The following is a 975,536-nucleotide window of genomic DNA, read 5'->3' as shown; positions in this document are numbered from 1 at the left end:
TGGGGATTGGGACTGTGGATATGGTGAATTGGCGATAAGGGAGAGAGGTGGTGTATTGGGAAATGGAGGGGGAGAGGGAGAATGGTGTAAAGAGTGAGAGTGGAGTGAAGGAAATGTGATTGGATAAATAGGGGTGGCAGGATTGCAGTGGAAGAGGGTGTGACAGACAGAATGGGACTGTGGATTGAAGGGGTCGAGAGGCGAATTGGTTGCTGGAGGAAAAGAGTGGTGCTGGCAAGAGGGACATTGGGGGAGAGAGGGATGGTGGGATTGAGAGTAAATGGAGTGGGGACTGATGACAAGAGAAGCAGTGGAAAATTATTTCCACTGATAGTCAGAGGACATAAATATCATGGGAATGATGAGTTCTCAGTGCAAGAACACAAGAAAGTTGGAGCAGGAGTAGGCCACTGGGCCCTCTAGCTTTCCCCTTCATGCAAGAAAATCAATGTTGACTTCAGCTCTTTGTGTGTCGGGGTTCCTCAGGTGTTGCTGCTGAGCTGAATTGAGTACAATGTTGTGCCACGTACTCAGTCTGAAGGGCTGAGTTGACCGCTCTGCATGTGACCACTTTGTCTCGTGTTGCCCTGTGGTACCTGGTTTGGAGGAGTGAACTCTGGGACTCCACACTTGGAGCTATCACCTTGATGGACCACAGCTGCCAGGAAGAGGGGAAAGATATTGACGGATGTTACATGGTTGAAGCACACATGATTGGCCCCTGTGGAGCAACTTGTAACAAATCTTGGTGGACCACGGTCTACTTGGAAGCGACACTACAATCCCAAAATATTCAAGGTAAAGATTCATTTTACTTTAGCAGCATGGAGCTGAAGATGTCTTGTGATTTTTTGTGTATCCTAACTACAGGTTCTGTAGTCCAAGTGGAAAACCCCGAACCCCACTGTAAATTTTAAAAATATTTACATTTAAAATTTATAAGTTAACCACATGCATATTGAGACCTGGTCCACATGATTAACTTGTAAATTTTAAAACCCAAAATGTTGACTGACCATTTTCACTTACCATCCCGCTGAGTCCCTCCACCTTCTCGTTCACTCAGGATTCCAGCCTCTGCAGTTTTTGTTTCTCTGGGGCCTGTTGGATTATGGACAGACATCAACACCTGATGAATCCTTCCCCTCTCTATTTGTTATGCCCCTCTCTCACTTTCAAGCATATTAACAGCCAAAGTCCATTTTTGTGGGTGAAATTTCTTTTGTGTATTTGAGCTATTGCTTGCTCTCGAAGAGCACAATGTAAGATAAACATGCAGTTAACATTAATTCATAATAAATTTTTTGCTCTTTGGTAACTCAGGGCTAGAATTATCTTTGGCCTCAATTCCACTTTCCTGCTGATGGGGTAGTGGTGCAGAGGAGTCGGCCACTGAAGGCAATAAGGGACTCCTGTGGTGCAGTGGAACTGGGAACAATTGATCACCTGACTCCTTCAGCTTTCTGCCTTGTGGCCTCATTGTATTTGGGGATAAAAACCGGCCGCATGAACACATCCAATTGTTATTTGTTGCACATGTCCCTTCTCATTGATGTCTTGGAAATAGAATGAAAGGATCTCCTTTGCAGATCCAATGGAGGTTTCCCTCCCATGTCCAATTTGGATGAAAACATTTGGCTGTGGCTGTCAGTGCACCTCAGGGTTATTGTTTTTTCTCTCTGCCCTTGTGTCATGTAGGTGTCTGACTGTGCCAGGGATCTGAGTTGAGGGAAGTGGGCGGTGTTCAGAGGGTCGTTCTTTCTGGTTCCTTGCTCCATTGCTACAACAGCTTCCATCAAATCCAGACACCTCCATGGTAACCACTGCTCTTTTTATCTCACAGGACTTCTTGCTGCTGATGCGCTCGTTCCAGAATTTTGGCTCTTTGTCTATCTTTTTTGTCTGACTTGTGCCATTTATCTATTTTCCTTCTGCTAGACTTTCTCTCATACCCCGTCTGCATCATTCTCCTTGTCATTCTTCTTTCTGCCACTTTTCATCTCATGGCCTGCAGCCCATCAATTTTCCTCACTTTCTCCATGCTCTTTTTGCTCCTTCAATTCCTTTTTCCTCTGTGCTTTTGGGACTGAATTTTGCTTTTCCGATTGCCCTGTGTCTCTCTGCATCTGATCCTCACACTGCATTAACATTTCAACCATACATTTCAATCCCTGAATAAATACTGTGGGCTTGAATGAGTAGGCAAAAGAAATATATGCTCTGGTAAGTTCAACACTTGAAATTGGCTTTAATACATTACTTGCTTTTATCGGAATGATTAATCACAAACCTCTCACATTTCCTGTAAAATGAGAATCTGTGGAGAATTGAGGAGCTGGAGAGAATCATTAACATTTACTATTTGATGTAATGCAAATTCAGGATAATAATGGATGATGCATCCCTCATCCGAACCAACTTCAATTTTACATTCAGCAGCACTTTGGTCCAAGTCACTTTGCCAAGTACAGCACTACGAGACCATATCTCCAATCACTTCAGGCTATGTATCCAAATGGGGAATCCATTAACGTCTGGTCTTGTTCTAAAATTCCACAAGAACAATTGTTTAAGTTTATTATTATCATACAATTGTAGAAGTAGCAGCGTTCTTCAGTCGTCAGTGTAAAATCATGTAAACACATATACAGATATAACACACTTATTTACAAGAAATGTGTATCCAGTGCATATATAAAAATAAATAAATATTGTTAAATAAATAGTAGAATCTCAGAGGGATTGTATGAGCAGTTCATATGTCATTCAGCAGTCTCTCTGCCTATGGGAAGAACCTGCTTCTCGGCCTGGTGGTTCTGGCTTTGATGCTTCTGTACTTCTTTCACAATGGAAGCAGCTGAAAGATTATGCAGATTGGAAAGGGTCCTTAATGATTTTGCACATCCTCTTCAGACAACGATCCTGATAGATCAGGTCGATTTGGGGGTGGGGGGAGGGAGCTCCTCTCTGCAGCTCTTATGGTCCTGTGGATTGACCTTTGATCTATTTCTCTGCAGCAACTGCTCCACATTGTGATGCAGCTATCCAGGACGGTCTCGATAGAGCTCTTGTAGAAAGTTGACAGGATGGTGGCTGGTAGCCTCGCCCACCCCAGTCTTCTCAGGAAATGCAGTCACTGTTGCCCCTTCTTGACAAGATAGGTCACTACTTAAGGGGACTCCAAGGAACTTGGTGCTCTCTACTCTCTCTGCTACAAAGTGGAGGGTGGTCATTCCTAATCCTCCTGAAGTCCATGATTATCTCCTTGATCTTAACCACATTGAGATTCAGGTTGTTATCCTTGCATCATATCATGAGATTTTCCACGTCTTTAGTGCGACTCAGTGTTGCCAATGAGGCCAACTACTGTTGTGCCATCTGAAAACTTGATGACTTTGTTGGAGCTGGATCTGGTGGTGCAGTCATGGGTCATTAGTGTGAACAGGAGTAGGCTGAGCACACAGCTCTGAGGTGTGCCAGTGCCTAGCACGACAGTGCTCAATGTTCTGCTACTGACCTGGACAGACTGTGATTTTTATGTTAGGAAGAGCAGAATCCAGTTACAGAGATGGGTGTTGAATCCCAGTGAGAATGGCTTTTCCACCAGACTATGGGGAATTAATGTATTAAATGCAAGCTGAAGACAATGAACAGCAGCCTGGCGTATGAGGTGGCATTCCCTAGATGGGAGAGGACAGAGTGGAGGAACCAGGCTATAGCATCATTGCTGAAACGGTTCCATTTGTAGGCAAATTGAAATGGGTCCAGTCTCTCTGGGAGGTGTGTTTTGTTGCATTCCATCACCAGATGCTCAAAGCAGTTCATACTGGTGCAGGTAATTCCCACAGGTCAGAAGTCATCGAGGCCTGTTACTGTTGCCCTCTTTGGTACTGGGATGATGGTGGCTGAATTGAAACCCATGGTGACAATGGACTGCTGCAGAGGCATGTTGAAGATGTTTGTAAGGATGCCTGTCAGTTGATTAGCACATTCCTTCAGTACCCAACCAGGTATGTTGACTGGTGCTGCTGCCTTGTGTGGGTTCACCTTGGATAGGGTTCTCCTCACCTTGGCCACAGTTATGCAGGGGAGCATGGAGCTTTCTTCAGTGTCGGCCTTTCTTTTCAATGTATTGTACATAGATGTTCAGTCTGTCCAGAAAGGAGAACTTGGAAAGCTGCAACCAGAGAATGCCTTCATGATTATTGCTGGACTCAGCTATGTTCAGATTGTCAAATGACCAAGAACATAGAATATAAAAAATTACAGCACAGTGTGGTGTTGATCTAATAACCTGTCTTTTAAAAGATCCTATTGTACCTGTCTCTGCCATTATTGCTGGCAGTGCATTCCACAGCACCCAGCACTCTCTGCGTAAAGAAGTTACCTCTTACATCCTCCCACCCTGTTCGCACTCCCGAGCACCTGAAAACTATGGCCCCTCAAGTTGCCCATTTCAGCTTTGGGGAAAAAACTTCTGGCCATCCACATGATCAATGCTTCTCATTGTCTTGTCCTCCTTTATCAGGTCACCCCTTGGGTGAAATATAGAAAGTGTAATGATTCAGATTGTGAGATGATAAATGGGTAAGTCTATTGGAAGGAGGACTTGGAGTCCTGAAAGGTATTGTAATTAATCAGGAAAATGACAGATGAAGCAAAAGGGAAGAATAAAAAAAACTGAAGTATTATTTAAATAGTGGGATAATTCTTTTTAAAATGATACAGCACAGTGGAGGCCCTTCTGGCCCATGAAACCTTTGCAGCCAAATTTCACCCAATTAACCTACCAACCCTGTATATTTTTGAGTGTGGGAGGAAACCAGAGCACCCGGGGAAAACCCACGCAGACACAGGAAGAATGTACAAACACTTTAGAGATAACACTGGATTCGAACCTGTTCGGTGGGCTGTAATAGTGTCACACTAACTATGCCATCCCAATTAAACATTGGTGTGCAGAGGGATCTGGTATCTTTGCTGAAGAAACACACACTGCTGGCTTGACATTAAGCAGGAAAGACAGAAAATAGAATATAGAATGTAGAAATCTACTGCACAGTACAGTCCCTTCAGCCCACAGTGTTATGTGACCTCATAACTTACTCTAGAATTTCCCTTCTGCATAATCCTCCATTTTCCTAAGTTTTATGTACCTATCTAATAGTCTCTTAAAAGATCCTATTGTACCTGCCTCCACCACCGTTGCTGGCAGTTCATCCCATGCACCCACCACTCTTTCTTTCTCATTGTCTTGTACTTCTTTATCAGGTGTGACAAAGAACTTGCTTCTAAAAGGAGTTGGGATGGTTGTATAAGACATTGGTGAGGTCATATTTGGAGTATTGTGTGCAGCTCTGGTCGTCAAACTACAGGAAGGATAACAGTAAGGTTGAAAGGGTGGAGAGGAGATTTACAAGGATGTTGCTGTGTCTTCAGGAATTGAGTTACAGGGAAAGATTAAACAGGTTAGGACTTTATTCCTTGGAGCGTAGAAAAATAAAGGGAGATTTGATAGAGGTTTACAAAATTTTGAGAGGTACAGACAGAGTAAATACGAGTAGGCTCTTTCCATTTAAATTAGGAGAGATAAATACAAGGGGCCATGGATTTAGGGTGAAAGGGGGAAGGTTTAGGGGGAACTTTTTCATTCACGGTGGTGGGATTGTGGAACGAGTTGCCATCTGATGTGCTAAATGCAGGCTCACTCTTAAGTTTTAAAAATAAACTGGATAGATACATGGATAGAGGTCTGGAGGGTTATGAAATGGATGCAGGTCAGAGGGACGAGCGGTATATTTTTGGCATAGACTAGAAGGGCCAAATGGTCTGTTTTCTGTTCTATTGTTCAACATCCCACCCTATAGTTACTCCTACGTATCTTAAAACTATGCCCCCTGGTGTTACCCATTTCAGCTCTGGGAAAAAGCCTCTGGCCATCCACATAACCAATGCCTCTCATCATTTTGTACACCTCTCCCAGGTCATCCACCAGCACTCCAAGGAGAAAAGACCAAGTTCACTCAACCTATCTGCATAGAAAATGTTGGAATGTTTCAGCAGATCAGGCAACATCTGCGGAACAAGAACCAGTTCATGTTCCAGGTTTGCAACCCTTTGTCAGAATGTTTGACATTGTTGCAAAAGGAAGGAACTTGCACATCTCTCCAGGGATTCAGATCAACCGCGTGTACAGTTTGGTCTCCTTTCGTTAGAAAGTTATACTTCTCAGAGACAAAGCAGCAAAGGTCCCCATGGTTGATCCCTTGATGAGAGGGCTGTCACCTCAGAAAGAGCAATTAGAATGGGCCTCCATTATCTAAGGTTTCAAGGAGTTTGAAGGTAGATGCAGAGATAATGTTTCTCTAAGTGGGTCAGGTTTGGATCTTGGGGGCATCCTAAATACCCGTGTATTCTTTGTATTTTGAAAATTTCATTTAAATTATCCCCCTCCCCATACAATTATTTTCCAACATAACATAGGTGTTCTAGGGATGTTTACTGACGATTTCATCATGTTTAATACCATTCAACTCTTAGGAAAATGATACAGTGCATACGTGAATCGACCCAGCATTCAGGCATTGCCGATGAGACCAGCTAATGAGGGTCTCCAATGACTATCTACCCTTAACATTACCTCTGCTGAGGTCCCATCATCAACATCCAAGGGATCACCACTGACAAGGTTGTGAAATGGACCAGTAACATGAATGCAATATCCATAAAAACAAGGGAGAGATGGGTGGGGAGGGGGGGCCATTAACAGAAACCAGAGAAGTTGATATTAATGCTATCTGTATGAAGACTGCAGACAGACAGAATGTGGTGATGTTCAAAATCTCATATTGCATCTAGGCACCCTGCAATTGGATGGCATTTAACATCATCTTCTCCAGTTTTTGTTAGCCTCCCTCCCCCTTCATCTCTCCCCTTCCCCTTTCCCTTTGTCTCTAGCTCTGTCTCTCTCTTTCTCAATCTCTCTGTTTCTACAGGTATATTAAGAGCAAAAGGATAGTAAGGCACAAAATTGGTCACCTTGAAGATCAGTGATCGGCTTTGTATGGAGCCAAAAAGATGGGGGAAATCTTAAATGTTTTTTTTTTCAATCCATATGGGCATGGTTGTGGGAAATAAGAAAACCAGCAGTGAGGTCATGGAACCTGTACAGATTAAAGAGGAGGAAATGCTTTCTGTCTTAAAACAAATAAGGGTGGATAAATCCCATGGCCAGACAAGATATTCCCTCAGACCTAGTGTAGAAATTGCAGGGGTTCTGGCAGAAATGTTTAAAATGTACTAGGCCACGGGTGTGGTGCCAGAGGATTGGAGGGATCTCACATTGTACCGTTCTTTAAAAAAAGTTCCAAAAGTAGCCCTAGAAATTATAAATCAAAGCATTGAGTAAAGGAGCTGGGATGTTATAGTAAAATTGTACAAGACATTGGTGAGGCTAAATTTGTTTGCAGTTTTGGTCACCTAACTATGGGAATGATATCATTAAGATAGAAAAAGTGCAGAGAAGATTTATTAGGATATTGCCTGGACTTCGGAAACCGAGTTACAGGGAAAGGTTAAACAGGTTTGGACTTTATTCTCTGAAGCGTAGAAGAATTAGGGGAGATTTGATAGACGTATTTAAAATTATGAGGGGTATAAAAAGAGACAATATAGACAGGCTTTTTCCACTGAGGGTAGGTGAGATATAAACCAGAGGACATGGGTAAAGGGTGAAAGGGGAAAAGTTTAGGGGGAACATAAGGGGTAACTTCTTTACACAGAGAGTGGTGGGAGTGTGGAATGAGTTGCTAGCTGAGGTGGTGAATTTGGGTTTAATTTTAACATTTAAGATGTATTTGGACAGGTACATGGATGGGAGGCAAATGGAGGGATATGGACTGGATGCAGGTCAGTGGGACTAGGCAAAAAATGGTTTGGCACAACTAGAAGGGCTGCAAGGGTCTGTTTCTATGCTGTCATGTTCTATAGTTCTAGGTACGTGTACCAGAGGGGTATGGAGGACAATGTCCAAATGCAAGTCATTGGGACGAGGTAGAATAATATTTGGAACTGACTAGGAAGGCCTGTGACTGTGCTGTAATGTTCTGTGGTTCTTTTGTGTGCTCGACATTGGAGTCCTTTAGCTCCACATATTGATATGTCAATATTTTAATCAACAGCTAAGCTTCCCAATGAGGCATATAGTAATCCCAGCAGCATTGCGATTGCTGTACAGGGAGCTAACTTAAACTAGAGAGGCCAGGTGGCCTCCAAGGTAGTTTCAATTAAATAAGAATTCAGAAGGCAAAGACTTTTAACATTTTACACTTCAGAAAGCATGTCACTTATAATAATTATCAAAGATACAAATTATACCCCCTTCTATGGAGTCTAGTATTCTGTTGTTGGAAGTATTGAAACAATGCCCTCACTTGACCTAGATAACACTAATTGAAACTCATGGGCTGCTTATTGTTGCTGCCTCCTGAATCTCAAGAGATGGATAGAGCAGGTGGCACAGTGGATTAGAGCATTAGTCTTTCACCTCTCTGTTGCACAGTTTGGAACGTGTCCCAGTGGAAAGAGAGCCAGCTCTCTCCAGCTGCTAAATGTCCCGGAAACTAATGAGCTCACTCAGTTGTGGCTGAGCAAGGAGATCTGACCTTATTAGGGAGAAGGAAGGAGGAAGCAACAATATATTTCTGTGTACATCTGGGGTCATTATTATATATGTTAATGTTTTCTGGGTTTAATGTGGGATTTTAGTGATTCCTGGTACTTGTAAGCAGTGCAGGTTCAGGACAATTAACATATATGAATGCATTTGGGAGTGGAAATGGTGGGGTCTGGCTACAGACTACAGAGTGCAGTTATATTGGTGTAACCTGTCAGACTCCAAGGCTGGGTTGAGAGCACTCGTGTTGATTTATAATCCCCTTCATTTCTTAGTATTATTATGAACAGCTCCTTAATTTAAAATTGGTTGGAATAAATTTTCATTGTTTCCCAGATGTTGTCCATCTTGAAAATGCTCATATTGTGCGTGTGAAGGCATGGAAAGTATGCATGTTTAGGGTAAAGGAAGTGCCTGTTTTTAATGAGACAGTGGTCTTTTTTCATTACCCAACTGTGGCAGTGCAGTTAGCGAAGTGTTAGCACAATACTGAAGGTTGAGCTTGCAGCGAACCAGCCGGTGGTCAGTGTGGCATTCCGCGCTAGGCATGACCCTGGTGTGGAGCACATCTCGTTTGTCACTTTCTCGCACCAGGATGTAGTCCAGGAGGTGCCAGTGTTTGGATCGGGGATGCATCCAGGTGGTCTTAAGGCTGTCCCTCTGCTGAAAAAGGGTGTTTGTAATGACAAGCCGCTGTTCTGCGCAGAGCTCCAACAGGAGGCGCCCATTGTCGTTGCACTTGCCGACGCCATGCTTGCCCAGGATTCCTGGCCAGGTTTCTGAGTCTTTGCCGACACGAGCGTTGAAGTCGCCCAGGATGACAACCTTGTCGGCTGTAGGGGTGCGTTGGATGAGGTTGCGCAGGTCTGTGTAGAACTTGTCCTTTTCTGCTGGTTCCGCCTGGAGGGTTGGAGCATAGACACTGATGAGGGTGATGTGACGCTTGTTTTGAAGGGGGAGTCGCATGGACATGATTCGGTCCGAGAGGCCTGTCGGAAGGTTTTCGAGTTTGGAGGCAATGAAGCTCTTGACCATGAAGCCTACACCAGATAGACGTCGTTCATCCGAAGGCTTGCCAGACCAGTAGAGTGTGTAGCCCGCGCCGCGTTCTTGGAGGCTGCCTACATCCGGTACCGCACGGATGGCAGTCTCTTCAATCTGAGGCGCCTGCAAGCTCACACCAAGACACAAGAGAAACTTGTCCGTGAACTACTCTTTGGAGACGATGCCTCCTTAGTTGCCCATTCAGAGCCAGCTCTTCAGCGCTTGACGTCCTGCTTTGCGGAAACTGCCGAAATGTTTGGCCTGGAAGTCAGCCTGAAGAAAACTGAGGTCCTCCATCAGCCAGCTCCCCACCATGACTACCAGCCCCCCCACATCTCCATCGGGCACACAAAACTCAAAACGGTCAACCAGTTTACCTATCTCGGCTGCACCATTTCATCAGATGCAAGGATCGACAATGAGATAGACAACAGACTCGCCAAGGCAAATAGCGCCTTTGGAAGACTACACAAAAGAGTCTGGAAAAACAACCAACTGAAAAACCTCACAAAGATAAGCGTATACAGAGCCGTTGTCATACCCACACTCCTGTTCGGCTCCGAGTCATGGGTCCTCTACCGGCACCACCTACGGCTCCTAGAACGCTTCCACCAGCGTTGTCTCCGCTCCATCCTCAACATCCATTGGAGCGCTTTCATCCCTAACGTCGAAGTACTCGAGATGGCAGAGGTCGACAGCATCGAGTCCACGCTGCTGAAGATCCAGCTGCGCTGGATGGGTCACGTCTCCAGAATGGAGGACCATCGCCTTCCCAAGATCGTGTTATATGGCGAGCTCTCCACTGGCCACCGTGACAGAGGTGCATCAAAGAAAAGGTACAAGGACTGCCTAAAGAAATCTCTTGGTGCCTGCCACATTGACCACCGCCAGTGGGCTGATATCGCCTCAAACCGTGCATCTTGGCGCCTCACAGTTTGGCAAGCAGCAACCTCCTTTGAAGAAGACCGCAGAGCCCACCTCACTGACAAAAGGCAAAGGAGGAAAAACCCAACACCCAACCCCAACCAACCAATTTTCCGCTGCAACCGTGTCTGCCTGTCCCGCATCGGACTTGTCAGCCACAAACGAGCCTGCAGCTGACGTGGACTTTTTACCCCCTCCATAAATCTTCGTCCGCGAAGCCAAGCCAAAGAAAAGCACAATACTATTACAACGCCAGTGACCTGGGTTCAATCCAGCGCTGTCTGTAAGGAGTTTTTAACCTTCTCCCCGAGTCCACATGGGTTTTCCCTGGGTACTCTGGTTTCCTCTCACGTTCCAAAGATGGATAGGGTTGGTTGGTTAATTGGGTGTATTTGGACAACATGAGCTTGTGGGCTAGAAGGGCCTGTTACTGTTCTGTGTCTCTAAATTAAATTAAAAATTAAAATTAATCAACTCACTCAAGAAACTCTTAAACCCCAGTGTCCTGCTGAACCCCAGCACACTTCACTGACATGCCATCCCAGCCTGACTTCCCAAGCCAATCCCTCACTGACCTTCTTGCCCCTCTGCTTGTTGGTTTCTATACGACTGGAACCACTCCCACACCTCCCATCTGGGCTGTGCTTTCTCCGGAGCTTGACTCGGACAGGAGGCAGCCAGAGTGAATCAGTCTTCCCAACCTTACGAATTTCAGGAAAACTCCATGGTCTTTTGGAATATAATGGCCCTTCCAATGGTCCCACTGACCAGAGTTCCTGACACGCTAGGTTTTTGAGCATATTTATTTGGTCATCTAATTTTCTTTTTATGTGTGCTTCTCAGGCCAAGCCAGCACTCAATTGCTCATCCATGATTGTCCTCGAGGAGGTGGTGGGGAGCTGCAATTTTGAGCCGTTGCAGTCCTCAAGGTCCTACAGTGGTGTCAGCAAGGAAGTTCCAGGAATTTGACCCAGCCACAGTGAAGGAAACAGTGATATATTTGCAAGTCAGGACAGTATGTGACAGTGGAGGGAACCTTCAAGGTGGTGGTGTCCACCAAGCTTTTGTTGCCTTTGACCTTCTGGCTGGTGGAGGTGAGATGATGGCTTTGGAAGGTGCTGTCAATGGAGCGTTGGTGAGTTCCTGCAGCTGGTACAAACTGCTTTGAATGTGTGTTGGTGGCAGAGTGAATAAACAGTTGTGGATGGGATGCCTATCAGCTGGGTTGCTGCACCCTAGATGGTGAGGAGCTTGGAGGATGATTTGAAGCAAACCCTTCCTGGGCATTTTTGTCCACGTGTGCTTTCAGTCTGAGAGTGGAATTAATTGTTGTTAATCAAGAAAATCTGCAACTCTGAGGTCAAGGTCAGTAGGACACACAGCAGCCACAGGAATTAAATGGTAATCAACATTTTGGGCCTGAGTCAGGTATGTCAAAGGGCCCAGGCCCAAAACATTGGTTACCCTTTACTTATAAATGCTACATGACCTGCTAAGTTTCTGCAGAATGATTGTGTGTTGGAATAAATTATGACCTTTGTGCTCTTTCTCCTTTGGTGAAATGATCACATTTTATATGGAATTTTCCAGGTAGATTAGGTGATTAGGTTTAAATATTTTTTGAGATAGTTTCACATCAAATATTCATGGTTTATACATCTAATTTCAGGGAGAGAGACTATTAGGATTGCTTCCCTTGCTTCATTTGCTTGCATTTCAGATTTGAAGCAATGATTTGCTTCCAGAATGATTTAACACTGTTAGCTGTGTTAATTCACAAGGAAATTAAATGTTCATATCAAAATCATTAACTCATTGAACTCCAGGCTTCCATCTTCCATATGACATAGAAGGGGGATATTTCATCCAATTGAGTCATTGTTGGCATAGAGAGGAATCTTCTTCATGATTAGTCTTCTCTTTATTTTCCAAAGAGGTGTAGTGAATTGCAAGAGTCCTTTTTACTGTCAGTCGCCTCCTCTCCTACATGCAATCTGAGCTCAGATCATTCCTTAGTATTTATAAATCCTACGAGATAGGATAAAAATACATTTGGAAGGGATGCAGAGGAGGTTCACCAGAATGTTGCCGGGACTGGAGGGGTTAAGCTACAGGGAGATGTTGGATTGCTGGGTCTTTATTCCCTGGAATTTAGGAGTTTCGAGGGTGAACCTAAGGAGGGTTGTAAAATCATGAGAGCCAGGGATAAAGTGAATGTTCCCATGGTAGATGATTCTGGAATGAGAGAGCTTAAGATGAGAGGGGAGATGCTTGAGGGACCTGAGGGGCAACCTCTTCACTCTGAAGGTGGTCTGTTTACGGAGTGAGCTGTCGGAGGAAGCTGTAGTGGATATAATTATCTACGGAGACGGAGAACTCAGAAGGATATGGACTAAATGCAGGCAAATAGGACTAGTTCAGAATGCCAGCTTGGTCGGCATGAATAAGTTGGGCCAAGATCCTGTTCCATGATGTGTGGCTCAATAATCCCCTCCCCTCTTATAGTTCCTTTGACAGTTAGAGATGAACGATCTGGACCCTTTGGAGTCCTGATTCGGTGAACCATTTGGTTTTGAATCTGGTGCTTGTTAATAATGACGTATGACTTGTTATAATAACATAATGGATGATGATGTTTACTTTTGCCAGAAGGGTACATTCAGATCTCAACACCACTAGAACACTCCTTGACCTTGGGTTGTCCCTCCTGCATGTCGGGACCTCTCATTTCCTTTCTTGTTGTAGGGAAGCTCCAGATCCAGGAGTCCCACTCTGTAGTCACATCTTCAGGTCTCCTTGCTGAGTTACTACATCAGAAATTCTCCCTTCTTGGTCCCAGGATACCCCCTCTCCTTGTGCAGTGTTGATGAATTCTGATTTTATGTCCACTGACAGGGTTAGTGCAGCAGTTGGCACAATGCTATTACAGAGCCAATGACCCATGTTCAAATCCAGAGCTGTCTGTTCTCCCTTTGTTTGCATGGGTTTCCTCTGGGTGCTGTAGTTTCCTCCCACCCCCCAAACCGTACGAGGTTTGTAGGTTAATTGGGGATATTTGGGCAGCATGGCTCGTGCGCCAGAAGGGCCTTTCACTGTGCTGTATCTATTGGCTTCTACACCGAGCTATATCTTCTACCATGTAAATGAAAACAAACGAAGGTGACATTTGAGTCATCAATTCATGATGGTGCCCAAACATGATGTTATATCCCAGTCCTGCTCTCCTGACCTGGAACACAAGGTTTGAAGCAGATGGGACCTCTGACTACAGCAAAATGTCGCCCGTTTTACCTGCCGAGGGAGTTCACCGCCATTATCCTGGTTGCAGTGTACATTCCACTTCAGGCTAATGTCAGACTGGCACTGGAGGGACTGAGCACTGATTAGCAGCCAGGAGACAGCTCATCCTGATGCCTTCCTGATCATTGAAGGGGACTTCAATCAGGCCAACCAGAAGAAGACTAACAAACTATCTCCAACACATCACATGTGAGACCAGAGGAGGCAACGTACTTGACCACTCCTTCACTACCATGAAGAAGGCCTACCGAGCCATACCACAGCCAAGCTTTGACAAGTCTGATCACCTGGCTGTACTTCTACTCCTGGCGTACAAGCAGAGACTGAGGACCATAGCACCAATAGTGAAGGTGTGGTTGAGGAAAATGGAGGAGCATCTCTAGGATTGCTTTGAATCGGTGGACTGGACCATATTCAAAAACTCATCCTTAGATTTGAGTGAATATGCAACAGATGTCATTGACTTCATCAAGACTTGTGTGAACAAATGTGTGCCCTCACGCAAAAACTGGATGTTCCCCAACTAGAAGCCTTGGATGAATCAGAGGATTCGCAACCAACTGTGGGCGATATCAAGGGCATTTGAGGCCGGGATCTAGATCTCTACAAGAAGTCCAGGTATGAACTACAGAAGGCTATCTCTGAAACAAAGTGGCAATTCCAGAGGAATCTAGAGACAGAGACAGATACACACCAACTAAGGCAGGGAGTGCAGGACATTACAGCCTACAAAGCCTACCATAGATCGCTGTGATGTTTCATTACCCGATGAGTTGATCACCTTTCATCCCCACTTTGAGAAGAGAACCCAACAGTGCCTATGAGAATCACTGCAAAGACTGAGGACTCTGTGATATCTGTCCCTAAGGCTGACATCAGAACATCATTCAAGAGGGTGAATCCTTGCAAGGCATCAGGCCCTGACGACGTACCTGGCAGGGTACTGAAAATCTGTGCCAACCAACTGGCCAGAATGTTCATAGACATTTTCAACTTTTCATTGCTATAGTCAGAGGTTTCCATGTGCTTCAAAAGGGCATCAGTCATCCTGAAGCCCAAGAAGAGTAGACTGAGCTGCCTCAATGACTATCACCCAGTAGCATTAACACCTACTGTGATGGTTTGAGAGGTTGGTCATAGCCAGAATTAACACAAACATCAGCAAATGTCTGGACCCACTACAATTCACCTATTATCACAGTCGCTCCACAGCAGATGCAATATCACTGGCTCTCCACTTAGCTCTGGATCATGTTGAAAACAGCAACTCATACAAATGGCTGCTCTTCATAGACTTATACTTCATAGACTACAGCTTAGTTTTCAACACCATTATTCCCTCAGTTTGATCAACAAGCTCCAAACCCTTGGCCTCTGCACCCTCCTTTGCACTGGATTCTTGACTTTCTCATTCTCAGTCAGTACAAATGGGAAACAACGTCTCCTCCTCATTGACTAACAACATAGGCGCAACCCAAGGATGCATATTTAACCCACTACTCTACTCACAATACACCCATGACTGTGGAGCCAGGCACAATTCCAATGCTACCTACAAATTAGCCGATGACAGCACGGTTGTTGGCAGAATCACAAATGGCAATGAAGAAGCATACAGGGAGGGAGATAAATCAGCTCGTTAAGTGGTGTCATACCAACAACCTTGTGCTCATTGTTAGCAAGGGGATAATTGTAGACTTCAGAAAGAAGTCAGGAGAACACAATCCAGTCCTCACTGAGGGCTCATTAGTGGAGAGGGTCAAGAACTTCAAATTCCTGGGTGTCAACATTTCCGAGAATCTGTCCTGAAGCTTCCTTGTTGATGCAATCACAAAGAAAGCTAGCCAACAGCTATACTTTTTAAGATGTTTGAGGAGATTAGGTATGTCACCACAGACTCGAAAATTTCTATAGGTGTAGAGTGGACAGCATTCTGTCTGGTTGCATCACTGTCTGGTATCAATGTCTCCAGAGGGTTGTTAACTCGGCCTGCAACATCGCGGGCACCAGACTTTACTCCATTGAGGACACCTTCATGAGGCGGTGTCTTAAGAAAGCAGGCTCTATCCTCAAGGATCCCCACCACTCAGGCCATGCCCTCTTCACTCTGCTACCATCAGAAAAAATGTACAGGAGCCTAAAGATGAACACTCAGTGGCACAAGGACAGTTTACAATCAGATTCCCGAAAAATCAATGAACCAAAGACACTGCCTGACTTTGACTTCTTGTGCACTTTATTTAGAAAACAATGAATTTTGTGACTTGTTCATGACAATAAAATCTGATTCTGATTCTAAATTTAAAAAAAATAAATTAAAATGAACTCTCTCACTTCTTCAGGTGGTCGAGAAAGAGATGCCACAGTTATCACAGCAAGAGATCTGGCTATTCGGGTTGGGAATTGTTGATTCAGATCAGCAGAATAACCTCTCCTATGGACTTGTAGGGGACTAATTGATACAGCAAAGGAAATGAAATGACTTCAGGAAGAGCACAGAGCAGTGGGGTAGATGATGGATTCTCATTGCAATGAGTTGCCACAGTGAGTCATTGCCTGTGGGTGTAAAGCTTTGAAGTCCTGTTTTCCCATCTACTGAAGCCCACCCTTTTCTGCTGGTCAATCACACCTTTAGCATCTTGACAAGAGGTGGAAATGGTTTGCTTACTTTCAAAGTTCTGATGATTCATCAGGCTATCTCAGGGTGTGAAATTCAAACACAGTGCAGAAATACAGTCCACTTCAAGCCATCATTTTATTTAAATAAATACAATTTACTCTCAAAATCCATTTACTCAGGAACATCTAGCCCTTTCCAGAACAAACTCAGAAAATGTGCATGGCTGTGGTAATGTTTGGAATTCTCACACTAAATCTCTGTACATTAGAATATATAAAGAATTCATAATTCCCAAGAATATTTCTCCCAGGATCTCACTTTCCATTGATCCATTTGGTTTCATTCATTCATTTCCCAGGTCAACCTTGTCACCAATATTCAGTCAGTTCCACCATCCAAATGTTTGGATTCCTTGAACTCAGTTTTGTCCTCCACCTTTCTCGAACTCTGGGGTTTGTGGGGGGGGGGGGGGAGGGAGCGGTGAGGGGGCAAATTACCTCATTGCCTTGTCATAGTAGTTTCAGGCAGACACGATTGAGGAACGAGGGGAAGAGATGATACAGTTGGTCAATGGGAGAGGACTGACCTGTTTTCCACCGTTCTGTGACAAGGTACCTCAGCAATGCTGAGTGAGGCCAAACTGGACAACAAGGTCCCTCCATGCAGCAAAGGTTTAGAAAAGCATCTGGCTAGCTTTGTGCACAATCTTTTGTTGATTTCATTGCATGACTGCATTTTGTCTCATTTTGTCCCAGCCACTGGTCACTTCCCGAGAAGCAAACAGACCCTTTTGTTATCAGCATAGATGAATCTTCCCAAACAGACTCTTCCCTCCGACACCAAGATTTTGAAGACAAGGGTGGTCACAGCAAATTGAAACCACCACAGATGCTCAATCCAGTCCTGAGGGTTCTCTTCAGGCTTGCTCAAAGTGGCAGTGTGGGGATTTATCTGGTTAGCGGAACAGGTCCAGAAGGCCGACAATCCTGCTCTATTCACCACCTATTTCAACCGCAAGGGAAACAGCCCTGAACTTTGAAGCTGAACATTCTGATGCTGAGAAATGTGGATTATGAATCCATTCCAGCTGGTGTAAGATCTGTCACTTAAATCAAGCTCAACGGTGCTGTTTCTACTGCTCAGTAATACACACAGAAACAGAGCCTTCAGCCCCCGTCTCCAGGCTCATCATTGAGTACTCATCTCTACTCATCCTGTTCACCAGCGCTTGTATTGTAGCCCTCAGTCCCTTTGATTCAAGTGCCCATCAAAGTACTTATCAAACATTGTCTGCCTCCATTTCAGGCAGTGGAGTCCAGCTTCCAACCATCCTCAAGGTGCAGAAGAAATTCCCTGTATCCCTCTGAATCTTTGGGCTTTCCCCCTAAAATTATGCTATCCAGGTTTATGCTGAGGTAAGCTGAGGTGGCAATGGGGGTGTGGGCTGTGCTGAACACTGTGATGGATGCTCCATTAGACCATGCAGCTGGTGTCACCACAACTAAATTAAAAGCAAACATAACAGTAACTCAAGAGGTTGCAAGGCTATAAAGTGCTTTATATAGTCTTCAAGCATTAATAATTCCTGAAGTATGGTATCTGCAGGAAGGATGCCATTATTTAGCCCTCAGTGGGTGCTGAGCCAAGGGTGTGTAGGGAAGTCGGCTGCAGTCCCTGCAGTTAAGATCCTTCTGTTGCATGGAGAGTGCCATGATTTTGACTCCGTGATGGTAAAGGAATGCTATCAGTTCTCCAAATATGAATGGCATGTGAATTGGAAGGATATTCAGAATTAATGGTATTCTTCTACTATCCCTGTTCTCCCAAAGCCACAAACCACCCCTCCCATTAAATTCCTGCAGTTTCTGCATGATAAAATATAGTTGTAAAGAAAATAAAACATATAAAATGCCGCAGCACAGAGTCAGGCCCTTTGGCTCATTAAATCTGTGCCAAACTATTCAAGATTCAATTTATTGTCATGTAATAAATACAGTGCAATATTACACAGAATTTGTTTTCATCTGCCTTAAGGCAGACAGATCCGCCATCGGCAGAAATTGCCTTTAGTGCCTTTTACAGTTAGAGAAAGAGAAGTAAAAGTGAGTCCCTCGGAGTCATTGTGTGTCCATGGATTTGCTTCCAGCACCTCCCGCAGCCCCTGCACATGGCACAGATCACCAGCAGACCAAGCTCCAGATTCGAACTTCTGACACGATCAGGAACCTTTCAGCACCCTCGGCATCCTCTTGCATTCCAGTTCTGATACCTGGTACCTCTTCAGCCACTTTCAAGCCAGTCTGCAGCCTGGTGTGAATCCCTCGACCGCAGTTGCCAGCAGCCTGCATGAATTTCTCACCTCGAGTCGCCAACAGCCTGCCGCCTGTGTGTTCTTCTGCCTCAGAGCCTCTCACTGGTCTGCCACCATGGTTACCATCGCGTGGGTCATCTCCTCTGCTTCTCCTCCTCAAATGGGGGTGCTCTCCCTGCTTTATGGTACCCTGTGCCAGTCCTATGCTTCCCTGGAGTCTGCAACCCCTTGTGGCTATTTCCGATCATGGGCGCTGCCATCTTGGGGGCAGATCCCGCAGTTGCAATATTTCTAAACAAAACCACCATCAGCTCCATTTACAAGCTGTATACATGGTGACAGCAGTGGGATTGGGTGGTTGGATCCCGTGGGAGTGCTGGGACTCCACTCTCCATGTGTCCACATTAGCGGTAGCACTGCCATTACAGCAGCTCCAGCAACGCTGCCATTTTCCACAAAGAACTAAAGAAGAAAAGTAGAAGAACTATTATTCTGTCCAGTCCCAGTGGCCTGCATCCAGACCACAGGCCTCCATACCACTCCCATCTTCACACCTGTCCAATATTCTCTTAAATGTCAAAATTGAGCACCCATTCACCATTTCAGGTGGCTCCTCGTTCCACACACTCACCATTCTCTGCTTGAAATTCCTCCAAATGTTCCTCCAAAACATCTAATCTTTCACCATAACCTACATCCTCCAGATGTGAAATTTCCTTTCAGCGCCTTTACCACCTATTGACATGTAATTTACAATTGAAGATACCGGGTGGTGTAAGGTAAAACATCATGAGATGGGAATGTGCAGGGCTGTAACAAGATGTGAATGCATCCTTGTACTTACAAGATAAGAGAGACATTGATGGATTGAGAGGCAGGAAGCTAGCAGGGAAAGGATAGCAACAGTTTTAGTCATTGGACAAGTAATGATATGATGATGTTCTAAGCACATATCCAAGGGTATAAAAAATCACCATTTTGCTGATAACGGCAGAATGCATTCTCCGACTAACATGGTTAGTCGCAAGTGTTACAATCCGGTAATAAAGAACAAAGAACCCTGATTTCGACTCAGTCTGGTGTTTGTCTCACTCATTCATGAACAAAGCAGACCTAACAGTGGTGCAAAAGATAACCCAAGCAACTCCTTTATTCACTACAATTATCACACGCATTCGTACATACTCAGATTAGATTCAGGAGTGCATTGTAAAATTAAGTCCTATTTGTTTTACTTTTTGAAAGTTGACTTGTATAGACTATCCCTCCCTCTCTACAAACAGTGCAGATATTGTTTCTTTCATGTTCAGAATGTGGGGTATTCTAACTGCCTGGGAGAAAGTGGCTGAAGGGAGAGAGAGGCAGAGTGGGTCAATGAAACACATAGTTCATTGAACAAGTGAGAAATTATTGTAAATTTTGGAATGAATGGGAGTGGGGAGGTAACGAGGAAGTACAGGTGCAGAGAGAAGAGAATTTAGTTTGATTATGTGGTGGAAATAAACTGCAGCGGAAAGGGAAGAGGACAGTGAACTGAAATATTCCAGGAGGAAGCAAACATAGATTGTGCAGTCATTGAATTCCCTCTCTGGTGACCTACCTGGAAAATGGACACAGCTGCCTTTGGGAACTCGTCAGTGCCGAGGTGAGCTGACACAGACGGCCAGCATCCTCTCAGACCATCGAGCCCATTTTGGTCTCCTCATCTGAAGCCTGCACATACTTCTTGTGGAGGTTTCCAAAGCAGCCGCTACTCATTGTAATATAACACTTTTAAAGAAACTTTAACATCTTGTCCTTGAAACAGAAACCATGTCTTATCAAAGACATGAGAGGACTTGTCTGCCATTTCTAAGCATGAATGAAGCAGGTGATGATTAGTTCCTTTTATAATGAGTTGCTGAAGAGAACATTGTAAATTGGTATTGGGTGAACATGTGACAAGCTACCTCCGTCACCGTCACATGCAGCATTCCATGAATTTACCACTGTAACTTCAAAGTTTGCCCAGTTTGAAACCCATTCATAAGCAGATTATCACTTCACAGCGGATGTGTGTGATGTGGTACAAAGCCGATCCTGTCTGTGCTGAAATCTACTTAATGGTGTTGCTCAATCAATTGGATCAGATCACACTGAGATCGCTGGGGACAAGCAACTCCACTCTCCGGCACATAGCTAAATGCCATTGGGTCTTGTTCAGCAAAAGGTGTTGGCAACATTAAATCTTCTGTACCAACACCACCTTTTGATTTCACAAGACCTCCAGCCTATTTCACTAATTCCCAACATGGTGATCTCTCTTTGCCTTGTGAGCTTGTGCATAATCATTAGCTCATGGCAGATCTGAATGGGGTTCAGCCATCATACTTCTATTTTGGAACTTTTCACTACCAAATAAAGTTGCCCTTGCTCTTGGTTGAAACTAGATTAAATCCTGGGCCAAGATTTAGACCACATTCCAATCCTTCCTGTTTCACTTAAATCTTTCTGACCTCAGTAGACACCTCACACAAAGAGGCTGATTCCATGGGAGGGATGCTCATCCAAAGCCAGACACATCGTGGGGTGAGGGAAATACACAGGACTGACATAACTTTCATACTAAAGGAGGTGTTTTTAGAAGTGCTGAGTCAATTAAATTGTACATTTCCCCATTCTTGAAAACTGCCACATTCTCATAGGTTATTTCTGTTGCTTGTTTCTTACCTTCTAAAGTGGCACAGTTACTTCATATTTATTATTAAAAACTGCTGTACATCACCATCAACTTCCTGTGGCCAACCATTTCAATTTCCCCTTCTATCAACTTCCTGTGGCCAACCATTTCAATTTCCCCCACCATCAACTTCCTATGGCCAACCATTTCAATTTCCCCACCATCAACTTCCTGTGGCCAACCATTTCAATTTCCCCCACCATCAACTTCCTATGGCCAACCATTTCAATTTCCCCACCATCAACTTCCTGTGGCCAACCATTTCAATTCCCTCACCATCAACTTACTGTGGCCAACCATTTCAATTTCCCCTTCTATCAACTTCCTGTGGCCAACCATTTCAATTTCCCCCACCATCAACTTCCTATGGCCAACCATTTCAATTTCCCCACCATCAACTTCCTGTGGCCAACCATTTCAATTCCCCCACCATCAACTTACTGTGGCCAACCATTTCAATTTCCCCTTCTATCAACTTCCTGTGGCCAACCATTTCAATTCCCCCACCATCAACTTCCTAGGGCCAACCATTCCAATTTTCCCTACCATCAACTTCCTGTGACCAACCATTTCATTTCCCCACCATCAGCTTCCTGTGCTCTCTCTGGGCAATCTTAAATTGTTGACAAACACCTCTCTCCACACTGATAAAGAGGTTGAGGCTGTCCAGCTGAGATCAATGCTTGAGAACTAACATGGATTTGAAGTCTTGGGTCAGAAGTAGTGGTTCTCAACCTCCTTTCACTCACACTTCACCCATTTTAGGCTGTGAAGAGTTGAGGCCAGAGAGTTTGAGTCCCTTCCCTGACAGTTTTCTTCTGGTGGGTCAATATTTTCAGAGCTTTCGTCTTTTTGTTGTCAAATATACAGCTTTGTTTCAGGTGTTCCTTCATTATTGTAGCGGTAATATTTGTCTTTCCCTCGGACCACCAATAACAAGCCCACAGATTGAGAAATACCACCAACTCTTAATTCAGTGTGGATTCATGGGAAAGGGAGAATTTGAACCATGTCCAGGTACCTGTGCTTGTGCAGAGTGGGGGTCACTGAAGAAGACTCACAGAGGAGAATAGCAAAGATCTCCCACTGATACCATTCAGAGGCGGTCTCTGGAGCTACCACATTGGTTCCCTTCCCTGGCTGAGATGAGAGGGGTGTCCCGAAAGAGGAACTGAATCAATGAGGTGAACTGGAGGTGCCTTGCAGTGAAGGCCAATGAGTATCAGCAGCGGGTATCCAGCAGGTCAGGCAGCACATGTGCACGGAGATGGAGAGTCAACATTTCAGATTGATAAAGAAAGTCGACAGTGTTGTCACTGGAGTTGATGTCACTCAGTGCAGTAACTAATGGTGTCCCCCCCCCTCCCCACTCAATGACCGAGTGTACTGAGTCATAGAAGAAACAGGTGTGTGTTCCTTGTATGTCTGGAGTGGTGGCAGTGCTGACTGAGCAGAGGAGTTGGGTGGGGGGGGGGGGGGGGGGCTCTGACCGGAGCAGATGAGAAGGTTCAAAAAGTAAATTAGTGTAGAGTTTTAGCCTTGTAGGTATATTGATACATGTTAGCTAGGCTTATGAAAAAAAAATTTTTGCTTATTATAACTAACTACAGGGATATTTTTATAAAAAATAATAAATTTCTGCTGAAACACTGCACACATATTTTATAAACAGTCATTTTGGTGTCGCCCCCTCTGATAGTGTCACCAGTGTGGTTTGCACCCCCTGAGTGATGCCAGTGGGGTCAAGCCAAAAGGTTGACTCTCCATGAATGCTGCCTGGCCTGCTGGGTCTTTCAGCTTCGCTCGGTTTGTTCAGGATCCCAAGAGTCTTGAGTTTCTCAACATCGGTGGCTGGGCAGTACCACATTCTTAAGTCTGATGCAGATGTTGGGACGTGACACCAAAGTGTAAAATGGCGTATGGACAAATGACGTGTTCTGATTTAAATGCAAAAACCTCCCTCCACTTGCTAACTTAATCTCTAAGCTTCATGATTGAAAATGCAGCGTCCCTAACCCCTGAGAGATGGAGGAGCCATCCACTTTCTTGTCATGTGTGAAGTTCCTGCCCAAAGTTCGCGGAATTGCAAGCAACATTCGCATGGAGAGTGAAGTTGGGGAGTATTTTTCTCTCTCTGAGAGCAAAGAATCGGTGAACAATACCGAAACAGATCCTCCACACGCTGAACATTAGGAAGGGTGCATTCCCTTTGTTGGAACTTATTATCCAAAGATTTTGCTTTGAAAACTTTCTTCCCAGGGAATGGGAAAACCACGTGGCGTGTGCCTTCCACTCTCTCAGGGCCTGACCCCCAGTTCACACCTCTGTGCTTATCGCCCTGGTGCTGGCAAGGGTCTCCCTCATCATGTTTTTGCGGTTCGCCGAGTAACCCTGCAGCGACCACATCTTAAATGGAAGCTCTTCGCAGCGGCTGGGAGTCCAGGCGATGCGTTCTCCTCCGTTGCGCACCTCCTCAGTGGTCTGGATGTAAAATGGGGACTGGTGAGGGGAGCAGTTGGGGCACGTCCTCCCTGCCCCAGTCTGGTCGTGCTCCATCGGCATCGGCGGCTGACAGAGCAATCCGTCCATCAAGTGCTCGCTGCAGGCGTTGCAAGCGATGTGTGGATGAGCATACAAATCAGAGTCTTCCTCCTCATCATCCGATTCACCTTTCTTGCAGCAATAGTACTGGTGGAGGAAACAGAGTGAAAAGAAGACACAAAGGAGATGGCACTCAAACAAGAAATGAGCAGCTCCCAGATTATCTCCAGGGCCTGAACATTGCACCTTTCGCAACTCGTACCCAAATGTCACCCAGTGTCCCTCATCGATCACCCTAAAATTGCTGGGTGATACACCATTAATTCTTGCACTGACTGCACTGACTATTTATTGATCTATCGGTTGATATTTATCCCTTTTTTTCATCTTGCATTCATGATCATACAAATTTATCCAATTGGAATTGGTGTACTTTACCTGATCGGCAGCAGCAAGTAAGAATCTCGGTGCATTTCCTCAGGAAAATGACAGAAATGCTGGAGGATCTCAGCAGGTGTCTTCAGCATCCATCGAAGGTAAAATAAATATAAGCACATACCTTGAAGAAGGGCTCAGGCCCAAAACATTGGTTACATAAATTTACCTCCTATGGACACTGCGAGATCTGCTGAGTTCTGCATTCACTCTGTGTTTTTACTACAATCACAAGCCCCTACAGACTTTCGTGTCTCACTGTATTTCATGTAGTTGCCTTGCTCTGGGTTCTCTGCTCTCTCTCTCTCTCTCATAACTATTTGCCCAACTCTGGGCCATCTGCATCATCTACTGTGTCATTATTCATTATCCTTGTAAATGGTGCTGTCTGAAATTGGAAGAGACTAGAAACAGGGACCAAAAATAGAGGCCAGCAACCTTTGAACCTTCTGGAATGGTAGAGACAGCCAGGTCAGTATGGGGCCCCTGCACTACAGACAATGTTCAACATGAGGAGAGATTGAGTGACCTCAGATTCTACTCTTTGACATTGATGAGGGGGAATCTAAAAGCAACAAACAAACATTGTAAATGAATACTGTAAATAAGACAAAAGCAAGGAGGTTGTTTCCACTGGTCCTTGAAACTAGAAATAGGGGTCATGGCATCAAAAGTAGATTTTAGACAAGAGTGAGAAGAAACAAAATACCTGTTGGAAGAACTAAGGGGTTGAGCAGCATCAGAGGGAGAAAAAGAACCTTTGACATTTTGGGTCAAGACTTAATGAAAGGCTCCGAATGGAAACGACGACCATTCTTTATTTCCCACTGATGCTGCTTGACCCATTGAGTTCCTGCAGCAGATTATTTTATTGCTCCGGATTCCAGCATCTGCAGTTTCCCATATATCTCACTAAAATAGAAGTGATTTGTCATCTTCTTTGTGAGAAATGACTCTATGCCAAATGTCTGCTTAACTATCTTTCTGCATTGAGAAACACCATTGCTCTGAAGCACTGTGGTAGATATAGCGCTGTGGTAGATATGCTTCGGAGACTGGGAAATAGGGAAACTAAGACTGGGAAACATGCCACATACCCTTAAATATAACAAGAATTGGATCACACAGTCAATCTCTCCTGTACATTCCTCATGTTGCCATACAATATAGGAGGCTGCCATACTGGCTCACAGACTTATCACTTTCCTCCCTCTACTTGATCTTCCCCACATCCCCATCCACTCTCCCCAAATTCCACCACTCACCTACACACTGGGGCTGATTTACACTGACCAGTTCACTGAACATGCATGTCACTGGGATATCGAAGGAACTAAGAGTACCCTTGGGAAACTCACATCCTCACTGGAGCTGCGAGGCAACAGCTCTGTTTGCTGTACCACAGTCTCGGTCTGCATTGAAATATTGCCTGCAACCAGGAAGCAATGTGCTTCAAAGTAGAAACCTGTCATTTAGAGACTAAGTGTATTTGTATTCATGATTTATTCTGTTCCCACACCCCTCTCTTCATGATGGTAGCTGACTCACCTGGAGTCTACAGTAACAGAGCACACCTATGATACAAAGCAATATCACTGTTGCTAGTATTCCACCAGTGATAACAACAGTTCCAGCTGTCATCCGACCAGTTCTCCATCAAACCCTGGAGAAGCAAAGAGAAGACATGGTGAGATTAGAAGTGAAGGAGGCTGGAATGCATGGGTAGGTTGTCACGTACATTCCCCCATCTTCCTGTCAATAAGCATCTATACCAAACCCATCACTACTCCCTGTAAGTGGGTCAAGAGCACATGGAGCACAGCACCAGGATCTTGTAATCCTGGTTTAAAAATCCATCTGCATTCTCTCATTGCTGCTCTGTTTAAATCGCTCTGCAGTACTGTGTAAGGACCTTCACCTGAGAGACTGGACTGGTTCAAGAAGGCAGCTGGTCTCAGCTTTCTCAAGGACAATTAGGGACTTGACAGTGGGCTGGTCTTGGCAGTGACTGCTTTTTCCCACAGGCTATGAATAACTGAGTAAATTATTCCAAATGGTATATAAAATAAACGTTATGTATTACATGTGTGTGTGCATCATGGTCTGTTTTGTCTAGCTGTATATATACAGTCAGATGATATTAAATGAACTTGAACACTTGGACTTACTTTGAGCTTTGTTACAATAGTGTAAAGGGCCAGAGGCAGGTGAAAGTAGGATGGAGTGGGATGAAGTGAGAAAGGGTAAAACATAACTCCATTTATGTTTCTGAGCACACAACCTGACTTGCTGAGGAATTCCAGGATGTTATCTTAGATTTCCAGCTCAAATAATTATTGAGGACCCTTTCATTCTAGCACACAGTATCTTTGACTCACTATGATATAATTAAAACAATTTTTAAAAATTGTAACTTTACATATATTTGTAATTATTATGTGCTGTTTATTGTGTATGTATGTGTGTGCACCGTGATCCAGAAAAATACTGCTTTGTCTAGTTTTACATATGTACGGTAAGATGATAATAAACTTGATGCCCCAATCCTGAAGATGGATAACTTGGTGCATTGCTTGTATTTCTGGTCACTTCATTGCAGGAAGGAAGCAGCTGCTTTGGAGAGTGTGCAGAGGAAATTTACCAGATGTTGGCTGCATGAGTGAAAACGTCATATAAAGCTGAGAATGAAAGGGGGAGAGTGTAACTCCTTAATTGGAGAAAGAAGAGAAGGTGTTAGTGAACTAAATGAAAGGTAACAGAGGGATAGCATCTCTTACTTGTTAGCCTCCTCATTCCCACCTGTATCCACCCATGACTTCTTACCTGTTAGGCCCCTATCCTTCTGTCTCCTTTCTTCCAGCTCCCTATTCAGTTTCCTTCTTTCTCCTATCAGAAAGCTATCCTCGGACCTCTCCCCATCACTTCTTAGTTTGTTTCTCTTCTGCCTTCCCACCTGTATCCACCTCTGACCTCTATCTGTTTGCCTGTGCTCCTCTCCCTCCCGCCCCTTCCTCTCTCCTCACCCCTTCCCTTTTTATTCAGGCATTTAACTGTTTTTGTTTTTACCTGATGAAGGGATTTTTTTAAAAAAAAACCTTTTTTTTTTATTATTCATAAAAATCAACATGATAAAATCTAAAATATATAAGATTTTGTATGAAGCAAAAGAAAAAAAACACACATACAAAAACCCTAACTCTACTCCCTTCTGTTTCCACCCCCCCCCCCCCCCCCCACCTTTATTAAATACCTTTTCATACACCGGCATAGCTCACAATTTAAATTAACTTCAAGATTCAGGGAGAGATCATTTTTGAATTTAGCAGCATTATTAAAGTTGGGCACCAACATAGTACAAATATGGTCTCCATATTTTAAGAAATGTTCCTTAAATTGTATGTTTTTTTTTCATTGGAATACAACTGTTATCCACCTGGCCAAGGTAACAGGAGAGCCTGACTTCCACATTATTGCAATACACTTTATGGCCACTACTAGTGAAGTTTTAACAAACAAAATTTGAAACTCTGCAAGATCATTACTTATGTCTATAAAGTTGCCTAACAAATAAAGTTCTGGATCACCTGGAAAGGTCAGCTTTGTAATTCTTGTTAATACTTCGGAAATTTCTTGCCAAGAGCAAGTTGAATGAAGGAATGTTCCTTCCTCTATTTCACACCTATTTCTGGCTTAGATGTGTGCGACTTCTGTGGAGTGAGATATAGTTGATGTAAAAAATTATATCGATCCAACCCATATTGCGCATTAATAGTTGAAGTTACACTATCCACACACCATTAAGACCAGGATTGTTCTGGTATTGCAAAACCTAAGTCAGACTCCCACCTTTCCCTTGATCTCTGCAGACCAGGTTTAGCACTTTCTAACTAAAGAGCAACATACATTCTGGTAATAAATTTGGGCATATTACCCATCCAAAGCATTTGTTCTATTTCACTAACTCCTGAAGGACTCTTTATAATCGTCCACTCTGCAACGTATACCCTTTAGTAACCATATGTTTAGAATTCTGTTACCCATATTCATAGGTAAAAATATATTGTTACATAATGGAGTTCTTAGCGAAATACTCACTTTTTTTTCCAATACATTCATTAATTTCTTGCCATATTTTCACCATATGTACCAAGATAGGGTTACTTGTCTTCCTTTTTATTGATTTAATGCTCCATTTATAAATAAAATCTTTAGCTGTGGTTCATTCATAGAACATAGCCCCACACGAACCCATTTTTGGTATAATTTCACTTTTGTCCATATTAACCTTATAACCAAACATTCTACCAGTGAGCGTCTCCTGTAACTTTTCCAAGGACCCTTCCAGATCTGACACAAACTAATTTTATCCTCATCATGTCTGACCATGAAGCCCTTAATCTTAAGATCTCTTCTTATAATTTTAGCCAGAAGTTCAATTGCCATTATGAACAATGCTGGAGACAGAGGATATCCTTGCCTACTCAATCTACTCAAAGGGGAATACTGTCAACATTTGACTTTGTAATTATCTTTGCCTATGGACTGTGATATAACATAATTGATGAATCCCTTCCTATACCAAAATTCTCCAATGTTTTAAACAAAAACAGCCATTCTAATTGATCAAATACCTTTTCTGCATCCAGAGAAACTGTTATATGTGGATTATGCCCCAATTTTGCCATTGGTATTATATTAAACAGTCTAGCTAGATTATTTGCTGAATATCTACCCTTTACAAATCCCACCTGATCTGGATGTCTTAATTTTGATACATATTGCCTCAACCTATTGGCTACAGTTGTGTCTTTGCTACAATTATGTAGTTAGCATTAAGAAGAGAAATTGGTCTGTGTGATGACATTTTTAATGGATTTCTATTCTTTTGGGGTTATACTATAATTATCATCATTGAAAAATATTCCAGAAGGGTCTGTGTCTCCACCTCTCAATCTAATATATCCATCAGTAATGGCATTAACATGTTTTTTAATCTCTTTATAGAACTCAGGTGAAAACCCATCCTCTCCTGGAGACTTCTTAGCCTGCAAAGTACTCAATGCTTTCACAATCTCTTCCCTTGTAAAAGCAACATCCAGGTTATTTTTATCATTTTCATCCAATCTAGAAAATTCAACCCCTTCTAAAAACTCACATATTTTGTTTTCCTCTCCTGGTATATCTGATTTATAAAGTTCAGTGTAATATTGCCAAAAGACATCATTTATTTCTTTCTGATTATATGTCACTACTGCATTGCATTTATCACCCTTGCTGACTCTTCTGCCTTTAATTGCCATGAAAGCACCTTGTGAGCCCATTTCCCCCAGTTTGTAATATCTCTTCCAAGTCTTAAGTATTGTTTTTCCCACTCTCTATGTTTGGAAAATATTATAACATATTTTTTTGTTTTCTATTGTTTTATATGCATCTGATATTCTTTTCCTAGCTCTAGTATATTTCTTTCAAAATTATTTAATTCCTCATTATATTCCCTCTTCACATTTTTTGTAAATGAAATAATTTGATCTCTCAAAAAAGCCTTTATTGTATCCCATATTAAAAAGCTGTTATCTGTTAATCCCAAATTTGTTTCACAAAACTTATTTATTTGTTTACAATCCCCCCGCTTTAACATTATGGGGTTCAAACACCATCTGTAAACACCTTCCTGTTTCTCTTCTATTGAAATAGTCAGCATAAACAAGTGAGTGATTAGAAAATAGCCTTGATAAATATTCTGACTTCATCCCCCTACCTTTTAGTCTAGTTGACAATTGGTCTGATGGTGACATAAACAAGAAACCCTGGAAGCCTGTGATGAAGAAGAAGAACCCCACCCTAAAGCACCATCTTTAAGACAAGCTTCTGATGCCATAAGCCCCCCCAAAGACCAGAACCTACAGCCTACTGTTACTTTATTCAACATTTCCCTGAGCTCTCCGCGAAGTATCAATAAGAAAGATTAACAATATCAGACGACTCAAAAATATATATCTTTACTTAGTCCACAAAAATACAATCTTCATAAAGTTCACTTCCAAAGTCATTTTTCTTAAGTCCACAAACAAATTCTTCCGCCTCTTGGTCTTGAAAAACCACAAGTTTCCTTCGACACCTCCACCCATAAAATCATAAGGAAAACCACGGAGTACCTGAGATTCTTCACCCAGAGCTGCCGCTTGACCTCGTCAAATTCTTTTCTGCACAACTGTTGGGCTGAAATCTGGGAAAAACATGACCTCTTGTCCATCCCATTTCAACAGGGCATTGCTCATTTAAGAGTACTCAAATGTTGGTCCGAAGATCGCTTCTCAATTCCTGAAGTTCAACAGCCCCACAAGGATCAGTTGAGGATGTATATCCTTATTTCTTCGAGGCCTGAAGATTTGATGGGCTCTTTCAATCCATATTTGTCCATCAAGTGATTCAGCACGAAGTGCATCAAGAATCCAGGATTCAAGGAATTTAACCACATCTCTTCCTCGCGATCCTTCTTTTAAACCAATTATTCATATATTATTTCGTTTGCTAAAGTTCTCCATATGATCAATCTTATCGAGGAGCATTTGTTTATCAATCACCCAACGTTTTGCTTGGTCATGCAGTTCTTCCAATTTCTTATCTAAGTTTCTTTCAGCACTGTTCATTCGTTCCATTAAATTGGTGATGGAATCATCCATCTTTTTGATCGAGCCCGCTAAATCTTTCATCACTCCTTCAACTTTTGCAAACCGTGTTCCTAAGGCTTCCATTTCTGATAGGAATTCCTATAATTCTCGAGCAGAAATTCCTGAAGTTGAGGTAGCTCCCTTCAAACTATCAGTCGATGCTGCAGGTAAAACTGGAGCTTCTTCCGACCTTGGTTTTGATTTTTTTTTCCAGTCATCTTTGTTAGTTATCAGTATAAGTAAACTTTTGTAAAAGAAAAACTCAAATAAGTACTTTTGAGCCTTTTTTTAAAAACTTTTCATGGAGAGATCATGTCTGCTCAATCTCGTCGCATGGCCCCGCCCCGCCTGATGAAAGGCTTAAGCCAGAATTGTGGTTACTCTTTTCTTCCTATGGATGTTCCATGACCTGCTGAGTTTCTCCAGCATATTTGTGTGTTGCACTGTACAAATTCAATTTTATGTAATACTGAGTGCCTTTCACAAATGAGTCTGGACAGGGTTTAAGAATCATTTACTCTTTCTCACCCTGTATGTTACTAATTGTTGGTCACCATGTTACAGGAGGGATGTGAATACATTGGAGTGGGTGCCTTGAACATTGACAAGGACATAGCCAGGATTGAAGAATTGTAGTAATGAGGAGAGATGGGAAAAGCTGTGGTTGTGTGGAAGAAAGGAAAGATGAGGGCAGAACTACCGGCAACATAGCTCTATAAAACCCTGGTTAGAACACACTTAGAATATTATGTTCATTTCTGGTCACATCATTACAGGATGGATGGATGTGGAAGCTTTATAGAGGCTGCAGAGGAAGTTTACCTGGATGTTGCCTGGATTGGAGAACATGTCTAATGAAGCAAAGTTAACAGAGCTATGACTTTTCTCTTCAGAGCAAAGAAGGATGAGAGTTGATTTAATAGAGTTCTTCAAGATTATGAGATGTATATATTGAGTGGACAGTCAACACCTTTTTCCCAGAAAACCGTATCAAATACCGGAGGACATCTGTGTAAGGTACTGGGAGGAGAGTTTTTGGGAGGCGTCAGGGATAAGTTTTTTACACAGAGAATAGTAAGTGCCTGGAATGTATTGTCCAGGGTGGTGGTGGAGGCTGGTATAATAGGCACATTTAAAAGATTCTTAAACAGGCATTTGGATGTAATAAAAAAATAGAGGGTTAAGGTTTGTGAGCTAGGGAAAGTTTAAATCATTGAATTGGTTTATTCCGTATTGGGTGGAACAACATTGTGGGTCAAAGGGCCTGTACTGTGCTGTAATATTCTCTGTTTTATGTTCTATCTGGATTTCTTGTACTTCTTTAATCTACAAAATTGGCCTGCCATATGTAAGATGGGAGTCAGAGTGGAAGTCCCTTGCCACCTTCCAGTGGCTTCCAGCCTTCTGCTCCCTCTCTTTTTTGCCTTAGGTGTAACTACGATTTTGCTGATTGACATGGAAGATTTCATGCTTCACTGTTCCCTCTTGTCAGTTTTGGTGTGACAGCTTGTCCAATCTGTGCCTGTTCCCCTGTTGTCTTTCGCGATATGAAACATCACAGCATACACGGGCTTGGAAGATGTTGCAGAGCAGGTTCACGGGTTGATCCCAAATATGAGGGGTTTAGCCTATGGGGAGAGATCAAACTGCCTGGGACTGTCCTTGCTGGAATTCAGAAGAGTGAGAGGGGATCTAATAGAAAACTACAAATTGAGAGGGATGGATAAGATCAAGGCAGGAAGGATGTTTCCAAGGGTAGATAAGACCTAGGGTTATAGCTTCAAGATTTGGGGGAGTAGATTTCAGACAGAGATGAGGAGGAACTGATTTTTTCCCAGAGAGTGGTGAATCTGTGGAATTCTCTGCTCTAGGAACTAGTGGAATTTGCCTCTTTAAATATTTTTAAAGACACAGTTGGGTCGATTTGTCACCATTTCTTTATCACCTCCATTAGTGCCTTTCTCTATGCACATTTAGCTGCTCCTCTTCTCAATTAAAACTGCACCACGTTTGTGTTCTTGCTGCTCATGGCACAATATCTCAAACTGTAGATCCCACCTAGTCTCTCCCCATCCCCCACTCCAACTTTTCAAATGTGAACTCAGCCTCAAGGAATCACTAATCCCCTGCTCAACTGGGTGAGAACTTACTATTAACTCTTCATTTTCCAACCTCAATGTCCTCCTTCCCCCATTTATTCAATTTTATTACCATCTCACTGCACATAAATAGACAAAAAGGACACACACACACACACACACACCCATACACAATCACACACCCACAAACCCACACCCACAAACCCACACCCACACATAATCACACCCACACCCACACACAATCACACACACACCCACACACCCATACACAATCACACACCAACACCCACACACAATCACACCCACACACGCCCACACCCACAAACCCACACCCATACACAATCACACACCAACACCCACACACAATCACACCCACACACGCCCACACCCACAAACCCACACCCACACATAATCACACCCACACCCACACACAATCACACACACACCCACACACCCACACATACACACACCCACACTCACTCACTCACTCACGCACACATCCACACCCACCCACACACACTCACACACACGCTCACACACCCATCACACATACACACACACAATCACACCCCCCCACACATATACACCCACACACAATCACACACACATACACACACACATGCACACCCACACACATTCACACATACACACACACCCCCCCCACACACACCCACACACTCACTCACTCACTCACCCACACACAATCACACACTCTCCCACACCACATTCACACACCCACACTCACACCCACCCACACACACACACCCATCCACACACACCCACACCCATTCACACATCCACACACCCACCCACCCACACACACCCACCAGCACCCCTTCCCCACACACACACACCCCTATCCACACACCCACACACACACCCACACAGACCACACCCATGCACACACACCCACACCCATCCACACACCCACCCACCCACACACACACACGCACACACATGCATGCACACCCACCAGCACCCCTCCCCCCCCCCCCCCACACAAATATAATCAGAAAGAATCTATATATTCTGGAACAATTTATTGGTTTCATTTGTATGTGACCCAAGGCTACAGGATACTGTTCAACTATCTCATAGCCTACGGGACGAAGCCAATTCTGTCTGGCAGTTCTGATTTGATGCTCCTGTCCCTCCTTCTTGATGGTAGTTGGTCACAGACCACTTAAAACATGGTAGGTTTGTTCATTCACCCACATACAAGGTAATGCACATATCCAAGGTAATGCACAGAGATTCATTTATGATAGATCCTTCCTAATCAAAATATAGCTGGCACTAATGAGCAGATGGGGAGTCAGAGTCCCTAAAAGGCCCACTGCCCACATTCACCAGCAAGTCCTACATGAGACCCTTACCAGTGTCCCATCAAGCGAGCCTAGATTATTCGTGGGGCGCATTGCAGCGTCCAGCGAATCTACCAACCTGCATTGGGATACACTGGAGAAACCCAGCAGTCAAACAATGTATTTTATAGAGCAGAGATAAAGATACATAGCCAACATTTCAGACTTGAGCCCTTCATCAAGGCATAACCAACATTTTGTATCATTATCTTTGCTGTTTGACCAGCTGAGTTTCTCCAGCAGTGTGTTTTTACTTTAACCATGGTGTCTGCAGACTTTCATGCCTTACTACAAGTCTTTGAAATTTGGGAGGAAACTAGAGGCACCTGGCCACAGGATAAACATGTGGACTCCACACAGACAGCACCAGAGGTCAGGACTGAACTGGGAAACAGGCACAGTGATGCACATAACAGTGGAGACTGAGGGAGCTCTCTGCCAGAAGCTTCCCTTGAGATGAAAGATTTCACCTGAAGCCCTCTCTCCAGCCCATCACCATGTCAGTCCCTACCACGTGAGTGGTTCACCACGAGGGTCAGCATCACAGGCTGAGGTCCTTTCACCCTTTCCAGAGTCAGGTAGTTCCTTCCTGTACCCCACCAAGCATTTATTTGACAGACTGGGTGATCTGCCCACTCTCTTACTGTTAATGATGGGATCTTGCCATGCACAACACACTGCATTATGAAGACCCACAGCTATAGAAAGAGCTCGACAAATGGGTCTTCCTGTCTTCCTCTATTGTTCACATCCGGTCTTTGATAATGACCGCAGGGCAGAGACTTTATGTTGAGGGTTTTCATTTATATTTTATTTGGGTTTGTATTGCGGTTCACTTGAGAGCAGTGACTCATGCAAATATAACTAATTTGTTATTTCTGAAAGCTCCCTTCTGATTGTCCACTTGTACTGTTTACCCTGTATTCATCACACAGATCTTCCATTTAAAATCAAGGTGCTGATTTTAAAGTCAATTTCCATTGCCCAAATGCTTAGAATTTGTCAATAATTCATGCGAACACATCATAGTACATCAGGAATAGTTCCAGTTTACAGCCTCACTGGAGTTCCCTATTTGAAGTGCCTGAGGAAGTTTCGACTCCTGTGTGTTGTGGGCAATGACAGAGACTGAGGATTGCATCACCAGCCATGCTCAGTGTGGTTCACACAAAGCCCTCCCGTTTCTCTTCACCACCCGTCCTTCTGCTATACTCCATGAATCCACTGATCACATTAAAGGCTTGCTCTCAACTCTTGTACAGGGAGGGGATAGTACAAGGGGGGGGGTGAGTGCAGGGGAGGGGGGTGCAGGGGTGGGGTGGGAGCAGCAGGTGGGGTGGGTGCAGGGGGTGAGGTGGGTGTAGGGGGTGGGGGATGGTACAGGGGGTTCAGGGGGTGGGGTGGGTGCAGTGGATGGAGTGGGTGTGGGATGGGTGTAGGGAGTGGGGTGGGTGTAGGTGTTGGTCCCTCCTGGTTAGAGATTCACTGTGGAAGTCAAGCCTGAGCACTCATTTCACTCCAGAGTGCAGTCAAAGCAGCATCCTTCAAATTCCCAGGAAGAATCAGGCACATTTTGTCGGGTGCCCTAAACGACAAGCTCAGCACACCCACACAGTTGGAGAGAATGTTCAGCTCGGACGGAATCAGTCGGGATATTGATGAGAATTTCCTGTCATCCTCATCAGTCCAATGAACAGATGTACTGAAACATTCACCCACTGCAGCCAAACAGGTACGGCTGAATGGGATTGATCCAATGTGTGGGCTGTGGTCTTCAACACTGAAATGCCAGGAAGGAAAATACAGCACTTACATTTGAAATGATAGTCTGTGTCTTGTCTTTTTCACATCAGTGTCTTGATTTGTGGGCCCTGAAGGCAGAAAGACTCTTTATCTCCCTTTCTCTTTCCCTCTGTTTTCCAGTCCCTGAAAGATAAAAAGAGTTCAGGATCAGTATTGAGACACCCTTCGGCATAACCTGTACCTGCACCTTGCTCATCCATCCATAGGAAGCATCCTGGCTAGAACGCTCTGCATTATCAGCCTGCCTGAGACAGCTAGAACACAGAAATGTATTTCTCAACACAAACACCAGCTCCTATTTATAAAGATGCAAATAACCTCACTTGACGTGTGGTATTTTGAAGATGTGACAGTAGTACTTGCTCCGTTAGATGAGACGAAGCAGAATGCTGAGAACAGCAGGTTCCCCTTTGCAAGTGAAGTCTTGCTTCAGCCAATTCAACACTCATCCCAGATCAGATCAGCTCAGGTCATCATATTGCAATAAATTCAAGTTTATTACCATTTGACTGTTCATATACAACATTTCTCTGGACCATGGTGCAAACACACATACATGCAATACATAGCACGTAATAATAACACATATACATACCTGTACAGATATCATGTAAAATAAATATATCTAAATATTTTGGGATGATTTCCTCAGTTACAGGATACTGTTCAACAATTTCACAGCCTGCAGGAAGAAAATAATTTTGGTCAAGAATTCAGTTGTAGAGAAGAGTTTTGAGTCCCTGCAAGGACAGCTTATCCATCAGCCTCTGAGGTTTGACCATGCTGAAGTCAATGTACAACAGCCTGGCATATGAGGCATCGTTCTTTAGATGGGTCAAGATCGAGTGGTGGGTTAAGGCTATTGCATCATCTGTGGACTGGTTTGAACAGAAAGCAAACTGGAGCTGGTCCAATGTCACTGGAAGGTGGGTTTGATGCCACTGGGAGGTGGTCAATTAGTCCAGCTACCGCCACCCTCTTGGGCACCTGAATGACAGTGGCTGCTTTTTATCCTGCAGGGACAGTGGAATTCTGCAGTGGGATCTCTGTCCAGCTGCACCCAACCAGGTATAATGAAACCCTGATTTTACATGACTCAATTTAATGCAAATGATCATTTGACACAGATGTTAGGCTCCTGGCAGGAGTGGGGACCTTGGGCTCCCGGATTGATTTAAAATGCATACAGAATAACTGGGATGTTCCAAATAAAGGAGAAATGGAAATGATATAGGTATGAAAATTAAACAGGGAAATACAGTAAAACCCCAATTTAGCGCAACCCCGCTTTCTTCGTGATTAGATTTTAAGGACCCTAATGATCGCTATGTGTTGTCTGGAACTGGTGCTTTGCCTGGATACATAGGAGACTCCTCACCTCAGCCAGGGATATGCAGGGCGACTGAACCATGCGTAGAAGATATACAACCTGTCAGGAAGGGAGAGATCATTGTCCCTGACTTGCAGGGTTAACTTTTAGTCAGTTATGGTGTGAATGCCCTGCCACATGCACGTCATGTTGCCAGTGTCACACAGGTGTCTGTGGATTCTCTGTGTGTACCTACATTTTGCCTTCCTGACTGCATGGGAACGTTCAGCCCTCATTGATTTTTTGCCCAACCTCAATCTTCAGGAGGTCACCACCAAATGAAGATGTCTCATTGCTTTGGAGATTTGCCCACTCCTTGCCTTTGTGTCCTGAGTAGAGGCTGGCACTGTGAGCATTGCAGTGGTAAATTCTGCAACCTGTTGGTACACATTCCCGAGTTGTCACACAGCTTCCCCCTCCAGTTAGTGTGGGTAATGTAGGAGTCTGGTCCAGTCCTGGTGGGTGCTAAAAGGACTACAGGTGAATAGGTTACAGGGGCAATGTGATTGTTCTGTGAGTTAGCATGGACTCAAAAGGTCAAGTGACCACCTTGGAGTCATACTGAATGGAAACAGGCCCTTCAGCCCAACATTCATGCTGACCAAGTTCCATTTGCCTGCATTCACCCCACATCTCTCTCACCCTTCTGTGTCTTTTAAATGTCTGAGCAGTACCAGTCTCCACCACTCTGATGCTCTGGGTTGGAAGGAAACACGGGAGTAAAGATGAAGGAGGGAGATAAAGTCCAGGGGCAGATTGAAGTGGAAAATTCAAATCCAAATTTTGCTGGACCACTATAATTCAATTTTTGTACAATTAGAACATTCCATGGACTCTAATCACCTCCTGTACTGGCAAAAGATGCTGTGCAAACGAAAGGTTGTGGCGTTATTGAGTTTGAAAATTGATTACATGTATGTAGCTAGGTAGGTGTTTGTTGTAATTATTCAAGGGACAATTACATTCTGGGAATTAGGAAAAGAGCTTTATCGGCACTTTGGCTGCAAACCCTGCCTGACTTATTTGGAGTCAAATTGTCCCTGGAGGTTTGAACAAATGCCACTCAATTACATTTCTCCGGCCTAGTGATACTCAATTGTGACCATGACCATATGACATTTCCTGTATTTATCGTCATTGTGTCTCCAGCACTGAATTCTGAAACAAATCTCATGTACAATATTTGACTTTTGTTTCTTGTCTGACTGATGAAGAAAATTTGTATCAGAAAGTAGGAAAACTATTTTAGAGTGAAGGATTTAGATAGAGTGGAATTTGTTTGGTGTGTTCATTAATGTTTCCTGAAACAATATGTATATAGACCAACTAGAGGAGAAGCTATACTTGGCCTGACAATGGGAAATGAATCAGGTCAGGTGTCAGATCTCTCATAGGGCAAACATTTAGGAGTAAGGATCACAACTCTCCCTCCTTTGCCATTGTGCTGGAGAAAGACAGGAATAGGCAATTTGGGAAAGCATTTAATTAGAGTAGGGGAAATATGATGGTATTATAAGTTTGGGGGCATAAGTATGGCAGAAATGTAAGTATTCAGGGAACAGTTACATGGCCCTCTGCACAAATATATTCCATTGAGGCAGGGAAAGGATGGTCAGGTGAAAGAGCCATGGTGTACAAGGGATGTAGAAAATCTAGATAAGAAGAAAGGAAAAACTTTCAAAAGGTTTAAGATAGAGCTCTAGGGAATTACAAGATTGCCAGGAAAGACCTTAAGAAAGGATTTAGGAGAGCTACAAGGTGTCACAAGAAGGCCTTGGCACACAAGATTAAGGAAAACCCCCTTGTGAAGAACAAGAGGATGAGGTGGGGTTGGGGGGGGCGGTGTGGTCGCAGAGATCCTTAATTAATACTTTGCTTCAGTATTTACCAGAGAAAAGGGCCTTGGCAATTATGAGGGTGGTTTAAAGTGGTCTGAGGCACAAGATGACGTGTTAGAACTTTTGCAAAGCATGAAGTTAGATAAGTTGCAAGGACCAGACGTGATTTACTCAAGGCTACTGTGCGAAGCAAAGGAGAAGATTGCTGAGCCATGGGCGATGATCTTCACATCATCACCAGGAACAGGAAAAATACAGAAGGATTGGAGAGTTGTAAATGTTCTTCCTCTGTTCAAGAATGGTGGTAGAGATAACTCAGGAAATTATACACCAGTGACTCTTACTTCAATGGACAAACTGTTGGAGAAGGATTTATAACCATTTAGTGAGCCGCAATATGATTAGGTATAGTCAGCAAAGGTTTGACAGGGGAAGGTCATTTCTCAGGAGCCTGACTGAATTCTTTGAGGATGTAACAAAGAACATTGATGAAGAGAGATGGGTAGATGTAGTGTATATGGATTTCAGTGAGGCATTTGACAAGGTTCCCCATGCAAGGCTCATTCAGAAAGTAAGAAGGCATGGAATCCAAGGAGACCTTGCTTTGTGGATACAGAATTGCCTTGCCTAGAGAAGGCAGAGGGTGGTTGTAGATGGTTTGTATTCTACATGGAGGTCAGTAGCAAGAGGTGTCCTGCAGGGATCTGTTCTGGGACTCTTCCTCTTTGTGATTTTGATAAATGACCAGGATGAGGAAGTGGAAGGGTAGGTTAGTAAGTTTTCAAATGTTGTGGATAGTCTGAAAGGTTGCCAGAGATTACAATGGGTCATTGATAGGATGCAGAGCTGGGCTGAGAAGTGGCAGATGGAGTTTAACCAAGAAAAATGTGAAATGGTTTATTTTGGTAGGTTAAAATTCAAGGCAGTATACAATTAATTGGAAGACTCTGAGCAGTGTGGACAAACTGAGAGACCTTGGGTCAAAGCTGCTGCACAGATTGATAGCATTGTTAAGAAGCTACAACATATGAGTGTTGGCCCTAATTAACTATGGAATTGAGTTCAGGAGCCATAAGGTAGTGTTAGAGCCATAGAACACGTTAGTTGGACCCTAATTGGAATATTGTGTTCAGTTATGGTCACCACATTGAAGGAATAATGGGGATACTATAGAGAGGGACCAGAGGAGATTTACAAGGATGCTGCCTGGATCAGAGAGCATGCCCTATGAGGATAGGTTGAGTGAACTTCATCTTTTCTCTCTGGAGTGACAAAGGATGATAGAAGTGTACAAGCGAGGCATTGATCGAGTGGATGGCCAGAGGCTTTTACCCAGGGCTGAAATGGCTAACACAAGGGTGGGGGGGCACAATAACTCATGGGGGGGGGGTTGTGGCCTGCAAATGCCCCCCATGATGCTGAGCCTGACTTCATTACTGTAAAGGTTTACCCCTAGGCCCAGTCCGGAGACTATTAGATAGGTAAATGGAACAAAAATGGAGGGTTACACAGCATGGAAATTCTAGGTAGTTGGTCAAGTATTTTAATATATCAGCACACCACTGTGGGCTGAAGGGCCTGTACTGTGCTGTAGTTTTTCTGTGGTTTTATATGTTCTATGTTCTACATTAAAATGGATACAACTCAAACTTGAACTTGAGAAGGGAATAGTTCTAAATGGTAACTGTCTTTCTGACCATTTGCTTAACAGCAGTCACAGGGAGAGCCTGCAAATTCTAAGACAGCATGGCAGGCCAGCACTGATCCCAGGTCTCTGGTGCAGGAAGCAGCAGTTCCACCAGATCCTCCATGTGCCAGTGGGAACACTCAATATATTCTCGTGGCTTTGAATATATCTGCTTTTGACCATTTTGCACCATCTTTGAGGAAAACAGGACATTCATATCTGATCAAATGTGACACCATAATGTATGAATTTATAATTATCATTGACCATCAATAACCACAGGGGTCCCTTACACCTCAGAAACTTCACAGATCAAAGTCTCAGATTTCATAAGTGTGTTTTAGATGTGGTGTGGAGGTGGGAATTTTTGTCCACTACCGGCTGTGCTCAAAGGTGAGACCTTTTTGGGAAGACCTAGGGGATATTCTAAAAAAAAATTACATAAGTGGATTTTCCACAGGATCCGGGGCTGTTTGTCTTGGGGGATATTGGAGAAGTGCAGTTTGGACTGACTAAATTCCAAATTTTGTTTGTGACGGTCACTTTGGCAGTAGCCAGGAAGTGTATAGGGGTTTCGTGGAAGTCCGACTCCCAGCTAAATACCACATGATAGAATATGGAAATACAGAGTTGTATTCCCCTGGAGAAAATGACAAATAACCTAGGGAGGAAACATGACACATTCAGTAGAGTATGGCAACTTTACTTGCAGCACATTGGTACTTAGAAAGTGGTGTGATTATGGGAAGAGAACTTGGCGCGGATGATGCACCTGCCCTTTTCTTTTCAGGTCCTTGGTTTTCTTTTCCTTCTGAGTTTCTTTTCTTTTTAGTGTTTGCTTTGAATGGTGTTGCCGTTGTGATTTATTTTCATTACAGGTCTTGATAGGGGTCGTGTGCCCCTTGATGAGTGGGATCGAGATAAGTTTTTGGAATGTATTTGCTGTGGTGGGTTGGGGGGGGGCGGTTGAGGTGGGGTGGGGACAAATATGGACTTTGGGGATGCATATGTACATGAATGGCTTTGTTTATTAGATTTTGTAAGTCAGTGAAAACTAAAATAAAGTATTCAAAAAAATAACCACAGGGATCAGAAAGTTTTAACAGCAGTAATAGAACCCTTGGGATTCCCATGACCTACTGGGATAAAGGTATTACATTTCTGTCGACTTTTGAGTATGTGGCACGAACTGATTTCACTGATTAATCCCATTAATGGTATGCCACAAAAAATGCTGGACACACTTAGCAGGTCAGGCTTCAATCAAACAAAGATGAAGCACTAACATCTCAAATCCACAACCATGGGTCAGGACCCTTCAATATAATTTTTGATCATTTTTTAAATTTGAACCAAAGAGCACAGCAGAAGGTCCTTCAAGCCTATGTCAGGCCACTTAATTCAACCCAGTTAACCTACCAACTGCATACATTATATCAGTTTGTGTACATTATATGCAATTATTATGTTATGTATTAGAACCATAGAACATTGTAGCACAGAAACAGACCCCTTCAGCCCTTCTAGTCTATGCTGAACCATTTTTTGCCTAGTTCCACTGACCTGTACCCAGTCCATAGTCCTCCATACCTTTTCCATCCATGTACCTGTCAAAATTCTTCTTAAATTTTAAAATTCAGTCCACATTCACTACTTCAGCTGGAAACTCAATCCACATCACCACCAGTCTCTGTGAAGAAGTTCCCGCTCATGTTCCCCTAAACTTTTCCCCTTTCACTCTTAATCCATGTCCTCTGGTTTGTATCTCACCTACCATCTAACCATATTACAATTAAAGCATAGAAACAGGCCAACTTGGTCCTTCTGCTCCAAATATTTATATATACCTTCTCTAAGAATATTTTCCATTAACTTACCCACTAATGACATAATTACTAGATTTTCTCCTAGCACTTTTTTTAAACAATGGAACCTAATGAGCTACCTCCAATCTTCTGACACCATTCCCATTACTAATGACATTTTAAATATCTCTGTCAAAGCCCCCGTTATTTCTACACTAACCTCTCTCAAGGTCCCAGGGAATATCTTGTCAGGACCTGGAGATTTATCCACCTTTGTTTTCATTAAAAATGCCAGTACTTCATCTTCTTTAATCATCATCATTTTCATACCTTCCCTACTTATTTCCTTTACTTTACACAGATCAATATCCTTCTCCTTAGTAAATAATGAAGAAAAAAACTGTTCAAAATCACCCCCATCTCCTTTGGTTCCACGCACAGCCATCCACTCTCATCCTCTAGGGTACCAATTTTATCCCTCATTATCCTTTTGCTCCTTATATAGCTGTAGAAACCCTTTGGATTTATTTTCGCCTTACTTCTCAAAGCAACCTCATCTCCTCTTATCCTTTCTAATTTTCTTCTTCAGATTATTTTTACATTTTTTATATTCCTTTATCACCTCATTTACTTCATGCTGTCCATATATTTTGTATACCTCATTTTTTCTGAATCATATTAACCCAACACCCAACCCCAACCAACCAATTTTCCCCTGCAACCGCTGCAACCGTGTCTGCCTGTCCCGCATCGGACTTGTCAGCCACAAACGAGCCTGCAGCTGACGTGGACATTTACCCTCTCCATAAATCTTCGTCCGTGAAGCCAAGCCAAAGAGAAGAGAATATGTACAGTTAGTTGATAATAAACTTGAATTTGAAAGCCCATTCTGGTCATGGGAAAATGTACAAACTCCTCACAGACAGTGCTGGTTTTGAACTCAAGTTACAAGTGCTGTAACAGTGTTGCACTAATCACTCTGCTAACCATGCCACCCAATGTAGGTACAGAGTTTTGGATTTCCTCTGTGAATGTGGCTGCATTCATCAATACAGCAGTCAATTTGGTGTGCAAGAGAACCAAAGATTTTAATGCACTCTACATTCTGACTTTGAAACTGGTAAGGGCGATGTAAGCATATTTGGAGCTCGAGTCAGGCAGTTCTTGTCTTGCAGAAGCCCTCTGGTCTTTTGTTCAATGAGATTTTGTGATGGGTTCATATTTGTCTGGGGTCAGACAACTTAATAATATTAAAACTTCCAAGAGAAATTGTGCTTTGTTTGGGAGGCAAGAATGAAACAGATCAGAATGAACCAAATAAGCACCCAAAAAAAGGTACAAAAGACAAATGAGTTGTGCGAAGAATGAGAAAGCAGTATTCCTCATGGCCCACATCACCACCCCCTCTCCTTAATCCCACAAGCAGTCTTTTCATATTTATTTCCAAAAGTGAAGGCACTGTTACAACTTAACTCAGTTATTGCCCTTGCATCCCAACTCCTTGCTTTTGCGTGCCACATGCCTGTCACCAGACGTGACGGTGTCAAATTGTTCTCCCTTCTTTGAAAAGACTAGGTGAACTAGTTGCTTATTTCAGTTCTAGGCAGTTACAGAGCAGGGAAATTCAGCAGGTCTGTAGAGGGACCAAGAACCAGGAGCGAGTTCTAGACTTCAATATTTCACCACTGCACCACTTCTGAATATCATTAATTGTGGACAGTGCAGCAGTGCCGCCTCTACCCCATAGGGTTAAAAACTCTGCTTTAATGCCGACATGAGTTGCTGTCTGTGTGGAGTTTGCATGCACTCTTATGGGTTTCCTCCAGTTTAGACAACAGCCTAGTTCCTACTTGTAGAACCTTTCCCAGCAACATCACAAATAACCAAGTGGAAACCACTTCTGTCCCCTGCAGCAGCATTAACTCAGACCTTCCTTGCCTGTTTGTTGAGAAAAAAAACTGCTTTAATATGTTGCCTCCATTAAATAACAGACAAATGAGGAGGATAAGCAGGTGAGGAATGTAGAAGGATGAGGAGAGATTTGTTAGAGGTATACAAAAATATGAGGGTTCAGATAGAATAAATGCAAGCAGATTTGAAGGGTGGTGGTGCAAGAACTTGAGGTCATGGTTAAAGGTGAAAGGTAAAATGTTTAAAGCGAACATTGGGGGAACTTCATGTAGAGGCTCTTCTTCACGTAAAGGCTGTGATATCTCAGTGGTAACCAGGGGTTGTGAGTTCATTCCTCGCTGGGGCTTCATCTCTGTGAGGGGTGCTGGACAAAGTGCTGACCCTCTGTCTTTCTTATAGGAGAACAAAGTTAAAGAATTTCATGTATGTTACATTCTAACTGTAGTTTTACATGACAAAAATAGAACCTTTACATTTGGTGAGAGTTGGGAACAAGCTGCCAGCTGAAGTGGTAAATATGGGCTTGATTTTGACATTTAAGAAAAATGTGGATAGGTAAATGGATGGGAGGGGTATGGAGGGCTATGGTCCAGGTGCAGATCAATTAGGTCAATGGGATGAAACAGAATATAGTTTGGGATAAACTAGATGGGCCAAAGGGCCTGTTTCTCTGCTGCAGTGTTTTACAACTGCCATGAACAACTCAGGATTATAAAAGGAAGTGATGTTGTCAGCATGTGAAGGCCAGTCAATGTGACTCTGGTGACAAACAGCAAGTGGCACAGTGTGTGCCAGGGCAGCCGGCCTGCCAGTCTCATTTAGAGCCACAAACTATTTGGGGCTAATGACTCCATAGACAATCTGCCCCCAGCTCCAAATTAGTCCTCAGATGGGACTGCCTCACCCTTGCAGCTCCTGAGAACATCCAATTTTTGTTGCAATTGTCATTTTAACCAAGCCGGTGGCGTTTTAGAAAGAAGTCAAAAGAGATCAAAGACAGAGAGGGAGATTGTGGAGAAGTTCATTTGCAAGTAAAATGACACGCTAATATTAGTCTCACATTGAGAAGGTTGCAATGCGCTGGCTATTTTTAGCCTGTGATGCACAGCATTTTGCATATAATGTCTTGTTGCTATAAAATCTGCAGATATTGAGTAAAGTGATATTTGTAGAGGGCAATGAGGAAGAAGGAAACGTGGCGATCTGTACATATGGATCTGTTTTCCATTCGCTATTTTCAGAGAAGAAAATCTTCAAGAGGATTCAATAAATGATTCTTGTACAAGGACCAACTCCGAATCTATGAAGCACACAAGAAATGCTCCCTTTCTGATTTTTTCTCTTTTTTTCGCTTCTATCATTTATCCAACATCTGAGAGCCATGAGACCATAAGGCAGAGGAGAAGAATTAGTTCATTTGGCCCATTAGCAGGGGACAGGGAACAGGGTTTGGCTGCACACAGTGAGGACTGGGTTAATATGAGACATGTCTGTTTAGCCACATAGCTGTAAACAATGGATATCCTTGGTGAAAATTGTGATAAGCAAGAGGGATTCTGGTTGCTTCGGAGGGAAGTTTATTTTAAATCAACCTTCTGTTAAAGAGAAGGAAACGATAGTTAGTAGCTGACAGATCGTAGAAACTAGCCTTCCTCTCCTTGAACATAAGAACATCAGAAATCAGACCAGGAGTCGGCTATCTGCCCTATCAAACCCGTTTAATAAGATCGTGGCTGATCTGGCTGTGGACTCAGCTCCACCTTCCTGCCTTTTCCCCATCACCGTCAACTCCCCTATGCTGCAAAAATCTATCTCACTGGGTTTTAAATGCATTCAATAAGGCAGCCTCAACTGATTCCTTGAGCAGAGAACTCCACAGATCCCTTCTCTCTGGGCGAAATAATACAGCACAGGTCTCAGATGCTAATTTGTAAATCCCCACCCCTACCACCTCAATCTCAGCACATCAGCATTGGTGTTCGATCAAAAGAGGGAGTCCATACTAATTGTGCCAGCAGGATATTGAAAAAGTCGTTGTGGTAAGGTGGGGTTGAAGGAGAATCTCCTAATTTCAAACAGTCATTGCACCCCAACCAGCCCAGTTTGGATCTGGACAGGGTCCTACATTCCAATGATAGGATTTTCAAGGAAATTGGCAAGCATCTAGGGTTCATGTGGGTCAAATTTGAAGACAGAATACAATGTCGATGGGAGGACTCTGAGCAGTGTGACTGGGGAGGAATCTCAAAGCTGCTGTACGGGTTGATAGTGTTGTTAAGAAGGCACATGGAGTGCTGGCCTTCAATAACCGTGGAATTGAGTTCAAGAGCAGTTTTTCTGACCATTTGCTAAAAGGACACTGAAATAATTGACAATCATATTTGTTCTCCATTAATTAACCTACAAAGGAGCCAGATATGACAGTAGAGAATTCCACTGGTGAAAGGGTCTTGGGGACCATCGATTTAAGTTCATGCTTATTAGCATCTGTGTACATATACAGCCAGAGGAAGCAACGTTTCACTGGATCACGGTGCACACTCATATACATATTGAACACAGTACATTATATTCACATACTCTATATACATACATATATAATTTAAAATAAAAATATAAATATTTTGGTGATAATTTATCCTGTGTGATTCTGTTCATTAACCTGTAGAAAGAAGTTGCTACCCAGCCTGGCAGACCTGATTTTGATGCTCCTGTACCTCCTTTCGGATGGTATCGGGTCAAAGATACTGTTTGCTGAATGGAAAGAGTCTTCAATAAATCTTTGAGCCCTATTTAAGCAAAAGTCCCAGTAAATGAGGAAAGAGAGACCCCAGTGATCTTCTCAGCCACTTTGACAATCCTCTGTATTGGCTTCTGGTCTGGTGTCTTGCAGCTACCATACCACACAATGATCCAGCCAGATAGGACACGCTCTAGTAAAATGCTGCCATGACGGGGATCAGTAGCCTTGCCTTCCTCAACCCCCTTAGGAGCTGCAAGTGCTGTTATGACCTCCAGACTAATTAATTTAAAAAAATATTCAGTGATACAGGCTCTTCTGACCCACATGCCTGTGCCACCCCAATGCACCTGTGTGAACCATTCACCTACAAAAACCTGTATAACTTTGGAATGTGGGAGGAAACCAGAGCACCCAGAGGAACCCCACACAGGACAGGGGGAGAACATACACATCCTTTACAGACAGTGCGGATTCGAAGCTGGATTGCTGGCACTGTAATAGCACTGTGCTACCATGCTGCCCAATGAGGAGATGTTGGAGATCCAGTATTGGTCATCCTTTATATGCATTCACTTCTGTGCCCTTCACATCTTCAAGGTTACTTGTGGCTTAGAATTCCTCTGGGATTTGTCCCTGCAAGTGTTAAACCTTCTGTTGCACCATGGGCGAGTCATCTTCCTGGAAAATCTTTGGTGGTTCTTGAACTAATTCCAGCTTGTCCCCTGCAACTGCCATCTGTGCAGCTGATATGTCCTAGATACTTTTGCAGATCTTTTTTTCATACCAAAATGAACACTCGCTCCAATGAGCAATAAAATTGGCCTTCATTCCCACAAGGAATCACATCACATTCCTCAGAGGAACATAACAGGGGAATGAAGTGGAAATACTCAAATTGGGACCCTCCAGGTGGATTTTTTTTTAAGATCAATGGAGAGATTCTGTGTCCTGTCTTCATTTTTGGCTCCAGGTGATTGATCAACAGTTAGAGTTTTCAGTTCAAATCACTGCCTGCCTCCCCTAACTTTGCCAAGCTCTGCATTTTTCTAACTTGAGTCTCCTACAGATCACTCTGTTCCAGTTTTGTTCCAACACCTCTCACAATATTATTACAGAACGTGCTTCAGAACTCTTTCCATTAACCCCTCTGTTTTCCCAACTCAATCTCTGAATACTTCTTTGCTAGATTTGACATCGGCTAATTGATTACACCTTGATGAAGTACTTTAGGATTTTGGTTTATGTTAAGGCTGATATATTATTGGGAATGAAACCCTCATTATTTCATCAGTGAGGCCATATTTAGTGTATTGTGAGCTGTTTTGGTCACCTAACTTATGGGAAAGATATTAATAAGGTTTAAAGAGTGCAGAGATTTACAAGGGTGTTGCCAGAACTTGAGGAACTGTTGCAGGGAAAGGTTAAACAGGTTAGGACTTTAGAAGAATTAGGGGAGATTTGATAGAGGTATACAAAATTATGAGGGGTGTAGACAGGGTAAATGTGAGCAGGTTTTTTTCCACTGAGGTTGGATGAGACAAGAACTTGAAGGCATGGGTTAAGGGTGAAAGATGAAATGTTTAAAGGGACCATTAGGAGGAACTTCTTCATGCGGAGAGTGGTGGGAGTGTGGTATGCGCTGCCAGCTGAAGTGGTGAATGAGGGCTCAATTTCAATTTAAGAAAGATTTGGACAGTGACATTCAAGGGAGGGCTTTGGAGGGCTATAGTCTCTGTGCAGGTGAATGGGACAAGGCAGAATAATAGTATGTTATGCAAGAATATCTACAGACACTGTGATTGTAGTTTACACAAAAATGCGAGAGAAACTCTACGCATGGTTGGCGTAGCGGTTAGCACAACACCTTTACAGCACCAGCAATCGGGACTGGACCAGGGTTTGAATTCCGTGCTGTCTATAAGGAGTTTGCACGTTCTCCCCGTGTCTGCGTGAGTTTTCTCTGGGGGCTCTGGTTTCCTCCCACCATTCAAAATGTATTGGGGGAGTAGGTTAATGGGGTGTAAATTGGTGGTGGGGACTAGTAGGCCGAAATGGCCTGTTACCGTGCTGTATGTAAAAATATTTTTTTTAAAACTCAGCAAGTCATGCAGTGTTCTTGATGTAGCAAAGATAAAGATACATAACCAATATTTTGGGTCTGAGCCCTTCATCAAGGAATGAGCAAAAAGCAGGCAGGCGTCTGAATAAAAATTGGGGGGAGAAGCATAAGCCCACAGTTTAAAGGTCAGAGGTGGATCTGGGTGGACGGGTACGAGAAAAAAGATGAGGTGATAGGGAGAGGGGGTAGGTCTCTGAACGGAGATGGAAGGAGGTGAGAGCTGGAGGAAAGGAGACAGAAGGATGAGGAAGAGAGGGAGAATGGGGAGTGGCCTAACAGAAACTGGAGAAGTCGATGTTAATGGCATCTGGTTGGAGGGAGCCCAGACGGAATATTAAGGGTTGCTCCTCTAATTTGCGGATGGCTTTGATTTGGCAGTGCAGGAAGCCATGAGCAGAGATGTTGGCACAGGAGTGGGGTGCAGACTTTAAATGGTTATCCACTGGGAGATCCCTTCTATTGCCGTGGGCAGAGCAAAGATGCTCAACAAAGTGATCTCCCAGTCTGGGTTCAGTCTCTCCAATGTAGATGAGGCCATAGCAGGAGCATCGGATGAGGTAGATGGCTCCCTCTGCTTCATGTGAAGTGTTACATTACTTGGAAGAACTGCTAGGAGCCCTGAATGGTGGTGAGGGATGTGACATGGGCACAAGTTGAGCAAATCCTGCGGTCACAGGGGTAGGTAATCCAGCTCTCCATTCAGGAACCTATCCCTTCCATCTATCACCTCTTAGGCCTCTCCTGCCCTTATCTGTTTCATCTTGTATTCGTATGTGTGAGTTCTTAGACAACATATGGATGAAAGAAAAGGTTCTTTACTTTAAAGTTGTTGTAAACAGGACCTTGAAGCATGCCATGAGGCTGCAGGCCTCCATTACAGATACAGCATACTGCATTTTTGTGTAAACTGATAAAGAGTACTGGTATGACACAGACTAGATAGGCCAAAAGGCCTAATTCTGTGCTCTAGTGTTCTGTGGTTCTATGGTATGTTGCACTGGATGCTTTTATATTCATGCGTTGAAAACTAATCAGAATGATAGAAATGTTCACATCTGATATTCCTCGTAAAGCTTGACAGCCTGCAAAACAGAAAATGCTAGGTACACTTGGCAGGCAGGTGCAGGGAGAGAAAGAGGTGAAGACTCTTCATGCTAAAAACACAGTGACTCTCTTGATTTTCTGCTTTAATTGTAGCTGATCATTTCTATAAACTTGTCTAAAAAGGCTTCTGGAAATGTCAATAAGAGATATTGAACTCAGCTAATTTTTGACTCAGTGCTCATTGACATTCACAGTCTATTCCAGGAATTTTAAGGTGAAATTCCTGACCTCCCTCAGTTCTCCTTTGCTCTGATTTGTAAACCTATGCCTAAAACAGCTAAAAAATTGTCCACATTTTCTTTTGCGACGTCATCCTGCTTCTCACTTTTCTCCACATTGGGTCTTCACCTCTGCTTTTTGTTTCAACTGAAAAGGAACCCTCCATTTTTCTCAGTTCTATGACCTCTTATACCTGTCTCCAACACTATTACCGGTAGTGCATTCCATGCACCCACCACTCTCTGCGTGAAGAGGTTACCTCTTACATTCCCCCCTGTACATTCCCAAGCATCATAAAACTATGCCCCTCATGTTAGTCATTTCAGCCCTGGGAAAATAAGCATCTGGCCATCCTCACAATCAAAGCCTCTCATTACCTTATTAACCTCTATCGGGTCAGCTCCTCATGCTCCGTCACTCCTAGGAGAAAAGACCAAGTTTACACAACCTATCTTCAGAAGGTATGCTCTCCATTCCAAGCAACATCCTTATAAATTTCCTCTCCAGCCGCTCTGTAGCATCCATATCCTTCCTGAAGTGAGGTGACCAGAAATGAATACAATATTACATGGGATCTAATCAAGGTCTTATACAGGTACAACATTACCTCACAGCTCTTGAACTCGATCCCATGGTGATGAAAGTCAACACACCATATGTCTGCTTATCCACATTCTCAACCTGTGCAGCAGCTTGGAGCATTCTATGAACATGAACTCCAAGACCTCTCAGTTTGCCCACACTGCTCAGAGTCCTCCCATTAACATTGTATTCTGCCTTCAAATTTGACTTTCGAAAATGAACCACCACATTTTTCTGTGTTAAGCTCCATCTGCCACTTCTTAGCCCAGCTCTGCATCCTATCAATAACCCACTGTAACCTTTCACAAACCACTATGATCTCATCTGCAAATTACAAATCCACCTTCTCACTTCCTCATCCAGGTAATCTATAAAAATCACAAAGAGGGGGCCCCCAGAACGGATCCCAGTGGAACACCACTGGTCACTGACCTCCATGCAGAATATGAACCATCTACAACCATCCTCCATTGATGGTCGGAAAGGTATTCAAAATGGTGAACTGGAGTTAGCCAAGAACAGTGGAAGCAGAGAAGTGAAATGTCTTTGTTCTTTGCCATGTGTTTGAAGGAGTGGAGGTGGATATTTTGTGAGATTGTTCTTACAATCAGTATTTTGTGAATTGATCAGATTTTTGTCCAGAACAAAAGAATGTGCTCTAGTTGGCACAAGGGTGATAATCCAATAATGAAGCCTTGTAGCCTTGGGCTAGAGCCAATAAAATGTGAAGTAGTTATGGACAGGTGACCCTCAACCAACAAAATCAAACCACAATAGTTGAGCTGGTCAGGAGGACATAATGAGAATTTGGGGAAAGGAGCAGCAGGAGATGGATCGCATGGTAGACCGGCACAAGTTAAGGGATACTTTCCCGTACCTGGATAATGTCACTATCTGCAGCCACGACCAGCAGGACCACGAAGCAAACCTGGAGAAATTTCTCCGGACGGCCGAGGAGCTGAACCTCACGTACAATAAAGAGAAGTGCATATTCAGCACTACCCGCCTCGCCATCCTGGGGTATATTGTGGCATATGGTGTCATCCACCCGGTTTCAGAACGGATGCACCCATTAATGGAGCTGCCCCTTCCCCACCCGCTCAAGGCCCTCCACGGGTGCCTTGGCCTTTTCTCCTATTACTCACTGTGGGTTCCTCGCTTCTTGGACAAGGTCTGCCCAGTGGCCCAGGCCACAACTTTTCCTCTCCCAACTGAGGCGCAGGCAGCCTTCACATGCATCAGGCAGGATTTCGCAGACACCACAATCCATGCCTTGGACGAGGGCTCCCCCTTCCAGGAGGAGAGTGATTTGGCCCTTGCTGCTACCCTTAACTAGGAATGGCGCCCTGTCACCTTCTCCAGGACCCTCCATGGTTCTGAGCTAGAGCACTCCTCCGTTGAAAAGGAGGCCCAGGCGATCGTGGAAGTGGTCCGCCACTGGCGCCACTACCTGGCTGGTAGGAGATACACCCTCCTCATCGACCAGCATGCAGTGGCGTTCATGTTTAATACCACTCACAAAGGCAAGATCAAGAATGATACGATCTTGTGCTGGAGAGTCGAGTGGGTAACGTACAATTATGACATCCAGTATCATCCGGGGATGGTACACCCCCAGCGCTCTCTCCCGGACCTGCGTGTTGCTCCTCATCGACCAGCTGCAGGTCCTGCATGAGTCCCTCTGCCACCCAGGCATCATCCGCTTATACCAGTTTATCAAGTCCCAAAATCTCCTGTACACCGTTAGGGATGTCAGGACCATGACTGAGGCGTGCCGGGTCAGCGCAGAATGCAAACCTCGCTTCTTCCACCTACCCCAAGCCCAAGTTGTAAAGGCCACTCGGCCCTTCAAGCACCTCAGCATAGACTTCAGGGGTCCCCTGCCTTCTGCAAATCAGAACGTCTATTTCTTCGTAATCATAGACGAGTACTCCCGCTTCCCTTTCACCATCTCATGCCCAGACACCTCCACAGCCACCGCCATCAGGGCACTGACGCAGATCTTCACCATGTTCGGCTACCCTGTGTTCATCCACAGTGACTGGGGGGCCTAGCTTCATGAATGAGGAACTACACCTGTACCTGACATCAAGGGGCATCCCAACTAGTTGCACGACTAGTTACAACCCGAGGGGTAATGGGCAGGTAGAGTGTGAGAACGGGTTAATCTGGAAGGCAGTCCTTCTGGCCCTTAAGTCTAAAGGGTGGTCCGTAGAGTATTGGCAGGATGCCCTCCCCGAGGCGGTCCATGCCATCAGGTCATTCTTGTGCATGGTTACCAACAAACGCCTGTTTTTGTTCCCCAGGAAATCGCCAACGGTAACATAACTCCCAGCATGGCTCACGTCCCCGGGTCCGGTCCTCTTGCATAGACACGTGTGGGCCCACAAGGCTGACCCCCTGGTCAACCAGGTGTTCTTCCTACACGCAAACCATAACTATGCCTACGTTAGGTTCAGCAGCGGCAAGGAGGACACCATCTCAACCAGGGACCTGGCACCAGCAGGAGCACCCATCACAGCACAACAGCATCCTTCATCCCAGGATCACGCTGGCCCAATGCAGTCCCCCAATCCCGGACAGCTGTGGGACACCCAAGACCACGCCGGCCGGCCGCGCCTTCCCCATCCTGAGCACTCCAGACTCACTTCAACTGTTGGGGATGAACCCACCTCCCCACCCATCCAACACCTCACACACACTTCAACTATGGCTGCCCCGGCCACCCCACCGCGCTGCGCCACGCCAGTCACTCCGGCCCATGCCCCCGCCCCCCCCCAACTATCCTCCGCTTACCCTTGCTGACCTTTGACCAGTAGCCAACCCTGCGACGGTCACAGAGACTCCCCGCCCACTGGACCGTCTAGACTTGTAAATAATGTACATATGTTTGGGGTTTTGTAGAACATGGAATGTATCCTCCAACCACCTAGGACAATTTTAAAGAAGGGGATGAATGTGGTAATACACCACTACCCTACTGCAGGGGGATACCTGTGTACCTGCAGAAAAGCACTGGAGGACAAGGTAACACCTGACCAGCTGTCAATCAGCCGACCTGAATGGACCAAGCCCCACCCGGTCAGCTGCAATCACCCTCCAGGATTATAAGCTACATCCAGCCTCCCAAGGTCAGTCTCAGTGCCAGCACAGCTAGCTCTGTGGAGGTTTATGTGGAATAAAGCCTGTTGAACAGTCTTTATGCTTTGTGTCTGCTTTCTGTTCGATAGCACATCACATTCTGTTCTCACTGCTGCCATCAGGAAAGAGGTAGAGGTGCCACATGACTTACACCACCAGGTTCAGGAACAGCTGCTACCCCTCCACCATCAGACTCCTCAACAATAAACTCAATCAGAGACTGATTTAAGGACTCTTACTTCGCACATTATTCATTACTGAATATTTTTTCTCAATTTGCAATGGAAGTTTGTTTAGATTTTTTTCTTTGTTTACATTTTTCTCTTTATGTACATATTTCTTATTGAGTACAGTTTACAGTTATCGATAAGTTGAAATTTGCCTGGCCCCCACAGGAAAATGAATCTCAAGGCTGTATGTACTCTGACAATAAATCTGAACTTTGAACAGAATTTCATGAACTTGAACCACTGCAGGCCTTCTGATGAAAGTACAGGCTGGTGCTGGTGGCGAGGGAGTTCCAGTATTTAGACCCATTGGACATTGAAGGACCAGGAAATGTTTGTAAAGTCATGGTGGTGTGCAACTTGGAGGAGAACCTGCAGGTAGTGGTGCTCCCTGTGTTTCTTGGTGATCAAGGTTGCAAGTTTGGGAGGTGCTGATATTTTCCCTGTCAATTCATTGTTTATACCTGCTCTGCCCTGCAACGAGATCCTGAATTACCTTTAACCTCAGCAACACTTTCCTGCATTAATCTCATACCCCTGGATTTTTTCAGCATATCTGAATATTTTTGATGATGGACATGAGTTGCTTTGTGAAGCTTGTTTTGCAATTTTTAGAGCTCTGATCTAATCTGTTTCTTGTAGAGTTGTTCAGATCTCTCAGTGCTTATGGGTTTGCACTGCTGCTCCACTGGACTGCCAGGTGTGCCTGGAGCTGCTACCTTACTATGCTCTTTGAAACAGGACTGCAGCCCTCTCTAATGGCAGAGAGAGGGATGACAGTGTAACCCCCAATGTGTTGAAGATGAGGCTTCGAGCAAAAGTGCACAACAAACAAAACTAACCTTCAAAGAAACTTCTCCTGATAAGAGCAGGCTATTTTTTTCCAAAAGTCTGAATTGAGTGGGAGCTAATTTCATAGAATTACATACTTACAGATGTGTGGCCATTAGGTCTGACAAGTATATTCGCCAATCATTTATATAGTTTCTGGGAATAGTTTTGCCAGTAGAACTTTTGTTTTATGCAAATGTTTGGTGCAGAGGCTTTAGGGCTGGGACTAGTTTAAAGAGGTTGATCATGCTGTTGTTGGTGAAGTATGACTGGCCTTGCTGGAGCTGAGAACCTCAGTCATCATAATTCCCTTGTGTGTGCTTAAGTTTAAAATCTTTCTCAATTATAATCTTGCCTCAAAGCTCCAGTGACCCTGGTTCGATCCTGACCTCAGGCATTTGTCTGTATGCAGTTTGCATGTTCCCTGTGTGCCAGTGAGTTTCCTCTGGGGTGCTCTGGTTTCCTTCTGCATCCCAATGAGGTGCAGGCTAGGAAGGGATTATTAGCCACAAATTTCTCCCGTGGGAGGGTGGTAAATGGCGTGTGTGAGAAAAGAGATTTTCAGGGAATGGGGGGGGGGGGGGAGGGGGAGGGGAAATAGGTCCAAATGCTCCACCATTCTTTTGGGGGTTGATGAGCAGATGATAGTAGTGTGAGTTGGTATTGTGGCAATGAGGACATCTGGGATCTGTCCAAAATAAAGACAATTGGTGTATTTCCTTCATTAATGATTGAGAAAGAGGGGTGAGTCAGATTGGTTGGCAACTGTGTTAAATTTGGGACAGAAAGATAGAGAGTAGGACATCTGGATTGAGAGAGGGACAACAGAAACTTGAGTTTTAGCCATATATTCATCCCCTGAGGAGAAAGCCCCACAGTTTAAATTATTTACTTTCTTGGACAGAGAAGTCCATTGACAATTGATAAATAATTGATAAATAATTGATAAAGAGGTTCTGCCCCTGTTTCCCCTCCAGGCCTCCCATGCCAAGCAGCGCCTGTTAAGGATCAGCCTATACCGCCACTCCAGGACACACATATCAAACCACACAAACTGACTGAAAGCAACCATCATCATCCTACAGGATGGACAGCCAGAAGAAGAATTTTTCAGTTCAATAATTACCAGACATAACTTTGTCCTTTAGTTTAATTTGCAATTAATAAGTAAATCTATTTGTAAGCCTATGGGCAAAATATCCATTTGAATGAAGCATAGAATGGAACAGGAATTTATGAAGACTTTCAACTCATGGATGATAGTCTTCAATTTGTGCTGTGGTTTTGTTGAGATGGAGACAAGAATTGTAGACAGGCTGAAATGTAGCGGGAAGTGTGAATAAAACTAGTTTCTGAATACCTTGAAGAAAGACTCAGGCCCAAAACGTCATGATATATCTTTACCTCCTTTGGCCCTCTACTGTGTCATGGACTCGAGTCAACTACAAATGGTGCTGTGAGCAGGGTACAGAAGAACCAATTATACACAGTCTTCCCATGGAAATGTGGGAGACTGACTTCATTCACCCAGAACTGATTCCCTAACTAACCACTGTGGGGGAGTAATGTTGCATGGATAGTGGTGGGCTGGTGCACAGGCCATAATAGTCAGAGGCAACCCACCCATAGAGATAGGCAGCCCAAGCTGAGCCAATCATCACCAGGTGGCCCAAGGATGAACAGGGTTTCAGTCACCTGGCAGTTCAGCTGGTGCAGTACGCTACACTGGTTGACTGATCATTTGAGGCTGACCTTCGAGGACAATGGATGGGTGACCGTCCTCGAGAATCTGAACTTCCCTTACACTAGGGAGAGCAGGGAGCAAGCCATCTGACTCTTCTCATCACTCCTGTGGCCCCATTGTGAGGCTTTGGCAGTGCAGAGTACAGGACTGCCTAGGACGCCAAGTGGATTGAGACCTTACTTGCTAAGTGCAGCACACCATGATCCCTCCCATAAGGGGCCCATAGAACCTACAAGCTTGATCTATGGTCACCTGATCCCAGTCCCGCAATGAGCAGCCCCTCCAAAAAGGACAAGCCAGACCCTTGGGGGAGCAAGAGCCACCTTGCTGGGACGTCGTTGAGTGGGAATTTACTACAAAAGAGCTCGATGCTCATGCTGACCGGTACCTCCAGTGGCCGGGTGAGCAGCTGGCCACCTGGCTGCTGTGGCTGTGGGATGAGGGAGGACCCTATGTCCACCTTTCCATAATGGAGGCTAGCACCTTGGGGAGTTTGTCCATCCAGCACTCACTGCGAACTCCTCCGGATGGTAATGGCAAACCCACCTTCCTTTGGGAGAGAGTCACAGCAGCCTTAACCATATAACCATATAACCACTTACACCACAGAACAGGCCAGTTCGCCCCTACTAGTCCATGCCGTAACAAATTCCCATCCTCCTAGTCCCACTGACCAGCACCAGGTCCATACCCCTCCAAGTCCTCTCCTCTCCATGTAACTATCCAGTCTATCCTTAAATGTAACCAATGATCCCGCCTCGACCACGTCTGCCGGAACCTCATTCCACATCCCTACCACCCTTTGCGTAAAGAAATTTCCCCTCATGTTCCCCTTATAATTTTCCCCCTTCAATCTTAAACCATGCCCTCTAGTTTGAATCTCCCCCACTCTTAATTAAAAAAGCCTATCCAGATTTACTCTGTCTGTCCCTTTTAATATCTTAAACACCTCTATCAAGTCCCCCCTCAATCTTCTATGCTCCAGAGAAAAAAGCCCTAGTCTGCACAACCTTTCCCTATAACTCAAACCTTGAAATCTTGTCAACATTCTCGTGAACCTTCTCTGCACTCTCTCTATTTTGTTTATATCTTTCCTATAATTTGGTGACCAAAATTGTACACAGTACTCCAAATTTGGCTTCACCAATGCCTTGTACAATTTCATCATAACCTCTCTACTCTTGAATTCAATACTCCGATTTATGAAGGCCAACATTCCAAGTGACTTCTTCACCACACCATCTACCTGAGTATCAGCCTTAAGGGTACTATTTACCATCACTCCTAAATCCCTTTGTTGCTCTGCACATCTCAATAGCCTACCATTTAATGCATATGACCTTGCAGGTTAAATTCCCTTCCCTGATGGAATAGAACCTTTCCTGCCTCCTCCAGTGGTGTACCATTATGGAAGGCGTACAGGCAATGAGGGAATGGACCCTCATCACCACCCTGCATGCAGGTACCCCTGCCGGGTGCCTCCCCGAAGAAGCCATAATTACCCCAGCACTGGCCACCCACCTGGTCACCACCTCCTGCCCACACCTCAAGGGGATGGTCCTCACCATGATAAGTAGAGAGACAGGTAAAACTGTCTGGGAGGCAATTGCCCTCCTGGAAGGGCTGGAAAACCTAGAAAAGGGATCTCTAGCAATAGGGGCTCCTACTCAGGTCAGGCAGATCAAAACCACTTACAGGAATAACCAGGCCACCAAGGGTAGGCACCCCGAAGCACAGGGTACTGACCAAAGTGGGGCGAACCCCGCATCAGCTCTGTTAGGAAAGAATTGCTGCACACCCTCACAAGACTACTGTAAAATACAGGGCCTCCCCTCAACTGCCCTCTTCACCCTGTGGCAGGAATGCTGCAGAAGGGGACAGAAGAAGCCTGTCCGGCCCTTTGCGCCCCCTAGCATCTGAGCCCATAGGATGGAAAAACTCTCAACCAGCCCCATAGGATGGAGGCCATGGACTTCAGCAGATCCACTCAGCTGTCCTCGCTCGCTTGGGCTAAGGGAAACACCCAGCACTGGATGGCGCTGGTGGACACAGGTGCAGAACACACCCTCGTCCCTGTGAACCCCACGGGGTGGAGGGGTCCTGAGGTACAGATAGCGGGGCTTGGAGACTCTCTATCGGCAACAACCCCTCCCCCTGCCCATTCCTGGTTTTAGTGGCTGCCTCTCCCAAGTGCATTCTCGGCACAAATGTTCGGAAGGGATGGACACAAAACCAACAAGGATAAATTCACCTTTGGGGTCACTCGGGCATCCATTGTGGTCAGTGCAGCCAAATGGCCCCTCTTCTCCATTACCCCACTACCCTCCCCCCCCCATCCTGTCCATACACCCCGGGTACCTCATCCTCAGGGGAACTAGTGACATCGCCAACATGATCACGGCTCTCCTTCATGAAGGGATGATAAGACCAGCCGCCCCTCCCACCTTCAACTGTCCCATATGGTCCATCAACAAGAAGAACGGCTCATGGCGCAAGACGGTCGACTACAGATAATTTGACAAAGTTGCACTGCCACTTGCCTCAGCTGTCTCTGACATGGTCACCCTGATCAAGGACATCGCTGAGATACCAAACCCTGGTATCCTGTCATCGACTTTACCAATGCCTTTTTATCCATTCCCCTCTGTCCCGAGTCCCAGGACCAGTTCGCCTTCACCTCAGCTAACCAGTACACCTTTTGCTGCCTGCCCTGGGGATACATTCACAGTCCAGCCCACTGCCACAAGCTCATAGCCTGTGATCTCCAAAACATCAATCTCCCCACGGGCATCAGTCTGGCTCACTACAATGACGATGTCAATACGGGATCCTTTTGATGACTTGATGATCCAAGCGCTCGACACCCTCATTAAGGGAGCTCACGAGTGTGGCTGGTCCATCAACAGGGAAAAGGTACAGGGTCCCAGTCAGTTCATTCTCTTCCTGGGCATTCAATGGCACTCAAGTCAGAGGCACATTCCCAAGTCAGTGAAGAATAAAATCCTGAACACCGCCATCCCCACCAACAAGACAGAAACTCAAAGGTTTGTTGTGCTCCTAGGATACTGGTGTCAGCACATCATGTTGCTGCACCTGCTGTATGCTGTTTCCCGGAAAAATGGGACCAGAGCAGCAGCTCGCTTTCAGAACTTTAAAGCAAGCTGTTGAACAGGCCCTTCCCCAGCCCCATGCCAGGCTAGAGTCCCCTTCGAGCTCCAGGTCTCTGACACCACCACCACGGCTGAGTGGAGCCTTTGGGAAAAGATCAACGGCTGCAGACTACCACTCAGCTTTTGAACTAAATCCTTCTCTGAACCCGCCACGCGCTACACCCACTTTGAATGTCAGCTTTTCACCTGCCACCTGGCATTGCTCACCACCGAGCACCAGACAGCAATGAGACGGTGATCCTTAGACCTCCATCTTCCCATCATGTACTGGATTAAATCTGCAGATGCCACCCACAAAGAGGGATGTGCCCAGCATTCCTCCATTGTTAAGTGGCGGTGGTATATCTCTGACAGGGCCCAGGCTGGACCAGAGGGTGTCAGCAGGCTTCACAAGCAGGTCATGTCCCTCCCCACTAGTCAGGACGCATAGTCAGATCTACCCCCAGTTGCCCCCTTCCCTGTGACCTGGGGTCAGCCCTTTGATTCCCTCATGAGCCAGGAACAACAGAATGTCTGGTTCATGGATAGCTCCAACTACTGGAAAAATGGCAGACAATTCTGGCGAGTAGCTGCTCTGCAGCCAGTGACAAGGAATACACTGTCTTCTGAGGGTCTAGGCAAACTGGCTGCCGTAACACTGGCCATCAGGTCCAATACAGGACTGGTGTACATTTACACAGATTCCTGGGTCGCGGTCAATGGGATGGCAGTCTGGATGACCCGGTGGCAAGAAAGTGGCTGGCAGATCCATTCGTGGCCGATCTGGGGAAAGGAGCACTGGGAATTCATATGGGAACAGGCCAGCAAGCAGCACAACACCGTCCACCATGTGCATGCCCACACTAACTGTGGTGGTACACCACTGGCCTACTGCAGGGGGCAACCTCTGTACCTGCAGAAGAGCATGGGGATAAGACAACACCTGGCTGGATGTCAATCAGCCAACCTGAATAGACCAAGCGCCACCCGATAGTGTGTCAATCACCCTCCAGGATATAAGCCTGAGCCGGCCCTTCAAAGACACTCCGAGAATTTACAGCAGCTCTCCTCACCACTGACTCTGTGGAAGTTTATGTCGAATAAAGCCTGTTGTACAGGCTTTTGGTTTTGTATGTTTGCTTCTGACCGACAGCGCACCACACTAACAAAAACACTTCCGAAGCAGTACACAACACTACAATGGCGTCCATCCACAGCAACTCTGTGGACTCCAGTGCACTGGCCACCTGGGCTCATTGTAAAAGCGGCCATTTAGAATCTGACGGCACACAACTATGGGCAAAGGGTTTAGGGGTGGCCGTAATCCAGGGCCAGGCGCGCATGGCAGTTAACAACTGTCCTTCTTGTCAGCATATTAAACCACGGGGCTGGCCAAGTCTGGCAGGTAGACTACATCAGCCCCCTCCCTCACTAACAGAACAAAGCATATGTGCTCACGAGGGTCGATACGTTCTCCAGTGTGCTTGTCACTGTCCCTTGCACCAGAGCTGACCAGGAGAATACCATTTATGGTAGACCAATGGAGGTAGATCAGATTAGGGTACACACTTTACAGGGGCCAAGGTTCAGACTTGGACTTTAGAGACAGGAGTTGTTTGGCGCTACACATTCCTTACCACCTGCCACTCGGAAGATGTTGATTGCATTGCCATTACTGGTGCGGTTCCAGTCGACAAGGTGTCAACATTCTTTTCAAGTCATTGGGCCAGCGGGGTCCACCCAGCCCTCGCATCCCAGCTAACTCTTTCCATTTCTCCTTTCACTGTTCAATATTCATGGAACTAGGACTCTTTCTCGCTGACCAAGACAACTCACTTCCTCTCGAAACTACTTTTTCAATTAAGGCCATTGTTAGTATTATTGTTAAGTTCTTATATTTAACTGCTGCTTTTAAATTTCTGCTATTAGTTTAAGTCTTATATTTAAATGTTGTATTACTGTTCCATTTTGATGTTTACCTACTTGCAGCATGTATGAGTCTCCGGCCACACCCGCCCAACCCCCTCCCCCCTCCCTTCCGCACTCTTCCTCCCCCCCCAATGGTGTACTACTGGGTATTAGACATTAACTTTTAAATTGGCGCACCTTTGACTCCACCCCCCCCCCCCCCCATCTCTTGGCTATCCACTAGCCCACATGGCACTTGTGGCATCCGAGAGCAGGTCAAGCGGCTACATGGCCAGAGCAAAAGGACGGCAACACTGTCATGGCGAACCATGAAGATGGAAGATATTGCTCCTGGTGCCTTATGAGTAATGCGACAGCACAAACTCTCCTGGAGCTGCCAGTTACTGGCCCCTGTACAAACAATAAAGGCTATTTCCTTTTCTACTGCTGGCCTCTTGCATTGGATGCCATGGCCTGAATGACCTGAATGACCCTACTGCTGCCCCGCCTGAAACTTGATATCTCGCTGCACAACCACTCTGCTCATACTAAGTGGGACGTGCACAAGTGCCTGTCCCATGGAGAACCCAGGAAGGAGTCACTAAACTCTCTATCTTTTTTATTTTTGGCACCCACTGTACACCACATCATTGGCACACATGCACGTAGTGCACCTGGCTTCCAAAGGGGTGGAATGTTCTGCCTGAGTTCAGAACCCACACAGAACTGTCAGTCACTATCAGGCACCACCCAGCCTCTCCACCTGGCCAGAGCACGCACTGGCATTGGCCAGGCCCCATACAATGGGAGCCCCTGCTCCTCAGAGCAGGTTATTTAAACCACAGCCCCCATTGTCTGCTTTCTCTGCTTCGAGGTCAACTCCTGCACTCGGTCTGGGTTGTTGTCGCCACAGCTGTATGCCATCTGGAGGGGAACGTAGGTAAGGGTTAGAAATCCCTCCCAGGATGTCACCATCAATTACGTAGTCACTGGTAGAGCAATCACAGACCTCCACTAACCAGGCATTAGAGACTATGTTTTCCCTCCTTTAAACCAAAGGCACCTCACCCAGAGTCAGAACTCTCCCGTGGGTCATTACTCTCGATCTGTAGTGAGTGCACATTCTAGTGTCACTGAGTCCCTCCCCCTGGTTGGGATTTCCGGATTGGGTGTGAGCCAGTTGAGAGTCTTGTGGTACCGTACAAGTTAACTGTGTGGGAGTGTGTGTATGTGTGTCTGTTTCACTGCTACATCTTGTTAACTTGTTTAAACTGTTATTTTAACAACTGTGTACTCCAGGAATGCCCCGGAGTTTATCTCATTTTGTGACTAACAAAGCACATGTTTTACGGCACCCTACCCTGACTTGGACTCGAGTTCTTGCTGTACCTAAACGATCTAAAATCACATACTACAACTTGAAAATTTATTGTAAGAAATTTTAAAAAATGATTTTAATATATGTTTGGGTGTCACCGGAAGTGATTGTCCTGAATAGTCCAGAAAATATCCTGATCCGGCATGACCAAGTTCAAGTTTGTTATCATCTGACTATTTCCCAGCCCGCACTTCTATTTCTTTCTACTTGCACATATTTATTTTTATTTACATTATTATTTTGATCTTACAGCGTGGTGTTTAATTCTGCTCATTATCTTTCAAGAAGGATGCAGAAAGGATTTACTGAGTGTTTGTCCTGGGTATTTACCTTATTCATTCTGGGATGTTTCTGGAGAGACTGGAAAAGATGGGATAGTTTCCCTTGGAATTGTGAGGTCTGGGCCTAGAGGGGATGTTTAAGATCAGATGAAGATTTGATAGTGTTGATCGGGGAAACATTTCTGCAGGTGATGAAGAATGAGAGATGACTTAATCGAGGTTTACAAGATGATGAAGCACCTAGGTAGGATGGACAGCCTTTTTCCTGGAGCAACAACAGTAAATACCAGAGGACATCTGTTTATGGTGAGTGGAGGAAAGTTTAGGGGAGATATCAGAGAGAAGTTTTTTACACTGAGAGTGGTGGGTGCCTGGAATGTGGTGGTGGAGGCTGGTACAATTGGGACATTCACTTTTGACTACATTTCAAAGACTCTTAGATAGGCAGTTGGCTGTAAGGAAAATAAAGGATTATGGATGTGAATTAGGCAAGGATTAGATTGTTGTGGAGGTTTATATAGGTCAGCACAACATCATGGGCTGAAGGGCCTGCACTGTTCCATTACTGATCCATTAATGATGAATCTTGTTCACTGTAAATCATCAGCCTCTTTCGGTCCAAAATAATCTTGGACACGTTGAAAAAATATGGAAATCTGGTTCACCAACAGAAAGTATTGGAAACAGCAAGTCAGAGAGCATCAGTGTTTTGGGTTAGAATTGAGGCAATAGCAATGCACAAACAAGCTGGAGAAACTCAGCGGGACACACAGCATCCATAGGAAGTAAAGGATCAGCAACATTTTGTCAGCAATCAAGTACATGCTTGAATCGTCGAGCTTGAGTGCAGCAGGTACAAGAGAGGGGAGCAGTGAGATGCTCACACAGAATTCGATACAGCGCCAGCGACCCAGGTTTTGAATCTACCACTGTCTGTAAGGAGTTTGTACGTTCTCTCCGTGACATGTGTGGTTTCCTCTAGTTGCTCTGGTTTTCTCCCATGTTCCAAAACATATGGGGGTTTGTATGTTAATTGGTATTTTTGGGCAGCATCGGTCCATGGGCAGGAAGGGCCTGTTACTGTGCTGTATGTCTAAATTTTAACAAAATAAAGCCCCCTTCGAAGAGAGAGAAACTTCTTCTGGGTAGGCTATTTGGATAAAAATGTTGCTCTCATATTACAGGTTTTTGGAGAGTCTCTGGATACTCAAACGACAAGATATGGAACAGGAAGTGCCAGGCAGCTTTTAGACTTTAGCTGGACAAGAAATGGGACCATGAGTCTCACTGCTCAGCACTGCACCAAGCACAGAGGCTCACAATGTACAGGGTGCGCTGGTTGGAATCCATTAATTATTGTGTTCCTGTATTGAATTGAATTCACAGCACAAAGGGTTTCCACAACTGTTGGTGGGCACACTAAACCACTCATCATTGCAGCTGCTGAGTGTCTGACAGCAGGGAACAGATCCTCGCTGGGTGACTAGAGAAGGATGATCTTCCTGTTTATTGCACTGTCCTTGAGGGCTGCCATTGAGGAAACAGATCCGAACCCATTCCAAGGGAAGCCATCGGCACAGAGTATCTGACTTCAGATTTGATGTAGTTCTGGCTGCAGGGCGACAACCACAGCACCACATGGCTGTGCAGGGCTTGGGTTTTCCATAACCGTCTGCTTGCCTTTGAGTGGGAGTAAGTTACCAGCTGTCCTGCTTGTTGAAACTGGCACTCAGCCTGGGGAGAAACAGGGGACAGAGCGGGATGCAAGTGGGTGTTATTCTTCTAGAAACTTCAAAGAACACATTATTCCTTCTGTGACAGATGAACGTGACAAACAACTCTGTCTCCTCGTGGAATCCTGCAAAGGACCCAGACCTGAAACATGGGTTACCCTTTACTTCCCATGGATGCTGTGTGATCTGCTGAGCTTCTCCAGCATGACTGTGCCTTACATTCCCCTTCATCTCACTGGGACCTCATTCCTATGCTCCCCTTCAGGTCACCAGTGACTTCATTCCCAGGCTCCCCTTGAGGTCACTGGGGACCTTATTCCCATGCTTCCCTTCAGCTCACTGGGTCTTCATTCCCATTGCCCCCTTTCAGGTCACCAGGGTCCTTATCCCATGCTCCCCGGCAGTTCACAGTTCAAATTTCGAAATTCAAGTTTATTGTCAGTGCACATACATGACATCACATAAAACCCTGAGATTCTTTTCTGCGGGCTGGGCAGAATTTCTATTACCAGTAATGTAAACTGTACTCAAAAAAAGAAATAATTGTAAACAAACTGACCATGGAAATATATTGTATTAAATATTGTAATATTGTAATAATTGAGATATATTGTAATAAATAATGAGTAAAGCATGAGTCCTTAAATGACTCTATATATTGTTCAGGAATCTGATAGTTAAGGAATAGCAACTATTCCTGGACAAGGATGTATGAATCCTGTGGCAACTGTACCTCCTTCCTATGGTAACAGCAAGAATGGAGCATGTCCTGGGTGGCGAGGATCTTTGATAATTGATGCTGCTCTCCAACAGCAGTGTTTCATGTAGATATTCTTGATGGTGGGGAGAGTGTTGCCTGAGATGTACTGGGCTCTATCCACTACCTTTTGCAGGATTTTTCGTTTGGAGGTACTGGTGCCCCTACACCAGGCCTGATGCATCACAAGAGCCCTGGTTCCTTGCATCCATCATACCCTGCATCCAGTTTCCTTTCCAAACTAACCAGGGCCTCTTTCCCAAATGGCCTAACAGTGGGGATTAACTGAGTCAATGGAGAATTTGAGACAATACTCACTGGTGTCTTAAACAACAAAGTGAATTAAAGGTGTACTGAGGCATTAACAGCACATCATCCAACAGCCTGGAACACCGGCCTCTCTGGCCCATCAAAGTCCCAGGATGCTGGCTGCCTTCTGCTAGGTTTGACTGTCCCCTGGCCCATGGTGCAGGACATCCCACACAGACCTGCAGGCAGGTGGAGCAGTGCCCCAGCCATATCTATGTGCATTCTGCACCATTCTGGTCTCACCCGAGACCTCTGCAACAAAGCACGGGTGAGATGGCACACGATACATCTCTTCCACACCCAGTGTTTCACCATGAGCAGGGACCATCCTTCATGCCAGGATCTGAAGTGACAAGGTTACGCCCCCTTCTGGCACCTATGGTGCTGAAATGAGAGGGGGTCACAACAAGAGGGAACTGGTAAACAGAAGGCACTGAAGCCATCTGCAGTGGGGAGGAAGGGTGGGGGTGGCAAGAATGACAAGTATGTGAGGAGGAGGATTAAGCGTTCAAAGGTTTCTGTTATTGTTACATAATAATACATTAAAAATGTAATATACATGATAGACTTCAACTTATGTCTCCGTAAGATAACCATAAGATGAAATATATCATGTATATTAAGGTAAATGAAGAGTCACCATGAGCATTGCCCGGTGCTCGTAACAAGAGAACGAGAAGCAAGAAAGAGTCCCTTCAGAGACACTGTCTCCATGCTCCCCAGCTATTGCAGGAGAGACAACACGAGCAAGCCCCTGAACTTTAAATGCTTCTGCAGCATTTTAAACCTTCATCTGAATCTGATGAAACAGTTCTCAATTTAGACCATCAGACATGAGAGTGGAATTGGGCCAATCAGCCCATCAAGTCTTCCCCGCCAATCTTGGCTGATTTACCATCCTTTCAATGCCATTCTCCTGCCTTCTCCCCATAATCCTTGATTCCCTCTCTAATCAAGAACCTACCTACTGCAGCAGCACAAACACCTGTTCAAGCACCAGATCCAAAAATTTGATACAATTAGGGAGCCTTCAGTGCTCGAAGGCCCTGAGGGACAGGACTGTGCCTTCTCTCCCTACCCTCATGGGTCTGCACCAGCGGTAGTGCTGGCCAGTGGAAGCGACTATCTTCATTGGTCAGCCATGGAATTCCAAGATTATTCACGATCAACGTCCTCGAGAGGTGATCCCATTGTGACGGAAGCATTCCTGTCACTGTGCGAGAGCTGAATTTCAAGTGAAGCATATCCCCTGTGTGTTTTCAGGCACAGCTTAGCTGTAAGGGATCATTCATCTCTTTGGTTTTTACATGATGTTCAACAAGACCTTTCCTAATAACCGGACCTTCCCCTAGAGCTCTTCATTTGGCCATAGGGAAAAGAGAAAGAGCTCCTACATTGTGCTTATTAAAAATAAATCCAGCTGTGCCATGTCTTGCAGACATCTCTCCAAGCACAACTCAGGCAATGAACTGGAGTGCAATCACTGTTATAAAGGCAAACCTGGGGCCATTGCGCACAGTAAAACCTAATGCAAAATGAAAGACTGGTTAATGTGCGCCCAGCAGATGATCCAAGAGGGAGAGACATCAGGTGCAAGTCCCTGAACTTTGAATCCTGCTGCAGTATTTTTAGCCTTTATCTGAATCAGATGAAACAGTTCTCAATTTAGACCATCAGGTATGGGAGTAGAATCAGGCCATTTGGCCCATTAAGTCCCCGCATTCCATCATGGCTGATTTACTATCCTTTACAACCCCATTCTCCTGCCTTCACCCTGCAACCCTTGATTCCCTTCCTAATCACAGGTCATATTTCAAAGGCCATTTCAGATAGCCCAAAAAGTTGAGATGTAAAGGGGGAGAAACTCCACCAAAACGCACAATCACCTATCTTTCTCCGAGCTGCATATTCCAACCCCTCTCCGAGAGGGATAATCTCCGCAGAGCAGCCCTCCGCCGATCAATCTGAATGTACAGCCGCGCTAAGTGGCTGTTTAGGGGTGGGCTGATGATGCTGTCAGGCCACTACCCATCTCCCCACTCACCCTTCTCCCTCCAAATCAGGGGCGGCAGGGAGCCCTTGGGGCAGTCAGGGCAGCGAGGGCCGGCGGGGCTGTCAGCAGAAACAGTCGGGGCAGTGGGAATTGTTGGAGCAGCAGATGCAGTCGGGAGAGTGGGGGCTGGCATGGCAGCAGGAGCTATCAGGGGGTGGCTGGTGCAGACTGATACAGTCACACCAGGCCACTTTGGCCTTCGGGGCTGCTCTCTGCGGCTCAAAATGTGGCAGAGCAATGGCCGTCTTCCCTACCTATAATCCCCCATGCAGCTAGAACTGTTCTGGGAACCATAGAGTGGTTTCAACTGTATGGGTGGATTATGGGTAGGGCAGATGGCCATTGCTCTGCCACATATTTATGACAGGAAGTGCTATGGCACCAGTTGCCCCACCTCCATTGGCTATGGATGGCGCTACAAGGTGCCTCTGTATATGAATGGGCTGTGAAAGGTAAGTTCCCATTTTTCTATCTGCTCCGTAGCCGGTCTCAAGGTGGAGGCCGTCATGAAATGACCTTTTGTCTTAAATATACCCTATGACTTGGCCTCCATAGATTCATTCCCCCACTGGATGAAGAAATCCTCCTTATCTCTGTTCTAAAGGGACATTTTTTGTATCCTGAGGCTGTGTTCTCTGGTCCCACACTCCTCCACTGCTAGGACACCCTAAACAGAGCACCCACCATCGCCAGGAGTGGGTGTTACTGGTTCTTGGGACTTGAGTCATCAATCAACTAATCCAGTCACATGTGTGTGAGCTAGATTGTGAGAATTCCTTTGGGACCAAGGGTATTGTAAGTACTATAAATAGTTCTCTAATTTAAATAAAAGTGTTGGTTCCTTGGATTTGGGAAAACACTGATGTCTGTTGTTTCTCTCTGGATCTAACAAGGTGGAAACTTGTATTCCACACAATGCATGCACAGCACAAATGTGTGGCACATTTACAACACCCACCATAGGAAACATCGTCTTCACGTCCACTCTATCCAGGCCTTTCAGTATTCAATTAGTTTCAATGAGATCCCCCATTCTTCTAAACTCCAGCGTGTACAATCCCAGAGCCTTCAAACACTTCTCATCAGTCCCATTCATTCCAGGGATTCTTCTAGTGAACCTCCTCTGGACCCTTCCCAATGCCAACAGATACTTCCTCACACAAGGAGCCCAAAGCTGTTCGCAGTATTTCAAGTGCAGTCTGGCCAAATACCTTATGAAGCCTCAAACTTACATCTCTGCTTTTAGATTCTATCCTCTTAAAAAGAATTTGAGCATTGGATTTGTCTTCATTACCACTGATTGCATCCAAGTTAACCTTCAGAGAATCTTGCACGAGAACTCCCAAGTCCCTCTGATTTCAAAACTCATTGTTGGTTTAGAAAATATTCCCTTCACTTTTATTCCTTAATTTGATGAACAGGTTACATGGGCTTCCACAGTTGATAAAGAGCATTGTTCAAAGATTCAATGAAAATATAATCAATGTAGATTACAATGATAACAAAGGATGAGAGAAAGTAGCTCTTTCAATGAAGGAGTCAGAACAAATGGGATTCATTGTAAAATGAGAGCTGATATCATTATCATTAGTGAGTTTATTGTCATACACAAAGGTACAATGTACACGTGCATTGACATTCTCGCATGCTGCAGCCAAACAGATACTTTGTTTCAAAAACAACCATCTCCAAAAGTATACCTTGAATGATCAGATGGAAAGAGATAACAATTACCAATGATAGAGAGATCATAAATATTCACAATTGTGCAAGAAAAAAGTGCCGTGTTTGGATCAGGCAAACTGTTAAGGGGCCGCATCTCAGACACTTCCAAAGAGTTTAAGGAGGGCAAAGCTACGGCCCCCATCTTGCCAACATTTACAGGAGTACAAATGACAGTGTTCTCTCTGGATGCATCCCCATGTGGTACGGGAGCCAAAGTCAATATAGAGGATAATCAAAACGGCCGAGAAGATCATCTATTGACAACATCCACTGGGAGTATTGTTTAAGCAGGGCTCAAATAATTATTTTCTGTCCATTTTACAGTATTTTTGACCCACTAGCATCACGAAGAAGGTACTGAAGGATCAAAATCAGCACTGCTAGGTTGGGAAATAGCTTCTTCCCACAGGCTGTGAGGTTGATTAAAGTCTGGATGGAGCATGCCCAGAAAGAATATTAGGTATTTTCTTCCAATTTCATTCTATAACCGGGTAAATCATCCTATAATATTTACATTTTATATACAGAGAGAAAGAGAGAGAGAGAGAAAGAGAGAGAAAGGGAGAGAATTTTTATATCTTTATGATCATTATATGCTGCATATTGTGTATGTGTATGTGTATGTGCAGTGGTCTGGAAAAACTCTTTTGTCTCATTGTATATCTACAGTCAGATGATAATAAATTTGAACTTGAAACAAAACCTTTGAACTTGGGAGGTGCTGGTCTTCAGGCTTCTGTACCTTCTGCCTGAAGGAAGCTGTGAGAAGAGGTTGTGAGCAGGGTGATGGGGGTCCTTCATGATGTGGGCTGCCTTCTTGAGGCAGATCCTCACATTGATGGCTTCTCTGTCCATTGCAACAGCAAAGACCACCCAGTAGCCAATCGTTTTAATTCCACGCACCATTCTCATACTGATATGTCTATAGCCTCAAGCACTACCAAACCAAGGCCACCCCCATACTGAAGGAAAACACCTAATATTCTATCTTTCTCCATCCAGACTCTCATCAACTTCTCCAGCTTTTGTAAAATCCCTCCCACAATTTTTTTTACTTATCTCTCTGTGGCCCACAGTGTTGTGCTGACCCAATAACCTAATGCCCAGAATTTCCTTACTACTTGCTAACACTATCAATCCATGCAGTAGCTTTGAGTGTCCTATGGACATGGACCCCGAGATCTCTTAGTTTGTCCACACTGCTCAGAGTCCTTCCACTAACAATGTATTCTGCCTTCAATTTTGACCTACCAAAATTAACCACTTTGCACTTTTCTGTGTTAAACACTACCTGCCACTTCTCAGCCCAGTTCTGCATCTTATCAATATCCCAATGGATATTATACACACCACCAACCTTTGTGTCATCAGCAAAATTACTAACCCACCCTTTCACTTTCCCATCCAGGTCATTTATAAATATTACAAAGAGGAAGGGTTCCAGAACACCACTGGTCACTGAGCTCCATGCAGATTACCAACCATCTACAAGCACCCTCTACCTTCTCTGGACTATAAGACATAGGAGCAAAATTAAGCAATTTGTCTCATCATTTGGAGGGGATATGGTGACAAATATTACATTTGATTTATATAAATATTTTTTCTTTGTGATTTCTTGTAATTTTATAAACATATTAGTAATAGATTTCTTGACCATGAATGTATCTATTGTTATATCTTCAAATTGACTTTGCTTTGTAAGTCTCAAATCTGTTTCCAATTTCTTTTTTAAATATGAATTTAATTGATAATATTGAAAAATTGTACTATTACATATATTGTATTTATCTTTTAATTGGTTAAAAGTTTTTAAAAATCCTAAAAATCAATCTTTTATTCTCTTTATACCTTCACTATACCAATTATCAAATAAAGAATTACTCAAAGTAAAAAGAAGAAGTTGATTTTGTTTTAAGAAAAAAGATTTATATAAATCAAAAATGCAATGGGAGAAAGATTTAAACATACAAATTCAAGAGGAAATATGGTCAAAATTGTATCAGGGAAGTGTTACAAATACAGTTAAAGCAGGATACCAAATGGTTCAATATAATTTTCTCCATCAATTATATTATACTCCTCATAAATTAAATGGACTTAACTCTAATTATTCAAATAAGTGTTTTCAATGTACAAAGGAAATAGGGACTTTTTTTTACATTCAGTGTAGTCTTGTGAAAAAGTGGAAAGGTTTTGGAATGATTTGAGTCTATTATTAGGTCAAATTATGAAGATAAATATACAAAAGTATCCAAGAATTTTTTTTACTTGGGGATATTTTTGAAAATATTTACAAAACTGAAATTGAATAAATGCCAAGAAAATTGTTTTAAGTATTGCAATAGTGACTGCAAAGAAATGTATAACGACATCATGGAAAGCTGATAATGAAGTGTCATTAAGTAGATGACACAGTGAAATGCAAAATGGTATACGTTTAGAAAAAATAACATATAGTTTAAGGAATCGAGTTGAAATTTTTTATAGCATTTGGAAACCCTATATGGATTTTATAAATAAATTTCTGTCCACCTCTTCTACCTTATCCACTCCTCTCAATTAGAAATAAGAATAATTATAATAATTAATGAATATATGTATATATATATAAATGCTATTGTATATGTAGTAAAAGGTGTTTCTTTTATTTCTTATTTTTGGGAGGGGGATTATGGAGAAAAATCTAAAAGTTCTTTTTTTTGTATCACTACGCATGATCAAACAATTAATGTTATAGTCATTGAATTTTTTTGTCTGTATTGATACAAATGATAAATACATTTTTTTTAAAAATGATGTTACATGTGGAATGGTGGGTATCTGGATTTCATCCTGAACTGTTGAGGCATAATGTGATTGGTAGGTTCATGATGATCAATCTGTGGTTTGATTGGATTGGATTGGACTGCAAGTTCATCTAGCATCTGTGTCTTTGATCATCTTTCATTGTAACGTGCCCCCTCTATTCTTCAAATAAAAAATAGTTTCCTCTCTTGCATCAGCAGCTGAACAGTTTCAAGCTTTTTGATTCAGGAATTTGTAAAGGCTGGGGTGAAAGACCCCCAGGAATTCAGCTGATGCTGTGTTGTGGTTGACGAGCCTTCACAATCCTGCCGAGTTGGGAACCTTCCATCCTTCTTTGTTGAGAGAGGCATTAGCTATGGTCAGGACAATAAAAGGGGACTTCTCCCCAGTATGTTGAAATTTTAATGCAATTAACTCGTCCACTCAAATTTAATGGCAAATCTTTCCATCTATTTAAATCAAATTTAATCTTATTTAATAATGGTAAATAATTTAAACTATATAAGTCTTGATATTCTTTATTCATTATAACCCCTAAATACTTAATTTTATTAGACCATCTAAACTTAGTGAACTGCTTACAATTTGTGTAATCTTCATCTGATATTGGTAATATCTCACTTTTATCCCAATTGACTTTATAACCTGAAAGAATCCTTAGGAAGAGATAGATATATCAACTCATCATCTGCAAACAAATTAATTTTATACTCTTGTTCACCTATTTTAATTCACTTAATATTAATATCTTGTCTTATCGCTTGAACCAAGGGTTCTATTACTAAAGCAAACAGAGCTGGTCACAATGAACAACCCTATCTGGTTGATCTAGACAAATTAAATGCAGGCAAAATCTGTCCATTTGTCATCACCCTAACAGAAGGGTTGGCATATAAGGCCTTAACCCAACCAGTAAAAAGTGGTCCAAATTTAAATCTTTCTAACACCTTAAATAAAAAATTCAACTCAACATGATCAAAAACTTTCTCTGCATCTAACGCTAATAGCATTGGTTGATTAAATTGCTGTCTTGAGGTGTTAATTATTGTAATCAATTTAGTAATATTATTGGCTGAATATCTACCTTTAATAAAGTCTGCTTGATCCATATGTACTAATATTGGTAAAAAATTAGCCAATATATTTGCTAATACTTTTGCCACAATCTTATAATCCTTGTTCAATTAAGATATTGGTCTATACCAGGGGTAGCCAACCTTTTAATTTTTAATCTTTAATTTAGACAAACAGCATGGTAACAGGCCACGTGGACGTACCAGGAGTGTAGGTTAATTATGGCCTGTTACTGTGGTGTATGTCTAAATTAAAAATGTACAATTAAAAGGTTGGCCACCCCTGGTCTATACAAAGCCACTTTTTTTTAATGGATCCCTATAATAACTGTTATTATTGCCCTTGAAAAGGATTCCGGAAATTAACCTGTTTCTGTCATTTGTCTTAATACTTCTATATGTACAGGAAATAACAAATCATGAAATTCTTTATAAAACTCCATTGTAAACCCATCCTCTCCAGGAGATTTCCCATTGAGCATAGACTGCAGTACTCCCTTAAGCTCCAAATCAGTAAATGGACTATCTAAGTCCTTAATATCTGTTTCATTTAACAAAGGTAAATTTAAATTAGATTTAAAAAAATCAATCTGATCCGTATCTTGAATACCTTCAGATGTATATAAGTTTTGATAAAATGTAAAGAATTCCTCATTAATTTCCTGTGGTTTATATGTTATCTCTGAATTCTTCCTAACTGCATTAATTGTTCTAGATAAGTGTTCAGTCTTCAGCTGCCAGGCTAATACCTTAATTCATAATAATGTTGTTTTGATCGTTGAATCATTTTCTCATAGTTATAAGTTGCAAAGTATTATAACAGATTTTTAATTTAGATAATTGTATCTTAAATTCTTCTGAAATTTCTTCTCTAACACTGCTATTTCTTTCTCCAAATTTTGACTCTCTGCCAAATACTGTTTCTTCACTCTAGTTGTATAACTAGCAATCTGTCCCCTTAAATATGCCTTTAAAGCATCCCATAAAATAAATTTATTCTGAACTGAAATATGAATATATACCCTCATATTCAATATCTTTTTCAGTCTATTCCAAGTACAATACCGAATAAATTTTTTAAGGAATTAAATAAGGTAATTCGTTTGTTTTTATGGAAAGGTAAATCGTCAAGAGTCTCTATGCAAAAGATGACATGGAGATATGATTTAGGTGCACTTCAATGACCACATTTTCAACATTATTATGAGGCGGCACAATTAAAATTTATAAATAGGTTGTTTGATATTGATCAACCACCAATGTGGGCAAAGGTTGAATTGGAGCAGATTTTTGAAAATAAAATACATCAATTTATAACTAAATGGAATCCTTCTCTATTGCAAAAGTATAAGTTGCCAGTATTGAGACATTTAATGGACATTTGGTATAAGCAGGATCAGATTATAGGGTCTAAAGGTAAAATTTCAGCTAAATCACCATTATATCAGAATAAAATAATTCCTTTTGCTTTAAGTAATCCTTATTTGAAAGATTGGGAAATGAAAGATGTAAAATTGGTGGAGAATTGTTTTGAAGCAGGTAAGTTTCTTTCTTTTAATAGATTTCGAGAGAAGTTCAGCATTTCACCAAATTCTTTTTTTCCTTATTATCAAGTTTGAGATTGATTGTTAGAAAATTTTGGATGAGAATTGGTGTTACTGAGTCAAACAAAATTTGAGATACTAATTGCTAATAAAAGAAAGAAAGCGTTTATTTCAGAAATGTATATGTTATTGCAGGAAAAGATGGAAAAGGTTGATGTATATAAAATGAAGGATAAGTGGGAGACAGACTTGGCTATTATTTTGTCTTGGGAGGTATGGTCGAATATGTGTGTTGACAGTGTTACAAAATTGCTTAATGTGTGGTATAGTTTGATTAATTATAACTTTTGACTTCAATTGTATTTAACTCCTGAAAAGTTGAACAAATACAGTTTTAGTTCATCAGATCTGTGTTTTAGATGTGGATAACAGGTAGGTACCTTTTTATATTCAGTATGGGCATGTACAAAAGTTAAACCTTTTTGGGAAAAAATTATAAAGTTTTTGAGAGATTTATTTAAAATAAATTTGCAACTTGATCTGTTGGTATGTTTATTGTGTTATATGAATACATTAACGACAGGGTTGCGGTTTGGATAAACCTCAACTTGCATTTATACATTTATGGTTAGCTGTAGCAATAAAATATATAGCTATTACATGGAAAAATGATGTTGAACTGAATATACAAAGATGGCAATTATCCTTTTTAGTTAAAATGTGGAGTTTATATTTGGAATGTATGGATTTGGATATTAAATAAATGATATGTAAAGGGTTGGCACACCAAACAGTAACCATTAAATACCTGGTATTAATTTTTTTTTGCTCTGAGTGGGTGGGATGGGATAATTTAGGGGGAAGATGGATGGAGAGAGGGAGGGGTGTAGTAAGGGGAGTTTTTTTCTGTTGTTAGAACATTTTGTATGTAGATCTTGGCGCCTCACAGTTCAGTGGGCAGCAACCTCCTTTGAAGAAGACCGCAGAGCCCACCTCACTGACAAAAGACAAAGAAGGAAAAACCCAACCCCCAACCCCAACCAACCAATTTTCCCCTGCAACCGCTGCAACCGTGTCTGCCTGTCCCACATCAGACTTGTCAGCCACAAACGATCCTGCAGCTGATGTGGACATTTACCCCTCCATAAATCTTCATCCACGAAGCCAAGCCAAGGAAAGAAGATGTTCTGTAAAATTTTCCAAAAAAAAAATGTCAAAATTCACCTTGGATCTTGGAGTTGCCACATCCTCTCCAATGTTCCAATTCAGGGCCTGTTCAGTGTTTTTGGGTCCCAAGCAATAGGTGGTTTGACTAGGGACCACCACAGAAAACGTTCTGGATTACGCAGCTAAGGTAGCTAACACACTGTGTTTGTGTGCATTCCTGACCAAGCAGCAGCATTTCTAGTGACCATGTTCAGGCTCCAGGATCCACATCACGTCATGCTGAATTTTTATGTGTTCAATGATCCAAGAGCTCCGGTAGAGCTGGCTGAAAATGCAGACGCTTAGTCCAGAACATCTCCTCATTAGTCAGGAAGGTGCAGCAGCTCCTATGCCTTCTCGAGCCCCATCTTTACCACATTTTGCAGAAACGCCATTGAGAGTGTCCTGTCTAGCTGCATCATCATGTGTATATATGGTATGCATTGGGCTATAAGTCAAAACACAGGATCATCAAAACAACCAAGAATATCACTGGGGTCTCCCTTTCCTCCATTGTTGAGATTGATTGGGAATGTTGCTTCAATTGGGCTCAAATAATTATACACCCTTTTCATGTTTGACCCACTACCAACAAGAAGGAGATACAGAAGCATCAAAATCAGAACTGCCAGGCTGGGAAATAGCTTCTTCCCACAGGCTGTGAGGTTGATGAAAAATGTTCTGTAACCAAGTAAATTGCCCTAAAATATTCATATGTATTTATTTTAAAACATACCTTTAAGCATATATGTGATTATTAAGTGCAGTATATTGTATATGTATGTGTGTGCACCGTGATCCGGGGAAATGCTGTTTCAACTGGTTATTTATGTACAGTCAGATGTGATAATAAACTTGAACTTGAGAACACTGTTGCATATGGAGTACCATACGCAAATGTTCTGGAGAAACTCAGCAGGTCTTGCAGCATCCATAGGAAGCAAAGCCAATGTTTCAGGCCTAAGCCCATCAAGGTATGAGCAAAACACAGACAGGCACCTGAATAAAAAGGTGGGGAGGAGAGGAAAGGAGGGAGGAAGGGGCAGGGAGAGGAGCACAGGCTAACAGGTAAAAGGTCATGGTGGATGTGGGTGAATGGGTAGGAGAAAAAAAAATGAGAAATGATGGGGAAGGCGGTAGCTCTCTGATAGAAGAGGGAAGGGAAGGGGTGGGAAGACATAGGGATAAGGAAAGAGAGAGACTCAGGATTAATGCAAACTGGAGAAGTTGATGTTAATGCCATCTGCTTGGAGAATGCCCAGATGGATGAGAAATTTATACAAGATGTCTTTTTGAAATTGGGGGAGGATGGAGAAAATATCCTGATTGGGGGGCACTTCAATTTTTGTCTGGTTCTGGTTTTGGTCAAGTCGACAAAAAGAGAAACAAGGGTCAAGGCTGCCAAAGCTACGTTAGCCTTTATGAAAGAGTTAAATTTAATAGTTGTATGGGGAAGGCAACACCCAAGGAAGAAGGATTTTTCCTTCTACTTGAAGCAACATGATACCTATATCAGGATAGATTTATTTTTGGCTTCAGCCTAATTAAAGGGAAGGATCATGGAACCAAATACACAGCGAGACTTCTGACATTTATGAGTATAATGCCGGATAAATAGGAGATGGTGTAAAGGTGATGCCTTAACCCATTGCTGTTGAAGAAACTAGAGTTTTGTAGCTTTATTAGAACCCAGATAGACATGTTCTGAGAGACTAACTGTACCTCTACTGCAGATAAATTTCTCATTTGGGACCCTTTAAAGGCATATTTGAGAGGGCAAATATTTGGATATACTAAAACAATTTAGAGAGAATATTTGAGAGAGGTGGAACAATTGGAACAGGAGATTACTGGACTAGAAAAGAATTTCCAAAGAACAGGGTTGGAGGAAAAATATAGAGAATTATTAAATAAGAAGTTCAGGTATAATACACCAAACCTATAGATTAGAGAAGACCATTTTAAGGTCAAGGCAGAAATATTATGAGCAAGGGAGAATGCCCATAAAGTTCTCTCCTGACAGCTGAGGGCAGAACAGGCCATGAGAACAATTAATGTGATACAAAAGGGGAATGACAGGATTTCATAGAAGCCAAAAGAAATTAATGATACTTTCTGGCAGTTTTATGAAACAGAGTCAAGGAGGGAGTCAGAAAAAATAGACAATTTCCTGTCAAAATTGGAACTGCCAAATTTAAGTCCCGAAGAGCCAGATGGGCTGAATGCCCCCTTTACATCACAAGAGATAGAAGAAGCATTAGGCCTACTGCAAGCTGGCAAATCTCCAGGGGAGGACAGGTTCCTCCCTGAATTCTACAGGGAATTTAAGGATCTTTTGATCCCCCTCTTGTGGTTGTGGATCAGGTGTTGGAGACTTGTCTCTTCCTGCATCTTTTTCAATGGCAATCATTATGGTGATTCCAAAAAAGGACAGGGACCCACTGAAACCATCTTGTTGTGCAAACTATAAGATTCTTGCTAAACACCTAACAATTAGATTGGAAAAACATTTAACAAAATGATCAAGCAGGGTTTGTGCAGAAGCAACAGGCTGCAGATAATATAAGCAGATTGTTGAGCATTATTCACGTGGCACACCCAAGAGGCGACCCAAGTGTCACTGTGTCCCTGATGCTGGAGAAAATGGGGTTGGGACCGACTTTTATAAATTGAATTAGGATGCTATATCATGTGCCCAAGGCTAAAGTTGTGACCAATGGGCAAGTATCTTCAGCCTTCCCACTATCTAGATCTAGTAGATCCATTATCTCCAGCTCTATTCATATTAGCTAGAGAACCGTTGGCGGAAGCCACTTGCAGAGATCCAAACATTAAGGGCTTCAGAGTGGGCCAGGAAGAACACAAAATCAATCTGTTTCCTGACGATGTCCTGATATATCTGACAGACCGTGTAAACTCATTGGCCAGGCTTCATTCCATGCTGAAAGATTATGGGAAGATCTCTGGGTACAGAATTAATTGGGACAAAAGTAAAATGATTCCACTCACAAAGTGGGACTACAGTGAATTTGGAAAGTCAATTGAGGTCAAAGTAGACAACAATTTATCAAATTTGTACAATCTTAATTATGTCCCCTTGCTCAAAAATATTGAGGAGGACTTAAATAGGTGGATAACCTGACATGTCACATTGATAGGCAGGGTCAATTATGTAAAAATGAATGTGTTGCCGAGGCTGCAGTATCTCTTCCAAGCTTTGCCCATAGTGTTGCCCTCGAGATTCTTTCAAAACCTCAACACACAGGTAAGTAGATTCCTTTGGAACAAAAAGGTAGCCAGAGTCTCCATGCAAAAATTAACATGGGATTATAGTCTGGGTGGATTGAGATGACCAGATTGAAAAATATATTATTGGGTAGCCCAGTCGAGGTGGATCACCTCGCTCTTTGAGGGAGGAGGTACACCATCCTGGGCATAAATTGGTCTGCACAATTTATGGGTGAGAAAGTAGCAGGAGAATTTATTTATAAATGGGATGCCAAATTGTTATCTGGCAAGAAGGACAACCCCTTGCTAAAACACACGCTACATGTGTGGAACAAAATTTACCAATGTATTGGCCAGAAGGTGGGGTTGTCTTCAAAACCCCCCCTGACTCAGAATAATTTAATAGCATTGGCTATTGATAACTGGACACCTGGTGCCAAAAGGGGATCAGGAGTATTGAGGACAGTTATGAGCAGGGAAGCTCATGTCATTTGAGCAGTTAAGAATTAAATATGATTTGTCAAATAGAACACTCTTTTGCTACTTTCAGTTAAGATCTTTCTTGAGGGACAAATTGGGTCCAACCATGGCCCTACTGAAGTGCAGTGACATTGAGACTCTGATTTGAAGAGGGAACACAAAACAGTTTATTTCAGAAATGTATTCCCTGTTCCAAGCAGAAGACTCAAAACTGGGGCTTCATAGGTCAAGGCAGAGATGGGAGTCAGACCTAGGTGTTACGAAAGATGAACGGTGCTGGTTGGACCTGTGTCATGATAGCATGACCACAATCATTAACTCATGATTATTACTTTACTTTCTTCACCAACTATACCTCATGCAGCAGAAATTGAATAAAGGTAAACCAGAAATGTTCGATTAATGCTTCAGATGCAACATAAAGACAGGAACCTTTGTGTACTCAACCTGGTCATGCTCCAAGGTGAGGACCTTTTGGGTAGAGCTAGGCCAAACCCTAAAGAAAATCATAGATAAAGAGTTTCTTCCACAGGACCCAGAGTTATTCCTGTTGGGAAACATCATGGACATAAAGCTTACGATGAAGTTTTCCAAACTTCAAATCCAATTTGTGTTGATCACTCTGGCGGAGGCCAGGAAGTGCATAGCAGTTACCTGGAAGTCAGACTCATCTGGGTTTGCACATTGGAATATGGAAATACAGAGCTGTATTCCCTTGGACAAAGTTAGTTATAATCTAAGGAAAAAATATGAAACTTTTAAAATCTGGCAACCATACTTTAGCTACATAGGTGCAAGGATATAGTGCGGTCCCCTGTTCTTCACTGCCTGCACCCACCCCCGCCCCCCGCCTTGTCCTCTCCTGGAGGGTGGATGGAGTTGGGAAGGATCCATTCTAATCAGGCTAAGTCAAGATGAATGTAAGAGACCTGGAGGATGGGGGTTGAACTCTGACAGATCCTGTGGTTAATGTGTTTTTCTTTTCTAATTTGCTATTTGTCCTTGGTCATTGGTGTCTGTTTTTTTATGCCTTTTTGTGTAAGTTAAGTTTCTTTATTTAAATAGTTAAAGTGTTCTTTTTTGTTATTTTGTATTGTGGGAGGAAGAGGGGGGAGAGAATAAAACCAGATTCAGTAAATATACTTGATGAATGTGATTGCTGCACTGTGAATTATTGGAACTGTCTGAGTTTGGAAAAATCATAAATAAAATATTCCAAAAAAAATTGCCCACACAGAACAAATGCTGTTTTTTCAATTTGCAGGTAGCCTCAGTTTGGCAGAGCTTGAGGCCTTGCATGTACATGCTGGTGGGCCATTTGGTTGTGGATTTTAAATGTTTGGCCACTGGGAGGGCCACATTATTGCAGCAGACACAACGAAGGTGCTCAACAAACCCTTTTCTGGATCCACACATACAAAAATGCACCAACCCGTCAGAATATCATGTGGTTGAACCTCTGCAGAAAAGACTGAAATGTGAAAGAACTGGTAACATCTTGCTCCCCACGTTATTAACACTGACATCTTCTGGCACTAGTCTTCAACTTTATATCATGGAATCATCCAACTCGAAGGAAGTCCCTTCAGCCTAAATCATCTGTGCTGGTGACGAGGGTGGGGGTTGGAGAAAGGGGCAATGCAATGACACACTGTGGGGACTTCCTCTGGCTCCACTTTAATTAACAGTGGGATGATCGAGTGGAGATGTCCACATTGCCTGCATTTTGCTCACTTTCCTTCTACCCCTTTCCTATCTATCGACCTCTCCAAATTGTGTGGTGTTTCCCTGCATGATCTGCACTCCATGACCACAAGATGAACTCTCCATCTTGATGCTCATTAAATCCCATTGGAAGTGGAGGAATCCGGCACCACAGGTCAATCTGATGACTTCCATCACCCCTACATGTCACCAGCTCTCAGTCCCATGAAAAGATGCTGGCAGCTCACGTTCTCTCCCTCCCTGTTGAGTTGGCCAATAAAATGGACAGCTGTCCCTAGCTGAGGCAGTGTAGACAACCCATGTGCTGGAACCTGCTTCTCTCGAGGGCCGGTGCTGAAGATAAGGCCTTCCACTCCAATCTGGAGAGATATTATTGTGGAAAAGGTGATAGGAGGTCAATTCTGTCCAGTCTGCAATTTTATTCCATGTTGAATATTGCTGTCCAGTGACCATATCCTGGAGACTATACTGATGGAGACAGGGATGGACTTAAATAACCTGCTACATGTGAATAGTCAGCTATTCAGCCCCAAACCTTCCATCATATGATGGTCTCTCTACACCACAGCTACATTTACCCACTTTACCTGTCCTTTCCCATTCTTGTCTAACCTTCCTCACAAAATCATCAATCATTGGAGCACCCTTAGTCCAGAAGGAGCAAGGCACCAAGCCCTTGGGGGAGAATTCTGTCTCTAGGATTGGATGCTAGTTGTGGCTCTATCTGCACCCTGGGGACACAAGAAAAGGTTCCGGGCCATCAATTTGGAGAGAACCAGTGATAACTCCCTGTCGAGTGGGATTCTCACTCCAACATGTTCTTTGCAGAAGTGAAGAATGACACGGTCAGTTCATGCACAAGAGAACACAAGCTCTGAAGTTTATTAGAAGCTTTTCAGATCATTTTAAAGCATCAATCAGACAGCAACAGTTTCCTGATTTAAAGATCATTGAATCATGACGACTGTATTTTTGTGTTTTGACAACATAATTCACTTGAGAGCATCTTTAAATACTTTACTGGTCCTGGGGATTTAATAACAGTCTGGGTTTTTGATCTTACAACCATCTCATCATGGATTTTAAAATATCCGCTCTTTTACAGATTAACTACCTCAAATAGGTTGGTATTGTTTACTATTTTTAAGTTTTCTCTCCTAACTTCCTCTTTGAATATAATTCAGACATTTATTTCTGTTTACTCTTTATCAAATTATTATTCAGCTCTTCCTTTGTGGCAGAACAAATTTGCTCTGATGGCAGGATGCCCCCACATGTGAGGCTACAAATCAATTTGGCTGCTGCCTTTCACCTCTGGCGACCTGGGGGTCAATCCTGACCTTGGCTGTTCTCTGCGTGGAGTTTGCACACTCTCCCTGTTATGGTGTGTGTTTCCGCTGGGTACTCTGTTTCCTCCCACATTTCAAAGAACCGTTTCCCGAGAAAGGGCTCAGATCCAAATCATCATTTGTCTTTTACTTCCTATGGATGCTGCATGACCTGCTGAGTCTCTCCAGCACATTTGTGTGAGGAGGTTAGTTGCCCACTGTGAATGACTTCTCAATATGTGGAAACAGCAAATGAATCTATCTCCTTCTCCCTCCCTCGAACAAGCAGAAGATACACGTGCTTGAAGTTCTAGATTCAAGGACATTTTCTTTCCTGCTGTTAACTGATTCTTGAATGGACCTCGCAATGGCAAAAGATGACGCCCTTGCACTGACTTTTGAGATTATACTTTCCTCTATTGCCTGCCACATGTATTTGTACTTTCTCTATAATCACCACTATACCTATTTATTTCTCTATTTATTACTATTGCACCACATGCTGTACGAATTGAAGTGCCTGAATAGCATGCAAAACAAAGCTGCATTTCAATACATGTGACAATAAGCAATTGAGATACAAAGAGCAGAGGATGGGTACATGAGAGAAAAAGCTGCAGGGGTGTAAGTATAAGAGGGAATAGAGCTGATATGATTCTCTCTGTGACCCAGCATGGGTCTCATGAGCAAACTGACCACTTTCTGTTGGTAAGAACATCTCCTCCACAATCATCATCAGTACCAGTGCACCACTGGGCTGTGTTCTTAGTCCGATGCTGTACTCACTTTACACCTACAACTGTGTAAGTCAGTTTGACAATAAAACCATCTCCAAATATGTATGAGCTGCAGATCTAGGCAGGGCTGAGAAAACGCCTGCACATGTGATAATGTTAATCATCAACGAGCAGGTGTAGTTATAAATATTACATTGTTGGACTGGAGAGACTGGATGCAGACTGGGATATCGTTCTGTTGAGCACCTTTGCTCTGTTCACTGCAATAATAGGGACCTCCAAGTGGCTAATTATTTTAATTCCACACCCCTTCTCACGCTGATATGTCGTTCTATGACCTCAGGCACTGCCAAACTGAGGCTACCTGCAAATTGGAGAAACAACGTCTAATATTCCATCTGGGCACCATCCAACCAGACAGCATTAACATTTACATCCCATTTCAGTTATACTCCTCCTCAAATCTCTCTTTCCCTATCCCTCTGTGTCCTTTTCTCTAGCTCTCCAACCCTTCCATTCTTTCTCCAAACCTACTCCTTGCCCCTTTCTCCTCAGCTTTCCTTTCTTCTAACCTCCCACCCATATCTATTTATGACCCCCTATCTGTTAGCCTGTCCTCCTCCCCCTGCTCCTTCCTCCCTCCTCTCCTCTCCTCCCCCCTCCCCCCACCTTTTTATTCAGGCACCAGCCTGCTTTATACTTGTAACTTGATGAAGGGCCCAGGTCTGAAACATTGATTATCCTTTACTTGCTGCAGATACTAAGTGGCCTGCTGAATTTCTCCAGCACACTTATGTATTGCACCATAATCACAGCCTCTGCAGACTTCCCTGTTTAATACTACATTGCTTCCCTATTTCAAACGGCAGGCAACCCCTGCCTAACAATAGTTTGTGGAATGAACATTCACCCGAAACATTTGTGAAAAATGACTCAAAAAATTCATGTTTTTCAACTTGCATGACTTGACATAAAATATGTTTGGGATTGCCCCTAATACAAAGAATGAAAACTATTAACAACACATAAAGTGTACAGGTTTAACTGTCTGCTGGCCCTCACGTTCTCTTGGATCTTCGTCACTGTGTAACTTGTGATTTGCTCCTGAAGAAAAAACAGATGTGGATACTGTTCCTACCTCATGCTCATTTAATGGGTTCACTTCAAGTTCAAGTTTATTATCATATGGTTGTACAAATAAAACCTAACGAATCAGGGTTTCTCTGAACCACGGTGCACACACACAATACACAGCACATATTTACATAAAAATATAATTTAAAATGAATATATATATAAATATTTCTCCCTGGAGTGACCTGATAGAGGTGTACAAGATGATGAGAGGCACTGATCGTGTGGATTGGCTGAAATGGCTAACGCAAGGGGTTAAAGTTTTAAGGTGCTTGAGAGTAAGTGCAGGGAGGATGTAAGAGGTATGTTTTTCACGGCGAGGGTGATGGGTGTATGCAATGTGCTGCCAGCAACGGTGGTGGAGAGAAGTGCAATGGAATCTTTTTAAGAGATTGGTACGCGGGACTGAGAAAAGCAGAGGGGAATGCAGTAGGGAAATTCTAGGCAGTTGTTGGAATAGGTTACACAAAATTGCTGGAGAAACTCAGGAAGTCATGCAGTGTTTTTTATGTATCAAAGATTAAGATATACAACTAGCATTTTGGGCCTGAGCCCTTCATCAACTTGTGAGCAACTACAGGCAGGAGCCTGAATAAAATGGTGTGCAAAATGCAGGCAAGTGCCTAAATGATATGGTGACCCACAACACCTGCTCTGCACTTCCTAATGAGGTTGAGGAGGGCACCACCTTGACCACATTTCACAGGAGCACCATTGAGAGTGACCTTTTTGGCTGCATCATTACATGGGACGGTAGCTTCAAAGTATTGGACTGGAAGTCAATACAGAGGAGATCAAAACAGCCAAGAAGATCGCTGAGGTCTTTCTTTTTTCTACTTATGACATTTACCAGGATGTTTATTCAAATAGGGCTCAAAGAATTATTGAGGACTTTTTCCATTCAGTGTACAGTATGTTTGACCACTACCATCAGGAAAGTGGGACAGGAGCATCAAAATCAGGTCCACGAGGCTGGGAAATAGCTTCTTCCTACTGACTTTGAGATTGATGAACGGTATCCTGTAACTGAGTAAATAATCCCAAAATATTTAAATATATACTAGTTATTTTAAATTATATCTTTATGTATATATGAAATTATTGTGTGCTGTTTATCGTGTGTGTATGTGTGGGCACTGTGGTCCGGAGAAATGCCTTTACGTCGGATTGTATAGGAATAGTCAGATGATAACAAACTTGAACTTGGGATGGATCTCTCTCTGGTAAAAGTTGATGTTCCTGAATTTTTAACTGCACTTTTCTCTCCACCCTGCAATTTTTCCTCATAACACAATACCTGACACTCTTTGACTCACTGCAACACTACATCCTACACTTCGATCTCATTGGCCTGCTGTACTCAAACATAGCTTCACCTGCATGGATAGCACACAAATCAAAGCATTTCACTGCACCTTGGTGCACTTGACAAGTAAACAAGTCAATTTAATATGCCATAAAGGATTCACTAAAGTGTCATGAATTGTAGAGATTGACAGGGAGTCTGTGATACGCAGGAATGGAATTCAAAGCAATCCACTGAAAGCAAGTGTTAGAAAAAAGTGGCAGAGGATATCAAGATTATCAGCAAAACCCTTTGCATTTATCAAGAGAAGAAGGTGGTTGTGAATAGTGATGCTGGCATCGTGGTCGAGCAGATGAATGTAAAGAATGAACAGATCTTGCTCAATCAAGAGATCCTGGTGCGAATGCTTTATTCCATGTGTTGTTAAAACCGGGCTCTTGACCCACCTCTGCAACAACACTTGCTCATTCTTGCTCAGCTCCACTTCATTCTCCATGCATTCAGTGGAACTGCAAGTGACATTTCACTGCTTGTAAGCTTTGGCAGCTCTTGGATTCTGATTTTCTTCCTTATCATTCCCTCTCTGCTCCTCATTTGAACCCCATCTCTCTCTCTGCAACCCCACCCCGCCCCAAGGCTTTATACTTCACATTCCCTCTGACCATCCTGTCTGAATCTGAGCAAACAGTGCTCAACAGAGGCCTCAGATAACTTCCCTTCCATCTTCATCAATCCTGACTCAAAGTAAGTAAGTTCTGATGAAAACTCACAGAACACGAATCATCAGCTGTCTTCCTCTCTCCTCAGATCCTCCTTGATTTGCTGAGTTTTTCCAACATTTTTGGTTTTAATTTCAGATTCCAACAGTTGCAGTTTTCTTGATTTTTCATTTATCATCTAAAAATGTGGTTAAAACAGCAAAAAAAGAGAGACAACTGGGAACGAATCAAGGGGAAGGACTGACAAAATTTGATGCCAATTGAAGATTATTTGCAGAGAAAATAAAAGGATTGAAAACTGGCAAAGATTCAGGACTTAATGGTTTCTATCCGCAGGGTTTATTGGAATTGGTAATAAAATTATACATACACTAGTATAATGTACCAACATTGTTCTGATTCAGGAGTTGATCTCTTGGACTGGAATATTGCCAGAGTCACTCCATTATTCAAGAAGGGAGGAAGAAAGAAACCAGAAAATTATAGACCTATTAGAATAACATCTGTTGAGGGATTGTCAGTGGAATCTCTCTCTGGAGACAGAGTGACGGAACAGTTGAACAAATAATAACTGATCAGTCACTACCGTGAATTTCTAAAGAATGGTTTCTGTATTTTATTAATGATACAGCACAGTAGAAGGCCCTTCCATTCCATGGAACCTGTGCCGCCCAATTACATCCAATTAACCTACAAACCCTTTATGTTTTGAAGGGTGGGAGGAAACAGAGCACCCAGTGAAAATCCACACAGGTCATGGGAGAATGTACAAACTTCTTACAGACAGTGCTGGATTCGAACCTGCGTCGCTGGGACTGTAATAGTGCTGTGCTAATTGCTGTTGTGGTTGCATATTTAGCTTTGTCGGGAGCGGTGCTGGTCACGTAATGATATAAGCGATGCAACGCACGAGAGTAATAGCACGCATGCGCAGGTGTGATAAGTGTCAGTATTCGGGTGATGGATCTCTGACGCAGGATGAGGAGAGAGAGAGAGAGAGAGAGAGAGTGTGTGTCAGGATCACCCGTGTGGCAGTGAGGTAATGAGAAGGTCAGAGGGGTTTGGCTGGGTGGTGTTTGGGGAGTTGAGGAATGCAATGTTGTGTCTAGTGAATAATAAAAAAAGGCGAGTTCATGGTGTGTGCTGAAAGAAATGAGTGAGTGTATTCTTTATTTGTTTGTAAGATGTGTTAAATCAGTGCCATTATACTGCTACACTAACCGTGCCACCCTAGAGAACTGTTGTGCTGTGGTCATAAATATGTTGAATAAAGGAACAGTTTTAGAACATGGAATATAGAACAGTACAGCACACTACAGGTTCTTGAGCCCACGATGTTGTGCCAATCTGTGTAAACTTACTCCATGACAATCTAATCCTTCCCCACCTCACACCAAATTCCCACTAGTTTTCTTACATCCATGTGTGGAAGAGTCTTTTAAATGTCAATATTGTACCAGCCTCCACCACCACTCCCAGTAACGCATTCCAGTCACCCACCACTCTCTGTGTAAATAACCTACCTCTGACATCTCCCCTAAACTTTATTCCACTCACCTTAAACCAATGTCCTCTGGTATTGTCACCTCATGAAAAAGATGCTGGGTGTCCACCTGCCTAAGCCCCTCATATGTGCCTAAGTGTCTTGAATGTTATTATTCTGGACTTCTCCAATGCATACTCTGAGGTTGAGGTCAATGTGATGTTAGCAGATAATTGAGGTTGACATGTGGTAAAGATATTAATCTTGAGGTAGACAAGAGAATCATTATGAAAGATAGATGGATGAAATCTATGATTTCTGGAGACACTGGGATAACTCTGGAGGTTGGCAAACACACTGATTGGCCTGGTCCTTTCCAAGCTGCCCAGAAATCAGTGGTTCCTTGGCTTCTATTCTTGAAGGGAGACAGCACTGCTCCAGGTTCAAGGCTGATCCCTAGTATTGTCAGTGTGGGATTTGAACCTTCTCCTGGTGACTTTGCATGCTCTGCTTTCCTCCCATATTGCAGAAATATGCTGATTGGTGGGTTAATTGGCCCTTCCTTCAATGTCCTGCAGCCTAGATTTCAATCCCCTGATCAAAAGCCACCTCTTCAAAAATGTGCTGGACAACATATCTAAGCCTTTCCCCAAATTCTGGATTCTTTCCTCAACCATGGAATCCCTCTCCTGAGCTTTAGGTATTTAGTCCCTTGGTTTGGACTGCAAAATCCCTCTATTCCTCCTCAAAATTAAGAATCTGCTAGAATCTTACCCTTGAAACCCTCCCAGACAAGGTAACTTGACAGATCCTTGGCAAATACCCCAGGTGTCAAATGTCAATCCTGCTCCAATAGGAAAGCATTTTCATCCCATCACAATTCCCCACCTTTCCCTCACTGATCCACTAATGCAGGACTCTCCTATCCCTCCTCTCCCTACCCAGTCCTGCCCTGAATGAAGCACACACACATAAGCCTGAATTGGAGGACAAGTCTTATGAGGCAAGGTTACCAGAGCTAGGGCTTTTCTTAATGGAGTGAAGAAGGATGAGAGATGACCACAAGATTATGAAAGGCTTAGGGTGGACAGCCAGTGCCTTTTTCCCAGAGTGACAATCTCAAATACCAGAGGACATATGTTTAAGATGAGGGGATGAAAGTTTAGGGGAAACATTAGAGGTAATTTTTTTGTACAGCAAGTGCTGGGTACCTGGAATGCATTGCCAAGGGTGGTGATAGAGGCTGGTACAATAGGGGCATTTAAAAGACTCTTGGACAGGCACATGGACATAAGAAAAATGGAAGGTTATGGGTGGGAGAGGTAGGGAAAATTTAGATTGTTGAGTAAGTTTGTACAAGTCAGTACAACATTGTGAGCTGAAGGGCCTGTGTGGTGCTGTAATGCCCTATGTTGCATGTTCTAATACAAAATCACAGTTGAGAGGATGGGGACTGCTTTGTGGGAAGTAGCTGCACGTCTGCTGCATAACTTCCATCCCACCAAGCCCTCTACCGGCCAGCTCCTGTGGCAAAGCTTCTGGGTGACATGTTTCCCTCATTACTCACCTGAGAACTCACACAGGACAAGCCACCCTTAATCCCATGGAATCACCCAAGGAGACACAGAACATAGATATGTTCTAGTCAATATGCTTCCTCACATCTTCATTTCTGAGGAGGGTCACTAACATGAAACACTTACTCTGTTCCTCTCTCAGATCCTGCCTGATGCATTGAGAATCCTCAGCATTTTCTTTTCTTTGTTTTGTTTCCAGCAATTTACAGATCAAACCTGGTGAGAAGTTGGGGAGAATGTTACAAGGCAACCAAAACAGAACACAATACTCCAAGTGTGGTCTAACCAGCATTTTTTAGTTACATTACATTATGGTCATTGAATTATTCATCTTGAATCGAACTCTACCCTTCTCTGGTCCACCTCACAAGCCACCTCAAGTTGTCTGAAGTCCTCTGTCCTGCTGAACTCGCCGGGCAGACATCAGTGATTGCACTCCCTCTCAGTTCACCTCTGCGACAAAATTGCTTTCCTCAATCTTCTCTCTCTTGCACTCGCTCCCAAGCAGAATGCACCTTTGTTCACTGGAAACACCCATCTCATTTCCCCTGTTCCCTGTATTCACAGGCTGTTCTCATGCTTCCTTCTCTACCCACCTGCTCCTAAGTCAGCCAGGAACTTACGGAATGGCTGGATGGCTGACTCACATGCCTGGTTCAGATGTAATTCTCTCATCATCCCACTGAATGCCCAGCCACCCTGTTAATGCTCATGTTCTGACCTGTGGGCTACACTGGGGATGGCTCCTTGGTCACCAGCTGTTCCCCATCTCTATCTGTGGCTGAGGAGACCAAATGTCGTATTTCGAAAGGAACGCAAGATGTTCAGGAGCTGGAATCTGAAGCATACATTGAGAAGCAGGTGGGGCTCAGTGGAGGGCACAGCTTATGTCAATGTCTTGAGCTGAGACCCTTGGATTGCCTGCATGGGTGCTGCCTGATCTGCTGAGTCTCTCCAGCTTCGCGTTGTTGGCCACATTGCTGAGGAGATGAGTTTGAGGGTTTATTGTCATATACCAAACTACAATGTACAGATGCACTAAAATTCTTACTTGCTGCAGCCAAACAGGTATGTAAGATGCACCCACTGCAATACTGTAAATCAAATGACCACAATATGCCAAGACAAAAAAATGAGAAAATGATATTTGCTCAGCTTTCACAAACACGAGGTATCCTGGCCATATCCCAATTCCCTGCAAGTTTTGTTTAGCTTTTCATTCCTGTCCTGGCCACTATGGCCCTGGTTTTAAACTTTGGTCTCCTTCACTGTTTTTGCCTTACCTTGCTCTCTGTTACCTCTTCCTCTCCTAGAGCACCCCAAGCTCGTCACACTATTTCAATCCTGAACTCCTGTGCATAGCTGATTTCAAACATTTCCCTATCAGGTGTTTTCCCTTCAATAGCTTTGTTTATGAGTTCAGGAATCTCTTGATCAGTCTCGCCCCCTCACTCTCCCTTCAAGATTCAAGATTCCTTTTATTGTCATATAATAATACAATAAATGTAATATCCATGAAATTTCCTTTCACCTGCCATAAACCAAAGAAAGAGCTTCCATTAGCATTGGCCCATGCCCCTGACAATAAGAGAAAGAGAAGCAAAAGAAAGTCACCTTCAGAGATACTGAGTGTCCATGAATTCACCTCCAGCATTCCTGCAGCCACATAATCTCCAGTGCAAACTATTGGCAACCCAAGCTCCACATCTAAACTTCCTATATGATCAGGAGGTTTTCAATGCCCAAGGATCGTCAGGAGCCCTTCTTACTCTCAGCACCATTTCAAATCGTAGTTCTGATATCTGGTCCTCATGAATGAGCCAGCCTCCAGCAGCCCACAGCCTATGTGGGTCCTTTGAACACAAGTCGCCCAGAGCTTTTGTGGGTCCCTCAGCCGCTGAGTCCCTTGCTTGTTGCCTGCTGTGGTCACTGTCCTGTAGGGTGGTCTCACATGCTTCTCCTCAACACGGCTGTTCTCCCTGCTTCTGTTGCCCTGGTCTGATTGGTTGCTCCCCCAGAGTTTGCAAGACCTCATGGTATGTTGCCCAACATAGGCGCTGCCATCTTGGGCATGGATCCCGTAGTTGCAGGATTTTTTAAAAAACACCATCAACTTCTTTAGCAAGCTATTTAAAGCTTGTAAAGAGCCGATGGCACTATGACGGGGCAGTGGGATCTTGCAGAGTAATGCTGTGTCTCCCGGGTCTGCCCCAGTGGCAGTGCTGCCATTTTATTTTACTTCCACTGATGGACGTCACCATGATTGACCTCTCTGATCATTCTTTCAACCAATCTCACTGAGTAGATCCATATAGTGTTCAGGGACACATTTTGTCCAATAATTGCCATAGACTCACAAAGAACAGACACGGGCAATACAGGCCACTGTGTCCATGCTAACCATCTATTTACATTTATCCTGAGCTAATCCCCACTACTGTTCTACTCTCCCCATATTCCCTTCATCTCCTGGATTTCATTGACTCCTCAACATTTGAAGGGAATTGATGGCAGCCAATTAACCTACTGATTCACATGCCTTTGAGATGTCAGCGGATGTCAGGATTGAACCCAAGTCACAAGAGCTGTGGAGCAGCAGCACCAGCTGTGCCAATGTGCCACTCATTGCATGTCTGGTGCTATAAAATTGCCATGTCAACTGCTCATTCATATTACCCAAAAAACTTAAAGCGTCCAAATGATGGTGACTGTAATCAAACACACTTTCTATCTCCAGTGATGTGATTATTGACTCAAGTTTAATTCTTTTAATGATGCAGCTACAGTCAGTGATTCTGAACTAATTCCATCATTGGATCTATATTTGTTTATCTTATTAATGGACAGCAAAGAAGAGCAGATCGATGAGCAATTAATACAATAAAAATGGAAATTGCAGGAAATGCGTAACAGGTTAGGCAGAATCCGTGGAAAGAGGAACAGTTACTTCTTTCTGACCCACTCTACGCATGCACACACACACACACACACACACACACACACACACACACACACACACACACACACACACACACACATTCATACATGCACGTGTACACACACACACATTCATACATGCACGTGTACACACACACACACACACACACACACACACACACAAACACACACACACACACACGTACACATGCCACCCACCCCCCGCCACACACAGACACAAAGACATGCACCCACATTCAGAAAAACACACACGAGCAGACACAAGCACACACCTTACAGGGATATTCATTCCAATTGACTTGTGGAATGCCAGATCCCCACATCAGGCACTGCCATGACAGACAGAGGATACTTGTCCCATCCTGACTGCTGAGCGAGCTGGAATGAAGGACTATCACTGTTCTGGGATGCAGGCGGTCTCCAAATTACCCTGCCTACATCTCTATCCCTGCTGCATAACCCTCTGAAAACTCTGCTGTGTTCATCTTGTAATGCTGATCCCTGCTGTATCTTAGGCTACACCACCTGCCCAGCACTATCTCTGACCTTCCCGTAATACTATCATAGCTATCCCGAGTTTGAATCTGGCGCTATCTGTAAGAAGTTTGTACATTCTCCCCATGACCTGCATGGGTTTTCCCAGGGAATTCCGGTTTCCTCCCATCCTCCAAAAAAATATGAGATTAGTAGGTCAATTGGTCAGATGGGTGTATTTGGGCAGTACAGGGTCGCAGTACAGGAGAGCATGCATTGTGTCTCGAAATTTTTAAAAATCAAAAAATATTGTACCTGACACCACGAAGCACTGAAGGTTTGAGGAGTAGGGAGCCTGCTGGCTCTCAAATGGTTGCAGCTCAGTCCAAGTGATCGGGATATCTCAGGTTTGATTTGGGTCAGCTAAAAGGAGACCCCACACGAGGAGAGACATGGAAATACTTGCAGGGTTTTCTATCAGAAAGCTGATATCATGGCTGAATCATTAAATGTTTTTGCAACCCTGCACTGTTCAAGGCTGCACCATTCAGCATCAGAATGCTTTCATCCTCTGTGTTCTTCAGCATGAGGGCTTGTGGTGGTACACCACCAGCCTACTGCAGGGGGCAACCTCTGTACCTGCAGGAGTGTAAGGGGACAGGACAACACCTGGCCAGCTGTCAATCAGTCGGCCTGAATGGATCAAGCCTCACCCGGTCGGGTGTCAATCACCCTCCGGGATATAAGCTCAGAGTTGCTGCAGCCACAGCCAGCCTGGCTCTGTGGAAGTCTTTGTGGATTAAAGCCTGTTGTATAGTCTTTACCTTGTGTGTGTCTGATTCTGGCTAACAGTGCACCACAGGGCTGACAAGTGACTCTTCATCACAGAGCAACACAAATATGCTGAAGAAACTCAGCAGGGCCTTCATAGGAAGTAAAGAGAAACCAACCTCTTAGGCCTGGGCCCTTTGTCAAAACATGAGCAAAAACAAGCAGGTGCCTGAATAAAAAAGTGTGGGGAGGATGTGAGGAAGGGGCAGGGGGAGGAGCACAGACTAACAGGTAGGAGGTCTTAGGTGGATACAGATGGGAGGGTGGAAGAGTAAAAAGCTGAGAAGTGATGGGGGAGGGGCAGCTCTCTGAATGAAAAGGGAAGGGAAAGGAATGGGGAGCTAGAGGAAAGGAGACAGAGAGGTTGTAATAGAGAGACTCGGGGGAGAGGGTTAACACAAACCAGAGAAGTTGATGTTTGTGCCGTCTGGTTGGAATATTAGGTGTTGTTCCTCCATTTTGCAGGTGGCCTTAGTTTGGCAGTGAACAAGGCTCTGACCAGATATGTCAGTCGTTTGCCTCGCCAGGTTTGTGGACTGCACTCAAATCTGCATCTGCAGAATTTCTTGTTTAACTTTTCAACACAGTTCTGGTGAGAGTGTAGGTCTGAAGGCAGATTCTGAATCAGGGATTTCCTCTGACCGAAACCAAGTCACTGCGTTATGCAGTCAAACATTTTGGAGCAGCAGCACCCTTTGCTCTGGTTAATAATCTGGTTGCACCCACACCTCACCACCATTTGGAGCCCCAAACAGTCCTTCAAAGTGAAGCAACACTTCAATTGTGAATCTACAGGTGATATCTACTGCATCTGGTGCTCCCATTATGACCTCCTCTACATCAGAGAGAATGGATGCAGACTGGGAGATCATTTCGTTGGGCACCTCCGCTCTGTCTACAGCAATAGCAAGCCAACCAGTGTCCAATCTTTTCAATTCCAAACCCCATTACAATACTGGCATTTCTATCCATGGCCTCATTCACTGCCAAATTGAGGCTACCTGCAAATTGGATTAACAACACCTAATATTCTGTCTGGGCACTCACCACCCCTGGGCATTAACATTGACCTCCAGCTTTTGTTAAATCCCTCCCTGAGTCTCTCTCTTTCCCTATCCTTCTTTCTTCTTTCCTGCAGCTCCCACTCCCTTCCCTTCCCTCTGCATTCAGAAAGCTATTCCCTCCCCCATCACAGATATTTTTCTTGTCTACCCTCCCACCCATATCCACCAATCTGATAACCTGTCCTCTCCCCTGCATTCCTCCTCTCCTCCCCTCCCCCAGCTCTCGCAACTTTTTAATTCAGGGAACTGCCTGCTTTTTGCTCATACTTTAACCAAGGGCTCATGCCCAAAACATTGGCTACCCTTTACTTCCTATGGTTGCATTTCTCCAGCACATTTTGTGTGTTGCATTGCTCTGCTAGTCCCTTCGAAGAGAAGATGTTCTCAACAGTTTGAGCTGCAATTCAGCCAGGAGGCAAGACCCTGGATGATGAAGTGGAGGGGGTGTGTGAATGGTAGTCCAGATGCAGGTGCTGAGACTTTCACCTTGGGATCCTCAATGAAACCAGTTGATAACAATCAGATTCCTCTAGGAATGTTAAGATTCCTTGTGGCCACATCTGTTGATGTAAAGCAATGCCCACCATGAAGGCAATTTGGCCACTTAAAACAAAGCTTACTTTTCAGAAGGGTTCCCTCTCCAAGGCTTGTTCCAAGCTGAATGGCTCCAAGGCATATCCTTCACCATTTAATATCTAAAGTAAATCCTTAATCATTTTGTATTCAAGGCATATCCTTAACCATTCCATATCCAATGCATGTCCATAACAAATGAATGCCCCAGGCATATCTCTGACCATTTAATACTCAAAGTAGCCGATCATTTTCCAGTGATTACCTCCCAATCTGGGGCTGGAACCCACAAATCGGAGTCTTCAGGAAAATTTCTGCGCATCAAGATGGACTCTGATTTTATTCTCTAAAAAAGACAGGGCATTTCACCCACAATCACTGAGTGACCTTGAAGGCGGCTCCCGTGATGTTGTAGCAGTTAGTGCAACACTATCACAGTACCAGTGACCTACGTTCAAATCCACTGCTGTCTGCAAGGAGTTTGAACCTTCTACCCGTTACCTACGTGGACTTTCTCTGGATAATCTGGTTCCCTCCTATGTTCCAACGATGTATGGGGATAGTAGGTTAATTGGGAGCCTTCTACCACGCTGTATTGATAAATAATTAATATTAACTGGAGCGTGCTTGCAGCAGATGGAATTATCAAATGGCTGAGCAGCTGTCCTAAATGTTCAGCTGCAGTAAAGAGCTGGCATTGTTGTGGAATCTTTGTCAGTGACCAATGACGTTTCCAAAACAGGGAGGCATCAGTTGAGCATTCTCATGGTGGTTGACTGCACTGAACATGATCCCACACAGCAAATATGCGTTGTGTCCCAGCAGCATGCACGGCCCACGAGAGCTGGGCAGAATTTCCAAAAATCTATCAATTTTGCAGATTGACCTCACACTATGGCTTATACTAAAAACTAACAAAATTCAGTGACAATGCTGTAAAAAACAGCTTCAAGGCAATTTGTTGTTTTTTCCTAAAAATAATCTTTATTCGTCATAAATTATTTACAAAAGGGAAAATCATTCAAAGTCTTTTCACATCTTTGGTGTCATATCCATACATTGTTACAGACATTCTCTATTTACCTCCATTACCACCACTGTGGCACCTTGTCATAATTCCCCCCCCACCCCCCCTCACCCCCACTCTGTTGTTTGAGGGGCTTTAATGCCTGGTAACGGAAGGACTCTAGACTGTAGCCCATCCCATCATGGCCCCCGTGTTGGCTGTGCCAAGCCTCTGTACGTCAGCACACATTCCTGCAGCTTCCTTCACTGACATCTTGGTGTGTTGGAAAACCAACCAGTTTCAGGCAGCCCAAAGGGCTGAGCTGATGATCTTCCAGCAGCTCTGGATGTCTATCTCTGCATGCGACGTGTGATCAGCCCATAAATCAGAGTCCTCTGTCCTGCTCTCCAGACACTCTTGGCATACGCGCATTCTGCAAAGAGGTGATTGACTGTCTCCACTCCACCACAGTCATCTCAGCGACAAACCTCTTGGTTTTCTTGATGAATGCTCAAATCTGTCTTCCCCAAGCATGGTTCATATATAGAGAGGACACATTTATCCACCAAAGAATTCTGAAATCAAACCCTCTTGTGACAAATAATCCCAGGCTAATTTGTGTCTATTTTGCCTCCTTTCTCCATGGGCAGGTGTTCTGTGGGTGCATTCAAACGATCAGGAAGGTGGGTGGAAAGATCACAGGCTGGTGGACAGCTTGCTCATAGAACTGACATGTCCCCTGACTGATGGGCATGAAGGTGAAACAGAGATACTTCTGGTTATCTGACTTGTGGAGAGGCAGGCAGACAATCTGTGGCAGATATCCAACCATGATTTGGAGACATGAATGTTGAAGAACCAGATCTCAGGGAAGATTTCTGTGAACTTAAATTGCATGTGGGATGAAGTGTAAAAGTCTGCAGACACAGTGGTTGCAGTCAAAATACATAAGTGCTGGAGGAACTCAGTAGGAGTCCATAGGAGGTAAAGATATATAACCAATATTTTGGGCCTGAGCCCTTCTTCACGGTATGAACAAAAAGCAGGCAGACACCTGAATCAAAAGGCTGGGGGAGAAAGGAAGAAAGGGCAAGGGGAGGAGCACAGACCAACAGACAAAAGATGATAATTGGACATGGATGGGAAAGGTGAGAATTGATGGCGGGAGGGAGTGCCTCTGTGAAAGAAGAGCTAGAGGGAAAAGGAAAGAGAGAGAGACAGAGGAAAGGAGAAATAGGGATAGGGGAAAGGGAGAGACAGCGTGGAGCTAACGGAAACTGGAGAAGTCGATGTTAATGCCATCTGGTTGGAGGGTGCCCAGACGGAATATGAGGTAAATTGCAAGTGACAGCTTTCAGTTTAAATGCTCAGTAAATCAGACTGCAACTGTGGGAAGATGAACTGGGTAAATGTTGCAGGTTTGAGATACCTCACCAAACTGATGAAGTTGCTCAGGCTGATTGCCCTTGAGAAGAGACCATGTTCCTTCCTTCATTATGAACTGATCCAGGAATCAACCAAGGTAGCTCCTATCATGCAGTGGGAGACTGTTCATATCCCCACCTATCACTGGGATAAAATGCATATCTTTGACCCACCACCATCAGGAAGGAGGTACAGGAGCATCAAAATTAGACTGCCAGGCTGTGAGATTGATGAACTGTAAAAGAGTAAATGATTCTAAAATATTTATATGTTTTTACTTTAAATTATATCTTTATGTGATTTGCTACGAACTGTGTATTCTGTGTCTGTGTTTGTGTGTGTATGTGTGTGTGTGTGTGCATGTGTTTCCTGTGTGTGTGCCTTGTGTGTGTGTGTGTCTGTCACTATGCATGTGTGTCATGTGTGTGCTTGTGCATGTGTCTGTGTGTGTGCATGTGAGGTGTGTCTGTATCTATATATATATATATATATGTGTGTGTGTGTGTATCTGTATATATGTGTGTGTGTCTATATGTGTGTGTGGTGTGTCTGTATTATATATGTATGTGTGTGTGTATGTGTGCTATGTCTGTATGTATATATATGTGTGTGTATGTATGTGTGTGTGTCTGTGTGTGTGTATGTATGTGAGTGAGTGAGTGAGTGTGTGTGTGCGTGTGTGTGTGTGTGTGTGTGTGTGTGTGTGTGTGTGTCGCGCGCTGTGGTCCAGAGAAACACTGTTTTGTCTGATTATACTGTATATGTACAATCAGTTGATAATAAACTTGAAGAACTAAATCACAGACTCAAATTATTATCATTGCAAATATTGATGGAAGTTGTGTTAATAAAAACCCTGTCCATTTCCATCCACAACAAATAAGAAATGCTAACTCTGGGAATATTGCACTGCAGAGCAGGTATCAACAAAGAGATGGAGGCATGTTGAGCTTAAAGAAATATTAAGATTGGAGCATGTAAACTATTAATACACAAGTCTTTCATCACAGTGGGGTTAGTGGACAGTCAGGAGATCACTGGAATATTAAGGCAATGTGCTGTGTTGAGGGAATGGGTCAAGGCATAAAATAACGTCACAGAGCAACAAGGACAGAACTTCCCCTGCCTGGTGATCAGTGTCATGGAGGGTCACGTTCAGCATAAAGGAAATGGTAGAAATAAATAAAATTGTGATTTTACATAGAAAGTGGGATTCTGGTGCTGCCATACACAAATGGCTGTGTTACACTTGACCCCAGCATCTGCAGACTGTTGCTGCTGTATTCTTCACCTCTGGGTGTTAAACCATCTGAATTCTCTGCCCATCATTGGAGTGTTTAATGTGGAGGTTTGAAAGGTTAGGAGATGAAGGGCTCCGGAGATCAAGTGCAGAGGATTTGAGACCTGCGACAAATCAGCTGGGAATGAAGGAGATGCAAGTGGCTATGTGGTCTCTTTCTGATTCTGTTCTTGCGTTCCCTTGACAATGAAGCCTTGGCAAAGCCATCTTCTCTAGTCCTCATGAAACTCTGCAAATGTCACTAGTAAGGCTGCAACTTCCAGTGCTGGTGGGTAATTGTCAAAGATAAATGGAGTGATTGGTGAGATATGTCAGTAGCTGCAGGATGCATGGTTTATCAAAGCATTCAGGGACTGAAGCCTTGGGAATGGGCTAGTTTTTATGATAGGAACCAGGAAATGAAAAAAAGGATTGTTAATTGTGGTTGGAACCCTTACTGCAATAAAATAAAGGCTTTATAATGGGGCTGAGAGAGGTTTCAAAGGTTGCTCAGTCTGCTTCCACAGAAATTTCTTTTAATCAGTGGGCTACAGAAAATATACAATAAATAGCCTTTTAGAAATGTAAATACAGAAGGAAGAAATTCTGCAGTATAGTTACAGAACAATGTAACCAACCCACCTTTCCACTCAATTAGACCACAGCTCATCTGTGCCAGGCTTCATCTCCTCCCCTCATAGCTCAAACATGAATATGCGGATCTTTCCAAAAGTTCTTGATTTTCTCTTTGAACATTACCAATGATCCAATCTCCGCAATACTTTGGGGAGGCTGTAAAATGGTGTGAGAACAATAACTTGAGCCTCAGTGTGGAAAAGACAGAAGAGATGATTGTGGACCTCAGGAGGATGAAGATTGATCACAAGGCATCACAGTTCCTGGGATTCTTTGTCCATTCTTTGGCAAAGCAGGTCCCCCTTCATTCAATTGGCAAGTTAACCAGGAAATGATTAACCATCGGGCCAAGTAGAGCTTTTGCTAAAAATATCTTCAACAGTTGCAAAGAAAAAGATTTGGAAAGATCACAAAATTAGGCCATAAGATGTCAGAGCTGAATTGGGCTATTTGGCCCATAGAGTGTGCTCGCCATTCCAATCACAGTTGATGAATTTGAACCCAATTCTTTTACCTTTGACACCTGTACTGATCAAGAAATTATCAATCTTTACTTTAAATCTACCCAATGACTTGGTCTCCACAGCCCTTCATGGCAACAAATTCTACAGATTCACTACCCTCCAGCTGAAGAAACCTCCTCATCTCTTTTCTCAAGGGATATCTTTTTATTTTTAGAACTAGACTTTCCCACTAGTGGAAACATCTTCTCCATTACCAGTCTATCCAGCCCTTTCAATATTCCATATATTTCAATGAGATTTCCCCCATCATCCTTCTAAACTCCAACGAGTACAGGCCACGAGCCATCAAATGCTTCTCCTACCCTCTCATTTCGAGATTCATTCTCGTAAACCTCCTCTGGACCCTCTGCAACATCACCACATCCTTTCTTGGATATGGGCTCCAAAGCTGTTCACAAATACTCCAAATGTGGTCCAACTAATGTCTTGTAAGGCCTCAGCATTACATTCCTGCCTTTATATACTAATCCTCTTGAAATGAACATGAGCATAGCATTTGCTTTTCTTTCTGCAGACACACCCTGCAAGTTCACCTTTTGGGAATCCTGCACTAGGACTCCTAAGTCCCTTTGGACCTCCACTTTCTGAAATCTGGGAGATGGTGTAGAGAACCCCAAGGCCATACATCAATGGCACTGTCAGTCGACGTCCTCAGGGGCCACCGCTGCAGTGGAAGGAAGTCATCCTCCATCCTGACACAAGCAAGAAGGGAATGCTCTCTCACCACAGAGCTGAAAACATGTCCCTTCTGTAGTTCTCGTAATTGCAAGTATTTCAATCATTTTTTTTCTGTAAGTACAAACTTTTTTCTCTGTCAATGAGTCAGATGTTATGACAAGGATGGAGTTTTCTATTCCCCAATTTGAGACTGAATTAGCAGATCAGGTGATTTCATAGAATTGTGAACATTTCTCAGAACATAATCCAACACCCCTCCCCACCATCAGATCTCTCTATACTGGACAAAGCAGCTGATGCACACAAAGACTTCTCCCCACCCTGGCCACACTCTTCTCACCCTCCTCCCATGGGGTAGAAGAGGCATGAGTGTGAAATCCCACACCAGTGGATTCAAGGGCAGCTTCTGTCCCCCAAACCCCACCCCTCTCCACACCCTCAAGTCCATGGATGACTGGAAGGCTCCATGTTCCTAGCTGCTCCTCTGGGCAAGAGCCTTTCAGGTCACAGACCTTCTGAGTGGGATGCAGCCAGGTGTCTGCAGCTGTGGGACACTGTCTGTGGCCCTATCACAACCTGAGAAGGTTCTATTTTTGTGAATGTTTCCAGATATATACTACCATAATGTTGGTTCCAATGCCTTGTTGGTGAATTTCATGATAAATTGTGGGGCACTGGCATGAGGTGCCACTAAAAAAAGGCTGAATCTGAATAGAAAACCAGAGGTGTATGATCCAGTGATCACTGGTGGATCAGAGGGTGTGAGGGTGAGCAAATTTAAATTCCTGAGAGTCACTATCTTGGAGGAGCTTTCCTTAACCCAACATACTAATGTCATAGTTAAGAAACCATATCAGCGACTCTACTTCCTTAGGAGTTTGTGGAAATTTGGCATGACATTGAAACCTTGGCAAACTTCTACAGATGTATAGTGGAAAGGGTGCTGACCAACTTCATTGTGGTCTGGTATGGGGGCACCAATACCTCAGAGCGAAAATCCTGCAAAAGGTAGTGCACATAGCCCACATCATGACTGGCAAAACTCTCCCCATCATCGAATAAATCTACGTGGAACGCTGCCATCAGAAAGCAGCAGCAATCTTTAAGGGTGCTACCACCCAGGACATGCTCTCTATCTTGACACCTCTTTGTCTTGTGTTCATCCAACAGGTCTCTCCTTTACAAGTCCAAAGCATGCAATTGGCCATAGATATATCCAGAACCCTGCCTGTCACATTCTTGAGCAGTTGGTCTCTCCGTGCAGTCACAGCTTTCGGGGATTTCAACATTGCCTCACCCCTACACCAGCTGCTACTGAAGGCAGGGTGAAGGAAGGAGGTTGCTTCTCTCCCCTCCTTTCTAAAAGTCACTCTAAGGTGAAGGTAATTCATTGAACAGGGTTGAAGACCAACACAACATCAAGATGAGCAATTACAAAGAGTTGTTAAAAAGAATAAGAAAGAATGCAGAGGAAGGAGTTTCAGGTAAATAAGAACAAACTCAATTATACATTGAGTTCCTCCATTTATCAAAATTGCAAAGAATAAAATGACAGAGAGTTGGATATCTAATTTAAAATCAGGCAAATGAATGAAATAAAAAAGGATCTTAATTAGTTGGGCAGATGGGCAGAGGAATGGTTGATAGAATTTAATACAGAGATATGTGAGGTGTTGCATTTTGGGAGGTCTAACACAGGTAGGATCTACACATTGAATGATGGTGATCTAGGGAGTGCTGTAGAGCAAAGGGATCCCAGAGTTCAGGTACATAGTACCTTTAAAGTGGTGTCACAGGTAGATAGAGTGGTCACAAAGGGTTCAGGGACATTGGCCTTCATCAATCAGAGTCTTGAGTATTGAAGTTGGGAGATCATGTTGCAGTTGCATTAGATGCTGGTGAGGCCCTATTTAGAGTATTCTGTTCACATGTAAGGAGTCTGTGAAATACTGGCAGATACTGATTGGAGGAAATTAAGGAGTTGGAAAGGCCTGAATCCTTAGTGATGATCCAGGAAATGTGATACCTGGTTATGCAGCCATGATCTGCTCAGAACTCATTGCCAGCATGTCATAATCCTGGATCAAAACTCATCAATGGAGCAATTGGTAGACCACAAAAGGAATTAATATTTGGAAAGGGGAAGGCACTGCCTTGCTCATCCTGGCTTGGTTAAGTTCAAGTTTATCATCATCTGACGGTCCATACATAACCTGACCAAACTGTGCACCACGGTGCACACACACAATTCACAGCACATAAAATAGAAGTATATATAGATATTCTGGAATAATTTACTGGTTTCACTTATAAGAGACCTCAGGTTATCCTTCATCAATCTCACAGCCTGCATGAAGAAGCTATTTCCCAGCCTGACGGTCTGATTTTGATGCTCCTTCCTGGTGATACTGGGTCAAAGGTACTGTGTGCTGGATGGAAAGGGTCCTAAATAAATCTTTGAGCCTTGTTGAAGCAATGCTCCTGGTGAATATCATCAGTAGAGGAAAGGGAGACCCAGTGATCTTCTGGGCTGGTTTGACCAGCTTCCAGCCAAATGACTACATTTGGAGATTAAGCATTGGCACCTGCTGGGATCTACAATAATGTAGCAATTCACATGAAGTTCATGCTCAAATAGAAATCATAACAAGAGGTGTGGATTTTAACTCCACATTGAAAGGCACCATCCTTTCTCAGAGACGGGGGTGTGTGCACTTGGACAACTGCGGCTCACGGGAGCCGCCTCGGGTTAAACCAGCCTCCGGTTTCCCCTCCGCTTAACGTTTACTGAATGTTTCCCGACACTTCCCCATGAACGCCCCCTCGCTCACCGTCTCCCTTCATTCACATCCTCTTCCCCCTTCCACCGGACCTTTCTTCACTTCACCCTCCTGCAATGATCTCACTCTGCACCCTCCAAGGACTTTTCCTCCCTCTCTGCAATGGCCGCACTTTCCTCGGTGCCCGATCCCCTCCCTCGGCGACTTTCTCCCTCGCTTCCCGTGCTCCACTCAGCCGAGGAATGTCAGGGCCGAGTGGAGGTCATTCTCAGGGCAGCCGGGGGGGGGGGGGGGGGGGTGATGCTCTGGCCGAACGATGATCATTCATGGAGCTCTAATCCTTTCATGGGAAGGGGACACTATGTAATAGTTGGGTCTCCTCCAGTTCCCCTAAATCCATCTCCAGCACATGGCCCGGCCCTTGGGAAGAGCTGTGGCCAGTGAGCGCTGCCTCCTCGTCCAGCTGACCGTGAGCGGGGAGCGAGGACAGGGAGGGAGAGTGACGCCCTCCAGCTTTCCCACTCACCCCGCAGGCCTGGGGCATCGGCTGCAGCCTGGTGTGGCCCCCTCCCCCGAGCAGCCAGCAGTGGCCGTGCGAACGCACATCACTTCGCATTCTGGACACTGACCGGTGCAAATGCAGGTCGCCCCCCCCCTCCCCCCCACCGACCTAAAAGCCAGCGACAGCAAGGGCGAGCCCGCGAAGAGCAGATCAAGATGAGACCGTGAAAGACACACAGCTGGAAGGGGTCAGCAGGTCCAACAGCGCACAGAGAAGCATCCCGTCGCCGGCTGCCAAGAGCCCGGGATCAGCGGCGCTTTCAACAGTGCCCGCTCGACTGGATCAAGCAGAGGCGAAGCAACTGGAAAGCCCAGCGATATCCTACCTTCGCCGATTATCCCGGGCTGATCTCGACCCCTTTCCTTCCACACCCGGGACCTTCTTCCTTGGGACAACGGGACTCAAGTTTGGAAGGTTCGATCAGGCCACTCCCCGGACATCGGCTCGAGGAAGCGTCGGCATCTCGCGTCGTCCCAAGTGATGCCCGCGGTGACTTCCCTTGATTGACTCTTTCAGCCCCTTCGCCTCTCGCTCACGGAGATCCGTTCCGATGGATACAAAGGGTCATCCCTGATCCGAAACTTGGGCGTGAGCAGAGAAAATGGAAGGGTGCTGGTTGGTGGCAGCGGGGGCACAAAGCCAGCGATCCCGGAATGTGGCCGCCGCACAGGTCAGCACCAGGATTAGACAGAGCGCAGAGTCTGAAATCAATCGACAGTGTTAAATGGAGCCAACGCAACGGTGCCTGTTCATCGGTTGGGCGATGGACAGCATCGGCGGGCAGTCCTGGAGTGACACTCGAAGCGATCGGACACTGTCCCGACACCGACCGGTCCAGACCCCCTCTTGAAAATAACGAGATGAGACTGACCAGACCAGACCCCCTCTGGACACTGACCAGACCAGAACCGCCTCCTACACTGAGCAGTGCTACCTCGGTCTTCACACCGAATCACTTCCAGCCCTGAAGGGGGTGGAGACGCCCATATCAACTGGACATGTCCGCCAGAGAGGACGGGACAAAGATCCCTCGGCGCACAGAACTTGCTCCCCACCCCACCCCCGCTCTCTCTCCCTCCCTCCCTCCCTCTCTCTCTCTCTCTTCCCCTTTTCTTACTCCTTCTCTCTCCCTCCCCTTTCTTTTTCTCGCTTTCTCCCTCCCCTCATTTCCTTTTCCCTCCTCTTTCCCCACCCTATTTCTCCCTCCTCCTCTCTCTCTCTCCCTCCCCCCTCTTTCTCTCCTTTCTCACGCTCTCTCTCTCTCTCCCCCCCCCCCCCCCCCCCCGCTGCTTCGGAGAACAGCGTGTGGGAGGAAAGAGATCCAGTGAGAAGGCCTTGGACACGCATTGAAGCAATGGAGAATTCAGCATTCCGGACGAACAGAAGGGACAGGAATGAGAGGTTACAGCAGAATGTGACAGCTGAGAGTAGAGTAGAGGGTGACAGGAGTGAATGACGGCAGGGAGTGATGGCAGAGAGTGACAGCAGGGAGTGACAAAAAGGAGTGACAGTAGAGATTGACAGCAGGGAGTGATGGCCGAGAGTAAATGACTCTTACACCAGGAGGCTATTCAATATCTCAGCGAAAAGCTGACCCCTGGACAATGTTCTGTGGGGAAAGTTTGCCTGGGGTCTCCAGAGTCACTGAATGGTGGAGTGGGGATGCAAGGATTCATGCTCTTCGTCTCACCAAAGTCGGCACTACCATCTGTCCATGCGCATCAATTCAATTTTGTATTCCCTCCACAGTCTCATCAACCCTCAGATTTCAGCCCTCACCTGAACACAAAAGACAATTTACTATGGTCAGTTCCCTGTCCTCTTACAGATCTACAATGTAAACTGGAAGCATGCATACTCGCAAAAAGAATGAGCTCCTGGGGTCAGGGTTGAATCTGGATTTCTGACACTGTGACAGAGTTGCTCCACTTAACCATATAACCATTTACGGAGTGGAAACAGGCCATGTTGGCCTTTGCTGTGACCCCACTCCCTTGTATTCTCTCTCTGCCTCTATGATAGAGTGCTCTTATGGAACCAGATTCATATCAGGGTCACCCTTAGATGTACATCCATAATTATTCAAACCACCTCACCATAAATTTTGTTTATTGAACATACTCAATAGTGTAAGGACAAAAAGCATGAAGCTGTCACGGGAAGATACTCATGAGACTCCCTCGTGGAGGCCAGACAGAAGGATTAATGATAAGAACTGTGGTAAGTGCAGCAAAACTAAAGTTGTTCCATAATTAATATTTGGTTCCATTCATCAATGGGTCCAGCTATTCTTGCAACTGTGTGCTTTCCTGAACTAGACTTAAGACACAAAAGAGGGTTTGGTTTAGTCTGTGAAATGGGAAAATGTACAGGCTTTTTTTCAGTTCCTCCTAAGATTAAATATTAATTCCAAATGCTTTCAAGATTCCTTTTAAGGCAGCATTTACACAATGTTTAGACATATAGCATGGTAACAGGCTCTTCCAATGTTCTTCCCCCCCCCCCCTCCAATGTACCAATTAACTTACCAACCCGTATGCTTTTGAAGGATGGGAGGAAACCGGAGCATCCAGAGGAAACCCACACAAACATGGACACAGTGCCAGATTGGAACCCAGGTCACTGGTGTTGTAACAGCATTGCAATAACTGGTATGGTAACTGTGCCACCCAAGAGCAGAGTGAAAAAGATTGATATTGATTTTAAGACATAAATGTCCAAATTATGGTTTCAGGGGGTAAATCTTCAGGTAAAAGGTCAGGAACAGATATCTGGAAAATTGTTTCACTTTTTACTTGGTCTCTGAATGATTGTTGCTGGACAAGAATTGCAAATTTGACCAGATACGTGACGTAGTGTTAGTGTGGCTACGATCCACAATTGTGCACAGAGGTGGGAACAGCATAGTTCCCAATGGGACCACAGTCACACAGTGTGGAAACAGGCCATTCAGCCCAACTTGCCCAGGCTGATCAAAATGTCTTACCCTCACTAGTCCCTCCTGCCTGGCTCTAAATCCATTCTATCCATGTATCTGTCAATCTTTTTCTGAAACGTTGCCATAGTACCTGCCTCAATGACCTCCTTTGACAGCCCGTCCATACACCAACTGGAAAAAAGTTACCCCTGTTAAATCTCTCCTTTACTAACCTTAAATCTTTTCAAAAGGTTTGCTTTTGGGGATTATGATAAACAATTTCAAGAAGAATTGTGGTGGAACCACTATTAATATTGTTTTGTATGTGTATGGCTGCACCAAGGTCATCAGGGAAGAAGTCCAAGTGCGAAAGCAGAAAATGAATTTTCAATGACATGTTGCACTTTATGGTTTTGTATGCTTGAAACATGTTAAAAATATGATAGGAAATCACACAAATAGGTTATATCTAAAAAATGGTACATGATAGGAAATTTTAAGCTGATTTTTGTGATCAGAAGGCCAAAATCCATAAAAGGCACACAAAAGTGTTCAGGAAGAAAAATCTTCATAATCCAGTGTTATCGATTCCTCCACTCTGATACGCCAATGACTAATGTCTGCAGAAGAATTCATGAACAGAAATACAGAGACTACTTTGCACGATGAACACCACTAGCTAGCCACGGAAAGGATGGCCAGATTGCAGTTTGCCAGGAAGTATTTTAAAGAGCCTGCAGAATTCTGGAAAATGGTCTTGTGGACAGATGAGATCAAGATTAACCTGTATCAAAGTGATTCTGAGAGCAAAGTGTGGAGGTGTAAAGGAACTGCCCAAGATCCAAAGCATACCATCCTTGTCATGGCTTGCATCTTGCAGTGAAGCCTCTGTATTTCTGTTCATGAAGTCTTCTGCCGAATGTAGTAATTGACATTTCCACACCTTCTTCCTGAAGAGTTTCTCTTATCTGTCAGATATACATTTGGGGATGTTTTCTTCATTATGATGAGAATCCTTCTGTCATCAGTAGTGGAGGTCTTCCTTGGAATAGCAGTTCCTTTGTGTTTACTGAGCTCCTCGATCTTAATGATGTTCCAAACAGTTCATTTTGATAATCCTAATGTTTTATTCTTGTTTTTTCAGCCTCATAATAGCTTTTTTGACTTTCGTTGGTATAACTCTAGCTCTCATATTGAAAAAAGGCAAATACAGACTCCAAATATGATCAAAATCTTAGAAGCAAGCCTAATCTCTTGTTCCTGGACCAATAAAGCAATTAAACATAACTGAGTGCTCACAAACACCTGTAAAGCCAAATGTCCCAAACATATGATGCCTTGAAATGAGGGGTCTATGTATAAAAAGTGCTGTAATTTCTACATGGTCAAACCAAAATGTATATAAATAACCTTGAATAAAATTTGGAATGCACAGTAGCAAATAAAGAACAAAAGTGCCTTTGTCCAAAAGATTATAACCTATTTTTATTGCATCCATGTGCCAATCTCTGACTCAAATTTCACTGTTGCTCCAGCTTCCTGGCATTGCATTCAAAAAGAAAAAACCCTTGTTCTGTCAATCTTATTTCATATAACCTGTTCTCCAATCCAGATAACATCCTGGTAAATCTCTCCAAACTATCTTCATCCTTCCTGTAATGAGGCGACCAAAACTTAACACAATACTTGTATTGGGAAGGGTTGAGGCTGTCATGTGATAGCACTGCCCCCTACCTCGTCAGAGGACACACCAGTTGCCAATCATGGTTTGGTTCCACCCCACCAATTAGTGCACACCTGGCTGTTGGCCGCATATAAATGGATTTGACTCTCCAGCTTGCCTGTACTTGGCTGTTGTAATTGGATTAACCCTCCTGGCACTGATCCATTGGTCCCTGCTAATGAGCTATTGGTCCCTGCTAATGAGCTATTGGTCCCTGCTAATGAGCTGGGATGGAACCTCCAGCACTATATAGGTGCTATCTGTTGTTTATTCTCTCTTTTTTTTGCTAGCTTAGGACCACCCGGCTTTGCTCCAGGCCTAGAAATGTGGAAGGGTGCTGGAGAAACTGTTGGTAAGATGTGGGCTGTTAAAAGGGTTGGGAACATTTAATTAGTGTCCCTTGTAGCATAGAGCCATGCCTGCACTGAGTCAAGGGGTGGTGGGGCATTGTAGTGATTTTACTTTGATCATTGTATGTACCAGTTAATTGTGTGTGTGTGTGTGTTACCTTTGAGACCTACCAAACATGTTTCCTCACTCACAACAATACTTCAAGGGTTTAATGAGCTGCAACATCATGTTATGGCTCTTGAACTCAATCCCCAACTAATGAAGGCCAAAAGACCATTGGCTTTTTTTGACACCCTATCACCTTGCACCAGCAACCTTGAGGGATCTATGTACTTCGACACCAAAATCTCTGAGCTCTTCCTTAGTGTTAAAAATCCTCTCATTAACCACATAATCTGCCTTCATGTCAGCCTCCCAAAGTGCATCATTTCACATTTATCTGGATTGAACTCCATCTGCCACTTCTCATCGTAACTCTGCATCCTGTCTCTATCCTGTCGTAACCTAGGATGTGAGCAATTGTAATGTGGTTTAATTGGTTATCAGAGAATCTTGATGCTAACAACTGGAGTTTGGGCAAATTTCCTTTCATGGGATTTGAATCTACAATTTTCAAACCACACCACTGAGAAAGATCTTAAAACCTCCCACCACAGATCCTTGAACTCATACCCCTATGGGAGGTGGCACTTCTTGCTGTGAAGTGTTAACTTGGTATTCCATGCATTGACCACTAGGGTAATGAGCAGAAGACAGAGGATATTTCTCTGTGTGGCATTTCTCATGTGGTGTTTTGTTTATTTTCTAGACATACAGCACAGTAACAGGCCCTTTCAACCCATGAGCCCATGCCACCCAATTAAATTCAATTTGCCAACAATCTCCAGTATATAATGGTGGAAGGAAACCAGAGTATGTGGAGGAAACCCATGTTACCATGTTTCTCCCTGTGACTATTCTCCCTGTTGTGTTTCTCTGTGCTGCATTTCTCCATTTTGCACAACAGTTACAACAGCCCTACAAAGAAAATAAGGATTCAACAAGAAGGCACAGGTGAGGTCGGATGAGGATTTTTTTTCTCTTAATTCACAGAGAAAGCAGTCAGGGCAAGGGTATGCTGGTCTTGCAGAATGTGGATAATCAGGAAAGCCACCAGTGTACCTGATGATTTTATCTGTGAGAAGAGCTTTCAACTGAAGTGCCTTACAGACCATGTGAGGGAAATGGAGATGGAACAAAATGAATTTCAGATTATTTGTGAGGCTGAGGGGGTGATAGACCGGAATTATAGGGAGGCAGTCACTCCTAGGAGGCAGGAGGAAGGTATCTGGGTTAGTCAGGAGAGGGTAAGGGAACAGCACAGGGCACCCCTGTGGCCCTTCCTCTCACTGATTGTGTACCATTTGGATATTGCTGAGAGGGACAACTGACCAAGGACAAACAATGACAGTCGAGTCTCTGGCATGGAGTATGGCCTTGTGGCTCAGAAGGGAGTATTGTAGGAAAGGCAGAAAAGCTTAGACCATGGATCAGTACATGGAACTACATATGGCCATTAGTGAAACTTTGTGACAGGAGGGGAAGGACTAGCAGCTCAATATTCAGAGGTTCCATTATTTCAGATGCAATAGAGTGGGAGGAATGGAAGTGGTAGAGGTGGCATTGCTGGTCAAGGAAAATGTCACAGCAGTGCTCAGACAGGACAGATTTGAGTGCTCATTTGGTGCGGCTATAGGAGGGGAACTGAGGAATGGGAAAGGGGTAACAACGGTAATGAAGTTACATTATGGACTGCCCAATAGTCAATGGGAGTTGAAGGTTAAAATCTGCAGAGAGAGCAGACAGCCGCAAGAAAGATAAAATTGTGATAGGAGGCATTTTTAACTTTCCACAGATTGACTGGGTCTTTCATAATGGAAAAGGGCTAGATGGGTTAGATGTTGTCAAACGTGTTCAGGAAAGTTTTCCAAATCAACATGTACTGTAGAGCTCCCAACTGGAGAGGGTGCAATGCTGGAATGTCTATTACAGAATGAGACAAGTGCCAGAAGTGTGTGCAGGGAAAGACATTGGATTCAGTGATCATAGGACTACTAGTTTCAAGATTAGGGTCAGTTTGGTCCTTGGGTTGAGATTGTAAATTAGAGAAAGGCTAATTTTGAAGAAATTAGAAAGGATCTGGTAAGCATGGATTGGGCTAGGTTGTTTTTGGCAAGGATGCACTTGGTAAAGCAAGGCTCATTTAGAAAATAAGAATGGCATGGAATTCAAGGAGATTTTGCGGTGACAGAATTGGCTTGCCCAGAGAAGGCAGAGGATGGTGTATTCTGCTTGGAGTTCAGTGACCAGTGGTGTTCCACAGGGATCTTTTCAGGGACCCCTCTTCCTTGTGATTTTTATAAATGACCTGAAAGGAAATGGGAGGGTAGATAGTACGTTTGCAGATGACACAAAAGTTGGTAGTTTTGTGGATAATCTTGGGGGTTGCTAGAGTTTACAAAGGGACATTTGATAGAATGTAGCGCTCAACTAAGAAGTGGTCGATGGAGTTCAACCCAGAAAAGTATGGTGATTCATTTTGGAAGGTCAGATTTGAAGGCAAAATACAATGTTAATGAGAGGTCTCTGAGCAGTGTGGGAGAATTGAAAGATCTTGGTGTCTGTGTTCAGTAGCTGCTGTACAGTTAATGGTATTGTTACAAAGGAGTACAGTGTGTTGGTCTTCATTGACCAAGAGCCGTGAGGTAACGTCACAGCGATACAAGATCCAATTTTGATCGCACTTGGAACATTATTCAGTCTGGGCACGTCATAACATTAAAAAATCTGGATTCTACAGGCAGGGTGCGGTTGATATTTACAGGGATGCAGCCTGAATGGGGGAGCATGCCTCATAAGGATAGGTTGAGGGAACATGCTCTTTTATCCAATGGAGCAATGACAGATAAGGGGCGACCTAATAGAGGTGCATACGATAAGCAGAAGCATGCAAGGCTAGAGACTTTTTCTCAGGGCTGAAATGGCTAACATGAGGAGCCAGAGTTTTGAGGTGCTTGGCAGTAAGTAGAGAGGAGAAGTAAGATGCAAGTTTTTTCCCCACAGAGAGTGGTGGCTGCATGGAATGCTCTCCCAGCAACAGTGATGGAGGCAGGTACAATAGGATCTTTTCAGAGGCTATTGGATAGGTATGTGAAACCCAGAAAAATGGAGGGTTATGGTTGTCGGAAGAATAGGTTATTAGGTCTGCTCAACCAGTACCACAAAAGCCCTGTACTGAGCTTTAGATTTCTATATCTGTAACATGAAGCTGGACATCCAGATAATTTGTGGGAGGTAGTTTAGGTTGACCCCAACAGGTTTGGTTTCTCTATGGTGAGGCTAGCACTGTTGACGTGGATCATGAACAAATGTGGAGAGGGATTTGATGAATAAGCGCAAGAACTGAACCAACTGCTGCAGTAAAAGGTGGAAGAAACTCATTGATGGAGTTCCAGGCAAGTTGGTGAAATGTGAAGGCGAGGAGCATGAGGTGGATGATGAACAAAGGTACCAGAGATCTTTCGAAAATGGCTTCAATTGTAGAGCAACGAAGGCAGGAATGGGTTTACACTTTGGTGACACGATATTCAGGATGAATTCATTGAGCAAGGTTTCACGAGTTTTAAATTTCGGGCTAAGATGAAGGTCTTCAAATCATTCAGTGGTCCTCTTTGGCTGGGATGATGTTACCTAGCGTCACAATGCTGAATTCTTCAGAAATTAGTCCCGCCCACAGTGAGCAGGAGCACCTCAAGGAACTGATGGTGTCCAGACTCAACATGGAAGCTGGGTCTTTCTGTCAGAAATCAAGGTTTGGTTTAGTTAAATGATGAGAGAGAGTGGAGAGAACAGAGCTCTGAGAGAAGTGAAAGGTTGCAGAGATCACAGAGGAAAGGCAGAGAGTTGGTGAGCGAGCAGAAGGAGCTTTGAGATCGCAAGGATCATTTAAAATCAATTAGGAGCAGATGATTTGGATGCATAAACTGATCACTCGGACCTTTGAACCAGTTCTGCTGTTGAACATCATTGTGAATGATAGAATTAAACCTCAGACTGAGAGCCCCTATGAATGGCATGGGAGAGTATCTGTCGACAAGCTCTCCCCTAGAGAGTACAAGTCCAGAATTGGCAGTTCTGTATGGTTTTTAGATTGTCCAAATGCAGAATGATGTGATTATTTATTCTGACTTCATGTGTGCTTTGAACTGAAAATTAATAAAAATTAGCTAGCATCAAGGTTGAATCAATTCAGCTTTGAACATTGAATGATTCAAGTTTGTTCACATGCTACAGTCTCCAACTGTAAACGCATGTATGTGCTGTGAAGAGCCAATCCGATCAAGATGTGGTCAACTGTGTCAATTATTCTGCTGGGCCACTAAAGTAGTTGAAGATGTAAAAATCTTCATTCTCCAAACGATACTTGCATGTGCCTCAAAATTTCCACAAGTACCTTGCACTCTGCCCCCAATGCTTCCATTCTTTCCAACTACTCACCATTCTCAGCAGGTGCAGTCCACTTTTGGGAAGTGCTTCCAAAGATCACCAAGCGACTTCTTTCTCACACGTACATCGCACTCTCACTGAATGCCTTGATCATTCCCGCTGAGCGCGCCCCGCGCGCTCCCGTCGAGTTTGGGGAGTTGAAAAATGCAATGTTGTGTCCAATGAATAATAAAAAGAAAGTCAACTTCATGGTGTGTTGAAAGAAACAAGTGAGGGAATTCTCTATTTATAACCTGTGGTAAATGAGTGCCTTTACAAATGATGACCCCATTAGTTCACAGTATCTTCTAATTTAAAATGGATAGTGATAATGAGAAGCCCCTTACAGGAGCAGATGGGAAGGTCAAACTGGAGATTCCCCCCCTTTTATTAATAATGCTCCAGTGTGGTTCATGATCCTCGAAGCGAGTTTCTCTGTCCTCCCTCAGTGTGATGAGTCAGAAGACTAAGTACGGTTCACAGTGGAGTGTCTTCCAAACCAGATTTTGAAGTGGAGGATGTCTTTAGTGGATCCGGATGGTAATCTCCTATACGACATGCTTAAGGTGGCTATACTGCAGTGTACTCAGCCATGTAGGGAGACTCTTATTGCCCAAGGTGATAGGCAAGTCACAGATGTTGAGGAAGTGGTGCAGGCTACCTGGAACAGACCCTGTCGAAGGCGACTTTTGGAAACTGTTTCCTTTGATGTTTATCTCATCACAAGAGCATTTAGTCTTTTGAATGTCCATCCTTGATCAATTGGCGGATCATGCCAACCTGGTTATGTCCATGACCTCTGCGTTAAAGATAGATGGATTGGCTTCTTCCCTTGGTCAACAGGAGCAAATGGAATGGGAACAACTGCTCATTGCGCCTTCTCAATCAAAGGTGACTGAATTGGAGCAGCAAATGGCAGCACTGACTACACAGGTCCAGGCTTTGGGCACACAACAGTATTCCTTCTGTCAACCTGGTTAGAATCATGGTGGTCAAGAATGTGGTAAAGGCGACGGATGGCATATATGTTGGAAGGATCAGTGATTTGGTACTGCTGCCTGGATCTGTCAGCCACCTTGCAACTTCTACAAATGGCAGCTGGGAAATGACCAGGCCTGGCAGTAGAGGCAGCTGCTACCCATGGGCACATTGGCCATCATCTTTTCATCAAAGACTATCTCTCAGAAATTCAACTTCTTGTCAATTCCGGTGCAGAGATTTCAGTGGCCCCTCCAACGCTCAAGGAACACTGACACCCTAAAATGTCATATGTTCTTTCAGCTGCAAATGATTCTCATATTCAAGCATATGGCCAGGGGTCACTCGTGTTGGATTTTGGTCTCAACAAACCTTTTCAGTGGGATTTCACTGTTGCAAATGTGGCAAATTCCGTTAAGGGATCGGATTTCTTGTCACATTTTCATTGTTGGATTTGAAAAATCGCTGTGTCATGGACCACAGCTCCTGTATGCAAGTGAGCTGCATTTGTTGTCCCTCCAATGTTGTTGGCTGTCTGACGAGCCTTCAATCTGGTTCCTGCCCTTTCTAAGCCTTGCTCTAATGTTTCCCTTGCCTAATGACTTCATTATATCATCATACAGATGTTAAACATACAATAACCTAGCATATGGAGAGTAGGGGGGTCCTCCAGTTGCAGCGCGAGCTCGTAGATTAGCCTGGACTGTCTTAAAATCGTGAAATCAGAATTGGACACATGCAAGAGTTGGGCATAGTCTGTAGATCTGACAGCTGCTAGGCTTCCCTGTTGCATATGGTTCCAAAAATTCTCCTGGGGAATTGGTGGCCTTGTGGTGATTATCATGCCCTGGACAATTCTACTGTGCCGGATTGATACAACATCCCCAAATTTATAAGACTTCTCAGAAAACCTCCATGGCGAACATGTATTTGCGAAAATAGATCTAGTATGCGCTTACTCTCAGATTCTAGTTGAGTCTTCTGATGTCGTTAAGACGGCAGTAATTACACCTTTCGGCATGTTTGAGTTTCTGTGAATGCCATTTGTTCTACGGAATGCAGCTCAGACATTCCAGTGGTTTATGGACCATGTACTCGCTGGCCTCAAATTTATTTGTTTATATCAATGAGTAGCATAAGTGTCACCTTACCTCATTGTTTCAGAGGCTTGATGAGTTTGGCACTGTGATCAATCCCAGTAAATGCATTTTTGGCACAGATCTTATTTTTGGGACATAAAGTTATGCAACATGGTATGTGAGAGATTGAAGTATTTCCTACACCTGTTACGTTTGGCCAGTTGCAATGTTTTTTAGGCATGATGAATATTTATCACCTATTCCTGCCAAATGCAGCAGCATCTCTATTACCCCTTACTGAAATACTAAAAGGATCCGACGATGTGAAGACTGTGTATGCAAATGCCACGATGCTTGCTCATCAAAAGCCCAATGCCTTGCTCTCTCTTACCACAGATGCATCCATCAGTGCTGTGGGAGCAGTGTTAGAACAAGCCCGTGGACAATAGGAAACTCTGGGGGGTTTTTTTCAGCCAAGCCATCACCAGCTCAGGCAAAGTATAATACATTTGGACGAGAACGTTTGGCCATTTATCTCTCAATGAAACTTTTCTGCTTTTTTTTGTAAGGTTGTCCTTTCACCATTTATACTGGCCACCAGCCTCTTACACATACTGAAAGTACAAGCACATATCTCTATCCTCCCAGAGAGATTCGGCCCTTGGACTTCATTCTACAATTTTCATCGGTCATAAGGCAGGCGTGACATTGATGCCTTACAACTACTGCCATTGATTTCACTGCCATGGCTAGTGCACAGCACACCGATCCCATCCAGTATCACCAGATCAACTCTGGTCTCCATCTTCAAGATGTGACCCTGGATGAATTGGGTGAAAGTTGGTCTGCGATTTTTTTTTTTCTCCCCCCCCCCCTCCACAGGAAGGACTAGGCCTTTAGTGCTGACAGCTATGAGGTGGGAGACTTTTGAGTCTCTTCATAATCTATCACATCCTGGTAGAAGAGCATCAATCAAACTAGCTATGGAATGTTTTAGCTGGCCTCATGTTGAGCATAATGCTGGATTATGGGTGATGTGCTATCAATAACTCCAAAGATGAGAAGTTAGCTGACTGATAGGCTTTTGCTTTTTGTTTACTTATTTAATATTTCACTGTGAACTACTACAATAATAATATATACATTCATTATTAAAATATACACAGTGATATTTTCCCCTTTTTTGTACCACCCTTCCCACCCCCTATAATAGAGTTTAAAAAAAGGAAAAATAATTAAACAGTAAAAGAATACATAAGAAAAAGCGGTTGTCATCTTAAATTTTATATTTAAGTATTTTTATAATTGGTTTCTAGTATGGTTTCCAAATTTGCTCAAATAAAGCACATTTGTCCCTTAGATTGTAGGTAATCTTTCCTCATGGAATACACTATGTACCATTGTTGTATTTTTAAGGTTGTTTCTGTTTTTCAAGTTGTCATTATGCATTTTTTTTGCTGCTGTGAGTGCAATCAGAATAAAACTTTTTTTTGGAGTTTTGTCTAATTTTAAGCCTAATTATTTCTTTTAGGTTATTTAACAGAAGATTTCTGGATCTTTTGGTATCTTACTTTTGTAATTTTATTTAATATTAAGTTTAAATCTTCCCAAATATTTTTTACTTTTGTACATGTCCAAATTGCGTGTAATATTGTTCCAATTTTTTTTTTCACAATGGAAATATCAGCCTGACATCGTTGGATTCCTTTTTTTAAAAATTTTTTGTGGTGTCACGTATAATCTATGTAGCCAATTATATTGTGTCATATGAAATTGGGTATTTATTGTTATTCATGGTTCCTGTGCATAGTTTCTCCCATGTTTCATTCTTTATTCGTATATTTAAATGTTTTTACCAACTTTGCTTGTTTTTATATATTGTTTCATCATTTTCCTTGTATTGAAATTTTATGTATATATTTGTAATAAATCTTTTCACTATTGTGTCTGTAATTAAGTATTCATAGCAGCTATCTTCAGGAAATCTTAAGCTTGTTCCCAGTTTTTCTTTTAAATACGTTTTTAACTGATGGTATGAAAATATTGTGCTATGTGATATTCTGTATTTATCGTTTAACAGTTCGAATACTAGTAAATTATTTCCCAAAAATGAATCTTTTATTCTTTTAATTCCTTTTCTTGCCCATTTTCTAAAAAATAAATTGTCTATTGTAAAAGGAATTAATGGGTTTTGCATTAGTAGCATTTTTGGTATTTGATAATTTATCATCTTTCATTCTAGATGTATTTTCTTCCACGTTTTTAATATATGATGTAATATTGGTAGATTGTTATGTTGCACCAGCTTCTCATCTCATTTATAGAGTATGTGTTCAGTGACCTTTTCTCCTAATTTGTATAATTCTATCTTGAGCAAAGTTGGTTTTTCTCCCACCTGATAAAAATCTGACAGATCTTAACTGTGCTGCCCTGTAATCATTTTTGAAAATTGGTAGCTGCAATCCCCCTTATTTGCATGCCCATGTTAATTTTTCCAAAGCTACTCTTGCTTTTTTACCCTTCCATAGAAACTTTTTCATTAATTTGTTCAATTTTTAAAAAAAAATTCCCATCAAGGGAATTGGTAGCATTTGAACAAGTACTGTAGTCATGAAATGTATTCATTCTGATGCAATTTACTCTTCTATTAGAGTTAGTGGTAGTTCTTTCCATTTCTCTAAGTCCTCTTGTATTTTCTTTATTAATGGACGGTAACTTAATTTGTACAAATGATTTAAATTATTATCTATCCTGATGCCAAGGTAACGTTTGGCCTGTGATTGTCATTTGAAAGGGGATTTCTTTTACATTTTGTATAATCGACTTTATTCATTGGCATCACTTCACTTTTATCAATATTAACCTTGTATCCTGATATCACCCCATATTCTTTCAATTTTGTATTTAACATTTTTATTGATTTATCTGGGTTCATTAAGTATACTATAATATCATCTGGAAAGAAGATAATTTTAAATTCTTTTTTATTCCTTTTATTGTGGGTTCTTTTCTTATCAGCTCTGCTATTGGATCTATAGCCAAAGCAAACAGGGAAGATGATAATGGGCATCCACGTCTTGTTTACCTACTCAATTTAAAGTAGTCTGAAACATATCAATTTGTTACCATTTTAGCCACAGGACCATTTATACAGTGCTCTGATCCAATTAATACATTTTCCCAGTAATTTGAATTTCTGTAGTACTTTAAAAAGATAACTCCATAAAACCCATCAAGTTTTCTCTGCATCAAGAGCTGCTGTATGGATTAAATTATGTTTACAGACATTATCTGCTGTTTTTCTATTTTTAACAGATCCTGTTTGATTTAACATCTCTAATTTTGGCACATAATCTGTTAATCTATTCACTAGTAGTTTTGCAATAGTCTGTATTTGGCGGAGATATCGGTCTATATGAAGCTGGTGACAATGTGTCTTTTCCTGCTTTTGGAATTTTCTGTGATTATTGCCATTTTACATGAGTCAGGAAAATTCTGGGTCTCTTCCACCTGTTTCATTACCTCTTATTGAATACCTTATAAAATTGTGGGAAATCCATCTTCACCTGGTGCTTTATTATTTGGTAATGTCATTAGTGCATCATGTATTTCTGTAATTGCCAGGGGCTTTGGTCATTTATTTTGATCTTCAAATTATAATTGAGGTAATTCAATATTTGACAAATATTAATCTATTTTGTCATTCTTCCCTAAGTTTTCAGTTTGATATATTGCTTATAATTTTTTTAAAATTTACATGAATTTCTTTTGGGTTTATATGAGATCTATTTATCCTCATTCCTTGTTACTATGAATATCCTTGTTGCTTGTTCTGTTTTTAGTTGCCAAGCCAAAATTTTGTGGGTTTTCTCTCCTAATTCATATTTTTCTCCATTTGGTATGTTTGCAACATATCATATTCTAACTTTTTCTCTATATCTTCCCTTCTCATTAAATCTTTCTCTATAGTTACTATCTCTTTTTCCAACGGCTCTATTTCCCTATCATATTCTTTTTAAATCTTGGTCATATAACTAATTATTTGTCCCCTAATAAAGGCCTTCATTGCATCCCATAATATAAATTTGTCTTACAGAATTTGTATTTGTCACAAAATATATTTTAATTTGTTCTATGTATTCCTGAAAGTCTTGCTTTTTTAACAACATGGGATTCAGCCTCCATCTGTATGTTTTTGGTGGAATATCCTCTCGAGCAATTCACAATAACAATTGTGAATGGTCTGATAAAAGTCTTGCCTTATATTCAGTCTTTTGAACTTTCCCTTGAATCTGTGCCGACAACAAGAACATATTAATTCTAGAATAGGGTTTATGGCTGTTTGAATAATATGAATGATCTTCCTTTTGGATGTTTTCTCCATATATCAATTATTTTCATATCATGCATTGAATTTAATGTAAATTTGGCTGCTTTATTTTTTGTAGTAGTTCTGGTTTTCTCTATTGATGGGTCAAGGTTAAAATTAAAGTCTCCCCCTAGTAAGATATGTCCTTGTGTATCTGCTACGTTTAAAACATTTAAAAAAAATGTCCTGCATAAATTCCTGTCCATCTTTATTCAGTGCATAAATGTTCAACAAGTTCCAAGCTTTTGAATAAATCTGGCATATCATCATTATGTATCTACCCACTGGGTCTGTTATTACTTTCTCTATTTTAATTGGCAAATTTTTATTAACTAGGCTAGCTCCTCCCTGGGTTTTTGAATTGTACGATGATGCTATTACGTGACCTACCCAGTCTATCTTCAGTTTGAGATGTTCTGACTCTGTGTTTCTTCGTTTTTAAGTAGTGTCAGTAATTTTTTTCCTCTTGATTTGATTGTGAATTCTATTAATATTAATTGTCATATATTTCAATGTATTCATCCTATCAATCCATTTTTACCTCTTCTACCTCTCAACCCCCCCCCCCCCCATCTCTCTTCTAAAATCACACTTTGGATTGTTCTTATTCTTTACTGTACGCACCGACACAATTAGTAAGAAATTAACTAAAACTATAAAAAGATTAAAGAATAGCAGTAAAGAAAGCAATATTAACCCCCCCCCCTTAATGAGTTGCCCTTGCTATCTCGCAAGACAAGTACAACTCCCTTTTCTACGTGGGTGGCGGTATATACGCAAATGTCAACAGATTTCACAATGGACTGATCCTTCCCCCTCCCCAGCCCTCCCCCAGAGAAATTGCCATATATTCTTAAAAATATAACAAAACATTTTCTTTCTTTTTTAAAGCATCTATAATCCAACTATTAACTTTCAAACATATTTATTTACATTATTTAAACAGTCCTTTTGTTATTTTCCTTACTCTTCTTGTTGCTTATTTGGCAATTGTTCCGCAAAGTGACAAACTTCAGGATCTGAAAACAGTCTATTTTGCCCACCAGGGATGAATATCTTCCAAACTGTAGGATGTTGCAACACAAGTTGTAACCTTTCCTCCATAGTAAAATTTTTAAGTTAAATTCATTGTGCTTCTTTAAAAGTTCAAAGTTTGTATCTGGGTAGAAGAAGGCTTTTTCCATTGTTACTCTAATGGTTCCTTGTTTTCTTTTACTCTTCTAAAATATTTTCTCCCCAGTATGGAACATGCTTCTGATGTGGTTGCAGCTTTGGTGCCAGTGCCCTATGGGTTCTTTCGATTTCTATTTTTTCTTGGAGTTCTTCTACTTCCAAAATCTGTGGGATCCATCTTTTTATAAATCCTTTTATATCCACCCCTTCTTCACCTTTCAGGCCTACTATTTTTATATTATTACATCTACTAAAATGTCCAATTTTCTGGGCCAATAAGCCATGTGACTTCTTAATCTCCTTATCTCTTTCTTCCAGTTTTTCTCTTAATTCATTCACCTCCATTTCCACACCTATCACTCTGTCTTCCACTTCACTTCACTTTTACATTTCTGTCATTACATTCTCCATTCTGTGAGTGGCCCAGTGTATGAGTTGGAAGTTATGGCTTTGAGGCTGTGGTACAAGAGTTGAGGCAAGGTAAGATCAATTTTATTTCTAATTTTTTCCTCTTTAATAGTCAGTGGGAATGGCAGCCGTGGATGTGGATAGTCAGGGAAGCCAATGTTATCCCTGGTGACTTCTCTGAGATATGCACCTAACTGCAGCTCTTTACAGACTAAGTTAGGGAATTGGAGCTGGGGTCAGAGGAACTCCAATCGAGAGGCTGAGGTACTGATAGATAGGAGTTATAGGAATGCAATCATTCCTACGAAGCAGGAGGAAAGTAGCTGGGTGACCCTCAGGAGAGGGAAAGGGAACAGGTAGGCAGTGCAGGGTACCCCTTGGCTATTCCCCTCAGCAACAAGAATACCCTTTTGGATACTGTTTGGGGGAGGGAGTGGTGGGAAAGAGGAGATGAGCTATCCAGGCAAAGCAGTAGCACCATGGTTGGCTCTGAGCCTCCGAAGAGAAAGGTGAAGTTAGGTAGGGTAATAGCTAAAAGGGAATTGATAGCCAGGGGAACTGACAGGAGATATTGTAGCTACTAAGGGGACTCCAGGATAATGGGTTGCCTCCCGGATTCTTGGGACCAGGATGTCTCTAAGTGGGTGCAGAATATTCTTAAAGGGGAGGGCGAGCAGCCAGAGGTTGTGATGCATATTGGTACTGATGACATAGACAGGTGTAGGGTAGAGGTCATGCAAAGTAAAGTTAGGGAGTTAGGAATGAGGCTGAAGAGCAGGAACTCCAAGGTAATAATCTTTGGATTACTCGTAGTGCACGAGCTAGGGAAGGTCAGAATGGGAAGTTAGTGCAGACAAATGTGGCTGAAGAAATTGTGTAGGAGGCAGGGTTTCAAGTTTGTGCTTTTATTGGAACCTGGGGCGTGCTGTGTGAATCAGGAGGGGAAAGGAGTCAGAGGTGGACTTTGGGAGAGCGAAGAGAAGGTGTCAGGAAGGTAAGGCATATAAAAGGGCACTTACTGGGGCCTGGTCCACAGCAGGGGTGAGTTTTTCCATTCTTTTCATTTATTTTATTTAGAGGTTTGAATTAGGCATGGCAGGTGAGCTCAGACCTGTCATGCTCCTCCTGTGCTATGTGGGAGCTCAGGGACGCTGTCAATGTCCCTGGGGACTATGTATGCAGGAAGTGTGTCCAGCTGCAGCTCCTGATTGACCGTGTGTCACCACTGGAGCTGCATATGGACTCACTTTGGAGCAACCGGGATCCTGACATGGTGGTGGATAGCACCTTTAGTGAGTTGGTCACACTACAGTTTCAGAGGGTAGAGAGGATAGGGACTGGGTGACCAACAGTAAGAAAAGTATTAGGAAGGTAGTGCAGGAGTCTCCTGTGGTCATCTCCCTGCAGAACAGATATGCCACTTTGGATATTGTTGGGGGAGATGGCCCATCAGGATAAGGCAGCAGTAGCTAGGATTGTGGCACAATGAGTGGCTCTGCTGTGAGAGAGGGCAGGAAAAAGGGTGGTAGGGCAATAGTCATAGGAGATTCAATTGTAAGGGGAATAGACAGGAGTTTCTGTGGCCACAAACTAGACTACCAGTTGGTATGTTGCCTCCTGGGTGCAAGGGTCAGGGATGTCTCGGAGCAACTAGAGGACATTCTGGAAGGGAAAGGGTTAGACTAATGTGGCAGGGGGATGGGTACCAGTCCAGAGAGTCAGAGGGGTGTAAAAACAAGATAGAAGCAAAAGATAGCAAGGTGAAAAGCAATAGTGACAGGCAGGTAAGATCAGGGCAAAAATCAAAAAGAGATACTTATTTACATATGGTAAAAGGGATAAGAATGTGGTTAAAGTAAGTCTGAAGGCCTTGTGTCTGAAAGCAAGGAGCATTCGTAATAAAGTGGATGAATTGAATGTGGAGATAGCTATTAATGACCATGATATAGTTGGGATCACAGAGAAATGGCTTCAGGGGGAACGTGACTGGGAGCTCAACGTTCAGAGTTATTCAACATTCAGGAGGGAAAGACGGAATGGAAAAGGAGGTGGAATAGTGTTGTTGGTCAGGGAAGAGGTGAATGCGATAGAAAGGAAGGACATTAGCTTGGAAGATGTGGAATCGATGTGGGTAGAGCTGCAAAACACAAAGGGGCAGAATACGTTTGTGGGTGTTGTGTACAGGCCACTTAACAGTAGCAGTGAGGTTAGGGATAGCATTAGGAAGGAAATTGCTAATGCTTGCAACAAAGGGACTGCAGTTATAATGGGTGACTTTAATTTACATGTAGATTGGGTGAACCAAATTGGTAAGGGTAAGGAGGAAGAGGATTTCTTAGAATGCATGCAGGATTGTTTTCTAAATCAGCATATCGAGGAACCGACAAGAGAACAAGTCATTCTTGACTTGGTACTGAGTAAAGGAGAAGGGTTAATTAACAATCTTGTTGTAATGGGCAAGAATGATCACAATATGGTGGAATTCTTCATTAGAATGGAATGTGACAGAGTTGATTCAGATACAAAGGTTCTGAACTTGAGGAGGGGTAACTTTGATGGTATGAGATGTGAATTGGCTAAAATAGATTGGGAAATGGTACTTAAAGGACTAACAGTAGAAATACAATGGCAATTGTTTAAGGATAGATTGAAGCAAGTAGAACAGATGTATATCTCAGTTTGTAAAAAGAATAAATCAAGGAAGGTAGTGCATCCATAGGGAAATCAGAGAGAGTATCAAATTTAAAGAAGCAGCATATAAATTAGCCAGAAAAATATTCCTGATTGGGAGAAATTCAGAGTTCTGCAGAAGAGGACAAAAGGATTAATTAGGAAAGGTAAAAGAGATTGAGAGGAAGCTGGCAGGGAACATAAAAAATGACTAAATATTTTTATAGATGTGTTAAGAGAAAGAGGTTGGTTAAGACAAATGTGGGTCCATTGAGGACAGAAAGGTGAGTTAATCATGGGGAACAAAGGTATGACAGACTGTCTGAATGACTACTTTACTTTTGTATTCACCAAGGAGGAGATACTAATCTTCAAGAAATTGTTGAGGATCAGGGATCTAATGTGAGGGAGGGTATAAAGGAAATAATTGTGAGTTGAGAGGTTGTATTAGTTAAATTGCAGGGATTAAAGGTGGCTAAATCCCCAGGGCCAGATGGTCTGCATCCAAAAGTGCTGAAGGAAGTAGCCCAGGGAATAGCAGATGCATTAGTGATAATTTTTCAAACCTCCTTAGTTACTAGATTTGGTTCCTGAGGATTGGAGGGTGGGCAATGTAACCCCACTCTTTGAGGGAGGGAGAGAGAAACCAGGAAGCTACAGACTAGTTAGCCTGACATCGGTTGTAGGGAAGGTGCTAGAATCAGTTATTAAAAATACAATCGCAGTACATTTGGAGAGTAGTGGTATCATCAGACAGTCAGTATGGTTTTGTGAAGGGGAAATCATGTCTGACGAATCTAATAGAGTTTTTTGAGGATGTAACCAGTAGGGTAAATAGGAGGAATCAGTGGATGTGGTATATCTGGACTTTAGTAAGGCATTTGATAAGGTTCCACACAGAAGACTAGGATATAAAGTTAAAGAGCATGGTATAGGAGGTATGGTATTAAGGTGGATAGATAATTGGTTGATGGACATGAAGCAAAGAGTAGGTATAAATGGGTTCTTTTCGGAATGGCAGCCAGTGACTAGAGGGGTACCACAGGGCTCAGTGCTGGTGCCACAGCTGTTTACAATATATATCAATGAATTTGATGTGGGAATAGATAGCAATATCTCAAAATCTGCAGATGGCACGAAATTGGGTAGTGGGGTTGGCTGTGTTGAGAACACTAGGAGGGTGCAGAGTGATTTGGACAAGTTAGGCGAGTGGGCCATTTTGGAGGTAAGAACAGGAAAGAGGACCATTATATAAATGGTATCTGTTTAGGAAAAGGGGAGATGCAGAGAGACTTGGGTGTTGCTGTGCATCAGTCATTGAAAGTGGGCGTGCAAGTGCAGCAGGCGGTGAGGAAGGCAAATGCTACGTTGGCATTCATAGCAAGAGGATTTGAGTACAGGGGTACAGAGATCCTGCTACAACTGTACAGGGCCTTGGTGAGACCACATCTGGAGTGCTGCATGCAGTTTTGGTCTCCTTATCTGAGGAAGGACATCCTCACCATGGAGAGGGTGCAGAGAAGATTCATTAGACTGAAACCAGGGATGGAAGGACTTGCATATGAAGAAAGATTGGATAAACTAGGCTTGTATTCTCTGGAATTTAGAAGATTGAGGGGGGATCTTATAGAAACATAAAATTCTTAAAGGATTAGACAGACTAGACACAGGTAGGTTGTTTCCAATTCTGGGAAAAACCAGAACCAGGGGATTAGGATTAGGGGAAAGTTTTTTAGGACCGAGATGAGGAAAAATTTCTTCTGAGGGTGGTAGATCTGTGGAATTCTTTGCCACAGGAAGTAGTTGAGGCCAGTTCCTTGTCAATATTTGAGAGGAGGTTAGATTTGCCCCTTGTGGTTAAGGGGATCAAGGGGAATGGGAAAAAGGCAGGAACCAAGTATTGATCAGCCATGATCATACTGAATGGTGGTGTAGGCTTGAAGGGCCCAATGGCCTACTCCTGCACCTTTTTATATTTCTATGTTTCTGGGGAAGGGGTGACCAGTAAAAGTGGGATGGATTACATTTGGATTCAAGGGGAACTGATATTTTGGCAGGGTGTAATACACAAAAATCTGTAAGGAGGTTTGCTAATGCTGTTGGGGGTTGGGTTTTGTGTGTGGGGGGGGGGTTGTTATTTAAATCTGATTCGCAAAGGGGTGAGAAACAAAGTGAAGAGGTAGAGTAAGAGACAATTAGCGCACAAGTAGGAACAGCTGGTAGGGAGATTGTGTGGAAGGACAGGCAGAAAGGGGCAAAATTGCAGCCATGGGGATGAGTTGCAATGCAATCAGGACACAGTCAAAAGTAACAAATAAAGGGTTAAAGGTTTTGTATTTAAATGCATGCAGTGTAAGAAATAAAGTGGATGACCTTGTAGAACAGATACACAGAAGGAGCGTGGCGTGATGGCCTAGGGAGAAGACATGGAAAACTGGTCTCCTGACAGAATTAATTAGTACCCGACTTTAAAATTTTTTTTTAAATGGTCTTAAAAATTTCTTAGAGGTCTCAGAAGATGGCAACAAAAAAAATCCAGAACTTAAACTGCAAATAAATAAATAAATAAATAGATAAATAAATTAATAGATAGATAGATAAAAAATCGGCTGTAACTGAAGTTACTTTAATGCAAGAAACATGGCCTTCGTTGAAGACTCAGCCTCCGATTTTGGTTCCTCTCCAGCCCTGACCGATGAAGGCTCTGTGGGTAAGGAATCAGGCTCCAGCGCCATCTTCTCGGGGAGCTGGGGAAGATGGTGCTGGAACACGGAAGAAAACTACGGAGACGATAGTAGAAACAACACGCATGCGTGCCACAGAAGCGATCAAGTTGGAGTCTGTGGACCCGACTCCATCAGCAGTTGCAGGTCAAACATCTTTGGCTTGGCTTCGCGGACGAAGATTTATGGAGGGGTAACGTCCACGTCAGCTGCAGGCTCGTTGGTGACTGACAAGTCCGATGCGGGACAGGCAGACACGGATGCAAGGGAAAATTGGTTGGGTGTTGGGTCTTTCCTCCTTTGTCTTTTGTCAGTGAGGTGGGCTCTACGGTCTTCTTCAAAGGAGGTTGCTGCCCGCTGAACTGTGAGGCGCTAAGATGCACGAAGGGCCAAGCAAAAAGCCCACCTGCAGTTTCAGCCCTTGGTATCTTCAATGGAGGAGGAAGATGAAAAACCTGGAGTAGAAGAAGAAAGTTTTTTGCCACAGTCACCAAGGAGAGGAAATATTCAAGTTAAAATGAGTGCATTTTATGTTACCACAAAACCTCTTGACCCACAGATTTTTGATGATTTCAGAAAAAATGGATTTAATTAGTCATAAAATGAATGCAAATTTTGCTGAAAGCTGATTTTACTCATCAGTTGGGAGCTATTAAAGAAGAAATGACTGTAATGAATATGGCAAAATGTAATAAAACTTGATAAAATTAAAGTTTAAAAAATTTGAAGATGATTTCCAGGAATGTCGTATGGAAGTAGAAGAATGTAAGGATACAATTAATAAGGTAAAGGTTATTTTATGGCATGGGAAATTCAGAAGAAACATTTATTATAAAAAGTTGATATGCTGGGAAATCAGAATAGAAGAAACAATGAAAATTGTTGGTCTGCCTGAGGACTTTGAAGACAATAATCCAGTAAATTTTTTTTCAAAATTGGCTGCCTGAAATTTTGGGACCAGAGTGTTTTCCAAATGGTTTGGAACTTGATACAGCACATGGTGCTCTTAGAAAAAACCATATCCAGGACAACCACCATGCTCTACCTTAATTAAATGTCTACGTCACAAAGATAGGGAAATTATTTAAAAAATGGCAATTCAAAAGCCACGAAACAACAAAGTCCTTTAGTAATTCAAAATAGTAGAGTATTTTTTAATGCGGATTTGAGTAATGAAATTGACAAAAGAAGAATTTAATCCAGCCATATCAGTTTTGTGGAATAAGGGATTTAATTTGCTTTTTTTGATTCCCAGCAGTTTAAGTTTTTATGGAAAATAACAAGTTCAATTTTTTTGCTAATGAGTCTGAAGCTTTGGAATTTGCCAATTCATTAAATAGAATGGAGACAATCTCATGCGCCTCAACAAATCAAAGGGGATCAAGAAAAATTCAGGGATTTCACCCGGGAAGACAGCCGACCGAGGCTCAAGTTGAAACTGATGATGATCAAATTAATAGAGACCTTGAAGAAACTCATCAGACTTGACTGATTGAAGTTAAATTTTGATATTCTGTCTGGGGGAGGTGAGTTCTCTTTTTTTCCCCGCTTTCCTCTTCTGAGGCCTCATGCCACTAATGATGAGGGCCACTTCGTCACTAATCGGCGCATTTGGGTTTATTAAATTTTTTATTTTTTTTACTTTTTGGGTTTCTTACTTTCTATCTTTGGAGATGGTATGTTTTGAAAGTTGGCTGTGGAGCTGGGATGACCCAGGGTGGAGAGGAGAGTTGAACATTTTAAAAATTAAAATATGGTAGTACAAGGTTTGAATTATGTAATTCTAAACGTGAATGGGGTCACTAATCAAATTAAAAGGAAGAGAGTTCTACCTCATTTTAAGAAATTGAAAGTAGATATTGCTTTTTTTAAAACAGGAAACTCATTTAACAGAAAGAACATAAAAAGTAAAAAGGGAATGGGTAGGTCAAGTTATAGCTTTGTCCTTTAATTATAAAGCATGAGGAGTAGCTATGGTAATTAATTTTAAAAGTCCATTTAAATTACAATTAACATTTATTGATCCTTTTGGTAGATTTGTGTTGGTAAATTATCAAATTTATTCAGAATCTTGGATTTTTATGAATGTGTATGCTCCTAATATAGATGATGAAAAATGTATTCAAGATGCTTTTCTTAATTTGGCACAAGTAAATGGAAATATAATAATTGATGGAGACTTTAATTGTTGTTTAGATCCAATTTTAGATAAATCTACAAAATCTTTAATGAAAACTAAAATGACCAGAAGAATATTGATGTTAATGGAAGAGTTAAATTTGGTAGATATTTGGAGGAAATTTAACCCTAAAGAGAGATTATTCATTTTATTCTTATCAGTTTGAATCTTATTCAAGAATAGATTTTCTTAATTTCGGCTCATTTACAAGGGTTGAATGTGTACAATATAAACCTAGGATTGAACCAGTTTAATTCATCACTATTAAGAAATGTAGAATTTTGTGATTTTTGAGAAGTCAAATACAAATGTTTTTAGATACAACTGTTAATTCAGTTGGTAATAAATTTGTTTTATGGGATGCATTAAAAGCTTATTTGAGAGGTCAAATAATGTTATTTGACTAAAATTATTTGAAAAAAGTAGATAAATTACAGAAGGAAATTTTGATTTTTGAAAAAAATTTATAAAAACCATCTGAAAAAAAGGTTAGAATCTCCTGCATTGTTTTAGCAATTGAACCACAGGCACAATTAATAACATGATGGTATTAAATGAGTTAAAGTGAATAAAGAGAAGTATAAAATTAGTTTGTTTGCAGATGATTTATTGATTTATATAACAGATCCTGAAGATTCTTTATATTTTCTTTGTATAAAAAGTTGCAAGATTATGGAGAAATATCTGGTTATAAAATTAATTGGGATAAAAGTGAAGTTATGCCATTAGTAGAAGGAGATTGCTGTATCTGACAAGGTCAGGGTCAGATACAGCAATGAGCTCTCTGAACTCTTCTCCATTAACAATGGCGTGAAGCAAGGCTGTGTTCTCGCACCAACCCTCTTTTCAATCTTCTTCAGCATGATGCTGAACCAAGCCATGAAAGACCTCAACAATGAAGACGCTGTTTACATCCGGTACCGTACGGATGGCAGTCTCTTCAATCTGAGGCGCCTGCAAGCTCACACCAAGACACAAGAGAAACTTGTCCGTGAACTACTCTTTGCAGACGATGCCGCTTTAGTTGCCCATTCAGAGCCAGCTCTTCAGCGCTTGACGTCCTGCTTTGCGGAAACTGCCAAAATGTTTGGCCTGGAAGTCAGCCTGAAGAAAACTGAGGTCCTCCATCAGCCAGCTCCCCACCATGACTACCTTCCCCCCCACATCTCCATCGGGCACACAAAACTCAAAACGGTCAACCAGTTTACCTATCTCGGCTGCACCATTTCATCAGATGCAAGGATCAACAATAAGATAGACAACAGACTCGCCAAGGCAAATAGCGCCTTTGGAAGACTACACAAGAGTCTGGAAAAACAACCAACTGAAAAACCTCACAAAGATAAGCGTATACAGAGCCGTTGTCATACCCACACTCCTGTTCGGCTCCGAATCATGGGTCCTCTACCGGCATCACCTACGGCTCCTAGAACGCTTCCACCAGCGTTGTCTCCGCTCCATCCTCAACATCCATTGGAGCGCTTTCATCCCTAACGTCGAAGTACTCGAGATGGCAGAGGTCGACAGCATCGAGTCCACGCTGCTGAAGATCCGGCTGCGCTGGGTGGGTCACGTCTCCAGAATGGAGGACCATCGCCTTCCCAAGATCGTGTTATATGGCGAGCTCTCCACTGGCCACCGTGACAGAGGTGCACCAAAGAAGAGGTACAAGGACTGCCTAAAGAAATCTCTTGGTGCCTGCCACATTGACCACCGCCAGTGGGCTGATATCGCCTCAAACCGTGCATCTTGGCGCCTCACAGTTTGGCGGGCAGCAACCTCCTTTGAAGAAGACCGCAGAGCCCACCTCACTGACAAAAGGCAAAGGAAGAAAAACCCAACACCCAACCCCAACCAACCAATTTTCCCCTGCAGCCGCTGCAACCGTGTCTGCCTGTCCCGCATCAGATTTGTCAGCCACAAACGAGCCTGCAGCTGACGTGGACTTTTTACCCCCTCCATAAATCTTCGTCCGCGAAGTCAAGCCAAAGAAAGAAAGAAGGAGATTATGATCATTGTAAACGTGTAGCTCAATTTAGATGGACAAATAATCCGATGAAATATTTAGGTTTTAGAATTGATAAAAATTTAGATAATTTGTATAAGTTAAATTATGTTCCATTATTTAATAAAATTAAAGATGATTTAAACAAATGGAATGATTTACCTATTTCTTTAATAGGAAGAATGAATTGCATTAAAATGAATATTTTTCAACCCAGAGATCTTCCTCCTAAGTAACATAAAAAACAAAGAATTTGGACTTGATTTGGATGGTGCACAAAAAAGATTTGTTATGATAGCTCTAGCCGTAGCAAAAAAATGTATTATGTCAACCTGGAAATTAGAAGATAATTTGAGAATACAGCAATGGTATATAGAAATGAATAAATGCATTCCATTAGAAAAAATAACATATAATTTAAGAAATAATATTGAAATATTTGAACAAATATGGGAACCAAATATGAAACACAATAGAGAAAACCTACCGGGGACATCTACCACCTAAAATAACGAAAGGAGAAGGAAATTAAAAAAAATTGACTCAGTGGAATTTCTTGTTTATTTTTATTGAATGACAACATTGTATGACTGGTTTAATGTATCTTAGATTCTGTACTTTAAATGAATGGGGGGAGGTAGGGAGGGTGGGATGGGAGGAGGGTGGGGGGGGGAGAAAATGACACTGTATATTTTTGAAAAGGAAAATGTATGTATCTTGGTCAATGTAGTTTATGGTGTGAAAAATAAAAAATGTAAAAAAAAATATTTTTCCAAGGATTCAATATCTTTTTCAATCTGTTCCTTGTTTAGTAACCCCAACTTTTTTTAAAGAGCTTAACTTAATTGTAAGGAAATTTTTATGGAAGAGGAAAATGAATAGGGTATCTTTGGAGAAATTAACTTGGAAATTTGAATTAGGTGGTTTACAACTTCCTCATTTTCAGAATTATTATAAAGCTGCACAACTGAAATTTATTGATGCAATTTTGATTTAAATATATTCTCTATTTGGGTGGATATACAGTTAGATAAAATTGATGAGAAGTTTGTCTGAATTTATTTATAAGTGGAACTCAAAATTGTTAATTGGTAAGGATCCACCAAATTTGAAACATTTAATTGAAATATGGAATAAAATTGATTATTAGATAGGTGGAAAGATTTCAGTGAAAATGCCTCTAAATCAAAATATTTTTTTTCTTTTACTGTCAATTAGTTTTTGAAAATACGGAATCAATTGGGGATTTAAAAAAGTTGAAGATTGTTTTGAAGCAGGGAAGTTTTTCTTTTAATCAGTTGAAGGAGAAATTTCAAGTTCCTAGTAATACTTTTTTGTTATTATCAGGTTAAAACATTTTTATTGGTAAATTTAGGCCATAGTTTAAAATTATCTTGACAATTTGCTTTAGAATTATTGCTCACTAAGGAAGAACCAAATAAATATATTTCTGAGATGTACAAGTTATTACAGAATAAAATGCCTAAGATGAATGAAATTAAGAATGAAATGGAAACTTGAATTAAAAAGAAAGATAGATGAAAATGTTTGGAGAAATTTGTGTAAGGATAGTATGATTAAGGTTATAAATGTAAGATGTAATGTTTTACATCAGTTGTCTTTGACTTCAGAAATTAAAGAAATTTTAATTAATTTCAGATTTGTTTTATATGTGGACAAGTAGTAGGTAATTTTTTCATTCAACTTGGACGTACTAAGGTTAAGAATTTTTGGTTAAATTGTTTTGGGAGCGAGTATTAAAAGTAAGTTTACCATTTGATCCAATGTTATTTTTACTAGGGGACATTAAGTTGATTGCTTTAGGATTGAGATTGACTATGTACCAAACTGAATTTCTACATTTGCCTCTGGCTGTTTCTAAAAAAAAAATGTTTGGCTATTACTTGAAAATCTGATTTAGTTTTAGGAATGCAAAGATGGCATGGTGAAATGAAATCCTGTATTCCTTTGGAAAACAATGTATAATTTGGGTGTTAAATATAATTTTTTTGTAAAAGTATGGGTCCCATATTTAAAAATTCTTGGTATTAAAATTTAATCTTCTGGTCTGCTCTAGTGGTTGTCTTGGTTTCTGCAGCAAAGAAGTGGATTATTTGTTGTGTTTAGTGATGATTCCCTTTATTTTTTCTTTCGAGGTGGGGAGGGAGAGGGTGTTAGTTGGGAGGATGAAGGTGGTTGGGGGGATTTTATTCAATTATATAATGTTTATATCAATATGTTATAATGTTATGTGATTTAAAATTATAAATAACATGAAAAGAAACAGGTACACATTGGCAGGTATGATGTTGTGGCCATCACACGATTGTGACTGAAGAATAAATGTCATTGGGAGCTTAATGTCCAATGATACAGTGTGTATTGAAATACTGTGTATAGGCACAAATGCAAGAGGGGGTGGTGTGGCTCTGTTGGTAAGAAAGGTGACATAGAATCATTATGGGTGGAGTTAAGAAATGGCAAGGGTAGAAAGACACTGTTGGTAGTTATATACAGACCTCCAAACAGTAACTGGGATTGGACAACAAATTACAATAGCAAATAGAAAAGATGTGTCAGATGGGCAATATTATGGGAGTCATGGGGATTTTAACATGCAAATAGATTGTGAAAACCAGGTTGGATCTGGATCTCGAGAATTTGTAGAAAGTCTACGAGATGGCTTTTTGGAGCAGCTTGTTGATGAGCCCACTAGGGGATTGGCTGTACTGGAGTGGGTGTTGTGTAATACACCAGAGGTGATTACAGAGCTTAAAGAAACCATTGGGGGCAGTGATCACAATACAATTGAGTTTAATTTGAGATTTAACAACGAGAAATTAAAGTCAGATGTGTAGGTATTTCAATGGAATAAAGGGAATTACAGTGGCATGAGTGAAGAACTGGTCAAAGTAGGTTGGAAGGAGGCACTAGTAGGGAAGATGGCAGAGCAAAGGTGAAATTTTGAGAGTACAGAGTTTGTTCCGATCAGGATCAAAGGCAAAGTTAAAAGGCATAAGGAACCTTGGTTTTCGAGGGATATTGGGAATCTGATTCAGAAGAGGTATATAACAGGTATAGGCAACATGGAACCAGGTTTCTTCAAGCAGTTATCACATATGGTTATGAGGTTTCTTTGGAATGGTAAACTACCAAGGGTCTCTATTGAAAAATTAACATTGGACTATAGTCTTGGCGGATTGAGATTGCCAGACTTTAAAAAAATATTATTGGGCAGCCCATTTGAGATACATCGCCTCTCTTTTTTTGGGGAGATGTACTATCTTGGGCACAAATTGATCTGCATTTGGTGGGTGAGAAGAGAGCAAAAGATTTTATTTATAAATGGGACATTAAATTGTTGACAGGGAAGAAGTGCAGCTCCATATTAAAACAAATGATTAGTATCTGGGCCAAAATCAACCAATATTTGGATATTAAAGTGGGGTTGTCCCCAAAAGTGTCCTTGACTCTGAATAAATTAATACCACTGACAATGGGTAACAAGATTCTGGATATCTGTAAGGGAGTCAGGTGTATAGAGGACTGTTAGAAGCAAAGGGAATTAATGTCGTTTGAACAGCTCAAAAATATGATTTATCGAATAGAACATTCCACTGCTATCTTCAAATAAGATCTTTTCTACGGAATGTATTAGGTCCAGGTCTGGTCCTACCTCGTTGCAGTAGCATAGAAGCCCTGATTCGAAGGGGGATCGACAAGAAATTTACTTCATCAATGTATTACCTGTTCCAGTCAGAGGGACGCAAACCAGGCCTTCATAGGTCGAAAGAAAGATGGGAGTCAGACATGGGAGTCAGACTTGGGCATTACAATTGGCGAGAGGTGCTGGTCCAACCTGTGCTGGGAAAGCAATAACCACGGTTATTAATGCAAGGTACAGGCTGGACCAGTATAAACTTTTGCACCGGTTGTGCATAACGCCGCTGAAAATCATTAGATCAAAACCAGAACTCTAGGATCAATGCTTTAGGTATGGTGTTGCAACCGGGATGTTTGTGCATGCAACTTGGTCATGTGCCAAGGTGAGGCGTTTTGACAGGATCCAGGCCAAGTCCTGGAGAAAATTATAGGTAAACAGTTCCCTCAGGACCCAGAGTTGTTCCTGCTGGGAAAATATATTGGACATAAGGCTTACAATGAAGCTGTCCAAATTTCAAATCCAATTTGTGTTAATCACATTGGCAGTGGCCAGGAAGTGCATTGCAGTGACTTGGAAGTCTGACTCTATTCTTAGTATCGAGCGACGGAACAAGGAAATGCAAATTTGCGTTCCCCTGGAGAAAATAATCTGAGAAACAAGTACAGCACCTTTCGGAAGATTTGGCAGCCATACATGTTCTACCGTTCCTTGCTGTGACTCCCCCTCTCCTGCATTGATCCTGATCAAGGAAAGTCAAGAATGAGCACCGACCTGGAAGCCGTCCGTTGAGCCGTGTTAGTCCCTGTCTCTTTTCTAATTTCTTTTTCTTATTTGTACTCTTATTCATTTCCATAATGTTAGTGTTTGTTATTGTTATCGACATTGGAGTATGAATGAATTGTTTAGTTTTATAGGTGGGGGGAGGGGTGGGTAATGACACAGGCTTGTATATACAGTCAGAGAAAAGGAGTACATGTACATGAGATTGTGAACTCCCATCATTAGCAGGATTCAGTTTATGACTTTACAGGCCTATGTGAAAAATTATAAATAAAATATTTTAAAAACATGGAACAAATAAGGTTCTTGAGTATAAAAATGCAAGAAAAACCTCTAAAGAAATCAGGAAAGCTAAAAGAAGTCATGAGGTTGCTTTGGTAGACAATGTGAAGGAAAATTCTTAGGGTTTCTACAGGTATATTAAGAGCAAAAGGATAATAAGGGACAAAATTGGTCCCCTTGAAGATTAGTGGTCATCTTTGTATGGAACCAAAAGAGATGGGATAGATCTAACATTTTTTAAAAATCAGTATTCACTCAGGAAAAGGACACAGTCATGGGAAGTAAGGAAAACAGTCAGGTCATGGAACCTATACACATTAAAGAAGGGGAAATGCTTGCTGTTTTAAAGCAAATAAGGATGGATGAATCCCCAGGTCCTGACAAGATATTCCCTTGGAGTGGGGGAAGGGGTGTGTGGCCATGCTGGGTGGCTGAGTAGACGTGCTTCTCTGAGCTCTGAGAAAAGTTATCAAAAGATGACCAAAAAGTGGTTTTGGTAGAATTTTTTTGACTGTAAAAAGTGTGGATATATCTTCTGAAGAAAACTGTCAAAAGATGACTTGAAGATTGTGTGGGGGGAAAAAATCAAAATCAACGATGGAAAAAGCTCTGGCTTCACCAACCGCTCCAATGGATAGTGTGGGTGAAGATGTCTCTTCTTCCCAATGAATGCTAGACCTGGAAACTCTGTTGCAAGAATTTTGATGTCTGGGACAGTGTTCCACAAATGTGGAGATTGCTATTAAAGAGCTTAACACTTCAGTGAAAGAGGTGGGTGAAGCCATTAGCAATTTAACTGAAAGAATGGATAAGCACAGAGAGATCTCGGCAAGCATAACAAACAAATTGAAGAATTGCAAAAGCAAGCTGAAAAATGGGTGACAGATTAACAACTTCTGGATAAACTGGATCATATGGAGAACTTCAGCCAGAGAAACAACTTGAGAATAGTTGGCCTGAGAGAAGGTACAGAAGGCAGAGATGCTGTGAAATTCTTAGTCATGGATCCCTCAAATCCTTTGCACAGAAGAACTCGGCGAACAAGTCCACATTGAACATGCTCACTGAATGGTTGGACTGAGAATGGGTAAAGCCGGCCCGTGACCCGTTTTGGTGAGATTGCTGAGCTTCAAGGATGGAGAGATGATCCTGAGAATTGCTTATGAAAATGCATGGAATTCTTGTTCCCCAATAAAGTGGTACTTTTTTTTTAGGACTTCAGCAATGTGGTAATTCAGAAGAGAGTTCAACGTGGTCAAGAGGTAGCTCCATGAAAAGAACTTTAAGAACGCGATATTGCACCCAGCAATACTAAGAGTGGAAATCCATGAAGGTAACAAGATACTTCAAATCGAAAGAGGAGGCGGAAGAGTTTATTCAATAACTATAAAGAGGAACAAGAAAAGGAAGGTAGACACTAGAAAGGTTGTGAAAAGACTGGTATAAATAAGATTTTTTTGTGAATGTCATAATTTTATTGAGAAATGTTGGTTTTATCCCATCTATGCTTCTCGAGGAGCTCAGAGAATAGAAAGAAGGTATTGAAGGTAACAGTACAGTGCACTCTGGTTTAAGGGAGGTAATGGTGTCAGTAGGGGAGTTTAGCTTTCAAGGTGGGGTTCTTCTCCTTCCTCATCCCTGGAGGCTTTCGCAGGCTTTTTTTCATGGGCCTCAAGGACTTCCTGTCTACGTCACTGTCAGAGTGGAGGTTGATTAATTCTTTGGGTGATGGTATAGACCATGAAACTGTTTACATTTTTTTCTGCACAGAATTTATAACATGCTGCTATGGATAAGACATTGAGGTTTATGTTTTAATTTTAATGGCTTGAACAGACAAGTCAAAAGGAAAAGAATACTTACATATTTTAAAAAGATAAAAGCCAATGTGGTATTTCTCCAAAAAAACACATCTTATTAAAGAGAACACAATAAACTGGAGTGGTTAATTTGCGAGGTGGGGGGGGGGGGGAGAGAGACAGGTCTTTATCATTTAATTCAAAGGCAGTGGGAGTCGCAATCCTAATTAATAAATGTTCTGCTTACCGTAGAAAATATTTCCATGGACCAAGAGGGTAGATATGTAATGATGAACAGCAAACTTTATTCAGAATCTTGGATGTTGATGAACATCGACACCCCAAATTATGGTGATGAGGCCTTTATGAAGGATGCTTCTAAAAGCGACAGAGGGAAGGGAAAATATATTGATTGGTGGAGACTTTTTGTTTGGATCCAATCCTCGATAAATCAACGAAAACAGTAACAAGAGCTAAGGCGGCTGTTAATTTTTTCATATATGAAAGACTTAAATTTGATGGATGTGTGGAGGCAGTCCCATCCTAAGGAAAGGGTTACTTGTTTCATTTCAAAAAATATGATTTACATACTAGAATAGACTTGTTTTTATTATCGTTGAGTTTGAAGGACAGTAGTAAAAATGGAATCCTTCTCAACATTTTACTTGAAATAAGTAAAACAAAAAGGAAATTTGTGGTGACCTGAAAGAAAGAGGTTATCATCTGGAAAACCCTGATGGGGCAAGTTTCATCAAAATACTGATCTGGCTGATTAGAAGGGATCAGTTTGCATCCAGCGAACAAATCTCTCTCTGAAAACCGACAAGAACCTTCCTGAGCAGTAACCATTTACCTTTCAAGCACTGAAGCCTGGTGAACTTTGAAGATTGCAGACACACAAGGAAATATATTGATAGGAGGGGATTTTAACCATAATTTGGACCCAATGTTAGATAAAACTGGACAAAAAAAAGTAAAAAGAATAAAGTAGCCAAATTTATGGTTAAATCAATGCAGGAAATGAAACTTATGGATATATAGAGGCAACACCCAAGAGAGAAGGAATTTTCATATTATTCAAGTACGCACAAAACTTATTCAAGGATTGATATGTTTTTGTCAGCCCATATTCAAGGGAGAGTTAGGAAAACTGAGTATAAAGCGAGACTACTATCAGATCATTCACTCCTGTTATTAGCAATAGAACTGGAGGACATCCCACCAAGAACATATAGATGGAGGTTAAACTCCATGCTATTTAAAAGACAGGAATTTAGGGAATACCAAATTAAAACATATTTTGAAATAAATCAGTGAAAGAAAAATTTATATTATGAGATGCAATGAAAGTCTTCATTAGAGGGCAGATAATAAGTTATGCGACTAAGATGAAAAAGGATTACAATCGGGAAATAGAGCAGTTGGAAAGGGAGATAGTAAGTACAGAAAAGGAGAGAATTGGTGGACAAAAAAAATTAAATACGAAACATTACAAATGTACAAGGTGGAGAAGAACATAATGAAAACAAAGCAAAAGTATTACAAACTGGGAGAAAAAGCTAAAAGAACGATATTGGCATCAAGGAAAAAGGACAAACAAATTACATATAATCCAATAGAGATTAATGAAAATTTTAAGGAATTTTATGAACAATTGTATCAAATTGAGAACGAGGGGAAAGATGATAAAATAGAACTGCTGAAATTGCAAGAGGAATAAAACCATTTGAAATAGAGGAAGTACAGGATATATTAAAAAAGCTGCCGAACAATAAAACACCAGGAGAGAATGGATTTCCAATAGAATTTTATAAAACATTTAAAGAGTTATTAATTCCTCCTCTCCTGGAAGTAATGAACCAGTCAGAAGAAACACAAAACTTGCCAGATTCATGTAAGACAGCAATAATTACAGTAATACCAAAGATGGGGAAGGATCCATTAACACCAGCATCATATAGACCAATATTTCTACTTAACTCAGACTAAGATAATAGCAAAACTATTAGCAAACGGATTGCCCAATTGTGTACCTAAAATAGTAAAACAAGATCAAACTGGATTTATTAAGACGAACAGCGGACAATGTCTGCAAACATTTTAATCTAATCCACGAAGTTCAAGGAAATAAGAAACCAACAGTGGCTCTAGACGCAGAAAAAGCCTTTGAGAGTAGAGTGGAACTACTTATTTAAAGTATGACAGAAGTTCAATCTAGCAGAAAAATATATAAATTGGATTAAAGCATTGTATAATGGACTATTGGCGAAGGTAACAGTAAATGGATAGGTAAACTAGACAGGGATGTCCACTAACCCCCTCATTGTTCATCTTAGCAATAGAACCTTTGGCAGAACTGATAAGAATAGAAAATAAAATAAAAGGGATAAAAATAAAGGAGGTGTATAAATCAGCTTATTTGCAGATGACATCATAGTATACCTAACAGAACCAGAGATATCAGTAAAAGAATTACATAGGAAATTGAAGGAATATGGAGAAATATCAGGGTACAAGATCAACGCAAATAAAAGTGAAGTGATGCCAATGAGTAACACAGACTAATCAGAATTTTAAAAAGAATCACCATTTAAATGGCAAGCACAAACAATCCGATACCTAGGGATCAGGTTAGATAATAACTTAAGCCACTTGTACAAACTAAATTATCAGCCACTAATAAAGAAATTGCAGGAAGACTTAGAACATTGGAAAGAATTACCACTAACGTGGATAGGGAGGGTAAACTGCATTAAAATGAACGTGTTCCCAAGGATACAATACTTATTTCAAACGTTACAAATTCCTTTTACAGAAAAATTCTTTAATGAACTAAAGAGAATAATAAGGAAATTCTTGTGGAAAGGGAGGAATCCAAGGGTAGCGTTAGATAAATTAGCAGAAAGGTATAATCAAGGTGGTTTGCAGTTACCAAATTTTAGAAATTATTATAGAGCCACACAATTAAGGTATTTATCAGATTTTTACCAGACAAGGGAAAAACCAGACTGGACTAAGATGGAACTAGATAAAATAGGGGAAAAGGTACCGGAACATATACTTTATAAGTGGGATGAAAAGCTGGTGCAATATAAAAACTCACCAGTACTGCATCATTTACTTAATACATGGAAGAAGGTCCATTTAGAAAGGAAAAAAATGAATTATCAAAAACCAAAATTACTATTGATGCAAAATCTGCTAAACCCTTTTACAATAGACATCCTTTCCTTTAGAGACTGGGAGAAAGAATAGAAAATTGTTTTTTGGGTAATAATTTATTAACATTTGAACAGTTGAAGTACAAATATGCTGCAAGATAAGGAAAATGAAATAAACTATAAACCTAAGCAGAAGTGGGAAAAGGATCTAAACATAAAGATAAAAAATGAAGTATGGGAAAAGTTATGTTCTGGAATATGAAGAATACAATAAACACAAGGTTACACATGATACAGTATAATTGGTTACACAGGGTATATATTACTCCTCAAACATTAAAAAAATGGGAACAACATTACATGCAACTTGGGCATGTACGAAAGTAAATACGCTTTGGGAAGAATTAAATCAGATACTAAGTAAAATCACAAAAAATAACATTGCAAAAATAACAAGAGATATTTTTAAGTAACATAAGAAGTAGAGAATTAGGCCTCAAATTGGACAAAGTGCAAAAAAAATTCATTATGATAGCCTTTGCGATAGCAAAAAATTGGAAAATGGAAGAGAGCATGAGAATACAGCAATGGTACATGGAAATGAATAAATGTATTCCATTGGAAAAAAAATAACATATAATTAAAAGAATAAAGTAAACCATACATGGAACATATCAGAGAGAGCTTGTCTCCAACCTCCATCCCCTAAAACGAGAATGAAAATGATAAGACAAAACGACTAGATTCAGTGTGTAATAGATGACGCATTTTTTTGTTTATTTTCCTTTGTGTGAAGGTATTGTATATATTGAATATTTATGGGTTTTGGAGGGAAAGGGGGAAAAAAAGAGGAGAAAAGACCACTGTGTAAATTTAATGAGAAATGTTTGTACATATTTTGGTTGATATGGTTCATAGAGTGAAAAAAAAACTAAACACATTTATGGGAAGGCCAGGCTGTGGGAAAATGGATCAGCTCATGATTAAATGGAGGCGCAGACTTATTTCTGCTCCTATATCTTATGAAATTCATTAGCTTGGAATTTGCTTGCCAAAATTTAACAGATCACCAAGACCAATTGTGTAAATCACCCATTTCATTACTGTATTTGAAAATAAAATGTTAACAAACTTCTTATATGTATGATTATTTTACAGTTCACTGATCATTGCAAATAATATCACAGTAACATCAATGCAGCACGAGCAGAAAATTTGAAAGCCAAGTAGAAAATACAGAACCATTGTGAGCATGGAACTATTTTCTATTGACCAGTCAACTGACTGGTCTCCTGCCCTTTGATAATCAGATTCTTTCATTTTAATCCTAAATTGAGTCCAGGGTTCAGTTATGCCTGTATATACAGGGCCTTTTAATTCAAATTTATTGCTTCCTTTCCAAATGGCCTTAAAAATTTACCAGTCTTATGCCAGAGTACAAAAAAAGCTACAGAATGCTGAAAAAGTTTGCCTTCTTCCATTTGGTGCAACAGAACAACACCTAGAAAATCAAAGTGGAGGAAGAACATTGACTGATAGAGGCCAATGCTCCATAGTTGTAAGTTCAGGATTCTCATGCTGTTGGTGACCCGAGTACTGGAAATGCTCGACAGGCTCAGCAAAATCCTGAGATGTCTTGATTTAAGCCTGGGACTAAACTCAGTAACTTTTGCAATTCTGCACATGCCATCAGTTTGATGTTGCTTGCTGTAGAAGCTGTCTTTGATGAAGACTGCAATATTAAAGAGGTAACCCAGCATTGCAGCAGTCAAAGCTGAGATGAGAAGCTTCCTCTTTGACTCCTATTCATTTCAGAGAATTCAATAGATTATAGAGAAATAGTATTGAATCCTGAAAGTAATTTACCGTTTGACTGAAGAAAAAGAACAATGTTTTTTGGATTTAAATTGCCATGACTTAATAAAAGTGTGGATTATGCAACATGTTTAATGCCACAGCAGGAAGCAGTTCAAAAGTATCAATTCTTAGTGGCTATGGTAGTTTCCAAACACTGAAATAGTACAATCCTTTATGGTCCAATTTGCACTTCAGCCTCCATTACCAATCACAACAAATTCATGAGTTGGTGCTGTCCTCGTGAATTTCTGTTGGCCAGTGGACCTTAATATGATATGGGCTCAGCTCCTCTGGGCTCACAAAGTCTGGTGCATTACTCATCAGATCGTGTCCTCGGAAAGATTTAGGAAAAGCAATAACATCTCTAATACTTGATGCTCCAACTGCAAGAGCGACCATTCTATCCAAGCCTGAAATGAAACAGATAAGACAATTAACGATTGTTAATATCTATCAGTTCAGGCGACAGTTCATCGCCCGAACTGATAGATATTTATTATTTTAAAATACAGGATTTTGTTGTCTTTAGCTTAAATAAAGCCTGTTAAAAATCAATATTTCCTGTTTAGTATTGAAAAGTGCGACAAAGAGTGAAGACATTTGATTAAATTTGGAAGAACCCAAGTTCAAATCCCACATGCTACAATAGGAATTCAGTTTTTAAAAATCTTTATATATGAAATGCCTAAGGTTTCCCCTTAAATTATATTAAAATTGTTCAAGCAAAAGTGTTTTCCAGCATTTCTTACATTGAATGAAATTACCTTTGAACCTAAAACTCCACACCCTCCACTGTATTGGGGAGCTCCATGATAGACTATTCATTGAAGCCCATTTCATTCTAATAATAGCCTCCTTTCTTGCCAATTATATTTTGTAGAGCAACAAACATTTATTCTGGAACTCACCTAATGCAATTCCACCATGGGGTGGTGCTCCAGAATCCAATGCCTTTAGTAGATGTAGTAACAATCCACTATCTTCCTATGGTAAACAAATGAGATCATTTTATTGAAACAATTCTAAGTAATAATGTAACATTTGCAGTGCAGTTGCATTACCTCAAAATATTGAAGTCCAAAACAATTTTAGCCCTTCTTGAACTTGTATGAAAAGACTCAAGATCCCCAAAACTACAAGCCAGTTAGAGAAATAGAAGGACATTCATTTGTGCCTTATGAATGTCACTGCACAAAAACAAACCATGATCAACCAAGATATCAAGGACAAGAGATTGTAATCTGGAACAAAAAAGAGAATGCTGGAAGAAATCAGCAGGTAAATTATGTGTACAGGAAAAAGGTATAAGTAGATGTTTTGGGTTGAGACCCTGCATCAGGATTATAGACATAGTGTCTCACCCCAATCCATCAATTTATACTGTTTGCTTCCACAAATGCTGCTTGATGTACTCATTTCTTGGTGACAACCTGGAAATTTAAATAATATTTTAATAAATGGTCCTAAAGTTGTGCATTTCAAATTTCCAAAGATGATCATTAACTAAAGTAATATCATTGAGTTAAAAAGGAACAAAACTGTTTAAAAGAAAAGAACTGCATATTATCTTTAAGAAATAGAAGCAGGTTCACTTCCTAAGGCCCATCTAAACCTACTCTGTTTTTTCACAAGTTATTGGCTGCTTCCATACTTTCAGTACGATTTTCTCCAATTTCTTTCACATTCAAAAGCCTATTAATATTGGCTTGAAAATTTCTTCATAACCTTTGGTCACTAGTATAACTGTGAATATTTATCTATCTGTCTCTTTTTAATTCAATTATGTACTTTTTAAAATACCTGTTTGGCTGCAGGGAACAAGAATTTTGATACATGTATAATGTATTTGACAACAAATTCATCACAGTCTCATTAACGGAGTGGCTATAGCCCTTAGAGAATTACATACATTTACAACTATCTTTGCAAAGAAATAATAGTTCTAAATGGCTAACCATTTGTTCTGAGATCATGCTTTCTGAAACTACCTTATGTCATCTACCCTGTTAATTTCTTTCAGAATTTTAAATGCTGCAGTAAAATCAACCTTCTTTCTTCTCCTCAATCACTGAATCAATTTAACTTGGCTATATTTCACTTGGCTATCAGTGTTGGTGCTGCGCAATTGCTCAGCAAAGAGAGGTGTAAGGCACTCCTGTCTGAGAGCCTACAGGTCACCCTTGGGCAAGGTCCAGTACCTGTTTAGCCTCCCAATCAGGGTCACATGAAGGCATGGATTGCAGATGGTGGATGGTTTTTACAAACAGATTCTACAAATTGCAATTTATGGTTGTAAAACTAAAAATGCTAGGCAGATGAATCTGCTGATCAGTGCCCAGTGTTACTCATCCAGTATGGACACTGCAACTGAAGAAGGCAACGGGAAACCACTTCAGTACTTTTCCCTTGTATAATCATGAATCCAACATCGACTACGGTCTCATCTCAAAGATGGAGCCTCCACTGAAGGAAAACAGGGGAGGCAACAACTACAATTCAGAGGGTCAAAGATCGTGACAGATGGAGAGACATGATCGCCTATGCCAAACGGCAAGGCACCTGAATGAATATTTCACTGACCAAAGCAGTATCCATTTTAAGGTTCTGTGACCAAAACTGCACACTAGATTCCATATAAAATCTCAGTAAAATCCAGTATCACCTCAAGAGTTCCTTAATCAATACCACTTGAACATCAACATACAACTTGCTTTCACATTCTCTCGTATCTGCATATTTTGCTGCTACAATATTTATTACATTTTACCTTTATTAGTTTTTCACTGCTTTAAAAAAATTCTGAATACTTTTTGCCACATTCACTTTATCACTTTTTGTTCACTTATTTAACTTAAAATCTTTCACATTTCAGTACAGCTTACATGCTTTTCCAACAAATTTTGATGAAAGGTCAATATTCAAAATTGTGGTAGGTCCAGTATGGTCTTTGTGGAACACCACTAGTTACAGACCTATGACTGCCAATTTGGTTGGTCAAGTCTGTAAGAAAAATGTTGAAATCTTCGACGATGGCCCATTATCTTCATGACAAATTTCATCATTTCTTTATTCTCTACCTAATTATGTTGCTGGTCATGTCAGAGTGGTTTATGTGTAAGCCATTATAATTTTTTATTCCCCACTTGTTTTTAACCTGTTCTCCTTGGCTATTTTGGAAGGAGGTGTCCAAGGCAGTACAATTGTAAAGTTTAAAAAGCATTTAGATAAGTTCATACATAGGAAAGTTCAGAGGGATTTGAGCCAAAGAGGCAAATGGAAGTAGGTTAGGAAGACACATTGATCAGCACAGACATGTTGGGCTGAAGGGCCTAATTTCTCTGATGTAAAACTTTGGAATTCTCTCGCATAGGCAACTCACACCTGTACTTATTGAACTTGTTCAATAACTGAGATTATTGCAAAAAACATAACCAAGATAACTATATACACCCTGGACTCTCAATCACACTTTGGTTCCTGCTGAAATCCCAGCTACTACCCAACATTGGGGTGTTTGGATCAACTCCACCCTTCAATTTCCTTTGTAGTCAACTCAGTGCTGAAGTTGATCAAAATCCTGAGACCAATTCTCACCATCTCTGCAAGACATCATCAACCTTGTTATTCCCATCAAATCATGTTTTATATATTCAATGGTTGTTTCAATTTAGTTTAAATTTTAGAGGAATTAATTACAGTACAACTATGATTATCCAAAATGGTCGAGAACAGGCCTAGGTCGGATAAAAGAATTTTTTTTGGATAATTGGTCATTTAAAAAAAACCAGCCCAGTAGCAACAGCAAATCACCTGTAACAATGGTTTAAACAGCAAGGGAAGGCTTTTAAAGCATTAAAATAATGTTTAATTCTCACCAAAAAAGTGCCGGCTGCAACGCTGCCACTGATCCCCGAGACCTCCCAACTGCCGTTTACGATCCCCGACGTCCCCTGTGCCGCAGCCAGTCCCCAAGACTCCCCAAGACCTCCCAACCGCCACTGCCAATCTGCATCACGTCCCCAGCACTGCCACCGATCCCTGACATGTCCCCACCACTGCTGCTGAGTCCAGTGTGCACGTGTGGTAGTAGACTGAAGAGAGGGTTTGGAGTTGGTGTCGGGAGCTCCGCTGTGTCAAGGATGGATGGAGGTAAGGGGATAGGAGGGAATGCCACTGAGCTTGAGGTCCTGCTCCTGCCTGGGAGGCTGTTCTCCTTGATGACGCCAGGAGAAGGGATTGTTCCGACTGCTTGCAGCTGGGAGACAGTGGCATGCAGTTTGAGAGGGAGAGTTGGAGAGAAAATTCAATAGGGGAAGGTTAAAAACAAAAGAAATGAAAAGAGAGAGGAGAGGGAGTTACCTGAAACGAGGAGAGTCGTCATTCTAATTTCATGTTGTTAAATTTTTCCAACCTGGGAGGTCAGTTTGGGATTGAAAAAATTTTGGATAAATGAGGATTTTGCAGAATCCAATTTCAGATAATCGGAGTTGCACTTTAGTTTGTTATTTAGAACCATCTTTTAATCTCTTTAAAACAAACCAACGCGCATTGGAACCACAGACAATTATTTGATAGTTAAATGATTATTGCTTAGAGATAGCACAAAACAGAATATTCTTCCCATAAAGTTCAAGTTAGCAGTCAGTGTAAGTTATGCTGCAAATAGTCTCTCCAATTCCTCTGAAACAAAAAATCTATCAGTGCCAGAGTTCAAAATTATGCCCATGACGACTTATTTTGATGAATGTACTTTTGATGCAACTTTTGAAAAGGACTAGAAACAAAATTGCAGCAGCATTATCTTTTGTAACTTCACTGAGGCATAAGCAATAAAGGTTGAGGTAAATACCTTTAATATTGACTCCAGTACATAATGCTGCAGTTCCTTATTATGTATTCTAATAGAGCCACCTCCTATTTCATTACCATTCAGTACCAGGTCGTAGTGTTGACTCCTCACCTGCAGGAAACACAATTCAGCACTACTTAATCTATTTAATTTTTCAACCTCATTATTTGACTTTCATTGGTACAATTCTGGTCCTCATGTTGAAAAATAGCAACTACAGACTCCAAACATGATCAAAAGCTTAGAAGCTGCACCAATGAAGCAATTAAACATACCTGAGTAATCACCAACACCTGTGAAGACAACTGTCCAAAACATTATGGCACCCTGAAATGAGTGGATAATGTATAAAAAGTGCTGTGATTTCTATATGGTCAAACCAAAATGTTTAAAAATAACCTTGAATAAAATATGGAACGTGCACTTTAATGATATTGGAAATCCTGGCAAATTTCTACAGATGTGTGGAGGAAAGTGTGCTGACCAGCTGCATCATGATCTGGTGTGGGGAAACCAACACTCCTGAACGTAAAGCCCTTCAAAAGGTAGTGGACACAGCCCAGGACATCACAGGGAAACCCCTTCCAACCATCGAGAACATCTATCGGGAAGGATCCACACCATCCAGCACATATTCCGTTCTTATCAGGGAAGAGGTATACAACGTTCAGGAACAGCTGCTACCCCTCAACATCAGATTCCTCAACAACAAACTTAATCAGGGACTCATTTACTTTTGTCTTTTTTTTCTCCCCTCTGTATTTCACAGTCAGTTGTTTACATTTGTTTATTTATTTATATGTGCAGATTGTGTATATTATTTTTTGCTCTACCAATAAGTGTCAATTCTGCTTGGCCCACAGGAAAAATATAGAAAAAGAATCTCAGGATGGTGTGATGTCATGTACCATATGTATTCTGACAATAAATCTGAACTGCATGTGAATTGTTTGATGACAAATTTGAAACTGTGGAGCACAGGGTCAAATAAAGGAAAGTGTCTTTGTTCCAAACATTATGGAGGGCAATGTACAGTCAGCAAGTCAGAATTCAGAGTTGCATGACCTTTAAAAGGAGCTGGCTGATTTTCTATCCCCCAACACTTTCTTGTTAGATCAGCAGACCTTATGAGACCAAATAAAACAAAACCCATCTATATCAATTCACCACATGGCTGCCTATTTGAACTGGTTCTAGTCACAATAAATTTGCAGGAGAGCAAATCTGACAGATCCCAAACAGTTGTAATTTGTACTGCTCTGGGTTTGCTACAGCTTTGACTTTGCTGGCTGAGAATCTCTTCGGTGAACAAGCATCGAAATGCCAATTTCTGATATTTGCACGATTAAGTCAGTTATAGCATGCGCAAGGTTTGTCCTTTCAATTATTAAACCACCCCATGAGTCCCAAATAATATTCTAGTGAAATCTATCACTCTGAAGGCACAAAATTTGGCTATTTAGATGCTAACTATTTATCAGTGTTTAGTTTGTCTTTATAATTTAGTTGTCATTACCTTACCAGGCTCTGTGTAAATGAGATGGGTGTCATCTGGGTGGGGAGCTGTGAAGGGATGATGGGCAGATTCGTATTCTTCAGGTCTCTCTTCTTTTGGTAGAAACAATGGGAAATCGACAATCCACAGAAAATTAAAGGTACTTGGGTCTCGGAGGGCAACACCTCTCGACTCCAGCACGTTGGCACATTCCAGCCGCAATTTTCCTAATGCAGCATTCTGAGGGAAAACATATGTATAAATTTCTCTCTTTCTGTTATATACCATTGTATTTGATAGAGTTTGAATGTAAATGGATCATTTCAACAACAATGGTAGGAAGCAAATTCCTTCCAGACATTCAAGCAATTATAATACTTTCAAGGATGTGGAGAGGCTTATTGGAGTTGATTGCTGTACTGTGTTGTCCGCTTCTTTTCTGAGCACCGTCATCAGTTCTATTTATCCCTAAAGTTTTGTGAAAATCAGCATCATGCCCTTTCACTAATCTTTATTTGCAGGTACAATTCAAATTTGGTGCAAAAGGTCTTGGGTCAGTTCAGATATTAAGATCAGACTGTGCTACCTTGTCAGGTAGAATGATTCCATTTCCTCCTCTCTCATTTAATTATTTTACCAATGATTTCTGACTGGTGAAATAATCTTTCTCCATTTCCACCACATCACCCTTGTTACCTATAAACCTAAGAGGCCAACTTTATTACAGAATTCCTTCAACCTTTTAAAATTTTCTTTTCAGAATTGTGTTGCCCTGAATTGCTATAAGAGTATATCAAAGGCCAATCAGTGATTGATAAGGTTCTATCAAAACACTCCTGTTTTTACTCTCATTAACTAACACAATCTTCCCAATTTGCCAGATCTGAGTTTCAGGGTTTGTGTTCATCAATAAAATCATTAATAGAATGCTATTATTCTGTATTAGTTCTCCCAAACGGCATCACTCCATAACTTTGCGTGACTTCTATCCAACACACCTTTGTCCAATTCATCATTCTGTCATCCTGAAATTATACTGATCCTCCATAATTCTCTGCTCATTTAATTTTCTTCCTATTTCTGAACCATTTTTAATTTGAACTACCACCTGGCCCATAATTCTTTGAACCATCCATCTTAGTAGGAATCTGCTATGCCTCTACTGAACAGCTATCAAGAGGTCATAGCTAAATCCATTGAATTTACTCTTTCTTTAGAAGCTTGTTAATCAAACATAAATGTCTTATCTGCTGACTGTCCTTGTTTAACCCATGCCTCTAAAAGGTTTTCTTTTGACCTTGGATAGTGGTTTATAATAACATAATTAAAATACTTACTACTTTTGCATGATCACCAGCTGCAAATAACAGCACGTCATCTTTAGTGAGATTTGTTTTGTGACATAGTTGTGATTGCTCCACAGTTGTAAGGATTTTGGCAAGAGGAGGTTTCCATGTATCAAGAGGTGGCAGCACAAAATATGTCAGGTCCTGTTGGGTGAGATCAATCACAAATGACAGGAGGATTTTTTTTCTTCAATTTTAGTGTCCACTCCTTTTCTCTTGTTTATATTCTGATATCTAGATCACATCTTGACTGACAAGAGTGATCAAGCACAGTTCAGGGCTTTGCATTGCTAGCCTTCCAGAAAATCATTTGCAGTGACTTAGTAATCCAGAAGAGAACACTTAGGTTTGGAAAAGTTACATTGGACCCAGGAGCATTGGAGTGCATTGTGAAAAGAACAGCAGGAGCCATCCTATAATCAGCAATTCCAGGTTGCCTTCTGCAGCACCTGTGCCATGCAAAAACTCAAGGCAAATGTTCAGGTCCATACACAAAATCTGAGATTCTCTTCAAGCCTGCAGTTAAATTACCTTTAAAGACAAACTGTCCAGCATTAATCAGAATTTATTGTCATGAACAAGTCATGAAATTCACTGTTTGTGGCAGGATCATAGTGCAAACAGACATATTGTAACCATCTTACGACATTACTATATAAAAAAATAACAATAAGACTGCATGGAAAGTCTGGTGCATCCCACTTAGTACCAAGTGCTATACAGCTATCTCTATATATTATACACAATTGCTTGACAACCTGTCAGTGTTTAAAGTGAAAATAAACAGAAAAAGACTGCAGGAGAAATACTTTAAATTTGTCCTCAAAACTAAGGCAACAGTCATATTAGAAGGCATAGGGGTTAATGGTAAAAATCTGAAAACATTGTTTCTCATGCAAAGGAAGCAAACTGTCACAGTCATAGATTGGAGTCACTTAATAAAGGGAACAGATATTATCAGGCAAATTTGAACCTGTGAGAGTAGATCTTTCAGAAAACAAAAGCAGCGTTTTTTCCTCCTAAAGATTCAAGATTCCTTTATTGTCAATTAATAAAACAGGTATAATAAAATCAAACTACCATATTCACCATCTGCAGAAATTTCCCAGTGCCCCATGTAGTCTAAGAAAGAGAAACAAAAGAGAGTTCCCCTACCACGAGTCACTGAGTGTCCATGGATTCACCACCAGTGTCCCCGCAACCAAACCAGCAGCAAACCTGAGCTCCAGATCCAAACCACCAACATTGGTTGCCCTCGGTACCCCCTCACATCCCGGTTCCAATACCTGGTACCCCCCTTCAGCCAATCTCCAGCAGTTCACAGCCTGGTGTTAGTCCTTTGAAGTGGGTTCCTCGCCTCGAGTCGCCAACAGCTTTCTGCCTGTGTGTTCTTCAGCTGCAGAACCCCTCACTGGTCCGCTACTGTGGTCACTGTCTTATAGGGCCACCCTCTCAAACGGTGGGTGTTCTCCCCATTTTTTGGCACTTTGCACCAGTCCTCTGCTCCCCCACTCGAGGTTGCTGATGAACATAGCATCTTGGGCCCACATGCTGCAGTCACAGGATTTTAAAATAAACCACTGTTGGTTCCTTTAAAAGGTCATTTAAAGCCTGAATGGAGCCAATGGCATTTGGACTGGGCAGTCGAACTGTGTGGAGGAGCACTGTGTCTCTGCTCTCTGGGGATCCACACCAGCAGCATTTTTTTCCTCCAATGGCCTGCAGCTTTAAAATTATACTTTCCACCAAAGGAAAATGCTTTCTCTGCATTAACACTAACAAGTTAATTTATTTTACACACCCTAGTTATATCATCTGCACTTCTGCAACTCAAAGAAATGAAGTTTCTGTCTCACTCTTGGAAACAGAAATCTTTCTCTTTTTTTGGGCATTATTCCCTTTCAAATGTGTCAGAGTTTGTTGTAAATTAATTTCCTAACCTTTACATTCTGGGACCTTAGGATGAAAGAAAAATGTCAATGGAATTTTGATTTCCAAGTACAGTATTTTTTTATATCTGTACCAACAAAGTGAATTTGTACATGCACATTTAAGAGCCTTTTGGTCTTACATAATATTTACTTTGTCTTTTCCAGATTCAAGTTGACCTTGCATATCCCCACATTGAACTTCATCTGCTGTACTTTTGCTATGTTTCTATGACATCATCATTTAAACAGTTTCTACTACATTGAGAGGATTTGAATCATACATCCATTAATCGTGACAGAACTTGGTAACCTTTGATTTTATCAACAAATGTTCATGTTATTGATTATCTGCATATCTCAATGTTCAAATGCAGCTTTGTTTAAATCTAAGATTAAACAATGTTAATTTATGACTTTGTTGTCAGAATTTTTCTTAATAATTGGCAAAAATAAGTTAATTCTTCATATTAGTGATGAAGTAGAAAGGCTGTTTGTAGTTTACACAAAAGCAAAATCATTAGTTCAAGCATTTTTCCAAATTCAATACGCAGGACTGATATATTATCAGAAATTTCGTTGAAGCAGACACATTTGAATTATCAACATTTTAAAATTATCCAATCAACAAGAGTATTTAACCAAAGAAGATTTTCTGCAAAACAATGCTGGAATAACCACATTTGCAATTTTGAGCAGTTGCTCAGACCTGTAAATTAAAAACAGTTACTATGCAGTTTTTGAATCTAATTTTTTACATTATAAATGCATAATTCCAATCTTAAATTTTTAGTTCTTTGATGTGACAACACAGTTGATCTCAACTGGAAATTCAGAAAAAGTTCCAGCTTAGTGTGTTTATATACGTAACCGGAAGCTTTTTTCCACAAAAACAATAGATATCACGGTCCTACCTGATTAAATTGGGCCTTTGCCAACTTTGTAAGGTGTTCTAAATCCCTCTTTTTCAAAAATTTCTGAAAGAATAGAAATATTGATGTAATTAAATGGAGAAAGTTCACTTTTACTCTTACATTTTTCCCCAACCAAATTCTATGTTCTTTTGCTATAGATAATTTGGCTGGAGTCCAACGTTGATAAAGTCCAACCAAATAATTTTCAGACAGGGAGGCCATGTTACCACCAGCGATCCACAACATTCCAGGGAGGCAGGGAGGTCATGTGTTTCTCTACATATAATACTTTCAAGAGTCAAGAACATTCAAATTACAAATCTGCGCAATCTAATATGATTGAAAAAGCCTGCTTTTTTAAAAAAAATGTAAATGATCCACTTTACAAGTCTAATACTTGAGATTATGGGATATTGTCCACTAATGAATTTAATTTTGAAATTAAATTCAGCATTGAATTAAAGTAACACCCACCAGGTATCCAGCACCTATGGGGATTGGTAAATACCGGATAAATGAATTTGCCGGTTGCTTGAGGTTGCGTGTTGCATGGATTGGCAAAATTAAACTTTTGTATTTTTACCTATTTTCTGCTTTTTTTCCCCCCCTGTTGCTTGAATTCTGTATAATGGGGATTTTACTGTACTGCAAGGACTTTGTTTTCTATTCTTGCCAACCTTTGATGCATCACTAACAGATAAATGAAATTTTACAGATGTTCAGACATTTCAGTACAGCTAAGAACAGGAATGTTTTATAGTGGATAAAAGACAGCCTTATGGAATGTTTGAAAATTAACAGCACCTAATCTTCACACTACAATTTGATAGATATTAAGCAAGATAATCTGGTTGGGGTAAAATTGATTACTCTATAAAAGACTACCAAAGCAAAACAAAACAGCAGTGATTTTATCTGTGAAATTTCACATCAAACAGAGAGAGCATCTACCCTGAGAAAAATCTCAACTCCGTTAAACTTACCACCCCTTCACTGATCAGGATCGCCCGTACAACACCACGGCTAAGGGACAGTGCATCACGTAGAAAGGAAATCTCTGTATTTCGAAACACTTCACTGATGTCAATAATCTATATTTTTTGAACAAAACTTGACTTTAGTGAAGCAGTTTATAGGCACAGGTTGAGATTTTAATCCAAATTTGATTGGTGGATAATTGAAAAACATCAATAAATATTTTTGATTTGTCTTGTTGAAATACTAGAAAATTCAAAGACATCCAAATAATTTATATTGAAGGTTTTTTTTAAACTTACCTGCTGTCAGCAGTACTCTGTACAATGGAAATGCTCCTTGATCAACTGGTTAGTAAACAATTCCTGTATTGAAGAAATAGTATTCCACAAACACCAGAAAAACAAGACGAGCTTACAATTCAGATAATTTTCGTTATCAGAATTTATTGTCATGAACAAGTCACAGTGCAAACATTCATATTAACCACCTTATAAAAATAAAATAGTGCACGAAAAGACAAAGTAAGGCTATGTCTTTGGTTCAGTGATCTTTCAGGAATCTGATGGCAGCGGAGAAGAAGCTGTTCTTGTGCCACTGGGTGCTTGTTTCAGGTTCCAGTACCTTTTTCACGATGATAGCAGAGTGACAAGGCCATGGCCTGAGTGATGGAGGTCCTTAAGCCACCATCTGTTGTAGATATCTTTGCTGGAGTGAAGTCTGGTGCCTGTGATGTTGCAAGCCAAGTTAACAACCTCTGGAGTTTTTTTTCTTGTCCTGAACATTAGCACCTCTAAACCAGAAGTGATGCAAAAAACTTGAATGTTCTCCATGGTACACCGGTGGAAATTTTCAAGAATCTTTGGTGACATACTGAATTCCCTCAAACACCTCACAAGTGAGCCTTCTTCATGACTGCTTCAACATGGAGGTACTCTATAACAGAACTTTGGAAATGTTGACACCCAGAAATTTGAAGTTCTTGGCCCTTTCCACTACTGAGCTCTCGATAAGGACTGGTATGTGTTCTTCTGATTCCTCCTGAAGTCCACAATTATCTCTTTGGTCATGCTAACATTGAGTGCAAGGACAATGGTGTGACACCACTCAACAAGCTGATGCATCTCCTTCCTCAGTGTTGTTTGTGATTTTGCCAACAACAGTGATGTCATCAGCAAATTTGTAGATAGCATTGGAATTGTGCCTGGCTCCACAGTCATGGGTCAGTAGAACAGTGGGTTAAGCACGCATCCTTGAGGTGTGCCTGCATTGATAGCAAGTGAGGACGATACATCGTTTCCAATTCGTACTCACTGTGGTCTTCCAATGAGGAAGTAAAGGATCAAGTTGCAGAGTGGGCTGCAGAGGCCCAGGATTTGGAGCTTCTTGTCCAGCACTGAGGGAATAATGGGGTTGAAAGGCCGAGCTGTCGTCTATGAAGAACAGCTGTATGTACGAGTTGCTACTTTCGAGATGATCCAAAGCTGAGAGGAGAGCCAGTGTTATTGCGTCTGCTGTTGAGCAATTGAGATAAGACAAATTGCAGTGGGTCCAGTGTTTTGCTTAGGTATATGTTAATTCTGGCCATGACCAACTTCTCAAACCATTTCAAGACAGTAGATGTCGGTGCTACTGGATGATAATCGTTGCGGCAGCTCACACTGCTCTTCTTGGGCACCAGGACTGATGCCCTTTTGAAACAGATGGGAACCTCTGACAGCAGCAATGAGAAATGGAAAATGTCTGTAAACACCCTGGATAGTCGGTTGGCACAGATTTCCAGTACCCTGCTAGGTGTGCTGTCAGGGCCTGACGCCTTGCGAAGGTTCACCTCTTGAATGATGTTTTGATTTTGGCCTTAGAGACAGATATCACACAGTCCTCAGCCTTTGCAGCAATTCTCATAGGCACTGTTGGGTTCTCCTTTTCAAAGCAGGCATAGAAGGTGTTCAGCTCATTTGGTAATGAAACATCACAACCATCTATGGTGTTCGCCATCACTTTGTAGGCTGTAATGGCCTGCCATAGCTGGCATGTACCTGTCGCGAGCTTCCTCCGGTAATGCCACTCTGTTGCAGAGATAGCTTTCCGCAGGTCGTACCTGGACGTCTAGTAGAGAGCTGGATCTTGCTCTTGATCTTGCTCTCAGCAGGTTTCAAATCCTCTGATTCATCCAAGGCTTCTGGTTGAGAAACACCTGGTATGATGGAATGGGAACACACTCGTCCACACAGGTCTTGATGAAGTCGGTGACACATGTTCCATATTCATTCAAATCTAAGGATGAGCCCTTGAACATGGTCCAGTCCACCAATTCAAAGCATCCTGCAGACACTCCTCTGCCTCCCTTGATCATATTTTTGCCGTCTTCACTATTAGTGCTGTGGTCGTCAGTCTTTGCTTGTATTCTGGGACTAAAAGTACAGCCACGAAAAGAAGTACAACCAGGAGTAGAAGTACAGCCAGGTGATCAGACTTGCCGAACTGCAGTTGTGGTATGGCTTAGTAAACGTTCTTCATGGTGGTGAAGCAGTGGTCAAATACGTTGCTTCCTCTGGTCTCACACGAGATGTGTTGGTGGTAGTTTGTTAGTCTTCTTCAGGTTGGCCTGATTGAAGTCCCTTACAATGATCAGGAAGGTATCAGGATGTGCTGTCTCATGGCTGCTAATCAGTGCTCAGTCCCTCCAGTGCTAGCCTGATGTTAGCCTGTGGTGGAATGTACAGTGACCAGAGTTATGGTGGTGAACTCCTTCAGCAGGTAGAATGGGCAGGGTTTGATCACCAGATGTTCCAGGTTGGGGGAGCAGGACTGGGACATAACTGTCAAGTTTGTGCACCATGATGAATTGATGACACAAACACCACCTTCCCTGGTTTTTCCTGACGCTGGTGTCTGGTCAGCGCAGTGGAGGGTATAGCCCTTGGGCTGTAGTGCTGTGTGCAGAATGTCCTCATTTAACCATGTTTCTCTGAAGGACATCACATAGCACTTCCTGATATCTCTCTGATGTTGTAATATGGCTTGGAGTTCATTTGCAAGGATTGTACGTTGACCAGAAAGAGGGTAGAGAGCAGAAGCCTCAGGATTCAGAGTCTTAGCTTAACCTATAGCACCCCTCTCCCCACTCCGTGCCCATATGGTTGGGTCTTCTTTAAATGGCCTGCTGGGTGGCTGCTGGTAACTCCCATGGTGTAGAAATGGTCTGTAGAATGTCTCTTTAAATCTCGCACAATGTTTAAATGGACTGAGCGTCTGCTGCTTGTAATTCCTGCAAAGTTTAAATGGCCCGTTCGCTGGCTGTTTGAATCTCCTGTGGTGTTTAACTCGCCTGAGCATTGGCTGTTTAAAGGAATTGCGGTCCAATCGAGTCTGCTACCATTCTTAGGACATCCTTATTCACAGGCAAATTTGATTCTATGGTTATGGGGTTGAGTTTTAATTGTTCTGAATGGGAATATTTAATAATACCCGTCACAGCTGCAAGCAAAGAGTCGCCACTGTAAGATTCCATCTTGGAGGCTGTGCATTTCTACAAACTTCCTACTTCAATTCATCTGCTGCTAAAACCTTCATCTTTTCTTGCATCAGTTCCTTATTCGACTATTCTAATATTTTTTTGGCTGCCTTTCCAAGTCTGTCCTGGAACACAAACATTTTCAAAGATGGTCAATCACAAAGCTATAACAAGTTTCAATCAGCTTCTGCTGATCTTCATTGGGCACTGATCTAGGCTACTGAACTGATTTAAGTAACTTGGTTGGCATGGATGAGTTGAGTGATGGCCTGGTTTCTGTGCCTGCATAGTTCTATGACTCTTTGATTGGCCACACACAACCGACATAATTTTCATTAAATGTTCAAATCACCCATTGGCTCCATTGTTCCTTATTTCTGTAACTTCCTACAGCCTTGTAAATAAATTCCAATTCCATTCTCCAATGCTGGCCTCTTGCGCATCCTTAATTTTCAGGATCCCAGATATAACAGTTATGCCTAGAGCCAATATCACATACTCTATTTTCTTATGCACTTTAGTCCTGGGAAATGTCACACAATTTTAAAGGTTCCACATGTAAGCAAGAGTTGTTATTGCTGCAAATCTCACAAGGTGCTGTAAAAGTGACCCTTGCTTGTAAGGAAACTAATCCATGAAAGCCTGATGATCAAAAATAAATCATTGATATATTTATTTCAGGTAACATTTCTAATGATGTCTCGAGTGTAAACAAACCTTCATTCCAAATCGCGTGTCGGGTTTGTCAACACCATAGGTGTCAATGGCCTCTTGGTAAGTCATTGATGGGAAGGGTATTGCAATGTATCCTTTCTCCTGTGGCCAGGAATACTCTATTAGCCCTTCAACCAGCTTCCGAATCCCCAGCTGGTCTACAAAGGACATCTCGATGTCTATCTGAAAAGGATGAAAAGCACAGCCAACAGTAATTAAACTAATTAAACCAGCAAGGGAGCAGGAATTTAAAGAGAACTGATTGCAGCTTTTCATTCCTTATGTTGTGGGATAAATTACAATGGATTGAAAAACACACAACTAAAATTGATATCTTAAATGAAAATTAGTATCTTCAAAGCCTCAACAACTAACCCGTAGTGGCACAGACCTGAGCGATTGGTGATAGCACACATCAAAGTGCACCTCCCAGAGACATTGGACCCATTTCAATTCACTGACAGATGAAACTGTTCCACTGACAATGATGTAGCCCTGTCCCTCCATTCTGTCCTGCCCCACCTGAAGAATGACACATCATGTCCCAGATTACTGTTCATTGACTTCAGTTCATCATTTAATGCAATCATACCCTAGAGGCCAGTGGAGAAGCTGTCCTGGCTAGGACTAAACACTACTCTTTGTAACTGGATTCTGGACTTCCTAACAGAAAGACCACAGTATGTTCAGGTTGGCAGCAGATCATAGAGTACCATCATGGTGAGCACTGGTGCACCTCAGGGCTATGTGCTCAGCCCATTCCTGTTCACACCCTAATGATCCATGAATGCAATCCCAGATCGAGGTTCAACAGAGCCATCAAGTGTGCAGATGACACCACAGCAGTTGGCCTCATTAGCAACAATGATGAGGCACAATCCAAAGAGGTAGAAAATCTCATGAAATGGTGTAAGAATAACCTGGTGCAAGAATCCTAACCTAGACATGACAAAGGAGATGATTGTGCACTTCAGGAGGACCAGGGATGATCACCTTCCACTACATATTAATAGCTTGATAGTGGAGAGCACCAGGATCCTCGGACCCCACTTAAGAAGTGAACTGTCCTGGTCACCCAACATTTCATTTGTCAGGAAAGCGCAAATGCAACTAAACTTTCTTAGAAGGCTGAGGCAGGCAAGGCTACCCACCACTATTCTATAAACTTTCGATAGGAGTTCTATTGACAGCACCCTGGCTGGCTGCATTACAGTGTGGTATGGTTGTTGAAGAGCAGGGGTGGCCAACATTTTAATTTAGACATACAACACAGTAACAGGCTATTTTGGCTGACGAATATGTACTGGGGTGTAGGTTAATGAGGCAGCACGGACTCATGGGCCAAAATGGCCTGTTATTGCACTGCATGTCTAAATTAAAAATTAAAAGGTTGGCTACCCCTGTTGTAGACTATCGAATTTAAGGTCAATCCATAAGTCCATAATCCATAGGCCCCAAAATCTCTCTGCTCCTCCACACTGTTAAGAATCCTGCCATTAACCACATACTTTGCTTCCAAAATACATCATTTCACACTTGTCCAGATTGAACTCCATTTGCCACTTCTCTGCCCAGCTGTGCATCTCATTGAAGCCTACAGCAATCTTCTACCTTATCTATAACATTTCCAATCTTTGTATTGTCTGCAAAATTTTTGACTCACCCAAACTATTCATAAAAATCACAAAAAGCATTTATTTATTGACATAGCGCAAAGGAATTAAACATTGGTCTTTTTCCTTCCCTCTAAATTCTCAACTCACATAGCTCACCTGGGTAAACTCAGGTTGCCGGTCTGGCTTTGAACCTTCATCTCTATAACAACGAGCCACTTGGAAGTACCTGTATAAATCATGTTGCAATGTGAATCTGTACAATATTTTCATTCACTCTCCCTCCTGGAAATAAAACTAAAGTCTTACAAATTTGTTTTCTAGCCATTAATAATTTCATAACATTTTATATCTTTAAACATCCAACATTTGCAATCTCTATTATTTTGGACTTTTTGGTGTAAGGAAATGAAGTAAATAGGGGTAAACTATACCCATAAATTTTAAAAAATACCTGTTCCATATAGTAAGGCAGATCTCTTAGATTAGCTGGAGACACACAAAAGACTACAGATGCTGCAATCTGGAGGAACATAGCATGTTGAACAGCACCAATGGGAGAAAAATAACAATGAATAGTCCTGATTAAGGGTTCTGACCTGAAACATTTACCATTGTTTATCCACTCTTTGATTAACTGCTGAATTTGATGGGGAGATTTAGTTATATTGCCGCCCAAGTACACTCAATTAACCTACAACCCCCCAGTACGTTTCAAATGATGGGAGGAAAATGAAGCCCCCGGGAAAACAAGACATGGGGAGAATGTACAAACTCCTTACAGACAGCACGGGATTCAAACCTGTCATGATCACTGGCACTGTAAAGGCATTTACAGCCTGCTGTGCCAACCATGCTGCCCCAAGATGGTTGGAATTAATATGTAGGACTAAAACTGCAGGCTGATGATCTCATCTATACTGTGGATTTTCTTTGTGGTGGAATATGGAACCAGATTCACAATGGTACTAAAATACATTTGATTTAAAACAGAAACACACTTCCCCCCTCCAGATGATATACATATGAACTGATCTGCAAATCGTAATGTACCGATGCTCTGAGGCTCATCCTAGAGTAAGAGACAAATGCAAATAAATGTTCAAGCATATCATTAGCTAAAACATGCCAAGTGAGATGTTTATTTGGAAGACCTTCCACAGGTACCAAGGGTGGGAACTTGGAATCCAGTGTCAGAATCTGTGTCAGGTGGTCCATCAGGGTACTTTTTGATTTAATATCCCCAAAAATAGGAATTCATAATTCTGATCATATTATCAGCTAGAATAAGTCCTCACCTGTCCAGTCCTCCAACCATCAGTATCTGCTTGAATTGCTGAGGGCTTTGTGGAAGACTATAAAACTTCCCTGGCTCCCTCGAAGGGACCACAAATTCCTTTGCTCCCTGAAAAACAAACAGCAAGTTTAATCTTGTGAAAATTCATTCTGGATCCTCAAGAATGGTGCAGATTTGAACTGTAGTGAGGAGTACATTGGTCTTCATGCTAGCTCAGAAAGAAAATCAGTTTTCTACCTCCCACTTAACTAACTGGTAGCTTAAATGCAAATAAACTAGTCTGGAAAGTTTCCAAAAATTGACAAATAAAATTATTTGAACAATTTTAAGTATTTCACATGCAGGTTTAGAAATCAGTTTGTAAATAAAACCTATAGTTTCTGAAAGTATGAAATATAAAACAGAAAATATCAAAAAACTAAGATGGTCAAAAGGAAGAGTTAATGGTTTCTTTTTCTCCAGCATTTGTTTGTACTTCAGATTTTCAGTCTCTCAAGCTATATTTAGCATATAATCTCTATTCTCCATTCTTCAATTGATATTTTGGTTGTATAAACAGGAAAAAAGGTGAGACTTCAACTATCCCAGGTTTATTGGCTGTGGCAGAAGTATATTCTTTCATATTAAACACAAGTGACCAAACAGATCCAGAGAATTGACATGTAGAATTTATCATTCCATTCAGGATTAGTATTGGTAGACTCATTATTCAGTAACTACAATTTTGAACAAAAACTTAAGAGAATCATATTAATTAATTTCTTGAACAAAATATCAGCATTTATAATTATGTAGAAATTTTGAGAGAAAAGTACTTAGAGGTTAAGAAGTGGCAGCATTTTTATCTATAAACAAAACTGGCTGAAACTGGCAAATCAATTACAACAATGCACCTACACTTTCCAAAATAGTGCAACTTGGACCAATGTGAAGTGAACTGATCTGCTCATTCTCAATTTATTACTGACAAATTTCACTCAGTCAACTGAAACAAAGCTTATCCAAATAGAACTGCTAGTATTCTGAGAACATAAAACAACTTCTACTCTTGCTTGCTCTTTGATGAAAGCTAACCAACTTGGACACCAGTTCTTGCTTCAGAACTGTTCCAAAACTGAAGATGGAACAAGCTAAACCAGACTAAATGAATTGCTTGGAGAAACAAGAATCATGTCTCGATCTTAACAAAGCTTACTTTCTTAAAACATTCAAACTTCTATTAACTTTTGCCAAAATGACTCCAACCGATTTTATCATTAATTTCAGTGCAAGAGATCACTTCCAAAAGATTTCTGAATTTTATTTTATTTAATTACAACTTTAATTGAAAATACATTTACCCCAGCTTTTCTATTCCACTTGGTTTAGCCAAAATGAATTTTAAATTATTTATATAACAGCTTGAAAAATCAAACCCAAAATAACATTTTAACCAGCTTTTCTGTGTGGCTTTTCTATTCGATTGACGGCACTGAACCTAATGCTACGGGATTCAGTTATCACCTGTCCAAATGTGAGCCTTGACAATGGTCCCTGGCATGATCTGTATCTTACTGAGGTCCTAACAGCAGTTCACCTAACATTCAACGAAGCCAAAGGATGAGAACAAGGCTCCTTCTGCACTGTATAGATCTCTATAACTAGTTAACTATGTTAATCAGCTCACAAAATCAGCCTAATCCATTGGTGCAACTCTGAAGTTGAATTAGAATGCCAATCTCTACAAATATTGTAAGTCAACTGATATCAGTTTTGCCTATTGTTGTCACAACACAAGATTCTTCACTTCAAAATGTTGCTTATTATGTGGGTAGGCAACCTTGACCTGCTATTCAAAGCCCCTTTCTTAGGAACTCAAATCCAAGAAATCCATCATTTTTATTGACATGAAATCACAATGACAAGAAATGCAATACAACAAGAGCCAACAAAATAGCCTCCTCCAACAGCTCTTGCAGTGAGGTAACAAAAAGACAATGGGAAAGTGACAGGTCCATAGAAAATTGTCTGAGAGCAGCAAAAATGAAGGCACCATAATTAATCTAAATTATTTCAAATAGAGAGTGGGCTAAGGCCAGTAAACAAGAAGAAAAGCAAACCAAAGTTTCTCAAAAACTTTTTTGTGACTAAATCTAAAAAGCCATCGACCTGTGAGCAGATCAAAAAGAATGAGGGAGGATGCATGTTCAGATGGAGGTTAAAAGAGGTTTAAAATAAAATTTAGCTGGGAAGAAGAGAAATATTTTGCAACACTTACTCCAGGTGTTTTCTTAAATAATGTTGGTGTCTCCACATCTACAAAACCTGAAGAGAAAACATGAGAAAGTAGCAACTGACTAGACAAATTTACTTGTTGATTGCATGTTTCATATCTTCTATTATTGGCACATTTATAATTATATAGTCTCGTCAAAAATGTAACATTGCCATAGAATGGATGCAAGTATTACAAAAGAACAAACAAACTGGCATCTTCTCACAAAAAAAATTAATTATCAGAGCCAATAATGCCTTTCATTTTTTCTGAAGCACCGTCTTTCGTACTGTAACTAAAGCAAAGGTATAAAGACAGAAACAAAAAATTATTAGATTTGGAAGTGTTGGTGCAAAGTCCAAAACATTTCAAAGAGTAAACAGTCAGGTGGTTCTCACCTGAAAAAAGACGGTGATATACCTTCAAAATCCACTGATTAAAAAGTCAAGACATGTGATTACAACCCTTCAGGGGCATTTCAATACACAGACACAAAGACAAGAATGTTGTTGAGAAAATAATGGATGAAAGAAAAGGAATCAAGTGTAGCAGCAGATGTGAAACCATTGCATTATTTTTTTTTCTCACCGTGTAAATTACAGAGATACTCTCGCATTCTCATGACCATTTGGGAGCGTAGTCTCAAGGTAGACTGCATCTGGGAGCTCCTCAGGTCCAGGTACCGATACTGCATCCGCAGTGCTTCCGACTTCTGCAGGCAAGTCGAAAACAGGAGTACTAAAATGCAGAATCTCACAGTGCAGAGGGTACTTACTCACTTTGTGAAGACTGCTATTGAATCTGCTTTCACAACACCTTGAGCACTTAAGGTATTGACCCATGTCACTCCCAATGGCTCAACATTATATGTCATCAATGCAACTGATCACCCCCAAGTAGAGGGCAGAGTCAACTTTATAGGGTAGCAGATGGAGTTGTTACAACATAATCTGGTGTATTATTTTTGGGCATTTGCAAGAAGAATGCAGGTTGGCTACATGGTTATGAATCATGATTCAAGCACACTATTTTTTGCAGGCTCTGACAAGACATAAACGTGGCTAAATTGGGAAAATGATCAACCAAGCGACAGTGAATCTTGCCCATGAGACCAAGGGAGTAAGAATGGAGCAAATTAAGAGCAGAATGCTTGGAATTCCAACAGCACCTCCACTGAACATAAGAATTAAACGGAATACTCATTGTGAAAGCAACATTCCGGTGTGCTTCTGGAGCTGCCTTTAATGAGGATATCTGGCAAATTCCTTCACAGAGAAGTGAGAGGAAGGATTCAGAAACTTAGGGAAGCAAGAAAGGCTGAAAAGAAAATTTATTCAGACACAAAAGTTGTTAACAGTCAATAGACTGTAAATACCCGAATTTACCTTCACAAGTTCCTTGGTTTCAAAGGGCAACTTTTGGCATCTGTTCAAGACCTCAGCATGTTGCATCTGCACTTCTATGTTACCTGTTGACATTTCCTAAGGCAGAGAAGGTAACTGATCTAAGTAATATCAACAACATGAACAAGCAGTGAAAAAGTAGCACGATTCTCACGTTGCTGCGAGATCGCAGCATTCTTGAATGAATACAGAGCAGATAAACTGCTTTGATATGCTATCACTGAGCACAAGAAATTGCTGCAGCAGTGGACTAATCTGCCTTTTAGGCGGCTTTGCCATTCAATAACATTATGGCTGATTTTGCACATCAAGTACTCCTTCGCACCCAATTCAAAGGGGTGGGTGGAAATCCCGTTCATGACATGTGGGTTAAAGAGGATTGAAGGGAAATCCCCAAGTCTGCACTTGAGCTCACTGATGTATTGTACATATGAAATATCCTCCTTTTCAGGGAACATGGCTTCTTTTTAACTGTGTTCAATGAAGCCATCTACCATATTTCCTCCATTTCTCAGAGTTTTGCTCTCACCATTCTCTCTAAAAACAGAACAGCAATAAGGTGTCTGTCTTCCCTTTTCACCCCACAGCCTATGCATTCAGCAAGTTATCCTTTGTCATTTCCACCAGCTGCAACCACACCTCACCATCAGACACCATCCCAATGTCTTTCCACCTTCCTCAGGGATTGTTCCAAAATTCCCCTGTCCAGTCACTCCTTCCACTCGTCTCTTTGTGACCCCTGCTGCTTTTACTTCCAACTGCAGAAGGTGCAACACTTACTTTCACACCTCCTCTCTCATTATCAAAGTGAGGCAAAGATTAATATACATCACAGACTAGAGTAATAACGTGTCATATTTGGCACAGTTGGTGAAGTGGTGAATGCAATGCCTTTACAGTGCCAGCCACCAGGACCAGGGTTCAAATACCGTATTGTACGTTCTCCCTGTGTTGGTGTAAGTTGGGCAGCATGGACACATGGGCCAAAATTACCTGTTACCGTGCTGTATGTCTAAATTTAAAAAAAATCCACCTGAGCTATCTGCAGCTCAATGGGATGAACTGAATTTTACAATTTCAGGCTTTGAGACCTCTCTTTTTTGAGCTACTTCCATACTTCCTCTCCTCTCCCCCATTTTGTCCCCTTTCTCACCCACTCTCCAACCATTCCCCTCGCTCTCCCTCTCTAGTTCCATCCTCTCCCACAGGACCAATACGATTTTACAATTCCAAGCCCCGCCCCCCCACCTCTATCTGTCCTTCACCTCTCCCCCAACAACTTTCATTATACTAACACTGGCACCTTCTTGTCAGATTCCAGCACTGGCTGCCTTTGTCTCCACTAGTCACATATCTTCTCAGCGTCTACCTTGTCAAGCCCCTTCAGAATATTATGTTTTTTTTAATAATATTATCTCTTGTTGAGAACAAGACCAACCTGCTCAAGCATTCTTCACAAGACATTTATCTCATACCTGGAATCAACCTATAGAACCTTCTCTGAACTGCCTCCTTTGAATGAAGACAAAACCTGTACATAATATTCCAGGTCAATTTTGGGACAATTTTGGCAAGACTTCATTAATTCAGCAGAAATCAAAAATAATCAATTATTTCACAATCTTTATATTCCAGCCCTTTGTGATAAGATCTCTATTCCATTTGCACATATATGTAAACACTTCATTTGCAAGCAAGCCCCTCTCTTCAAAAGGTAATAGTGATGAATGCAAAAAGCAGCATGTTGTGGATTTATAGATTAGAACCTTCCAAAGAACAACAATGCATTGTGCATCCCAGTGCTTTTGACTGTGCAGCAAAAATAAAATATATCAGCCCGCGCCTCAGGCCGACACAGGAAATGGTTGTCGAACGTGGTGACCAACAAAATATTATGTGGGCTGAAACGCCCATTTCCATCAGTTGCCATCAGAGCGGTGAAACTGGCCAATCAACGCCAGTAGATCACAGGAGGCCCATTCGGGGCCCAGGCATCCGAGGTAACTAATCGGCAACCGGCCTGCTCAAGCCACGCCCAGGAGGTGACATATGCTGATCCGACTATAAAAGGCAGAGCTGCCACTGAATAAAGTCAGCATCAAATACACTGTAGTGGTGTGTGTGTGTCTTTCTTTTCCCGCAGATTTGAACTACAGCCTTAAGGCTATAACCGAGAGCTATAACATAGCTGTAGCCATAGTGACCTCGCTATAGTGGAGACCCTGACTGGTCCAAATGGCACTTTGGACCCGAAGATGGAAGAGCAACCTGTGATCAGTCCCATAATGTTGAAGCTGCCCGGCTTCTGGATATTGCAACCATGGGTGAGGTTCCAGCAAGCCGAGGCGCAGTTCACCATTCGACAGATCTCTGCTGACGATACGCACTACTACTGTGGTCAGCGTCATCGATCAGGACACTGCAGCCTGCATCATTGACTTCCTTCAGCAGCCCCGGAACAAGGAAGGTATGTGGTCATCAAAGAGCTGTTATCCCACACTTTCAGCCTCCCAAAGCATTAGCATACTACCCAACTGTTGCATATCGACAGTTTGGGGAACAGGGCCCCTTCCGCCCTCATGAACAACATGCTTGCTCTCAACGATGGCCACACCTCCTGCCCCCTGTTCCAACAGATCATCCTGGAGAGGTTGCCCGAGGACATCCAGCTATTCATCACAGGGGAAGACTTCAATGACCCCTGGAAGGTGGCTCCCCAAGCAGACCGGCTATGGGCAGCAAAGAGGGACACTTGCACTTCGCTCAAGCAAGTGGCAGCACCATGTTATCAGCGCCTGGCCAGGAAGACCACCGACCGACTGACCACCCAAACACCATGCCCCACCAGTGAGCAGTACTGTTTCTATCGCCAACTGTGGGGTTCCGAGGCCTGTCAATGCCACTTCCCCTGCATGTTCCAGGGAAACGCCCAGGCCGACCATCATTAATGGCTGTGACGATTGGCCAACTACATAGCCTACTACACATTCAAGACTCCCTGTCAGGCCAACATTTCTTGGTGGACACTAGGGCACAATACAGCATCATTCCCATGACCAGCCTGGAGGCCCGCTGCAGCAAAGTGGGCTGGGAGCTCCAAGCAGCAAATGACTCCAACATCCAAACATTCGGCACCCGCACCATTGCCCTAAGCTTCAGGTTCAGACAATTCACTTGGAAGTTTATGGTGGCGGCCGGGCAACAACTATTACTAGGTGCAGATTTCATGCGGGCCAAGTCACTCCTGATGAACATCAAGGGGTGCCGGCTGGTGCACGCCCGGACATTTCAGTCACTCTCGCTCAAGGGCAGTGAATTCACCAGCCCCCACCTGCACTCAGTGAGTACTGCAGACAACGAATTCACTCAAGACCTAGCAGAATTCCCCTCCATCACCACGCCTCACTTCCATTCAGCAGAACCCAAGCATGGAGTGAGGCACCAAATCGATACAGAGGGCCCTCCCCTCCACGCCAGGGAGTGGCATCTCCCCCTGAGAAACTCAACCTAGCCAGGGATGAGTTCAAAAAGTTAGAGGAACTTGGCATTCTGCGGTGCTCTGATAGCCCTTGGGTCTCCCCTCTTCACATGGTCCCCAAGGCAGCGGGTGGTTGGAGGCCGTGCGGAGATGACCACCACCTCAACGAGGCCACCATACCAGACAGATATCCTGTGCCCCATATCCGAGACTTCATTACTAACCAGCAAGGGACACAGATATTCTCAAAGGTGGTCCTCATTAGGGGCTATCACCAGATCCCGGTACACTCCGAAGACATCCCAAAAACCGCCATCATAACCCCCTTTGGATTGTTTGAATTTCTCTGCCTGCCTTTCGGGTTAAAATACGTGGCTCAGACTTTCTAGAGGCTGATGGATGCAGTGGGACGGGATCTGCATCTCACCTTCGTCTACCTCAACAACATTTTAATCGCCAGCCACAGCTGCACCAAGCACGCCGCCCACCTAAAACAATTATTCTTCAGGCTGAGCTATTTCGGCCTAACCATCAACCCAGCCAAGTGCCAGTTTGGCTGAGAGACTATTGACTTCCTGGGCCATTGTATTGGCCAACATGGAGCCAGACCATTACCACTAAGGTGGATGCTATTTCCTCTTTCCCCATGCCATCGACAGTGAAGGGACTACAAGAGTTTGCAGAAATGGGCAACTTTTATCGCCACTTCATACCTGCAGCCACCCGCATCATGAGCCCACTCTTTCCCCTCACGGCAGGATCCAGTAAAAATATACAATAGACCCAGGAGGCAACCGAGGCCTTCCAGACCACCAAAAAGCCTTAGCCAATGCCACCCTCCTCTTGCACCTGTGGACAGACAGCCCGACCACCCTCACGACTGACACCTCCAGCGTAGCGGTCAGAGCAGTACTTGAGCAACTGGTGAATGGCCAATGGCAGCCGCTGACCTTTTTTAGTTAACTCCTTAGGCCACCAGAGCTCAAGTCCAGTGCCTTTGATAGAGAATTGTTAATCTTATACCTGACAATTCAGCACTTTCGTTATTTCCTGGAGGGCAGGAAGTTCAAAATTTACACAGACCACAAACTCCTTACCTTCGTCTTCAGATCCATGGTCATCCAGGCAACAGCAGCACCTGTCCTACATTTCTGAATTTACAACAGACATTGAACACATAGACAGCAAATCCAACATGCTGGATAACACCCCATCCCGTCTGGCTATCTTGATGGTGCACGTCCCTACCCCTGGCATCGACTACGCAGCCCTGGCTGATGTGCAGTAAGCAGACCCAGACATTCCAGCGTACTGGACAGTGCTCACCAGCTTACAACTGGAGGACATCCAGATAGCCCCTGGCAATTGCACGTTGCCCTGCAACACCTCGACAGGTAAACCTCGCCGTCATTCTGGCTGCTTAGAAGAGGCGGGTTTTCAACTTGTCCACAATTTGGCTCACCCCGCTATCAGGACTACAGTCAAATGGTGGAAAACAGGTATGTCTGGCATGGCATCCACAAAGAGGTCACCCTGTGGGCCTGGACTTGTACTCAGTGCCAGTCATTCAAATTCCAGACTCATATCAAAGCTCCACCAGACATTTGAGACAGCATGTCGCCACTTCAGCCACATGCACATTGATATTATGGGGCCCCTACCTGTATCCAGAGGCACACGTTACCTTCTCACAATGGTCGAATGGATGACCCGATAGCCAGAGGCGGTGCCACTATCAGAGGCTTCCACAGAAGCATGCACATGGGCTTTACACAACACTTGGGCAGCACATTTCGGGGTCCATGAACCCCTTACATCAGACGGGGTGCCCAATTCACTTCCAGTCTGTGGACCACCTTAGCCAACGCCATGGGGACCCAAATCCATCATTCCACAGGCCAACAGGTTGGTGGAGAGGCAGCCTTAGTGGCACAGCTTACTGGACTTAACTGGGCTGACGAACTCCCTTGGGTCCTGTTAGGCATCCGCACTGCACCCAAGGAGGACCTCGAGGCATCCTCTGCGTACCCCTAGTTATACCAGGCGAATCTGTGACAGCCTCTGAGGACTTAGGGAAGCCCCCGACTACGCGAGAGCCTATAACCCTGGTCCCTGCTAAACCTAGACCCCACGACCAACCTTGCATTTACGTCCCAAAGAATTTTACTGACTGTAAATACATGTTTGTTCAGCACGGGGCTCATTGGCCACCTCTATAGCAACCTTATGAGGGGCCGAACTCTGTCATCAGACACAATGGCTCCACCTGTGTTTTGGATATTGGCAGCAAGGAAGAGACTTAACACACTTGACTGGTTGAAACTAGCCTACCTGGATTTTGACCAGCCCATCAATCATCCGAACCCCACGGCGCAGGGGTCGGCCTCCTTAAAATAGTGCCCTGATTGCCACTTCTGGGAGGGTGGTTCATATAGTGGCCCGCGGCCCATACCTCGGGCTGACAGAGGAAATAGCCGTCGAACGCAGAGACCGCATGCGGGCTGAAACGTCCATTTCCACAGACCGCCGGCAGAGCGGTGAAACTGGCCAATCACCGCTGGTGGATCGCAGGGGGCCCCAATCGAGCCCCGGGCATCTGAGGTAACCAATCAGCAGCTGGCCCGCTCAAGCTTCGCCCCAGTGGTGACACAGCTGAGCTGACTATAAAAGGCAGAACTGCCACTGAATAAACTCAGTGTCGAATACACTCTACTGGTGTTTGTGTCTTTATTATGGGGAACAGCCAAGAAAAGTGGAGCTGAGACCAAGATAAGATCAGCCATGCAGCCCATTCCATTTCTATTTCTTACAAGTTATAGCTTGGGGGAAAGTTAAATGTAAACACCATTAATAATCTTGGAGTCACATTGCAAGTATGGCAGATTTCCTTCTATGAAGGAACTTAGAATCAGAATTTATTGTCATGAACTTGTCACAAAATATGCTGTGTGTGGCAGCAGTACAGATATAAATATTGCTATAAATTATATTTAAGAAGGGAAAGCAAGGTAGGGTCTGTGGTTCATTGCCCATTCAGAAATCTGAAGGCAGAGGGGAAGAAGCTGCTTTCATACCTTTGGGTGTTCATCTTCAGGCTCCTGTACCTCCTTCCTGATGGTAACAGTGTGAAGAGGGAATAGCTTGGGTGATGTAGATCCTGGAGGATAGAGGCTCCTTTCTTAAGACACCACGTTTTGTAAATGTGAACGGAATGAAGACTGATGCCTTTGATGGTGTCTTTTCCACACCAGATAGGTTGAAACACAGGGATTTAAAATTCTTAACCCTTTCCACTGCTGACCCCTTGATGAGGACTGGTTTGTGTTCTCCTGATTTTCCCCTCCTGAAGTCCACAATCAGTTCCTTAGTTTTGCTAATGTTGAATGCAATTAATTGCTGTAACACCACTCAACTAGCTGATCTATCTCACTCCTGTACACTTCCTCACTGGCATCTGTGATTTTGCCGATGACTGTGTAGTCATTGGCAAATTTGTCGATGGCATATGAATTGTGCGTAGCTACACGGTCATGGGTGTTGAGCATTTAGAGCAGTGGGCTAAGCACACATACTTGAAGTGTTGATCGTCCATGAGGAGGGGACATTGTTTCCGTTTCATTCTGACTGTGGCCTCCTGATGAGCAAGTCAAGGATCCAGCTGCTAAGGGAAGTGCAGAGGCCCAGGTTTTGAAGGTTGTTGACAAGTACAGAGGGTATGATGGTGTTGAAAGCAGAGCTATAGTCAATGAAAATAAGCCTGTGTTGCTGTTGTTTCAGTGATCCAGGGCTGAGTGGAGGGCCAGTGAGATTGTGTCTGCTGTGGAACAATTGTGATGGTTGGCAAATTGCAGTGGATCCAGATCTTTATTTAGGTATGAGTTAATTATGGCCATGACTAACCTCTCAAGGCATTTCATCACACTAGATACGAGTGCATCTGGATGATAGTTGAGGCAGCTCACTCTGTTCTTCTTGGGCACCAGTATGATTGATGTCCTTTTGAAGCAGGAGAGAACCTCCAATTGCAGCAATTAGAGATTGAAAATGTCTGTGAACACTCCAGCTAGGTGGCTGGCACAGACTTTCAGTACCTTGCCAGGTATGCTCTCAGGGCCTGACGCCTTGTCTTGAAGGATGTTTGGAAGTTAGCCTCAGAGACAGAGATCATAGGGTTGTCAGCTTCTGCAGGGATTCTCATTGACACCATTAAATTCTCCTTTTCAAAGTGAGCACAAAAAGTATTCAGCACAGTGGGTTGTGAAGCAACTTGTTGAGCTGGATACCTTTTATGAAACAGCAAGATTTTTCAATAATTATCCTATGGTCAAGTGTCATAAGTACAAGTGTGAGGTTTCATATCAAAAGTTAACAGTACATGAGAGTTCTTAATTACCTACTTAGAAATATAGATTTCTCTTTAAGTGGCTTCGAAAAACTGACAAATGAAGTAGAAATATTTCTACATCATGCAAAAAATTATCAAAAAAAAAATAAGATAGACTAGGCAGGCAGGATAAGGGAAAATCCCAAGAGATTCCACAAGGTATGTTAAGAGGAAAGGGGTGGTTAGGGAAAGAATGGATTCCATTAAAGATTGACAGGTTATCTCTGTGTGGAGCCACAGGAGACCAACAAGATTTTAAATATTTCTCATTAGTCTTAACTGTGAAAGCCAAGTAAATGAAGCAAGTATCATGTACAATGTACCAGGGAGGAGGTGTGGGTGGCTTTGGAGTACATTAAGGTGCTCAAATCCTGATGGCCTGATCAAGTGCATCCTTGAACCTTGTGGAAACCTGGAGAAGAAATTGTAGAGGCCTTTGCAGAGATATTGACATCATCTTGGGCCTCAGGTGAAATGCCTGAAGGTGGCTAAAATGGCAGCAAAGACAAGTCAGCGAGCAAGCAAGGGATAGGATCTACCAGCATTTGAAAAGGCAGAAAATGATTAGTGCCAATAAGCATGGCTTTGAGTATGGGAGATCACGTCTCATGAATCCAATGGAGTTTTTTTTTGTAAGAGGTGACCAAGAGGACTGATGAGGACAGGGCAATGACTGTTTATATGGACTTCAGCAAGGCATATGACAAGGATCCCGTAGGTTAGTCTTGAAGGTTGAATCATTTGAGATCTAAGGGGAACTGGCCAAATGGATCCAAAACTAGCTTTGTGAAAGAAGTCAGAGGGTAGTTGTGTATACTGTAGTTTTTTTTCTGATTAGAGGCCTGTGACCTGTGGATGCACCACAGGGATCCACATGAAAGATTTGGATTGCAATGTAGTTAATATGATTAGTAACATTGTGAATGACACCAAAATTGGTGCTACAGTAGAGTGAGGAAAGATATGCAAATTTGCAACAGCATCTGCATCAATTGGGAAGGTTGGCCAAGGAGTATCAAATGACATTCAACTCTGACAAGTGCGAGGTGTTGCAAGGTAAGACTTACACTGGATATGCCAAGGCCCTGAAGAATGTTTTCGAACAGAGAAACCACTGTACTGGTGCATAGTTCCAGAAACTGATGACTCGGGAGGAAAGGGGTTGGAGAGGCACTTGGCATGCTTGCCTTTGTTGGGCAGGTTATTGAGTACAAAAGTTTGGACTTCATGAAACTGATGTACAAATGTTAGTGAGACCACACTTAAGAGTGTTTTCTGCAGTTCTGGTCACCCAGCTATAGAAAGGATATTAATTATATATAAAAATGATTAATCACATTATATATGTATTAAATTGTAGCAACTATTGCTATGTTTTGTGATGTTCAACTTTAAATAAAATATTTTTAAAAAGATATTAAGAAGGAAGGGGTGCCGATCAGATTCACCAGGATGTTGCTGGAACTGAAAGGCTCAACCCATAGGAAGAGGTTAAGATGTTGGGTTTTTATTCCCTCTAGTGGAGGCTGAGAGGTGATCTTGTGGTGATTTATAAAATCATGAGGAGAATAATGATGGTCTTTTTAGAAAAAAAAATTTTGGGTTGTTCCTGCGAGGTCTGGATAGCCTGAAAAATGGGGGTCATCTTATGTGCTGGATATATCATAAAACCATTAAAAAGAGGCTAAAAAAAGGGGGGGGGGGTTGACCTATTTGCCAGTCGACGTGTACGCTGCAATATACAGTAAACGTCTTTCTTTTTCTTTCCCAATACTGTTAAAAATGTTTTCTCCTTGTGGATAATGCCCACCCTCTGGAAACTTAATCTGGGGGATCATAGGCTTAAACCCCTATGGTTATCATTTTCTGATGAAGTACATGCTAAATCATGTAACACTTTCAAATTGACAACGTAGCAATTAAGTTAAAGAAAGTCTCCAGAAAATATAGTTATACTGTGCTAAATTTTTTAAATCTTGTTTAAAAGTCTTATTTGCTTTGGACTCAGCATTATTTTGCAGTGTATTTGCTAGGTTTCAATTAATGATTAGAGTCATAGAGTTTTACAACACAGAAACAATTTGTCCATGCTGACCAGGTTTCCTGCCCAAACTCTTCTCGTTTGCCTGCATTCAGCCCATATCCTTCCAAAAGCTTTGGTTCATGAACCTGTGTATATGTCCTTTTGGGTCCCTTTTAAAGTTTTGGATTACACTACCCAGGGAAAAAGAATAACTCTTTAGATTGTTTGTACACCTGTTAGGTCTGCTTTGTTCATGAATGAGTGAGACAAACACCAGACTGAGTCGAAATCAGGGTTCTTTGTTCTTTATTACCGGATTGTAACACTTGCAACTAACAACGTTAGTCGGAGAATGCATTCTGCCGTTATCAGCAAAATGGTGATTTTTTATACCCTTGGATACGTGCTTAGAACATCATCATATCATTACTTGTCCAATGACTAAAACTGTTGCTATCCTTTCCCTGCTAGCTTCCTGCCTCTCAATCCATCAATGTCTCTCTTATCTTGTAAGTACAAGGATGCATTCACATCTTGTTACAGCCCTGCACAGGGTAACTCCTTACACATTCCCATCTCATGATGTTTTACCTTACACACCTCATACTTTCAATGCCCCAAGCAGCAAAGCCCAGCCTCTCCTTCAACCACCCAGCCAATTGTGTATCCAATTGGCTTCCAGGATGTGCCAATTGGCCTCCAGGTTGTGCCTGAGCCTTGTATCAGTTTTTTTTCCCTGCCCCCCCCCCACTTTGGTTTCTGCAAATCACTACCAATATCAAAGTCATATTATGATGGGGTGCAGCATTGTTTTACAATATAGCGGGGTCGCTACAGTTATAGCTCGAGGTATAATGGGTTATAGCTCAAGGTTTAAAGAAGGCTCACACACCAAGGGAGTGTAATTGACACTAGTTTTATTAGGCTCCAGCTCTGCCTTTTATAGGCAGCTGGCTGTGTCACCACCAGGGTGTGGCTTGAGTGGGGCCGGCTACTGATTGGTTATCCCAGATCCGCGAGCCTGGATTGAACCCCCTGTGATCTGCTGGCGGTGGTTGGTCAATTCGACTGCTGTTCCTGTGGCTTGTGGGAGGGGTTGTTTGTGTGTCAGCCCGCTACCACAGCATATTTAAAACAAAACTGGTCAAATAGAGTCATACTATGAACAGGCCCTTGTCCACACTGACCAAGTTGGCATTCTGGGCTAATCCCATAAGCCTGCATTTGATCCATATTTTTCTCAGCTTTTTCTAACTGAAAGTTGTAATTGTATCTGTTTCTATAGCTTCCTCTGGCAGCTCATTCCATATATGGACCACCATCAGAATGGGGAAAGAAACTGCCCTTCTGATCTCTCTCTTCTCACCTGAAGCCAATTCCCTCCAGTTCCAGTTATCCACAAGGACCAAACATTTTTAACAGTATTGGGAAAGAAAAAGAAAGACATTTACTGTATATTCCAGCTTACATGTCGACCGGCAGATAGGTCAACCCCCCCTTTTTTAGCCTCTTTTTAATGATTTTATGATATATCCGGCACATAAGATGACCCCCATTTTTCCGGCTGTCCAGGCCTCCCAGGAACAACTCAAAATTTTTTTTTTTTTTTAGAACAAAGCTGTAAATTAATTAAAAAAAGACCTCAGCCTACTGAGCAGGAGCTCTGACGGCCCAGAGCTGGAGCAGCGACATTGTTCTCCCGGTGTGAGCAGGAGCCTTGGCCAACCAGGCAGGAGTGGCAAAGGCAATGTTAGGGTCTCAGGTTGGAGAGGTTATGGTGGGGCCCAGAGGTGTGGAGGTGTCAGGGAGCAGTGGCACCGGCGGTGGGGAGGTACTTTCAACATTGACTTGTATGCCGATTTGACGTCAATCTATTGTTTTTTCGGTGAATTTAAGGTCTCAAAAGTATATCTGGCGTACAAGTCGATCCTCATTTTTGAGGGTTTTATGACTTGAATTATATGCCAAAATATACGGTATTTATTTCACTTCTCAATCTTGGGAAATCTCATAGTGCCACATAATCAATGCAGTTTTCTCAAATGTAACTACCATTGAAATGAAAGATTCAAGCCATTGTCTATCTGAAATTTTAATATGGTCTTTAACCCCCAAGAGCAGCAACCATTGTTGAGACCACTAACCTGAAATGGTTCTCAATCAAGTAATGTTTTGAGTTCAGAATGTTCTCTCTTGTTGAATTCCACCATGGCCTCATTACTCTAAAAACACAGAAATGCTGGAGGAACTCAGCTGGTCTCACAGCATCCATAGGAAGTAAAGATATATAACCAACATTTTGGACCTCAGCCCTTCTTCATACTTTGAAACATTGGTTATTGTATTTATCTCCTATGGTTTAAACTTCTGTTGCGTACAGTGGAAAGTACACTGACTGGTTGCATCACTTGCTGGTTCGGAAATTTGAATGCCTAGAAATGCAGAAAAGTGCAGAAAGTGGCACTCCAAGCCAATTCCATTATGGGCACTGATCTATTGGCCATTGAAGACATCTGCACAAGGCACGAGCTTCAGAAGGCTGCCAAAACCATAAAATAACCCAAAACCCTGACCATGCTCTCTTCTCATTGCTACCTTCAAGCAGAAAGTATAGAAGCCTGAAGTCCAACACATCTGGATTCAAGTATTTTTTTCCCCCCAACAGCCTCTCTGTACCACCTTCGCCAAAACATTTATGCCAAAACCACCGAAGATCAATCTGCACAACTAACATTTTTTTAAAAATACAACCACTGTGAATATTTGTTCTCTTTCATTTATAATGGTTCCTCTCTTATGTGTTGACTATTCGATGTACCTGGGAATCTACAGCAGGTAAGACTTCCATTACATTATACTTACCAGTATGTATACAACAATAAACTTCATTCATAACAAAGATAAACATTTAATTCAGTATGCAAAGGAACAAACATCAAGAGAAATACGATATGCAATGTAAATGTTTGGGATACAGGAGATACAGAAATCACTTACTAACCAGATTAACTTGTCCTGGTGGCCTGGGGATGACTATTCCAGTGACAGTAATAACAGATTCAAGAGCAAGTTTGCAAAGCATATTCTTCAAGTGTGAATTGGACTGCAAAAAGAGGGATCACAATCAAATTCAAATGTGACAGCAGCTTTTCAAAGACACTCCAGAAAAACAAAGATATTGGGTAAAAGTGAGATGACTGAGTGATAGAGTAGTCATCTCAAGCACATGCTGCAGGTGCAATCTGTGTTAACAGTTAAAAGAAAATTGTTTTTAAGAAAATTGGCATCCAACATGCCACAGAATGGCAGGTTATGGATACATGTAGTGAAGCTCTTTAGTATTATAATGCCACTTCCTAATATGAAAGTGTTATATGCAGAGAAACACACGACCTCCCTGCCTCCCTGGAATGTTGTGGATCACTGGTGGTAACGTGTCCTCCCTGTCTGAAAATTATTTGGTTGGATTTTATCAATGTTGGACTCCAGCCAAATTATCTAGGGTCATTATTAGTTAGGCACCCAGATCAGAATTGTATATAACGTTAACATTTAGCACATTCTCTCTCTCTCTGCCTTGTAGTCCAAGCCCTGGACATCATTCCACGCCAGGTCACTACTGTAGACATTTCTGCAAGTGTATGCCCTATAATTAAGCTGAGCCGTAGTACTGTGATAGATCAGTGCTTGCAGAGAGTCACAATCCCATTGGTAGAGGGAACCGAGAATGTGTGAGAAGGTCCGTCTGTAGAGTGTGTACATAATGTGTGAGCGTGTAGAGTACAGGCGACCACTGGTATCAGAGTCCAACCTGGATCCGATGTGAATGTCTATACTGTACAGTTGTTTTTTTCTTTGGCTTGGCTTCGCGGACGAAGATTTATGGAGGGGGTAAAAAGTCCACGTCAGCTGCAGACTCGTTTGTGGCTGACAAGTCCGATGCGGGACAGGCAAACACGATTGCAGCGGTTGCAGGGGAAAATTGGTTGGTTGGGGATGGGTGTTGGGTTTTTCCTCCTTTGCCTTTTGTCAGTGAGGTAGGCTCTGCGGTCTTCTTCAAAGGAGGTTGCTGCCCGCCAAACTGTGAGGCGCCAAGATGCACGGTTTGAGGCGATATCAGCCCACTGGCGGTGGTCAATGTGGCAGGCACCAAGAGATTTCTTTAGGCAGTCCTTGTACCTTTTCTTTGGTGCACCTCTGTCACGGTGGCCAGTGGAGAGCTCGCCATATAACACGATCTTGGGAAGGCGATGGTCCTCCATTCTGGAGACGTGACCCATCCAGCGCAGCTGGATCTTCAGCAGCGTGGACTCGATGCTGTCGACCTCTGCCATCTCGAGTACTTCGACGTTAGGGATGTAAGCGCTCCAATGGATGTTGAGGATGGAGCGGAGACAACGCTGGTGGAAGCGTTCTAGGAGCCGTAGGTGGTGCCGGTAGAGGACCCATGATTCGGAGCCGAACAGGAGTGTGGGTATGACAACGGCTCTGTATACGCTTATCTTTGTGAGGTTTTTCAGTTGGTTGTTTTTCCAGACTCTTTTGTGTAGTCTTCCAAAGGCGCTATTTGCCTTGGCGAGTCTGTTGTCTATCTCATTGTCGATCCTTGCATCTGATGAAATGGTGCAGCCGAGATAGGTAAACTGGTTGACCGTTTTGAGTTTTGTGTGCCCGATGGAGATGTGGGGGGGCTGGTAATCATGGTGGGGAGCTGGCTGATGGAGGACCTCAGTTTTCTTCAGGCTGACTTCCAGGCCAAACATTTTGGCAGTTTCCGCAAAGCAGGACGTCAAGCGCTGAAGAGCTGGCTCTGAATGGGCAACTAAAGCGGCATCGTCTGCAAAGAGTAGTTCACGGACAAGTTTCTCTTGTGTCTTGGTGTGAGCTTGCAGGCGCCTCAGATTGAAGAGACTGCCATCCGTGCGGTACCGGATGTAAACAGCGTCTTCATTGTTGGGGTCTTTCATGGCTTGGTTCAGCATCATGCTGAAGAAGATTGAAAAGAGGGTTGGTGCCAGAACACAGCCTTGCTTCACGCCATTGTTAATGGAGAAGGGTTCAGAGAGCTCATTGCTGTATCTGACCCGACCTTGTTGGTTTTCGTGCAGTTGGATAATCATGTTGAGGAACTTTGGGGGACATCCGATGCGCTCTAGTATTTGCCAAAGCCCTTTCCTGCTCACGGTGTCGAAGTTGTTTAGTAATAAAGTAATTGAGTATCATTTGATGTTCTTCCCTGTTTGTCTTCTGTGTGTCCATTAAGTTACCTGTGATTGTAACACTTGTGTCCATACTTAATTTCTCTGTGAACCCACCGAACCTGATAGCCTTCCAAACACAACAGAAGCGACCCCTTCACTACATATGTCTAATAGTGGAGAATTTTTAATCAAGATATTGTGGAAAGAGGAAGTTAAAAATAACTCCAGGATACTTGTAAAAACTTGGATTATGAACATTTTACAGTTTTTAAAGCATGGTACAAATACAGCAGAGATTATGCATTAGAACTTAAATTATAGCTAAGAAAGTTCTGGTTACAATAATAAAATTGCTCAACTTCAAACCTACTCACCTCCTCCTGTGGTACAATAATTTGTATTAAACCAGCAAAATCTCTCAGAATGATAAAGAGGCCCTGTCTGAACAAATACGAGAAAACTTTAGTGACAGCAGGATATAGAACATTACACCTTCTCTTCTACCATGACAGTTCTTTTCTCAGTCAAGAGAGCTCAGAGCTGATTTTACTTCCAATTCTGAGATAAGAGGTTATTATCATATACACATGTACTCAGATGCAGCAACTTCTTACTTGCTGCAGTGAAACAGTGGCACAAGATACACTAACTACAAAAGCGTAACTTAAATGACAGAGAAAGAAATAATAAATATAAAAGGATATATAAATAAGTAAACATTCACAATTCCAGTTCATGCCAGAAGAAAAAAGCTGCATTTCAATAATGCAGATTGTTCTTTTAATAGTCCCAGAATAGTTTAAGGTAGCATGGGGAGGTTCAAGATCCTGATAGCTATTTGGAAAAAGTATTCTTTAACCAACAGAGTTGGTCTTCAACATCCTGCATCTCGTTCCAGAAGATAGCAGACAGAATTGTGAGCAGGTGATGAATATCCTTTATGATGTTGACTGCCTTAAGGCAGTGTCTCATGTGGACGTCTTTCTTCGAACTGACTGACTAGTACTAAAATGGCATTAGTATTTGCAGCCATAAACCCACACCATTTGCAAGACCACAGAGAAACACTACTCATGGTGCCTTTCTAATTCCAACAGGGTCTAACTATCAACAGCGATTAACTCACAATCCTTGCACAAATTGCAGAGGTGGAAGAGGAATAGGGTTGTAGCAGCAGGGATTTCAAGTTCCTCAATATTGCATCATCTGTGGACGGTTTTGGATGGGAGGCAAACTGGAAATGTCACTGGAAGGTGAGATTTGAAGCATTCCATTAGAAGTGGCTCAAAGTACTTCATGATCAAAGGTCAGTGCCACGGGGTGGCAGTCATTTAGTCCAGTTTCCATTGCTCTCTTGAGCATCGAGATGGTGGTGGCTGCCTTGAATCCTGTGGGGACAGTGGACTACTGCAGTGAGATGCTGAAGATGTGCATTCAGACCTCCATTAACTAGACCACAGTCCTTTAGCACCTGACCAGGTATGCTCTCCGGTTCTGCTGCTTTGTGTGGGTACACCCTGGATAGTATCCTCTTAACCCAAGCTGCAGCTATGCAGGGTGCCTGTTCTTCAGGGAGAGCAAAGTTCTCTTTGATGTCATATTGTTTTTCTCATCAAACTGCGCGTAGAGGATATTCAACCTGTTAGGAAGGATCATATTATTGCTGACCTGCAAGGTTTACTAATAGTCAGTTATGGTTTGAATACCATCACATGCACCATATGTTGCAAGTGTCACATAAGTGTGGAGTCTCTGTGTGTACCCACGCTTTGCCTTCCTGACTGCAAGTTCACCCCTTGCTGATCTTAATGCAATCTTGTCATCTGATCTGAAGTCGTGCCACAAGTTCCGAGTAATGCACAAACTTCTGCATCATGGGAATGTGCAACAAATTGCCATCTGACATGGTAAATGTGGGCTTGCTTTCAAGTTTTAAAAATAAATTGGATAGATATATGGATGGAAGAGGTCTGGAGGGTTATGGAATGGGTCCAGGTTAGTGGGACTAATGATATAATATTTTTGGCACAGACTAGAAGGGCCGAATGGCACGATCTTCCAGTCACAATACTGTATTGACCATCATCTGAATCCTACTGATGGTGCCTTTCTAATTCCAACGGGGGGGGGGATCCTCATATAAAAACCCAAAAAAACTGACTGAAAGGAACCATCATCATCCTATGGGATGGACAGCCAGAAGAGACTCTCTGTCAAGTTGCAGATGTTAGGCTCTCTGACCTTCTTGAATAAGACTATAACATTTGCCACCCTCCAGTCTTCTGGCACCTCATCTGCATTTAATACTTCCTTTATCCATATCTGTAACTGATCTATTTCCTATTCTATTCTTAATGGGCCTCTGAATTGTCCAACAACTCTACCAACCTGTGTGACATCTGCAAACCTACTATTCTATCCATCAACCTTTTCATTCAAGTAACTTCTGCCAGAATAACATTTTGCCACCACTACCCTCTTTTCTGTGGGCAAGCCAATTCAGAATCAAAGTGGATTGGGATACTTCTCCTCAAGCACAGGAGGTTGAGGGATAAACTCTGAATCTTTTAAAAAAGAAATCACAAAGGACATAGATAAGGTGAAGAGCATGGTCTTTCTCCCATGGTAGGGGAATCTAAAGTAAGAGGGCATAGATTTAAGATGAGAGAGGAAAGATTTAAAAAGGACCAAAGGAGCACCTTTTTTCCCCAGATGATGCTGGTGGGTGTATAGAACATGCTGCCAGAGACAGGTCCAATCGTAACATTTAAAAGACATTCATACATTTACATGGACAGGAAAGGTTTGGAGGGATATGGGTCAAACAGAGGCAAGTGAGACTAGCTTGGGTAGACAGGGTGGTCAGCATAGACAAGTTAGGCCAAAAGGCTTATCATGTGTTGTGAAACTTTATGCCTCTAATATGCACAACTTTGAAAACATGCAACTCCAGATTTAAGGAGTCTCTTTCCTGCTGTTGTCAGGCTTTAAATGGAGCTCCCATTAGTAAACGATGATGACTTGCACTGTTAAATGGTACAATTCTCTTTAACATTATGCCCTGAACATGTGTATTATATAGCATTATCTCCTACATTCATGTTTTTATTCTTGCATTACCCTTGCACCATATATACTGTAGTTTGATTTGCCTGCACAACATGCAAAATGTTTTTCCATGGTATCTCAGTACATGTGACAACAACCAATTCAATTTATGGGAAATGCTGTCAATAGACTTTTCTAAAGCTCATTTATTACTCCTCAAGCAAGTGTTCTTCCAAAATCAAAATGCTTTGCAATTCTTATCAAACATTTTAATTTGCTATAAACAGACTTTGTCAGTGGTATAAATGAGCAAAGAAACTAATGTTGAGAACATACCTTTTATACTGAATCCAGCCACAGAGTCTAACCTCTTGACCAATGTGAGTGGCACAAAGCTCTCCGCATGTATGAGTCCGAAAGGCAAAACTATTCAGGTCTTTATAAAAGGAAAACAGGAATGTTATGAAGTAATCCACCAATTATTTTTGTAAAATAAAAACAAAGAAGGAATTCCTCCAGCTGAACACACATGGGTACAAAAACCCTGGAATGATTCATTTAGACATAGAAAATTCAGACCTACAAATAACAGGTCATTTCAGCCCAAAGCCCATTTACACCCCATTAACCTACACGTCCAATACATTTTGAATGGTGGAAGGAAACCGGAGCTCCTGGAGAAAACCCAGGCAGATATAGGGATAATGTACAAACTCCTTACAGACAACACAGGACTCGAACGCCAGTCTGGTCCCAGTCGCTGGCACTGTGAAGGTGTGATGCTAACTGTGCCACCATGCTATAATTCTTCCAAAGTGAAAAATAGATTTTGTGAAGGGAGATAAGCAGGAAACATTCCCATAGATTAAAAGGAGAGCGGAAATAATGACCTGTGTGTCTGACATCTGTGGTTGGGAAAATGTTGGAATCCGTATCAAAGGATGCGATATCAAGACAATTAGAAAATAACGAATGTGCAGGGTCAACATGGATCAATGAAAGGGAAATCAAGTTTCACTAATTGATTGTGCTCTGATGATACTTCTGGAAGAGTGGATGTTGTAGTTAAGGAAAGGCTTCAATAAGGTCACATGCAATAAAATGAAAATTGGGATTAATTAGCTTGGTGGATTGAGTTAATTAACAGTTAAAAAGAAACAAAGAACAGGAACAATGAGATCGGAAACCGGAGTGCAGCTTGGTGTTCTAAAAGGGTCATGTGGTTTTGCAACCAGAGAGAGTCAAACAGGCTTTTTCTCAGAGAAAGAAAGAGAGAGACAATTCAATTCTGCAGTTTTACAGTCAGCAGCAGCAGCTGGGACTGGAACAGGACAAGCTGGAAAGCTTGTGGAAAAAAAAAACATTTTGAAGATGGGTTGTGAGTGCTTAGTTCAGCCTGGTCAAAGCCCTTGTGGTTCATACAAGAGGAGAAGACTGGCTATCTAAAGTTTCACTTTAAATAAAAGAAACAAAAATGAACTCTGTGGTGACCTGAAAGAGGTTATCATCTGGAGAACCCTGAGAGGGCAAGTTTCTTCAGCAAGACACTGAAGTGGTTGATTAAAAGGGATCAGTTTGTGTCTAGGAACAACAAATCTCTCTCTGAAAACCAACAAGAACCTTCCTGAGTGGTAACCATTTACCTTCCGAGCACCAAAGCCCGGTGAACTTCATAAATGTTAAATTCTGTGCACAGTACAAGAAATGCCTGCAACCAGTAAACTTGGAGGAAAGAGAAGTGAGATTGGACTGTGAACCAAAGAACTTTTCTAAACTTACACACACATTACATATACATGCGCTTCGAATTAGAAAGGGGTTAAGTTAGGTTAGTTAAGTTAATAGTGATAAGTTAAAGTCTGATTCTGTTTTTATGTTTAAAGAAAATTAAAAGCAACTTTTATTTAAGTAACCATTTGTCTTGGTGAATATCTATTGCTGCTGGGTTTTGGGGTCCTCTGGGCTCGTAACAACAGGAATAGGAAGAAACAGGCAGAAGCCAGAATAAAAGGGTGGCAGGGAGGGGAAGGAGCACAAGCCTGCAGATGAGAGGTGGGAGTTGCGGGCGCAAAAAAGAAAAAAAAGTAAGCCGATAGGAGGGAGAGGCAGAGTGGAGCAAGACAAAAGAAGGTGTGAGTGACAGTCAGGGAGGGGAAAGAAGGAAGAGGATGAATGGGGCCAGAGGGATCAGGGAAAGCAAGGGGGTGGGGAGAAAACAAGGAGGGAACATTACCAGAAATTGAAAAAGTCTTGAGTGTCTTAGTCTTGGCACTCTCCAACCATACAGCATCAATATTACCTTCTCCAATTTCATGCAACCTCCCCCTTGCTTTCTCAGGTCCCTCTGGTCTCCTCCTCCTTCCCTCTCCACCTGCCAGTCAACCACATCTTATTTCCTCCAACTCCCCACCTCCTTGCCTTCAGTCAACGATCTAGTCCTTTCTAAAATAATGCACCTTCCTTAGCACTGCCTCTTCTTTTCATTTCCTCCAGATTTATTTTTTCCCCATTTCTTTCTTTTCCTCCCCACCTACATTCTTCCACCTCCCATCTGTATTTACCTATTGCTTATGAGCTTATCCTCCTCCCTCTCATCACCACCATTTTGTTCTGGCTTCTGCCCTTTTTTCTTCCCAATTCTCATGAAATGTTGCAGCCCAAAACATTGATTGTCCATTGCCTTCTGTGAATGCTGAGTTCATCAAGCATCTTGCTTATGGCTCCCGCTTTCCACCATCTGCCGGCTTTCCAAGATCATGATCCCACCTGCCACTCTCCACCCCACCAATTCCCTGTCCTCTACCCAAACTCTCCTCTGCTCCTCTCCACCCTGTCTCCCAGCACTCACCTCCATTCCTGTACCCCAGAATCTCCTGTTCCACCCCATCCCTAACACCCCACCACCCCCAAGTCTCCTCCACCCCCATTTTCACCACTCCACCCCCTTCAATGCATCCCCATCACCTCCACTCCAGCCCATCCCCACCACCAGATTCAGATTTATTGTCAGAGTACATACATGACATCACATTCAACCCTGAGATTCCTTTTTCCTGCGGGCATGGCAGAATTACCACTAAATGGTAGTGCAAAAAAAAATTGTACAGTGCAAACACAAACAAAGAACTGTAAACAGATAATGAATGTTTAAAAAAAAACTGACTGTGCATTACAGAGAGAACAAAAAGAAAATCAATAAAGTGCGCAAGTAAGAAGAGTCCTTAAATGAGTCTCTGATTGAGTTTGTCATTGGGAAGTCTGATGGTGGAGCGGCAGCAGCTGTACCTGAACCTGGTGGTGCGAGTCTTGTGGCAACTCTACCTCTTTTCTGATGGCAGCAGTGAGAGCAGAATGTGTGCTGGATGGTGTGAGTCTTTGATATTTGCTGCTGCTCTGACGCAGCATTCAGAATCAGAATTTATTGTCATGAACAAGTCATTAAATTTGATGTTTTACAGCAGCATCTTAGTGTAAACATTCATATTATAACCATCTTACAACATTGCTCTAAAAAAAAATTAAAAATAAAAATGCACAAAAATAAAGCAGTGTCTATGATTATTCAGGAATCTGATGGCAGTAGGGAAGAAGCTGTCCTCGTGCCGCTGAGTGCTCGTCTTTAGGCTCCCGAAAGTAGCACAGTGAAGACCGCCTGGGTGGTGGGGGTCTTTGAGGATAGAAGCTGCTTTTTTAAGACACCGCCTCATGTAGATGTCCTTGATAGACTGAAGTCTGATGCCTGTGATGTCACAGGACGAGTCTTGAGAGTTGGCACCTCCATACCAAGCAGTGATGTAGCCACCCAGAATGTGCTCCACGGTACACCTGTAGAAGTTTACCAGAGTCTTTGGTGACATACTGAACCTCCTCAAACACCTCACAAAGTGTAGCTGCTGGCGAGCCTTCTTTGTGATTGCATCAACATGGAGGCTCCAAGACAGATTCTCGGAGATGCTGACGCCCAGGAATTTGAAGTTCTTGACTCTCTCCACTACTGTGCCCTCAAAAAAGATTGGGTTGTGTTCCCCTAACTTCCTCCTACATCTCCTTGGTTTTGCTGACGTCGAGTGCAAGGTTGTTGCCATTGCACCATTGAATGAGCTGATCTACCTCCCTCCTGTACTCTTCCTCATTGCCATTTGTGATACTGCCGACAACTGTGGCATCATTGGCAAACTTGTAGATGGTATTGGAATTGTGCCTGGCAGCACAGTCATGGGTGCATAATGAGTAGAGTAGTGGGCTAAACATGCATCCTGTGTTGCTTGTGTGATCAGTGAGAAGGAGACGTTGTTTCCAATTTACACTGACTGTATTCTTCCAATGAGAAAGTCAAGGATCCAGTTGCAGGGGTGGTGGAACAGAGAGTTTGTAGCTTCTTGACAAGCACTGAGGGAATAATGGAATTGAAAGCTAAGCTGTAGTCGAAGAAGAGCAGCCGTATGTATGAATTTCCGTTTTCGAGGTGATCTAGAGCTGAGTGAAGAGTCAGCAATATTCCATCTGCTGTGGAGCAATAGTGATGATAGGTGAATTGCAGTGGGTCCAGATCTTTGTTTAGGTTGGTGTTAATTCTGGCCATGACCAGCTTCTCAAAGCATTTCATCACAGTAGAAGTTAGTGCTATTGGGCTGCAGTCATTGAGGTAACTCACACTGCTCTTCTTGGGTTCTGGGATGATTGATGCCCTTTTGAAGCAGGTGGGAACCTCTCACTGCCACAATATGAAGTTGAAAATGTCCATGAACACTCTGGCTAGTTGGTTGGTGCAGATTTTCTGTACCCTGCCAGATACGCAGTCAGGGTCTGACGCCTTGTGAAGGTTCACCCTCTTGGATGATGTTCTGACGTCACCCTCAGATAGTAACAACCTTTTCAGGGATTATAGTAAACTCTGTCATTGTAATCAATAGTGGGGTGGGTTTTGACTGTGATGTCCTGGCCTGTGTCCACTATAGCAGACCATGATGCAGCATGTCAGCACACTTTCCACCACACTCCTGAGGAAGTTTCACCACCTCTCCAAATCCCACCCCCCCCCCCCACCATCCTGAGACCCACATGTCCCCAAGCCCTCGTCTGTGCTATCCACTTTCGTCCCTCCACCTCCCCTTAATCCTGGTAACGGTGACCGATATTTGACCCTTCATCCGAGCTGAATGCACCAACATTCAGCCCTACCTGGGCTGTCTCTCCCGGGGGTTCTGTCAGCGGCCGCCACCTCCCTGGTACCAGCGGCGCTCAGGCCGGCACGGAAATACCGGGCACGGCCGACTGCCTCCCTGGCCATCTTCCAAACCAGACTCCCGTACATCTTCAGCCGATTGCAGGCCTTGTGGGCGGCGCAACTCCACCAGCAGAGCCCAACTTCCGCAACTCCGCGACCGACCTCCACAGGCCATGCCAATCGAATGGAGTCTATTTCTTCGTGGTGATCGGCCGGCGATTCTTCCGGTCTGTTGGCAAGCAGCGCAGTGCAGGACGGGAAGCTGGTTTGAACCCGAGCGGGAAGGGAGGCTTGTGCGGGAGAGATGGACCGAGAACTGATCGACCGCTCCTGAAATTGCTGGATGGCCGATTTTTGAGCGACGAGCCCGCTGAGCCGAAGGCCGGGGTGGGCGCTGAGCCGAAGGCCGGGGTGGGCGCTGAGCCGAAGGCCGGGGTGGGCGCTGAGCCGAAGGCCGGGGTGGGCGCTGAGCCGAAGGCCGGGGTGGGCGCTGAGCCGAAGGCCGGGGTGGGCGCTGAGCCGAAGGCCGGGGTGGGCGCTGAGCCGAAGGCCGGGGTGGGCGCTGAGCCGAAGGCCGGGGTGGGCGCTGAGCCGAAGGCCGGGGTGGGCGCTGAGCCGAAGGCCGGGGTGGGCGCTGAGCCGAAGGCCGGGGTGGGCGCTGAGCCGAAGGCCGGGGTGGGCGCTGAGCCGAAGGCCGGGGTGGGCGCTGATCTCGTCACCGCCCCGGTCTGGTGCAGTGGGGTGGGTGAGTTCCATTCATCTGGTCAGAGCCGAATTAAAAGTAACAGGATTCCCACCTCTCCTTCTCTGGGAACTTTAGAATGATATTTGCAGATTGTTGATGTAGAGGCAGAAAATGCTGGAGGTGTTCAACTGGTTGGGCAGCATTTGGGGAGAGAGAATCAGATAGTGTTTGAGGCCCAGGGCCTGATTCTCTCTTTAATATGTCATGTTTTTCTTATTTTCGATTGCACTTTTGGATCCTGCCAGTAAACTGCTCGCATCTTTTCTCTTCCCATCCGGAGCAAGGAAATGGTCCTTCTTGTCCACGCCTCCCTCCTCAGCGACTTGTTCCATAATTCTCATTGCCTCCAAAAGGATGCCACTCCCCTTCCATCATTCTGAAGGTTCTGCTCAAATAACTCCCCGATTCTCTCTTCCATTTTTACCACTCTTCCAATTCTTAAACCAAACGATGCAAAACCAATCGTTTTACGGTTTCCCCTCCCAACATTCGAGCAGTCTGCTGGATGTCAGCGATTTATTTGCACTTCCATTATGGTGGAGTGTTTTTGGTGCTCACAAAGATCTGTAAGTTGGAAAAATCAAATGCAGACAAAAGACACTGGACAAAGAACTTTGGACAAATAAAAAAAATTGTTGGAGGAACTCAACAGGTTAAGCAACATCAAAGAAGGAAATGCATGTTTGACGTTTCTTTTTTTTTCCTTTTTTTTTAAATTTTTTATTTTTCACACCATAAATCACAATAGCCATGATATACACTTTTTCTTTTCCACACATTTACAGTGATTTTTTCTCCCCCCCCCCCCCCCTCCCAAGCCACCCCCCCACCCCCCCCCCTCATCCATTTTAGGTATACAATCTAGGTTGCATTAATTCAGTCAGACAATGTTGTCATTCAACAAAAATACACCAGAAATTCTACTGAGTCCATTCTTTTCTTTTCTTCTCCTTCCATCAACTTAGGTAATGTTTGTTCCCGGTAGGTTTTCACTATTGTATTTAATGTAAGGCTCCCATACTTGTTCGAATATTTCAATATTATTTCTTAAACTATATGTTATTTTTTCTAATGGAATACATTTATTCATTTCTATATACCATTGTTGTATTTTCAAATTATCTTCCAATTTCCAGGTTGACATAATACATTTTTTTGCTACAGCTAGGGCTATCTTGACAAATCTTTTTTGTGCATCTTCCAAGTCAATTCCAAATTCTTTATTTTTTATGTTACTTAGGAGAAAGATCTCTGGATTCTTTGGTATATTGTTTTCTGTTATTTTATTTAATATCTTATTGAGATCATCCCAAAATTTTTCTACTCTCTCACATGTCCAGATTGCATGAATTGTTGTTCCCCTTTCTTTTTTACATCGAAAACATCTATCAGATACTGTTGGGTCCCATTTATTTAACTTTTGCGGTGTAATGTATAGTCTGTGTAACCAATTATATTGTATCATACGCAGCCTCGTATTTATTGTATTTCTCATCGTTCCAGAACATAATTTCTCCCATGTTTCCTTTTTTATCTTTATATTTAAATCTTGTTCCCATTTTTGTTTAGTTTTACCATTTGTTTCCTCATTCTCCTTTTCTTGCAGTTTGATATACATATTTGTTATAAATCTTTTGATTAACATTGTATCTGTAATCACATATTCAAGGTTACTTCCCTCTGGTAAACTCAAATTGCTTCCTAATTTATCTTTCAAGTAGGATCTCAGTTGGTAATATGCCAGCGCTGTATCTCCAGTTATATTGTACTTATCTCTCATTTGTTCAAAGGATAAGAATCTACTTCCTGAAAAACAATTTTCTATTCTTTTAATCCCTTTTTTTTCCCATTTTCTAAAGGAAAGGTTGTCTATTGTAAAAGGGAGTAGCTTATTTTGCGTCAATATTAGTTTTGGTATTTGATAATTTATTTTATTTCTTTCTACATGAATCTTCTTCCATATATTGAGGAGATGGTGTAATACTGGAGAAGTTCTATGTTGTACCAATTTTTCGTCCCATTTATATAATATGTGTTCAGGTATCTTTTCCCCTATTTTATCTAATTCTAGTCTCGTCCAGTCTGGTTTTTCCCTAGTTTGGTAAAAATCTGATAGGTACCTTAATTGTGCGGCTCTATAATAATTTTTGAAGTTTGGCAATTGTAAGCCTCCTTGTTTATACCATTCTGTTAATTTATCTAGTGCTATCCTCGGTTTCCCCCCTCTCCATAAAAATCTCCTTATTATTTTCTTTAACTCTTTGAAGAATTTTTCTGTCAGTTGTATTGGCAATGCCTGAAATAAGTATAGTATCCTTGGAAAAATGTTCATTTTAATACAGTTTATCCTTCCTATCAGTGTTAGTGGTAGCTCTTTCCAATGCTCTAAATCGTCCTGTAATTTTTTCATTAGTAGATTGTAATTGAGTTTATATAATTGGCCTAGATTTTTGTTTATTTGCACACCTAGGTATCTTATTGCCTGCATTTGCCATCTGAATGGGGATTCCTCCTTAAATTTTGAGAAATCCGCGTTATTCATAGGCATTGCTTCACTTTTATTTACGTTTATCTTGTATCCCGACACTTCTCCATATTCCTTCAATTTCTTATATAGTTCTTTTATTGATAGTTCTGGTTCTGTTAAGTACACTATCACATCATCCGCAAATAGACTGATTTTATATTCCCTGTCTTTTATTTTTATTCCTTTTATATTATTATCTATTCTTATCGATTCTGCTAGTGGTTCTATAGCTAGCGCAAACAATAATGGTGATAGTGGGCATCCCTGCCGCGTTGACCTGCTTAAGTTAAATTGCTTTGATACATGTCCATTTACTGTCACTTTCGCTAACGGTCCCTCATATAATGCTTTAATCCAATTAATATATTTCTCCGGTAAACTGAATTTTTGCAATACTTTGAACAAGTAATTCCATTCTACTCTGTCGAAGGCCTTCTCTGCGTCTAAAGCAACTGCTACTGCCGGTGCTTTATTTCCTTCTACTGCATGAATTAAGTTAATAAATTTACAAATATTGTCTGTTGTGCGTCTTTTTTTGATAAATCCAGTTTGGTCTAAATTTACCATTTTCGGTACCTGTTCTGCTAATCTGTTTGCTAATAGTTTAGCTATTATCTTATAATCTGTGTTTAGCAGCGATATTGGTCTATATGACGCTGGTGAGAGTGGATTTTTCCCTTGTTTTAGTATCACTGTAATTATTGCTGTTTTACATGAATCTGGTAAGTTTTGTGTCTCATCAATCTGGTTGATTACATCCAGGAGGGGCGGTATTATTAGATCTTTAAATGTTTTGTAGAATTCTATTGGGAGTCCATCCTCTCCTGGTGTCTTATTATTTGGTAAATTTTTTATTATCTCTTGTATTTCTACTGTTCCAAATGGTTCTGTTAATTTATTTTGTTCCTCTATTTGTAGTTTTGGTAGTTCAATTTTAGTCAAAAATTCATCTATTTTCCCTTCTTTCCCTTCGTTTTCAGTTCGGTATAATTGTTCATAGAATTCTCTGAAGTTTTCCTTAATTTCTTTTGGATTATATGTAATTTGTTTGTCTTTTTTCCTTTTTGCCAATACCATTTTCTTAGTTTGCTCTGTCTTAAGCTGCCATGCTAAGATTTTGTGTGTTTTTTCACCTAGTTCATAATATTTCTGTTTTGTCTTCATTATATTCTTCTCCACCTTATATGTTTGTAATGTTTCATATTTTATTTTTTTATCCGCCAATTCTCTTCTTTTGGTTGTATCTTCCTTTATTGCTAATTTTTTTTCTATGTTTATTATTTCCCTTTCCAACTGCTCTGTTTCCTGATTATAGTCCTTCTTCATCTTGGTTGCATAACTTATTATTTGTCCTCTAATGAATGCTTTCATTGCGTCCCATAGTATAAACTTATCTTCCACTGATTCCGTATTTACTTCAAAGTACATTTTTAATTGTTTTTCAATAAATTCTCTAAAATCCTGTCTTTTAAGTAGCATGGGGTTTAATCTCCATCTATACATTCTTGGAGGGATGTCCTCTAGCTCTATTGCCAATAACAGGGGTGAGTGGTCCGATAATAGTCTAGCTTTATATTCCATTTTCCTAACTCTCCCTTGAATGTGGGCTGATAACAGGAATAGGTCTATCCTTGAGTATGTTTTATGTCTAGTCGAGTAGTATGAGTATTCCTTTTCCTTTGGGTTTTGTTTCCTCCATATGTCCACAAGTTTCATTTCTTGCATTGATTTAATTATAAATTTGGTTACTTTGTTCTTCCTGTTAATTTTTTTCCCCCGTTTTATCCATATTTGGATCCAAATTCAGATTGAAATCCCCTCCTATTAGTATGTTCCCTTGCGTATTAGCTACCTTCAAAAAGATATCTTGCATAAACTTTTGATCTTCTTCGTTAGGTGAATATATATTAAGTAGATTCCAAAGCTCCGAATATATCTGACATTTTATCATAACATATCTCCCTGCTGGATCTATTATTTCCTCTTCTATTTTAAATGGCACATTTTTGCTAATTAATATAGCCACTCCTCTTGCTTTTGAATTATACGATGCTGCTGTTACATGTCCTACCCAATCTCTCTTTAATTTCTTGTGCTCCAATTCAGTTAAGTGTGTTTCTTGGACAAATGCTATATCTATTTTTTCCTTTTTCAGTAAATTTAGTAGTTTCTTCCTTTTAATTTGGTTATGTATTCCATTAATATTTAGAGTCATATAGTTCAGCGTAGCCATTTTATATTTTGTTTATCTTCTCTTTCCGTTTTTCCATCATTACCTTTCCTCCTTTTCCATTTCTGTTTTCTTATTTTCAACTCTTTACCAGACAACATTCCTACAACATCCAACATTTTCCTTATTCTCCTATTTCTATCTTCTTTATCCCCAATCTCCCCTTCCCCTCCTGAGTTGTCCTTTATCCCTTGTCGGACAACCACATCTCCCCTCTCCATTTGGATTTGCGAATCCACTCGCAAGCGTCAACTGATTTTGCAGTGACCGCTCTTTTCCCCCACCCAGCCCCCCCCAGAAAAGATTTCACTTTTTATATGTCACAAAGGTCACTCTTTTAATTCCCTCCTTATTCTCTCTATTCCATTACCTTCCTTTATTAATTCTTGTCTATACTATCTATGTTTTCCTCTAATTACAGATACTTTCACTTATGCCCATTGTCTCTATTCACTCTTATACCTCTTTACCCGCATACATATCAATCGTGGTCATTTTTACCCTCATTACCCGTCTTCATCCCTCAGTCTATTTTTGTCTTTACCCACATACATATCAATCGTGATCATTTTTGCTCTCATTACTGTAAGGTAAAACATCATGAGATGGGAATGTGTAAGGAGTTACCCTGTACAGGGCTGTAACAAGATGTGAATGCATCCTTGTACTTACAAGATAAGAGAGACATTGATGGATTGAGAGGCAGGAAGCTAGCAGGGAAAGGATAGCAACAGTTTTAGTCATTGGACAAGTAATGATATGATGATGTTCTAAGCACGTATCCAAGGGTATAAAAAATCACCATTTTGCTGATAACGGCAGAATGCATTCTCCGACTAACATGGTTAGTTGCAAGTGTTACAATCCGGTAATAAAGAACAAAGAACCCTGATTTCGACTCAGTCTGGTGTTTGTCTCACTCATTCATGAACAAAGCAGACCTAACATTACCCGTCTTCATCCCTCAGTCTATTTTTGTAATTGTTCTGCAAATTTTCGTGCTTCTTCTGGATCCGAGAACAGTCTGTTTTGTTGTCCTGGAATAAATATTTTCAATACCGCAGGATGCTTCAGTGTAAATTTATATCGTTTCTTCCATAAAATCGCTTTTGCTGTATTGAACTCTTTTCTCTTCTTTAGGAGTTCAAAGCTTATATCTGGATAAATGAAGATTTTTTGCCCTTTATACTCCAGTGGTTTGTTGCCCTCTCTTACTTTTTCCATTGTCTTTTCCAGTACCTTTTCTCTTGTAGTATATCTTAGGAATTTTACTACAATAGATCTTGGTTTTTGTTGTGGTTGTGGTTTAGGGGCCAATGCTCTATGTGCCCTTTCTATTTCCATTTCTTGCTGTAGTTCTGGACATCCTAGGGCCTTAGGGATCCATTCTTTTATAAACTCCCTCATATTCTTGCCTTCTTCATCTTCCTTAAGGCCCACTATCTTTATGTTATTTCTTCTGTTATAATTTTCCATTATATCTATTTTTTGGGCTAGTAATTCTTGTGTCTCTTTAGTTTTTTTATTAGATTCCTCCAATTTCTTTTTTAAGTCTTCTACCTCCATTTCTGCTGCTATTGCCCGTTCTTCCATCTTGTCCATTTTTTTCCCCATTTCTGTTAAGGTCATATCCATTTTATTTATTTTCTTTTCTGTGTTGTTTATTCTTCTTCTTAAATCATTGAATTCCTGTGTTTGCCATTCTTTAACTGACTCCATGTATCCTCTAACAAGAGCAAGTATATCCTTTACCTTGCCTTTCCCTTTATCTATTTCACTGTATTCTTCCTCTTATTCTTCCTCTGGGTTGGCCATCTGTTGTTTCTTTGATGCCCTTTCCTCCTCTTCTTTCTTGTTTCCATTGTCTTCTGTGGTCTCTTCTTGCTGCAGGTGTTCTGCAGCTGTCGTTGCCGGCTGTGGAGATCGACTCCCCAGCTGGTCCCCCCTCCCGTCGGTGTGTTTTTTTTCATGCGCATCGCGCATGCGCGACTCCTCGCGCATGCGCGGTTGCGCACTTTTACTCGGCTCTGTGAGCCATTGTTGTAGTTCTTTTTCTACCGACCTGAGGTAGTGGGGTCCTCTCTCCACAGCGGGCCTCTTCGGACAGGTAAGGCCTTCACCTTTTTCCTCCGTTGTCTTCTCTTCCTCTCTTCTTTCCGTTGATTTTGATTTTTCTCCTTTTGTCTCCATCTTCTTTCCACCTTTATACTCACTTTTCTTTAACTTGTATTTCTGTGCCTTTGTATTTTCTCTTGTTTTTCCCGACTTTTCTGGAGAGGGCTGGAGTTCACCGTCCGGCCACTACTCCATCACGTGACTCCTCCATGTTTGACGTTTCTGATGAAGGGGAAATTAGTGGCTGTCTCCAGCTTCACTTTAAGCCTCCCCTTTCCACTCGTCTCCATCATTTTTCTTCTCCGTGTATCTTAAAGATAACTGCTCACGGAAGAACCCTTCTCATTGAATTAGGTTTAATTTGACCAATAAATTTTGTCTGCTTCTGTCTCATCTGCACAGCTCCCAATCTTGCACCATTTGTCTGTCATTCATTCCTCTGTCCATTTGCCATCCTCTGACACCTCCCCTCTTAATGCATTTTCCCCTCTCTTTCCTTTGTCCTGAAGCAGAGCTTTAACCTAAAACTGCAGTTTCCTCCATGCTGCCTGTGCCACTGACTTCTTGTAGTTTATTTTTGTTTTTTGACCAAAGGAAGATTATTTGAACAGTATGCAAAATGCTGCCAGTTTGTTAGCAAAAGTAGTCCTAAGCTTCTAGTCACCTTTCACTTTGATTGTTGATCCAGATCTTTGGCCTCTTGTATTTTGTTCAAAGAAAGGCCAAGGAGCAACATTGCGTCTTTTGTCTTGACACCACTTAAATCCTCAGCTGGCCTGGAGTTCAAAACCCATATAAACCAGCCTTTTCTTTTTCACGATAGAACTGGTGTTTCAATTGAAGGAGCAGGGCATGTTGAAATGCTCTGTTGATCAGGTCTGTTGGGGAAGAGAGCCTGCAATGTAAGTGTTCTGATTGATGATATCTCAGGCCCGTTTCTCTCAGTGAATTCTATGCTTGCCTGGTACAGGTTTCCAACATTTTCTATTTTTGTTTCAGGTGTCCAGCAACTACTGAAATCTGCAAATTCCAGTTCCAGCAGAGTGCTAACTTTTCTTGTGCATCACCTTGGATGTATTAAGTAGACATGACCAAGAGGGAAAAGGACTGGTGGAACTGAGAGGTACATTTCCAACCTTCATCCTGCTCCACACCAATCTGTTATGTCTTATTTCATGCAATAAGACATTATTCTCCCTACTTACCACCACCCCAGTTTCTTCCAGTTTAAATGTGCAAGTTTTCCAATTTTTACTTGCTCTCATGAGGTCATTATTCTAAAACATCAATTCTCTTTCTTACCCCAGTCATTGCTTGACCTGGACCTTGATCGATGAAAGTCTCATTACATGACACTTAAAATTATATGTTACTAGTATTCTCTTTTGTAGAAATTGATGATTGTGAATACCCTATACAGAACAATTGTTGGGGGAGGGGGGGTGGGAAATACTGAGATAGATTTGAAAGACAAAACAAGTTATGGATTGTATTCAGATCAACATAACTGTACCTTCCATTATTGTGAAGCAATAAGAATTTTTTCCCATCTTCCAGGTTTGACATGGAGTACGAGACACCTTCTTGCAAGGCTGGAATGGCACGTATGGGTGTATGTTTTACCCATGCAGGTGCCTCTTCAATATTTAGGAGGGCTATGCTGAAGCATACACCGTTTCATCAGACTCCAGCCAGACGGAGGATCTCCAGATCAGATTGGCCAGTAGTCAGTAAAATAACCTTGATTTTTCATGATAAATAGAACAGTTTCTCCTTCATAATGATTTATGGTTTGAAGAACAAAAGGAAATGTTATTGCTCTGTTTATCAAATAATTCTGTAGATAAGAACACAACAGACCAGCACATGTTGTGTTTCTCCTATTTGCCTTTATTTCTATTTCCTCGTCCTTCTAGACATGTTTCAAAAGATTGTCAAGTACATGCATACATTTGGTTTCTTCTAATTTAATCCTATAACCATCTTTTAAAGTTTATATTAAACTCTGCACTCATTCCTTAATTATGATTAGTACTGTACTATTTTATCAAATTGCCTTTCTCCATTCTGCATATTTTCCAGTGCCAATGAATGCTCCAAATTTACCAGCCAACCTCCATTCAATGCATTAATTTTCCTGATGTTCTTTTTCTTCCCACACCCCAGATAAGATTGTAATTCACATCTTTGGTGGACTAAGTTTGTGCTTTTTGAAAAGAATAAAAAATACTTGGCTTTTAAGTAGAGCCAAAGAGTTATATTTAAATCATTAAATTACTGTCAAGTTGTAACCTAGGCTTCCTGTTCAATTCCAGACATCACCTTCTGTGGAAAAAGGAAATGCAGAAAGAGAGGTTGGGGTTCAGAGGATATTTACTAGACTCAAATCAAAGCTTTAATTCACTATATTGTTGATTCTCCAGTATAATTCCATTATCCAGATTTGAGAAATTGGGACGAGGCTGAATAGAGTAGGTTTAGTAAATGTTTGTTCTTGTGAATGGTTTTGAGTGCTCAATGGAGGGTCAGTGACAAAAGGAGAAAGGGTAGTAATGAGAAGTCATTTCAGTGAGTAACATGATCAGAAATGCAATGATTGAAACAAAATTCAGAATAAATTTCAAGAGGAAATATTTTCAAGGAAATGGATATTGAAAGAAGTGGCATAAACACATGCAAAATGACTGGATTTGGTGAACTCTTTCTATGCCCTCCCTCATCACTTGTATTAATTCACTGATCTTGTGTATCAATCTATCTCTCCCCTCTTGCCACTGGTATTTTTACATTGTCCTTTTGGCTCATTTTATTCTCAAAATGGACTGTTCCTTTTAATACTTTTAGGCTCCTAAAACTTTGCACACCCTAGTATCTTTTCCTTACATTCTTTTGATTACACTTTGATTATAGAAAGTATCCAATGCAAGTCGTTTTTGGTCATGTTCCATGTTTCACAATTATATGCCTTAATCCAATTGTATTGCATGAAATGATTGGGTTGGTTGGATTTAGTAAAGCAGTCAACAAGAATATAGTACAGGTTTTCAGGTTGTATTATTAGTCAGTTTATTCTCTATTCTGTCAAAGTTCATCTATTTGCTGAGAAGCTATTAGTGTTATGCTTATTAAAATCATTCTAGACTGCTGTACTCCCTCTTGGGCATAAAGATGATTATTCTTTAAATAACTTCAACTTCACTGCCTGTTAAGACAAATTACTAACTTCAACATCTTCCCTTTGCAACTGAAATGTCAAATATCTTGAGGTGAACTGTATGGTGATGGGTTTTGTAATAATTCAGGTTTTTATGTGGATAGAAAATAACTACTACATCATTTCTTTTGCAGAAGAATCCAGAGCAAATTGCACTACTCTTGCAGAAACAATGGCGTCTATATCATCTCACACCCCTTTATAGATTTTCTTATGCTATGCTGAAGAAATACTCAAATGAGTTGTCTGTGTTCATTGCTTCTGAGAGAAAAAAGGGACTAGCAGTTGAAGTGGGAATTGAGCTGGCCAGCATAGCTAAATTCTCCATGCTTGCGGGACTCCGAGCTACTGAAAGTGATCCAGAGGCGGTCTTCATACAGGTTAAGTTTTAAACCAGTTTCCAATAGCAAGCCAGCTCTTTCAGCTTGGTCTAACTTAAACTTAACAGAATGGTTTTTTTTTTGGTAATTTTTTTTCTTTCATCTAATATTGATTGGGCTGACTTGAGATGTTCTATTTCCCATTATTTAAAAAGTGCAATACATAGTTTCTCTCAACTGACAAGCATCAAATCCTTTCATCACTTATTGTAGAAGCTTCAAGGCCTGGTTCACCTTGGGACCAAAGTTGTATCTTGCACCTGAAGCATATTGATTGTTAGTTTCATAAAATTGTTGACTTATTAAGGTAGGAGTTTGAGAGATGTCGAAATGATTATGACATCCATTTTTTGTCCTATTATCTGTGGACATTCAGCTGCTACTTTCAGTTAAGTCATTCATGGACTTGGGTAACTTGCAGCTACCATTTCAGACAGCCACTGGATTTCAAATGCAGAGCCCAAAAGTTCTGATATTTTCCAATACAAGATAATCCATTTGCTTATGTTTTTAAATACCAGCGAGAGCTAGTGTAGGATCAGAATTGCTAGATTCAATGGTAATTCCTAGGCTCAAGACTGAAGGGAACTTTAATTTTCATTGTCTATATTTACTGTTCAATATTGTAGTCTTCACTCTTTGAAGAGCCACATTTGGTACTTTTGTTTAATTTAGATAGAATCCACTATTTGCTTCTGGAACTCCAGAAGGTAGAAAGCACTACTTCTCACTAGTATCCGTTGGCACCCAATAGATGACTGAAGTTACCAATATTGTACATTTCTGAGCATGTGGAATGGCTGCCTAAACAATGATGTTAGAACTGAGTCTTGTACAAAATTACCTTCCCAACTTCAGAAGGACAAAAGGTAATAGCTAGACTTAAGAATAAGTGCTTTCCTTTCCTTCCTGACAGATAACATCAAAGACCCCTGTTCAACAGACAGCTGATGAGAAGGTGGTGTGGTCTGGGTGGCTATGCTGTGTGGATGGAGATTTGAGCTTCTTGGCATCTCTCCCAGTGGAATTCACCTGTTTACCCTTGCTTTTTGCAAATGGTCCTGAAACAGTAACAGCTATTGTTGGAGAATGGTTGCAAAAAACATTTGACTGTTATATCAGTGCCTTCCCCATAAGTTCTGAGAACCTGACGTGGATGGCAGCCATGTGGGCCAATTGTTTATCTGACTGTATCCATCGTGTAATGGAACTAGAATGGTCGGTACCCCCTATACAACTAACTATTTCACTGAGTATTCACCCTGAAGATGCTAAAGAACTATGGGACAGCATTCACAGAGATAAGGACGAAATCACTATGGAGGAAGTGCAGTTATTCATGACCAGTCTTCATTCACATTTCTACAGGCATTTTGGGGTCCGGCTTGCAGCAACGCGTCTAGTAAGAGTGACGACGGCTGTTGCATCCGCTCATTGTGAGGGGAAGTTAAAGGTGAGAAATGGGTAATAAATTTAAAATGCAACTTTCACAGCATTAACCATTTGTTAAACAGAATGATTTCATGTATTCTCCCTTCTGTCTACTTTTTCACGATTTCAGGACAAGTCATTTGCTATTTTCTCTTCAAATGTTGAACTGCCATTAGTTCTGAATCCTCAAGCTATCCCAAGATTAGCAGTTATGGGATACTTTTTAACAGATCATGATTCTGTGCAGAGAAGATTGGATGTATAGAACAAGACTTTTGGTCCATGATGTCTGTGCCAAGCACAATGCCAGATTAAACTTTTTTATTGCTGCACATTCCCTGATATTCATTTTTAAATTTTAAGCATTCAGCACAGTAACAGGCCCTGTTGGCACATGAGCCCGTGCCACCCAATTAACCTTCACCCTCAGTACATTTTTTTGAACGGTGAGAGGAAACCGGAGCCCCTGGGGAAAACCCAGGCAGACATGGGAAAACATACAAACTCCTTACAGTCAGCGTGGGATTTGAACCCTGATCCCGATTGCTGGCACTTTAATAGTGTTGTGCTAACTGCTACACTAGCCATGCCGCTCATGTGGAATAATTTTTTTAATCCCTATCAGAGTCTGATCATCCATATTCTTCTGCATTTGAAAGGGTGAGGAAAATTGAGGAACATTGTTAGTCACAAGAGCTAAAAAGATATCAGAGCTGAATGTACATTAATCATAAAATAATGAAAATTACTTCATTTGCATGAGTATAAAAACCTGAAACTGCATTTTTGATGAAAATGTATGCCTGTTCTGGTCATAATCTTTGATCCATTGCAAAGTTGGCTACTAACAGGATCAGTGATTTCTTTGTTGCCTGCATGAAGGAAATATGTCAGCTTCCGCTATTTATCTTCATTGCCCACCTCCTAAAAATCTAGATTACATTGACGAGTGTAGTATGTTCTGACTATAGAATGTGGTTGTTGGTTCTGAACCAAGTGCGGAAACCCATCATTACAGAATTGTTTTTGATGTTGCTAAAGCTACAAAATATGATAAAGCACAAATGCTGAATTTTGGTAGTGTCAGAAACATACATCCATTTTTGTTGCCCTTGGCTTCAGTTGTTTCATTTTTCAACTTGCATGGGTTTTTTTAAACATTCATATTTAATGGCCTATGAGGGAGATTGACGAAAGAATGAACATTTTTCAGTTTACACCACCATGAAATTATGCAACTTTTACTTTGGGTTCTATGTCAGCAACTGGTATTTTGTTCCAAGTCAAGTGTTTGTTTTTCTGCCTTGGAGGAAATTCATGGGTTCTAAATCTAAATTTAAATCTAAAAAAGGGTATAATTAACACAAGATATTTGTATGAAATTTAATGTCACTGACAAAAGGCAAAGGAGGAAAAACCCAACACCCAACCCCAACCAACCAATTTTCCCCTGCAGCCGCTGCAACCGTGTCTGCCTGTCCTGCATCGGACTTGTCAGCCACAAACGAGCCTGCAGCTGACGTGGACTTTTACCCCCTCCATAAATCTTCGTCCGCGAAGCCAAGCCAAAGAAGAAGAATGTCTGTATCCTCTCCTAAGAACTCTATCTAACCAATAACAAAAACGGAGATATCTAGTGATTAATATTCATGAATAACCTGTCAATACCTTTTGAACTTCATTTGGTTAACTTCAGAATTTTTGTTCCACAAGAGCAAGTTGATTCAGTGAGCATTATTTCTCTGGTTTCCACAGCTATTTTGGCAGCAATGCCATTCTATTAACTGCATACAGCACTGACCATACTTTCATGGGAAAAATACCTCCTTAAATAACATTTTTATAGTGGAGTTGTATTTGAATCTTTGAAATCTTTTAAAAACACCTCTGTCAAAATAGGTTTATTCCTTTTACAATGGATAACCAATTCTTGAGAATTTTGAGACTGAAGGGTATTAAGAGGATTGAAGATCATTTTGATAATGGGAAATTTATAACATTTGAAAGAATGAGGGAAAAATTTAATGTACCTAGTAATACTTTATTTTGTTATTACCAAGTTAAAGCTTTTTTATTTGGCAAAATAGGACCTACTTTGACATTACTTATCAATGTGAATTAGAATGGCTGATTTGTAATACTACTGTAAATAAATTTATTTTAGTAATGTATAACTTACTTCAAATTAAGACCTCCAAAATTGGGTTGTGTAAATCAAGATTAAGATGGGAATTAGATTTAAATACTCCCAATAAGTGAAAAGGATTGGATTGATTTGTGTAAGAATAATATGACTAAATTTATAAATGTAAGTTAGGCTAGTTCACATCAGTTATATTTGACTACACAAAAATTAAATAGATTAAATCCTGCCGTATCAGATTTATGTTTTGGATGTAGATCTGAGTTTGGAGCTTTTTTCACTTAAATTGGCAATGTCATAAAGTTAGACAATTTTGGTTGGGGTAGGTAATTTTTTGGAACAAATTCCCACAGGACCTGATGTAATTTTTACTGAATAATAATGTAATACAGCCAAAATTAAATTTAAATATTTATCAAATTGAATTTGTGTTAATTGCTTTAACAGTTTCTAGGAAATGTATAGCAATTTCATGGAAGTCAGAAATAGATTTAGGATGGCATGCTGAACTTCGTAGTTGTATACCATTAGATAAAATTACTTATAATCTGCGAGATAAATGTCTTGTTTTTTTGAAAATGTGAAGCCCATATTTACAAAATTTTGGTTAGCATGTAAGATTGACTTTCTGAAGACCTCACTTCTTGGTAACCTCCAATAGATTTTTTTTGTATAAATGTTTTATTTTCTTGGAATTGTCCAGTTTCTTTTCTTTTTTTAGGGATGGGGTTGGGAGGGTGGGTTGAGGGGGATGGGAGGATATATACCACATGTAAATTTTTTTTAAAAATAATTTACAATTGAATGTAATGTAATTATATTGTGGTTAAACATTTATAAATAAAGTATTCAAAAAATGGGATACTTGCATCAGAAAAAAACTGCAAACCTTGGCATAAGTAATGAGGTACTTTTGACATTTATCTGGTGAGAATATGCTCATGTACTGTTAGTTGTTTTTTTCTGTTCCCATCTCTTACAGCTATTTAACAGCAAGCATATGGACCATGTGCTGCCATTCCTAACTGAACTGGCTTTTCATCAGATACAGTACCAACCTAGTCTGCAGTAGGATAGATTAAATCTAATTGGATCAAAATCTTGTCCGAGGTCACAAAATAATGTTATTTTTCATCTGGAAACAAACAGTTCCTGGATTGAACCACAAGACTGATCTAATGGGAAGGAGTAAATGGATGCATGACCACAGCATGAACAAAGTTGACTGTGGTGATCCCTCTATTATCCAGCGCTATTCTTCAATGAACCAGCTATTTTTGGCACCCTTCTGCAGGATATAAACTGTGCAGCTGTCAGCCAGACTGTGTCTCATTTTTAAATTGGTGTTGCACAAAACCTTATTAAATTTTTCTTTCATAATGCTTGCAGATATGCTATGTTGTGTAAATTTTAAACTTATTTTTTTGTGTACTTTCTCATGAGTAGCAAAGGTAAAGATGCAAAGTTAAATATTCAAATTTTAAAGATGAAATTTAGCCTCCATTGGGAAAAAAAATCAATTTGCTTCACAAACACCATAGAGCTATTTTCCCTCTGTATTTTGTCATAATTTACTGTATAGCAGAAATCATAGCTAAAGCTGTTAATTCTTTTTAATAAAGTATTAGTACCTCTATTGGTCATTTCTTTTGAACTTTTCTGATGTGTAAAGTACAATAAGCACCCAGAAAACTTCTGAAATTCCTACCTTGCCCTTACAACAAATGTAGCCTTGGTGGATGTACATCATGGTTGTGTAATTTATGGGCATTTTCTTCCAACAAGCCTTTGCTTAACTCTGCTGCTGAACATAGACATGCATTCACAGATCTAGCAGAAATGACGAAAAGACAAATGCAGCCCCAGTCCTTCACTACTTCTCCACCACATCATTTGAACTAAAATCTTTTAGGAATATGTGAATTTTGTGCAAAAAGAACCTTGGAACTGGGCCACTTATTCTCTTGTTTATGACAAATACTTATGAAAAAATACTTTTGTATCTAGGTGTGCATTAGTTTTATCCGCAAAATAAACTACCCAGACCATTATTATACCAAAATGTTTCCAGTTTATTTGTGGAAAGTGCACATAACATCTCATAAATGCTTACAAAAGTCATAAAATAGCACTGATGAATGAAATTAGCACCTAGTTGATGCAATTGCCAACTTACTGAAATCTAATATGCTGAATCATTTGGATTTTGATGCAATTACCAAAAGATAGTGAATTGACCACTACTTTACTTAATTATAAATAGTGCTAATTTAAAATCGATCCATGGTGAAAGTACTGGTTTGTTCCTTGGGTTTTTAAAAAAAAAAACAAAATCAGCTATGAATAAATGCTAACTTTCATATCATTTGCAGCAAAAACAGCTTTGTAAAGCAAAATAATTTATTAAATCATGAAATAACCCTTCAACCACATTTTAAAAACAATATTTTTAGTGGCTCATCACATCTGTACATTTTATGCTATTCATTGTAACCAAATACTACTACTGTAAATCTACATCACATGAATGATGATCTGTAAACCCAAGTTCTGGAAGTAGTCATATAAGAAATAGGACAGGGAAAGATTGCATCCTTAAAATTTTATCTTAAATCTGGAAGCTTACCTCAAAAAAAAATGACTGAGTTCACTCAATGTTTCATAACCTGTGAGCTATTTGTGACTTTGTGAATAAGATTAATGAATAATTTTTAAAAACAAAGAAGGGTTTTACCAGAAAGCATATGTAGCAATTTTATCCAAATTCTCTCAACATAATAGTTTTTTTTTTAAAATGGCAAAGAATAATTATGAATAAACAAATTGAACATTACACATTCCAGTCCAGCTGCAGGCTCTTGGATTGGGTGAAGAAAATGAAACAAAAATACATACATTTGTGCAATGTGAAAACCCTATCAATAATGCTGAACAGCTTCACTGAAAAAAAGTTTCTGCTTTTGTAGCATCCAGCTTAAAAATAAACTGATAAAAGAGCAAAAGAACAGAAAACTAATGAAGTTTTAAACCTGCTTACCCTAACATGGTAAAACAGATTCCATTAATTTGGATCAATTGTGCTTGTGGTGGACCCGCACTATAACCTGGAGCCTCAATGGAAAATGCAAATACCATCCACTAGATAGTTTTTATTTTACAAAAACACAGTCATATTAAAATTGTGGATTTAAACATCTTTCAGATCGCTTACTTATAATTGGAGTATTTAATTAATTCTTTTTATGGTTGACACTTAGTTCTGCCAAAGACTGTTAGAAGTGTATTTTTTGTCACAAAATCCCTTGATCATCAGTATATTCAGTTTTCTCTCCATTTTTTTTGGCTAACACCTTTCAACCAACAATATTACAACAGATTATCTGGCACCTTGGCCAAATCAAGCTGCTCTGTTTCTGACATGACAACAGTTTATTCAGTTTGCACACTAGCTCAATGACTACCCGGGTTTCCCCTTGCTTTAGTTTCCTACTACGCCTCCAGGTTGTTAGATTAACTGGCCATTTTGCTACTATAGTGCAGGTGCATGGTGAAACTGGGGGAATTAATGGGAATGTACAAGAAATAATGTGATCGGTGGTCAATTACTGCAAATAGATATCTGGTGGAGAGGTGCTACAGCATTTTTCTGTGCTCTAAGAATGCAAAATATGGAGATTGGCTTGTTTATTTGCAGTAAAACAATTAGGCCAACTTTCAGACAAATGTCCGTCTCAGAGGGTTATTGGGGTGAAACGTCTGAGAAGCTATTTCACCAGAAAAATTAATTGAAAGAACTACGGGTACTTGACTACAAATATTGAAAACAGTTTGAATACATAAATTGAAGGGGACAAATTAAAAAGCCATCATCTAAATATAAAAGCTACTGATATTTGTATGTCAGAGTTCTGCAAAAATAAATCCTACAAATGTTTAGAAATTAAATGAAACCAATAAATTATGGGATTTTCAACAAATGGATGCTGTAGGGTTTGCGACAAATAATACTTATGAATCAATTTTTTTTAAACTTTAACTCAATCCCCTTTATGGCATCATTTTGTGAATATTACTGAGGCCAAAAACTTATTTTGATCATGACCACTTCATACAAATTCTAGCTCATGATCTTGGAGTCTGAGTTAAAGGATGGCGAACTTCATAGAAGGCAGAACAGAATTCTATCTTTGGAAAATGGTGTTGAGAAAAACTGCAAATCTAATTCATCCAGCCACCTTTGTGTCAACTGCTCAGTGAAAGGTTGCTAAACAAATATCAAGATAAAAAGAACTTGAACCACCATTTAGCCCATTATTAAGATTAATGGTTTAGAACTAGCAATTTAATGGTTGCTGTCCTTCAAAAAGCAATCATTTGTGTGAAGCATGCTGAAAAGGCAATTAATACATTAATGTTTATAATAGGTGCAGGGATATTGTCTTTATGAAAGCAACAAGTATAAATATGAGAATCTTAAACAAATTAATTTGAAAATCCAAAAAGATGACCATCAATTTAATTTCTCTCTTTTTCCCTAAATGCTAAGTTCCAATTATACCAAAAATGGGAGACTGAAAAATTTCATGAATATTTATCTTTCTTGCCTGTCAAAATTTTAGAACTTCTTCAATCATATACAGTACTATAAGCTGGGGGGGGTGGGGGGGGAAAGCAATGCCCTTCTTCGTATCAGTGATCTTTCTGTTTCTGTGCAGAAAAATATTTTGAACAAGATCAATTCAATTAATTAAACAAACGTCCAACCTAACTTCTTTCTTTTAATGGCTATCTAAAAGCACACAGACATTTCTTCAATAACCTGGAGATCACCTAATGATTGAACTGTGTAGTCTCTAACAAGAAGTCATTCAGCACAAGCCCCATTACATGGATATCAACCACTTCACAAAACAAAGCAATGATGTTTTTAAAGATCTATTACCACTTAATATTCATCCAAAGTTATGAAAATGCTCAGATTGTGAGAATTTACAAACATTAACTTAATGTCCACTGGTAATAAGAAGGTGTGGGAAACATTTCAAATATAATTAAAGTAAAACTTGAAGGAAATCTGATAACAGAAAATACTGCTTTAAGATCAATAGTTCATCTCAAATTGATACTGAAAGGGTATATTAATACGATAAAATCTTTACCAAACATTTTTGGCTCCCATGAGGAAGAATCATGCATCTTTTTTGGTCATGACATCGTGATAATCAAGTTTTGTTATGTGCATTATCACACTGAGCACTTGCAATTACAGAGAGAATAAAATGCGTTCATTTTGTCATTAATACAATGCCCTTTAAGAATATTCTAGTTTTGATATATTTCAGGGAGTTCAGAACAGTATTAGTCCTGCAATATCTTGAATAAAATACTATAATCACTGTACCAAACACAAAAATTATTAAATATAAGTAAAAAGTCGCAATGGTTGGTTTTAATATTCAGGTCTCCACAGAGGAACCACAGATTTTTTTTTCCCCCATTTGCCCCAACTTAACGTTCACCATAAATATATTATTTCTTAGAGTACATGGAATTGTTCAGTTTGATGGGAATTAGCTTATTTCCACAGGTTGACAATCATCTCCAAAAGAAGTAAACCCACACCTGTTTTCATTCCAAATTCTTTGAAAGATGAGGATTAAGAAGTTGATTTACAAGTTACACTTGTGCAACTTTTCTATACTGCCCACTTTAGAGGTGCTGCCAACTGTTCTGAATGAGAAAGCTTCCCCCACATACATGTATTGGGATCAATCCACAATATCATTAGAACTGTTCATCAGCCCAACATAGAAGTCTGTTTTTTTTTTCCATTGACCACATATTGCATGGAGCTCTGAATATCTCCTACTTTTATTGATCAGCAGCCAGATTCTACTGAACTGAATACCAGAATGAAAGTGTACTCCTCCTGAACAATAAATAGCATCCAATAGCAGCAGAGATATCAGACTTTACTGGTTTACCATATGTGGGATTCGCAGTGTGTCATTTTGATAACACCCACTCCACCGCCAAGTCTGCGATAGTTCATACCTCCATACAACCTGTTTTTGTTTGGGGGGGGGGGTGTGTTGGTGGTAAGGAAGGGTTGTGAGGAAAAAGGGAGTAGAAGATTATGACAAGGAAAAGAGTAAACAAAAATATAACCATTTCCAACTTCCGGCTTTCAGAAATAAAAATCCACTCGCACGTGGCTGATCTTTAAAATTATCAGCTAATTAGTACATGGTATTGTAATTAAGATTAACACGAGGCAAAAAAATAGGACATATCTGGTTATAGAAACCACGCCACACAAATAAAGTTTTGACTTGTAGCACTGAATTCTTTGCTACTCCAAATAAAAACCTTTACATCTGTATATCATACAGAGTGATACAAAGTTATAGAGATTTCCAGGATCAGCTGAGCACTGTCACTAATAGAGATAATGGGGAAGAAGTTGAGAGGGATAGGAAGCAAGTTAGGCAAATGAAACAAAGCAGTGGAGAGGGAAAGTTTAAAAAAAAGTCTGACACTTTTGTTGAAGATACAATCATGCCTCTCTCTCTGTCTTCAATTTTCACTCATAAAATGTGCATACTGCACTTGGCACTCATGAGCTCTGTTATCTGCTGGTTATTGGAACGTGCATGAAATAATCTTATGAAGAGCTTGAATTTTCCCTTTGATGTGGCGACAAGAAAAATTATGCAGACTAGATTCAAATACTGTGGCCTAACTGTTCTCTGCATTTTACACCCAAAGCACATCCAACAGAAAAAATTATTTAAATCAGGATGTGGGCACAAAATTTGTTTAATCAAGATATTCATTTCTGCTCACCTCCAAGTATTTGCATCTGGATCGTAAACTTCAATGGTTTTCAAGTAAGTAGTACCATCAAACCCACCCACTGCCATCAGCTGCCCATTAACAACTGCAAGTCCGACCTATGAAGGAGAAAAAAAGATATTATTCCTTTGTAGATGCACAGCATTTTCATTTATGTACACTGAATACTTTTATTAAAGGAGGTCCTGATCAATTTTTAGAAAAAATATTTTAAGCACTGAATTTTTAGTTTCATCAGTTTTAATAATGCAAAATGTTTTGAAGTTATAATAATGCATCAATGCATTTATTGATTATTAGCCAGTCAATACTATATGTTAAATATGTAAAAGAAATGGTAGAAGAGAAGTGCTAGCTCAAAACTTGGCATACATGAGGCAATAATTAACTATTAGTGAATGTACATAATAACCTTTTGGGCCAGTATATCCCTTATCAATCCAGTAAATCAGTGAGCAGTGTACAAAGGCATGCTGGAAATTGCATCGCTAAACTAAAATTAAGGGGCAAGCCTGGTGAAGCCGGCATGGTTAGCGCAACTCTGCTACAGCACCAGCAATCAGGGTTCAAATCCCGTGTTGTCTGTAAGGAGTTTGTATGTTCTCCCTGTTCCTACGTGGGTTTTCTCCAGGGGTTCCGGTTTCCTTCACTGTTCCAAAATGTACTGGGGGTCTAAGTTAATTGGGTGTAATTGGGCAGGACAGGATCATGAGCTGAAGGGGCCTGTTACCGTGCTGCATGTCTAAATTTAAAATTTAAACAGTGGACATACATGCAAAGTGATATATGGATAGACACATCTATGCAATCCCACAAACAGTCAATCTGATCAAAGCCCAGCATTCCTGTCATACATTTGGTTGTGGTGCAAGTAGTTAACTACACCGCTAACAGAAAAAGGAGGCACCATGCACATCCTCGTCTTTTGTAATGGCAGGATTTAATGTGTGAATAGAAGGCACTGTGAAGCAGTGGCTCTAATATCTGAGGCACTGTGCCAGAATGTCATGGCTGATGGAGAATACTGGTCTGCAGTTTGTGGGGTGCACTCCTTCTGATGTTTACATTGGGTCCATGTGTTCCCGATATCTGGACTGGAGGTTCTCAATATCATCCCAATGCTTCTCCATTTTCAGTGGTTATGAGCCAGAGACTCTCAGAAGTCAAAGGAATATGGCTCTTCAAGAAGGTTTTAAACATATCATGATTTTTTTTCTGGTTGCCTTTTAATCTCTTTCAGTGACTGATCTCAGAATAATTTCAGGAGTCTGGTGTTAGGCAAACTCGATATAAATTCTAATACATTCTCCACTGTGAAAGGTCAAATCAAAAATGAGCTTGCTGAAAATCCCACAGCATTCTAAAGCTGTAAGCAAGTTGAGAAACTGTACTTTATTAAGACATACAGTACATAATCCAAACATAAATGGCAGGGAGGAATCTTACTTAACTGTCCAATGAAATTGAGTAAAATTGGCTTGTGCTGGTGCTGTTACAAACCCAGAGGACCCCAAAACCCAACAGCAATAGATATTCACCAAGACAAATGGTTACTTAAACAAAAGGTGCTTTTAATTATCTTTAAACATGAAAACAGAATCACACTTTAATTTATCACTCTTGACTTAACTAACCTAACTTAACCTCATTCTAATTCTAAGCGCACGTGTATGTAATGTGCATGTGTGTAAATTCAGAAAAGTTCTTTGGTTCACAGTCCAATCTCACTTCTCATTCCTCCAAGTTCACTGGTTGCAGGCAATTCTTATATTGTGCACAGAATTTAACATTTATAAAGTTCACCAGGCTTTGGTGCTTGAAAGGTAAATGGTTACTGCTCAGGAAGGTTCTTGTCGGTTTTCAGTGAGAGATTGGTTGAACTTTGGACACCCACAAATAATTACTTTTTAATCAGCCACTTCAGTGTCTTGCCGAAGAAACTTGCCCCCTCAGGGTTCTCCAGATGATAACCTCTTTCTTTCAGGTCACCACAGAGTTTCTTTTTGTTTTTCTTATTTCAAGTGAAATGTTAGACAGCCAGTCCTCTCGTCTTGCATGAACCACAAGGGCCTTGACCAGGCTGAACTAAGCACTCACAACTGTCTTCCAAATGGGGTTTTTCCACAAGTTTGCCAGCTTGTCCTGTTCTAGTCCCAGCAGCTGCTGCTCACTGTAAAACTGCAGAACTGATCTCTATTTCGCTCTCTCAGAGAGAAAGCCTGTTTTATTCTCTCTGCTTGCAAAACCACATGACCCTCCTAGAACAGCAAGTTCCACTCCAGACAGTCTGCGGCTCTGACAAGTTATTTCATCTGTTGCCTTTTTGTAAGCAATAATCCATTAGTGAAGTCTCTTGGGCACTCTCCAAAGCTTTTGCAAAGGCCCTTGACACCAACATGTCTAGCATGATCAGAGCTCCAGTATTTAAAATAAGATCTATTTTAAAGTGTTTCTATGTGACCTACACTAAAAAAAACCTGCCCCAATTTATCTCCCAAAAACATAACTATATACAATATAAACACAACATAATCTGTCACAGTACCAAGATGGGATTTGGATAAAAATGACCATTTCAGTCCCTATCTTGGCAGTTGCTAAACCAACACAAGGTACCTTATACACAGAATATTCAGCACCCTTCTACTTCAGCATTCATATAAAAAATATTGCATTTTTCCTCTGGAAACATAATTTGCATGAGGATGAACTTGCTTACTCACCCCACTCCTGCGCGATGTCATAGCCACAACCGGTGACCACTGGTTAGTACGGGGATTGAACCTCTCAGCGCTGCTCAACTCCGTGGTATCATCTCTCCCCCCAACGGCATAAATCATGTCCTGGTAAACTGAACACCCCAGGTGCTTCCGGCGAGTTCCCATCGGTGCAATGGTGTGCCATCGGTTTTCCTGAGGACTGTAGCGTTCAACTACGGACAAAAAACACAAGCCAATCTTGATCAGCATCTATGATAACATGGAGTCTTAGATCGGTATATTCCTCTTTCCCCACAACTGTACATCTCACCTACTACTTTTCAAAGTGGCTTTATACATTTTTTTCATCAGTAAAAAGGAGCTCAATTAACAGCCTGGGCAGTGAACAAGGTTCACTGTGCACCAGCACATGACATTGCATGAGCCTTCTAAGCTATCAACTTTTATCTTCCCCTTTGTGCAAAAATGGCTCATTTCAGCTTAGTGTTTGCAGAACCCTCTACTTACATGGTGAAGTCAAGTCCTATAAAATAGGACAACAATGTGTCAGTCTTTATCATTGCCACCAAGGCAACGATGGCTGCCAAAAACTGAACAGCTTTCAATGTCTAGGTTTGTCACACAATATTTGCAATCACTTCAACAATATATTATTTATTTTCCAGATCTCCGATAAAAAGAAAATGCTTTTCAATATGACATTCTCAAAAATTAAATCTGTTTAAATTCTCAGGTTGTAAACCACAGTGTATAGAGATATAGAGGTTATAGGTGTGAGGTAGTGAAAAAATTAGATTGCTGTGGAGTAGATTCACACATCAGTATAATATTGTGGACTGAAGGGCCTGTAATGTTCTGTACATCATTATTGCTACTTATAATAATGCCACACAATTCATCTTCCCACACAGAATAAACATACCAGTATTCAGGGGAGAGGTACCATCAGATCCACCAACAGCATAAAGAAATCCACCTAATACAGCAACTGCCACACCTAGCCGTCTGGTACTCATTGAAGCCACACGTGCCCACTTATTCTCTTTTGGGTCAAACCTAGAATGGAAATATTTTTGCCTTTATCACTTCATGCAGAACAACTAAAAACAAAGATCGAATTTCCAACCATCTGCACTGAAAGATCTCTTGCCATATTCGCAGTTGAATCAAATTGGCAACTATACATTGTTGAATACATTTTTGATCTTGTATTTTTAAAATCATGCATACTAAGTTTGTTGGAGTAAGAGCATAATTCAATAAAGATGAATTTTGAGGTCCTTCAGGTTTGATTAACGCAGTCCTGATTTTGCTAAAATTCTTGCAAACAATTTTCCTCCAAGACAATACTGTGATTTGAAAACTGGCAACAAATTCACAAATTTTTTGAAAATTGGACAGCTGGTGTTTAAAAAATACATGTAATAAAAGCTTAAGATTTTTTTGAGATCATCTTGTAAATGGCCAAGTAACTTCAAAATATATAATAGAGTCTCATGAATTCAAAATACCTGGTACAGTAAAAACACCTGTTATCCGGAATTCAAGCAAATAGCAAAAACAAATCATGGAAAATAAATAGGTAAAAAATACAGAAGTTTAAAATTGGCATGCCTTGCTGTTAATTCGCCAATCATGCAACAAGCAATCACAAGCAACCGGAAAATTCACTTATCTGGCATCTTGGTGCCGGATACCAGGAGTTTTACTGTATTACTGAATTGAGAAACAGACAATGTTGGAAATACTCAGCCAGTCAGATAGTAACGAGGGAGAGTGAAAAAACAATTCACACTACTGGTTCATGACCACCCTGCTCCAATGAAAAGCCTTTGATGTTAATTGTTAACTCTGTTTCTCCTTTCCCACATTATGCCTGACCTGCTGAACATTTTCAGTCATTTCTGTTCTTCTTTCAGATTTCCAGTATCACAGAACTTTGTTTCTCGACAGTTATTAATAACGCTAGATAATTATCAATGAGTATACATAAAAGAGAACAGGTTGGTGCAGTCGATTAAATTGATTACACAATTTTTATCCTCTACACTCGTGAAGAAGATTTTGAAAGTTATTATTCATGTAATCAGCCTGCTGAAGGATACCAACTTGCTGCACTACAGTATGGAGACTGGGGGGATGTCGGCAAAGAAAAAGAGGGACCACAGATGCCTCTCCATGAAGGGAGGAAAAATAATTTATGACTCAAGGGCAATTTAATTCTCTCATTCTCATAACAGATCAATCATAAAAGCACAGCTACAACCACATCTCTTCAGAGTCAATCAGAGTGATTAAGGCTGGGGAAACAGGGGAAGGAAGACAAATGGCAAAAAAGAAAAGGAATGACAAAAAATGTCAGAACAACTTCTTGCTATATTAAGCAAAACATCAAGGTGCATTATTAAAATAATACTTTTCATATTTTGCACTTAAAAAGTATGAAAATGATTACTTGCACCATATTTGGTTCACATCAGCCTACCAGCGAATGCGTTTAGGATTTGAAGATATGGGAAGAAATATATACAGGAAACCTTCCCCCCCATCCCACCACAATATGTAGCACCATGATCAAGCATTCTACCTGTATCATGAGTGGACTCACAAATATGAGCATTTCAAGTTTTAAAGTAAGTTTCCAGTGCAGATTACCAACTTCCATTGAGGCAACAGACTGCCACTGATGCATTACCTCATTTTCAAGGCTATGATTCAAAGATTCCCTCAAGATGTAGATTTGCAATGGCTGGGGAATTATATATCATGCTTCTGTAGCTTTACAAACACTTTAACATCTACCTATTGAAGATGCATTGAAGCATTGTAGAATTACTACCTATTGAAGATGCATTGAAGCATTGTAGAATTACCTGTAATGGAGAAACTTCTTGCTTCCACTTTGTTCCTTCACTAACAGCCTGCGTGAGAGCAGATCCCACAGAGAGGAATCACAAACACACACCTGTGCTCTACTACTCCATAGGCAGCATGTTGACAGGCCAACTTTTCTACATCACTTACTGCACCACACAATTACTGCTATCAGATCACGTTAGGAAGAAACACTCCACAAGTTTACCTTTCCACAATGTTCAGACAAGAGACGCCATCCTGGCCACCTACAGCATACAGATACCCTCCCAAAACTGCCACGCCAACACTGGTCCGACATGTACTGGTGGGAGCCACGTCACTACTCCACTGGTTGGTCTTTGGATCATATCTAAAAGTTTAATTATTGAAAAATTAAAAAGATATGGCTAATTTCAGAGGACTCGCAATAATAGAGTACACTGCGAGTGGAATTTGTGACCTTAAGATTTACTTCTCTAAAAATGTAAGCATTAAAGAAAATGCAAAAGCTACTTTAAAGGAATAATTTAACTCCTAGGTTTTATCATATCAATGAATGGAAAAATAAAATTCAAGGGTAATTTTTGTTGACCAATACTTCTTGCTCTTTGGATTTTCTATGCTAGATATTTTTATGTGCTTTACACTTGAGCAAAACATTGCATAGGTCAATAACTGTGCTTCATGTAATGCCTCCATACGCAGAAGTTTGTGATTATGCTTAAAATTGCATGGTCTTATCTGAAGAATGAATCCACATGTTGGAGCATGAAAAGGAATATGTACAAAATTCAATGCTTCACAGATGTCGCTTTGTGCTTCGTGAAGCAGAGACGCAGAAGTAGTTGAACAAAAAGCTGTTCTCAACTACATTACTAACACCAGTTGGGTGGAAATCCGATAAAGCATTTTAAGTCAGCTAAAAATAGCAAGAGAAACAAAGACAAAAGACAGACAGACTAGAAAGCAGGTATAATCTTTAAATGTTATGATAAAGTGCCTGTTATTAAAGTTCAATAAAAAGTGGTATTTGGCTGGGAAAAATTACATTGCAATAGGAATTTTCAAAAAAACTAGAAATAGTTTTGACAGAGCCATTCCAGTTATTTTTAAAATTGATAAGATGTGGGTGGCCTTGTATTGTCCATCCATAAAAGCACTTGAGAAAGGGGTGGCAAGTTGCTTTCTTGAATTACTGCCCTCTGTGTTGCGTTTGATCCTATAATCCCATGCTAAAGAAGTACAATGTATTTTTAGGTCAGGATGGTGTGTGACTTAGTGGTGACAGTTATTCCCAATTAATTGCTGTCCTCCAAGAGAGCAGAGGTTGTGTTGTTTGGGTGAGACAGTCAAAGAAGCCTTCATGGTCAATTGCAGAATTCTGTGGACGGTACAGAGTTAGGTGTGTGAATTTTTATGCTTGTGAATATGGTGCTGAGCAAGTTAACTGTTTTGTCTTTAATGGAGTTGAGCTTTGAATTTTGTAATAGTGACACTTTCTTGACTTAATTTTTGTTACAGCAAACATTCAATTACACTTTTGATATACATTGAAGGTGATGGAAAGATCTGTGGAGTCAAGTGAGCTTTTTCCTATGCAATATAATCTCCAATCTGCTTGTACCTACAATGGTCATGGCTGCTCCAATTAAATTTATGGTCAGGAGTGCAACCCAGGACACTGATAGTGGGGGATTTATACCATTAAAATTTGAGTTCATTAGGTTCTGTGGTTGGAATCCGTCATGATTCTCCAGATCCTCTATTAATTACAGTCTACACATGGATACATTTGGTCAGACTATGGAATCAATACTAGGGGAGGGAGAGGGCACTGATGAGAGAATGTTTTCTGCTGGCTAGAATCATACTTAGCAAAAAGGAAGTTGATTGGGGTTGGTGAAAACTAATTATCTTGCCCGAGAACTTTATCGGAAAAGGTTCTCAAGGAAATGCCTTGAGTCTAACCATCTTCAGATTAGATGACTCGCCTTTATTTTTTACATACACAGATGATAATGAAGAGGGTTTTTCTGATTTGTCTGAGCTCAATGCACCTGTCCTGTATTAAACTGTTCTTATCCAAAATGAATGTGGATATTTAACAGGATTATTAATATTTAACCAGATGTGAAAAATCATGTAAATGTATAATCTTATCCATCAATTTAATTGACAGATTTATTTTGTAGGTGTACAAATACAGAATTCATCTATGGGGAGAAAGAATGTGTTCACGAAATGTATAGGCCACATACACAAGATTGCTCCTTACCTCTCTACGCTGTTTAGGTACGATGAACCATCATGTCCACCCACTGCATACAGGAGATCATCCAGCACGCTGACCCCTACTCCACACCGTCGTTTGCTCATGGAAGCTACCATTCGCCATTCATTGGTTTGAGGGTCGTAGCGCTCAACACTTGAAATTGCATCCCCGCTGCACCAACCTCCAACTATACAAGAGTTCAAGTGAAAATTTCACCACATTATTCCATCACCCTCAGCATTAAATATGTTGAAAGCCATGACACTTCCTTGAGAGTGAAAGTTAATCGGCATGGTTGGTGTAGTGGTCAGCGCAACACCTTTATAGCGTTAGCAATTGGGACTGAGGTTCGAATTCCATGTTGTCTATAAGGAGTTTGTACATTCTCCCGAATCTGTTTTCCCCGGGGCTCCGGTTTCCTCCCTCTGTTCGAAATGTACCAGGGGTGCAGGTTAATTAGATGTAAACTGGGCAGCACAGACTCGTGGGCCAAAATGGCCTGTTACCATGCTGCATGTCTAAATTTAAAATTTCATCACAAATACCTTTTGTTATGCTTTCATGTAAATTTATCTTGGGCACAGGAAGGAGAGATGGTACAAAAACCAACACAAAAATTTGAGAATAATTACATCTTAAAAATAATTCATAAAGACGTGCCTCCTCATCTTTCAATTCTTTCAGCAACTGCTCAAGCTGGTAAGGTAGCCTTAAAAACAACACACTCATGTTCAGCTTGGTCAACAATATTTTATAATTAATTGAATCGATTCTAAGATAAGTACATTTTTTAGGAACAGACCAAAAGTGGACACAGTGAAACACAGAATGAAGAATGGCTCAGGCCCAAAACATCAGTTCCTCCAGGATCTCTGTGTTTTTACAAAAGTGGACACAGCACTGCAAATATTATCTAAACAAGAGTTTCTTACTTTTGTACTCTCATCATCTTGATATTATATCTTCCTAATACTCTGAAGTGCCTGTAACTTTGTCACATGAACCAGAATACACAAATTCTTGTACACATAATTATTTACTGATTTCTCACCACTGTATTTAAAAAGTGTTGTATTCTTTTTACCAATGTACATCCCTTCACATTTTCCCACATTTGTATTTTATTTGCCACCTTCTTGAGCACATTTTTGATGACTCCATCCTCACATATCACTGACCTCACACCGCTATCATCGGCAAGCGAGGATAAATTACACTCTGCCTTTTCAGCTCCAGCATTTATCTCTGTACTGTCCAAGAGTATGCAAACTTCAATTCAACCTGTTTATTCTCACTCTGTTTTCTTGAAGTTCAAGTCTATTGTCACATATACCAGGGTACAGAGAGAAAGTTTTTCAAGCAGTTCAGCTGGACATTCAATGCATAATACAGCGAGTGAAGCTCAGTAGAGAGAGAGATTAATTAACACAGAGCAAAGGCGACATAGTTTGAATGGAATGAGGATTATTCAGGAGTCTCATTACAGCTGGAAAGAAAATGTCCTTAACTCTGTTGGTATTAACCACACACTCAAGAATCTTCTGATGGGAGGAGGGTTAAGAGAGTGTGGCTGGAGGTGGGATGTCTTAATAAGTTGGCTGCTTTTCCAAGACCTCGGGACGTGTAAATGAAGTCAATGGAAAAGTGGTTAGTGTGATGATCTGAGCTGTGTTCACTGTTCTCTGCAATTTCTTACAGTCTTAGGTAGAGCAGGTCCTGTATCACAGTGATACACCCTGACTTTCAAAGTTGTTAACAACACAGGTGGCTCTAAATTTCCTCAGACTTCTGAGAAAGAAAAGGCACTGGTGCATTTTCTTGGCCATTGCATTGACATGAATGGATCTAGACAGGTCACTGGAGATGTTAATCCCAAGGAACTAAAAGCTGTCTGCTATCCCCACCTCTACACTGTTAATGTGGACAGGGGTTTGGAACTTTAAAAGCTTTCTGAGAATAAAATATATTTTCCAGAGGTCACCCCTCATCAATTCTGCCAATTAAACCCAATCAAATAACTTAGTTTTGTTAAACACAAATTTTCTTCATAAAATTAAACATGGTAACTCTACCTGCTTACATTAAGTTTTTATTTTAAGTGCCCTTCATCTTTTAGGATAGATGTCAGCATTTTGCTACCAACATTGTCTGGTGTTCCTTATTTTCTCTTCTCCAGGTAGATGGGTTCCATTTGCTACCTCCAACTTGCTTGCTTCAGAATCTAGGGAATTTAGTAAAGTAATAATTTATGGATTGGCCTTCTCTGCAAGCTGCCTCTTTCAGAAAGTGCTGCAGATTGGGTCCAGAGGATTTGTCCTGTTTCAGTCTCTTTAACTTCCTTTTTAAAATAATTACTTCAAGTTCCCTGTTATCTTAAACTTTGGTTCATCTTATTTTTATGCTACATTCCAATACTATAAACAAAAAAAAAATCATAGAATATACAAGATGGCTCAAGTCACCTTTTTTACTGAACTCTTGAAATAAGCAAATAAGCTATTATATTAGGAACAGTTAAAAGATATATTTTACACAAGATCACAGACCTGCAAATAAAACTTCGCCACATCGGATAGGTTTACGAGGCCTTGTCCTTGGACCTTGCATTAGGGGCCGCTCTTGTGGCAAAAGCAAATAATTTTTGGCTTCATCAACAAGGTCTCTGTGTAAAAAAGGATCAAGAAAGAAAATGGTGATTTTCTAATAATGCAACAAAGTGTGGAATATATTAAAAAAAAGTTAGCATGGAGGGAATATAAAGAGTATATCCAAAAGTAAATAATCATTTTCATGAGAAGATGCTGATCAGAATCCAACAGCCTCTCTTGAGACAGCCAGATGAAGTCATTGTGTAATAATGAGCACTTGACACCTGAAGAAGGGCTCAGGCCTGGAACATAACTACCTCTTCTTTTCCATGGATGCTGCATGACCTGCTGAGTTTTGCCAGCATTTTTGTGTCCTGTACTGGACCCCAGCATCTGCAGATTTCTTGTTTACCTCCAAACAGTTTAAGCTATAATTAAACATGTTACTCAGAAAAATTAGCAAATCCATTCATCTACAATTGTTCTCTGACTCCTCCTCATCCATCCAGTTGATTGGGTTCCACTCCTAGTTTAGACCCTGCTGGGTGTCTGCAGAGACCAAAGGACAGTGTGGCCTCCTTGCCAGCCATCAACTCTCCATCATCTGGTACTTACATCAGTGATGTCATCCAGGTTGATGGTGACCATGTCCTCAGCTCCCTTCTGACCAGTGAAGGGAATTGGCCACATTGTCCATCCCTCCCCCTCTTCAGAGTGATGAGTCCACCACCAGCCTATGGCAAAGTAGGGCTGGGCGAAGGCAAGGCCCAGTGCCTGTTGCAGTCATAGGAGGTAAGATGGAATGCAGGATTCCCATTCAGTTGTGAGCGCTGACAGCTTCAGAAAATCAGGACGAGAGGTTGAGTTTGTGCAATGGAGCACAGACAGTTGGATATGGGGAGCTTGAACCAAATATCCGCAGCCTCCCCCCACCACTGGACAACATTGGGAATAATGGGAACAAGCAACCGTGGTAGAGACAGCTACATCAGACAAGGCAGCATGATTCCCTCGCCCATTCAGAAGGACTTTCAATCATTCTTTTCTTTTTCTCCTTTTTGCAATATGGTGCTGGACTGTAATGACTCTGTTCAATTTTGAATACCCGCAGGAGAAAACTTGTGATTAACTTGGTACAACTGCCAATAATAATTGATAATAATCTGCTGGTGTAATTTTACTGGAATATTCTCACAAGTACCGAGGAGCCTCTGGAAAATTTGTTGAATTTACTTGACGTTAAGCTCCAAACTATGATCAGGAGGATGCCATTCCCATTCCTTCCAATTTTCCTCTGGATGTGTACATTCAAAATAACTGCAATCGAAACTTTAGAAAATGAAAGTCCTTAGAGTTTAAGTAATTCAAGCAGAGTGTAAGGATCAATGTGAAAGAATCAGTATGAGTAGTTCTGCTCTAACATTTAGCAAATCCATTCATCTACAACAGTTCTCCAAAAGAAAAGCTGGTGGCATGTCAATTAATGCAGCATCCAAGAAAATCAGTTTTTGATATTAAATAAATAACAAATCTAAATACAGATTGCATGCTTTAATGAACCACACCCAGGTGTAACATCCAGTGAAGAGTCAGTGGAAGTATAAGAGTAGATGAGCAAAATGGTCAGCATGGATGCAGTGAGGTGAAGGGCTTACAGTGTGGTATGGCTCTAAACCATACTTAAGGCAGTTTTGAATTTGTACAATTTCAAAACAGGCTTTTTTCTCCAATACAAATTTAGAGAAAAACGTGCTTAGAAATTGCCACTGTACACAAACATTTTGCATAATGCTTGCTCTCTAAAAACACTGCACTCTAAGTCATATTTTGGCTATTGCAATTCAGCATATTGTGGCCAATGCCAAGTTTGCAACTGCTACCCTTGGTAAATGTCACTGTACTAAAGGGAAGGTTATTATTAGGCTCTCTGGAATGAGTGACCATGAAATTTATTTATAGATGATAAATTAATGTTAACATTGATATTCTGCAGATGGAAGATTCAACAAAAAACAGGAATATAGTTAAAAAATTTTAAATATTAAAATTTAAAAAAGCTCATTTAAAATGTGTTGACATGTTGACTTCAGTCTATATAAATTAACTCAGTCAGCATCAGCTTTGTATCCCATTGATCTATTAGGTTCCCTGTGGGACAAGATATTAAGTTCTGACAAGCAATAAGAACACGTGTAAACTAAATGGTTCTTTCAACATAGCATTTTCTTAGTACCACTGTTTGTGTAAGAGACCATTTTAACCAGCACTTTGCCCACTTACTGAAATATTTGTGGAAGTCACTCAAACAGAATACTACTCATTATTAATAACCATCCTAAAATTGTTTTTAGGACCTTTAGAGACCTGCTCTCAAGCTGCTACTCCAGTCCAGTTCAGCTTTATGCCTTAGATTTCAAACTGAGTTGGAATGTGAACTCGCATGCAAGCCTATTATTTATCAAGTGAAAACAATATCATTTGGTTTATTGAGGAAACAGGTCAGTATATGTCCAAGGGCTCAGAAAGTACTTCAGATAGAAAATCAATTCTGTTTCAAAGCTATAATTAGGAGGTATGTCACTGGGGTTTAGTCTGTTTTAGATGTTTCTGCCCTTTACAGTGCAATTCAGGCTGGAAAGCAGCCGTGTGTTGCTTGTAAATATGCTTTCTACTATCTATTGAAAAAAAAATTTAAAATTTGAGCAAATCTTTGTCAACTCAAGAAATCAGAAAAAAAACATAACAAATTACGCATTTTACCTGAAGGCAAACAAGCATGTCTGAAATGGTTCACAGAATATATAGTAATTGTAGTAACCAGATTGATAATAACGATCACATGCAGATAAGTAAAGAAGACAATGAACCATACCTGCATTCTTCATCACTCTTTATAAGGGGATCAGATCCGACAGTCCCCACCAAAAACTTAGGACTCAGCAAAGGCAGACGAACATGTTGCAACACCTGGAATGATGAAAATTAATTGAAGAAGAATTATTACACTGAATTGCAACTTATTTATTGAAAATCTTTATTCACTGCTTTCATCCTTAAGATAAATATGTTTACTGAACACATTTCTCCCAAATTACAACTTCCCACAACAAATTTATTTAACACAGAGGCCTCCAGTTTGCTAGGCCATGGGGGTGATTCAACCATGCAAAAAAGCCAAGCACCTTTAAGTTTTCAAATTAAATACGAAGTTGTAGCTATTAAAAATCTATTTTCCTGATGTATAATTTCATGTTTCTGTTATTTTGAAGAGAAAGACAACACAAAGGAAAATTAAATCACAATTCAGCATCATTTCTGGAGGACCAAGAGAAACCATTTAAATGATTCATTTTGAGATAGAAGATATATTTAAGGGCACACCAAGTTGATAAGATATCAGGACAACAATGTACAAATTCATTCTTCACTTAGTTATGGTGCCGTTAAATAATTCCAGGTCAGATGATATACCATCGGCAGATGTGCAGCTAAAACACATTTAACTCGAAGTTCATGTGATATTAATGACAATGAGTTTAATGTCCTATACATTGTACAAGGTATATATATATGGACCAAAGTTCTTATTTGCTGCAGATGAACTTTGAAAAAAAAACAGTAGTATACATTAAATTAAAAAGAGATAATAAAGGATGATAAATATTCACAATTACCATAGTGCAATAAAAAATGGTGGTGTTACAATACTACAGACAGTCCTTTGTTTGGTGGTCGGAGTATTTTATGATTAGTGCAGTAACAGGAGTTCAAAAGCCTGATGGCCGTTGGGGGGGCGGGGAAAGAAACTGCTCTTGAACCTTGAGGTGCTGGTCTTCAGGTTTTTCTTATTCTTCCAGAAGGTAGCAGCTTGTGTCCAGGGCGATGGATGTCCTTTATGATGGTAGCTGTCTTTTTGAGTCATTGCCTCACATCTCTATCTTAAATGGATGGGAGATCAAACTAGAGTCTAATTTTGTAATCTTTATTCATAAAAATTGACAGACATATCCCAGAATGTCATGAGGAATCAAGGAATCACAGGATGTTTACATGGAAAAATTTATTTGACAATCTGCCCGAATGCTGATGAACCCACAACTTTTCCCATTAAACATCATTGTGATAAAATGAGAAGGGGCAGTTGCATGTATTAATTGTCAAGGGTAACTTTAGTGTAATGAAAAGTATCTTTAAGGACAAACTCTACAACTTACAAGTGGATTTAATTATTCGTATTCATGGGAACAGATTCCGATGTGTGATTGCCAAAGTGTGCTTTGAATTTTGGGAGAGCTGGAGAGAATTATTTTTAAAAGTTTATTTGAACTGAAAGGAAAGAATGAGATATTGGAGATAGCATTTAGGTACTTGCAACATTATGATTAATCCATTAATAGGAAGATTGAAAAGTCCTGTTTTGAGCCTTAACCAGCTTTACAGAACACACATATTCAGGTCAAATTCAGGAATTATAATGTTGGTGGAATAATCACCTACTTGCAATATTCAGATAATCAACAACCTGCAAATTATCTTAATGACGTAAATGGTCAGAACACACATGAATTGCAGTTACTGTGTCAATAAATATGGGAATATTAAATAAAATACAGCTTCACATCCACGACAATCAAGTAAACAGAGCTAAATTGCAGCCAGTAAAATTTTGGTCTTTCATTTCAGATCTTCTGGTCACTAACAATTATATATAGCATGGCCCACCTGAGAGATAAGCAAATCTGTTTTGATCTTTACTGAAACATATAGCATATGAATCTATATGCTCAGTTGCAAATGTTTGATATTGGCAAGAGATACAGATATAAGAAATAATGCCAAGAGCTGTTTATCCTGGCTGTCAAGGCTAAAACTAGCAGCAATAGTTTCAGGATGAGAGGTTTGGCACTTAAAAAGCTTGCAAATTCTTAGAATTCTCACAGTGATGCCTGAAATGAGAGCTGGAAAGATTCTTTTGTACCAAGGAAATGGAGAGATATGGGAGAGAGCAGAAAAGTGATGCTTCTGTATGGTTGGAGAGGAGCTTACTGAATGGCAGAGAATACTTAAAAAGGAAGAGGTTCTACATTTGCTCTGGTTTCATTTTTTTAAATATGCAAAACAACTGAGCTAACTTCTACTTGAAACAACTTTTTTTTTAAAAAAGGAATTCAACCAGTTTATCAAGGTGACAGCCTAAATGACAAATGGAATTTTTTAACATGCAAATCACATGATGTCAAATAGGTAAATGAGATAATCACTAACTTTACAATAGGGAGCAGAGCCCACATACCTGTCCACTTTAATAGCACTAAAGTCAAAAGAGAAGATAGCTTCTTTGGAATAAATCTCTCCAATGACCTGAGAAATGCACAACGACCCAATAATCAAGAAACTGTACGAACTTGCTTAAAAGACAAAGGAAGTTCAGCATGTTCCCACCTCCCCCCACCCCCCGACCCAAAACCTCTCAACAACCTTTACAGGTGCACCAACAAAAGCATATTTTCTGGATGAATCCCAGCATGGTAAGGGGGCTACTTTGCTCCAGATCAGAAACAACAGAAGGTAGTGAAGGCAGCTCAGAACATCACTCAAACTTTCATCCCCTCCATGGACTCCATCTACACCTCCCAGTGCCTTGGAAAGGTCGCCAATATACCGAGGGATCCTTAATACCCTTGACACACCATCAGAGTGTGCAAAAGCACACAAACAGGCTTAAATAAATTTGCTTCCCTGCAGCTAACGATCAGTTGAATAAATGCCATAGAAGTGCATTTGTGCTATTCTTGCTTGGTGCTCATTGATCTTCCTTTTCATTGTAATCCCATACTATGTAAATCATGCTCTATTCATAACTGCATGTAATGCTGGAGATAACCAGCTGGTCTGTTCACAGAAGACCCCTTCTCACTGTATTCGATATTTTGTGACAAATAAATTTAAACTGGTTAAACATAGCTGCCCAATAATCATTGTATAAAATGTATGATTCATAATCTCTCACCAAGGTAAATGGAGGAAGTATATCATTATGGACAAAGATCAAGGACAAACAGGTGGCAGAGGCTGGTCGGTGCTGGTGTAAGACAAAAGTGATGATAAACTTCATGAGAGGAGGCAGAGTCCACACCCGTCTTTTGCAAGAGTTCAGATTTTCACTCTCACCTGTGGAAGCTGCGGACGTCTTTCTTGAATACTGTATTTGACCCAAGCCATAACTGCATTAAAAACTTGCTCCTCACTTCGCACATTCAGCTCATCACTGGAAATGATGTCAATCAGCTGATTAGCTGGTAACAACATGAACTCCTCACTCTCCATCACCTGAAAGTAACAAGAATAAAAAAAATAAAAAACAATGTAGAAAATAGCATTTCAAAAGGAAATTTTCATTCAATATCAAATACAGGTATGTTTCCTTTCAAGGTACTTGCTATCCAGAAGAGCATTTTGTCTATTCAGTCTTCATGACAACAAAAGAATCTTGAAACTTCAATAACATTAAAATTGCCACGTTGATTGGGACATAGATTTCAAATGAAATACACCATCTAATGATGAAATTGATTCAGCCTTCTCAAATTCAAAGATAACAAGGGTTGCTAAGATTATCTATCCCCAGTCATGTTTTTTTCTCGACCAATTTCTTGCTTTCAATTAATAATGAAAATGCCAAAATATTAGCAAACAAGGCAACAGCCGGGAAGTGTGAAATATAAATAAAGTTTCAGGTTAACAGCAATTCATTGGAACTTTGATGTTTCTTGCTTCACAGATGGTGTCAGACATGCTGTGTATTTTTTATTATTTATCTTTTGGATTTTTGTTTTGTCAACTGTATTGCCACTAAATTGATAACTCAACTTCCCTTCTTAGTACTTCTTGCTAGCTAGTTATTGATGGTCAACTTCCTCCCAACCTATGGCTAACCCTCCACATTGACAACACTTGACCCCTCTATTCTTTCACAAAACTGCCTTTCATCAACCTCTATTTCCACACCAAAGTTCTTTGATTTTGTTGCTGCCTCTCAAATTTAGCTGAATCTTTTCCACATTCCTTGTTTGAATCCTTCGAAATCTCGTTTCCTTCTGGTCTTCTTTGGCTTGGCTTCGCGGACAAAGATTTATGGAGGGGGTAAAAGTCCACGTCAGCTGCAGGCTCGTTTGTGGCTGACAAGTCCGATGCGGGACAGGCAGACACGGTTGCAGCGGCTGCAGGGGAAAATTGGTTGGTTGGGGTTGGGTGTTGGGTTTTTCCTCCTTTGCCTTTTGTCAGTGAGGTGGGCTCTGCGGTCTTCTTCAAAGGAGGTTGCTGCCCGCCAAACTGTGAGGCGCCAAGATGCATGGTTTGAGGCGATATCAGCCCACTGGTGGTGGTCAATGTGGCAGGCACCAAGAGATTTCTTTAGGCAGTCCTTGTACCTTTTCTTTGGTACACCTCTGTCACGGTGGCCAGTGGAGAGCTTGCCATATAACACGATCTTGGGAAGGCGATGGTCCTCCATTCTGGAGACGTGACCCACCCACCGCAGCTGGATCTTCAGCAGCGTGGACTCGATGCTGTCGACCTCTGCCATCTCGAGTACTTCGATGTTAGGGATGAAAGCGCGTCAGTTTCTCATGTGTTTATCCACCACAGTACTCCTTCCTTGATCTCCATCACCAAATTTTCAGACTGTCTTCTGATTCTATACTTTTAGAAATCTCCTCCAATTAAAAAATAGAAATAGTGGTGTTAATATTATATTCCCTGTACATCCATGACTGTGTGGCAAAACACCAGTGCAACTCCATCACTAACCTTGCAGATGAGACCTCTGTAGTAGGTAGGAGTTCATAAGAGAGATAGAAGAATTATTAACTGGTGCCAGGAAACATTCTCATTTTCAATATCAGTAAAGTTAAGGAACTGGCCATCAATTTCTGAAAGAGGGATGGAGCTCATTCCTCTGTTCACATCAACAGTGCTTATAATAGCTTCAAGTTCCTTGAAGTGTCATATCAACACAATAGCGAAGAAAATGCACCAGTGCATCCACTTACTCACTGAGGAAATTTTGCACATCACCTACATTCCTTAACAACTTCCATAAGTGTATTATCAAAAGTATCCTGTTAAGTGCATCACTGCGCAGCATGGATACTGTTCCGCTCAAGACCACAAGAAACTGCAGAGGTTGTGAATGTGACTCAGACCATCACACAAAACCCACTCTCCTCTATCAACTCAACCTATATTTCCTGCTATCTTGGAAAAGCAGCCAATATATTTCTTTGCTTTTTAAAAAAATGTTTATTGAGTTCAATTAAAAAAACAAACCTATATACATATTAATCTAGTGAATGGCCTAAACCAATGTTTAACATACTTAAATTTTTTAAATTGAAAACATAGCCATAATTCATTTCTTAACTTAATCTTATCCAAAACATTAAATCTAGGATTAGATTGAATTAACAGTTGACACATTCTTCATAATATCAAAGATAATATTGAAAAAAGAAAGAAAAGTAGAAAAAAAAGGAAAAACCCCAGTAAGGAGGAAAGTTAAAAAAATACAAAAAAAACTGAGACAGTAATAAACTTTCTTTTAAAATAAGTTATAAATAAAATTCCCTTATTAAAAAAAGGGGAATTTATATTTGTCAGATAGTAACTGTCTTCTGTAATATAATCAATGAATACAATTTTCAATTAAACTCACATTTATCTAATATGTCTCTAAGAAAAAAGAAAGAAAAAACCCATATAATCAATCCCCTTCCTCTGAACAAGGTTAAATAATGTAAATAATAAACATATGAATCAAATGACAACTTCCTGAAACCAGACAATGTGTCTCAGGAGCATCGAAACACCTTAATTCTACAAATTATGATAGTAATCCATGAATGGGCCCCACATCTATGAAAATTAAACTTTACATTTCTTATTATATTTAATTTTTTTCTAAACTTAGGAAAGACATAATATCATGTAACCATTGTATACAAGTAAGTGGAGTGTTGTTTTTCCATTTCATCAAAATTGCCCATCTAGCTATCAGAAGTAAAAGCTAAGATTCGCTTTATGAAGTCAGTAATATATCCTCTTGCGAAAAAACCAAATAAGCATTTAAGGGGCATGGTTCTAATTCAATCTTAAAAATCACAGAAAGTTTGGAAAATATTCTTCCAAAATTTTTCTAAACTAGGTCAAGCCCAGAACATATGATCAATGAAGTATCAAAAATTTTACACATATCACATTATGGACCAATATCAGAATAAAAACAAGATAATTTAACTTTTGATATATGTTCTGTGTGCACCACTTTGAATTGCACAAACAATGTAATGCACAGAAACAGGATTCGTTCATCAAATTTAGAATAGTATCCCAGTCCTCATTTGCAAGTGATAAATTTAAATCAAGTTCCCAATCATTCTTTTTTTTAAAAATTTTTATTTCTTGCACCATGAGTCATATCAATAACAACATTCACAAACGATCATCACTAATATATACAATGACATTTCTTTTTTCTCCGCTCTCTCCCCCTTTCATCCCTCCCCCCTCCCCACCCCCTTCAAAAACCAATAAATAATAAAACACATAAAACAAAGAAATAACAAAAAGCAAAGAAGTCGTACCGTCCACTTTTACATATTTAAATCTTATCGTGTTCATAATCATGTCGTTTTAAGAGATGGAGATCTGTGGTCAGCATTCCCTAACATATTTTATGCATGGTTCCCAAATTTGTTCAAATAATGTATATTTGTCTTTCAGATTGTATGTAATTTTTTCTAATGGATTACACATGTTCATTTCTGTATACCACTGTTGTAGTTTAAAGCTTGCTTCCATTTTTTGTCTCTTATATTATTTAACAGAAAAATTCTTGGTTCTTTTGGTATATTATTTTTTTGTGATTTTGTTTAATATTAGGTTTAGATCTTCCCAGAAAGTTTTCACTTGCTTGTAACGTTGTTCCAGTCTCTTGTTTACAGCAATGCTGTTGGGTACCACTTTTTTAAATTTCTGAGGAGCAATATATAATCTATGTAGCCAGCCAGTTATATTGTATCATACGTAATCTAGTTCCTCATTTATCATGTTCCTCATTGTTCCTATACATAACTCCTCCCATGTTTCATTCTTTATCTCTATGTTTAAATCTTTTTCCCAACTTTGTTTCAGTTTATACTTTGTTTCATCCTCTTCCTTATATTGCAGTTTGATGTACACGTTGGTTATAAATTTTTTAATTATGATTGTGTCTGTGATTAAATATTAAATGGCTGCTATTTTCTGGTAATCTCAAGCTATTTCTCAGTTTATCTTTTAAATAAGTTTTCAACTGGTAATATGCAAACATTGTACTTTGTGTTATTCCAGATTTATTACAATATATTAATTCTTTCAATCATGAGAAAAAGTTAAGTATTTTTGAATGCACCAGAGATTCTTCGTCAGGGGGTCACTATTAGATCCACAGTTTCCTTTTTTTTATATATATATATACACAAGGTAACCTTGATTAGAGAGAGGGAGTAGATTAGATGTAGTTTTTAGGTTTTTCTTTGTTCTTTTTTATTTGCTTTTATTTAGTCTAACTTGGAAAACATGGGCTTAACTTGGTTATTATAGATTTATTTCAATTGTTAATTTTTTATGTTGATCAAGGAATCAGCGATGTCATTTCACCAATTTTTTTCCTTGTTTATTATGTGCTTTCCTTAAAATACTGTGTGTAAATTTATATTTTAAACTCAATATTTAAAAACGTAAAGAAAGATTCTGTTAGCTGTTGGAAAGTAACTGAAAAGGAAAGTTCATGGTTCTGAGTCACGCCATTTCTTTTTCTCTCTTTTGGGGTGACAAGCAACTTTACTTAAATGGAAGGATGCTGCCCGCTTACTCATGATCAGTGGTTGTCCTGTTTGAATATGAAAAAGGTTCTTATTCAATTAATAACTCAGATACAAGATTCCAGATGTTATGGGGTCATTTATGACTCACTATCTTACTTTTTAATTTTACTCCAATGTAATTGAATTGTCTGACTTGTATCTGTTCTTTGTTCCTTATATTTTTTTTAAACCTTTGTTTTTCCTTTTAAGACCAGTCATATATTTCATCTGCACCCCATGCTTAGGTAAGGGGTTTGAGTTTTTCTTTTCTATTATTTTCTTCTTTCCTCTTTTTTTTGTATAATTAGCACTTTTTTTCCTAAAAAAGGTATATACTTAGAATATGAATTATGAATATGATTTACAATTTATGTATGTTAGCGATATATGGAATATCTTATTTAGTTTATGTATCTGTCCATACTATCTTATGAATTGTATCATTTTTCGTTTGTGTAAGTTCTTTATTAAAATCAATAAAAATATTTTTAAAAGAACGAGTAGAATGTAAATATAAGATATTCAATAATTGATCTATGTCATAATAAGAGTAATGATTTTTTAAAAATCCAGTTTGGTCCACATCAACAATTAATGGTAAAATGTTCTCTAATCTATGGGCCAGAATTTTAAACAATATCTTCATATCTACTTTGAGTAATGAAATAGGTCTATATGATGCACATTCAGCAGGATCCTTCCCTTTTTTCAAAATAAGAGATGTACACGCCTCATTAAAAGTTGATGGAAGCTTCTCATCTTTAAATGAATCGTCAATCACGGAACTTAAATTGGATGCAAGCCATTTGGAGAAAGATTTATAAAATTCAACAGGATATCCATCTGGTCCTGGAGATGTATCAGATTGGAGCCTCCAGGCTTATACAAATATTTTGAGAAAGTGTAGGTAGATTAAGGTAATCTAGGAAATGCAACATTAAGATATCATCTTTAAAAAATTCAGAAGTATAAAAGGTTGAAGTAGAATTATCTGAAAATATCATTTATTTTAAAATAATCAGTAATGATCTTACAATCTCCCATCCAAATCTTTTAGATTTGTTTTTACCAGACATTTCTTTTAGTTGTCAAGCCAGCATCTTTGCAAATTTTTCCCCATCAATGTAAAAATGTCTCTTGCTCCTCAACAAATGCTGTTCAATAGGATACGTAGAGAGGTCAAATTTAGTTTCAAGTTCTACTCTTCTTTTATATAAACCCGTATTTTTTTTATCTTAAGCAAATTGTAAATCGATTTGTTTAATCTGATGAATTAATTCCAACCTTTCCTTATTGGTCTTCTTAATACTAGGTGTATAAGAAATAATTTGCCCTCTCAAATAAGCTTCCATTGTATCCCAAATTAGACATAGTTGGGGAGGAATTTGTAGTTTAAAAAAAAATGTATTTTCTTTTCCATAAAATCTAAAAAATCTTGTAAAAGGAATGTCAGAAAAATTTAAAGTCAAAATAACAGGAGCATGATCAGATATAACTATTCCTTGATATTCACAAATTTTGGTCAGAGATCAATTGGTTGTCAATTTAAAAAATAATTAATTCTAGAGTAAGAACAATGCACATTTGAAAAAACTATTTTGGGATTTTAAAAATACCATTATGTCTGAAACACCAAAATTCGATAAAGAATTAATTACAGCTGCAGATTTGGTAAGGGTAGCTGGGCTAAAACAAGAACCATCTAGAACCAATTTTAAACAGCAATTAAAGTCCATCTCCCTCCCCCCATTAAAACAATGAATATTGATTTAATTCAGGTAAGGCTGAAAAAACTTTTCAAAAAATGCTGGCTCATCACGCATTTACATTTGCCAACACAACCATTTTATTGTATAATTTATCTGTAAGAATAAGAAAGTGACCCTGTTTATCAAATATGCTATTATGAAGTACAAATGGAATATTTTGATTAATTAATATAGAAACTCCTCTAACTTTTGTATCAGAGGAGGAATGAAAACATTAACCTATCTTTATTAGAATTCCGAATCTGAATCTCTCAGAAAAAAAAGTTTTTAAATGTCTAACATGGGTAAATACCCTAAGATGTCAGATAAGCCCATTCATGCCTTTAACATTCCATGAAAAAATCTTAATAGGAGAGAATATCAAATTTAATTAATATTAATTGATGGTAATTAGATGCTCCAACTGCACCTGTCACTGTTCCAAAAACAGCAACCTTCGATCCATGCTGAAATACAGAGTAAATAAATATAATATAAGTAACCTTGAGAACCCCAAAAAAACCCAAATAAACTCTTCCCTTCCAGCCCTCCCTGTACCGAAGGTCGTCAATCAAGGTTATGACCTGCTCAAAAAAACATCTAATCCAAAATGCTTCTACTATTTATCTTAGTCTTCTTACAATTAAAAACCTATATATTTTGTTACTTTTCCATGTCAAAATAAATTTTGTTGAAAAATTAACCTAAAAGATAAGACGCAACATATACTACATGCGCAGTAGAATCATTACTAGTTTGGCGATCCTTAAGAAAATACAGCTCTCCTACACCACTACAACAATATTTTTTTTTAAATGTACCAGTAAGTTCTTTGAATTTCATAATTCTATTAAAAATTAAGCAAAAGGTTGATATCCAGCTTGCTATACAAGCAGGCATCTAAACCCATCTAAACTCGAGTAACAGCAACCCTAAAGAACCCCCCCCCCCAACTCTACTATAATAGTATTAGAAAAACAATACACCAATAAACTTTTAAGCATTTTTAAAATTTAGTAGTTAACAAGCTAAACCTTTCAAATTACAGAGGGAAAGAAAAAACCCACACTCGCAGTTAATCTAAAAATGAAGTAGAAGACGAAACAACAAAATTCCCCTCCCCCTCAAAATTATTTGAACTACCAACACAGAATAATAGCTCACAACAAACTCTTTTAAAAAAAATACCCCCCCCCACCCCATTTCACAATAGACAACTTTCTTCCAACAAAAGAAAGTTAACTCATTCCGACTCCGATAAAGAAGTTGAGACAGCGTTGGCCCCATGGGCTTCCTTCACGGAATTTAAAAATCTCTTCTAATCCTCTTTTGTAATGATCCTCAGTCGTACCAGATACAGCAATTTCAGCTTGAAGCCTTTCTTGAAAAGAACTGACATAACCTCATGGAATTTTCATTGCATCTCCATCACCTCAGGGCAGAAGTCTTCAACCAATGTGATATGTAGGTCCATAAAAGTTAGGTCTTTCTTTCGATGGGCCTCTCAGATGACCCGTTCTTTTTGCTAAAAATAATGGAAGCAAAGGATTACTTAGGGACCTTGGGTGGCCTCCGGATGACAACTTTGGATACAGTGAACGACATGCTCAAAGTGTAGAAGATCCACACCAAACAGTTTTTCTCCAAATTCTATGGTAAGTAGTTTAGTAAAAAATTGTACAGGTGACTGACCTTTCTTGATATCCTCCTTTTATCCCAAGATACGAATATTGTTACGCCAGCTCTGGCCCTCCAGGATGACCAGATGTGACATTAACTTTTTATTGCTGGCAGCCATTTCATCAGCGATAGTTTCAAGTTTCTTGAGTCTGTTGTTCACAGAGATTAGGTCAGTCTCCATAACACTTCTTCAATAATTGGGAGTTGCATTTAAAACCTTATTCAGCTTTTCTTCTATTATCATGGTAACATTTTTCCATGGTTTCATTTAGTTTGTTATTTCTTGGAATTGAATCTTTATCATTCTGGTAGCCATTTCCAAGGTTAGGGGACTGCTTCTTCTTCAATTTCCTTACTTTCTTTCATTGATTTGGCTCCTTTTATGGACATTTTCTGGATAGTAATAATGGCAACAAGCGATAGAACCAAGATTTAACCATCTTGGTAAAGAGTTGGGTTGAAGGGTGGAAAGTGTTAAGGGTTAGCAGGAGCACACAGTTACCACACCCTACTCCATGTAGTCACCAGCCGAAAGTCCACAGCCAATATATTTCAAAGATTTATCCCACCACTTCTCTCTTCTCACTCCTCCTGTCTGGAAGAAGATTCATGAGTGTGAGATCATACACCTCCAGATTCAAGGAGTTTCTTTTCCATTCTTAGATTCCTGAATGAACTTCGAAATGATAAAATTATGTTGGCTTTGTACTAACTGACCTTTTACTCTGTTAAGACTGCAGTTCTGTACTGTGTTTTGCTGCATTACTCTGCACAGGCTCACAGGCTTTCAACCTAATTTTAAAGATACCAAGATATCCAACAGGTTTACTCTTCTAGTTCTCATAGTTGATACAGGACAGGCATGCAGAAGGGAAACACATACAAGAACAGAATTTTTGCTGGTGTAGTGCAGAGAAATTAACCATTTTAAAGGGCTATAAGAACAGAGAGACTTTTGGAAGAACTTTTTTTTATTGCAACGAATTGTAATTATCAGAAATAGTGCTGGAAGGAGTACCAGAAGAACATTCAAAAGTCATTTTCAAAGAAAAACTGGATATTTTAATAAGAAAAATCTGTCGTCTACAGGGAGAAAGAGAGTGGGGCAAAATGAACTGCACTGGAACCATGGACTTTAACAGCTACAAATAAAAACATATTTTTGGTAAGATAGCATTCAGTTTTACAAATTTGATTTTTTACACCACTTGCTAAAAGGACTATTTAAGAGTTCCCCAATTTGGACTCCATTACATAGCATTAGCATATTGTATTATGTAAAGTTCTGGTTTCTCACTGCAGGGAGGATGTGGAAACAGGATAATATGCAAAAAAGATTCAATGTAATGGAGGGCTTTATTCATGGGTGGCATAGTTGGCGTAGTGGTTAGCACAATGCCTTTATAGTGCCAGTGATCGGGACCGGACTTGAGTTCGAATCCCATGCTGTCTGTAAGGAGTTTCTAAGTTCTCCCCATGCTTTAATTGGTTTTCTCCAAGGGCATGGACTCATAGGGCCAAATTGCCCTGATATAGAGCTGCATGTCTAAATTTAAAATAAAATAAGGAGAGGCTGGATACACTGGATTTAAGCTGACAAGTGATTGCAGATGCATTTGAAAAACATTTGGACAGATACTTGTAAAGGAAAGGAATGGTGGGATACATGTCTGATGCACGCAAATGGGATTAACGTTCACCATGGATGAGCTGGGACAAAGGATCTGTTTCTGTGCATTTCCATTCAGATCTTTGCCACTCACTTATTCCATCTATATCCCTTTGTGGCTTCCTTATATACTCTTCATAATTTATATTCCAGCCTACCTTTACATTAAATCTGGCAACCATATTGTTGGTCTCTTCATCCAAATCATTCATATAAATTCTCAAAAATTGAGGCCATAAGACTAATCCCATTAGCACACCCCTCAACACATCTTATTAACTAGATGCACAGTTTGTTTCTGATTAGCTCGCATGTCCTCTCTCCATAGAACCCCGACATAAAGTGTTTTTATTTTCTGCAATAAATTTGAACACAGTACCTCATCAAATGGCTTCTGAAAATCCAAATGCAGTACATTGATTATTTCTCTTTGTCCACATCATGTTAATTCTTCAAAAAACCCTCAACAAACTGGTCAAATGTGATTTCCTTCTAATTACACTTTGCCTGATTACCTGGATTTTTTCCTAAGTGTGCTAATGGAGCATCTTTAATGATAGCTTCTAATATTTTCTCTGTGGCAAACAAGCCAACTAGCCTACCGTTTCCAATGTTATGCTCTCTCCCTGCTCCTCACCCCACCCAATCCCCAAACATACACTTAAAAGAAGTTACATTTACCAATGAAATGGAACCTTCCCCACATTTAGAGAACTTAGGAAAATTAAACAGGCACATCAACTATTTCACAAGTTATTTCCTTTAAGATCTCAATTTGAAGTCTATCAAGGTCCAGAGATACATAAGCCACAGCTCCAAAAATATACTCAGTACCACTTCCTTCATGATTTAATTTTCCTGATTTCTTGCCACCACAAATGCATTTACACAGAAAAACTACCACCAAGTTAGAAAATCTTTGAAAAAAGCAAGCACATCAGGGAGAGAGCATGCTTGAGAACTATGCCAATTCATTACCAAAGGCATTTTAATATCCCATGAAATTTGAGTTCTACATATCTGCTGCGGTAATAACATTTTATCCTTAATTAAAATCTACAGATCTCAAAATACCCAGACACTGGACCTGAGCCAGCTCCAAAGTGAAACTTGACCTTGTCAAAAAGAGTCATCTACAAGCAACTATCCATTTCCCACCAACATATATGTGCAACACAGGCACTGAATTCAGAAGGCAAAATGGTAAAGATGAACAGCAGCCTATCATCAAATTCAACAAATTCCAAATTTAACAAAAAAAGTTTTAACATCTATAGTCAAACGGGGTTTGATGGTTAATTGGTTACATGGGTGTTTTTGGGTTCATCGGCCGGAAGGGCCTGTATCGCTAAATTTTCAAAAAGTTTTTTAAAAAAAATTTCATTCATAATTAAAAGTTTAAAACAAATTGTGTATTGTCACGATCAGTCATGGCATTTAAAATACAGATCAGTATTGAGATGAGATGAGAATATATTGTAATTACATAAGTACATGGTTAGCATAGCAGTTAGCTCAATGCTGTACCAGCACAGGTGACCATTACTTGGGTTCAAATCACACGCTGTCTGAAAGGAGTTTGTACGTTCTCCCAGTGTCTGCATGGATTTCCTCTGGGAGCTCTGGCTTGCTCCCACCATTCAAAAAAAAAATGCACTGGGGGGGGTGAAGGACAATTGGTTTTAATTAGGCAGAATGGGCTCATGGGCCAAAAAGGCCTGCTACCATGCTGTATGCTTAAATTTAAAAGAATTACATTAAATTAAATTTAAAAATTTAAAACAATGTACAGACGAACTGAAATTCTGACTTGCTGCAGCCACACAGATATGTCAGGTGGTTACAGGTAAATTCATTGAAATCAATTCACCAACGGAAAATTAACCGACTATCAAATTCACCGACGGAAAAAAAATCAGTGACCATCAAATTCACTGACAAATGAATAAAAAAAAAGCTCATAATATATCGTTTTAACTTTAATGAATTTTAAAGTGTCCTTTAATAAAGTTTACAATTAGGTGTTAATTGGTAATTCCTGCAGACATTTGTCTTACAAGCTCCCCTGTGGTTGTTGCTCCTGTGGCTGCCTGTGCTACATCCGCTCCCCCCGCCAATCCTGACCCACCCCCAACCCCGCCCCATGGATACAGGGGAGTTCACCTCTCCCACACCCCTTCTCATGGGGATGCACCAGCTTCAGGCTGAATTCACGGGCATCTGCTGCTGCCCTGCTCTCCACGAGCATCTGCTGCTGTCCCACTCTCTGAAGATGGCTCCTGGTCTCTAACAGTCCCCCTCCTCTATTCCCTCCCTCCCCCACCAATCACCCCAAGAAAGAGCTCTGCAGTCAGGGGTCAGTGACAGGGTGCACTGGACACAGGGCAGAGCTGGCATGCACCCTCAAATCTGGAGTAGGTGGACCAGACGAAATGTGAATATTTTAATGAATTTTTTTTGTCGGTGAATTTTCCATTGCTGAATTGATTTTGGTGAATTTACCACACACCAGGTCAGATACGCCAAACTACAATAGTATAAATTAAATTACAGCCACATACCAAGACAGTAAAAGATATAGTATATATGGAAGGGTAAACATTTACAGTTGCATTCTGTACAAAAAGTTGCATTTCAATAGTGCAGCAAACTCTTTTGTTGGTGTTGGTCTAGGTCAAATTTATGGCTAGGGTAGTAAGAAGTTCAAAGCATGATAGTGCTAGACTTTAAGTTTCTGCCCAATGGTAGAAACAAGAAGAGATTATGACCAGGGTGATGAAGATCCTTACATATTGACTGCCTTGAGGGTCTCACATAGAGGTCTGAAAGGACAGGAGGTCAGTGCCCACAATGGATTTGGTTAGCTTTGCCACTTTTTGCCACCTTCTGTGTTTCTGAGCACCTGAGGTCGCCGCCGACTTCATAAGGACACATCAGTGCCCAAGCAGATCAAAATGACCTGCCTCAACAACTATTGGCCAGTGGTGCTTGTGTCGACGCTGATAAAGTGTTTTGAGATGTTTGTCATGGAGCAAATCAACTCTATCTCAGGTAGGACCTGGACTCACTTTAATTCACCTATCTTTGCAATAGGTCAATAGCAGGTGGCATTTTGCTGGCCCTGTGTTAGATCACTGGACCACAAGACCACCTTCATCAGGTTGTTATTTGTTCAACACTATACCAGCAAAACTCATAATCAAACTCCAGGACCTAGGACTCTGTTCATTCCTTTGCAACTGGATCTTTAATGTTCTCATCAGGAGACACTACTCAGAGTGGATTGGCATCATCTCTTCTCTGACCATCAGACTGGAAGTCAATGCAGAGGATTATTAAAGCAGTTGAGAGGATCACTGTGGTCTTCCTTTCTTCTATAGATAATATTGGAGCATTGTCCAAATAGGACTCAAGGAATTAAAGAAGACCATTTCTATCCAATGCACAATATCTTCAACTCATTACCATCAAGAAGGTGCTACAGGAGCATCAAAATCCCAACTGCTATGCTGTGGAATAGTTTCTTCCCACAAGCTGTGAGACTGATGAACAGTATCCTATAACTGGGAAAATCATCCCAAACATTTATAATTTTGATTATTTACATGATCATTATGCACTGTGTATTGTGTGTTTCTGCACAGATGATAATAAACTTGAATGAACAAATCACTTTTGAAATTATTTTACAATAGCTGATTGCTCATGTTGTCTTACTTTAACCACTACAGCAGTGACTTATCCACAAAATATTCCCTTGCTTTCAAATTGCTTCTGAAGGAGTAAAAAAAAACACAGGAGTATTCCTCAAGATGTTTTAATCTTTGCTTGATACCACCATGGTAAATCAGATCTCAAACAAAGACAAGATATAGCAGAGGAAGGAAATAGAGTCATGTGACGTAGAGTCAGGACAAACTCTTCCTCAATGTCAACAAAATTATGGAACAGGTTGTTGACTTCAGAATGTGCGATCTATATTAAAGGTGCTGAAATGCACATGAGAGACAGTATTCAAGTATTTAGACATAAATATCACCAACAATCTATCCTGGTCTATTGACATTGACGCCATAGCCAAGAAAGCACCAACGCTGACTTCCACAGAAACCCAAGGAAATTTAGCATGACCCAATATCTCTTACCAATTTTTATAGATCACCATAGAATACATCCTGTTTGGTTGCATCACAGCTTGGTTTAAGGACTTCTCTGCCCAAGACTGCAAGAAATTGCAAAGAATTATGAACAGGCCACCATGCCAACCAGCCTCCCCTCCATTGACTCCATCTGCATATATTCCCATTGCCTTAGAAAACCAGTCACTTAAATGATGCATCCCATTCCCGATCATACTCTTCGTCCTGTCACGTCAGGCAGAAGATATGAGAGTTTGAAAACACACGAGATTCAAGGACAGTTTATTTTCTGCTGTCATCAGACATTTGAACAGACAAAAGATGATCTCTTTATCTCATAAACCCTTTTTGTGGTCCCAGTACTGTTTTAACTGTGCTTCTCTCTGCAGCAATATATATTATACGTTTGTTTTATTTTTTCACTATTTGTACTTGTATGTGGATTGACTTGCCAGATAGTAGCAAAACAGTGCTTTTTTTCCCTATATCTCACGACACATGACAATAAAGAATTCAATAATTCAACAAAATAAAGAATGGCCATATACACAAAACACAATAGGCTTGCTGTCATTTGTGGAGCCACGATTTAGGTCAAGAGGGGAAAAACAAAATCAATATGTATTGTGTAAGTAGGTTGTGCATGAGGATAGAAATTCTTTTTTTCAAGGCTAAAACCCATGTATAAAGAATTTGCCAGTTGTAAAATGCAAAATACAAGTGAGATACTTCAGACAATTGCAGATTTCAAATACATCATTTATATTCAGTGAAATGCAACAGTTCCTTCAAGTTCTCTCCGTTTCTTACGATGAAATTTTCTTAGTAAAGAAAGTTATTCTGCATCATAGTTTATGGCAAAGAAATTTCCTCTCTATAATCAAGTCGAGGATGGCCTAACCTTCAATTTCCATTCCCTATTCAGAAACTTCATGGCTTTTGTTCATTATTGCTTTAAAATAACAAAATAAAACAGAGTATATCCGCATGTGAAACTCGATATGAAATAACAGACACATGCCTATAAACTTTTATGATCAAAACATATCTAAACCAGTGCATTATGTTAAACAAATCAAGATGCAAGCTCTACAAAGACAGACTGGTGCATCTGTATGTGGCAAGGATTAGATCAATTTCCTAAAGTTTCCAGTTGTACTGCTATGCAGAGAGACTCACCATTGTAAAAAAAAAGAACATGAGCAGAAATATCCATGAGGTACACAAAAGGTTCATTCATTAAGGTTCATAGAATGGAAATAAATTGCCTTTTCCCTCAACCATACATATCAAGGCTGACTCAAAACGTTTTTGCTCTTCTATATACTCGAGGGAAAAAGGCAGAATTTTGATCAGACAATCTTTTTTGTTGTCAGCTCCGCCATTTAATAAATAGACCAACAAGCCAATGGTGACATTCAAATGTTCCTTCATTTGCGCCAATAAAACTTCCAACAGATAAAATAATTCTATTATTGCACAATAGACTTTAAATGTAATTCAGCCACATTTATTGCACTATGAGCATTAAATTGTGAATGATCATAAATTCAGCAGTCTCTTGAGGGCCACTGCTTATGATTTAATTACTCTGAGAACACGTGCACCTTACCTCTTGGAAGTTGTGCTGTGTGAATTTGTCAGCAATGCGGAGTAGTTCTCTGCAGGAGTGGGTGTCAGCAAAAGCTCTGATCCCAAGGCAGTTGGAGGGATCAAGTTGTCTTTTCAGGAACTCACAGCATGCCTCCTGGATCTCAGCCAGCTGCAAGAGGCAAGCAGCCGGCAGCAAGGTTTGTACATTCCCTTCTTCTACTGTTATCTGAGACGTATATGCAAAGTCAATTAAAAGCTCCATAGCTCGCTCGTCAATATCACGAATCACCACCTCCGTCTGCCGGCTTTCTGCAAGCTCACCAGTGAACATGGCTCGGAAGTAAGGGCTGCAGGCAGATAGAATAACTCGGTGTGCATAAATCTTTTTTGCACCCACAACCAACACCACGTCACAGAGTTCCCGGTGCTTCCTTAGGAGGTTAATCACTTCTAAAGTTTGCCGGGGATGCTTGTCTGATACAAATGGCATCCTAGCTGGTTGTGGTACACCCTCAGGCAGTTTGTTGGGGTCGCCGAGTGTACATCGGCTTGTAACATCCATTCCGATCTCTCCTGGTCGAACACCGACACACCTGATTGTGGGGGACAATGAGAGAAAAGAATATTTCAGACTGAGAAGTTAACTTTCCTTGTAAAATTTATAAATTATTTGCAAATAATTTACACTGTTCAATTTTAACATTAGCAATCTACTAACACACAGAAAATGAGGGCAGGATATTGCCCCAGTCACACCACCTTACTGCAAGCACCATCATCAAGCAGCTCCAGAGGGGTGAAAGATGGTACAGAAGAATTCTGGAGTAACAGTGTTGATTGCAGACAGAAGCAGATCTTTATCATTGTACCTTTAAGCAGCTGATAGTTGTTAAAAAAAATCATTGAATTTTTTTTCAATTTAGACATACAGCACATTAACAGGCCATTTCAGCCCACGAGTCCATGCTGCCCAATTTACACCCAATTAACCAACACCCCTGGTAGGTTTTGAATAGTGGGAGGAAACCGGAGCCCCTGGGGGAAAACCCACGCAGACACGGGGAGACACGTACAAACCTCTTACAGACAGTGTGGGATTTGAATCCCGGTCCCATTTGCTGGTGCTATAAAGGTGTTGTGCTAACTGCTATGCCCACCATGCCGCTATTAATAAGTTCATAAGAACATTAATTTGCAATTGCCCAATCTGAGAAAGAATACTCAGAAGAATGCAAAGAATGAAACATAAAAGCTTTTAAAATAATATCTTTTAAAAGCCTTTATATTCTATACTTTCAGTACTGTGATTTACAAAATAGTTGACAAAGTTCTTTGTGTTAGCCCATAAAAACCGACATAATATGGTACCTCAACCCTGGAAAAAGTTTTGGATCAATCTGTACAACACTGAATATAGGCTCATCGAAAAGGTTAGATGCAGGCTTGAGGCTGTAAAGGCTAATACACACACACATATATATATATATATATATTTATATATATATAAATATATATATATATATATATAATATATATTTATTTATCTATCTATTTATTTATTTATTTATTTATGTGAGAGAATGAAAATATTTATAATAGTGATATTCATGAATTGACAAGAGTTTGTTACTAATAACCACTAATAAGGCAATATCATAGCTGGTCACAATGCCAGTCAACTGGTAGATTCAGTTCTAACTAGATCGGACCAGAACCACACAAAAAGGAAAGAATGTGGAAAAATCAAAAGCAAGTGGATAACATTTATCCGAATTCATTCTGCAGATCTTGATATTGAGCCCAAGAATCGCATAAGTAGTCACCCAGAAATGGCATTTACTTTTTAATACACTTGATTTGTAGTGGAGGGGAGGGAGAACAGCAGGTACTTTTAAAAAAAAGGCAAGATATGATAAATAAATCAACCTCCATGCTGGATAATAAATAGCACTTTAGTTACCATCTTGTAAAACAAATGTGGAATATTACACAGAAGTGATTGAACATTCTTTAGTTTTCATCAGTTTTATTGCTTCCCTTTGAGCTGCTGAAACATGAAGTCGTTTGGCAATTCGCCTGAAGCTATTATTGTACAAGTATTTTACTCTGAGTGGGCATATTTAGGGAAACAGCTGTCCATCGACCACAGTCCATACAAATTGGAAGCAATGTCTCCTCCTCACTATCAACACAGGCGTTCCCCAAGGATGGGTGTTTAGCCCACTGTTCTACTCATCATACACCCACGACTGCACGGCCAGGCACAATTTTAATGCCGTCCACAAGTTTGCCAATGATATCGCAGTTGTCGGAAGAATCACAAACAGCAGTGAAGAAGCGAACAGGAGGGGGATAGATCAGCTCTTTCAGTGGCGTCACATCAACAACCTTGTGCTCAACATTAGCAAAACCAAGGAGATAATTGTGGACTTCAGGAGGGAGTCAGCAGAACACAAACCCGTCCTCATCGAGGGCTCAGTAGTGCAGAGGGTCAAGAACTTCAAATTCCTGGGAGTCAACATCTCCAAGGATCTGTCCTGAAGCCTCCATGTTGATGCAATCATGAAGAAGGCTCGTCAGCGACTACACTTTGTGAGGTGCTTGAGGAGATTCAGTACATCACCGAAGTGTACAGAGTACTGGCATTCTGGCTGGTTGCATCACTGCCTGCTGTAGAGGAGCCAAATCTCAGGTCAAGAAAAAACTCCAGAGGGTTGCTAACGTGGCCTGTGACATCACTGGCACCAAACTTCATTCCTTCGAGGACATCTACGTATGGCTGTGTCTTTAAAAAGTAGCCTCTATCCTCAAAAACCCCCACCACCCAGGCCACACCCCCTCTTCACTCTGCTACCATCGGGGAAAAGGCACAGAAGCCTAAAGACGAGCACTCAGTGCCACAGGGACAGCTTCTTCCCCGCTGCCGTCAGATTCCTGAATAATCAATGAACTAGGCACTGCCTTACTTTTTGTGCACCACTATTTTTATTTTTTATATACATTACTGTTGTAAGATGGTTATAATATGAATGTTTACACTAAGATGCTGCTGCAAAACATTGAATTTCATGACTTGTTCATGACAATAAATTCTGATTCTGGCTAGGATCAGCTAATCAGAATCCAGGAATCAAACCACAAAACTGCAAGGGTTTGCTACATCACATACCATATTTTTTAATCTGGGAAGTACTACAAGAACCTTACTAGGTAAAAGACCTATCAATTTCTATATGAAACATTTTTTTGGGAAAAAAAGTTGTAGACACCTTTCATATCCACACAATGTCCTAAATCAGTTAGGAACTATTTTGTGCACAAGTAAATTCCAAAATTTTATGTTAAATTGATTCCATCTGCATTTGGTTTTATTGGTGGAGGCTTGAATGTTGTCCAGGACATTGGAAGAAATGCTTGCTGCACTCCATAGAATATCACAGAAAGGTCACATCACCCTCGCATTACAGATGCAAGGGAAGGAGACAGCTGAAAGAAAATTACCGACCGGTTAGCCTGACATCAGGGGTTGGGAAAATGTTAAGAGTCGATAGTCAAGGATAAGGTAGAGTACTTGGAGCCACATGACAAGATAGGCAAAAACCAGCATGGTTTCTTGAGGTGAAAATCTTGTTTGACAAACCAATTGGAATTCTTTTAAAGTGACAAAGGATGTTGTGTATTTGGATTTTCAGAAGGCGTTTGACAAGGTGCCACATATGAGGCTATTTAAAAAGAGTTTGTGGTATAACAGTAAACATATTAGCATGGGTAGAGCATTAGCTGATTGGTAGGAAGCAGAAAGTCAGAATACAAAAATCATATTCTGGTTGGCTGTCAGTTACTAGTGCTGTTCCACAAGGGTAGGTGTTGTGGCCACTTCATTTTATAATATTAGTGATTGAGATTATGGAATGAATGATGCAGATAGGTGGAGGAGCAGGTAGTGTTGAGGAAACAAGGAGGCTGCAGAAGGTCTTGGAGAGATTGGGAGAATGTGCAGAGCACAGGCAGTCCCCAGGATACAAAGGTCTAACTTATACACAACCTGTACCTACAAACAATTCCCAATTCATGCATGTGCATTACATTTCCTCATGAATGCCCCTTCTGGTATGTAAGACATCGTGTTAACTTTTAAGCATGATTTTTTTTTGCATAGAAAAGTAAAATAATATTACTAAGTGTTTGTACTCTATACTATGACTAACTGACGTTATACAAGAACCGTTCCAACTTATTTACAAATTTGACTGAAAGATAAACTTAAGAATGGAATTCGTTCATAATCTGGGAATTACCTGTATTGGCAAATGAAATACAATGTCAGAAAATGTGTGATCAAGCACTTTGGTAGAAAAAAATATAAATGGCAGACTATTTACTAAATGGGGAGAAATTTGAAAATACCAAGATGCAAAGAGACATAGGAGTCTTCGTGCAGGATAGACTGAAGGTAAACTTGCAGGTTGAGTCAGTGGTGAAGAAGGCAAATGCAATGCTGGCATTAATTTCAAGAGGAAAAGGATGCAAGGGCAAGGCTATGATGCTAAGGTACAAACTCCTTAAAGATAGTGTAGATTCGAATCCTCGTTGCTGGAGATGTAACAGCATCATGCTAACTGCTATGCTAAACGTGCCACCCATGTCTTATAGACTCAAGTTCTGAAATGGGGTTTGAACATCCAACCCATTATCAAAACTATCATTCAACCAAACTTTATACATCCAATTCTTAATAAGGATTTCATGCGCATCATTTAAGCAATTGGTACATGGTCATATACCTATGGCCATGTTCTCCTTTGGAATGGCCACCCTATCTGAACCAGATCCCCAGCACCTTTAGTTAGACACACCTGACTGTGAAGGGACTATCAGACCTGTCTGGCAGTTACAAAAGAGCATTGCTTCACTCTTCTTCTGGTTAAGTCTGGCTCCTGATGCCAACTCAAACTAACAATGGATGCTGATCAATCTGCAGACATTCCCTATTTTTCCTGGAAAAGGTTTTTTCAGAACACCCTTGATTAGAATGCCATATAGAAACTGAATAAGTTTCTGAACAGAAGATAGTGATGTTGTCTATGTACAGGAAGGCTTTGATGTGGGTACCTCCACTGCTGGCAACGTCACCTTCTTATGACCACAATCTTCTTGATGGATTTGTCAAAGGGCTCTGTGCAAACAAGCTAGTGGGGAACAATGCCCAACTCCAGGCTCCTACAGGGTCAGCAGCTCACTTGCTGTAGTCTAAAACTGCTGTGATAGAGGAGAGGATGTTCTGGGAAGTTGTGCTGTCTGTGACCTTACTGTCATACAAACAGACATTACAGGATCATTTGATCCTCAGTATGTGCTTCTACAAGAATGTTACTGAGCAATCCTCTTTCTTAAGGCTGTGGATCACAGAGATCCCTATGAACCCTGGAAAATGTGAAGCACATCTCATCCTGCTCCTCAGAGAAATCACTGAATTGGCAGATGATCTTGGGGGATGCCAAAAGGGAGAGAGAAGCTGATTAACTTTTCATCTCTAGGAGTTCCTCCCTCACATCCACACCCATCAACAACGGTAGAATTTGACACAGGTCTAGCACAATTCCTTTTAACTCTCTCTTGCTTTCTGAACACTGAGGATAAAGAACTTCTTGATGTTCTCCAGACCGTTAATTAATTCTATAACCATATACAATACCCTCAACTCATCAGTCCATGGTTTGAAACAATTGGCATAAAATGGTAATCTTTTATTGTTCATCTTTTCCAAACTATGTACTTTTTAAAAATTATAAAGTATTTTCAATATGTGGCATTTGACTTGACATTTTACTATCTCTCCACATTAAAGCTTGCAACTCCCTTGACAAGTTAGATTCACTAAAGCCATATTAGGCTTTCTTTTTAACACCATGGTACCATGCTTCATCTCACTTTATAAGTTATTTTAATGATTGCAACTTTTATCATTTGTGTTCAATCTTTACCTAATTGGTTTGGTAAGATATCATCATCCTAATTAAGATCATTTTGGAGGAATAGGTCATCAGGTGGGTAAAAGACAAATTAAACACCTGAGAAAATCAGTATTCTGTGCCTTCTGTCAATACTTATCTTTGTAAGTATAAATTCAGTCTTTGCAAAAATAGGATTAAAAAACACCAGTAAAACAAAATGAATGAGCTAATGTTGCATAGTTTAAATCTGACTTACATGGCTGAAGATTTTGAATCAAATCAAGATCAATCTATTGGGTACTGCAATGAAGGAGGGGTAAAGAATTTCAATCCATACTTCTCAATTAGCTTCAATAAATGCTGTGGTAAGCATATTGGCCAACGACGTGGGACTTGCTCCAAATTTGTGTTCAAAACTGCATAATTTCGTTGGATGCGATGAGAGACATCATAACAGACTGAAAGAGCTTGTAGTGCACAGAAATAAAAAGACTAGTAAAACCAAAGTGGGCTCTTTGCAGAGAGGGGAAAATTGACATGGGGTATAAAATGGCAGAGAAATTAAACAAATACCTTTTGTCTGTCTCTACAGAAGTGACAAAATTCTTCCTAAAATAATGGAGAACAATGAGTCTAATACAGATGAGGAGCTGAAAGAAACATTAGCAAAAAAAAAGTTAATGATCTTGAAAATCAATAAATCCCAAGTATGAGATTTTCCATGTTTCCGTTTCAAAAAAGATAGCTGGAAATATGGTGTGAACTCTGTTTATCATTTTTTCAAAATTCAAGATTCTGGAATGGTTCCTGAAAATTAGAAGATACCAAATATGACCATATAGTTTAAGAGAGAAGCATGGACTGTTTGCCTGACATTGGGGACGTGATAGCAAAATATCTATGAAATAATGATTCAAAAGAGTCAGCATAGATTTATGAAAGGATGAACAAACTATTGAAATTCTTTGTACATGTATCTAGTTAAGTAAATGAGTGGATCTGTTGCACAAGGATTTCCGTCAGGCCTTTAGTGCATGGTACATGGATTTGGAAGAGATATACTAGAATGCATTGAGAATTAGCAAATGCATAGAAAGCAAAAGAGTAGGAAAAACAAATCCTTTTCATATTGAAATGATGCAATTAATGGTGAAACACAAGGTCAGTGCTTGGGTCCCAAGATTTCACAATCTCTCTCTTATCAATTTTTTTTTATATAACAGTACAATGAGGAAAAGGAAACAAAACTGAAAATACAATATCACAAATGTATATATAGCACAATAAAACTTCAAACTGTACAAATTCAGTCCCCACTCCACTGCACAGGGTGAAGTCAGAAACACATCAAAAATATTATATATTTCTAGCGGCAGATACACTGCTACTGAAAGAACACACAACCAGACGGGTTGAGCTCAGTGAGCAGAAAACTGGTTTATTGCTGGCTGCCGGGCTGGACTTGTAGACCTGGCTGAGAACCGCGCTGGGGGGTGCCGACATAACTCAGGCATCACGTGGTCCCCCAGCGCGGGCTTCTGAGCCCGGTGCTGAGAAGAAGGGGAAACCCCTGACAGCGCCATTTTGGCCGGCTGCCCCGCCGTATGGATTACAAGCGGGGTTGGTTTGCCTGCCTAGTTGCATGCTGCCCCACAGCCCCACACCCCCCCCCCCCCCAGAACCTGCGCCAATGTCCTTTTTAGCTGGGCGGCCTCGCTTTTTGGGGTGGGCCACAATCACTGGTTCGGTGGGGTCGAGGTTAGTTGGTTTCAGCCTGTCCACAGTAAACAGCTCCCACCTGCCGCTGATGCCCAGCGTGAACGTAGACCCTGAATGTTGGACAATCCTGAACGCTGGAGAGCCCTGTACGTCCCCTCGTAAGGTCTCTGGAGAAATGCCGCGGGCAGGCCCCGCCGAATAAAAACGTACTCTGCGGAGTGCAGCTCACTGGGGACGTAAGATGGCCATGTACCATGTCTGGTCAGCGGTCAGGGTTCTAAGGAGTCCAAGTGGGCCCGGAGGTGGGGAAGTAGCTCATGCGGCGACCATTGGGGGTTGTGAGGCGTATTGATGATCTCACCGGGCAGTGCCAGTGGTGCGCCGTAGACCAGCTCAGCTGATGACGCCTGCAGATCCTCCTTGGGCGTGGAGCGGATGCCCAGGAGCACCCAAGGCAGTTTGTCCACCCAGTCGGGACCGGTGAGTCGAGCCACAAGTGACGACTTAAGGTGGCGGTGCAGATGCTCAACCAGCCCATTGGCCTGTGGGTGATAGGCCATGGTGCGGTGTAGCTCTATCCCCAACCTGTTTGCGAGCTGTGCCCAGAGCACAGAGGTGAACTGGGTGCCCCGATCACTGGTGAGGTGATTCTGAATGCCTAACCGGGCGACCCAACCGTGCAACAGCAATCGGGAGCAGGAGTCCGTGGAAGGGTCTGGCATTGGGATCACCTCGGGCCAACGAGTGGTGCGGTCTACCACAGTGAACAGGTAACGGTTGCTCCAGGAAACTGGTAAGGGTCTGACTATGTCCACGTGAATGTGGCTGAACCGTTCCCGGACGTGCTCGAACTCTTGCACAGGCACCCCGGTGTGCCTGTGCACCTTGGATATCTGGCAATGGATGCATGTTCTAGCCCAGCCAGTGATCTGCTTCTGCAGCCCATGCCAGACGAACTGCTCTTCCACCATATGAACCGTGGACCTGATGCAAAAGGTCGTGGATGTGATGGAAGACTTGCCTGCGCCACTGACGGGGAACCACTGACGGGGAACCACTGGCTGTGGGGTGCCCATGGAGACATCACACAGGACAGTGCCTTTGCCGCTAGGAGTCGGGAGGTCTCGGAACTGCAGGCCCGTGATAGCAGTCCTGAATGCTCGCGTCTCCTCGTCGGACTTCTGGTCCCGGGCAAGATGGTCGAAGTCGAGGCTGGGTGTCAGCGCTCAGATGGCCGGTCATGAGAGTGCATCAGCCACCACTTTGTCCTTCCCTGCCTTGTGCTGAATGTCGGTGGTAAACTCCAATACAAAGGAGAGGTGACGCTGCTGGTGGGCCGACCAGGGATCCTTTGCCATCATGAGTGCCTGAGTGAGGGGTTTATGGTCAGTAAAGATAGTAAAAGTCCTCCCCTCCAAGAAATAGCGGAAATGCCACACCGCCAGGTACATGCCCAGTAACACATGGTCAAAGGCGCTATACTTGCACTCTGGTGGGCGGAGAAGCCAGCTGAAGAATGTCAGTGGCTTCCATTGTCCATTCACCTGCTGCTCCAGGATGGCGCCGACGGCTGTGGCAGAGGCATCGACGGAGAGTGCCATATGCAGGTCGGTGTGCGAGCATGGTAGCCTTCGCGAGGGTGTCCTTGATGGCTTTGAATGCACTGCAGACCTCTGGAGTCCAGGTGAGTGTTTTGTGCTTGGCTGTGATGAGGGTGAATAGCAGCTGCATGATGCGCGCAGCTCCTGGGATGAATCGGTTATAGAAGTTGACCATACCCGCGAACTCCTGCAGCACCTTGAGGTTGTCCGGGTGTGGGAACTACTTGATAGCGGCGACCTTCATAGCGGCGGGCATGGCTCCTTCAGCCGTGATAGTATGGACCAGGAACTGCATGGACTCTTTCCCGAACTGGCACTTGGCTGGGTTGATGTTGAGGCCGAAGTCGGCCAACCGGGAGAAGAGGGCGCGCAGGTGGGCCTTGTGTTGCGCCCGATCCCTGTTGGCAACGATGTTGTCAAGTAAATGAAGACGAAATCCAGTTCCCTGCCCACTGAGTCCATGAGGTGCTGGAAGGTCTGAGCGGCGTTCTTTAGCCCGAACGGCATGCGAAGGAATTCGAACAAGCAGAAGGGGGTGATGATGGCTGTCTTGGGTATGTTCTCAGGGAGCACCGGGATTTGGTAATATCCGTGTACCAGGTCAACCTTGGAGAAAACCCTTGCACCATGCAGGTTGGCTGTAAAGTCCTGGATGTGAGGGATGGGGTAACGGTCAGGAACTGTTGCCTCATTGAACCGTCGATAGTCTCAACAGGGGCGCCAGCTGCCGGAGGCTTTCGGGACCAGGTGGAGCAGCGAGGCCCATGGGCTGTTGGAATGCCGAATGATCCCCAGCTCCAGCAGATGCGAAAATTCTTCCTTCGCCACCTGGAGCTTGTCAGATGGGAGCCGGCGTGCCTTGGCGTGAACCGGTGGACCCTGGGTGGAGATGTGGTGCAACACCCTGTGGCGTGGTGAGGCAGCAGAGGACTGTGGCCTGAGGAGGGCCGGGAACTCGTCCAGGATTCGCTGGAACTATCTTTGGGCGTGCTGATCTTGGCTATCTGCGGCTGCTCTATGCAAGAGGTGTCGAGGCAAACGGCCTTGAAAGTCTGGGCGTCTACCAGGCGCCTACCTCGAATGTCCACCAGGAGGCCATGGGCGAGGAGGAAGTCGGCACCCAGGATGGCAGTTGGAAGGAACGAGATGGTGAACCTCCACGAGAACTTTCGCTGGCTGATCTGGAAGTGGACTGTCTTGTTCCCATACGTCCGGATCTCTGTTGCGTTGGCCACACGGAGGGGAGGTCCTGGAGGTCGGTTCCTGGACTCTAAGGTTGTGGCCGGGATAACGCTGATCTGGGCCCCAGTGTCGACAAGGAAGCGCCGGCTGCTGATTGAGTCCCGCAGGTAGAGGAGGCTATGTCCTTGGCCAGTCGCCGCAGCCATTAACAGCGTCCGGCCTGCTCGTTTCCCTGGAATGAGCAGGGCTGATGACACTTCCAAGCCTTGGCTCCCCAGCACTGGTGGTAGAAGCAGAGGTCAGGAGTGGATGCCGTTATGCTCTTGGTGCCCCTGCAGGGGCCAGGTGTTCAATCGCAGCGCTAGGGGCAGGCTTGGCGTGGTCATGCCTATGCCTCATGACCTGCTGGTCCGCCGAGCACTCCGGGAATCATTCGAGCCATAGTACTTGGGCCTTCTGAGCAACCTTCCTCGGGTCCGTGAAGCTCTCTTGGGCCAGTAACGGCTGTATGTCGTAGGGCAGATGGCTGAGGAAAATTCACTCAAAGAGTGGGCAGTTGGTGTGATCACCCATGAGCGCAAGCATCTTGTCCATCCAATCCATCGGGGACCTGTCCCCCAAGCCGTCGAGCTGCAGCATCCGAAAACTGGTTTATTGCTGGCTGCTGGGCTGGACTTGTACTCCCAGCCCGGATCTGGCTGAGAACCATGTTGGGGGGGGACCGACGTCACTTGGGCATCACGTAGTCCCCCAGCGCGGGCTTCAGAACCCAGTGCTGAGAAGAAGGGGAAATCCCCGACGTCGCCATTTTGGCCGGCTGCCCCACCACGTGGATTACAAGAGAGGCTGGTTCACCTGCGTAGAGGCATGCCGCCACAATATATTAAAACCCCACATAACCTACACTATTGAAAGAAAAACAACTAAAAAAAAACATCTGAGTAGCTTATCCTGAGGATTACATACATTTTGTAGCTCTTGATTCATATATCTTGAATCAAAAAGCAAAGGTAAGACTATACCTCATCTGGAAGGGTGAGTGCATCTAATCACATTAAAAACATTTACAACACATGCAAATAAGACATAAAAGGTCGCCATGTATCTTCAAATTTCACCGATGAATCAACTACATGATATCTAATTTTTTTTCTGAACTTAAACAGGGCATAATATAAGAGAACCAATGAAACACTTTTGGAGGTCCAGAGTCTTTCCATTTGAATAGGATAGCTCTTCTAGCCAACAATAGGGGTTTTACAAATTGGATTGTAATATGGCAGGTTTTCTACCTGTGTACAGGCCAATTAGTGGATAGTATTTTTAAAAAACTGCATGGGTAGGCAAACCACCTCAGAGGTGGATTGCTGACCCGTGTACACACACAGCATAGCTGCTGCTGGTCAATTTGTAAGCAATCATGGCTGCCCAGGTAGAAAATAACGTCAGCACTTGTGTGCAATGGCTGACTTTCTTACCCATAATCCCCCACGCTGCAGGAACACCAGAGTGGTTCCAGCAGTGTGGGGAATTATGGGTAAGAAGGATGGCCATTGCTCCTGCCCCAACTCTGTACCCCACCAGCCTTCGCCTGCCGGCCCTGACAGCGTAAGCCCCTAATCCCGTCAGTGTTTCCACTCGCTCGGCCCAGACTCGGCATTCCTTCCCCAACCCCAACAGCATTCCGACTCCCCGCATTCCGACTCCACGCTTGCCCTGGACCCAACAGCATTCCGACTCCACGCTTGCCCTGGCCCCAACAGCGTTCCGACTCCACGCTTGCCCTGGCCCCAACAGTGCCTCTTGCCCCCGAACCCACCCCGGCCACTTACTTTTTGGAGGCCAACACGGGAAACAGGGGCCTCCAGTGATGCAGTGAGTTCATGACATGTGACTTACCATGTCACTAAAGGGGCGGGAGCGCCCTTAAATTGTCCAGCCGCCATTCGACTGAGAAATTTAGGGTCCAATGTGTAAGGGGTTGCAGGGGCCCACTACACAGGTAGGATACATGGGTCCAGAGCAGCCCCAGTTTGTAAACAACTAATGTAGAGAAGGTTACAACCCATTGAACAGGTACAGAAAAACTCCCCATGTCTGGATCAATAATCCCCAAAAAATCCTTAAAGCCTTCATCTAAAGTTGAAGGCAGGAATAGAACTAGCCCGAGAAAATTTGTCATAACCAAAAAATTTCCTGACTTGAGCCCATATTTTTACTATTTAGATGACTTTTTATGTAGGAATTATATATATTAAACTCAATAAAAATATTTTACAAAGTAAACTCATGTATTAACAGTTCCCCTGGACCAGATTACTTACTTCCTAAAATCTTTGAAAGATGATGTGGTGGGGCCAGTGGATGCATGTTTTTCTCCTTTGAAAAAGATCCCAGTGAATTGATATACCACAAATATATTGCTGCCATTTTAAAAAAGGAGACAGCATAATGTCTTTGCTGGAATCCACTATTGAGGATAGAGTTGTAGGACACTTTGAAACCCTAATTAAACAGAGTTAACAATTTATTGAAAGGGAAATGCTTGACAAATAATTATTTAAAGATGTAGCCACAGAGTAGAGAAAGAGAAAACCATTAGATGCAATGCATCTAGATTTCAAAAAGACATTTGATAAGGTACCAGAAAGTGAGTGAGCAAACTAGGAGACCACCAAAAGGCTACAAAAAGTAAAGTAAAATTTCATAGGAGTATAATATGGGGAAATATGATTACCCTCTTCTTGTCAGAAAAATAGTAAAGCAGATTGATTAAATGAAAAAATGCAACTGTATGGAGGGATCTGCATACCTTTGTATGGGAGGCACAGAAATTTAGCAAGCAATTTGGAAGACAAATGAAGCTTTGATCATTGTAAGGATAATGGAGAATGAAAGTGGTGAGTTATTATAAAAACTTCAGTGGGAATGATATATTCATACTTGGAATATTATAACTTTGGTCTCCTTGTTAAGCTGCTTATGTTATTGAACATTCTGGACTACATCAGGGCATCTGAAATTTCCTCTGATCATTACTCTGCAGTTTTTGTACATCTCAGATTTCCTTTCAGATTCGCTTCTCCATATTCTTCTCAAGTCGATAGCTTTTGAGCTACTAAGTGACTAAAAGAGTCAATCTTATTGATGGACGCCAATGACATCAGCCACTGCTGAAGTTTGCAAATCCAGGGCTCATGCAGCCTCAAGACAACACTTTCTACAATGATGATTGTCCAGGTCATGGTCAGCTTCCTGGAGTTCCAATCTGGCACAGACTCTGCAGTCTAGGTCTAAGGTGCCTTATTATGACCCTACTTATTAAATATTTATAAGACCATCTCAGAAAATATCCATTTCTTGTTGGGAAACAATAAGGGATTCTGAGTGAGAAAATCCTAAATATTATTGTACTCATACCATTGAAAATTCATGACAAACCTGTAGCTGAAAGCAGCATGCCATCTTATTATGTTATTTTTTTATATATATAGTAATGTCGTAAGGTGGTTACAATATGTATGTTTACACTATGATGGAGCCGCAAAACACCGAATTTTATGACTTGTTCATGATAATAAATCCTGAATCTGATCAGTCAGTATTACTGCCAATTCTTTTGTTTCTATTCACAGAACACTGGTAACAGATCAGTGTATTCATTATGGAGGAAAAACCAAAAGGGCAAAATTACCAAGAAGTTTACTGATTATTATTCTGCACCTATTTTTGGAGATTCCACAATGGCCTTCAGTAAGGCGGACAGGAGAATTACAAGAACAGTTAGGTATTCTGGGCTTGCACATCTTTATATATTAATTTTAGAATGTGATTTGGAGATGAAGTACTGTAAATAAAATCAAGAAGCAAAGGGTTTGGCTAGGTAATTTAACATCCAAAGTAAGAAATGCAATGTTGGGATTGCCCAAAGGAAGTAGCTACAGACAAGGTAATTAGTTCAAATATGGAATCTATCTTCTGCAAGGGAAAATAAGAACTAGGCAGATTATAGTATTTGGGTGAAGGAAAAAACATCCCTCAGAGCTAACAGTTAAAATGCTTTTAAAATGTGTTGAAATAGTGTGTACTGAAATACAAAATCTCCCAAAGCTACAATTCTCATATTTTGTGAAGCTCAACCCCACAAAGTGAATCCTGAAAAGGAGAACCATGAAATACAATTTAAAAATAAAGATACATTCTTATTGTTATTCTTCAGTCTGTACTTAAAAGAATTTTAATGCCCATTAGTACTACCTGCAGTTGTTTGCACCAAATAATGAAGGGAAGAGTGGTGCAACGGTATTGAGCTTGAGGATTAGCCGTGGTCGTATTAAAGGGCAAAAAGGCCTAATCCTACTCTCTATGTTTCCAATGAAAACAGTGGTAAAATAGTTCCAAACACTACCTCAATCAAATCTGCTTGATGGAGCAATGGGAGGTTGAAAGAGACAGTTTGGATCGAAAGATTAGAAATAGTTCTCAAACAGATTTTCCTTTCTGCTGCTGAGCTTGCTCCAGATGCTTCAGTTTCCTCCCAAAGGAGAATGCAAAGTTAAGTGATCACTGTAAATTGGTTCTAGTGCATTTGTTCACAGTAGAATCTGAGGAGAGTGGCTGAAAATTTGGGGACAATTTTAAAAATTGGATTAATGTAGGATTAGTACAAAAACATGCTTGCTGGGCAGGGCAACTCATTGGGCTGAAGGGTCTGTTTCCATGCTGCATTTTGGCCATCAGGGCACTCAAGCCAGATGCTTCCCTGTAATCAATCATCCATCATTTACATTACCCACAATATTGTGTACACATCTCCATTTAGGAAAATTCATTTGGTTCTTTGTATGATATCTTTCACATGCTTTAGGAGATAATATAAAATAATTAGTAACTTCTGATGATGTGAGAAAGTCTGCAGATGCTGGAATATGGAACAAAAAAAAATTGCTGGATTCATCCAGCAACTTGTTTTTTTGTCACTTACTTCTGAAATGTAACTGTGGTTAGGTAGGCAGAAAATCTGCATACAGCAAGGTCCTATAAAAAGAAAAATGCTACAGGTGCTTGAAACAACAGAAAGTACTACAAGCATGCAGCAAATCAAGTAAAATCTGTGAAAAGAGAAACAAGAATAAATGTTTCAAAGTCCATGATCTTTGTTATTGGATGTTGTCATAAGAGATGGCCTCCTACATAATAAGGAAATATGAGACATCAATGAGTGTTACAGCATGATGAAAGTTGATTCCGGCCATTTAAACTCGTGCCGCCTAATTACACCAAAATTAACCTATGTTTTGGAGGATGCGAGTAAACCTGAGCATCCAGAAGAACCCCACATAGACACAGGAAAAACATACAAACACCTTACAAACAGCGCTGGATTCAAACCCGGATCACTGGCACTGTAATAGCATTGCACTAACCACGATACTAACCATGTAACTTGCTTTACGAAAAAATTTAAAAATTCAGAACAGCAGATAGTGATGCTGCTTGATGGCCCCAGATACCTGGGTTTGACCTTGGATCATGTTTGTAATAGGTTTGCACGTTGTCCCTGCCATTATACGTTTCATCTGGATGCTGGTTGGCTGGTTGATGGTCATGTAAAAGAAAATAGGTTGAGGGAAGTTAAGTGGGAGAATGGGATTGAAACACTAAAGTCTGTAGACGTTGTGATTGTGAAAACTCAGAAATGCTGGAGAAACTTAGCATGTCTATCAGCGTCCATAGGAGGCAAAGATCAATATTTTGGGTCTGAGGTCTTCTTCAAGGAAAATGGGATTACTCAGAGAAATGGCATAGACTTGATGGCCAAAGATCTTATTTCTCTGTTGTAAAGAAATATGAATTGTTGTTAAGCAATTGAAGCAAATTTAAAGGATGGTTGAGTTTGAGGGAAAGAAAATATCTGTGATGGGGTAAAAAGAAGGAAGATGAGATGAAGCGTGATAATGAGAAACTTTTAATTACAAAATAGTTCCAGAGAAGAACCAAACTATTTAGGGTGGCAAGGTTGGCGTAGCAGTTAGCGGAATGCCTTTACAGTGCTAGTGATCGGGACTGGGGTTTGAATCTCGTGCTCTCTGTAAGAAGTTTATACATTCTCCATGTATCTGCGTGGGTTTTCCTAAGGGCTCCGGTTTCCTCATACCATTTGAAACATAACAAGGGTGTGGGTCTTTTTTTAATATTTTATTTAAATTTTCAATATAGGAATTCATGTCAAAATACAATATAATAATTGTATAGTCATATCAATTCTATTATACATGATGGTTTTATAAAACTCCCCAAAATAATAGATTTTTAAAAAACCCACAAACCCCCTCCACCTCAAATAATAACCCCAATAAAGATAGAAAAGGAAGAAAGAAGAAAAAAAAGAAAAATACAATTAAGTAAAGAAAGTAAAAAGAAGCAGACCTGGTTGTTAAGGGATCACTGTCTTGTACTCGATTCTAACCTTTATCAGTTTTATTTGTTTATTTATTCCAAGGAGTTAAGAGGGCTTCATGAGGTTTAGGGAAATTTAGCTTTTGGTCCATTGTATAAAGCTTTATTCCCATTTGCAAATATTTGTCCCACCCAAATTTTTCAAACACTTTAAACAAAAAGTCCCATACTAATCTATCAAATGCTTTTTCTGCATCTAAAGCCACTGCTACACTTAAGTTCCCTCTCTTTTGTGCAAAATGTATTATACTCAATAATGTGATACATTATCCACTGATTTTCTTTTTTTTAATCCAATCTGATCCATATTTATTAACTTCAGTAAAAATTTTGCCAACCTATTTGCTAATATCTTTTTGCTACTATTTTATAATCTGCATTTAATAATGAAATAAATCTATATGATGATGGCTTTAAAGGGTCCCTTTTTATTTGGTATTACAGTTATTGCTGAGTTAAAAGATTCTGGTTAAATATGTGTTTCCGCTGCCTGTCCTAATACCTCCATGAAAGGAAGGATTAATAAATCTTTAAACTCTATAAAATTCAGCCAGGAAACCATTTCCTCCTGGAGACTTATTACTTTGTACTGAGCTCAATGTTTCCCTCACCTCTATTGGGGTGAAGGGGGGCACACAGTTCTCTTTTATCTTACAAATTTAATTTTGGAAAATTTATTTGTGACAGAAAATTATCTAATTTATTATCATTCATTTTGAGACTCTGATTGATATAGCTTTGTATAAAATTGTTTGAAATTTTCATTAATTTCTTGAGATCTATAATAAATACTGTAAGTTCAGAACCAAGAAGCAGTGTCTCTTCTTGTGTATACTTGTATTTTTTTTTAATTGTGGGACCGTGGTCCTAGGCACTAACTGCCAGCTGAAACCACAATTATGAACAATCCAAATTGTTTTGTGCGACAGGAAACTGCAGTGACTGATGGCAGATACATTTTACAATTTTACCAACTCACCATTTAAATGTTTGGGAATCGTGATGTTATCTCATGTGTTAGGTGACAAATAATATTGTTACACAAAAATAACAGGCAATTGTCTACATGGACTTTAGAAAGGCCTTTGACAAGGTCCCTCGTGGGAGGTTAATCAGAGAGGTTCAAATTTTAGATTGACCCTGTATTGAATGTGCCCAGAAGTATTGAACTGCACGTTTCACAAACATTTCTACGACTGATTCCACCTGCATTGAATTCGCCCATTGTTATTGAATGAAGATCTACCGGGATCAATGTCTGAAGAGGGTGCACAAAATCAGTGAACCGGTGAAGACTCGAAAGGACAAGATGGCCTGTTTCCGCTCCGTAAATGGTTATATGGTTAAGATCAGTTTCAGTTGCAATAATCATTCTTGATATTTGTTCTGTTTTTAACTGCCATGAAAGGACCATGTACTCTCTCACCTAATTCATATCTTTGTTTAGTTCTCATTATCATTTTCTCTGTTCTATATGTTTGTAAAGTATTATATTGAAGTTTCTTATTAATAAGTTGTCTCCATTTCTCCTCATTAATTTGCAAATCTTTTTCTAAATTTGTTATCTCTGCCTCCCATTGTTCTACCACTTTCATAATAATCCTTCTTAATTTTAGAAGTATAACTTATTATTTGACCTTGTAAGTACGCTTTGATTGCATCCCATAAAATAAATTTATTATTAACTGAATTAGAGTTGGTCTCAAAAAAAAGATCTTATTTGTTCTCTAATGAAATCACAAAAATATTTTCTTTTTAATAACATAGAATTAAATCTCCATCTGTTAATGGATTCTTTATTTGTCAAACATTGTTATTGTCAACGACAAAGTAGAATGATCAGATAAAATTCTTGCCTTGTAATCAGCTTGTTGGATTCTACCCCGAAATTGTGCAGATATTTAAAAACAAGTCTATCCTGGAATAGGAATCATGTCTAATTGAATAAAAAGAATAGTCTCTTTCTCTTGGATGTGTTCTATTCCATGCATCTATTAAATTTAAATTGTTCATTAACAGTAATGTGGCTTTAGCTGCTTTTGTCCTTGTTATTGCTCTTGTTGATCTAAACAAAAATTTAAATCCCCACCTAAATATATTGTCAAGTGCAATTGCTAAGTTAAGAAATGTTTCTTGCATAAATTTTTCATCATCTACATTTGGTGCATATATATTCATAAGTGTTCAATGTTCTGAAAGAAATTGATAATCTACCATGACATATCTCCCTGCAGGGTCAATTACTACATTTTCCATTTTAACCGGAAGAGTCTTGTTCATTAAAATAGCTATTCCCCCTATGTTTTTGAATTAAATGAAGAAGCTTCGACATATCCTACCCAAACTCTTTTTAGCTTCTGATGTTCTTTTTCAATTAAATTAGTTTCTTGCAAAAAATCTCTATCTACTTTCATTTTTGTAATATGTGCCAATATCCTTTTTCTTTTCACCAGGCTATTAACCCATTAATATTAAAACTTAAAGTATTCAAATGATTTACTCATTAATATATATATATATAATTTTTAAAATAAATCAATTTTAAATAATACTTCCTCTTCACTCTCTCCTCGCACCTCCTTGGTATTTCAAACCTTTGTTATCTATTGTGCTCAGGAGTGTCCATCTCATCAATCCAGGTAGGAAAAAGAGTCAGACCTTTTCAATATATAGCTATAGAATTCAATATTAATATTATACCAATAATCCAATAGTATAGTGTAGGTTAATTAGGCACCAGGGACTTGTGGGCTGAAATGGCCTGTTACCATGCTATATGTCTAATTTTTTTTTAAATTAAACAGCAGAGGAGAGGGAAAGTAATAAAGATAAGGTATTGAATAAGAAAACTCTTGTGGCCTATGAGTATGGCACACAAGAAAAAAATATAGTCCCAAGGTCTGAATACTGTATTGGGAGGAGATCCTGACCCCACAAAACATGCCTCCATCTCACCCACTGCTGATGCGCATGGTACATCCATCCTCCATTATGAGCATTTTGTTGTGAAAAGTAAAGTGGGAGCAGCAATTAAGAACTACGTTAAGGCTAAAGGCTTTTGAGTACTCAGTGAAAAATGAAAATAGAGTGCAGGAGGCCGAAGATGGAGAAGTCAGAGTAGAAATAGGTTGGAACTGATTACATGTTCACCAGAATTTTCAAGAGTCCAAAACCAAATTCAAGACATCAATGATAAGGATGGAACTGTATCAAACAATTCCCCTTTGGACAGCCTCAATAGAAAACACTCTGCTGTAGCGGGTCGGGTCAACCTCACACACGACGGGATGAATCACAGTAGTGAACAGCCAGTGCGGCAGGGCACAGGGGCTCCCCCCCCCCCCATTGCACAGAAATTCCAGGCTGCAGGAGCTTGTTGCCAGGGGAACGGCCAGGCCTCACAGCAGCATTATGACATTACTCCCTATCACCTGCCCTAAAAAGGAACGCAAGTGGTTTGAATAAATGGCAATTATTGGTTTATTTGCTTGGGGTGGACAGCATTTATTTCAGCAGCTCTGCCTTTAGCAGTGCTACACTGCCATAAATCATTTCAGCTATAGATAAGGAAATAAAGAAGCAGGATAAGTAGAGTTTGCAACAGTAAATTGTAAGTCAATAGCATGCTTCCATAGTTCTAAATTCAAAAAATACAGATACTGAAAATAACTAAAGATATTGAAGAAAATTAGCAGGTCTGGCAACATCTGTGGAGAGAGAAAAACAATATCGGTGTTTCAGGACAATTAATATTCACAATTGTTGAAGGGAATAGATTTCCTCTCATCTTGGTCCTAAATTCATTTTTTTAGTCTGAGAAAACATTACCTAGTTCATGCCCAGTCCCATACAACCCACTACCACACTTCCAACCAACTAGTCCCACGCCTCAATTAGCAGGCACAGGAAAATGCCTTTTCAGCAAAAACTTCCAAAAATTTTAATGTTTGAAGTTAACTTAAAATACTTTTGAACAAGAGAATAGTCATTCATTCCACTCATTCTCACATTGGTCAGTGGTCTGATCTAGAGAAAGTCAGACACTTTTGAAGTAGTGCCTTCTCTTTCAGCAATATAAAAATGATGCCATACCTTTTAATCAAAATGAGAAAATACTGGAAATACCCTTTCCATAGATTACATCCGACTTGCTGATAAATCCCAGCATTTTCTGTTTGTAATTACCTTCCAGCACTTGACCTAACAGTAGCATTGAGTCAAAAGCAATACGTAGAGGTTGCAAAGAGATTTATTTCAATAAAAATCTCACTCAATTTACACAAAAATTATTTTCTTTTTGTTAAAGATAAACAATGTTATGGATAAATTTCAGAGGTAGACTAACACATTTTAAAATCTGAACTCACCTGCACGTTAGCTTTCCTTTCATGCACGGTCAATAGAATCGTGTTTCCTTTAAATTCTTTTCTATGTATGAAAAAAACAAATGGAATAAACAAAACTGCCCTTCAATTCTACTGAACAGCATTGCTGCATTAGCAACACAATTGCCGTTCTCGTAACTTCAAAAATGGAAACACAAATCTTTTCAAAAAACAGCATGGGGTCTCAATCTTCTAAATCAACAATCCTATTCTTAATTTCCTGGTATATTTCAACCAGGACGTAATTTCCTCAACGGCAGGGAGAAATCTACTTGCCTGCATATTCTCGTGTTAAATTTTTTAAAATGTGATCAATTTTAAAGGTATCTAAAATTAGTGAATTACAGGCACAGTGCTTCTTTTAGAAACAAATAATGTTGATTACTTTGACCATTAGAGAAGGCTGTAATTTTCAAAACTAGACTCTAGCTGAATTATTTAATGATGTTTGCTGGAGGATTGTCAATAATTTTGTTACTAATTGCAGTAGGAAGAGTACATTATCCCTGCAATCTTTCCATTAAAAATAAACCAGTTATTTAAATATTTCAGAATGCTATCTGAGGTTACATTAATCTATTGAAATAAGGTATAGTTGTTGAGATACCAAGTTCTGTCAAATTTACTTGCGATATGAAAAATCACTATAATTGTTCAAATTAGATTCTACCAGGAAATGAACATAGGAAATAGAAACAGGGCAGGTTATTTGCCTCATTTGTCTGCTTTGCCATTAAGTAAGATCATAGTTGATCCTACCTGGAAACCATTTTTTTCTGCCCAAAACACATCTTCTTTAATGATTTTTTTTTACCTAAATGGGAGATTTCAGATTTTTCCCACATTAAATTCCAACTACTGTGTTTTTGCCTGTTCACTGTCAGACTTTACATTTCTGAAGCTCCTTTGTAACCTCCTTACAGTCAGCTCTGTTATCCAACTTAGAACCATCAGAAAACTTGAATTATACCTCAATTGATTCCCTCAACTAAACCACTGACATAGGGCCTCAGCCCAAAGCTCACAAGCACTTCACGCCATTATATTACAGCAGTGTTTGGTATGGTGCCTTATAGAAAGTCTTCTGAAAGTCTGAACACGTCATATTCACCAGCCTTGATTCAACAAATGGCATTTTGAGATGAAATTATTCAAAGATCTAACTGCATAAATTATAAAAATGGACTTCAGATTAGATTTCAGATTTACTGTCAGAGTATGACATCACATACAACCCTGAGATTATTTTTCTTGCAGGCATGGCTGAATTACCACTTATTGGTAGTGCAAAAAAAATTGTACACATGTAAACAAATAAAGAAATGTAAACAAACTGGTGGTGGAGGGGTAACAACAGTTTCTGAATGTGATGGTGTGAGTCTTGTGGCACCGATACCTCTCTCATGATGATAGCAGCAAGAACAGAGCATCTGCTGGGTGGTGTGGATCCTTGATTGCTGCTGCTCTTTGATGGCAGCAACTCCCATAGATTTCTCGATGGTGGGGAGGGTTTTGCCTGTGATATCCTTGGCTGTGTCCACTACCTTTTGCAGGGCTTTATGCTTGGCAGTATTGGTGTCAAATATTGCAGCCAGTCACCACACTTTCCATCACACATCTGTAGAAATCTGCCAGGGTTTCTGTCATTCCAAACCTCCGCAAACTCCTGAGGAAGTAGAGTGCTCTCTTCATGATGGCATTTGTGTATTGGGTCCAGGAACGATCCTCCGAGATAGTGACTCTCAAGAACTTAAATCTACTCACCCTCTCACCTCTGATTGGCATTTTGGATAAGTTAGAACTGCACAATCTGTTTTATAAGAATAACTTTTGTGGTGTTGGTATAACTGGCAAGGCTTGCATTAGTTGAAATGAAGGCATTAATTAGTGGTTCATGTGGTACAGGCTCTCCAAAATTATATAGTTCTGAGAATGAAGCAAGGCCATATATTTTCAAGTTTGGGTATGCTGGGGACAAACATGTTGATGCCCCCCATGAACTTGTTTTTTTTTAAAATCCTTCTGTGATGAGACAGTTATGTGTTTGCACATTATAGTAGGACCCCACATGGACTTGCATATTGCAGCTAAGGTACTCCTGCATCAATGCTTTAAATCCAGTGCTAATTCAGTAGCTAATTCAGATTTGATTGCTGTCACAGATTCATGTATCTAAACAAGTGCAGTGCATTCCACACATTATTTTCAGGAAACAGGAAAAGCACTTTGGCAATAATGATATGATTAATTTACAATAAAATAACCAGCTTCTGATCTGCTCTTATAGCTCAGTATTATTTTGATGGCCAGTTGAGTTGCTGGAGGTGGGAGCCAAGGCAATGGTAAATGCATTGAATGCAAACATTGGTGATGGATTCTCTCTTGCTGAAGATAACTTTATATGATGAGAACGTTGCTTGCCATTTATTGGGCAAATACACAAATATTGTAGAGCTTGAGAGAAGCAGTGATAACAGAAGGGAAGCAGTGAGAGAGGCCCTCACAGAACTCCCTTCGAAGACAGGAGGGGAAAGGTCAAGATGACATCTACGCTTTTGTTGAATGTTGATCATCCCAACACCATGAAGTCATGAGTAGAGTCACTGTGCAAATGTCAACCATTATTAGCTGCTCATCCCTCATATTATCGCAATGTCAGAAATGTAGCTCGATTCCATATAACCATATAACCATTTACGGAGCGGAAACAGGCCATGTTGGCCTTTTGAGTCCGCACCTGTTCACTGATTTTGTGCGCCCTCTTCAGGCATTGGTGATTTTAAGTGTAGTGTATCTTTGAGAATTTTAACATCTATCCATAGGTTCTCTGTACTTTGGATGTGAAATCTCATATTAAAATATTCAAAAACATTGGCTGTGTGGGAAAAGCCAGAGTGGCCGTGGACAATTACTTCTCAGACTGGAGGCCTGTGACTAGTGGTGTGCTGCAGGGATCGGTGCTGGGACCAGCGTAGCTTGTCATCTAGATCCACAATCTGGACAACAATGTGGTGATTGGATCAGCAAGTTTGCAGATAATACTCAGATCAGAATGTTTTTTTTTCTGAAAAAAAGTGATCAGACTTGACAGGGATGAAACAGTTGAAACTGGTTGTGGGGGGGGGGGTGTGCATGACCATGCGAAGGACTTAGACAGATGTGCTTTTGTTGAGGTCTCCATGAAGAGTACTAAATAGACGGTCAAAATTTTCTTCATCAAAAATGGATAAAATTAACATGAAAAAGCCAAGGCAGCCGAGAGCAAAGATTGAAGAAGTTCCTATTTATCCGGGAACATCAGGTGAAAGTCCAAAAGGGAGCAGTGCAAAAATGGCAACAGGACCGGCAGGACCAGGTAAAACTGGGGAGTCGGGTCAAGAATTGAGCATCATCCTGGAAAAAATTGAGAATTTGAGTAACCGATTCACAAGTGTTGAAACAGTGATGAGAGAGATGATGAAGAAAATGACCCAAATAAAAGAGATTGTTGAAGGCCTGATGGAGAGAATGGGTCCAGCAGAGTTTGAATTGATGAAAATGCATGGAAAAACTCGAGGCTTTGGTTTAAAGCCAAAGAATGGGAGTTGGATAAACAAATAAACAAAAACTACTTGACAAAATTGACCATTTAGTCGATAGAATAATGTCCAAATTATTGGACTAAAGGAAGGAATCAAGGGAAGAGGACCAGGTGAATTTTTTTTATATATAAAAGTATTGGGAGAAGACAAATTTAGAGAAAAACTACATATCAAAAGAGCTCACTGAACACTCAGATCCAGAAGAACTGGTGATCAGACACCAAGACCAGTTCTGGTGAGACTTTTAAGTTACTGAGAACAGGAGATAATTCTGGGAGCAGCATGTGATTACCAATGGCCCACCTGAGGTTGATCATAAAAAGGTACTATTTTTTCAAGATTTTAGCCCAAGCTTGATTATATACAAAGAAAAAAATTTCAAGATGTGAAAAGACAACTACGTGTTAAAACTGGAAATACTCAATGATATATTGAGGTTTGAGGGTTGGAAAGGAACCAACGATTTTTCAAGACCAACAACAAGGTAGAAGGCTTTCTACGCTGTTTATGGAAAAAAAAATCAAGGTTGCCGAGGGAGAAGACTGTGAAAATATTTATAATGGAAGTACGTAAAAGAAGTAAAAATTGTATTTTTTTTTAACTAAACCATCTTGTATTTATTGTTTAAAAGTAAAATGTATAGAAAAGCTGACAAAGAGATCAGTAAAAGTTAAAAAAAAATCTGGGAAAAGTAGTAGCAGGGTGGAGACTCCGGTCTAAGGGGGAGAATGGTGCCTGGAAAGGAGTAGCCAAAAAAAAATGGCGCTAAAGGGAGGGGTTCTTTGAGAGAGAGATTCCATGGGCTTTTCTTGCAGGCTTTCGAGGATCTATATATACGTCTCCGTTGGGGCAGGGACATTGTGTGTTTTTCTTAAAGGAGAATGATCACGTTGTTATTTAAAGAGTCAAAGATATTTTACTGTTTAAAAAATATTGTTTTAAAGAAGAATATGGATTAGAACATTAACATATATTAGTTTTAATGTTAATGGAATTAAAGGCATACCTAAAAAAATTAAAGACAGACATAGTCTTTTTACAAGAAACCTAATTGGAGAATGCAAAATTAAAAAGAGGATGGGTAGAGCAAATAATATCATCTTCATTTGGATCAAAAGAGGTGAAGTAATTTTAATTAATAAAAAATATACCAATAATAATAGAAGAGACATTAACCAAACAAGCTGGAAGGTTTGTGATGGCACACTGTAAAATTTATGCAGAATCATGAATGTATATGAGCATTTACACCCCAAATTATGATGATAAAGTCTTTATGAAGGATATCTTTTTAAAAACACCAGGCAGAAGACAAAATATATTGATTGGGGGAGGTTTCAATTTTTGTTTAGATCCAATATTGGACAAATCAGCAAGAACAATAACAAGGGTGAAAGCTGTAAAAACAACATTATCATTTATGAAGGGTTTAAATTTAATTTACATATGGTAGCAGCTAAACTGCTTAGAGACTACTCATTCTACTCAAGGGTACATAATTTATATACAAGGATTGACCTATTTTTAATGTCTGCCCAGTTACAAAGAAGAATGGTAAAAGCGGAGTATTTGGCAAGACTTTTATCAGACCATTCACCATTAATGTTAACTATTACCATAATGGAAAAGCAAGAAAGTTTGTATAAATGGCGCCTTAATGCTACATTACTAAAAAGGAAGAATATTTGTGAATTTAATAAGATAAAAATATTTTGTAAAAACAATCCTTCTTCCACGGATAATGGTTTTCTAATATGGGATATGCTTAAAGCTTATTTGAGGGGACAAATTATTTCTTATACTAAAAATCTTGAGAGAATATGCAAGATTTAGAAGGTCTCGAGAAGAACAAAATTGGAAAAAGAATATCAAATTTCAGAAACACAAGAAAAATACAGAATATTAAGAGTATTAAAAAGTTATGATTAATACATTATAAAAATATAGAATGGCAAAAAACTATATTAAAAATGAAACAAAAATATTATGAACTAGGAGAATGGGCACAGGCACACAGTGTTATCTTGGCAGGTTAAAGCAGAGGAGTCATCCAGAATAATAAATCTCATAGAAACAGAAGCTGATACTACAAATATAATCAAAAAGTAGTAAATAATACTTTTATACAATACTATACAAACCTATATACATCAAAATTATGAGATGGAAGAATTTTTAAGAAATATTGAACTTCCTAAACTGAAGAGAGAGAAAAAGATGATTTAGATGCAACTTTTACAAGGGGAAAAAAAAATAGAGAAAGCTTTAGGTAGTTTACAAGCAAACAGGTCCCTGGGGGAAGATGGGTTCCCTCCCGAGTTCTATAGATAATTTAAAAATTTGTTCATGCCCCTTTTGATGGATGTGTTAGATCAGATGGTGGAGACCCAAACCCTCATAGAAACATTTTTAACTGCTATAATTACAGTGCTACTGAAGAAAGGTAGAGACCCATTAAAAACTTCATCATATAAACCAATATCACTTTTGAATGCAGATTATAAAATTCTTGCAAAGGCATTGGCCAACAGACTGGGTGAGTATTTACCTAAATGAAAACATCCCGATCAAGTGGGATTTGTTATAGGAAGTGTAAGGTAAAAACATCATGAGATGGGACCGGAGAAGGAGTCACCCAGTACTAAGGAGTAACAGAATGCAGATGTGACCTTGTACACTCAAGATAAGCTTTGCACTAACAAGAATGATGTGCAGCAGACTAACAGAGAAGGATAGCAACAGTTTATTCATTGAACAATGTAATGGTATGATAATTTACTAAGTACGTATCCTGAGGTATAAAAAAAACACCACTTGCTGATAACGGCAGAATGCGCCTTCTCCAACTAACACTGTTAGTTGCAAGTGTTACAATCCGGTAATAAAGAACAAAGAACCTTGATTTCGACTCAGTCTGGTGTCTGACTCACTCATTCATGAACAAAGCAGACCTAACAGAAGACAGTCTTCAAATAGTCTCGGTAGATTATTCAATAATCTTATTCAATGTGGCAAAATCAAGGTTGAATTAAAACATGACTTTTTTTTTGTATGCAGAAAAGGCATTTCAACAACTACAATGGTCTTTCTTATATAAAACGTTGGAAAAATTTGGTATAGGTAGAAAATTTATAAATTGGATAAAAACTCTATTATAAGCCACAAGCTAATATTATAACTAATAACCAAATGTCATCTATTTTCACGAGTAGGTCAAGAAGACAGGGGTGTACCCTATCACCAACACTATTCATCCTAGTTATTGAAGGTAACTAGATTTTAAGAGATCCTGATATTAAGGGCTTCAAAGTTGGACAGGAAGAACATAAAATGAGTTTATTTGTTGATGATGTGCTATTATATATGTCTGACCCAGCTGAAACATTGATAAGATTACAAACAATATTAGAAAAATATGGAAGGATATCAGAATATAAAATAAATATGGATAAAAGTGAGAAAGTCTTTGCAGAACTTTGATTATGAAAGATACCAAAAAGGTAGTAGATTTAAATGGAAGAAGGATGGAATTAAATACTTAGGAATAATGACAAAATAATTTACCAAATTTATATACCCCTCTATTAGAAAAAAATGATTTTCAGAAATGGAAAAATCTGCCAACTATATTGTAAATTGTACAAAATTTAAGCTAATACCAAGACTACAGTATCTTTATCAATCGTTGCCTATTGTACTAACTAAAAATTTCTTTAAATTGTTACATAATTATATAAGACAATTCCTATTGAATAACAACATTCCAAGAATTGCACTGGAAAAGTTAAAATGGGACTCTAAATTGGGAGGACTTAGACTCCAGGATTTTAAGAAGAATTATCTATCAGCACAAGCATGATTTCTATCATCTTTCTTTGAAGAAAACAGTCCCCCCTCGTGGATTCGAATGGAACGGAATTCAATAAAAGAGGAAACAATGAAGGATTTTATTTAGGTGGAATGTTAAGTTAATAACAAAAACAGACAATCCTATATTAATATATCTGATTAGAAAATAGCAAGAAATAAATGAATGTATCAGGGGAGGGGGGGAAGCAGGGGTGTCACTCGGACACCATTATGTAAAAATGTACTACTTCCTATGCATCCGAGTATCTGAATTCCTAGTATGAGAAATAAATAAGATATGTTGATGATTATTATATGGATGGGATCTCATGTCTTTTGAACAATTAAGAAATAAGTATGGAGCAGCTAATGGGACATTCTTTTGCTTTCTCCAGTTAAGATCATTCTTAAGCGAATGATGGGAACCAAACTTGGCCCCACCTGAAATTAATGAGATGCACAAACAATTGGGCTGGGGAACACACCTAAATTTCTATCTAAAATGTACTTTGCTCTCCAAAATGAAAGTGCAAAACTAGGTTTACAGAGATCGAAAGAGAGAGAGATGGGAATCAGATTTAGGAGTTGCAATAATGGAAATATGTTGGTTTGATTGGTATTTGGATAGCATGACATCAATTCTAAATGTAAGATATGGATCAGTACAATACAATATTCTACACCAATTACACCTCACACCACAGAAATTACATAAATCAAAATCAGAAATATCGAAGATGTGCTTTAGATGTGGAAGAGAAATAGGAACATTTGTACATGCTACGTGGTCGTGTGTGAAGGTGAGACCTTTCTGGCAGGATATTACAGAAATACCAACAAGGATAACAGGGGTAGCTTTCGTGAACGTCCTGGAGCTTTATCTTTTGGGGAACTTTATTGAAATAAGTAATAAACCAACTAAATTCCAAATTTAATTTGTTAAAATAGCTTTAGCTGTGTCGAAGAAATGTATTGTGATCACTCGGAGAGCACGATGTAAGAGAGAGATGAGTATGCCTATGGAAAAAAAAATCACACATAATCTAAAGAAAAAAATGACATATTTATAAAAATATGGCAAGCATATTTGGATTATATAGGGGCCCAAATATAAAAAGAATTTTTTAAAAAGGTGCTAGTATTACAAAAATATGGGACCTCCCCAATGAAGACTCTTTTTTTAAACCCCAACTATAGGCCCTGATGGTGTAAGGATTTATACAGCGAAGGGGGTAGGGGGAGGGGTTGTTGTGCTTTGTTTTGTAAGAAAAATGTATATCCTGAAAATGAAAATTTTGATATGTATATTTATGGAAAAAAACCCAAAAACATTTAAAAAAAAAGAAAAAAAAGAATGTTTGCAAGGTCATGTTTTCACCTTGATTAACATGGATTTCAGTTTTACCAGGGTTCCTTAATGCCATACTCAAACACTGCCTTGATGTCACAGGCAATTAGTCCAAACTCACCTCTGGAATTCAAATCTTTGGTTGATACATAATTCTCTGAAATTGGCATCATAGGTGGATAGGGTTGTAAAGAGAGCTATTGGCCTTCATAAATCACAATATTGAGTATAGGTGTTGGTATGCTATGATAAAGTTGTATAAGACATTACGGAGACCAAATTTGGAGTATTGTGTGCAATTTTGGTCATCTAACTAGAGAAGAGGTAGCAGTAAGATTGAAAGAGTGCAGAGATTTACTAGCATTTACCCAGACTTCAGGAACTGAGTTACAGGGAAAGGTTAAACTGGTTAGGACTTCATTTCATGGAGCGTACAAGAATGTGGCAACATTTTGATTAAGGTACTTAAAATTAAGAGGGGTATAGACAGAGTAAATGCAGGTAGGTTTTTTTCCCACTGAGAGTATGTGAGATACAAACCAGAGAAGAGCCAAAAGGGGAAAAGTTTAGGGGAAACATTAGGGGGAATTTCTACATATAGAGTGGTGGGAAATGGAAAATACAGGCTCAATTTTAACATACAAGAAGAATTTGGACGGGGAGATGGATAGGAGGGGTATGGAGGGCGATGGACTGGGTGCAGGTCAGTGGGACTCGGCAGAATAATAGCAGAGACTAGAAGGTTTTTTTAAAATCAAAGTTTGATGTTGTTCAGATTTCTATTAGTTGACAGATAGCTATGAACTTGACCTCACAAAACTACAAAAGGGCAAACATTGCAATATATTTTGCTTTGGGAATTCGTCTAGATTTACTCAGAGTACAATTAACAAACAGCATTATATTGAAAAAGACAAAAACTGCAAATGCTAAAATCTTGAGCAAACTGGAGGGACTCAGCAGGTCAGGCAGCACTGATGGATGAAAATAACATTATTTGGGGAGGGGAGAGAATATGAAATTTGAGACATGCAAGACAGCAGTATGTAAAGATGAGATGGAAACAGCGGAACCAGACAGAGATGGGATTACCTAAACTGAGAAAAATCAATATTCACGCTGCCCAGGAAGAATGTGATTTGTTGTTCAAATTTACATTTAGCCTTGACCTAACAACATTTGAGGCTGAGAAAAGACCTATTAGTATGGAAATGGTGAGTGGAATTGAAATGGGTGGTAATTGATAGTTCAAGCTTCCAGTAATAGGAGCACACTTGTTTGGTGATGCAGTCACCCAATCTGCATTTAGTCTCACAACATTGAATGCAGAAGGTTAGATTGGACTATATTAAGTATAGCTCTGCCTAACCTGAAGTTCTATTTGTGGCACTGGATAAGGGTGAGGGGGGAAATGTAGGGACAAGTTTTGCCTTTTGTCCGACGACTGTGGAATGTGCCTCAGAGGGTGGGTGGGGAGGAAAGAGCAGTTGAGACTGATTCCTACAAAAAAGGGGTGAGGAGAAGATGCAATCTGTAGTGGGATTCCACTCATGTTGGAAAAAGTATCAGATGACAATGAACCAATTGTGGAGACTGATGGGTTGGAAAGTGAGGACCAAAGAGATTCTGTCCTTGTTGTGCCGGAGGTGAAGGCAAAGGTATGAGAAATGAAGGAGGAATGGGTATAGGTTTAATCAATTACAATCGAATAGAGGGGAATTCATGTTTATTCAAGAGGAAAGGGGACATTTTGGATGTTCTGAAGTGGAAAACTTCATCATGGGAACAGATGTAGAGCAGGGAGTAGGAGAAAAGGATGGTGTTCTTCAAAGAGGTAGGGTAAAATTGTATTGTTGATTGTATCATTCTTGGTAGCAACAGTATCTGTTGATGCATTCATACAGTTGATTGTGGTTTGAATAGCAAGTCCAAACATATATCTGGGACAGCTGATCAGACCCAGTTGGTATTAACCTGGGAAGAGTGAGGTGCAGGGCCACAACATTTTAGCACTTCTCTGTGGGGTCCTACTGCCAGACCATCCCTCCCGATGATCCCATGCAAGTTTAAGTTGCCTGCAGAACAGAACAAGTCAGTGGTTTATATATCCATGTCCTTGAAAGTCTGGATACAAGATGTGGCATCCTAGACTTTCAGGTTTGCAGGGTCCTAAGAAGCAGCACACCAGAATTGGTGAACACCCCCCTTTTCCCTACTGAGAACCCTTGAGGAGGGCCAGAGTAGGAAACTAGCTCAGGGCTAGGCAGGTGAAGGGCCCCAACCAGGCTCCTGATAACCAGCTTCTCGGAACCATATCGCAGGTGCAGAATTTGTGAGGGAGCCGATGGCAAGCAGGGCTCCTAAAGAACCTCGAGCACCGACGTCTCAGAACCATAGGTCGAGGAGGTGCAAATGGGATGCACCACGGGGCAGGCAGGAGGTCATGCGACTACAATAACTCTGAAGGGATTCCTTCGTTTCTCTTTCTTGTCTTGACAGGTATTAATAGCGCTTCTTTGTGCGCTTTTGGATGGCAAAGATTTTGTGTACATTACAATGAATGGAATCTTGAATAGCTTGCCTACGCATCTAAGGGAGATTGTGAGGGTGGCTGGTACTGGCAATGTCTTTTCACATGCACCCATTAAGCTGCAGGTTTCCAGCACTGGACAATTAATCCATACCTGTATTCCCTTTGCTTTTAGCTTCCTTCCCTGATCTGTACAACTTCTTCCAGCAGTGACTGACTGCGCAGCTCCACTGCGCACCTTCGGAAGATTGGTGGCGGTACAACAGCCAATATCTTCCCCGCCGAAGCAGCCAGCAAATTACACCCGTGCGAATCGACCACCCCGATTTAAGACGAGCCGCAAGACTTCGGTCATCCAACTGCGTGGCGAGTGACAAGCGGCCTCGAAACGTGAGAACAGCCAGCAGTCGCGTCGCATTTCAAAGCTGAGGCCCGACCGAGCTGACACCCCGTCCTCCCCTCGCTCGCTTGCTGCGGGACAGCAACAGCACCCATTCGGCGCCTGCGCGGTGACTGCCACCAGCGACAGGCAGGGGCAGCTGCGCAAGCGCGAGAGAGGCCCGCGAACGTGCGCTGCTGCTCGAATGAAGGGAGGATGTTTCCTTTTGATCGCAAATCAGGAGAATCCCGACACTGGATTCCTGTTTTTAACCCCTTCGTCCCATTATGAGACAGCATGTTTAAAGCTGAGCATTTCCTCCACATTGACCACTGCCAGTGGGCTGATAACGCCTCCAACCGTGCATCTTGGCGCCTCACAGTTTGGCGGGCAGCAACCTCCTTTGAAGAAGACCGCAGAGCCCACCTCACTGACAAAAGACAAAGAAGGAAAAACCCAACACCCAACCCCAACCAACCAATTTTCCCCTGCAACCGCTGCAACCGTGTCCCACATCGGACTTGTCAGTCACCAACGAGCCTGCAGCTGACGTGGACTTTTTACCCCCTCCATAAATCTTCGTCCGCGAAGCCAAGCCAAAGAAAAGAAAAGATTTTATCCTTCCAGCCAAGCTCTTTCTCCCCTCGTCTCCGTACTTTATGAGCTGGGCGGGGTTTTGTTTTTAAATTTCCAAACTCAGTGGCAGTTTTATCGCACGACAGGATGACAAAAGCTTATCTTATGTTATGCTTAGCAAAATGTGTTTCTGAGATACAAAAAAAAAGGAAGGTATTTGAACCCAAATCAGAAATAATTCAGTTACGTTCTTCACGGATGCTGGCTGACCTGCTGCGTATTTTTATTTCCTTCTACGCTCACACGAACAGGTCGACTGCCGTCGTGGTCAATTGATCTCAGATTTTATTTAAATCGACAGATGCTGCAAATGAAAATGGAATGAAAAGTGACATTGCGAGAAACATTCAGCAGGTCGGGCAGCATCTGCGGAGGGAGAAACCATTTAAAGTGTGGACCCTTCTTCAGACCCCTGGCCTGAGTTGTTATCCTGCACGCCGGATCGTGCTGTCGAATGAGAGGAGCTCATCTTTCCTCCCGCTCACGGGTGCCGGACGGTAAATAGCGCCACCCCCGTTTCGGGAAGGTCGGATCTTAATCCGCGTTGCACAGAGAACGAGCGTTGCTATGGAGACGGCCGTGACAGGACCTTGGGAGGACGAGCGATCAAGACCCAGGCAACCAAGGAGTGGGATTTCGGAGCGCGGACCTCAGTAGAAGTCGGTTGGTGAGATCGCGTAAAACATCAGCAGAAATTAAAACCAAAGTGCGAGGACTGACGATGGAACGATATTTCCATTGACTAACAAGCAAACTTGGATACGTTTCCTTTGCTGTTGGAAGGGGTGGATGCCTTGCCAACACTGTATCTTTCTTAATATAATGCCTTTGTGATATCACAGCATCCTCAACGATTCACAGGAACGTTTACTAAATCTATTGATTTTGAGTTGAGATATCAACTCCTTCACATGGCCATGGCTTCTAAGCCTCTCTATGTCCTCTGTGCAGAACAGTGGGGGGGGGGGGGGGGGGGGTGAACTAAGTCCTGCTTGCTTTATTCGACAATCTTCTCATTCTGCTCATGTGCACAAAATCTAATATGTCACGTAGCAACTTCACATTTATACATTCGTAAAACTGATTGCAGAAGTGTGAAGCATTCGGCAGTGTTTTGAAATTAATAGGTTTGACCAATTAACTGGATTTGGAAGACTTTTCAACCTTTGTAATGATATTAGCATCTATTCCAAAATCACAAAACAAATAGAGCATCCATTTCTTCAGGGTCAGTGCCAGAACGAGTGTTAGAGGAGAGGATTAGGGTAACTGAGTGGGACACAGTTCCAGTCATAAACTTGCTCAGCGGGTGGGGGGGGGGGGAACGACGTGGGTTCTGGTGGCCTACCTGCCGAGCCAGGGGTGGGGGCTGGGCGCTGTTGGCTTGGTCAGCAGGATGGTGGCCTATCTGCAAAGTGGACGTAAACCTCCTCCATCCCTCTGACATGGCAGCTGAAAGCACTGCTTTTATTGCATGGAAAGTCACTCGTGTGCGCTCCTGGACACTAGTGATGTTTGATGCACACTTGTGACGCGGACAGGGGCAGATCTGACAGTGAACGATGGCCACAAGCGTAGGGGGCACAGCACCTCGCAAGGGGGGTGGGGGCCATGGACGTGAGTGTATGTGGGCATGGCACCATGCAAGGAGGGACCATGCCTGCAAATGCCCTCCCCCCCTTTGGTGCCAACTGTGCATTTCTTGAACCTCTATCTCTTATTTCTCCAACAATTGTAGGACTCACTTGGGAGTATAATCAAATACAATGCTCCTCCTCTCAAGCATTGTGCACTGTGTAAGGAAACCTTGCCAACATCCTCAGCCATCACTATCATTTGTTAACAAGGCTCCCAACTGCATCTTTCTATTTCTTACACTTATGCTCTTTTTTTAATATTTTAATTTTGATTTTCCAAAGCCTCATGCAAATCCAATAAACAAAATAATACACTCTTTCCACGTAATATGATTGTATTACAGAGTCCTTATTTTTCCCTCCTTACACCCTCCCCCCTCTATCCCTTATATTATACAAATACCAAAATACAAAAATACAGACATACAAAAACCACCTAAATACCAACAAAGACAACGATCCTCTTCTAAGCCAGAGGACCTCAGATATTAAATAAAAACAGGTAGGGGCAAAAACACTTTGTCTGCGCCAAATTCCCCATTTCAAACTTTTAATCTTTTACCTACTGGGATGGATTGTTTCTTTGCTCTTATTTAGGGGTGGGGGGCCTGGGTCTTGAGAACTGCATTCTCCAATGTCCTTTACACTTGTGCTCTTATCCCAACTCTTCCAGTCTAGATCATAGGTGGGATTCCTCTTTCAGCCAACACCTTCATGCTCAACAGATTATCTTCCATAATTTCTAACACCTCAAATGTAATGCAGGGATAATGTATAATATGTATCTTATCAACCTCTGTTTCAATTTTCAGGGAACTATGTACTCAAATGCAAAATTTCCGGTCCATGACACTCCCCAGGGACCTGTCATTCATTGTCAATGCCATGTCTGGTTTAACTTTCCAAATTGTATAACTTTGCAGTTTTTTTTCCAATTGGCTAGTTCATCCTGAATCCCATGTGTTCCACCTTTCTGACAATTGGGACATTGTCAAACGCCTTGCTAAAGTCCATGTAGATTATGTCTAATGTTTTGCCCTCATCCCTCAAATTAATATGACATAATTTCCCATGCATAAAGCCACAATTCCTAATCAGTCCTTGCCTTTGGAAATGGAAATAAATCCCATCTTTCAGGATCCCTTCCAATTACTGATGCAAGGCTCCCTGGCTTACCCCTCCTTCTCTTCTTAAATAAAGGCACATTAGCATCCTCCACTCTTCCACTGACAAAGGCATAATGACAGTGTAGAGCGCGTCGAAAGAATCAAAGGTTTGTTGATCCAAACCAAGGCTTTTATTAACTAGAAGACTGGAGCGTATCACATGTAGGTCGACCAGTTCAGAATGACGTGGTCTGGCTAGGAGCAACCCTTTAAGACCTGCAATCTCCTATAGCCCTTGTACTGAGGCGTGCATTTTTTGTCCTCTGGCAATTGTAAAGTGCTTCACAATCTTTAAATGACTGTTGAAGTGTGGCTAATGTCAGAAAGTAGGAAACACTGGGTCCCCAGTGATGTTTCCAAACGAATTTGTTCCTTCAGTAAGCCGTTCATTTGTTCAATCACAGATTGCTTTCCCGGAGAAGTGCGAGCCATTATCAGAGTGAATCTCCTCTGGAACATCATAATGATAAATCAAATGGTTTAGTCCTTGGATAGTGCTAGCTTGGTCAGCCGTCTTGGTGGGAAAAGTAAAAACCAGGCCCGAAAAGGTGTCAACCATTACTAGGATGTAATATTTACCCATACAGTCTAGCATGGGGCCTATGTAATCAATTTGCCAGACCGCAGCTGAGTGAGCACCCCGTTTTATTCGGCAATGCGGACCAGGTGGAACGGTATGGAACTTCACAAGCTGACATTCTGGGCATGTACATACGACCATGCGGACATCATCCTTATGGATGGATAAAGCATGTGTACGGGACCACATAGCTGATCCCTTCTCCCCCAAATGACCACTCTTGTTTCTGCCAGAGGCTCCAGGAGGCCACATCATCAATATAATGGTGAATTGAGAGGGAAGGCGATACTGGAAGGTGGGTGAAGGTATACTGGTGCCCCTTCCAGGTAAAGGCGAACTGATCCTGTGAGACCTCAGCTATAAGAATACTGAAGAAGGCGTTAGCGAGATCAATGACAGCATACCATGTTCCTGAGTTCCCATTAGCAATGTTTTCAATAAGGGTGACGATGTCCGGAACTGCTGAGGCAAGTGGTGTGGCATGTTTGTTCAAAAATCGATAATCAACTGTCATTCTCCAGGAGCCGGCCAAACAGGGCTATTAAAGGGCGACGTTGCGGGCCTCACTACCCCTTCTTCTTGCAGAGCATCGATGGTGGCAGTAATCTCTTCCTGCCCCCCAGGGAGACGATATTGTGGAATGCACACTGGTTTCATGGGGGCTGGCACCATCACAGGATCCCACTTAGCCTGACCCACTACTAGTTTTTTTGTAATAGTCCGAATTCCAAATGCAAATCCCCCTTGGCTAGTATTAAGGGCCGTACCGGCCAACATATTAATACCCAGGATACACTCGTCAGTAGCAGCCACCAGGGCATGTAACCAGACAGGGGAAGGGCCATCACCCACCATGGCACAGACTTTTATTTCCTTTGCCAGGGTGACCGCTCCTCCCAACCCCTCTATTCGAAAGGCCGGTCCAGTCCAGAGGTCGGGATTACCAGGAATCACCGAGTGCTCTGCACCGGTGTCGACCAAAGCCAAGTATTGGCGATCATTACCCCCACCCCAGTGGATTGTTAACGGTATGTAGGGCCGCGGATCCCCGTGTGTGCGCCGTGTCTCGATGGAGTAGACACGGGAATCCTGCCCACACCTTCAGGCTTCAGAAGGGTTCGGGGGCTTCCAGGACCACATGCTATTGTTATCTTTAAGAGCCTGTTTAACCCATTGTTTTACCTCATCATGAGTAACTGGAGCAGGAGAAGCCAGCTCGATAGAAGCAGCAGTGGGAGCAGAAAGCACAGCTGGGCCAGGAGGACTCAGCAGCTGGGGATGATGTTCCCCTGCTTTTTGCCTAAATCGATCTCCAATGGCAGCCAGCTCTTTTACAGAGAAATCACGGATCATTGACTCCTTCCGACCCCTGTTCCCACTTTGGCTCACAGGGTCCTCCACCCAGTCTAGGGGAGGAGGTGGAGGCCATCCAACAGAGGGAGTAGGCCATAGAGCATAAGCAGGGGTTTGGGTATTTTCCCCTGGGTCCACATGGGAAACCGGGATATCTATCCCTTCCATCTCTACCCTTACATCATCCCCCCTTCTGTCTGTTTGGGAAATCTGCTGCCTTATAGGGCGGGCATGAACAGCAGATGGAGAGGGTAGTATGTTAGACACATGCTGAGGAGTATCTGCATTATTACCATTGTCATTCCAGATATTCCCATCCCAATCCTCAATTACATCAGGATCGTCACCATTCCTTATCATGGCATGAATATGATATGGATCGGGTTCTACTCCATGCCTTTCCTTATCTTCACAGAGCTGCTGCCGGAGTTTAATATTACGGCAAATCATTTGGACATGCTTATCTTCCCATTCTTTGGCTCTGTCCTGACTGGTGCGAACAATCTCGCTCATCATGGAACAGCATTGTCGCAGGACTTCTAGCTCCTCCTCTAATTGCTTTCTTTTGTACTGAGATTCTACTTCTCTTTGAATTAATTCTGCTTCACGCTGAACAGAGTGGCGTAATGCTGTGGCCAGCAACCAAAAACCATTCGTCAGCGTTCCCTTTTTATCAGGAAATTTACTTTCTCGAAGGAGAGTGGCAACCCGCTCTCCCAGAGGTGCACTTGATGAGTCTAACTTCTCATCCCAACTAATGGGTGGTCCCAACAAAGACAGGGTATTGGCCAACATGCCAAACCCATCGTCTTTGGAAGTCCATCCAGGAATCAAGAACTGCTCAGGGCTCACCTCTTTCTTTCGGCGAAACGTCTTGAGACCAACCCTGCTCGCTGCGCCAATTGTCTTGGGTAAACTTATACCTCTCATTTTGTTCATTTTAGATTGGTCACAGTGTTTGAGCTACCGAAAGAAAATAGACACACACACCGAGAGCAGTTCAGTTTATACAAATGTTTATTACTAATTCAAAAGCTGATTTCACACTACAATATGCAAGCCCTTCCCAACTATACTTATCAACGCTTGGACTGGTCCCAACTGCCGAAGCGAGGCAACGACTGCACACTTGTAGTAGGTTGTCAGGGCGCCGGTAGCAGCCTCTCCACCTCCCCCGACCGGGACGTTGCTCAGACTCTGGCTGTTCTTCCTTCTTGACAAGGGGTGTTCCCACCCCTCGGAGAATCTAAACTTCAGCAGCAGGACCACAGGCTTATATACCCCAAAAACAATTAATCATGCACCTACTCCTTCTAATATTTGTCAGTCAAAATCAAAACTGAACATTACATTCTACAATTTAGAAGATTAATTATTATGGAACCAGGATGTTATAATTTCCTGGTTTATCTCGTAGATACAAAGACTTATTAAAACTTCTCGAGCAAGGCAGGTTGTGACCATTCGTCAATTTCAGAGTGTTGCATTTGACAACTGCTTTCCCTGGGCCTCACAGTGGAATTCCATTTCAAAGTGTATCTTCAGATAAGTCCCCATGGCTGAGTTTAATTACATCTGCTAGTTCTGAAAGTAAGGTGACCTGCGTGTGGACCCAGTGTCGTCAGTTCCACATAAGCAAAAAGCATCTGGGTACATGGTTTTAATCCTCCATTACACACATGTAGGTCGACCAGTTCAGAATGACGTGGTCTGGCTAGGAGCAACCCTTTAAGACCTGCAATCTCCTATAGCCCTTGTACTGAGGCGTGCATTTTTTGTCCTCTGGCAATTGTAAAGTGCTTCACAATCTTTAAATGACTGTTGAAGTGTGGCTAATGTCAGAAAGTAGGAAACACTGAAGCTGGTTTCCACAAAAATAATTCAATGACAGCAAATGTATTGTGTTATGAACTAATGTCAGAAGGCAAAACCCCTGTTTTTCTTAAAAATGCACAGGAGTGCAGATAGAATTTTGGTTTAATGTCTTCCCCAAAAATAGGTACCTCCAACAATGCCACTCTCTCTCTCAATACTGCAAAGATTTGCCATAATTTTGCACTCTGGCTTTTACACTAGGTTGAGTCCGTTATCCCTTCAGTTTTATCTTGCATTTGATTGAGAATCTAATGGAAACAAAGAAAATAATTATTCATGAGAAAACCAATCAGTGAAATTAGTTCAGAATTTCTCAAGTAAAATGCTGGCACATTGAACTGAATGTTACTCCTTGATATAAATGTTTATTGCAGTTAACAATGATTAACAATATTGGAAATTTAATTATTATTTAGATAAAAATGGATTCAGATGGTGAAAAAAATAATGAAAATGAAGTGATTAACCCTGATAATCATGATTCAGCAAATTTCGAAGATCTTGAGCTAGAAAGCAGAAACAACTTTCTTAGCAGTGTGCTCACAGGAGATGCTGAGAAACTACGGAAGTGTTTCGCAGATGCAGACGACCCAAACCATGAAAAAGCAAATGAATGGTTGATGATCCGTGATGATATTGGCAGAAATGCTCTCTTTACAGCTGCCATCTTGGGTCATTGTGAAGTGATTCAAGAGTTGGTGACACAAGGAGCAAGTGTGAATGAGAAAACCAACAGAGGTACTTATCAGTATTGTTTGCTGATTTCAAAGCATTAGTTTTTCTGGTTGAACTGCTTACAAATTAGGTCACTAAACATAATATTTTATGTAATAATGTAAACACATTCATCCAGTTCCTGTATAAAATTAAAGATGAAATGGTGAAGAAAATAAGTAAAAGAGCTCAAACCCATAAAGCGAGTTCTGAACTGTGCTTTTTTAGATTTTTCAGCACATGCTATACAAGGCTACTGTGGCATAAATACAGAATGAACACATTATCATATGCCATTAACCTATGACAACGACTGTTTAATTATTTTTGCTTGCTTTGCAGTACCTATTGAAGTAACAGATTAATTTTCAAAGGACAGTGTCAGCTGGACTCAAAATTGGCTCAGTGACAGAAAACAAAGAATTGATTAGATCTTTCGTGAATTGTAGACTGCTTGGAGTAGATTTCTTAAGGGTCTGTGCAAAGTCCACTATTTTTCATGAAATGTGCAATAATTCTAATTTCAGAAGTTTGCAGATGACACCAAAACTGTCCAAGTTTAGTTTTCCTCCCCAAAGCCATTATCTGACATTTCCCAAGATGAAATTTCATTTGCCACTTTTATAGGCAAATTCTCTTGATAGGCTTTGACACCCAAAATTTCCTTTCCCATTGGAACTTTTTTTTAAACTAAATGAGCTCAAAATCAGAATTTATTGACATGAGCATGTCACAAAATTTGTTGTTTGCAGCAGAAAATAACATTTCAAAAATAAATAATGCTAGGATAACGTGAGGTAGTATCCGTGGTTCATTCTCTATTTAGAAATCTGATGGCAGAGGCGAGTAAGCATGTCTTGAAGCTCCTGTACCATTTTTCTGATGGTAGCAGTGTGAAGAGGGCATGGCGTAGGTGAGGGGGTCCTTGAGGATCGAGACTGCTTTCTTAAGACACCATGTCCTGCAGCTGTCCTCAATGGAGTGATGACTGGTGCATCATTGGCCAAGTTAACAACCTTCTGGTGGTTTTTTTCTGTCCTGTGCATTGGTGCCTTCATAGCAGACAATGATGCAACTAGACAGGATTGGTACACCTGTAGTAATTTGAGAGTCTTTGGTGACATATCAAATCTCCTCCAACTCCTCACAAAGTGTAGCTGCTAGTGAGCCTTCCTCATGATTGCATCAACATAGCAAGCCCCAGGACAGATCCTTAGAGATGCTGCCATCCCTGAATTTGAAGTTCTTGAGCCTCTCTGCTGCTGACCACTCAATGAGGACTGGTTCAGTTTCTGATTTCCTCCTGAAGTCCACATTCAGCTTCTTGGTTTTGCTAACAATGAACCTTGAGTGCAAAAATCTGTGATTTTTCCCGACGACCGTGGTGTCATTTGAAAATTTGATGCCATTTGAATTATGCCTAGCCATACAGTCATGGGTGTAGAGTGAATAGAACAGTGGGCTAAGCATGCATCTTTGAGGAGCGCCTGTGTTGATTGTCAGGAGATGTTTTCAATTCGTACTGACTGATCTTCCGATGTGGAAGTCAAGGATCCAGGTGCAGAGGCCCAAGCTTTGGAGCTTTTTGATCAGCACCGAGAAAATTATGGTGGTGAAGGCTAACCTTTAGTTGAAGAAGAGTAGCCTAATGTATGTGTTGCTGTTGTCCATGTGATCCAAGGTTAAGTGGAAAGCCAGTGAGATTGCATCTGTTGTGAAGTGATTGTGGCAGTAGATGTATTGCAGTGGGTCCAGATCTTTACTTAGTTATGAGTTAATTCTGGTCATGACCAACCTGTCAAAACATTTCATCACAGTAGATGTTAGTACTACTGGCAATAGTCATTGAGGCAGCTCACTCTGTTCTTCTTGGGCACAGGAATGATTGATGCCCTTTTAAAGCATGTGGGAACCTCCGACTGCAGCAGTGAAAGATTTCCTCAAATGTAAGGAGCTTTCAGAAGTAGGGTAGTTGAGATCATTTAGTTTTAAAAAATCGTTCTAATGGGAAAGGAAGTTGAGTGCTACTGGAAAACACCAATACACCAAAGTACTAGAAAAAACTCATTGTCACGCAGAACATCAAGAGACTTTGCTCGTGATGGTGTAAAATTAAATTCAGTTCAATGAAATGCCAGATAATAGGGTTGGGGAGGTAAAACGTCGGTTTCTATGGATGCTACGTGGCCTGCTGAATTTCCTGAACATGTTTGCGTATTGTACTCGTCCCTAGCATCTGCACTTTATTGTTTAATTCCTAATAGCAGAGTAGGTAGTTAAAAGACATGGGAAATAAACCCTTAGGATCTTTCAACACACAAACACCATCCATGCTGACGATCAAGCATCCATTTATAGAAATCCCATACTCATCCCATTTTATTCAGTCGCATTCCCATCAACTAAAATACAGATTAAATACTAATTCCAGAAATGATGTAATAGCACTGAAGAGAATGCACAGAAAATTTATGAATATTTTGGCAGACTTGAGGATTGAGTAGAGATTAGTAAGGATAAGATTGTTTCCTTTGGTGCTCAGAGGCCAAACTAGAATTAATCAACCATAGAAAGAATCATCAAAGGGGCCAAACAAGAAGGATTTTTTTTAAATCAAAAAATGTCAATAATTGGGACACACATTTATGTATATAAAGATAAAGAGAAATAGAGCAAAAGGATTGAGGATCTTATTTCACCCACAGACTCTGAAAGAATGGCAGAAGCAGAAAGCCTTAATACATTTTTTTAAAGTATCTGGTTGGGCCCTTGAACTGCTTTATCTTACAAGATTTATGAACCAAAGGATGGAAATTAGGATTAGGCAATAAAGTTTTTTTTGTTGTTTGCATAGATACATTGGGCTGAATGGCCTATACTATAAACTTCTCATTGACTCTGTGGAACTAAAGCAAAAATACTTTTGATGCTAAAAATCTGAAATAATCAGATGATCTGGCAGCATCTGTGGCTAAAGAAAGAATTAATGCATCAGATCAATGACCTTTCAACAAAACTATTCCAACATAAGCTCTTCAACCAGAAACATTAATGTTTCTATCTCCATGGATGCTTCCTAGCTTGTCAAGTTTCCTATTTTATTTTCTGTTCTCAGGCTACACCCCTTTACATTGTGCTGCTGCATGGGGGAAGCTGGAGAGCCTAAAAACTTTGGTGGGCCTTGGAGCAAATGTTCAAACAAACAACTTCAGAGATGAAAAAGCACGAGATGTAGCTAAGCGATATTCAATGGTTGATTGCATAGAGTTTCTGGACTGGGCAGGTAAGAAATAGCAGGTGGCTCTATCACTTGAGATTAATTATTCTAATGTATCTCTATCATAACAGTGTACTAATGATGCTAATAAAGCAAAACTGGGCTGATCTCAGCAAATAACATACCAGTAGTCTATCACCACAAAATAATCCCTTCTTAATTATTCCAGGTTTCAATGTGATATGATGTTTCCCATTATATATATATATATATATTCAAATTAATTCTATAATTAATAACATCATAATGGGCATTATTGGTATTAATGGGCCCAACCTGTGATGAGGATCAGTGCAAATCCTGTATGCCTGCATGAGGCTTGCATCACTCTACGCCTTTTCACTTCAAGTACTTGTCCAAATACCTTTTAAATGTGTAATTTTATCTGCCCGTATAACTTCCTCTGGCAGTTCACTCCATATAACAACCACTCTCTGTGGAAAAACCCACCCCTCAGATGTCCTTTAAATTTTTCCCCTTTCACTTTTGTTTTTGACTTCTCCACTGTTGGAAAAAGACTGACCACGTGGATTACTCATAAAAAATAGAAAATCAACTATCACTGTGTTTTGTCAAAAAAACTCTTGTCTTTGACATCTCTCTTAAACATTCCTCCACTCACCTTAAACAAATGTTCTGTTGTTTGTCTACTCTCTTGCTTCGATATTGTTTTGGGTTTCTCCTAATCCCATTTGCCAAGGTAATTTCATGACCTCTTTATTTCCCTTTTTCCTTTTTTAAATTCTCTCCTTATCCCAGATAACCCTGAAAGGATTTACGGTATCAAATACCTAAAAATTGTGCCTAAAATATGGTTTTTTTCTTAATTCTGATCAATTTTTTTGTTAACCATGGTTGCCATCTCATGGAGACATGCTCATTCTGAATTCTTGTAATCTCACCTTAAAACACTCCGACTTCATTTTCCTCCCTTTAAGAGCTGCTCCTAATCTATATTTGTTTGACCCTGCTTTATGTTTTTGAAATCAATCCTCCCTCTATTTAAACCCCTAACTCAAGAATAAACCATTTTTTCCAATGAGTTTTTTGAAACTTGCCAAACTCTGGTTGCTGTTTCCAAAGGATTCCCCCATCGCTTGCCCATCTAAATTCCTTAAAAATGTCAAGAACAGCCCCTTCCCTTGTTTGAGTCTCCACATACTTCTGTTTAAAAACAAAACTGTCATGAAAGCATTTTTATAAGTTCCTCCTTATCCAAGTTCCTTACACTCAGACAATCTCAGTGAGTATTGGCAAAGTTAAAATTCCCCATTACTACAACCCTATTTATACCCCACTGTGATTTCCTACATAACAGTATCCGTTCCTCTAATTCCCAGTCCCCATCAAAGTGATTGCCACTTTTTATTTTTAAGTTCTAACCATACAGCTTCGTTGGCCAATCCTTCCAGGATATCCTCTCCGAGTACAGCTGCAATGCTTTCCTTGATAAGCAATCCAGTACCCCACCCCTTTCATATTCCCTCTATGTCTGAAATCTGTGTGATGATCCACACTCTCAGCTCATCTGTCCTTCCTTTGAGGCTCCATGTGTCAAAGTAAATGCAGTTAAAATGGCTATCTTTCACTTCCCCATCTGTCTTTGTCTGCTCTGCCCATTGGACTTGACTGTTCCATTTTCTACATACAATTCTAACTCGCCATCTGGACTATCATACTGGGTTTAACCTCCTCCTTCCCCACCCCCCCAACCCTTTCTCACTATTTATGCCCTTCTAAGTGGTACTCACAGATATCCTTGCCAGGATATTGGTCCCTCTCAAGTTTAAGCATCATCTCCACATTATTGCATCCTTCAGAATATAAATTCATCCAGAGAAATTGTGTAACTTGACTTTCTAAAATGCTTCTTTGTGATGCTGCACACTATCATTTTGTTCATGTCAAAAAGGGTTACATCCTTTAGTTTTCAATTTTAAAAAATGCAAAAATTACTCCATTTTAATTTTCACTTTATAACTGCAGAAAGTAAAATGATTTTGGAACTGTATATTCATAACATCCAGGAAACTGTTAGTGATCTTGAAAAGTCACAAGGCAAGCTGTCCAAGCAAGATAGGGTAAGCTATAATATTCTTCAGTTGAAAGCACTACTCTCTGTATTTCTTCCTTTAGTTGGGGAGTATGCAGTGATTTTGGGTTCATGGCTTTTTATCATCTGGTAGGCTGCCTTTACAAATGCCTGCCGAGCAAAATCTGAATGGCTTCTTTTGGCACAGAATGCTTCCATTGAGGAATTTGAGGAACAAAAGAAACAGCTAGAAATGACTGTGGATCCGATCATTACCAAACTAACAATGGTGCGTGAGTACAAATCACACTGAGATCTTTGGCCTATCCATTTTTCCCACTTATTGTTAGTGAACACACTGGTCAAAGTTTCACCAAGTATAATGGGACTGGAGCAGAAATAAGAATACATAGACTTGAAGGGAAAGTCTGGAGAAACTCAGCATGTCATCAATGGTACAGAAGTTTCAAACCAGGTGGGAATGTAAAATCTCTTGTACAGATAGTACAGAACAGTACAACATCAACCTTATAACAAATAGGTACCATTCTTTTTGAGTGTTTATAAATATCATGTGAACAACTTTTTAAATATATAACATAACATAACATAACAATTACAGCACAGAAACAGGCCATTAGGCCCTTCTAGTCCGCACCGAACCAAACACCCCTTTCTAGTCCCACCTCCCTGCACAATGCCCATAACCCTCCATCTTCTTCTCATCCATATACCTGTCCAACCTTTTCTTAAAGAATACAATTGACTCCGCCGCCACTATTTCTCCCGGAAGCTCATTCCACACGGCTACCACTCTCTGAGTAAAGAAGTTCCCCCTCATGTTACCTCTAAACCTCTGCCCCTTAATTCTTAACTCATGTCCTCTTGTTTTAATCTTTCCTCCTCTTAATGGAAATAGTCTATCCACATCCACTCTAAATCTTAAATACTTCTATCAAATCCCCTCTCAACCTTCTACGCTCCAAAGAATAAAGACCTAATCTGTCCAATCTCTCCCTATACTCTAGATGCTTAAACCCAGGTAACATTCTGGTAAACCTTCTCTGCACTCTCTCCACTCTGTTTATATCCTTCCTATAATTAGGCGACCAGAACTGCACACAGAACTCCAAATTAGGCCGCACCAACGTCTTATACAATCTCAACATCACCTCCCAACTCCTATATTCCATGCAATGATTGATAAAGGCCAGCATACTAAAAGCCTTCTTCACCACCCTATTCATGTGAGTTTCTACTTTCAGGGAACGATGTACCGTTACTCCTAAATCTTTCTGCTCTTCTGTATTCATCAATGCTCTCCCATTTACCACGTATGTCCTATTCTGATTCTTCTTACCAAAATGAAGCACCTCACACTTATCAGCATTAAATTCCATCTGCCATTTTTCAGCCCACAAATAATATTTTTTTTCAACCAGCCAGAATTCTCTCCACGGTACACCTGTAGAAGTTTATGAGAGTCTTTGGTGACATAACGAATCTCCTCAAACACTTCACAAAGTATAGCTGCTGGCGATCCTTCTTTGTGATTGCATCAACATGGAGGCTCCAGGACACCCAGGAATTTGAAGTTCTTGACCCTCTCCAGTTCTTGACCCTCTCCACTTCTGAGCCCTCAATGAGACTGGGTTGTGTTCCCTGACTTCCTTCTGAAGTTCACAATTATCTCCTTGGTTTTGCAAATGTTGAGTGCAAAGTTGTTATCTATGTCCCTCCTGTACACTTCTTCGTTGCCATTTAATTTCCTTTTTAATTTCTTCAACTTTGTAAGTAGAAGTTCAAGAAATAGTTTAGGGAATAGGGAAGTTCAAGCAAGTTTGGAGAAACTTTAGGAAGGAGGTCTTTAAGCACTAAAAGTGGCAAGTTGATTTTGATCCTTCGCAACTAATTTTGATAAAGATGCCCAAAGTACTTTTTTAATGATTTCCTATCATGAACTGATTTCTTTCTTTCTTTTTAATATATTTTTATTGAGTTTAACATAATAAGCATACATAATAAATGATGATTACATAATGAATCAACTGTATACAAACAAATACATACCAAAGGGAGAGAAAATAAAAATAATAAAATGTACATATTGTGGTGGCTTGCCCAGGCAACAGGTAAACTGGCTCACGAAGTCACGGACAAGTCTGTGGCAGATCTGTGAGAGTTCCAAGTGTGGGGCAAGCCCACAACCTGGTGGCTGATGTCATAAATGTACCAGGAGTTGAAAGTATCATTGGGTACCAAGGGATTTAAGCACACACGAAAGTTCCATTAAAGTCAGTTGGTTCAACTCACTTTTGACTCTGCGTGGTTCTTTCACTCACTGCGTGCCTAGTGTGACTACATTGGTGACCCCAATGGTCCAAATGGCATTTTGACCCAATAACGACTGACCCAAGCACACACAATAAAGTTTCACTGAAACTGCCGACTTTCTGGACTTCATAGCTGCAGGTCTAATTTGAACAGGCTGAAGCCCAATTCAAGGTTAGGCAAATTGTCTCAGACACCACAAAGTACTGCTATGTGGTCAGTTCACTGGACAAGGAAACAGCAGGCTGCATCATTGACTTCCTCCATGAGCCACTGATTGTGGACAGATATGAAACAATCAAGGTGCTCCTGATCTGATCTTTTGGCCTCTCCCTCTGAGCATGCAGCGAGGTTGCTCCATATGGATGGCCTAGATGACTGCACGCCCATCAGCCTTAATGAAGAGATACTGGCACTAGCAGATGGCCATAAGCCATGTTTACTGTATGAACAAGTCTTGGCAGATGCCAGAAGATATCCGCAAAGTAGTGGCATGTGCAGATATCCTGTAGCACACCAAGCAGCATGGCAGACGGGGCCTCCATTGACCAAGTTGCTGCGTCATGTCCTAAGGCTCGGGCCTTCCCCACACCACCAACTAAGCTTGTGACGCCCGCAGCAGGGAGTGACTCCAGTTCAGAATGTTGGTGTTTTTACCACCAAAAGTGGAATTCAGGAGCCCACCATTTCCGTCCACCCTGTTCGTTTCCGGGAAACACTGGGGCCAGCATTCACTAATGGCTATGGCAGCTGGCTATCATGATAGCCTCCTTTACTTATGGGACCAACACTCAGGGCAAAAGTTCCTCGTAGACAGAGATTAGCATCTTGCCCCCTTCGAGCCACAACACCCGCACTGGGAAGTCAGGACTGGTGCTTACCACTGCCAACAATTCACACTACAGTTCGGTTCCAGCCATTTCACCTGATCGTTTACTTTGGCAACTGTGTCGCAGCCTTTATTGGTTGCAGATTTCCTCTGGGCGCGCTGCCTCCTCGTGGACCTGAAGAGACGGCGCCTAGTGAATGCCAAGACCTTCCAGACCTTCTCGCTCAGTGAAGCCAAGTTAACGGAGTAAGCAGCTGGCCAGGATGAGGTGTCCAAGAGGAGGAAGAAGGCTTAAAGTGGGAGAAGGGTTCTTGGGTGGGGGTGGAAAGTCACGGATCTCTGTCTCCATCTCAGGAGACAAACTTTCCACATATATATTACAAACCCACCAACTCCCACAACTACCTCGATTACACTCTCAGACTGTCCCCTTCAAGGATTATATTACTTTCTCGCAATTTTCTTTGTCTCCACCACATTTGCTGAAGTCTTCCAGTCCAGATCATCTGAAATGTCTGCCTTCTTCTACAAACGTGGCTTCCCCCTCCACCACCATCAACTCAGCCCTCACCTGCATCTCCATTTCTCCGCTCAACTGCCCCCAGGCGCAACAAACACAGGATTTCCATCATCCTTATTTATCACCCCACCAGCCTCCTCATCCAATACATTATTGACTGGAATTTCCAGCACTTACAACAGAGTCCCACTACCAGACACATCTTTCCCTTTCCTCCCCTCTCTGGCTTCTGTATGGACTGCTCCCTTTGTGACTCCCTCGTGCACTCATCCCTCCCTACTAATCTCTGCCTCCTGCCGGAATCTTCCCCTGTGGCCGCAGGAAGTGTCACACTTGTGCCCACACCTCCTCCCTCACCACAATCCGGGCCCCAAACAGGCCTTTCAAGTGAAGCAACACTTCACTTGCGTATCCACAGGATACAAAAGGAGCATTGGGTGCTTCTTTTATGGCCTTCTCTATATCGGAGAGACTGAGCGCAAACTGGTAGATCGCTTTGCTGAGCACCTTCACTCTGTCCGTATGAGTGACAAGGACCTCCCAGTGGCCAACCATTTCAGTTCTGCATCCTATCCTCATACTCACATTTGTCCTTGGCCTCGTACTATCCCACCAAGACTACATGTAAATTTTTCCATACCTTGATGAAAGGCTCAAGCCTGAAATGTCAGTTATGTGTTTTTATCTTTGCTATTTAAAGGAGACTGTTTAACCTGCTGAGTTTCTCCAGCATTGTTTTAGCTTTAAATTCTCTTTCTTTACCCCCTTGAATATATCTCTAACAACTGACTTAAAACATTCAATTTTATGATTTAGCATTTTACATCAGTAAAACTGCTGTATAGATGAACAGAAAACAAAATTTGTTGAAGCCAAAAAATCAATAAAGTTTGCAAGTTGGTGTTCAGAATTGTGCCAAGTCTAAATCAGCCATATGATGATGTCTGAATGAAGAAAGCTGTGTATGTAGATACGTTTTGAGTTTCTTTGTCCTGTTTTATATCATTATCAAACTTTTAAGACTCTCTAATGAAATAAATTGATGTTCCTACTGGTCAACCAACAAAATTGCATGAAAATTTCTCTTGGTTAACTTAGTACTTGTACTTTATAACAACCTGGATCTCTGTAATTTTAATTTTTAAGGTATGAAGATAAAAATGTCTTATCAAATTTTATCTTTTACTACACTGATAGCCAGATGTGCAATTTTGATTAAATGGAAAGAATAACACTCTACCTACACACAATGGTTAAATTATATCATGTGTTGTTCAAGTTTCTAAAAAATTATATATGCCATTAAAGATTCAAATGCTAATTTCTTAAAGACGTGGAATCCTTTTATAGATCATTATCACAATCCAAAGTTTTAGGGTTGTTATAAGCTTTGATGCTGTGCTGTTTATTTCCAGGTTGTAGTCACTTGATACCCATGTGTTTTTTTCCCTAACCTTGTATAGTGGCATGGGTTTTGAATTAACTGGATTTTTTTTTCTTGTAATTTGTATTTCAATATATAATTGTATTGTTTAATTTTTGTATTATTGCAATCGTCAATAAAAATATTTTAAAACAAACAAAAGATTAAAAATATGAGAGATGTAATTATCAGATTCTTTAATTCAGTCACAGATTAATGTGTGCTGTTGGAATGGGATAGTTCTTTGTGAAAAACAATTGTACAGAGTGAAAAATAGATTGAACTAATTTTGATTTCTCTTTTAATGATGCTCCCCAGCCCTCAAAATCCTAATAGAACCTTCACACTGGGCTGAACACTGCAATCAAAATGGAAGATTTAGTGACTGGATTTTAGAGCCTTTTTTAAGTCAATTTGTGTTCATTTATCTTTTGACGATTGTCATTGTTGAATTTGTTTCAAGACCTTAATGCTTTGATGATGACAACTGATTAACCATATAACAATTAGAGCACAGAAACAGGCCAGTTTGGCCCTTCCAGTCCATGCCAAACACCTTCTCCCACCGTTCCAATGACCTGCACCCACCCCATAACTTTCCATACCTCTCTAATCCATATACCTATCCAACTTTTTCTTAAATATTAAAATCGCATCCGCATCTACCACTTTGGCCAGAAGCTCATTCCACACTCCCACCACCCTGTGAGTGAAGAAATTACCCCTCATGTTTTCCCTAAACTTTCCCCCTTCAATCGCAATCCATGTCCTCTTGTTTGAATCTCCCCCAATCTCAATGGAAAAAGCCTATGCACATTGACTCTATCTGTCTCCCTAATAATTTTAAATACCTCTATCAAATCACCTCTCGATCTTCTATGCTCCAGGGAATAAAGATCCAGCCTATTTAACTTTCCCTGTAACTCAAACCTTGAAACCCAGATAACATTCTTATTAATCTTCTCTGCACTCTCTCTATTTTGTTGATATCCTTCCTATAATTCGGTGACCAAAACTGCACACAATATTCCAAATTTGGCCTTACCAATGCCTTATACAACTTCAACATGACATCCCAGCTTCTGTACTGAATACTCTTAATTATGAAGGCCAACATACCAAAAGCTTTCTTCATCACCCTATCTCCATGTGACTCCACTTTCAGGGAATTATGTAGCAGAATTCCTATATCCCTTTGTTCTACTGCACTCCTCAATTGTCCATTATTTAACATGTATGACCTTTGCTGATTAGTCCCACCAAAATACAGCACCTCACACTTCTCAGTATTAAACTCCATCTGCCACCTTTCAGCCAAGTCTTCTAACTGGCTAATATCCCACTGTAAGCTTTGAAAACCTTCTTCACAGTCCACAACACCACCATTCTTAGTATCATCTGCGTACTTACTAATCCAATTTACCTCCCTATCATACAGACAAACAACAATGGACCCAGTACCGATCCCTGAGGCACTCCACTAGTCACCAGCCTCCATTTGACAAACAATTTTCCACCACTACTCTCTGGTATCTCCCATCCAACTATTGTTGAATCCATTTTACTACTAATGATTGAACCTTCCTAACTAACCTTTTATGCAGAACCTTGTCAAAGGCCTTACTAAAGTCCATATCAACAACATCCACAGCCTTCCCCTCATCAACCTTCTTAGTAATCTCTTTGAAATGCTCTATAAGATTTGTTAAACATGACTACCAAGCACAAAACCATATTGACTACTCCTAATAAATCCCTGTCTACCCAAATAATTGCATCCAAATAATAATTTGGCTTCTGATCCAAACATTGGTTATTTCTCTCCACAAATGCAACCTCTCTTTTTTCCTTCAGGATTCCAGCATCTGCAAACTTAAATTTGTATACAACACTGACAGTCCCTTGTCTACAGAAAAAGTAGACAAAAGTAATCATTTGTTTTTGTCTTTCTATATCAAAAACCTATTGAGTGAATGTATCATTTTTCTACATAGATCAACTACAATTTATCATGGCATTCTTTTGATTTATGAAACTTAAGCTTTGCTGAAAAATCAAGACCAGCATTTATCATCAATCCTAATTAGCTTTGAGGAGGTGGTGGTGGTGATCCAGTTACTTCAGCTGGTGCATTTCCTTTGGTTATGGTACTCTGTGTTGTTGCTAGTGAATTCCCAAGGTTTACATAGCCTCTTCAGCCCATAATATTGTGCTGACCCATGTAAAGCTACACCACAACAATCTAATCCTTCCCTAACTCACACCCAATACCCCTCAATTTTTCTTACATTCATGTGCCTATGTTTTTTTAAATATCTCTATTGTACCAGCCTCCTCCACCACCACCCCAGCAATGCATTGCAGGCACCTACCACTCTATGAAAAAAAAACTTTCCTCTGAGATTTCTCTAAAGTTTCCTCCACTCACTTTAAACAATTGTCCTCTAATGTTTGTTATTGCTGCCTGGGAAAAAAAGGTGTTGGCTATCCACGCTAACCAGTGACAGAAGGGATAATGATACATTTTGAAATCAGGACGACATGTCACCAGAGAACAGCTACAGGTGTTGGTTTCCCCACGAGCCTGCTGCCCTTGACTCTTGAGACAGTAGTGGTTGTAGGTTTGGGTATGCTACTGAACAAGCCTTGATGAGTTACTGCAGTTCAACTTGTAGATGGATAGTGCAGTAGCGATGAGTGACATGGAAAGAGAGTGGCATATGGGATATGAATCAAGAAAGCGGTGTTGTTCTGATTGAGCTGCACTCATCAAACATTTGAGAGAATAGCCTCATATTCCTGACTATTATCTTGTAGATGATGGACAGGTTTGGCAGATACAAGAGATATCAATTTGTTACAAGATATACAGCTATTTACCCATCCACAATGTATGTACGGCTAATCCATTTAAGTTTATGATCATTGGTAATTCCCCAGAATATTTGTGATGGGAGGCTCAGCATCTGTGATAAGCCATTAATTAAGTTGAGTTTCATTCAATGGTAAATAAACAATGTGTTTTGTAGTTGCTCACTGGCTTTCTGCAGGTTTGCTCCCAGTTCTGATCAGCAAACACCCAGAAAAAGTAACTAAATGTGATAGTTTTCAACTGTGTAGAACTTGGGTCTCTCTGGCAGCAGACTCAACTTCAGCCTTTTCTTCCAGGTACATGCCAGCCATGGCAGAAAGGACTTCTCACCCCTCAACCTTCTGACGTACACAGAAGGAGGTTTAAATTTCTTGGTCTTGGAGAAATCCAGATTTCACCTGCCACATGTCCACTGGACTTTGGAGTTATACCTTACACAAGGAAACTGCACCTTCATCCATGCCAATCAAGCTGCTTTCCTCATCTAATCTTTTTTTTTACTTACTTTTGGCCAAAATTCCTCTAAACCAGTGGTTCTCAACCTTTTTCTTTCTACTTACATACCACTTTAAGTATTCCCTATGCCATAGGTGCTCTGTGATTAGTAAAGGATTGCTTAAGGTGGAAAGAAAAAGGTTGAAAACCACTGTTTTAATCGTACTCAATTGACTCGTTATGTGCATGGTTTCATAACTCCAAAGGAAGTGGGCCAATGACAATTTTTCTCAAGCAAAATATTTCATTAACAATTGGGTCTAGAGCAGTGATTCTCAACCTTCCCTTCCCACTCACATCCCACCTTAAGCAATCACAGAGCACCAATAGCATAGGGATTTCTTAAAGAGGTACATGAGTGGAAAGAAAAAGGTTGAGAACCACTGCTCTCGACCTTTCTGAAGCATGTATTTGTTCAAATAAATTTTTTAAAATGTAATTGTACCTGCTTCTACCACTTCCTCTGGCAGTTTGTTCAATATACCCTCTGTCTGATTTTAGCCTCCCTTACCCTGGGAAAAAGACAGACCTTATCTTTGCCCACCATTATTTTATAGATCATTACAGGGTCACCCTCTCAGCAACCTGTGGTCTCACCATTGTCTTGATGTTCCAACTTTACTGCTCAAAACAATAGTTAGCAAGTTTTAATTGATTGATTTTATTTACTGCAATTTAAATGTTCTTGAGTATACATTATATTGTAATAAAGACCATTAAAATGTAGTTTTATTAGCAAACATGACTATTGATTTTTGAATGTCTATGAATGTCTTACCTCAAAACTTAGGGATAGGTCTTAATTGGGTGGCAAAGCAATTTTGGAGATGGAAACTAGCACATGGAAAGAACCCGTGCTGCATTAGACCTCACAGAGGTGTTCATATTTATTGTCAAAGTACATACATGACATCACATACAACCCTAAGATTCTTTTTTCCTGCAGGGGCAACAAATTTACCACTGTTTGGTAGTGCAAAAAATAAACTGCACACAGCATGAACATGTAACCAATCAAAAGAACTGTAAATAGATAACTAATGCAAACAAACTGACTGTGCAATACAAGGAGAGCAATGAAAATCAATAAAGTGCACAAGTAAGAGTCCTTAAATTAGTCCCTGATTGAGTTTGTTGTTGAGAAGTGTGATGGTAGAGAAGTAGCAGCTGTCCCTGAACCTAGTGGTTTGAGTCTTGTGGCACCTAAACCTCTTTCCTGATAGCAGCAGTGAGAACAGAGTATGTGCTGGGTGGTGCAGGTCTTTGATGATTGCAGCAGCATTCCCTGCAGATGTACTCAATAGTGAGGAGGATTATACCTGTGATTTCCTGGGCTATGTCCATTAACTTTTGGAGGGCTTTATGCTCAGGAGTATTGGTGTTCCCATAGCAGACTGTGATGCAGCCGATCAGCTCACTTTCCATCACACATTTGTAGAAATTATCCAAGGTTTCTGATGTCATACCAACCTCCACAAACTCTTGAGGAAGTAGAGGCGCTGACGTGCTTTCTTCACTATGCCATTGGTGTATTGGGTCTCTCTGAGATAGTGACTCCCAAGAACCTAAAATGTGCTCACCCTCTCCACTTCTGATCCCCCAATGATCACTGGATTGTACACCTCTGGCTTTCCATTCCTGAAGTCAACAATCAGCTCCTTGGTTTTGGTGACATTGGGTGCGAGGTTGTTGTTGGTGCACCATTCAGCCAAGTTTTCAACCTTGCTCCTGTATGCTGACTCATCCCCATCCTTTATACAACTCACTGTATTGTTGGCAAATTTGTAGATGGTGTTATTGTCATACTGAGCTATAGTTGTAGGTGTAGAGTGGGTCGAGCAGGGGACTAAGAACATAGCCCTGTGGTGCTCTGGTACTGATGGAGATTGTGGAGAAGGTCTTACCAATCTTCACTGATTGTGGTCTGGAGGTGAGTAAATCCATGACCCAATTATGCAGTGGGGGGTTAACTCCAAAGTCTTGGAGTTTGCTGATCAGTTTTGATCAGTTTGGTGTTAAATGCCCAACTATAGTCGATTAAGAGCATCTAGATGAATGCATCTTTGCAATCCAGGTGTTCTAGGGCTTTGTGTAGGGCCCAGTGAGGTGGCATCAGCTATAGACCTGTTGCCTTGATAGGCGAACTGGGATGAATCACATCATTGCTCAGACAGGAGCTGATATGCTTCATCATCAGCCTTTCAAAACACTTCATCACTGCTGATTTAAGTGCTACTGGTCAATAGTCGTTAAGGCAGGTTACTAGAGTTGGCCTTACTAGAAGACAGTGCCCAGGACTGTGCTGGAAGAAAGAGCATGGTTCAACATCAGAACAAATAGTAAGCTGTCTGGTCAGCTGAAGATCTAGTCTATTGAATTCAATGTCAAATAAGCTATATAAAAAAATTAAAACAGATAAAGGGTGGATTAAGATTGATAGGAGAAAGAAAAATAATGTGAAGGAATCAGACTCCAAAAATTTCAAGTAGTTAACATCTGGAACGTGGTCTATGATGGATTATTTCACCAGAACCCACGGTATTCACCATTCACTTATAATGGATGGAGTGAAATTGTTCAACTTCCCTTCTGGATACAGACTTGCCATAAGAAGTCAGGGCTTGTCTGTTCCTATGCAACTGCCTGCTAAATAATATGATGCATGATCAATCTTACGTGTTACACACCATTTCATCCCATTACACTCCAAGTCACCTTGGAAATAACTTCACCAACACCTGAAAAAAATTATAAAATTTAGAATTGGTAGTATATTTAGATGCTTTTAAAACATTATTAATAAAATGTAGCCTTTCAAGGCATAAATTACTATTTCAATATTTTTATTGAAATTGAAATTCCACATCAAAAAATGGAGTACATAAAGATACATACTGAAAGTAAAAAAAATACAATACACTTAGATCATACCATTTCATCCAAGGTACCCTGCATTCTCAATCAAACAAATTATAGTAATATTTTATTATAAAAGAAAATCTAAGCCCACGACCAAAAAAGCAGCTGTTTAGCAAAAGGGGAAAATTTCCTTATCAAAGTAATCTAGATTACTCCGGATCAATCTGAATAAGTATGAGGTGATGTATTTTGGAAGGACAAACCAGAAGGCTGAGTACAGGGTTAATGGTTGGTTACTTAAGATTGTGGATGAACAGAAGGACCTTGGGGTGCAAATCCACACATCCCTCAAGGTCACCGCACACATTAATAGAATAGTTGAGAAGGCCTATGGGATGCTGGGCTTCATTAATAGAGGAATTTAATTCAGTAGAGAGGTCATGTTACAGATCTACAAATCTTTAGTATGACCACTCAGAGTATTATGTTCATTTCTGGAAGGATGTAGAAGCAATGGAGATGGTGCAGAGGAGATTTACCAGGATGTTGCCTGGATTGGGAAACAAGTCTTATGAGGCAAGGTTAGCAGAGCTGGGACCTTCTCTTTGGAGTGAAGAAGATTGAGAGGAGACCTGATAAAGGTCTACAAGATTATGAGAGGCATATACTGGACAGTCAGTGTCTGTTTCCTAGGGCAGGATTAGCAAACATCAGAGGACATATGTACAAAGTTAAGGGAGAAAAGTTTAGGGGAGACATCAGGGTTTTTATTTTGTTTTTTTTTTTACACAGAGAGTTGTTGGAGCCTGGAATGCCTTGCTGGGGATGGTGGTGGAAGCTGAAACATTGGGGGCACTTATACAGACACATCCACATGGGGTAGGGAGGGGCTGTGCTGTATTGTTCTATGTTCTAATAAATTACATTAGTCAACACCCCTGAATTAATACCAAATCAAAGATTTTGAAAGTAATTCAAAAAGGGACCCCCCAGTGTTTGAAAATTTAAATTCAAATCAGAAATCAAGGATCTAATCTCTAAATTTGAACATGACATAATGTCACATATTTCAATGAGGCCAGTATACTATTTTCTAGTTCAACTTTTCCATGGATATTCTCTTCAGTTCAGTTCATTTCATGGTTATGATGACCTTCCCAATGGATTTGCGTAGCAACACATGTTGAAAAGCTTCATTTACCTGGAAAATTACAAATCCGATGAAGTTCCATGATATTTGGTTCATGATCTAAGAAACCATTGCAATTCTGATCTCTCTTCTGACATCCTGTGTCATTAGTTATTTTTAATGAACTGCCAGGCGATAGCATTAACCAGTTATAGAACGCAAACATTTACATTCTTTGCAAATACATGCATTTCTTGCCCACAAGAGTAATTCAACTTGGTTGAATAATTTCAGCCCTATTAATACCATCCAAGAGAAAGTTGTATGCTTGACTGGTACCTCATCCACCATTAAATTCCTCCACAGGAAGCACCAAGATGGCTGCTGTGACCACCCTCCACAAATAGTCTGCTTGTCTGCTGCTCATCAATAAAAATAATCGCTGCTAATCTGTAAAATTGTTTGATGCTGAATAAATTACTGGTTCAGGCACTCAGGAATCACAAGTTATCCAATGTCTCTACTTGTACAACACTTGGTTTGATGAGTAAATACTTTAACATTAACAGTAAATCAATATGAGATTGAAGGACTCGTCAAATAATCTCTTAAATCCAGCGGCATCTCATCTGCCCTAAAAATCCAGAACACTTCACTAGCATTAAGATAAACTCTTTTGGCTGTTTTATTTACCAATACAAAAATCCCTGAATATAACTTCAAGAATCTCTTCAACACCGATTTTTCCAGTGATCTTTCCCAGTTGTCTCAGTGCCATTCTCAAATACTCTGTGGCCAAGACAACATCCAGGTCTTGGTGCTGGTGATACTGTGTCAGATATCGGGTGCAGTTCTGCAGGTGCAGCCGATGACGGGCCTGTGTCAGACTAGGATTGCCGACCAAGGGATTCCCACAAATCTCTTCAACCTTTTCACTGAGCAAATGTAGGAAGTGATCAAAACCATTGCCAGTTTTACACGACAGCATGCACACCTGAGGTAGTCCATGCTCTTTCAGAATTGAGGGTAGCTTCTTGAAGTCCTCTACCTGAACCAGATCTGTCTTATTGCAAACTACAATCCAATCTGCCATACTTGGGCTGGATTCATCCCACCCCTGGTCAGATTTAGGCAAAATTACTTCACTCAGGTAACCTTTGACAAAATGAACAGCATCAGTCGAGTCTGTTGGCAGCTCTGTGGCATCCACTACCACAACCACGATGTCTGCCTGCTTCAGCCTTTGCCGCGCACGCCTCATGCCTTCTTGCTCAATCACATCAGATGTCTCTCGAAGTCCCGCTGTGTCACTCAAAAGCACAGGATATCCTCCAACATTCATGGCTGTCTCCACAACATCTCGTGTTGTTCCGGCCACTGGTGACACAATGGCAGCAGGCCTCCGACAAACTGCATTCAACAGACTGCTTTTGCCAGCATTCGTCACCCCGACAATTGCAACGTGAACTCCTTCCCTTAACCTCTCGCCTCGGCGACTGTCACACAGGTGACTGTCGATTTCCCTTTGCAACGCACGGATGTCGCTGTCGACTGCACCAAGTACCCCTTCCTCAATGTTGTCATCCTCGCTGAAATCAATGTAAGCTTCTGTGTGAGCCAGACAGTGAGTTAGCCTCTCAGACCAGCCGCCATAAAGCTGTCCTAGCTCGCCAGCCATTTGCCTCAGTGCCTGCCTTCTCTGGGCTTCCGTCTCTGCATGAATGAGGTCTGCCAGCCCTTCTACCTCTATCAGGTCCAGCTTTCTGTTCTGAAAGGCACGTTTTGTGAACTCCCCAGCTTCAGCTGGGTGCAGCCCAGGTAAGGTTCCCAAGGCTTGCAGAACTCCTCCAATCACTGCTGGTCCCCCATGGACGTGAAACTCACAGCAATCTTCACCAGTAAAACTGCGTGGGCCTGGAAACCACAGCACCAATGCCACATCCAGGCGCTCCCCAGATCTGGGGTCCAGCAGAGGCCTGATGACAGCAGCCCTGGCTGGGGGTAGAGGTCTCCGGCCAGTCAGCGAGCTGAGGGCATCCCCACTACTGGGGCCACTCACTCGGATAACAGCTACCCCACACCTGCCATGGCCTGAGCTGAGTGCAAAGATGGTCCTTCCCCCACAGGAGTCTGAGCAATGTTTCCTTGCAAGACTGGCATGGAAAGTACGCTGTTTGAAAAAAATTAAAGTCTCTATTACTTCAAAAGTAATTAAACAGAAGACGACCATTCTACAGAATAAAATAAATGCTCCAGGATTCATGGACACTCTCCAACAAAGAACATTTTCCAAAATGCATTCAATCCAAGAAGCATTTATAGTCTCATTATGAATTGTATGCCCTCACTCCACCTCCCTGAGAGTCAAAGTGTGGAAACTAACCATTAAACCCAACTTGTCCACACTGACAAAAAGCCCCACCCACACCAGTCCCACCTGCCTGTGATTGGCCTATATCCTTCTAAACCCATCCTTTTCACATATCTGTCCAAATGTTTCTTAAATGATGCAATTGTACCTGCCTCAACCAGCAGCTTGTTCCATAGACCCAACACCCTCTGTGTGAAAAAGTTACCCCTCAAGTTCCTGTTAAATCTCTCCCCCCTCACCTTAAACCTATGCCCTCTGATTCCCCTACTCTGGGCAAAAAGGCTCTCTGTATTCCCCTGATCTATTCCTCTCATGATTTCGTACACCTCAATGAGATCACCCATCATGCTCTTGCACTCCAAGGAATAAAGCCCTCATCTTTCAACCTCTCCCAAAAGCTCAAGCCTCTGAGACCTGGCAACATCCTCATAAATAAACTTTATTTAAGGAAATTTAGGCCTTTAAATACTGTTAAATGGATTCGAGCAGCTGGGAGAGATTGCTTTTCTATTTTCTTCAATGGTAGTCATAAAGCTCCTTATATTTCCTAACCACCTTCCACTCCTACCTATTCCTCAAGTCAAATGATCGCAGATTACACTTGTAAAATTTTAATCAAAACCTACTGCGTAACTTGACTATCTTAGTGGAAACACACAAGGCATAATATCACCTTCCACATTTAGGGAAATTTCAGTAATGTTCAAAACATTTTGTAAAGGTAGATAAACAAAACAGTGATCCAGACTGCTTGAATATTTTATCCATGGATTTTGAAGAATATGTAATCTGGGATGTGTTCTAGTTTTTTGATCAGCAAATGGAAATTTGTTTTAGTCAGGGGTTATGGAAAGTGGAACATTTGAAACAGCGTTGCAAGGTGAAATTCAGTTACAAACAAACCTCTCTATTGACTCAAACAAAAGTAACAGAAAAATCGAAGGATCTTAAAATAGATAAACTGCAAAAAAGCAGAGCGTGGCTGCACCTGTCTGCTCAAATCTTGGTGCACACGCCTGACTTGCCTGCAGCTTCAACCTCCAATTGAATGACTCATTTTCCATCTAGTGCAGGTGGTCCTCCCCATTTCCTTTTTCATTGTTTTAAAGCTTCCTCACTGCTCCCATTCCACTCTAACCCATCGTTCAACTTATTTTAGGTAAAATAAGGCAAACAAATATTTCTAGAAATGCATATGAACAAGCATTTAGCAATAGCAATGTGACAGAGAAAGTAGAAATAAATCCATCCACAAATGGTTTCAAAAGCATAAAATATATGCATAGATAAATAAATCATTCGAAAATACCTCAATACAAAATTGACAGGTAATGGAAAAATTCACTTCAGTGTATGAAAGAAAGATTTTCAAAGGAATTTGCATAAATTTTTGTATTCTTTTGACAGATGTTTTGGAGACACTAAGCATTGTTCGAATGCAGGAATGAACTGCATTGTGTGCCTAGCAACTAAGCAAATGCTCACATACAAATCCCATTAACTTCTCAGTCTGGAACAAAAGTAATTATTTGGCTTTTCCTTCTCCTCCTTCCACTCCACAATAGAATTTTCAGCCCACGAATAAATTAGCTGATTTTTCTGTTCTGGCAGTCTGTCTTTTGTTCTGTCTATTTCTCTTTATGGTTATTGAGAGATGTGGCATGCATTTTCTATTTTTGTCTCAGATTTTCCAGATTCTATCAAGAGTGTTCTCAAAACTTCATTTCAGACCATTTCATTTCTAAAGTCAAGATTATAAATTGATTTCTAAGGCTCTGGCTAACAGGCTTGGCCAATACTTGCTGAAATTAATAAATTCAGACTAGAGTGGCTTTATTTTGAAATGCTGATCAGCCTATGTAGGCTATTATTATCCACTATGCAAAGTCTAAGGCTGAACCAAGTGTGCTGTAGCACAAGACACTGAGAAAGCCTTTAACAGGCTGGAATGGCTGCATTTGTTTAGAGTCTTGGCCAAGTTCAGGTTTGGGCAATTGTTTATTATTTGGGTCAAATCTCTTCATCATAGACCCAAAGCCAGGATCACCACTAATGGACAGATCTCAGCAACGTTCCCTTTGAGCAGGTTGAGTCGGCAGGGTTGTCCCTTACCTCCAGGACTTTTTGTCTTGGCTATTGAGCCCTAAGCAAAGGCAATTAGACAAGACCCAAAGAAAAAGGATCTTATGGTGGATTAAACAAATCACAAAATGAATCTTATGGCAGATGATATCCTGTACTTAACAAATCCAGTTAATTTCCTCACTAAATTATAGACTTTATTAAAAGCAAAGAGTGAAGGTAAACTGGGAAAAAAGTGAAATTATCCCAGTAACAAACTTTGATTACACTGAGTACCAGCGAACAAGCCCATTCAAGTGGCCTTTGAGTGGCATTAAATAACTTGGAATAATGGTAGATAATGATCTTCAGAATTTATACAAACTTAATTACCTCCCGTTACTTAATTGTAGAAGATTTGAGAAGATGGGTGAATTTGCCCATCAATCTAATTGGCAGAGTCAACAATATGAAGATTAATATGTTGTTGAATTGCAGTATGTTCTCAGTTCTTGCCCATTCCACTACCCCAAACCTTTTTAATCGGCATGTTGGGAAATTTGCATGGAACTGTAAAGTACCAGAGAATCCATGAAAAAGTTAACATGGGATTGTAGGTTAGGAGGGATCTGGTTGCCCAGTTTAAAAAATATATTTGGCACCCCAAATGAGATTTATTTCTTCATTTTTTGAGGGTTATGATACCTCTTGCTGGGTACAAATTGGATTGTACTCCCTAAAAGAGGTGTACAGTGATTTTATTTATAAATGGAATTCTAGAATTATAGCCAACAGGATAGACAATCCCATTTTAAAATACTTGAATAGAATATGGTGAGAGACCTGTGGAGGCTCTGGACTGAAAAGTGGATGGTCTCTGAAAACACCTTTAAGACAAAATGAACTTATATCCATGATTTTGAACAACAAAACTCTGGAAGCCTGGTATTATAATGGGAGACAACGTCTGGAAGATTGTTATAAAAAAAGAATTTTCATGTTGTTTGAGCAGTTGAAGAAGAACTATAACTTGCCCAACAGGACCTTCTTTTGTTACCTTCAGCTAAGATCTGTCCTTAAGGCCAACTTGGGCCCTGAAATGACTCTACCAGGCCTCATTGAAATCAAGAAACTACTCCATGAAGGAAATCTATATAAAGTTATTTCTAGAATGTACTTTTAATTGTTGAGTGATGGCCCAAAGTCAGGTTTGCATAAATTTAGAGTGAGATGGGAGTCAGATTTACACATCACAAGTGATGAACAACTCCAGTCAGATCTATGTCAGGGAAGTTTGTTGGCAACCATCAATACCAGGTTCACTATAATTTTCTCCATCAGCTGTACTTCACCCCTCAGAAATTATATCAATATAAACCTGAATTATAAGAGATATGGTTTCAATGTGGTATAGAGGTTGGTTCCTTCTTACATTCTACCTGGCTCTGCATGAAGGTGAAACCTTTCTAGGGTGATTTTTATGACATCCTAACTATGATACATCACTGGCACTACCATAGGGTTACAATTGCTACTGACTAGCCACTTGTCCTGTACAGATTTTAACATTGTAGTACTATCATGTCTCTGTGGTATATTATGTAGGACTTGATGTTAATATCCCTTATTGCACTCCTAAGACTTGCTGCCTAGACTCTGCAGGGTAGCCAAATGAGTGGTGGCATCTTCTGGTTTATCAAGTGCGTTCCCTCCTGCCTCAGTGTTTCGATGATAGACCCACAACATCTTTGGAGGGTTCAGCAGTGAATCCTGGTATCACAGGCTCATCCCCCAAATACCATTCACTCACTTGGGGGCCCAGATGGAATCCTTTCTCCTCATCGAGAACTACTGACTACTCTTTCCAGCAGCTCTGGCGAGATATTTGACTGCTTGTCGGTGTACCTTTCCTTCCACTCTCAACTCCAGGAGTAGCCTTGATGTCAATGTGGCTACAAATCCCCTGCAGCCTACTTCAACCAGCCAGACTCCTGCCTTCCAGCCATGTTGCTGCACATCAGCTGCAAGCTCAGCGTACCTCAGTTTCTTGTGCTCCTAGGCCTCCTCCACCACATCCTGCCAGGGCACTGTAATCTCAATGATGTAAACAAGATGGAGTGAGGCCGACCACAGCACAAGGTCTGGGCTAAGGTTGGTTTCTGCAATTTCATTTGGGAAGCAGAGCCATTGGCCTAAGTCTGCAGCATCTGATCTTGATGCGGTGATTCCGGCTTGACCCTCACCTTCCCAGACAAATGCTATGTTTTACTGTATGCACTGACAATGGGATTTTTCTTTTTCTTCATTGTTTAATTGCACTTACACAGAAGGGAGGGACTTGGAGGGATGGGTTTTCTTGATGTTTTGTATTTTGTATGGTTGTTTATTGTTTAATATACTTAAAATTATAAATATTACAAAAAAATGCTCACAGAATATGAGAACCTGGCATGAAACAGAGGAAGGATGTTTACCTGTTGCAGTTTAAAGACTGAACCAACATGAGGTCTGATTCTACCCTCCTTGCAGTGTTGGATTGCAGACATAATTGACCGGGAGAAGGATGAGTAATCTAGATCTTGGTATTTTCCAAAGTTCACACCCATGGCTGATATATTCTTCAGCAGCAGCTGATTGGCCCGTATGGTTGGTATATTTCCACCAGCAAAACCGACCACCACAATCCTGCCTTCCCAGGACAAGCTGCCAGAAATGAGACATGAACCACAAGTTAAATGCAAGTTGCACAAACCAACACAAGAGAAGAGGACAAGCATTTCTGCGGTAACTCAGAACAACTCAGGTTTTGAAATGTGATCACTATTGCAATGTGACAATCAATCTATGGATAAAAATTTGAAATGAGCTATCAATACGATCATGAAGAGATTATCTGCTTTACTATCATTCAGTATGGATCAATATCCATCAGGATAGTAAACTAAACCACGCCCCCGCCCCCCCCCCCCCCCCCCCACCACCCCCGGTCTCCTTTCAGATGCTGCCACAGAATATTTTACTTCAACTTCAGGGGACAAAAGGGTCCAGAGTTTAACATCTCATCCGAAGAAAGGTGCAGCCAATTGTGCAGCATTCCCTCAGCACTATTCACATCGTCATTCTGGATCTTGAGTTTATCAATCAAGAGGCAAATTACATCCATTTCTTGGATAATTCAAGTTCAAGTTTATTATCCTCTGACTGTAATATATACAAACAGATAAAACAGCATTTCTCCAGACCATGGTGTATGTATATATATATATATATATTATATACCGTGTCTGCCTGTCCCGCATCGGACTTGTCAGCCACAAACGAGGCTGCAGCTGACGTGGACATTTACCCCCTCCATAAATCTTCGTCCGCGAAGCCAAGCCAAAGAAAGAAGAAAGAAAGAAAGAATACACACACACACACACACACAATGCACTTCTCACACAGCACACAAAAAAAATAATATAGATATACATAAATATTCTGAATAATTTACAGCTTCATTTATAAGAGACCTAAGGTTACAGGATATCATTCATCAATCTCACAGCGTATGGGAAGAAGCTATTTCCCAGCTGAGCAGTCCTGAATTTGATGCTCCTGTATGGTAGGTTAAAGATACTGTGAAGTGAATGTAAAGGGTCCTCAATAATTCTTTCAATTCTATTTAACAAAAGTCAGGATCACCTCGTGTGATTTAAGACAGCAGTGTCCATTTCTGACTTGAGCATGAGCATTACCCAAATAAAACTAAATGAATCTATTCCCACATTTCATTTCTCGCTTATGTAATTATCCAATTCCTCTCAGATACATCAAATCTATCTGCCTCAATCACTCATAGGGTGGCTCCCAATATTTTGAACATGGTTTTCTGCACAATGATCTCACTATTCTGTCTTTAACAATGAACCCAAAGAAGAACATTCACTTTATTTCAACACTATACTTTGATTTGTCAACTGTTTTTGTGGTATATGACAACAGCAATTATATTTTTCCATTCATTTTCCAGTGTGGGCATACAGCTAGGATTTATTGCCTCCGAGGTGATGGTGAGGTGCCTTCTTGACACGCTGCAGTCCTTCTGGTGAAGATACTCCCACAATTCTGTTAGGGAGCCATTTCCAGGATTTCGACCCAGTATCGATGAGAACCAATGATTCATTCCAAGTCAGAATGGTGTGCAACCTGAGGAAGGCAAATCGTAGTGCTCTCCAGTACCTGCTGCCCATGTCCTTCTTGTGGTCAGTATCCAAGAGTGGAGAGAATAAATGTTTAGGACAGCTAATGGGGTATCAATTAAGTAGCTTGTTTTGTCCTAGATGGTACTAAGCCTCTTGAGCATTGACCCAGGCAGGTGGATAGTATTCCTTCACACTCCCAACTTCTGTCTTGCCTTAGGAATGTCACTCGTTTGGAATAACCAGCTTCTGACTTGTTCTTATAGCCACAGAATTTATGTAGCTGGTAAATGATGGGGGATCGCTAGCACGATAAAGTCGTTAAATGTCAAAGTCAGGTAGTTGGATTCTCACTACGAATGTGATTACATCCTGGCAATTAGGTGGTGAGAATGATTCTTATCGGTTATCAGTTGCTGTTTAACTTTTGTTTAGGTCTTGCTGTGTGCAGGCATGGGCTGGTTCATTTGCTAAGGAGTAACGAATGGAATTGAAAACAGTGCCACCCTCTGCAAGCATTTCCACTTCTGACATTATGATGAGAAGAAAGTTGAGGATGGTTGGGCCTGGGACACTGCCTTGAGAAAGCCCTGCAATAACACCCACAAGAGTGAGGATGAACCACCTCCGATAACCAGAACCCTCTTCTTCAGACTGCACAGAAACAGGGTCTTCCAGTCAATGAGCCTGTGCCTCCCAATTGCACCCATGTGACTAACCTGCTAACCCGGTTTGTCTTGGAATGCAGGGTACCTAGAGAAAAGCTATGCAGGTCATGAGGGAGAACGTACAAACTCCTTACAAACAGCTGTGGATTTGAACCTAGGTTACCGGTGCTCTAATAGCATTGCCCAAACCTCTACATTAACTGTGCTGCCCTTGTTTGAGGTAGCCCAATCCTCAGAATATTTTCCCCCTTGGTCCTTTTACCTTCAGTTTTTACCAATGGTTTCTTGACACCACACTCAATCACATGCTGTCTACATCAAGGGCAGTCAAGTTCACTTCACATCTACAGTGTCCTCCATAATGTTTTGGACAGACATTTTTTTCCTTTATTTGTTCCCGTGCTCCAAAGTTTTAAATTTGTAATCGAACAATTCATATGCAATTAAAAGTGCACATTGCAGATTTTATTCAAGGTTATTTGTTATATTTTGGTTTGTCTATGTGAAAATTACAACACTTTTTATACATAGTCCCCTCATTTCAGGACACCATAATGTTTGGGACATTTGGCTTCAAAGGTGTTTGTCAGTACTCAGGTATGTTTAATTGCTTCATTGGTGTAAATATAAGAGAGCTAAGGTATGATCTCTGTTGGAGTCTGTAGTTGTCATTTTTCAACACAAGGACCAGATTTATACCAATGAAAGTCAAATAAGCCATTATAAGGCTGAAAAAAAACAAGAATAAAACATTAAAAGACATTGTCCAAACCTTAGGATTACCAAAATCAACATTAAGAAGGAAGAGTGTACTGGTAAGCTCAGTATTCGCAAAGGGACTGGTAGGACAGGGAAGACCTCAACTGCCGATGACAGAAGAATTCTCATCACAATAAAGAAAAATCCCCAAACGCATGTCCAACAGATCAAAAACACTCTTCAAGAGGCAGGTGTGGATATGTCAATGACTAGTCCATAGAACACTTGGTGAACAGAATCATGTGATCATATCAGGTGTGTTTGCTGTTCAGCACATACAGTTTCATTTGGCTGGTGTGTGCTCATTTTTATATCTGTGGTACTACTCCCAGCATGTATTGCTCTCAATCAGGGTTGGTCCACTAAACAGACAGTTATAGCAGTGCAACAAATTTGCCTGGCCACAAGGTTACAGATGGTGGATGGCCCCAGTAACTTATGATGATCAGTTTTAAGTTGATAGATTTGTTCAGAGTCTATTCCATTTAAAATGTCTGTAGCAGTAGGAAACTGTCCTCGGAATGAAATTGGACTTAGTCTCCTCAAGACCTTTACCTGTGGTCAATTCCACCAATATTGTCATGGGTTTATTGGCGAGGATAAGGTCAAGTAGCTTTATCCATATTAGTTCACTCGTGACTTACCCTCAACCCACTCCAGCAGCTGTATATTTCAGGAATTGGCCAGCTCAGTGTCTGGTAGAGCTCCCAAAGCACTCTTGGCACTGAACTTTGATGTAACCCAACCATGGCCCTTCAGTGTTTCTTCCAAGCATGGTTCATCAAGAAAAGCTAATGCAGCATTTGGCCTCATTAGCAACAATGAGTCAGCTTACAGAGAAGAAATTGGGAGACTCATCAACCTGAGAGTGCAGCAACCTGAGCCCCAAAGTTGGCAAGAAAGAGATGATTGTGGACTGAAGAAAGATGAAGGTTGACCACTCCCCACTACACATCAATGGTTCTATCTTGGAGAGAATGGAGAGCACAAAGTTCCTTGGTGTGCATATAATGGATGTCGTATTCTGGACTCTCAACACCCCCTCATTAGGCAGAAAGGTGCAGCAAAGCCTACACTTACTGAGGACTTTGAGAACAAGGCTACTAGACCCTATCGACAACATTTTACAGAAGTGCAATTAAATGCCCTGCCTGGCTGGATCATTGTGTGGCACTGGACCAGAAGTCAATGCAGAGGACCATCAAAATAGCCAAGATGATCACTTCTTGAGAAAGTGCCAAGAAGAAAATGGGTTCCCTTTCATTTATTGACAACGTTCACTGGGACGTTATTTAAATAGGGGTCAAAAAATTATTGAGCACTCCTACCATCCATCACACAGTACCTTTGACCCACTACCATCTAGAAAGAGATACAGGAGGATTAAAATCAGGATCCTCCTGCATGGGATCATGTAACCTTCATTATCTTATCAATGAAATTAGTAAATTATTCTGAAATGTATATACACATCAATTTTATATCTGTAGTATATGATTATATGTGATTATTATGTGCTGTATATTGTGTGTTTCCAACCTGGGCCGATTCACCCCTTCTTCACACAACCTGGTGACGCCCGATTCCTCCGGAGACACCATATCGATGCCCAACTTAGTGAGGACACCCACTCAACACAGGCCGCAGCAGCCCAGAACTCCTGATCTCAAGCGATCCGACAGCCTCAGCCTCCGAGTAGCCGGATTACAGGCGCGCGCTTCCGTTACGCATGCAGCCATCTTCAGCGCAAACTCCAGGAGATCCAAAATGAGTGGTGGACTACCCTCGCCAAGCGAACTCAGCTCAGCGCGGACATTGGTGACTTCAGGGGTTTTTACGAGGCTCTAAAGGCTGTGTACGGCCCCTCACCCCAAGTCCAAAGCCTGCTGCGCAGCTCAGACGGCAAAGTCCTCCTCAGCGACAAGATCTCCATCCTCAACCGATGGTCAGAACACTTCCAATCTCTTTTCAGTGCCAACCGCTCAGTCCAAGATTCCGCCCTGCTCCAGCTCCCTCAACAGCCCCTAAGGCTAGAGCTGGATGAGGTCCACACCCGGGAAGAGACATATAAGGCAATTGAACAACTGAAAAGTGGCAAAGCAGCAGGTATGGATGGAATCCCCCCAGAGGTCTGGAAGGCTGGCGGCAAAACTCTGCATGTCAAACTGCATGAGTTTTTCAAGCTTTGTTGGGACCAAGGAAAACTGCCTCAGGACCTTCATGATGCCATCATCATCACCCTGTACAAAAACAAAGGCGAGAAATCAGACTGCTCAAACTACAGGGGAATCACGCTGCTCTCCATTGCAGGCAAAATCCTCGCTAGGATTCTCCTAAATAGAATAATACCTAGAGTCACCGAGAATGTTCTCCCAGAATCTCAGTGCGGCTTTCGCGCAAACTGACATGGTCTTTGCCCTCAGACAGCTCCAAGAAAAGTGCAGAGAACAAAACAAAGGACTCTACATCACCTTTGTTGACCTCACCAAAGCCTTCAACACCGTGAGCAGGAAAGGGCTTTGGCAAATACTAGAGCGCATCGGATGCCCCCCAAAGTTCCTCAACATGGTTAACCAACTGCACGAAAACCAACAAGGTCAGGTCAGATACAGCAATGAGCTCTCTGAACCCTTCTCCATTAACAATGGCGTGAAGCAAGGCTGCGTTCTCGCACCAACCCTCTTTTCAATCTTCTTCAGCATGATGCTGAACCAAGCCATGAAAGACCCCAACAATGAAGGCGCTGTGTACATCCGGTACCACACGGATGGTAGTCTCTTCAATCTGAGGCGCCTGCAAGCTCACACCAAGACACAAGAGCAACTTGTCCGTGAACTACTCTTTGCAGACGATGCCGCTTTAGTTGCCCATTCAGAGCCAGCTCTTCAGCGCTTGACGTCCTGTTTTGCGAAAACTGTCAAAATGTTTGGCCTGGAAGTTAGCCTGAAGAAAACTGAGGTCCTCCATCAGCCAGCTCCCCACCATGACTACCAGTCCCCCCACATCTCCATCGGGCACACAAAACTCAAAACGGTCAACCAGTTTACCTATCTCGGCTGCACCATTTCATCAGATGCAAGGATCGACAATGAGATAGACAACAGACTCGCCAAGGCAAATAGCGCCTTTGGAAGACTACACAAAAGAGTCCGGAAAAACAACCAACTGAAAAACCTCACAAAGATAAGCGTATACAGAGCCGTTGTCATACCCACACTCCTGTTCGGCTCCGAATCATGGGTCCTCTACCGACATCACCTACGGCTCCTAGAACGCTTCCACCAGCGTTGTCTCCGCTCCATCCTCAACATTCATTGGAGCGACTTCATCCCTAACATCGAAGTACTCGAGATGGCAGAGGCCGACAGCATCGAATCCACGTTGCTGAAAATCCAACTGCGCTGGGTAGGTCACGTCTCCAGAATGGAGGACCATCGCCTTCCCAAGATTGTGTTATATGGCGAGCTCTCCACTGGCCACCGTGACAGAGGTGCACCAAAGAAGAGGTACAAGGACTGCCTAAAGAAATCTCTTGGTGCCTGCCACAACGACCACCGCCAGTGGGCTGATATCGCCTCAAACCGTGCATCTTGGCGCCTCACAGTTCGGCGGGCAGCAACCTCCTTTGAAGAAGACCGCAGCGCCCACCTCACTGACAAAAGACAAAGGAGGAAAAACCCAACACCCAACCCCAACCAACCAAATTTCCCCTGCAACCGCTACAACCGTGTCTGCCAAGCCAAAGAAGAAAGATATTGTGTGTGTGTGTGTGTGTGTGTGTGTGTGTGTGTGTGTGTGTGTGTGTGTGTGTGTGTGTGTGTGTGTGTGTGTGTGCGCACCCTGGTCTGGAGAAACACTTTCATCTGATTGTATATGTAGTCAAATGATTATAAACTTGAACTAATGCCAGATGAAGCAATACTTTTTGCATTGCGCTTTTGGGGATTGGAACTTAATTCCAGTGTGCTGATATTTTTATTTATTTTCTTACTATTTGACCATCTTTTACATAAATCAATCTCTCTACATCTTTTATCTACCTCAAACAGGTGCAGGCATTCCCAATCTTATTACACAACTCATCAAGTTTCTCAAAGGCTTGAGAGGAGATGCACACGATGATGTGATAAATAAACCCTGATCGTGATCTGATGTGCTGTCAGAGCGACCGACTGCCAGAAGCTGAAGTGTTGCAATCAAATGAGATCCAAAGAATGTCACAAGCTGCTTTCCACTTCACATTTCTATTGGGTAAATGTGTTGTCACACGGCCTTACTTTTCATGTACTATTATTGTTATTAGAATTTTTAAAAAATAATAATGTTGCAAGATGGTTATATGTATGTTTGCACGATGATGCTGCCGAATTTCATGACTTGTTCCTGAGTCTGATTCTGAAAGGTGCTGACTTTCTAACTCCCAACACCAAATCCGCAAGTCAATCATAACAATCAATGCACATCTTGAAACCAAAAGAAGTTAACACAACTTGTTCCCAGACACCTTACAAAGGTCTCTTTCACTTATCTATCAAGCTGAGGGCATGGTACAGCACCTAGAGGTGTCTCCTGCTCGGATCAGTCCCTGGAAACAGTTCCAGCGCTTATGAGGAAGAACCTGTGGTAGTGCTCACCCAGGCTCAAACAATCAACTCAATGGACAAAGTCTTAACACAGCCACTTGGAGTCAAATAATAAGTGCCACTAATAACTTAATACTGATGAAGATACCTGCTGAAAGCGTCGTTGAATACATCACCTCCCACGGCATCAATCACCACATTCACTCCTTTGTTTCCTGTCAGTTTTTTGACCTCCTCCTTCACACTCTGTGTGGTATAATTGATGGCTGCTATTGCACCTCTTTCCAATGCAAGTTCGCATTTCTCATCTGTCCCTGCAGCAGCAATGACCTAAGGTGAGGAAGGAATGAGGCCAAGTGAGGAGGAAAGAGGAGGGGGGGGTGGGGAGGGGAGAGTCGGGGTGGTGGGGAGAGCACAGAATAGACTCAGTATTAGTCAATGGGGTCAAGGTGCCTGCTGAGAGAAGTTCATGAACAAATTACTGAATCAAGTACAATATCACACTTTGTAAAGCTGGTGAAGATGTGAATTATCTGTAGTGTAAAACAACTAGTGTCGTGAAGAAATAACATGCACTCACCATTAATGTTTTGGAGAAGTACAGACAACATGATTGGTTCAGGTTTCCCATGATTAAAGTATCAAATTCCAAACACATAAGTACAAATTGTTGGATTGGACTCGCCAGACCCTTCCTTCATTGTGCAAAACCCGGATTAATCAGGGTCAATAGGATACAAATTGCTCATTATCAGACTGACTTCAGCAATTGGAAATAATAAAAACACAATGAAGCTGTCAATCTCATCCAAAAGCAATGGGAATATTCAGCAGAACAGGCACATCCTATGGGAAGAGACTCAGACTTAAAGACCCTTTGTCAGAACATGAAATGCTCTGTCAAGACTGAGTTGAGTGTGTTCAACCTCTACAATGGCAATGCCTAACAAGGTCAACAGGTATCTGCGCTGACAGAAGCTCAAGCAAGGTTCTACTCTTGACATGCTTGGTTTGGCATGAAGCAGAAATGTAACCTCATGGGAGAACTTTGCAAAGACCATGCCAAGGACATCTTGAACAGTTTGCCATCCAAGCCATATTCAGTCAACATGGTCACCCAAAGCCTTGAAACCCAGTACTTGCCTTATTCCAGTTAGCAGTGGAGAATAATTTAAAAAAAAACATTTATGTAAGATAAATAGAAGATTTGGGCATCAAGTCAAGTTTATTGTCATCTGATTGTACAAATATAACCAAACAAAATGGTGCTCTCCAGTCCTCAGTGCAAAACACACAGATGCAACCAGAGAGAATTCTCATACAGACAAACAATACATATGCAGGATGTATTTCAGCCATACAAATAAATATATTGTTTCATGAAAATGAGTTTCAGATGGTTAACCATATAACAATTACAGCATAGAAACAGGCCAACTTGGCACTTCTAGTCCCTGCAGAACACTTTCTCCCTCCTAACCCCACTGAACTACACTCAACCCGTAACTCTCTATTCCATTCCCACTAGTCACCAGCTTCCCATCTGACACACAATTTTCTACCCCTACTCTCTGGCATCTTCCATTCAACCATTGTTGAATCTATTTTACTACTTCAATGTTAATACCTAATGATTGAACCTTCCTAACTAACTTTCCCTGAGGAACCTTATCAAATACCTTACTAAGTCCATATATACAACACCCACTTCCTTACCCTCATCAACTTTCCTAGAAAGCTCCTCAAAAAATTCGATAAGGTTTGTCAAACATGATCTTCCCCTCATAAATCCATGTTGACTGTTCCTAATCAAACCCTGCCTATCCAAATATTTATATATACCTTCTCGAAGAATACTTTCCATTAACTTACCGACTACTGACGTCAAACCTACAGGCCTATAATTACTAGATTTACTCCTAGCACCTTTTTTAAACAATGGAACTACATGAGCTACCCTCCAGTTCTCCGACACCATTCCCATCAAAGCCCCCATTATTTCTACACTAATTTCTCTCAAGGTCCCAGGGAATATCTTGTCAGGACCTGGAGATTTATCCACTTTTATTTTGCTTAAAAGCGTCAGAACTTGCTCTTCTTTAATCATCTCCATTTCCATAACTTCCCTACTTATTTCCTTTACTTTACACATCCTTCTCCTTAGTAAATAATGAAGAAAAAAAACCATTCAAAATCACCCCCATCTCCTTTGGATCCACGCAGAGCCATCCACTCTCATCCTCTAGGGGACCAATTTTATCCCTCACTATCCTTTTGCTCTTTATATATCTGTAAAAACCCTTTGGATTTATTTTCACCTTACTTCTCAAAGCAACCTCATCTCCTCTTAGCCTTTCTAATTTCCTTCTTAAGATTATTTTTACATTCTTTATCACCTCATTTACTTTACGCTGTCCATACATTTTGTACACCTCTCTCTTTTTCTGAACCATATTTCCAATAACCCTTGAAAACCAAGGCTCCCTAAAACTTTTAACCTTTCCTTTCACCCAAACAGGAACATATTGTCTCTGACCCATAAAATTTCACCTTTGAATGCCCTCCATTTTCCTTCTACATCCCTCCCATAAAACAATTTATCCCAGACTACACCTTCAAAATCCATTCTCATCTCCTCCAATCCAAAATCTCAACCCTGGGTCCAGGGCTATCTTCCTCCACAATTATTTTGAAACCAGTAGTATTGTGATCACTGGACTCAAAGTGCTCCCCAACACACACCTCTGTCACCTGACCCATCCCATTCCATTTTGTTTAGTGTGAGCAGTTCTTTTGCTCATTCAGCATTCTCACTACGTGTGAGAAGCCTGGTGGTGCTGACTCTGATGCTCCAGTAACGGTTCCCCAACAGGAGCAGCTGAAAACCAGCTCTCTGAAGGAAAATAGGAAAAAAGTCAGGAAAAAGCAAAGCATAACAAAAATAAAATATAAGAAATAGAAGATAAGATACAGAGAAGAGAAAGAAGATGGCTTCCAGGAAGGAGAAAGTAAAAACAACTGGAAAAAAAGTAGAAAAGTCACTGGAGAAAAAAGAAGAAGGCCTTACCTGCAAGAAGGACAGGGCACTGCGGTGGTGAGGAGCACCTGACCCCTGAGGTCAGTGCCTGCACTGCGGAGTCGTGACTCACCAGCCGGTGGACTACAAGAATGGCTCTCGGAGCCAAACAAAAGTGCGCAATGCGCAATCAAAGGAGAAAGAGGACACTGGTGGGAGGGGGGGCTCAGCAGAGGAGCAGGCTGTCACAGAGCGAACAGCTGAGAGATGCTCGACACCAGGGTGCTTAGCTGGAGGATGAGGAAGGTAGCAGAAGAGGGAACGATGAAACAGAAGTGGGAGATAGACGGAGGGATGACTGACAAGAAGATCAACGTCAGGAAGCACAACAGACGAGCAGCCCAGGATGGGAGGACCAGCAACAAGAGGCCCAGCAAGAAAAGGCCCGACAAAGAGATACAAGCAGCTCATCAGGAAAAACAGAAGAGACACAGACACAAAGAAGAGAAGAAGAAGACACAAACACAGGTACAGACACAGAAGAAGAGGAAGAAGAAGACCAAGATCTTCACAGAGAAACAGAAGGTAAAACTGATGTACAAAGAGAGATAAAAGGTAAAACTGATGAACAGAATATAAAGTCTTTTTTGAAGAACAAATGAGATTACACAGGAGTCACGTGATGGAATAGTGGCCGGTAGGGGAACTCCAGCCCTCTCCAGAAAAGTTAAAAAAAGATAGAGAAAAAGCAAAGGCACAAACTTAAAAACCAAAACAAAGTGAAAGTAAAAGTGTGGAGAAAATGGCAGCGAAGAAAGAAAAACCAAAAACGACGGGAAGAAAAGAAGAAGGAAAGACGTCGGAAGAAGAAGGTGAAGGCCTTACCTGTACGAAGAGGCCCGCCGTGGAGAGAGAAGCCCACTCCCGCAGGTCAGTGGAAGTCCCGGGCTCGGGACTACAAAAATGGCTCGCAGAGCCGAGTAAAAGTGCGCAACCGCGCATGCGCGAGGAGTAGCGCATGCGCGATGCGCATGAAAAAAAGCACACTGACGGGAGGGGGGAACAGCTGCGGAGTCAATCTCCACAGCTGAGAGAGACACCTGCAGCACAGCAGCAGGTGCAGAACACAGACAATAACGACAACAAGATAGAAGAGGGTAAAAAGAAAACAAGGAAACAACAGATGGTCAATCCAGAGGAAGAAGAAGAAGAAGAAGAACAGAAAGAAGTGGAAGAAGAAGAGAAAGGCAAGACAATGGATATATCTTTTTTTAAAGAATATATGGAATCAGTGAAAAAATGGCAATTACAAGAATTTAATGAGATAAAAAGAAGAATTAAGAATGCAGAAGAAAAAAATGAATAAAATGGAAATGGCCATATCAGAGTTAGGAAAAAGAGTGGAAAATATGGAAAAACGAGAAACAATTGTAGATATGGAAGTAGAAGACTTAAAAGAGAAATTAGAAGAATCTAATAAAAAAGTTAAAGAGACACAGGAGCTGTTAGCTCAGAAGATAGATATGATAGAAAACTATAATAGAAGAAATAATATAAAGATAGTGGGCCTTAAGGAAGATGAAGAAGGCAAGAATATGAGAGAATTTATAGAAGATTGGATCCCCAGGGTCCTGGGAAGACCAGAATTACAGGAAGAAATGGAAATAGAGAGGGCACATAGAACTTTAGCCCCGAAACCACAACCGCAGCAAAAACCAAGATCCATTTTAGTAAAATTCTTAAGATATACAACAAGAGAAAATATATTGGAGAAAGCAATGAAGAAAGTAAGAGAAGACAAAAAGCCACTCGAATATAAAGGTCAAAAATTTTTTTTCTATCCAGACATAAGTTTTGAACTCCTGAAGAAGAGGAAGGAGTTCAATACAGCGAAAACGATCTTATGGAAAAAAGGATATAAGTTTATGTTAAGGTACCCAGCGGTACTTAAAATAGTTATTCCAGGGCAACAAAACAGACTATTCTCGGATCCAGAGGAAGGAAGGAAATTTGCAGAACTACAAAATAAGCAGAGAGATGAAGACATGTAATAAGAGTAAAAATGACCACGATCTATATGTTTGTGTGTAAAAGGGTATATGTGTGTATATATATATAGTGTGCATACATGAATGTATCCGTATTTAGAGGAAAATATATAGGGTATAGACAAGAATTAATAAGGGAGGGAAATGGAATAGAGGGAATAAGGAGGGAATTAAAAGAGTGACCTTTGTTACATATGAAAATTGAAATCTTTTCTGGGGGGCTGGGTGGGGAGGAGTTACGGTCACTGCAAAATCAGCTGACGTTTGCGAGTGAATTCGCAAATCCAAGTGGAGAGGGGAAATGTGGTTGTCTGACAAGGGATAAAGGGCAACTCAGGAGGGGGAGGGGAGAATGGGGTTAAAGAAGTTTTAAATAGGAGAATAAGGAAAATGTTTGATGTTTTAGAAATGTTGTCTTATAAAGTGTTCAAAACAAGAAAGCAGAAATGGATAAGAAGGAAAGGTGATGATGGAGAAACGGAAAGGGAAGATAAACAAAGTATAAAATGGCTACGCTGAACTATATGACTTTAAATATTAACGGAATACATAACCAAATTAAAAGGAAGAAACTGCTAAATTTACTGAAAAAAGAAAAAATTGATATAGCATTTGTGCAAGAAACACATTTAACTGAATTGGAGCACAAGAAATTAAAGAGAGATTGGGTAGGACACGAAACAGCAGCGTCGTATAATTCAAAAGCAAGAGGAGTAGCTATATTAATTAGTAAAAATGTGCCAATTAAAATAGAAGAGGAAATAATAGATCCAGCAGGGAGATATGTAATGATAAAATGTCAGATATATTCGGAGTTTTGGAATCTACTCAATGTATATTCACCTAACGAAGAAGATCAAAAGTTTATGCAAGATATCTTTTTGAAGATAGCAGATACGCAAGGGAACATATTAATAGGAGGGGATTTCAACCTGAATTTGGATTCAAATATGGACAAAACTGGGAAAAAAATTAACAGAAAGAACAAAGTAACCAAATTTATAATTAAATTGATGGAAGAAATGCAACTTTTGGATATATGGAGGAAACAACACCCAAATGAAAAGGAATATTCATATTACTCGGCTAGACATAAAACATACTCAAGAATAGACCTATTTTTGTTATCAGCTCGTATGCAAGATAGAGTAAGAAAAACAGAATATAAAGCTAGAATACTATCGGACCATTCACCCTTAATATTGACAATAAAGTTAGAGGACATCCCTCCAAGAATGTATAGATGGAGATTAAACTCCATGCTACTCAAAAGGCAGGATTTTAGAGAATTCATTGAAAGACAAATTAAAATGTATTTTGAAATAAATACGGAATCAGTGAAAGATAAGTTTATACCATGGGATGCAATGAAAGCGTTCATTAGAGGGCAAATAATAAGTTATGTAACCAAGATGAAGAAGGATATAATCAGGAAACAGAGCAGTTGGAAAGGGAAATAGTAAATATAGAAAAAGAATTAGCAATGAAGGAAGATACAACTAAAAGAAGAGAATTGGTAGATAAAAAAATAAAATATCAAACACTACAAACATATAAGGTGGAGAAGAATATAATGAAGACAAAACAGAAATATTATGAACTAGGGGAAAAAACGCACAAAATTCTAGCATGGAAGCTTAAGACAGAACAAGCTAAGAAAATGGTATTGGCATCAAGGAAAAAAGACAAACAAATCACATATAATCCAAAGGAGATCAAGGAAAACTTTAGAGAATTCTATGAACAATTAAACAAAGGGAAAGAAGGGAAAATAGATGAATTTCTAACTAAAATTGAACTACCAAAATTACAAATAGAGGAACAAAATAAATTAACAGAACCATTTGAAATAGTAGAAATACAAGAGATAATAAAAAAATTACCAAATAATAAAACACCAGGAGAGGATGGATTCCCAATAGAATTCTATAAAACATTTAAAGATTTATTAATTCCTCCCCTCCTGGAAGTAATCAACCAGATTGATAAAACACAAAGCTTACCAGATTCATGTAAAACAGCAATAATTACAGTAATACTAAAACAAGGGAAAGATCCACTCGCACCAGCGTCATATAGACCAATATCATTACTTAACACAGATTATAAGATAATAGCTAAACTATTAGCAAACAGATTAGCAGAGTATGTACCGAAAATGGTAAATCTAGACCAAACTGGATTTATTAAAAAAAGACGCACAACACACAATATTTGTAAATTTATTAACTTAATTCATGCAGTAGAAGGGAGTAAAGTGCCAACAGTAGCAGTTGCTTTAGACACAGAGAAGGCCTTGACAGAGTAGAATGGAATTATTTATTCAAAGTATTGCAAAAATTCAGTTTACCAGAGAAGTATATTAATTGGATTAAAGCATTATATAAGGGGCCATTGGCGAAAGTGACAGTAAATGGATATATATCAAAGCAATTTAACTTAAGCAGGTCAACACGGCAGGGATGCCCACTATCACCCTTATTGTTCGCATTAGCTATAGAACCTCCTTTGAAGAAGACCGCAGAGCCCACCTCACTGACAAAAGGCAAAGGAGGAAAAACCCAACACCCAACCCCAACCAACCAATTTTCCCTTGCAACCGCTGCAATCGTGTCTGCCTGTCCCGCATCGGACTTGTCAGCCACAAACGAGCCTGCAGCTGACGTGGACTTTTTACCCCCTCCATAAATCTTCGTCCGCGAAGCCAAGCCAAAGAAAAGCTATAGAACCACTAGCAGAATTGATAAGAACAGAAAATAATATAAAAGGGATAAAAATAAAAGACAAGGAATATAAAATCAGTTTATTTGCGGATGATGTTATAGTATACTTAACAGAACCAGAACTATTAATAAAAGAATTATATAAGAAATTGAAGGAATATAGAGAAGTGTCGGGTTACAAGATTAACATAAATAAAAGTGAAGCAATGCCAATGAATAATGCGGATTTCTCAAAATTTAAGAAGGAATCACCATTCAGATGGCAAATGCAAGCAATAAGATACTTAGGTATACAAATAAATAAAAATCTCGGCCAACTATATAAACTCAATTATTATCCACTAATGAAAAAATTACAGGACGATTTAGAGCATTGGAAAGATTTACCATTAACACTAATAGGAAGGATAAACTGTATTAAAATGAACATTTTCCCAAGGATATTATACCTATTTCAGGCATTGCCAATACACTTGACAGAGAAATTCTTCAAGGAGTTAAAGAAAATAATAAGGAAATTTTTATGGAAAGGGGGGAAACCGAGGATAGCACTAGATAAATTAACAGAATGGTATAAACAAGGAGGTTTACAACTGCCAAACTTTAAAAATTATTATAGAGCCGCACAATTAAGATACCTATCAGATTTTTATCAAACAAGGGAAAAGCCAGATTGGACTAGATTAGAATTAGATAAAATAGGGGAAAAGATACCTGAACACTTATTATATAAATGGGATGAAAAATTGGTACAACATAGAAGTTCTCCAGTATTACATCATCTACTCAATATTTGGAAAAAGATTCATATAGAAAGGAATAAAACAAATTATCAATTACCAAAACTAATATTGACACAAAATAAGTTACTCCCTTTTACAATAGATAACCTTTCCTTTAGAGAATAGGAGAAAAAAGGGATCAAAAGAATAGAAAATTGTTTTTCAGGAAATAGATTATTATCCTTTGAACAAATGAAAGATAAATACAATATTACTCAAGATACAGTGCTGGCATATTACCAATTGAGATCCTACTTGAAGGACAAATTAGGAAGCAGTCTGAGTTTACCAGAGGGAAGTAACTTTGAATATGTGATTACAGATACAATGATAATCAAAAGATTTATAACAAATATGTATATCAAACTGCAAGAAAAGGAGAATGAAGAAACAAATGGTAAAACTAAACAAAAATGGGAACAAGATTTAAATATAAAGATAAAAAAGGAAACATGGGAGAAGTTATGTTCTGGAACGATGAGAAATACAATAAATACGAGGTTACGTATGATACAATATAACTGGATACACAGGCTATACATTACACCTCAAAAGTTAAATAAATGGGACCCAACAGTATCTGATAGATGTTTTCGATGTAAAAAAGAAATGGGAACAACAATTCATGCAATATGGACATGTAAATAAAATTACAGAAAACAATATACCAAAGAATCCAGAGATCTTCCTCATAAGTAACATAAAAAACAAAGAATTTGGAATTGATTTGGATGGTGCACAAAAAAGATTTGTTAAGATAGCTCTAGCCATAGCAAAAAAATGTATTATGTCAACCTGGAAATTGGAAGATAATTTGAAAATACAACAATGGTATATAGAAATGAATAAATGTATTCCATTAGAAAAAATAACATATAGTTTAAGAAATAATATTGAAATATTTGAACAAATATGGGAGCCTTACATGAAACACAATAGAGAAAACCTACCGGGGACATTCACTACCTAAATTAACGAAAGGAGAAGGAAATGAAAAGAATTGACTCAGTGGAATTTCTTGTTTATTTTTATTGAATGACAACATTGTTTGACTGGTTTAATGTATCCAAGATTTTGTACTTTATATGGACGGGGGGGGGAGGTAGGGAGGGTGGGATGGGAGGAGGGAGGGGGGGGAGAAAATGGCACTGTATATATTTGAAAAGGAAAAAGTATATATCATGGTTAATGTGGTTTATGGTGTGAAAAATAAAAAAATTTAAAAAAAACAAATGAGATCACTAAAAGAATGGTCATCATTAGAATTTAATGGAATTAAAAGGAAAATGAAAAGAATAGAAGATAAAATGCAAAGGTTAGAACTGGTAATGACAGAAATAGGGAAAAGAGTAGAGAGTGTAGAAGAGTGGGAAACAGCTGTAGAAATGGAAGTGAATGACTTAAGAGAAAAATTGGAAGAGTGAGAAAAAAAATAAAGAGACACAAGAGTTGTTATCTCAGAAAATTGATATGTTGGAAAATTATAGTAGGCAAAACAACATAAATATAGTGGGCCTGAAGGAGGGTGAAGAAGGCACAGACATGAAGGAATTTATAAAAGGATGGATCTCGAAGGTCCTGGGAGTGACAGAAATGCAGTAAGAAATGGAAATAGAAAGGACACACAAAGCATTAGCTCCAAAACCACAGGCACATCAAAAACCAAAATCCATCTTAGTAAAATTTTTGAGATACACTACAAGATAAAATATACTGGAATGGACAAGGAATAAAGTTAGAGAAGATAATAAACCACTGGAATACAAGGGTCAAAAAATATTTTTTTTACCCAGACATAAGTTTTGAACTCTTAAAGAGGAGGAAGGAATTTAATACAGCGAAATCAACTTTATGGAAAAAAGGTTATAAATTCATATTAAGACATCCAGCTGTGCTTAAAATATTTATACCCGGGGAGCAAAACAGACTGTTCTCGGATCCAGAGAAAGCGCAAGAATTCACAGAACGTTTGCAGGACCGGAGAAGAGATGTAACAAGAATGAAGAACGGCGATAAAGTATATATAAAAGATGTAAAAACAATGCATATGTAAAGAACTAAATAGGGAAAAGAGAAGGGAAGGAAGGGAGTAAAGGGGGGAAAAAGAGAGAGAGCTTTGTTATATGTGATTTTTAAAAAAGTGTTTTCTGGAGAGGGCTGGGTAGAGGGGGAATGAAAAGGAGAGTTGTGGTTGCCCGGCAAGGGATATGGGGCAACTCGGGGGGGGGGGGGATTTTTGGGGTTAAGGTATTAGTGGATGTGGGAACTGCGGGGGTACTTTATGTCTTAAATGTGTTGTTGTACATTAAGTGTAATAAGAGAAAACTAAGAGATGAAAATGGGGAAAAGGGGCGTGGAGGTGGTGAAGAGGTAGAAAAGAGGTATATGCAAGATATAAGATAGCCATGTTGAACTATATGACTATAAACATTAATGGAATACATAACCAAATTAAAAGGAAGAGGCTACTAAATTTATTGAAGAAGGAAAAAATAGATATAGCATTTGTGCAGGAAACGCATCTAACTGAAGCAGAACATGACAAACTAAAGAGAGACTGGGTAGAACACTTAATGGCAGCATCCTATAATTCAAAAGCTAGAGGTGTAGCCATACTAGTTAACAAAAATGTACCAATCAAAATAGAGGAGGAAATAATAGATCTAGCAGGGAGGTATGCAATGATAAAGTGTCAAGTATACTCAGAATTTTGGAATTTGCTCAATATATATGCGCCTAACGAGGAGGATCAAAAGTTTATGCAGGATTTTTTTTTGAAGATTGCAGACACACAGGAAATATATTGATAGGAAGGAATTTTAACCTTAATTTGGACCCAATGTTGGATAAAACTGGACAAAAGACAAGTAAAAAGAATAAAGTAGCCAAATTTATGGTTACATCAATGCAGGAAATCAAACTTATGGATATATGGAGGAGGCAACACCCAAGAGAGAAGGAATTTTCATATTATTCGAGTAGGCACAAAACTTATTCAAGGATTGATATGTTTTTGTTGTCAGCCTATATTCAAGGGAGAGTTAGGAAAACTGATATAAAGCTAGACTATTATCAGATCATTCACCCCCTATTATTAGCAATAGAACTGGAGGACATCCCACCAAGAACATATAGATGGAGGTTGAACTCCATGCTACTTAAAAGACAGGAATTTAAGGAGTTTATTGAATGCCAAATTAAAACATATTTTGAAATAAACATACGATCAGTGAAAGACAAATTTATATTATGGGATGCAATGAAAGCCTTCATTAGAGGGCAGATAATAAGTTATGTGACTAAGATGTAAAAGGATTACTATTGGGAAATAGAGCAGTTGGAAAGGGAGACAGTAAGTACAGAAAAGGAATTAGTAAAAAGAGATGATATAACAAAAAGGAGAGAATTGGCAGACAAAAAAATTAAATATGAAACATTACAAACGTACAAGGTGGAAAAGAACATAATGAAAACAAAGCAAAAGTATTACGAACTGGGAGAAAAAAACACATAAAATATAAGCCTGGCAACTTAAAACAGAACAAGCTAAAAGAACTATACTGGCATCAAGGAAAAAGGATAAATTACATATAACCCAAAAGAGATTAATGAAAATTTTAAGGAATTTTATGAACAAATGTATCAAACTGAGAATGAGGGGAAAGATGATAAAATAGAGAATCTTTTAGCTAAAATTGAACTGCCAAAATTGCAAGAAGAGGAATAAAACCATTTGAAATAGAGGAAATACAGTATATATTAAAAAAGATGCCGAACAATAAAACACCAGGAGAGGATGGATTTCCAATAGAATTTTATAAAGCATTTAAAGAGTTATTAATTCCTCCTCTCCTGGAAGTAATGAACCAGACAGAAGAAACACAAAACTTGCCAGATTCATGTAAGATAGCAATAATTACAGTAATATCAAAGATGGGGAAGGATCCATTAAGACCAGCATCATTCAGATCAATATCTCTACTTAACTCGATAATAGCAAAATTATTAGCAAACAGATTGGCCAATTGTGTACCTAAAATAGTAAAACAAGATCAAACAAGAAAAGACAAACAGCGGACAATGTTTGTAAACTTATTATTCTAATCCACGCAGTTCAAGGAAATAAGAAACCAACAGTGCCTGTTGCTCTAGACGCAGAAAAAGCCTTTGATAAAGTAGAGTGGAAACTACTTATTTAAAGTATTACAGAAGTTCAATCTACCAGACAAATATATAAATTGAATTAAAGCATTGAATAATGGACTGTTGGTGAAGGTAACAGTAAATGGATATGTATTGAGTCACTTTAAATTAAGTAGGTCAACTAGACAGGGATGTCCACTATCCCCCTCATTTTTCACTTTTGCAATAGAACCTTTGGCAGAACTGATAAGAATAGAAACTAAAATAAAAGGGATAAAAATAAAGGAAGTGTATAAAATCAGCTTATTTGCAGATGACATTATAGTATTCCTAACAGAACCAAAGGTATGAGTAAAAGAATTACATAAGAAACTGAAGGAATATGGAGAAATATCGGGGTGCAAGATCAACGTAAATAAAAGTGAAGTGATGCCAATGAGTAACGCAGACTATACAGAATTTAAAAAAGAATCACCATTTAAATGGCAAGCACAAACAATCCGATACCTAGGGATCAGGTTAGATAATAACTTAAGCCACTTGTACAAACTAAATTATCAGCCACTAATAAATAAATTGCAGGAAGACTTAGAACATTGGGAAGTATTACCGCTAACATTGAGAGTGAGGGTAAACTGCATTAAAATGAATGTGTTCCCAAGGATACAATACTTATTTCAAACATTACCAATTCCTTTAACAGAAAAATTCTTTAATGAACTAAAGAGAATAATAAGGAAATTCTTGTGGAAAGGGAGGAAACCAAGGGTACCATTAGATAAATTAGCAGAGAGGTTTGCAGTTACCAAATTTTAGAAATTATTATAGAGCTGCACAATTAAGGTATTTATCAGATTTTTACCAGACAAGGAAAAACCAGATTGGACTAAGATAGAACTAGATAAAATAGGGGAGAAGGTACCGGAACATATACTATATAAGTGGGATGAAAAGCTGGTGCAATATAAAAACTCACCAGTACTGCATTATTTACTTAATACATGGAAGAAGGTCCATTTAGAAAGGAAAAAGAAAACGAATCATCAAATACCAAAATTGTTCTTGACGCAAATCCGCTAATCCCTTTTACAATAAACAACCTTTCCTTTAGAGAATGGGAGAGAAAAGGAATCAAAAGAATAGAAAATTGTTTTTTGGGAAACAATTTATTAACATTTGAACAGTTGAAGTACAAATATGAAATAACTCATGTTACAATGTTTGCAAGCTTATTTAAAGGATAAATTGGGAAACAGCTTGAGATTACCTGAAGGAAGCAGCTTTGAATATGTGATTACAGACACAATGATAATTAAAAGATTTATAACCAACATGTACATTAAGCTGCAAGATAAGGAAAATTATGAAACAAGCAATAAACACAAACAAAAGTTGGAAAAAGACTTAAATATAAAAATAGAGAATGAAACATAGAAAAAGTTATGTTCTGGAACTATGAAGAATACAATAAACACAAGGTTACACATGATACAGTATAATTGGTTACACAGGATATATATTACTCCTCAAAACTTAAAAAAATGGGATTCAACATTATCGGATAGATGCTTTCACTATAAGAAGGAAATGGGATCAACATTACATACAACTTGGACATGTACATTTTGGGAAGAACTAAATCAGATACTAAATAAAATTACAAAAAATAACATACCAAAAAAACCAGAGATATTTCTTTTAAGTAACATAAGAAGTAGAGAATTAGGCCTCAAATTGGATAAAGTGCAAAAAAAATTAATTATGATAGCCTTAGCGATAGCAAAAAAATATATAATGTCAACTTGGAAAATCGAAGAGAGCATGAGTATACAGCAATGGTACATGGAAATGAATAAATGTATTCCTTTGGAAAAAATAACATATAATTAAAAAAATAAAGTCACAATGTTAGAACAAATTTGGGAACCATACATGAAACATATCAGAGAGAGCTTGCCTACGACCTCCATCCCCTAAAATGAGAATGAAAATGTTAAGAAGACAAAACGACTAGATTCAGTGTGTAATAAATAGATGACGCATTTTCTTGTTTATTTTCCTTTGTGTGAAGATATTGTTTTATGGTTTTATTGTATTGCATATGTTGAATATTTATGGGTTTGGAGGGGGGTGGGTAGAGGGGAGGGAGGGAAAGGGGGGGGGAAAGGGAGAAAAGACCACTGTGCAAATTTAATGAGAAACATTGGTACATATTTTGGTTGATATGGCTCATATTGTGAAAAATTAAAAATTTATTTAAAAAATGATGCTGTGTGCAGGGTGGAGGAGGTCCTCAATGATTTTACATGCCTTCTTCAGATAACAATCCTAGTAGATCACATCGATGTGGGGTGGGGGCAGTGGGAAGAGAGACTCCAGTGATCCTCTCTGCCACTCTTACAGTCCTTTGGATTGACCTCTGATCCATTTCTCTGCATCAACTTTCCACACTGTGATGCAGCTAAACAGGACGCTCTCCAAAGAGCTCCTATAGAAGGTTGACATAATGGTGGCCGGTGGCCTTGCCCACTTTAGTCTTCTCAGGAAGTACAGTTGCTGTTGCCCTTCCTGATAAGTGAGGAGATGTTGAATATCCACAAGTGGGTACGAGATAGGAAAGGATTAGATTGCTGTGGCATGGTATCTTTTGTATAGGTCAGCACAACATTGTGGGCTGAAAGGCCTATACTGCACTGCAACATTTTATGTTCTTTGTTCTAATGGTCTACCAGGGGTGGCCAATCATTTTTTGGATGTGGGTCACATACAGAAAAATATGAGGAGTCACAGCCTAACAATATTAAGCCCAGCAATTTTCAACCAGTTACAAAGCAAGAAAAACTGTGTTCTTAGACCAGAAAACCCCTGTGCCATTGAAAATTCATTTTCTATCAAAATAACTATATGGCCATTTACATTACAGTAGATTTTTAACTGAGGTATTTGATTTTTTTTAACTGGGGTAAATGCTTTCATCAATGAATACCATTTCATGGGTCAGTCTAGTAGTTGTTCAAAATGGCAATGACATCTAGTGTTGAAACTATAAAGTGCAATTTATTGTAAGAGACTATGTTCTAATGGGCCGCTTAAAAATAGGCAATAGGCTGAGATTGGCCAGGGCCATAATTTGACAACTCCTGGTCTAACTTTTTGGCATTGGGTTTCATATACAACTCATGGATAACACAGCTACACATACATCGGAAACTTTCCACTCAGCCAGTTAGTGCAGCAGTTAGCGCAACAGTATTACAGTGCCAGTGACCTGGGTTTGAATCCGCCACTGTCTGTAAGGAGAATGTACCCTCTCTCCATGACCTGCATGGGTTTCCTCCCACATTCCAAAGACATATGGTCAAATGTGGGTATTTGGACTCTGCAGTCTCATGGCTGTTACTATGTTGTATCTCTAAATTAAATTAATATTTCCCATGGCCAAACTCCTTGTTAACTTTACTAACAAATTGACTGGAAGCTTGCAATATGAAAGCTGGTTAACAAAATCCACGCCACACATTTCCCACCACGATATTAACGTCTGCACAATCCATCTGTTGCCACTTCCCATCACAGTAGCTCTGTAGAACTGGCGATGACCAGGATGCATCCACAGAAATCCTTTGGAATGAGGATGGGGAATCAATGGAAGCAAAGAACAAATTTCTTGTAAATATTTCCACATTTATTACTCCATTGCTAGATTTGAGGAAGATGCTGAGATTAGATTTCAACAGTCATGGGTAACGGTGAGCTAAATTTTGTCACTTGGGCAACAGGTCAGGCCTTTATCAGAAGCTCAGCAGATCACACAAAATACATAGGAAGTAAAGGGTAACCAAAGATTTGGACCTGAGCCTTTTGCCACACCAATATAAAAAAATGTTCTGTCCTCAGTGGAGGCTTTACCTTCGACCCTTTCTCAACATATTCTATGCATGCTATATTGCCAATATCATCTTCTGCTGTCTCTGTCTCTTCTTTAACAGGATTCTCCACTCCACAGTGAAGATCCATTCTCCTGCCTTACGCATTCTTCTTCCTCTTGAATACCTCGTTCTGGCCTTCTGCCAGCTCTGGATCTTCCCTTTTCCACTAAAACATTAACTATCTCGACTTCACTCATTGACATAAAAACATGCCTGACCAAGAGCTTCGGCCTGAAACATTGGTTATCCTTTACTTCTTGTGGATGCTTTGTGACCTGCTGAGTTTATCCAGCACTTTTGTATATTGCATCTGACTCCAGCCTCAGCAGACATTTTTTTATGATTCTGGAGAGAGGTCATGTTGGAAGTTGTCAATGGGCTGGCCTCCCAACGTGGTCAGTGCTGAAGCCCATGTTTGAGGAGATGGAAGTATGTATTCACCGGAAAGGTAATGGTGTCTGATGAGAATTTCATCTCACTACCTCACAATTGAAGTGACCTGCACATATTGAAGAGCAAAGTGGATATGTACATCAGAAAGGAATAGAAACATATTGATAGAGTGAGTTGAAGAAAGGTTTGGGAGTGGGTGAGGGGGCTTAAGAGCCACCTATTTACATGCTATTAATTGGATGAAAATATTTCTAAACATTGTCGATATCATCATAAATCAGAAATATTGTGGATGAATGAATGAGAATTTGTAATTTGTTAATTAATTTATTTACAACATGATAGAAGCCGACTCCAGCTATTGAAACTCACGCTACCTGTATGTTTTTGCAGGGAGGAAGGAAACCGAGGCACCCAAGGAAAACTCACACAGGGAGAATGTAAAAACTCCTTACAGACAGCGCCAGATTCAAACCTGGGTCACTGGCACTGTTACAGCGTTACACTAACAGCTCTGTTAACTGTGCACCTTATTATCCTATTTTTAAATCATACACAAAAGAACAATGCACAGATGGAATGTAAGCTTCCCAGTTAGGCAAAACGTGGAAACAATTTAACTATAATTAACACATAAGATACTGCGAAGAGGCATTATGTAATAAACATAAAGGAAGAGAAAAGAAAATAAATATTCACAGGAACAATGCACAAAATGCTAGAGGAGCTCAGCAAGTCAGACAGCATCCATTAAAAAAAAAATCATCAAAAACCCTTCATCAGAAATAGCAAGAAACAAGCTTGAGAGCAGCAGGAATCAGAGAGAAAGTGGTGATAGAGGATCTCGAAGAACTGCCGTCAAAAAGAGGAGGAGGAAAACTTCTTCCCTTGAAGGGACTTGCCAGAGGACCAACAAACCAGAAGTAAACAAGAAGCCTGCAGATGTGGGAAACCTGGAGTAATGCACCAAATTCTGCAGGAAATCCATTTCAGGTTGAAACCCTTCATCAGGAATAGCAAGAAGTATTCACTGTTGGCCAGAAGTGATTTCACAGGTAATTGATTTGACATTTGTGCACAGGAGGATTCTATCTCGAAATGTTGTGAGAGGTATGACTAATGAAGCAGACTGATGAAAGAATTGACTGCATCTCTTTGATCTGAAGGGATTTATGGCATCTATCCACATCACAAAACTGGCATACATCAGCCAAAATCTTGAGCACCTCCAGTAGTGTACAACTTCTCCATGCACATGGACCAAGCATCACAAATTGTTGGGGGGCAAACCTGGTTTCACCTGAACCCACTGCATTCCAATCTTTGAGGCAGGATTGCCATCAGCTGGTATAAAACAGAAAATGAGTGTGTACCCTTCATCATACTTTTATCCAAATTGTTAGAATTCTTTCTCAAACTAATTCCCCAATCTCATTATGACACCAGCTTCTTAATGCAGTACTGCAGCAAGACAAGAATGACCACCTCCTCCACCTGACCACACAAGAGTGCCTGCAGCCTCCATACACACCCTCTGAGATACAGTGCAAAGGTGAGGAATCCACTGTGCTTGGCTCACCAAGACCATCAGATTTCAGATTTATTGTTAGAGTTCATACATGACATCACATACAACCGTGAAATTCCTTTCACCTGCAAGAGTGGCAGAATTACCACTAATTAGTAGTGCAAAAAATAAACTGTACACAGCATAGAACATGTAAACAAACAAAGAATGATAAACAGATAACAAATGTCAACAAAATGACTGTGCAATACAGAGAGAAAAGAAAATCAATAAAGTGCACAATTAAGAGTCCTTAAATGAGCCTCTGACAGTTTGTCATTGAGAAGTCTGATGGTGGAGGGGTAGCAGCTGTTCCTGAACCTGGTGGTGTGAGTCTTGTGGCACCTATACCTCTTTTCTGATGCCAGCAGTGAGAACAGAGCATGAGGGTCTTTGATAACTGCTGATGCTCTCCAATGGTAGTGTTCCCTGTAGATGTACTCAATAGCAGGGATGGTTTTGCCTGTATGTCCTGGGCTGTGTCCAAGACCTTTTGGAGGGATTTACTCTCAGGGGTATTAGTTCAGCCAATCAGCACACTTTCCACCACACTTCTGTAGAAATTTGCCAGGGTTTCTGATGTCATACCAAACCTCCACAAAATCCTGAGGAAGTAGAGGTGCTGACATGCTTTCTTCATGATGTCATTGGTGTCAGGAAAGATCCTCTGAGATGGTGACTCCCAAGAACTTAAATTTGCTCATCCTCTCCACCTCTGATCCCCCAATGATCACTGGATTGTACATCTCTGGCTTTCCTTTCCTGAAGTCAACAATCAGCTCCTTACTGATAGGAAGGATAAACTGTATTAAAATGAAAATCTTCCCAAGGATACAATACCTATTTCAATCATTACCAATTCACCTAACAGAGAAATTCTTCAAGGAGCTAAAGAAAATAATAAGGAAATTCTTATGGAAAGGGGGGGAAACCGAGGATAGCACTAGATGAATTTACAGAATGGTACAAACAAGGAGGCTTACAACTACCAAACTTTAAGATTATTATAGAGCAGCACAATTAAGATACCTATCAGATTTTTATCAAACAAGGGAAAAACCAGATTGGACCAGATTAGAGCTAGATAAAATAGGGGAGAAGATACCTGAACATATACTATATAAGTGGGATGAAAAATTGGTGCAACGTAGGAATTCATCAGTATTGCACCATCTGCTCAACATTTGGAAGAAGATTCACATAGAAAGGAATAAAATAAATTATCAACTACCAAAAATAATATTGACACAAAATGAACTAATCCCTTTCACAATAGATAACCTTTCCTTCAGAGAATGGGAGAGAAAAGGGATCAAAAGAATAGAAAATTATTTTTCTGGAAATAAATTATTATCTTTTGAACAAATGAAGGACGAATATAATATAACTCATGATACAAGGTTTGCATACCACCAACTGAAAATCTACTTGAAGGACAAATTGGGAAACAGTCTGAGGTTACCAGAAGGAAGCAATTTTGAATATGTGATTACAGACACAATGATAATTTAAAAATTTATAACAAACATGTACATCAAACTGCAAGAAAAGGAGAACGAGGAAACAAACTGTAAACCTAAACAAAAATGGGAACAAGATCTAAACATAAAGATAAAGAATGAAACATGGGAAAAGCTATGCTCCGGAACTATGAGAAATACAATAAACACGAGGTTACGCATGATACAATATAATTGGTTACACAGGCTATACACCACACCCCAAAAGTTAAATAAATGGGACCCAACAGTATCAGATAGATGTTTTTGTCATAAAAAGGAAACGGGAACAACAATACATGCAATTTGGACATGTGAGAAAGTGAAAAAATTTTGGGAAGATCTAAACCAGATATTAAATAAAATCACAAAAAGCAACATACCAAAAAACCCAGAGATCTTCCTTCTAAGTAATATAAGAAATAAAGAATTTGGACTCGATTTGGATGGAGCACAAAAAAGATTTGTTATGATAGTCCTAGCTGTAGCAAAAAAATGTATTATGTCAACCTGGAAATCAGAAGACAACTTGAGAATACAACAATGGTACATAGAAATGAATAAATGTATTCCATTAGAAAAAATAACATAATTTAAGAAATAACATCACAATATTCAAACAAATATGAGAACCGTACATGAAATACAATGGAGAAATCCTACCACGGACCTCCACCCCCTAAAATGACAGAAGCAGAAGACAACGAAATGAACTGACTCAGTATATAAAAGTAAAAGACAAAAAATTCTGTTTATTTTTATTAAGTGACGACATTGTTTAACGGGTTTAATGTATCTTATAGATTGAACTTTGAATAAATGGGAAGCAGGGGAGAGGGAGGGAGGGAAGGGAGGGGGGGAAAAGGGGAGAAAATGACACTATATATTCAAGAGAAAAATGTCTATGTATTTTGGTCAGTATGGTTTATAGTGTGAAAAATAAAAAATTATATAATAAAAAAACAATCAGCTCCTTAGTTTTGGTGACATTGAGTGAAAGGTTGTTGTTGGTGCACCATTCAGCCAAGGTTTCACTCTCGGACCTGTATACTGACTCATCCCTTCCTTTATACAAACCACTACCGTGACATCATTGGCAAATTTGTAGATGGTATTATTGTCGTACCGAATCATACATTGGTAGGTGTAAAATGATTAGAGCAGAGAGATAAGAACACAGCCCTGCGGTAGTCTGGTACTGATGGAGATTGTGGAGAAGCTCTTACCAATCTTCACTGGTTGTGGTCTGGAGGTGAGGAAACCATGACTTAATTACACAGTGGGGTGTTGAGTCCCAGGTTTTGGAGTTGCTGATCAGTTTTGAGGGGGATGATGGTACTAAATGTTGAACTGTAGTCGATAAAGAGCATCCTGACGAATGCACCTTTGCTGGCCAGGTGTTCCAGGGCTTTGTGTAGAGCCAGTGAGAAGGCATCTGCCATAGACATGTTACTATGATAGGCAAACTGGAATGTTTCCATGTCACCACTCAGACAGGAGCTTTATCACTGTTGATGCAAGTGCTACTGGTTGATTGTCATTAAGGCAAGTTACTAAATTCTTCTTGGGCACCTGTTTGATTGACACCTGTTTGAAACAAGTGGGTACCACGCCCTGCTGGAGTGAGATATTGATGATATCCATGAATGTCTTGGTAAATTGGTCAGCATAGATTTTTAATACTCGGCCAGGTACTCTACCCGGGCTGGATGCTTTCCTCGGATTCACTCTCCTGAAGGCAACACACGTCATCCTCAGACACAGATACAGATATAATAGGCTCGTCATGGACGTGGGGTGGTTCTTTGCTGTTACTGTCATCAAATTGGGTATAGGAGGCCCAATCACTTTTGGTTTAAAAATGCATCTCTTTGCAATTAGTTCTGGGCCCAATTGAAAGCAGCACCATAAACTCCATGACTACTTCTGCTAGGCATTTTTACTCAGAAACTCTTGTTTGCTGGAAAACAAGTCAAAACTAATTGGTTCAGCAGAAACAGTGGCCAGTTTGACCACTATTCCCCCTCATCCTCACCCCATGAGAAATGGTCTGGTCATTTAGTTTCTCACATTGCATATCCAAGGCAGCTCCAAAAAAAATCAAGAAAATGCAATAGTTGGGAATCTGAAACACAACGGAACATGCTGGAAATATTCAAAGGTACAGCAGCATCTGTGGTAACAGAAAAAGAGTTAATGGCTCAGGTTTCAAATCACTTGTTTGTTTTTCTTTGCATTTTACTGTCAAAGCCAGTTTTAAATGCTCTTGATAAGTTGGTACTGAACTATTTCCTTGAACCCTTGCAGTTATTCCAAAGTATGCCTTCAGTGTAATTAGGTAGGGAATAACAGGACTTTGTCAAGCAAGAGTGGTGAAATAATGATATATTTCCAATCATGTAGATACAATTGTCCCTCTGAGGTGGACCTCAAGGGTTAGGGAGATGCAAGAAGAGTAGCATCAGTGAGTACAGTGTAATTTGCAGGCAGTATACAATGCAGCAAGGTGAGCCCGTGTAGAGGGCTTAGGGGAGTAAATCAAGCGCCAATTCAGTGGACTGATTTGCCCTGGATGTTACTGAGCTTCCTGAAATTTGGTTTACAGTCAGATAGAGGGGATTTCTTCATGTTCCTGACTTCTAGACAGTGGAAAGGTTTTGGGGAGTCAGAAGGTGACTACTCTTAATATGTTGTCTATTTGGGCAGTGGTCCCGTGAACCCTGCTGGCTAGAAAAGACCCATGACTTCCACTTTCTACCCACTTCCTCTCAGGACATTTGTGATTAAGCTGATTTTTTCCTGCCGATAGTTATTGTCAGGTACTTTTTTTCTTTGCCAGCAGATGAATCTTGTCTAGGTATTGCTTCATGCAGCAAGGGGTGCTTCATTTGATTGGATCAGTTGTTGTGGGATCACCTGCCTCTATCTACTGCATGCTGGTTTTGTTGTTTCATGCACATGCAGATACATTCATCGGGTCAGTTCCTGGTATCTCAATGCTGCCCTACTCCATTCATTGTTGAACTGGGGATGTTCCCAGGCTTGACATGATCGGTTATGTGAGGGATCCCAGGCAACGAGGTTGAAAATTGCAGAGGAATACATTTCTGATGGTCTGCAATGCCTCAAAGATACTGTTTCAAACTGCCAGATCAGTTCAATGTTGTGGCTACTTGTAATGGAAGATTCTAATCGTGTTTTTTACTTTTGCAGCCTTTGCTTCTGCAAGGCTGAGAACCTGCTTGTGTTTTAGATTCAGCAGACAAAGGCTAAATTCCACCGAGGGGCCAGAGATGCTGTTATCTGATGAAAGGACATCTGTGTACCAAGAACATTTAATCTTCCTGCTTGTTCTGGTCACAGACTGTCAGAGGCCTAGCCTTGATGCAAAATAAACCATTGTATTCAAAGTGATAAGCTGAAAATTATATTATTCGATAGAAGCCTAGCATGCTAGCTTGCTCGCTTACCTTTCTTGCTGTGCTGGGAATAGGTGCTTGGGTAAGCCACGGACCCACTGCTGAAGTTTGAGACTCTCCGAGAGGTGGCAACATCTCTCAGCAAGAAGAAGAACTTCTAGAGTCCAGCCAACGTCCCGGTTGGGGGAGGTGGAGAAGCTGTTAACGGCGCCCTGACAACCTACTACAAGTGTGCAGTCGTTGCCTCGCTTCGGCAGTTGGGACCAGTCCAGGCGTTGATATGTATAGTTGGGAAGGGCTTGCATATTGTAGTTTGAAATCAGCTTTTGAATTTGTAATAAACATTTGTATAAACTGAACTGCTCTCGGTGTGTGTGTCTATTTTCTTTCGGTATCTCAAACACTGTGACCAATCTAAAACGAACAAAGTGAGAGGTACAAGTTTACCCAAGAAACTGAACTGCTCCTGGTAATGGATGCGCAAGTCCTCCAATTAGAGCAGTGATTCAGGTCAGGATCAGATCCAAACCAGCACGGATATCAAAATAAAAGCCTTGTCATCCTACCCTGTCACTCAGATGCCACATTGCTTCATATTCAAACATTTGTATGGTTGGACAGGGAAACAACAGTTGGTCAGTGGAAAAATACAAAACATTTTCAAAAGCAAATTCAGCCTGTTTAAAATATGAAATAGAAGCAAAGCCATTAGAACTTCTCTTCTATGCAGGCAGGGCCCCTGCAGAGAGGCCTTTCCTCAGGTCTGTTCACCCCTCCACTCGACGCATGAGGAAGTTCAACATTTCCACAGCTGGACAAGAGAGCAGCAAGTACAAACCAGATAAACAAATTAATGCATCAGAAAAAGAGTGTCAGACCTTGGCATCCAGAACGTGAGATGCCACATCCACAGCTGCGAGTCCTGCTGCACCAGCAGCCGCTGTCACCAGAACAGTCTCCCTGCGGGGACAATATCAATGAGTGTCTGAGCTTCTCAGAATCCGGGAGCTCATGATCAAAACAACAAGAACAAGTTCTACCTGAGCACCCATAGTGTTTCTGAACTACAAATAATATGGTATTTGCCATCACCAACATATTGACCAAAAAGGTGATTTTTAAGGACTGTGTTTTAGAAATCCTTCCCCACAAACACAGTGCTGAAAAGCATTAGCCAGTATGGAACTACGTCACCAGAAGCCTCCTAGACTTGATCATTGTTTGGTGCTACACAAGGGTCCTTAATAAGCTGCATGATAGGTGCAACAATTGCCTTGCAACTCTGCCAAATTTGTATCATCTCCATGTGACAGTTGTGGGGAGGCTGAGGAATGCTGAAGTTCAGAAGGAGCGAGAAGAGACTGCTCATTGGTTTTCACTGATCCAAGCAGAGGGGGGCGCTGTCGGGCAGCAGGGGCGGTGGGGCAGCGGGGCTGTCGCAGGGAGGCCACCTCTGTGCTACACATCCCGCCCCCTTTTGCCTTGAGAAGCTGGCACACTGCTCTGGCTACATAAAAGGACTGTGCTATTTGCATTTTTCATCGTCTGCATAAAAGGTAAATTCCCCTTTTTAAAAAAATTGAGCAGGCGATAATGTGGCTTTTGTGTATAAAACCCCTGTGGAGGCATTTTGCTCATATTCTCACTGTTAGACATTGATACATTGCCACTAGATTGGTGTGAAGTTAACGTCGAAGCATGAATGTGAAAGAGTCAGCAAGAATCCATCAGGAAGTTTGGGACTTCTACATGGGAACCTTGTACTTGACAGTTACAGAATGAATTGCCGGCAGCAGAAAATCTGACCCAATACTTTGTCCTCACTTTATAGGAAGAATGTAAAGTATGTGAGAAAAATAGAGGGTTATGGCTGAGAGGTAGGGAAGGATTAGATTGTTGTTTTAGTTCAGTTGGTACAAAAGTGTGAGCTGAAGTGCCTGTACTGTGCTGCATGGTCTATGAAACAAACACCTGGGGTGTGGGGGGGGGGGGGGGGTGGTATGTGAACTGACGCAATCTACAGAGCCAGCATCAGAGCTCAGCATTGAACCTAGGTGACTGGAGCCATGAAACAGTTCCACAGCCCACAGCCCCACTGGGGCAGAGAAGTACTTACAGCAAAGTGAAAGTCTAATTTTAAAAAAAGTGTAAACAAGATCATTGGTTGTGCATTTGTGCTGTGGGGATATTGATGGACACTGAGATTGTCCCAAAGTGGTTTGGAGTGAATCACTTCAATCTCTGGCTCAAAGTTGTTGAGAGCGAGATGACTTGAAAAGGATGATGCAAATCACGGAGGTCAGACTAATTCAAAAGCTCTTACCATGAAGCAGGCAGACACAATGAGTAAAATAGCCCTGTTCTATGATGCACACTTCTAAGTGTGGTTAACATGTTTAAGGAAAATCGAATAGAACCAGCAAATGTTGAACTGAAGTAAAATCGGAGAGATGCTTGAGCAGAAACTCCATTGCCACATGCACCTTCTCACTGCAAATCTGACAGTGGACCTTCCACAATATCTACTGACAACTACTCAGAAGTCAAATGATGACCGAATGAAGTTACTTCTCACCCCGGCTGTGTCTTCGCTCGGTGCTGCAGAGCCAGAATCACTGTGCCGTATGATACCGCCAACACAGTCGCCACCTCATACGAGATCATCCCGTCAATTGGCCACAGCAGCTGCAGGGATTTCAAGCACACATCACAGACATGCTTTAAACCAACCCAGTGTGTTGGTCATGTCACCAAGCGCTGCTGATTGAGCCCATCTCCCTCTTTCCCTCTCAATCATTCTGCAATGCCCTCATTTGCCAACCCAGTTAGCATCACCATCTATCAAGGCTCCAAACAGACCTACCAAGTGAAACAACACTTGTGAATCTGCAGGGGTCATTACTGCATCGGGTGTTCCCAATGTGGCCTCCTCTACATTGTGGAGACTGAATGCAGACTGGATGATCATTCCTAGAACCTTCGCTCTGTCTGCTGCAACAGCAAGGACCTCTCAATCGCCAATATTTTAATTCCATACACCACTGACTCCCAAACCAAGGCCTACCCACAAATTGAAGGAACAACACAAAATATTCTGTCTTGGCAGTCTCCAACCAGATAGCATGAACATTGACCTCCAATTTCCATTAATCTCCTTTCTTTCTCTATCCCTGCCTCCTTTTCTCCAGCTCCCCCACCCCTTCCCTTCCTTCTCCCTTCAGAGAGTTCCCCACTTAGCCTTCTATCCTATCGCCCATCTCATCTCCTTTCTCTTCTCTCTTCCCACCTTTATCTACCTATTACAACAAAATCCCAATTATCCTGAATTCATGCAACCAGCACAAAGAAGAAATTATATATATATATATTTTTTTTTTTAAATCGCAGAAAATAAATCAGTAAAAAATATGGGAGTTTAAAATTGGCGCTCCTAGTTTCCGGTTCGCCAATCTCACAATACACAATCTCAAGCAACCAGCATCTTATCAATCCCAATAGGTGTGAGATATTGGGGTTTTACTGTATCTCTTACCTGTTAGCCTGTGCGCTTCCCTCTAGCCCTTATTTTATCCTCCTCCCCCACCTTTTTATTCAGGTATCTCCCTTTTTTTTCAACATTTCTGACAAAAGCCTGAATCATCGGCTGCCTTTTCCTATGGGTGTTGCATGAGCTGTTGAGTTTTTCCAGCACTTTTGTGTTTTGCACTCGACCCCAGCATCTGCAGAGTTTCTTGTTTAACTCCAAATACCAAAGGGCTATTTTTTTTTTATATAAACAGCATCTGCTCTCTTGACGTTACTGGATTGCATTGACGAGTACAATAGTCGCCCCTGAACCATGGGGGATATGTTCCAAGACCACCAGTGGATGCCTGAAACCACGGATAATACCGAACCCTAAACAGGGTATGCGCCACTTAAGTCCACAATACGTTCTGTGAAAATGGGCGTTATGCAATGTGGATAACACCATATCATTTACTTACCAAAGCTATATGGGATACTGTAATGTACCTGTAAATTTTAAGTAGGGATCAATGTGGAGACTGACATGGGGCTGTGGGGAGAGAGTGGGGCAGTGGTATCAGTGTGGGGGCTGACATGGGTCTGTGGGGAGAGAGTGGGGCAGTGAGGTCAGTGGGGACTGATACAGTGCTGTGGGGAGAACATGGGGCAGTGGGATTAGTTGGGAGTGATACAAGGCTGTGAGGAGAGAGCAGGGCAATTGGATCAGTTTCAAACCGCAAGCAAATGAAACTGCGGAAAGCAAAATTGTTGTTGGGGTGGGGGGGTTCACTGTACTTCAATTAAAGCGTGTTCTGATCTTACTTGGCTATGCAGTTTGGGTCCATGCAATGCCAAACCTCGCACCCCAGTCTTTCACCATTAGATTACTAGGAGGGCAGGAGCCATATTTAAGTCAGGTGATAACTGTCATTCAGAGGCACGAAGACAGGCCAGACCTTGGGAACCTGAATGGTTCCAGTCACATTGTGACGTTTCATGGTTAACTGGAGACTGCAGATGCTGGAATCTGGAGCAAAAAATAGAATTGCTAGATGAACTCGAGCATCTCAAACATAGAAGAGTACAGCATAGGGAAAGGCCCTTCAGCCCACAATGTCTGTGCTGAACATGCTGCCAAATTAAACTAAATCTCTATTGCATGCACATGATACATACCCCTCTAAGGCCAACATGTACATGATTTAGACTAGTGCTGGTATATCCTAGGAAGTTTCCACATTCAAATAAAAAACAATTTAAAGGATTTTATTCTTTACTGTAGAAGACCGGCACTGCTGTAATGGCAACATTGCTGCTGGTGTGGACCCGCAGAGAGAGACCAGAGACACAGTACTCCCCCGCGGGGTTCAACCGCCCAGTCCGACTGCCATTAGCTCTGTACAAGCTTGAAACAGCCTGTTAAAGGAGCCGACGGCAGTATTATTCAAAATCCTGCGACTATGGGGTCTGGACCCAAGATAGCAGCACCAATTATTGGCAGCAGCCATGAAGGGTTTTAGACTCCAGGGAATGTGAGAAGGAGAAGCAGAGATGACCCATGGGATGGTGACTGCAGTGACAGATCAGTGAGGGGCTCTGTGGCTGAGGAACACACAGGCAACAGGCTTGTTGGCGACTTGAGACAAGGAACTCACACAGGCTGAAGACTGCTGGAGACTGTGATCAGAAGATTCACTGTGGTCAAAGGATTCACTGGAGAACGCTGCTTCTCTCAGGTTATAATTGTACTAGGCTGTGGACTGCTGGAAACTGGCTCGAGACTGGCTGAAAAGATACCAGGTATCAGAATCAAGATGAGAAAGTGTGCCGAGGGCGCTGAAGGGTTCTTAATCTTGTCGGAGGTTCGGATCTGGAGTTTGGGTTGATGGTTTGGACTGGAATCTGTGTGGTTGCAGAGGCTGTGGGAGTGCTAGAGGTGAATCCATGGACACTTGGTGACTCTGGGGGGACTCTCTTTTGCTTCTCTTTTTCTGACTGTAAGAGGCGCCAGCGATTTCTGCTGATGGTAATGGCAAATTAAAGGCAATTTTGCGTAATATTACACTGGGTTTTTTTTTTAACATGACAATAAAGGAATCTTGGAAGTCCTGAGAGAATTGAAGATCCTTTCAAAATTTGAAAAGAGGACCATTTTAAAACTGTAGTAAGACATAACATTTTACTATTCCCAAAGATTAGATTTTTGTCATCATTACGAGGAACCATTATGAAGGGAATCAGCCACTGAGAATGAGGTGGAAGATGAACTCTATCAAAAAATTAACAGGTGGGAATCACAAGTCGTGGCAAAGACATTGCCAGTGGTGGGAGAGTCCAGAACGAGAGGGCACAACCTTCAGAACAGAGATGAGGAGAGGTTTCTTCAACCAGAGCATGGCAAATCTGTGGAATTTGTTGCCACAGATACCTGTGGAGACCAAGTCATTGGGTAGATTTAAAGCATAGGTTGGTAATTGTTTGATTAGAAAGGGGGTCAAAGGTTATGGGGAGAAGGGAAGAGAATGACATTGAGAGGAAAAACACATCAGGCAAGATACGAATGGCACAGCAGACTTAATGGGCCAAATGGCATAATTCTGCTGGTGGTCTTCTGCCACTCAACCACAAACACAACAGCTAAAAACAATTAATTGCAAGGAGAGCCACAAATGGAGTTTGGATAATTTTTCTGAACATCATGTTCACATTGAAGCAGAAGTATAGTGATGGAATCAGCAGGTCATTAGTCTATTATACTCTCAGAGTCTTCCTTCCCACTGAAAGTGATTGACCTAAAAGTGTACATTTTTTCAGCAAAATGCCAAACAAAAATGTGCTGGAGAAACTCAGCAGGTCATGCAGCATCCATAGGAAGTAAAGAGAAACCAATGTTTTGGGCCTGGGCCCTTCATCAGGAATGTGGAAAAGCAGACAGACACCTGAATAAAAAGAAGGGGGAAGGAGGAGGAAGAAAGGGGCAGAGGAGAAGTGCCATAATTACCAGGATCCTCTGAAATTCTACATCACTCACCTTCTGGTCAAGGACGCACTCTTCTGCCATAGCCCCAAGGGAACACATGCCAATCACTCGGTCTCCCTGAACGGAAAACAAAACAGAATTCACTGGATCAATAAACCTGTGTGGTTGACAGTTCAACAGCTCTGACAGATGCTGAGGGGTGCTGACATTTCACCAATTCCCCAAAGATTGGGCAGACAGCAGAGTCCAATGCTGAACCCAGTCCAAAATCAATTTTCTTTGTGAAAGACCAGTGGTCAAGAATCATTTCCATGACAATAATCATTTGTTGAAATGAATGTTTCTTGAAATGACGTTTTGTTCATGGACATTAAATATTTTCTGATTGTTCGATTATTGGCATTTTATTGCTATTGAGATTTTCATCTTTGTGGGAGCTGAGTTTCAAGCAAAGGTTAAACAGGAAAGGACTTTATTCCCTGGGGCATTGGAGAATTAGGGTAATTTTGATAGAGGCATACAAAATTATGAGTGGTATAGATAGAGTAAATGAAAGCAGGGTTTTTCCACTGAGGTGAGGTAAGACAAGAATGAGAGGACACGAGTTAAGGGTGAAAGATGAAATGTTTAAAGAGAATATTAGGGGGAACCTTCACTCAGCGAGCTGCCATCTGAAATGGTAGATGCGAGGTCGATTTCAACATTTAAGAAAAATTTGAATAGGTACATGGAAGGGAGGGGCTGGAGGGCTATGATCCGAATGCAGGTCAATAGAACAGTTCACCGCAGACCAGATGAGCCGAAGAGCTTGTTTCTGTGTTGCAGTGTTCTATAATCCAATTGAAATAGTTGAGAAACTCCCACCAATGACCCCTCCAGTTCCTCAACTGCCACACTGGCAAGATAGAAATGACGTTCAAATCCGGGCCATGTACCTCACAGCTTGACACAGAGTATTTTGCCCAAGTCCTCCCATCCATCCGAATTGTGAAGTCTCACCTTGCCAAGCCCTGTGACATGTGTACCAACCTCCATCACTGATCCTGTGAACTCCATTCCTGCAAAGCAAAACGTAACACGCTGGGGAAATGTTTTCTCCTCAGTGTATAATTTTACTTACTAACATATCTCTTGATGCTCTGTGACAAGTGTTGTCCCAAATTGAAGTACAGAGGAAAATCTCTGCTTTCCAAAACAGCTAAAAAATACCTTCTATCAAGTAAGTGGAAGGAAAACTTACTTACTACTCCACATAAACTACACCAGGGCCATGAAAAGATCTACCTCATCTTTTTACTTTTATTATCTTTTTTTGTTTCATGGCACATTGTGCCAATATTTAACATTGTTGTTAGTGCATTTCAAGTCTCATGTTTGGCTGCAGGTACATTGTACTCATGTAAATGGTGGTAAACACTCATCTTGCATCATTTCATTTCCAGTATGCTGGAAATCTTTTGGAGTGTTCATCATTTTGTGATTTGAGAGCTTCCTTGTGTTATTTGACCAACTGACAGCAGTTTAATTCTGTGCTCCCTTCTTGCTTCTCAAAAATCGTGGTCCAGATGAAAGACATTTGCTTGTGCTCTCTTTCACTTACTTCCCTCATGACAACTTTCCAGTCTTAGCAACCTCTGCTGCAATTGTCTTTGGCCTCCAAACATGGAGCCATGGCCTCTGCTACCTGCTCAACCATCACACCCATTGTCCTGCACTCAGCACACTTTCCTCACAGACACATCTACTGTTATCTCCTCAGTTCCTGTTCTAATGCCCTGGACACAAGGGAAGCCATTGCACCCTCCTAGCAGAGTGCTGCATTATCAGAGATTCCATCCTTTAACAGAACATTAAAACATTCATCCATCAGTTCTCTAAAGATGGTCAGAAGGATCCCATAGTAAAATTGAGAAGGGAAGACCATCTATCCCTGTATGCAGGGCTTCCTCTCTGGTATAATTTCTTCTCCTTCACTGCTAAAAGTGGATTATTTCATCATTAATTGACTGCTGTTCACAGGAGCTTGCTGCATGCAAACAAGGTAGCCCATGTCCCAAGACCACAAGATTTTGAAAGAACTTCAATGATTGTAAAATATCTTGCTTTATCTTGAAAAAGATATTAATCACACTCGACATGTGCAAATCTTATTTTCCTCACTTCCTTTTTAATAATTTTCTCAAACTTGTTTTGAAATTTCTCCTTGGCAATACCACCACTATTTAGTTCTCCCAATTCTGGTCTCTCATCTTGCTGCTATTGTACGTTTAACAACTTAAACCGATCTTGTCTGAAATAAATTAAGAAAATAGCAAGAACTATATTCTGACATTAAAAAAATCTGCTTTACCTGGAATGAAAGGCAACTGTGGTCGCTCCTGATACAATCCCTGGCACATCAGAATGTCAGCAAAGTTCACACCACAGCAATGAATGTCCACTCGCACCTGATAACAAAAACCAAGCCACTTCTGATCAGACAAGTACATCAGAGCCCCAGAATCTCATTCAACTCATTTGGTTTCCGTGCACTTCACATGTTAAGAGTGCCCAGACATATAAACCATAGAACACTACAGCACAGGAACAGGCCCTTTGGCCCATCCAATCCATACCAAACTGTTATTCTGCCTCATCCCATTGACCTGCACCCAGGTACCTATCCAAATTTTTCTTAAGTGTCAAAATCGAGCCCGCATTCATCACTTCAACTGGCAGCTCATTCCGCACTCTCACCACTCTCTGCGTGAAGAAGTTCCCCCAATGTTCCCTTTAAACATTTCACCTTTCACCCTTTTTTTTGAATATTTTATTTGTTGATTTTCATAGACATATAAAATCAAACAATACAACACTCATATAACACAGAGTCTGTATTTATCCCCCTCCCCACCCCAATATGGTGATATAAATTAAACAAATACTGGTGGGGGTCAATGATCTCTACAGAAACCTAAGGAAAAAACAACCATGGTGACAAAATAACAAAAGGAATGAAAAGAAAGAGCTGAGAACAAAACTAAAAAAGCATGTCGCCTGCTTCATATCCTACTTTCTTAATCCCACTCATTTCCCCACCGGGATGGATTATTACAATACCTATATTTCGAGGGGGGAGCTGATCAAATCTACATAGCAATGTATTTCAAATAGGGTTGCTACGCTCTAAAGAATGTGTGATATTTCCTCCTGAGATTGTATGTGATTTTCTCCAGGGGAATGCAGCTCTGCATTTCCATATTCTATTGTGTGATATTTAATTGGGAGTTGAACTTCCACATAACCGTTATACACTTTCTGGCTACTGACAGGATGACCTTCACCAACTGAATTTGATATTTTGACAGTCTAAAACTCACGTCCTCAATATCTCCAAGATCTTGTGGAAAATCCACCTTTGTAATGTTTTTTCAGAATGTCATCCAGGTCCACCCAGAAGGGTCTCTCCTTTATACATAGCCAGTTGGAGTGGACAAAGGTTCCAATCTGCACACCACACCTAAAGCACATTTCTGAAATTTCTGGCTTTCATTTATATAATTTTTGTGGTGTGAGGTACAGTTGGTGCAAGAAATTGTACTGCTCCATCCTGTATCTGGGATTGATAACTCCAGTCACGATGTCCAGACGCAGGTCTTGCCACCACTCTTCATTGATTGTTGTTCCCATGTCTGACTCCCATCTTTCCCTTGACCTGTGTAAGCCTGGCTTCGGGCCCTCCCTTTGGAATATGTAATACATCTCAGAGATAAATTTACACTCATCCCCCTTTTGAATTAGAATCTCCATGTCACTACAGTCAGGTAGGGTCATAAATGGACCCAATTTTTCTCTTAAGAAAGATTTTATTTGCAGATAATAGAAGAATGTTTTATTAGATACACCATATTTATTCCTCAACTTCTCGAATGACATAAGCTGCCTTTGTTTGTAACAGTCCTCAATACACCTGATCCCCTTCTGGCACCAGGTGTCCAGGATTTTATTAGTCAGAGTCAAGGGTTTTAAATATTCAGGGTCAAAGACATTTGGGGAGATATCCCCACCTTCCATCCAATACACTGCTTTATTCTTTTCCATGTCTGAAGTACATGCTTTAATATGGTGTTATCTGTTTTCTTTGCAAATAATTTGACATCCAGCTTATATATGAATTCTCCTGCTATCTTTTCACCTACCATTTGTAGTCCAATTTGTGGCCATGAGGGGGACCTCCCCTCAAAGAATGAGGCAATAAACCTTGCCTGGGTTGAAATTAGCTAATTTTAAAACCCCTCCCCTCCCCCTGCCAAATTATAGTCACATCAACTTTTCCATGGAGATTCTAGCCACTTTATCATTCCACAGGAACTTTCTGACATATTCACTAAGCCTCTTAAAGAAGCCATGGAGCAACAAAATGCATCATGATTGAAAAAGATACTGGAGCCTTGGCATAATCTTTGTTATGACACAGTTAACTCTGTCCACCAGTATTATGGGCAGAGTCCTCCAGCTTTAAGGTCCTCTTTAATCTTCTGGAGCAAAGGGAGATACATGTGCCTAACCTTTTAACCAGAATCATCAGGACTGGACACCTGTCATTGTTCGGAATCTTCCGGATTTCAAAATCATTTTGAAAATGATTTTATGCAAATGACTCACACCTAGCCTCCACCATCCGTCCCACACCCCCCGCCCCCTTTGGCCATCTGTCACCCCCCACCCAGCCATTCGTCTGTTGGCCCCTCAACCCCCCCCCCCCCCCCCCCCCAGGGCCAGTGCCAGACTATTTTTTGCCCTCAGCCAGGCTGAGTCCAGGGGCAGGATTCAATGTGCACCTTACAGGAGGCCCTCAACTAGCGTGTCAGTCATGTGGAGGTTGGAGGCAAAGGAGTGGCCTGGGAGCTCAGCCAAAAAGGCAGTCAGCGTCGGCTGCTCGGATCCAGTGGCCAAGTGGGGCAGAAGGTTGTACACATGGTGCAATGCTGCAGGAGAAGTAGGCCATTGGAGCAGTGATGGTGAGCGCCGGCAGCTTTTAGGTGCTCCACCAGCTCATCGGGCTGGACCTCAGGCACACCTCAGCAGCGCAGCACCATCCATCACCTGCCCCCATTCAACTCCTGACGCAGCAGCAGAGGTGCAGAGCTGCCGAGCCCAGAGTTTATGGAGCGCCGCACCAGATCGTGGTGACTGTTCAATGTGGAAGCAATGGCTGTCTTCATTACCTATAATCCCCCATGCAGCTGGAACCACTCTGCCAGTGCCAGAATAGTTCCAGGTGCTTAGGGGACTATGGATAAGGTAGACGGCCATTGCTCCTACATTGAGCTAGCTGCAACCTACTGGTGCAGCGCTCCATAAAAGATAAGAGAGGGCACTCAATAGAGATGGGGACGATGAGTACTTGGGGGGGGGACGTCCCTCTGAAAATGGAGAATTTATTACGGGAAATTAACATTACTTATGTGTAAAGTCATCTACCAAAAAAGTGCCTGTTTTTGGAATTCCAGATAAAAGGTTAGGCACCTGTAATTAAGTTTGTATATGTTGCCAATCTTAGTTGACTTTTATCCCCAGATATTTAATGCCTTCTTGTGGCCATTTAAATTGACATCCCTGTTGATATTGTCTCTTATCCCCGTTCGTCAAATACATAATTTCACTTTTGTCCAGGTTTACCTTATACCCCAAGACCTTCCCATAATCCTCCAGTGTGGTCCGCAGCCTGGCCAACGACCGCTCGGGGTCTGTCAAATATACTAACACATCATCAGCCAAAAGGTTGATTTTGTACTCCATCTGGCCCATCTTGAACTCCCAAGTCTGGATCCTGCTGAATGGCTTCCGTCAGCAGCTCAAATGTCAGTATGAACAGCGCTGGGTATAATGGACAGCCCTGCCCACTAGACCTGCTCAATGGAAACGCTGGAGATATCTGCCCATTTGTAATAATTTTAGCTTGGCGTTTATAGTAAAGTGTCTTCACCCAGTTAATAAATGTTTGACCCAGTCAAAATTTCTCTAGTACCTTGAACAACAAGTCCCACTCCAATCTGTAGAAGGTCTTCTCTGCATCCAGAGCGACAGCCACTTCTGGTTCCACCCATGATTGTGCCAAATGTACTATATTAAGCAATCTAACAATGTTGTTTGCTGATTGTCTCTTTTCTCCAAATCCAGCTTGGTCTGGATTTGTTAATTTTGGTCAATATTCTGCCAATCTATTAGCCAATGCTTTTGCAATGATTTTATAATCTGCATTTAATAACGAGATGGGTCTATACAAGATGGGATTCAATGGGTCCTTGCCTTTTTATGGGATCACTATGATGATTGCTGTTGATAAAGACCTCGGGAGTGTATGTGTCTCCGCCACCTGATCAATCACCGTCAATAAGGAGGTGAATGAAAAGGTCTTTGAACTCTTTATAAAATTCAATTGGGAAACCATCCTCCCCTGGTGATTTGCCTGGTGAGCAAAGAGCTCAGGGTCCATGCAATCTCTTCAGAGAAAGGGGCACTCAGCCCCTCTCACTCTTCCTGATCCAAATTTGGTAGTTCCAATGAAAGCAAGAAATCATCTATTTTGGTAGGATCTCCCTGATTCAGATTTATAAAACCCTTATAATTCTTATAAAACCTTCTAAATGTTTTGTTATTTTCTTTTGGTTTATATGAGATCTTGCCTGTTTGAATTGCATTAATTGTTCTTGAGGCCTCTTCCACCTGCACGTGCCAGTACAAAATTTAATGGGCTCTCTCTCCCAGCTCCTAGTACTGCTGTCTCGATCTTAAAAACAATTTTTTTGCCTTATATATTTGCAATGTATTATATTTGAGCTTTTTATTCACCAAATGCCTGTATTTTTCCTCTGTGCCCAATCTTTGATAATCCTTTTCCAGTTGAGCTATCTCCTGTATTAAGTCATTAATCTCCCTTATATGCCCTTTTTGATGCTCTTGGTATATCCAACAATTTGTCCCCTTAAATAAATCTTCAGTGAGTCCCATATTAGGAAGTTATCCTCAGTAGAGATGCAGTTTGTCTCACAGAAAAATTCTATCTGAGCTCTAACAAAACTACAAAATTCCAATTTTCCCAATAGCAACGTGTTCAGGCACCATCTATACACCGAGGCTTGCTTATCTGGCATTATAATGGATAAAATTAAGGGGTAGTGATCCGACATTAGACGTGCCATGTCTTTGGTTTCCAATACCCAACCCTCCAATTGGGCCGATGTAAAAAATAAATCAATTCTAGTGTAGGAATCGTGTTGTCTCGAGTAAAAAAAGTAATCCCTTTCTCTCAGATTCAGCCTTTTGCAGATGTCTATAAGATTCAGCTCTTTCATGAAGGCCAGGGTGAATTTAGCCGCCCTGGCCCTTACCTTCTTTGCTGATTTATCAATGATAAGAACCAGAAAAAAAATTGAAGTCCCCTCCAATTAAGACATTTTCACACCCTTCAATTACTTCCAATAATATATCTTGTATAAATTTCATCATTGAAATTCGGGGCATATTTATTCATGTGTGGAATTTTGAGTATATTTGACAATGCATCATCACGAATCTCCCTGTCACATCGATGACCATATCCTCGACCACCACTGGAACATTCTTCCCTATTAGGATAGCCACTCCCCTGGCTCCAGCTTTCACCTTTAACTCATGTCCTCGAGTTCTTGTCTCACCAAAACTAAGTGGAAAAAGCCTGGTTACATTTAAGCTATCTCTATCCCTTATAACTTTATGTATCTCTATTAAATGTTCCCTCATTCTTCTATGCTCCAGAGAATAAAGTCCTAACCTTTTAATCTTTTGCTATAGCTCAGTTCCTCAAGTCCCAGCCAAATCCTTGTAAATTTTCTCTGCACTCTTACAATCTTATTGATATCTTTCCTGTAGTTTTGTGACCAAAACTGCATACAATACTCTAAATGTGGCCTCACCAATGTTTTATACAACATCACCATAACATCACAACTCAATTCTTTGATTTTTTTTTAACATGAACAGGCCAAAAGCTCTCTTTCTGTGACATCACTTTCAGGGAATTTCGTATCTGTATTCCCAGAATTCTTTGTTCTACCACACTCCTCAGTGCCCTACCATTTACTGGTTATGTTCCACCCTAGTTTGTCCTCCCAAGGTGCAACACCTCACACTTGTCTGCATTAAATTCCATCTGCCATTTTTCAGCCCATTTTTCCAGCTGGTCCAGATCACTTTGCAAGCTTTGAAAATCTTCTTCACTGTCTACCACCACTCTCTGGCTCTACTGTATAGGCAGTTGAATCTAGTTTACTACCTCACCGTGAACACAAAGCTTCTGAACCTTCTTCACTAACCTCCCATGTGGGACCTTGTCAAAGGCCTTACTAAAGTCCATGTAAACAACATCCACAGCCTTTCCTTCATAAACTTTCCTGATAACTTCCTCGAAAAATTATCAGATTGGTTTAACAGGTCCTACCATGCATAATGCCATGCAGACTATCCCTAATCAGTTTCTGGCTATCCAAATAATTGTATATCCAATCTCTTGCAATATCTTCCAATACTGACATTAGGCTCAGAGCCTTTTTTGAACAATGCAACAAATATTTGACATCCTCCACTCCTCTGGGGCTTCACCAGTGGCTAACACTAAATATCCAACACCAGATTCCAATATCTATTTTAGTTTCTGCACTGCCACCCATTCACATTCAGTCAATGCCCTTTGTCCCTGCTCATGTACAGTCAACACACTCTGTCTGTTCTTGTGGGCACGATGTGGAAGCTTGAGCAAAGATACAGAAGAGATTTACCAGGATGTTGCCTGCATCAAACATAAGAGCTGTAAGGAGAGGTTGGATCAATTGGCGCTGGTTTCTCGACAGCATTGAGGCTGAGGGGAGACCCAATATGAGTTTTAAAAAGTATGAGGTACATCAATAGGATGGACAGTCAGAATCTTCCCACCACCCCAAGGTAAAAATGGCTTGCAATAGAGTTCATACATTTAAGGCAAGAGGCAGAAAGTTTATGGGAGATGTGTGAGCAAGTTTTTTTTTGTTTTACACAGAGAGAGGTAGGTTGCTGGGGTAGAGGTAGAAACAGATAAAATAGCAGTGCTTGAGGAGTTTCTTGATAGACACATGAACATGCTGGGAATAAAGCAATATGTATTATGTGCAAGTAGCAGAGGTTTAGTTTAATTTAGCATCATGTTCAGTGCAGACATTGTGGCCTGAAAAGAATGTTCCTGTGCTGTTCGGTGTTCTACAAGGAGTTCATCATGAGCTAGCCATCAAGTTAATTCACTTCACTCCCTTAATTACCGTAAATATTTGTGTATTATGCAAAAAAATTTGAGCTCAAAGTTGGGGGGGGAGGGGGGGAGGGGGACGGCGGGTCGCATTAGACACAAGGTTATTATTTTAACTATTTCCTCTGCCAGGTTTAATGATAAGTAAGATTGTCAGCAGGCACTTACATTGACGGCAGCGTGAATTGGGTGGGCGAAGGGGGAGAGGGATCCCAGCGCAACTTGGGCGGGTGAGACGGGAGAGAGACGCCAATGTGATGCGGGTGGGCAAGGGGAGAGAGAGATGCCAGCGTGACTCAGGTGGGCGAGGGGGAGAGACGCCAGCGCGACTTGGGTGGGCGAGAAGAGAGAAAGAGACAACAGGGCGACTCGGATGTGCAATGGGGGAGAGATGGCAGCGCGAACTGGGAGGGTGAGGAGGGAGAGACAGCAGCATGACTCGGGCAGGTGAGAGGAGAGAAAGAGACACCAAGGCGACTCGGATGTGCAAGGGCGGAGAGACGGCAGCACGAATCAGGCGGGTGAGGGGGGAGAGGGGGGAGAGGGGGGAGAGACGCCAGCGCGAATTTGGTGGGCAAGGGGAAGGAGTCATATTATACACAAGGGTAAAATTGTTCCCCTTTTTCCCCTCAAAAATGGGGGGGGGGACCGCCCCCATTATACACGAAACGCATTATACCACGAATATTTACAGTAATCTCACAGTAATCTAACCAGATTCTGATGAGAACAAGGGGCCTGTTTCTATGCTGTACCACTATGTGAAGAAAGGCTCTTGCTCCTGAAGACCCATCACAGAGCAAGTGCCATAATCAAGTCTTACTTTGGTTTTTTTCCCTTGGATCTACATGCAAACTGATTAAACTAATTGAATCTATCCTTGTGGAATGACTTACCTCAGTGGGTTTGAGTGTAACTGAAGGCAGTTGCTGGATCTTTAATGGCTGCTTCAGGTTAGTACACAGCATCGCTTGGTACGAACCTCTCGTATCTTTGCCACTGCTGGTGCAAATTTCTGCCAGTCCAGGATATCTCATCAAATTGTTCCTCCTAGGCAAAAGAAAAAAACATTTCCTATTTCGATCTTAGACACTTTAAACCCCAGTTTACCTGTTCTCCTGTGACCCAGTGGTTTTTTTTAAACTTAAGACATACAGCATAATAACAGGCCCTACTGACACAAGAGCCAATGCCACCTAAATACCTCAATTAACTTACAATCCCCATACATTTTGGAAGGTGGGAGAAAACCAGAGCACCCGGAAGAAATCCATACAAACATGGGGAGAAGGTCCAAACTCCTTACAGACAGTGCCGGATTCTAATTCAGATTACTGGCAGTATAATAGCTTTGTGCTAACCGCTATGCTAACCATGGCATCCTGGGGCCCGTTTCCTCGATGTGACTTAACTGGTTGCTGTTAATTTCCCCTCGTGTTGGTGAGTTGTAGAAGCCTTGGCGTAAGTGCAGGGGAGTTGGTGGAAATGTAGAGAAAATAAAATGGAGTTGGGTAGGATGAGTAAATTGGAAAGTTAAATTGTTCCAAAATATTTAGATACAATTATATTGTATCATTATCTACATATATGATTATCATGTGCTATGTATTGTGTGTGCATCATAGTCCAAGAAACACTTTCATCTGGTTGTATAGGAGTCAGACAATAATAACTTGAGTGCAAATCAATGCTTGATGGTCAGCATATACTCACACCAAAGGGGCTGCTTCTGTTCTGCATCCCTCCAGAAAAATTAAAGTCACAACACTTCAGACGTTGTAAATATGAAATAAAAACAGAATATGCCGACAGTCCAACAGGTCATATGAAAATAAAAGTGGGAGGGGAGAGGGAAAGGGGGTAGCTCTCTGAATGGAAAGGGAAAGATGGGGAACTGGTGGAGGATGACAGAAGAGTGGCTGAATGTAAACTGGAGAATTCAATGATCATGCCATTTGGTTGGAGTGCCCACGTGGAATATTTGGTGCTGTTCCAACAATTTGCAGGCGGCCTCAGTTTTGGCAGTATGCAGTGTTGCCAGATGGGTTGTTTTTCCACGTAATTGGGCTTCTTTTGGAGATCAGCCATGGGAAAATTTGAACATTTGCTGTTTTTTGGGGCTCAAGTTTTACATGAAGCAAAAAGGAGGAACAGCTGAACAATTGATGCATACAAAATGGCTCGCCTGGAGCAGGGCGCTCAGAGGACCAGGTAGAGAGGTGCAGCAGCAGACTCACAGGACTGGGCACAACAGTACAGCAGTAGACTTGGAGTTGGAGGACCCTCACCATTGACCAAAATCGAGCATGAGTAGCGTGCCACACATCGCAACCACATGCTGCAGATAAGCACTGGAAGTTGGAACTCGATCAAAATCGAAAGTACGGACAGTAACTTTGAAAATTTGTGTTCAAAATTATTTTCACAATTTCTGATTTGATATGAATGTAGAGGCATTGACTGTTAAGATTTATTACTCTGATTAGGAATTCCTTTTTCCTCTTTATGCCAAACTGCTTTGTTTTTGGTAGTGGGTTTAGATTTTAAAAATTTAATAAAGTATTCATATTTTAATCTCTTTCTCTCTTCTCTTTGGCTTGGCTTCGCGGACGAAGATTTATGGAGGGGTAAATGTCCACGTCAGCTGCAGGCTCGTTTGTGACTGACAAGTCCGATGCGGGACAGGCAGACACGGTTGCAGCGGTTGCAAGGGAAAATTGGTTGGTTGGGGTTGGGTTTTTCCTCCTTTGTCCTTTGTCAGTGAGGTGGGCTCTGCGGTCTTCTTCAAAGGAGGTTGCTGCCTGCCGAACTGTGAGGCGCCAAGATGCACGGTTTGAGGCGATATCAGCCCACTGGTGGTGGTCAATGTGGCAGGCACCAAGAGATTTCTTTAGGCAGTCCTTGTACCTCTTTTTTGGTGCACTTTTGTCATGGTGGCCAGTGGAGAGCTCGCCATATAACACGATCTTGGGAAGGCGATGGACCTCCATTCTGGAGATGTGACCTGCCCAGCGCAGTTGGATCTTCAGCAGCGTGGATTCGATGCTGTCGGCCTCTGCCATCTCGAGTACTTCGATGTTATAGATATGATTAATTAGGATTAATAATTGGATATATTGGAATTTAATATTTAGAATTGATTTAAAACATAATATTTACATATTTGAATTTGCCATAACATGTTGATTTAAGTAATGTTTCTAGAACTTTAAAAAAATATATCAATTTTTTTAAAATTTTCAAGTTTTTCCATTTTTTGTGGGGCCTTAGGTCTTTTCTCTTTTTCTTAGGGTTTCTGGGGGGATTGGGTGGGTTGGGTGGGCTTCTTTCTTTCTATTTTTATTTTAAACTTGAAAAATCCATGTATGAATGAAATGTATGTAATGTAATTGATTGTATGGCATCTGTAAATAATTTTTTAAAATAACGTAAATATAATAAGATCTGTTTGATTGAGAATGCGGGGTACCTTGGATGAAATGGTATGATTTAAATGTAATGTATTATTTTGACGGTTCACATGTATTCTTTTGTACTTTGTATTTTTCAAAGTGGCATTTCAATGTTAATAAAAATATTGAAAAGAAAATGCAGTATCGCATCCTCCTGTCACCCTGACTGCTTTTGTCATTATTTGGTCATATTAATCTAGCCACTCTGGTAGTTAACCTTAACTATTTATTCCTTTAGTTGAATTAACCCTCTTGGGTAAGTGGACAAAATTCGAGAAGCTTTATCGTGAAAGATGGGAAAGAGAAGCAATCTTTAAAGAATGCTCATTGTTAGTAGTAGGTAAATTATTGGAGTGTGTTCTTGGAGATAGATTATACAATTATTTGGATAGCCAGAAACTGATTCAGCAATGTGGCCATTGAAAGAACTTCATCTCAGATGAAACTTATCAAAAACTGCTGAAGGCAGTATTAAACATTCATGTGAATCTATGTCCAGAAACTATTTCTGCTGCAACAGTTTCGAGCGAACACCATCTATGTGGAGTAATTTTGCATTAAATATGTATAAATGTTATAACAATAATGAACACAGAAACGTAGATTTCTAGATTTTTCTAGCCTTGTTTAAGACTTTTTTTTATTAGAAACAGGATTTTTTGTCAATTTGTCTGATGTTATTCAGGCCTTTGAAGAGAATCTTCCATAACAAAAGGAATCCAGAGTTTTTTTCCCCCAAGGTTGTGACCCTGCTGAACCTTAAATCACAGTACTGAGTGGTACTGCAGTCACATTGTACTGTCAGTACTTTTATAATTGTTTGCTTGCTGAATGAACTTTTTTCATTTGCACATAATTATTTGTATATAGCACAATTTTTAATTTCTGATTGGATGTTAATTGTATTTCATTGGCTTTGTATCGTACTTGGCACAATAACAATAAAGTTGAATCTAATCTATAAGAGCCAAAGGCTCTCTCTTTACTTGTTGGGCGGCATTCCGTTGATCCCCATGGTTGCCAGCAGAGTCCCGGAGGTGACTAGGCCATGCGTGATCGTGTGCAGGAGCTGACAAGCACATGTGTGCAGGCTGGCACAGTTTGCATTGCCGGAGGAGCATGGTTGCACATGTGCAGTTGGCTCAGCCCCGGCAGTGAAGGGTTGGAGCCAGGGCCAGCGCATGCACAACGGAGCCTGTGCGGTTGAGATCGTCATGCATTTAAATGTAGGTTCCTCAGCATGCATCTTCAGTTGGAAATCAGAGAAGGGTGAGTTAGGGGATGACAATTTCTGTGATCGCTTCGCTATGCAACATAACAGTAAATTACAAGTTACTTGTTTAATAGAAAGTCATAGGGACATCTAGTGCAGAAAGTCACTTGTTAAAGATTAATCAGTATTTTACAGACATTAGCCCTTTTCTGTTTAATATTAAAGATTGTATGAGAAAATTCAACTGGGCATGATTTACACAAGAAACATGTCTTAGACAAAATGCCTAACTTAGCCTCCAAGTGACTATGTATAAATTGGAAGGAAGTTGCTATATTAAATCAACAGAAATTGTTGTAATAAGTTGACAGAAATTAAATTGACACAAATTTATCAAAAGAGCAAGCCAACAGAAATTTGGGTTTTCTAGAATAAAAACATTTAGGCTGATAGTCAGATGCTGTGGTGGAAACTCGCTTGTTAATAGCAACATATTACAGCCATTAGAAGCAGTAAGCTTACTTCTGTGGACTACTTCTGTGTATTGTGGCAAGTTTTGAACACAGTTTGGATTTGCTGCCACTAATCCATTAGGGACTGTTGAATTGGCTTGTGTTGTACATGCTTGGTGCTCAAACAATGGTGGAACATGATGAGTAAAATGGCTGCAGCTACTGCCAGTGTTGCCGTTGAGGAGTAACGTATTGAAACCTGGAACGAGGCAGATCTTAAGAAAGAACTGCGCCAATAGGGGCTAGATACAACAGGTGACAAAAGTGCTCTCGTCGCTGGACTGAAACTGGCTATTAAAGAAGAAGAGGACGGAAAGGATGGGCAGCAACTGAAGTATCAGAGCTAAATCTAGAAGAAAGTGTGTCAAATGCTGGAAGCAGGAGAAGCAAAAGAAGTTCCAAGGTGAGCTCCAGGGCTTCCTATGCTTCAAGTACTTCATCTCAATGTGTAAAGCCTCAGGCTGAGTTGGCTGCTCTTGAAATGCCACAAGATGCGCTTGATGAGAAATACACCTTAATGGAAGAGGAGGAGCAGCTAAGAAAGCAGCAAATGGAACAGAAGCAGCGAAGGAAGCAGCAATTGGAGCAGAGAAGAAAAATGGACCAATTGGATAGGAGATCAAGGCTTATTGCTAAAAGGATTGAAATGAAGGTACTGACAAGTTCAAAAGGATCTGTTGTTCGAAGCAACCAATCTAGGAGGTTTGATGGTGGGAAGTGGTCATGCGAACTGAGAGTATTTGATGCTAAGGCAGAGCCTTTGTACCATGGTCACTAGGTCACAATACATGGACAAATCCTCCCTGAGCATGGTGTTGCTTGGGGTGGGGGGGGGGGGGGTCAAACACCACTAATCACCCCCTTTGACAGATATGAATGGATATCAATCTATCCAGCTAGAATTCTATTCACCACCATCAGGTCATAAAAATCAGGGTGAACAAAGACATGATGATTTCGGCTACAGAACCAGCTTTAAGCCACAGTGAACAGAACAATATATTGTTAATCATGGCAAAACAAAATGAAATTACTGCCTTAATGGTGCAGCAACAAGGTCTCTATTCCTTATCCAACAGGGAGATTCAAGTCTTCAACAGAAATCCATTCAGTATCAATCAGTTATCTATATAGACCTTTGCAATTTTATGCTCATTGCCAAAATGTTCTTGTCTTAATGAAAACCCTCTCTGGGTCCATATGCAGGCAACTCCTCACCAGCTCCTTTTGCTGTTCTCCAGTGTGCTGTTCCAGGTAATAAAGACAATCTCTGGTGTTTTTATTCTTACTTTCCATATTATGTTAGAAAGATTTAGGCTCTTTCATGGTCATCAATAAAATCGGAGGATACAAAGGGTTTACAAGCATATGCACTCTTTGATAGAGGATGTTGTTATGCCATGGAAGATATCAACTGCATGCGTGAGCTTGACTTGCTTTCTAATATGTTAATTATCGCAAGCAAATAGCCTTATAAGCTGAAGAATTTGTGGAGAACAAGAGTTTGCAAACTTTAGACAAAATATAGAAAGGATGCTAACTTTGAGGATACTGTGGAGTTCTTTGAATGGCAGGTGCGGATCGCAACCGTTCCAGTATTTGGGAATATTACAGCCGCTCCAACAGGAATGAAGATGTAAAAAGTCCAATTAACAGTCTCGTCCAAAATTCAAAAGGAGTACCTTTGCCACTACTATGTCAGTTGTAAAAAAGGAAAAGGATAAAGTAACCAAGGAGAGTTTGCCTGCTGAGGTGCAGTTTGTTCTGATTTTGGAAATGTGTTCACAATTGGAAAATAAGGAACATGAGATTTATTTCTTAAAGGAAAACAGAATATGTTTTGGCTGTATGTGTAAAGGCACAACAGTAAAAATTGTAAGTGACTTATTTGTAACATATGCAATTTGAAGCATCCTAGAATGTTGCATATTCACCAAAAGAACAAGGAACTGGAAAATGAGCAAACAGAAGCAAAAGTAAATGTTATAGTCTCAGTTCAGACAAGTAGCCTTACTGGGGCTGGTAAGGGTAACTGCAAACTCTCAATAGTTCCTGTACAAGTCACAGCCAAGAATGGGTATGCAACGGTACGTATACATGTAGTTCTTGACCCAGGAAGCACTGCATCATTTTGCACTGTGAGGCTTATGGAAAGGTTTAACCTTGAAGGAAAAAAGACAAAGATTCTATTGGAAACCTTGGGACAAAAAATGGTGTTGAAACTAATGTGGTTTCAGGGTTAGAGCTTGTTGGAATGCACAGCTATGATGTTTGTGATCTTCTAGATACATACACACAGAAGACTATGGCTGTGCATAAAGGAAACATCCCACATCAAGATGATGTGGATCAGTGGTCATACCTGAGGAAAGCTGAAAGACAGCTCTGAGTTAGAGATACTAATTGGTTTAGATGTACCAAAGTCTTTGGAACTGCTAAAAGTAATACCAAGTGTGGGAAATGGACCTTATCCCATTAGAACTATGCTTGAATGGACAATTAATGGATCATTAGGAAGAAAGAATGACATTGCTCAGGAACAGTTAGTGACAAGTGTCATCAGGATTTCAGTTATGAAACTGGAGTTATGGGAACAGCAAAAGACTATAAAGAAGAAATTCACTTCCGAAGAAAAGGAAACAAAACAATATGAAAATAAATCAAAGGCATCTAAACGAATAATGAAGGAATTATTTTTATCAACAAATAGATGAAAATGAGGTATTAGAAGATGTTGCAAATACTACTGGTGATTATTCCTGTGTAATTGAACCAGAGGCAGGACTAAAATAAATGACTGAGAACAAATTTGAAAGTAGCTTCCGTAGCCCAGAGGTTACAACAGACAAGGTCAATGAAGAAATCTCGTAACATGCTGCAAAATTGGCAAATGCAGAATATTGCGTTGATGAATTAAAAAAGCATGTGACTGACAATTTAGTGCAATTGCCTTCAGAGAATGAAAAGAGTGAACAGAAAAATTTTAACTTTGTACTTGAAAACAAAACGATTTCAAGAGGATGAGAATTAATCCATTGATTCTTCCGTTTCAAAAGTGACTAAGGGAAAGGTCCAGAGAGAGGTTGACAAAAATAGATTGTAGATAGAATTCACAAAGCCAGGGAGTGGAAGAAAAGAATTATTGCTAAAGAAATGACTAGACTTATTGAGGAAAGAAATTAATCTTTATCAAAATGTGAAAGATTGAAGGAGGAGATTCACTTTTTTTTTTAAAGTGAAGAAGTCATTGATTAATAACACAAAACAGAAAGAAAGAGATATTGCATCTCAGCAATGTAAGAGCAAGATGAAGAAATTCAAACACCAAGTTTACTATAACAGATCTGAAAGCAAAAACACCAATGTATCACATGATCTTTTAACTCCTGTTACGAGCCCAGAGGACCCTAAAACCCACCAGCAATAGATATTCACCCAGGCAAATGGTTACTTAAACAAAAGTTGCTTTTAATTATCTTTAAACATCAAACTTTAACTTATCACTATTGACTTACTTAACCTAACAACCTTCTTCTAATTCTAAGTGCATGTGAATGTAATGTGTGTGTGTAAGTTCAGAAAAGTTCTTTGGTTCACAGTCCAATCTCACTTCTCATTCCTTCAAGTTCACTGGTTCCACGCAATTCTTGTACTGTGCACAAAATTTATCATTTATAAAGTTCACCAGGCTTTGATGCTTGAAAGGTAAATGGTTACCGCTCAAGAAGGTTCTTGTCGGTTTTCAGAGAGAGATTTGTTGCTTCTTTTTAATCAGCCATTTCAATGTCTTGCTGATGAAACTTGCCCCTTCATGTTTCTCCAGATGATAACCTCTTTCTTTCAGGTCACCACAGAATTCCTTTGTTTCTCTTATTCCAAGTGAAATATTAGATAGCCAGTCCTCTCCTCTTGCATAAACCACAAGGGCTTTGACCAGGCGATCTTCCAAATGGGGTTTTTCATGAGCTTGCCAGCTTGTCCTGTTCCAGTCCCAGCTACTTCTGCTGGCTGTAACACTGTAGAAGTGATCTGTGTGTGCATGTCTCTCTCTCTCTCTGAGAGAAAGTCTGTTTGACTCTCTCTGCTTGCAAAACCACATAATGCTTTTAGAACAGCTCCAGACAATCTACACTCCAACAAGATCTTTCACCTGTTGCCTTTTTGTAAACAATACATCAGTGAAGTCTCTTAGGCACTCTCCAAAGCTCTTGCAAAGACCATTGGCCCCAACATGTCTAGCAAATGTCTGGGGCAGAGCTCCAGTATTTTAAATAAGATCTGTTTTAAAGTGTTTATATGTGATCTTCTCTAACAAACCTTTCCCAATTTATCTCCCAAAAACATATCTATATACTCTGTCAGACTCCAGATCAAGTTTGTAATTTCTTGGAAGATAATGAGAGAATTACTTTCTTATCCAAAGAATCAAATGCAGAAAGAAAGAAATGGAAAGTGTAAAATTGGATCTGAAATTGCAAGAAAAAACATTAGAAGCTAGAGTGGCTAAAAAGCCTGAATAAATAAATCTGTAGGAGCCATAAGTGGATCCATTCTACTTCTTTACAGAAGGAATCTAAAAATGCTGCAACTGTTGATGAGTTTGAAGAATTAATGCTGTTTGAATTTTACCTTATCTATGACAACTGCAGGAAAGAAAGAAAAAGATGAGCAAACCCATTGCAGGGAAAGTTAAGGAGACTCATTCAATGAAATCGAGAGGTTCAGATAAATCTTCAAAATTTGGTTCTCAAGGTTCAAATTCTTACAAAAAGAAGCAGAATGTTGTCAAATGGAAGAAATCCAAACGACATGCTGAAGACATACCTCATGTCAAACAAGCAGAGAGCTGTGTCTATTCTGAGAAAAATCTGAGGTTTGCTAGTTGATATTTTGGCTAATGGTTTCTACAGTAGTTGGAGGATCTATAATAAGTACAAACTGACTTCATTTTGTTGGTTTTGTATTTTAACCACACACAGAATGCAGGGTGGTGGTAAAAACAAAAAAAAAACCTGAGTAATGTTTTTGTTATATTGTATATTGTTAATTGTTTATTATATTGATATATTCTGTGTATTTATTTTTCTTTATGATAGTAATTATTATAATAATTATGGGCCAGTATAAGAGGTAAAGGCTTGCTCCTTGCCTGTTGGGCAGCATTCTGTTGGTCCCTGCGGGTGTCAACAGCGTCCCAGAGGTGAGTAGGCTGTGCACAGCTATGTTGATGACTCCGCGCAGGCTGGCACCATTTGCCGTGCTGGAGGAGCATGGTTGCGTATGCGCAGTTGGCTCGGCCCCGGCAGTTCCTGGTTCGATCCGGGGCCAGCGTGTCCACAACAGAGCAGAGGCAGGTGGGATCTTCATCCGTTTAAACAGAGGTACCTCAACGTGCATCTTCACTTGGAAATCGAGGGAGTTAGGGGTTCACAACTTCTGTGGACCGCTTCGCTACGCAACAGTAAATTGGAAGTCATAGGGATGTTTAGTGCTGAAAGTTATTTGCTGAAGATTAAACAATATTTTACAGACATTCGCCCTTTGGCATTTAATTTTAAAATGGATGATAAAATTCAACTGGGCATCATTAATGATTTACACAAGAAATGCGTTGCAGACTAAACACCTCACTTAGCCTCCGAGCTATGAAGGAAATCACTACATCATCGAATCTAAATGGCCTTTTGGGGGGCTGGAGTTTGGCTAGTTTTTGCCTCTGGATGGGCATCTGGCAACACTGGCAGTGAGTGAGGTCAGAGGCATGTCTATGTGGGAAGACCTCACGTGGTCTGTGAGGGCCTGTCCTCGTGACTTAGTAACAAATTGATGTATTATCTTTCAGAGATCACGTGGAGGCCAACCTGACCCCTTTGGTGGAACCAGAGTGTGCAGATCCTGGAACCGGAAACGATTGAATGACCTCGGTTGTTCGGGCGACAGCTGCAGAAGCCACGGCCGACCCGCCTGGGTTGGCTCCCTCAGGGGTAACGGCCTAAGGGCATTTTTAAACACGCAAGAAATCGGCAGCTGTGGTTCAAGTCCGGACGGTGGCTGAAATATTTCAGCACTGCAGATTTTTCGCCTCTCGTGTTTGCCCCGAGCACCACGACGACGAACCAGATGCATTGCTTCCGGTTCGGCCTCAGCAACGGGGAACCAGCGCGACCCCAGACCCACTCACCTGACCACGATCCTCCGCGCGCCCTGCCACAGGGAACAGCAACCGACTGCTGCCGCTCGCCACATCTTGCTGGCCCATCAGCGGTTGATTGACGGCTCTCGGGAAATGCTCCACTGCTCCACCTACCAGGGCCAGTGGGGACTGCAGCGGGAACACATGCCACCGCTCACGCCGACTTCGTCCCAGCAACTATTGACGCCTGACCCACTCTGTGGTGGGGGGGGAGGTTGGGACCGCTGTAGTTGAGCATCTTGGCAACTGCTGTGTGCCGGCTACATTCCAGGGTTTGCAGCATTACAGTGCAAACATGGTTAGACGTGACACTTAAAACATCAATCTGATGGCAGAGGGGAAGCAGCGGCTGGGTGGAGCCCAAGGAGAATCCCTGCAGAAGCTGATAATCCTGTGATAACGGTCTCTGAGGTCAAAGTCAGAACATTCTTCATTAGCATGAATCCTGGCAAGGCATAAGGCCCTGATGGCATTTCTGCCCACCAGCTAGCTGGAGTGGTCATGGACATTTTCAACCCTCCATGGCTGCAATTAGAGTTTCAAAAGGGCATCAATTTATCTGCACAAGAAGAGTAGAGTGAGCTGCCTCAATAACTATCACAGTAGCACTGACATCTATTCTGATGAAATGCTTTGGAGAGGTTGGTCATGACAATAATTAATTTTTACCCAAGGAATGATGTGGACCCACAGCAATTCGCCTACCACCACAATCTCAGATGCAATCTCACTGGTTCTCCACTTAACTCTGGATCACGTAGACAACACGTATATCAGGCTACTCTTTTGTTGACTACAGCTCAGCTTTCAAACCATCATACCCTTAGTACTAGTCAACCTGCTCCAAAACCTGGGCCTCTGCACCCATCCATCCATTTCTCTCCCCACCCCCTCTCCCCCCCCCCCCCACCACCACCATGTAACTGGATCCTTGACTTCCAAATTGGAAGACCAGAGTCAGTTTGAATTGGAAATGTCTCCTCCTCACTGACAATCAACACAGGCACACCTCAAGGATTGTGCTTAAGCCCCCTGCTCTGCTTGCTCTACATCTACGATTGGCACAATTTAAATGCCATCTACAAATTTTCCTGCAACATCATGGTCGTCAGCAGAATCAGATGGGAATGAGTAAATACACAGGAGTGGAATGGTGTCACCATGACCATGTTGCACTCAGTGTTAGCGAAACCAAGGAACTGTTTGTGGACTTCGGGGGTGGGGGGAAATCAGGAGAACACGAACTAGTCCTCGTCGAGGGATTAGTAGTGGAAAAAATTAAGAACTTAAAAATCCTGGGTGGCAGCATTTCTGAGGATCTGTCCTGGGACTCTCTGTCGATGTAATCATGAAGAAGGCTCATCCACATCTAAACTTTGTGAGGAGTTTGAGATTTGGTATGACACCAAAGACTCACAAATTTTATCAGGTGTACCATGGAGAGCAATCTGACTGGTTACATCACTGGTATGGAGGTGCCAGTGCACAGGACAGGAAAAGACTGCAGAGATTTGTGAATTCAACCAGCGCCATCATGGGCACCAGTCTACACTCCATCGAGGACAACTACAATAGGTGGTATCTTAGGAAAGTAGCCTTGATGCTCAAGGATCCCTCCAACCACCCAGGCCATGCCTTCTTCACACTGCTACCCTCAGCAAGGAGCCTGAGGATGAGCACCTAATGTACAAAAACAGCTTCTTCCCCTCGGCCATCACTATCTGAATGGACAGTGAACCACAGACACTAACTTATTTTCTCTTCTTGCACCAATTTATTTATTTTTGAATGTAACCTGTGTTGCTTCCGCAAAACAATGAATTTTGAGACATTTTCACGACAATGGATTCTGATTCTTCAATCCCTGCTATATGATAATTGAGTCAATTGACTGAATGTCGTTCAGAGATGGGCTTCAAGAAACATCTTGCTTCAAGAATAATGAACAGCCCCAATCACTGAATGTGTAATTAGGAAGGTCAGTAGTATTTTGGCCTTTATTGCAAGATGATTTGAGCACAAGTGTGAAGATTTCCAGGCTTTGATGAGATCACACCTGGAGTATTGTACAAAATATTGCTCTCCTTGCATCCAAGCACAGGCATCACGTGGAGCCCAAAGAGCCTGCTCTGTCCTACCCAGTGACAATGAGAAGAAATTTAGAATGATGTTATCTCATTTAAATACTGTGTTCCACAGAATATTGGGTTCCACAGAATAGAAGTGCGCAGGATGCCTCCTGGATGTGGATTCAAAAATCACGAGGCATGTCTCACTGGGGCATTCAGGATTGGAGTGAGGAAAAATGTCTTCGCTCTGAAGATGGTGAATCTTTGGAATTTTCTGCACTTAAGAGATCAATGGGAGCTCACTCATTGATTGGATCCACTGTAGAGGTCAGAATATCAGAGGAACCAGGAAAATGTCTGGAGTTGGACAGTGAAGTTCTAGTTGGCTGCGATGTTCCGAATAGCAGTGCAGATGATGGTACACCTGCCATTGGTGAAGCAATGAAGTTCAGGATCACAAGGCTATCAGAATGGAAGGAATAGAAAGATCTGAGGGTCAGGGTGAGGGATGTTAATTAATGAAGAAAAATGGGGCCATACAACAAATAAGCTCCAAGGGAAGATCAGAATCTGGGGATCCAACAGCATATCAACCATCCAAAGTCTGTCCACCATGAGCAAGGCACAAGATGGAAGAGTGAATGCACACCAGCTGCCAGGATGAATGCAATCCCAACATTCAAAAAGGAGAAACACTGAGCTCCAGGTGCTGGAATCTTGATCAGTCTAAGAATTGCTGAAGGAACTTCATGGGGAGAAATGTTCAGTACTGTGCTTAATTATTATTTTGACCTTTCTTTCCCCACCCCCTTTTCCAAATAGCTTGTTCGTCTACCTATAGTACCATTCAAAATTTTTCAGACATTTTTTTCCTATATTTGCCCCAATTTAAAATTTGTAATGAAACAATTCACATATAATTAAAGTGCACAGATTTTATTCAAGGTTATTTGTGTACATTTTGATTTGACCATGTAGAAATCACAGCACTTGTTATAAATAGTCCCCTCATTTCAGAGCACCATAATATTTGGGACATAGCAATTGTATGTATATTAATGGAGTTATGTTTAGTAGTTTGTTGCATATCCCTTGCATGCAATGACTTCTTGATTCATAAATAACACCAGATGCTGAGTATCTTCTCTGGTGATGCTCTGCCAGGCCTCTACTGCAGCCAGCTTCAGCTCCTGCTAGTTTCAGGGACTTGTCCATTTAAGTTTTCACTTCAGGACATGGACGGCATGCTCAATTGGATTTAGATCTCGCGATTGACAACGATTTGAGAATGTTCCACTTTTTAGCTTTGAAAGATCTCCTTTGTTGCTTTAGCAGTACGTTTGGGATCATTGTCCTGCTGTAGGATGAAGCGCCGTCCAATGAGATTGGAGGCATTTGTTTGAAATTAAACAGATGTAATTCATTTTCTTCCTGCCATTGGAAGGTACATCATCAATGAAGATAAGTAAGTGTGCCAGTACCTGTGGCAGTCATACATGCCCAGGTCATAACACCACATCACCATGTTTCACAGATAAGGTGGTATGCTTTGGACCTGGGCAATTCCTGTATGCCTCCACACTTTGTTCTTGCCCTCACTGATACAGGTTAATTTTGATCTCATCTGTCCCCATGACTTTTCTCTAGAATTCTGCAGGCGCTTTTAAATACTTCTTGGCAAACTGCAATCTGGTCATCCTGTTTCTGTGGCTAACTAGTAGTTAGCAACTTTCAGTGTAACCTCTGTATTTCTGTTCATAAAGACTTCTGCAGTCAGTATCAGTGACATATCCACGCCTGCCTCCTGAAGTGTTTCTGATCAGGTGTTCAGGGATTTTTCTTCATTATGTGAAAATTCTCCTGTCGTCAGCAGTGGAGGTCCTTCCTTGGCCTAACAGTCCCTTTGTGATTACTGAGTTCACCAGTATGCTCTTTCTTCTTAATGGTGTTCAAAATAATTGATTTTGGTAAATCCTAAGGTTTGGGCAATGTTTCTTACTGTTTTATTCTTGTTTTTCAGCCTCATAATAGCTTATTTAACTTTCATTGGCACAACTCTGGTCCTCAAGTTGAAAAATGGCAACTACAAACTCAAAGGTGATCAAAAGCTTAGAAGCCTAGCTCTCTTGTACCTGACTCAATGTACTCCCAAACACCTGTGAAGCCAAAAGTCCCAAATATTATGGTGCCCTGAAATGCGGGAACTATGTATATGAAGTGCTGTAATTTCAACATGGTCAAAGCAAAATGTATACAAATAACCTTGAATAAAATCTGGAATGTGCTCTTTAATCACATGTTAATTGTTTAATTACAAATTAAAGACTGTGGAGGACAGGGGCAAATAAAGGGAAAAAGTGCCATTTTCCCAAAACATTTTGGAGCAGTGGCAGATTAACTACCACCCGGACCTTAGGCTACCTACGGCTCCTAGAACGCTTCCACTAGCGTTGTCTCCGCTCCATCCTCAACATTCATTGGAGCGACTTCATCCCTAACATCAAAGTACTCGAGATGGCAGAGGCCGACAGCATCGAATCCACGTTGCTGAAGATCCAACTGCGCTGGGCAGGTCACGTCTCCAGAATGGAGGTCCATCGCCTTCCCAAGATCGTGTTATATGGCGAGCTCTCCACTGGCCACTGTGACAGAGGTGCACCAAAGAAGAGGCACAAGGACTGCCTAAAGAAATCTCTTGGTGCCTGCCACATTGACCACCGCCAGTGGGCTGATATCACCTCAAACCGTGCATCTTGCCGCCTTACAGTTTGGCAGGCAGCAACCTCCTTTGAAGAAGATCGCAGAGCCCACCTCACTGACAAAAGAGGAAAAACCCAACACCCAATCCCAACCAACCAATTTTCCCCTGCAACCGTGTCTGCCTGTCCCGCATCGGACTTGTCAGGCACAAACGAGCCTGCAGCTGACGTGGACGTTACCCCTCCATAAATCTTTGTCTGCGAAGCCAAGCCAAAGAAAAAGAAGAAAGTTGGCCACCAGGTTCTGATGCAATCAACACAGTGGTAGGGTAGGGTGGTTCCCTGCACCCTCTCCCCCCATTGTTACACACCACCCCTGCGCTCTGATCCTCAGGCTCCGGGCATAAGCAGGGCTGGTAATAAGAGAGATTGTGGCTGCGAGTCAGGCCTTCAAGCCAGAGCCTCAGCCGGAATCACCCCCCCCCCCCATAATTTTACAGCAGACGCGGTAAACATAGAGCAGGATGGCACATGACTCCCGAGATTGCGGAGCCTGTCGCCATCCCCGCCAACAGTGGAGGCACCTACTCCAGCATAGCGGTACTCTCCTTGCTCCAGGCCCGAGCTGTTGAGGGGTAACAGACAGTCTCCATGGCTATGGTGTTTATTCTCAAGGCAACAGTTGCTACTGATCTCTATTCGTGTAGTCGGCTGCATGATGTTAACACTCTTGCACCCCCCCCCCGTCTACTTTCATTGGCCGAATGTCATGCCCTCCTTTGCAAATGCCAGCGCTTCATTGGCCTGTCAGACGATCAATCAAATCATGGATGGCCCCCTAGGCTTCATCCGTCACTGTTGTGGAGGGCACTGTTTCTCCACATCTCACACCCTCTGTCCTAATACCTCTGCAACCCCCCCCCCCCCCCCCGCTTCTTCTCTTCTATAATGTTACCTTTTTTATCTGTCATGATAAAGAATACAGATCTGAAACATTGACTGATCAGTTCTGCCCATGGAGGCCATGTGACCTACAGTTCCTCCAGGGATTCTTTGTCTGATCATTATTCAAAGAGCCCATCTGTGATAGAACCAGCCTCACACCAACAGATATCACGATCATTCATTCCCTCCGCCAGTGGAGAAGCTCACATCAGGAACTGAATGTACCAGAATAATGAGCCGTTGAGAGCCAAGCTATGAAGGGAAGCAAATTATGATTTAATCAAGTTTTTGAAAAGGTCACCAAGGAAAACAAGGACCACAGACAGAAATGGGCCCTTCAGGCCGTGCTGAACTATTCTGCTGAGTCATTTGACCTGCACCTGGACCATTGCCATGAAAGTGCCTCTCTTTGCCCAAGAAATCATCAACATTCACCACAGCGTTGCTAAGGGCTGGAGATGGCAGACTGTGGTACAATTGAGGAACACTGGTGGGCCATCTGGTGTTTTCTAAAATGAGCTGAATGTTTTTATGATGCACAAAGATAAAATCAAAGGCGAAGAACATCAAATTGGAGTGCAAACACCTCACGATCCAATTTGCGACAAAACCATCTCAGGTGTAAACAGGAGAGGCTGGAGAACTGAAACCACGCTGAGTGCTGGAAGAACTCAGGGCAGGCAGCATCGTGGAAGGCAATAGATGGTCAACACTCTGGGTCAAAAACCCTTCAGGAACAGCAAGAAAAGGGAAGCTATCCGAATACAGGGGTGAGAGGACGGGAGAGGAACACAGGTTGGCATGTGAGGTGGATACAAGTGAGAGGGGAATCTTCCTCCCATCACATTCTAGCTTCTATTTTTTCCACTTCTTCCCACCTGCCAACCTGTGCTCTACCCACTCCCCACCCTTTTATTCTGACATCTTGGGTTTGGTCCATAATTTTGATTGTTTGTAGCTGTTCATGGATGCTACCTGACCTGCTGAGTTCAAGGGGATGATGGATGTTTTTTTCCTTTACTTGAGACATTCAACCAGCTCAATGACACGTCTTAGGAAGCTACCTCAATGATACAGCTGGGCTTCAGTCTCAATAGTTTTTAAAATAGTGAACCAGTTCTTTTTTTGTTCATGCACCAATCCATGGTTTGTCTGCACACAGATGGGACACATTAATTCCCACACAAAAGACAGATGGAAATCCATTTTAAACATTTATCATGTTACATTTTATACTTCATGTATAAATCACAATCTTCAAAAATACTTCTGTAAAAATCCATTTGAAGCAACTTTTTTGTGAAAAGCCTTTAAGTGTAAAAGTTAAAAAATAGCATTTCATTCACTAGTTCATCTAATATGAATAAGCAATTTTTTAGTACATATACATTTAAAAGACAGTAAAAGATACAATGTCATACAAAGTTAGCTTATTTACATTATTCATCTGGCTTGTGATTCACAGGCCCATTGGTTCTGTAGTTTCACTGTAGTTGAGTGTGTGTTGCACACACAGATATTGTCATGTGATTGTCTGTATGAAGTGCACCATCTACAGCACCCAGACATCAACATATCTAGCTTGCTTTTGGAAAAGGGCAGGAAATAGAGGCTTGGAGCATTATTGAACATTGGAGCACAAGCCCTTCAGCCCACAATATTGAGCCGACCCATGTAAACCACAATCTAACCCTTCCCTACCTCACACCCATAACCCTCTATTTTTCTTACACTCAACTGCTTATCCAAGAGTCTTTTGAAATTATTTCAGACTGTTTGAGGGAAGGAAATGTTGTGCTGAAGGGTGGACATTTGAGCAAGTTAGAGATGCACTGGACAAAAAATAGATTATGTGCTGTGACTATAAACACATGAACTTGAATAAGAATGAAAATTATTACACAGTGAAATATTTCTGCTTTGTGTGTTGTCTTTTTGTAAACATCTGCCTAATCTTGCAGAAATATCTTTTGGGAAGACAATTGTAAAATCAAGACCTTGCATTGTAATCAAGACATTTGATATTGTAAAATCAATATCAAAATCAACATGAATCCTTTGATTGGATATCCTTGTTTTCTCATTAGACTTCTGAAAGATTGTTCAGATTGAAGAGCTCACGGATTTAAAGTGCAACATTCCATTCAGGGGTAAAACATTTGTACGAAAATATAATCAGAGGGCTGGAGAGTCTGAATGATCTTAAATAGACTTCATTTATATTTTATAATTTAATTGGGCATAGTGTACTCAAAACAATTGTATAAGGTTGGTTTAGTGTGGTATCACCATCCATTTACTTGATAGAATATAACTACTATGTTAAAGTTTCTGCAAACTGTATTCATTTCTCAATATGGGTTTTGTTAAGTTTGCAAAAATTAAGTGAAAGATGCTAATAGACTTGATTCACTTGTGGAAAATGCTATTAAGCTTTTAAGTTTTAAATGTAAAAAATCACAAACTGAAACAATCTGCTTTCATCTAGTGTCATATTTTTGGTTTCCAACATCTTTTGTTGCCAGAGTAGAGGTGACCTTTGGCGTTTGCATTGGCCACTGTTATTCACAAACTTCCAGCTAAATTGGGCCCAAAACAGTCAATGCATCAACAGCTATGTATTACTGTTTAAATGGGGGAGTGGTGGGTGGCTTGTGGTGAGAGAGGGTGACGATAAAAAACTGTCAATCATGTAAATCATAAACCAGGTTGATTAGCTAAAAATAGAATAGTCTATTAGTGCTAAAATGTTTAATGAATGGAATTGCAAAGTTACTCTGCTTCCTTTCATCTTATTCAGCCAATCCTTTCACGACCTGGTTCGGGTGCTGCGTTTGGTAGGAAAGTCCTAATTTACAGAGACCTACTTTTACTCTTTGCTTATCCACTGTAAACACCCTTTGATTGGTCACAAACATTTCACAATAGGTGAAACATACCTGACAGAAATGCTTCTCTTCCTTTCAATGGATTTTCTTTGCCTAAATTTCAATGGTTTCTTCCACACACATTCACAGAAAATACAGAACCCTAACTTTTTCTCAAAAATTAATATACATCTGTAGAGATAAATCATGAAATAAATCAGAAATCCCAGGGTACAGCTGGATAAAGCTTAACCTCTGAACATCTTGCACAGTAGTAGGACAAACCCATGAAACAAAATTTGACCTTAAATCTCATCATAAACAAATAATCCAAGTACCTAGGAATCTAACAGCTTTTAGAATTTTCCCTTGTGTTTCACAAGCACAGTGAAAAGTAGTAACTTGCTTTTTGTGGGGCCTTTCAATTTAACACTGTTGCTTCATCTTAGTATAAAATACATAATTTTGAAAAAAAAAGAGTTAGAAGTGCTTGAAACGTACAACGAACATTGTTCGGACCCAGAGACTGGCAAGATTTGTTCAACAGAGCTTCAGGAAGGGAAGGTGACAGATACCTAAACTGAGTCAACGTTACCGAAGATTCAGCTCCAGACAGAGTGTGGAGCAGAATGAATATTCTGGGCTGTGCCCTTCTGGAATCCGTGGCTTTGCTCCAACATCTGACCAATGGTTTAGCATGTTCATGCAGTTCTGGAGCAAGTGCAACATCAGGCTGGGTACCTGTTGTGCCTCCTGGCCTGGCCAGAGATCGACGTGGCAAAATGTCAGCAGCTGCAGAAATTATTCTGCCAGGACCCAGTCTGACAAATCGAGCAAAGAGGCAATTTCCTTGTGCAGACTTGATGGTCAACCCATTATCCCCAAAAAAGTCTCAGTCATTGATTTTTATATTATGGACCCAGTGGATTGATCGCTGATAACATAATTTCTCTCTGTAGCAGTGGAAAATGGTTCAATCCTGTACACCCATTTATCATTTCACCGAAGATTTGAACCTGATAAATTCACTCCCTGCAACATTTTGAGAGATGCAAGAATCTAGATTGTATAATAGTCACATTAAAAGGAATTAACCACCCCAAATATTCTACTCTTTGAAGGGCTCTCAGCTGGAGATTGACAGGTCTGAATCCCATACTCATTCTTAGCACTGTGTGGTTTATTGGTTGGTTTGGTGTTGTATCACAAACTATTCAACTGATAAAATATAACTTCTATTAAAATTGCTGCAAACTGAATTCATTTCTCAATATGGGTTTTGTTATGCTTGCAAAAATTAAGTAAAAGATGCTGATTTAGACTTACTTCACAGATGGAAAGTGCTATTAAACTAAAAAAAATTAAATGTAAAAGTCCCAAACTGTCACATTGCCCCACCATACTTCAGAAACAACCTGCTTTCAACTAGTGTCATATTCTTGCAGATGACTGTCTGGAAAACACAACACTCAGATCAGGATATCTTCAAAGCCACTGCACAAGGCTGTCCACTCAATATATTGAAGAACACTTATTTCACCATGATTTCTTATCCATATCTTCTTGTTTGCAAATTACTGCACAATCAGAGACAGCTGAAGACATATTCATGGTGGAAGAGGTCTTTTAAATAAAATATATTTTCTGAGGAAGTGTTCCCGTGACCAAAACCCAGCAGATATCAGAAGAAACAACATCATCTTTTAAATGTGCTTCTTCAAATGAAGCCAAGAATCTGTTTGGTGAATCTGTGTGAACAATTCATTGGAAATGTTCTACTTCAGAAGATTTACAAGACAAAGGAATAATTAAAAACAAAAATATGTATCTGATTTTAAAAATTAATATAAAAGTACAATAACTTCACTTAGCTATCCCACTTGCCCCATCCTTTTGCTAATGACGTTGCTGTCTAAAGAAGGTATTGGTACTAACTCAGGTGAAAGCACTACATTCAGAATGGAAGTACCACAGACAAGCAGCCACTAGCAATAGAAGGGGTTCTGAACTACAGAATTACAACATCTACCCTCTCGCTTCCCACCCGTAGTCCCAAATCAAAAAACTGTGGCACAATTGCATTTCCTACAGTGACTTAATTTCCAAGATGGGTGAGCAAGACCCAACGTGTAATATTGCAGTCACAATTGGCCTCTGCTTGAAGCATCTGAGAAGGGCACCATTGGCAGTGATGCCACTGTATTGACTTGGCTATGCTGCTGGAAATAAAACTTGAGCCACACAGACATCCCAGGCAGTGACAGTGATTAAAATAAATAACCCCCCCACCAAAGCACAACACCATGATGTCAGGTCTCTAAGGTCCAAGGGAGCAGATCTTGGACCAAACAGGAACCGTTTCTCCATTTCAGTCCTATGCTCCCTAACAAGAGTGAAGGCAAAGGTCCTGGCAGAAGTTCAAAGAATTGTTCTTTCATTTGAGGCAGTCAGGAGTCTCTTCATACTTTTGGTCCATTGGGCTCAGGCAAACACTTGCATATTGCTCCTTTGCTGCTCAGGCACATGGGAGACCTGTGGCCGTTGGCCAATCGGGGCTGGACTTGGCGTGATGTCGGACCAATCAGATGTGGAACGTGGGGAGGAGCTGGACCACTGGTCAGGGGACTCGGGAGAAGGCGTCAGGTACGGATGCTCACTTTGGAGGTGGACGCTGTGGTTTGGGGTATTGTCTGTCGCCGAGACGTAGCTGTGCTGAGATGGAGGGGTGGGGTACTTGTCAATCTGCACTGAAGCTGGCAGCTTGTGGTAGGCTGGCAGGGTGGCCTGCGGTACCGGACATTCCTGGCTTACGGAGAGCATGGGGTTGCTCATTTGGCTGTTTGGTAGCCGTGCCATCTCAGACATCTGTATGCTGACAGCGGGCACTGGTGCTGGTGCCATGGAGCTGCAGTAAGGCTGCCCCTGTGGCTGTGTCGCTGGTGCATTCTGCTGCACTGCTGGCTGCACAGTGCTGCTGTGGATGGACTGGTAGGCCAGCAGCGGAGGCAGCTGCTCCCTGACCATGGTCATGTGCATGGAAGGCAGCCCATTCAGTTGTCGGTTGTTGGGGTACGAGCTGGACACCTGGTGCAGGATACCCAGCAAAGGATTGTACTGGGAATGGCTGATCCCCATTTGATTCATCCAATCTGGCTGCACATTCATGTGTCCAACCCGGGCCAGGGACAGTCCCATGTTAGTGCTTTGCCCGGCAATAGAGGAGTGGGGCATGGAAGGGAGGACCTGACTCAGCACTGAGCTGGAGCCCACGTTCAGGCCTTTCAATTTGTTCATGTTGGAGAAGGACATTGCCATTTGGCTCTGCACTGCCATGGGAGGGTGCCGAGATGCTGCAGGCGATTGCTGGGGAAGCCCTGATGATGTTAGCAGAGGTGGAGATGTGGTGGACAAGTAGGTGTGTGGAGATTCCAATGATTCGACTGGTGATAGAGCCACTGAGCTCTCCACCAGGGTCTCTTTGCCACTGCCAATGGACCTTTTCCGCCGCCTGGCTTTTGCCTCCTTGCAGTCTTTGGCGTGGCCTGGTGCAAGGCTCTTTAAGCTAGGCTTCCGTGCTTTCTTGCCCGTAGGAGTTAGTTTGAGGCTCGAGCAGGAGCTGCTGGTTGGGCAGGTGGCGGGGGACACGGTGGGGCCCATCATGTGCCCAGCCATCCCCTGTGGACTTCGCACCAGATTGTATTCGTCCAGCAACTGCACAATGTCGTGATGCATTCGCTCCTGAGCGATGTCCCGAGGGAGTCTGTCCATGTGATCGGTGATGTCACGGTTGGAGAAGTGGTCCAGCAAAATTTTGGTGGCCTCAAAGCTGCCCTCCCGTGCAGCAAGAAATAAGGGTGTTTCCTCCTGCAGGCAGAACAAGAGTTCACAGATGAGATCGTCTAACTCAAACAAATAGAACACAATAATCCTTGTGCTCCATTCTGAATACTTCATTACAGGAAGAATGTAGTGCTTACAGGGTGAAGAGGGGATTTACCAGGATGTTGCTTGAATTGGAGAACATTTCTTATGGGTCAAGGTTGACGGAGGTAGGGTTTTTCTCTTTGGAGCAATGAAGAATGAGTGGTGACTTAATGGAGGAATACAAGATTATGAGGGCTGAGATGGAAAAGACAACCAGTGCCTTTTTCCTGGGATGACAATAGTAAATACTAGAGGACATCTGTTTCAGGTGAATGGAGGGAAGTTTCAGGGAGACGTCAGAGGTACAATTTTTACTCTGAGATTGGTAGGTGCCTAGAATGCTCTGCAGGGGGTGGTGGTGGAGGCTTTTTGATAGACTTTTTGATAGGCACATGGATGTAAGAACAATAGATGATAATAGGTGTGAGGTAACGAAGGATTAGATTGTTGTGGGGTAGGTTTACATAGGCCAGAACAACATTGTGGGCTGAAGGGCCTGCAGTGTGCTGTTATGCTCTATGTTCAAAATGAAATTTAAATTTTACCAGACGTCATATGTGAATGGGGCAGTATTTGTCATAATGATTCATTGGAGGGATATTTTGTCAGTGGGTCAAAATAAGGTCTTGAGCGAACCGGGAGACAGACCATCAGAATCAGGATTTATTGTCATGAACAAGTCATGAAATTTTGTGCTTTGAGTTCTGAATGAGGAATATAAGATTAATTTATTTGCTGATGATGTTTTATTATATTTGGTGGATCCGGATATTTCTTTACCTGTAATTCAAGAATGTTTAGAAATTTATGGCCAATTATCTGGTTACAAAGTAAATTGGGCTAAAAGTGAAATTTTACCAATTTGTAAAGGTGATTATTCAGTATATAAAAATATTGCAAATTTGAAGTGGATTACACAAATTAAATATTTAGGAATTAATGTTAATACGGAATTTCAAGAATTATATTCAATTAATTATTTTCCTTTAATAAAAAGGATTAAATTAGATTTGATTAGGTGGAGGGATCTACCTTTGGGTTTACTAGGGAGGATTAATACCATAAAAATGAATATTTTTCCTAGAATACAATATTTGTTTTGATCAATTCCTTATTTTTTAAAAAAAAGTTTTTTTAAGGATTTATATAAAGCGATTAGAGAATTCTTATGGAAGGGAAAATTTCCGAGAGTAGCAATGAGAAAATTGATGTGGGATTTTCAATTTGGAGGTTTAAGATTACTGAATTTTCAGCATTATTATAAAGCAGCTCAATTCAAATTTCTTAGTGCATTAATGAATATGGATGACCCACCTAGTTGGGTAAAGATGGAAATGGCGGTTATTTTAGAAATATTTTCTCATGAGTTTTTGTTTCGATGGAATAAAAATTTATTACGAACTTATGATGTGCCAATATTGAAACATATTAACTCTTCACTCTTTATTTTGGGGGGGGAGGGTTGGACTAATTTTAAGTTAGACTATTAATATTGTGTTACAATTAACGGGGGGGGGGGTTATTTTGTGTAGTTTTCTGATGTAATATTGTAATCATACCTTTTTAAATTTTTTTTTCTATTTCTCTTTAAATGTAATTCTTTATTGTATTCATGTTATAAAATTTTAAATAAAGTCTTCAAAAAAAAGAAATTTTGTGTTTTGCAGCAGCATCTTAGTGTAAACATTCATATTATAACCATCTTACAACATTACAATAAAAAATAAAATAATAATAACAATTATAGAGCACGAAAAGTAAGGCAGGGTCTGGTTCATTAATTATTCAAGAATCTAATGGCAGTGGGGAAGAAGCTGTCCTTGTTCCGCTGAGCGCTCATCTTTAAGCTCCTGTACCTTTTCCCTGATGGTAGCAGAGTGAAGAGGGCATGGCCTGGGTGGTAGGGTCTTTGAGGATAGAGGATGCTTTCTAAGATCTCATGGAGATGTCCTCAATGGAGTGAAGTCTGGTGACTGTGATGACACAGCCCAAGTTAACAACCATCTGAAGTTTATTCTGCCTGAGAGTTGGCACCTCCATATTAGGCAGTGATGCAACCAGTCAGAATGCTCTCCATGGTACACCTGTAGAAGTTTATGATAGTCTTTGGTGACCTCCTCAGACACCTCTATACAGCAGTATATACAAAGTATAGCTGCTGGTGAGCCTTCTTTGTGATTGCATCAATGTGGAGGCTCCAAGACAGATCCTCGGAGATGTTGAAGTTGAAGTTCTTGACCCTCTCCATGATTGAGCCCTTGATGAGGACAGGGTCATGTTCCCCTGACCTCCTCCTTAAGTCCATATCTCTTTGGTTCTGCTGACACTGAATGCGATTGTTGTCGTTACACCATTCAACGAGCTGATCTATCCCCCTCCTGTAAGCTTCCTCTTTGCCGTTTGTGATTCTGCTTACAATTGTGGTGTCATCGGCAAACTTGTAGATGGCATTGGAATTGTGCCTGGTCACACAGTCATGGGTGTATAATGAGTAGAGCAGTGGGCTAAGCACGCATCTTTGGGATGGGCCTGTGCTGATGATCAGTGAGGAGGAGACATTGAATGCATTCATACTGACTGTGGTCTTCCAATGAGTAAGTCAATGATCCAGTTACAGAGTGGGGAACAGAGGCCTCGAGTTTGCAGCTTCTTGTACAACACGGGAACAGGCCCTTTATCTCAGGTGGAGTTAACCAAAAAAAGTCTGCAAATGCTGGGGTCGAATGAAATATACCAAATGCTGAAGAAACTCAGCAGATCACGTAGCATCCATAGGATGTGAAGGGTTTCCAATGTTTTGGTCCTGCAACCTTAAATCGGGATTCTATTCCTGAGCCCTTTGTTGACTGTCTTTCACTTCCTATGGACCCCATGTGATTTGCAGTTTCTCCAGTGGTTTTGTGTATTGTCTTCATCCCATGAGTCTGTGTTCACATGGTTTGGCCCTCCTGCCCCCTCATCTGCACTGGCCCACCGTCCCCCCAGATGCAAAAAACATAGAGTCCCCCTCATCACCTACTACCCCACCAGCCTCCGGAATTTCCGACACAACAGGTTCCCACTACCAGATACATCTTCCCCTCTCTGCCTTCTGTAGGCACTTCTCCCTCCATGACTCCCTCATGCACTCATCCCCCTCCACCCCCCCCACCCCACCACCGGCCGCAGGAGTTGCAACATTTGTGCCCACATCTCCTCCCTCATCATAGACCACTGTCCCAAACAGGCCTTTTAAGTGGAGCAACACTTCACTTGTGTATCTGCAGGACTGATTTACAGCATCCGGTGCTCCCCTAGTGGCCTTCTCTACATTGGTGAGACTGGGCACAGACTGGGACATCACTTTGCTGAGCACCTTTGTTCCATCCACACCAGTGACAGAGACCTCCCAGCAGCCAACCATTTCAGTTCTGTGTCACCCTCCCATCTCACATGTCTATCTATGGCCTCATGGACTATCCCACCAAGACCACCTAAAAATTGGAGGTATTTTTACATCAACCATGGTGTCTACAGATTTTTATGTTTTACTTCAAACTACAACTCTACTGCTTACACTTGACAAATATCTCTCCATCCCCTTCATATTCATGTGTCTATCTTGAAGCCTCTTATATGCCACTATTGTATCTGCTTTCAGCCTTTTTCAGGCACCCATCACTCTCTGTAAAAAATATTTACCCCTCACATCTCTCTTAAATTTCCTCCTCCTCACCTTAAACTCGTGTTCTCAAGGGTGTGACATTTTTACCCTGGGAGAAAGATTCTGAATGTCCACTGTATCAATGCCTCTCATACTTTTATAAACTTCTACCTGGTCTCCCCTCTGTCTCTGATGCTCCAGAGAAAACAACCCAAGTTTGTCCAACCTCTCTCCATAGCTTATTTGCACCTCACCAGGCAACATCCTGGTAAACCTCTTCTGTCCCCTTTCCAAAGCCTCCATGTTCTTCTGGTACTGGGGAGACCAGAATCACATGCAGTTTTCCAAGTGTGGCCTGAACAAAGTTTTATAGGTGCAATATGACTTCCTCATTTTAGTACTCAAAAAAGATCTACTGTGTGACGGTCTTCAACTGAAAATACCTGTATTATTGGTGTTATCGAAACCACGGTGAAAGTTGTTATAACGGAGCTTAAGAATGGAGCAGACAAAAAAATACACCAATTCCTCTACTTCCTGAGAAGACAAAGGAAGTTCAGCATGTCCCTCAATAACTTCTGCAGGGGCACCATCAAAAGCAGACTCGCTGGAGACAAAATAAAAGGGGGATAGGTGGAGGAGTGAGGTGAGGCATGGGAGGGTGAGGATGGAGATAGGTGGTGGACGAACACATTGGAAACCTCCAGAGCTGCAGTAGAGAAGTGTGTGGTCTACACCAGCCATTCTCAAAGGGAGCCACAGCACATTTAGTGGGGGGTGGGGGGGGGTGGTCACGTGGACTGAAATCATGAAATATTTTTATGTTTTTTATGAAGTGGTTAGGAAAGAAGTAAGGAATAAACCAACTAAATGTGACTTCTTTACAGGGAGGGAGGCCCATAAACTCTGAGCAGAGACATGGGTGGGGGGGGTGGGGGGGGCATAGCCAACAAAAGGTTGAGAATGGCTGATCTACAATCTCACTGGGAGGTGAGTTTGAAAGGAAATGTGATTACCTTGTTGTCCTGCATGTCCTTGTTGGCTCCATTCTTCAGCAGGGCCCGGGTTGCATCCACATTATTCACAGCTGCTGCCCAGTGAAGAGCTGATTTACCTGACAGGTCAACATAAGAGTGTTAAACCTCATGTTTCATCTTGAGAATGGCATCAAATTTCAACTAATTCTGAGCTCACAGTGTGCAGATACATAATTCACCTGGATTAAGATACATGCCATCATGTCCTACTCCACTCTCACCACGAAAATTTTTTATTGTGCATTCTTTCGCTCCAGTTGCATCTCACACATTTTCTATATTTTCAATGGCACTACTAATGCATTACTAAGGCTTATGCTCCTTCTGCAATACACATCACTTATTCAAGTTGGGGGAAAAGAGAGTTTAGATGCAAGAAAGTTTGATAAATGTTCTTTCATCCCAGGTGTAGACATGGAGCTTTATAGTACCAGAGTGGATTACAAGGGGAAAAAAGCCTCATCTAACAAAGGAGAAAAAAAGAACTTCAATTTAACAACTGATTCACATGGAGAGAGACAGGTCACCTTTCTCCACCTCACCATACCAAAGAATTATCTAATTCAGGGGTGTCCAAATTTGCTTAATGCAAGAGCCACATATGATAAACTTCAGATGTTTGAGAGATGCAAGACATGAAAAAATAATACATACATATTTTTATGAAGAAATATATGGGTCAGCACAGCATTGAGGGCTGAAGAGCTTGTATTGTGCTATAGTGTTCTAAGTTCTATACACATTTTTACTCTTATATGCACATTCTGTTACCAAAATGTCATACAAATATTAAGAAATACATGTACTTAATTATAATTATTCTTGTACGTAGTTTTTAAGCTGGTCAGCCACAAACGAGCCTGCAGCTGACGTGGACTTTTTACCCCCTCCATAAATCTTCGTCCGCGAAGCCAAGCCAAAGAAGAAGAATAATAAAAAAAATACACCTACCATATGTACTTGTGTAATAGTCAAATTTTGTGGACCAATGTTAGGGTACAATTTAGGGGGTTGATTATTACACACATACTACTTTTGACCTTGGTAAGTACTTATGTCGTTGGTGACATCATGAGCTTGGATGTGCAGACAGGTGGCTGGGATCGGGTGGTAAGTCCATGTTCGGGCATCGAGAGCTATGGAGGTTGGACAGCTTGGACCAAAAATAATTGGGGGGGGGGGTGGAGGGAAGAGTCAACTTTTACACAGTATGTACAGTTTAAATATCAAATATTTTCAATCACAAGCCATGCTTACTAAAACCACCATTTTGTGAGCATCGGCTCATACAATTCCTGTCTCAGTCAGCATGTTTCTGTGAGCCACACATTATATGTCAAAGAGCCACATGTGGCTCGTGAGCAATGGTTTGGCTATTGTGACAGATTATAGATATGTTTTTAGGAGATTTGGGGGAATTTTTTTTTTAGTTTTGGTCATATACAAACACTTCAAAACAGATCTCATTTAAGATACTGGAGCTCTGCTCAAGCTAGACAGGTTGACTCCAAGAGCCTTTGCAAAAGTTTTGGGGAGTACCCAAGGGACTTCACTAATGGATTGTTGTTTTGAAAAGCAACAGATGAAAGAACTTGGAGGAGTAGGTTCAGAGCCGCAGGCTGTCTGGGAGTGCTGTTTGCTGTTTTAAGAGGGTAATGTGGTTTTTTGCAAGCAGAGATGGAGTCAAAGAGGCATTTCTCTGAGAGAGAGGAAGAAGGAGATCAGTTATGCAGTTTTACAGTCAGCAGCAGCAGCTGGGACTGGAATAGGACAAGCTGGCAAGCTTGTGGAAAAATCCCATTTGTAAGACAAGTTGTGAGTGCTTAGTTCAGCCTGGTAAAAGCCCTGGTGGTTCCTACAAGAGGAAAGGACTGGCTGCCTAATGTTTCACTTGAAATAAGAGCAACAAAAAGGCAACAGATGGTGACCTGAAAGAAAGAGATTATCATCTGGAAAACCCTGATGGGGCAAGTTTCTTTGGCAAGACACTGAAGTGGCTGGTTACAAGGAATCAGTTGTGGGAGACAAGTGAACAACAAGTCTCTCTCTGAAAACCGACAAGAATCTTCCTGAGCTGTAACCATTTACCTTTCAAGCACCAAAGCCTGGTGAACTTCATAAATGTTAAATTCTGTGCACAGTATAAGAATTGCCTGCAACCAATAAACTTGGAGGAATGAGAAGTGAGATTGGACTGTGAATCAAAGTAACTTTTCTGAACTTATACACATATTACATACACATGCACTTAAGTTAGGTTAGTTAAGTTAATAGAGATAAGGTAAAGTGTACTTCTGCTTTCAAGTTTAAAGATAATTAAAAGCAACTTTTGTTTAAATAACCATTTATCTTGGTGAATATCTATTGCTGTTGGGTTTTGGGGTCCTCTGGGCTCGTAACACTATGCCTGGTCTAATTGATGAAGTAAGCTGAGTGCTCAGGGCTATGAAGTACATCCATCAAGTCCAATGGAGGCTGCTCCATTCTGTCTTGAGCCTTGCTGATGGTGGGCTAGGCTTTGGAGTGTCAGATGAGTCACTCTGCAGAATACCCAGCCTCTGACCTCTTGTAGTCATGGTACTTAAGTGTCTGATTCAGTCATGACCACTTTGATGCATATTCCCCACCATTCCAGATGGAGATTGCATGGTTACAATTCTGTTCAAAGCCAAAGCTTAGACTCTCCTTTGCTGGAAATGGCTTTTTCTGTATCTTACGTGGCATAAAAGGCATATATAAGATAAGGATTCATAGAGTTGGTTGGTTTGTCTGAGTATGGATAGAGGATTGGTTAACCAATAGAAAGCAGAGAGTTGGGGTAAAGAGGTGTTTTTCTGGTTGGCAATCAGTGGTGAGCAGGGTTACATCAGGGATCTGGAAGAGTTGGCAGAGTGTAGTTTTCAGATGACACTAAATTGAGTGGAAAACCAAACTGTGCAGAGGATATGGTAAGACTGCAGAGAGATATAGATAGGTTAAGTGAGAGGGAAAAGGTCTGGCAGATGGAGTATAATGTTGGTAACTGTGATGTTATAAACTATGAAAGGAAAAATAGAGGATCAGATTATTATTTAAATAGCAATCAACTGCAGCCTGCTGCCATGCAGAAGGACTAGGGAGTGCTTGTGCACGAATGGCAAAAGGTTGGTTTGCAAAGGCTGCAGATTATCAGGTTGGCAAATGAAATGTTGGTCTTCATTGCTAGAGGGATTGAATTTAGGAGCAAGGAGGTTATGCCGCAACTGTACAAGGTCCTGGTGAAGCTGCATCCAGAGTACTGTGTGCAGTTCTGGTTTCCTTATTTGAGGTTGATTCCAGAGATGAGGGTGTTAGCCTATGGGGAGAGATTGAGTTGTCTGGGATTGTACTTGCTGGAATTTAGAAGAATGAGAGGGAATCTTATAGAAAAACATAAAATAATGAAAGGCATAGATAAGATATAGTAAGTAAGTTGTTCATACTGGTGGGGGACAGTAGAACTGGCCTCAAGATTTTGGGTGGTAGATTTAGGACAGAGATAAGGAGCAAATGCTTTTCGCAGAGGGTGGCAAATCTATGGAATTCACTGCTCATTGAAGCAGTGGAGGCTACCTCAGTAAAAATATTTAAGACAAGGCTGGATAGATTTTTTTTACAAAGTAGGGGAATTAAGGGATATGGGGAAATGGCAGGTGGGTGGAGATGAGCCAATCATTAGCTCAGCTATGATCTCATTGAATGGCAGAGCAGACTCGATGGGCCATATGGCCTACTGCTACTTATTCTCAGCCCACGACTGCATAATGTTCAGGCCTTGTTACTTGTGAGCAAAGAGAAGTTCGTTGTTAGAGGAGATACGACTGGAGTTGAACACGTTGCAATTCTCAATGAACATTCATGTTTTTGGCAATGGCAAAAGGGAATGTCATTGGAAGAGGCAACTAAAAATGGCTTAGAGCATAAATTGTCAAGGGTCTGCTGGACATACGTAGTGGAAAGAGAGTTAACCGGCTGCATCACAGCCACCAATACCTCTGAGCGGAAAGCCCTGCAAAGGATGGTGGACATGGCCCAGTATATCACAAGCAAATTCTCCCCACCATTGAAAAAATCTACAGGGCACCCTGCCATCGGAGAGCAGCAGCAATCATCAAGGGTCCACACCACCCAGGACAGCTTTGTTCGCTGCTGCCATCAGGAAAGAGGTATAGGTGCCACAGGACTCATTTCACCAGGTTCAAGAACAGTTGCTACCCTGCCACTATCAGACTCCCACTAAACAACAAATTCAAACAAATGACTTTCAAAGATCACTTAAGATCTCTTATTTTGTACATTATTATGAATATGAATTTTTATTCATATTGTAGTTTGTTTACAATTCTCTCTTTTGCATACATCTTTTTATTGAGAACAACGTAGTTACCGATAAGTAAAAATTATGCCTGGCCCGCAGGTAAAAGAATCTCAAGGAAGTATGTGATGTAATGGATGAACGCTGGCAATAGATCTGAACTTTGAACTTTGATTCATCATTGACAACCAACATTCCCAACGACTCCAAGAGGATCTGTTGAGTCAGATCAAAGATGGTGGACCAAGATGCTGAATCTGAAGCAGTAAATTGCTGGAGGGACTCAGCAGACCAAGTAGAGCAGCATCAGCGGGAGAAAAAGAACAGTCGACGATACGGGTTGAACCCTTCTCTCAAGATTAGAGGAGATCAGACTTCTTCAAAGTCAGCATGTCTTGAAAAGACATGGAGAGGTAAAAGGCTGTAGATGCTGGAATCTGGAGCAAAAAGCAGCCTGAAGGACCGGCAGGTTGTGCTGAGGTGCAGCAACCCTTAGTTTCTTGCTTCTGCTAAAAATTTACACTGCATGTTCTGAAGTGTCGGCCTCCTTTGTGCTCAGGTCTCTGGAGAGGGGTCTTCAATCAACACCTTGAGTCTGAGGCAAGATCGTCACCGCATGACACCTCATCCAAACACTATGGGTTCAAAGACTTGTGACTATAATGCAGGCTGATGCCACAAAGCCGTCTTCCACATTCATCTGAGGTCCTGAAATGCATCTGAAGCAGGAGTATAGAATTCTCCCCAGCTATCTGACTCAATGTTTGTTGCCCTGTGCATATCATCAACAATTACCTGACGATTTACCTTATCAGTGTGCACCAAATGGCTGGTGTGTGAAGTGAGTGAATCTCATGAACTGCTTGATGAAGGGCTCAGGTCTGAAGTGTTGATTGCCTTTTTACCTGTGGATGCTGTATGATCTGCTAAGTTCCTCCAGAGTGTTTGTGTAAAAACCAATATAATCCAAGAAAAGTCCATTTTTAGTCACATATCTGGAAAATCCCCGCAAAATGCCACTATTTCTGATATTTTGCCTAGGTCTGACACATAAAGCTGGAGAGACAGCAGTGATAGGTGTCTGTAAGACAGTTTTCCCTTTTCTCATCCACCCTGGATACAGCCCAGTCTAGTGCTACTGCACATCGTCTCTCTAGCCACTGAAATTTAGACCAAAGGAACTCTTTGGGAATTGTCCTATAGCACTTACTGTCTCATACTTCCTTCCAACGGAAAGAGGCCCTTTTGACCTTTTGAGTCTTGACTGTCATGTGAAGCTAGCCTATTAGCCCATTCCCTTGACTTTCTCCAGCACCTGTGTGTTGTCATGAACTGTGTGCTGAAGTGTAATGTTGTTTGGCACCTGCAGAGCTTGTGGAAGCTGCTGCCTCAGGCATTACACTACGTCTCATATTTCTCTTACCATGATCATCCACAGCGTTAACATCGGCATGGCAATTAATCAGCTCGACTACCATGCCCTCAATTGCAAGCCGTGCAGCCAAGATCAGAGGAGTGGTGCCATCATTCATTCGACAATCTAGGTCAGTGGCTCTGTTTCGAATGAGGATCTAGATCAGGAGAGAGAAAGTGCATCACTTCAATAAGGTCAAGTACCATTCCCTCAGTCCGGTCCCACAAATATCTCAATCCATCCCAATCATCCCAATTCTCACTGTTAGACCACAAACTGGAACAGTGATCAAGTGGGATACTCACAACTAATGTGGTAAATGAACAGTAAATCTCATCAGTTTTCCCTGAACATCATCAGAAAAAAGAGTCCCTCTTCTGAGCAGCAGTTGAACTGTGCTTATTTCATCCAGTCACCATCACATCAACTTCCCGGCTAAGAGCCAATCTTTACGCACCTGAAACACCCCTTGAGCGTCAGCTGCCACAGCTGCATGGAGAGGCGACCGACCCATGCTGTCCTGGGCATTTGCATCTGCGCCTGCGTCGAGGAGGCACTTGGCCGCATCTGCACGGGCATAGCGCGCTGCCAGGTGGAGTGATGTTTCCCCTGTCCGGTCAGTCTGGGAGTGGAGGCTGGCACCCTGATAGATGAGGTCAGTGATAATGTTGGCTGATGAGTCCTCAGTATCTTCCTCCGGCTCGATTCCCGGGTCCATCCCACCACCTCGCAGCGAGGCCAACATCAGAGGAGTAAAACCATCTGGGACCAAAGAAGCAAATGATATGATGGACATCCAAAATAAGATAACCACAATACAAAGACACTTTGATGGTCATTTAGTCCAACTGGTCTGTCAGAGTGTATGCTCCTCATGAGCCTACCTGTCAACCTCATCCAAAATTAACTGAAGTTCCTCAATTCACCACATTAGCTAGAGGAATGCTACATTAAGCCCCACATTTAAAGGATGCCTGTGGACAGAATTTATAAGCAAAGTTAAACATGGCATGTAGATGTTGGGGTTGAGTGCATTGCATAAATTTGTTGGAGAAACTCAGCATGCCATGCAACATCCATTGGAAGTAAAGGGTAACCAACGTTTTGGCCTGGGCCCTTCGTTAGGTTTGATACACATAAGCAAATACCTGATTTCTGTGGCTTCTAGCTTTTGTCTCTTCCATAAATAGAATAATAGTCTTAGATCTCTGTATCATTATTGCTATTTCAATGTAACATCTTTTTTAATGTCTGTATCCTTTTTGTTCTATAACCCTTGCCGAATCTGTGTTGCATCCATTCTATGACCAGGAAATACACACAGTACTTTGGTTGCAACTCCTCTCTGAGTTCTCTTGGAAATAAATGCCATTTTCTACCCTATAAAGATTAACAGTTTATTTCCAGATATCGTACGGTGGTAATTACAAACAGAACACATTGGGAAAACTCAAAAGGCTGAGGAAAAATCAGGCTGATGATTTGATTGCTTGCTCCCAGTTGTTGGAACCTATTTGGGGCATTGCTCATTCACCACCATTGTGTGGCTGAGTTTGGCCAAAGTGCCCATTCCCTGCTATCTGGCTACATGTCCACTTGTAATTACCGATTTGAAATATTTAAATATAAACATAAATCTTGGAGCACTACCATTGGCTGGGCAAGGGTTTGGGTTTGGGTTTGGTTACGCTGAGAAGCATTTCCATCCATACCTGGGCCTCTCACATTCACATCCATGCAATTGGCATCCTGTTCTCCTTGTGGTGGTGTCAGGGCTAGGGATGGTGTTAAACGGATGTCCGCTGCGACCAGATGCTGCTGTGTCCATGGCCGGTGGTCAACTTGGTCTTTATTCTCTGAGAGTAGGGCCTGGTCCTCAGTCTGTGACAAATAGAGAGAGACTGCTGGCAACACTCAATCAGACTCTTGTGTATGACTAGGGTTAGGAGATACTGAAGTTACAGAGAACTGCACATGAAGGGAAGCCGTCAGAAATTACTTAGATCTGACGAGGGAAAAGAAATGGAAGGTAATGGAAAATTATGCTGAAGAAATTCAATAAGAAATGGTGGGAGGAAATTCATGTCTGGCATGCCCAGTGGTGCAATCATTGGGCCAAATGTTCAGTAACGGTGTTGTAAATTTCACTGAAGTGGCAAACCTGAAACTCACTTGACCAAGGGGTGAGAGTGCTGAAGAGGGGAAAGCAAAGAAACAGAACACTTCACTTAGCAACCTCAATCCTTTTCTTCTGAAGCAAGAGAGTTTGCAACCAGGAATCTCTTACACAGTGCAAGGTTGAGGGTAGATGGGAGGGGCGGGGGTAGGGTCCGGGGTGGGGACACTGCACAATCCAGATTAAAAATAAAGCAATGACAATTGTACAACAGACAAGGCCATTTGTGATTAATTGAAGACAGCCCAATCATATGTGGGTGTGTCTATGGCCCCTCCACACATATTAATTTTGGATCATTACTCAGACAAACTTTCCCACCAGTCTGTGAAAACATTTGTACTGAGAACCCAAGAACATGGATGGCCTTAATCTGGATGTCAAGATTCCACGAGCAGAAGTGGTCCACTTATAATTGTTCAGGCCTGCACCTGGCACTGTTGCACTATCTCTCCCATCTTCCAAGGTACCACAGCTCTCACATCACTGGGTCCCCAATTCGCTTTGGGTCGACCTGTTAACTTTGCAAACCCACCTTGGGTTTCTTTGCCTCTGGCCCTCCTCCTTCCAGCCACTGCTCATTCTGGTTGTCATCAACCTTGCTGACATCAGGCACTTGCCGTGATAGATTCCTAAGCAATAAACAAAACAAAACTTTTTGGATTAGTCTTGATATGATGATATTCACAAGAAAAAGGAACATAAGCAGGCATTCAGCCCATCAAGTCTGCTCTGCAATCCACCCTGAGCTAAATTATTTGTGGTGGGGTAGGTGGGTCAGTGTCCTTCTGGCATAGATTAGAAGAGTTGGCTTTATGATTGGGATTGTTGAGTCAAGCCCATCTCCAACCATATTCATGTTCTGCTCAAGCTAGTTCTGACTGGTGGTCTGCACAAGGAGGGAGAACACATTGTCCATTGTCAATAACCTGCAGACAGCCAAGACCAAAGGAATGTGAATAACTTGTTGCCAAGTGACTCACACTACACCCTAACAGCAGATGCTGTCAACCAACCTGCTGATATCCCATTATGGATTGAAAGCTGCGAGACCCACTGTCAATTCCTCCAGCAATTTTGTGTTTTTACTGCAATCATAGCATCTGCAGACTTTTGAGATTCACTCCATATGGATTGAGGTTTCTGCTTGCAAAATACTCAAATAAATATGCTAACTTGATTTAACAGAGACTATTTCAATTTAAGGATTATAACTCAGATCTGAATACAAACAGGACAAATCAGGCATTCAGTCAGGAACACAGCCAAGTACATTATAGCTAGTCTTACTCTTCAACTACATCATGGAGGATCTGCTCTTCATCTCCTTTCATTAGGTTCTGTCTCTTAGACATCTTATATGTTTCTTTAAACTTCTAATTTGCCTAAGCCCCAGTTTGATTGGAGGTGTGGTTGGAGGGATTGTGAGGGGAAAACCAAATGGGTGATAAACCTCAGTGATATTCAAAGGTCATGGGGAGTCCTTGAAAAGGTAAGTATTTCTGTCGATTTCACAACATTGTGCAGAGGCTGCAGTAAAACTGCAGAGAAATATAAATAGTTTGAGTGAGCAAGGGATCTGGCAGATGGAGTACAACATTGGTGAATGCGAGGTCATCCATTTAGAAGGAAAAATAGATGAGATTATTTAAATGGGACCTGGAAGTGTTTGTGCATGAATCACAAAAGGTTGGCTTGCAGGAGCAGTAGGTTATCAAGAAGACAAATGGGATGTTTAGGTTTAATGCTTGATGGAGGTTCTGCTGTGACTGTATAAGGTACTGGTGAAACCACACCTGGAGTACTGTGTGCAGTTCTGGTCTTACTGAGAAAGGATAAACTAGTTTTGGATGTGGTACAGAGGTTCCCCAGGTTGATTCCAGAAAAGGGAGTTAGCCTATGAGGAGAGATTGTTTAGTCGGGTCTATACTCACTGGTGTTAAGAAAAATGAGAGGGGAATCTTACAGAAAAATATAAAATTATGAAATAGATAAAATAGCAGTGAGGTTGCTTCCACTAGCAGGTGTGACTAAGATGATGGAAATTATGAAGGAGATGAGGAGGAACTGCTTCTTCCAGACAGCAGTGAATCTCGTCAAGTTTATTGTCATTTGATTGTACAAGTACATCCTGATGAAACACCAGTCCTCGGTGCAATACATACAGACATACAATTAGGTGTAACACAAATACAAACAATGAATGTGCAGGACAAGTATTTAATCTATACAAATAAACAAATACAGTTGGCATAGCAGTTAGGACCATACCTTTACAGCACCAGCGATCGGGACTGGACTGGGGTTTGAATACCGTGCTGTCTGTAAGGAGTTTGTATGTTCTCCCCATGTTTGCGTGGGTTTTCTCCAGGAGCTCTGGTTTCCTCCCACCATTCAAAACGTACTGGGGGGGTGGGGGTGTAGGTTAATTGGGTGTAAATTGGGCGACATGGTCTTATGGGCTGTAATGGCCTGTTTCTGTGCTCTATGTCTAAATTTAAAATTTTACATTTAAATAAATAAATATTGTTTTGTACAAATGCAAGTCTCGGATGGTTAGTGTGAGCATTTCCTTTGGCCGTTCAATATTCTCACTGCCCATAGGAAGTAGCTGTTCCTCAGCCTGGTGGTGCTGGCTCTGATCCTCCTGTATCCCTTCCCAAATGGGAGCATCTGAAAGATGCAATGTGCAGGGTGGAAGGGGTCCTCAATGATTTTGTGTCCTCTTTGGACAACGATTCCGGCAGATCACATTGATTGGGTGGGGTGTGGGGGGGGTGGGAGTGGGAAGGGAGACTCCAGTGATCCTCACTGCCACTCTTGTGGTTCTGTGGATTTGACCTCTGATCTATTTCACTGCAGCAACCGTACCACACTGGTGCAGCCAGCCAGGACTCTTGATAGAGCTCCTATAGAAGGTTAACGTAATGGTGGCCGGTAAGTGAATTCTCTGCCCAAGGAATCAGTAGAGGTTGCTTCACTGTATATATTTATGACACAGGTAGACTTTTGAATCTGTAGGAGTCAGAAACAGCATTCTGGGCTCCCAAAGTAGTCTCCACTCCATTGGGCAGGCTGGATGCAGAGTAGGAGTTTCTTTATTCGAGTACATTAGCTTTGTCCACTGTAATAGCAAGGACTTTTACTTCAACCATTTCACGGCAACCACTTCAATTCTACACATCATTCCCCTATTGCACTCCCAAATGGAGTCTACTGCAATATTCTGGCTTGGCACTCCAACCAGATGGCATTAACATCAAAGTCTCCAATTTCTGTTTCCCCTCTCCCCTGAGTCTCTCTCTTTCCCTTTCCCTCTCTCTCCTTTTCTCCAGCTCTCAACCCCCTCCTGTTCCTTCTCCAAAGAGGTACCCTCGGCCCTTTCCCCATCACTTCTCAGCTTCTTTCACTTCTACCCTCTTACCTGTATCCACCTATGACCTCTTACCTGTTAGCATATGATCCTCCCTCGTCCTTTCCTCCCTACCCTCTCCCTTCCTCCTCCCACCTTAATATTCAGACATTCAAGGAATTGCTCACATGAAACATCCGAGACTCTCATTTGTACAAAACACTATTTATTTATTGATTTTTATATAGTACTTTTGCCCTGCATATATATTATTTGTCTGTATGTGTGTTATGTCTGGTTGTATGCCTGCATGTTTTGCACTGAGGACCGACCGGAGATTGCTTGTACAATCAGATGTCAATAAACATGACTTGTTTTTGCTCAAAGCTGACAAAGGCCCCAGACCCAAAACATAGTTGGTTACTTTTACTTCCTATGGATGCTGCTTGACCTGCTGTGTTTCTCCCACATATATGTATATTGCAGAAAAAAGGTCACTGTTTTATTCTGAGAAATCAACCTTTTTTGTATCAAGACTTAATGATGCAACTTTCTCATGTACAGCCCTTTCCTCTGCTCCCTGCCCCACACACCTGCCTGGTTTCCAACCGCTGCCCTTCATGTACTCAGAAGGTGCATGAACACAGATAACACTCGAGGCCTGGCTGTTACCCTGTAAGGTGTGTTACTGCACTTTCCTTTCACACTCCTCTGCTCTTCTAAATCCGCTCCGGATCTGGGAAGTTGGAATTGCTGACAGAGACCATCTTGGAGAAAGAAGCAAGGTGGGGAAGAGGTCCAGTATCAGACATCAGGTAATACTTGCTTGCCAGATCAAGACCCCACCCACCCCACTCAAGGTCACACCCCCAGCTTTGCAGGCTGCCAATATTTTCCCCACTGTTTCAGAATATGCTTGGATTCATAAACATTTGAAAACCATTAAAATGAAAAACAATTACATTAACAAAAAACACCTAAAACTAAAATTAAACCAAGAGCCACTGTAAGTAATTTAAATAATATCTATTACTTCTACCCCTCAGCCCATGGTCACCATTCAAGTCAATAGGCTCAATGGAATATGAAATAATACAGCATGAGAAAAGGCCCTTCATAATGTCACATCACAACAGATCCATTCCCCACATTTGGACTGGTGATGGAACATTGCCAGGCAACAGGTTTATACACTAGAGATTCCTGAATTCATGGGCACTTGAAGGGTTAAGTTCCACCTTTTCCAAGCACATGGATGCCTTTCAGCCCACAATGTTGTTTAATTTTTCTGGACCCAACACTCATAAACTCTATTTTTCTTACACCCATTGGCGTAGTGGTTAGAGCAACACCTTTACAGCGCCAGCGATCAGGGTCTGGGTTCGAATCCTGAGCTGTGTATAAGGAGTTTATACATTCTACCCTTGACTGCGTGGGTTTTCCCTGGGGGCTCCAGTTTCCTTCCACTGTTCGAAACGTAACAGGTTGATTGGGTGTAAATTGGCTGGCATGGACTCGTGGGCCGAAATGGCCTGTTACCCTGTTATTATGTCTAAATAATACCCTGTTATTATGTCTAAATTTAAGTGTGCCTATCTATGTCCCTATTGCACCAGTCTCCACCATAACCCCCAGTAATGCATTCAAAGCACCCACCACTCTCTGAGTTAAAAAAAAATCACCTCTGATATCTCCCCTAAAATTTCCTCCACTCACCTTCAACTGATCTCCTCTGGTATTTGCTATTGTTGCCCCATGGAAAAAGTGCTAGCTGTCCATCCCATCTAAGCCCCTCATAATCTTCTACACTTCAGTTAAGACTCCTCTCATCCTTCATCGCTCCAAGGAGAAAAAAACCTTTTCAACCTACCTCAATAAGACATGTGACAGCACCTTCACAAATTCTTGCTGTGATCTATTGAAGCAAAGAAACCCTCCCGTGCCGCGTAAGTAGGTTCCCACACTGAACCCTGTTAATGAGATTACGGACACCTACTTCATTCCCACTGCATCCTGCCCCAAGGGTTCTCTGCGCTTCCGATTGCCAATTTTCTTCAGTGTGAAGCCCTCAGGGAACCAGAGTGGACCCAGCTTGTGTTTGCGTTTGGCTGCCACGACACCCAGGATGAGAATGAGGACGATGATCCCAAGTGCAACCATCAACAGGTACAGGAGATTGAGCTGTTCCTGTTGTCCCAAGTCATCACGTTTACCTGCGGGTTTGAGGGGGTGGAGGAAACAAACACCAGTTTGACCACACATTTGTTACTGAGAAGGACAATGAAAAAAATCTTTCTTTTGAGTTTTGGCTCCACACAATATGCAACTTGAAAGATTTCATTACAAAAATTCCCTCTTGGTATTTGATTTCATTGAATTCTTGGTCCTAAGAGAACCAGAGAACATACAGCATGGAAACAGGCCCTTTGGCCCATCTAGTAAATGGCAAACTATTATTCTGCCTTGTCCAATTGGCCTACACCTGGACCATAGTCCTCCTTACTCCTCCCATATACCTATCCAAATTTTTCTTCAATATCGAAATGGAGACCGCAATCACCACTCCAGTTGGGACTTATTCCACACTCCTACTGCCCTCTGCAGATAGAAGTCCCCCCCAAATGTTCTCCTTAAACATCTCACATTTCCAGGAAAATCTCTCACCTTTCCTTTCCAGCGACTAGGAGTTGAAGCGAGAGTGTGCAACAGCATGACAGTCTAAGAAGGTGAGAGGCATAAGCTGAGTGCCATTGTGTGAGTGTGCCAGAGTTGGAGTGGTGAGTTGTGGTGTTGGCTCAAAAGGCTTCAGCAAGAAGAGGTGAAGACTAAGTTCAGACTCAAATGAGATTTTATTATGATTTTATTCTTTGACCTTGTATTAGTGCAAAGGTAGAATAGTTGGAACAGGGTTAACAGAATGTTCATCTTGAGAGATGTGGTAACTCTGGGGGACTTCAACCATCCATCTCCCTGAAAGCTACATCTGCATGAAGTGCACTGAGTTGTAGCTCCCCTCAGACCGTGTTCAGGAACTGGAGCTGCAGCCCAAAGACCTTCAGCTTGTACAGGAGAATGAGTTTATCATCAGGAGCTACAGGGAGGTAGACACACCAAAGCTGCAGAAGGCATGTAGTTGGGTGACTGTCACGAGATGAAAAGGAAAAGAAAGCCAGCATGTAGTGGAGGGTACCCCTGTGGCCATTACCCTCAATAATAAGTATACTACTTTGGATACTGTTTGGCGGGGGGGGGTTGCAGAATGACCTACCAAGGCAAAGCCACAGTAACGGGGTCTCTGGCACTGAGCTTGGTCTTTTGGCTCAGAAGGGAAGGTGTGAGAAAAGTAGAGGAGTGGTGATAGGGGATGCAATAGTTAGAGGGACAAACAGGAGATTTTATGGACATGAAAGAGATACCTGGATGATTTGTTGCTTCCCAGGTGCCAGGGTCAGGGATGTCTTGGATCAGGACTATGACATCCTGAAAGGGAGGGTGAACAGCCAAAAGTAGAGGTACTGAACTTTAAGATCAGCCATGATCTCGTTGAATGGCAAAGCAGGCTCGAAGGGTCGAATGACCTACTCCTGCTCCTATCTTCTATGTTTCTATATTTAACATAGGTCAGAAAAAAGGATGAAGCCCTAAAGAGAGAATATAGGGAGCTAGGGAGGAGGCTGAAAGACAAATCCTCAAGGTTAGTAATCTCAGGATTTCTGTCAGTGAGGGTAGAAAAATAATGAGGCAGTAGAATTGGCGCAGGGATCTTGGTTTCAGGCTGCTGGATCGTTCTTGTGGGGAAGATATGATATGCACAAAAAGACGGGCTACACCTGAACTGGAAGGGGACCAATATTCTGGTGGAGAGATTTGCTCGATCTGTTGGGGAGGGTTTGAAATAATTTGGTAGGGGAGTGGGAACCAGAATGATGGGCAAGAGAATGGAGCAGATGGTGGAAAGGTTGATGCAATGTGCAGTGATTTTATGAAGGACAGGCAGTGATGGAGCATAAATGTAGTTAGTTGGTAGGATTGAAATGTGTTTGCTTCAGTGTAAGAAGTATTAGAAGTAAGGGAGATGAACTTAGAGCATGGATCAAAGACTTGGCTAATGCAAGGAGAGGATTGGCTGATGCAGGTATTGGTGTATAGATGTTTCAAAAAAGATATAAAGGGAGGTAAGGGGTGGGGGAATGGAGTAGCCTATAGCTAATCAGGGATAGTATCAAGGCTCCAGAAAGGGAGGACGTCGAGGAGGGATTGTCAAATGAGTCAGTGTGGGTGGAAGTTAGAAACAAGAAGGGGACGAACACTGTATTGTGAGTAGTCTATAGGCCTTGGGACACCGAGGAGCAGTTAAGTGGTCAGAGATTTTGGAATGGTGAAAAAAATAAAAAAATAAGAGGGTTGTTGTTATGGGAGACTTCAACTTCCCCAACATTGAATGGCACCTCCTTACTAATGAGAGGGATAGATGGGATAGAATTTGTCAGGTATGTTCAAGAAGGATTCCTTTTCTTTTTCAATATTTTTATTGGTTTTACAGAAATAGTACATAAGTAAATGCTATTAATCAAAGGTAATATATAAAAAGGAATATACAGAGAAAAAAAGTTATATAAGAAAAATAAGACTATCATAAGTCACATAGAAAAAAAGTGGTAAACACATTAACATAAAGATTTCATTATTGTCACGTAAACTACATTTAAAATGTAACATACATGAAGTTCTTTAACTTTGTTGACCATAAGGAAGATGGAGAGTCACCACTTTGCCCAGCATCCCCTCACAGAAATGAGCCCCAACAAGGAACAAACTCGTAACCCCTGGTTTACAAGACCAGTGCTCTAACCACTGAGCTATCAGTGCCTCCTATTTCAACACATGGCTAATATGGCTTAGCTCACTGCCCTACTCATTATACACCCACGATTGTGTGGCCAGGCACAATTCCAATGCTATCTACGTTTGCCGATGACATCACAGTTGTCGGCAGAATCACAAACGGCAACAAGGAAGCGTACAGGAGGGAGATAGATCAGCTCTTTCAGTGGCGTCACATCAACAGCCTTGTGCTCAATGTTAGCAAAACCAAAGAGATGATTGTGGACTTCAGGAGGGAGCCAGGGGAACACAATCAAGTCCTCATTGAGGGCTCAGTGGTGGAGAGTCAAGAACTTCAAATTCCTGGGTGTCAACATCTCCGAGGATCTGTCCTGGAGCCTCCATTTTGAAGCAATCATGAAGAAGGCTCACCAGTGAGGTGCCTTGTGAGGAGCTTGATGAGATTCGGTCTGTCACCAAAAACTTCTACAGGTGTACCGTGGAGAGCATTCTGACTGGTTGCATCACTGCCTGGTATGGAGGTGCCAAATCTCAGGACAAGAATAAACTTCAGATGGTTGTTAACTCGGCCTGTGACATCACAGGCCCCAGACTTCACTCCATTGAGGACATCTACATGAGCCTCTATCCTCAAAGACCCCCACCACCCAGGCTATGCCTTCTTCATTCTGCTACCATCGGGGAAAAGGTACAGGAGCCTAATGACGAGCACTCAGCGACACAAGGACAGCTTCTTCCCAACTGCCATCAGATTCCTGAATAATCAATGAACCAAGGACACTGCCTTACTTCTCGTGCTCTATTATTTTTATTTTTTTTACAGTAACGTTGTAAGATTGTTATAATATGAATGTTTGCACTGTGATACTGCCGCAAAACACAAAATTTTGTGATTTGTTCATGACAATGAATTCTGATTCTGATTCTTCCTCCCAACAGAAGTTTAGTGACAGACCATTGAAGGTTCATGGTCAATCCACCTTGGACCTCCAAGATTCACTTGGGGAAAGTGTTTTATTTAAAGAATGTGCAGTTTTGTGTTCTGAGGGGAGCCAACACTTTTGGGTAGCGAGGAGGATTCCAGATACTGTGGTTATCATCCACAAGCCTTAATGAACAAATGGTAGAGCATCTCTTTCCACAAACTGAATAATATTTGGAGAAGGATGTTTCCAAGGAAAAAATGTTTTAAAGAAATACATCAGGCTTTTGTTTTCCCATTTGGAAATATGACATTCAATTATATTTTCCAGGAAGGGGAAAGTTGTCAGTGGGTTTATGGAGCCACACCACTGGTTGGTGTGAGGAAGGAATTTGCCAGGTTTTGGAGATGGTCCAACTTACTTTTTACAGACTCGATTGGGTATGGCAAAGTGCCCTTGCTGGCTTGGGCAGCGATGAAAGCTGCAGCAGTGTCTGTCGATAGAAAACAGTCTTCAGATGTTTTCAGGCACTGACGATTGTCAATCTCCAAATAGACTTCAGAACTGTATGAACAACAAAACACAAAGGTTGATCAAGAACAATAAAAGTCTGCATTCATTCAGGTTATGTTGCTGATTCGCGCACTCATCCAATGTAAGGCAAGGCACTTGATACTCCACCTTCAGTTTCAAAGCATTTTCTACAATGAGGAGATACTTCTTCACTCAGTTATAAACTTGTAGATTTCCCTAACACAGAAAGTAGTTGAGTCTGGTTCATTGGATGTATTCAAAAGGGTGTAGCCCTTATGGCTAAACGGATCAAGGGGTATGAGAATAGCAGGAATAGGACAGAGATCATATGATCAGCCAGGATTGTATTGGTGGTGGAGCAAGCTCAAAGGGCTGAATGTGGTTGTTACTGGCAAGGCCAGCACTGAGGGCCACTTCAGTCAGCTTTTGCGATTTTTCTGCATTGGTGGGATTTGAACCCGACAGACTAGACCAGGTAACGAGAGGTATTTTCTTCTGAAAAGGACAGTGTGTGAACCACTTGAGCTTTTACAGCATTCCTGTGTTTTGATGGTCAGGAATGATAGCAGCTCTATTGGTTTTAAATTTCAGATTCATTTAAATTTGAATTTAAATGCCCCAGCAGCCATGAAATTTTGATTCAAGAAATCCAGTGCTCGACATCGGAGCAGAATAGACCGATTAAATGGAAACAAAATAACTATCAAAATATTACTGAGGTTAAACAACAAGAAAGTGTCCCAATGGCTTTGCTTCCTCTGACTTGGAAGTTCAGCATGACCCCCGTCCCTCAACAACTTCTACAGGAGCACCATGGATAGCAGACTGGCTGGATGCATCCCAGTGTGGGGTGGGAGCTGCTCTGCTCAAGATCGGAAGAAGGTGCAGAAGGTGGAGAATGCGTTCATCAAGCAAACCTCCTTCCTTGCCATCAACTCCATCTTCACCTCATGCTGCCTGGGAAAGGAAGCCAACATCCTGAAGGACCCATCACATGTCAGATATGACCTTTGCTCCCTCTTCCCTTTGGGGACAAAGTTCAAGAATGTAAAGGCACACACCAACAGGCTTAAAGACAGTTTCTTCCCACAGGAATCAGGTTCCTGAATGAACCTCATAACATGCTGCCTTGGCTGTGTAACAATTGATCTTTTCACTGTACTCCGTAATTGTACATGTATGTTTAGTGGTGACTAGCTGGGCTGTTAGCCAAAGTATCCTTCTCATAGTATCACGTATCATGTGACTCAAACCTGAGTCGAAAGATGGAGGGTGTAAATGGGGTGACTCCTGAGGTTACAACATAAAATGTGACTGCACATAAACTACAAATAAAGATAATTAACATTTTGAAACTCTTATGGGCCCCACATTGGGCAAGTTCTTTGTTGTATACATGTAATGATCCAGCTTTGGTCTTTCTCAGGTGTCCTCCTTCAAACCTTCTGCAGCTTCTTCCAATCTTGTTGCAATTAGTCATCGTGCACACTGATGTCTGCAGTGGTGTCACATCAATCCTCATGCACACTGGTGTCTGCAGTGGTGTCACATCAGTCCACATGCACACTGGTGTCTGCAGTGGTGTCACATCAATCCTCATGCACACTGGTGTCTGCAGTGGTGTCACATTAGTCCACATGCACACTGGTGTCTGCAGTGGTGTCACATCAATCCTCAAGCACACTGGTGTCTTCAGTGGTGTCACATCAATCCTCATGCACACTAGTGTCTGCAGTGGTGTCACATCAATCCTCATGCACACTGGTGTCTGCAGTGGTGTCACATCAATCCTCAAGCACACTGGTGTCTTCAGTGGTGTCACATCAATCCTCATGCACACTGGTGTCTGCAGTGGTGTCACATCAATCCTCATGCACACTGGTGTCTGCAGTGGTGTCACATCAATCCTCAAGCACACTGGTGTCTTCAGTGGTGTCACATCAATCCTCATGCACACTGGTGTCTGCAGTGGTGTCACATCAATCCTCATGCACACTGGTGTCTGCAGTGGTGTCACATTAGTCCACATGCACACTGGTGTCTGCAGTGGTGTCACATCAGTCCACATGCACACTGGTGTCTGCAGTGGTGTCACATCAGTCCACATGCACACTGGTGTCTGCAGTGGTGTCACATCAGTGCTCATGCACACTGGTGTCTGCAGTGGTGTCACATCAGTCCACATGCACACTGGTGTCTGCAGTGGTGTCACATTAGTCCACATGCACACTGGTGTCTGCAGTGGTGTCACATCAGTCCTCATGCACACTGGTGTCTGCAGTGGTGTCACATCAATCCTCATGCACACTGGTGTCTGCAGTGGTGTCACATCAATCCTCATGCACACTGGTGTCTGCAGTGGTGTCACATTAGTCCACATGCACACTGGTGTCTGCAGTGGTGTCACATCAGTCCTCAAGCACACTGGTGTCTGCAGTGGTGTCACATCAGTCCTCATGCACACTGGTGTCTGCAGTGGTGTCACATTAGTCCACATGCACACTGGTGTCTGCAGTGGTGTCACATCAGTCCACATGCACACTGGTGTCTGCAGTGGTGTTACATCAGTCCACATGCACACTGGTGTCTGTAGTGGTGTCACATCAGTCCACATGCACACTGGTGTCTGTAGTGGTGTCACATCAGTCCACATGCACACTGGTGTCTGCAGTGGTGTTACATCAGTCCACATGCACACTGGTGTCTGTAGTGGTGTCACATCAGTCCTCATGCACACTGATGTCTGCAGTGGTGTCACATCAATCCTCAAGCACACTGGTGTCTTCAGTGGTGTCACATCAATCCTCATGCACACTGGTGTCTGCAGTGGTGTCACATCAATCCTCAAGCACACTGGTGTCTTCAGTGGTGTCACATCAATCCTCATGCACACTGGTGTCTGCAGTGGTGTCACATCAATCCTCATGCACACTGGTGTCTGCAGTGGTGTCACATCAGTCCTCATGCACACTGATGTCTGCAGTGGTGTCACATCAATCCTCAAGCACACTGGTGTCTTCAGTGGTGTCACATCAATCCTCATGCACACTGGTGTCTGCAGTGGTGTCACATCAATCCTCAAGCACACTGGTGTCTTCAGTGGTGTCACATCAATCCTCATGCACACTGGTGTCTGCAGTGGTGTCACATCAATCCTCATGCACACTGGTGTCTGCAGTGGTGTCACATCAATCCTCATGCACACTGGTGTCTGCAGTGGTGTCACATTAGTCCACATGCACACTGGTGTCTGCAGTGGTGTCACATCAGTCCACATGCACACTGGTGTCTGCAGTGGTGTCACATCAGTCCTCATGCACACTGGTGTCTGCAGTGGTGTCACATCAGTCCACATGCACACTGGTGTCTGCAGTGGTGTCACATCAGTCCTTATGCACACTGGTGTCTGCAGTGGTGTCACATCAGTCCACATGCACACTGGTGTCTGCAGTGGTGTCACATCAGTCCTCATGCACACTGGTGTCTGCAGTGGTGTCACATCAGTCCACATGCACACTGGTGTCTGCAGTGGTGTCACATCAATCCTCAAGCACACTGGTGTCTGCAGTGGTGTCACATCAGTCCACATGCACACTGGTGTCTGCAGTGGTGTCACATCAGTCCTCATGCACACTGGTGTCTGCAGTGGTGTCACATCAGTCCACATGCACACTGGTGTCTGCAGTGGTGTCACATCAGTCCTCATGCACACTGGTGTCTGCAGTGGTGTCACATCAGTCCACATGCACACTGGTGTCTGCAGTGATGTCACATCAGTCCACATGCACACTGATGTCTGCAGTGGTGTCACATCAATCCTCAAGCACACTGGTGTCTTCAGTGGTGTCACATCAATCCTCATGCACACTGGTGTCTGCAGTGGTGTCACATCAGTCCACATGCACACTGGTGTCTGCAGTGGTGTCACATTAGTCCACATGCACACTGGTGTCTGCAGTGGTGTCACATCAGTCCACATGCACACTGGTGTCTGCAGTGGTGTCACATCAATCCTCAAGCACACTGGTGTCTTCAGTGGTGTCACATCAATCCTCATGCACACTGGTGTCTGCAGTGGTGTCACATTAGTCCACATGCACACTGGTGTCTGCAGTGGTGTCACATCAATCCTCATGCACACTGGTGTCTGCAGTGGTGTCACATTAGTCCACATGCACACTGGTGTCTGCAGTGGTGTCACATCAGTCCACATGCACACTGGTGTCTGCAGTGGTGTCACATTAGTCCACATGCACACTGGTGTCTGCAGTGGTGTCACATCAATCCTCATGCACACTGGTGTCTGCAGTGGTGTCACATTAGTCCACATGCACACTGGTGTCTGCAGTGGTGTCACATCAGTCCACATGCACACTGATGTCTGCAGTGGTGTCACATCAATCCTCAAGCACACTGGTGTCTGCAGTGGTGTCACATCAGTCCACATGCACACTGGTGTCTTCAGTGGTGTCACATCAATCCTCATGCACACTGGTGTCTGCAGTGGTGTCACATCAATCCTCATGCACACTGGTGTCTGCAGTGGTGTCACATTAGTCCACATGCACACTGGTGTCTGCAGTGGTGTCACATCAATCCTCATGCACACTGGTGTCTGCAGTGGTGTCACATTAGTCCACATGCACACTGGTGTCTGCAGTGGTGTCACATCAGTCCACATGCACACTGGTGTCTGCAGTGGTGTCACATCAATCCTCATGCACACTGGTGTCTGCAGTGGTGTCACATCAGTCCACATGCACACTGGTGTCTGCAGTGGTGTCACATCAATCCTCATGCACACTGGTGTCTGCAGTGGTGTCACATTAGTCCACATGCACACTGGTGTCTGCAGTGGTGTCACATTAGTCCACATGCACACTGGTGTCTGCAGTGGTGTCACATCAGTCCACATGCACACTGGTGACTGCAGTGGTGTCACATCAGTCCACATGCACACTGGTGTCTGCAGTGGTGTCACATCAGTCCACATGCACACTGGTGTCTGCAGTGGTGTCACATCAGTCCACATGCACACTGGTGTCTGCAGTGGTGTCACATCAGTCCACATGCACACTGGTGTCTGCAGTGGTGTCACATCAGTCCTCATGCACACTGGTGTCTGCAGTGGTGTCACATCAGTCCACATGCACACTGGTGTCTGCAGTGGTGTCACATCAATCCTCAAGCACACTGGTGTCTGCAGTGGTGTCACATCAATCCTTATGCACACTGGTGTCTGCAGTGGTGTCACATCAGTCCACATGCACACTGGTGTCTGCAGTGGTGTCACATCAGTCCACATGCACACTGGTGTCTGCAGTGGTGTCACATCAGTCCACATGCACACTGGTGTCTGCAGTGGTGTCACATCAGTCCACATGCACACTGGTGTCTGCAGTGGTGTCACATCAGTCCACATGCACACTGGTGTCTGCAGTGGTGTCACATCAGTCCTCATGCACACTGGTGTCTGCAGTGGTGTCACATCAGTCCACATGCACACTGGTGTCTGCAGTGGTGTCACATCAGTCCACATGCACACTGGTGTCTGCAGTGGTGTCACATCAGTCCACATGCACACTGGTGTCTGCAGTGGTGTCACATCAGTCCTCATGCACACTGGTGTCTGCAGTGGTGTCACATCAGTCCACATGCACACTGGTGTCTGCAGTGGTGTCACATTAGTCCACATGCACACTGGTGTCTGCAGTGGTGTCACATCAGTCCACATGCACACTGGTGTCACATCAGTCCACATGCACACTGGTGTCTGCAGTGGTGTCACATCAGTCCACATGCACACTGGTGTCACATCAGTCCACATGCACACTGGTGTCTGCAGTGGTGTCACATCAGTCCACATGCACACTGGTGTCTGCAGTGGTTTCACATCAGTCCACATGCACACTGGTGTCTGCAGTGGTGTCACATCAGTCCACATGCACACTGGTGTCTGCAGTGGTGTCACATCAGTCCTCATGCACACTGGTGTCTGCAGTGGTGTCACATCAGTCCACATGCACACTGGTGTCTGCAGTGGTGTCACATCAGTCCACATGCACACTGGTGTCTGCAGTGGTGTCACATCAGTCCACATGCACACTGGTGTCTGCAGTGGTGTCACATCAGTCCACATGCACACTGGTGTCTGCAGTGGTGTCACATCAGTCCACATGCAAACTGGTGTCTGCAGTGGTGTCACATCAGTCCTCATGCACACTGGTGTCTGCAGTGGTGTCACATCAGTCCTCATGCACACTGGTGTCTGCAGTGGTATCACATCAGTCCTCATGCACACTGGTGTCTGCAGTGGTGTCACATCAATCCTCATGGACACTGGTGTCTGCAGTGGTGTCACATTAGTCCACATGCACACTGGTGTCTGCAGTGGTGTCACATCAATCCTCATGCACACTGGTGTCTGCAGTGGTGTCACATCAGTCCACATGCACACTGGTGTCTGCAGTGGTGTCACATCAGTCCTCATGCACACTGGTGTCTGCAGTGGTGTCACATTAGTCCACATGCACACTGGTGTCTGCAGTGGTGTCACATCAGTCCTCATGCACACTGGTGTCTGCAGTGGTGTTACATCAGTCCTCATGCACACTGGTGTCTGCAGTGGTGTTACATCAGTCCTCATGCACACTGGTGTCTGCAGTGGTGTTACATCAGTCCTCATGCACACTGGTGTCTGCAGTGGTGTCACATTAGTCCACATGCACACTGGTGTCTGCAGTGGTGTCACATCAGTCCACATGCACACTGGTGTCTGCAGTGGTGTCACATCAGTCCTCATGCACACTGGTGTCACATCAGTCCTCATGCACACTGGTGTCTGCAGTGGTGTCACATCAGTCCTCATGCACACTGGTGTCTGCAGTGGTATCACATCAGTCCTCATGCACACTGGTGTCTGCAGTGGTGTCACATCAGTCCTCATGCACACTGGTGTCACATCAGTCCTCATGCACACTGGTGTCTGCAGTGGTGTCACATCAGTCCTCATGCACACTGGTGTCTGCAGTGGTGTCACATCAATCCTCATGCACACTGGTGTCTGCAGTGGTGTCACATTAGTCCACATGCACACTGGTGTCTGCAGTGGTGTCACATCAATCCTCATGCACACTGGTGTCTGCAGTGGTGTCACATTAGTCCACATGCACACTGGTGTCTGCAGTGGTGTCACATTAGTCCACATGCACACTGGTGTCTGCAGTGGTGTCACATCAGTCCACATGCAGACTGGTGTCTGCAGTGGTGTCACATCAATCCTCATGCACACTGGTGTCTGCAGTGGTGTCACATCAGTCCTCATGCACACTGGTGTCTGTAGTGGGGTCACATCAGTCCACATGCACACTGGTGTCTGCAGTGGTGTCACATCAGTCCTCATGCACACTGGTGTCTGTAGTGGGGTCACATCAGTCCACATGCACACTGGTGTCTGCAGTGGTGTCACATCAGTCCTCATGCACACTGGTGTCTGCAGTGGGGTCACATCAGTCCACATGCTAAACTTAAAAGTTTTATTCCTTCTCAACAGTTTCCACCCTGCACTCAACTTCATACCGTTCGGATCTGACTTGCCTCTCCCGACTTCTCAATCTCAAAGGATAGGAGTGGCAATCAATACCCATGACAAATCCCACTGACACCCACAGCAATTACATCCTTGCAAAGTGAAGAACTCACAGAGGCCAGATCAAGGTTTGGAAGGCACCTACCCAATGACTTCACGCCCCAGCTCCCGCACCATCCTGCCGAACCGCTTCATTCTCGACCTCGGACCATAGTAAGCGAAGATCATCAGTGCCCCCTTGGCGTCCTTCTTGAATCGCAGGGTGGTGTGCAGGAGGGACCCCAGCCTCCGGAGGAAGTTTTCAGAATCCTTGAGCAGCTCCGTCGGGGGCAAGAGCACAATCAGCACCAGCACTCCATCGGCCAATTGCTCAGAGACACTGTCCATGCAGTCCAGGCCATCCCAGCCGCATTCCTCAGTATTGCAGCCTTGGTCACAGCGGCCGTCATGGTAATGATCAGCACAGTACTTCTCATACAATGGGCTACAGGGACCGAAAGGGGGCAAGTTATCTCAGCAGTAGTTACCTTCAAAGATCAATTTCATACCCCTCATGCCGTCACCTGCAGATTACTGCTGCTACACAGAACATCACAACACAGTACCGGCCCTTCAGCTCAAAATCTTGTGCCAACCTGTGAACCTACTCTATATCTAACCCTTCCTGACCTCATACCCAGAACCCTCCATTTTACTCATACCCATGTGGCAATCTAAGAGTCTTTTAAATGTTCCTATTGCACCACCACCCCCCAACAATGCATTCCAGACACCCAATCCTCTCTGACTAAAATTGTATCTCTAACTTCCACTCATCTCTGGTATTTGCTATTGTTGGCCCGGGAAAAAAGTGCTGGTTGTCCACTCTATCTATGCACCTCATCATCTTCTATACCTCTATTAAGTCACCTCTCATCCTTTGTCATTCCAAAGAAAAATCCCTAGCTCTGTCCATATGACGTGTTCTGCAATGCTGCTGTAGAACATATTCTGTCTGCCAGTCAGTAGGTTCACTGACTGACATCTCTGGACAGCTTAAATATATCTTTCAGATGCTACCCAAAGAGAAACACTGGCTCCAAAGTATACAACTCCAAGAAACCAAGCACTAACATTGCTGAAGCAAGAGGCTGCTTCTGGAAATGATATTAAACCACGTTCTTGATGGCCTCTGTGGTCAACAAGGAAGATCCCATGGCACGATTTCAGAGTTTATCTGTGGGTTGACCAATATTCCTTCCTTGAGCAATGTCATTAAAACAGGTTAACTGGCTGTTATCATTTTGCTGTTTGTGGGTCCTGATCATGGACAAATTTCTTGCCTTCCATACTGCATTGCCAACACTTTCAATGGTGTTAATACATTTACATAGATGGGGGAAAGGGGTAGTGAGTCAGTTGGGAACTCCTTGTCAGTCAGCTGCTGAGCCTGGCCAAGGTGTCACCTCATGGTCCAGCCAGTGGGGTCCATTTGAGCTTACTGCCTGCCCCTCATCTGAGGACATCTCTGTGCCTGGGTATTCCTGGAGAGAGTGTGTGGTATCCACCTACTCCCTCAAGGTCTTCCAGGGCTAGAGGGCAATGCAGGGATAGTGATGTTTTAATTAGAAAGTTGTGAAAAATCACGCCAACAGACTCATAAAATGAATGTCAATAAACCTACTGTTCATTCAAATAAGAGATCCATATTTGCAGGTGGAAGGAGTGAATGAGATCTGTTGACAGGGTTGGAGAATGGGGTGTAGTGCACACTCAGGGCATTGTGTCTTGAGCACAGACCATAGAGCTTCATGCATGGAGGACAGAGTATAGAGCATATAGTATAATGCATAGAGCATAGTGCTTAGTACATAAAATATACATCACAGAGCATAGAACAGTGCAGCACAGAAACAAAAGTAAAAACACAATGCTGGAGAAACTCAGCAGATCAGACAATATACTTTATATAGCAAAGATAAAGAATCGTAGCCAACGTTTTGGCAGGTATGAGCGAAATGTAGGCAGGAGACTGAACAGACCCTTTGGCCCACATGTCTGCGCTGAACATGATGTAAAATTATACCATATCTCTGCTGCTTGCACCTGATCCGTAGTTCTCCATCACCTTCATATTGTCAGTCTAGACACCTCTTAAACACCTCTATGATATCTGCTTTCACAACTACCCCTGGCAGGCTGTTCCAGGCACCTAACCCTCTCTGAGTATAATATTCACCCCACACATATCCATTAACTTTCCTCCCCCTCAGTCTCCAATGTGCCAGAGAAAACAACTCAAGTTTGTCCAAGCTCTCCCCACCGCTCATACCCTTTAACCCTGGTATCGTCCCAGTGAACCTTTTCTTTATCCTTTCCAAAGCCAAAGGGATATGAAGAGAGATGTCACAGTGGGGTGAAGGCCCTATTTCAATGCTGCAAATGATAACTGGCTATAAAGTACTTGGGGTAGCATGAAGAATAACTACAATGCTTTACTCCTCTCACCCTCACACCTCTCACCCCCGGGTGGATCAGGAACTGTGAACACTCTCAACAAGAGTTCTGTGAGACGTACTTGCAGGACTTCGGAGTGTCGCGGCAGGCGAAATTGTCAAACAGGCACTCGGGGGTGTTGCAGGCCTCGTCGCAATGGTCATTGTTGAAGTACTTCCAGCACTGCAGGCTGTCCGTGCAGTTCTCCCAGGGATCCAAGTTCAGTGAGCAGTCCCCTCCGTCCCACCCGCACTCGTGGTTGTTGCACTCCTGGTCACACACACCGTCTCCAGCCTTCTCCTTGCACCGAGGCAAGAGGCAGTGGAGCCTTTTGAGCTCAGCGCAGGTCCAGCCCTGGAAAGGGGTGGGGCATCGGCAGCTGAAGAAGGGCGGCGTGGCCTTGGGCAGGCAGGTGCCACCATTGTGGCACGGCCTGGCAGAGCAACTCGCCAGTTGGCACTCAGAGCCCACGAATCCCTTCGGGCATGAGCACTTGGGGCCCTGAGGGGTCATAGAACACACTCCACCGTTCCTGCACGACACCTGCCCACAGGTGTAGTTGGTGTGCTCGCAGTTGACACCCATCACACCCTATGGAGACAATTGAGATATGATGCAATTAGATAGAGTCCATGAGATGGTTGAGCCAGGGTTAGACATCCCCCCCATGCCTCCGCATCAGTGACTTATGGACATAAAAATGAGGCCAGACAAATAGCAAATCAGTCATCAAAATATAAACCAGATCTATTTGCTGACAGAAGGCCTACCATTGGTTAGTTATCAGTGGATCACCACAGTAGCAGCACAGCAATGGTGTGCTATGTTTCGTTTTTGTGGAAGTTTCGGCGATTAAGGGCTGGGGTGTGGGGGAGGCAGCAGCTCAGCTGAGGCACTTAGGCAGACCCTCCTCAGAAGCTACACTAGGGGAAATGAACAAAACACAGACAGTGCACAAACATGCTGGAGAAACTCAACAGGTCACGCAGCATCCATTGGGGAGTAAAAGGCAGATAACATTTCAGGCCTGGCCCCTTTGTCAAGAATCATCGACTGCCTTTACTTTCTATGGACACTGCATCACCTGTTGAGTTTTTCCAGCATGTTTGTACACTGCAGTTGACACCAGCAGCTGCAGACTTTCTTGTCTGAAACCAAAACCTTTGTTGGGGTTTCTGGTTTTTGAAGCAAGTTTGTGGCAAGGAAACTTTGGAATGGCATCGAAAAATTAATTCCATTTATTTATTTATAACATGGCAGAAGCCATTCTGGCTCACGAAACCCATGCCACTCAATTACATCCAATTAACGTACCAATTCCATGTGTGTTTAGAGGGTGGGAGGAAACCGGAACACCTGGAGGAAACCCACACAGGTCACAGGGAGAACATACAAACTCCTTATAATCAACAGGGGATTTGAACCTGGGTCGTTGGCACTGCAACACTGTTGCACTCACTATTTCGCTCAAAATAGGCAAAAGGAAGATACTCCTCTGCACTCAAAAGAGGCGAGAATTTCAAGATGTCCATTAAAGACCATCAAAACGAGACAAATCATCAACTGGAGATATCAATGGACAAATGAGGGGCGGTAGGCATCTTGGTGGAGAAGGTCCGAGAGTTTGAATGCCTTTTCATGTTCTCTACAAGTATATTCACATTATTTTCCCCAGATACAGGCCAAGTAGGTCCCCTTGAGACATCAGTGGTGAGTAAGTAGCTAAGGGGGTAACTTAGCAATCAACCTACCTGCTAATTGGCTTTTTAATGCCAAGATATTCAGTAGAACCACTCGAGCACAGAGGAGGTGAATAAATTGCCATCGTGATACTTACATAGCTCAAAATAAACAATGAAGGGATGAGCTTGGTGGTTGATTTCTGCATCGGTTTTGAGAAAATCTATTACAATTCTAAACTATTAAGAATAATTCATTAACTACAATCAAGGGAAGAAAGTGGTTCTACTTACAGGTCTGCACTGGCAGGTGTATCCCAGAGGGGTATTAACAGCAAACAAGCATGTCCCTCCGTTTCGGCATGGCTGAGAAAGACACAGGTCCACGATGGTCTCACAGTGGCGGCCTAGTAAAAAACAGCATATCGCTTCAATGGCTGAATACACCAGGGTGAAATCGCCTTGTTAAATAGCTGGGTAATGTTAGAACCAAAGAACATTACAGCACAAAAACAGGCCTCTTTGGCCCTTCTAGTCTGTGCTGAAACATTTTCTTTTGCTTAGTTCCACTGACCTGCACCCAATCCATAGCCATCCATACCTCTCCCATCCATGTTCCTGTGTAAATTCCTATTAAATGTTAAAATTGAGCCGGCTTTTACCACTTCAGCTGGAAGCTTGTTCCACACTTCCACGATCCCCCTGAATTTTTTAACTAGAATGTTGCCCAGACCTCAGGAGCCGAGCTAGAGGGAAAGGTTAAACAGGTTAGGACTTTATCCCTGGAGCATAGAAGAATGAGGGGAGATTTGATAGCTATTGATTTGGAAAATCTCCAAAGAACTCACTTCCACATCTCTTCATCACCTCAGAATAACAATCAATTTCAGTTAATCTTAGATGCTCCAGTCTTCAGATTAAAATGGTCCCATGCCAAAGTCTCAAAACCAAAAGTTTCACTCAAGCTCATTCCAGACCACAGATGCAGTGAATATTTCTGCTTTATTCTTAATGGGTGGCCTACCATCCAATGCATCAATGGTCCCCGTTAAGCCAAATGATACTGAAGCCTCACATGGGGTTGGTAGAGATGGGTATGGTGTAGCCCCTTAGACCTCACTTTTTTCTTCTCTTTTGCACTTATTTATTTTATTGATTTTTTTTAAATAGTGTATTTACGGAAATGCAATTTACAGCAATTTTTGCACAGGCATACACAATAATGCTGCCACAAAACAACTAATTTCATGACGTATGCTCATGGCAATAAACTGGATTCTGATGAGAACAAGGGCCCCGTTTCTATGCTGTACCACTATGCCCGACACAAGTTACCCATCACGAGGAAGGTGCTGCACAAATGCACCCTGAGTGTGATAGAATATGGCTCAGCAAACTTCTTCGCTCTGCTCTCCTCCTCCTCCATCCTCTCCCCTTCTTGTTATTCAGATGCCTATCTGTTTTTGCTTGTACCAGACGAAGGGGTCAGCTCCAAAACGTTAGTTATCCTTTACTTACTATGGAGGCTGCGTGACTTGCTGACTTTCTTCTTTAGCTGTCATCACAAGAGCACAAGTGACAACTGTGAGGGGAATGACAGGCAAAAAAAGGGAACTGCTTTGTAGCTCACCAGTAAAGCCAGGACGACACCGACATAAGTAATCGTTGTTTAATTGCACGCAGTCAAGCATGCCCTTGTGATCACATGGGTTGGAGAGGCATTCGTTGACATCACCTTCACAGCGTTCTCCAATAAAACCAGGAGGGCAGATGCAGCTGTAGCCCCCAATTTTGTCTATGCACTGGCCTCCATTCAAACACTTATACTCCCTAGTGACGGGGTTAAAATCAGGCTCACAGTCATCGTTGTTTATTTCACACAGAATACCTGTGAACAAAACATAGTTGCATTAAGACCTACTGTACTTCTTTCCACTGCCGTATGTGCTCTTTTCCTTCCTCATCTCATTTCCCTATCTTGAATCAATCATAAGTTTGGTCAAATGACCTACACCATACATGATTTTACCCGCCTCTGATTCAAGAGGAAACCACCACTCTCATAGAAGAATCAGTGCAGGAAGACTACCAGCATCACAAGCTAGATCATATGCTGTGATTAACGCAACGCAATTACAGCGTCAATGACCCGGATTCAAATCCACCATTGTTTGTTAGGAATTTGTATGTTCTCTCTGTGGGTTTCCACTGGGTGTTCCAGTCTCCTCCCATATTCCAATTAGGTGCTATTGGGCAGCATGGGTTTCATGGGCTGTATCGTTAAATAAAAAAGTTGTCCAACACACGCAGGAGCCATGCATGAATTCACACAACCAATATGTATCCATTCATTACTATTACTGTTGGTTATGTTCAGTGTCCCTGAATGTGAACTCATTCATCAGTGAGATGCCAGAGATTAAGGACAGCCTAGCACATGAGAATTACACACATAATCAAGGTGCAGGATGAACTCTAATATGGCAGAACTGGGCCAGGGTGCTTTGCTCTCTGGGTTCATACAAGTATGCAAACAAATCTGGTTCGCTGATCTAACTTATCATTTCCAAAGCCAAAAGAAGTTCATTTAAATTCTGATTATTTATTTATTATAAATTTAGCCATAAAGTAACAGGCCCTTTAGCCCCATGAGCCGATGCCACCCAAATATACCCAATTGACCTACAACTCCTGGTATGTTTTGGTGGGAAGAAACCGGAGCCACCGGGGAAGACCCATGCAGACACGGGGAGGACGTACAAACTCCTTGCAGAGAGCACGAGATTCGAACTCTGATCCCAATCGCTGGTGCCGTAACAGCATTGTACTAACCGCTACACCAACTGTGCCGCCCTACACAAGCTCATCCACATTATCCTCAAACTCCATCTGGAATTCTCACCACTTCCGCCCCCCAACTCAGGACTATTAATTCAATGCCCCCTCACTTTTGCAATTCCTCCAATGGAAACACCTCTGGAAAGGAGTACAATTTCATCCAATGATACTCCCTCCTTCCCATCTCTGTGCTCATCAAAAATTCGGCTCAGCTTGTTACCCTTGACTTGCTTTCCACAAATCTGTGCAGGCACTCCCTCGTAAGCAGAAATCAATTTCCAACACTCCATGTCACACCCTCACCTTATGCCAGCAGTCTCTGGAGAGGGAGAGTCGCCATTAAATGAAAATATTTTTAAAAACCTACAGAGGCTGGAAATCTAAAACAAAAACAGAAAACAATAGAAACAGGTAGTAGGTCAGGCAATCTCTGTGGATGGGGAAAGAGGTCAACTCTGTTTCTCTTTCCTCAGATCTGTCCAACCTGTTGTATAGTTCCAGTCTTTTCCTTTCCATTTTTACTTCAGGCACCAGAAGAAATTTGATGAGACACAATGGAGGGCATCAAAGTTAGCACAGTGGCTAGCCCAACACTATTATACAAATGCGTATCACTGGCATTAGCAAAGTGATTAGCCCTACATTGTAACAGCACAGATCCAAACCTTGGTCACAGACATTAGCACAGTAGCTAGCCCATCACTATTACAGTGTAGATCCCAACCCGCGTGGCTGGCATAGTGGTAGGACCAGCATTATGAGAGCGCCTTATTCGCTGGAGCTGTAATAACTTCAGGATAACTGCAATGCTAATACCAGCAACCCGAGTCTGAATCCTCCGCTGTCTGTAAGAAGTTTGTATTTTCTCCCCGTGTCTGCGTGGGTTTCCTCCAGGTGCTCTGGTTTCATCCCATATTCCAAAGACATATGGGGGTTAGTAGGTTAATTGGCAGTGCAGACTTGTGGGCTGGAAGGGCCCATTACAGTGCTGTATCTCTAAATTAAAAATTAATCAGTTAATTAACTGTACACCAAGCCCACTGGTAATGATAATTACCACAAGATAAATTCCAGCCAGAAGTCTACAAGCTAACTTCAACTGACATTGAACTTTCCAATTTCAGGTCATGAGTTTCCCCATCTCTTCTTCCAAGCTACTTTCATTCTTGTGCCAAGACTTAATTTTTGTCCCCTTCTCCACCAGTTCTCATTCTCCTCCCTCTCTGGTTTCACCCTATTCCACCAAGATATCCCCATTGGATTCCTCCCCCTCCCCCCCAGTTACAATTGCTTGCTCATTATACCATCATCAGCTTTCAGCACCAACAGCCTTTGTCTCTCCACTTACAACACTCCCCCCCTCTACGACTCATCTTTCTCCACCTCACTCCATGGTCTTTCCATCTCTCCCTTTATCTGTCACCTGCCAATCAAATGTCTTTGTCCATCATCCTTCACCCCCTTCCTGGTTCACCAATCCTCCACTGACCCCTGTCCAACCCTTCCCACCTCATCCTCGTATTAGCTATGCTCCCCTTTGCAGTTCAGATGATGAGTTCAGACCTAAAATGTTGACCATCCTTTGTCTCCCATTGATGCTGCAGGGGCCACTGAGTTCCTCCCAGCAAGTTGTTTTTTTAGCTCTGGATTCTAGCATCCGCAGTCTCTCAGGTTTATCCCAGGAACAAACTCGTCAGATGCTGTCTCCAGGATGAAAGGAAAGGCAGCATCTTCCCTGAACACAGATACAAATCCGAAGGCACATTTCATTACCTGCAGTTCCTGGTGGACAGGAACATTTGTAATCATTCACCAGATCGATGCAAGTCCCTCCATTCTGACATTGTGACATCCTGCATTCATTCACCTCGTACTCGCAGTTGAGTCCCTTGTACCCTGGAACACACTGAAGGATATGGGAGTGACCATTAGTGTGATCATGTAGTTAAGTTACGTTGCTTCTGGATGTCACTGCAAGTTACTGCTTTAATCTGATAATAAAGCAAGGGCAACTTTCGCCTCACTGCTTCAAGCACCTACGTTCCATTCTAACCTCTTGGAGTTTGTCTGTTCTCCCCTCAGAGTGTGGATTTCACCCAGGTGCTCAGATATTCATCCACATTCCAAACACATGTTTATGTAGCTAAGTATCTTTGACTTACTATCATCAGGAAGGAGCTACAGAAACTCCAAAAAATATGTATACTATATATCTTTTAATCTATTTATATATTCTTATTTTATACTCTATTTTTATGCCTATACGTGATTGTTATATGCTGTGTATTATGTGTATGTATCTGCACTGTGGTCTGGAGAAATGCTGTTTTGTCTGACTATGTATCTATAATCTAACAATAATAAACAAACTTCAAAATCAGGACTGTCAGGCTGGGAATTAGCTTCTTCCTGCAGTCTGTGAGATTGATGAATAGTATCCTGTAACCTTGCAACTCTCATAAATGAAATGAGTAAACCAGTCCAAAATATTTACACATACTTATTTTCTATGATATATTTATGTATAGATGCTATGATGAGGAGCTGTGCGTTGTGTGAGTACGTGTGTGCAGCATGGCTCAGAGAAACGCTGGTGTACATGCAGTCAGATGATGATGAACTTGAACTTGAAAAGTGGCAAATGAATCAAAGGGTAACTGATGAATATGTGAAGCACACTATGTTGCAGGATGCGTGGGGGTAGGAAATGGGAATGATGAATTATTTCGCTGGATGCTGGCATGGAACGAATGGCCTCTTGGAAATGAGCAAACAAGCTCTGATTGAGCCGAGCATTCATGCACCATCGTCGGTCTCCGCTGCCCAGATTCAGGGATCAAAATGACTTGTAAATATTTAAATTCCCCTTTATTATCGTATGACAACATATACAAACAGATGAAACAGTTTGTACATGCATTTCTCTGGGCCACAGTGCCACACATCCTCACACAATACTCAGCACACAATATACTTAAAGAAATTATACAAAATAAATATTTTGGGATGATTTACTCGATTACAGGATACTGTTCATCAATCTCACAGCCTGTGGGAAGAAGCCAGATAGTGGGTTTTAATGTTCCTGCATCTCTTTTCTAATGGTCAAAGATCCTGTTAGATGGATGGTAGGGATCTTTGATAAGTCTTGGAGCCTTATTTTAGCAAATATCCCAGAAAATGTCATCAATAGAGGAAAGGGAGACCCCAGTGATCTCAGCTGCTTTTATAATCATCTCTGATAACTTCCAGTCCAATGCTTTGCAGCTACTGTACTACTGTACACAATGATGCAGCCTGACAGGACACTCTCCGTTGTGCTCCTGTAAAAGGTTATCAAGATGCACCTCAAGGATGCGTGCTTAGCCCACTGCTCTACTCATTATACACTGTGCAGCCAGGCACAATTCCAATGCTATCTACTAGTTTGCCAATGACACCACAGTTGTTGGCAGAATCACAAACAGCAACGAGGAAGGGTACAGTGAACGGTGTAACGATAACAACCTTGCGCTCAAAACCAAGGAGATGATTGTTGACTTCAGAAGGAATTCAGGGGAACACAATCCAGTCCTCATCAAGGGCTCAGAGAGAGTCAAGAACTTCAAATTCCTGGGTGTCAACATCTTGGAAGATCTGTCCTGCAATCACAAAGAAGGCTCGCCAGCAGCTATACTTTGTGAGGTGTCTGAGGGGATTTGGTTTGTAACTGAAGACTCCTGTAAACCTCTACAGGACTACTGTGCAGAACATTCTGGCTGGACGCATCACTGCCTGGTATGGAGGCATCAACTCTCAGGACAAGAATAAACTCCAGAGGGTTAACTCTGCCTGCATCGTCACAGGCACCATCGTCACTTCACTCCATTGAGGATATCTACATGAGGCGGTATCTTAAAAAAAGCAGCCCCTATCCTCAAAGACCCCATGCCCTCTTCACTCTGATACTATTGGAAAAAAAGGTACAAGAGCCTAAAGATGAGCACTCAGTGGCACAAGGACTGCTTCTTCCCCGCAGCCATCAGATTCCTGAATAATCAATGATCCAAAGACACTGCCTTACTTTTCGTGCACTAGCCTTGCCTTCCTCAAACTCTTTAGGAAATGTACACACAAGGATAGGCATTAGAGCAGGCAAGTGGCACTGAAGATGTTACAGCAAGTAGCTTATTCTTGCTTCTATTTATGAGAGAGGCTATGTTGGAAGTATTGTGTAGAACGAACTAGCTCACCATCTAACTTCTTACTCCTGTGAACACTACAAGGTTAAGGCCATTCCGTCAATATGTCGCGTGTTTTTTCCGCATGCCCTTGCTGGTGAATTGGCATAGCGAATATCACTCAGGCCAGATGGTATTCGTCCAGTTTCTAGCCTCAGTTCATCATGGTACAGTGAGTCATCTTCGCCAGTGGAAACCTCCCTTCGAGCTCCAGATCCCCCAACAGAGGAAGAAGGCAACGTTTGTCAATGCACTGCACATCTGGGGCTCCAAACATTGATTGGATCCATTCCTGAAGGTCTCATGCTTGTTTCCTGCCTCCAAACATCTCAACCAGTTTCCGAATCTTCACCCAACCCACTCTCCTACCAACCCTTTCATTTTTTTATCTACAGTGTGATGAAAGCAAGCATTGCTCTTCATAAAATTCAGATACAATATTTCCTTTCTGCTGGCATGCTTCCTGCAGCAACCAGGCCATTAATGTTGAATCCCTGGAGTCTACAAAGGTTATTCCTGGTGGGTGGTGACCAATCCAAAGTGCCTGAGATGACCAAATTCCAACCAGCTCTTGCTACATGCAACTTCACCAAGTTGTGCACCATTCTTCCCAAATGAACCACATGGTGGTGCTCGTGGTCCATTTTTCAAAAATAATCTGCCTTTCATTGATATGCTTGGCTTCCCTGCCGACAGGGGATGACCTTGCTCCAGTTCTCAAAGCTCGTGTGATACATACTTGAGATTTTTAGTGTTCAACAGCCCATATGTTACCTCTCAATGGCAGTGAACTGAAGGCTGAAACCTACAGTGGAATCATACAAGCATAAGCAGCAAATAAAACACAGCAACTTATATGGGGTGAAGGAGGAAGCACAATGACTTGAAGTGCTCCACTGCCACCTTAATCACCTTTTTCCACATGGGTGTTTATTCTTCACACTTCAGGAAATGGAACATTAAACTGTTTTCCATCTCCCTAGAGAGCTGTGTCACCTTTCAGCAGCACTTGAACAGTGAGGGAGATATCTGTTATATCCCAGCAAAGAAATCCCCTCTCTCTAGGTGTACTAACTGCAACCAGAGAGAGAGAGAGATACAAGCCTGAGTGCTAAGTCACAGCATTTCGCCAATTATTATGGAAGGGTAACATTTCTAGATCTGGTTGAGGAGGGTAAGGCTACCAACCCCCATCTTCACAATCTTTTGCAGGAGTACAATGGATGGTGTCCTGTCTGGCTGCATCATTGTGTGGTATTGTGACTGCAAAGTATCGGACTGGAAATCAATGTGAAGGTTCATCAAATTGGCCAAGAAGATTTCTGGGGTTTCCTTTTCCTCTATTGAGGACATTTATTGGTGACGTTGCTTAAATAGGGTTCAAAGAATTATTGAAGAACCTTTCCATCCAGTACACAATATCTTTGACCAACTACCATCAGGAAGGAGGTACAGGAACATCAAAATCAGGACTGCCAGGCTGGGAAATAGCTTCTTCCCACAGCCTGTGAGATTAATGAATCCTGTAACTGAGTAAATTATTCCAAAATAATTATACATATTTAATTTAAATTATATCTTTAACTTTACTGTATATGTGATTATCATAAGCTGTGTATTGTGTGTGTATGTTTCAAAAGGTCATCTGTGATGTTTTAATTCAGGGTGTAAAATGTGATGTTCTTGGACTGGAGTAAAGTCGTGCTCTTTTCAACCCAGTCCAGTATTCCAGCTCATCATCATTTAACAGACCACTTTCCTCCAACTATTTGAATAATCCTTCTCAAAACACAAACCACCTGCAATGACAAGCTGAGGAGAATACTGAGCTTTGAGTTAATCATCTCAAAACTGGAGGTTAAAATTCTACCTCAGCAAGTTCCAGAATTCCAATTCGGCACAAACAAATCTGCAGCTGAACAAATGGGACAGACTGACACCCAGTCTAAAAACTTTGCAGTCAAACAAGAAAATCTATAGATGCTGGGGTTGAGTGCAATAAATAAATGTGCTGGAGAACCCCAGCAGATCACGCAGCATCCATATGAAGTAAAGAGTAACCAATGTTTCGGACCCGAATCCATTACTCAGCCATCCGCCTGATTTTTGTTCCTTCTTCTTGATGAAACATCGGTTACCCTTTATATCCTCTGAAGGCTACATTACCTGCTGGGCTTCTCCAACACATTGTGTAAAAACTCTACAGCTTTGGTGAAGAACTTATTTTAAATGCATCACATGGCACTTGGCAAGTGTGAATGTGTAACCTGTGTGTGCAAATACATTTCTCCAGTATGCCGTCTCAGCTCCCTCTGATGTCCCCCTCCCCATCATTACTCTGTCCCAAGGTGGAAGCACTCACCTCACATGAGTAGCTGCCCAGGTAATCTCTGCAGGTGGCTCCGTTGTGACAAGGGTTTGATGCGCAGTCATCCACATCCTGTTGGCAATAGCTGCCGGTGTATCCAGTCATGCACTGGCATCGATGGCTGTTTCCAGTGTTGAGGCAAATCCCCGAATGTAGGCAAAGTTGCTTGACAGTGACTCCTGGCAAGGAAGAGGTTAACAGGAAACAATTAACACCTGCCTGTTGACCAGCAAGAACGGAATTCAAACAACTTTCTCCCCGTGGACAGGCTTGTAAAGAAACAAGATTTGCAAACTTTGTGTGGGGGGGGGGGTGATTGTAGGGTGGGGTGGGGTTGGGAGGGTGGCACCCTTAATCAAATAAACCAATGGTAATATAACAGTGAGGTTCTGTTATACTATTGTTATAAAACTCTGGTTCAACCACACTTGGAGTATTACATTCAGTTCTGGTCACATTACTGGAAAGATGTAGATTCTTTGGTGAGCGTACAGAGTACATTTACCAGGATGTTGCCTGCAATGGAAAACACGTCATATGAGGCAAGGTTGTCAGAACTGGAGCTTTTCTCTTTGGAGAGACGACAGATGAGAAGTTACTAAATAGGGACTAAGTTAACATTATGAGGGGCTTAGACTGGTTGACAGTCAGCACCTTTTTTCTTGCGGCGAAAATAGCAAACAGATAATATCTGTTTTAGGTGAGCAGAGAAGAGTTTAGGGGAGACATCAGAGGCATTTTTTTTAAACTGAGAAAGCAGTGGGTGTTTGGAATGCATTGCCAGGGGTGGTGGTGGATGCTTATACAATAGGGATATTCAAAAGACTTTTTGGCATTGTGGTGTTACAAATATGTGCATAAGAGTCTGTCAATGGGTAGCTGCCCATCCCCTACTTGTGACTTTGTCCCTGGTAACTCCTCCCCTTGTGACCCTGGAATAAAGGTCAACCTCCCTCTCCCTGTCCTCAGTAGAGCACTTGGAATCAGGCAAGCTACAAGTCTAAAGTGTAATAAAGGCTATCGTTCCTCACTCTACAGCTCTGGAGTCATTAATAGAACATATCAGGCATATAGATGGTTAAGGGTGAAAAGTCAGGAAGGGTCAGCCTATTGTGGAGTAGGTTTACATAGGTCAACGCAACATCATGGGCTGAAGGGTCTGTGCTGTAATTTTCTATGTTCTATGATCTTCGTCTAAATGTTCACCCACCTCTGCGCTTTGCCGCCACCTCACATGACACGTCTGGTACGTCGCAGTACAGGCCGGTCCATCCACTCTGACAATTGCAATGGTATGTGGCACCTCGCTGTATGCATATGCCTCTATTCTTGCAGGGGGAGCCATTGCATGGGTTCACCAAGGTCTACAGCACAAAACAGGATAATATTCGTCAGTGAAGGCAAGCCACACTCGAGACTCAGCCACTCACCACACCTGGCATTCTTTCCCTTTATGGTGCCGGACTGGGGAATATTGAGCCCAAGCTGATCACCTCAAGAACAAAGGTTGAATTCCCAGCTCAGAAAGCTTCATAATTTCAATCCAGCACAGACAAATTGGTGATCAAAGCACAAATATCATTAGACCCAAAATAAAAGCTGCAGGATTGGGAAAGCACTTTTCTTTACAAGTGTCCAGTCTCATGGCAACAGAGTTAGTCTCTTGAAAAGTGGCCTAACGAGACATGGACATATCAAGCAGAGGGCCCACCACCTTCCCGTGGTTTATGGAGTCTAAGAGTCATGGAGAGATGCAGAACAGAAGCAAGCCCATCAGCTCCATGTTGATCATCAACCACCCATTTACGCTGATCCTATTTTATTCTCCCAAAATTCCTATCATTTGTTCTGCAGATTCTAACAGTCACTGACACCCTTGGAGTAAGATACAGTGCCCAACAGACCTCCCCCCCACACATCTTTGGGATGTGGGAGAAAACCGGAACAGCCTGAGCAATCCTCAGGCAATGGCAGGGATAATGGGCAAACTCCGCACAGACAACAAAAGAAGTCAGGGTCATGCCCGGATCACTTGGCGCTGTGAGGGCCAGTGGAGCTGCTTTAAATGGGTAAGGTCCTGCCCTTGCTGATATGAGGTAGCCTAGTTGCTGGCTTGGGAATGCAATGGTGGAGCGGAGTTTCAAAATTGAACCTGGTGAAAGAACTTTACCTGGCAGTTGTTGCCTGAGTAACCGGAAGGGCAGGTGCAGCGATAACTGCCCAGCCCATCAACACAGGTGCCACCATTCTGGCAGGGCATGGAGTCACACTCATTGATGTCAAACTGGCAGTTGGAGCCAGTGAAGCCAAGTTGACAATGACAAGTGTACGTGTTGATACCATCGATACAGGTTCCATCATTAAAGCAAGAGCTGTCAAGACAAAAGCAATCCACTCAGTTCAACTGGCAAGAGAGTGCTAAAGAAAGCAGCAGTCCTGGATTCAAGACCATTCCTACTTATACAGTATCTCAAGTGTAGCAGTCTTTAAAAAGTTCCGACTCGGGCACAGTCAACTACAACTTGACAACACTCCCCGCTCTGCTTTGGGGATCAAAGTATAAGTTTAAGTTTATTTGTTGCAAATATCTTGTACATTGAGAAGTGTTCTTCTGCAAATTAACTGGCAGGTTTTCTCCAACATTCATACAGCTGTGTAAAGAGCATAATTTATAGAATATTGGATTACAGTGAAAAAAAGATCAATTATCACAAAGCAAGGCAGCACAAGAGCATTATTGTGGGTGTCATTCAAGAGTCTGATGGCTGTGTGGAAGAAATTGTGTTTAAAAATTACCCAATGAATTAGATGCTGGAATCCCAAGTTTTGCAAATTTGATTTACAATTCAAGTGATGAACAAGTTATGATTTAATTTTTTTTGCCCCAATAGGCTTGAGGACCAATGTCATGAGATACAGTGCATCAGTAATTGCTGCAAACATAAAGCTTTCCAAATTCACATCATTCAATTATAGTACAGGTAGTACAGGTACACAATCTTTTATCTGGACATCTAAAATCCGAAAAGCTCCAAAATCCGGCAAGTGGGGAGAGAGACAGCAGCACGAGTCGGGCTGGTGAGGGGGCAAGACCGGCAGCGCGAATCAGGCAGTCGGGAGAAAGGCAGCGCGAGTCGGGCCAGCGAGGGAGAGAGACGGGCAGTGCTAGTCGTGCAGGCGGGGACTGGCAGCAAGAGTCGAGTGGGTGGGAGCCCAGGGCACAAGTCGGGCGGGCAGGAGACCAGCGGCGTGAGTCAGGTGGGCGAGGGGTTGTTGGGGGAGGGTAGACGGCAGCGTGACTTGAAGGGGGTGGGTGTGGATACGGCAGCACAATTCGGGTGGGTTTAAATCTGGCTTTCCGAAATCTGGAAAAATCCAAAATTTGGAACACACTGCCCCCAAGGGTACCAGATAAAGGATTGTGTACCTGTACTGTAATTCATTTCAAAAATATAAGCCTTGAATCACTCAAGTCTTAGATTCACCTTATCCAACAGAAAGCTCATGAGGGCTGGCAGTGGGAGGTAATGAAGGGGAAAATTAATGCCTGTTGTTACTGAAATATCACTTGAGTAATTCATTTGTCTGAAGGATGCGAGAGTTCTTGTCATGGTTCAAACGGAGCAGGAGTATAACAGAGGACTGACTCTCTGATTTATTGGCTGTTCCTGGGGATGCATGCAGAGACAGGTAGCTGCCAGAAGATCATTAACTCGGTGAAAGATGCCTATTGATCTGCCTGAAACTTCTTCCAGCATACTGAGATGTCGATGAGGGAATGCTGCCGACTGGTACATTCCAGGTGACAGGAGTACATGTTGAGGGATGCACTGAGGCTTGGCGCAGGACACTGTGGGGAAGAACCATAGTCTGGGGTCCATCCATTATTGGTCATTGAAGAGCTGAAACTGGTGGTGAGTCCCTCAAAGGAGCCACATTAGTGGCAATGCTGCTTTGTAATACAGTAAACGGCTAACACCACCATGTGCAGTAACAAATTACACGTGTTACACTAAGAATATAAATATACGTTGCACTGTTATCCTTTGTAAATATTGATTTTAATTGTGAATCAGTTTATTTTTGAAAAAAATTCTCTCCTGCATATAGCTCCAGAAAACTAACTGTTCTCAGTGTCATGGGGAGGACAGGGAGGCACTTGTAAGGGGGTCAGTAGCATTTAGCCAATGGAAGAGGATAACAATGCAATATTCCCATGCCCCCCCTACTCGTCAACACCTGAAAGGGACCTGGTGAGCTCACTGCTGGCAGAGAGTGAGTGAGTGAGTGAGTGAGACAGAGAGAGAGAGAAAAGTAAAGGTTCCATTATTGTCACATAATACTACATTTATAATGTAAAACACATGAAATTCTTCTTTCTTATTTTTCAATCTTTTAATTGGCTTTAATATATGCAAAATACATAGGTACATATAGTAATAATAATAAAGAACCCTTGTTATGGAAAAAATTAAAAGAAAAAAAAATTTAAACTAATGAAATTATTTAATTTTTCTCTACCGTAAGGCAGACAGAATCACCACTTTGTCCAGTGCCTCTCACAGAAACCTTTAAGAGAGAGAGAGAGAGAGAGAGAGAGAGAGAGAGAGAGCGAGAGAGAGAGAGAGAGAGCGAGAGAGAGAGCGAGAGAGAGAGAGAGAGAGAGAGAGCGAGAGCGAGAGCGAGAGCGAGAGAGAGAGAGAGAGAGAGAGAGAGAGAGAGAGAGAGAAAACTGGACTCTTCAAAAGACAATAGCATTCTGTGGCTCCTCTCTCCAATTTCTCCAAGCTGCTTTTCAGGATAAGCGACTGACGGTGCTGCCTGCAGCAAGCCTCAGCTGATTTACTGCGAGCTCTGGAGATTAATTGCGAGAAGGAATGCAGCAGCAATGTGTGGGAATCCCTTCTTTCGGCTCCAACATACTCCATTTCATCCCTCCCCCACTTTCATTTTCACTGCTTACTTCAGCCCTTGTTCCTCTCCACCCCATCGGGAAAGCCCATCACATCGCCAACTAAAAACATGAGAGCTTGTCAATTAATTATAATGTGAAATGGTAACTCTCCTTGTAGATTGCTTATTGTAATTTGATGCTCTACTGCCCTTCATCTATTACACTTGTATTCACACCATGAGTAATGGCAATTTGGAATTCAAAAGACTGTGGATGCTGGGGTTACAATAGAATAATAAGATAGATAATGTCAAACAAACAATCAAAATGTAAGGGTTAAAACTAATTAACATGGATCAAAGGTAGTTCATCCATGCATTTAGATCATGGCACAGAATGAGCTGACTGCCCTTCCTTCTTCTGCACCCCTCAGGAAACAGTCCATTAGCCAGCTCCCCACCATGACTACCAGCCACCCCACATCTCCATCGGGCACACAAAACTCAAAACGGTCAACCAGTTTACCTATCTCGGCTGCACCATTTCATCGGATGCAAGGATTGACAACGAGATAGACAACAGACTCACCAAGGCAAATAGCGCCTTTGGAAGATTACACAAAAGAGTCTGGAAAAACAACCAACTGAAAAACCACACAAAGATAAGCGTATACAGAGTCGTTGTCATACCCACACCCCTGTTCGGCTCCGAGTCATGGGTCCTCTACCGGCAAGAACGCTTCCACCAGCGTTGTCTCCGCTCCATCCTCAACATTCATTGGAGCGACTTCATCCCTAACATCGAAGTACTTAAGATGGCAGAGGCCGACAGCATCGAATCCACGCTGTTGAAGATCCAACTGCGCTGGGTAGGTCACGTCTCCAGAATGGAGGACCATCGCCTCCCCAAGATCGTGTTATATGGCGAGCTCTCCACTGGCCATCGTGTCAGAGGTGCACCAAAGAAGAGGTACAAGGACTGCCTAAAGAAATCTCTTGGTGCCTGCCACATTGACCACCGCCAGTGTGCTGATATCGCCTCAAACCGTGCATCTTGGTGCCTCACAGTTCGGCGGGCAGCAACCTCCTTTGAAGAAGACCGCAGAGCCCACCTCACTGTCAAAAGACAAAGGAGGAAAAACCCAACACCCAACCCCAACCAACCAATTTTTCCCTGCAACCGCTGCAACTGTGTCTGCCTGTCCCGCATCGGACTTGTCAGCCACAAACGAGCCTGCAGCTGACGTGGACATTTACCCCTCCATAAATCTTCATCCGCGAAGCCAAGTCAAAGAAGAAGAAAAACCAATGTTCCCAGCCTCATATTGTGCTCCTGTGACAAACAGGCAAGCCATTGCATCCGGCGGCTCCACTGCAGTCACTTTGAGGGCCTCCTGTCTTCAAATGGGGTTCTGTGAGAGCTTCTAACACTGCTCCCCCAATGTTATCTCTGCTGCTCTTAAGCTAACCTTGACCCTCTGCCCCATCACTTCTCTGCTCTTTTCTCTTCTACCCTCCCACCTATGTCCATTGAAGACCTCTTGCACGCCAGTTACCTGGACTCCACCCCCTGCCCCATCCTCCCTCCTCTCCCCACCTGCCTGTTTTTACTAATACCTGACAAAGGACCCAGACCCAAAATGTTGGTTACCCTTTCTTTCCCATGGATGAGTTTCTCCAGCACATGTGTGTTTCCCACTGCTTTGAATGCTCCCAAGATGATGAGAACTTTAAAATGAAGGATCTATTTAGTTCAGGGTACCCTTCTGTCACGAAGAGACAACCAAGTGTCAGTCTAGATGCGCCGATCTACACGACTAGATAGCTGACACCAAGTAGTCTGTGCGAACATACAATGCCAATTGCCTGCTAGATTTTCAGTAGTCTGACTTCAAAGGGTATGTCATTGGCACAAAGTCCGACATGAACCAGCCCTTCTTTCCCTTACCTCTCTGTGCAGTCAGGCATGTTGTTTTCACAGTGAATCCCATTGAAACCTTGTGGGCACTTGCAGACATAACTGTTGACATAATCAGAGCAGTTCCCACCATTCACACAAGGGTTGCTGGAGCATTCGTTTATCTCCTGCTGGCACTTGTCGCCAGTGAATCCCAACAAACAGGTGCATGAGAAGGAGTCGATACCATCGACACAGGAACCTCCATTCTGACATGGATCTAAGCAATTACAAAATCATATTTAAAATGTTGATTGATCACCAATGTGGCATTAGTTCATTAACACCTGAATGTATACATACAACCAGATGCAACAGCATTTCTTTGGACCATGTTGCACACACGATACACAGCATATGATAAACATATGGCCATAATTTTATCAAGCAAACAAGAATTTACAGGAACAGAAACAAGTCAGAAGGGAGTGAATTAAGTTTGACACAAGAGACTAGAATGCATCATAGACCTCGCCCTCAAAACCTGATTGGACCAGGTGAGAGGTAGATAAAATAGGGGAGAAGGTACCAGAACATATACTTTATAAGTGGGATGAAAAACTGGTACAACATAGAATTTCACCAGTACTGCACCATCTGCTCAACATTTGGAAGAAGATTCACATAGAAAGGAAAAAAACATATTACCAACTACCAAAATTATTATTGACACAAAATCAACTAATCCCTTTCACAATAGATAACCTTTCCTTTAGAGAATTGGAGAGAAAAGGGATCAAAAGAATATAAAATTGTTTTTCGGGAAATAATTTATTATCTTTTGAACAAATGAAGGACAAATATGGTATAACTCACGGTACAATGTTTGGATACCAACAACTGAAAACCTACTTGAAGGACACATTGGGAAGCAGGCTGAGGTTACCAGAAGGAAGCAGCTTTGAATATGTGATTACAGACACAATGATAATTAAAAGATTTATAACAAACATGTACATCAAGCTGCAAGAGAAAGAGAATGATGAAATAAGCTGTAAACCCAAACAAAAGTGGGAACAAGTTCTAAACATAAAGATAAAAAATGAAAAATGGGAAAAGCTATGCTCCGGAACTATGAGAAATACAATAAACACGCGCTTACGCATGATACAATATAATTGGTTACACAGGCTATATATCAAGCCCCAAAAGTTAAATAAATGGGACTCAACAGTATCAGATAGATGTTTTCGCTGTAAGAAGGAAATGGGAACAACAGTACATGCAATTTGGGCATGTGAAAAAGTGGAAAAGTTTTGGGAAGATCTAAATCAGGTATTAAATAAAATCACAAAAAGAAACATACCAAAAAATCCAGAGATCTTTCTTCTAAGTAATATAAGAAGTAAAGAATTAGGCATCAAATTGGATGAAGCACAAAAAAGATTTATGATCATAGCCTTAGCTGTAGCAAAAAAATGTATAATGTCAACCTGGAAATCAGAAGAGAGCCTGAGAATACAGCAATGGTACATAGAAATGAATAAATGTATTCCATTGGAAAAAATAACATTTAATTTAAAAAATAAAGTCACATTATTTGAACAAATTTGGGAACTGTACATGGAACATAACAGAGAGGGCCAACCGCGGACCTCCACTGCCTAAAATGATAGAATGAGAAGAAGATGAAATGAACTGACCCAGTGTGTAAAAGTAGATGACACAATTTTCTTGTTTATTTTCATTGTGTGATGACATTGTTTAATGGGTTTATTGTATTGTATATGTTGAACGTTGAGTGGGTAGGGAGGGGGGTGGGAAGGAGAGAGGGAAGGGAGGGGGAAAAAGGGGAGAAAATGACACTGTGTATATTCAAGAGGGAAATGTTTGTGTATATTTTGGTTAATATGGTTCATAGTGTGAAAAATTTTAAAAATAGACCTGGCCCTCACAAGCAGTAGAGGGGGTCGTCTCATCTGTCACTTCAGGGGGATACTTTATTAATTTATTTTATGATATAGCACGGTAGATGCCCATTCTGGGCTCAGGAAACCCATGCCGCCCAATTAACATCCCAACCCTGTATGTTTTGACGGAGGGTGAGAGGAAACAGAGGTCACAGAGAAAATGTACAAACTCCTGACAAACAGCAGCAGATTCCAATGCAGGTTGCTGGTACAGGTACTGTAATAGTGTTGCACTAGATGGTGAAGGCGCTATGGTTTGGGTATGACGTTAAAAATCCAACTGCACCCAGCTATGGAATCAATAATCCTTAGTCACTTTTTCCAAAAGGAAATTTTGTCAGTATAATGGGCAAGATCCTCAGCAACTATCACTAAAGCAACATGCTTGGTGGGACCAAGTAGTGTACAGGTTGGGTTTTCTATCTGACACTGTGGCTGCACTTCAAGGAGTGCCTAGACCAGACAGCATAGAACCATAAAACATTACAGCACAGGCTATTCAGCCTTTCTTGTCAATGCCAAACTTTTCTGCCAAGTCACAATGACCTGCACACAGTCCATAGCCCTCCATACCCTTCCCACCCATGTACCTGTCCAAATTCTTCTTAAATGTTAAAATTGAGCCCACATTCACCACTTCAGCTGGCAACTCATTCCATGTTCCCACCACACTCTCAGTGAAGAGGTTCCCCCTAATATTCCTTCTAAACTTTTCCCCCTTCACCCATGTCTTCTAGTTTGTTTCTCACTGACCCTCAGTGGACATTTACTCTGTCCATTCCACTCATAATTTTAAATACCTCTGAAATCTCTCCATCATTCTTTTATGCTCCCTGTAACTCAGTTCCTGAAGTCCAGGCAACATCTTGGTAAATCTTTCTGCACTCTTTCTATCTTATTGATATCTTTTTTGTAGTTAAGTGACCAAAACTTATTCCAAATTTGGTCTCACTTTGTCCTAAGATCCCAGCTTTGATTTATGAAGGCCAATATGCTAAAAGCTCTCTTTACAACCCTATCTATATGTGATGCCATTTTTAGTGAATTATTTATCTGTAATCCCAGATCCCTCTGTTCTACTGCACTCCTCAGTGCCCTACCTTGTATGGCCTTTCTTAGTTTGTCCTTCCAAAATGCAATACCTCACTGCATTTTCCATCTGCAATTTTTCAGTCCATTTTTCCAGGTGGTTCAGATCCCTCTGCAAGCTTTGAAAGCCATACTCGCTGTCCACAATGCCACAAATCTTAGTGTCATCTGCAAACTTGCTGATCCAATTTACCTCACTATGATCGAGATCATTGATATAGATGACAAACAACAATGTTGACAAACAGCACCAATCTCTGAGGCACACCACTAGTATCAGGCCTCCAGTTTGAGAAGCAATCATCCACCACCACTCTCTGGCTTCTACTGTATAGCCATTTAAATCCTGTTTGCTACCTCACCATGAATACTGAACTTCTGCACCTTCCTTACTAACCTGCCATGTGAGACCTTGTCAAAGGCCTTACTAAAGTCCACATGGACAACATTCACAGCCTTTTCTTCATCAACTTTCCTGGTAACCTCCTCGAGAAACTCTATCAGATTGGTTAAACATGACCTTCCATGCATAAAGCCATATTGACTATCCCTAATCAGTCACTGGCCATCCAAATAATTGTATATCAGATCTCTTAGAATGCCTTCCAATAATTTACCTACTACTGTCATCAGGTTCATCAGCCTATAATTTCCAAGGTTACTTTTGGTACCTTTTTTAAACAATGGAACATGAGCCACCCTCCAATCCTCCGGCAGCACATTTGTGGCCAAGAACATTTTAAATATTTTATCAGGCCCTGGGGATTTATTCACCCTTTGTTGCCTAAAGACAACAAGCACATCCTCTTTAATCTATATAGGTTCCATGACCTCACTGCTTGTTGTCCAAACTTTCCTTGACTCTGCCAGTTTCCTGAATCAATACTGATGGAAAAAAAATAAGAATTCCCCCATCTCATTGGCTCCATACATAGCTGACCAGTTTAATCTTCAAGGGGACCAAATTTGTCCCCTATTGTCCTTTTGCCCTTAATATACCTCTAGAAACCCTTAGGATTTTCCTTCACATTGTCTGCCAAAGCAACCTCATGTCTTCTTTTAGCCTCCTGATTTCTTTCTTCAGGTTTTTCTTGCATTTTTAAATTTTTATCAAGTACCTTATTTTCTCCATGCTGCCAATACCTGTCATACACCTCTCACTTCTTCTTTCCAATATCCCTCGAAAACCATGCCTGTTAACCTAACTTTTAATCCTAACAGGAACATACAAACTCTGTACTCTCAAAAATGTCACCTTTGAAGGCCTTCCACTTACCTTGCACATCCTTGCTCAAAAACAACTTATCCCAATCCACACATTCTAGATTCTTTTTCATTTCCTCAAAATAGGCCTTTCTCCAATTTAGAATCTCAGCCCGAGGCCCAAACCTATCTTTCTCCACAATTAACTTGAAACTAATGGCATTATGATCACTGGATCCAAAATATTTCCCTACACATACTTCTGACACCTGTCCTGTCTCATTCCCTAATAGGAGATCCAGTATTGCACTCTCTCTCAATGTTACCTCCATATATTGATTTAGAAAACATTTCTGAACACATTTGACAAACTCCAAGCCGTCCAGCCCTTTTACAGTCTGGGACTCCCAGTCAATATCTTCTACTAACACAACCTGCAGTTGTCTGCTATCTCTCTACAGATTTTCTCCTCCAATTCTCGCTGACTATTGGGCAGTCTATAATACAACTCCATGAGCATGGTCATACCTTTCTCATTCCTCAGCTCTACCCATATAGCCTCACTAGATGATCCTGTTGGTCTGTCCTGCCTGAGCACAGCTGTGATATTTTCCCTGATAAACAATGCCACTCCTCTTCCTTTCATCTCCCAGCTCTATCAAATCTGAAACAACGGAAGCCCAGAACATTGAGCTGCTAGTCCTGCACCTCCTACAACCAAGTTTCACTAAAGGCCATGATGTCATAATTCCACATGCTAATCCATGCTCTAAGCTTGTCTGCCTTTCTCACAATAATTCTTGCATTGAAATAGATGCACCTGAGAACATTTCCACTTATGCAACCCTATGATTTCTTATGTTACATGCAATTTTCACATCGTATTTTCTCTCTTCCACTGCCCAATCTCCTCTGGCATTCTGGTTCCTAGAGTGCAAATCTAGTTTAAACCTCTCGGAGCAGCACTAAATATTAGTCTTCCTGCAGTTCAAAACAGGTCTTTCAGCTTAACTTGTCCACGTTAACCAAGCTGGCATTCTGTCATATTCCCATTTGATTCATATCCTTCATAATTTCCTATTGATATATCTGTCTAAATGTTTCAAGTGTATCTGCTTCTATAGCTTCTTCTGGCATTTCATTCCACATTCAGCAAAAACGTTGTTGGTGTGGTCCCTTTTAAATCTCACCCCTCTCAACTTAAACGAATGCCCCCTAGTTCTGGAATCATCTATCCTGGGGTGGACAAGTGTAAGCGTTCATTTTATCCATGCCCTTCATGATTTTATACACCTTGAAAAGGTCACACCTCAGCCTCCTCCTCTATGAAATAAAGACCCAATCTATCCAACCAACCCCTCCACCCCCCATCCCACCCTCGCCATAACTCAAAGCCCATCAGTCTTAGCAACATTCTACCTGATCGGATGGAAAACATTTTGGGCTGTGCTTACACAAGACTCTCTTTTTCAGAGAAACTATTAAATTTTGGTGCACTTACTGGGGCTACAGTCATCGATGTTTGTCTCACAGTTCACTCCAGTATAGCCAGGGAGGCATCGACATTTGTAGCTCCCGGGAGTATTTTGACAAGAAGCACCATTTTTACAAGGATCCACAACACACTCATCAATATCCACTGAGCATTTCCGACCTACAAAGCAAACATTTATTACAACCACATACTAATAGAATAATGCAAGTGGGGATTTTCCACATTCCATGCCCACTGAAACAATTCCACTCTGTGGGAAGGTAAAGTACAAACGTCAACACAATAATTGACTGTTCTTTAATGTGGGACTTAAGAAATAAAAGAAATTTATTAATGGAATTTCCCAGAATTTAGAGTACAAAAGTCCAAGAACACATGACCTAACAACAGATGCCCATTTCAACTTTGCATGTACTCAACCATTCAATAAAGCCCAAGTTGGCCTCCCCCATTTCCACCTTCCCTGATTATCCCCTGATTCCTCCATACCCAAAATCTATGGCCCATCTTACTCAAGCTCAATTCAAAACTGTTCCTAACTGACTTCATCCAATTCAAAAGAAAATCCTTTTTTTTTATTTTCTCCCTCTCTCACACACATCCTTTATCTCAGTTCCTTTACATTACATCTAAGCCACTTCAAAAAACTTGAAGGAGTCTGGTTTTCTTAAAAATTTCCCTTGCTTAGATTGATAAGGATTTTATATTTCTTACTCAAATTATAGACTCTGAATGGAAAAACCTCTTCCTTTCATCAACCCTCAATAAATATAAAAGTCTCTCTGACAGGTTGTCATTTAATCTCCACTCGATGCTTCTAATTTGTCCAACTTTCTACAGAGCACATCTCCCATAGCCTCTGCCCTTACCACATGCTTTGCAGCAGTAGACACTTTGCTATTTGAAAAGTGCTCAAGAGGCTGAACTTCGCTTGCCACTTAGCACATTCATCTGGGCCAGGTAACCTCACAGGCTTCTGTCCCATTTTCTTCCCTTCTCTCCCCTGCAAGATCTTAAGATCTCAGGATGTGGGTAGAGAGATTTCACTGGCTCTGCCCATGGAATGACCCAAACAGACTTTGACAGAAGGCAGAGCTGTGGACAACTCTGTCAAAACCTTCACTCGTTCTAATTTATTTTTTATGATTAAGAGTATAATAGGATATGGGTGGGTGAAACAGTCACATTTGACAAAGAGGCCATTCAGATCTTTAAGCTTGTTCTGCCATTAAATACAATTAAGGTGACATGGGAGAGGTTTAATTGGAACTGAGGGTGTTTCTACACAGAGATTGGTGGGTGTATGGAATTGGCTGCTGAAGGAAGTGATTGAAGCAGGTACTATAGCAACATTTTAGAAAGAAAATTAGATGGATACATGGATAGGATGGATATCAAGGGATATGGGCCAAATGCAGCCAGGTGGGACTAGTGTGGGTGGGACATTTTAGTCGGTGTGAGCAAATTGGGCCAGCTTCCAAACTGTACGACTCTATGACAATCATGTCCGATTGTCTACCTCAATTGTATATTCCAACCTCTCCCCATGCCTTTGATGCCTTTTGAATCTCACTCTTAAATATATTCAGTGTCTTGACCTCCCAAGTCTTTTGGTCATTAATTCCACAAGTTCACCACTTGCTGACTGAAGAAAATTTCTGCTCATCACAGGCCTCTCTTATCATGCATCCCAAGAATATGATCCCTTGTTTGCGACATCCCAGCCAAGGAAAAGTACTTCTCTTATTATCCAACTCTGCAAGAAAATAACCTTCCATTCTATCCCATCTCATTCTTCCAAACATTCACAAATACTCACTCCTCCCCGATTACATTCTTAAACCTCAGCTGCCCAATCTCTCCTCACGCTGATCTCTCAGCCTCTCAGGAATCTGTCTGGTGAAGCCTTATTGCACTCTCTGAGGTGAGCATCTCCTTCCTTAGGAGAAGATGAGTTGAGTCAGTCAGGCCTCTATGTGGTTGAATAGACATTAACTGCTCACCTTGCCAACCCACTGTGCAGGTACACATGAAATTTTCATAGTCTTCTGTTTCACTGCACATGCCTCCATTTTCACACGGCTGGGAGGAGCATGGAGCAAGAATAAATTCGCAATCCTTCCCTAAAGAGGGAAGATGAATAAGCAATGAATAAATGGTTGCCACAGCCACATCAACAGTGCTGCTGGAAGCAAAACACATTCAAAACATGTATCAAGGCATCTCAGCTTTTGCTTAGACAGCTTATTTCAGCATGGAGATGAGAAAATGAAATTTAACAGAATTCAAAATAATTAGGGACCGGGAGAAAGAAAAGGATTGGTTGAAAAAGTAAAGAGATTTAAGATCAGGAAAGGAGATGAGCAACAGGCAATCTTCTGGAGACCCTCAGTGAGTCGAGCAGCATCAGTGGGAGAGAATGGAAGGTAGACATTTGAATCCGAGCCCTTCGCCCAGACAATGTAAGGTTTTGGCTGAAACGTCGACTGCTCTTTCTCTCCCACTGACACTGTTCAACCTGCTGAGTCCCTTCAGAAGATTGGTTGTTTCTCCAGATTCCAATGTCTGAAGTCTCCTGCGTAACTCCAGGAACAGGATTGAATTTTCTTTGTTTGTTGAATAAAAGTATGTTGAGCAAGTACTTCCAAATGGACATGTTCAAAGGATGAAATGAATGGGAAAATGACAGTGGGACTACTCTTAAAGGCTATGAAAGCATAATTTTGAATGCTCTTAAGGCAGAGGTAGACAGTTATTGATATGCAAGAGGATAAAGTGCAGACAGGAATGAGGAGCTGAGGTTACAGTCAGAACAGCACAATATCAATCAGTGACCTGCAGGCTTGAGCTCTAATTTGTTTGTTTGTATGTTAACCAGATAGATCTTTCAGCAGAGGCAGGATGGGCCAAATGGCCAACACAAGTGCTGTGGGATTTCTGTGCAGAACTGCTATTATTCAAGATATAATCTGTCTTGTATCCTTGGAATGGTGTAGGTAAATGGGAAGAAGGATCAAGAACTGATGATACAAGAGCTTCTGAACAGAAATAAACGAAGGACATTAAAGATCTTGTTTGCAATGTCCCTTCGTCCCACTCACCTTGTCAGATAAACACTTATAAATGAGTAAAATGACTGTTATGTCCAGCAAAGACACAATATAATCAGAATTTATTTTTTGCCAGCTTACACAATTGCAAAATTTGAAAACAATCAGATAATTCTGCCATTGTGGTCCACAATATAACACAACATTTTAAAATAAATTAATTCAAAAATAATTTTAAAATAAATGTAATCTGCACTCTCAGAATGCTTGGGAACAGCCAACATCACCAGTCCCCATCAGTACAGCCAGACTAAACTCACAAGAGTGATCTCCTTCACCAAAGGGAGGACAAGAAAGTAATATTTTCACAAGGGACATAGCTGCCTAAAGGAGGAGATTAGAGAGTAAGTGAAGTGAACATTGGTTTGAGCAACCTACATGGAATAAAGTACCAGTGCAGACTTTTTAATTTTTTTTAATTTTTCACACTATAAACCATACTGACCAAAATACATTCACTTTTTCTCTTGAATATATAGTGTCAATTTCTCCCCTTTTTCCCCCCTCCTTTCCTTCCCTCCCTCACCCTCCCTTCCCATTTATTTAAAGTTCAATCTATAAGATATATTAAACCCGTTAAACAATGTCGTCATTTAATAAAAATAAACAGAAATTTTATCTTTTACTTTTATATACTGAGTCAGTTCATTTCGGTGTCTTCTCCTTCTGTCATTTTAGGTGGTGGAGGTCCATGGTAGGATTTCTCTATTGTATTTCATGTATGGTTCCCATATTTGTTTGAATATTGTGATATTATTTCTTAAATTATATGTTATTTTTTCTAATGGAATAAATTTATTTATTTCTATGTACCATTGTTGTATTCTCAAGTTGTCTTCTAATTTCCAGGTTGACATTATACATTTTTTTGCTACAGCTAAGGCTATCATAATAAATCTTTCTTGTGCTTCATCCAAATCGAGTCCAAATTCTTTATTTCTTATATTACTTAGAAGGAATATCTCCGGGTTTTTTGGTATATTGCTTTTTGTGATTTTATTTAATATCTGGTTTAGATCTTCCCAAAATTTTTTGACTTTCTCACATGTCCAAATTGCATGTATTGCTGTTCCTGTTTCCTTTTTACAGCGAAAACATCTGTTTGATACTGTTGGGTCCCATTTATTTAACTTTTGGGGCTTGATATATAGCCTGTGTAACCAATTATATTGTATCATGCGTAAGCACGTGTTTATTGTATTTCTCATAGTTCCGGAGCATACCTTTTCCCATTTTTCATTTTTTATCTTTATGTTTAGAACTTGTTCCCACTTTTGTTTGGGTTTACAGGTTATTTCATTGTTCTCTTTGTCTTGCAGTTTGATGTACATGTTTGTTATAAATCTTTTAATTATCATTGTGTCTGTAATCACATATTCAAAGCTGTTTCCTTCTGGTAACCTCAGACTGTTTCCCAATTTGTCCTTCAAGTAGGTTTTCAGTTGGTGGTATGCAAACATTGTATCGTGAGTTATATTTGTCCTTCATTTGTTCAAAAGATAATAATTTATTTCCCGAAAAATAATTTTCTATTCTTTTGATCCCTTTTCTCTCCCATTCTCTGAAGGAAAGATTATTTATTGTGAAAGAGATTAGTTGATTTTGTGTCAATATTAATTTTGGTAGTTGATAATTTATTTTATTCCTTTCTACATGAATCGTCTTCCAAATGTTGAGCAGATGGTGCAATACTGGTGAATTCGTACGTTGCACCAATTTATCATTCCACTTGTATAGTATATGTTCAGGTACCTTCTCCCCTATTTTATCTAGTTCTAATCTGGTCCAATTTGGTTTTTCCCTTGTTTGATAAAAATCTGATAGGTAATTTAATTGTGGTGCTCTATAATAATTCTTAAAGTTTGGTAGTTGTAAACCTCTTGTTTGTACCATTCTGTTAATTTATCTAGTGCTATCCTCGGTTTCCCCCCCTTTCCATAAGAATTTCCTTATTATTTTCTTTAGCTCCTTGAAAAATTTCTCTGTTAGGTGAATTGGTAATGATTGAAATAGGTATTGTATCCTTGGGAAGATGTTCATTTTAATAGAGTTTATCCTTCTTATCAGTGTTAGTGGTAAGTCTTTCCAGTGCTCTAAGTCATCTTGTAATTTTTTTCATTAATGGCTAATAATTTAGTTTATATAGATGGCCGAGATTATTATTTAGTTGTATACCTAGGTATCGAATTGCTTGTGTTTGCCATCTAAATGGTGATTCTTTCTTAAACTTTGTGAAATTCGCATTATTCATTGGCATTGCTTCACTTTTATTTGCGTTGATCTTTTACCCCGATACTTCTCCATATTCCTTCAATTTCTTATGTAATTCTTTTATTGACATTTCTGGTTCTGTTAAGTATATTATAACGTCATCTGCAAATAGACTGATTTTATATTCCTTCTCTTTTATTTTTATCCCTCTTATTTTATTTTCTGTTCTTATCAGTTCTGCTAGTGGTTCTATAGCTAACGCGAATAGTGAGGGAGATAGTGGACATTCCTGCCTTATTAATCTTTGTAGTACTTTGAATAAATAATTCCATTCTACTCTGTCAAAGGCTTTCTCTGCTTCTAAAGCAACCGCTACTGTTGGAGTTTTTTTCCTTGTACTGCATGGATTAAGTTAATGAATTTACAGATATTGTCCGTTGTTCGTCTTTTTTTAATAAATCCAGTTTGGTCTAGTTTTACTATTTTTGGTACACAGTCGGCCAATCTGTTTGCTGATAGTTTAGCTATTATCTTATAATCTCTGTTAAGTAGAGATATTGGTCTATATGATGCTGGTGTTAGTGGATCTTTCCCCGTCTTTGGTATTTCTGTAATTATTGCTGCTTTGCATGAATCTGGTATGTTTTGTGTTTTTTTAATCTGGTTCATTACTTCCAGGAGAGGAGGAATTAATAAGTCTTTAAATGTTTTATAGAATTCTATTGGGAGTCCATCCTCTCCCGGTGTTTTATTGTTCGGTTGTTTTTTTAATATCTTTGTATTTCTTCTATTTCAAATGGTTTTATTAATTTATTTTGCTCCTCCGTTTGTAATTCGGTAGTTCAATTTTAGTTAGAAATTCATCTATTTTGTCTTCTTTCCCTTCATTTTCAGTTTGATATAATTGTTCATAGAATTCCCTGAAGTTTTCATTGATCTCCGTTGGGTTATATGTAATTTGTTTGTCCTTTTTCCTTGATGCCAATACTGTTCTCTTAGTTTGTTCTGTCTTAAGCTGCCACATTTGTATTTTGTGCATTTTTTTTTCCTAGCTCATAATATTTCTGTTTTGTCTTCATTATGTTCTTCTCCACCTTAGATGTTTGTAGTGTTTCATATTTTATTTTCTTGTCTGTCATTTCTCTTCTTTTAGTTGTATCTTCCTTTATTGCTAATTCTTTTTCTGTATTTGTTATTTCCCTTTCCAACTGTTCTATTTCTCGATTGTAGTCCTTCTTCATCTTAGTTACATAACTTATTATCTGTCCTCTGATGAATGCTTTCATTGCGTCCCATAGTATAAATTTATTTTTCACTGATTTTGTATTTATTTCAAAGTACATTTTAATTTGTCGCTCAATGAATTCTCCAAAACCCTGTCTTTTAAGTAATATGGAGTTTAATCTCCATCTATACATTCTTGATGGGATGTCCTCTAGCTCTATTGCCAATAACAGGAGTGAGCGATCCGATAACAATCTAGCTTTATACTCTGTTTTCTTAACTCTTCCTTGAATGTGGGCTGATAACAGGAATAGGTCTATCCTTGAGTATGTTTTATGTCTACCCGAATAATATGAATATTCCTTTTCCTTTGGGTGTTGTTTCCTCCATATATCCAAAAGTTGCATTTCCTGCATCGATTTAATTATAAATTTGGTTACTTTGTTCTTTCTGTTAGTCTTTTTTTCCAGTTTTATCCATCTTTGAGTCCAAATTAAGGTTAAAATCCCCTCCTATTACTATATTCCCCTGTGTATCTGCGATCTTCCAAAAGATATCTTGCACAAATTTTTGATCTTCTTCATTAGGTGCGTATACATTGAGTAAATTCCAATATTCTGAATATATCTGACATTTTATCATTACATACCTCCCTGCTGGATCTATTATTTCCTCCTCTATTTTGATTGGTACATTTTTATTGATTAATATAGCTACTCCTCTGGCTTTTGAATTATATGATGCTGCTGTTACATGTCCTACCCAATCTTTCTTTAATTTCTTGTGCTCCATTTCAGTTAGATGTGTTTCTTGCACGAATGCTATATCAATTTTTTCTTTTTTCAGTAAATTTAACAGTTTCTTCCTTTTGATTTGGTTATGTATTCCGTTAATATTTAAAGTCATATAGTTCAACATGGCCATTTCATACTTTGTTTATCTTTCCTTTCCGTTTCCTCATCACCACCTTCCCTTCTTATCCATTTCTGTTTTCATTTTTTGAACACATTGTAAGACAACATTTCTAAAACATAAAATATTTCCACTATTCCCACATCTAAAATTCCTTTAACCCCAATAGTCCCTCCCTTCTCTGAGTTGCCCTTTGTCCCTTGGCGGGCAACCACATCTCCCCTCTCCATTTGGATTTGCGAATCCGCTCGCGTCAACTGATTTCACAGTGACTGTTATTCTTCCCCACCCAGCCCCCCCAGAAAAGACTTTAATCTTCATATATAACAAAGCTCACTCTCTTAATTCCCTCCTTACTTCCTTTCTTCCCTTTCTTTCCCTTCTTAGTTCTTACTTATACTTTATTCTTTTTTATATATAGTTTGTTGTCATTTTTGTTCTTTTTACATCTCTTTAATGGTGCAGCCGAGATAGGATCGACAATGAGATAGACAACAGACTCGCCAAGGCAAATAGCGCCTTTGGAAGACTACACAAAAGAGTCTGGAAAAACAACCAACTGAAAAACCTCACAAAGATAAGCGTATACAGAGCCGTTGTCATACCCACACTCCTGTTCGGCTCCGAATCATGGGTCCTCTACCGGCACCACCTACGGCTCCTAGAACGCTTCCACCAGCGTTGTCTCCGCTCCATCCTCAACATCCATTGGAGCGCTCACACCCCTAACGTCGAGGTACTCGAGATGGCAGAGGTCGACAGCATCGAGTCCACGCTGCTGAAGATCCAGCTGCGCTGGATGGGTCACGTCTCCAGAATGGAGGACCATCGCCTTCCCAAGATCGTATTATATGGCGAGCTCTCCACTGGCCACCGTGACAGAGGTGCACCAAAGAAAAGGTACAAGGACTGCCTAAAGAAATCTCTTGGTGCCTGCCACATTGACCACCGCCAGTGGGCTGATAACGCCTCAAACCGTGCATCTTGGCGCCTCACAGTTTGGCGGGCAGCAGCCTCCTTTGAAGAAGACCGCAGAGCCCACCTCACTGACAAAAGGCAAAGGAGGAAAAACCCAACACCCAACCCCAACCAACCAATTTTCCCTTGCAACCGCTGCAATCGTGTCTGCCTGTCCCGCATCGGACTGGTCAGCCACAAACGAGCCTGCAGCTGACGTGGACTTTTTACCCCCTCCATAAATCTTCGTCCGCGAAGCCAAGCCAAAGAAAGAACATCTCTTTATCTCTGTCTGTTTTGTAGGTGTTCTGCAAATTTTCGTGCTTTTTCCGGATCTGAGAAAAGTTTGCTTTGCTGCCCCGTGATAACTATTTTAAGCATCGCTGGATATTTTAACATAAATTTATAACCTTTTTTCCATAGGGTCGATTTTGCTGCGTTAAACTCCTTCCTCTTCTTCAGGAGTTCAAAACTTATGTCTGGATAGAAAAAAATTTTTGATCTTTGTATTCCAGTGGTTTTTTGTCTTCTCTTATTTTTTTCATTGCCTTCTCCAATATATTTTCTCTTGTCGTATATCTTAAGAATTTTACTAGAATGGATCTTGGTTCTTGTTGTGGTTGTGGTTTAGGGGCTAATGTTCTGTGTGCCCTTTCTATTTCCATTTCTTCCTGTAATTCTGGTCTTCCTAGGCCCCTGGGGATCCATTCTTTTATAAATTCTTTCATATTTTTGCCTTCTTCATCTTCCTTAAGGCCCACTATCTTTATATTGTTTCTTCTATTATAATTTTCCATTATATCTATCTTCTGAGCTAACAGCTCCTGTGTTTCTTTAACTATTTTTTATCAGATTCTTCTAATTTCTTTTTTAAGTCATCTACTTCCATTTCTATGGCTGTTTCTCGTTCTTCCACCTTGTCCACTATTTTTCCTATTTCTGTCATGACCATCTCTAATCTACTCACTTTTTCTTCTGTACCTTTTATTCTAATTTTAATTTCACTGAATTCTTGTGTCAGCCATTCTTTTAATGTTTCCATATATTCTTTGAAGAATTTTTTATCCATGTACTGTCCCCTTCCCTTCATCTTCCATTTCTCTGTGTAGAGTTTGATGTTCTCCCTCCTCTTCTTCTGAGTCCACTCCAGGATCTGTGTCCTTTACCTCTGTCTCTTCTGATTTTCTTGTTGGGTTGTTTATTTTATTTTGTTGGTTATTTTTGTTTTTATCATTTTTATTAAAGGTGTCTTGGTGTTGGTCTTCTTCCTCTGGGTTGGTCATCTGTTGTTTCTCTGATTTCCTTTTTTTATTCTCTTCCTTCTTGTTCTCGTTATTTTCTATGTTTTCCTGTTGAGAGTCTTGCCGTCGTGTTATACTTGTCTGTTTCGGCTGTGGAGAATTACTCCTCAGCTGGTCGCCCCTCCCGTCGGTGTTGTTTTTGTCTTGTGCATCGCGCATGCGCAAGGATTCAAGCATGTGCGGTTGCGCACTTTTGTTTGGCTCCGTGAGCCATTTTTGTAGTCCTGAGTTCGGGGTTTCCACTGACCTCAGGGACCGGGCTTCTCTCTCCACGGCGGGCCTCCTCATACAAGTAAGGCCTTCACCTTTCTCTTCCGACGTCTTTCCTTCTTCTTTTCTCCCCGTTGTTTTTGGTTTTTCTTCCTTTGCTGCCATTTTCTCCACACTTTTATTTTTAATTTGTTATGGTTTCTGTGTTTGTAGCTTTGCTTTTTCTTTATTTTTAAAAAAATTTTCTGGAGAGGGCTGGTATTTTCTTACCGGTCACTACTCCATCACGTGACTTCCCCTTACCAGTGCAGACTTGAGGCACAAAAAGTATGCAAAATTTAAGATGTCGAATTTCTTGTTTTGTGACATGAGAACGAAAGTAGGGGCAGAAGTTGCCCATCCAGCCTCTCAAATCCATTGTGTCAGTGAGATCATGGCTGATGTGGCTGTGGACTCAGCTCCATCGACCCACCTGTTCCCAATGACTCAATTCCCCAATTCTTCAAAGGTGTCTATCTGTGCCTTAAATACATTTCATCAGGCAGCCTCTGCTCCTTCCTTGGCCAGTGAACTCCACAGATTCACTACTCTCTGGGAGAAGCAGTTTCTCCTCATTTCCATCAATATACTCTGTCAAATCTTGAGGCTGTGTCTCACCCATGAGTTGAAACAACCTTCCTGCTTCAATGTCATCTATTCCTTTCATAATTTAATTTCCATAAGATCCCCTGACCCTTCTCAACTCCAATGTGCATAATCCCAGGCTACTCTGTCTCTACTCATAAGTTCACCCCCTCATGTCTGGAATTAACCTGGTGAGCCTCCTCTGCACTCCCTCCAAAGCTTGTGTATCCTTTCTCAAGCAAAGAGACCAGAATGTGTCCATCACAATGTGTTGCCACAATATAATCTGTTGACCAGCATCTCATCTCTGTGAATAGTCTGGGGTACCATGCCTAATTCCAGCAGGTGATCCAGGCTAAATCCGTCATGTAAGTGCAAAGACCAGAATGACTGAACTGACCCCATGGGTAGAAAAAAACCCAATTACATTATTAACTAGATATGATCACATTGCAGATAAATGGTGGAACGGACATGACAGATCGGATGGGCAACTCCTGAGCCTGCTTCTTATGGTCTTATAACACTATACTGTAAAAGAATTTAAAAATCTTAAATTTTACACACTTTTCATGCCTCAAGTTTGCACCTGTGCTTTAATCTACGTCAGCTATTCAAATCACTTCACATACTCTCTTCATCTCCTCTTTCAGGCAGCTATCTATGTCCCTTGTAAAAATATTACTTTCTTGTGCTTCCATTGCTGAAGGAGATCATTCTGTGACAAGAATAAGATGTTAAAGCAAAGGCTGAACTGACCCTTTGGGTAGAAAAAAAATCTAATTGCATTATTAATGAGATATGATCACATGGCTGATAAGAGGACCCTTTGTGAACATTGCAGAAGAATCCTGGATCCCCTGGGGTTGAGACAGCTGCAGAGTGGACAGGAAATGCATTTATGCTTTCAGCTTGCACTGGAATATGTGGTGCTGGCAGAGACAGCAAAATAACGGTGGCCAGTGCCAGTGACCGAAGCAGGGGGAGTGGCGAGATGTTCTGCATCCCACAGAAGTGCTGGGAAAACTCAGCAGGTAGGGCAGCATCCAAGAAACCAAAAGACACATATCGTTCCAGATCTGAGCCCTTCTTCAAAAGTGCATCCCTCCCCCCCACCATCACTAATGCAATAGCACTGAGGTGAACTTTGCCCTGCGCATCACTGTAAAAAGGTCCAGAGGCAAAGCAAGACATATATCCCATAGATCCACAGAACTCTTCAGCCCAGAAAAAGGCCCTTTAGCCCATCTAGTCTCTATCAAACTAAATTCTGCCCAGTCCCATTGACCTGCACCCACTCTATAGCCCTCCATTCCCCTCCCATCTACGTACCTATCCAAACTTTTCTTAAATGTCGAAATGGAACCTATATTCACCATTTCAGCTGGAAGCTTGTTCCATTCTATCACCATTCTCTAGATGAAGCTGTTCCCCCGAATGTTCCCTAGAACATTTTATCTTTCAACACTGCAACTGTTGCCCTGTACAATAGTAATTTATTCCTCCCTCGCCTCATGATCAGTGAACACAACACATGAGAAATTTGGTTTGGAAAACAGAAGGCAGTCTGAGGACCTTGTGTCTGCCTTGGCTTTTCATGGCTACTGACCTCCGAACAGTGCACTGGTTCACCCTCCCTTGGTCAGCACCCAAAAGGATGCCGTGTTGGGAGAAGAAATTTCCCAACTCTCAGGTTCATGGATAGGATGGGTTTAGAGGGATCTGGGCCAAACACATGCAGGTGGAGTCAGTGTGGATGAGCCATTTTAGTCGGCATGAGCAAGTTAGGCTGAAGGGCTTGTTTCCATGCTGTATGACCCTAACACTCCGGAGTGGGATTGAAGAAACATAGCAACAACCTCAAGACAACATAGGAAAAAGCTGCACACTATAATCTTTCTTTAAATACTCTTACCAGTATATGGGAGTGAACACACACAGTGATAGCTGTTGACTTCATCCACACAGGTTCCTTTGTTCAGACAGGGGTTTGATGCACACTCATCAATGCTGATTTGGCAGTTGGAACCTCAAGATTTATTAAAATAGAAAAGATTATTTTTTCCCCTTTTTTGGATGCTGAACGCTTACGCCATGGCAAACATTTAGAAAAGAAACAACCAATTCTGGCTTTGACACCAGCAAGTGCGAAGGTTTTGCTGCAGTAATATGCCTTTGCCATTGTCACACTATCCTCTTCAAGTTAACACTGCTCTGCAGGTCTAACAGATATGACTGTCAATTGCTGGCAATTAGGTCGGCTTTGCACAACAGACTCATGTCCAGGAAGGAGAACCGCTGCCTTCATACCCTGCTATTCTCTTCCAAGTTCAACAAGAAAGTCTGCGGATGCTGGGGCCGACAGCAATACACAAACGTGTTGGAGAAGGTCATACATTATCCACAGGTGACCAATATTTTGGGCCTGAGCCCTTTGTCAGTTTTAAGCAGAAATAGGCAAGCCCTTGAAATAAAGAGGTGGAGGGAGGGTGGAAGAGAAGAGGTGGGAGGAAGGGTCAAAGGGAAGAGCACAGGCTAACTAACACCTCAGAGATCGTAGGTGGATACAGATGGGAGGGTAGAAGAAAGAAATTCTGAGAAGTGATGGGGGAGAAAGTCAAGGGGAGGTATGGGGAGTTGGAGGAAAAGGGAGAGTGGTAGAGAAAGAGAGAGAGACTCGGGGAAGGAGATTAACAGAAGCTGGAGAAGTCAGTATTAATGTCATCTTGTTAGCTCGTGCCCAGACAGAATATAATGTGTTGAAGTTCCCTCCTAAGCATCACTGATTAACATATTAGCAAACAATCCAACCAGTTCAGCATTTGGCCATACCAGATTAAATGAGCATAATTTGGAAGATGCACTGGAGCAAACTGCCAAAGACTTCTGAGGCAACATTTCTAATGTATAAATTCCATCGGTCAAGAGGACAGGATCAGCATATGCACACATTCACATCTCCAAGAACAAGCTTTAACACAGTTTATACATGGGCTCACCATTTTCCACTCAACAGGAATACCACTCAAAGTCACTGTAATATGATGGCACACAAATTCCATCATCTTGACTCACTGATATTCCTTCCTGCTGGATCGAGATCCTGAGAGTAATTTCCCGACAACAGGATGCTGTGGTTCAAAGCAGCCGCCACCCAAGAGCACATTCTGAAGGAATGTTAAACATCAGAATGCCCCTAATCATCAAAAAAAAGAGACAAGTGGACTCCGTATCTAAGAAATGAATTGTTGACATTGGAGAGGGATCAGAGGAGCTTCATGAGAATGATCCTGGGAATGAAAAGGTTATCATGTGGCTCTGGGACTGAACTCACCGGAGGTCAGAAGGATGAGGGGGTATCTAATTGAAACTGATCAAATACTGGAAGACTTGGATAGAATGGATGTGGAGAGGTTGTTCATTGCAGTGGGTGAGTCTGGGACCAGAGGGCATGGCCTCAGAATAAAAATGCGCCTTTAGAACAGGGATGAGAGGAATTTCTTTCGATAGAGGTGAATCCATAGAATCAATTGCCAATGACAGCTGTGGAGACCAATTCTTTGGAATATTTAAGACGGAGGTAGATAGTTCCTTGATCAGGAAGGGAATGAAGGGTAATTGAAAAAAGGCAGGATAGTAAATCAGCCAATGATGTAATAACAGGACAGACTCAAATGGCCAAATTCCACTCCTATATTGTATGGTCTTAATAGGCTTAATTTAAGTTTCTGCCCGATGGATCATTGGTTGACATCCAGCCTTCACATTTTCTTGTGAAAGAATCATCATCATTTCCATCCACTGGTGTGAAATTAGTATAGCTGAGGGTTCATGCTAATTGGAGGGCAATCAATAAAATCAACTTACCTGAGAGTGTAATCAGAGGGGATCAAAATTCAGTCTCAAGAGCGACAATGTGACTGTCTAATGGACACAAAATTGCTCTGCCCTCCATTTTGAGCCAAGACTGGAGTGGGGATTTTGCCAATTGGGAAATTAACTCACACTCCTTTCAATTTGGAAGTTGCAAATAGAGAAACATGGAAGCTTTTTTTTATGCCAAAGAAAAAGTGAATGACCATTTCACCAACTCCTGCTTCCTCACCAGTCAGAACAAACATGAACAAAATAAAATAAAATAAAAACATTTGCATAAGAACCTCCTGTCAAAAACATTCATAATTTCATATCGAAACATCATGGTGCAAAGACCCAAAAATAAAATTGGAAAACATTTCACATTTCACAAGAATAATGCTTATTCTTTGTGAAACATTATATATAACACACATATTTACCATTTGAAAACCATATAGAGTGCTTTAAAATATTGATCGAACTCTTTAATCTGAAAACTGCTCAATTACAAGAAATCAAACAGTGAAGTTCCTTTCATATTTTTTTTTATGGTCTCGGGAATCTGGAAATCTTGGGTGACACAGGTTCCTTAGGTCAAAAGAATGCAAGAAATAGGAGCAGGAGTGGTGAGAAAATGGTGAACCTGCTCCGCCATTCAATGAGATCGCGGCTGATCTGATGATAGGCTCATCTCCACGTACCTGCCTTTTCCCCATATCCCTTAATCTCCTTCCTTTGTAGAAATCTATCCAACTTTGTCTTAAATATACTCACTAAGGTAGTGTTCACTGCATCAATCAATCAGAATTCACAGCAGTGAATTCCATAGATTCACCACCCTCTGGAAAAAGCAGTTCCTCCTCATCTCCGTCCTAAATCTACTCACCTCGATCTTGAGACTATGTCCCCTAGTTCTAGTCTCCCCCACCAATGGGAACAACTTACTTGCCTCTCTTTTATCCATGCCTTTCATAATTTTATACATTTCTATAAGATCCCTTCTTATTTTTCTAAATTCCAGCAAGTATAGCCCCAGATGACTCGATCTCTCCTCACATGCTAATATCCTCATAGGCTAACTCCCTCATCTCTGGAATCATCCTGGTGAACCTCCTGTGGATCACTGCCAAAGCCAGTATATCCTTCCTAAAGTAAGGAGACCAGGAATGAACGCAGTACTCCAGATGCGGCCTCACCAGTACCTAGTATGCTTGCAGAATAACCTCCCTGCTCCTAAATTCAATCCTTCTAGCAATGAAGACCAACATTTTATTTGCCTTCTTGATAACCTGCTGCATCTGCAAACCAACATTTTGCCTTTCATCCACAAGCACTCTCAAGTCCTTCTGCACAGCAGCAGGCTGCAATCACTTGGATCTTCCATTTTTCCTTCTACTGTAAATTGGATAACCTCACATTTACCAACACTATACTCCATCTGGCAGACCCTTGCCCACTCACTTAACCTTTCTGTACCTCTCCGCAGACTTTCTGTATCCTCAGCACAATTTGCTTTTCTACTCAATTTAGTGTCATCAGCAAACTTAGATACACTACACTCTATCCCCTCTTCCAAACTGTTAATGTATATTGAGAACAGTGTGGGCCCAGCAGCACCCTACTGATCACTGATTGCCAACCAGAAAAATGCCCCTGTATACATACCAATTCTCTGCTTTCTATTGGTTAACCAATCCTTTATCCATGCTAATCACCCCAAACTCTATGCATCCTTAGCTTATGTACAAGTCTTTCATGAGGCACCTTATCGAATGCCTTCTGGAAATCCCAGGGTTGGAAGGGCCTTCTACACTGCTGTATCGTTGAAAAGGAAATGGAAACTGGAATGGGTCTTTCAAAGACTTGACAAAAGAATGATGCTTCTCCCTCACCTTTAAATCCTGTCAAGCAAGTGCACCGGTAGCCGTTGATGAGGTTCTCACAAGTTCCTCCCTGCTGGCAGGGGTTTGACTCGCACTCATCTCTGTCTACGTCACAGTTGACTCCAACCCAGCCAGCATCACATTCACACTGGTAACTGCAAAAGCAAAAACAGAAACCATTCAAGGCAACAAACAACTGGAGGTGTCCCTTGTTTGGAACAGACATGGCAAACAGATAGATATGTTCTGAAAATACAAAGGTAATTTCAAAAATAAATTATCTGCACAGAATACCATGTGCAACCCTTGGATGTCCCTCCAGTGTAAAGCTTGGGACAATTCACTGCTAGATGTGCCACCTTTTGAGATGAAGAGCTTGCTATGTGAGACTGTAGATTGGCCACCAAGAAGTCTCAATGGGAGTACTTTGAGAAGAGTAGGATTTCTTGTTGCCGGCAGTGACCTCTCAATGTTGTCATGAAGCAGATTATCTGCTGCCATGTCATGGAAATTGGTGGAAATTGGTGTCATGACTTTACGGAAGTACAGGTACACACTCCTTTATCCGGAACCGTTGGGGACAGTGTGTTCTGAATTTTGGATTTTTCCAGATTTCGGAAAGCCAGATTTAAACCCGCCCGACTTGCGCTGCCAGTCTCTTCCCCCTCACCTGTCCGACTCACACTGCCGGTCTCTCCCCCCTCATCCGTCCGACTCGCACGGCCGGTCTCTCCCCTTCGCCCGCCTTACTTGCCCTGCCATCTCTCTCCCCACCTGCCAAATTTTGGAGCTTTCCGGATTTTAGATGTCAGAATAAAGGATTAAAGTACCTGTATTACTCAAGATGTCTCAAAGGGCTTCACTTCTATACTTCATAAGACCTGAATAAGGGATGTTCCCACCCCCATATCCATCATGAAATGGATTTCCTTAACTATAAAATACCACGCGAGAGAGTGTACAAGTGAGAACCTAAGAGAGAGAGAGCACCAACTGGGACAATGATCTGAACAGACCTCTCAATGTAAAACAAAACTAACACTATGTTGTTAAATTCTCTATCATGAACCTATTCCATTCAATGGAAGATCAAACATGCAAAACACATAGAGCATGCATCAAGCATTGTTTGAGGCATTACAAATGTACTAATTTCACATTCAATTCAAGAGCACACATGCAAGCACAAACAGAAAAGGTAAGATTCACCATATCCAAATGGAAGACAAGAACTTTATTTTTGACGTTGCCAGTATTTACTCTCAGGCATTGAATAGTTACTACATGGGAAAGAGTCAGCCCTTGTACTTATCCATATTGGCAACTGTACCCATTGCAAGCTGCTGAATTATCCATACACCTGCTCGAAATTCAATGAATCAAGCAGGAACACACTTCTAAGAGGCCACACTCAGACAAGTCGGTTTCAACCAGCAAGCCAAACACCACAGGCAGGCCAAACTCTGCCCATGTCCCATACCCACAAAGGATAAGCAGAGAACTATCTGGTGGCATTCAGACTCCCTCAGGGGACTTCTGCCCAGTTGGTTTCACATTCACTCTGGTAACTGCAAAAATGAAAATGGAAAATATTCAAGGCAAAAATTATCTGGGCTCTGAGAATTTCCTTTCTGCTTCCATTGACCCTTCCCTCTAATTTTTACACACGTTTTCACTGGCAAAAAGAACATATAAGAGCATAAATATTTTGCAAGTTGAATGAAGCAACTCTGAGAAAGAAGGCAGTACAATTGGAACAGACCTGTTGACATCATCTACACATCTTCCATGAATACAAGGACTGCTCTTGCACTCGTCCACTTCCGATATACAGTGGGGATCATGATATCCTTCGGGGCAGCGACATACAAAGTGGTTGATTTTATCGACACACGTGCCACCGTTGTGACATGGGTTGGAGGCACACTCATCAATGTCAACATTGCACATGAGTCCTAAGAACAAAAACAAAAATATTGAAGTGTGAAGGCAGACATGCCCAACTTGTGATTTTTTTTTTGGTTTCAGGTCTATCTCCCTCACTCCAGTGAAGCTCTCTATCAATTTTCCCACACCCCTACCATCACCAACACTTCATTCTAACCGGCTGCTTATTCCCTCCAGAACCAAGCACGGGATAACTTTTAACTTGGGCCCAGTCTGTCAGATAAGGCAGGGAGAGAAAAGGAACTATAGATTGCTTAGAAGGAGCTCATTCTAAATGAAACATTTCACAGCACATCGAAGTATGAGCCTGTTAGCTGACAGCAAGCATTTTCAATAAAGAAAACAAACTGGTGATGGATTTGATTGTTCCAATAAAACAAGAAAGCGAGCACATCTTGATCACAAGGCTGCCTCCAGCCGAAAGGGAGGAGCCATGAATGTTTTTTTTTGTAAGTTAGATGGACAGGACTTCAGCACTTGTCAAAGCACAATGTCTCGGCACCTGCTGGCTCCACCCAGGCTTCAAAACTGTCAGAGTGGATTCCTGTGAGCTCTGCGGATGAAATTGCAAACCCATTCCTTCTAAATGGGTTTATGATTTCACTGCACAGAAGAACTCTCCATTCCAGCCCCACCCTCCTTATCTCTTTAAACAGAGAGCCCATTGATTTCTGCCCAGGTATCTGTCACCAACAAAGAACAATAAAAAAAACACCATAATAATTAGAATATGACATCATGATTTGTGAGATAATTGCCTGAAGTGGATGCACATCCTTCTAAATTTACTAAGCAGAGAACATGCAGTGGAAAAAATTATTTTTAATTGAAGGATCCATAATAATAAATTTCAATAACGTGGTTTCCAGTCACAAAGCATTGAGCGAGCAGGGCGAGTTGGTTTGCATTCTGTGGGTGGAAATGAGCTGGGCTCAACAAGAAATATCCATCATTCTGTCTAGCGTTAGGGCCTGGGAAACAATTTAAAAAAACCTCAACCATGTAGCAACAATTGAACGTGGGATTCATCCCAACGTCCACGGAAGGATCAAAGAAGGAGAGATTACACAGGAATATTAAGTTCAAAAGAGGTAAACAGGTAAGGAATGAGGTCACTTAAACCTGGTTCTTTTCAATCTTCCTCACAACCTTTAAACTGCAAACTTTCTTTGTTGAATTAGGATCGAGTGCTCCACATGACACAGTGACGTAGCCGGTGGAGCTTCCGCCTCACAGAGCCAACAAAATGGGTTCAAATCTAACCTCCAGAGTGGTCAGTGTGGAGTTTGCATGTTCTCCCTGTGACCATGTAGGTTCTCTCCCCTCCCCTGCCCCTGAGTTTCCTCTCATAGCCCAAAGATGGGCTGATAAGTTAACTGGCTAATGTAAATTACTCACCCCTGCCCTGTTAAATGGCAAAAGAATCAGAGCAGGGAAGTTTCATGGGCAAGTATGAGATACTGTTGCAAGGATACAGGAACATCAGGAGGGGTAATGGGACCAATGGAATAGCTCTTTTCTGTGACTAAAGTATAGAAAGGAAATATACTGCACATTTTTGTTTAAGCTTAATGTTCAAATTTTACTCTGTTGAAATATCTCAGCACTGAAGATCACATGTACCAAAGTTCATTCTCAATCTCAAGGTTCGTGGGAGTAGATTTAGGACAGAGATGAAAAGGAAATGCTTGTCCCAGAGAGCAATGAATTTGTGGAATTCTCTGCCCAAGGAAGCAGTTGAGGCTGCCCATGTAAACACAATTAGAAAGATTTTTGAAGAATAGAGAATTAATGTTCTGGGAACAGGTGGAACTGAGTCCATGGCCAAATTAGCCATGAATGGTGAAGTAGGTTCTACAGGCCAAATATTTACTCTTAAGTTCTTCCCTCTCCTCCTGGCTCAATAGTAACATTCTCACCTCTAGTCCATCCAATGCTAGGGAGCTCCGCATTTTGGTGGTGTGACATTTCGAGCAAGATATTGCACTGAAGCCCCAAATGGAGCTGACTCAATTTCAAAACATCTGTTGTCAACACACATAACTGATTGCTTCATAAGACTGGTTGTGTAACAATGTTGGCATGAAGGGAATGAAATGTTGATTTTCCCATTTGCGAACTCATTAAAAAGTCACCCTTTAAAAAATAAGTTCTGCATGTGTCCATGTACTGAACCCATAAACTTGAGTGCCCAAAGGGGCTTGTGACAAATGGAATGAATGATATGGCTTCAACCCTACAGCAAAAAAACAAGGAATTAAAACTGTACTCTGAACATTTCATAAGAACATCAGAAATTGGAGCATGTGTCCACCATCTGGCCCATCGAGCTTGCTCCATTGTTATATGAGATCGTGACTGATCTAGTCGTGGACTCAGCTCCACCTACCCACCTGTTTCCCTATAACCCTCAATTCCCCAACTATTCAAAATCTATCTATCTGTGTCTTTAATACATGAAATGAGACAGCCTCCACTGCTTCATGGGCAGAGAATTGCACAGATTCATTACTATCTGGGTGAAGCAGTTTCTCCTCATCTGTTTTAATTGAGGCCATGTCTCCATGTACTTGTAGTGTGTTCAACGGTGAAGCAAGGTCCATCTGCCCTCTCAGGAACCTGCGGACTATCACAGAGAACAAGGAGAATTCCCCCTAATGTTTCAGCCTTCTATTCTCATGCTACCTAAGTCACAAGAACAAGATTACTTAATGCTTGTAGTTAATCCCTTTATCCATTAAAGGATCCATTCCAATCATCGACAAACAATTTTTCTTAAATTAAGGAAAATACCATCAATCTGCAGTAGACTGAGCACAAATTAGAATTCAGGGCCTTGGAACATCAGGAGCATCTAGTCCTACCTGTATATCCAGGACTGCAGACACAATCGTACCGATTGATACCATCTTGACAGCTTCCATAGTCACATGGGTTGCTGGCACAGTCATCGTAGTTGATCTCACAATTAACCCCTGCAGGATTGTTCAAACAAAACATTCAATTCATGTTTGTTCAATGCAAATGCAGCAGAATAATAAAAATCAAATTGCACAAGCCAGTGTGATCACTTTCAGCTCACAAAGCCTCTCCTGGGAGCCTGAGGAGACCTTCCAAAGGCCTCACATATGATATAGGTCCTGAGGTAATCCAAGTAAAGATCATTCTATCCAAAATCGAAACAAAGAGTTTGCACACAGTTCAAATTAGCTGCAATGTTTTTTGGCTTTGGGAAGTTCCTAATGCAGTGCTTGATTAAAAGTCTGGAGTCCAAGCAGTCTGGTGGAAGCAAAAGTCGACATGTGTGGAGCAGGCAGAAGAACAAGTAGCTGCAAAACCCCTACACCTCTGGTGCATCGATTAGACAATACTCCGGCCCACACCACATCCAGATTTCAGCACAGAAAGAGAAGAAACAAAAGTGAATATGCCTGAAATTGGTTGACTGAATCTGACTTTGGCAGGAATGCAAAGAGGAAAGCTGAAACTCATTGTCACCATTTTATTTGAATTAATTACTTCTTTGCTTGTCATGTGACAAAGGATTCTGCAGCGAGTCCTCCATCTGAATGACATTAAGATCACATTTATTATCTATCTGTGAATAGGAATATATTTATCATCTCATTTTGGACTGGGGTAATTAAACATATACTACTGAAATTGATTTTTTTTTTACAGAAGTAAATAAGAATTTTTGTGCACTTGTGCATTGTACTTATGTGTGAGTTTATTATGTGCATGACAATAAACTCATTATCATGGCTAATAGTTTCCCTCTGCTCCATTCTCTGGCACTATCCCACATGCATTTGGAAAGGAATGTTCAAGTTCGGGAGAGTCAGATGGCTTTGTGTGGGCCAAGTCACCTGAGACACACTGAAATTTTTTGAGGTGGTGTGATGAAGATAGAGCAGTGGATGTTATCCACATAAACTTCAGTATGCTGATCCAGAAGGTATAGCCACACAGGATCTACGGTGAATTAATTGCTTGGATTTGGCTTGCCCATAGAAGGCAGAGGGTTGTGGTGGAAGGGTGGTACTCTAGCTTCTGGTCAGTGAGCAGGAGTGTTCCATAGGGATCAAAATTGGGACCCTTGTTGTTTGTGATACTTGGATGAAAATGTAGGTAGGTTATCAATTTTTCAGCTATCACAAAGATTGGTGGACTTATGGTTAGTATGATGGGTTATCAAATACAACAGATCAGTTACAGATACGGGTATAGAAATTAGTTTAATCTAGAGAAGTATGAGGTCAATTGGGAAGTTAATTGTAAGGGGAAAGTATACAGTTAATAACAGGACCCTTAAATGCAGAGGATTTGGGAGTTCAGGTCAAAGCTTCTTGGTAGAGGCCACACAAGTAGATTATGTAGTAAAGAAGGTGAATGGCATGCATTCCTTCATTGGCTAGGACACTGAATTTGAGAACAGGAAAATCACATTGCAACTATATAAAGCCTCCATCAGCTGACCTTTAATCTATTGTGGACTATTATTGTGGAGACTTTGGAAAGGTTACAGCAAAGGATGTTGCCTGGATTAGAGGGTATGAGTGATGGGGAGAGGATGGACAAACTTGGATTTTCTCTGGAGCTTTGGAGGTTGAGAGGAGACCTGACAGAAGTTTATAAAACTATCAGATGCATTGATAGGATAGACAGTCAGAATCTTTCTCCCAGTGTAAAAATGCCACACACGAGAGGATATGACTTTAAGGTGAAAGGGACAAAATTTAAAGAAATTGTGTCAGTCAAGACTTTTCTCACAGAGATTGTGGGTGCCTGGAATGCGATGTCAGAGGTACTCGTGGAAGCAGATATAAAAGTAGTGCTTAAGAGGCTTCCAGAGAGTCATATGAATATTCAGGGTATGGCAGGAAATAGATCATGAGCAAGCTGCATGGTCTAAGTTTAATTTAGGGATCGTTTCAGCACACATATTGTGGACCAAAGGGCATGTTTTTGTGCTGTGCCATTCCAGGTTAAAACATAGAATGTTATAGTACAGGCCCTTCAGGCCATGATGTTGGGCCGATTTATGGAAACCTACTGTAAAACCATCTAACCCTTCCTTACCTCACACCCATAACCCTCTATTTTTCTTACATACATGTACCTCAACTCTAACAGTCTTTTGAATGTCCTTATTCCACCACCAATCTCAGCAATGCGTTCCAGACACCTACCACTCTCTGAGTAAAAATGGTACCTCTTTGACATCTCCCCTCAACTTTCCTCCTCTCACCTTCAACAGATGTCCTCTGGTAGTTGCAATTGTCACCCCAGGAAAAAGGTGTTGGCTGTCCACCCTATCTATGTCCCTCAGAAGTTTATTGAGTCAATGCTCCCAAGAGAAAAGCCTCTGTTAACCTTGCTTCATGTGATATGTTCTCCAATCAAGATAACATCCTTGTTAATCTCCTCTGCACCTTCTCCAAAGAATCTACATCCTAATATCCCCATATGTATCCACATATCTGTTGTCCAGATAGCCATCAATCTCTGCTTCTCATGAACGCAACAAGTTCACTGCTAAAACCCAGCAGGGTATAGATTTGCAAAACATCAATATCTTCAGTGAAGATTTTCTCAACTCAATCCTAAATGGCCAATCCATTTTTCTGAACCTATCCCACAGATCTAATAGTCCTCAATGTGACAGATTATGTCATATTTAATATTGTATATAGATATGTTTTTGAAGGAGATAGATTGTGGGAGTAGTGTAGGTCACAAACAAATACAAACACTTTACAAAGGAAATAGATATTGAATTATGTAAAATAAGTGAGGCAAAAGGATTAGTTATGAAAAAGATAGGGATTAGTAAAGAGGGGATTTTAGAATTTCTGGGGTGTAAAAAGGTAGATAAGTCTCCTGGTCCTGATGGGATTTTTCCCAGGACGTTAAGGGAGGTCAGGGAGGAAATAGTGAAGGCTCTGACAGTGATTTTTCAACTGTCACTGGAGGAGAGTGTGATGCCGCGGGATTGACGGATTGCAAACGTGGTTCTGCTGTTTAAAAAGGGCTCAAGGTGTAGGCCAAAGAAAGGGAGTCACGTGATGGAGTAGTGGCTGGTCGAGTGGAACCAGCCCTCTCCAAAGAAAAGAAAAAAAAGTGTGAAAAAACAGAGCTCAATAAACATAAAATACAGGAAGAGAAAGATAAAGTTACAGAGAAGAGACAGAAGATGGCACCCAAAAGAGAAAAAGTAAGAATAACAGAGAAAAGGGAAGAAGAAAAATCACTGGAGAAGAAAGAAGAAGGCCTTACCTGCACGTCGGAACAGAGAGCCACCATGGAGAGGAGTGGCTGATCTCCGATGTTGGTGAGTCCCCAGAGGAGCAGTGTCCTCCTGACCGGCGGACTTCAAAAAATGGCTCTGAGCCAAAAAGAGATGCACAGTGTGTAAGTAAAAGAAAAGGTCAATGCCGGCGGGAGGGGGACTCAGCTGGGGAGCAGCCATCTGAGAGACGCCCAGTATCGGGGCGTTCAGCTGGAGGAAGTAAGCAAGAAAGAAGAAAAGAAGAGTGGTGAGAAAGAGAATGAAGGGCTGGAAGAGGGTGAGCGGCCATGGGGCGACCGGCAGGGGGACGACCTGCGGCAGGTGGCCCAGCAGCGGGTCGGCCTGCAGCAGGGGGCCCAACAGCAGGAGACACAGCAGTTGGAGGCCCAGCAAGGATATAAAACAGCTCACCAGAGAAGGATAAAGATACACAGATAAAGGGAAGAGAAGAAGATGACACAGACATAGATACAGACACAGAAGAAGAGGAGGAAGAAGACCAAGAATTTCAAAGGAAAGAAGAAGGTAAAATAGAAGGACAAAATTTAAATAAAGCCTTTTTTGAAGACCAAATGAGGTCATTAAAAGAATGGCTATCATTAGAATTTAGTTCAATCAAAAGAAAAATGAAAAGAGCTGAAGACAGAATGCAAAGCTTAGAGTTGGTCATGACTGAAATAGGGAAAAGAGTAGAAAATGTGGAGGAACGAGAAGCTATGTAGAAATGGAGATAAATGATTTAAGAGGGAAGTTGGAAGAGAGCAAAAAAAAATTAAAGAGACACAAGATTTATTGTCACAAAAAATTGACGTATTGGAAAACTACAGCAGCCGAAACAACATAAAAATAGTGGGCCTGAAAGAAGCAAAGAAGGGTCAGATATGAAGGAATTTATAAAAAGATGGATCCTGAAGGTGCTAGGAACGACAGATTCACATGAAGAAATAGAAATCGAAAGGACTCATAGAGCATTAGAACCGAAACCACCACCACATCAAAAACCAAGATCCATATTGGTAAAACTTTAAGATATATGACAAGAGAAAACATACTGGAGCAAGCAAGAAAGAAGGTTAGATAGGACAATAAGCTGTTGGAATATAAGGGACAAAAAATATTTTTTTTACCCAGACATAAGCTTCAAACTTTTAAAGAAGAGGAAGGAATTGAACACGGCAAAAACAATCTTAAGACATCCAGCAGGACTCAAAGTATTTATTCCTGGGGAACGGAATAGACTGTTCTCGGACCCAAAGAAAGCCCAAGAATTTGCTGAACATTTGCAGGTCAAGAGAAGAGAGGAGGAGGAGTGACAAGAAGGATGACCGGCAAGAAAATAAACAAAAATATGTAGTAAAGATAATGTATATATAAAAATTTAAAGATGGATAAGAGAAGGGGAAGAAGGGGGAAAAAAAGAGAGAGAGCTTTGTTATATGTATAGGAAAATAGTGTTCTCTGGGAGGGGCTGGGGGTGGGAAATGGTCACTGCGAAATCGGTTGACGCTTGCGAGTAAGTTCACAAACCGAATGGAAAGGGGAGTTGTGGTTGCCGTCAAGGGACAAGGGGCTACCCAAGGAGGGGAGATTCATTTGGGGTTAAAGGGTTATTGCTTGTGGGGATTGTTGAGGTATTTCATGTCTTAAGTACATTGTCATATATTGAGATTAAAAAGGAAAACTTAAAAAACAGTAATGGATAAAAAGAGGATGGAGGCGGTGAAGAGGCAGAAAAAAAGTGAAAATAAAGATATAAGATGGCCACGTTGGGACTATATGACTATAAACATTAACGGAATATATAATCAAGTTTAAGTGGTATCCCATTGGGAAAAAAAATCACGTAATTTAAAAGACAAAGTTACAATGTTTGAAAAAACCTGGAAACCATGTATGGAACATAACAGAAAGAACAGGCCTCGGACCACCACCACCTAAAATGATAAGAAGATAAACACGATCAGATTTAATGTGTATAAGTAGATGATACGTCTTTTTTGTTTGTATTCCTTTTGTATAAAGATATTGTTTAATTGGGTTTTATATGTTGAATATTTACTGTTTTTGGAGGTGGGTGGGAAGGGGGAAGGGAGGGATGGGGGAAAAAAAGAGAAAATGTCACTGCGAATATTTAAAGAGATGCATCTGTAAATATATTGGTTGACATGGTTCACAGTGCGATAAATAAAGAATTACAAAAAAAAGGTGTAGGCCAACCAATTATAGGCCAGTAAGTTTGATATCGATGGTGGGGAAACTAATGGAAAGAATTCTTACGGATAATATGTATAAATATCTGGATAGGCAGGGATTGATCAGGGACACCCAACATGGGTTTGTGAGGGGAAAGTCGTGCTTGACGAATCTTGTTGAATTTTTTGAAGAGGTGAGCAGAAAGGTTGATGAAGGTAGAGCATATTTGGATTTTAGTAAGTCTTTTGATAAAGGTTCTGCATGGAAGGTTAGTGAAGAAGGTTCGATCTCTAGGGATTAATATAGAGATAGTCAGATGGGTTCAGAGGTGGCTGGAAGATAGGCACCAGTCATGATGGATAACTGTCTGTCAGGATGGAGGCCGGTGACGAGCGGTGTGCCTCAGGGATTGGTGTTGGATCCTTTGTTGTTCGTTATTTATATTAATGATTTGGATGACGGGGTGGTAAATCGGATGAGTAAATATGCGGACGATACAAAAATAGGGGGAATTGTGGATAGTGAAGACGGTTTTCAAGGACTACAGAAGGATTTGGACTGTTTGGAACGGTGGGCTGAAAGGTGGCAGATGGAGTTTAATGTGTGAGGTGCTTCATTTGGGAAAAATAACCAAAATAGGATGTATGGGGATGGCATTGACGAATGCTGAGGAACAGAAGGATCTTGGAATAATGGTTCAGCATTCCTTAAAGGTAGATTCCCATTTTGATTGGATGGTGAAGAAGGCTTTTGGTATGCTGGCCTTTATAAATCATACCATAGAATATAGGAGCTGGGAGGTGATGTTGAGACTTTAAGGCTTTGGTGAGGCCAAGTTTGGAGTATTATGTGCAGTTCTGGTCTCCAAATTATAGGAAGGATATAAATAAGGTAGAGAGGGTGCAAAGAAGGTTTACAAAAATCCTGCCTGGATTGCAATATCTTGAATACGGAGAAAGATTGAGTAGACTGGGATTTTATTCGTTGGAGCGTAGAAGGTTAAGAGGGGATTTGATAGAGGTATTTAAAATTATGAAGGGAATAGATAGAGTAGATGTGAATAGGCTCTTTATCCTGAGGGTAGGGGAGATTGGCACAAGGGGTCATAAGTTAAGGGTTGGGGGGCAAAACTTTAGGAGTAATAGATTAGGATGCTTCTTCACTCAGAGAGTGGTGGCTGAGTGGAATGATCTTCAAGAAGAAGTAGTTGTGGCAAGGTCAATTCTGTCATTTAAGAGGAGGCTAGATGAGTACATGAATGAGGGTTATGGGCATAGGAGTGGGTAGGCGGAACTATTGGAGTTTCATGTAAATCGGTATGGACTAGAAGGGCCGATGTGGCCTGTTTCCTTACTGTAAATTGTTATATAGTTATACAGATCTCATTTAAGTTGCCAGAGCTTTGCTCAACCCAGACAGTCCAGGCTCCAAGTGCATTTGCAAAAACTTTGAAGAATGCCTATAGAGAGTGGGTGTTAATTAGATATGCTGTGGAGTAATGGATTATTGTTTTGAAAGCACCAGATGAACGGACTCAGAAGATTGGGTCTGGTGCTGCAATCTGTCTGAATGCAGTTTGCTGTTCTAAGAAGGTCATGTGGTTTACACAAGAGGAAAAGGCTGGCTAGAGTGTTTCACCTGAAATAAGGGAAACAAAACAGAACTCTGTGGTGACCTGCAGAAGAGGTTATCATTTGGAAAACCCTGATGGGGCAAGTTTCCTTGGCAAGACACTGAAGTAACTAATGAAAGTAAATCAGTTTGTGTGTGTCCAACGAGCAACAAATCTCTCTCTGAAAACCATCAAGAACCTTCCTGAGCTGTAACCATTTATCCGTTTCCACCAAAGCCTGGTGAAAATTCATAAATGTTAAATTCTGTGCACAGTATAAGAATTGCCTGATACCAGTGAACTTGGAGGAGTGAAAAGTGAGATTGGTCTGTGAATCAAAGAACTTTTCTGAACTTATATACACATTACATACACATGTGGTTAGAATTAGAAGGGTTTAAGTTAGGTTAAGTTAATAGTAAAAAGTTAAATTTTGATCCTGTTTTTATGTTTAAAGAAAATTAAAAACTACGTTTGTTTAAGTAACCACTTGTCTTAGTGAATTTCTATTGCTGCTGGGTTTTGGGATCCTCTGGGCTTGTAACATCAACCAGAAGATGCATGTTCCAGCTCCCCTGTCAAGCTTTTTAAAGATTATTGTAAGCTTCAAAACAATCTAAATCTACTCGATCTTTCTCCATTGAACAAAACTGTCATTCCTGCAACCAGTCTAGTGAAAGTTCTTAGCACTCCCTAGTACATTATAGCTCAGAACATAGGCCCTTGGCCTTTCTAGTCCTTGCCAAACTATTATGCAATCTAGTCCCACTGACCTACACCCAGTTCACAGTCCTCCCTACATGTCCCATCCATGTACCTGCCAAAATTTTTTATTAAATGCTAAAATTAAGCCCACATTCACCACTTCAGCTGGCATCTCTTTCCACACTCTCACTGCTCTCTGTGGGCAGAAATTCCACCTAATGTTTCCCATAAACTTTTCCCTTTCACTCTTAACCATCATTCTCTGGTTTGTATCTCACCTACCCTCAGTAAAAATAAAAGCCTATTTATATTTACTCTGTCTATCCCCCTCATAATTTTAAATACCTTTATCAAATCTCTCCTCATTCTACACTTCAGGGAATAAAGTCCTAACCTGTTTAACCTTTTTTATGTAACTCAGTTCCTGAAGTCCCGGTCACATCCTAGTAAATCCTCTCCACAATCTTTCAATCTTATTGATATCTTCCATACAATTAGGTGACCAAAACTGAACATAATACTCCAAACTTGGTCTCAAAATACAACTTTATCATAACACCCTATACTCAATACTTTGATTTATGAAGGCCAATATGCAAAAAGCTCCCTTTACAATCTTATCCACCTGATTCATCAATTTCAGGGAATTATGCATCTGTATTCTCAAATCCCTATAATCTACCTCACTCTTCAGTGCCGTACCCTTTACTGTGTATGTCTTACCTTGGTTTGTCCTTCCAAAATGCAACACCTCACACTTGTTTGCATTAAATTTCATCTGCCATTTTTCAGACCATTTTTCTAGCTGGTCCAGATCCTCTGCAAGCTTTGAAAACCTTCTTCGCTGTCCACAACACCTCCAATCTTTGCTTTTTGATCTGCTGATCCAATTTACCACATTGATATAGATGATGAACAACAATGGTCCCAGCACTGATCCCTGAAGCACATCACCAGTCACAGGCCTCCTGTTTGAGAAGCAATTATCCACTAGCACTCTCTGGCTTCTCCTGTAGCCAATGTTGAATCTAGTTTACTACCTCACTATAATACTAAGCGCCTGAACCTTCCTGACGAACCTCTCATGTGGAGCCTTGTTGAAGACCTTTACTAAAGTCTATGTTGACAACATCCACAGCCTTTCCTTCATCAATTTCCTTGTATCCTCCTTGAAAAACTCTATAAGATTGGTTAAACACGACCTATAATGCACAAAGCCATGTTGACTATCCCTAATCAGACACTGGCTATCCAAACAATTCTATATACGATCTCTTCGAACACCTTCCAATAACTTATCTACTTCTGATGTCAGGCTCATTGGCCTATAATTTCCAGGGTTACTTTTGGATCTTTTTTTAAAAACAACAGAACATGAGTTACCCTCCAATCTTCCGGCACCTCACCTTGGGTGAAGGACATTTTAAATATTTCTGCCAGAGCCCTTGGAATTTTTACCCTCACCTCCTCAAGGTCCAAAGGAATATCTTGTTAGGCTCTGGAGATTTATCCACCCGTATTTGATTTAAGACACTAGCACCTCCTCCTACAAGATAAATGTGTACAAGATATCCTTACTTCCCCACACTTTGCCAGTTTCCTGAGTACATAGTGATGCAAAAAAAAAACATTTAAGATCTCCCTCATCTCTTCTGGCTGCATATATAGCCAACCACTGATCTTCAAGAGAATCAATTTTGTCCCTTACTATCCTTTTTCACTTAATATACCTGTGGAAACCATTAGAACTTCCCTTCATATTGTCCCTTTCTGACAGTACACATTTTCGTCTTTATGGAAGACGATGCACAGTCAATAGATGTGGCCTCATCAGGACCCTTTATAACTGGAATAAGACCTCCTTAACCTTGCATTCAAATCCAATCTCAAGCTTCATTTTGAAAGTTTGATTGAAACATTTCATGTGGCAGAATTTTCCAATGAGTATTGAATGAGTGTTTTATTTTCAATAGGAGCCCTATAATTATTTATGACACCCTTCAATTTAGGAGCTGACACATCCACAAAAAGATGGAAACAGCTCCCGAGCAATGTGTGATGTAACTGTTCCACCGTAGAGCAGTGAATTAGAGTGTTATTGGCAGGGTGCATCAACAATCAGCAAAAAATTGCTATCCTTCATGGTGATTTTACTGGCCTTGGTCAGGCTGGCTCTTACTCACCTGAGGTGCCAACTGGGCATCGACACTTGTAATCGTTCACACGGTCTTGACAAGTGCCTCCGTTCTGGCAGGGTCGACTCTGGCACTCGTCGATCTGTTCACTGCAGATCGGGCCCTTGTACCCCAGTGCGCAGATACACGTGTACCCAGCAATCCCATCCTCACACGTCCCATAGTGGCAGGGGTCCGGATAACAATCGTTCTCGTTGATCTCGCACGTGGTCCCCGTGAAGCCTTTGGGTGCGAGGCAGAAAAGAGTGGAATTAATAGCAATACGTCACAGATTGTGTAGCTTTCTCACAATTTGTCTTTAATACAAAGAAAGGTTTCCAAAATATACCAATAACTTGCTTTAAGACACCATCTGAATGTTTACAGAGCTGGAGAGGACAATGACACCCAAATTAGCAACAATTCACTGTGCACACTAGTGCTCAAGGCACATTTCCCTCCCTGTCTGCCATATATGCTGCAAGATTTAGCAAGGGCATGGCAGTGTTGTTGCATTGCTTTACCTTGGGAACTGAAAGTATTTCTCCAGCCCTGCCCTGCCTTTGAGTGAGGTCAGCTGTACCCTTGTAGAATTGCGAGCTGAAAACTAGTCTGGCATTGCAATAGTTAAACACCAGTGTGGGAAAGTTATTTTAATTCAGATGTGTCCCAAGGACAAGTAATCTAATGCTGAAATGTGCTGCAGGGTAACATTAATTATCAATTGCCTGAGAACACAAGTGTTATGGGGAAGGAATCTATGTCTGTAGCAGAACAGAAATTCCAGTTCAGACCCACCCTGCAAGTTCGACAGACAATTCAGGGGATGTCTATTCGCAGAATTTTCAAACATTGAACATGAAACAGTTGATGAGCCCACTATTTATTTCAGTACTTTGCCATCACTGCAGGCAATGACAAAATGGGATGTCACAGTTGGAAGTCAGAGAGGGTGGGGGGAAACTTGGCAAATTGACTGGTGAAACATTGCAGGAGCGGAAGATTTCAACCGCATCAGAAAACATCTAGTTTCAGTTCCATTTATTTAGAAGTGAGCTTGCTTTACCTTCGCTGCACTCGCACTCAAAGGCATTTGGCCGATCAATGCACTTGGCTCCATGTTGGCAGGGTGTGCTGGCACATTCATCTATGTCCATCTGGCATGTACTCCCAGAGAAACCTGTAGCAAGCACACACAGAAGGAAAGAAAGCGCAGCTCATCTTCAAAAAGCCTTGAAGGGAATGATCGTACAGTCACACAGAGACCTGGAATAAAGGGCTGAAACACATTCACATTGGGGGAAAAAAAAACATTTTAAAATAAATAAGTCTGGAATTTAAAAAAATGCTGATGTAACTAATAAATTTGGAAATAAATCAATTCTTGCAAAAACTTATCTGGTTTATTTCAGTCCTTCTGTGAAGGGAAAACTACATGTGGGGCTAATTCTCCACCCTTTGATATAGTCAAGAATCAATTGTACCTGATTTCTGTGATCAAGTTTAATCTAACAAAAATCAGATGAACTATCTGGCATTATACAGTTAGAGCTCCTCCTCAGAAACTTCTTGCACAATTGAGAAGCTCTCTCTATCTTACTTATCAAACCCTTTCTTCATTTATTGCATCTTTTCATTGGAAGAACCTGCAACTAAGGTCCATTCTTCATGGGAAATAGATCCTTGTTCCTTCATTGTTGCTCGATCGATGTCCTTGAATCCCATATGCTAACTTTACTCCCCTCACTGTCCAACCTTTAAACTAACAGTGCCTTGAGTGGTGTCAGATAATAACCCTTCCAATAACATGAACATTCACGTGAAAAGTTTCACTAAATTATGAAAAGGTTTGGTGAAGCAGATGGAGAGATGATTATTCCATTTGTGGCAGGAGTCCCAAGGAAATATTTGATTGTCACTCTTCAGTCCAATGCGGGATTGAGGGGAAAGCCTCTTTGGAATGTGGAATTCGCCATCTCATGGAGTAGAGGCAAACAACATAGCAGCAAAATAATCTTGGAAGGAGGAAGGGTGAGGTGGAACAGAAACTAGCCTGGTCTGAAAGTCTCAGCTGTGTGATGCATGTTCAATACAATTTTCTTTATCCTGCTCCAGAGATGGGACAGTTGATTGAAGCTGACATCTGAAATGTACCATTTAATTTGTATTTATTGCACCACTTTACACATTTAGAGAGGGCCTTTGGAAAACAAAATACTGTGCATATGTAGACTCCACAGCATCTCCAAGGATTCATGTTTAGGCAAGTGGCCACATCTTGAGTAGGTTTAAAATGCAATTACCAGCCCATGCTGAGTCAAAATCCACAAACAAGTCAATTGTCCCGAGACCAAGGATGATAAATTTCCTTCAATGAACCTCCACAGGCACCATTCCCCAGCTCTCATTGGCCCTGCTGCAACTGAGTGAAGACAGTGTTACAACTCACCCATCAAATATGGGTGGGGTCTGGCTCCTGTGACACTGTCGACCCCACTGACAAAGCTGTGCAGTTGAAATGGAGCCTAGCCATAATGCAAGCCCACCAGGCAAAGACTATGTCTAACAAATTGAGACAAGAGAAGCATCCATTTCCAAATCAGTCACGATCTTATTCAACAGCAAAACAACTTTGAAGGACTGAATGGTCTTAATTGTTTGACCATAGTCTGGATTTGACCTCAACAGAACATAGAACATTACAACACAATACAAGCCCTTCAGCTCATGATGTACTGGCCTACATAAACCTGCTCCACAACAATCTCATCCTTCCCTACCTCACACCCATTACCCTTTATTTTTCTTGCATCCATGTGCCTATCTAAGAGTCTGTTTATTGTCCCAGCCTCCACCACTACCCTGGCAATACATTCCAGTCACCCACCACTCTCTGTATAAAAAATAACTTACCTCTGGTGTCTCCCCTAAATTTTCCTCCACTCAACTTAAACAAATGTCCTCTGGTATTTGGTACTGTTTCCCCGGGAAAAAGGTGCTGGCAGTCCACTAAAAATGAAATGAGAAGGCCCTACGAATAGAACGCAAGGCTTGGCAGTTGAGTAGGGGGTGGAAATATTTTGAGCATTAATGTTTTGCCCAGTCAACAGCCAACAACCTTTTTCCAAAAGCCATGGGTTAATTTGTCATTTCTCCCTGTCGGTTCATCTGGGAGGGAGCTTCATCAGGAGCAAGCCAAACTCAAGGGAGGAGATTGTTGTGTGTGGCGAAACACTTGCTCTCAGCTCAAGGATGTAGCAGAACCAACAAAATGTGGAGGCAAGATCATTTCACAAGGGAAAGCTAAAATGCCAGTCACTAGTATTGAGAGTGCAAAAGTAATTTTAAAAAAAGGGGGAAATCTAGCACTGAACTATTCATTTGGTTTAGGGTCGTTTAATGAGCAGGTTGAATATGTATTAAAATCTTATTTTAAATTCTGATGCGATGTCCATGAAACAAGAAAGTCTGCAGATGCTGTGATTTTATTAAATACATAAACGTGTTGGAGTTTCTCCAGTACTTTTCTGTATTTACTTATGTGACATCTATTCAAGCTATCCGACAGCTGCAGTTCTGAATCACCTGTTAAACTGATTAACAGTTTTTCTGGAAATGATGGATCAATCCAATTTTCACTGAGAGCCTAAGCTAATTCCTGGATCCAAAATAATTTAATATAGAAATACAGCACAGTACCAGCCTCTTCAGCCCCACAAGCCTGTGCTACCCAAATACACCTTCTCATTTAACTTTATCCCTGTCCGTCTTTGGAGGAAACTGAAGCACCCAGAGGAAACCCACTTGGTCATTGGGAGAATGTACAAACTCCCCACAGACAGCAGTGGATTTGTACCTGGGTCGCTGGCACTGTAATAGTGTTGTGCTAACTGTGCCGTGGTAAAAATTATATGGAAAATCTCCAGCATGCCAGCTTCAAATACCACTACAATGTTACTGCATTGAATACAGAGTAAAGACACACCAGCAGGCAACTGGGGTTGGCACAACAATCATCCTCTCTGTCCCTTCCAACGTAAGCGTCAACCATGCACCCAACCACAAGTCCAAGGTGCCCCAGTTTACATTGCCCTTTTACCTTACAACATGAAATTAACAATTTTTTTTGTTTTCTTCAGTGCTGTGGAAGGATTTTGACCATAAACCATTCTTCTCTCATCAGATGCTGCCTGACCTGCTGTGGCTCTCCAGCAATTTTGTTTTGATGTCAGATTTCCAACATCTGCAATCATTTATTTTTCATAAAACTATCCCACAGGAACAAAAACAACTGTGGCTATTTTCTTTTGTCATTGCACCTCACTGTCAAGAAATAAAAAAGCAACAGGAGATGTAATAGCACACTGAAAGAGAAAAAACAACATTCATTTGGAATATAAGCATTTGCTTTGACAATGGGCTTTTAATTTTTGCAATATCAAAATAATATTTCTCAACAAAAGATAATTATGGAAATAAAATTATTAGCAGATGAAGCGACTCATCATTCATCCAGCTAAAGCAAGACTGACTAGAAATATGAAACACTCCAATAAAAGGGAGAGATGGAAAGGGAAGAGGTTGGGAATAGCAGATTTATTTCATGTTCTTCTTGCTCCTTTGCCACTGCGTAATGTCTCATTCATCTCCAAAAGATCAGGAAGTTATATGTTCGGGCAGAAGGTCTGAAGTCCCATACCTCTTGGTTTCTTTCCAATGGCTATCAGACTCTTGCCCCTCCCCTTACTGCACTAATCGTAAAATACGACAACCCACAGAAAGGACTATCCATTCTATTGTAACACCATTTTTTTCTTGCACAATGGTTACTATTAATTTAATTTCTTTAGAGATACAACATGGTAACAGTTCCTTCAGGTCCTAAAGTCCAAATACACCCATGTTTTGGGTTAGAGTTGGATGCTGCCTAACTTGCTCCAGGTTCTCTTCGATTATCTCTTATTTTTCTCTATGAGTTCAAATGCTGCTTCAAAACTTGAGCTCATAATCTGGTCTAGCACACCAGAGCAGTCCTGAGAGAATGCCGGTGACAATTTTGGAGGTATTTATATTTATTTATTTTTTAAATTTTAACAATACAGTACAGTAGCAAGCCATTCTGACCCATGAAATCTGTACTGCCCAATTACATCCTACTAACCCCATATGTTTTTGGAGGAAGGGAAGAAACAAGAGCACCAGGAGAAAACCCACACAAGTCATGGTGGAAGTACATATAATCCCCTTACAGTCAGCAGTGATTCGAATCTAGGTCGCTGGTGCTGTAATAGCATTGTGTGAACTGCTATGCTGGGAATGTATATCTTTGCATTTATGATCTATTTTGATTTAATGTACACAAATGCTGTTGTTTTTCTTACAAAGTACCTTTTTGGCTGCAGCAAGTAAAATTTTCAGTGCATGTGTACATTGTACAATATATATAATAAACTCATTATTAAGTTGTGCATTTTAACACTCCTGATGACAGCTTCAGAGGAATTTTCAGTCTGACTCTAATGCAAGAGGACCCTGCTGTCAGACAAACTGCTGCCAACAGCCGGAGATTATGGACTGAGGTGAATGGCTCCCACGGCATGACATGTGGTTCAAACTCGACATCAGTGATTTTCAACCTTTTTCTTTCCACTCACAAGCCACTTTAAGTAATCCCTATGTCATCGGTGCTCTGTGATTAGTAAGGCATAGGCTTTATCTGCAAACTTGTGGGGGGGAGGGGGTTAATTATGACAGTGGCATGGTTAGTGCAGCAGCTAATGCAACAATGTTACAGTACCAGCAACCAGGGTTCAAATTTAAATTTAAATTTTGTAAGTTATGGGAATTACTTGATTAAAGTGAAACTTTACATAATTAAAGACTATGGGGTTTTTTTTCAAATTACTTTACATTTTGCACTGTCTTTTAAATGGTGTATTCTTAATGCAGGTGTATTAGTTCGGCATTGTAAGAGCGAGTTTCAGACATCCGGAAAATATTTTCAGCATCCGCTAACCCCACAGGCACTGGGTAACGGGGATTTTACTGCATTAATTTGGAAGAAGCTTGCTCCCTTTGGCTTTTTATTCAAGTATAAAGAGGAAAAGACACAATCTCTTGGAACAGAACTAAACTGAAGGACAACATGAAAGCAGAGCACAAAAGTGCTGGAGAAACTCAGCAGGTCATGTAGCATCCATGGGAAGCAAAAGGCAGTCGATATTTTGGGCTTGTGCCCTTCAGCAGGAATGTGGAACAAAAGCTAGATACCTGATGGGGGGGGGGGGAGGAAGAAGAGAAAGGAGGAAGGGGAGGGGGAGGAGCACAGACTAGCAGGTGGAGGGTCACAGGTGATACAGATAGGAGGGTAGAAGAAAAAGAAGGTGACAAGTGATAGGAAGAGAGGGTAGAGGGGCTCCGCAGGGAAACTTTGAATGGAGAAGGACAGGAAAGGGGTGGGCAGCTAACGGAAAGGAGGCAGAGGAATTGGGAAAGACAGAGGCCAGAGAGGGGTTAACAGAAATTGAATTTGTTCCATATAGATTTTGAAACAAATATATGAAAATCTTTAATTTGCTTTGAGATATCACACAATAAAAAGAATAGTAAGATTCAATTTATCCCCTTACATGTCTGTAGTACCATCACTGTAATCAACTGATACATTGATTGATGCAAAGAATCTCCCACTGAAATCAACAAATATCAATTACCCGTAGCTCACATAATGGTAAGGAAAGCAAAATAGAGATTCATAAAAAGTCAGAAGCTAATGAATTAATGTTGCCCTTGTCACAGTTATGGCAATACTTGAAATGACAAATACTCAATGCTTTAAGCTTTCATTATAACCAAATATAACCATATAACAATTACAGCACAAAAACAGGCCAATTTGGCCCTTCTAGCCTGCACTGATCCAAGTACCCTCCTCTAATCCCACCTACCAGCACTCTGCCCATATCCCTCCACCCACCCCCCATCCATATACTTATCCAATTCTTTCTTAAATTTCAAAATTGACCCTACCTCCATCACCTTTCCCGGAAGCCCATTCCACACAGTAACCACTCTCTGAGTAAAGAGGTTCCCCCTCATGTTACTCCTAAACCTTTGTCCTTCAACTCTCAACCCATGACCTCTTGTATTCATCTCTCCTACTCTCAATGGGAAAAGCCTTTCCACATCAACTCTATCTATCCCTCTCATTATCTTAAACACCTCGATCAAATCCCCTCTCAGCCTTCTACGTTTCTCTCTATCTTGTTCATATCCTTCCTATAAATCGGTGACCAGAACTGCACACAGTACTCTAAATTTGGCCTCACCAAATTTTGTAAGTTATGGGAATTACTTGGTTTCATCATTACTTCCCAACTCCTATATTCTATGCACTGATTTATATAGGCAAGCATACTAAAGGGCTTCTTCACTACCCTATCCACATGTACTCTTACCTTCAGGAACACCATTATTCCTAGATCTTTCTGCTCCACTGCATTCTTCAATGCCCTCCCATTTACCATATATGTCTTGCTTTGATTATTCTTTCCAAAATGAAGCACCTCACACTTATCAGCATTAAACACCATCTGCCATCTTTCTGCCCACTCCTCTAAGCAGTTTAAATCCCTCTGCAATCTTTGAAAACCCTCTTCATCATCCACAATTTCCCCCTATTTTAATATCATCTGCATATTTACTAATCCAATTTACCGCCCCATCCTCCAGATCATTAATATATATGACAAACAGCAATGGTCCCAATACCGAACCCTGAGGTACACCGCTTGTCACTGGTCTCCATCCTGACAAACAATTACCTACTACTACTCTCTGGCACCTTCCTTCCAGCCACTGTTGAATCCATTTGACTATCTCCAAATTAATACCCAGGGACTTAGCCTTCCTAACTAACCTCCCATGTGGAACCTTATCGAAGGCCTTACTGAAGTCCACATAAACAACATCCACTGCTTTACCCTCGTCAACATTCCTAATCACCTCTTCAAAAAATTCAACGAGATTGGTCAAACATGACTTTCCACACACAAATCCGTGTTGAGTGTCCCTGATCAGACCCTGTCCCTCCATACAGTTATATACTATCTCTAAGAATGCTTTCCATCAATTTACCAACCACAGACGTCAAACTTACAAGCTGATAATTGCTAGGTTTGCTCCTCAAACCATTTTTAAACAAAGGAACCACATGTGCAACACGCCAATCCTCTGGCACTATACCTGTCTCTAATGAGATTTGAAAAATAACTGCCAGAGCCTCCGCTATTTCCTCACTAACTTCTCTCAAGGTCCTGGGGAAAATCCTGTCAGGACCTAGAGACTTATCCACCTTTATATGTTTCTAAAGCTCCAGTACTACCTCTTTCTTTATCACTATAGTCTCCATATATACCCCCTTTGCTTCCTTTACCCTGCACAGTTCAATATCCTTCTCCTCAGTAAATACTGAGGTAAAGAAATTGTTCAAGACCTCCCCGTCTCTTTTGGCTCCACACACATTTGTCGTTTCAGATTCTCTATTGGACCAATTTTATCTCTCACTTTCCTTTTGCTATTTACATATTTGTAGAAACCCTTTGGATTTATTTTCACCCTGCTTACAATAGCCACCTCATACCTTCTTTTAGCTTTTCTAATTTCTTTCTTAAGATTCTTTTTACATTCAATATAGTACCCAAACATCTTTTTTCCCTGTTTCTTATATTTATTGCAGTACTCCCTCTTTTTTCGAACCAAGTTTCCAATATCTCTTGAGAACCATGGCTCTCTCAAACTTTTGACATGACCTTTCAACCTAACAGGTTTATAAAGATGTTGTACTCTTAAAACCTCTCCTTTAAAAGACCCTCCATTTCTCTATTACATCCTTCCCAGAAAACAAATTGTCCCAATCTACCCCTCATAAATCCTTTTGCATCTCCTCAAACCTAGCTTTTCTCCACTCAAAAACCTCAACTCTGGGCCCAGACCTATCCTTTTCCATAATTACCTTGAAGTTAATGACACTATGATCACTGGACCCGAAGTGCTCCCCCACACATACCTCTGTCACCTGACCCATCTCATTCCCCAACAGTAAATCCAACACAGCTCCCTCTCTAGTTGGTACCTCCACATATTGATGTAAAAAGCTATCCTAAACACATTTTACAAACTGCAACCCATCCAGCCCTTTCACGGAATGGGTTCCTCAATCAATATTTGGAAAATTAAAATCCCCCACAATCATTATCCTGTGCTTATTACAAATATCTACTATCTCCTTACTAATTTATTCCTCTAATTCGCGTTCCCCATTCGGTGGTCTATAATACACCCCTATAATTGTAACTTTCCCATTCCTCAATTCCACCCAAATAGCCTCCCTGGACGAGCCCTTCTATTCTATTGCACCTAAGCACTGCTGTAATATTTTCTCTAACAAGTAGTGCAACCCCACCTTCTCTTGCCCACCCCCAGTTCTATCACTAAAGCAACTAAAACCAGGAATATTTAGCTGCCAGTCACATCCCTCCCGTAACCATGTTTCACTAATCGCTACCACGTCATACTTCCAAGTGTCAATCCATACCTTCAGCTCATCCACCTTCCTTACAATGCTCCTAGCATTAAAATATATGCATTTTAGAGATTTCCCACTTTTTACTTCCTGTAGGCCCCTATCTTTACCAACACCTCTCTTATGATCTTTTGTAATCGACCATTGTCCATCTTCGTATAAAGCATCCCCCTTTTCTATCACCTGCCTTTCCCCCCTCAAACACTGTCTACAAGCTTTCTCTGATTGCACTCTAACCTTCTCCTTCCTGTTCTCCTTCATTTGGTTCCCTCCCCTCAGCCATTCTAGTTTAAAGTCTCCTGAGTAACCCTAGCAAACGTCCCCACCAGAATCCTGGTCCCCCTTGGGTTCAAATGCAACCCGTCCTTTTTGTACAGGTCACACCTACCCCAGTAATCCACAAACTTGAATCCCTGCCCTTTGCTCCACCCCTTCAGCCACGCATTCATCCTCCATCTCATTTTATTCCTGCTCTCACTGTCGCGTGGCACAGGCAGTAATCCCAAGATTACTCCCTTTGCAGTCCTTCTTTTTAACTCTCTACCCAACTCCCTGTACTCACTTTTCAGGACCTCTTCTCTATTCCTCCCTATGTCATTGGTACCTACATGTACCACAACTTCTGTCTCATCTCCTTCCCTATTTAGGATGCTCTGGACTCGAGCAGCAACATCCCGGAATGGACCCTTGCACCTGGGAGGCAAACCACCATCCGGTTCTCCTTGCTCTGTCCACAGAATCCCCTGTCTGTACTCCTGACTATTGAGTCCCCTATGACTATTGCCCTCCTCTTCCTTTCCCTACCCTTCTGAGCCTCAGAGCCCGACCCAGTGCCAGAGGCACAGCCACTAACGCTTCCCCCAACTGGGCTGTTTCCACCAACAGTACCCAAAGAGGAGTACTTGTTGTTGAGGGCCACAGCCATATGGGTCCTCTCTACCACCTTACTATTCCTCTTCAATCTTCTCATCGTGACCCACCTGTCCTCCTCCTGTGGCCCTGGCATGACCACCTGGCTGTAACTCCTATCTATGACGACCTCACTCTCCCTGACCAGAGCGGGGTCATCGAGCTGCAGCTCTAGTTCCCTAACACGGTTCCTGAGGAGCTGCAGCTCAGCATACCTGGTGCAGATATGGATGTCAGGGAGGCTAGAAGACTCCATGACTTCCCACATCTGACACAGAGAACAGCAAACTACTCTCACACTCATCCCTTCTCTCTCTTCCTTCCTCAAATAAGTAGAAATTACTAAAGAACACGAAAGCAATTAAACAATTGCAATTATCTTGACTTTTCATGAGAAGCATCATTTATGAAAATGGAGTAACTATAAACATTCCTTGTAGTGTGTGGATCCATGAGCAGATTAATTTAGGAGAACTGTTACTTTTGAACCCATGTCCCTCGCTCTTCATGACCTCCTTATGTTTCAGCTGAACACTGAAACCAAACAGAGAAAGATATCTTGTGCATCTGGCTAAAATCTGCAATGTTAAACTCCAATTTCAAAGAATCCGTTAACATTTGCTCTGCTCCACTCCTAAAATTGCCATGATTACTTGTTTCCTCCCAGTTTCCCTGAAAATGCCAAGCTTGTTCTCTGGCTGAGTTGCCTAGCAGATGTTTAATACTTCACGACTCATTTAAGAAGTATCTAATTTATCTCTGAACTGATCCCAGTATTGTAATGAACAAATGCCAGATGCATTCTAATTAGGACCATGTGCAATACCCAAACTCATCAGGTTAAGCAGGTCACATAGGAAGTGAAGGGTAACCAATGTTTCAAGCCTGGGCCCTTTGTCAGATTGTACCAAAACGTTGGTTACCCTTTACTTCCTTTGGATGCTGCGTGACTTACTGAGTTTCTCCAGCAAGTTTGTATATTGTACTCGACCCCAGCTTCTGCAGACTTTCCATTTAATTCTAATTAGGAAGTATTGGTAAATGACACACCAACCCTTTCTGGCTGCAAAGCTATCAGAAAATTCCACCTGAGCTTGGCAAACTTGCACTATGTTAAGTGTATCAATGCCTCATCTACCATCAAGGAGGAGGTACCGGAGGAGCAAAATGAGGTCGGCCAGGCTGGAAAATAGCTTCTGTGAGATTAATAAGTATACATTTATTTTAACATATTTTAATATATTATGTGCTGTGTATTGTGTGTGCATCGAGGTCCGTTGTTTCGTCTGGTTTTATAGGTGCAGCCAGATGATAATAAACTTGTTGAGCACTAAGGTGGGGCTAACCACTCATGCACTGATATTTAGAGACACATCTACACCTTTCCTAGAATGGAAAAACAAAGGTAACCAGGAAAGGATTTTAGTTTGTTGGCTTGGATCGGAACTAGGAAAACCTTGGAGCTCCCCGGTCACTTGATCAATTGATTTGTGATGGCATTGGCATTACTTGGGGGCTTGTGGATCACTGGTTTCCTCAGTGGATGCAGGACAGCCTCTGCAAAACAGAAGAGGTGCCAAGCTGCCAAAGGAAATGTGAAAATGATCAGGGATTGCATCATATTTGAGAAATGTGATTCCCCAACAATCTCGCCACAGAAAATGGCAGACTGTAAGCCAAATCTGCCTTGTCAGGAATTTGAGAAGACCCCCTGTTGTTGGGAGAACCATCTGCACAACGCCACTCTCACAACTGGACACATTCATCATAAAATCACACTTCCAAACACTAAATTGAAGTCTTTGAGAAGGCTTTCTCAAAAAAAGTCTGTTTTGTAGAAGTGCATTTGCTTTGCACATGGGTGTGATTGAAGTTGTGAGATATAATCGAGACCGCAGTTACATAACTTTTTAGCAAAATACCTTAAAGTATGACTGATAGAGATCTGCCCCAGACCGTCCAATTCTTTCAAATCTTTCTGATGTTACATGCTTTCTTTCCCAAAAGACACAGAGCAATCTCCCTGATCATCAGTCAAGGGATCTCAGTTTAAGTGAACGCCTTGACACACACAGATGTAAATGACGTGAATGGCACAATGCATAAACACTGAGGCAGATATTGTGCTGCAATGGTTCCAAACTTATAACCAAGATCTTTGGTCATACAAATAATGCTGATAAAAGCCGCAATAGGAAAAGGGCAGAAAAAGTCCCCTTACTCCTCTCTTTAGTTTTTCCAAAACTAAACTTTATTCACAATAAATTATTTTTAAAAACAAGAAAAGTTTGAAGACTTTTCATAGTCTCTGTGCCATATTCACACATTTCTACCAATGTATATTGTTACATATGTTTTTAAGCACCATGGCCACCGCTGAGGCCCCTTGTCATCACTCCCCACCTCCCTCCCCCCCCCCCCCCCACCCCAACACTGTTGTTTGATGGACTTTCCTTTGGTCTCAGCCCTCAATGCCTTGTAATGGAAGGACTCTAGATTGTGGTCCTTACCCACAGCACCCTCATGTTGGCTGCACCAAGCCTCAGTGCATCACTCAGCATGTACTCCTGAAGCCTAGAATATGCCAGTCGGCAGCATTCCTTCACTGACATCTCGGTGTGCTGAAAGACCAAGTTTCGGGCAGACCAAATGGCGGCTTTCACTGAGTTGATCTTCCAGCAGCTCTGGATTTGGTCACTGCATGCACCCCTGGGAATAGCCCATGAATCAAGAGAGTCTTCAATCATGTTGCTGCTCGGGATGAACTGTGACAAGGATCCTTACATCATTCTCCACACACTCTTAGCAAATCCACATTCTGCAAAGTGGTGGACAACTGTATTCAGTCCACTGGAGTTATCTCTTCATGGAGAGAGTATCCTCACTGGGTGGGGGGAAAGGGGAGACTATACATCCCAGTATTTTACCAGTACCTGTTTTGAAGGCCATCACGCTGAGGCATTAACCTGGTTCCCTCTCCAAAGTAGCCGCTTGAGGCTGCTGAGTATTTCCGGCAACTTCATCATTTACCCCATGGAATGATTGAACACTAGCACAGATCTGCATTACTCTAATTGCAAAACCAGGATAACCAATCTGCTGCTACAAAACACTTTTATATGAAGGTCAAGACCAACTTTTCACATTCTTGCACCAAAATTCTCCCACAATCTGAAATTGTCAGCAACATCACTTTTTTTTCAAACAACGGTGACTCTGCACAACTCTCTCCTCCCCTTTCACCCACTCCTCTGACTGCCTCAGGGTGAGCTAAAACTAAAGCTCTCCAATATCTCCCTGCTCCCCATCCCTCCCACATTCCGCAGCTGCGACATAGCAGTGGACTCTGCAAGTGAGCAACTTAAGAGCTCTCTCTTTCACAAGCAGTTCGAGAACGAGGACATTTATTTATTTCCCCCCCCAAAGGGGGGCAAAAATCCAGCCACCACTGTCGTCCCGCGGTGTGAAACAGTACTGTGATTGTGTGCTTCTGAAGTGGCCTCTGCACAATGAGGCTGCTATTGCCATTGGTATGCAGAGAGCTCCTCTGCTCTGCTGCCTGCCTTCTCAAGAAACACTGATGGATTAACTCAGCAGAATGAGTCCTGTCAGAAGCAGTCAGCCACCACGAGGGCTAGGGATTGCTTTCACTAAAAATATGTGGTGGTGTCAGACAACGTGGCTGGTTATGAAAGGGCCTTGGTCTATTGTCAGTGGACTCACTAAATCCCCTGTCTGAATAATTTATTATTAGTTACTGTCAAGAGAAATGACATGGTTATGAGGAGCAAGGCTCACATGAAAGCACAGAGCCACTCTGGTGGGTGTGAGACAGGTGACCGCACGCACACAGCTCACTGCCAAACCTGTGACTGCGTTTCATCTTATTCCAGCACAGGGTTGCAGATCCCTCCAATGGAAACACAGGGAAGTCTCTGCTATCTTCGTGTCCATCATTGTCACGGACACCTCATCATAAACAGGCAAAGATTTATAACTTCAGAACAATGCGCAATGCGCAATGCGTAAATATGCTGAAGAAACTCAGCAGGTCATACAGCATCCAAAGGAAGTAAAGAATAACAAACATTTTGGGCCTGGCCCCTTCATCAAGAAGTTCTCCTCCTCCTTCTCCTTCTTTAACTCTATTGCTGTATTTTTTTTGACCCACGTGACAATGAACTTGAACATAATTTCCAGCTGGCGGCAACCATATCAGCCTACCTAAAGTAGCCTAAATGGGACCCCCTTCTACCTCCCTCACTGCTTTGAGCACATTCTTCCCTTGCTATTCCATTGATCACGTGCTTCCTGCACTTCCCCAAACATGGGCATGTACATGATCAGCAGATGCAAAGGGATAACGTACTCTCGCCAATTCTCAGACTCATGCCCATCTCGGTTGTGACGTGATGTTTCCCATCCGCTACTAATACCAGATCAGGATGAATGCTACAGGAGTCATCATCACTGCACCAAATATATCCTGCAATGCAACTCAACTGACATGGTCATTGGCCAAGCAATAGGAATAATCCCCACAGGAGAGAATGCAACACCAAATTTTAAAAAAACATTAATCTTACATGGGGGTAGCTGATCAACAGAGAGGTCCGTGCACAGCAACAATATCTACACGGCTCCCTTTGCCCCATTTTAAGTCGCCAAAGAACTAAACTCACCAGGTGGGCACTTGCAAGCAAATCTGTTCACCTCATCCTTGCACACGCCGTTGTTGAGGCAGGGTTGGCTTTCACACTCGTCGATATTCGTTTCACAGTATACTCCCACGAAACCTGTTATCAACAATTCAAGACATGGTGAGGACTTCCCAGAATTATGCAAGCTAACCTATCAATAGACAGAGAAGGAAAAAGTGAAAATCTAAAAACACTGAGCTGAAACTTGAATTGTATCTTTATCACATGTCATAAGATACAGCAAAAAGCTTTGTTTTTGTGTGCTATTCAGACAAGTCATCTCACACCGCAGGTAACACAGTCACAAAAAACAAGCAAATAAATAAAACAACAGTGTAGGATGTAATGTTACATGGTACAGGTCATCGAGAAAAGTGCAGTTAAAAAACAGCCCAAGGGCATTATCTTTCACGTGTGATTTGATAGCAGCAAGAAAAAAAGTGCCCTGGAATCTGAAGATTTGTGTTTTCCAGCTCATGCATCTTCTGTCTGATGGAAGAATCATGGAAAGAAACAGCAAAGAAACAGGCCCTTTGGCCCATCTTGTCGGTGCCAATCTATTATTCTGTCTTGTCCTATTGATCTGAACCTGGACCATGGCCCTCCATACCATTCCCATCTTAAATGTCAAAGTTGAGCTTGCGTTCACCACTTCAGCTGGCAGTTTGTTCCACACTCTGAAAAGGTTCTCCGAATGTTGCCTTTGGACATTTCATCTTTCACCAGTTCATGTTTTACCTAACCTGAGTGGAAAAAGCCTGCTGGCATTTACTCTTATCATGTGACATGGGTGGAATGGATCCTTTCATATGTTGACACCTTTCCCCAGAGAGGAGATAGAGTCAGAGTCAACGGAAGGGAGATTGGCTTGTGTGATGTCTGTGGGCCAAATGTACGTACCTGCTTTCATGCTGTACCATTCATTGATTAGCCAGCGGACTCGATTACTACTGGCATATCTAAAAAAATGCAACAGCAAGTTTGCTGGGCCTGGCCCTGCCAATCCTTACCTGGCATGCAAATACATTTGAACTCGCCGATCTGATCCAAGCAGGTCGCATCATTCTGGCAGGGCATGGCAAGACATTCATTGATGTCCATTTCACAGCGTGGTCCCGTGTAACCCACTGCACACTCACAGCGGAACGAACCCTTGGTGTTTACACATTTCCCTCCATGTTCACAGGGATTGCCCCCTGCATGTGGGAGCACAAGAGAAATAAGAACACTTGGATAATAAGAATGCATAGGAACAGGCCCTTCAACCCATATATTCATGCTGAACATGATGCCCAGTTTCAAGTAAAACTGATGCTTGTTCGTGAAACAAAACCCTCCATTCCCGGCATATTCATGAGTCTATCAAAAAGCCTCTTTAATGTATTTATGGCTCTCCTTTCACCACTACTTCTGGTTGCCTGCTGCAGGCACCCAGCACTCTCTGCGTTAAAAGAAAACTTGCTGGTCACATCTCCTTTAAACTCTCCCCCCAACCCAACTTAAAAGCATGAACTCTAGTATACAACGTTTACCCTGGGAGAGAGATACTGACTACCTACCCCAACAAGCTGGCACAATCACATGGCAGTTTGCCAGGTATAAGAAACACACACTTGCCCTTTGAAGGTTATTGCTGTTGTTCAACATTTAAACCACTTTAAGTTCAGCATGGTTAGCGACATGATTAGCACGAAGCTATTACAGCACCAGTGACCCAAGTTCGAATCTGCCACTGTCTGCAAGGAGTTTGTATGTTCTCCCCGTGTCTGTGTGGGTTTCCTCCAGGTGCTCCAGTTTCCTTTCACCCTTTAAAATGTACATGGTTGTAGATTAATTTGGGTATAATTGGCCTATGTGAGTTTAAATGGCTGGAATCGGCCTTCTACTCCGCTGTAATTTTTTAAAATCTACAATCAACAATTAGATTAATTGGGTCCAATTGGGTGGCACAGGTTTCATTATGTTTCATGCTGTATCATTAAGATTAAAAAAACAACAGCCACCAAAGGGATTCCAACTCGGATTATGCTTCCTATTGTGACAGATTGTGCTATATTAAAGATATGTTTTAAAGGAGATAAATTGTGGGGTTCTTTTAGTGTAGGTCACACAAACACTTCACAACACAGATCTCATTTAAAATGCCAGAGCTCTGCTCAAGACAGACAGCCCAGGTTCCCAGTGCCTTTGTGAAGACAATGGAAACTGCTTTGCTGAAGGACTTCGCAAATAGGTACTAAATGAACATACTGTGGAGTAATGGATTATTGTTTTGGAAAGCAAGAGATGAACGGACTTAGAAGATTGGGTCCAGTGCTGCAGTCTGTCTGAATGCAGTTTGCTATTCTAAGAGGCTCATGTGGTTTTCTCTGAGAGAGAGAGAGAGAGAGAGAGAGAGAGAGAGAGAGAGAGAGAGAGAGAGAGAGAGAGAGAGAGAGAGAGAGAGAGAGAGAGAGAGAGAGAGAGAGAGAGAGAGAGAGAAAAAATTCAGTTCTACAGTTCAGCAGCAGCTGGAACTGGAACATGACAAACCAGCAAGCTTCTGGAAAAACCCCAATTTGAAGTCAGTCTGTAAGTTCTGATTTCAACCTATTCAAAGCCCTTGTGGTCCATACAAGAGGAGATGGCTGGCTGTGTGGTGTTCCACCTGAGATAAGGGAAAGAGAAAAGGAACTCTATGGTGACCTGAAAGAAAGAGGTTATCATCTGGAAAACCCTGATGGGGCAAGTTTCTTCGGCAAGACACTGAAGTGGCTGATTGGAAGGAATCAGTTTGTGTCCAACAAGCAACAAATCTCTCTCTGAAAACTGCAAGAACTTTCCTGAATGGTAACCATTTATCTTTCAAGCACTGAAGCCTGATGAAGATTCATAAATATTAAATTCTGTGCACAGTATAAGAATTGCCTGCAACCAGTGAACTTGGAGGAAAGAGAAGTGAGATTGGATTGTCAATCAAAGAATGTTTCTGAACTTATACACACACGTACGCTTAGAATTAGAAGGGGGTTAAGTTAGGTTAAATTAGGTTAAAGTTTGATCCTATTTTTATGTTTAAAGAAAATTAAAAGTAACTTTTGTTTAAGTAACCATTTGTCTTGGTGAATTTCTATTGCAGCTGGGTTTCGGGGTCCTCTGGGCCCGTAACACTATACAGAAAGCTTTGTTTGGCGCACGAGTACCATTGCCCAGTGAGGGAAGGAGTTTTTTTTTAATGGAAAATCACAACTGCTGAATCCTTAACCTTAAAAGGAACTGTAAGGAGTGACTGATAACAAATCTTTCAGTCAGAAGAACTGCATTCAATTGTGGCAGTAACCCCCACCTCCCCCTGCCCTTGCCCGCCACCTTGGCATCCACTCAGAGTTTGAAACAGGATGGAGGGAAAGAAAATATTTTGTCGCTATTCTTTGAAGTGGATGACTGCAACTGGGATTTTTATTTTTCTCTCAGCCTTGAAGGAGTTTGAGCCATGCATCTGGGCTGCTGTGGACATGTCCTCCAGCACAGACAGACGCAGAAGGCAGAGGGTAAAATAAAAGCATCATCACTCATAGGATCTGCTTCGACATCAGTGGGTCGTAAACCTGGAGGTCCTCCTTCCAAAGTGAATAGCTCACTATAGCAGGCAAGTTGGGAAGGAACAAAGAGTAAATGACAGACTTACTGGTGCATAATACCCAAGAATAAATTCAGAGAAACCTTCTTAATTTGTCATCTGTAGAACACAATTACTTCTGTGACATGAAGATGTTACTACTTACCCAGGGAACATTCATTGATATCCTCATCACAGACAGTCCCTCTATATCCAAGGGGACAACTACAAAAGAAGCTGCTTTTGAGAGGGTTGGTTTCACAGGTGGCTCCTTCATGACAAGGGTTACTAACACATGCGTCATCCACTTGACAGAAGATACCTAAAAATAAAGAACCACTTATTACCGGCCATGCACACAAAACAAAAGTATAATTACCACTTCCTCAATTTTGGGAGAAGGGAGCTGGTTGAGGGAGGAGCCGAAATTACAGAATTAACGCTGCTCCTCGTTACCATCCTTTATTTTCCCCATTCCCAAATTAACATCAATTAGTGGCAAAAGTAATCCACTTGATAACCTGCTCCACGCACCTTCTTACCTTCTGGGGCAGTACAGAAAATGTTGCTATTGAGTGCCAGGTACCCGAGGTCAAATCCCCGTTCCCTGAAAGGAATTTGTCAGTTCTCCAAGGCTGGGTTACTCTGGTTTCCTTCCACCCTCCAAAAATGTACGGGTTAGTGGATTGATCGGGTGTCATTGAGCAGCACAGCAGAATTGGCTTCTACCATGTTGTAAATAAATTTATCACTTTTTTAATGTGCATTTATCACAAGTTCCATTCCTCCACTATTTATGCCAGAAAAGGGAATTAAAAAATAATGCTCAAATTTCAACTCGTGCCTCAAGTCATGCATGATGTTAAATGCACTTCAGACAGGAGGGCAAGCAAATCAACTGTGTTCCAGCCCTCCTTCCTAAGGGCCTGCAACCAAATATGAGGAACATTCAATATGATCCCATATTCAGGATTGCAAATTAACTGATTCAGTAAGAACAAAGTTACATTTTTTAAAAAAAACCATGAGTCAACCTTGTACAAGTTTGTTTGAGGGGGCAGAGGGTTACTGTGGGTATCATACACTTGGAATGCTGATGAAAGTAATTGCCTTGCTCATATAACCATATAACCGTTTACAGCACGGAAACAGGCCATGTCGGCCCTTCAAGTCCGTACCGGTTCACTTGAACAACTCCACTAGCTCCTCCGCAAACTCCTGAGGAAGTAGAGGCTTTCTTCACGATGCCATTGGTGTGTTGGTTCCAGGAAAGATCTTCCGAGACAGTGACTCCCAAGAACCTACATTTGCTCATCCTCTCCACCTCTATCTAAAGTTGCATTTTTTTGGACACTGCCTCATGTAGATGTCCTTGATCGAGTGAAGTCTGGTGCCTGTGTTGTCGCAGGCAGAGTTAACAATACTGATGCATTATTTTAATAAAAATCTGCACCATGTCTTTGGTGAACATCCCACCCTCCCCTTACAAAAAAAAACTCTTCTCTGACAACCAACAAACCTTACAACTCCCGCCTACCAGAAACCCCTGCCCTGACCTCTCCTATAGTAGAGGCAAAGAGAATCTTAGTTTCTCCACCGGAAAGCACCAGGACTCATTTGAGGGGAATAATCCGAGATCCAGGAGGTTTCTAACTATCAAGACAAAGCATTCTTGGACAGGATAGTTCATGGGGAGCTGAAGGCTGGGGTCCTTCAGAAATCCTGTGATCTCAAGAACAGATGGCTGGTAGGAAGAGTGCAAGCGATCCAGAAACTCATTGGTAATCGTGAGGTTTGTGGATTTTTTACCACCGTCAACACCATCCATAGCCCAAACTCCCGAGCAGCTACCTTGAGGAGAGATCAGAAGGGAGGAAAGCTCTACTTCTATATTTTTAGGCAAGCCACGGTTAGAGTAGGTTAGGAAAACACTATAACAGTGCCAGTGACCTGTGTTCGAATTCGCTGCTGTCTGTAGGAGTTTGTACATTCTTTCTTTTACGTAGGCTTCCTCTGGGTGCTCCAACCCTCCAACGACGAACAGATTTTATAGGTTGATTGATCAAATAGGTGTATTTGTGTGTGATAGGCTGGAAAGACCTGTTAGCATGCTGCATCTCTCAATTTAAATTCAAAATTTTAAAATTAAATTGACATGGTGAAGCAGTCAATGCTCTCTTGAGGGAACACTTTGTGAAAAATCTCAATCCCGATTTTGTTTTTGACATGAGTCCTTAATTCCACTTGACAGCCAAGTGTCTGCACATCACCAGCCCAAAATGACAAGCAGTCAACAATGCCAAAGACCAAGAGAAACAGCAAAGATTCAGAGGCAGATGGTATGCTGCTAAACTCTAAAGTTTGGCGGAAGGGAAACGCAGTCAAATTCATAACCTTATCACCCATGATATCTGGAAAGATAAGGGTGTCAAAGGACATGAGAGAGGCCATCAACATAATATTCTCCAAGAATGGAGACCAACCTGACTGTGGTAATTGGAGGGTTCTCCCTGTTATCCACCGCAGGGACAATGTACACTCAGATTCCCCCACATCCACCCACCCTTCCTCCCGATAGAACTTCAGCTCCCCACACTGATGAGAAGGCATGATCTTAGTCAGGCCAATTCCAGAAGTGAAGAGGCAGTGCCAACCACTTGGCATGGTCTTTGATTCCAGTATCTGCAGATTTTTTTATACTGTATTCGAGTGTTTTTTTTTTTAAATTGCTGTATAGATACAACACAAATACAAGTTGCCTTCTGCATCTTGAAGAGATGAGGCTGAGCACACAGCAATGGCCTGTGCTACTGTGCAAGGTTTCAAAACTAAATTACTTTTGATGGATTCATAACCATGATGGAGAACAAGAGGCCCACGTTGGCTCTGCAACTGTAAGAAACAATTCAATTTTCTTCACATGGCATTTTTAATTATTTTTAACAGCCTTTTGTTTAGCTGGTAAAATGAGTGCAACCATTCAATTCTGGCAACCCTACGAGAAGCAGCAAGAGGGAATCCAGCTGTGGAAGCCGAATGAGACAGTAGAAACAGCATGCCACAGTTGTTAGTCGAAGCTGCTTCACGTGTTCTTCCACACTCTTCCCAGAGAAGGCCAGCGATGAGGTCAGTGATGTCAAACAGAAAAAGTGAAGTGACTCATTTGTGTTAAACAGCAGCCGTTACTGAGACATAGTGCTGCAAATTTGATCTGGCTGTTACGTCAATAGATCACTCATATGTGGTGGCCAGCATTCAGCTTCCTCCATCCTTTACCTGGCTGCTGCTTTTGACAGAGCCGTTCACTCAAGCCTCTTCCAAAGCCTCTGCACCATTGCGCGCTGTGTGGGACCTCGTGTGCCAGCTTTGTTCTTATTTAGCCATGGTACCTGCAATAATTTCTATTCACGTGCCTGCACTGTGCTCTTGAGGTACCCATGCTTGGACCTTCATCCTCTCCCTACTTCACAGCAACATGTTGCTACCAGAGAACACATTATTCCTGACCACAATCAACACTGAGGCAACCCAGCTTTGCTTCACCATCACCAGCTTTACCTCTCCAAACAAATGGAAAATTGCCAGACTGCAAGGGCCAACATGAAACAAGCAGGCACTCCTTGGCAGATCACGTGAAGGCCATTCCATCCCTGTGCATTTCCCAGTCACCAACTCCGATTTCGTACTCTTCCAAAATTGAAACAATATCAAGTCCAGTTTCATTCTATCCCATCATGCACACCGCATACTTTTACTTGTCCTCCTCCAATACTGACCAACTTCAACTCTGACTTTCCTTCACTGGATCCTGATGCATTTATTCATGATTTGGTTTTTCTGCGACTTGACTATTCCACTCCACTTCTTGCTGGCCTCGCTATATCCAAAATATAGTAGCCCATTTTCACCCATTCCTGTTCTCCCACTTCCCCAGAACTACTGACTTGCACACACAAGCCTTGGCTTCAGGAATAAAATTCTCAACCTTGCACTTAAATCCTCACTTAAGCCGGCCCCTCTCATCTTCAACCTTTCTGTCCTCAACTCCTGGTCTCTTGCTCAATTTACTGACTTGCACACACAAGCCTTGGCTTCAGGAATAAAATTCTCAACCTTGCACTTAAATCCTCACTTAAGCCGGCCCCTCTCATCTTCAACCTTTCTGTCCTCAACTCCTGGTCTCTTGCTCAATTACTGAACTCGACCACTCCATCACAGTCAACTGTGTCTTCAGCACCAGGGCTCTGTGTTCTCTCCCTCAACCTTCCTGTTGTCCCAACTTTCCTTGCACCTTTAAGACACATTTTCAAATCTCTCCCTTCACCAAGCTTCCAATGTAAATGGTCTACCGCAGTATTTTGTGATCTAGTTAGCCTCAAGATGGCCCTTCATTTCATTCTCACAAAGTGCTTGGGTACATGACTGCTACTTTAAAAAGGCATGACATATATAAAATGGCTACGCTGAACTATATGACTCTAAATATTAATGGAATACATAACCAAATTAAAAGGAAGAAACTACTAAATTTACTGAAAAAGGAAAAAATAGATATAGCATTTGTCCAAGAAACACACTTAACTGAATTGGAGCACAAGAAATTAAAGAGAGATTGGGTAGGACATGTAACAGCAGCATCGTATAATTCAAAAGCAAGAGGAGTGGCTATATTAATTAGCAAAAATGTGCCATTTAAAATAGAAGAGGAAATAATAGATCCAGCAGGGAGATATGTTATGATAAAATGTCAGATATATTCAGAGCTTTGGAATCTACTTAATATATATTCACCTAACGAAGAAGATCAAAAGTTTATGCAAGATATCTTTTTGAAGGTAGCTAATACGCAAGGGAACATACTAATAGGAGGGGATTTCAATCTGAATTTGGATCCAAATATGGATAAAACGGGGGAAAAAATTAACAGGAAGAACAAAGTAACCAAATTTATAATTAAATCAATGCAAGAAATGAAACTTGTGGACATATGGAGGAAACAAAACCCAAAAGAAAAGGAATACTCACACTACTCGACTAGACATAAAACATACTCAAGGATAGACCTATTCCTGTTATCAGCCCACATTCAAGGGAGAGTTAGGAAAACGGAATATAAAGCTAGACTATTATCGGACCACTCACCCCTGTTATTGGCAATAGAGCTAGAGGACATCCCTCCAAGAATGTATAGATGGAGATTAAACCCCATGCTACTTAAAAGACAGGATTTTAGAGAATTTATTGAAAAACAATTAAAAATGTACTTTGAAGTAAATACGGAATCAGTGGAAGATAAGTTTATACTATGGGACGCAATGAAAGCATTCATTAGAGGGCAAATAATAAGTTATGCAACCAAGATGAAGAAGGACTATAATCAGGAAACAGAGCAGTTGGAAAGGGAAATAATAAACATAGAAAAAAAATTAGCAATAAAGGAAGATACAACCAAAAGAAGAGAATTGGCGGATAAAAAAATAAAATATGAAACATTACAAACATATAAGGTGGAGAAGAATATAATGAAGACAAAACAGAAATATTATGAACTAGGTGAAAAAACACACAAAATCTTAGCATGGCAGCTTAAGACAGAGCAAACTAAGAAAATGGTATTGGCAACAAGGAAAAAAGACAAACAAATTACATATAATCCAAAAGAAATTAAGGAAAACTTCAGAGAATTCTATGAACAATTATACCGAACCGAAAACGAAGGGAAAGAAGGGAAAATAGATGAATTTTTTACTAAAATTGAACTACCAAAACTACAAATAGAGGAACAAAATAAATTAACAGAACCATTTGGAACAGTAGAAATACAAGAGATAATAAAAAATTTACCAAATAATAAGACACCAGGAGAGGATGGACTCCCAATAGAATTCTACAAAACATTTAAAGACCTAATAATACCGCCCCTCCTGGATGTAATCAACCAGATTGATGAGACACAAAACTTACCAGATTCATGTAAAACAGCAATAATTACAGTGATACTAAAACAAGGGAAAGATCCACTCTCACCAGCGTCATATAGACCAATATCTCTGCTAAACACAGATTATAAGATAATAGCTAAACTATTAGCGAACAGATTAGCAGAACAGGTACCGAAAATGGTAAATTTAGACCAAACTGGATTTATCAAAAAATGACGCACAACAGACAATATTTGTAAATTTATTAACTTAATTCATGCAGTAGAAGGAAATAAAGCACCGGCAGTAGCAGTTGCTTTAGACGCAGAGAAGGCCTTCGACAGAGTAGAATGGAATTACTTGTTCAAAGTATTGCAAAAATTCAGTTTACCGGAGAAGTATATTAATTGGATTAAAGCATTATATAAGGGACCGTTAGTGAAAGTGACAGTAAATGGACATGTATCAAAGCAATTTAACTTAAGCAGGTCAACGCGGCAGGGATGCCCACTATCACCATTATTGTTTGCGCTAGCTATAGAACCACTAGCAGAATCGATAAGAAGAGATAATAATATAAAAGGAATAAAAATAAAAGACAGGGAATATAAAATCAGTCTGTTTGCGGATGATGTGATAGTGTACTTAACAGAACCAGAACTATCAATAAAAGAACTATATAAGAAATTGAAGGAATATGGAGAAGTGTCGGGATACAAGATAAACGTAAATAAAAGTGAAGCAATGCCTATGAATAACGCGGATTTCTCAAAATTTAAGGAGGAATCCCCATTCAGATGGCAAACGCAGGCAATAAGATACCTAGGTGTGCAAATAAACAAAAATCTAGGCCAATTATATAAACTCAATTACAATCCACTAATGAAAAAATTACAGGACGATTTAGAGCATTGGAAAGAGCTACCACTAACACTGATAGGAAGGATAAACTGTATTAAAATGAACATTTTTCCAAGGATACTATACTTATTTCAGGCATTGCCAATACAACTGACAGAAAAATTCTTCAAAGAGTTAAAGAAAATAATAAGGAGATTTTTATGGAGAGGGGGGGAAACCGAGGATAGCACTAGATAAATTAACAGAATGGTATAAACAAGGAGGCTTACAATTGCCAAACTTCAAAAATTATTATAGAGCCGCACAATTAAGGTACCTATCAGATTTTTATCAAACAAGGGAAAAACCAGACTGGACGAGACTAGAATTAGATAAAATAGGGGAAAAGATACCTGAACACATATTATATAAATGGGACGAAAAATTGGTACAACATAGAACTTCTCCAGTATTACACCATCTCCTCAATATATGGAAGAAGATTCATGTAGAAAGAAATAAAATAAATTACCAAATACCAAAACTAATATTGACGCAAAATAAGCTACTCCCTTTTACAATAGACAACCTTGCCTTTAGAAAATGGGAAAAAAAAGGGATTAAAAGAATAGAAAATTGTTTTTCAGGAAGTAGATTCTTATCCTTTGAACAAATGAGAGATAAGTACAATATAACTGGAGATACAGCGCTGGCATATTACCAACTGAGATCCTACTTGAAAGATAAATTAGGAAGCAACTTGAGTTTACCAGAGGGAAGTAACCTTGAATATGTGATTACAGATACAATGTTAATCAAAAGATTTATAAAAAATATGTATATTAAACTGCAAGAAAAGGAGAATGAGGAAACAAATGGTAAAACTAAACAAAAATGGGAACAAGATTTAAATATAAAGATAAAAAAGGAAACATGGGAGAAGTTATGCTCTGGAACGATGAGAAATACAATAAATACGAGGCTGCGTATGATACAATATAATTGGTTACACAGACTATACATTACACCGCAAAAGTTAAATAAATGGGACCCAACAGTATCTGATAGATGTTTTCGATGTAAAAAAGAAAGGGGAATAACAATTCATGCAATCTGGACATGTGAGAGAGTAGAAAAATTTTGGGATGATCTCAATCAGATATTAAATAAAATAACAGAAAACAATATACCAAAGAATCCAGAGATCTTTCTCCTAAGTAACATAAAAAATAAAGAATTTGGAATTGACTTGGAAGATGCACAAAAAAGATTTGTCAAGATAGCCCTAGCCGTAGCAAAAAAATGTATTATGTCAACCTGGAAATTGGAAGATAATTTGAAAATACAACAATGGTATATAGAAATGAATAAATGTATTCCATTAGAAAAAATAACATATAGTTTAAGAAATAATATTGAAATATTCGAACAAGTATGGGAGCCTTACATTAAATACAATAGCGAAAACCTACCGGGAACAAACATTACCTAAGTTGATGGAAGGAGAAGAAAAGAAAAGAATGGCTCAGTAGAATTTCTGGTGTATTTTTGTTGAATGACAACATTGTCTAACTGAATTAATGCAACCTAGATTGTATACCTAAAATGGATGAGAGGGGGGGGTGGGGGGGTGGCTTGGGAGGAGGGAGGGGGGAGGGAGAAAAAGTCACTGTAAATGTGTGGAAAAGAAAAAGTGTATATCATGGCTATTGTGATTTATGGTGTGAAAAATAAAAAAGTTAAAAAAAAAGGCATGACATAAATGCAAGATGCTCCTGCATGGACGGAATAGAATTATTTTCAAAAACAGAAGCATGTATAATTTCCTTCTCAGCACAGGGGATCAGCAAGGATTTGATTTGATAGCCACACAGGTGCAGGACAATGGACAAAACTGGCTCGTGAGCAGCAAAACTGCAGGCAAGGATCAGTCACACTGTCAGCTGGGCATTACCATCTACAATGAAGGCCAAATAGAAAACATAATCATAGATACACCAGATTTTATAAATCCACAATTTGGCAATACACCAAGCCTTTCCTGCTGGAAAAGAATGTCCTTTCCCAACTTGACATGACTCAAGAGTACAAGACCAATAAATCGGCAGTCCTTGAACAAGTTTTCCTTCCTGATGCACACACTTCAACAGATCTCGCCTCGCACTCAACAACATTCAATGGGGTGGGGTGGGGAGGTGGTGGGGGGGGGGGGGTGGGAAATAGAGATTGGAACCACAGAGTGCATATTTTTTTTTGTTGAAGTACTGGCGCTTCTATCTTAAAAAAAAACACAGGTTTTCCATCACTGTGCTGAATTATGAGTACATTATCAAAAATTTTAATCAGTCAAGGGCTACAAGGTTTGTTCCATGTTTATTCCATTTGCTGGGTTTGTCTGTAACAGGTTGGAAGCGAAGGCTCTCTCATTTCACATAAAGGCCATGTGCACTTGAGGCACTCAAGACGGATTTTGTGTGGGCATCAGGGCCAGACATTGATAGGCAGATCAAAAGTGGCGACTGTTGGGTCCAATACACAAATGTGCTGGAGAAACTCAGCAGGTCATGCACCACCCACAGGAAGTAAAAGGCAGCCGACATTTCGGGCCTGAACCCTTCGTTGAGAATCTGGAAAAATGGGCAGATGCCTGAATGAAAAGGTGGAGAGGAGGAGAGGAAAAGACAGAAAAGAGGCAAGGGGAGGAGCACAGGTTAACGTTAATGGGCAGATACAGATGGGAGAGCGGAAGGGGTGATGGAGAGAGGGCAGAGGGCTAAGAATGGGAGCTCTCTGCGAGGAGAAGGAAGGGAAGGGGTGGGGACCTGAAGGAAGGTGACAGGGATAAAGAAAGAGACTAGGGGAGAGGATTAACGGAAATTAGAGAAGTTGATGTTAATGCTGTCTGGTTGGAGAACGCAGAGATGAAAAATAAGGTGTTCCTCCAGTTTGTGGGTAGCCTCGGTTTGGCAGTGCACGAAGCCATGGACAAACATGTCAATGTGCTCCAATCTGCAGGCTTTCACATCGACTCCTTGGGTTGAGCTGAAAGACTGCAAGAGCTGGGACGAAGGGGGGAGTACTTGCAAGGTCAGGATGAGCATTGTGAGGAGTGATGACTGACAGTGAGGGGCAAGGAGATCAGATATCCGATCAGATACTATTTATTGCCATGTAATAAAACAGAAATGTAATATTACATAAAATTGCCTTTATTTTGCCATAAACGTGTGCTGAGTTCTTCCAGCATTATAGTGTTCTTACTACAATCACAGTGTCTACAGGCATTCATGTTTCACTCCAATGGGAGATGTGGTGGTTATTCTTGCTTTGAGGTAACCTTGGATGAAATTAAACATTTTAAATATCTGAACACAGATTCATTTGGCTGAGGGATTGGTCTCCCTCCCCCCACTTCGACGTGATCTACTGGGATCGTTGTCTGAAGAGGGCAAGCAAAATCTTTGAGGACTCCTTCCACCCTGCACACAGAATCTTTCAGCTGCTCATGTCAGGAAAGAGATACAGGAGTATCAGAGCCAGGCTAGGGAACAGCTTCTTCCCACAGGCTAGGGAACAGCTTCTTCCCACAGGCAGTGAGAATGTTGAATGACCAAAGGGATTGCTCATACTAACCATTCAAGACTCACTTGTACAAAACAATGTTTATTTATTTATTTTTATAGTTATAATACTTGTCCTGCATATACATTCGTTGACTGTATGTGTGTTTTGTCTGGTTGTGTGTCTGCGTGTTTTTGAACCAAAGACCAGAGAATGCCGTTTTGTTGGGTTGTTGTTGTACAATCAGATGGCAATTGGTTTGACTTGATAAACTTGTCTAACTTCAGAAGAAACAAAGGACCCATGGATTTGCACTTCCCTCTTCATAATTTAGACTTGAAACCAAACAAGAATGATGAACTGAAATTGATCTGTGAGATGGGCAGAATCTGTACTTATGGAATAAGCATAAAGTCTTCAATAGAGTAATTGTATCACTGACCTCAACGCACAGAAATAAAACAGCAAAATAAATGTTCTTAAAAAAGGAAAATAAAGAAAAAAATGCTAACTTTTGCTTTTGAAGGGAGACAATAATCACAAATGAGTTGAGAAATTCTAAAGGCTGAAAAAGCCCAAAACAACCAGTCTTTGTGACTTGCTGAATAGACAGACCATGAGCATCACCATGGCAGGATGCTAACTGTTGTCTTGAAGCCAGTTATCATAACAGATGCTCAGGAGCAGTCTCATTTAAAGGAAGTGATAACACAAGCAACAACACACACAACAAAAATCAAGCCCACACCATGCCACGCACACTGGCAATTAATCTTTCATGGATCTTGTTTGAGCCATCACCAGCTGATCACACTTTCTGATGAAGATTTGATTTTGAAAGAACCTTTATCTAGCTTTCACTGGTATACAGCTGGCATGGACCTTGAACAACCAGGAAAGCCACTTTCACATCAAATGAGGGACCATTTTGCAGAATCAAATTCTGATTTGAAAGGACAGCAGCTGGCTAAAGCTTCTAAACAACTCTTGTATTGTGTATAGATAGATGTTGAAGAAACTCAGCAGATCATGCAGTATCTGTAGGAAGTTTCTCCAGCACCTTTGTGCAGTCCATTCAACCCCAGCATCTGCAGATTTTCTTGTTTAACTATGCCATGGATGTCTCTCCTCCTTGAAGCCTACAATTAGTGCTGCAATTTTAGGAAGCTGGTGACAGACCCAGGCAATGCCAAGAACGAAAACTGCCCAGCACTGTCTCAAGGTAGAACCCACCTTCAGAGGAAGAAACCAGAAAGGCCTTTGACTTAGCACATTGGTTTCAACTGTTTCAGGCAAACCAACTCCAAAGCTCAGAAAACAAAGGTGGTAAATGTCAGTTGCACTGCCCCAATCTTATTAAGACGACTTCACTCTACATTTAGAAACATGAATGAATTGAGGGATTCCCAAGGTGGGAGCCTTACCAGCTTTTCCAAAAGGGCATTCGCACACAAAAGATGCGACCCGGTCATGGCAGGTGGCTCCATTCATGCATGTGGCGCCGGCACAGTCATCTATATTCTCACTGCAGTCGTCACCACTCCAGCCGTTGACACAGACACACCGGTACCCTCCATTGGTGTTGGAGCATGTCCCTCCATTCTGGCACGCGTTTGGCTGCAATTGACACTCGTCCACGTCTTCCGTACAAAACTGACCTGGATGTTGGAAGGAAGGGATGAGTAACTGAGGATACACTCCAAGCTATTTCTGTGAAACACATCCTGAATGTCACATAATAAAAATTATTAAAAGCCCAGCGATGGAAGTGAGGTTGGTACAATTACTCTCAGACGGGCCCATGGGTGTAAGAGAAACAGAGGGTTATGGGTGGGAGCACAACATTGTGGGCCAAAGGGCCTATTTTGTGCCATAATATTCTACGCTCTAAGCACATCAATGAGAAACTGAAATTGGGTTTCCAGGATCACCCCAACACCAGTCTGCAGCCAGTGCCTCTGATGTAGAAGAGGCCACAATGTGAGCACCGGATGCAGCCGATGACTCCTGCAAGTTGACAAGTGAAGCGTGGAAGGACAGTTTGGGAATTTACACTGGCTTCTCTTCTCTGCATTCCCAGTGTCCATGAAGGGTTGTGACCCAAAATGCTAACCATCCTTTTCCCCCCCCCCACCACCACTGATGCTGCTGGACCCACTGAGTTCCTCAAGCAGAGAGATTTATTGGTTCAAATATCCTTATTCAAGGACGCACAATGGTTATCACAGTTGCTTCATGGCTCCAGGCATAATCCTGACCTAGGGTGCTGCCTATATGGAGTTTGCATATTTTCTCTGTAACTGGATGGGTTTCCTCCCATATACCCAAGATATGGTGGCTTGTAGGTCAATTGCTTATCATAAATTACTCCTGACGTGTGCTTGAGTAGGGGAGCTGATGGAGAAAAAAAAAAGAATGCTACAGATAGACGATTAATAGTCTTTGAGAATACAGTGGGCTACAAAACTTGTGTCTGTCTGTACAGCTCCAATATTTGAATAATCTGTTGCAATACTATGCATAGTGGCAAGAAAGAAGGAAAGGGAATTACTTTGACCACCAGTTTGGCAGGGGGGGTGGGGGATCACAATAAGAGTGCAGAGATTAGGGTAGAAGGACAACTAGACTTGAAGGGATAAAGGAATCAGATGGTTAAAATTAATGAAACTTGGTTGCAGGAGGGGCATGATTGGCAGTTAAATGTTCCAGGATTCTGTTGCTTTAGGTTTGATAGAATGGAGTGGGGGGGGGGGGGTGGGGGGATAAAAGGTGGAGGAGTTGCATTGCTTGTTAAAGAAAACATAATAGTGATGCTAAAGTAGGATAATGAGGAGATGCAAATGGATTTAGAAGGTGTGGATTGGGATCATTTATTTTCTGGGAAGGATGCAACAGATAAATGGAGGATATTCTAAGTCCCTGTGAGGATTAAAGGAAAGGGTGGTAAATATAGGGAGCCTTGGTTTTCAAGGGATATTGGGAATTTGGTTCAGAGGAAGAGGGATGTGTATAATAGAGGGATGTGTTCGATAGGTATAGACAGCAGGGAATAAATGAGGTGCTTGAGGAACAGAAAGAGTGCAAAAAAATCTTAAGAAAGAAATTTGATGGGCTAGAAGGAGATAGGAGGCTGCTTTGGCAGGCAAGGTAAAAAATAAATCCAAAGGGTTTCTACAGGTACATTAAACATAAAAGAATAGAGGGAAACATGAGGGGAAATTTATTCACTCAGAGGGTGGTGGGAGTGTGGAATGAGCTTCCAGTCAAAGTGGGCTTGATTTTAATATTTAAGGAAAAGTTGGATAGGTATATGGACGAGAGAGGTATTTAAGGTTATGGGCTGGGTGCGGTTTAATGGGACGAGGTTGGAGAAGGTGTTTGGCATGGACTCAAAGGGCTGAACTAGCCTGTTTCTGTGCTGTAATTGTTAATATGGTTATATAGAAGTTAATCAAGAGAATACCAAGTAAAAGCCACAGCCCTTTCAATATCTGGAACTATGTCTGCAAAGGATGATGAATGAAAGTCATTTCTGCATTTTATATTAGTGCTTAATTTGTGTTGGCCAACCACAGCAAAGTGGAAAGCTGAGAATTGTACCCTCCTCTACCCCTCCCACCCCACCTGCAAGCAAATTAGCATGGCATGAATCACTGGAACCAGACCAAATCAATTCTGCAACCCCATATCTTGCTCACTTACCCCAAATGCATTCCAGCTGAAAAGCTGCAGTCGGTCGATGCCAAATGGACAAAAACCAGAAACTCCTTTGTTCACAGAACCTTCTCGCATTCTGCTTTCAATTAACTCCAATATCCTGTTCACCGACCTAATTTAAAACGGCTCTGCACCCTCTACCCCTCTAAAGCTCACCCACCACCCACTAAGATCTATGCAGTATCTGTTTCGTCGCCTGTCACCAACTTCCCACTGCGCATTTAATATGACTCAGGGCGGGGGGAAGAGTTGAAGGAACAAATAGCAACTTGAAAAGAAAATAATTTTGCTGCTCTGAATCACAGCACAGGAAATACTGACTGGGAACTGTATATTCCAATGGCTCAAAGGGAGAAATTCAAGTACATGATTTGCCCTTTAATGTTCCTTCCCTTAAATCTAGCTTTCTACAAGTGCTTCACCTGATCGAAGTTAACCAGTAAATGATTATAACGATTTATTGCAGTCAGCACTGCAGCACAGGGAACAGCATGGACTGCATTGCGGTTAACACACCACTACCACCACGCCAGTGACAGGAATCCGCCGCTGTCCGTAAGGAGCTCGTACGTTCTCCCAGTGACCCACTTGGGTTTTCTTCGGGTGTTCTGGTTTCCTCTGACGGTACAAAAATGTACAGGATTGGTATGTAAATAGGTCAGATGGGTATAATTGGGCAGCTTGTGGACGAGAAGGGCTTGTTACCACATTGTATCTCTGCAAAAAAGAAATGGAGCAGGGAGCTGAGGAGCAAATCGTGCAAAGGTAAGGGATTTATTGTCCAATTACAAATGGTTAAAAAACATGTCTGATGTGTACATTGGAGGTCAAAAAACACAGGTGCACCTATAGAGGGAGGAGCCTGTAGGGCTGGGCTGTTTTCCTTAGAATTAAAAATTAAGACTCATTTTAATGACAGCAAATGTCGTGTGAGCACAGTATGAATGAGTAGGGACCATTTAGCCTGTAGAGGGTGGTGGGTGGGGTGGGGGTGGAGGGGAGGTGAATGTTATCATGGAATTAGGAAATTGGTAAAGTGAAAGTGTTGGGAAAATATTGTCCCCCACCTCCGCAGACCCCAAAGGGTGGAGCTCAATGCTGGAAAAGTTGATTGTCTTTGCAAAACACCTGGATGAGCAAATGAATAGCCATGACCCAGAGGTAACTGACTGGGAAGTGGGAATAACCTGCTTTGACCTTTACGTAGCCTGAACCCTTCTCACTTACCAGGCTTCTGCCTTTATGTTTAAAAAAAGGAACACTAACGCCAATTAAGCCCCCATTCCCCATACCAGCCCTCCCACGCCAGTCAGGGATGCATACTTCTTCCCATATTCAGGAATGCAGAGTTTGAAGACTTGTGCTAATTCAAGCTCTCATCCAAAGTCTTCCAACAGTCACCATTGGAAAGTGATCAGGAATAGGAATCTTGGCTGATTTTCCAGTTCTTCATGTCCTGTGTAACATTCCTCCCCCAATCTACACCATCAGAAATATATTTAACCAACTACATCTCTCATTGATGTGGGACCTTGCTCCTGCCAAAGGCACAACAGAGACTACTTCAAAAGGAAATCCTTTCCTTCAGATACTTCAGAGCTAATTAACTCAACTTTTTTTCAATTGCGTTCCAAACACCTGCTGGCGGTAAACCCATCAATTATCACTAATCAAGCCTTCCTTTCTTTTAATTCCAGTCAATACAGCAGTGTCATCAAATACCAGTCCTCACTTGTTCTCACCCTCAATAATTTCTCCTTTAACTCATCCCACTTTCACCAAGTCAAAGGGGTAGCCATGAGTACCTGCATGGCTCTAGCTCGGCCTAGCTATATGGAGAGATCCATGTAACAAGCCTGCACAGGCAAGGCCCCTCAAATCTTCCTCCACCTCCTGCACCCATGATGAGCTTGTCGAATTTATCCACTTTACTGCCAACTTCCATCCTGACCTTAAATTTACTTGGTCCATCTCTAGCAACTCTCCCTGCCTTTCTCAATCTCTCTGCTTCTGTCTTGGGAGGTTAACTCTCAACAGATATTTCCTACAAACCCATCAACTCCCACTGCCACCTCAACTACACTTCTTCACACCTTAACCCCTATAAGGATTCCATTCCTTTCATGAAATTCCACTGTCACCGTTGTATTTGCTCCCAGGACGAAGTTTTCCTTCTTCCTCCTTCTTCAAAAAACATGGTTTCCCCTCTACTACCATCAACTCGGTCCTCACCCTCATATCCTCCATTATCCACACATCTGCCCCTGGCCCCCTCCACCCTCTGCACAACAAGATTCCACTTGTCCTCACTTACCACCCCACCAGCATCTATATCCAATATATCTTCTATTTCCACCACGTACCACGATATCCCACTACCAGACACATCTTCCCCTTTCCACCTTTTGCAGGGACTGCTCCTTCATGACTCCCTCATCCATTCCTCCCTTCCCTCCTATCATCCCCTTGGGTCTTACTCCTGTGACCCCAAGATGTGCTACACTTGTGCCCAGACCTCCCTCACACCATTTGGGTCCCTAACAATCAGCCATTCACTTGTGAATCTGCAGGGGTTATCTACTGTATCTGGATCTCCCATTGTGATCTCGTGTACAATGGAGAGATTGGACACAGACAGGGAGATCACTTCGTTCAGCACTTCTGTCCACCGCAACAGCAAGGAGCTCCCGGTGGCAAGCCATTTCAATTCCCCGCCCTATTCTCCTGTTGACATGTGTGTCCATGCACATGTCAGATTGAAACCACCTGCAAATTGGAGGAACAACACTTCATGTTCCATCTGGCACCCTCCAACCACACCCCTCCTGCCGTGCCTTCCCCCTTTCCTCCAGCTCTGCATCCACAGAGCCACCCCCTCCCTGATTAATCCTCACCTTTCCTCTCCTATCCTCCCGTAACTGTCCCATTTTCACCTTTTGTCTGTTGGCCTTTACTCCCCAACCCCCCACCCCCCCCACTTTCTTCCCTTGACCCTCAGCCTCTTTATTCAGGTGCCTGCCTGCTTTTAATAGCTTGAAGGACTCAGGCCTAAAGTGTCAGTTATATATCTTTACCACCTATGGGCGCTGCGAGACCTGCTGAGTCTCCTGCATTTCTGTGTTTTTAACTGCAATCACAATGTCTGCAGACTTTCGTGTTTCACTCAAATACCTGTCCATTCAGGTGTGCATCGGCAGTTGTAGGTGTTCACGCCATCCACACAGGTGCCTCCATTCTCACATTTATGGTCAGGGCAGTCATCAATGTTCACCTCACAGTCTTTTCCACTGAATCCTGCAAAGTGCATGGGAGAATTTTTTTTAATATCAACAAACAGAGTGCTTTATTTACGTACAGGGGAATTCACAAAAGGGCACACCCTCACTCAGACAAAAGTACACAGCACACAAGCACGGTATACCAAGGAAAGAGGATTTAACCTTCAGCACCCTGCATGGGAGAATTTGATTCATTTTTGCACAGCACATAATACCAGCATTGCAGCCCACAAAAAGTTCCCACTCAGGTGCATCAAAATTGTTGAGAAGACAAGTACACTGGAGCAAAAAACAATTGCTGGAGAATTTCAGCGGGCCGAGCAGCATCTGTGGGGGGAGGTGGACTGAACTGTTGACATTTCAGGTTGAGACCCTCCATCAGGTTTGAAATCTGGGAAATGAGAGTATCTTTAAGACACTACATTTCATGCCAGAATGTCCCCTTGATGTACAGTGAACTTTGAGGTTTCTTTGAGGCAACACTTGCATAACCTGATGCCAAGGGGCACGACCCAAAATGTCAACAATTTCTTTGTGCTCGGCACGCTGAAGTCCTCCATCAGTTTGCCTCTCATTCCAGATTCCAGTGTCTGCAGTCCCTTGTGTCTCCAAATGATCTGTTGGCTTTGAATGCAAGAGAATTGGAGTTTAGAAATAGAAAATTGCACAATTGTACAGGGTCTTGGCGAGTCTGCACGATGCAGAGTATAAATTAGCATGAGACTTTTTCCTGGCTAAGAGGTTTGCCCTGGCAGTATAAGAAAGGAAAATTATCATCTTATTGAAACATGAAAGATCCTTAGGGGGAATAAACGCTTTCTGCAGAGTCATAAATGGGGGAAGTGGGAAGTTAATGGAGGTTGGAGGTCGATATTGAAGCCATCTGATGGGAGACTCCTAAGACGGAAAATAAGGTGGCATTCCTCCAATGTGCAGGTGGCCTCAGTTTGGCAATGCAAGAGGCCATGGACAGACATGTCAGTGTGGCAATGGTGCATGGAATGGTTGGCCACTGGGAGGTTTTTGCTGTTGAAGTGGATGTAGCAAAGGGGCTCAACGAAACAATCTCCCAGTCTATTTCCAGTCTCCCAGATGTAGAGGAGTTCACGTTGGGACCACCGATTGCAGTAAATTACCCCTTTAAATTCAATTGTGATGTGCTGCTTCTATTGCAAGGACTGTTTTGGGGCCCCCAATAGTGGTGAGGGAGATGATGTAGGTGAAAGTATAGCCACTTCTTGCAGTCACAGGCATAATGTCCTTCTCATGTTCTTGTGTGTTCCTTTTGTAACTAAAGTGGGTGCCCTGATATCGTTAATTAAGCTACCAAAACACTGCTTTTTCGAACTTCCGTCCTTCAACGTAGTCCACTGCTCTTGAAGCTTTGCACAATCATGTCCTCAATTGCTGCCCTCAAAACAGACACTGAAGTCAAGGGAGGTACAGGAAACTGTGACCTTAGTGAATCAGATAATCTAGTCCTCCTATATAAGCACTACTTCATGCTGGTTCACATAAGTGATTGCAATGAGCTAAAAAACATGGAAATAAAGAAAATCACAATGCATGCTTCATTTTATAAATCTAAACAGAAATCATTCAAATACCTTTCCCAAAAGTCAGTCAAAGGTAATTGGAAGACTATCTGCTGAGTTACACAGCTTTAAGATCGGTTTCCACATCCAGTCTTCAAGTACTTCAGTTTGTGGTAAAGCAGAAATCTAGTCTCAAACCTCAGAAGTATGTGACCTCATTTCTTTTTAAAGGTTATTTTATGTGGCAATTTTACCAATATGACAGAATACAAGATCCTGTAACTTAATTCAAGAAACATCATGGCCACAGGAGCACTTCAAAGATTGGGTACTCTGCACCATGACTCATCTCTTGATACTGCAGAACCTTCCTACCATTGATGAGACATGAGTCAGGAGTTCGGCAGAATGTTCTAAACTTTCCTGAACAAAAGCAGCTTCAATGATTCTCCTGAAACTTGAATCCGCCAAGGAAAAATGGCTCCTTCATTGGCACCACATTCATCATTTTAACTGTAACTCCACCTCTGGCATCACTGGACCAGACACCATGCGTCAAGAGGAGCAAAATTAGGCCATTTGGCCCATCATGTCTGGCCTTCCATTCCATTCTGGGTGATTTTAAAAGGATAGTAAATCACCCAGGATGGAACGGCAGGCCAGACATGATGGATTCAAGTTTCAGGAGTATTGGTGGAGCTGTGTTTAATTCTTTTCCTCATCAAGAACATCTCCATCTGTCTTAAAAATACCCTCCACATGGCAACAAATCCATAGGTTCACCACCCTCTGTGTAAAGAAATTTCTCCTGATCTTTTTACTAAAGGGACATTTTTGTATTTAGAGCCTGCATCAGTGACATCCTCTCCACATCCACTCTATCCAGCCCTTTCAGTATTTGGTTAGTCTTAATGATATCTCCCCTCATCCCAGAGCCATCAAATGTTCCTCATAAGATAACCTTTGCATTCCTGGAATCATTCTAGTAACCTCCTCTGGACCCTCTCCAATGCCAACACATCCTTTCTTGGATAATCAGCCTAAACCGTTCTCAATACTCCAGCTGCGGCCTGACCAATGCCTCAACATTACATCCTTGCTTTTATATTCTATCCTTCTTGAAAGGAATGCTGACACTGCAGTGTGTACCATCTCCCAGGTGTTATAATTATCTGCTTTACAGAATGCAGCCAACATTCTGTAAAGCAGCACGGTTGGTGCAGCGGTTAACGCAACGCCTTTACAGCTCCAGCGATTGGGACTGGGGTTTGAATCCTGCACTGTCTGTAAAGAGTCTGCACATTCTCCCCGTGTCTGCGTGGATTTTCCCCAGTGGCTCCAGTTTCCTCCTACTGCTTGAAATGTACTGGGGGGCTGTAGGTTAATTGGGTGTAAATTGGGCAGCACAGACTTGTGGGCTGAAATGGCCTGTTACTGTGCTGTCTGTCTGTATGTCTAAATTTAAATCCCCTTAAACTGCTGCACTGCTTTCCTTGAAGGCATTCCCACATTGCTGTTGGATGGAGAGTTTGGGTTCTTAAGTGATGTTGAAAAAACAAAGCATGCAAAGTGGGATGACAGGCCATTGCAACAGAATTTTGCTGCCTCTGGTCTCCCTGGTGGTTGAAATCGTAGGTTTGGTAAACGCCATTGAAATAGCTAACATGATTACATTTTGCAGCCAATATATAGAGCAGCCACTGAGTTGGTGATGGAGGAAATGAATCTTTAGTGTGGTGGCTGAGGTATGAATCCAACAGGCCGCTGTGTCCTTAATAAGGCTCCAATTAGTTGTTTGGCAAGAGCCACAGCAGGTGCAATTTGCCCTGATTTTGTAAACCACCCTCGATGCAGAATCCCCATCAGTGAGAAAGACAAAAGACAAGGAAAGATGAAGCACAGTAAAATCTGGCACCTTCTGGTGACACGCCTCTTGGAACAAGAGCATTTCTCTCCTTGCACCCAAGGCAAAGTCCTAGAACACCCATTTTAGATGGCAGTGAGAGCTCCTTAACTCCCAGGGAACAACACGTTAAGTTGAATTTTGAATGGGATTCCAGCCCTGCAACATAAACATGCACGCACACACTCATGCATGCGCACGCACACACAGGCAAACACACACACATGCGCAAACACACATATACGCAAATACACAGACAAACAGTATAAATCTAAAACTTAAATATAAATGTGGTATGATTGGAAAAACTATCCCACTGCAACATTTGGGCTTTACCCATGTGACCCAGAGTTAATTAATTCTAAAGCTGTGACCACATTCCAATATTAATTTGCGGTCCAATTTGAAATTTGAAAGTGTGCAGTGCCACTTAAATCAAAACATATTATAATGAGCAGCATTCAGAACAGCAGCTCAAGCCCTGCAGAACTATGTGCTCTTGTATGCTAAGTACTTCTGTCGACATCCTCTTGTCTGGTGTCCAAGAAGCTTGTTTTTCTCAGATTTCACATCCTGTAACACTGCAAGGCTCTGCTTCCTGCACACCCTTTCCCAACAGGCGATTTGCCTTTCCCATTTTATGCGATAGCTCCTAATTGACCTTGGAGCAGTGTTAATAGTGCCAAGAGGGACCCGCTATTGGAGCTAATTGTTTAAGTAATTCACCCACATTTTCAGTTTGAATGTTTCCTCATTTTCAAAACATATTTCCTGGCCAAGATCTTCAGCCAGATTAAAAAAAAAAGGTCTTTTTATTTGCACATCAGCACAAGCCTCCAAGTTTCAAGTGAAGGAAAAATGAAGGAGGGGAAAAAAAAACAATCACAATTACACATTGTTGTTACTACACTGAATAATATCTCAAATAGAGGTGAAAATTTGACCGCTGCTCGAATGACCTGCTGCCTGAACATGGAGGAGGGGAAGAAAACTCCAGCAACTTCTCAGCCATCTCCTTCTCTCCCCGAAAACTCGCTGCTACTTTTTAAACTTTGAAACTCACTGAAGTTAGGTGTTGGTCTGGGTGAGATTGGACATCACTGTAATTGGAAGTCTGCTGAAGCAGTTCAGTGATCAAATTGGACATGTGGGACATGAGGATAGTTAGCATTAAGAGAGAACTTGCTTACAGTCTGCTCTCCCCAGGAACACAAACTCAAAGTACCAACACGCGTAACTGTCTGTCACCCCACAATCCTTCCCAGCTGATGTACTTTACCCTGCTTGGTCACTCCCAGCAGAAACAGCTGATTGTAATGCGATAATAAGTCAGTATCTAGACCACACTTGGAGTGTTGCATTCAGTTCTGGTCAGTTCATTACAGGAAGGATGTAGATGCTGAAAGGGAGCAGAGAACATTTACCAGGATGTTGCCTGGATTGGAGAACTTGTTTTAGGAAGCAAGGTTGACAGAGCTAGGTTGAGAGGAGACAATAGAGGTGTATAAGATTATGGGAGGCTTAGACAGGATGGCCAGCCAGCACCTTTTCCATGGGGTGACAATAGCAAATACCAGAGTGTGTAGGAAAGCTCAGAGGAAGCATCAGATGAGAGTTTCTTTGTTTTTTGCTGGGATGGTTGTGGAGGCCGGTACAATAGGGTCATTCAAAAGACTCTTAGTTTGGCCCATGGATGTTACAAAAAAGGATTATGGGTATGAGTTTGGGAAAAAATTACATTGTTGTGGAGTAGGTTTACATCAATCAGCATATCATGGGGTGAAGGGCCTCTCCTGGGCAGTAATGTTCTGTGTTCTACAACAGATGAACATACAGTATACAGAGCTTCAAAATGACTAGAAAATGACTATCTTGATCCGCATTCTTTCTTCCCTCCTATCCTTATAGAATAATACAACAGTCCTTACAGCCCACATGTCTGAGCTGAACCAAAAGCTCTAAACCTCCACTGCTTGCATGTGATACATACCTCTCTGTCATCTGCATATTCATGTGTTTAACTTATCTGCTTCCTGGAAGTCCGTTCCAGGTACTAGCCACTCTGCAAGCTTTTAAAGCACAACCTTGCTCACATTATCTGATAGGATTTTGAACATGGCTTGCCTCCTTGCCAAAGTCTTTTGATTCTTGCTTTCCATGTTTTGAACAGCACAACATGCTGATCAAGTATACCTTGTTTATAGAAGGTGAAGGATGGATTACATCAAAAAACGAGGGCACAGAGAGGAAAAAAAACTCAGGCATTTTACAAAATAAGCCGGCAAACATTTTTCCATAAACCAACCTACTGAAACAGGTCCAGCAACATCAGAGGAGGAAAGAGAATTGTCAATGTTTCAGGCCAGATTCTTCATCAATACTGACTGCTTCTTTTCCCTCACTGAATATGCTCGACCAGCTGAGTTCCTCCAGTTTGTTGCTCCAGATTCCAGTATCTGTCTGTTAGGGGTCAAACAACTTTCCACACTCAATGGGTACTCAAAATGTGCAGGATCTCACTCCCAAAAATCAGTTGATTATGGACACTTTTGAGACAAACAAGAGAGACTGCATTTCCTGGAGAACTGAGTCCGCACTCATAACGATGGAAGGACTTAGCGAGTCAAGCAGCATCTGTGGAAGGCAACAGACAGGGCCCAGACCTGGGATCTGCAAGACCTAGGACTCCATACCTCAATGTGTAATTGGACCTCCAGACCACAATCAGTGAGGATTGGTAAGAACATCTACTCCACTTATCTCCATCAGTACTGGAGCACCACAGAGCTGCATTCTTAGCCCCCTTCTCTACTCACTTTACACCTACGACTGTGTGGCTCAGTATGACAATAGCACCATCTACAAATTTGCTGACGATACCACAGTAGTGGGTTGAATAAAGAAAGGTGACGAGTCAGGAGGGACTAACAACAACTTTGCATTCAATGTCACCAAAACTAAGGAGCTGATTGTTGACTTCAGAAAGTGAAAGCCAGAGCTATACAATCCAGTGATCATTCAGGGATCAAAGGTGGAGAGGGTGAACAAATTTAAGTTCTTGGGAGTGACTATCTCAGAGGATCTTCCTTGAACCCAACACACCAATGGCATCATGAAGAAAGTACATCAGCGCCTCTACTTCCTCAGGAGTTTGCGCAGGTTTGGAATGACACCAGAACCCCTGGAAAATTTTGACAGCTGTGTGGTGGAAAGTGTGCTGACTGGCTGCATCATGTTGTGATATGGGGACACCAATACTCCCGAGCATAAAGCTCTACAAAAGTTAGTGGACACATCCCAAGACATCACAGGCAAATCTCAGGGTTGTATATGATGCCATGCATGTATGAATCTGAACAGTCGAAGTTTTAGGCTGGGGCCCTTCATCAGGACTTTGCTAGACCTAATAAAGGGTCTTTGGCCCGAAACGTCAATAGTCTATTGCCTTCTGTGGATGCCACCTGACTTGATGACTTCCTGCAGCATTATGTGTGATGCTGCAGCTTCAAGATGTATTATTGCTGGGTATGGGTACCAAGGGATCGCAAATGGAGTGAGTGGATCAGAACCTTGTTTTAACTGAATGAAGGAGCATAGCCAAGAGGCAGTTTCAGACCTGGCAAACAGTTGCACTCGTAGGTCAGGTCATCGTTGGTTGGCCGACAGGTTCCTCCGTTGATACATGGCGATGGCGAGCAGGGGATGTAAACGCTCTCACAGTTGGATCCAGTGAAGCCTGACTTGCATAAGCAGCGATACGAGCCTGGCTCATTCTGGCACACCCCTCCATTCAGGCACAGGCCCTCAGCCTTGCATTCATCGATGTCAGTCCTGCAGCGAGATCCTGTGTAGCCCGAGGCGCAGGTGCACGTGTAATTGTTCCTTGAACTGCTGCACTTACCCCCATTTGCACAAGGCTGTGAGGAACATGAATCCACGTACTGGCAGGTCTTACCTGTTGAAAAAAGTCAAAGATGGCTCTGAGATCAAGTGTTTGCTATTTTCCACCGCCTACCCTTTGCGACATTCAGTAAACTGTGATTCACCTTCCCTATTGGGAAGGTCGTGGGGTCAAGACTCACTTCATAAACATCAGCCAGGGGTGATGGCAGAGGGTGGTGCAACAGGAACATTTAATAGGCTCTTAGATAAGCACATGGATGTAAGAAAAGTGGAGGGTTATGGATGTGAGGGGTGTTAGTCTGTTGTGGAGTAGGTTTATAAAGATCAACACAACATTGTGCACTGAAGGGTCTGTACTTTAATGTTCTGTGTTCTATCGGTGCAGTACATCAAATGTACGGTGCTCTTCAGGCTCAGATATTGAATTGAATCATCAACAACCCTCTCAAGTGGATGCTGGGGAGAAGCCAGAGTTTCTCTCTCCATGTCTGACCAGTCCTCTGTGACATCAGGAGGAGACTGAACATACTGTCAGCATCACGTGCTCAGTTAGCAAAGTCAAAGAGGCCAGAGCCAACTCAGCTCAAACAATGTTGCTTTGTGGTGTCCATTCTACTGAAAGCTGGGGACCTTGTGGTGAGAGGGGAGAGTCAGCATTTTACATAGGTGCAGAAGGCCATTCAGCCCGCTGAGCCTGTTGCACATTCAATATGATCGAATGGCTTCAGAACCTCATTCATGCTTTCTCTCCATAAAGGCAAGTTCTTCACTTGGACAAGTGTAATCATCTTTCACTTACTTAGGGCTCATTCTATCCAGTGATTCGCAAAGCTTCCAGTGCTGCATCCAAGTAGTTCTATTCTTTCACTTCAGGGTGAAAGACATCCATGGATGCACCATTTCTGCAGATCCCTGGTGTATTCTAATGCCAAGATCCTTGACAACCCAATAATGAAAGGTTTTTTTAAAATCTTTAAGAACATCATGTTAACAAACACTACCCAATAGGTAGTGTGGAGTATAATCTTCAGTTCTCTGTCTGTACGCGAAGCACTTCTTACCTATCCATCCGTGTTGGCAGATGCAATTATATTTCTCAAGTGTAATGAGATGGCAGGTTCCTCGATTTTGGCAGGGATTATTCAGACAGACATTGGTGACAATTGTCTCACACCGACTACCAGTAAACCCCAAAATACAGTTGCACGAGCCTTGTACTTTGCCTTCAACAATGTTGATTTTACAAGTCCCCCCATTGAGGCAGGTGGAAATCTGACAGGGGTCTGGGTGCTGGCAGCGTTCACCTGCAAATCCAGATTGGCACCTAGAAAGTTGAGAGAGGGTTAGAGCTCAAATTAGTCAATCCACAGATTTCTGAAAGAACTGCACATTGAAAAAAACACAATTTCTGTCCTTAAGTCAACACACACATTGCCCCAAAACTTAAACTCACACAATCAAACACAATTTAAACCAAATGAAGCAGAAGCCAAACTCGTGCCTTCAAGGGCCTTGTGTGCAGAATGTGCCTGAGGACTTAACTAACATGATTTGGTATTTAAATTAGTGGATAATCACAGAGGTGGGGTGGGGTGGGAAAGAGGAGAGATTAGTTTGGGTATGTCGGCAGGCAAGAAAAGAATTAAAACACACATGTCAAACTCAGACCCCCGGGCCAAATTTGGCCTGTGATATAATTATATTTGGCCCGCAAGATCATATCAAATATGTATTAGAGCTGGCCCGCTGGCCGCCGTGCCAGTATAGCGCATGCACAGCTAATACTACAAATCCCAGAATGCTTTGCAAATGCATTGGCGCCGGCCCGTCAGCCCGCTAACCGTCCCCACCTCCTCTCTTTACTTTCATTTGCATCTGTGACCTGTCGCCTCACTCACATGTAATAAACCCCTTATGAAAAATGGCCAAACCAAAGACAGAAAACAGGACCTTTCAAGACAGGTGGGAGGCACCTATATGTTCATCATTTTAAAAGACAAACCTGTTTGTCATTGAAGCAAGTTGTTATTTTTTTGACTTGTTGGCTTGTGAAAAAAAATACATTTAAAAGGAGCTTAAAGGCTATAGAGAAATATTATTTATTGAATATTTTATTTCTCATTTGTTAATGCTTCTTCTGGAAAGAGTTTAACCAAAACTATTATTAAACATTTATTTTAATAAGAAAAAGTTTAACATTACATATGTTGAAAGAAGAGAAAACATGCAGATGTTGTTGAAAATTTTCAATAAATATTTAGTTTGGCCCACGACTTAGTCCAAGTTTTTAATTTTGGCCCTCTGTGAATTTGAGTTTGACACCCCTGAATTAAAATCAAAATGACATTTTATTCCAATATCACGTCCTCCTTTCTCATTTTGAATCACATCCTTTCTTTAAAAAAAAGATAAGGACTCCAATATTAATTTAATCTCATCCATTCACCCTGGAAAAAGCAAACCAACAAACTCGAGTGCAATCTGCTGTGAGCGTGCCCTTGGCCAGTAATTGAAACTTGCAATCTTCTCCCTGAAGAGATCATCAGTGTCGAGTTTCTCTCACCTGGTTCAAAAACCCTGTGGCCTGGAATCAAAGCAGAGCCGAGGATGAAAAGCAAAACAGAACTCTCTGGCCAAAAGAAAAATGAGCACACCAAGTGGTCTTAGGTCTCATGAGCCCCACTTTCTCTTGGTCTGCTTTCCTTTTTAAAGTTTATACTGATTTATTTATTATCATAATAACCAGATGGAATTTAATATGGACAATTTGAGGTGTTGCACTTTGAGAGGACCTAACCAAGATAGGGCATACACGATAAACATTCGGGCACTGAGGAGGGCGGTACAACAGAGGGATCTGCGAATTCAGATTTATAATTCCCTGAAAGTGATGTCACAGGTAGATAGGGCTGTAAAGAGAACTTTTGCCACGTTGGCCTTTGTAAATCAAAGTATTGAGTCCAACAGTTGGGATGTTATGATGTACAAAACAATGGTGAGACCAAATTTGGAATATTGTGTGCAGTTTTGGTCACCTATCTACAGGAAATATATGAAACAGCTGAGCTGCCAGGTAAAGTGGTGTATGCAGGCCTGATTTTGACAGTGAAGAAAAATTTGGATAGGTACATGGATGGGAGAGGATTGAAGGGCTATGCTCCATGTGCAGGTCAATGGGACTTGGTAGAATAATAATTTGGCACAGACTACAGGGGGAAAAGGGCCTGAAATGGTATTGTATGGTTCCATATAAGTATAGAGTTAATTTCCCCATTTCACAGTAGCAATAATGTCCTGTAAACCCAATGCCATGTGCGAATGGTTGTGAAATATAAAGGGAACTCCCTCCCACACATGGCTTGGTTTTGTAGATGAGTAAGCTTGTGCACTTGTGACCAAGATGCCTCAGAATCCCGTCAGGCACCACCAATCATTAATACCACACTGAGTTCAAAATACCGCCACCATCTCAACAGGGAATGGGCAACAGTTAATGGTGAATAGGAGGTGGGGAGAGAAAGGTGCCACCTCAATTTAATAACACATCCTTCTCACATCAGATCTGTGCTGCCCAACCAATTGAAATAAGGCACCAGCACAGTCAAATGTAAACTCTAATGAGGTTCCATCTCCAAGCAAGAGGAGGAAGGACAACTGAAAATTGAATTTATTTCTTTTCAGGAAAGACATGATTGCAAGAAGGTAGTTTCATGATCTACACCAGTGGTTCTCAATCTTTTTCTTTCCACTCACCTACCACTTTAAGAAATCCCTATGCCATCGGTGCTCTGTAATTAATAAGGGTTGCTTAAGGTGGTAGGTGAGTGGGAAGAGAAGGTTGAGAACCACTGCTCTACACATTATACAGTAAAAGGTACACAACAGTTTAGAGGCTACTTAAAGAAATAATATATTAATGGGCATATAAGGGAAGATTTCATGCTGAAATCACATTTATATTCCATCACCATGATACAACCAATTAATTCTTGCCTCACAAATGTTAAATGGCAGGGAAAACATGAAATTGGACTGTGACTCCCACCTTCCAACACAGGAGGCCTGCACTAATAACTCGACAACGGGGCACTAAAATGGAACCAGCTGTCAGCAGACTTAATGAGATGAAGCAAGAGATCAAAGCAAGAAGATATTGGACACCAGGCTGGTGACTGCAATGTATTGCCTCTAATGGACAGCCGCCACACTCGGGCATAGATGGTTGCACCCATTACTGGACATGGCACGTGGACACAGAACAGAAATTCCTGGGTGTCAACATCTCTGAGGATCTGTCCTGGAGCCTCCAGGTTGATTCAGTCAAAAGAAGGCTTGCCAGCGACTTTATCTTGTGAGGTTTCTGAGGAGATTCGGTAGGTCATCAAAGACTCACATAAACTTCTAAAGGTATACCGTGGAGAGCATTCTGGCTGGTTGAATCACTGCCTGGTATGGAGGCATCAACTCTCAGGACAAAAATAAACTTCAGAGGGTTGTTAACTTGGACTGCGACATCACAGACACAAGACTTCACTCCATTGAGAACATTTACATGAGGTAGTGTCTTAAAAAAGCAGCCGGGGGGGGGGGTCACGTGATATGGGGAGAGAAGGTAGAAGTGAGCCCTCAGAGCTCCCAGATCTGTACGAAGATAAGCTATAACAAAAGAATTTAAAGATAGCCAAAATACTCACAAGTGGTGTGGGAAAATACCAGGATCAGCAATAATGACGACAAAAACTAAATCAACAGGCAGAAATGGTAAAGAACTGACTTCGAGATCCCCAGACAACTCGAGGTGTCTTGTGGTGATGAAAATGGCAGGGCCACCCCGAGGCCCGCCAAAGAAGCCATCTCTTGGCTGGAGAACATCCACCCGACAGGAGAGCAATGGCCAAGGAAGCAGCACTGCTTTGAAGTATCCTCCTGTTGACAGGAGCACAGTGAGAGATTCTGTAGAGGGGAGAGGCCCCCTTCCCGCAGGAGGACCGCCTGGTCACGAGAGTTCACGCTGTGCACGACTCTCGGGCCACTGACGATACGAGCAACGGATGTGTGGTGGAGGACCAGGATCGCCGGGTATGGGGGTGTTTGCGCTGTGCGCAGCTCCCGGGCCATGAGCGATGACAACAACAGTCGCGGAGAAGAAGAGCAAAATTTCTGGGCTGGGTAAGTTTGCACCGCGTGTGACTCCGAAGCCACGGATGTAGAGAGCAGAAATCGGGAAACGGAGGAAGGAGATATTCGGGCCAGGAGAGTTTACGCTGGGCGCGACTCTCAAGCCGTAGATGGTGGGAGTGGCGGTGGCAAAGCAAAGGGGCTGGGATGTCTGGCTAAAGAGCAGGGTGGGGGCCCAGCGAGAGCAGAAGACCATGGCGTTGGGTCAGACGGCATGTCGAGCTCAAGCAATGAGGCTGAAAAGGGCAATGACAGTGACGGGGATAGTTGCAACGGTAGCCGAGGAAAACTCCGTGAGCCCAGGAGGCCTCGAGAGACTCTCCTGGGGACAAAGTGGGGGGTAGGGGTCAGGATGTAATGGAGGCATTGGCCTCATGAAGATAGGTTATTTAAGGCAATGGACAATAGAGCTCAGGCTATGGGAGAAAAGATAGGTAAAGTACAAGATACCCTCGAAAGAGGAGAATCAATATGGCTGAAAACAGAGTGGGTGCTAACGAAGACAAAATAAATAGAGCAGAGGAGAAATTGGAAGTCCTGATGAGAGAGAGAGGGTACATCTGGACCAAGTTAGACACCCTGGAAAACTTTAGCCCGAGAAGCAACATAAACATAGTGGGGTTCAAAGAGGATATTGAAGGAAGAATTCCAGTTAATTTTTTTCAGATTTGGATCCCTGAAATACTGGGCAGGGATGTGCTGGGTGAAAAAACAGAGGTAGAGTGGGTCCACCGATTTCCCCCCACCCTTCCAAAGCCAAATTCTGGAAAGAGACCCCACTCAATCTTGGTAAAGTTGCTGCGTTACCGAGACAGAGAGAAGATGTTAAAAGCGGCAGCAACCAGTGCGAAAAAGAGGGGAGCCCGATGGAGATTACCCTGATATTAGTCCAACACTCTTAAAGTCAAGGAAAGATTTTGAACTGGACAAAAGGCTGGTAAAGCGAATAAGTTATGAATGTGTGTTGCGGTACCAGCCATCCTCAAAATATTAATGCCATGGCGGGGGGGTACAGAAAGTTTTTATCTGATCTGTGAAAGGCTTGACAATTCGCTGAGGAGTTACCAGACCTTGGGGGCAGGGGGTGAAGGAAGGTAATGGTAAAAATGGGGAATAAACTATGGCAAGGTAAGAAGCTGTTGTAAATAGTGATGCTATTTTGGCGCAATTACATGTTATTATTGGGTTTATGGAAAGGGAAGGGAGAAAGGAAAAAAAAAATGAAAAAAGGGAAAAAGATGAGATCTGAGGTGCTCAGGAGGGAGAGATAGGGAGGAGTATGAGTGCAGAGCGCACGACTTATTATGTTGAGAGGGATGGTGACAAATTAAGGCTAATGGTCACCAAAGGAGGGCGAAGGATGGGGGAAATTGTTTGGGGTTCACCGGTTGTTTCATTATAGTTTTCACTGAGGATGTGTCTTTTTGTTCCTCTTTAGTTGAACTTTTGAGTCCTCACTTTTTCTTCCAGGGTTTGTCGCGGGCCTGGCGGCCAGAGGCAATTGGCCGAGGATGATCAGTGGGTTGGGACGGGAACTTGGAGTGGCAAAGGTGCGGAAGAACTATTATATGACTACCTTAGGGGAGATGGCTAAGAGCATAAAGTGTGTTAGCTTTAATGTTAATGGTCTAAATGGAATGTTAAGAGAAAAAGGGTCTTGGGAGACATTAAGAAAATTGGTGTGGACCTGGCCTTCCTTCAGGAAACCCACTTGACTGAACAAGAGCATCAAAAGTTAAAAAGAGCGTAGGTGAGCCAGGTTATAGCCTCCTTGTTCAATTTGAAGTCAGGGGGGGGGGTTACAATCTTGGTAGGGAAGAGTGTTCTGGTGAGAGTGCAGGGTCTGACTTCAGATAAAGCAGGTAGTTTTATAATGGTGCACTGCAGATATATTCGGAATCCTGGACCTTAGTAAATGTATACGCTCCCAACTTCGATGATGAAAAATTTATTCAGGATATTTTCCTGAGATTGATAGTGGGAAGGAAAAACATTTTAGTCTGGATCCTGTCTTGCATAAGTCAACAAAGAAAATAACAAAAACAAAGGTGGTAAGAGCAACCACTGAGGGTATGAAGAAGCTGAATTTGATTGATATATGGAAGCAGAAGCATCCAAGAAAGAGGGATTATTCCTTCTACTCAAGGCAGCATGACTCCTACTCAAGAATAGATTTTTTTTGGCCTCAGCCCATAGAGAGGGTAGGATCATAGAGGCAAGACTTCTCTCAGATCACTCGCCCTTGGTAATAATAGTTGAAATGCCAGACACACAGGAAACAGTTTATAGATGGCATCTTAATCCATTGCTGGTGAGGAAACCAGAGTTCTGTAGTTTTGTAAGATCGTAGATATGTTAGAATAGATATGTTATGTGAGGCCAACTCTTCCTCTACTCCAGACAAATTCCTCCTTTGGGATACCCTTAAAGTGTATTTGAGGGATTAAATAATTGGATAAACTAGATCAGTAAGGAAAGAATACGAGAAGGAGGTGAATGAATTAGAACAAGAAATTGCCCATTTGGAAAAGGACTTCCAAAGATCGGGCTCAGAAGACCAATACAAGGCTATTACAAATATGAAGCTGAAATATAACACACTTCAAACATGCAGTATGGAAAAGGCCATACTGCAATCAAAACAAAAATATTACTAACTGAGCCCAAAAAATCCTTGCATGGCAGTTGAGGACCAAGCAGGCCTCAAGAACAATCAGTGTGGTACAAACTGAGAAAGATAGGGTCTCCTATAAACCAAAGGAAATTAATGATACCTTCAGAGAATATTATGAAGATTTATAGAAATCAGAATTGGTGGGGAGGACAGACAAAATTGGTGAGTTTTTGTCCAAATAAAAACTGCCAAATTTGGACTTGGAAGAGCAGGAATATTTAGATGGTCCCTTCACAGAAGACAAGATAGAGAAAGCACTGAACTCATTAGAAAATAACAAGTCTCCGGGGGAGGTTGGGTTTCCATCTGAGTTCTATAACGAATTCAAAGATTTACTCATGCCTCTTTATATAGAGGTGGTAGGTCAGGCAATGGAGACTCTCAGGCTTCCAGATTCTTTTTCAACAGCAATTATTATGACAATCCTAAAGAAAGACAAAGATCCATTGCTGCCATCTTCTTATAGGCCAATTTCATTATTAAACACGGACTATAAGATAATAGCCAAAGCCCTGGCAAATAGATTGGCAAAATATTTGCCAAAGCTAGTAAATAAAGATCAAGTAAGTTTTGTTCCAAAAAGACAGGCAGCAGATAACATCGGTAGACTGTTGAGTGTATTAAACCTGGCACAAACTAGAAATGAGAGGGGTCTTGCCATGGCTCTGGATGCAGAGCAGGCATTTGACAGATTGGAGTGGGACTTTTTATTTAAAAAGTGCTGGAGAAATTGGGGTTAGGCCAACTTTTATTAATTGGATTCGGGCGCTATATCACATGTTCAAGGCGAAAGTTGTAACCAACAGACAAATTTCCTCAGCCTTCCCACTGACAAGGTCTAGTAGACAGGGATGGTCCATTACCTCCAGCTCTGTTCATACTGGCTATGGAACCGTTGGCCGAGGCCTTTTGTCAGGATCCAGATATTAAGGGCTACAAAGTAGGCCAGGAAGAACACAAGATCAACCTATTTTCTGATGATGTGTTTGTATATCTGACGGACCCAATTAAATCACTGTCTAAACTGCGCTCTAACCTGGAGGACTATGGGAAGGTTTCTGGGTATAAGTTCAATTGGGACAAGAGCAAAATTATGCCACTCATGTCAGGGGACTACAGTCAATGTCAAGAGAACTGTTACTTAAAGTGGCTGCTAAATGGGGATCAAATATCTAGGACTTAGAACAGATAATAATTTAAATAATTTTTACAAGTTAAATTACACCTCCTTGCTGGGAAAAATCGAGGAGGATCTGAACAGGTGAATGTCTCTGCCCATAACGCAAGTGGGCAGGGTCAACTGTATTAAAATGAATGCGCTGCCAAGACTTCAGTATTTCTTCCAGACACTGCCCATAGCATTGCCCCAGGGTTTTTTTCCAGAAGCTGCTTTCATGGTTAAGAACATTTTTATGGAACGGAAAAGTAGCCAGGGTCTCTATGGAGAAATTGACCTTGGATTACAGTTTGGGCGGACTATGAATGCCAGACTTCACAAAGGACTATTGGGCAGCCCGGTTGAGATGCATCTCCTCACTCTACGAGGGATGAGAGGTAACATCCTGGGCAAATTGGTCTGCACTTGTTGGGCGAGAAGGTGGCAGAGGATTTTATTTATAAATGAGATGCCAAATTGTTATCCGGAAAAACTGACAGCCCATATTGAAACAAATTATTTGCACTTGGAATAACATTAACCTATATTTAGGAATAAAAGTGGGGCAAAAACACCCCCGACTCCAAATCGATTAATACCTTGGGCGGTAGGTAACAAGATCCTGGGCATCTGGCACCAGAACGGCATCATGTGTATAGAGGATTGTTACAAGCAGGGGCAGCTAATGTCATTTGAACAACTTAGACAGAAATGTGATTTGTCAAATAGGACTTTCCATTGCTACCTTCAGATAAGATTTTTTCTACAGGACAGGAAGTGCATAGTGGTTACCTGGAAATCCAACTCTTGTCTGAGCAAGGAAATGAAAGGCTGTGTTCCCCTGGAGAAGATCACGTGTAACTTAAGGGGGAGGTATGGCACTTTCCAAAAGATTTGGCAATCATACTTAAACTTCACAGGAGCACGGTTGTAGGGAGGACTGCTGCACCTCCCTGCTCTGCCTTCCTTGTTTCCTCCTCAGTTTTTTTTGGGGGGGGAGGGGGCGCAGGATCCTGTCTCATTCCAGCCTGGTAAAGTCAGGTATAAAAATCGTCCTGGACCTGGGCCATCAAGCCACAACATACCTATAACTTCCTGATGTATGATTTATTCCTTTGTTGAGAGTGATTTTATTGTCCTGTGTGTTAAGTAGGTCACGTCTCCAGAATGGAGGACCATCGCCTTCCCAAGATCGTGTTCTATGGCGAGCTCTCCACTGGCCACCGAGACAGAGGTGCACCAAAGAAGAGATACAAGGACTGCCTAAAGAAATCTCTTGGTGCCTGCCACATTGACCACCACCAGTGGGCTGATATTGCCTCAAACCGTGCATCTTGGCGCCTCGCAGTTCGGCAGGCAGCAACCTCCTTTGAAGAAGATCACAGTGCCCACCTCACTGACAAAAGACAAAGGAGGAAAAACCTAACACCCAACCCCAACCCACCAATTTTCCCCTGCAACCGTGTCTGCCTGTCCTGCATCAGACTTGTCAGCCACAAACGAGCCTACAGCTGACGTGGACATTTACCCCCTCCATAAATCTTCATCCGCGAAGCCAAGCCAAAAGAGTTAAGAAGCATTAAATGTTATGTATCACAGGAGTGGGGGAGGGGGGTAGAGAAGAGTAGGGAAGGGGATAAATTTACATTCAACAGAGGAATCTGTATAGAATGGATATGGATAAGTTGTAGTTGGTGTTGATTGTACTCACTGACAATAATATTGTTGAAAGCTCTTTGAGTCCAAGTCTGGAAAATTATAAATAAAATATTCAAAAGAAAAAGTAGCCCCTATCCTCAAAGGCCCCACCACACAAGCTATGTCCTCTTCACTCTGCTACCATCAGGGAAAAGGTACAGGAGCCTAAAGACGAGCACTCAGTGACACAAAGACAACTTCTTCCCAGCTGCCATCAGATTCCTGGATAATCTACTGCTCTACTTTTCGTGTACTATTATAGCTATTATTACTTCATTTTACTTTTTATAGTAATGTCGCAAGATGGTTATAATATGTATGTTTGCATTGCGATGCTGCTGCAAAACATCAAATTTCATGACTTGCTCATGACAAGAAATCTGATAGAAATAAAATTAGCAAGAGCGCTCAATAGTCACGGGGAGGGTGTCACTCTCTAAGAGCGCTCAATAATCTCAGGTAGGGAGCCACTCTCTAAGAGCGGTCAATAATCACAGGCAGGGTGTCACTCTCTAAGCACAAGTTTAATACCAAGTGCAATAAGACCACAGGAAGAGCAACATCTTCAGTTTCTGTATCATACACCAATTTGAAGCAGTAACACTGCTGGGAGAACCATCCCAGCACTTGCATTCCAGCATCCTGGGAAACATTCAATTCCAGTTCCTTCCTCCAAGTCTGGCAGTCACCAGCTGTTCTCACATTTCTGGTCTGTGAAACAGCTGATCTGTTGAAAAATTTCTCATTGTCAGAAGCCCATATGACCTTCCTCAGCCTCCTCACTAGGACACCCAACAGGTGACTGGTGTCAAAGGAAGTATTTACTCTGTGGCACCAAGATCCAGAGAGCTTAACCTCAGGTTTCATTCGGAGACTGGTTGGTCAAATCAACTGTCCTTTGAATGTTACATTTAATTAGAAATCTTTCTTGGCAAACATATTAAGAAATCAAGTTCAATGTTACAAGCTGTGGTTGTGAGTAAGTCATCACTTTTGGGAACAGTTGTGAGAAAATTGGTTACACCCACAAAACTGGATGCATTGCACTCTGCTGAGTATGGTAAAACATATGACTCAGCTTCCTTGCACAGGTTTGCACCAACAAAGCAATAGGAGATGTGAGAAGATTCAGTGACAGGTTTGATGTAAAGATGATAGAATATGCAGCAATACCTCTCAAATCCGCACCCTAAACCTCTACCTGACCATTCCCTCCTCCTCCCCCCACCTTTTTATTCAGGCACCCGTCTGTTTTTGCTTAAACCTGACGAAGGGCCCAGGCCCAAAGCAGTGGTTAACCTTTACATTTTTGTGAATGCTGTGTAACCTGCTGAGTTTCTCCAACGCACGTGTATTGCAAATGACATGTAGGAAAGGGGAAGAGGGCTAAGAAGGTAGCTCTCTGATTGGAGAAGTGTGAGGAGCTTCAGTGATGTTTGGTAATCTTTCAAATAACACTTACTCCAAGCATTCCTCCAACTTCCTTGAGTACCTTAAACAGGTGCACATGCAAGTTCAAGCCATTGCTCTAAGTTTTAATTATCACATGAAGGTGTAAAACAGGGTGGCTTGGAGTATTGTGATTTCAATCAAATAAATAAAGTTTTTTGGTTGTGTTCCGCCTCAACCGGATTCCGCTGCTGGATATGGAGGGAGCTTGGGGAATTTTAAGCCAGTGGCTAACAGAGAGGAAGACACAAGCCATATCACAATTTTAAACAACTTACAGCCACTCAGAGAGACTGTTGAGACAGTAAATGCAGGGGATCAAAAAATGTTCAGTGATACAAATGAAGTTTCCTTTTCAGCTGAGATGATAACAAGAATCCCCAGTGAATATCGGTGCTTAGATTGAGTGTCACAAAAAGAGAGAGGCGAGTGAGCGATGGATAGATATGAATAAAGGGGTCTGAAAAATAGGTTACTGTACTCTGGAACAAAGCCCCTATCTTAAGTCACAGCATGGAGTGCATCAGATCCCCGTCATACAGCTGGGCCTCAACGTCAGGTTTCATTACCCTTCCCCAAATACCAGAGCTTTCCCCCCCCCACCCCCCCCTCAATGAGTTTAATCAGCATGATTCTGGAATGTGGCCCAGATGAGTGAGTCAGACAATCAGCAAAACACTTCTTCAAGGTACAAATAGTCTTACAACCAAGGCTTGAAACTCACAAGGACTGGTGTCCGATTTGATACGAACCATCCCAAGCTGCTCATTAGTTTTAGTTTTTCTCTACCACTTCACAGCCCTTGTTCTAGTAACTGCGCTGATCACCACCACCCCGATTCACGGACGATGACGACAGTCCTATCCTATACAGTTAACACAATGGCAAACATTAAATGCAATGACAAATACTGATCAATGTAATGGACAGAGAAAGCTTTAGTTGGTATTGAACTAAACCGAAATTATATCCTAAGATAATGAATGAAGTAACAGTGTAAACATCTGGCTTTTTCATCTCGGACTAAAAGTAAATTTCTATTCAAAGGGATGTTTGTTAATGAGGGGTCCCCCTGTTGTATATTTTTAACAACAATACTTGACTTATTTCCAATTTACTGCACCGTGGTTGTGCCATAACAGTCAACTTTCTTGTCCTGTGATTAGGTGCCAAAATAATGACCTTGCATTTGTTTATATTCCCATTTCTGAACCTCAGCCCATGCTTACATGCCTCCTCAGCAGTGTATTTTAACCACTTTAATTCTGGACAAATATTTACTAATATCTTCAAATTTAGACTAAACGTCCGAAACATTTTACAACTTAATGGGAAGTGGGGAAAAAAATCCATATTGAACTCAGGACCTTGCCTTCCACATTACTTGGATTTTTGCAGTCCACTGCTAAGAAATGTCACTGGCTGTGAAAGGACTTCCCCTTCTCTGAGGTCAGTTGCTGTCAAACCTCAGCTTCAAGGGACCACAAGCGTCCAGCACTGATGTTATCAAGCTGGTTCAACATTCTGAGATTAAAATTTTAATTACATTATAGACGAGTGAAAATTAAAGATTGGGAAATCAAGAAAAAAAAGCTGTCAAACAAACTATTTATTCACACAAAAAATATTTTTAAGTGTACCCAAGAGAATCACAACTCTCAAATATAGAACTGACTTTAATGCTGAGCATTCATTGTTCAATGCACCATTAAAAAAAACTCTTCTTTAAGTCTCCAGCATCAAAGTACAACACCGTCAAGGTATTTTACATAAATCACAAATAAAGTCAGGAAATGCTGTGAATACTCAGCTTGTCAGCCAGCTTCCGAAACATTTAGGACAATATTTTTTGATCTACTGTAAGGTCATCTACCTCCTATAACTGACCAGCTTTTTCCAGCATTTACTCTTTCTATTTTTCAACACATTGCTCATATTGCAAGATCAGTCCGACAGAACTTACAAAACAGTTTCCTGCAGAGAAACAGGAAACCATTAATGCAGCTTCTGAATTTCCGCATCTAATAGTGCATGCTCATTTTGTTGCTTCAGTAAAGGTCACAATCACAAAGACACCAAAATCCTGGGCATTGCTCACTAATGAAATGCGAAGCAACAAAAATACTTTGTAAGCCATAAAAGAAATAATGTAAAATGGGGCTGTGTAAAAGCAAACTCTTTACTTCTCACTTCAAGTTTGTGAATTTAGATTTAGATTTCAGTTTTATTGTCAGAGTACATACATGACATCACATAAAATCCTGAGATTCCTTTTATCCTGCAGACGAGGCAGAATTACCTCTTATTAGTAGTGCAGAAAAAAATGTACTCGACAAATAAAGAGATGTAAACAAACTGACTGTGCAATACAAAGAGAGAGGGAAAAAAAATAAAGTGCACAAGTAAGAGTCCTTAAATGAGTCCTTGATTGAGGAGTCTGATGGTGGAGGGGTAGCAGCTGTACCTGAACCTGGTGGTGCGCGTCTTGTGGCACCTATACCTCTTTCCTGATTGTAGCAGCGACAACAGAGCGTGTGCGGGGTGATGTGGATCCTTGATGGTTGCTGCTGCTCTTCGACAGCACCGTACTCTGTAGATGTTCTTGATGGAGGGGAGGGTTTTTCCTGTGATGTCCTGGACTGTTTCCACTAAATTTTGCAGGGAATTACACTCAGGGGTATTAGGTGTCCCCATACCAGACCGTGATGCACCCATTAGCATACTTTCCACCGCAAAAGGTTTCCAATGTCACCCCAAACCTCCACAAACTCCTGAGGAAGTAGAGGAGCTGAAGTGCTTTCTTTACGATGCCATTAGCATGTGGCATCCAAGAAAGATCCTTTAAGATAGTGACTCCAAAGAAAGTAAATTTGCTCTCCTCCTCCACCTCTGATCCCCCAATGATCACTGGATGTGTTGAACCTTCATTGTTGTTGTACCATTCAGCCAAGTCTTCAATCTTCCTCTTGTGTGCTGACTCATCCCCATCCTTTATACAACCCACTACCATGGTAGTATCCACAAATTTGTAGATGGCGTTATTGACATATTGAGCCACACAGTCATAGGTTTATAGCGAGAAGAACAGGGGGCTAAGTATGAACCCCTGTGGTGCTCTGGAGATTGAGGAGATGTTCCTACAAATCCTCATTTACTAGGGTCTGAAGGTGAGGAAATCCAGGATCCAATTACACAGTGGGGTGTTGAGACCCAGGCCTTGGAGTTTGCTGATCAATTTTGAGGAGATGATAGTGTTAAATGCCAAACTGTAGACGATAAAGAGCATCCTGATGTATGTATTTTTGCTTGTCCAGATTTTCCAGGCAGGGATGTGTAGAGCCAGTGAGGTGGCATCTGCCGTAGACGTGTTGCTACAGTAGGCAAATTGGAATGGATTCATGTCACCGCTCACATAGGGACTGACATGCTTCAACATCAGCCTTTCAAACCACTTAATCACCGTTGATGTGAGTGCCACTAGTTGATAGTCAATCAGGCAGGTAACCACCTTCTTCTTAGGCACTTATGTGATTGCCGCTTGTTTGAAACAGGTTGATACCACGTCCTGGCAGAGTGAGATGTTGAAGATACCTGTGAATGAACTGGCAAGTTGGTCAGCACAGGTTTTTAATACTTGGCCAGGTACTCTGTCTCAGCAGGATGCTTTCCTTGGATTCACTCTCCTGAAAGCAGCCCACATGTTATCCTTGAATACGGACAGGAGAGGATTGTGCGCAGTGATGGTTCTTCCTTGTTCTTGTGGTTGAATCGGGTCTACAAGGCATTGAGTTCATCTGGAAGAGAAGCTTTGCTGTCTCCTACTGCATCACATTTGGTTTTGTAGCAGATTATGTCATTTACAACCTGCCACAGCAGTTGGGTATCCTTTGCTGCTTCCAATTTTATCTGGAAATTCCACTCCACCCAGGAGAAGGCTTTCTGTAGGTCATACCTGGCTGTCAGTAGGTTCTGGATTTCATTGTTCATCCAGGGTTTCTGGGTGGAGAAAACCCTGAATGATTTAGTGAGGACACACTCATCCACAGCCGTGACAGCTCTGGTGTAATTATTCAGATCCTCAGCAGATTCCTTGAACACTGTCCAATCAGCTGACTCGAGGAAGACCTGTATCCGCTCTTCAGCCTCCTGCGATCACCTTCTAGCTGTCCTGATCTCCAGAGCTTCTTCTTTTAGGCCCTATCTTTATGAAGCCAGAAGGAGCACAACCAGGTGATCTGACTTGCCAAAATCCAGTTTTAGAAAAGAAAGATTGGACTTCCTTATCTTGGTGTAGCACTGATCGAATAGTTACATTAGCTAATCTAAAAACTAACTCTGGAGCATTTCTATAAATGCAATCGGTGTGAGAAGATTTCTTCAGTCCTGTGTCAGATGATGTAACTGGATTAAATTTAGCACTTTTCACAGGTTAAATTTAAGCCACTTTTACACAGAACACAAAACCCATGGCAATTAACGTTATCTGAACTCCCTCCCTCCCCTTACTAAATTACTGGGTTTTTTTTAAAAAGTGTCATCAAGTCATAGAACCACACAGCAGAGAAACAAACCCTTTGGTCCACAAGTCTGTGTCGACCTTTTTGCCCATTGACACTAATCCCATTTGCCTTCATTTGCGATCTATATTTCTATGCCTTGCCTGTTCAGTCTCTTAAATGTCGTGATTATATTTGACTGCACCACCTTGTTTGGCTGCAATTTCCAGACATCAAACACTATGTAGAAAAAGTTCTTAAATCCCCTTTAAAACCTGTACCACTTTGTTTGTGACACCCCTACCTTGTGAGGGTGGGGGGTGGGGGGGGGGGTCGGTGAAGAAATATTATGGCCAGCTACCCAATGTATTCCTCTTATCATTTACGTAGCTTGGAAAAGTGACGACAGCTTAATTTGAAGTATGGAAACTTTGTACCTGAATGCAGCTCGAAATTCTCACTTTACCTTTCAGAGACATGCATGAAGGTGGCTTGTGAGGCACCTGTACAGGGGACTTCTTGTAACAGGACCCAGCACAGAAAAATTCATGTGTGCCATAATGCTTGGAGTGACCAAAGTCAACACAACTCAAAGAACTCCAAAGCCCTAACCAAAACAATGTTGTTTTTAACAATTAATTATTAAAGACAAATGCCACAGATCTTTTATGCATGACATCATCTGCTGCTACCCCTAACCCACAATATCATGACCTCGCCCCCCCACCTCACCAACCCAGCTATTGACTGCATAAACAGCCACCATTCTGGGCCTCACAAACACTGCCGACAAGCTGTGCCAAATTTTCCCTTCCCTCCCTAGTCAGGCAATTAGATTTTTCCCAAGCCCTTAGTCTCCTTTCCTCCTGCTCCCCACCCCCTCCCTTGAGAGCTCCCCTTGGCCCTCTCCCCTATCACTTCTCAGCTTCTTTCCCTTCTATCCTCCCATCAGTATCCACCTATTTATTACCTCTTACCTGTTAGCCTGTGCTTCCCCCACCCCAACTTTGAATTCTGGTGCCTGCCTGTTTTTCATATACCTTGTTGAAGGACTCAGGCCCAAATCGTTGGTTATCCTTTACTTCTGACGGATCTTGCGTGACCTGCTGAGCTTCTCCAGCATGTTTTGTGTATTACAATCCACCCAGCATTTGCAGATTTTGTTGTTTAACTCCAGGCAATTAGGTTCTAGTAAAGCTTATTTTTGTTTATTCACTGGCTTGCCCTCAGATTCAATGGGGCAAGAAGTTTGGAAAGGATTGCAATCATTTCATTTCTGCAGCCTCATTTGTAGATTCGAGGTGACTGATGGACAACCAAGGCTCAAGCAACAGGCAAACTAGTCTGAGTGTCCAATTTACACTCCATCTATTACACGCCAAACCAACGGTCCTGAGCAGAAATTGTGGATGCCTGCAATGCACTAAAATGCTGGAGAAACTCAGCATATAATACAGCATTCATAGGAAGTAAAGAGTAACAAGTGTTTCAGGCCTGAACCCTTCATCAGGTATAAGAAAAAAATGCAGACATCTGAATAAAAAATGTTTCTTTTGTGATCCCCTCTGAATTCTGGCATGTATAGTCCCAGAAGATTCAATCTCTTCTCATAGGCTAACTCCCTCATCTCTGGAATCAATCTGGTGAATCTTCTCTGTACTGTCTCCAAAGTCCATTTCTCTTTTCTTCAGTAAGGAGATGTGTGCCTGATGAAAGGTTTCTCCATTTTGGATGTTTCTCCAGAAATGCACCCAGAACTCCAGGTGCAGCCTCACCAGTCCACTGCACAGCTGCAGCAGCTCCTCCCTGCTTCTTAACTTCAATCCCTCTAGCAATGAAGGTCGACATCTCATTTGCCTTCTTGATTACGTGTTGAACCTGTAAGGCAATTTTTTGTGATTCATGCACAACCATTCCCAAGTCCCTCTCCACAACAGCATGCTGCAATCTTTCACCATTTAAATTATAATCTGATCTTCTATTTTTCTTTTCAAAGTGGCTGCTCTGCACACACATTCACAGGGTTTGGCAAGCAGGAACTGTGCAGCAGCACAAACCAGTACACTTATTGCTCTATTGTAAAGCCGAGCATGTCAGTGCCAGCTCATTGCACCTCCACTCTTTCTGAAAGTTCACAATAACTGAAGTATGGATATTCTCATCTTACTCTCCTGCCTCACAGTTGTTTTTGATCTTAAAAGGATGTTAAATAATCCAGAAGAAATAAGTTGTCTGTTAGGAAACACTTGCCCATTTATTGCTGGACCCCAAACTTAGTTTGCTTTGATAGACAATTCAGTATCCAAATCACACACTTGGCTATTTCCATTCCTGGCTGGGAAGCCTCTTGGAGCCAGTTCTGCAAATCCTTCTGCTCCAAAACCCACTGATTTTCTTTTTTGCAGAACAATGTCAAATGTCAGAAATCTGATCACTTCAATCTGGCCAGTGTCCCCACCCTCGGAGAAACTAAATGAGATTCAGAATGACAGGTGATATGAAAGCTATAGAATTAAACACGAGCATCTATCCGAAACAGAGATGCCACCACGCTGTGCCACACTCTAAGAAACAAGCTTTACAAATAAAAAGGAAAAAGCTCAGAATCACAAGATAAATGTGTGCCCTGCCAATGTAAAAATGCAACTGGCTAAACAAAACTTGAACAAAGAAAGAATTGCTGGAGGCACTCAGCAGGTCAGACAACATCCATGGTCAGTCAGTGTTTCCAGTACACCAAAACTACTATCAACCAGGTGAAATTACACACACGAGGAGAAAGAAGTTGGGATTGGGCTCTGAGGTGTCCTACACTCTCTCACCTCTGGGCAACCCTTACCTTGGCTTTATATATGTAATTTCACCTGTTCTTGGTTCTGATAAAGGGATCACACCCAAAATGATGACTGATAATTTCCACACATTATTGCTGTCTGACCTGCTGAGTTCCCCCAGCAGATCCTTGCTTGCTCAAGATTCAGTTTTTGTGTTTTTATAAAATAAATTTTTAAATACCTTCCAAGGAAATGAAAGTGAACCAAAAACATTATTGTGTTGTTTTAAGCAATCTCCGCTGCCCTCAGAAATGCGTGCCCACAGCTTTTCCATACCTCCACATACGAAATCAACAGAAACTCCCTCGGGCACAGAAACAATGAAAATCATTTCTGCAGCAGGTCTTGGCCAAGGCGTTGCCACATTGTAAATAAGATCTGCATCAACTCTTCAGAGATACGAAAGATTGCAAACACCCCCCCCCCCATCCATGATGCTCAGTCACCATGACGACCTGTGCAGCCTGTACATCCGCGCTCAATGCCCCGATTATGGCAGCACTCCAGAACAAAGATTCACTGAACTGTTTCTAACAAGGGGCTGCAGATTAACAGTGATGTGAAAGGGGCCGGCCAGACAATGAGCTTCTCGTTGTATGAACTTCACGTCACCTAACTCACTTCTCTCTGCCCCCCCCCACCCCACCCACTTCTTGTAACAAGAGCCAAACTTGCACTCAATCCTATTTCACCTTGCCCAAACCCTCCTCTCCTTCGAGTCACTGGTGTTCGAGGACAGTCACTGCACTGTTCATTTGACAGACAGGAGGAAAGGCAGGTCAGGTCACTTTAGCAATGCTACATGCTCCATCTTAGAAATGTCCATTCTTCCTTAGGTCGAGACAACCAAAGTGCAGTTGGAGAAGGGTGCAGGGGCACAGAGATGGGGTATGAGTGGGGCAACGGGGTGGCAGCTCTACAGAGAGTGATTGGGGGAGAGGACTGTCAAACACCGAAACTAACCTCTGAATTACTGAACTGAGTCATGGCATCATACAGCACAGAACAGGCCCTTCAGCCCAACCACTCTGTGCTGACCCAGTTGCCATACAGGGTTAGCCCCATTTGCCTGTATTTGGTCCATATCCTTCTAAGCCCTTCCTATCCATAGATTTCTCTAAAAGTATTTTGCAGGTCAACATCACACCCACTTTGGTTGGTTCCTTTGGCAGCTTGATCCAGACACTATCCTTTGAGAAAGTTGTTCCTTTTCTCACCTTAAACCTATGCCCTCTATCTCGATCTAAAACAGTGGTTTTCAAACTTTTACTTTCCACTCACACACCATAGAACATGACAGCAAAGAAAACAGGCCATTTGGCCCTTCTAGTCTGTGCCAAAATATTATTCCACTAGCCCCATTGACCTGCACCCAGTCCATAACCCTCCAGACCTCTCCCATCCATGTATCTATCCAATTTATTCTTAAAACCTAAGAATGAGCCTGCATTTACGTCAGATGGCAGCTCATTCCACATTCCCCCCTGATGTTCCCCTTCAACCTTTCCCCTTTCACCCTAAAGCCATGTCCTCTCATATTTATCTCTCCTAATCTAAGTGGAAAGAGCCTACTCATATTTATCCTGTCTATACCCATCTTAATTTTGTAATCTGTTCGGTTTTTCTTCTCAAAACAAGCATAGGAGGTGTTCAGCTCATCAGGTAATGAAGCATCTCAGACATCTTTGATGTTCACCCTCACTTTGTAGGCTGTGCTGGCTTTCACTCCCTACCATAATTGGTTTATATCTGTCTCTAGGCCATTTCAGACAGCCCAAAAGTTAAGATGTAAAGGCAGAGAAAATCCACCTAAACACATAATCACCTACCTTTCTGAATGTGCAGTGGTGGTCTCCAAGCCGCATATTCCAACCCCTCTCCAAGAGGGATAATCTCCGCAGTGCATCCCTCCGCTGATCAATCTGAATGTACAGCCGCGCTAAGTGGCTGTTTAGGGGTGGGCTGATGATGCCTTCAGTCCACAACCCATCTCCCCACTCACCCTTCTCCCTTCAAGTCAGGGGCACTGGGAGCCCTCAGAGCAGTTGGGGCAGTGGGGGCTGTCAGCGAGGGCTGGTGGGGCAGCAGGGACCATCAGGGCAGTCAAGGCACCAGGGGTCAGAGGGGGAGCCCTTCAGTGGGTGGCCGGTGCAGGCTGGGATAGCCACACTGGGCCACTTCAGCCTTCCCGACTGCTCTCTGTGGCTCAAAATGTGGCAGAGTAATGGCTGTCTTCCCTACCCATAATCCCCCCATGCAGCTGGAACTGTTCTGGGAACCATAGAGCGGTTTCAGCTGTGTGGGGGATTATGGGTAGGGAAGATAGCCATTGCTCTGCCACGTATTTATGACGGGTGGCGCTACAGCACCAGTCGCTCCACCTCCGTTGGATCCGGAGGGTGCTATGAGGTGCCTCTGGATATGAATGGGATGCTGGAGCAGCCTTTTAGGGCTGCTGTCTGAAAGGTAAGTTCTCATTTTTCCATCCGTTCTGTAGCCGGTCTCAAGGCAAGGCCTGACTTGAAATGGCCTTCTGACTCTAGTTTCCTCCAGAATTGCCACTTTGCTTCGGAGATGGCCTTCCAAAGGTTGTACCTGGATTCCTTGTAAAGATCTCAGTCCCTAGCCTTAAACACCCTTGTTCTCGTCCTCAGAAGGATGTGGATTCTCTGATTCATCCAGGGGTTCTGTTTGGGGAACTCTCGGTATTTGTGCATGGGCACACATTCATCCAAGCAGGAGTTGATGAAGTTGGTGACACCTGCTGAATATTCATTCACGTCCATGGATGAGTTCTTCAATATGTTCCAATCCAACAATTCAAAGCAGCTCTGTAGATGCTCTTCTGCTTCCCTTTGTCATCTTCACCACTAGTGCTGTAGTCTTCAGTCTCTGCTTGTACACCGGGAGAAGTACAGCCAGGTGATCAGACTTAACAAAGTGGTTTGGCTTGGTATGTGATTTTCCTGGTGGTGTAGCAGTGATTGAGGGTGTTGATTCCCCTGGTCTCAAGTGTGATGTGTTGGTGGTAGTTTGTTGGAGACTTCTTCAGGTTGGCCTGATTGAAGTCTCCCACAATGAGCGGGAAGGCATCAGGATCTGCTGTCTCATAGCTGATTATCACAGTGTTCAGTCCCTTCAGTGCCAGCCTGACATTAGCCTGGGGCAGAATGTACAATGCAACCAAGATGATGGTGGTGAACTCCCTCAGCAGGTAGAATGGATGACATTTGATTGCCAGATGTTCCAGGTCAGGGGAGAAGGACTGGGACATGACCGTCATGTCTGTGTACCACGATGAACGAATGTCACAAACGCCACTTCCCCTGGTTTTTCCAGATCCCAGTCGGTGTTCAATCAGAGTGATGGAAGGTGTAGTGCTTGGTTGTGTCTGGAATGTCCACATTTAGCTGTGTTTCCATAAAGCACATCGCGCAGAAAGCCTTTGTTGGTGGTTGTCCACAGCACCTCCAATCTTAGTGTCATCAGCACATTTGCTGATCCAATTTATCACATTATCATCCAGATCATTGATATAGACACAAATAACAATGGTTCCAGTACCGATCACCGAGGCACAGGCCTCCTAGTCTGATAAGCAATCATCCACCACTACTCTCTGGCTTCTCCCATTCAGCCAATTTCAAATCCAGGATACCTGGTGATGAACCTTCTGAATTAACCTCCCATGTGGGTCTTTGTCAAAGGCCTTCTAAGGTCCAAGTAGACAACACCCACAGCCTTTCCTTCATCTATTTTCTTCGTAACCTTCTCAAAAAACTCTATAAGATTTGTTAAACGCGACCTACCATGCACAAAGCCATGCTGACAATCATTCATCAGCCCTTAGCTGTCCAAATACTTGTACACCCTCCAATAATTTACCTACTACTAATGTCAGGCTCACTAGCCTGCAATTTCTTGGTTTAATTTTGGAGCCCCTTTTAAACAATGGAACAACATGAGCTACCCACCAATCCTCCAGCACCTCATCCGTGGCTAAGGACATTTTAAATATTTCTGCCAGGGTCCCTGTAATTTCTACACTAGTCTCCCTCAAGGTCCGAGGAAATATCATGTCAAGACTGGGGGATTTATCTACTTTTATTAGCTATAATGCAGCAACCACCTCCTTCCTCCTCTTTAATCTCTATATGTTCCATGCCACTACTGCTTGTTTCCCTTATACACTATGCCAGTTTCATGAGTTAATACTGATACAAAACAACTGTTCAAGATCTCTCCACCTTGTGAGGCTCCACACATAACCGATCACTCTGATCTTATTGGGGACCAATTTTGTCCCTTACTATCCTTTTTGCTCTTAGCATACTTGTAAATATCCTTCGGGTTTACCTTCACATTTTTCTGCCAAATCAACCTCATGTTTTTTTGCCTTCCTGATTTCCTTCTTAATTTACAGTGTTTTAAAATCACTGTTTTAATCATACTTAATTGACTTGTTACGAGCACTGTTTCATAACTCTAAAGGAAATGGGCCATTGACAGTTTTTCTCAAGCAAAATATTTCAGTAATAATTGGGTCTTGAGCAGAATAAAGGTTCTCAGCCTTTATTCCCCACTCACATTCCACCTAAAGTCATCATCATCATGGCTTGACTTCATGGTCGAAGATTTAGGAAGGATCGTAGACAGGGGCAGGTTCTTTGTGCCTGGGCAATGGATTTCTTTTAGGTGGAGTGCAGTGTGTGCAGTATTGGCCCCATCCTTTACACCCTGGATTTATCTGCTGTGGCCAAGCAAGCTGGGACAGTGACAGCCAAGTCCTTGGGTCATAGGTGTTACGTCAGAGTGTCCTTCTCCTAGATGGATGGTCTAACAAGGCTAACAAGTCCCTTCTGCCTGGGATTGTAATCAGAGTTTTCTTTCTCTTAGGCTGGCTGCCAACCAAGGTTAACGAGACCAGCCTATCCATCCAGTTATACCACCAGTCAGTCGTGCCATGACGTAGCAAACTCAGTAAAAACGGGGGACACTGATGAGAAGGTGTTGCTACGGACATAGTAATGTAGGAGAGGCCATTTGCAGTGACCTCCTGTTTGGCAAGCTAAACAGTGGCCACACGGCAATCATTACACAGAGAAAAGAGAGGCAATATATTATGCGTGCACTTTCCCTGAGTGACCGGGTTATCAGGCCCAGACCACATCTGCCCCACTTTAAGTAATCCCTTACTAATCACAGAGCACCTATGGCATAGAGATTACTTAAAGTGGTATCTGAGTGGAAAGAAAAAGTTTGAAAACCACTGATTTCTAGAATCATCTTCTCTGAAAAAAAGATAATGAGCATTCATCATGCCCCTTGTGATTTAAAAAAAATCTCAGTAAGGTCATTCCTCACCCAACCCACTCTCTATGGAATAAAGACCCAGCCTATCCACCTGTAACTCAAGCCCTCTGGTCCTAACACCATCCTGTCCACCCATTCTAACTTGTTGAAGTCCTTACATACCTAAAGTGATATTTTGGAAGAGCTCATCTTGCGTATATATTCTCTTGCTTCACATTAAACATAAAGACATTGCTGTCTTGATCAAAAATACTGCACTTTGGTGATATCAGATGATTTATTTGTGTCAATGGAATTTGACAAAATGGACACGTGGGCTTGTGTGTTTTGGAATTCTTTTTGAAACCTAGGTCGACATTTAGCAGAAATGCAGCTGCTTAATGCTTGAAACATTGTCCGAGTTCTTCCTTTTGCGAGATAGGGTGTAACAGTTTTACATTCACCAGAGACCGGAGGACATATTCTTGCAGCATTCAATGGATGTTTGATTACATTAAACTTATCTGCCTCCTCAAATGGAGGAAGAGAGACATCCTGGCATTATTTAAATTAAAATAAAATATTTTAAATATAGACATAAAGCACGGTAACAGGCCATTTCGCCCCATGAGTCCGTGCTGTCCAATTTATACCCCATTAACCTACATTTTTTTTGAACAGTGGGAGGAAACCAGAGCCCCCAGAAAAAAAACCCATGCAAACACAGGGAGAACATACAAACTCCTTACAGCCAGTGTGGGATTCGAACCCAGGTCTGGTCCCTGTTGGTGGTGTTGTTGTTTTAATTGCTACGCCTTCCAATATTTATTCTATGGCCAAACATATTGGTCATCTCTCTAGCATTTGCAAGTTCTTGCTGTACGTACTGGCTACCAGGTTTCCTGCAGCACACTTCAAAAATACTATACTGAGTGGAGTGCGTGGGGGTGCGTGAAATTCAGAGAATGAATAACGAGCAGTTTCTTATCTTTGAACCATGTATTTCAGGTATTTCAAACTGAAACCAAGGTCCATATTGAACATAATGAGGCATAACTCGTGTATCTTGCCTTCTTTCCTGCTCTCTGCCATCATGGTGTCACATCTTCCCATGATTGTGAAGCTTTAACCTGGTCTCTCCAAAAAACCTCTCCCCAGCAAAACTCTTGTGTTCTTGCCAAAGGTGGCACATGATGCAGATTGCAGAGATGCTGGCTCAGTTTCACGAATCCAGCTTCAATCTGACCTCCTGCAGTGTCAATGTGGAGATTGCACATTCCCGGTGACTGTGCAGGTTGCCCCCTGGAAGCTCGGTTTCCTCCTGCATTCCAAAGACATGTGAGTTGGTGGCTTGTTGATTGGTCACTGTAAAGTCCCCCTGGTGTGCAGGTTAGTAGCAGAAATAAGAGCAGAATAAAATGGCCTCAACATTGTATTGGTGATATGGAGCATGATTATGGTCTGTACATACTTTATATACAATGACAAAACAATGTTGAAGAAAAAAATGCTGCAGATGATGAAGATCTGAAATAAAGACCAAAAAATGGTAAAATAAAAACTAACAGCAAGTCAGCCTCTGTGGAAAGAGAAGCACAATGAATGTTTCAGGTCAAAGTCTCCTGGTAAGAATTGGGAAATGGGAGAAAAGCAGTTTTAGGTTGCAGAAGGTGGGGTCAGGCAAAGGGACTGTCTCTGATGGGGGAGGCCAGCGCTGGTTTGGTAAGAGGTGGTTGAAGAATCTGTTTGGTTGATAGGTGAAAGTTGTCAACAATATGGGTCGTGGAGCTCCTGCACAAAATTTAGAGGAAATGTTTCAATTTTCCCAAGAACAAGGAGCGCTCTCATACTCATTGTTCTCCAACCCCACATTTAGTGGCCCGCCCGGGCTGTGGTTTACCCTTCGGCTTCAAATCTGCATAATGTTTACAGAGATAATATCCTAAAGAATCAATTACCATTCCAGCCTTTTGCAATGACCCACTTTCCATAGAAAACTAGTTAATTTTCTCTGTTTTGGGGGTGGAGGAATGGAGCAGTCATTGTTTTAAGAGAACAATGAGAATGGTGCACAGAAGGGCCTCCCTTACATACAACTGTTTTTTTGGTTTTCAAGTCCACCCGCAGACTTTTTAAATTGTAAATCCTCATCCACGTCTTGACATCTTCCAAAGATCTAGCTTCACCAAGGGCATTTATTCACTCCTGGTCCTTTCCTTTTTGTTGCAGTCTCATCGGGAGAGTTTAACGACATCTGCTGTTTCTGTGAAGAAACCCGTAACAATTATGTTGGTAACCGTCTGTCCTTCACTTTTGGCCGATTGTCTAGGGTCACCACATAAAAAGAACAAAGAAAGTACCAACAGAACTGATCCTCTCAGGATTGATACAATGAAGGTTGGGTTGATAACTTTACTTATGACAGAATAGGTGGTCATCTTGAGGGGTCATTAAGACTCATTGTTCCATTTCTTTTCTCGTATTCCTGAATGACATAGGAGGCCATTCAGTCCCTCAAGTCTGTGCTGGTTCTCCAGAGTAATTCTATTCTCCCACCTACTTTCCTGCAACCTATTCTCTAATATATACCCACGAACATTCCATAGACAACTGAACTAGGCACTGTTGGAGTTGGCAGTTTTCACATATCTTTGTGATTTGGGAGGAAATCAGAGCACTTGGGGGAAACCCAAATGGTCATGGGTTCACACAGAATCTAAAATTGGGTTGCTGGAGCTGTGTGCCACCCTTTTCTTTCTAAATTGGCCTGCCTAATTTAAGGCAGCATGTTCAAGAAGCAATTAGCGCAACACTATTACACTGCGACCCGGATCGAATCTGCCGCTGTCTGAAGGAGTTCAAACATCTTCCCTGTGACTGTATGGGTTTCCCACAAAGTCAATTGGAGTTGGTAGGTAAATTGGTCACATGGATGTACTAAGGTGGTGAGGGCTAGAAGGGCCTATTACAATGGTATATTTCTGAATTTAAATTTAATTCATCATGAAGAGCCCAAGTCGGAAGCTTTCAATGGATGCTGTGTGACCTGCTGAGTTTCTCCAGCTCATTTGTGCACTGTACTCGGCCCCAACAGCTACAGTCCTTCTTTAACTCCACTTGCTTCATCATTGTGCTGCACATTTCATGAAGAGCAGCCCCTGTTGCAGTTTTGATTTATTCGATTAAAAACTCTGGACACACCACACTTGGGGATTGGTGAGATTGGCAGAAGCCAGGGTCTAAAAATTCTACTCTTCCCACTTTCTGTTGATCACAATGCAACATGCAGTATTTCCCTTTCATCTATCCTGGGAATCCACGGCTTCAGCTTCAAAGCTGGCCAAGGAAGGGAAAAATAAAACAGCTTCTCTCTGTGCACCAGACTTCAAAATAAGCTTCCATTTTCTGCCAAAGGAAAGCAAATACAAGTTGAATTTATCTTAATGGAGGACTGCTGTTACAAACTGTGCATTAGCACCATGGGTATACACTGTAATTACAACTCCATCTCAGCACAACAGTGGAAGGAAATGAACCACAGTCTTTGTTTGTAATATCAATCCACCCTCTGCAGCATGCTCCATGGCAAGAGAAAGAACTGCATTCCTCTTGCTGCCATTGGCAGTCAGTCAACAGGAACAGCATTAAAATTGTTCCACTCCACCACCATCTCGGCATTCCGCTGACCGTTCCCTCCCTCATCCCTGACTGAAAAATCAACCCAACGCAAATCAATTCACTGGTCCTGGCTATTCTTTTTGGTGAAGTCCCTTCATCAGAAGGAAAATTCTTCCCCACCTCCTCAACACTCTGCTCAGCAACCCTCAGACAAGCCTGTTCCATTTGCTCGGATCCCCACAAGAGAAATGACGGGCACTGAGGATTCCAAAGAGATTTACAACCTGAGACATCAGGTAAATCACAACCCCCCCCCCCAGGCTTTCTGAGTGAGAGGAAATCTAATGATATGTGGTTTTCAAGTCCCACATTCAAAAGAAAGTAAAGCATGCACACGCATTCAGCACCACAGAATTTACATATTTTAAAATCACTTGGGTGCTGGTCACGCAACACTAGTTGCTGGTTCCGCACTGAAAATGTGACAGCATAGGTCATGGATATGTCAGTGGGCATGAAAAGGAAATTAACCCAGAGATTATAGAATTGAAGAGCACCTGTTAAAAAAAAGTTTGAATTGAGCGAATGAGGCACAGGGTTGGGAAAGGCGATGGGTGTGTCATGCACGAGGTAGTAACTGTGAGTGACTGGTCGAAACTGAGCACATGAGCGGGGACAGCCGAACAAACAGGACAAGCCTGCCTGCGGCTTGACGGGAGTTCAGGCAACGGAGAGCAAGCGGGATGGGAGCGATGGACATCACCTAACAGAAGCCAAGGACTGAAGATCGACAAATAACAATGTAAAAACTCTGCTGTTCACTTTGTTCCAAGAAACACAGTTGGCATTCGTTTATTGGCACTGATTCTGAAGCACAAAGCCTTCAGCCTGCATGGCACTGGTGAAAAGTGAAACCTGACAGGGTGCAAAATAAAACCCCACAAGGGCACTACTCACAACCATGTCATTGTCTTGTTATCAGAGGGAGGGAGAACACAGCAGCTGCGATGTTCCACCACACTGTTTCCATTTAGTTATGTTCATTTACACCAGGATGATTAAACTGTTTCTTTAAAGAGAAAAGTTGATGGGAATGGTTTATGGGAAACTTAAGAGCGTGGGAATCCGTTACAGGCTCATCCACTGGTCAGGTAAGAAAATCACACAACCAGACAGTACCCACAGACACAGCACTACAAAACAACCTCCAGGTTTCAGGTTAAAGGTCGTGATCTGATTGTACAGCTTTATTTTCCTGCAAGACTTTCCATGCAGACAGCTAACAACCTTTTGTGAATCTCAAGTTCCCCTGCCAGGAACAAATCTCATCTTTATTGGTCCCTTTGTGGGAACTTTCAAGGAAAATGCAGCAATGCATTGTTATTTCAAGCAATCTCCCTTCCCTACACCTCTGCAAAATAGATGAGTGAGTGATAGGGCATGTGTTCGCCAAGTTACACCTGTAAACAAGAGAGGATAGAGTCATGGGTCATCAGCAAATATTAACCATGATGGACAATGCCAATTCAAGTTTGTGGAAGAATATGGAACATCAAGGAAGGGTAACAAATGAGATTTAAATAGATAATAAAAGAAGGAGTTCAACACAACACTGTAGATGAACAGAGATCTTGAGGGTGGGTCCAAGACTATAGATCCTTCAAGGTTGCCACACAAGTTGGTAAGGTGGTTAAAAAGGCATATGGTATGCTGGCCTTCATTAGTCAGGGGATTGAGTTCAAGAGCCATTAGGAAATGTTGCAACTCTACAAAACATTAGTTAGACTACACTTGGAGCATTGAGTTCAGTCCGGTTCCCTCTTTAGAATAAGGATGCGAGAAGTTTAGAGAGGGTGCAGAAGAGATTTACCTAGATTAGGAACATGTCTCATGAAGCAAGGTTGACAGAGCTTTTCTCCTTAGAGTGACAATGGATGAGAGGACTTATAAAAGAGATATACAAGATTATGAGAAGGGATGAGAGGACTTATAAAAGAGATATACAAGATTATGAGAGGCATAGAAAGGTGGTCAGCACCTTTTTCCCAGGGTCACAAATGAAAATATCCATTTAAGGTGGGTGGAGTAATGCCAGAGAATGGCTTTTCAGAGAGAGGTGGGTGCCTGGAATGCATTGCCTGGGGTGATGGAGTCTGGTACAACAGAGACTTTTAAAAGACTCTTAGATAGAAAGACCTCAACAGTAAAGACGCTGTTTACATCCGGTACCGCACGGATGGCAGTCTCTTCAATCTGAGGCGCCTGCAAGCTCACACCAAGACACAAGAGAAACTTGTCCGTGAACTACTCTTTGCAGACAATGCCGCTTTAGTTGCCCATTCAGAGCCAGCTCTTCAGCGCTTGACGTCCTGCTTTGCGGAAACTGCCAAAATGTTTGGCCTGGAAGTCAGCCTGAAGAAAACTGAGGTCCTCCATCAGCCAGCCCCCCCACATCTCCATCGGGCACACAAAATTCAAAACGGTCAACCAGTTTACCTATCTCGGCTGCACCATTTCATCAGATGCAAGGATCGACAATGAGATAGACAACAGACTCGCCAAGGCAAATAGCGCCTTTGGAAGACTACACAAAAGAGTCTGGGAAAACAACCAACTGAAAAACCTCACAAAGATAATCGTATACAGAGCCGTTGTCATACCCACACTCCTGTTCGGCTCCGAATCATGGGTCCTCTACCGGCATCACCTACGGCTCCTAGAACGCTTCCACCAGCGTTGTCTCCGCTCCATCCTCAACATCCATTGGAGCGCTTTCATCCCTAACGTCGAAGTACTCGAGATGGCAGAGGTCGACAGCATCGAGTCCACGCTGCTGAAGATCCAGCTGCGCTGGGTGAGTCACGTCTCCAGAATGGAGGACCATCGCCTTCCCAAGATCGTGTTATATGGCGAGCTCTCCACTGGCCACCGTGACAGAGGTGCATCAAAGAAAAGGTACAAGGACTGCCTAAAGAAATCTCTTGGTGCCTGCCACATTGACCACCGCCAGTGGGCTGATATCGCATCAAATCGTGCATCTTGGCGCCTCACAGTTTGGCGGGCAGCAACCTCCTTTGAAGAAGACCGCAGAGCCCACCTCACTGACAAAAGGCAAAGGAGGAAAAACCCAACACCCAACCCCAACCAACCAATTTTCCCCTGCAGCCGCTGCAACTGTGTCTGCCTGTCCCGCATCGGACTTGTCAGCCACAAACGAGCCTGCAGCTGACGTGGACTTTTACCCCCTCCATAAATCTTCGTCCGCGAAGCCAAGCCAAAGAGATAGCCATATACATGGAAGAAAAATTGAAGGTTATGGGGTCTGTGGGAGGGATGGGTTTGATTGATGCTGGAATAGGTTTATATAGGTCATCACAACAGTGTGGGATAAAGGGCTTGTAATGTTCTATGTTCTCACCCTTAGAAAGACTGTAAAGTACACAGGGAGAACCCATTTATATTTGCCATTGTATGCTGGCATCTCACTGAGAGCTCAGGACATGTACACAAGAACACAAGCACCATTGGAAATCGGTTGGGAAGGGGTCATGTCTGTGTTTTACATTGAGGGATAATTACTGACAACATAGTTGGATTCAGACTGCAGAAAGAAATAGGAAAATAACAAATGGAAATAAATCAGGAGAAGTACAAGATAATGTTTTTTTGGGGAGGCGTAATAAGCTGTGAATGTATAATAAATGTGAGGCCCATAGCATATAAAAAAATGTGGACTGTACATCAGCAGATCCTGAAAAGTTGCTGGACAGGTCAGTGGAGCTCAACAGAAATAAAGTAATATGAGCAGGAATCAGCCACCTGGCCCATCAAGCCTGCTCTGCCATTCAAGATCATAGGTGATCTGGCCGTGGACTTAGCGCCTCTTACTTGCCTGTTCCCCGTAAGCCTCAATTCCCAAACTATTCAAAAATATATCTGCTTCTGAACACATGCAATGAGGCAGCCTCAATGGGCAGAAAAATCTGCAGATACACTGCTCTCTGGGAGAAGCAGTTCCTCTTCATCGGTCTTAAATCTACTCCCCCGGATCTCGAGGTTATGAAACCCACGGTTCTCGTCTCACCTGCCAGTAAAAACAACCTCCCTTCATCCAACTTATCTGTTCAAATAGATAGACAGGTCGACCAAACAGCTCAAGGGCTTGAGTGGCCCACCTCTTCATTACCATGTGCATTAGGCATCAATGCTGTACAGGAAAGAATCAGTGTGATCCATGTCAATCTTGTTCATGGGGTCTCACCTCCCCATCTGTTGAGACACTCGGACCAGTTTATAAATCACAAATAACTTTTCATGCATGGTAGTCGCGTGCAAGGAGGCCGTTGAAAATTGTTAGCAGTTGAGGGTTAAAAAGCCATGAAATTGGAGCAGGATTCCATTGTCCACCACTGCCAGTGTCACCCTGGATCCTTGGACAGAGTCCTCATTCTTACATGACTCTGACAACCACAACTCTCCTCGTAGTATTTAATTGTGGCCTGGAAAGGAAGATGCAAGCAGAACAGAGGGCTGTCTCACTCTGAACAGTGATCAGAGTCGGCTGAAGTTCGGAAACCTCTGCTCCACCACTCCCGTTTGTTGCCCCTCCTGGGATCACTTGCAAGATGCAATGATGGCACTGACCACCCCAGACATACTTGATACAAAACAGTTTATTTATCCATGAACTCTTACCTGTTAACACATGTTCCTCCCCATGCCCCTTCCTCACTCCTCTCCTCCTCCCCACCTCTTTACTTAAAAACTTGCTTTTGTTTATACCTTAACGAAGAGCCCAAGCCAGAAACGTTGGTTACTTTTACTTCCTAGGGTGCTTATATGACCTACTGTTTGTCCAACGCTTATGTGCATTGCACTCGACCCCAGCACATGCAGACTTTCTTATTTAACTATCCATATCATCCATGAAAAAAAAGTTTCTTTTTTTTTAAATGGCTATTATGAGGCTTATTTTTCTTGCTCTGGGCAAAATCCTCTTGGAAAATTAAAAAATGTCCGCTAAAAGATCTCTATTTCGTTTTTAATTAAAACTGACCCTTTGAGCACCAACCGCTTGACCTTTAAGGACGGAGTGTTGCCATAATGTGAAGCAAAACAATGAGTTCACTGTGTGCTACCACAAGGGTTCCAGAGGAGCTTGGCACACTCATCCGCCTGTGCTTATACAGATGCATTCAATAAAATCTTTCATCCCTGCGTGAAATTAAAAAGAAATATCTTTTGTTCCTGCAGCTGGGTATGAAAAATAAGGTTTTTTTTTGCTCTGATGTCTTATTTGTTCCGTTATTTTATTTGTTCCCTGATTGGGGTTTATTTCAGTGATCTGAGCAGAGGGTCACTCTTCCCTAGATTTTGGTTTGCTGGATTTATCTAGCTTCAACTTAAAAGCTTCCATTAACGTGGTCACACATTTACAATGATTATTGGAAGGGAAGGCAGACATTTATGCAGTGCCTTCTTGTAAACACACGACTTCATAAAGTGCTGACAGCCAAATAAGTTCTTTGAAAAGTTGACCAGAGTTGCAACATCAGAAACCGAAATGGCAGCCAGGTAGAAGCACACCCATACAAATGGTGAAGTGGAAATGGTCACTTTTAGTGAGAATAATGGACACCTGAGATATCTCCTCAGCTCTTCAATTTACCTCACTTTATGCAAGCCCATTAAAAGCTCTGTCACTAGACCCAACATTAATTTTAAGGATGACAACACTTGCTGGAAATCTGGCACAAATCTCTGCCCTTATTCCTGGTACTCTGGCAGCAATGGATTGATGGATTGGCTTGGTGAAGGAGGCTGTCTGTGAGTTTGGGTGTGGGACAGACTAGGGCAAGTGGGGCAGTCAGTCAGTGTAACCCTCCACCCAGGTATATAACAATTAACCCAGGACGTTGCTGGCTACACAGACTGCTGGAATCCTACACTGCTGTTAGTAATGTAATTAAAAATGCAAGCAACATACTATCCATTTTTAGCCAAGACCAGAGAGGCTATTATCAAACTGTATAGGGCAATACAAGTTCTGTGTAGAACTTCATTCACAATACAGGAAAGGTATTGGAGAAAATGCAGAGGAGGTCGACAATGACAATAGCAGAACCAGAAATTTAAAACTATGAGAAACGACTTCAAGTTCAAGTTTAAGCACATGTATCGAAAATGCAGTGATGGAGGTTGTTTTGCGAGCAGGCTAGCAGACATTTCATTCACAGTATGAGTAAGACAAAGTAAAAAAGACTGGAGACACACCAGAGACTACAGACACTGGATTCTGTGGGTAAACACAATCTGCAGAGGAACTCAGCATCTTGAGCAGTGTCAGTGGGAGAGAGAAAAAAAGAATGATCGACACTGAGCTGGAAAGAGATGGGTTAGTAGAGAGCAAATGCAAATCATTTTACTAGCATGGGGGTTCATTCACGAGTCTGATAACAGCAGGAAAGAAATTGTCCTTGAATCTAGTGGTAGAGAAACAACTACAAAAGAAACCATTGAAAGGGAGTTACATCATATTGAATCGCCCGCCCAACTCCCACTACCGGTCTCTCCCCTTCGCCCGCCCGACTCATGTCTTTAATAACCTGATATTTGTAGTATTGTATTTTAGTCATAAAAAATGATTATAATAAGACTAATTTTGGAAGGTAGAAATATGACTAAAATATCTCTTTTTTTGGTTTACTTTTTTTACATATTTGTCTCTTTGTGATTACTGAAACTAATACAAATTAACAGTTTAAAAACTGCATGCATGAATAAATATTATTGCATTTAATATGCTTTTCTTAAAATTTATATAAAATTTTTGTTACAAAATGTGATTAGTAAGGGATTGCTTAAGGTGGTATGTGGGTGGAAAGAAAAAGTTTTAATCAAACCTAATTAACTCGTTATGTAACTCCAAAGGAAATGGGCCATTGACAATTTTTCTCAAGCAAAATATTTCACTAACAATTGGGTCTAGAGCAATGGTTCTCAACCTTCCCTTCCCACTCACATGCCACCTTAAGAAATCCCTTACTAATCACAGAGGACCGATGGCACAGGGATCACTTAAAGTGATATGTGAGTGGAAAGAAAAAGCTTGAAAACCACTGCATTAAACCCAATTTAGAAAGGAATATTGAAGAAAGGCAGTTGAAAAATATTGAGCATTAGGATGCAAGCCACAAAGAGAGTGCAAAGCACAAACGTGGTAGAGAAACTCAGCAGGACACGCAGCATCCAGAGGATGTGAAAGGTCACCAACGTTTTGGACCTGGGCCCTGCAAGGAGAGTTCAGTTTTCATGATAAAATTCACATTGTGAGACTGAAGATAAGTAGACAGTATATGCTGAAATCTGGAACAGAATGCAGGAAGAACTCAGCAGGTCAAGCAGCATCCGTGGAGGCAAAAAGGTGTCAAGGCCCTACAACCAAAGAGAATTAGGTCAAAGACCCACTGGTTCCTCCCCACTTGCACTCTCCTCCACCTGGCAGATCTTGCAGTTACCTTCAATGCCCCCTTTGGATTCCTCCACTTTCTGCAGATCAAAGGAGCAGACATGGGAGCTCTCATGAACCTAGCTACACCTGTTATTTTGATTGCTACATGGAATATCGGCCTATTCCTGCACTCCACCCCTGCCCCCCACCCAAATCCCCAAACTCAATGTTATTTCCACATAGAAACTTCTTGGGGGGGGAGGGGTTGGAGTCAAAAGAATGAATATTGGGAAAAGAGAAGATACATGAAATTTAGAATAATTTTGTGTGAGAACGTCTGAAAAGTTCACAGATACTATCAATTCTAACTCATAATACATGTGAGAAGAGCTATGATGGCTGCAAAGTCAAAGGTGCCCCAAAATTGATTTCAATCACTTAAGAACTGCCAACATGCAACAGTACTGATGAGAGCCAAACACCAAGTTCAACACAAGAATCATCACCACTACTGCCAAGATTACATTGTGCGAGAAGATGAAACACTCAAATTTGTTCTGATTAAATCAATTTTGTTTTAAATGAAGCACTGTGCTCCTTGTAAATACAAGGCAATATCTATGATATTATACTGCTGTTTGCAAAGGCTGTCTGGGGTGAATGTTTAAACAAACTCATACCACCCTGGTTGAATTCATCTGGGCCGATGTTTCTCAATCTGCATGTGTAAATCAATAGGATGCTGAAAAGACATGCTTTATGCCTGTGGTTACCATATGTTGCCAGGATACAAATAGCCTTAGAGCCATTGTACAGCTGTCTAGTACAGAAATAGGTTCTCCAACCCACCATGTCCAATTTTTTGCCCATCTACACTAATCCCATTTGCCCGCAATAGGACTGCATCCTTCTATATTTTGCCTATTTAAATGCCTGCCAAAATATCTCTTAAACATAGTTATTTTATCCATTTCCAATGCCTCTGGATTAAAAAAACTTCTTCCTCCTATCCCATTTCAAACTTCTTTCACCTGAAATCTATGCCCTTTTGTTTTTGATATCTCAACCCAAGAAAAAGATTGACTGCCTACTCTAATGGAGTCAATGATAAGATAATATCTGAAGTCTTTTTTCCTTTGAAAGCCTGCCTCCCTGCTGAAAGAAACTTCACCAGTTACAAAGACTCGCAAACATGATGTAACTAAGAAGAATATTTCAATTGGGGCTCGTGTGCAGGTGGGTCGCCAGCTTGGCAGTACCACGATACTGATTGCACTGGTTTTCCCTTCTTGGGAACACCCCTCCTGTGCTTCTCAACATCAAGGCTCCTAGTTCAAAGAACAAACAGGTCAAGCACCATCACAAAGCTAAATGCAGGCAGAAAGCCTGGGTATTCCAGACCTGCAAATTAGCATCAATGGAAGGAAAGTTATTGGAAAACAATTCTGAGGAACAGGATTTGAAAGGCAAGGACTGATGAGAAATTTACAGCAAGGCTTTATAAAGGGCAGATCTTGTCTAAAAGAACTTTATTTGAAGAGGTAACAAAATATATTGATGATGGTAGTGTAATAGATACGTTTTACATAGTCTTAAGCAAAGTCTTTGACAAGGGCCTGCATTGGAGATAAGTGGTTCAAAAGGATGGAGTCCATGGGATCCTAGCCAGGTTTGTAAATGAGATACAAAACTGGCTTGTGAGAGATGGCAGAGGGTGATAATGGAGGGCTGTTTCTGGAATTGGATGCCCAATCGTGATGGCATTCCAGTACTCAGAGGCTTGCTGTTTGTGGTGTACATGATGTCAATGTGGGAGGCATTGCAGGCAAGTTCACAGATGACAAGAACATTGTTGGAGTTGTTGAGAGGGAGGAGGATAGACTTGAGGGTAATGATCATGTATCGGCGAAAAGGGTTGAGAAATGTAATCTGGATAAGTGTTAGGTGATGCATTTTGGGAGAACTAACAAGGTAAGGACGTGCACTGTGAAGGTTTGGGTCCTTGGCAGTACTGAGACTCTGCAGCAACCTAGAAACGAAAATATTTTTATAATAGACACCTTTCAAATCACACGCTGTTCCTGGTACAGCTTGCTCTCAAAACTTTGCTACCTCACCATCTGGACTTCTGGAGAAACTTGGCATGGTGTTAAAGTGAAGACTACCTCAAGAAAAACTCAGCATGTTACACAACATCCACAGGAAGGAAAGGGTAACCAATGTTTCGGACCTGGGTGCTGGTCACCCTTTCCTTCCTGAGGAGGCTGCGTGACCTACTGAGTTACTCCAGTATGTTTGCGTATTGCACTCCAACCCACATCCTTAGATTTTCTTCTTTGATGAATTCAAATGAGGTTGGTCTCCTAATAAAAGGTATCAGTTTTCAGCGTGCTCACAAGCCGAGGTATCGGAAATGCAAATATTCCCCTTACTGCCCCCTCTCTCCACTCAAGAAACCTCATCTTGGTTGCTATTTCCCCCTCTTTCTGAACTATTTTTTCTCTCCACTTCTCCCACCTTCCATCCAATCTCCTGGTACTTCCTTGTTCTGCCCCAGCTACTTCAACCTCATAATATAGTTGGAATCTCCCCTTTCCCACAAGCCTGACTGACCATTTCAAGATTTAATTTAATGTCATGTAATAAAAAGTGTCATATTACACAAAAGCAATGGCAGACAGATTTGCCATCTGCAGAAATTGCCTGAAACGCCTCTTACAGTCAGAAAAAGGAAAGCAAAAGAGTGACCCCCTAGAGTCACTGAGTGCCTGTGGATTCGCCTCCAGTGCTCCCGCAGCTTCTGTAGCCACACAGTTCAAACCATCGGCAACCAGAGCTCCAGACCCCAGCCTCCAATATAATTAGGAACCTTTCAGTGACCTTGGCATTTTCTCGCATCCCGGTTCTGATATCCGGTACCCATTCAGCCAGTTTCAAGCCAGTCTCCAGCAGTCCACAGCCTTGTGTGAATCCCTTGACTGCAGTCTCCGTTGGTTCCTCATCTTGAGACACCAACAGTCTGCCGCTTGTGTGGGTCCTTCAGTTGCAGAATCCCTCACTGGTCCTTTGCCGTGGGCACCGTACGTATCATGGGTTGTCTCCTCTGCTTCTCTTTTTTGGAGGGGTTGGTCTCCCTGTTTTCTGGTGCCCTGTTCCAGTCCTCTGCTTCCCTAGAGTCTGCAACCCCTTTTGGCTGCTGCCGATCACAGACGCCATCATCTTGGGCGTAGATCCCAATGGTCGCAGGATTTTAAATAAAACTACCATCAGCTCCTTTAACAGGCCATTCAGAGCCTATACGGAGCTGATGGCAGGCGGACTAGGTGGTTGGACCCCGCGGGAGTGCTGTGTGTGCACTCACCACTCTCTCCGGGTCCGCATCAGCGGCAGTGCTGCTGTTCTCCAGCAGCGCTGCCATTTTTTTCCCCCCCATGGCTAAGTTCCTCCAGAAGGTCACTGTTTGCTCAAGATTCTAACACCTGCAGTTAATGAGCTTCTCAACCACTTTTTCTACATTCACCCTTGGCCTCCTGATCTTGTCCACTTTCCAGCACCACTTGCATCTGGAATTGCCATTCACATCCCTCCAGGCTGTTTCACTTGGAAGACGTGCAAATAAATGCAAATATGGCTTTTTGGGGTGTGAGCATTCACTTTGGGTTTACATTTGTTATTCATCCTTGCAAGCCTCTGTCTGCTTAACCAAAGCAATGAGTTCAGGCAGCAGGTAATAGTCAATTGCATTATCTGCAGATTATAGTAGGCAGCTTCCTTCCCCCAAAGGGCATCTATGAACTGACTGAGTTTCAACAAATTCCATGAGGGTTAGTATTCGGCGTCCTGGTGACTCTTGTCTTATTGTTCTCCTGTAGCATCCAACAAAAAGCAACACACCCACAACTTGGAGTTCCTGGAGTTCAAAGATCCTATTCAACTCTTACACATCACCTCCCAGCGTATGTCACTATCCCCACCTGACAACATCATCACTTGGATCCAACCATCAACCTCTCATCACTGCCCCATCCTTCCCTTCCCCTTTTTACATGGGCTATCACCCTACTCCTCTTTCAGTCCAGATGAAAGAACGACCCTGCACACTTTCTGTCTATTTCCCTCCACTGATGCTGCCTGATCTGCTGCGCTCCTCCAGCAGCTAATATTTTGCTCCAATATTAATAAGCTGCTTGAACACATCGGTTCTATCTCTTTGAAACATTAAATGGGAACACATGCTAATGATACATGAAATCACCATCCAGTGACCTCCTCAAACTTTCTTCATGATCCAATCAATATGTCTTCAAGTAACAACCTTGCCCTCTGTACAAGAGGGGGCAGAATCCATGTATACAGGGTGATACAAATGGAGGCTCCAATATCACCAGTGGCCTGACATTTCCTCACAAGAAAGAATGAAGTTCAAAGCAAACCATTTCTATAAAACATTCGGTTTTCAATGCAGCAACACTTGGAACAACCTATGACAAGCACAATCGAATTTCCAACACTGCTCCTGTCACATCCTTACAACACTGAAGGAGATCATACATCCCATCGTTTCAAAGCCAGTCATCTAAAAACAGCAAGAAATCATCATAAAATGTGCCACAAATCCCATTTCCCTTGATCTTTCGACAACTCACCTACCAACCAACATGTGTTGGGATGATTGATCACAGGAGGAATGTGCAAACTCTACAGGACCCAAGCTCAGGATTGAACCCAGGTCAAGTTTGAGCGCAGGTCAGGCTGGCATGAGCCAAGATGTTATGGTGAAATTGTACTAGAGATTTGTGAGGCCAAATTTGGAGGATTTGAGCAATTTTGGTCACCTACCTGCAGGAAAGTTTACAATAAGATTGAAAGTGTGCGGACAAAATTTACAAGCATGTTGCTGGGACTTGAGGAGCTGAATTACAGGGAAAGGTTAGATAGGTTAGGACTTTATTCCCTGGTGCATCAGAGAATGAGGGGAGATTTGATATATGTATACAAAATTATGAAAGGGATGGATAAAGTAAATGGGAAGTATGTTTTGTCCTCGGTTATTAGGTAAGACAAGAACGTAGGTTAAGGATGAAAGATGAAATGTTTAATGGGAACATTAGAGGGAAAATATTCAAGTGGAGAATGATGAGAGTGTGGAACAAGCTGCCAGCTGAAATGGTGAAAGCAGGCTCAATTTTGACATTTAGAAAAACTTGGATAGGTACATGAATGGGAGGGGTGTGGTGGGCTATGGTCGGGTGCAGGTCTGAAACTAGGCAGAGTAACAGTTTGGCATGGACATGATGAGCCAAAGTGCCTGTTTCTGTGCTGCAATGTACTATGGTTCCATGGTTAGTGGACAATGCACATGAAATCTATAGTTGGGCAAGCATCCTGTAATCATGCAATGGAGTGTCTGTTGGGTCTCTGGTCATAGAACACTACAGCACAGAAAACAGGCCATTTTGCCCCTCTAGTCTGTGCCGACCATCATCTCTCTAGTCCCATTGAACTGCTCTCATACCATAACCCTCCAGTCCTCTCACATCCATGTACCTATTCAATTTACTCTTTAAACACACGATCGAGCCCACATTCACCACATCAGATAGTAGCTCATTCCACACTCCCACTACCCTCTCAGTGAAGAACCTCCCCTAATGTTCCCCTTAAACCTCTCCCCTTTCAACTTAAAACTATGACCTCTCATATTTATCTCCCCCCATCTAAATGTAAAAAGCCTATTTGCGTTCACACTGTCTATACCTCTTAAAATCTTGTAAACCTCGATCAAATCTCCCCTCATTTTTCTTCGCTCCAAGTCTTAACCTGTTTAATCTTTCCCTGTAACTCAACCCCTGAAGACCTGGCCACATTCTAGTAAATCTTCTCTGCACTCTTTCAATCTTCCTGTAGTTAGGTGCCCAGAACTTCACACAATAATCCAAATTTGGCCTCACCAATGTCTTAAACAACTTCAACATCCCAACTCCTGTACTCAATACTTTAAAGGCTAAGATGCCAAAAGCTTTTTTTACAACCCAGTCCAACTGCGACACCACCTTCAAGGAACAATGTATCTGCACTCCTAGATCCCTCTGCTCCTTCGCACTCCTCAGTACCCTATCATTTACTGTACATCTCCTACCTTGGTTTGCCCTTCCAAAATGCATCATATCACACTTATCTGCATTAAACTCCATCTGTCACATTCTCCTAACTGGTCCAGATCCCTCTGCATGCTTTGATAACCCTCTTCGCTGTCCACAATGTCTCCTATCTTTGTGTCATCAGCAAACTTGCTGATCCAATTCACATTATCATCCAGATCGTTATGTATACAACAAACAACAATGGTCCCAACACAGATCCCTGAGGCACAGCACTGGTCACAGGCCGCAAATCCTACAAGCAACCATTCACTACCACCCTCTGCCTTCTCCCACACAGGCAATTTCGAATCCAGTTTACCACCTCTCCTTGAATAGATAGTGTAATAACCTTCTGAACTAACCTCCCACGTGGGACCTTGTCAAAGGCTTTACTGAAGTTTATATAGATAACATCCACAGCCTTTCCTTTATCCACCTTCCTGGTAATCTCCTAAAAAAAATCCACAATATTTGTTAAAAATGACCTACCATGCACAAATCAGGCTGACTATCCTTCATCAGCCCATGAATGTCCAAATCTTTCCAATAATTTACCTACTACTGACATCAAGCTCACTGGCCTGGTTTATTTTTGGAGCCTTTTTTAAGCAATGGGACAACATGAGCTACCCTCCAATCCTATGGCACCTCACCCAAGGTCCAAGGTAATATTATATCTGGCCCAAGTGATTTATCTACTTTATTCACTGTAAGGCAACAACCACCTCTTTCTCCTTCATCTCCATCTGTTCTATGACCCTTCTGTTTGTTTCCTTTCCTTCCTTATCCATGATGCCAGTTTCATGAAAAAATACTGATGCAAAAAAAACTATTTAAGATCTCCCCCATTTCTTGAGGCTCCATGCATATTTGACCACTCTGATCCTCCAAGGGACCAATTTTATCCCTTCATGTCTCCTTTTTGCCTTCCTGATTTCTTGACTATTTTCTTCCTTATTTTGCACTCTTAAGTAACTCATGAGCTCCCTGTTACCTATATTTGCTATACACCTCCCTCTTTTTTCTTACCCAGATCACCAATATCCCTTGAAAACTAGGGTTCCCTATGCCTAGGTTCAATGTGTGGCAGCAAAAGAGTGAAGGTTGTGATAAATTGACACAAATACACCCAAACCCATCATCAGGAGGCAAGAAAACACAAACAGCATAGTGGTGAATACAATGCTATCAGTGGCCCAGCTTCAAATCCTTGTTGTCAAGATTTTGTACATTCTCCCCATTTCCTCTGGGTGCTCTGTTTTTATCCATAATTCCAAAGACAGATGGGGAATTGGTCATTTGGGAGTCATTTAGCGATCCGTGCTCGTGGGCCAGAAGAGCCTGTTGCTGTACTGCATGTCTGAAAAAATTGAAATTAAAATATTCCTGCAGCTGCACAGTTAGAGTATGTGTCGAGTAGACACAACTAACATTTGATCCCAGATACTAGCAGAGTTGGCTGACCTTGCATTGGTTTACATGGACAGTCAAGTCTGATTACCCTCCTGTCTGGTAAAAGAGTCGTAGAAAACCAGAGAACATGATCCCCCATGGTTTGACCACCAGCCTCAACTGATTTGCTGAAGGACATTTTGCAATTACAGACTTACTGCCTACTCGCAACAGCAATTTAATCTTACTTCTTTATATCTGCTCCTGCAGAAGGGGAGGTTGTAAGTGGCAGCCAAGGATTCAGTGTTACAACATTGAAGGAGAACCTTTAGTTCAACAAATCCATGCCCAGCTTTCTAAAACAAAAATCGCAAGGAATCCTCCTCACAACAAACACCTGATAATTGTTGCATTTAATCAAGACTAGATCAGGGCTCACTCTAGGTGAGAAGTGACCCTAATTGGATCCAAGTGAAATTACAGGGAAGGCAGGACCTCCCAGGCCTTTCATACCATGGTCCAAATTCCCCATAATTTGACATTCCCAGCAATTTGGGGGGGTCCCCACACCTAGTGATGACGTAGTTAATGACGCATTACACATTCACAGGAAGACCGACTGGAAGTTGGAAGACTGTGTGTGTGTGTATATTTATGGATATATATGTGTATGTATCTATATATATATACATCAGCTTGTGTATAGATATATCTATATCTAGATATATATCTAGATATAGATATCTCTATATCTATATATAGATATAGAAATAGATATACCTATATATAGATATATAGATATAGAGATGTATATATCTATATCTTTCTTTGGCTTGGCTTCGCAGACGAAGATTTATGGAGGGTAATGTCCATGTCAGCTGCAGGCTCGTTTGTGGCTGACAAGTCCGATGCGGGACAGGCAGACACGGTTGCAGCGGTTGCAAGGGAAAATTGGTTGGTTGGGGTTGGGTGTTGGGTTTTTCCTCCTTTGTCTTTTGTCAGTGAGGTGGGCTCTGCGGTCTTCTTCAAAGGAGGTTGCTGCCCGCCGAACTGTGAGGCGCCAAGATGCACGGTTTGAGGCAATATCAGCCCACTGGCGGTGGTCAATGTGGCAGGCACCAAGAGCTTTCTTTAGGCAGTCCTTGTACCTCTTCTTTGGTGCACCTCTGTCTCGGTGGCCAGTGGAGAGCTCGCCATATAACACGATCTTGGGAAGGCGATGGTCCTCCATTCTGGAGACGCGACCTACCCAGCGCAGTTGGATCTTCAGCAGCGTGGATTCAATGCTGTCAGCTTCTGCCATCTCGAGTACTTCGATGTTGGAGATGAAGTCGCTCCAATGAATGTTGAGGATGGAGCAGAGACAACGCTGGTGGAAGCGTTCTAGGAGCCGTAGGTGATGCCCCATGATTCGGAGCTGAACAGGAGTGTGGGTATGACAACGGCTCTGTATACGCTAATCTTCGTGAGGTTTTTCAGTTGGTTGTTTTTCCAGACTCTTTTGTGTAGTCTTCCAAAGGCGCTATTTGCCTTGGTGAGTCTGTTGTCTATCTCGTTGACGATCCTTGCATCCGATGAAATGGTGCAGTCGAGATAGTTAAACTGGTTGACCGTTTTGAGTTTTGTGTGCCCGATGGAGATGTGGGGGGGCTGGTAGTCATGGTGGGGAGCTGGCTGATGGAGGACCTCAGTTTTCTTCAGGCTGACTTCCAGGCCAAACATTTTGGCAGTTTCCGCAAAACAGAACATCAAGCGCTGAAGAGCTGGCTCTGAATGGGCAACTAAAGCGGCATCGTCTGCAAAGAGTAGTTCACGGACAAGTTGCTCTTGTATCTTGGTGTGAGCTTGCAGGCGCCTCAGATTGAAGAGACTATATATATCTATAGATCTATAGATCTATAGATATATATATATATCTATAGATCTATAGATATATATATATATCTATAGATCTATAGATATATATATATATAGATCTATAGATCTATATAGATATATATAGATCTATAGATATATATGTATGTGAAAATACACACACATATATAAAACAATTAATAAATAGCAGAATGAACTTATTTATTGAAGGCAAATTGGGGTTGACAAGCTTAAATACTGAAATGATGACATGATGATGTGACAAGCGCTGACGTCAAGACACTTCCTCTGCTCAGCCATTTGCCGATTCAGACTGCAGGGTGAGGGTGGCCCGGGAAAATTACCTGGGTCCATGACCCAACCTAAGAGGGCCAATATTTTCACACCACCGGTTCCTGGGGAAATTTCCTGGAAATCCCCATTTTACATGGCAGTGTGAAAAGGTTTACTGTTTCCCAGTTCAACTTCTCAGACAGAACCACCACTTTGCCAAGTCCTGTCCAAATCCTTTCCAAATTTCTCTGTCAGATTCTCTCCCACTTCCATTATTTGAGACATACATTTTTCCTGAAAAAAATTACCGATCCAACAAATGGATTCCAATTGATTTCAATGTTTCAAACTGATATAAGGTCTCATTAAGATGCAATCATGCACTTGCTCTTATGCATTTATCTCTGCCCCTATATTGTCAAACAAACAGCACACACCGTCCTAACCTACAGGCACAACTTGTTGCAATGAACTAAAAGAATGCAAATCTATGGCTCTTATGTCTTGGTGAAAGTTTGGGGAATGTCAGATTTGCACAGAGCTACTCCATATGCATGACCCTTGGCCCTGCCAGTACTTCCATAAATCACAGATGCTTAGCATACTCCACAAAGGGAGGGCTTCGTTTTTTCAGTAAATTCATTGCTCACTGTGCTGTAGATCTTTCCACCACTTCCCTTCCCCCCAACTTAGTGAAACCCAGCACAAGTGATTCTTACCCTGGACACAAAACTTCTGTGCAAATGCTACGCTATGCCTAGCAGCAATATTCTAAGGGGAAAAGAATTTACATCTGTGCATTTAAACAAAAAAAAAATCAATGCCTTCACATCAGCAAACCACCAAAGTCTAGTGGCTCCCAAAAAGCAAACCTGCAGGATGTACAACAGCAAACAATGAGCTGCTGGAGGGGCTCAGTGGGTCAGGCAGAATCCGTGGGTAAAATTATTTTCAATTCAGATATACAGCACAGTTACAGGCCCTACCTGCCCACGAGCCCATGTTGCCCAAATACACCCCCATGACCAATTCATGCACAAATCCCTGTACATCTTTGGAACATGGAGGAAACCCATGTAGTCACAGGGAGAAGGTACAAACACCTGAGGGATAATGCTGGATTGAAACACAGTTCACTGGCACTATAATAGTGTGGATATTAAATGGAGTGACCATTTCTCCCCATGGACACTGCCTGACTTCCCTAGTCCCATCAGCAGCTCACTATTTGCTAACGATTCTGGCATTATCAGTGTTTGAGTTTCTCTGCAGGATGGATAACATTGATTGTGAATGATTGTGCTGCTCTTAAGATCATCGACCATGAGAGCAGTCTTTCAACCCTCAAAAGTTCCATTAAATTCTTACTCACGCAAAACAAAAAAACTTCAGGAGAAATTTTGATGCTGCTCAACCCACTGAGTTCCTCCAGCAGCACAACTTTTGCTCCACGTTCCAATCTCTGCAGTCCCATGTGGATCCATTCAAGGATGTTGTAGTGATAGAGCGTTAGTGATCCTCCTGACCACTGGTTGGATTCAAAATGGTTGCCACCACATGGTCATGAGTGAGTTCTTTAGCTAAAATAGAACCCAAATTTCTTTAGTACAATAATAGAAATATCATATGGTACCAGGAGAGTGCATAGTACCAGGAGTGTGAGGAACACCAGGAGTGTGCAGAATGTGTATCAGTCATTATCAGCAGAGATATGGAGAGTGTAAAGATTTCTGACACTGTAAATTGGACTGGAAATGTCGACCATGAGTGGAGATTGTTCAAAGATTCATACTGTACCTGCAAGCCATTGGACTTGACAGCAAACCTGATGCGCAGAAGATTGAACTACTACTTACTGTGATGGGATCTCAATCTCTAAACATTTTCAGCACATTTGTTTTTGCCAAGGCAGAAGACCAAGACAAGTTTGACAAGGTTATCAAGGTGTTTGATGAACACTGTTCACCAAAGAAAAATGAAATATTCGAGAGGTACGTGTTTTGCCCACACATGCAACTGCAGGGAAAGAGCTTTGATTTTTTTTTTTAAAAACAAACTTGAAATTAAGAGCAAGAACATGCAATTTTGGATCGCTGCAAGAGTCAATGATCCATGATCAAATTGTGTTCAGATTATTGATAAAAAAGTGAAAGAGGTTGCTGCGAGAGACAGAGCTTATCATAGCTGGAGGTGTGAAGGTATGCCACACCAGTGATTTAGCTCTGTAGCACGCAAAAAAAGTTCAGTGACAGTGCAAAAGCCAATGAAAATGAAGGGATAGCCACAGTGTCAGAACACACACACACACAAACAAAAATGAAATATAAGCAACAGCAAAAATGTGGAGAGACATTCAATGGTAAACTATGTGGCTCTCAACATGCGCCAAAACAATATCCAGCTTATGGAAAAGTCTTTAATAAGGACAAAGGCAGAATCATTTTGCAAAGCAAAGTTTTTCTAAAGGGAAACAAAACAGAAAGGAAAGCATGCACATTGTACACACTACAGAAGAAACTGCTCTCAGTGATGCACTTTTTGTGGCCGTGGTAATGCAGAAAGACTATAAACCAACAGACACTGAGCAGCCAATCATGAACAGATTCGAGCAGGATAAGTGGACTGTGTCTTTGCATACAAATGGAATAAATATTCCTTTCAAGCCGGACACATGGGCAAAGGTCAATTTGATCTGTGAGCACGACATCAGGGCAATGAAGATAAAGCCATACATCCATGCAAATCCTGTACAGCTCAAAGCCTACAATGCACAGAGCATCAACGTGAAAGGTACATGGAAACTCAAGGTGAAAGTTAAAGAGTTCACGGTAGTCCAAGATGGACATGAATCACTGCTGGGTGACAAACCATTTGAAAACTTAAGCCTAATCAAAAGGGTGTCCACACCAGGGAAATGACACACACTATGTCGTTGCCTTGTGTTGGCTGATGTGCTATGACAAAAGAGTGAAGTACAAAATGAAAGTTCCACAGAGACAAATGTGAATCTCCACGTGAATTTGATCACTGAATCTCTTCTCATATCTGACAGGAAATCCAAGCAGAATACAGCTGAAACAGAAAAGAACTCAATTCTACAGAAGATCATCAAGAATCAGAATGAAGAATGGCCTAGAGGTGAATATCAGCCATACTACAACATCAGAGCTGAGATGAGCTGAGTGTTGTCAATGGGTTTCTATTCAGACAGAGCAGAATTATCATTCCTCAATCACTGTGACAAGAGATGCTGAAAAGGGTGCACAATGGGCACCTTGGAATGGAAAAATGCAAGAGAAGGGCCAAAACTGCTGTTTATTGGCCAGGGATAAATGCTAAGATTGACAAAATGGTTTCAAGCTGTGAGGCCTGTTTGAAACATCAAGCAAAGCAGACAAAGGAATCCATGATAATAACTGACGTACCACCAGAACCATGGCACAAAGTTGGGACTGATCCGTTCCACATGGATGGAAATAATTACTTGCTGATTATTGATTATCTATCAAACTATCCGGAGATTGCGCTGCTTCCTAATATCCCTGTTTCTTGTGTGATCAAATATATGAAATTGATCTTAGAAAGACATGAAATTCCTCAAATTGTCTACAATGATAATGGATCTTGCTACAGTTGTAGAGAATTCCAGAACTTTGCCGAAGAGTATGATTTTCAATATGTGAGTTCAAGTCCTCTGCATCCACAGTCAAACAGTAAAGCAGAGAAAGGAGTTCATACAGTTGCTCAAGAAAGCATAAAACAGTGACTCAGGTACGTATCTCATTCTATTGACTTAACATGACATGGGACATAGACTATGCACCACAGTTCCCTACTCGGCGAACTCAAACACGAACAGAGATGTTGAAGATGTCGATCAGAAACAAAAGTGTCTGCAATGGAGACAAAATGTAAACTATGACAAGTCAGCAAGAAGCTTAGGGCCACTGGCACAATATGATCCAGTGAGACCCAGAGATTCCAACACTTTAGACAAAAAGACCACTGTTCTGGAGGATGAGAATCCAAGATGCTACACTGTCAGAACAGAGGATGGTCAAATACTGACAGAGAATCGAAAGAGCCTGCTAAAAACGCAAGAGACACTGCAGGAACAGACAAATGCAGAAGATCCAGCCTGTAAAGCAACAGAGGAAATGCCACCAGTGCTGGACAGTAGTGGACCAGCAGAGCTGACACAAGTATCTGGTTTAAGAAGATCCATACATGTTATCAAAGTACCTGACAGAAAAAGAAAAGATAAAGAACTGCACACTTAAAAGGTTTGTGCTGCTGATATTGTGTTTACGTTTATGTTGAACTTTAAATTGAAATTAATACTTTTATAGTGTGTCATGTTGTTAGATTAAACATCTTAAGGCACACATGTCAAACTCTGGCCCGCGGGCCATATAATTATATTTGGCCCGCAAGATCATTTCAAAAATGTATTAGAAGTGGCCTGCCCTGCAGCGAGAGCCAAAGCTGTTTTTTGGTAATGTTACCCCCACCATCCTCCCCCTTCATTGCACATCCTTCCCCATTGTAACACGAGAAATTGTAACACGAGAAGTCTGTCGATGTCATCAGCCGGCAAGCCAGTTGGAAGGCTCCCCGCACAACCAGTCACTTCTCCCACCTGTCAAGCGGTGCGGTGGATTGGCGAGCGCCTGTGATTTCCTGTCGGCGCGACGGACATGGCAGGCTGCACACGGCCCCCGGGCAGCGCGAGCCCCGCGCGACTGGCACCGGACGGCCCTCCCACAGCGCGAGCGCACTTCTCCCAGTCGCCACGGCCTTCAGCGCTTGCACCCGCACGGAACCCAGGGACGGCTGGTTCGGCCCTACACGTGAAGAGAGATGGTGGCTGTCCGCAAAGGCTGATCGGCAGCACGCTGGGCCTGAGTGGGTGGGTAAGCAGGGGTGGGCAGAGGGTGTAGGTGAGGAGTAATGGGCAGGGGAAGTTATGGTGGTGCGAGGGGCAGTTAGAGGGAGGGATGAATAGAAGGAGGGGTGGATAGGGAAGAGGTAAAAGAGGAGGGGCAGGGCGAGTAGGGGAGGGGTGATTAGAGGGTGAGAGACGGGTAGAGGGAGGAACAGGTTGAGGGGAGAGGCAGTAGAGGGGAGAGGCAGTAGAGGGGCGTGTATAGGATGGGGTGGGTAGAGGCAGAGCGAGTGGAGTGAGGGGTGAGTAGAGGTTGGGTAAAGGACTGGTCAGGTAGAGGGATGGTGGGTCGAGGGTGAATAGAGGGCTAGAGCCTGAGGAGTGAGCAGGAAATGCTGAGTCCTGATGCAGGCCAAAATGGACACAGCCTGTGAATGCTGACTACATCTCCACAGGGACCAAATAGGTTTCCCTCAGGTCAAGCAAAGGGTGAACTTGAGCTACCTACTCCTGACCTGTAACATTATCCTCCTAAAGTTATATCCTAAAGTTTAACATTACATATGTTGAAAGAAGAGAAAACATGCAGATGTTGTTGAAAATTTTCAATAAATATTTAGTTTGGCCCTCAACTTAGTCCAAGTTTTTAATTTTGGCCCTCCGTGAATTTGAGTTTGACACCCCTGTCTTAAGGAAAGGGGATGTTGTGATAGAGTGCTAGTGATCATCCTGACCAATAGAGGGAGCTGGAGACTAGTTTGTGGCAGATTCAGTTGGATTCAAGATGGATGCCTCCACACAGTTATGAGTGAGTTCTTTAGCTAATAAAGTATAGTTATTTTAAAAGAACCCAAGTTTCTCTATTACAATAAAAGAAACATCACAGAGGTACAAGTAGCAGAAGTGCTACCATGCAGCTCTGACAGCCTGGGTTCAATGCACACTCAATGGCCATGGATATTGAATAAAGTGCTTTCTTTGGAAACACCCCTTGGCAATATCTTCCAGCTATTTCTTTCATTGAGTTGAGAAATATCTTCAACTTACTTTCACATTGTGCTGGAAAACAAGAGACTTCCTTCCCAAATCAATCAATGGTAGAAAGTAAAAACTACCACTTTAGCTTCCCACACAAGTTCTGACAATGGACGGCACACAGTCCAAATGCTGGGACTCAGTTGATCATGAGTTCATTGTCATACACACAAGTACAATGTATTTATGTCCCGAAATCCTTACTTCACCTCTAATTTTGGTACATTCTCTGTTATTTCCCACAAAGCCAATGCTCATTTAAATCCTTCTGCGTCTTTGAATTTAACTCATCATCACTCCACACCTCAACTTTGATTAGGTCCTGGATTAGGAATCTTATTACCCCCTTGACCATGGTTTCTCAATTCTGAGGTCAGGGGTGGGGGAAGACCCCTCACAGGCAAGTACTGTACCACAAACATGAAATTATTTTCCCGCTGTGGAAAATAATGATAAAACCTTCAAAATATATTTTAGAGTATTCCAAAGTTGAGTTACGGAATTTAGAAATGAATTACCAAAATAGGACCTAAAAAGTACAGATGCTTCCCCTTCATGAAAAGCTTGGCAAGTACGCTGATTGTCAGTGAGGCAAAAAGGAGAGATTGAGACTCATTTAAAACCAAGTTGGATATCAACATACTACACAGAGTACGTAAGGAATAACGATTCTTAATCATAATACTCAGTTTTTAAATGCTCAATCTCTTGAAGTATATCAAAATGATATCATACAGTGACATTCTTCCAAGATCAGGAGGGGATGAACTGTTGTGTTGCCATGTGGAGACACAAGGGTTCTGTTACTTGTTTGTAGTTGCATGCATGCTCCAAGCTGCAGCAATATAAGCACAGAGTGAAGGGCAGTGCGTCTGAGGAGATCAGTGCAGTGAGGAGGTGCAGGCTCAAGAGTAGGAAAAAATGAGATAGAATTCACATTAGCTTGTACATGGGAATATAACGTATAATCACATACACTGTGGTCATTAGTACATGTTATAATCTTATGTTAAGTTAATATCATAATACTGGACATTGTTGTTAATGTTAATTATTATATTAAAGTCATAATTGTTGTAGATAAAGAGATAGGTTTCCCACACGGCCCACTTGAAGAAACAGTCCATCTGTTCCTGGAGGGTTCACTTGAGAGATATCTAGTACAGCTCATCGTGAATAATTATACATCTGAGAAGATTCAGAGGCAGCAAATTAATGCTTCTTAAAATACAGCTGCTCCTCAACTCCTTGTTACATTCCGACAAACCCATCACGAGTTTAAAAAATCGTGTCTAAAAAGAATAAAAGTGTACCTTGTATAACACTGACAGCACTGTATCAGTCTCCACATTGATCCCGCTGCCCCACTCTCTCCCGACAGTGCTCTATCAGTCCCCGCATTGATCCCGCTGCCCCACTCTCTCCCGACAGTGCTCTATCAGTCCCCGCATTGATCCCGCTGCCCCACTCTCTCCCGACAGTGCTCTATCAGTCCCCACATTGATCCTGCTGCCCCACTCTCTCCCGACAGTGCTCTATCAGTCTCCACATTGATCCCCCTGCCCCACTCTCTCCCGACAGTGCTCTATCAGTCTCCACATTGATCCCACTGCCCTACTCTCTCCCGACAGTGCTCTATCAGTCCCCACATTGATCCCGCTGCCCCACTCTCTCCCGACAGTGCTCTATCAGTCCCCACATTGATCCCGCTGTCCCACTCTCTCCTGACAGTGCTCTATCAGTCCCCGCATCGATCCCGCTGCCCCACTCTCTCCCGACAGTGCTCTATCAGTCCCCGCATTGATCCCGCTGCCCCACTCTCTCCCGACAGTGCTCTATCAGTCCCCGCATTGATCCCGCTGCCCCACTCTCCCGACAGTGCTCTATCAGTCCCCACATTGATCCCACTGCCCCACTCTCCCGACAGTGCTCTATCAGTCCCCGCATTGATCCCGCTGCCCCACTCTCTCCCGACAGTGCTCTATCAGTCCCCGCATTGATCCCGCTGCCCCACTCTCTCCCGACAGTGCTCTATCAGTCCCCACATTGATCCTGCTGCCCCACTCTCTCCCGACAGTGCTCTATCAGTCTCCACATTGATCCCCCTGCCCCACTCTCTCCCGACAGTGCTCTATCAGTCTCCACATTGATCCCACTGCCCTACTCTCTCCCGACAGTGCTCTATCAGTCCCCACATTGATCCCGCTGCCCCACTCTCTCCCGACAGTGCTCTATCAGTCCCCACATTGATCCCGCTGTCCCACTCTCTCCCGACAGTGCTATATCAGTCCCCGCATCGATCCCGCTGCCCCACTCTCTCCCGACAGTGCTCTATCAGTCCCCGCATTGATCCCGCTGCCCCACTCTCTCCCGACAGTGCTCTATCAGTCCTGCACTGATCCCTCTGCCCCGCTCTCTCCCGACAGTGCTGTATCAATCCCCACATTGATCCCGCTCTCTCCCAACAGTGCTGCATCAGTCCCCAGACTGATCCAACTGCCCCACTCTCTCCTGACAAGGCTGCATCAATCCCAACACTGATCCAACTGCTCCATTCTCTCCCCACGGCACTGTACAGTCCCCACACTGTCTCCAGACTGATCCCACTGCCCCGCTCTCTCCCGACAATGCTGTATCAGTACCTGTAAGCTTTCCTACTGAACTAAAAGAAGTGATTGACCAAGGAGGCTAACAAAGAATTCACCTTGGAGGAATTATCAATGTTTGTTGGAATATCAACGATGCTTGGGAGGACCTTACTTTAACATATTACAAATAGTGATAGTCACGCTATTGGACCAACATAACTTTGAAAAATCACAAGTCGGACCATCATAAGTAGGGGAGCACCTATACATGCATTTTCTAATAACTGTATGGTGTCAGTCTATGTATGTAAAGTCACTTTTATTATTATATTCTGAGAAAAATGCTGCCAAATTGAATGCATGCACAAGAACCATGCAGTATGTTTACGTACCCTGCTATCCCAGACACTGGAGTTAGTTACAGGCAACTGTAGAGGAGGTACTCAGCAAGACTAGCAGCATTAGTGGGAGAAATAAGAAATGTCAAAATTTTGGGCCTGAACCCCAAATAAAACATCTTTTGTTGGCTGATTTACCTTTTATTTGCCTTGTGAGCAACAGCACCCAAGACTTAGAATCTACAGACGCCACAAAATGTTCTTTGTGAACATTGAGCCGAGTTTGGATCTGGTGCTCAGGTTGCCAATGGATCGACCAGGAGTCTATGCAGCTGCAGAAATGCTGAATTCATGCTTCTGAAGAGTATATCATATATGTTACATTCTTAATGTATTATTATGTGACAATAAAAGGAAACTTGAACAAGCACCCGTTGGCCTCAGAGATCCTGTCCTCAATGAAGGCGTTTTGCCCACATCCTGTTCTGCACTGTGTGCCACTGGATCATTAACTGGTCCTTGACAGATTTATTGAAATCTTTTCCTTCATTTTATGGCATGCATGCATAGATTTCACAATGCGATGGTCAGTCGCATTTCCGCTCCACAAACACAACTGGAAAACCACCCCAGTGGGTTTTGGAGTACAAATGTAATCCTTCTCTCCACAAATGGCTGACCTGCCATTATTGTTAAACCCTCCAAAAACTATATTTGTTCAAGGACATTTCTTTTTACAACTGGTGTGGAAGTCTTTGAATGAAATGGACTGAGTGACCAGATATAGCCTGTTAACAACAACTCATTCAGGTCAATGTAATGATACTATAAGTCATGGCAACACATGAAGTGTTGGCAGGAAGTCTTCTGCAACCAGAACCATTCTAGTTTTAGTCTATACAACCCACTTGTCACTTGGCTACAAGGAACGCTAATCTGAATTCCTTTGCAACCTTTCACTTTTACAATCCCGCTGAACAAACCTTCCCTGGATTATACCCCTCAAAATCTGGAGATACGGCTTTGATTGCAGTGAATTTTGATGCTCTTAGAATGTGTGAACAGGAAGTTGGCTTGACACCAACAACGACAGTCCATTAACGAACATGGCACAAAAAAAATCACACAAGTCCTTATCTTCTGCAGAAGCCTAAACCACAATTCAGCTCACGGAAACCTAATTCCCAAGAAAAATCAACAAGTTCTGAGAACTGCTATCCTTGCCCAGAACCAGTGTCAACTAATTATCATTTCAGTGGGTTCCACACAGAGGACAACTTCACAGACAGCAGAAGAAATGTGTTACAGCTGCTGTGCAAGCACAGAGGTGCAACTTTCATTTGGAGCGGTAAAAGAAGGGACTGCCATTTCAGATGGATTGTCTCAGTCACACACAGTACAAAAGCACGAGTCAAATTCAGCCTCAGTGTAAACCGCAACCACACCTTCTGACAGTGATGTTTGGAGCAGGTCAAAATGAGAGGCTGCTTCGCCTCTTTTTGGCTTCTTCCACCTTTTCACATGAACACCTGATGTGTGCCGAGAAGGTCCTATGCTCAGCAGCCAAAGTGGTTGCCCAGCAGGAATGATAGAGGTCAAAAGAAAGAAAAAAAAAAGCACAGAAGGATCTTGAGATCCCACAAGAGATCATCTTGCAGATTATCCACACATTCTTACAACTAGTCAGATGAATTGCAAATGAGAGCAACGCATATTTTAAAGAATGAATGCACAATAATATATGATAAAAGTCGTTCCATCTTAAGTGTGAGAAATAGGGCAGAGCGATTAAGAATAGCAATTTTGATTGCCAAAACACCAGAGATCAAGTCTCAGAACACTAAGTACAGAGGAAAACAACAGATTGGGCAGAGTTAAAGCTACACATGAAAGTGATAAAAATAAAGAGCTTGTCCATCAAAGTTCACCACACATGGCCTCAAGCACAAGGCGTCACAATACATCAAGAGATTTGCAATCCAAACAAAAAAAAGTGAACAGAAACCTGCCAACATCCAAATGATTGTCCAACATGGGTTAATTAGTGCTTTGAGGAAATAAATGGGTCCCAGGAATCTGGTGCTCAAGCTAAGTTTTATGGCTGAAGAATGTTCAATTTCACACTCTTGACCTTGATCAGTGCACATTTCAGCACATTTAAAATGTTGAATTTTAATATTAGATCATCAGAAATAATTCCAAGTGCCAAAATAAACACAGTACTTGCTGTCACAATTAATGCAACTATTTGAGCACACAATTACAGAAGTATTTCCAAATGGCTGCTGCAAATCACAAACATGTTGGAGAAACTGAGCAGGTCACACAGCATCCAGAGGAAACAAAGAGTAACCAACGTTTTGGTATTACCTAATGGAGTGCTCAGGCTTGAAATATTGGTCACTCCTTACTTGCTATGGATCTGCTCAGTTTCTCCAGCACATTTGTGTCTTGTCCTCGACCCATACAGCTGCTCCTCTTTATTATTAAACTGGGGAGAAATGGAACATATGGAATTAGGAATTGCTTGGTTATATTAACAATGGATATCTCCCAAATGTCAATATGTGGAGCAAATGGACTTGTGCATTTCTAATGAGACGAGAGTGAAGCCAGTGTCTTAAGCCACCTCTCTGCCAGTGTCTTAAGCCACCTCTCTGCTACCAGGGTATCCAAGGTGGAGGAAGAAATATTCACCAGCTCAACTCCTGGACTGCCTGATTTATCATAGAAGGTGACATTACACAAACTGAGCCTCTACGCTTAGGGGAGAGTGAGTGGTGATCTCACCAAAACATGCACATTAAGAGTCAACAATGCCGATTTTTGTCTGTAATTCCTCCTGTCTGAGGTGTCAAGAGCTAATCATCAAAGTTATCAGAGTTAGGGGATAACCATTAAGGGACAAGGTTCTTCACCCAAAGGGTCATCAATCTGAAGAATTCCCTCCCCCAGATATGGAAGGGTATATTCAGGACAGCAAGAGATTATTAGACATCATGGAAGTCAAGAGATTATGGGGTTGGTGTATGAAAGTGTTGTTGAGATCGATAAAAGATCAGACATGAACTTTTTACACGGCAAAGCAGGCCCGTGAAGGTGGAGGAGTTGATTCCTGCTTGCATTTCTCCCCTTCAGCCAAGAGCAAGTCAGAAACCAAGTCCAGATTTCTGGTTGCGTATCTTGTTAGAACCATCCAAGTTAAAACACTTCTTCACTTCCACATACAAGTGTGCAGAGCATTAAGTATCACCCAACTTCACATCTGAATGACTTGCTATGTGTGGCAGTACATTGAAACCACAGGCAACTTTACAGCCTCTCAAAGTCCTGGGGAAACTAGGTTTTAAATGATGGTGCCACAAAACTTGCAAGGGAAATGCTCGTGTCTCAGACCAAGGTCTGGCATGTCTTAATCTGCAAATCTTCCACTGGTATCAGCAATTCATGTTCCAGAGGTAATTGCCCGAATTAGGCAATTCTCCAGAGATGGCTGGAGTGTACACTTTTCATTCAGAGCTTCTAAACCAACCTCGTGCATGGAAACAATATGCATCACAGATTTTGGGCCATCTCTTTGACTAAGCAACTGCCCCACAAAATCCGTGGGAGCAACCAGCTGCTGGCAGAAAGACACGTATGTAGCGTGTTGCTACAGCAGAGAGTGGAACAATGACACACACTCAATGTGGTTATAGACAAGACTGGTTTATTGCCCTCTCTATCCCTGATTATACAAGGCCCAGTTTCCTGTCACTGGGCCTGGTTTTCCTGCCATTGTTGGCGTAGTGACGTCAGCAGTATTGTGGTCGCTAATTGGTTGATGTTCCTGCCATATGGCCAGTCGGCCGAGGAGAAAGGCCATTAGCCTGTGCGGGCCTTGTGCGATCGCTCCATTTGACCGACATTTTGTGTGTTGGGTTTCCTCAACCTTTATAACTAAATTAATTTAAACATATGAATTGTTTTCATCATGTGCACACAAAACCACCAATGCCAGGCTGTTGTTCATGACTACAGCTCAGTGTTTAACACCATCACACAAGCAAAACTAACATTCAAACTCTGATCTAGGACTCTGTTCCTCCCTCTACTTCTTTTTTCTTAATATTTTATTTAAAAAATTTCCATACATGTAGTACAGGTACACAATCTTTTATCCAGAACCCTTGGGGGGACAGTGTGCTCCTAATTGCAGATTTTTCCGGATTTCAGAAAGCCAGATTTAAGCCAACCCAAATTGTGCTGCCTTATCTCACCACCCCCCCCCCCGCCCACCCGACTCGCGCTGTTGGTCTCCCCACCTCGCCCACCCGGCTCGTCCTGCCGTCTCTCTCCCCACTTGCCGGATTTTGGAGCTTTCCGGATTTTTAGATGTCCGGATAAAGTACTGTGTACCTGTAATGATAATTAATGTAATAAAAGATTTCAAAAGAACCAAAATAAAGTTTCATACATGATTGTTTTCACCCCATCCCAAAAACCTTGTCCTACCCAATCTCCCCCCTCAAAAAAAAAGATAATATACATACTAAAAGTTTTATAAGTATAAAAAGAAGAAAAAAAGAAAGTGAATTTGAGAATTGCATCGAGAAGCATCACCCAGCACATATCTCCACAGTCTTCATAACCACTCAAAGGAGAATCTCACTGGTCTAGATATATAGGAAGGATATCATTAGAAACTTAATCCCATTATTTGGATTTATGGGTACCAAAATTGTATGAACAGAGAATGCTTATTTTTCCAATTTAATGTATTTTTTTTCCCAAAGGAATACAACTTTGAATTTCTGCATGCCACCTTTACATACCCAAAAATGGATCAGGCTTCAAAGTAACTTCATTACGTTTCCGTGTTACTACTAAGGCTAATTTAACAAATTCCAATTGATAAAATTATCATTTTAATTTATGACTTGTACCTTTGATATTCACTAATAAAAATAAATCAGGACTTTGCAGAAAAAACAATTCCTGTAACTTGCTCCAAAAAATTCCGTAGATCTATCCAAAAAGGTCTTACATTGGGACAAGACCAAAACATTGATTGGATAAATCTGATTTCAATCTATTTCCGATGTAAAAAATTATATTGGACTAATCTATATCTGACATTAAAAGTATTAGTTAAATAATCCTTGCATAAATCTTTCCATATTTGTTGATCGTTAGCAATATTCAAATCTGTTTCCCATCTCTGTCTCGTTCTATGAAGTCCTTGTTTGGGAGTTACTGCTTGTAAAAATGAATATATCATACATTTTAACAATTCCTCTCCTAATAAGATGTTCTACTTCAGTACAACTGGGTAAAAATTTAGTTGGTCCAAGCTTATCCCTCAAAAATGCTCTTAATTGAAAAATAACAAAAAAGAGTATTATATGGTATAGCATATTATTCCTCAATTGCTCAAATCACATTAATTCACCCCTTTTATAACAATCTTTAACATTTAGATTTCCCCTTATGAGACTAAATATTAAAAAATTGATTATCCCTTGAAAAAAATATAAGGGGATCCTCTACTTCGTGTTGAAAAATCCCAGTCAGTGTAGATTGACATCATCTCCTCCTCAGCGCATAGCTGTGTGCTGTACTCCCTCTATACCTACAATTGCACATCCAAGTTTGACTCCAAATCCATTTATAAATTTGCTGACGTCGAATAATGGGAAATGATGAGTCAGAATATAGGAATGAGATTGAGAACATAGCTGTACGGTATTGGAGCAACAATCTTTCTCAGCATGACGAAGGAGCTGATTGTGAAGTTTAGGAAGGGGAGGGTGAGAGATCATGCACCTGGTTTCATTAGAGGGATGGTGGTGGAGAGCGCGAGTACCTTCAAGTTTCTGGCCATACTCATAGCGAGGCAACCATTAAGAGGGCATAAAAGCTTCCAACTTCTATGGGAGTCAAATGAGATTTGGCATTTCATCAACACTCTACTAAACATCTACAAGTGCACTGTGGGAAGTACACTGACTGGCTGCATCACAGCCTGATTTGGAAACTCTAGTGTCCAGGAACATAGAAGGCTGCAGAAAGTGGCAAACCCCGCCCTCTCCATCATGGGCACTACCTCAAAAGCACTGAAGACATCTAGGCAAGGTACTGTCTCAAGAAGGCAGCTAATATCAGGAAGGATCCTCATCACACTGGTGACCCCCCTCTTCTCACCACTCCCAGGCACAGAAGCCTGAAGTCCAGGATTTCCATGATCAAGAACAATTTATTTCCCAACAGCTATCAGACTCTTGAATCTTCATACATCAAGAGTTCCCATGCCAGGGTTGGAGAGTGTAATCAAGCCCTTCACTATTTGAAGGTTGTTACAAGATCAAACCAGCAACCACAAAGAAGGCAAATCTTTATTAACAAAAAAGATTTAACAAAAAATTCACCTTCAAACTTTAATTCAAAATCCCCCCCCCCTTTTATAACAATGCCCACTGGTTACTATGCAAATCTCTATAACAGTGTAAAACTAATAAATTCCCCACCCTAAATATAACATACATAATCAAAGTCTAAGCTACACTTCCAACCAGCCCACAGAAAAACTTAAGACACAAAAACACACAAGACTCACAAAACTTTGATCTCAACTGAAGCAAAGATCATGAACAAAATTCAGTTTGTTTGGTAAACTGAAGCCAAAAGATCTTTGAGAGTGAGAGAGAGCACAAAATTCAAAGTTGTCTTGTGTTGCTTGCAGAGAGAGAGGAACCACTGGCATGGACCGACCGGATCCTTCTGGCTGCCTTCGGAATGTTCATCTCTTTTTGAAATCCCAATATTCTAAACTGTCCTCCAGACCATGACTCATGCTCTGGGCCTTCTTCCACTCCACAACACCCCCATTGGTGGTTTATCGTCCAAGTCCAGAAATTTTTAGATCATTTTCTGTACATGCTCAGTCCGTCTCCCATTCTCTCAGCAGTCCTCCTTCACCTTGATCTCTAAGGCAAAGTGTTACTTTTTAACATAAAACCACACAACACATAAGCCAATACACAAATCAGAACCCTGTAACAAAGTGAAGACAACATAATGCTGTTCTAGACTATCAACACTATCACTTTGCAGGTAGAACCAGAAACAGTAAATGGCCATTGAATGTCAATGGCATTCATGCCTTTTGCTGGTATTGACAGAGAGGTAAATCTCCAACTGCAAAAGTAATTTCCCAGCTTGCAATTTTTCTAATAAAGGGCCACACATACCATAACTATGAATTCGCAGTGCTGAAGAATTAAAGAATCCAACATAATGGAATGCCTAGCATCAGATTTCAGATTTATTGTCAGACATGACATCACATACAAACCTGAGATTCCTTTCACTTGCGGGTGCAGCAGAATTACCGCTTATTGTAGTGCAAAAAATAAACTGTACACAGCGTAAAACATACGCAGATAAGCAAACAGACTGTGGAATACAGAGAGAACAAAGAAAATCAAGGAAGTGCACAAATAAGAGTCCTTAAATGAGTCCCTGATTGAGTATGTTGTTGAGGAGTCTGATGGTGGAGGGGTAGCAGCTGTTCCTGAACCTGGTGGTGCAAGTCTTGTATCACCAATACCTCTTTCCTGTGAGAACAGAGCATGTGCTGGGTGGTGTGGGTCTTTGATGATTGCTGCAGCTCTCAACAGCAGCGTTCCCTGTAGATGTGCTCAATAGTGGGGAGTGTTTTGCCTGTGATGTCCTGGGCTGTGTTCACTACCTTTTTCAGGGCTTTACGCTCAGGGGTATTTGTGTCTCCATACCAGACTGTGATGCAGCTGGTCAGCACACCTTCCACCACACATCTGTAGAAATTTGCCAGGGTTTCTAGTACATTTAACACATATGGTAGAGTTTCCACAGCAGCAACAAATAGATAAAGCTCTTTGACAAAAAAAATATCCTTTTGCCCAAAGCATCCTTGCCTCCTCCTCAAATTACATACTGCAAATTTCAAAGATCTGCAGTATCACAGCAAACACGGCAGATATTTTCAAAATCTAATACCTAAAAGTATTCGCTCAGGCTCCATCGCACAAAGCACTAGAAAGTGAAAGTCTGCCAACAGGAGCGCAGTTTTTATTAAAGACCTTGAGGGGGTCCAACAGTAAACAAAACCAAGGCAATTTAAAAAGCCAGGGGAAGCCCCAGACTAATTCAGCTTGTCACATATGTGGGCACACACATGCACGGACATGGTTACCCACTAGTTGAAATGGAGCAGTTCTTTGGCTGGAGCATGAGGACAGAATTATGCACCAATTCATAATGAGAAAGGAAACACAGTTCCATCCTTTGAGGACTTTGCACCAGATCCACAAACCAAGAGGTAGAATTAAGACTCCATCACTTCTCAATGGCCAGTGTGAACCAAGACTCAAGCTCATTGTTTCCTTTGTCTATTGATCTTAATTGGTTCAGTGATGGAATCAACTTGGTTGGGTCAAGTTCTGGTCACCTCTTTTCAGAAAGGATGTGGAAGCTATGGAGAAATTGCAGAGGAGATTTACCAAGATGTTGCCTGGATTGGGGAATGTGTTTTATGAAACAATATTAATGGAGCAAGGGCTTTTACCTTTGGAGAGAAGAAGGATGAGAGGTGAGTTAGTAAAGGTCAACAAGATTATGAGATGCAGAGATAGGGTGGACCACCTTTTTCTCAGGGCAAGAGTAGCAAACATCAGGGGACATCTGTACAAGGTGAGGAGAAGATACATCAGAGGTAATTTTTTTTTTTACACAGAGAGTAGTGGGATGGCTGGAATGCATTGTCAGGGGTGGTGGTGGAGGCTGAAACATTAGGGACATTTAAGAGATTCTTAGACAAGCACATAGATGAAGGAAAAATAGAGGGTTATGGGTGTGAGGTAGGGAAGCTTTAGCTTGTTGAGGTTTATAAATGATGGCACAACACTGTGGGCCAAAGGGCCTGTACTGTGCTGTAATATCCTATGTTCTATCATCTGAACAATTGTTCAGTGCCTCAGGAAAGAGGAGGGGGTGAAACAGGAGCAAGAAGTCTCAGACTGGGGAGAAAAGATTCACCCATTTTGTGTATAACTGCACAGACAATGGAGATGCCTTTGGAGAACTACAGAAAAGGAAGACTGAATTCCCCAGCCCAGCTGTTGTCCAAATGTCTGAGGCAGCACACATGCCAAGAGGGCAGATAAGCACCTCTCTTCTGTTCACCTAACGAGATTACCAGGGATGAGGAAAAGGGTAACGCAAGGCACGAAAAGCATCTGGAAGGGATGAAACACAAACAAGTCACAAAATGGGTGATGGAAAGGCAGAAAAAAAAATCAAGAGCTGCCAGAGATGTTAACACTGAATAAGTAAATATTTAGCAGCAGAGTTTGTCGGCTCTGCAACATTCCACTCTGCTGTGTCAATAAGACAGTTGCCAACAGTCCACTTAAATCAACTTAAAATCTTTTCAGAGATGGCAGGACCTTACAAAACCACAAGAAGTTAAATGCAGCAACAGTCAAGGGCTTTTGTGGCACAAGATAACTCAGTAGTGACCAACTTCTCCTATTTCACCTCACTCACATCATACATGACCTTGTCCGTACAGTCTCAGCTTAAAGTTCCCTTCTCCTGATTCCCACCCCATGACCTGCCCATTCCCTCTTTGGCCACCAGACCCTGAGACATGTCACCTCCTCTTAGCTTTCTAAACCACACTCTATAACGTGCCCATTTCCACTTCACCCACCAGCACAAGTCACGTGCCCATCACCAACCATAACACATAATCTCTGTTGGCTTAAATACAGTTTGAATGGAAAAGAATGGCTGTTGCAACCTGCATCATTTGACCAATCAATATTTCCAGCACACACATCGTCAATATATTTGCCTAAATTCTGACAGGATTTCAACTGATTTTTACAAATCAACTGCCCTGCAGCAGACATGACATCAATAGAATGCATCCCAATTTTCTCACTTCTTCTCATGCTAGTATACTCCCACCAGCCATCTTTCTCGAGGGACTGAAGTTCAAGCTCAATGAACAAATGGTGGCAGGTTACCACAGAACAACCACAGTAAAAATCAGAAGAACAAAATCTTAGATCAGTTGAGTCTACAATGCACATCTCTAGGCTGATGACCCACAGCACCCCAAGGGTGCCTCAGCTCTAAAGTGAACTGTTTCTCTGCAGATGCTGCCTGCTTCACTGAATGCTTCAAGAATTCTCTGTATCTATTCCATGATTTTGAGCTACATAGAATATGGAACATCACAGCACAATTCAGGTCTTGAAGTCCACAATGTTGTGACGACCTATGTGAACTTACTCCACAATAATCTCCACCTCATAATCACAACTCTTTATTTTCCTCACAGTTTTTTGATAGTCCCTATTGCAACAGCCTCTACCACCACTCCCAGCAATACATTCCAGGCACCAATCTTTCTTTCTTTGGCTTGGCTTCGCGGACGAAGATTTATGGAGGGGTAATGTCCACGTCAGCTGCAGGCTCGTTTGTGGATGACAAATCCGATGCGGGACAGGCAGAACCGGTTGCAGCGGTTGCAAGGGAAAATTGGTTGGTTGGGGTTGGGTGTTGGGTTATTCCTCCTTTGTCTTTTGTCAGTGAGGTGGGCTCTGCAGTCTTCTTCAAAGGAGGTTGCTGCCCGCCGAACTGTGAGGCGCCAAGATGCACGGTTTGAGGCAATATCAGCCCACTGGCGGTGGTCAATGTGGCAGGCATCAAGAGCTTTCTTTAGGCAGTCCTTGTACCTCTTCTTTGGTGCACCTCTGTCTCGGTGGCCAGTGGAGAGCTCGCCATATAACACGATCTTGGGAAGGCGATGGTCCTCCATTCTGGAGACGTGACCTACACAGCGCAGTTGGATCTTCAGCAGCGTGGATTCAATGCTGTCGGTCTCTGCCATCTCGAGTACTTCGATGTTGGAGATGAATTCGCTCCAATGAATGTTGAGGATGGAGCAGAGACAACGCTGGTGGAAGCGTTCTAGGAGCCGTAGGTGATACCGGTAGAAGACCCATGATTCGGAGCCGAACAGGAGTGTGGGTATGACAACGGCTCTGTATACGCTAATCTTTGTGAGGTTTTTCAGTTGGTTGTTTTTCCAGACTCTTTTGTGTAGTCTGCCAAAGGCGTTATTTGCCTTGGTAAGTCTGTTGTCTATCTCGTTATCGATCCTTGCATTGATGAAATGGTGCAGCCGAGATAGGTAAACTGGTTGACCGTTTTGAGTTTTGTATGCCCGTTGGAGATGTGGGGGGGTTGGTAGTCATGGTGGGGAGCTGGCTGATGGAGGACCTCAGTTTTCTTCAGGCTGACTTCCAGGCCAAACATTTTGGCAGTTTCCGCAAAACAGGACATCAAGCGCTGAAGAGCTGGCTCTGAATGGGCAACTAAAGCGGCATCGTCTGCAAAGAGTAGTTCACGGACAAGTTGCTCTTGTGTCTTGGTGTGAGCTTGCAGGCGCCTCAGATTGAAGAGACTGCCATCCGTGCGGTACCGGATGTAAACAGCGTCTTCATTGTTGAGGTCTTTCATGGCTTGTTTCAGCATCATGCTGAAGAAGATTGAAAAGAGGGTTGGTGCAAGAACGCAGCCTTGCTTCACGCCATTGTTAATGGAGAAAGGTTCAGAGAGCTCATTGCTGTATCTGACCTGACCTTGTTAGTTTTCGTACAGTTGGATAACCATGTTGAGGAACTTTGGGGGGCATCCGAGACGCTCTAGTATTTGCCAAAGCCCTTTCCTACTCACGGTGTCGAAGGCTTTGGTGAGGTCAACAAAGGTGATGTAGAGTCCTTTGTTTTGTTCTCTGCACTTTTCTTGGAGCTGTCTGAGGGCAAAGACCATGTCCAGTAGTTCCTCTGTTTGCGCGAAAACCGCACTGTGATTCTGGGAGAACATTTTCGGCGACGCTAGGTATTATTCTATTTAGGAGAATAGCACTAACCTCTGCCATCTCCCCTAATCTTTCCTCCACTCATCTTAAACTGATGTCCTCTGTTATCTGCAATTATTGCCCCATGAGGGTAGGGAGGGAAAAGTTGAAAGACGAGCTGAGGGGCAAGTTTCAGCACAAAAGACAAGGGGTCTGCAGAACAAGCTGCCAGAGGAAGTGGTGAAGGCAGGGATAATTGCATGATTTAAAAGACATTTAGTTAGGTGCATAGATAAGGAGATTTTAATGGGAGACGGGCCAAGCACAAGGCAAATGGGTCAAGCTCAGGGTGGCAAGGATGAGTGAAGCCGAATGACCTCTTTCTGTGCTGTACAACTGTAATGAATCTTACCCCCTCTCCTTTCCTCCAGCTTCCCAACCTTCCCTTCCTGCACCGACCAGAAAACTACTCTCTGCCCTCTCCCCCATCACTTCTCAGCTTCAGGCTTTTTTATCCCACTTGCATCCCCGTTACCTCTTACTTGTTAGCCTAGGCTTCCCCCACAACCCATTTTAATTTCTACATCTACCTGTTTACCTGTTTTGTCAGATTCCTGGCAAAGGGGTCAGGCCCTAAATGTTGACTGCCTTTTACTTCCGGTGGATGCTGTGTGGCCTGCTGAGTTTCTTCAGCCCTTTTGTATACAGAGTGCACCTGGGTTACGAACGTCTGACTTACGGACAACTCATACTTAGGAATAAATTGTGCCCTAATTCACACATGTGCATAATGTTACCTCACAAATGCCCCTTCCAGTATGTAAGGCATCGATGGAATGAGAGTGTTAACTTTTAATCATGATCTTTTTTTCTATACAAATTGTTTTAAGAATTGTTTCTTTTACAGTACTAAGACAAATATTTGACAAACTGTCGCTAAAAAAGAACTGTATGTACCTGTTCCAACTTTTCTACAAATTCAACTTAAAGACAGACTTAGGAACAGATCTTGTTCATAACCCGGGGACTCCCTGTACTGTTCTCAGCCCCAGAACCTGAAGACTTTCTTGTTTAACTCCATGTGACTAATTCCAACCATCTACACCAAGCACGTCAAACCACATTTATTCCAACATCCCATACAGGGAAAGATCATGCGAGATGGTGTCATACCAAATCCTGTGCATCAAATCAGAGCAATCAATCCATGGTAATAGCAAGGTACTTCAGCAGTGTTGGAGAACCATCTCTTGGAAGACATGCTGGACATCTACAGTACACCCATTGCAAAGATGAATGCGCCTCTCATTTAATTATTTATACTTCACATTACCACCAGAAAAAGATTTGGGCTGTCACAGATCTGTTGCTGGGAATTTACATTGTGCCGAGTGAAACACGATAGGCTGCAGACGCTGTGATTGTAGTGAACCCACCGAAATGCTGGAGGAACTCAGCAGGTCTTTTCAGCATCTATGAGATTAAGATATATTGCCGACATTTCAGGCCTGAGCCCTCCTTCGAGGAAAAATCAGAAAAGGCAGAAGAAGGGTATATCAGAAAGTCTCAGAATTCACACAATGGGGGAGGAATCTGGATCTTTTGAACCTTGGCCCCCTCCATCCTCACACGCAAGAAGGACAGGATTCTACTTGTCCTCACCTGCCACCGCATTGAACACATCCTCCTCTGCCATTTCTGCCACCTACTGTGATCCCACCATTAGACACATGCCTTCTTCAGGGACCGCTCCCTCCTTGACTCCCTTATCCACTCCTCCCTCCCCACCAATCGTCCCCTTGGGACCTACCCTGTGACCGTAGGAGATGCTCCACTTGTGCCCACACCTCTTCCCTCAGCACCATTTGGGGCCCCAAAGAGTCTTTCCAAGTGAAGCAACATTTCACCTGTAAATCTGCAGGGGTAATCAATTTTCCATTCCATTCCCTTTTGAACATGTCTGTCCATGGTCTCATGTATTGCCCAGACTGAGACCACACGTAAATTGGAGGAAAACCTCATCTTCCGACTGGGTACCACCCCCCACCCCAACCAGATGGTATTAATATCAACTTCTCTGAATTTTGTTAAAAAACCCCTCAACCCCCTTCTTCACCCATTGTCTCTCCTTTCACACAGACATGATAAATTCTCATCTAGTCCCTTATCACATCCAATTAACACCTTTGGTTGGTCTGGATTCGTCCCCCATTGTATGAATTCTGGGACATTCTAATATATCCTGCTTCTACCATTTCTGATTTTTCCTTGAAGAAGGGCTTAGGGCCGAACCGTCAGCAGTATATCTTTGTCTCCGATGATGCTGAAAAGACCCACTGAGTTCTTCCAGCATTTTGGTATGTTTATTTACATTGTACCAATTGGTCCCCATCTAACACAATAATACCATCAGTTCAAAAGTTTTTCATTAGTCACTGAAGCACACTAGCAAGGTTGTCTCAGTACTTCCGTATTGAGTACAAATTGGGTTGCATGCGGTAGGAGAAAAGATAGCAGGAAAATTTATGTACAAATGGGACACCCAATTCGTTTTGAAAAAAAAAACAGGTAAACCCATAATAAAACATGTGCCAGATGTAGCAAAGAATAAATTGATGTATTGGATTGAAGGTGGGGTTATCTCCTAAAATGCCCTTGATCCAGAACAATTTAATACCCATGAGTCTGGGCAATAAGATCCTGGACACCTGGTGGCAGAAAGGGATCAAGTGTATTGAGGACGGTTACTATCAATGACAGCTCACGTCATTTGAGCAGTTGACTAAATAGGAGTTATCAAATAGAACATTCTTCAGCTTTCTGCGATGAAGATCATTCCTAAGGGACAAACTGGAACCAGCAATGGCTCTACCTGACTGTAGTGACATGGAAGCTCTAATTCGAAAGGGGTTTGTGTGTAAATTTATCTCTAGGATGCATTCCATAATCCAAAGTGAAGGGTTACATTGGTCAAGGGAAAGATGTGAGTCGGATTTTGGCAGAGCAATTGATGAACAATGGTGGGAAGATTTGTGTTGGAACAGACTGATGGGAATTGATAATGCCAGGCACATGTTGGTGCAATATAATTTCTTGCATCATTTATAGCTCACACTGATAAAATTACACAAGTCAAACCCAGAAATTTCAGAAATGTGCTTTAGGTGCGGTGTGGAGGTAGGAACCTTTAGCCACTCCACCTGGCTATGTACAAGGGTGAGGTCCTTCTGGGTGGACCTGGGGGACACCGAAAAAAAAATAGTTGTACCTTCTAGTGGACATTGGAGAAGAACTGTTTAGACTGGCCAGATACCAAATTCAGTTTGTGATGGTCACCTTGTCAGAAGCCAGGAAGTGTATAACAGTTATGTGGAAGACCAATTCCCAGCTAAATATTGCACAATGGAATATGGAAATACAGTGTTGCATTCCCCTGGAGAAAAATTACATGGAAAGAAAATGTAAAATTCTGTCTATTGGATTTGCATGAGTCTTTGGAAAATCAAAAATAAAATATCCAAACAAAAATACTTCCATGTTGAGGTGGGAAGTGTGAAGCAATAATTATCCATGGAACCTCATTCAAACCATGAAACACCACAGTGAAACAGGCCCTTCAGCCTATCTAGTCTGTGCTATTATTTTGCTTAGTTCTGTTGATTGGCACCCAGACCATAGCCTTCCCATCATGCACCTATTCAAGGTTTTCTTAATCAATATTCCTTATTGTTGTTTAATAATACCAGCAAGAAAATATAAATGTGAAGATCTATAAAATTGAACAAGGGTTGAGGGTAATTTCCAAATTGAAGTCCATAAGTGTTTTGTTGACACTGCCAGCTCTATAGGAGTGACCAGTCTTGTAGGAGACACTGAATGACCCTATCTCAGAGGCCTGTGGTGCAAACCTAAGTCGATATACAAAAGGAACCATCTTGCATGGATACAAGTTACTAAGTGAATACCAGAGCACCAGTCACTCACTCAAACATGAAATTTCCCAAGCAGTGTGCGAGCCCACTCTGCTATTCAAGCTGCAGGAACATGGCAACTTCCGTCTGTGTCTCAGGAAGTATCCATTACCCACTGGGCGAATGCAACCCTCATATGGTAAACACTGACACAATTCCTCGGCTTTTGCTCTGTGCAGCAGCACGCCTCACCAGCGGACTCTCCTTTCTTTCCTTTTGCAGAGCTCCAGGCTGAGCACAATAAGGTGCAGAAATCTAATCTAACCAGCCCGTTCATCTTTCTTGCTGCCAAAGTTTGCAGTGCTCCAATTGGCGATTGTATATACACACACCTTAGTGTGGCCTCTCTTAGAAAGTAGTAAATTGGACACAAAGGAATGCCCTGAAGACAATGAGCCTCAAATGTGATGATAAATGGCTTCAAAATGATGAGTTATTGGAAGTGAGGTATCAGGTATTGTATGCTACAAGTTACTTTCCCACAATGCTGCGTCATGTCAGGCCCTCAGAGGTGAGGTGCAAAAGCTGCTGATGTGGAAATCTTCAGCAGACAATGAACTGGGAACTTTGCTAGCCAGACAGTATTCATGGGTTAAAATGGCCTAGTCAGTATTTTGGGTTGGGGCCCTTGATCAGGACTAAAGGGAAGGGGATGACCAAGTGGGAAGAAGCTTGGGGAGGGGTCCTAGAGGTGATGGCACAGAAAGTGTGAGAGGTGGAGGGCGAGACCACTCTGCTCCCTCAACCTTCCTACAACATGTTCGTTGTAGGGCAAGGCCAAATATAAATAACATATAGTGTATTCCTACTGGACAGCCTGAAACCAAATTGCATGAATATTTCTTTATTTTAGGGAGCACTCACCTCTATCTTTTTACCTGGTCTCCTACTTACTATTTTCCCCCCTCTAACATTTATTTTTCCAGCCCCCCCCCCACCCCACACAGTGGTCTCTGCACCTCCCACACCTATCTTACACCTCTGAAGCTTTCCCCCCCCCCAGCATGTATGCAATACAATCCCCTTGATAAAGTGTCCAGACCTGAAATATTGACTGAACATTTCTAACCCTGGACACTGTCCACCGGCTAAGGTCCTCCAGCGATTCTTTGCCTGACTTTAATCAAGGATTCAGCTTTCATTAAATTTTGATAAAAAACATAATTGAGCTTTGATATTATCTGAAGCACAAACACATTTCAAGGTGCTGTATGAGGTATTTGGATATTTGCCTGATAAAAATTAAGCCAAGTTCAAGTCATGATTAGTGCCAATGGTGTGTGGAAGGGGAAAGGGCGGAGTCAACATGACCTAAGGGGGTATTTTTGGAGCATCTCAAATGAGGTAGCAGAGAGCAGTGAAGTGAAGTTCCAAAGATAACCCAAAGAGACAACCTTCAAGAGATGAGCCAAGGAAAATCAACCATTCAGAAGTTGACTAAGTTTGAGACAAATTACAGCCATTCCCTAGTTTAGAAAAGGGATGTACTCCTGGAAAACATTTTATCAGTGAAATAACAAAAATTGGAAAGATGAGTTTAAGTGCTCTGCAGGTATTTTGTTGCAGAGACTTGCACCAATTGTTATAGAAAAAATTTGAAGAAACAATTATGTTAGAGAAAAAAATATTTCAAGTGCAGAAAGACCTGTATATGGTGACAAAAGTTGACGGAGTTGGGCAATGAGAGAACAGGAAGGGAGTTCATCACAATGTTATAAACTCAGGCCATCAAGCATCAAGTTCCATCAGTAGAGGGCTGCTGGGTGAAACATATGAAGAAGGTTTGCATCCTGTCGGTCGGACTTAAAATGCAGCCCAAAGGGTGGACTCCCATCAAATCCCACACATTTGCATGCTCCATTTCATATCCTAGTCAGGATGAGGAATCCAACACTACAAAAGGGCCGTCTGCCACTGCAGTCACACTTCTTCCATGAGGACTACAGTGAAAATTATCTTTCAGATTTATTGTCTCTTTTTAATTCAAATTACATAGCCTTTTTTAATGACATCCCTATTCAGCTGCCACAAGATTTTTGCTGCATATGTACATTGTACAATTACATGACAATATACTCTTTATCGAAGCAAACTTTCTCAATCCTCTTTGCGCACAGTAACAATTCATTCTTTCAGCTTGACTATAAAAGAACTAGCAAAGTAGAAATTGCTTGCGTGCAACAAACGCAAATCTGTGGTAGACCCAACCTGCAACCTATTAGGACCAGTGGAAATAACCCAGAGAAATGAACTGAGTATATACCAGTCAATATCACAAGTGCAGGAGCCAGGATTTACTTACAGGCAGCCTCCGGTACCATTTCGGTGCGTTACACAGGTTCCCCCATTCGCACAAGGTTGAGAGGAGTCAGGGCATTGGAACGCTGAGAGAAAAGAGAACACTGTCAAAAACAAATGCAAAGAGAACATTTTTAATCTGCTTCTGCACTGCTCCCACTCCCACCTGGTGAAACTTCTAATGTGCAGCATTAAAATTTCACCCTCAAATTCCACCACTTTGTGAACAGAGTTTAATTTTAAGTTTATTTGATTCTAGTTATTTTCTTCAGCTGGATCTCAGAGGAAAAAATAAGAAATGTAATTCTCAGGCCATATTAAAGTTATGGATTTTACTGCACCTTTAACAGAGTGAAATATAGGTCAACAGGCCTAAGAGCATTTAATACCAACTTCACCAAGTAGATCACCAAAAGGATAGATAAAGTGATAGGCTTAAAATAATAAGGCAGAGAGGTTAAAGAAGAAGGGGATTCAGAGCTTGCCGCCTTGGCAATCACCACTAGTGAAGTCATTCAGCTCATGGACAGAGAAGGACTGATATATCTGATGAATGTTGTTTCAGTATGATCTTGAAAAGAGGTAGATCGAAAGTCAGGAGTTTAACAATCAATGCATTTTGAAATCTGGTGCCAATGTAGGTCAATGAGCATAGGGATGAAGTGTGAACAGGACAGTGAGTAACAAGGCCCAGCCGAAGAACATTGGAGGTTCACTTTTATAGAGAGTGGTTGGAAGACCAGTGGAAGTACAGCAGTGGTTTAGTTCAGAGGTCCTGATTTCACAAGTCCCATCACACTGAGCACCCACACACCTCAGGACTGTATGCTCAGCAAGTTACTGTTCATGCTGATGACTCACTACTGCACTGCCAGTTCCAACAGCAACATCAAGTTTGCAGATGATACAACAGAAATTGGCCTCATCAGCAACAATGATGAGCCAGCTTAGAGAGGAAGTTGAGAGGCTCGTCAAATGCTGTGAGAACATCAAACCCCAAGTTTCAATGTGTACGAGACAAGGGAGACCATTGTGGACTTCAAGGACGAATGTTGACCATTCTCCACTCCACATCAATGACTCCATGTGAAGAGAGTGGGGAGCATCAAGTTCCTTGTTGTGCCTATAACGGGGATGACCCACAACACCTTATTAGTCAGGAAGGCACAGTAGTGCCTACACTTCCTTAGGAGGTTGAGAAAGTAAGGCTTCCAGCCCCCATCTTGATAACATTTTACAGGAGGTCTTAGGCGAGTGTCTTGTCTGGCTGTTTCATTGAGCGGCACGGTAGCTGGAAAACATCAGATCAGAAGTCGATATGGAGGATAATTAAAACTGCCGAGAAGACCACCAGGCCCACCCATTCCTCCACTGATGACATTCACTGGGAGCATTGCTTAAATCAGGCTTAAAGAATTAGATAGGATGCTTTCCATTCAGCACACAGAATCTTTGACCGACAACCATTGGAAATCAGGACTGCCAGGCTGGAAAATAGCTTCTTCCCACAGGCTGTGAGATTGATCAACAGTATCCTGCAACCGAGTAAATCATCCCAAATTATTTATTTATATGTATTTTATGTTGTTTTATGCTCACATTGCAATGCAGGGCTTTTCTTAATTGCCCATCTATGTCAACATGTTTGCTGACTGAATCACACTGCAGAGGGGGTTATCACTGTATTTTGATATGAATGAAGTTCAAGTGGATAATCATCTGACTGCACATATACAGTACAACCAAACGAAACAGTGTATGCAGATACACACACAATGTATAGATAAAATTATATATATAATAAACAATGGGAATCGGAATCACCCTGCCCACATACAGCACAGCTTACTGCCAGATCAAAGACTCTGAGGCATAATGCCTCTTTGCTCCTCCTTGTGAAACAGGAAAAACAGGAAGATGGGAAAAACAAAAAAGAGACAGGAGAGGCCGTGTAATGAAATTCAGAAAGTACTTAAAATTCCAGTCACATGACAGAAAAATGTAATATCCAGTGGTGAGTCAAACTAAATCGTAATGAAATGTGTGGTTATTTTTGATGCTAGTTTCATGTCACTAATTCCTGTTGGACCTGTATTACCTCATTTGCATGTTAGTTGTTACACTTCAACCAGACAGATTGGATTCCTGATACATGTGCAAAATAAAACACATGAACAGTTCCTTTATTGCAATATCCATCTTCATCACTGAAATTTCATGTAAACAGATTTGACAAGTCCTTTGTAAAAATGTAGAACAAGAAGAGATGGGAAATCCAGCAGAGGCTTCATTGTTAATTTCTGAACTATGCTGTTTTAATACATGGCTGAACCAAGTTTGTCTCAATAACCAGCTCTTCTCCCTGCCCTCTCTTCCATGCAACCACAATCCTTTTTGCAATCACTACAAGGGATTTCTGTGCACCTTCAATCTGTGCAACATAAAGCAAGCAAACTGCAACTTTGTGGTCCACAGGTAACCACAACATACAGAAAGATGGCCAATCTTCCCATCCTTCCTCCACTATAACAAGAGATAATTGGGCAAGATTTATTCTGGTGGAAGGAATAGCTCAGTTCATGCCCAGAATTGCACAACCGCACCTGTGCCAAATGTTCACTGTTGTTGCTGTCCAGAGCGTTTGGGGCCCATTCCTGCAATGTTTCTACATCCAGAGTCAAACAAGAAAGTCTGCAGATGTTGGGGCCAAGTACAATACACAAATGTGCTGGAGAAACTCAGCAGGTCTTGCAGCATCCATAGGAAGTAAAGGGTAACGAATATTTGGGTCTGTGTCCTTCATCAAGTTACTCTTTACTTCCTATGGATGCTGTGTAACCTGCTGAGTTTCTCCAGCAATTTACCCAACGAATGTGACCCTAACCTCAATGGGATCACACAAGAGACGTCTGAATAGTGGAAAATGCTGGTTGACCCGCAGATTGTGCTTGGCTTCGGACTTCAGTATCTGCAGTCTGCTGTGTCTCTCCAGTCAGCAGAAAGAACTCAGCAAGTCGAGCAGGTCAGTAGGAGGAAAAGAATAGTTAACATTTCGGGCCAGGACCCTTAAAGATTGGTTACCCAATAGACTTATGGCACCAGTGGAACAACTCCTGCAAGGGTCACCATCAGAGGAAGAGACACAAATAGATGACAATGACTTGATCCCAATGAAGTATGTAGCAGAACTGCTTTGCTCTCTATAGTTGGGATGCAAGCAGTACTCATTCACTGACTCATGATCAAATGACATCCGAGAGTGTGGAAACAAGTCATTATGCTTAATTTGTCCACTCCAACTAAGTTTGTTGGCAGTAACGTGAGCTTCTTCAAATTTATCTGTACTGCAAATAAACCCTAATCCCATAGATAGGATGGGAATAGAGGGATATGGGCCAAAAGCAGGCAGGTGGGACTAATGTGCTTGTGAAGGTATAGCTATGATCCATTTCATTGCGCTAACCAGTATTATGTTTATACTCAGGGCTCATGCTACTGATGGCATTAGTGCTTTTCATGGTTCAGTTCCAGGTGGGGAGATGAGTAACGGCGAGGAAAAACGCAGAATTTTCACGAGTTCCACTTAATGACCATAAATCGTTTTGCCACAAAGGCCTTTTGTAAATTGTCGCAACCAAGACTGGAGCGGCCACATGCCCATGAAACCTACCCCTTTGATCCAGTCGTTCATTTTTAATTTTTTTAAAATTAGCCCTTCTTCCATAGGTTTCAAAGATAGGCTGTTCTCAATCTTTCATTTTGACCAGCTCATCTCTCCCTCTCACTGAGGACAAAGAATCCAAATATCCCACTACCGAGAACCAGATATCACATTAGAATTCCACTCTAAGTTACAGAATTTTCATGCTCTGAACAAATGTTCGCCATCAGGAGTTTGTGCATCTCATCGACTCCCACCTCCTCCAATGCCCTACATGTGGACAAACTCTTCTTGCCAATGATTTTAACAGAAGGCAAGGTTCCAATTGCAAGGCACACCCCTGACTTCACTGGACGTATCCTGCCACAATGCCAGGATCACAAGTGGAGTGCAATAAATTTCCTTTATTTTGTATGCAGGTCCAAAAGGATCAACAGAGACACTCCATTGGAGAACTGACCTCCAGTCACAAAGGCTGAGCTCATGAGCATATACTCTGAATGCCTTGATGATTCAGTTGGAAGCTTCGGAGACTTTGAATATCCAATCACCCTAGATCCAAACTGTAAACCAGTCGTCCCTGCTCCAAGGAAAGATCCACTGGAGCTTAAGAAGGAGCTGGAGCAAGAACTAAAGGACATGGAAAGGATGCAAGTCATGGCCAATGTGACTGAGCTGACTGACTGGGTAAATTCCATAGTGGTCAAATGGCTGCTTGAGAATATGTCTGGATCCTAAAGACTTCAATCAAGCAATAAAAAGAGGTCACTACCCAACACCGACACTAGAAGACATCACAGTGGAACTAATAGGATCCAAAATCTTTAGCAAGCTAGATGCTAAGAATGGATACTACAATGTGAAACTAGATGAGGAATCAACACTACTAACAAGGTTCAATACTCCATTTGGTCATTGCAAGTTCCTGTGACTATCTTTCAGCCTAAAGGTGAGCCAGGATGTGTTCCAACAGAAGATCAATGAGACCTACAGAGGATGTAAAGGTGCTGTTGGCATCGCGGACGACGTCCAGGTTTTTGGCAGAGATGGAAAAGCTCATGATCTTCATTTACATGAGGCCATGGAGAGAACAAGAGGAGCTGGAATTAAACAATGCAGACAAATGCATTATAAAAGAGAAGGGTGTATTCTTATGTGGTTACAAAATAGATTCACATTGTCCTGACTATATTACATCCCTCCTTCTCAAGATAAAGAAAAAATTAGTGTTCTTTATCACTTTCTTTCCAGTGCAAGTTAAGTAACTGAACTTGTCCACTAGTTTATTTACACAATTATTTTTAAATAGTTCTTATCGATATCGCACTGGCCACAGTAGATTCCTTTGCCATCTTGTGGATTTGGCTGCGACCGTTGGCCTCTGTGCTGCTGGTACACGTGTAGATGATGTAGCTCGTTGTGCTTCACCTGACAACTGCTATGTTGATGTTTCGGTATTAGTGGTTGTGGTCTCTTCATTTGATACCTCACTTGATATTGGTGTTGCAGGCATTGTTGGTATTAAATCTTTCTGTTTCATCACATCTTGTGTCGGCCGGATGTGAATTCTGATCCTCCTCAGCTGATTGCCAGACTGTGTCTCGACAAGGTATGATCTTGGTGTCTCAGCCTCTCTGATGACTTTTACTGGGGTCCATGTTTTCAACATCAGCTCTTGAATATGCACATGCATATTCTGAAGAGTTCGGGCAATGTTTGTGCATGTTTGTTATTATGCTGGATCCTTCTTTTTGCGTCTTCTGGTTTCCTCCTATCTTCTGGAGGGTGTATTTTGTTTGGCAGAGTTGTTTTATATCTCCTGCCATTTAGAAATTCCACCGGGGACTTCATGTCAGCCCTTAAAAGTATTGCTCGTAATGATAGAAGAGCGAGGTATGGGTCTTCTTTTGTTTTGCGACACTTAACTAGTGTGTGTCTCACAGTTTGCACTTGTCTTTCAATGAACCCATGACCTTTGGGGTAGTATGGGGATGATGTAGTGATAACAAACCCATATTCTGCAGCCACCTTTCTGAATTCTTGTGATGTGAACGGTGTTCCATTGTCACATATCACTTACTCAGGTATTCCTTATTCAGCAAGGAGCACTCTAATTTCTGAGGTGATAGTTGATGCTCTCAGGTCTTTCACCCTTTTGATGAATGTAAACTTAAGAGTAGTAACAGGCTACTATTAAATACCAGTCTTGATTCTCAGTGAACAAGTCTGCTCCCACTGGCAGGTATTTCTGTGGAAATCATTTCCTCTTTTTTTTGTGTGTTTCTGTTGATCCTTTTGGATATCTTCTCCGTCTGGATCTCATAATTGTCAGAGATCAATTACAACTTCCGGCAGCTATCCAGACCTAGAATTGCTGGTCCTTCTGCATCAACCATGTAGAAAGTACAGAGGCTGTTCTTTCCCTTATGGCAGCCATCGATCTTAGCTCTCCCTAGCTGCTTGATCATGGGTCCACCATAGGCCGTTACTGTGACATTTGCTGTTTCCAATGCACTATCTTTTGGATACCCTTTTATTATGTTCTCTGGGAACATCTGGCAGTAGAGTCCGAGTGGAAGGACATTGCTTTGTGATTCAGTATCCAGCATCACTGTTAGGTTAAATATTATAGGCTTGTTCTAGATTGTATTTGAAACCTTGTGTGCAACTCGCTTCCTTCCTTCATCTGACATTTCGTGAATGTGAATGGATTTTAGGTCCAGTATCTGGGTGTCAGAGTCCTCAATGTTGTTTCCTTTTATGTGATGGATCTTCTCCTTGTCTTTTCTCTTCACTGGTATTGCTGTTTTCTTTATACCAGACTTGGACATCTTCACCCACTGGTTTGCTTTACATCAGGCTCTACATTCAGAACTGTATGTGGGACATTTGTTTTGGTCATCGAAGAGGTGTCGTCTGCCACACTTCCTGCAGGTCTTCTGGGTTTGTACTTTTTTGATTGTGTTCTTTATAGCATCAACTCTTCATACTCTTTACTGTGGATGGGTCTGCATAAATAGGGATTTCATTTATGTTCTCATGGCTTCAAAGGCTCTGGCTGTGTCTTTTGCTTCAGCCAGCTTCAAGCTATCCTTCCCTATAAGAGACTTTTGCATTTCGGGATGGGCACTCCCCATATTAGTTGATCAACTAATCTTTCTTTATATCCTTAAATTTGCATTTTGCAGCAACAATTTTTAGTCTAGTGAGGAAGTTCTCAACAGTTTCATCAGTCTCTTGCATTAAGCCTTGAAATTCATAGCATTTAATTCTATGATTAGACCTGGGTTCAAGGTGAGAAGCAAACTTTGCAAATATCTGCTCTGGGCCATTTTTCTCCACCTCTGTAAGCTCCCAGCTATTAAATAAATCAAGGCCTTGCTCCTCTGTCCAGAGAAGTATATAACTGACCTTCTCCTCTGCTCTTGCATTTTTAAAAATGCTTTTGAATGCTGAATTGCACTCCTGCTGAAACTTTTTAGATGATTCAACAATGTCTTCAGCCTCCCCGTCCGTCACTGGGTGAACTGCTGTTGCTCCAGCCATTTATTTTCAGTCATGTTTTTTTCTCTTCTTCCCTTTCATATTTCAGTGACTTACAATCAATTGTATGGCTTTATTCCTGTTCTCTTATACCGCTGCCACCATGTTATGTCTCTATGTTACTCAGGAGGCTTCTTAAATAACTTAGAGATGCAAGATTCAAATAATAAAATAAACTTTATTTACTAATGCCTTCCACCATCTCAGGAAACTGTTCACACCATCTTATACATGTACATATGCCCCACAGTGGTGCACTACAGTTACTACAGAGAGAAGGTGTATTCTTACGCATTTACAAAATAGTTCACATTATCCTGACTATATAACACTAAGGTATGTCCAATGAACCTTCAGGAATTGAGGATAAAGGCTGAATTCATGTTTCTGTTGTTTGACAACATTCCAAGTTCTTGATTTGAGCAAATTTGGGAAGAACAACAGGAGATTTCACAGAAATTATTATTCTTGGAGCCAGAGTGTGTACCAGCTCAATGTCCAAGTAATTCCACAAGTTTCATTCCTGCACTCTTTCCTCCACAGTCCTGCAAACTGCTTTCCAAACATTAATCCAAATGTCTTTTGAATCCCAGAATTGAATCTTCTTCCCAGTATCTCCATAATTCACTGCAACAAAGTCTCATCTCACACCACATTCATTTACTAATCATCCATATGTTCTCCATGTGTTCCATTTGTATTCTTAGTTGGTTTATACAGCTCACTGATCTCTATTGGTTCTTCTCAACAACCACTCTCAGTTCTGCCTTCCATCTGTGCATTCTTTTAGATTCTGTACACCTTTCAAGGCTGTCCCTCAACCTCTGCTAACTGTGAATCACAATCAGATTTGGAAACTTCAAAACACCCCACCCAGACTCAAAGTGATAAAGTATACCAAGGAAAGCAATGGTTCAAGGACCAATCCATGGGGTACCAGGCACTTCCCTCTGGTTGAAAAACAAACTCTCTCCACTGCTCTCAGTACCTTGTACTCTGCCAATTTTTCTACCCATTTACAAGATTACCATTGTACAAGTCTCCAGAAACAACTTGTGAATGAGAAATGGACTGACAAAAGGAATAGTTGCCTGGACAATGCAAGGCAGACATATTCACTGCGCACCAGTTGCTTTAACTGGCAAGATTTTGGCGTATCCCCAGCAGCAAATCTCAAGCCAAACGTGAAGCAATTCTTATCTTGTCCACACCACCATCCCAACTGAACCTCACTTCCTTGAACAGAAGCAGGTGCCTGTGGCTTTGTTGGAATGATACACTTGCTCAGGCTTATTCATTTGTTGCCTGCAACCACTACTGTATAGGAAAGCATCACCAATTTTTTTTTTTAAAAACCTTCATTTTCTCTGCAGACTTTGTTTCACTCATTTTATCCAATGATTTTTCAATTTTTATGACAAAATTTCCACCAACTCAACACAAAATACAGCACAACTTTTGATGAGTTCTTGATGGCCAATAAGCTTCATAAAATCTGGTCACAATAGCAATACAAGGCTTACTGGATGCACCTGCTTGTGCACAGTAAGCTCTCACCAAGCTGAAGATTCCTGGGAAATTTTCCTGAGAACCCTCCCGTGAATCTGCAGTGTGAAAACGTCAGCCTGGGAATTTTAATCCACAGACCCATGTAATTTTCCCAGACCACCCTCTCCTTGCAGTGTGAAAAGGCAAATGGCCAAGCAGAGAAAACCTTGTGACATAAGTGTTTGCATGTTGCGTCACATAGGCGATTAAAATTAAAAGATTCATACCTCCTGACAACAGTGGGCCGCTTCAGCACGTCACGACGGCAGCACAATGAGGGATGAATGGTCATCCTAGTTAACCATAATCCCTCACACAGCTGGAACCATTCTGTATTTCCCAGAACAGTTCCAGCTGTATGAGGGCTTATCGGAAACAAAGTCAGTCACTCATCCCACATTGTGCAGCCGTCGTGACGTGCTGAAGCAGATGGGGATGGGGGTGGGGGTGACCGACCGACTGACGGCCAGTGGAGGGAGGGAGGTAGGTAGGGAGCAAGCGGGAGGGCGACCAACGGGTGGGGGGTGGGAGGAAGAAACACTTATTCTTACTCCTGTGAGTGCAAAGCACATCATCAGTTGGGGATGGGACCCTCCCTAAATTGCAGGGGAGGGCAAATTCCCAGGAATTTGGAGAGTGGTGTGAAAGGCCTGGGAGATCCTGCATTCCTGGGAAATTCAACGAGTCCAAATACGGTAACTGTTCAGCCAGCGGTATGAAAAGGGTGACAGCTGGGGATGATACAATGGCCACCATGACCCTCACCCTGCTAGTCTTTAGTAATGCCCAAGGTTATCGAATTCATTAGAGGCTGCCTTGGTTTAACATTTGGATATTTACACACTGGTGTAATGAATAAAGGGAGAACCTCATAACACCAGAACCTGTCCCCGTTGCTGTGTCTGTGTGGGGTTTAGATATTCCCCACAACTATGTGGTTTTCCTCCAAAATCTCAAAATTGTGCAGCTTGGTTGAATAACTGGTCACAAAGTTTCCCCTTGTGTGCAGGCCAGTGTGTAAGCAAGGTGGTGAAAATGCAGGGAGAAAAAAAATCAAATGAAAGTGGGATTAGTGCAAATGGGTGGTTGATGGTTGTCAACAAAGGGGTTGCTTCCATGCTCTCTTGCTGGCCATACATGTCATCCAAAAGACAGCATCTCTGACAATGCAGTATGCTAACTGTATCACCTACTCCATTGAAACTTGGTCTCACAGCCTTCTTGTTCGGAGGCCAGCGTGCTAACCACCAAAGTCACATTTGGTTCCTCCAAATGTCTCCAAGTTGCTCAGGTTTTCACTAATGTCTGTTTAACTACGTTCGCTGATTTGCACAATTGCTTTGAGTCAACTTCCTCTATACTCTTTCAGAATTAGTTTTTGCAAAATTAAAATATTTTTTTCCTCACAACAAAATGGCCCGTATTACAACCTCAAAACTTTACGCTTATTACAGCCAATATTTGAGTGCTCCAAATTGTTGCAATGTCACGTCCCGTCTGTGCCAACTTGTCCTGAATTTTGACCAAGTAAGGGCTCATCTTGCATTATCTCCTCATAGACCAATAAACAGAAGAAAGCAGCATAATTTAAGCCACACTGCAAGTGAATGTCATCAGTGGAGGAAAGGGAGACCCCAGTAATCTTCCTGCCCACTTTGATGATCCTCTCAATGGGGGTAGGTAACCTTGCCCTCCTCAACCTCCTTTGGAAGTGTAGACGCCAATGCGACTTCCTGACTAATGAAGACGTGTTGTCATAAACCAGATCAAACTCGTGTTTCTCCCATACACAAGCACTTGATCAAAGAATCTACTCACACATTCAAGCAATAGGAGTGTGTTCTCTATGAACATAGGAGACATGCAGTTACTACCATCTGAACCACAAATGCCTCCAGTAGGAGTGGTGCAAAGGCAAATTCCAAAACTTACATGGAATACAATGCACAAACAATCCATTACATTTAATTCAGCATCAGATTTTATCTGGTCTTTCAGATATTAGGAAGTTGCTCTTTTTTGAATATCTCAAGAGGATGATGTATTATGTACTTTCATTGAGAGCCGAATTTCATCATTGATAGCCAGACGTGCAATTTTGATAAAATTAAAAGATAATACCCCACCTACACATGCACAGTGGCTTAAACGATATCATGCCTTGATTAAATCTAGAAAATATTAAATATACTATCATGGATTCAAATATAAAATCCAAAAGACATGGACTACGATCATAATCTTCAGATTTAGTGTTGTTCTGGAATTTTGGCATGGTGTTGTCTCTCTCCAAGGAGATCTTACTTAATTTACATATGTCAATTTTCAACCTTGCTTCGAGGACAAGGTTTTGATTTTTTTTTCTATTGTATTTGTCTTATTGTTATATTTATTTCATTATTAAGAACGTGCTCTGGATTTCTTAATTATGATCATATTTGTAATTTTTTTCTAATTTCGTAGCACATTGTATAATTGTTCCATTCAATTTTATACTTGAGATAAAAAAAAGGAAGTTGCCCCAAAAGAGTAATGATCAGGCAAGGAACTTTTTCCACCTGGGGGCGTGATTGGAATCTGGAGCACTGCTTGAGCAAGGTTGGGAGACAGGAACTTTCACAATATTTAAAAATATAGACATACATTTGGGTTACCAGGACATGAAAGGTTGCAGACTTAGTGTGGATAAATGGGATCAGCATAGTTAGGTACTTGGTCAGCATGGACAAGGTGGGTCAAAGGGCTGGGAAAGGCTTAGAGGGAGATAGGCCAAACACAGGTGAATGGAACGAGCTCAGGAAGACACATTGGCCCAGCTGATCCAAGCTGACCTATGAACCCGTTTCCATGCTCTTATGCATGGACAGTAAAACTGTAACTATGGTTCATTTCTGCGTGGTATGATTCTCTCACCAGTTGAGTGAAGGTGCACTGGGATTGAGGCATCGACTCATATCCAGAATTCCTTTTCTTCGGCAAACTGATGGGAGCACATGACTGTCATGTATTTTTCAGCTCATGACATCACTCTGCCGCATCAAAATTTGTGGCAAAGTGGCCATCCAATTCATGTTAGCCAGAAACAAAAATAATAGCCACGCATCTGAAACTGCTTCTCTTATTCTAGGACATTACAATGTCAGCCTCAGTACTTTAAAAGCTCACCCAAGTATTTTAGGCAATGCTTGATGTATGACAGAAAACAAAGAGTGACAATCTAGGAAAGAAACAAGTTAATTGAACTATTTCTTTTTTTGTAACTGCTCCGACTTAACCATTGTCTGCATCCAAAACTACAAAACAAAGCAAATGTGGTCTAAATATGAATCTACAAATGGAACATCTTCACAGTGTACAGTCATAGGTGGCGCAGATAGGAATATGAGCAACTGAAATAAAGAAAAATTGAACCTTTGCCTTCATCAAGTCATAATGATCTTTCACATTACAATCAGCATGCACATTATTAATACATTTCAGTTTAGTTCATTCACAGAACAAAATCTCAAGACAGCTTGAAGAGTCAATTAAAAACTTCAAACAGGAAGTTTAAAAGGGGACAGTCAGAGAGGTGAAAAGTGTATCAAAACAACACACAGAAGGATTTAAGAGTTGAGCATCTAAATACATGCAAACATTAAATATCAGTGCAATTTGAAAAGGTTGAGGGAGCTGGTACGATGTATGCCAGGGTAGCGGGGTCACTACAGTTATAGCTCAAGGTATAATGGGGTTACAAATCGAGATTGAAGAAAGAAGACTCTAACACAAAGGGAGTGTAATCGACACTGACTTTATTGGTCTACAGCTCTGCCTTTTATAGGAAGCCGGCCGCGTCACCACTAAGGCATAGCTCGAATGGGTCTGGCTGCTGACTAGCTATCCCGGATGCACGGGCCTGGATTGGACCCCCTGCGATCTGCTGAGGCCTATGGGAGCGGGCGTCTCATCCCGCGTGCTGCTTGCTCGATCGCTATGTTTGACGGCCGTTTCCTTTGTTGGCCCGCAGAGATGGCATCAACTGCCATCTGAGACAGAAGAAATAAAGAAAAGCAATTTCTTAAGATAATCAAATGCCTGGATTTTGGTTTTGGCAGCACTGGTGTAGTGAATAAGAGACCATGGACCAGATGTGGTGGAGGAACTGAGCATTCTCCAGCTCTAATTACTGGGTGTTTTCTAAGCTCAAAAGGAATCAAAGTCAGAGGCTTGATGTAAGCAGACAATGATCTAATTCTTAGAAATGATTTGACACGAGATGCTGTGAAGTTCATTCAGATTTTTTTTAAACTACTCCAGGAGTACATGAACTAACCTGCAGGTTACATCTGTGAGCCAAGAGTGCAAATGATCATTCTACTCACCCAATTTTAAAGCAAATCTCTGAACAGGAAAACAATTTTTTATAGCTATTTTTGACAATATACATGGATTCCGCTATCCTCATAAACTTGCATTGAAAAAAAAATGAGCTCTCTTGTCAGGAGAACGCCATTTCCTCGAGAAATTCCAAATATAATTACTCAACAAGACACACACTATTGCAAATAACAAGACACATACTATTGCAAATAACCACTGAAAAGGATCTCAATTTATTGACATCCTTGTGACCTATTCCCTTTTGCGAACAACCATATTATCCATACTGGAGAAACACAAGAGACCGCAGATGCTGGAATCTGAAGCAATACACTATCTGCCTCGAGCAGCAGTAGGAGGGGCAAAAATTGTCAACATTTTGGGCCAGACACCTTTATCAGGACAGAGTGTGGAGGAGAGAGAGCTGGCACAATGAGCACAGGGGCAGGAGCAGGGCCAGTAAGGGACTGATGGTCCAGGAAGAGGTAACAGATGATGGACAGATCTGTCCATTTCTATTTTTTTCTCCCACTGATGCTGCTTGACCTGCTCAGTTCCTCCAGCAGATTGTGTATTACAGAATCTTTAAATCCCATCCTCTCCCTTCAAACCATTTTAATCATGTCACTAGTAACAGCATTGTAGAGAAGCACAAAATGTGTGCTGAAGGCACTTCACATGAGTTCTATTGTGGATATAGAAAGCAAAGCTCAAAAGTGAAGGAATTAAACAAGAAAGTTTGCAGATGCTGGGAATGAGTGCAAAACACAAATGGCCTGGAGAAACTCAGCAGGTCACGGGAAAAAAAGGGTAACCAACTTTTCAAGCCGGGGCCCTTCATCAGGAATAAGAGGAAACCAGGCAGATGTCTGAACAAAAAGGATGGGGGAAGGAGAGGAGGGAGGAAGGGGAAGGGAGAGAGGCCTGAAACATTCCTGTGGATGCTGCATGACCTGCCATGTTTCTCCAGCACATTTGTGTTTTGTACTCAAAAGCAAAGGGGTTGGGCAGCAAAATGCTTCCAGAATATATGTGGTTTTCAAAAAGTTACAAGCTCTCAGAAAAGAATGGGTCCATATGCCTTCTATGCAAAACTAAATTAACTTTTTGTAATATTAAATTAATAAAAACACATGCATTTTGAGTCATTTCCTTCTTCACTGACAAAAGACAAAGGAGGAAAAACCCAACATCCAACCCCAACCAACCAATTTTCCCCTGCAACCGCTGCAACCGTGTCTGCCTGTCCTGCATCGGACTTGTCAGCCACAAACGAGCCTGCAGCTGACGTGGACATTTACCCCCTCCATAAATCTTCGTCCGCGAAGCCAAGCCAAAGAAGATAGAACACAGACCATTACAACGCAATATTGGCTCTTCGGCAATCTATTGTGTATAGATGTATATATGTCCTGAACCCGTGACTCCTCCCTCCCAGTATCCCCATAAAGGCTGTTATGCCCAAACCCCTCCCTCAGTACCTGCCTTGGAACCAAGCCAGCAACATGAAAGCTGTGCTGACACTTTAAGGTGATTAAAGCCTGTTAATCACAACTCTCTGTCTGATTGTGGTTGATTGGTAGTACAGACACACCAATCTATAAATACCAAAAAAAAACAAACCCTCCCTATCTTCACAACCCTCTATTTTTCTTTCATCCATGCATTTAAGAGTTTTTTAAATGCCCTTATTGTTCCAGCCTCCACTACCACCCCTGGCAGGGTAAACCAAGCACCAAAAACTGTATGTAAAAAAAGTACCTCTGATGTCTCCCCTAAACTTTCCTCCCTTCACTTTGTACACATATCCTCTGGTGTTTGCTACTCCTGCCCTGGATAAGTCGCCTCTCATCCTTTTCGCTCCAAAGAGAAAACCCCTTATGCTTGCCTCAAAAAACACATTTTCTAATCCAGCCAATATTCTGGTAAATTTCCTCTGCGTCCTCTCTGCAGCTTCCATGCCCTTCTGCCATGAGGTGACCAGAACTGAACACAATATTCTTAAGTGTACTCTCACCAGAGATTTACAGAGCTGTAACATCACGTCATGACTCCTGCACTCAATCCCACCAACTAATTAAGACCAAGCATGTTCTTGTCTTCCAAATCTGAACCATCTCCTCCATGGCTGCACCTGGTCTACGCCACTGTACAATGTGAAAGCCAGTATTTGCTTTGCCATGAATCATGTTTCCAGTCAGCAAATGTGACCCGAGAACACTAACCCACCACAAAGAAGGCAAGGTGACTGCTGAATTCTGCAAGATTTGCAATTTCACTTAATGCTATTAGTTCCTGCTGCTTGGCAAACTTGGTGATGCACTATCAATAACTCAAAAGATTAGAGTTATAGAACTTTTATTTACAATAAACTTGAAGCCCATCCTGTGCTGTGACCCAGGCTTTCTGGGCAGGGGTTATGGCGTTGGAGCTTTATACAGGGTCAAGGGGGAGGAGCCACAGGTACAGTCATATAACGGGGCAGAGCCAGATTGATGAGTCTACAGCAGTTCACCACATTCCCCCCCTTGTTTTTTTTTATTTTGTCCAGTGGGGTGACGTGGGGCACAAAGTCTTACAAAGGTGTTACAGGTTAAATCTGTCCTTCCACTGTGACCAGCGGAGAGTCGGTTGCTCTGTTGTAGCTGGAGCCATTGTTTCATCCTGGACCTCCAGTGCTGTTGACCTGCTGGGAGCGTGGCGACTCGATTGGAGTGACTGAGGTAGGGGCAGGACTAGGGTGCCATGGTATGTTGTGTGTATCCATGGGAGAAGAGGGTGCTGTATGGTGGGTATACACCTCAGGTGCCCCCACAGGCACGAAGCCCAGGATGGAGACAGTTTCCTCGCAACCATCCAGGTAGGCCATGTCCCGAAAGTCCGAATGTAAGAGCTGTTGGCTGCCTTCAGTGCTGGGCCCTGCTTGCCACTGTGGGTGTTGAGGCCTGCAGAGGGTAGGATGCTTATCTCGGTGCCAGTGTCGATCAGACCTAAAGGAGGCTATTGTGTGGACCAACCACTGCAGCCATCAACAACAGTTGGTCAGAGCATTGCCTGAAAACAGACAGGCTGGGCGGCATCAACAGGCCTCCACACTCCATCACTGGTGGTAGTAGAATAGCTGTCCCAGGGTGATCACTTGCCCCTCCGCTGGCCTTGAACTCACCGGGGTTTCTTTGTGGGGTATACTGATGTGGTCTACGATGGCATTGGTGTCCTTCTATACTCTCCAGAGCATGTCCGCCCAGGCTGTGACCCTCAGAGGGCCACTTAAGTTGTCTTCTGTGAGCAGCCTCCAGATTTGCTCAAAGAGCAGGCAAAGTTTGTGGCTCTTGGTTAGAGCGAGCATCTCTCTCATTAGGACGGACAGGGCCCTGTCCCCTAATCTGTCCATATGCAGCAATCGGGTAGAGCACTCGCACCAGGAGAGCCCAACATTGCGGGTTAGTAGTTCTTTGAAGGCCACATATTTCCCTTGCTCTGGAGATTACCATATGAAATCCACAACCCTTGCTACTGGGTCCTGATTGAGGGTGCTCATGACGTAGAAGTAGCGGGCATCGTTGCCGGTGATGTGTTGAAGCTGTAACTGAGCCTCAACCTGCTTGAATCACACATGTGGCTACAACACCCAAAATGTTGGAAGTCTGAGAGAGACTGTGTGGATAGTCGCTGGCTCTGCTTGATTCGTTATATTTGGGTCCAACTGCCCGGGGTCACCAATGTAGTGTACGTGCTATGCGAGCGTGGTGAAGAACAACACGCACACCAAAGCCTTGGAAAACTAGACTGGTTTATTGCTCTGGCCACCGCGCTTATATGGACCCCTGGCGCTGATGTCAGGGCCCCGCGTCATTGGAGCACCAGCTTGGGATTGGCCGACGTACCTGCCAGAGTTCCCCATCTTCCTGCCACGTGGTCACCTCGGACAGCCAGAGTGACACCCTCTCCCCAGGTCTGCACAGTCGCCGCTTTCATCGGCCATTCTGCGTGCGCGGGCAACGACAGGCTTTTATTTACAATAAACTTGAAGATCATCCTGTTCTTTCTGGGAAGGGGTTATGGTGTTGGAGCCTTTAAACAAGGTCAAGAGGGAGGAGTCAAGGATACAGTCATAGAACAGGGGCAGACCCAGATTAATGATGTAGAGCAGTTCACCACACTTGGGAACACTGTTGACATTGGATCTGTTGCAACAGAATATTTAAGATGGCACATCAATGAACTGAAAAGCAATCTGCTGGAGGAATTCAGCAGGTCAAGCCACATTTGTTCAGGGGAAAGGAACTGTCTACATTTTGATGAAGGCAAGTTCTTGATAAAGGGTTTGGAACATAGAACATTACAGCACAGCACAGTACAGGCCCTTCAGCCATCCATATAAACTTATTCCACAACAATCCACCCCTTCCCTCTCTCACGTCCATTTCCCTTGATTTTTCTTACATCCATGTCTTTTGAATGCCCCTATTGTACCAGCCTCTACCCTGAATCCCAGCAATGCATTCCAGGCACCCACCACAATCTGCGTAAATAAAAACAGCTCTGATGTCTCCACTCAACTTTCCTTCACTCACATTAAAAAGGTGTTGTCTGGTATTTGCTATTGTCACCCCAGGATAAAGGTCTTGGCTGCCCACCCTATCCCAACCCTTCATAATCTTACATATCTCCATTAAGTCACTTTTCATCCTTCTTCACTCCAAAAAGAAAAAAAACCTTAGCTCTGTTAACCTTGCATCATAGGACATGTTCTCGAATCCAAGCAACATCCTATTAAATCTCCTCTGCCCCCTTCTCTAAGCATCTACAATCTTGCTGTAATCAGGCGACCAGAAATGAAAATACTTCAAGTGTGGTTTATCTAGCGTTTTATAGAACTGCAACAATACCTCATGGCTCTTGAACTCTGTTCCTCGACTAATGGGGGCCTTCTTAACCACCCGATCAACTTGTGCAGCATCCTTGATGCAATTAAATATTTAGGAATTAATATTGATAACAATTTAAATAATTTAAATAATTTATTTAAATTAAACTACATACCTTTATTGATGAAAATTAAAGAAGATTTATTAAGATGGAAAGATTGCCAATTTCTTTAATAGGAAGGATTAATTGTGTGAAGATGAAAATGGTACAATTTAATTTTTTACATCAATTATATTATACTCCATACAAATTGCATGCACTTCAGTTGAATTGTTCTGATCAATGTTTTAGATGTAATAAAGAAATAGGATCTTTCCTGCATGCAGTCTGGCAATGTGAAAAAGTAGATATGTTTTGGAAGGATATAAGTATTTTATTGGGATGAGTTTTGAAGACGCAAATTTTGAAAGATCCCAGAGTATTTTTATTTGGAGATATTTCCCAATTAAAGTTAGATATTTAAGTTTTTAAGTGTAGCAACAACAATAACAAAGAAATCTATAGCTGTAACATGGAAATCTGGTGATATTGTGGGGTTGAATAGATGGCAAATGGAATTATTAAATTGAATACCATTAGAGAGAATAACATTTAATTTACAAAATCAACCAGAAAAATTTGATAAGATTTGGAAACCTTACATGGATTTTATTGCTACGACTTTACCTGCAGTGTCCACCACGCCCCCAATCTAATTAATGGTTCAAGATTGTTATGTAAACCGAAATTAATTAATTAAAAGATATAGATTTATTAGACAACCTTTTTGTTTTCTTTTTTTCCTACTTTTTAGGGGAGGGAGAAAGTGAGTGGGGGGGGGAAAGAAAATATATAAAAACTATTACTTTTGTTTCAAAGTTTTTATTATTTTTATGTTATGGATAAGTATGTTTTGATGAAAATGGAAAATAAAATTTTAAAAAATCATGAATAAGTTATCCATCACCCCAACCCATTTCTCAATGCACACTTAAAGTTTGCTCTAATTTTCTTTCTTATTTAATCCTTCTACCTGCCCAGGGAATTCATGACCACACTGATTGCTGTAGTTAACATTCCACCTTCTGCAAATGAGGGTGAATGAAGCAACAGAAGAGATTTATGGTGCCATTTGTGAAGCCCAGACGTCACATATTGACAGTTGCATGATTGTAGCTGGCAACTTTAACCACGCCAACCTGGAAACTGTTCTACCATAGACTCAACAACACCATGTCAACTTCATCACCAGAGGAGAGAACACCCTAGATCGAGAGTGCAAGGCTGCCCCTCACTCCCACCTTGGTACTCGGACCACATCAGTCCTGCTAACCCCAGTATATAAACTGCTGCAAAACAAATTAAGCCAGTTCGCAGGGAGATCAGGACATGACCAGGAGTAGGGGGCCACTGCACCACAACAGAATTGCTTTGAGACCACAGACTGGAGCGGTTTCAGAGAAGCAGCCACCTACAATGGGCATGTAAGCATTGTGGGTGTATACAAGCTCAGTGACTGGCTATATTAGCAAGTGTGTTGAGGATATCATGGAGTTCAAATGCTACACAACCAGGGCTAACTGGATACCATGGTTGATGCAGAGATCCATGTATTTCTCAGAGATGCAGATCTCAGGAGACAAGTTGGCACTAAGATCATCTTGGGATGAACTCTCCCATGTAATCCAAAAGCCAAAGTCTGCATACACATAGAGGATCCATCGTCAGCTGTGCGAGACCAGCAATGTGAGGCACATGTGGCAAGATATCAAAACAATAACAGATCACAAGACAACCGTGCGAATCAACATCGCCTTCCAGGCAGAATGAACATCTTCTAGATAGCATTCAATGAGAAGAATAAGCTGGCACCAAAGAAAGCTCTGTTTTCCCCTAAAGAACAGGCCCATTGCATTGCCATAGCCAAGGTGAGGAAAATCTTATCCATGGTGAACCCACACCAGGCAGCAGGACCAGACAACATAACCGGTAGAATATTGAAGGATTGTGCAGACAAACTGAAGAAAGTCCTTATGGAGATCTTCAACATGTCATTGCAGGAGTCTATCATCCCCACAGGTTTCAAAGCATCCACCATCATCTTGGTTCCAAGAAGGGCGACAGTAACAGGCTTCAATGACTACTGCCCAGTGGCACTGACCTCCACCATTATGAAATGCTTAGAGCGCCTGGTGATGGAATGCACTTCCCAGAGACGCTAGGCGCATTTCAATTCAGCTGCAGATGGTACCATTCCGCTAATGATGCCTAGGTCTTGTCCCTCCACTCTGTCCTGACCCACCTAGAGAACAGCACCTCATACATCAGGCTGCTGTCCATTGACTTCAGCTCAGCATTTAATACAATCATACCCCAGAGGCTGGTGGAGAAGTCCTCAGAATCAGGGGCAGTTTTTTTTTTGCTTTTATCAAGCTCTTGCACAAAGCTCACCCCAGAAAAATAATGTTGCCTTTGCACTGTTCTCACTGATCTTTACACTCTCTACTGTGTTTTTAATTGCTGTACTTTGTAAGGGCTGACCTGCTGGACTGCTCACAATAAACAAACCTCCTTTCTGTAACACGATACATGTGACAATAAAATTCCCCACTGGAAAGTTACAATGTTCTGGGGACTTGAGGAATTAAGTTACAAAGAAGGTTAAATGAGTTAGGACTTTATACCCTGGTGCATGGAAGAATGAAAGGAAATTGAGTAGAATTTCTATCTCTGCACCCAGTACAAATGGTATTTCCTGAATTACTTGGTTAAAATTCCTCATGATTTTGAGCTCTGTTGTCAGAGCACCTACCACTTTTATTCTTCGGCAGTCATGTTTCCCATTACAATTTTAAATGTAATTTTTTTGTTAAATTCAGTCACTGGATGGTAACAGGCCCTTCCAGCCCATGAGCCCTTGTGACCAATTAACCTACTAACACAATATGTCTTTGGAACATGGGAGGAAACCAGAGCAACCAGAGGAGATCCACACACAGGGAGAACGTACAAACTCCATACACTCAGCAGTGGATTTGAACCCAGATCACTGGCGCTGTAATAGCATTGTACTAACCATGCAGCCTAATTCTGCTATCTCTATCGTCTTTACAGGGAGAAAGTTTTCTTCAGTGAGAGAACTAGAATTTGGGCTGAACTTATTCAGAGTGCAGTGGTGTCATTATTTTTCTTCTCCCAAAGGAAAAATAATGCCTGTTAACCTGTGATCAGCCCCGTGCCCCTTCCTCAGAATCAGAATTTATTGTTGTAAATAAGTAACGAAATTCAACGTTTTGTGGCAGCACCAAGGTGCAAACATTCATATTATAACCATCTTACAATAACAATATATATTAAAATAATAGTGCACGAAAAGTAAAGCAATGCTTTGGTTCATTGATTATTCAGGAATCTGATGGCAGAGAGGAAGAACCTGTCCTTGTGCCGTTGAGTGCTCGTCTTTAGTCTCCTGTACCTTTTCCCCAATGGTAATAGAGTGAAGAGGGCATGGCCTGGGTGATGGGGGTCTTTAAGGATAGAGGCTGCTTTTTTAAGACACCGCCTCATGCCTTCCTTGATGGCTCCTGTGGCATGGCAGACAAAGTTAACAACCCTCTGGAGTTTATTCTTGTCCTGAGCATTGGCACCTCCATACCAGACAGTGATGCAACCATCAGAATATTCTGCACAGTGCACCTGTAGAAGTTTACGAGATCTTCAGTGACATACTTCACAAAGTATAGCCACTGGCGAGCCTTCTTCGTGATTGCATCAACATGGAAGCTTCAGGACAGTTCCTCAGAGATGTTCACACCCAGGAATTTGAAGTTCTAGACCCTCTCCCCTATCTCCCCACCCCTTTCTCCCCTTATCTCTCCGCCTCTTCCTCCCCATCTCCCCACCCCTTCCTCCCCATCTCCCCACCCCTTCCTCCCCATCTCCCCACCCCTTCCTCCCCATCTCCCCACCCCTTCCTCCCCATCTCCCCACCCCTTCCTCCCCATCTCCCCACCCCTTCCTCCCCATCTCCCCACCCCATCCTCCCCATCTCCCCACCCCATCCTCCCTATCTCCCGCCCCTTTCTCCCCCTATCTGCCTATCCCTTCCTCCCTCATCTTTTTATGCAGACACCTGCACGTTTTTGCTGATACCCAAGCCCAAAACATTGTTTACCCGTTGACTTCCTATGGATGCTGTGTGGCCCACTAAGTTTTTCCAGCACATTTGTGCCTTGCACTTGACTCCAGCATCAGCAGCCTTTCTTGTTTTATGTTTTCACCACCACAGAAACAAGCCTTTTAACCTTGTGTCCATGCTGACCATTAAGCACCATTTTCACACTCATGCTGCACCGACCGATCTCATTTGGGTCTTTTCTGATAGTGGTTAACACAATGCTATTACTGTTCTCGTGATCCCAATTTGAATCCGGCACAGTGTCAGGAGCTTCTACATTCTCCCGTGACCTGCATAGTTTCCTCCAGCCCTCAAAACAACGTTTGGGGGTTGGTAGGTTAATTGGGTGCCACAGATGTCAATGGTCAAAATCGGCTTCTACCATATTATTAATAAATAGGGTTACGACCCAAAACATCAATCATTTTTTTCTCCCACTGCAGTATTTCATGTTGCCAGTCTCAATTCATTCTCCCCAGTTTCTACCAACTTTCCAATTTACAGAGGCCAATTAACCTTCCAACCTGGAGTGCAGCTTGGTTAAAAAAAAAAGACCATCATGAAATTCATTGGACAAAGGAAGCAAAACCTGACTTTGGCAAGATCCTGCTCATAGAAACCTGGTGACTTATCACAATGAATCACTATAATGCAAAGTGGTATTCCTCTCTTCAATTAACCATCCCCTCACAAACCAATGATTGTGCCTGGAGCCTGTTTATCTGGCATGTGACTGCATCTGGCTTGTGGTAGCTATTTTAAGTCAAGGAATTATGACAGGGCTCTCTTGTAGGTAGACACAGAACATTACAGCACAGTAGAGACCCTTCAGCCCATGAAGTTCTTCCAACCTAGAGAAATCTACTCAAAAATCCTAACCTTCCCTCTGATAAAATTTAAATATACATTGTCATTAAATGTCTTACTTCACCAACTTTCCACTTGCTATTGGGTGTCTCCTTCCACCAGATTGGTCAAACTCAGCAGTTATGATTCAAAACTTCTGCCAAAAGTGATGGCAAAAGGTTCAACCTCACAGAAAATCACAGTCACGCTGAGATCATGTGCTCACCTAACAGAAGCAACACACAAAGTGCTGGAGGACCCTGCTACATTCCTCCAGTACTTTGTGTCTTGGTCCAGTTTTCCAGCATCCAGTCTTCTGGCTTATCTCTCCTGACACAGTTGAATCCTTTTCAGCTCAGGTTAGTCACTGAACCGTCGGCAGCTGGACTCCAACTTCGCCCGTGATCAGGAAGATAACCTACTGGCTCAAGTTGGCCTGACCTATGTGACCGAATTGGGTAGCAAATCTATTGTTGAATCAGTGAAAGACAGCACTCCACTTGAAGCAGGTCTGCTCCATGTATTTTCCAGTTTCATCAACTGTATCCAATTACTTTCTGGAGTTCTTTCAAAACCCCATTTTTTTTGTGCAAGCAATGCTTGGAAACCCTGCCTCCTCCCCCTGACTGTGCTGTTACAATCCACTCTCCCCAAGTTATTCTGTGCGAGTTGCCACCGCAAGAGAGGGGATAGGAAACAACCTCCTTCAGACATGAGGAGTTTTACACTTTCCCAACCCGAGGTCACTCCGTCTTATGGTAGCATACACTTTTGTCCAGCTGAGATCAATTAGGGGAGATGCCAGAGGCAAGTTTTTTTTAAATACACAGAATAGTGAGTGCCTAGAATGCATTGCTGGGGATGATGGTGGCAGCTGGTACAATAGAAACATTTAGAAAGCACTCAGATAGGAACATGGATGTAAGAAAAATAGAGGGTCATGGGTGTGAGATTGGGAAGCGTCAGAGTGTTGTGGAGTAGTTTTATATGGGCCTACACAACATTGTGGACTGAAAGGCCTGTACAGTCCTGTAATGTTCTATTTAATTTGGAACCCTCCCTGTTCATTACAATGCTACTTCATTTACTCACCGAGTTACTCAGACATCACCTGTAATCATTTCTGGTGGTCCCATGTGGAGCTGAGCAATCCTGCAGATTTCAGATTCACATTAAACAAACATGTTCTGCACTTGACTGTGCAGTGGCTGTTTATCACAAATCTCTTCCCATTCTTTTTCCATCTTCCTGCCTTGCTCTCTAATTGCCTACATGAGCAGATAAAGAAAGCCTGCAGAGAAATGCAAAATGCGGCAGATGCTGGAATCTTGAACAAAAAAAAATCACTGCAGGTCAGACTGCATCGGGAGTAGAAGTGATCAGTCAATATTTCGGGTCAGGACCCTCTATCAAAACTAAAGGGAGGGAGGTGATATTATAAACAGAAAAAGGGGTGAAGAGGCCAAATATTTCAACTCTCAGTTAAATCAAAGCACTTTAAATTTCTGCCCAGAGTTTCCAAAGTCGATCATGTTTTCTAAAATTTTAAACAGACCAACACTGAGCATTTCCCAACTCGCCAGACTTTCAGCTTACAAAGGACAGACGCTGTTACAATTTCCTTAGTTTTGGCCTGGGACTTGCTGCTCGAGTTTACACAAAACCAGTTGGTGTGGGAAACCAAGACAGACCAGAAAAAAGCAGAGCCTCTGTGGATCAGAATCCCGCTCCAAATGGTAAAAAAACAGATCGACTCAAATAAAACAAGCCTGGAAGCAAGGCAGTTTGCTCTCAATTTTCTTTTTAACAGCAATACTTCTGTCAAAGAAACCAGACAACAATCTGCTGGAGGAAGATTGAAACTCCTTGTCTAGACTCGATGAAAGGTTCCCACCAGAAATATATATTTTTTCTTTTTCTCCCAGATGCTGCTTGACCTGCCGAGTTCCTTCAACAGATTGCTTTCTGCTTCAGATTCCATCATCTGCAGTCTCTCATGTATCTCCAGTGTCTGCATCCAAAGGCTTAGTGGAAATGATGACAGCAGCTTATACTGGGAACCTAACCTACTTTTAACCTTTACTTCTGAATGATATTTTCCTCCACCGAATCTATTGCAGACCTGTAACAGACATAAGCAGGATAGGGGAGGAGTTTACTGCCCCAGAGATCCAGTTTTCAATCCTGCCCTCTGCTGCTGAGTGGGGTTGGCATGTTCTCCCTGTGATTGCATGGGTTTCTCCCAGGTGCTACCTCCAACATCCCAAAGACGCTGTGTGAGTTGGTAGCTGTAAAGACCACTAAAATAGCCCAAGCATGCAGGTGAATGGGAGAGTTTGGGGGAGGGATTAAATTACGTTGGGGTTGGATTAGTGTAAAAGGGAGTTTGATGGTTAGTTCAGAGGGTGGTGAAAGAGGCGGTTTCCAGGTCGCATATCTCAGAGACTCTGTAATATGACATAGTCTGGACAGATGAAAAAGGCTGTCCTACAAGAACAATGTTTCCCCATAGGATGGTTTATGCACCAACTCATTCATCTGCAAATTAATTATTTCAGAAAACAATCGAGTAATTTGAGGCAGGATGTGTGGAAAGAACAGGAAATATTAGACCAATGGTTCCCAAAACCTTCTGCCACTGAAACTGAAGGACCTCTGCAATCTAACTGAAGGAAGTCTCCACTATAACATGCCTCGTGGATGTGGTGTGGATGATAATATTCTTGTGGATGTGGCATGACCTGCCAAGTTTCTCCAGCTGCAAGAGTCACTATCCCAGCAGCAGTGATCTTCTCGGATTTTAATCTTTCAAAATAGGCAAACATACATGGAGTTGAATCCCCAGGCAAAACTGAAGCTGTGTTTCATAGTGAGCTTGTTCGGCAAAGAGGAAACTTGTCCATCTTACTGAAATGAAGGCATGGGAGGGATTTATCCTCGAGAAGAAGTGTTTACACATTTTTCTGAATGGCTTGGAATGCTGCCTTTTAACTTGATACTAGTAACTGGTCATTATTATTGTGGATATTTCAATTACCATTTCTCCACATACACTAAGAAGTACAGCACCTGAAATGTTAACTCTCTCCCTCTCCCCAAATGCTGCCTGACCTGCTGAGTGCTTAGCGGCTCCTGACTTGTGGAGAGGTTATTGCTATTGGCAAAGAAAGCAAGGAAGACTAGAAATGTGACAGGGACGAAGGAGGGTCGTGCAGCATTTGCATCTCTCAAGCTCTAGTGTTTTTACATCAACCATGGTGTCTGCAAACATTCGTACTTTACTACTGATTAAGAAGGCATGTGGCACGTGAAGATATCAGGATCTACCACATACTGTTTGGTTCCAAATTGTCCTTGCTAACCAAGCCAGTCCCATTTGCTGGAATTCAGCAAAAGAACTACAGTACATCACCTTCTCCCATCCGTGTACCTGTCAAAATGCCTTTTAAGCATCTCAAATATCCCAGCTTCAACCATTTCCTTTGGCAGCAGCATGCTTCATCTCTTCACCACTCTCTGTGATGAGAAGGTGCCCCTCAGGCCCCTTTTAAAACTTTTCTCTCTCATCTTAAACCTATGCCATCTGATTTTAGATTTTCTTATCCTGGGAAAAAGCCTACAACTACAGTAAAAATCCCAGTATCCGGCAGCTATGGGGACTGGTAGATGCCAGATAAGTGAATTTTCCGGTTGCTTGAGATTGTGTGTTTGTGGATTGGCAAACTAACCGATAGGGGGCACCAATTTTAAACTTCTATTTTTTACTATTTTATTTTTGACAATTTTTTTTGCTGTATTTGCCTGATTTTTCTAAACCTCTAGAGCACACATGTCAAACTCTGGCCCGCGGGCCTATAATTATATTTGGCCCGCAAGATCATTTCAAAAATGTATTAGAGGTGGCCCACTGGCCGCCGTGCCAGTATAGCGCATGCACAGTAATACAACAAATCCCAGAATGCATTGGCGTCAGCCTGCTAATCGCCCCCACCTCCTCTGTTTACGCTGCAGGGTCTCACCGTGGACTCTGGTTTTGGGGCCTGGCCGGTGTCAGGGGAAGCCAAGGCCGCTTCCCAGCGCCCGGAACCGGAGGCCTCGGGCCTGACCTCGCCAGGACCGTTGCCCACTCCCCCTCCCTGCCGCAGGCCGATCCGCGACTCACGGTGACGGGGCCGCTGATCCACCGAGATGCCGCCCTGCAGCGAGAGCCGATGCCCCCGCACTGTCGTTGTCCAACCCGATCGTCCGCAAACCCCGCCCTCCCGCACACAGGCCTGAGTAAGTATTATGAACTTTAATCTCAGGATAAAACGATCTTCCAATAGTTTCATGTCACAGTGATAAATATATTCCTGGTTAAAAATGCACCTGGATACAAGCTCATTAGGCATAAAACTTGAAAAGTGTGTAAATCAAAGGACATCTGTACCAATGGAAAAAGGGCATGGCAAATAACCCTGCTAGAGTTCATGCCCACAATCAGTCACCCATTTGATTGTTTCAGGAATCATGTTATTCTCTCACATTCTCAATAGCCCTCAGATTTTACTATTCAACAGCACACTAGCAACATTTGACAAATCCTCTATAGAGAAATATTATTTATTGAATATTTTATTTCTCATTTGTTAATGCTTCTGGAAAGAGTTTATCCAAAACTATTATTAAACATTTATTTTAATAAGAAAAAGTTTAACATTACATATGTTGAAAGAAGAGAAAACATGCAGATGTTGTTGAAAATTTTCAATAAATATTTAGTTCGGCCCTCAACTTAGTCCAAGTTTTTAATTTTGGCCCTCCGTGAATTTGAGTTTGACACCCCTGCTCTAGAGTATCTCCCCATCAGTGACATAGGCAACAGGAAGAAAAATCCCAGCACATCCAGCCTCTTATTATTCAACCCCACCAGTCTCAACAAAGTTCTCACACATCTTTCCTGTGCCCTTTCCAGCTTCATATCTTTTCAACAAAACTGTGTACAACACTTCAAGTGCGGTCTCACCAACATCTTGTACAGTTGTAACATGATGTACTTGCATCTGTACTCAATGTCCTTACTAAAGCCAAATGTCCCACATGCCTTCTTAACCAGTTGTAAAACACAAAGTCTGACGACACCGTGACTGATGTAAAAACACTAGAGCTTGGGAGCAGCAGAGACTACAGATGGGGAGCAGTGAGAGAGAATCCCAAAGAACTCCCTTCGAAGGGACCTCTGTGGGATTCTCTCTCACTGCTCCCCATCTGTAATCCCTTCTTAATCATCTTGAGTACATACCTCACCACTATAGCTGTAGCCTCCAAGAGCTTTAGTTCTGCAAAACTCTGCAAAGTCTGTGCAAGCCCAGCACTGGTTTAACCTACCAAAGTGCAGCACCTCATACTTGTTGAGGTGAAATTCCATCTGACATTCCTTGGCTCATTTTCCCAGTTAATCTAGATCCTGTGGTGACCTTAGACAACCTTAAAACATGTTTCTCATAGGCAGTCTGCCAAAGGAGTTCAGACAGTAAAATTGGGTGTCCTTGCAAACCATTAGCATATCACTGATTCGTAATTCCATTATTGACAGGGTGTTATTATCTTTGACCAAATTTTGGGGAAAAAAATAGGTTGTTATTTCATTCCAGGTCCAATCCATACTGTCCAAACAACAGAGCAAAATGCCAATGACCTATGTGGAACTGACCCTTATATGGGTTGTTGCATCAGAATCGTAGCAAACTGCATTTGAAACAATCTCATTTTAAATCCACCCGACATGCTCCTGCACAAGTTTCACACAGATCTCTTTCTGCAGCTTACTGAACACAATTTAAACCTCTCAGTGAAGCAAGAGAATATGGTACCTGACTTTTTAAAGACACTACCGTTCTGTGCAAATGGAAGACGCAGGAAAGAAAATCCTGGTCAACAGAAGAATAAAGTGTTAACATTTGTTTAATATTCCACTCCCATATGTAAAATCCCTATGCTTTTAAGTTAGTAATTGATTGTATATACTGAAAAGTGCTGGACTGTAATTACATAGAAGGAAATCTGCATAATGATCAAAGCTGACAACATCAGAAACAAGGAGGGGACAAGGGTATTCATAAGGCAGCATCAGATAGAGGCCAGGTTTGAGTTGTCTTATTATCAGGTATCTTCTAAAATAAGATAAAATAAATGGACTGAGTGCAGTTACAGCTCCTAATACTTTCCCAACCCATTCCTTGGTCCAGCAATGACAGTTCCTCATTTCTATCCACGTGCATTTTTGGGTACGGCAGGCAGGAGACTGCCTCGCAAGAATACACCCGGGTTAATTTAAGAAACGATAAGGGTTCTGCAAGTAAAAGAATCAAGTTTGAAGCTGGTGAAGGAATCTGCATTTGTTCAGTTGCGCTGTTGGCTTACTCAGTCTGTCAAACCTTGCTCTTGGTTTGCAGCACCACATACTTGCAACTCTGATGCTGTAGGTGCTGGACACCATCTCTGCAGTGTAATCAAACTAAAGCTGAGTGCAGTGAGCAAGAGACAACAGCATAGCCTCGCAGTCCTAATGCTTAGCAACTATCACACTACAAAGAACTCAAAATCTCTTCACACTTTTAGAGGTGCAAAGCAAGTGCAGCATTACATTTTAACACATGTAACTCCTCTCTATTTTGCCAACTTACCCCATAGTACATTGGAGCACATTCAAAAGTCATCACACAATTCTTTCCAATCAAAGGTACATCTTGGAAGGCCCCGTTAACTTGGCAGCACAGTAACAAGCGACACTCGGCTTGCCAGTGCTGTTATAAGATGTGCTGATTAGTGAGTGAGCAAGTTTTCAGGTTTTTTTTCCTGCCATTGACTACTATGAATTTTGCAGCATGAACAAAACCCACCTCCTCAAATAACCTTCTCCACTGATGTCCAGCAAGTGTCGCATCACACTCAGGCGCAGTCTGGGATTGGTATCTCACACTCACTTATACACAATTCCCAGCAGTTGTCACAGAATTGCATGAAGTAAAACCACTGGCTCCTTCAACACACACATACACAGTCACGTGAAACTCCTGGATGCTTTCACACACCCTCACATTCTTGCTTGCATACTCTCACACTCTCAAACAACTGGCTCCTTTTACACAAACAAAACCCCTGCCTCTTTACTCTCTCTCTCTTTCTCACACACACACACACACACACAGTGGAATCCTGGTTCCTCTTACACACACACACACACACACACACACACACACACACACACACACACACACACACACACACACACACACACAGTGGAACCCTGGTTCCTCTTACATGCACACATACACACACACACAAAAAAACACCCTGGTTCCTATTACACACACACACACACAGAAAAAGAACCCCTGGTTGCTAACACACACATACACAAACACCTGTAAAACCCTTGGCTCATTCTACAAAGAGGGAATAATGTGGCAACAAGTCACCCAGACAAGTTGTCCAGTTCCTGAGCTTTTGGCAACAACAGTAGGAGCACAGTTGGCTCTTGATCAACACCAGATAACCCATCCATCGCACAGCAGTTTGGAATTCTTCTCCCACTCCAACCTTAAGCAACGATCATCAAGCACCCCCACCCAGTTCTCATTCAGCTGACTATTATGCACGATACACATAATACTGTTCACTCAAAGCCATTAATTTCCAGGTTTATTCAGACGCACTTTACAACAGCCGAGACACATGTATAACACCGGTGACGAAACCTGAAAGTGAACTATCATGTGGAAGTGCCACACAGGACACTCCAATGATGTAATGAGGCTGTTCTCCCACCCCCCCCCCCCCCGAACTTTGCACTGAATGGTGCATTTACTGGTAAACCCGAGGGGAGTTTCCATAAATCATTGTTTCAGTCTTTTCGTAGTTTTTCTTCTTCTTGGAACAAGTTTTAAAGTTACCGCTGAATAACAGCTTAAAGCTCAGGGGGCGCTCACGTTTGAACAAAGTGTAATCAGTGTGCCTGGTGCGGGTCATGTGTGGCGATTCAACAGCACCGCAACATATCAACCCGACGCGGCTCGAACCGTGAAGTTCAAACTCTTCTCAAACACCAGTTGTTTGCCCAACAGTGGAAAAAGGACGAAACTTTCTGTGCTCAGTAATGCGACACAAACACTGGGCACTCGCTCATTTCTTCATTGAAATTCAAAACCTGATAAAGCATGGCTGAAAACTGCTGCCATGACTTTTTTTTAAAAACTGGGTTCCAACACACCAGTTGCGTGTGAATCACCAGTCTTTTGACTGTGAAACTTCTGCTCCTTTCCTGACATTGACAGCTGTAGTCTGTTTCTTTTTAAAAACGGCTTTCCTCTTTTTCCATTAAAAGTCACTAGGAGGGAAGCGGGGGAGAAAGAAACCCCCGCGATCCAGCACAGACCCAATCCAGATGTGAAACCGCTGTCCGCACGACTTCGTTCTACTTCGCCGGGCAAATAGTGCCAGATCTGCATTAAAACTTTAGAGTTTAAAAAGGGAGAGAAAAAAAACCCAGTGGCGAAAAGTAACTGGAAGTTTGAAGGTCGAACGTTATTCCACCACCAGTAGTGGTCGAGTGCATTTATCTGGACGAAAACTTTTTTTCTGTTTATTCAACGGGGTCTGTGGCAGTTTTAAGATGGAGAAAGGAGAGATGAAAACCGTTTGAGACGGCCAGAACCTGTCACAAACCCTCAAAGTAGGGAAGAAGAAGGGGGGGGGGGGCTGAGGGGGAAGAGAGAAGAAAGAGTGCAGATCATTTCCTCTCGTCCGGCGCCACTTGGACACCCCTAGACTGGAAGAGAAGGGGAAGGAGTGTCGCTGCCCAAAACCGTAGACATCAGATTTTGTGCCTGCCGATATTGAGACACTCAAAAGAAAGGAAAAAAAGTTTCCATTTTCAGCGCCCCTCACCAACGCACACACAGGTTGCGAGACGCCAATACCCCACATTCCGGCGATGGAAGTCTGTCAGAAGTTTGTTTGGGGAGCGAGACACGGGGCAGGAGGACGGCCTTCATAACCACGCTGCTTGCCCGGAACCGATTCCCTTCGGTGGCCCCACTTACTCCCCCACCCCCAACCCCAAGCAATCGGATTAACAATCCGATCCACAAACCGCCACCTTGACCTCCCCCCCCCCCCCCCCCAATCCCATCCCATCCCATCCCCTTCCCCTTCCTCGTCCACTGACCTGCACAGACAGCAACCAACCACATCACGCCCCAAAAACGTTTCCAAAGCCGACCGGCTCCCATCTCTCAGCAGCTCCCTCGGTGCAACAATCCTCATAGAAGCGAGCTGCTCAGATGGGAAAGCGAGCTGTGCAACAATGTGCGGAGAGATCGGCGAGTTACAGGGCACGCCGGCGGCCACCCCGGCTACAATGTTGCCGACATTAGAACTCCGAGTAACTTTCTCAGCGGCCGCGTCACCCGCGCGCCCGCCTCCTCCTCCTCCTCCTCCGCCGCCGCCGCCGCCGCCACCCCTCCCCAGCCCGGCGCCGCCCCTTTCGCCTTCCACCGGGCAGCCTCTCGACCCCTCTCCTAACTTTTCTTTCTCCCCGATTGACTGCTTTCTGCCCACCGCCTCAAACCACATAGGGTCTATTTAGCTTGGCCCTCTTAGTTTCTTTTTTGTTGTTGCTTCGGTGCGGAGGAATTTCTTTCTGATTTAAAATTTTCCGCGTGTCAATTATTTCAGAATGAAAGCAAGCCTGTTCAACAAAACAAAGCAAAAGTTTGTTCCATCTTTGGGGCGAGTTAAATACTGCATTGTTAATCCTCTTTCACAACGGCAGCTAATGGGCAAGGTGAAGTCACTGGTGGATCTGCAGGCATGTGAGCAGGTGTTTGGTGACAACGTGGTTCACGACAGATAGGTACATTGTTCTGCATCGCGCTCATCTATCTGACAGTGTGTCACGAAACCCTTTGCTGCTCCGCCGCTGAACCGAATGGCAAATCGGCAGCTGAGCACCGAGTTCCCCTTCAGACAGTTTGATGATAATAAACCGGCTCTGCGCCTCTCACACACCTCCTTTCGCGCTCCGATTCACCTCCCTGCGCCCCGCCCCGCCTACTCATGATTTAAGGTGAGAAAGGAGAGGATCACACCTGGTCAATTGAGAAGGCCTTCCTGCATGCAACCACAATAACTAGCAAAGGCTGCAGAAGTGGGGGTCACTCACAAGATTTCCCAGGGCGGGAATAGCAAATAACAGAGGACATCTGTAAAAAGTGAAGGGAGGAAAGTTTAATGGAGACATCAGGTGTAAGTTTTTTTTTACACAGAGTTGTGGATGCCTGGAATGCCTTGCCAGGGTTGGTGGTGGAGGCTGAAACATTGGGGGCATTTAAGAGACAGGCACATGGATGAAAGAGAAACAGGATTCCCAGGTGGGAAGGGTTTCTTTTTTTTTTGGTAGGAATATATAGATTGGCACAGCATTGAGTGCTGTGTTCTCCGTTCGAGAAAAGACATGATTCCGTCCCATTGTTTTGCTGAGATTTGCTTCAGTTACACTGTCTGCCAATTTTTCCCAGTCAGAGTCCACCTGGCAAGAATACAGCTTTTTTTTTGGGGGGGGGTGCTATTCTTTTGAGAATTGTCGGTGAAATACTGGAAATATCGGCAGGCACAAAATCAGATGTCCAAGGTTTTGAGCAGCAACCCTCCTTCCCCTGGCTGTACCCAGAGAAGAATTTCTGCAATTAAATTTAGAAATTAATGTTACATGTCATACAATGAGAAACGGGCCCTTCAGCTCAACTTACCCAGACCAACCAAACTACCTCACCCACACAAGGCCCACCAGCCTGCGTTTGGCCCATAATTCCTCGAAACCTATCCTGTTCGTGTATCTATCCAATATTTCTCTAACATTGATTAGTATCTGCCTCAATTACCTCCTCTGGCAGTCCATTCCAGACACCCACCACCATCTGCATTTAAAAAAAGTTACGCCTCAGGCTCTTGCTAAATCTCACCCCTCACCTTAACACTATGTCTTTTCTTTGCCAATTCTCCTGCTCTGGGCAAAAGACTCTCTGCATTCACCTGATCTGTTTCTCTCATTATTTTATACAATTATTTAATTTATTAAAATGCATTTACAAATTTAGAAATTGTGATACATTTCCTTAGACATTCTGATTAAATAAAGTCTTTCAGATATTCAGATGTGACACCATGTCCTCTGGTTTACATCTCACCTATGCTCAGTGGAAAAAAGCCTACCTATATTTACTCTGTCCATCCCCCTGACAATTTTAAATATCTCTATCAAATCTCCCCTCATTCTTCTAATCTCCAGGAAATAAAGTCCTTAACTATTTAACCTTTCCTTGTGACTCAGTTGCTGAAGTCTGGGCAACATCCTAGTAAATCTTCTCTGCACGATTAAATGTGAAATTAGATTTTATTTCTTGTGAGAGGAATGCTAACCAGCCCTCCAGGGTTTAATGTGGCACCCAATTGTCCAAAAATCCTGGTGGTTTAGTATGTGGCTCATGCATTGGTCCAAAAGTGGTGCGTGCCAGCATTAGGGATGAGGAACATCACTGGGTCCAGAATCTGGATTGTGGACAAGGTGTGTGTAGGTGGTGCTGTGTTGGACTTTGGACAAGATGTATATGGGTACGGCTGGGTCAAACTGTGGACAAGGTGTGTGTGGGTGGAGGTGTGTCTGGACTGTGCAGAAGGTGTGTATGGGTGGGGCTGGATACGGACTGTGGACAAGATGTGTGTGATGGAGTTGGGTACAGACTGTCAACAAGGTGTGTGTGGGTGGGGTTGGGTTTGGACTCTGAACAAGGTGTATGGAGTGAGTGTAGGTCTTGACTTTGGACAAGGTGTGTTGTGGGGTCCAGACAAGATGTGCATGGCTGGATCCAGGATCCAGACTCTGAGCAAGATATGTGTAGGTTGGGCTAGTGCTGGGTCCAGAACACCAGGTCTGGAATATGGGTAGTAGATTTGTTGCCAGAGCTCAAGCCTGGAGAACTTGACTATTTCCAGCTCCCATTAAACTCACCTGTTCACTGGAACATTAATTCTCACTGCTACCATCAGGAAAGAGGTATAGGTGCCACAAGACTCACACCACCAGGTTCAGGAACAGCTGCTACCCCTCCCCCATCAGACTCCTCATCAACAAACTCAATCAGGGACTTATTTAAAGATACTTACTTTTGCACTTTGCTGTGTTTTTTAATTAGTTTTTTTTCTCTATATTGCACAGTCCATTTATTTGTTTATTTGTTGAGTACAGATTTTTATGTACGACCAATAAATGTAATTCTACCTGGCCTGCAGGAAAAAGAATCTCAGGGCTGTATGTGATGTCATATATGAACTTTTATAATTTCTCTGAAATTTGAATTTGAACTTTGATACAACTGTGTAACATGCAATTAAGGATGTGTATATGAGTAATAATGGGAATAACATCCAATAGCCTGGAAACCGAAGTCCCATATGTCTTTGGAACGTGGGATGAAACCAGAGCACCTGGAGGAAACCCACACAGACATGGGGAGAAAATACAATCTCCTTACAGACAGTGATGATTTGAACTCAGATCACTGGAACTGTAATAGCGCTGCACTGACCGCTACATTAATTTAGTGTAACAGTCATTGCAATGTTATTACAGCACCATCGACCTGGGTGCCTTGAAAATGTCAAATGTTGGGCCAGAGGGATTGAGTTTAAGGGCAGGGAAGTTCTGCTGCAACTGTACAGGATACTGATGAGGCTACACCTGGAGTTCTACGTGAAATTCTGATCTCCTTACTGTGAGACGATAGATTGGATTTGGAGGCGGCGCAGAGGAGGTTCACCTGCTTGATTCCAGGAATGAAGCGGTTAGCCTATGAAGAAAGATGGTATAGTCTGAAACTATACTCACTGAGTTTAGAGGATGAGGAGGATCTTGCTGAAACATAAAATTATGAAAGAAATAGATAAAATAGAAACAGGCGGGTTGTTTTCTGTGGAGAATAAGGGGCATAGCCCCAAGATTTGGGAGAGTGGATTTAAGAAAGATAAGGAGAATTTGCTTCTCCCAGACAGCAGTGAATTTAAGGAAACAGTGGAGGCTGCCTCATTGAATTAAGGCTCTGTTAGATTTTTGCAGAGTTGGGAAATTAAGGGTTATGGAGAACAGGTGGGGCAGTGAAGCTGAGTCCATCGTCAGATCAGCCATGATCTTATTGAACGAAAGAGCAGGCTTGATGGGCCAGATGGCCAACTCCTGCTTCTGTCTCTTACATTCTTATCAAAGAAAACCTTTGAAGTATCAGCAGTGATCTGATTTAAAGAGGAAAACATTGAGGACATATTGTGAAGATGTGACTAGTTTTGACAGTTATGCAACAATGTAAAAAGATGATTCAGGATGAGAGAACAAGTTTGATTTCCACTGATTTTAGGACTTGGCGAGACATAAAATACTCTGTTGCATTGTTTCACCTGTTAACCACTTCCACACAAGAACAAAAAAATTGCATTATACTTATGGCTGGTTTGTAAGTCCATGTGATAGATATCAAGGGAAGAATTAGCAATGCAACAAATTTGTGAAGAGCTTATCTCCACTCTTTTTTTAAAAATATGGAATCCTTCACGAATTTGTGAGTCATCCTTGCGCAGGGGCCATGCTAATCTTCTCTGAATCGTTCCGATTTTAGTATATGTGCTGCCGAAGTGAGCACTACTCCTCTCTGAAAAAGTATGCTAGGTTATCTTTATTTTGGGAGGATAGTGCTCTGAATCCCCCATGTTTGTTGTGGAGGTTAATGGGGTGGTTAAGAAGGCGTATGGTGTGTTGGCTTTCATTACTTGGTAGATTGAGTTCATGAGCTGTGAGGTAATGTTGCACCTCAATAAAACTCTGATTTGCCACTCTTGGTGTATTGCGCTTATTCTGGCCACCCCATTATAGGTAGGATATGGATGCTTGAGAGTGGGTGCAGAGGAGATTTGCCTGGATTGGAGAATACTTTATATGAAGCAAGGATGACAGAGCTGGAGTTTTTCTCTTTGGAATGACAAAGGATGATATCATAGAAGAAAATAAAATTATGAGGGGCTTAGAATCGGTGGACAGCCAGCACCTTTTTTCCTGGAGCGAGAAAAGCAAATACCAGAGGATATCTGTTTAAGATGAGTGGAGGAAAGTTTAAGGGAGATGTCAGAGGTTCAGGTTTTTACAGAGAATGATGGGCTCCTATAATCAGGACATTCAAAGATTGTGAGATAAGCACATGGATGTTAGAAAAATAGAAGGTTATGGGTGAGAGGTAGGGAAAGTTTAGATTGTAGTGAAATGGGTTTATATAGGTCAACAAAACAACAGCAGGACCAGATAACACATCTGATTGAGTGCTGAGGGACCATGTAGACCAGCTGACTGAGATCCTGGTGACATCTTCAATATGTCATTCCAGGATTCAAGGCAGTCACCATCATCCCAGTGCCCAAGAAAGTAACAGCTGGACTAAATGATGACTGTCAAGTGGCACTGAGATGCAAAATCATGAAGTGCTTTGAACAACTATAATGGAGCATATCAAATTGCACCTACCAGGAACAGTTTGCCTATCAGCCAAATTGATTCACAGAATATGCAATATCCCAATCCTTCATGCTGTCCTGACCCACCTAGAGAACTATGTCTTATATGCCAAGCTGTTGTTCATTGAATTCAGCTTGGGGTTCAACACAATCATACCTCAGAGGCTGATGGATGTCCTCGCTGGGATTAGTACCCCTCTCTGCAACTAGATCCTGGACTTTTGATGGAAAGACCACAGTCTGTTCAGGTTGGCAGCAAAACCTAAAGCCCCATCACAATGAGCAATGGCACACCTCAGGGCTGCATGCTCAACCTGCTACTGTTCACACTGCTGACTCACGACTTTACTGCCAGTCATCAAGTTTGCAGATGACACATCGGTAATTGGCCTCATTGGCAATAGTAATGAATCGGCTTACAGAGAGGAGGTTGAAAGGCTTGTACAACAGTACAAGAGCAACAACCTGAGTCTCAATGTGGACAAGACAAAGGAGATGATTGTGGACTTCAGGAGGGCAAAAGACCACACCCCACCACTACATATTAATATGGATCTATTGTAGTGAGCATGGGAAGCACAAAGTTCCTTGGCGTCCATTTTAAGGACGCCCTATCCTGAACCCACAACACCTCCTCACTACTCAGGAAGGTGCAACAGCGCCTACACTTCCTAAGGTGCTTAGGGAAGCACTGGCCACTATCCTAACCACATTCCATAGGAGCAGAATAGAGAGTGTCCTGACTGGCTTCATCATAATGTGGTATGGTAGCTGCAAAGCATCAGATCAGAGGTCAGTATGGAGAATGGTTAAAACTGTTGAGAAGATCACTGAGGTCCCTTTTCCTCTATCAATGAAACCTATAGGGAGCGGTACTTAAAGAGGGTTCATAGAATCACTCAGGACCTTTACCATCCAGCCCGCAGTACCTTCAAGAAAGAGATACAGGATCATAACAACCAGGGCTGCCAGGCTGGGAAACAACTTCTTTCCGCAGGTGATGCAACTGTTGAACAATTCTAAAAACCTGTGAATTATTTTATATATATTTATTTTGGATCACTAGGTATATTCAGTGTCATTTGTGTGTAGTATGTACTGTGTGTGTGTGTGTGTGTGTGTGTGTGTGTGTGCGTGTGCGCACTCTGGTCTAGAGATATGCTATTTCGTCGGGTTGTATATGCAGAATCAGATGACAATAAACTTGAATTTGAACAACATCATGGGCTGAAGGGCCTGTAATGTGCTATAATGTTCTACGTTCTACAACACGTCCAAGACATTTTACATGAGGGAAGGAAATAACAATGGAAGATAATCATTATTTATAAACAAATGAGCAGAACAAATCTGGTCATGTCCAGCCTCTTGGCTTTCACTCCATCTCCCCTAAAATTAGAGGAGCACAGGAGTTTGCAGTGGTCATCAAAATGAGGCAGCTTTGAGAGTAATTAGGTCTTCCATTAGCATTATCAGAATGGCAAACTTCCCACAAACATTAGCAAATGACGTTTGTTATGAGAGGCCTGCTGTGGCTGTTCTTTCCGATCCACATAGCTTTGCCTCCAGACCTCGCCAACCAACAAACATCGCCACCACTTGCTAGTGCAGCCAACAGTAACAAAAAGCAGTTCACTTCAAAATATCTCAGTTTGCCAGGCCTCTCTTACTACATATGCTCATGTTTAGATGCTTTCCTGGCACTTCCTGTAGAATGGAGGAGGCATTTTGAGGTTTGAAACCTAAGTACAGAGGTCTGGTAGATATGTTAATGATGTTGATTCTGGCCACTGAAATCCATGCCACCCAATTAATCTATCAAACCCATAAGGTTGGGAGGAAAGTGGAGCACCCAAAGAAAACCCAGGGAGAATGTGCCAACTCCTTATAGACAACGCAAGATTCTAACCTAGGTAGGGAGAAAGAATCTGGCTAATAATCTGGAATTCTTATCCTACATTGCAGTGTTATAAGAATTGGTTTTCCCATAACCTTCAGATAAATTAAACTGCCACCATTGGATTTCCAGTGACCAACTCTTCACTGAATTTCAAAGAGACCCAATGCCTCCCTCAGGTCATATTGAAGTTTCACCACACATAGCTCAGGAAAACAAGGAATGGGTTAGAGTGCCAACCTTGTGGTGACACCCACATCTCAAACATGAGATGAAAACCACTAACTCAGTGCAGTATCTTTAACATTCCAATAAGATCATTCAAATTATGCAAAGCATTATTTCTCAACCTATCGCCCACAGACCATTGGTGGTTTGTGGCAATGTCAAATATTTCTGATACGGTCAGCAAGCAATATGTAAAACAAAGTTGGAACTATGTTAGAAAAAAATCAAAAATTCTCAACAAATGTTTCCACCAAAACTAAACAAATCCCTTTGGTGATTTGGGAAAGGGTTCAGTTCACCCCTCTCCCTCTATGGGTTTTTTTAAATATAGATGATACACGGTCAGCAAAGGAATGCCTAGAAGTGACTTGTTGAATAAAAAGTATTGTGAACCACAGGGGTATGGAACAATTTCAAAACTGTGAAGAAACTCCATTGTAGCTTCACCTTCAGCCACTAGATGGTGGATCATTTCTTTAGATCAAATGCATTTCCTGTTCGCTGGCTCAGCAAGAATACCCTCCAGGTATCCAAGCTGGACATGGAGAAGCACAACATTCAAAGGGACTAGAGGTGTACAGCGATGCAGGCCTGCGTGTACACAGGACAGTTCGCTCCAGATTCAGGTCTTGTTCTGTGCTGAGTTAACTGAAATGAGTTCAGCAATATGTGTGTCGATGCTGAAAATGATATCTGAATCAAACTAAATCTCTGCTGCTTGCATCTGGTAAATAACCCTCCATCTCACATTCATGTATTTATCTGAAAGCCTCTTAAAATTCCTATTGTTTCTGTTAATACCACTTCCCTAGCAGTCTATCCAGGCACCCACCACTTTCTGTGTAAATTATTTGCCCGGGATATCTCCCTCAAACTTCTTCCCCCTCACATTTTAAATGCCTGTCTTCTTGTATGTGACACTTTTACCATGGGGAAAAGATTCTAAATGTCCACACTCATCATTTTATAATCTAGTCTCCCCTCAGCCTCCGACGCTCCAGCAAAAATAACCCAAGTTTCTCCAAACTCTCCCCACCACTCATAGTCTCTAAATCAGGCAACATCCTAGTAAACCTCTTTTGTCCCTTTCTAAAGTCTTCACATCATTCCTGCAAAATCGCACACAGTATTCCAAGTGTGGCCTAACCAAAGTTTTATATGTTGGCAAAATTACCTCCTTATTTTTATACTCACTGCCCTGCCCAATGAAGCCAAGTATACCACACACCTTCTTCACCATTCTATCTACTTGTATGGCCACTTTCAATGAGCTATGGATCTGGATCCTCAGATACATCTGCACATCAATACTTTTAAGATCCCTTCTATTAAATATACATTTCCCTTACATTTGACCTCCTCAAGCATACCTGAATTAAACCCTGTCTGCCATTTCTTTGTCTATACACTGTCCACAGCTCCACCAATCTTTATATCAACTGCAAATTTACTTACCCACCGACCTACTTTTTCATCCAAGTCATTTAAGCATTTCACAAACAACAGAGTGTGATAATTGACACCAAGAGCTGAAGGATATAGTTTAAAATTGTCAGAAATAACAACAATGCTCATTCATGTAAAGTTGGATCTTTCGGGTAAGTGCATCCCATCACCAATTGTCCTTGAGTAGGTGGTGGGATGCTGTTGTGTGTAAAGGAAATGTGCCTGCCTGCCTGTCTAGAATATGGTCATGAAACTTATTCAGAAGTCTCATCAACCGTTAGTCAAGGTGGGACTCCAGCCACTAATTAGTGCACACCTTGCCGTTGGCATTTAAATCACGTCTAGGATCATTATTGGCTAGAAGCACAGATTATCACTGTATATAACACTAACACACAGCACATTCTTTTTCTCTGCCTTGTGTTCCAAGCCCTAGACATCGCTCCATGCCAGGTCACTACAGTGGACATGAATGGAAGTGTCAAGGGTAAGGTGTGCACTACATTGAAGCTGAGGAGTAGCATTGCAATTGATCAATACTTGCAGAGAGCCACACCCCCATTGTTACAGGGAACAGGGTGTGTGTAAGAGTCCCTGTTTGTAGTGTGTGTAATCAAATGTGTGAGTATGTTGAGTATAGATCCACTATTGTCGGAGTCCAACTGAGGTCAAAGGTGAATGTCTATATCGTTGCTTAAGTGAAATAGTAACTGAGTACTGTTTAATGTTCTTCCCTGTTTGTCTTCATGTGTTAATTAAAGTTATGTGTGATTGTAACACTTGCGTCCAGACTCGCCTCTCTGTGAACCCACTGAACCTGATACTCTTCCCAATATGACAGATGCACTTGCACACAATATCCAACTTTCTGACTTGAACTAAAATCTCCATAAGTGTTGATACATATGAAGCTATAGGATTCGGATGTTTTTTAACTTAAAAGCTGCGTAACTTGCATGTAAAGTCATTGGTGTCCTTCTTGCGCACAGCATGGTTAGTATAGCAATTACCACAATGCTATCAAAGCACTAGCGATCTATGTTAGAATCTGGCGTTGTCTGTAAGGAGTTGGCACATTCTACCTGTGAACTGTGTGGGTTTTCTTTGGGTGCTCCACTTTCCTCCCAACCTTATGGGTTTGATAGGTTAATTGGGTGGCATGGATTTCAGTGGCCAGAATCAACATCATTAAAATTAAAATTAAAATTTATTTAAAAAAATTCTAGTTGAAGGGGCTGCAAATTTAACAAGAAAACTTTGAAGTTCTGCATTGCTTCTTGTACTGGAGTAATTAGTTAGATAAGAGGTGAGAATGTATTATCATAAAGCAGGGCTGTCTCAAGAAAATGCTGCCTAGATACCACCAGCATGATACCTTCTGTACCAGAGGTCCCAACCTATTTGATCAGTACTGCACCAAGATCTACTGTTTTTTTCTAAGACCACATTTTGACAAATCAGATCACTTGTAAGTGTTCCTTCGGCATAGATACAGATCCTAAAAGGAGGCTCCAGACATCAGGACAGCCAGAGGTGGTTGAGGGAGGCTGAAGAATGGTTATAGGATTGCCTCGAGTCATTAGGTTGGGCAGTGTTGAATGACCCAGCTGAGACACCAGGGCCATTACCACCAAATCATTCAGGGTTTTCCCGAACCAGATGCCCTGGATGAACAATGAAATCTGGAATTTGCTGAGAGCCAGATCACAGGCATTTAAGTCTGGAGATCCAGAACATTACACAAGGTACGATCTACAGAATGCAATCTTGTGGGCGAAATAGAGATTCCAGATGAGAATGGAAACAATGAAGGACACCTGATAGTTGTGGCAGGGCCTAAATCACATAAAGGTAAAGGTTCCATTATTGTCATGTAATTCTTGAAATTCTTTAACTTTAACTGACTTAACCTGCTACAAAACCAAATCCAGTGCAATAGGAGACAGCAAAGCTTCAGTCCCAGATCAATTCAATGCTTTCCATGCTCGATTTGACCACCAGAACAAAGAAGAAACACAGCGCTCCCCCATGGTCTCTGATAATTCAATTTTTCAATCTTTTTTATTGGTTTTTATAATAAATACAGTACAATGAAGAAAAGGGAATAAAACTAAAAATACAAAATCACACTCCCCCCTCCACTACACTGAATAAAGACAAAAAAGACATCAAAAATATTTTTTCTATATCTAACATAACAAGAAACCTCATCTAACCTACTCTATTAAAAAAAGAAAAGTAACCAAAAAAAAATCTGAGCATCTTATCCTGAGGGTAACATATATTTTGTAGCTTTTGATTCAAACCATGATTCAAAAGGCAAAGATAAGAATATATCTCATCTGGAGGAGTGAGTACATTAAAAACATTTACACCGAATGCAAATAAGACATTAAAGGTCACCTTTTATCTTCAAATTTACCGATGAATCAAATACATGATATTGTGGCGGGGTGAGCAGTGGAAGAAACACAGTCACCACATTGAGGGTTGTTAACAACTGTTTTTATTCAATTTCAGCACGCCCTTATGAGGGCAGCATGAGCTCAGTCACCTGGTGCATTGTGATAATAGACAATAGACAATAGGAGCTGGAGTAGGCCCTTCGGCCCGTCGAGCCAGCACCGCCATTTTACAGATCATGGCTGATCACTACCATCAGTACCCCTTTCCAGCCTTATCCCCATAACCCAAGGGATGCTGGAGTCAGAGAGAAACCTCTGACAATGCTATTTCCCCATTGCTGCCCTGCCATGTGGTGATACAAGCTGGGCCGGTTCACCATGAGGATGTGTGCTGCCACAATATCTAATTTTTTTCTGAACTTCAACAGGACAGATTATGGGAAAACCATTGTAATGCTGTTGGTGGTCTAGGGTCATTCCATTTGAATAAGATGGCTCTTCTAGCCAACAGTGTAGAGAAGGCTACAGAAAGCAGACATAAGATTTAAAGACCTGCTTTATTCTACTTAAAGTCCCTGCTGCAGTTAGCTGTGGTTAGCTATGCTGGCTTTGTGTGACTGATCTCAAGGGGCCAGATGTGGCTTATATCCCGGCGGTTGATTGGCAGCCGACTGGGTGGGGCTTGGTTCATTCAGGTCGGCTGATTGACAGCCGGCCAGGTGTTGACTTGCCTCCAGTGTTCTTCCTGCAGGTACACAGGTCGCCCCTTGCAGTAGGCTAGTGGTGTATCACCATATTCACCTTTTTAAAAATTGTCCCGGGGGAGGTTACATCCAATGTTCCTCAAGCCCCAAACATATGTACATATTTACAAATTTAGATGGTCCAGTGGCCGTCAGAGTCTCTGTGACTGTCGCAGGATTTGCTCCTTGCCAAGGGTCGGCGAGGGTAAGTGGGGGCTAGTTGGGGGGGCTGGGGTGGGGACCGGAGCAGCTGGAGTGGTGCAGCATGGTGGGTGGCTGGGTCAGCCAGAGTTGGAGCATGTGTGAGGCGTTGGATGGGTCGGGGGAGTGGGGTCATCCCCCATGGTCTGAGTGTGTCTGGAGTGCCCAGGGTAGGGAAGGCGCAGCAGGCTGACATGGTCCTGGGTGCCTCACAGCTGTCCGGGGCAAAGAGAGATGCATCGGGCCGGCATGGTCCTTGGGCGATGGAGGCTGTTGTGCTGCGGTGGGTGCTCCCACTGGTGCCAGGTCCCTGGTTGAGATGGTGTCCTCCCAGCCACTGGGTTACCTAACATAGGTGTAGTTGTGGTTGGCGTGTAAGAGGAACACCTGCTCGATGAGGGGGTCGGCCTTGTGAACCCACACGTCTACACAGGAGCACCAGTCCGGGGGACGTGAGCCATGCTGGGAGTGATATTCCAGTCACTGATTTCCTAGGGAACAAAAACAGGTGTTCGTGTGGGGTCTCTTTGGTAGCTGTGCATAGGAGCGACCTGATGGCATGGAGCACCTCGGGGAAGGTGTCCTGCCAGTACGCGACAGACCAGCCCTTGGACTTAAAGGCCAGGAGTACTGCCTTCCAGATTACCCCATTTTCACGCTCTACCTGTCCATTACCTCTCAGTTTGTAACTAGTCGTGTGACTAGTCACAATGTCCCTCGCTGTCAGGTACTGGCGCAGTTCCTCACTAATGAAGCTGGACCACTGGTCACTGTGGATGAACACGGGATAGCTGAACATGGTGAAGATTTGCATCAGCGCACTGATGATGGTGGCCATGGAGGTGTCTGGGCATGGGATAGCGAAGGGGAAGAGGGAGTACTCGTTTATGACTGCGATGAAATAGACATTCCAATTCGTGGAAGGCAGGAAGCCATTGAAGTCTATGCTGAGGCGTTTGAAGGGCCGGATGGCCTTTACAATGTAGGCCTGGGGCTTGCATTCCTTGCTGAGCTGGCACGCCTCAGTCATGGTACTGGCGTCCTGGACGATGTATGGGAGGTTTCGGGATACAGGCAAGTGACGCCTAGGTGGCAGAGGGACTCGTGCAGGGCCTTCAGCTGGTCATCGTGGAACAATGCACAGGTCTGGGAGAGGGCATCGGTGGAGTTGTTAAACTTCCCCAGTCGATACTGGATGTCGTAGCTGTACGTTGCTAGCTCGACTCTATGGTGCAAGATCTTATCATTCTTGATTTTACCTTTGTGGGTGGTGATAAACAAAAACGCCACTGCATGCTGGTCAGTGGTCAGTGAATCTCCTGCCAGCCAGTGGCGGTCCGCTTCCACGATCGCTTGGGCCTCCTTTTCAATGACGGAGTGCCCTAGCTCGGAACTGTAGAGGGGTCTGGAGAAGAAGGTGTCAGGGTGCCTATTCTGGTTAAGGGTAGCGACAAGGGCCACATCGGAGGCATCACTCTCCACCTGGAAGGTGGAGTGGCTCTCCGTCCTGCCTGATGCAAGTGAAGGCTGCCTGCGTCTCAGGTGGGAGGGGAAAGGTGATGGCCTGGGCCAGTGTGCGGACCTTGTCTAAGAAGCAGGGAACCCACTGCAAGTAATAAGAGAAAAGGCCAAGGCACCTGTGGAGGGCCTTGAGCTTGTGGGGAAGGGGCAGCTCCATTAATGGGTGCATCTGTTCTGGATCCGGGCTGATGACACCATGTGCCACAATGTACCCCAAGATGGTGAGGCAGGTGGTGCTGAACACGCACTTCACTTTATTTTACGTGAGGTTCAGCTACTCGACCAACCAGAGAAATATCTCCAGGTTGGCATCGTGGTCCTGCTGGACATGGCCGCAGATGGTGACATTATCCAGGTATGGGAAGGTTGCTTTTAATTTGTGCTGGTCTACCATGCAATCCATCTCCTGCTGGAAGATGGAGACCCCGTTAGTGACCCCAAATGGAACTCAGCGGAACTGGTAGGGATGTCCGTCTGCCTTGAAGACAGTGTGGGGCTTGTCACATGGGTGGATAGGGAGTTGGTGATAAGCCGACTTTCAGGTAAATCATGGAGAAGACCCGGTAGCGGCCATCTCATTGACCATGTCGACTATCCTCAGTGATGGGTAGGCATCCAGCTGGGTGTACCGGTTGATGGTCTGACTGTAATCTATGATTATCCTTGGCTACTGCCCCCTTTGACCACCAGGACTTAAGCTCTCCATGGACTGTTGCTGGATTCTACGACATCTTCCGCCAGAAGCCGTTGCACCTCTGTCTTGATAAAGTCTCTATCTGCTGCACAATAGCGCCTACTTCTGGCAGCTATTGGCTTGCAGTCTGGCGTGAGGTGTGAGAAGAGGGCGGGAGGGGCGATGCATAGCGTGGAGAGGCCACAATTTGGCTGGGGCTGGTTGGATGGCGCACTGTGGAGTGTGAGTGGGGGTAGGGGCCCTCCGAAGGCGAGGGTGATTCTCTGCAGGTGACATTGAAAGTCTAAGCCCAGCAGAACTTTGGTGCAGAGTTTGGGCATGACCAGGAGCCTGAAGCCGGAATATGTCTCTCCCCAACCCCCCCCCCCCCCCCCCCACAGTCAGATCGGTGAAGCAGTGCCCAAGGGTGTTAATGGTTCTGTCCTGGGTGGTGAAGGTGATAGAGAAGGTGGTGGGATGGATTTTGAGTTTCAGAGAGTGGGCCACGATTGGGTGAATGAAGCTGTTGGTGCTCCCACTGTCAAATAGGCACTCTGTTACCTCCCTATTGATCTTGACGTCCATCATGGACTGCCCGAGGCCATGAGGGGTGTCTCTGGTCAATATGGTGGCTGCTAGGACCATCTCAGGGTCCGTGTCGCAGTTCCCCGACAGTGGAGGGAAGTTGCGACCGGTGTCATCCTCTGCAGATGTGGGATGCATCAAGAGAGGTGAGTGTTGGGCGGTGGCGGTCTCCGTAGACGTTGGGTACGATGGATGGCAATCGGCGGCATCCGCAGACTTGGGGTGCATCAGGAGGGCGCCTGGTCAGCTCCCATGTTGACCACATCATCATCGTCATTGTCCATGCTGATGAGGTCGGCAGTGTGTGCGATGTAGGCCTGGGAGCCCTGGGTGGCTGTGGTGCCACCGGCACAAGATGGCAGTGCTGCGTTGGGGTGATTGGCGGCAGCATGGCTGGTCTTTCCCTTTGGCTGCACTAGTTGCACCAGAGGAAGTGACGTAATGCCGTTGTCTGTCCGTGCCAGTGACGTCGACACTGGCAGTGGAAGTGACATCACTCCATGATGCGGAAGTGATGTCATTGTATCCACGGAGGTGGCATCTTAGCGGGGTGGCGCTGGCGTGGCCGGGGGCTTGTCTGGACGTATGGTGAGCACGCGGCAATTGTTGCTGGTGTGGCTGGAAGTAGGGCTGACGAGGCTGGGAGGCCAGAAGTTGCTGAGGGGGCAATGGTGTTGCCCAGTAATCACACGTGGCCTGGACTGGAAGAGAGGGGTGTTGGTCGTAGAGGGCCGCTGAGCTGCCAGCAGGCTTACAAAGGCATGCCTTGGTGTAGTGGCCCTTCTTGCCGCATTTTGAACAGAATTGTTTCCTGGCCGTGCGGTTTCATCGTGACCGTCGATCAGACGCACATAGGGACCCACAGTACTTACAAGGACATGGGGCACCCATGGCAGTGATGCTTTCGTCTACCAGCTGGTTTTAGGCCACAGCTGTGGTCTGTGCTGTCCATGAGGAGACCTGGGGGAGTCTGAAGTCGAAGGTTTTGGTGTGTAGGACTGCTGCCTCCAGGGCTCAGACTACCTCCACAGTTTTGGCCAGGGAGTAAATATGGTCCTCCAGCAGCTTCTGCCTGATGGCTCTCAAGCGCAGACCTCAGACACAGGCATCCCTGATCAACCTTTCGACCTCCTTTTCAGTCACCCCAGGTTCTGCCATGCAGTCGTGCCAACTCACGCAGGGGTCCCAGGTAGGACTCGACTGTCCCTCCGGGGTGCTGGGCACGAATACTTAGAAGGTACCTGGCAAAGACTACTTTTGTTGGGGGTTTATACATGGTTTCCAGGGTATTCATTGCCTCCAAGTACTCAGTGCAGTGGAAGGCTCGGGGACCCAACTTTGAGCAGAGCAGGACAAGCTTTTTCCTGTCAGAGTCTATGCCTCGATGATTGCTTCGACCGTGTGCCTCCAGATTTCGAAGCATGCTTGCGCTTCTGGGTGACATTGATCAACTTTGAGGCTCCTGGTGCTTAGGAACTTCTCCATAGCAGCTTAAAATTTTAAGTGGAATAAATTGTCTTGTGCTGTCATACAGAAAGCATACACAAGACTTAAAGACTGATCAAATGGCTTTATTCCACATAAAGTCCCTGCTATATTTAACTGTGGTTAGCTGTGATGACTCTGTGTGACTGACCTCAAGGGGCCAGATGTGGCTTACATCTCGGCCAATCAGGTAGGCTAGGTCCATTCAATTTGGCTGATTGACAGCTGGCCAGGTGTTGCCTTGTCCTTCAGTGCTCTTCCTGCAGGTACACAGGTTGCCGTCTGCAGTAGGCATCACCACAGTCTGGTTCAATAAACTCAAAAAGAACAGTTATTGGATTGGGTTGTACCTCCACCTGAAATATAATTGAAAGATATTAAAATTTTTATTTCCAATAGATTTCTAAGGATTGTCAAGACCAAAACATGTGTCAATGTAGCAATGTCAAATTTTCACCCTGATAATTGCCTACTGTCAGTATCTGAGGATGACATGCAGACTGCCTTCAGGAGAGTGACCTGAAGAAAACATCTGGTCCAGATGGAGCACCCAGCCGAGTATAAAAATTTGTGCTGACCAATTTGCCAATGTATTCATAGTTGTCTACAACATCTCACTCAGGCAGGGTGTGGTACCCACCTGTTTCAAACAAGTAGCTGCAGTGGCAAAATGGTCTGCAGATAGCACTGTTGATATCAATGAGAAGGAAAGGAGGAAGCATTTATGTCTGTCTATGGAACAGAAAGGCAAACTAGACAGTGGTGTAATTGTGGAACATCTAACAGAGGAGTATGTTGTTGGAACAACCACAATCTATGATCTGAGGAAACAAGGATAAACTGTTGAAGTTCTATTCTGAAACTGAAGAACTGAAGTTAATGAAAGATAGAAAAACACTGCATAAAGGTAAAAATGAAGAACTGTAATGATGGTGATCATGGTTGCAATGCAACTAGCAATGCCTTAAGGATTATAACTCCCATTTGATTAGACTTGGCTGCCAGCAGGGGGCTTACACACAGCATGTTTGATCTGTAATGGAGGCTGTTTACATCAATTTTAAAGTAAAGAGCCTTTTCCTTCATCCATGTGTTATCTAAGAACTCACACATATGAATGCAAGATGAAACATGGTGTCAGAAGTGGCATGAAGGAAATACTTTAAAAGGTAAAATCTAAAGTCAGCAACTGATCAGTGAAGAGAAGCTAACAAAGAGACAAATGGAAGGATTACATCCACCAGCGAAACTTTAGCTGACAGGTAATGTGGCTAATAAATGGAACAGATTTAAACAGCATTTTGGATTGTATTTAGTGACAGTCAGAGCTGATGAGAAAAGTTATAAGATGAAAGCGTCAGTTTTCTTGCATGTTGTGAGTGATGAAACCCTGAAGGTGTTAAATAACTTCACATTGGCTGCTGAAGGAGACAAAATGAAACTGGAAAAAATAATGGAACAGTTTGAGGCATACTGCATACCTAAACATAATGTGACATTTGAGAGGCACACATTTTTCACATATATACAGAAAATGGAAGAAAATGTTAATCAGTATGTGACTGAATTTAGAAACAGAAGCAAAACATGTGAACTTGGTGGACTGACTGACTCATTGATAAAAAGACAGACTTGTGTGTGGTATTCCAGATAATAATCTAAGGGAAGGACTATTAAGAGAGCAAAATCTAGACCTGGAAAAAGCCATTGCGCTCTGTAGATTTGCACAAACTGTAAAATTACAGGCAATAGAGCTGTTCAGTGAAATTATCTGCAACCTGAATACAATGAGCAAGAATAGACATAAACCATTTAACAAAAAGAGTGCCAAAGTGGAAAGAGAGGTGTGGCCAGCGAACAAAAATGAAAGGGACAATCGATGTGGTACACAACACCTACCAAAAAAGTGTCCAGCATATGGTAAAACATGCAATATGTGCGACAAAAAGCAACCATTATGCCCATTGCTGTAGGAACCAATTGCAACAAAGCAAGGTTCATGCAGTAGATGAAAGGGGGATAGAGGAATTCTTTGTAGATGTTGTGACTGAAAACAAGAAAGAAAACAGAGACTGGATGTTGAGATTAAAAGTGAATGACATATACATTTCAGTTAAATTGGATACTGGAGCATAAATTAATATAATATCAGAGACTGATTTTAAGAAGATTAGACCGAGACCAAAGGTGTATGGAACAAAAGTGAAGGTGACAAGATATTCAGGTACTGATATACCAGTGCAAGGAGAATACATGGTCAAAGTGAAACACAAGGACTAAGAGTACATGCTAGCATTCATCATGGTACCAAAGGATGTACAGGCCATACTATGTTTAAAGGCCTGTGAGAAACTGAACCTGGTAAAAAGAGTCCTCATAGTGGAAAGTGAAGGAGAGACAGTCTATGATGAACTTATGAAAGAGTACAATGACCTATTTCAGGGTCTAGGCTGCCTTCCAGGAGAACACACAATCAGAGTAGATAAACGTGTGCCACCGATAATACATCCATGCAGAAAAGTTCAATTTGTGCTTCAAAAGCAACTAAAAGCAGTTGGACAGAATGGAAACCTGAACGTGATTCAGAAGATAGATGAGCCAATGGAGTGGGTGAGTTCACTCATTGTGGTAGACAAAAAGAATGGAAAGTTTAGAAGTTGTTTGGATCCAAGAGATCTAAACAGAGCAATAAAGAGAGAACACTTTAAGCTTCCAATGCATGAATAAATCATGTCACAGTTTGCAAATGCAAAGTTTTTCAGCAAATTATCATCAAGATTTTGGCAGTTGAAATTTGATGAAGCAAGTTCAAGACTGTGCACGTTCAATAGTCCATTTGGCGATTACAGATTCCTGAGGTTACCATTCAGAATTGCCTCTGCTCCTGATACGTATCACAAAACTATCCATATGGTCTATGAGCACCTGGATGGAGTTGATACCTCAATGGACGACATCATAGTATGGGGAACCACGAAAATGGAGCATGATGAGATACTAAAGAAGCAACAAGGAAAGCAAACCTGAAGTTGAATAGAGAGAAATGCCAGCGCGGGGTGACAGAACTAACATTTGTAGGAGATATTATTGGCAGTGACGGCATCAGATCAGATCCCAGAAAGGTGTCCGCCATTGAGAACATGCCAAGACCACATTGCAAAAAGGAGGTTTAATGGAATGGTCAACTATGTGGGTAAATTCATATCCAACCTCTCAGAAAAGATGGCTCCATTGAGAAAAGAACATTGAATGGGAGAGGAAACACAAGCATGAAAAGTCATGGAGCGAACTAAAGAAAGGGCTCACAGAGGAACCATTTCTGAGATTTTATGACCCAGCGAGACCCATCAAGATATCATCAGATGCATCACATAGTGAGCTTGGTGTAGTTCTTCTTCAAAAATATGGTGACTGGCAACCCATTGCATAAGCATCACGCTCAATGACAGACACGGAACTATGTTATGCTCAAATTGAAAAGGAATTGCTTAGCATCACATACACCTGTGAAAGGTTTCATTAGTTTGTGTCAGGACAAGCAATCAGTGTAAAGACTGATCATAAGCCCTTGATTGCATTGTTCCAAAAGCCTTTAAATGAATGTCCACTTAGAATACAAAGAATGATGATTAGGCTGTAACGCTATACAATGAATGTGGCATAAACTCCAGGTAAGCTCATGTACACAGCAGACACATTGTCTAGAGCTGTTGACACGAGAGACCCTGCAAACACCAAAATGGATGAAGATGTGACCGCCTTCGTGGACATGATTACAAATGAACTGCCCATATCAGATGGAAAAATGGAGCTCATAAACTCAGAGACAAACAACGATGAAACACTGAGACAACTGAGAAAAAAGATCTTGGACGGATGGCCCAACATGAAGCAGGACTGCAAAGAGCACAAGAGGTGATGTACTGGCCAAGAATCAACAATGATATAACAAATGAAGTGTCAAACTGTACTATATGTCAGAAATATCAAGCAAGCAATCCTGCAGAACCACTATAGCCACACCCAGCACCATACAGAACTTACCAGAAGATAGGCACTGACCTATTCGAATATCAAGGAAAGGAATATCTGGTAGTCACAGACTATTACTCCCTGTTACCAGAGGTGTTTTAACTGAACACCATCACTGCAGATGCTGTAATAACAGGTATGAAAGCTATATTCTCCAGACATGGAGTGGCAAGCGAGGTCTTAACAGACAATGGACCCTATTTTTGCAGTTTAAATTTCTGACAGTTTGCCAAAGAGTGGGACTTTGTACATACCACGTAAAGTCCTCATTTTCAACCGTCCAATGGTCTAGTGGAAAAATCAGTACAGACAGTGAAAAGACTGATGAACAAGGAAAAAGGCAGTGGAACGAACTTTTTACCAGAGCATGTTAGTCTAGTACACAATGCTGCTCAAGTGTGGTATCTCACCAGCACAACTCCTTATGGGACATAGGCTAAGATCAAACCTACCCATTCAGGAGAACCTCCTAAAAACAAAAGAGGGGGAGAAAGTGAGGAAATTCAAAGAACAACAGAAAGAAAAGCAAAAGTATTACTTTGGCTGAGGAACAAAAAACCTAACGGAACTCTACACTCGTGACCAAGTAAGGCTAAAAGACAAAACAAACTAATGGACTCAGAAGGGAACTGTCCTTGGTGAAGTCCAACCAAGATCATACACCATTTAAACAGATGAAGGGGCTGTTCTGCGAAGAAATCATCGAGACCTTCAAATGGGACCAGCCACAGTTAGAGAGAAAGATGGGTACTGTTGAACAACCTGAATAGACAGTGAATACAAGCCTCTTAATGATTTGCTGATCATGAGACAAGCAAAGCTCTTTCATGATGAACTGAAAATTGAAGAGAAATAGTCAGCAGGCTGGTTGAGCAAATTTAAGAAAGGACATGGCACTAAAATATTAAAGATAAGTGGTGAAAAAGCATCTGCTGATCACGGGCCATGGAGAGATTCATCGCCAAGTTCATTGCTGATGAAAATCTGAAGCCAGATCAAGTCCACAATGCCGAAGAAACATCACTGTTTCCCCAGAAGAACACTAGCAACTGCTGATGAGGCAGTCCCTACAGGACAGAATAACTGCACTGGGATGTGTTAATGCAGCAGGCACACATATGTGTAAGCTGGCTGTGATAGGCAAAAGCTTGTGTCCTCATTGCTTTAAAGGAGTGAATTTCTTACCAGTCCATTATTATGCCAACAGAAAGGCATGGGTCAGCAGGGATATTTTTTCCGATTGGTTGAATAAACATTTTGTTCCAGTGGGTTGTGCTCACTGCAGGGAAGCTGGACTGGATGCCGACTACAAGATTTTTTTATTCCTTGACAACTGTTCGGCTCATGCACCAGCTGAAAGTCTTAATAAAGATAATGTTCGTCCCACGAATCTTCCTCCAAATGTGACTTCCTTAATTCAGCCATGTGACCGTGGTATCCTTAGATCATTGAAGAGTGAATAAAAAAACTTTCTTGATCAATATGCTGTCAGCAGTGAACAGAGGCTTGGGTGTGGTGGTTTTCCAAAAGGAGTTTACCATTAAGGATGTCATTTATGCTGCTGCCGACTCTTGGTACAAAGTGACATGCCTGGCACAATCTCTGGCCTGCAACTAAGTTGATGAAGAAGATGATGTGAATTTGAAGGATTCCGTGTGTCAGGGGGAAAGAAAATGTTGTCTTATCTCCTTGCATATATAAAAAAAATAATACCTTCAGAGTCCATCAGTAAGCTGGAAGAAAAGGATATTGAAGAAGTTTTTAACATTGATAATGATGCTCTAAGTTGTACATTTACTGACGGATAGTGAAATTGAAAAGGAACTTGTTCTGCATATAGGTGAGTGTGAAGAAGAGGACTTAGTTAACACTGCAGAAAAAGTGTCTATCGATGACCTGGTGAAAATGTGTGATGGACTTATTGATGGACTAGAGCAGCGCACATTCATAACGGAACAAGAGATCATGTCAGTGTACAGAATCAAATATAGACTACTCAGATAAAAACCCATTGTTAATGAAGCAGATGACACTGGAGAAAACATTGGAAAGAACCGGTGCACAGAAATCCAAGTGTTTCTTGCTACATTTTGTAAGCAGAGATTTGGTAAGAATTAAACACTATTTCATTATTTCATGCTTGAAAAATCTTTTGTTGTTATTTACTGTTGTTTAATTGCAGATACAAGTGCTGTGCTAATGCTAATGGTCTGCTTAGAGAAAATACCTGAATATCCGAAAAATCTGCTTAACCGAGATAGGTCCGGGCCCAGGTATTTCAGATAACCAGAAAGGTACCGTATGTTGTATAAAAGGGAACGGTAAGTCAGCATAGAGGAGAGATAGATTGAAACTTTGCTGAAAGGTTTACTAACAACAACCTTGCATTCAATGTCACCAAAACCAAGGAGCTGATAATGGACTTTAGGAAGGGAAAACCAGAAGTGTATGATCCAGTGATCATTGGGGAATCAGCGGTGGAGAGGGTGAGCAAATTTAAATTCCTGTGAGACACTATATGGGAGGAACGTTCCTTGACTGAACACACTGATATCATCCTGAAGAAAGCACATCAGCGCCTCTCCATCTTCAGGATTTGCGGAGGTTTGGTATGACATCAAAAACTTTGCATACTTTACAGATATGTAAAAGATGTGCTGACTGGCTGCTTCATTGCCTGGGATGGGGCACCAATACCTCTGAGTGGAAAGTCCTGCAAAAGGTAGTGGGCACAGCTCAGTACATCACAGGCAAAACTCTCCCCACCATTGAGAATATGTACGTGCTGTCAGAGAGCAGCAGGAATCATCAAGGATTCACATCACCCAGGATCTGCTCTGTTCTCGCTACTGCCATCAGGAAAGAGGTATGGGTGCCACAAGTCTCATACCACCAGGTTCAGGAACAATTGCTACCCCTCCACCATCAGACTCCTCAACAAACTCAAACAGAGATTCATTTAATGACACTTACATTGCACATTATTTATGACTGATTTTTTTTCTGATTTGCAGTTAGTTTGTTTTCTTTTCCTAAGCATAGTATTTTGTACAACTAATACATAGAAACTCTGCCTGGCCCGCAGGAAAAAGTATCTCAGGGTTGTATATGATTAATTGTACACTGACAATAATCTGAACTTTTGGCATAATGCACCAAAATTCTTACTTGCTGTAGCCAAATGGGTCTGGAAGATAAGTTAACAATGGTATAAATTAAATTACCTTGCTAAAGTTAAGGTGTTGTTTGAGTGCTGATTAAATGATACGTTGAGCTGGGTGCAAAGCAAATGAAATATTTTGTTCTAAATACAGTAAAACCCCTGGTATCCAGCACCTATGGGCATTGGAAGATGCTGGTTGAGTGTATTTTCCGGTTGTTTGAGATTATATAGTTGCATGGATTAGCAAAATAACAGCGAGGCTCACCAATTTTAAACTTATGTATTTTACCTATTATTTTATTCTTACTTTTTTTTCTTTTTAAATTTTTTTTGCTGGTTGCTTGAGGCTGCTTGAATTCTGGATACCAGGGATCTTACTGTAATTGCATTCCCTTTGTTGGCTATGTTCTCTTCCAAACAAGTGAAGAGCATCCATTACAATTTTATTTGTGCCTTGTTGATAGATAGATTCCTTTTACGGTCATAAACTCAAAATACTCAAAAATCTGATTACTTCGTTTGTCTGTAAAGACACAAAAAGAGATGTTATTAATATGAGCCATTATCAAGAAGAGAAAGAGAAGCAATAGTGAGTCCCTTTGCAGACATTGTGTCTGTGGATCCCACCTCATCCTTTGATGCTGTCACCTCATGCGCCCCTGTAACCTCCATTTAAATTAACTATTTAAAACTTCACACTTAAATGCCCTAATAGCAGTCACTGCAACCTGATTCCTGCAATAGCTATTATAATTTCCTGATCCTTCAGAAGACCCCCATCAGGGCTAAACAGAAACCATGGTTCGATGCAAAGGTATGGGCCATTCTCAGAGCTCGTGATGCTGCCTTCAAAACATGCCGTCAGATGGGACTAAGATCAGCTAGGGCTGAACGTGCCGGTGCAATCCAAAAGGCAAAGCAGGGGTATGCACAGAAGATTCTCAGACAGCTCTGCGACACAGGCGATATGAGGCGCATGTGGTGAAGGATCAAAACTATAACAGATCACAAGTCAACCTTGCGAGTAAAGTTTGATGTACATGTTGGTTATAAATTTTTTAATTATCATTGTGTCTGTGTTTAAATATTCATAGCTGCTACTTTCTGGTAATCTCAAGCTATTTCCCAGTTTATCTTTTAAATAAGTTTTCAACTGGTGATATGCAAACACTGTACCTTGTGTTATTCCATATTTATCTTTTAATTGCTGAAATGTTAATAAATTATTTCCAAAAAAAGCAATCTTTTATTTTCTTGATTCCTTTTCTAGCCCATTCCTTGAGAAATAAATTATCTATAGTAAAGGGGATTGATGGGTTTTGTGTCAATAACATTTTTGGTATTTGATCATTTATCTTTTTTTCTTCTGGTTGTATTCTTTTCCATAATTTAAGTATGTGATATAATACTAGCGAATTGTTGTATTGCACCAACTTTTCATCCTATTTATAAAGTATATGTTCTGGGACATTTTCTCCCAATTTGTCTAATTCTATCTTAGTCCCCAGTCCGGTTTTTCTCCTCTCTGATAAAAATCTGATAAATACTTTAACTGTGGTGCCCTGTAGTAATTTTTGAAGTTTGGTTAATGTTAATTTTTCTAGCGCTATTCTTGATTTTTTTACCTTTCCATAAAAATTTCCTTACTATCTTCTTCAGTTCTGTAAAAAATTTCTCTGTCAGGAGAATTGGTAACATTTGGAATAGATATTGCACCCATGGAAACACATTCATCTTAATACAGTTTACTCTCCCTATTAAAGTTAATGGTAGCTCTTTCCAATTCTCTAAATCTTCCTGTATTTTTTTTTATTAATGGTTCATAATTTAATTTGTAAAAATGTTTTAGGTTATTATCTATTCTGATACCAAGGTAATGTATCGCCTGTGATTGCCATTTAAAAGGGGTTTCTTTTTTAAATTCTGAATAATCAACTTTGTTCATTGGCATCACTTCGCTTTTAATAATGTTAACCTTGTACCCTTGTATCTCTCCATACTCTTTCAGCTTTGTATATAGTTTTTTTATTGATCTAAGGAAGAGGATGAAACAAAGTATAAACTGAAACAAAGTTGGGAAAAAAGATTTAAACACAGAGATAAAGAATGAAACATGGGAGAAGTTATGTAGAGGAACAATGAGGAACACGATAAATAGTGGATTATGTATGATTCAATATAACTGGCTACACAGATTATATATTACTCCTCAGAAATTAAAAAAGTGGGACCCAACAGCATCGGATCGATGCTTTCACTGTAAACAAGAGACTGGAACAACGTTACATGCAATTTGGACGTACAAAAGTGAAAACTTTCTGGGAAGATCTAAACCTAATATTAAACAAAATCACAAAAAATAATATACCAAAAGAACCAAGAATTTTTCTGTTAAATAATAAGAAACAAAAAAATTAGGACTAAAATTAGACAGAGCCCAAAGAAGATTTATTATGATAATGCTAGAAGTAGCAAAAAAGTGTATTATGACAACTTGGAAAATCGAAGCAAGCTTTAAACTACAGTAGTGGTACAGAAATGGATACGTGTAATCTATTAGAAAAAATTACATACAATCTGAAAGACAAATGTACATTATTCGAACACATTTGTGAACCATGCATAAAATACGTTAGGGAATGTCGACCACAGATCGACGGTATGATTTCTTTGCTTTTTGTTATTTCTTTGTTTTAGGTGTTTTATTATTTATTGGTTTTTGAAGGGGGTGGGGAGGGGGAGGGAAGAAAGGGGAGGAAAATGGGAGAAAAAAGAGGAAATGTCACTGTGTATATATTAGTGATGATCGTTTGTGAATGTTGTTATTGATATGATTCATGGTCCAAGAAATAAAAATTTTAAAAATACCTTGCGAGTAAAGGACAATGACGCGTCCTGTCTGGACAGACTGTACATCTTCTATGCATGGTTTGGTGAGAAGTACAGGATGACACTAAAGAAAGCTCCATGACTCCCTAATGAACGGGCCCCACCTGAGGTTGAGGAGAACCCTGTCCAAGGTGAACCCACACAAGGCGGCACAATACCTGATCGAGTACTGAAGGACTACATAGATCAATTTGCGGAGTTCTTCACAGATATCTTCAACACCTCACTGCAGCAGTTCATTGTTCCCACAGGGTTCAAGACAATAACAGGCCTCAATGACTACCGCCCTGTGGCATTGACTTCTACCATTATGAAATGCTTTGAGCATCTGGTGATGGAACACATCAAAGCACACCTTCCAGATGTGCTGGTCCCATTTCAATTTGCCTATAGATAAAACAGTTCCACAGATGATGCTATTGCCTTGTAACTTCACTCCGTCCTGAACCATCTGGAGAACATTGTCTCATTTGCCACACTGTTTTTTTCATAATTTTAAATTTAAATTTAGACATACAGCATGGTAAGAGGCCATTTTGGTTGATGAACCCGTGGCACCAAATTACACCCAATTGACGTACACCCCCAATATGTTTCGAACTGTGGGAGGCAACTGGAATCACCAGGGAAAACCCAGCCAGGCACGGAGAGTACATACAAACTGCTTACAGATAACGCAAGATTCAAACCCCGGCCCCAATCACTGGTGCTGCAATGGCATTAAGCTAACAACTATGCCAATCATGCATTGACTTCAGCTTGATGTTTAATACGATCCTTACTCAGAAGCTGGTGGAGAAGCTGTTCTCGCTGGGACTCATCATCCCTCTCTGTAATTGGATCCTGGATTTCCTAATGGAAAGACCACAGTCTGTCTGGGTTGGTAGCAGAACGTCACACTGAGCACTGACAAATCCCAGGGCTGTGTTCTCAGCCTGCTCCTGTTCACACTACTGACCCATGACTGTATCACCAGATCCAGCTCCAACAGTGTCATCAAGTTTGCAGATGATGCAACAGTAGTTGGCCTCAATAGCAACAACAATGAGTCGCCCTGCAGAGAAGAGGTGGAAAATCTCGTGAATGGTGTGAGAGTAGCAACCTGAGATTCTGTGGTGGTATATCACCTGCCTACTGCTGGGGGCAACCTCTGTATCTCCAGCAGTGTAAGGGGACAGGACAACACCTGGCCGGCTGTCAATCAGTCGGTCCGAATGGATCAAGCCCCACCCGGTCGGGTGTCAATCACCCTCTGGGATATAAGCCTGCGCCGGCCTCCCAAGGCCTCACACTGAGTTGCTGCAACCTGGCTCTGTGGAAGTTTTAGTGGATTAAAGCCTGTTGTACAGTCTTTATATTTGTGTGTGTCTGATTCTGGCTAACAGCGCACCACAATTTAATCCACAAAATTTAATCCAATGGTATGGAAAAACTCCTGTGCGCAGGGAGCCTCAAGGTCGACCCACGCCACCCGGAAGCTCAGACACGCTTCAAGATCTGGCAGCACATGGTCGAGGCAATCATCGAGGCACATGAGGGTGACATCCTGGACTTCAATCGGAAGAGGTTGGTCCTACTCTGGTCAAAGCTGGGTTTCCGCGCCTTCCAGGTAACCAAAGGCTGTTCCACATACAAGAGCGAAATGGACACTCTCGAGAACTTGTACAAGCTCCCCATGAATGTGGTCTGTGCAAGGTACCTCCTCAACACTCGAGCCCAGCAACCCGAGGAGACGTCTGAGTCTTACCTGGGACACTTGTGAGAGTTGGTCCAACTGTGTCTGGCTGAACCCGGGGTAGGTGTAGAGATTGATCCAGGATGCCTTCGTCCAAGGGCTACGCTTGAGGACCATCCGGCAGAAGCTGCTGGAAGACAACATCTATGCCCTAACCAGGACTGTGGAAGTGGTCCAAACCCTGGAAGCAGCAGCCCTGCACGTCGAAGTCTTCGAATCCAGGTTCCCCCATGCTCACTCATGGCCCCCTCACACTGTAGCTGCAGCCCCAGGCTGAGCTGGGGAGGAGAATGTCATTGCGGCAGGCGCCCGGCACCCCTGTAAATACTGTGGGTCCTGGTGTGGGTCAGATCGACGATTGCACCAAAACTGCCCAGCTAGGAACCAGTATTGTTCCCGATGCAGCAAGAAAGGCCACTTTTCAAAAGTGTGCCTCTCTAAACCTGCCGGCAGCTCAGCGGCCCTCTATGACCTTCCCACCTCCCCATGGACCCCCCCACGTGCGCATGCCGAGCGGCGCCATTGTCCCCGCGATGACTTCCCCTTCCCCGACTTCGACCACGCAACATCTGGCCCTGCCAGTGACTGTCACAGTGTGTGCCCCGAGCATCTGCACCAGCTCTCGCCCTCTCCGGCACCACTCACTGAGAACTACAGGGATGTCACTTCTGGTTCACGGCGTGACGTCACTTCCGGCTGACGTAGCAACATCACTGCCGCCGGCTGTGATGACGTTACTTCCCCGGCACAGTGGACATGGCTGGGGAAGGAGGCCAGCCATGCACTAACCACCCACGTGCCACCGCCATCTTGGGCCAGGCAGTGCCCGACATGGAGGGCCCCCGACGACATTGAGAATGACGTGGTCAACACGGATGATGACCAGGCCACCCTACCGATGCTCCCCATGCCTCCGGGTGCCATCAGCTGCCTCACACCGCACCCAGCAACCAACGGCAATGTGGTCAACACGGGCGATGACCACGCTGCCCTACTGACGCTCCCCACGACTCCGGAGGCCATCGGCTACAGCACGCTGCACCTCACAACTGATGTCAACGTGGTCAACACGGGCGATGACCAAGCCACCCTATCGACGCTCCCCATCTCTCCGGAGACCAACAACTCCAACTCCGAGACGGTCCTGGCTGCCACCACGCTGACCATGGACATCCCCCACGATCTCGGGCGCTCGATGATGGACGTGAGAGTCAACGGGCAGGTAACAAAATGCCTGTTGGACAGTGGCAGCACTGAGAGCTTCATTCACCTGAGTGTGGCCCACTCCCTAAGATTAAAGGTCCACCCCACCACTTGCTCGATCACCCTCGCCGCCAAGGATAAGACTGTTGGTACCCTCGGTTGATATAATGGTGGGAGGGGAGACTTACACAGGATTCAGGCACCTGGTCATGCCCAAACTCTACTCACCACTTCTCCTGGGCCTGGATTTCCAGTGCCACCTGCAGAGTGTCACCCTTGACCTCGGGGGGCCCCAACCTCCACTCACGTTGCACAGCACACCAACCTATCAGCCCCAGCCAACCTGTGGCCTCTCCACACTGCACATCACCCCACCGGTGCTCTTTTCACATCTTGCGCTAGGCTGCAAGCTGATCGCTACCAGAAGTAGGCGCTATTGCACTGCAGACAGGGACTTCATCAAGGCGGAGGTGCACTGACTCCTGGCGGAAGGCATTATAGAGCCCAGTAACAGCCCTTGGTGAGCCTAAGTCCTGGTGGTCAAAGGGGGAAGTAAGCCGATGATGGTCGTGGATTACAGCTAGACCATTAATTGGTACACCCAGTTGGATGCATACCCCCTGCTGAGGATCGCCGATATGGTAAATTAGATAGCCCGCTACCGGGTTTTCTCCATGATTAACCTGAAGTTGGCATATCACCAAATCCCTATCCACCTGAAGGACAAGCCCTACACTGCCTTTGAGGTGGAAGGGCGCTTGTACCAGTTCCGCCGGGTTCCTTTTGGGGTCACGAACAGGATCTCCGTCTTCCAGTGGGAGATGGATCGCACGGTAGACTGGCACAAGCTGAAGGCGACATTCCCATATCTGGATAACGTCACTATCTGTGGCCATGACCAGCAGGACCACAATGCTAACCTGGAAAAATTCCTCCAGACGGCCATGGAGCTGAACTTCACTTACAACAAGGAGAAGTGTGTGTTCATCACCAACCACCTCGCCATCCTGGGGTACATTGTGGCCCATGGAGTCGTTACCCCAGATCCGGAAAGGATGGGCTCTTTAATGGAGTTACCCCTCCCCCCATGCTAAAGGCCCTCTATAGGTGCCTGGGCCTGTTCTCTTATTACTCGCAGTGGGTCCCTCACTTCTTGGACAAGGTCCGCCCACTGGCCCAAGCTACAACTTTTCCCCTCCCTCCTGAGGCGCAGGCAGCCTTCACCCGCATCAGCCAAGACATCGTGGACGCCACGATGCAGGCTGTGGATGAGGACTCCCCTTTCCAGGTGGAGAGCGATGCCTCTGAGGTGGCCCTCGCTGCTACCCTCAACCAAGGCGGGGGGGGCGCCCCATAGTCTTCTTCTCCACGGCTCTGAGCTAGGGCCATTGAAAAGAGGCCCGGGCGATTGTGGAAGCAATCCGCCTCTGGCGGCACTACCTGGTCGGCAGGAGCTTCATGCAGACCTGCGGGCCATTGCGTTCATGTTTAACAGTACCCACAAGAGCAAGATCAAGAACGACAAGATCCTGCGCTGGAGAGTCGAGCTGGCATCCTTCAGCTATGACATCCAGTACCACCCTGGGAAGTTTAATGACTCCCCTGATGCTGTCTCTTGCACCTGCGTGTCTATGTATGATGACAGGTGGCAGGCATTACGAGTTCCTCTGCCATCCAGGCATCACCTGGTTGTACCATTTTGTTAAGTCCTGAAATCTGCCGTCAGGGACATGACCGAGGCCTGTCGGGTCTGTGCGGAGTGTAAATCCCGCTTCTTCTGCCCCCTCCCTCCTAGGCCCACATAAAGGCTACTCGGCCTTTCGAGCGTCTCAGCAAAGGGCCCCTGCCTTCCATGAACCGAAACGTCTACTTCCTCAAGGTAGTGGACGAGCACTCACGCTTCCCTTTCGCCATCCCTTGCCCGGACACCTCCACGGTCACCGTCATCAGGGCCTTGGGGCAGATTTTCACCATGTTTGGCTACCCCGTCTTCATCCATAATGAGCGACGAGCTGCACCAGTACCTGACGGCGAGGGGTATCGTGACCAGTTGCATGACAAGCTATAACCCGAGAGGCAACGGGCAAGTGGAACGCGAGAATGGGATGGTCTGGAAGGCAGTCCTCCTGACTCTCAGGTCAAAAGGGTGGGCCATTGAGTACTGGCAGGGCGCCCTGCCCGAGGCACTCCATGCCATTCAGTCACTGCTGTGCATAGCTACCAATGAGACCCCTCACAAATGTCTGTTCTCATTCCCCAGGAGGTCAGTGACTGGAATGTCACTCCCAGCATGGCTCACGTCCTCGGGACAGGTGCTTCTGCTTAAGCATGTACGGACACACAAGGCCGAAGCCCTGGTAGAGCAGGTTTTCCTCCTTCATGCAAACCATAATTATGCTTACGTTCGATTCGGCAGTGGCAGGGAGGACACCGTCTCAACCGGGGACCTGGCACCAGCAGGAGCACCCACCACACCATGCCACCCTCCAATCCAGGACGATGCTGACCGGGCATACATCCCTGTCCCCAGGCAGCTATGGGGCGCGCAGGGCCTCCTTGACCACCTGGGGCCCACTTCAGCCCCACTCCACCCATCCAACATGTCCCACATACATCGATCCCGGCCCCCCACCCCCGGCCAACCCTCCGCGTGGCACCACACCAGCCACACACACCCCTGCCGCCAGCCCCCCCATTTCCCCTCTGATCAGTGACCAGGAGCCAGTCCTAAGACAGTCACAGAGACCCCGGCAGCAGCTGAATTGTCTCAACCTATAAATATTGTATGTACATAGTGAGTGTGATTCCTCGTTACTGTCTCCTGGGACAATTTTAAAGAAGGGGGTGAATGTGGTGGCACACCACCAGCCTACTGCAGGGGGCAACCTCTGTACCTCCAGGTGTGTAAGGGGACAGGAGAACACCCGGCCGGCTGTCAATCAGTCAGTCCGAATGGATCAAGCCCCACCCAGTCAGGTGTCAATCACCCTCTGGGATATAAACCTGCGCCGTCCTCCCGAGGCCTCACTCAGAGTTGCTGCAGCCACAGCCAGCCTGGCTCTGCAGAAGTCTGTGTGGATTAAAGCCTTTTGTACAGTCTTTATCTTTGTGTGTGTCTGATTCTGGTTAACAGTGCACCACAGATTCAATGTGGACAAGATGAAGGAAATGGTCGTGGACTTCAGGAGGATCAGGAATGATCACCCTCCACTACACATCAACAACTCTGTAGCAGAGAAAGTGGAGAGCACTAAGTTCCTTGGAGTTCACAGTGCACTTCCTGAGAAGACTGAAGTGGGCAAGGCTACCGGCCACCATTATGTCAACCTACTATAGGAGCTCTTTTGAGAGCATCCAGAACACGATCTACCAGGATCATTGATTGAAAAGAGAATGCAAAATCATTGAGGCCCCCTTCCACCCTGAACACAGCATCTTTCAGCTGCTCCCATTGGAGAAGAGATTTAGGAGTATCAGAGCCAGCACCATCAGGCTGAGGAATAGATTCTTCCCTCAGGCAGTGAGAAAGCTGAACAACCAAAGGAACTGTTTGCACCAACTATCTGAAACTCTCATATGTACAAAACAATACCAATTTATTTATTGTATAGATGAAATATTTGTCCTGCATGTGTATTGTTTGTGTGTATGTATGTTATGTTTGGTTGTGTGTCTGCATGTTTTGCATGGAGGACCAGAGAACACTGGTTGTACTTGTACAATCTTGTCTTGACTCTTGTCACAACTATTTCTCACTGCTACCTTCAAGCAGGAGGATAAAAGTTTGGTCCAGCACCTCCAGGTTTAAGACTGGTTTGATCCAATTCCTACCTTGCACCTTCCTGTAATATCCTCACCTTCCAGGAACACCAAAAGATTTGTCTGCATTACTGAAACTTCACATTTTTTCTTGCACTTACTGCAAATGTGATTTAAAAAAAAAATCTGTCCTTTGATATTTATAATCTATTTTTCTGTCTTGGCTTATTGTGTTGATTTAATTTATACTATAGCAGTGCTGTATCAGTGTGACTGCAGGAAGTAAGAGGTTTTGGAGCATCTGATCATTCTATCTATGTATATAACAATGAATTCTCATTGACATTGAGGACAAGAGATTTCAACATCACCAAAAGTTGTGATCAACTTCTCTCAACTGATCAAAGCCCCCTCACAACACTATATTTGATGAAGGGCAATTCCTTCTCCTGTTTCTGTTAATCAATTTTCAACGTTCTTGTCCCTTGTCAACAAGTCTTATTCCAGTCTCATTACTCACAACCCCATGTGCTCCAATTCAATTTACAACTTTAGCAAAGGCCTGAAAATCCACATGTGCCACATCTACTTATTACTGTTCATCTATTCTACCAAATTATGAACAGATTTCTTGAATGCATTTCCTGGTTCATAACTCTGCTTTAACTCTGCCCAATCCAATCATTATTTTCAAGGTGTATTTCTTCAAAATAGATTCCAACATTTTTGTTCCAACTTCTGTCACAACTGCAATGCCCAGTTTATTTCTTTTTGTCTTTCATAAAGAACAGTGCTACACTTTGTGTAAAGGCTTGGAAAATCTGTGTCACTTCCTGAGATGCATGAGTGGTAACTGCTGAATTGAATGAATGAGCCAAAATTGTCCAAGGCTAAACAGGGTCTGACCATGTGCTTGATATATCATGCCTGCCAAATAGGAGGTTCATGCGGATTTGCCATTGTTGGGGAGGGGCCTGTGCCTGTACTGAATAACACATCACATCTCCCTCCATCCCCCACCATCCACAGCCACAAATGTGTGAACACACCTGTCATGGCAGATCCAATTGAAATGAAGATGACGACCTAAATCCTTTTCAGCTGGTCAGCGAGCATCTGTGGAGAGAGAGAGAGTTATCAGCGTGTAGGATAGATTAAAGCTCACACTTGACTGGAGGGAGCACTGACGCTTTCATTAGCTTACATCACAGGTAGGGTTCATGAACAGGCTTCAGAAGGGTTCTGGGTTTAGGCAGGAAACCAGGGTTATGTACGGGCCCTTGGGGGAGGAGCTGGGAGGTGGGACCAGTCATTAGTACAGCACATTTCTAGTGAATCCCAATTCACTACACAGCATGAGCTAAGGGGCAAGCTTTTCCACGATGGAACCTGGAACGAGCTGCCAGAGGAGTGGGTACAATTATAACAGTTAAAAGACATTTGAATAGATATGTGGGCAGGAAAGGTTCAGAAGGATTATAGGTCGAACTCAGGAAAATGGAATTAACATAGATGGACATCTTCCATGATGGTCAAGTGGACCTGAAAGGATGATGGTGGCATGGTGTTCAAGCAGACCCAGTTGGGCAAATACCTAGTGCACGATGAGGAGTGAGTCATTAACAGAGGGGACAGAGGGGAGGAGAACCTCAGTAACTAATGCTCAACATTAACCTGTAGCCGGTTGACGCAGGGAGTGCATGGAACAATGTTAACACCTGCAGCGTGATGGCACAGTACACTGCATGGGTCAGTAGGAAAAGATTGTGAATGGAACCAGCAGCGTGGTCCTCAAGCAGATGTGAAAGGAATATGAGAACATGGTGCACAAGCAGTCCATGTGGGATGAACCAATCACAGGAATGGGCAGAGCAGAGAAAAAATTAAGTAAGGACTGGTCCACCCTAATGCGTAGCTGGCTGATGCAGGGAGTGCGCAGAGTATGGTTGTGTTCTGAGCAATGTTAGCACTTGCAGCATTATGGCTCAGCAGGAATGGATTGATAAGGACATGACAGGGGCACAACAGCATGGTATTCGAACATGGCAGCATGGTGCTGAAGCAGACCTAAAAGAATAAGGACAAAACTGCAAAATGTACTGCAGTCAGGAGGCATAGGATCTAAGGAACCTTGACTACATGGATTCAGAATTGGTTTGTCCACACAAAGCAGATGGTAGTGGTAGATGGAGCAGAGACTGCCTGGAGATTAGTGACTAATGGAATACTGCAGGGATCTGTTCTGGAATCCCAGTTCTTTGTGACTTTTATTAATGACTTGGATGAAGAAATGGAGGGGTTGGTCTGTAAGTTTGAAAATGACACCAAAGTGAAGGTCTTTGATCATGTGAAAGGATGTCGTAGGTTTCAATGGGATGAAAAGTTAGCCAGAGAGATGGCAATCCGGATAAGTGTGAAGTGATGCACTTTGGAAGGTCAAACTTGAAGGTGAATATGTAATCAATGGCAGGATTTTTAATAGTTTGTTGGGATAGATAGATCTTGGTGTCCAAATCCAAAGACACACCTGGTTTACTACGTATATTGTGTGCTGGCCTTAATTAGTCAGGGGGCTGAGTTTAAAAGCCATGAGGTAATGTTGCAGATGTATAAATCTTTGATTAGACCACAATTGGCATATTGTGTTTAATTCTGGTCAGCTCAATACAGGAAGGATGTAGACACTTTAGAGAGAGTGCAATGGAGATTTGCCTGGATTGGAGAATATGTCATATGAGGCAAGGCTGACAGGTTTTCTATGAAGTGACAAAGGATTAGAGGTAACTTTATAGAGGTGTCTAAGATTATGAGGGGCATCGGTAGGGTGAACAGCCAACACCTTTTTTCCAGGACGACAAGAGCAAATATCAAATGACATCTGTTTTGTTTGAGCGGAGGACACCACTCACACTCAAACCTGGGAACAACACGCACACACTGAATTAAACCTGGGACCAACACACTTCAGCATAGAACTCTTTAGAAGTGAATGCAGCATTGCAGTGAGGAAGATTGACAGGATGGTTATAACAGACTCTCCTTTGTTTGGCACCACTCTGCTTGGGTTCAGTGTGGTGATCAGGATAACAGCTTTCTTGTCATTACAAAGGAGAAGTGACTTGAAAATTGTGCAGCCAAATTTGTGAAGGAAAATGTTGAATTCATGAAGTGGTCTAATTTTATTAAGTTAAATAAAGGTCTGGGCAGTGGTTACCACTGCTCCCAACATCATTCATAGATCGATTGCACTATTAAGATGGTTGCAATTGTACCTCTTAATGGGTGGAATCCTCTCTGCAACTTGGGAGAAACTCTTTGGCCGTTGAGAGAAGGATCAAGGAATGAGAGTTGAAGGATTAGATGAGTCACATGGGTATATTTGGATGGCAGGGGTTTGTGGACTGGAAAGGCCTGTTAATATGTTATGTCTCCTAATTAAAAGAGGGGTGAAGAGAAGTGAAAGAGACAGCTGCCATCAGATTCCTGAATGAACCAAAGATAGTGCCTCACTTTTCATACACTATTATTATTTCTTTTAATGTAATAATGTTCTAATATGGTTATAATATGAATGTTTACACTATCTTCTTTTCTTTGGCTTGGCTTCGTGGACGAAGATTTATGGAGGGGGTAAAAAGTCCACGTCAGCTGCAGGCTCGTTTGTGGCTGCCAAGTCCGATGCGGGACAGGCAGACACGATTGCAGCGGTTGCAAGGGAAAATTGGTTGGTTGGGGTTGGGTGTTGGGTTTTTCCTCCTTTGCCTTTTGTCAGTGAGGTGGGCTCTGCGGTCTTCTTCAAAGGAGGTTGCTGCCCGCCAAACTGTGAGGCGCCAAGATGCACGGTTTGAGGCGTTATCAGCCCACTGGCGGTGGTCAATGTGGCAGGCACCAAGAGATTTCTTTAGGCAGTCCTTGTACCTTTTCTTTGGTGCACCTCTGTCACGGTGGCCAGTGGAGAGCTCGCCATATAATACGATCTTGGGAAGGCGATGGTCCTCCATTCTGGAGACGTGACCCATCCAGCGCAGCTGGATCTTCATAAGCGTGGACTCGATGCTGTCGACCTCTGCCATCTCGAGTACTTCGACGTTAGGGGTGTAAGCGCTCCAATGGATGTTGAGGATGGAGCGGAGACAACGCTGGTGGAAGCGTTCTAGGAGCCGTAGGTGGTGCCGGTAGAGGACCCATGATTCGGAGCCGAACAGGAGTGTGGGTATGACAACGGCTCTGTATACGCTTATCTTTGTGAGGTTTTTCAGTTGGTTGTTTTTCCAGACTCTTTTGTGTAGTCTTCCAAAGGCGCTATTTGCCTTGGCGAGTCTGTTGTCTATCTCATTGTCGATCCTTGCATCTGATGAAATGGTGCAGCCGAGATAGGTAAACTGGTTGACCGTTTTGAGTTTTGTGTGCCCGATGGAGATGTGGGGGGGCTGGTAGTCATGGTGGGGAGCTGGCTGATGGAGGACCTCAGTTTTCTTCAGGCTGACTTCCAGGCCAAACATTTTGGCAGTTTCCGCAAAGCAGGACGTCAAGCGCTGAAGAGCTGGCTCTGAATGGGCAACTAAAGCGGCATCATCTGCAAAGAGTAGTTCACGGACAAGTTTCTCTTGTGTCTTGGTGTGAGCTTGCAGGCGCCTCAGATTGAAGAGACTGCCATCCGTGCGGTACCGGATGTAAACAGCGTCTTCATTGTTGGGGTCTTTCATGGCTTGGTTCAGCATCATGCTGAAGAAGATTGAAAAGAGGGTTGGTGCGAGAACACAGCCTTGCTTCACGCCATTGTTAATGGAGAAGGGTTCAGAGAGCTCATTGCTGTATCTGACCCGACCTTGTTGGTTTTCGTGCAGTTGGATAATCATGTTGAGGAACTTTGGGGGACATCCGATGCGCTCTAGTATTTGCCAAAGCCCTTTCCTGCTCACGGTGTCGAAGGCTTTGGTGAGGTCAACAAAGGTGATGTAGAGTCCTTTGTTTTGTTCTCTGCACTTTTCTTGGAGCTGTCTGAGGGCAAAGACCATGTCAGTGGTTCCTCTGTTTGCGCGAAAGCCGCACTGTGATTCTGGGAGAATATTCTCAGCGACACTAGGTATTATTCTATTTAGTAGAATCCTAGCGAAGATTTTGCCTGCAATGGAGAGCAACGTGATTCCCCTGTAGTTTGAGCAGTCTGATTTCTCACCTTTGTTTTTGTACAGGGTGATGATGGTGGCATCACGAAGATCCTGAGGCAGTTTACCTTGGTCCCAACAAAGCTTGGCATGCAGTTTGGCATGCAGAGTTTTGCCGCCAGCCTTCCAGACTTCTGGGGGGATTCCATCCATACCTGCTGCTTTGCCACTTTTCAGTTGTTCGATTGCCTTATATGTCTCATCCAGGGTGGGAACCTCATCCAGCTCTAGCCTTAGGGGCTGTTGAGGGAGCTGGAGCAGGGCGGAATCTTGGACTGAGCGGTTGGCACTGAAAAGAGATTGGAAGTGTTCTGACCATCGGTTGAGGATGGAGATCTTGTCGCTGAGGAGGACTTTGCCGTCTGAGCTGCGCAGCGGGCTTTGGACTTGGGGTGAGGGGCCGTACACAGCCTTTAGAGCCTCGTAGAAACCCCTGAAGTCGCCAATGTCCGCGCTGAGCTGTGTTCGTTTGGCGAGGCTAGTCCACCACTCATTTTGGATCTCCCGGAGTTTGCGCTGAAGATGGCTGCATGCGCGACGGAAGGCTTGTTTCTTCTCTGGACAGGACGGCTTTGTAAGGTGAGCCTGGTGGGCAGCTCGCTTCTTTGCCAGCAGCTCCTGGATTTCCTGGCTGTTTTCGTCAAACCAGTCCTTGTTTTTCCTGGAGGAGAAGCCCAGTACCTCTTCAGTGGATTGCAGTATGGTAGTCTTCAACTGATCCCAGAGGGTTTCAGGGGACGGGTCCGTGAGGCGGGTTGCAACGTCGAGCTTTGCTTTGAGGTTTGCCTGGAAGTTTCCTCTCGCTTCGTCTGACTGCAGTTTTCCAACATTGAACCTCTTTCTGGGGGCTTTATTGCTCCTGGGCTTTATTGTTCCTGGGCTGCCACAAAACACTGAATTTCATGGCTTGTTCATGACAATAAATTCTGATTCTGAATTAGGGAGAGAATGGGGAGTTCAAGGTGCTCATTTGAGGAGGTGAGAGAAGGGGGATCGGGAGAGGCAGAATTGTCAAGACATATGGGGGATGGGTGAAAAGGAGAATCCCATGGAGAAATGATGGGAGAGGAGAGAGTCATTTGGAGAGAGAATGAAAGCTGAGGATGGAGCTGAGGAGAGAGGGTTGAATAATGAAGGACAAGTAAGGAAAGGAAGTTTTGGGACTCATGGGTTAGCAGTTAGTGCAACGATATTACAGCACCAGTAACCTGGGTTTGACTCTGATTCTATCTGTAAGGGGTTTGTATGTTTTCCTCGTGTCTGCATGGGTTTCATCTGGGTACTCCAGTTTCCTCCCACCTTCAAAAATGTACAGCCGGCTGTCAGTTACTTGGGGTATTTGGGTAGTATGTGCTTGGGGGTTGGTAGGGCCTGTTACCATGCTGTATGCTTAAATTTAAAATTTAAACATTTTAAAAGGGAACTGATGGGAAGGTGAAAGGGCAGGGTGAAGTATGAGAGAAAGAGATGGAGATGTGGGAAATTTCATCAGATTAAATTATATATGCACCCATTATGTTTCTATTTTCATATCTGTGCAACCCAACCAATCATCTACAACTCCCACCCTCATCTTCAGGCCAAGACTTTGGGTGGTAATTGGTGTGCAAAAGCTATCACTCACAGTAAGAAAGCATACATAGGCACCTCCCACCCCTCGTTGGGAACTTTGGACCTTCAAACATCAGAGGTTTTGTGGATGAACCCACAGTTACAGCGCTAAAAGTTAACTCCACATTCTCCTGATGCCTTGGATGCTTTGACTGTTGCTATAACATTGACTGAGAGGCAGCAGCCAGTAGGAGCTCAACTCAAACAAGAGGAACTGAAGATCTCCTTCCACATCATGGTTTGTATGGAATCTCCAAAAGCAGATGATCTGTAACACATGGAAGGCACAGCTGTGTTTCGTTCTCTGTCAAAAGAATTTCAAGCACTGTAATCTGACCCCTCAAAGCCCACCCACACGGTCCAAGGGACAATCTCCCTTTCTTCACTTTGCAATTCAGCAGCAGCTTGTGCCAACCGTAGCCAACCTCTGTGCTGTGCCTCTGAACCCAAGAACAAAGAAGATGTAAACAATCAGTGGTGTTGCCAAATGCACTGTGCAGTGTGGCAGTCAGCCACAGGGGTTGGAGATATGCATGTTGTTTCCAGTCTTACTGACTGAAGCGAACACAGCAGCTGGAGCAGAGCAGGAGAAAGAAAATTGGCTGCTAAAAATCTGTAACTAACACCATAGAACATTACAGCACAGAAAGAGGCCCCTTTGGCCCTTCTAGTCTGTGCTGAACCATTTTTCTGCCTAGTAACACTGAGCTGCATCCAGTAAATACCTCTCCCATCCATGTATCTGTCCAAATTCTTCTTAAATGTTAAAACTGAGCCCACATTCACCACTTCAGCTGGAAGCTTGTTCCACACTCCCACCATTTTCTATGTGAAGAAGTTCTGCCTCATGTTTCCCTAAACTTGTCCCCTTTCACCCTTAACCCATGTCCTCTGGTTTGTATCTCACCAATGCTCAGTGGGAAAAGCCTATCTATATTTACTCTGTCTATCCCCCTCATAATTTTAAACACCTCTATCAAATCTCCCTTCATTCTGCTATGCTCCAGGAAATAAAGCCCTAACCTGTTTAACCTTTCCCTGTAACTCAGTTCCTGAAGACCAGGCAACATCCAAGTAAATCTTCTCTGCACTCTTTCAACCTTAATGATATATTTCTTGTAGTAAGATGACCAAAACTACATACAATACTCCAAATTTGGCCTCACCAATGTCATATAACTTTACCATAACATTCCAGCTCCTGTACTTGATATTTTGATTTATGAAGGCTAATATGCCAAAAGCTCTATCCACTTGTGATGCCACTTTCAGGGAATTATGTATCTGTATTCCCAGGTCCCTTTGCTCTACTACACTCCTCAGTGCTCTTTCATTCAGCATGTCTGTCCTTTCTTGGTTTGTCCTTTCATAATGCAACACTTTAATGACTGCATTAAATTCCATTTGCCATTTTACAACCCATTTTTTCAGGTGTCCAGATCCCTCTGCAAGCGTTGAAAACCACCTTCTTTGTCCACAATGCCTCCACTTTTAGTGGTAACTGCAAACTTGCTGATCCAATTGACCACATTATCATACAGATCATTGAAAATGATGACCAACAACAATGGTCCCAGCACCTATCCCTGAGGCACACACCACTAGTCACAGGCCTCCAGTCTGAGAAGCAATCATCCACTACCACTCTCTGGCTTCTCCTGTTCAGCCATAGAATCCAGTTTACTACCTCACCATGAATACCTAGCGTCTGAACCTTCCTGACTAACCCTCCATTGTGGGACCTTGCATATAGACAACATCCACACCCTTTCCTTTATCAACTTTTCAGATAAAGCAGAAAACACTGGGGATGAGCAGAGTAGAAGGCCCTTCTGTCCCATGAAACCTGTGCTACCCAATTACACACAATTGACCTACCAGCCGCTATGTTTTTTGTAGGGTGGGAAGAAACCAGGGCACCTGGGGAAAACTCATGGAGGTTCGGGGACAATGCCAGATATGAACCTGGGTTTCCGATGCTGTAATAGCATCATGCTAATTGTTATGCTAAATGTGGATCTCATATGTCAGCAGATGCTTTGCTCATTGGAGGGGATAACCTGCTGAGCTCATGATGCAGGAGGAGATATGAGACTCCCGACAATGAGAATTGAATTTTTAGCTTCATTTTGATTTATGTATTTGAATCATGATCATTTCATTAAATTGTAAAATATATGCACAGAAAATTTGAAATAATTATATTGAAATTGTTAACCTGGAAACTTGGATGAACTGGAAATATTTTGCTGTGGCGATGTGAGCAGTGGAAGAAACACAGACACCACGTTGAGGGTCATTAACAACTGTTTTTATTCAAATTCAGCCCGCCCCTATAAGGACAGCATGAGCTCAGTCACCTGGTGCATTGTGACATCATAATCACTGCCCAGGGTGCACCCTGGATGCTGGAGTTAGAGAGAAACCTCTGACAATGCCATTTCCCCATTGCTGCCCCGCCATGTGACGATACAAGCAGGGCCAGTTCGCCATGAGGATGTGTGCCACCACACAACCCCTTCCCAGAACTGGCTACGCGTCCTGTCGCTTTGGTGGCCGGCTCCAGTACTTGGGTGCGGCCGTCTGCATTGGCTGTGATAAATCCAGATGGGCTGCCTTCAGGTGGTCCACTGTAAAAAGTTCCTATCTCCCCCCCCCCTCAACATTCAGGGTGAAGGTTCTGCCGGACCAGTGCAAGACTTTGTACGGCCCTTCGTATGGTTGCTGTAGCAGTACACCTTGTGGTCCCCTCCGCATGAAAACGAACTGGGCTGAGTCGAGCTCTTTGGGGAAATGAAACAGCCGGATACCATGGCGTGCCGGTGGTGGGGGAGCTAGGGAGGCCAGTCGCCTGCGTAGGTCCACCAGCAGGTTTTTGTCAGTGGCCGTGGTGTTAGGGTCTGGGCCGAAAAACTCACCTGGCAGGGAAAGCGGTGCGCTATAGACCATCTCCACTGCTGAAGCCTGCAGGTCCTCCTTGGGTGCCATCCTAATCCCGAGGAGGACCCAGGGTAGTTTGTCTGCCCAGTCTGGTCCAGAGAACCTGGCCATAAGCAATGCCTTCAGGTGCCTGTGGAACCTCTCCACAAACCCGTTGGACTGCAGGTGGTATGCTGTGGTGTGGTGGAGCTTGACCCCCAAGAGCTTCACCATCTGAGTCCACAGGGCAGACGTGAACTGTGCCCTCCTGTCGCTAGTGATGTGCGCCGGGATTCCAAAACAGGAAATCCATTGGCTGACCAGAGTCCTGGCGCACATCTCCGCGGAGGCCTCCTTAATCGGGACAGCCTCTGGCCACCTTGTGGTCCGATCCACCACCGTGAGGAGGTAACGAGCCTCCTTGGACACCGGCAGGGGCCCAACGACATCAACGTGGATGTGTTGGAATCTGCGAACTGCCAGCTCGAAGTTCTGGATGGGGGATGTGTGCCACCACACATGTTCTCGCATGTGTCACTGGACCTTGGAGGTCTGGCACCTGGAAACGTTCCTGGCCAGTTCTGTCACCTCCTTCTTCAGTCTGTGCCACACAAACTGCTCTGTAACCATCCGCACAGTTGTCTTTACCGCTGGGTGAGCGAGGTCATGGATCAGACTGAAGATCTTCACCCTCCAGTGCGGCGGGACCACCGGGCACCGTGTGCCTGTTGAGATGTCACAGATCAATGTGTCCAGGCTGCTGGGCACCCGGACATCCTTGAGTTTGAGGCCCAAGATGGCGGTCCACAAGGCCTGCATATCCACATCATTCCTCTGTGCATGAGCCAGTTGCTCATAATCCAGGTCGGGTGCGAGAGTGTTAATGGCTGGACGGGAGAGCACATCAGCCACTACATTGTCCTGTGTCAGATGTCAGTCATGAACTCAGACACGTACGAGAGGTGGCACTGCTGTCTGGTGGATCACGGATCCTTGGCCATCACCAGTGCTTAGTGAGGGACTTGTGATCCGTGAAGGCTGTGAACGGCCTACCCTCGAGGAAGTAGTGGAAATGGCGGATGGCCAAATACAGCACTAGGAGCTCCCGGTCGAAGGTGCTGTATTTGAGCTCCGGCGGGTGCAGCTGTTTGCAGATAAAGGCCAGCGGGTGCCATTGTTCATCAAGCCACAGTTTCAGAATTCTCCTACTGCCATAGCTGAGGCGTCCACGGAGAGCGCCATGTGCAACTCCGGCTGTGGGTGCACTAGCAGCGTGGCGCTGGCTAGAGACTCTTTTGTCGCGATGAAAGCCTTGTCCACCTCCTCTGACCACAATGAAGTCTTTTCTTTGGTTGCCATGAACGTGAACAATGGGCGCATGATGCGCGCGGCTCCGGGGATGAAACAATGGTAAATATTCACCATCCCCACAAACTCTTGGAGGCCTTTCAGGCTATCTTCTCTGGCGCTGGTGCAGCCCCAGCTGTCAAAATGGTGTGCCCCAGGAAATGGAGGGACTCCTTGCTGAACTGGCATTTGGCTGAGTTGACCGTGAGGCCAAAGTCCACCAGCTGGGCGAAGAGTATGCGGAGGAAGGCTTTGTGTTCATTGTGGTTGCGACTGGAAATGAGAATATCATCCAGGTAAATGAACACAAACTCCAGTCTTTTCCAACCGCGTCCATGAGGTGCTGGAATGTTTGGGCCGTGTTCTTTAGACCGAAGGGCATACGTAGGAACTCGAAGAGGCTGAAAGGGGTGATAATGGCTGTCTTACCCATGCCATCTGGATCCACTGGGATCTGATGGTATCCCCGCACGAGGTCCACTTTGGAGAAGACCCGTGCACCGTGGAAGTTGGCAGAGAAGTCCTGTATGTGGGGCACCGGGTACCTGTTGGGGGTGGTTGCATTGTTCAACTGATAGTAGTCCCTGCATGATCTCCAGTCCCCAGCTGATTTTGGGACCATATGGAGTGGCAATGCCCAGGCACTATCCAAGCGCCGGATGATTCCCAGTTCCTGGAGCCTGGAGAACTCCTCCTTTGCCTGCTGGAGCTTCTTGGGCGGCAGCCATCATGGTCTAGTGTGGAGTGGGGGCCCTGTGTGGCGATGTGGTGGAAGACCCCATGCTGGGGCAGGGCGGTGTTGAACCGAGTCTCTAAGATGGTGGGGAATTCGTGGAGGATCTTGTCGAATTCATCCCTGGCAGTGTCTATGGTGGCGATTTAGTGCATCCGGGCTTGTGCTGTGACCATTCGGGTGGAGTGGAACATTCGGGCGTTGACCAGCCTTTTTGCCCTTCATGTCAACCAGTAGGCCATGAGCTCTGAGGAAGTCGGCCCCTAATAGCATGGTGCCCACGGAGGCTAGGACAAACCTCTAGTGGAACTTCTCCTTGCAGATCTGGATCTGTGCTCTGCGGATGCCTTAGATCCTGATGGTGGAGTCATTGGCCGCTCGCATGGTTGGACCTTGAGATCTGGTGCAAGTCTCTAACACTGTGGAGGGAAGGATGCTAAACTCAGCCCTTGTGTCCACCAGGAATTGGTGGCCGGTGGATCTGTCCGTCACATGAAGGAGGCTGTTTGTGTGGCCAGCTGTGCGGCTGGCCTGGTCATTTCCCCGAAACCCGCAGAGCTGGCAGCACTTATGGGCTTGCACTCCCCAGTGCTGGTGGTTGAAACACCAGGTTGACTGGCCCTCCTCTGGCTTGGTCTTTGGAGTGGCTTGTGGTTGGCTGGCTCTTGGTCATGCCACCTGGTCGGGCTGCCTCGTTCTCCCCCTTCATGCACCAGAGGGCATCCGCACGGGCTGCTGCTCTCCTCGGGTTCAAGAAGTCTTCATCTGTGAGGACCAGCTGGATGTCCTCCTGCATCTGTTCCAGGAATATCTGTCGGAAGAGAAAACAAGGCTTGTGCTTTTCCGCCAGGGCCAGCATTTTGTCCTTCAGTGCCGACGAACTACGGTCCCCAAGCCCATCTAGGTGAAGGAGCCTGGAAGCCTGTTGCTGGGGCATTGGCCCGAAAGTTCCAAGCAGCAGGTCTTTGAAGGTGGTGTACTTGCACATAGCCGGGGGGTGGTGGATGTGTCGTCCACTCTCGCTGCCGTATCTTGGTCCAGAGCGCTCATGACAAGATAGAACATCATGGCGTCTGAGGAGATGTTGCCGAGTTGAAATTGTGCTCTGCCTGCTCGAACCACGTTCTCGGTCGGTGGGTCCAAAAGGGGGGGAAGCTTGATGGAGACAGCGTTAACCTCTGCTGAATCCATGGTGTTTTGAGTCCAGAAAAATGTCTGAGCTCGTCAGGGTCACCACTGTGGTGATGTGAGCAGTGGAAGAAACACTGTTAACAACTGTTATTATTCAAATTTAGCACGCCCCTACAAAGGCAGCTTGAGCTTAGTCACCTGTGCATTGTGACATCATAATCGCTGCCCAGGGTGCACCTTGGAAGGGATGCTGGAGTCAGAGAGAAACCTCTGACGACGCCATTTCCCCACGGCTGCCCCACCACGTGGCGATACAAGCGGGCCGGTTCCCCATGAGGATGTGCGCCGCCACATTGTAAACTTTTTAAATTTAAATTTTATTTTTAATTTCAACAAATCAAAAGGCCCTTCTGGGTCTTGAAACCTGTCAGCCCAATTACACCCTAATCACCTATGAACCCCGTACGTTTTGGAGGGTGGGAGGTCACAGGAGCACCTAAGGAAAACCCATGTAGGTCATGGGTCAGACTTACGTTCCAACACGGCTATTCAAGTTTATTGCCATGTGCATTGATGAGCAGTGAGAAACTTTATTTTACAAGTAGTCAAGAGAGTCAGCCCAAATGTAGAACAGAGGTTAAAACACAGTTTAGTGGAGAGTGAAACAGGAATGAACATTTCAGATCTGAGACCCCTAATCTGCTGAACGTTTCCATCAATTCTGATGCCATTGTGAACATTCTACATCAGCACCGTGTGGCCTGAATTTGTGAAAGGCAACCAATGTTTTGAGCCTGAACCCTTCAACAAGGCAAAAATAAAATAGCAGAATAGGTAAAAATTCTCTGTATAAAGGGGGAAAGAAGCTGAGGGAGGATCCCAGAGATTATGGTGTATTGGACAGAAGCTGAGAGGTGGAGAGACAGGTGAGGGAGAAACCATCAGGAAGGGGGATAGTGGGGGAGGTGGGAGAAAAAAAATAATGAGAGAGGAAAAAAAGTAAATTCAGGAGTTGGTGAAAAAAAGAGATGGAAACACAAACAATGCTGCCCTTTATTTCTTCTGGAATGTTTTAAATCAAAGCCTTATTCAGGTAGATGCAAATGATTCAAGAAGTGCAGGGAGTGATCTTTGCAATCTAGTCACTCTCACCACAACAGTGATCATCGATCTCAGTGCTGTTGATAATACCTAGTCATGTGCACATTGGCAACTGAATTTGCCTGCATAATACATTGACTACAATTGCTGGACCTGCTGAGTTTCTCCAACACATTTGTGTATTGCACTTGACTCCAACATCTGCACTTTCCTGCATGATTACAATTCATTGTCTGTGTTGTCTTTTACAATGTTCTGCAAAATTGAGACTTGATATGTGAATGCAGGCCTTTTCTTTTCTCCTGAACCTCTAATGTTGCATTTTATGTGCCGTGTCTCATGTGAAAGTCTTTTCATTGATAGACTGCTGTTCAGGCAACATCCCCATTCATGTTAAAGAAAGGCAAGCGTGGAAGAAACAAAAATGCAAAACAAGGTCTCGCTCTTAAATGAGAATTAAATGTCAACTATCCTTTGGAAATGTGGTGACTATTAACATTGTAGGAAATCTCGTGACCTGTTTTCCTATTGTATGACAGCAGTTAAACAACAAATCAAATAATCTGTTATAGATTTTGTTGGAGAAACTTCATTTTGATGAGATACTGTGAAAGCTCCCTTTTCTTGTTTGACCTGTGCAGTTGGAGTTTTTATTCCTACTTAAGATGGCAAACTGCCCAAGTTTAAAGTGTGGTAAACCACTGTTGTGCGTATTTGTCTGGTCGGGCACACCCATTGGCTGGCTGTACCTATGGCCCTTCCCACAGGCTCCTGGATAGAGGTGACTGTTGCACAGCCCCTTGCTCAGCAGCAGTATGGATGTTCCTTTGTTCTTCAGTGAATAAAAGCCTATTGGCTTCTCTACTTCAGTCTTCAAATAATTGATGGTGCATCAATTTTATTCACTAAAGTTTTTGCAATGGAGCAGATCCTGAAGCCAGAAAAGCTGGAAATTGACCCTCATTTGCCTGAGGTATCTACCAACTTTGAACTCTGGCTATGCTGTTTTAAAGCATTCCTGCAGGCATATTCAGTTATTGTGCAGTCAGAAACCGATAAATAGAAGGTACTGTACTTCTGAGTTGGCACCCTGGTGTACTCCATGATCAGGGATGGCACTTCGTATCAGGAGGCCATGGACATTCTTAAAGGCTAGTACCTGTGGAAGATCAACATTGTCTACGCCAGGCACCTTCTAGTGACCCTGGTGAGTCGAACGCCAAGTACCTTCGGGCCCCACGTACCCTCAGAAGTACCTGTGAATATAAGGCTGTGACTGCTGCTGAGTACACAGAGGACCAGATTAGGGATGCCTACGACACCAGGATCAGGTTGAACTACATCCACCAGAGACTTTTGGAACAAGGGGAGCTGAGTCTGCAGAGAGCATTTGAGCTGGCAGATATGCTGGAGGTGGCCTGTAATGCTAGAGATCATGGTTGCAATGCAACTACCAATGCCTTACTGTTTGATTAGACAGTTGCCAGCAGGGCACTGACGCACAGTATGCAGATCTGTAATGGAGACTTGCTGCCTCAGGCATGCCTCATGGTGCTGTTTACAACAACTTTAAAGTAAATAACCTTTTCCTTCATCCATATCTAAGAACTCACACATAAAAATACAAGATGAAACATGGCTCTCCAGAATATGGAGGCCTACTCGACAGATAATGTGGCCACCTCGTGGTTACCCCAGGTGCCACCATCTTGGGATGTGCCACCACCTCTTCACTCTGTTAATGTGATGAGGATGGCAGCAGTGCTCCATGAATGCTTCCTACCATTTTTGCCTGGTTCTGTCGATGATCCAACCACAGCCGTGGTATTTTGGGAGCACCCGAAGTGCTACTTCTGTGGTCTGGGCAAGCACCAGAAGAATTGCTGACCAACGAAGGATTCAACCTGCTCCAGCTGCGGGAACAAGAGACTCTATGCCAAAGTGTGAAAGTCTAAACCCTTTCCTAGCAGCGCCACGTGCAGATCGTGGGGGGCTGCCATCCTGGTTTTCGCTTTCGTCAGGAGCCAGCAGTGCCAAATGCGATTCGTGAGAACGACCATTTTGGGGATCATCTTTGGGACCCAGCAGCGGTGCATGTGGACCCAAGGGGGCTGCCATCTTGGACACTGCCGTCCTTCATAACAGTGAAAGCAGCGACCTGACAATGGCCTCCATCATACTCAACACATCCAGGATAGCCTGCATCAGCTCACCAGGTCAAGGATGGACATTAAGGTATATGGCCATGTGATGAGTTGCCTCTTCGACAGTGGGAGCACAGAGAGCTTCATACACCCTGACACGGCGTGGCGCTTCTCCCTCGCAGTAATGCCAGTGAACCAGAAGGTCTCCTTGGCCTCCAGATTGCACATGATGGATGTCCGGGGCTACTGCGTAGTGACTCTAACCGTGGAGGGTACTAACTACAAAGACTTTAAAATTTTGGTGATGCTGCAGCTCTGATCTGCCATGCTATTGGGTCTTGATTTTCAATGTCACCTTAAAAGCGTGACGAGAGAGTTTGACGGGCCACATCTGCTCCTCACTGTCTCTAACCAGCAATTTTCAAACTGACCACTGGACTCCACTCACCCCTCAGCCACCACCCCCCCCCCCATCGTACACCACGCACAATCTGTGGGCTCTCCACACTTAAGATCACCCCTCCATTGTTGTTCGCCAACCTCACCCATGAATGTAAACCCATCGCCACTAAAAGTACATGGTACAGTGCTGGGGACAGGGCCTTCATTCAGGTGGAGGTACAGTGTTTACTTAAGGAGGGGATAATCGAAGCCAGCACCAGCCTTTGAAGTACGCAGGTAGTGGTAGTAAAGAATGGGGAAAAGAACAGGATGGTCAGACCATCAACAGGTACACACAATTAGATGAGCACCCCTTTCCTGCATAGCCGACATGGTGAACCAAATTGCACAGTATCAGGTCTTTTCTACCATGGACCTGTAGTCGGCATATCTCCAGCTCCCTATCCACCCGGAGGACCACATACACTGGATTCGAGGCGGATGCCTGCCTCTACCATTTCCTGTGGGTCCCCTTTGACGTTACGAACAGCATTTCGGCCTTCCAATGAAAGATGGACCGCATGGTGGACCAGTATGAGCTGCAGGCCACTTTCCCATACCTTGACATCACCATATGTGTCCACAACCTGCAGGACCATTACACCAACCTCCAGAAATTGCTCCAAACTGCCAAACTCCTCAACCTCACATATAATAAGGCCAAGGCTGAGTTGTTGAGAATGGAGTCATTGGGCCAGACCCTGACCGCATGCAGCCACTCCTGGAACTTCCACTCCCCCACAGCCTTAAGGCCCTGAAAAGATGTCTTATGTTCTTCTCTTACTATGCCCAATGTGTCCATTATTATGCAGACAAGGCCCATCCCCTCGTCAAATCCACATCCTTCCCTCAAACAGCAGAGGCTCATGCAGCCTTCAACCACATCAAGGCGTCGATCAAGGCGTGCATCAGAAGTCTCACTAAAAAAGTGATGTTTCTGATACTGCTGATCACACTTTATTGAAATGGTCACCTTGATATTATGCTCGAGTCTATGAAGTGTGACTTGGCCACAAAATTTTCTTAAAATGTTTCTATCGTAGAAGAATGCTGGGAAAGACAAAGTGAAGGAGAGTTCAACCATGGCATATGGGTTATCAATTAATCCCTTTCACAATAGATAACCTTAGAGAATGGGAAAGAAAAGGGATTAAAAGAATAGAAAATAGTTTTTTGGGAAATAATATATTATCATTTGAACAAATGAAGTACAAATATGGAATAATTCACAGTACAATGTTTGCATACCACCAACAGAAAACCTACTTAAAGGACAAATTGAGAAGCAGACTGAGGTTACCAGAAGGAAGCAGCTTTGAATATGTGATTACAGACACAATGATAATTAAAAGATTTATAACAAACTTTACATCAAGCTGCAAGAGAAAGAAAATGATGAAATATGCTGCAAACCCAAACAAAAGTGGGAACAAGATCTAAACACAAAGATTAAAATGAAATATGGGAAAAGCTATGCTCCGGAACTATCTTTTCTTCTTTGGCTTGGCTTCGTGGACGAAGATTTATGGAGGGGTAAATGTCCACGTCTGCTGCAGGCTCGTTGGTGACTGACAAATCCGATGTGGGACAAGCAGGCACGGTTGCAGCAGTTGCAAGGGAAAATTGGGTGTTGGGTTTTTCCTCCTTTGTCTATTGTCAGTGAGGTGGGCTCTGCGGTCTTCTTCAAAGGAGGTTGCTGCCCGCCGAACTGTGAGGCGCCAAGATGCCCGGTTTGAGGCGATATCAGCCCACTGGCAGTGGTCAATGTGGCAGGCACCAAGAGATTTCTTTAAGCAGTCCTTGTACCTCTTCTTTGGTGCACCTCTGTCTCAGTGGCCAGTGGAGAGCTCACCATAGAACACGATCTTGGGAAGGCGATGGTCCTCCATTCTGGAGATGTGACCCACCTAGCGCAGTTCGGTCTTCAGCAGCATGGATTCGATGCTTGCGGACTCTGCCAGCTCGAGTACTTCGATGTTGGTGATGAAGTCATTCCAATGAATGTTGAGGATGGAGCGGAGACAGCGCTGATGGAAGCGTTCTAGGAGCCGTAGGCGATGCCGGTAGAGGACCCATGATTCGGAGCTGAACAGGAGCGTGGGTATGACAACAGCTCTGTATACGCTGATTTTTGTGTGTTTCTTCAGGTGGTTGTTTTTCCAAACTCTTTTGTGTAGTCTTTCAAAGGCACTATTTGCCTTGGCGAGTCTGTTGTCTATCTCTTTGTCGATCCTTGCATCAGATGAAATGGTGCAGCCAAGGTAGGTAAACTGGTTGACCGTTTTGAGTTCAGTGTGCCCTATGGAGATGTGGGGGGGCTGGTGGTCATGGTGGGGAACTGGCTGAAGGAGGACCTCAGTTTTCTTCAGGCTGACTTCCAGGCCAAACATTTTGGCAGTTTCCGCAAAACAGGACATCATGCGCTGGAGAGCTGGCTCTGAATGGGCAACTAAAGCGGGATCGTCTGCAAAGAGTAGTTCACGGACAAGTTGCTCTTGTGTCTTGGTGTGAGCTTGCAGGCGCCTCAGATTGAAGAGACTGGCATCCGTGCGGTACCGGATGTAAACAGCGTCTTCATTGTTGGGGTCTTTATTGGCTTCTTTTAGCATCATGCTAAAGAAGATAGTAAAGAGGGTTGGTGCAAGGACGCAGCCTTGCTTCACGCCGTTGTCAATGGAGAAACGTTCGGAGAGCTCATTGCTGTATCTGACCTGACCTTGTTGGTTTTCGTGCAGTTGGATAACCATGTTGAGGAACTTTGGGGGCCATCCGAAGCGCTCTAGTATTTGCCAAAGCCCTTTCCTGCTCACGGTTTCGAAGGCTTTGGTGAGGTCAACAAAGGTGATGTAGAGTCCTTTGTTTTGTTCTCTGCACTTTTCTAGGAGCTGTCTGAGGACAAAGACCATGTCAGTAGTTCCTCTGTTTGCGCGAAAACCACACTGTGATTCTGGGAGGACATTTTCGGCACACTGGGTATTAGTCTATTAAGGAGAATCCTAGCGAAGATTTTTCCTGCAATGCAGAGCAGCGTGATTCCCCTGTAGTTTGAGCAGTCTGATTTCTCGCCTTTGTTTTTGTACAGGGTGATGATGATGGCATCATGAAGGTCCTGAGGCAGCTTTCCTTGGTCCCAGCAGAGCATGAAAAACTCACAGTTTGGTATGCAGAGCTTTGCCACCAGCCTTCCAGACCTCTGGGGGGGATTCCATCCATACCTGCTGATTTGCCACTTTTCAGTTGTTCAATTGCCTTATATGTCTCTTCCCGGGTAAGGACCTCATCCATCTCTAGCGTCAAGGGTTGTTGAGGGAGCTGGAGCAGGGCGGATTCTTGGACTGAGCGGTTGGCACTGAAAAGGGATTGGAAGTGTTCTGACCATTGATTGAGGATGGAGATCTTGTCGCTGAGGAGGACTTCGCCATCTGAGCTGCGCAGAGGGCTTTGGACGGGGTGAGGGCCTATACACCGCCTTTAGTGTCTCATAAAAACCCCTGAAGTCTCCAATGTCGGTGCTAAGCTGGGTTCATTTGGCGAGGCTAGTCCACCACTCAATTTGGATCTCCCGGAGTTTGCGCTGAAGGTGGCTGCATGCGAGACGGAAGGCTCGTTTTTTCTCTGGCCAGGAAGGCTTTGCAAGGTGAGCCTGGTGGGCAGATCACTTCTTTGCCAGCAGCTCCTGGATTTCCTGGTTGTTTTCGTCAAACCAGTCATTGTTTTTCCTGGAAGAGAAGCCCAGTACCTCTTCAGTGGATTGCAGTATGGCCGTTTTCAGCTGATCCCAGAGGGTTTCAGGAGATGTGTCCATGAGGCAGTTTGCATCCTCGAGCCTTGCTTGGAGGTTTGCCTGGAAGTTTCCTCTCACTACATCTGACTGCAAGTTTCCAACATTGAACCTCTTTCTGGGGGCTCCACTGTTCTTGAACTTTGGCTTGAAGTGAAGGTTGAGCTTGCAGCAAAAAAGCCAGTGGTCAGTGTGGCATTCCGCGCTGGGCATGACCCTGGTGTGGAGCACATCTCGTTTGTGTCTTCCTCGCACCAGAACGTAGTCCAGGAGGCGCCAGTGTTTGGATCGGGGATGCATCCAGGTAGTCTTCAGGCTGTCTCTCTGCTGGAAAATGGTGTTAGTAATGACAAGCTGCTGTTCTGCGCAAAGTTCCAACAGGAGGCGCCCATTGTCATTGCACTTGCCGACACCATGCTTGCCAAGGATTCCTGGCCAGGTTTCTGAGTCTTTGCCGATGCGAGCGTTGAAGTTGCCAAGGATGACAACCTTGTCGGCTGTAGGGGTGCGTTGGATGAGGTTGCGCAGATCAGTGTAGGACTTGTCTTTTTCTGCTGGTTCCGCCTGAAGGGTTGGAGCATAGACACTGATGAGAGTGATACGTCACTTGTTTTGAAAGGGGAGTCACATGGACATGATCCGGTCAGAGTGGCCTGTCGGGAGGTTTTCGAGTTTGGAGGCAATGGAGTTTTTGACCATGAAGCCAACACCAGATAGGCGTCGTTCAGCCTGAGGCTTGCCAGACCAGTAGAGTGTAAAGCCCGCGCCGTGTTCTTGGAGGCTGCCTACAACTGCAAGGCGGACTTCGCTGAGAGCGGCTATGTCGATGTCGAGTCTGAGGAGTTCATGTGCGATGAGGGCAGACCGACGTTCAGGTCGGTGGCTGTCAACCTTGTCTAGCATGATTCTGATGTTCCAACATGCTAGCTTGAGTTTGTGTGCATCTTTTGAGGGGGAGGACGGGGACCTGTCCACGGGCCTGCGCAAAGGAGCTTTTAGGTGGAGTGCAGTGTGCGCAGTACTGGCCCCACCCTTTACACCCATGGTTCGTGTGCCGTGGCCAAGCAAGCTGGGACGTGGCAGCGAGGTCCTTGGGTCGTAGGTTTTATATCGGACTATATATCAAGCCCCAAAAGTTAAATAAATGGGACCCAACAGTATCAGATAGATGTTTTCGCTGTAAGAAGGAAACGGGAACAACAGTACATGCAATTTGGGCAGGGCATGTACGAAAGTGGAAAAGTTTTGGGAAGATCTAAATCAGGTATTAAATAAAATCACAAAAAGCAACATACCAAAAAATCCAGAGATCTTTCTTCTAAGTAATATAAGAAGTAAAGAATTAGGGCTCAAACTGGATGAAGCCTTAGCTGTAGCAAAAAATTGTATAATGTCAACATGGAAATCTGAAGAGAGCCTGAGAGTACAGCAATGGTACATAGAAATTAAGAAATGTATTCCATTGGAAAAAAAAAATATAATTAAAAAAATAAAGTCACGTTATTTGAGCAAATTTGGGAACCGTACATGGAACACAACGAGAGGGCCTACCGTGGACCTCCACCCCCTAAAAAGAAAGAATGAGAAGAATACGAAATGAACTGACCCAGTGTGTAACAGTAGGTGACACAATCTTCTTGTTTATTTTCATTGCGTGATGACATTGTTTAATGGGTTTATTGTATCGTATATGTTGAATGTTTAATGGGTTTGGAGGGGGGTGGGAAGGAGGGAGGGAAGGGAGGGAAGGGAGGGGGAAAAAGGGGAGAAAATGACACTGTGTAAGTTGTCATTTCAGGTAGAAGATCCTAACCTGACCTACTATTTCCAGCATTTTCAGTAAAGATCCTGTATGAGCTTATCTGCTATGACTGTTAATACCCTTCCCACTGAACCCATTGTAGAAAATCAATAACATGGCTGAAACCTGAAAAATAGCAAGAAAAATAAAATACTCATGGAGACAAACCCAATAAAATAGATTGATAAAGGAAGCTCTATTTCCATCATGGATTTAGATGTATGCTTTGAAATCAGTGTTATTACTGATTTACAATATACTTCCAATTCTCGACACTGTATTTGTGTAATCTGCAGTTATGGGCACAGACTGCATTGGCATTTAATCATTAAGTATGTGTGACTTTATTCATCAGGAATGCAACATATATCAACCAAATATGGAATCCAGAAATATGAAGCAAACAGGCAATTCACTCTACAAATCCTGATTCAATCGCTGAGTGTATAATTATAGTTGTTGCTTTGCGGTTATTCCAAAAAAATTCATAATGTAGTTGAACTCAGTTCCAGCCATTGAAACCAGTGTTGCCCAATTACACTCAATTAACCTATAACCCAGTGTGATAGAATATAGATATGTTTTTGGGAGATAAAGCGGTCTACCAGAATGCAGTGAATCTCCTCAGAACCTATTATGATGTGCCACAAAACTCTTTGTTTGCAAGACATCAACTTCATACTCGAAGACAACAAGCCAGAGAGAGCGAAGATGCTTTTGCACTCGCACTAGAAGGGCTATCCAGAGCCTGTTGATGCATTGCTGTCATGGCTGAAGGTCACCAAGAATCCTTAATGTTGGACACATTCATAAGCAGATTGGAGTCAGAGTACATCAGACAATGCTTACTGGAGACCCCGGGCCTGACCTTTAATGCTGCTCTACAACAATTGAAGACCCTTAGGGCTGTGCTGCAAAGCGCTAAAGCCCTTGTGAAGGAAAGAGGTGCTGAAGCGGCACCCCCAAAGCCCGCCCGCAGCGATGATCCACTGCTGAGTGCCACTAAACCGCAGCATAGAGGCCGCTACAGAAGTTGCTACTTCTGTGGATTGACACTGCATATACGCTCACAGTGCCCCAAGTGACGAGCCAATGTGCCAACTGCAGAAAACGAGGTCACTAGGCCAGAGCCTGCCGGGCGCGAGAGTCCTCATTTAGCTCATGCCGTGAGTTGAAGAGAGGGAAGAAGAAGTACACAAGCGCTGCTAATAAGCAGGGGCACTGCCATGAGACTGCTGTGTTGACTTGGAGAACCAATGATTCATTTTACATTTCTTCCAAAATCACGAGTGGAATTGCTAGTGACGAGGCAAGTTCTGACAGATTGCCATTGCGGGGAGACCCTGTTCTGGTGTCGATGACAATAAACCAAGATGAACCCCCACGGGCTGAAGCATTCCATGATGAAGATGAAGATAAACGGGGAGACTGATGACTGTTTATTTGATTTGGGCAGTACTGACAGCTATATCCACCCTACGACTGCAAGCTCCCTGATCTTAACCTGTATTCGTCTAAGCACAACATTTCTATGGCTTGTTCTGAATAAAATGAGATGTTACAAATTGCTGCAGAATAACCCTGAAAGAACAGGGAAACAAATACAAAGATTTCAAATTACACGTACTACCCGGTCTGTTCACTCCAATGATATTGGGCTAGATTTCCAGTGCCAAATGAAAAGTATTGTACTGGCATTTAACCGCCCACTACCATCGATCACGGTACCCTAAGAGGCTGTTTGTGGGTTGTCAATCCTTAAGATTAAACCTCCCCATCTTTTTACCAATCTACCAAAAGGTACAAAGAGTAGGCGTTTTAGCAAAGAGGACAAACTATTAAGAACAAAGTTAGTTGCTTATTGAGAGAAAAAAATCATTGAACCCAGTACAAGTCCTTGGTGCGCACAAGTAGTAGTCATCAATAATGGTGTGAAACATAGAATAGTTGTGGACTATAGCCAAACTATAAACAAGTTTACGCAACTGGATGCTTATCCCCTGCCATGTATCTCAGACATGGTAAACCAGAATGCACAATAAAAAATATACTTCATAATTGATTCGAAATCAGCCTCCCATCAGGTGCCCATTCACAAGGATAAAAGGCAGCTTACTGCTTTTGAGGCAGATGGCAGATTATTTCAGTTTAAAAGGGTCCCTTTTGGAGTTACCAATGGTGTTTCGGCTTTCCAAAGAGAAATGGATAAGCTCGTAGATGCTCACAACTTGCAAGCCACCTACCTTTATCTGGACAATGTCACTATATGTGGCAAAGACTTCAGTGATCACGATCGTAACTTCAGGTAACTTCCTCCAGGTGGCCAAGGATCTGAAGTTGACCCTTAATAATGACAATTATGTATACCGCACTAAATGCCTGGCTATACTGGGCTACATTGTAAGTAGAGGTGAAATCAACCCTGACCCAGAGAGAATGAGACCATTCATGGAGCTGCCCCAACCTGCGACGCAAAAGTCCCTCAAGCGCTACATTGGTTTTTTCTCTCCTATTTCGTTCATTAGGAGCCGAATTATGCAAATAAGGTGCAACCACTGTTTAAAACAACTAATTTTCCCCCTGTCTGTAGAAGCCCTCCGTGCTTTTTAAGGTGACGATGTCAGCTATTGATGAGGATTTACCATTCCAAGTGGAATCTGATACGTCTGATTGGGCTTTAGCAGCAACATTAAACCAAGCTGGTAGACCTGTGGCCTTTTTCTCTTGGACATTACATGGGCCAGAGGTCAGGCAATCCTCTAATGAAAACGAAGCACGAGCCATTGTAGAATCCATTCGCTATTGGAGGCATTTTTTAGCCGGAAAGAAATTCACATTACTGACTGATCAAATATCTGTCGCCTACATGTTCAACACTAAATCGAAGAGCAAGATTAAAAACTTTAAGATCATGAGTGGGCGAATTAAGCTTTCTACTTATGATTTTTCTTTGGGTTGGCTTCGCGGACGAAGATTTATGGAGGGGGTAAATGTCCACGTCAGCTGCAGGCTCGTTTGTGGCTGACAAGTCCGATGCGGGACAGGCAGACACGGTTGCAGCGGTTGCAAGGGAAAATTGGTGGGTTGGTGTTGGGTTTTTCCTCCTTTGTCTTTTGTCAGTGAGGTGGGCTCTGCGGTCTTCTTCAAAGGAGGTTGCTGCCTGCCGAACTGTGAGGCGCCAAGATGCACGATTTGAGGCGATATCAGCCCACTGGCGGTGGTCAATGTGGCAGGCACCAAGAGATTTCTTTAAGCAGTCCTTGTACCTCTTCTTTGGTGCACTGTAGCGTGTGTCCAGTCATTGCGGAATGTAAACCACACTGTTACAAACCTCACACTTCTACACTGATTAAAGTGTCCAAACCCTTTGAATGCCTCAGCGTGGATTTTAAAGGATGGCAACCCTCAAACATCTTTGATGAATTCTCTTGTTTTCCCTTTGTTATACCACATGCTGATGTTTCTGCTAGTTTTGTTATTAAATGTCTTGATAAGATTTTCAGTTATCCTAACTTCATTCATAGTGACAGAGGGTCAGCTTTCATGAGTACAGAACTTAGGCAATGCCTTCTTGATTTATTAGTTGTACTACAAGCTATAACCTGCAAGGTAATGGTCAGGTGGAGTGTGGTAATGGTACAATCTGGAAAGCTATCACTCTTGCACTGAAGTTGAAAGGTTTCCGCACCAGCCGCTGGCAAGATGTGCTGCCAGGGGCATTACACTCTATTTGTACTTTGCTTTGTACAGCTACCAAAGAAAGTCCTCACCAACCTGCTTTTATTTTCCCTGGAAAATTGAAGATTGGATTGACCTTGCTGACTTGGCTATCTGAGCCCGGAGAAGTCTTATTAAAAAAACAAATCAGACCCATGTGTTCAACTGCTTCATGCTAACCTGCAGTATGCTCATGTTGCTTTTCCTGATGGGAGAGAGGACACCATTTCCCTTAGAGACCTGGCTTCACCTGGTCTTTGGTCTGCTAGCCCTTCCACTATTCTGACGCCCTCACTGCCCTCCCCATCTCAAGAACATCAGTTACTTGATCCATTGCCCAAGGAACAATACTCTCCACAAGAGAATGTTGCCTCCCGCTCTCCACTTCCTTCCACAGCTGGTGCGAAAAGTCCTTCATTAGGAGATAAAGCTCCGCTCTCATCTGTGCCTTTGTGCAGATATGCTCATGTTTCTAAACCTTCCCAGAGACTGTGTTATGACCATTTATAATTGAAGACATAATTACCAAGGTTACCTACTGTTATCTCTGAAGCCTGTTTACTGGTATGTGTTTCAATTAATTCTGGTTTTGTGTTTACCCTTTACCTCTGAAATTTTTAACCTGCTTGCTTTTCCAGCTTTTGCTTTGGTCAGTATAATATTTTGTTAAAATTGGTCAATTTTTGTGGGGGGGGGTGAATGTGATGATGTAATGGGGGGTGTATTATGCTTCTCATGTATGGAGTTGCTTGCTATTGGCTATGGCTGAAGAGATGCTCCACCCTACTGGTATAACAGATGGAGATACTTTCCCACTGGCCAGTTTAGTGGTGGTTGAGAGTCTGTTAATAAAAGCCCTGTATTAGTAAAACACTTGTCTGGTCCATGTCTATGGCATATCAGTTTGCCTTTTATGAGTCTGATTGTGGAGGGGTAGCAACTGTTCCTGAACCTGATAGTACGAGTCTTGTGGCACCTATACCTCTTTCCTGATGGCAGCAGTGAGAAAAGAGTATGCTGGTGTGGATCTTTGATGATCACTGATGCTCTTTAACAGCAGTGTTTCACAAAGATTTTCTGAATGGTGGATGCATTTTGCCTGTGATGTACTAGGCTACTCCATTATCTTTTGCAGGGATTTCTGCTCATATTAATCATTAGGCTGAAGCCTAGGGGCCTGGAAGGTAAGGGGGCCCATCATAACAACTGGTACACCAATGTAACCACTTGTCAATATGGGCTAGTGTTAGTCCTGGGTCCACCCGTCAATCAAGACTCACAAAAATACTGCATTAACTTGTAAATTAGCAGTGGGGTCACAGTTCCATTTATCAATTCAAGCTCCGCAGGTCGCAATGCTCACGTTGGTACAAGTGCGTGAGTCTGAGGTCCGCCTCCTGCAGCAGAACTTGGCTCATGCAGCGTCGTTCACGAGAGTTTAACATTTTTGTAAAAGACTTCCCCTTCTCCTGTGTTATTTTGTATCGAAACTTTTTTTAAGAACTGATTTTGTTTTTGCTTTTGTAACTCACAGACTTTTCAAATTATTAGGAGCTAGCAGACAGCTTCTGTAAAGTTTTGTTTGATTTTAATGATGATTTTCCTCCCTTCTTCCAACCTAATACCAAATGGTGTATTCCCAGCACATACCCAGTGTATAAATTTAGAGTATGTGAGGGCATCACTCCCAAAGGGTAATAAATGGAACAATTTTACTTTATTCTCTTCAGTGGTGGGGGTGGTGAGGCAGAGGGGCAAGGTCGGGGGGCCTTAGTAAAGCTCAGCCTAGGGTCCAGGTGGTAGTTAATCTGCCCCATTCTAGAGCGTGATGCACATTTTCCACTTCACATCTGTAGAGGTTTACCAGGATTTCTGATGTCATACCTTATCTGCGCAAATTTGTGAGGAAGTTGAGGCTCTGAAATGCTTTCTTCAGGTTGACATTAGTGTGTTGGGCCCAGAAAAACTCCTCTAAAATGGTGACCCCCAGGAATTAAAATTTGATCCACCTCTCATCCCCCCCAGAGATCACCCGAATAGAGTTGCGCTAACCGTGACGTAATATAGAGAGTAGCTAATGGAACTATCAGTTTTAATTTATGTCGACATTTACTGCATTTTTAGCGACATCGAGGCAACGTCGTAGCTCGTGACGAATTTGATTTGCCAATGGCAATACTTACCCTCTTCCTACAGGCACAATGTGGACAACTAGAGAAAGTACCCTATTCATTCGTATTGAGGTTTATGCAGGCGGGCAGTGGCCACCAGGTACGACGGCGAGGACCCGAGTGCCGCAAACATGGTTCGCAAATTGAAGTTCCACGAGAAGAAGCTGCTGAAGAAAGTGGATTTCATTTCCTGGGAGGTGGACGGGAATCTGAGCGAGCTGAAGGTGCTGCGGCGATACCGCATTCAGCGCAGGGAGGACTACACCACGTGAGTGTCCGGCCGGCGAGGGGAGGGCGGGATACGGCATGCCTGTGGGCCGCATGCTTGCTCCTACGGCAACGGCTTCCACCCCACCGGGCGCCCGGGACGCAAAAAAATAGCCACATGAGAAGTTAACCTGGAAACGAACCCAAAGTTTCGGGACTGGGCCTCTTCATCTCGAAACTGAGCCTCGGCCGGTCACGTTCAGGGGGCGATGGGCAACAACGTCCCTCTGCGCATCGAGGCTCCTGCTATTAACTGCATACATTCCCCATCTATTTGCCTTCTTAAAGAAGGACACCTCGGATCCGTCAAAGTTAAATTCTATCTGCCATTCTCCAACCAAATTTCCACTTGATCTCTATCTTACTGCCCCCTTGGACAACCCTCCTGAATTATCCCTCATTTTTCCTGGGGTTGGGAAACCAGGTGGCTGCGTGCGATTAAGAGCTCAGGTCGAAATGTTGGTGGTCCTTTACTTCCTCTGGATGCTGCGTGACCTGCTGAGTTTCCCCAGCATGTTTGTGTATTGCACTCAACCCCAGCATCTGCAGTCTTCCTTGGAATCAGATGACATTGCTTTGTAGGGTCTTACAGCCTTGAACAGGCTCTTCAGCCAGACTTGTCCACACTGACAAAGTTGGCAGTAATGCCCAAGTTCCATGTGCCTGCTTTTTCTATGGAGGCTAGGAAAGACAAGAATGAGAGGAAATGGGTTAAGGGTGAAAGGTCAAATGTTTAAAGGAAGCATCGGAGGAACTTCTTGCAGAGAGTGGTGAGTGTGGAGCGAGCTGCCAGTTGACGTGGTGTTTTCAGGCTTGATTTTTGACATTTAGGAAACAAATTAGATAGGTGCTTGAATGGGAGGGGTATGGATGGTTATGGTCTGGGCAGAGGACATTGGGACTTCACAGAATAATAGTTTAGCTCAGAATAAATGAGCTGGATGGCCTGTTTCTGTGCTGGAGTGCTCTATGACAGTTAGGGCCCAACAAGGCCTAAATGTTTCCAAGTATTCTCATTAAGAGACTCCTTCTGCTGTCATCCCAGAAGCCAGTCTTCAGCCAACTAAACTCACTGCACAGAATATACATTGCCGAATAACTAGACCTTACAGAGATCATGGTGTAGCAACTTTTATGGATAGAAGGCCAGTTGGAGGCTAGGTGGGGCTCTTGTTTCAATTTAATTCATGATGAAGTCCAGATGAGTTTTTTAAATGATTTATTGATATACACAAAAGACTTGTAGCAATCTAATATGACAATATTCCAATAATAATTATACCAACTGTTGTAACGATATCCGTAGTAACATTCGACAAAAAACATTCGAGCCCTACTCACCCTCCTCGTTTTTAACCCATCAACCCAGTTGAAGGGCTAACAAACTCTGAGGCACAGCTAATTGATTATTTTTTTGTAGTCAGGTATATTGAGTTATTAACTAATGACTTGTTCTCTTTAAAAAGATGAATCTCCTCCTCTGACTGTACACATCCCTTTCCTCAATAACTGAATTAATTTCTTTAGCAGTTATTCTTCTCTCAGTCTCTGGCTTTGTGAATTCTATCTACAATTAAATCTCCATTCTTGCCAACTCCTCCTTGGCTTTTTCTCTTGTCACTTTCAAAACTGAAGAATCATTAAATGCATTCCCATTTTTCTAAAAAATCAGTTTTGTTTTCAAGAACAAAGTTAAAATCTTTCTGGTTACTGTTTTTGTGATTATCCAATATTTCCAAGTCCTTTTTCAACATTTTGTTCTCTGAAGGCAGTTGCACCAGTTTTGCAGCATCTTCTAATACCTGATTTTCATCCATTTCTGATTAAAATAATTCCTTCAATGATGATTTAGATGCTTTTGATTTATTTTCATTAGCATGAGTTTAATTAGTTTCATATTGATTTATTTTCTTCAAAAGTGGCTTTCTTATTTATAGTCCTTTGCTGCAGTGTTGACTTTTCCTTAAGACATGCTCTGAACAGAGGCTCCCCAGAAGAATCTGAATCAATCTCAACGTAAACAGAAGGAACGTCTGTTTTCTGCCTTGTATTTCTTTTTGTTGTAACTACATCCGTAGTAATGGTCAACAAAAAAAAATTCGAGCTGTACTCGCCCTCCTCTTCTTTAACCCTTCACCCCAGTTGACAGTTGAACTCTGAGGAATCACGCCCAAACTCCCACACATGCACCAACTGTTCCCCAATAAGGCCTTTGATGAGTTCCCTCATGGGGGGGATTGTCAGGAACATTCAGACACGTGGTATTCATGGTGAAGTAATGAACTAGATTAGGCATTGGCTGGATGGGAAAGCTAGAGAGTAGTAGTGGAAGATTGCTTCTTAGATTGAAGGCCTGTGACTACTGGTGTGCCTCAGGGATCAGTATTGGGATCATGCTCCAAACCTCAGAAAACAATAGCACACGCGGATGCAACATGGTGCTGCAAAGGGGCAGCGCCGACGGGAACAGCTGCCGAAATGATGGCAGCAACTGGACATAGCAGCCCTTGAACCCCGGGAAGCTGCCGAAGCTCGCAACCAACCCAACAAAGGCAAGCAATGAACTTGTGGCCCCTACACATGGGTCTTCATTATATTTTGGCTGTAATGCAGATGAAAGTTTGAGAATTTTCAACATCTCCAGCTAAAAGGAAACAATTTGACCACAACATTGGCATCTACAAAACAAACATTGGCATCTACAAAATTGTTCAGATTTGCCCAATTGACCAACTCGGTGGTTCACAATCTCAGTCATGTACAGAATGATGAAAAAGATAATCAAATAGGAATTATAGATTTGCAAACCTGCTCATTAGTGCCCAATTTAGGTTACATCAAGGTCCTGTAGCTTGGGACTCATTAGAGGCTTGATCCAAACATGTGAGTTGAATTCCAGAGCAAGTTGAAAGTGATCGTCATCAAGGATATAAATAAATAAATGTGGCTACCAGCACCTCCAGTGAGATTTGAAGTCAGTGTCAGTGCACTCAGGCAGAACAGACAATGCAAAAGAAAACCCTAAGGGTTTCTACAGATATATTAAGAGCAAAAGGATAGTAAGGTGCAAAATTGATCCCCTCGAAGATCAGAGTGGTTGGGTTTGTATGGAGCCAGAAGAGGTGGAGGAGATCTTAAATGTTTTTTTAATCAGTATTCACTCAGGAAAAGGGCACAGAATCATGGGAAGTAAGGAAAACAAGCAGTGAGGTCATGGAACCTATACAGATTAACAAGGAGGAAGTGCTTGGTGAAGTAGTGAATTGGATTTGACAGTGGCTGGACAGGAGAAGCCAGAAAGTAGTGGTGGATGATTGCTTCTCAGATTGGAGGTCTTTGACTAGTGGTGTGCCTTGAGGATTGGTGCTTAGACCGTTGTTGTTTGTCATTTATATCAATGATCTGGATGATAATGTGGTACTTTGGCTCAGCAAGTTTTCAGATGACACTAAGATTGGAGGTGTGGACAGCCAAAAAGGTTTTCAAAGCTTACAGATGGATCTGGACCAGCTAGAAAAATGGGATGAAAAATAGCTGATGCAATTTAATGCAGAAAAGTGTGAGATACTGCATTTTGGAAGGACAAACCAAGAAAGGACACACACGGTAAATGGTAGGGCTCTGAGGAGGGCGGTAGAACAGAGGGATCTGGGAATACAGATACATAATTCCCTGAAAGTGGTGTCACAGTTAGATAGGGTTGTAAAAGAGAACTTTTGGCATATTGGCCTTCATAAGTCAAAGTATTGAGTATAGGAGTTGGGATGTTATGGTAAAGTTGAATAAGGTGGGGGGGGGGGGTGTGGCCATGCACAGGATCTCACCCGTAGTTTTCAAACTGCCTCCTCAACTCACATTCCACCTTAAGCAATCCCTATGCCATAAATACTCTGTGATTGGTATGTGATTGCTTAAGGTGGTATGTAACTGTGAAGGGAAGGTTGAGAACTATTGCTCTAGACCCAATTGTTACTGAAATATTTTGCTTGAGAGAAATTGTCATTGGCCCTTTTCCTTTGGAGTTATGAAACAGTGCACATAACAAATCAATTGGGTACGATTAAAACAATGGTTTTCAAACCTTTTTCTTTCCACTCACATACCTCCTTAAGCAATCCCTTACTAATCACAAAGCACTTATGGAATAGGGAATACTTAAGATGGAATGTGAATTTAGGGGGCATTTTGAAAACCACTGATCTAGACAGATGCAGGTTGGAAGAGCTCTCTGTGAAGATTGATTAAAAGACTGATGTAAAGTTGTCAAAATAAAAATTGCTTGTGTTAAAAACATAACCTTGATGGGTAAGAAGAACGAGACCACAGAAAAATAAAGCTGAAGAAGCCACAAAATCGCCAAATTTGTTGACTGAAAGTCCATGAGAGAGTGGTAAAGTAGGCGCAACCACGAGGTTGACACAAATCCAAGGAAGTGAGGGAATCAACAAAGGGTTTTCAAAAAATGATGGAATCCATGTAGATTTTGAGTGGAAGATTCTCAAAGGTGGAAAATGTACTTAAAGGAGGTAGCAGCAAAAATATCAGTGCTGACGACAGCTATTGATGACCTGAACAATAGGATGGGCCAGGTTGATAATGACCTCAAGAACATTTAAACACCCTGGCAGAAGATATAAAGAAGTGGAAAACAGATACCACTGCTGGATAAAATCGACCACATGGAAAGTTTCAGCAGGAGGAATAATGTCTGAATCATCAGGCTGAAAGAAGGGATTGAGTGGAAAGACCCAGTAAAATTCTTTGAAGATTGGATCCGACAAGCATTGGGAGTGGGAAAATTCAAGGAAAAATAGAAAGAGCCCATTGGACCCTTGGCCCCAGGAGAGCAGATGACTAGCCCTGGTAAGATTTTTAAGTTACCTGGATCAGAAGGCAACATTGAGAGCAGCAGTGGAGTTTGCCAGGAAAAAGTGACTCAGTCGAGAAGGAAGGAGGAAAGGTACTATTCTTTCAGGACTTAAGTGCTACTTTGGTAAAACAAAATAATTTGATGAAGTAAAAAGACGATTAAGAGCACAGAATGTAAAATGTGTGATGCTGTATCCAATGACACTCAGGATCGATGTAGCAGATGGAACCCGAAGATTTAGCAAACGTAAAAGAAGTTGAACAATTTCTCTAAATATTGGTAAAAGGGACCAAAAAAAAAATAATAATTAAAAAAAAATATATATATATATATCAGAAAGAAGATCAAGAATAAAGATAAAGTGAACTATAAAGATAAAAAATGGATGAAAAGTGAAATGATATATTTTTGAAATGTGTTTTATCAATTATTTAAAGTAATATTGAAAGGTATACAGAGAGCCCAACAGAGAGTAAATGGTTGGCAGGGTAGGAGCAGGGTGGATGCTCAGACTTGAGGGGGTTAATGGTGCTGGAGAGGGAATTTTTTTTCAAAATGGCACCAAAACTAATGGGAGACTTTCTTCCTCGGACAGTACCATGGGCTTCCAGGGTTTCTTGATTACGTCACAGTCAGAGCAGGGGCAATGAAAATGTTTGTTAATAAGGGATAATCACTTTATTGTATAAATAAGGAAAAGAGTCTAAAGATGGAGCTGAATATGTACAAATATGAATAGAATGCTAAAATTGATCAGTTACAACATTAATGGGATAAACGGATCCATAAAAAGGAAAGAGTTTTGGCACACAAAAAAAATATAAAGGCAGATAAGGTTTTTCTACAGGAAACACACTTTACAAAATCAGAACATAATAAGCTAAAAAGGAATTGGGTGGGACATGTCATATCCTCCTCTTAATTCTAAAGTGAGGGGGGGGGGATAGCAATTTTAATAAATAAAAAAATATTCCGGTGTTGATTGAAGGCACATCCATTGACCTGGTGGGAATATTTGTAATGGCACATTGTTGGATATATGCAGAATCCTGGATGCTCATGAAATTGTATACTCCAAATTTTAATGATGAATCCTTTATATGAAGTGACTTCTTAAAGAGTGTGGAGATTAAACAAAATGTACTGATTGGTGGAGATTTTAATTTTTGTTTGGACCCAGTTCATGATAAATCAGCAAGGAGAGTGACAAAGGCTGCCAAAGTTCCTCTATCTTTTATGTAAGATTTAAAATTGATGGATGTGTGTAGACTGTTACACAAGAGATTATTCATTCTACTCAAAGGTTCATGACTCCTAAACAAGAATAGACCTGCTTTTAATGTCTGCATAATTGAAAAACAGAGTGGTTGAAATGGAATGTCTAGAGATGGCGTCTTAACCTACACTGTTGAGAAGGACCTATTTCTGTAATTTTTATCAGGGCACAAATAGAATTGTTTTGTGAAACAAATAGACCTCCACCAACAATAGTTTCCTAATATGAGATATGTTAAATGCTTACCTGAGAGGACAGATAATTTCATATATAAAACAAAGAAATATATGGCAGAGGTCAATGTCCTAGAGAAAGAAATATCAGAATTTGAAAAAGAATACCAGAGAAAAGGTTTGAAAGAAAAATATAAAATGTTGATAAATAAAAAGAATTTAAATACAATACATTACAAACATAGAATAGAAAAAATGATTTTTTAAAGTCAAAGCAGAAGTATTATGAATTGGGAGATAGAGTGCATAAAATTTTGTCATAGCAACTAAAGGCAAATTAACATATAACCAAATGGAAATCAATGATACTTTTAAACAACATTATAAAAAGCTATACAAATCAGATTTGTTAGGGTATTCTATTGAAATAGATGATTTTCTCTTGCCATTTGAGCTGCCTAACCTGGAAGATAGAGATCAGAAGTAATGAGATGCCCTCTTCAATAGAGAAGAGATCGAAAAAGCCCTGAATACATTACAGGCAAATAAGTCATGAGAGGATGGTTTCCCACCCAAGTTTTAAAGGCAATTTAAAGACCTCTTGATGCCTCTTATCATGAAGGTATTGGACTGGGTGGTTGAAACCAAGAGTCTTCTGGAATCCTTCTCAACAACTATTATTATGGTACTACTTAAAAAAAAACACAGACCCGCTAAAACAGTCTTCATACAGACTTATCTCGTTAAATGTTGATTATAAAATTTTAGCAAAAGCACTAGCCAATAGACTAGGGGAATACCTATCTAAATTGATAAATTCAAACCAGGTGGAGTTTATTTATTTAAAAAATGACTCTGCAGATATCTTGAGCAGATTATTTACAGTAATATAATTCATTTGGCTAAGTTCAAAGAAAATCTAAGTACAGGTTGTCCTCTACTTCCGACCTACATGATTTATGTCCACCCGCACATAAGACCAAAATGTTTAAAAAAAATCTATTAAAACTACTGTACAAGTATATATTTTATATTAAAAGTACTGTATAGAGAGGTCCCCACTCCTGGCAGAAGCCTGAAGTCCCCATTCCCTGTCGTCAGCCTGAGATCCGTGTTCTCTGTGGTAGCCCGAAGTCCCTATTCCCTGAGTTATGACCAACCCCGAGTCACAACCAATTCTTCGGCCCCTATTACAGTCATAATTTGGGGACTATCTGTATAATTGTATCATTATAAAAAAGACATTTAATTGACTAGAATGGCCTTTCCTATTAAAGTACTAGAAAAGTTTGGAATGGGTGAACTTTTATTGATTGGATTAAATCATAAATCTCAAACTAAAATTATAACCAATGGCCAAATGCCATTGATGTTTCTTTTGAGTAGATCTAGGAGAAAGAGGTGCCCACTGTCGCCAGGCCTCTGCCTTGGCAATTGAACCATTAACAGAAATTATAAGGAGAGATCCAGATTTAGAGGGATTCAGAGTTGGCCAGAAAGAGCATAAAATTTATTTATTTGCAGATGATGTGCTGTTATACTTATCAGACCCAGCTGAATCCTTGACCAACCTACAGACAACACTGGAAAAATATGGAAGAGTCTCAGGTTATAAAAATTAATTTGGACAGCCTCATTTTGTCATATGTCCACAATATTTCCTATAAGAAACAGTTCTGATGCTTGTGGCAATTGCTTCCTAATAATCTGGTGTAATAAAATTCTTAAATTTTCTCAAAACGGTTTCACTTTAGAGCACGACCAGGTGGAATGTAAAAAGGCTCTTGTTTCTTCCCCGCGTATAAAACATATATCAAATATATTAGAATTTAATTTATGCAACTTCTGTGGGGTAAGATATAGCTGATGCAATAAAATTGTTTTGCACCAATCTATATCTTACATAAATTGCATTGGTCATGCAATCCTGACATAAGTCGGACCAATGCTTATCACCAATACTAATATTCAAGTTTGATTTCCATCTTTGTTTTGACTTCTTTAACTCCCGCTAAGCAGTGTCTGATTGGAGTAAGGAATACTTTGCAGATGTCTTCCCCTTTTGAATCAGAATCTCCATTTTACTACCCTCTGGTAACATCATGGCCAGTCCTAATTCATCTCTAAAAATTTAAAAAATATTATTATTATTAGGTGGCCCTGATGAAATTTGCCACTTCCCTCTTTGACGGAAGCTTGTGTGTGTGGAAATAGAACTGTGCAAAGTCGGAGAGAGAGTAGCAGAAGATTTTATATATAAATAGGATATCTATTTCTGATGGAAAGGAAGAACCATAAATAAAGAATATTTTGAATATCTGGTATAAATTGGATCAAAAGGAAAAATATCTCCAAAACGCCCTTCACTCAAAATAGACCAATTCCTTTAACAATGGATGATAAAATTCTACATGCATAATCCTGTAAAGGGATTAGATATGTGGAGAATTGCGCTATACAAGGGCAACTAATGTCATTTGAACAGTAAAAAAAATCTTCTCAATAATACAATTTTCTGCTACTTTCAAATAAGAGCCCCATATAATCTTGTATAAGCCTATTAAGTCACCTTTCATCCTTTGTTGCTCCAAGGAGGAAAAAAAAACAAAGCTTTGTCAACCGTGCCTTATTTGACATGTTCTCAATCTAGGTAACAACATGATAAAAGTAAAAATACAATGCTGGAGAAACTCAGCTGGTCAAACAGTTTACTTTATGTAGTAAATATACATAACAAATGTTTTGGGTTTAAGCTCTTCATCAGGGTAACAAGCTCTTCATCAAGGAAAAGTTGATGATGCATCTTTATCTTTGCCACATAAAGTACATTGTTTGACCAGCTGAGTTTCTACAGGGTTGCTTTTATTTCAACCACGGTGTCAACAGGCTTTTGTATTTTGCAACATCATGATAAATCTCCATGCTCTCATAGTGGGTAGAAGGGCCTTTCTTTGTGATTACCTCTCTGACAGCCCCTTTGACTTTCACCACCTGCAATCTGACATGATGGGAGTTCAATTCCTTCAGTATTCATCAACTATGGCTGTATGATGTACAAGGTTCAGGTACATAATCTTTTATCTGAAACCCTTGGGACCAGACACTTTTAGGAATTTGGAATTTTTTGGATAATAGAATAATAGTAATGAGTTTCGTTAAATAGTTGCGCTGATTTCAGATTCGTGCAAAGCAAAGAGACACTCCAATTGGGCAGGGGGGTGGCAGCGATGTTGGACGGGGGGGGTGTTGGTAGTGGCTGCGCTGGACTGGGGGGGTGGTAGTAAATGAAATGAAATAAAGATAGACCATAAAATTACTAGTGTACTTTTTATTTTTAAGTAAGATGTATAGTAAAACTTCAAACACAAACTGGCACAAACTAAGCTAAAAACATGAAAATATGGTGACCATCATCTTAAAGTTTGAGTCTTTTTAAAGACTTCTTCCAGTATCATTGGGCTTCCGGGCGGGACTGGGCACTGTTGTCACGGACTGGCAGTGGTGGTTGGGAAGTGTCAGGGACTGGCGGTCGTCTGCATTGAATAAGTCGCCTCAGTTTCCTGGGCAGGAGCAGGGACCTTGGGTTCCTGACACATCTGACTGGTTTGAACATTGAGACATGGCACTAGATGGGGGTGGGTCACATTGTATCAGGTTTGGTGCAAAATGTGACCTTTGGAGTGCAGATGACATCAATGGAAAAAATGTTCTGGTTTTGGAGTTTGCGTTTTTTAAGATTTTATATAACCAGATAACAATTACAGTACGGAAAAAGACCATCTCGGCCCCTCTAGTCCGCTCTGATTTAAGTGAACCCCACTAGTCCCACCTACCTGCTCCTTGCCCATAACCTTCCAATCCCCTCACATCCATTTACTTACTTATCCAACCTTCTCTTAAAGAACAAAATTGGCCCTGCTGCAACCACCTCTTCCGGAAGGTCATTCCACTCCGTCACCACTCTGAAGAAGCTTCCTTTTATGCTACCTCTAAAGTTTTGCCCCCAACCCTTAACTTATGACCCCTCATTCCAATCTCACCTACCCTCAAGGGGAAGATCCTATTCACATTAAACTGAGGAACCACATTTGCAACACGCCAATCCCGCGGCACCACATCTTCCTCCAGTGACTGTTGAAAAATCACTGTCAGAGCCTCTGCTATTTCCTCCCTGACTTCCCTCAAGGTCCTGGGGAAAATCTTGTCAGGACCCAGAGACTTACCCACTTTTATAATACCTCAGAAGTTCCAACACCCCTCCTTCCTAATCCCTATGTTTTCTAGTTTTACCCCTTTTGCTCACTTATCCCACACAATTCCATATCCTTCTCCCTAGTGAATATAGAAGAACAGAACTTATTCAGTATCTCCCCCATCTCATTTGGCTCCTCACACATTTGTCTGCTCCGATTCTCTAGTGGACCAATTCTACACTTCACTCTCCTTTTGGTATTCGCATATTTGTAAAAATCCTTTGGATTTACTTTCACCCTGTTTGTTATTAGCTACCTAGTACCTTCTTTTCTCTATCCTAATTTCCTTCTTAAGCTTCTTTCTACAATCCATGTATCTTCTAAGCATCTTGTCCATACCTTGCTTCCTGTATTTAATATAGGCCTCTCTTTTATCTTGAACCAACATCCTAATCTCCCTTGAAAACCACAACTCTCTTGAAAATTTGGCCCTGCCTTTTATCCTAACAGGAGCATGAAGATTTTGCACCCTCAAAATTTCACCTTTTAAATGCCCTCCAATTCTCCTCTACCTCCTTCCCAAAAACCAAATCAGCCCAAACCATTCCCTGCAAATCCCTTCTCATTTCATCAAATCTGGCTTTCCCCCACTCAAAAACCTTCATAATCGGACCAGACCTATCCCTTTCCATAATTATGTTGAAACTAATGGTACCATGATCATTGGATCTGAAGTGCTCCCCAACACCTACCTCAGTCACCTGCCCTATTTTATTCCCCAGCAGTAGATCCAACACTGCTCCTTCTCTAGTGGGTACCTCAACATATTGCTGAAAAAATCTATCCAACACACATTTTACAAATTCTAAGCCATCCAGCCCTTTCACTGAATGTGTCTCCCAATCTATATTTGGAAAATTAAAATCCCCAACTAACACAACCCTGTGCTTATTGCACATCTCAGCTATTTCCTTACCCATTTGCTCCTCTAGTTCTCGCTCCCCACTTGGTGGTCTATAATACACCCCTATAATTGTATCCTCACCTTTACTATTTTTTAAACTCCACCCACACTGCCTCCCTTGTCGAGCCCTCCAATCTATCACGCATCAGCACCGATGTTATATTTTCCCTGACGAGTAATGCCACACCACCACCCGCCCTTACCCCTCCAATTCTATCACACCTAAAGCCACAAAACCCTGGAAAATTGAACTCCCAGTCACACCCTTCCTGCAACCACGTCTCACTAATTGTCACCACATCATATTGCCAAGTGCCAATCCACACTTTAAGCTCGTCCACCTTTCTTACAATACTCCTAGCGTTAAAGTAAATGCATTTCAGAGACTTCCCACATCTTACCTTTTGCTCATCCCTCTCTTTACGGTCAATTCTATTATTTATTACCACTATCCCCCCTCCATCATTGCACCAATCCCTTTCCTCCTCGATCATCTGCCCTTCTACCCCCAAATTTTGTCTCCAAGCCTTCTCTTTTTGCCAACAAACCTTCTCTCTGCTGTCCTCCCTTCTATGGACTCATTTTCCCAACCATACTAGTCTAAAGCCCCCTTAGTAAGCCCTAGCAAATACCCCTGTCAGAATCCTGGTCCCTCTGGCATTCAGATGCAACCTGTCCATTTTGTACAGGTCCCACCTCCACCAGAATAAGTCCCAGTGATCCAAGAACTTGAATCCCTGTCTCCTACTCCACCCCTTTAGCCACGCATTCATCCTCCCCTGATTTTATTCTTGCCCTCACTATCACGTGACACAGGAAGTATTCCAGAGATTACCCCCCTTTGCGGTCCTTCTTCTCAGGTCCCTACTTAACTCCCTATATTAATTTTTCAAGACTACTTCCTCCCCCCCCCCCCCCCCAACAGTACTCAAGGAGGAATACTAATTGTTGAGACTACAGGCGCAGGGGCCCTTTCTTGAACCTGACTCTTCCCTTTCCCTCTCCTAACTGTAACCTACTGACTCTCCTCCCGTGGCCCTGGTGAGACCACCTGGCTTTAACTCCTATCTATGATGGCCTCACTCTCCATGACCAGAGCTGCATAAAATATTTTGTACCTGTATTACATGTTGTAGATTTATTCAGTTAAGCTACTGAGGCAGCACCTCCTTGACCAGTACGACCAAGAAGGACGAGGTCAGCATGGGGCTGGGAATGCCATCTATAAATTTTGCATATTCTTTTTTAATCTTTTTGTTAATTTTTCCAAAAACAAACATCCATGAATGGAGCTCAGAGGGCACTAGTCTGGTGGATTTCCACAAATTACAGGCCAGAATGCTTATTAGATTACCTTTTCTTTGTGACTGTTTTCATTGATTACTGGTGTAGCCAAAAGTTGAATACAATTACAACTGATGGGTTTACTAAAATGAAATTACATTCCACTTCATTGCAGGAAAGATGTGGAAGCAATGGAGAGGGTGAAGAGGAGATTTAACAGGATGTTGCCTGGATTGGAAAATATGACTTATGAGTCAAGGTTAACAGAGCTAGGACTTTTCGCTTTGGAGCATAAAAGGATGAGAGGTGACTTAATAGAGGTCTATAAAATCATGAGTGGTATTGATTGGATGGACAGCAAACTCCTTTTTCCCCAGGGCAGAGGAGCAAACACTAGAGGACAGATGTATGTACAATGTGAAGGGTGGAAAGTTTAGGGGAGACATAAGGGGTAGTTTTTAACAGAGTTGTGGATGGCATGTAATGCATTGCCAGGGGTGGTGGTAGAGGCCGCAACAATAGGACTATTTAAGAGACTCTTGGACAGGCACATGAATGAAAGAAAAATGGATGATTGAGGTAGGAAGAGTTTAAATTTTTTTTGGTAGGTATATGTTGGCACAAAATTGTGGGCCCAAGGGTTGTAAGGTTACATGTTTAGGAAGAAGTAGAAGCATATTTTCATGCAATTTGTTACCAATTAAGATCATAAGACCAAAGACCATAAGCCTCTTTAACACTTTCAAATGGTCCCATTTGGCCTAAAAAAGGTCTTGTGTGAAAGCAAAATCTTTTTCAATGGCAGCATGAGATGACATAATCTCTCGCCAGGCTTGCAAGTGATCCCAGGAATTAAACACCAATTGGCCTTTGAAGTGGCAAGTGTGAAAGCAAAATCAGCTCAATGCCGGCGTCAGATGATGTCATCTCATGCTGGGAATAGACTGCCTTGACCCCTAGTACAATCCCAAGCATCTGCAGATGCCAACGTTGCAATCAGACAAGTGTAGGATTGAAATAACCCAAGTTTTTTATGAGTGCAGGAAGAAAAGATTAAAATGAAGGTAGAAACTTTGCTGTGGGAAAGTCATAGTGGGAGAGAGAGAGAAAATAAACATCAATAAATAGCAATAGCAGACAATTTTTAAACAGCGTGGGAAAATTGGTAGCGCTATAGTGCACAATTTATAAAGATCATGGGGGAAATAGCAATGGCAGACTTGCCTTCCCAGAATGCTGTATGACAGTGAAACCCTTCTATGAATGCTCCATGTATGCAACCAGGCATACAGCCCTTTCTCTGCCGCATGGAATTCTAGGAGAGCAGGTCCGCCATTGCTTTTTCCCCATGTTATTTATAAATTGTATGTGATAGTGCTACCAACTTTCCCAAGTGTATAAATTGAGAGCAATAGCGCTACCAACTTTTTCACCCTGTTTAAAAATTGTCCGCTATTACTATTTATTGCTCGCAGTTTTCCGTGGCCCTTTTATAGAGGTTTATGTAGGGCAGCACAATAACAAGAGCTGAAGGGCTCATACCATGCTGTACATAAAGCTGAATTATAATTATGCATGATTAACTTTGTTCAAATATAAGATCATAATGTATTGATCAGGATTTAGGCCAGGTTCAACATCACTCGATGTGTCATGACGTCACTGGTAAAAGGTAGAACAGTCCTAACCCAGGGAATAGCTCCTTGCAAGTGTGGAAGCATTCACTGTCCCATTTAGGAATGGTCAATTGTGAAAAGCCAAACCTCCATTCCTATCTCAGGACACTGAACAGCCAATTTAGTGGGATGCAAGTGTGAAAGGGCCAATAGACTGCCTCGACCCCAAGTACAATCCAGGCGCTGGTGTTGCATTAGGATTCTGGGATAGAAATGATCCAAGTTTTTGCGCAAATGCATGAAAGTGAAGGAAGAAAAGACTAAAATGAAGGTGTAAGCTTTGCTGTTGGAAAGTTGCAGCGGGGGTGGGGGAGAGGGAGAGGAAATAGCAATAGCGGACAATTTTTTAAAGAGCGTGGGTAAGTTGGCAGCACTATAGCGCAAAATTTATAAAGACCGTGAGGGGGAAAAAAGTGATGGCGGACCTGACTTCCCAGAATGCCATGTGGCAGCGAAACCTCCATGAGTGTTCTGTGCATTCAGTTGTGCATACAGCCCTTTCTCTGCTGCACAACATTCTGGGAGTGCAGGTCCGCCATCACTTTTTCCCACGGTTTTTATATATTATACGTGATAGTATGACCAACTTTCCCATAGTCTTTATAAATTGTGCGCCATCATGCCACCATCTTTCCCACGCTATTTAAAAATTGTCCGCTATTGCTATCACTTTCCCACAGTCCCTTACAAAGGTTTATATAAGTTGGTACCACGGGCTGAAGGGCTCATACTGTGCTGTAAAGCTTAATTATGTTATAATTGGGCATGATTAATTTTGTTCGAATATAAGATAATAAAAAAAATTGATCAGGATTTAGGGCAGTGGTAGAAGGTAGAACAATGCTAACGCTGGGGATGGCTCCTTGCAAGTGTGAACGCATGCAGTGTCCCAGTTAAGTATGGTCAAGTGTGAACAGCAAAAATGCCATTGCTATCCTGGGACACTGAACATCCAATTTAGTGGGATGCAAGTATAAAAGGAACTATAGGCTATTCAGCTCACTGAGTCTGCCCTGCCATTCAGTCATGGGCTGATCCATTTTCCCAATCAGCCCCACTGACCAGCCATCTCCCCATTACCTTTGATGCTCTGGCAAATCAAGAACCTATCAATCTCTATCTTAAATGCACCCATTAACCTGGCTCCATAACCACCTGTGGCAACAAATCCCACAGATTCACCACCTTCTGGCATTTTTATTCACAGTGGACGCCCTTCAATCCTGAAGTTGTTCTATCTTGTCCTAGACTCTCCCACTATGGGAAACAACCTTTCTACATCTACTTTGTCCACACCTTTCAACATTCAAAATATTTCTTTTTTTTTTTTTTTTTTTAAATTTTTTATTTTTCACACCACAAATCACAATAGCCATGATATACACTTTTTCTTTTCCACACATTTACAGTGACTTTTAACATTCAAAATATTTCAATGAGATCTCCCTAAATTCCAACGAATACTGGCCAAGAGTTGTCAAGCAACTCCTCATATGATGGCCCTTTCGTTCATGGAATCATCCTAGAGAACCTCCTTTGAACCCTCTCAACTTCAGCACATCTTTTCATAAATGAGGAGCCCATAACTGCTTACTATACTCCAAGTGACGTCTCACCAGTGTCTTAATAAAACCTCAACATCACATCCCTGCTCTTCCATTCTATTCCTTTTGAAATGAATGCCAGCATTGGATTTGCTTTCTTCACCACCAACTCGACATGCAAATTTACCTTCAGGCTATCCTGCACGTGGACTCCCAGGTCTATTTGTATCTGGGTATTTTCAATTTTCTCCCTATTTAAAAAAAAAGTCTACTTTTTTCTACCAAAAAAATTGTTATCGGCATGCAGAGTGGAAATATTAATCAAGGATATACAAGATTTATTAATTGCACATCTTTCCAGATCTTGGGATTGCTATATTTAGTTACTGGTTCCAATGAATATCTTGTTCAATTAATTTCTTCAATGTGGTGACAAAGCCAAAGATTTGCAATTGGATTTGTTGCGTGAGTTAGTATCAGCAAAAGGAAAAAAGGAGGGGAAAATTAATGGTTTTCCCCAATTGTCAGATGAATATTGCAGGAGAGGCATTTCAGTTTTAAAGGTTGGTGATGGAAGAACTTAACACATAAATAGAATGTAATGATGCTTGGAATTTAAATGTCCAACTGATCCTTGGATCAAACTTATTGCAGCCATTCAAGTAAAGTCAATTTTATTGTCATCCGATTGCACAAGGACAACCCGATGAAATAACGGTCTCCAGTCCTCGGTGCAAAACATGAAAACACATATTACACATACAGACAAAGAATACATATTCAGGACAAGTATTCATATATATAAATAATTTGTTTTCCTGAATATGAGAGTCTTGAATGGTTAGTGCGAACAGTTCCTTTGGTCATACAGAATTTTCACTGCCCGTGGGAAGAAGCTGTTACTCAACTTGGTGGTGCTGGCTCTGATCCTCGTGTCTCACCAAGCTTTCAAAACCTTTATCCTGTCAATCAATCAAGTTTTCGTATTCATGACAATGGCAAGTGTCTTCTGGTGTCCGTTCACCCCAGGGAGAACTACAAGTTGCAAGATTTGAACATGGGAGTTGTGCTCAAGAATGCAAAAAGCAAACCTGGTTCTGTTTGCTCAGTTGGCCTGCTGATTTGTGGTCCACCTCTTCAATGATGCTTTAGGTGTGAATCTTTGTAAAATGAGTGTTAGTAAGTACAGTTTGAGGCATGAGATAATTTTGTTGGCTCTTTTAGTTGTGCTTTAAACATTTTCCTTTACTTGTCGCACTGAAGACTTGAGATTTTCTGCTACTTGGTGTAGGTTTGAGAGCAATTCAACGTGTATCATTACCTAGTTAAATTTTGAGCAAACAAGATGAAAATTCAGAGCAAGGCTTGTACTTCAGTATGGCATGTTGAAGGATTATTGAAGTCATGACTCCGATTGAAAGTTAATTTGATTGGAACAGCCTTTAAGAATTTAACCTGAAAAATATCAATTGCATGTATTTTAAGACTATGTATTCCAGCACTAAAAAAGATCCCAAGGATTACTGTTGTGAGCTTTTAGCATTCCCCATCTTAACCTATCAACACAACTATTTATTTTCCTATCTTTTCATTCTTATTAGTAAGTTAAACAAGAAAGTCTGCAGATGTAGGGATTGAGTGCAATACACAATTGTATTGGAGAAATTCAGCAGGAAGTAAAGGATACCTATGAAGTAGCCATGCCCAGAATGTTGCCATTTACTTGCCGTGGATGCTGTCGAGTCTCTAGCACATTTGATGCTTTGCATTCTTGTAAGTAACATGTTTTTCAGTTGAATAATTGGATAACTTGTCTAAACCCAATATAGACAGCACCCCAAGATTGAACCTATCTTTCTGCTGTGTAGCAGTGGCTCTTCTAGATGCATGTTCTTCTTGTGACTGCATGGGTTTCCTCCCACAACCCAAGGGCTGCAGGCTGGTGAATTAATTGTAGGTTCCCTTGAAGAGTTTGGAAGGAGTTGAAGAGATTGTAGGGAGGATAATAGTAAAGGATTATTGGGTGCCTGATGGTCAGCATGGGCTCAGTGGTCCCTGGAGCTAGTTTCTCAGCTGTATCTCTGACTGAAGTTTCATGTACCCATGAAGTCAATTTAATCAAAATAGAACATAGTGAACAAATATAGTTAAGTTTCAGTGTTGCAGATCACTACAGAGAAGATGGTATAAACCTGTTTCTTGAAGTTTTCCAACTTATTTCCTTTCTCTATTGTCTGTGCTTTGCTTTCATTGCCTTGTAGCTTTAAGATACATGGTGGAATATCAGATTGGTTAAATGCTTGCTCTAAGGATCTGATTTTCATTGAATTTTATTTTTAAAGATGTAGCATAGTAGAAGGGCCTTCCAGTCAATGAAACCCATACCACTCAATTAAATTACCAACCAACCCACCCCATACATTTTTGAAGGAGAAATCCGGAACACCATGAAAAAACCCTTACAGGTTATGGGAAGAATTTACTAACTCTTTACAGCGCCACATTCTAACCCTGGTTGATGACGTGTAATAGCGTTGCACTCACTATACCTTTTTAAAATTTTTCACACTATGAACCATACTGACCAAAATACACACAAACATTTCCCTCTTGAATATACGCAGTGTCATTTTCTCCCCTTTTCCCCCCTCCCTCCTTCACCCCCCCCCACCCACTCAACATTCAACATATATGATACATTAAACCCATTAAACAATGTCATCACACAATGAAAATAAACAAGAAATTTGTGTCTTCTACTCGCTCCCTAGGCCTTTGAGGCAGCATCACTGGTAGTCGGATTGTGTGGATCTCATGGTTACTCAGTTGTGTAATCTCATTGGAGGCTGCATCCCACAATCTGGGAAAATTAAACAAAGATGTGATTAATTTGTTAAACATGGCTTAAGAATACATTTGCAAATATATAGTGTATGCATCCTACTTCCCAACCAGAATTTTAGGTGATGCAGGTCGACAAGTTCCATGCAATGTCTCATACTTGTTAGCACACTAATCTTGTTTACTATGTAAGCACAGGTTACAACTCATTTGAAAACTATGATCTCTTTTTACTATGTTATCGAATGATCATGACTGTATAGTGATGGTTTCGCGAACCATTCAGATTCGGGTTGGAGGTAGGAGATGGGGTGAAGGGGGAAACATCTGCAGAACTGACAATTTCACCTTGTTTTCTGCAGAGACTAAGAAATTGACCAGTTAATTGCGGTTGACTATGTTATTAGATGCCTATCCTGGGTTCCTCCTGCCTGGAAAATGTCTTCTTAATGCGCATTGTAGGATTATCCTAATGGTGACAAATGGGAATTTCCACTGAAGGTTTTTCTTTATCTGATCAGGCATTTAACAGCTTGACCTATAAGCATCCGCATTTTTCATCATGTCACAGAATCTATTCATTCTTTTAAGTAAACGGATTTTCAGTTGAATAGCTGGGTAACTCACCATGGCCAAAAATCATGTAAACTTCCAGATGTGATTGTTGTGAAAGAGGATGAAGGTGACAGCTTTGTGTTGGGCTGCCCATTCTCCATTGGGGACCTTTTGAATACTCCACAGCATGGATCCTCAGATGTGGGTTGCTGATGGTTTTGAACATAGTTTCATTGTTACATTCAACATAATCAATGATTGCATTTTATTTTGTGTTCTATTAACCAACCAATTTTCCCCTGCAACCGTGTCTGCCTGCCCCACAAACAAGCCTGCAGCTGACGTGGACATTTACCCCTCCATAAATCTTCGTCTGCGAAGCCAAGCCAAAGAAGCAAAAAGAAAGATTACAGTGCCAGTGACCCAGGCTTGAATCTGGCATTGTCTAAGGAGTTTGTACCTGGATGAGTTTTATCTGTGTTCTCTGCATTCTTTCCACCCTCCAAAAACATGGGGCTGGTAGGTTAATTGGGTGTAAATGGGCTGCATGGGTTTCATGGGCTGGAATCTGCTTCATCTATGCTGTATCATTAAAATTGAATAAATTAAAAATAATATATCTTTTTTGTGCTGAAAAGTGAGGGTTATCATCCCTTCTATTTTAATAGATACAATAAGCTGAGTAGAGAAGTTCGAGAATTGGCACGCAAGATCCGAGACATTGATGCGAAAGACTCTTTCCGAGCCAAGAGCACTGGCCAATTGGTGGAGAAACTGTGAGTGTTTCCATATCTAAGTAAAGAATTAAAAGCAATAAATCATTTTCTATTGAACTGATAGATTGGGGGATAAGGACATAGATATACTTGTAAATAGAAAGTGAATTTTGGTTTGATTTTGAAAATTAACTTCTCTTTCTTTTTTATTCATTCCAATCAAAGTTTTGAATTACACTCTTTAGACTTGTGCCCCCACTCATCCAGTTCCCCATCCTATTGTCTAGAATGACTGAGGCCAACTACACTTCACTGCTCTTGTGAGATCAAGTATATCTTGATAAACCCAGAGGTTTTCTTGAAAGGCATTGCTTTTTCTGTAATGGTGTAGCATATTTGTCAAAAAATTAAGTGAGTTCAAAGAAGGCATCATCACAAATTCTGTTTCAGTTTAAAAAAAACTTTAAAATTAAAAGGAACATTTCTTTGTTTAATTTTAAATTGAGACTTGGAATTGAGAATTTAAATTTCTGTATAATAAATTGAAGTTTAGTTGCAGTTGGAAGTTGATTTCACCCAAGAGAATTGTGTACAGAGTAGTGCCTGACATTCCACTGCATGACAGGGGATGCTTCATTGTATTTTAAATGAAATGCTAAATCTGGGTCTCATCTGTCTTTCAGTTTGTTTTACAATCTAATGGCACTCTATGAGGTCATGAAATGGAACCTCTAGCACTTAATCCAACCACAGCTGTCAGGTACTGCACACATTTCCGTGCAATTGACTGTAGACTTCTGGCTTTTTGACAGGGAAAAATATCTGGTTCTGATGGGAATATATTACTTTTCCTTCTTGCATTGGAAATAAACCCCTGCTTTGTTTATTTTTAAAAAGTAGAAAAAAGTTAATAACCAGTATCAGATAAGGATCGTTAGTTAAGATTTTGATGAAATAAGTTTCTGTACATGTCCTCCTTAAAGTGCAAGCAAAACATTTTTCCCCACTTTCCCAGTGTAAGAAGCAACATACGGCATTTACGCCTCAGAGAATATGAAGATTTCACTCCAAATGCTGAAGTCAACCAGAGGGATGTTGGATTGGCTTCATATTTTTTAGTCTGTCAATCACGAGATTTGTTTTACCAACACCAGCAAATGTTAGCAAATTATGATCCCTTCAAATTGTGGTGTTTCTCCATTGGATGGCGTGTTGGTGCTGAGAACATCCTGTCATTGGAACAGCAGGTATATCTGGATCAAAATTAAACTGAAGCAGAACTAATGTTTTGGGTTGAACACTCTTTGAGCACTTTCGATTTGAAATGTTAACCCTTGTGTTTTTTTACACATCTGCTGTATTCCAGAAAATTATTCCCAATTTCCTGGAATGCAGTCTATGTAAAAAGATTGGAACAGGAATAAGGGCTCATTTCCATTCTAGCATTTTACCTCCTCGACCCCTAGTAATTTTCACGGAGTGCCTGTTGTCTAAACTGGAACTGCAGGCAATTCGTGAACAATGGGCTAATAAATAGGATGTCCAGCTTATTAAAATACTGCTCTTCCAGTATTCTGTCTGGACTAGCGATGTGATATGGATATTTGAAGTTTTATTCATTCCTGTATGAACAGCTACTTCTGCAAGGTAGGGAGTCACTTCAGAATGGAAAAGTCATGCAAGTTCTATGTAAAAAGAAACACAACATATCTGTTTCACTTCTTGAAGATGTAGCCTGACCTGTTGAGTATCTCCAGAATTTTGTTTTTATTTTAGATTTCACCAGACCTGGAAAGTCTTGAGTGTGCGTGGGTTTTGCTTGATCAGTGCTTTGGAAAATTGGGGCACATCTAAAATTTGGTGTTGCTTTGTACATAGGTCTACAAATTAAAAACAAACAGTTTTAAAGCAGATTATCACTTTTAAATCCTAAACCATTTCATTATTCTTAATGAAATAATACTACATTTAAAGTGTGACATGCATGAAATTCTTTAACTTTTTTTGTCTACCGTAAGGCAGATAGAGAGTCACCACTTTGTCCAATACCTTTTAAGATTATGGAGTGCTTAGATAGGGTGGATATCCAGCACCTCTTTCCTGGTAAATACCAGAGGACATTGGTTTTAAGGTGAGTGGAGGAAATTTTAGTGGAGATGTCAGAAGTTTTTTTTTAAGTGGCGGGTGGGTGTAAGGCATTGCCGGGGATGGTGGTGGTGGCTCAAATGGTAGGGACAATCAAAAGGCAGAAAAATAGAGGGTTATGTGTGTGAGATTGGAAAGGATCAGTTTGTTATGGAGTAGGTTTACATAGGTTGTCACAACATCATGGGCTGAAGGGCCTGTACTGTGCTGTAATGTTAAGATGGAAGGGTACAAAGTAGAGCTTGGATAGGAAGACAGCTTTGTTTTACCAGCCTGCTCAGATGATGGGCTTAATGGCTTCTTCCTCGCCTTGCTTGGATTTGCATGATTTTTATATCATTCAAAGAACATCCTTGCAGAGGGTGTTTTGTACGTTTTGCATGATGATTGCTGAGGGGAAGTTGAACTTAATCTAGATTCTCTTAATCTAGATCCATGAAGATATCAAGTGAGAGAGGGAAATGAATTCACCCATTCACAGTGGGTAATCCTTTTAACAACATGCACAGCATTTATTTTTAAGTATAAAAAATGTTTGAACGTTACCTCTCTGCCACTCAGCCTCTCAATAATTCCACCTGTGTCATCTAGAGTCTTGGTATTCCTGGGCAAGTGAGAGGATAAAAGTAGGATTTGCTGTTTTTTTTTTGGTAGTTTGAATCAGAATCCAGATTTATTGTCATGAACAAGTCATGAAATTTGTGGTAGCATCACAGTGCAAACATTCATACTATAACCACCTTACGACATTACTATAAAAATAAAATAATAATAACAAGAGTAGAGCACGAAAAGTAAGGCAGTGTCTTTGGTTCATTGATTATTCAGGAATCTGATGGCAGCGGGTAAGAAGCTGTCCTTGTGCCACTGAGCCCTCGTCTTTAGGCTCCTGTACCTTTTCCCCAAATGGTAGCAGAATGAAGAGGCACAACCTAGGGAGGGGGGTGGGGGTGGGTCTTTGAGGATAGAGACTGCTTTCTTAAAAGACCTTGTGTAGATATCCTCGATATCTACATGAGGAGGTGCCTGTTATGTCGCAGGATGAGTTAACAACCCTCTGGAGTTTATTCTTGTCCTGAGAGTGCCTCCATACCAGGCAGTGATGCAACCAGCCCGAATGTTCTCCATGGTACTCGTAGAAGTTTACGAAAGTCTTCAGTGACATAGCGAATCACCTCAGACACCTCACAGAGTATAGCCACTGGCGAGCCGCCTTTGTGCATCAATGTGGAGGCTCCAGGACAGATGCTTGGAGATGTTGACACCTAGGAATTTGAAGTTCTTGACCCTCTCCACTGCTGAGCCCTTGATGAGGACTGTGTCGTGTTCCCTTGACTTTCTCCTGAAGTCCACAATCGTCGTCTTGGTTTTCTGACACTGAGAGCTAGGTTATTGTCATTACACCATTCAACGAGCTGATCTATCTCCCTCCTGTACTCTTCCTCTTTGCTGTTTGTGATTCTGCTGACAACTGTGGTGTCATTGGCAAACTTGTAGATGGCATTGGAATTGTTCCTGGCTACACAGTCATGGGTGTATAATGAGTAGAGCAGTGCACTGAGCAAGCATCCTTGGGGTGTGCCTGTGTTGATGGTCAGTGAGGAGAAGATGTTTCCAATTCGTACTGACTGTGGTCTTCCGATGAGAAAGTTAAGGATCCAATTGCAAAGTTGGGTACAGAGGCCTAGAGTTTGTAGCTTCTTGACCAGCACTGAGGGAATAATGGTACTGAAAGCTGGCTGTAGTCGATGAAGAGCAGCCATATGTATGAGTTGCTGTTTCTGAGGTGATTTAGAGCTGAGTGGAGAGTTAGAGATATTGCATCTGCTTTGGAGCGATTGTGATGATAGGTGAATTGCAGTGGGTCCAGATCTTTGCTTAGGTACGTGTTAAATCTGGCCATGACCAGCATCTCAAAGCATTTCATCACAGTAGAAGTTAGTGCTATTAGGTGGTAGTTGTTGAGGCAGCCCATGCTACTCTTCTTGGGTACCAGGATGACTGATGCCCTTTTGAAGCTTGTAGAAACCTTTGATTGCAGCAATGAGGGGTTGAAAATGTCCGTGAACACTCCAACTAGGTGGTTAGAGCAGATTTTTGGTACCCTGCTAGGTACGCCATCAGGGCCTGATGCCTTGATTGATGTTCTGATGTCGCTCTCAGAAACAAATATCACAGGGTCCTCAGCCTATTCAGGGATTCTAGTAGGCATTCTTCTTTTCAAAGCGGACATAGAAGTGTTCAGCTCATTGGTTAGTAAAGCAACACAGTTATCTATAGTGTTTGCCTTCACTTTGTGGGTGGAAATGGACTGCACTCCTGGCTTGTATCTGTCTCTGTCAAACCTAAAAGTTTTAATCTGTTGCGCCCAGAAAAGTTTCTTCCTGAAGGTTATAGTTTTAAATTTGCTGCAGACTTTGTTTTAGCTACTTGAGATTGAAGAAACTGTTGCTCCTTTTAATTATATGCTTTCATTATTGTGTTTAATTATGCAGCATTTCAAAATACTTTAAACTGTTTCAAATTGGGGGATTTCTATGCAGTTTTCTGGCTGAAAATAAAACAATTCTCAATGCATGTCAATACTTCCTCCTTCTCTTAAAATTCTAGAGAATATAAAACTTCAATACAGAAAGGTCTGGCTGTTTACATTTTGCTTTTCAAGGTAATGAATGGACCTTCTGTAAAGTATTTTGGGACTGCAGAAGTGCTAGTCTTTAGTTCCTTTTATTTGTCTGGGTTTCTTGATTGATTTGATTATTGAGGAATGAAATTTGAAATTAGAGTTTTGATCTATTCCTATGATTAAGAAGATGTCTGGTATGTGGACCTTCATGTGACAGGGGATTGATAGCCTTGAGGTAATGTTGCAACTCTACAAAACTCTGGTTAGACTACACTTAAGAGTATTGCATTCATTTCAAGATGTTGCCTGGATTGGAGAACATATCATGAAGCAAGGCTGGCAAAACTAGGGGCTTTCTCTTAGAAGTGAAGAATGGTAAAAGGAGACTTCAAAGAGGTGTCTTAGATTGAGGAGTCTCAATGGGTTGGATAACCAGCAGTTTTTTGTCAAGGTGACAATAACAAACACCAGAGGACATCAGTTTAAGTTGAGTGGAGGAAAGTTTAGGAGAGAAGTCAGGGCTCAGTTTTTTTACCCTGAGAGTGGTGGGTATTTGGAATTCAATGACAGGAGTGGTTGTGGAGGCTAGTACAAAAGGGATATTCAAAAGACCCTTTTAAAAGGTACATGGATGCAAGAAAAATAAAGGGTTATTAGTGAGAGGAAGGGAAAAATTAGATTGATGTAAAGGTAGTTTATATAGGTCAGCACAACAACATGGACTAAAGGGCCTGCACTGTGCTGTAATGTTCTATGTTTTAAAGCAGACTATTTGTTTTATGGTGAAGAACTGTTTATGTAAACTTAGTAAGAATAGAAGACGGGTCAGGGTGCCAACTTGCTTTAATTGATCAGAACCTTTGTCACAGTCTTGTAAAGCTGCATTGTTTCACAAAGAATGCCATTGGTGCTTGTGGTTATATCCAATCAGAAGGCCATAAGAAACTGAACTAGTTGGCTGGTCAGTGACTTAAACTTCATCATTCAAAATGATCCTAGCATAAAGTGCATGACTTCATTGTGATTCAAATATCTGTCACTCTCCACATTGAAAATAAAAAATTGGATGCAGAAATAAGCAGAAAAAAATCTGGAATTACTTGGCAGGTGGGAACATCAGTTGGAAGAAAAACATAATTTCACCGATGCTGAGTGTTTCCAATATGTGCTATTTTAAGTTAAACAAAGTCTGCAATACTGGAAATGGGTGCAATTAACCAACATGCTGGAGAAACTCAGCAGATCAAGTAGCATCCACAGGAAGTAAAGAGTGACCAATGTTTCAGACCTGGAGTCTTGATCAAGAATAAGAAAAATAAACAAGCAAGCACCCAATTAAATCTTGTTCCTGATGCAAAGTTGGTTACCTTTCACTTCCTCTGGATGCTTCTAGACTTGTTGAGTTTCTCCTGCACATTTGTGTTTTTCATGTGCTATTTTTAACCTGTAGGTTTAGTTCCACTTTCAATTAAATAGTTCCAAATGGATTTCAATTCATTATTTAGCTAGTTGTCTTCTTTGGAGAAGGACTAGAAGAAATTCAACTAAAGATTTACACCTGAGATCTGTAAATATACAGAAATATGTCATACTTATTTCTTAGGTTGTAAGTGATTTTCTCAAGGGGAACACAGCTATGCCTTTCTGCATTCTAGCATGCCATACCTAGATGGGAGGCAGGCTTCCAAATAACTGCAATACACTTTTTGGCCACTGCCAATGCAATTTTAACAAATTTAACTTGATATTTAGATAATTTCAATGTTGGTCTTAGCCCCATTATATTTCCCAGTAAAAACAATTCTGGGTTTTGTGGACTTGGAATTCCAATAAACTGTTCATTAAAAAAATAAATTCCTAAATCCACCCAAAAATGTCTCCCTTTGGAACATGACCAAGTCATGTAAAAGAAAGTTCCTATCACCTCGCCATATCTAAAACATTTATCTGATAAGGCTGACTTTAACTTATTTAATTTTTGTGGTGTGAGATATAATTGATACAAAAAATTGGATTGTACTAATCTATACATTACAGTTATTGTATGTGTCATTCTGCCCTTGCATAAATCAGACCAGTTTTGCTCATCAATACTTGCATTTAAGTCTGATTCCCATGTCTGCTTAGGGGGTCTTGTTTGAAATACATTGCTTTTTTTTCACAACTTTATTTATTCGTTCAACAAGGTTATTACATACAGTAAAAAAAAGTACATATTGTGAACAATTAAAAAAAATATTTTATAAAAAAGAAAAGAGAAAAAAAAAGAACCCCTCCCTCTTCCCCCTCTCAGCCAGCTCTCTTTAGGAGAGCCAAAAAAAACTAAAATATATTTACTAAAATCTAATCAAAGTAAATTTAAATGAAAATATTCTGAATATTCTGAACATATTAAGAAAAAAAGAATAATTATCTGTAAAACATATGTGATTTTTTTCTATTACCAAACAAGTTTTCATTTCATTATGCCATCTATTAATATCAATCACATTAGCGTATACATTTTTTTGCTACAGATAAAGCTAAATATATAAAAGCAATCTGAAATTTATCTAATCCCAAATCTTTCAAAGGCTTCAGCTTACTCAACAAAAATATTGCCGGGTCTAAAAGTATTTTAATCTTATACAAATGTTCCAAAAACAATTGAATTGCTTTCCAAAAAGATTGTATATGTACACATAACCAAATAGCATGAAAAAAAGTTCCAACCGAATTACCATATCTAAAACAAGAGTCTGATTCACTAAAACTTTTCAGGTGTTAAATACAGTTGATATAAAAAATTGTAATTAACCATTGCATAACGAATGTTTATCGATCTAGTAACACTATCATGACAGATATCTAACCAGTCATCCTCAGAAAAAATAAAATTAATATCCTTTTTCCCATTTAATCTTAGATCTATCCCATCCCTTTTTTTCCACACTCTCCTGTAATATTTGGTACATCAATGAAATATATCCCTTCTTTGGTACAATCACAAGAAAAGATTCAAATCTAGTCAATTTAGGTAAAATCATATCTCTACCAAATCTTTGTTTTACTAAAGATCGAAGTTGATAATAAACAAATAAAGAATTCTCATTAAATACCAAAATCTTCCCCCATTTGATTAAAAGATAAAAATCTACCTTCTTTAAAACAATCCCCCAAATTTTTTATACCTTTTAGATTTCCAATGTAATAAACATTGATTATGCATTGAAAAAGGAATAAGTTGATTATATAATGGTGTTAAAGTCAATAATTTACCCTTAGAACCCATCGTTCTATTTTTCCTCATCCATAACTTCATTAAATGCTTTAGTATGGGCACATTATATTGTTGTAATAAATTTAAATTCCACCAAAACAAAAATTGATGTATTTCAAATTCAAAAATATTCGCCATTTCAATTTTATCCCAACTAGGGGTCTGTTCCAAATCCATTAAAGAACTAATAAATTTAAATTGAGCTGCCTCATAATAATTTTGAAAATGAAGTCAACGTAATCCTCCTAATGCATATTTCCAAGTTAAATTATTCAAAGCTACTCTCGGAAATTTACCCTTCCATAAAAATTCCCTAACCATTTTATTTAAATCTTGGAAAAAATTCTTATTAAGTAAACACGGAATTGACTGAAACAAATATTGTAGACGTGGAAAGATATTCATTTTAATTGTATTTATTCTTCCAATTAAATTTATAGGAAGATCCTTCCACCTAATCAAATTAGCTTTGATCTTTTTCATTAACGGTATATAATTTAATTTGTATAAAGATTGATAATCAACATCCACATTTATAGCCAAATATTTAATTCGATCAGTCCACTTCAAATTAATAATATTCTTATAAACTGAATAATCTCCTTCACCAATCGGTAAAATTTAACTTTTTTCCCCAATTAACTTCATACCAAGATAAAGATCCATATTGTGTTAAACACTCCAAGTGTAAAAGTGACTGAGCTGGTTTTGTTAAATACACCAATACATCGTCAGCAAATAAATTAATTTTGTACTCCTCAACTAAAACTCTCATACCTTGTATCTGTGTATTTTGTCGTATCAGCTGTGCTAAAGATTCAATTACTAATGCAAACAAAGCTGGAGACAAAGGACAACCATGTCGAGTTGAAAGGGTTAATTTAAAAGGTTCCGAGATCTGTCTATTTGTCAATACCCTGGCTATTGGTTTATTATATAAAGCTTTAATCCAACCAATAAAAAAAGGACCAAACTTAAATTTCTCTAAAACTTTAAATAAAAAATTCCACTCAACTCTATCAAAGGCCTTGTCTGCATCGAGAGATATCACCATCGGATGGTCAGGGCACTGTCGATATTTATTAATCAAACTAATCACTCGAAGAATATTATCTGAAGCATATCTATTCTTTATGAAACCTGTTTGATCAACATGTATCAACTTAGGTAAAAATTTAGCCAATCGATTTGCTAATACTTTAGCTATTATTTTATAGTCTACATTTAACAAAGAAATTGGTCTATATGAAGACACCTTTAACGGATCTCTATCCTTCTTAGGAATTACAGTAATTAAGGCACTAGAGCATGATTCAGGTAAATCATAATGTTCATTAATCTGTCGTATCACATCTCCAAACACCGTAGATAAATCATCGTAAAATACCTTAAAAAAAAAAATTCAACCGAAAACCCGTCATCACCAGGTGATTTTCCATTTGGCATTTCCATCATAGCCAATTTAATTTCTAAATCAGTAAAAGGAGCCTCCAGCTCCATTATGTCGTCTTCTTCTAATACCAGTAATTTCAACATCGATTTAAAAAAAAAAGAATCAATTGATCCACTCTCCTGATTTTCCTCAGAAGTATATAGTTTCTTATAAAATGAGTAAAATTCATCATTAATCTCATGAGGTTCGAATTTCATCTGACTGCATTAATAACCCTTGATACCTGTTCTTTCTTTAACTGCCATGCAAGTACCTTATGTGCTTTCTCACCCCATTCATAATACTGTTGTTTAGATCTATTAATCAAGCATTCAAATTGATAAGATTGCAATGTATTGTATTTCAGTTTCAATCTAGACAACTCTATCTTCTGATTTTCTGTCACATCTCTCTGAAATTCCTTTTTTAATTCATCAATCTGTTTCTCTAATTCAAGGCTCTCGGTCAAATAATTATTTTTAACCTTAGAGGTATAACTAATTATTTGACCTCTCAAGTAAGCTTTGATAGCATCCCACAATATAAATTTACTCTGAACAGAATTAACATTCTCTTCCAAGAAAAAAATTCAATAAATTCCACTTTTTTTAACAACGTCGAATTGAATCTCCAACGAGAAGCTGCATGAACTTTTTCAGAACTCTCATAAGTAAAATACAACAAAGAATGATCTGAAATTACCCTATTTTTATATTCTGCCTGCAATATTTTCCCCTGTAAATGTGCCGATACGAAAAAAAATTAATTGTAGAAAAGGATTCATGTCTAAATGAATAAAAAGAGAAATCCTTCTCTGTTAGGTTGAGACGTCGCCAAATGTTCACTAAATTAAGATCTTTCATCAAAGCTCAAATTTGAATTGCCATTTTGGATTTTTTAATATTTTTTGGAAATTTATCTAATAAAGGTTCCAAAACACAGTTGAAATCTCCTCTAACCAAAACATTTTCATTAGCTTGTCCCAGAAGCAAAAATGCATCTGAAATAAATGCTTCATCATCTACATTCGGTGCATGAATGTTAAGCAACGTCCAAAATTCATTAAAAATCTTACAATTCAATTTAAGAATATGTCCTGCATTCATTTCCATTGATTGTAATTCAAAAGATAAATTTTTATGTATTAAAATTGCTACTCCCTTAGCTTTAGAATTAAATGAAGAAAAAAAAACATGTCCAACCCAGTCCCTCTTCAATATCATACTTTCTTTTTCATTCAAATGTATCTCTTGTAAAAAAAGCAATATCAATTTTGATCTTTTTGATATATGCCAAAGCTCTCTTGCGCTTGATCTGGTTGTTTAATCCCTGAACATTAAAAGTAGTAAACTTCAAATTTGACATATCTAATATAATTACTAAATACCAAAAATAATCACAAAATTAATAATAACAAATAAAAAAATAATCTTATATATAGAACCGGCAAATTAAAATATATAGGCCCTCCAAATAAAAATAATATTCATTAATAAAAAGAAGAAAAAAAAACAACAAAAAAAACTACCAAAAGGTAGTAACTCCCTAAAAAAAACTGGGTGTGGATTACCCACTAGTGACTGATGACTAACAAAGAAATTAGTGCAATCCCCTCCTCCCCAGCCAGCCAATCAAAAATATTAACATATTACAAAAAAAATATTCAGCCTTGAGATTCCAATCTAGATGGTGAACTCATTTCAAAAGTAGATGAACTTTTCCATTCCTGTTCTTTCCATTTCTGCCATTTTTCCCATTTCCAAGATCATCAGATTTTCTTTTAGGAGATAATGTTGGACTTCTTCTTTGTCCTCTGACATCTGGTAGCAAATTAGCAAAAACCATTGCCTCATGTTCATTCTCAAAGAATTGAGACTGATAGTTACCATAAAACACTTTCAACACAGCAGGGTAACGAAAAGCATATTTGTAACCTTTACGCCATAAAACGTCTTTAACTGGATTAAATTCACGTCGACGTCTGATAATATCTTGACTCAAATCAAGGTAGGAGAAAACTCTACTATTCTGAACCATCATTGGAGCTTGCCTTTGTCTTGCATTTTGAACTGCAAGTCAAAGAATTGCCTCTATATCCAAACAGTTCAAACAGCGAACTATTACAGCTCTTGGAGGTTGACCAGGTAAAGGTGTTCTTCTTAAAGCTCTATGTGCTCTTTCCAATACCAATCCATCAGGAAAAGACTCTTCCCCTAACATCTGGGGAATCCAATTTTTAAAAAATTTGACAGGATCTTGACCTTCTATACCTTCTGATAAACCCACAATTTGCACGTTATTTCTTCTGCTTTGATTTTCCAAATAGTCTATTTTTTTTGTTAATTCTCTTTCCCGGGCTCCTAAATCTTCAACTGATTTTTCCACCTTTATTATTGTTTCTGTATTGGATTGTACCTGTTGTTTACATTCAGAAAAGGAAGCTTCAAATTTTTTAAAGTTTTCCCAATTTTCTTTAGCTTCTGCCTTAACCACAGTTAAGTCTGAACTCGTATCAGTATTTATTTGAAACCAGCTGATTCAATTGACCAGTAATGATATCCAAATAAGAAGCAATACCTTCAAATATCGTGTAAACAGGTTGAGATGCAATTTGGAATGCAGGATTCGGTTCCACAATTTGTAACTCACTTTCTTCCAGCTCTTCTTCCATTTCCTGTATACTGGTAGAGTAAGGTAAGTCCTCTTCTGTTTGTACTTCAAAAGGCAGCATTCTAATTGTTTTGCTGTAAGTTTGGACACCCAACGATGACCCCCCGACTTCCTCAGGGGGTCATCGCTGTCCTTCCCCCCCCTGCAGACCATTTTTAAAAAATAAAATTACGGAATCCTCTGTAATTAGCAGCACTACACAAACCCCCAGTCGCTATAGACTGTGTGTCTAACGTCACAGCTCTCTTCCTCCGCGCTCCCATCTCTTCCAATCTTCCAACAGGGTTATTCTTTGTGACAAGCCTCCAGGCTTGTGGCCAACTTCTCGGGAGTGCGCACCTTCTTCCACAAAACGGGTCAAACTAGCGCCATCTTGAGACTGGCGAGTGGCTGTTACTTTAACTTTTGTCCCCACCGGCGATCGCTGAAGCTTGGGGATCACTGAAATAGAGTCTGAGGTCGTTTAGGCCCCAAATCTTATGCACTCTGAAACTGTATTTTCTTTTGTAACTGAGGCCTAGTTTTTTTTACATTAGTAGCCATAATGGCTCACCAAAATATCAAACTAAAAATTAATATTTTAAAATTAAAAATAAAAGGTTAAAAAACGGGTACTTAAAAGTCTGATCAGAGGGCAGGGATTACACGTCTAGTCTCTACGCCATCTCGCCACGCCCCCCCCAAGAAATACATTGCTGAAATGAATTTCTTTGTGTTTCCCTTTCAAATTGGGGTCTCCACATCACTGCATATTGATTTTAAAAAAAAACATTTTTGGCCCCAGTTTTTCCCTTGTGTATGCTCCTAATTGAAAATAGCAGAAGATTGTGTTGTTCAGGATTCCATATTTATTTTTTAATTGTTCAAATGATATAAATTGCTCTGCTCATAACCATCCTCAATGTACCTGATCCCTTTATGAGACTGTCTCTAAAATTTTATTACCAATTGTAAAAGGGATAAGCCTATTTTGAATTAGAGCTGTTTTAGCAGATAGACCTCCTTTTGTTCTAATTGCACAGTTTATTTTATACCAAATATTAATTATGTTTTAACATGGGGGGGAGGGCTTGTTTCTCACCAGATAATTAATTTTGCTTTTCAATTATATATAACATTTCTGCTGTTCTGTCTCCGACTTTAGTTCTATTTTCAACCATGCAGGTTTGTCTCCTTCCTCAAAAAAGGAAGTAAGAAATCTCATTTGAGCTGCTTGGTAATTTTTAAAATTTGGGAGCTATAACCCTCATAAATTGTATTTCAGTGTTAATTTTTCTTTGGAAACTTTGGACATCTTGCACTTCCAAAGGAATTTTCTGACATTTGTTTAACTCCTGAAAAAACCTATTAGTTAATGGAATGGGCAATGTTTGAAATAGGTACTGAACTCTTGGAAATGTATTCATTTTGACACAATTAACTCTTTCAACTAATGTTATTGGTAAAGCTGTCCATCTGTTCAAGTCTTCTTCAACTTTGCTAATTAACGTTCTTGTGTATTTGTTGTCCTTGATATTGACAGCTTTTTTCATTTTGATTTCTTCTGCAAATATCAAAATTATCTTTATTCTAAAGACTGGATTATTATTGAATAGTGGTGATTTCAGAACTGATCCTTGTGGAACTCCACTTGGTTCCATATTATGTTTCCTGCATTGGATTTTCTCCCCTGCTCCACTTCTATGAGTTGATGGTCCGTTTTTAAATTTTACCTATTCATGTGATTGAAATTTTTTTGTTGTATCTGGAGTCCCTCTAGCTTTTCATTTTCTGTGTTGGTTTAATTACCAATCCTGATCTTTTACCTATTGTTATCGCAATGTTCCTCGCTATGTTTGAAATCTCCCAATATGCAATTGCTTTTTGCTCTAGCTTCCTTGAATCATAATGAACTGTGTGCATTGCTGTTTAACAGATCAACTTTAATAGGATTTGTTCTTTGATTAACCATGTTTTAAAACTCCTGTTCTCTATTTGGAGCAAGAAACTTGAAACATCAACAGAAAATCTCACTGTAGGCAGCATCAATTTCCCTGCCCACAGATGTTGCCTGACCTGTTTAATGCTACTGACATTTTTTGTGTTTGGTTCACTGTTCATCAGTGTATCTTCTTCAATTCTCCCTCCACCAGTGGCAAAAGAAATTCACCAATATCTTTTTAAAATTAATAACTATTAATAATAATATAAAATCTTACTTTACTCTTAAGCTTAACCCCACTATGTGTGTGTGTGTGTGTGTGTGTGTGTGTGTGTGTGTGTGTGTGTGTGTGTGTGTGTGTGTGTGTGTGTGTGTGTGTGTGTGTGTGTGTGTGTGTGGCCGATCCAAACCATTACAATTCAGACTCAATTCTGAAGAGATGATTTTAAAATTCAGTCTTAGAATTCTTTTGCGTTGAAACTTGGTCTTTAAATTGCTACTCAAAAATTCTCAAACTCATGAATTCTTGTATATTTGCTTTCAGAGAAATATTTCTTCATATGAATGATTTACCACAAATCCCCTCTCTTGCATGGAGGTTACAGAACTTGTATTTTACACAATGAGTTCACAAACCCAGGCAAGGGTTACATGAAACGACCATTTAAAAATGGATGCGATGGAACTGCCCTCTTTTGACAAAGAGACAGTGAAGTAGCTCTTTCTCTTCAAAACCACTGATTCTGTGTTCCTCCAATGAAAAGGAGAACATAGCACAACAGTGCCTCCCGCACTGAAGGCTACTGCATTTCTGACTTCAGATGAAACTGGTGCAATATTAAAGATACTTTCCTGCCATCGTAATCACATGACATGACATCACAGATGGGTTCTGTTTGAAGTTCCTCTCTTCCTAAATTTACAAGAAAATGCTTCCAGGCTGTCCACTTAGACCAACAAGCAGAATGGCTGTGTGTGCATACAGATGCTTTCTAAATCAACTTCATTGTTCCAGGTTTCAATGAAGAATTGCTGAGTTCTCTAAATTAGCAAACATTTGTTGTCTTCAATATTTCAATGGACAATCACTTTAGGTTTTATTGCTCTACTTTAGCTGTCCATAGCAGACTCCACGTCTCTGTGTGCCAGTGTCCCTGTATCCAACCCACAAAGCCCCTTTACTAAAAAAGAATATATTTATAACATAAAGATTACTAATAACATAATTTTGTAAAAGTGGCTTTATTGGCTGAAAGGATCAATGGAGATGGAAATAAAGCAGGAATAGAAAACTAATCGTATGACGAGTCATGGTCGTATTTATTGATGTAGCTGGTTCAAAGGGCTGAGTGGCCTTCTGCTATTTTCCATGCAAGAGCCAGAGGAATCTGTCTGACTTTGAGCCTGCTTCACTGTCCATCAGGAACATGCTAATCTTCCTGTTGTATCCCCAAATCCCCCCGATTTCCTCAATATTCATAAATTTTTAAATCTTTTAAATTAATTGACTGTGCAGGCCTCCACAAACCTTTGGCACAGAGTTCAATGGATTCACTACTATGCATGAAGAATGTTGCCAGGGTTTCAGGGTTTAAGTTACAGGGAACGGTTGAGCAGGTTGCGACTTTATTCCCTGGAGTGTAGAAGGTTGAAGGGTGATTTGATAGAGGTTTTCAAAATTATAAGAGGGACAGTAAGAGTCAATATAGACAGGCTTTTTCTATTGAGAGTAGGGGGAGGGGAGGGGTTTAAAACAAGAGGGCATGGATTGAGAGTAAAAGGGGAAAAGTTTAGGGGAAACGAGGGGGAATTTGTTCACGCAGAGGGTGGTGGTTGTAGAGGTGAGATCGATGTTAATATTCAAGGAAAGGTTGGAGAGGTATATGGATGGGAGAGGTGTGGAGGGTTATGGGCTGAATGCAGGTCAGTGGGACTAGGTGGGAGAAGATGTTCATCACAGACAAGCAAGGCCAAACTGGCCTGTTTCTGTGATGTCGATGATTATATGATAGGTTGATCCTTTGTTTTGAGACCTCTCGCCCTGATTTTAAACATCATGATAGCTTGTCACGGCTCTCACAATTTTTGCACGTTTCAATGAGGTGGTCTCTCATTGTTCTAAACTCGGCACTGTTGACCCGATCTACTTGATCTCTTCTCATGACTAAACCTCCAAGGTTGGAATCTTGACTATGTTCCCTCAACTTTAAGTTTTTGGTGGAAGACTTGACCTGTAGATATTTCTGTTCCCAAGATCATGACTGAGCAGATGGAATACAGCATTTAAACTGTGTACTTCCCCTTTCATCCTCCCTAAATTTGTGTTGCTATTGAACTTGGTGTCAGCACCCTTGAATGTAAATGCTTGATCCTTCTTGTACAATTCATTGATATAGGTAGATTGAGAACAACTGGGGCCTGATGCCAATCCCTGTAGCATGACCATTGGTCACAGTCACCAAAAACTGAAAGTGTTGATGATTTTTCTCCACTTTTATCTGTAAATTCATAATTTATATTTCCAACACCATACCCAGAATTCAAGTTGTAAAAGAAAAAAAAATTCTTGTGTATTCAAAATAAATAACCATGCAGACAGAGTCGGCTTAAGCATTCCACATTTGTTCTTGTTACACTTTATTATGACATTCTTTTGAATACATTTGTACCTCTTGGACATCTTTCATGTGTTTCTCAGCTTGTTGTAAATCCTGTTCAGTCTCCTGATTTCACCCCCTGCTCCTCTTGTTTTCCGTGAAGTGTATTTTTATTATGGATAAAGTGATCAGTGTGACTGTACATGTGCAACCATATAAAATAATGTTTCTCCAGACCATAGTGGGTAAGGTTTTGCCTGTGACATCCTGGGCTGTGTCCACTATCACAACACATATTCATACGTCGAGATAAAAATAAAATTAAATATATAGAAATATTTTGGGATAATTTACTTGGTTCCAGGATACTATTCATCAATCACACAGCCTGTGTGAAGAAGCTATTTCCCAGCCAGGCAGCCCGATTTTGATGTTCCTGTCCTTCCTTTCTGATGATAGTGGGTCAGAGATACTGTGTGCTGGATTGAAAGGGTTCTCAATAATTCTTTGAGCCCTATTTAAGCAATGCTCCCGGTGAATGTCATCAACAGAGGAAAGGAAAACTTCAGTGATTTTCTTGGCCATTTTGATGATTGTCTGTATTGACTTCTGGTACAATGCTATGCTGCTACTGTATCACATTCCTAGGAGTCATTATCTCTGAGAACCTTTCCTGGACCCAATATACTAATGACATTGTGAAGAAAGCATGCCAATGCCTCTACTTCTTCAGGAGTTTGAGGAGGTTTGGTATGACATTGAAAACATCTGCAAACTTCTACAAATGTGTAGCATAGTCATGACTGACTACATCAAGGCCTGCTATGGGGAGACCAGTACCTCTGAGTGGAAAGCAGTGCAAAAGGTAGTGATCACAGCCCAGTACATCACAGGCAAAACTCTCCCTATCATCAAGGAAATTTACACGGAATGCTACAGCAATCATCAAGGGTCCACACCACTTGGGTCATACTCTGTAGTCACTGCTGCCATCAGGAAAGAGGTACAAATGACAAAACACTTGTACCAGCATGTTCAGGAACAGTTGCTATCCCTCCACCATTAGTCACCTACCCTTCCTATCTTTTAACTCAGGTCTGGTTTTTACTCGTATGTTAAAGAAAGGCTCAGGCCCAAAATGTTGGTTGTATATCTTTACCTCCTATGGATGCTGTGAGACCTGCTGAGATCCTCCAGTATTTCTTTGATTTAAAGCTGTATATCTCTGACAAGAATGCACTCCATTAGATATTAACAGTGGAGATAGCTGAATTTAAAGGCTGTTTAGTTAGATATAAGGTGCTTACAAAAATAAGTGTGCTGGTGAATGATTACAACTGATGGGTTCATGAGATGCTTGCCCAAAAATTGACCTCTCCTTTGCTGGAAAAGTGCAATCCTGAGAGCATCTTCCTCTAATTCTTGTTCCAAGATTTGTGTTGTCCTTTGGTTTTGCTTGAGTAATTCAACTTTGGACACTGTTGTGCATCCAAGGAATGAGTCATTTCTGTCATGTGCTTTTGGAAAACTGACTGAGGTTTCTTTTTTCTTACTCATTTGGGCTATTTGCCAAATGTTTGATTTAAAATAAAAAGGGGGGAAAATACAGTACAGCATTCAAAAGTGGGAAGGAATCTTCTTTGGGATAATCTTGATGTTCTGGCTCAAGGAGAGGTCTTCCAATATGTGGACTATTGGATGACCAAACAGCTGAAAAGGAAGGCGAAAACTGTGAATCATGTGAAATGTTGACTGATTTCTCTTTCTATAAATACTGGTAGATTGGCTGAGTTCTTCTTTGTATTTTTGTGTTTCAGACTGCAGTGTCTGCAATTTTGTATGGTTTCCAGTACAGAATGCAAGTTGGTTCATCTCACCAAGACTGGGAAATTCCAAATAAGATTATTCAAACACATTTATTTAAAAAAAAGTGTTGAGCACATCAAAGACCTCCCAGTGGCCACCACTTGAATTCCACACACCATTGCCACACTGACATGTCTGTCTATGGCCTCTGCCAAATTTAGGAACAAAACATTGTATTCTGTCTCTGCAATCTCCAATCAGGCACCGTGAACATCGATGTCTCCAATTTCTCTTCAGCTGCTCCCCCCCTGGTCCCTCTCTTTCTCTATTCCTCTGTGGCCTTTCCTTCAGCTCCCCACCCCTTCCTTTTCCTGTCAGCTACACTTCTTAGCCCTTTGCCCTCTCTCCATCACTTCTTGACTGCTGTTAAACTCCCACCTATATCCACCTATGGCCTCTTCCTGTTGGCCTCTACCTTCCTCCCTCCTCTCCTATCCTTCCTTCCAGATGTTACTTGTTTTTCCTGTTTCCTGACAAAGTGCCCAGGCAAGAAACAATGGACTGCCTTTACTTCTTGTGGGTGCTACATGTTCCCCTGATCTCCAGCACTTTTGTATATTGCAAAATGTAAATATCCATGTGCAGATCAGCCATGGCATTTTGCTCTTTAATGGGAGGAAAAAAGGATATCCTAATGTTTTTTTTTTTTTTTTTGCACCCTTCATCTCATTTTCCCTTAATAACTTGGCACTTCTGCCCCCAGTTCCAATGTTCTCTGTTGCTAGCAAATAGAGAATTGTTGGATGAACTCAGCAGGTCAAATGTCTTCCATGGATAGATGTGATTAGTTAACGTTTTGGGTCTGGACACTTTATAGAGATCAAAGTGAAAAAGGGTGATCTTGCATCTGTTAAGGAGTATAGAAGCTGTGGAGGGACCAAGAGATGATAGGGTCTTGGACAGAAGGTGTGAGAAAGGCAGGCAGACCACCAGGAAAAGTTTAAATTCTTGGGGGTGGGGGGGGGGGGGAGGAATAGAAAGAGGAGAGGTGAAAAGTGGAGAAGAAAAAAGATGAAGAGGAGATGGAATCAGTAGGACCTGATGTGGTTGGGGTTACCTAAAGTTGTAAAAATCTAATTTCATGCCTTTATGCTAAGGCTGTCCAGGAGGAATACAATGTTGTTCCTCAGTTTATATTTGGTGTCACCCTGACAATGAACAAGGCAGAAGACCAATAGACTGTTGGAATGTTGGAGAAATTTAAATGTTTGGCGCAGGAAGCTCAAGTTGGAGTGATTCTGTAAGTGACCACTTTCTTGTTCTCTTAGTTATTCCAGGAAGTAGATGAAACCAGTTCTGTGGTGTATGGGAGTCTCATTGTTCTTTTGGTCAGGAGGTGGTTTGCAAGATTTTTTAATTAGTGCAGCTAACCTTGATGAGGGAAACTTTGTTAAATTGATAAAACCCCTTTCTGTTCCTTGGATGACCACAAAATCATGGTTATAGAGAAAGATCCCAAGGAAACTGGCCCTCTGGCCATCAAGTCTTCACAGACCATCAGCCATATGGCCTGAGCAGCCCCTAATAGCTTGAGCAACACCTGAGCTATTGCCTGAATACACCTCAGATTGTCTGATCAGTACTTGGAGAGGAAACTGCCAAGGAACACAGGTGCTTAAGTCTCTGTGAGGTGCGCTAGACAAAATGGCGACTCCCTGCACTCATCCCATTTTATTCTCCCTGCATACACCTTAACTCTACTCAGATTCCACATTTATTACAGAATTGTAATAAATCATTGTTCATTTGGGAAGCAGAGCCTCTTGCCTAAGTTTCCGCTGAACTTGCCTAGAGTCTGATCTTGATGTAGTGACTCTGGTTTGACCCTCACCTTCCCAGACAAATGCTGTTAGCGGCCAGCTGGATAAAGGGGGAGGTAGAGCGCTAACATTCATCTGCCAATTTTCCAGCACAGCTGCAAAACACTAGCACCTGGTTGTGACACCAGGTGTATTGGCCTTGAATGAGGCTGGTCTTGCAGCCCACCAAAATGTGTTTTAGTGTTGCTGAAGTCGGGCAGAGGGAGCACGTGGGGTCCTCTCCATACCACTGGAGATTCATGGCAGACGGAAAGACATTTATGCAGTCTTAATGATGAAGCTCACTCTGAATGTCTCCATCTCTCACAAATCTTTCCAGATCTTCCTTTTCTCCTTTTCTCCCATCTTGTCCATTGCCTTTGCCATGCCTGAGTAACGGCCTTTGCGTACCTTGCTGCCTCCTCCTGTGTCACAAGTTTGCATCTCTGAGACGGAGCAGCCTTGTTCCAGGCTGGTGTACTGGCTCCGACCATTCCCCCCTTGCTGTACTCGGTCCACGATGTCTTTATTCTTGAGTGCCACCTTTGCTTGCTTAGTTGCTTCTGATAGAATTTTCCTCCTAGTATCCAGGATGTCGGCAGCTTGAGCTACAACAGGCCCTGTTAACATCATCTCCAGTTTTACTTTGGTGTTCGTATACTCCTCTGATAGACTGGAAATGGGACTATGCTACTGAGGCACCTGGAAAAACCAAGCCAGTTCCTTATGTTTGAGTTGATCATTCTCTCCAGCTTTTCTACGTTCGAGATTGGAATTTCATGCAGGGTTAGTGGTCACATGAGGCGTGGAAAGAGTCCAAACTGCATACACCAGAGCTTCAACTTCCAGACAGTGTGATTCTGTTGATGCCACTGACGGCATCCTTTCTGAGCTGATGAACCTGCTCTGTATCTGTCGGCTACATTGGGCAAGCTGAGTTCTTCATGTGCCTGACTTGCAAAACAGACACTATTGTGAACCCTTTCATAACAAGGGATTACCAGGCTGGAAGAGAAAAGAAAGGAGATCATTCGGCGGGGGGGAGGGGGGGAAGAAAACTTGTTACACTCCCACCCACTGCCTCTTGCGAGATTCTGGCCCACGACTGCTCAAAATGGAGAAGGAGCATGTGGGATCGGACTGATAAATGTGCATCAGGTGCACATAGAAGCATTCCACTGTCACCTCAGCTTCCTGCTCCCCATCTTGCCCCATCAACCCACAAGGTTGGGCAATACCTGCCCTATCTACGGATAAATCTCTGGTTCTCTAGCCTCATCAGATACATTAGATTTAGAATGTATAAAACCGGAGTGAAGCATTCATCCTTCAACCCATGGACTGCTGATGGGGAAAAGAAAAACATCGCATTGTTTGCATAGGAATTTTGCAAATGTGGACTAAGTATTTGCAAGTATTCCGTTATGTCCATGTGTAATGGCTCTGTAGGAGACCGATGGTAGCCTTACATTACACATATGAGAATGACATGGATATGAAATTTTGGTTTTGTACTTCCAGAATTTAAAGAAAATTGAACCAACATGCAAAAGTGCCCAAAGCATGAGAAATCGTGTGATTAGAGTTGATATGGCTGATAATTCTTGGGGGTAATTTGGGCATGTTTCTAATTTCATTAACATTAAATGGGGGTAGAGGAGTGGACATTTAACACACAAAATCGGACGGCTTGGCAGAGATTTCTGATTTTTCCCTTTCAGCAAAACTGACTTTTGGGGAGTACAAGTGCAGAGCTGCAAAACCAGTGCAAAGTGGCAATACATTCATTATTATTTAGATTTGACAGTGGTTTGCGCTGAAGTCAGGAGGAAAATATTGTATCAGTGGGATTGCAGTCAGAAATTAACAGCAGGAATAAGGAGACCTTTGTTTCTGAGGTCGTTGCTCCCTATTTTTGGAAGGAGGTGCTTTACTTGCCTCGCAGAGGCTTCAGTTAACACTAATTAGGGAGCCAACGGAGGACCAGTGCTATGCGTAGTGGTGATCAAAAGGGACGAACCCTGCAGCAGAGTTTTCAATAGACTTTTTATTTTACAAAGACCAGCATAGCTCTGGCTGTTGCCAAAATAGCTCGAAGTAATGCTTGTTGCCACCAACTGTAATTAACAGTTCATTCTCAAAATCAGTACAATAACGTTAGTGTTTCATGAAAGTAAGCAATGCAATAAATCTCTTGCAGCTTATTGTACACATGATGAGGGGATTAAGTCGTGTCTGTTTGCATGAGGGCTACTTGTTATTTTTTTCTGGAAATTTTGTGGTTTTCAGTTAGTTGTTAATTTTGAACAGGAAGATATTCTGATTATGTGCAGAATTGATTCGAATGGGCATGTTTTGCAACCTAAAGGACATTTGAACATTTTTTCCAATGTTTACATTGGCTATCATCGTGCATAGCTCTGGGCAACTGCTGAAAACCTTCAGATTACTTTGGAGGTTGTAGAAGAGGTGCTTTGCGAGAGGAAAAATATCACATTGAGCTTTAATTTAATTTGCGCTGGAAATACAATAATTTATTGTTCTGCATTGCAAAGACAGCAGAAACCCTGGCAAATTTTGACATCTGTGTAGTGGAAAGTGTGCTGACCGGCTGCATCATTGTCTGGTATGGGGACACCAATACCTCTGAGCGTGAAGCTGTGCAAAAGATAGTGGACACAGCCCAGGATGTCACAGGCAAAACCTTACCTACTATCGAGAATATCTATAGGAAACACTGTCCTCGGAGAGCAGCAGCAATCATTAAGGATCCACACTACCCAGCACATTCTGTTCTTGCTGCTGCCATTATGAATGAAGTATAGGTCCCACATGACTTACACCACCAGGTTCAGGAACAGCTGCTACCCCTCCACCATCAGACTCCTCAACAACAAACTCAATCAGGGACTTCATTTTAAGGACTCTTGTGCACCATATTGATTTAAAAAAAATTCTCTCTGTATTCCACAGTCAGTTTGTTTACATTTGTTATCCATTTACAGTTCTTTATTTGTTTACATAATGTTCAGTTTTTTTTGTACTACCAATAAGTTGTAATTCTGCCTTACCTGCAGAAAAAAGAATCTCAGGATTGCATGCGATGTCATGTATGTACTCTGACAATTCATCTGAAATCTACATTTCAGATATAGGGTGGCACTTTTAGTGCAACCCCTTTACAGTACCAGCAATTGGGACTGGGGTTCAAATCCTACGCTGTCTACAAGGAGTTTCAACGTTCTCCCCATATCTGCGTGTTTTAAAGATCATATTAGAGCGTTATTGATTTTGCTAATGCAGGAACTGTAGACAAGAATCAAGGACCTGCTCAGCGACTTTGTTAACGCATGGCTGATGTGAGCCTCCACATTGCAACCATATCAGCAATTGGCTCGCGACTCGCTCAATGAGAGGTGGGGTAAGGGACTAAGATGGTCAACCAACCCCCAAAGTTTATCAAAATAACCCAACTTAATTATTGAGCCATGAATAAAAAGTCTGGTTACATATTGATTCCTTCACAAAAGGCAATCTCAGAAACTCATTGGTGGAAGATGGGGATTAAGTTTGTAAACTTAGTTTTCAAATGAACTGATAAATATGAGTCCTCACAGAGCTGAACAGGAATCACAGATGCAAGCTCAGTGGAATGTAGTGCACAACAGATGTTAAGGCTCATGTAATATTATTGGCAATATACTTTATTGACAAGCTTAAAATTAGGTCTCTTAAATAAAGCAAACTGATTCTTTAAAACCAATACCATTTCTTTTCTAGTGCAACAGAATACATTCTGTCAACTGAGTATTTATAAAATAAATACAAGGACCATGTATATATATTTAGCTGCAAAATAGTTATATTAGGAGTCTATAAGGAGCCATATGACTGGAACAAGATTTGAGATTAAATTTCTGATATGAGCTCAGGTAATGGTGACAAATTGGCAGCACATTTACCAGAAGGTCAGAAGATTGGGAAGTCACAATGGCCTGGAGCACGTAATACTTTGGTTGAGACTTCTTTAGAAGCGTGACACAATGTCACTGCCTCTGTTCCCTCATGTCATCTGTTACAGAAAACCAAGGCCTTTATTTCATGACATGTTGGAATCTGTCCGCCTTATAATGGCCTTGATCATCTGCACCAGTTGACATAAGGAAACAGAGGCAGTATCTACTCACATTGTGGAATTCTCTCCACAGTTTTGGTCAGGAATCCTTCAATCAATGTCAATGAAATGAGGTTTGTGGAGAAAATAAAATTTGAGTGAGCTCTCCATCCTCAAGACCAAGCAGAACCATGCAAGTCCACCTGCCTCACTCCTACTTCACTTCATCATTATAGGACTAAAACCTAGCAGTGCCAACGATCAGGGCCGGAGTTTGAATCCTGCGCTGCCTGTAAGGAATTTATACATTCTCCTCATGTCTGTGTGGGTATTTCCTCCCACTGCTCAAAACTGGGGATTGGAGATCAAGTGGGTGTAATTGGATGGCAAGGGCTTGTGGTTGAAAGGGCTTGTTACTGTGCTGTATGTCTAAAATTAATTTAAAAATTGTTAAAAATAAATGACCATAAGTGGTCTGGTCAGAAGAGGTTTATTTGGACTAAAACAAGTGGCAATTTGGGCTTGTTCACCATAAATATAATACTGTACAGTACTTTTTTTAACGCTCCATTGGTAAAATTGAGAAAAACTACAAATTTCCCATTGAAGCAAGTTGTTAGCAGAATGCAACTTGGTCACTCCAAAGGCAATTTTGCTCATGCCTTTCTCTGATAGTGCTGTGTTAAACTTGTTTCTATATTTCGCAACCTATTATACCACAAACTGCTTTCCTATTTTGAAAACCAAATTCATTGTGATTTCATGTTGAGCATTTACGAAGGATAAATCCAAAATTCTGTTCTATTAGTTATTCAAAAATGGCCACTTGAGTGTACCTTCTAGACTTTTTTTAATGACCATAACTTCTATCACTACAGCAGTACTTTTCTTTAGTGACTTGTGGAGGCTCAGGAAAATATAAAAAGGCAAAAAATGCTCTCTTGCTTTAATTTGGTTAGTTTAAAGTGTTGCCAGCCAGAAACGCAGTACAGAAAGTCAAGAAATGGGAAAAAAAAGCAAAAGCAGGAAGATCGTAAATTGTAGAAAAGTATTTTCATAAAACTAAATCAAAATGTCCTCACTGCACTCTTTGAATACTTGATTACAAATGTAACTTATCAGCATTCCCTGCCAAGTCCTTCCAATAGTAGCAAGATGATTCTAGTTGAGGCCACGAAAAATTTTTAATTTGTTATTCTTGTTCACCATGCATCATCTTCAATACATTGATCATGCTCCATCCCCCTCTTAATTAACTGCAGAACCCCACTCTCCTTTCACCTAACCATGCCAAGAGAAGCAGCTATTCACTTCTTCCAATCTTGTATACTGAAGTAAATGCTAACAATGTGGGTTTCTCTCGACTGCAGAAACCAAACACAGATCAGGTGTTTGTTTCTTGTTCACTCTGCTCTGACCGATTTGATTTGTGGCCATTTGAACTATTACTTAGCTATTCTCTGTATTTCCCCACCAAGCAAAGGATTAGGAGAGGGAAAAGTCACTTTAATAAATCAGAGCCTGTTGCCTGTGTTATCCACTGTCAATGTGAAAACCCACTATTGAATTTTATTTCCACTTTTCAAGGTCCAAATTTACACCAACATTCTGTTTATATCTGCCAGCTGCTAGAGTGCCTTGTGTCCTTGCCTATGGGTGAAGTTGTGCAGTGGTTCTTGATTCAGGACATTTTATCGAGAGGTTTGACACTGCCCTCGTGTGATTCAAATGAATATATACACATTTAAGAAGGTGGAAGACAGAATTGGAGTTGGGAGTAGGATTAATTTTTTTCCTCTTGCTCGGAAAGACTTGAATGAATTGTGCTCAATGCTGCTTTTACTGAACAAGGCTAAATTATTATGTTGTCAATTTAGAAGAAAAATAGAGAAACACAGAAAATCGGACTTAGCCAATAAATCCATTGAACTGAACTATATGATTATGTCTGATCCTCTTTCTCAAAGCCATATCCTTCTCTCTCCTCAGACTTAGAGGGTGGAGTTGAGCCAAAAGGCCTGTATCCATCCCATTAAACTCTATGACTATTTTCATCTTGAGTGCATTTAGTGACTTGGGTTTCACAGCTTTCTGTGGTGGAGAATTCTGCTTTAACTACCCTCTAAAAGAGAAAAGTTACCATCTCAATTTTTCATATCATGTTCCATATCGTAACACCTGGCATCTGCACACTTTCTTGTTTAACTCCATTCAGCTACTCCACTGCAAAGTCTCTTCAAGGGATGCCTCCCCTGAAGTAGTTCACTCCCATAGTAGTTCTGTGAGAGCCTCTCACTGCTCCCCCTGTTTTCCCTGCAGCACTTTAGTTCTATGTCACCCATTACCTTTTAATTCTGGCACCTGTCTTTTTTGACATACCAGACCAAGGGCCCAGGCCTGAAATGTGGTTTACCCATGCATCTTATGCATGACTGCTTAGTTTCTCCAGTGTGCTTGTGTTTTGTACTTGACTCCAGCGTCTGCAAACTTTTTTATTTCATGACATCTTCCACTGGCCAACTTGTTGAACCCTTTCTGAATGTTGTACTGTTCAATTTGATCTCAAAACTCTTGTAAATACTTGATTTGATCCAATGTTGACTCAACTAACAATGCTGCCAATCCATTGCAGTGAACAATTGAGGCACTTGCTCTTAGGCAAATTTGTTCTTTTCTGGTACAGAAACCACAACTGCATGCAATGCTATAGATATGATCTAATCATGACTATGTACAAATGGCTATGAACACATGCTACTATGTTCAAAGCTATGAGCAATGAGCATGCCACTTGCTGCCTCAACTCATTTGATGTTCGTGGGTATTATTTTTCAATAATTGATGGTTAAATATACCCACATCGCATCAACGTCAACATTTCTCATCTACTTTTTAATTTATATATAGTCTAGTCATGATAATAAACTTGAATTTTTAAAAGTCTTAAATTTTTTTCCATAATATATATGGAAAAAAATCTCCAATATTGATTTTGTGTGTGTGTGTGTGTGGTGTGTGTGGTGTGTGTGTGTGTGTGTGTGTGTGTGTGTGGTGTGTGTGTGTGTGTGTGTGTATAATGTTTTAAAAAAAAACAAAGCAACCCCTCCCCACCCACTTCCCTTTCGCAGAATAAATCCACACTGTCAGGGCTCACTTTTATGTTGATCATCAAATTCTATATGGGGAAATCACTTATATTTATACTTCAGCATTTATTATTATCCTTTTTATTATTATATTTATAATTACAAGTGGGCCCCTATATGATCCAAATATGGCTGCCATATCTTAATAAATGTGTCATATTTGTTCTTTAAGTTGTATGTAATTTTTTCAATAGGTATGGAACTTTTCATCACAGCAGTCCACCGAGCTATATGCAGAGGGAGTCAGATTTCCAAGTAATTGCAGTACATTTCTTAGTCACATCTAAGGTTATTTTAACAAATGATCTTTGGAATATAGTTAGTTTATTACGTAGTTCAATGACGTTGCCCAAAAGATAAAGCTCCAGGTAGGCCATGAAGGCCACCCCTGTTATTCTTGTTAATATTTCAATAATACCCTGCAGAAAGGTCTCATCTTCACACATGACCACATAGCATGTAATAATGTTCCTATTTCTATCCCACACCTAAAACATATCTCCGATATTTCAGATTTTTGATATGTGTAATTTCTGTGGTGTGAGATATAATTGGAGTGGAAAATTATGTTGCACTAATCCGTATCTTGCATTTATAATTGACGTCATACTATCCAAACATCAGACCAACATCTTTCCCTTATTGCAACACCTAGATCTGACTCCCAACTCTCTCTCAATCTCTGTAAACCCTGGTTTCACACTTTCATTCTGGAAAGCATAGTACATCTTAGTTATAAATTTAGATGTATTCTCCAGCCAAATCGTTTATGCTATTTCACTAATTTCAAGTGGGTTTTCTGGCCCCATTTTTCTCTTAGGAACGAACTTAGCTGGAGAAAACAGAAGAAAGTCCCATGAGGCACTCCTTATTTATTTCTTAATTGTTCAAAACACATGATATCCCTCCAGATAACAATCACCAATATCTTTGGCTTGGCTTCGCGGACGAAGATTTATGGAGTGGGTAAAAAGTCCATGTCAGCTGCAGGCTCGTTTGTGGCTGACAAGTCCGATGCGGGACAGGCAGACACGATTGCAGCGGTTGCAGGGGAAAATTGGTGGGTTGGGGTTGAGTGTTGGGTTTTTCCTCCTTTGCCTTTTGTCAGTGAGGTAGGCTCTGCGGTCTTCTTCAAAGGAGGTTGCTGCCCGCCAAACTGTGAGGCGCCAAGATGCACGGTTTGAGGCGATATCAGCCCACTGGCGGTGGTCAATGTGGCAGGCACCAAGAGATTTCTTTAGGCAGTCCTTGTACCTTTTCTTTGGTGCACCTCTGTCACGGTGGCCAGTGGAGAGCTCGCCATATAACACGATCTTGGGAAGGCGATGGTCCTCCATTCTGGAGACGTGACCCATCCAGCGCAGCTGGATCTTCAGCAGCGTGGACTCGATGCTGTCTACCTCTGCCATCTCGAGTACTTCGACGTTAGGGATGTAAGCGCTCCAATGGATGTTGAGGATGGAGCGGAGACAACGCTGGTGGAAGCGTTCTAGGAGCCGTAGGTGGTGCCGGTAGAGGACCCATGATTCGGAGCCGAACAGGAGTGTGGGTATGACAACGGCTCTGTATACGCTTATCTTTGTGAGGTTTTTCAGTTGGTTGTTTTTCCAGACTCTTTTGTGTAGTCTTCCAAAGGCGCTATTTGCCTTGGCGAGTCTGTTGTCTATCTCATTGTCGATCCTTGCATCTGATGAAATGGTGCAGCCTAGATAGGTAAACTGGTTGACCGTTTTGAGTTTTGTGTGCCCGATGGAGATGTGGGGGGGCTGGTAATCATGGTGGGGAGCTGGCTGATGGAGGACCTCAGTTTTCTTCAGGCTGACAATCATCAATATATCTTATTCCTTTATCACACCATGATTTCAGTATTTTGTTACCCACATTCATAAGCAGCAACATATTTTTACATAATGGTGTCTTAATGATATCCCTGCTTTTTTTCTATTTACTTACTTATTTCTTGCCAGATTCTAATCATATGTATTAATATAGGGTTATCAATTTTTTTGTTATTAACTTAGCATTCCACTTATAAAGCCCTTTGCTTTTGTTTCTTCTATTAAATTCAATGCCATTCGGATCCAAGAAAGGAGACTGTCTTCAAAAAGGAAGGATAAAAATCTTTCTTGTGCTGATAAATAAGCCTAGGTTCTCCTAATTAAAAGTCCTTTTCCAATGAAATTCACAGCACTTTATTATTCCATAGGAGTTGCCTTATGTAATTATTCAATAATTTAAATAATTTTTTTAGTTTGTGCAATAGACAATGAATGAAAAAGATACTGTAATCTTAGCATCACCTTTATTTTGATACAAATTACTCTTCCCACTAGAGTAATTGATAGGTATTTCCTTTTATGTAATTAAATTTATCTAAGTTCTGTAAATTATTATCTGTCATAATTCCTAAATATTTGATTCCATCTATCTTCCATTTAAATTGACTACCTTTTTGATATCTTTCATAATCAAAATTTTTAAATGGCATTATCTCACTCTTATACATATTTATTTTATAACCGTGGTTTTCAAATGTTGTTTGTAATTTTATCATGGATTCAGCCAGGTCAGACATATATAATAGAACATCATCAGCAAATAAACTAATTTTATGTTCTTCCATTCAACTTTGAAGCCCTTAATGTCCAGACCACTGCTTATAATCCCCGCAAGTGCTTCAATTGCTAGGATAAAAAGTGCCAGAGATAGAGAACACCCCTATTTACTTGATCTACTCGAGGGAAGAACCACTGACATTTGATTGTTAGTTATAATTTTGGCTTGTGGTTAAGATAAAGAATTTTTATCTAGTTTATAACATTTTTGCCTATACCAAATTTTTCCAATGTTTTAAATAAGAAAGACCATTCTAATCAATCAAATGCTTTTTCTGCACCGAGAGAAATTCAACTTAGATTTTGGCCTATGTATTTTATTAAATAGTCTTAAACTATTTAAAGAATGTCTTCCTTTAACAAATCTCATCTGATCTGTATGTATTAGTTTTGATAGATATTGTCTACCGCCTTTGGGTTAGGGTTAACAAATATTTGGCAATATTTTATAATCATCATTGAGGAATGATCTAGATCAAAGTTTTTTATGGGTCTCTACCTTTATCCAGTAGTACTGTAATTATAGCAGTTGAGAAAGATTCCAAGAGGGTCTGGGTCTCCACTGCCTGGCCCAATACATACATCATAAAAGGTATCAATAAATCTTTAAATTGTTTGTAGAATTCGTGAAGAAACCCATCCTCCCCCGGAGATTTGTTTGCTTGTAAAATACTCAGTTTTCTCAATTTCTTCTCTTGTGAAAGAGGCATCTAATTCAATTCCTTCTAATTTTGGAAGCTCAATATTTGTTAAAAATTTGTACATCTCATTTTCATCTCCTTATAGTTTTGATTTATATAGTTGTGTATACTATTGTCTAAAAGTATTATTTATTTATTTTTGATTATATGTTATATTATTGGCCCCTGTATTCCAGATGACACCTCTGCCTTTAACTGCCAAGATAAAACTTTATACACCCTTTCCCCTAATTCATAATATTTTTGTTATTTTTTTTCATTCTATATGTTTGTAATGTGTTATATTTCAATTTTTAAAAATTCTCTAATAGTCTATATTTTTCTTATGACCCTATTCTATGATATTCTTTTCCAATTTTGTTATTTTTTTTAGATCATCTAGTTCTGTAGCATATTCTTTAAGATTTTTTTTGTACAAGAAATAATTTGTCCTTTAAAATAAGCTTTAAGCGTATTCCATACTAAAAAGCTATTATCAACAGAAGAAAGATTAGTTTCAGAGTAGCTCTGTCTCTTAATAAACTCACAAAAGTCCTTTCTTTTCAGTGCCATCTTGTTTTTCCATTATTGCAATAGTTAAAGTTAATGGTGAATGATCTGATAGAAGTTTTGACGAATATTTTGTTTTTAAGTGGGCAGACATTGAAAACAAATCAATCCTTGTATGTGAATCATGTACTCTTGAGTAGAACACGTCATCTCTTTCTACGGGGTTGAATTGCCTCCATATATCAATCAAATTTAAATCCTTCATCAATGATGGTGTTATTTTTTTGCAGCTTTTGCCCTTATCACTTTTCTGACTGATTTATCCAGCATTGGATCTATACAGAAATTGAACCACTATATTTTGTCTTCTCTCTGCTGTTTTTAAAAAGATATCTTTCATAAAGGCTTCATCATCATAATTTTGTGCATAGATATTCATAAACATCCATGATTCTGCATAAATTTACAATGTGCTATTGCAAATCTTCCGGCTCGGTTCAGTCAGTAATATAGTATAATATAATACAATATAATATACTATTATTATTGGTATATTTTTATTAATTAAAATCGTTACTCCTCTTGCTTTTGAGCCAAATGAAGAAGATATTACTTGTCCCACCCATCTTCTTTTTAATTTACCATGTTCCGATTTGGTAAGATTTGTTTCTTGTAGAAAGATTATATCTGCCTTTAATTTTTTAAAGTGTGCCAAGACCCGCCTCCTCTTCACCAGCTCATTTATCCTATTAACATTTTTAACATTCTATCCATAGCGATTTTTCAAACAAATATTGTTTAACAATAAAACCTTTTTTATTGTTTAAATAATACAATGATCTTTCCCCTTTTTAAAAAAAACACATCAATGTCCCTGCCCTGTCCTGTCGGTGATGTAAACAGGTAACCCCAAAAGACTTTATAAAAAAAAAAAGCCCGTGGAATCTCTTGAATGAAAAAGAACCCTCCCTTTAGTGCCATCTTTTATACAGGTACCATTCTTCCCCTTAGAATGGAGTCTCTATCCTGCTACTACTATGTCTAGGTTTTTTCTCTTTTCTGTGCTCGACGTGAAGATTTCAATAAAGATTATTTTTCAACAATAAATATAAGATTTTTTTGTAAAAAAAAACTTTTACGTAGTCCCATTGTAAATATCCTTCACAGTCTTCCTTTTTGGGAGCCTTAACCTGTTCATAAACCTCACAGGGAGTCTTGAAAAATCCCTGATTACCTTCTGGTACTTTGACCCTCAGAGTCGCGCGGTATATCACTGAAAATTTCAAGTTTTTGGAATATTTTTGTCTCTTTACATCATCAAGCTCCTTCCTTTGCTTAATCAAAGTAGGACTAAAATCTTGAAAAAATGGCACTTTTCATGGTCATTCTTGAGCAGACCATTATTTTGCTTATAAGCTGCTCCCAGAATTGGCTCCTGTTCCTGGTAACGAAAAAGTCTTAATAGGACTGGTTGTGGTCACTGGCTCTCTTGGGCCCGAAGGTCTGGTGGGCCTGAATCTGTTTTCTCCCAGCATTCACGGGATCTATGTTTCAAAGAAGTTCATAGGATCTCTTCCCTCAATACCTTCTTCCATTCCAATAATTTGGACATTATTTTGTCTGTTAAAGTTCTCTATTTGATCGATCTTGTCCAGCAGACCTTGTCTGTCCGACTCCCATTCGCATCTTTCTCCAAAGATTTGAGCTTATCTTGTGTTTTTACCAAGTCTGCTTCTGCTTGGGTCATTCTCTTCAACGATTTCTTTAATTTTAGTCATCCTTTCAGTCATGTCCCTCATTACATTTTCAATGCCAAACAAATCAGTTACTCAAGTTTTTCATTTTTCTCCAGGATAATATTTAGTTCTTGTACTGATTTCCTAGCTCTGAGGCCACTTTTGCACCGCTCCCTTTTGGGCTTTCTCTTGATGTTTGTGGCTGAGTAGAAACTTCTTCATTATTTTTGTTCTTGGCTGCCATGGTTTCTTAGTAGTTGTTTTGTCTACTTTTTTTAGAAAAATATCTTAATTTTAAAATTTTAACTGACTTTTTAGTACTCTTTACAGAGAGCTCGATCAAAACCTGTCCCACCAATGCCCCACCAATAAGGTTGAATTTGAAGTTAAATGTTGTTTTATCTCTCCAGTTTCCTAATCAAAGTGGATAACTTCATATTTATCAACATTGTACTCTATTTGCCCACTCATTAAACCGTGGAAGTTCTGTGGAATCCTCTTTGCTTCATCTTCACAACTCTCATTTTCCATTGTCAGTGAATGTAGAAATGTGTGTTCAATTCTCTCATCTAAGTCATTGACATGTATTGTAAGTTGCTTCTTAAACACTGATGCCATTAATCACTACCGACCACCCAAAGAGTTCCCATTTAATCTTGTTCTCTGCTTCCTATCTGTGAAAGAGTTTTCAGTCCCCAATGCAATAGTATCCCCATCCCATGAGCAATAACCCCTCATTTTGGATTTTATCTAAGATCACCTGGAAGTCTGAATACATTATATATTGAATTACATTATTCTTTACAGATGAGAATTGGTTTTCTGTTTTGCCTTTGGTAATTAAGACTTGATAGGAAAATTGTGCCTGAGTATATTAACAGCAGCAAAACATATTGGATAACTTGCTTTTGTTCATGTTATGTTATAGACCTGTCAACCTCATTCACTATTTAGACTTTTAGCTCTTATTTTAATGGGTGGGGTACAATGTTTAAATAACCATTTTAAATTGAGCTAAATATATAATAGTTTTAATTTAATTTAGACATACAGGACGGTAACAGGCCATTTCGGTCCGTGAGTCCGTGCTGCCCAATTTACACCCAATTACCCAACACCCCTGGTATGTTTCGAACAGTGGGAGGAAACTGGAGCCCCCGGGGTAAACCTATGCAGACACAGGTAGAATGTACAAGCTTTTTACAGACAGCACGGGATTCAAACCCTCATCCCGATTGCTGGATGTTGCACTTGCCGCTATGCCAACTGTGCCATTCCAAAGTGTGAGAGGATGCATAGTCAGCATTACATGAAGTGGGGGGGGGGGGGGGGGGGGGAAATGAAGCAACAGCAGATATATTTCCTCCATCTGTAGTTCACCTTATCTTGTGGACTTTCATCTTGTCAAGCTCATAGCACCCTCCTGTGTGATGGCGCAACAGTTGGTGCTACTGTCTCGGCTCAAGTAACTTGGTTTCAGTGATTATCTTGGGTGTTGTCTGTGTGGAATTTGCATGTTCTTCCTCTGAGTGAGTTTTTCTTCCAAAAGTATTTAAAGATTAATTAGCTAATCTGAACTTTCATGAGATCAGGTAAGTTGCAAATGATTGAAATGAAAGTATGATGGCAAGAGAGAGGATATTTTGCAGGGCTGCAGCCAAACAAGTAATTACCGTGCTAGTAGTAGGTAGGCATTGAGCTAAATGGCCATTTCCCGTATTATACAGGTACACAATCCTTTATCCAGAAACCTTGGGGGAACAGTGTGTTCCGAATTTTGGATTTTTCCAGATTTCGGAAAGCCAGATTTAAGCCCACCCGAATTGTGCTGCCATATCCACCCCCACCCCCATCCAATCACGCTGCGGTCTCCAGCCCGTCTCTCTCCCCCTCGCCTGCCCGACTCGCTTTGCTGTCTCTCTCCCCACTTGCCGGATTTTGGAGCTTTCCGGATTTTAGATGTCTGGATAAAGGATTGTGTTCCTATATTAGGTCAGTCCACTGCATTTGCTTCTATGAAACCTTTTTTACAGAAGCCTGGCCACCTTTCTTTGTGTGACTAAATTGCACCTTGTTCTGACCCTCTTCTTTGGTGTTTTCTTATCTATTTGACCTTGGCGCCTTGCTTCAATCTCTTTCCATCTCATTAATAATTCTAGTTCTCTGCTGTCAACCTAAAGATGGTGCTTTTCACTTGGATAATTTTACTAAATTGACTTCTGAGTCTCAGCAGTTTTAATCTCCATATCAAATCACCTTGCCTTTTGTCCTCTTGAATTTGTTGTCTTCCTATTGCGCCTTAATATTTCCCTGTTCAACCCACAGTCCCAATTGCACTCATAATTTTGTTGACTTGTGTGGACTGGTCACTTTTATCACTGCCTCCTCTGATGTCTTTGTATTGCTCTCCACTAAAAACCCATCCAAGCTCTGTTTTCTTCTGTCTTACCAGAAAGAAGGCTTATTACCAGTCCATTTATATCCGCAATTTCAAGATCTCAACTGTACAAATACAGTTTGCCACAAACAAATCTTCCCAAGCACCTCAGTAAGCATTTGTTCCTATCAAAATAATAATTATCTCTTGCCTTGGTTGCTCTTCACTTTTGTCCTTGACATGATAGGAACGTAATTTCAACAGAAATGGCAGACGGTTTTCCAGCTATCAGATCTCGCTGGTTCAAGTAACACATGAGCAGTCCCTTCTCTCATGTCAAAATGCCTCAGTGTTTCAGAATTCTCCAGCAGTTCTGTTTAGTTTACCTTTATTTGGTTTGCCAAGCTTGCATTTTCCTTGCATCACCTTTCTATCCCAATGCCCACTCTGAAATCATTGTTTTGTCACCACCATTCACCTACTGCATCCTCACTCTGTGGGGTTATGGATTAAACGGTGTTTAAAATATATCACCATGCTCGGAAATATTGTTAATTGCCTTGATTGGGCATGGTTCCAAGGTTGAAACTTGGTGTACTGCAAACTGCTAGAGATACATGTGCAAGACCAGCTTCACACTTGTTTGTCACATGCTTGTTGTCAATGCCCATAAATACTTATCTGTCTTGTTATCCTGGTACACTTGAGCTTAGAGTTTCAAACCGTTATTGAATCTCTTATGCTTTGAATCCTCCAAGATCATCTTCTCATCCAAAGTCCACGCAGTAGAGCAGGGTGAGACGTGCTTACACTTCTTCCAATAGGTTCATAGAGGGAGCTCTGTGATCCACAGCCTTAAGGAAGAGTGTGGCTCATCCACATCCTCGCAGAAAGGTATACAGAGGATCTGCAGATCCTTTAATGCTGAACTGTGTGATACATAAGGCACTTTTATACAGCCATTGAACAGCAGAAAATTTCAGTCAAAATTTCTGGTCTGGTGGCAGTGTAAAAATGTTGGGATGGTATTTTAATGCAAATTCCATCTGTAATTTTTCCACTTGTGGAGTTTTTTGGAGTGGCTGCAGTGTAAATTGACCGCAGCCATTCTGTAAGAAACACGCCTAATGATATGATATTCCCCCTCCGACAAACTCCGCAACACAGGAAGGCTGTGTAAAAGTGCCCCTGTATAAATGACCACATCGGAACACACTGGAGGAAAATGTGCTAATTTTTTCAGAATAATTCTAAAATCTCTATGTAAAAATGCCAATAGGCTACAGATAGAAAAGCATCCCAAATCTTTCTGAACTCTATCACAGAGGTCTGAGATGACAGCAAGCTGGAAAGTCTGGACCAACCATTTAGCTTAGGGGAGCTGACAGTCTCCATTCGTTCCTTCAGGGTCATTCAAGGACATCTAAGGCCGAGGATCCAGATCTTTACAAGAAGTCAAGAAGTCCAGACACGACCTGCTATCTCTGAAGCAAAGTGGCAATTTCAGAGACAGATAGACTTCAGTTATGGCAGGGAGTGCAGGCCATTACAGCCTACAAAGTGAGGGTGAACACCATAGATGGCTGTGATGCTTCATTACCCAATAAGCTGAACATCTTCTATGCCTGCTTTGAGAAGGAGAATCCAACAGTGCCTATTACAATCCCTACAAAGGCTGAGGACCCTGTGATAACTGCCTCTGAGGCCATTGACAGAACATCACTCAAGAGGGGGAACTCGCAAGACATCAGGCACTGAAAATATGTGCCAACCAACTAGCCAGAGTGTTTACAGTCATTTTCACCCTTTCATTGTTGCAGTCAGAGGTTCCCATCTGCTTCTTAAGAGTATCAATAATCTCTGGTGCCCAAGAAGAGCAGAGTGAGCTGCCTCAATGTCTTATCGCCCAGTTGCACTAATATCTACTGTGATGAAATGCCCTGAGAGGTTGGTCTTGGCCAGAATTAGCACATACTTAAGAAAAAGTTTGGACCCACTTGTAATTCACCTATTGTCATAATCGCTCCACAGTAGTCGAAAAATATTGCTGACTCTCCGCTCAGCTCTGGATCACCTCGAAAATAGCAACTCATACATACAGCTGCTCTTCATTGATTATAGTTCTGCCCTCAACACCATTATTCCCTCAGTGCTGGTCAAGAAACTCCAAACTCTGAGTCTCTGCAACTGGATCCTTAACTTTCTCATTGGAATTGCAAAAATACCAATTTGCACACTGCATAGACTGGTGTATTTAAGTCACTGAGCATCTATTGCAACACTAAATGGGAAATGTTACTGATGATTCCCACTTAAAAGACTAAATTGATGTTCCTTTGCTGTTTATTTTAAAAATAACTATTGACTAATGGAACCCTTTTAAATTTCCATCAGGATACTTAGGAGTTCACCTAAAGTTATTTATTCACAAATTTTCAAAAACATGGACCCATTTACCTAAGCATTTCACCTAACTTGCTCCTATGTCAGTGTTTTTTTCATTATTTTCACTGCTCAAATGAAAACCTGAATTAGTGAATATGAAGATTTCACTTTTCTAAAAAAAAGGTCACAGTTAGTTTGAATTGGAAACAACGTCTCTATCTCATTGATTATCAACACAGGCGCACCCCAAGGATACGTGATTAACCCACTGCTCTTCTCACTATACATCCATGACTGTGTGGCCAGGCACAATTCCAATGCTATCCACAAATATGTCAATGACACCACTGTTGTTGGCAGAATCACAAACGGCAATGAGGAAGCATACAGGAGGGAAATAGATCAGCTAGTTGACTGGTGTCATGTCAATAACCTTGCACACAATGTTAGCAAAACCAAGGAGATGATTGTGGACTTCGGGAGGAAGTCAGGAGAACACTATCCAGTCCTCCGTAGTGGAGAGGGTCAAGAACTTCAAATTCCTGGGTGTCAACATCTCCGAGGATCTGTCCTGAACCCTCCATGTCGATGCAATCATGAAGAAAGCTTGCCAGCAGCTAAACTTTGTGAGGTGTTTAATGAGATTTGTTATGAAACAGAAGAGTATGGTCTCTCCAAAACATCTACAGCATCATTTGCATCAATGTCTGGTATGGGGGTGCTAACACTCAGGACAAGAAAAAACTCCAGAGGGTTGTTAACTTGGCCTCGACGTCATGGGCACAAGACTTCACTCCATTGAGGACATCTATAAAAGGTGATGTCTTAAGAAAGCAGGCTCTATCCTCAAGGACCCCCACCACCCAGGCCATGCCCTCTTCACTCTGCTACATTAAGAAAAAGGTACAGGAGTCTGAAGACGAAGATTCAGCTGCACAAGGACAGCTTATTACCCTCTGCCATCAATGAACCAACGTTTCCTTACTTTGACTTTTCGTGCACTATTTTTGTTTCTGGAAGGAGGTTTACATGAATGTTTGCACTGTGATCCTGCTGCAAAACAGTGAATTTCATGACTTACTCCTGACCATATATTCTCTTCAGACCGAGTAAGAAACCCAGAAACGATGGCCTACCGGTTAAGTTGTACGCAGCTCTGTGAAAATGGGTGGGCCCGGACCTGCTGGAAGTATACAATACCATGCACCTGGCAGGAAGCATGTCAGATTCTATGAGTAAGAGCATCATCACCCTCACATTTAAACAGAAGGGGGAGAAAGAGGATATCAGGAATTGAAGACCCATATCATTGTTAAACATAGGAACATAGGAAGTAGGAACAGGAGTAGGCCAAAAATGGCCCATCGAGCCTGCTCCGCCATTCAATACAATCATGGCTGATCTAATTTATGACCTAACTCCACCTACCTGCCTTCTCCCCATATCCCCTAATTCCTCTATCATGTAAAAATTTATCTAACCGAATTTTAAATATGTTTAATGAGGCAGTCTCAACCACTTCCCTGGTTAGAGAATTCCCAACATTCACTACTCTCAGGGAAAAACTATTTTTCCTCATCTCTGTCCTAAATCTACTCCCCTGAATCTTGAGACTGTGTCCTCTCGTTTTAGTTTCCCTGACCAGCTCAAAAAACCTTCCTGCATCTATCCTATCCATACCCTTCATAATTCTATATGTTTCTATAAGATCTCCTCTCATTCTTCTGAACTCGAACGAATGCAATCCTAGATGATTTAATCTTTCATCATAAGTCAACCCCTTCATCCCAGGGATCAACCTAGTAAACCTCCTCTGGACCGCCTCCAAAGCCAGTATATCCTTCCTCAAATATGGAGACCAGAACTGGACACAGTACTCCAGGTGCAGTCTCACCAGTACCTTATACAGTTGCAACATTACCTCCCTACTCCTGAATTCAATTCCTCTAGCGATGAAGGCCAACATTCCATTTGCCTTCTTAATAACCTGCTGCACATGCAACCTAACTTTTTGCAATTCATGCACAAGCACTCCCAAGTCCCTCTGCACAACAGCATGCTGTAGTTTTTCACCCTTCAAATAATATTCAGCTCTTTTATTTTTCTTGCCAAAGTGGATAACCTCACACTTACTAACATTGCACTCCATCTGCCAGACCTTTGCCCACTCATCCAGCTTAACTATATCCCTCTGCAGACTCTTCACATCCTCATTACAATTTGCTCTTCCACTCAATTTGGTGTAATCCGCAAACTTGGCTACACCACATTTTGTCCCCTCTTCCAAGTCATCAATGTAAATGATGAACAGTTGTGGGCCTAACACCGACCCCTGCGGCACCCCACTTACCACTCTCTGCCAACCTGAAAAACTCCCATTTATCCCGACTCTCTGCCTCCTGTCAGACAACCAATTTTCAATCCAGGCCAATATACTTCCCCGGACTCTACTTTGCTGTTACTTACTGATAAGTCTCTTGTGCGGCACCTTATCAAACGCTTTCTGGAAATCCAAATATACAACATCAACCTGTTCCCCTCTATCCACCGCACCCATTATATCCTCAAAGAATCCTAACAAGTTTGTCAAACAAGATCTTCCCTTTCTAAAACCATGCTGCGTTTGCCTTGCGTTCCAAAAGTTTCACTATTTCATCTTTAATGACGGCTTCAAGCATTTTTCCAACTACAGACATCAAGCTAATTGGCCGATAATTTCCAGTCTTCTGCCTACATCCCTTCTTAAAAAATGGCATGACATTTGCTGTCTTCCAATCTGCTGGGACCTGCCTAGAATCCAAGGAATTTTGGTATATGATCACCAATGCATCAACTATAACTTCTGCCATTTCCTTCAGAACCCTTGGATGCACATCATCAGGACCAGGTGATTTGTCTGGCTTTAGTCCCATTAGTTTCTCCATCACTACTTCCTTTGTAACAACTATTTTATCAAGGCCCTCCCCAACATTCGCATCCTTAACTCCGCACTTGGGTATGCTGGACATGTCTTCCACCGTGAAGACTGACACAAGATATTTGTTTAATGCCTTGGCCATTTCCTCATTTTTTTGCTACCAGTTTTCCTTTCTCATCCTCCAAGGGTTAACTTTGGCCACCCTCTTCCGTTTTATATATTTATAAAATTTTTTGCTTTTTGTTTTTATATTTTGTGCCAATTTACTTTCATAATCCTTTTTCCCATTTCTTATTACCCACTTTGTTACCCCTTGTTGTCTCTTAAAGTTTTCCCAATCTTCCAGTTTCCCACTGCTCTTTGCAGCTTTGTACACCTGCGCCTTCAATTTTATATTCTCCTTTATTTCCTTTGTTAACCACGGTTGATTTTTCCCTCCCTTGCTGCCTTTTTTCCTGACCGGAATATATTTTTATTGAGCATTACAAAATATTTCTTTGAAAATCTTCCACTGTTCCTCAGCTGTTTCATCAATTGGCCTGTGCTCCCAGTCCACTCTGCCCAATTCCTCCCTCATCCTTTGGTAGTCACCCCTGTTTAAGCATAATATATTAGTTTTAGATCTATTTCCCCTTCCATCTGAATGAGAAATTCAATCAGCGAGGACGTCTTGCCACTGGTAGGTGGCAGGTCCTTTGAATTTAGGGCTAGAAGGACTGCCCTCCTGCTTGTGGCTATGCCCTTGGCCAACAGGTACTGGCTCAGTTCCTTGCTCATGAATGAGGATCTCCAGTCACTATGAATATAGCAAGGGTATCCAAACACTGTATAGATGCCAGGCAGTGCCTTATGACAGTGGCCATGGTCATGTCCGAGCAGGGGATTGCAAAGGGGAAACAGGAGTTCTCATTTATGATGTTGAGGAAATACACATTGCTGTTTGTGGATGGGAGAGGTCCTTTAAAGTCTATAATCAGCTGCCTGAAGGGGCAGGTGGGTTTTGTCTCCCGGTAGAACTGGGGTTTACTCTCGGCACAGACTGGAAGTTCCTTGTCAACTCCCTGATGTCTTTCTTTCTACAGATAGGAGAGGTTTTGGGCTCTGTCTAAGTGGTAGAGCTGGGGTGGCAGAGGTTGATGTGAAGGGCTTGGAGGTGGTCCAAATGTGTGTTGCCGCATGACCCCCAGGACAGGGCATCGGGAGGCTCCTTGAGCTTCCCAGGCTGGTTCAAGATCTCGTAGTTGTAGGTGGATAGCTTAATTCTCCACCTCGGGATCTTGTCATTCTTGATTTTTCCTCATTGTTTGTTATAAAACATAAAATCGACTGCGCATTGGTCAGTCAGCAGGGTGAAAAGTTTTCCAGACAGGTGGTGTTTCCAGTGGTGTACATCTTCCACTATGGCCTGGGCCTCTTTTTCAATGGTTGAGTGCTGAAGTTCAGGGTCCTGGAGAGTTATGGGCCTGCCCGCCTGGTTGAGTGTGGCAGCCAGGGCAAAGCCGGACACATCACTCTGCACCTGGAAGGGGATGGATTTATCCACACCATGCATTGCCACCTTGGCAATGTCACCCTTGACACTTGCGAATGGTGTTTGAGCTTCTGCCGACAGGGGAAAAGTGGTCGATTTCACCAGGTGGCGGGCTTTGTCTGCATAATTGGGGACCCATTGGGCGTAATAAGAAAAGAAGTCCATGCACCTTTTCAGGGCCTTGGGGGTCTGGAGCATGGGAGTTCCAACAGCGAGTGCATGTGGTCCGGATCTGGCCAAATGATGCCATTCTCCACCATGCAGCCCAGGATGGCTAGCCATGACGTGCAAAAGATGGATTTCTTTTGGTTGTAGCGAAGATTGAGGCTTTTGGCCGCTTGGAGGAACTTGTGGAGGTTGGCATCATGGTCCTGCTGGTCTTGGCTGCAGATGGTCACATTGTTCAGGTAGGGAAATGTGGCCTTGAGTTCATAGTTGTTGACTATTTGGCCCATCTCCTTTGGGAAGACTAAGACCATGCTGGTGACCCCCAAAGGGGACTGAGGAAGTGGTAGGGGCAGTCGTATGCCTCAAAGGCATTAATCTAGCCAGATGGGCAGTTGATGGTATGCCTACTTGAGGTCAATATTTGAGAAGACCCGGTGCTGGGCAATCTCATTTTCCATGTCGGTGATGCAGGGATGTGGGTAGGCATTCAGCTAGGTGAAGCGGTTTATGGTCTGACTATAATCGATAACCATGCAACGTTTCTCCCTATCCTTTACAGCCCCCACTTGGGCTCTCCAGGGACTGATGCTGGGCTCTATGATCCCCTCTGCCAGAAGCCTTTGACTTCTGCTTTGATGAAGGCTCTGCCCCTAGGGCTGTATCGTTTGCTCTTGGTGGCATGATCAGGAGTTTAAAGTTCTTACACTCCATGCCCTGCACAGTCAGCCGCAGCCGCAGATCTTGACCAAGTGAGATTTGGAGCCCAAGGAGACCTTGCATTATGCCGGGGTTACCTTGAAGGCGTAGCGGTGTACAGTACCCAGGTGGATGAAGCACTCATGTGTTGAATAAGCAGTTTGTGGTGTGGCCGTTTACCTTGATATTCACCATGTTGACGTGGGGTGTCTTGATTGAGGATGATGGAGACCAGTGTCTGAATGCTGTCCGAGTTGCTGCTGTATTGGTTCGGGGACACTTGCCAAGATGGTGAGCCCCATGTCGCGCATGCAATGCTGTTCTTTACCACCAAAAGTGGTGCCACTCTGGCTTACCGTCCCTAGGGCCCTGTGGAGCCATTTCCCTTGATCAGAAGTGACACTGAAGGTGGAGCCAGAAGTGACTCTGAAAGTGGAGCCAGAAGTGACTCTGAAGGTGGAGCCAGAAGTGACTCTGAAGGTGGAGCCAGAAGTGACTCTGAAGGTGGAGCCAGAAGTGACTCTGATGGTGGAGCCAAAAGTGACTCTGAAGGTGGAGCCAGAAGTGACACTGAAGTGGAGCCAGAAGTGACACTGAAGGTGGAGCCAGAAGTGGTGTGGTCCAAGATGGTGGGGCTGGTGGCTGCACATGGCACTGCTGGTAGAAGGTTGGGATCTACATTACTTCGTGTAGTATCCCTTCTTCCTGCAGGTGGAGCAACTCACGTTTCAGGCCAGGCATCTCTTCCGGGGATGTTTCCCATGACTGCAGAAGTAGCGCTTTGGTTGCTTGATGGCGGTGGTGGTGACATGGGACCCTGCATCCCAAGATGGCAGCGCCCGCATTCCCCACCTGGTGGCCGCAATGCCGGAGGGGAACACTTTGGAATTCTGTTGCACAGTCTTGAGCGATTTCACCAATTCCACGACCTCCTGCTGGCTACGACCACCCTTTTCAAGCAGTCTCTGTCTGATGTAATCATACCTGAATCCACCCATGCACATGTTATGTATCAGGCCTTTGAGGTGGGCAGTCGCAGGCTTATCCCAGCTCCCGTATGTATTTGTCAATGGACTCACCAGGTGCTTGTTTACAACTGCCCAGGAGAAATCTGGCGTAGATGACATTCGTCGGGGCCTAGTACTGTTTCTGCAGGAAGTCCATCGCAGCAGTGGAAGTAGGACAGTCTCTTATTGTTTGAAAGACTCAGTGGCTGACCTGAGCGAGAGCAGATCCCGTTTGTCATCTTCGCTTCGCACGTCTTTGGGCTGTCGTGGTGCACTGCCTTGACGCGTTTATGCAGCGCAATGACGTGCAAAGCGAAGATGACAAACGGGATCTGCTCTCGCTCAGGTCAGCCACTGAGTCTTTCAAACAATAAGAGACTGTCCTACTTCCACTGCTGCGATGGACTTCCTGCAGAAACAGTACTAGTATTTGACTGATGCCTCCGGATCTTTAGGGTTGGTGCCGAGTTTATCCACCCGTATTACCTTGTCCATGGCCCAAAACTTAAAGGTGATTAAATTGTGCTACCAATCAACCACATTTGTCAAGGATCTGTGATTAATAGGCTTTAATCACCTTTCGACGTCAGCACATCTTGCATGTTGCTGGTTCCAAGGCAGGTACTCAGGGAGGGGTTTGGGCATAATAGAATATACATAATGGTAGTACTACGGGGGCAAGGGCATACCCAACACAACCCTCATCCTTTGTGCATGGCTGCATCAGGTTGTGCCTGGAACCAAAGTATGAGGGCATCAAGTGCCTCTGTGTGCTCCATGTATTGTGAAGGATGGGCTTGGCCCTATTGCCGTGCATTGTTCCAGCCATAGCACCTATCCTTCATGGAAATTTTTTTTCCAGACTAACCTCTTTGAACACAAGGCCATCAGGTAATGGTCAGCACAGAACGTCCTGCAAAAACTGAGAGGTGAGGACTCGATGGACCCAGTAGGGTGGTTCCATGGACAGACTGTCTAGGTCATCTGGTGGAATGCCTCATCTCCAAGACTCACAAAGAAGAAGAACTTGGCTTGGATGATGGCGGGGAGCTTTCCCAATTGGATCTTCCTGTATGACCGGAACATCACCCACCACGCAGGTTCTCCCTGAAGTGACTGTGGTAGAGTGGAGACACTTCTTTGCTGAATTCAGATTAGCTAAAGTGTGTTGAGAAGGATTCAAAGGTCCTTGTTACGGTTCATCCCCAGCAGCAGTGTTGCAGAGGACTCTGATCTATGGGCTCTTCCTGGGGACGCACACAGAGTCAGTCATCCAGAACTGCTGGAAATCCAACTCGGTGAAAGATGCACTTTGGTCTGCCCGAAATCTGTCAGATTTTCAGCACATGGAGATCTCAGTGAAGGATTTCTGCCGTGTGGCACGTTTGAGGTTGCAGGAGCACATGCTGAGCAATGCACTGAGGGTTGTTTCAGCCAACACGAGAGCACTGTGGGTGAGAACCACAGCCCTTCTATTATCAGCCCTTCTATTATCAGGCATTGAGGAGCTGAGACTGGGGGGGAAGATCCTCAAACATCAGAGGGGGAAGAAGTCACAAGATGGTCCTGGTGTAAAATGGAATTGAATACAGTGATGGGAATGTATGGATATGAAATTAAGGGTGGGAACAGACTTTGAAATATTTTCCTTTTGTAAATATTTTATAATGAATAAACTGACATCTGCATGCAGAAAAACAAATAAAGTGAGGATTTGAACTTTGCTGAGTTTGATGGGTATTACAGCAGCATATAAAGGGAATGAACAAAGGACTGATTTTTAAAAATGTAATAAAGAGAATCCTGGGTATTTTTGACCAGTGACGCAGAAGAGGATTCTTTAGGGTAAGATTTCTGAACATTTGGAGAAATACAGTCTTCTGAGGGAGAGTCAACATGGCTTTATGAGGGAACGGTTGTTCTTCATGAGCCTAATTGAGTTTTTGAGGCAGTAACAAAAGAAATTGATGAATGTAGGGCAGTAGATGTGGTGTATATGGATTTTACTAAGGCCCAATGAGAGATTCATTCAGAAAGTCGTAAGGCATGGGATCCATGGAACCATGGTTCAGAATTGCTTGTCTGTAGAAAGCAGAGAGTTGTTGTAGTCAGAATGTATTCTGTCTGGAGGTAAGTAACTAGTGGAGTTCTGCAAGGATCTGTTCTGGGACTCCTGCTCTTTGTGAACTTTATCCTAAACCAAATCTGGTGAAGTAGCAGACAGCAAAGCATTGCTTCCAGAGCAATTCTATGCCTTCTACGATCTGTTCTGAGACCCCTGCTCTTTGTGATTATTTTTAAAATTATTATAAATGACCTAGATGAAGAAGCGGAAGGATGGGTTAGTAAGTTTGTGAATACAAAGGTTGGAGAGTTGTGAATAGTGTTGAAGATTGTCATAAGTTACAAAAGGATATTGATAGGAGTTAGTTTGAGAAGTGGCAGATGGAGTTCAATCCGAATAAGTGTGAGTTGATGCATTTTGGAAGGTAAAACTTGACTGAGGACAAGGTCAATGGACAGATGCTCAACAGTGTAAAAAAAAAAAACAAAAACAGGGACCTTGGGATATAGATCTGTAGATCTTTCAAGGTTGCCGTTAGGATAGTTAAGAAGGCCTATGGGATGCTGGGCTTCATTAGTTGGGGGAATGAGTTCAAGAGTCGAGAGATAATGTTGTAACTCTACAAATTTTTGGTGAGACCACACTTAGTATATTGTGTTCGATTTTAGTCATCTCATTATAGGATGGATGTGGAAACCATGAAGAGGGTGTGGAGGAGATTTATCAGGATGTTGCCTGGCTTTAAAAATAAGTTTTATGAGGCAAGAGTAGCAGAGCTAGGGCTTTTCTTCATGGAGCATAGAAGGATGAGTGGAGACTTAATAGAGGTTTTCAAGATTCTGAGAGGCATAGATAAGGTAGATAAGCCAGTGCTTTTTCCTAGGGTGAGGCTTGCAAACACTAGGTGACATCTGTACAAAGTGAAGGGAGAAAGATTTTGACGAGACATCGGGGTACTTTTTTTTACATGGAGAGTTGTGGGTGCCTGGAATGGTGGAGGCTGAAACATTTAGGGCATTTAAGAGACATTAGGCACATGGATGGAGAAAAATGGAGGGTTACAATGTGGGAAGTGTTTAGTTTTCTTATTATTTTGGTAGGAATATGTATGTCGGCACCACATTGAGAGCTGAAGGACTTTTACTGTGCTGAGGTGTTCTATTTTTTGTACACACAAGCATCTTCTTGTCCACGAATCATCTGATGTTTCTCATTCCTTCTTGCAGAACACACTCCACTCTCTTCAGGTCCCTTTCTTCTTGTAAACTATAGTATATTTCAGCATATAAACTTTGGGGGTCGACTTGTATGTTGGTCAATGGGGCTCCTCAGGCAACCAGAAAATTGGGGTCGACTTGTATGCTGGATATACCGTAAAACTCTTAAAATGAGGCTGAAGAAGGGGTTGACTTGTACACTGAAATATATGGTAAGAAATCAAATACATTTAGATATAAATACTAATACAGTTGATAATAAATTTATTTTGTGGGATGCATTAAAAGCTTACTTAAGAGGTCAAAAAATAAGTTATTCAACTAAGATTAAGAAAGATCATCTTAAGGAGATAGATAAATTAGAGAGAGAAATGGAACAAATTGGAAAACAATTTACAAAAAGATTTGAGAGAGGATAGAATTAGTAAACGAGAAAATGCATTATAATTCGATACAGACATATAGAATGGAGAAGTTAATTGAACAAACTAAACAGAATTATGAATTGGGAGAGAGAGCACATAAGGTTTTGGCTTGGTAATTGAAAACGAAACAAATGTAAAGAATAATTAATGCTCTTAAAAATAATTCTAAAATTACTTATAAACCACAAGACATAAATGATTCTTTTAAAGAATTTTATACTATGTTATACGTCTCAATCAAAAAAAAGGAAAATTAATGAATTTTTACATAAATTTTAACTTCCATCAAGCTCATAAATTTTAACAACTGACAAGCTCATAAAGATTTAGATTCTCCCTTTATGTTGAAAGAAGTTATTAAGGCTTAAAATGCTATGCAAAATGGGAAATCTTCAGGTGAAGATGGATTTACTTGTGAATTCTACAAAAAGTTTAAAGATTTGTTAATGCCTTTATTAATGAAAGTATTAAAACAAGCAACTCAAACTTATTCATTACTGGAATCCTTTTCAAATGCTATTATAACAGTAATACCCAAGAAGGAAAGGATCTAATAAAACCTGAGTCATATAGACCTACATCTTTATTAAATGTGGATTATAAAATTGTAGCTAAAGTTTTGGTGAATAGATTAAATGAGTATTTACCAGAGATAGTTCATTTAGATCAATTTGAATTCATTAAGAAGACATATTCTGCTAAATGATATTGCTAAATTAATTAGTTTAATTCCTGCATCTCAGAAGAAGTCAGATTTAGCCTTAATTTTATCATAAGTTGCTGAAAAGGCTTTTGATAGATTAGAATTATTTATTTAAAGTCTTAGAAAAATTTCAATATGGACCAACATTTATTAATTGGATTAAGACTAAATTATTTGTTTTGGTAATTGAACCATTGGCACAATCAATAAGAAAAGATGTTAGTATTAGAGGAATTAAAGTTAAGAAGGAGGAATTTAAGATTAGTATGTTTGCTGATTGTTTTAATTTATATAACAGCTTCTGAAAATTCATTATGTTAATTAAATAAGAAATTACAAGATTATGGAGAAGTATCTGGTTATAAAATTAATTGGGACAACGAAATCAGTGAACCGGTGCGGACTCGAAAGGCCAACATGGCCTGTTTCCGCTCCGTAAATGGTTATATGGTTAAATGGTTAAAAGTGTATGTGTTTGGTGCTCAGAGAGGAGACCAGAGTTACTAAATAACCACTTTATTAAATAAAAGTAAACGCAGAAAAACCGCGAATCCTGGAGAGGGTAAACAGCTGCTCCTACTGAGCTCTACTCTCGACTGGGGTTCTTATCAGTTGCCCCAGCGTCTATCTTGTAACAACACGCTGTGCACGTAGTACAAGGTGGTCTGCATGCAGCTGCTTGCATCCCCTTTCTTTACCTTGTACCTGTGGAGACACAAGGAAGAATGACAGCAGGCATAGCACTACATCATGTGTATACAGACATATCATCGGGGTGACTCCATGTCATTGCCCTAGGGAGGGCATATCCCTTGAAAAAGGTGCTTACTGTCCCTTGCTCTGTCAGGTTAGGTGTGGATACCTGCTTATACAGGTATTTCAGATTAGGCTGACAGACCCTTCCGGCCCTCATCCTATATAAACTCCAGACGATGTGGCGGGTTGTACCTCCTCCTGAACCCCTGTTGTTCTTGCTGGTGACTCAGGGATGTCACTCTCAGGCCAGCTGGCTTCTGCTGTGAATTGTGCTGCTTCCTATGGATTCCTCATTAGGTCCTTGTCGTCGTTTATATCTGACAGTGTGACTTGTTCATCTTGTAGTTGCCCAGTTGCGTTCCTCTCTTGGGCCTCCAGCAGTGCTGAGTTTGTCCCATTGGGTGGGGCCGGCACTCGTACCAAGAGAATGTGTTGCCGATTTCTCCGCTATTCATTCCCCTCTGATGAAAGCACATCCAACCGGGGCTTATTGCAAGCTTTCTTTATCATCTTCAATCAATTGTATCCTTTGGGGGTTTGTAACCAGACGGTCTCACCCTCATGGAGTGGGGGAAGGGGTTTGCTCGTTGTGCCATAATGCTTCTCTTGTAGGGCGCATTTATGCAATAACTGGGAATGAATTATGTTGGAGTTGGTGAGAGCAGGCTTCAACATTTCCTTAGGGACTGGCAGCATTGTTCTGGTTTGCTGAGACATGAGCCGCTGTGCTGGCGAGCTTAGGTGTGATCTTTGGCCATGTTTCTAAGATTCAATAGGTCAAGGAATACATCTGTCTTGTACCTAAGCGATCTATTCATAACGTTCATTGTGCTGCAGACTGCTCTCTCTGCTAGCCTGTTTATATTGGGGAAATTCTGGGCTGCTTGTGATGTGTTGGAAATCTCAGGCATTTGCGAAGTCTCTGAATTTCTGGCTGATAAACTGCGCGTCATCGTTGGACAGCATTGTTCGTGGTGATCCATGAAAGGAGAAATGGCATTTCAGCTTTGTGGTCACCGCCAATGGTGATGTCTCCTTGAGGAGGTCTATCTCAAACCAACTGGAGTAGGAGTTTACTAACACTAAGTATTGTTGTTTGTTTCACTCTAAGATGTCCGTTGCCACAGTGCACCATGGGAGGTCCGGCACCGAGTGTTGCTGAAGGGGTTTAACCTGGTCAGTTTTGGTACTATTGCAGACTGCGCAGCCCTGAACATGTTTTGTGATGTCTGTGTCCATCACAGGCCAGAATACTAGATCCCAGGCACGTCACTTAGTCGCCTCGACGCAGAGATGTCCCCTGTGGAGGATTGCTGTGTACGTGGCGTGGAGCCACACTTGGATGATTAGTCTTGGGCCTTTCATTATTATACCTTTGTCAAAGATCAGTTCATCTTTAAACGTGAAGTTAGGTTGTACTTCACGTGGCAGGTTCCTTTTCTCTGCAAGCCATCTGGCCTGAATGAAAGCGAGTTGTGTTATTGACACCTGCTCTTCTTGTTTGGAGGCTGAAATGGGACGTATTTCCATGACATCATATGTCATGAAGATGTGCTGTACTACTGATGGTTGCACTGCATAATGCGTTGGCCAGATGCATTTCCTTCCCTGCCTTGTGGATCAACGTAAAGTTGTATTTGTGCAGTCGCAGGATCATTCTCTGGATCCTTGCTGGGGTGGAGTGAATGGATTTGTTGATAATGGATACTAGCGGTAAGTGGTCTGTCTCGATAGTTATTAGTTTTCCATAAATGTAGTAGTTGAATTTCATGTATGCAAAGACTACTGCCAGTAGTTCCTTTTCAATCTGTGCGAGCATATTTCTGTCTCCGTTAGTGACCTTGATGCGTAGGCAACAGACTTACCATCTTGTAGGCAGGCCGCTCCAAATGTTACTGGTCATTTGATATCGTAATATGCTAAGATTGGCGGACTCGTCACGTGCTCCAAACGCTTTATGGTGGGCACCGTCCCCATACCATTCTGTGTCTTTATGGGTGAGCTGTTGTAGTGACACAGTTAGCTCACTGGCATTTGGAATGAATTTGCCCAAATAGTTTGCCTTGCCTAGAAATCTTTGGAGTGAAGTATTGGCACTTCATTCATAGCTTTGGTCTTGGAGTGGTCTGCTTTTACACCATATTTCGTAAATATGTGGCCCATATATCGCACTTGGTCCACTCTGAACCTGTACTTATTAGTATTCAGCCATACGTGTAGGTGTACCTTTTTTTGCTCTGTCCAGTACCCTTAGGTTGACGTCGTGTTTCTCTGTGGTCTTTCCTCCTACTAGGATGCCATTGACGATGATTGCACATGGATACCTTGCAAATATTTGTAACATGGATCTTTGGAACACCTTGCTGGCTGAATTGATTCCGAATGGCATCCTTAGAAATTTGTACCATCCGAAAGCGGTGCTAAAAGTTGTTAGCAGTGAAGACTGGTGATCTAGTGTTATCTGCCAGAATGATCTTGCATCTAGAATGGAAAAGACCGTGGCTTCTGCCATCTGGGCAGCCACTTTTTTCATTGTCCGCATTGGATGGTGCTGCCTTTTGAGTGCTGCGTTTAAGTCTTTAGGATTTAGGCAAATTCTTATTTCCTTGGCTTTATTCTTCTCTGCCATCACCATGGATAAGACCCATTCGGTGGGGTTGGACACAATGAGCAATGACCCCTAATTGTTTCATTCTGTCTAGCTCCGACCTGACTTGTTCTTTCATGGCAACCGGGTTCCTGTGAGCAGGTTCCACAACTGGACATATTTCCAGGTTTATGCGCATGCTATAGGTGACTGGCAGTTTGCCTAACTCGCTGCCAAATAGCTCCTCATATTCTGAGAGGATTGCTTCTGTGAAGTTATTGGGCGAAATAGTTACTTGGTGTACATCCACTCCGAAGGTTACCAAACCTAGGTCTATGCATGCTTTTATCCCCAGTAGCAGAAGTAGGTCCTCTTTGACTATGTGGAAGGTGTGTGGGTGTGTATGTCTCTGTCGCAGTTGCACCGTACCTAGTGGGTGTATTCTGCTGCCTCTGTATGCCACCGGGCTTGAAGCTCTGCCCTTGGATTGTATTGTTTCTTTATATTTGATTCTATTGAACTCCTTCAATGATAAAACTTTGCTTCTGGCTCTGGTGTCTATTTTCATTTCTGCCATTGTGCCATTCACCATCATAATGATGAAGGCTTCACCATTTCTCTTGATTGTGAACTCTTTTGGATTTTCGGGGTTGCCTGGGGTGACGTTGTCGATATTGAACTCCTCTTTGGATGACTCATCCTCTTTAGTTACTTGGTTCTTTCTCGTGTCCATGGAAATGGTTCCATAGCAGGTAGTTCCTGCACTGCCTTACCCAGTCTGGGCATTCCTCCTTTTTGTGGGCATATTCGGAACCACAATTCCCACAGGTGACTGCCTCTGTGGGGCATCCTTGTTGGCGGATCTGCGCACCACTGTCCTGCCATCAGCTGTGGCTGCTTTGGTCGGGTTCCTGCCACTGGGAGAAACTTGGTGCCATGTCTCTATAGTGGCCGCTGCTGGGCGTGGCTTGGACCATCTCCATGTTTGCTGCCTTCTTTGAGGGTGCCACTAGGCACCTGTTGCTGGCCTCCGTCACTTGGCTTTATGCATTGTTAATTCACTGTCAAGTAGCAAGGTTTTTCTCATTCCATGGTTGAGCACGCCACACGCTATTATACGGTCCTTTATCAGGTTATCGGTCAGTGCGCCAAATCCGCAGGTCTTGGCTTTCACCCTTAATGCACTCACAAAAGACTGTTTTGGTTCTCCTACCTCCTGGTCCCTTCTATAAAACTCCATGGTGATGTTAACTTGTGGGCTGCACATTTCCCAGAACTTTTATTTCAGACACTCCGGATCCTTCCTGGACTCCGCTGCCTGAACTATTTGATTCCCGTCTCTAATCTCAGGTGCATACATGAACATTCGCTCCTTCTCGATGGCCTCTGGGTCGGCCAAGTTGACCAGAATATAGGCTTTTATGCACGGTGGCTTGTCTAAGTGCGTGGCCATGATAAAGATGTCATTCCTGTTCAAAAATCCTCTAAATTTCGACCATGCTCCCCTCAAACAACAACGGGTTGGGACGCCTACATCTGCCTTCAAGCTCTGCTCTTCCCATTTCTGACACCATGTATGTGTTTGGTGCTCAGTGAGGACACAAGAGGCCAGAGCTACTAAATAACCAAACACTTTATTAAATAAAAGTAAATGCAGCAGGGAGGGGGGAAACAGTCACTCCTCCCAAGCTCCACTCTCAACTGGGGTTTTTATCGGTTGCTCCCTTGTGCATGCTCACAACTTCCATCTTGTACGGTGTCCCGCACATGCTGTGCATGTAGTGTGCAGTGGTCTACAGGCAGCTGTCTACAAAAAGTGAAGTCATGCCGTTAATTGAGAGGGATTATGATCGATATAAGCAAATTGCTCAATTTAAATGGATACAAAATCCAATTAAATATTTAGGAATTAAAATTGATAAATATTTAGATAGTTTATATAAGTTGAACTATTTACCATTATTTAGTAAAATTAAGGAAGATTTAAAAGGTGGAATGATTTACCTATAACTTTAATAATAGAATGAATTGTATGAAGATGAATACTTTGCCAAGGATCCAATATATTTTTTCATTCTATTCCTTGCCAAATACTTTTCAAACATTTTTTAAAGATCTAATTTAATTGTTAGAAAATAAAAATGGTTAGAGTACCCTTGGAAAAATTAACTTGGAAATTTGAATTAGGTGGTTTCCAACCTCCACATTTTCAGGATTATTATAAACTGCACAATTAAAATTTATCAGTGGAATGTTTGATTGAAATAAATCTTCAGTATGGGCAAATATAGAGTTAGCTAAAATTGATGAGGAATGTATCTATAAATGGAATTCAAAATTGTTAGTTGGTAGAGACCCACAGATACTGAAACATCTTATTGAATTATGGAATAAAATTGATCATGAGATAGGTGGAAAAAGTAAGATTTCATCTAAAACACCTTTATATCAAAATAAACTTTTTCCTTTCACTGTTAATAATCAATTTTTGAAGCAATAGAATCAATTGGAGATTAAAAAGGTGGAGGATTGTTTTGAAGTTGGGAAATTTATATCTTTTAATCGAATGAAGGAAAAATGTGAGATTATTAATAATACTTTTTTTTGTTATTACCAAGTAAAAGCTTATTTAACTGAAAAGTTAGGTTATAGTTTAAAATTACCCAGACAATCTGCTTTAGAGTTATTACTTACTAAAGGAGATATAAATAAATTTATTTCTGAAGTGTACAGATTATTACAAAATAAAATGCCTAAATCAAATATTCATAAGTCAAAATTGAAATAGGAAACTGATTTGAATAGAAAGATAGATGAAAATGATTGGAAGAACTTGTGTAAAGATAATATGACTAAGGTTCTAAATGTTAGGTATAGATTAGTACAGAATCATTTTCTGCCTCAATTATGTCTAACCCTTCAAAAATTAAAGATTTAACTTAATGTCTTCAGATTTATGTTTTAGGTGTTGTAAAGAGATGGGCACTTTTCTTCATTTGACCAGGATCTTTCCTAAAGTCAAGACTTTTTGAATACGTTAAATTATTTTTGGGAAAAAGTATTAAAAGTTAAACTTTAGTTTGATCCAATGTTGTTTTTATTAGGAGATATTAAAATGATTGGTTTAAAATTAAAATTGACTAGGTATCAAATCAAATTTTTATGTTTAATTTTAGCTGTATCTAAGAAATGTTTAGCTATTTCATGGAAATCGGATTTGGTTTTGGAAATGCAAAGATGGCACACTGAAATAAAATCTTGTATCCCTCTTGAAAAGATAACATATAATTTACGAGGCAAATATCTTTTTTTAATGAAAATATGGAGCCCATATTTGAAATCTGTTGGTTTGAAGATTTCAATTCTCAGTTTCATTCTGGTGATGATTCTTTGTTCCATGGCTGAAGCGTTATATATAATTGATGATCTCCTTTTTTCTTCCTTTCTTAGGGGTAGTTTAGGGGAAGGAGGGTGGGGATTAGTGGGGAGGAGAAGGGAGGTGGGAGGGGGTTTTGTTATATTACCCAGATATATTTTTATATGTATGAACTTTATCAGACTTTGCTGTAATTGTGGTTTTAAAATTTTAAAATATTCAAATAAAAAAAGGAGGAAATAAGTGAGTCTAATGAATCAAAAAAAGATTTAGGATCAAATAGTGGGACAGCTTGAAAAATATACAAAAACTTGGGCAGGATGTTCCTCTTAATTATATTAACCCTCCCTATTAACGTCCTCGAAATAGGAGTCCATTGAGACCATCAAGTTTTAAAAAATTTATGTGGAAGAACAAAAATCTTCAGCAGCTGCTCAACAGTTCATGAGTGCACAATGTTTGCTTAATTTTTCATCTGGTAAATGCAGGTAGATAATATTTTCTGCAGCATATTTTTAAAAGTTGATATGATTTTTTTGCTCCACATCAATTTGACAGGTACAGTACAAATCTTGTTTTGAATTTTCTTACACAAATGAGTTTTAAACATGCCTTTGGTCTACGTTCGCGTATCACAAGAAGGAAGTGCACCCAATAATTTAAATAAAAATTGATCTCTGGATAGGGAATAAAGTCAGTTCCATCAGCTTTTAAAGATTTGAATGATCCATGAGAATTGACCGCAACCTTCTGTTTGTAATTACGCACCAAGCTTCAGTAAACCCTCCAAGCAAATATGTTGGGATTTCTTGTATGGGACTTCAGTGATGTACTGTGCAGTGAAACGTGCCAGTCATTCAGTGTCTTCTCTGAGCTCTTGCCTGTTTTGAAAAAACTTGACAAATACAGGATGTTAGTATTAGATTTGGAAATGAAAGGAGACTCCCCACTGTCCAGGAGAGAATTAAAGTTGAATTATGTTAGTGAATTAGTCGATAAATCATCTCATTGAATGGTGTAATGACAACAACCTTGTGCTCAATATCAGCAAAACCAAGGAGATGATTGTGGACTTCAGGAGGAAGTCAGGGGAACGTGATTCAGTCCTCATCGAGGGCTAAGTAATGGTCAAGAATTTCAAATTCCTGGAGTGTCTGATAATTTATTTTGCTGCAAATATTAATAACATGTTTTAAAAAGGAGACTTCTTTCTCACCAGATATTAATTTTGAGTCCCATTTATTTATAAAATCGTCTGCTATCTTCTTTCCCACTTTATGTAATTATATTTTCACCCATGAAGACTTAACTCCATCCTCGAAAAGGGAGGTAAGAAATTTAGTGTGGGCTACCTAATAATAATTTTTAAAGTTTGGGAGTTGTAAACCTCCAGCTCATATTTTCATGTTGATTTTTCTTTGGAGACTCGAGTCATCTTGCCTGTCCAAAGAAATTTTCTGATGTTTATTTAGCTCCTGAAAAAACTTTTGAGCAATGGTATGGGCAATGTCTGAAAGAGATATTTTACTCTTTTACTTTTACACAATTGACTCTACCAACTAACTTTATTGGCAGAGCCATCCATCTGTTCAAATCTTCTTCAATCTTTTAAGAAAGGGGAGATAATTATTTTGTATAGATTCTGTAAATTATTATCTGTTTTGATCTCCCTAAATATTTTATCCCATTTAGAAGCCATTTAAATTGAGTGTTTCTTTGACATTGACCCTGGACCCCACCTGTAAGCTTTTATCCTGGCTTGGGGTGGGGGTGCAGAACTATCTCCAAAAACACCCCTGATTCAGAATAGACTTATACCCTTGACAATGGGTGATAAGATTTTGGATACCTGGTCCTGAAAAAGGATGAGGTTCATTGAGGATTGTTATGAGCACCTGCAACTTATGTAATTTGAACAATTAAAAAAAAAACAAGTTTGGTACTGCTAACACAACAATATTCTGCTATTTTCAATTAAGAGCATACTTAAGAGATAAACTGGGCCTGACAATGACTCTATAAAAGTGCAGTGATGTGGAGATTCTGACTCAAAAGGGAAACACAAAGAAAGTTACTTCAGCAACATATGGGAACAAATGGGAACCCCTAAACATGGGGTACATAAATCTAGACAGAGATGGCAATCAGACTTAAATACAATATTGGTGACCAAAGCTGGATTGATTTGTGGCAGGACTATATGTCAAACACAATAAATGTAAGATGCAGATTGGTGCAATATAATTTTTTGCACCAGCTATAACTCACACTGCAAAAATTACATAAATTAAAATCAGACATTTTGGATTAATGCTTTAAGTGCAGCGAAGAGATAGGAACATTTTTACATTCATCTTGGGGATGTACCAAGGTAAGACCCTTTTTGGTAGATCTAGGGAAACTCCGAGCAAATTACAGGAATTCAATTTCCACAGAACCCAGAAGTATTCTTATTGGATAATATTGCCCCCATAAGATCTAAAATGAGATTTTCCCAACATAAAGCAATATTTATTAAGATTTGCATTGGCAGTGGCCAGAAAATGTAGAGCGGTGACTTGGAAGTCTGATTCACATCTAGATATAGCCTGTTGTAATGTGGAAATGGATAGTTGTGTTCCCCTTGAGAAGATTACCTATAACCTAAGTAATATGACATGTTCTTAAAAATATGGCTGCCATATCTAGAAATCGTAGGTGGAAATCTTTAATCTCACCCTCGAGACCTATGCTAACGTCCCCTCGAGATCCAGGTAAATCATGAAAATGTGAAATTTGTGGGGGAGATGATGAATTCCTGACAATCCCTCTTTCCCTTTTTATTTCTTTCCCTTCCTTTTCTCTTTTTCCTTCTCTTTGGGGATTTCTTTATTATCTTTTCATGGGAGGGTGGGAGATTATAGCTTTCATGTATCATAGATCATTATTTTTCCACTTCATTCAATCTTTTTCTTTGTTTTTGTTGATTGCATGTTTGGTTTTGAAAATCTAAATAAAAAAACTAAAATAAAAATCCTGGGTGTTAACGTCACCGAGGATCTGTCCTGGAGCCTCCACGTGATGCAATCATAAAGAAGGCTCGCTAGCAGCTATACTTTGTGTGTCTGAGGAGATTTGGTATGTCATCAAAGACACTCGTAAACTTCTACAGGTGTACCGTGGATAGCATTCTGGTTGGTTGCATCCCTGCCTGGTATGGTGGCGCCAACTCTCAGGACAAGAATAAACACCAGAAGGTTGTTAAGTCGGTCTGCAACATCACAGGCACCAGTCTTCACTCTATGGAGGCCATCTGCATGAGGCAGTGTCTTAAAAAAAGCAGCCTCTCTCCTCAAAGTCCCCCACCACCCAGGCCATGCCCTTTTCACTCTGCTACCATCAGGGAAAAAGGTACAGGAGCTAAAGACGAGTACTCAATGGCACAAGGACAGCCTCTTCCCCACTGTCATCAGATTCCAGAGTAATCAATGAACCAAAGACACTGCTTTACATTTCGTTCACTATTATTTTAATTTTTTTAATTTATATTGTTGTAGGATGGTTATAATATGAATGTTTGCTCTAAGATGCTGCCATAAAACACCGAATTTCATGACTTGTTCATGACAATAAATTCTGATTCTGATTTAACACAGACAGTCAATCTGTTTGCTCATAGTTTTGCTATTATCTGATTCCACTTGCATTGAATTCGCCCATCGTTATTGAATGAAGATCTTCTGGGACCAATGCCTGAAGAGGGCGCACAAAATCAGTGAACCGGTGCGGACTTGAAAGGCTAACATGGCCTGTTTCCGCGCCGTAAATGGTTATATGGTTATATAAAGAAGTGGTTACATTGAATTGTCCTGTACTTTCAAAGAATTCTTGAGTTAACGATTTATACTACTTTAAAGCTGTGAATAGAAGTTATCATATTCCTGCAAAATTTCTCTTTCAAATACTGCATGTTCTTTCTTCAGATTGAAGAATATGCCACCATCATTGTTTTTATTTTGATCAATTTTATTTCTTCCAAATTCTCTGATTCTTCCACGGAAATGTGTTTTTCTCCCTGAAAGAGGATTTGAACAGGTTGAGCTGTAACAGTGTTAGTCTGCTGTTCTGTGATTATGCCTGCTATCTTCCAAAATAAAAGACTTGTAGATTCCCATATGAAAAACAATTGACCTAATCTCACACTCTGCCAAAAAGAGATAGTTGCAGAATGCTTGGCACTGCCTTCCATTATTTGCATGGTCTATCACTATCCTCTCACTGGTCGTGATGTGCTAGGCAGAATTGGCTTTTTACTCAGGCCAATGTTTGTGGCTTGCCAACTACTCTATTGAACTGAACAGCAGGATTTCCGTAGGCAAGGCCATTGTCTCAAAACTGTGGCTGCATCAAAAAAGGAACATTTGGTACAAAGCCTATTGAAAAACTCATTGGAGTGAGGAGAAAGCCTTGATCTAAAAACATTGCTGTTGCTGGTAAACAAAATGGGAAGAGCTATTAGTACTTGCTTGAACTTGGCAGCATGTGTGGAGACGAATGCAGAGTTATCAGTTTTGTTGATGACCTTGGTTATGCTGTCTCCAGTAGCTTTTCTTTAAGTTCTTCAAATAATGTTTTGAAATGACTTCTTAGCTACTTGTAAGCCTGCATCATGCTTGTTCTCTGTCTTGACACTATTCTTTGATTCAGAAAGAGTTAATGCTTCCAATTGTTGTATTACCCTAAGATGCTACTATATCCTTCACAGATCTTTCACTTGAATTCCCAGAAAACTATATTTCTTTCTTTGTTACGTGCCTGTCTCCTTTTAAATAAATAAAAAAATTGTTTTAGCTTATATTGTCCACCAAAATGATAAGCACATGAACCAAACCTCCTAGAAAGAAGAGAGGAAAGAAAAGTGAACTTAAGCTTAGGATGCATAGAGTTGGGGTTGCATCATAGCCTGGTTTGGAAATTTAAGTGCCTAGGAACCCAGAAGGCTGCAAAAGGTAGGAAATCTAGCCAGATCCATCACAGGGTTTGACTTCCATCCATTGCAGACAAGAAGGCAGCCAACATTATAAAGGGCACAAGTTGCAACCTTTTACTGCTACTTTTGGCCAGAAGGTACCAAATCCTGAAAACAAACACTTCTAGGTCCAAGAGCGGTTTATTTCCAACAACTATCAGACTCTTGAACCTCCCCTTGTTATATTAATCAGACAGCACAAAAGGATATTGCAAGTCACTTTTTTTTGCACTCTCATTACTGTGAATATTTTATCTATAATTATTTAATGTATTGTTTTTTAATTTAAGTTTGCTATTATAGATTTTTAATAAATACCTATTTGGCTACAATAAGTCGGAATTTTGATGTATATGACAATAAACATTGTTATTACCACCATCATTATCCTAGTGGAGAATCAAAATGTGGTGGGCTTTGATATCTGTGCCATAAAGGAAAGGAAGCATAGAAGATGTTGGAGGAGTTGAGGCTGTAAGAAAGAAGAGATTAGACGAGGGTGGTCTCTTACATATCTGTGTAAGCGACATTTCATAGTGAAATCCAAAATGAATTGGTGTATCCTGTATCGTGGAAATGTCTGATAATTGGGGATTAACTAGAGATGAATTTTGCAGTTTCTTGTCAAGGGGCTTGGATTAGTCATTTAAATGCAGTGACTTAAGTTAAAGCCTTGGTTCACTGTCATCATTTCCTGCAGAGAAGGGATACCTCTTCCCTGTCACTCACATGAAACATTCTTGTTTAAGATTTTCTTGTGGAAGAAAAAAGTGACTGTATTCCAGAGGAGCAAGAATTAATCTTCCAGCTAAGGCAACTACTTTTCTATCACTTCAAATATGCCAAAAACAGATGATCTGGTCATTGATTTGTGGTTTGTGACCTCACTGCTCATAAACTACCCTTTTCTGCACTTCATAAATTAAATTGGGACATACTGAGAGCATGACTAGTGCTCTGTAAGTGTGTTTTTGCTTTATAAACCTATTTATTGGGTTTAAACCTGTTGGCAGGGAGAAAGATAATGTCAACATTTCTTCAACATAAAATATATCACCTCCAAGAATGAATGATTTATGACTTTGTTTGCTTGCTTAATAAAGCCTGCTGGATGCATTTAAAACTAATTAAATTTATACCATGTGAAGTTTTTTTTTAAAAAAAGTGAAAAAGTTGGGCTTCTTATTCTCATCCATTGAATTTGTGGCAATTTTTTTTCAGAAATAATGTTTCATAATTGGTGTATAGTTATAAGTTTTAAATATTGTCCATTAATTTTTAATAGTATTTTGCCAAAGTTTGGAAAAAGCGCATCAAAATCTGTTACAGTGCATGTTATAGAGGAGGGTACATTGATCTTCATAAGATGAATTGTTATAACTTCCCAAGCTGTAATACCCAAATCTATGTTTGAGAAGGACAAGGTCAACAGATTCACGGGGCAATTGGCTTCTCATAATACTGACATGAGCATAATCCAATTTTTCCATGCCCCTCAAACTCGTGTAATGTGCAACCTAACAGCAATACATTGCTGACTACCACCCTGTCCAGATCTTACTTGCTCTCTCCACTCTACGCTCACAGTCTTTTTTTTTTAATTTTTTTTTTTTTTATTAATTTTTCACACCATAAATCACATTAGCCATGATATACACAATTTCTTTTTCACACATATACAGTGACTTTTTCTCCCCCCCCCTTTCCTCCCAAACCACCCCCCACCCCCCCTCTCATCCATTTTAGGTATACAATCTAGGTTGCATTAATCCAGTCAGACAATGTTGTCATTCAACAAAATTACACCAGAAATTCTACTGAGTCCATTCTTTTCTTTCCTTCTCCTTCCATCAACTTAGGTAATGTTTGTCCCCGGTAGGTTTTCGCTATTGTATTTAATGTAAGGCTCCTATACTTGTTCGAATATTTCAATATTATTTCTTAACCAATATGTTATTTTTTCTAATGGAATACATTTATTCATTTAAATTTGGTAGTTTATTCCTTTTAATTTGGTTATGTATTCCATTAATATTTAAAGACATATAGTTCAGCGTAGCCCTTTTATATTTTGTTTATCTTCTCTTTCCGTTTTTCCATCATTACCTTTCCTCCTTTTCCATTTCTGTTTTCTTATTTTCAACTCTTTATAAGACAACATTCCTACAACATCCAACATTTTCCTTATTCTCCTATTTCTATCTTATTTATTCCCAATCTCCCATTCACCTCCTGAGTTGTCCTTTATCCCTTGTCGGACAACCACATCTCCCCTCTCCATTTGGATTTGCGAATCCACTCGCAAGCGTCAACTGATTTTGCAGTGACCGCTATTTCCCCCCACCCCGCCTCCCCCAGAAAAGATTTCACTTTTCATATGTCACAAAGGTCACTCTTTTAATTCCCTCCTTATTCTCTCTATTCCATTACCTTCCCTTATTAATTCTTGTCTATACTATCTATATTTTCCTCTAAGTACAGATACATTCACGTATGCTCCTTGTCTCTATTCACTCTTATACCTCTTTACCCGCATACATATCAATCGTGATCATTTTTACTCTCATTACCCGTCTTCATCCCTCAGTCTATTTTTGTCTTTACCCACATACATATCAATTGTGATCATCTTAACTCTCATTACCCGTCTTCCTCCCTCAGTCTATTTTTGTAATTGTTCTGCAAATTTTCGTGCTTCTTCTGGATCCGAGAATAGTCTGTTTTGTTGTCCTGGAATAAATATTTTCAATACCGCTGGATGCTTTAGTATAAATTTATACCCTTTCTTCCATAAAATCGCCTTTGCTGTATTGAACTCTTTTCTCTTCTTTAGGAGTTCAAAACTTATATCTGGATAAATGAAGATTTTTTGCCCTTTATACTCCAGTGGTTTGTTGCCCTCTCTTACTTTTTCCATTGTCTTCTCCAGTACCTTTTCTCTTGTAGTATATCTTAGGAATTTTACTACAATAGATCTTGGTTTTTGTTGTGGTTGTGGTTTAGAGGCCAATACTCTATGTGCCCTTTCTATTTCCAATTCTTGCTGTAGTTCTGGACATCCTAGGGTCTTAGGGATCCACTCTTTTATAAACTCCCTCATATTCTTGCCTTCTTCATCTTCCTTAAGGCCCACTATCTTTATGTTATTTCTTCTGTTATGGTTTTCCATTGTATCTATTTTTTGAGCTAGTAGTTCTTGTGTCTCTTTAGTTTTTTTATTAGATTTCTCCAATTTCTTTTTTAAGTCTTCTACCTCCATTTCTGCTGCTACTGCCCGCTCTTCCATCTTGTCCATTTTCTTTCCCATTTCTGTTAAGGTCATCTCCATTTTATTTATTTTCTCTTCTGTGTTGTTTATTCTTTTTCTTAAATCCTTAAATTCCTGTGTTTGCCATTCTTTAAATGATTCCATGTATCCTCTAATAAGAGCAAGTATATCCTTTACCTTGCCTCTCTTTTCTTCTTCTATTTCACCATACTCTTCCTCTTCTTCTTCCTCTGGGTTGGCCATCTGTTGTTTCTTTGTTGCCCTTTCTTCCTCTTCTTTCTTGTTTCTGTTGTCTTCTGTGGTCTCTTCTTGCTGCAGGTGTTCTGCAGCTGTCGTTGCCGGCTGTGGAGATCGACTCCCCAGCTGGTCCCCCCTCCCGTCGGTGTGTTTTTTTTCATTCGCATCGCGCATGCGCGAAACTTCGCGCATGCGCGGTTGCGCACTTTTACTCGGCTCTGCGAGCCATTTTTGTAGTCCATTATTTACCGACCTGAGGGAGCGGGTTTCTCTCTCCGCAGCGGGCCTCTTCGGACAGGTAAGGCCTTCACCTTTTTCCTCCTTTGTCTTCTCTTCCTCTCTTCTTACCGTTGCTTTCGACTTTTCTTTTTTTGTCGCCATCTTCTTTCCACCTTTATACTCACTTTTCTGTAACTTTTATTTCTGTGCCTTTGTGTTTTCTCTTGTTTTTCCCGACTTTTCTGGAGAGGGCTGGAGTTCACCGTCCGGCCACTACTCCATCGCGTGACTCCTCCCTACGCTCACAGTCTTGATGAAGAGCTCAGACCCAAAACATTGAACGTGCTTTTTATCCTACTGATGCTGCTCAAACCACTGTTCCTCCAGCAGATTGTAGCTCCAAATTTCAGCTTCCGCAGTCTTGTGTGTATTCAATTTCATTGGTCTTGGCTGGAATCTGACTAATATTCCTGAGTGCTAGGTCATCCCAAAACCCCTAGAGATTTTTTCGCATCGTACAATGTAACATTTTTTTGAGTTGTTCATTTAAAAAAAAACTCTATGCGACCTGATGGTTAAATATTCAAATATTCTTTTTCCTGGGTCCTCTTGTGTTCACTGCCGTTGGTCAAAACTGTTGATTTTGGTTGGTAAACATATATATAACCACTTACAGCACAGAACAGGCCAGTTCAGCCCTACTAGTCCATGCCGTAACAAATCCCCACCCTCCTAGTCCCACTGACCAGCACCCGGTCCATACCCCTCCAGTCCTCTCCTCTCCATGTAACTATCCGGTCTTTCCTTAAATGTAACCAATGATCCCGCCTCAACCACGTCTGCCGGAAGCTCATTCCACATCCCTACCACCCTTTGCGTAAAGAAATTTCCCCTCATGTTCCCCTTATAATTTTCCCCCTTCAATCTTAAACCATGCCCTCTAGTTTGAATCTCCCCCACTCTTAATTGAAAAAGCCTATCCACATTTACTCTGTCTGTCCCTTTTAAAAACTTAAACACCTCTATCAAGTCCCCCCCTCAATCTTCTACGCTCCAGAGAAAAAAGCCCCAGTCTGCACAACCTTTCCCTGTAACTCAAACCTTGAAATCCTGTCAACATTCTCGTGAACATTCTCTGCACTCTCTCTATTTTGTTTATATCTTTCCTATAATTTGGTGACCAAAACTGTACACAGTACTCCAAATTTGGCCTCACCAATGCCTTGTACAATTTCATCATAACCTCCTTACTCTTGAATTCAATATTCCGATTTATGAAGGCCAACATTCAAAATGCCTTCTTCACCACACCATCTACCTGAGTATCAGCCTTGAGGGTACTATTTATCATCACTCCTAAATCCCTTTGTTGCTCTGCACATCTCAATAGCCTACCATTCAATGCATATGACCTATTTAGATTTGCCTTTCCAAAATATAACACCTCATACTTACCTGTATTAAATTCCATCAGCCATTTCTCAGCCCACACCTCCAGCCTTCCTAAATCACCTTTTAATCTACGGTAATCTTCCTCACTGTCCACAATACCACCAATATTTGTATCATCCGCAAACTTGCTTATCCAATTCTCCACCCCTTCTTCCAGATCGTTAATATATATAACAAACAATAGTGGACCCAGGACCGATCCTTGAGGAACTCCACTAGTCACCGGCCTCCAATTGGACAAACAATTTTCTACCACTACTCTCTGACACCTCCCATCCAACCATTGCTGAATCCATTTCACTACCTCCTTATTTATAGCTAATGCCTCCACCTTTTTTCCTAACCTCCTGTGGGGAACTTTGTCAAAAGCTTTACTAAAGTCTAAATAGACAACATCCACAGCTTTCCCTTTATCAACCTTTTTTGTAACCCCCTCGAAAAACTCAATCAGGTTTGTCAAGCATGATCTACCCCTGACAAAATCATGCTGATTACTCCCTATCAATCCTTGTACCTCCAGAACACTTTCCATCAACTTGCCCACCACAGACGTCAGACTCATGGGCCTATAATTCCCAGATTTACATTTGGACCCTTTCTTAAACAGCGGAACCACATGTGCCACCCTCCAATCCTTTGGCACTACCCCCATGACCAGTGACATCCTAAATGTTAATGGCCCCACTATCTGTCCACAAGCCTCCCTGAGTGTCCTTGGGAATATTTTGTGCGGTCCCGGAGATTTATCCACTTTGATCTTTTTCAACACAGCCATCACTACCTCCTCGGTTATCCTTACATGCTTCATGGCCTCACTACTATTTTTCTTTACTTCAACTGGTTCAATATTTTATTCCCTAGTAAATACCGAGGCAAAGAAATCATTGAAAATTTCCCCCATTTCCTCTGACTTCTCACTCAGCCTACCCTCGCTATCTACAAAGGGTCCAATTTTATCCCTCACTAATCTTTTACTTTTAATGTACCTATAGAAACCCTTTGGATTTATTTTTACTCTGTCTGCCAAAGCCTCTTCGTGCATTTTTTTAGCCTTTCTAATTTCTTTCTTAAGATTCCTTCTACACTCCTTGTAGTCCTCCTTCAAATTCTCAGCTCCCTGCTCTTTATACCTCTTGTACACCTCCTTTTTTCTCCTAACCAAATTTCCAATATTCCTCGAAAACCAAGCCTCCCTATGACTTCCAGCCTTTCCTTTGATCCTCACTGGGACATATCTACTCTGTACCCTCAAAATTTCTTTTTTGAATATCCTCCATTTTTCATTTACATCCTTACCTGAAAATATCCTGTCCACACAATACTCCCCAAATCCTTCTTATTCTTTCAAAATTTGCTCTTCTCCAATCCAGAACCTCAACTTTAGGCCCCTCCTTGCTCTTCCCTAAAACTACCCTAAAACTAACAGAGTTATGATCACTAGACCCTATTTGTTCTCCAACATTAATGTCCGATACCTGACCTAGCTCGTTCCCTAACAGGAGATCCAGTATTACACCGTCCCGAGTCGGTTCTTCTACTAATTGATTTAGAAAACAATCTTGAACACATTTAACGAACTCTAGCCCATCCAGCTCTCTAACTGTATGGGCATCCCAATCAATGTGAGGGAAGTTAAAATCTCCCATGATCACTACTTTATGATTGTCACACATATACGTTATCTCCCTACAAATTTGTTCCTCTAATTTTCTTGGCCCATTTGGTGGTCTGTAATACACCCCTATTAGCACCCTCATGCCTCCTTCACCCCTCAATTCCACCCAAACAGCATCACTGGACGATACCTCCAGACCATCCTGCCACCTCATGGTAGTGATGTCTTCCTTAACAAGCAGAGCAACTCCTCCCCATTTTTTACCCCCTGATCTATCACATCTAAAACAAATGTATTCTGGAATATTAAGTTGCCAGTCCTACCCCTCCTGTAGCCAGGTCTCACTAATTGCCACAATATCATGACCCCAAGTATCTGTCCATGCTCTCAGCTCATCTACCTTGTTCACTATGCTTCTTGCATTAAAATATATGCATTTCAGAGAATGACCCTCACATATATTCTCTTTTCTACCTTTACCCTAATCTCCATCTTACCTTTGTTAGGCAAAATGTAACAATCCACCACATCTGTGGGTGTTGTCAACAACAAGTTTGGGCAGTCCAATGATTTGCAACATGATTGATTTGTATCAGTCACTCTCTAAAGTAAAATGAAGCCTTCAGATGATGAATGTTATTTTATATCACTAGGAGATTGTGGCAAAGGGTTGATATGCATTTCTTGGAATTATTTAACTGAACTTTTTCACATTGTATTTCTAGATATTCATTGGGCTTGATCCCAACGAGGCAGGGTCTACAACTCTGTGAGAAAGTATCAGCGTCATCTTTCTGCAGGTATGAGTTTATGACTAGCTTGGATAGAGTCCAAGGTGGAATAATTGATTACAAAAGGGCATCATAATTCCTTGCATCCAGAAATAAGTAGGGCAAATTCTACACACTATGAGTTGGATATAAAGTGCTTCACAAGGACATGGTTAAAGAAGAGTGCACAGTGCCATTGTTACTGAATTCTGTCTGTTACATGAACTACAGATGCTCTCCCAACATCATCCAAGTTATGGACCCAAAATGAAATCACCTTTTGAAGAGGTGGAACCTGAATTTAAATTTGAGGAAAGGTGTTAAAAGATGCAACAGATAATTTAGTAGATAAGTATGTTCTTCACCAAAAACATCATATACCAATAGTGTTTAATCTATTAGTATGGGGACTGGAAATTGTTACATGAGCATTTGAGGTGGATTTGAGATATTTGTGGCAATTCAATGATAAATTTTCACATTGGCCAGAATAGCTGATGTGAGGAACATCCATGTAGAAGGTGGGCAGTTGAAAACGGGAGAAAATGATTCAAAGTAGGAAGCCACATTGCACGAGCAGGTGAAGCGTATTTACAGTAAGTCAGAAAGAATGTCATGACACTGTAAGGACTGTATATAGTTTCAGATTCTTGAAGGGGATATTGTGATTTTATTTTGGCATGTGGAAGATGCTTGCAAGAATGAAACATTATCCTGAATGCAGATTTCTCTGTTTTTGTGAAATCTATTTCTGCACACTGGAAGGAACTTCAATGTTTGGAATAGTGATCAGATATGAAATATTTCTTACAAAATTGAACAAGAGGCCCAAGTGAATTTTACTGGGCTGCCTAGAACGTACAAGATTTGTACTGTCTCTGAAAAGGTTTTGCCATGTGCAGATTTTTATTATTTATTTTGGAATATTTATTTATGATTTTCCAAACTTAAAATCAAACAATTATCAGAATTATCAGTCAGTGTATCAGCATTGACTACAATTTACAATGATTAATTCTATACAAAGTTTTCTGCAGAGTTCAAGCTCTTTCTGACCCCCTCCACCCCACCCTCAACATTTAGCCCAACACTTAACTAACCACAGTTATACATGACATTGAAGACACTCACAACAAAGGTGTGAAACGTATATCAGGAATTTTATTTTTCATAGTGAGGTATCATTTCCTTAAATAATATCTTTGTACGTTTAATTAACTCATAACTTACAATACCCTCTCACTGTTATCTTCGGGCACAGTCCACAGAGGTAAGTCCAGCATCTATGAACATTGATTTACCAAGAGCTATCAGGGTCTGGAACTTTCCCATACTGTCTTAATCCTAACTATAAACTATCTTTGGTCCATGAAGGTCTGTCTGAACCATTGAAACATCACTTTTTTCTTACACTAACTGCAACTATGTATAGTTATTTATCTATCTTTTTATATCTTTTCATAACTTTTTCTGTCTTGGTATATTGTGATTATTTATCTTGTTAAGTTTGTAGTTGGTGTATCTTACATGTGTGGTTTCAACAAGATAGAATTTTGGTGTATCTGTACATTGAACCTTATGTATATGACAAACTTACCTCAACCTCAATCTTTGGAAAAGGATTAGGCAGTCATGATTCCCATTTCATTTATTGTATTCATGATCTTCAAGATCTCGAACTTGATTATGTCAAATCTGTTTTAAAAAAAAAATGGGTATGTGCTTGTAGAATACGGCTTTAAAATACAAATAGGAGGATTTGTATATATGTAAGGCTTCGTGGCTTTTGATTGGGATAGTTGTGAATCAGAAAATAGTTCAAATCTGATGTGGTTGGCTTTCACATTTCTTTGAAAGCTGCAGTGCAGACGGGCACATTCTGGTACTCATTTTGAATTAAATCCTCAGTTACTAATCCTTTCTGGTTGGTATGGATACTGGTAAGTATTGTGTAATTTCAGTGCCAAGTTATTTGAGGGAACCAGATTGTGCTGGGTTTCTTTTTGGCAACTTCACAGCTGTACAAATAGAGATTGAATTTTTGAGCCTGGTCACTGACAGTTGAAGGAGGACGATATTTGCTTAAAGTTGCAATGAGCATTTAATTGTATGTCATTAAATAAAAACAAAATTGCTGTCTTTTCTGCAGAAGGCGTCTCCCCACTATCATGGTGAAGTTGCGAATGGCCCAGAGCCTGAAAATGGCAATTACTTTCATTGAGCAAGGACGTATCCTTTTGAAACATTCTCATGGAATGAAGGACCAGAGGTTTCAATGCCCCATTATTTTTATCACATTATTAACATATTTTAATCATCTTTTGGTATCTTCCAATATATTGTTGGTGTTCTGGAAACCAGTTGAAAAAGATGAAAAATGATGAGGATTTTAAATAATTAAAGCAATAGTATTCAGGTGTACAAAGGTACATTTTGGGAATTACAAATGAAAATGCATACAAAGTTGAGTAAACATTTTGTGTTGAAAAGACACAGAATCCACAGAAGAACAGGACTTTCACACTGATTATGCCATCAATTAAAATCGAACATTATGATGGAATAGATCACATTAATGTGTAAACTGAAAACAGAATAGAAACACGGGTAAATCTCTTTAGCTTAACTCTTTAGAATGAATTAGAATGTTTTTGACTCCTTCAGAATGTCATTTCAGAAAATAATTGAATATGAGAATTGTGCATTTGATCACACAATTAATGTCAGATCCCATGAATCAATCTAGTTAAGGAACTGCATTTCATGTTTGTATTCTCTCACTTCTACTCCAAATGCACACTAATTGCGAGTTTTGTCTCTGTTGTTCAGGTGTCCTTATTCTAACATTCCCACTCCCTACATATCCCCATCTCTAATCATTTGCAACATCTTCAACATTTTTCCAACTTGGTAACAAGCAGGAGATGGAGAAACTCAGTGGGTCGCGCAGCATCGATGGGAGAAAAAGAATGGTCAGGCTTTCAGGTCAGAACCCTTCATCAAGCTTGCATTCTCTTGTGTCTCCAGGTTACAAGCAAGGATTATTTTGTTCCCAATGATCACATTCTTGTCTCTTGCTCTTCTCCATTGTTTTCTGTCCATTTATTTTTTTTTATTGCATAGGCTTTCTTCATTTCTATACTTAAGAATGAGAGCCACTCTCACCAGTTTTAACTGTCATCCATGCACATTCTGGGCTTTATTTTTCTTTAGTAAGTGTGAAATTGATCACATGGAAATTAGCATATTTGAAAATCTCATACTTGGCAAGTCAGTTGGACATAGTGAATGGAAACTTGGAAATACTGCTACAACAGTTACTTGTAACACAACAAATATGAAGATCTTGGGAAAAGAGAACTTGCACCTTAGGGAACCTAATTTTTTTTGTTAAGCAACATTAAAATATTAGTTTAAAGATGTGTTTCAGAAATATCATTTCATTCCAATCTCATCCAGCCTGTCCATTCAGGGTCTGAAGTAGTTGGACTTGTCCGGCCCGACCCCTGTGATCTGAAATGAGTGGATCCGGCACTCCTGACTGCATGAGACCTGCTGAAGTAGAGGTCGTCCCACTGCTTCACCCTGAGCCAAGGTCAGATTTGTCTATCTGGCCCACTCATCACCCGTCACAGCGAAACCTAGCTCATATAGTCGTTCACCACCTGGCAGAACTAGAGGTAGTCTACTCAGCTGCTTGCAGCCCAAAGAGACTGGACACACTATGCCTGACCGTTCTCCACCCAATAAAACTAGATCACGTCTACCCTGTCTATTCGCCTCTGGTCCAGACTGAACCCGATCAGCTGCGACCACGTCACTCCATCCATCAATGCTGGAGATGAGCTAGGAAACGGAGAAAATGTGCAGGCATTTCAGTTAAGCTAAAGAGATTTACCGTGTTTCTATCCAGCACAACAATTGGGGACTAGGCTGATCTCACAACTTCATCCCTCAATGCTCCCTCGAGACTAGGTCCACCTTTCTCCGACTGATAAACTCAAATACAAACCCGATGCCAAATCACCACCATGCAATCTCGCTGCAAGGCCTTTGGCAAAGCACAGTGAAGTTATCTTCCAAAATCTCTGTTCTTTAAAATTGCATCCATCACATGATTGTCCCAACTAAAATTACCCTGGTCAACGCCAGATCCTTATCAAACAAGACTTTTATCCTTAATGAATTCTTCACCATTCAAGGTTTGGACTTCCTACTAGTGACAGAAACTTGGTTAAACACTGGCAAGATTGCTCCATTTCATGATCTTTGCCTGCAAAACTGTGACTTACTTAGTATGCCCAGACCCTCTGGGCAAGGTGGGGGGTTTAGCTGTTGTGTTCAAAAAACAATACAAATGTGGTTTATTGAATTATGGTTATTTCTCCTCCTTTGAAGTCCCAACATTAAAGTGGGCACAGTTAACCCCTTTTTAATCGTTCTGATATATCGCCCACCAAAAATACAGAGGATTTTATCATCAGGTTCGTAGACTTCCTTTTAAATACCACCATGCTCAACTTCTATCGAGTTCTGATTCTCGGTGATTTCAATATCCACATGTGTTGACCAACCAAGCATCTTGTAAGCAAATTCATGCACCTAGTTGTGTCTTTTAACTTGGAACGGCTTCCAACAGGACACACTCATAAGCTAGGACATAGTCTCGACCTAATCCTGTCGTCCGATTTATCAATTAACAACCCTGTATTAAGCAACATTAAGCAGATGCTTTTGACCTAGCCCTGCCTCACTCCTCAAACAAATCTAGTCTTTCTATATGCTACTCCCGCTACATTAACTCGCAGACCGCAAATAGGTTCTCAGAGGCTTATAGCAACCCCAAGTACTACCATCATTCAGGCGCCCTCTCTTCACTTCAACACGGAGGAATTTTCATCCCTATTTAATACCACTTGTTCTTCTATCCTGAATGTTGTAGCTCCACTCAAGGAGAAAAAAACCTAAGCTCAAGACTGCACCATGGCTCAATAGTACCACCAAAGCCCTGATCAGCGAGTGCGGGATAACTGAATGTAAGTGGAAGTGAGACAAATTACACATTTCCCTCAATTCTGAAAAATAACCTGCACATATACCAAGAAACAGTAAAGGCCGAAAGAGCAAAATATTTTTCTAACCTAATTTCCATCAACTCCCAAAATCCCAAGGTCCTGTTCAATACCATCAACTCAATCATTGGTCCTGCACCTAACACCAATTCTGGTGCATCCCTTAACAAATTTAAAAAATTCTTCATAAACAATGTCGAGAACATCAGGACCAACACCCCCCTCCCCGCACCCGCTATCTAACTGATATATCCAACCAGGGTTGTTTCAGCCCAATCGTACTACCCACACTTAGAAAGATTATGTTTGCTATGAAACTGACAGCCTGCCCCCTCAACATTATCCCATCTCCCCTCCTCAGGGATGTTTTCTATACAGCTGGTCGTAGCATCCTCTCAATTCTTAACAGTTCCTTGACCACTGGCATAATTCCAATTTGTGTCAAGTTTGCTGTGATCCAGCCCCTCCTGAAAAAACCCAACCTAGACCCCACCACACCCAAAAATTACAGACCAGTTTCTAAACTTTCATTCCTGTCAAAGGTCCTCAAAAAAGTTGTTCTTAGCCAATTGTTGCCCTACCTACATCAAAACAACATATCCGAAAGATTCCAGTCAGGTTATAAGGCCCAGCATAGCACAGAGTCGGCCTTACTAAGAATATATAATGACTTGCTCCTCGCCACTGGTTCAGGGAGTGCCACCATTCTGATTCTTCTGGAACTTAGTGCAATTTTCGATACAGTGCATCATGCTATTTTAATGGATCACCTCTGGCAGAGGGCAGGTGTCAATGGCACAGTCCTGAACTGGTTTAAATCTTAGTGAAAGGACTTTCTCAGTGAACATGGGCAAATTTTCATCCTTCTTTGCTACCCTTTTCCTGCGGGGTTTATTCTGGGCCCCATTCTCTTCTCCTTATGCATGCTTCCTCTCGGCTATATCATCCAAAAACATGGCATCTCCTTCCACTGCTACGCTGATGATATTCAGCTCTATCTCCCCCTGAAGCCCAACGATCAAGCAAAGATATCCAGCCTCAATGACTGTCTGGAGGACATAAAGTGCTGGATGACTCAAAACGTCCTGCATCTAAACAAAGGCAAATCTGAGATCATCCTATTTGTTTCCCCGCCCCCCCATCAACTCCACCAAAAGTATCTCCAACACTCTTGGTAACTTATCCACACTCATCAAACCACACATTAAATCCCTTGGTGTGATATTCGATTCCACCTTCAAGTTTGACAAAAAGCTAGCTTTTTCCAGCTCCACACAATCATCAAAATCAAATCATTCCTGTCACTGAAAGACCTTGAGAAAGCTATCCATGCCTTCATTTTCTCCCGTTTAGATTAGTCTAACTACATATGGGAATTAATCAGTCATCATTATCCCCTCTGCAGTGAGGCTCCTGACAGGAGCTAAGAAGAGGGACCATCTCACCCCTATTCTCGCCTCCCTTTACTGGCTGCCAATACGGCTCAGAATAGATTTTAAAGTTCTCCAGTTTGTTTACAAAGACATTAATGGACTAGCCCACTCCTACATCACCCATCTCCTAATGCCCTACTTCACTTCAAGACCTCTCAGATCAGCCAGTTTAGACCACTTGGTTTTTCCACGCTCAAATCACAAACTCGGGAGATCGTGCCTTCGCTATTGCAGCCTCCAAACTGTGGAACAACATTCCTCCCTTCATTGAAACAGCCCCTTCCTTTAACTCTTTAAATCCAGGTTGAAGTTGTACTTTTACTCGATAGCATTTTGAGGTGATTATTGATTGTTACCTTGTTGTATGTACAATTCTGAACCTCAAATATCCATTTTATACTGCACTTTAAATAGCTGCTTAAGTTAAGATATAATTTACGATCTGTTCAGCTCTTTGGTCAATGTGAGTTGTTTTAAATGTGCTATATAAATAAAGTAAATTCATTTTAATTCCATGCTTTAAGGGAGTTTGTTGACAATTTGACTTGATATTAAGGCTTCATTTTTACAATTGTGTTATTTCAAGGAAGCTTTTGTGAACATTTCAGTTTGTATTAAACAAACTTTTTTCTGATTTTGATTGAACAGATCTTTCATTCTGTGAAGGGGTATTTGTCTGATGGTGATAAAGTACTGTGAAGTTTAAACAGCTGGATACGATAATGTTTGCATAGTTCAGTGTTACTCTGTTCGACTGTGTCTTAAAAGGGGGATTGAATGAAATACATTAGCTTAATCCATTGTCTTGTGCACAGCTGCTGGTACTTTTAAGATTTTCCTGAGCTGATACAGAGGCATTTTGTTGCACATTTTCTCACTGTTAGACATTGATGCACTGCCATTGGACTGGTGAGAAGATCAGTGTTGAAGCATAGATGTGAAATAGTCAGCAAGAATCCATCAGGAAATTTGGGACTGAAATTAAAGTTGCAGATGGAATTGCTGGCATTAGCCCAATACTTTGTTCTCACTCAGTTCATATTTGAACTGAATTTCCCAGTTCAACAATTGTCATAAAGCAAAGCAGTTTAAATAATGTAATATCATCATAATCCTCTCTGAAGTACTTGTATTGAAATAACTTATGTAATATTTTGGAGCTTCTCTGTTGTACCCTCCAATTGCAAAATATGCTTGTTGCATGCTAGTAAGTTGTAGTCTGGAGTTCATTTGTTGTGCAGATAAAAATAGCTAAGAAGGAAAATGGTTGTATATGAGCTTTAACTAATTATTGAAAATATTTGAAGCCAGGAACTTGTTATAGTTCTCTTTGGGTTTTATTTTTAAAGTATTATTTAGTTTTTAGTTTATGAAATCATATAAAAAATTAAATTTAAATTTATTTACAATGCAGTAGAAGCTGATTCTGGACATTTTAATATTAAATTTAATTTAGACAGACAGCACATTAGCAGGCCATTTCAGCCCATGAGTCCCAATTTACACCAAATTAACCTATACCCCCATATGTTTCGAATAGTGGGAGGTAACTGGAGCCCCTTGGGAAAACCCACGCAGATATGGGGAGAATGTAGAAACTCCTTACAGACAGCACAAGATTCAAACCCCGGTCCCGATCGCTGGTGTTGTAAAGGTGTTGCGCTAACCACTATGCCAACCATGCTGCCCTTCGCGGTTTACCTGCAACCCTCTATGCTTTTGGTGGGTGGAAACTAGAGCACCCAGGGAAATCCCGCGCATGTGGAGGGAGAATGTACAAAACTGCACTGGATTCAAACCTAGGTTGCTGGTACTGTATTAGTGTCACGCTACCTCTATGCTACCACTCACTTTGTGATACTTTGTTGGGAGAGTTTGTTTCAAGATTTTTATGTTTCCACTCCTTCGGAAGATGGGTGCATGTGGTTTGGCTTTGTGACTTGTCTGTGTAACAGCAGGTGTATATTTTTCACATATATTCCTGGAGTGTCACTCAATAATTACCCATGTTATAATCCCTGTCTGATTTTCTTTTCATTGTCTGGAGCAGTGGAATGAAAAAGCCAAGTATGGTATGCTTCCTAGCTGAAAACAACTTCAAGTTTGGTTATCAAACCTTTGATATTTCAGGCCTGTATATCTCACAGTTCTATATGGTGCATGGTGCATAAAGTGCCTCAGATCGCTGAAATTTACTCACTTATTAAAAGCTAAAATAGTTCATGCCTTACAATTCATGGGGACAGTGTGAATGCTTTAGCTCTTTATGACCCAGCTCCCAAAATAGTGACAGTCTTGCCATGCACTTGTTCTCTTGTTCCCTTTGCGTGGTGTAGGATCAAAGGTGAGTTTGAATGAAGTACATGAAGATGGCTGGCATTTTTGTGACCATCGAAATGCAAGTTGACTAGCCTCAACAAAACAAGTCTGCTTCCATCGATCTTTATCCTTCAGGTGTTGATATCATTTAAAGATCTATATTCAGTGCATTTGATTTGCTTCATAGCATTTGAGGAAGACATTTTTAAAAAATGCAGTATTTAAAGATGAGCAGTGGAGAAACCATTCAGATTGGTTGCTTCAGTTCACTTTCCATTGTTCCATGAGAGTAAATTCAGAGGAAAAAGAATGATGACCCAAGCAAAATATAAATGTTCCATTATGTCTGTAGGAATTGTAATATTATTTCATGAAAATTATGTCAGCTCGTGTGAGGAATATCGAGCTTCCAGGAACCAACGTACCGGGATCCTCACTGACTGCCCTCACTTCCAGCAGCAACTGCAAAGAATTCCGATGCCTGTTCCATTATACTTGGGGTTCACTGGTTTCAATGTTGAGATTTCTTGTCAGAGTAACCCTGAGATACTTTTCCATGTGGGCCAGGCAGAATTTCTACTTGATGATGGTGCAAAAAAAAAGTACTCAAGAAAGATACATAAACAAAAAAGAAGACATTGTAGAGACAGGGCTTTCTGCTTAGATATTGGAGTCCCCATAACAGGCTATTATGCAGCCAGTCAGCACACTTTCCGTTAACCATCTGTAGATGTTTACCAAGATTTTCAATGTAATACCAAGCCTCTGCAAACACCTGAGGAAGTTGAGGTGCTGACGTGCTTTCTTCCCAATGACATTTATGTGTTGGGTCCAGGAAAGGTCCTCTAAAATAGTAACTCCCAGGGATTTAAATTTGCTCATCCTCTCCACCTCTGATTCCCCAATGATCAGACGGTCGTACACCTTCCAAAAGTCCACAATCAGCTCCTTAGTTGTTGTTAATATACCATTTAGCGAAGTTTTCAATCTCCCTCCTGTATGCTGACTCATCGCCCATTTTATACAGCCCATTACTGTGGTATCATTGACAAATTTGGAGATTGTGTTTTTGTTGAACCAAGCCACACAGTTGTATGTGTAAAGTGAGTAGAGAAGGGGGCTAAGAATGCAGCTGTGCAGTTGTGGAGATGTTCTTGGCAATTCTCTTTGATTGTGGTCTTGAGGTAAGGAAATCCAGGATCCAATTACACAGTGGAGTATTGAGGCCCAGATCTTGGAGTTTGCTGGTCAGTTTTGAGGGGATGAACTGCAGTCGACAAAGAGCATCCTGATGAATGTGTCTTTGCAGTCCAAGTGTTCCAGGGCTTTGTGTAGAGCCAGTGAGATGGCATATGCTGTAGACCTGTTGCTGTGGTAGGCAAATCGGAATGGATTCATGTTGCTGCTCAGGCAGGATGCTTCAACATAAGTTTTTTCTTTGAATTTCTCCCTTCACTCCTCCCATCACCCCAGCCTCTGCTCAACCAACATTTTCTTGCTGTTGACACTTTTTTGCATAAGACCGGCACTTCCCTTCTCTATCCAACTTACAAGCAACCAACATGTTGAAAGACCCTTCTAATCCCTGTCGTACTCTCTTCTCCCCCTTCCCATTAGACAGAAGATTCATGTTTTAAAACCTGCATGCCCAGATTCAAGGACCGTTTCTTCCCTCTTTTACCAGATGACTGAATTGATCTCTTGTAAGTAAAACGATGCTGCTCTTCCACTGTTTTCAACTAAACATTTTCTTTGTAACAATATACTCTGCACTTGTTTTGTAAAGAGAGGATGGCATGAAAAGCAGTTTTTTCTCCCCCATTCTGATCTCGCTGTCAGTCTCCAAAGTCCTACCCCTTCAAGTGGAGTTCCCACCCCTTTCGGAATACTGAAATGGTCTCTTGTTCATTGACTTTTGTGAAGATAATAGCGAACACTCACGCTCTCTCTTGCTGCTGACCTGGTCTGCCACATAATTCTGCAGTTCATCCTCCACCAGTTTTTCACTCACCAAGCAGCCATCAAGGATTAGAAGCTCACCTCAAACGAGACTACAACCTCTGCAATCTCTGACACATTTTCATCTTGGCCCTGGCCTCTGACATACTGGAAACTCTGTGGCAAACTCATTGCCTCGTCTCTGGCTGCCTACCGGCTGTTGCTCCTTGTGCCTCCACTGCTGAACCCGGTCCTGGCCACACATGCATCGAAACCCTGATGGCTCTGTGTACACAACTGCCTGCTCTGGTCCTGACCCCTTGTTCCAGCATCCAAACTGACTCGCCGTTTCCCACACCAACCTCAGCCTCTGCAGGGCTGGTACTATGACTCCTTTGCCACTGGATCCCACAGGTTCATCCTCCCTCCCAACACTCTTCCCTATCTACTTTCAGTCCCTGCTCACACCCCATCTATTCCTTTGAGTTCCTCTACTTCCCACCCACTGGCCCTCAGACCTCTCTCTCCCCACCCCCCAACTCTCCCTGACTTGCCCTGCCTCGCACCTGCCCCTACACCCTCCCCCAACCCCAATGCCTGACACCTCTGGCCTCCCCAGCCCTCAAACCCAGCCTTAATCTCTTCCTTCCTCCTCACCCTCCACTTTCTGGCTTCCCCAGCACTAGACCTCCCTCCTCCTCTTCCACTACCCCCCAACATCTTCCCTTTTGTGCTCTCCCTCCCATATTCACCTATGACCTAGTGCCTGTGGACCTGTACTCCTCCTACTGCCTGTCCTTTCTTCATTTTATTCAGGTACCTGCCTGCATTTTTCTCATATCTTGATGAAGGCCTCAAGCCCCAAATGTCGGTCATGTATCTTTGCTATATAAAATAAGCTGCATTACCTGCTGGGTTTCTCTGACATTGTGTTTTCACTACAATCACAGTGTCTGCAGACTTTTCATGTTTCACTCTCATTAACTAGTCTGCACGTCATCAGTCCCTAGGATCATTCTCCATCCGACTTTACGAATCCACAGTCTGTGTTGCTAATTTGCTTGCTTGAAGTGGAATTGAACCAGGTTTCACATGACTGTGAACTTTTAATCTTCACTTCTATTTTGCAAAATTACCATCTTCTACATCCATAATGTGCTCTTGTCAGTTTGTACTTTTATTAAGCAATGCACATAAGTGATGGAGAAACGTAGCAGGTGTCACAACATCTATAGAAAGCAAAGGGGAACCAGCGTTTCAGGCCTGAACCCTTCATCATACCTTTCTGAAGGGCTCAGGCCTGAAATGCCGGTTCCCCTTTGCTTCCTTTAGATGTGTGACCTGTTGAGATTCTCTAGTACGTTCATGTATGCACTAAATCAAAGCATCTGCAGACTTTTCTGTTTAACTACACTTTTATTATGTTAAGACTTGACTCTCCAATTGCTGTATGGCTGATGTCCCACTTACCTCTAAACTTTTTCCTATGTCCCTGCTTACCCATCACCATATTTGCTGATATTTTGACTGTTATTGTACATTCAAAGAATTACTCCTTTTTGTTGTACTACTTCTCCAGGCCAATGTTGCTTGGACAGTGCTCTGTTCCACTAACTAATTAGTCTCAAATCCTTCATTCTTTTTGGAGGTAAACAGGACTTGAGATGCTGGAATCTGATGCTAAACACAATCTGTTGGAGGAACTTCGTGGGTTGAGCAGCATCAGTAGGAGCAAAAGAATGGTTGATATTTTGGGCTGGAATCCTTCAACAAAACTGATCGAGTCTTGATGATTATCATTCTTTCAGTTCCTCCAGTGGATTGTATTTAGCTTAATTCTTTTTGTCTTGGCAGGTATCCTGTGCTTTCCTCCAAACTTCCCAGAACTTTGTTTAAGTCAGTCTTTTTTCCCTTTCAGCATTATTAAAATGCATGTTTTTATTTCTACTTCCAGCCAATTACTTAAGTTATGGTTACGAGTGGCTGCAGTCATAGTTACACGTAAAGTATTATTAAGATATTACTCAGGTACAAGCAAGATTATTTTCTAAAATAATTAATGAATTTGTTGCCAGTACATTGCTGTAACTAAACAGGTGCTTTGTTGGGGGAGGGTGGGGGGGAAGAGAGAGAGAAACACTACTGTGTACATTAGCAAAATTAAAAAGAGATAATAAATACAAAAGGTTAATATTAAATATTCACAGCTATCATCGTGGAAGAAAACAAAGTGGCATTATAATAATGTAGGCAGTCTTTTTTTAGTGTCGGAGCAGTCAGGAAAGGTTCAAGAGCCTGATAGCTATTGGAAAGAAATTGTTCATGCACCTGGAGGTAATGGTCTTCAGGCTTCTGTACTTTCTGCCAAAAGGTCGCCGTGATAAGAGGGTTGCGATTAGGGTGATGGGGTCCTTTGTCATGTTAGATGCCTTCTTGAATCGTTGTCTCACATAGATGTGTTCAATGGATGAGATGTGGGAGCTTCTGATGGACTTGGCTAGGTTTGCGACTGTCTGCAGCTTTCGGCATTCCTGGGCGCTTGAGTTTCCAAACCAGGCTGTGATATAACCAATCAATATACTTTCCAAAGTGCACCTGTAGAAGTCTGATACTGTATTTGATGGCATGCCAAATCTCTTCACACTTCTTTGAAACTAGAGATGTCGGTGTGCCTTTTTCATGGTTGCCTCAATCTGCTGGCTCAAAGTCAAACTGTCAAGTTACATGAAGGAATGTTTTCAGATAATGAAGAGGCTATTTTTCTGCTCCCAAATGCAGAAATCCCAAATCCCAAAAACTCTTGTTTTTGAGATACCTTTGAATTTAAATTAGGTTACATAGCCATCTATTTTAATATTCAACAATCAAGATCTGTTAAAATATTGATATTCCAAATGTTTTGATGGCCTATAAATTATTTTGAAATTTAAAATTGCGATGAACAAATATTGAGTTGCTATTTAGCTCAGTCAAGGCCAACAGTCAACAAAGAAGATCAATATACCCATGTTGTTTATAGGAGCAGAGTTAAAAAAAAATTCTTCCCATTTATCACTAAGGACTTCTTTAGTATGAAAGACAATGTTTCCAACAGGTCAACATTCATGAGAGCTGTGCTAATATGTATGTTTATAAATCCCTTTGCAGAATGAGAAAATGGGGTTTTTTAAACTTTTTCATTCTTAATATTCCTCATTTCAAACATTTCTGTTAAGTCTAGAAATGTTCACTTGATGAGAATTTTAGTTTTAATTTTGTTTAAGGTTAAATCGATTAAAATGGGTGTTGTGTAATGTATTTCAAATTAACTTTTATTTTCAGTCATTTTGTCAGTCCTTGATTTTACAATTTTTGGAACTAATGATGAGTCAGTTTCCAAATGGCAATGGTTTCAGCACTTTTCAAAGATGAGAATCTTTGGTGAGAATTGATTGTTGAGCTGTTTACATTGTAGATTAGATAGTTAGCTAAACAGAAACAGATTGATTTTTCCAGTTCTGTCATGTTGAAGTTGCACTCCTTCAGTTTGTAAGATTTTTTTTTACCTTCATCTGCTCACATTTGGAATTTAATGGCCTTATTATTGTTCTCTTTTTAACTGAAAGATTACCAAGCTGTTTGGATGAAAAAAAACTTAGCTTTTTAGATTATGACTGCTCCTTTTCACTTTGATTATACTTTGATTTATTCTGTTCCATCTTGAAGCTCTGAAGATTTTTAGGTAATTAGTTTGATTAATGAATCGTTTTATTAATAAATTGCTATTTCTCTCTTTCACTGCACTGAATTTTTGTTTCCCTGTAGTAAACACGAAAGTCTGCAGACATTGTGATTGAAGTAAAAACACAATGCTGGAGAAAATCAGCAGGTCACACAGCGTACTTTATATAGCAAATATAAAGATACATGACCAATGTTTCGGGCTTGAGCCCTTTATCAAGGTAGGAGCAAAAGGAGCGTAGGTGCTTGAATAAAATGGTGTGGTCCGGGCAGGAGGAGGAGGTCCACAGGCAAGAGGTATTAGGTAGATAAGGGAGGGAGAGCACAAGAGTAAATGAGGCAAGAGGGGATTGCTCTGTGAATGGAGGGTGAATGGGATCGAGAACTGGAAGAAAGGAGGTTGTGGAATAGGGGAGAATTGGAAGTGTTCTAGCAGAAACTGGTGAAGTTGATGTTAATGCCATCTGGCTTGACTGTGCCCAGACAGAATATTCGGTATTGCTCCTCCAGTTTATGGGTGACCTTTGGCAGTGCGAGGCCATGAACAGACCTGTCAGTGCAGGACTAGGGTGCAGAATTTAAATGGTTGGCCACTGGCAGATCCCTGTGTTATGAGCCCAGAGGACGCCAAAACCCATCAGCAATAAATATTCACCAAGACAAAATGGTTACTTAAACAAAAGTTGCTTTTAGTTATATTTAAACATGCAAACAGAATCACACTTTAACTTATAACTTTTCTTTCTTTTTTCTTTGGCTTGGCTTCGCGGACGAAGATTTATGGAGGGGGTAAATGTCCACGTCAGCTGCAGGCTCGTTTGTGGCTGACAAGTCCGATGCGGGACAGGCAGACACGGTTGCAGTGGATGCAGGGGAAAATTGGTTGGTTGGGGTTGGGTGTTGGGTTTTTCCTCCTTTGCCTTTTGTCAGTGAGGTGGGCTCTGCGGTCTTCTTCAAAGGAGGTTGCTGCCCGCCAAACTGTGAGGCGCCAAGATGCACGGTTTGAGGCAATATCAGCCCACTGGCGGTGGTCAATGTGGCAGGCACCAAGAGATTTCTTTAGGCAGTCCTTGTACCTCTTCTTTGGTGCACCTCTGTCACGGTGGCCAGTGGAGAGCTCGCCATATAACACGATTTTGGGAAGGCGATGGTCCTCCATTCTGGATACGTGACCCACCCAGCGCAGCTGGATCTTCAGCAGCGTGGACTCGATGCTGTCGACCTCTGCCATCTCGAGTACTTCGACGTTAGGGATGAAAGCGCTCCAATGAATGTTGAGGATGGAGCGGAAACAACGCTGGTGGAAGCGTTCTAGGAGCCGTAGGTGATGCCGGTAGAGGACCCATGATTCGGAGCCGAACAAGAGTGTGGGTATGACAACGGCTCTGTATACGCTTATCTTTGTGAGGTTTTTCAGTTGGTTGTTTTTCCAGACTCTTTTGTGTAGTCTTCCAAAGGTGCTATTTGCCTTGGCGAGTCTGTTGTCCAACCTAACTTAACCCCCTTCTAATTCAAAGTGCACGTGTATGTAATGTGTGTGTAAGTTCAGAAAGTTTATTTGATTCACAATCCAATCTCATTTCTCATTCCTCCAAGTTCACTGGTTGTAGGCAATTCTTAAACTGAGCACAGAATTTAACATTTATCACCAGGCTTTGTGATTGAAAGGTAAATGGTTACTGCTCAGAAAGTTTATTGTCGGTTTTCAGGGAGAGATTTGTTGTACTCTGGACATCCACAACTGATTTACTTCCATCAGCCACTTCGGTGTATTGCGAAGAAACTTGTCCCCTCAGAATTCTCCAGATGATAACCTCTTTCTTTCAGGTCACCACAGAGTTCCATTTCGTTTCTCTTATTTCAAGTGAAACATTAGACAGCCAGTCCTCTCCTCTTGTATGAACCACAAGGGCTTTGACCAGGCTGAACTAAACACTCACAGTCCATCTCCCAAATGGGGTTTTCCACAAGCTTGCCAGCTTGTCCTGTTCCAGTCCCAGCTGCTGCTGACTTTAAAACTGTAGAACTGAATTTATTCTCTCTCTCTTTCTCTCTCTCTTTCTCTCTCTCTTTCTCTCTCTCTTTCTCTCTCTCTTTCTCTCTTTCTCTCTCTCTCTTTCTCTCTCTCTCTTTCTCTTTCTCTCTTTTCCCCCACCCCCCCCCCAAAAAAAAACAAATGACCCTCTTAAAACAGCAAGTTCCACTCCAGACAGTCTGCGGCTCTGACAAGTTCTTTCATCTAGAACCTTCCTGAGTGGTAAACATTTCCCTTACAAGCACCAAGCCTGGTGAACTTTATACATGTTGAATTCTGTGCACAGTATGGTGATTTCCTGCAACCAGAGAACTTGGAAGAAGGAGAAGTGAGATTGAACTGTGAACCAAAGAACATTTCTTGAATTTGCACACACACAGTGAACCGGTGCGGACTCAAAAGGCCAACATAGCCTGTTTCTGCTCCGTAAATGGCTATATGGTTATATGTTGCCTTTTTGTAAACAGCAATCCATTAGTGAAGTCTCTTGGGCACTCTCCAAAGCTTCTGCAAAGGCTGTTGGCACCAACATGTTTAGCATGAGCAGAGCTCCAGTATTTTAAATAAGATTTGTTTTGAAGTGTTTATATGCGACCTTCACTAAAAGCCCTGCCCCAATTTTTCTCCAAAAAACATATCTATATGCAATACAAACACAACATAATCTGTCACACCTGTAATTAATGCAGACAGAGCAAAGGTGCTCAGGAAAGCGATCTTCCAGTTTGCATCCAGTCTCTCTGAGGCGGAGAAGGCCACAACGGGAGCACACAATGCAGTAGATGGATCCTGCAGATTCACAAGTGAGATGTTGCTTCATTTGGAAGCACTGTTTGTGGCCCCGAATTGTGAGGGTGTGGGTGCCATTGTGGCACTTCCTATGGTCAAAAGGGAAGATGCCAAGGGGACAATTAATGGGAAGGGAGGAGTGGACGAGGGATATGGAGGGAGCATTCCCTACGGAAGGTGGAGGGGGGAAATATATGTCTGGTGGTGGAATCATGTTGTAGGTGACAGAAATTGCAGAATAATACATTGGATGTGGAGAAGGCTGGTGAGGGAAAATCATGTTCTTGTGTCGAGGAACAGATGGTGCCTGTGGTTTGCTCTTATTGATGCTGTGTGTATTTTTTTTTGTATGCATTTTTTCAAGTTTTTTAAAGTTTGATATTCTGTTTGGATACTCTATACTTCCAATTTCAAGAAATTGCATCCTTTATTCGTACAGCAGTTCTAGATTGTACTTAAATTGAAGCCATGCAGGACAGTTCAAACTTTTTGCTGCAGTGTAAAATATCCAACAAAGACTGAAAGAGAAATGGGCTGTTATTATTCTGCAGAAAGCCTGATATTTTCTTTGTTTATAGGATTTGGGTGTTGCTGCTTCTAATTGCTCATTCCTACTTGCTATGAAAGGAAAGTTGTGAGACATTGGATTTGAACTGTGATGGTCATTCTGTTCAAGGCAATGGTAAAGTAATGATGGGGAGGATATTGTGATTTATACCGTGTATCAGACTCTTGAGCCTTCGCTTTGAGGAGAAGAGAGTGTGCCAGTGTGTAATGGGTCATTCAGTATGTTGGCTGGTTTTCCTTGGCAGCAGAAGATGACGATTGAGTCCATAAAGGGTAGAGATGTTGATTAGATAAAGTAAAGACCTGGGTAGAGGTGTTAAAAATTAAGAGTAGGTTGTGGTGTACAGGAGTGCTCCCATTCCAAATGAGAATGGAAACAACGAAGGATACCCGATAGCTGTGGCAGGGCCGAAATGACATAACCTGCTACTATACCAATAGGAGGTAGCAAAACTTCACTGGCAGATGAACTCAATGCTCGATTTGACCACCAGATCAAGAAAGAACCCCTGTGCATCCCCATGACCACTAATGATCTCCTACTGTCGGTATTGGAAGTTGATGGGGGCTGCACAGTTAGCTTGGCGGTCAGTAACTGGGACTGGGGTTTGAATCTTGCATTGTCTGTACATTATCCCCATGTCTGTGTGGGTTTGTACTAGGTACTCCACTTTCCTCCCACCATTTAAAAGCATGTCGAGGGTGGAAATAAATTGGGTGTATTTGGGCAGCACAGGGTCATGGGCCGAAAGGGTCTGTCACTATACTGTATGTCTAAATTTAATATGATGTGTGGGCTACCTGCAGGAGCATGAAATTATCTGTTCCGGGTGGAGTACCCGGTAAAGTACTGAAAACCTGTGCTGACCAATCAACCAAAGTATTCATGGATATCTTCAATATCTCACCAGACAGGACGTGGTACCCACCTATTTTAAACAGTCCACATTTATATCGGTGCTCAAGAATAAGAGTGTGGTAATCTGCCTAAATGACTACTGACTAGTGGCACTTGCATCCACAGTGATGAAGTGTTTTAAGAGGCAGGTGTTTAAGCATATCAGGTCCTGTCTGAGCGGTGACATGGATCTGTTCAAATTTGCTTACCACAGGAACAGGTCTACGGCAGATGCCATCTCACTGGCTCAACACAAAACGCTGGAACACCTGGACAGCAAAGATACATAATTTGGGATGCTCTTTGTTGATTACAGTTAGGCACTCAACACCATTAGCTCCTCTAAACTGATCAGCAAGCTCCTAAGACCTGGGCCTCAAATCCCCACTGTGTAATTGGATCTTGGATTTCCTCCCCTCAAGACCACAATCAGTGTAAATTGGCAAGACATTTCCTCCACAATCTCCATCAACTCTGGAGCACCACAGGCCTTGTACTTAGCTCCCTGCTATAATCACTTTACACCTATGAAAAAAGTATTTTCTGTGTTGGTTGTTGGTGGGATTAAATCCATACTCTTGACTATTTTGTCTGCCTCTACAAATCTCAGCAAACCTTTGATTTGAATGGATAATGACTTGCAAATAGAGTCTGAGGGGCGTATTTGTTTATTATCAACTGACCCCATATACAACTAGATGAAACAATAGGTGCTTTTAAGCTGCAGCACCCAGGTAGCCTTCCTGGGACCCTGGTGCGATTAGTGGGGCAAAGGTGCCTCTAGCTCCATTTAAGCTGAGGGGGATAGATAGCCCCAATAAATCGCCAACCCGGCTATTTAAGGGATTTCCCACCTCTGCCCCTGCGGCAGCTGACTCCTCTCCCCCGCAGCAATGACCTTTCTCCCCTGCAGCAGAGTCCCCTCTCTTTCCCCCTTCCCCCCCCCAAATCACTGCAGCTGGGGCTTCCTTGTGACGCCAGTGAGTAAGCGCTGATGTTACCGGAGTAAACCGGGTTGGCCATTTTGCTGTTCAAGTTGCCGGTTGACGTGCCCTGAGTAAGTTTAACTGGGTTTCCTGAACACCTCCTAGGTAGTGCAGGGACCCGGTTGACTTTGGGCGACGCTGACCAGGTCAGACCCTTTCAGGCTGCCTTGTGAATTGCCTGGTTAATCCCATTTTACAAGGCAATTTGAAAGCACCTAGTGTTTTTCTGGTCCATGGTGCACACACACTCACACAATACACAGCACATAATAATCACATGTATACAAACATATAATTTAAAATACATAAAAATAGTTATGGAATGATTTACTGTGTTACAGGATAGGGAAGAAGCTATTTCCCAGCCTGGCAGTCCTGTACCTCCTTTATGGTAATAGGTCAAAGATGCTGTGTGCTGGATGGAAATATTCCTCTATAATTTGTTGAGCCCTATTTAAGTATCATACCTGATGTTGTCAATAGAGGAAAGAGAGACCCTAGTGAATTTCTCGGCAATTATGATGATCCTCTGTATTGCATCCGGTCTAATGTTTACCAGCTACTGCACCATACAATGATGCAGCCATAAAGGAGACTCTGAATTGTGTGCTCCTGTAAAAGGTTGTGAAGATGGAGGCTAGTAGCCTTGCTCTCCTCAAACTCCTTGAGAAGTGTTAGGTGCGAATGAAGAATTGTTGTGGGTCCAGGATAGGTAGTCTGTATATACGCACACCAAAGAGTTCTCTCCACTCTCCACAACAGGACCATTGATGTGCAGTGGAGATGGCTTAACCTTCCTCCTCCTGAATTCCACATCATCTCCTTTGACTTATCTACCTTGTGACTCAGATGGTTGTTTTTGCACAATTTGACGAGCCTCCCAGCCTCTTCTCTGTGAGCGGATTCATCATTGTTCCAAATCTTCAAGCAGCATTGTGTAGTTAGCTTGCTTCCTTGTATCTATTCTGAAAAAAAACATGTTGCCTTGCATTAAGGGTATACTGCATGAACAAGTTGGCTCAAGTTGAGTCTGTACATTGATACATGCTGCAACTTTGATTCAACAAAATGGGGTCATTGGACCAATGAATTTGCAACAGGTAGCAAGTCAAGGACAAAATAGTGATTTGCTTATTACCTGCCATTCTGGTCTCTGTCTCTTCTGTGATTCAGTCATCACTGATGCTGACAGGACCATTTTGGATAGAAGTTAGTCTGCTCTCCAAAGTTCATTTCGTGACTGTTATTTTACTGCTTTTTCTTCATATTGTTTATTTAACCTGGTGTAGCGGTGGTTACACTACTAACTGAAGGATCGCACAACCAGACGGGTTGAGTTCAGTGAGCAAAAACTGATTTATTGCAGGCTGCCTGGTTGGTCTTATACTCCCAGCCCGGACCTGCCTGAGGACCACGCTGGGGGCCCCTGACATCATCGGGGTGTCATGTGGGTCCCCAAGCGCGGGCTTCTGAGCCTGGTGCCGAGGTCGGGAGGAAATCCCCGACGGTGCCATTTTGGCTGGCTGCCCCGCCGCATGCGTGACGAAGCTGTGCCGGTTTGCCTGCCTAATGGTGTACCGCCACACAGCTCCGCCCCATAATCGGCACCAATGTCCTTTTTTGCTGGGCGGCCTCGCTTCTTGGGTTGGACCACAACTACTGATTTGGTGGGGACGAGGTGGGCTGGCTTTAACCTGTCCACCATAAACAATTCCCTCTTACCACCGACGTCCTGTGTGAGAGTGGATCCTGAACGCTGGATGTGACTTTGTACGGTCCATTGTATGGTCTTTGTAGAGGTGCTGTGGACGGGCCTCGCCTGATGAAAATATACTCTGCAGAGGACAGCTTGCTGGGGACGTAAGAGGCCCATGTGCTGTGTCTGGGCGGCGGTGGGAGTGTGAAGGAGTCCAACTGGGCCTGTAGGTGGGGAAGTAGACCGTGCGGTTACCGCTGGGGGTTGTGAGGTGCGTTGACGAACTCACCGGGTAGGGCTAGTGGTGCATGTAGACCAGCTCGGCTGATGACGCCTGTAGGTGGTCTTTGGGTGTCGACGGATGCCCAGAAGCACCTAAGGCAGCTTGTCCACCCAGTCCGAGCCGGTGAGGAGGGCCATCAGTGCTGACTTAAGATGGCAGTGCAATTGCTTGACTAACCCATTGGCCTGTGGGTGATAGGCCATAGTGTGATGTAGCTCAATCCCCAGCCTGTTGGCGAGCTTTGCCCAGAGCGCAGAGGTGAACTGGGCGCCCCGATCACTGATGAGGTGGTCCGGGACGCCGAACCAGGCAACCCAACCATTCAAAAGCGCTCGGGAACAGGAGTCCGTGGAGGCATCTGGCATTGCCTCGGGTCAACGAGTGTTACCACTGTGAAAAGGTAACGGTTACCTTGGGAAACAGGTAAGGGTCCGATGATGTCCACATGTATGTGGCTGAACCATTCCCAGACATTTTTGAAATCTTGTACAGACGCTCAGGTGTGCCTGTGTACCTTTGAAAGCTGGCAATGGGTGCAGGTTCTGTCCCAGTCCGCAATCTGCTTCCGAACCCCATGCCAGATGAAACGTTCTGCCACCCTACGGACCGTGGACCTGATGGAAGGGCGGGAAAGGTCAAGAATATGGTGGAAGACTTGCCTGCGCCATTGCTAGGGAACCACTGGTTGCGGGGTGCCCATGGAGACATCGCCAGGACGGTGCCCTCACCTTGAGGAGTCGGGAGGTCCTGGAACTGCAGGCCCGTGATGACAGTTCTGGAGGCCCGTGTCTCCTTGTCGGACTTCTGGTTATGTGGGAGCTGCTCGAAGTCGAGGCTGGGTGTCAGCGCGCAAATGGCTGGTCATGAGAGTGTGTCGGCGATCACATTGTCTTTCCCCATCTTGTGCCGAATGTCGCTCTGACACGAAGGAGAGGTGACACTGTTGGCGGGACAACCAGGGATCTCTTGCCATAGCTAGCGCCTGAGTGAGGGGTTTGTGGTCGGTAAAAATGGTGAAAGGCCTCACCTCCAAGAAATAGTGGAAGTGACTTACCGCTGGGTACATGCCCAGCAACTCACAATCGAAAGTGCTATACTTGCGCTCTGACGGGCGAAGAAGTCTTCTAAAGAATGCCAGTGGTTTCCACTGTCCGTTTACCTGCTGCTCCAGGTCGGCGCCAACGGCTGTGGCAGAGGCATCGACAGAGAGTGCCATATGCAGGTCGGTGCATGGGTGGACGAACAGGGTAGCCTTTGCGAGGGCATCTTTTGTGGCTTCGAATGCCCTGCTGGCCTCTGGAGTCCAGACGAGTGTCTTGTCTTTGGCTGCAATGAGGGCAAATAGCGGCTGCCTGATGTGCGCAGTGCCCGGAATGAAGCGGTTATAGAAATTGACCATACCCGCGAACTCCTGTAGCCCCTTGAGGTTGTCCTGGTGTGGGAACTCCCTGATTGCAGTGACCTTAGTAGCGGCAGGTGTTGCTCCTTCGGCTGTGATGGTATCGCCCAGGAACTGCATGGACCTTTTCCTGAACTGGCACTTGGCCAGATTGATCGTGAGGCCAAAGTTGGCCAGTCGGGAGAAGAGGGTGCAGAGGTGGAACTTGTGTTGTTCCCGGTCTCTGCTGGCAACAAGGATGTCGTTCAGATAAATGAATACAAAATTCAAATCCCTGCCCACTGTGTCCATAAGGCGCTGGAAGGTCTGGGCGGCGTTCTTTAGCCCGAATGGCATGCGTAGGAACTCGAACAAGCTGAAGGGGCTGAAGATGGCCGTTTTGGGTATGTTCTTGGGGTGCACCAGGATTTGGTGATACCCGCGCACCAGGTCAACCTTGGAGAATACCCTCGTGCCATGCAGGTTGGCTGTAAAGACCTGGATGTGAGAGATCTGGTAACGGTCTGGTACTGTCACGTCATTAAGCTATCGATAATCTCTGCAGGGGTCCCCAGCTGATGGAGGCTTTCGGGACCAGGTGGAGTGGTAAGGCCCAAGGACTGTCGGAGTGTCGAATGATCCCCAGCTCCTGAAGATGCGAGAACTCTTCCTTCGCTATCTGGAGCTTATCCGGCGGGAGCCGGTGTACCTTGCCATGGACCGGCGGGCCTTGGGTGGGGATGTATGAAACACCCCATGGCATGGTGAGGTGGCAGAAAACTGCGGCTTGAGGAGGGATGGGAACTCGTCCAGGATATGCTGAAATTCGTCCTTGGGTGTGCTGACCGTGGCCATCTGCAGCTGCTCTGTGCGGCAGGCGTTGAGGCAAACGGATTGGAAGGTACGGGCATCTACCAGTCACCTACCTCAAATGTCGACCAGGAGTCTGTGGGCAAGGAGGAAGTTGACACCCAGGATGGTGGTTGGAAGTGACGAAATGGTGAACCTCCATGAGAACTTCCGCTGGCCGATCTGGAAGTGGACGGTCTTGTCTCCATACGTTCGGATGATGGTCGAATTGGTTGCATGGAGGGGAGGTCCTTGAGGCCGGTTCCGGGACTCTATGGTTGTGGCCGGGTTGACGCTGATCTGGGCCCTGGTGACGGCGAGGAAGCGTCAGCCACTGACTGACAGGTAGAGAAGGCTGTTAATGGCCGCAGCCATTAACAGTGGCTGGCCTGCTCGTTTCCTTGGAACTTCCGAGCCTTGGCTGCCCAGCGCTGGTGGAAGAAGCAGAGGCCTGAAGTGGATGACTTGCTTCTGGCTATGCTCTTTGAGGCCCCTGCAGGGACCGGGTGTTCCACCACAGTGCTAGAGGAAGGCTTGGCGTGGTCATGCCCGTGACTCGTAACCTGCTGGACTGCTGAGCCCTCTGGGAATCGTTCAAGCCATAGCTCCTGAGCCTTTTGAGCAACCTTCCTAGGCTCGATGAAGCTCTCCTGGGACAGTTAACGGCTGGATGTCTTCAGGCAGATGGTCGAGGAAGATGCGCTCGCAGAGTGGGCAGTTGGTGTGATCGCCCATGAGCGCGAGCATCTCGTCCATCAACTCGATTGGAATTCTGTTCCCCAAAGTGTCGAGGCGCAGCATCCGAGTGGCACACTGGCGCCTGGAGAGGCCGAGGGAGCTGGTGAGCACCCGCTTGATGGTCCCATACTTATCTTCCGGAGGTGGGTGCTGAATGAGGTTCAGCACTGGTTTGGCGGTGCCCTGGTCCAGGGCGGCGACCACATGGTAAAACTTGGTCGAATCATATGAAATCTGGTGGAGGTGAAACTGAGCCTCTGCGTGGCTGAACCAGGTCTCCGGCTCCTGAACCCAGAAGTCAGGAAGCTTGATGGCTATAGCATTGATCGAAGGGTCGTTCATGTAGGGTTCAAAGACGTTTGAACCTGTCAGGGTCACCAATTGTAGCAGCAGCTACACTGTTAACTGAAGGATCGCACAACCAGACGGGTTGAGTTCAGTGAGCAAAAACTGATTTATTGCAGGCTGCCTGGTTGGTCTTATACTCCCAGCCCAAACCTGGCTGAGAACTGCGCTGGGGGGTCCTGACGTCACCGGGGCATCACGTGGGTCGCCAAGCATGGGCTTCTGAGTCTGGTGCCGAGGTCGGGAGGAAACCCCCCGAAGGCGCTGTTTTGGCTGGCTGCCCCACCGCGTGTGTGATTAGTGGGGCCGGTTCGCCTGCCTTATGGCATACCGCCACACAGGTTTCGTTACCTTTCACGGCACCTGGAATCTCTCAGAATGTTACTTTCCTCTCTGTATGTCTCAGTACTGTTGGTTGCGGTGAGTGATGATGACAGTGGGATGTTGCAAGGTAAGATGGGTTCGGAGTACATGATGCTGGTTCCTTGGTGCCTGTGGGACAGGTTTCCCCATTTTTCCTTAATTGTGTGGGCAACTTTGTAATGCTGATTTGATGAGAGTGATGTTACAGTTTATGATTTACTTGATGACATGAGGCACCTCTGGCCATCCTGTTGCAAGGAAGTGACTTGCTTGGCTATACTTCGCAGTTGAGAATCCAAGCACATTGAGGCAAATCTGTAGTCATGTACAGGCAAAGAAAGAATGGTGGATTTCCTTCAAGGGAAACTGTCATAAATAATTTTATAACCACACAAGGACATGGTATTTCAAATTCATACAAGGTTATTGTCATATTGTCATACATACAATGCCCTCCATTATGTTTAGGACAAAGGCACTTTTTTCCTTTATTTGCTCCTGTGTTCCACAGTTTTAAATTTGTAAATAAACAATTCGCGTGATTGAAGTGCACATTTTAGATTTTATTCCTATTTCAAAGTTTTAACTTTTTGTTAACTATATTCTTTTTACTTATATTTTTACAAAATGCTGGTGGAGTTCCAAATGGATTACTGCATCAACATATGTCAGCAGAGGTAATTTAATTCCTCATAGTATTTTCACAAGGAGCTCAGGCAAATGGTTTCCCAAGGTGATGAATTAGTCTTTTTGCGCTTAACAAAGAGCAAGCAGGAACTTATCAGCAGAGCGCCATTCCATTTCCTTTTGGACAAAGAGAGAACCCAACTGAAAGAGACAACTTTCATTAAGAAAAGTTTCAAAGTAGTTATTAATTTTGAAATATTGGAATGAAAAGCGGATTTGAGAGGGATTGATACATCTCTGAACATGGTAAAGATCTACTGCCCTAAAGGTTGCTGTTACTTCTGAATGGCTGAACTAATACTCATTAAAGCTTTGAATGCTGATCTTGCATAGCTTTCCAGAAATCTGAAGGAATAGCTTTGGTAACTATTGTATGATTAGACATGATTAGATTAAAATTTCTGTAACAATCACTGTTTTTGATATGGATATATCGGACATTACAACATAGTTCTGGCCCTTCAGCTCACTATGTTGTGCTGACCTATGTAAACCCATTGCACAACAATCTAACCTTGCCCCACCCTTTACTCATAACCAGCCTCCTCCACCACACCTGGCAAAGCATTCCAGGCACCTCCATTCTCTGAGTAAAAAAAAAACTTGCCTCTGACATCTCCCCTAAACATTCCTTGATGTCCTCTGGTATTTGCTATTGTCGTCCAGGAGCAAGTTGATGGCTGTCCACTCTATCCAAGCCCATCATAATCTTAGAGGTATATAAGTCACCTCTCATCCTGTGCTCCAAAGAGAAAAGTTCTCACTCTGTCAACCTTGCTTCATAAGGCATGTTCTCCCATTAAGGCAACATCCTGGAAAATCATCTCTGCACCCTCTCCAAATTCTCTACATCTTTTCTGTAATGATTTGATCAGAACTGGACACAATAATCCAGTCTGATCTAACCAGAGTTTTCTCGAGCTGTAATATTGCCTCACGGCTCCTCTACTCAGTTCCCTGATTAATGAATACTAACACACCATAAACCAACCTTCTTAACCACCATATTAAGTTGTTTAGCAACCTTGAAGGATCTATGGTCCTGGATCCCAGGATCTCCCTGTTGCTCCACACTGTTAAAGAATCCTGCCATTAACCACGTACTTCACCTTTAAGTTCGACCTTTGTCTAGTGCTCAGAAATGTGGTTAAATTTGGATTAAAATATATGTTGATTTTTGGTACATGCAGTCTTGCAGATCAGAGGAATTTATCTCTCTCAACTTATTTTCTCACTTAATTATTGAATGATAGAGCTGTTCCATGAAAGGTTATTTCCTTCATGCCAGCCTTTCTTAAGTTATGTTGGTCAAGTTGGGAGGTAGAAAAAGAGTCATCCTTCTTGTTGTTCTTACTCCCTAATTCAAGGTGTGATGCAAACAAAATTATTAAAACTGCACAAACAGTATTTTAAGTAGTTTGTGTGGAACTGGCATTGAATTAATTTGCCTGGTTCTTTTAAGACCCTGAATAGACTCAACGTACAAATTAGAAGAAGGAGCAGGTATCTTGGTTCCTGTAACCTTGCTGATGGCTGATTGAACTACAACCTCAGCTTTGTGCTATCGTGTACCTTTCACCCTTTCTTATAAAAACACTTAAGAACAAAGAAATGGAAGTTGGAGTCAGCCATTTGGCTCGTCAAACCTGGTCTGCCATTCAATAAAATCACGGTTGATCTGGTCATAGACTCAGCTCCATCTGCCCGCCTGTTTCCATATCCATAAATTCCTCTATTCTTTAAAGAATGATCTAAATATATTTAATGGGGCAGCCTCTACTGCTTCCTTGGGCAGAAAATTCCACATATTTGCTTCACTTTGAGCGAAGCAATTCATTATCTTCTCTGCCTTAAATGGCTGATCCTTATTTTGGAATTGTGGCCTCTGGTTCTGGATAAATATCCTATCCATATTGATCTGTCAAAACATATCAGCATCTTCTCTTTTTAAATCTCACCTCCTTGTTTCTGAGACTTGCCTGTCCAACCTTTCTTCATAAGGCAACATTCCCATTCAGAAAACCTATCCTGTTAATCTCTGAATTACCTCCAATTCATTAAGATACCGAAATAGAGGAAAATACGGAGCATTTTACTTTAGAAATGAGCTCACTGGTGTCATATAAAGCTGAAGTTAACCTCAATTACATGATTACATTCTGTTAGATTTTCTAATTTCTTGCTTGATCTGCAGGTTATCTAATTGTGAATCATATACAAAGATACACCAGTACCTCTGGATCTAAAAGCTCTGCAAAGACCTGTTATTTAGATAATTAGTTTTTACTTTCTCTTGTCAAAATGGACATATTCAAATTTTCCCACACAGTACTCCATTTGTCAGATCTCCCCCTACTTGCTTCACCTATTTCTATCTGTATTCCTTGATAGATATTTTATTGTAGTGGTCATGCATTTCCAGGCATCCACACAGCTTATTCAGCTCTTTAATATTCTGGTTGGATTCATCCATTTTTGCAAACTTGTGATCATCTGGGAAAAAAAAATTGTGTCTGAGTTTTGCATGATCTATGTTGCTGGAAATGCAGGTGTTATTTTTTTATGCCTAATTTTCTCCACTTTATTGATTATTAAGGAATGGACTGATAATAAGTTGAATATGATCTGTGACAAGATGAGTTGTGCTTGAAGGTGGTATTCTGCAGTAGTCCCATATGGTCCATATCCTTCTAGGACCTTCCTATCCATATATCTGTCCAAATCACTTTTGAGCACACAATTGTGCTCACTTTGCTTGCTTCTTCTGGCAGCTTGTTTCAGATATGGACTATTCTCTGAACAAGAAAATTGTTCCCCCTTAAACCTGTCCCCTCTCACCTTAAGCCTGTCCCCTCTCACCTTAAGCCTGTCCCCTCTCACCTTAAGCCTGTCCCCTCTCACCTTAAGCCTGTCCCCTCTCACCTTAAGCCTGTCCCCTCTAGTTCTACGAGTCACTTCCCATATTTTTGGGTAAAAACCTTGAACACTTGGGTTGGAAGTCCACCATATTCTTGGGCAGTGTTGTTTTTTTACAAATGATCCTTGGGTGTGCTTTAAATGGTCCACCCACATCAGGGGTCTTGGCCAGGAGGCAGGTGGGCGAGCAGCCAGGCCCCCATGCAATAACTCTGAATTTGGTCTCCCAGGCAAAATTTCTTTGTTTTCACCAAAACAGAGCTAAAAGTGATTGGTGGTTAAAGGGATTGTCATTGATGGTCTGCAGTAAGTGAAGGATTACTTAGGTGATCTGTGGGTGAAAGAAGGTTGAGAACCATCATTCCAGGATGTGTCTGCAGGTGAATCTGAGTATGAAGAGAATTTAATTGTCTCAAGAAAAGATAAAAGAGATTAGCCACTTAATCCACCTGTACCACTAAATCTCATTATCTCTACATTATCTCTGCACTTGCCTAATTGGCTTTTTGTCCATTATTGCCATCACCTGCAAATTCATTTTCTTTATCACTCCCTCTATGGTCTCCTACCTGCCTTTCTCAATAATCATTATTAACTCTGTTATCTCTGGAGTCTGTCCTGATTCACTCCTGAAAGCCAAATACTTGGATCATTGTAGTTCTACAGTCTATCTGAAGATTTTCTTCAAACTTGTTCAGTGCTTAATATTTTAATTATCAGATTACTTTTCACATCTTTTAGCTCGGATTGTTAGTTGCTTTAAGTTAATTCTCTGCTGTCTTTTGTTCTTGTAAATTTTCATACATTTTCTTGTAAAATCCACAGGGCAACTGTTCTTGTGATTCAATACTCAAGAGTCTTTCATTTCCTGAAATGAACCAATGAATAAACTTCAGAAGTATAGGTAGTTCATTTGTTGTAAAATGTCTTCAATCTTGAAAAGAATATGGCGAACATTAAATAATTGCAAATATATTATAAAAGTGCATAGATAAGTGTGAATTATCCAAAATTAAAAATGAACAAACTTAAAAAAAAAAACACTGCCTATTCCACAATTTATTCTGAATCTGTCTCCTGTCAGAATCGAGGATTGAGAAAATGAATCTTGTTTGATGTTCTGAACTGTTCTCCTGCAAACTGCACCCCCCCCAAAAAAAATTCTCCCAGCCACCTCTGGTTACAGTTTCTTCGGGAAGCCAATTGTTGTTCTCTGTGTTGGCTTGGATAATGTTACCATTACAACCTTTGTTCAAACTCTAAAAGGTAAAATAGTTGCAAAAAGGATGTGACTGTAGCCTCAAAGGAAGTGCTTTGAATTTTAATGGATTCTTAATATGATTGGCCTGAACTTGATTAACTTAGAATCCAGAGAAATAAGCCTTGCCAACTGAACTGCAGCAGGCATGTTGGCAGTAGAACGGATTTTTCATGAATTGGGTTTGGAATCAGAAGAGTACTACCAACAATAACTTGCATTTATACAGTCCCTCCAGGATGGGAAGACATCCAGAGACTTCATGGGTGGCCAGGAAGAGATCATGTAATATGTAATGGAGTTAGTGGCAGGGATTAAAGGTCACGTCTTTTGTCTTGCTGTTTGGTTGGAAGGAAATTCCATTTATCTTTGATTGAATGTCAGAAATCTACTTTTGTCAATTTGGGTAGTGTGCAGAGGTCAAGAGAGGGAGAGCTGGATGTTGTCTGTTTGTACGCTCTTCTATCTTGTGGAGGAGCATGTGGATGAGAAGTTGGGTGGAGTTGGATCATGGATTGATTCTTGATAGACCTCAGTAGGAAGGAAAGAAACTAGTTGGGGAGGGGGGTCTTCTGTCATGGCTGGAATGATCAGAGTTGACCCAATTAAGCAATTCAGCTCAGCTGGACACAGGAATAAAGTGGGGAAAAATTAAATACTCAGGAGAAAGATTAAGGAGGATGAGGAAGGATAGGATATCAATCGCAAGCCCAGTGATTGTCATTTGTGTTGTGAACAATGCCACTTTATTTCCCCATCACATACACAAAATCCATTTTATTGGGTCAATCCAAAAGGGTGGAAATCAGTTGAATTTATTAAGGAGATTTTACCTGTTTATGAAATGAACTTTGTCGTAGACCTGACGAAGGGCCCAGTCATGAAGCGATGGTTATCCTTTACTTCCTATGGATTCTGCGTGGCCTGCTGAGTTTCTGTAGCATGTTTGTGTCTTGCACTCGACCCCTGCGTCTGCAGACTTTCTTGTTTAACTTGTGAAGGAAATAGCCAGTTTAAAGTAGCCATTCTTAACCTTTTTTCGGCTATGACCTCCACACCCACCCCCCCAGGACTCTGTTCAAAGTTATGGTCCCCCTTCCCTGTGAAGCAGTCAAATTTTGGTTTCTTCCATACTTCTCTCCAATGACTTTATGTGTGTATATATATATATATAAACATTTTTTTTTAATGTAAAAATTACGTTTCATGAGATGAAAAGAAAACAAGGATCTTACTTAAATGTGCTATGCCTAGTTTAAAAAGTGGATAAAACATGATTGCAACCTTTTTGATTAGGAAGAGGTGATTTTGTCAATTGGTAAAAATAAACACTCTAGGTGAAGGATATTTACAAGCATAAACATTTTCAAGCAGAATGGTCATTTGATTGACGGGTTCATCCCATTATCTCCACTCGAGAAATATTTGAGGTCGCTTAGGATGGGGATTCTCTTGAATGACTTTTATTATGCTGGTATCAGTGGAACTATTTTTCATTTTTAGGTATTAACTGATGTTTAGTTGGGGGGTTCGGTTATGCAACTGGTAGAGCTGCTCTCTCATAGCCTCAGAAATCTAGGTTTAATTCTATCCTTGCACACTGTCCATGTGAATTCCAGCGTCTCCTTGTAACCACGTGGTTTTCTTCTGAGAGCTCCTGCTTTCTCCCATAACCCGTGAATCTCCTTGTAACCACGTGATTTTCTTCTGAGGGCTCCTGCTTTCTCCCATGACCCGATGATGTGTGGATTGATAAATTAATCGGCCTCTGATACTTTCCCCTGGGATATCAGCAAGTGGTAGAATCTAGGGACAGTTGATAGGAGTGTGGGGACAATAAAACAGATGGGACCAGTGTAGGGATAGTATGATTATTTACTGGTCAGCCTAGATTTGCTGGGCTGAAGGGCCAGTTTCTGAGAAGTAAGCCTTTGATTGTCTAAAGATGTGTCACTAGCCCTTTTCATACTGGCTAACCTGTAAATTGGTCGATCAATGAACCCGCTAAAGGCGGCATTTTTGCCATTCACTCTACACCACTGTTAACTAGTTCGCTGCGTCCTTTCATGCTAGCCACCAGGCATCCCCACCATATTCAGAGTAGCAAAAGACAAGCTGGAAGTTCAAGCTGAAAATTAAAAAAAGCTTATTTTGTTTCCACCTTGCATTTGATCTTGATGGACATACTGTTATGTATGACAAATATGTTAGAAAGTTATGGGAATTAGCTAAGATTATCTAATTGTTATATGGTTATTTCTTAAAAAATATATTTTGAAATTAGTCAAATGGCTCTTAATTCTTCAATATCAAATGGCACAGTTTTACAATATTTTTATCAAGGTAAAAAGAAATGAATTGACTTCCATGAGAAAATTCTCACAAATCTTTTCCCAGGGTAATTTGCATTGTTTGGAGCTCATGGGTTTATTTTATGATGTTTTGTACTGAGTCAGGGTGGGGGGATATATTGAGACTATAATGTCCTTTATTTCCAGAAGTTTCCCAGACCATTTTGCTAAATGACAGATAGGTAAGGCATTTTCAGGATGGTGGGAACCTGCCAAGCTTATCTCAGTTTCCTACCTTGAACCGTAAGAGTAAATTGAGGATCTCCAATTAATATTGTCAACCAGATAAATGTGTGTTGTGAGACTTCAATGTAAAGGGAGGTTTTCATGTACTTGGCCATCAAGTGGGGAAAGTGCACAGATTTATCAAGACTGTAACCTTGGCTGGTAAGAATTATTGCTTCAATTAATGTTTCATTAAATGAAGTCAGCAATCCATGCGGCATCACAGGCAGAACAGATGTTCTCTTGATTTGTTTTGAATTTCATCGTGTTTTTTTTATTGACCTCAATACTGAATTCAGAATGTAACCTTTAATTTGTTTTTAAGAAATAAAGGGGTCGTCTGATTCGGACTTTTTAATCTATCAAAATATATTTTCATTAAAAGTTGTATGTAAATGTGGATCCCATATGCTTTTGGAACTTCCAAATGTTAACTTCTTTCCTTTGCATATTTCAAAGTTCAAAAACAGCCTAATAAGATGTGGAGATGAGAGTGGCTACTGCATGGTGATATCTTGAATTACGTTTCATGCACATCAGGCATTCCATTACTTCTCTCCTGAGTTAGGAGCGCTGGTACAATCCCAAATGTACTAGAAGCTATTGGTTCAGCTGTGTATTCAGTCACATTGCAATATTTATTTGGGCCTGGTGGCACTTTTAACTATTAAATTCTGTAGAAGGGAACTCCGTTTCAAATTTTGAGTATTCTGAAGTTTGTAAATTACCTCTTCAGATAAAAAAATATACGTGGTCTAATTATGAAGTTTGAATAATGGTTGTGATTTGCTTGATTCATAAAGACTTAGTGTACAGGTATTGGCAAATAATAAGAAAGTAGGAGGGGGTGCTTCTCTTGTGCAGAACATTGGTGAGATCACATCAGGAATGCTGTATGTAGTAGCGGTCTTACTTAAAGGAGGATGTTGATACTGGGAAGTAGTTCAGACTAATTTAATTGCTAGGATGTATAAGTAGTCTATCTTTTTAAAAAAAAATCTATAAATGTACTTAAAATTTTCCATTTTCAAGATATATATATATAAACTTTTTCTATACACACATATATATATATATATTTATATATATATATAAACAAAACGCAACAACTCCTTCCCCCCTTCACTGTATAAATCCATACTCCGTCAGGGCTTACAATATTGGTTTTAAAATAAAGAAAGTCTTCATTGGGGAGGTCACTTATACTTTATAATAGTAGCACCTTTTTAAAATTATTTTTGGGGGCCCTATATAGTCCAAATGTAGTTGCCATACGTTTATAAATACATCATATTTGTTCTTTAGATTATATGTGATTTCCCCCCACCCCCCCCCCCCACACCCATAGGAATACAAGTGCTTTTAAAACATTCTTAATTCTGTTCACACTTTTCCCAATGTGTTCACTTGCCTCTTTGGAGTGAGTTAGGTGGCTTTTGATCAAACTTGAAATTGACAGGAATCCAGAAGAATTTGGTGGCTTTTCCTTGACATTGTCATTCAGTAACACCTAATAAAATCATGACTGTCAGATCAGAGTAGTTTCAAATATCTACATTGCAGAACTTTGGCCTATTTGCGTGATTAATTCTTAATTGCACAACTTTACAATAATGGAATGTTTGTTGGAATATCACTGGAATGATTATTTATTTTTGAAAAGGTACTGAGCAACTGTAATAGGATTAAAGAAAGGCAAGAGAGAATAAACCAGAGTTATGTAGAACTTTGATTAATTTTGATGACTGGAATGTGCAATTTCAGTAGAGTGGCTGAACCCTTTAAACTTTCAAATGCTAGGGGAGAGAAAGGCAGCATGCATTTATAAAAGTTAGGTCAAACCTGATAAAAGTAAAAATACAATGCTGGAGAAACTCAGCGGGTCAAACAGAGTACTTAATAGAGGAAAGACAAAGATACATAACTCATGTTTTGGGCTTGAGCACTTCATCTTTGATCTGCTGAGTTTCTCCAGCATTGTGTTTTTTACTTCAACCATGGTATTTGCAGACTTTTGTGTTTTACTTCTGTCATAAACCTGGTTAAATGTTGACAAGTGTTCAAAATGCTGGCTGGACTGCACAAGGCATTGTTACCCTGCAGGAAAGATGTAATAATAGAGAGAGTGCAGATGAGCTTTACCAGGATATTGCCTGGGTTAAGTTCAGAGGGGAGAAAGGTATAATAGGTCTGAGTTAGGTTTTATAAACAAAGTGTGGTGAATATCTGGAACAAACTGTCAATGGAGGCAAAGGCCATGACAACATTTAAAAGGCAAAATGGACAGATACTGTCTGGAAAAGGAGTGGAAGATTTGGGCCTGATGTAGACAAATGGGATTAGCATGACAGTCAGCCTGAATGATGTGGGCGAAAAGGCTCATATCTGTGCTGTACAAGAATTCAACAATTTTAAAGTGACTTGGGTGGAAAAAAAAAGTCATCAGCGTTTAGTGGCTATATTCACATGGAAGGCACTTGATCATCTCTCACAACAGTTCATCCTCTGAAAAGTGATGGTAAGATATTAGCCATTGGAAAATTGGCTGAGCAGCAATAAATGGAGGTGGATAACAGGATGATTTAATGGTATTTTGCCTTGTTGTATTACCTTGTGGTATGAGTGCCTCATCCCAAGACTCATCAACACTGGTGACATTCATCATGATGCACCTAGATTTGCCTGTGATTGTAAACTGAGTATTGATTCCAATGAGTGCCTGTCCATTATATCTGGTTATGCCAGTCAGCTGGTTTCCAAACCCGGTCAAATCTGAGGTTGCACTCTTTGGACCAAGAGGGAGGGATGGATTCATCAAATTATACACCAGGGAAGCAGACCCCTTGGCTCAACTTGTGTCTTTGTGTTTGACCCATTCCTATCCATGTACCCAATACAGTATTCTGTGGTGAAAAGCTAGAACTGTTGAATTAATGCTGCTCAAAGACACTTAAATATATGGTTATGTAGTTAATCAAAGAATCTTGCACAGCAATTGAAAAGAATTGGCAAAAGTCTGTTCGAACGCTGGATAGCCTATTTGGAGAGAGAACTTCAGTGCAAAAAAAATGATGCTGCAACGACGGTATATTTGCAAAGCGTTGGTTAGGCACCAACGAGGAGTGCGAACAATTCTGAACGTTAGGAAATTTGTATTGGCTTGAAAGGGAGTGAGGCTTCAATACACTTTTTATTTTTATTTAATTTTTTATTTTTCACACCATAAATCACGTTAGCCATGATATACACTTTTTCTTTTTCACACATATACAGTGACTTTTTCTCCCCCCCCCACTCCCTCCTCCCAAGCCACCCCCCCACCCCCCCCTCTCATCCATTTTAGGTATACAATCTAGGTTGCATTAAGCCAGTCAGACAATGTTGTCATTCAACAAAAATACACCAGAAATTCTACTGAGTCCATTCTTTTCTTCTCTTCTCCTTCCATCAACTTAGGTAATGTTTCTTCCCGGTAGGTTTTCGCTATTGTATTTAATGTAAGGCTCCCATACTTGTTCGAATATTTCAATATTATTTCTTAAACTATATGTTATTTTTTCTAATGGAATACATTTATTCATTTCTATATACCATTGTTGTATTTTCAAATTATCTTCCAATTTCCAGGTTGACATAATACATTTTTTTGCTACGGCTAGGGCTATCTTAACAAATCTTTTTTGTGCATCTTCCAAGTCAATTCCAAATTCTTTATTTTTTATGTTACTTAGGAGAAAGATCTCTGGATTCTTTGGTATATTGTTTTCTGTTATTTTATTTAATATCTGATTGAGATCATCCCAAAATTTTTCTACAATCTCACATGTCCAGATTGCATGAATTGTTGTTCCCCTTTCTTTTTTACATCGAAAACATCTATCAGATACTGTTGGGTCCCATTTATTTAACTTTTGCGGTGTAATGTATAGTCTGTGTAACCAATTATATTGTATCATACGCAGCCTCGTATTTATTGTATTTCTCATCGTTCCAGAACATAATTTCTCCCATGTTTCCTTTTTTATCTTTATATTTAAATCTTGTTCCCATTTTTGTTTAGTTTTACCATTTGTTTCCTCATACTCCTTTTCTTGCAGTTTAATATACATATTTGTTATAAATCTTTTGATTAACATTGTATCTGTAATTGATTTATTTCCAGGTTGCTAGGGGTTAAATGCAAGGAGAAATTAAGTGTAGTTATTTTCCATGGTTTGATTTAAGTTTTCAGTAAACACACCAAAATGCTGGAGGAACTCGGGTGGTCTTTTCAGCATCTATTGGAGACAAAATAAATGTCAGCAGTATATCTTTGTCTCCTATAGTTACTGAAAAGACCACCCGAGTTCCTCCAGCATTTTGGTGTGTTTACTACAGTCACAGCATCTGCAGCCTATCGTGTTTCACTGACTTTATTTTTCAAACTATTGAGGAAGCCACGAGTAGATTGGCACTGACAAGATGGGCCAAAAAGTCCATTTTTCTGCTGTACATTTCTACAATTCTGAGATAACACAGGGGTGACAAAAGTATCGGACAGCGGTGTTTAGTCACTGTATTGAGATGGAAGGAGCACACTATTGTGAGCCTTTCATATCAATTCAGCCCCTGAACTTCATGACTGTCAAATCTCCATGAAGATGAGGTAAATTATTAGCCTTGTGATGTTGGCAGAAAAGCAAGAGGTGGATAAGATTTATTGCTACTCTGCTGGTTGTGGTCCCACTCCACATTGTGCTGCTACATACCGGATATTTCCACTCCTCGATTGTTGACTTGCACTTTATGCCTCCACAGATGCTGCTTGACCTGCTGAGTTATTCATTCCATTGTTGATTTCTATTGTTCCCAATTCCAGCATCTGCAATCTCTTGTCATCTTGCATTATATAATTGCTTTCAAAAAACTTTAATGTTTATCAAAGCCAATGAAATACTTTACAGTTCCCATGTAGTAACACAGGAAACTCACTAAAAACTTCCATGCTGCAAGTTTCTACAAACAGCATTAAGCAAGGGATGAATATCGCCCATGTGACTTGGGAAAACCTGATTCTGATTGAAATTGTGTATTGGATTTACTTCTGCTCACTTGTAAGGGTTTCTGTTAAATATCTCATCCACAGTAAGTTAATAAATTTCCAATTACCACAGATATATGAAGGTTATAACTTAGGCATCGAGTGGCTTTAGAAGAACAGAAGAATATCAGAAAGAGGAGCAGAGGTTGGCCACTGGCCTGTCCAGCCTGCTCCACCATTCAATAAATAAAATACATAGTGGGAATTAGTATAATTATTGATTTAGCTTTTGTGCTCCAGATGAAAAGTACATTAATATTCCATATCACTGCATTATATGGATATTGCTCAAATACTGTTTTCTGTGATAAAATGGGCTTTGAGACTCGGCAGGTCATCCTTTGTGGTCTGAAATATTTAACAGGCAAACTATTCTGATGAAGATTGTCCCACGAGAAATGTTAGCTCAATTTTTCGTTCTGTGGATGCTGATACATTGACTGCTTGTTGCCAATGCTTGCTGTCTGGACTCTTTATCAAGACTGCCTTGATAAAGGGTCCTGACCCAAAATGTTGGTTAACATTTATTTTCTATGGATACTGCATGACCTGCTGAGTTTCTCCAGCACATTTGTGTATTGTAAATACTCTAGTTACTTTTGAATTGAAAATAGTTCAAAATATTGAGGCAGTATGTAAAGGGTAAAATTTCTGTATTTAGTTATTTAAGAGACAATGACCTTGTGGTTTTGGCAAAAAACATAAAATGACTTGATATAGCCTTACAGTCTGTATAATTATAACTTCCCATGAAGCAAATCCTGTTCCCAAGTGAAAATCGGCTATTTTTGGAATACTCTGGATCATTCTGGTGGACCCTGAAAGTGAGAAGAGTACTTTTTAAAATCTATTTTGGCATGGCACTTGGAAAGTTCATCACCGTGTGACTGTTGGAAGCTGAGAAAGCAGAGGTCTGGTGTTCTCCCTTTGGAATCTCTTGATAACCTGATGGGAAACAGGAAATAGCTCATTACAGTTCCAGTGTCTGTCTTGTGAGCTTTGGAGACTTGAGTAATAGAGAGCTTAGAATAGGGTTGGAGAGAAGTGGGTACGACTCTACATAATTTAGTCATCTCTGTTATTTCTCCAACTCTCTGAAATGTGCAGTCTAAAACCTAAATAAGCTGGCTGCATTCGCTGGAGAAACTCAGCCATTCAGGCAGTGGACACTTCAGGCACTTGGCCCTTCAGGCTTAAGCAAAAACAGGCAGACATCTGAATAAAAAGGTGAAGGGGGAGGGGGTTTTGGCAGAAGAGAGAAGGGAGGAAAGAGGTAGAAGAGGTACCCGCATTGTATTTATATCTGTACTGTGCTTAATGTTTATTTTTAAACAGGTGAGTGTATTGCACTTGACCCCAGCATCTGCACTTTCTTGTTTAACTGCAGTCACTGTCACTTGGCTCATGGCCGTTTTCAATCTGTTGGATGTGTCAGTGAGCTGTCAGCTGAGGAGAACATCACCATCCAAAACTGGTGGTTTCATCTTCAATCGAGTTCTGAGGGATTCTCTGTGAATATTAATGGTCCTCTCTTTCTCCGCAGAAATAGTGACTACACTTCACAAATATTCCATTCTTTGTAAATCTCTTCAAGATATTCTGAGAATGTGCTGAGGCATTATTATTTCTTAACCTGATGGCCTTTCTAAAAACATGAATGCATTGTGACATTATCTGTGATGCCTGATTGCATTTTTATTCCTTTGGACTGTTCCCTCTAATGATGTTCACAGGAGTTACAAAGAATAATGTAGACAGTGAGAAACCCGAGGTTAAAATAGGCTCTGCAGTACTCAATAAATGTTGGTGGAATGCAGTAATCATTACTCATTGCCCCAGTGGACTGTTTAATGACACAGTCACTGTTAACTGATTGCAGCTGTCTGGAGCTTTGAAAAAGTAAGATGCAATGTTGTATCTTTTACCAATTATGAAAATTTACTTTTTTGGCTGATTTTTATTTTGTAGTCCAAGAATTTTGTTCCATTCATAACCATCAGAAAATATTTCCAATAGAGAGTTTACGTCCATGTTACATCATTAATTCCCCATCCAACACATTCCTAACTATCCAATTAATTTTACGATGGTGCTTTCAAGCCACCACTTCCCATATAATTCTATTTAAACGTGGACCAATTTCTTCAGTGGGACAAAATTTCTCAGTGGTATTTATTCCATTTACTGTTTTTTTGCAGCAGGGTGGGGGTGTGGATGGGGTGGGGAATTAAGTTGTTTTTGTAACAGATGAATGTTGCATCCTTAAGGATCCAAAATGCTCGATGCTAGTGGAATCATCATTGCCACACAATTTGGTTTGGCTTAAACTATGCAAGGATTTGTAAGTGCATTGAACTGGTGCAATGCCACAACTGTGAAGGACACAGCTGTGCTTTTAGCTCCCCATTTTGACCCATGGCTCTGCATGGAAGAGTGTCCTTCAAGTTGGAAACAGTTTGTCAGAGACTGAGTCTCAGGAATGATCCTCCTTATTCATTTAAATAAGAAGGTCTGCAGGTGCTGAGGTAGAGTGCATTGCACAAACATGCTGGAGAAACTCAGTAGGTCACTCAGCATCCATAGGAACTAAAGGGTAACCAATGTTTCAGGCCAAGGCTATTCATCAGGTAGAAATTCCATAAGTTTGCAGATGACACAACAGTAGTTGGCCTCATCAGCAATAACAATGCGTTGCACTACAGGGAAGAGGTGAAAAATCTCGTGAAATGGTGGAAAAGTAACAATCTGAGTCTCAGCATGACAAGGCCAGGAGACGATCATGGACTTCAGGAGGACCAGGAATATCCACCTCCACTCCACATCAACAACTCTGTGGTAGAGAGAGTGGAGGGCACCAAGTTCCTTGGAGTTCACATAACTAGTGGCCTAACGTGGATATTCAACTTTATCTCACTTGTCAGGAAGGCACAACAGTGACTGCACTTCCTGAGAAAACTGAAACAAGCAAGGCTACTGGCCACCTTTATATTAATCTACAGGACCTTGAGTGGCAGAGAGGATCACTGGAGTCTCCCTCCCCCCCCCCCCCCACCTCCATCGATGTAATATACTGGGATTGTTGTCTGAAGCGGTGCACAAAATCATTGGGGACCCCTTCCATCCTGCACATAGCATCTTTCAGCCTCTGATACAGGAGTATCAGAACCAGTACCACCAGGCTGAAAAACAGCTTCTCCCATAGCCAGTGAGAATGCTGAATAACCAAATGAACTGCTCATACTAACCTTCTAAGACTTTAATATGGAGAAAGCAATATTTATTTATATATTTTTATGGATGAAATACTTGACCTACAAATGTATTGTTAGTATGTTGCCTGTCCCGTATCGGACTTGTCAGTCACCAACGAGCCTGCAGCAGATGTGGACATACCCCTCCATAAATCTTCGTCTGCGAAGCCAAGCCAAAGAAATGTTGTTAGATCTGGTCATGTGTCTGCATGTTTTGTATTGAGGATTGGAGAATGCTGTTGTGTCGGGTTGTACTTGTACAATCAGACGACAATAAACTTGACTTGTGCTGTGCATGTTTGTATATTTCACTCGATCTCAGCATCTGCAGACTTTCTTGTTCAATTCCATTCAGCTGTTCTATGGCAAAAACTCTGAGGGATGCCTATCCTGAAGAAGATCTCCATATTGATGAAGACCCCAGACCCAAAACATGAGACCTGCTGTTCTTGCAGACTTTCATGTTTCACTCCCAAAATATTGGTTATCCTTTACATCCTATGGCCCCTACTAATTCCTGATTCTTTCTATATTCTAGCTTACAATGGACACGTATGACTATTTTTCAATAAAATTAGATCTGTGAAATAGATGGCAGGCGCTGTGGGTTATTTTCAAATATATAAACAAGAGTTGAAGGCGCTAAGCCTGTTTCTGTGGATCATTCTACCCTTAGTCCTGACTGCAACCTTAACTTTTACAACTTGGCTACATTGCTTCAGCAGATGGTGGTGTACAGATCAGCTATTCCAAGTGAACCAAATGTGAATTGCTTCTTCAGCTGAAGAGGAGAGTAATGGCTCAAGCTCAGCATTTAAACCAAGCAGAAGGCATGATTGTCATCTTTGAATTTATTTGGACAAATGAAGATCTGGGTAGTGAAACCAGTGTTTTCAATTGCCAAAAATTCCTTCAAAATGGATGTTTCTGAGCAATTCAGCTCTGTTATTGCATAACAGAAAATGTTGAGTATATTTCCACCTTTGATTGAACCACTTTCTCAAGACTAGTCTTGTCGCTATAAGACCAATGCTTGCTTTTACTCAGGAAATACAGAAGAAACTACCTGCCGGATATTGGCTACAGTTGGTTGGTATTAACATCCTTGGACCTTGCAGCTGGTTTCTTGTCAGCATAAATGGAATAGAATTTTTGGCTGCATCAAACAGTATGATTTTTGCAATTAATTTCATTTGCTCATTGACTGCCAGTGAGTTAAGCCACAAAGTGATGTCAAATTTATCACACAAATTGTTCAAAAGTGTTCTCTTGTCATTCTTTTCATTTTTCAGAAGAAGCCTGGGTCTGCTTCAAACCTTCCGGACATTGGCTTGTGAAGGGCCAAACCAGGTGGTTTCATTTGTGTGCTTGAAGCACGTTTTTTGTACATTGGCACCTCGACCAAATAACCCTTTCCTGCAGCAAATTCAGTTTTTAAATATTGAAGTACTTTTGTTCTGGTGGAGTCCTATATCTCATGGATCAGGAGTAATTTTCTCATTTGGCTAACCACATTTTCTCATTTGGTTATTCTGTATGTACCTACAGCATATTAGATGTAATTGTCTTTTTAGCAGAAAATGTTAATAAGAACATCACTCCTGTTAATGAGAAATGATTGGCTCCAATTTCTTTGTTAATGGCAGGCCCAAAACCACAAGAAGTCATGCATTTGCACTTGCATCTCCTCCATCCCCACCAATTGGGGCCCCAAACAGTCCTTCCAAGTTAAGCAACACCATTTGTGAATCTGCTGGGGACATTTACTGCATCCGGTGCTCTCCTTATGGCCTACTGTACATCGAGAGACTGAAAGCAGACTGGACAATTGTTTCATTGAGCATCTTTGCTCTCTCTTCTGCAACAGCAGACAACTCCCAGTAGCCAACTATTTTAATTCCAAACCCCATGGCCACATTGACATTTCTGTCCATGGCTCCATGATGGCCAGATCAAGGCCACCTGCAAAGTAGAGGATCTATACTTTGTATTCCGTATTGACACTCTCCAACCAGATGGCATCAATATAAACATCCAATTTCCATTAACTCCCTCCCCTGAGGGTCTCTTTACCTATCCCTCTGTCTCCTTTCCTCTCGCTTCCTGCCCTATCAAAGAGCTACTCTCTTCCCCTATCACCTGTAAGGTAAAACATCATGAGATGGGAATGTGTAAGGAGTTACCCTGTGCAGGGCTGTAACAAGAAGGGGAGGTGTCCTTGTACTCCTGTTAGGTAAAACATCATGAGATGGGAATGTGTAAGGAGTTACCCTGTGCAGGGCTGTAACAAGATGTGAATGCATCCTTGTACTTACAAGATAAGAGAGACATTGATGGATTGAGAGGCAGGAAGCTAGCAGGGAAAGGATAGCAACAGTTTTAGTCATTGGACAAGTAATGATATGATGATGTTCTAAGCACGTATCCAAGGGTATAAAAAATCACCATTTTGCTGATAACGGCAGAATGCATTCTCCGACTAACATGGTTAGTTGCAAGTGTTACAATCCGGTAATAAAGAACAAAGAACCCTGATTTCGACTCAGTCTGGTGTTTGTCTCACTCATTCATGAACAAAGCAGACCTAACACACCTCAACGTTAGCAAATTCAAGGGGATGGCTTGGACTTCAGGAGGAAGTCTGGAGAACACAATCCAGACCTCATTGAGGTATCATTAGTGGAGAGATCAAAAACTTCAAATTCCTGGGTGTCAGCATCTCTGAGGATCTGTCCTGGAGCCTCCGTGTTGATGCAATCAGGAAGAAGGCTCGCCAGTAGCTATACTTTGTGAGGTGTTGAGGAGATTTGGTATGTCACTGAAGACACTCGAAAACTTCTAAAGGTGTGCTGTGGAAAGCATTCTGGCTGGTTGCATTTCTGTCTGGTATGGAGGTGCCAACAATCAGGACAAGAAAAAAACTCTAGAGGCCTCTTAACTTGGCCTGCAATATCATGGGCACCAGACTTCATCAAGGACATCTACAAGAGGCAGTGTCTTAAGAAAGCAACCTCTATCCTCCAGGACCCCCACCACCCAGGCCATGCCCTCTTCACTCTTCTACCTTTGGGAAAAGCTGCAGGAGCCTAAAGACAGAGCAGTCAGCAGCACAAGGACAGCTTCTTCCCTGCTGCCACCAGATTCCTGAATGATCAATGAACCAATGACATTGCCTTACTTTGACTTTTTGATCACCATTTTTATTTATTTTTGTAAGGTGGCTTATATGAATATTTGCATTGTGACGCTGCCACAAAACAATGAATTTTGTGACTTGTTCATGACAATAAATTCTGAGTCTGATTTTTCTCCTTTACCCTCTCACCTGTATCTTCCTCTTACCTATTAGCCTGTGCTTCTCCCCTGCCCCTCGCTTGATTCTCTCCTCCCCCTGCCCCCAACCTTTTTATTCAGTCATCTACCTATTTTTACAGATTCCTGAAAAAGGGCTCAGGCCTGAAACGTTGCTTGCCTTTTTCTTTAAGTGGATGCAGTGTGACCTGCTGAGTTTCTCCAGCATATTTGTGTTTTGCATTAAATCCCACCATTTGTAGTTTTTCTTGTTTAACTCCAAGGCTCAGTTAAACTTTGTTCTGATACTGCTGAGCAGTAAAAGAAACATATTTTTTTATTTTAGACTTGGCTTAAGATTTTATGGTCAATGGGGAATGAAGAAACCAATGCACAAATCCAGACTGAATTAGTTGATCTTGTTTATTTCATTTAATTGGTCCCCATAATGTGTGTTAATCAGCTGCTCATGTTAGAAAGATATATCTGCTCAATGAAAACATTGAAATTTGTGTTTAATGTCCCTAATTTCGAAGAATTGTGCAGAGGCAATTTCCATTCTTTACAGCTGGAATGGAAGCAAGACATCCTCAAACTCAAGGGACTGTCTATGCAGATGAAGAAATATGGGTACAGCTCTATAGTAGAAAGTTTCTCTGTAGGCAGTTATGATCCTAATTTGCTGTTGCATGAGAGAATGAACAAATGTACAGAAAGAATCTTTTTTTTAAAAAAAATTACTGGTACCCTTTATATACTCCTGCACTTTAATGTATGGAATGACAGGTTCCAAGTCTGATGTGCAAATCTAATTTATTGCATTCATTTTACTCAACGTGGTTTCCATTAGTGAGACTAAACGCAGATTGGGTGACTGCTTCACCAAATACCAGTGCTCTGTCTTTGGGTCTAAACTTGATCTTCCGCCTACCAACCATTTCAACTTCTCTCATTTTGACGGAGACACGTCTGTCCTTTGAGTCCACTGTCATGGTGAAGCCAAGCATAAACTTGAGGAATAACTCATCATCTTCCTATTAGACAGCCTTAAACAGCATGAAGATCATTCTTTTCCAATGTTAATCTCAATAATGGATCCAGAACTGAAATGTTGACTGACCTTTTCTACCTATGGGTGCTATCTGATCTGCTGAGTTTGAACCATAGCATAGAAAACAGGCCATTTGGCCCCTCTAGTCTGCCAACCATCATCTCTCTAATCCCAATGACTTGCTCCCATTTCCATAATCCTTCAGGCCTCCCATCCATGTACCTATCCAATTTATTCTTAAAACACACGATCGAGCCTCATTCACCATGTCACATGGCAGCTCATTCTGCACTCCCTCCACTTTCTGAATGAAGAACTTCCCCCAATATTCTCCCTAAACCTTTCCCCCTTCAGCTTAAAACTGTTGCTATGGAATAAGTTAATAAAATTATGATAAAATGCATCATAAAAGATTTTGAGGTTTAGTTATCAGGTCATGCTATGCAAGGGTAGGCTATCTACAGTTGGCTTTGCAGAAACAAAGTGATTTCACAAGTAGGTATTAATAGACCAGTATGTTTGAACACTGTCCAGGCTCTTTTGCTTTTAAACTCAAGAGTTTTAAATGCCTGGATGAAGTTTGTTGTCCTAAGAGGGGCCATGTAGTTTTGCAAACAGAGAGAAAACATCCATTGTTTGTTAGGGTATTCTTTAACAGTTTGTGTGAAGACTGCAAGTTGGCAGACCTGCTGCAAGACCCCATTTCAAGACAGGTTTGGAGTTCTGAGTTCAGCCTATTCTGAATCTCTGTAGGCAATTGTAGAGGTTGTGGCTGGTTTTTGTGTTTCCAAGTCTCACTAATAGCAATAATATAATAATCCCTCATGTCAATCTATGCCCTAAGCTTGTCAGCCTTTCTAACAATATTCAATGTGTTAAAATAAATACACCTGAGAAAATTTCTATCACATACAAACCTATGATTTCTGCCAATTCATGCAGTCTTCAAATGGACTTTATCTTCCTCCTCACTAATTGCTCTAACATACTGATTCCCCTCCCTCTGAAAATTGAGTTTAAACTCATTGGTACAAGACTGCAAGGATATTGATCCCTATCCAGTTCAGATGCAATCGTCCTGTTGGTACAGATACCAATTTCCCTGGAACAGAGCCCAGTGATCTAGAAACCTGAAGCCCTCCTTCATACACCATGCCTCCAGCCATGTGTTAAGATGCCTTATCCTCATATTCCTAATCTCTCCAGCACGTGGCACGGGAAGCAATCCTGAGATTATTACCCTGGAGATCCTCTTCTTCAACCTAGCACCTAACTCCCTGAATTCTCCTTGCAGGACCTCCTCACCCTGTCTACCTATGTCACTTGTCCCTACGTGGACTACGACAATTTGTTGATCACCCTCCCACCTAAGAATGTTGTGAATTCGATCTGAGATATCCCTTACTTTGCCATTCGGGATTTATGATCTCCTCCACAAAACTTCTCATCTGCCTTTCTAACTATGGAATCCCCAATCTCTACAGCCTACCTCTTTTTATTCCTTCCCTTCTTAGCCACAGCACCAGACTCCATGCCAGAAACCTGATTGCCATGACTTGTACTTGGTAGGTCATCCCTCTCAAAAGTATTCAAAACAGTATACTTGTTTTTCAGGGGGACATCATTGGGGGGGGGGGGGGTGGGGGGCTGCTCAACCTGCCTGCTCCCTCTCATATCTGTAGCCAAACTGCCCTCTACCTGTGTCCTAGGTGTAATAGTGTCCCTGTAACTCCTATCTAACGCACTCTCTGCCTCCGGAATGCTCTGGAGTTTATCCGTTGCCTGCTCTAAAGCCTCAAAACGGCTTGTCAAGAGCATAAGCTGCTTGCACTTCTCGCATCTGAAGTTATCAGACAAACTACCGACTTTCCAAACAATCCATGCATTACAAGAGGAATATTCCCCATGCCCTAGGCTCCATTCTCACACCCACTCGCTATCACCACAACTCTGCCTATTTATGCTGATAGTGTGGCCCCTTGGGGAGTTCCTCCAGCAATTCATTGACTGGTCTTGATTCACATGCTGTTGAGTTGACTCTTGTCAGTCAGGGCTTATAAACTGACAGCTTCAAATCTGCTTTGATATCACTGGTTAATTAGGAATTCATGTGACTAAACAAAATCAATGTTTCCTGGCTTTCTTTAAAAAGACAAACAACGGTGGAAATACCAAAAAAACGCAAGAAAATCAGGCAAACATTTTTTGATTTATTTCTTATCTAGTTTGGCGTCTTCTGGAAAATACTTTGCTCTCAGTCTCATGATAATGTCAACCTTGTAGGTGGCAAGAATAGCATAATTTAAACAAATAAAGTTCTTTCCATCAGGTTTTAGTTCTAAATTGTTTTGGTGGATTGTATTGTGTCTCCTTTTGTTTTTCCATGAAAATTCTGTAATTATTTACCATGTTGATAATTAAACAAAAATCAAAAAATTCAGGATGTGATGCAGCAGAAGTTGATTTGCTGAGTATTGTACTTTTCTTGAAATCCAAATACAAAGCTTCCATAACTTCCCATTATCAGATGTACGAATTGGACCAGAAGTCGTAACCGATCCAGCCTTTCTCGTGACAAGGTAAGCAGTGATCTCTCATGAAGTGCTGTGAGATTGTATAGCTTTTTTTCCCATTCCTCAATGCTTCACCCTTCCTTGATGGCCAGCTTGTTTGTTAGAAATGTCTTCTATTATTCCTCTTATTTAATAAAGCCATTGTTTAGGGTGAAAGTTTAAGTATGATATATTTGTGCAAAGTTATATGCACACACAGTGAGGCAAAATCTCCTGCTCCCCAAGGACTAAAGGGAATCCTCGATTCCATGTTTGTTATCGCCTGACTGTACATGTACGAGAAGAAATAGTGTTTCTCCACACAATGGTGCTTGCACATATAATACGTGGAGCATAATAATCACATACATAAAAATATAATGTAAATATGTATAAATATTCTGGGATTATTCACTCAGTTTCATTTATGAGAGACTCAAAATGACAGCCTGCAGTAAGAACCCATTTCCCAGCACAGCAGTCCTTTTGAAAGGTTTCAAGTTTGTTGCTGAGCATTATTAAATAATTGTAAATGTGCTCTATGCTGTAATTAGAACAATAAACAGCCCAGGGTCTGTTTTGCATTAAGTACAGTTCACTGTTTTAAAAAAAACCACTCTATAATCTTAACATTGGTGTAATATGTTTAAGAAGACTGGGTGGGGTTTTGGGTGAATGCTGCTTTCTCAAGCATGATAAGCTGTTTTCCCTCTGGTCTTCTACATTCTTTGTGGGGAGGTTTATTGAGATCCTCTTCATATTCCCACATTGTTGGCACTGTCAACGAAAAAAAATAATTCATGCAATTCAACACTGAAATAATTTAAAAACCACATCATCACAAATGCAGAAAATTGAGCAACAAATGTTGCCATGTAAGGAAGTGAAAATATTTATAAAAGTTTTTGATTGAAAGAATCACTTTTTCTTGAATAAGGGGGGGTTGAAAGTTGCCTCAACATTATTGAAGTGTACTGGAACGTTGTCCTCCTGGCTTGGATTTAAACCCAATCTGCATGAAATGAAAATCTCTATTGTATTAGCAGCTGGTAAGAGGCCAGTGGAATTAGTTTGGATCATCTCATCTCCGTTTTAAAACAGACAGATTTTCTGCAGTGTATAGCTGTTGTAATTCCTCACTAAATAAACAGCATTGGGACAGGCAGTCAAGGTCGTGCTGCTCTGAGGTTGGACAGACTGGGTGGATAAAAAGCTTTAAATGCGCAAGACCCCAACTGAAATTACCAGTGTTTAGTTGTCCTCAAATTGGCACTTTTTATTCTTATTCCATTGAAGTGTATTTTAAACGCTCTCATTGGTGTTTGGGACTGCATTGGCTACTTTGGCGCTGCATGCTGTGTCATACTCAGCTTTATGTACTAGATTTCATTCACAAAACACCGAATCAGAATCAAGATTTATTGTCATGCACAAGCATTCAGTGTTTTGCAGCAGTATCCTAGTGTAAACCTACATATTATAACCATCTGACGACATGACTATAAATAAAATAATAATAGCAATAATAGTGCACAAAAAATAAGTCTTTGGTCCAATGATTATTCCGGAAGCTGATGGCAGTGGGAAATAAGATGTGCTTGTGTCTCTGAGTGCTTGTTTTTAGGCTCCTGTACCTTTTCTCTGATGGTAGCAGAGTGAAGAGGGTGTGGCCTGGTTGGTGGGGGCCTTTCAGTATAGAGGCTGTTTTTTTTTAAGACACATGTCGATCTCGATGGAGTGAAGTCTGGGCCTGTGATGTTGCAGGCGGAGTTAACAACCCTCTGGAGTTTATTCTTATCCTGACGGTTGGCATCTTCATACCAGGCAGTGATGCAACCAGCCAGAATGCTCTCTACAGATAAAATGTTCTTCCAGTATTTTTTGAATTAACAATTAAAAAAAAACTCCCTGGAGCATAGAAGAATGATGGGAAATTTAATGGAGGTATACAAAATTATGACAGAGTAAATTCAAGCAGTTTTTTTCTGCTGCAGTCAGGTAAGATGAGAAGTAGAGGACATGGGTGACAGGTGAAATGTTTAAAGGGAGCATTAGGGAGAACTTCACCCAGGGTGGAGAGATTCTTTTATTCTCTGTATTGCAGTCATGTTTACATACGTTAACAGTTCTTCATTTGTTTACATATATGCGCGGTGGTAATTCTGCCTCGCCCATAGAAAAAAAAGAATCTCAGGTTGTATATGATGTAATGTATGTACTCTGACAATAAATCTGAAATTTGAATCTGAATATGGAACCACCTGCTAGCTGAAGTTGTGAATGTGGGCTCAATTTTGACATTCAAGAAAAATTGGACAGGTACATGGATAGGAGGGGTATGTTGGGCTACGATCTGGGTGCTGTTCAATGGGATTAGACAGAATAATAGTTCGGCACAGAGTAGATGGGCGAGGGGCCTGTTTCTGTGATGTAGTGTTCTATGATTCTAATTCAGTTTACTCTCTTTATTTTGGTAAGATTGATAGGTTTCAACAGCTCTCCCAGCATAGATACTATTTCTATCAAGCACTTTCTGAGGAGCAAAGCATGTTTTGTTTGTTTTAAGTCATTCCATTTTCCAATGTTTCCTGCTCAAAGTTCTGAATGGTTGGTGGTCACAGGAGTTATTCCATGCAAAGAATTGTGGAGAAATAATAGTTTCTCAATTTTGTATTGGAGCTTGTCTTTGCAGGTGAAATAGGCAGACTAATTTTTGCGAAGTTTCTCCACAATTCTTTGCATGGAATAACTCCTGTGACCACCAACCATCTGCATGGAATAACCCCTAACAAGGGTTTAGGCCTAAAACATTGGTTACCTTTCACTTTCTATGGATGCTGTGTGACCTGCTGAGTTTCTGAGGCACTTTTGTGTATTCCACTCAAACAACGAACATTTGACAGCTTGAATGTAGCCAGTACCAGTACTGATTATTTTCTCTTGTTAATCACCCACGCTATGACATTTAAATGATGTTTGAATAGTAAGGGTTTGGAACAGTGGTTTTCAAACTTTTTCTTTCCACTCATACCACCTTCATTCACCAACATGAAGTGTTCAAAATGGATGCAAGAATGAGGATCCAGAAGAAAGTTCTGACGTGGACGAAATTTGCCCTCTGTTTCCCCTTCAGGTCTGAAACTCATAATTACAAGCTCATCTTTTGTCATACAATCTATGCCATTTGTTTTTACAATCTGGGTTATATCTTAACTTGATACAGAGATAAAAACCCTTTTGCCTGAGTATTGAACACTTTTTTATCATTTTCTCTTGGACAGGGATCAAATTTAGTAGTTTATACATTTGTGTGTTATGCGTTGTTTCTGCTATTGAAGAAGCTGGATATGCGTTTGAGTATTTTTGGTTGATTTTTATTGTACTTGTTTTGCATTCAGAACATCATAGGCCTGTTTGACTTACAATAGTCTTGATGAAATACCCATTTAAGCCATAAATAATTATATCTGCCAGGAAATTGAAGATTATCATTCACATTTGATTCTGATTTAGACTTGACAGCAATTTCCTCGAGTGGATTACTGTGCGAAATGTGCTTTGTTTCCCAGCATATGTGTACTCTTGCTCTCCTTTTCTTTGGCTTCATTTCTTGCTCTTCCACCCCCCCCACCATACCTCTTCTCTTCTCTCATTCAATTTCATGAGCCATTGCTTTTAAAGAAAATACCCTTGGACTCCTTGCAAGGTCCAAACCAGAAAGTATCTTCAACTATCAGTAGGTCTGTTCTCATGATGACTGTTCTGTTCTTTTTTTTAAGGGATTGGGCATTCTTGCATAGGTTTGTTGACCTTCATATGTAGCTTTATGATTTTATAAGTTGTTATACTCTTAAAAGATTGAGCCCCTTATACAGTCTTTCCCACTTATTTAAACGAACCAACAAAACATCCTCGAAACAACATTCAGCAAATGATTTGTTTTCCACTAATTACATTGTAAGGAGTATTTTCAGTCTTGAAGCTGAAGGCAAGAGAACTGTATAAGAGTGTGAATCTGACAGGCCTGTTATCCAATGCCTAACTTGATCCAGCAGCACAGTTTTGCAGTGGTAGTGGCATTGGTTTGTTCATCAGATGGATTTAGTCATGCCATGATGTCATTGCTGCCTTGCACAGAGAGTGCTGATTCTTCCCAACAGACTTTGGCATTGGATTAGATTTGGAGGGGGAAATTCCAGCATATTTTTCATTCTTTGTACATTAAACTGTCAGTAAGGGTTATTCTACACAGATGAAATGTAATAGCTGTTTTTAAATTGAATTTTAACAGTCAGATTCCACTGCCGCTTGATGAATATTCCTGTGCTTGATATGTTGAGAAATTTCTTGTTATAAAGACCACAAAAATACAATGTGGAGTTGCATGCATGTGTGGGGTCTGTCACACTTTAGGAAATTTGTTGTGTGCTTTTGACTACATTGCCATGGTGGAGTTTTGTTGCTGGTGATAAACAGGAAGAAAGAATCATTAAATTTAAAATTTCAGATCAAATACCAGCATGATACTAAATGGCCATATTCACACCACAAAGTGGCTCAACTCTGCTTGTGAATTAAGGACAATGAAGTCTCCCTTCCAGACGGAATAAACATCTTCTATGCATGGTTTGATGAGAAGAACAGGATGATGCCAAAGAAAACTTCGTGTCCCCCTCTGATGAACTGACCCCCTGTATAGCCACAGCCGAAGTGAAGAAAACCCTATCCAAGGTGAACCCCTGCAAGTCGGCAGGATCAGACAGCATACCTTCCCAGGTACTGAAAAACTGGGCAGACCAATCGACGGAGGTCTTCATCGACATCTTCAACATCTCACTGTAGCAGTCGATCATTCCTGTAGGGTTGAAGGCAGCCACCATCATTCTGGTACGCAAGAGGGCAACAATAACAGCCCTCAATGACTATCCCCCTATGGCACTTGCCTTCACCATTATGAGCAACTGGTGATGGAACGCAGCAAGGCACACCTCCAAGAGACACTGGATCCATTTCAATTTGCCAATAGAAGAACCTTTTGAAGCTTCAACACTCCCATTTCTGTCTGCCTAAGGATACTTTGCAGTTAATAACAACAAATTTGATGACCTATATCCATCTTTTCAAATCACATGAGAGCTAATGGAATAGAATTGACAAATTGTTCAAACCTTAATGAAATGTTACTACTTGGATAATGCTACATACAGTGTCAAAGATCATTGCAATTTATTCTAATTTAATTTTTATTAAGTTCTTTATCACTAAAGAAAATTGGAATTGTATTTGGTTATTGTGTTATACAGCTTGTGAATTTTGTACCAAGAATTTGGTCTGATGCACTGATACTATTTTTAACTTAATAATATGTTATTTAATTTTTAATTTAATTTAGACATACAGCATGGTAACAGGCCATTTTGGCACATGAATCTGTGTCGCCCAATTTACACCTAATTAACCAACACCCCTGGTACATTTTGACCAGTGTGAGGAAATTGGAGCCTCCAGGGAAAACCCACGCAGTCACAGGGAAAACTTAGCTATTTCAAATTTTTCAGTTAAATAAGAATTTAAGTTTTTCTGTGCCTTAATGAACTACATATACCTAGTAATTCTTTCTTTTCCAATTTTTTTTATAATAAATACAGTACAATGAGGAAAAGGGAACAAAACTGAAGATACAATATCGTGTGTGTGTATAAATTTTATCTCTCTCTCTCTCTCTCAAGATTAAAACTTAAAACAGTATAAACTGGGTCCCTCCTCCACTGCACTGGAGATATGAAAAAAAATATATATATTAAAAAAAGCCAACCTAACCTACTCTGTTCAAAAAAAACCCAACCAAAATAAAACCCCTGAGCATCTTAACCTGAGGGTTACATATATTTTGTAGCTTTTGATTCATACTTTGAATCAAACACAAAGGTAAGACTATATCTCATCTGGGAGAGTGAGTACTTCTAATCACATTAAAAACATGAGACATAAAAGGTTGCCATGTAAGACATTTTTTTGTACAGTTAAATCCCCATTATCTGACATCCACGGGGGTAGCGTTTGCTGAAAATGCAAGTTTTCTGGTTGAATAAGACTTATTCTTGGAATGTCTAACAATATATCTGCACGAAGAATATACCATTTAATAGACAAAAGATGGTGCAAAATGTAAAGTGATTTGGGAAAAAAAAATCAGTATTGTAGTCTTTAATATGTAAAGTTCACTTTAATGAAGTAATTTCGACTCCAAAATTTAAATTTTAACCCCAGCTTTTTTCTGGGAGTGGAACTCCAGTCTATTTGATCATTAGCTTCTGCACTGCTGGTCATTGCTACACTTCAGTATTACTGAAGGATGCTCTATTTGCAGTTTGATGATTCAGCCTTGGCCAGTCTCACACAGCCTTTCTATTAGACTAGGAAGTGAAGTGGTGTTGACTGGTAACGCTGGATAACAAAGAATTTGCTTCCTGATCAGTTTTGAGTGTATTATGGATTTTGGGCTGCTGATTACAAAAATCACCTGAGAATGTTCCTATCGTGTACTGTTTTTTTAGATGTAACCTTTTTTTGTGATTTCCTGTAATAAAGCAAGCTGTTTTGATCAGTTCAATTCATTTTCTGCATTGTCACTTGGATTTCTTACCTGCTGATGAACATAGTGAAAGGTTTCACCAGCATGTTGTGACCATAGAAAAGCAGTATCAGGGCAACTGGAATCCATTAATGCTGGCCGACTATTGTTGGACACCGACACGAGCAACATCGTGCTGACTACAAATGAAAATTAACGACAAAACATTTTTAGATCAGTTGAACTAACACTATTTGTCAGGATCATTGTGCAATTAAACATATTAAATTCAATAAAAGTTAATTTAATGTTTCTCCATCTTCCTGCATGGTGCAGCAACTCTGAAATTATCTTTATGTTCAGCTTGAAGTTGTCTATCGTAATCCTCAATTTTTTTTCTTCTGGAAGCATGCCTTCTGAAAATATGTTTTGCAGTGTTATCAAATTGCCAGTGCTTTCGAGAACTTGCAATGTTGTCTGCTCAGTACATCATCCGTGTGTATGTGTATATATAAAATAAAACTCAGTGCTTTCTTCCTCTCTCTGTTTCTTTCTCTCCCCCTTTACCTCTTCCAGTTTTCTCTCTCTCTTTCTTTCATCATTCCAAAGTTATTAATTGTTTCTGATGGATTATTCTTGTAAAGAGAAAATTTGTGGTATTTATCCATGAAAAAATCTTCTTGATCGAATGTTGCTTCATAGAGCTCTATAGTATAGAAACAGGACCACAGCATGAGCTTGTCCATGCCAAACAATGTGCACTCCTGCTTTTGTCCCATAGCCCTTCAATCTCTTCCCATTTATGTAATTATCTGTGTTTCTTAAGAAGCAAACTAATGTACCTACCACCACCACTTAAGGCAGCTTGTTGCATATACCTACCCCCACTCTGAGTGAATAACTGTCTCCTTCTAAATCTCATCTGCCTCACTGTTATTAAATTCCCCTACTCTAGGAAGCACTGATCACCTAATCAATGCAGCTTATGATTTTGTAGACCTCATTAAGATCCCCTTTCAATATCCTATGCTCGAAGGAAAAGAAGCCTAGATTTTTCTGTCTTTCACAATAACTCTCCTAATCCTGGCAACATTTTCTGTACAGTTTCCAAGTTTATAGTATCCTTCCTTTAGCTTGGTGATCAACATAGCACACAAATATTTGGCTCACCAATTTCTTGTATAACTTCAACTTGATATTCTAACACTTGTATTTAATGCCTTGACCGATGAAGGCAAGCATGTTCTTCACTTATCTATCTACTACCTGTGCTGCCATTTTTTAAAGAGCTATGTTCCTGCACTCCCAGCTCATTCTGCTTCATAATGCTCTTTAAGGCAAGGTCGTTAATAGAATAAGTCTTGCCCTGATTTGATTTACTGAAATGCAGCACCTTGCTCTTTTTCAAGTTGAACTGCATCTGCCATTCCTTAGCCCAGTTCTCCATCTAGATTCCATTACTAACCCAGGTAACCTTCTTCACTGACCACTGTAGCACATATTTTCATGTCATCAGCAAACTTGCCTTGCCACAAATATATTTCTTAATTATATTACAAAAGGTATGGACTCTATTTCCAAACCCTGAGATATTCCACTGGTTATGGTTCTTTGGTCTGAAAAATTGCACTCCACAACCACTTTATAACTCATTACTAAGTCAGTTGTTTTATCCGTTTGGCTAGTTGCCCTGCGATCCCATGTGCTCTAACCTTCCATACCAATCTTCCATGTGTGATCTTATCCTGCACCTTACTAAAATCCAAATGAGTAACATCAACTGCCCTGCCTCGAATACTCTGTTTAACATCTATTCCAAAAATTCTGTCAAGTTTGTGAGACATTATTTCCAAATCACAAATCCATGCTGGCTCCCCTTAATTTTCCCGACCATTCAAATGTTGATAGATTCTATCTCTCAGAATATTCTCCAGCAGTTTCCCTCCCACGGATGTCAGACAAACTGGTGTACAGTTGCTCAGATTATCCTTGCAGCCCTTTTAAAGCAACAGCTCCACATTTGGCATTTTCCAGTCCTCTGGAACTTCTCCTTTCCTCAGTGATGAGGGCACAACAATTTTCTTCCTGCCTTTACACAATGTTCCGGGATGGACTGATCTTGACCAAGAGAATTATCCACTATGTTATGATCCAAGACTGCGAACATCTCTTCACTACTGATGCAGACATGCTCTAGGCTTTCTTTATTTCCTTCTTCACCTCCTATCCTTGCTTACCTTGCTCCACAGCAAATCTATTCAGAAAATATTAATTTAAGGTCTTTCCTATCTCCACTGGCTGTACACAGAGACACCCCTCCTAATCCTTAAGGAGACCTGTTCTTTTCCCTCGTGAGCCTTTTGTTATAATGCAGTAAACTGCATTGTCTGCCAAAGCCATCTCAAATCCTCAACTCCTTATTTTCCTCTTCACTATGCCCCTATATTCCTTATACTGTTCAAGGGATTCCCTCTAATCTGTCTGCTTTTATTTAACCAGGGTTCCTTTACCTTGTCATTCCTGTGCTTTACTTCACTGGGAGAATGTTTGTCCTGGACCTTATTGCACTCTTAAATGATAATCTTTTGGCAGTCATGTTCTTGCTCTCTAACGTTCGCATCCAGTCAACTGTCACTAACTGCTGTCTAATCATGCTGAAATAGGTTTACCGCATATTAGGATTCTAATGTGAGGATCAGTGTTGCCCTTTTATATAGCTATGTTAAAATTAATAGAATTGTGAAAAATTTAGATATACAGCATGGTGACAGACCCTTTCGCACACACACCCCCCCACCCCGAGTCTTTGCCTCCCAATCAACCTACAACCCCTGGAATGTTATGAACGGTGGAAGGAAACACACACACAGACATGGGGAGAACTTATGAACTCCTTACAGACAGCATGGGATTTGAACCCAGTCTCAATAACTGGCATTGTGACAGCATTGCACTAAGCACTACGTTAACTGTACTGCCCAGAAATATCTCTGTATACTTGATCTTCTGGCTCCCAGTGATAGATGGCCTCTAGTATACACTCATCAAGGTGTCTACTGCTTATTGGTCATTGATTTTTACCCACAATGCCTCACACCACAGTTTTCTTCCTCTTGAAAGCAACTGTGATATCTTCTTTGACCATTACTGCAACCCTTCTAACTCTCTTCCCACTGTACCTGGAACCTTGAACTGCCAGTCCTGGTCCTCCTTTAACTCTGTCTCTATATTGGCTACGATATCTGTTCCCATCCATGCCTAAAGCTTGCCCTTTTCCCTGTCAGGCTTCTTGCATTAAAATAAATCTGTAATGTGGCAACCAAAATTGCATACAATGCTCCAAGTGTGGTTTACCAGAGTTTTATAGAGCATGCCAAACTGCATGAGTTTTTCAAGCTTTGTTGGGACCAAGGTAAACTGCCTCAGGATCTTCGTGATGCCACCATCATCACCCTGTACAAAAACAAAGGCGAGAAATCAGACTGCTCAAACTACAGGGGAATCACGTTGCTCTCCATTGCAGGCAAAATCTTCGCTAGGATTCTACTAAATAGAATAATACCTAGTGTCGCCGAGAATATTCTCCCAGAATCACAGTGCGGCTTTCGCGCAAACAGAGGAACCACTGACATGGTCTTTGCCCTCAGACAGCTCCAAGAAAAGTGCAGAGAACAAAACAAAGGACTCTACATCACCTTTGTTGACCTCACCAAAGCCTTCGACACCGTGAGCAGGAAAGGGCTTTGGCAAATACTAGAGCGCATCGGATGTCCCCCAAAGTTCCTCAACATGATTATCCAACTGCACGAAAACCAACAAGGTCGGGTCAGATACAGCAATGAGCTCTCTGAACCCTTCTCCATTAACAATGGCGTGAAGCAAGGCTGTGTTCTCGCACCAACCCTCTTTTCAATCTTCTTCAGCATGATGCTGAACCAAGCCATGAAAGACCCCAACAATGAAGACGCTGTTTACATCCGGTACCGCACGGATGGCAGTCTCTTCAATCTGAGGCGCCTGCAAGCTCACACCAAGACACAAGAGAAACTTGTCCGTGAACTACTCTTTGCAGACGATGCCGCTTTAGTTGCCCATTCAGAGCCAGCTCTTCAGCGCTTGACGTCCTGCTTTGCGGAAACTGCCAAAATGTTTGGCCTGGAAGTCAGCCTGAAGAAAACTGAGGTCCTCCATCAGCCAGCTCCCCACCATGACTACCAGCCCCCCCACATCTCCATCGGGCACACAAAACTCAAAACGGTCAACCAGTTTACCTATCTCGGCTGCACCATTTCATCAGATGCAAGGATCGACAATGAGATAGACAACAGACTCGCCAAGGCAAATAGCGCCTTTGGAAGACTACACAAAAGAGTCTGGAAAAACAACCAACTGAAAAACCTCACAAAGATAAGCGTATACAGAGCCGTTGTCATACCCACACTCCTGTTCGGCTCCGAATCATGGGTCCTCTACCGGCACCACCTACGGCTCCTAGAACGCTTCCACCAGCGTTGTCTCCGCTCCATCCTCAACATCCATTGGAGCGCTTACACCCCTAACGTCGAAGTACTCGAGATGGCAGAGGTCGACAGCATCGAGTCCACGCTGCTGAAGATCCAGCTGCGCTGGGTGGGTCACGTCTCCAGAATGGAGGACCATCGCTTTCCCAAGATCGTGTTATATGGCGAGCTCTCCACTGGCCACCGTGACAGAGGTGCACCAAAGAAAAGGTACAAGGACTGCCTAAAGAAATCTCTTGGTGCCTGCCACATTGACCACCGCCAGTGGGCTGATAACGCCTCAAACCGTGCATCTTGGCGCCTCACAGTTTGGCGGGCAGCAACCTCCTTTGAAGAAGACCGCAGAGCCCACCTCACTGACAAAAGGCAAAGGAGGAAAAACCCAACACCCAACCCCAACCAACCAATTTTCCCCTGCAGCCGCTGCAATCGTGTCTGCCTGTCCCGCATCGGACTTGTCAGCCACAAACGAGCCTGCAGCTGACGTGGACTTTTTACCCCCTCCATAAATCTTCGTCCGCGAAGCCAAGCCAAAGAATAGAGCTTGCAACGTTACCTCAGGGCTCTTGAACTCAATCTCCTTCCTTGATTCTTCCTGTTCTGTAACTTCAGTCATAGGGCACTTCGATATCTCTGCACTTGTATTTGGGCATCGTGCACATTTGTGATTTGTACTGCCTTGGTGACAAAGGAATATCAGTTTGTTCCATTATTTCAGCGTGGGATCTCCCTGGTTAACAAGTGGGTTCCGTTTTTGTAGAACTCTATAAGTTGATTTTACCTTGCGGTCAGTGCATTGCTATTAACAGTTCCATTGACTTTGAATCTGGTGCTTTCTGCAAGGAGTTTATGTATTCTCTCCATGTCGTGCATGCATGGGTTTCCCACCACCTTCCAAAACATACAGGGTTAATAGGTTAATTGGTCACGTGGTGTATTTGGCTGGTGAGGGCGCGTGGGCTGGAAGGGCCTGTTTCTGTGCTGTATCTTTGATTTTTTAAGAAGTGCAGAAATATCACTCGATTTGGTAACCATACCTTCACAGAGGTAGATAAATTCTGGATTAGATAGAGAATTGATGGTTATCAGGTGAAGGCAAAAGAATGGGGGTTAAAAAGGATAGTCCATCAGCCTTGATGCAATGGGCTAATTCCGCTTCATTGTCTTATAGTTTTATGTCGTTAGAAGTACTCCATGAATATGAAGTAACGTAATATTGTCAGAGTGCAGCAACTCCAGCAGATCTTAGTATGTGATGGGATACAGATGTATGATTGCATTCACTCTCTGCACTGATTTTCTGGCTTTAAACCATGCACGATGTCCTGTGGTATTGATAAAGGGAACAAGCCAAGCTAAAGATGGCAATTGGTCAAAGAAAAGAGCCTCAATGTTGCAAAAAAGAGCAGCAAGCCTGGGAAAATTTCACCTGATAAAGCCCACAAAATTAATAGTGGAAAGGACATTAGAATGTGTGAGTTGTCCATTGAGGAACAGGAAACAGATTAAAAACCTGTAGATATTATAAAAAAGGTAAAAGTTGCTAATTAATCTATATAATTTATGTTGTAGAAATGATCTTGGTTAACTCGGAAGTTACTTGAATTAATTAAACAAATATTTACATGATACATTGGAGTCTAACTGTGTTATAAAAACGGCTTTAGGGTAAAATATAAGGACCTTGATTGTCTCATCCTGCTGGTGTCTATCTGCACATTGTGCAGGGATTGGTTGCACTCTTGACGGCAAGAGCCAATTCTGAGATGCTGTCCTGATCTCCTAATGCACACATGTCAAACTCTGGCCCGTGGGCCAAATTTGGCCCGCGATATAATTATATTTGGTCCGCAAGATAATTTCATAAATGTATTAGAGGTGGCCTGCTGGCCGCCGCGCCAGTATAGCGCATGCACAGTAATACAACAAATCCCAGAATGCATTGGCGTCAGCCTGCTAATCGCCCCCACCTCCTCTGTTTACGTTTCAGGGTCTCACCGTGGACTCTGGTTTTGGGGCCCGGCCGGTGTCAGGGGAAGCCAAAACCGCTTCCCAGCGCCCGGAACTGGAGGCCTCGGGCCTGACCTCGCCAGGACCGTTGCCCACTCCCCCTCCCTGCCGCAGGCCGATCCGCGACTCATGGTGACGGGGCCGCTGATCCGCCGAGATGCCGCCCTGCAGCGAGAGCCGATGCCCCCGCACTGTCGTTGTCCAACCCGATCGCCCGCAAACCCCGCCCTCCCGCACACAGGCCTGAGTAAGTATTATGAACTTCAATCTCAGGATAAAACGATCTTCCAATAGTTTCATGTCACAGTGATAAATATATTCCTGGTTAAAAATGGTCCTGCACCTGGATACAAGCTCATTAGGCATAAAACTTGAAAAGTGTGTAAATCAAAGGATATCTGTACCAATGGAAAAAGGGCATGGCAAATAACCCTGCTAGAGTTCATGCCCACAATCGGTCACCCATTTGATTGTTTCATGAATCATGTTATTCTCCCACATTCTCAATAGCCCTCAGATTTTACTATTCGACAGCACACTAGCAACATTTGACAAATCCTCTATAGAGAAATTTTATTTATTGAATATTTTATTTCTCATTTGTTAATGCTTCTGGAAAGAGTTTATCCAAAACTATTATTAAACATTTATTTTAATAAGAAAAAGTTTAACATTACATATGTTGAAAGAAGAGAAAACATGCAGATGTTGTTGGAAATTTTCAATAAATATTTAGTTCGGCCCTCGACGTAGTCCAAGTTTTTAATTTTGGCCCTCCGTGAATTTGAGTTTGACACCCCTGTCCTAATGTGTCAATCAAGCCTGATTGCTCCTTCAGACTATAAGAGACAGGGGCAGAATAAGGCTATTCAGCCCATTGCATCTGCTCTGCTATTTGAATCATGGCTGGTCCATTTTTCCTCTCAACCTTGTTCTACTGCCTTCTCCACATAACCTTTGACACCCTTACTAATCAAGAACCTATCTATCTCTGTTTTAAATCTACCCAATGACTTGGCTGATGAAATTCATCACTGTTCTAAAGAGACGTCCTTTTATTCTGAGGCTGTGGCCTCTGGTCCCAGACCCTCCCACTACTGGAAAAATCTTAATCACTTCTGCTCTATCCAGCGCTTTCAATATTTGTTATATTTCAATGAGATCCTTCTGAACTCTTATCATCAAACTCAATGTCAGGAACTTGGAACAACCTGGCGTTGACGTCTGTGGGCACCCTTTATCCTCGGGGGTAATTTTTCATCAGAGATTTTTTGATGCCATAGAAAATTGAATTACAGGAGGCCTGCAGTTGAGTGAAGTGGTGCCTCTCGATCAGTCTGGGATTTGGAAGTTGGGGGTGGGGAATAGTAGTTCCCAAAAACGTGCCTTGACTGAAACTTGCTTACTCTTGCAAAATCAAAGTCTGAATATAAAGTCAATCTATCTGTTAAAAGCAATTCGGGTACCAAAGAGAGCGATATGATGGACTGCAGGTCAACCCGTTGACCAGCGTCAGTTGGAGAAAAAGAGCGGTAGGGACATTTCAGGTCAGAACCCCTCATCAAGATCTGAAAGGGTGACCATTCTTTTTCTCTCGCTGATGTTGCTTGACTCACTGATTTCTCTGGCAGATGGTTTTTTTTTTCCCTCCAGATTCCAGTATCTGCAGTCTCTTCAGTCAACATTTCAGAATTTATTACTTGTTTGTTTAAACATACTGGTATAATTTTATATTAACTACATAAATGCCAATTTTCAACATTAAATGCTATTATTTTACATGATCAGTAGTGTGCTGCAGGGATTGGTATTGAATATACTGTTTATCATTAATATTTATAATTTAGATGAGAATTTGGTTGGCATGCTTTGTTATTTTGCAGTTGAAACTAAAGGGTGGCATAGTGGACAGAGTTGAAGGTTATATTTGGAAACAATCAGATTTAGATAATCTGGGAAAGTGGGTCAAGGAATGGCAGATGGAAATTAATTCAGACAAAAGCAAAGTGATGCATTTTGAGAAGTTAAACTAGTGCAGGACATGTACAGTAACTGTAGAGTATTGCAGGGCAGAGAAACCCTGGTATATGTGTACATAATTCCTTTAAAATGGGAACGCAGCTATTCAGGGTGGTGAAGGTTTTGGCATGCTTGGTTTCATTGGTCAGGTCATTGAATACTGGAGCATGAATGTCATGAAACAATTGTTAGTGAGACAATTTTTGGAGAATCATGTGCAGTTCTGATTGCTTAGTTATAGGAAGGATGTAATTGAGCTTATTGGATCTCAGTGAACGTTTTGAATGTTGAATGGCATAGACGGAGTAGATGTAGAAAGATTGTGGGAGTGTCCAGGACAAGAGAGCACGCTTCAGGATTGAAGGGCGTCTGCTTAGAACAGAAAAGTGTATATGAATTTCTTCAGCAAGAAGGTGGTAAATCTGTGGAATTTGTTGTCATAGACAGTTCTGGAGGCCAGGTCATTGAATGTATTTAAGGCAGAGATTGATAGACTCTTGATTAGTCAGGGCATCAAAGGTTATGGGGAGAAGGCCAGGCAGTGGGCTGAGTGGATCAGTTCGGAATCAGAATTTATTGCATGAACATGTCACAAAATTAAACTGTTTTGCGGCAGCATTGCAGTGCAGATATTGCTAAAAACTGTGGTTCATTGTTCATTTGGAAATCTGACAGCAGAGAAGAAGAAGCTGTCCTTGTGCTGCTGGGTGCTTATCTTCAGCCTTCTGTATCTTCTTCCTGATTTTAGCAGTGGGAAGAGGGCATGACTTGGGTGGTAGGGGTCCTTGAGTATTGAAGCTGCTTTCTTAAGATACCGCCTCTTTTTGATGTCCTCGATGGAATGAAGACTGGTGCCCGAGATGTCGCTGGCCAAATTAGCAACTCAGGAGTTTTTTTCCTGTCCTGTTCATTGGCACCGCCATACCAGACAGTGATGCGACCAGATAAAATGGTCTCCACGGTACACCTGTAGAAATTCTCTAAGATCTTTGGTGACATAGAAAATCTCCTCAAACTCCTCATGAAGTATAACTGCTGGTGAGCCTTCTTCATGATTGCATTGACATGGAGACCCCAGGACAGATCCTCAGAGATGTTGACACCTAGGAATTTGAAGCTCATGATTAAATGGCAGGGAAAACTCCATGGGCTGAATAGCCTATTTCTACTTCTATGTCTTACGGTCTGATGGTCTAAGCTGGATGATTTCTCACTGCTCTAAGGTAATTGACCTCGTCAGTTTATAAAATTAAGGGACATTGATAGTCAGAATCTTTAATCCAGGGTAGGGGAGTCTGGAACAAGAGCGGCCTGAGCACACAAAGGGTGATAGTTGTGTGGAAAAATGGATGAGCCAGGTACAATTACAATATTCATAAGGTTTTTTTTGACAGGAGGGTTAATGTATAAGGGTCAATAGATCTACCAATCTATGTATCTTCAGAAATGGGAGGACCCCTGCAGTAATGGTGAGAACTTATTGAACTCTATGTAAACAGTACCTGAGTTTAGGATTGAACACAGGTGATTGAAACTGAATATTTACATTTACTTACTGAGTGCTGTACCACTGACCCTAAAATAAAGTCTAGTTTTGTTATTGCTGAGCAGACTGAACACCAGCACTGACTGATCCAACAGTGTTATTCCTTGATAATATTTGTCATTGAATTCCTCTTTTGAGAAGCTTAGTTTCTGTGGGTTTTTTTTTCCCTTCTCTCTTCCATGCAAGCCATTAATCTACCAGTATGTAGTTATCTTGCCTACCTTTAGAATGGTCTTGACTTTAACGGTGCAGTAGAAAGCTTCATATGCACACAAGTTGAAAGGTTGGTTAAAAAGGTGTATGGTGTGCTTTCCTTCATTAGTTTGGGTATTGAATTTAAGAGCCATGAGGTAATGTTGAAGCTCTATAAAAATGGTTAGACCACACAGTATTGCATTCAGTGATAATAGAACAAGGGACATTACAGCACTCTCAGAATCTTGTAGACCTCTATTCAGTCGCCTCTCATCCTTCTTTGCTTCAAAGAGAAAAGTCCTAGCTCTGCTGTCCTTGCCTCATAAGACATTTTTGAATCCAGGCAATATCCTGGTAAATCTCCTATATGCCCTCTCCATAGTGTCCACATCCTTCTGATAATGAGGTGACCAGAACGGACACAGTACTCTAAGTATGGTCTCACCAGAAATTTGTAGAGTTGCAATATGACTTCTCGACTCTTGAACTCAATCCCTCTGTGAATGAAGCCCAGAATCCCATAGGCCTTCTTAACTGTCCTTTCAACCTGATGGCGTAGAAAAAAGGCGTGTGTTTCTCCTTTCTCCAGCTGGATTATTAAATACCCGACTTTAAAAAGTATAAAAGTGGTTAAAAATAGTATTTACAGTTCTTTGAATAACAGTGAAGAAATCTCAAACTCAACTTCAGAAGAAATTACCATATAAAAGTATAGACGATCTGAGGCCTACCTGCACAGCTGAATCCATGGAGTCGTTGTTGGGAGTCTCCAAACCCCAGAAGATTCCTGCCCGTTCAAGTTTGACTTTGGCGCCAATCCTGCAGTCGCAAGATGGCGCCGGCACTTCGGTGAGTTCGGCCGTAGCCGACCGGCGTGCACGTGAAGCCGTGTGCGCGGGCGGCCTGACCGACAAAGGGGCTCATGAGCCCGCGACATTGCTGGGTGGCCCGGGGACGCGTCGGAGGACACCCCTGCGGATCCGACGGTAATGCCGGGCATGCGCGGAGCATCCCGGGTCCGGGACCTTTTGGAAAAAGTGTGGGCTGTGGGGAAGCTAGAGGCCAGCGCCCTGACGAGGCTGGGGTGCCGGTGTTGGGTGTCCAGACCTGCAGCCACACAGTCAGAGGACGTATGGTGACTGAAGATGAAGAGGAACTTATTGGAATTTGCCCAGGAGGAGGAGCCTGTACTTATAGAAGGTAGACCTCAAAAAGTGGTTATGGAATCTGGATTGGACTCAGTGTTCACTATTTTGGAAGGGATTGCTTTTCAAATAGATAATATGTCAAAACAAATGTCAACTCAAATAACCCAAGGATTTATGGATATGAAAATAAAAATGAATACTTTGTGTGAAGAAATGTCAACTATGAAACAAGAAGTGACTGTAGTTAAGAGTGATTTTAACAGATGTATAAAATCTGTTGATATTGTACAAGATAATTTTTAAAAAATCAAAACAGCTTTTTCTGAATGTCAAAATCAAGTGGAACACAATAAAGAAAAAATGGAAAAAGTGGAAGTTTCTTTTGTAGATTGGGGGATTCAAAGAAGGGATTTATTGAAGAAGATTTATTTTTTGGAAAATCAAAGCCGGAGTAATAATTTGAAAATAGTTGGTCTTCTGGAGGACTTTGAAGGTTCTGACCCAATAAAAATTTTTAAACATTGGATCCCAGAGGTATTGGTTAAAGAGTTTTTTCCTGAAGGTTTGGAACTTGATCAGGCCACTTTCTGGTCAAACACCAAGGGTTGTCTTGATTTGTTGTTTGAAGTATCAAGATAGAAAAATGATTTTACGAATGGTGATACAGAAAGCATGGCAGATAATCCGTTGATTATTGAAAACAATAGAGTGTTTTTTAATGCCAATTTGAGCCAAGAGGTTATTAGAAGATGACGGGAATTTAATTCGGCCAAAGATGTCTTATGGCAAAAGGGCTATGAGTTTGCTTTTCATTATTCTGCAATTTTGAAGGTTTTTTATGGAAACTTTTAATCTCAATTTTTTGAGAACGATCATGCAGCCTTGGTTTTTACTAATTCATTGCCAGAATTGCAAAGAAAGGGGCGGTCTTCACCATTGTCTCCTAAGAGGAGCGTAAATGGAAATGGGAATGGGTTTGGAAAGAATGGAAAGAAAGAAGAGTTGACACGAAGTCTTCTTGACATTGAAGATCTGGAACAATCATTGGGCTGAATATATTTACTATATTTGATTATTTTTAATTACATAATGAATATGTATCTGGCTGGATGACACTGAAAGCTTTGACTGTCATCTACCACTAGTGGGTTTTCCACACCCGGTTTTTTTTAGAGCATTACTACCTTTTGGGTGGTTTTTATTTTTTAATATTTTTTTGGGGGGTTTTAATTTTTTTTGTTTATTGAGGGGTGGATTTTGTTTTTTCTTTTTGGTGTTTTTGAAGAATTATAAAGGGGAGTGTTATTTTATAAAATGTAAATTTATTAGTAGTTGGTAAAAATGTCTACTTTGAATTTTGCAACTTTTGACATTCAGGGATTAAATAATCCAACTAAGTGAAAGAGGGTATTGGCTTATATAAAAAAAAATGAAAATTGATATTGCTTTTTTACAAGAAACACATTTGACAGAAAAGGAACATTTGAAATTGAAAAGAGATTGGGTTGGACATGTGTTTTTTTATTCTTTTAATTCTAAGGCAAGAGGGGTGGCGATTTTGATTCATAAAAATGTATCATTTGAATTGGAATCTTTAGAAGGAAATGTAGATAGTTTTACGGGTGAATTGTAAAATCTTTGCTGAATCCTGGACTTTGCTTAATTTTTTTTGTAATTATTTATCGCGCTATGAACCATAACAACCTATATATTTACAGATGCATCTCTTTAAATATTCACCCCCCATCCCTCCCTTCCCCCTTTCCACACCCCTCCAAAACAGTAAATATTGGACATATAAAATACAATAAAACAATATCTTTATACAAAAGGAATACAAACAAAAAAGACATATCTACTTATTCACATTAAAGTGTTTATTTTCTTATCATTTTGGGTGGTGGTGGTCCTAGGGCTGCTCTTCCTGTTATGTTCCATATATGGTTCCCAGGTTTCCCCAATCATTATAACTTTGTCTTTTAAATTGTATGTGATTTTTTTTTTCCCAATTGGATACACTTAAACTTGGTTATATATTCCATTAATATTTATAGTCATTTAGTCCAACGTGGCCATCTTGTATCTTTATTTTCACTTCTTTTCCGTCTCTTCACCACCTCCATCCCTTTTTTCCATTACTGTTTTTTAAGTTTTCCTTTTTAATCTCAATATATGACAATGCATTTAAGACATGAAATACCCCAACAATCCCCACAAGCAAATAACCCTTTAACCCTAAATGAACCTCCCCCCCCTTGGGTTGCCCCTTGTCCCTTAATGGCAACCACAACTCCCCTTTCCATTCGGTTTGTGAACTTGCTTGCAAGTGTCAACTGATTTCCCAGTGACCCTTATTCTCCCCCCCCAGCCCCCCCCCGAGAACACTATTTTCCCATACTTATAACAAAGCTCTCTTTTTTTCCTTCTTCCCCTTCTTTTGTTTATTGTTAAATCTTTATATATACATTATCTTTACTTTATATTTATTACATATTTTTGTTTATTTTCTTGCCGGTCATCCTTCTTGTCACTCCTCCTCTCTTTTGTCCTGCAAATGTTCAGCAAATTCTTGGGCTTTCTTTGGGTCCGAGAACAGTCTATTTCGTTCCCCAGGAATGAATACTTGGAGTACTGCTAGATGTCATAATATAAAGTTATACCCTTTCTTCCGAAAGATTGTTTTCGCCATGTTTCAATTCCTTCCTCTTTAAAATTTCGAAGCTTATGTCCAGGTAAAAATTATTTTTTGTCTCCTATATTCCAACAGCTTATTGTCTTCTCTAACCTTCTTTCTTGCCTGCTCAAGTATGTTTTCTCTTGCCTTATGTCTTAGAAATTCTACCAATATAGATCTCGGTTTTTGATGTGGTGGCGGTTTCGGTACTAGTGCTCTATGCGCCCTTTCGATTTCTATTTCTTCATGTGAATCTGTTGTTCCCAGCACCTTCGGGATCCATCCTTTTATAAATTCCTTCATATCTGACTCTTCGTTGCCTTCTTTCAGGCCCACTATTTTTATGTTGTTTCTTTCGCCTACTGTAGTTTTCCAATATGTCAATTTTTTGTGACGATAAATCTTGTGACTCATGAAACATAGAAACATAGAAGATAGGAGCAGGAGTAGGTCATTCGACCCTTCGAGCCTGCTCCGCCATTCAACGAGATCATGGCTGATCTTAAAGTTCAGTACCCCGTCCCCGCCTTCTCTCCGTAATCTTTAATACCCTTATACTGAAGAAATATATCTAATTCCCTCTTAAATATTTTTAATGAACCTGCCTCTACTGCCCTCTGTGGCAGTGAATTCCACAGATTCACCACTCTCTGGGTAAAGAAATTCCTCATCTTGGTCCTAAATGGTTTGCCTATTATCCCCAAACCATGGGCCCGTGTTCTGGATTTTCCCATCATTGGAAACATCCCATCTGCATCCATTCTGTCCAGTCCTGCCAGAATTTTATATGTCTCTATGAGATCCCCTCTCAATCTTCTAAACTCCAGGGAGTACAATCCCAATTTGCGCAATCTTTCCTCATAAGTCATTTCTGCCATTCCAGGTATCAGCCTGGTGAATCACCTCTGCTTCCTTAGATAAGGTGACCAAAACTGCACACAATACTCCAGGTGTGGTCTCACCAAGGCCCTTTACAGCTGCAGTAAGGTATCCTTGTTCCTATACTCAAACCCTCTTGATATGAAGGCCAACATACCATTTGCCTTTTTAACCGCCTGCTGTACCTGCATGCTCGCCTTCAGAGACTGATGTACAAGTATCCCTAGGTCTCTCTGCACTTCCCCATCTCTTAATCTATTGCCATTCAAATAATAATCTGCCCTCCGGTTTGTATTACCAAAGTAGATAACCTCACATTTATCCACATTGTAGTGCATTTTCCATGTATCTGCCCAGTCCCTCAATTTATCCAAATCACACTGGAGCTTCCTGACCCCCTCTTCCGTGCACACAACCCCTCCTAGCTTAGTGTCATCTGCAAATTTGGAGATATTACATCCAATCCCCTCATCCAGATCATTAATGTAAATTGTGAACAGCTGGGGTCCCAGTACAGATCCCTGTGGTACCCCACTGGTCACCGCCTGCCACTCAGAAAACGAGCCATTTATCCCAACTCTCTGTCTTCTACCTGCCAGCCAGTTTTCAATCCACATCAATACTTTGCCCCCAATCCCATGAGCCTTGATTTTGGAAGCCAGTCGTTTATGCAGGACCTTATCGAAGGCCTTTTGGAAGTTCAGGTACACCACATCCACTGGCTCTCCCCCATCCTGTCACCATCTCAAAGAATTCCAATAGATTTGTCAAGCACGATTTACCTTTTTTAAATCCATGTTGACTCCGTCCGATCCCTTCTCTGCTAGTCATGTGCTCCGCTATTACATCCTTAATAATGGATTCCATCATTTTGCCCACTACTGATGTAAGGCTCACCGGCCGATAATTCCCCGCTTTTTCTCTACCCCCCTTTTTAAATAGTGGGGTAACATTAGCTACCCTCCAATCCATGGGTACTGATCCTGAGTCTATCGAGTTCTGGAAAATAATTCTTAAAGCATCTGCTATCTGAATGGCCACTTCCTTGAGTACCCTAGGATGTAGATTATCAGGCCCTTGGGATTTATCTGCCTTCAATCCCATAAATTTCCCCAAGACCATGTCCTTAGAGATACTGATTTCTTTCAGTTCCTCCCTTGCATTAGTCTCTATGCTTCCCAACATCCTTGGGAGGTTATTTGTATCCTCTCTTGTAAAAACAGAACTAAAGTAAGAATTTAATTGGTCTGCCATTTCCTTATTCCCCATTATATATTCCCCTGATTCTGACTGCAAAGGACCTACTCTGGATTTCACCAATCTTTTCCTCTTGACATATTTATAAAAGCTTTTGCAGTTGGTTTTTATGTTTGCCGCAAGCTTACTTTCGTAATTTATTTTTGCCCTCTTGATTAATCCCTTTGTCCTCCTTTGCTGCATCTTGAACTGTTCCCAGTCTTCGGTTGCGGTACTTTTTTTTGGCCAATTGATATGCTCTCTCTTTGGACCCAATGCTGTCTCTAATTTCCCTTGTTATCCACGGTTGAGTCACCTTTTTTGGTTTATTTTTATGCCAAACCGGTATAAACGATTTTTGCAATTTCACCATTAGATCTGTGAATGCTTTCCATTGTCTATCCACAGTCAACTCCCCCATAAACACCACCCAATCAATTTTACTCAACTCCCGTCTCATACCATCATAATTCCCTTTATTTAAATTCAGGACCTTAGGCTCGGTTTTAATTTCATCACTCTCCATGTCGAGTGAGAATTCGATCATATTGTGATCGCTCCTACCCAAAGGGCCTCGCACAACAAGATTGCTGATTAGCCCCTTATCATTGCATAATACCCAATCTAAAATGGCCTGCTCCCGAGTTGGTTCCTCGACATATTGGTCTAGATAACCGTCCCGTAAACATTAACCTTTAATTTTTTTTCGCTCTCTTCCAACTTCCCTCTTAAATCATTTATCTCCATTTCTACAGTAGCTTCTCGTTCCTCCACATTTTCTACTCTTTTCACTATTTCAGTCATAACCTATTCTAAGCTTTGCATTCTGTCTTCAGCTCTTTTCATTTTTCTGGGAGAAGTACAAATATCATTTTGGAGTGATGGTAATCTGTAAATCTCTCGCTGGGGATATTTCATGGTTCTGTCCAACCATCTTCATTTTTTTCTCCTAATTTTTTTTCCATAACGTGGTTTTCTCAATTAAACAACCAAACAATTGAATTGGCTCTTTTGTGTTCTGTTAATTTGACAATTAGAATCAGTCAAAAAAAGGGAACATATACCCAGACAGATTTATTTATGACTCAGTGTAACTAGGACTCATGTTGAGGCACCCGCCTCAGAAGAACAAGAGTCAAAAAGAGGGAGTGGTGGGAAACTACAAAATTAAAAATCCTTCTGCCTTCAGCCCTAATTTATATTCAATGGTAAAGGTTAATATTCTTTTATAAGACCAAACTTGTATGCCAAGTACAAGCTTTACTTTTGAATGAGACTTCATCCCTAACATCGAAGTACTCGAGAAGGCAGAGGCCGACAGCATCGAATCCACGCTGCTGAAGATCCAACTGCGCTGGGTAGGTCACGTCTCCAGAATGGAGGACCATCGCCTTCCCAAGATCGTGTTATATGGCGAGCTCTCCACTGACCACTGTGACAGAGGTGCACCAAAGAAGAGGTACAAGGACTGCCTAAAGAAATCTCTTGGTGCCTGCCACATTGACCACTGCCAGTGGGCTGATATCGCCTCAAACCGTGCATCTTGGCGCCTCACAGTTCGGCGGGCAGCAACTTCCTTTGAAGAAGACCGCAGAACCCACCTCACTGACAAAAGACAAAGGAGGAAAAACCCAACACCCAACCCCAACCAACCAATTTTCCCCTGCAACTGCTGCAACTGTGTCTGTCTGTCCCGCATCAGACTTATCAGCCACAAACGAGCCTGCAGCTGACGTGGACATTTACCCCCCCATAAATCTTCATCCGCGAAGCTAAGCCAAAGAAGAAGAATCTCAATATTGACTTTCACAATGCACCTTTCTCAAAAGCAAGTTAATGTACACAGTCGTTTTCTATCTCTACCCACTTTCATGTGACAAAATTTGTCACAAGTGACAAAATCTTTGTGAGGCATTCAAACTTGTATAAACAGAAAAGTGTAACATTTTGGAGAGAGGAAGAAAATGGGGAACTTAAAGAAGTAATAGGATTGGGCAACATCAGGATGTATGCAAAGGGAATCATGTTCAATAAAACTCAGATTTTTGAGGTTTCAGCTAACAATAAATAATGAGCTAGTGGAAAGATGCCTCTTGGGGAGTCATAATAACTCATGAGAGTGGATGGCTGATTTGGATAACAGATAGGAATAAATAGGAATAAACATGATATTTTGGGTTGAATCCTGCAAAAATCACCAGCTGTGCACAATGTGTTTCACAGATTTGAAGGAGAGAATCATGTGTAATACAGTATATCTAAGTTTTGGTACTTTGCAGCTCATTAATCCACTTGTGAGTAGTTTGCATGTTCTCACTGACCAAATTTCACATCTCCCAAAATTAATATTACTTGTTGAATTACAACTTAAGTAAATCTGCATTTCAGGTAAAGCCTAATCAGGGACACAATAGAACAGATGTAATTCTGGTGCATGTTGTTCTGCCTGAAGCCTTTTTCATGCTGGAATACTGCTTCTATATCCACCGGGCAAAGCCACATGGTAAATACCCATCAAGTATTGCTGAAAACCAAGGGAGAGGACTGGTTCGAGTTCTGCTACATTTCTCCCAGGATCAGCCTGGTAGTACTCACTTGCCAGTGAATGGTGGAGATAAAGACTGTGTGATGTGCCAAAGATGTTTATGGAATTTGACCCATTAATGCCATAATTGAAGAAGTGAGGGAAATAGATGAAGTAGATTCCTGGTAACAATGAGTGGACAAGGATCACACCCATTACACTTCCCTGCTTCACCTAACCATGCTTGTATTCTTCTACTCATTTAGAGGGTAATTTAGTTCTAGTTAATGGAACATTATACAGTTGCTTTTGGTTGATAATCCTCCCTATTCAACTGAGCATAAATATGTGCCCCTTTACCCCTTGTCTGCAGTGATCTTGGAAATTTTAATCATTATTATCGGTTGAAACAGTTTAGTATTTGCCAGAAGGTGATAGCTGTGAAAGGCAATAAAATGGTCTTCAAAATGCCCGTGAAATTGATGCCAGTATCTTTAATTGGCTAATTTTTCCTCCTTTAAACTCGGGAATCCATGGAGATTTGAGGCAGCTGGACACATGTAATAGAGCAGGAGCTTAAAAGCTGCAGTGTTGAATGTGGGGTTAGTGGGGAAAAGGGATAGAATCCCAGGATCCCTGTTGTTCATAACTGTATAGAGTTTTTTGCCACTATCAGTTTTTAAATAAAAAATGAAACCAATGACGAACAATACATTAGGAAATAATCTTGCAAAGGCTAGATTTGAAGAGAGTTTTAGAAAGTAATCCCCTTATCGCTGCAGTTGAATTGCACATGTCCCACACCTATTAAAAGCCATGCAGAACAATGCCTTGCTTTTCCTTTTTCAAATTCCCATTGTAGCCTAATGAATTGTTAGCTGGATTCTTTGCAAACATGAGAGATGTGCACCAAATGTTATGGAGTTTAAAAAAAACATAGCCACCACTATCATTGACCAAAAAAAACAATTTGGTTCCTTAATGAGTTTCGGGGATTAAATTTGCCATCCTTACCCAGCCAGCCTATCCGCTACTCGAAAGCTACCAAAGTTGGTTGACTCTAAGATGCCCTCTGAAGAAGCCAAACAAGCCACTCAAATATATAACTGGGCTAACCTTGGCACTGAATATGGACACTTTAAAATCACTCAGCCAAGTCAACTTTGCAAAAAGCTCCTTGGAAACTTCTAGAAATTAAGAGAGCTGGCCCGTAGACTAATCATGGTACAGCCTGATCACTCAAATCATATGGACAGATATGTGGTCAGCCTCCACCTTTTTGATCCCTAGTATATTCTGTCCCAACATCAAGACATCCAACAGAGGTGCACTATAATGGTTATGTAGCTGGAAGAAATACCTCTGGGAGTTTGTAGCATGGAGTCTCAGTTGGATGCCAAATCAGGGCAAGGGAGCCATATCCTTATTTACACCCCAGGTAATGAATCATTGTCAACAATATTTACAATAGCTGTGAGAGCAGTTGTTATATGAGTCTTGGCTCAATGACAAATGTCAAAGCATGCTGAGAGCAGCACAAGCTTGGTTAAAATGACTACTACCGTTTGACTGTGAGCCTGTGCTTCTATTCGGGCACCTGCCTACATTTTGCTCACACCTTGATGAAAGGCTGAAGCCCGAAACGCTGATTATGTAATGTATCTTCATCTTTGCAATATAAAGTACACTGTTGGACCTGCTGATTTTCTCCAGCATTGTGTTTTTACTTCAATTACTGCGTCTACAGACTTTCAGGTTTCACCGCATCTAAACTATCCAGGTCCCTCTCTAAGTGTCTTTTAAATAGTGTAATTTTCCTCATTTCTAAACTTTCTATGGAACCTTGTCCCATATTCCCATCATTCTTGCTGGTGAAAAGTTTGCCCCATAGGTTTCCTTTTAAACTTTCCCCTCTCGTCTTAAACCTATGCCCTCTAGTTTGAGACTTTCCTAGTCTGAGAAAAAGACTTCCCTAATCTATGCACCTCATAACTTAATAAACTTCCATAAGGCCAGAAATGCCAATCCACATCACATTCCTCCTGTTAAGAACATTGGAGACAACAGTGGTTATGGGGACCACATATATCTTGGCTGTCTTACCCCAAGGCCTGCCTCTGGGAACCTGCTGGGAACCAAACTGCTGAAATTCATTGACCACATTGGTACCAGCCCAATAATATGGAAAATTTTCCAGGTGTTTCTTCTTCACACATCTATAGAACATACCCTTAACAAAATGCTGTGTGGCACAGGAGAGAAGATGACTTGATCCATGGCAACTCTTTCTGAAAGGACTCTCTTTTGGTCCAATTTCTTGTCACTGGATTACTTGCTGACTCATTGTTTCCTTTACAGGGCTAGCAAAAGAAAGCTTTAATATGTCATGTACATGACAATAAATGGAATCTTGAGATTCAATCCTGCTCATTGCTCTCTAACCAATCTGCAGCAGAATGTTAGCAAATTGAAGGGTAGTTTTATTGACCATGAAGAGCATAAAGTGGGATAAGTGTAAGTGGATGCTTATAGTGGGCATAAACAGTGGATTGAAGGGGCTGTTTTCATGCTCTATGGCTCCGAGTTTGCAACACAGAATCATGCAGCATGGAAATGGGCCCCTTTGCTCTACCATATCTGGGCCCACTCTGATGCACTAATTCTACATTCCCTTCAACTCCCCACAGATTTGATGACTCACCAATACCCTTGGGACAATTTTCAGCCATCGAGCTCCACTTCTTTGGAGTCAAGTGGCACATGCTCTCCAATTGTCCACTAACTAATGGCAAATTTGGGTCTCAAATACAACACAAGGGGCAAACCTTATTACTCCCTTACTCAAAGAATGGGACAAAAGTTCTGAATTCCAGAGCTGAGGTGAAAGTGATGGCCCTTGTCACCAAGGTAGCAAAGAACTGGGTCTGAGTCAGGGAGAAAATTTACCAAAGATTGCAGGCATACCTTGCATGAAAGAAAATAGTTATCTTTTAATTGAGTCCTTGAACATCAAACAATTAATCTTCTTCATTGACGACTTTCCTTCCATGCGAGATTAGAAGTAGGGATAATTGCTATTGATTGCACTATATTCAATTCAATTCACAACTCTCCAGCAAGTGACGCTGTCCATACTTGCTCACTTCCCTTGGCTGATGAGTGGCGTAAATAATGGGCAATGACTGTCTTCAACATGTAATCATCAACCTTCTGTTCAATGGAGTTGCTGTTCCTGGGTCTTCTTCCATCCTGGGATCATTGACTAAAAATTCAATTAGGCCAGCCACGTGGCTGTAAGGATTGGTCCGAAGTTGGATATCCTGTAGAGAATACTTCACCAGCTGAATCCCCAAGCATTCCAAAGTACATATCAAATGTGTTATTGAACGTGGTTTCATTGCCTGGTTGAATTCAATTCTAACAGCAATCAAGATGCTCAGCACCATGCAGGACAAAATTGTACTCCATGTGACTGAACATTCACTCCCTTCGTTATGATTGCACAGTTGCTGAGACATATGGCAGTGGTTCTCAACCTTTTTCTTTCTACTATCATACTGTGATTAGTTAGGGATTGCTTAAGGTGGGATATGAGTGGGAAGGGAAGGTTGAGAATCACTGCTCTGGACCCAATTGTTATTGAAATACTTTGCTTAAGAAAAATTGTGATTGGCGCATTTCCTTTGAAGTTATGAAACCGTGCACATAACAAGTCAATTAGGGACAATGTAAATGGCATCTATACATAGGGAATACTTAAAATGGTATGGGAGTGAAAAGAAAAAGGTTGAGACCCACTACGCTTCTTCAGATGCATTCTCCTGCAGAAGTGGAAGTGGACCTGTGAATTGCTGTTCAGGTGGTAGTGCTAAAAGCTTAGCGCTGGCCATCTGAAAGGGACAGCTGCACGGGAGGCGCCTTGGAGCACACTCTGGCTCCTGTCCCTTTGGGCTGTCAGGGTTGGGGCGGCGGGCTCTCCCCATACTGATCCCATTTATGAAGGACAGATTAATTTGTTGCTTTTCAATGCAGGCACCGAGCACCAAATGTTTGTTGATAATCTGCCCATAGCCACACCAAACCTTGAGTGCTCAGAGAGGAATCAGACCAGCAGAGAGCTTGAACTAGCAGAGGCATCGGGAGAAATATATAACCACAAAGGTCTCAGTGGTGCAGAGCAATTTACACATGAACCAGTTAGCAAAAGACATGAGTGTGGCAAATAAAAACCCAGGGAGTTTGTCAGAGGGAAATGCAAACATCAAATATGATGAATATCTAAAACAAAGAAGAATACAGCATAGGAACAGCCTGTTTGCCCACAATGTCTGCACCAAACATTATCTCCCAATTAAACCAGCCCCATGTCAGTCCCCACACTGATCCCACTACTCTGCTCTCTCCCCATAGCCCAGTGACGGTCCGCAGACTGATCCCACTGCTCTGCTCTCTCCCCATAGCCCCATGTCGGTCTCCACACTGATCCCACTGCACTGCCCGCGCCGGCTGCCCTACAGTGTTGGGACTGATATCGGGTTGTAGGGAGAGCATGGGGTAATTAATCTGTCCTTCATAATGGGATCAATATGGGGACAGCCCGTGCCGGCTGTCCCAACCCTGACGTCCCATGCCGGGGGGCAGGAGCAGCGGGGAGGGGACTGTCAGGTGCTCGCCAGCTGATTGTCATCCCCTCAGCAGCCACTTTCTGGCAGCTGCATTCAGGTGCCGGGGGGACCACTTTGCTGTTGTGATTATCACTCCTGGAAGAGGGTTACAAAGTTCGCCTTGCAGGCACCTGCACTTTCAAGTGGCTTCCCGACAGCCGCATATGAGCATAATATGCGGCTTTACATCAGGGAATTTTGGCCACCTGAAAGTGCCTACTGATGTATGGCATCTACAAAATGCTCTGCAGATATTTGCCTGGGCTTCTCTCAAGCCCATAAACTCCCATCAACAAGAACAATGGCTTCAAATAGGTGGGAATACCACTAGCTGCAGTTTTGCCTCCATGTCATTACACTGTCTTGACATGGAAATGTGTTCCTGTTCCTTTATTGTTTTTTGGCCTAAATTTCACCCACCTCCAATATCAACTTCAGGATTGCAACAAATCAAGAAACTAGTTTGCTGCCATCTTCTTGGATGTCTATGGTAGGTAAATTGATGGAAAGCGTTCTTAGAGATAGTATATATAAGTATATGGATGGACAGGGTTTGATCAAAGACACAACACGGATCTGTGCATGGAAGGTCGTGTTTGACCAATCTTGTTGAATTTTTTGAAGAGGTGACTAGGAATGTTGATGAGGGTAGAGCAGTGAATGTTGTCTATATGGACTTCAGTAAGGTTCCGCATGGGAGGTTAGTTAGGAAGGCTAAGTCCATGGGTATTTATTTGGAGATAGTCAAATGGATTCAACAGTGGCTGGAAGGAAGGTGCCAGAGAGTAGTAGTAGATAATTGTTTGTGAGGATGGATGCCGGTGACAAGCGGTGTACCTCAGGGTTCGGTATTGGGACCGTTGCTGTTTGTCATATATATTAATGGTCTAAAGGATGGGGCGGTAAATTGGATTAGTAAATATGCAGATGATACTAAAATAGGGGGAATTGTAGATGATGAAGAGGTTTTCAGAGGAATTTAAACTGCTGAGAGGAGTGGGCAGAAAGATGGCAGATGGAGTTTAATGCTGATAAGTGTGAGGTGCTTCATTTTGGAAAGAATAATCAAAGGAAGACATATGTGATAAATGGGAGGGCATTGAAGAATGCAGTGGAGTAGAAAGATCTAGGAATAAAGGTGCATTGTTCCCTGAAGATAGGAGCGCATGTGGATAGGATGGTGAAGAAGGCCTGTAGTATGGTTACCTATATAAATCAGTGCATAGAATATAGGAGTTGGGAAGTAATGATGAAACTGTACAAGGCATTGGTGAGGCCAAATTTAGAGTACTGAGTGCAGTTCTGGCCATCGATTTATAGGAAGGATATTAACAAGATAGAGAGAGTGCAGAGAAGATTTACAAAAACGTTGCCTGGGTTTCAGCATCTGGAATACAAGGAGAGATTGAGCAAATTAGGTCTTTATTCCTTTGAACGTTGAAAGCTGAGAGGGGATTTGATAGAGGTGTTTAATATTATGAGAGGGATAGATATGGTTGATGTGGAAAGGCTTTTCCCATTGAGAGTAGGAGAGATGAATACAAGAGGTCATGGGTTGAGAGTTGACGGGCAAAGGTTTAGAAGTAACATGAAGGGGAACTTCTTTACACAGAGAGTGGTTACTGTGTGTAATGGGCTTCCAGGAAAGGTGGTAGAGGCAGGGTCAATTTTGTCATTTAAGAAAGTGTTGCGGGGCGTGGCAAGATGGCATAAGGATCAGACGTGCCTTCCAGTCCTCTCCTGACTATCTTATTGTTTTGTCTAGAAATGCCCGTTAAAATTCTTTAAAAGTTTAGATAACTTCAGTGCTGTTAACTTAACTTCTGACGGTACAATTGGTGAAAAAGAGCAAAAAAAAACGACAACAGATCATCAAAAAACTACATTTTCTAAAAGTTCAAGTTTTGGAGCCTACCTACATGAAAAACATCGAGACTCAGCCTGAAATGGATCCCAGGAGAGAGATACAGCTTTCGGATGTAGAGATTAATGTTACATTGGTAGAGCCCCCTAAAGAGGGCGCCAAACAACCTTTAGAACAAAGAGTTATTCAGGTTCGTACATGTGCAGTAGCATCTGACGGCAATGTTATGAATGAACGATTTGTGAATCTTGAATCTAAATTATCTTATACAATGCAGGGATTATCCAAGATTATGACTGAACTTGGTACTAGGTTTAATACTTTAGTGAAAATACATTCTCAACAGATGGCTGAGTTTGAAGCTTTTAAGCTTGAAGTGAGAGATAAATTTAATTTGTGTGAAGAAGATATAGACGAAATACGGGATCAAGTTTTTGATGTGACCAAAAGGGTCGAAAACTTACAAACTCAAAGTAAAAATTTGGTGAAAATGATTGATTATTTGGAAAACCAATCCAGACGGAATAATATAAAGATTATTGGTTTGCCGGAAGGTATGGAGGGACCAGACCCAAGAAAATATTTTACTGAATGGATTCCACAGGTGCTGGGTCAAGAACATTTCCCGGAAGGTATAATACTGGAATGTGCTCATAGAGCCTTGCGTAGAAGACCTATTTCAGGTCAAAGTCCAAGACCTGTTTTGGTTCGTTGCTTGAATTATTACGACAGAGAAATAATTTTACGAGTGGCTATTAGAAATGCACAACAGAGAAAAATCACCCTTGATGATTCAAAATAATCGAGTTTTCTTCCATGCGGATTTGAGTCAAGAAGTTATGTTCCAACGACGGGAATTCAATCCTGCTAAAGAGTTGTTGTGGAAGAAAGGTTACAAGGCAACCTTTAGATATCCAGCTGTTTTGAAGGTTTTCCAAGATGGTTGCCAACCAAAGTTCTTTGATTCTTCAAAGGAAGCTATAGCATTTGCTCAAGAGCTGCCAATTACTCAGTTTCAACAGAGACATAGTCCACTGCGATCTCTAAGGAGACAAGAGATGGAAGAAAAGAGCCGTGCTCCAAGAAGGAATGGTTGTAATGGTGACTCGGTAGTTGGAGTTGATTAAAAAGAGTTGTCCTTTTTGTTTCTAATGTTTTTTTTTAAAAAAAAATATTAAATAATGATGATGTTAGTTTAAGATGAAGTGAGAGTTGGGGGAGAGAACTGGATAGACACTGTTTCCTGAAAGTCATCTGCTACGTGTGAGTTATCTCACACCCATTTTTTTTTGGGAGTTACTGCACTGCGCGGTTTAGACGGGAGGGGGTATTTTTAACCTCCTACCCGTTTTCTTTTTTCCTTTTTTTTGTATTATTAGATTAAAGAGTGAAGGGGTTTTTTTTTGTTTATAAAAAAAAGCATAAGAAAGTATTTGATTGTTTAAAAAACTAAAAATTGATGTGGTTTTTTTTGTAAAGTTTATTTAGTAGATAAGGAATATTTGAAATTTAAATGTGAATGGGATGGATAAGTTTTTTTCAATATTTTTTCTTTAACTTTAAGGTGAAAGGAGTGGTAATTCTGGTGTATATTATTTTGCTATTTTAGTTATAGAACGAAGGGAATAATGGTGAAAGTTATAAATTGAATTGTACAATTCTTAATGAGGCTTGAATTTTGTTTGTGGTTTATGCTCCATTTGTTGAAGATATAGATTTTGTTGTAGATGTGTTTTTATTATTTGGATATCTGAATTTTAACGTAATGATTGGGGATATTTAAATGTGGTATTGGAGCTTTTATTGGATAACTATTCAAGAGTAAAAGGGAAAAATGGTGGAAGAGTACTAAAATTGAATTGTACAATGCTTAATGAGGTTTGAATTTTGTTTTAAGATGGAGGTTTATGTGACTAATATGATGATAGATGTGAAGTTAGTTGATATTTGGTGAATGTTTATCACTATAGAGAAAGTTTTTTTTCATGCTACAATTTTTTTTTAAGAATTGATTATTGTTTAAGAATTTTTGATAGATAATGTTACTAACTTTACTAATTTTTTATATAAATTAACCCCGTTTGTGAAATATATGCATTTAAGTTTGATTTAAATATGTTTTTTTTAAGTCTGATATTTTAGTATTAATTACTTTTCTTTTTGTTAGTATTTTAATCGGTTATGTTGTTGTTTTTTTTTGTAAGTGTGTTTTTTTTTCTCACATATTATTAACTTTATTAATTCTTCACTCTTTATTTTGGGGGGGAAAGGGGGGTTTGGACTAATTTGAGTTGGGTTATTAATGTGTAATAATTATTGGGGAGGGTATAGTTTATTTAGATTACGGATACTGTATTGTAATTTGTATTATTTTATTCTTAATTTTTTTTAAATGTAATCCTATATGTTATTCACGTTATAAAATTTTAAATAAAGTTTTTTTTTAAAAAAAAGAAAGTGTTGGATAAGTATATGGATGGGAGGGGGATGGAGGGATATGGGCAGAGTGCTGGTAAGTGGGATTAGAGGAGGGTACTTGGATCAATGTGGACAAAAAGGGCCAAATTGGCCTGTTTCTGTGCTGTAATTGTTATATGGTTATATAGATAGGCTGACTTCCAGGCCAAACATTTTGGCAGTTTCCGCAAAGCAGGACGTCAAGCGCTGAAGAGCTGGCTCTGAATGGGCAACTAAAGCGGCATCGTCTGCAAAGAGTAGTTCACGGACAAGTTTCTCTTGTGTCTTGGTGTGAGCTTGCAGGCACCTCAGATTGAAGAGACTGCCATCCGTGCGGTACCGGATGTAAACAGCGTCTTCATTGTTGGGGTCTTTCATGGCTTGGTTCAGCATCATGCTGAAGAAGATTGAAAAGAGGGTTGGTGCGAGAACACAGCCTTGCTTCACGCCATTGTTAATGGAGAAGGGTTCAGAGAGCTCATTGCTGTATCTGACCCGACCTTGTTGGTTTTCATGCAGTTGGATAATCATGTTGAGGAAGAAAACTGAGGTCCTCCATCAGCCAGCTCCCCACCATGACTACCAGCCCCCCCACATCTCCATCGGGCACACAAAACTCAAAACGGTCAACCAGTTTACCTATCTCGGCTGCACCATTTCATCAGATGCAAGGATCGACAATAAGATAGACAACAGACTCGCCAAGGCAAATAGTGCCTTTGGAAGACTACACAAAAGAGTCTGGAAAAACAACCAACTGAAAAACCTCACAAAGATAAGCGTATACAGAGCCGTTGTCATACCCACACTCCTGTTCGGCTCCGAATCATGGGTCCTCTACCGGCATCACCTACGGCTCCTAGAACACTTCCACCAGCGTTGTCTCCGCTCCATCCTCAACATCCATTGGAGCGCTTTCATCCCTAACGTCGAAGTACTCGAGATGGCAGAGGTCGACAGCATCGAGTCCACGCTGCTGAAGATCCAGCTGCGCTGGATGGGTCACGTCTCCAGAATGGAGGACCATCGCCTTCCCAAGATCGTGTTATATGGCGAGCTCTCCACTAGCCACCGTGACAGAGGTGCACCAAAGAAAAGGTACAAGGACTGCCTAAAGAAATCTCTTGGTGCCTGCCACATTGACCACCGCCAGTGGGCTGATATCGCCTCAAACCGTGCATCTTGGCGCCTCACAGTTTGGCGGGCAGCAACCTCCTTTGAAGAAGACCGCAGAGCCCACCTCACTGACAAAAGGCAAAGGAGGAAAAACCCAACACCCAACCCCAACCAACCAATTTTCCCCTGCAGCCGCTGCAACCGTGTCTGCCTGTCCCGCATCGGACTTGTCAGCCACAAACGAGCCTGCAGCTGACGTAGACTTTTACCCCCTCCATAAATCTTCGTCCGCGAAGCCAAGCCAAAGAAAAGAAAAAAAAAGATATAGATAGAGATGAAAACCAATTATAGCTCTGTTATTGACACCTAGCTCCTGAAGAATGAACACTCTTGAACCAGTTACTGCTGCTTTGTTATTTATAGAATAAACCTGACCATAATTGGCATGTTTGTTTCAGATTACATTTTTTAATTACGCTTGTAGGAATTGGGAAAAGACAAAAAAGAGTGATCATTATAATCTCCCTGCAAGTGGAAGCTGAGCTTGTTGGAAGAGGACATCGTTGAGAGTATTCAGTAAATCAACCGAGAGTCCTTGATGTTTGCAAAAGTTGGGTGATTGAAAGAGAAGGCACTCAACCTTTTCCAAGGCAAACATTTTGAAGCCCCAACAACTGGTCTCATTTCAAAGTTCAGATTTATTGATCGAGTACATACGTGACATCATAAACAACCCTGGGATTCTTTTTCCTGAAGGCCAGGCAGAATTTCTATTTATCAGTAGACCAAAAAAAAACTACTCAAGAAAAATATGTAAACAAAAGAGAGAAATTAAACTAAGAAAGGAATGTAAATGAATTGTGCAAATCAGCAAAAAAATCAGTAATACATTATGTGCAAACTAAGAGTTCTTAAACAAGTGTCTGAGTTTGTTGTTTAAAAGTCTGATGGTGGAAGGTCAGCAACTGATCCTAAACCTGGTGATATTGAGACTTGTGGGACCCAAACTTCTTTCCTGATGGTTGTGATGCTTCCTGATAGCAATGTTTCATATAGATTTTATTGATGGCGGGGAGAGTTTTGCCAGTGATATACTGGGCTGTGTCCACTATCTTTTTACGCTCAGAGGTGTTGGTGCCCCCATACCAGTCAGTGATGCAGCCAGTCAGCACACTTTTCACCACACATCTGTAAAAATTTGCCAAGGTTTTCGATATCGACCCATACCTCAGCAAAATACTGAGAAAGTAGAACCACTGACGTGCTTTGTTCATAACGACATTGGTGTGTTGGGCCCAGGAAAGGTCCTCCGAAATAGTGACTCCCAGGAATTTAAATTTGCTCACCATCTTCAACTCTGATTATTCCAATGATTACTGGATTGGACACCTCTGGTTTTCGCTTCTGAAAGTCCACAATCTGCTCATTGGTTTTGTTAACATTGAGTCCAAAATTGATGTTAGTACACCATTCATCCTGTATGCTGACTCATCATCCCTTTTTCTACAGCCCACTACAATGGTACCATCAGCAAATTTGTAAATGGTGGTGTTGACACACTGAGCCACACAGTCATCGGTGTAAAGCGAGTAGAGCAGGGAGCTAAGTGCGGAGCTCTGGTATTGATGGAGATGTTCTTACCTCCAGACCTCAATTAGTGAGGATTTTGGGAGGAAATCAAGGATCCAATTACACAGTGGGGTATTGACGTTGAAATCTTGGAGTTTGCTGTTCATTTCTGAAGGAGTGATGGTTTTGAATGCTGAATTGTAGTCGTTAAAAGTCATCCTGATATATGTGTCTTTGCTTTCCAGGGTTTTAGAACCATAGAACATTACAGCACAGAAACAGGTCTCTTCAGCCCTTCTAGCTTTGTGTAGAGCCAGAAACAGAATCAGGATTTATTGTCATGAACTAATCATGAAATTCGGTGTTTTGGGGAAGCATCTCAATGCAAACATGCATATTATAACCATCTTATGACATTACTATAAAAAATAAAATAAAATGAAAACAACAATAATAGTACAAGAAAAGTGAGGATCATTGATTATTCAGGAATCTGATGGCAGTGGGGAAGAATCTGTCTTTGTGCCACTAAGTGCTCATCTTTAGGCTCTTGTACCTTTTTCCCGATGGTAGCAGCATGAAGAGGCATGGCCTGGGCGGTGGGGGTCTTTGAGGATAGAGGCTGCTTTTTTTAAGAGAATGACTCATGTAGGTGTCTTCGATGGAGTGAAGTCTGGTGCCTGTGATGTCGCAGGCCGAGTTAATAATCCTCTCGTGTTTGTTCTTGTCCTGAGAGTGGGCGCCTCCAGACCAAGCAGAGATGTAACCAGCCAGAATGCTCTCCACAGTACACCTGTAGAAGTTTACTAGAGTCTTTGGTGACATACCGAACTGTCTCAGACACCTCACAAAGTGTAGCTGCTAGCAAGCCTTCTCTGTGATTCCCTCAACATGGAGGCTCCAGTACAGATCCTCGGAGATGTTGACACCCAGGAATTTGAAGTTCTCGACCCTCTCCACTGCTGAGCCCTTGATGAGGACTGGGTCGTGTTCCCTGACTTCCTCCTGAGGTCAACAATCACCTTGGTTTTGCTGACATTGAATGCAAGGTTGTTGTCATTACACTATTCAATGACCAGATCTATGTCCCTCCTCTACTCTTCCTCATTGCCAATTGTGATTCTGCCAACAACTGTGGTGTCATCAGCAAACTTGTAGATGGCATTGGAATTGTGTCTGGCCACACAGTCATGGGTGTTTCATGAGTAGAGCAGTGGGCTAAGCACGCATCCTTGGGATGTGTTGCTAATCAGTGAGGAAGAGATGTTGTTTCCAATTCATACTGAGTGTGGTCTTCCATTGAGAAAGACAAGGATCCAGTTGCAGAGAGGGGTATAGAGCCCTAGAGTTTGTAGCTTCTTGACCAGCATTGAGGAAATAATGGTGTTGAATGATGACATGTTGTCTATGAAGAGCAGCCGTTTGTATGAATTGCTGTTTTTGAGGTGATCCAGAGCTGAGCGATATTGCATCTGCTCTGGAGCGATTGTGACAATAGTGAGATGACTTGTGACGTAGACCTGTTACTGTGGTAGGCAAATTGGAATAGATCCATGTTGCCACTCAGGCTTCAATACCAGTCTCACAAAACACTTCATCACTGTGGATGTGAGTGTCACTGGTTGGTTGTCATTTAAGTGGGTTACCATCCTCTTCTTGAGCACCAGTACAATTGAGGCCTGTTTGAAACAGGTGGATAATATGCCCTGCCAGAGTGAGATGTTGAAAATTTCCATGAATACATTAGCCAATTGGTAAGCAAAAGTTTTCAGTACTGGACTGGGAACTCTGTCCGGACTGGATGCTTTCCTTGGATTCACTCTTGTGAAGGCAGCTCACACATCATCCTTCAATCCTGACATGGAGGATCAACAGGGGACTTGGGGTGCACAGTGGTTTTCCTTGTTCCAATGTCTAATCAGGCACAGAGGGCATTGAGTTCATCTGATAGAGAAGCTTCGCTGTCTCTTACTGTACTGGATTTGGGTTTGTGTCAGGTTATTGCTGTTTACATCCTGCCGCAGCTATCAGCTATCCTTTGTTGTTTCCATTCTCGTCCGGAATCTCCACTTCGCCCAGGTGATTGCTTTTCATGGGTCATACTTGTTCCTTGTGTAGTGTACGGATCTCCGGACTTAAATAACTGTGATCTGGTTCTCAGCAGGTTACAGATTTCATTGTTCATCCAGGGTATTTAGTTGGGGAAAAGCCTGAATGATTTGCTGGGGCACACTTGTCTACAGCCGTTTTGATAATGTCTGTCATGACCTTGGTGTATTCATTCAGATCCTCAACTGAATTTGTGAAGACTACCCAATACCCTGACTTGAGACAGTCCTGTAACTGTTCTTCAGTTTCTTGCAACCACATTCTGGCTATCCTAATCTCTGGAGCCTGCCTTTATTTTTGTTGCTCTGTCTATATAAGGGCAGAATGAGCACAGCTAGGTGATCCGACTTGCCAAAATGTGGTCTCAGGAAAGAATGGTAGGCCTTCCTTATCGTGGTGTAGCAGTGATTAAGAGTGTTGGAACCTCTGATATAGAAGGATGCATGCAAGTAGTAATTGGGCAGAGTTTTCTTGAAACAAGTCTGGTTAAGGTCACTGATCTGTAGTGCATTGTGCTGGGCTGACTTTTGTTTACTGACCACATCATGCAGCTCCGCAAGTGCCTGTTTGCACTGGGCATTGGGAGGGATATAAACTCTGGTGAGAATCACTGATGAGAACTTTCAGGGTGGATGTAAGGGTCTGCATTTAATCGAGATTTGCTTTTAAGACAGTGGAGCAGGAGGTCAGTGTGACCCAACAGCGGGCATTAATATAAATGAACACTGCCTGCTCTTTCCTTGCCAGAATTCAAGTTCCAATCCAGTCTGTGAATGATGAAATCTCTGGTCGGATCGCAGCATCTGGTGTGTTCTCTGTTGCATCTTGGTGCAGCAAACATCTAACATTTTCTCACCTGTCTCTGATGAATTTCTGACCGAAATTTTAAGAAGGGTGCCACAAGTATTTTTTTCATTATTCATTGATCTCTCTTGTCACTTGTGAAAATTAGGAATAGAACAAAGAATAGTTCAGCACAAGATTAAACAAATCCCATCGGCTTGTTCAACCATATCCTGCCATTTTATGTTTATTCATATGCCAGTTTAAAATGCCCAGCAGCCACATGGTTTAGACACCTATCCCTTTGTATATAGAGTAGAACCCCAGAATCCGGCACCCATAGGGATTGTTAGATTCTAGATAAGTTTATTTTCTGGTTACTTGAGACTTACTCTTGTTCTGACTAACTACTACTAAGAATAAACAGTTTAAAAGACAAAAATATTGTACTGTACTTACAGTGAACAATCTTCACTTGCATGAATATGTAAACCTTAAAGCATTTTGCTTTATTTTCAGTCACATTGTTTTAAAACATTTAACTGTTGCTGCAAATGCAGTTTTCTCCCCCTCCATGGAGCCACCCAAAAGATAAATAACATTATAGATAATTAACCCAGACCCCCCCCCCCCACCCCAAGCTTACATATAAAGCCTCTGAATGGGACGACTCTTAATAAGCACGGATAAGGAGAGATTAGTCATCCCAACGGCGACTGTCATCAAGCAGCACTTCATCCTGGGTGATGCAATTTTATTCAAACATAACTTTATTCAAATAGCTGCTACGAGCAAAGCCCAATCAAGGCACTCTGCTGGCTGAATATTTGCTCCCATCTTCACCTAAGTTTGTGTGTTACTACAGAGAACATTTACTTAAACTTACGTTTCTTTTTAATATTATTTCATTCTTATTTATTTAGAATTTATTTCCTTTTTTTTTGCCAGTTGCTTAAATTTTGAAATTAGGGGTTTTACTGTATAACTTTCTTCTGCTCACCTTGAAGCTATGTCTTCTAGTACTTGATATTTTCATTCCGGGGAAGAGAGTCTCTTGGTAGTTTTTAAATTTTCCTCAGTTTCTGACTCTCCAAAGAAAACAATCCAAGTTTGTACAACATCTCCTCATTGTTAATATTCTCTAATCCAGGCAACATCCTAGTGAATCTCTTCTGCATCCTCTCTGGACTCTCAATATCCTTCTTATAATATGGCCATCAGTCCAGGAGTTTTAAAGTTTGTGACACCTTGAACCCCATGGTGATTGAAGTTTGATGTAATACTTGGGCTTACTAGTTAGACTAGTCTATGAGGTAGAGATGGTTTTTCAAGTCTTGCCATTATCTTGTTAACGATTATATTCAATTTTAACTAATATACTTTCTATTTCAATTTCTTCCTTGTGCATGCTATAAAATATTTGGTATATTGGTTAAAAGTCAGACCTTTGTGAGAAGCATTCAATATGGTTTGCTGTTGTTGGATGCCAGGGGCTCCCCTAGAATTGTTGCGTGACAGTAATTGAGATTGGCGGAAGGCAAGTCCACACTGCAGAAACAGCAATTTTTTTGTGGCTGCTTTCTTTGAGGTTAGCAAACAGCAAAGTCTAGACTAGTGAGATGCTTTAAAGTGTGGTAGCAGTTGTCGTGTAAATAAAGTTTTTGTGGTAGTAACGTTACTGTGATTATCAATAAGACAGATCACTATTAAGTTTTGTTGCTTGTGTTGTAAACATGGTTATAGGAAAATATCTACTCTTTAAATAGATACCTTCAACATCAGCCCATATCAAGCAGTTCTCTTCTGTTTTATTTTCACGTGATGGACAGTGTTTTGTACTGCAGGTCCCGACCATTAATCTTAATTGCGTTTCTACAGAACATGTATCCACAAAATCACCTGATGTGAACAATTGAATGCTGCACTGTCAGTAAAGCCACATTTCATGTCAAAGTTTTGGAAGTAGAAGGAATTCACAGCGAAGTTAGCTGAGTTTTTATCAGCAGTTCTTGGAATAAGAGATTACACATCTAAAATTCTGTTTTATTGCAATCAGCATTTTACAAGTTACTTATCAAGATGTTATTCAGTGGAAACTGTGTGGGAGTGAGAATTGTAGTCTTGAGTGGATTGATAATAGTAGTGAAATTTTATGAATTTGTTTCATCATGGGAAGAGTAAAATATTCTTTGGCCAACATTAATTCTACACCACCCTTCCCCCTCCCTGCAGTTAGATTTTTCTTACAGAAGACTTAATTAACTTCCTGATGCAAGATCAGTTTGTTGAAGTTATATGAAAGGAAATTGCAATATTGCCTATCCTTTGCTGCCCTCTGGTGATTATAGTACAGTATGTTACTGATTATCCAAAATGCTATCTCAGTTAAGCAGATTTTTCAGATATTCGGGAATTTTCTCTAAAGTAGCCCAGTACCATACAGAGAATACTTGTATTGGCTGGAGCTGACCCCCAACACCTCATGCAATGGCCGATCCCCAACACCTCTCCCTGCCATTGCCAATCCTGCCAGGAGCCTGAGGTTTCACCTCACCCGTAAGTGGTAGGAAATTGCACAGGGATTGTCCTCCAGCAGAATTTCAGTGACCTGACTGAAAGGGTATTTGACAGAGGGAGTGGCTCAGGCAAGTGGAGAGAAAGTGTGACTCGGGAGGACGAGTGTGGAAAGAGCAGCAACGCGGTTTAGGCAAGAGAGCAGGGAGAGAGCACAGCTCGGGCATCGAGCACAGGATTCTATTCAAATTCTGAGAATGCTACAATGCAATTTATCGCAAAGTAACTTGTGACCAAAAAAATGACAATTTATAAATAAATAATCTGTGCTATCCTTCAATGTGTAACCTGTGGACAAATGCCTCCTTTCTAAAACTGATTCCCTGTAACCCCACTTGAGAACAGTGGATAAATTTTTTTCAACTTATTTTCAAATAGTGACATCATATCTCATCCAAAAAAAAACTTGTGGATATTCAGAATTTCAGTTGATCAGTTTTCAGTTAATCAGAAACATACTGTATTACCATCTATTTCAATGGAGCAGCAGTCCACTCTCCTGCATGCCTACACAGGCAAGGCCCCTCAACTCTTCCTGTTTGCAAGCCTACACAGGCAAGGCTCCTCAACTCTTCCTCCATTACATTGATGACTACATTAGAGCTGCCTCATGCACCCATAATGAGTGAATCAATGCCATTCACTTCACTGCCAACTTCCACCCCAATCTCAAACTCACCTGGACCATCTGCTGCAACACTCTCCCCTTTCTGGATCTCTCTGTCTCCATCTCGGGAGACAAACTTTCCACTGACATTTATTACAAGCCAAACAACTCCCACAACTACCATGACAACACTTCCTCATACCCTGTTCCCTGCAAGGATTCTATTCCCTTCCGCAATTTCTCTGTCTCCGCCTCATCTCTTCCCAAGATGAGGCCTTCCAGTCTAGATCATCTGAAATGTCTGCCTTCTTCCACAAATTTGGCTGCCCCTCCACCACCATGCCAAACCCGCTTCTCCTCCATTTCCCACTCATCTGCCCTGGCCCCCTCTGCCCCCAGACACAACAAACACAGTATTTTTCCACGTCCTTACCTACCACCCCACCAGTCTCCGCATCCAACACATTATCCTCCGGAATTTCTGGCACTTACTACAGGATCCCACAACCAGATATATCTTCCCCTCTCCTCCCCTCTCTGCCTTCCATAAGGACTGCTCCCTCCGTGACTCCCTCCCTACCAATCACCCCCTTGGCACTTTCCCCTATAACCACAGGAGGTGCCACATTGTGCCCACATTCCTCCCTCACCACAGTCCTGGGCCCTCAACAGGCGTTTTAAATGAAACACCACCACTTCTGTATCCGCAGGATTGATTTACTGTATCTGGTTCTCCCTTTGTGGCCTTTTCTACGTCAGAGAGACTGGGTGTAGACTGGTAAATAGTTTCGCTGAGCTCCTTCACTGTGTCCATACCTGTGACAGGGACCTACCTCCTAGTGGCCAACTATTTCATTTCTGTGTCCCACTCCTATACCCGTGTTTGTCCATGGCCACATGTACAATCCCACCAAAACCACCTGTAAATTGGAGGAACAACATCTGATTTTTCGTCTGGGCATTCTCCATCTGGATGGCACTAACATTGATTTCTCTGGTTTCTGCTAACCTGATCTTCTTTCCCCTCCCTTCTCTCTGTCTTCTTTCCCTCAGTTCTCCACCCCCTTCCTTCTCTATTCACCTAGCCATCCCTCCTCCCCTTACTTGCTGCTGTGCCCTCCCTCCCTTCTCCCACCTATTACTTTCTGCCTAAGAGACCATGCTCTTTGCCCCCTTTGACCTTTTTATTTGGGCACCTGTCAATATTTTTCCATAATTTGATGAAAGGCTCAAGCCCAAAACATCGGATATGTATTTTTATCTTTGCTATATAAAGAACACTGTTTAACCTGCTGAGATTCTCCAGCATTGTGTTTCTACTTCAACCACAGTATCTGTAGACTTTTGTGTTTTACTTCATGTTTTAGACGTGGCCTGTCTTTAGTCATTGCCTCAGAACACTAGTGGAGTACTGATTCGGCAAAATTCTCCATTGGCAAACTATATGAGCACCTCTTCATATTGCTAACACTTTCTAATCCGGGCCACATTCTGGTGAACCTCTTGTGCACCCTCTCCCAATTCTTAGCATCCTTCTTGTAATATGGCAACTAGAATAGCACACTATGATGCAGTTTTAAACTTTGTGACCTCATGCGCCCTACCTAAACACTTTATGAGTATGCAAATTTGATATTATGCTTGGGCAAAATAATGGTTTGGGAGATAAAGATGGTTTTCAAGCTATAGTACACTAGAGCAGAGACATAGACCCCTTCAGTCCTTCTATAATCTGTGCCGTTCCAATTTTTTTTGCCTAGTCCCACTGACCTGCACCCAGTCTATAGCCCTCCATACCTCTCCCATCCATATACCTGCCCAAATTCTTCTTAAATGTTAAAATTGCGCCCACATTCATCACCTCAGATGACACCTCCTTCTACACTCCAACCTCTCTCTGTGTGAAGAAGTTCCCCCTAAGCTTTTCCCCTTTCACCCTTAACCTATGTCCTCTGGTTTGTATCTCACCTACCCTCAGTGGAAAAAGCCTATCTACGTTCATTCTGTGTATCCCCCCCCCCCTTATAATTTTTAAAACCTCTATCAAATTTCCACTCATTCTTCTGTGCTCCAGGGAATGAAGTCCTAACCTGTTTAAACTTACCCTGTAACTCAGTTCCTGAAGTCCAGGCAACATCCTAGTAAATCTTCTCTGCACTCTTTCTATCTTATTGATATCGTTCGTGTAGTTAGGTGACCAAAACTGCACAAATACTCCAAAGTTTGCCTTACCAATGGTTGATACAACTTTACCATAATATCCAACTCCTATACTCAATACTTTGATTTATGAAGACCAATCTTCTTTTCTTCTTTGGCTTGGCTTCGCGGACGAAGATTTATGGAGGGGGTAAAAAGTCCACGTCAGCTGCAGGCTCGTTTGTGGCTGACAAGTCCGATGCGGGACAGGCAGACACGGTTGCAGCGGCTGCAGGGGAAAATTGGTTGGTTGGGGTTGGGTGTTGGGTTTTTCCTCCTTTGCCTTTTGTCAGTGAGGTGGGCTCTGCGGTCCTCTTCAAAGGAGGTTGCTGCCCGCCAAACTGTGAGGCGCCAAGATGCACGGTTTGAGGCGATATCAGCCCACTGGCGGTGGTCAATGTGGCAGGCACCAAGAGATTTCTTTAGGCAGTCCTTGTACCTTTTCTTTGGTGCACCTCTGTCACGGCCAGTGGAGAGCTCGCCATATAACACGATCTTGGGAAGGCGATGGTCCTCCATTCTGGAGACGTGACCCACCCAGCGCAGCTGGATCTTCAGCAGCGTGGACTCGATGCTGTCGACCTCTGCCATCTCGAGTACTTCGACGTTAGGGATGAAAGCGCTCCAATGGATGTTGAGGATGGAGCGGAGACAACGCTGGTGGAAGCGTTCTAGGAGCCGTAGGTGATGCCGGTAGAGGACCCATGATTCGGAGCCGAACAGGAGTGTGGGTATGACAACGGCTCTGTATACGCTTGTCTTTGTGAGGTTTTTCAGTTGGTTGTTTTTCCAGACTCTTTTGTGTAGTCTTCCAAAGGCGCTATTTGCCTTGGCGAGTCTGTTGTCTATGCCAAAAGCTCTCTTTACAACCCTATCCACATGTGATGCCACTTATGTATCTATTCCCAGATCCCTCTCTTCTATTGCACTCCTCAGGCCCTCCCATTTACTGTATATGTCCTTTCTTGGTTTGTCCTTCCAAATGTAACACTTCTCACTTGTCTTCATGAAATTCCATCAGGCATTTTTCAGCCTATTTTACAGCCAGACCAGATCCCTCTGCAAGCTTTGTAAACCTTCTTCGATGACTCCAATTTTGGTGTCATCTGCAAACTTGCTGATCCAATTTACTACATTATTATCCAGATCATTGAAATAGATGACAAACAACAATGATCCCAGCACCAATCTCTGAGGCACCCCACTAGTCACAGTCCTTCAGTCTGAGAAGCAATCATCGACCACTACTCTCCGGTTTCTCCCATCTAGCAACTGTCGAATCCAGTTCTCTGTTTCACCATGAATACCTACCTAGTAGTACCAGATTAAGATATTGTAGGGACTGTAGCATTTATTTTAAAGGGGCCCTAAATTGTGCCGCATGGCACATGCGATGGTCCTAAATAGTCCCGGCTGGCGCATGTTCAATGAGGAGGAAGTGTGACTGCGGTACACCTTGACCCCCACCCCCCAGGAGAGAGAGTTTCTGACGCTGACCACGCATGTCCATTTTGGTAAATTTGAAACAGTCTTAATTATTCTTAACAAAATGATGCTAGCTTTCTCAGATAACTATAGATGTAGTGATTACCACTGGCGTATCTAGGGAACATGGTGCCTATGGCAAGCACTGAATTTCCACCCCCCCATGAAAGATTACTTAAACTTGCAGTGAAATTACACTTGCACTGAAATTGTACCCCCTTCCTCTCCATTGTTAAAACTTACTTACACATTTTGTTAAATCAAAACTTACTTATGCCAGTGACAGCTGGCTCAATGAGGGAATCAATGGCTGTCTTTGTTAGCTATAATCCCCATACAGCTGGAACCTCTACTGCTCATCATTGCTATCTGCAGTATACAGCCGCCCCCCCCCCCCCCCCCCCCCATCTATGTATGAATGGAACCAGCCGGCTGTCGAGGGGCTGAGATGAAGATTATTTTTGATTCACTCAGGCGCGTTTATGTTTACATTTTTGTTTTCATCTTTGTGCAGTGGCTATGAGATACCGTACTGATAGTCTGTGTTAATAACCCCGATTAAAGGTGATAATTGGCTAAAATTGCTAATCTTAAATTGTTCGCGATTTTAAGGTCGGCAATTTTAGCCAATTATCACCTTTAATCGGGGTTATTGACAGACTATGGGTGTGTTGTATTTATAGCTGCTGAACAAAGATGAAAAATAAAATGTTTCTCATGAGTCATAGTACGTAAACATGAGGGCCCTTGAAAATCCAGGGGCCGTAGCATATGCTACTTTCATTAAGGACATTTTATTATGTTGTTAATAACAGGCACAGTTGGTTTTTAGTTCTCTCAGTTATTTGTACAATTAATTTTACGTATTGTATATTTATTTTATTTCCTCCTTTTGACTTCTTTAAAGGTTCAAAGGTTGTTTAATTGTCATGTAATAATAAATTAAAAATATCATGTACATGATATACTTCAACTTTTGTCTGCCTTAAACCAAACATAGTTTGCCATGAGCATTGGCCAGTGGCCCTAATGATAGGAGAAAGAGCAGCAAAAGAGAATCTGTTCAGAGACACTGGGTGTCCATGGATTCACCTCCAGCGCTCTGGCAGCCTCTGCAGTCAAATAGACTCCATTTCTGCCAAAATGAATTCCAGGTCTAAACCTCCGATACGATCAGGAAGCCTTCAGCACCTGAGGCTCTTCGGGAACCCTTCTTGCCTTCAGCACCTTTTTGAATCCTTGTTCTGATACCTATTCTCCAGCAGCCTGTGTGGGTTCTTTGACCACAAGTCACCAGCAGCCCTCAGCTTGTGTGGGTCCTTCAGCTGCTGTATTATTCTGTAAAACATTTAAGAAATTGGTTAGTTTTTTTGTAGTGTTTTGATAGTCTGAGAATTATTCAGTGTGATTTGCTGATGTTCCAAAAATGATGCCTGTCACTTCCCCTAACCCAACAATTCCCATGGTTCAAGTTGTGCTCAACAGAATACATCTCTTGAAAGCCTGACACCCTATTCCTGAACCAACCACTTTACTCCATGAGAATGCTTTGACAAGAGAGGAAACACTTCAGGGTGGTCTCCGAGCCACCCTGGAAGACTTGTGTGAATCTGTCTCCCAACTACTCAAAATAGTGAAGGGATAGGACAGAGAAAGATGAGCATGTGGATCTCGAGTGAAGATGGTGGAGGAGCCACAGAACTTCTCATGTTCCCCACTCGTCCATCATGTCAACCACCCATGATCTCATGTGACAGTCAGTGGCTCCTGCACATGTATTATCAGCCACTTCTGAACCCAGAGAAATGGAGCAAAAGCAGGTAATTCTTAACCCCTATAAAAGAAAATGTCCACCTTTTGAAAGCAGGAGTTATATCAACTGATTAAAGGTATGATGTGATTAATCAGCAGTTGCAAGCAATTAATATTTTTTCAATGATCCATCTCAAAAAAAATGCAGTCAGCACTATCTATTGCTTGGAACTGTGCATTTCCTTAGTCAGACATCCGTTTTAACTGATGATATTCAACATCTTCACAAATAAATCTGCTTCATGGAGTTTGATGAAAATGATTGAAAGTTGTAAATTAAAAAGGGCGTGTCCATGCTAATAAGCTGAGCAGAAGTGTTTTGAAAGAGGTCTCCACAAAAAGTATTAAAAAGACTGTTTAAAAGCTCAAAACCAGAAGTTTATCATCAAAAATGGATAAAACTGGTGCTAAGGACTGAGGCAACAAAAAGAAAAACTGAAGAAGTAACAGCTCAGCCAAGAACATCGCATGGAAACCTGATGAGGTGTAACTCAGCGGGGGCCTTGGGACCGGCTGAAGCCAACAGAGCTGGGGAGTCGGCCCAAGATATAGCCTCCATCCTGAACATGATGGAAACTTTGTGCAGTCAATTTACAAGTATGGAATCAGCAATGAGAGATGTATCATAGAAGGCCATGGAAATTAAAGAAGCTGTGGAAGACTTAAATGAACAAATGACTCATTCAGAGGCTGAGCTGGACAAAGCAAAAGCAAAAATATGGGACATAGAAAAGAAAGGACTGATGCACAAGATCGACCATTTGGAAAATTTTAGCAGATGTAACAATGTAAGATTCATTTGGATTGAGAGAAGGAATAGAGGGAAAAGACCTGGTGAGTTTCTTTGAAACATGGATCCCACAATCACTGGGACAAAATAATTTAAATGCAAAGCTGCAAATTGAAAGGGCTCACGAAACCCTCAGACACAGAAGAACCGACGAACAGCGACCACGACCAATACTGGTAAGACTTTTAAGTTACTGGGACAGAGATGTGATCTTAGGAACAGCATATGAATATTCAAAAAATAATAATGGCCCATTAATGGTGGACAATGCAAAAGTAATATTTTTCCAGGACTTCAGCCCTGCCTTGGTCAAACAAAGAAAGGAATTTGACATGGTAAAGAGACAACAGCGATCTAAAAACGTTAAATATTCAATGATTTATTCAGCAACACTGGGGGTGGATGTCTCAGAAGGAAATTGAAAAATTTTCAAGAATAAAGAAGTGGAAGAATTTTTAAGAAAGTTATGAAAAGGTTTAAGTCTCCTGCTGAAAGGATTGAAAAGTCCATTTTAAAATGGGACTAACTGAAAGATGTATCTTTTTATTAATACTAATAGTACTGAGCCGTCTTGTTTTCACTGTTTAAAAAAAAAACACTGGTTTATACGGAGAGCTCAGAAAAGTCAGAAAGGTGGTCAGGAAAGCAGCAAGGTGGGAACTCCAGATGATGCCAGGAGAGGAGCAATTTTAAAAGATGGCACCAAAAGGAGGGTTTCTTCTTCAGAAGAAGAACCCATGGGCCTTTTCCACAGGCTTCCGGGTACTATTGTCAATGTCACTGTCAGAGCTAGGGATGTGTGAGTGTTTCTTAAAGGGGAAATGCATGTGTTGGAAATGTCTTTTCGTAGGGAAATTTTACAACAGTATTTAGAAAATGGGTAAGATATTATTGTTATACAATATTTGTGTGAAAAATGGTATGGATAAAATACTAAAGTATAAAGTGAAGAGGAAGGCAAAAGAATTAAAAGTGGATATAATCTTTTTGCAGGAAATACATCTTACCAAATTGGAACATGATAAATTAAAATGAGGATAAGTGGGACAAATAATATTGTCTTCCTTTGGTTCAAAGGCAAGAGGGGTGGCTGTTCTAATTAATTAAAATACACCATTGTTAATAAAAGGTACCTCGATTGATCAAACTGGTAGGTATGTAATGGCACACTGTAAAATTTATGGAGAAGCATGGACACTTATGAATATTTAATGCCCCGAATTATGACGATGAAGCTTTTATGAAGGACATCTTATTAAAAACTATAGCAACAATGGAAGAGTAAGAGAATGTATACAAATGGTGTCTCAATACTACATGGCGAATTTATAAAGAGACAGAAATATTTTGTGAAACAAATCTGCCATCTACTAATAATCGTTTTCTGATATGGGTCTCACTTAAACTATATAAAAGGGGACAAATTATATCCTATACAAAGAATCTTAAGAGGGAACATATGGCAGAAGTAAACAGTTTGGAGAAGGATAGTAAGAATTAGGAAAAAATATCAAAGAACAGGACTACAAGAAGAATATATATTAATGGAGAATAAAAAACAAAGATATAATACAATACAAACATAGCACAGAAACAGCTTTTTAAAAAAATCTATACAATACTATGAGTTGGGTGAATGGACACATGAAGTTTTAGCTTGGGAGATTAAAACAGAGGAGTCATCAAGAATGATAAATGATATAAAAAACAGAAACAACACTCTAGTATATAAGTAAAAAGAAATTAATGACAATTTTACACAATATTACACAAAACTATACAAATCACCAGGAGATGAGAATGAAATGGAATAATTTTTTCTGAAAGTTGAACTTCCAAGGCTAGAAGAGAGTGAAAGGATAAAATGAGATATTCCCTTCACAAGGGAAGAACCGGCTAAATATTTGGAAAAATTACAAGTAACACTAGAAAAATATGGAAGAAGATCAGGCTACAAAAATTTCAGAGATGGGTTTCAGACATGGGACCGAGAAAGGAACTATTTTACATGCCACATAGTCGTGCGTGAAAGTGAGGTCATTTTGGCAAGAAATCACAGAAAAATTAATCAGGATAATAGGAGTGGCCTTCACGGGCGATCCAGAGCTATATCTATTAGGTAATTTCATGGAAATAAGTGACAAGTTGACCAAATATGAAATCTCATTTATAAAAATAGCACTTGCGATAATGAGAAAAAAATGTATCATGATCATTTGGAAATCCGACTCCCCTCTACTTAGAGCACGATAGACTGCGGAAATGAACAGCTGCATACCTATGAAAAAAATCACATACAACTTAAAGAATAAATATGACACTTTTGTCAAGGTCTGGCAACCATACCTGGACCACATAGGGCCCCAGTTACAGTAATAAAAAGGAAGAAAAAAGGGTATAAAAGTAACTATTATATATATAAAAACGTAGTTACCCCACTCTACATACTTAAAAGATATGTAAGCTCTGATGGTGAAAGGATCTGTATGTATGGAAAGAGGGGAGGGAGGGACTGTTTTGTTTTTGTTGTGTTTGTGAGAAAAAAGTTTAATATATTGTATATTTAAAATGTTAATATGTATTTTTTTTCTTGGGGGGAAAAGAATAAAATATTTTTTAAAAAAAGCTTACTAAAACAGTATCAACAGGATGCATTGTAAACAGAGATACTGAACGTTTTGGATCTGTGACCTTTCATCAGAACACAAGACTGGCTCATGAGTTCATTAAGAAGGGGATAGAGGGAGATGGAATTAATGCTTGTGCAGAGGACTGATTGCTTGGGTTCAAAGGGTGGTGGAGTGAAACGGTGAAAGAGATGGGGTTAAGGAGCAAGGTAGGGGAAGGATCAGGAGGGAGAATCCTTCAATGTTTGCAATCCTTTACATCAGAAGGGAGGGAAAAAAGTTGTTTATTATTGCACCAAATGGAGCAGAGAATTAAGTGGAGTCAAGGGCCACAATAGCTCTGAGATTGAGTGAACTGATGTTACTGTAGAGAGAGGTCATGAACACGCACCTACCAACATATAGAATAAAGCATTGATCACAGGATGCATGAGAATCTTTTCTCAAGAAACACTGGACAGTTTGAACGTACCTGTGATCCTGTTTGGTCGAATTAAGAAGCATGGAGTCTGAGTAGAAATCAATGTGAGCTGAGTTGGAGGCAGAGACATTTGCAAAGGAAAATGATATGTCTATGTGGGTGAGTCTTGGTCAACAGCTCATTGAAGACTGGAAGGAAAAAGAGACCAGTGAGGGTGAACAAGGTGAAAAGGAGAAATGGTAATTCTGCTGGACAACAGGGGAGTTCTACTCATTCAGAATTCCTGGAAGAGGAAGGGAATTCAATAATAAATGAAACTGGAAGAAAATTTCCAGATACTGGAAACCTAAAATAAAAGCAGAAAATGCTGGAAAAATTGAGTGGATCAGAAACATCTGTGGAGAGAGAAACAGTCAACATTTTGGGTTTGCATCTCTCTGTTAGAAGTCCATTGGAGATGGTTCAGCATTTTCTGTTTTTGTTTCTTGAAGTTTCTTCTTGCCAAGTTAGCTGCCCTCAGATATTCAACACCACTCCAAGTCTACTGCACAATGATTTGCACTCTGTTTTTCTAAACAATGGGTCCATCTCAGACTTGGAATTGAGCAAGACCTTATCATCAATTCAACCGCCTTCTTTATCTTTGACTTTGCAATATTGCATCTCGTCTTCCAACACGCTTCCCACAAGATCAGAGCTGCAGGATGAATCCATGGAATCGTACAGCACAGAAACAGACCCATTTGGTGCACCTTGTCCACGCCACTTGTGATGCCTATTTGCATTAATTCCATTTACTTGCTTTAGTGTACCCTCAACGTTATCCTGCGATGCCTTTCATATTGAGGTACCAGTGCAAATGCATCTTAACTATTGTAATCAGTAGGAAACTATACAACCTCTGTTCCCTTCACTCACCTAGCTATTCATCGAGCAGCGGTGTGCAGATAACACACTCTGAAGCCAAGTTCCATCTCATCACTGACTCATTCACTGAAAAATAAGCCTTTGGTTAAGCATCTGTAAAATGATGACCCTCTGTTCAGTTGCTCCTGCAGCTCAATACTGCTTTTTGACAAGTAAAGGCTAAGATAAAATGCTGGAAAATATGGATTACACTCCATATCTTGCAAATCACCTGACGGTGAAAAACAAATAATTGTGAAATTCTTCACTATCTCTGATGAGCCCACTCAGCCTTGGGGATCTGAGGAATGGTGTTTGGAAATCAAGACCTCAAGTGAGACACTGAACTTGTTGTGTAACAGTGATATCTGCCCTCCTTTATGCTTTCAAGACATAGATCCAATGCCCTCTGTTCTTCAAAGCATTGGATAAATATTGCCAATGTTATCTCTTCAAAAATCTAACAAATTCACAGATAGGATATGCAAATCATCATGTACTCTCCCAAATTAATTTCATCCAGGTCCATTTGACACTCAGCCACGTTGGCCACATCATTAATACATATAACTTCAGACTCCTGAGTAAAAACACAATACTGGAGAAACTCAGCAGGCCAAACGGTGTACTTTATATAACAAAGACAAAGATGTATAACCAACATTTTGGGCTTGAGCCCTTCATCAAGGAATGAGCGAAATGTAGGCAATCGCCCAAATAAAATGGTGGGAAGGAGGGGAAGGGGATGAGCACAGTCCCACAGGCAAGAAGTAAAAGGTGGATAAGGGAGGGAGGACTCATCAACAAACAAGGGGAGGGGGGCAAGGCTTGGAATGGGGAAGAGAGCTGGAGGAAAGAAGAGAGAGGGATGGGGAAGTGAGGGAGAATGGGAAGTAGGGTAGCAGAAACCAGAGAAGTTGATGTTAATGCTATCTGATTGGAGAGTGCTCAGATGAAAAGTTAGGTGTTGCTCCTCCAATTTACAGGTGGTCTTGGTTTGACAGTACATGAGGCAGACAGACATGTCAGTACAGGAGAAGGGTGCAGAATTGAAATGTTTGGCCACCGGGAGATCCCTGTCACAGAGCAAAGGTGCCCTCCCTCACTTATTCACCTATTACCTCCTGCCTGTAGGACTGCGCTCCTGCCCATTTTGTTCGGGTGACTGCCTACATTTTGCTCGTACTTTGATGAAGGGCTCAAGCCTGAAACATTAGTTATGTATCTTTACACTCTTTGACCTGCTGAGTTTCTCCAGCATTGTGTTTCTACTTCACTCACGGTGTCTGCAGACTTTTGTGTTTTGCATCAGACTCCTGAGGTATTCCCTCCACTATGAGCTGTCATGATGAGACCTTTGTGGGAAGATGGTTAATGATGTTTTGAGAATGTTCTTGAAATTTTCTTCTTGGAAGCCCCCAAACTGTGACTAGTCAAAATGGTCAAGAAGCATCCAGGAAAGCACTGAAGAACATTGGGCTATTTGTATAGAACATAACCAAACTCCAATGTAAATGGTGATAGGAATGCACCAGTTCCCATGAACCCTACCTACCCATTCAAGCAATTCCTACCTTGTTTACAGAACATATCCCAAAGAGCTGAAAGCAAGTTTAAAGATAATGAGTTTATTGTCATACACATAAGTACAATGTACATATGTACCAAAATTCTGACTTGCTTCAGCTAAGCAAGTACTTTTGTTTAAAAAAAAATCAACTCTAGTACATCAAATTGCCCCATTAATTTCTCAACTGTAAGGGACTGCGTCAGATGACATCCTGCAAATCTTTTCGTAAAAAGGTTTAATGGTTAAGGCCTTCGAAATATTTTAAATATGGGGTTGAGAATTTTGTAATTTGAAGTGTTTCGGTGCTGACGACAAAGCTGAAACGATAAACTGTTAGTATATGGTCCGTGACAAATTATTGTGCTATGGAAGGGGAAGAACCTCAGACCAGGAAAGGGTTCGAGAGAAATAAAACATTGAAGTAAAAATGGTGTGATTGAAGATTTCAGAGTTGAATGAGCTGAGGTAGTAGTGTGTATTCTTGTTGCAGCTACACTTTGTAATTAAGCGGATGGTTAGATCGAATTTTAAATGTGGAACACTATCTCAGTACAAGGCAGAAGCTAAAGCTGTGTATCATGGCCTTTTGGTCTTTCCAGCTGGAGGGGGTTTCTGCTCATCCAGGATAAAAATAATTTTACAGAGCAAGATATTCTTATATGAAAGTGATTTTATTGTGGTATGCAAATCAGCAATTCATTAATACCTTTGATGCTGCAATCTTTTGTAGGTCACTGACAGTGGCAGGAGTGTGTGTGTTTGAGGGCTAGGTTGCGCTACTGGAATCCAAACTGCCTATGGCAAGATCGTAGTCCTGATTGTTACTTCCTGCTTCACTTACAGGTTAAATTCACCACGTTTCATTTGCATTGAAGGGGGTTTAAAAAAAAAGAAAATGGAGGTTTTAAGGTCAAAGGCAAAGGCAAGATTGTCTCAACCTCAGCAAAGCTGTAGAAACAAGAAAGTGAACTTTCAAGCAGTTATGCTCAAGTGGCCAAGCATGTGTTTGAAATTCAGTTTGTAACTCAGTCAGAGGGATTAAGGTATCGGACGTTCCGATCGCTGGCATGTCCTCAATTTGCTGCTAGAGAAGAGATTGACCATGATACAAACTTGCTATGTTTCCACCTATCCTCAAGCATCCGATCAACACTGACAAAACTAATAGAATATATAGACTTGTAGAACCTTATTCGTGTGGGTCTAAGCTTGAACCTCTTGTAGCCAAACATTTCAATTCCACTCAACATTCCCACCTTGATATGTCTGTTCTCAGCATCAAGCATTATTAAGGTGAGGCAAAACATACATGTGAGGAATAACACATCATATTCCTCCTGGATCACATTAAACTCAAATATGCATGAAAATCTTTTCTTCTAATTTTGTGTAACTCCACCACTATCTGGTTCCACTGTTTGCATCTCTTCTTTACCTATTACTGTTCTTATTTTTCTCTCTAATTCCCCCCCCACCATCTCTTCCTCCCCCCACCATCAGTGGTCTCTCCCTATTGCTGTCTCTCCAACTCTTCCATCTATCCAATATCCTATCACCTTTTGACCTATGCCCACCTCCTTTCCCCCTTCAAATAGATAGTATCACCCCTTATTTTCCTTAGGCTTGATAAAGGGTCCTGAACTAAAACATTGGCCGACCTTAAATTTGGTTAGATATACAATTCACATTCACCTTTAAAAACCCTAAACATATGCCAATTACATCCCTCATCTGCAGATTGCAGCTTCCTGCATCTGTCTTTGCTGCAGGTGAGGAAGTTTATTTGTAAAGCATTCCATGTTTGCAGTCGTCCACATCTCAGTGCTTATTCAGTCTTATTGTAATCCTTTCTATTTAAATCAAATCTGTGGGAATTTAAGAGAGAAATGCTTGGACTATGGGCTGCAGTGAAAAAGTCCACTCTGTTGTGTCACCAGCTGATAGCCACTCTTATTTCTCACTCCTTTTTTTAAATTTTTTGTTATTTTTCACACTATGAACCATACTGACCAAAATGCACACAAACATTTCCCTCTTGAATATACACAGTGTCATTTTCTCCCCTTTTCCATTCACCCCCCCTCCCCACCCACTCAACGTTCAACATATATGATACATTAAACCCATTAAACAATGTCATCGCACAATGAAAATAAACAAGAAATTTGTGTCTTCTACTTTTACATTCTGGGTCAGTTCATTTCGTCTTCTCCTTCTGTCATTTTAGGGGGTGGAGGTCCGCGGTAGGACTTCTCTGTTGTGTTCCATGTACGGTTCCCAAATTTGTTCGGAATCTGTGATGTTATTTCTTAAATTATGTGTTAGTTTTTCCAATGGAATACATTTATTCATTTCTATGTACCATTGCTGTATTCTCAGGCTATCTTCTAATTTCCAGGTTGACAATACATTTTTGAAGCACTGACTGATGATGTATGCTTTGAAAGAGACAAGAACTTGCATCACTATGCAGTTCTGACAGGAAAGGAGTGTTTGTGAATGTGCTAATTCGAGCCAGTTGCACATTGTGGTATCTCTGAAAGGATGTGACACTTGTTTCTTGGAAACTCTTTTAAAGGGTGAAGCAAGTTAAAAACATAAAAGGGAAAAGCAAAGTGGCAGCAGCGGAATCTGTCAAAATCTTGCTCATCATGAAGGCTTTCTCCTTATTCACATTTTGTAAACTTGTAGCAGATCTACTTTGAAGCTTGGTTTTTGCCTCAAGCTTCTGCAATATTCTCAACACTTCCAGTGTTGTCACATCATTCTTTGCCTCATGACTGTCTGTGACTCTTTTCCACATCTTGCAAAACAAGTAATCTCTGCCCCTAAACCCCAACCCAGTTCGAAAACTACTGTTATTCACAAGCAGCATAATAATGATCGGTAGGACTGTGTAAAATACTTGATCAGAAGATGAAAATAAGGAAGCTTCTCCCTGCATAACTTATCAGCTGTCTTTCTTTGTGGCTTTGATTGCCCAAGTTACTGATCTTCCTCTGTACCTGATGCATTTGTGGGATGTTAACACTCGTGCTGCAAATTTAGTTTTATTTGTGATGGTTTCAATGTTTGTACAGCTGTGCTTATAAGGCTGATAGGTGCAAGTTGGTTATAGAATTCTGTTGAGTTGATGTTCTTCCATCTCATCCTATTTTGGACAGGACTGGCGGAGAGCTCTTAAAACCAACTTCAAATGCTTTAATATCCTGAAATAAAAGGCAAGTCTTGGAAAACTGCAACAGCTCCAGAATGTTAGTGAAGGGTTCGTCTGCAAATCTACCTCGTTGAGCTGCAAACTGATCTCTTTTTGAGCACTTTCTGCTTCAGGTTGAGCCATTCCTCTCCAGTGCTTGCGTCAGGAAGCATAGAACTGTGAATGTAAACAATGGGGTGTGAACGAAGCAAGTTCTTTCTGGGAAATAAACTATATTCATCAGCTACTGTTCTTTGTTGAGTGTTCCCAAAGTCTTCAGGAAAACAGGAAGCATGCAGAATCATCTTCTGGCTTTGGTGGCTAGAGTGTACATGTTGTGGGGGGGGGGGGTTGCTATCTGTGATATATTCAATCATGAAGGACAAATTGTTGGAACACTCAAACATGATACTAACTCTGAAAATCTAATGTGGTCACTATTGAATTGTACTGAGATAAATTGAAAACTTGGCTTTGCATGCAATCTCGACAAGTCAACCTATCCTTAAGTATAAAAATAGTGGAAAATAAAACAAGTGCAGAGTATATTGTTGCACCATCAAATTTTCAGTCGAAGCGTAATTTTTCTAATGAGTGGTTCATTTGATAGTCTGATTATGATGAGGAAGAAACTGTCTTTAATTTGGTGGTGCATGTTTCAAACTCATTTATCTTCTTTCCAACTGGAGGGGAACAGATGAAAGTGTGTCTCGATTGGGGAGGTCCTTTAATATTTTTCTACTTTGCCAAGATAGTGGGGAATGTAGACAGAATATATGAATGGGGTGGTGGTTTTTGTCATAGTCTGAGCTGCGTTCACAACTCCATATTTTGTTGCTGTCTTGGGCAGAGCAATTCCCATTCCACGCTGATGATTCCAGACAGGATACTTTCTACAGTGCATCTGTAAAAGTTGGTAAGAAACACAGGAGACATGACGAATTTCTTTATTTCTAAGGAAGTAGAAGCATTGGCGCACCTTCCTGGTCGTAGCATCAGTGTGGTTGGATCGCTACAAATTGTGGATATTTGCACCTCAGAACTTAAAGCTCTCTACCTCAGCACTGTTGATACAGATTGGGCCATGTGCTCCTACTCACTTCATGATGCTCATGACCAGCTCCTGCATTATGTTAACATCTTGAGAGAGGTGGTTGTTGTCTTGACATGACTAGAATCTCCATCTTCATCCTGTTCACTTTTTTTGACCACCCTATCCACTAGTAAGATGCCTTCGTTTCTGGTTGGATGTATTTTGCAGCACAGAGTCCTCCACAAATCTCATGATAAAATTCTGACACCATGTTCATTTGCAACTGAGTTAACTGCTGAGTTCTTGAATATGGACCAGTCTACTGACTCAAAGCAGTCATGTAGGATGTTCATCTGTATCTTCAGTCCTGTGCTGTACGATTACTTTACCACATCCTCACTCTTTAGCTTCTGTTTGGATGTAGGGAAGAGGAGCATGGCCTGAAGGTTGAAATTTCCAGACTGGCAATGGATCTGATGCTTGAGTATCAATGGTTGAGGGTTAGTGGACCTTTGCTGGGACAGGAGATGTGTTGATGGGATTCTGGTAGCATTTAACATCTTGGTTGAAGTCTTCAGCAATGATGAACAAGGTGTTAGAGGACTCCATTTCAAGGCTGTTCGGGCGGTGTGTAGTTCATCAATGAACACATGGGTTGGGATGTGAGCTGCTGGTCAGGAAAGTTGAGATGAATTCTGGTGGTGGGTATAAGGGGCAATGCTTCATGGTTAGATATTCCACAACCAGAGAGCTGAAGCTTGCCAGTACCATGAGGTGTTAATTTGGAGACAGGCCCCTGCAGGGGTTAAAAATTTGCCACGTGGATTCATTGCTCTTCAGAACTATGCTGTTCAAATTTGTGAGCTAGCTCCCTCATATTTCTTACCCTATTCTACAAGATGAAACAGCAAGCTAGTTTGTTCTTGTTCTAGAATCTCATGGATCATGCTACTTTTGCTTGAGTTTTTTGTGTGGACTTTAGTTTTAAATATACAGTTCAAGCTGTTGTTTGAGTTAAGGAAATGAAATGAATTCCACTTTGTCGTCTGGTATAAACTTCATGCAAACTATGAGATGGTCTGAAAGCAGTAAGTGAAGTGTCGAGAATATTTCACAAATGCATCTACTACACACAACATTGTGTGGAACTGTGATGATTCCACGTCCTTCAATACCCACTGTCTATCTTTTCTGTGCATGCCTGTTTGAAGCTATGGGCCACTGTTTTTAAGATTCAGGTTGAGATTCACTACATACAATTCATTTGGAGTCATTCTAGCCAATAGAGCTTAGACCATTTCAGCACAGTACAGGCTTTTCAAACTGTGATGTGCCAACCTGTGTAAACTTGCTCTACAACAATTTAATCTTTCTGTCCTTCACACCCTTAACCTTTTTTATGTCCATGTGTCTATGTGGGAGTCTTATGAATGTCCCTATTGTACCAGCCGACACCACCACCCCCAGCAATGCATTCCAAGCATCCACTATTCTCTATGTTTAAAAATAACTACTTCTGACGTCGCCCCTAAACTTTCCATCACTCACCTTTAACAGATCTCCTTTGGTATTTGCTCTTGTCGCCCCAGGAAAAAGTACAGAGGAAATTTTGAACATTGGCTGGATTTGAACACTGGTTGCTAAGGCTAAGGGGACACTGTTTAATGAAACATTATTTGTCCTCTTCTTCTCTTCTTAATCAGAGCCCACAATGCCTGTGCTCTGTGCATTCCTTCCCCGGTACATCTAGGAAGGAGCAAAGGGTTAGAAACACAAGCTTCCAGGTTTACAGACGAGCCTGTGGGCCATGGGCTCAAATCCCAGCATTCCTTGACATTTGAACCAATCTGTGTTATGTTTCAATGTCTGGTTCAAGCTGCAGTTTCCCACAGCAAAACCTCCCTCTGGCTCCTCGAGTATAGAAGGACTTATTGTCTTGAAGCTGAGAAGTAATTGGTGATTCACTAATTTCCCTTTCCAGCTGAAGGAAGCTGCTTAGAAGCCGAAATCCATGCACAAGATCAGATGTCACAGAAAAATATGAGCCCTGGATTTAACCCTCTTGCTGCCTCCAATAGCCAAACTTACAATTTTACAATCCATAAATCTCACAATAATTTTGTCCCAAAAATGAAATGTGAATAATTTTAATTGTAGTTTTGAGTTTGAGTTGTGTACAACTTGGGTTTTGTAATTGAAACTTGACCTTTCAAGCTACAGATTCTTTTACTTGAACTAAAATAATCCTTTTTTGTTTTAACTCCTGTTCTCTGTGTTTTTCATTGTGCTATTTTGTCACATTCAGCAATTTTGTGAGTGATTTTGATAGTAGATATGTGAAACATGTCTTTGTTCCACATTTTTTATTTCCAGGTTATTCTTTTAAATGAGTAATTCAAACTTCTGGTATTTAGTTGTTGAAGATCAATCTATTTGTATACTGTCCTTTAATGCTGGAAATTGCATTAGAGATGCTTACTGTCAGGAGGAAGATTGTGTGAATAACAGCTAATGAGAACATTAGATAAAAATAGAGTATAAACGGCATCTTCCCAGGAGGAGAGCTTAGCAGGGCTTTTTCAAAATGGAAAAGATTAAACAGACCAGAAAAATGGACTGTCATGTTGGTCGGTATTTTATTTTTGTCTTTTTTCATAAATATAAATAGTAAACTCCAATATCAAAGCACACCAAACTTTTTCTTTCAAAAACCAAAGAGAAAACACATTTCCCCCCCCCCTCCCTGAAATCCACACAATGACAGGGCTCACATTTATATTTATGTTGACCATAAACATTCTAAATGGGGAATTTACTTGCATTTATACTACAGCAGCATCTATTATTGTCCTTTTTATCATTATAGTTATAATTATAATGATAATTGTGCCCTTATATGATCCAAATGTGGCTGCCATATCTTGATTAATATGTCATATTTGTCCTTTAAGTTGTATGTAATTTTTTTCCATGGTTATGCAACTATTCATCTTTGCAGTCCATCGTTCTATTTGTAGAAGGGAGTCGGATATCCAAGTAATTGCAATACATTTCTTAGCCACTGCTAAGGTTATTTAAACAAATTAAATTCGGAATTTAGTTAATTTATTGTTTATTTCAGTAAAGTTGCCCAAAATATAAAGATTCGGGTTGCCCATGAAGGCTACGCCTGTTATCCTTGTTAATATTTCAGAAATATCCTGCCAGAAAGTTCTCACCTTCACACACGACCACGTAACATGTAAGAACATTTCTATTTCTATCCAACACATATCTGACATTTCAGATTTTGGTTTATGCAGCTTCTGTGGTGTGAGATACAATTGGTGTAGAAAACTATATTGAACTAATCTGTATCTTGCATTTATAATTGATGTCAAACACCAATCAGACCCACATCTTTCCATTATTGCAACACCTAGATCCAACATACATCTTGGTTATAAATTTGGATGTATTCCCCAGCCAAATCATTTGTTTCATTTTATTAATTTCAGGTGGGGCCAAGTTTGGCCCCCATCTTTCTCTTAGGAATGATCTTAACTGGAGAAAATGAAAGAAAGTCCCATTAGTTACTCCATATTTATTTCTTAATTGTTCAAAAGATATAAGAGAACCCTCCACATAACAATCATCAATATATCTTATTCCTTTGGCATACCAGAAATTCAATATTTTGTTACGCAGCAACACATTGTTCTTAATGATATACTGTAGTGTTGGACACGGCCAAGAAAGACTCAGCCACCACATTGAAAATCATTAATGACTTTTTATTCAAATTCAGAAAGGGCAGCATAAGCTCAGTCACCTCGTGCATTGTGACGTCATAATCACTGCCCCAGGCACGCGCTGGGCAGGAGACTTGAAGCAGGAAGAAACCCATGGCTGCCCCGCCACATGGCATTACACGCAGGGGCCAATTCGCCATGAGAGAGTGCGCCACCACACAATCTCCCCCCCCCCAAACCGGCTACACATCCCACCACTTGGGTGGGCGGCCCCGCCTTTTGGGCATGGTTGTCTGCATCGGCCGTGATAGGTCTAAATGTGCCACCTTCAAATGGTCCATGGTGAAAAGTTCATCTTTACCCCCATGTCCAAAGTGAAAGTCCTGCCAGACCAATGGAGGACCTTATATGGACCTTTGTACAGGTGTTGTAAAGGTGCCTTATGTGGGCCGCGCCGAACAAATACGAATTCCACCAAGTCCAGGTCTTTGGGACGATGTGTCGGCCGGACGCCACGATGTGAGGGAGGCGGGTGGGGGGGGGGCGGCTAGCGAGGATAGTTCCTTACGGAGATCTGCCAAAAGGTTTGCGTGCTCAGACATGACGTTGGGGTCCGGGCCAAAGAACTCACCGGGCAGCAAGAGCAGCATGGCGTAGACCAGTTTCACAGAAGACGCCTGCAGGTCCTCCTTGGGTGCTGTTCTGATGCCGAAGAGGACCCAGGGCAATACGTCTGCCCAGCCTAGGCGGGTGAGGTGAGCCATGAGGGCGGATTTCATATGATGATGAAACCTCTCCACCAAACCATTTGCTTGTGGGTGGTAGGCTGTGGTGTGCTGGAGTTTAACCTCCTGGAGGTTCACCAGCTGAGCCCAAAGTGCGGAGGAGAACTGGGTGCCTCCATCACTGTTGATGTGCGCTGGGACTAGCAATCCAATGGCTGACTAGGTTCCTGGTGCACGTCTCTGCGGAAGCCTCTTTAATGGGAACGCCCTCCAGCCATTTCGTGGTCCAATCAACTATTGTGGGAAGGTAGCGCCCTTCTCTGGACATTGGCAGGGGGCCTACGATGTCAACGCGGATGTGCTGAAATCTCCTCACCACTGGGTTGAATTGCTGGATTGGGGCCTGTGTATGCTGGTGGACCTTGGAGGCCTGGCACCTGGTGCAGTTTCTCACCATCTCGGCCACCTCCTTTTTGAGCCCGTGCCACACAAACCACTCTGCCACCATTTGCACCGAAGTCTTCACGGAAGGGTGGGCTAGGTCTTGCACTAAACTGAAAACCCTCGTCCTCCACTGCGGTGGAACTACCGGGCACGGCGAGCTGGTGGAGATGTCGCAGAGCAGCATGTCCGGGATGTTGGGCAACTGAATGTCCTGGAGCTTGAGGCCAGAGATGGCAGTCCGGAGAGCCTGCGCCTCTGTGTTCAGCTTCTGGGTCTGTGCCAACTGTGTGAAGTCAAGGCCGGGGGGCGAGAGCATTGCTCGCCGGATGAGAGAGCGCATCTGCCACGACGTTGTCTTTGCCTGCCGTGTGCTGGATGTCGGTGGTGAACACCGACATGTAGGAGAGGTGGCGTTGCAGGCCAGCCGACCACAGATCTTTGGCCATCGCAAATGCCTATGTGAGGGGCTTGTGATCCATGAATACCATGAAGGGCCTGCCCTCCAGAAAGTATCGAAAGTGCCGGATGGCCAGGTACAGCACCAGGAGCTCCTGGTCGAAAGCACTGTACTTGAGCTCTGGGGGGTGCAGCTGTTTGCTAAAGAAGGCCAGTGGGCGCCACTGTCCATTGAGCCACTGGTCGTGTATGCCCCCTACCGCCATGGCCGTGGCATCCACCGAGAATGTCGTATGTGCCTCCCGGCGTGAGTGCACTAATAGGGTTGCGTTGGTGAGGGCCTCCTTTGTTGCGGCCAAAGCAGTCTCTGCCTCCTCCGACCAGGTCAGGACTTTCTCCTTAGTGGTGATCAACGCGAACAGCGTTCTCATGGTGCGGGCGGTGCCGGGGATGAACCGATGATAAAAATTCACCATCCCCATGAACTGCAGGCCTTTGAGGGTGGATGGCTTGTGGAACTGCTGGACAGCCAAGACCTTCTCTGGCACCGGGGCAGCACCTGCTGCCAAGATGGTGTGCCCCAGGAACTGCAGGCATCTGCTTGCCGAACTGGCACTTAGCCATGTTGACCGTGAGGCCAAACTCCGCCTGTCAGACAAACAGGGTATGGAGCTGGGCCTTGTGCTCTTTGCGGTTGCGGCTGGCGATAAGGATATCATCCAGGTAGATAAACACAAAGTCCAAGTTCCTACCCACTGCATCCATGAGTCGCTGAAAAGTCTGGGCCTCGTTCTTGAGGCCGAAAGGCATACGCAGGAATTCAAAGAGACCTAAGGGGGTGATGATCACCATCCTGCTGATGTCCTCAGTGTGGACCGGGATCTGATGATATCCCCGCACCAGATTGACCTTGGAGAAGACTTGCGCACCGTGGAGATTGGCCGAGAAGTCTTGAATGTGTGGAACCGGGTACCTGTCCAGTGTGGTCACATCGTTCAAACGCTGGTAATCGCCACAAGGTCTCCAGCCCCTGGAGGATTTGGGGACCATGTGGAGAGGGGATGCCCAGGTGCTGTCCGAGGCCAGAAGATCCCCAACTCCTGCAACCGGAAAAATTATCTATTAGGTAGCGCCTTTGCCAATATTGTATAATCAGCATTCAGAAGTGATATAGGTCTATATGATTAAGTTTTTAATGGCTCTCTACTTTTCTTTGGTAACACTGTAATTATAGCAGTTGAGAAAGATTCGGGGAGGGTCTGGGTCTCCACCGCCCAGTCTAATAAATCCATCATAAGAGGCATCAATAAATCTTTAAATTTTCTATATAACTTGGGGGAGGAAATCATCTTCCCCAGAGATTTGTTAGCTTGTAAAGATCTATCAATTTCTTCTCTTGTAAAATGGACATCCAAATCAACCAATTCTCTATCTTCTAATTTTGGAAGTTCCATATTTGCTAAAAATTTGTCCATCTCATTTTCATCTCCTAATAATTCTGATTTGTATAGTTTCATATAATATTGTTTAAAATATTATTTCTTTTTGATTATGTTATGATATTGGCCTCAGTTTTTATTGAATTTAGCATCCTAGATGATTCCTCTGCCTTTACCTGCCAAACTTTAGGTGCCCATTCTCCTAATTCATAATATTTTTTGCTTAGATTTTAGTATAATTTTTTCCATTCTATACATTTGTAATGTGTTATATCTCAATTTTTTTATTCTCTAATAATCTATTTTTTTCTTGTAACACCATTCTTTGATATTTTTCCAATTTTGTTATTTCTTTCTCTAAACCATTCAACTTTGTAGCATGTTCTTGCAAGATTTTTTTGGAGAAGAGATCATTTGTCCTCTAAAGCGTATCCCATATTAAAAAGCTCTTATCAGTAGAAGAAAGATTAGTTTCACAAAATAGTTCCATCTGTCTCTTAATAAATTCACAAAAGTCTTTCTTTTTCAACAGTGTGGCATTGAGACACCATCTATACACACTTTCTTATTTTTCCATTATCACAATAGTTAAAGTTAATGGCAAATAATCTGATAAAAGCCAAATATTCAATTTTTTACCACTCTACTTTTTAACTGGGCAGATATTAAAAACAAATCAGTCCTTGTTTATGAATCATGTACCCTTGAGAAGAATGAATAGTCTCTTTCTATGGGGCTAAGCTGCCTCCCTATATCAATCAAATTTAAATCCTCCGTAAATGATAGTGTCATTTTTACAGCTTTTTCCCTTGTTACTGTTCTGACTGATTTATCCAATATTGGATCTAGACAGAAATTTAAATTCCTCCAACCAGTGTATTTTTCTCTTCCCTCTGCTGTTTTTAAAAAGATAGCCTTCATAAAGCCCTCATCATAGTGGTGGCTTGGGAGGAATTGCTAGAGCAGCTTGCACACACACATTTTAAAACACAAAATATTTGCAGGACTTTTGTAGAGTGCTTTTTGCAAGAGGCAACAAAGTATCAACATACAGCTTGCCTGGGAGATCATGTGATTTTTGCAGGCAAAGTGAGATCAGTTTTGCTCTCAGAGAGGGAGGGAGTGAAACAGATCGGAGGGACACAGAAATCAGTTCCAGAAGGACAAAGCTGGCAAACCTTGGAAGGCTGCCTGGTCAAAGGAGAAGGCTGGCAGTCTAAAAGGTGACCTGAAAGAAAGAGGATCATCTGGAGAACCCAGAAGAGGGCAAGTTTCGTCAGCAAGACTGATGAAGAAGGAATCAGTTGCGGATGTCCTGGAAAACGAATATCTCTCTGAAGACCAACAAGAACCCTTCTGAATTGTAATCATTTGCCTGATAAGCACCAAAGACTGGTGAACTTTGTTGATTCTAACTTCAGTGCACAGTACAAGAATTGCCTGCAACCAGTGAGATTGGACTGTGATCCAAAGAACTCTTCGAATCTTAAATATACATTACACACGTGTGCTTAGTATTAGATGGGGGAATTAAGTAGATTAGGTAGGTTAAGTAATAAGTTAAAGTTTAATTATGTATTCTTGTTCAATTATAATTAAAAACTACTTTTGTTTAAGTAACCCTGTGTTGTGGTTCATATCTATTGCTGCTGGTTTTGGGGGTCCTCTGGACTCCATAACAATAGATATTCAGACAATATTACTTGTCCTACCCATGTTCCGATTTTGTAAGATGTATTTCTTGTAGAAAGATTATACCTGCCTTTAATTTATTTAGGTGTGCCAAGACCTGCTTCTTCACCATCCTGTTTATCCTATTAACATTTTTACTCATACATTTTAGCATTCTATCTATATTGATTTTTTAAAACAAATATTGTTTAATAATAAAATCTTTTTGTTTGTTTAAATTATACAGTGATCTTTCCCCTCCAAAAAAAACATATAATGTCCCTACCCTGACAGTAACGTAAACTAGAAAGCCCGAAAGCCGCAAAAAAAGCCCGCAGAATCCTTCAAGGAAGAAGAGGCCCTCCCTTTAGCATCATCTTTGTTAGATACTCCTTTCTGGGCGCTATTTTCCCCTTTACTACTACTACTTTGCCCAACTTTTCTCTCTTTTCTAAGCTCTCCGTGAATATTTCAATAAAATTTACTTTTCAACAATAAATACAAGACGGTTTATAAACGTTCTTCACAGTCTTCTATGGTAACCTTAATGTTTTTATAAACCTCCTAGGAAGTCTTCTAACTCGTTCTTAATCTTGAAAAATCACAGATTACCTTCTGGTACTTCAACCCTCAGAGTCGCCGGGCTTATCATCAAAAATTTCAAGTTTTTGAATGCAATCTCATTCCTTTGCTTAATCAAAGTAGGACTAAAATCTTGAAAAAAATAACACTTTTTCATGGTCAATTTTTTGCTTAGAGTATTCATATGCTGCTCCCAGAATTGTCTCCCATTCCTGGTAATTCAAAAGTCTTAACAGGACCGGTCGTGGTCGTTGATTGCCGGCTCTCCTAGGTCCGAGGGTCGGTGAGCCCTTTCAATATGTAATTTTTCTCTGCATTTGTCTTCTTCCAGCACTTGTGGGATCCATGTTTCAAAAAATGTCACCCAATCTCTTCCCTCAATTCCTTCTTTCACTCCAATAATTCAAACATTATTTCATCTTCTAAAATTCTCCATTGGTCGATTTTGTCCAGCAGACCTTGTCTATCTAATTCCCATTTCTTTGCATCTTTTTTACCAAGCTTTTAGCTTATCTTGTTTTTAGCAAGTTTATTTCTGCTTGGTTCATTCTTTCCATTAAAAACCTTCAATTATTTATTTAATTTCAGTTATCCTTTCAGTCACGTCTCTTATTACATTTTCAACTCCTGCAAATAGATTGCTCAAATTTTCAAGTTTTTCCAGGATACTATTTAGTTCTTGTCCCGACTCAGAAGCTCTGACGGGTCCAAATGGTCTCGAGGCCACTCTTATGTCGCGCTATTTTGGGCTTTTGTTTGATGTTCCTGGCTGAGTAGAAACTTGATATTTGTTCTTAGCTGCCTGGTTTCTTAGTGTTTGTTTTGTTCATTTTTTAGAGAAAAAATTCTATATTTTAAGATTTTAATGATCTTTTTAATACTCTTCATGGAGAGCTCGATCAAAATATGTCTGTTTAAGTCCTTCACATGGCCACGCTCCCCTTGGTCAGTCGCTCTTGATTATGTCATCTCCAGTGGTGGACAGAGAGAGGGTTGAGAAGAGAAAGTGCACTGTTTGGGTGGAGCATGAAGAGTACAGAAGAAAGTCATTGAATTTAACCAACATCCCATGCTGGCTGCCCAAGCCCCAACGTCCCACGCCGGCCGCCCCAGCCCCATAGTCCTGCACCAGCTGCCCCAGCCCCATAGTCCCGCAGCAGGGGGCTGTCAGGCAGCGTGGAGGCAAGCTGTCAGACGGCTGTCCCTGCTCCGACTCAGGAGCTGGTGTTTGCTCCACGGCACCTCTCCCTGCTTTGGACCTTTCAGGTGGCAGAACACTGCCTTCAGTACTGCCACCTGAAAGTCCCTTCGCAGACACCCGCAGCCGCTCTGGAGCAGCATTCTACAGGCGATTCCACCTGAAAGTGGCTAAGGATTGTTGGAAAAGTGGCAATACAAGTTTGCCATGCTGCTTCTTTCCAGTGCTTGAGCTGAATAGTGAGATGGGAATGGTCTTTGAAATCCAGTGTGTTGGAACCACTCCTCAGAGGGTGGCCAGTCTCCAGAAATTCTCAATCCTGGAGGGCTCTACAAGTATTTAAAGGTGGGAGTATTGGGAGCTCTGGTGAGAAGACAAAGCAGAAGACTGAAACAGGTCAGCCATGAGCATTGCTGCTCTTTTGAGTTGTATTGAATGGTGGGACAGGCATAAGGGACTGAGTTGCATGAATGTACTGGAGAAACAGCAGGTCACACAGCATCCATAGAAAGGCCTGCAGCATCCATAGGAAATTGAGTTTCTCCAGCACATTTGTGTCTTTCTATGAATGCTGCATGACCTGTGAGTTTCTCCAGCACATTCGATCTCAGCATTTGCAGACTTTCCTGTTTTACCGTATGTTTTTGTGTTCATGTGTAGTGAATAGCAGAGAGGTAAAGGTTTTATTTAGGGCACTGTAAACTGAAAATCAGAGGGAATGTGTTGGGGGATTGGATATCACCTTTTACCTGCTTGCAGGTGAGTTCGGAGAAAATTGGAAGAATTTGCTCATCCTCCCTTTTGCCTATACACACCTGAGACCTTGACATTACAGTTGAGAGTCAGGAGACGTGGGGCATTATGACATAAAATAAACACTTAGCTTTAAGTTCTTTTTACACTTAAAATGACAACAATTTGGAAGATAATTTTGTTCTGTGGCATTGCACCACTCAAGAGGTGCTGGTCTTTCATTGGGAGGAAAATGGACCTGGTGCTGTATGAATGAACAACTCCTTGACATAGAACAGCTGAAATAAACTTGACACAGCAGCCTGTGGGGAAAGAAAATGGACTATGATTGTCCCAAATATTTAAAAATATTCAAAATCTATGAAAAGTTAATTAAACCATTCCTTATAAAGTTCTTAAAAAAGCAAAATAAAAGTTAAATTTGTACAAGTTAAACTTGTACGTTCTTTATTAAAATCAATAAAAATCCTTTAAAAAGAAGAAAAATGCTTTCAGTTGTTAAGATCAGTTGAAGAAATTATAATTATTGAGTCATTTTTCCTTTACTTCTGTTCCTGTCCATTGAAATGAATGGATTTGTTTCTCCTGCACTAGTTTAGTTGGTGAGTTCAGCAGGCAGATTCCTTGCCAAATTCCTGCTGGGAAACTGCTGCAAATCTATGCTCCATTGCTGGACTTTGAGGAGTCTAGCACACAATGTACCTAGGAAATTGTTTGCAAAGAACGGTCACCAAGTTCAGGATTTACAGTGAATTCCAGATTTTCACAAAATGCTCACAATTCCAGTGTTTCGGCCCATGATTTTGATTGTCAGAATGTACAGTTTAGAGCAATGTAATGAATTTTGTTGTAAGGGACATTACTCCTCCTAGTGGTGGGGAATGAGTTTTTCAGGCATATACTTGGGTCATCTTTTGTCCTGGCATCACAAATTCTGCCCAGTTGGAAAGCAAAGATGGTTTTTGTTTTGGTTTGCTGCAGTAGGGAGAACTGGCCAAAGAAGTACCAGATGAAGAACTTTGCCCTTCATATTAGGACTATAGAATGCTACAGGACAGAAAACAGGCCATTCAGCCCCTATGGTCTGTGCTGACCATCATTTCACTAGTCCCACTGACCTACTCCCATAACCTTCATCTCTCCAATCCATGTTGCTATCCAATTTATTCTTAAAACACAAGATTGAGTCTGCACTCACTACATCAGATGGCAGCCCATTCCACACTCCCACCACTTTGAGTGAAGAACTGTTCCCCCTAAGCCGGTGGTTCTCAACCTTTTTCTTTCCAGTCACATACCACTTTAAGTAAACCCTATGCCATAAGTGCTCTGTAATTGGTATGGGATTGTTTAAGGTGGTATGTGAGTGAGAAGGGAAGGTTGAGAATCACTGCTCTAGACCCAATTGTTACTAAAATATTTTGCTTGAGAAAAATTGTCATTGGCCCATTTCCTTTGGAGTTATGAAACCACGCACATAACGAATCAATTAGGTACGATTAAAACAATGGTTTTCAACCTTTTTCTTTGTACCCACATGCCATCTTAAGCAATCCCTTACTAATCACAGAGCACCTATGGCATAGGGATTACTTAAAGTGGTATGTGAATGGAGAGAAAAAGGTTGAAAACCACTGCTCTAAACCTTTCCCCTTTCAGCTTAAAACTGAGCTCTCGTATTTATCTCTCTAAGTGGAAAAAGCTTACTCACATCTACCCTGTCTATACCTCTCATAATTTTGTAAACCTTTATGAAATCTCCCCTCATTCTTCTTCCCTCCAAGGAATAAAATCCTAACTTGTTTAACCTTTCCCTGTAACTCAACTCCTGAAGACCTAGAAAAGTCCTAGTAAATCTTCTCTGCACTCTTTCAATCTTATTGACATCCTTCCTGTAGTTAGGCGATCAGAATTGCACACAAATTTGGCTTCACCATTATCTTAAACAGCCCAACTCCTATACTCAATACTTTGATTTATAAAGAATAAGATGCCAAAAGCTTTCTTTACAACCCTGTCAACCTGCGACATCACCTTCAAGGAACAATGTATCTGTATTCCCATATCATGTATACAAAAGTAAAGAAAGAAAGTTCATTTTGCAAGCAGTGAGCTAGTCATCCAATGCATGTTACAACAGTAAAAGGGGCACCATGGTTAGAGTAGCAGTTGCACAACACTTGCAGTTCAAACAACCCAGGTTCGAATCTGTGCTATGTGCAAGGAGTTTGTATATTCTCCCTGTGGGTGTGTGAGTTTCCTCCAGGTGCTCTGGTTTCCTCCCATCTTCAAAATGTATGAGATTTGTAAGTCAATTTGGTGTAATTTGGTGGCATGTCTGTGGAAGGGCCTGTTACTGTGCTGTATATCTAAACTTAAATTTGAAATGTAAAACACAACAGTTTTGAGTTGTGGATAAAGTCCAGTTAGAACAGAGCAAAGGGAAAGAGTTACACAAGAAAATGTTGAGATGCTGGTGTTGAGTGCAATACACCGTTGTGCTGGAGAAACTCAGCAGGTCCTGCAACATCCATGGAAAGTAAAGCATAACCAATGTTTCACGCCTGAGCCCTTTGTCAAGTATGACAGAGCAAAGGCAGCGTTATTTTACTAGGTTCGTTCAGGAGTCTCATAGCAGTGGGAAAGAAATTGTTATTGAATCTGGTATTGCGCGATTTGAGTCTTTAATCTTTATCCCGAGATGAGGGAGAAGAAATTGTGATGAAGGAAGGGATGAGTTGTTGCCTGCTATTTCAAGGCAGTGGGAGGTGTAGATTGAGGGAGGAGAGGTTGTTTTGTATGAGGTCTGAACCACATTCCCCATACTCTGAGGTTTTGGTGGAGCAATTTCTATACCCTGCAGTCATGCTGTGCTGTGACCATGCTTGTTGGAACCAGTTATAAATTTTTAATTAAAAATTTTTTTTTAGATATATAGCATGGTAACAGCCCATTTTGGTCCACGAGTCCATGCTGCCCAATTTACACCCTGGTACATTTCAAATGGCGGGAGGAAACTGAAGCCCCCAGGGAAAACCCATGCTGACGTGGGGAGAATGTACAAACTACAGATAGCATGTATTCGAACCCATATCCCGATTGCTGGTGTTGTAAAGGTGAGGTGCTACCTGCTGCATCAACCAAGTCGCCCTAAGTTTGCTAGTTGAAAGAAGATTATACAAAACAAAATTCAGTTAATTCTAGCACCCATCATCATACCCCAGACCATTTTGAAGGGTCCCATCACCTTTTCCTTTCCTGCAGTTGTCTGTGTGATGGAATGCTTGTGCCACAAGGCATATTGTAACAGATTTATGTTAGCCTTTAATTTAATGTTAAACTATATTTTTTATAAAGTAAATTATCAAGTTAAATATTGTATCTGTATTAGTAAGTTAGCTGTGGGTTGGTACAGGATCACACACAAGTCACAGCACATTTATAGAGAACCATTGTTTTCTGCAAAGAGTTTTCATTCTCAGAGTTAATGTGTCTTGGACAGAAAAAGCTAATAGATTTCAACTGGGTTTTAATTATTCAAGAACTGCTGAAGGAAGCCATCTTCTTTTAATCAAAGCCACTTAAGCCTCTTAAACAGAGATGAGATCAGAGGTTGTTATGATTTTAAAAAAGGATCAGAATTTTGGTAGAACTGAAGGTCATGTGGTTTCCAAGAATTGGAACTCACCTCGGTGATGATGTAATGGTCACATGGTTTGGAGAATATATTACTGAATTTAGACATTTTGTGTTCAGTTTTGGAAGAGTTCAGTTTGGAGAGTACAGAAGTCAAAACCCTGTGAAGTCAAAACCCTGTCAAAACCCTTGTGAAAGACAAGGTTGAATTACAGTAACCAGAATTGGTGATGCTGTTATGTGTAACTCCTTGGAAAAGAGGAACATAGAATCAGTAGCTTTTGAAATAAGGAAGACCATTTCACTGTCTCTTTGGAAAAGAAGACACATTTATACTGAGTCTGCTTTTGTGTGGCCACTTCGTTTAACCCTTGTCTGGTTTGTGACTTCATTGTGGAAGAAGATGACCATGTTTGTTTAACCCTCGTATGGGTTTGTGAATTCATCATGGAAGAAAATAGTGAGTAAAGAAGTCTGAAGATATAATGTTTAAAAGTGCTTTATAATTAAGAACTGAGAATTTAAGACCTTCAAGCAAGACTGGAATGATGCTGAATTTTTAAAGATTGACTTTTCAGAGTGGGACTTTGATTACAAACACACACACATAGTGGGGTTAAATCTAGAGTTAAATAAGTTTAGAGATAAGTAAGAAATATGCTTTGAAAGTCTAATAAAAACTATTATTTTGAATTTACCACTGACTGGTGAATTTTCCATTGTTGTTCTTGTGTTAGTGCTAACAAAGTCCCTATAGTCCCAAAAAATAATTAAAAGGGTTGTTATTTCATAACAATATACTGTCAGAACAACTCTCGAAAAAGGAATTTCGAAGGAAAGTCCGTGGACCTCACTTTTAAGGAACGTGATTATCACTTGATGTTGTGGTTTTGTGTATGTGCGGTGTGTGTTTGACTTTGGATTTCCTGATGTCACTCCAAGTCAAGTCATCTTTATCATTCATACCATTTTCACATGGTAAAGATGAGATAGCATTTCTCCAGGATCATGGAGCATATTTACATAAATATAAGTTAGAATAGAAGTTAAACACAAGATGAATACAGTAGCAGTCCACGGTACCCTATCAACAAATGTTCTGGGAATTTAGAAGTCTGATGGCTTGGGGGAAAAAGCTGTTGCCCAATCTGGATGTAAGGGCCCAAGTGCTGCAGTATCTCCTACCAGATGGCAGAAGGGAGAACAGTTTACATGAAGGGAGTGTGGAGTCCTTTACAATTTTTATTGCCTTTTGCCTTGTTTGTAGATGTCATACATAGTCGGAAGAGAGCCCCCAATTATATTTTCCGCTGACTTCACTATCCTCTGCAGGGTCTTACGGTCCAAGGAAGTACAGCTTCCAAACCAGGCAGTGATGCAGTTGCACAGAATGCTCTCAATACATCCTCTGTAGAATGTAGTGAGGATGGAGGGTGGGAGATGGACTTCCCTCAGCCTTTGCAGGAAATAGAGGCACCGATGGGCTTTCTTGGTTATGAGCTGGTGTCAAGGGACCAAGTGAGATTCTTCACCAAGTGCTCTCCAAGGAACTTGATACTCTTGACGACCTCCCAGACTTTCTTACAGCAGAGCTCAACAAGGGAGCAATTGCCCAGCATTTAAAAGTAAACCATGTAAAGACTCTGCACTGTGTCTAAGAAGATACAAGAGGTACTCTCCTGTTGCAGAAGTCCTTAGTAGAAGAACAGCTGTGTGAGACCCAGGTAGTTAGCTGGTTTATTTTCAGAATCAGAATTTATTGTCATGAACATGTCACAAAATTTGTTGTTTAGCAGCAGCATCACAGGTGGAAATATTGCTATAAATTACATTTTTTTTTAAATTAGTGCAAGAATCGAGAAAATTAGGTAATGTCTGTGGTTCATTGTCCATTCAGAGATTTGATGGTGGAGGGGAAGAAACTGTTTTGGGTGTTCATTTTTATGCTCCTGTACCTCCTTCCTGATGTTAGCAGAGCAAAGAACGCATGGCCTGGGTGCTGATGGTCCTTGAGAACAGAGGCTGCTTTCTTAAGAAAGCGCCTCTTGTAGATGTCTTTAATGGAGTAATGACTGATGCCCATTATGGTGCTGGGTGAGTTCACAACTCTCTGTAGTCTTTTCCTATCCTGTACAATGGCTCCTCCATACCAGACAGAGATGCAACAAGTCAGAATGGTACACCTGCAGAAATTTTCAAGAGTCTTTTGTGACATACCAAATTTCCTTAAACTCCTAATGAAATATATAGCCACTGGCACTTCTTCATCATGATTACATTGACATGGCGGCCCCAGGATAAATCTTCAGAGATGTTAACACCCAGGAATTTGAAATTCTTAATCCTTTCCACTGCTGACCACTCGATAAGGATTAGTTTGTGTTCTCCTGATTTCCCTTCCTGAAGTCCACATTCAGCTCCTTTGTTTTACTAACATTGAGTCCTAGGTTATTGTTGTAACACCACTCTACTAGCTGATCTATCTCACTCCTGTATGTTTCCTCAATGGCATCGGTGATTCTGCTGACAACTGTGGTGTCATCGGCAAATTTGTAGATGACATTTGAATTGTGGCTAGCCACACATTTGTGGGTGTTGAGCATTTAGAGCAGTGGGCTAAACATGCATACTTGCAGTGTGCCTGTGTTGATTGTCAGTGAGAGGAGACATTGTTTCTAATTCATGCTGACTGTGGTCTTCCGATGAGGATGTCAAGGATCCAGTTGCAAAATGGGGTGCAGAGGCCCCGGTATTAGAGCTTGTGGACCAGTACTGTGGGTTTGATGGTGTTGAAAGTTGAGCTGTAGTTGATTTAAAAAGTAGCCTGATGTACTTGTTGCTGTTTACACACACATTCTACCTTAAGCAATCCCTATGCCATAAGTACTCTGTGATTAATAAGGGATTGCTTAAAGTGGTATGTGAGTGGAAAGAAAAAGTTTGAAAACCACTGTTTTAATTATTCCTAATTGACGAGTTATGTGCATGGTTTCATAACTCCAAAGGAAATGGGCCAATAACAATTTTTCTCAAGCAAAATATTTCAGTAACAATTGGGCTTAGAGCAGTGGTTCTCAACCTTCCCTTCCCACTCATATACCACCTTAAGCAATCCTTTACTAATCACAGAGCACTAATGGCATAGGGATTACTTAAGATGAAATGTGAGTTTAGGGGGTCCGTTTGAACACTTGCATTTGCCATGGAATGATTGTGGCAGTAGGCAAATTACATTGGGTCCAGATCTTTACATGGGTTAATTCTGGCCTTGACCAACCCCTCAAAGCATTTTATCACAGTAGATGCGAGTTCTACTGAGCAATAGTTATTCAGGCAGCTAACTCTACTCTTGGGCACCAGTATGATTTTGAAGCAGGTGAGAACCTTCAACTGCAGCAAAAAGAGATTAAAAATGTGAACACTTCAGCTAGTTGGTTGGCACAGATTTGCAGTACCCTGCCAGGTACACCATCAGGGCCTAATGCCTTGTGAGGGTTCACCCTGTTGAAGGATGTTCTGATGTTGGACTCAGAGACCGATATCACAAGGTCATCATCTTCTGCAGGGATTCTCATTGGTGCTGTTGTGTTCTCCTTTTCAAAGAGAGCATAAAAGCAGAGTGAAGCATAATAGCCATTTATGATGTTCAGCTTCACCTTGTATGATGTGAAGGCCTGCAAACCCTGCCATAGCTGGTGAGTATCTGATGCACTCAAGCTTCCCTTGGAACTGCCTCTTTGCTGCTGAGGTGGGGTCATACCTAGACTTTTTGCGGAGATCTGGATCACCAGTTTTAAATGTGATCTCACTCTCAGCAGGTTGTGAATCTTTTGATTCATCCATGGCTTTTGATTGGGGTGTGCGGTTGGGATACACTCATCCATGCAGGTCTTGATGAAATGGTGACAGCCCTGGCATATTCATTCAAGATTGAGGATGAGTCTTGACTAAAGTTCAAAGCAGTCCTGCAGGCACTCATCCACTTCCATCGACCATACTTCCACCATCTTCACCACTGGTGCTAGTGTCCTCAGTCTCTGCTTGTATGCTGGGAGTAGAATTACAGCCCAGTGATCAGACTTGCAGAAGTGTGGTCTTGCGATGACTCGGTAGGCATTCTTCACAGTGGTGTAGCTGTGGTTAAGTGTGTTGTCTCCACTAATTTTGCAGGTAATGTTGATGATAGTTTGTTAGGCTTCTTCAGGTTGGTCTGTGTAAAGATCCCTAAAATGATAAGGTAGGCATCAGGGTATTTTGTCTCATGGCTGCTGATCACAGTGCTCAGCCCCTCCAGTCCCAGCCTGATGTTATTCTGGGGTCAAATGTACACAACGACCAGGATGATGGCAGTTAACTCCCTCGGTAGATAGAAAGGATGGCTTTTGATTGCCAGATGTTCCAGTTCAGGGTAGCAGGACTGGGACATAACACTCATGTTTATTCTGTTTATTCACTATGATGAAATGTCATCTCCTTTGGTTTTTCCTGACGCCGGTGACCTTCCCACTTGTTGGTGGGTGAACCCCTCAGGCTATAGTGCTGTGTCCAGAATGCACTCATTCAGCCATGTCTCAGTGAAGCACATCACAGAGCAATCTCTGATGTCCCTCTGCTGCTGCAATCTGCCTCTGAGATCATCCAGTTTACTTCCTAAAGATTGTACGTTGGCCAGGAGGATGGTAGGGAGCGGATGCCTTCAGTCCCATGTGGTTGGAACTTCTTTAAATGGCCTGTGTGTCAGCTGATTGAATCGCCCAAGGTCTTTAAATGGCCTTTGGGCTGGCTGTTTGAATCGTCCATGGTCTGTTGGAGAGCTTACAACTACTGATAATTGCTAGATCTCTACTAACTTCCTAACCGCTGCAATCGTGTCTGCCTGTCCCGCATCGGACTTGTCAGCCACAAACGAGCCTGCAGCTGACGTGGACTTTTTACCCCCTCCATAAATCTTCGTCCGCGAAGCCAAGCCAAAGACTAACTTCCTTAGTACAGTATTACTTACTAGTAAATTGGTTTCCGTTGCTGAAGGTTTAATTTGTAGTAATTCTGAATGGGAATATCTGATGATTCCCGCTGGAGCGGCAAGCAAAGAGTTGCCACTGGAAGGCACCATCTTTTTTTTTCCTCAGTGGCTATTAATTTAATAAAAATCTTTTCAACATCAAACCAAATATTTTTTTAAATATTTCCTCGGAACTACTTGCTATGTATTTTAAATTTCACAATTTGTATTTTTTTTCTCTCCTGCAATCTTTTTATCGAGTTTTATAGAACAAACACGCATAGTATAGAGAACACAAGGTTACCAAAGATGAAGAATATAAGTACATTTCCAATATAATACAATGTTGTCAGAATGATTAAAAAAAAACAAAGAAAAGAACTCTAACCCCCCCCCCCCACTACTGAAAAAAAACCTGGGATGTTTTGGTTAAAAGTGGTACAATTCTGCTGAATCTATGAAACATTACTTACTGAAGGAAAAACCACGTGCATAAATAAATACATTCAATGATCAAGACAGATTTAATGAGCACGAAAATAAAAGGTCTTGAAATTTTAGGAAAATTAGTGTTAGTGTACAATGCGGAACCCCTGATCGAAATTAACATAACCACTGAGTACTAGTGGGTGGAACAGGATTGATATTTTTTCTATGAAAGTTTGAACTCTGTGTAGTTCAGGTTTAGCTTGGGGAAATTTTCAGTGTTTTGTCCAGGGCTGAAATCGGAGGATTGCTGAAGGTGAACATTTATATTGAGGTCAGTGAAGAGTTTTCACCATTTGTTATTGATCCCCAAAGTTCAGTGAAGATTTGCAATGAGACTCTGGAAAACTTGGACCCTTTTCTGTACCTCGGAAGTGAAGGCAGACAAAAAAAATCAGCCACCACTTTATTATCCATATTTGAATCTCACCTGCCTCAGATGAGGATATTGATTTGATGTGGAGCCAATCTTGTCAGTAGCTACTTATGAATAGCTGTTCGGCTGGTTTATGTGTTTTACTGCTAATGGGAATACCATGGTGAGTCCTATCGGCCGATGAGTCAAATTAGGCTATTCAGCCTATTGTGTTTGCCTTGCCATTTCATCATGGCTGATTTAATATCCTTTTTAACCCCATTTTCCTGCCTTCTCCTAATCAAGAACTTATCTACCAATCTAAGTGCATTACACCGGTACCTGGAAAAATAGGGAACCTTGACCAAACTGTTTAAAAGGGGATAGCTGCTGAATGACTGGATATACCAACTTTGATGCTAGATAATTCAAACACTTTTTGTTCTCTGTTAATGTGCCTATTGTTTTCATGTTGAACCTTCAGAAATATGGAAGACTTCATAACTTGGGTAGACTCTTCAAAGATCAAACGACATGTAATGGAGTATAACGAAGAGGTAAGAATTATGCTAAAATACCATCCTCAAAATAAACTTTCATTTTTCTGAAGGCCTTGAATTTACCAGTGGATAAGCTAGGTCTAAAATAGCCTTTCGGTGCATTTGGTTTTTGATTCTGCCCGGACATTTGAAACCAGCATACTTCATGACCTGCTGTTTACCATTCTGAGCTGTTTACCATTGTTGTTTCTTCATAGGAACTTAAAGCTAACTACTATCTCCACCTCAGCACTACTAATCTCCTTCCCTTCTCTAGAAGTCTGTAACTAGTTCTTTGGTCTTGATGACATTGAGGGATAGACTGTTATCCTGGTACCAAGCCACTGGTTCTTCTCCCTTCTGTATTCCTTCTCATCATTGTTTGAGGTCCAGTCTACAATGGTGGTGACATCTGCGTATTTATAGAAGGAGCTGGAGCAGCATTTGGCCACATGGGTTTCCAGGCAATGCAGTAGGGGGCTGAGTAGGTAAAGTGGCTGGGCCCTGATATTTAGTGTGATTGTGGAGTTGGTTCTGTCACTGATCCTCACTGATTGCAGTCTGCATGACAGGATGCTGTGGATCCCGCTGAACACAATCAAGTAGGAGAGAAAGAGTGGTCAAAATTTAGAGTCAAAACCCTTTATCAGTCAGATTGTGCTCATCTTCAGATTCCAGCAGCTGCAGTGTCCCGTGTGTCTCAAGTTGTGCATCCAATTGCAGAGTGGGGTGCAGTGGCCAAGATTCCGGAATTTGGGAATGAGTTTATTTTGGAGTATTGTGTTGATGGTAAAGCTGTAGCTGGTATGATAGTGACCTTCTTGAAGCAGGTAGATACTTCTGCCTGTGGGCGAGAGAGGTTGAAGATGTCTGTGAATACTCCTGCCAGCTGGTCTGTGAGACCTAGGAGGGACTGGGTGAAGAATACTAAGGGAAAAAAATTGGAAAGGTGGAACTGGGCTCAATTATGTTTGCAGCCCCTTGACTTCTAATTCATTTGTTGCCTTCAGCAGCACATAGTCCAGACTGATACTTGGTTTTCGGAATGAGCTACATTTTCTGAAAAGCCATTTGTTAGCTGAGATGCTGAAAGACAAGCAAACAAGCAAACACACTCAACTATTGTGTGAATGCAAAATGTTTGTGGTGATATTTAAAGAGAAGAGGATGTGAAGTATACTGGCCCACAATCCATCCACAAACAATATCTCCAAGCTGGGTTAACAAATCATTTGTGTTATATGCAATGCACAAACATGCTGGAGAAACTCAGCAGATCATGTAGCATCTGTAGGAAGAAAAGAGTAAGCAACATTTTGGCCCTGGCCTTTGGTCACGGATAAGCAAAAACATACTGGGGTCTGAATAAAAATCTGTTTCCTTTCTTCCAGATTCCCAATGCCTTCCCTCTCCTGTCACATTATCACTTTTCAGCTTTTTTCTCATTACCGTCCCAGTAGCCATCTATGACCTCTTATCTATTGGCCGGTGCTCCCCTCCCTGCCCCTTTCACCCTACTCTCCTCTTCATTCCCACCCTCTTCCTCCACCTTTTTATTCAGGCATCTGTCTATTTCTAGCTTGCCCAGGCCCAAAACATAAAATTAATGACCCGCTGAGTTTCTCCAGAACTTCTATGTATTGTACTTGATTCCAGCATCTGCAGACTTTCTTTTAAATTCAGTTGTGTTATATGCAGGAGCTTGCTGTATGATCTGGCAGTCATGTTTGCTTTCTTAACAAAATTTACTCTTGCTTCAAAGATCATTAATTTACTGCTTTGTTACCTGAACCCACACAATGTGATTCTGTCCACTTTTTCCTCCTCCTGAATTTATTAACAAGAACAGATAAAAATAAACAAGGCTGTTAATGAAAAATGCATTTCTGCAACCTAGATGAATTTTCCAAGGCACTTCACAAAAATATTGACTAAGTAAGTGAAGACTGCAAAGGAGTCACGTGATGGAGTAGTGGCCGGACGGTGAACTCCAGCCCTCTCCAGAAAAGTCGGGAAAAACAAAGGAAAACACAAAGGCACAGAAATAAAAGTTACAGAAAAGTGAGTATAAAGGTGGAAAGAAGATGGCGACAAAAAAAGAAAAATCGAAAGCAACGGTAAGAAGAGAGGAAGAGAAGACAAAGGAGGAAAAAGGTGAAGGCCTTACCTGTCCGAAGAGGCCCGCTGCAGAGAGAGAAACCCGCTCCCTCAGGTCGGTAAATAATGGACTACAAAAATGGCTCGCAGAGCCGAGTAAAAGTGCGCAACCGCGCATGAAAAAAAACACACCGACGGGAGGGGGGACCAGCTGGGGAGTCGATCTCCACAGCCGGCAATGACAGCTGCAGAACACCTGCAGCAAGAAGAGACCACAGAAGACAATAGAAACAAGAAAGAAGAGGAGGAAAGGGCACCAAAGAAACAACAGATGGCCAACCCAGAGGAAGAAGAAGAGGAAGAATACAGTGAAATAGATGAAGGGAAAGGCAAGGTAAAGGATATACTTTCTCTTGTTAGAGGATACATGGAGTCATTTAAAGAATGGCAAACACAGGAATTCAATGATTTAAGAAGAAGAATAAACAACACAGAAGAGAAAATAAATAAAATGGAGATGACCTTAACAGAAATGGGAAAGAAAATGGACAAGATGGAACAGCGGGCAGTAGCAGCAGAAATGGAGGTAGAAGACTTAAAAAAGAAATTGGAGAAATCTAATGAAAAAACTAAAGAGACACAAGAACTACTAGCTCAAAAAATAGATACAATGGAAAACCATAACAGAAGAAATAACATAAAGATAGTGGGCCTTAAGGAAGATGAAGAAGGCAAGAATATGAGGGAGTTTATAAAAGAGTGGATCCCTAAGACCCTAGGATGTCCAGAACTACAGCAAGAAATGGAAATAGAAAGGGCACATAGAGTATTGGCCTCTAAACCACAACCACAACAAAAACCAAGATCTATTGTAGTAAAATTCCTAAGATATACTACAAGAGAAAAGGTACTGGAGAAGACAATGGAAAAAGTAAGAGAGGGCAACAAACCACTGGAGTATAAAGGGCAAAAAAATCTTCATTTATCCAGATATAAGTTTTGAACTCCTAAAGAAGAGAAAAGAGTTCAATACAGCAAAGGGGATTTTATGGAAGAAAGGGTATAAATTTATACTAAAGCATCCAGCGGTATTGAAAATATTTATTCCAGGACAACAAAACAGACTATTCTCGAATCCAGAAGAAGCACGAAAATTTGCAGAATAATTACAAAAATAGACTGAGGGACGAAGACGGCTAATGAGAGTTAAAATGATCACGATTGATATGTATGTGGGTAAAGACAAAAATAGACTGAGGGATGAAGACGGGTAATGAGAGTAAAAATGATCACGATTGATATGTATGCGGGTAAAGAGGTATAAGAGTGAATAGAGACAATGAGCATACATGAATGTATCTGTACTTAGAGGAAAATATAGATAGTATAGACAAGAATTAATAAGAGAAGGTAATGGAATAGAGAGAATAAGGAGGGAATTAAAAGAGTGACCTTTGTGACATATGAAAAGTGAAATCTTTTCTGGGGGAGGCGGGGTGGGGGGAAATAGCGGTCACTGCAAAATCAGTTGACGCTTGCGAGTGGATTCGCAAATCCAAATGGAGAGGGGAGATGTGGTTGTCCGACAAGGGATAAAGGACAACTCAGGAGGTGAAGGGGAGATTGGGGATAAATAAGATAGAAATAGGAGAATAAGGAAAATGTTGGATGTTGTAGGAATGTTGTCTTATAAAGAGTTGAAAATAAGAAAACAGAAATGGAAAAGGAGGAAAGGTAATGATGGAAATACAGAAAGAGAAGATAAACAAAATATAAAAGGGCTACGCTGAACTATATGTCTTTAAATATTAATGGAATACATAACCAAATTAAAAGCAAGAAACTACTAAATTTAAATGAATAAATGTATTCCATTAGAAAAAATAACATATAGGTTAAGAAATAATATTGAAATATTCGAACAAGTATGGGAGCCTTACATTAAATACAATAGCGAAAACCTACCGGGGACAAACATTACCTAAGTTGATGGAAGGAGAAGGAAAGAAAAGAATGGACTCAGTAGAATTTCTGGTGTAATTTTGTAGAATGGCAACATTGTCTGCCTGGCTTAATGCAACCTAGATTGTATACCTAAAATGGATGAGAGGGGGGGTTGGGGGGGTGGTTTGGGAGGAAAGGTGGGGGGGAGAAAAAGTCACTGTATATGTGTGAAAAAGAAACAGTGTATATCATGGCTAATGTGATTTATGGTGTGAAAAATAAAAATTTTTAAAAAAAAGTAAGTGAAGACTGAACCATAAGAAGTATCCAAAGGTTTGGTTTGACGGATGGAATTTTGGGATGAAAGGGAGGTGTGGGGTAAAGTGAGTATCTGAACTAGTTATGTTAGGAGTTGAAGTGAGACTGACTATCAATTTGCAGTATTTCTATATTTTTAAGTGAACTGGAATGTATTTGAAATTGGTGTTTTATTTTACACCTGATTTATAGGTTGTTGATCATTTTCTAATTCTTCCTCTTTCATTTCTTCCTACAGAGAGATGACTTCGACTTGGTTGTGTAATTCCACTTCTTTGCCCTGACCGTAATATTCCATGTGGTGTGAATCCAGCTGTTGGTGCCCTAGCCTGCTCCAGTTGCCATTATTGATAGATCCTAATGGCAGGACTGTCACTATTTGTTTCTGGTTTTGTCCCCCTTTTGTACACTGCACACATCATAGATTAATTTCATCTTTATAATACTCTGAACATTGTAAAGCATCCTAATTCCACAAAGTGGTCTCCCACTAAGTGGTTGCAATAAATAATTTTTACAGGATTGGCATTCTTTACATCAGCTTACTATGGAATGGATCTTGTCTACTGGTCCACAGTGTTTAGTCTTGAGGTTCGATCATGTTGTGCCAAACTAGTTGTATACATTAAACCTTTTTTTCTGGAAATCAAGCAACTGGCAGCCTCAAGCAACCCACAAAAAAAAAGCAAGGAAAATAAATAGGTAAAAAATACAGAAGCTTAAAACTGGCGCACCTTCGTGTTAGTTCGCCAATCCAAGCAACATGCAGCCTCAAGCAACAAGAAAATTCACTTATCCGGCATCTACCAATCCCCATAGGTGCCGGATACCAAAGGTTTTACTGTGTTTGTTAAGCTGTACCTCTTATGCTTGTCATCAGTACCTGAACATGCAGAATCCTCACTTTCTGCCTTTTTGAGAGAGAAAAATTAACTATTAGAACCACAGGACAACCTCCTTGTACTCTCGCCAATAAGTCAAGAGAAACTTTATTCCCCAAACTGACTCTCTTCCATTAGACAATCTGCTGAAGGAACAGAGCTAGCCAAAGGGAGAGAGAGGCAAGAGGAGAGAAAAGAAGTCAGGTCGAAGGTGAGCCACACATGGTGGAGCAGAGTGATTTGTAGGGACAAAGGCTGATAAGAAGAGGTGATAATAATGCTACAATGAGAGCTGTTGGGGAAGAAAAGTCAGGGAAGTACAGATTGACCCAAAAAGAGGAGTTGGAAAAATATGGGGATGTAGCGGCCTGCAGGCTGACACAGAAGACGCCATTTTAACACGGCAATCAAGCGGGCTGCACGAGGCGTCAGTGGCCTGTTCCCATAGACCACTGCAAAACAAGCTCTGCCAGCTAATCACTGGTGATGGATTACGAAAAGGCCAATCAGTGCCCAGGGTGGCACAAACAACACCCATTGATGATGCTGCGGGAAAACGAGCAAATCCAGCCAATCGCCGACGAGGGGTTGTGAGGACACCAACTCAGAGTCTGAAGGAGCATGGGTTACCCCATCGGTCACATGGCAGCCAGGATTTACCTGACTATATGAAAGAGAGCAGCTCATTCATTAAATCAGTGTCAACTGCACTCCTTGTGTGTGCCTTATTTTTGAGCTATAACCTCGAGACACACTACAGGTCCAAACAGTGTTTTTGGACCCAAGATATGGAAATGGAAGGCAAACCCTCAGTCAACATGGTCTCTCTAAAGCTGTCGAGCTCCTGGACATCGCAGCCACAGATTTAGTTCCAGCAAGCCGAGGCAGAGTTTGCCATTCACTGGATCTCCGCCGAGAACACACGCTACTATCACGTAGTAAGCACCCTCAACCAGGACACCGTGGCCTGGACCATCAACTTTCTTCAGCACCCTCCAGAGCAAGGGAAGTATGTGGCCAACAAGGAGCTACTCACCCCCACTTTCAAGCTCTTGAGGCACGAGTGCATAAGGTTTGGGAGGACAGGGCCTATTCTGCCCTTATGAGCGTCATGCTCACTCTCAATGATGGTAACACCTCTTGCTCGCTGCTTCAGCAGATCTTTCTGGAGCAGCTGCCTGAAGACATCCGGTTGCTCACCTCAGAAGAGGATTTCAATGACCTCAGAAAGATAGCTGCCCGAGTGGACCTGCTATGGCAGCGAAGAGAGACACCTGCCTTATGCTGAAACAGGTGATGACGCCTCGACAACAGCAACCAGCCAGGAATCCCACTGACCCATGTGACAGGACCCCCCCCCCCCACTCGCCAGTGAGCCATACTGTTTTTATCATCAACACTGGGGTATAGAGGCCAGTCGATGCTGCTTCGCCTGTGCGTTGCCGGGAAATGCCAGAATCGGCTATCATTGATGGCTGCCATGGCCAGCATACATCAAAGTCAGTTCCTGGTCAACACTGGGGCTGTCGGTGTCCTTCCTCCCCCTTCTGCCTCTGACACCCACAGCCAATAACTCAAACATTCGCACCTTCGGCACCCGCACCATTCCCCTTCGTTTCGTCAGCTGCCATTTTACTTGGAGGTTCACTTTGGCATCCATTCGACAGCCATTCCTGTGAGCCAACTTCCTCTGAGCCAATCTCTACTGATGGACAATAAGGATGGAGGCTGGTACACAAAGACTTTCCATTCCGTTTCACTCGGTGGCACTAGACTCACAGCACCCCCCCCCCCCCCCCCACCACATTCCGTGACTGCTTTTGACAATGAGTTTCCTTCCATTACAACACCACATTTCACCTCTACAACAACCGAGCATGAGGTATGGCACCAGATCCTCACTAAAGGGCCTCCCCTCCACACCAGGGCATGCCACCTGCCACCTAAGAAACTTAACCTGGCAAGGGAGGAATTCTGTAAAATGGAGGTCCTTGGACCTCACCACTCCACATGATGCCAAAAGCATCAGGAGGGTGGAGGCCATGAAGAGACTACCGACGCATCAACGATGCCACCACGCCTGGCAGGTATCCAGTCCCCCACATACAAGACTTCACCGCTAACCTTCAGTTGGCCTGGATATTCTCAAAAATTGACTTAATCTAGGGCTAAAATCAAATCCTGGCCCACCTGGATAATAACGCCAAGACTGCCATTATCACCCTCTTTGGACTTTTTGAGTTCCTCTGGATGCCTTTCAGATTAAAAAATGCAGTTCAAACTTTCCAGAGGTTAATGGATGCAGTGGGCCGGGATCTCAAATTTGTTTTCATCTATCTCGATGATATTCTGATAGCTAGCCATGACCACCCCGAGCACGATACTCACTTAAGACTTTTGTCGCTCACCTGAGTGAGTATGGGTTGACCATTAGCCCAGCAAATGCCAATTTGGCCACGAGACTATTGACTTCTTGGGACACTGGATTAATAAAGATGGGGCCAGGCCACTGCCTGAGAAGTTAAAGGCATTCAGTCATTTGCTAGGCCAAATACAGTCAAGGGCCTGCATGATTCATTTTTACCACCGATTCATATCGGCGGCAGCTCGCATTATGAGGCCATTATTCTCCCTCATGTCCAGTCACAAGAAAGACATTATGTGAATGAATGAGGCAGCTGAGGCATTCCAATCTGCTAAGGATGCTCTGGCCAATGCAACACTACTGGTGCACCCTAGGCCTGATGCCCTGATAGCTCTCAAAGTGGATGCCTACGATACAGCAGTCAGGGGTGCGCTTGAGCAGCTGGTGCATGGACAATGGCAGAACTGAAATACAGTGCATTCTACTGCAAACTGTTGGCTCTGTATGTGGTAGTGAGACATTTTCAATATTTCCTGGAGAGCAGGAAATTTCAGATCTTCACCAATCATAAACCACTTATCTTTGCTTTCAGTAAAGTTTCAGATCAATGGTCAGCCAGGCAACAGAGACACCTTTCTTATATTTCAGAATTCTCCACTGACATTAGTCACATTGTAAGCATATCCAATGTGGTAGCTGACGCCTTGTCCTGACCTATCATTTCCACCATACACGCCCCCGCCCCATGCATCGACTACATGGCTCTGGCGAAAGCACAACAAGCAGATCTTGATGTCCCTGCTTAATTGGACTGCAGTAACTGGCCTGCAGCTGGAGGACATCCCAATCGGCCCAGGTGAAATGACTCTTTTGTGACCAGTAAGCCACGCACAATCATCCCAGCCAATTGGAAAAGACAAATTTTCAACATGCTCCTTAATCTGGCACACCCCTCCATTAGGACCACTGTTAGAATGGGAGCTGACCAATTCATTTGGCACGACCTCAAAAAAGACATCAGCCAGTGGGCAAGGACTTGCACACAATGTCAGTCTGCTAAGATTCAGACACATGTAAAGGCCCCTCTCCAGACCATTGGACCACCATGACAAAGATTCAGCCACAAACTCATGGACCTTGTTGGCCCACTACCGGTGTCACGTGGTGCCTGTTACTTGCTCACTATTGTAGACTGTTCAACCAGTGGCCTGAAGCAGTCCTGTTACCTGAGGTATCCATCGAGACATGTGCTAGGGCTCTGCTAAGCAACTGGATGGCACACTGGGGTCCCAGAACATCTCACTTCTGATAGAGGATCCCAATTTACCTCCAACCTATGGGCAACCTTGGCCAATACCCTGGGAACCCAACCACCAGACTGGCATATCACCTACAAGCCAACGTATTGGTGGAGAAGTTCCATAGGCACCTCAAATCAGCCCTAATGGCCAGACTCTCAGGGTCCAACTGGACAGATGAACTGCTGTGGGTCCTCCTGGGCATTCGAACTGTTCTAAGGAGAATTTTAATACATCTGCAACCGTGATGGTGTATGGCATGCCCTTAAGTCGTTCTGGGAGAATTCTTGGCAAGTACTCTGGAAGACCACCAGACACCGTCCTAGCCACACTGCCTGAACACTTGGGAACACTTGCCCCAACACTTCCCAGAGTGCATGGCCATCCTCGATTTAAAGTCCCCAAAGACCTCAAGAACTGTAAATATGTTTTTAAGAGGCACAGTGCTCACCGGCCACTGCTCCAAAGACCATACGAAGGGCCATATCACGTTCTCCGACACAATGGGTCCATCTTTGTTCTGGACATTGGTGGCAGGGAAGAGACTTTCAAGATTGACTGGCTCAAACTGGCACATTTGGACAGCAGCCAACCAATTATACTCCCAATCCTTTGCTGCAGGGGCAGGCCTTCCAAAGGTACTAATACCTTCAATCGCCAGTTCTGGGGGGAGGGGTGGGGTCATGTAGCAGGGGCCCGTGGCTATCACCACAAACTGACACAGAAGACGCCATTTGAATATGGAAATCGGGTGGGCTGCATGAGGCATCAGTGGCCTGTTACCATAGGCCGCTGCAAAATGGGCTCTGCCAGCTAATTGCCAGTGACTCTGCTAAACAACTGGATCACGAAAGGGCCAATCAGGGCCCAGGGTGGCACAGACTACCCCCTTCAATGACATTATGGCAAAACAGGCAGATCCAGCCAATCACTGATGGCGGGTTGAGGAAACCAATAAGAATCTGAAGGAATACGAGTCATGCCTGTCGGTCACATGGCAGTAGGGTCTGCCTGACTATATAAAAGAGAGCAGCCAGTTCATTAAATCAGTGTCAACTGCACTACTTGTGTGTGTCTTATTTCCGAGTGATAACCTCGAGTCACACCACAGGGAAATCATTGCCTTCCCCTACCCTCTTTGAGTCCATCTGGTCCCTTCTGTCCTTCCCTAATAGCTCTTTCCCAAGAGCTCCCGTTGTATGACTATTACCACGTTTTCTTCTCAGGTTCCAGCACAGGCAGTCTTTGTCTCAGCGTATCACTTTGCTCTGCTCTGCCTGGCCCATCATCCACCTGACCCCTTAGTTTCCACTGGCCTCTCTCTCCCTGAGTCGTACACCTTTTAATCAACTGCCTTTGTCCGTCATCATTCACCTCTTCCTGGTTCACTGACCTCTTATCTAACCCCTTCCACTCTGACAGCATTATATTGGATACCTCTGCACTGTCAGTCTTAATCCAGGGTTTGGCCCAAAACATTGACCATTCTTTCCCACTGATGTTGCTTGATGCGCTGAGTTCCTCCAGCAGATTGATTATTTTTTCCTCCTGTTGGTATTCATACCAGTATTATTGCAACACAAGTCATGAAACCAGGAGCAATGTTATGTGAATCAAAACTTTCAATGTGCAAATTTGTGAGAAACAACTTCCGAATAAAGAATTCACATTAGCATTATTTTTCAAGTGCTCTTGCCTGGTCCAGTATTTATAACTAGTGTGTGTCAGAGATGGTTCCCAAGATGTGGGAAGTTTGTATTTTAGTCACTTATTCTGCTTTATCCTGGTCTGAGTTAGTCCTTCCTGGGACAACTGGTGTGAAGGTCTTGTTTTCTGCTTCTAACATCTTCCAAAAGGATGCAGAGAATCTGATCAGTGAGTATGGGGCTCTCAGCCCTGTGGTAGTTTCTGGGCAGCCAGTAATGGGCAGTGAACAGGCAGCATTCAATAAAGGGTCCCGAGCTGAAACATTAACTGACCATTTCTCCCCATGGATGCTGCCTGACCTGCTGTGACCCTCCAACTTCTCTTTGTGCACTCAAAATTTCAGTGCCTGCATGTTTTGTGTTTCTCTTCAACCTAGCATCAGTGATTTCCAGCAATGGTGCGATTGAGTAGTCAGCCCTCCTTTAAGAGCTGAAGCCCTGAGGTCATTTTGGTCTGGTCGATGATTCCTTTAAGCTTCTGGTGTTAGAGAAAAGTGGTTCACATGCTGTGGGTAAATCAGCATATGACAACTCAAACATTAAATGCTTCTGCATGAGATGCTCAGAAGAAAACTGTGTTAACAAGACTGGGATAAGCAGGATCAAGTCCTCCACAAAGCAGTGGTTTTTGATGCAATCAAAATTCAACCTCCTTCCTTACTCACCCACCCCCCCTTCCATTCTTGTTTCATAATGCATGTTGTTGTCCTGCACACGTACCCTCTGATTTGTTTTCCTCTCCCTCTCTTGCAATTGCTCACTGACTGAAAATGATTAAAAGAGATCCATTATGTTAAAATGTTAACCATAATGGTGCACAGTTGAAAATGCACAGTTAATGTCAGAATCCAGAGACTCTAATTTATAGGCTTTTGGGGCTGTAAATCTCAAGAAGCAGTTAAGCTACTTTGGCAATTAACAGAATTAATAATTTGTGAATAAATCGCATAGTGTCAAAGTATATCCATGCACCACCATGCTTTGGTGGAGGCAGCCATTTTTGTAAATAGGCTATCGGAATATTATTCTGGGGTTGCTGTGAAAGTCAGCCTGAAGAAAACTGAGGTCCTCCATCAGCCAGCTCCCCACCATGACTACCAGCCCCCCCACATCTCCATCGGGCACACAAAACTCAAAACGGTCAACCAGTTTACCTTTCTCGGCTGCACCATTTCATCAGATGCAAGGATCGACAATGAGATAGACAACAGACTCGCCAAGGCAAATAGCGCCTTTGGAAGACTACACAAAAGAGTCTGGAAAAACAACCAACTGAAAAACCTCACAAAGATAAGCGTATACAGAGCCGTTGTCATACCCACACTCCTGTTCGGCTCCGAATCATGGGTCCTCTACCGGCATCACCTACGGCTCCTAGAACGCTTCCACCAGCGTTGTCTCCGCTCCATCCTCAACATCCATTGGAGCGCTTTCATCCCTAACGTCGAAGTACTCGAGATGGCAGAGGTCGACAGCATCGAGTCCACGCTGCTGAAGATCCAGCTGCGCTGGATGGGTCACGTCTCCAGAATGGAGGACCATCGCCTTCCCAAGATCGTGTTATATGGCGAGCTCTCCACTGGCCACTGTGACAGAGGTGCACCAAAGAAAAGGTACAAGGACTGCCTAAAGAAATCTCTTGGTGCCTGCCACATTGACCACCGCCAGTGGGCTGATATCGCCTCAAACCGTGCATCTTGGCGCCTCACAGTTTGGCGGGCAGCAACCTCCTTTGAAGAAGACCGCAGAGCCCACCTCACTGACAAAAGGCAAAGGAGGAAAAACCCAACACCCAACCCCAACCAACCAATTTTCCCCTGCAGCCGCTGCAACCGTGTCTGCCTGTCCCGCATCGGACTTGTCAGTCACCAACGAGCCTGCAGCTGACGTGGACTTTTACCCCCTCCATAAATCTTCGTCCGCGAAGCCAAGCCAAAGAAAGAAGATATTATGACTGGTATAACCTATACATCCATTCTATAACACCATCATTGAGGTTCTTTCATGTCCTTATATGACAGCTGTGATAACCATATATTCAATTGCACTGTGAGAGTTGAAGTATGCGAATGAACGCCCATGTTTCCTGATGTTGCAAGTGATTAAACTTTCAAAGAACTTTATTCACAATGAAGCATTTTGAGTTTTGAAACATAATGCATAAAATGCAATTTAGTTGTTAATTACTGCATGTCCCTCATAAGTGGTTCTGTGGGATCGGGCTGTTTCATGTGCAGTGGGGTCTAACAGGAGCAGTTCTAAGACCAGCTGGTGCCAGATTAATTTTCACTTCAAAGAAACCTTTTGACACACGTTAAGAGGGACTTGACCTTTTTATTTGAAGATGGACTTGAATTTAATTGATTAAGTTTGTGTTATAAGGTTGATATGGTTATTGTTAACGGTATCAAAGGCCAGCTCAAGGTCATTAGGAGAATTGTGTTTAAATTTGTGGCACTAGCCTATTCTTGGTCTATTTTGGTATTAGGGCAGATGAGTAAACGTCAGCTGGTACCTGAAGATCTGTGAATGGTGTTCTTTTCTTTGTTAGTAACAGGATGACTTGTTTAAAAATGCACTTTGCCATTAAAATCTCTTATCCACACTGAACATCTATCTGCCTTGTCTTAAAGATGGCAGGTTTCTGAACCTCTTAAAGATGCAGTGTTGAACAGTGGGTTTTGAGGAGTTTGTTTTCTTTTGTTGATGATTTATGGAGAAAGAAGCAAAGGTAGTGTTTCAAGTCAATGACCCTGCATGCAATTGAGATTTTATATAAAAACAGGTTGTTTAAGTGGTCAAGGCAGTTTGAAGTGGAACTTGGTCGGGGATGGGTGGGGGTGGGAAATCCCCAGGAAGATATCTGGCCAACACCTGTGCTGATAACTTTTCCCCATTAAATATTAACCTTGAGATATGGGAATGCAAAATGCAAAATTTGAACTCAGTTCAAAATATTGTACTTGTGTGAATATTGGAAAGTATTGGGCAGAGCAATGGAGAGATTTTGGATCTATGTTCTCCATTTGTGATGCTCTCTGCAAAAACTTTATCCAGAACTTGTGGTCTCCCCACTGGCCCTCTTGTGATCATATATACAAATGAGAAGTCCTCGATCACTTGTCCTTTTTGGAATTTTGATGTCTACTGGCTACCACGTAGGTGATGTTCAGAATGCATTGCACCTGAACTGCAACAGCAATTTAATGCTTAAGTCATCCTGAGTATATTGTACTGAAATGCCCAAAGAGGTGGACAATTTTTAAAAATTGCGAAATTTGATCCTAGAATTTCTAGATAATTTTTTAAAATAATTAGACGCGATAGCAGATATTATAATGAGATGTCCACTTACAAGGCTGAAGTATTGCATCATAATCAGGATAAAAAGTTCAGACTGATGGAATGGATCAAAACTATTGAAAGAAAAGGCATATAATGTGTTGAAGGTTACAGCAGACTAGTAAAAGCTGTTAACAAGAGAAAATATACCAAGCTCACATTAAGGTCAAAAATAGACACTGAGCACCAGATCAAGTCAACATTGGGCCCCTTGAGGATCAAAGAATTACAAGAGCCGATGATTGGTCTTTGATCTGAGATGTTGATGTTGATTCTGCTTCTCTTTCCACAGATGCTGCCTGACCTTTGAGTTTCCAGTATTTTCTGATTTTTGGTTTGGTGTTCCTTTGAGGATGAGAGGGGTATGGAGGGTTATGGTCCGAATGCAATTCAATGGGACTAAGGAGAATAATGGTTTGACACAGACTAGATAGGCCAAATGGCCTGTTTCTATGCTGTAGTGTTCTATAGTTCTGAGGTTGTAATGAAGAAATGGCTGAACTTTAAGAAATATTTTATTATCTGTTCACATTAAAATGAACTAAAACTATCTCAGTAATAACATAAAATCTGGGGCAAAAAACAAATGAATTTAAAACAGTTATCAGTGAAGATAAGATATGGGGGAATGGGTTAAGTTGATATCCCATAGAGATTAATTCTAGCATCAAAAAATATGGCTATTGATATAATTGATACATTAATTATAATCTTCTAACAGTCGCCTGTTTATGGAAGAGTCCCTGTACATTATAAAAGAATACAAGAAATAGGAGCAAAAGTCAGCCATCTGCCCCGAGGAGCCTGCTCTGCTATTCAACAAGATCACGACTGATCTGGCCATGAAATCGGCTCCACATATCTGTTTTCCAGAAGTCTTAATTTTCCCACTATTTAAAAATCTATATATTTGTGTCTTAAATATACTTAATGAAGCAACCTCTGCTGCTTCTTTGAGTAGAGAATTCCAGAGATTCACTACCTGTAGAGGAAGTTCCTCCTCATCTCTGCCTTACATCTGCTTTTCCATCTTGAGGCTGTGTTCCCTAGTTATAGTCTTGCCTGCCAGTGGGAACAATCTCCCCTCTTCTATCTTTCCCATTCATTTCATAACTTTACAAGTTTCGATAAGATCCCACCATTTCCCCCTCCTAAGCTCCAATTAGTATAGTCTAAGGCTATTCAATTTCTCCTCCTAACTTATCCCCCTCGCTTCCAGAATCAACCTTGTCTTACATTTCCAGTTTCCTAATGTCCTCTTAAGACAAAAGGGGAGACAGACCATTTATCATAAGTCTGCACTGGGAATATGCTGGAATCCTTTACTAAGGAAGTGGCAGCAGGACACAATCAAATCAAGACAGCCAACATGATTTTATAAAAGGGAAATTGTGTTTGACAATTATATTGAAATTCTTAGAAGATGTAATAGGCAGGGTGGATAAAGGAGAACAAGTAGATTTTATGTGTTTGTTTCTCCAAAAGCCATTCAATAAGATGCCAAATAAAGACTAGTATAGGTGGTATCGAAGCATGAACTGAAGGTGGACGAGCAGAAAATAGAATGAGATATGGGTCATTTCAAGTTGTTAAGTTGCAGCCAGATGGATGCCAAACACATCGCAACGATTTGCAATCATTGTTAACAATTTAGATGAAAGTGCTGATGAATCCAAGATGAATAGGAAGAGAAGTTTGGAGGATAGCAGAAGGAATCTGCAAATGGATATAGAGAAGTTAAGTGAGCAGCTACTTAGTAGTTGTTGTAAGGTGAGCAATTGCACGATGATTCACTTCAGTGGGGAGAATAGAAGAGCGGAGTACTGTATTGTTTGTGGAGAAATTATAGTATGTTGCTATGCAGGGAATTTAAGTCTCCTAGTTATTGAAACAGATGATTAGGAGCCAGGCGCAGCAAGTAGTTAAGGAAAATGAAATGTTGCCTTTTATTTCAAAAGGAATGGATAATAAAAGTATCATCTTGCTACAATTGTGCTGTGATCACACTTAGAATGCACTCATTATTCTTGGCACATCTATTTACTGAAGTGGATTGTTTATTGTCATATGTGCTAAGGTACAGAAAAAAATTTGTCTTGTGGGCAATCCAGGCAAGTCAACTTATCCTTGATAACAAAAGTAGTGCAAAATAAAGCAGAAGTGCAAGGCATAGTGTCACAGATGAAAAGCTCAAGTCAAAACTGCAAGGGCAGCATTTATTTTAATGAATGAGTAATTATTCAATAATGTGGTAACAAAGAGGAAGAAACTATCCTTGAATATGGTGGTGCATGTTTTTGTAAGAACATAAGAAGTAGGAGAGGTCATCTGGTCCGTCAAGACTGCTCTGCCAGTCAATAAAATCATGGCTGATCTGACTGTGGGCTTAGCTCCACCTACCTGCCTTTTCTCCATAACCTTTAATTATGAAAAAAATCTTTCATATATTGGGGTATTCTCCACTGGTTCCTTGGGCAGAGAATTCCACACATAAATGTATCTTTGGCCCAATGGGCTGGGGAAGAATAGACTGGGCTGGGTCCTATAATATAAGGCGACCAGAAGAACAGGCATAGTCAGTGGAGAGGAGGTTGATTTGTTTGATTGCCTGAGCTGTGTTCTCAACTCACTGCAAATTCTTGTGGACTTGGGCAGAGCAGTTCTTGTAGCCACAGTATACTTTCTATAGTGCAGCTATAAAAATTGCTTAGATACATTGAGGACATGTCCAATTTTCTTAGGCTTCTCAAGAAATAGAGTCAACGTGCTTTCTTTGCTATAGTGTCAAAGTAAGAATATGCATTAGAGGTACCCGAGAGGAGATTCTTGAGATTGATTCTTGAGGTGAAAGTGTTATCTCATGAAGAAAAGATGGTTCATAACTGGCTGGAGTTGAGAAGAATGAGAAGTCATATCACTAAAACATTTGGATTCTGATGGGATTTGACAAGATTGTCATTGAGAGGATGTCTCTCCTAGTTAGAGGATCTACATCTCTTGGAGGTATAGTTTCAGGTTGAAGTCTTATCCTTCCCATTGTCAATCAAATGAAAGTTTGTCTCAACAGTCTTTATCTTTGAAGTTCAATAATTACAACAGCTGCGGAGGCTGAGTCACTGTATTTATTGAAGATGCTGCTCTTTTGCTTCAAGATGAGTGAACTAGTTGTAAACTGGCACAGATTAATCTCAGCAAAGGTGATGGACCCTCAAAATTTCTTCTGTGGGTTGAAAGAAACAAGTGCTTCAATGCATCAATGAGACTGTTCTTGGAGTATTGTGCACAATTCTGGTCACCCAATACACAAGGGTTAGACAAACTCAGCAGGTCACACAGCATCCATTAGAAGTAAGGGTAACCAATGTTTCTTGCTTGGCCCTTTGTTCGGAATAAGAAAAAAAAACAGGTAGACGCCTGAATAAAGTGGTAGGGGGAGGAGGAGAGAAAGGAGGAAGGGAAAGGGGGAGGAGCAAAGAGGTAAGAGGCGGATACGTGTGGGATGGTAGAAGAAAAATAACCGAAGTGATTGGGGGATAGGGCAGCTTTCTGATAGGAGAAGGAAGGGAAAGGGGTAGGGAGTTGGAGGAAATTAGACAGAAGGGTTGGGAAAAGAGAGAGACCAAGGGAGGGGGGTGAAGTTTCTCCAGCACATATGTGTATTGCACATAACCCCAGCATTTGCAGATTTTCTTGTTTCACTCTGGTCAGCTAGCTGAACAAAAGTTGTCATTAACCTGAAAGGGGTGCAGAAAAGATTCTTGAGATTGTTGCCGGGACTGGAGAGGAGGGGGAGAGGAACTTGAACAGTAAGGAGAGGCTGGGACTTTTCTCCCTGGTACATAGAAAGGTAGATGGGGCCTTATAGACATTTATAGAATTTGAGGCATAGATGAGGTTTTCCACGCAGTTGATGAATCTACTATAGGGCTTAGATTTAAGGCAGTGAAGGGAAAGATTTAAAAAAGGACACGAGCAGCACCTTTTCACTCAGAGTGACATGGACATGGAACTGAGATGCCAGAGGAAGTAGTAGAAGCGGTGACAATGTAATATTCAAAAGGCATTTAGATAGGTACGAGAATAGCAAAGGTGTGGAGGTATAAGGACTGAATACAGGAAAATGAGACCTACTTTGTTAGCATTGGCAAGTTGGGGTAAAGGGTTTGTTTCTATGCTATAGAACTCTATGCTTCTAAGTTCCCCTGCAATGATGCATGGACAACACTGAACCCATGGACAAGACCCAGTGTCAGCCACCCATTTACACGAATCTGCCCCCTCTTATGGGTGATTAAATTTGTAGCCCATTGTATCATTAGATTGGCTCTCAGATTCTGTTGCGACTGCTAACTCCGTGACAAGCCTCCAAAGTGAAGAAAATGAATGAACTTACTCTGATACTGTGTTTAATTGCATTCTCCACATCACTTTTGAAGTGCAAAGATTAGTTTAAACTCAGCACCAAAACAATATCAAACCTACAGTTCCTAAGGACAATGAGCAACTAGTCATTTTGTTTCAGGAAGACTGGAACTCTTAGGGTGTGACACCCAAGATCACCATCCAGTGCAGAGGGCAGCTCCAACTCAATGAACAATCGGTAATTTACCAATCCTCTAAGCTTAGCTCACTATATTTCACTGCACTTAGAACTTGAGAGAGGATTACCAAGCTGCACTCTTGTTTTTTTGAACCATAGAAAACCAAACCACATAACTAGGCCTATCTAGTCCATGCCGATCTATTATTCTGCCCAATCCCATTGACCTGGACCCAGAATTGAAACCATAGAACACTGAATTTTAGCCACGTGTTGCCTTGGAAGATAAATTGTACACTCGTAGATGCATCTGCGTAGTTGCTCCATGGAGTTTCTATCACCTGCACAGACTCTGCTTTTTTGAGGCATTTTCTGTACCTATGCTTAATCTGGAGACAAACGTCCAGTATTTTCCAATTGTTTATGTCTGATGAGGTCTGATCAGCCTTCTGCATTCTTTCTGAAGTCTCCTGGGAAATGGTGGTGATTAACATTCACAACTTGCACTTGCAACAAACAGCCAGGCCTCAGTTGCATTGTTCAGGTTATGAAAGTGCTGTCTGACTCTTTTGTTGAATTGTCAGAGTTTCAAGCCAAGGATAGACAAAAATATTTGCTGTTCTTTTACATTATCAGCCAATGAGCACTCTGATGTACAGAATAGGACCACTGACGATCCATTTGTAAACTCTAGATGGAGGCAGAGGCTTGGCAACGGGGACAAGCAATTGGTCAAAACATAATGGAATTGGAGCAAACAATGAGGTGCTGGAAGGACTCAGTGGGTCATGCAGCGTCCAGGGTAGAAATGATCTGTCACTGTTTCGGGTCGGGACCCTTTATCGAGACTAAAGTAAAACTATATGAAGTATTATGTATATGAAGGGGGAAAGAAGATGGGGAAGGGCCAAGAAGTTATAGGGTATTGGACAGAAGATAGGAGAGACAAATAATAATAAACTCCCCATTCTCTTTCCCTCTATCCCCAGCATTCAATGTTGTCCTAATCCCACACTGTTGCATATGCATACAGAAGCTAGGCTGCAACTTAAGAACCCTTTGACTTGAGTAATAATACTTGTAACCTGCCAGACATTGTTGGAACATTGCCAGGTACTCACTGCATGCAACTGCGGGCCGCCTCACTTCTCTGGAGTTGTGATTGGAATTTGATTCAGCAAAATCAGCTCCCATCATCCAGTGGTGCCAATGCTCAATGGGCTTGCAAAATCAATCAGGTGCTGCAGTATTCATGTAATGGTTTAAACTGATTCATGAAGGTCCATGGTCTTTTCTTTGGCTGCATTCCTTATATATACCTTCTGGCTAAGTCATTGGGGTGGGAAGGAGTGGGGAGGGATGTTTAACTCCTGAGAGCAGATGGTTAGTGGGGGGGGGGGGGGGGAATAAATGGGTCTGCAAACTAACACAGACTTGCCATTCAGCATTTAACACCATCATCAGTTCAAAATTGATCAGCAAATTACTGTGTAATTGAATCATGGATTTCCTTACATCCAGACCACAATTAATTTATGAACATCTCCACAATCTCTCATCAGTAGCAGAGCACCAGAGGGCAGTGGTCGGTGGAGATGAAAAAAATGAACGAAGTAGTTATGGAGGGAGCAGTCCCTTCAGAATGCTGTTAAACAGGAATCTCTGCAGGCACTGTGATTGTAATGCAATGCTCAAAAAATGCTGAAGAAGCTCAGGTCACACTGTAAATGCTAACCAATGTTACAGGCCAGAGCCCTTCATCAGGGTATGAGCAATAAGTAGGCAGATACCTAAATAAAAAAGTGATGGGAGGAAGGGGGAGGAGTTCAGGCAAACAGGTAAGAAATCACAGGTGGGAGGGTAGAAGAGAAAAAAACTTCTAAAGTGATTCTGAATGGAGGGGGGTGGGAAAGGGGTGGGGAGCTGGAGAAAAAGTGAGATCGGGAGAGGGAAAGAGAGAGAGACTGTGGGATGGGTTTAAAGGAGAAGTTGATGTTAATGCTGTCTGGTTGGAGAGTGCCCAGATGAATATAAGGTGTAATACCTGCAGTTTGCAGGTAATCTTGGTTTGGCAGTGCATGAGGCCATTGTTAGACATATCAATGTGGGAATGGTGTGTGGAAGTAAAATGGTTGGCCACTTGGGAGGTTCCTGTCACTGCCACAGATAAGGTGAAGGTGCTCCACAAAATTATCAAGTCTGCAAATAGTCTCTTCAATGTAGAGGAGGCTACAATGAGAGCCTCATTGATGACCTCTGCAGATTTACAAGGACTGTTTGGGGCTCAGAATGTTGGTGAGAGAACAGGTGGTGGCGCATGTCACATTTCCTGTGGTCAGGGGTAGATACCAAGGGGAAATTATTGTCGAGGGATAAATTCAGGGAGCCCCGGAGGGAGCAGTCCTTCCAGAAAATGGAGAGAGAAAAGAGAGGGAGACGTGTATGGTGATGGGATCACATTGTAGGTGGCAGAAATTGCAGAAGATAATAGGTTGGATGTGAAGGCTGGTGGGGTGGACAAGAGAATCCCATCCTTTTTGCTTCTCAGGAAGGAGTGGGCCACGGTGGATGTTCAGAAAATAGAGGAGATACTGGTAAGGGGTGAGTTTGTAACAGCACTGATTTAACACAGCTTACAAACAAATAAGGAATACACTCACTAGTTTCTTTCAGCACACCATGAAGTCGACTTTCATTTTACTAGACAACATTGCATTCTTCAACTCCCCAAACATCACCCAGCTATAACTCCTCTGACCTTATCATTGGCTTACTGCCACACAGGTGATCCTTTCCTCTTTGCAATGAAGGTAAGTGCGTGACTGCAACAACCCTCCCCCCTCCCCATTCAACCTCCAAGCCATGCAGGGAGGTGACTGATTGGAATTCTCCTGCTATTTATTGGTCAAGAGGGCTGATAGTTCAACCCGACCTCATACAATAGGGCAAGACAGCCAATGAACCATCGGAATAGCAAGGGTGCGACCAGTTCTATGACTTTGGCTCCAAAGTCATATGGACTGTCGATATACGCAGGCTTCAACCTGACTCCTGCCCTTTCAGAGCCTTGCTCAAGTGTTTCCCCTGCCTGGTGACCCCATCATATCGTCACACAGATGGTAAACATATAGTAACCCACTATATAAAGACGTGGGGTCCTCTGGTGGTAGACTGGACTGTCTTAAAATCACAAAATTGGAATTTGACCACATGCAAGAGTTGGACGTAGTCTGCAGATCTGACAGCTGCTGGGCTTCATCATTGCATATGGTTCAAAAAAACCTGGGGATTGGTGGCCTTGTGATGATTATCGTGCCCTGAACAATTCAACCATGCATGACTGATACAACATCCCAATTTACCAGACTCCTCAGAAAACCTCCATGGCAAATAGTTATTTGTAAAAATAGATCTAGTACGTGTTTACTCTCAGATTCCAGTTGACCCTTCTGATGTCGCGAAGACAGCAGTAATTACACCTTATGGCATGTTTAATTTTCTGCGAATGCCATTTGATCTACGGAATGCAGCTCGGACATTCCAACAGTTTATGGACCATGTACTCGCTGGCCTTGATTTTGTTTGTTTATATCAACGATATTCTGGCTGCAAGTGTGGATGAAGAGGAGCACAAGCACCACCTTATCTCATTGTTTCAGAGGCTTGATTAGTTTGGCACTGTGGTCAATCCCAGTAAATGTGTTTTTGGCACTGCTGATCTTATTTTTGGGACATGGAATTTTGCCTGATGAATTGAAAGCGTGAGGGATTCAAGAATTTCCTACACCTCTTACGTTTTGCCAGTTGCAACATTTTTTAAGGCATGATGAATATTTATCACCGATTCCTGCCAAATGCTGCAGCATCTCTATTACCCCTTACTGAATTACTAAAAGGATCCGATAAGTTCGTGTCCAAAAGACTATTAACTTTGGGAGCTGATGCTGTGGATGCTATCTACAGCCTGAAGACTGAGCATTTGAATGCCTCAATGCTTGTACATGAAAAGCCGTGCTCTCTCTTACCACAGATGCATCTGTCAGTGCTGTGGGAGCAGTGTTAGAACAATGAGTCCGTGGGCGTTTGGAACATATGGCATTTCTTTTTCAGCCAGATCATAAACCATGCTGGTGCATTATTAATAAAAGGGAGGTTGTGGGGGGGGGGGGGGGGGGGAGATCTTCAGTTTGACCTCCCCAACTGCTGTAAGGGGTTTAACCTCATCACTATCCATTTTAAATTAGAGGGTACTGTGAACATCGTTTGTAGCAGCACTGATTTAACACAGCTTATAAACAATGAAGAATACCCTCACTAGTTTCTTTCAGCAAACAATGAATCAACTTTCTTTTTATTATCCACTAGACACAACATTTTTGAATATTTTGAGAATTTTCAATCAATATGCTGTCAAATGAAGAATAATCAAACAGAAAAACACAAAATCAATAATATTAAAAAAATACAAATATCGATCCGCATGTCGCTATTAAAGAAATAAATAAAAAAGAAATTAACGTGATTGAGTTATAAAGAAAGAAAAATTACAATAATACTACAAAAATGCAACGTCAATATCCATGTTGAACCAAGTGGAGAAAAAAGATAATAGAGGGAAAGAACAACAAAATAAGAGGAACCTTCCTCCCTACAACAAGAAGAAATTAGAAAAAGTAAGAAAAGATAAAGAATAAGAAAAAGAAAAGATTGGCTTCATCGAGGATAAATCCCACTCCCATCAAGGGACAAATAACCTGCCTTATCTCGGGTCCTTGGCACTGCGAGCATCAAGGGGAAGAGACAGGATGGGGGAATCGTTCAAGATTTACCCCAATGTACCTTGGGTATGAATTCCATATTCTTAAAAATACATCACACCTGTTTCTGAGGTTATAGATATAGATGAACTTCTCCAGGGGAACACAATTATACATTTCTATCTTCCAGTGGGCTAAACCTAGTTGGGAATTAGATTTCCAAGTAACTGCTATGCATTTCCTGGCCATGCTAAAGCAAATTTAAGGAATTTTAATTGATATTTTGACAGCCTCATGTTAGGTTTTACATCTTCTAAATTCCCCAATAAAATAATTCAGGTGCCTGAAGGTATCAAATTCCAGTCATTTTTTTTTCAGGAAATTACCCAAATCTTTCCAGAAAGGCCTCACTTTAGGCCATGACTAAGTTGAATGACCACATCAAAAACATTGGTCTGATATTTCCGATTTCAATTTATGTAATTTTTGTGGAGTAAGGTATCGCTGATGCAAGAAGTTATATTGCACCAGCCGATGACTTACATTAATCATGTTGATAATCAAATAGATAAATTTTGATACCTAAATCTGATTCCCACCTTTGACTTGATTTATTAAGCCCTTGTTTAAGGGTTCCTACCTGAAGTAAAGAATACATTTTAGGAATATATTTTTGTGCTCCCCTTTCCAACCAGAGCCTCTGTTTCATTACACTGTGGTAAGGTTAGTGCTGGACTTAATTTGTCCCTTAAATAAGATTGTAACTGAAGATAGCCGAAAAAAAGATGTATATGGAACTCCATATTTATTCTTGATTTTTTCAAAAGTCATAAATTGTCCCTGTTTATAACAATCCTCAATAACTTGACCCCTCTCTGGCACAAAGTGTCTAGGATTTCATTATCAATTATTAATGGAATAAACATATTTTGAGCCAGGGTGTTTTTGGTGAAGGAACCCCTTGTCCCCAATTTGACCATTAATTTTATTCCATATTGTAATTATATGCTTTAATGGAGGCTGGGGGGGGGGGGTGCTTCTTTAGGGCCAGATAATAATTTAGAATTCATTTATATATAAGATTTTTGTTATCCTCTCACCAAACTTCTGCAACTCCAGTTTTACCATTGGAGACTTGTCTCCTCCATCAAAGACAAACTTCAATTGTGTTGCCCAAAAATATTTTTTTGTGAGCATTAATCCTCACAATTCATAATTCCAAGTTAATTTATCAATAGAGACTCTGGAAGGATTATCTTTCCACAGAAACTTTGTGATGCATTTATTAAGGTTTTGAAAGAATCTCTGAGGTATAAGAATGGCCAAACTTTGAAAAAATATATTGTACTCTAGACAACATGTTCATTTTAATACAGTTAACCCTTCCAACCAAAGTTATTGGAAGGGTCACACATTTATTAAGATCATCCTCAATTTTCCAAAAAAGGTAAGATAATTCAACTTGTATAAATTTTTTAGGTTGTTATCTACCTTGATACTTAAATATTTAATCCCATTGAGTGACCACTTAAATTGAGAATTTCTCTTAATTTGTTCATAATTCCCACTCATAAGTGGCATAACTTCGCTCTTGTCCCAAATGACTTTATAACCCAATATAATCCCACAATGTTCCTATTTAGACTGCAATTTTTGTAATGAGTTAACTAGTTCTGTCAGATATATCAGAACATCAGCAAATAAATAGATTTTATGTTCTTCCTGATTGATCCTGAAACCCTTGTGTCTGGATCTAGACAGATGGATTCTGCTAACAGTTCAATAGCCAAGAGGAAAAGAACTGGAGATAATGGACAACCTTGTCTACTAGATCTGGACAGTGGGAGTGCTGATGAAATTTGACCATTAGTTAGTACTTTAGCTTTAGGTTCACAATATAGAGCTCTAACCCAATTAATAAATGTTTGTCCTCGTCCAAATTTTTCCAGCACTTTAAATAAAAGGACCCACTCCAGTCTGTCAAAGGCTTTCTCTGATGACACTCAAGACATCTCTTGTTTGCGCCAGATGTATAATATCGAACAATCTGCCGATTGCTTTCCCTGCACAAAGCCACTTTAATCAATGTTTATCAATTTAGGCAAATAAGTTGCCAATCTATTTGCCAAGGTTTTGATAATAGTCTTGTAGTCACTTAAAAGTGATATGGGTCTATAAGACAATGGTTTCAATGAATCCTTATTTTTTGGGGGAATCACCATAGTAACTGCTGTTGAAAAGGACTCTGGGAAAGTGTGGGTCACCACTGCCTGATCTAATACCTCCATAAACAGAGGAATTAATAAATCTTTAAATTCATTATAAAATTCCAGTGGAAATCCATCCTGGGGATTTATTAATTTGCAAGGAGGCCAATGCTTCCCCTCTCTCAGTTTGAGTAAAAGGAGCATTTAACCCCTCCCTTTCTTCTAAATTCAAATTGTGACAGGAAATTCAATTTTATTCAAATCCCCCACTGACTGAGATTTATATAAATTAACATAAAATTGCTTGAAAGCTTCATTGATATCCTCCTGTTTGTAAGAGATCCTGTCCAAGTCTAGCTTAATCACATTTATTGTTCTAGAGGCTTGTTCTCCTTTCAGCTGCCAGGAGAAGACCTTATGGGTTCTTTCCCTAGCTTCTAGTATTTCTGTTAAGGTCATAATTTTTTACATTTTATATGTATATATTGTATTATACTTGAGCTTTTTATTAATTAACCATCTATGTTTAACCTCAGCCTACTCATTGAAGGTTCTTTTCCAAAAATGTAATCTTTTCCAATTCTTCCACCTCTCTTGTATACTTTTTTTGAATCCTAGAGGCATAGCTAATTATTTGACCCCCCCCCCCCCCCATAGAAGAATTTTATCCTTAGTGGAATTACAGTTGGTCTCATCTTCTTCTTTCTTCTTCTTTGGCTTGGCTTCGCGGACGAAGATTTATGGAGGGGGTAAAAGTCCACGTCAGCTGCAGGCTCGTTTGTGGCTGACAAGTCCGATGCGGGACAGGCAGACATAGTTGCAGCGGCTGCAGGGGAAAATTGGTTGGTTGGGGTTGGGTGTTGGGTTTTTCCTCCTTTGCCTTTTGTCAGTGAGGTGGGCTCTGCGGTCTTCTTCAAAGGAGGTTGCTGCCCGCCAAACTGTGAGGCGCCAAGATGCACGGTTTGAGGCGATATCAGCCCACTGGCGGTGGTCAATGTGGCAGGCACCAAGAGATTTCTTTAGGCAGTCCTAGTACCTTTTCTTTGGTGCACCTCTGTCACGGTGGCCAGTGGAGAGCTCGCCATACAACACGATCTTGGGAAGGCGATGGTCCTCCATTCTGGAGACGTGACCCATCCAGCGCAGCTGGATCTTCAGCAGCGTGGACTCGATGCTGTCGACCTCTGCCATCTCGAGTACTTCGACGTTAGGGATGAAAGCGCTCCAATGGATGTTGAGGATGGAGTGGAGACAACGCTAGTGGAAGCGTTCTAGGAGCCGTAGGTGATGCCGGTAGAGGACCCATGATTCGGAGCCGAACAGGAGTGTGGGTATGACAACGGCTCTGTATACCCTTATCTTTGTGAGGTTTTTCAGTTGGTTGTTTTTCCAGACTCTTTTGTGTAGTCTTCCAAAGGCACTATTTGCCTTGGCGAGTCTGTTGTCTATCTCATTGTCGATCCTTGCATCTGATGAAATGGTGCAGCCGAGATAGGTAAACTGGTTGACCGTTTTGAGTTTTGTGTGCCCGATGGAGATGTGGGGGGGGGGGCTGGTAGTCATGGTGGGGAGCTGGCTGATGGAGGACCTCAGTTTTCTTGTCTGAATAAAGTCACAAAAATCTAGCCTTTTTAACAGCAATGTGTCAAGGCTCCTTCTTAACTGGCATATCAATAGTCAATACGAGTGGTCTGATAAGAGTCTCACCTTATATTCAATGTCCATGATCCTACCCTGTAAATAGGCTGAAACCAAAAATAAATCTGTTCTCCAGTAGGAGACATGTTGTCTTGAATAGAAGGCATAATTGTTCTCTCTAGGGTGAAGCCTTCTCCAGATATCCATTAAGTTCAGCTTCTCCATTAACCCCAAGGTAGCTTTAGCTGGCTTTGCACTAGACACAACATTGTATTCTTCAACTCCCTAAACACCACCCAGCTAAACTCCTCTGACCTCATTGGCTCACTGCCGCAAGGGTGATCCTGACACTCACTCACATCCTCCTGATGAAGGTAAGTATGCAACCTTGACAAGTTGATGGCAGTAGAGAGTAAGCTATGCTTTTTGGAGGACATCTCTGATAATCTGGTATAGAAGACCTCATCCTGGGAGCAGTTGCAATAAAGCCAGAGGAATTGAAAGGAATAGAATCTTTACAGGGAACATGATGTGAAGAGGTGTAGTCAAGGTAATTGTGGGGGTTGGTAGGTTTGTAGAAAATACCTGTTTAGAATGTGTCTCCTGAGATGAGGCAGAGAGATTGAGAAAGGGAAAATGCTACCAGAAATGGACCAAATGAATCTGAGGTCCGGGTGAAAGTTGGCAGCAAATTAGATAAAGTTGACAAGCTCATCATGGGTACAGGACACATCACCAATGCATTCATTGATGCAGTGGAGGAAGAGTTGAGAAGACATCCTTCTGTAGGCTTATAGCATAAATTGCTCTATATAGCCAACAAAAAGGCAGGGATAGTTGGATCCATGCAGGTACCCATGGCTACCCCTTTGCTTTGAAAAAGTGGGATGAGCCAAGGAGAAGTTATTGAGGATGAGAACAAGTTCCTCTAGGTGCAGGGAGGTGGTTGTGGAGGGGGAGGTGGTAGTGGAGGGAGACTGGTTGGGTCTGTTGTTGAAAAAGAAACAAAAGACTTTGAGACCTTTAGTATGAGGGTTGGGGTTGTATAGAGATTGGTCAACCATGGTGAACATGAGATGGTCGAGTTCAGGCAACTGGAAGTTTTTTAGGTGCTGGAGGGCATATGAAGTATCACGGATAGTAGGCAGGGATTTGACCAGGTGGAACAAAATGGAGTTGAGGTAAGATTATACTGGTTCAGTGGGGCAGGAGCATGTGAAAACAGTGGGTCTACTGGGTCATTTAGGATTGTGGATCTTGGGTAGAACCTGGCAGTGTGGATCTGGGAAACAAGAGGTTAGAGGCTGTGAGGTCCCTCCTCTTCAAAATGCTAAAAGGGGAGTGACAACCCAAATAGGAGAACCTAGAAATTTAGTGAACGCATCAACCTATCAAATGCTTCTAACATTTTAATGACCTCATTCAAGGTGAATACCTGTTCAGAGGTCCAGTTACTAACTTTACTGTTCTCTTTCTTGGTGAAATCATTTGAGATACAGCAAATGAGCCAAGGGGCTACAGCTGCAAAGTGAGCTTCAATTGCTTGCGCACACCTGCACACTGCTTAGGGCGCTATTCAAAACACAAATAGAAAGAAAGGACAGTGTATAGGGGTGAGGACAGTAGCGGACAAGTTGAAATGAAAGGAATATTTTCATAAGTAGACTAATAGTAGAACTTCACAGCAAGGTGAGTGAAGGTCACTTCACAAGCAGAAACATTTTGGGACTTACCTGTGCTTCAGGGTTTTTACTGCATGACGTAACAGGTAGCAAGTGGTAATTAAAGATGTAAAATTAAGTGAGCCAAATAAAAAATATATGGAAAGCTACTTTCAAATGCAGAAGCTAAATGTGAGTATCATTTCCCTTTGACACAAGCTAAAGTGAGAGTGTTGAACCATGCTGTTAGCTTAAAAGATATCAATATCTCCACATTGTTTTGCAACCTTGGTTATTTAAGCTAACTGTTGTTTTTCCTAGTGATACTGTATATCCACTGCTTTTTTATTGTCAGAGCTATGCTGTGTCATATTAGGATGGATTTAATTTAATTTTAATTCAGAGACACAGCATGGTAAAAGGCCCTTCCAGCCCCCTTCCATGCTTCTTAATTACACCCAGATTTAACCTCCTAACCCTGTACGTTTTTGGAGGGTGGGAGGAAATTGGAGCACCCAGAGAAACCCACGCAAGTCACGGGGAGAACATTCAAACTCATTACAGACAGCGGCAGATCCAAACCTGGGTCACTGGTGTGGTAACAGGGTTGCGTTGATTGCCTCAGTAACCATGTAACTCCTTATATTAACTATGGAGATGCAACTATTTTCTGGGATACCTTTGCTGCCCTTCAATGGGAAATTTTCATTGGGATAGATCTACTTCCTTACATTGATATAGCTATGTTTCTCTTTCTGGTGATAGGTGTGCTACTCATCTGCTTCTCTTGATTGAGACAGGTGAGTGTGGGTGATGGATCAAATATGCTGGCACTTATTGGAAAGGTTAGACTTGTGCTTCCTAAGATTGGGATACTTGTGCAACCCTTTTATTGGAACATCTGTGTTTCCCATCATTGGGTTACCTACATTGGGAAACATTTGCTTCCCTTGTATGAGGATACTTATGCTCACCTTCAGTGGGATTCCTGTTTCCCTTTGTTAAGGACTCTCTCCGGCCCTTTGCGGCCTCTCATTGGGATATTCATTCTCAATATTGACATTGCTGTGCTTCCATATGTGGGGTGCCTGTACTTTTTTTTTGAATATTTTATTTATAATTTTTCACACAGGCCTGTACAGTCATAAGCTCACGATGTCCTGCTCACGATGGCAGTTCACAATCTTGTATACATGTACATGTACTCCTTTTCTCTATTACCGTATATACAAGCCCACGTCATTACCCACCCCCCCTTCCCCCACCTATAAAACTAAACGATTCATTCATACTACAATGTCAATAAAAATAACACACATTAACATTAAGGAAATGAATAAGAGTATAAATAATAAAAAGAAACAGGGACTAACACGGCTCAACGGATGGCTTCCAGGTCGATGCTCATTCTTGACTTTCCTTGATCGGGATCAGTGCAGGAGAGAGGGAGCCGCAGCAGGGAATGGTAAAACAATGACTTCCATGAACCTATGTAGTGCATGTACGGCTCCCAAATCTTCCGAAAGGTGCTGTACTTGTTTCTCAGATTGTAAGTTATTTTCTCCAGGGGAATGTAACTTTGCATTTCCTTGTTCCGTCACTCGATACTAAGAATAGAATTGGACTTCCAAGTCACCACAATGCACTTCCTGGCCACTGCCAATGTGATTAACACAAATTGGATTTGAAATTTGGACAGCTTCATTGTAAGCCTTATGTCCATTATATTTCCCAGCAGGAACAACTCTGGGTCCTGAGGGAACTGTTTACCTATAATTTTCTCCAGGACTTGGCTTAGATCTACCCAAAAGGGTCTCACCTTGGCACATGACCAGATTGCATGCATGAATGTCCCCAGTTGCAACACCGCACCTAAAGCATTGATCCGGGAGTTCTGGTTTTGATCTATTGATTTTCTGCGGCATTATGCACAACTGGTGCAAAATGTTATACTGGTCCAGCCTGTACCTTGCATTAATGACTGTGTTCATGTTTTCCTGGCACAGGCTGGACCAGCACCTCTCACCAACTGTAATGCCCAAGTCTGACTCCCATCTTTCTCTCTACCTATGAAGGCCCAGTTTTGGTCCCTCTGACTGGAACAGGTAATAAATACATTGCTGAAGTAAATTTCTTGTCGATCACCCTTCGAATCAGGGTCTCTCTGCTGCTGCAACCAGGTAGGACCATACCTGGACCTAATACATCCCGTAGAAAAGACCTTATTTGAAGATAGCAGTGGAATGTTTTATTCAGTAAATCATATTTATTTTTGAGTTGCTCAAACGACATTAATTGCCTTTGCTCGTAACAGTCCTCTATACGCCTAACTCCCTTATGGAGCCAGATGTCTAGAATCTTGTTACCCATTGTCAGTGGTATTAATTTATTCAGAGTCAAGGGCATTTTTGGGGTCAACCCCATCTTAATATCCAAATACTAGTTGATTTTGGCCCAGATACTAATCACTTGTTTTAATATTGGGCTGCACTTCTTCCCTGTCAACAATTTAAAGTCCCATTTATAAATAAAATCCTCTGATGTCTTCTTACCTACCAAGTGCAAATCAATTTGTGCCCAGGATGGTACATCTCCTCCTCGAAAAACAGAGGCGATGTATCTCGATTGGGCTGCCCAATAATATTTTTTAAAGTCCGGCAATCTCAATCCACCTAGACTATAGTCCCATATTAATTTTTCCATAGAGATCCTTGGTACCTTACCATTCCAAAGAAACCTCCTAACCATATGTGATATTTATTTGAAGAAACTCTAGGGCAAAGGCACAGGCAATGTTTGGAAAAGATACTGGAATTTTGGCCACACATTCATTTTGATGCAGTTGACCCTGCCTACCAGTGTGACAGGCAGGGGCATCCACCTCTTTAAGTCCTCCTTGACTTTTCCCAGGAAGGGGGCATAATTTAACTTATATAATTTATTCACGTCACTATCAATATTAAATTCTAAGTATTTGATCCCCTTCTGTGGCCACTTTAAATGACTAATTCCTTTAAATTGACTATAATTACCATCAGTGAGTGGCATCACCTTGCTCTTATCCCAATTGATCTTATACCCAGACAGTTTCCCATAGTCCTCCAGTACCTTATGCAGTCTAGGCAGAGAAGTTGCAGGGCCTATAAAATTTATCAGTATGTCGTCAGCAAACAAATTAATTTTGTGTTCCTCCTGGCCCACTCTATAACCTTTGATGTCTGGATCCTGATGAATGGCCTCTGCCAATTGTTCATTGCCAGCACAAAGAGAGCTGGTGAGAGTGGCCACCCTTGCCTACTAGATCTGGTAAGTGGGAAGGCTGAAGAGACCTTCCCATTGGTTACAATTTTCACCTTGGGTGCGTGGTATAGCACCCTAATCCAGTTTTTAAAAATTGGTCCCAGCCCTGCCTTCTCCAGCACCTTGAATAAAAATTCCCACTCCAGTCCATCAAAGGCCTTTGCTGCATCCAAGGAGATGGCCAGACCCTTCTCATTTCTAGATTGTGTCAGATGCATAACACTCAGCAATTTGCCAGTATTATCTGCTGCCTGCCTTCCCTGCACAAAGCCTGTCTGATCCTTGTTTATCAATTTCGGCAAATGCAATGCCAATCTATTTGCCAGGGCTTTGGCTAGGATCTTATAATCGGTATTCAGCAGAGAAATTGGCTTATAGGAAGAGGGCATAAGCAGATCCTTACCCTTCTTCAAAATCGTCATAACAATCACCACTGTAAAAGATTCCATCAGGGACCTTGTTTCCCTAGCCTGGTCTATCATCTCCATATACAGATGCATTAATAAGTCCTTAAATTCTCGATAGAACTCAGGCAGGATCTCATCTTCACTTGCCTGTTTGCAGCGCACTCAATGCTTTACACAGTTCTTCCTCAGTAAAAGGAAGATCTAATCCTGCCTGATCCTCTGGGCTCAGGCAGGGGAGGTCTAATCTGGCCAGGAACTTGTCCTCTTGATTGATGTCCCCAGACAATTCAGATTTATATAATCCTTCATAAAATTCCCTGAAGGTCTCATTAATTTCCTTTGGTTTGTACGAGACCTGGCCATTCCCCTGGCCATTAATTTCCTTTGGTTTGTACGAGACCTGGCCATTCCCCATTCATATTGCATTAATTGTTCTAGAGGCTTGTTCCACCCTCAACTATCACGTGAGTACCTTATGAGCTCTCTCCCCAACTCAAAATATTTTTGTCTCAACCTCATAATAGCCTTTTCCATACTATACGTCTGAAGTGTATTATATTCCAATTTCTTATTTGTGAGAGCTCTATAATGGTCCTCGAGACCTGATTCCTGAAAATCCTTCTCTAATTGGGTAATGTCCTTTTCCAATTCCTCCACTTCCCTCATATAATTTTTCTTGACCATTTTAGTATACCCTATTATCTGACCCCTCAAGAACGCCTTGAGGGTGTCCCATAGAAGAAATTTATCTGGAGTAGAGGGGCAGTTGTCCTCACAAAACTATAAATCTCCAGCTTTTTCAATAGCAAAGTGTTAAGATGCCACCTGTATGCTGTGTCCTGCTTATCTGGCATGCCTATAGTCAAGACCAGTGGGGAGTGGTCTGAGAGAAGTCTTAGTCTGTACTCGGCTTCCATGATCCTACCCTCTAAATGGGCTGAAGCCAAAAAGAAATCTATTCTAGAGTAGGAGTCATATTGCTTCAAGTAGAATGAGTAGTCTCTCTTTCTTGGATGCCACACATCTATTAAATTCTCACACAGTCAGTGGTGGCTTTCACCGCTCTAGTCCTAGTTATACATTTTGTGGACTTGTCCAATACAGGATCCAGGCATAAATTAAAGTTGCCCCCATCAAAATATTTTCACTTCCCTCTGCCAAATGTAGGTAAATGTCCTGTATAAATTTTTCATCATCAATATTGGAGGCGTACACATTAACTAATGTCCAGGAGTCTGAGTATATTTGTCAGTGCACCATTATGAATCTACCCATTTTGTCTGCAGTCACTCTCTGCACCTGCACTGGATCACTCTTCCTTATTAAAAGTGCCACTCCCTTTGCTTTTGAGCCAAGTGAGGAATATATAACCTGGCCCACCCACTCTCTTTTCAACTTTTGATGTTCCCGCTCAGTTAAATGTGTCTCTTGAAGAAAGGCCAGATCCATCCCTATTTTTTTAATGTGCACCCTTTTCTGTTTCACCAGACTGTTTAGGCCATTAACATTAAAAGAGACCACCTTTATGCTCTTAGTCATTATCTCCAGGTTCTTCCCAAAGTACCTCCCCCCTTGCTGCCACCTCCCCAAGTCACTCCCAATCTCTTACCATCTGACCTTTGATCCACTCCACCTGAAACACGAGAATAAGCAAATAAAAAACAAGAGGGAGACAAAGACAAAGACAATAATTCAAATAACTGAGCAGAACAATGTGAAACCAAGTGTAAAAGATATTCACAGTCATACTTCCCCTTAATCCCATGTATCCCTCCCAATACAACCTCTGCCCATACTACATCCACCCTCCCCTCCGTTTTGCTGACAGCCTCCTTTGGCTGTCAACCATTCCCCACAACAAAAGGTTGTGCCACCGGCACCCATCTAATCCCCTCTCCATCACCCAAGCTCCCCGGGAAAAGTCACAGATAAAAATATTATAGCTATTTGGGTTAACCCCTTTCTTTAAAAAAAACATACTTTAACAATTTATATACCAAGAAAAGTAAGACAATATATCAGTATTATCTAGAACATCTTTCCTTCAAATTCTACTTCTCCTTTATGTTTTGCACTGCGGGTAAACCTTCGGAGAATTCACATGCTTCCTTTGGTGGGCAATAAATTTTCTTGTACCCCCTGGCAATGATACTTTTAGGGTGGCTGGGTACCTCAATACTAATCTTTTAGCTGGTTCTAATGCTTTTCTTGCTTTCAGGAGGGTCGCACTAATGTCCGGGTAGAAAAAAACTTGTTGCCTTCTACCTCTAGGGGGGACCGTTTTCTTTTCGCACTCACCGCTGCTGACCCCAGTATTTTTTCTCTGTCCTGGTAATGTAACAGTCTCACCAGGGCAGATTGCGGCCTTTGTCCGGGACCAGGTCTGGGGAAAAGAGATCTCTGCGCCCTTTCCACCTTAACTCTTTTTCCCAGCACTTCCCTGCCCAGCACCTCAGGGATCCAATTTGGAAGAACCGTGTCGGATTCTGCCCTTCCACCCCTTCTTTTAACCCCACTATCTTAATGTTATTTCTTCTGCTATAATTTTCAAAGGCATCCAATTTTTCCCAAACATTTTCCCTTTCCTTTAATAATATTTCTACCTTATTATTTATACTGTGTATAGTCTCCTCATTCTGGCTCACCCTTTCCTCCACCTCAGCCCCCCTACCCATTAGCCCAAATAGGGGGCTCTGGACCCTGTCTAGCTTTCCCCCCTCCCCATGTCTTGGGCTTTTTTCATCTACAGCTCTAAAGAGCCTGCTTTCCATTTGCACCATCTTGTCAATAACATCTTGCAGGGAGGGCTCTGAGCCCCCTTGCTTGCTTTTCTTTAGCAGAGTTCTCTTTCTGGGTCTCCCCGCTCCACAGGACCTGTCTTCATCATTGGAGTCTTGCTCTTGCAGATTTCTGGACCCCCCTTGCTGCTGCAGCTGCCGGTATTAGAGATCTCTTCTAGAACTGTGCTGCACCTGCAAGCTGATCTGTTTGTTTCAATGCCGATTGCTGTTATGACTCCTGCTGCTCCCTGGAACTCGATCCTGGACCCACTACTGGGGCAGAGGTGAGTATCACACTCAACCCCGTTATCGGCACCGATGCCGATTTCCTGCCGGTTCCCCTTCTGTCAGGCAGTTTCGATATCTGCGGGGTTCAGCGCTGTTGCCCCGCAACCATTGCCAACACCAACCTCTTTGCGGGCCTCGCAATCCCCACGAGCGCACCCGGTCCAACGATCCCATTGAGGGAGGGGGGACCTGATCCTTTCCCCATCCCCAAGGGCTTCAGGGGATTTTTCTTCAGGTACTTGCCAGTCATTTCCAATGGAGTCCTGCTCTTCCCGTCTGGTAAATTTCAGGTTTGAAATTGCAGCTTCCATTTTGGGCCCCAGGATGGCCCCTCCATTTTTCCCACCTCGAGGCATACCTTGCTTTGTCTCTTGCTTGGGGAAAGTTCTTTTGGATCTTTACTCAGAAACTTGCTCTTTTTGGTCATTCTGTACAGTAAATACTTTCTGAAGCCCTTTCCTGGTATTTTAGATTCTTCATTTAGGTTTTTAACCCTAATTTTACTTAAAAAGCCCGGGAGCTCTTGGGTTCTGCCTCCTCCTACTCTCCCCACATCACGTGACTGATTGGGATTCCTGTACTTTCATTTTGCTGCCCTTTATTAAGACATCTGTGCTGCACTTTTTTGGGATCCCTCTGCTTACTATTGGGATATCTGTGCTTCCCTATCTGGGTATACTTTTTTCTGTGCTACCAAATATTCAGATAAATGTGTCTCTTGTTTTGAGATAGGTTCCTTTTTATTGAGATTGATATGTTGCTTTTGGTTGGGACAGTGGAGCTCCATCTTACATGCACAGGTGTGCTACTGTACATTGGAGTGATAGGATTTATTATAATGGGGTGACTCTGCTGCATTTTAAAGGCAGAATATTCCTTCCGTTTGTTGCCATTAACTGGAGTTGATATGGCCTTTCCTGAGAATTATGTGCAGCTCTTAATTGGATAGATGTGCTCCTCTTTACAGGACAATAGAATCTTCTTTACTAGGATAACAATGTTTCTTATTGGAACATGTGGCTAATTCTACTACTTATCAGGATGTGGGATGCCTTTCATGGGTCAGTTATGGTGCCCACTATTGGGATAATGGTGCATTTATGGGAATGCCTCTGCTTCTATTTTATTGGGAAATCTGGAACCGATTTGCCTCCCTGTCCCATCCACCCCCATCAATTTCTGTCCCCAACTCCTGTCCAGTGTCAGCCCAGTCCCTCCACCACTCCTCCTCCCCTTCCCCTACCTCCCTTTCCTTCCTCATCACCATTTCCCCCTACCTTACTCCCATCCCAGCTCTCTATACCCTCTTAGTCTAATCGTTGTTTCCTTGTGTTTACACTCCAGTGGCTCTGCAGAAACAACTAACTTGCTCTTCACAAAGCTGTTCACCTGTTATTTCTCATCTCTCATAAGAATCAAGTTAAGTGAAGAAATATCTTGTAGCTTCTCTATTAAGTCATTTGTTTTCCATAATGAGTTGCAGTTGCCACAATTTTGTGCTGAGGTGAATATCAAATGTGCATATCTAATTATTCTTTTGGTTGAGTTTACAAATATTTAAATTCATAGGAGGAGAAAATGCAACTGTCAAGCACGAATTTGAGTTATGAAACTACATATAATGGTGTTTGCTTAATGAGCGGAGAAGCTTTGGTATTACTGGCCCCAGGGAAATAATCACCTCCAGATTTTTCCTGAGCCAGAATATGAGTAAAATTTGACCAAGTGACAGTCTTTATGATGAATGTTGTACACGAAGGTACAAACATTGATGGCTCCCTGGTGGCTGGAAAGCTTAACATCACTCATTGGATATGTGCATTTGAATTGTCCAAAGATGCATTTAACTAGGTAATAAATCAACATTTTATGTTTATTAATCTGCAACCTGTGTGATCTTCCATTTCAATAATAATAATAATTTCAAGAACAATGTTCAGGATCACTGAACTGTTTGATAATCATGTGCAGGAACTGTTCATCATACATCTGTGCAAATGAATGGCATCGGATGTTTCCATGCCAGCAAATCCTGTGAAAATTAAGCACGATTTGATATTTTTAAATAAAGATATTTGTTCTATTAATACCATATTGGATATTAAATGCACTTGAATGGGAATCAACTGGAATGGGTTGGCACGGGCATTTGAGTTTGTGCAAAGAAATCAAGTATTCTGGAATTGGAAGATCAACGATTTGGAAGGATGAGATCAAATAGATTAAATATGTCATCTTAATTTATCTCATGATGGTAAAAAAATGGTGCAGCTAATAGGCTTCAGATATTGAATCAAGGTTCCTTTACTGTCATGCACATAAATACAAGTTTTGTTTTCTTCTGTTTGCCCATAAAGGTTACAGAAAGGCACAACTAGTCAAGTGCCCCTTACAAAATTAGAAAAGCAAAAGAGAACCCTCCCCCCACACCCCCCCCCCCCCACCCCCACTGCCGGATGTGCGGATCCCACCGCCTCCTGGGCTCCTGTACCCTCTGTAGGCACGCAGCCTCCTGACAGTCCCAACAGTGATCCCGAGCTCCAGGTGTCCAGGTCACTCTCCTCGCCACCTGGGTCCGAAACCCCGATACAATCAGGAAGTTGAAGTTCAGAAGAATGAGGGGGGGGTCTCATTGAAACCTGTTGAATACTAAAAGACTGGATAGAGTGGACATGGAGAGGATATTTCCTATGGTGGGAGTGTTTGGGACCACAGGGCACCACCTCAGAATATAAAAACATCCCTACAGAACAGAGATGAAGAGGAATTTCTGGGGTTAGTAAATCAGTCATGATGGGATGGCAGGGCAGGCTCAAAGGGGTGAATGGCTTAATTCTGCTCCTGTCTTATAGCTTTTAATTATGGTTTACTTTGCCTGAAGAGAGTGTCAAATGGACTTGAGAGAAATGTTCTTTGACCATGGGGCTTCAGTCATATGAAGACTTGAGGATCAGACCACAGAGATGGAGTAATTCCATAATGTGAAAAGGGCATTGCTGTGCAGACGGGAAGACAGAATGCCTATTGGTCAGTCAAAAACCAAAGCACATTAATTTCAGAAATTGGCGAACGAATACAGATGGCAGGTGAGAAGAGTTGTTGTGATTCAGGGTGACAATATGGGAGAAGTAGGTACAATGGAGACTATGTGTACATTATGACCACAAGGAAGCAGGTCAAAGAGGCTGCAGAAGAGATTAAACCTGTCTGTGCTCTACTCTTCCTGCCATGTGACGCCGGCCTTCGCTGTGTCCTGTCACAGATACCCTGTGGTAGAGTCGGAGAGAGGTGCAGACTCAGCCTGAGTCTGCACCAACCATCAGCCACACGGTTATACAGATGCTACTCTAATCTCATTTTATTCTCCCTATGTTCCCATTGGCTTGCCCCAAGATTCTTCCAACAACCAACCCATATGTTTTTGGGATGTGGGAGGAAACAGGGGTGTCCAGATGGGGGAACCCATGTGGTCCCAGGGAGAATGTGCAAATTCCACATGCACAGAACCCGAGGTCAGGATTGAACCTGGGTCACTGGAGCTGAGAGGCAGTGGGTCTACACGCTGCACCACTGTGCCACCCCAAACATAGGTTTATTTATTTTTCCAGTGGGTTTGGAGATAGAAGGATGGGATGTTGAGCAATAAATCTGCTCTCAAAGAAAGGGAAAAGAGTCTTGACAGACATTGTGGAGCATTGCCTCAGAAGTTGCTGGGTGTGTCATAGAACATTGCAGGCCCTTCAATGTTGTGCTGACTTATGTAAGCCTACTCCATGATTATCTAATCCTTCCTCCCCTCACATCCATAAACCTCCAATTTACTTACATCCACCTGGCCTATCTAAAGCCCTTTTCTCAGTGCTGACCCACCTAGGGAGTGGGAAAAATTGCAGGGCAGGCTGAACCCGGTAGCATTTCACACCATACCATTATTTGCAGGGAATTCTGCTACTCAGGATTTTAAGGGGTCTTGCCTCCAGCAGTGATGTGATGAGTGACGCATTACGTATAGCGCTCTGACAGCCAGCTGACTGCACAGTGACATTTCACAGCTGTCAGAGCTTTAGATAGTATGATCTTCTTAAACACAAAATCATAATCAGATTAGAAGGAATGATCGGACAAAATCCTACTTTTATATTCAGCATGAGTAATTCTAACTTGTAATTGTGCTGATACTAAAAATAAATCAATTCTAGAAAAAAAATCATGTCTAGCTGAATAAAATGAAAAGTCTTTCTCAGTCAGGTTTAATCTCCTCCAAATTTCTGTCCAATTTAGATCTTTCATTAATACTGACAGTCATTTAGCCATCTTTGTTTTCTTGAAAGTTTTTGGAGATTTATCCAATAAAGGATCCAAACATCGATTAAAATCACCATCTACTAAAATATTTCCATTCGACTGATTCAAATTCAAAAAATGTTTCAGTTACAAATTCTTCATCATCCACATTGGGAGCATAAACATTCATCAAAGTCCAAGCTTCTGAAAAAATTTTACAATTAACAATCAACACTCTGCCAGCAATGGCAGAAAAGTATTCTAATGTAAAAGGTAACTTTTTGTGTATTAAAATAGCTTCTCCTCTGGCCTTAGAATTAAAAGAAGATGCAATTGCATGACCTACCCAATCCCTTTTCAACTTCAAATGTTCTATTTCAGTCAAGCATGTTTCTTGTAAAAAGGCAATATCAACCTTCATCTTTTAAAAAAAACTTTATTTAATATTTTCAAAACAAAAACTTTTACATAATCCATAGTATAAAAATGAAAACTACAACTATCCCATCCCTCCCTCCACCCTCAACAAACCACACAAGGGAAGCATTGAAAAAATAGGAAAAAAAAACATACAACAGTTTAAGCTATTACTAAATTCATACATTTCAAATAAGGCGACCACATCTTAACAAAAAAAATCATAATTATCATGCAAATTATATGTTATTTTCTCCATAAAAATACAGGACCTCAACTCATTATGCCAAAGATTTACATTTATCTCAACTTCATCTTTCCAAGAAATCACAACACATTTATGCGCTACCGCCAATGCTAAACGTACAAATGCTGTTTGAAACTTATCTAACCCCAAATCCATAAATGGAACAATATAACCCAACAAAATTTTTTTAAGATCTAATAAGAATTGAATTTTAAACAAATTTTGAAGAAATCCCCTAATTTTATACCAGAATGATTGAACTTTATCACAAAGCCAAACAGAATGTAAAAATGTTCCAACACATGATCCACATCTAAAACTCAACTCTGAATTACTAAATCCATATTTTCTCAATTTCTCAGGGGTTAAATATAACTGATGCAAAAAATTATAATTAATCATACTGTATCTTACATTAAACTATTTATTCACACCATCAAAACACATCATCTCCTAGTCGGCCTGATTAATATCACAAATTAAATCATTTTCCAATTTAATCCTGAATTTATCTAAATTTATTTTATCCATGGTATCTTGTAACAACACATACATCTCTGAAATAAAACCCTTATCTGAAAAATGAGAAATCATAAACTCAAATTTCGTTAACTTAGGAATTTTCATTTCTCTTCCAAAATGATCATTCACTAATGTTCCAATTTGATAATAAACAAGCAAAGAATTCACTGAAATCCCAAATTTCTCTCTAAGTTGATTAAATGATAAAAATTTACCCTCTTCAAAACAATCCTGCAATAAATTTATTCCTCTCATCTGCCAATTTCCTAAAAATCTATTATTCATTGAAAAAGGAATCAATTTATTTTACCTTTATTTTACCTTTTGAGCCTATTAATAAATTCATTTTGGTCCAAATCTCTAACAAATGTTTCAAAATCGTTACATTATATCTCTGTAATAAAACAGAATTCCATTTAAATATAGATTGATGTGCACAAGGTTCCAATATACCAGCCAATTCTACCCTAGCCCAACTAGGGGGGGGGGCACAAAACATCTAACATACGATTAATAAATCTTAATTGAGCTGCTTCATAATAATTTTGAAAATAAGGTAATTGCAAACCTTCCAAAGTGTATTTTCAAGTCAATTTATGCATCTCTACTCAAGCTAATTTTCCCTTCCATAGAAATTCTCCAACTACTTTATTTAAGTCTTGAAAAAAAGATTTCAAAAGAGAAAAAGGAATTGATTGAAAAAGATGCTGAATTCGTGAAAAGATATTCATCTTAATACAGTTTACTTGACCTATTAATGACAGAGGTAAATCCTTCCATTTAATCAAATCAGCTTTAATCTTTCCCATTAACGGTATGTAATTTAAATTATACAATGATTGACTATTTACATCAATCATTATTCCAAATACTTAATTTTATCTGGCAAAGAATTAGCAAAAATTAATGCATCATAATCACTCTCAAAGAATTGAGCCTGGTGATTCCCATAAAACACCTTCAATACTGCTGGATATCTAAAAGCAAATTTATACCCTTTCCTCCACAGTACAGCTTTAGCAGAATTAAATTCTTTATGTCTTCTAATTATATCTTGACTCAAATTGGCGTAAAAGAAAACTCTGTTACCCTGAACCATCAAAGGACCCTGATTTTGATGAGCTTTTTGCACTGCAAGGCACAAAATCATCTCCCAATCCTGATATCTCAAACATCGAATAAGAACTGCCCGCGGAGGTTGTCCTGGAAAATGTTTTTTCCTTATCACTCAATGTGCTATATCTAATTCCAATCCATCCGGAAAAGACTCAACCCCCAACATATCTGGAATCCATTTCTGAAAATTTTTTTCTGGCTCCAATCCTTCAATGTCCTCTGGAAGATCTACTATCTTAATATTATTTTGTCGGCTCTGATTCTCCAATGAAGGCAATTGGTGAATTAATGATCGAGAGCCAGGTTGAAATTGACTCGCTCTGCCCAGTTACTTCTTTTCACTCCACATGATTCCTGGGATTTGACCCACCCAATTGGAGGGTTAACTCACATGTACTCACTGATGTGAAAAGGCCGTAAAAGTCTTTTGAATGTCCCGATTGTTCCAGCCTCCACAATCATCCCTGACAATGCATTCCAGGCACCCACTACTCTCTGAGTAAACAAAAAATACCTCTGACTTTCCCTTAAACTTCCCTTCAGTAATTTAAAAGTTGAACTCAATTCCCAGGAAGGCAATAGGCTTGAAAAGCAAAAACCAGAAGAGGCTGGAAATCTGAAATCAAAACAGAAACTACTGAGCCGTTTAAGCAAGCATTTGAAACAGGGTAATTATTTCCAGTCAACAACCTTTCTCCAGAAATCTTGAAGTAAGGCACAGATTTGATTTGTGGACTTTATGAATAGCTGACAATGGGTTGGTTTTAAAAGGGGGAGAATCAGCTGGACCTCCTCCTGTCAGTCACTATCTGATGATGAGAATTTTATTGTCATACATAAGTACAATGTACAGATGAACTGAAATTCTTTCTTGCTGCAACCAAATAGGTTCTAGTATTCTGGCTTCTATACCTTCTACTTGAAGGGAGGAGTGAGAAGACATTACCAGGTGTTGGAGGTCCTTTAACAACCTGAGTCTCAATATGGACAAGAAGAAGGAGATGATTATGGACTTAAGGAGAACCAGGACCAATCACCCTCCATTACACATCAACAACTCTGTAGTAGAGAGAGCACCAAGGTCCATGGAGTTCCACTAGTGAACTATTGTGGACACTCAACATTTCTTCACTTGTTAGGAAAGCACAACAGTGACTGCACTTCCTGAGAAGACTGAAGCAGGCAAGACTACCACCCACCATAATGTCAATCTTCTACAGGAGCTCTATCAAGAGCCTCCTGGCCAGCTGCATTACAAAGAGGAATGGCTGCTGCAGAGAAATGGATCAGAGGTCAATCCACAGGACCATAAGAGTGCAGAGAGGATCACTGGAGTGTCCCGCCCCTCATCGACTTGGTCTACTGGGATTGTTGTCTGAAGGGGGTGCGCAAAATCATCGAGGATCCCTTCCACCCTGCACACAGCATCTTTCAACTGTTTCCATCAGCGAAGAGATACAGGAATATCAGTGCCAGTACCACAAGTCTGAGGAACAGCTTCTTTCCACAGGCAGTGAGACTGCTGTATGAGCTAAAGAACTACTATAGTCATTTGTGGGTTGTACAAACACTGAGTTTAATTGTTTAACAATTCGGTTTAAACATTAAGTTTAATAATTCAGCAGTTCAGTTCAAATGTCATTATCCACAGTCAAAAATGCAAGTCGACCTGCCGACTCAGAGAGAGGGAAAAAAACCACCGCCCAGCCTTGCGCTACCAGTCCGTTTCTCCCAACCCATCACGCGCTGGGCACCCACTCCCATGATAGCCCGAACCTCCAAATGACAGTTTGAGAATTAAATGGCACAATCTGTCATATGGCCTCACTTGCCCCCGCCCCCTAGAACCAGAGTATTAGAGGTGGTTAGGTTGTCAAGTTGAGGGTGGGTTTGGTCGTGATGTTGGATGCCCTCTGCAATGGGGTTGTGTCACCTGCATTGATTGGTCAATGTCCAAGCGTCCCAGCTTGAGACAGTCCACAGAGACAATCTCGAATCTACCACCCATGTCGATGATGGAAACCATGGCATTATTTTCTGAAGGGCCCCTCGTATGGCTTTTGCAGAGTGGTATAGTGGGAATCTTGGCTAAGCAAAACATACTGGCAGTCCTGGAGGATGGGTGGGATGTATGTGGTTGTGAGACCGTGTCAGGACATTGGGACTGGAGAAAGCATGCCCACCTTCTTATAGAGATGCATCAGCATGGTCATGGATGGTTCCTGATGTCCACATGCTGTTGGGATGAAGTTCCCTGGTACCATAAGCTGGGCTCCGTATACTGGGCAGTGTGTATGCATGACCCATGGCATTTCGTCCATCCAGTCGGGACCTGTGAGCCGTGCCTTGAGGGATGTCTTCATGTGCTGGTGAAAACGTTCCACCATGCCATTTGCTTGCAGGTGGTAGGCCATTATGTGCTGCAGCTTAGTGCTAAGCAGCCAGGCCATTGGTGACCACAGCCCAGAGGTGAATTGCAGATCTCTGTCGGAGGACATGTCTGATGGAAAACTGAAATGGACTATCTAGTGAGCGGTGAGGGCACGTGCACAGGTCACAGTGGAAGTGTCTGAGAGTGGGACAGCCTCTGGCATGAATCCGTCCACGATTGTGAAAAGGTAGGTGTCTCCTCTGCATGGGGACAAGCGGTCCCATGCTGTCGTCGTGGGTATGGTCAAAATGTCAGTGTGTCAGGGCAAAGTTCTGCAGTAGCACCTTGATGTGTCACTGAATCTTGGAGGTTTGTCAGGAGATGTACACTCTCTCTCAATTGCCGACCTGTTTGTGCAACCCATACACATGAGCTTAGCTGCAATAAGTTTTTTTGTTTCCGGAATGGAAGGGTGAGCTAGACCATGAATCATGTTGAAGATCTGGCGTCACTAGGCAGTGGAGATGATGGGTCTTGGCTGTCCCATAGACACATACAGAGGAATGTGATATCAGCGGAACCGAATCTCACATCCTCTAACTTTAGGTTTGAGATGGCAGTGCGATAGGCGAGCATCTCCTTATCTTCTCGCTGGGTGGCTGCCACAGCTGTGTAGTCAACACCCGGGGCCAGAACATGGATGGCATTGATGGTCGTATGGGATAATTCATCTTCGACCTGGTTGCTTTTGCCTGAAATGTGCTAGACGGAAGTCATATATTTCGAGATGTAGGTCAGTTGGCACTGTTTTCGGGCTGACCAAGAATCGGACACTGGCAAAGGCAAACGGGAGTTGTTTGTGGTCTGTGAAAGCCATGAAATCCCTGCCTTTAGGAAAGTAGCGGAAATGCTGGATAATGAGGTAGAGAACGAGGAGCTCCCAGTCAAAAGCACTGTATTTCTGTTCAGGGAGTCTCAAGTGATGACTGAAGAAGGCGAAGATCTGCCAGCTACCATTGATCAGTTGCTCCACCCCTCCACCCACAGCAGTGCCAAGCAGTCAGTGTGTTAGCCTGTGGATGTACAAGCATTGTTGCCTTTGCCAGTGCTTCCTTGGCATGTCAAATGTGGTAATGGCTGCATTGTCCCAAACAAGGTCTTTCGGCTTGTTGGCCATGACCTTGAAAAGCGGTTGCATTATCCAGACTGCTGGCATGAAACGGTGATAGAAGTTGATCAAGCCGACAAACTCTTGGAACCCCTTCACAGTAGAGGGTTTGGGAAACTTTCGACTGGCCTCAACCTTGGATGGGAGCGGGACCATTCCGAGATGGTTGATGTGGTGGGCAAGGAAGTTGATGGAAGTGAGACCAAACTGACACTTAGCAAGGTTGATCACCAGGCCATGCTCGTTGAGCCACTGGAAGAGCTGTCAGAGGTGTGCGCAATATTCCTGGTGAGAGCGGCTGGTGATGACGATGCCGAGGGTCTCCAGCACCTAGACAACTTAGGGACCATTTGAAGTGGTGATGCCCATGGGCTGTTTGAGCGGTGAACTATGTCCATTTCCTCCATCCTGCAGAACTCATCTTTAGCCAGTTGGACCTTGTTGGGGGGTGGGGGCAGCCTGCATGTGCATGCATGGAGTGGCGGGGATATAGTGCTGCATTAGGGCTGACTGTTGTGAACTGGGGAGTTATGATGTCCAGGAAATTGGTTAGGATCCTGGCAGGCTCATTGTTGGGGAAGACCACTGAGCTGAAGCTGAAGTCAATTCAGCATGGCACAAGGCAATCGATTCGAATATCTTGGAATTGACGATATGTTGTCCTTTCAAATTGACCAGCAGGAAGTGTACCTGGAGGAAGTTGGTACCCGGGAGTCACGTGATGGAGTAGTGGCCGGACGGTGAACTCCAGCCCTCTCCAGAAAAGTCGGGAAAAACAAAGGAAAACACAAAGGCACAGAAATAAAAGTTACAGAAAAGTGAGTATAAAGGTGGAAAGAAGATGGCGACAAAAAAAGAAAAATCAAAATCAACGGTAAGAGAGGAAGAGAAGACAACGGAGGAAAAAGGTGAAGGCCTTACCTGTCCGAAGAGGCCCGCTGCGGAGAGAGAAACCCGCTCCCTCAGGTCGGTAAATAATGGACTACAAAAATGGCTCGCTGAGCCGAGTAAAAGTGCGCAACCGCGCATGAAAAAAAACACACCGACGGGAGGGGGGACCAGCTGGGGAGTCGATCTCCACAGCCGGCAACGACAGCTGCAGAACACCTGCAGCAAGAAGAGACCACAGAAGACAATAGAAACAAGAAAGAAGAGAAGGAAAGGGCAACAAAGAAACAACAGATGGCCAACCCAGAGGAAGAAGAAGAGGAAGAGGAAGAGTACAGTGAAATAGAAGAAGAAGGGAAAGGCAAGATAAAGGAGGTACTTTCTCTTATTAAGGGATACATGGAGTCATTTAAAGAATGGCAAACACAGGAATTTAATGATTTAAGAAAAAGAATAAACAACACAGAAGAGAAAATGAATAAAATAGATATGACCTTAACAGAAATGGGAAAGAAAATGGACAAGATGGAAGAGCGGGCAGTAGCAGCAGAAATGGAGGTAGAGGACTTAAAAAAGAAATTGGAGGAATCTAATAAAAAAACTAAAGAGACACAAGAACTACTAGCTCAAAAAATAGATACAATGGAAAATTATAACAGAAGAAATAACATAAAGATAGTGGGCCTTAAGGAAGATGAAGAAGGCAAGAATATGAGGGAGTTTATAAAAGAGTGGATCCCTAAGACCCTAGGATGTCCAGAACTACAGCAAGAAATGGAAATAGAAAGGGCACATAGAGTATTGGCCTCTAAACCACAACCACAACAAAAACCAAGATCTATTGTAGTAAAATTCCTAAGATATACTACAAGAGAAAAGGTACTGGAGAAGACAATGGAAAAAGTAAGAGAGGGCAACAAACCACTGGAGTATAAAGGGCAAAAAATCTTCATTTATCCAGATATAAGTTTTGAACTCCTAAAGAAGAGAAAAGAGTTCAATACAGCAAAGGCGATTTTATGGAGGAAAGGGTATAAATTTATACTAAAGCATCCAGCGGTATTGAAAATATTTATTCCAGGACAACAAAACAGACTATTCTCGGATCCAGAAGAAGCACGAAAATTTGCAGAACAATTACAAAAATAGACTGAGGGAGGAAGACGGGTAATGAGAGTAAAAATGATCACGATTGATATGTATGTGGGTAAAGACAAAAATAGACTGAGGGATGAAGACGGGTAATGAGAGTAAAAATGATCACAATTGATATGTATGCGGGTAAAGAGGTATAAGAGTGAATAGAGACAATGTGCATACGTGAATGTATCTGTACTTAGAGGAAAATATAGATAGTATAGACAAGAATTAATAAGGGAAGGTAGTGGAATAGAGAGAATAAGGAGGGAATTAAAAGAGTGACCTTTGTGACATATGAAAAGTGAAATCTTTTCTGGGGGGGTGCTGGGTGGGGGGAAATAGCGGTCACTGCAAAATCAGTTGACGCTTGCGAGTGGATTCGCAAATCCAATTGGAGAGGGGAGATGTGGTTGTCCGACAAGGGATAAAGGACAACTCAGGAGGGGAAGGGGAGATTGGGGATAAAGAAGATAGAAATAGGAGAATAAGGAAAATGTTGGATGTTGTAGGAATGTTGTCTTATAAAGAGTTGAAAATAAGAAAACAGAAATGGAAAAGGAGGAAAGGTAATGATGGAAAAACGGAAAGAGAAGATAAACAAAATATAAAAGGGCTACGCTGAACTATATGACTTTAAATATTAATGGAATACATAACCAAATTAAAAGGAAGAAACTACTAAATTTAAATGAATAAATGTATTCCATTAGAAAAAATAACATATAGGTTAAGAAATAATATTGAAATATTCGAACAAGTATGGGAGCCTTACATTAAATACAATAGCGAAAACCTACCGGGGACAAACATTACCTAAGTTGATGGAAGGAGAAGGAAAGAAAAGAATGGACTCAGTAGAATTTCTGGTGTATTTTTGTTGAATGACAACAATGTCTGACTGGCTTAATGCAATCTAGATTGTATACCTAAAATGGATGAGAGGGGGGGTGGGGGGGTGGCTTGGGAGGAGGTGGGGGGGGAGAAAAAGTCACTGTATATGTGTGAAAAAGAAATAGTGTATTTCATGGCTAATGTGATTTATGGTGTGAAAAATAAAAAATTTAAACAAAAAAGAGGAAGTTGGTACCCAGCAGTAGATGTGAGACGTCGGCGATAGTAAAGGTCCACTTGAAATGGCAGGAGTTGAAGTTGTGCGGGATCGTGTGGACCCCATATGTCTTCATGTTGCTGCTGTTGATGCTGGTCAAGGGAGGTCCTTTTCTTTCCAGAATGAATGTCAATGCTTGAGGGGGGAAACACACTGATCTCCTCTCCCATGTCAATAAGAATACTCTGTCCTGAAAGACAATCCCATATGTAGAGGAATCGATCATTTTAGCTGCCCGCCATTGCCACTACTGACGGCCAGTCAAGGCGTTTCCTGGAATCGTACAGACTGGTTGGCATTGGCAGGCTGTGGAGCACATTCTTTGGTGGTAGTAGCACCATTTGTCTTTATTGGCACTGTTTGAGGCTGACGTTGATGTCACCTTTTCCGTGGAGTGCTGTCTGTATCACTTGGCGAGGCACAGCTGCCATCCAGTTGATGGTTGCTTCCCCCTGCTGTTTGGCTTACTATAGTACGTCTCCATGGGCTGCCAGCTTTCAGGGATCAGTGAAATCATCATCCAAGAGGAGCAGGTGGATCTCCTCAGGCATTTGCTCAAGGAAAACCTATTTGAAGAGGAGGCAGGTCCTGTGTACGTCCATTGGGTGAGCATTTCTTTCATGAGCGTGGACGGTTTGTGATCGCCTAGGCCATCCATCTGCAGCTTTTATGCTGCCCTGTCATTGGTGGGAGAGACCGAATGTATGCTTTAAGAGCATTTTGATCCCTTCGTACTTGTCAGTTCGTGGTTAGTGAAGGTAATCAATGATGCACCCAGCAGTTTCCTGGTCCAGCACACTGACCACGTAGTATTACATTGGCAGTTATCTGGCTATGTGAAATTGGGCTTCGGCTTGTTCAAACCATACTTGCGGTTGCGATGACCAGAGGGTGGGCAGTTTGAGTGAAAATGCGTTCTGTTGACCTGAATTGTCTCCTTCCAGCATTTTGCAATCCAAAAGAGGCTGCTTTGGATCATCAGGTCACCACTTTAGTTGTTTGTGGGTTGTACAAACACTGGAGTTTAATTGTTTAACAATTCAGTTCAAATGTTTTTATCCACAGTCAAAAATGCAAGTTGAACTGCCGACTCTACCATTCTGCTTCTCCCAACCCATCACCTACTGGGCACCCGCTCTCATGAGAGCCTGAACCTCCAAATGATGGTTTGAGAACTAAATGGCATGGTCCACCACACTGCTCATATTAACCATCCAAGACTCTCGTGTCCATGAAACAATAAGTTTTTATTTACTTGTATGGATAAAATTCTTGTCCTGCATATGTACTGTGTGTATGTGTGTGGTTGCATGTCTGCATGTTTTGCACCAAGGACCGGAGAATGTTGTTTTGTCATGTTGTACTTGTACAATCAGATGACAATAACCTTGAGGCAGCACTTCACTAGATGTTTTCAATGGGTGGTAGGTCGGAACCTGTGATGGATCTGGCTATGTTAACTACCTTCTGCAGCTTCTGGAATCTGGGTACTTGAATTGCCATATGATGTAACCAGTCAGTATACTTTCCACATTGCACCTGTAGAATTTTTATAGAGAATCTGATGACATGCCAAATATCCTCTGACTCCCTAGAGTGTAGAAGCAGTGGTCTGCCTTCTTCACTGTTGCTTCAGTGAGCTGGCTCCAGGAATGGTCTTCTGAAATATGGAGTCTCACAAACTTAAAGGTCTGACACTGTGCACCTCTGTCCCATCAATGTAGATAGGTGCGTGGTCCCTCAGCCTCTCCTTTCTAAAATCAACAGTAAGCTCCGTGCTTTTGGTAATGTTCAGAGCAAGGTTGTTGTTCTGGCACCACACAACCAGGTTCTTGGATGTCCATCCTGTATTTTGACTCATCATTCCAGTTATTCATCCAATAACGGTGGGGTCATTGGTGAATTTGCAGATTGGATTAGAGCTGAACTTGACTCTGCAGTACTTGGTGTGCAAGAACTAAAGTAGGAAGCTAAGCACACAGGATTGGGGTTCCCCTGTGTTGATGGTCAATGGGGTAGAGGTGATGTTTCCAATCCACACTCATTGGATTCTACTGATGAGGAAGTCGAGGATCCAGTTGCAGAGTCCTAGGACTTTCAGCTATGTCATGTGTTTTCCTGGAATGATGATGTCGAACACCAAGCTGCAGTCAATGTACAACACCCTGATGAAGGTGATCCTTCAGTCTAGGTGATCTCACGCAGAGTGGAGGGCCAGCAGGATGGCATCTACCATTGACTTGTTGTGACAATGGACAAACTGTTTTGCCACTTTATGCAGCCTTTTGTGTTTCTGGGCTTTCAAATTTCCAAACCAGGCAATGGTGTAACCAGTTGATTTACTCCCCACAGTGCACCTGTGGATGTTTGATAGTCAACAATATGCTAAATCTCCTCAGACTTAATTTAATTTACAGATACAGCACAATACAAGCCCTTCCAACCTGCAAGCACAGGCTGCCTAAATACACCCATGTGACCCCCATACGTCTCTGGAAAGTGTGAGGGAACTAGAGGACCCAGAGGAAACCCATGCACAGAGAGAACATACAAACTCTTTCAGATGCCACTAAGTTGCTGAGCTGTGGTAGCATTGCACTAACCACTACACTCACTGTGTCACCCAAACTTCATAGAAAGTGGAGACGTAGGTGTGCCTTCTTCATGGTTGCCTCAATATGCTGGCTCCAGGAGAGGTCATCTGGTAGTTTGTTCTGGAAAGCTGATGGACTCTGATATAAAGGGATGTTGAGCTTGTACTGCCTGGATGTCCACTGATACTGACTGTTTCTAGCATTCATTGCTTAATTGAGAGCACAATATTGCCATTATACTGGCACATGAATGTGCACCCGTCTAAAGGTAGCTCATTGGTTGGTAAATTCTGGAACAAGCACTCAACTACCAGATTGCAATGTGAACCCTTCCTGTTCTCTAATCTCCTGAAGAAGTGGTACTCCACCATCCTTTCCCTGTCTGGCTCATTGGCTCCAGAATCACTAATATGCTTGGACTGTTAAATGACCAAGCAAGCCCTTCAGTTCAAAGGCACAAAACCTAGATCCTGAAAGGTGCTCTTGAGAGGCAGTGACCAGCTGTGAATGGCTCCCTGGTCTGAGTCAAGAAAAGAGGTGAACAGCTGCAAACACTTGTTCAGGATAACTGCAACAGGAGAAGAGAGAGATCACATCTTTTTGCCCCTTTTCCATTGGCATCCCAGTTAATTGGCTGTGCAGTGTCCCGGGATAAGAAGCCCTTTGTGCCGTTCCCACTGGGCCACCCTTAACTGGGTCACAAATTACTTTTCCACTGAAGACACTCATCCCCGGGAATCAGAGTGTTCTACCTTCAACTGGAAAAGGGTGACTTTCTGCTGTCCCTTTTCGACTGGTTTTATCAGCACGCCGGCATCAGCAAACACAGGGGATATGAGTAGGGGTAGAGGCAATTAATCCCCGGCGTGAAATGACGTAATTTGACATCAGCGTTCAGACAGTGCTCCTTTTTCACTGGACCCCTGTCTCGGTTAATTCCTGGGACAAGGTGTCAATGGAGATTCTGATGATGCTGAGACTGCATTGAGGCAGAGGGTCTTGTCAATCACCTTAACGAAACCTCTCAACCTATTGCACTCTGTCTCCACAAACCATCTCTTCCAATGCCTGATGCTGCCAGCTGATTCCCTGGTGCCCAATCATACAGAGGATATTTCACAGGAAGGGCACCATGAGGGAACCACACATGATAATTGATGAACTTCTTTCGACCTATACATGTATGCGTATGATTATCATGCAAGATCAAATATTTTAAATATTGTTCTCTGATATGTGGAGAAAAGGAAACCATTTTACATTTTAAAATGTTTGTTTGAGGATATTGCAATATGCTCATATAAAATTATTTTTAAGGGCCAAATTGTTAAGCAGTAATTATTGAATTATTGCAGTTGAATAAATATGCCAGAAACTCACAGATCTCTTTAACCAGCAATGAGATTTAAGGACTATTTTGTTGTGGGACCAGTTTGTAAAAGTCGCATCACAGTGAAAGATTTCCCTAGATTGTACTGGTGGAAGCTGTGCACTACATGGCCAATGAGTACACACAATGACTGACAGTGACATTGGGATTTCTCTGCTTAACTACGCATGTAACTCCCAGTGATGCTGTGAGTTACGTTCTGCAGTGATAACTGTCAGTCCTGTACTGAAGCAAAATTTGAACTTTGAATGATGGCCCTCAACTCCCTCTGGACATTACATTTTAGAATAAATGCCATGATTGATGGGGATGAATCATTAAGTTTTGTTCCAAGGTACACAGTAATTGATTAGATGAGAGCCTGTAAACTGTTTCTGGGTGATTATGTTTAATAAATAAATTATCCAAACCCTCTGATTATCCTGAAGCTGGGTCTTGACCTGGAACTCCGACAGTCCATTTCCCACCACTTATGCTGATTGACCTGCTGAGTTCTGCCAGCAGTTTATTTTTTGCTCTAAACTCCAATGTAGAGCCATGGAGCTATTAGGACAGAAAAAGGCCCAAATACTCAGTGCCAACCAGTCATTTAGCCCATTCTGAACTGGTCCTATTGGCCCATATCTCTACATTGATAGCCTTTGCTATCAACTTTGTATTCCTATCTACCCCAGTCACCTTTCACCCCATTTGCTGTTCGAGAATCCACACCCCTCTTAAAATATTCAGAAATACAAATAGAACTTGCTAGCAAATCACACAGATATGTGGACGGAAAAATCTGTGTGCGTACTTCAGGTCCATAACCTATTACTCTGGACAACAATTTTCTTCAGTAGATTTGGTTACTGAAAAAAATTGGGATTATGATAAAAGTAGGAAGTTGGAGAAATTTGGAATTAACTTTTATTGAATTTAGTACATTTAATTGCACTATGATGTTGACACATTGTTCAGGTTTATTATTATCATACAATTGTAAAGTACAATTGGATGAATTGATGTTCTTCAGTCCTCAGTGTAAAAACATGCAAACACATATATAGACACAGCACACATATTTACAAGTGATTTATGTATAAAAATAAATAAATGTTGTTAAATAATAGTTGATACTCAGGGGAATTTGTATGAGCAGAGTCAAGCCCGAAATGTTGGTGATGTTGTGGCGGCCCGCAATTGCGGAGATCGGGCCAGCACATCACGCTGCAGCAGATCAAGACAGAGATCACTAAGGCGACTTCCAGGACGACGAACCGGCGGGGGTAGAAGCTGGGGCAGCATCAGACCAACAGCCCTAAAATGGCACTGCTCAAGCTGCCCAGCTAACTCAGCAGAAACAGGTTGAGAAGAAGGGTATTCATATGCTTGGATGTTCCCGCCCGCTATTGTTATACATATGGCTGACTCAGTCAATCAACAAAAATGGCGGGAACTTGAACAGTATAAAAGCAGCCTTTCCAGCCCTAATAGAGGAGTAAGCTTAACCTGCTGTGTGTTTCTTTGTAGCTGTCGGCTTTGCTACATAAAGGCACTGTTCGACCTGCTGAGTTTCTCCAGCATTTGCGTGTTTTTTCAATTTGTATGAGCAGTTCAGTTCATCAGTCATTCCGCAGTTTCATTGCCTATGGGAAGACTGGTGGTTCTGATACATGTGTATTTTTTTCCCAACTGGAGAAGCTGGAAGATACAATGTGTGGGGTGATATGGCTCCTTAACAGTTTTGCAAGTCCTCTTCAGATAACAATCCCATTCGATCACGTGGAAATGGGGGGAGGAAGACTCCAGTGATCCTCTCTGCCACTCTTATAGCCCTGTGATCCAATGCTCTGGAGCAACCATACCAAGACCAAGGAGCATTTTGCTGATTTTAGGAAGGGAAGTCTGAGGGAACATTCACCTGTCCGCATGGATTGGATGGAGATGGAAGGGGCTAGTACCTTCAATTTTTAGGAGTCCATATTTCAGAAGACCTTTCCTGGAGCCAACACATTAAGGCAACCATGAAGAAGACACTCCAATGCCTTTACTTTCTGAGGAGATTTGGCATGCTTATGAATATCAAATTTCTGCAGGTGCTCTATGGACTAGGCATCATAGCCTAGTTTGGGAAGTGCCCAGGAATCCAGAAGGTTGCAAACGTAGTCATGTTTATCACAGGCTCTGACTTCCGATGCATTGAATCATTACTGAAGGCAGCCAACATCATAAAGGACCCCTATCACTCTGCTCACAACCTCTTATCACTGCTAACTTCAGGCAACAAAGGGAGGTTCAAGAACATTTTCTTTCCAAAGCCATCAGGCTCTTGAACACTAATCATAGACGGTGCCAACACCACAAAAGGACCATCTATGACAGTCATTCTCAACCTTTATTTTAACTATGGCCCCCTCAGGACACTGCCCAAAGTTCATGGGTCCCTTTTCATTGTGAATCAGTCAAGTTTTGGTTTCTCTCCTACCAACTACATGAAATATATTTATGCTATGCGAGGTGAAAAGAAAATAAGGCTTTTACTTAAGTGTGCTGTGACTCCCTTTTGTGAATGGCTCGTCTATGCTATTAAACGGTCACTTATTTTTGCACAAGTATAACTGAATTTTTATTATCTATCTTTTGTATTAATTATATATTTTAATTTAAATATGTATACTAGTATAGATTTTTTTTTTAAACAAAGTACCTGTTTGGCTTCAGCAAGTAAGAATTTTGGTGTACATTGTACAATGTTCACGACAACAAACTATTTTTAGCATGACCTCTTTTAAAAAAAAAATCCCAAACATGCATTTTATCAGTATGAGGCATTCAAAGCTTTTAAATAGGTTTTAACCTGTAACAAACATGCACATCTTGTATACTCAAAGTAGAAGTATGTACCTTGTGTATCCTTGTTTAAAAATCTGCTTATAAGAATCTCAGCTTCTGAATAAGTTGGTGACATTTCCAGTCTATTCCCATTCTTACCACATGGGGGCAGACTCTGCTCAAAGACCACACTCAACACTTTACTATCCATTTGTGCTGCATTATTTAAAAATCATTGTATTGATTTATAAAAGCAAATTTTAACCTTGGAGGCTTGAGCGCATGATGAAATATTCTTGACTTTATTACATTGAACAACCAACCATTTGGAATTAATATTCTTCTCAAAAAAACTTTGAAACCTGTGAGCATGGTGAGTTCCAAAACATTGTAAGGTTGATAAAATAAATTCGCAAAGGAATGTGAAAGGGGTGTAGAGTATAAACATAGGGAAATTTTGATGCAAATTTATAGGGTACTGATGAGACTGCTGGTGTAATACTATGTGGAATTTTGGATTCTTTATCTAAAGAAAGTACCTGCTTTAGAGGGAGTTCTTACCTGGAATGAGGGAATTGACGTGAAGTAAGTTTGAGCAAGTTGGACCTGCGCTCATTGGAGTTCAGAAGATAATCAGGTGATTTTATTGAAAGATAGAAGATTCTGAGAGGACTTAACAGAACAGTATTGCGAGGATGCTTTCCCAAGAGTGTGGAGTTGTGTTCAACAGAATTGGGCACAGTTTCAGAATCAGGAGTCACACCTTTAAGACAGGCCTGAGGTGGAATTTCATCTTCTGGGTAGAGGGGGTAATTGCTTGAATTATAGATTCTTAGGATATAGGTACATTCAGCTCTCTGAGCCTGCACCACCTTTTCATATGATTGTGGCTGATCACATGACCTAAGTTCCCCATTCCTGGTTTCTCTCCATACCCCTTGATTCCTTCAGCCACAAGGGCCACATCCTACTCACTTTTGAATACATCTAGCGAACCAGCCTCAATAACTATTGAAATTCTTGACTCCAAAGGACTGTGGGATGAAGCTATTGAATTTATTCAAGGTGGAAGGTGACTGGCTTGTGAGCTACAACAGGGCGAAGAGACATGAGGAAGTGGCATTAAAACCAAGGTTGGATTAGCCACAATCTTATTAATGAGGATGATGACAGTTTATTGCTGTACACTCAAGTACAATGCCCCAGAATGACTTGCTTGCTGCAAATGAAACAGGGATGTAGAATAGACTAACAAACAACATACAAATGATCACGCAAGCAAAAAAAAGATACTAAATATAAAAAGACAGAGAAATATAGATGCAGTTAGTGTAAAACAATGTGAAGTTTTGAATGGAGAAGCAGGCTCAATGGGCTGCAGGGCCTGCTGCACCTGTTTCTAGAATTCCAAGTTCAATACAAGGCATGAAAATATTTCCTGGACTCTGACTGAGATGGGTGTGGAGGGTATCTGTGTTTCAATGGGAAACTGCAGGGACAGGGGGAATACCAATGTCGCACTCCACCCGTTATTGCTCCTCGCTAACATTAGGACAGAGCTAGTCTCTCATACAAGTCACAAAAAAAAAGATGCTTGCAGATTCAGCATGCATCCTGTTCACTGGGATGGGTAGAGTGCTCCATGTTATTTTATACAAGTGGCTTTTTCTGACTCATCACAATCAGTGTATTTTTTATTCACATTTTCTGTGAATTTCTGCGTGTTTATGGTCTGTGAGAAACACAACATTCTGACCAAAATGTACCCTTTGAGGAAGCATCAAAGATTACTCTGTTCAGTTCTTACTGATGTTGAAATATTTAGATAGCACGGGTCGAATCGGGGAGGTAAGCACCATCCATGTCAAGTGGACTGTTTAATAACTGAGGATAGAAAACACTGGTTTATAATTTTACTAAAATGGCTTCCACTTTGTGGAAACCTAATAGCACAGAGTCAAAGGGCCGTGCATCATGCACACAGCTTTTTTTTAGCCTCTCAAGTCCACACCAACCATCCATTTCCACACATCCTACACCAATCCCATTTTATTCTCCCCACTTTCCCATCAACTCCCTCTCCAATTCAACCATGGGCAATTTATAGAGCCCAATTGACCCACCAACTTCCATGTCTTTGGGATGTGGGAGGAAACTAGAGCACCCAGAGGTAGTGAGTATCAGAGTTGGGATGTTATGGTGAAGTTGTGTAAGACCTGGGTGAGGCCAAATTTGGAGTATTGTGTGCAGTTTTGGTCACATAACAACAGGAAACATCAATAAGATGGAGAAAATTTGGTGAAGATTTAAAAGGATATTGCCAGGACTTGAGGAACTGAATTACAGGAATTACATTACAGGTTAGGACTTTATTCCCAGGAGTGATGGGAGAATGAGGTGATTGATAGAAGGATATAAAATTATGAGGGGTATAGACAACATGCAAGCTTTTACCTCTGAGGTTAAGTGAGGCAAGAATTAGAGGACATGGGTTAATGGTGAAGTTAAGATGATTAGGCGGAACTTCATACAGAGAGTTGTGCAAATGTGGAACAAGTTGCAAGTGGAGATGGTGAATATGAGCTCAATTTCAAAATTTAAGAAAAGTTTGGGCAGGTTTACAGATGGGAGGGGTATGGAGGGTGATAGTCCAGGTGCAGGTTATTGGGACTGGGCAGGATAGTAGTTCGGCATAGCTGGACCTGTGTCTGTGCTGTAGTGTTCTACGGTAAACCATGCAAGTCACAGGGAAGATGTGTATGGTTAACGTTAGGACTTTGAGGAAACTCGACAGCCCATTCAGAGAGATACACCTCTATTTTATTTGCCTGTTTAGATCAAAGTTCCACGATGCCTTCCAGCAACAAAACCCAACTGATTCTTCGAGCAGTTTTACTGGTTTATATTTGGGTTGGAGGAAAGGGTGGAGAGAACCTGCAAAGTTGGGTGGATTTGTCAACGAGTCAAGATTTATGGCTGGTTAAAAAAAGCTCTGATCTTACTTAAGCTCACTTTAATGTATTATCAAAGTAGGATTTTGGCCAAGTTTTAAATTGGTCTGCAAACTTTGTTCAGTTATTGCAAGGTCATTTTTCTTTCTCCTCTTGGGCACCAGTATTGCGGTCGTTGACTGTAGCTGTCAGGCAGAGATGTCAATTATTATTAAAAGTGGAAGAACTCATTAAAACTTTCAAGGACAACCCAGCTCTATGAAGGAGAGAGGAATTCAGACAGAACACAATCCGTGCATCACAGCTGAAGGTAAAACTTCATTTTAAATAATATTGTACAATTGTTTTCTGCATTGTGATGTCATTGGCCAAAATACTACCTCTTATCTGATGAATATTTTTCACCCTATACTGTGTATCTAGCTACAGAATGGATTTCACATACAGTACGTAAGTAACTAGAGTGACTGTATGAGGTGCAGATCTAATAAGTACAAACCTGCTCTCATGGAATTAACCCTCAATGGAACATTTTCCATTGAGAATCAATGATCCATACAGAATGGAAACAGATCTGTCAGCCCACGGTGTGCATACTCATGCCACACTCTACACCTCACCTGCACTGGGGGAAATTAGAGGCCATATATATTAATGGATCAGACATGAGGTAGGGATGGCGTATTGCAGTTGCAACTTTGCCATGACACTGGTGGGATCTATACGTTATTCTGCATGACTCTCCTGTCCTTGTTTCCCAGCTGACTACTACAAGTTGAACAATTCCAACAATGAGCTTCACCCCACTCGCCAAAATAATTTTTCCCTTTAACAAAATTTAAAATGGTCCTCCAATAAATTAATTTCATGACTAACCTGGGCTGCGTGGATTTTCATTCAAATGCCAAAGGTTCCAAAATATGCTGTATGGAGCCCATCTTCAATTCTGTGATACTTCATCCTGACCATATTCATATTTCTTGACATTGGAGTCCATTTGGCCCATCATGTCTGCCAGCTCTCAGATCAATCCAGTTCCCTGTATTGTATTCTCTCTATCAACTTTTTCTCATTTCTCCTACCTTTCCCCTGCACCTGAGGCAATTTAAGTGACCAATTGTCTTTGGGATGTGGGAGGGAACTGGAGCACCTGGAGAGAACTCATCAGGTCACAGGAAGAATGTCCACACAGAGATGGCCTGAAGTCTGAACTGAAGCTGGGTCACTGGATCTGTGCACTCATTCTGAGAAAGCATGAAGATTAACACTGGAAGGAAAGTTCATATAGAACAAAATGAGGTTAGAATGCTGAGGTTGTCCAGATAAAATTTTGACAAGGATGTGGCATAGCATGTGAGAGACCTTCATTGCAATTTGTTCACTTCTGGTCTGTACAGTGGCCTGAACAACACACTATATTGATACATCCCAATTTGATTTAATATCATTTGATTATTACTTATTAACGAGCACCAGAGGGAGATGGTTGAATATTGATTCAAAATGTTGCTGGGACATGCTTTTTACCCCTCCACCCATGGATCCAAATCAGAAAACCTGAATGATATCTCACAGAAAAAGAAGGGTGTGGTGAGGTGCATACAGTATTTGTGATCAGTGACTGATATTGAAATATTGCAATCCTGTCGCTAACTTGGCACTGTGATTAGCTGTGGCAAAGAGAAGTTGGCATAACCTAATATCCATAATGATGTCATATCCCTACACAAGATTGAACCCTTGAATCTGTACCATTGATATAACTCAGAATAGTTGATGCATTCACAGCTAGATTTAACATTGCAGAGGCCCCAAACAAAATAAAGTCCTCTCTCTTCATCCATTGCAGCTTTGGATTTTCCAAACACTTTTATAACTAAACCTTGGACATAATGAACATCCAATGCATTGACTCTCTGAATTCCAGATTCCAGCATTTGCACGCTTGTCCCTTTATGACTTGCCAGTCCATACCAGAGTATTTAATGGAACACAACACTTGAAACTACCCTGCACTGCATGAACTTTTACAGGGGACATCACTCTGAAGTGGATGTAAAGGTAACGGACAGCAACTGACGCTTTCCTCCTTGCCCCACCATCCAACATCTTACCTGTCCATCTCAGTCGTTACATTTGGTGGACCCTGTCTGTGTCTACAGTCGGAACAGTCATGGCCTGCCAGCGCAACATGTTCGACCACCAGGGTTTTGGACTGTCAGGACTCTATCAACGTATGCAACCCTTTCTTATGCTCCATAATAGCGAATTTATTATAGGTGGGGCCGAATTAATGGGAAGTCATTAATTTTGATCTCTGCCCTCAATGGTCCGAGACCAGAGACTACCACTGCGGCAATCTGATCAACAATCTGCCGGAGGAACTCAGCGGATCGAGCGACAGCAGTGGTCGGCCTTTCCTCGAGACAAGAGAGTGCAGAGGGGAGAGAGCCAGTGTCATGAGGATAGGGTGGGAGGGGTTGGACAGGGGTCCGAGCAGGATTAGTGAATCAGGGAGGGGTGAAGAAGAATGACGGACAGATGGGGAGGCCATCTCCCCTCTGCAATCTCTGTCCTGAAGGATTCCGACCCGAAAAGTCGACCATTCTTTCCACCCCCCCCCCCCCCCCCACCAAGATGCTGCTGGATCCCAGCAGATTGTTTCCTTTGGTTCCACATTCCAGTGTCTACACTGCAGTCCAGTGTGAATCCAGTTACCAGCCACATTGGATTGAGTAATGAAAGGCCAGACATGGAGTTAGAGCGGGTTCCGGATGCCCTGTGTTGATAGAAAATCGCCCATAAGTGTGACCCTCTTCACTCATGCCGGGAGCCGATGCTGGAAGCTCATTCCCCTGCCTGGCGTTTGGAGCCTCTCCACGTCGACGTTGATTTCATTACAGGGGAAGGAAGGCAGGGCTGAAAACGCGCCAGTTCACTAATCTCTGTCGTAAAGTCATTTCAGATGCAAACCCAGATCCCAGGCTGAAGCTCCCATTCGGCCCTTCTTCTTGCCACATCTTGAATGCCACGGTTGGGTGTGAGCTTGTCTCCCGCTGCTCTCTCCCTGCCAGCTTCACTTTGGCCCTTACTGAGCGTTTAACCTAAATCGGCCGTCGATGTGGAACATTATCCAAAGTCTATCACCAGAACCCCGTGCTGCGTTCAAAGGGTCTCCGCTCTCCAGGCTGCGTTTAAATAGTGACGCTAATGTAAGTTGATCTCTTGAGGAAACAGGCAGCGCCAGGAATGACCATCCGCGCCGGGGTCCCGACCACTTGGAATCTGCTCCCCTAATGCTTCTGATTTTAAAATGCCTGTACAGTTCAGAGACGGATCAGGGAAGGGGCGAGTTGCATTTGAATCTTGTTGTTCCCCAGGTTTAATGAAGGGTTACGTGCTGTTAATACTCACCATCCTGTTATAGTCACTTAGGGTCACACTCTAACCTGTGTCGGGTTATTTCCTACATAGGAACTAATGCCTCCCCCCTCCCTGTTATACTGGCGCTAGTTCTTCACTCCGCTGAATAGTCTTCATCAGGAAAGCGGTTGAAAGAGCCAGCCCATCGCGGTGAACTGGGGAAGACAAACACTCCGATCCTTCACCCTTCTGACCCCTCCTGCACCTACCCAACCTCAGCAACCCCACGGTGCGACACCTTCTTCCCGCCACCTCACCTCTCCCTCCTGACCGACCCTGTTCTACTGCCGTCACCCTCTCCTCCCGCCCCACCTTTCCCTCTGGACCCGACCCTGTACCCTCGTGACCGGACCCTGCACCATCCTGCCTTCACCTCCCGCCTCACCCTACTGCCTTCACTCTCTTCTCCCGCCTCACCGCTCCCTCTTGATTCGACCTTACACCCTCGTGCCTTCACCTGTCCTCTCGCCTCCGTCCTTCTTTCACCCTCCATTCTTCCCTCCTCAACCCCAGCCCACTTCTACCGCAACCTATTATCCCAGCCCTGCTGCCCTTTCTACCTCCTGCAATACCAGTCCTCCACTTGCCCCAGCGCTCTCCTTCCCTGACACATCCCATCCTTCCTCCCTCTCCTGATACAGGTACATAACCAATGTTTCGGGTATGAACCTTGATGAAGGGCTCATGCCCCCGAAACGTTGGATCTTTATCTTTGCTACATAAAATATACCGTTTGACCAGCTGCCTTTCTCCAGCGTTGTTTTGACTTCAACCACGATGTCTGCATACTTTCGTGTTTTACTTCCCTCCTGTCCTCACCTCTTTACCACTCTTCCCCTTCCTCTCGCCCCTCCTTCATGCTCACCCCGTCTCCTCCTCCTCCTCTTCCCCCTCCCGGTCGCCTCCTCCTACCCTCACCACTCCACTCTTACCCCTCACCCTTACCCTTCCTCACCCCTCCTCTCTCTCTCTCTCTCTCCTGCCCCGCGCCTTTCTCGCCTCTTTACTCCTGCCCCCACCTCCTCCTTCATCCCCCTCCCATAATCTCCAGCCCAATAGTGCTCGGGCTGGTGGTTCCGCCTCTGTTGTGTTGACACCCTTTCGCAGTACAATGATGGACGTGAAATATTCTGTAATCTTGCTTCCTCTTCCTTCGCTCCCACCTCTCCCCTGGATTGGGTAGGTGCTCTCTTGGGAACTGGCCCCTGTCTGCGGAGGTGAGTTGAAAACCCGGACTGTTGTTACACGATCTGTGTGACCTGACCGCATTCTTTTGCACAGACGAGCGCTAGGCGGTTGGAAAGTGGTAGTCACCTGGGAGGTTACTCAGTTGATTTGTGTTTGACTCTCAATAACCTGATGTCCCAATTTGTAATCATGTAGAATTCGGTCAGAGTTTAGTAAGCTTCTCTTGAGAACATATTCCACGGGTTCCACACTTCTGACGATCGATAATGGAGCCGATTAGTTTGGTGCGGTCGGATTCTGGCTGCAGATGTGTTAAAGAATCGCTGTTTTTGCCCTATACTCTGTGCTCTCGGTGACTGACATCTCAACCGGTTCCAACGGCCTCCTTTTCTCTATCCTTCCTTGTTCATTGCCTTAAGCATTTTTTTACAATTACTGTTCAACTGCTCAACTTTGAAGATTTTTTTATTCTTTTAAAATCCCCCTTTGCTGTTTGCAACAAAATGAGATTGGCATTCACAGGGTCATAATAATTAAAACCTAATGAAGGGAAGAATGTAATATGCCCGTGTGATACATGATATGTGTGCAATATTAATGTGTGAAATAAGTGTGTGTGACTTGCATAATATACATACTAATAATACGTGTGCTTTTATAGAGCGTGTAGTGCGAGTTTGGGATGTTTATACTATTACTTGTTTAGATTGCATTCGATTTTTAAAAATGATGCCACATATTTGACAAATGCCTTTTGTCTCGGAAGGCGCCTCTTTCATGGAGCTGGGTTCAGGGTGTGAACAGCTCGGTCTGCTTGCCACCGACACAGCAGCAGGACCCCGTGAAAGCTCCAAGCTCTCTCGGGCCCCACTGGAGAAGGAAGCAAACGAAACTCTTCCCCCACTCCCCCCCCCCCCTTCTTCCGCGACTACCAGAACGAAATTCATTGGCGATAGTGACCGCCCCCGCAGCTTCCATTCACTGGAAGACTAATTTTATCTGTCAAACTGATCCCCTTTTCAATAGGTTCGCTTTTCACACTTCAAACCCCAACAGTAACAAACCATGGCCTAAGACTAAGATGAAACCGCATGGTTTAAATATAATTTTAGATATGTGTTCTTTTGAATAAGGCTGGATTACATTAATTTAAGACGAATATTTAATTAAATAAGTATTAATTGACACTGACACATAACTCCGCATCTCGACTCCATTCAACATATTTTTAAAGTAAATATAAAAGTTATCGAATTCCTGCCACTTCTCTCCGCCGTTCTCGATTTCGAGGCATTGTTAAACTAGTGACTTTCGGAGAGGTGCTGTCTGCTGGTCCTGCGCAGACCTCTGTCCCCTCGCACTGTTCTGGCGGAATCGGTTCGTTTCTTTTAATAAACTGTGAAGCCCTCAGAGCGAGATTTATAATAAAAAGTGCCCCCGAGCTAAGCACGCGCAAATGAGCTCCCATCAAATGATTGTCTTAAGTACCCGCTGATTCCTTCAAGATAAAAAAGTAATGCAATTATATACAAAAGGGGAAAAGAAAATCCAAACAAAATATGAATCCTCTCAAAAGAGCTATTAAGGAACTGGCGGTGATAACAAGTTGGACGAGACAACTGTGACGTTGAATATTTGTAATTCAGGCAGATTTCGCCTTCGTCTCAATTTTAACTTTAGTTCGTTGTTTTTTATAAAGCTTCACTCCCTGTTAAATTCTGCACGCAATTTAAAACCTTTCAACTGCGACCGACACAGACCTGCCGTCGAGCGGAGATTTCCCTTTATTTGGTTAACTCTCCAAAACTACCCGGAATTCATTCCACGACCACCAAGGCTCACTTATTCGGTTTGCATTGACATGGCCGTTTTAAACAATGATCAGAGGTTAGTATTTATAAGTAATGATTAAAATTAAAGATACGGAGAATCGCAATTTATCATCCCCCTCCCCCAGGCGCGTTTGATGCATTTATTTCAACAAATTATTACATTATCTACTCACGGGCCAATTGTTCGATATACGTACACGTTTATATCCCGTCGATTCAACATATAAAAGAACAAATATTGAAAGTAAATATATTGGTTGATGTGGTTGGAGGAAGTGATATATTTTGTCGGTGACACTGGATAATATGTGAGTATGTACTCGTGATCATTCCTTAGGTAGCGTCCCCGCTAAGCTCCCCAAACCTTCTCTTTAAAATGCATAACGTTTATCCCGAATGAGTTCTAACAGCACGCATCGAATAGCAAGGTGTTATGATTTATTTATCGATCGTCGTGTAATCAGGCGAGGAGGACTGGACGCCACACTAGTCCCTCTGTCTCGCTCAACGGGCCCGGAGCTTCGATGCGCTGTTGTACAACGGGGCCAAATCCACCCCCATTAAGTTTTCTGGACAACCCTCGCTCTCTGTTGCAGATTTCCATTCTGTATGTGAACCTACAAGCAAACCAGTGCGCACCCTGGTAATAGAAATCGGTTACGGATGTGGCGACTTAGCATTTGCTGTAACTCGGGTAGCCAACCTGGAGGAGAGAAAAGTTCCGCGGGTGGCAACTCCAGAAGGGGCCGCTGACGCATCCACCTCCAGGCGCACAGGAGAGTGAGAGAGAACGAAACCAGAAATAGAGGCAAAAGCAAAGAACGAAATAGAGAGATCAGTAAAATCTGCAGAATGCGGCATTTAGTTTTGGCCGCCTGGGTTCAATAAACTTCGCCCAGCCTTGGTCTCTTTCACTGAGACTCTGATTCAGGATTCGGCCGATCGATTCCCAACAATAATTGGACAGTGTTTTTAAAGACTTAAAATGCATGAAGAGTTTGCTAATTTTCTCTTTGTGTTTTGAAAATTCTCTCACACGCGCTCTCTCTCCCCTCTTCTCCCCCTGTCCTCCTTCTTCTCTGTTGTTGCAGCGCGTATGTACTCGGGTTTCACTTTCCAGGGAAGTTGAGTCAGTTGCTCGGGTAATCCTTATCAGAGTGTACTGATTTTAGGTCGAAGAAGGAAAACGGTCGGCATGGAAGAGATCAGCCGAAGGGTCCGTTTTCTCGTTCTACAATTCTGTGATTAAAGAGGGCCGTTGTAAATAGCCGGGGAACGGTGAACTTCAAGGGGAGCTCGAATAGAAACTAGGGACAGAATTAAAATTGCCGCTGGCAATCCCTTCTTTCCCTTCAGAGAGGTGCACCGGTGCTATTCATTCTCCTCTCTCTCTCTCACACACACACACACGCACGCACCTTCGCCCCCTCTGTCACTCTCTCCCCTTGCTCCTCTCTCACACCGCTCCCTCCCTCTCCCCTTTCTCACACCCTCCCTCTATCTCTGCCCCTCTCCTTCCCCTTTCTCCTCTCCCCACCACTCTTTCCCTTTCTCTCCTCTCTCCCCCATGCCTTCTCCCTCTCCACAGTGGCCCGAGCTGTCCAGGTGTGTGATCCGGCTCGGCCGGTGCGCCGCTGGAAGTCCGGTGCAGGTGACAGCCATTCTGACACAGACACACATGGACCGGGGCAGAGGCGCAGGCGTTTGATGAAACAGAATCCTCGGGGAGACGAAGGCAGAGATGGAGAGGCTGAGGAACAATGTACAACCGGGTGATCCCTCAACGAGATCCAGCAACTCTCTGCCGGACAGGAAACTAGAGCGGAGAATGAAAGGGAAAACGGCGTTAGATGTTTCCGAACAAAATGATATAAACATTTCGGTATTAAAACATTGTGGAAAGTAACTGGCCTTTGGGGGAAACCCTGAAACTGCTCTCGCTTGGAGAGGGAAGTTCAGAGACAATCGAAGCAACAGTAAATTATCCGTTGAAATCTGGCCGCCTTCGCGTCTTTCTTCTCAGTCATTTTTGATTGTTTGAGGGATTTGTTCATTTTTAATCCATGCACACCAAGGGCTTTGTTTTTTAATCGTCTCAATGGCCAGAACAATTCCCTCAGTTTAAAAAATATGAATGGGAACAGAATTATTTCTGAGAATAACGCTGACGGCCATTGGCAAGTTAAGATCAAAATACACGCCTGAATGAAATGCCTATGCTAATTGATACATGCATTATCATGTATGCATTTACATAAATAAATGTGGAGATGCTTGTTGTCTATATGTGTAAAAATAATTGCAAAATGCATTGAATATGTATGTGAAAATAGAAACTGTCCAAACGAATTCGCTCTCATTTGCCTCGCTGCCTTTTCATCCCGCTGGCCTTGGTGAGTGTTCGCATCTTTGTTCTGGTACTTTCCGTTCGGTGCCGACCTCCCCTCACTCTGAGGGGGTTCGGTGAAAGCACTCGAGTCTCCCCTTCGCTACCCAGCTGAGCGTGGACACTCCCTCCGCCCAGTTGCCGTGTGACTGGTGGGGAGCAATCGGAGGGGTTGGTCCCTGGGATCAGCCTAGAAGGGCTGGGTGACGAACGGACTGCGTTTCTTTGGGAAGAGACTTTGAAAGCCACAAGTCAGGACATTCTTTCCAGTCGCCCACTTCCTCTCCCCACCCCGGGGAGAGAAGACAAACACGAACGTTACTTACATCTAGGATTTGGGGAGTTGGACCGGACATAACTGGGTTCATTGGACTGAGTGGGGAGTTTTACATTACCTGGGACTGGCACTGGGATGTGACCTGTCCAGAGCTCAGGGCTCTCATCTGCTCGATTATGACCAGTTAAATCCATTCCCTCTAACGAATCAGCGTGTCTCGAACTCACGGTGAGTTGCATGTATCTATCTTGTAGCAGCTAGCCGGATCGGTACCAATCTCTATACGTTGCGATAGAATTAACAAACAAAAAAAAAACACAAAACAGATTCAATTTTTTATTTGACATTTATTGGAGGAAATAAAAGCAGGAGGGTTTAGGTCCAGATCAGTACGATTATGTTGTTTCAATCACTAACAGCCTGTTCAAACCCTTTAAACACTCCTTTGCAATCGGGGACAGTCTTACCGACATCCTACAGAGCGTTCTATTTATGCGTTATTTTTTTAAAGTCAATTATAAATTGTTACACTAATTTGGCAAAAACTAAAGTTGGCCGTGAGCGTTTTTCGTTGATGTGAATATTTGATTGCTGGGCTATTCAGGCGCGTTTGTAATATTTCCACACAGCCCTCGTCCACGGTTTCTTTCTGTGATTAATGTTTAGTTTTAACAAGAGCAAATCTTCTTTATTGTTCACATTCTGAAGCAGACCTATTATTTCACAAAAAAAAATCTTTCATTTTTAAAAAATTTGCAAATCGAATGCAATGGAAAGAAGTCTTTTGTTTCAAGTGAGAATTTGGAAGTTCGTTTTGAACGTGGGTCTCCTTTTTTTATATACACGATGGAAATTGTTTTGTAATTTGGATAGGGTTTAGATACAATTCACAGAAATTAGGAACATGCAAAGTTAACTAGAACCAGGCAAAACTAGTCACGATGTTTTGAGAATAAAGTGATTTAAAAAAAACGATTTACGGAAGATAAATTCGATTTTATTTTTAGGAACGATATACAATTATATGCATAGAGGGGGGAAGGATTCAATACATTTTTAATCGGCTGCTCAGGACGGAGGTGTGAAATTAATTCATCTCTCTGTCAGGGGACGGAGTGTGTGTTAAACTAATGAGACAGGTTCGCGATCACCGGCTCTCCCCAGCATTGCCCGTATCACTCTTGCTCATTTCTCAAGGCACGTCACGAAGAATTAATATTCCTGTTGAACACAAGTTTTTTCAGAAAGGACCCGTCGTTTCTGTAACGTGAAGAAGTGATTTTAACCGCTCATGCCAGATTATATCTCTATATAAAAGACTATCCCTGGTGATTTTGGTGTGTTCGGGTCATTCATTCCATTCCAACAGAGCGAGATTTTTCTTGCTTGGGGGTGTGGTTCGAAGAAATCAAAGTCAGCTCAAGTCATGAAAAAGACGCCACGCAAATGCATGCTATTTTCCTCGTATTAATGCGAGCGTGCTTTTGTTTGAACTAAAGTGGCCTAGCTGTGCAAATGTGAGTCGCAGTCCTGGGTGAAACGTTGCGAGTCGAACCGCATCCCCGCGGACTTCGAGCAGTGACTGTCTGCGTTGTGGGGCAGTGTTGCAAGCATTCTCTCCGGCGACGGAGACGGCTCATCCGTCCGGCTGGGGAGATCGGTAACTGGGGAGGAGAGTGCAGAAGGAGGGAAGGAAGTAGGAAGGGGGGGGAGAGAGAGAGAGAGAGGGAGGGAGGCGGTGGGAAGTTGTGGAGCGATCTTTCCCCTTGCGGCTGTCATCGGGGCCCCTCTCCTCTCCCGCGCGCCCCGCCGACCGAACGCCGCGTGAAGGAGCGAGGCCGGGACTGTGACTGACATCAGGCGGGCCTGAGAGCGCGCGACGACCGGTGCACGAGCCCAGGCCCAGCTGACAAGCTTTGCTCTCTTCACTCAGCAACCGCCTTGGCCGAGACCATGTTGGACGGACTAAAAATGGAAGGAAGTTTGCCGCATTCGGATCAGACCCCCGCTTCACTTCATGGTGAGTTCTTTATTCTCGTCCTTGCTTCACATATTATTGCCCCGGATTTTCAAACAGGCTGCCTGATCTTTCGTAATATTGTACATTTTTTTTAAAAAACGAGTCGTATTCATTTGAACGGATAACTTGCATGCGGTTTGCAAACTCTGCTCCTCACTTGCGCGTTCACGCTTTGTCAAACAACTCTCAAAGTGTGTTGGAGATCGATGAGTAGAATATATTCGACATGAAAACACGCCAAATGCACTCTTTTACAAGCAGAACAAATATTGCGCTCCGTCCATGCCAGAATTTCATATCAGAGACATCATGGAGCAAAGGTTTGGTCGACAGGACCATCAATAATCTCTCTCTCTGGGTGATTAAGGCGGACATGCTTTCCCATGTTTGCACACATCCCCAGGCCTCCGTTTGTGCAATATTCAGACAATAAACAGGGCGCATTGCCCAGAACTAAAACAAAATACCCCAAACCAATGCTGAATGGACCATGAGGAAAATCGACACATTAATATAGTATTCCCACTGTACTCAAATTCTCGTCCATAAATAGTCTGCAGAGGAACCGGTGTAAGTAGACGTAGCACAAATGCATCGTACTTGCTGCAGCCCAACAGGTACGTAAGATACATCAACAAGTCAGAGTTTCGGTGCATCTGAACTTGGGTAATGACAATAAACTCTCGATGCGCAGTTTGCCCTGTTGCAGTTGCATATAAATTTAAAATCATACAGAATGTAAGTCAACTATTAAATTAAATGACGCCTGTCGTACAAAATTTGTAGACTATCCATGAATGTGCGGGACACGCGACGGAAACCTCAAACTCCTTGATTCTCACAAATCATGTGTATATATCAAGGCGCATATCGTCCCTCAGCACGGATAGATTTCCCCTCAATCTATGCGTCACCTCAAACTTCATTCATTGAAAGATAAACGCACGCACATACACAGTAAAGAAACAGACACGCCTTATCTCTCTGAACATTCGTATCTCAACGGAAATTATGTGCAGACTTGGGTAAGTTTCAATCACAGGCGTGAAGTTGTGTGCTCCAGTTTTCGCTGGAACCAAGAGTGAGTCCATCCTCACTGTGGAGAACACGGGCTTCATCACGACAGTCCTTGGAACCTTGGCACGACCGATCAAGCCCGTGGAAGTTCCCACATAATGGACTTCGAATAGCACACTCTCCAATTCTTCTCAAGATTAAAATATCCGCCCATCTCGCAGCATTCAGAATTAAATACAGAATAATGAATCACCTTATGCGTTGTTAGATTAACGCAGATTTGTTGAGCTGTAGCGGAGAAACGCCTGGGAAAGCATGAAACAAAAGTAAACGGTTAAAAAAAAAATAACTTCTGCCAGCAAACAAGACGACACTATCCTATAGGGTTCGTGCCGTTCCTGTGGGCTACTTAACTGAAGTATTTGAAGTTTGCAAATTATCACTGGTCTTGACTGAATGAAATCCAGAGGTTGAACCTGAAATTGCGGGGATTAGGGTCGCTTAAAATTACACGGTCTGCGCGCGAGGGGAAGGGAGACTTTCGAAGCATCCAAAGAGTGAGCATGCCAATTATCTAGGACTATATTAAACACGGGGCCAGTTGGAGTGGGCGCACTGAGGGCGCATAATTGACAGCGTCTTTAAATAAATGATAAATCGTTCAAATATTTCTCAGTTGCAGAGAAACTCGCCCAACTGGACTTTTTTTTAGCGATGTTCACTTCCACCCGCCACCGCCGTTGCACCCGCCCTCAACAATGGATAAGACACATTTTAAGTGAATATCTATACTTGCATCGGGCGAATGTTCCTGGTCAACTCGCAGGATACCAGTCTATCCAGACACAATGTAATGGCATTGATGTGTTTTATATGCCGTGTAAATATTTCAGCGGAACGCTTCAAGTGTCGATTGCCTGGAAGTGGATAGTTTACGGGCATTAGGGTAGAATGCGGGAGTGGGTCCGGGACGGGACGAAGCGACAGGCATTCAGACAGAGGACAGACGCAGTGAGAAAATATCAAGGTAGGGTTACGGAGGTTTAGGACAGAATGCAAGAGCAGAACTGGCTGGAACGAGTATTGAAACGTGCTTCTGGGGCCGGTGAAACTGACGCGAGAGCCCGGAGAACAGGCTTTTTCCGACACGTTTGATATGTATCTTTGCTATATAAAGTATACTGTTTGACCTACTGAGTTTTGCCAGCTCTGTGTTTTTACAACAGGCTTTTCCGCATCGTTTGGTCACGGGATATGTCCGTCTTCAGAGAGAAATAGTCCTTATTTAGTATTTGTAGTGTACTTCCAGATGCAAACACGATGCACTGAGGGATCTCATCACTGGGAAACCTCTTTGGACATGCTGTTCATTTAGAAATTTGGGATTATTGCTAAACTATCATTCGATGGTATTGAAGCAATCTCCTGACGTAATTGCCAGACTCAGCCGTGGAGTGAGACTGCCCTTGTCGGCTAAAGGAGAACTTTGACTTTTTGACGCTTAAATTAGCAGCACGACTCTCTCGCAAAGGTTGCCCACCTGCTCCGGGTGTTATTTCGAGTTTTCGACTTTCATGCAATTTAAATTGTCCGGTTGGAATAAAATGAAAGTTCCCCTCGGTATTCTCCGAACCACATTAATTATTTCCCTTTTGCTCTTATCTGAAAGTTGCCGCAAACATCGGCGAACACCCTGAAACACGAATAATATGGAAAGAATGGAAACAATCCTTCCGAAGCAGGGCACGGCGATCATTTGGCCGGCGCTGTTCATAAGCGCGGCGGCCGCTTGGGGAGAGTGGGTGTAGGGTATTCGCCCGGGTCCCTCTGTAAGTTGTTCGCGAAAGAATCCACCATTTGTCGGCGGGTTTATATTGCCCCAGGAGAGTGCGTGGGCAGATTCAGTAGTGTTAGCGCGAATATTTTTCACCTTGTAATATTGGCAGAGTTGCGAGAACCCCCCCACCACATATACAGACCAATGGTTTTATTCCATGGTTTAAACAGGCCCCCGCACTTCTCTGCATGTAGTGTTGGAAATGGTCTTGTTTAAAATCTGAACGGAGCGAATGCTTGATTTAAAGTTTACGGAATACTTGTGTTCCACACAGTGTATAATACAAAATCGTGCTGGTCTGTACCTACTATTTAGCAATAGTAAATGTTTTTATAGTGGGAGTCTGGTATAATGACATATCTATTACATCTAGATGCATTGAACAGACGCCCGGTCACCTACAACACAGAGATACTTACCAATGGGCACACGTATGTACAGGTAAACGGCACCTACATATTCCAGGTCCACAACCTATTCGATTGGTGCCCAGGTATGCACATAGCGTGCACACAGCTGGAAGCGGCCACACACAGGCACACCTGACGCCTATTTTTTGTGCCGCCATAGAGCATCATCTGGAGATTTTACAGCCAAAGTTTTAAGAACATCAGCTGCAAACGCTGTGTCCCCTCGCGTTGATAAATTCAAAGGAACCCCGGGAAGAGCCGGGGAGGGGTGTCGAGGTCGAGATGAGATCGGCCGTGATCTCATTGAATGACGGAGCGGCTCCTGCTCCTTAACTCACCACACTTGCGTTCACTGAGGTCACCCATGCACGTACACGTGCAAACTTCTGAGCGAGTCGGGCAACCGTCCGTTTATACACATACGCGCCTATGCCCCAGCCCCACAAGTGCACGCGCCACGCGCGCCCCCCCCCTGCACGCCCATGTGCGCGCACACACTTTCAGACTCAGCGGCATGCATTCATACACCTGCACACGCACGCACACACAGACACACCTGCATGCATACACCTGCCGACACACACACACACACCTGCACAAACGCGCGCGCGCACCCCCCACACAGGGACGCCTGCATGTCTACCCACACCCCTGCATGAACATGCGCGCTCACACAAACACACACACGCATACAAAACACACACTAACCTTTAAAGCACAAACCTCTGAATTTTCCATGCACAAAACAGATACCAATAGCAATAAAACGCCGTCACTGATGCGATTTCACACTCAGCCACATTAATATGGATTTAATTCAACAGAGATTACCTCGCGTACGCGACTGGATTATATTTAACTGTAGAAAAGTCAACTTCACCATCTGATAAAAGCCTCGCGGCCAAATCTATTGCTGACAATATTTTTCACCGTTTATATTTATGTATTGTGAAATATTTTCTCAGAACATGATGCGAGTTTTAATCGCTTGTTAAAATGTCTTTGCACAAAAGCCAAGGAGGACTGGGGCAAGGGTCCGGTGTTGGAATGTGGCTCACACTGATTACGGGGTCTTGGTCGTGTTCCCTCATGCACTGTGTGCACGTCTTTGCAAATGTATATAAATTGAAGATAATCTTCTCATTCGACGTGACAGATGGAAGCCGTGCTTCACTGAATAAAGTTCCCTCGAAGTTTGCCTGCGAGTCCCCCACCACCCACAACCACCCACAACCACCCCCCCCCCCCCCCCTTGAGTGCCCTGTCTCCACACCTGTTCTGGCCACCTCGCTGAGATAAGGTGGAAATAGGGCGATTACTGTCGCAGCAACGACCAGCCGCTGCGTGTTCCCCACATTCCCTGCAGACTTGTGTAGAGACATGCTCAATACTTAGCAAGGGGCGACGGACACGGTTAGTTTAGGACACAAAGGGCATGAGGCCGAAATGTTGGCGTAACTGCGGCAAAAATGGTTGCTCCGAGTTCACTCGGAATTCCCCGCAGTCTCCACTTTAAGGGTCAAGATGTGTTCGTGACGGGACCTGTCGCTAGGGGCCGACGCTCCCTCGCTCCTCTGGTCGCAGAGTTCAGAGAATCTTCAGAGCAAATGATGATGACGAGAGTTTTTCATGTAGGTAAGTACAAAGTACAGGGGCACCGAAATTCTTAATTGCTGCAGCCAAATAGGTACGAAATATGCACCAACTACAACAATATACGTTAAATCACCACAATTTACCAAGACAGAAAAGGAAATAAACAAATATAAAAGAATAGGTAAATAGCGCAAGGAAAAAAGTGCGATTCAATAGTGTAATAATAATATAATAGTAATTATCAAGTTAACTTTTATTTCGGCTACTTTAGACACAAGAACACGCACACACACATGCCCCTGGCATATTTATACCAGATACACGCACACACACTCTCACAAACACACACACGCATACACCCACACCACACACTCACACACATACACTCACATCACACACATACACTCACCACACACACTCACACCACACACTCACATTACACACACGCACATACATTCATACCACACACACTCACACCACACACTCACCACACACACACATGCATACACTCACACCACATACTCACATCACACACTCACCACACACGCACACACACACACACACACACATTCACTCACACCACACACTCACAAACACACATCTCTCTATCCCCCTCACACACACACACACACACACACACACACACATAAACAAACAGGTAGCACATCGATGAATTCGAACAGAGAAGTTGTATCGATATCCTTCACGTGGTCTCCGTCTATTTATGTGAGGCTTGAACATATTCTCCATTGACTGTGAGCTGTTTGGAACAATCGGGGCTAGTGTAAGAAGTATTTGCTCCGTGAAATTCTTGTCATGTAAAGGAGAATATCTCTTTCTCCTTCCATATACCATTTACCAAATGTCTCTGTTAATATACAGACATATTTTCGATATTTCTTTGGTGACACATTGTTTTTGTTCAGTGGAGTGATTTGATTACACTGTCGTTTTACACAATCCGGTTTCACGTCGGAATAAATTATTATAAATATTTCGACAACGAATCATCCTTTGATAAACGTGGGGTAAATGTGGAACATGTTCAATCGATGCAAACCAATAAACGGAGACGTAAACGGAACAGTGAGTGCAGTAAAAGCCTTTCACAACATCTTCCAAACGCCAAGTATTTTTAGGCGAATTCTTACAACGAGTGACTTTGAAAATGGATGATCATTCTTTGGGTACAATTTAATAATAACAGAATAACCTTTCTTTGATGGTCGCAGATCTTGTTTGGCGTAGCGCTCCGAAGTCCTCAGTTACTCCCCGGTTTTCGATTGAATAAAAAAAAACACCCCTTCCCGTGCGCCCCCCCCCACCCCCACCCCCACCTGGGTGGCCTGCTTGACAGGGGAGTGTAACTCTCACGTTGCCGAATTGGCACCGGCAATGAGAAAGCGTACAGGATGGAGATAGATCCGCTGGTAGAGTGTTGTCACAATAAGAGCTTGCACTCATCGTTCACAAAACTAAGGAATTGATTGTAGACTTCAGGAAGGGGAAACCGGGAGAACACAATGTAGGGCCAGCAGTGGAGAGGGTAAAAAACTTCAAATTCCTGGGTCTCAACATCTCAGAAGACCTATCCTGGGGTCCTCATGTCATTGCAATCAGGAAGAAGGCCAGCCAGTAGTTATGCTTCCTTAGGAATTTAAAGAGATTTGGTATGTCATCAAAGACTCTTGCACATTTCTGTTGGTGTACCTTGGAGAGCATTCAGACTGGTTTCATCACTGCCTGGTATGGAGGTGACAATGCACAAGACAGGAAAAGACTACAGAGGGTTGTAAACTCAGCCAACACCATCATGGGCATTAGTGTCCACTTCATTAAGGACATTTTTAAGAGGCGGTGTCTTAAGAAAGCAGTCTCTATCATCAAGAACCCTCACCACCCCGGGTATGCCCTTTTCTCATCAGGAAAGAGGTACAGGAGCCTGAAGGGATGCATTCAAACATTACAAAAACAGCTTCTTCTCTTTCATCATCAGATTTCTGAACAATGAATCTACCTCACTTTCCTCTTTTTTTGCACTAATTTTTAAAAAACCTTGTATTTAGGAATTTCAATTTATAGCAATTTTGTGCCTGTAATGCATAATACTGCTGCTGCAAAACAATACATTTTGTGACATGTTCATGACAATAAACCTGATTCTGATTATTCCTTGTCAGTTAGCTCGCAGAACAGTTTCCCCTAAACAGCACTAAGTTAAGATCCATGGCTTAGTTAAAGTATGAATAACCAGATGTTATAGATCATACACAGACACAGGCATGCATATACGTGTGCACACATGCACACACTCACACACACACACTGCACACTATTATATTGGCGTAAGAAATGCATCAGAATGATTGTGAGTCTATATTTTGTAGATCACTTCCTAGAGATAGGCCCTCTTGGCTCACTTTGTTCATGTTGGCTGTAATGTCTGTCCATGCTAATCCCATTTGCCCACATGCCCTTCTGTGCATTGCATATCCCTGTACCTGTACCAATGACTTTTTTAAGGTTGTAATTGTATTTATTTTCCACTTCCTCTGGCAGCCCATTCCAGATAACTATCACCATCTGTGTGAAAAAAATTACCCCATGAGATCTTTAAATTTCTCTCCTCTCACCTTAAACTCATGCCTTCCACTTCTAAACTCCTTGTCCTTGGAAAAATGCTGTGACTATCTATCCTATATCTGCCTCTCATAGTTGGAAATCCTTTAAAAAGGTTACCCTTTCTACATTGCAGTGAGAATAAATTCAGCCGATCCAGTCTCTCTTGTTGAATTCTGAACTCTCTGTCATTGGCTTATCCTTCCTCTAGTATTTGAACTAGAGTTGTACATAATACACTGTGGGCTGTGCATCATGACGTCCCACCTCTAATGCTCAAAGCCTCAGCCTATGAAGACAAGCATTATTCACTACCCTATTTACCTCTGTCACATTTATACTTATGCAAGGAGATAGAGAGAGGAAAAGGGGGGGGGGGTTGGGGGAAATGTTTCAAATTCTCATTCTAATTTGTTTTTTTTTAACGAAAGACCAAAGAAACTGACCTGAAAGAAAATGGACTCTTTAAGGGAAACATATTGGGGGGACGTGATCAGAGTTTGAGGGGGAGCAAGTGTTGCATTGTTGCAGGTTCCGGGTTTTAGATATTTAACCAACAGCTGAGTGTGGGACTGATCCATAAAAAAAAGAGCAAGGCTGTTATACCTGGTGCTGAGATGAACAGTTATCCATGAAACAATATCTCTGAGCTGTTTTTGGAGTTTGCTGGGTGCAAATCAATTCTGGCATCTCTTCTTTATGAACTCCATGATAATGTGAGAGGGAAGATTGGTGCAGGATTGGGCAAACAGATAGAGAGGTCAGTCATTTACAAGAAGTGAAAGTAAGGTTAAGAGATAAGCAGGGGGCATTGGTGGAAGTGGTTGAAGAGATGGCTTCTGATGATATATTTTTCTCTACAAGCCCCATCAAACAACATCCATGACAGTAGTTCAGAACAACCCTTTCTAACCAGAAGAAAAAATTGAGATGACGAGGTCAGTCAGAGAAATAACATGATTAAAACAGCAGATCCTCCATCTTCCTCTGTGCAATGCTTGGGAGGTGAACTAGTAATATATTTAAGATAGCAAAACACAAGAACAGGCAGCACAGTTAGTGTAGCAGTCAGTGCAATGCTTTTACAGTCCCATTGACAGGGGTTCAAATCTGTAAAGAGTTTGTACGTTCTCCCAGTGTCTGCATGGGTTTTCTCCAGGTGCTCCAGTTTTCTCCCACCCTTCAAAAATGTACCGGGGTTGCAGGTCAAATGGGTGTAATTGGGTGGCACAGGTTCATGGACGAAAATGGCCTGTTACCGTGCTGTATGCCTAATAAAAAACTGCAGATGCGGGAATCTTGAATGAATAAAGAGAAGTTGGAAGGACTCAGTAGGGCAGGTGGAATCTGGAGAGAGAAAAGGTCAGTTGATATTTAGGTGTTAGAGACTCACAATATTGACTGATCATTTCTCTCCATGGATATTGCTGGACCCACCTAGTCCTTCCAGCCTCTCTTTGTTCACTCAATATATTTAACACACATTGGCTTCCTTCTTTTCCACACTCTTCCTATCACTCTCACAAATCATTAAACAGTGCCTCAGATGAACAGCCTCTCGAATATAGAATGCAAATCTTATGTAAGAGTTGCACATGCTGGTCTCATCTGTGTTCGTTAGCAGCCTCTCATATAATATATAATATACCCATGAAATAGATTACATGATGTTTGCCAGTGTATCAATTAAAAAAAAGTGCGATGCTTGGCTGAGCTTACCAAAGCTCCATCATATTGACAAAGGACCAATTCTTTTGTCAAATACAAATCTGGGTAAATTAAAACCAGGGTTCATGAATGTACTGGCTGGCCTCAGTACATATTTTTCACAAAGTGTAAAGTATTCGGCAAGTTTACTTCAACAACTCCTCAGCCTATGGAACAATTATCAAAGGTGTGAGTCAGGCAGAGATCACTGCCGATTATAGTTGGCTTTATGACGATTACCAACAGCTTGCCTAATGAACTTGCAAGACAATTGATGGGATTTGTACAAACTCGGATTACCATGGTGACCAATAAATGATCTCAAAAGTGGTTTTTGCAATTTTGTTTTCATTGTTTTCTTCCACTTATGTTGAATGAGCTTGAAGTGATGTAATATGGTCCAATTTCCCTCAGTGATCCAACTTTCTGAATGGGACACAAGGTCAAGGAATATTCGTAGCCAGGTTTTTGACACATTTTCACCTCCAAAATATACTTTACTCACAATAAATTATTTACAATACAAGAAAACCATTCAAGACTTTTTACATTCATAGTGTCAATCTTTTTGATGCATTCTAATCAATGTACATTTTACATTGTTTTCTTAATACTCCATTGCCACCACTGTGGCTACTTGTCATTTCCACACATTGTCATTAGATATGCTTGGGTTTCTTCTGGAGCCTTTGTTAAAACAAGGGAGCAATGTGAGCTACCCTCCAATCATCTGGCACCACACCTGTGACTAAGGACATTTTAAATATTTCTGGAAGAGCTCCTGAAATTTCTACACTAGCCTCCCTCATAGTCTGAGGGAATATCTTGTCAGGCCCTGGGGATCTATCCACCCTTATCTGCTTTAAGGCAGCAAGCACCTCCTCCTCTTTAATCTGTATAGATTCTGTGTTCTCACTGGTGTTTTCCTTACTTCCCATGACTCTGTGCCAGTTTCCTGGGTGAATACTGATGGAAAAAAAAACGTTTAAAATCTCATTAAGATTTAAGATGTCCTGACTCCATACAAAGCTGACCACTCTGATCTTCAAGGGAACCAATTTTCTCCCTTAATATCCTCTTGCTCTTAATATACCTGTAGATATCCATAGGATTTTCCTTTACATTTTCTGCCAAAGCAACCTCATGCCTTCTTTTAGCCTTCCTGATTTGTTCCTTGAAGTTTTTCTTGCATTTTTTATACTCATTTGTTCCATGTTGCCTATTCCTGCTATACACCTCTCTCTTTTTACAAACCATATCCCCAATATCTCTCAAAAACCAAGGTTCCCTATGCCTGATAACTTTGCCTTTGATCCTAACAGGAACATACAAACTCTGTACTCTCAAATTTTCACCGTTGAAGGTCTTTCTTACCTCACACATCCTTGCGAAAACAACTTATCCCAATCCATGGATTCTAGATCGTTTCTCATTTTCTCAAAATTAGCCTTTCCTCAATTTAGAATCTTAACCCGAGGCCCAGACCTATCCTTCTCCATAATTAACTTGAAACTAATGGCATTATAACCACTTGACTCAAAATGCACCACCGCCTCACCCTCTTATTTCTGAGGCCTCTTGAGCCAAAGCCTTACCACTCTGACTCACCCCATTCTGATGATGACCACTCCCTTGTCTTTGACAATCTGCTCATGGAGCCTTTTGACCGGATCCATTGAGTCCTCATCTCTCAGTTGTGTTGTTCTGGGAAACTTTTCCACGAAAAATAGATGGTGTGGCAAAGTCAAGCTAACTGGAACATTGCGAGGCTCCAGAGCCAGAACCATCCTTTGCAAAACCTAGGACAGGTAGAACCTCAGCACACAGCAGTGCTTGGTGCCCTCATATTTTAGTTCCACGTTTAGGCTGATGCAGTCATACATGGTCATCAGGATGGTGGCCACATTGGATATGCCATTGCCTCCATTTTCTGGTGACTTGTACATGGTGCTCTTTCAGATCCTATCCATTTTGAACCCCAATATGAATTGAAAAACTGCTCTTGTAACTGCCAGGGTGGAGGTGCAAGGGATGGGCTACACCTGCGCCACGCACCACAGCACCGAGAACACCTCGCACCTGATGATCAGGCTCTTTTGCGTTATTGAGAGAGAGCGTCTTGCCCACAGACATAATTTTTGGTAGATCTTTATGATCCTCTCCGATCAATTTTTGTTGCATGCCTCAGCCACTCCAAACTTGATCCCCAGCACCTTCAGGTTGTCCGATCTGACTGTAACGGGGATGGTGGACTGGTTTGGCCAGTTGCTGAAGTGCATCGCTTCGCTCTTCTTCTGGTTTACCATGGTGTCTGATGTGGACTCAGAATGGCTGCGTATGCTGGTCAGTCTCCAAACCGATTGTGTTATCCACAAAGAAGACAGTGATGTTGTCCATATACAGGGAGGCCTTGGCCCAAGTGCCTCCACTGCCTGACAACGTTACTCCTCTTATGCCCGCGTCCTTCCTGATGAATTCAGCTAAGTGCTCAATGCAGCACACAAATAAGATTGGAGATAGTGGGAGGCCATGCCTAACTCCAGATTTGATGGGGAAGCTATCTGTTTCCCATCC

At 41.9% G+C, this 975,536-nt stretch overlaps 9 protein-coding genes, 3 long non-coding RNA genes and 1 other non-coding gene across 31 annotated transcripts; 4 read left to right on the top strand and 9 right to left on the bottom strand.

The window, feature by feature from the left end:
* Positions 1-19,825: 19,825 nt before the first annotated feature.
* On the bottom strand, positions 19,826-107,164 carry LOC138763467 (protein FAM163A-like). Its single transcript, XM_069937658.1, has 4 exons — positions 106,582-107,164; positions 36,516-36,628; positions 26,117-26,231; positions 19,826-24,280 (listed from the first exon to the last, which is right to left on the bottom strand). The coding sequence occupies exons 3-4, from the start codon at positions 26,207-26,209 to the stop codon at positions 23,909-23,911; spliced, it is 465 nt and encodes a 154-aa protein (XP_069793759.1). The 5' UTR covers positions 26,210-26,231; positions 36,516-36,628; positions 106,582-107,164; the 3' UTR covers positions 19,826-23,908.
* A 15,941-nt stretch (positions 107,165-123,105) lies between these two features.
* Positions 123,106-140,871, bottom strand: LOC138763466 (uncharacterized). The gene is made up of 3 exons (XR_011357584.1): positions 140,128-140,871; positions 137,103-137,214; positions 123,106-129,626 (listed from the first exon to the last, which is right to left on the bottom strand). It is a non-coding gene; the product is annotated as an uncharacterized lncRNA (long non-coding RNA).
* Positions 140,872-144,120: 3,249 nt separating this feature from the next.
* Positions 144,121-190,800, bottom strand: dars2 (aspartyl-tRNA synthetase 2, mitochondrial). 4 transcript variants are annotated; one of them, XM_069937640.1, is made up of 17 exons: positions 190,519-190,799; positions 185,674-185,773; positions 182,664-182,730; positions 180,090-180,191; positions 167,186-167,281; positions 166,389-166,512; positions 165,804-165,850; positions 163,548-163,654; positions 162,409-162,478; positions 160,640-160,819; positions 156,414-156,521; positions 155,431-155,493; positions 152,580-152,732; positions 151,264-151,482; positions 149,748-149,858; positions 145,807-145,882; positions 144,121-145,308 (listed from the first exon to the last, which is right to left on the bottom strand). In XM_069937640.1, exons 1-17 carry the CDS (start codon positions 190,649-190,651, stop codon positions 145,118-145,120), a joined length of 1,947 nt encoding a protein of 648 aa, XP_069793741.1. In that variant the 5' UTR covers positions 190,652-190,799; the 3' UTR covers positions 144,121-145,117. The 4 variants fall into 4 exon arrangements, 3 of the variants coding, with proteins under 3 accessions (XP_069793741.1, XP_069793742.1, XP_069793743.1); XM_069937641.1 differs by lacking the exon at positions 180,090-180,191; XR_011357578.1 differs by lacking the exon at positions 144,121-145,308 and having other exon boundaries at positions 151,269-151,482; positions 190,519-190,800.
* cenpl (centromere protein L) lies at positions 190,790-207,411 on the top strand. Of its 5 annotated transcripts, none has more exons than XM_069937648.1 (7): positions 190,790-190,951; positions 199,005-199,083; positions 199,181-199,304; positions 199,739-199,907; positions 201,530-201,775; positions 202,692-203,228; positions 206,332-207,411. In XM_069937648.1, exons 4-7 carry the CDS (start codon positions 199,746-199,748, stop codon positions 206,419-206,421), a joined length of 1,035 nt encoding a protein of 344 aa, XP_069793749.1. In that variant the 5' UTR covers positions 190,790-190,951; positions 199,005-199,083; positions 199,181-199,304; positions 199,739-199,745; the 3' UTR covers positions 206,422-207,411. The 5 variants fall into 5 exon arrangements, with proteins under 5 accessions (XP_069793749.1, XP_069793751.1, XP_069793752.1 ...); XM_069937650.1 differs by having other exon boundaries at positions 190,790-190,975; XM_069937649.1 differs by lacking the exon at positions 190,790-190,951 and adding an exon at positions 191,197-191,263.
* A 320-nt stretch (positions 207,412-207,731) lies between these two features.
* klhl20 (kelch-like family member 20) lies at positions 207,732-277,513 on the bottom strand. Of its 3 annotated transcripts, XM_069937643.1 has the most exons (12): positions 277,136-277,512; positions 265,656-265,716; positions 244,393-244,966; positions 228,812-228,970; positions 225,513-225,607; positions 222,599-222,714; positions 220,056-220,239; positions 218,007-218,150; positions 215,847-215,980; positions 214,928-215,136; positions 212,196-212,302; positions 207,732-211,414 (listed from the first exon to the last, which is right to left on the bottom strand). In XM_069937643.1, the coding sequence occupies exons 2-12, from the start codon at positions 265,676-265,678 to the stop codon at positions 211,330-211,332; spliced, it is 1,830 nt and encodes a 609-aa protein (XP_069793744.1). In that variant the 5' UTR covers positions 265,679-265,716; positions 277,136-277,512; the 3' UTR covers positions 207,732-211,329. The 3 variants fall into 3 exon arrangements, with proteins under 3 accessions (XP_069793744.1, XP_069793746.1, XP_069793745.1); XM_069937645.1 differs by lacking the exon at positions 218,007-218,150 and having other exon boundaries at positions 277,136-277,513; XM_069937644.1 differs by lacking the exon at positions 265,656-265,716.
* Positions 220,642-228,971, top strand: LOC138763465 (uncharacterized). The gene is made up of 3 exons (XR_011357582.1): positions 220,642-220,751; positions 224,992-225,138; positions 228,655-228,971. It is a non-coding gene; the product is annotated as an uncharacterized lncRNA (long non-coding RNA).
* Positions 277,514-278,570: 1,057 nt separating the features above from the next.
* On the top strand, positions 278,571-299,809 carry ankrd45 (ankyrin repeat domain 45). 6 transcript variants are annotated; one of them, XR_011357580.1, is made up of 7 exons: positions 278,571-278,663; positions 285,024-285,345; positions 288,437-288,604; positions 290,585-290,679; positions 290,785-290,919; positions 295,127-295,272; positions 296,052-298,983. XR_011357580.1 is itself a non-coding variant. In XM_069937655.1 (6 exons), the coding sequence occupies exons 2-6, from the start codon at positions 285,030-285,032 to the stop codon at positions 299,091-299,093; spliced, it is 852 nt and encodes a 283-aa protein (XP_069793756.1). In that variant the 5' UTR covers positions 278,571-278,663; positions 285,024-285,029; the 3' UTR covers positions 299,094-299,809. The 6 variants fall into 6 exon arrangements, 5 of the variants coding, with proteins under 5 accessions (XP_069793756.1, XP_069793754.1, XP_069793758.1 ...); XM_069937655.1 differs by lacking the exon at positions 295,127-295,272 and having other exon boundaries at positions 290,839-290,919; positions 298,902-299,809; XM_069937653.1 differs by lacking the exon at positions 295,127-295,272 and having other exon boundaries at positions 298,902-299,809.
* Positions 284,692-288,803, bottom strand: LOC138763464 (uncharacterized). The gene is made up of 2 exons (XR_011357581.1): positions 288,724-288,803; positions 284,692-284,855 (listed from the first exon to the last, which is right to left on the bottom strand). It is a non-coding gene; the product is annotated as an uncharacterized lncRNA (long non-coding RNA).
* A 2,117-nt stretch (positions 299,810-301,926) lies between the features above and the next one.
* On the bottom strand, positions 301,927-368,512 carry LOC138763461 (quinone oxidoreductase-like protein 2). The gene is made up of 10 exons (XM_069937647.1): positions 368,374-368,512; positions 357,912-358,065; positions 350,068-350,164; positions 348,717-348,775; positions 347,769-347,834; positions 343,806-343,915; positions 342,109-342,190; positions 317,860-318,041; positions 309,995-310,223; positions 301,927-303,160 (listed from the first exon to the last, which is right to left on the bottom strand). The coding sequence occupies exons 1-10, from the start codon at positions 368,436-368,438 to the stop codon at positions 303,092-303,094; spliced, it is 1,113 nt and encodes a 370-aa protein (XP_069793748.1). The 5' UTR covers positions 368,439-368,512; the 3' UTR covers positions 301,927-303,091.
* gtpbp3 (GTP binding protein 3, mitochondrial) lies at positions 303,168-305,318 on the bottom strand. Its single transcript, XM_069936476.1, has one exon. The coding sequence runs from the start codon at positions 305,316-305,318 to the stop codon at positions 303,774-303,776; it is 1,545 nt and encodes a 514-aa protein (XP_069792577.1). The 3' UTR covers positions 303,168-303,773.
* Positions 368,513-375,299: 6,787 nt separating the features above from the next.
* LOC138763457 (neurogenic locus notch homolog protein 2-like) lies at positions 375,300-616,527 on the bottom strand. Of its 4 annotated transcripts, XM_069937636.1 has the most exons (34): positions 616,312-616,527; positions 584,060-584,141; positions 512,584-512,846; positions 511,236-511,574; positions 504,075-504,197; positions 498,611-498,844; positions 487,031-487,186; positions 484,277-484,462; positions 483,249-483,362; positions 469,141-469,254; positions 468,084-468,317; positions 457,963-458,073; positions 454,914-455,106; positions 453,161-453,306; positions 449,326-449,439; positions 438,865-438,984; positions 436,868-437,020; positions 431,156-431,384; positions 426,485-426,686; positions 425,525-425,678; positions 424,309-424,493; positions 419,500-419,632; positions 416,519-416,776; positions 415,183-415,295; positions 413,292-413,800; positions 410,880-411,218; positions 403,034-403,176; positions 398,841-399,057; positions 394,028-394,124; positions 393,029-393,197; positions 391,774-392,078; positions 391,326-391,473; positions 385,549-385,646; positions 375,300-380,829 (listed from the first exon to the last, which is right to left on the bottom strand). In XM_069937636.1, exons 1-34 carry the CDS (start codon positions 616,373-616,375, stop codon positions 379,447-379,449), a joined length of 7,428 nt encoding a protein of 2,475 aa, XP_069793737.1. In that variant the 5' UTR covers positions 616,376-616,527; the 3' UTR covers positions 375,300-379,446. The 4 variants fall into 4 exon arrangements, with proteins under 4 accessions (XP_069793737.1, XP_069793738.1, XP_069793739.1 ...); XM_069937637.1 differs by lacking the exons at positions 584,060-584,141; positions 616,312-616,527 and adding an exon at positions 572,492-572,665; XM_069937638.1 differs by lacking the exons at positions 511,236-511,574; positions 512,584-512,846; positions 584,060-584,141; positions 616,312-616,527 and adding an exon at positions 508,899-509,009.
* A 4,199-nt stretch (positions 616,528-620,726) lies between these two features.
* LOC138765581 (U6 spliceosomal RNA) lies at positions 620,727-620,833 on the bottom strand. The gene has a single exon (XR_011358577.1). It is a non-coding gene; the product is annotated as a U6 spliceosomal RNA (small nuclear RNA).
* Positions 620,834-677,775: 56,942 nt separating this feature from the next.
* imp3 (IMP U3 small nucleolar ribonucleoprotein 3) lies at positions 677,776-898,995 on the top strand. Of its 2 annotated transcripts, none has more exons than XR_011357576.1 (7): positions 677,776-677,993; positions 698,037-698,144; positions 765,935-766,009; positions 768,129-768,208; positions 814,026-814,077; positions 827,135-827,401; positions 894,060-894,132. XR_011357576.1 is itself a non-coding variant. In XM_069937635.1 (7 exons), the coding sequence occupies exons 1-7, from the start codon at positions 677,857-677,859 to the stop codon at positions 898,736-898,738; spliced, it is 552 nt and encodes a 183-aa protein (XP_069793736.1). In that variant the 5' UTR covers positions 677,792-677,856; the 3' UTR covers positions 898,739-898,995. The 2 variants fall into 2 exon arrangements, 1 of the variants encoding a protein (XP_069793736.1); XM_069937635.1 differs by lacking the exon at positions 827,135-827,401 and adding an exon at positions 898,712-898,995 and having other exon boundaries at positions 677,792-677,993.
* The last annotated feature ends 76,541 nt before the right edge of the window (positions 898,996-975,536 follow it).

This window comes from Narcine bancroftii, chromosome 5 (assembly GCF_036971445.1).
Source record: "Narcine bancroftii isolate sNarBan1 chromosome 5, sNarBan1.hap1, whole genome shotgun sequence".
In the NCBI taxonomy this organism is placed as follows: Eukaryota; Metazoa; Chordata; class Chondrichthyes; order Torpediniformes; family Narcinidae; genus Narcine; species Narcine bancroftii.
This window is presented reverse-complemented; position numbering and strand designations above follow the sequence as displayed.

Coding starts and splice junctions, on each gene's coding strand:
- gtpbp3 (XM_069936476.1), bottom strand. CDS start 305,318: ATGGTCGTCTTCTGTTTAATTACTTTTGAAGTAATAGAGACTTTAATT.
- LOC138763457 (XM_069937636.1), bottom strand. CDS start 616,375: ATGGGAGCCGGTCGGCTTTGGAAACGTTTTTGGGGCGTGATGTGGTTG. Junction 455,107..457,962: donor CTGCAGTCCTGGATATACAG/GTAGGACTAGAT, acceptor TTTTGTTCTTAG/GACTCATGTGCAATGTTGAC. Junction 419,633..424,308: donor TGGGCAGCTACTCATGTGAG/GTGAGTGCTTCC, acceptor CATATCCTTCAG/TGTGTTCCAGGGTACAAGGG.
- LOC138763461 (XM_069937647.1), bottom strand. CDS start 368,438: ATGTGGCGAGCGGCAGCAGTCGGTTGCTGTTCCCTGTGGCAGGGCGCG. Junction 342,191..343,805: donor CGAGCGAAGACACAGCCGGG/GTGAGAAGTAAC, acceptor TTGTCCCCGCAG/GGAGACTGTTCTGGTGACAG. Junction 310,224..317,859: donor TTCAACGACGCTTTCAGCAG/GTATCTTCATCA, acceptor CATTTCTGGCAG/CTTGTCCTGGGAAGGCAGGA.
- dars2 (XM_069937640.1), bottom strand. CDS start 190,651: ATGTACGGGAGTCTGGTTTGGAAGATGGCCAGGGAGGCAGTCGGCCGT. Junction 180,192..182,663: donor TTATTGTACCACAGGAGGAG/GTGAGTAGGTTT, acceptor CTCTTTTTGCAG/TCCAATTCACACTTGAAGAA. Junction 155,494..156,413: donor TCCTGATCAGTGAAGGGGTG/GTAAGTTTAACG, acceptor CTATTCTTTCAG/AAATTTTTGAAAAAGAGGGA.
- LOC138763467 (XM_069937658.1), bottom strand. CDS start 26,209: ATGACAGCTGGAACTGTTGTTATCACTGGTGGAATACTAGCAACAGTG. Junction 24,281..26,116: donor TCTGTTACTGTAGACTCCAG/GTGAGTCAGCTA, acceptor TTCCTCCACCAG/TACTATTGCTGCAAGAAAGG.
- ankrd45 (XM_069937653.1), top strand. CDS start 285,030: ATGGATTCAGATGGTGAAAAAAATAATGAAAATGAAGTGATTAACCCT. Junction 285,346..288,436: donor GAATGAGAAAACCAACAGAG/GTACTTATCAGT, acceptor TTCTGTTCTCAG/GCTACACCCCTTTACATTGT. Junction 288,605..290,584: donor AGAGTTTCTGGACTGGGCAG/GTAAGAAATAGC, acceptor TTATAACTGCAG/AAAGTAAAATGATTTTGGAA.
- imp3 (XM_069937635.1), top strand. CDS start 677,857: ATGGTTCGCAAATTGAAGTTCCACGAGAAGAAGCTGCTGAAGAAAGTG. Junction 698,145..765,934: donor GGCCAATTGGTGGAGAAACT/GTGAGTGTTTCC, acceptor TTGTATTTCTAG/ATATTCATTGGGCTTGATCC. Junction 768,209..814,025: donor TACTTTCATTGAGCAAGGAC/GTATCCTTTTGA, acceptor TCCCATTATCAG/ATGTACGAATTGGACCAGAA.
- klhl20 (XM_069937643.1), bottom strand. CDS start 265,678: ATGAAAGGAAAGCTAACGTGCAG. Junction 244,967..265,655: donor AAAGGAAAGCTAACGTGCAG/GTGAGTTCAGAT, acceptor CCCCACAATCAG/GTGTGTCGGTGTTCGACCAG. Junction 222,715..225,512: donor AAGAGTGATGAAGAATGCAG/GTATGGTTCATT, acceptor TTTTTTACACAG/AGACCTTGTTGATGAAGCCA.
- cenpl (XM_069937651.1), top strand. CDS start 199,746: ATGGAGTACGAGACACCTTCTTGCAAGGCTGGAATGGCACGTATGGGT. Junction 201,776..202,691: donor CAGAGGCGGTCTTCATACAG/GTTAAGTTTTAA, acceptor CCTTCCTGACAG/ATAACATCAAAGACCCCTGT. Junction 203,229..206,331: donor ATTGTGAGGGGAAGTTAAAG/GTGAGAAATGGG, acceptor CATCTCTTACAG/CTATTTAACAGCAAGCATAT.